Here is a 1,153,433-nt window from a genome sequence, read left to right as displayed (position 1 = left end):
GAAAGCAGGACCTCTGTGCACTTCAAAACCCTTCTTTGAACTCCCCCCTCCAACGTCAGAGGCACCACTGGGTTTAAGAACTGGACTTTGACCCTACCAACTCAGAACACTTCTGGACCTGTGGATACTCTGCCAGTAAGAAGGGACACACTCCTAACACAAGAGTTAGAGGACCAGACACAGTGCATTCCAGTAAAGGAAATTCTTGTCAAGAAATTTGGGTTGACCCCGAGAGGTGTAAGCAGAAGTTCAGGGGCAGCCACAAACCTCCCATACAGACCTGGGTGGATCTCCCAGATTTTTCCGGAAAGACACAGAAGAGTTGGATGAGGGGCAGCAAGGTGGAGCATTTTAAAGGGCTGCACAACCTAATTCTGAGGGAACACATGCTTGATATTTGTTTTACAGAGCTGCACCAGCACCTGGTTGATTGCTGAGGAGGTGGGCTTCTTGATCAGTACCATAGTGTCCAAGAAGTCATCTGGGAAGGACTCCCAAAAGGGTGGTCATGGTTCACACCAGAAGAAGGAGGGGGGAGATAAAAAGAAGGAGTTCTCATATGGCCCATAAACATCTCTCAAGGGAAAAGGTATGGGACCAACCTGGCCACCAGAAAAAGAGCTTCTCTGACAAGAGTTAGAACAAGACTTCCAAGTGCTATGAGAATGCGCATTAGAACGGTGATGCTAAGTGTCCTGAGGGGCACAGCCTCCCACTGCAGGAAAGACACCATTGGTGGCAAGTGTAGTGCTTGGGAGGAGTTTGTCCCGGTCTGTGGGGTAGGGTCAGTGAGGTTACCCTAGTGTCCCTGGGTGACATGGAGATGGTGCATGAAGCCCATATGCCTCCCAATACTGAAAAGTAGAGGCAGTAGTTCACCAATAATGGGCAAGGTATTGAGGCTCTGAAGACACAGGGGCCAGTATGACTATGGTAAGGCATCAGCTGGTGGCCCCAGAGTAGATTTTATCCAGTACATTCCACCAGGTTGTAGTAGCTGATAACTGTGGGGGTCACTACCCAGTGGCCCTTGTTCCATTTGAGTGGAGGTGGTCTCCGGTCTTCTGAAAGTTGCTGTGAGCCCTGCTAGACCTGCTGACTGTTTGCTAGGGAATGATCTTGAGCACACTACCTGGAAGGAAGTGGAGCGTTAAGCAACACCTGGAAATGTTGGGGTTGCATGAGTGAATTTGTTTATCCACCTGGTCTCTGGCTACCCTGGAAGGGTGTCAAAATAGTCTGGAGCCTGAAAAAATGGCCCAGACAGCTACCAAGAAAGGCAAGGGGTGTGGGAAACCAGCCCCAACATGCCTTCCAGCTCAGGTGAATGGGGTGCCAGAGGAGGTCGCCCCAGAGTCCACTGAGAAAGGCATTGTCTCCCATGGTGTCTTGCCTGAACTTGCTGGAAGGCAAATAGAAGTAGGCCCCAACAGGGCTGAGTTCTGTAAAGCACAGAAAGAATGACCAACCCTGGAGGACATGAGGCAAGAGGCCAAAGCCCAGGCAGCTGGTGATGCCTCAGGGAATCACCCCATTAATTGGGAGGATGGCCTCTTATGCAGTGAGCCTAAAGCTAGGAGCTGGTGCATCGCCTCCATCCTAAGGATCAACGATGATGTATCACCTCCTCTGCTCCTCGCATCTCCCTCGATGTTGAAGCAAACAAGTTACTTTGCAGTGGTCCAAGGCTGGTAGCTGTGTCCGACCTGAAATCCATTGCAGTCGGCCTTAATTTTCAAATTTGACCCTGTCTAGCACCACCAATATCCCAGGGTGGCGCTTTATGGTTTAAAGCACTACAATTCAGTTCATTCTTTAAAAATTCATAACTCAAGGTCTATTTATCTGATGTATTTTTCTAACTAGGTGTGGTGTGTTTTTTGCTATTTGAAGTGTTGCACAACTACTTAACATATTGCCTCTTAAATTAAGACTGACTGCTCAGTGCCAAGCTGCCAGGGAGGGAGGACAGGTTAATTTAGGGTGCTTTATTGACTTACCCTGTCTAGGATTGTGGTTTCTAGTTGGAAAGGGGGCATACAGCTGCCAACCAGAAACCCAGTATCTAACAGCAAGCAACCAAGTGGCTGTTTATTCCTTTATCAAACCCAACACTTATATAGGGCAACAAATGTAGCAGCCCATATGATTGCAAGGTGCAAAGTTATTGTATAGCCCAAGATCACAGACAACTTCCCTGGTTACTTGTGTCAGGCAGCTTAATTCTATTTAAAATAGGTTGTATTATGAACAGATAGCTTAAGAAGTTAGACCATCAGATGCCCTGAGAATAAAATGACGATCTCTCAATATAAGCGGAACTTAAGGAGTACACATCATTTTCTGATGGCTATCGTTTCAGTTAAGCTGAAAGCAAGAGGCAGAAGGGTGCTGTCTGTGGAAAGGACTAAATTTTTGCAAGTCACTCCTGAGGGCTAAAGCGAGACAATGGGGCTTGTTATGTGGTAAGCAGCCTTCAGTCCACCAGCCCGAATGTGGGGGTCAGTACTGACGCAGATGCAGCAGTCCGACCGCCACATAAAGACCCTGGGTGGTCAGACTGCCAGGGTTCCGCCAGCATCACCAGGATCAGTGATCCCGACAGCCAGGCGGAGGTAAAGATCATAATCTGCGAGGCCAGCTGCCAGGGCAGAGCTACATGAAGCGCTGTCCAGCTGATTACAACCTCTTTTTCCACCAACCTTTTCATGGCTGTTTTACCACCATGAAAAGGCTGGCAGAGAACAGGTGCAGGGGGGCAGAGAGGTGCTCCTGTACTGCCCATGCTCTTGGCATGGGCAGTGCAGAGGTCCCCTTACCCATCACCATTGCAATGTTTATTGTCTGCTGTGCAGAATGTGAACATTGCGAGGGTGCTGGTGCACCCTGCTGCCAGTTCAATTAGGAAATGGAAACAATGCTGTAGACTGTTTTCTGCTAGGATGGTGGGCAGAAACCGAGGTTTCTGCTCACCGGCCTAGAGGGAAACTCCTACTAAGTTTAGCAGGGTGGTCGCCACCAGGGAGGCGGCCACCCTGTCAGAAGTTTGGCAGATGGGCTTTCCAGTCCACCAAACTCATAATGAGGCCCAAAATCTTTAAGAACTTTCAAACAAGTCTTGAAATCACACTTATTTGATGAACAGGCCAAAGAGACTGACTGGGTAGTGTGCACAGCAAAGTTCCATCAACAACTAAGTGGCAAATCTCTTGCTCTAGAAATGCAGTGTTGCTAGAGCATACCACACTTTACTTCCAGGCAGTATGCAAGGCTTAGTACTCTGTTGTTTTACTTCATATTTGTGTTTTGCAACCAGTATCCATGCTACCTAGACAGTGGAGCAACACATGGTCAAAAGAAAAACTCAGTGATGATGATGACTCCTTCATCTGGTTTTGAAGTTAGTTATTGAGTACGTCTGTCTTTGAGTCTTTGCATAAAACAATGATTCTCAAAAATTGAGACACACTCTCCACAGTTTAGGTTTGCCAAAATGCATTTTTATTTTTTGATTGTCTCTTGGATCCAGATTCTTACACAGCTGTCTGCTACAAAACGAAATGAGATCCACTCAGGTAAAACGTCCCGATTGTCAATGTTTCATTGGTAGGAGTATTCAACCGTTGTGAGATCGGAAGATATAATCATATTTAAACTTGTATCTGATAGTAAATGTATTTTTTCACATTGTTGGCACTGAAATCTCCAATGAAAGGTTTCCTCTTAAAGGGGCACACTTACAAGTTATGATGTAATTTACAAAGACGGAACGCTAACACTTCGACCACTAACTGAATAACAGTTTGTATTTAAAGTGTGGAAGAGGAGATACGACAGGGACAGGTAATAGTACATGAAAGAAACAATAAATACAATAATACCAACGAGACATTAATAAAAACAAAATAATACTTGGAAACGCTTTTAGGTAGGGAAATATGCATTTGACGATCCAGCTACTATTTTGTCAAGTGTGTAGTTATGCAGATCCTAGCACAATAGATAAGGGGTGGAAATATCAGATTGCAAAAAAAATAGTAATGGACTAGGGTCCATGTGTATGGACACACCACGGATAAACATACACTACGTTCAAAGAAAAATACTTCGAGTGTGACAACGTAAAATTGTTCTGTACACGTATGCACTCTACAGTGTTTTAGCACATGTAATGCCTTCATTAGATGTTACTTATTTACAAGTGTTTTTTGTTATTTGAACGGATTGATAGCTGTCAAAAGGACTGTAGGCTCAGAAGAAAGATCGCTTTCTACATGATTTATTCTTGGGGCCACAATTCAGTTGCAGGTGCGTGACCAGAATCCCAGTATTACATAGCTGTCCCAAGTCTTCATGGCTCTGCTCCAAACTGTTTCCAAAAAAGTGTTATTGCACATAAGACTGGAAGCTGTGCAATGTGTAAAAAAGTGTCGTGATGAAGGCGAACACCTGAAACAAATTTTGAAGAAAAAGTCATTTGCAGATAGGTGACAGAACTAATAATATACAACCAGGTCAAAGTTTTTTAAGAGTGTGGACATTTACTACCACAAAAACTGGGTTCTGTTTCATGTATGATTTGTTTCTATACTCCTTGGTGTTTTCTTTCAATCTCTTTTGTGACTCGAGTTTCCCAGCTACCTTCAAGTCGATGTTTTCTAATTTTGCATAAATTAACCTACATACCTGAGGAGCCACAACTATTCAGAGACTTCTAGGTTGGCTGACTTCCTACACAGAGTATCATTAAATCTGACTCTGTTCGTCTATGGTAACTAACCACCATTTAGAGACTGCGTTGAGGTACATGTAAACAAACGTGTAATGTTAATGCCTCTTCTGCCGCTGCTGCCTTCTAAAATGGGGCCTACCTTAGGGGTGACTTACAAGTACTAGAAACGAACGTTTAGCCCTGGCAGATGGTTTATTTTCATAAGATAGTTGGTGCGTGGAGAGCGCACCAGTTCCCAAGACGCACAGCCTGACAACATAAATTGAGTTTGGACCAAGTAATCCAGAGTAATCAAAGTTGAATCCATTTTCACCAATAGTTTCAGAGTTCATACAGAGGCAACATGATTCCAATTTTCAAATGCATGAGAACTGCCAATCCAGGCTTTATTTTACAGCATGTTGAAATTTACGTTTCATCCTGGTTAACCATAACGACATACACCCAGTGCATTTCAGGCAACAAGCTCTGTGACAGGGGTAACTAAAATGTAAAAAAAGAACCCATCAGCAATCCTCAAGGATGTCACGCATATAAGCATGAATAAACAGCTAAAGGTGTTGTGGCATTCACTGCATTCAAATTAACAACGTGAACCACCACCAAACCATACTGTCAACAGTATAAACAAAAAATATACACTGAAATTTGGTAGTAGTGGTTCACATTATTAATTTTAATGCAGTGAATGTCACAACATGTTTAACTGTTTATTCATGGCTATATGTGTGACAACCTTGAGGTTTGCTGATGTTTTTTTTTACAATTTGGTTACCCCCTGAAGAAGGGCTTGTTTACCAAAATGCACTGACTATTATGTTATGGTTACCCAGGATGAAACATGAATTTCAACATGCTGTGAAATAAAGCCTGGATTGGCTTTTAACATGCATTTGAAGATTGGAATCATGTTGCTTCAATATGAACTCTGAAGCCTTTGGTGAAAATGGAGTAAACTTTGATTACTCTGGATTACTTGGTTCAAACTCAACTTATGTTGCCAGGCTGTGCGTCTTGGGACAGCTATCTTAAGGAATATTAAATGTGATGTGGGGCAGAGCATAAACGAAGTTCAGCACGCCAAATGTTTGCCTTTGAGCATTCCATTAATAATTTTGAAAAACATGGAGTGAATTTGACCACCATTCATTCAAATGGTTTATTTTGCGAGGTAGAAATGACAGTTTAAGCCTAAACACACAGGCTGCAGGGCAGGCCAGCAGATATGTTTTACAGTACTACTTCAGTGGACGGCACAATGAGTGCTGCAGAACACTGGTAGCAATGAGTGCTACAAACCACTGGTAGCATTTAATTTAAATATGGTACCATATACTAGGGACCTATGAGTAAATTAAATGTGCCAAGTAGGTATATGCCAATTGTATCATGTTTAAAAGGTGAATACAAGCACTTTTGCGATTTCCTTTGACCAACAAAAATGGGTTCAGTTAAAGAAGGAAAAAATCTAAGGCAATACCTAGCAAAATATGGTAATTTCCAACTCTAGTTATGGAACAGGAAGTTAGTCAAAAACTTCAAACTTCGGTTACTCCTAAATATATCAACTGTAAGGTTAAGAAAAGGAGGAAAACAGCAATAAATAATAATAGTACTTCCATCTCAACTTGTCTGCATTTGTCAAAGCTCAAAATGCATCAATGGAAGGCTAAGGAAAAATTGTCTCTTTAGTGGACTGTTTAAAGTTCTTTATTTGGGAGACCAAAGGACTTTTACATATGGAGTGTATTATAGTGGTGTATGAGAGAGAGGGATGGTGCTTGGTGTAGGTGGGGAGATTACAATGTTGTATTGTGGTGTATTGTGTTGTCTTGCTATTGTGTTCACAGCAGAATTGTTTATGAAATCTATCTATGCGTTTTTATAGCAATGTTTTTATATAAAGAAAACTTTAGATGTGAAATATATAACTATAAAAAATTTCAAAAAATAAATCAGGCAAATTGAATAAAATGTAAATTACCTCTTTTGGGTCCCTCCACATTCGATTAATTTTATTGAAAAATGCAGATAGGTTAGATGGGAAGTACTATTATTGATAGGAAGTTAGGCAAGCAACTTGGAAACGTTTCTCTCTTAATTCATCAAAGTGAAGTCAATAGTAACTTCAAACTTACACCCGATGAATTGGAGGTGAGAGGTGGAGATGATACCTAATAGAGGGTCGCCAATGATCACAATTATTCACTTACTGTAAATTAATTTGGAATCCTTCAGACTCCACCTGTGCCAAATGTTTTGTTTATGTGCAACATTTGTTAAAATCACACATTAAGATGCAGCACTGTCACTGCAATGACTCCTCATAAAGAAAGCTACATCGCTCAAGAGATGACTTCTGGAGAATATAGAAGTGCAATTGTCTGCATGCCAGTGTGAGTGCATGCGATTTCCAAATATTCCAAAGGGCTAACAAGAGTGTTCTGTACTTTTGTCTATGGCATTTTTGAAAATGACTGACAAAATAACATATTTCTAACATTCGGAAGCAATGACCACATATAACATGTCAAGTAAGAATAATGCCAGTTTAGTAGAGGGGCAAGCCTTTTTAATTTTTATTCCTTTGTTTAGTCATGCAAATGCAATGTTAACCTTCTCTAAACAGCACAGTGACTGTCCCATTCACGCCACTCTGGCTACCCATTTAATTTGTACCCCATTGCTTAATTTGAGCCGTTGCAGCACTTTCTTGTTAACACTGGCTCTTATGACAGACTGCCACATGGTGACACTGTTTGTCTAATTTGGTGAGTAGCACAACAGTTGTTTAATTTTCAAATAGACATTGAAATCACTAATAACTGCCACCCAAAGCTATAGGAATAGCTTTTAGCTTTGGCAGCATGTATTAGTCATTTTAATGTATATTTAAAGTCTGGATGTCACATTTGTATGAAAGTGATGGTTAGTTGTGATCGTACTGTCATTGGCAGCGCTAGTGGGGGCCAATGAGTGGTACTAGTTGCAGTGACCTCCTGACAAGGGTCCTGGCATTTCTTTTTTTTTGTTTTGTTTTTTTACAAATTAAGCACTGTAAAACACTCTGTCAAACTGGATTGAAATGAAACACAGGTTAGGTGTCCAAACACTTAGCTGCTTGGACCACCCTGGCCCTAAAGAGTTCAGGTAGTTGCACATTACCCACAGCTATTCAGATTGGCAATGTAAATATAAGGACCTTGTCTTGTTAGAAGTAGGCCAGCCAATGCTTCGGCAACTATAACTGGCCACCTTTCAACTAATCAGTACTATTCTCTGTAAAAACAAAATCAGCAGATTTTCTGTGAAAAGTTGGTCAGGGCCGCAATCTCGCAGTGGTCTGCGGTTTACTGTGCTATAGTGTCTTCCCGTGCTGTGATTTGTTCAGTCTGTTCTTGTGGAAGCAGTCAAAAAGGCAGATTTGCTTGGTGATCTACTTCAGCATTCAGACAGTAAAACATTGCTCTCCTTCCTATACCACCACAATAACGACACACATATCCAGGTGAAACAAAAATGTATGCAAACCAAATAATTTAGGCACCATACTTACTGTTGCTGCTGTATTGAGGCGGTAGTTCACCAACAGACCGTTGCAGTTTTGGTTAATATCAGCAATACAGTATATTGTTGCATTTGCTTGCAAAACAGCTGCACTCAAGTAGAAGATTGCTGTGATTCCATGATAAATAACATCCTGGAAAAAGCAGGGTGCAAAAGCAAATTATTAAACAATAGTTCATAAACTGGTTGTGAGTTAATGCCTCACTTTCCTCTCCCTTTTCTATCTAAAGGGAAAATGTATTTCCCCAAATAGAAACCCTTATTGCCACCCTCAATTTTGGAAGTGTCCCATTCCCCTTCCTATCAGGAAAGGGGATTTATTCCAGCCCTTGGTTGTAGTAAACATCTGATCTTTGCCTGGGTCAGAATGGGTGCGGAAAAAGTTAGAAATTCCGACAAACAAGGCCATTTGCATGCTTGTAGAAACTTTAAAGGTATTTCTGCTTTGGAATGCCCACTCCAAGCCCCGGTCTAAATTTACTGACATGAAAATCTTCATGTGATTACATCATTTTATATATGTAAACCACTTTTTGTGAATAGCAAACGTGGATTTATACTTATAAAAAGACTATTATTTGCAAGTGTAAGCTACACTTACAAATACTTAGGGTGTCATTCCAAGGCTGGTGGGCCAACCATTGGCCCTCCAATCCTATGGAGAGGAGGCCGCCACGGAGCTGTTGGTCTCCCCCCAGACCGATTACAAGGTTTCCACTGGGCCGACCAGCGGAAACCTCTGATTTCAGTGGAAACTATGGAGCCGAGGCCAATGCCATCCAGCAGAGGGTGCTCTCAGAAGGTTCTGAATACACACTGTCTGCCATAGCAGACACTGTGCATTCCGAGTGTGCTAGGCAGGGGCTCCTTGGGCCCCCCAGCACTAAGTTTCTGATCTGCCTTTCCAAGGCTGGGTCCCCGCCATGAAAACAACGACGGACACTGGGCTTGTGATCACTCAGTACCACCACGGTTGACTATGATTCTGACCACCACCACCCCACCGGGAACCATGTTCCAGGCGGTGGCACCAGTCCCCTTGTGGTCCGACCTCCAGGGTCGTAATTTGCCATTTGGACCTCCTGGAGTGTGGCAGTCTGACCACCACAGAGAGGCTAACAGTCTCAGGACCGACAGCCTAGTAATAAGGCCCTTAGTGAGTCATTAATTTTATCAACTTGTGTAGAATACACACATTAAATGATTAACATAGAGCAACCAGCGGATGTGGGGGAAGGCTTTAGAATATGAGGGTTTGGGAAGGAGGGAATGATGGAAACAGCAAATCCAAATGTATAGGTGTTCATAAGTCCATGAGATGTTGGAGGTCTGCATGTGGTAACTATGTGTGCATAGTGCAGAAAAGAAATGTAGATATTTAAATTATTAAAAGACGCATGAGTGTCGTAAGACAAAACCAAGGCAAGGCAACATAAGCACAGCTGTGAAAACATACATTCAATGAACAAGAGAATCACAGCTAGCAAATGCTTGATTTCTACAATGTTTGCCCACTGGGATTTAAGAGTCAACAATAATACCATTTTTTCTTATAGAAACTATCCGTAGGCATGTCTTCCCTACATATCGGAAAACCCTGGAAAGTTGATACTTGGCTCAAGCCACTCATTGTTAAATTAAGGGGTGGCACACCCACACAGACTGAAATCCTCTTTGTATATCTCTAGCCTGTGTATGCAATAATACGTGTGCAAAATATTCAAATTTCTCTTAAATGCACAGAATACATTGGGTAAGAAAAGAAGCAGAAAAAACATTACAACTGAAGCATACAGTCATGTGGATAAACTTGTTCATATGAAAGTATGTCTCCTGCTACATGCTAAAAGAACAGCTTTGAGACCTCAGATCATCCATGCCAAACAGGGAACAATATGCCATGCACGTCATTTAAGGTCCACCAGGAGTAGCAGCAACGACCCCTGGCTTGCGACCTACGATCTCTGGCATTGTGTTTGCGATCCCTGGCCTCAGAGATGGCAAAATAAGTGGTAGAAAGACACAGATGTCTTCACCCTCCTTGATTTCAGCTAATTTATTTTTACGCTAACAGAGCCTAGTTTTATATTAGTCACTATTAGTGTAAAACAAAATGGAGAATCAGAAACGTAAAAATAGTATTAAATATCTGTTGTGTGCACGCTTGCGAAGGAAGTGTGTTTGTGTGAGGGAGGGAGTGAGTGTATGTGTAAGCATGTGTTTATGTGAGCATTTGTGTGTGAGTGAAAGTGACTGTATAGGAGTGGGAATACATGAGATTGAAAGTCAGTAAATTAGTATCAGGGAGTCAGGTTGAGTAAGAATTATGGAATGAGAGTAACAGTGAGTGCAAGTTAGTGTGAGCAAATAGGTGTGAGTTACTCAGTATAAGAATGAGTGACAATGTGTGAGTGAGTATAAGACTGAGCACAAAAGAGTGAGAATGAAGGAGCGTAAGTGAGTAAGAATTATTGAGTAACGGTGAGTAGGTGAGAATGAATGTCAGTTAGTGAATGTAAATTAGCATGAGTGAGAATGTGATGTTATGCCTGCAGGTCTGCTTTTTGTACTTGGCACAATACTGGTGTTGGCATACTATAGATAATTATTAACAGACAGGGACCTAACATATTTGAGAAAATACTTGATATATGGGACATCCATGCAAAAGGCTGGTGCAGGCATACTGGAAGTAATTCTTGGTATGTGACCGTATGACAAAATGCAGCCTCTAGCACATTGGAGGTAATTCTTGGCATAAAGGATGACTGCTGTGGCATATCGAAACATGACAAACATGACAAAACACTGGCCCTATGATAATAGAGGTGCATAAGGTGGCACCTATGGCATATAAGGGACACCCATTTCAAAATACTTGCCCTGGTACGATGGAGGTTATTTTTGGCATATGAGGGCACCAACAACACAGTTTAAAAAATAGGGGGTCAACTCCTGTGGAATGGCAGGTTTCATTGGCTTGACACAACATGAAAGGGCTTATACATTTAATAGGTGCCCTTTCATAGCCGTGGCTTTACGCAGATTTATGTGGAAGTTTGCTTTAAAGTGCACTACTTGACACTATTTTTTAAATTTGCTTGTGGGGAGAACCCCTTACCTCAGTCCTATCTGAAAGAACTCTGGCTCATTCACTTTGCTCAATACAATTGAGTGCAAGTATTGTATTACACCCCACCACTTTCAAGGATTATGTTAGCACCCTAATAAAGATGTATCCAAAAGAGACATTTGTGTTGTATTTTTAAATTAATGACAGTGTCAATACAACTTGAATGATGTCAATTATTGTGATAACATCTAGGTTAAAGGTCAAGTCACATCACTTCCTGAGAAAATTCAGGGTCAAAGGTCATATGATGTCACTTCTTTTAATGTCAATAAAGTAGGTCAAAGTGTGTGTGATGTCACTTCCCCTACCCTGGCATTTTGGTGAATCGATGTCAATGCAAACTGCCTAATCTTCCCAGCTGGTGCTAATTTGAACTTCATTTATGTTGTTCTAGTCATGTTTTGGAGACAAAAATCTATTTTTGCATTTCCGAATAAATTGTGAGCATTAATTGTTTGCTGCTTCGAAAATACCACTAATCACCACAAAGAGAAATGGAACAAAAAACACAGGCTTACAGAATATAATTTTGAACTAAAGTTCATCTTGGTGCAAGGTACATTGATTCAGGGAATTGGGTACTGAAGGAATGAACTAAACAACAATGTGATTTGTCTTGTGTATACCGGGTTATTTTTGCAACTAATTATTTGTGGTTGTGGATGTAAGTGTACTCTGGGCAGGAAAGGAAATATGCATAATGTTTCCTTAACGTACCTCGCCAAGTGGCAGCTGCCACTGAACAGCGGCAGCGGGGCGGGACCATGCGTGAAGGGCCGGGGAGGGAGAGGTTGTGTACGTTATTATCATTTTATTTTTCCTTTTTAGGAAAACAAGTGAGGCGACGCTCCTCCGCCTTAGAGGAGACCACCCCTAGCCTCGCCATTGAGGCACACAAGAGACATCTGTGATTTCGACAACATAAATCATAGATGTAAGAACATTCAAGGCTGGCGTTAGTAATAGCCTGTGTCACAGTGTTGGTACCACTATCATCTGGAAGCAGGGGCCGGCTTCAATTAGCCATTTTAGTTAACCACTCCCCCACACAATGACATCCACCCTAATCAAGAATTGAAGAAAATAAATGAAATCCTAATGAAAAAAAGATGAACAAAATGAAAACTTTCTCATTTCACTGGAGTAGCAACAGTGCCATTTGCATTAAAGCACTAATGCACACAATGAATAATTGACCCTTGTCTTGGTTACGTAATAAAAGAGCACCATAATTGGGGTGCAGTGGTCCATTACTGCACTACATATGGTTGTGCCACTGACCCCTTTCGATGGTATTCTGCATTTACATAATTATGTTGAAACACCAGCAGTGAATCGACGCAGTGCGACCTTATGAACTAAATACCTTTTTAAGCTATCTCACAACTATAATACTTTACATTACCAGGAAACAGAATGGTGGATGGTGAGCGCTATTCGTAACACCATGTGCATTTTGAAACACTCATGCTTACCACTATTCGCCAAGTGCCGCAGTTATTTTTGTGAAATCCAAATAGGTACACCATCAGCAGTATCATGGAAAAGAAGAAGGAGCTGACCGACACATACATCACCCATCCTTGACTAATCGTTATCCATACTCTGGTAGCAGCGACAAGGATCCACACCCAGGCTCCAAATATCTGTGAAAGAAAAGGGACAGTGATGTTACAATGTATATCCTTCTTTCGTGCTTTTGATTTCATTCACTTCCACTCCGCCTAACCTCGATATAATTTCATTAAGTCTGACAATGTTCATCAGTTGCAATGCCATTTTGTGACTGTTGTTCAAAATAGGGGGTAGAGTTCAGTAAACGTATGCTATCTTCCAGCTTAAGACACATTTGTGAAGTGGGTTGGGAAATGACTTAAGAGATGAAACAGTAAGAATAGTTGAGAATGGAGATCACTTTTAATGGAAGTGGATCAGAAGATGTAACTAGTATTGTTAGTGAAGCCCATCCTTGACAGTGCCTTTATCAGTGGCATTGCAGAGCAGGGGGGGCTGGTGTTCAAGGGCTAAGGGGCTGCGCCCCTAGCCTTTTCTGGCCTCTCTAGTGAAGCATATATTTAATTACATGATGAAAGTAAAACATTTTCTGCACAACATTTTCCGAGTGAAAGTTGTGCACTTTGAAAAGCCCCACTGCGCCTGTGTCAGTATGTGGCTGAAAGCTGCACAGTAGGGCTGACAGGGCTTGCCCACGCAAAGCCATTACGTTTTCTCAGAAAGCAGTGACGTCCCTGGCTTATCTCCTCCTCCACCAGAAGCCCTGATTGTAAACAGCCTGGAGCGTTTTTTGTTCAGCCCGGGTTTCTGAAAACTTCATGTCACTCCGATATTATTATCCACCCTTTCCTATTTACTCAAATGGTGGGGTGTGATCAGAAGGGTCTACGTACCAGAGGTCACATTTTATTAAAAGAATGTGGCATTGCGCAAAGAAAATCCCCTTTTTCTGCATTACAAGCAGTCTGTGGCAGAGAAATGGAAAAAATACAATAAATAACTCCATCCTTGGCTCTCTGGGAGACAGGAGTGTGAGCTTAAGACCTCAAGTCATAAATATGCCAAAGATAACCCTGCACACAAGTAAGTTGGAGCTCTATCTTTTTTACAGACAATAAAATAAAAATCTGTTCTCTCAGCTCTCCTCTCCCTTCACTGCCTCTGTAGGTGATTTCATCTCTCAAAGGCAGTAATGGTTCCAGTAATTTATCATGGCTAGTTATGCTCCTTTTATTTCTTCTGCAGACTAATGACGTGATATCTCATATTAAACATGTAATCTGCAGCTCAAATAAACGTGTATCACTGAAACTGCTGGATACTGGATGGGTGAGGTAATGTGTGTTTGTTTGAATAAGTGTTCAGGTATTGACTGAGTGGCTGAGAAAATGTGGGTGTCTGTGCATAAGAGTTGTGTGAATGGCAGTGGATGACAATGTGGATGAGTAAATGTATAGGTGACCAAAGGCAGTGGGTGAGTAGGTGAATGGAAATACGTGGGTAGTGAGGCTCACTCACAAAGTGCAATTCTGTCTCGTATTTGTGCCCCACCACTGCTTTCAGTCATCAGCCACCACTGTTGCAGAGGCTGAGAGCATAGTTCATTCGCTATGTATTTATCATTATGAACTGCAACAGAGATAATGCATAAAAGGATGTAAGATAAACTAATTAAGAAAGTTTGGACTGGATTCATAGTTTCCTATGGTTTACATTAGCAGAACTCCTGGCTGAGACCTGAATGTCAGAAAGAGGCTAGGAATACTACAAGAATGAGTCATACCTACTTACATCCAAATCTTTGTAACATGGGCCTTAAGAAAGTCCTGCAGAAGTGGAATCTAATATTCCTTTTAGCCAAGCAGGAAGGCATGATTTTGGGCTGGAAAAACCTTTCTGATGGCAGAAAATGTTCAGTCATCTGGTAAGCAGGCCAGGGATCTTGTTGGTATTTCAGTATCCAAGACCACATATTTTCTAAACAATGTTTTGGACAAAATATTGAGTTAAAAATATCAGGAGACAGAAATATCAGAAGTTAAATATCATGGACACAAATATTGTGATGCACAAAGATCGTTGACAAGAACATGTAGGGCCAGATGTAGCAAAACGCCAATTTGCGAGGTGCAAAGTGCGAGTCCATGCGACTCGCAATTTGCACCTCGCAAATTGGTATGCAGTACGGTGTCTCAGACACCGACTGCAACTCGCTATGGGGTCGCAATGACCCACCTCATGAATACTCATGAGGTGGGTCGCAAATTGCGGCCCCATAGCGAGTATAGGCACTCGCAAACATGGAGGCCTGCTGTCGTCAGCAGACCTCCATGTTCGTGACTGCTTTTAAATAAAGCAGTTTTTTTTTTTTTACGTGTAGCCCGTTTTCCTTACAGGAAAACGAGCTGCACTTAAAAAAAAAAACGAAACCTTTAGTTTCGGTACTTTTTCAGGGCAGGGAGTGGTCCCTTGGACCACTCCCTGCCCTGAAAAAATATTTGTGGGTCCAGTCACAAACTGGAAGGGGTCCCATGGGGACCCCTTCCAATTTGCGAGTGGGTTACCATCCACTTGAAGTGGATGGTAACTGAGATGCCATTTGCGACCGCGTACGCGGTCGAAAATGGTATTGCATACCACTCAGACTCGCAAATAGGAAGGGAACACCCCTTCCTATTTGCGAGTCGGAAATGCATATTGCGAGTCGGTACCGACTCGCAATATGCATTTCTGCATAGCAAAGAGGCATTTGCACCTCGCAAACGGCGATTTTCGCCGTTTGCGACGTGCAAATACTTTGCTACATCTGGCCCAATGTTCTTAGGTAAGGTCATTGTAAATAATAGTGATGTTTTTCATATTATTTTTACTAATAGATTGGTTAAAGATATGGCTTTTGAATTATTTTGAATGTGTTTTAGTTGATATATTAATTTTATGTGTTACTGTTCTTTATGTAAATGTTATTAATTGTTTTTAAAACAGAGCTTGCAATTTTAAGGGATTTAGAATTTCGTATTCATTTTTAACAGCAATTTCTAGTGTTGTTGAGGGTTGTTGGGTTTTGGGGGGAGAACTGAAAGTTCGTTATGTAATAATTAATTAAGAACTATTTAATACATGTTATGTAATTATATGATTACAATGTATTATGTAATTTATATAGTAAAGACTTATTTTTGTTGTATGTTATTTGTTGGCTGTTTAGTTTGTAGGTGTATACGGTGGGAAATTAATTAATAATAAACAATGAGTTAATAATTGTTAATTATTTAATTGACTTTTATTATGTAATTTATGGAATACTTATTGATTATACTTATATTTTAGTTGAGGGCTGCTTGGTTTGCAGGGGTGTGGGATGGTACAATAATTAAGATTAGATGTTATTTTTTTTTTTTTTTTTGGAATCAAATTTAATTATGTAAAATCTAGAATACTTTTTTTACTTATATTTTAGTTGCAGGATGCTAGGGGTATAAGGTGAGAAGTCAGTAACATAATAGTTGATTAACTATTCATTATTAATTGTAAATTAATTATTTGATTCATTTTTAAATATGTAAATTGTGGAATAATTTCCCTACTCTTGCTTAGACTGCAGCAGGAATAGTAGAATGACCTTTTTCATCATCTAACACTTTCCCTACTGTTGTTTGAAGTGGTAATAGTACATTTCACTCCTCCAAAATCCCAAACTTTCCCTACTGTTGCAGAGACAGGAGTGGGAATGGTAAGTTTAACCCCTCCAAAGTCCAACATTTTCCTTAGTGTTGCACTGTATGGAGTGGGAATAGTGAATTTCACCTCTCCAATATCCAACTCTTTTCCTACTGTTGCAGAAATTGAAGCGATAATACTACATTTTACCACTCCATAATTCAACACTTTCCCTACTGGTGTGCTGACTGGAGTGGAAATAGTACATTTCACCCCTCCAAAATCCAATGCTTTTCCTACTGTTGTACTGTTTGGAGTGGGAATAGTAAATTTAACCCCTCCAAAGTCCATCACTTTACTGATTGTTGGCTGACTGGAGTGGGAATACTACATCTCACCCCTCTGAAGTCCACCCCACATGAAGCAGCTATCAACATAATCAAGGAGTTCCTCAAACCAACAGCAACTGAGAACACCATCCACTCCTCCCAAGAGCTCTGCGATATCCTCTCGGGCTACTTCCACTGCAAGATTACCACCATATACAACAGCTTCGATCCCCAACCCACCTCTCTCACCTTCGACTACCCCAACCAACTGACGGACACCAGACACACAATAACCACCTGTTCCTCGCTCACCATTCACACCACTACATCCATCATGACTTCCATCCAGTCCGGGGCCCCACTGACCCCTAACCCCATCATCTCTTCATCCTCAATACCTCCATCTCCACATCAACCATCCCAGAAAGATAGAAACACACCGAGGTCAGACCCCCTTCTAAAGAAACCCTCAGCCGACCCCAACCATCTCAAAAACTACTGACCGGTTTCCCTGCTCCCCTACCCAGCCAAAGTGCTCGAGAATGTCATCAACCACAAATCACAATCAGGATTCCATGCCAAACACAGCATGGATACCGCACTGATCACCGTCACAGATGACATCTGACCCCTCCTTGACAAAGGAGAAACTATGGCTCTGATCCTCCTCAAACTCTATGCCGCCTTCGAACCGACTCCCACCACACTCTCATCGACAGGCTGCACAACATTGACATGTAGCAAAACGCACTCAAATGGATCACCTCCTTCCTTACAGGACAAACACAGAGCATCTGAATGCCTCCCTTCACATCCACGCCTAAGGGATTGTCCCTCAGTCCCACCCTGTTCAATGTCTACATGACTTCATTCTCAGACGTCATTAGATCCCACAGACTCAACATAATCTCATAAGCAGATGACACTCAACTAATCCTCTCACTCTCCAGGGACCGTGCCAACACTAAACCCAACTTCTGCAGTACCGTGGCCTAGTAGATGAAAGACAACTGCCTCAAATTCAACACTGACAAAAATGAGGTACTAATTTTCAGAAAGAACTCTTCCATGTAGGACCACAGCTGGTGGCCAGCAACTCTCGGCCCTACACCTATGCCAACAGACCACACATGCAACTTGGGCATCATCTTGAACAGCTAACTAACCATGAAATGACAAATAAATGCAGTCGCCTCCTCCTGCTTTCACACCTGTTGCGTGCTCTAAAGGATCTTCAGATGGTTCGGAGACATGGCGCCCCCAGGGCCTAGATACTCCTAGGGGTGACAATGTTGAGCTTTGCAAATTCTGATTGAGTGACTGATTCCTTAGTCTGGAGTGGGAATAGTAAATGTCACCCTTTCAAAGTCCAACGCTTTTCCTACTTTTGCACTGACTGGAGCAGGGATAGTATGGTAAATCTAACACCTCTGAAGTTCAACACTTTCCATACTGTCCCATAAACTAGAGTAGAAATAGCATAGTTAATATACTTAGACTCCAATCGTTGTCATAATGTTGGTATAATACATTTTATAACAATATTTTTTATATTGTACTTTGTTTTTCTTTTTAAATGTATTTTAATGTTTATAGTATGTTTTGTAAATGTGTTTTTTGAATTTATCAATTTTTAATATTTTATTTATTTATTTATTGTCAACAGTAACTAACTTTTTCTTAATCATTGTTTATATATATATATATATATAAACACAATTAATACTATTTATTTTACATTCTAATAATATTGTTAATATTTGTATTTATTGTTAAAACTATATACACATGTATTTTCATATTAATACATTTACAATATCAAAAAATAACATATTGTACAATAACTACTGTATCATTTAAATATATTTTCATGATGAATTGGAAATATAGAAAAAGATTGAATAAGATAACTATTTTTATTAATTCTGAACACTATATTTGTTTATATAGGAATATACACACATTTCACATTTCGATGTCTGTTTATATAAGTACATATGTATATACAGTATAAAACTTTGGTGCACTATATTTCATTTGCTTTATATTAAATGTATATATTAACATATTTAACATTTACAAATTTAAACTCTATATTTACAAAAATGATAATTTTGTCTCTTTTTGGATGATATTAGTGTCAACAATATATTGTTCTGATAGTTTTATACTTACTTTTAAACGTATAGCAGCACGATATTGTGGTAAGCAATATTTTTGTCAACTATATTGTTTACCACAATATTGTGTCAGTGATCTGGTATAAAGAATGTTTTTTCAGAACTTGGTATGATTGAAGTAAGGATTTGTGTTGATGTAATGAATAGGATTACAATTGTGCTAGGTTTTGGGGTTGCCTTATGGTTAGAGTCACAGTTTTTCGTGGTGTGAGTGATGGTATAAGTGATGGCATAGAACACATGTAAAGGAGAGGTGTACCATAGCTGCCCAAATGGGAGTGTGCCCCAGTAAATGAAAGACACAACATGTGTAAGGGAGGAAAAAGAGTTTGTAGCATGTGTGACTGTAGATAACATGCTTAACATACCCCTGTCACCTAGTGTTGGGATCAGACATTTGCAAGATGTTTTTCTTCAAAGATGTCTCTCAAGTCATAAGATGTAGTGTGATCTCTTCTTGGAATATGTTGTGCATGGACATCAACTAAATGTATGATTGTTTATTTCACCACAGGGTTAGGATGCATATCAATTGAGCTTCAAGGTTGTTGTGTTCTGGACACATTCTGATTGCCTTGATCAGTTACATACGGACCCCGTCAGCATGGGATACAGCACATTTAAAACTAACCCCCTCCCTACCCGAGGTGGGCCAAGGGAGGGAGAAGGCGAAGGTGCAGCATTTATTTAAGGGGGCATGAGTTGCCCCACGCCCCAATCCTCCACCAGACCCTTGGGACCTCAACCAACGGGACTAATAATTTCATAAGTGAAAAGGGGGGGCCACAGGCCCCCCCACGAGCCTCCAGGAAGCCCCGGGGACCCCATCACTCAGAGCCATCTTTCCAATAAAGGAGGGACACACAACCCCCCCTCCCTGAGCCATACAATGGCCCCAGAGACCCCACTCCCAAGGGCCCACTCGGTGACAGTGTTCCAGGGATCCCAACTCCTGGGACACCATCTATTTTCCTGCCTGCAAGCATGCGCAAGCATGCGCAAAGTAAATGAAAAGTTCTCCCACCAGAAAGGGACATGCTTTGACTGCTCCGACCCAGCAGGAGAAAAGGAAAACTGCTCCCGGGGGTTGGGGCAATGATGACTTCTCCTATGCCTGCAATGGGTGCAAGCATTGGAGCTGGTGGGGCTGCAGGTGCCCTGGACCTCTCCTGCAGACCCCTATGAGCAACAGACTGTGGTGTACCCCAAGTTGGCTAGGGGTACCCCACAAATAAAACAAATGCCCCCAAAATAATACAAATGTGAATAGTTGAGGCCTGCCCCAGGTGGAATAAAAGAAGGAAAATGCTGGTGGGACCAAGGGGTCCCTGGGCTACCCCCACAGCTCTAAAAATAATAGCGGTGGGGGGTGCCTTGTATGTGCAATGCCACACCCCTTACATAATCAAAAAATGATGCCTCCTTCATGGCCGCACAAAATGCAGCACTCCAGCAACACTATGAAAAAAACATGTCTCATGGGCCTTTGAAACCATGACCCCAAGACAACTTATCATTTTTTTCTAAAGCATTTCCTCGACTGGGGTTTTTGTTACACAGCTGGGATTGCAGTGCCACATAGAGGCCTGCTGAATTTTATAAAGATATAACACATAAAATATGCCTTTATGTGGATATATTTGATGCTGCATTTTTGGTGGTGTAAAATGTGAAAAGGTAGAACAGAGATAAACTTGTTTTTCTTTATTTTCCTGAAAGAAAAAGTAATGTAACTCTGACTGCATTTTCACATTTTCACACTTCAAAATACAATAATAAAAACTATGTAAAAAGTAAAAGTCACTGACGTAGTTCAATAAAACTTTATTAAATATGTTTATCATTATTGAAATATGGAAATGATTAAAATTATTGATAGTTTTTGACGACAGATGATAGATCTGCTGTATAACTAGGCTATTATTTATCAGGTGGGTGATGGGTGTGGCGGGGAGGTTTGGCTATCTGTAAGGGCTGGTGGTAGATAGAGGTTGGCTGCAGGGCTTGGCCACAGGCTGTGTGCATTATGGTACTGCCTGCCTGCCAGGGGTTGTCTGCAAGGCTTGGCTGCAGACCAGGTCCTGTGGCAACCCCTCCCACCCCCACTAAGCAGCGCACAGACAATTGCAGCAGGAGGTTGGTGGATATAGTAATAAAATATTACTGTACATTAAAAACCCTACTAATTCACTGAAGAAAACAAAGGTTAAAGTAAGGTTATTGTACGGTTTGTCATCTTAAACTCAAAAAACCACTGAAATTCGCCAGTTATTATTAAGTTAAGTAACTAAAACTAATGCTTTAAGCGAACTATAATTCGTGCCCTCGCCATGCACTGCTAATCACTATACATATTACATCACTCATGACAACGTCTACGACATTATTGCAAATATCACTGCAACATGTGCAATTAAATTATTGATGAGAAAACTGTGTATACCATTACTGTAACCTTTGGCATATTGACAAATGTTCCTGAAGTGCTATACCTGATTCTCACCACTTTCAGAGCAACAGAGGTCTGTCGATTGTGACTGAGGTAGGATTTTTTTCTTGCCCAATTCTCCAGCCTACAGCATATTTTGGGTGTGACACTTTCTATCTCGGCCCCTCACCAGCCTTCACAATCTGCACTAACTTCATGGTGCGCTTTTTGCCTTCGTTGGCACTTGCACCCAAAGGCCTAGTCGTTAGAGGGCTTGTGGAAAGAAGGCCCTAATTGCATGTTTCACAGAAGACATGTTACGATTGAAACCATAGCATCTTTGAATGTTTAAAATTATAATTAAAGATTTCTGTGTGCTGGGCTGTATCAATGTTAAAAAAATGGGCGGGTTTACCTGGCCATTTTTTCATGGTACATCTGTTCTGGGCATTAGAAACTATGGAAACTGGCTAAGTTTCAGAAAGAGTGCCTACTATGTCAAAAATGCATCTAATGAAGGTGTGGCGCAAAAAACTGTTTGCTCAGTTTTTCGCAATCACGATCTTTCAGTACATAAGCCACTTATTATCCTCCTCAGGTGTGGCATCCGGGAGCCACTCCAGTGTTCTTCAAAGAGCAAAGAACATTAGTCATGAGTCAGTCACAGAACTGGTACTGCTGCAATAGACAAAGGCAGCAGCTGCAGAGACGCACTCACGAGCACCCTCTGACTGACTGCCAAACCTACAATAGTCAATAACAGAAGTGGCTGTCAGAACACAAAACAGATTTTTTTTAAGTTTCAGAAAAATGGCAAATTATTTATTTAAGTCTTCATGCCTATCAGGCCGGCACGCCTCTCTGCGTACCATGGGTGCGACCTTTTACGAACTGTACCTGAGTACGTATGTGCGGTAAGATGCGTCAATTATAAATGACACTGGCAGCCCAAGTATTCTGTAGCCGCGTTATGCATCGCTAGTCAAAGGAACATTCCAGAAGATATGTTCGTCGCAGGAATGAAGGGCTTGGCTCATTGTTAGACGAGGTGCACATGAAACGGCCCTTTCAGCTGAAAGGTACTAGCTGGTGGAGTCTGAAGTTCGCTTTTGCGGCGGGACAACAAAAACAAAGGTGAAAAGAAGCTACTATCATACCTGTGTGCTACAGGGTAGGAGGCTTCATTATGTAGCGCTAAGGGAAAATTAAAAAACGTTATGGTCAGCCTCTGGATTTTTTACTGGAAACACATCATCTTCATTTATTTTATCCTCTGCGCACAAATGTTTCTGATAGGTGACATTTTACTTCCCTAACTGCAGTGAGGCACAAATGTATGGGCTTTGTGGTGCAGGGTAGCGCAGCAAGTCATGCTGCCCTGCTAACAGTTTCCTCCATGCAGCACACACAGAAGGAGGAAAAACAAGTGGAAAAATAAATATATTTCTACTTGTTAGACCTATCCTGGGGAGGCATATCTTTACGGTGCATTCCCAGGTTTACCGGGTTAGGGAAATCTGGAAATGTGTCAAAAACCATGGGAGTTGCGTGGTGCATGGAAACACCCATGCTATGCCAAAGGAAGCCCTCTCTTGCCTCCCTTGCACAGAGATTTGACTGTGTTGCATTACTCCAGATTTTTTAAACTATTCAGAGCCATGCAAAGTGGCTTTGCGTGGCTTCAAAATCTGACTTTAGGTTTGCGTCGCTCTTGCACCAAATTGCGTGGTGCAAGAGCAATGCAAATCAGGTCATAAATATGGGCCTGAGTGTTTAATTTGTGCTGGTGTTTGCAGGTGGTAGGGCTGGATTTGTGACAGTGTGACCAGTACAGCTGCACCTGGTGTTGGATTCAGAGGGTTGGGGTGGTGTTGAATTCTAGGAGCGCTGTTGGGAAATAGCCTATTGGATTAAAGACACCTGTTACGGGAGTTCCTTCTGTGTCTAGCAGTTTCCAAGGTAACATAAAAACAGGTCAAGATAACTTTGTTGAATAATGTTCCTGCTGGAGAGAGATCCAAGTTTTGTCTAGTGGCACTTTTGATTCATCACAAAGCGTGGTGTAGCAGAGGTCCCCAAATCCCCTGCAGTGCGGGGATGCCTGAGCTCCAGGCGGCCCCCTCAGCACTGTACCCTAGCCTGAGAGCTCAGGAGTGCAGCCTTAGGGGGAGCTCTCCATGTACTTTGCAGGGAGCCCCCCTCAAGTTTCCTTACACCACTGTCATAAAGTAGCTCAGAGAGTCAATATGCCTGCTGCAAAGAACATGTACAATGAAGATCACAGAGCTGTATTTATGTGGATGGATATAGGTCCGTGAGTTACTTCTTTTGTCACAGAGATCCTTGTGTTACTCGCAGTTCATAATTTAGAATACTAATAAAGCATGGTACATATGAACTGTCTTTAAAGAGCTGCACGCAAACTGCATGGTATGTGTTAGAACGTGATTTTAATGCTTTGTAATCTTCATTCTCTTTTGCAACATTTCCTATACACTGATTTACACACCTATGAATGTCGCTGTATAATGTATGTGTGATGTAAAGTATTCTGACACCCTACACTTGTATGAGTAGCACTATAAAACAAATGAACTGCATGTGAGAGAGGGGCTATGGAGAGATGAGAGGCAGTGTTAGAGGGTGGTAGTGGGAATATTTGTGGAGAAAGAAGTCATTGGAGAGGCACGGAAAAAGATTGTTGCATCAGGTGGCACCAAAGATGAAGCCTGGTCTGTCAAGTGGTGTGCTCTTGCAATCGTTTTTTGGGATCAGGAATTATTTTTTGATATTAGACTTTGACCCACAGCAAGAGATAGGAAGACAGAAAAGTGAGGAAGAGAAAGATAGAAATCAGTGATAGAAAACTGGAATGGGAAAAACATGAACAGATGAAAAAAATGGAAGAGTAGGGTGGTGGAAGAAAGAGGTGTGAGGTGGAATCACAGCATGGCAGCCATGGTTTTAATATTCTTGATGGTGGGCATCTAAGATAAACCTTGAGCTTCAGCACTCATACTTAAAAAAACACTTACGATAGTCCCTGAATATTTGAGAGAAAATGTAAATATTAAAAAGGAGACCAATGGCTGATCCCAAATAGAAGGGACTTAGGTTACTGGAGACGTAACCCCAAGAACCTTCCCTTAAGGCTGCAACATAGGCTGTGACAAAAAAAATAAGATATGAAACCTAGCAGTACCTATGATTTCATTATTTAGGAGCATTCAATGTAAAATGAGGCTTAGACAGCAGGCATAGCTCCTTGGTCCAATATATTGATTCATATTAAATAAGATTCAGGGGATATTTTACCACACATGGTGGCCAAACTTCTTGTTTGTAGGAGCACTTTTGTGCCCACAAGAAAAACTTATAGCTCTGGTTAATCAAAACATAATACACCGCTTTTACCCAAAGATATCTTTTTCTAGGTAAATAATGGAGAGTGAGCAAACTGCTGCATAACCTGGAAGTATATGGCAGTCGTCACCCGACAAAGACTTTTACATCTTAAAAATGTTCACCTTTCAGGACACTGAAAACAACTGCCTTTTCAAAAAAGAAAAACCTTTGGAGTCTGTGGTACACTGAAATGTGCTCTTCCTTCTTTTATGTAGTATATGGGATTCTGCAATCCCTGTACAAACCTGTGTCTCTAATTTATTTATAAACATCGACTTGAGACGCACACAGTAGCCGAATATATAGCTTATTACATTCTAGCCCTGCAACCACAGATAAATCAATTTCCAAAAAATGTAATAAATATGTACAGCTGTTGGAGTTTATTGCAGCTGCCCTGACGTACTCCAGAGTCGGTCCTAACCTGGCGTGTAATTAAGCACTATTTAACCCTAATTCATGTACTGATTACCGATAATATGGTGGCTGGGATATTCAGTCACAAACATGCCAGATACCCTGGCAGCTGTATTACAAGAGCTTTATATTCTATAGCAATTGTAATAAGGAGTAATTCGTCTGCTGAGCTCTGACTCAGGCCTTTCGTGAGCAGCCATATTTGAATAATAAATGGTTATTTTGGAAATGTGATTACATTGGAACAAACTAGAAATCCCTGAATATGACATGAAATGTAAATTGTATGCAATATTAGCTAACTTAAGAAATAACGATCAACTGAGCTGACAAGAGTGATGAACGATATTCTCTGCCTGGAGCAGTGCTGGGTTTCCCTAGTGCCATATGCACATGCATGTCTATAAAAGTGGTTCTTACACTTTAGACTTCTGTGGACCCCCACTGAATCACTACTGGAATCCAAGAACCCACTTTAGCAATTTCTACAATTCGAACCTCAAAATAATGCACAAAAATGCGGACACAATCATACATCAAATATGCAAATTAAGAAATATATTATTTAATTCACAAACCAAATGTGAAAAAATTGAACTTTAATTTTAATGGAAATGTTCGAGCTATTCAAAATGAATTTTAACTTTACAAGATGAAGCAATAGGTTATACTCGAGAAAATAACTGTCTTTTTTGCTCATCATACATGCTCTCTTTATTGGCACATATTAGCACTTAATTCAAGGCCAGCAATCGTCCATAGTGGGATCCGTGTTCTGTATTAGTGCTGCTCGCCCGATTCAAGATAATGATACAAACTTTATTAGTAGCCTAGAATTTCAATTTCCTTCAATTTTAGAATGCATTTTAAATTAAAAATGTCCAGTTTCAAATATTGCATGCTTATGAATGTATAATTAATTAATCTTTATTTAATTATTTTTCTAAACAGTTGCTGACCCCTGAGTAGGTGTCATGTACCCCAGGGGTCTGCAGACCACAGATTAAGAACCGCTGGTATATAAGAGTTCTATTTTTCCAGTTCTTGAATCGTAATCTCCGCTTTGCCTGATAGCTAATAAAACAACCTTTTTTGTTTTTAAAAATTGCGTGGGCATATTTCAATACAATACTCAGTGAAATGTCCTGCATCTTTCATCAATCCCGTATGACCTAAATTAATTTCCCTACAACATGTTTAACACTGTTACTTTTATCAGACATTTGTGTTTCTACCTGACATACCTAACCCCAACATGCCTTAACCCATAACTCTCACCACAGTAGAGTCATGGCCGTATCAGGGTCAGACAGGGACAAAATATTGGCCTGGGCACCAAAATCAAAGTGGCCCACATTAGCTAAGCATATAATTTTAAAAAGTGGTAACATTTTGGAAATAAACAGAAAAAAACGACTCACCTGGCCTTATAACTGGCCCTAAACTGCTGAAAAAACGGCCCATACATTGCTTCTAAAAAACCGTCCCACACACTGATCTGTCAGACCAGATCATTGGGCACTGCCTGATATCCCGATGGGGCAGTCCGGCCCTGGCCCAGGCACTCTGCCAGACCTCTTCACTGAATACCAGGGTCTCTACTGTGGACCCCACAACACTGAGTAGACTTTCCCTACATTCCTCTTGCCCATTCACAGTGCCAAGGCTTTCACTATTGAGCTTCACAGGAATGTGGGCACTGGATTCCTTTTCTGTAGTGCATGTAGTGTACTTTAGTCTCCTGCATCAATGCAATTCCTCCCTAAATGTTCGGAGGTTCCTGGACTGATCCCTTAATGAGATAGAATGAAATAACAGCTTATGATTGAACTTGATCTTCCAGGAATGATTGGCTTGACATTTCCAATCCGCAACTCCAGGTCTCCTTCTCTAGCATAGAGTAACATCTTCGGGTATTTCTTAGCCATGTAAGGCAAAAGTAATCAGTAACCTATCACATATTTTAGGCGAGGTTAGTAAATTTATTCCAAAGCATTAGATTTGAGTGTGAGTAATATTTAGCCAAGATCATCAAAAATAATGCAATTAGGATACTGCTCTCACCCCTCCTTTCAATCCCTATTATACTTGGTGACACTCATCAACCCAATGGAATACTAATTTTTTCATTAACATTTCCTTCAACTCCAGTGTTGTTTGGAAAAATACAAAATGGCAACGTTGTAGTACTCTATAAGCCAAAAACAATTTGACTGGTCTTTATTTTTCACCTTCACTGTTGCAATTATCAGTGTTTCTTTGGGTGAGTGGGTTTTGCCTGGATAAATGCGCGGTCACCTTGTTCTGATATTTTGATCAACATGCGATTACTTTTTAGGTGGCTAAATGTTTTCTCATGCTCCTGTTCTGTCCGTGTTCTTATAAGATCTTTCTCACTGTAGGACAGCCCATAAATCTTTATGCAAATGCTGCCCATCCTGTGTCGAAACACAAAACACGGTGATGCAAGATCATTAAAACCAAACTTAACAAGTATTGGCAATTGTAAAAATATCTGGCTTCACTGTGATCATGCATGCAAGCACAGACATGCTCAAGTGTGCACTCCCTATGTGAGCAGTGACCCCTATCAACATGCCTCTTTCTGTGCCTACTGTGTTTGTAACCTGTTGTTTAGACCCAAAAGCTAGCGGAGGATCATGCTGTGTTTTTTTAATTGCTTAAGCTTGTGGTCCTGTTGCCACGAAGCATAGTGTGCTTGGGAATCAAACAATAGGGCAGAGATATAGTAGGCACAGAAAGATGGACGTTGCAAACAGATATAGGACAAATAGGCTGTGGGCATTTGTGCTTGCCTGTGTTTGGCTGTATTTTCACATTAAAGCCAGACCTTTTGACTTTGCCAATGTTTTTTCAATGTTCCATCCACGTTTAGTTCCGCTTTGTTTCAACGTGTTGTTATCTCGAGTAATTTATTAGCTGAGTTATGCATTAGCATGTGGGAAAGATACACGTGGGAATAAAACACATAAAATATGTTTTACATTCTCTTTTCACATTTTCTTGCATGATAGTATTTAGTTTATATGAAGCGCCTTGAGACCCTCACGGGTGAGTAGCGCGCTCTATAATTTATTTTGATTGATTGATTGATTGATGTCCTGCCATAGTGCCCACACCGCCGGGAGGGCACTTCAGAGCTCTACATGAGGTCTCAAAGGAGCAGCTGATATGGCGTGGGCTGAGTCCCACATATAATTTAGAAACACGGTGGAGCTGCATTGCTACAAAATAGCAGGTTTCAAGTAAAAGGTTCTGTAATAAGTTTTTAGGATTCATGAGAAAACATTATTCGGGTTTCTGGGTGTATTACTGAAGTCGCACTAGAACAGTGAACATTTCGGGTCTGATTCATAAACAGATCGTAAATAAAGTGAGTCCTGGGCGTTTCGTACATTTATGACTGGTTACACAATTCACTAAAATCCCAAACCTATTTGTGTTTGCAACTTTCGAAATTTAAAGTTGTAAATATACAGTATAAACTTCAGACCGCTCTCCACGTTTGAGAAATAGATTGTCCAAAGAAAATCTGAATTACTAACTTTAGGAAATTGGCAATATTTCCCCACCGTTTTTATTTACTTGTTCCTTCTCTTAGAAAGCATTGTTTCACGTGAAGTCTTCTCTTTTATCCCACTTTCTGTGACAATGAAGGATGTTGATGAGTTTTGCTGCACTTTCTCTACCCTGTACAGCTGGAGCAAGTGTGGAAGGGCGGATTAGAGTAGAAAAGTCATTGTAAATGTTTTTCAGTATCTACAACGCTATGACTCAGGGAGTTCACCTCCTTGCGTTTGTCACTCCTTAGACCTTTCCCTTGAAACACCCATCAGGTGTCAATAAAAAACACACATAAATACTGGGTAGAACATCTGCACTAGATAATGACCTACAAGAATACACCTCCCATGGCTTTATTAGGTGCTGTGCCACAATACTAAAGTTTGAATCTCGACCTGCACTTATATCCACCGACAATATCGACTTCCACTATACTGTGAAGGTGAGTAGCTGTAGGATTACAATAGTAGAGGGCCTATTCACAAAAGCATTTTGGAAGACCTCCATAGTACTCTTTTACGTACCCTCACATGCCTTTGTAAATTGGTCCTAAAAGATTTGAAATAGAAATAAAGAAGGACAATTCAGGAGGGCCTTCATTGCACTTTTACTTACACAGAGTTAGAGTTCTCAGAACCAATTCATTAAGGCATATAAGAGTATTAGTTCCATAAATGTCCTGACTTCATGATATAGTGGTAGTGAATATTTTGGAACTGATATATGTGCAGATTGATAATATGGACCTCGATGCTGTGATCTGCAATCCTTTGTGATTCGGGAATTCATTTTGTGTGCAGAATGGTCTTTTCTTCACACCTACGTCTGACTTTTCATACCTAGGTTTTACTTATGCATTGAGATCATTTTGAGAAATGTGCCCCTCATCTCTACAGAGAAAATTCTGTCCAGTTCAATTTGGTAAGAAACGGAGGCAGAGTCATGGGGTCTCTTAACTGTAACACCTGAAATTATTTGTAACATCAATCCGATTCTAAGCCGGCAACTCTAAGCAATTTCAGAAGACATCCTTCTTAGCAGTCTCTGCAAAACGGCCACGGGTTTTCAGAGGGGTAGGAAAGAGTAATACCTCTCTCCAGCACACACATCATTGGTGAGGTGATGTAGCGGAGTGTGCGCTGACACTGTGGTACTTATTTATACAGACATGGAAAGGGTTACATCATCCTTCCAAGGAAGGCAAGTCAGTCCAACAGACTCATGTTCAGATGGTTGTGGTGATGTATGCAGGAAGTGATATGTGCCTGCTCTGTCTCGGTGGTGGGTATGTTTTGCACTCAATGGGCTCCTCAGTGTTTAGATGCTAGTACCCATTCATGTGAGCCCAACAACAGCGGATAACTCTTCTCTAAGTAACACCCTGTTCATGGGGCATGTGTTTGGAATTTGTCATTTCCGGACAGAACTGAAGGCTGAACTCCAGCAACAGGAACGTGCTTCCTTATTTTGGGCAAACTATGCGGTAGCGTATAGATGTTTGTTAAGTGCTCTATCACTCCTGCGGAGACTCTTGACATGGTAGTACCTCTTTAAGAAATTAATTGAAGCATCAATATAAAATAATATTAGCTACTAAAAAGCGAGGGTTTGAGTTTTTATCCAACATTTCAGAGAGTTGGGCATCTCCAAATTCCTAGGGCAATATTGTTCCACACTGCTGCACTAAAACTTTTGTCATCTCACTTCTACCGCAAAAGTCTTAGGGTAGTAAGTACCATCACTGATTTGAGTGAATCTATTTACGATGAATAGTATATGAAAAATATCTGCTGGCGGAATCTGTGTCCCATGTCATGGTAGGCATGGTGTACAATGCATGCTGCCTTGCAACTGACTCTTTTTCTGAATGATGACCAATATAGTTCACATCGATAATTGGGAGCATGGCCAAACTTCTTAATTCTAAGCAAGGCCTTACGCAGCATTTTGAATATGTTGAAGTTTGGTGAACCTTTGAGAGGACACGCAAAGGAGTTTTTTTTTTAATTCTCATATAAATAGGGATATCTAATTGCTGTGGGAAGCAGGCTAATGAGGCAACACATAAATCAAATAAATTAGGGGAGAGTGGTGACCGTTGTGGATGCCACATTTGACTAAGCAGAAGTCTTATCTAAGATTAGTGATTTGAACCGCTTAGGATCTCCCAGAAAGGGAGGGAGTTTTCCATTTAAAGCATTCCTGTGGCATTACCACTTCTAACATGATTCAAAAGTAGTGTGCGATCAATTGCTTCAAACACTGCACTGAGTACTAACAGTATTACAGCAGAAGCCCCCACCATCTGAAAGTTTTCTTTAGTTATCTACTGCTCATACAATGACTGATACATTTTCCATCTGTGGCCTAAATTCCTGTTGGGCTGAATCTAGTATCTAGGGTATCTAGGATCCTGCCATTGCTTATTGTAGACACTGAGTTGCTACTAGTCTAGAAGACAGAATTGAGGAGATTAGTCCAAAGAACATTGAATCTGCAAAATAACATTTTGTTTAGAAGAGAATGGAATATATATGTTTTTTAAAAGTGGCCGGGATCTTTCCTGTCTAAAAGGCAGTGTCTGGGGGTCCACCACTATCAGGGCTATAGAGTTTCTTATTTCCTTAATTATTTTACGGTGGCTGGTATCTACAGGAAGGACAGATACAGTTTTTAGATACATCTCCTCCTTCTGCAATGCAATATGAGTTTTGTCTATGCAGAGTGAGGCATGCCACACTATAGCCTTGTAGCCAAACAAAAGTTATGAAGCAAACTCGAATCAACTACTGGATTTGAAAAAATGCTTTCCAGTGGGATTGGACACTAGATAAGAAGTCTCTGGAATGACTCGCATGTTAGAACTCCAGAAGCGAGAATCTTTGGAAAATGCTCTTTTTTTGTGGAGTTACCAACCTGAAAGCAATATTCCTGAAGATGAGTAGTGAACAGTGGAATGAGTATGACCATTGATTCTTAAAGAGGCAGGGGATATCCCTCTTTCCGTTTGTCTCATCGATCTATAAAGTTCTTGCAGTTTCTTATAAATATCTCAGCAGTGATAATCGTCTTTCCATAGACAGAGCCCTTCTCATGCTCAACCTGCCCTGCTCAACAGGAGCTGGAGCGTAAGGCTTGAGTATCACTGAAAATGAGCACCACACATGCTAATTTAACTATATATTATTGAATCCTTTCATTTGAGTCTTATATTGGAGACATGCCATTTGCTCTGTGTGTAAAAGCATGACTCTTCAGTAGGTTGAAAAACCTACAAGGTCCATATTATGCAGCAAAATGCCCACCTCTTTAACCAGCTCTTTATTCGATGGTCACCTGTCTGAACAGAAACCAATCAAGCCAGGCTCAGGCAATTCCTTTTCCCAGCAAAGTATAAAACTACAATCCGAGCAGTTGCCAGTTGTGCTACCTGGATTTGGAACATCACAGACTACATTTGCATCTCTTCTATCCTCCTCACTTTCCACTATCCTCTGCCTCTTCAAGACGCTATAGATACACATGGCTAGTAGATCCTATAGGTAACAGTCATACACCCCATTAGATTTGGAAGGTTTAGACTTTCAGCAATGGACAGATATTCTTTTTTCTGGCTGGCTGCAACCCTCAGAAATTCTTCGGTTGCTGATTCTTATATAGAAAATCTCTACTTATTGGGGAGGCATACTTATTTTTGCTCAAAATGTTGACAGTTGTCAAAATGTTCTTAGTCCAACCTTAAACTTGTGTCATCACAATTCAGTGGCCAATGCCATTATTTCTCTCTCAAGTTTTACGTACGGCCGCCTGTTCCAACCATTGCTTGTCTCATTTATAGATTGAGGAACAGATCTATGACAGTCGGCGAACACCAAGAAACCCTTAAATATGTTTATTCTACATTTATTTTCCGATTTTGTGTACCGATGAGAATATTTAATCTATTTTCCATTTTAGTATTCTGCTGAACATGCCCATCCAGGGGATCCATTTGCAGGGTAATGGTGCAGTCTTCAAACTGACAGAAGGATACCAAAACACAGCTCTGATGGCCACAGTTGGGCGAATGCCCTGAAAAATCAGATGGATGTCGGTGGGCCGTTGTTTTCTGAAGCTAGTCTCCTAAACTGGTAAAATGAGGAGGTTGTCCATTCCGCCTCAAACCTCAATGGTGATCTCGACATCATTCTCCAGGCCATGGAGTTCACCTTGACGGGGATGCAAAATAAATCCTAACCAAGTAGTGAACAAACTACTCATTTTAAGCTCTACTCAGTCAACAAGTTTATTTTCCTTCTGCACAGCGTTGTGAGGAAATGTTTAATTCAACCAAACAAAAACCAACGTATTTTTACCTATGCACATGTTGATACACGCAGGCGCACTCTTTGAACCTCTTACAAAAACTACATTCGGCGCCCCGGACCTCCTGCTTTGAAAAGGCTTTCAGAAAAGCCCTCAGATGTCTCATATCTTATTATTGGTTCACCACTTTCTATTCTTGGGGACAAAGTCAGCCCAACACAGACAATAGTCCAACACGTTCCACTCTGTATGTGTGATAACATCTATGTGTTATTCTGAAACATCTTGTTCATTAAGTCTGTTGTTTCATGACAGGCTTTCATTTAAAAAGGGCTTGGGCGAGATAATAAATGGGTGGGGAGCAGGGCATGCACTGCCAAGCAGTGTGTGCATGAAACTAGGACTTATTTGTCACTGCCCTGCCCAGCCCTACCCTTGTTTCTAAACGCAGTGGTTGAAATTCTCGTTTCTTTGCTTCTGGCATCCACAAATCACTTCTGGGTCAAAGCTGTTACTACTGCTCTGTGACACAGATAGCCCTTCCAAGGGTCTTACAATGCATGTCTATGAGTCACAAAGAGTTACTTCACTGTCAGTCATCCCCACACCTTCACAAAGTCACCGCGCCTTGAGTTTTAAGTCAAATCAATTAAGTAAAACCACTTTGTCTTTTTGGATTATTTTCCCTAGTTCACAGCATCTTTGGGTGATTTTGTTAAAGTTGTCTGCTCTTTATAAGTTTAGAAATATTATTCATTAAAAAAAATCAAAACCCCGAATCAAAAACTGGATAGTAGAAAAAAAGTCCTTGGGTAAAGATGTGAGGCTAACAACACATTTTGAGTGCTTGCGCAGAGAGCAGATCTGATTCACTGTGAGTGGTTGCGATATGGTTGAAATGCAATGGATAAAGACTTTAGAAAATTACATCTGTAACGTAGGACATTGTTGAATTGTCCATGTCAGAACCTTTTATAGCAAGTAAAAGAGTTAATGCACCAAAAGGTAATATGTATCAGTGTCAGCAGTGGGCTAGCAGGAGGAATTATAAGGCAGGTGCTAAGTGTCGGGAGCATAAATGATAATTACCATCATTAGCAGTGTCTTAAATGCTAAAGAGACTTGTTATATCCTCCGAGTGGTGCTAGCACGGCTGTTCGTTGGTATATTAGAAATACATTGTAACAAATGCCTGCTGTAACATAAAACAAGACACAACATGCCTGACTCTCTGGTTACTAACTACTAAAGTATGACTGATATCCCTAATTAGCACCCCTTTGCTAGAATTGAGTGACCTACTGATGCCTACAAGGCTCCAGAAACAACTGCTAATCACATTAATAACTTTGTTATAGTACATGAAACCATGAGGAACATTACTCAGTGCTTTGCAATCAAACCAGGCATCTGCAGAGAACGTGTCTTATGTCTTGAATCCGTACAGGGAGCTTTGCTACGGAATAAAAAGACTTTCAACTTCAGTAAATATAAATTACTTAAGTAATCTTGTTCTTGAGGAGACCACGATATAACTCAACTATTTGCATTATTTCAAAATTCCATCATCAATTTTTTAGAAGCTGGGAATTGCAAGAAACCTGCCTTTATGTCCTATCTTATTCTAAAATGTAGAATACTTACAGTACAGATTGACTTTTTCCAGCTAGGCAAGTCTATCTCAGTGGATAAGCAGTGCAGAATGCCTTACATTTCAAAGGAGTGTCCCCAGTTTGCTCAGCTTTTACCTGAGACCCAAAGCTTCAATGATACCCTTCTAAAGTTCGACAGGGTCTTCCATGTCTGGCCATTTGACAGTGTCTTTGATGCTCTCGCTGGAGTGAGGACTGGAGTCTTTATTCACCAGAATCCTCCCTGTTACGAATATTGGAATTTGAAGAGCTGCGAGAAACATATTAAGTATTTCTGAACCCCGCCAAAAAGCAGCTGATGTACATACATGAACACAACCTGCTATCTATAAGCTAGTATCCGAATGAAACACAAAGATATGTATGTGAGAATTGCTATAGCGCTACAAGCTGCCACAAACCACCTCAGAAGTTTAAAATCTCGAAGTAAGAGTTGTGCGACTAATTATGTTTGTGAAACTGCTTCCAACCAAGTGGAGTGGCAACATACATATAACACAAATAAAGTCTGAGTCATCTGTAATAGTTTGTCAGTAACTGGTGCGAACACTTTCCCAGCACAAAAAACCTAGTGAGCACAAAAAATAAAATATGAAGTGGGAAGTGTGAGGGAGGTAGTACTGAAACGGAGTTGATGTGGAATAAAAGACGAATAATTATGTGTTGAAGTATAAACACTAAAAAATACTACTGAATGAACATCAAATGAGGGCTTATTCAAGCAAAATAATCTTTCCTTTTAAAGGCTATGGGTGATACTGTATTGTAAAATGCTTGGCTTGTGATTACTTTCTTGTAAGATTTATTGCCAATCATTTTTATTTTTGTATGTTACTACTACACATAACTTATTCTTTTCCATTTCAATTTTACCTAGTATAACGTGATACAAACATGCTCAGGTCAAGAGCTATCCTTTCAGCTAATTTATTTTACTTGATGGCATCACTGTGTTAGTTTGTGATAATGTGTATCTCATGGGGATACTTGGGATGGATTACAGCTATTTGAGCACTGTCGTTACTACCTTAGCCTGTAACAACTTGAGATTCAGCTATCTATAAAAGCAGGGTGAATACTTCTGTCATCCCCATCTTGATAAATTTACTACCCAAGCATCCACCACTCCGATATCCAGTCTAGAAGTACTGTTGTTCTTTGCTACCTCTTTCTTGATATTTGATAGCCCAAGGAGTCAATGATGTGTACCTTGTAGGTCTTTTAGAATTACATTTTGTAAATAATCTTGTAATAAGCAAACCAGGTACATTTCTGGCCATTAAAACTGATAGATGGGAAGCTGATCCCCTCTTCATCTGCATAACGCCCCTTCACTGGCTTGTGGCCATCGATTAATTAAATATACCAAATATTCACACATAGATAAACCAAGGAAGCATAGATGAAGATGCACATTGAGAATAGCTCCTAAATGTGGTCTTTATCGGGTGTAAAGTCATCTAGTGCCCTACAGAATATAGTATTAGTACATTAATCAGCTGACGTATTCAGTCACCACAAAGTAAGTCTGTTTTATTAGTCGGCTAGGACCACATTTCATGGAAAATTGGCAACAGTGAGCAACAGTGGCTGGTTCGCATTTGTGTTGTTTAGTGTTCCACTGCCCACCAAACTTGAAGAAGCGCCTGGGTAAATGTATCAAAGGCATGCCTTTTTACTTACCAATTCTGGTAGAATGAAAGCATAAGGCAACCTCCTAAGAACTTCAAGCCCGCAAGGGATGTCGGGTACTTCAAAGTTGCCTGGCAGCTGGATACCTTGGGAGCCCATGTTTCCTCTCTGCGAGCTGTCAGTGCTCTTAACTCCAGTGCAGCTCTCCCGACAGTCGCGAAGAAGCTATATTGTGCTTTAGCAATGGCAGTATATATACAAGGGCACACCCACAGGGGCAGGCACTGCCAAACCTGTTCCAGCCCAGCAGGTCCTGTACACAAAACAGGCGAAAGAATATGCATCAAAGCTGTACGGCCGAGTACGATTAAACTGTATCATTCCAAGAAGGGGTTACCGTCCTCCGCCTGGGACCTTTGCTGGGCGGATATTGGAAGAGGCAGAGATGAACACCGAAAAAACTCCCAATCGAGCACGTTCCTGTCATACCTGAATAACTGAAATAACCAATTTAATGTTGTCTGCATTTTGTGAGCAAGTCCAAATTGCTACAGGTGCTGGAGACCGCAGTGACATTTCCACAAATGTATTTGAAATATGTGACCTCTCAATGTTGTGCTCTCTGGCCGAGTGCCACAATGGAATTTAGTGGAGTAGGTTTTGACACTTAAACTGTCACAACCTCCGGGGATAAGCTGTAACCTGCTCTGTTAGTTAGCAGTGTTTTGGGGAATGCATTTGACCACCCTACACCTTGTGGTTCCTTTAGTTTAGAGAATATATAGTTTACTGTCATACTGTCACCACCTCTCCTGACCCTCATCAAATTTGATGTAAATTAAAATGGCATCATATTTGAGCTCTTTAATTATGTTCTCCAGTAACCATTTCATGTTATCTCACTATGGCCCAGATTTAAGAAAAGTGGCTCTTCATGTCACGAAACACCACTTTTCTTGTGCCCCATTGCGCCCCCATCCACTAAAGCTACCATGTGTGCGCCATATTTAACATAAGGCGCACCATGGCACAGGTTAGGGACAATAGCATCATCATTTTTGATGCCATTGTTGTACTTTGCAGGATTAGTGCCATAAATGTGGGCACTAATCCTGCAGAGTACATAGAGGCTCATTAAAAATAATGGTGTGACTCCTTTTAACACCTGCTGTGCAGGCGTTACAAATGCCACTAAAAATGGCACAGCGGAAACTCAAAGATTCCACTGCGCCCTTTTTTGGCAGGGCCTCTAACGGGGGAATGTCCCCTTGCATACATTATGCCTGGCACATGGAGCAAGGGTGTACAAAGTGGCACAATGCAAGCATTGCACCACTTTGTAAATATGGCGTGGCGTTTTTGCCACTCTATCACCACATTAACGTAAAAAAATGACAATAATGTGGAGATAGTTGGCACTAGGCCCTTCTTAAATTTGGGCCTATATATTTTTTCAGTGTTTAATAGTAACAAAACCTACTTTAGACTGGAATATAAACATAAAATATGTTGGTCAAGCTTGCCCCCAAGCCCATGCAGTCCAGGCGCAACCAAGAACTACCATAGATGAGAGCCAGGAAGCTGGCTTATGTAGCCCCACTGGCTGTCTGGCTAGACAGCACAAGAAGGCCTGCCTTGAAGGTGGTTGTGTAGGTTGAGACTCTAGGTAAAGTGCAACGCAATTAACACAGTTACAATTAAAGGGTGAATGTCCAGCCAGTGTTATCAGAACAAAACTCATTAATATATCAAAATGTGAAACACGTAATGGCTATGCCTCTGTACTTGAGGTTGACATAACATTCCAAAACAAAACCCACTCTTACAGTGTCAGTAGCTTTGCTCCCTTGTACCAATTTACCTGCGCACCTTGGAAAATATTGTACAAAATTCTCAATTTGATTTGACCAAGTTTGTTGCACATTGGCCAAGGGAGAAGGAGGGTCAAAGTTACGAGAAGGGCCACATACAAAATCCTATTTCCAATTAACATCGGAATACCGTTAGTATTTTTTTTGTGCAAAAATTAGAAAAATTGGTACATGCATCAACATTCACAGGGATAGAGTTGTAAAATAACACATTGTGCCTATTTAAAGTTGGTGCAGGCCTGGCTTTAGGGCAGTGCGACCGATGCACTACCCTGACACCACCCTCAGAGGGACACTCATTTACAGCCCCCCGGCCCCCTGACAGCAGGTCAGCAACTCCATCACCGACGTCATCAGCACGCATGGTCTCACATCCACAGAATACATACTCCTCGGGGACCTGAACTTCCACCTCAAAAACACCAACGACAACAACTCTTCCACCCCGCTTTACAACCTCGCCAACCTCGGCCTCAAGCAGCTCGTCACGACACCCACCCACTCCGCAGGACACATGCTCCACCCTATTTGCTCCGCCAACAAACACATCTCCTTCAGCCACACCATCGAAAACCACGGGACCGACCATTGCTGCATCCACTTCTCCTTCAAGAAACTCACAACACACCATCACCCGCAATGGATTTCCCACTGCAGATGGAACAAGGTCACTGAAGACCAACTAATCACTACCATCTCCCAGAACCCACCTATCGACACCACCAACACTGACACAGCAACCCGCAACCTCAGGCAATGGATCGACGACTGTCCCAACACTCTTGCCCGATCAAGAATCCCTCCAATAGACGCACCGATAGAAAGGCCTTCTGGTTCACCGCCGACCTCCAAGAATCTAAGCAATCATGCCAAAGACTCGAAAAGAAGTGGCGCCAAGATCAAACACTGGACAACCACACAGTCTTCAAGAACGCCATCCTCGGACACCACCAACTCATCCGAACTGCCAAGAGAACCGCCTTCAAAGAACGCATCAACAACAATGCACACAGCCACAAGGAGCAACTCAACATCATAAAGGAGCTCTCCAACCCTGTCTTCAACGTCAACGACATCCCGCCATCACAAGACCTTTGCAACTCCCTAGCCCCCTTCTTCTACCGCAAGATCGCAGACATCCATGGCAGCTTCAGTACTCAGACCCCCTGTCAACCACCAATACCACAGGCTCACCACCCACCAGCCTCCTGCTCTCCTGGACCCATCTCAACGATGACACCTTCGAAATCATGAACACCATTTACTCGGGCTCACCCCTGCCCTCACCCCAACTCCGGAAGATCATCAACAGTTCCTTTGAGACTGCCACCTTCCGGGACAGCTGGAAACACATCGAGATCAACGCCCTCCTCAAGAAACCCAAGGCGGACCCAGAGGACCTCAAGAACTTCCGGCCCATCTCCCTGCTCCACTTTCCGACAAAAGTCATAGAGAAAATTATCAACAAACAACTGACCTATTTCCTCGAGGACAACAACACTTTGGACCCATTCCAATCCAGATTCCGCAGCAACCACAGCACCGAAACCGCCCTCATCACTGCCACCGATGATATCAGGACCATACTGGATACCGGCGAAGCCACGGCTCTCATCCTCCTGGACCTCTCAGCCGCATTTGACATCGTCTGCCACCACACCCTACGCACACGCCTCAATGACGCAGGAATCCATGACAGAGCCCTGGACTGGATCACCTCCTTCCTCACCAGCAGAACTCAGAGAGCCCGCCTCCCTCCATTCCGATCTGCAGCCACCAAAATCATCTGCGGCGTACCCCAGGGTTCATCCCCCAGCCTGACCCTCTTTAACATCTACATGGCTCCGCTCACTAACATCGCCTATCTCGCAACCTCAACATCATCTCATATGCAGATGACACCCAGCAGATCCCCTCCCTCACCAATGTACCCCGCAAACACCAAGACCAACCTCCCCAAAGGAATGAAGGCCATCGCCGAATGTATGAAGAACAGCTGCCTGAACCTCAATTCTGACAAGACTGAGGTCCTCGTCTTCGGCTCCACCCCCCAGCATGGGACGACTCCTGGTGGCCTGCCACACTGGGAACTGCAACGACACCCACCGACCATGCATGCAACCTGGGATTCATCCTGGACTTTTCACTATCAATGACCGAGCAAGTCAACGCCCTCTCCTCCTCCTGCTTCAACACCATCTGCATGCTTCAGAAGATCTACAAATGGATCCCCTCAGAAACCAGAAGAACAGTCACCCAAGACCTTGTGAGCAACAAGCTGGACTACAGCAATGCCCTCTACGCAGGAACCACGGCCAAACTCCAGAAAAGACTGCAACACATCCAGAACGCCTATGTACACCTTATCCTGGACATCCACCACCACTGACACATCACAAGCCATCTGAAAGACCTACACTGGCTCCCCATCAACAAGCGAATCACGTTCAAACTCCTCACCAACGCTCACAAGGTACTACACAACACCGGACCAGAATATCTCAACAGACAGCTCTCCTTCTACACACCAACCGGACAGCTTCACTCCGCCGACCTTGCCCTCGCCACCGTCCCACGCATCCACAGAACAACCGCTGCCAGCAGATAGTTCTCCCACCTCGCCGTCAACACGTGGAACACTCTTCCCGCCCACTTGCTTCAGGCTAAGGACCTACTTACCTTTAGGAGACAGCTCAAGACATGACTGTTTGAGCAGTAGCAGCCCCCCTCCTCACCGCCTAGAAACACTCACGGGCGAGTAGTGCGCTTTACAAGTTCTCTGATTGATTGATTGATGCAGTCGCACCTGGCGCTGGTTTGGGTGAGGTTGTGGTGTATAAATATAATGTATGGGTTTGAAAGCAGTGAACTTGTCCAGCAGTCTCCAGGCCACAATAAAAATGTCAAAATAATATAATGTTACTGTTGACTGGCTGTTTTTACTCATCATAAAGCAGCACAGAGGGATAATGTGCCTGCTTAAAAGAAGGTGTGCATGCAGATCACAAAACTGTGTGAGTGAACTATGAGTAGCGCTTTAAAAAGATGAAATGTACGTCAGAGAGGGGCTATGGAAGCGAAATTGCACCATTCGAGAGCGGTAGTGCGGGTATGTGGAGATGGAGGTTGGGGTGGGAGGGTGCCAAATAAGACTGTCGCGCTGGGCGCCACCAAAGCTAACCTCGCTCTGGGTTGGTGTATTCTCATTTAGACATTTCGAAATAGCATTCCAAAGTAGAAGTGGCCAGTGCACAGATATGCGTCATGTCTTTATGCGTTAATTCTTCGAGAACATCATGAGCGCTTGAAAAAAAGCAAACAAGTGTTGTGATTGTCAGAAGTTTCTCAATATCTGCTAACAAATAGAAATTATACAAATGATGTGTTGGAATGCCTATGAAACATTTCATAGGGCATTCACCTTGTTTCTCTCATCTCGCAAACACCAAGATAGGATCAAAGGAATCAAACAGGGAAACCACAGAAATGAGTTATTACACCCTCAAAAATCTTGCTACAATTTTAAAACTAGGTCAAGCATAGAAAAAACATCTCTTTCTGAGAGATGATAATTCTGTGGTATAAACAGTGGGATAGGAAGAGATTAAAAAATGAAAAGGTCCTTCCTACCCATCTACCCAGCATAGAAATGTGTAAAGGGGCTTAAAATGCAAGCCCCCTTTACAAAACAGTCGGAGTGTGAAAGCAGTGTTCCACTGCCTTACCAACAGACCAAGGAGTATTTAATTGCCATTTTTTACTTCTCACAGCCCCGTCTTACTCAAGGATCAGAGGTTCTTCGCTTTTTCTTCATCGGTCCTGCCTAAGAGCTTTGAAAGGTTAACTTCCACCCTGCAGGTCATCATCTTTGTTAGGGCTTTTCCGTGTGCTTATTGTTCTTCTCTCTGGAAGCATCTAATAATTCCTGCCACAGGGAATCCTCCCACTGCTTTTTAGCATAAGACAAAGTTGCTTTGTATAGGGACCTGGCTTGTTTAATTTCCCCCTGGGAACCAGACATTACTGCAACTCTTAACCCAGACTTAGCCTTTGAGCACCTCTCATCAAACCATCCCTTGCTTGCCCCTTTCCCTTCATGTGTCTTTGACCGCCTTGTTTTATAAAAAAAAGACCGTAGTTGGGTATACATGTTGTCATGTATTTTGAGAATCGGAATATTCCCCACTGCCTGGTCTTCATACTCTGCCAAATTATTTTAAAAAATCTGATATATTGCTCTGATATGATGAGGGTTGGACACCACTTTTGGCCATGTAATCTTGGTGAATTTGTTATTCCAACAAGATGGCGGAATGATTGTGACATGGTTATTAAGTGTTCTCCTGAACGTTTCTCCAGAAAGAGTAAGGAGCAAGGGGAAATGGTCACTGTCACATCTTACTTCTATTTTCATATCTACCAATTGGGGCCACAACCTAACATCGACCAAGAAGTAATCAATAGTGCTTGTCGACATGCCCCTTTTAAAAGTAGGTGCGCTGTTCATATCAGATGGAGTTCTACCGTTACAGGCCCTAAGGCCATGATTTAAACATAATGTGGCTAATTGCATGGCCACCCGAGATTTTTTGCAAGGCTGGGTAATAGATAGTTGTGGGATCCCCCACTGCTCATCTTCTTCATCAGTTAAACCACTTGTGAGAATAGAAGGCTCGAAGGTACAGTTAAAATCTCCAGCTATGATTAGAATAGTTGAGGGGTGGAGGCTGCCTACAAATTCAGACAGAATAGCCAGGGTATGGGACTCGGAGCCATTTGGGACCGATCGTATATAAGCATTAACAATAACAATTGATAATCTTCTGTTAAACGTAATACACATGGCTTTTAGATCTACAGAATCAATTCCCAAAAGCTTGTAGTCACACTGCAAATTCTTGTTAACAAGTAATAAGAGCCCACCTTTTGCCCGGCCCCTCCCCTTCTCTGGAGGTATAGCAGGTGCACTAAATGAGAGAAATCCATCTATGTTGGTGGCATCCTCCGCCCAAGTTTCCTGAAACAAACATATGTCTGTTTTTTTAATAAAAGAGGCCCATTCACCATCATCTAGTTTCTTTGCCAGGCCGGCAACATTTCATGACATAAGTTCTAATGTACATTTATCTTGGTTTGTCACCACGGGTGTGCATCCAGCGTCTACCACACTCGAATCAGTACTACAAGTGTTTGGTGATAATGTTTTGTCATCCCCCGTAAAATGTAAGGCCTTGGAGCTGGCCGTCACATTAGTTACTAGTTCAGTAGTCAGTCATACAGGATTGGGCAACAGCCTGGGATTAACTTCCTTTCGTGCAGCACCTCCGCGGGAATTAGTTAAACCATCAGATCCTGCCAGTCCCATGGCTTGTCCAGTATTTTGTGGGTGTAACATGAGTCTAATTCCCTCCCTGGTTGTTGCATATTCCAAGTGGGTACGACGATCAAAATCCATTAATTGTGTCACCATATACTTGTCTTCAAAATAGATAGTTATTATGTCAAGATTGGTCCCTGTGATGCTGCTTCTCTTGGCCGATATTATGTCAGAACGAATAACAGAGAGACAACTTCGTCGGGAACGTATCCAATGTATGACTTTGTTGATCAAGGAAGCTTGATTCTCAGCTAACCCTGGCGATAGTTTTGGAACATTAGTCAAATAGATTTTATTTGTTCCCTGACTTATAAACAGGTCCTGTTCTTTATTAACTATACTCTCAGTATTGTATCGGGAGAGAGTGATGTTGTTAGAGGGAGTCTTATGTGACTTGTTGGGGGGTTGTGTAAGGCTGGAATCTTGGACAGTTTCCGGTGGGTCGGATTTGCTAGTCCTACCTCTGGCCCTGTCACGAATAAGATTACTTGACCAACTACCTTGACGGTCTCTGTGCCTAGGTACATTTGTAGACCTCCTGGGTCTCATGTTGTCGATATTGGGATCACAACGGTAGTCTTCCCTCCCTAGAAGAGCTGCCCCCCTTCTAGTGGGGAGACAACAATTGTCCCTTAGCTCCGTCCCCATTGGTGGGGCAGATAATGGGAAGGCTTCTTCCCCCCTGACCTCCCCACAGACTTTACAAAGTCCAGCACAAGCACGATTGCTCTTCATAAGATCTATTAATACTAAAACCAGTCCCTTAACTTCATCAACTCTCTGGAGAACTGTAGCCAGGTTGTCTCTACTAGCTGCTGGTTCTTTGCCTTCTGGCTCGAGCTGGGGGATCGGTGAAATAACACTAGGGTTGGGTTTTCCAACTACTGACTTGCACTTGGGCACACTCGTGGGCACGGGCGAGTCCTCTATTACCAATAGAGGTTCAAAACGATTAGTACAGAATAGGCTAGGGACCACCTTGATCACCGGAGTCAATGGTAGAAGGGTTGGTGTATGTGGTACGTGTGGGAGACCCAGCTGGGATACTGGAGAACTCGCTATGTTATAAGTGGGTAGCGGTAGGGGGCCCTTGCAATTATGCGGGCCCCCGTCTCCATCTACCCCTATTATAGTATCTGTAGGATCCCTTGACCCCTTCTTTTTAAATAACTCTGGGATTTTCCTATCGTTGGGGGGGCCTCTCTTTAAATTAGTTGCCCCTAGAGTTGTTTGTGTACCTAACATAGACTCAACTTCTTTAACTAGGAGATCTATTTCATCCAATGGGTTTAACCCATTGGGTATAGCTGGATTCAAAGGTCTACTTGGGCGTTTTTTTGCGATTTTAGTACCCTTGGATTGTGCTGGTAAATCTATAGCCTTCCTTTTCCCCATATTGGGAAGATGCCCGCAATGGGGTAGCTTAGAGGAGGAATTAATGGGGGAAGGGCTGAGTGAAGAATAGGCTTCTCAATTTAGGAATAGTAGGATGGTGCTATAATCTGTACTCTCTTAAACAACTCTTAGATAACAAGTAATTCTCTTACTACAGGTGAAAGAGATGGGGCCCAGCCCAGCCTCCTCCGGTCTCTGACGGGCTAAGGACGGGCCCGCGCGCGTCCCGCGCTGCGGGAGCGCGAAGATAATTTAAAGGGCTCCTGCCCTGTTGCGTGACTCTCCTCCCGGCCTCCCGGCTGTGACAGCGCTACCCGCGACGGCGGGAGCGCGAAGATAATTTAAAGGGCTCCTGCCCTGTTGCGTGACTCTCCTCCCGGCCTCCCGGCTGTGACAGCGCTACCCGCGACGGCGGGAGCGCGAAGATAATTTAAAGGGCTCCTGCCCTGTTGCGTGACTCTCCTCCCGGCTGTGACAGCGCTACCCCATTTTCCGTGTGCATAATGCAATATTCGATGGGTCGAGGTTCGTAGCTGAGCTTGGTTAACAAATAAAAATACTTTCAATAATATGTAAAACACATTAGGCTCCACAAGAAAGACAGAGCATATTTAAGTTTCAAACCATAAGTGTTTATTAAAATTAATTTGTTTACAGAAGGCAAAAATCAATCAGATTAGTGTCAAATTAAAATCAAAATGCATATCCATTAAGAGACACTCTTGGGCTGAGCTTGTTGCCTAGACTAAATTCTCCATAATTCCCCGTGCCAAAGGAGAAGGATGGGCCGTGGAGGAAGTGATTTAATGTGTGTGATGGCCTCCCACCCGCAGGACGCCTGCGGGACTCGCCTGGGCACTGCCCAGGCAAAGACAAGGTCAAAACAGGGTGAATAGTGGGCCCATCTGCGCCCAGAAAAGGCTGGGCTGGGCCACCACCCTTAATTCTTTGGTACAAGCTCTCCAAGGAAGGTATCTTACTGCACATTGACAACGGAAAAGAGAAAAACCTGTAATGGGAAAGGGGGATCCAAGTGCCCCAAATTACTCTATCCATTACCAATTACCTTACCTATGTTACTGGGGTAATTAACACAGAACTAGATATGGTGGAGGAAGGAATAGACGTACTGCAGTGTCAATCTACGGCTTTGTCAACGGCTCTGTTAGTTAACACTGTTGTTGAAGGTGCAAACCTAACTCATGAGGGAAATATCCTTCCCAATGGCAGCAGCGCCACCATTTCAACAAGAAGGAAATCTAGGGACAGATTTAAGAAAAGGTGTGCTGTACAAAGTGTAGCGCCACTTTCATTGAACCACTTAGCGCCACCCTAACTCCACCATGTGTGCGCCGTATTTAAAATACGGCACCCCATGGCGCAAGGTAGGGGACAATAGAATTTTTGACGCTATTGATGCACTGTTCAGGATTAGCGCCAACATTTCGCAGCTAATCCTGAACAGTACATTGGGACCCATTGTAATCAATGGTGTGCCCATCTTGAAGCCTGTCCTGAGGGGGAATGCCACTCTTGCATACATCATGCCTGGTAGAAACATAATATCGTGCAAGGGGTTACAAAGTAGCGCAATGCATGTGTTGAGCCACTTTGTAAATTTGGCACGCTGATTTTGGCCTCATTGGGTAACATTAGCGTAAACAAAGAAGGCTAATTTGGTGCAAGGATGCGCTAGGCCCTCTTAAATCTTGGCCCTAGTATTTTACAAAATGTTAGTGTTAGTAATGATCTCTAGTTGGAAAACATTGAGCCTTGCACGGCCAACACCAATCTTCCACCCTCCAAGTGGAAAAGAAAAGTCACTCACGCTAAATTAGCCAAGAATAAAAGAGCGCCCCCCCCAAAGAGGGGTGACTTTCTTAATATGTTTTAAGTAACGAAAGTCCATAATGCCGGTGAAAGGTGGGGGGGTGCTTTCAACGGAATAAGGTCAATCCTCTTGTTGTGCTTTTCTTTATAATTTTTGTATATTTAAAAAAAGAAAAATTGGAAAGTAGGTTAAATGATTTCTGTGCAAATATGCAGGGCTGAATGGATAGAATTGAGGAAAAACTTAATCAAAAAAGGTTACCTAAGCAGAGCCATCAGAGTAATAGCGTTCCAAAGAAACTTAAAATCCTGGCTTAAAAGAAACAAAGTCCACACTCCTGACGATTCTGAAAGCTGAATTAATTACTAATGATTTTTATTTGATATGGGTGAAGAATTTGCATGGAATTAAGTTAACAGAGAAAATAATGTGCATTTTGGAAAATGTGCCCACTTGAGTGGCCGTCATCAATACTGTAATGATATTTGTGTTTTGACCACTGACTCCATGTTGTACGTAGCCTAGCAGCAGAACGTCACATTAGTGACCACCAGCTTCATTTTGCCTATTGACTTCATTTCAGGCTTAACTTAGCGTTAGCCACTGCCATGTTAGAAGTGCAGAAGCGTCAAGTATTTTTCTGTGCACAGCATCTTATTCAACGTGTTTTTCGCTCATGTTTTTACTCTACGTGTCAGCGTGTTCTTTCTCATCAAGGGCTAAGGAATAACATGGGGGAGGTAGAGAGATAAGTATGTACTAGGATGATGTATATGGTACACCAGGGAACATTTTCGTTTTGGAAGAGCACCTTGGGATCCTGGCCAGTTCCAACGTATTCCTTTCAAAACTTACCTGAAGTAGCCAGCATTTGTATACAACAACTTGCGGAGCAAGAGGAAGAGGGGTTTTCTAGAATTCTCCTCTCTGGCTTATTTATGATATATAAGAGACTGAAACTGGATTGACCATAAAGTGAATCAGACTTCTGGCAGGATCGGGATATTGATGCCTGTCAATTTTCCCATAGGAGTAGATCTCTTTCTCTTCACAGTTGGGGTCAACGTTGAGTAGCATGTAACAGTCCAGGGACAATATGCAAATTGAAGTATGTGGAAAAAACAAGGAAGGACAAGGATGCACCTGGGGTGCTAGGCTATGAAACTACCTGACTCTGGGGAGAGCGATACTCCCTTTGAAAAACTGCTTTTGGCCTGTTATTGGTCTCTAGTGGAAACTGAGCAAATAACATTGGGTCATAAAGTAATTCTGAGACCTGAGATTCCAATAATGCAGTGGGTGATGAGTTCACCTAAATCTCACTGTATATGACATGCACAAGAAGCTAGTATCATACGCTGGAAATGGTACATACAAGATAGGGCTCACATAGGACCAGCAGGCACTGCAGCTCTACATGAACAGGTGTCACAAGCCCCTGCTCTGGATAAGGAGAGGGTGCAGGAGTTACCACAGGTAAAAGAGTCACCAGTGAGATGGGGTACACCATTTGAATCCTTGTCCCCTGAGGATAGGAAGCATGGTGCTTTCAACGAATGAATCAACATTATAAAAATATGTTCATTCACATGGCTTGTCATCATTTGGTGACTGCTGCCAGTCACATTAAGCATGTTAAGTTGCTAGTCGGCTGGTTATTCTCATGTGGGAACCTCACTTTTACCTACGTCCCAGCTAACATAACTGGTGGACCATTTACCTTTACACGATTAGGATTCATGATGTTTCTATCTAACTCTATACGTACTCGTTATCCTAGAGACACTATTCAATTAAGTGAAGACTGTGATTCAGACATTCAATTATTATCCCAATCAGAATATATAAGCTTTCCCGTGAGGGCAGACCTCTTTCTCTTCACGGTCCATCTTAAGGTCAATGACCTGTTGCGGGCAGGATGAGGCAGGATGAGGCTAATTCAACTGTGCCCCATTGTGATTCATTTTCATTCTTATTATCTGCTTTGCATTGTGTATGAATATATATATATATATATATATATATATATATATATATATATATATATATATATATCTGTATCTTTTGCATACATATTTGCTGTTTTAGAATATTCTTTGTACATATTTTTATTACCATTCTCAAACGTGCACTTTCAGTTGTACTGACCTTTCTTTAGGAGCCTTGCAGAGTGGTTTAATAAATGTATTTCTTAGACTAAGAGTTGCATACCAGAGATTCTTTTCAGTGTGTGTATGTTTCATCTTGGTCTGTAGTGAAGCAAAGAAAAACCTTTTATTAAATGCATATTATTATAAGCCTTAAGATAGCGAGGTTTGGGTCTAGTCTGCACAGCCTCATATTAAGCTGCATTGATTAATAAAATAGTGGGAATTGTACGTTGAGATTTGATATTTCTATTGTTCATACTGTGCTGGCCAAACATTTTGCAGACGTCTTTAACTTTCTCATGAGAACTGCCTGTTAGAATGTCTTCTATTAGAAGTCGCAACTTTGTAGAGTTTGATGCGTGAGACAGCGATGTTCCCAGGAACCAACAATGGATGCACTGACTAGAGTATGGATGGCAACAAGATAGTTACCTGACAATGGGAACAGGAAAAGAGGAGCCAATCATCAACATATGAAAGACAGTTTAGTTATATTTTCGATTTGGGTTTTTATTTTTATTGGACTAACTGTGAACATACAATTTTCTGACCAATGAGAGTGGGAAGTTCTTTCGGAGATTCTAACTTAGCTTGAGGGCACAGAGGAGAGGCGCTTTTCTATTTTGACTTTCCAATAGTGTTTTTCTGTTTGAGGAGATGAACAGTTACTGATGACTTCTTTTCTATCTGTAACATTATTGTCTAAGTTTCTAATGCTGAATACTGATCCCTTAGTTATTGTTCCTTAAGTGGCTAAGATAGTTTGAGTCCCCGTCTCTGAACCATGCCCTTCAGCTGCCTGTTGCTGAAGTTGACCAGACGGATGTCCAACTGACGAAGAGAATCGCTGCTTGCTGATCTTCACTGAGGAGATTTATAACAAAATACTATTGTCCTTGTTATGGATTTGTTCTTTGTTTTTAGGTACCAACCGCTATTTTGATGGAGCCATAGTTAGATGTTTTCCAAATTAACTTTGACTAAAATTTTTTAGCGTGAAGCCCAAACATGCCATTCTAATCTAAAGGTTACTTAAGGAGCCCTGGGAAGTATTAACTTGTGATTAACAAAGAATTGATGTTGTTCACCTGTCGAATCTAGATGTATGTTATTTCTACTGCACAGATATTCTTGCTCGTAATTTGTACTGTGATTATTGAATGTCTAATTGCTAATGGTTTAGTTAAATTGAGATTCTTTAGAAGATTTGGTCAATCACTGTTATTCATGTATGTTTATCAGTTGGTGTTTAGATTAATTTACATGATATTTGTGTTGTTAATATAGGGAAATAAACATTCTAACTTTTACTAAAAGGTGTAGTTATTCATGGCAAAATGAGTCATGGTGCATGAAGATTACTGACTCCAGATGAAATGTTTGTTAAATGATTATGTTGAAGCAATTGATATTTCTAGGTGAAGTTTCTAGTGGATTAAAGGTCCATCAAACCTCTAGTACGTCCCCTTATAAATTAAATTATAAAAGACCAAATAAGGCCAGACGTGCTCACAGTTATTGGTAGCCGAGTTGGATGGTTAGTCTCCTTGTGAGGCCACTAGAGATGGTTGGTTGGTCCCACTAGAGATGAATGGTTAGTCTCCTTAAGAGGCCACCATAAGGTCCTTTTTCTCTTCAGTTCTTGGTAACAAAATCGGATTGTGCGTCTACTTAAGAGACCACTAAGATGCCCCAGATAAAAAGGCTATAGTTTGCAGATTTGGTAATACAAGTGAAAGATTATGGCACTCATTATGACATTGGCGGTAAATCCCGCTTACAGCCACTGTGACGGCCGCAAACATACTGCCGCAGTGGCGAATATCCGTTCCCCATATTATGACACACACACACCAATCTGACAGAATACTGCCACAGACACAATTCCGGTCAGTGCTAAAGTGGTGATACCAGCACCTATACCGTTATGCCAACAAAACGCCCACCACATTATGACCCACAAATCACCACTGCGGCCATTCAATTGCGGTAAACCATTGGCGGTACATACCGCCGCGTTCAAAATGGACACCCACATACAAAACAACACTACAATGGCCAAAACCGAAATCACTCACCTGACTCTCATACACACACCACTCCCACCCACCCACAGCACTATAAAACACACACCCACATTACCCACAACCCTTTACGTACAATAATTACTGCCAGGAGATTGATACGAACAGCACAGAGACAACTAGACACACACACCACACACACCCATACAACCCTCACACACCCCACATCACACATCCCACCACATTTCTCAACATACTCTCACCAACACACACCACACAACACCCACTTCGCCACAAAGGCACCCTGTTTCACTGATGAGAAGTTAAGGGTCATGGTGGAGGAAACTGTCATGATAGAGCCACAGCTGTATGGAGCACAGGTACAGCAAATATCCATTGAAAGGAAGATGGAGCTATAGCGGAGAATCGTGGACAGGGTGAACGCTGTGGGACAGCACCCAAGAAAAAGGGACAACATCAGGAAGAGGTGGAACGACCTACGGGGTAAGGTACGTTCCGTGGCAGCAAGGCACCAGCTCACCATACAGAGGACTGGAAGTGGACCACCAGGTCCTCCCCCACAGCTCACAGCATGGGAGGAGCAAGTCTTGGCATTACTGCATCCAGAGGAACTCGCTGGAGTAGCCGGAGGGCTGGACACTGGTGAGTCAAGATTTACTACTTATCACCCCGTACCTGCATGCCATCACACCCCCACACCCTCACTCCCATCACTCCATCCCACACACTGCACCTACACATATGACTAACCCCAATGCCAAATCCTACATGTTATACAAATGCATGGACAGCACCCCAGCCCTGCATGGACACCAATTACTAAAGCATGCACAGCATAGGGAAACTAACAATCACACAATACATCATCATACACAAACAAAGGTGGCAGGGCAACAGCAACAATAGAGGGGAAGCCAGGGATGTTCAATATGTCACAGACATGAAGCATAATAAATCAATTACATCCCGACTGGTGCCCCCAACCAATCCCAGCGAAGAGGAGGTGCCACAAGTATCTAGTCCCCCAACAGAATATGCTCCCAGTGATGACAGTAACTCTGGACTTTAGGATCTGGACCAACAACCTGGCCCAAAAGGGACCACTGGACAGTCAGTTGCCCCAGCCCACTCACGGTCCACCACAGAGCCTTCCCCATCAGGATCCAACACCACAGCACCCACCCAGTGTACCCAAACCTCTGTCCCCAGGACACGTCAATCAGCAGTGTGCCCACCTGTACAGGGACTCTAGGCCACACCTCACCCCCAAGACAATCAGGGACCTAGGGTCAGTGGCAGTGGGCACACCGTTCAAGGGACAGAGGCACAGGCCATCAGGGACACTGGGAGGACCGCTGTGCGCCAGGGGGAGGACAGGCCCAGGGAACCGACTCTCCAGGAGGCACTCACCGAGATCCTGGGAGCTACCAACATTCCCAGGACACAATGGGCCAGATCCTTGACAATGTGCAGGAGAACAGGAGGCTGGAGGAGGAACAGTATCAGGGGATCAGGGAGGACTTGCAGGCCATCAACACCATCTTGATCTCCATAGCAGGGGTGCTGGCAGACATGGCCAACATCATGAGGGAAGCAACAGCACACCAGCGGGCCCCTACCACTAGCCAGTCCATTGACCAGCCCTGCAGCTAGTGGGCAGGAGGTCCTGCCACAAGACCCACAGGCCACTAGCACCCCTCCCCCTGTAGAAGGTGAACCACTGACCAAACGTTCCCTGCGACCCAGACAGAAGCCAGAGAAGCTTGCTAAGACCACCACCAGGAAATGAGCCTCTCCTGATTGTCCCCCTTGTGTCCCACCCTGTCACCTTGTCCACTTTGAACTGCATTTGCTCCCCTTACTATGGCCCCTTGGACACTAGACCTGTGCTACAAACAGATTGGAAAACACCCTGGACTTTTCTCTATCATCACCCCATTCCATTGCACTTTTCCCTCAATTTCATAGCACTACAATAAACACCTTTGAACACAACTTGGCTACTAGTATTTTATGTATTGAAAATGTGAATTTATGGAAACAGTCACATCTAGTGCAAATGATCTGAACACTGTGAGAGCATAGAAATAATGCCCAGTAGTTGTCTGTACTCATCACATCAGTACACAGTTGTTCTCTCACCAACATATATAAAATGACAAGCCATAGGTGACAGTAAATTGAGATGCAATGGAAGTTAATGCCATCATGCTACACCCACACAGAAAACATCAATATTCAGAGGAGTGGTCATTTCCACTGTCTCAACTGTGCATCTTTGGAAGTATAGACGTATAACTGAAGTTCGGTTGTCCTCATCCTCATTCTCTGCCTCCTGATTTTCACTGTCCTCAGGGTCCACTGCTGCCACAGGGGCATCTCCAGTCTCCTCCTCCTGCAGAAAAGGTACATGCTGTCTGAGGGCCAGGTTGTGCAACATGCAGCATGCCACTACTATCTGGCAGACATTCCCGGGTGAGTAGCACAGGGATCCAACTGTCAGATGGAGGCACTGAACCTGGCCTTCAGAAGGTCGAAGGTCGAAGGTCCTCTCGATGAGCCTTCTGGTTTGCCCATGTGCTTCATTATAACATTCCTTAGCCCCTGTCCTGACATTCCTCACAGGGGTCAGCAGCCACGATAGGTTTGGGTAGCCAGAGTCACCTGCAAGTATTGAGGGACAACATTTAGCCTCACACATTGCTATGGGGATGACACCTGAGGGAATACACTAACATACAGTGGGTGGGGATGATGGCTCACCTATTAGCCACACCCTGTGTCTCTGTAGTCGGGCCATCACATTTGGGATGCTGCTATTCCTCAGAACAAAGGCGTCATGCACTGACCCAGAAAACTTAGCATTGACGTGGGAGATGTACTGGTCCACCAAGCACACCATTTGCACATTCAGCGAGTGGAAACTCTTACGATTCTGAAACACCTGTTCATTCTGGTGGGGGGGGACTAACGCAATACATGTCCCATCAATCGCCCCAACAATATTGGGGATTTTGTCCTATTTCATAGATTCCGACCTTCAAATTGACCAGATGTTCCACCTGGGGGGAAAGCTATGTAGTTGCACGTGTGTTTCACCAGGGCAGACAAAACTCTTACCAGCACGAGTGAGAACATTGGCTGTGACATTCCTGCTGCCAAGCACACTGTCACTTGGAAAGAACCAGTTGCCAGGAAATGGAGCACTGATAGCACGTGCACAAGAGGGGGGAATCCCAGTGGGATAACCGATAGCTAATATCAGGTCAGGCTACAATTGGGCACACAGCTCTGTGATTGTGTCCCTGTCCAGTTTATAGGTGAGTATAATGTTCCTGTCCTCCAGTGTAGCCAAGTCCACAAGGGGTCTGTACATGGGGGTTTGTCTCCTCCTCCTATTCATCCACAGCAGTAAGTATCCAAGGGACACAAGAATGAGTAGGCTGTCCCAATTTGAACAATGGAACCACAACCTCAGTGTACATAGTGCATTTATGTGATGGGACAGAGGGAATGGCGAGGTATGTGCTAATCTCTGCTGTGAGGCAGTTAAGGTTGATATGACCGTTGTCCGCCCCCATGAAATGACGACCACCTGTCCTGTATGTAGGGACAGGTGGAAGTGAGGTAATTCCGCCGACATTGGGCGTCGGGGCAGAGGCGGTCTTGCACCGCTGTGCAATTTCTCATTGGATGATATGGGGCTCTATGCAGTACAGTGGCCAATGGGGATCAGTGCCGGCGTTGACGCTGTACACCACTGCGGACGTGACCACCATTTTCTATCTGATTCCTCACTTGTTTCCTGACCTTCAACAGGAGAACACCTACACTGTGCATGCTGCTGTGACCTGTGTCTGTAACCTACCATGGCCCGTGTGACCAGGGAAAGGGCCCTTGCCTTCACTTCGGAGGAGTTGGAGCGATTGGTGGATGGGGTCCTACCCTAGTATGGACTGCTGTATGGGCCTCCAGATCAACAAGTGAGCACACCTTGGGCACGATGCATGTGGGAAGGATGCATGGAGATGTGTGTGCAAGCATGGTCTCATGGGGGATGTAATGTGGAGGTGTACAATGTGTGCGCCGGCCGATGTGCATGCCAATGGTGACGGAAACAGGATTGGTGGGCCATATGTGCGACAGGCTGGATTGTATGTGTAATGGTGTCCTCCTGTCTGTATTACCTCTGCAGGTCAGCGCCCATCAAAAGATGAGATTATGGCGTGCCATCGCCAAGGACGTGAGTACAATGGGGGTCTATGGCAGGCGGAGCACCCACTGTCGAAAATGGTGGGAGGACCTGAGACACTGGGCACGGAAGACCGCAGAGGCCCAGCTAGGTATGGCCTCCCAACGAAGAAGGGGTGCCCATCGGAACCTGAACTCCCTGATGGCCTGCGTACTGGCGGTGGTCTCCCCAGAGCTGGATGGGAGCTTGAGGGCATCACAGCAGCACATGGGGGTGACTACAGTGTGCATTACTACAATAATTGTCTGGTGGCATGGGATCCGGGTGGCCCTTAATGCCAGGACTAACATTGCAGCGTGATCCAGCTCAAGGGTAATTGGTGTGGCAAATGCAGGTAACCTAGCTTGTTAGCATTTCATGTCAGTCAGGGCTTTGTGGGTACCAGGAGGGGTGCAGTTGGTGGTGTGCGGCCCTCATCGTGCTGTGGCATCTAGCCAAATCAATGGCAGTGCAATGCATAGTGCTCAATCCTGATTCCGGTGTGTGACGGTGCTGTGTATGCCAACTGTGGTGTTGGTGCAGTAATTGACCCAGTGTTTCCTTCCTCTCTCTCCCCCCTTTTTTCTTCTGTCATCCTGTGCATGTGTGCATTAGCATCATCTGGTGGAGGAACAGGGGCAGCGGTGACAGAGAACCAGTGGGACAGAGGGCAAGGGGAGCACCACGTCAGAGACAGGAGGCGACAACACAAACTCAGATACCTCCTCCGATGGAAGCTCCCTGATGGTGTTGAACACCTCTAGGACCACCCAGCTGTAGGTACAGCCGCCACCCCATACCAGCACCTCCCTCCCAGTAGTCCCTCAGTGAGTTTCCCGTGCCCGCTCACTCAGGAGGGTGGGCATCTCCTTTGCCCCAGGCACCTCAGGCTCTGCCCCAGTAAACCCTGCTGCCCTGAGTGAGGAGGCTATTGACCTCCTGAGATCCATATCTGTAGGGCAGTCAACCATTGTGAAAGCCAACCAGGGGCTGGCATCCCAGATGCAGCAATTCAGTGCATTCCTGGAGGGCATCCACAGTGGATTGGCGGCCCAACGGAGATCAATTCAGGCTCTGGCCTCCTCTCTGATGGCAGCCATTGTCCCTATTTCTACTGTTCTCCCTCCAACTACCACTTCCCAGTCCAAGTCTGCTCAACCCCAACCCATCCCATGCACATGAGCATGCACACAAGACAACACACAAGAATGGCTCAGTCAAACATAGGCACCACACTTCAACACACAAGCACTCACGCAAACACCAGATAGTTACAGACACAACCACATCCACTCTCTCCACTGTCTCCCCCTCCTCCTCCTCCAGCTCCCTCACAGTCATGGCCACACTCACACCTGCGTGCACTACATCAACATCCACCACTAGCATCACCACACCCAGCAGCACCCACACCTCACTAGCAGACACCTCCACAGCATCCATGCACAGGTCCCCTGTGTCCTCTCCCAGCCTTTCTGTCCCCTCCCTCCTAAAGGACACAAACGCAAGCATTCACACACCCAACAGCCATCTACTTCACATTAGCACACTGCCCATGCACCTGCACCCAAGTCCAGCAGACATACACCTGCAACAACCACTCCCTCAACTTCCACTCCCATCCCTCCTTCCTCATCCCACCCCACTATCCCTAAGAAGCTTTTCATTGCCCAGCTTGACCTCTTCCCTCCCCATCCCCGTCTTGCCAGTAAGAGCCGGGTCCCAACGACCCAGCCAGCACCTCAGCCAAACAGTCCATGCGGACAGTGGTGACACCATCTAGTTCTGGTGGCAAGTCAGTGAAGGATCCCACTCCACCAGCCAGAAAGGTTAAGGATCCCACACCTCCTGCCATGAAGGGGAAGGAGCCTGCACCTCCTGCCATGAAGGGGAAGAAGCCCTCTACCCCTTCCAGGAAGGGTAAGGATCCAACGCCTCCTGCCATGAAGGGGAAGAAGCCCTCGACTCCAGCAGAGGCTGTCAGGGTGACACCACCACCACCAGTGGTCACAGGGCCCTCACTGTCACCTGAGGAAGTGCAGCCTACTCCTCCTGCAGAGGGTGCCCAGGAGGCACCATCACCTGCTGAGACAGTGCAGCCCTCACCTCCAGCAGAGGCTGCCCAGGAGGCACCTTTACCTGCTGACACAGTGCAGCCCTCACCTCCAGATGACACAGTGTAGCCATCACCACCAGCGGAAGCCATGTAGGCCACCCTCCAGGGACTGCTGTACAAGGGCCCCCTCCAGAACCAGTGGGAAAGTCCCCCACCTGTGAGACTGTGACCTTGCACTCCCCAGCACAGAGAAATGGGCATGGAGCCCCCTCCAGAACCAGTGTGTCACCCACCTGAGAGACTGTGGCCTTGCACTCCCCAGCACAGAGAAATGGAAATGGATCCCCCTCCAGAACCAGTGAGAAAGTCACCCTCTCGAGAGACTGTGGCCCTGCACTCCCCAGCACAGAGAAATGGGCATGGAGCCCCCTCCAGAACCAGTGGGAAAGTCACCTACCTGAGAGACTGTGACCTTGCACTCCCCAGCACAGTGATATGGGCATGCAGCCCCCTCCAGAACCAGTGGGACTGTTCCCGTATTCAGCTGAGGTGCCACCGGCCCCCATCCCCCTGAGATGCCTGCCCACTTGCAAACTGATGCCCCTGGAGAGTTCTATCCGGATGAAATCAGGTTTCGAGTTGGGCCTTGGACTGTGCCCTGTGGCCAAGTGGGCCCTTAGTACTTTGGACCAGGCATTGGCCCTTTGTGTACATTTATACAGATCTGTTTTTATACAATTGGTTCTTTTGGCAGCTGTTTACAATTAATGCATTCTCATTACTGCATTATTGTTGCCCTTGCATTTTTCTGCTGTGTATCTTGTGCCATTGTTTTTCGTCTGAAGCTGGTTGTGTGCATGGTGTGTGTGTATGTGTGTCGGGTATGTGTTGTGCGTGTGTGTGTCACTCTCGTTTTCCTCCCTTCCTCCCTTGTATGCTAGGCGGCTGTACTCACCGTCGTCGTCTTCGTCGACATTGGTGTTCCAGGAGGAGCATGACATAGATGAGGATCGGGAATACTTGCAGTTCCGGTTCCATGGCGCCGTTGTTCTGCACTGTGTCTCCGATGGTGAGTCTTTGGTCTTCTGTGTTCTGTTTCTGCAAGGCTTTTGATGGCGTTGGTACCGCCCTGGAAATCCTGGTGGATTGCAGGGTCATAATATGGTGGGTGGTACTTTGTCTACCGCCTGGCTGTTGACGGCTACCGCCATGGTGAGTGGTGTTAATGCCCTGGTAGTTGGTGTGGTACATTGGCTGTCTATGGGAGTTATCACCACCATGGTCATAATTTGACGGTAATTACCGCCAGCCTGGTGGCGGTATTACCGCCAATTTATCACTCACTGCCAATGTCATAATGAGGGCCTATGTCTCTCTAAGAACCAACCATGACTTTACAAAAACCATGAAGTTTGCCAATGCTTGTTTGAAGATGTTCTCAGTGTTTCTAGTGACAGTGTGAATGAAATAGGTTTTGTTCTGCACAAATCAAGCAAATTGCAGGTGAATTGTGATGTTTGGGAGTGTTTCGGGAGTTTGCATATTCCAAATTGTGAGAGTAAGGAAGTTGTCCAACTTTACATGTGTGTGGTGCTTTGTGCTCAAAAATTGTCCATGTGGTTGTTGGTCTAAGAACCTTACGTGGTCTAAGACTCCAGAGTATTGAATAAGTGTATGAGACACTTGGTTTATGCTGTAATTTGACTGTTTAATAGGTCAATGGGGCAAGGTTGACAAACTCAAGAGTGCGTGTTAAAAGTGAATGATAATTTTTTCGACGGAGATTTGGTGAGTCCTATGTGAACCAGGAGGATCCAATGATCAGTTGAGAGTAAAATTTGCTGGTCGAATTTTACTTGCTAGTCAGGGATACTGAGATAGAAGGAGTTTGTGTCAGAGCGAAATGACGCATTGTGAAAAATCACTAAGGTTTCTTAAGCGATTGTGTCCCCTACCTGTACTAAACAGACAAGTTAGGTGTTGATTTTATATAGTGCTTGCAATATTTGTATTTAGTTTGCGTGGATCTAAGTTTAGCAGGAGCACGCTGGAAGGCTTTGTCAGCTGCTGTACATGTGGGTGTGATATTACTGGAACCACGCTGGAATAGGTCGGTTAGTGTAAAATGCCGCGAACGGATTGGTGGATAACCGTGAAGGGTAATTGGTTGAGAGGGTAGGCGAAAAGGTTTTTAGGATTGAAATTCACTTCCTGATTCAATTGAAAGTAGTGTAAATTACAGAAATGGCATTTTTCAAAGCTTTAAAGAGTGCCCTAAAGGTAGATACGTTTATTCCAACCAGAATAGGAAAGGTTATACTGCCAGAAGGTACACCCGCCTGTATTACATTTAAATAATAAGGTGCTGCGCCATATCTTTGGCTGAAGCAGTGGTGCAAAGAGACATAGAGAGATAGGAGCTTGGCATTCCCTGCCCATGAAACATTTAATTTGAGGATTTTAGAGAATTTGAGGAGATTACTGTATGATTTGAAACCTCCTCTGAGACCTGCACAGTTTGAAGCATTAGCTATTTGGGAACTAGTAGCTAGACAGCAGCAACTGAAATTTGAGAGAAGGATGAGAAAAGTTGAGAAGACTAGCAGAAGCTAGATGGAATAGTGAACAGAAATTCTCAAGAACTGAGACTTTACAGGGAATTAAGTTGTTTCGGGCAATTACACAAAAGAACGTGAATGAGGCAAAAAAGACTACTAAGAAGAGGGATTCTTATCCTTCAGATGACAGAGAGCAGAAATCCACAGAGTCTAGGAAGTCTTTAACACACAATGAGGATTCAGATGATGATGTGTTTATTTTGCAGTTACTGAGGAATCGTCCCCCACCATATGCAGCACATGAGAGAAGTTAAAGTACTAGTATAGACCCTACAGCCCCCATACCAATTGAACCCACACAAAGCCAGATACAGGTTAGTCATAGTGTTCGAGCTACTTCTGCGTTTCAAGGGCCTATGCCGCAGATGGATATACCTAGACTTTATCCAGGTGTATCTAGCATAGATACTGCAAAAAACCTAGTAGTACCGACAGGACAAGCTGCTCACGTAAGACAGGTTTATCAGAAGCCGACTTTCATATAGATATAGTCCACCCCGAATCTGATGTCCCCAATACAGGCACAGATGATCCTATGATATACACCCATAACAGGATCACAGACAAAAATGTCCTCCTTGACAAGTCAGAATACATGAATGATGTACCCCAGAGATTCAAATGTCTGACCAAGTCCAGATGCAGTGTCAGTACCGGTTACCACTGCACTGAATTTGACCATGGGGAGCCTTGAAGAAGTGGGAAGGCAAATGGGTGAAGAAAAGAGACAAGAGACAAGAGGAAAAGGGATTCTGCGTATCTTTGCTGGGAATGTGCAGCAGGTTGAGGATCCAGTGAAGATCTTAACAATGAGAGAGATTCTTGGAGGAAATTGTGTCCATGTCCCTTGGAGCAGAAGTGACATTCTGTAATTTACGAATGATTATCCCAGGTTGAGGGAGAAACTAGTAGAATGGTATTAGCAAACAGATAGGTTTGTGAAACTCGCAAAATGCCTGTGGGAGGATTTGAACACCCTGCTAGAAATGGTAGTTCCAGCAGATTTATGGGTTGAGTGCAAGAGAAGTGTAGATTGGCAGACAAGAGAACCTCAGAGAGATCCAGCAACAGGTGGACCATCTCCTGACGTAATGAAATAATACTATAAAGTGACTGAATTTCTGAAAACAAGAATTTCGCCCAAGAATATTGATTGTCAGAGAATACACAGGATAGCTCAGGAAGGGAAGGAGTCAGTACTTGCGTACTATGAGAGATTGGCAGGCATTCAAACATTACAGTGGTACAGAAACAATTGAGCCGAAAGACAGAAATGATTCAGTTTGTGTTCAGATTTGTTGAAGGATTGAGACCCGAAATTAGCCAGATGATTAAGAGTCATTTGATTTGTTGGCAAGTGAAGCTGACTGATGAAGTACTGCAGTATGCAAAGTACTGTAGTGATGAGATTGAGTTGAAACAGAGAAAGTTGAAAGAAAAGGAAATGGTGATGCAGATTAAAGCAGCTCAAACAGGAATGCAGGGAAATTATTCACAGCAACCACAGGGAAACGTGTTGTTTCGGAATCAAGCACGAGGTAGAGACTGTGGTGCAACTGGGAATTTGAACCGTGGTCCTGATTTAAATACTGTGGTTGTTTAAAAAGATGTGCAAGGGATGAAAAGAATGTTCACATGTCACACTGTGGAGGCCTCAGACATTGTAAACGGGAGTGTCCAATGTTAGTACAGGAAGGTGTTGTTCAGCAGACGAACCAAATCAATTCTTTCCCAAATATGAGAGGACCGAGAATGAGAGGTCAAAATCCAAATTTCCATGGCAGTGTGAATCAAGTGCAAGGTTCTCAGCCTGTGCAACAACTGCAAATGCCACATTTGCAGATGCCCCAGTTACAGCAGATGCAGCCCCAAGTTCAAATGGTACCTAGGCAGCAAACTCAAATACCTCAAGCCCCAATGGAGCAGCAGCAGGTGATGCTTCCTCAGTAGGTCACAGGTCAAATGATTAACCAAGGTAATAACCCAATACACCAATGGCCATTACATAGTGAGGATGGAGTAAACAATGATTGGGTGAGTGATAGTTCGGATGAAGAGGAATGTGTGTTAGCAGCTTCATTAGAAGTAGATCAGAAAGGTCCCTACATGAAAGAAAAAGTGATGGGTCACAAAGTCTCATTTTTAGTTGACACAGGAGCTACACACTCTACAGTGAGCACAGCAGAAGTTTCAAACCTGTCCCTGTCAGGAAAAATAGTACAGATTGTAAGAGTTACAAATTAATATTTGACAAACCTAAGAACCAGTTCAGGCTAAAATTGCCAAATTTAAAGGATTACACAAATTTTTAGTTGATTATTCGAGTTTGGTATCCTTACTAGGAAGGGACTTGCTATGAAAAACAAGATATTCAATTACTTGCTCAAATGATGGAATTGCCATTCAGACAAACAGTGATGATTAAGATGACTTGTCCACAGGAACAGATTGTTAAATAGTGAATGAGGAGTAGCCTTTGATCAGTTTCTTTCCAGTTTTCACATTGCAAGATCTTCCTTCTGACTTACAGATAACAGTTAAAATGAAAGTGTGTGACTTTACAGGAAAGACATTGTTCTAATTAAAGGAGTTGAGCCAGTTAAGGTTCTAGTCAAGCCAAATATGATTTTCCCCAGATTCCCCAATGCCACGTAACACAACATACAATTGAAGTGATTGCCCCTATAATTGCAGAATTTGTGAACCAAGGCGTGTTGAGTAGCCCATGTCATTCACCAATAATGGGATTGCGAAAAACATGTGGGAAATTTTGATTTGTTCAGGATTTGAGGAAGGTAAATGACATTGTGATTAAATGTTGTCCCATAGTGCTAAATCAAGCAGTGATATTGTTTCAGATCCCATGCAATGCTGAATGGTTCCCAGTAGTGGAACTGTCACAAGTATTCTTTTCTATACCTCTTCATGAGGATAGCCAATTTTTTTTTGGTTTTGAATTTTGGGATCGAGTCTACTGTTGGTACAGAATTTCTCAAGGGTTTTCAGAGTCACCTTCCGTTTTCAATCAGATCCTGAAAAAGAATATGGAAATGCCTTTCCAATCAACATTAGTCCAGTACATTAATGATTTGTTAGTCACATCAAAGACAAGGGAAGCATGCAAGTACGATACTATTGCTTTGTTGACTCACTAGGGATAAAGTGTCCCCTGCAAAATTACAGTGCTGTCAGAAAGAATAAAAATATTTGGGTCACCTAATTGAGAAGGGAACAAGGGAAATCTCTAGAGAAAGGGTCACAGCCTTATTGCAGATGAACCTCCCAGCGACACAGAGAGATGTCAGGATGTTTTTAGGAATGGTGAGCTATTGTCATCAGGGGATTCCACATTTTTCAATAATTTCAAAGCTATTGCAGAAGCTAACTCACAAAGAGGTTACTGATCCCTTAGTGTTAGACCAAGCCTGTATGAAAGCTTTTACTGAATTGAGAGAGAGTCTGTGCAAAGCCCCGGCTATAGATATGCCTAACTACACAAAACCATTCATGTTGTTTTGTCATGAGCATGATGCAAGTCCTTTGTCTGTTCTGACTCAAGTCTATGGTGGTGTAAACCGCCTAGTAGCATATTTTTCAGCTATATGAGACTCAGTTGAAGCAGTTTTACCTGGCTGTTTACGCACAGTTGCCGCGGTTGAATTAAGCCTCACTCAGAGTGAGAGCATTGTGATGGGACATACTTTAACTGTTATGGTCCCTCACTCCATTGAAATTTTGCTTACCAGAAGCAAGACCCAGCACCTGACTAACTCTAGGCTGACACGGTACAAGATCATTATCCCAGGGTCGCCCAAGGTATCATTGAAATGTGTACAGTGCTTAACCCAGCAACTTTGCTTCCAAAGGAGAATATTGAGGTTGACAAATTGAAAGAAGTTGAACATGACTGTCTGGAGGTTATTGATTTGTGCTCAAAATCTAGACCTGATGTCCGAGATACTCGACTGAAAGAAAATGACCAAATTATTTTTGTTGATGGTCCCTGTTTAAGAGATGGCATGGGAACATTGAGAGCAATATATGTTGGGTGCACAATTACTGGTATACTCAAAACATCCTGGCTCCAAGGAGTGTATTCTGCACAAGTGGCTGAATTGGCAGCCCTCACGAGAGCATGCCATGTCCCTACACAGCTTAAAGTCACTATTTATACAGACAGCCAGTGTGGATTTTGAATATTCCACGATTTTGGCCAGCTATGGTCACTTAAATGTTTCCTGACCTCCATGGGTTCACCAGTTAGAAATGGTGACAGAATTCATGATTTGTTACAAGCTTTACAAATGCCTGAAAAGATTGCTGTGGTGAAATACAGAGCACACCTGAAGTCACAAGATTTTCTGTCAATGGGAAATGGATATGCAGATCAAGTCGTAAAGTGCATTGAACTGTATATCATTCAAAGACAAATGGGAATTGTTACCTGAGCAAGAAAACTATGTCAGTTATACTCTAAACGTGATTGACACTTGGGAGGAATTGAAAGCGATTCAAGATAATGTTGATGAAGATGAAAAGAAAACTTAGCTAAAATTGAAATGTGTCCAGTGTGAGGACAATGTCTGGGTGTCCAGGAAGGGACAAGTGGTTTTACCAAACAGTTTGTTGTGTCAAATGGCTAGATATTATCATGGACAAGCACATGTTGGAAGGGATGCCATGATTCAAACTTTTAAGCAATTTTGGTTTAATACAAAGTATAGACAGGTTGCCGAAGCAATTTAGCAACATCACAAAACAAAATAAAATGATGGACGGAGTGTTGAAACTGTTCAAACACTCACCCCCAGTCACAGTTCTGGGTTTAATCCATCATTATTTTTCTCACCACGTCACCCCAGTTTGGATCCAGCCATATGCAAATCAGTCTTGACCCTGTTCCCCATGGGACCAGTACAGACCGAACTGCTAGGCCAGGTCCTCCCTGGACAGGAAACAAGCATCCTAAGACTGATTTAAGGATATTTACGTGATATTAGTGTTGTTAATATAGGGAAATTAACTTTCTAACTTTTACTAAAAGGTGTGGTTATTCATGGCCAAATGGGTCATGGTGCGTGAAGAATACTGATGAAATGTTTGTTTATTGATTAGGTTGAAGCGATTGATGTTTATAGGTGAAGTTTCTAGTGGAATCACTCCAAGCAGAGTCAAAAGGTCCATCAAACCTCTAACACGCCCCCTTATATATTAAATTATAAAAGACCAAAAAGGCCAGATGTGCTCACACAGTCATGCTAAAGTTATTCAGTCATCAACTAGTGAACTGAAACAAGTGAGCCCCCATTATGAAAACAAGAACAAATCAATCAATAATGCTTTATCTATACATGATGAAGTAACACAGAAGGCTCATGCCTAACTACACCCAATGCTCACCTGGATTTATCCCTGCATGTACTCTGTCTGCATTTATGTTAAGAAATGTTACTACCTTAGGACATGGGGAAGTTTGAACAGAAGTCAGATTTGAAAGCAAAACTTGTTTTTTGGTTGATGAAACATTCCGGATGGATGGAAGACCTGCACAAGGAAATGTTATTAGTTAGAAGGGTTAAGCAGGTTGGTCAAGGCCCGAGTAACGCAATGGCTGATTGTTTAGTGGTAAGCTTTAGGAAACCAAGGATTGTAGAATTTCTTTTGAACTGTCTTAGTTAAATGCATACTTGCACAGAGGGTATTCAGACCCTCCCTTTGGGGTTATTCTACAAACCTAGCAGCCCAACCCGTTCAAATGGTGCCCATAGGACAGCAAGGGAGAGGGTCAGCTCAGGAGTCTTTAATATTGAAACAAAAAATCTCTTTGATGCTTTAAACTCTGCTGAAGATCTGGACTGACAGACTCTCATTTGGTATATTGGAACGATCCATAAACCATCTATGTTCGATGAAATCTGTGAACATTTTGAAATCCCACATATGGACAAAGTAGACACTAACGTCTGCCCCAATAAAAGACCTATTAGAGGAGGTGATGTTTCTTTCCTCTCCTGGAACACTACTGGTGTTCATACTAAGGGCCAGATTTAAGAAAAATAGTGCTGCAACCAGTGCAGCACCTCTTTTCTTGCAACCCTTAATGCCCCCCAATGCCACCATGTGTGCGCCGTATCTAAGATATGTTGCACCATGGAGGCAGTGAGGGAACTAGCATCAAAAATGTTTACGCTAGACCAGAACTTTGCAGGATAAGCATCAAAAATGTTGATGCTAATCCTGCAAAGCCCATTGAGGCCCTTTTTAAACAATGGTGTTCCTCCTTTTAACACCTGCTCTGAGCACTCCAGTTAGCCTCAGTTGTGGAGGGCAGGGGACTTAGAGCTCTGATTGTTAAGAGAGGGACCTACAGAAGTAACATTGACTATGTTCTTGTCAACCTGCACTTGTGGCCCTTCCTTGAGGATATGACTATGGATAATCGTATTGATAACAATCACAATTCTTTGATCACTGTCTTGAAGGGAGCTGCCTTTGATAGATCAGCCACCTCGAACAAAATGGATGTATCTAGTAGTTACCCGCAAGTTTCTTGTCCTCACATTTTGTCTAACTCAAAACTGACAGCGGTAATGTATCTTTAGTTTGTAGAACACACTGCCAATTCTGCTGGGTGCAATGAAGATGGTATTTCTATAAGGGAGATCTATGCTAAGCTAGTCCCCAAATTGCAGAGTTGCTATACAAAAAGGTCACACATAATTCATCCACTTATGTCAAAGCAAAACAAAGCAAAGCCTTGGTTCACTCATTAATGCACTGAACTGCACCAAGTTAGTGGATCTTTTCGCTCTGACAAGGCAAATAACAATAAAGCATTCTGGCAGGTATTGTCCCACAAAGGTCCTGACAAAACCTTTGCAGGGCTTCATTACATCCAGCCTGATAAATTGGTTTCTCATTTCACTTCTCTGTATTCTAAGGTTGATACCGCCACTTTATCCCCAGGCTCATGTGACGTGGCCTCTCCCAACGCTGACACTCCTCATGGGAGTCATCAGGTGATTTTCAGTTCAAGAGCTATAGCTCGTCTTAAGCTGGCTAAGGACCCTGGCCCTGACAAGATCACCAGTGATCTGTTCAAACATGAGCCGTTAGTCTGGTCTAGCTATATTAACCTGTCCAATGCTGCTGCCTCAGGCTACGAAATCCCTGACACATGGAAAGAGGCGGAGAGCTTTCCAATTTATAAAAGAGGTGATGGTGGTGATCCTTCCAACCGTTGACCCATCAGCCTCACTGACAATCTATGGAAGATCTTCACCAGGCAGGTGCTTGACAAACTACTTGACTTGATGAATGAACATCATGTAATGTACACTTTACGGGCTGGCGTTCGTGGTAAAACTAGCACTGTTGACCAGGTGTTCTGTTTTGCCACTTTGTACTGGAAAGAAGCCTGGCTGAATAAATAAAATCTATATGTAGCATTTGTCAACCTTAATCCAGTCTTTGACTTTGTCCATCAGGAGAAGCTCTGGAGTGTTCCAGCAGGAGTGGAAATACCCCTGAACTGGTTAACCTCATTGCATGTCTTCATGAACACAACTACGCTCAAGTGTGGTGGGGTTCTAAAGGTGAAGTGACCAAATGTATTCCAATGATTAGAGGTGTCCACCAGGGGTGCATGTTAGCACCTACCTTTTTTTCTGTGTATGTCAATGATTTGTTCACATATTTTTTATAATGTATGAATAATTCTCCTTCTTTGGAAGGCTCCAACATTCCTATTCTGCTTTTTGCAGATGATTAATTCCTTATCTCTAAGACCCCGGTTGGTCTACAAAATCTAATTGATCATTTTGTCAAGTTCTGTGACAAAATTGGATGCTTCCAAAATGGAGGTTGATGTTTTAGGAACCCACCCCAAAGGACGTGTGCAATGAGGGTTGAATCCAATAAACTGGAGCAAGTCTATAGCTTACAATACTTGCAGATTAAATGGTCTGATAAATTTGAGTGAACTAAATAAGAGTGCTTTACTTATTCAGCACAGGTTTAAATCTATCGTACATATGCACCTTTAAAGTAGCTTGTGTTCTATTTCTCCAGCTCTGGATGAATACAGAGCAAAAGACCAGAATGCTGCTCTTCATGGAGCAGAACTCGAGGGCATCAATGATCCACTATAATTAGCCACTACAGAGAACACTTTTATGAGATCCCTAGTCTCAGTTTCAACAAGTACATCTATTGGGCCTTTGTTTTATGGCACTGGGTTAAAAGGATTAGCTGGCCTAGCCAAACTAGAATCTTTGGTTTAGTGGTTAAAACTGTGGTCCACCCCAGAGGTGATCCACTACAGGTATTGCTGGACAGAAATACTGAGCTTAGCAATTCAACACAATTCCTTGGATAAAGCATGTTACTACTTGTTTTTCTAAACTAGTCCTTAAAGGGCTGTGGGATAATAGATCACCTATCAAAAAATCTGAGGTAAACGTTATAAAGTCACACTATTGGACTTCTGTTTACAATCTTTCTGTCTTGAATTTGGACAAAGGTTGCCTAACTAAGAAATATTTTGAATTCAAACTTGTTCCCAAGTTCAAAACGTTTCTAAACAATATCACCCCAACCCTAGGCAAAAGCTTATTGGTAAGATTCCGATTGGGGAGTGTTAGGCCTGGCATCCCTGGCGCAGTCTCCCCTGTCTTTTTTGCCTCTGCTTCCAATGTTTTGCTGGACTTTGTTTTTGCTGGTTTTTGTACTCTGTGCACTTTACCACTGCTGACCAGTGCTAAAGTGCAAGTGCTCCCTGTGTAAACTGTATGTGTAATTGGCTTTTCCATGATTGGCATATTTGATTTACTAGTAAGTCCCTAGTAAAGTGTACTAGAGCTGCCCAGGGCCTGGAAAATCAAACACTACTAGTGGACCCGCAGCACTGATTGTGCCACCCACATGAGTAGCCCTGTAGACACGGCTCAGACCTGCCACTGCAGTGTCTGTGTGTGCAAGTGTATCCTACCAATTCGACATGGCAAGTGTACTCAGTTGTTAGGCCCAAACCTTCCCTTTCTATACATGTAAGGCAACCCTAAGGTAGGCCTTAGGTAGCCCCATGGGCAGGGTGCAGTGTATGTTAAAGGTGGGACATATACTGATGTGTTTTACCTGTCCTAACAGTGAAACACTGCCAAATTTGGTCTTCACTGCTGCAAGGCCTATCTCTCTCATAGGTTAACATGGGGGCTGCCTTTAAATAACGGCTAAGTGAAGTTTCCCTCAGGGAGCAGATAGAGGTCTGGAGTTTGGGGTCTCTGAACTCACAATTTAAAATACATCTTTTGGTAGAGTTGTTTGTTAAATTGCCTGCTTTAAAATGCCACTTTTAGAAAGTAGGCAGTCTGTTGCATAAACAATTTTTTGACTCTGCCTGCTTGTGTATTCCCTGTCTGGGTCAGGCTGACAGTTAGTCTGTTTTTGAATCTCCGCTAAACAGTGGCACAAAGAGAGCTGGGGTGTAGCCTGCATATCCTGAGGGAGGGGCTGACACTTACATCTGTACCGCTGTGCCTACCCTCACAAAATTGCAGTTACCACCCCCCTGGTGTGTGTCTGGGTCCAGGCCTGGGCAAGGCAGGATCTGGTGAACAACAGAGACATTCCTTTGAAGTTTGTCTACTTCAAGGGTAGAAAGGGGTATAAGTAGTGGACCCAAAACCCCAGATTTTCTGAATACGTCTGGAACCAACAGGAACCTCTGTCATGGAGAAGAGCTGAAGAGGTGGAGGAGGAGTACTGCCCCTTTGCTGTGTGTGCTTTGCTGAGTTGGCCTGTAGTTGCTGCTTCTGCCTTAGAGAGGACAAAGACTGGACTTTGATGTGTATACTGCTTATGCATTTTCTCCAAGGGCTTGGACTGAGCTTGCTCCCTGTTCTGAAGTCTCAGGGCCATCAAAGAGTTCCTTTGCCAGCACCTTGACTCTCTGCTGAGACTCTTACCCTCCCAAGTATTGCCTAATCCAGTCCCTGGGCCCTTGAAAGGAGAAGCTGGTGAAAAACCAAGAAGAACCAAGTGCACCAACTTCAGATGACCCCCGTACTGACACCGCTGCCAGATCCCCGACGACGCCTGCAACTGAAACCATGGTCCTTGTTGGAGTGCGATGACCTGACAGGCCCGTTGCCGCAGCAGCCTCACTGAAGTTCACAACTCTGTGAGTCCCGAAGTGCTGTATCACCGATGTCCGTGACACCCGACCAAAGGATATCAACCCCGCCTGAAATGCACGGATCCAACTATTCGCACCAAAGCAGCCTCACCTCCACAGCCCTGCAGCAAGGACCCACCCCCTCAATTGATGCCTCCGCTCCTTCGCTCCACAGCACCAGATCCAGCAAAGTCTCAATCCCCAACCCCGTGCACTGACTTGTTTCCTCATTTTCACAAGGTACGGTACCTGGGGGTCCATGAAACTCTGTGACCGGCGCCATTAGCGTTGGATTGTTGAGAACGATTCCATCATGATGATGTGATATCACCAATTTTAAGCATTTGTCATTCTAAGCGCTATACTGAAGATTAATTTTAAACATTCTTAACTTTGCTTCTGTATGTTGGATTTTTGTCATTTTGGTCTGGATTTACTCAGATGAATATTGGCTATTTTCTTAACCTGATGTTGAGTCCTTTTGTGGTATTTTCACTGTATTATTGTCTGTGTTGGTACAAATACTTTACACATTAACTTAGATATATATCTGACTATTTGTGCTAAGCTACCCAGGGGATGAGCAGGGGTTGTTTTAGGAGTGTAACTCCCTTTTCCCTGACCAGAGTGAGGTTCCCTGCTTGGACAGAGTGCACAATAACTGCCAACCAGAGACCCCATTTCTAACAGGGAGCTTGCCCTTTAACCCTTTGTGGTTTAAATGGAGGGATTTTGCAGCACATAATACTTGTCCAGCATGTGGCATTGGCCCTGAAACCGAGGAACATATATTGTTCTGCTACCCAGTATGTTGCTGTATACGATCTAAGTGAATTAGACGGGTGTGTTTGAATTTAGGGACTAGGAGTTACATCATTGCCCTCAGAATATTGAAATCTGACACCTCCGGCCCTAGTTTTTGCTGTGCGTCATTTTCTGAGGGGTGTCTGGTATAGGAGAGGCAAGCTACTAACCAAGCTTGTGTCATTGTCTTCAGACCAGAAATAGGCTTTCTGTACCTTGTCTATGACCTAGGTATTTATAACTGCCTGCCCTTCTTTCTTTCTTTAGGGCGTTTTGTCCAAGAGGAAGAGAAGTTAGCTGATTGTGGATATTGTGCTGGTGTATAATAAAGTCTTGTGGTCTGTGCTCTAAGTTTATTTCTGTCCTTGTTTCACCTAGATTCAAGTATACCCTTAGATACACTATGTTGGAGCTCCTTGAGTGTACTATTATGAGCAAGGAGGAACACTCTGACATTAATCTGATCGATGTTATTGTTTTTATGAATATGTTGTTTTTATATCCCTGAAACTCTATAACTCGCTTGATGAGGGTATCACATGTGACAGTGTGTTTTGTTCATGTGTAATTTCTTTTTTTTTTTACTTTTATTTGTTTTTGTACTTTGATTGTTTTTATAACCAAATAAATTAAAGAAAACTTGTTGGACTGCCTTGCATTGGATGGAGCAGGCGAGATCTCGTGGTTAAAATATATCAAGCAGGCTGTTGAACAATTATGTAAAAATGAATTCTATACAAATCCTCTATTGATTACTGCTCTGTCTAAAGAACGTGTTTTCATGCTTTTCATTGATCATTTATCCAAAGCTCGTGGAAAGAAGGTTCACAATATGCCAACTGTAATCAGTCAAGCTAAATGATTACAACATACCTTGTTTTAATTCGGAATACTCAATGCAGGTTTTAATTAACAAGGCTCAAAGTGAGCATCATTCACGTTCGAAGTGCTGTTTTCCACACAGGGATCCTGATTCAGGTATCTCCCCAAATGCCCTTGTGATAACTTGTCCCCGCAAAGCACGGTTCATTTTACGTTATTCTATCTGATCTATAAATCCTCATGCAGAAAATTGCTACTCTATCTTAGGGGTTGTGACTGTTAGAGATCATTTGCCTGCTTTAGCCTTTTCACAACAATGTGTTTCCTCTGTTGGCACGCTGTTCCTTAATAAGTAAACTTGCAAGGAGACGTGCATAGGTCGATAAACCTTTTGATTCGCATGGAGTATCCTATCTATGGTATGACCAATGTTTCCCAATAATCAGTACACAAAATTCAATAACCATTAGACAAGTCATTAATCAATAATTAATAATCATCACACCATGAACTTTCAGTCATGAATAACCACAACTCAATATAAGTTTTAGTAATATTATATTTCCCTATTAGTTACAATACTAAGTCATGAAAATTAGTTCAAACTCAATTCAATTCAATCAAAATCCGGCATTACTTCATTAGAAGGTACCAAAAACATAACCTAATTAAAACTTGCATCAGAGTACATTCTAAAGCATTTGCATAAATCAACAAATTAATCAAAGGCAATAAGTCATTTTGTATCATGGAGTTCAGCAATTTAGTCCGTCAACCATTTGCCTTTGTAATCTGTCAATTGTCTTGGAAGAAAAACGCTCACCTAACCCAGATTATCATCAGCATGTGGGACTTCATGCAAAACAATTTAGAAACAAGAATTTAGAAAACATCTAGCTAAGAATACTATTTAGACAGCACAGTTGATACCTAGAAAGGAAAAGTACAAAAATATAATTCAGTCACATTGTCGTATCTACCTATCCTTGGTATGGATCAGCAACAGAGTCAGTCTTCGTCATCAGTCGATCAGCATCATATCAGCCTGTCAGAGAGTATGAACCCAATGACAGAGTCCCGAATCACCTCTTCGATCTCGCAGTTTTGCTCACCTAACACAAACATCATCTGAACTCTCTTCCCTCTGTCACATTTTTATATCAAAGTCACCCAGACTATCCCCCAATATCTAATTGGCCAATTAATTGTACGTGTTCACCCTAACCAATAATGTCTATGTACCAAATCTATGAATTCTAATATTTCACAGTTCACATGTCGTTGATTGGTCCACTTTACGATGTCCTCATCATCCGGCTCGTCAGGTATCGAAAATGTTTCATCTTCTTCTCCAATCAGTGTCTTCATTGTTCGAGTCCTGGGAAAGTACACCCAGTGCGCTTTACACACCAGTCGACACAATTCTAGTTCCATCATCTCCTGTCCGTTGGTTCACATGGAAGCTTCAGCTAAGCAAATTTTATTAGACATTGAGTAGTTCACGGTTAGTTCATCTTGTCAGCACTTTCCCACTGAACGTTTATGAAATACAGCTTCTGAATGAGGCCTGGCAAGACTAGGCGAAGACACTCTCTAAGTTAAGGCCTGCAATTATTGTAAAACACAGGTTATATCTCTCAATATGACATATTCCTACATTAATCTAATACATTAAAAAAATTTCATATATGTTAATCACTCATTTAATACAATTCGTAAATTCAGGTGGCCATTCTCTGAGGTCACAATTTCAAACATGCACATTATTTTTCTACGTTAATCATTTTCTACCAATTTCATTATTCAAAATACATAGACATTCATTAATAATTTCTAATTTAAGACATTTGTGTTAACACCTCTGAAACTTGTTGTGCAGTGTTAAATGATATTAGGAGTGCACTGATTGTTAGGGGTGGATATGCAAATTGATTTGCACTTTAACTGTCACTCTACCTTTGATCATTTATACCTTTTAATGATCTTTTCATTCTGTGAAGATGTTTTTATAGATAATGAATGTATTCTAACTTATTCTGTTGATTTAACTCTAATTAAAAAAGTTTTTAATACAAGATGTATTTTATGTATTTTTTTTAAATAGATCAAAATAAGGAATCAAATGATCGCATATCTTTTAATTAATATGCAATTCGAAGCATAAAAACTAATAGGAACTAGGAGACAGACTAATATGGGGCCATCTCAAATTGAAAGACAAAGGAAAGTCAGTTCTCTCATTAGGACAATATTCTTAATCTCCTACCCTGCTTTACTCTATACTGCATCTAAAATCATTCTGAACGGCAGTAACTTAAATCACACACTTATATCTTACTGAACACCTCAGCGTTCTTAAACATACACTATCAAGATGATATACTCACTTACTCACTCACTTATGCCTACTACCCTCTCTGGGGTATGGGCCATCAACCAGGATTCTCCAGCCATTTCTATCCTGGCCTTGGGTTTTTCTTTCAGTCTGACTCCAGGTGTGACCCATCTCCTTACAGGAGGCCTTAGCAGCAGGGGTTTCTTTGCCTTCCTCTGTGCCTCTTCCCTGAAGGCTTCCAAGTCACGGCTTGCTTGGTGGTGTTTGATATGGGTTTGTGGAGAGAATGACCTATCCAGCCCCAGCCTATTTTCATGATTTCTTCATAGGCAGGGAGTTAAAAGTGTGCTGCCATAGGTCGTTGTTGCTGATGGAATTGGGCCAGTGTGTTTGGAGGATTGTCCTCAGACAGGTGGCGATGAAGGTCTGGACTTTGTTGGTGGTGGTCACTGTTGTCCTCTAAGTTTCTGCTCCATACAGAAGGACTGATATTATGTTGGTGTTAAAAAGCCTGCTCTTTAATTGCAGCATTAGGTTCTTGGAGCTCCAGTTCTTCTTTAGCTTAAGGAAGGCAGCACTTACTTTGCCATTTCATGCCTTGACATCAGCATCTGTGCCACCCTGCTTGCCTATGACACTGCTCAAGTGTGTGAATGCCTTAACTTCTTTCAGTGCATCACTTGCAAGCAACTACAGTTGTGCTGGATGTGTTAGCCTTCGGGAGCCTGGTTTTTTCCATGTGAATGTTGAGGTCAAGTTGTGCTTATGTGGCCACATTGTCAGTCTTCTCTTGCATCTGCAGATGAGCATGAGAGAGTAGGGAGCAGTCGTCTTCAAAGTCCAAATCATTTAGCTACATCCAAGGTGACCAATCGATCCCATTTCTCCTACTTGCTGTGGATGTCTTCATGATCCAGCCTAAGACCAGCAGGAATAGTAATGGTGAAAGCAAACAACCCTGGCAGACTCTGGTCCTCACCTGGAAGTCTTCCATGAGTTGTCCTCAATTAACTTTCTTGTAAGTCATTCTCTCATAAGAATTCCGGATGATTCTTATGACTTTATCTGGCACACCATAGTGGCAGACAAATTTCTAAAGGGGCTCTCTGTCCACTATATCAAATAGCCAATGAAGTTGACATAGCGGGGGACTCCATTCCATTGCATTGACTGCTCAATTATGATGCCCAGTGTTACAATCTGATCTGTGCAGGATCTACCTTTTTGGAAGCTAGCTTTCTTGTGACACAACTGAGTGTCGACTTGTTCCTTCATTCTGTTCTAGATGACTCTGTTGAACACTTTGCCTGGAGTTGATGGAAGAGATATCCCTCTCTAGTATGCACAGATACTCAGGTCACCTTTCTTGGGGATGTTGTTGAGATATCAGCCTTCCAGTTTGATAGCACCTTTTCCTTGTCCCATATCCTTCCAAACATGGAAAAGAACATGTCTACTGGTGTTTCAAGGTCTGCCTCCAGTGCCTGTGCAGGTAGATTGTCAGGTTCTGCTGCCTTCCCATTTCTCAGATGTTTGATGTCTTGCCGTATTCTTTTTCTTGGTTGGTCTGCTGCAGTAGATTGGCAAGTACTTGTCAGCAGGCTATATGTCTGATGGAGAAGGGTTAGTTCAACAGTTCTTCAATGTATTCCACCCATCTTCATTGTTGGCCTTCATTACCCATGATTGTCTTCCCAGTAGGCCTTTCAGCCTTGCTGTATCTACCTGAATGTTTCCTTATTATGTCACAGAGTTCTTTCAAGTTTTCATGGCTTGCTGTTTCATGGGCTTCTGTGGCAAGCAATGAATCGTTGCTTGTCTGTCTTAAGCTTCTCTTTGCTTCATTGTTGGTTTTAGTGCTTTAGCTTTTTTTGCTCTTGCTCAGCTGGTGTTGCCTACAGCTATCTTTTTCTTTCTCTCTTGGATTTTGCAGGGAGTCTTAGTGGAGATCCATTCTTTATGCCAGAGTTTCTGGGGACCCAGTATCTCATGGCAGGTTGATGTCACTGTTTCTTCGATCTTCTCCCACTGACTTTCTACTGGGTATCTGTCATCCTCTGGTTCTTGAAGGACTTGAAACTGAGGGTAACTGAGTATTCACTCTGTTCCAGGGCATCTTTGAGGAGGGTGGTGTTATATTTCTGGCACTGCTCTGTCGGTTGCATCTGTGCTTTCTTCAGCTTTAGCTTCATTTTGACAAGGTGATGGTCTGACGCAATGGTCACTCCTCTCATCACTCTTAAATCTTGGAAGGACCTACAGAACTTCTTGGCAATGCAGACATGATCAATCTGATTCTATGTTGATTGGTCTAGTGACAGCCATGCTGCCTTGTGTATTCTTTTGTGTGGGAAATGCACTACCGCTTAGCACCAGATTGTTCAGGGCACCGAGAATTGCAAGCCTTTCACCATTCTCGTTCATGTTGCCATGGTTGCCCATGACGTCTTTATACCCAGTGTTGTCACTTCCAGTCTTGGTATTGAGGTTCCCCATCAGGATGGTGATGTCTATCTCAAGGCATTTCTCCAGGATGGATTGGAGTCTTTTATAAAACTGTTCTTTTTCTTCTTCTTGTTGCCATTTGTAGGTGCATAAGACTGAATAACATTCACGGTGATACTTTTTTATTGGTGACAAAGGATGCTGTTATGATTCTGAGACCGTGGGCTTTCCATCCGATCAGAGCTCTTTTGGCTGCTGGTGTTAGCATCAGTCCTACTCCCTGAGTATATGTAACATTCTCTTCCGTGAGCCCAGAATAAGGCAGCATTTCTCCTGGAGCCAGTCCTTTCTCTATGGACTGTGTCTATCTGGTCTTCCTGATACCAAGTAGGCCAAGTTTTTTTTTTTTCATCTCTGCTGCCACTTGGGCTGTCTTGCCTGTCTCGTACATGATCCTTATGTTCAATGTCCCGATGGTGATGGCGCCATAGCTTCCTGTGAAGGAGATTCCTCTCTGTCCAAGGCTAGGATGTCTTTTGGTTGACTTTTCTACAGCTAAGATTTGTTTTACATGGCGAGGTAGGCGGCCCGCTGCATAACCCTCCTCCTTGTGTGATTGAACTTGGGACCTGCCATGGGGGAGTTACCAAAATGAGATACAGGGATTATATGCTTGTAGGTTCATTAGACTCCTGACAATACAGGCTTCTAACAGCAGCCTTCAAACTTACCCTATCTGTAGCAAGATAAGATACAGGGTACTCTGCTGGTGTCTTCGTGAGTAAGCTACTCATTAAAACATTTCATGATTATCACAAAGAAAAGAAGACATCTCTAATAGGAAAAAGGCAAAATAACTTTGCATCTAATAATTAGGACTTCAGCTTCTTCCAGAAATAATATGTTCAGATATTACAAAACAAGATGGAATTTCTCTACAAATATAATTTGTGTATATGTGTGTTAATGTTGTGTTAAGGCAAAACATTTAATAATAAAAAAATACCACCAAATCCTCGCTCTGGAAGTTCTAGGAATCACCACAAGCCATACTTCATTAATCAAAATTTCCCCATTACACAGAAGTTGTCAATTTCTGCAGCATGCATCTGCATTGCCCCTACTCTTTCATCTCACAGTAGACCCTATCTTGGATATTGTGCATCTCCAACTCTATTTCTTTCTCTCATTGATGGCTGATGCTTCTGTCCATTGCAATTTGACCCACTCTTTGTCAAAAACATTTTTCTCTCTCTTATAAAAAGACAAATATGCATAGCAACCAAATCACAATAATTTGTTTCCAGATTATAATAGTGTTTAGTAGTCATCCACCAATATCAATAAACTATTCACCATTCTATGAAAATCCATCCCTATTGCTTCCCAGGCACTTGTCTCCTCTGAATCCTTCATCTCATGAGAAAAATCCATCATGATAGTGAAGAAATCCTAAATCTGGTTACATTTATCAGATATATATGTACAACATTGCTGAACAAAAAGCATATGGCAAACTAATTTCCCTTTTAGCTAGAAGCTCAATATTTATTGCAGATAATGCACCAGCTGTGTTAGTTGCCGAAAGATCTACTAAAGTAGAAGAGCTTTCAAATCTTCAAATCATTTGAAACTACACCTTCAGAAGGTTTCATAGCTCCTATTATATCACCTACAATTTATGAAGTACTATGTTTAACTTTTCTATGAGCCACTGCTACCTTATCATCTATATAATCTACATGATACACCTTTGGAAACACTATAGCTAAATAACAACTTCCTATCCAGTTTGTTGAAAGCTGAAAATAAGCGTTCTTTCCATACACATAATAAACTCCATTAATGACAGGTTCTTCTCCTGATAAAACTTGATCATCCACTGCTCTGAACTCCTGTAAGTTTTTATGTAGCCTTTGAACCTTATCTTTCCCTCCTACTATAAAATAAGTTTCCTTTCCTTTGTAAATCCAAACTAAGTTTTGGATGTATTCCCAATTCCATAACTGCTTCTTTTTTTCCTAAACACTCCTTTCTTCTTCCATTACTTATTCTTCAGCCTGTAATTTTCACTTGTTCGATTCCTCTAAAAAATCTTTCTCAGCTCTAGTCATTTTTACATGAAGCCTTAGAATGTATTGGATTATTAGCATTATTTTGTGTCTAAGGCCTTAGATATTGTATCATTTCATCCACAGATTTTTCTCTTGAATTTGGGTTTAAAGACTTGAACATCAACAATTCACTTAAGGACATATCGAAATTAAAAAAATAATACTCAAAACAATCTTGATATTAGAAAAGATTCTTTAGTATGTTATAGGACACGGAGTAAGTGAGGGGCATGTGGTGGTAAGTAACACTAACTGCAGCTGAAACTGAAAGATATTTACAAATACAGTAATTCTATCCATTCATGATTTTAGAATATTAATTTATCAATCTAAAAATAAATATTCTCTGAAAAAGTCCCTTCAGAGCCATCTTTTGGAAATATTTTCATGTTAAAGCTACACTGCTCAACAGAATAACCCTGATTATTATTACTTTTGGTTGACGCATGCTTTACAGAAGAGTTAAGACTCACTAATATGCCAATCAATCACATGGCTACGGCAAACACCACATTTACTAGCATCAATCTACATTTTGATGTTGTTAAAACCATGGTGTAAGAAATTGGGTTATTGGTTGAGTGAGGTTCATAACACCACTCAGGCAACAACCATAATCTTTGTCAGGGTGAACCACAAAAGTCATAAATTAACCTGTTTTTACCCCTCTGATACCTTGGCAAAAAAGCAGTCAGGCTTAACAGGGGCAATGTACAAAGTATTTATGCAGCACACAAACATTAATAAAGTGAAAACACAGCAGAAGAAAAATCCCAAACCAGTTTTGAAAAATAAAGTACATTTTAATAAATAAAATGATACCAGGACGGCAGAAATCTAATCAGTAGAACAGGAGACATTTAATTTCAAAGTGATTAGAGGAAATAGTGCCTACGAGCACAAAGAGCCACTTGCGGTCAATAGCTCACAAGTTCAGGACAACCATGTGGGAGCACAGCTTGGATACAGAGACCAGGATAGTCCTGCTGAAGAGTTACATTCTGAGTCCAGCGCAAAGAGTTACATTCACGGTGGAATAGGCCCAGAGAAGGAGGCTGACGGCTTCGTTGCTGTAGTACTCAGAGCAGGTCGGCATCACAGATGGTCATCACTGTGGCACGACGAGCTAGTCAAGCGTTGGGAATGGTTGTTGATGTAGCTTTTTGCTGGCAGTTGTTGAGGGCTATGTTGTTGCTGTAGTGTGAAGTGCAGGTCTTGAATGCTTGTTGACACTGGCTATTGCTACTGGTACAAAGAGCAGGTCTCACCATGTTGGCGGTCTTCAAGAGCCCAAAGTCTTTGCACAAACTGGCCTGTTTGCGGTTGCATGGAGCATGGAGCTCAGACATGAAGCTTTTTTCACTGTTCTGTGAGGAGTACACTCTAATACCACCCAAAGGTCTGGGACATGGGGAGGCACCTCTTGGAGATCTGGGACACGCTCAAGCAGAGGGCAGGAGGGCTCAGACAGGTCCAGTTGCAGCAGGTAAGCTAGACAGTTGCAGAGAGGCCTCTGTAGCTTGTGGTCAGCTAGCTGATCCATGGAGTCACTCTGGTGAGCCTGGGATAAAGAAAAGCAGGCCCAAGCTTCTTTCTAAATCAGCAAGGCAGTTCTTCAAGCAGCAGGCTAGTCACCTGGCAGCAATGCATTCCTTCTTCTGTAACTTCCACAGATCCAGGAGTGTTCTGAAGAGTTGTTCTGCATTTCCAGTAATTATACATGATGGCTGGCATTGTGGGTGGAAGAGACACCCTGTCCTACCCCCACATCTTGTTCTGGAATGTCCATCCCTGCCCCTGGCAAGGCTCCAAAAAGTCTGGGTGATAAAAGGCTGCTGTCAGGTTTCTTTGTCTGTGCTGGAGGCAAGGCCTTTGAAGTTCAAGTGGAGCAGAGAACAGCTCTGCCCCAGCTGTCCGTGCTGTATAGCCCAATCCTGCCCACACCTAGTCCCTTTTGTGTCTGGGAGGAATACACAAACAGTAACATCAGAGCCATTCAAGTCATGTGAGTCAAGACAGTGGCAGATGGCACAAATGGTTAGGGTAAGAAACTGCCCACTTTCTAAAAGTAGCATTCTTAGAATTGTGGCTTAAAAACAGACGATGCCATTAAAAAAGATGTTAAATTACATTTCTGTTGAGTCTTAACATGACATCTCTAACTACTCCCAATCCAAAGGTAGCACTTATTAAATGTAATCAGGTGACCCAATGACATGTAAAAATTACACCAGCATATCTTACTTTTTAAATACCACACACTCAGCCCTGTTGGCTTTGAGGGCCTACCTTAGGGGTGACTTCTAAATAATAAAAAGGAGGGTTTAGGCCTGGCAAAAGGCTTATTTTGCCATGTCGGAATGGCAGTTTAAAACCATGCTAACTGCTGCAATTGTAGGCCTGAGACATGTTGTAAAGTGCTACTTGAGTGGGTAGCATAATGAGTGTTGCAGGCCCACTAGTAGCCTTTAACTTACAGGTCCAGGGTATATTTAGTATCTTATATTAGGGTCTTTTAAGTAAATTAAATGTGCCAATCAGGTGTAGGACAATTTAAAAAAAAATTGGAAGACAGCACAAGCAATTTAGCACTGGTTGGCAGAGTCCTAAAGCCAATAAAAACATATTCAGCCAAGCAGGAGGAGTGAGGGCAAAGGGTTTGGAGGTGGCTCTTTAGAGAAGGGCAGATTTAACACATGCTTTCTCTCAAGTTGGAAGAAAAGAAATATAAGGATTATTTAAAAATATTCTTGTTGACACTACCTATGCAAATCAGGAAACATTCAACTCATTTTTCTGTCGAAAGGTTAGTTCATAATAGATAGGAACATGCACATTTGACTGGATACATAAAGGGAAGTTCTACTCTTCTGCTGGATACCTATGCAAACCTCATATCTTTGGCTACCTAAAGTAGAAAACAAAATCCAAAAACTATTGGCATTTGTCACTTGAGTGCATCAATCAAAAGTTCAAACTGTGGAAGCATAGTTCATGAGGGTTTTTGAAACATATTTTGATGATGCATACCTTCCTAGGTTCTTGGGTCCGAGTCACTTGTAACAAAGTATGTCCACTCAGGTGCTGAATACCTTCAATTCAGTACTCTTTGCATTTTTTCCTTCTTAGTTCTGATTGCTCGCTGTCACTAGCACTCTGTTTGTTTTTTTCTTCTTCTTTCTGGACCATTTCTGAGATGTGCTCTTTTGACACAACAGTTTTTATATTCTCTCCACTTTTCAGCACTTCTCCTGCCTGTTTGTTTTACCATTCTAAGTGTTTGTACTTTCTTCCAGTTTGTTGTGCACACTCTCCTTTTCAGCTGCTTGATTTACTGTGGTTGTTCTTGTCCCATCAAACACAGATTGTGAGCTTGCCTAATGTTGGCCTTAAAACCCTTGCAGAATGTTTTCTTCTCCCTCTAAATCTCCTTTCAGTGTTTGAGTTTAATTCTGCGAATCAGGGACTGTTGTCACCACTTCTTTATGGCTTCTCTCATTCTCTTAGTCTTGGAGACATTGATCCAGTGTGGTAATCCACCACACTTAACAGGATCCATCTTCACAAGGACAGCTGGAAAGGTCACTTCCAAAGTGATTCAAGGTTAGATTTTCTGGCATGTTTCTGCACTAGGACCCAAGCACATGAAGTTAAGTCATGGAATGTCCTGCAGATGGTATTGACAAGTCAACCTAATAGGAAACAGAGCAAACCACATCAGCTAAACTCTTGCAGCAGCCAAGAACCGCTTAAATCGATCAATCAGACAGCATTTGTACAGCGCTCTAATCACACATGAGGGTATCCAGTCACTGGGTCCAGCTGCTGGGTGATTCAGTCAAGAGCCAGGTCTTGAGTCCCCTTATGAAAACCTGGAGGGAGGGTGCTGCTCGGAGGTGGATAGGGAGGCTGTTCCAGGACTTTGCGAAGAGGTAGTAGATGGAGCAGCCTCCACTATTGCAGTGGCAGATGCAGGGGGTGTGGGTGAGGCAGAGGGCTGTGGAGTGCAAGTGTCTCGGGGTAGATGGAAGCTGTGGCAGTGGTTCGGGTATGCTGGTCCTTGGTTGTGAAGGGCCTTGTAGGCGTTGGTCAACATGTTGAATTGGCATCTTTTGTGTACTCAGAACCAGTGGAGTTTCCTTGAGTGGGAGGAGATGGTGGTGCACCTTGGGAGATTTAGGATGAGCTTAGCTGCTGGTTTCTGTATGATTTGCAGTTTCTCATGAAGTGTGATGTGATTCCAGCAAACAGAGCATTGCCATATTCTAGGAGGCTGGTAACGAAGGCTTGTGTGACGGTCTGTCTGGTGGAGACCGGGAGCCCCTTGAAAATCTTGCATAGCATGCAGACGGTAAAGAAGCAGGCAGAGGAGACTGCATTGATCTAGCGCTTCATAATGAGCATGTTGTCCAGAATAATGCAGATGTTTAATGCTTGGATTGTGGGGGGGGGTCCTGTCCCAGGTTAGCAGGCCACCAGGAGTCGTCCCATTGTGAGGTGAGGTGGTGCTTCAGAAGATCATGACTTCAGTTTTGTCTGCGGTGAGTGTGAGGCAGTTGTCTTGCATCCAGTTGGCGATGCTGGTCATGCAGAGGTGGAAGTTGGCATTCGGGACAAATGAGTCTTTAGATAGCAAGAAGATGAGCTTGGTGTTGTCAGCGTGTGAGATGATGTTGAGTCAGTGGTTCTTTTTCATCTGTTATATATGCAAGTGTGACTGCAGCTAGTGATGGAACCATCAGGGCTCTCTTCATCAGGATCTCATGGGGGGGAGAAGGCAGTGTTCCAATCACAGTTTCTTCAATGGCTCATCAGAGCAAGGAAAGAGCATATGGCAATTTCAAAGAGGCAGAGGCACACGCCTTGGCCAATCTGGATTCTAGAGTGCCATTAATCGTCTTCACAATTCCAGAAGCTTCAGGACTGTAACTGCAGCGGAACCTCTAGTCAGTCCCTAATGCTACATACAATCGTTTCATGACGTATCTCCAAAAGGGTGTCTCATGATCTGACCCCGGAGCCAGCAGGTCAAACCAAGGGATCAATTCCCACAGTAACAATTTGGCTACAGGGAGGGTTTTACACATCCCACTTTGGTAACATTCAACCCAACGGGAAACAAGACAACCCACTACTAGAATATAGTGGTGTCTATTGCAGATAGGCAGCACTACAAAATCTGACTGCATTTGATTAACAGGGTCATCAAACTTTCCTATGTGACTCATGGTTGCCACAGTTCTTCTACTTGCATTTAACTACAGGCAAGTAACACACCTTTAACACAAATTCTTATCAATGACATGGAAATTGGGATTATACCAATAATCCTGAAGGTGGGAATCATAGCACCTCTTCCTGTATGAGTGTAACCATGGACGTGTCTCGCCATAAGAGATTACATAACATCAGGGAAAACAGGTATCCCATTCGTCAAAATCGTGATTACATTATGATTCTTTATACATCCTCACCGGACCCACTTTTCTTCTCTGTTTCTGGAGCTTCATTCTGTAATTCTCTAAATTACTTAAAGGTATTGACATTACTCAGGAACATGTTTGAAATTGGGTCATGGTCAATTTCACATTGTTCCTCTTGATTAAATGTACAGGACTTAAGAACAAAAATATAGCCTTTCAATCGCACAGCAGTTTTCTGCAGTAGCAAAATCTCATCCCCACTTGTGTGTTGCACATTTCACAAGTGACATTTTCCTAGGCAGTTGCAACACTTCCAGCAAACCCATGACATATTTTCTATTTCGAGCTAGGGGGACCAGAGCAGGTCAAGTAATCCCTCTGTGATCACAGCTTCCCAAAATCATGGACAACTCCAAAACCATATTGACTGTTGTTATAAATGGTGCCACCCAAACAGATGGCATTGCAGCATGCTTTCACAAGTGCAATGAATTCAGCTGCCTGTGAATAAGCTACATTGTGCAAATAGGAGGCTTCTACAACACTATCTATGGTGCACATGGTATATGCTGCTCTTAGAATTCCTTGTTGGTCTCTTAAACAAGAACCACTTATAAAACAGAGTTAGATCAGGCTCTTCAAGCGTCACTTCTCGAATGTCTGTTCTTGACTTGGTACACAATTCAGTCAAATCAAAACAGTCATGGCTGACATCACCTTTATCAGAATTATTGCAAAAGAGTTGCAGGGTCCAAAATGCTGCATTTCCCAAGTGAGACAACTTCTGCTGCTGGTACAATCATGTTTTCATACTTAGTGAGCCTGTTGTTTATCATGTGCTGAGTTTGAGCATAACTTAGCAAGATCTCAACTGATTGTGGAACCATCACAATAAGCGAGTGGCCCATAGCTGTGCCGTCACACTGCTGGAGTCTGAGACCCACAGTGGCTACTGCTTTTAGGCACACAGGAAGGGCTGCAGCCACTGGCTTTAGTGTGACAGAGAAATAAGCCACTGGTTGTTTTGCTTCTCCTTGACTCTGTGTCAACACAGACAAGGCACACACTTCTCTCTCATGACAGCAGAGTGCAAACTCCTTCTTATAATTGGGAATTTTTAGGGCTTGAGATTCTTTCTGAGCTCTAGGAAGGCACTCATGAATTAATTATCCCAAGATACAGATCAGTCACATAATTGTGTTAATGTCTCTATAGAGAATTACCCAGTAGGGAAATCCACTGACAACAGTAGCACTCCATTCTCAGGAACATCCTCTGTGTTGTAAGGGAGTTTCATCTCTAGATTGTAGAGATACGTTCTTGGGACCTGCTCCTAGGTCCTTTCTCAATATGTATCTGATACAAAAGCTCCCTCTGATAGTACTGTAGTTTTGTAAGGGACTGTGGAGTCTGTTCTCTGCAAGGTTATTTAGCAACGCAATTGTGTCTTGCTTGCAAGCTTGTTGTGATATTGATGCCACCGGTATGTTGTCCTGTACTGGATCAGAACTGAATTGCAGGGCAGCTGTAAAGTCTCCAGATTTTTCATCAATATCTGATTGTTATTGTAACTGTAAATGTATATTGCACTTACTACCCCTAACGAGGCGTCAAAGCACATTTCAGCAAGTAGCATGCTACTCTGGAAACCAAAAGGATTAGTGGTGGAGTAGTACTGGGAAATATAAGTTAATTTTAGCAGTGGACATGTGAGTCTGTAAGTTAGATTAAATGAAATAAAGGAGGGATTGAAGAGGGATGAATCTAAAAAGTGTTTATTGGGAGATCATAGTAGTAAGATGAGGTTTGAGATAAGTAAAAGAAGAGATGGAGGAGGGAAGAGTCAGTAGAAAGAGATTAGGGATATCATAGTAATAATATGAGGTTTGGGATGAGCCAAAGAAGAGATATTAGAGGGAAAAATTTGGAAGGGTTGTTTGGGAGATCATAGTTGTAAAATGAGGTTTAGAGTGAGCCAGGAGGGATAGAGGAGGGAAGGTGTAGAGAGGTGTAGGGTAAGACAGAGTTGTGCATTGGAGAGAGTGAATGTTTTTTTAAATAATTTTATTTTATTTTTTATTTTTTTCTTCTACAGTAGGAGTAAAGTAATAAATATATATACATACATGACTACGTAGAAAGGGTATAAGGAAGATAATATATTGAGATTTAAAGTTGTATTGTATAAACCCAGCCTTTCCAGTTTTGCAGTACTTGAAGGTAATTTATTTGCGTATTTTGTTTATAACTCAATGTTTTTTTTTTTTTATTCTTTTTTCTTATTTTTTTTTTTTTTTTTTTAATAAAGATTGAGATGATCTCTGTAGACCCCTTTGGGATTCAGCACCACAGAAGAATTTTATCTAAAAATCACAATGCAAAACTGACTATCTCATCTAAGGGAATCTAAAAGAATGCTTGACACAGATCAATGACAGAGAACCAGTCAGCATCACATGGGATTTGGAAAAGTAACATTGCAAAATTCAGTACCAAGGGACAACATGGGACGACAATTTAATTCATCACTCTCAGATTCTGAACTATCCTCCACTTCTTATTGGGCTTTTGCTAACCCATCACTGGTGAGTTGCAGGGACTCCATATCACTTCTCTCAAAATGCCCTGTTCTAACATGTACTCAATGGCAGGCATAGCTCCTGTTATTGCTTCAGAGATGAGGTTGTAGTGGAGTGTTTAGGGATACTCGCCATTAGGTTTCACTGTGATTCTCACTAACTTGACATTTTTTAACCAACCCAATGTCTTTGCCTGTCAAGTCCCAGACTCCCTCATTCACTGTACATCTTAAGTCAAGAGGTAAGTCTTTCCTTGTCAAGACTGAGAAACAACTCACATGCTGATTGTCTTGATTCCAATTTAAACAACATTATAAGGAAGTAGCTGGGAATTCAGCAAATCATCTAAGAACTCTTCATCCATGTCACTATCACTCTCAGGTTCTCTCATCCCCACTTCCTTCTAGTGACTTTGTCACCTCTGTCTCTTCTTTTAAAATCACAGGATACATACCCATGCCCTCAACCACACAGCCCCATCAACCCTGTTGTTGCAAATTCAATTTTGTCTCCACAGACTTTTTTCTCGATTGTTTTCTATTTTCCTCCTCCTACTTTTTTTTACCATGCATTTGCCATACATTTATTATTTCAAACTGTACAGGCCTGTACATTACTTGCCTAACATTTTCAGCTGTTATGACATTAAACGAACCACTCAGAGGACATTGAAAACACCAATCTTTTGCTGTGATCTTATTCCATTGCTTAATCCAAATATGTGTAAAGTTCGACATTAGTGGCCACATCATGTACAGGTGTGCACTTGGGAGGAGCCATTCACCCTCATGAACAGATGTATCATCAGTTTTCAACATAGCTCTTATTTACTTAAAGAATTTCATTTTTTGCAATCCACAAAATGTAAACACAGAATTTGTCAATCTTAAGTTGAAATATCTAGCAAATCACAATGCGGCATACAGTGACACAGACAAGCAATTCCAGGGCAACTCCATGGAGTCAAACAATTGCAATGTGGCACCAAATTACATACCGACAAATCCCAGTGTGGCATACAAGCTAAACAGCCAATTCCATCATGACATTTAATTATGTAACTCACAACACAACATACAGGGAGTCATTACGAGTTTGGCGTTCTTTGGGCAAGATTGCCGTGGTGGTGGCCACCAACAGACCACCATGTTGTCTGTGATCCGACCGCCGTATTAAGAGTCACACAACTAAGTCTGCCAAAAAACAGCCAAATTTATGAAACCACAAGGACACTGCAGGGCGGGAAAGAGGCGGTTCTACCCCCAGCACCACCAGCCCGCCAAAAAACTTAAGATCATATTATGATCCACAAATCATGAGAGCGGTTCTTCCATGGGGAAAAACCATTGATGATGTGAATCGCGACAGTTGGCAGTCACCACAGTAATATACCACACCACATTGGATGGTTTGAAAACCCTACACCTGACACATCCACACACCCGACACACCTACTAACTGCATTATATAAAACACCCCTACACAACGCACAATCCTTTGCAACCAGAACACCACACAGTCAGAGACAAGCCAAAAATTCAAAAATATACCTAATCACACAATAGGCAGCCGTACACATTTCACTCAGCACTCATCTTACACCTGCACTACATACACAACACACAATTTAGTATCTCACACAATACACAACTGCAACCCACTCACATCAGAGCACCCACACCTCACCACCAATTGTTTATATTTTCCCTCATTTTTCACTACCTCACAGTGTCATCTACCACTACCATGTACCCACAAAAATATCCACTTTTCACTGATAATGAGTTGAGGGTCATGGTGGATGAAATTATCAGAGTAGATCCATACTTTTTTGGAGCACGGGTCCAGCAAACATCAATACCCAGGAAAATTGAGTAGTGGCATAGCATAGTCGACAGGGTGAATTCTGTAGGCAGTTACCCACGCACAAGGGAGGACATCAGGAAGATGTGGAACTGTCCCAGATGAAAGATCCATTCCATGGCCACAAGGCACCAGCTGGCGGTCCTCAAGACTGGCGGTGGACTCCCACCACCTTCCCCTACTTTCAGATCATGGGAGAAGAAGGTCTTGGGCCTCCTGCATCCTGAAGGCCTGACAGAAATACCGGGGGAGTGGAATCTGGTAAGTCACTTCAACAATAATGTCCCCAAAAGGTTTTGACTTGCATGCTCACTGATCACCTTTTCCCACCATAATGACCAGACCACTCTCTACCTCTATGGCCAAATGTCTACATACCACTCTCTGGCATGCCACATGCCAGCTAAACTCACCAGGAGCCACAGTGTTTGTAAATGGCAGGTGAAGTACAGGGACTGACAGCACTGCAACTCCCAGCAGGCACTGTTTCACCTGTAAGAAAACCAGAACCGTGTACTACATTTTAAATAGTCTTGCTTGTGAAACAAACAATCAATGTAACCCTTCATGAATGCTCTACTATGTAACAATTTATGGCAATGACAGCAATGTTACAGCCCACTACCAGTACTACTATAAGTAAAATACAGCCACAGCTGTGTTCCCTACTAAACCGGCCTTTCAGATAACCTTCCAAACAATGCAATATACTCACCTGGGGGTGAAACCATAAGGAAAAATGATTTACTTGCAGTACACCCATACAGAGGACCATTTTACATTGTCCAGCTATTAGTATAATCAATGATGCCAAACACCTTACTAGGAGATAAATGTACATTGTCATGGATATACTCAGACAAGATATGAGGACAGTAGCAGTCATCCAACCACCAACATGGAGCATGGTGTATGTAATTGCAAATCCCTGAGTTCCACAGAGTCAAACTTAGATTTGAAAGCAGCTGTCATTGTCATATCAGGGGATCATGTAAAGGCATTGTGTGCATGTCACATAGCATGTCTAGTGGTCAAAATTAAACAATACTTGTTGCATCACTTACAGCAACTGTGTGTTTCACTTTTCCTACAGGTAACCTTGCCATTCTCACCATACAGAGGACACCAGAGACTGCCACTACCCCTCTGGATGAAGGCCCCAGTGAGGAACCCACCCTGGAGTTTAAACACTGAGGTCCATATTTATACTCTGTTTGCCCCGGATTTGTGTCATTTCTTTTGACGCAAATCTGGCCCAAACCTAACTCCATATTTATACTTTGGTGCTAGACCCGTCTAGCACCAAATTTATGGAGTTAGAGTCATTTTGTTACCGTGGAAACCTACCTTGCGTCAAAGAGATGGGCACAAAATGACTCAAAGGCATTTGAGCCTTATTTATACTCCAGTTCAAAAATCACGCACGGGAGGAGGAGGGCCTTACAAAATGGCTCTAAGCCTGTTTAGAGACATTTTTTAACGCTTGGGTCAGGGCAGGCATTAGAGGACCTGTGGGCTCATTTCCATGGTCTCTGACCATGGAAGCAGTCCACAGGTACCCTTCCCTGCACCCAGGACCACCCCCTGCCAGTGGCGTAGCGTGGGTTGTCAGCACCCGGGGCAAGGCAAGTGATTTGCGCCCCCTAACCCGTGGATTTTAGCACTCGCGAGTGCGAGCGCGCCCCCCCCAGATGTTGCGCCCGGTGCGGCCGGCCCCCCCTGCACCCCCCACGCTATGCCACTGCCCCCTGCCACCCTCGTCCACCCCTGGAGGACACCCATGGATGGGAGGACCCATCTAGGGTAAGTATAGGTAAGTAGAGGTAAGTAATTTTTTTCTTTTCTTTAAGTGGCATGGGGGGGCAAACTTGGGCCCCCCTACATGCCACTGTGCCATTGGGCAGGGGGGCATGACTCCTGTCTTTGCTAGGACAGGAGTCATTTCCATGGGGGTTGTGCATCAAAAAATGACGCTAGTCAGGTGAGAGTCAATATTTTTTACTCTAACCTGACTTGCTAAATTATTTGATGCACAACCCCTAGTCTTCCCTACACCTCTACTGCCCGGTTAGCGTAAATTATTTTGGTGTTAACCAGGCCGCAGTGCCGGCTACCATCATTCATTAAATATGACGCCCGGCTGGCGCGATGGAATGGCGGTAGCCGGCGTTAAACTTTTTGACGCAAACCTGCGCTATCGCAGGTTTGCATCAAAAAGTATAAATATGGGCCTGAGGACGAAGCTGGCTCATCAGGGACACCTGGTCAGTCAACAACTGTGAGCCTCACCCTGTCCACATCAACTCCTCCCAGCCCTTTTGCATCTACATCACAGGCAACCATTAGCCCCCACCTGTGTCTCAAGGACAGTATCTTCTAATGTGTGCCCCCCAGTTCAGGTACCCGAGTCTCCTGTTGTCACTCCTGGCAATGAAGGACCTGCCACCAGAGGGAGTGGGCACACTTTGCCAGAGAAACAGGCACGTGAGGGAAGGGTGCGTGCGAGGGATGGTGTGGGCCAGAAGAAGGGGACCCCAAAGGACACAACTGGCCAGGACACTATCTCTCAAGTCTTGGGAGCCTACCAACATTTCCAAGGCATGATGGGCCAGGTGCTGACCATGATGGGGGAGATCTGACAGCTGCAGAGGGACAACCACTAGGAAGCTATGCAGCAGTGGTAGGCCCAAAATGCCATCCTGGTTTCCATTGCTGGGGTGCTGAGAGACATTAATACCACACTCATTAGGTTCTGTTCTCAACATCAGGCCTCTTCCACTAGCAATGAAACATCAGGCCATTCTACATCTGTGGCAGCTAGTGGAATGGAGGCCCTGCCAAGGGAAAGGAATGCCTCAGGCACCCCACCCTCTGTAGCTGAAAAACTCTCCGCAAACGTGGATGTCCACCCAGACATCCTGGAGGAGCAGATGCCAAGACCATAAGCACTGCCAGGAAGTGAACATCTACTAATTGATTCCCCTTGTATGCCACAGATACACCCTGTTGACTGTTCAGAAACCTATCTCCATTTCTCTACTGTGCAAGGACACTGGACTTGTGTTTCCAAATGGTGTAACAGCTACCATGATGATTTCATCCATCATGACTGAACCCTTTTTCTCACACAAAATAATTGACAACAGAAAACCCTACTTAAAGACCTCACATTCCTATTAGTATAGAGTATAGTAATGGTGCTCAATACATTCTAAACATGCCTGTTGTCAAACATGTATTGTGGGGCAAGTAAACTTGTACCAACAAACTATGACTCGAAATGAGAACGGAGCACACTTTGAAGAGTTGAATTAAATTAAATTACACATTACATTAAGGATTGATTTGATTTGTCTTGTCAGCCTTGATAAAGTCCCTTACGGGACGAAACACGTCTCGGCTGAATCTGATCAGTAATCTGCAAACCAATCTTCTATATTGGATGATAAGAACTTCCACTGCTACAAGTCAACGAATTGGACACCGCATATTTGTTCTATGGACTAACCGGAGCATGGTGCATTGACGCTGTAGTTGCTGAAGAATATTTGTTTTTGATAGGATTAGAGGATTTGTGTCAAATGTGTGGTATTTATGTTCGTAATTTGATATTGTCCTGACATATATGTTTCATTTTTTCAATTTTCTTTTTGTATATATGTATGATATATTGGTATTCTTTGTATTAAAAGTATAATTGGAACAGTACAGTCTTGGAACCATCATACACCAATGCTATATATATATTTTTGACTATACTATGTCCATTTACAAAACTTTCTAGTAGAATGTAAGATTCCATGGATATAACTAGAAATTTAATTTAATTCAACTCTTCAAAGTGTGCTCCGTTCTCATTTCGAGTCATGACTGAACCCTTCACTGTTTACTTTGTGTTATTTAGGTTTGTAATCACTCTTTTAGCTGTGCACACCCTAATACTCCCTAGTAAATACCACTTAACCATAGGTCACGTGTTAGTGTGATTTATCAACCATATACAACTGTAATGTATAACAACTCTTGTACTAAAATGTTTCTCTCTAATGTAAAACCTTTGTCATGGTCATTACACATGTACTGAGTAATCAGGTTACATATTGCATTGACAAAGTATAATATACAGTTCACAAATCACTTGTATTGTACTTTCCCACATATTGATTTGGAGAATGCCAATGACCACATAGTGAAGTACTTCTGCTAACTTCTGAGTTTCAGCATACACTACAAACCCACACAGTTCTGAAGTTAGGGACAAGTCAGTGTTTAACTATTTCGACACATGCACTTTGGCCTGCAAAGTGGAAGCACACTGCAGCTATGTACAAGTTAGTTCTCATCCAACACAAACCATTATGAAGTTTGAGTGTCTGTATACCACATTGTGACGTGTCAGAGACAAATGAACACACAGATGGCACCATTGGCCTCACCTCTAGCACCAAACAGGTCTTCAGTATGGAAAAGGAGACTACCATCCCAATGTCCTGACAGTCTGGACATAGAACTCACACACCACAAATCTCATGCCAGACCGTACCTGGCGTAATCCATGTTCACTTCACATGTCAGTCTGCAAATCCCATCTGCCTGTGACACTCTGATATTGCCAAATGAGGATGAGCCAAACAGTCAACCTGCAATCTGTAATTGACAAACATAAAGTATAGGCCACATTGATACATAAACTTTACACAGCCAAATTACATGTATGAATGTGACTTTGATTGTGCATTGTGAAAACATTTGACTATGTACATAACAGGGCTGTACACAACTCCAAGTAACAATCTTCATGCATATCTCAGTTATGGGTTTTGGAGACACTAATGACCTATCTGATGGTCATTATAAGAACCCTTTTCTGGCATTCCTAACCTCACCAATACCCCACTACTTCACTTTAATTACATCACATCACATATCTTAAGACAGGTGAAGTACTGATTGATGAGATCAGCCCTTATGTCTCCAGCTTCATTGTTTTCATGCTCATCCTCACTTGGCAAGTCTGCATTTCCACCCACAGGATCTGCTGGCTCCCCCCCAGATGGTATGAATGGTATCTGATGTCTCAGGGGAAAGTGTTGAGCATGCAGCAGGCCACAATAATTAGACAAACTTTGTTGGGTGAGTAGAGAAGGGATCCTCCAGATTTATCAATGCTGTGAAATCTTGCCTTTAGGAGCCCAAAAGTCCGCTCCATGACACGCCTTGTCCTTTTGTGGGCCTCATTGAAGCGGACTTCCCTTGACATGGTTGGGTACCTTACTGGTGTCAACAACTAAGTACTGTTTGTGTAGCCAAAGTCCCCTTTAAGGAATAGTTACAAGCCAAACATTAATCTTGGACATCCACATATCTGGTAGCAGATAAGAGGTACAGACACACATTACACGTATGACTTACCAACCAGCCAGGCCCTCTCTGTGTTTTGTTGTGTCATTAGCAGTGGGATCTTGCTGATATGCATGATGAAGGAATTTTGGACTGACCCAGGATACTTTGCATAAACTTGTGATATGTAGAGGTCAGCCAAACAGACCACTTGGATGTTGATGGAGTGGAAGTTTTTCCTTTTCCTATATACCTGTTCATTGGCATTTGGGGGAACCAAGGCTACATGGGTGCCATCTATGGCTCCAACCACACATGGAATGTGTCTCAAAGCATAAAAATCAGCCTTTACATTAGCCAAATCTTAACGTTGTGGAAATCTGATGCAGCTGTCCAGGTGTTTCAACAGTGCAGGCAGTACAGCCTTCAAAACCAGACTGAACATGGGCTGAGACATCCCTGCAGTTAAGGCACTGTTTTTAAAGGACCCAGTGGCCGGGAAGAGTAGCACTGACCTGATTTGGACAATGGGAGGTATGCTATTGGGATTACGAATGGCAGTCATCAGATCTGGCTCCAACTGACGGCAGAGATCCATGATTGTACGCCTATCCAGGTGGTATATTTGTATCAAATGTCGCTCCTCCATGATCTGCATGTCTGCTAGTGGACATTACATTGGAGTTTGTCTTACTCTTCTCATGCCAGGGTAACTAAGTGTGACAACCCCAGAATGAATGTGTATGACTCAATCTATACATCATAAGTATGATCACACCAGCTTCACATATAGAGCTAAATAGTGTCACATGAAACAGTGAAAATGCTGTACTCAGCACATACTAGGCAACATTTGGCTAATAACTGCATTCAGATCCCCTGACCCCTAGGATGTTCTTTAAATGGAGAAACATGTCACAGATAGTACATGTGACATCAACAAACATAGCATGTTGAACATATTTGGTAATGCTATACTATTTTCTGATTATCATTACTCTGTTGTCAACACTATTTCCTGTACATAACTCAGGATACAGCAATTTAACAACCTCTACATAATACATGCACATTTGTACATGTTTGCATAACGCCAGCAGTTAATTCATTGTCCTAAATGCGTTTCATAGTCCATGACTCACCTTTCATAACCTTAACGTACATATATGAGCCTCAAAATGGCAGCTGCCTGACCTACTGTACTGGACATCAGGAAGTGACCTAACTCTGCCAGTGAATGTCGACATGTCAATAGGCAACACAACCGCACTAGACATTGCCATTGGAACACATTGCTGCTTTTGGCGAAGTTGGGTTAATGGCGACGTCCGCTGGCAGTGATGGTCCTACATATGGCGGACTTGACCGCCATCTCATATATCATCCTTCACTTGACTCCTGACACTGCTGCCAGCAAGACTTCCACTACCTGAGCTGCTGTGTACTCCCTTTGGGAGCAATCATGCCACGTCCTACAGGTGATAGGGCCCCTGTCTTCTCAGCTGAAGAGCTGGAGTAGCTTGTGGAGGATGTCCCACCCCTGTATGACCAGCTCTACTGTGCACCAGAGGAGCCGGTAAGTGCAATCCAATACCAATGCTTGAACTGTTGAGTGTATGATGTTCAGGAAATGTGGTTGAATTGAGGTTTGGGATAATATGTGTGGGTAGATGGGCATGTGCTTAGATAGATTTTGAGCCCTGATACATAGTTTGGAGTGGGTGATGTATGTGCCCTGACCCACCCACAAACTATATAATTAAAACATTGAAGGTGGTGTAATAAATACTTAAACACTTATACCATGATTTAAGACATGCTTGTGGTCTGTTCATATGTTTCTAGCCAACACCTGGTGCTGGATATGCATGTTGTATGACTGATCCAACTTCACACAAGACCTGACTGCAGATTGCCATTCCACATAGAACGGGATGTTGAAGGAAATGTGTGTATGGCTACTTGCACTAACTTTTGTTTCACACTTGTTTTGGTGCATGTGGACATGACTTTCTCCTCTTGTCTGTGTCATCCATGCAGGTCAATGCCCATCAGAAAAGGGAAATTTGGTGTGCTATTGCCAGGAAAGTGTGGACCCTCGGGGTCCACAGTCGACGGTGCACCCACTGTAGGAAGCAGTGGGAGGATCTGAGACACTGGGTCCAGAAAACTGCAGAGGCCCAGCTGGGGATGTCCTCCCAAAGAGGAAGGGTTGCCCGTCAGACCTTGATCCCCATAAAGGCCCGCAGATTGGCGGTGGCCTACGTTGGATGGGCGTTTAAGGGAAGCAGAGCAGACATAGGGAGGTAAGTACTGACTTAACACATTTTCACCCCTCATCCAGGTCAGTGTGTGAAGTGATAGAATTTAAGCTGTGACAATGTGGTAAGTGCAAAGGGTAAAATGTCTCCAAGGAGCACATAGATGTACAGTCCTCAACATTGGTGTTGAGATGTGCACATTATATTGTGCATAGGGGCATATTACTCTCTTATGTTATCCCCCTGCACCGAAGCATATGATGATGCACATGTGACTGTGTCATATGTGTCCAACTATACAGCTTTTTATGCCCTGCTGGTTGTTTCTTCCCACATATAGATCCATCCTCTCAATATTATGATGGTAAGTTGTCCAGGTCTTTGCCATCTGTCTATTCCAATGTCCCTTGATCCAAGTCTATGTGCAACATAAAGTCTCATAATTTAAAGTAATTCCTACTTTTTTAAAGGTTTCTGATGGGTGACAGCTTCATGTGAGGGTGTGATGTCCAGCTGACATTTCATATACCATACTTTCTAAACATATTCAAAGCTCTTAGGAGGTGAACCCCTTTGGTAAGTCGGGGCTGCACATTGGCCCCTGTTAGGTGTCATCTGAGTGAACATCCTACATGTAGGTAACAAGGTATGTATTGCCTGATTCCTATTGGATCACATACATTGATGTCAGAGCTATGAATGTCAGTACCATGTTCATATTATGTAGATGGTAAGTGGCTACACAGCTATTTCCTTAGCCATTGTGTGGTATTCATGATAAATAGGCAAATACATCTTCTTAACAGTTACAATCCTAATTGGTTTTTGCCAACATCATGTGTACATTGTAAGGTTTTGTCATAAATCTACATTGTAATGTGTCTTAAACATACTTTCTATTGTTATGTTGGATATGCTTTGAACTTTTTTTGTATGCAAACCTATTGTTTGCACTGACTACATTGTGTTGCAGGTGTGGTAGTTCACATGCATATGTGGGTGGAATGGTATCTGTAGTCAGTCAATCGGCTTGCATCAACTGGTATGTCTCTGTCATGGTAGCCTCAGGTGTGCTTTGTGTCATTGATATTTTTCTAAACAGATATAAGACTACTCATGTCTGATTTGTGGATAGTGATGTTGCCTCTCATCATGATATGTTCAACTGCATGTGGTCTTCATGCACATGACAGGGTGTCTATTGTATTTAAAGAGTAGTTATACTACCTGTGGTTATCTGTGGGTAAATGCTCTGGGCTAAATAGGCCCTTAGACGCGTGCAAGGCTTTTTTTACAGGTGGACAATGACTAAGATGAGTTATCCTTTCCAACACCACTATTGGTACATGTGTTGGTAACATGTTTAGACTCCTTCATACTCCAAATTAGGATATGTCAAATAGAGTAGTTGCATGTTTGCAAATTGCAGTTGTGAAGATTGTGAACTCTGTGACATGAAATGGTTTTGGCTTGTAGGCAGCATGCAGTTTTGTGTTTAGCATATGATAAGGTTCCTTTCCTGGTACATGGTATCAGGTCAAATTGTACGTCTGTTTAGATTTTGTGGATGTGACATGTGGAAATCAATGTTACCACTATTTCCCATAGCTTGGTTGTTCGTTGACTATGTTGCTGTGAAGAGGGGCCCAGAATCATGGTGCCAAGTCAGCTTGACATGGAATGGTTAGAGTCATTGCTCTACTGATATAATGGTATTGTAGGTATGAGATAGGTGGCTCAGCTGGTGTGTGACATTATTGTTATATGGGATGTAGATGGCATCTTGTTGTGACGTGATGTTGGCATCAATCTGGTTCTACCTGTGGGTGTATTATTACTAGATGTAATGCAGTCTGACCGCAGTGGCAGTGCCGGCAGTGCTTTGGCTGTATTCTGCAGGGAATACTGCCAAGGTCATAATTTTGGTGGTCTTCTCCGCCAGCCTGTTGGCGGTATGACCGCCACCGCCAACATTGCGGTCACAGGCCCACAAAACTCATAATGACCCCCACGCTGATTCTCAGTTTAACCTAAGTGCGTCTGTTGGCCAATGGCCAATGCTGGCGAGGCACATAAAGGCAGATGGGCTTATTTTATCTTCACTACATCCCACTAAAAATATGCTGGCATATTTTAGCCTTACTTGCTTGGGGCAGGCAGGAGGTTTGCCCCCAGTTTGTCCCTGGGGGGCAAAAAGCCCACTGTATAACATTAATACATTTTTAAATAAAATATTGGGGTGGGTCTAGTCCATCCTAACATCAAGCCACACACTCACCAGTAAAGGGTTGCTAGCGCGTCGGTCCTTAATAAGTAAACTCACAAGGGGACGCGTATAGGTCGATTAACCTTTTGACTCGTTTAAGATGTTCTTACCATAGCTCCAGAACAGAAACAATAATCAATACACAATAATCAATTATCATTAGTCAAATCAATAATCAATAGAGTCAGTAATTGTCACGCAGCCATGAATAACCACACCTTTAGTAAAGTTTAGTACGTTTATTTCCCTTGTATTAACAATGCTAAAGTCATGTAGATTAATCTCAAAATCAAATGAAACACATATAAAAACAATACTGGTTGACCAAAGTGACAGAAGAAACGCAATCTAATCAAGGCTTGAATAACAACACATTCCAAAGCAATGGTGAAGATCAATAACAAAGTCAGTTGCAATGAAGTAATCACGTACATAGAATTCAGCAAGATAGCTCGTCAAACATTTGTCCCTGAAATTTGTCAGTTGTAGATACACATCTAGCTAGAAAAACTATTAAGATAGCACAGTTGGTACCTAGAAAGAAAAGGCATAAAATGTAATTCAGTCACATTTTCATATCTACCTATCCACGGTATGGGTCAGCAAGCAGAATCAGTCTTCGTCCTCATGTCATCAGTCGATCAGAAAAGCATCAGGCTCTCAGACACGGAGTATGAGCTCAATGGCAGGATCTCGAGGCTTTTCTTAAGTCAATATTGCATCTCATAAAGGGGTAAGATCTGAATAAGGTCTGCCCTCAATAATAGTCTGCCTAAAATCTGAATAATTCTCCTCCGGCTCGTCAGGTATCACATTTTTTGCATCTTCGACTCCAGTCAGTGTCTTCATTGTTCCCGTCCTGAGAAAGAACTTTTCATACATAACATAACATAACATAGCATGTGTATTTGTAAAGCACACGTTCACCCGTAGGCCTCTTGGTGCTGAATAACAGATGTTTTGCTGTACACATAGCTTTTACATTTTAAGGACACTGTCTCCTGTTAATTGGTTCTCATGGAAAGCTTCTGCTAAGCACTTTTGAAAAGACAATGAACATTTCACAGTTAGTTCACTCTGTCAACATTTTTATTAAACGCTAAGAAATACAGCTTCTGCATGAGGCCGGGCAACTAGGGCAAGACACTCGCTAAGTTAAGGCCTACAATTAATAAGCTAGAACGTACTTCATAACTTTTAATAAGACACATTACTACATTAATGTAGTACATTTTCAATAATTTCATACGTGTTAACCATCAATTAGTACAGTTCGTGAACACTGGTGGCTATTCTTCAAGGTCACAATTTCAAACGTGTGCGTTATTTTTCTACATTATTTTATTTTCGACATAAATCAATTATTGAAATACATAAACATTCATTAATAATCTCTAATTAAGACACCTGCTTCAGCAGGGTCAGTCTTTCTGCTCCTCTGTGGACTAGAGAGTCCCACCCCAGCGGCAAGTGAGATGATATTTGATTCTTTTGGGTGTTGTGTTTTCTACGTATGGGGCAGGACAATGTGGTGAACTCCCAATATCAACCCACTTGCAATGGAGAATAGCTTCACTTTTTGGCCCTGGGTAGGCTGCAACCTAGAAAAACAAGACCCAGACAGTTCTGAAAAACAGACACCTGGGGGAAACCCGAGGTGTCTGTTTCTTAAAAATGTGCAGATTTGTTAGGTTCCCTTAGGTACCAGCTCAGCTGGACCCAAAATCCACAGCTACCGACTTTGTAATACAAGGATCAATTTTGAGTGGAAAAATGTGATGTGTCCATGCTGCTTTTTGGCCAGTTTCCTGCCACGGGCACTAAGCCTACCCACACATGATGCACTGCTTTTATCTGGAGACTTGGGGGAATGCTGGGTGGAAGACACTTTGTGGCTTCCTTCAGATTCCCGAACTTTCCACCACAGAATTATGAGGAAAGTGTGTTTTTACTGATTGTTTCAGGTTTGCAAGGGATTCTGGGTAAAAGAAATGTGGTGAGATCCACACAAGTCCCACCCCCGGATTCCCCTAGGTGTCTAGTTTTGAAAAATGCACAAGCTTTCTAGGTTTCCTAGGGTGCAAGCTAAGCTAAAGCCCAAAATCCACAGCTACCCACCCTGCAAAAAAGGGTCAGTTTTCAGTGGAAAAATGTGATGTATCCATGTTGAGTTTCAGTGTGTTTCCCATTGCAGGTACTAGGCCTCCCAAACAAGTGAGGCACCATTTCTATCTGAAGACTTGGCACAATGGTGAGTAGAAGACAATTTGTGGCACATGCAGATTCCAGAAATTTCGATCACAGAAATCTGAGGAAAATAGTTTTTTTAGTCAAAGTTCGAGGTTTCCAAGGAATTCTGGATAACAAAACGTGGTGAGAATGATGCAAGTCACACACCCTAGATTCCTCTAGGTGCTAGGTTCGAAAAATGTACAGGTTTGTTAGGTTTCCATAGGCGCAGGCTGTGCTAGAGCCCAAAATTCTCAGCTACCCAACTTGCAAATGAAAGGTCAGTTTTGAGTGGAAAAACGTGATGTAGCTGTGTTGCATTTTGGGCACTTTACTGTTGTGGGTGCTAGGCCTACCCACATAAGTGAGGTACCTTTTTTATCGGGAGACTTTGGAAATGCTGGGTAGAAGGAAATTTGTGAATCCCCATAGAATCCAGAACTTTCCGTCACAGAAATGTACTGAAAATGGGTCTTGTTAGTCAAAGTTTTAGGTTTTCAAGGGATTCTGGGTAAAAACTGAGGTGAGGGCCACACAAATCACCCCACCCTGGATTACCCTAGGTGTCTAGTTTTCCAAAACTATACAGGTTTGCTAGATTTCCGTAGGTGCTGGCTTTGCTAATGCACAAAATACACAGTTACCCACATTGCAAAAAAAGGGTCAGTTTTGGGGGGAAAATGAGATGTATCCATGTTGCAGGTTGGACTGTTCCTGTTGCAGGTGCCGGGCCTGCCCACACAAGTGTGGTACCATTTGTAGTGGTAGACATGGGGGATTTGTGGGTAGAAGGACATGTGTGGCTTCCTGCAGATTCCAGAACGTTCCATCACAGAAATGTGAGGAAAATGTGTTTTTAACTCAAAGATTGAGGTTCGCAAGGAATTCTAGGTAAAATAAGCTTGGATCCCCCCAGGTGTCTATTTTTCAAAAATGCTCTAGACTGCACCAAAAACTAGTCTTACCTGTAATCTATACTGCACTAACGTAAATCACATGATTTTGCACATCTACACACAGTTCTCATGAGGCTGTCCAATCAGGTTAGAGCAAGATGATACAATTATATTCTTGTTAGGTTCTCAGGACTTCTTACAATAAGGCTTCTCTCATCATCTTCTAACTTACATTATCTGTAACAACATGAGATACAGGGACCAGTCTTTACTCTTTGGTGTCTTCGAGATATGCTACTCATTAAACATTACATGATTACCTGAAAGAAAATATCTTTACATGGGAAAGATATCAAAAGAACATTGCATTTGATAATAAGTAATTCAGCTTCACCTAGAAATAGAATGTTCATGTGTTACAGAGAAAGATGGTACCTACTGTAGCCATTTTAAAATGAGACCTACAGTAGCTATGGTCAATCTATATGTAAATGACCCGAATTTCTAATGTTATGTTATGAACCAGATGTAATACTAAACACACACAACCAATTGCAAAAGTGTTTTTTTGTTTTCACAAAGCCACCTATAATTCTCAACCAACCACTGTCTAGGGGGTTGAGTCAGGTTTGCCCTCGCACCACCTTTTTAATATTTCAGTACCACTGGCCTTGTCCAATGGTCTGGTCGATTCCTGCTAGCAAATCTGGTGATGATCGCAATGCCTAAAATAGGGGGAGGTCAGTGTCACTGTGAACTGATAGTACTGTGAAAGACAGACCATCAGGTCAAAGGTTTCTGATAACAGAGCCAGTTGAGGCTTCACCATTGTAACCTGAGTCCTTTCCCATTTCTAAGTAGTGCGGGAGCAACTGCAAGTTTGGTGGCGCAGGAGTTCTTCAGATTTATGGCACAGCTCCCACTTCACCAAACTTAAAAGCCCTGATTTATACTTTTTGGTGCAAAACAGCACTAACGCAGTTTTGCACCAAAATGTGTAGCACCGGCTTGCACCATTTCTGTGCACCAGCCAGGCACCATATTTATGGAATGGTGCAAGCCGGTGCAAAGGGTAGGCTAGTGTAAAAAAAAAATGCTGTTAGTCGGGTGGGGCTGGCGGTATGGAAGAAGGGGGTTTTGCTAAAAGAAATGACGTTAGGCAGGTTAGAGTAAAAACAAAGGCCCATATTAGCCAGGTGTCATATTTAAGGCATGACGGTAGCCGGCGCTGCAGCCTGGTTAGCGTAAAAATAAATGACTCTAACTGGACAGCGGAGGCGTAGGGAAGACTGGGGGTTGTGCGTCAAAGAATGGTGCAAGTCTGGTTAGAGTAAAAAAAAAATGACTCTAACCTGACAAGGGTCAATTTTTGACTCACAGCCCCCATGGAAATGACTCCTGTCTTAGCAAAGACAGGAGTCATGCCCCCTGCCCAATGGCCATGCCCAAGGGTCTTCTGTCCCCTGAGCATGGCCATTTGGCACAGTGGCATGTAGGGGGGCCCGGGTTAGGCCCCCCTAAGCCACCTAAATATAAAAAAACAAAATACTTAGCTCAAAAGTCAAAGGGATGATGGACCTGTAAAAAAGCAGTCTTGTCAACAAAGACCACAACGATGAAAATGGGTACAGGGAGGAAGTGCACTCACCACGTGGAGTTAAAACCCAGTTGGCCTGGACTTGTGAAATGGTTTCATAAAGCAGTGCCAGGTAGACATGAGTTCACATGATGTGCCTGTGTCTCTCAACTCTGTGTACTGGCTGGGGGCTTCCTTGTAGGCAAGGTCAGCATCAGAGCAGGTTGGCAGAGCTTTAGCACAGCATACAGGCATGTTCTGATCCAGCTAAAATGAGAAGCACTCTATATGCTGGAAGCAGCAACAGCAGCATGACCTGTGCATGACTGAGGTGTTCCTCAAGTTGGGCGGAAACTCAATTGTATATTCCTTTAGTCCTCACAGTTCAGCAGCAGCCCTTTGTCAGGCCTAGCTAATGCATTCTTGAACATTCAGATGGCCAACCAACAGGACATGAAGCACAGTTTCTCTCCTTCAAGGTTTTTTTGGGAAAGACACATCTTTCCCTCCCCAGAATACATTATAATAGTCACAGTACAGGTGCAGCTCCCGAAGTACACTCAACATTGATCTGCTGTGGGAGAAAACCGTGTGCAGTATCACTAGACCAGTGATGGAAAGAAAAATCTGGAGAAATTTGGGTGATGGACTGCCATTGTTGTCCTCTGTGATCAGCATTGATCCTACCTTTTGCAATTGCCATTCTGACAAAGCATAAAGGGTTTTGCAGTCAACTCACGAAAGGTGAATCGAGAAAGGCAACAAACTCCCTCTTTTAGCGTTTTTTGTTGTCTACAATTACTATTGCAAAATCAATACACAAAAAAGTTTGTAGACATTTCTAAAGCAAAGAAATAAATAAATTCAGAAGGACTGTTGTTTTTATTTCACACAGGGAAGGTGGTAGAAATCCACCCTAGCTGCAACTACTTCACCTAGAAAACCTAGAAAGGATTCCACCAGCAAGGGTTATGGAGGGCCTACCTCTTTGTGATTGCAGGAGGGGAATCACAGGATTGTTTCTCCACCTCATTGCACATCAAAGCGCATGTCTGAGGGGCATCAATTTTGCAGTTTGATGGGGTCTCTCAGGATCAGGGATCCGTCATCTGCTGCAAGGAAACACACTGAAACTTGCTAGGACGATACAAAAAATGTTAAGAATCAAAGAAATGCACAGTATATCAGGGCATTTCATCCTTATTGCCTCTCAAACAGAAGAATTTATGGCAACTATGTAATGTTAGATCATGAATGTACTATTTCATACAGGGTATGGTTATCAAGTCTCTAAATGTTACTCCAATACAGCCTTCCTGTCCTGAACTTTCAATTCTAAATTATTGCTTTTAGATGTTTGTCCAAATGACCAGGACCAAAATGCTAACTCATGAAATACTTAAATATTTGAATGAAAGGGTAGGACTGGCAGCAGCGTGTCCCAGATATAAGAAGGGTTTCCTGGTAATATTAATAAAGGGCAGTGGTATATTAAAATATACCCAACACTAGATGGTCAGAAACTCCAAAATGGCTGCCATCACTCACACACCTGCTCTTTATCAGCATTAGTATCACAACATTTCCCATTGCAAGAATTAACCCTAAAACTGATCACATGATATTCATTCAGCTGTACATACTGTTATTCCCAGCATGAAAAAAAGTACTTGAAGTTCAAGCATTACAAGTACAGAACATTTACATCCCCACCATTTGAAATGTCTTTAGAATCAGGAAAAAAACATACTCCTCATCCTGGGTACGACCTAAGTAAAAAACGTAGGTCAGTTTTATTGGAGCCCAGTTAGACTATGGTATTTGTCAATGACCAAAGTTTTTAGGTTGGCCATGAGAGCTCATTATTTAGAGTATTCAAGGATAGTCTTAATAGGTCATTCAATCGGTCCGTCAAAAATAGAATCCCTGACATGGTCTCACATGTATTCAGGAGTTTGATCTGAGATGAAGCTTTCTTTCCTTTGGGTTTGGTGGCCATAACAGGATCACACAAATAATTTTCAGGCTATTGAGGTTGAGAAAGATATTCAGTATGGTACAGCCACAGTATGCATTTATGAGAATCATTTAATCAGGGGAGACGCGAGCGGGTAAAACAAGATGGCCGCCTCCCGATAGCTCTCCATGACATCTGCTTAGTCAACAATGTTTTAAACACTTTCAGGGCTATTTTTTACCTTTCATTTTATGCATGAAGGCCTACTAAATGTCCAGTGCTCAGTTTGGATATCCTTGTTGGGGCTTTTGATGGTGTATTGAAGGCATTTTCCTCCCTGAGCCTTCCACTGGTCTTTCATCTTCGTTGCTGCAGGAGGTTCCTGTCAGGGAGGCAGAGTCACATCCAGGAAAAGGCGCAGCTGTGTCTGAAACCACTCCTACAGCCTGTTATAGCTGCTGCACAGCATACTTTTGAGCTGAATTTCTTGTGAAGCTGTCTTTAGCATTCTTTTCAAGCAAACCTAAAAAAAAATAGGAGTTATTCATAAATTATATTAATATGGAAGGTAAAAATATTAATGCTATGAATAACAAACTACTTCCCCTCCACCAGTCAAGTCAAAAACTGTGGATACTACTGAGCCATCTTTATTCTACTTTTGGAGGAATTACAAGCAGTTCGCTCTAATACTGATAATATTGCATCAGAAAATAAACAATATTCATAAAGATATGGCAAGTCATTCTGTGAAAATATTGGATTAATACAATCAAAATTCAGAATAACCAATCAAAAATTGATAGTATGACTTCTTCTACTGCAAAAGTAATACAGATGAGTAATATATTGCTTAATTTGAAAAACCACAATCAACACTATAACCTGCATATTTTTAATCTACCGGATGATGTTGAAGGCAACGACTGCAGGCAATATTTCGAAGCACTAATACCTGGTATTTAACATTTAAAATTCCCAGAAAATTTTGAAATAAGTAAGGTTCACAAGGTTCCTTTACATCATATTCAAAGTGCTATTAAACCTCATCAAGTGATCTTTAAAGTTCTATGACATCATCATTTAGTGATGATCCGAAAAGTGGTAAGAGAGATTCAGACTTTGTTGGTCAATGGTTGTAAAATCTTTATACATCAGGACTTTGCCAAGGAAACAATGAAAATTTGCAAGGAATGCACTGAGCTCAGACCATGGTTAAGAAGTAATGGTTTTAAATATGGTCATTTCGATCCGTCTACTATGAAAATATGGAAAGATGGTTTTTCTAAGTCCTTTCAACACCCCAAAGATTTTGACACCTATCTGGATCAGCAGTCTCCTTTATCCATGGAAGCCAAGGTGACTCATACTTAACTCATTTGTTATGAATCTTTCTTATAACTAGCCTAATTTTCTGACTGGTTATGTGTGGGTAATGTATAGGCAGGTCAATCTTGCAGATGCGTGTGCGCAATTCCAGTGTTATATTTTTGTTTCTATATCATCTTTTATATGTTTGTCTTTGTCCTTCTTTTTTCCCCTTTCATCTTTCATTAGAGCTACACCTCAGTTGTATTGAATATTTTTCTTTATTTGCTCTCTATCTTCTCTCTTTTAGAAAAATAACAGTAATAGAATTAAAATTGTTTCTTTTAATGTTAAAGGTTTACAACACCCAGTTAAATGTACTAAGGTTTTAGGTTATTTAGGAAGACATAAAGCGGATATCTGTCTACATCAGGAGACTCATATAGATGATTCGGTTTTTATCATATATGAATAAAAAATAGGTTGGTAATGTTATTTCTTCTGCTGCAGTTAACATAAGGAATGGATTACTGTCTTTTTGCAAAAAAATTGCATCATTAAATATGAACCAAATGTTTAGCTATTATATCATAGTAAAAACTAAAATTGATATTACCATTTTTTATCTTATTAATGTATATGATCAAACAAATGACGATCCTAATTTTTGGTCTCTCTTTACCTAAAACATACTCAAACTAGGTAATGTTTCACTTATTATTGGTAGTGACTTTAATTTGATACATGAGCCCTTACTATATAGAACCTCTCAAACCAAATATCATCCTCCCAAAGCTATTTTTCCATTTAGATTTTTATTTTTATTTTACCGAGTTGGTAGATATTTGGCATTTACATCACCCAACGGAGAAACATTTTACATTGTTTTTCTAATCCTCATAAATCTTATTCAAGAATAGATTATTTATTAATTTACTGTCAATTAATTCAGTCATTTTCTGACCCTATGATTAATAATATTGATATTTCTGATCATGCACTCATTTCAGGTATTTTAAAACTTAACAGTACTCTCATTCCCAATGGCATATGAATTCAAATATTGTCCTTATTGAGAAAAATAAATTAAAACTTTTATCATCAATACATGATTATTTTTCTTTTAACCCAGAAGGGTCTACTTCACTTGTAAATTATTGGGATGCATTTTAAGCTTATATTATACGGTTAACCATATTTATTATGGTTATTATGGGACATAAGAACAAATCATTTAACTCTAAACTAAAGGATTTGGATAAACAAATTGCACAATATGAATGCCTATAACATCTAATTATATTTTATACAAGATAGACGTACAGAAACTATGGTATGAATTAAAATCCCTGTTAAGCAAAAGGGTCAGGATACAAATTTTGAATAACAAAGCTAAATTTTGCTTTAATGCTAATAGACCTGGGAGATTTTTGGCAAACTATCTCAGTATAAAAAAAGATAAAATTCAAATTAATGCAATTCATGGTTCAAATGGGAAAATTGCATTCTCTCACAAAGATTGTCAAATAATTTTTAAATTATTATTCAACCTTATACAATAATCCTCCATCCACTGATACTTGTATTATTGATAATTTATTGGAGTTATGTGGACTACCTAAACATTTCCAATCAGTGATGGATGAGTTAGACCCCATTTTCTTTCAAAGAAATAAGATCTGCCATTAAATCCCTTAAACCGCTTAAATCTCCTGGTCCAGATTGTATACCTGCAGAATTTTATAAAGAATGTTCTCATTTACTTGAACTCTTCATTTACTTGAGTATCTTTGGATCAACTTCAGGGTTATTTTCCAAAGCTTTGATTATAGTTCTTCCAAAACCAAACAAAGATCCCATTATGGTTTCAATTTACCGACTTATATCTTTAATAATAAATCACAATTGTAAACTCTGTGCTAAAATTCTTGCAACCAGGATGGCTGTAATGTTACCATAATTCATACTGATCAATCTGGTTTCATGAATATAGACATTCAGCAAATAACACTAGGTTACTATTCCATATGATCGAAGCTAGACCATCCTTATCTCTTCCATCTGGTGTCCCGGCATTAGATGCTGAAAAAGCTTTTGACAAGGTAATTGTAAATATTTATTTAGTATCTTGTCTGCTTTTAATTCTGGAACCTCGTTTCTTAACATGGTTTCAGAACGAAATTCTGATTCATCCACAATCATTTTTAAATCTAGAAAATTAATACTAAAAAATCTAGATGCTCTATTCAAGTACCTATATCACATGCTGCACATATGACATTATGGTATAATCCATTGCTAAAACTTGACCAAAATATCAATTTTGGCAATCCTGGATAAATGCTGGTATTTTTTATTTAAACGATATATACCATAGCAATACTTTTTTGACTTTTGATTAATTACAAAAAATATGTACTTTATCTCTCTCAGATATTTATAGATATCAACTTCTGTGTAACTCAATCATAGATTAATTTCCAATCAAATTCCCCCTGAAACATTTAGGATTTAGGGTACATTCTAAAAACTACTATTTCATCACATGCTTATCAATGTTTTATAAAACATGGAATACTTTTCATGGAAAATAATATTAGCTTTCTATGAATGTTTTGGAAACAAGAATTATATTTATGTATTTCTCAAGATGTTTAGAAAAAAATATGACTAAACAATGTGTCGGTATGGCTTCCAGTGTCTCTACATCAAACCAATTCCTTTATACTATTTAATTGTTTATGGACTCAGTTAAAATTATTAAATGCAAAACTTCCAAATTCTCCTAGTTGTTGGCACTGCAATTTGAGTTCAGATTTGTTAAGACACGTTCTTTATGAAAGTAATCCTGTTTCTAAGTTTTGGGATGAGGTTTGGAATATAATTAGGGCTCCCGGTTTCATTGTATTTATTTTTTGAACATTTCCATCTGTATTTCTCCATATTTATTTTTGGGCCATCCTATAGGTATTTATCCATATTTATTTTGGCTTTTGTGACTTGATGAGGTTATAACTTGTATATTTCCACATTTATTTAACAGATAAACGTGCATGCATACTTTGCTGTCTGTCAGGTTTTAGCACATTACACTGCCAACAATCTCATTCTCGTTTTAACTCCCCATGCTGCCAATATGTACAGCTACTGGACTAAAAGTAATTAATCTCAGCACAGAGAATCACTCAAAAGAAACCAAATTATCTGTATTTTTCTGTTTTTAAAAATAAATACAGTCAGGAAACACAATGTTTTCTGTCTGTATTTATCTGTAAAAATCAGTAAAAATTGAAAACAGGGAGCCCTAAATATAATACAAAAATATTTAATGTCACTGTAAACCTCTTGCACAGTATCCTGATTTGTAAATCTACTATACTTTCCACAAGAATGACAAATTTCTATAACAAACATTTAGATTTATTAATTTCTGCCACCTTAAAATATATTACTTCCAATTGGAAAAAAATGTTTCTTTACTATCAATACGTGAATGGTGGTCAATAATAATTTTCACTAGAAGAGGAGGAAGCCTAACTTTATTGGGTGTTGCTCAAAACACATCTTCTTATCATTCATTTTGGAAACCAATAGATAGTTATATAGTATCATAATAATGAATCAGTATTATTAATATGTTTTTACCTATTTGACATGTAAAATCTTTAAAGTTGTAGACTGTAGCTGTTGTTTGATCGTTTTGTAAAGATGGTCTTTATTGCTTCCCTTTTATATAATTATTATTTTATGTCATATTAGTAATTGCATTTATAGGTAAACATCCTAAATGAATGTAATATTGAAAGCATATATATGCTTCATTTAGTGCTCCTTTTTTGTATGGTTTAATGTCCTATCATAAATTCAATAAAATATTTTGAACTTAAAAATATTCATTCACTCAGCTGGAAAAGCAATAGTAAAAGGTATGCATTAGTCTGATCTTACATGTAATTGACATCACATATAGGTGCAGAACCATCCTTGGCTCAGCACGTGTGGGAAACATTTGAGCACAAATCTTGTGTATGTGCAGAATCACTTTCAGGTGTGAAATCACCCTTGATGCAAAGTAAATAGGATAATGAAGTCATCGGTACAAGATCACTCTTGAATCAACATCCTCAGAAAGTGGAAAGACTTGCATGCGCAGAAATCACGTTTGGGGTGAAAGACACTTTCAGCTGCGTTATTGTCTTTGGTGCAGCTTCAACAGACGTGAGCAAGCTTCGCACTGAGATGCAAAATCTGTTTGAGGTGCAACATTCCAGTTAGGTGCAAAATGGCACTATGGCCCTCATTCCAACCCTGGCGGTCGGTGTTAAAGCCGCGACCATACCGCCGACAGGCTGGCGGTCCAAAAAATGGAATTCTGACCCTGGCGGTTCCCGCCAACAGAGACCGCCGCTTCAACACTCCGACCGCCACGGCGGTACAAACAAACAGCCTGGCGGTCACCGCCAACAGCCCGGCGGGAGACAATGTACCGCCTACCCGATAACGACCCACCAATCCGCCACCTTTTCCGGGGCGGGAGCCCCGCCGATAAAAACACGGCGGAAACAGACTACGAACGGGAAAACGCTCACCTCCACATACTCCACGCGAGATTCCGGCAGTATGGAACCCGAGTTACAGGTCATCCCCGCACTCCTATACCTGCTCCTGTACCAGGAGCACGCCCGGCGGCGCGGAAGACATCGGTGAGTACTGCACCTACGACACAGGGAAGGGAAAAGATTACCGGCACACACCCACCCACCCACACCCACTACAACACACACATCAATGCATTCCCGCAGATCACTGTCACAACCCACAAACCCCCCCTCCGAAATAATGCAAAGACCAAAAGAAGAGATCTTAAACGGGCAGATATATTGAAAAATGGACAGCAGTAATCCAAATAAATAAATAAACTATGTACAAAATATATACATCTACTATATGTAGTCCAACCACTGTCCGTGGACCACAGGGGTCCTGAGCAAAGGGGCAAGGCCCAGTCCCACGACAAGAACTCCACGGAGAGAACACTGCAGGGGCATCAGAAAGAAAAAAGGACAGGCACCTCAGAGGGAAGGGAAGGGGGGGCACCTCAGCCACTTGAGTACACGACGCCAGATCCACGAGGGGACTCCATGACCACTGGGCCATCCTGGGGAGAGCAAAGCCACAGTCCATACAGTCCATACAGTGGGTGGCCTGCCCACTGGGCCATCCTGGGGAGTGCAAAGCCACAGTCCATACAGTCCATACAGTGGGTGGCCTGCCCACTGGGCCATCCTGGGGAGAGCAAAGCCACAGTCCATACAGTCCATACAGTGGGTGGCCTGCCCACTGGGCCATCCTGGGGAGTGCAAAGCCACAGTCCATACAGTCCATACAGTGGGTAGCCTGCCCACTGGGCCATCCTGGGGAGTGCAAAGCCACAGTCCATACAGTCCATACAGTGGGTAGCCTGCCCACTGGGCCATCCTGGGGAGTGCAAAGCCACAGTCCATACAGTCCATACAGTGGGTAGCCTGCCCACTGGGCCATCCTGGGGAGTGCAAAGCCACAGTCCAAACAGTCCATAACAGACACCACTGCCACTGGAGGAGGCATGTTGGCCAGAGGACATCCTGCAGCCCTGCCCGAGACAGATCCTGCCCTGCCACGTCTGCCAAAGGGCCAGCGGTTCTTGCCTTGAAGGGCCCAGTTCAGCAGTTCTTGAGACGGCGGTCCCCAGCGGAGCGGTGCTGGAGACGGCGGGGCCCAGTTCAGCAGTTCTTGCCTTGAAGGGCCCAGTTCAGCGGTTCTTGCCTTGAAGGGCCCAGTTCAGCAGTTCTTGCCTTGAAGGGCCCAGTTCAGCGGTTCTTGAGACGGCGGTCCCCAGCGGAGCGGTGCTGGAGACGGCGGGCCCAGTTCAGCGGTTCTTGCCTTGAAGGGCCCAGTTCAGCGGTTCTTGCCTTGAAGGGCCCAGTTCAGCGGTTCTTGAGACGGCGGTCCCCAGCGGAGCGGTGCTGGAGACGGCGGGGCCCAGTTCAGCGGTTCTTGCCTTGAAGGGCCCAGTTCAGCGGTTCTTGCCTTGAAGGGCCCAGTTCAGCGGTTCTTGCCTTGAATGGCCCAGTTCAGCGGTTCTTGCCTTGAAGGGCCCAGTTCAGCGGTTCTTGAGACGGCGGTCCCCAGCGGAGCGGTGCTGGAGACGGCGGGGCCCAGTTCAGCGGTTCTTGCCTTGAAGGGCCCAGTTCAGCGGTTCTTGCCTTGAAGGGCCCAGTTCAGCGGTTCTTGAGACGGCGGTCCCCAGCGGAGCGGTGCTGGAGACGGCGGGGCCCAGTTCAGCGGTTCTTGCCTTGAAGGGCCCAGTTCAGCGGTTCTTGCCTTGAAGGGCCCAGTTCAGCGGTTCTTGCCTTGAAGGGCCCAGTTCAGCGGTTCTTGAGACGGCGGTCCCCAGCGGAGCGGTGCTGGAGACGGCGGGGCCCAGTTCAGCGGTTCTTGCCTTGAAGGGCCCAGTTCAGCGGTTCTTGCCTTGAAGGGCCCAGTTCAGCGGTTCTTGCCTTGAAGGGCCCAGTTCAGCGGTTCTTGAGACGGCGGTCCCCAGCGGAGCGGTGCTGGAGACGGCGGGGCCCAGTTCAGCGGTTCTTGCCTTGAAGGGCCCAGTTCAGCGGTTCTTGCCTTGAAGGGCCCAGTTCAGCGGTTCTTGAGACGGCGGTCCCCAGCGGAGCGGTGCTGGAGACGGCGGGGCCCAGTTCAGCGGTTCTTGCCTTGAAGGGCCCAGTTCAGCGGTTCTTGCCTTGAAGGGCCCAGTTCAGCGGTTCTTACCTTGAAGGGCCCAGTTCAGCGGTTCTTGAGACGGCGGTCCCCAGTGGAGCGGTGCTGGAGACGGCGGCCATTCTATGGCCAACTGCTCATTGCCTGGTGGTGCCCTCCTGGGCAGCGGGGATGGTGCTCCTTCAATGCCCACCTGGGCTGTGGGTGGTGGGGCCCTCCTGGCCAGCTGGGCTAGGTCCTCCCTGGGCAGCGGCTATGGGGGTGGTGGGCTCTCCCTGGGCAGCTGTGACGGTTCCTCCCTGGGCAGCGGCTATGGGGGTTGTGGGCTCCTCCTGGGCAGCTGTGACGGGTCCTCCATGGGCAGCAGGCCTGCTGCCTGACTTCTCCGCCTTGCTGCCCTTGCCCTCCTTAGTCGGGAGTCTGTGGCCCTTTCCTCCCTTTGGAGCTGTGGCTGTTGACGGTGGCTGGCTAGTGTCCTGGGGGGATATAGAACCCGGGCTCCTGCGGCGGCCCTTCCGCCTTCTGCTCCTCTTCCCAGGGGGTGGGCTGCCTGTCCCCTTGCTGCTGGGCGAAGATCCAGACATGCGGGCTGGTGGGCTCCAATACCCCTGCACCCTTGTCAAGGGGGCTGCAGGGCTGGTGGTGGCTGAGGTGCTCTTCTTACCCCGACGAGAAGGAGGGGGGGGCTCAGGGTCAGGAAAGAAGTTAGCAGTAGCGAGAAAGATTTTCTTGGGACAATGGAGAGTGGTAGGTACAGTGGGAATGGGAGTGGAGGGAGAGGATTTGGTTGTAGGTGAGTCACGTTTGCTGTCTTTGGGTGCAGGTGCAGGAGGGATAGGCTGTCGTGAGGTGGATGGCTGTTGGGTGGGTGGGTGGCTGCGTTTGTGTGGTGTGGAAGAGGGGGTGACAGACACAGTGGGAGAGGACACAGGGGACGTGTAAATGGCAGTGGGGGTGGTGACTGCACGTGTGCGGACTGTACTGGAGGGTGTGCTGGTGATGGAAACACTGGCTGATGGTGAGGTGAATGAAGGTGTGAGTGTAGACGTCACAGGGAGGGAGGAGGGAGACGAGGAGGTGGGGGTCACAGAGGTGGTAGTGACTGTTGGCATGTCTGCATCGGAATGTTGCTCGTGTGAATGTCTGCGTGATCTGTGGTGCTTATGTTTGGATGATCTGCTCTTGGGTGTTGAGGTGTGTGCAGGCTGGTCTGATGGTGTGGGTGGGACAGGCAGAGGAACAGGAGACTGGGAGGAGGGAGTTAGTAGAGGGAGGCAGGAGACAGGGACAATGGCTGCCGTCAGTGCTGAGGCCAGAGCCTGGAACGATCGCTGATGGGCAGCCTGACCCGAATGAATGCCCTCCAGGTACGCATTGCTGCGATGAACCTCCCTCTCCACCCCCTGGATGGCATTCAAAAGGGTAGACTGCCCAACAATGAGCGTTCGGAGGAGGTCAATGACCTCCTCACTGAGGGCAGCGGGGGTAACAGGGGCAGGGCCTGAGGTGCCTGGGGCGAAGGAGATGCCCGGCTTCCTGGCAGAGCGGGCACGGGGCGAACGCTGAGGGGCTGCTGGGAGGGCGGAAATGGTGCGCTGGGTGGCGGCTGTACCTGTAATGGCGGGGGGCACGGATGGTGCCACCCCCGCAAGGGAGCTCCCTTCCGAGGACGTGTCCGTGTCGCTGCAGGGTCCAGTCGTCCCCGTTGTGGAGCTCCCCTCGCCCTCCGTCTCACTGGTCCAGTCAGACTCTGTGGCATGGCCCTCCTGGGCCATGTGAGATGCAGCTCCCTCCTGCCCCGATGCCACTTCTCCTCCGCCTGATGATGCTGATGCACAAAAGCACAGAAAGACAAACAAAAAGGGGGGGGGAGAGAGAAATAAAGAGATTTTGAGTACATGGATCACCGGTACAGTTAGCGGACATGACAGACACAGATGCCCCCTGCACTAAGTTGCGCACTTGGGGTCCGCTACGCATTCCGTGGAACATGCCCTACACGCCTAGAGTTGACAACTGCACCCATGGATGACACGGCCCAGGGATGGCTGTACTGGCACACTACTGAGGATGGTGGCTGGAGACACAGGGGCTTACGGGGGTGCCCAGCCTACAGATATCGCCCTGGCCTAGGGGGACCCACAGCCCTCCTCCCCCACCCAGACACCTCCACTGCGCGACAACAGAGTAGATTATGCTTGTACTCACCCCCTTGTGTCTGCTGTGCTGCCCTCACGCGCCCATCCAAATCAGGGTAGGCCACCGCCAGGATCCGGAACATCAGGGGGGTCAGTTGACGGCAGGCACCCCGCCTACGTTGGGAGGCCATCCCCAGCAGAGACTCGGCGGTCTTCTTGGTCCCGCGGCGGATGTCCTCCCACCTCTTGCGGCAGTGGGTGCCCCGTCGCTGGTGGACCCCCAGGGTCCGGACTTCCTTGGCGATGGCACGCCAAATCCCGATCTTCTCATGGGCGCGGACCTATGTGACACGTACAGGGAGGGAGAAATACCACGTTCAAGTTTGTCTGCATTTTCGTTGCCAGTGGCCCAACGCCCCCCATCCCCGCCATGCCCCCCGCCAGGCCCAACATGCCCCCCATCCCCGCCATGCCCCCCGCCAGGCCCCCAGCCAGGCCCAACATGCCCCCCATCCCCGCCATGCCCCCCGCCAGGCCCAACATGCCCCCCATCCCCGCCATGCCCCCCGCCAGGCCCAACATGCCCCCCATCCCCGCCATGCCCCCCGCCAGGCCCCCCGCCAGGCCCAACATGCCCCCCATCCCCGCCATGCCCCCCGCCAGGCCCCCCGCCAGGCCCAACATGCCCCCCATCCGCGCCATGCCCCCCGCCAGGCCCAACATGCCCCCCATCCCCGCCATGCCCCCGCCAGGCCCCCAAGCCAGCCAGTGGCCCCAAATCCATATTGAATTAAACTCACTTGTTGGTCTGGAGGACCGTAGAGTAGCGCATACTGGGGGAGGACCCCATCCACAAGTTTCTCCAACTCTTCTCCAGTGAAGGCAGGGGCCCTTTCCCCAGGCGCGGCAGCCATTGTCCCTTCCAGACCGAGGTCACAGCAACACTTGCAGTATAGGTCCTCTCCTGTGAAAGTTCAAGTCGCGAGTGAATAAGTAGATAGAAAATGGCGGTCACGCCCGCGGCGGTGCGTACCGCGGCGGTGCGTACCGCCACCGCCGGCGCCCTTCGCCATTGGCTCCTGAAACCCATAGGCTTCAATGTTAACCAATGCGGCTTCGCGCCGCGGTCTTCGCCCGCCGACCGCCGCGGTGTGCCACGCCAGCGCATTGACCTCACATCCCATTGTCACACTTCACAGGTCAGGCAGCCGCCATTTCGAGGGTCCACATGGCTCAATTTCAACTGCGTCACACAGGCCTAGGCCTTGCATAGCCACTCATACACGCCATTCACTGCATAGAGAATCGTTTACTGTGCAAGCTGTGAGTACGTACCTGTGGGTTGCTTGACTGTGTGCTCCATGTTGTCCTTCCTAGGCACCGTCCGCTGGGTTTGGCGAGGAGAAGGAGGAATCCTCCCGTGTACAGACCGCTGGTGGACCTGTCGACAATGGAAGCACGCCACATTATCCTGACCTACCGGCTTGACCGTGCCACTATACATGAACTGTGTGCCCAGCTGGAGCCCGACCTGATGTCCCCCATCCGCCAACCCACAGGGATTCCCCCTCTGGTGCAGGTCCTGTCAGTACTCCATTTCTTGGCAAGTGGGTCATTTCAGACAACAGTGGCAATTGCTTCTGGGATGTCTCAGCCCATGTTTTCGAAGGTGTTATCCAGAGTGTTGTCTGCCCTGATGAAATACATGAGGAGCTACATCCTTTTCCCTGAGGTGGGCGAATTGGCTACAGTGAAGGGTGATTTCTATGCCCTTGGACATATTCCCAACGTCATTGGTGCCATTGATGGGACCCATGTGGCTTTGGTTCCCCCAAGAGACAGGGAGCAGGTGTACAGGAACAGAAAAAGTTACCATTCCATGAACATCCAGGTGGTGTGTTTGGCTGACCAGTACATCTCGCATGTAAATGCCAAATTCCCTGGGTCAGTGCATGACGCCTACATCCTAAGGAATAGCAGCATCCCTTACGTGATGGAACAGCTAGAGAGACACCGTGTATGGCTATTGGGGGACTCTGGGTACCCCAACCTGTCGTGGCTACTGACCCCAGTAAGGAATCCCCGGACCAGGGCAGAGGAACGGTACAATGAGGCCCATGGACGTACTAGGAGGGTGATCGAACGCACCTTCGGCCTCCTAAAGGCCAGGTTTCGGTGCCTGCATATGACAGGTGGATCCCTAATGTACTCACCTAAGAAGGTGTGTCACATCATCGTGGCCTGCTGCATGCTTCACAACCTGGCTTTGCACCGCCAGGTGCCTTTCCTGCAGGAGGATGGTCGAGACGGTGGTGTTGTGGCAGCTGTGGAACCTGTGGAGTGTGACGAGGAGGAAGACGACGGGGCTGAAACAGACAACAGGGACAGAATCATTGAACAGTACTTCCAATAGGACACAGGTAACAATTCAAACATAATTTAGTAAATGTAAACTACTCTCCTGCATCTCTGCTGCCTGTCTATTTGCCCCAGTGTATCATGACTGAGTTGTGGCTTTTCCCTCCCTATTTCAGATCTGGGGTCCCCACTACGAGTCCTGTGCTTCGTTTCCCCATGGACTACAGCTTTGTGGCAGCTGATGGGGGTGAGGGTTGGGGTATGATTTGGCATGCAGGTGGGGGGGAAGCAGTATTGAAGCTTCAACTTACCAGAATCCATTCCTCCGCTGACTCCTGCGAGGCCGTCAGGATGCAGGATGTTCAAGACTTCCTCCTTCCATGTTGTAAATTGTGGGGGTTGAGGTGGGGGTCCTCCGCCAGTCTTCTGCACGGCGATGTTGTGCCTAGATACCATGGAACGCACCTTCCCCCGTAGGTCGTTCCATCGCTTCCTGATGTCTTCCCGATTTCTGGGGTGCTGTCCCACAGCGTTGACCCTGTCGACAATCCTCTGCCATAGCTCCGTCCTCCGGGCAATGCTGGTGTATTGGACCTGTGTGCCGAAGAGCTGGGGCTCTACCCGAACGATTTCCTCCACCATGACCCTGAGTTCTTCGTCTGAGAAGCGGGGGTGTCTTTGGGGTGCCATGGAGTGGTGTGTATGATGTGTGGGGTGGAGTATGTGTAGTTAAGTGTGTTGAGTGTGGTGGTGTGTGTTGTTTTGTGTGTGGATATTGTGTGGGTGATGGTGTAGTGTGCCTCTGTGTGATGGTGTTCTATGATCGCTGCTGTGTCTCTCAGTGCTTCTTTTTGGATTTTGGTCGAAGGGGTTTGTGGGTGTGTGTTTTATATTGTATTGTGTGTGTGGGAGTGGTGTGTGTATGTGTATCAGGTGTGTGGAATTCAAATCGTCCAATGTTGCTGAGTTTTGTTCGTTTGTGTGTATTCTGACCGCAGCGGTGTGTACCGCCAATGGAAAACCGCGATTGAAAGACCGCCGCGTGGATTCGTGGGTCAGAATGGCATGGGCGTATTTCTGTTGGCGTGACGGTGGAGGTTTGGTCACCTCCACTTTTCCGCCGACCGCTGGTCTGGCGGTCTGTTGTGGCTGTCGGATTTTCGGCGGTTTGGCTGCTGTGGGTCAGAATGACCGTGGCGGATTACCGCGACCGCGGCGGAATTATGGAGGATTTCTGACCGGCGGTAAGCGCCTTTTACCGCCGAGGTCAGAATGACCACCTATATGTAACATCAGGAGCAGTTTGGGACCTCTTTTATGTATAAAATCAAACTTACGTGCAAAAGCACATTTGGGTGGAAATGTTCCCTTTGCACAGCATCAATAGGAGCACAGAAGTACTTTTAGATGAAAAAGACATTTCAGTTTAAAATCATATTTAGGTGCAGAGTAGCCTTTGGGCTCCATTACTCAGTATGTAAAAAGAATTAGGTAACAAGATAAAACACTGCATGTAAAAGCTGTGTATCATTACAACATCACAACTGGTTACCAGCACATTGAGAGGAATAATATCCCTTGGTGCAACATTAGCATGTTTGTGGAAAAGGTTTAGGAGCACAAATTGCACTTACACTGGCAGAGTCTCTGTGGTCTTAAGCTCAGACCTTCCAAAACGGTAATGCTTGGAAGTACCTAAACATATTTACCTGTCATTTTCACACGGTTCCCTTCTTCCCACGTTGCTTGATTTCCCCATTGTTTTTGTGTCATGTAGATATCCCTGAAAAGTATGAGTTTCTCGATTTAGATTGTTAACGCGTCCGTCTATGTCAATTTATACACATCAGGACTCGTTTTAGGACGATGAATCTTTTGGCCCAGTTGTGAGACACCGTAGGACGAGATAACTGATTAATATATCAATCAATATGTCAATAACATTGTCAATAGTTAACACCAAAATATATCTTACTTTAGTCATTAATAAACCTTCGGCGCAATCATGACCTTTCAGTCACGAATAACCACACCTTAATGGAGTTTTATGAATTTTATTCCCTATTGATTACAATCTAATAGCAAAAGCATCAATCTCAAAGCCAGGAAGCATATAAGCACAGTCACAAGATGACAACCATAATAAGCTTTCAATAATGCATAGATCAGTAGCATAGATAATCAGATGGATATAAACGAATCATAATACATCGAATGTTCTAAGATACTAGTTCAGCATAGCATCATGTCAGTCACGTCGGTTTGTCAGTCAAAATGAATACCTCGTCTAACCTCTAATTAGCATTAGCATGTTGGGCTTCATGCAAAACAATTTGAACACCAATTTGGAAAACATCTAACTAAGGTCTCTAATCAAAACATACAGCAGTTGGTACCTAGAAAGAAAAGGCAAATAAATGAATTTTCATTAGCAACGTTATAATTACCCTCCTCCGATTAGGTCAGCATTCAGGATCAGTCTTCGTCTTCAGGACATCAGTTAGATCGCCGTCAGTCTATCTAAGTTAAAGGCAAAGACACTCTCCTCATAAGGAGAAAAGTGTAAGGGGCAGTCTATGGGCAAAAACGGTTTTCTCTAAGTCTCAGGTCACCAAATAGAGTGACAGAGTTTCGAGATGCAATCAATATCATTCCCTACCTAATGACTGTTTGTCTCCTGTGTCATGGGTTTTTATCCCTTTTCCGTGATTCATTCCCCCAAAATTCTATTGGTCAGTCAATACACCCCACCATTGTTAACCTATCAAATTATACATTAAGTAATGCATTTTGTCATTTTTGATAAAACTTTATGTTCTAATTGGTCATCATAATTGACGTATTTTCGTAGGTGGCTCATCCGGGATTACTTCATTGTCTTTATACGTATCAGGTCAAAAGTTCTCTTCTTCTCGCTCCATCGTCCTTGGAAGTGTCCATTAATGTTTCGAAGCACATCATTTTATACTAAAAGCTGCTAGCATGCGGCTGGGAATATCTGGTATTGTTGCGAACTATTGAGGGAAAAGAACAATCGCTGGGTCATGGTCTTTTACAAGTCAGCACACTGAAGAGACAGAAGAATACGCTTTAATATGAGAGCTACACAGCTTTGCTTGGCTCATGCTAACTTAAGATATACGAGTTCTAATGAATGCAGTTTTATACGTTTTAATGGGCACAGTTTTAGCAATCTATGAACGATTATTTCTTATAGTTGACATTAGTTTACACACATAAAATCCTTTATGTTAATGAATATATTTCAATGAATATTTTATTTAATGTAGCATTGTTAATCATAAGCATTTCACGTCTATAATATGTAATAAAAAACTACGCTCTCTCAAGATTAATAAAGTATCAAAAGGCTGCAGTGTAATACTTCGCCAGATTCACGAGGTGCTGTATTATCGTCCTAGTGAACAACGTTTAACCACTGTACGAGCTTTGGCAAATCCCGATTCTACTGCTTGAAGACCTTGTAGGAAAGGCTTGCTGTTGCAGCTGCTATCAATCAATCAATCAATCAATCAATCACATTTATAAAGCGCGCTACTCACCCATAAGGGTCTCAAGGCGCTGGGGGGGAGGGGGTCAGTGCTCGAAGAGCCAGGTCTTGAGCTGCCTTCTGAAGGGGAGGTGTTCGGGTATGGCGCGAAGGTGACTGGGCAGGGAATTCCAGGTCTTCGCTGCCAGAAAAGAGAAGGATTTTCCTCCGGCGGTGGTTTTGCGGATGCGGGGAACGGCTGCCAAGGCCTGACCGGTGGAGCGCAGAGTGCGCGGAGGGGTGTAGAAGGAGACGCGGGAGTTGATGAGTTTGGGTCCGAGGTTGTAGAGGGCTTTGTGTGCGTGGGTGAGGAGTCTGAAGGTGATCCTCTTGTTGACCGGGAGCCAATGGAGTTTTCTCAGGTGTCCGGAGATGTGGTGGTGGCGAGGTATGTCCAGGATGAGTCGTGCTGCGGCGTTCTGGATCCGTTGAAGTTTCCTCTGCAGCTTGGTGGTGATGCCGGCGTACAGAGTGTTCCCGTAGTCCAGGCGGCTGGTGACGAGGGCGTGGGTGACGGTCTTCCTGGTGTCGATGGGGATCCAGCGGAAGATCTTGTGGAGCATGCGGAGGGTGTTGAAGCACGCTGAGGTCACCGAGTTGACCTGTCTGGTCATCGAGAGGGAGGAGTCCAGGATGAAACCGAGGTTGCGTGCGTGGTTGGTCGGTTGGGGAGTGCTGCCTAGGGCGGGGGGCCACCAGGAGTCGTCCCATGCGGAGGGGGTAGGGCCGAGGATGAGGACCTCCGTTTTATCTGTGTTCAGTTTCAGTCGGCTGTCTGTCATCCAGGTCGCTACTTCCTTCATGCCGTCGTGCAGTCTGGTCCTTGCTGATGTGGGGTTGTTGGTGAGGGATAAGATGAGCTGGGTGTCGTCGGCGTAGGATATGATGTCGAGTCCGTGTTTGCGTGCGATGTTTGCCAGGGGGGTCATGTAGACGTTGAATAGGGTGGGGCTGAGGGAGGATCCTTGGGTACGCCGCAGATGATCTCCGTGGCTGCGGATCTGAAGGGGGGGAGGCGGACTCTCTGGGTCCTTCCGGAGAGGAAGGAGATGACCCATTCCAGGGCCTTGCCTCTGATGCCGGCGCTGCAAAGGCGGTCTATCAGGGTGCGGTGGCAGACCGTGTCGAAGGCTGCAGAGAGATCCAGGAGAATGAGGGCCACGGTTTCACCCTTGTCGGTCAGGGCTCGGATGTCGTCCGTGGCTGCGATGAGGGCGGTTTCGGTGCTGTGGTTGGCCCTGAATCCGAAGTGAGTGGAGTCGAGGGAGTCGGAGGTTTCCAGGGCGGCGGTGAGTTGAGCGTTGACGATTTTCTCAATCACTTTGGCGGGGAACGGTAGGAGGGAGATAGGCTGGAAGTTTTTGAGTTCGGTGGGGTCTGCTGTAGGTTTCTTTAAGAGGGCGTTGAGTTCTGCGTGTTTCCAGCTTTCAGGGAAGGTAGCAGTGGTGAGGGAGGCGTTGATGACGTCTCGGAGGTGGGGTGCGATGATGTTGTCGGCCTTGTTGTAAATGTGGTGAGGACAGGGGTCGGAGGGTGATCCCGAGTGGATCGAGTTCATGACGCGGGTGGTTTCCTCAGTGGTGGTAGGGTTCCAGGCGAGGATGGTGGAGATGTTGTTTGCGGCTTCCGGGGGCGGGTTCATGTTGGTGGTCGTGAAGCTGTTGTAGATGTCGGCAATCTTACGGTGGAAGAAGGTCGCGAGGGAGTCGCAGAGGTCCTGTGAGGGAGGGATGGGGTTGGTTTCTGCGTCCGGGTTGGAGAGCTCTTTGACGATGCCAAATAGTTCCTTGCTGTTGTGGGCGTTGTTGTCAAGTCTGTTCTGGTAGGCTGTTTTTCGTGCGGTGCGGAGGCGTTGGTGGTGTTGGCGGGTGGTGTCCTTGAGAGTTGTCAGGTTTTCCTCTGTCGGGTTGAGGCGCCATGTCTTCTCGCGGAGGCGGCATTCTTTCTTGGAGTTTTTGAGTTCGGTGGTGAACCAGGAGTTTTTCTTGTGGTTGTTGGTGTTGGTTTGGGTCTTCAGAGGGGCCAGGAGGTTGGCGCAGTCGGAGATCCAGTTGGTGAGGTTGTTGGCGGCCTCGTTGGGGTTGCTGGTGCTGGTGGGTTGGTTCAGGGAGAGCGTTGCTGCGAGTTGTTCTGTGGTGATTCGGTTCCAGTATCTTTTTGGTGGTTGCCGGGTGTGGTGATGCACAGTGGTTTTCTTGAAGCTGAAGTGGACGCAGCTGTGGTCCGACCATGTGAGTTCGGTGGTGTGGCTGAAGGTGATGTGTTTGCTTGAGGAGAAGATGGGGTCGAGCGTGTGTCCGGCGTAGTGGGTGGGGGTGTTGACCAGTTGTTTCAGTCCCAGGTTGGCGAGGTTGTCTAGAACGGCGGTGGTGTTGTTGTCGGTGTGGTTCTCCAGGTGAAAGTTGAGGTCTCCTAGGAGGATGTAGTCGGTGGATGAGAGTGCGTGGGGGTTGACGAAGTCTGCGATGTCTTCGCTGAACTTGGTGCGGGGTCCTGGTGGTCTGTACATGAGGGTGCCTCTTAGGGTTGTCTTGGGGTCGATGTGGATCGCGAAGTGGAGGTGTTCGGCGTCGGGAAGTGAGTTGTCGGTGTGGGTCGAGATGCTGATGGAGCTTTTGTGTGCGATGGCGATGCCTCCTCCGGTGCGGTTGAAGCGGTCTCTCCGGATGATTTTGTAGCCGTCGGGGATGGCTATGGCGATGTCGGGTGCCGAGGAGGGGCTCATCCAGGTCTCGGTGAGGAAGGCGATGTCTGGGTTCGTTGAGTTGATGAGGTTCCACAGTTCGATGGCGTGCCTGTGGACGGAGCAGGTGTTGACCAGGATGCATTCGAGGTTGCTTCCGGGGGCGTCGTTCTTGGTGGTGGCGGTGTGGGTCCGTAGGCAGGTGAAGCGGCAGTTGCTGCAGGTGAAGGGTCCGTGGGTTCGTTTGGGGGTGGCGCGGTAGCAGCCCGGCGCGCGGCCGGGGTTGAGGTTGGCGAGGGTGGCGGAGTCATAGGTCAAGCGGGGGGCGCGGGGGCCAGGGGTTCGGGCGCTGGGCGCGGTCCAGGCGCAGACGGGCGCAGACGGGCTTGCCTTAGGCGCACCCGCTGCGCGGCCTCGCAGCGGCCGCCATTTAAGGGGTAGGTGGGGAGGCGGGGTCAGCTGGGAGGCGGGAGGTGGGCGGGCAGGGGAGCTGGAAGCGGCAAAAAAGAGCGGCAAAAAAGAGCGGCAAAAAGAGCGGCAAAAAACGGCGGGAAAAGCCCGGTAGGAGCGGCGGGGAATGCGGCAAGACGGCGAAAAGGGAGCAAGAGCCTACTACAATCTACTAAAAAGGAGGGGCTGAGAGGGGAGGACGGCGCACGGCACTCGGGGGCACACGCACGGGATACAAGGAGAGAAAAGGGGAATTTCAGTCACTCGGGGGCACACGCATGGGATACAAGGAGAGAAAAGGGATTTCAGTCAGCACCAGCACAAGCTCAGCACTCGGGGTACACGGGCAAGAAGGGGGGAGCACACTCACAGGAGAGGAAGGCAGTCGGGGACTGGAGGCGCTGCGTGAGCAGGGGAGCGACCTACCCGAGGGTCAGTGGTCGCTACCTCTGCCTCGCAGCGGCCGCCATTTAAGGGGTAGGTGGGGAGGCGGGGTCAGCTGGGAGGCGGGAGGTGGGTGGGCAGGGGAGCTGGAAGCGGCAAAAAAGAGCGGCAAAAAAGAGCGGCAAAAAAGAGCGGCAAAAAGAGCGGCAAAAAACGGCGGGAAAAGCGCGGTAGGAGCGGCGGGGAATGCAGCAAGACGGCGAAAAGGGAGCAAGAGCCTACTACAATCTACTAAAAAGGAGGGGCTGAGAGGGGAGGACGGCGCACGGCACTCGGGGGCACACGCACGGGATACAAGGAGAGAAAAGGGGAATTTCAGTCACTCGGGGGCACACGCATGGGATACAAGGAGAGAAAAGGGATTTCAGTCAGCACTAGCACAAGCTCAGCACTCGGGGTACACGGGCAAGAAGGGGGGAGCACACTCACAGGAGAGGAAGGCAGTCAGGGACTGGAGGCGCTGCGTGAGCAGGGGAGCGACCTACCCGAGGGTCAGTCCAGTGCAGAAAGCTGCAGCCAACCTTATCTCTAGACCAAGACCGGCTTTAGCGCTGGTTTTAGCACTGCTGGTGCCCGGCGACAATCCTTTTCGGTGCCCACTCCCACCCAATGAACTCTTCCCCAAGAATTCCTTCGCTACTACCCTGGAACATTGTCACATTATCTCTCCATGGCTCCTCCCTCAGAAGCATTTAATTTGTTGTATCATACCAGTGAAGGGTGTCAGAGCACTTTACATCACATACACATAATACAGAGACAATGAATCATACATGTGTAATCAATGTATAGGAAATGTTACATAAAGACAAAGATGATTACAAAGTATAGGAATCACGTGCCATCCTTACTTACTATTTTACTTACTATTTTAAGCGTGCTTGGATTTAAAACATACCACAGTGGTTGGGGTTGAGTTTATAATAAGAATGTATTTCTAACCAAACAAGCCTTTTTAGCGACATTAAGATAGTGAAAGGCTGATGAAAAAAACATAAAGTTTTCACATATGCCATGCAGTCTGCATGCAGCTCTTTGATGACAGTTCATAGGTCACTGCACTGTATTAAGATCGTAATTTGAACTGCAAGTAACAAAAGGATCTCTGTTACAAAAGCAGTAACCTACTGAGCTATCTACATAAAATACACTTGTGTGATCTGTGTGTTAAACACTCTTTATAGAAGGCACATTAACCCTCTGTGCTACCTTAATATGAATCAAATCTGCTACTAGACCAAACTCAATCTCCCTCCAGACGGAAAATTAATCACCTGAGTTATCTTGACATTTTTATTGTTAGCTGAAAAATGCTGGCCTCACAGGGAACTTTACAGCAGCTGCTTTTAACCCTTTGCATGCATCGGATGGCCAGGAGTCTGCAGTGGTCTTGCATGTTGGATGGCTCCCGGCTGTCTGTGCACATGGCACTTGAAATATATAGAGTAGAGGCTGCCCAGAATGGGCAAGGAAATTCCCCCACTCCCAAAAGTAGGCGCAGTCTATCTGTCCCACCCTGGAGGGCAGATTGAGGGTTATTATTTCCAGTCTGCCCCCTGGGGGCAGAAAGCTCAGTAGACATCACAGATTTTGTTTTAAGAAAGAGCGGTTGACCATGGCCATGCCCTCAACCCACCTAAATGGGGACCAAAGTCTTTGTGTCCCCCGGAGGGACAGATAGTGTATTTACCTACAATCTGCCCCACAGAGAAAGCCCACTAGATGCCCTGGAATAATTGTTTTTAAAGACAGGTGGGGGCTGCCCACCATGGGCATGGCCATTTCCCCACCCCAACTATATAGGGACACATGCTTTCTGCCCCCCTGGGGGACAGATCGAGGTTAGCCCCCCGGCAGGGAAGACAGCCCACAGACACCAGGGAATAAAAACATAGAGAGGTTGGGGCAGCCCACCACCATGGACATGGTTATTCTCCCGCCACAGTTGAACCGGGTAACAGTCTTACTGCCCCCCCTGTGGACTAAAGCATCTTATCTCAATGGCAAGCAAGAGGACATTTGACTCTTTTGGATGTTGATTTTACATATGGGCCAAGGGAACTTGGCAAATTCCCAATATCGTCCAACTTGCAATGGAGAGGGGCTGCACTTTTTGGACTGTAACCTACCAGACTCAGACACTTCTGAAAAACAAACATCTGGGGGAGTCCAGGGTGGTGTGCTTCACATGCACCCCACACCATTTTCTTACCTACAATGCGCTACAAACCTCCAACATTGCCTGAAATCATGCAATTCCCCTACATTTCTGTGATGGGAAATTCCGGAATCCGCAGGAATCTACAATATTCCTACCATCCAGCATTGCCTCCTTTGTTCTGATAAAAATTCTGCCCCACTTGTGTGGATACCCAAAGCAGAGTCAGCCTAATAACATTAACAAACCCTGCCCATTTGGTTCCCCCTCAATTTCTACACGTTTTTGGCCCTTACCTGTCACAGGCACTTGGCCCACATACACAAGTGAGTGATCATTTTTATCAGGAGCCCGAGGAAAGCACTGGGTAGTAGGACATATGTGACTGTCCTCAGATTCCAGAACTTTCCATCTCCATCATAGAAATGTGAGGTAAATGTGTTTTTTAGGCATATTTTGAGGTTTGCAAGGGATTCTGGGTAACAGACCCTGGTGAGAACCCCACAAGACACTCTGGCCCTCATTCCGACATTGGCCGGCGGCGGTCGCCGCCGGCATGTCGGGGGCCGCCAGAATACCGTTCCGCGGTCGAAAGACCGCGGCGGTGATTCTGACTTTCCCGCTGGGCTGGCGGGCGGCCGCCTTCAGGCCGCCCGCCAGCCCAGCGGGAAAGAGGCTTCCACGATGAAGCCGGCTCGGAATCGAGCCGGCGGAGTGGAAGCTGTGCGACGGGTGCAGTTGCACCCGTCGCGTATTTCACTGTCTGCGAAGCAGACAGTGAAATACATTTAGGGGCCCTCTTACGGGGGCCCCTGCAGTGCCCATGCCAGTGGCATGGGCACTGCAGGGGCCCCCAGGGGCCCGCGACCCCCCCTACCGCCATCCGGTTCCCGGCGGGAGAACCGCCGGGAACTGGATGGCGGTAGGGGGGGTCGGAATCCCCTCGGCGGCGCAGCTAGCTGCGCCGCCTTGGAGGATTCCTATGGGCGGCGGTACACTGGCGGGAGACTGCCAGTGTTGCCGGTCCGACCGCGGCTTTACCGCCGCGGTCGGAATGCCCATTGGAGCACCGCCAGCCTGTCGGCGGTGCTCCCGCGGTCCTCCACCCTGGCGGTTTGAAACCGCCAGGGTCGGAATGAGGGCCTCTATCCTGGATTCCCCTGGATGTCTAGTTTTCACGAATGTACAGGTTTGCTAGGCTTCCCTAGTTGCCGGCTGAGCTAGGACCCAAATTCCAAAGCTAGGCACGTTGCAAAAAAGGGTCAGTTTGGGGCAGAAAACGTGATGTGTGCATGTTGCGTTTGGGCCTCTTCCTGTCACGGACACTAGGCCTACCCACACAAGTGAGGTACCATTTTTATCAGGAGACCTAAGGTAATAATGGGTGGAAGGAAGTTTGTGGCTCCCCTCAAATTCCACAACTTTCTATGACAGAAATGCAAGGTAAATGTCTTATTTAGACACATTTTGAGATTTGCAGGGGATTCTGGTTAACAGAATCTGATGAGAGCCACACAAGTCACTCCATCCTGGATTGCTCAGGGTGTATAGTTTTCAGAAATATTCAAGTTTGCTAGGTTTCCTCGGGGGCTGGCTCAGCTCAGCCAGAGCTAGACACATTATTTAAAAAAGGGTCAGTTTTCAGAGGAGAAATGTGCTGTGTCCACGTTGCGTTTTGGGCCATTTCCTCTACCAACATAAGTGAGGTACCATTTTATTAGGAGACTTAGGGGAACACAGAATAGTAGAACAAGTGTTATTGCCAATTGTCTTTCTCTGCATTTTTGGTTTCCAAATGTAAGCCAGTATGTAAAAGAGAAGTAATTTTGAGAAATGCCCTCTAATTCACACGATAGTATAGATATCCCCAAGTTCAGAAATGTGCAAATAACCACTGCTTTGAAACTCCACATCATGTACCGAGGTCAGAAATGCATAGGTTTCCTTGATACCTATTTTACACTCTTTATATTTTACCAAATGTATTATTGCATACCCGGTACACAATGAAAAACCATTGCAAGGTGCAGCTCAGTTAATGGCTCTGAGTACGTAGGATTCTGCGTGCACCTACAAGCCTTATATATCCCCACAACCAGAAAGATCCAGCCAACATAGCAGTATATTGCTTTAGAAATTCTACCATAGGTAGAAGTTACAGACGAAAAAGTAGACACAAATGGCTATTTTTTTCAACTCAATTACAATATTTTTTTATTTCACCTGTTATTTTTTATAGGAAAAGATTGAAAAAACTACACAAATGACCCTTTGCTGAATTCAGAATTTGAAATGTATAGCTTTACCCATTTCTACCACTAACTGGAAAGAGGTTGAAAGCACAAAAAATAGGAAAATGGGCTATGTACCAGTAAAATGCCAAGACTGTGTTGAAAAATGTAGTTTTCTGTTTCAAGTCTGCCTGTTCCTGAAATGTGGGACAATAGTAATTTTAGCACTGCAAACCCTTCGACCAAACCATTTGCAGGGAAAAAATAGACACTTTCTTTTGCAACACCTTTTTCCCATTTTTCCCCCAAAAAACTAAGGCCCATATTTATACTTTTTGACGCTAAACTGCGCTAACGCAGTTTAGCGTCAAAAAATTTAGCGCCGTCTAACGCCATTCTGAAGCGCCATGCGGGCGCCGTATTTATGGAATGGCGTTAGCCGGCGCAAGCAGACCGGCGCTGCCTGGTTTGCGTGGAAAAAAACCACGCAGACCAGGCAGCGCCGGCGTTGGGAAAAAATGACGTTAGGGCGTCTTAAAATGGGGCAAGTCAGGTTGAGGCAAAAAAATCGCCTCAACCCGATTTGCGCCATTTTTTTATGACGCCCAGACGCCATTTCATGACTCCTGTCTTAGTAAAGACAGGAGTCATGCCCCCTTGCCCAATGGCCATGCCCAGGGGACTTGTGTCCCCTGGGCATGGTCATTGGGCATAGTGGCACGTAGGGGGGCACAAATAAGGCCCCCCTATGCCACCCAAAAAAAAGTAAAAAAATATAAAAAATAATACTTACCTGAACTTACCTGAATGTCCCTGGGGTGGGTCCCTCCATCCTTGGGTGTCCTCCTGGGGTGGGCAGGGGTGGCAGGGGGGGTCCCTGGGGGCAGGGGAGGGCACCTGTGGGCTCATTTTGAGCCCACAGGCCCCTTAACGCCTACCCTGACCCAGGCGTTAAATAGTGGCGCAAATGCGGGGTTTTTTGACCCGCCAACTCCCGGGCGTGATTTTTGCCCGGGAGTATAAATACGACGCATTTGCGTCGCCGTCATTTTTTTAGACGGGAACGCCTTCCTTGCATCTCATTAACGCAAGGAAGGCGTTCACGCAAAAAAATGACGCTATTTGCCAATACTTTGGCTCTAGACGCGTCTAACGCCAAAGTATAAATATGGCGTTAGTTTTGCGCCGAATTTGCGTCGAAAAAACCGACGCAAATTCGGCGCAAACGGAGTATAAATACGGGCCTAAATATAGCTATATTTTGGCTACTTTCTCAGTCCCCTCCAGTGTAATCCACAAACCCTGTGAACCTTCAGAATCCCCAGAATGTTGCGAAAAAAGGATGCAAATTTAGTGTGGATATCTTCTGTGGATAAAAAGTTAAGACCCCCATATACCCAAAAAAGGTTTAACCGCAGGGTTAAACCTTGTTATTTCTATTGTTTCCAAACATAGTGACCCCCGAGGTCAGCACAAGATGCAGCTGCACTGGTCGCATCGTCCTAAACCAGCTCTGCTCTGGACTCTGACAAACTGACCGGGTCTCACAGCTAAGGATTTAAATTCATTGGTCTCTGATAAACCAGATATGCATTGAAAATCCTGACCAGTCTTTACCAAGGTACGAATCAATCAATCAATCAATCGGTGCTTGTAAAGGGCAGCTTCTCACCCGTTAGGGTCTCAAGGCTCTTTGGGGTGTAGCGTTTACCGGTGAGGTGATTTAAAAAAAGCCATGTCTTCAGTTCCTTCGAGAAGCTGAGGAGGGAGGTGGTTTGTCAGATGTGGATAGGTAGGGCATTCCAGGTGGAGGCTGCGATGTAGGAGAAGGAGCATCCTCCTGTTCTGAATTTCCTGATGCGGGGTACTTCTGCGAGAGAGCTGGGCTGAGCGTAGGGCTCTGTGGGGTAAATGGAAGTTAAGTCGCTGGTTCATGTAGACTGGTCTTGTGTTGTGGAGGACTTTGTGTGCGTGGGTGAGGATCTTAAAGGTGATTCTTTTCTCTCTGGGGAGCCAGTGCAGTGTACATAGATGTTCCGAGATGTGGCAGTGTCGGGGTAGGTCAAGGCTCAGTCTGGAGACGGCGTTCTGGATGTTTTGCAATTTGTGGATGAGTTTTTTGTTGATTCCCGCATAGAATGCGTTGCCGTAGTCTAGTCTGCTGGTGATTAGGGCGTGTGTGATGGTCTTTCTACGGTCTAGGGGGATCCATTTGAAGGACTTGCATAGAAGATGGAGGGTGCGGAAGGAGGTGGAGGTGACTGAGTTGATTTGGTGGTTTATGCGGAGGTCGGGATCCAGGATGATTCCAAGGTTGCGGGCTTCGTTGGCGGGGATGGGGGGGTTCCCGAAGGTGGGTGGCCACCAGGAGTCACTCCTTGAGTTGGTTTGAGGGACCATTTTGAGAACTTCTGTCTTGTTTGTGTTGAGTTGGAGGCAGCGGTTTTTCATCCAGTTGGCAACTGCTTCCATGCCTTCGTGGAAATTGTGTCTGGCCTTGTCGGGTTCAACAGAGCTGGGGGAGGATTAGTTGGGTGTCGTTGGCACAGGAGATTATATTTATTCCATAGCTTCTGACGAGGGTGGCTAGGGGGGCCATGTAAACCTGGAACAGCATGGCGCTGAGGGAGGATCCCTGGGGCACTCCGCAGGTGGTGGGTGTGGGATCTGCAAGGAACGGGGTGAGTCTCACTCGTTGTGTTCTGCCGGAGAGGAAGGATTGGATCCAGTCGAGGGCCTTGTCTCTGATGCCAGCTTTGTGGAGTCTTCTTATCAGGGTGTTATGGGAGACTGTGTCGAGGGCTGCCAAGAGGTCTAGAAGGAGAAGTGTTGTGTCTCTCCCTCGTCCAGTAGGGAGCGGATGTCATCTGTTGCGGCGAGGAGGGCTGTTTTGGTGCTGTGGTTTATCCTGAATCCAGAATGGGAGATGTTGAGGATGTTGTGGTCTTCTATAAACATGGTGAATTGGCTATTGACTGCCTTTTCAATGACTTTCGCAGGAAATAGAAGTAGGAAGATGGGCCTGAAGTTTTTGAGGTTGGTGGGGTCTGCTGAGGGATTCTTGAGGAGGGATTAATCTCTGCATGTTTCCCGTCGTCGGGGAAGGTGGCAGTAGCCAGTGAACAGTTGATGTTGAGGTGAAGCTTGGGTGCGATGGTGTCTGCAGCTCTGTTGAAGATGTGATGGGGGCATGGTTCCGTGGGGGCTCCGGAGTGTATGGACTTCATTGTTTTCAGCGTCTCTTCGGTGGTGAGGGGCGTCCAGGTGGAGATTGTTGGTTTTTTGGTGTCGGGGTTTGGTAGAGGGGGTTCTGCACGTGGGTTGTCCATGCTGAAACTGTCGTAGATAGTCTTGATTTTGTGGTGGAAGTAGGTGTTGAGTCTGTCACAGAGGTCTTGTGTGGGTGGGACGTCCGTTGTTTCACTGTTGGGTTGGGCGAACTCATTGATGATGCTAAAGAGTTCCTTGCTGTTGATTGCTTTTCCGTCTGGTATAGCTTTCTTTCTGGTGTTTCTGAGGAGTTGATGGTGTGCGGTGGTGGTGGCTCTGAAGTTGCTTTGGGCTTCTGGGGATTTGGTGTTTCTCCAGATTTTATCGAGGTGGCAACAACTGCGTCTCGATTCTTGGAGTTCGAGGGTGAACCAGCAGGCTCTCTTGGCATGGGTGTTGTTATTCTTTTTGAGGGGAGCTATGGTGTTGGCACAGTCAGAGATCCATTTGTGGAAGGTGCATGCTGCTGTGTTTGGGTCGTCATTGTGTGCGGTGGTGGGGAGGCGAGGGCGGCGGTGAGCTGATCGTTGGTTATTCTTGTCCACTTTCTATGCAATGGTTGGAGTTGAGGTCTGATGACGGTGGGTGTGTTGAAGGTAAAGTGTATGCTTCAGTGATCTGTCCATGGGAGTTCCGTGGTGTGGCTGAAGGTAGTAGAGGTTCCTGTAGTGAAGATGGGGTCGAGGGTGTGTCCTGCTGAGTGTGTTGGCTCTGTCAGGAATGTGACATCCGGGTGGTGTTGTCAAGAAGGTCCGAGATTTCGGTGGCTTGTTTATGGAGGGAGCGTGGGTTGAGGAGGATGCACTTCAGGGGTTGCGAGGTTGGTGGGTTGTGCTGTGTCCTGGATCTTGGTGGTGGTGCAAGTTTGGTGGCAGCAGAGGCATCTGAAGGGACCGTGTGTGTTGCCTGGAGATGCTTGCTTGCAGTTGTTGTTGCGTCCTGGGTTTGGTGCGATGAGTGTTGCTGCTGTGTAGAGGCGGCAGGTGGCAGAACCAGTGGTCCTGGCACTGGTCTCTTTCAGGTTGAGGACGGGCACAGATAGGCTTGCCTTAAGCCGCCATTAAGTAGGGAGGGGGAGGAGCGGACAGCTGGGAGGCGGAAGCGTGAAACGGAGCGAAAAAGGGGGCGGGCAGGGATAGAGTGTGAGAGAGAGGAGGGGACGGGGCCACAGGGGCAGCAGTGGCGGGGAGATAGAGAGATGGGGAGAGTGAGGGAGATGTGAGAGTGAGGAGAGAACGGGGAAAAATAGAATAAGTGCAGAAGCGAAAGGCACAGAAAGACACAGCACACAAAAGAATAACAGCGAGGGGAAAGGAGAAGAGAGGCAGAGGTTAGTCTCGCAGAAGAGCAGAGCTCTCCCACTAGACACCAGGGATGAGGCACAGGCAGAAGCCTGCACGTGGAGGAGGGCCTCAAACTCCTGACAGAGGTCAACGTTCAGGGACAGAAGGGCTTTACTTGCCAGTGGAGCGACAAGGTGCCAGAGCAGTTCACTGACCAGGTCAGTTCACTGACTAATAGCTGCACACCTTGGTTTCTTGAACAAATGAAACAAGTGTTAAATTCAGGACCATGTTTTCGTTTCCATCAGTTCCGAGGGCAAAATGTTTTTATCATAGTGATAGAAAATTCTCTACCCTTGGACTCCAACTATGCAAAGCATTTCGCATAAGGATCCAGAAAGAGAAATTGTTACTTTCTAAACACTGCAACTTGGTTGTTTAAATACAGCCTATAGCTTTAGACTTAATTGATTTTGGGTTCTCAGTTCATTCAGTGCACAATATAAATTAAATAAATAAATACTTTTAAGAGTAAAATGAGTCTTAGGTAAAAAAAATCACATCTAGATGCAAACTCACCTTTGATGGAAAGTAAACAGCATTTCAATGAAGTACAAAATAATCATTGTTCAGAGGAACACATATTTAGGTGCAAAATCACATTTTTGTGTGAAATGATTGGAGGTGCAGGACAATGGAAACACTTTCAGGAGGAGTATATAAGCACCTCCATTCCAGAGTATGGATGCTTTACTTCATGATCCACACATTGCAATGGGAAGCACACTTTAGGATGGTGGACTTACACACATAACATTGAGACTAATACCCCACTTTTCTGATCTGATCCAAAATGGAAATGGCACTCTCTTCGAGTACTGGATGAAAGTGGTTCCCCCAAATAAGCCAATGCCTGAAGCAAGCATACTTAAAATATCACAACATAAGTTTGAAATCACTAATAACGTAGAAGATAACTTTGAAAGCAGTAACAAGAGAGAGGTGTCTGGAGGTCAAAGTACAAAGATGCATAAACTGGAGGTAGGTATGAAGAGTCTCCAAGACTTTGAGATTGGGGAGGCTGCATTTTATTAAAGACACAGAGACTAGCATTCATGCATGATTTTTAATTACTTCACCTCCACAGCACTTCAAAGTGCACAATAATGTTAATGTCCTTCTTACTTCCATTCATGCCAATACTACTCATCAAGCTGGTCGGCCCATGACTTTTCCTTTAATTCATTGTTCTTTTCACTCCCCTTATCGCTTCTTGGGATCCTTTATTGGCATTACGCTAATAAATACATAGAATACACCTTACCCATAGTGACATTAAAAAGACAATGGAACATTATTTTTCCTAAGTTTTTCTTTTTTCACTACCACCTTCCACTTCAAGAGAGGAGGGTTGGATGATCAAGATTCTCCTATCACTAAACCTAGGTGAATCATCATTGTCTTCAATATCAGAGGCTATCATTATGCATGTTCAAAGCCAGACAAATCTCAATACACAAAACTCTCACATGGAAGCAAATAAAACTTTGCAACTAGTTCAGCATTCAACGAATCAGCCTTTGTCAGACTATCCTCCAATCTTCATCCATCCAAATACATTTTAGGAACATAAATTAGCATTATAGGCAGATTACATCATGGTAACTCTGACACATCCCCTTTGGTCCTTGCCTTTCTTGATGGAAGATCTAGAGGTTTTTGGGAAGGCTTCTGGGTTTCTGGTAAACCTAAAAAAATCACAGATCCTAAATTTAACAATTACTGCGGCAACGCAGACAGCTCTGCAGCAACAATTTACATTTGTCTGGGCCACAGAGGGAGTGAAAAACTTGGGACTATGCATTCACTCCACTACAGTTCAAACTGCTGTCTCCAATTATGGTGCCAATTATGGTGCCTTATTAGGGAAAACACGTACTGATCTACACAATTGGAAAGCTTACGCACTTTCTTGGTTAGGCCGGATCGCAGCAGTCAAAATGACAGTATTATACCCAAAATACTCTATGTAATGCAGACGTTACCCCTAGCCCCTCCTCCCCAAATTTTAGTTAAACTAGTTCATATGGGAAGGGAAGAAAGCTTGTATAGCCAAGAATCAGACCTACCTACCGTTGTATTGCGATGCCTAGTTGAATGGAACAGATCCCACACAGAAAAAACATTGGTGCTTCATAGATCAGGCAGTTGCAGGTATATATATATGCAATATACCATGGCTCCCTAAATCACATAGGCCACCAGTAGTACTCCCCTATTCTCAGAGCCACCGTGGGGGACTGTAGGAAACTTCTTGGCATGTTACCCCAATTTCTGCCTGTTTGTCAGTATGTTTTGCCTGTCTCACTGGGATCCTGCTGGTCAGGACCCCATTGCTCATAGTGTGTGGCCTAATGTGTGTGTTGGCATAGTGCTTAACTGTGTCACTGAAGGTATGCTAACCAGAACTTCAGTGCTTATGCTCTCTCTCCTTTCAAATTAGTCACTATAGTTTAGTGACTTCATATTCCAATTTCAATTGGCACACTGGACCCCCCTTATAAGTGCCTAGTATATGGTACCTAGGTACCCAGAGCATTTAGGTTCCAGGAGATCCTTATGGGCTGCAGGATTTCTTTTGTCACCCATAAGGAGCTCCGACAAACCCTTCTCTAGGACTGCCACTGCAGCCTGCGCGAAATAGTGCACATAATATTTCACAGCCATTTTCACTGCACTTAATAAAGTCACCTATATGTCTAACCTTCATTTACTGAAGGCTAGTTGCAAAGTTACTAAGTGTGAGGGCATCCTTGCACTAGCAAAGATGCCCCCACGCTGTCCAGGGCCAATTCCCAGACTTTGTGAGTGTGGGGATACCATTACACACGTGCACTACATATAGGTAAATACCTATATGTAGCTTCACAATCGGAACTCCAAATATGGCCATGTAAGGTGTCTAAGATCATGGCATTGTTCCCCATTCCAAATCTGGTAAGAGGGGCCAATCCCATGCATCCAGGGGGCTCCACCATGGACCCCCAACACAGCCAAAACTGCTCTCTGAGGCTTGCACTGCAGCTGCTAACACCTCACAGACAGGGTTCTGCCCTCCTGTGGTCTGAGAGCATTTCCTTTGGGAGGAAGGTGTTACACCCTCTCCCTTTGGAAAGAGGTGTTACAGGCTTTGGAGGGGTAGCCTCCTAGAGCCTCTGGAAATACTTTGAAGGGCACGATGGTGCCCCCTTGCATAAACCAGTCCACACCGGTTCAGGGACCCCCAGTCCCTGCTCTGGCACAAAACTGGACAAAGGAAAGGGGAGTGACCACTCACCTGTCCATCACCACCCCAGGGGTTGTGCCCAGAGCTCCTCCAGTGTGTCCCTGGCGTTATCCATCTTGTTTTTCAAGGTGTGGGGACACTCTGGAGATCTCTGAGTGGCCAGTGCCAGCAGGTGACTTCAGAGACCCCTCCTAATAGGCGCATACCTGAATAGATAGTCAATCCCCCCTCTCAGGGCTATTTAGGGTCTCTCCTGTGGGTTCCTCTTTAGATTCAGCTTGCAGGTTTCGTCCAGGAATCCTCTGCATCCTCTGCTTCAGCTTCTGAGCATTGGATCAACCACAGACTGCTCCAGAAACCACTGTAACTGCAACAAAGTATCCAGAAAGGCTACTGTGACCCTGCATCTTCAGCTCCAGACAGCAACTGTGACAGGTTCCAAGATGTGCACGCTCTGAGGACTCCCTGCCTTCACCCTGCACCAGAAGAACCGAAGGAATCTCCTGTGGAGTGACAGAGTCACTTCCCTGCTCCTGCAGGCACCTCTCTGCGACAACAACCGGTACTCTGGGACTCCTTTCTTGTCAATTAGCAGGATCCCTGGAACACAGGTCGTGGACCGAAATGACCCAGACTGTCCAAAAGTCCAGCTGTCAAAATTTGGTGGAAGTAAGAGCTTGCCTCCCTGTTCAGCAACAGTACCCCTGTGCACCACGTCTTCTGCAGATCCTTGGGCTTCTCAGCACCTCTTCCAAAAGTTCTTCATGCACAGCGTAGCATCCCCCGCACTCAATCCTGTGATGCACAGCTCCCTGAGTTGTTCTCCGGCAGTGTGAAACCTCCTGTGTACTGCTGCGACGACCACACTTTACAACTCCTTTGTCCCTGTGTCCTGGGACTCCCGTGGGCACTGCCTGGTCTTCTAAAGGTTCTCTGAAGTGCTGCAAGCCCCCTCTGTCTCCTCAGTCTGAGTTGAGACCACTAGGTCCCTCCTGGGTCTGGGCGGCTCCTATTTGATGCAAACCACGTACTTGCGTGAACCAAGGCTTGTTGGAGGCATCCAGATTGTAGTGAGTACCACAGGTACTTACACCTTATACCAGGTCCAGTTATCTCTTATTAGTGAAATGTAGTCAGTGTCTAGAAGCCAGGCTGTCTAGAGGTGGCTGTAGACAGAGCAGCCAAGGATGAACTAGAAGACATGCAAAGCTCTTGCAATACCACTGTAGTCACACAGTACTCACACACAAGAAAGACAATACTCAGTGTTACCAAAAATAAAGGTAATTTATTTTATTGACACAAAGCCAAATTTATCTTAGAGACTATTTCCCTTAGGAGGTAAGTATTATACACAAAATATACACTAGTAACCAAAAACAGATAAGTAAATACTCAGAAAATATTGCAAACAGTGAAAATCACAATTGGTTGCAATGGGCCAAGGGGAAACAAAAACCATATACTAAAATAGTGGAATTCTAAAGTAAATTTCCCACCTAGGCAAGTGTAGTGTGTAGAGGGATGCTGGGAGTGTAAGTAAACACCTAAGGTAAGGTAAGTAAAATACCCCACCCCAGAGCCCAGGAAAGTGGGAGTAAAGTACAGTAAGTTTCCTAAAACACACTAGAAGTCGTGATAGAAGATTATGCAAAAACCAGAAGAGACTGCAAGACACCAACAATAGATTCCTGGACCTGAAGACCTGTGGAAGAAGGGGACCAAGTCCAAGAACTGCTGAAGAGTCCAGGGAGAACAGGAGCCCCTGCTAACCCGGATGAAGGTGCAAAAGTGGAACCTCCTGTCAGAAGAAAAAGTCAGTAATGCACGAAAGAAGACAGCTGTGGGGTCCTAGTTGGTGCAGGAGATGTCCCACATTGACTGGATGAATGCAGGCTGGTTTTCATTGCTGGATTCCGCCAACAAGCCTTGGCTCATGCAAGATACACGTTTGGCAGGAAATGGCGCTACATGGGCCCAGGAGGGATCTGAGGTTCTCAACTCAAGATGAGGAGACAGAGGAGGCTCTCAGCAAATCAGAGATCCCTCGGAAGATGGCACCACCGCAGGAGTCCCACAGCACGGAGACAAAGGAGGTGCAAATGGCGGTCCATGCAGCACTACACAAAGGGATCCCATGCCACCGGAGAACCACTCAGGGAGATGTGCAACACAGGATTGAGTGCTGGGAACCTGTGCTGTGCTGTGCACAAAGAACTTCTTGGAAAGTCGCACACAAGCCCTAGCAGCTGTAAAACACGCAGTGTATGGGTATACTGTCTGGTGTCGGACGACAAGCTCTTACCTCCACCTAATTTGGACAGCTGGACCTTTGGACAGTCAGGGTTACTTTAGTCCACCTCCGGTATTCCAGGATTCACGCTCGTTGTCAGGAGAAGGGACCTATGATACCTGTCATCGCTGCAGAGAGGTGCCTGCTGAAGAAGGGAAGTGACTCCGTCACTCCATGGGAGATTCCTTCAGTTCTTTTGGTGCAGGCTGAAGACAGGCAGCCCTCTGTGAATGCACGACCTGGAAACTGTTGCAGTTGCTTGCAGGAGCTGGAGTTACAGTGTTGCAGAAGTTGTCTTTGCTTCTTTGTTGCAAGTTGTAGAGTTCCTGGAGCAGTTCTGCGGTTGATCCAACGGTAGAAGGTGAAGTAAAGGATGCAGAGGAGTCCTGCTGGAGTCTTGAAATCCGAATCTGAGGAAATACCCAGAGGAGAGACCCTAAATAGCCCTCAGAGGGGGATTGGTCACCTAACCAGGTAAGGACCTATCAGGAGGGGTCTCTGACGTCACCTGCTGGCACCGGTCTCTCAGATGCTCCCAGAGTGCCCCACCACCTTGGAATGCAAGATGGCAAAATACCACTGGGCACCGGCAATTGGTGGTGATGGACAGAGGAGTGGTCACTCCCCTTTCCTTTGGACAGTTTTACGTTAGAGCAGGGACGGAACTGGTGTAGACTGGATTATGCAAGGAGGGCACCATCTGTGCCCTTCAAAGCACTTCCAGAGGCTCTGGGAGAATACCCCTCCCATGCTTTTAACACCTATTTCCAAAGGAAGAGGGTGTAACACCCCTGTCCCAAAGGAAATGCTTTGTTCTGCCTTCCTTTGATTGAGCTGCTTAAGCCCCAGGAGGGCAGAAGCCTGTCTGTGAGGTGGCAGCACTTGGGGCTGCAGTGAAAACCTCAGAAGACTGGTATGGCAGCACTGAGGGGCCACTGTGGAGCTCCCAGAGTGCATGGAATTGTACAACCAATACTGGAATCAGTATTGGGGAACAATTCCCAGTAGTTAGACACCTTACATGGCCATATTCGGGGTTACCATTGTGAAGCAGTGCATAGGTATTGACCTATGTATAGTGCACACTTATAATGGCATCCCTACACTCACGAAGTTTGGAAAAATGGGCCCGGATGACGTGGGGCATCTCTGCTAGTGCAGGGGTGCCCTCACACACAGTTACTTTGCACCCAGCCTTCAGGGTCTGAAGGCCTGGCATATAGGTGACTTCTAAGTGACCTGGTGCAATGAAAAAGGCTGTGAAATAGTGCTTGCACTATTTTACCCAGGTTGCAATGGCAGTCCTGAAGGAGTCTTTGTATGGGCTCCCTATGGGTGGCAAAATAAATGCTGCATCCCATATGGATCCCTTGGAACCCCAATGCCCTGAGTACCTAGATACCATATACTAGGGACTTATAAGGGAGGTGCAGTATGCAAATTTGGAGTGGAATAATGGGTTACCAGTATGTAAATTCAAATTTTTAAACAGGGACAGTATAAACACTGGAGTTCTGATTAGCTGAACTCCAGTGACATCCTTCAAGCATACTGACAAAAACAGTGAAACATACTGACTAATAGGCCACAAACCATATGCACCAGAGTCCTGACTAGCAGGATTCAAGTGAAACAGTCAAAACACACTGACAAATAGGCTAACAATGGGGATTAACCATGCTAGAAAGAGGCTACTTTCTCACAGGCTGAAAACAGCCCTGGGCTGTTCTTGTTGCCTTGTGGCAAACGACAGAAGCATTTGTGTGAGCCAAATAAGAATGCACTCAGGTCCCAGCTTTCATGAGCTAAGTTCTGACAGAAAAAAACATTGGAGATTTCCAAGGTTGTTTTATATTTTTTACGCACTATGGGGCATATTTATACTCTGTTTGCATCGAATTAGCGCAATTTTTTTTCTAACTCAATTCGGTGCAAAACTAACTCCATATTTATACTTTGGCGCTAGACCCATCTAGCACCAAATTTAGGGAGTTAAAGTCACTTTTTGGACGTGGAAACCTACCTTGCCTTAATGAGATGCAAGGTAGGCGTTCCCCTGCAAAAAATGACTCTATGGACTTAAAGCCATATTTATACTCAAAAATGGTGCACGGGAGAGAGGAGGGTTAAAATAATGGTGCAAAGCTTGCTTGCAACGACATTACACATCCACTCCGTAGCCCTCAGAAATAATGCAAGGACAAAAGGAATTGATTGAAGTGAGTGTAATGAGATAAAATACTAGAAATATGTCCTCAAAAATCCAAACAGTATTTGCATATATACAAATGGAAGGACACTGCCCAATCAAAAATGTCTGTGGGCCACAGGGCCACATCACATAGGCCAAGGCCCCACATGACACCTGCATCAACACGGAGAGAACACTGCAGGGACTTCAGGTCGAAAATACACAGGCACCTCAGGGGAACAGGGAACGGGGGCACCTCAGCCGGAAGATGGTACAACACCACTTGTCCTGGAGGGGGCAACATGCCCTGTGCGATGTCCTGGGGAGTGCAAAGCCACAGTCTCTCTAGTGGGTGGTTTGCCCACTGCTTGGTCCTGGGGAGTACAAGGCCACAGTCTCTCAAGTGGGTGGTTTGCCCACTGCTTGGTCCTGGGGAGTGTAAAGATTCAGTCTCTCTAGTGGATGGCTTCTCCACTGCTTGGTCCTGGGGAGTTCAAGGCCATGGTCTCTCAAGTGGGTGGTTTGCCCACTGCTTGGTCCTGGGGAGTGCAAAGCCACAGTCTCTCTAGTGGGTGGTTTGCCCACTGCTTGGTCCTGGGAGTGCAAAGCCAGTCTCTCAAGTGGGTGGCTTTTTCCACTGGTTCTGGAGGGGGCTTTGTGCCTAGTGTGCTTCATCCTGGCAAGGAGGGGGTGAGTGTATGCCTTCTTCCAGTGGTTCTGGAGGGGGCCATGTGCCCAGTTTTCTTCATCCTGGCAAGGAGGGGGTGAGTGGATGCCTTCTTCCAGTGATTCTGGAGGGGGCCTTGTGCACAGTGTGCTTCATCCTGGCAAAGAGGGGCTGAGTGGATTCCTTCTTCCACTGGTTCTGGAGGGGGCCTTGTGCCTAGTGTGCTTCATCCTGGCAAGGCGGGGTGAGTGGATGCCTTCTTCCACTGGTTTTGGAGGGTGCCTTGTGCCCAGTGTGCTTCATCCTGGCAAGGAAGGGGTGAGTGGATGCCTTCTTCCACTGGTTCTGGAGGGGGCTTTGTGCCCAGTGTGCTTTATCTGGCAAGGAGGGGGTGAGTGGATGCCTTCTTCCACTGGTTCTGGAAGGGGCTTTGTGCCCTGTGATGTAGATTTTGGGGAGTGCAAGGTCACAGTCACTCACCTGGGTGTCAGACCCACGCGATTTGCAGTGGTCAGGATGCATCACAGTCCATGGAGGCAGGACTGCACACTGCACGCCGGCATCCAAGGCTGCTCAGTGGTGGCAGTGCCAGTGCTGGTGTCGGTGCTGCCAGTGGTGGGGGAAGGCTCCAGCCCTTCCCACGCACCTCATACGGATGCTCACTGGGGCTGCTGCTGCTGGCAGTGGTGCTGGTGGTGGTGCAGGTGGCGGTGCAGGGGCAGGTGCTGGTGCTGGTGGCGGTGCTGGTGTTGTGGCTGACAGTGGTGGGAGAGGTTCCAGCCCTTCCCCTGCAGCCTCGGACGGATGCCCACTGGGGCTGCTGCTGCTGGCGGTGGTGCTGATGGCGGTGCAGGTGGCGGTGCAGGTGGGGGTGCAGGTGCCGGTGCTGTTGGTGGGGATGCCAGTGGAGGGGGGAGCCTCCAGCCTCAGATGGATGCCGACTGGGGCTGCTGCTGCTGGCGGCGGTGTTGGGGGCAGTGCTGGCGGCAGTGCTGGTGGTGGTGCAGGTGGCAGTGCAGGTGGCGGTGCAGGTGCTGGTGTAGGGGCTGCCAGTGATGGGGGGAGGCTCCAGCCCTTCCCCTGCAGCCTCGGATGGATGCCCACTGGGGCTGCTGCTGCTGGCAGCGGTGCTGGCGGCAGTGCTGGTGGCAGTGCAGGTGGTGGGGCAGGTGCCAGTACTGGTGGCAGTGCTGGTGTCGTGGCTGACAGTGGTGGGGGAGGCTCCAGCCCTTCCCTTGCAGGTTCAGATGGCTGAAGTGCCATGGTTGGTGTGGGGGCTCAGAATCAGTCCCAGCACCAGGCCTTCTGTCCTTCCTGCCTGTAGGGGCAGGCCCTCTGCCCTTCCCCTTGCCAGCTGGTGGTGCATCCTTGCCCTTCCCCTTTGCAGCTGGTGCAGGCACACTGCCAGTGCTGATGGGTGGTTCCTTTGAGCCTCTCACACCTACAGTAGCTGCCAAAACTACTGTGGCCGTGGAAAGGGTGGCTGAGCTGCTAGCGTGGGTTCTGACCACCCTGGCCCGACGTAAAGGATGGGGGGAAGGGTAGGGAAGAAGTCAACAGCGGAGAGGAAAAGCTTCTTAGGGACACTGTGGCGGGAAGAGGATGAAGGTTTGTGGGTGGAGGAAGAGGGAGTGGTTGTTGGAGGTGTCTATCTGCTGTGTTTGGGTGCAGGTGCGTGGGCTGGATGCTGTAGTGAGGTGGATGGCTGTTGGGTGTCTGAGTGCTTGAGTTTGTGTGCTTTGGGAGGAGGGGGCACAGAAAAATTGGGAGAGGACACAGGGGACGTGTGCATGGAGGTAGGGGTGGTGACTGCCAGTAAGGGGTGTTTAGTGATAGGCGTGATGGTGATGGAGGAAGTGGGTGTGGATGTAGTGCATGCAGATGTGAGTGAAGACGCTACTGGGAGAGAGGTGGACGAGGAGGAGGAGGGGGTCACAGTGGGGGCAGTGTATGTTGGTGTGTGATGCTTGTGTTTGCCTGAGCCACTCCTGTGTGTTGTATTGGGTGCATGCTGTCTGAATGTGTGCTTGGGATAGCTTGGGGTTGAGGGGACTGGGACTGGGCAGAGGAAATTGGAGGGGGCAGGCTAGAGACAGGAACAATGGCTGCCATCAGGGAGGAGGCCAGAGCCTGGATTGATCTCTGTTGGGTGCCATGCCACAGTGAAGGCCCTCCAGAAATGCATGTGTTTGTTGCAGATGCCCTGCCAGCCCCTGGATGGCATTCACAATGGTTGACTGCCCAATAGAGATGGATCTCAGGAGGTCAATAGCCTCCTCACTTAGGGAAGCAGGGCTAACTAGGGCAGGGTCTGAGGTGCCTGGGGCGAAGGAGATGGACACCCTCCTGGGTGAGCGGGCATAGAAAACTTGCTGAGGGGCTGCTGGGAGGGTGGTGCTGGTACGGTGGTACGGGGGGTGGCGGCTGTACCTGTAGTTCGGTGGGCACAGAGCTGTTTGAACCACTAGGGAGTTTCCATCAGAGGAGGTATCACTTTCCGAACTGTCCCCTCCTGTCTCTGCCATGGTCCTCCCCTCGCCCTCTGTCCCACTGGTGCCCTCACCGTTGGTGGATTCGGCCTCATGGACCCTGTGGGATGCAGCTCCCTCCATCACCTGTTCCTCTGCTCCTCTGCCAGATGATGCTAATGCACATAAGGACAGGATGACAAAACAAAAAGGGGGGGAAGAGCCAGAGGATACACTTGGTCAGTGGCAGCAACAACACCACTGTTGGCGTACACAACACACACACACACATGGAACCTCCCTACGCACTAGGCAATGCACATCCAGTCACAATGCTAGTCAGCATGCCATGGACAGTAATACCTAACGCCAATTGTGGCATACCTGAGACCCACGGAGCCCTGCTCAGAAGTGGATGCCCACTAGATTGGTTGGAGGTGGAGTTCATCAGCCCCTGCCCATCATGGAATCTACCCTGCAATGTCTGGCATGGCCTAGGGCCACCAACAGGCCCACATCCCGAACCCGAAGGCCACTCCACTATGCACAAGTGGTATAATGTGAAACAGTACTCACCCCTTTGTGGCTGTTGTGATGCCCTCAAGCGCCCATCCAGCTCCGGATAGGCCACCGCCAGTATGCGGAACATCAGGGGGATCAGGGTTCGACAAGCACCAATTCCTCGTTGGGAGGCCATCCCCAGCTGGGCCTCCGCCGTCTTCATTGCCCAGCGTCTCAGGTCCTCCGACCGTTTACAACAGTGGGTGCTCCGCCTGCTGTAGACCCCCAGGGTCCGCACGCCATATACCCTTTTTCTAATGGGCGCTGACCTGCAGAGAAATACACATAGAAAAAAGGTATCAGTCATACAGTGCGGCCTGTTACACTAATGACCCACCGTATCCCTTCCATCCCCTTACGCACATACATTGCCCACCATACATGCAGCATGCTGCCCAGGAACCCTCAACCACCCACCTTACACGTGGCCCTCACATGCAGCACTCCATGCATTCATGCCCCATGCATCGTGCTCACAGTGTACTCACCTATTGGTCTGGAGTCTCTCCAACCCTGCTGCGGTGAAGGCGGGGGCCCTTTCCCCTGTGACACGAGCCATGGTAGGTTCCAGACACAGGTCACAGCAGCACATACAGTGTAGGTCCTCTCCTGTTGAAGGACAGGTAGCAAGTGAGTGAACAGATAGAAAATGGGGGTCACGTCCGCGGTGGTGCGTACCGTCACCTCCGGCATACATCACCATTGGCTACTGTAACCCACAGGGCCCAATGACAACCAATGAGGAGTTTCACGGCGGTACTCGACCGCCTGCCGCAACGGCGCACAACATCAGCGGCATTACCTCATTTCCACATGTGCATCCACACAGGACAGGCATATGCCATTTCAGGGGGGGGGCAGGCCATGGCACCTAACTGCGTCACAGCACGCATAGGCACCATTTTGGCCTATGCAACAACATACTGTTTCTGTCACAACATGCAATGCACTGTACATTTTGGAAATGTTGAATACTGACCAGATGCTCATCGTTTTGCCTCCTAGATTACAACCGCTGAGGATGAATAGGAGATGGAGACATCCCCTTGTGTACAGGCCCCTGGTGGACTTGGCAACGATGGAGGACAGGCACATTATCCTCACCTAAAGACTTGATAGGGCCACAATCCAAGAGCAGTGTGCCCTATTGGAGCCAGACCTGATGATCCCCCCTCTTGTGCTATTTGTGCTCCATTTCTTGGCAACTGGTCTTTCTAACTGACAATGGGCTTGGCAGCAGGAATGTCACAGCCAATGTTCTCAATTGTGCTAACAAGAGTGTTGTCTGCCCTGATTAAACACATGCGCAGCTACATTGTTTTCCCCCAGGTGGAGGATTTGGCCACAGTGAAAGCTGACTTTTATGCAATGGGACATATCCCCAACATCATTGGGGCAATTGATGGTACACATATTGCATTTGTTGCCCCCGGAGAAATGAACAGGTGTTCAGAAATCGAAAGAGCTTTCACTCCATGAATGTGCAGATAGTGTGCCTGGCGAACCAGTACATCTCCCATGACAATGCAAAGTATCCTGGCTCTGTGCATGATGCCTTTATCCTGAGGAATAGCAGCATCCCATTGGTGACGGCTCAACTCCAAAGGCACCAGGTGTGGCTAATAGGTGAGCCCATGGTCCCCACCTAGTATATGATGGTGTATGGATATGGCCCTAAGGGTTAGTGTCTGGCTAACAGGTATCCCTCGATATTTGCAGGTGACTCTGGTTACCCCAACCTCTCATGGCTACTGACCCCAGTGAGGAATACTAAGACAAGGGCAGATGAACGTTACAATGAGGCACCTGGGAGAAAAAGAAGAATTATAGAGCGAACCATCGTCCTCCTGAAGGCCTCCATCTAACAGGTGGTTCCCTGTGCTATTCACCCAAGAAGGTGTGCCAGATTATCGTGGCATGTTGTATGTTGCGCAACCTTGCCTTATGTCACCAGGTACCTTTTCTGCAGGAGGATGAGGCTGGAGATGGTCGTGTGGCAGCGGTGGAGCCTGTGGACAGTGACGAAGAGGAGGCAGAGGATGAGGATGTGGACAATAGAACATCAATCATACGACAGTACTTCCAGTGACACACAGGTCAGACACTGTAACTTCACCTTCCATTGCAGTTTTGTATTGTAAATTGTCACTGGCAGGCTGATATTCCCACTACTATGGCCACTTACTGTACCCTTTGACATGTCTATTTACAGATATATGTGCCCCACTCTGGCTCCTGGTGTATTGACAGCAGCAAACTACAGGTGATACCCATGTATACATTACTGTACAATGGAATTGCAATGTCTACAGATTGTTAAACGAATACATAGTTCAATTACTTGACAGACTCAATACTTGTATTTTTTACAAGGATGTTTATTTATGTGGTAATAAGTGGATGAGGTATAGCTATAGGCTGGGGGGGGTGGAGGGGTGTCCAGGTAAGAGTTCCAGTCTATTTGTATCACAGGTGCATTGTCCAGGGGGGCATAGGAAGGGGAGCAATGGCAGATCAAAGTGGACAGGGTGACAGAGTTGGACACAAGGGTGACAATCAGAAGAGTCTCATTTCCTGGCGGGGGTCTTGGCAATGTTCTATAGCTTCTGCCTGGATCACAGGGACCATTTGCGTGGTGGTTCTCCTTCTGCAGGGGGAGGGTTGCTGGTGGCCTGTTGTTCCTGTGGCAGGCCCTCCTGTCCACTAGCGGCAGTGGAGGTGGAGGACTGTTCATCAGTGTGGCTAGTGTCAGGGGCCCATTGCTGTGCCACTGCCTCCCTCATGGTGTTGCCCATGTCTGCCAGAACCCCTGCAATGGTGACCAGGGTGGTGTGGATGTCTGTCAGGTCCTCCCTGAGCCCCAGGTACTGTCCCACCTGCAGCCACTGGGTCTCCTGCAACTTGGCCAGTATCTGGCCCATCGTCTCCTGGGAATGGTGGTATGCTCCCAGGATGTTGGTGAGTGCCTCGTGGAGAGTCGGTTCCCTGGGCCTGTCCACCCCCTGGCGCACAGCAGTCCTTCCAGCTTCCCTGTTGTCCTGTGCCTCTGTCCCCTGAACCATGTGCCCACTGCCACTGATCCCAGGTCCCTGATCGTCCTTTGTTTGTGGGGTTGCCTGGGGTCCCTGTAGTGGTGGACACACTGCTAATTGACGTGTCCTGGGGACAGAGGTATTGGCCCACCTGGGTGGGTGCTGTGCTGGTGTTTCCTGAGGGGGTAGACTCTGTGGTGGTGTGGTACTGTGCCTGGGTAACCGACTGTCCGGAGGTCCTGATGGGCCAGGTTGGTCATCCTGATCCAGGCATGCAGAGGTGCAGTAATCACTGTGGGCCTCTTCTATGGGGGGACTGGATGTTGCTGGCACCTCCTCTCCGGTGACGTTGTGTGGGGGACCTGTGGGGATGTAAATGTTTCTGCGTGTGACATCTCGTGCATGGGTGTGTTGTCCTGTTTTGTTGTGATTGCCCTGGCAGCTTAGGCTTGTGTGAGTGGTGTTTTAGTTGGATAGCTGATTGTCTCAAGTGTGCATGCTTTGGTGATGGGCGTCCATGCAGGTCTGTGACTGGTGTCCATGCATTGGTGTTGCATGCAGGGCTTGATAGTGGGAGTGTATGTGAGGTGGTGGAGTGATGGGGGTGAGGATAGGGGTGGGGGCATGTGATGGCATGCAGTTGGGGGGGTGGTAGTAATAGACATTTGACTTACCAGAGTCCAGTCCTCCTTCTACTCCTGCCAGGCCCTCAGGATGCATTATTGCCAAGACTTGCTCCTCCTATAGTGTTAGGTGTGGGGGAGGAGGTGGGGGTCCACCGCCAGTCCTCTGTACAGCTATCTGGTGTCTTGCTACCATGGAACACACCTTCCCCCGTACGTCGTTCCACCGCTTCCTGATGTCATCCCTTGCTCTGGGGTGCTGCCCCACGGTGTTGACCCTGCCCACGATTCTCCGCCATAGCTCCATCTTCCTAGCAATGGATGTCTGCTGCACCTGTGCTCCAAATACTTGTGGCTCTACCCGGATGATTTCCTCCACCATGACCCTTAGCTCCTCCTCTGAGAACCTGGGGTGTCTTTGTGGTGCCATGGGTGTAGTGTGAGTGGTGTGTGTTAGGGTGTGTGGGGTGATGTGTTGGGGTGTGTGCTTTGAGGTGCATGGATGGTGTGTGGATGATGGTGTTCTGTGGCTCTGGATGTGTGGGTGCTCCTGCTGTATCTCTCTCTAGTGGCAATTCTTTCTACTTGTAAAGGGTTGTGGGTAGTGTGGGTGTGTGTTTTATAGGGGTGTGGGTGTGGTGTGGGTGGTGTGTGTAAGGGTGTAAGGTGTGTGTAGTATGAATTGTCCAATGTGGTGTTGTTGTGTTAGGTTGTGTGCATTTTGAGCGCAGCGGTATGTACTGCCAATAGTTTAATATGGTTGAATCTCCGCCACGGTGATCCGTGGGTCATAATGTGGTGGGCATAGTTCTGTTGGCATAACGGTGTGGGTTTTGGTACCGCCAGTTTATCACTGACCTTTGGAATGGCGGACTTATGTGTGTGTCTGTATAGTGACGGATTGCTATGTGTGTGTCATAATATGGGTAGCGGTAAACCGCCGCTGCAGCGGTATGTTGGTGGCAGTCGGCATGGCCGTAAGCGAGACTTACTGCCAATGTCATAATGAGGGCCTATGTCTCCCTCAATTTGGATATTTAAATCATAAACCCTTTTGAATGGGAGAATGTGCCCCTCCACAGTCTCCACTGCAATGAAGTCGCTAGTTGCTGTATCATCCAGATGATCTTTCTGACTCTGGCGACATATCGTGACCCCTGCCGCGCTGTCAAGCAGTGTCACTGCCCACGTCTTGTTCTTCAGCAATGTTCTCAAGTGTACTGCCATTTTTAATTGACAGTGCTGACACCTTTTTCTTTTTAAACTTTTGCTTTTGATTTGGGAACTTTCTTCTGTTTTGTCTGAAGACTGGTGAGTCTTTCTTCTGTTCACGTAGTCAAGACATTGCTCTGACCAGCCCACTTCTCGCTATGTCTATCCATTGCATCCTGAAAGAAACAAGAGGGATGTGAATCAGTATATCTGTCATGAGCTTTTATATTTTCTCTGTTTCTGAGATTATATCTCCTTTCGGAGTTCTCCAGGTGTGTAGAATCTGCTCTCTGACATCATCTTTCTTTAACTTGCTTTTGTTTATCCCAGCACTTTTTAGAACCCTCCTGTGCTTGTTTAGTACCTTCCTTAAGGGTGGTACTCTGTATTTCAGGCTTTTTCATCTTGGCTCTCAAACTATCCCGTCCTATACTTGTATAGTTATCAGAAATTATTTTCGGTAGCTGTTTCTCTGTGGAATCTATTGGAGCTTCTGGCTAATAGCCAACGCTACTGCTTCCCCTTTAATGTTACTGAGTATGACTGAGGAGATTGTGTCAAAGTTAAGCATCAGGTTCATCCCCAAATCTAGGGCTGGTGCAGCCCTGTGCTGATTCTGAATTTGTTTTATCACTTCCAGTAAATTGGCAAGTGTCGGGGTACCATGTGTGGTAGTATAAATCACAGCGAAGACTGTTCCCCATGTGGCACAGTCATACACCGAGGGAACCATCCTGAAGGGCAAGCACATTGTGAGAATTCTATGTTTTTCCTGTGGTCCCGTATGGGGAAACACAGCTTCCAACTGATTACTTTTCTATCCAGAACGGGATTTTCTCACATTCTGTGGGCACTTTGCCCATGATAGAATTGACTGTTTGTGGATTAATCCCAGTAGAAGCCAATTGGTATTCAGCAGGTGCTGGTGGTGCTGGACGTGCTTGTGTTGTGTTCAGAGTTTGCATTACGAACTGAACAAGTCATCTATAATGTTACTAGCTCAATGTGTAGATTGTGCCGATCAGCAGCCTGCACATTTTGTACACCAGGTGGAGGTGTATATGTGGCAAACATAGGCCACCCTGGTCCTTCATTACCTAAGGGACCTAATCTCACGGGTTGTATTATGTGTGGTAGAGCGCCATTAAACTAGTTCTGATGTTCTTAATGAGTAATGATAATTTTAAGATACTGGTATGCCTGGTACCGTTGCAGTATGTTTGCAATTCTGTATGTGTGGAATGTGTATCATCGTTGGTTTTCCTGAGGAGAGGTGACCCAAGAGTAGAATGTTTCTGTTTGGTAAACCTCATTATCTTCTACTATCAATGTGACATTTCCGCTCTCATCTGTTAAGCCACGTGCTACCAAGTCCAGTGTTAATGCCTGTCTGGCATTCTCAGGTATGTCTATGGCATTAGCCATATTGTGTAATGGGTAAAGACATGGAACACAAAGTCGGGAGAAAGTCCTTTTAATAGTTCAAGCTCGTACAACCTACAGCCTAATTAGATGCTCCCTGTTCATCTGAGTAGGATCTTCCCCAAGACCACGGGTGTCTCCGTATAATGGTACTTAGGGTACCTGTTGTGTTTGAGACAGTGATAGTCAGGGTATCCGTAACTTAGTGCCTAAACCCCATCGTTGGTGGCGCCATGTCGTAGTTTGACTCTTGCTCTAGGCAAGACTGCTGGTTTAGGGATGGCAGTACTTCTCTTTGTAGGTGACTGGTGTAATCCTACAACAAGTCGCAGCTGTCGTCCCAACCCTCACGGCACACAAGCAGTACCTCACCAAAAACCCAAACAGTAAAAGGTGATTTGTGGCAGCCTTTACGCATGGACTCAAGAGTGGGACATGTTAGGGAGTGTTGGGGTTAAACGGAGATTAGCATTTTCTCACATGAGCAACATGCCTCAGATAAACACAGGCAATGATAGAGGTGCAGCGAAGTTTACAATAGGTTTTATTACCAGAACCACAATCTACTGTAAATTGCATGGGCTGCAATGATTAGTATAATGAACAATGCAAGAAACAGAATGGTAAATACAAGAGTCATAAATACATAGACCCCCACCATCTTGCAATAACATCTAATATGAAATAGATGTGAAATAGGCCCTAATACCCTAGCATGATGAACCTAATCTCTAACCTAAAGAGAGATAGGTGTGTTAAACCTAATCAGCCAGTACCATGTCCATGAGAAGAGCCCTCCAACCCGCGTTACCTTGGAATGAGATCTCTAGGTCAGACTCCGTGGTAACACAAAGCTGGGTCTTCTTCAAGGCGCTGTGTGGCATAGATAGCGTTGATGGCATTTGGTAGGAATCCCTCTGATTATCTTGTCTGTGTGAGATGTATTTATACAGATCTTGTAGGACCCCTGACTCAGGTATGTTTTCAAACAATAGATAAGAATGCATGCTTGGGGCTGCAATTATATAAACAATTCCCTGAAAAGGTATATTATGTTACTTTTCACGAAAGTGGGAAAGGACATGATGTAAATACCTATGTTTCGCATTTATCTTTGATGCTGATAGTGACACCTTTACAGAGTGGCACTGAGAACGTGGAACTAAAACATCTTCCTAACTATAAACATGGCAGCCATCTTGGAAGAAATAATTAAATAAATGTGCTAAAACAGAGCAAGCTAAGTACGTTTTAATTCACTAGGGGACGGGGGAACAGGCCTGAAAGCCAGAAGGCTAAGCTAAACTCCTGACTCCCATTTAAGCTAAATAGGATCCTCTACAGACTGACCTAAAAAATAACGCTTCAATTTCTTGCCTCTAAATTCATCAACAACCAATTTAGCTGCTCCTTCACCTCCTCTGTTAAAAAGGAACCAAATCCGTGTACCCTAGGCCCTTCTGTAAGCCTGTCACCTGTTCTGCTGATGTGCCATTTAGTGCAAGGGCCCAGAAACAAAGCCTGAATTGATGATGATAATAGATCATGAACCTCGTCAAAGAACAACTCCATCTTATCATTTCCCAAAAATCAATCTTCTTCTCCTTTTATCAACTTCCCTTTGCATGCTAATAGTTTCAAAACTTCCTGTACTGAGTCAACCTCGAAGCCCAAAAAACCCAAATTCCTTATTGTTTCCAATTCCAAATTTATAAAAAAAACTTGAACTCCCCAACATCTCCCTCACCAACAAAGATCCGTCACCTCCTGTTTGCTCTAAGACATGATGAAAAGGTCACCCATTATACCACCTCTACTAAGCCACTGCTGTCTGCATCAGTTTGGTGAAACACAGATGAAAAAGCATGCTAATAAATTTGTAAAACTTACATCTAACTCAAAACTGAAGGAAATTGTGACTTTCCTCTGGTGTAAGCATTGTCAAATACACATCTTTCAGACCCAACTTGACTAGCCAATTAATCCCCCACAAAATGTCCCTTGATAGGGGGGCTTCCTGCATCTTGAAATGACGATACGCCAAAACTTTGATCAACTCACTCAAATGTATTACTTGCTTTCATCCTTTGTCCTTTATTTCTACCAGGAAAATGCTACACACAAATTTAATTTTTCTTCCATCATCTCTGCTATAGTTCCTTTGTCCAACATCTTTGTCCACTAAAGTATTCCAGTGTCCACAGAAGACAATTTCTGCCAGCTCTATCTTTTGCACTTGTATTTCCACAAACTCCACTTTGAAACCCAAAATTGTTTCCAAAATCCAAGATTCTTTAATGAGTAAACTCTATTTCTGGCAACAAAAAAAACTTCCATTTGCTGCGTACCTTTGTATGGAAAGAATCCATATTCATCCCAATTCTCACCGTGGGTTCCTCCCTACACCTTCGCCTGTCCTCTTGCAGCTTTTCCACGGCTGCTATTCCATCCATAGGGAAAAAAACACAGTGACTGCATACAGTAGTATGAAAGTACCACTACCTGGTATGTGTGACTTCGAAATACTCAAAAGGATGAACATCCTCAATGACAGCCCCACTGAAAAAAACACTACTAGCAAAAAATTCTTAATAGTTTTCTGTGTTTTGCCCAGCACAGTGGGGGTATTTGTGTATTTTCACACCATCTTCGCTAAACCTTCCTAAATAACAAGCTTCTTGCCTCTATACTGGCTTCATTGCCTACATACCACTAAAGTTTGGTTTATATTCATTAGGACAGTATTACATATCTCTGCAGTTAGTGCCACTTTCGTGTCCCTGTGACTCCAGACACTTAAGAGGCTCATCCACAGACACTTCCCTACAAATGTGTCAACTCAGGCATAGCCTGGACTTAAAGGTACCATCAAAGCTAACAAATTGCCTTGACATTACTAATAGGATTGTTCTAAATCCTTCCTTCCCTAGGGGCTCTACCCAACCTGAATAAAATTCTAATTAAATATTGGTGTAGGTTAGCTGTTTCACAAACTTTATCCTCAATATGGATATTTGAACACTTCTACTCCATGATTCCCTTGATATTTCTTTCTATAGAAACCTTATCCGTTCCTTAATGGATTGTCCCACAGGTACCGTGGAATACCAGTCAGCACTCCTGGAGTGTCTTGTCATATTTGGACTCAACAGCTCTTTAATACAGGAATTTTATGGTTGTCTCATCTGTGACCTCATTGACCTCTGCTTCCAAAATCTCCTGTTCGCATATGTCACTATTCAAATACAAAATATATATCTATCACCAAGTTTCTTCTTGCCTTTATTCTTCGAACATATCAGCCATATCTATGTGTAAGACATTGGGTTATTAGCTGAAAGGGGTGAGAGCCTACTCAATTAATAATCACAGTCCTTGGGTGATTCTTACTCTAGTATCTTGGCACAAAAGCAGCCAGGCTTAACTCAGAGGCAATGTGTAAAGTATTTAAGCAGTACTCAAACAGTAATAAAGTGAACACACAGCACAAGAAACATTCCAAACCAACTTAGAAGTGTAGATAACATTTGAATTAATAAATAGGCATAAAAACCATTTTCCATTTATTTAATTGTTGTTAGCCTATCCGGCCATAACAATAATCACACAATAAATATCAGTCCATCACACTCGGTAAAAATCACATTGAATAAAACGTCTCAATAGAAAGGGAAAACTGTGCTTGAATTTTTGATTTAACATGTTCCGAAATGTATCCGATTTGCCCTGCTTTATCATAAAACTTAATGTATAGCCATAATTTGCATAAAACTTAACTTATTCTAGAAAAACATTATAAATCTAATATTTAAATATCTTGTTCTGGCACAAATCATTTGGGACCTTACGGTGCCTGCCAACCGTTTAATAAAAGCCCGATGCCTAACCCAGTTTTACAACACCCTGCACCGATTTCCCAGGCTAGATAGCTATGGGATAACACAAGTAGTTATGCTTGTGCCAACTGTGGGTGCATTGTTGAGCGTAACTTCCATGCTTCCAATATATAAGTTGAAACTTTTGTCACAATGTGTTTCTCGTCTGATCGCATATATAACACTTCCGCCTCATTGCACTTCCTAACTCCGTAGGATCTAAAAAGTGGACGTAAATACAATTTGCGGAGTTTAAGCATGAAGTGACATAATAAAAAGAAGTGGGAAAGTGTTTCTGGGCCACCATGAAGACATGGACAACATTCTAATCTACCCGGAGGAACGGGTTGCCATCTGTTGGTCACCGCCATCACAGGTAGTGTGCCCATGCGGAATTTAAAATAGAGAACCCTTTTTTCCTCCGGATAAATACTGTCTATGAATATTGCTGGTTTAAGCTCTTGGTTAAACAAAATATAGCGCTTAAATAAAGGGCTAAGTGTCTCACACATACTCTCAGTCTTTTGCTCCCAATATGCCTTTTTTATGACAGCTAAACTAGGCCTTCTGATTTTTTCTGGATGGAGCCAGAGGTCTTCCTGGCCGATAGCAGCCAGGGTAGTTGAGATGTGTTTGAACCAGGGCAATTTCCGATGGCTTTGTAGCTTCATGATGTCCTTAAGTACGTCTCTATATGGTTTGAGTTCCTCTTTTGACCAAATACGGATCCAGTATCTTATTGGAGCCAGAGCAATGTAGTACTCAACATTTCTCAGTTGTAGATCAATTCTTATTGCGTTCATTGGTGTGGCATTGCCTAAACAAAGTAATCGGCGTAAAAATGTATTCTCGGTTACTTGTATTGATGGAGTCTTTCTGAATCCCCAGATCTCTGCGCTGTAAAGTGCTGCGGCTCTTGCTTTTGTTTTGTATGCGAGCAATGCAGAACTCACAGAATGGTTGCCTGTAGCTTTTGCAAATCTGAGTACTGCTCCAGCCTGTTGGGCCAAGGAGATGCTACTTTTATAAATTTGTGCTTTCCATGTCTGTTTTTCGTCTAATCTGCAACCCAGGTAGTCATAAGTAGCCACTCGGGCCAAAGGCTTGTTGTTTGCCCTAAAGGTCGATTGCATCGTCTGTTTTTGGTTAAGAATCATAAACTTTGTTTTCCCCTCATTGATTACCATGCTCCTTGAGGTGCAAAATGATTCGAAACCCCTGAGTAGTCGATGCATTGCTATCTCCGTTCTTGCCAGTAGTACAGCGTCATCAGCAAAGAGCAGGATAGGTATACTTTCATTGGCTAGTTTTGGCACATCCAGATTTAATTCCCTCAGGTCTTGATTTACTTCATTTATATAACAATTGAATAAGGTTGGGGCCAAAACACAGCCTTGTTTTACGCCTCGCTCGATTGGAATTTCTGCCGTATAATCATTTCTCGTAGTATATCTGACCCTGGCAGTATTTCCTGTATGCAGTAGAATTAACAGCCTTAAAAAAAATTCCTGTATACCCATTTCCGACAATAACTGCCATAATGTTTGGCGGTTTACGCTGTCAAAGGCTGTTTGAAGATCCACAAAGACCAGATATAATGGACAATCTTTTAGGGTGGCGTATTTAGCGCAGATCATGTTTAGCTTAAAAAGTTGATCTGTTGTACTTTGGCCTCTCCTAAAACCAGCTTGGTGTGTTGATATTAAATCTCCATCCTCTAGCCATTGGTCTAGGCGCGACTGAATCATTTTGGCAAAAATCTTTCCAACACTATCAAGCAGTGAGATAGGCCTGTAATTGCACACCATGTCCCGAGGCCCTTTTTTGTGAATTGGAACAATTATTGATTTCTTCCAGGAAGTAGGGATTACCTCGTGGTGCCAAACACTGTTGAATAGACGGGCTAGAGCAGGTAGCCATAACGTTAGCTGGTTACGGTAAGCGTCTGAAGGGATACCGTCTGGGCCTGCAGCCTTGTGCGGCTTTTGGAGGAGAATAACTTGTTTAATCTCTTTCTCACTGAATTCCGGTATTAACTCCATTGCACATGGAATGGCATGGGTTACTTGCATGGAATTTGTGCTGGGGAATTCGTTAGGGACTAGTTCATTCTGGGTTTCATTTACGGATCTAACAAGCCGATTTGAAGGTACTGCATAGGTCTTTTGAAGTGGAAATACCTTACTTGATCTTTGATTTCTGCCTGCCAGCCCTTGAGTAAGACTGTTTGGGTTATTGGTACTCCCGGATGCCGTCTTGGCAACTTCCTGGTACAAGGCGGTAAAATGCTTTACCCAAAGTTGTGGGTTGATATTCAGTTCTAGGTTTTTCGAAGGACCTTCGCATCCCCACCTGACTATCTCCCAAAACTTTTTGCAGTTCCCTGCCGATATTGCCTGCAGTAGAATTTTCCAGAGTTTATGTGGGAATATCTTCCTTTTGTGTCTCAGTAATTTTTTGTACTGTTGCCTGCATTCATGAAAATATTGCTCATTAAAGTCATTCAAATGCCGATTCTTTAGTGCTTGTGATAAGGTCTTTTTTAGTTTCAAACACTCTTCATCGAACCAGCCTTCCATCGTTTTAGGATTAATTTGAATATACTTGGTCTTTTCCTTTGTTGTTTGTAATAGCAGATTATTAAAATTATGCAGGAGGGGTAAAGCTTTGTTAAATGGTAGATTTAAAAACGTGCTAAGTGATAGCAACCAGGTTTGACTAGGTGCGCTCGTATAAGGTTCATCCTCATTTGACCTTAATATGTTTTTCCTATTTGGTCTCATGGTTATTGTTAAGCTATTTCCGTTGAATGGAGACTCGGCCTTCCCTGGGCTCGTGTCCGGATGGACTATCTCCATTAGCAGTGGGTCGTGATCACTCTCAATCCTGTCCCTTATTTCCATATCGATGACATAATGCCAGGCTTCGATGTTTATTGCCATGTAGTCGAATATACTTTGCCTTTTTCCAGTTCGAAAGGTAGATTTAAAAGTTCTATCTGAATTTGTTCTTCTGTTTAATGTGCGGATTCCTCCTTCTATTAATGCTTCAAAGATTAGTTCTTCTTTCTTGGAGTCTTTACAACATTGGATGAGGGGCGTTGGAATATTCCAAGCGTGGTCTTCCTCTACTACTTGTTCATCCCAGAGGATAGAATGAGGTTTAGTGTTGAAGTCACCGCATATCAGTAAAAAGGTTTTACAAGGCTGGGGAGAGCGGTTGTTCGTATGACCTAGTGCTGGGTTCCTCCAACCCGTAGTTCTTTTATTTAGGATATGTTCCTTAAGGAGCCGCACACCTGGCATGACTTGGACCCGGCTAATAGGAGGGAAATACACATTTACTATTTCGAGTGACCACTCCTCATATTTTACTGCAAGCGTCTGGATTTCCTTGCTTAATACAGTATGAGTTACTACGGAGTTTCCCAGTAGTGAAGTTCTCATCCAAATGATCAGGCCTCCCGATGGTCTTCCTTTTTTTTGCTTGATAGCGGGTGAGTGGAAAGTGGAGAACCCGTCTAGGTCAATAGCATTAATAGACCAAGTTTCTTGGAAACAGCTGATGTCTTGTTTTTTAATGAATTCAATCCAGTCCTTATCTTCCATTTTGCTTTTTAAGCCTGCAATGTTCCAGCTTAGAATTTTTAATGTGGGACTAGTTTTATCTTTTATGTTTAAGCCGTCCATTTTTTGCTACAAGCTTCTAGATGGTTGATCTTCGTAATTCTGCGACTGTGGGGGATTGCCCCTGCTGTTTCTAGGGGAATTGGCCAACAGGCAGAACCTCATATTGCTCAGATTTATTCGTTCAGGGAGTTGTTGTTTGGAGCTAATTGCTCCCTGGAGTATCAAATCAGAATTGCCTTTTACCTCTTGCCTACCCAACATGTTTTGGTTTGAAGCTTTTTCAAGAAATATTGTTGGATATGGTTCCTTTTGTGGAATAGCAATAGATATTCCCCAGGTCTTCATCATGTTAGAACATTTTAGGATCTGTTCTGCTATCCAAGGTGAGGCCCAGACTGTTTCTGTTGATTCCCCGTTCTCTAATTCTTTTTTTGGTATGAATCTTACTGAGAGGAGGTCTTTGGTTGTTACATTCTGTACGGCTGGCAGGGAGTTGACCAAATGTAGGATATTAGACCTGTTCAGGATGTCATGACTTCCTCTTGAGGAGTACTCGGGGATAAACGTGATCGTGGCTTCAAGCTCTTTAGTCATTTCAGTGGGATCTCAGTATGCCCGCTACCTCCCTGCGACTGTCTTCCTAGGAGTTGATTATCTTCATTTTGTCTGTTCTGAGTGGTAACTGCCCGACCAGTCAATGTTCGTTCTACCTGGCCTTTTTCCCTCCCAAGTTGCAACTCTTTGTTCCTATGTTCTTCATAAGGTTGCCTTTTTGGAGGCCAATTATCCCTTTTTCCTTTAGTTTCCAGGTCCAGCGCTGGGCGCGGTAGGGCAAGCGAATCAGTGATCACCCAGGCTGGTTTCTGAGATTGGGATTTCCAGGGCTAACCTGAGAGCAGTATTTTACCTTTGTCCGGGGTGCGTGAACCGGGGCTATTGTGTTGTCCACGCACACAGTTGTTCTTATACTTTGTTTGCTTCCTATGCACTCTGGGGTCTCTGCCCTTCTGCTTTCACCTTTGCTGTTGTCTTGTTCTACCCCCTCAGTAATGGAGTTCGGAGGCTGCTGGCGTTTTCCATAGTGGTCTCCTACTGTATTTGAGTAATGTACATGGGCTGAGTGTTCTATTTTTATAGCTGGGAGGTACTTATCGATGCCGGTACTTGATTTTGATGTTTCTGAGCTCCATTTGGGTTGTTCATTGACTAGGGAGTCGTTTGCCTCATTTGTCCCATGATTTGTACCAGGATCTTTTTCAGACCTCCTTCCTTTATCTAAGTCATGCCCAGATGCTTGGTATCCCCTGGGGCCAATGGGTATACGGTTTATATGGGAATGGTGAGTGCAACTTTTGTCGCACAGTAATCCAGGATTTTTATTTATGAAATTAATGACTTTGTCAGTAGGTTTCTCGAGACTCTCAGACTTAATGTTTTCATCTCTATGCTGCTGTTGGGCAGACTCATCACCTATGTACCTGATTTCCGCTATTGGGCTTATCTGTTGTGGCATGTTTGAAGCCTTTTTTGCTGGTACTTTTTTATTTCTTCTAGCTTTTTTCCATGTGTTTTTCCATCTGCCTATTGGTTGAGACCTTTTACTCGGGGTCCTTTTTTCTACTGTATTTGAGGCTTTGATTCCAAATTCAGGACTTCCGTTGGTTCTCTCCATCTTGTCTGTCTGTTTTTTTGCATCTGGGCAATTCTCTCGTCCTGGGCCAGAGTGCCCTTCTCTACCTTCTCTGTCTCTTGGCCTTTCAGTTAATCTAGATTCTGTTTTTCCTGACTCGTGATTGCACACCTGTGCTTTTAAGGCTATGTTTGCAATCTTCGATTATGTCTTTGATTACTTTCGGGACTTGCAGTAGTTTTTCCAGCAGTGGTCCACAGGCTTGTCTATCCGTCTTCTCCATTTTGTCAGCCACTGCCTGGTGCAACAGGTTTTCCCTTATTACGCCCTCTACTAGGGCCATCCTGTAATCTATAGTCTGTATTGAGGTTGTAAATTGTTTAGTCAGCTCAAGTTGATCGTCAAATTTTTGAGACTGGGCCATGATCGTTGTTGCAATTGAGCCCAGTGTTGTACATATAACTTTCATGATGCTAAGAATTGGTTTATCTAATGAGAGATCATCTCTGTTTCCCCAATTTTGCCCACTTTGCTCGTTGGTTATCTGGCCTTCTAAGTTCTTATCGTCCTCTCCTCTGTGGCCTTTTATTATGCTGCCTTCCAGGAAGTTTAGATCTTCTGATGTTATACTGTTTAGTTGGGGGTCTATATTGCCAATAACGGAGTTGTCAGGCGAGGACAGCTCCAGACTAAAGGAACTACTATTGAGTCTGCACAGCGTTAAATTAGTTTTTACAGTTTGGCTTTCGCAGTGAAGCTGTGGCACTGAAAGTTTATGGGTCTGTTTAGGTGGTAATTGTTCTATTTCAGGACCCATTATGTTTTGGAGTACTATAAGTTCTGCTTGGGCACATCGTGGAGGGAGTGTTAATGAGGAATTCCCGGAGTTTAATAGTCCCATTTGGGGTTCAGGATAAGGTGATTCATTGCTTTTTCTTTGCTCTCCCGAAAAATTGCCCCACTCTGGGAAGTTATTTGACTCCACTTCGCCATCCCCGAGGGGGTTATTCATTGGACAGGATAGTCGCGATAAACCAGCCGATCGCTGCTGGAATAGGCGAATATCCTGGTGCCCGGTCTCTGAGAGCTCCAGTTCACCCCCCCCCACGTTATTGCCACCCTTTTCCCCCGATGACTGTAATGGGAGGTCACTAGCTTTGGAACTTTGCGTTTGCGGCTGTTCAGAGTTTAAGTTCACTTGGTTATAGTAGTTAGTAATGGTGTTTATCTTTAATTTAGTTTTCCTTACTCCCGTGGTCCCACCCGGGCCCGGGTGCATCGGTGTATACTGTTGTCTCCTACACAGAGGACTTACAAGGCCCCCCACAGTTTCTCCTGTAGTTTCTCCTGCGTTCAGTATTGCACACCCCATATCATCGGAGTCAGTATGGGCTGGCAGCAGAGGCACTGACACCGCTTCTGGTGTCCCAAACAACTCTTCTCCTGGTTCGCTTTCGTCGCCGGGAATCCCGATTTGGACACCCTCTGCTGTGACCTCTCCTTGATTTATGAATCCCCCCTGGGATAACTGGATGATTCCAGGATCCTGGTCCTGGTCCTGGCCCTGGTCTAACCCCAGATCTTGTGAACTGTTGGATTCCTGCTCTGATCTTTGGAATTTCACTAGGTGAACGAGTGCCTCGTTGGCCTCCCTGGCCTTCTTTGTTTTTCCTATTGTCCCAACCATCTTCGAGGGTTTCTCCGTTCTCCGTTCACCGTTCGCCGCCCGCCGTCCCCCCCTTGGTTCCTTACTTACTTCCTTACTTAGTCTTTAGGAGAGACCACCAGCAACGCCAGGTCCGAGGCTAGAGCTGGGGCTGGGTGAGGCGACGCGACTAAACACCAGCACCAGGGCTGGGACCGTAGCCGAAGCAGAGGGTAGAAGTGGGGGGGATCAAGTGGCCAAGGAGTGTCCCGCACGACAAGATCCGACCAGGGAGCCCCCAGAAACAGCAGGAGTAGCTGCTCACCCGGTCTCTCCCGGTCTCTCCCGGTCTGCTCACCTGGTCTGCGGGGGTCCACAGGGGAGGGCAGCAAAACTCCCTCTGACTCTCCTTCAGGCTCCTCCTGGCTCCTCAATCCGGGTCAAGACAGCAAATCTGGCGCTGGAAAGGAGCAGGGGAGGCACCCTCAGCCGGAATGCAGCCGGGACACACACCGGCGAAAAGCAGTCCTCCCCCGGCTAGCACCCCCCAAAAATCGCTGCAGCAGCAGCACGTCCGCGGCTCGCACTCCGCAGCAGATCCAAGACGTGAGCGACCCGGCACCAGCGTCCACCAACGTCGCTCTCGGAACAATAGACTGGTTGGTTTATACAAAGAAAGACTTAAAAAGACTTAAAAACAAAAAACTCCAATAGGTAGAACCAGAGATATACATTTTAAAAGTTTTCTATAGAAATCGCACCAAAAAGCACAAAGAGCCAATTTTGGTTATATGGTTGTACTGGACTGGGTCAAATTCAAAATTAAATGCCAACCACAACAAAGCATGGATCTGATACAAGGACCAGGTTGGTCAAGGTATTAAGTTTATAGTCTAGCTCAATTCAGTTTCAGGTGAGAAGCTATTGTCAATGAGGGTGCTGGTGGTCGAGCAGCAGGCTGGATCCAAAGAGAGGTTCTCCGATTGCATGTTGCTAGAATCCCAGGCCTCAGTCAGAGCTTCACGTTAGTGGCGTGTTCCATGTGGATGCGAAGAGCTCTGAGTTGTAATGTCCAATGCCTTCATCATGGAAGATCTCATAGACAGTTGGATCTGTTTACCGAATTGGCCTCGGTGAAGCCTGATCACATTCGCAAGGGAACTGGAGACTGTTCTTTTCAATACTGTTAAGGATTTTTGTGCTCATATACTTCTGTAGTTTATTCATAGTGTGCAGAAGGTATTTTCACACTTAATCACACATGTACACACTAATATAGTACTATTTTCTTGTGATGTATAGAAGTATGTTTTTTTGACTCTTGCCAACTAGTCCTTAATTTAGGCCTGTCTGCCATCTTGTCCAACATGGATGTCACCCTTGTCCTCCCCTGCTCATCTCACTGCCTGTTGTTTCTGCAGCACGTAGCCAAGTAGGTTATTATGTGTTCATTTCAATTGTCATTCTTCATGATGTCTTCAATGAACTTTCCACGGCTCAGTCTCAAACCTGCAGGTATTTCTTCAAGGTCGTTCCTCTAGATCAATGTGCCCTATTTATTCATATAACATGTTGCTGTTTATGTATCTAGTTTGTTCAAACATCTGTGTAAGACATTTGCATAAAGAAGGCAGAATAATTACTCATGTAGCAGACTACTACTTAGGTACTAAGGCAATATAATTTTAAATAGTTCTGTGTTCTTATTTGCTTACAAAAGTATACACATGCTCATATCACAGTGATTCTGCAGTTCTGATAATGTTATCTGTTAAAATAATGTATAAACATCATTGTTTTTGGAAGGGAGCCAGATATGTTCCTGTTCTACCATGAATACTGTCCATTTTACTCCTGATTTTGTTGTTCATTTGAGACTTAAACTCATTTTTGATTTTGCATTTCTCTGTATGTCCTAATTACTGAGACCCTGCATGGCACAGCTTTGTATCGCCCTATATCGGAATTTTGTAATCAAACCCCTTAACTATTCAGCTGATCTAGAACACAGTCATTGAGTGAGTCATTTTACCTAATTGACTGTATTTTCTAAATTTTTGATATGCTGGAAGGTGCCTTACATTGGCGACACACAGCATCATGAAACTATGAGCATCCGGTTGAGGTAAATTTAGGGGTGTCAAAAGTGCACGATCCCTCGTACCCACAACACGAACAGTTCAACTCCCCTAGTCTTTCACCTGGAGTCCAATTCTTGCGGTTTTAATGTTGGAGGAGTACATTCTCACACTCTGACACCAGCCAAGGCTCCAGAACCTGTGGGGCACCTCTTGGGTGTTTAGACTCACTCCAGCAAAGACCAGCAGCAGGGTTCAGTAATTTCAATGTGTGCTGAGCAGTTGCAGGGAAAGGCCTCTTGAAGCTCATTTTATCCTTGTAGCTCAAAAAGGAGGTCGGCCAGCTGACCCTTGGAGTCATTTCTAGGGTCCTGGGTTCAAGGCAAGCAGGTCCTGAAGGTTTCAGGCTTTAGACTGGAGTGTTCTAATTTTAGGTTCTGACTGTGGCATTTTTGTGAGTGCCAGCCTGTATGTGGGACTAAAGCAGAGAACAATCATTCACATGGAGTGAATTTAGTAATTTAGTAAGTACTGAGTAGAATGAATCATTGAGGGAACATTTCCAATAAGACAGTACGCATTCTGTCAGGAGTTAGCCAATAATAATCGTCAATAATCATTATGTTAACAACGCAACCAGTACATATAGTTAATCAACAATAAGAAAATGTCTTATTATTCGCAAAGGAAACACAAAGAGAATTAAAATATTCACTATAGTGGAGCCAAGTCCAATGCGCTGCACTTTCACCACTGGGCTGACCAAAGGAAACCTCAGTTTCCACCGGCCAGCCCTGTGGAAAACACGTAATAGGGCCAGTGGGGAGGCCAACAGCACCACGGCGTACTCCTCATTGGGAGTTTAGTGATCAGGTTTTTTCAACCACCAGACTCGAAATCAGCCTCTTTGTCATGTTCTTTGAAGCACTGTAGAGGAATAGTAATAAATAGTTGTGCACAATTAATATCCTCCGATGTTGACATAAAATTTAAATGCCATATCCATCAATCCTGCATTTCAGGAGGTAACTCGTCAGACAGAAGTGGTAGAATAGCTCACAATTTAACAGGCTTTAGTTAAACTCCCACAGTATCCTAATCAAGGGTGGTCTGGCCATACCAGCCATCAGGCGTTTCCCTGGAAGGCTGGGGAGGCCGGTTTGTTACTGATAGGCAGTATTCTAACTAGGGCCCTGATGTACAAAAGCATTAAGAGTCAGTAAATGGGCGAAAATGATTTTGCAACCAATAGAAATGCTGTTTGAGATGCACTGAAGTGGTTTAAGGACTGATTTCTTAATTTTGCACAAAGAACATACAAAATAAGGAATCTGTATTTTTTATGGATTTTTTAAAACAAAATTCACACTAACAATGAGTAACACGTCTTTGTTCAAAATTCAGCATTACTGAATGATGTGAAACAGCTATGTTCTATTACTAATGTTGACTCCTAACTAAAATTGATCTTGGTTACTTCAAGTGTCACTCATACTTAAATTGACCTTAAACGTTTGAAATATACAGCTACAAAATGGTGGCCTTAATATGCCATTTGATGTATAAAAATGTTTCAGGTCCTGAGCTCGCCCCCCACGACCGCAGCATCAACCTGCTGCCTCCTGCCTCTGTCCCCCGACCACGCTGCTGTTTGCGTGTTCGAGGCCCTCCTCCACCTGCAGGCATCCTCCTGCGCCTCATCCCTGGTGTCTAGTGGGCTCTGACAAGCTTCACTTGACCCGTGTGCCGCTTTCCGCCGTCGTGTAAGTTGTTTTCTCATTTTTCTGCACCTTGCCTCCTTGCGCTTCTGCCCCCGCCGTGCCCCTTCTGATTGTGCCCCTTTTTCGCCCCCCTATAGTGCGTGTTACTGTTTTCAAGCGCCTCGCCTCCGGCGCTTCTGCCCCCGTTGTGCCCCTCTGATTGCTGTTTCCCCGATTGTTTACTGTGCCATTAGTGTATTTCATATTGTGTGTTTTTCATATTGTGACTGCCTTTAATTTTGCTTGATTTTTTGTGCCTTCGTTTTTTCGCCCCTTGTGCGCTCCCCATTGCTCTCCGCTCCCTGCCGCTGCCTCCCTGCGGCCCGCCCCCCTCGTGCCCCCATTCGCCGCTCCCTCCCGCCTCCTGCCTCCCAGCTGCTCCTCCCTCCCCCCTCCCTTCTTAATGGCTGGCGCTGCGCGCCGCGAGTGAGCGACCTCTGACCTGTTTCAGGTCCTGAGCTCGCCCCCCACGACCGCAGCACCAACCTGCTGCCTCCTGCCTCTGTCCCCCGACCACGCTGCTGTTTGCGTGTTCGAGGCCCTCCTCCACCTGCAGGCATTCTCCTGCGCCTCATCCCTGGTGTCTAGTGGGCTCTGACAAGCTTCACTTGACCCGTGTGCCGCTTTCCGCCGTCGTGTAAGTTGTTTTCTCCTTTTTCTGCGCCTTGCCTCCTTGCGCTTCTGCCCCCGCCGTGCCCCTTCTGATTGTGCCACTTTTTCGCCGCCCTATAGTGCGTGTTACTGTTTTCAAGCGCCTCGCCTCCGGCGCTTCTGCCCCCGTTGTGCCCCTCTGATTGCTGTTTCCCCAATTGTTTACTGTGCCATTAGTGTATTTCATATTGTGTGTTTTTCATATTGTGACTGCCTTTAATTTTGCTCGATTTTTTGTGCCTTCGTGTTTTTCGCCCCTTGTGCGCTCCCCCTTGCTCTCCGCTCCCTGCCGCTGCCTCCCTGCGGCCCCGCCCCCCTCGCGCCCCCATTCACCGCTCCCTCCCGCCTCCCGCCTCCCAGCTGCTCCTCCCTCCCCCCTCCCTTCTTAATGGCTGGCGCTGCGCGTCGCAAGTGAGCGACCTCTGACCTGTTTCAGGTCCTGAGCTCGCCCCCCACGACCGCAGCACCAACCTGCTGCCTCCTGCCTCTGTCCCCCGACCACGCTGCTGTTTGCGTGTTCGAGGCCCTCCTCCACCCGCAGGCATCCTCCTGCGCCTCATCCCTGGTGTCTAGTGGGCTCTGACAAGCTGCACTTGACCCGTGTGCCGCTTTCCGCCATCGTGTAAGTTGTTTTCTCATTTTTCTGCGCCTTGCCTCCTTGCGCTTCTGCCCCCGCAGTGCCCCTTCTGATTGTGCCACTTTTTCGCCGCCCTATAGTGCGTGTTACTGTTTTCAAGCGCCTCGCCTCCGGCGCTTCTGCCCCCGTTGTGCCCCTCTGATTGCTGTTTCCCCGATTGTTTACTGTGCCATTAGTGTATTTCATATTGTGTGTTTTTCATATTGTGACTGCCTTTAATTTTGCTCGATTTTTTGTGCCTTCATGTTTTTCGCCCCTTGTGCGCTCCCCCTTGCTCTCCGCTCCCTGCCGCTGCCTCCCTGCGGCCCCGCCCCCCTCGCGCCCCCATTCGCCGCTCCCTCCCGCCTCCCGCCTCCCAGCTGCTCCTCCCTTCCCCCTCCCTTCTTAATGGCTGGCGCTGCGCGTCGCGAGTGAGCGACCTCTGACCTGTTTCAGGTCCTGAGCTCGCCCCCCACGACCGCAGCACCAACCTGCTGCCTCCTGCCTCTGTCCCCCGACCACGCTGCTGTTTGCGTGTTCGAGGCCCTCCTCCACCCGCAGGCATCCTCCTGCGCCTCATCCCTGGTGTCTAGTGGGCTCTGACAAGCTTCACTTGACCCGTGTGCCGCTTTCCGCCGTCGTGTAAGTTGTTTTCTCATTTTTCTGCGCCTTGCCTCCTTGCGCTTCTGCCCCCGCCGTGCCCCTTCTGATTGTGCCACTTTTTCGCCGCCCTATAGTGCGTGTTACTGTTTTCAAGCGCCTCGCCTCCGGCGCTTCTGCCCCCGTTGTGCCCCTCTGATTGCTGTTTCCCCGATTGTTTACTGTGCCATTAGTGTATTTCATATTGTGTGTTTTTCATATTGTGACTGCCTTTAATTTTGCTTGATTTTTTGTGCCTTCGTGTTTTTCGCCCCTTGTGCGCTCCCCCTTGCTCTCCGCTCCCTGCCGCTGCCTCCCTGCGGCCCCGCCCCCCTCGCGCCCCCATTCGCCGCTCCCTCCCGCCTCCCGCCTCCCAGCTGCTCCTCCCTCCCCCCTCCCTTCTTAATGGCTGGCGCTGCGCGTCCGCGCCGCTGGCGTGCCAGAGGCGCGCCAGAGGCAAGCCCGTCTGCGCCCGTCCGCGCCTGGACCGCGCCCAGCGCCACCCCCCCCTGGTCCTCGCGCCCCCCGCATCCCCTGCGTCCGTTACTCAACCAACGAACTCCGTGCACTCAACCCCGGCCCCTCCGCAGAGTGCTTCCTTGCGACCCCGAAGCACACAAAAGGACCTTTCTCCTGCCGCACCTGCAACTTCTCCTGCGACAGAACGGCGAAGCCAACAACAAGAACTTCCAACACCAACCACCTGAACTGCATCCTCATCAACACACGCTCCGCACGAAAACACGCCATCGAACTCTGGGACTTACTCGACACCACCGCCCCTGACGTGGCCTTCCTGACCGAAACCTGGTGGAACGACTCCTCGGCCCCGGACATCGCAATCGCCATACCGGACGGATACAAAATCACCAGAAGAGATCGAACCAACGGAATCGGCGGCGGAATAGCCATCGCCCACAAATCTACCCTCAAAATCCACACCCACACGGACGACACCCTCAAGACAGCACGTGTTCAACAAAGCCAACGCCACCATCGCCCCCAAACTCCGCAAGATCATCAACCTCTCCTTCGACTCCGCCACCTTCCCAGACAGCTGGAAACACGCAGAAATCCAACCCCTCCTCAAGAAACCCAAGGCTGACCCCAACGATCTCAAAAACTTCCGACCGATCTCTCTCCTCCCTTTCCCAGCAAAAGTCATCGAGAAGATCGTCAACACACAGCTTGCCCACTTCCTCGAAGACAACTCCATCCTAGACCCCTCTCAATCCGGATTCAGACGAAACCACAGCACCGAGACTGCACTCCTCGCCGCCACAGATGACATCAGAACTCAAATGGACAACAGCAAAACCTCGGCCCTCATCCTCCTCGACCTATCAGCCGCTTTTGACACAGTCTGCCACCGCACCCTACTGACCCGCCTCCATGAAGCCGGCATCCAAGATAAAGCCCTCAACTGGATCTCATCCTTCCTCTCCGACAGAACCCAGAGAGTCCGACTCTCCCCTTTCTGCTCCAAAGCCACCAACCTCATCTGCGGCGTCCCCCAAGGCTCCTCCCTCAGCCCTACGTTGTTCAACGTCTACATGGCCCCCCTCGCCAAACTGGCCCGCCAACATCACCTCAGCATCATCTCCTACGCCGACGACACCCAGCTCGTCCTCTCCCTGACCAAAGACCCACTCACCGCCAAAACCAACCTCCACGAGGGACTAAAAGCCATCGCCGAGTGGATGAACGACAGCCGCCTGAAGCTCAACTCCGACAAGACGGAAGTCCTCATCCTCGGGCGCACCCCTTCGGCATGGAACGACTCCTGGTGGCCCACTGACTTCGGACCCCCACCCACCCCAGCCAGCCACGCAAGTAACCTCGGCTTCATCCTGGACTCCGCCCTCACCATGTCCAAACAGGTCAGCGCCGTCTCCTCTTCCTGCTTCAACACCCTTCGAATGCTCTGCAGAATTTTCAAGTGGATCCCAACAGGAACCAGAAAGACGGTGACCCAAGCCCTCGTCAGTAGCAGACTTGACTTCGGCAACGCACTCTACACAGGCATCCCAACAAAAGACATCAAACGACTCCAGCGTATCCAAAATGCATCCGCCCGCCTGATCCTCGACATACCCCGCCGATGTCACATCTCCCCTCACCTGAAGGACCTCCACTGGCTCCCCGTGGACAAGAGGATCACCTTTAAACTCCTCACCCACGCTCACAAGGCTCTACACAACACCGGACCTGCCTACCTCAACTCCAGACTCAACTTTTACGCCCCCACTCGTCAACTCCGCTCTGCCAATCTCGCCCTCGCCATCGTCCCCAGGATCCAGCGCAAGACCTGCGGCGGCAGATCCTTCTCCTTCCTCGCCGCCAAAACCTGGAACTCTCTCCCCACTTCACTACGCCAGACCCAGGACCTCCTCACCTTTAGGAGACTCCTCAAGACCTGGCTTTTTCGACCGCTAACAGCTCGAAAAAAACTGTAGAAAAGTATCACTAAACAAAATTGAAAACTTGAATGTTTTACATGTATTTAAATGTTTCTAATTAATATGGACATTTGGCTAAAATCACACAAACACTACACAGACGTTAAAACTTACCTTCTGCACTTATTGTGTGTGCAGAAGTGTCAATGTTACTGACAGCTATTGCAGCATCAGATCGAAGAGCTGTTTCAATTAGCTGTTCAAGTGGTGTTGCTGGGGGTTCTGTACTTGGTCCGACTCCAGTAAGTGCTGCATTTCGTATTCTAGCCTAAACTCTTTCATTTGTGCACATCCGCAGGTCGTATCATTGTTTTCTTAATTCTTTCACACTCCTGTTTGTCACACCAACACACAGTTATCCTCTGATAGATATGTACCCATATTTGACTTTTAGTTAATTCTGAAATTTTAGCGGATAGTTTTCCAAATAACATATCACTTTCTTGAATGCATTCTTCTGTTAATATTTCCAATTCCTGTTTACAAAATTTTTATTTTTCGCTTCCTACTGCTTTTTTTTCCTGTGAATTTTGGTTAGTCATAATGCTGGGTGAGGGTGGATTGCAATTAATTCTGTTTCCAAACTCAGACAATCAACCAGGTGGCCTGATGCATTCATCCAGTCTGCAATATAGATTCTGTGTTGTCATTAGTACGAGACAAAGCACCATTCGCAATTAGAGAATGATAAGGAAACCTTATTTGTGAATCACACGGCCATATGTACGAACACATTTTCCCATAGACACAGAATGGGTAAAAACCTTTGATACATCTGGCCCACAGTTCTTAAATAGTGAGCCATAATGAATAACTATTTAAGACAAAGACCAAACTGTAAATACCATTTTGCGATCTCTTAATACTGAATCGGTACTAATCGGTATTAAGAAATCGTAAAATTAATAATCTGTACATCAAGCCCCTGGGTCAGTTTTGCAGCAGTGTTGCAATATCAGCCCCTAATAACAAAATCAGCAGGCCAGCATAATCCACTCATCGCTCACCTTCCGTTACAGCTTCCCTGTGTTTTGAAATATAATATGGTTTCAAAAGCACCCACTGCACTGCAGAGTTCTATGTGTATCTATCTATCAGGCAACATAAAAGTGTCAAGATATCTTTTGTTACTGTGCAGTGCATAAGCTACAATCTGCCACAATGAACTATGAAATGCCATCAATGAGCTGCATGCAAACTGTGTGGTGCAGTTAGAAAGTTATGTGTTTTTCCCAGTCTTTCATTGTCCTAATTGTGCTAACAATGGTTTGTTTGGCTAGAAATAAGTTCTTATTGCAAAGTCAACTGTAAAGACTGTGTTATGTTTTGAATCCTGAGTTTGTGATTCTCCAGACAAAGTACTCTTAAAATGCCTACCAGTATTGATGACATGAATCCTACACCTCAAAATCTCCATTGTCTTATGTAACATTTTGTATACACTGATTTACACATGTATTATTCATTGTCTCTATGTATGTGTGATGTAAAGATTTACGACACCTTACATTGGTATGAGAGGTACTATGAAACAAAATAAATACGTTTGAGAGAGGCACTATGGAGAGCTGAGGAGCACTGATGGAGGGTGATAGTGAAGGGCCCCAACAAAGAGTGTTGTATCCTGTGCTCTGTAAGATTATCATTTACTATGCTTTAAAAGCTAATACAATTACATATGTTATGAAAAATGTGTTGTTAAATGCACTTGTTTTGACATTTTCCCAAATTTTCTTTGGGTGAGAAACCCTCAAACCCAACTTGCAGTAGTCAGGTTCATTCACTTAGCTCCATACACAACGTACGGGGGGGATAGTGTGACAACATTTTCCTGGGCTACTTTGGACTCCCAGTCCCTGATCCTAATCTGTCTATTCAGAAACATAGACAGCTCAAAAGTCACTTGGAGTACCCTTGGCAAATACTAAAGTACTGACAGCCAGCCAAAGTCAAGGCATAACAACTCTACCAAACGTCCTTGGAATGCAAGAACCAGTAATCATAAGTAGCAAAAAAACAATTAAACCTAGGTGGATTTTCTTTCCTTTTAGACAGGGTTCCATCTCCTCATAAGTCTTAAAATGTTTGCTCATATTGTTCTTTTCAGGTCCTTATATTATTGAGTGTAAAACCATTTATCTTGTGTTATCTTGTTTTTATTTCCTTGTAGGTATGGCATGGCACCAAAGCAGACTAGACTAATTTAGTATATTTTCATTTTGTTTCTCGTTTCCTTTTGAGTGCCTCTCCTTGAGTTTTTCATGAGTGGCTTAATAATTCTATCTTTGTGACAGTGCCGGCTTTAGGGTAGTGCGGATGTTGCTGATGCACCGGGCGGCAAGCTTGTGGGTCGCCATCTGCATGACAGGCAGAGGCGAGATAAGAGCTGCCTGCAGAGATCTTTGTGTGCCTGGCATTAATCAGGAGCTAACAAATATGACATGACAACAATGGTTGTTAATAGAGTTGATAGAGAGATCTGTGATTTGTCTAGTCACAGTTTTGATTCCTGATAAAACGGCATAGAGGGTTAGCAAAGCACGTGTAACATGCATATCATAAGTTTGTATTTTATGTAAATAGCTCAGTAGATTACTGCTTTAGTCACAGAGATCATTTTGTTACTTGGAGTTATCATGTAAAGTCCTTCGTATACAGCACATTGAGCTATAAACTGATGCATGCAAATAACAAGATATAGGTTTAGGACCTTATTGCATTTTTCTCAACTTTTCATTATTCTAAAGCTGATAAAAGGGTTTCTTTTGAATATAGTTTTATTAGTATGACACCACAAATTGTTGTGTAAGGTTTGAAATCCTGTGTTTCTGGGTCTGATTTACCAGCAATTTGGACCGTGTTTGCATAACAAAAGAGATGGAATTTTGGAGCAATCTGTTATTTTGGGGGTTACTTTCCAGCTCAAACCATGAATTGCATTGGAAAGCAAGCCTATAGTAACACAAAATACCACTATGCATTACTTTGCAAAAAGGAGGTGTTCCATTGGTTTTACATGGACATTCCAAGCGGGTACCCATGAACTTTGATTCTAACACCAATCTACTAACTTTTGTATAAAGGGATTTGAATAAAAAAATGACACCTCCTCCAGATAGGTGTAAACTTGGAGACAGGATTTATTTTCCCCAAACCTTTTCCAGCTCTGCATGTCTGCTGCACCATACAACACACATACGAAATGATAAAGTGTAAAACTTTGTCAAAGAATAACATTTTGTGCTAAAAGGGCACATTTCCAGTCTAGATGAGAGAGACAAAGCAACATTATCATTGTAGGGATGATGTTTTTGTGCTCTCTCCTTTTAACATAATGCAGCACAGCAACTTTGGTTACAGAATGCAGCACACATAGAAACAAAAAATTAGAAGAAATAAAGTTATTTCTCCTTGTTGTGCCTCCATTACGCCTTCCTTGGGGAGGCATAGGCATTTGATGCATTCCCAGCATTACGAGATCTCATAAATATTTGAATGTGCCAAACACCATTGGTGTTACATGGGAACACCCACTGTGATACCCACGGCATGCTTCCCTATCGCAGGTTAAGGTAACGCAGACACTTGCACTGTGTTGCCTCATTCCATGTCTACACAGCCATGAAAAACCACGCAGGGTGGCTTTACATGGCCTTGCAGATATGGCCCTGCAGATATGGCCCTGCACTAAACGTGACGTTCCATCAGCGCACAAGGGCTTGTAAATAAGCCCCTTAGTCCTGAAAGTTCTACGATGTACTCCTGTTGAACCGCTGCACACCTGTCCATTGCAGAATCTAACTCTCAAGTCAGTTTTCATCATTGCCATAACATCAGTGTGCCATTAGCAAGAGAGCTACAAGCCCAACTCTGTCAATCCACAGTATATGATCTTCTTTCCGAATAAGCTGGTGTTGCGGATGCAAGCCTTTTTTCCCAAATTAGTCAGTTCTTTTGATGGTGAGCAAAACATCATCCTTCTCTTGTTCTTCACTCCATCTCATCCCTTTAAGGAGGAGTAGAGGCTCCATCAGTTGAATCCTAACAGAGCTCTCAGCCTTTACATTGATCGTTCCAGAGAGCATGGATGATCAACTCTTTGTTGGACTCGCAGATGCAAAGGAGGACAAGGCAGTGCAGAACAGGACCATTTCTCAACAGATAATTCCCTGCATCAAAATCTTCTATGCACTTGCTAAGAAGCAGTCCTCAGAAAGCTTGTGGGCTGATTCCAATTCAGCTAAAGCTACCACCACCATGTTGGCATGTAGAGTGCCTGTTCTGGACATTTGCCAGGCAGCTACATGAGCATTGCTTTGTATATTCACAAAGCACTAGTGTCTGGCAAGCCAAGTGTGTCGAGAAGGGCACTTTGTCCGCTCAGTCCTGAGGACTATTTGAGCTGAGCTAGTTCACAGACCCACTACCTGGGAGGTACTGCTTTGGTACCTTTTCAAAGGGTGAGGAATCTGTGGTTATAAGTACCCATCAGAAGATCAGGTTACTTACCTTTGGTGACTCTCTTTCTGGTGGATACTCTAACCACACATTCCTCACCAACCCCCCCATCTGCCCAATTCTGTGAAGTGCTCTCATTTTCCATCTAAAAATGTCCCAAGTCTAGAGATATGCACACTGGCCAAAAGCCAAACTGCTGTTGGGCCCTGTGTGTGAGCGCAGACAGCCTAGAAAGTAACTAAAGTCAGTGTGCATGGTTGGTTGCCATTTAGGAATTAGATTTATGCCTTCTCAAGTGACATACAACTCAGTAGACTGGTGATTAGTCAAAATAAATGTATCAGTGTAGTTTGATCTTGCACGCTTCAGTTCCCAATTAGTTCTGGAGGCAAAGCTACCTCCAAAGAGGCAATGCATCTATACCCTTAAATAAACAAGCCAATACGTCTGATATCATTGTGCATTCACCCAGGCACTCCTCCGCACTCACACAAGCCCACATGAACACATTCCTCACTGTGCACTTACACAGGCAAACCACACACCCTGTGCTCACAATGTTGCCCACGCCTCACTTTGCACTCACAGAGGAACACTTGTCAGTCGATTTACCCTGAACTCACTAAAGACAATACTCACCCTGCAATCATACATGCAGACCCTTCACCCTGCACTAATAAAATGCTGCACCCACCTTCACTTGCATAGGCGTACTGCCCACCATGCATTCACATAGGCAACCTACATACCAGATACACACACACACACAAACCTATGCACATATGCACGTACACATTCCACACCTGATCCAACATAAACAAACCACTTATTATTAAGGAAGAAATTTGAGATAGGGCTATTTGCTATGAAGTGGTGACAGGACACATGGCAATCAGCATTGGTGAGAAAAAAGCATTGCGGTTTGCATTGTGACTCAGGTATGGCCAGGTGGTGCATGACATTGCAAAGCACCTGTGATGCTGCTGCTCTGCACAGTTGTTTTATTGATTAATTAGTGATGTCAAAACTGTAAATAAGTTTTGTGTTGAATAAGCAGCACATGCAAAAAGAACAGTTGATGGACCGAATGTAGAACAAATCAAGCATTTACCCCGGTCACAGATCTGGGTTTAATCCATTGTTTTTTTGCTCACCATGCCATTCCAGTTTGGACCCAGCCATATGCAAATCAGTCTTGACCCTGTTCCCCAGGGGAACAGTCCAGCCCGAACTGCCAGACAAGGTCCTCCCTGGACCAGAAACGAGCATCCTGGTACTGGTTTCGGGGTATCACCACTCTTCAGCCAGGCTAGCTTGAATCTGGTGGCATAGTGAGCACAGGCCCATGTCTAGGCATACCCTTCCCACTTGGGAAACAAATGCAAAAAGAACAGTTGATGGACGGAATGTAGAACAAATCAAACATTCACCCCCAGTCACAGATCTGGGTTTAATCCATCAATTGATTTGCTCACCATGCCATTCCAGTTTGGACCCAGCCATATGCAAATCAGTCTTGACCCTATTCCCCATGGGAACAGTCCAACCCGAACTGCCAGACCAGGTCCTCCATGGACTGGAAACGAGCATCCTGGTACTGGTTTCGTGGTATCACCACTCTTCAGCCAGGCTAGCTTGAATCATCTGGTGGCATTGTGAGCAGCACACCAGTGAGTCTAGGGCTGGAACCTCCAAAGACCTGGGATGTAGCTGCAAAACAAAGGTCCTGATTGAGTGTAGTGTGGACATAACACTGGTTCAATGAGCATTGATGAAGGGGTAGGGTGAGGAACCAGCACTGGCAGGATTGTAACACAAGTGTGGTTAGGTGGCATGCAATTTTGCAAAGCGCCATATGTCAGTTTGAGTGTTAAGTGCCATGCTCCCCTGTGTCGTCTGTGAAAAGTGTGCAAGAAGATTATTCAAGTGCAGCCCCGATGAGGTCAGGGCTGAGTTAAGAAGCACTTGTAGAGGCTCAACTCAGCAAAAAGTACAGCTTATGACTGCAGTGGGTGTGAAGTCACTTAGGAGACTGGAGGGTCCTGTGGGAAGCTAAGGTGCAGCCTAATCTTCCCATGGGATTCTTTGTGAGAGGGATGACAAGGCAGAAAAGGATAGGTGGGAGGTGGGTGGGGGTAGAGTTAGGGAAAGTTATTAAATGAGAGCCAAAAGAGGTGGGCTTCCTCTTTCTGGCTCATCAGCTTGTGCTACCAGGGTGGAAAGTTTTGTAAAAGTTTTGAAAAATAATGTAGGGCTTATTACCGGGTGGACAATTCCAGTGCAACTTCCTGGCTAGGGTGGTGATGTCGGGAGCAGATCAGGCAGTGGTCAGGGCTGCGCTGCATACCCTCAAGGCGGCTGGGTGAGCCAATCACCTTAGGCCTGGAGTTCTGTACCAGGCCTTGGGAGCCATGTGTCGCCAACAAGGGTTGCATCGAGCAGGGTTGCTGCTGATGTGGCTCTGTGTGCATTCCTGCAAGGTAAAGCCACTGCCAAGTGGGGCAGGGCTGGGTGAGAAGGTAGTGATTCTCCCGCAGCATTGAAGCCAATGGAAAGGGGCAGATCATTCCAGCTACTGTGAGGCAGGCTGCTCTTGATAGAGGCTCGTCTGATTAACTTGCGGCTGGTGGGGCAGGGCCCTCATCAGAGCATGTGTGAGTTCAGGATACTCCTGCAGGGTCTTCGGCTGTTAAAGGGACCCTGCCATAATATGGTTCTATGGACCTATCAATAAAGGCCAAGGCTGTTGCAGTTTTAATAAAGTGCCTGTCTGAAAAAGGAAAAGCTAAGGCAGACAGGGCTAAGTCAACTGGGGTGGAGGCAGACAATGGGGTGCAGAGCAGGGTACCAGGCTGGCAGGCAGGAGAGGCAGCATATTTGGGGGAGAGAGCCAGGGGGTGGAGTCTACATGTTATGGGGGCTCCAGGAATGCAGGTAGGGATGGGGAGAGGTCAGGTCAGCAAAGGGCAGGGTGTGGATCCTGAGGAACGGATCCAAGAGCAGTGCTGACTGGTTGAAGCAGCAGAAGAGCAATGGGAGATGCTCTGTAGAGAGAAAGTTGGGGAAAAGGAGCAAGAGGAGCAGGCTAAGAGGGTAAAGGGCACATCTGGCACACAAGTGGGCGGTGAGGTCATAAGTCATATTAATCTGAGTGAGCATTGCAAATAGGTTCCAGGTGAGGGTCAGGAGGTAGTTTCTGGGGCCAGTGTGGCTCATGGGCCTGGTAGCATAAGGGTCCCACAGGGTTGGAGCAGCCAGGCAGTAAGTGGAGTGACTCTGCCAGTGGTTGAGGCTGGTAGAAGATTGGAGACACCAATGGGGCACATGAAGGCCTCAGGATGTTGGTCTGAAGCACTAGAGAGGTCTTCAGCTGCCTTCTCTACGTCGGGGGATCGACCACACTATGAAGTGGAGTCATCCACCCCAGCTGATGGTCCTGTGACCGGAGGGACAGGTGGAATTGTGCCAGGGCGCCTGATGACTGATGTGAACGAGCCGGAGGATAAGCTGCAATTGGATTATGAGGAAGGCGGTGATGAGAGAGAGGAAAGTAAATTGCATGATGATATGGACATGCTGTTGCCAGGAGTGCAGGATGTGCAGAGCGGTGGTGCAATGGCCTCTTCAGTTGCTGTTTTGCAGATGTCAAGTGCGGACTCAGGTGTCAGCGCTGGGCAGTGAAAGGAGGCACGCAGTGGAAGATGCAAGGCGAGCTGGGAACCTTAATGATTATTCCCAGGTAAGAGGGACTGGTGGTCTGTATGGGATACTCAGCCAGCTAGCATGGGACCAAAATTGTGTAAATCAGTCGGAGTGGGTGATGGGGTAATTGAGGGTGCAGGGGTACAGGAGAAGGACACTGACACAGCAATAGGGCAGACTTTGGAGGCAAAGGTCAACGAGGCAACGGTAAGGATGGAGGCCTCACCTGATGCTACAAAGGTGGTGGATGAGGCGGGCACAGATGATGAGGAAGAGACAGGCCATGAAAAGCGTCTGCCTTATATTGGCTTAGGGATGCCTCTAGGACCACATGTGTCAGAGAAAACTAAAGACTGAATTTGGAAATATGAGTGTGTGGATGTGTTCAAGCTCCTCCATAGTGACATCCACGTCAAAGGGGATTCTAAAGGTGAGGAGTGGGAATTAGCAGGTGACCCAGGGTGCCCATTAATATGGAGAACTGGATGTTAGTCTTCTTGATATAGTCCAGCATTTACTGTGGAAGTATGCCTTAATAAAAAACATGTTGAATATCATACGAAAAGTGCAGATGCACTGTGGGGCTTTGCCTGACTCAATAACACTGAGGAATTTAAGCCCAGTGTAAGTATTAACCCAGATAAACCTTGGGGGAATGCTGACGCTGGACTATGGCTTCAATGGATGTTCTCATCACAATCTAGTGTCTCGACTCACACAGGCAGTGGCCTTCCTATTACTTATAAGCCTTTTCAGCCATGTCCCATCCAGCAAGGATGGGCAGTGCAGCAAAGGCCCCAGGCATGAATGCAGGGGCATGCAGGACCTTCAACAAGTGATTTTGTTCACAACACCTGTGCAAATTCAAACAGAAATGTTCCAACTGTTAAGGTAGACACCAAGTTATACAGTGGTACAGGAGATCCAGGTTCTTTTTGAAGGATGTGGTTGGGGCAAGAGGACTGGAGCTCAGGGTTGAGCAGCAATTGTTGGGGTTCCTGAATTTAGCTTGCAGAGTGATCCTGAGAGGTCAGATTTTTTGCAGGAGATTGGGATTAGCCATGTCTCGTGCAATTTTGCTGCACCATAGAATTCATGCCTCCATGGATTTCAGAGCATATCTCCAGGTTTGGAAATCCTTTTTGAATTACATCTATGGGATGTCAATGAATTTTCAGGAAGAAGACACTCTATGTCAAGTGCAAATGTTCTCTGATGGTGCGGGGGGCCCATGGTTTTCATCTCTTCTTGGATGGGAGGTGATGTGAAGAGGGGTGGACTCAGACCTGGTTGGAACAGGGGAGGTGTATAGCCTTTTTGGGATTCTTCCCACTGCTGGTGGCATTGGCTGTGTGGGGTAGTGAGTTGGTGAATAGGGTGGTGATGTTTAACCTGGACAATATGACAGTGGTGGAGCTGGTTGACAAGAAGAAAGCACTGGATCTGAAGGGTTTGCGTCTGATGCAACACTTCACGCTTTTCTGTTTGCAGTTCAATATAGTGTTCAAGGCTAAACATGCAAGAGTATCAACAATTCTATGGCAGATTCATTGTCTCGTTCACAGTGGCACCAATGTTGCTGCCTGGTGCCAGGAGTAGAGAAAAGCAAGACTCCAGTTCCTGCTGAGATTTGGGAGGGGGGGCATGCGAGTATTTAGGCTGGTCAAGAAGTCTTTAGAATGCCAGTGGTGACCATAGGTTATATATGAATCAGAAGGGTACTACTAATGTCCCACCAGGTGTTAAACATGGCCCATATATTTGTTGTGATTATGGACGTGCTTTGCTACTCCGTAGCTTGCAGGGTGTGATTAGCAAATTGGGTACAGTTGCAAACCACATGTTTAATTACCGATTTGTTGGTCAGCCCCATGGAAATTGTTTGCCTGCTCCCGCAGCTCATTGGGTGTTTACAATCATTGCCCCCACGTTGCCAAGAAGGGAGCCTAAGGCCATGTGTCTCTTAAAAACAAGGTAGATCATTTGATGAGGAGTCATTGACAATGCCATTCGGTGATTAGGGCAGACATCGTTAATGTAGAACGATGCAGGGCACTTAATTCACAGCTTGATTATATTTCCATTGATTTAATCAAGGATGAGATTTAAGAAGGCCTTGTTAATTTAGATCTGCGTTCTTGTCCACTTAGTGGTTCATAAATCCCATTCAAAAGGAATCCCCCCATTATGAAGTAGTCTAAGATACATAGTAGATCTCAACCTCAGGTGGTTCAATCTAATAGCACTGACTACCGCCAGGCAGTAAGGGGGGGTGGAGGTGCCCTCAATGAGGTTGATTGACTCACGATGGATATTCATGGCAAAAATATTGGCCAAAAGGTTAATTTGGGGCTTCCTGGTCATGACAATGGTATGATTAGGACGGTCTCCTAATTGGACATTGTGCTTCTTACCTCCTCCACCATGCGAGCAATGACTGATGGATCTTTGATCAGGGTGGCAGAACATTTTAGGTAGAGTACTATGGTAAGTTCTAACCTTCTGCAGGAAGTTAATATTGGGAGAAGAGATAGCTGTCCCAGTTGTAGGTTGAGTCCATGGAACCTAGCAGAAATAAACTTGAAATTGTCTGATCCAGAACGGGGTGAATATATAGAAAGATTTCATGTGTATCTGTTTCAAGAAACTTGGTCCCTAAAACCTATTTATAAACCAGGCTATGTTAATTTTAGTGTGGAGGCTAGGCCCTCGGAGAGAGGTCGCCCTTCCTGTGGACTAATAATATGGGTGGATAATACCTTAGCATGCAAAATTAAAAGCCTGAATTTTATTTCTAGAGACATTTTGCTAGTAGATATCGATATAAAGAAAGAACATAATAGGATAAGATTAATTAACATCAATAATGGCTCAACTAGCCATTATCATGAATCTGAGACACTTGAAACACTATCTGTTTCTTTAGAAAGAGAAGGCTATAGGAATTCTAGGATTATTGTAGGAGACATGAAAACCACTTTTGAATCCATAGATTTTGTTCAGGAACTAATGTTAGATGAAAATGAGGACAGGGGTTTACCTCGACTGTCATTGCCAGTGATAAAAAAAACCTTGAAAGTCGCTCCTCAATTAGAATCTCACAGCCTAAGAAAGGAATGAGGGCATGTATTTGGTGAACTTCATCAGACAAAGGAGCAAAATATACATTCAAAAGAGCTAAGTCTAGAAGAAGGATAGACTATGGGGGTCATTACAACCCTGGCGGTCTTTGACCGCCAGGACTGTTTTGTAGGAAGCACCGCCAACAGGCTGGCGGTGCTTCCAGGGGAATTACGACCACGGTCGCACCGCCGGGACCAGTGGTTTCCCACCACATTGGTCCCGGCGGTTTAAATCCCCCAAGGCAGCGCTGCTTGCAGCGCTGCCCAGGGGATTACGAGTCCCCCTCCCACCAGCCTTTTCATGGCGGTAAGAACCGCCATGAAAAGGCTGGAGGAAAGGAGAGTCGTGAGGCCCCCTGCCACGGCCCCATGGAGCTTTTTACTGTCTGCTATGCAGACAGTGAAAAGCGCGGCGGGTGCAACTGCACCCGTCGCACAGCCGCAACACCGCCAGCTCCATTTCCCGAGATCCCCGCTGGGCCGGCAGGCGGAAACCAGGATCTCATAAAAGACCCAGCGGGAGTGCGGCTGCATTGGCCCAACAACTAATGGGGGGGAACCTGGGATATTACAGATCCAAGGTGGGGGCGAGCAACCAATATTAATTTCAATGGAAGAGACCATGCAGGCCTGTGTGAATATGAGAAAGGGGAAAGCTCCCAGACTAGATAGAACTCCCGGAGACCTGTCTATATCTGAAACTTTTATTTGGGGTTTTATTCATAACAGTTTAGCAAACACCCTAGCTAGGGGGGCTGAGTCTTGGAGAGGTGCAAAATTTTACCTATATATAAAAAGTGGGAGAAAGGGAACCCGGAAAATTACAGGCCCATTAGTTTAATTGATACCGCACAGAAACGTTTTAGCAAACAGGTTTTAGAGAAGGCACACAAGTGGATGTTCGAGAAACAGATTTTATTTCACCTTCAGGCAGGTTTTAGATCCAAAATTAGTACAATTGATCAGGCTTTTTTTTTTTTGCCAATTATATGGAACTGAGTCCACATTAAGAAAGATCTTATTTATGTGGTGTTTGTAGATCTCAAATCAGCTTTTGATTTAATTCAAAGAGCAGAGTTGTGGATTGCCCTTGGAAAGTTGGGTATGCCCAAGAGTTTATTGGATTTAATAATGTGTTTACATGAAAGGAATTTTGCTAAAGTAAGATATGGTAAATGTGGGGAAGAAACCAGTGAAATTAAAGTGTTTAGTGGGGTACGCCACGGGTGTATGGTAGCCCCCACGCTGTTTACATTATACATGAATGAGATTGTAAGCATGTTGAGTGATTGCACTGGTAATTCCCCTCGATTGGAACGTCAATTTATATCTGTCCGTCTTTTTGCAGACAACACGCTTCTGATTTCCAAGACCCCAATGGGTGTGCAAAATATTTCGAATAAATTCATCAAACCGCATATGTCCTTGAAAGGAGTAATTACGTGTGGGTATGAAGCCCTTGAACAAGGTAAACAGTTTGACTATCTGGGTGTTAGACTGTCCAGTAATCAATTTTGAACAGCACAGATCTTAAAAAAACATATTTCTTTGCAGCATGTGGAATCAGCAATATTGAGTAAGTGGAACGATCTGCCTATCATCCAATAGCATCAATTATAGAAGTGCACTGATCAAAAGGTTTGGGTGCAGCCATGTATGGAGCAGAACTATGGTATGGTAAAGGAGTTAGACAGGACAAAAAATACGTTTGTAAGAGCAATACACTCTGCAGAGTGCCCCGCTCAGCCCCATGTGCCTTGATCTAGGGCTAAAGACCATTTCACATGTTGCTGCCCTAAAACTACTTAAATACTGGGTTAAGATTTGGATGGGAAAGTCGGAGATCCCTATTAAACAAGCGGTTGCTGAGGTATGATACCTTGGTAAGGATGCTACTAGCCCATGGTTGAAATTTATCAATAACTGGCTATTTAAACTGGGTTTAGAAGATTTCTGGAAGAACCAACAAAAAGTGGTAGGAGGTTCAGTAGACGTATTAAAAAGAAGGTACTAGGATTATGTTATGTTCCACTGGTTTACTCTTCCTTCCTATTGTTCCTTGGTTAATTATTTTCTTACCATCAAAAGAACACTAGTATTTGAAACCTTTTTGATCGTATTTAACCAGTTCATGCCAGATCCTTATACTTAAAATTTATATATAGCATTCTCCCTGTAAATGGTACAAAAGCAAGTTGGAAAGCAAAAGTGGTATTCTGTTCTTGTCTGGTTAGTAATGCTTCCCTTGAATCTTTGGAAATGTTCTTATAGTTTTGCCCAGGTTATAAAGAGACTAGAAGATGGATTGTTCCAGTATGTAAGCTGCTATTGATTACACGCCCAATAAAGGCTATTGGTATTTTAAAATCTTGTATGCATGGTGAAGTTGCACAGTTTCACTTATTGTAAAATGACCATATGTTCGTTTTTATCCAGGCCTGGTGCTACTGTTAGTGGTTAGCTGAGTATTGTGCTGTACTTTAAAGTATGGTTATTTATCTTTTTGTGGTTTTTAATAATAATTGTTTTTACAGATGTATTTATATTTGTATTGTATTTACTGTAATATTATTGCCTCAATGATCAAATATTTGATCTAACAAATATGGGCCTGAAGTTCACTTTTCGCAAGTGGATATACACATGTGAACAAGCAAATTGCAATCATTCACAATGATGACAGCCACAGTGATATGACTCACTGACCCATGCTATAGCTGAGGTGCCTGGAAGCAAAACGTGAATGACACTTGAACAGCCCAATGGATGATGAAGGCTGACTAAAAAAAAACTGTAAATGTTTTGGAAACCATGATTAAGGGCAGACAGCTAAAATTGTCTTTAGACCAGATCTAAACATTTTGTAATTGTTAAAGAAAACACATATGAACTAAAGGTTAACTCTCGAACAGTGGACACACTTTTACTAGCAAGACTTTCTTTAATAGGGATTAGAGGCACATACCTGGTATTATTGCATGTTTTCTTATTCAGTCTTGCAGTCTGGCAAAACTTAAATATTGACATTTACTCAAGTTCCATTTCCTTTAGCATTTTACTCACTGTGTCAACTCAATCTACCATCAGAGTCTGTACCTCATATTTCTTTTATTTTCATTGTGGACATTTGTAATCATTTTTCAAGCATGTTTGGATATGTATTTTGTTTTGTCATGAGACCGAGGTGAAAACTTAGGAAGAGGACTAGAACGAGGGAGTTGGAAACAATGGCCAGATAAATCCTTATGTTTGGTTTCACCTACCTAGAACCAGAATTAATGTCGCATTTTCCTCCTTGCAGTGGGAATAACGGAAGGTAGAGCTGTTTTTTAGCCAGGAGCAAAGCGGGTATTTACCTGGGACCTCCATCTTTCTGAGAGCACCCTGCTAAAGTTATCTCATTTCATCTTATCTTATCTTGTCTTATTCAGGTTTGCAGTGTGCACGATCAATCAGGAGGGTGTCCTGTCGTGGACCAGGTGTACGTCTATCCAAACCTAGGACCTAGTGGGAAAAGCCATTTCTTTAACTTCTTGTGGAATTCTAGGAGTGAGGAGGAGGCTCTTCAGTTCTGCCTAAAAATAGTTTAAAGTAGCAGTTAGGCAGGTTTCGGCCTACTCAAGCTTAACCCTTATGCTCTCAAGCATTTAGTAACAATGACATTAAAATGCAATTCTTGCTGTCTCTCTCTATTTCAGCTCAACTCTTCAAACTCAGCTTTCTCTGGTTACCTCCCTTCACCTTTTTCTCTACCTCTTTTTATGTCTCTCATTGTACCTACTACCTCTGCCTCAACTATATACCAAATCTATGTCTACGTCACCTCTCTCAATGTACACCATTTCTCTCACAACCTGACCTCTTTACCACTCGTTGCGCCTACTCTTCTGCATCTCTGTACCCTATGGTCCATATTTATGTGCTGCACTGCCTGACATGGAAAGGGCAGGAATGCAATGTATTTAAAATAATATGGTGCATTCCTGCCTTTGTCCATCAGCCAGCACCATTGTGGCTTCCTATCGCCAATGCAGGCACCCTTGCACCATGGTGCCAAGTTGTAAAGAGGATTGTTTTGCACAGGAAGGGACACCTTCCTACACACAAACAATGCCCTGAGGCATTTTGCAGCACAGATAGAAAGAGGGAAAAATTAGAATACATAAAGATATTCCTCCACACTACGCTTCATCTGGGATGGAGTAGCATTTTGAGGCATTCCCACACTACCACTTTGGGTAAATCTAGAAATGTGTCAAAATCCATAGGTGTTGAGTGAAATTTGTGCTGCTTTAATCCAGATTTATGAAGCCACTCAGGGCCACGCGAGTTGGCCTTGCGTGGCTTCATAAATCAAATTTTGCGTAGTGCAAGAGCAGCCCAATCCCCATTATGAATATGCCCCTATCTCTTTACCTCATGCCTCTCTCTGATCCTGACTGCTATGTTTCAATCGTACCTCTCCACAAATCGTTTCTGTATACTTCGTCTCTCTCAAACTCATTTCTTTTTACCTCACAGTTGAATCTCTTTCTACTTCATTTATTCTATTTACCTAACATCTCTCATTGCCTATTCTCTCTCTAACCCACACCTTTCCCTCACTGCCCAATCTCTACATTTACCTCACCATTTGTTTGCTCCCTTGATTCCCCACCACCGTTTCCTTTCTCGGTTCTCTCTATCACACTTCTCTCACTACTTTGCTCCATTCAATTCACCTCTCTTTATTTCTGACTTTTTTCTCTAAAATTATCCTTCTCTTTCATGTCCAAGCACTTCCTGCATTTCAGCCACCTCTCTCTACTTGATCTCGTGCCTTCTGGTTCCTTTAGTTCTCCCTACCTCATTTCTCTGTCTCTTCCTCACAATTCTCTTCATCTCGCCCTGGCTACTTCTCTAACAACCTCATCTATATTTCTCCACTTCACCTGTGCCACCCAATGCAATCTCTTTTTACTCTACATCTAGTTTCTCTTTTTATGCTTCACCTGTCTCTACTTTTTTCTCTGCCTCATTGCTTCCTCTACCTGACCTATTTTTCTGTACCTATATTCATTTTGCCTTCCCTACCCTCACTCCTCTCTCAATTTTGCTTTTTTTCTATTTCACTCACTGCCGAAGCTCTCTACCAGTCTACCTCTATCTCTCTGCTTTTCACTTCCTCTAACCACCTCTTTTTCTGTCTTATCTCTCTCTTTTTCTTGCTCCTTGGTGAACCCCAAAACTGCCCCTCTCATTTACCGGTCCACAACGTCTTGTCCAGTGCCCTAAAATCTTTTAAGGTGGCACTGGTAGAAGATGAAGACTCATACTGTGATCTACAATGTGTATAATGTTAGGTTTGCACACAACTTTTTCTTCGAAAATATAACCTAAAATGCTTGGACTGTTGGGTTGTAATATATTTCCGGGAGAAACTATTTAAATATACTTCTCATGTTTTATTTACATATTGTGTATGCTGAAAGGTATTTGCTTCAGAGCCCATTGAAAGGGCTAGAAAAGAAAATATACAATACGTAAAAGGAAAATACAAACAGGCAGGCATGAGGATAATGAAGGAATAGGAATAGAGGTGTTGCAACCATATAGATGAATGGTTCTGAAGAGTTCCTCTATATGGTTATTGAACTCCGAGATAGATTGCAGTACTCTTATCATATAAACCAGAGGGTACTTTATCCCATGTAACACATGTTCACACCATCACTTTTCCCACAAACCATTTAGAACCTTGGTGGGTAGCTCTTTCATATGAAAGAGCGGGCATGTTTGCAAAACATGAAGAATAAAAATAAAACCTCTAGTGCAAAATTAAATACATCAAAAACCTGTTAAATATTTGTTGCAAACAGATAGAAACAGTTCAGTACGAGTCAGCTTTTCTTTTTAAAAAAAAATGAAGCAGCTCAGAATGTGAAGAAACACGCAGAAAGATTGTAGCTTTTCTCTATCTAAGGAGTGCCAAAATAAACATGTTCTCTCTGCATTGTAAGATTGAAAAGTAGAGTTGAAAAAGACTAGCAAGGTTAGTTAAACAGCTGCTTAAATTATGCTCTGGGACCTGCCCTGCCTTTCACCTATGCTACTGGCTCTGACAGGAGGCACTGGATATCAGAACTAACTGTAATAACTGACATCTTTTCTTTCTTATGGTGACTGGCGATTATACAGACATTTGACACAGGTGAATATACAGGGATTACAGAATCCCATGTATTTTATACCTATATGGTACATATATCTTCAAGGCAGGTATATGTGGTTATAGGCATCATTACATCTATACTCTACTCTATGCACTTACTTTTTAATATTTTTGGCAGAGATACATTTCTTCTCTGACCACTGCTAAACAGAAAGTGTGCTGAATTTCGTTGCTTTCGTAAAAGATGGTTGTGGTGGCCTGGTCTTGTTCTGCTACTGGAACTCCTTTGGGGTTTGCTCCTGCTGCTGTTTCTTGTTCTGAACAATATTAGAGCTTTGGTCACTCAAGGTAAAATTACATATACATTTTCTTTTAGGACCATTTCAGTTTTTTTTGGCTGACAGCATGCTTGCATAGAACAGAGGCTCTGTTTGGTGGCAGGAAGGGAGGCGGGAGGAAACTGTGGTAAAGCACTGTGAACTGTGGCAATGAGACACCAGCTCTCGCTACAAGATTTCGTAAGAGTCACAATGGCCTAATGGTTAAGGACTTAAACTCTCACTCTGAAGATTAAGGGGCAAGAGTTGTTCCAGTATGGTGAAGTGGCACTAACATCATTATTCGTTAATAAATTTGGCACACTTTTATGAATCAGCTGCTGGAGGCAAAGCCTGAGGTGACTCGTGCTATAAAGCGCTGTAGGGCTTCCCGCACTGGGGGGACACTGTTGTTTGCAACAGAGACTACGCGTCATAGAGGCTGTTTTGCACACCTGATCGCTGTCTGCTTGAGGTTGAGGCCTGAGGTGACTTGAGCTATAAAGTGCTGTCCCCTACCAGGGGTCCCTTAGTTTTCAACAGGGTCTACGTGTCTCAGATGACTGCTCTACACACCTGATTACCAGCTGCTGGAAGCGGGACTTGAGGTGACTCATGCAATAAATTGCTGAAAGGCTTTCTGCACCACGGGATGCCTGTGGGCATCGGCCTGGGCAAAGACCGAGCCAAGATGGGCCTGTGTTAGCCTGGCATAGCCCAACAGAGGCTGGGCGAGGGTTACCCTCTTGGTTTTGTGCTGTCTGGCTAATTGCTAAGGATATCTGTGAGTGTAAAATTTATTTTTTTAGCATCTTCTGGATGCCCTTAATGATATGGGGAAAAAGGGCAAATATGGCAAGAAATATAGACATACAATCCAAACCCTCATGTACAACCATTAACAGCTTTCTGGTAAGGGCGGTGGATTTAGTAACAAATTAAATTAAATTTGCAGAACATCGCCTTTTGCTCATGGCAGACGATCTTCTAATATCCCACCTTTAACATTTCCATCAGTAGTAAATGTAACACCAAGTGCTGACAATCCAACTTATACCATCAATTCATCAAATGGATTTACGGGAACTAGCCTTGAGGGAACGCGTACGCCCATTTCAGATTTACCAGAGGGACAAGACTTATCAGGTAATTTGGCCTTTGTCTTGAGTCCATCGAATAGGGATCCACTTTCTAAGCGCAGAATGAAGGTGGTTAAATCTAAACCACGTAAATCAAAAGAGGCACTGGGAACAACTAGCCCCCCTGACACAGTATTTTTGGCACCTACAAATGTCAGCACTTGGGAGTACGTAAGGATCCATCTTAGTGATTTGCTGGACACTGAACTAAGACCTATTCATGATCGCCTTGCCTCTAAGGAGGCAAACCTCACTAGACTAGCTAAATCCAGAGAAGGCCAACCTAAACAAATAGAAAAAACCCAACCCAAGAATTCTGCTGATCTGCCCTGCTTACAGTTTCCTGTAATTACAGCAACTCTGGTCCCACAGCTTTCACAATTGCTTGCGCAAGTTCGAACTGGCATCAGAGAAGTTAGTAATCATGGTGGGTCTGGTACTGTGAATATGACCACTACTCCCAGTGAACCCATGCAACCCTCATTCCAAGATGACAGGCCTATTACTCCTGTACCTTTTTCGGAGAGCCAGGGTGGAAATAAAGCTACTAAGTCAGCATCCTTGGTGACGATCGATCTTCTCCCTGCTGCATGCCCTTATGTCGTCATCTTGGCAATGTACCATGGTTGCCGACTGGCTCTACCGAACCATTATGGTCTATTTGGAGCAAGGTCTTGTTTCGGTTAAATCCAGTGCTTAATTTGTGCTTGTTGTTTCCGGTGCTGAGCACCGGCACTTATTTTTGAGGGCCAGGGCTTATTCTTCTGCCTCAAGCATTTGCTGCAAACAAAAGACACATATGGGACAGACGGAGGAAGGGAAAAACAAAAAAGCGTCACAATGGGAGAAAGTAGAAAGCTGCAAGTGTGAGCTGAAGGGGCAGCAAGTGGCTTTATATGGATTGAAGAGGCCCGAGATGGCTTCAGGATTAAGCTGCCTCAGTATTCCGTGTTCACACATTTAATTGCAGCAGCCATGTGTTTAACAGGGGGGGCTTTGGGCACCGGCACCTTTTTATTTACAAATTAAGCACTGGTTAAATCGGAATGTCAATTGTCAATGGGACCTGGTCAATTACATTATTTTTGTACAGCGAATGGCAGGTATTGGACCCCTAAAAAGGGTTTACCAATGGAACTCTGTTATTGTAAAGTTCCGTAACCCTATGACCGTGGGAAATATTTTGGCCCTAACAACAGAAGGCATGGTAAGACCTAACCCTGTGAAAATATTATAATTCGGATTTTAATATAGGCATTTAGAATTACTTATTGCAGGGGGAAATGGATTACAGTTTTGAACCATTTTTGTAACAGACGCCAACAGACTTTTTCCTTGCCACTATCAATTGGATACATGGCCCTGTCTGATATGGAAATCAATGGTTGACTGCATTCAAGGGAGAGCAGTACAGTATCAGCCTTATCTGATCCAGTGGTAATCGCTCATAACACAGACAATCATGTACTGAATGGGCAAAGACTGAATGCTCAATCTCTGAACATTGATAAGGCTGACCAGAGTATGCTGTTTTTGTCAAGGAATGTAGTAGGGATCTGCCATAAATTACAAAATGAAGATTGCCTTTCTTTTGTGGGGCAGTTTGTTAAAGTCTGCTGTCAGGAGACTTTGGCCACTGATATCTTAGCTATAAATGGGTATAACTCTTTTTGCACCGATGCAATTCAGTCTGCCGTGGGAAGAGGGTGAAGGGGCCTAGCTATTTTCGTGGCATGTACCATTAGGAAAGTGGAAGCTAAGCTATTAATGTCAAGGCCATGTTATCAAATTTTAAACTTGTAACTGACTAAACAGTTTAATATTCTTTTAAATAGTTTTTAATTTCTTTGCGGCACCTCCGGCTGACATTATTGATGAACTGGGGAAGTCAGTCTCAGAATATGGTGCCAAGGAGGAAAGTATTACCTCTATTATATGGACCGTACATGTGGATGTGGATTTACAAATCTTCAAGGAGACGATATAGGTCATTTCATACACTCGCATTATGGTGAATCTTTAAATCAGTTGATTTTTTCATATAATCTTTTTTTCATTGGAAGCCCAGGATAATGGAAAAGTATGCCCACCCACTTTCACAGGAAAGGGCAAGGGCAGTACGAAAGATTTTGTCCTGTTATTGAGGGACCTGATTCGTTATCTTATCAGCTATGAGGTGTGTTTATTTCCATACAGTGACCATAAGCCACTTATTTTAAAATTCCAGTCCTTCTCCCATTATAGTAAACCTGGCAAGATAATACCCCCTGTTAGCTACTCAGGAAACAAGGGGGTATGATTAAAATGGGGTTCCATCAATCAAAAAAGTTTTTTAATGACTTGGTTATTGTAAATTAGATGAGGTTTTAGGTTGTCTTTCCCGGGGGAAGATCCTTTGAAAATTCTGGACAACTTCATGTGGTCTGTAGAGCCATATCTAGTGGGCACGCCTCTAATAAACCACCTAAAAAGCAAGTCGGTGATAAGTGGTTTACCCCTGAGTGTACTGCAGCTTTAAAATGTCCTAAAGCAGTTACTAAAGAATGTTTGTCATATCCTTGAACAAGACTGGGTGGATAATTCTTCTCTGGATTTTAACCTTGACAAAATGGAGGAGGTAGTCATTGAGGAACATGGGTTGGGCTCCCCTATTGCTGACGAAAATTGGATAGTTGACCTTGTAGACCTAGCCTCAGTAACAGCCATCATGGATGCTGGAAATGGGAAGGCCCCCGGCCCTTTCGATGTGCATATTAGCCTATTCAAGCAAAATATAGAGTTCTGGGCCCCATTGGTCACTAATGTGTTGAGGGCTGCAGTGAAAGTGAGACCGATCCCCACATGGAGAGATTCTGTAATAGTACCAATTTATAAAAGAAAGGAGACCGGAATTCACCTGCATGCTATCACTCAATCTCTCTGATAAAATCAACAATGAAGACCTTAGTGCGGATCTTTTTAGGCAAACTGTAAACTTGGGCTGAGGCGAATTCCTTTTTGTTTCTCCATTTCAATGTGGCTTTCGCCCAGGTTTAGGGACCATATAACAGGTCCTTAAGCTCACACTTACCATGTGGTAATATGTCAAGGCCAGGAGAGAGGCCCTGCATATGGCCTTCATGGACCCCTCCTGTGCCTTTGATTTAGTTGATAGGAATCTGTTGGGGAAATTGATGGAACAGGCAGGAATAGATCCCCCACTATTAGATCTTATAGGGTGTCTTCATTGGGATTCTGCAACTAGTGTTGCTACTCCTGAAGTGAGGACTCTACAGTTCCAATAGAAGTGGTTAGCGCGGTCAGGCATGATTGCATGTTAGCCCCCTTCTTTTTTAGTTTACAGAAACTCCCTAGATAAAGAGTTAAATGTCTGTAGCAAAGATGTCCCCAGAACTGGCACTAAGGCAGTTCCTATATTGCTATACGCAGATGATGCTGTTCTTTTAGCCGGCACAGCAAATAGTCTCCAAAAAGCTTGTAAATGGTTTCAGTGATTTTATGTCCAGTCTTAACTCAAGGTGAATCAGCAAAAATCCTTCATAAGGTACTTTCCCCTAAAAATACCAAGTCAAGAACATTTCATATAGGAGGGAGTTTCTTCTTTTGATTATTTAGGTATTTTATTGGATGCCAACGGAGGGCGGAACAGGTTAATGACCCAAAGCGGGCAAAAAAATGGCAGCTATTGGTGATGCTATATTTACATTCGCCAAAAGGTTGGGCCAGAAAGCAGTGCAGGAGATGGTCCAGCTATATAAAAGCAGATGTCTACGAGTGGGCACTTATGGAGCTGGTGTGTGGGGTTATGCCGTCTCAAAGAAACTCCACACAGTCGAAAATAGCTTTTTGTGTAGACTTTTAGCGACATAAAAAAACGCAAGGTTCTATTCTTACATGACCTCATTTTAAATATGATGCATTCTGTCTTATGCGCATTTAAGGCCTACATAGGGGTGACTCAATCCGCAAATAGAGTGTTTAGCCTTGCCAAAAAGGATTCATTTTAACAGGTTGAATTTGCAGTTTAGTCCTGAACAGCCAGATTACTGGTAGCAGGCCTGCAGTCATGTTTTAGATAGTCATTTTAGTGGTGACACAATGTATGCTGCACTTGATTAGTGACATTTGACTTAACAGGTACTTGACATACTTTATACCATATACTAGGGACTATTAAGTAAATTAAATATGGCAATTAGGGGTATAACCAATATCAACATGATTTAGGGGGCAGAACCCATGTACGGGTACCTTATTAGCAGAGTCCCAGGGCACATAGTCAAAAACCCACCAGCATCAGTCCAAACAAAATGGGAGGGATTCATGCAAATAGAACCTCTGACTTCTGAGTGACTTCATATACAACTCAAGCTTTGCAGCCTGTTTGTCGCCATCTAGAAATCCTAGCTCAGGACCCTGTTAGTTACTATTGCTCATTTCTAATTGTATATATTGTTGACAACTGTGGCTGGGCTTCCTTACTGCAGAAAGGGAATTTTTCAGCATCCAGAAATTAGTTTTGTGGCGTGGGGTTAGGCTATGTACATTTATGCGCACATGCTCATAAACAGCGTTTTTGATCTTGCCCACGTATGGCATTAGCTTTCTTGATGCTTCCATACTATGTTTGCATATGTGGAGTTGTGTGTGACCTATTCCATCTGTGGGATGAGAAGACTCCAAATAGATTCACTGATTAAAGTTTTGGCCATTTAGCACTAATTTCACCGTATTTGTGCTTATCTTTTTGCCATGGAACGGGTTGCCATAAGGGCCCTTCCATCCACCTGCCCAGTGCATATTTCTGTTGCCTGTTTTGTGCTACACGATGCTGAATGTAACAGTCTGTTTCTTGGCCATGTTTCTTTCTTTAAAGGACGAATGAGAGTCCAGAGGTACTGCATCTGAAATCTAGAGGCCCCTATTGAGAGGAAGTGGAGAAAGCGAGCGAGACCACCTGCTCCCGGGCGGAATAGCAATATTGGGGCCTAAAATAGGATGCGCGGTCTGAGGGTTATTCATTCTTGCAATGACAGAGGATATAAAGTGCACGGCAGACTAGTTAAGAATGTCTTTCTACCTCACAATCTTCTCTACTCCCTAAGTGCACACATTGGACAGCTCACTCACTTTAATCATGATAATACTTACACAGTCAGTGCCCATTTCGTTCATTTCTAATGAGGAGATGGAGGCCAAGGTTATGAGTCACTCTAGCAAACAGCTACAAAATGATCGCCATGGTGTCATATAGCGAGGGGAAACTGGGCGGTGCCTGGGGCTCCAGAGTTTATGGTTACCGTGCCTATTATGCACGTCAACAATACCTTGGTTGACGGTTATTGACGCAGTTGTCAAATCAACACTGTAAAGTGACATATTTCACATGTTCAAAGCCAGTAGACTTGCAGAAAGAAACTGTACAATTTGTCACTTGCTCTCGCTACATCTTCTCCCTCCTTCCATCTTTGCTCATGATCACTTGCAACCATCTGTCTGTACACATAATGATCCGAGTATTACTAGGCAGGGTGTAGATGCGAGTAAGGTAAGAGCAGAAGATGCTAAGGAAAGCGAGAGGAGAGGAAAAGTGAAAGTTCAACTCTAAGCATTTAAACCTTGAGACTGCATTTTCCTGGCACCGACATGCTAGTCCAAATCAGAAACTGCTCTCTCCTGATCAAACAGCACGTCAGATACAAGGATGGATCACCAGGCACTCCAAACATGAGAATCCAACCCTCTTTTGTTTGAGGTAGCCTCCAAAATCTTGTGAAAGGAGGACTATGGGATGACCAGGACCATGTACTGAAAAGGGTTAAGGAAGAGGGAGGGAGAGGGAGGAGAAGAGGAAGAGGGAGAGGAAGGGGGAGAGTGAAAGGGAGAGGGAGAGAGAGAGAGAAAGAGAGCGAGAGGGGGCACCTTCAGGAATTGCAGTACTAAGTAAACAGCCAGAACGTCTGGGGTTTGTCAGCACCATGTAATCTGTTGAAGGATATTTAATTACAAACCTACCATAAACAGATTCTGGAAAGGTATGCACGAAATACAGCAATTGAAGTCTTACCTGTTATAGTAGTAAAAGTTATTGTAACTAGTCTGCTGGCTACCTGAAGACAACCAAACAACAATCAGGAAATTCATAATGTTGAAATAAATTCAGGTGAAAAAAAAGCTGAATGACCAACATCGCCAACGAGTACACAAGGAAGGAAAAGTTTCTTCAGAAACCCAGGTCTGGAAAACAAACCTGAAGTAGGAGAAAAAAATCAGAGCAACCAGCCATGGGTATCTGTCCATGCTAGACCAGGTCAAAGTCATAAGTTAAAGCAGGCCATGGTGGCGCCCTGTTCGAACAGGGGGACATGTTTGGTCTGGTTGAAAGTTTACCTTCTGACTTCATCGGAAGTTTTTCTTTGAGAAAATCTTTGTTGACAAAGACATCAGAGGGTTTGGGTGCTAGCTGGATCATTGGATGTCCAGACCTTATGAGAGACTTGGCTTTGACAGAAAAGTAGAGCCTTGCGTCATTGATGGTGGGGAACTTCCAAGCGGGCAAAGTCTGAAGTTTTTACTCAGGAAGGTCTCGTCAGCAGTTGGCTAGTCCGCAACGGCTAGTCCTCGACGTTGACCTTGTTAGAATCCCTGTACATTCGGACTTAAACTTTTCCTAAACTCAAACTTGTTTCAGCGGGGCAAACAAACAAGTTGAATCTGACCAGTGATGCAGCGCCGGCTGCTGCAGTTTGGAGGCAGTCTGGTGGTAGCCTCTGGTTCATGTAATTTTTTTAAACAAATTGAAAAAGTTTTTAAGTGTCCAGCTTTGCCATTTTTGATGGGGGAGAGTCAATACTACAACCAGCCAAGGGCCCCGTACCTTTTGGGCACCACTTGGAGCTTTACAGGATGCTTCCCTTATCACTGGCTGATGAAGCCCATGCATAGGCTTGCCTGCCTTTTGTCCCTCAAGTTAGGTAAAGTAAATATCCCAATCAGGGATTAGTCAATTCAATATGTTTTTAGGTGTCAGAGCACATACCCTGAGCACCGGGCGGAAGTGACCCACTGTTCAGAGTCCATACGTCAGCAATGAAATCCAGTAAAGAGTGGGAGAGGGTGACCACTCAAAAAGGGCATTTTCTAGAATGCTAGTTAGGCAGCAAGCTCATGCAATATTCAGCGCTGTAGAATTGGAGGGAATCTAATTGAAATACCCTGCAGGTAGCTTGTAAAAGCAGCCACTCTGGGCAGACTGGTTTTAATCCCAGTTTATGGAATGCCAGAAAGAAACAATAGTTTAAAAAAGTAGCTTTGTTCCATTTGTTTAAAAAATATGTTTTAAATGATTAGTACAATGTCAGTGCATGAAATCCATAATGTAGTTCCTAGTCACAGCTGTAGAAGGACCACTCACAATCACTGTAACTGCTTTCCACATGTAAAATGCTGCTGCAGTGAAGGTAAGAGAGTGTTCATGCCCTTACCACCTTTAAATTCAGTGTTTTTTGAGTTACATGCAAGAATGATTCTCTTTGGTTTATCAGCTTGTTTGGGAGAGGGAACAGATCCAGGTTTAGATCACATTGGGTTTTGTAGTTTTCTCTAGAAGCGACATTGATAAGTAGAATATAGAAGGCTACTTTAGTAGGTTTGGCCATCCAAGCCACTTACAAAAATGAAAATGAATTCAATAACCACCAATTTAAAAGCTGGGTTTGGGATAAAAAACCACATGGGCATTACTTGGCTTGATTAATTTACTCCAGTTTGGAAATGTAGGTAAAGGTTTGTGTAAGAAAATGGGGTGTTGGCTGAGGGAGGTGAGTACCCACTTCAAATATTAGCCACAATCCTTGTCAGAGTGATTCACAAAAGTTCCTAAATAAACCTGGTGCTCACTTGATGGTACCAGTGGCACAGAGCAGTCAGGATTAACTTTAGAAGCAAGGTATAAAGTATGCTGTATTCAATAAAGTTAAACCAGTTTAGAAAATTAGAGTTACTTTTAATTAATAAAATGATACAAAAACAACAACAAAACAACAGTACAGTAAATGTAAATATTTCTGATAGTGTTGAATAGCTGAAAGCATCAATTGTAGTTATTTGATTCAGATAGATTGGGTCAAAGTCAAAAGCTAAGGCAGTCGTCGAAGGATTGCCATCATATACAGAGACCAGGTTTGGAAAATTTGTTATGACATATAACCTTTAGACAGAAAAAGTACTCTTGGTGGCAGGGCAGGCTGAATCCATAACAGCGCTTGACGAGGGCTTCTGAATAGCATTTGGAACTAGTCAGATGTGCCTCTAGTACTCTAGTACTCTTGGTGGCAGGGCAGGCTGAATCCATAACAGCGCTTGACGAGGGCTTCTGAAGAGCATTTAGAACTAGTCAGCCATGCCTCTAGAAGCTTTTTGTATCCCTGTAGCTCAAACAAGAGATCAGCCATCTGATCCTTATCGCCACTTCAGAGGACCTGGGTTCAAAGCAAGCAGGACCAGTCTGTCTTCAGGGTCTTCAGACAGCACAACAGTCCTGATTCGTTACAGGTCCAGGCGTGGTCTGAGGAGAGGTCTGTGAGGTCTACATTTATACCCAGTTCTAGCCTGTGGAGGAAGAGCAATCATTTGTCCACCCCCTAAACCAGTTCTGGTCAGTTCCTCCCCTCCCACTGACTTTGGAGCCAGATTAACTTGAGAGACAAAAGGGAAGCAAGCCTATGCATGAGCTTCATCAGCCAGTGATAAGGGAAGCATCCTGTGAACCTCAGGAAGAGGCTGGGCATAGAGCTCAGGCCATCCTGTCAAGGGAGGAGAACCCCGCCCCACAACCAGAGCCCTCCGTAAACTGTCTTGGGGCAATACATACCTCACCAAATGGGACCCACGAATGGTCAGGTGGCAGCTGGACACTGTCAGGAAAGCCTTTGGGTTTTAGGTAGGAAAATGCCAACTTTGTAAATTATTATTTCCAAACAGTCATAAAAATCCACTTGACAATTAAGTTGTATTTTAGATTACTATTAAACTGGGTCCTTGAAATATTTTTCTAGCTTTTCACTTTAAATGCAATAGTGTTAATCAGTGTTCACCTATGCGTGAGCCAGCCTCTCCACAGTGAAAAACAATTTTAGATTTTTTTCATTGCTAGGACATTTAAACCATTAAGAGCCTGATTTATGAAAAGTTAGCAGAGGTGGTGCAAACTTTTCATTAATCAGTCACTAAATATACATGTCCTACTTTTAAATATCAGACACCCTGTGCTTTGGCATTTTAAGGCCTACCTTAGGGGTGACTTCTAAATACCAAAAAGGAAGGTAAAAAGGTTTATTTTCCTGGGACAAAATGGCAGTTTAAAAACTGCACAACCAGGCTGAAGTGGCCGGCCTGGAGTCATGCTTTTGCATGGCTGGTGCAGTGGTTGAAAAAGAAGATGATTTTATTGATTTGAAATAGACTATTTTTTCTGTAACTCATAGTTCAGGAATTAGTGAGTTAAAAGAGTGGATGATAGGATCCTATGAAAACTAGAAGCAGAATTTGGATTCAAAATTGGGGTGCAAATGGAAAATCTTAAAATTTGTGTAAAAGATACTAAATCCAGAGGCAAATCTACCTGTCAGAATTTCCTTGACTTTACTGACAGTTTGTAGGTGGAATTTCCTCCAGTCTATTCTCCTGGCTGCACACTACATCCAGGACTCTAAAGCAGGCCTTAGGGTTTTGGAGGCCCCCCTATAGTTGTTTCATTAATCCAATATTGCATAAAACTACCAGTAGGCTCATGCTTTTTTTTGTGATTTCCAATTCAGACAAAGGCCAGCTAAAAGTTGGTGAAATCTCTGGGTGACAAAAAGCCAAACCATAGGGTATTACTTCAGGAATTGGGTGAAGCTAACTCCAGTCCTCCCTTTCTGCATCAAGATAGAAGAATGTTCCTCCATCAGTCCTGCCTCCTGTACATGACAGGATTCACAGAATGGAGGTGCAAACATGGGCGGGATGGAGAGTTGTGAACTCGGACGAAGAGGATTAGGAATTAAGGTAATGGAGATTACCTGTAAGTAACTGAAACATTGAGGGCGTGGCCTGGCCGCCTGGCAAGATGGCCGTCACAGAGTGAGGCTCTGCCGGGCCCGGGCAATTGATTTAATTTAATTTATCCTGCAGGTGGCTAAGGCTGGATCGGAGCCCTCGGGCATTACCCTGAGCCCCTGACGACTTTCTGGCGTGCCGAAACCGGCTGGGGTGAGCGCCGGGAGACTAGATCCGTGTGATCGGGCCTGGCGCTGTGGTCTCCCGCGCGCGCTGGCTCTAACTGCGCGCTTGGAGGAGGGGAGGCGCTGGGGCTGCTCCCGGCCGAGGAGAACGGCCGGGAGTGCAGAGGAGCTCCGGGAGGCCTGCTCGGCGGCTGCATCGAGCCGCGGCCTCCCCCTCCCTGGTGTGCATCGTGGCTATTGGCGCCGGCCCCCCTGGGTCCCTGTGGCTTCCGACTGGAGTACCCTCCTGAGCCTCCTGATCCTCGGGCTCCCGGCTGATGCGTGTTAGGCCTGGACGACTGAGACGTGCGGAGAGCGCGCCGCAGCGAAGAGCGGCTTGGCCCCTAGACGGTGAGACGGCCGGTGGGGGCGAGGGCCTGAACTTTCACCCCTGGTGCAGGGGTGACCTGAGAGGGCTGTAACTCGGCCCCGGGGTGTTTACCTGCGGATTCCTATTCGAGGAGGCATGCATATCGCATTGGAAGCCCTGAATTCCCCCAGACAGAGAAGATCGAGTGGACCCTGGCACAGGTGGTGAGGTGGAGTGCAGCGACCTGTGCTGGTGCGGCGGAGCGCTTTTGATGCACGGGGGCTGTGGAACCCCCCAGCTCTGGGATCTGGAGCCTGCCTGACACCATCTCCTCCCTTCTTTTGTGCTATGTGGATTATTTTGCTACTGGCAGTGCTGACGGAGTCCCTATAAAGCAGGCTGTTTGGTCTGGAGGGGCTGGGCGGCGGGCCTGTGCGCCTGGAAGTTGTCTGGTGGCCCTGTGAGGAGAGCTGTGCTGCCAGCTGGGGGTTTTTGGAGGTGTGGACCTGCAGTCTTCATCCTTTTTCCCTGAGCTGGTGCATACTGCGAATATTCGTGTTGAATTGAATGATGGGCAAGGCAGAAAAGCGACAAGCTAAACTCACCTTCGCGGGGGGAGGGAAAGGTGGTGCCTCCACTGCCTCCCAGCCTGGAGACGCTGAGACTGAAGAAGAGTCTCCAGAGATGTCTGTGCGGTCCATGTTCTTGGAACTAAAGACCTGCTTGGCAGGCATTGATGCTAAGCTGGACCATGTGTTGGAATGGCTGGATCGTATTAGAGCCCGGGTCGATGACCATGATGCCAGGTTTGAGGTTCTGGAGTCACGTACGTCTGAAATAGAGGATGCACGCAGTGGTGACAGAGAACAGATTGCTCAAATGGAGCGTCTCCTAGAGGTGATACGGAATAAAAATGAGGACTTGGAGGCACGATCCCGGCGTAATAACATACGCATTGTGGGGCTGCAGGAGGCAACTGATATGGGTTGTATGGAAGACTTCGTGGAGAATATGTTACAGGAGCTGTTTGCTGGCGAGCTTTCACAGCTGTTGGTGATTGAGAGGGCGCATCGATCCCTGGGGCCTCGGCCTCCGCCGGGTACTCCTCCACGTCCAATTATTGCACGACTATTGAACTACAGGGACCGGGACACTGTCCTCCGGTTGGCTAGGGAGAAAAGACCTCTAGTATATAAGAATTCCGAAATTAACTTTTTCCCAGATTACACCCCAGGGGTACAGGCCCAGAGACGGGCCTTTCTGCTGTCGAAGCGTCTACTGAGCCAGGCTGGAGTTGGGTTTGCCCTGTTATACCCGGCTAAACTGAGGGTGCGGCACGAGGGCAAAGTGCTGTATTTCTCGGATCCAAAGCAGGCGAGCAAGTTTGCTAGACGATTACCAAGACAGCCGGGGCTGGCGGGATCTGGGGGGGCGGGTGCAGAGGACGCTGCTCTTAGTGACAATGACTAACCGGCTTGTATAGGATATTGCTATGTCTGGGGCTGTGGGTGCGTGCGGGTCTGCTCCGTGGTCGGACCCCTGATGTGTAGTTCTGCTTGGCCCATTGGCCCCTCTTACCTAGACTATTCTGGGTGGAGAGCTATCTGGCAGGCTTCTGCCCCCTTGGATGAGTCCTGTTACTGCTTGCTTTAAGTTTACGGGGTGGGCTTTGGGGTTGGATGGGAGGGGCTCTGTGTGGGTCCGATTGGGCGGCCTGTGTGGGTGGGGGGGGTTTGGGCCAATTTGGGAATGTTTCAGGTTACCTTTTCGTTAAGTTCCTGGCAGGTGGAGAGGTGTGGTCACTCGCAACGTGGTATGGCTGTAGTTTTGGATGGGGGGTGATGCTACCTCTGCTGTTAGCTGCTTGACATGGAATGTGCGGGGGCTCAATGATAATCGGAAAGCCCAGCTGGTGACTGCCTATGTTAAGCGACATAATATTGACATCTGTATGATACAAGAGACGCATCTGATGGCGTCTGCGGTGAGCAGACTGAAGGCTGGTTGGGTTGGGGAGGCTCAGTGCTCCACATACTCTAGCTACGCGCGCAGGGTTGCAATTATTATCCGCAAAGGGTTGCAGTGGTGTACGCGTGAAACCATTATTGACCCCAACGGCAGGTATGTGTTACTGAGTGGAATGTTGCTGGATAGGGCTTGCCGACTTGTGGCTGTGTATGGGCCGAATGTTGATGATCCAGAGTTTTTCCTGGAGCTGTGGCGTCTTGTGGAATCGCTGGGAGCTGGAGCTGTGATCTGGGGTGGTGATTTTAATGTAGTCCTAGATGCTAAGCTGGACCGCGAGAGTGTGGCTAGGGTGCAGCATGTTTCATCGGCGAGATCCCTGGCGGCAGTGATGAATAGCGGCGCTCTGGTGGATTTGTGGAGGCAGAGGCATGCAGGCGTGCGAGAGGGCACCTGCTTAAACTGCTTCCATAGCAGTTGGTCTCGTATTGACCGATGGCTTGGCACCAGAGATGTGGAGGCTTGGACTAGAGCGGTAGAACATCTCCCCGTACTCTATCGGACCACTCGCTGGTGCTATTAGAATTGGCGATACCTAGTGAGTTGCAGCCGACGGCTATGTGGCGATTGCCCAGCGGAGCGCTCCGAGACGAGGTCTTCCGGGAGGAGGTACGGGAGGCGATTCGGCTATTTTTTGCTGAGAACAGAGGATCGGTGGGATCTCCCGGCACTGTCTGGGAGGCATTCAAAGTGGTTATTCGTGGGGTGTGTCTCGCGAAACAGCATGGGATTGTGAAAGCCTTAAGGCGGGAGATGGCCGATATTGAGAGGAGGCTCGGTGAGCTGGAACGACGCAATGGCGGCGACATGGTCAAGTGAGGTCCTTGTGGAAATCAGGCGGGAGATGTCCTCTTATGAGGAGGCCTCTCTAAGAGAAGTTTGTTTCCTTGGGAGACACGCACAGGCTCGTAGGTACGGAGAAGGCGAGAGAGCCGGGAGAACACTAGCAGGACTACTGCGTAGACCCTGGGCCAGTAATTATGTTACTGAGACAATTGACGCTGAGGGCGGCAGGGTGACCGGATCGAGTGGCGTGATGCAAGTATTTATAGAATATTTCTCGCAGCTATATGCGTCCCCGGTAGGTTTGCGGGAGGCAGATATGAAGGAGTATTTTGAAAACATCGCACTGGTGTGGTTCGAGGAGACACACAGGGCGTATCTAGATATGCCGTTTAAAGTGGAGGAGGTGGCAGCGGCGATTTTAAGTTTACCCGGGGACCGCAGCGAAGAGCGGCTTGGCCCCTAGACGGTGAGACGGCCGGTGGGGGCGAGGGCCTGAACTTTAGGCCCTGGTGCAGGGGTGACCTGAGAGGGCTGTAACTCGGCCCCGGGGTGTTTACCTGCGGATTCCTATTCGAGGAGGCATGCATATCGCATTGGAAGCCCTGAATTCCCCCAGACAGAGAAGATCGAGTGGACACTGGCACAGGTGGTGAGGTGGAGTGCAGCGACCTGTGCTGGTGCGGCGGAGCGCTTTTGATGCACGGGGGCTGTGGAACCCCCCGGCTCTGGGATCTGGAGCCTGCCTGACACCATCTCCTCCCTTCTTTTGTGCTATGTGGATTATTTTGCTACTGGCAGTGCTGACGGAGTCCCTATAAAGCAGGCTGTTTGGTCTGGAGGGGCTGGGCGGCGGGCCTGTGCGCCTGGAAGTTGTCTGGTGGCCCTGTGAGGAGAGCTGTGCTGCCAGCTGGGGTTTTTTGGAGGTGTGGACCTGCAGTCTTCATCCTTTTTCCTTGAGCTGGTGCATACTGCGAATATTCGTGTCGAATTGAATGATGAGCAAGGCAGAATAGCGACAAGCTAAACTCACCTTCGCGGGGGGAGGGAAAGGTGGTGCCCCCACAGCCTCCCAGCCTGGAGACGCTGAGACTGAAGAAGAGTCTCCAGAGATGTCTGTGCGGTCCATGTTCTTGGAACTAAAGACCTGCTTGGCAGGCATTGATGCTAAGCTGGACCATGTGTTGGAATGGCTGGATCGTATTAGAGCCCGGGTTGATGACCATGATGCCAGGTTTGAGGTTCTGGAGTCACGTACGTCTGAAATAGAGGATGCACGCAGTGGTGACAGAGAACAGATTGCCCAAATGGAGCGTCTCCTAGAGGTGATACGGAATAAAAATGAGGACTTGGAGGCACGATCCCGGCGTAATAACATACGCATTGTGGGGCTGCAGGAGGCAACTGATATGGGTTGTATGGAAGACTTCGTGGAGAATATGTTACAGGAGCTGTTTGCTGGCGAGCTTTCACAGCTGTTGGTGATTGAGAGGGCGCATCGATCCCTGGGGCCTCGGCCTCCGCCGGGTACTCCTCCACGTCCAATTATTGCACGACTATTGAACTACAGGGACCGGGACACTGTCCTCCGGTTGGCTAGGGAGAAAAGACCTCTAGTATATAAGAATTCCGAAATTAACTTTTTCCCAGATTACACCCCAGGGGTACAGGCCCAGAGACGGGCCTTTCTGCTGTCGGAGCGTCTACTGAGCCAGGCTGGAGTTGGGTTTGCCCTGTTATACCCGGCTAAACTGAGGGTGCGGCTCGAGGGCAAAGTGCTGTATTTCTCGGATCCAAAGCAGGCGAGCAAGTTTGCTAGACGATTACCAAGACAGCCGGGGCTGGCGGGATCTGGGGGGGCGGGTGAAGAGGACGCTGCTCTTAGTGACAATGACTAACCGGCTTGTATAGGATATTGCTATGTCTGGGGCTGTGGGTGCGTGCGGGTCTGCTCCGTGGTCGGACCCCTGATGTGTAGTTCTGCTTGGCCCATGGGCCCCTCTTACCTAGACTATTCTGGGTGGAGAGCTATCTGGCAGGCTTCTGCCCCCTTGGATGAGTCCTGTTACTGCTTGCTTTAAGTTTACGGGGTGGGCTTTGGGGTTGGATGGGAGGGGCTCTGTGTGGGTCCGATTGGACGGCCTGTGTGGGTGGGGGGGGGTTTGGGCCAATTTGGGAATGTTTCAGGTTACCTTTTCGTTAAGTTCCTGGCAGGTGGAGAGGTGTGGTCACTCGCAACGTGGTATGGCTGTAGTTTTGGATGGGGGGCGATGCTACCTCTGCTGTTAGCTGCTTGACATGGAATGTGCGGGGGCTCAATGATAATCGGAGAGCCCGGCTGGTGACTGCCTATGTTAAGCGACATAATATTGACATCTGTATGATACAAGAGACGCATCTGATGACGTCTGCGGTGAGCAGACTGAAGGCTGGTTGGGTTGGGGAGGCTCAGTGCTCCACATACTCTAGCTACGCGCGCGGGGTTGCAATTATTATCCGCAAAGGGTTGCAGTGGCGTACGCGTGAAACCATTATTGACCCCAACGGCAGGTATGTGTTACTGAGTGGAATGTTGCTGGATAGGGCTTGCCGACTTGTGGCTGTGTATGGGCCGAATGTTGATGATCCAGAGTTTTTCCTGGAGCTGTGGCGTCTTGTGGAATCGCTGGGAGCTGGAGCTGTGATCTGGGGTGGTGATTTTAATGTAGTCCTAGATGCTAAGCTGGACCGCGAGAGTGTGGCTAGGGTGCAGCATGTTTCATCGGCGAGATCCCTGGCGGCAGTGATGAATAGCGGCGCTCTGGTGGATTTGTGGAGGCAGAGGCATGCAGGCGTGCGAGAGGGCACCTGCTTAAACTGCTTCCATAGCAGTTGGTCTCGTATTGACCGATGGCTTGGCACCAGAGATGTGGAGGCTTGGACTAGAGCGGTAGAACATCTCCCCGTACTCTATCGGACCACTCGATGGTGCTATTAGAATTGGCGATACCTAGTGAGTTGCAGCCGACGGCTATGTGGCGATTGCCCAGCGGAGCGCTCCGAGACGAGGTCTTCCGGGAGGAGGTACGGGAGGCGACTCGGCTATTTTTTGTTGAGAACAGAGGATCGGTGGGATCTCCCGGCACTGTCTGGGAGGCATTCAAAGTGGTTATTTGTGGGGTGTGTCTCGCGAAACAGCATGGGATTGTGAAAGCCTTAAGGCGGGAGATGGCCGATATTGAGAGGAGGCTCGGTGAGCTGGAACGACGCAATGGCGGCGACATGGTCAAGTGAGGTCCTTGTGGAAATCAGGCGGGAGATGTCCTCTTATGAGGAGGCCTCTCTAAGAGAAGATTGTTTCCTTGGGAGACATGCACAGGCTTGTAGGTACGGAGAAGGCGAGAGAGCCGGGAGAACACTAGCAGGACTACTGCGTAGACCCTGGGCCAGTAATTATGTTACTGAGACAATTGACGCTGAGGGCGGCAGGGTGACCGGATCGAGTGGCGTGATGCAAGTATTTATAGAATATTTCTCGCAGCTATATGCGTCCCCGGTAGGTTTGCGGGAGGCAGATGTGAAGGAGTATTTTGAAAACATCGCACTGGTGTGGTTCGAGGAGACACACAGGGCGTATCTAGATATGCCGTTTAAAGTGGAGGAGGTGGCAGCGGCGATTTTAAGTTTACCCGGGGACAAGTCTCCAGGAGTTGATGGGCTGACACCTGCGTTTTATAAAGAATACGTAGACATCCTTGCTCCGTGTCTGCTGGAGGTGTACGCGGAATCTCTGGCGACTGGGTCGCTCCCGGCCTCCCTCCGGGAGGCTTTAATAATAACAGTTCTGAAGCCTGGGAAGGACCCGACTCGGTGTGATTCGTATCGCCCACTCTCCATGATAAATATTGATAGCAAAATTCTTGCAAAGATGATAGCGGCGCGCTTGCAGCCACTTCTTTCCAGATTGGTGCTTCCAGATCAATCAGGCTTTGTTCCTTGGAGGTCTACGTGCCATAATCTACGCACCTTCTTTGCGGTGGTGAGCTCGCTGGAGGCGAGTGATGATGTTGCTGCGGTGTTTCTTGATGCGACCAAAGCCTTTGATTCCCTGGCCTGGGAGTATATGTTTGCGCTTCTGGGCCGAGTGGGACTCAGCGCGCGATTTGTGAACTGGATTAGGTTGCTGTACACTCTGCCCACTGCCAGGTTGCGCCTTAACAGAAGTGTATCGGCTCCATTCCCGGTTTCTCGGGGTACGCGCCAGGGGTGTCCGCTGTCTCCGCTTCTCTTCGCAGCTGCGATGGAGCCGTTGGCGGCGGGATTGCAACAGAATATAGTAGCAGGGGCTTACAGTTTCGGCAACGCCCTGTCTTGATATCTTTATATGCGGATGATATCGCGTTATACGTGCCGAACCCAGGGAAGAATCTAGATATGCTACTAGATGAAATTGTGCGCTTTGGGAACTTTTCCGGGGTCACTATAAACTGGTCTAAGTCGATGATCTTGCCTATGACTTCTAGCGTGGAGAGATTTGTTTCTCGATATCCTTTGGTTTGGGCCGAGGGCCCGGTGCGTTATTTGGGCATACACCTGTGTTGTGACGAGGATGCACTACGTCTTGCTAACTACGGGGCAGCGCTGACATGGCTGGAGGACAAGGTGGAGGTCTGGAGCACTTTGCCACTTTCTTTGATCGGTCGCATTGCTATTGCCAAGATGGTGGTACTCCCTAAATTCCTGTATTTGTTTGTGAATCTTCCCCTTCTGCTTGCTGGAGGTTATTTCCGACGCCTCAGAGCTGCGCTCATTCGATTGGCGTGGGCGGGGCGACAGCCGCGTATTGCTTGGGAGAAAATGACGCTGCCATTTGAACAGGGCGGGCTGGCGGCCCCGGACCTGGAATTATATTATCACTGCGCACAGGCGCATTTTGCGTATTATTGGCTGAACCCGACCCGTTATATGCCACATTTGGTGCCTGAGAGTGACTCCGTGTGGCAGGACGGCTTGGTGCGTGTGCTTGGTAGGCGGATACCTGCCCGTCCTAGGGGAATCGACACGGTGGCCTGCACGGCGAGAGCGTGGTGGGCACTGATGCAGCGTTCCGGGGTTTCCATACCATTCGCCCCTTCGCTGCCTGTTATGGCAATTGCTGATGCTCAGATGTTCCGGGATGGGGGGGTGCGTGGGTTCCTTAGAGATGCTGGCCTGATGATGCTGGGAGACTGGGTAGTGGACGGACGACTGTTGGATATTTCCGGGGCACTTTCGGGCTGTGAGGGTACTGCGTTGAAGCGTTTGTATGCTCTCCGGGTCCGTGCCTTGCTGCGAGATCGACTCTTTGGTACGCCTGGTGCTCCCTTGGAGTTTCGTGCTCTGGAGGTACTTTGTGGTGTGAGATCCCCTTCTAAGCTGATAACAAAGCTGTACAACTCTGTGCAGGAGCAGAGGGGTGGCCTTGGGGAGTCCTCTAGGACTGCATGGGAGAGAGATGTGGGGGAGCCTATCCCGGAGGCAATGTGGCGCAGATGTTGCGCGCACATGAAAGCATTGTCCCCGAATTATAGGCTGCGTCTGCTGCACTTTAAGTTCTTGCATCGACTATATTTTACGCCCAAGAGACTACATTCCATGGGGTTGCTGGCAGATGCACGCTGCGCTCGCTGTGGGACTCAGGATGCAGGATTTTTTCATCTGGCGTGGGGCTGTGCGGAAGTGTATAATTTTTGGGTGGAGGTATGGCAGTCGATTGCTGAAATGATAGATCTGGAGCTGCCTCTCTCCCCTAAGATTGCGCTGTTGGGATATATGGATGAGATTCAGGGCCCCCACAGACGCCTAGTAGGTCTCCTCATGTTGCTGGCTAAGCGCAGGGTTGCCATGTGCTGGGGTCGGGGGAGAGCTCCTCGTAGGTCTGACTGGCTGCGAGATGCGGCTTTCTGTCATGATCAGCTGTCAGTATTTTGGGGACTTATGCCAGAGGGGTCCCACCCCAAGGATATCTGGACCCCCCTGAATGAATATTTGGCTGCCCGGACGGAGTGTGCTGCGTGATTGGTGGCTCCCATCCGCGAGGTTCATCCCCCCTTCGGATCATGTGTGTTACCACGTTGTAAGATAAACCTGCGCGATGTGGCTGCGTGCTCCACCTGCCTTCTTAGTGGTTTTAGCAATTCGTTTTTTCCTGTAGTTCTACTTGTTCGACGATGCTAGGTTATGACCATTGGCGTGTAAGGTTCTCTCCTGTATCGGGGCTGTGGACTCCTTCGCTGCCCCGGAGGGGAGGGTATTTGAGAATGGTTCCCTTGATACTGAAGTATGCGGGAGAGACTTTAGCAGAGAACTTCTTGTGTCATGGGACCCGTTGAAGCTATATGGTTCGAAATGTTCCTCATCTTTTTCAGATTTTTCTCGTTGAGGACATGTTTGTATTAATGTATGTTTTTTGGTTTATGTGTTTTAAAAAATTGAATAAAAAAAAAAAAAAAAAAGGTAACTGAAACATTGCCTCCTCATTTCATCCTTCTTATTCCAGTCCTGAACTATGAGGCTTTTTCAAGCTTCAATAAAAGATGCACCAGCAATAAATGCGTCAGAAATACATGTTTTATTCAATCAACAATTACTTCATTGCTGTTCTCAAAACAGTAGAACCAAAGTTACAATCAGCTGAACAGGCAAGATCCCCCTTTTAGTGCCTCATAAATATCTTATGTGAATACCATGTGTGGCCCCATAGATCCCTTTCAAGGACACATCTCCTGCTTCAGCCAAAAGTGCAGAAACTACCTTAGTGGGAGGACCCTGAACAGTAGATGGAGGAGATTAATTCATAATTCTGTAGACCTGCAAAATAGTCTGGTGAACCCACCTTCCAATTGTTTGAGAAGTTACCCCCTTTCTTTTATTTCCAGTGCCATAGGATACAAATAGAAAAATAAACACACCAAAATCATTTGCATGATCCACATATATGGATAAAACCCACTTTATATCTATGGAAGAAGGAATTTGTGCATCTCTGACTGTAAGACAGGAAGAATTATTTCTTGAGACACATGGAATGATAAGTTAACCTTGGGAGCAAATCTAGGATCCAATCTTAAACTCACCCGTCTGGGAAGAAACTCAAATAGAGGAATGAAATTACCTGCACACTTAATCCCACCAACCTCTTTACTGAGGTAATGGCCACCAAATAAGCTGTCTTTGCACATAACCAGCCTAGTTCCACTTGTTCTAAAAGTTCAAAAGGAGATAACTGTAATCCTTTCAGAACTAATGATAGATCCCAGTTTGGAGAGGGAGTCACCATAATTGGCTTTCTCAAACAGGAAAGTTTTAAAAGTCACCCCACCAATAGTGATATATCCTTGGAGGCTTGTCCCTTTTCAGAGCTCTACTGCAGACAAAGTAGAGTGTGCTAAGCCCTACAGAAACCCATCCCTAAGGAATTCCATAATCTGAATTACTTTGAATGAAAGAGGAGCAAACCTCTTGAGACTACACCATTTCTGGAACAACCTCCCAGGCTATTTGTAAAATGCCAAGGTTGATAAATTCCTTGAGCATTGAATATTTCTGACAACCTCCTCCAAACACCCCATGGAGTTGCAAGCCTACCTCTCAAGTTCCATGCTGTCAAACTGAAGTGTTCAACTGTACTAGTGGCAGAGACGGGAATTGGAGAGGGGCTGTTTGCAGGGACAGATGAAGATATTCCTCTTTAGAGAGTGACATCAGAAGGAAAAACACAAGTGTCAAGGTAAAAGGGGTGCTACCTAAATCACAGACGTCCTCTCCTCTCAAATCATCCAAAGCACCTTTGATATGCAGGTAATTGCTGGAAAAGCATAGAGAATCCCTCTGAGCCAAAGGACTAACAGGGGGTTGTTTGCACACACCTGAGGAGAACTGCTCGAAGAGTCAAGAGGTGTTTTTCCATCCAGTTAAAATCCTAAGCCGCCAAAGAATTCAAACTGTCACTCTTGGTTCTGCCCTGGCAGTTCAGATAGTACTGAGGTACCTGGTTGTGGGTTCAGCAACCACATTAAAACCCTCCCACTGACAATAATAAGCCTGCAGTGCCATCCACACTGCTACTAGTTCTCTCCAGTAGTAGCAATGCAAGCTTTCCTCTTGGTGCCATTTGCCCTTCCACCCCTGGTCTCCCGGAGTTGAACCTAACCCCACAGGCTGGCATCCGTGGTCAACTGTAATGGAGGGAGAAGGCGAAGAGAGAGTCCTTCTAAAGATTGCTCTCCTCTAGCCACAAGCCCAAATTTCTCCCTTATGGCTGGTTCAAGGAATTCGAAATTCTGAAAACTTGGAGATAAGTGGTAAAGCAGATGGTCTAGAAGTAGAATGACTACAGTTTTGCTGCCATTAGTCCTTAAATCTTCAACCAACCTCCAATTCACATGGTGAGTTGGCTCAATAGATGAGATATGGTGGATTGGATAGTTGTAATCCTGAACTGAGGTAAAAAGACAAGCCCCACAATAGTGCTGAACTGGGCTCCAACAAACGTCTTGATCTGTGCTGACTGAAGAAACTACTTTTGAAAGTTAATCAAGAACCCCAGTCTCCACAATGCTTCAGTTAGCATATGCACATCCTCCTGCACCTTTGGACGAGAAGAAGCAGACCGTAACCAACCCTCAAGCTATGGGAAAAATGTACATCCTTTTAACTGAAAGCATGCAACGACTGGCACTAGTCCCTTTATGAAGTTTGTGTGAAATGTTACCAACCCAAATGGCAGAGCCTCGAATTGGAAATTCTGCATTCCTGCCACCATGCATGGTTCCCCTTATGATTGACAATGTGAAAGTAGGCGTCTTGTAAATCTAGCATTGCTATGAAGTGGTCGCCCGCTACCAGCATAATTATTGTCTGAATGGATTCTATCTGAAAAGTTTCTGTTAAGATATACTTGTTTAATGGTTTCAAATTTAGAACAGGTCAATGTTTTCCGTCTGTCTTCGCAGCAGGAAAAGAGTAGAATAAAACCCTTCCTTTCTCTGATGCTCTGGAACTGGCACTATAACTTGTTTCGCCAATAAGATTTATATGCCAGGGAGCATTGACTGCTTCTGAGTTTGTCTTTTGTAACAGGGTAGCTACAAACTGCTTGTGTAGGGCTTTGTATAGGAACAAGATGATATATCAGTTTTTGATAACAGCTTGCACCCACATGTCCACTGATGGTAAAACACTCACAATCTTGCCCTTTGGAATAGTCATTTCTGTGACTGTTCTGGATCCTGAAGGGTACTATGTTGGGTCTTGTTGTAAATGAGCCTGGCCATGAAAGAGACATTTTTCCTGGGTCTTGAATGGTTGTTTTTGCAAAAAAAGATTTTTCACCAGTCAAGTGTGTAAACAACAATGGCTGTCCCATGCAGAGGATTTTAGAACATCATGAAAGGGTAAGTCAGCCACTTGTACCCCACTATCTTGCGACTAGTAACCTTTCTCCGCCTGAAGTTTCTCCTCAAATCCCAGAGTCCTGAATATGCTTGAGGAGGTCCAGCATCTGAGGAACCTGAACATAAATGCCCTCCTGTTCAGCATCCTGGTCCTCTTCATTCTCTTCCCTCTATCTTTTAGCACAGGGCTCCGCTAAAGCAGAATGCGCTGTTTCCTTAATTAAAGACTGAAGGTCAGATTTGGAAAGCTCAAGGACCTCTTTCCTCCTCCAGAGCAGGTTCCACATTATGCTTTTTTTTACAGCTTTCTTTGCTACCTACCATGGCGAACACATAAAGTGCTACATTCTCAAGGAACAAGTAAATAGATGCGCTATATCAGTGTCTTTGTCTCTTTAGGAGCAAACCTCTTGAGACTACACCATTTCTGGAACAACCTCCCAGGCTATTTGTAAAATGCCAAGGTTGATAAATTCCTTGAGCATTGAATATTTCTGACAACCTCCTCCAAACACCCCATGGAGTTGCAAGCCTACCTCTCAAGTTCCATGCTGTCAAACTGAAGTGTTCAACTGTACTAGTGGCAGAGACGGGAATTGGAGAGGGGCTGTTTGCAGGGACAGATGAAGATATTCCTCTTTAGAGAGTGACATCAGAAGGAAAAACACAAGTGTCAAGGTAAAAGGGGTGCTACCTAAATCACAGACGTCCTCTCCTCTCAAATCATCCAAAGCACCTTTGATATGCAGGTAATTGCTGGAAAAGCATAGAGAATCCCTCTGAGCCAAAGGACTAACAGGGGGTTGTTTGCACACACCTGAGGAGAACTGCTCGAAGAGTCAAGAGGTGTTTTTCCATCCAGTTAAAATCCTAAGCCGCCAAAGAATTCAAACTGTCACTCTTGGTTCTGCCCTGGCAGTTCAGATAGTACTGAGGTACCTGGTTGTGGGTTCAGCAACCACATTAAAACCCTCCCACTGACAATAATAAGCCTGCAGTGCCATCCACACTGCTACTAGTTCTCTCCAGTAGTAGCAATGCAAGCTTTCCTCTTGGTGCCATTTGCCCTTCCACCCCTGGTCTCCCGGAGTTGAACCTAACCCCACAGGCTGGCATCCGTGGTCAACTGTAATGGAGGGAGAAGGCGAAGAGAGAGTCCTTCTAAAGATTGCTCTCCTCTAGCCACAAGCCCAAATTTCTCCCTTATGGCTGGTTCAAGGAATTCGAAATTCTGAAAACTTGGAGATAAGTGGTAAAGCAGATGGTCTAGAAGTAGAATGACTACAGTTTTGCTGCCATTAGTCCTTAAATCTTCAACCAACCTCCAATTCACATGGTGAGTTGGCTCAATAGATGAGATATGGTGGATTGGATAGTTGTAATCCTGAACTGAGGTAAAAAGACAAGCCCCACAATAGTGCTGAACTGGGCTCCAACAAACGTCTTGATCTGTGCTGACTGAAGAAACTACTTTTGAAAGTTAATCAAGAACCCCAGTCTCCACAATGCTTCAGTTAGCATATGCACATCCTCCTGCACCTTTGGACGAGAAGAAGCAGACCGTAACCAACCCTCAAGCTATGGGAAAAATGTACATCCTTTTAACTGAAAGCATGCAACGACTGGCACTAGTCCCTTTATGAAGTTTGTGTGAAATGTTACCAACCCAAATGGCAGAGCCTCGAATTGGAAATTCTGCATTCCTGCCACCATGCATGGTTCCCCTTATGATTGACAATGTGAAAGTAGGCGTCTTGTAAATCTAGCATTGCTATGAAGTGGTCGCCCGCTACCAGCATAATTATTGTCTGAATGGATTCTATCTGAAAAGTTTCTGTTAAGATATACTTGTTTAATGGTTTCAAATTTAGAACAGGTCAATGTTTTCCGTCTGTCTTCGCAGCAGGAAAAGAGTAGAATAAAACCCTTCCTTTCTCTGATGCTCTGGAACTGGCACTATAACTTGTTTCGCCAATAAGATTTATATGCCAGGGAGCATTGACTGCTTCTGAGTTTGTCTTTTGTAACAGGGTAGCTACAAACTGCTTGTGTAGGGCTTTGTATAGGAACAAGATGATATATCAGTTTTTGATAACAGCTTGCACCCACATGTCCACTGATGGTAAAACACTCACAATCTTGCCCTTTGGAATAGTCATTTCTGTGACTGTTCTGGATCCTGAAGGGTACTATGTTGGGTCTTGTTGTAAATGAGCCTGGCCATGAAAGAGACATTTTTCCTGGGTCTTGAATGGTTGTTTTTGCAAAAAAAGATTTTTCACCAGTCAAGTGTGTAAAGGGACGCATGATCTTTTTTTTTCTCCACTGCTTTCTGGGCCATCCCATCCAGTTCAGCTTTAAATAACTAAGGGCCTGATTTAGATCTTGGTGGTGTTGCCCAACAATGGCTGTCCCATGCAGAGGATTTTAGAACATCATGAAAGGGTAAGTCAGCCACTTGTACCCCACTATCTTGCGACTAGTAACCTTTCTCCGCCTGAAGTTTCTCCTCAAATCCCAGAGTCCTGAATATGCTTGAGGAGGTCCAGCATCTGAGGAACCTGAACATAAATGCCCTCCTGTTCAGCATCCTGGTCCTCTTCATTCTCTTCCCTCTATCTTTTAGCACAGGGCTCCGCTAAAGCAGAATGCGCTGTTTCCTTAATTAAAGACTGAAGGTCAGATTTGGAAAGCTCAAGGACCTCTTTCCTCCTCCAGAGCAGGTTCCACATTATGCTTTTTTTTACAGCTTTCTTTGCTACCTACCATGGCGAACACATAAAGTGCTACATTCTCAAGGAACAAGTAAATAGATGCGCTATATCAGTGTCTTTGAAACAGTGCAAATTGATCTGAAATAAAGCACTGGTGCCTCGCCATACCCACTGCATTAAAATAACACTGGTGCAGGGGCAGGATATGTAAACAGCTCCCAAAATGGCCTGGCTGCACAAGCTCCTCACCCCTGCCCAGTACATGAGTGGGGAGTTCATTGGCAGCTGTTTTGAAGTGACAGATCTATGCCTCCACCCAGCCTAATCAGTGCTGGCTCACGCTGAAATCAACAAACATATAGCAGAGGTATGTGAAGAAAACTACTATCAAACAAATACATATATAAAAATATATAACTAAAAAAAGCTACAGCGTTTTTATCTGTCAGAAAACAGAGACAGTATCGGAAGTGGGGCTGTGGGGAGGGAAGTTCTTCTACCTTGATTGAGAAAGAGAAGAGGGACAAGAAAAACTAGGATTACATTCCACAGTGTGTAAAGGCACCGGAGGTGGGAGCACTTCATTAGATCAGAAGGACGATCCTTCCTGTATTTTTCCAAGTTTGGATCCTACGTTTGGAAAAAATGCAATTTGTGTGAATGCACAAAAACAAATTAATAGTTCTTGTAGAGTCTGACAGGACTAAGCCCACAAGAGGTCCATGTGACGCAACATGTGACCCGTAGCACAATGCAACCTCGAGAAAGGAAATGGAGAGGAGAAGGGAGAAGAATGTGGCACCACACCACATCGTGAAGGTTTGTGGAAGAAAAGTGTGTGACAGACCACCACAGGTGTGCAGGAGAAAGGGAGAAGAGCGATAGGCCTGAGGACTCGTACCAGTACCGGAGACAGCATCCATCAACACAATCCAGCCCCTTAGGTGAGACAGCTCCGTGGGTGGACTAACTGTAAGCCACCAGTATGCGCAAACCGCACCTAGGCCCCATGCTTCTCAGTGCGAGTGTCCAGCCACTATTCCCCGGCTACTTGAAATAGATGGCATCCCTACTGGTAACAGCACATGCTGATCAAGAACTGTGAGTGGCTACGAAGTCCCATGAGTCATCCCTTCTCTGAGCAAGACACCACCAACTGTTTATCAAACAAATAGATGGTAAGATCGTCAACATCGCCAGGTGTAACACCCAAACCAACTAAGGAGCATTGCACCAAGAGAGTGGAGTCATATGTCAGCAAAAAGATCAGAAGTTGACAAGGCATTCCTGGCACCATAGGAAGCAGACCACCCAGAAACCTGCTGCAAGCCCTTGTGAACCTGAGACCTGCCCAAGAGAGCATACACGACCATTGGACCATCCAAACTTGCGGTTGCACAAGGCTTGGACGTGGCCCTGTTGGGAGTTCCGCAGAAACACCCCCAGGGGGGACCTACGAGAGGCCCGCATGAGAGGGGAATCCCAGTAAGAGAGATGCGTCAGAAACAGCTCCACGACAGGCACCGGGAAGAACTGAGATCACAGAGGGAGACTGGTCACGCAAAGACTATTGCACAAAGGGCAGTGCATCTGAATCCTGATGGCCAGAGCACACACCCCTTGTAACAACCATCCTTCGTGGCAACATGCGCGACTTGGATGTGGTCCTGTTGGCTGTTCCTCAGTGACCTACAACTAAAATAAGATGCACTGTTCCAAAATAAAGAACTCTATTCCACCAAGTGCGACTTGCCATTTTCACATATACCTGAAACACGTGTTTTTTGAGTGTGGAAAATGTGGTCACTACTATGTGCCCATTGAGTGCTGTTTTTAACATCTTGTTTTATGTTTTTTGATTAGATCTCCACATTCAGAAGTTTATGATTCCAACGTAAGATTTCAGTTATTTCTTACATAGGCATTAGGAGTAGAGTTGTTTTACCCTCTTAGTGAGGGTTACAAACAACAAACAGGTCCTAATGAATCACCACCTCATCCGTGTGACTGTATTAGGCGAGAAACATGTTGACCATGACCAGCAGTTCTGTAGTGTAGGGAATACCCACACACAGATCGATAATATCTGAATCTCTAATTAGAGGGGTAGACATACATTTAGTTGTTGGTAGGGAACAAGATCATTGTTTTCTGTATTTCCCCTTTTTTGTTTTTAACCTTGGCAGGGGTGGCAGGTTGTATTAAAGATAGTTTTCTTGGGCACCTTTAGCAGATTTTAGCAGTTTTACCAGCTCCTCTCACATCCACTCACTACTGGCATTTTTCCTTAAAAAGATCCCCTGCAAAGAGTCCTCTAGTAGGGCCCGTCAGGCTTTGCAGTGCCGGCCTGACGAGGAGCATGGCCTGATGATGAAGCATATCACCCAATGGTGAGTGATGGCTACTGTTCCTGTAAGACTAATGCATGTGGTGACTGAAAAGCCCCCTCCCTCAATTGGTGGAATCGAGTTCTTTCTTTTGGAACAGTGCATCTTATTTCAGTTATAGGTTTATGTAGGGAGATTTATGCACTAGACCACATAATTCTCCCTAGTTTTGTATCCCTAAATATTTTTGGGGTATTATTCCTCTGCGACGCCTTCGCTCGGCCTGCAAAAGGCCCTGCACAGTCCACACAGTCCCGCGCCAGCCCTGCAAAAGGGCCTCAAGGAGACTCCTGTGCAAGGGAGTCCTAACACGAGAGGGAAGCCTGAAGTTACTCTACTAGCAGATGTTGGAAAGCACCAAGGCCTTTGAGGAAGATGCCCTTTCATCCAGGCCATCCTTTGTCTTTGAAGATTCACTATCCATGGATCTTGAATGCCTTCAATGAGATCTTTGCAGTGGACTCCCCACCGCTCCTGATGCACACACAATGGACTTTGTATGTAGACTCCAACACTCTGAGCCCAGGTGGGACAGGACTAACAGTACCCAAGTGCATTGTAACCTCACGGACAGGCGATTGAGGGATCCAGACTTCATCAACTCAGCCATTCGTGCCCAGAGTAATCTGGTGAAACTACAGAGGCATGTGTTGATACCGAGTAGCCCCAGCTGCACCTGTCCACTCATCATGTCCAACGACTGCCAGAAGAGACTCAGTGGGGTTTATTTTAGTGTTTAATTTTCTCTCCCACAGGATGGACTTGTTTGTTTTTTTAAATTTTGGGAGGGATGTAGAGGAGTCCGGTTGTACTTATACTAGTGTTTTGAGATGACGTGCTTCCACCAGCCACTCCTCGATGGCTGGCTTCCACACTCACCCCATACCCATCTATCACAGGTGTCACCAGTCAGATGACCCTGCAAAATAAAAGGATCCGGGCGCAAGTGGCCAAGGCCAGTTATAGTAATGATAATGCTGAGTCTGTGTCATTTATTTTAGTTGCATGAGGGCCTAGGGCCCTCAATGCTACAGTTCTTTCTTTCCTTTTTTGTCAAACTTAAATTACCATTTCAAACATTATAAGCCGTAATTTCATTCTTCAATAATCTGTATAAAACCACTTTAACCCCTACAATGCTGAAATGATGTATGATTGTTATAAAAGACCCAACCATGCCCCAGAGCTCAGGAGTTTTGGGAAAGGGTCTTGCCCAAACTAAATCCAGTTATTGGAGGTGTGCCTGCACTGAATCTCAAATAGTGGCTACTGGGGCTAGTCACTAGGTCAGCGATGGAGAGAATGAGATATGATTTTACTAGCCTAGGCATTGAACTACTCAAAATGAGAATTACCATCCACCAGCTTCTACCATCCAAGTCACAAGTGTAGGCTGGCAACGGGTTTTCAATTAGTAGGTGGCAGTGGAAAAGATTCAAATGAAATCAGCCGAGACAGATGACAAATACATAGAAAGCCTTGCAAAATGGAACTTGTGTCTCCAGAGCAAGCTGGACGACTCAATATGAGGCTACTATGATGCATATAACTTAAAGAGTAAAAAGCACTGTAATAGAACATATCTGCATTTTCCATGGGAAAGAGAAACATTGGGAATCAAAGAGAACCGAAATCAGAACATGAGCTTGTAATCCCCATATAACTCCAGAATTGTGCAGTGCCTTATAACTGTAAGCTTTAGGACCTCTTGACAAGGGCTGGGTTTATGAGAGAAATTGCGAAATTGATGTGGGAGATGTCAAGGTGTGATCTTTAAGGGTTATAATACAGATCCAATTACTAAGGAAGACTGAATACACTGTGGCCTATACACCACAATATTGAGAAACAGAACAAGAACCAAGAGATCCATTGGATAAACCCTGGTAGTGAATCCTGGAAGTGATATACCAACCCTATGGCCTTTAAAGCTAACTCTCATGGTAAAGATAAGCAATATGTATTTATTCTGACACCCAGATACTGTGTCATTCTATGGGATAACGGATGTTTGTTCCTTTCTGCTTGATGTTTTTTTTGTCTATATAATTTGTTTGCTGTAAAATGGCCAACAAAGCATTAAAAAGTAATTCTATTATTGTTCCCTGTAAACTATCGGCTGATAGAGGATTGGACCATCATAGATATGAAATTTAGCAACTAACATTATGATTTAGCAAAATAGCTATCAGCTCTGCAAGACTGCTGGGGTTCTTAATACATTTTTAAAGAAACTGTTATTTTGGTCTGAACATCAAGGTAATCCACCTACGTTTTAAATATTGTGAGAAGATAAAAGTATATAAACTGAAAATTGAAATTGCATTGGAATTTCACATAGATACATCTGTGATTGCCTAGAATTTGTTTGCCAGATCACATGATGAAATGACGATTGTTTAGGGGCTACGGGTTCATTAGCTGGCGTTTATTCACGGTTAGAAATAGTTATCAAAGTATATTAAAAAAAACTCTCAAGTAGTTATTCTAGGCCTTTACATTGAAATGTTTCATTTCATTGCCTAATGTGCCATAAACTACCAGTCGGCGGAATACCCCAGGTGTCACAGATACTAATGAAAATATGGAAAATGGGCCCTCAATGCCAGTATTAAAAAACAGTGTAACAAAACCAGGATACCTATTTATCCAAACTAGAACCGCTATGATAAGAAAAATAACAACAACGGACACACTCTGTTTCCCAAATGGGGAAATGCGGAAAATATAACATGGCACACCTAACGAATACAGCATGAGGCAAACCCCCAGTGGGACCCATGGGCATATATATGGACAAACATACTACTAAAACAGGTGAGAGGCCCCCTCCCCTAAGGGTCCAAGCATCACCCACCGGCTCGATCACCTGCTACTGGGCTTGCTGGACAAGGTTATGCCATTACTCACAAGAATGAGCGAGACGAGCAGAGGATGTAATACAATAGGATAGTCACTCACACTGGTCCTCCCCCGGACATGTGCATATGTATGAGATACCCACGCCCTGACGTAGGCTGCACACGTAATTATATAAAAATATACTAGAACAAAACTGAGACTCTCAGTGGTATTACGAAATATTAAATACTGTAGCTGTGATTTGTGACTTATCTCTACATTGGATCAGGAGTTTGACTCCCCCATTAATGCAGTTCATTCCATAAGTATAGTTACGGTTCTCCGGGCCATATGTATACTTTTTTAGCGCTGCATTTGTGCATTTTTTGACGCAAAAACGGCGCAAGCTTGCAAAATACAATTGTGGCATATTTATACTCCGTTTGCGCCGATTGTGCGTCAAAAAATTTGACGCACAATCAGCGCAAACGTTGCCCCATATTTAAACTCTGACGCCGGAGCCCGCGGACTACAACATTCCGCCGTGTGCGTCATTTCTTGGATGCGGCAACCTGCCCTGCGTTAATGATATGCAGGCTAGGCGTTCCCGTCCAAAAAACGACGCAAACGGCCGTGCGTCGTATTTATGCTTCCGGGCAAAAATGACTCTCGGCCGGGAGGCGGAGCAAAAAAATTACGCACAGACCGATTTACGTCAAAATTTTACGCCTGGGTCAGGGCAGGCGTTAAAATGGGGCAAACACACCTGTATTTAATCAGAACACACAGAACTAACAGCAGAGCAGCAGAGCAGAAACAGGGAGACATGGAGGTGATTCTTATCCAGCGTGCACGTAGACGCAGAGCCCAGCAGCAACAACAGCAGCTACAACAACACCAGCAGGGACCCCAAAGGCAGCGCAGAAGGCAGGAGAGGATATTCCGCCCCAGAACAACTATTCAGGGCCTCAGGGAACATGACATCATACAGAGGTACCGGTTGAACTGGCAGGCCATCCAGCAGCTGCTGCGCAACATTGAACAGCAGTTGGCCCCCACTTTGGTGACACCCCGCACCATACCAACAGAAACAAAGCTGCTTGCCGTACTTCACCTGCTGGCAAGTGGCTCATTTCAAACAACTGGTGCCCTGGTTGGCGGAATTTCACAACCATCATTCTCCGCATTTCTGCCAAAAGTACTGGATGCCATCATTCAACTGACACCCCGCCACATCTGCTTCCCTAACACACTGCAGAAGCAGCAGGAAACTAAACAGGGGTTCTACGCAATCAGTGGCTTCCCACACGTCCTTGGTGCAATCTACTGCACACATGTACGCCTTGTGCCACCTGCTGCGACTGAACACCTCTACCGCAACAGGAAGCACACACATTCAATCAACATGCAGGCCATAGTCGATCACCAGGGATTGATCACCAACATCGTGGCTAAATATCCTGGGAGTGTACATGACTCATTCATCTTCCGTCACTCTACCATCAACCAACACTTCCAGGATGGACGATATGGCAATGGACTACTTGTTGGTAAGTACAAAAACCTACTTATATACACACTGCATAGCAACCCTCTAGGACACACAACACATACACCACAACAGCAACATCTAGACAGGAACACACTGAGGTCCTGACATCACTAGCCATGTTTCTTAACTCACCATTGAACCTGTCACACATCGGAAATTACTGTACAGCCTAATGTTAAGACATTAATGAGTGTGGTTGCCTAAATGTCACCTTGCAAATTGTAAGTGTCCCAATGACCTTTACATTAATACATTGCATAAGTGTCAAGGTATGGGATGTCCAGGGTACTTTGATATGAACGTGTTAACAACACTTTCAATTTTAACTGTGCATGGAACTATCATCTCACCCTCAGTGAAGGCACACGGACGCCTGTATCACAAGTCACAATGCTAGGGAGGGCACACTGTACTGAAAATCCCAAAACATACTGCTGACAAACGGTTAGCAGACAAAAACTTGTTCAGCCAAGGAAACAACACAATGCAGATGGTATAGCCTACAAACATAGGATGTCACATTAGTACACAAAAGAGTCACAGACAACACAAGACAACTACTGCCATTAAAGGTCTTTTCAATAGTGCCAGCTACATCAACATGATCCCATTCTGTGTTTTTCTTTCAGCTGATCAGGGGTATGGCATTCAGCCATGGCTAATGACACCATTTGGGAACCCGAGTACTGCTGCAGAGCGGGCATACAAAGACACCCATAAGAGGACACGCAGCATTGTCGAGCGGACCTTTGGGATCCTCAAGTCAAGGTTCCGCTGCCTCGACATCACTGGCGGTAGCCTCCTATATTCCCCCGAGATGGTCTGTAGGATCATACTCACATGTGCAATATTGCACAACATTTGTGTCAAAAGGAACATTCCCCTCCTCGAACCAGACCATACATGCCTGAAGACGAAGAAGAGGAGGATGCTGGCCTGCAACAGGAGGGGGAACAACCAAACACGGCTGCTGGAGTGTGTAGGCGCCAACACATTGTAAATAATTTCTTTGCATAATTATAACCATCACCACTTAATGCACTATTGTAAATAAACACTGATAACAAACACCACATTATGGTTTGGACTATCCATTTCTGCCCACCTTTAGCTTGAAATATCTGAAGAAGAATGTCGTCTCATTGAGCAATAATGATATAACAATCATGACACAAAAAATTACACCACAAATGTAATGGCCACCATACAATGGTCACATACACACACAATGTAAATGACAGATATCCTGTACAGTTCACCTTTGAAGGGCAATAGCTGAGGACCACACATATGACACACATACATGTAGTAAACATGGATCATCGCAGCAGATGGCACACAACTAAAACACCATCACTCAACTAGGGGAAAACAGGCCTCATACATCAGGCAGTTGACATGATAATGCTTCAGGAACAGGAATGTAGTACTAGACTCTTGCCAATAGTAATTCCAACTACTTACTATCTTTGCAATGACTATCTGTCACTAGAGTTACACATAAGCAGAACAAACACAGCACAAGTGCTACACCTATGACAAGCATCCAGCACATCACATCCCATCTACATGTCAGCCCTTTTCTAAAAACATTACACACACTTGCAGCTGGTCACACCCCACCTGTCTGAAGAGGTCCCTGGAATGCTGATTTGTGTACACTGAGATTCCCTCATCTACACACACACACACTCACAAGAGTCATCCAGTGTGCCACACCCTTTCCTATGCCTACCATTGTCATAGTACCATCTCCCTGCATGGAACTCAGCTCATATAATACACTGGCTTGGAGTTTTTAAGGCCTGGAATCACCTGTAGATTGATTCTTCTGTGAAAGGTACTGTAGGCTAATTTTCAGCAAATCCCATCTGACAGGACTAGTGAGACACTGATGGAGGACACACCAGTGGTCCCCTCCATGCACACCACCCAAATGTACATGCCCCGTCCCTGCTGATGCCTCCTACTGCATACATGTTGGAATTTGAGCTATTACATCATTAAGCATTGCTACTAATGTTACTGTAGAACACTTTATCAGAGTTCATGTGTCACCTTCAAAACAACACAGGACATACACAGTGTGACATGTCAACTGTCTACTGCTCCCTCTGACCAGTCCTAGTCAGAACACTGATCATGTAATTACTGAAAGAACTTGCTCCTGATTGACCCAGCATCCTGTCAGCCTGACTGGCACCTGTCCGTGGGTCACTCTAAAGATACCTGGGGTCCACCTATGGACCACACGTGCTGTCCAAAACCTCTTGTACCTCAGACACTAATTTGTCATAAGCCTCATCAATGTATACTCAAATACATATTATTGCATCATCTGACTGTTATGTGTATCAGATTTGTGACAGTGCCCTTGAATAGCTAAATCTTGGCCCTTCCGTTGTCTGGCCCTCATTAATGCCTAAACTACAAAGTGTGACAGTGGACCTGGACCATAGTGTATGATGGTGTAAGTGGCCTCCATCCAAACCAGCAACCTCAGATAATGTCCCTGAAAAGTCAACACATATGAGGACCCTGACTGTTCAAACGCTGAGTAACACTGTTCAAATAATAAAGATGAGTTGTGTGTGTTGAATACCAGCCATTTATTTCTGCACAGAGGCTATGATGTTTCCTGATACATTACCATCCACAGAGGCCAACTGGAGTACAAATGTTGCAATGACACATGCCGGATCCAGACACCTGAGACATTCTCTCACTCAGCACACCAAGGTTGCCCAGTTGAAAGTCTCATTACACATTTTCAGTTACAGGGTGGGACCATCCATGTGTAGGTGACCATGTCCTTAATGGCTTTTCTCAATTTTTGCTACAAACGAAACCCAATAGAAACAAGATTAGCTGCCACTAACTCATGAGGAGACCTGGACGTTACAGTGACAACATACACCCTGACAGTTGATACTGGATCAATATTGGACCACACACATGTACATGTACCATCCAATCAACAAAATGTTTGCAAGCAGCCGATCACAGTAGTGTCCCAGTTGTAACCTAGCAGGAAGAATGAAACATGCCACTAAACCAGGTAATGCATAAAGGGCCACATACATCAACAACCTATTTGCTATCATGACATGAGGAACGTTGAGATTTTGCAAAAAAATCAATGCAAAATGGTATGTCAGAATTCTCCAAAGAATCAATAGGGCAAACGTAAAATGGGCAAATGGGATAACAGAATAGCAAACAGTGAATCATACCCTATTTGCTTCCATGGGCCTGCTGCTGAAGGTTCGGCATTACTGAATTTGGGAAACCCTTGGATAAATTTGCAAGTCTGGAAGAGCAAACCCTAGGGTGCTGGGGGCCTAAGTCCACCTCTGCTGCCCCCCAAATATACATTATTTATGCACATGTGAAGCGCACACATGCATAAGGCGCATGTGTGCCCTACATGTCAAAAGTAAAACACATTTTAGATACATTAACTCGTAACTAGGACATGGTTACCCCCCAAAAAAGTTTAGGCGACAATTGCACTACCTATTTGGCCTTTATATAATTTTGATTAGCTTGATAAATGTGGACACATTTTTGCTAAGGAATACATCCTGGTATCCCATTCATATTTTGAAAATAGCAATCAGCAATTACCTACATATGTGTACAATTATGAGTAATATCCATTCTGGCCAATCATTACCATTGCATTGTGAATACCTTCTATACATCCTATAAGGGACATTTGCCAAAGCTAACCCCAAATGTGTATCACTTAGCACCGTTTGGTCATGACAAAATTCCTTTCTCAATTTGACAAATGAAAGACATATTTGTTATAATGCGTCATATTTCCACGCATACAGCTTGTGCGTCATAATTTTTGACGCACAGGAGTGCAGATAATGCAGAGTCAAAAATTAATTTAAAAAATAGATATCATAATATCCTGCATAACATGGCCTCCATTTTTTTCCATTATGCGTCATATTTCCACGCATATAGCTTGTGTGTCATAATTTTTGACACACAGGAGTGCAGATAATGCAGAGTCAAAAATATTTTTCATATTTAGATATCATATTTTCCTGCGGCTTAATTTTCAACTCTAGAACTGTAAAATATGCCTCACACAAATATATTCGACCAATGAATAATTTTTTTGGGACTCTGCATTATTTGCACTCCTATGCGTCAAAAAATATGACGCACAAGCTGTATGCGTGAAAAAATGACGCATAGCGGGGGGAAAACTGCGGCCATTTTAAGCAGGATGTGATGTAATAGGATATCCTGTTTACAGAATCTGTACAGTGGGTGTACTTTCACTTTCACTTTGCAGTCTCAGATTATTCTAGACTGTGTGGCTGTGTGCAAAGTGTTGTCCTGTGTATTAGTGCTTTTGTGTCCAGTGTACCATCTCAATTGTGCTTTTGTCATCATTGTCTTGTTGTTGAATACTGTCTGAGTCTGTGTTGTATTATTTTGTCAAGTCCAGTGTTTTATTTATTGTCTGTGGGAGTCTGTTGTGGGTACTGTAATATAGGGGATAGTTGGGCTCTTCTTCTTAAGTTTTCTTTGTATTTCACCACTCTACCTTTCCCCATTTCCCCCTTTTCCTTTTTCTATAACTTTTTCCCCTTTGTCAGTGCTGACATGTCTGGTAGGCCACGGCTTTCCAGGATGGGTGAGGAGGAATTGGGGGGGTTTATATGGCTTGTTTGCCATTTCCTCCCACTCATGCTGGAGGCTGGGGGTAGGGTGATACAGGGGTATCACACGGAGGCCCGTAAAGTCCGGTGGGGAAAGGTGCGCCATCACTTGGTCCGTCTATATGGTAGCCAAAGGAATGACCATCAATTGAAGCACCGCTGGGCTGATCTGATCTCCAGGGAGCAAGATCTGCTGGACCACCTGGGAATCAGGATTGGTGGCCATGTTGGTGAGTACAGATCAATTACATGTGCACAATTTAAAGCTGTGTGGTGACATGTGATGATTGTTACCCAATCTGCCAGATAAGTAGCTGACTGTGTAATGCTAGGGAAACCTACTGGGTAATTGATGCACAATGTGAAGGAAAACAAATGCTAGCAGTCAGGTAGCTCATGTTTTCTACACATACCGGTTGCCTGTAGCAGAATGTAATGTAGTGCTGCCTTTGTGTCAGACAAGCGACACATTAATGACGCAATTAGGACTCTACAGGTCACAATAGCCAGTGAAAAATGGATGTTGAAACATCATACCTACATATGTAGACGCCATATCTAGACTGACATTTGTAAACCCTACATGATGCTGAAAATGAGTGCTGCCTTCACGTCAATTGAAGTTAGCAATGTTGTCCACACATATGTCACATGTGTGTCTGGTTGGTGTGTATGGAAAATGTTCTTGGAAGTGCCATGCCTTGTCGTGATAAATGTGCTCCTTCACATCTAATTGTTACATGCCTGATCTGAGCATGAACCATATTTGTTAAGGACTCAGGTGCCCTCAGCTAACATTTTAGACTGGTATTTATTGACACTTGTGCCCAAATCAGAATAGGGATTGCAGTCCAAAGGTATGGACTAGAGTACAAACATCTATGTTTCGTGCCAATCACTATTGTTAGGACACATCAATGTATGAAACTGTAACAACATGAGGTATTGCCAAAGTACCTGGCCCTCTGTACCATGTACCTATCAGTCACATATGTGTCATGACCACATAGGCTGTTTGAGTTTGAGAGGTCAGGCAGTCCTCAAGTACCCAGCTTTTGGATGTCTCTCTTGGATGCACATGATGAGATTAATGCACCCCTATATTGTTGCAGCATACTAATGGAGCTGCATCTTTGCCACCACATGACTGTCCAGGCCACTGCATGTGTGTAGTAGGGTGTGTAACTGTAGCAGGAGACTCATCCGATGTAAATGTTGCGTATGAATAATTCCATGCAGTATGAGCATGTGTGAAAGGGTTTCATTACTCATGTCATATTCTCACATTGTCTTTGTAATTGCAATTGTTCGTCAGTGCACGGATTCTGAGTATATTCTTCCTTCCATGCTTTACAGGTGGACCTGCACCGTACACAGTGGGACAGGTGGCTCATTTTGAGGACCCCAACACCTACAGTGAGTGTTGCATGTGTGGTATTTTTAATGTTTGCTGGTGATGCATGATGGACTACTGTGTGTTCAACAGATTTCAAGGTTTGATGCGCTGCCCATTCATTAGTATTGTTCCATTATTGGGATTTCAGTTATCACTTCATTTTGAGTTGACCTATGCTTATCCATTTCTCTGATGTTGGGTCAGTAGGCCATTCCTGTAGGGCCCGCTATGGGGAATGGGGTGAGTCATGTGGAATACACTAGTTAATGTAAGAGTTGCTCTGGGACTTGTCTCGGACTGAGTCTGCATTTCAGACTGACATTCTCCCAGATAGCTTCTGCAAATAGCTTGTCTGAAATCTGCTGCTTCCCTAGTTAACGATGGACTGAGTACACTGTAGGTTGGATCTTCCGGGGGCATGTACTTCCACAAGTTGTACCAGAAGTGTGTGGGACTAGAGTGCAACGGCCTAGGTGTACATGCTACTCATGATCATGGGTGTTCTTGCTCCTCTGTGTCTGTAGAAAAATATGCCTCACTGGTAGTATGTGATGTTGGCCTAAGTCAGTACATTTTGGCATGTGTGGACCTTGGATAGGACAAGGTTTAGCTGACTCCGATTTGTTGCTAGCCCTTCACTGGTGGTGTGTGTGGAGGCAAAAAAATGTTGAGCTTTCTATACACTCCTGGGATTGTTGGATGTTCTTCCCAACCCCCCCTCAAAGTCAGCCATGTGTTTGGGAATAGGGTACCTAGGACTGTAGCAACCAGTATGTTACACATACTTTTGACCATTTGAAACTTTGTTTTGAACCTAGTGTACACACTCGGTTATGGCACATGAGTTCTATACTAGCAAATCCAATTACAAATCGCAGATATTGAGGGTTGTGATTTTTATCACATACACTGACATATGTAGCCCAGGCAATAGGCGGAGGAGGTGCATCCATAATGTCAGCTGCATTAGTAATTTTTATGATGAGAAGTTTAGGCTGATGTCACCCATCATGTAGATAATTGTATATGCTATGTGTGAGATGCCCTTTGTATGCAGGCTTCCCATGTACTTCCTCTGAGACTTTCAATGATCTATATGGTGATATGAGCTGTTACAACTACAGTAAAAGTAATTTCCAATTGACCCATTGTGCTATTACACCCAATGCATTTCCTATGGTAAATAGTTGCCCTTTCTCTTCACAGCTGCAAACATGAGTGCCGCACAGAGGCATGAATTTGAGAGGCGGGCCATGAGGTACCGACACATCCTGCAGGTGCAGTTGGGGTTCCGACGGATGGCCCGAAGATACCAGGCAGATCGGGCCTCCGGAGCATGGTAGGCCTCACCACAGTGTGGCCCAACGTTGCCCACTACAGCCACCACCACCACAACCACCAGTTCTCCCTAAGTGGCCCCAGCAACGGCGGGGACAGTTGTCCCTGCCTCTGCAGCACGACCAGGACCCAGCAATATAAGAGCTGCAGGACAGTCCAGTGGGCTACAATCAACTCCCACACAGAGCACCTCTGCCAGCACACAGACAGCAGCAGCACCTCCAATGGACCCTGCGGCATTCCAGGCTTTAGACCGCAAAATGGACAAGTTCATTAGGAAGGTGGACAAGCTGAGCCAGGATGTGGCGTACATAAAGAAGCGGGTCAGGTCCATCAGGCGGACCCTACGGAGGGCCAACCTCTAGGACTTATATGGTCTATTTTAATTTATCCCTCCCCTCCCTCCTCTTTCCTTTTTATCATGATAGGTGGGTTTTGGGGATTAGTGTTAGGTTAGTATAGGTTGTTAGCTTAGTTAGTGTTAGGGAGGAGGGTGGGGGGTCCTTATTCTTTCTATTTTTCATTATTGAGTGTGTGGGTGGGTGGGGGTCAATGTTGGGGTTCCTGTCTGTTTAGAAAAAAAGAAAAAAAAATATTAAAATAAAAATACAAAAAAATATATGATTGTTTAGGATAGTATAGTATGTGTGTAGGTTAGTATGTGTTGTCCTGCATGTGTCCTGTCTCATAATGGTGGGTGTGGGGTTGATGTTTAGATCGATTCGTTATATGTGTAGAGTAAGTTTAGCTTAGGTTAGTTAGGGACAGTTGCGGGTTAGGAGTAGTCAGGTTAGATTAGTGTAGGTATGACTTTTCCCTTAGTTGCCTCTGGTGTGAACACTTATGAATAAATATATAGTTAACCCTTTGCATTATGTGTTAACTGCTACTTGATCATGGCCTTGCCATCAGTGTAGTGATTGTTGTTCTATGACATTTGTGTCCTATGCTACAAACCAAAGAAATAAGAGGTTTAAAATGGCGCCTACCCCTTTGCTAACTTGGTAAGTATCCACCATTTGATAGATTTGATAGTTGATGAGTATGTTTTCAACATCACATAATGTGCTTCCAGACTTGGTATTGTGGGAAATTGTTTAGGTCGGACTGCAGTGTGATGTTCAGGGACATCTTTGTAGATGAGGTGTTGTTAACACTCTTGTCTTCTTGTCTTCATTACTGACATAGATCATGTGTGCAACAATTCAGCATGACTTCCCTTCTTGGAAGTTTACTCAGAAAGGGTGATTGATGCTGTGTTTAGTTGTGTTTGCTTAGATTAGACAGCATAATTTAATGTTTTAGTATTGCATGGTGCCCATATTTATCAGCCACCATTAGTTGACTTTGATTGCTATTGATGGAGCATTATTCTGTCCAACACAGCATGATTGTGTGTGGTTTCTCCCTTCATCAGTTATTCTCCTCAGGATGGTCAGGCTATGATGCAATCCTGGCCACTGCACAGATGTATCTGACTACATGATGTCAGGGCAGTTGTATTGACAAGCTACATGGTTGCCACACAGGCACTTTTGAGTTATCTACTGCACAGTTGATGTGTCAAATTACACAGAGACATATTAGGTGTGCAAGTGCTATTTATTGATAGGTGCTGTAGTGCAAAATGTACATTGTCCATGTTTGCTGAGTTCGTTCTAGTGCAATCTTACATGGTGATCCTACAGAAGGGGTGTGGATGATGCTCCTGACATGCTGGGGTGATGTTACAGACAGTGCAGAGGGACAGGATTTGCCAATTAGTAGGAGAGAGACATTCACTGGCAATGCTGACAAGTCATACAGTGGTTAGCAGAACAGTCATTGAGTATAGTTGTAGTGAGACTGGCATTTGACAAAACGTAGGACCTTGGTCAAAGTAGGCCATGGTGCAGGGACTAGTGCTTCCGGGTACTCTTCCGTGTGAATGTGATCTGTTCCATGTCTTCTTCTTCTGATGTGTGTGTTGCCTGCTTTGTCCTTGTTGTTGTTGGTTGTGAAGGGGCAACACACACCTCAGTGTTAGAAGACGTGGAGTCAGACATCCCGGTGACTGCTCCCTGTGAAGTTTTTAAGGGCAGTACTGCAGCAAGGAGGGCCTGCTGGTTTTTGAGAATAGCAGCTACATCACGATGGTAGGCAGCCAGGTCGGCCCTGAGGGAGTCATGATTGCATTCGTGCATGCATTGGAAAGTTTGGGGTGCGAGGTGATGTGGCAACTCTCTTACTGCAGTGGTGAATTCCTTTACAGTTTCTTGTAGTCCTTGCAGTATGGATGTTAGGGCTTGCATAGCTGCTGCCTGATCTGCAGATGACATCATGCACGAGCGCACCCCCTCAAGGCTGGCTGCCATATTTTGCATCCCCACCGGCACCTCCTTGGCCAGCTCCCGCTGTACTCCAACTACAGTTCTTTCAAAGCTGGTGCCAGTGTCGTCAGAGTCCTCAGCTGTGTAGGAGCTGGCAGGTCTTGCAATTGGGGTGGTGGGTAGTTCTTCTGTGATGGCTGCTTGTTCTGTGCTCCTCCTTGTGACTGAAGGTGGGGTCTGGAGGGTTTCAAGGACCTTTTGGATGGTCTCCTGGGGAATGTTTATGGGCTCGTCATCCATGTCATCAGGGAAATCAGGGACAGGCATATCGGCAGGAGATCCATGTTCCTCTGCAATGAAACAGGGTACAATTAGTGTGTCTGTGTTGTGACAATTTTTACGTAACATGCCAGCCTTTTGATGAATTTACTTTGTGATCTTGTTTGGTATTGGTATCTTCTGTCCTTCATATGGGCATTGTTATAGGCCTATGGCCCACCTGTGTGTCACATGTATGATATTGAGTTATCAGACTTGTCTGCCTAATCGCCTCTAGGTGTTGCTTTGTACCAAATAGGGAATAGCCATCTTTTTGTCCTACTCAACCCTCCGTGTATATCCATTCTTATGGTGAGACCTTTCACTGGTTGTGGGTGTTCTGATTGCCCTGGCAGCACACTTGCCTCTCAGGACCTGCCCCAATCCCTGATTGTTCACATTGACTTAAATGTAATTGACATGTGGCATATCCTATGCATGGCAATGTTATGATGTGATATGGATGTAGACATTGTTAATGTGTCCTGCTGATGTTGGGTAATGTGTGTTACATTGGATTGCCCTGATTATCGTATCAATGTCCTATTTGGTCCTCTGACTGTGCAGGTGTATTTAAGTGACCAGTTCCATGTGTCCCCTCCTCAATGCTGTTGTCTGAGCAGTATGACATTTGTGATGTTGCCTTGTTAGCCAGGCACGGGAAGGACCCTGACATATGCAGCATGTGTGTGTCCTTAGTGCTGTGTCGCTCCTATTGCTGTTTACTTTAGCTGATGTATGTGACAACTATGGGCATTGACATTTGAGTGTACTGGGGCCTTTGTCTTGTTTCAGGAGATTGTTGCAGATGTCATCCTCACCCCCTAATTTAGGTATGTATGTTCCATGGGGAGGTTACTGCCATTGGCTACTATAGCTGCACAGAGATCAGAGGTGGTAGTGTCAACTGTTGTTGCAGTTACATTGCAGTTGTTGTTTTGGCTAGAGGATTGCTGATAGGGCCCTAGTTAATGTAGGAGATATTTTGGCTGACGAGTGCCAGGATGTCAGTTTGACGTAGTGGCCTTCACTCCTGTCGAGGCTTTCCCTTTGCTCCATTGTTGTCATGACAGGATGCCCCCATGGGACTGTTGTTGGTGTTGTGTTATGTTGTGCCCCAGCTTATGTTTGTGCAGGCCATGCCCCCCTGCAGCACCCCTTTACCCATGCCACTCCATGTATATGATGACTTACATGCAATGTGTAGTAGGTATTTCCCCCCCTGCTTACAGTTAACATTATTGTATTTTAAATCCCCATGCAACTTACCCTGCATGTGCGTTGTCTCGTGGTAGTCTGCACTGTCCTGTCCTTGAATCCCTGTGATGATCTCCTCGGGGATGACGGCTGCGACCATCTCCTCCATGTGTTCCAGGGCCTCCTGGTGTGCTGGACTCCCACCTCCTGTCTGCAGTGCTGCCTTCCTGTTCCTGGCCATTTTTTCCTTTGTCCTACGTTTGCAGTCATGCCAGCGTTTCTTACACTCGGTGACTGTTCTGCGTACTTCAGCCACACTGTTGATCTTGTCAACAATATGTTGCCATATGGCCTCTCTCCTACTGATTGGCAATTTAGAGGTGATGAACAGTTGGTGCTGGTGTTCCGTCACCTCTTTAACCAAAATGTCCTGCTCCTCTGCACTGAAGCGACACATTCTTTTTTTTCTATATATGTCCTGGTTCTTGTATGGATCATCCTGGCTGGTTCCTGGTCTGCTGTCATCTTCCTCGGGTCTGTAGTGGCATCTGGGATCCATTTTGGCTCTCCTCTGCTGAAAGGGCAGTGTTCGCGGGTATTTGTGACGCTATTGCATCAAAAAAAACGGCGCATATCCGGGTTGCGGTGTCGTAAATCGTCCCACAGTCATTTACGCCGCATTAACGTAGTTTTCCTTTAAGAGTTGACGCCGCGATGTGCGTAAAAAAAAATGACTCCCACCTGTTGATTGCGCCGCATTGCGTCAAAGTATAAATTTGACGCCCGCACGGCGCATCGAAATGGCGTTAGCCGGCGGTAACATTTTTGACGCAAAACTGCGGTGGCACAGTTTTGCGTCAAAAAGTATAAATATGGTCCAATTTTATTTTGTACATTTGCGCCGTTTTTGCATCAAAAAGTGGCGCAAATGCGGCGCTAAAAAAGTATAAATATGGGCTCAGTGTTTTATTTTATCTCACAAGAATGTGTATATACAAAAGAGGAGCTGTAGGATTGTTATGAGTGGTGAATGAGCATTATATAATTGAGTCCAGACGTGAATTATAATCCATTGAAAATGTCTTCAAATGTCCCAACCAAGCACACGCTGATCTAAAATATATGAAAACCTTAACGCACGTCACTACATATTTTCTAGAAGGTGTTCTAAATTCTAAGTTGTACAGAATGTCCAGCGAGTTTGACATATAGAATATATGAGCAACCACTCAAGGACCTGTAGTGACATCCTCCGCTTTGGACAGCTTCTCCATATTTTGAGGAACAGTAAATAAAGGAAAGAATATTTAGGGAAGCTGTACTACTTTGCAATAAATTAGGACAGAGGCTATCCTAAAGGGTTGATGAGGCAAAAAGAGAACTGAAAAGGCTTGGCTTAGTATTATCCTCAGGAAAAAACTACTTACACCTAAAGAGATAAAACAAAAAAAAATAGTGCGCATTACACCTTTTGTCCTGTTAATAACAAAGAAGTAAATTGTTTAAAATACATTGGGGTATTTTAACCAGCGCTCACCTTGTGTCTGAACCTTGTATTTTCCCTTTGCGTATGTCAAAAACATCAAAAACATCAAACACCATGCAGTTCAGGTGAGCAATTTAAGCCTTTGAAAGACCACTCGCACAAACTACTTGAGCCTTGAATGCATGAAAGGACATTACTAATGGGGGGCGCTGTACTTCATGTCCCTTCACCATTAACATTAAGAAATTCTGTCATGCTAACATCAAATATGAGTGACATAATTTCTCAAACTGTAACTCCAGCAGTGTAATCTGTGCTCTCTATTCCCTATGTGAATTATCTACATAGGTCAGACCTCATGAAAAGTTAAAATCTACAAAGGACTGGATCCATAGTACATCATTTTCTTGCAGTCAATCGTAGTGATAAAACATCAAAATGATGAGTAATTGAAACTCTTCAGCTATTGTGCAAAGGAGGAGATCTCATGCAGACGCTGACAAGATGGGAAAGCAAATTGATCCAGTGTTGCAGTTCTATCAAACATGGATCAACACAATAGGCAGCAGGAGCACTAGTCCCTCATAAATAGTGCTTCATGTATCCAGGGAGTTTAAATTAAATGTTACTATTGGGCAGCAGCACTCGTTTTGTCACCCCCTAAAGTAGCACTGTAAAACACGTCTCAGGACTGTCACTGGAGGCTTGGATGCAGATTTATACTGCCATTTCGACCTGGGCAAAACTGGCAAAATAAATATTTTGCTGGGCCTAAACCTTCTGTTTTAAAACATATAAATTCCCCATTAGGCAGGCCACAGCCAGCCCTATAGTGGAGTGTATGGTATTTAACAAGTAGGACATGTGTGGTTAAGTTTTAGTGTTCTGGCAGTGAAAAGCTCCTGGACTTGTTTGTCATTGTTGTAAGACCTACCTCTTCCACAGACTTACACTTGGTTACCTTATTACACATAATAAATGCTAACTTCTGATTGGGAGCAGATAGAGGTATGCTATTTACACTCAAATGAATTGTAATTTAGAGTCATCTTTTATGGTAGAGTCAGAGTTTAGATTATAACTTTGAAAATGCCACTTTTAGAAAGTTGGTGTTTTCTTGCCTCAATTTGTCTGAGCTGTTTCTAGGAGTTTCCAACTACCCAGGCCTGTTAATGGTCACCCCATCAAAAATGTGTATGGGTTTCAGTCAGTGAACAGTCAGACCTGTGTGTATTTGAGAGAGGGTCTTCAGAGCAGGATGGCTCGGGATGAGTATTACTATGCCCTGATTACACTTCAAAGGACCTTGCCCACAGCACACAAAGAGGAACCTAACATTAGGCCTGCCATTGCCTTTGTCACCCTAGACAGCTTGGAGACAGGGGAAGAGCTGATCAGAACAAGTTTTGGGAGTAGGCCAGGGGTTCCCCCACACAAAGGTTGGAACCAGGTATAAAAATGGGATCTTCAGAACCACTCCTCAGAATACTCCTGTTCCTGTGGAAGATTTAGACAAAGGACTGCCTTGCTGCCAGAAACCTTGCCCTCCTGCTTGAAGGACTTCCTTGCTGTCTGAAGAAGGAAGTTTGGACAAGCTTGTCTTGAGTCTAGGCTACCCAGAGTGACTCTAAGGGGCAGTTGGCTGGCCTCCTGTTTGAGCCAAAGGGCACAACAAGCTTCCAATGGCCTCCATGCAACTGCGCCAACTGGGCCTGCCTGGACCTTCCTGTGGCCTGTTGCTGGCCTCTGCTGGAGTAAGTCCAGAGTCACAAGAGGTTACCCCACAAGTGCTGGACCCTTGGCTGGCATCAGGGCGAGCTCCTCTACAACTGAAGGTGAAAATCCTACAATATAGGCTCTTCATTACGATAATGAGACCTACTTTTTGCTCCGACAATGACCATCCGTGACGACCGGAATCACCAGACCTACACTTTGCTCTGCAACATTGACAGTCCATGTGAGCGACAATGCGAAGCTGCAGTGACTAGCTCATTGCTCTACAGCTTTGACCATCTGCAATGCTCAACCTGCTCCTTGCACTGCAAGCTTCCTCCTCGAGGCCTCCTACAACATGAATGGAACTCTTCACGCAGGACTTAATAAGGTAACAGCAGTACTAACCTGATCCCTGTATCTGACCTGCACTCCATCTCCATTGGATTGAATTTGTGAAATTTCGGGGGTTGAGCGCAACCAGATAACTATGAGTGGCTCATTCTGCTTCTAAGCGCTATATTCACTGAATAATTTGAAATTCAATATCTCTGATTCTACTGATTTTTGCCGCTCTGGTATCATTTTCTTTATTAAAACGTGATTGCTTTTTCTAAATTGGTTTCAGATTTTTCTTGTGTTGTGTTTCCACTTTATTACTGTGTGTGTGCTGCATAAGGACTTTACACATTGCCTTTAAATAAAGCCTGACTGCTTTGTGCCAAGCCACCAGACGATTAGGCATAGGTTAATTTAGTGCATTTCGTGGTTCACCCTGACAAGAATTGTGGTTGTTGTCTGAGTGGGACTTCCACCCTTCTCAACCAATTACCAGATTTCTTACAGTAATTTTACACTATGCAAGTACTGTCTTGTTGCTTCAGCTTCTATTTTTTTATTGTTCAGAACTTTCCCGTTTTTAAGGTTCCACATGGCATTTTGACATTCAGTATATATCGCCTTACTTCTTGAGCCACTATTCCTTCTATTGGGCCCTTTCAGTTTTCGATTTGGGTTGATTTTATATTTTTAGCCACAAATACAGAGAAGGTTTGGGTCATCCCTTCAGCACTGTGGCAGATGTTTCATCTTAGAGGGTCTAGCCAGTACTTCCATAAAGACAAGTCTCCCATAAGAAACCTCCAGTAGACTGAGTTTATCTTACTAACACACTACACTATCTCATAAAGACAAGGGAAGTGATCATTCCCGAGGGCCATGAAACTGGGATGGTAAGAGTAATACAAAAAGCTCAAAGAAAGTGTAGCTTGGTGTTGCAGTACTCACAATTCCTGCCCTCATGTAGAAAAAGGTATTAGAACGGTGGAAAGAACAGAGGGCATCTGACTACCGTTGCTGACTACTAACACTCTGGACCTTAGCTCCTCCAGGTTTTCTGCCCTATCACAGCTGATGACAAACGGAGGAGGTCAAGAATGAGGAAAAGGAAGATATGAGCTTTACTTAAGTGGCTACAGCAATTTGAAACATACATCCAACTGCACACATAATTGAGTCATAAAAACAAACATGAAACTCACTGTAATTCATCTCAATTAAGGAAAGACATAACTACTAGACTGTATATTGAAAAGGTAAATTTGATATCACGTCAGGTAGCCACTCTGTGCCCTTGCTCAGCCATTATTCAAAGAAAGTACGTGTCTGCATCCCTTTCTTGTAGGGATGTGTGCCCTCATTTGGGAAAATAATCTGAGTATGCAGTCAAAATATGATTTTTTTTGTCAGATGAGAACCAGTCCCGATTGCAAAACAGCCTTGTAATTGACAGACTGCACACTGGTAGTTCGGAAAACAATACAGCTTAATATCACCTGGCGGGCCCACTACACACACCCATGCATCCTGCTGTCTTCTTAAACATGCTTCATGAAATCAAGTATGAACTGTGATGAGTTGGATTGCAAGTTCAGTTGCCAACTAAAATGAAAAACGATCAATAGGTCTTTGGAAATCAGTGGGTTTGGTATGCAATTTGAGTTACCAGCTAGACCAACTGGCTTTTGAGTGGGAGGCGCATTAAAGTGCAGAATCACCTGTGACAGTTTCACAATAAGCCACAGTGCGCACTGAAAGACATCAGTGGGCTGATGGCACAATGACAGAGAGCTATCAGGTGCACTGAGTCTTGTGAAACTAAGATTTAAGGGTGGCCACCTTAAAGTGATCCATGAAGCACAGCACAGTAGCAGGATAATAAGAGGTTATCAACTGCACTGAAATGCGACTCCAGCATGGCGGCATGTTTAAAGGAACCACCGAACATGCAGAATGGTTGATGCTTGCCAAAGGCCCACGAGACAGAGACTTCCAGGTGGCTATTTTTTAGAAGTTCATCTTCATGTAAAAGACAAGTGGGCAGCCACCTCATAGTCAAGCTCTTACTCTGTAACTGGCAGATGAATTTACGATTTGCACCATGCAGTAGAAATGAATAGAAGTTTCATAATGTGTATTTAGCATACTTTCCTAAGGTTAATTATTGAACATGTGATGATTGAGTGTACTTTGAAGTAAGAAAATAATCCATCTTGTATTCCACTGGAAGGCAGACAAATACACCAAAACTGCCAACAGTATGAGGTAAAAGAGAAATACAAAACTGTCAAAGTCCACTCTATGTGTATGTTTAGGTATTGGTAACAATAGATCGGCCAAACAAAAGCGATATGTAGCCAGATTTAAAAAGGGGAACTTATATAAAGTGGTCCATTGGCAATAGAAATTATGCAGTTCTCATTTTTAAAACAACTACAACAGATGAGGCAGACGGTTCTCACAGGACAAATCGATATGGAATTTGTAAGGATGGGTTTCATTTTCAATCATAGGAACTGTAACTTTTTGTGATGCATCCTTTTGCTGCATTGTTCAATACAGGCCAATAAAGATGTGCTACCCAGCTTAAAACTGGAGCACACCCTCTTCAAAATCTGTGCGGGGCCTGGTGCCCCTTGCCCTGTAAGAGTATTTAGATTCATACAGGCATTTAAGTATTAGGTAATGCAAACAGTCCCTGCATATGCAGTCTCGTGCTTCATGATTTTGCACATCCAATCTCTTCAAATTCTAAAGTGCACCGGTCCGTAATAAAAAATACTTCACTCTGTGGTTCTATTATCCTCAGCAGAAACTTCTTGCGGTATTTTCAGCAGTTATCTGTAACATCTGTAACTGCGACTGTATTTCACTGAAATAAAGAGGCATAACGATAAATTAGGACCATGAATATCAGTGATATATGTGAATCTTGAGTTCCAAAGGGGTGCCCTATCACTTTGCCTTAAACCACAGTAGTTGTGTTAGCCTAAAGGTTCCGCCAATACAAAACCACCCTAAGTGCTGCCTCTTACATGGTGCAATGAATCCCTAGCACATATGTCAGTTGTTTAAGGAGGGAAGGTATATTTTTCAAAATTCTGAAGATTTTGCTCAAGTTGTTACTTTGAGGGTGGGCTTGTCAGGTTATATATCCCTTTAGTCAATTCTACTCCATCCAGGGAAACTACTTGTAATTTAGCCCAGAAAACCTTCAATGCCTCTGATACTAGCTGCCTCCTCCATCCCCCAACTCACTAGCAGACCTTCCAACTCACCCAGTGCCCCTGTGTGTCACACAATATCACTTCCTATCACACGATACCTAGTGAGGAGCTTAGCTGATGTCAGCCAAGTGTTCATGTGATTAGCTACAAAAGCCTGCAGAGAGCAGGTTTGCAGCTAAATGTTTGGGGCTCGGTGCAGCCAGTGTCATTTACTGGGTGTGGAACCTCCCTAGGGCATTGAGGGCAGCCTCAGACGTTTGAAAAGTTTTTGTGTTGGAGGGGTGAGGTGGTGGATTTAAAGTGCCCTGAGCTGTCCTTGCCCCTAAACTCCAAGCCACACCCCCTCCAAGGCCCTGCCCTTCTCTCACAGTGACTTTTTTTTTGTAAGTTGGCAGGTTTGCATCCAACACTAGGATGTCATCGTGAGCAGATAGGTTGTGTGTCAAATATGTCAAAATACAGACACGTTTTGAGATCTATGCAGACAAATTTGATTTGTTATCATACAATACGAAGATCATCAAATTATTTTACTATTCCCAATTTATACTAATCAAGGAAAGATAAGTCATCGGGACACTGTCAGTGACACAGTGTTCTTAAGGTGTAAAAGGCCATTTATTTAGGACAGGATTGCCTTCTAAACAATTACCTTGTAATTAAACTTTAACCAAGTTCAATCTCCCACCCCACACTCCTTAGAAACACTCTCTAGTACTGTTTTCACTCATCCCTCCATTAGCCTCTGATAGAGCGTTCCGTCCTAATAAATTACCTGTATTTGGACGCTCTTGGGTCGATGAATCTTTTGACCAAGTGGGGCTCTCTTCACCTGAGATTAGTCAATTTAATCAAATCAATAATCAATAACGAACATAAGCAATGCCCTGATCAACATAACACTTCACAATTAATCCAGAAAACATTTCGGCGAACCATGACCTTCCGGCCAAGAATAACCACTCCAGTTTATTCAAAGTTAATGAATTTATTTCCCTATATTAACAAAGCTAGCACGATATAAATGTGTCTCAACACCAAATGATATATGTAAATGAACATTAATAGCTGTCCATAACGGCGAAAAAGATGCAATCTATGCAGCATTTGAGTAACAATGCATTCGATAATAGCAACGCAAACCACTAAAACTATAATCTGTAATGGGCTAATTGCATACATTAGTCAGCATAACAAGGTCTCAAATTGCATCGTGCAACAAATGAATCCTCATCTAACCTCAAATTAGCATCTGCATGTAGGATTTCATGCAAAAACAATTTAGCAACATTGATTTGGAAAACTCCTAACTAGGGCTCTTATAAAAAATCAGCAGTTGGTTACCTAAAAAGAAACACAATGCAATTGTACATTTTCCTTTCATATTTACCAAATTCAATCAGCATTCAAGGAAGTCTTCGTCTCACAGGTACCGGTTTCGATCAGCATGGGACGGGGGCAAAGGGGCAGGGTGGACGGGGCAATTGCCTCACAGCGGCAAGATAAAAGGACAAAACTACTACTTTATGCAAAGGGGCAAATCGAAGTTAAAGTCTCTAGGGCGAGAATAACTTAAAGTCTCTTTCTCTCGATTAGAGAAAGCATCAAAGTCTCATTCAAAATGGCGTCGAACATCAATTGGCATAGTAGAAGATGGCAAAATGACGAGGTCGGCAAGATGGGCCATAATGGCTGCAATGTCCTGCAAATGGCGGGTAATGGCCGCTTTCTTCTTGTGCATCAGGTTTAAATAATCAACAGTTCAAATCCAGTAGGGTCTTCCATTGGAGGGTTCATAGGTTGGCTTCAAATTGTCCAATCAAAAACAACAATTCACAAGCTTCTACCTAGGCATACATTATCCTTGGAGTCGGGAACGTAAGTTGCAACATATTTTACCAATTAACTCACTTTCAGAGCTTCCATTGTCTGCACCTGCAGATTGACCTTGGAGCAAAGAAGAAGATGCCAGGCTGGCACGAAACCTTAAAGATAAGCATGTGAACCGATCTCACTGGAAAAGTACAGCTTCAAGCAAGAATACACGTTTTATTAGCACATTAGAAAAACACGAGCATCTAAACCGTGAGACAAGGCAACTAGGCCGAAGCCTCCACTAAAGTTATGCTAAGTTAAAACATTTCAAACAAGCAAATCATGGCACACGTTTACGGTTATGTCAGATTAGTACAATTCTAATACATCACGTTATATAAAGCACGCTTATAAATGTTGGCGAACTACTCTGAGGGCACATTTGTCCCCGTACAATCTTTATTAGTTCGGTTAAAGTCACACTTGATTATTGCGGCACTACGTTTATGCGCTAATAAATGTAAAACCTTCGTTTCTGCGTCATCACCTCCGTTCATCCATCTTTCACTTCAATTGGCCCACACATTCTCTTTTTTCTTCCATCTCCTGCCTGCTTTGGGCATCCCCACGCTATCATCCTTCACCTGCTTTCTTTCTCCCCCTGGAAGGGTGGCCAAGCCTGCATCTGACTCTCCAACATCCCCCATCTACAGCCACACCTCCTATCAGCAAACCTGCCTTAACTGGCATCCACCGAACTCAGGCACCAATTAAGCGTGACCAACGCTCCCCACCCTTATATCTAATGCAGGGTGGGTGGGTGGGTGGCCAATGCTTCCACACCGCACGGATGGTTAGCGCTGAAGAGGCTGGTCCCAACGCCCCCCTGGCTTAAGTGCCACTCCCATATCCCCCCCATGTCCTCCATGCCCAATCCTGCCCTCCCTTCGTCACTTCCCTCCCGAACATTTCTGTGGAGAGACTAGACTACGTCTGCTCTTCACAAGGCCCCTCAACAGGACACAGACAGTGGCACAGTGTTCTTAAAGTGTAAAAGGTCATTTATTTAGGACAGGATTGCCTTGTATACAAAAACCTTGTAATTAAACTCTAACAAATTCAAACTCCCTTCCACCCCTTATAAAAACTCCCCAGTCCTACTTTCACTCATCCTTCCATTAGCCTCCATTCATCCATCTTTCACTTCAATTGACCCAGACATCCCCCTTTTGCTTCCATCCCCTGCCTGCTTCGGGCATCCCCACTCTATCATCCTTCACCTATTTTCTTTCTCCCCCCTGGAAGGGTGGCCAAGCCTGCATCTGACTTTCCACCCTCCCCCTCTACTGCCACACCTCCTACTAGCAAACCTGCCCTAACTGGCATCCACCCAACTCAGCACCAATTAAACCTGACAAACACTCCCCACCCTTATATGTAATGCAGGGCGGGTGGGTGGCCAACACTTCCACACCATGCGGACGGTTAGCGTGGAAGAGGCCCGTCCCCACACCAGCCTGGCTTAAGTACCCCTTCCATATCCCACCGGCACGTACTCCTTGCCCAATCCTGCCCTCCCTTCATCACTTCCCTCCCGAACATCCCCGTGGAGAGACTAGACTACGTCTGCTCTCCACGGGCACCTCATGGGGTGCATACATTATAAAAACCTTATGTTTACCCTTATTGGCTTGTAGTACATCGCATCGTCTGCATCGAGCAGGCATTAGGTATTGACAGATGCATTTATTAAGTCTAAGGCAATTAGACATCCCTGTCTCATCCGATGAGTGATATTAAAGCAATCACACAATTTCCATACCATGCACAGTTGCCACTGCATAGAAAAATGTGGTTCAGGGGCACTGTGCTTAATACATATTGATTTTATTTTGTATTTACCAGATAATTCAGGACCTGCTGCATAATTTACAGATTTTAACAAAAATATTTCTAACTTATGTTTGGCATAAATTACCATCGGCCTTTATTAGATTTTTGCATAGGGGATATCCCGCTGCAAAACTGGCAGATGTTCCATCCACCTTATTACAAGTGTATTACAGTGAAAGACTCTTGTAATACAGAATATTCACAACGTTTTATGGTGTATCCTGTCCACCAGTCTCTACATAAGGCCCTCAGAATATTAAATATGGAATGTAATGCACCTTGCTGACCCATTACAGATATGCTGAAGGAGGAGTACTGTCCCTTTGCAGTGTTTCTCTGCTGGCCTGCAGTTGCTGTTTCTGTCTGAAAAGAGTGCAAACTGTGAACTTTGCTGTGTATCCTGCTTGACAAAGGTCTCCAAGGGCTTGGAGTAGAGCTTGCCTCCCGTTGGAAGTCTCAGGGACACCAAAGACTTCAGTTTCCTCGACCTGCAGCACTGGGAACTGTCTTTTTTGTGCTGTTCAAGAGGTGAAACCACTGTGACGCCGCCACCGACACTGCTGGCCTGGATCGTGACCTGCCGACACTGCACAAAGCCACACTGCCCCACTTTGCAACCCAGCCCTGTTCTCACCGACGCCATCATCAGACGACTTCACCTAGCCACTGCTCGTACTGCAACCTGTGGGCCCTGCACTCCGGCATCACCCTGCTCCCACCACAGCCTGGGCATCCCCAACGGCGATGCTCCTGCTGACACCAGCACCACTGCCTGCACCATGGCCTGTGGACACGCTCGTGAGGTACACTAAGTATCTTTCGGACCTGCATCGCAGCCCCGGTCCACTGACGCCAGCACCATTGACTCCAGTGTGATCACCAAGCATCCCTGCCTGCACCGTGGCCTGTGGATACCGCTTGTGAGGGTCACAAAGCACCATCCAATCCCACACCACTGGCTTGGGCCTACCAACGACAGCGCTTCAGCAATAATGATGCCACTGCCTGCATCGTGACCTGGTGACACCGCACGTCGCACCACCCTGCTTCACACTGCAGCCCTAGTCTCACTGACGCAGCTGGATGCTGTCACCGAGCCGCTGCCTGCACGTGACCTGTGGGCACCGCACATTGCACTGTCCTGCTTCGCACCACAGCCCCAATACCATCCACACCAGCGCTCCTGACTTCATCAGTCTGAAGTTCGATCTGCAATGTGTGTGACTTCAAGGGCTGACGACTTCTGCACCGACTCCGGAACAGACACCTCAACGCCATCAACACAGCTCTCTGGAGCTCACCGCGAGGATCACGATGCCCTCCACATCCAAGGTACTGTTTGCGGGTCTTCCTGACACCATAGCTGGCACGCAACACCGCAGCTGGCCTGAACTGTTGGCTTTGTTGATCACAACGCCGTGATAGCCCCAGGTGAAGCTATTGATTTCAAGGAGCTGTATTTTTGAGTAAATCTTGCAGAATTCATATATTTATTACTGTATGGTGGATTTTGATGGTGTCTTGTTTTATAGAGATAAATATTGGCTATTTTTCTAAAACTGGTGTGGTGTCCTTTTGTAGTGTGTTCACTGTGTTACTGCATGTTATGTGCAAATGCTTTACACGTTGCTTCTGAGATAAGCCTGACTGCTTGTGCCAAGCTACCAAAGGGCTGAGCAGGGGTTATATGAGCGGGTCTCCCTTATCCTGACTAGAGTGAGGGTCCCTATTTGGACAGGGTGCAAGCCTGCTGTCAACTAGAGACCCCATTTCTAACAGTATGCAGTTCCTAGGGTGGGGAAGTGGGGAAGAAAAAGACAAACTAGGCCAGGGCAAGTAGGAGCTCAGAAGTAAGAGCACTTACACATCCAGGTGGGTGTCCTGCTTCAAAACCTGACAGCTCCTCATTGGGCCGGTGCTGAAATGCCCATTGGGCCCTTCAAGGGGGCTCTTTGCCGGAGGTCTTTTGAGCTTAAGATGTCAATGAGAAGTGTAGTATAGGGTGGAGGTGCTCTAGGTGTAGATTGGTGTGATGTAGATCCAAATCCTCCATTAAAAGTGTACCTGGGGATCTCTAAAAACTCAACCTCAGTAATGATGGCAGGCAGTGCCCTCCACCCACAACTCCTCTGTTTGGATCTGGTGTGGCCGCCTATCAGGAACCTCCACCTATGTTGTCTCAACACTATACCATGTTTCCTCAAGGTCCCCAGCAGACCTTTCCTCAATCCTTTCACCCCACTTTTTTAGACAGAGGTTGGGGCAGAGACAGAGGAAGAAGAATTGGGGGCCAGAAGAAAGTCCAGTGGCAGGAACAAGAGCCACAAATGCAGACGAGGAGCCAAACCAAAAGAAATTAGTAGTGAACCTGTCTACCAAATAACTATCTTCAATAGAAACCAAGGTCCTCCAGAAAGGTCTTGGCTTTGTTCTCACACCCCGGGAAGACAGATTTTTCCCCAACTGTGACCTACACAATTTATTTTGTTAAATCAGGCTCTGAGCCTTTTTCAAAACCCACCCCTGAAGCAGATGACTCTGAGTAATGGAATCCCTTCAAGTTTACCCCAGTGGCAGGTATAATTCTGCATGAAATCGTAACCTCTAAACAAGCAGTATTAAATGAAGTAGGTGCACTCAGCCATGGCACTGCCTTTTAAGACATGTCCAATGAAGAACTGTTGGCAGTAAAATCTTTAACCAACGCCACAAACATCACAATAAAACAAGTGGAAAAGGGTGGGGCAAAAGTCATCATGTCCAATGTGGACTATAAAAAGGAATGTGTTCACCAACTTGCTGATCTGAATTACTACACCCCTATTGATCAGGACCCCAGAGTGAGACTAAGTGCTGAGATCAGTTTTCTAATTTCCACTGCAGAAACTCAGGGAAGGATAAGTAAAACTGAGGCAGAGTTAGTAATGAATTTCCAACCCAAAATGCAATACTTTTAAATCCTCCCTAAAATATGTAAAGGGGTTACCCCTCTCCTGGCAGACCCATCATATCTGGCCATGGCTCCCTTCTGGAACCTTTGTTGAAATTTTGCGACCACTTCTTGCAACCACTGGTCATCAAAACTCCATCTTTTGTAAAAGACAGTCCTACATCCAATAGATGAACCCAACAATATGAGTAACATGGACCTCCTAGTGTTAGATGTGGAGGCCCGCTACATGAATATCCCTCAAGATGCCACACTACAAGAGAGAGAGAGCATTTTGATGACTGAAGGCTGGTCATCCCCACTCCGATCAACTTCATTATGGAATGTGCTACCTTGGCCCTCAAGGACACCTTTTTCCAATTCAGAGAACTGTTACATGACCAAGCCCAGGGCACCTCCTAGGGGAAGCACTTTTGCGCCAAGTTTGGCCTGTCTTTACATGGTGGCAAACTTTGAAAAGGAGAATATCTTCTGTGACAACAATCGTTACACAACTAACATCCTCCTATGGGACAATACATCGACAACATCTTGTGGCAGAGAGACATCAAGGAATTCAAGAACTTTTGTGAATGGGTCAACACACTGAACCCCTTCTAAGGTTCACTAAGAATGTTTCGAACATCAGTCTCCCTTTCCTTGACCCCTGCATCACCATTACTGCAGGAAAACTGACAACCACCACCTACAAGAAACCTACTGATTGCAACAACTTACTTCAATATGATAGCCACCATCCCAAATCCGTGAAGGACAACCTCCCTTATCGCCAATTTTTGCATCTACATTACAATTGGAGTACCACTGCAAACTTTGAATTACAGGCACAGCAGCTCTCAACAAAACTTGAAAACTTGGCATTATTCACCCCACAAGGTTGCCCTTGCACATAAGAGGGCTAGGAACAGTAGCTGGGCATCCCTATTGGAACCCAGGGTCCGCCCAAAGAAGGAAATTACCACCTGTGTCACAACATTTACCCCACGGTCCAGCAAAATACAGAAAATAATACAGAAATATTGGCCCCTTTTACACATAGGCTCATTATCAACCATAGACCACACTTCACTTTTAAGCACACCAACAACATCAAAGACATGATCATTCACACCGGACCACTTAGAACCATCAGATTAGAACAACAACCCTTTAACCCCTGTGATAGGAGACTACCCCTGTGGTTCAAATGCCATGTGTGATTTCCCTTAACCCACCAAAGAAACAACCCTGGACCATACTCACACCTGGATACAAAAGTCATGTCCGAATTGCAATGCAAAAAGCTGCATTTATATGATCACTTGCCCCTACACCAAGTACTACATCAGTATGATGACTAGACCATTGAAAGTCAGGATCATGGAAGATCATAGTGGGCTCTGCATAGAACAGAACATGACTAAGAGGAGTGACCACTAACTGAGTCTAACTCATACCCCTGATGATGTGTGGAGGACTATTCTAGAAGCACTCTCCCATGCGAACAAGCAATTCTTGTTCAGGAGGGAGAAAAGTTGGATTTTGGGGTAATCAACCTATATAACTGGCCTTAATAATGATATCCCCTGGAGTGAGATGGGCATCTGACAACGCCCTTCCTTCTTAAACCCAGAGGTGACTGTGCATGTTCATCTGGTAATATAGTTACTAGAGTGGTATCGCACACAGATAACCCCACTGTAACTTGGGATCCTGTAGTCCTGACTGGGGGTTTGTTCTCAATCAATGTATGGTCCACATTTGTAATTCCTCCGTGATTCCTCCGTGATCCAGCCCACCGTGCAACAGCCCCCCCGATTTTTTGGGGAGGCCCTTTACACCTCACTTGGTTCTATCCCTACCTTTTACCTGTGATATTCGGCCCCGGGATGCCCCTTGATGAAATCTCTCACCCCCCCCCATATGCACCATCATGGCATAGCCCCAGAAAATCTTCCTTCTAAACTTTAACACCAGCATTGTCAGTGCTATGCATGGCCAGCACCCATCAGGCCCACCCCCCGGCTGCTGCCTGTAGTCCTAGTAATAATAGCCAGGATTCAGCCCCAACATGGAGGTGGTTCCTGTCTATCACTCAAATTTGACCGGAAAGCCCATTCTTTCTTTGGCTGACTTCATGGTGGCATCTGAAGCCACATACCAATTTCTCTCCAGTATAAAGACCACCCCCGTTACCAGTTTACCTCCAGGGTTGTAGAGAAGGGGTACGTTGTGGCTAAATCAACATCCTGAACGCCGTCAGTATTGTTGGCCAAGCCCTTGTGAAACTTTTGCACTTCAAAAGTTCTTAAGGTCTAACTTGATCCCTCGTCTCCGGTTTTGTTCCACAGTTAGCGAGGTCTCTGCCATCATCTAAGGTGTCAGTAGCTTACCAAGTTATGTAAGCACCACCGCAATTTGCAGTCTATAGCCAATTGGATTTTAATCTGTGCTCTTGTCACTGCACTTCTTCAGTAGTGTGTCACCCGCTTGATTTGATGTGTGTTTGATATGCTACTCTGTACTTACACGGAATGTGAGTTTTTCGCTCTGGCATGAGCTTAATTTACCACTTTCATTTACACATTCATTATGGGTGTGACTATTGAATACTCCTAATGTACTTTTATCACAAACCTACAGTGCTGGTGTACATTTATTTGTGCTTCTTTCTAGGTTGGGTTTTTAGACATCCCCAGGTATACTTTACTGTGAAGGTTTCATTCTGTGTGATTAGGGTACTTCTTACTAATATTACACCTACTCTCCCCTTTCACTAGTAGATTAGGTTTTAGATTTTCGTTCTGAAGACTTGCCCTGATCGATAGCAACACTTGAAGCACGAAACATGTTTACCCTTACACAGTATTTTCTGAGCTGCATCGGATCATTACCTCTATGTTCAGCCACCGACTGCTTTTTAATCAAAAACAAGAAAACTCACTCATTAAATTTATTTGAGTATCTCTTAGATATTTTTAATCTATATCACACCAGTTTACACCTAGAGCATCTCCACTCTACACTACACTTCACATAAGCAACTTGCGCTCAAAAGACCCCCGGCAAAGAGCCCCCTCGAGAGGCCCGTTAGGCATTGCAGCACCGGCCCACCCTGCAGCTGCCCGATGATGAAGCATGACACCGACCTGGGTGTGTGTATGCTCTTGCTTCTGAGCAATTGTACAATCTGTTGTCTCAGTTCTCCAGACTAGTTTGTCTTTTCCTCTCTTTCCTTTCCCTTCGTTCTCCCCCACCCACCCTAGGAAGGGCATACCAATTACACTACATGGAAAGAATGACTCTGCCATATTTACACTGCAGTATTTTCAAAATTGCTCTTATCTGAAGAGGGCACATGCAATCTAGAAAAATTCAAAACATTTTTAGTGTCTAATCTTCACTCTTAAAGTATCTCTTAGTTATTTACTCTGCAAACATTTGACTGTACAGTATTGTTCTTCATGGCTGTTTGATGTTGGAAATATATATTTGGAAATATATATTTGGAAGCAATGCGAACACAGAATAAGCCTGACACCGAGTAACAGGAAACATGAAACAGGGTTTAAAACACAGGACGGTGAGCAGACTAAAGGGCTCTGAACGTATAAGTTTGTAGACTGCTACCGAGTGGAACATTGTATGTTTTACAAAAATGAGTTGACCCTGATTGGTAAGGATGACAGTCCTGATAAAATGATTCCCGTGTGCTTCTACACAAGGGGAAAATACGTTTTTCTTAGTAATATTTTAGGTAACATCCGGTGACAGGGTACGGGTTTCTTAATGAAGAAAACTTGTATTTTCTGAGGAAATGTGATCTGTTTCGTAAAAATACATGGGGTAACGTTTAACACTGGCTAGACTCTGGTAATATGCAGCTTAATCTGCATTGTCTGCTTCAACCTCATGATTTTATCAACCTTGTCAACAAACGTGGTTCTGCATTTCCATATATTTCCATTAGCCCTATGTGTACTTGGTTTTCAATGAGGATGGCATGAAAGGTGGTTGTGGGGCACGTTTCACCTGCAGCAGGGTGTGTGTATCGGTATGAGTGTAGCTGGTATGTTTAGAAGTAAAACCCACAGGTGCACAAGTCGGGGAAAAGAAAGGTAGTAATTTGTGATCAAAGAGTAATGGATTGCACTGCTGCTTTTCAGAATGTGCTGGGAAGTTAGAGCAACAATAAGATTTGGATTTTGGAACTAACATCCCCTCTTTGAAATATGTAAATAAAAAATTGTTGTACCATGCATACAACATAATAATGGATTGTGACAAGGTAGGGAGTCCGGGCCCTTTAGTGTTTAGCATAAATCTGGTGGTGATGAAGCTGAAATGAAGGTTTTACATTTATTGACGCATAAACGTAGAGAGAAATAATCATGTGTGACTTTAACCGAACTAATAAAGATTGTACGGGGACAAAATGTGCCCTTAGAGTAGTTTGCCAACATTTATAAGCGTGCTTTATATAACGTGGTGTATTAGAATTGTACTAATCCGACATAATCGTAAACGTGTGCTATGATTTGCTTGTTTGAAATATTTTAGCTTAACATTACTTTAGTGGAGGCTTCGGCCTAGTTGCCTGGTCTCACGGTTTAGATGCTCGTATTTTTCCAATGTGCTAATAAACGTGTATTTTTGCTTGAAGCTGTACTTTTCCACTGAGATCGTTCACATGCTTATCTTAAAGTTTCGTGCCAGCTTGGCATTTTTCTCTTTGCTCCAAGGTCAATCTGCAGGTGCGGACAATGGAAGCTCTGAAAGTGAGTTAATTGGTATAAAATGTTGCAACTTGCGTACCCGTCTCCAAGGATAATGTATGCTTAAGTAAAAGCTTGAGAACTGTTGTTTTTGATTGGACAATTTGAAGCCAACCTATGAACCCTCCAATGGAAGACCCTACTGGATTTGAACTGTTGTCTATTTAAACCAGGTGCACGAGAGGAAAGTGGCCATTATTGGACATCCCGCCATTTTGTAGACTTTGCAGCTACTATGGCCCACCTTGCTGCGACGCCATTTTGAAAGAGACTCTGATGCTTTCTCTAATCGAGAGAAAGAGACTTTAAATGATTCTTGCCCTAGAGACTTTAACATTGATCCCTTTGCATGAAGTAGTAGTAGTTTTACTTTGCCGCCGTGAGGCAATTGCCCCGTCCACCCTGCCCCTTTGCCCCGTCCCATGCTGATCGAGAAACGGTACCTGTGAGACGAAGACTTCCTTGAATGCTGATTGTAATTGGTAAATATGAAAGGAAATTGTACAATTGCATTGTGTTTCTTTTAGGTAACCAACTGCTGATTTTTTACAAGATCCCTAGTTAGGAGTTTTCTAAATTAATGTTGCTAAATTGTTTTTGCATGAAGTCCCACATGCCGATGCTAATTTGAGGATAGATGAGGATTCCTTTTGCACGATGCAGTTTGAGACCTTGTTATGCTGACTAATGTATGCAATTAGTTCATTACAGATTATAGTATTAGTGATTTGCATTGCTATCATCGAATGCCTTGTTATTCAAATGCTGCATAGATTGCACCTGTTTCGCCGCTATGGACAGCTATTAATGTTCATTTATGTTTATCATTTGGTGTTGAGACACATCTATATTGTGCTAGCTTTGTTAATATAGGGAAATAAATTCACTAACTTTGAATAAACTGGTGTGGTTATTCCTGACTGAAAGGTCAGGGTTCGCCGAAATGTATTCTGGATTAATTGTTAAGTGTTATGTTGATCAGGGTATTGCTTATGTTCGTTATTGATTATTGATTTAATGAAATTGACTGATTAAGGGTGTCGAGGGTCTCACTTAGCCAAAAGATTCATTGGCCTAAAGAGCGTCCAAATACAGGTAAATTATTAGTACGGAACGCTCTATCAGTGGTCTTCCCACTAAAAATCTAATGGCGAAAGGGATTTTAAGCTGATAAATAAACTCAGAGTGACTTTGTCATAGTACTGTGCAAATTGTAACTGTCCTTTCTCGTTTATGTCAGTGTAGCTGGTGTTGAAAAATGTCCTTCAGTTGTTTGTAAAGTCACTCATAATTTAAGATTCTGTTCTGTGGTAATATTTATGTTCGCTCTAACGATTTATGAGCTTGCTGCCTGCTGCCAAAGGAACAAACCTTTAATATTTTATTATTCAGGGTTGAGTTCCCCTGCCGGCAGAACTGTGCTTTACTCAAATTTGTTTTCAAGCAGCTATTGTTTATTAATGCAAAGTAATTTCCATTTGTATGTAGATAAAAAGTCTGACGTTTATTGATTTGTGGAGAGTTTCTAGTGTGAGCTTGTAACTTCTACGTGATGATTGGTTTATGTAAAGTGGTCTTTATTAACACAATCCATGGTGCCACTTCACACCGTGTTTAAAGCCTCATTCTCTACTGCTGTAATATTTTTGAAGCTGCTGTTTATGATGTGAGCCAGGTCTTTTCCTTGCTCACATGAAGACAGACTCACATCACTTTTCTTATTGAACCTATACTTTGAGTTTCATTCATGATTCTCTCCTGCCTTTAAACTGAGCAGGCCTTATGACTATTTGCTCTATCATTATTATTTGCCTCGTGCTAGACCATATTTGGTTCTGACTATGAACTGGAACAGGCCTTATCTTCCATTGCTTATGCTAATTCAGACTTTGCATTTTGAGTATTTTGAATTGAATTGACTAACAATTTCCCTTTTTGCTTTCTGTAGTTTCCCACATTTTAAATACGCCTTCGTGGCTTGTATTTGAATCTTGTCCCATGTACATTTACTTGTGTGGAATTTCTATGTGGGTTTTTCTGGGTTTCATTCTAATTTATGCCTAAAGCGCTCTCGTCCTTTGGGGTGAAGAAAGACATTGTCCTGGCCCATTCTACTGGTCCCTTTAAATGTAACAATGTTGTCTGCTGAAGATGTGTGGTATGTCAACATTGTATGTTTAAGTCCTATCAGGCCCTAATGGTCTGTTTGTGATTGAACTAACAAGAGATGTGTTGTTCATGTCTTTGTGCGTGGGAAATAGACACATTGATTAAAAGGTGAATTACCAAAGGTTGGAAATCTGTGATTGAAGGTGTTTTAGTGTGTCTATAGTTTTGTAGTGAGTTTGATTTCCTTGATCACATCCTGGTAGGGAAACGTATACCGTGTTTGTAGTTTAGTATCAGTATAAAACTTCTTTATTCGCATGTCAACAATGTATAATTTAACTCTATAAGATCCGACTGGATTCGTTTGGCTCCCCATAGGCGTTGTTAGCTTCATCTGCTCTGAAAATGATGTGCACAATCTGAGAACTGACCACTGGTGTGAAATGCTGAGGCCCTGAGAAGGGTGTCCCTTAACTGCAATTGGCTCGCAAAGCAGGAAGGATGGCAGAGCCAGTAACAAATCAGCAGCTAGACAGAGCTTTATCAGATGAGGCGTCATCGAAGATAAGTAACTTGTTCATCTGATAGAGAATTCTAGATACAGATGCCGTACCTTAGAATCGATACTCAAGCAATGCCTTCCCGGAGATGGGTCTGTGAAGCCAATTTCAACCAGAAAGTCCTTCAGAACAGAATGGGCAAAATGCCTGTTGCAATGAACCTGACTGTCTAGACAGTAGTGTTTGGTAAGAATCTGCAAAGATTCCCATGTTACTGCTTGACAGATGTCCAGGACAGGACTCCGCAGGCCAATGCAGTGGTCATAGCCTTAGCTCTGGTGGAAAGAGCACGCAAACCCTCAGGGGGTTGTTTTTTGGCCAGTGCATAGCAGATCTTGATGCAGAGCTCTATCCATCTTGAGATGGTCTATTTCAGCACAGCCTTCCCTTTTTAAGCCCACGAAGAGTTGTCCATCCACCCACAACTATTTTGTGCAATCAAGGCAGAAAAATAATGCTCTTTTTGGGTCCAATTAGTGGAATCTAGCCTCCTCTTTGGAAGGGTGAGGCGGAGCAAAGAAGTTAGTCAGGATGATGTTCTGGCCTACAAGGAAGGGAGCCACAACAATCAAAAGGAAAGAGTCACATGTCCGGAGGACCAGCCGGAGGACCAGCTTGTCCGGGTAGAAGGTGGTGTACCAAGGGTGGTCTTAGAGTGCCTGCAATTTACTGACCCTCCAAGCCAATGTTATAGTTACTAGAAAGGTAGATTGTATGCTCAATAGCCTAAGAGGGTAATTGTGCATAGGCTCAAAGGGTGCACTCATCAAGAAGGTGAGAATAAGATTCAGATCCCACTTGGGCATGATGAATGGCCTACGGGGAAATATGTGCTGCAAGCTTTTAAGAAACCTAGCCACAACAGGTGACTTGAATGAAGAACATTAGTCCAGCAACCGCAAAAAGGCCAAACAATAATGCAAACAGAAGAATCTTAAAGAGAGGTACAAAAAAGAGGATTGATGTTGTGGGAATCACACCAAGTAACAAATGTATCCCAAAGGCAGGTGTATACTGGCTTGATGGAGGGATGTCTGGCTGCCACAATAACATCAGAGACTTTGGGAGTAAGGCCCAAAGCTGTCAACTGTCGCCACTCAATATCACTGCATGAAGTTGAAAGGTGCGCAAGTTCGGGTGCAGAATTCTCCCCTGTTGCTGTGACAGAAGATCCTCTTGAAGAGGCAGCCTGATCAGAAGATCGATGGTCATGCTCAAGAGCTTGTGATACTAGACTCTCTTTGCCCAATCTGGAGCCACAAGACTAGCTTGGGCCTAGTTATTCCTGACCTTCTTGAGAACTTTGGGCAGGAGTGGCATAGGCAGAAAGGCAGAAATCTCTGAGTAGAGATGCCAATTGTGACCCACTAGGCTTCATTGGCTGAGTTTGTCTGCCCTTGTGTTCAGACAGCGCATCAGGTGTTGACCCACCAGGGAAATGTCCTGGCAATCCAGCCATGTCCATTAACACAGAGCCTCTGGACAAAAGGTCCACAACCCCACCCACCCTGTGTGTGACCACATGGTGGTGATGCTGTTTGTGAACACTTGCAACAGTCTTCCCTTGATCAAAAGAAGAAAGGCTTTCAATGGTAAGCAAATCACCTGCAGCTCCAAGAGGTTGATGTGGAGCCCAGATTCTGCCAGAAACCAAAGTCCTCGTATCTCCACACGCCAATAAGGCCACACCATCCCAGAAGTGATGCATCTGTCACTTCAGTAAGCTCTGGTTGGGGAAGGATGAGGGGTCTGCCACTGACCCAATCACGGTTTGTCAGCCACCACTGCAAATCTTTGGCGGTTCCATCCGAGATCTGGGCCATGTCTAAGAGATTCCCCTGATTTTGCACCCACTGGGACATAGCCTGCCTAAGCCAAGGGGCATTAATCACAAGCAGGATGCAGGAGGCCATGAAGCCCAACAACCTCAAGGTCATTCTCACCAAAGTCCAGGACAGAGGCTGAAGCATCAGTATCATAACCTGAATGTCCTGAACACCAGTGAGTACAGAAGGTTTGCCGCAAGAGGTGGTAGACAACTGCCTATAACCTGAATGTCCTGAACACCAGTGAGTACAGAAGTTATGCCGCAAGAGGTGGTAGACAACCGCCTAGAATGAGTCCACCTTCAACAGCCAATCTTTGAGGTAGGGTAAGGCTAAAACCTCTGAGCTCCAGAGATGAGCTGCAACTATTGCCATCACTTCTGTGAATGCCCAAGGGGTGCTGGTAAAGCCAAAGGGAGGGTGCTCTTGGCCCACTATGAACTACAGGTAAGGTTTGTAGGCAGGCAGGACTGGGATGTGGGAATATGCGTCCTGCAAATCCAATGCTCCCTTCCAGCCTCCTGGGTCCAGGGCAGACAAAACTTGCATATATGTGTGAGCATTTTGAATTTCTTCTTTTTCAGGAAGAGATTGTAAAGGTGCTCGTCTAGGATAAAATGAAGGCCATCCTTTTTGGGCTCCAAAAAGTAGCCGGAATAACAATTATAACCTATTTGTGACCCTGGCACCCTTTTCTTAGCTCCCTTAACCAACAGAGCCAGCACTTCCTGAGGGAGCAAGCAGAGCTGATCCTCCGTAAGCCAGTCATAAGTGGGTGGCATGGGTGGAGGGGTAGTCACAAAAGGGAGGGTGAATCACCTTTTGGTCTATTTGTAAAACCCAATGCTCAGATCTTATTGACTGTCAGTGTTGCAGGTGATGGCATATCCTGCCCCCAACTGGATGCCCGTGATGGTTGAAGGGCCAGCTAAAAGTATTTCAAGGGTGAGGACTGGCCTAACATCTGACTACCTGTCCTACGTGGTCTATGTGACCCATGTCCTCAGCCATGAAAAGTCATGCAAGCCTGTTACATAGTTTTTCAATGGGTAAGGACATGTCATGTCATGGCGATGAAAGGGGTGGAAGTACAATGGGGATGACCAGGGGCCATAGACAAGCCTAAAGACTTGGCTGTACCTCTGCTGTCTTTAAAGTGCTTCAGCTCTGAATCCATCGTCTCTCCGAAAAGACAAGAACCATCAAAAGGCATGTCCATCAGCAAGACTTGGACATTCCCTGAAAAGGCAGTGGTTCTCAGCCAGATGTGGTGCCAAATGGCCACCAACAATGAAATCACTCTACTCAGCGAGTCGGTTGAGTCCAATCCACATCCTGATGGTGAACTTTGCTGCCTTGTGGAGTGATAGGGAACTGACCGAGTTGATCCTAAAGGTGGAGGCTTGGACCAACAAGCTCTCTAGGGTGGGCTGCTGGGTAAGTCAACTGGAGTCCCCAGGAGCAGGGTGATCGCAGTGGGCAATTGTCCTATGCACAGGTGCCCTGTGCAGAGCTTGGACCAGGCGCCAAGTAGGATGTTGGTATGGGATTCATTAAAGGGGAGTAAAGTTTCAGAAGGGGTGACTTCCGGCTGAAGAACTTCTGTCAAGATGCTCATGCTGACTGCCACTGTGAGTAGGTGATGGTCCAAGATCTTAGCTGCCCTAGGCAAAACCATAGGAAAGAAGTTTCTGCCTCTATAGCCACAGTAAACGCAGAGACCAAGCCAGTGTCAGGTGAGGTGTCTTACCCACTGGCTTCTGCAAGTTCCTCATACCAGTTGTCCTCATTCTCACCTAGAAGATGCTGGTATCCATAAGGGTCCATAGACTTCTCCCAGTCATCTCTCCCTCCAGGCCGGTCAAATGTAAAAGGCATTGGCTCTGACCTGGAGAGCATGGGCACAGAAGGGTGCCAGAATTGTCTGGCTTTGTGTTGGAGTCAGGAACAACAATGTGGATGGAAAAGCCATGGGGCATCAAAGGTGCTGGGTGCATCAACACTGGAGCAGGTGCTGTGGAAGGTGTTGGTCTCACTGGCGGCTCCGCTCTGAATCTAAAAAGGTATCCATAGGGCCCGACAAGGACTAAGTGCGAACACACCGGTGAGGATACAGTGGGGCCACTCCACAGCCTGAGTCAGCCAACGGCACTCCAGAAAGGCCTGGCCAATCCAGCTTGAGGTATATGTCCTCATAAAATTATTTAAGCTGGGCGAGGGTTACTCCAGCTCCAGGAAAGTCAAGGAAGTGTGAAGCGGACCCTGACTCAGGCTCCGTCGCAGTGCGAGGCCTGGAATGACCAACTTCCCCTACGATTACAAGGATGAGGATGATCATTGGGTGCAGCTCCGCAAACAGTCCTGGGACCTTCCTTGTGAACTAGGTATTGATGTTGTGGTGTCGTTGGACATCGGACAGTGAGGGGCTTGAGGGATCACTCCCTTATCACGTTCGAGTGCATGCATGGCAGTTCTCATAGGTCTTGGTGTCGTGGTCTGTCATGGTCCCTCTCCAAGTACAACAAACCCACCAAGCGTAGGTCTGTCACTAACATCTGCCTGCGACAGGCACCACATAGTGTGAAACCAGCTAGTTTCTTAGGGGACATCCTGTCACACAAAGAGAGAAAATGACTAGCAGTAGTTGTGACAGATCATTGCTATCTGGCACAGAAGGGAATTATGTCAACATGCCAAGGTGGTGCCTATTTAGGTACTGCATACTCATTTCTGGTGTGGACGATGCTGATGATTCTGATGTGGAGCAGAACGATGCAACCTACCAACACACAGGTGTACTGCTTAAAAACTTCCAGGTCAAGGGCCTGATTTAGAACTCAGCAGATGGGTAACTGAGTCACAAGGTGATGGATATCCCATCCGCCAAAATCTAAGTCACATCCTATCTTATGGGATTTAGGGGGTCATTCTAACCCTGGCGTTCAAAGACCGCCAGAGCTAAAATGACGGGGGCACCGCCAACAGGCTGGCGGTGCCCCGCTGGGCATTCTGACCGCAGCGGTTCGGCCGCGGTCAGAAGTGGAAAACCGGCGATCTCCCGCCGGTTTTCCGCTGCCCAAATGAATCCTCCATGGCGGCGCAGCAAGCTGCGCCGCCATGGAGGATTCTGACACCCCATACCGCCATCCTGTTCCTGGCGGTTCTCCCGCCAGGAACAGGATGGCGGTATGGGGAGTCGCGGGGCCCCTGGGGGCCCCTGCAGTGCCCATGCCAATGGCATGGGCACTGCAGGGGCCCCCGTAAGAGGGCCCCAAAAAGAATTTCAGTGTCTGCTTTGCAGACACTGAAATTCGCGACGGGTGCAACTGCACCCGTCGCACCTTCCCACTCCGCCGGCTAAATTCTGAGCCGGCGTCCTCGTGGGAAGGTAGTTTTACACTGGGCTGGCGGGCGGCCTTTTGGCGGTCGCCCGCCAGCCCAGTGTAAAACACAGAATAGCCGCAGCGGTCTTCCGACCGCGGTGCGGTATTCTGGAGGGGGGAAGTCTGGCGGGCGGCCTCCGCCGCCCGCCAGACTTAGAATCACCCCCTTAGACTCTGGCAGATGGGATATCCATCACCGTTGTGACAGAGTAACCCGCCCACCGAGTTCTAAATCAGGCCGTAAATCTCACACCTGGGGAATATTTTAAGATAAGGAATTTGTGCCTGAAAGTTTCTACCTGACAGAAAGCTTAATCAATATACAATAGTCCCAGCCCAGAACCTGCATTTACCTAACTCAGCCTCTGATAAAATGCCACAGCACCACCTAATCTTAAAGTACAAAATACAGCCACAGTGAGTTTCAGCATTTTGGTATCTTCCCTCCCTATCTGTGCACTTCCTAGAAACTAAGCCTTCACAATGTTCTTATCTTGCGGTTGAATTAGAGAGGAATTAAGAAATAGTTGAGAAACCCCAGACTATTTAGGGTTCCCAGAGCGTATTCCAACCATGGGATGCTAGAAGCCTTATCATGGCTTAAACAGTCCTTGGTGATAACAAGCAGAAGGGCAGATTCCGAGTTTGACCACACCAAAAACTATAGAGCTATGGGAGCCCATTAAATTAGGTCTTCCTGGTATCTAAAGCTCAGTTCCTCATGCATAATAAAAATGGAAGAGGTCGGTGGGATGCATAATACCTTCTTAACTAGACGATTTTCCTAGTTATGTAAGATGCAAACTCCAATTAAAGTCTACAAAAGAAGTAACTAACAGCTGCAATGCATTTGGTGTACATGCAATCAGCACAGTGTTGTCAGCATACAACAGCACAGGCAATGGGGTGTTATCAATGAGAGGAACATCATTGGTGGAACAAGGGAGGGACAGAGTCAGATTGTTAAAATACAACACGAATAAGAGTGGGGTCAACGCACAACCCTGCCGTACCATCTTTCACAGCTGAAAAGATCCTGTAAACTCCCCTGATATTGCACACTGGTGTTTAGGTTAGCTTGAAGTGCATGCTAAAATAGAATGAGAGAAGGATCGAGGCCCATTTTTGACGGCTGGATGCGATTAACTGAATCAAAGGCTGTGATAGATCCATAAGGGCAAGGTGTGGTAGACAGTGCCTTGCTATGGTATACTTGCCTAAGACTAAATTCAGGTTTAGGCACTGTTCTACAGTACCCAGTCATTCTCTTGAGCCACACTATGTAGTGTGTGAACAATTTTTACTGCTCGCCCAAGAACAAGTTATGTTATAGATTACTCTCCCAATTAGTTTAACTGCTGTGGCTTTAAGGGATATTGGTGGTAGAATTAAGGTTCCCCACGGTCACCCTTTTTAAAGATGGGTACATTGGTAGACAAGGTCCATGAACTCAGGAGATTACCACTATCTAGATTGCTTAGAAAGGTGGGGCGATAAAGGTGCCCAGAAATCAGTACTGCATTTAACCAAATCAATTGGCATGGCATCTGGGCCAGGTGCCTTTTGACTCAGGCATGAATCTATTGCCACCTTTACTTCCTCTACCATAAAGGTCAGCTTGAGGTCGGAGGCAACTACACCTTCCAAACACATGGCTGAAAATCCAAGCCCCTCATCTCTATTCAGTGCTGAAAAACAGAAAACCCAGCCATCTGGAGTAATTTGATGGCAAAGGTGGGGGATTTAGCTGTGGTTAGGAGGTGCTCATAATTTCAAAATTGCGCTCCCAAGGACACTCTTTATATAGCCAGCTCCTCGGGGGACTTGCGGTGATGGCTGCCAGCAGTTGTCTATGTGCCCTTGAGCACTTGGAATCATACCCTTTCGGGTGGGCAGCAGTTCTTAATGACATCAACTAGTTCCTCAAATGCCTGGACAACCAGCGAGCTAAACACATCATCCCTGAGACAATGCAGAAAGGATTGTGGGTTGGTTCTAATTAACCTATCCAATAGAAGACCTGGGTTCCCTAGCCTCCATCACAAACGTAGCCCTGAATTATAGAGAATGAGTGGTGTAAAGGATTTGAGGGGAGGGGTGGATTTGAGAAACAGCTGTTAAAATAAGCCACTAAAGTGTTATGATCACCATAGAAGGTGACCAGCACATCACTGTGCATAGCGCTGTTAATCAAGCTTTTCGACAGAAAGATATAATCAATTGTGGTTGCATGCCTCATTCCGTAATAAGCTTGCTGGTCACAGGCTATGGGAAATTTGATCACATCAGTCACCTCCATGTCCACCAAATAGCCATCCGGCTTAGAACCTCCAGTGTCACTGTGCCTTGGTAAGACTGAGTGGGCTGCCAGGCCATAAGTTACAGTATCCACGCTAATCTTGGCATTGAAATGTCTGTCCCATATTAGGGACCTGAGTTGAATTATTTAATGCTGGTAGGCTGGCTAGGCAACAAAATAAATGGTCAAAATTAGGATTAGGATGATTTGACAAATCATTATGATAAAAGTAAATCAAAAACACCTTTTTGGTGGAGCTTCCACTTAAGTACAATAATTTGGACTGCTGGACACTCTACAATTACCCTTTCAATGCCTACACCCAGGAAGAATGTTAACCAGATTGAAAGGCTACCCTTTTCCCACCCCACTGAACATAGTACAGGGGGTTTGGAGTAGCAGGAATCACTCTCACAGATGACATGAGCAGCCTCCCAAGTCTCCTGAAATATACAGATGTCATCAGCTTTAATGAAGGCGGTCCCGTCAGTTGACTAGACCTTGGACCTTAGACTCGATACATTCAAAGACAAAACTGAGACGGAAACATTGATATTTACATGAGAAAGTGGTCCATTAGATATGTCTGAAGGAGGTGATCCAGTTGAATCTAGAATTACAGCATTGGGCAAGACCTCAAGTCAGTCAACAGTAGAACAAGTGGAAAGTGGTTGAAAGCAGTTGGCCAAGGGGAGAAAAGGCAAGAAGGCTGCTTAAAAATCTCAAAGTTGCTTAAGTGCTCATGACGTACTAGGGGGTTTGTTTGTATTTTATTGTGGAATGTAGGTTGAGTTCCAAACCTCATTTTGAAACCTTATTGTGATTGGTTGATTGCTTGTGTAGGTAATACATATAGTCAATCTAACCTTTAAGTGAAAATGGGAGCTGCTTTGAGGAAGTGTTTTTTAAAAGGAGAAGGTTCTCCCTGGAGGTTCACCAGGAGTTGTTACTAAATGCAGGACTTTTTATTTGTTTATGGATTAAAGATTGGAGTAGGGATTCTGTAGATGACAAAAACACACAATTTTCTTTGAATCGTACTTTCAGTGTGGGAAAGATTACATATTTGAGACAAAGTATGTATGAAGCAAAACCACAGTTTAGACCTACACAGTTAGAGTCAGTGAATAAATGAAAAATACCATAAGAAAATAATGAAAGGATAGGTTAGAAATGTAGTGAGCAATTAGATGAATGCTAGATAGTGTATGCAAAGGAATTTGTGGAGAGAAGACATGGTAGAAGGTGTGTTTGTGGGCTCAGCAATTGTTAAAGACAAAGAAAAAAGAAAATAAATGATGACAAAAATGAATCTAGGGGCCAGATGTATCAAAGGGTTTTACCCATTCTATGTCTATGGAAAAATGTTTTTGTACGTATGGCCCTAAATGTGAAAAAGAAAAAGATGAAGATATTGATAGATCGCATTCTAGCAATTCTGGTAAGGAGGATGGATTTTTAGGTGGTTCATTGATTCGAGATTACCTCCATATAATAATGAGACAAAATGGTAGGAGACATGAGCTGCAGAGCTGAGTCCTGCTTTGCCAGCACCTAGTACATCAGTACTAGCACAGAGTTAGCCAATAACAGAAGAAATTTACTTTTATAGAGTTAGGGGCATATTTACTAATAGTTTACACAACTCATTGCAGTAAGTGTATTTGAAGTGCTGCATTGCGTGAAGGAGAGAGAGCAGAAGAGCACGGTATTTTCAAAGTTATGATGCAGTTCTGCTCTCCCCTTGTGGTTAAGATTTTTTAGGCTAATTCCTCTTTACATATGAGTTGCAGAATTCAGCATACATGAAAAGAGGAAATTACAAGGACACATAAAGATATTTCTCCTTGTTATGCCGGTACAAGTCTTTGTAATATGGGTTTGCTTCAAAATACATGGGTGGATGCATGGGAACACCTATGTACTACCCAGTTACGTGATGCCAGGTAACACAAGGCAGAGTTGTGCGCTGGTGCGTTATGTTTTCTTTTTTTTACAAACCTAGACAAACCCTTGCTGATCTGGATTTGTGTGTGTTTGTATATCCCAAAACAGATTTTGTGTTGCACCGCACTAAATAATTAGCACAACCAACGCAAAACCTTAGTAAATTACTGACATAAAGTTACATTTTGAGAAATTATCAATGTAGAGAGAATACCATTGCTTAATGAAGAGGAGTTGAGATACCTCAGTAAGAAAGTAACAATTCTTGAGTGTGATGCATAGAGATTATGCCAGAAGTACAGAATGGACATGGGTGAGGACGAAATGTAAAGTATGCGGGCTGTGAGCATGAGAACACATATTAGAAAATGAATAAGGATGATTACACGCTTCAGAGGTTTTAGAGATAATTGGCTGAAGAAAGAGGAAAAACAAAAACAAAAGAAATTTGAAAAAGAAAAGGAAACAAGGGTGAGTGATTCTGAATGGGAAGTTATTGCTGCCTAAGTGCATGTTGGAGCACATGTACATACATCCATCATGGACGAGATCTGATCTTCTGATATCATCGAAAAACAATCCAAAGCGTAGAGAAGAATTGTAATAATGGTATGCAGAGAATTAAAGGATTGTCATAATTTCAAAGGTGGTTCGGATAGATTTGAATGCCTTTTTTTTAGATTATTATTCCTAAAGATTTATGGATTGAGTACAAAGGAACTGTAGGTTGGCCAGATACAGAGCCTCCAAGAGTAACTCTTCAGAATAGTTTGTCTTCTGTTGTAATAGAGAAATATAAAGTAGTGATCGAACACCTGAAGACTAAGATTGCGCAGATAGAAATATATCGTTAAAAATTTACGAAGGCTACACAGGAGCCAAAAAAGTCACTTCATGCATATTATGAGAAATTGATGCAGATTTACAGACAGTATATCAGAGTTGAAAACAAAATAAGGTGGTTAGTGAATTCATTTAAGCATTTCTATTCATATTCAGCAAAGAGTGATGTGTTGGCAGCAAAAATCCCTTGATAAAATACTGAAGTTTGCAAAGTACAGTATTGATTGTTTTCGTGCAACACAGAGGAAGATCAAGGAGAAGTTTATGGTAGCACAGGCAAAGTATTTTTAGAAAGGTGGTAAAAAGGTTTCTACATGTTAGAGCCTGGTTTTGATTCTGGTTTTTCTGCAGGTGCAAATTTGGGCCTGAAAGGATTGATGTAAAGAGTAATGATTTACAATTTATGCACAATGGAAATGATGTTCCACAAGCTACAGACAGAGAGTTTGTCAATGAGTCGAACATGGGCAATGCTAGCATTAACGTACAAACAAAGTAAACCATGCTACATATGTGGGACGCTTGGCAACTGGAAACAAAAGTATAGCTTTAATCCAGAAAGAGCACAAAATGGGTTGCAAATTGTTAAATAATATGACAATATCAAATCTCCGTAGGCCCAGCCAAACGGCCTCAGTGTAGAACATGCAGAATCAAATACATTTCAGTGGAATCTTGCCTTTAGCCACAATGATGAATCATAATAAACAGAATAAAATGCATAATTTCCAACAGAATTGTGGTTTTCGACAAAATCTTTCCGTAATTAGCAACAATTTTACCCTAAAATACTGCTACTCTCAGAGACCCGAAATAGACTTACTAATGGGGTGAAATGCTAGCGTTCACAAGGCGCTCAGGATTCAAATAGGCTGAAAGTCTCAAGAAAAGAGGATGCCTGCACGAGGGTACTCACCCAACCCTCCAAAAGGTTCAATAGAACCTCAAACCTAATCTCAACAATGTGCGGTACCTCCCAAATAGTGTTAGAAACCAATATTGATAAGTAAAATTACAACAGAAAAATCAAAAATATATTTACAGTTTATCCAATCAAATCCAAACATTTATTGTCATCCATTGGTAGTATTCTGATTCAAAACTATTTTTGATATAATTTCAATTTGTGACAATTGATTCAAAACATTCATTGAAGCCCATCCATTATAATTAAAGCATGTAGCCCGTCCATAGTTTTACAATTCAAGCCTCCATGATTTTACAATTTAAGCCAACACGTGTTTCGTCACGGGACATTGCTTTCTCCCATCCCAAACGACTTCTTCAGGGCTAAAAAATTGTAAACAAATTAAATGTATAATTTATCAAAAAACCAAAATGCTCCAACTTGAAGATACAAAAAATTTTTTTTTCAAAGATCCCAAACAAGAATTTAAAAGATATATACAAAGGCACTAAGTAACCCCGACAAAGCACTCTTATAATGGAAAGATACTGAGACCATGTGCAAAGATGACAAGGGGTGAAATCAAACAACATTGGGGCATCCCCAACCCCAAACGTATTAAACTACACCTGAAAAGGGATTGTGTATTATCCAACTTATGTTAATATATCCAAGTGATAAACACCACAAATTACACACCTCCAAATCATGAACAAAAACCTTTCTGTGTCCTTAACTACATACCAACGTGTTGCATGCCCTCTGTAAATTATAATGTGCTGAAGTGACCAATCATAAAGTGCACTACCGACCAGTGTCCAATGCAAACCCATATCTATTACTGGTGCCTTAAAATAGAGTCCAAGATTTGCGTTACTAATTATCCAAGCCTGTCTTTAGTTGTTTGAATACTCACCACTTGACTCTAGTTGTCCGTCTCTAATGATAAAAACAACATCACATCTAATTGAGATATCTTCATATGATGACCAAAATCATGTATTTGTCAAATATAGGTAGTTTCTCATATAGTACCTCGATTATATCCTCAAGAAATCTGTTCGTACGTTATAACACAGAAAACTCCAGTCCGAATCTATATGTGAAATAATATACCATTAGTTATCTTCCAAAATAAATATCACCTTATAATAAAACTGCCCTAACTCAATTGCTCACCTGTAGTTAAGGACACAGAAAGGTTTTTGTTCATGATTTGGAGGTGTGTAATTTGTCGTGTTTATCACTTGGATATATTAACATAAGTTGGATAATACACAATCCCTTTTCAGGTGTAGTTTAATACGTTTGGGGTTGGGGATGCCCCAATGGTGTTTGATTTCACCCCTTGTCATCTTTGCACATGGTCTCAGTATCTTTCCATTATAAGAGTGCTTTGTCGGGGTTACTTAGTGCCTTTGTATATATCTTTTAAATTCTTGTTTGGGATCTTTGAAAAAAAATGTTTTTGTATCTTCAAGTTGGAGCATTTTGTTTTTTTGATAAATTATACATTTAATTTGTTTACAATTTTTTAGCCCTGAAGAAGTCGTTTGGGATGGGAGAAAGCAATGTCCCGTGACGAAACACGTGTTGGCTTAAATTGTAAAATCATGGAGGCTTGAATTGTAAAACTATGTACGGGCTACATGCTTTAATTATAATGGATGGGCTTCAATGAATGTTTTGAATCAATTGTCACAAATTGAAATTATATCAAAAATTGTTTTGAATCAGAATACTACCAATGGATGACAATAAATGTTTGGATTTGATTGGATAAACTGTAAATATATTTTTGATTTTTCTGTTGTAATTTTACTTAGCAATATTGGTTTCTAACACTATTTGGGAGGTACCGCACATTGTTGAGATACTCTCAGAGACCCTACTGGAGAGAGTTAAGCACAATCATGATGCCTGAGGGAGGAGCATTGCATGCTTGTTGCAGTACTAGAGGTAGACCAGAGTCTCCCATATATACATAGTGACGTGAATGGTCGTCCTGTATCATTTTTTATTCGACAGAGGTGCTACCAGCTCCACAGTTAGACTGATGGAGGTCCCCAGCCTACCCGTCTCAGGAAAAATAAATTATAGGTATACCTAACAAACAGATTAATAGTAAGGCGTAAGATGTCCCTGTAAAAATTGATTCAATAGAAAATGATGCACAGATGCACAGGTGCCTGTGTTGGCATGGGGCTGCCTAAAGGGCGCCAGCGCAGGAGAAAAGGCAGGAAGGTGTGGTATTCTTTTAAATACCACACATTCTTGCCTTTTCCCACAACGCCTATAAATATGGGCCTTCTTGTGTTGGCCCCTCATTCAGATAGGATTCTACTGACTTGTATTCAAACTCAGCAGCTGACAGTCACCTAACAAACTATAGACAAATTATTCCTGCAACTGAGAACATTTTAATTAGATGTTACAATACCTTGAATCCTGCCACACTTCTGCCAGTGCTAACGGGGAGGATTCCAATGAGGGAGACAATGATTGTGACCATGTGACCATGACTGCATTGAAGTGTTATGTACCAAACCAAGACTAGACATGCAAGATGTACCACTTGAATCTGCTGATTTTTATTTTATTGGTAGATGGTTCTTGTCTGAGAGACCATCAAAGAATTTTACTTTCAGCATGATTTGTGCAATAAAATACATTGTTGAAGCATCATATTTGTGTAATATAACTTCAGCATAAGTAGCAGAATTAAATGTCATTACAAGAGCATGCTGTGGGGGCACTGTTTTGAGCAATGACTTAATTTAAAAGCACCTGCTGCAGAGTTCATTGTGTGTCCAGCTTTAGGCAGCAATACAAATGTCAAGATAAATCTTGTGATTAATGTTCCTGCTCATGAGAGAGACAGGGAGAGAGATCAGAGTTTTATCTGGTGGCAGTTTTGACTGCTCATAAGGTAGCGAAGAGGGTTAATATGCCTGCTGGAAAGAACACATCTGTATTTTATGTGGATAGCTGAGTGGATTAGTAAATCCAGCCTTTTCCAGCACTTTAAAACAAATGAAATGTATGTGAGAGAGGAGCTATGGAGAGATGGGAGGCATTTCTGCTGAGTGATAGTGTGGGAATTTGAGGAGGAGGTAATGAGTGAGGGGGAACGTCAAAAACGTTTGTCACACTGGGTGTCACCAGAGTTGAAGCTGGCCCTGCTTCTATTCAATATGGTTTAGAAGTGTTCCATGACTGTGGTCGACCATGGTCACAAAGAGGTTTCATGACATTCTTTGGCACTCCCATTAAGGATTGGCCAAAAATTGGGAATTTTATTTGTATGCACTGCAAGTACCAAGAGAAGATGTGGTTGTGTAAAGTAGAGTAAAGATAACTTAGTTACATTTGGTAACTGATATGTAGATGAAGTTGCAAAATACTGTGCTCTTATGCCCAATCATTAGAATCAAAGAAAGATTGTAATTCTGAAAAAGAAAGCAAAACTTGTTTTTTACCTACAGAAGGTCAAACATCTGAATAAATGAGAAATCTGCACAAAAATGTCCCAGAGGAATAACTGAAAACATTGGTTTCTGCAGGTTGTACCAAAGAAGAAAGTGGGTTGTGGAAATTGGTTGGTGGAACATATGTTTTGGCAAACTGTATTTTGAGCCAAGCAGTGAAATACATGCATGGTCCAACACCTGTAGGACGTGATTGAATCCTCCATGTTCAAACAGCTCTGGTTTAATCCTCATCTCAGAGATGTCACTGAACATTTTTGTCATTGTTGTGATACCTTTCAACAATTGAATGTTGGCAAAAAGAATTTTGTTACTTTAAGTCACATGGTCAGTCTGAGGGTTCCTTCACCAAGTTGCAGACTGATTGTGTGGAGATGCCCCCTTGCAACAATTTATGTTGTATTTTAGTCATTGTTTGTCTTTTTTCCAGATAGGTGGAAGCCTATCCTACACGAAGGTGTGACAGTTTAACTGTAGCCCAGCTCTTGTTGAAGGAGCTGATCCCTAGATAGGATTTCCCAGCTTCTTTAGAGTCACATGAGGTAGTCACTTTAAAAGTGAAAGAATTAAAGTTTTGCAAATGGTTATCAATGTAGAGCAAACGTTTCATCACTGTCGACAAGAAGCATTGTGTTTGGTCAAGAGAGAAGATGGTACTCTCAAGTCAAAGTTGTCCAAGGTGGGTGATTCAGTGTCACTGAAATTGTCAGATGCCCTACCACTCGTATTAATGAGTATAAGAAACACACCTATGGGCAGAGTAATGGGAATCCTGGTATTCCGTCAGCTGCACTTGTCAACATCTCTGATGATCTTGTTTTAGACAAATGCAAAGGTTTAGCTCATGTGGTAAGCATAATCTAATAGCAGGTGAAGTTGAAAACACTCTCAGCAAATGACAAACACTGCCACAACCTGGAACTTAGTAACTGGAGTTATGGTTAAGACATAGTTTCAGACAAAGTGACTGGGATAAAGGTGCCATGGGACCTACCAAGTGATCATTGTGATAAATACTACTGTGAAGTATGCAGGCATGCCATGCATCACACATGAAGAGAGAACAAATGAAGATGCGGTGAAACCAACCACTGTTTCACAGTGTCAAACTTGAGTTCACTGTGTGGATCATAAGGAGTTGGAGATGAGAATGATCAAGCCCATTAAGAAGAAGCACAAGAGAAGCAAAGAGTACAAATTCAAGCTAGGGAAAATTGGAAAGCAAAAGTTGAAATTGCAAAACCCCCATTAACAAATAAAGCTGCTCCAGACAAACACTGCACAGACCAAGTAGCAAGTGATGGTGAAGTAATAGCAGTTGTCATAAAAGGGTCTGAAGATGATTGCAGGATTAACAGTGGATAGGCTGAGAGTGTGAGAGGGAGGATAAGAGCTTCAAAACAGGATCATAGACTTTTAGAGATGAGACAGAACAATAGCCAAAACAAAAAAGAAACAAAATTGAGTGTCAGAGAGTCAGAACAAGCCATGGGCAGAAGATCTACAAGACTATGAGTAACAAACAAAAAGTGAACATCAAACCAAGCAGCAAGACATTTGCTTGAAAGACTATCAGTTCATTTTTTAAGAACCTCTAGGAACTTGTGAAATGAAATTGGAGAAAATCAAATCAACGTTGAAAATAGCTTTCATGGAATGTTAAAAATCAAAATTAGAATTTTTCAAAATTTAAAAGGGCTTACTTTATTTTTAGTTAGAGTGTAATTCCTTACATCCAGATAACATTAAGGCCCTCATTACAACCCTGATGGTAAATCCCGCTTACAGCCATGCTGAAGGCCGGCAACATACCATAGCCGCGGCGGAAATGCGCTACAAGTATTACGACCCACATCTCGTAAGCGCCACAATACAGACACCCACACAAGTCCGCCACACCAAAGGTCAGTGATAAACTGGAGACACCAAAACCCACACCAACGCCAATAAGAATACGCCCACACAATCACAACCCACAAATCAACACAGCGGTCTTTTAACCGCGGTAATCCATTGGCGGCACACACCGCTGCGCTCAAAATACACACACATTTACAAAACACAACCACATTGGACAACTTGAAATACACACACCTGATACACATACACACACTACACCACACACCCACAACACTATAAAACACACATCCACATTACCCACAACCCCTTACAATGACATTTTTGTGAAGAAGAGAGAGAGAATAGCAAACACTACACCAGCATCCACAAGCACACAACACCATCACTAATACAACATCCACGCACCTCAAACACACATCAACACAACATTTCACACAGCACCACAAACATCATCTCACACATCACCCACACCACATAATGGCACCTCAAAGACACCCTAGGTTTTCTGAGGAGGAGCTCAGCGTCATGGTGGAGGAAATCATCCGAATAGAGCCACAGCTTTTCAGATCACAGGTGCAGCACACCTCCATTGCTAGGAAGATGGAGCTCTGGCGGAGAATCGTCGACAGGGTCAATGCAGTGGGATCGCATACAAGAATATGGGATGACATCAGGAAGAGGTGGAACGACCTACGGGGGAAGGTGCGTTCCGAGGTTTCAAGACACAAGATTTCTGTACAGAGGACTGGCGGTGGACCCCGCCTCCTCCCCCACAACTAACAACATAGGAGGATCAAGTCGTGGCAATACTGCATCCTGAAGGCCTCACAGGAGTAGCAGGAGGACTGGACTCTGGTAAGTCATATCTTAATTACCATATCCCCCCACCCCACCTGCATGCCATCACATACCCCCACCCTGACCCTCACCCCCATCACTCCAACACCGCACATATGCCCCACTATCACAACCCACCCATCCTAATGCCAAGCCCTGCATGCAACACCAAAGTATGGACACTCATTACCAAAGCATGTCCAGTACAGATACCCACACAGACCCCAAAACACTAATCACACAATGGCAAACACAACAATGCAAGCACAGGAGTAGAGGGTAACTCACCCAATGCACAAGATGGCACACACAGATACAATAACTATGCATTTACACCCCAACAGACCCATACCCAACGTCACCGGACAGGAGGTGCCAGACATATCCAGTCCCCCCACAGAAGAGGTCCACAGTGACAACAGCAGCTCTGCATGCCTGGATCTGGATGACCAGACCGGCCCATCAGGGACCTCTGGACAGTCGGTTCTCCTGCCACAGTCACAAACCACAACAGAGCCTCCCCCCTCAGGAGACACCACCACAGCACCCACCCAGTGTGCCCATCCCTCTGTCCCCAGGACACGTCAATCAGCAGTGTGTCCACCACTGCAGGGACCCCAGGAAAACCCACCAACCCAAGACAATCAGGGACCTGGGGTCAGTGGCAGTGGGCACACGGTTCAGGGGACAGAGGCACAAGATAACAGGGAAGCTGGGAGGACTGCTGTGCGACAGGGGGAGGACAGGCCCAGGAAACCCACTCTCCACGAGGCACTCTCCAACATCATGGGAGCATACCATCATTCCCAGAAGACCATGGGCACGGTACTGGGCAAGTTTCAGGAGACCCAGCGGCTGCAGGAGGAACACTACCTGGGGATCAGGGAGGACTTGAAGTCCATCATCACCACCCTGGTCACCATTGCAGGGGTGCTCGCAGACCTGGCCAACACCATGAGGGACACAGTGGCACACAAACGGGCCCCTGACACTAGCCTGAACGATGAACAGCCCTCCACCTCTGCCGGTGCTAGTGGACAGGAGGTCCCGGCTCAGGACCAACAGGTCACCAGCACCCCACCCCTGCAGAAGGAGAACCAGCCCGCAAACGGTCCCTGAGATCCAGGAACAAGACCGAGAACATTGCCAAGACCCCTACCAGGAAAGAACACTCTCCTGATTGTCACCCTTTTGTCCCACTTTGTCACCCTGACAAATTTGACCTGCCATCACTGCACTTCCCATGCCCCCTTGGACAATGCACCTGTGAGACCAAGAGACTGAACTCTACCATGGACATTCCTCCACCATCACCCCAGCCCATTGCACACACCCCTCCACTTTTGTAGCACAGAAATAAACACCTTTGAATCACAAATCAATCTGGAGTCAGTCTGTACTTTCACAAATGTGTAATTGCAACCTCTCAGAAATATAGCAATGTCAATGTTCATGTTCACATACCAATGTTACACAGTTGTTGGGCAGCAGTAAACATAGCAGAGGGCACAAAGTGGGACCCAGATCTGTTAAATGGAAAGGCAAAGTGACATGTCAGGGTCCATACACAGAGGTAAAAAGGCTGATTTATGCTATGTCCTACAGTAGTATGAGATGTGAGAAGCAGTGCCATCCTCTTACCTGTGTCTCAAGTATTGCATGAGGATGTTGTTTCGTTTGTCTATATCTTCTTCTTCTGCCTCCTTGTCTTCACTGTCCACAGGCTCCACAGCTGCCACAAGACCAGCATCAGGCCCATCCTCCTGCAGAAAAGGCACCTGGCATCGCAAAGCCAGGTTGTGCAACATACAGCATGCCACAATGATCAGGCACACCTTCTTCGATGAGTAGTGTAGGGAGCTACCTGTCAGATGGAGGCACCGTAATCTGGCCCTCAGGAGGCCGAAGGTGCGCTCTATTATCCTCCTAGTTCGCCCATGTGCCTCATTGTAGCGTTCCTCTGCCCTTGTCCTGGGATTCCTCACTAGGGTCAGTAGCCATGACAGGTTGGGGTAACCAGAATCACCTGCAAATATCGAGGGACAACTGTTAGACACACACCAACCTTTAGGGACTCTCCCATACCCAGACACCTATTTGAACTGTGTGATAACCTTGGGCTCACCTATTAGCCACACACTGTGCCTCTGGAGTTGCCCCATCACATAAGGGATGCTGCTATTCCTCAAAGTTTAAGCGTCATGCACAGAGCCAGGATACTTGGCATTCACATGGGAGATGTACTGGTCTGCCAAACACACCATCAGCGGTTTCAGGACACCTGTTCATTCCTGCAGGGGGGGGACAAATGCCATATGTGTGCCATCAATGGCACCAATGATGTTGGGGATATGTCCCAGGGCATAGAAGTCACCTTTCACTGACAAATCCTCCACCTGAGGGAACACGATATCGCTGCGCATGTGTTTCAGCAGGGCAGATAACACTCTGGACAACACGTTAGAGAACATTGGCTGTGACATCCCTGATGCCATGGCCACTGTTGTTTGAAAGGACCCACTGGCCAGGAAATGGAGCACTGACAGGACCTGCACTAGAGGGGGTATTCCTGTGGGATGGCGGATAGCTTACATCAGGTCTGGCTCCAAGTGGGCACACAGTTCCTGGATTGTGGCACGATCACATCTGTAGGTGATAATGATGTGTCTGTCTTCCATTGTCAACAGGTCCACCAGGGGTCTGTACACCAGAGAATGACACCATCTCATCACCTGCCCCAGCGGATGTGCCCTTTGGAGGAGAAGGGTGAGCAGAGGATCATACACCACATAGGTTTCACAGGGCTGTTTAGCACAATCGTGATATAATTGTTGTGTGCCTTTGTCTGTCCGTATTCCTGGCCAAAAGTGCTGTGACGCAGTTAGTTGGCCTGCCATGTGGCCACCTGAAATGGCGGCTGCCTGACCTGTAATGAGGGACAAGGGGAAATGAGGTAACTGTGCTGGCGTTGTGCAGCATCGCGGTAGGCGGTCGAAGACCGCTGCGCAATTCAGCCTTGGTTATCATTGGGCCCTATGGGTTCCAGGAGCCAATAACGATGTACGCAGGCGGTGACGGTACACACCGCCATGGACGTGACCGCCATTTTTTTTATCTCTTCACTCACTTGATACCTGACCTTCAACAGGAGAGGACCTACACTGCAAGTGCTGCTGTGACCTGCGTCTGGAAGCGACAGTGGCTACATTGTCTGGGGAAAGGGCCCCTGCCTTCACTGCGGAGGAATTGGACAAACTGGTGGATGGGGTCCTCCCCAGGACACACTACTCTACGGTCCTCCAAACAAACAGGTGAGTAAACTGTGTGCATGGTGGATGGTACATGATTGTATGGAGTGTCGTGGATGGAAGAGACGGGGGGGGCACAGGCCAGCATGTGAGGATGGTGAGTGTATGTTTTTCTGGGCCAGGGTGGGAGGTTTGTGGGCAATGAGTGAGAAGAACCGGACGGGGGAGTAATATCTATTCATACTTCACTATTCCTCTAGGTCAGCGCCCACCAGAAGAAAGGTATTTGGCGTGCCATCGCCAAGGAAGTGTGGGCCCTAGGGGTCTATCATGGACAAAGCACCCACCGCCGGAAAAGATGGGAGAACCTGCGCCGCTGGAGCAAGAAGACAGCGGAGGCCCAGCTGGGGATGGCCTCCCAACGCGGAAGGGGTGCCCGCCGCACCATGACCCCCCTGATGTACCAGATCCTGGCGGTGGCATGTCCGGAGATGGATGGGCGCTTGAGGGCATCACAGCAGCCACAAGGGGGTGAGTACAGTCTCATTCAGCTTACTCTGCGTGCTTTACGAGGTGTCTGGGTGAGGGAAGTGGGCTGTGGGTTCCCCTAGGCCAGGGCAGACGCGCCAAGGTACATCCATTGTTTTGCAGGCTCAGTGGCACTCCACCCCAAAGGTGGTAGTTGCCCTCTACACCTAGTCATGCTCCTGTGGGTTCCAGCTGTGCATCAAATGGGTCTGGGCAGAGTCCCCCATGGGCATGTGCTTTTCCCCTGCACTGTTAGTGCATGCGCTAGTGCATAGGGCTGCTCCCTGTGTCTTGTGTCCGCCAACGGTAGTGGTGTTGCAGGCATTGACCATGTGTCTCTTTTGTCTTTCCCCCCCTTTTTGTTTTGTCACCCTGCCCTTGTGTGCATTAGCATCCTCTGGCGGAGGAGCATTGGCACAGGATCAGGAGGGCGCTGCAATCCACATGGCCCTGGAGGGTGAATTTACGGAGTCTGAAGGCACCAGTGGGACGGAGGGCGAGGGGAGCTCCACGACGGGGAAAGGAGCAGACACCAGCGACAGTGACTCCTCCTCTGATGGGAGCTCCCTTACGGTTGCGGGCACCGCTGTGTCCATCGCAACAACAGGTACAACAACAGGTACAACCGCCACCCCCCTACCAGCACCCCCCTACCAGCACCGCCCTCCCACCCTCCTCATTGAGTTTCCCGTGCCCACTCACCCAGGAGGGTGGGCATCTCCTTCGTCCCAGGCACCTCAGGCCCTGCCCCAGTCGGTCCTTCTGCCCTCAGTGAGGAGGCTATTGACCTCCTGAGATCCCTCACTGTTGGGCAATCAACCATTTTGAATGCCATCCAGGGTTTCGAGAGGCATTTGCAGCAAACAAATGCATACCTGGAGGGCATTCATTCTGGCGTGGCAGCCCAACAGAGAGCATTTCAGGCTCTGGCCTCAGCACTGATGGCAGCCATTGTCCCTGTGTCCAGCCTCCCCCTCCAACCTCTACTACCCAGACCCAATCCCCTGTACCGCAGCCTATCGTAATCACACCATCATACCAGCATGCACACTCATCAACACACAAGAGTGGACATGGCAGACATAAGCACCACACATTCCACAGGCACTCACACAAGCACCATCCCCATGCAGACACACCAACATCCACTGTCTCCACTGTGTCCCTCTCCTCCACATCCTCCTCCTCCCTCCCAGTCTCCTCTCCACTCACACCTGCATGCACTACATTCTCAGCCACTACCTCCATAACCAGAATGCCCATCACCACACAACGCTCACCTGCACTCACCACCCCCACTACCATGCACATGTCCCCTGTGTTCTCTCCCACTGTGTCTGTGAGCCCTCCTCCCAAACTACACAAAAGCAGGCACAAACCCACCCAACAGCCATCCACCTCACAGCAGCCTCCGGCCCATGCACCTTCACCCAAATTCAGCAGACGTACACCTACTACAACCACTACCTCTTCCTCCACTCCCAAACCCCCTCCATCTTCCCGTCCCAGTGTGTCTAAAAAACTTTTCATGGCTAACATTGACCTCTTCCCTACACCTCCCCCCCGTCCTTCCCCTAGGGCCAGGATGTCCAGGTCCCAGCCTAGCACCTCAGCCACAAAATCCTCCAGCACTGTGGTCTCAGCAAATTCTGTCACATCGCAGGCGGCACCCATCAGGGCTTGCCGTGTGCCACCTAGCGAGGCCAGGGATCAGCCCATTCCTCCACCTGCCAAGGTGAAGAAGGTGCCCACATGCCATAGGGAAAAGCCGCACCAACCACCCAGCAAGGCCTCCTCCAAGCCAAAAGGGGACAGTGCCAAGGGACCAGCAGCGACATCCAAGGTGGGGAAGGGACACAAGGCTAAGGAGAAGTCAGCACAGGGCACGGAGCCTCCGGCTGAGGGACTAGATTCACCCATTCTGGCAAACAGAACAGCAACCTGTATGGCGGTGGACACCGCCACTTAGACCCCTAGCCTGCACCGCCACCTGCACGTCTGCTGCCTGAGCAACAGTCCCCAGTATCATCTGCAGTGGGCAGCTGTCCGAGGCTGAAGGAGACGTCCTGCTGTTTCCCTCCACAGGTGCTGACACATTCACCACCGGCAGCATCTCCGCCACAGACACCGCTGCAACCATCGCCACCAGCCTCGCGACGTGCTCAGACAGTGCCAAAACAGCTGACATGGCAAACATTCCCAGTGGACAGCCGTCTGAGGCTGCAGGAGATGTCCTGGACCCTGCACAGCGTACATGAGGCCCCACACCCAGCACTGTTAGTACCAGCAGGTGGCAGGCAAAGTCGCAGCAGGGTGGAGTGTGTCTCTGACTCCATGGAGTATCATGCTACCTGTTCCCAGGCAGTTCGGTCTGGACTGTTCCCATGAGGAACAGGGTCAAGACTGATTTGCATATGGCTGGGTCCAAACTGGGGTGGCATGGTGAGCAAAAGAACGATGGATTAAACCCAGATCTATGACTGGGGGTGAGTGTTTGACAATGTTCAGCATTCCGTCCATCACTTGTTGTTTTTGCTTTGTCGCCCTAAGTGGGAAGGGTATGCCCAGACGTGGGTCCCGTGCTTCCCATGCCACTGGATTCAAGCTAGCCTGGCTGATGAGGGGTGAAACCCCGAAACCAGTCCCAGGATGCTTGTTTCCGGTCCAGTGAGGACCTGGCTTGGCAGTTCGGTCTGGACTGTTCCCATGAGGAACAGGGTCAAGACTGATTTGCATATGGCTGGGTACAAACTGGGGTGGCATGGTGAGCAAAAGATCGATGGATTAAACCCAGATCTATGACTGGGGGTGAGTGTTTGACAATGTTCAGCATTCCGTCCATCACTTGTTGTTTTTGCTTTTTCGCCCTAAGTGGGAAGGGTATGCCCAGACGTGGGTCCCGTGCTTCCCATGCCACTGGATTCAAGCTAGCCTGGCTGATGAGGGGTGAAACCCCGAAACTGGTCCCAGGATGCTTGTTTCCGGTCCAGTGAGGGCCTGGCTTGGCAGTTCGGTCTGGACTGTTCCCATGAGGAACAGGGTCAAGACTGATTTGCATATGGCTGGGTCCAAACTGGGGTGGCATGGTGAGCAAAAGAACGATGGATTAAACCCAGATCTATGACTGGGGGTGAGTGTTTGACAATGTTCAGCATTCCGTCCATCACTTGTTGTTTTTGCTTTGTCGCCCTAAGTGGGAAGGGTATGCCCAGACGTGGGTCCCGTGCTTCCCATGCCACTGGATTCAAGCTAGCCTGGCTGATGAGGGGTGAAACCCCGAAACCGGTCCCAGGATGCTTGTTTCCGGTCCAGTGAGGACCTGGCTTGGCAGTTCGGTCTGGACTGTTCCCATGAGGAACAGGGTCAAGACTGATTTGCATATGGCTGGGTCCAAACTGGGGTGGCATGGTGAGCAAAAGAACGATGGATTAAACCCAGATCTATGACTGGGGGTGAGTGTTTGACAATGTTCAGCATTCCGTCCATCACTTGTTGTTTTTGCTTTGTCGCCCTAAGTGGGAAGGGTATGCCCAGACGTGGGTCCCGTGCTTCCCATGCCACTGGATTCAAGCTAGCCTGGCTGATGAGGGGTGAAACCCCGAAACCGGTCCCAGGATGCTTGTTTCCGGTCCAGTGAGGACTTGGCTTGGCAGTTCGGTCTGGACTGTTCCCATGAGGAACAGGGTCAAGACTGATTTGCATATGGCTGGGTCCAAACTGGGGTGGCATGGTGAGCAAAAGAACGATGGATTAAACCCAGATCTATGACTGGGGGTGAGTGTTTGACAATGTTCAGCATTCCGTCCATCACTTGTTGTTTTTGCTTTGTCGCCCTAAGTGGGAAGGGTATGCCCAGACGTGGGTCCTGTGCTTCCCATGCCACTGGATTCAAGCTAGCCTGGCTGATGAGGGGTGAAACCCCGAAACCTTTCCGCTCCAGTGAGGACCTGGCTTGGCAGTTCGGTCTGGACTGTTCCCATGAGGAACAGGGTCAAGACTGATTTGCATATGGCTGGGTCCAAACTGGGGTGGCATGGTGAGCAAAAGAACGATGGATTAAACCCAGATCTATGACTGGGGGTGAGTGTATGACAATGTTCAGCATTCCGTCCATCACTTGTTGTTTTTGCTTTGTCGCCCTAAGTGGGAAGGGTATGCCCAGACGTGGGTCCCGTGCTTCCCATGCCACTGGATTCAAGCTAGCCTGGCTGATGAGGGGTGAAACCCCGAAACCGGTCCCAGGATGCTTGTTTCCGGTCCAGTGAGGACCTGGCTTGGCAGTTCGGTCTGGACTGTTCCCATGAGGAACAGGGTCAAGACTGATTTGCATATGGCTGGGTCCAAACTGGGGTGGCATGGTGAGCAAAAGAACGATGGATTAAACCCAGATCTATGACTGGGGGTGAGTGTTTGACAATGTTCAGCATTCCGTCCATCACTTGTTGTTTTTGCTTTGTCGCCCTAAGTGGGAAGGGTATGCCCAGACGTGGGTCCCGTGCTTCCCATGCCACTGGATTCAAGCTAGCCTGGCTGATGAGGGGTGAAACCCCGAAACCGGTCCCGTGAGGACCTGGCTTGGCAGTTCGGTCTGGACTGTTCCCATGAGGAACAGGGTCAAGACTGATTTGCATATGGCTGGGTCCAAACTGGGGTGGCATGGTGAGCAAAAGAACAATGGATTAAACCCAGATCTATGACTGGGGGTGAGTGTTTGACAATGTTCAGCATTCCGTCCATCACTTGTTGTTTTTGCTTTGTCGCCCTAAGTGGGAAGGGTATGCCTAGACGTGGGTCCCGTGCTTCCCATGCCACTGGATTCAAGCTAGCCTGGCTGATGAGGGGTGAAACCCCAAAACCGGTCCCAGGATGCTTGTTTCCGGTCCAGTGAGGACCTGGCTTGGCAGTTCGGTCTGGACTGTTCCCATGAGGAACAGGGTCAAGACTGATTTGCATATGGCTGGGTCCAAACTGGGGTGGTATGGTGAGCAAAAGAACGATGGATTAAACCCAGATCTATGACTGGGGGTGAGTGTTTGACAATGTTCAGCATTCCGTCCATCACTTGTTGTTTTTGCTTTGTCGCCCTAAGTGGGAAGGGTATGCCCAGACGTGGGTCCCGTGCTTCCCATGCCACTGGATTCAAGCTAGCCTGGCTGATGAGGGGTGAAACCCCGAAACCGGTCCCAGGATGCTTGTTTCCGGTCCAGTGAGGACCTGGCTTGGCAGTTCGGTCTGGACTGTTCCCATGAGGAACAGGGTCAAGACTGATTTGCATATGGCTGGGTACAAACTGGGGTGGCATGGTGAGCAAAAGAACGATGGATTAAACCCAGATCTATGACTGGGGGTGAGTGTTTGACAATGTTCAGCATTCCGTCCATCACTTGTTGTTTTTGCTTTTTCGCCCTAAGTGGGAAGGGTATGCCCAGACGTGGGTCCCGTGCTTCCCATGCCACTGGATTCAAGCTAGCCTGGCTGATGAGGGGTGAAACCCCGAAACCGGTCCCAGGATGCTTGTTTCCGGTCCAGTGAGGACCTGGCTTGGCAGTTCGGTCTGGACTGTTCCCATGAGGAACAGGGTCAAGACTGATTTGCATATGGCTGGGTCCAAACTGGGGTGGCATGGTGAGCAAAAGAACGATGGATTAAACCCAGATCTATGACTGGGGGTGAGTGTTTGACAATGTTCAGCATTCCGTCCATCACTTGTTGTTTTTGCTTTGTCGCCCTAAGTGGGAAGGGTATGCCCAGACGTGGGTCCCGTGCTTCCCATGCCAATGGATTCAAGCTAGCCTGGCTGATGAGGGGTGAAACCCCGAAACCGGTCCCAGGATGCTTGTTTCCGGTCCAGTGAGGACCTGGCTTGGCAGTTCGGTCTGGACTGTTCCCATGAGGAACAGGGTCAAGACTGATTTGCATATGGCTGGGTCCAAACTGGGGTGGCATGGTGAGCAAAAGAACGATGGATTAAACCCAGATCTATGACTGGGGATGAGTGTTTGACAATGTTCAGCATTCCGTCCATCACTTGTTGTTTTTGCTTTGTCGCCCTAAGTGGGAAGGGTATGCCCAGACGTGGGTCCCGTGCTTCCCATGCCAATGGATTCAAGCTAGCCTGGCTGATGAGGGGTGAAACCCCAAAACCGGTCCCAGGATGCTTGTTTCCGGTCCAGTGAGGACCTGGCTTGGCAGTTCGGTCTGGACTGTTCCCATGAGGAACAGGGTCAAGACTGATTTGCATATGGCTGGGTCCAAACTGGGGTGGCATGGTGAGCAAAAGAACGATGGATTAAACCCAGATCTATGACTGGGGGTGAGTGTTTGACAATGTTCAGCATTCCGTCCATCACTTGTTGTTTTTGCTTAGTCTCGTGACACACACAACCAGGTGAGGGAATGGGACCAGCCACACTGCATGTGCAGCACTCTGGGCACCGAGCCCCCTCCAGAACCAGTGGAGAACAACATCCACTACCACAGTCCTTGGCAGGATGAGGAACTCTGGGCACCAAGCCCCCTCCAGAACCAGTGGAACATGTCAACAACTTGAGAGACTGTGGCTTTGCACTCCCCAGGATAAAGCAGTGGGCAAACCACCCACTTGAGAGACTTGAGAGACTGTGGCTTTGCACTCCCCAGGACCAATCAGTGGGCATGGAGCCCCCTCGTGGAGCAGTGGCGTCGTCCGTTCATCTGGCTGAGGTGCCCCCCCTACCCCTGAGATGCCTGTTTTTTTTCGAGCTGATGCCCCAGCAGTCTTCTCTCCGTTTCGAGTCAGGTATCATGTGTGGACTTCGCCCATGCATTTTGGGACCACTGGTTCACGGACAATGATTGGAACACTATCCGGACTTGTGTAGCTGTACACATTTGTATATACTGATGATTTAAAGTTATCTTGGCCAATCTGATTTTTCGATGATTACACTTGTTACAATCATTTCATTTTGTACTTCCGTTCTTCCAGGGGGTGACAGGGTGTAAATGTCATGTTGCTGCATGTATTTGTATGTATGTTGTTGTGGGTGAGGGTGGGGGTGGGGGTGTTGCGTGTGTGTGTGTCACTCTCTCTTTCCTCCCCCCCTCCCCTGTGTGCTAGGTGCAGTACTCACCGTGGTCGTCGCCGGCATCTTTGCTGCTCCTGGTAGAAGAGGAGGTAAACCAACATGGGCAGGACCTGTAACTCGGGCTCCATGGTGTCCTGGTTCCTCGTTGGGTGTCGAGAGGTGAGTGGTTTCCGTTCCAAGTCCTGTTTCTGCCGTGCTTTTTGATGGCGTTGGTACCGCCCCAGAAAAGGTGGCAGATAGGCCTGTTGTAATACAGTGGGTGGTACAAATTGTTCCGCCTGTCTGTTGGTGGTTACCGCCGCAGTGTTTGTTTCTACCACCGTGGCGGTCGGAGTGTTAAAGTGGCTGTCTATGTTGGCGGCTTCCGCCACGGTCGTGATTCAATTTTTGAAACCGTGCCTGTTGGCGGTTTTACCGCCGCTTTAACGCCGACCGCCAGGGTTGGAATGATGGCTTAAGTTTGTACCTTAAGTATCCAATCGAAGAGAGTAGGTTGCTTATTAACATTTCTCTTGAACTCATCTTATTGCAGGTCACATGAAAACATCTGAAGATTTTGAAGTTTTGGATTTTTGTACTAGACGTAATAGTTTAGATTTTTGTTTTTGCCAATGTTTTTACAGAAAAAGTATGGCCAAAATTAAAAAGAACTATTGTGTAGCATTCAGAATAATTTTTACAGTTTTCATATTAATATTTTTGATACCTGTTCTGAGGACAGTTGGATATGTTTCTCTTAATTCTGAAATTGAATTGAATGATATTAACAATACTGATTCTTGGGATAAAAGGCTAGAACACGGAGATATTTCTAGTGGAGATTTTAGTGAAATCTTGGCATTAAGAATATTTAAAATTGGTATGTTTGCACATACCTGCAAATATCTATGCCAGGGGTGGTGACCTACAATCAACTCCCCCTTTCCTATGAATTAACCCCTTCGCTGCCAGGCCTTTTCCCCCTCCTGTGCCAGGCCTTTTTTTGCCTATTTGGGGCAGTTCGCACTTAGGCCCTCATAACTTTTTGTCCACATAAGCTAACCAAGCCAAATTTGCGTCCTTTTTTTCCAACATTCTAGGGATTCTGAAAATGGCATCAACAAAGGGTTTACGGTGCTAAACTCAGCAGCTTCCCAGCTTTCAGGAACATGCAGACTTGAATCAGAAAACCCAATTTTTCAATACAATTTTGGCATTTTACTGGGACATACCCCATTTTTGCATTTTTTTGTGCTTTCAGCCTCCTTCCAGTCAGTGACAGAAATGGGCATGAAACCAATGCTGAATCCCAGAAACCTAAACGTTTCTGAAAAGTAGACAAAATTCAGAATTCAGCAAGGGGTCATTTGTGTAGATCCTACAAGGGTTTCCTACAGAAAATAACAACTGAAAAACAGAAATATTGAAATTGAGGTGAAAAAAACATAAATGTTTCTCTACGTTTTACTCTGTAACTTTTCCCTGCAATGTCAGATTATCGAAAGCAATATACCGTTACGTCTGCTGGACTCCTCTGGTTGCGGGTATATATAGGGTTTGTAGGTTCATCAAGAACCCAAGAAACCCAGAGCCAATAAATGAGCTGCACCCTGCAGTGCGTTTTCATTCTATACCGGGTATACAGCAATTCATTTGCTGAAATATAAAGAGTAAAAAATTGCTATCAAGAAAACCTTTGTATTTCCAAAAAGGGCACAAGATAAGGTGTTGAGGAGCAGTGGTTATTTGCACATCTCTGAATTCCGGGGTGACCATACTAGCATGTGAATTACAGGGCATTTCTCAAATAGATGTCTTTTTTACACACTCTCCTATATTTGAAAGGAAAAAATGTAGAGAAAGACAAGGGGCAATAACACTTGTTTTGCTAATCTATGTTCCCCCAAGTCTCTCAATAAAAATGGTACCTCACTTCTGTGGGTAGGCCTAGCGCCCACGAAAGGAAATGGCCCAAAACACAACGTGGACAGAACATATTTTTTCACAGAAAACAGAGGTGTTTTTTGCAAAGTGCCTACCTGTGGAGTTTGGCCTCTAGCTCAGCTGGCCCCGGGAGGGGGGGGGCAGAAATGCCCTAAAATAAATTTGACTCCCCCAAGCCCCCCCTGCCCCTGCCCGGGAACAACCCTTGCCTACGGGGTCGCTCCCCCTGCATGACATTGGCGCCAAAAAACAAATCCCAGGTGCCAAGTGGTTTATGCCCCCTTGGGGGCAGATTGACCTAAAATCTGCCAATCTGCCCCCAAGGGGGGCAGTAATGGCCTAAATACAATTTTCCCCCCAGGGGAGCGACCCTTGCCTGATGGGTCGCTCCCCATCTCAAAAAAAAAAAAAAAAAACACAACCAAAAAATTGGCCCTGGTGCCCTGAGGGTTCTGCCCCCCCCCGGGGGCAGTTCGGCCTAATAATAGGCCGATCTGCCCCCGGGGGGGCAGAAATGGCCTAAAATAAATTTGCCCCCCTCCCCCAGCCCCCACACCCCCCCGGAGCGACCCCTGCCTACGGGGTCGCTCCCCCTGCGTGACATTGGCGCCAAAAAACAAATCCCAGTTGCCTAGTGGTTTCTGCCCCCTTGGGGGCAGATTGACCTAAAATCGGCCAATCTGCCCCCAAGGGGGCAGAAATGGTCTAAATACAATTTGCCCCCCAGGGGAGCGACCCTTGCCTGATGGGTCGCTCCCCATCTCTAAAAAAAGAAACAACAAAAAAAAAAACACAAAAAAAAAAAATTGCCCTGGCGCCTAGAGGTTTCTGCCCCCCCTGGGGGCAGAAATGGCCTAAAATAAATTTGCCCCCACCCCCCCGGGAGCGACCCTTGCCTACGGGGTCGCTCCCCCTGCGTGACATTGGCGCCAAAAAACAAATCCCAGGTGCCTAGTGGTTTCTGTCCCCTTGGGGGCAGATTGACCTAAAATCGGCCAATCTGCCCCCAGGGGGGCAGAAATGGCCTAAATACAATTTGCCCCCCAAGGGGAGCGACCCTTGCCTGATTGGTCGCTCTCCATCTCTAAAAAAACGAACAAACAAAAAAAAAAAAAATGCCCTGCCGCCTAGAGGTTTCTGCCCCTGGGGGGGCAGAAATGGCCTAAAATAAATTTGCCCCCCCAACCCCCACCCCACCCCCCCGGGAGCGACACTTGCCTACGGGGTTGCTCCCCCTGCGTGACATTGGCGCCAAAAAACAAATCCCCGGTGCCTGGTGGTTTCTGCCCCCTTGGGGGCAGATTGACCTAAAATCGGCCAATCTGCCCCCAGGGGGGGCAGAAATGGCCTAAAATAAATTTCCCTCCCCCCCAGGGAGCGACCCTTGCCTAAGGGGTCGCTCCCTTTGCGTGAAATTCACGCAAAGAAAAAACTCCCTGGTGTCTAGTGGTTTCTACCCCCCTTGGGGGCAGATTGGCCTCATCAAAATAGGCCAATCTGCCCCCATGGGGGGCAGAAATGGCCAAAATCTAATTTTCCCCCAAGGGGAGCGACCCTTGCCTGATGGGTCGCTCCCAATCTCGAAAAAAACAAACAAAAACAAAAAAAAAACACAACAAAAAAAATTGCCCTGGTGCCCTGAGGGTTTTGCCCCCTCCCCCCCCTGGGGGCAGTTCGGCCTAATAATAGGCCGATCTGCCCCCAGGGGGGGCAGAAATGGCCTAAAATAAAATAAATTTGCCCCCCCCAGCCCCCACTCCTCCCTTGCCTACGGGGTCGCTCCCCCTGCGTGACATTGGCGCCAAAAAACAAATCCCCGGTGCCTAGTGGTTTCTGCCCTCTTGGGGGCAGATTTGACCTAAAATCGGCCAATCTGCCCCCAGGGGGGAAGAAATGGTCTAAATACAATTTGCCCCCCAGGGGAGCGACCCTTGCCTGATGGGTCGCTCCCCATCTCTAAAAAAAGAAACAACAAAAAAAAAAAAAAAACACAAACATTTTTTTTTTCCTGGCGCCTAGAGGTTTCTGCCCCCCCTGGGGGCAGATCGGCCTAATAATAAAATAAATTGCCCTCCCCCCCAGGGAGCGACCCTTGCCTAAGGGGTCACTCCCTTTGCGTGAAATTCACGCAAAGAAAAAACTCCCTGGTGTCTAGTGGTTTCTACCCCCCTTGGGGGCAGATTGGCCTCATCAAAATAGGCCAATCTGCCCCCAAGGGGGGCAGAAATGGCCAAAATATAATTTTCCCCCAAGGGGAGCGACCCTTGCCTAAGGGGTCGCTCCCCACCAAAAAAAAAAAAATGAAACCTAAGAAAAAAAAAAAAAAAATGGTCCCTGGTGCCTAGAGGTTTCTGCCCCCCCTGGGGGCAGAAAAGGCCTTCCCGAAAAATATGCCCCCCCTGGGAGCGACCCTTGCCCAAGGGGTCGCTCCCTTTTATCAATAACAGTAAAAAAAAAAAAAAATCCCTGGTGTCTAGTGGGGTTTCAAAAGCCGGATTGCAAGCAATCCGGCTTTTGAAACCCTCGGAGAGACTTCAAAGGGAAGGAAATACTTTTCCTTCCCTTTGAAGCCCCTCCGGGCCTCCCCAGTGATTGAAAGAGAAATGCTTTTGCATTTCTCTGCTTCCAGCGCGACGAGGGAGGCCCCTGTGACTAATCAGCGGGCGCGCGCGCGCTGACGTCACAGGTGGGGATGGGGGGGGTCGGGGTAGAAGGGGAAGGTCTTCCTCTTCCCTCCCCGACTTGGGGGGGGAAGGGGTGGTGCACGGGGGCGCGCTAGCGCGCCCCCAAGTTCCCCTGTGCCATGGACGAGATGATCTCGTCCAAGGCACAGGGGAACTGTAGCCTTGGACGAGATCATCTCGTCCAAGGCACAGAACAGGTTAACATGCATTGTCTTTGTGTCCATTCTTTGTGATCAATATTTCTTGGAGATAGAGGATGTAAATGTTGGTCTTCCGTTAGAGAAACTTCTTAAATTTGGGGACGTAGGTTATATTTTTAACCATATTCAATTAATTAGGCATACTAACATAGCAAATACTAATAATTAAAAAAGTGTATGTAGATTGAGGGATGTGGAGCAAAGTCTTCTTCGAGAATTTAATGGGAGGAGTGTAAAAATTAGTAGAAATTTGGATGAAGCAAAAATGACAGAGTTGCAAGAAGAGGCTGAAGAGAGATTCAGAAATTCAGACGTGCATGCTAGACTTAGAATTAAACAGGCGAGAAAGAGAGTTTTGTGTGTGAGCCATGAGAAATCTAAAATATTTAGAATAGTTTGAAACAAGTGGAGAAAGTGAATGTAGTCATAATTCTGTGTTTGAAGGTGAGTGTATGAAAGGTGAAAAGCTTATATAGAGAGAAATGTATTATGTTCTTAGAAAGACACTCTTTTTTAATCTGCCACTCAAATGAGTCGGTTAGCGATTACTTCGCTTTAGTTTTTCCTAGAGTGAATGAAATATATAAGACTAATCTTAGAAGAGTGAAATGTGGATCTGGACAAAGGCCTATGGATATCTTTGATGTGATGATTCTTCTTATTGGTGTTGCTTTGAATGATGTGAATCGTAGAAAGTTATCTACTTTGGTTGATCATTTGGCAACTAATACTAATGGTGAAAAATTAAATTAATGAAGAATGATTGCCATTCATGCAATGGTTTTGCAGAACAGGCTTAGTCCGAATAGTCTTCTTGCACAAAAGGTGAAGAATGCTGTGTCTTAAAGGTTCAGCGGTGTTGCATTTTTGTGCCTGAATATAGTAAGCCGATTAATCAACATATTAATACTACTACTAATGTTTTGCATGAGGCAAAGCTTCTTCTGAAGTGATTGGGGTATGGGAGACTGTTGGTTCATGGTTTAGGGTGATTTGAAATGTGATTACTAAGGTTGGGAAATGGTTTAGTGATGTGTTACCTCTACTAATGAGATTCTTTCGGTTCATAATTGGTCTAATAATTATCTTCCAGTTCTTTGAAGTAATATGTTTTAGGAATGGGATTATTTGTGGGTGCAAGAAAGAGAAGATGACAGCAAAGTAAATAAAGAGAAATGGATTGAGTTAGAAGGTAGAAAATCAAAAATGCATGATGTGTTGGAAATCTTGGAAGAAATTAATAAGAAACAACAAAGGATTTTGTAGGAAGTATTTATAGTGTATGGTGGTGATTGTGGATCATCAGAAGCAGGGATTGTGAGCCGAAATTAGAAATAGTAAAAGGTATGTGCTTATTTAATATTGATGAGCCACAAATAGATCAAAAGCATTGTAATGTTCATAATGAAGTTTTTGAGATGACATAACAAGGCCTCAAATCCATTTGCTTGTGATATACTGTGCACATTTTTAATGTGCTTTTGTGTTTCTATCTGTGCAGTACATGTTAGAAATGTTCTTCGGTGTTTTGTAAAATGACTTATAATTCAAGGTCCTGTTCTGTGGTAATGTTCTCTTTAACAGTAGCAATTTACGAGCTTGCTGCCTGCTGCCAGAAGAACATGCATATAATATTTCAATGTTCACAGTTGATTCCTGGGCCAGCAGAACTGTGTTTTATTCATATTTTCAAGCTGCTATTGTTGAGTAACGCAGTTATGTTCAGTTGCATGTAGTGTTGGACTTGGGTCTCTCCGGAGGGTCACCTTTAAACTTTTTCCCTTCACCCCTCCTATTTCTCTAAATTCATTTTGTTGGTTTTAGACCTCAGTGCACTTTGCCGCTGATAACCGGTCTTAAAGTGCTTGGGCTCACTCCCTAAAACATGGTAAAACTGGCTTACACCTGACTGGCATATTTAATTTACTTATAAGTCCCTAGTACCATAAACCAAAGACCTGTAAATTAAGGCCCATATTTATACTTTTTGACGCTAAACTGCGCTAACGCAGTTTAGCGTCAAAAAGTTTTGCGCCGGCTAACGCCATTCTGAAGCGCCATGCGGGCGCCGTATTTATTGAATGGCGTTAGCCGGCGCAAGCAGACCGGCGCAGCCTGGTGTGCGCGAGAAAAACCACGTACACCAGGCAGCGCCGGCGTAGGGGGAAAATGGCGCATGGGCGTCTTAAAATGGGGCAAGTCAGGTTACGTCGAAAAAATCGTCGTAACCCGACTTGCGCCATTTATTTTCGACGCCCATCCCCCATCAACATGACTCCTATCATTGTAAAGATAGGAGTCATGCCCCCTTGCCCAATGGCCATGCCCAGGGGACTTCTGTCCCCTGGGCATGGTCATTGGGCATAGTGGCATGTAGGGGGGCACAAATCAGGCCCCCCTATGCCAAAAAAAATTATTAAAAAAAAATAAAAAAATACTTACCTGAATGTCCCTGGGGTGGGTCCCTCCAGCCTTGGGTGTCCTCCTGGGGTGGGCAAGGGTGGCAGGGGGGGTCCCTGGGGGCAGGGGAGGGCACTCTGGGCTCATTTTGAGCCCACTTGTCCCTTAACGCCATGCCTGACCCAGGCGTTAAAAAGCGGCGCAAATGCGCCGTTTTTAGCCACGCCCACTCCCGGGCGTCTCTTTTGCCCGGGAGTATAAATACCACGTAAAGGCCTGGGAGTCATTTTTTAGACGGGAACGCCTCCCTTGCATATCATTAACGCAAGGAAGGGGTTCACGCTAAAAAATGACGCACATTCCGGGAACTTTGGCGCTATTCGCCTCTAACGCCATAGTATAAATATGGCGTTAGTTGGCGTTAGTTTAGCGTCGAATTTGCGTCGAAAAAAACGACGCAAATTCGGCGCAAACGGAGTATAAATACGGCCCTAAATGTTACTAGTGGACCTGCAGCACTTATTGTGCCACCCACTTAAGTAGCCCTTTAAAACATGTCTCATGTTTGCAATTGGAGCCTGTCAGCAGTTGTAATCTGCCCATTCGACTTTGCAAAATAATCCCTTTGTCAAGCCTAAAGCTCCCTTTTTCTTGCATATGTCACCTCTAAAGTAGGCCCTAAAAATCCCAAAGGGCAGAGTGCACTGTATTTAAAAAAAATAATTTTACATTTTACATATCCTGGTTGTGACAAACTCACAAATTTGTTTTTCACTACTGTGAGGCCTACCGCTCCCATAGGATAGCATTGGGTTACATTATTACATTTAATGAGTGATACTTTTTTAATTGGGAGCGTTTAGGAAAGTCATATTTGGTGTCTGAAGAGTTATAGTTTATATTATTTTTAATGGTAAAGTTGGATTTTGAGTCATAATTCTGAAAATGCCACTTTTAGAAAGTTGACATTTTTGTACCCTAACCATTTGGTGCCAGCAGACTATTCCTGGTTAACATGACTAGATGTGAGTGACAGTTGCCCTTTGTATATTCCTCCCCGACAGCCATACAATAGAGGGATTAGGTGTGCCTGGATGAGGCATCACAGGCAGGCTAGCAGTGGAGGTGTGCACAGCCTACTTGCACTTCAATAGGCTGTGCCCTACTTTCACACAAAGAACGTCACACTAGCTGTTAGACCTGGCATCTTTGGTGTGGTCTCCCAAGTCTTTTTTGCCTCTTCTTCCCATTCATTGACTGTGTGCTGGACTCTGTTTTTGATACTCTGGGCACTTTACCACTGCTGGCCAGTGCTAAAGTGCAAGTGCTCCCTGTGTAATTAATATGTGTAATTGGCTTTTCCATGATTGGTATGTTTGATTTACTAGTAAGTCCCTAGTAAAGTGCACTAGAGGTGTCCAGGGCCTGTAAATCAAATGCTACTAGTCGGCCTGCAGCACTGATTGTGCCACCCACGAGTAGCCCTGTAAACATTGCCCAGACCTACCACTGCAGTGTCTGTGTGTGTAGTTTTAAACTGCCAATTAGGCGTGGCAAGTGTACCCACTTGCCAGGCCCAAGCCTTCCCTTTTTTTACATGTAAGCACCCCTAAGGTAGGCCCTAGGTAGCCCCATGGGCACGGTGCAGTGTATGTTAAAGGTGGGACATGTACTGATGTCTTTTCCATGTACTAACAGTGAAATACTGCCAAATTTGTTTTTCACTGTTGCCTGTCTCTCTCATAGTTTAATATGGGGGCTGCCTTTAAATAGCCTTAAAGTGCAGTTTTCATTTGAGAGCAGATAGAGATTGGGGTTTGGGGTCTCTGAACTCACAATTTAAATATACATCTTTTGGTGACGTTGGTTTTTAGTTTGTTAGTTTGAAATGCCACTTTTAGAAAGTGGGTATTTTCTTGCTTAAACCATTCTGTGACTCTTCCTGTTTATGTATTCCCTGTCTGAGCCAGACTGACACTTGGGCTGTTTGTGAATCCCATCTGGACTATGACACAAAGGCCTGCATCTGGGCTAGCGTGGAGGGACACGTAGTCACTTACACCTGAACAGGCTGTGCCTTCTCACACACAATGCAGTCTCCAACCCCCTGGTGTGAGTCTGTAGCGAGGCCTGGGCAAGGCAGGATCTTGTGAACAACAGAGACTTTCCTTTGAAGTTTGCCTACTTCAAAGGCAGAAAGGGGTACAAGTAGTGGACCTAAAAACCCAGTTACAGAATATTTCTGGAACAAAAAGGAACCTCTGTCAAGGAGAAGAGCTGAAGAACTGGAGTAGTACTGCCCCTTTGACTGTGATTGTCCTTTGTTGGGTTTGCCTGCAGTTGCTGCTCCTACCTGAAAGAGGACAAAACCTGGACTTTGTGGTATATTGCTGCTCATGAAGAATCTCCAAGGGCTTGAACTGAGCTTGCCTCTTGTTTTGAAGTCTCAAAGACTTCCTCTGTCAGCACCTGGACTCTGTGCTGAGACTCCTTCCTTGCCAAGTAGTGCCCTATCCAGTCCCTGGGCCCTTGAAAGGTGAAGCTTGTAGAACAGGGACTGAAATACACGCACAGAAAGCCGCATGGGGAAAATGGCGATGCACCACCTGTAACGCGGCTGTAAAAATGGCGCGACACCCGCCTCATGGCTAAAATCGATGCAACACCTGCATCGCGGCTGGGAAATCGATGTATCACGTGCATCACAGCTGGTAAAACAAGGCAACACCCACTTGTGGCTGCTGAAAATGGCGCAAACCCAATGCAGCACGATTTTCCATCACTGTGCAGCCAGATTTCTCACACATCACCGTTGGGTGTCAAAATCAACGTGAAACTGCGCAGATCCGAGGTGCCCTGTATGGGAAGAGGCGCATCGCTGTCTTGCGGGAGAGAAAAACGACACATCGCCTACCCAACTGGAAAGAAATGACGCACGATCTCACTTGCTAGTAAGGAATCGATGCATCATTCGCTTTTTTGATGCATGCTGGCCTGTGCGACTTTATTTTTTATGCAAACCAGGTACTTTTTCTAACAACGTTTCCATTGTTTTCTATGGAATATGACTAATATTTTGAAAATTCATATCTTGACTTGTGAATGTTGGATTTTTGTTGTTTTGGTCTTGTTTGATTTAGATACATTTTGCCTATTGTTCTAAACTGGTGTGGTGTCCATTTTGTAGTGTTTTCACTGTATCACTGTGTGTGTTGGTACAAATATTTTCCACATTGCCTTTAGGATAAGCATGACTGCTTGTGCCAAGCTACCAAGGGGGTGAGCAGGGTTTGCCTCAGAAGTGTAACTCGCTTACCCTGACTAGAGTGAGGCTCCCTGCTTGGACAGAGTGCAAACTGACTGCCAACCAGAGACCCCATTTCTAACACTGGCCTTTTGGGCCTGTAGCAGGCTGGAGCAATGGCAGGAAGTTCCAGACATGTCTTTGGGGGTAGCCTCCAGACGTTTCCCCCTCTTAAAAGTGTCAACAAGTATAAAAAAGAGGACCCTCAGGCCCACTCATCAATTCCCTTTCTAGAACTGGGGAAGGACTCTCAGAGGAATGCTTGCTGCTGTGGAATGTTGGATAGTTCAGAAGACTGATTTGCTGCACCAAAAAGGGCTGCTTTGCTGCCTGAAGCCTGCTTTGAGCCCCCAAAGGCCTGACCTGTTGCTTGAAACCTGCTCATCTCATTGAACCACAACTTCAACAGTGGCTCCAAAGTAAGAGACTGGCCTCTTGATCAGATACTCAAGGACAGAAAAAGCTCCAATCATCTTAAACTTGCACCTAGGTCCTGCCTGAGTGAATCTTGACTCCTCAAGTTTGGAAGTTGTCCTGCCGTAGTTATATCTTATGACAAGGTCCCTATGTGCTCAGACACCCAGTTACTTAACCAAATCGAAGCACCATTGCAAAGGGAACTCTGTAGGGTACTGTGCGGTACTGGGAGTAAGGGGGTGGAACATGCGATTAACCCAGTTAATGCTCAAACCTGACTGCCACTCAAAGTGCAATTTTTCAGGTATTAGCGAAGAAAGGTGGACCTAATGGTCGCGGACATACAGCACCATACCATTGGCTTATAGTGATACAGCAAATGGGCGAAGTTGGAAGCCAGCTGTCGCATGTCGTTGCCTGATCATGCAGGCCAAGGGCTCCAGGGCGAGGGCTAAGAGAATAGGCAATAGGGGGCAACCCTGCTGAATCGCTCTGTACACCTGGATGGTGCCTGAGGTAAGACCGTTAGCGCGCATTCTGACTCCATATACAGCAGCTGTATTGATCTGGTAAAAGCAGGAGGGACCCCCATCCTCTTGAGAATGGTAAACACGTATGGCCAGGAAACAGAATAAAATGCGTTAGCGGCATCCAGCAGGACTGCAGCTGCCTTCATGAGGGATCTAGATGATGTATTAAGGCAAAGAGCGTGCAGAGATTTTGGGTGGTGGAGGGGGTGGGTTGAAATCTCACTTGGTCCGGCAGGACCATGCTAGTAAGCAGTGGCTGGAGTCCCATTGCTACCAATTTAGGTAAGATTTTGGTACCTATATTGATGATAAATAGCATTTAATATGATTGGCAGTGCTCAAGTGGTTTATCAGGCTTCAAGAGCGTAATGATGAATGCTTCTATGAGGGTCGGGGGCAGTTACTGTGCTCGGTAGGGTTACTCAAATAGACTCTGTAAATGAGGTGATATCAGGTCTGCATATTCCTTATAGAACTCAATAGGTAGACCATCCAGCCCTGGAGCTTTGCCACTAGGTAGGCGTGAATGGCCTCTTGGATTTCTTCAACAATAAAGGGCTGGATGAGGTATTCCCTTTGGCCATGTGATAGCCCAACCAAGGTAATATCATCTTGATAATGGGCTATTTAACTAAATTAAGCTGCATTCACGGAGTCTTGGAAGCCACACAGTTCAGCAAAAAAATCTGAGAACTTAGCCAGAATGGAAAGGGAGACAAAGCCTGACATGCCATTTGATTTATTAATACGTACTGTATGAGTATGAGCCTTGGGGTCCTTAAGCTTAGTAGCTAGGGCTGGGCCACGTCTACCTCTCGCACTGTACACTCGGGCCACATGCCTGCGGGACATATGGCGAATCTTCTTTTCCGCTGTTTCATTATATGTTGTCACCTGCTCTCGGATAGTCACCAGAGTGCTATATTCTGGGTGTAGTTCTTAGTCACGTTCCAGCTCTTAAAGCTTAATCTCTGTTTTCCGCAATTGAGCCCATTTATCTTGCAGGAGACCTGCCTGGGCCACTATACATACAACTATCATTGTGGGAGGCCTTAAAGGCCTCCCACAATGTGCCCACACTCTCAACAGACTCCTTGTTAACAAGAAAGAATTCTACAATAGCCTTATGAACTTCCCCCACCCCAAGAAACACTGGATCTAGCAAAGCTGTGGGTTGTGGTTGCCAGAAAAATTGTGTAGGCATGTGTCTAGGAATGATGATCGACAAGTTTACGGGTGTGTGGTCAGATAGTGTTCTGGTAAAGATGGCAAATATCTCCCACCCAGGTTTGGGCCTCCCTGGTAACCAACCAATAATCAATAATCCCAAGACCAGGAATCATGGACCGATGAGGTGAATGTACCGTCTTTCACCCCTGGGGCCCAAAAATGGCACACATCTATAACCCCAAACTCCAACATACCACCATCTCTCATGATGTGAGCCACTCACATCATGCCAGATTGCCGTGGCTGATGTATCCAGCGAGGGATCCAGGTATAAATTTAAATCAACCCCAGAGCAAGGGCATAGAGGGCAAAGCTTGCACCTGAAGCCAAAGCAGTTTGAAGTAATCAGTGTCAACCACATTTGGACTATACATGTTGACCATGGTAACAATGGTGTCACACAGTTTACCCTGAACAACTACGTAGCATCCTTGGTCATCAGCTTCTGAGTAGATAGGCTTGAACAGTACTCGTCCAAAATAGCTCGTTGACACACGTCCCTTCGCCACTTCAGGTTCCGACCACAGGCTTACCAGGGTCTGCATTCATGTTCTCTCACTCAACCATATTCTCATTAGTTCCACTCTAAGAAGTCACCACTTACGTCCCTGAGCCCATTCAACCGATCACGCGGCTCCCCCATTACTTACCTTTGTCACGCACCTTCCTGGCCGGCTGGCCCAGCCTTGATAAAGTCACTGGTGTGACGAAACACGTGTTGGCTGTATCACGCTGATGACACAATGATTTCCAGTATCTACAAATAAAAGACACCCTCTACAAACAGGACTTGAGACTCCTTTCAACTTTGCTTCATAGCAACATAAGATAAGGGTTACTCATCCCTGCCATACTATTGGACTATACTATCGGTGTGCTGTGGCCATTCTTGTCCAATTTAGGCTTGAACAGTACTCTCTTCTTCATTAATATTAACGCCTCTGGGGGGACATACAGTAAGAGGAGGCCATGCGATATCCCGTCCACCTGGCACCCCACCACGCTAGTTGTATGATGCGACAGATGCGTTTCCTGGATATAGGCAACATGTACATGTTGGCGATCAAGGTAGGTCAATACCTGTCTATTTTTTGAGGGGGTTATTGAAACCCCTAACTTTTCAAGAGAAGAAAGTGAGCAGAGCCACGGTGAGGTCAGTGCTAGCACTCATGCTTCCAGTCTGTCACCTCATATGTGCGACAATTGTGATAGCCAGGACTTTGCAAAGCACCAATTGAGCCCTCCCACTTCAGCATCCCGAACTTGCTAAAAGCACTTCCCCATAGACTCATACGCTCCAGCGTCAACAACAACCAAACATTTCCCCAATGAACAGAAAATAGCCAGAGTGCCAACCAAGGCACCTGGAGTGTTTCCACTGCGGGACATATTGAGAGAGATCGGGTAAGCTTCCAGGTGGACAGATGTGACCAGGAGTCAGAACCATCCCACAGCACTGAAGTTGTAACCTGAAACTGTACAGAACAGTGGCTCCAACTACCAAGATATCAGAACATTCCGCAATGAGAGACAAACCAGTAATTCCCATCCTCATCTTCAACAATGGACCATTATACCCCAATACCAATCAATGTACAGCTCTGCTGGTAGGTGGGGATACCCCTCCTGGACACTCAACACTGCTGCTATAGAGCTGAACAGCTCATCTCTCAGCGAGGCACTGCCACTATGTTGTTGTTCTGCAAGGCAAATGGGGAGAGATTATCGAAGCTGCAACGTCATGTTGAAACGATTATTCAGTTGCCAATTAGATTCAGGATATTTGCTGGATAATGTATCCCAGTCCACAGAGCTGCATTTCAGTCGGCCATCTTGAGTTGGGCACTCTAGCACCCCCCACACAAAGCATTAATTAAATGTTTAAAAGAGCTCATGAAAGAAAAAGATAAAAAATAAGATACTTTTTCAGAGTAAAAGAACTGTAAATACAATTGTTACTATAACAAAAATCAAGAACAATATTGGCAAAGGTTTAAATACATTAAAAGAGCAGCTAATGCCTTAGCTGCATGGGGTATGCAATGTTTAAAGGTTAATAGAATTGTTACACATGCATGTTAGATTAATTAGGTAGAGATATGAAGTGTAATTGATGTATGTGAATCTTACAGTTTCACAAGTGTCTGCAATAGAAAAAACTATACATACTAATAGAGGAGAAGCACTGACTCAAAACAGAGCAAGAGCAGAAATCTGAAGACAGAAAAGACAGTCTCTTCTTCAACTTCACATCCCTTTCCCCCCATAAGGCATTCCTGTCTTTTTATTTTAAAGAACAGGAGGGGTTCTGAGAGGGGCATTGGGACCAGGCATCTTTCTGCTCCTGTGCAGGTAAAAGGTAAGAACTTGAGTTCTCTGAAAAGCAGTCCCTCTGTATCACCTCTGCTTTCTCTTGCAGCCACTCTGAGTGCCCACATCTCTTTTGTATGTGCCCCAGGCCCTGCAACACTTCTATCTGTTCTCACCCCACTGCAAGCCATGTGTGTCACCCTGTCATTCACCTGCAGCCCCTCTTTGTGCCCCTCCATCTTTCCTGCACCCGATACCTATGTATCCATTCTGTGTAATCCTCTTTTCCCACAGCCCGTCTGCAGGCCTTATGCGTATTTGTGCTATGACTCCTTTGAGCTTTTGTGTGTGTCTCCCTGTGTCAAACCCCAGCCTGCCTGTGCTGTTTATTCCACATTGTTGTTGCTGTTTTCTAATTGGGTTGGTGCCTTGTACTCTGTTGTGCCCTTTTCCCTGTTTTCTAGTTGGGCAGGTGCCATGTACTCTGCTGGGAACTTTATGTAGGAATGCTATATACTTTAGTTTGAGTGCACTGTTTCAACGTCTGTTTAACTAAGTACAAATGCTTGCAATTTCAGTTTGAACAAACATGCAGGGCTGATTAGTTACAAGTCTCTGTTTCCTGCTGAACCCAATGTTGCCCCAATATACTTGCTTGTTGTTTAATTGTTCAGCTGCCCTGCCATCTAATTAAAGGCCTCCATTTCCTGTCCGAGAGTAGTTAAAAATTCTGTTACCTGCTGATCTCAAGGTTACTTGATATGCTTGCTTGTTGTTTGCTTGTGGAACTGCTCTGCCATCTAATTAAAGACCTCTATTTCCTGCTCCCATCTCCAGCTAGAGACAGCCTTCTAATTGACAAGAACCACTCAGTAAAGCTCAGGAAAGCTCCATTGCACAATATCTTTGTTTACTCATCCTTGTTTTTCCTGTCCCAGTGTCCTGCAGAGACATCCTTCTAAATTGACAGGAAACGCTTAGTAATCTTCAAAACGGTTACAGATTAACACTTGCATGGTAAGCTATAAATATTGCTTTCAAACTCAGGGGCATATTTACAAGCCCCTAGCGCCACCAGAGTGTCCCTTTTTTTTACGCTCCAATGGTGCAGTGTGACAGCCCATATTTACAAGGCCACACAAAGCCACCTTACCTGGCTTTTCATGGTCTTGTAAAAATGGCCTCTTTCATGTATTACTCTGCATGAAAGGGGCATTCCATGGGTGTTGCTCCGGATGTTCACATGCAACACCCATGGAATCTGACACATTCCCAGATTTACAAGGTGCGAAATGCATCAGATTCCTACGGCACCCCGGGTGTGGCGTAAAAGTGGCACAACAAGGAGAAATATCTCTATTTCTCCTCATTTTACCTCTTTCTATCTGTGCTGCAGAATAAAAAAGGAAGACACCATTCATGATTTTTTCTGTGCAGGAAGGTTTCCCTTCCTGCACATATACGATCATCGCTGCAATGCAGACACCCTTGCACCATGATGCAAGGGTGCCTGTGTTAGCGCCAGGCTGTCAATTGCACACCAGCACTGAGGAAAGTACAGGGATGCATCACGTTGAGAAATACGATGCATCCCTGCACTTTCCTAATGGCAGAGCTCAGAGCATCCAGATGCTTTATAGCGCCAGGCTGCGACATTATTTTGTAAATATGCACCTCTATTCCCTGATGGACTTTGTTGATTTTACTTGAGAGAGAGCTGTGTCTCCCATCAGCACCATCCTTGGGTTTCACGCCCTGCCGCCTGCAACAAGAATAACCTGGGCATATTCACCTTGAAGCTGGGGCCAGCAACCCCTCTTTAAACTCTGTCCATTCAAAACAGCTTATACCTGTCTTGAACCCTGGAACCTGGTTGCTCAGCCAGTGCTGCTGTGTTTCCATCACCTTGACTATGATTATCTTTTTTTTCTGTATAACACTCCAGCTATTTCAGCCTGTTACATTGACCTCAGGTCAATGCACTAACCAGGCACTTCTAGCTTTGGTTTCCTCTTTTTCTTCCAGTACACCCTAGTAGTCTATGAGTTTGAAGAAGGAAGCCTTAGCTAAAGGAGCAGGACTAGTTATGTGAAGAGACACAACATTAAGGACAGATGAAGATTTTAAAATCCTCTGAGCATTGCTTCAGTACATGATTGTGTTCATATTGCAGATTACCTGGTCTGACTTGAGGAGTGTGCCTTGCACCTAAAACTTGGTGAGTCCTGCACAGGAGGATTTATACCCACCTACTATTCTTTCCACAAGAGCTCCAGGTACACCAGAACCATCTCTCTCTCTCTCTCTCTCTCTCTCTCTCTCTCTCTCTATCGCCCTCTCTCTGTCTTTCTATCTCCCTCCCTCACCCCACCCCCCAGGATTTTTCTTCAAGGACATCCTAGAATTCTTACTTTGAATAAGGAAGCTGTGGCTAAAGGAACAGGACTAGTTTTGAGATGCACCACAAAGTTAAGAACAGGTAAAGATTTCAGAATCATCTGAGCAGAGGCTACAGGATACATTCTCAGGATTCAGAGCAGGGATCAGTGTTCAAGGGCCCATCACATGGACTCGAGTTGCGTGTAGCAACTCTTGTTTGTTATGTTTTATTAAGAACTTGAACATCAGGCTGATTAAAAAGCATTCATGTATGGTTGTCTGAAATTATTGTGTTCTTGTTGCACAGTACCTCTCCTGACTGAAGGAGTGCACCTTTCCACTACAACTTGATGGGGTCCTCTCCAGAAGTATAAACATCCACCCGCCATCATTTTCACAGGAGCTCTAGGTACTAGGTCTCTCTCTGTCCCTCTCTCTCCAACCTCCCTTCCTCCCCAGCAGGGTTAGTCACCGGTATCAGTCATCTCTTCTGGTACTAAGGATTAACCTCAAGGGTAGGTCGTTTAAGATCTTTGCTGGAATGTGGTTTAGTGAACCTTGGGTTGGCACCCTGCCTTGTTCTCTACAGCATACTTGTCACCCCTCATCCCTTTTGTGTGTTCCTGCCCTGCCTTCATTCCCTCTGTATGACCCAGCATTCTTGCTATGTACCCCAGACCAATGCAGTCTCTCGTTGTGCTCTCTCACCCTGCAGCCCCTGTATGCACCATTTCCTACCCATGCAACCAATATGTGTTGCCTTCTGCCCCCCTCTATTCGCATGTGCATTCATCTCATCCCCTATTTCTGCTTGTTCTCCTTTGTATGGTACCCACCTCATTGCAACCTTTTAACATTCTATGAGTGTTGGAAAAAAGTATGTTTCACTTGTATGTCCATTTTTTCACAGTGGAAAATAATATTTCTGTTAATATTCTTTTTTTCCCCTTCATTCTGGCTGAACCCTACCCAAGTGCTGCACTGCTTCCCTGGACACTGCTCTGCTCCTTCTGAGACCTGTGCTACGAAGCCACACACTACCCTCCCCCCCCCACCATACTTGGGGACATATTTAAAAAAAATTGGTGTAGGACAGTGTGGCTAGCCTTCTTGCTGCACTGTCTTGGGTCACAAGAAAAGGGCAGGAATGCCCGTACCTCCAAGATACAGTGCATTACTGTCCTCTCAAATCCTCATTCCAAATGGGCCCTGGATTGGTCCCTACCCCTGAACTCTATGTTTCTCCCTGCATCCTTGACTTGACAAAGCTGCTTTACGCCCTACGGTCTAATCTGTATGATTACAATTAGAGAATGTACCTCAGTGGAGTGTCACTGGTGGCCTCTGGTATACTATTTATAATGCCTAATCTGCAGTCAGACAAGTTCCTTGCATTTTTACCCCAGGGGCCATATCATGATGTGGTTTGAAATATTGGATTAAATTAATTCATTTTACCCACTACAGGTGTATCAAAACGGCACGTGACAGCGTCTTTTTTATGTAATGATCCTTTGGTGGGAAGCACAATCTTGTGTACTCTGCTCTGTGTGGAACGTAAGAGCATAATTTAACAGTTCAAACCTTTAGCTTAGTGGCTTCCTTCCCAAGAATTTATTGTCCTAAAGGCATGTTACAATATATTAAATGGAATACAAAGGCATCTCATCTTAACACTGAATTTACATACACAAAATCTATTATTTTCAAAGTAGGCAAACTACGTGTATTCAGGGGTGGCTCCTTCACAATGGTGAAGGAGTGTCGCCTACCTGGCTAAGCTAGGAGTTGAAAGATAAAATGCTATTTCATTATTGTTTTTTCTTTCAGCTGCTGGCTCAGCCATCTGCCGGTGCAGAGAGGGGAGGGGCTGGGCCACGGGAATGTGGAGCGGGGAGTGGAATCTGGGCACTAAGGGCACAGGTGTGTTAGGCATGCAAAGAAGGCCAAGCAGACCAATCCTGATGCTGCTCTCATGCTATGTTTAGCATGAGAGCGGCTGTCAGGATTGCTGGGGAGCCTGTGCTGGTATCCCAGAGAATGCAGGGACACCAGAAGAAGAGCAGAGGAGCGAGGTGGCAGGCAGCAGCGACAGGAATAGGTAAGTTTTTTTTATTATTATTATTTCCCTGCCCAGCCATCCCCTTGAGATTTGCGGCCACCGCCACTGCGTGTATTTCATGTGCATAGATTACATTTTGCCAAAGGCAGTTTTTGCCATTCTAAATTAAAGCAGGATTACACGACATGAAACGATAATAGTTTCTTTTATTGACATACTGTACTGAGATGATATAGCAATGCGAATGTTAAACACAAGAGTTTTATTTTAATCGTACTTATATGTCGCTCACATCCTCCGAAAGAGGTGCTGATGACCCAGTGACAGTGGTAATCAAGTTGTTATTGGTTACTGTAGGTTATTGGGATTAGTCTTGTGCTCTCACGGAAACCTATTTATGCATTTTTTCCTGCTCCCTTCTAGATATCCAATTGTCTAAAACTGAATGGGGACAAAACAGAGGCTCTCCTGTCTGGCAATCTATCTGAGTGTTGTTCCCATGATGTCAGTCAACTGAACTGGGGCTGCATGTTCTCTTGACACCACTGCAAAGAATCTTGGGGTCACACCTTTCTATGACTATTCAGGAGCTGCTTTGCTGCACATCAATGTTTCGAAGGATTTTCAATTGGCTACTCTCGACTGTTCTCAAATCTGTTATTCACAGATTTATAATCTTACAACTTGATTACCACAGTGCGGTCCACTGTGGTACCGTTGATTATCTGCTGCATAAATTGTGATTGATTAAAATCTTTGCAGTTAGACTCATCTTAACCAACCAACCAGATATCATATTGCACAGCACTTTAAAGATCTACACTGGTGAACTGTCAAAAACTGTGCCCTTTTCAGAAAATTACACTATACACAAAAAGCCATTTTTGTTACCAGTCATGTTCATCAAGGAAATGAAGTAAACCTTAACTGTAGGTCGCTTCCTACACACAGTTCTGAGTTGTTTGTTTTATTGGAAGAAAAGCACCCTGAAGTTCTCTTTTTAACAGAGATTTGGTTGAAGGAGGACAGCTGGTCAGACATCACTACAGTGCTTCTCCCTGGCTACGCTATAGCAAGAGCTGATCGAGTTGGGAAATTAGGAGGAGGAGTGGCCATTATCTTGAAGGAAAATCTTGAATGCATATCCTCCTCACTTGATATCACTGATTGTGATAATTTGCTCTTCTTCATTTCATTTTCTCTTGTGTCTACCTTTTCTGGCCGTCGCATACATCATCTTCCTGGACAGGCTACAAAAGGTATTCAGAAAATGCCAGAAACTATAGCACAGCACAGCCTGCGGGCAGCCAACGTCATTCTGTTATATGATTTAAATATTCCCATTGAAGGCTTGTACACAGTTAATTAACTTCAAACAAGATTTGGCAGCTATTCATCTTGAACAATTAGTTGTCCTTCCAACTCTTGTCAAAAGCCACATTCTGACACGGACGGCCCCTCTACTAGAGTGGAGGAGCGTCACCCTGGAAAACAATGCCCCCAGACATGAAAAATAAAATGGTATCTTTATTACTGTTTTATTTTTCAGCACCCCGTCCTCAACGGAGTGTCAGATGGGGAGGGGCAATGCAATTGCTACCGAGTGGCAGCAGGGAGCTGTGCACTTGTTTAAACTGCGCCCCCCCTTTGGCCAGCCGTCTTGTGATGGCCAGCCTGACATGCACACTTTGAACTTCTGTAGCCCAGCTGTCTTAGGACAGCTGGGTTAGAGAAAGCACAGGCCACCAGCTCTCTTGTGAGCACTGAGAGAGGCAGTTCCTACCAATCCTGACTCTTCTTTCATGCTGGTCACCAGCATGAAAGCAGTACCAGGATTGGCTTGTGCAGTTTCCTGGGTCCCGTCGCACGGTTGAGCCAGGAGAGGAGAGACAATGAGAAGAGAGAAGGACATCCCACGGTAAGTGCAGTTTTTTTTAAAGTTAAATTATTATTGTAACCCCCCTTCCCCATTGTCATCATGAGCCAGCCGCCACTCTATTCTGGACCTAATTTTAACAAATATCATGTCTGTGGATGTGAGGAAACTGTTGCAAGACCATTGGTCAGATCATTTTCTGATCCCATTTAGGAATAATGAAAGAGCCGAAATCTCATAGTTCAATTAGGAAATCAATCAGGCAATGGCCTTAGCTAGATATGTCACTATGGGAAACAAACCTAGGGAGGTCAGCCCATAAGATTCATGACGATGTGGTCAGCTCTTACTCCAGCTTTCAGGAATGGATAAGTTCAAGGCTTGATTCATTAATTATCCTAAAGGTTTACAGCACTTCTTGGGTTAAAGCCAGTTCAAAATGGTTTTCATCAGAATTAAAAGAGCTAAAAAAGAATGCAAGAAACTTGAAAGAAAATGAAGACACAAATATGATGAGGAGGAGAAAGATCTATACAAAAAGCATTAAAATAATATGAATCTGCTATCCTAAGAGCGAACTTTAAAGATTTTGCCAACAGGATTATTCAATCCATATATCTGCTAAAGAAATATATGCAATTGTGAATTCTTTCATCAAACCTAACACTGCAGGAGCTGTTCCCCCCCCTCTCCAAGGAGCGGTGCAAACTGCTTGCCAATTTCTTTCTAGGCAAGGTCAGTCTTATTTACGACTCCCTGTCATGGTTTGCAGTTTCACAAATCAAAGACATTTCACAAACTAATATTAATCATAGCAAAAGCAGAAAGCATTAGGCCGAACTCTCCGTTTTCCCTTATTCTTCCCAGAAAGAGGTCCTGAAAATTACTGCTACAGTCATCTCATTCACCTCTAGATCCTGTCCACTAGAAATTCTGCTGAAAGGAGGTTAGACAATGATGTTTTAACATTTGTTTACAACCTGTCCCCGTAAACTGGATGTTCCAGATCCATGGAAACACGCAAACATCCACCCGCTGTTGAAGAAGCCATCTCTTGACCCTGCTGAAGTAGAACGCTGCAGGCCAATCTCACTACTTCCTGGAGTCAGCAAAGTTCCGGAAAAATGAATCAATGGCATTTTGTCAGACTTTCTGAACTCATAATAGATAACTGCACCAGACAAAGACTGGATTTCTATGGGGATGCAGTACTGAGACAGCTGATGCTGGCAACTGAGGACCTGAAGAAAACATCAGATCAGGGTGGATTGGCTGCGCTCATGCTGTTGGATTTAAGTGCAGCTTCTGACATGGTCTTCGACCCAATTTTATGTAAGAGGCTGGAGAGTATTGGAGTTCACAAGGGCAGCACTACAATGGCTAACATCATTCCTTGTAAATAGGAGCTTTCAAGTTAGTGAAGGGCCCTTTCTGTCATAGACACACCAGCTGAAATGGGGATTATCTCAAGGCTCTCTATTGAGCCCTACACTGTTTTATGTGTATAGGCGGCCATAATCAGACATCATCTGTGATGTGGGTTTTACAATGGTCTCCCATGCTGACGACACCCAGATTGTTGTCTCCCTGTCACCCAATACGCTAATTGGAGGGCCTCTAGCTGCCTCAAGTTAAATGGGGACAAAACAGAGTTAACGGTAATCGGAAACAATCCAACACTCTGGGACCAATTCCTATGTCCCCCATACTTGGGGAGCATCCCCTGCCAAGTCAGAGCTTAAAAGCCTTGCTGTCATCTTAGATAAGAATCTGACGATGGTCTCCGTAGTTAAAATGGTGTTTGGCACATGTTTCAGCCTTCTCTGGACTTTTCAGAAGACACTCAAATGACTTCCCATGGATTGCCAGAGAACAGTGGTCCAAGGACTGATACTCTCCCGGCTTGACTATGGCAATTCACTCTACCTGGGCAGCCCTTCTTACATTATTAGAAAGCTACAGATTGCCCAGAATGCCGCAGCCAGAACCCTGTTGGGATTGTCCAAAGCTCAACCAGTGTGTGCAGGTATGGTGCAGCTTCATTGGCTGCCAGTAAAAGAATTAATAAACTTTAAGGTCCTGTGCATTGCCTACAAGATAAATAACTCCCAGGGCTCACATTTGCTTCAATATCATGTAACTCCACACACTGCCTCTGGAGGCTTAAGATCAAACAATCTTTCTTTGTTGACTGTACCAAGAGTTAACAGAGTAAGAGGTGGGGTTCGGTCCTTTGGTTATCTTACCTCAAAAACATGGATCGACCTTCCCATCAATTTAAGATCAGAAAAAAATCCACTCAGTCTCAGGAAACATTTGAAATGTATATTTTCACCAAAGCTGGTTAATTTTCTCATGTGCTCTCACTTTGTGCAATGAGCACCGTGAAGCCCGTATTTGGGCAGCTGTGCGCTCTATAAATTCCCAAAATACAATACAATAAATTAAATCATTACCCTCTTACCCCCTTGAATTTGTCCCTTTCACTACTAGTAAAGTAATATCCACCTCCTAAGACACAAAACAATGGATAGGAATGCTGCACACTCCTACCCCTCCCTCTCAGGCCGGAACCTAAGTAGGTAGCACCTAGCAAGCATTTTCTCCTGTTTTTCTTTCCGTCAAACTGTCGTGGCTGCACTGGTTTTTCCATTTTCAATGCCTGCTGAGCTTGTGTAGAATGGGTAGCATTTTTGCCCTCCTGCACCCATTCTTTGTTGTATTGAATGCAGGGTACAAGCTTTTTAAAAAAGATCTGGTTTCCAGGGCCTGTGAGGATTGTTAGTAAAGTCTGGTGGCGACAGTCCTGCAATTTCACAGTTCTTCCCAGACTGACCTTCCTTTTCATCCTGATGTCATGGAAGTATTGAAAGGGAATGGAAGGACCCAGACAAAATTATTCTCCCACATTGTTTGACAAAACTTTTCTTTATCCACTTACTGACATAGAAATAATTGTCATCCTATTTTCTCATAGACTCTTTTGTGAGCAGAATATCCTTAATGGAGGAATCTATTATTAAAGACCAATCTGATAAAAAGATTGATTCTTCTCTGGAGCAGGTTTTTTCTGGTTTCTATTGAGCATTATATGCTGGTATTTATGGAACGTATGTTTCCCAGTCTCTCACTTCCAATTTAAAAGACTTATACAAGGCTATGGAAGATTAAGGGGCATATTTATACTCTGTTTGCGCCGAATGTGCGTCAAAAATTTTGACGCACAATCGGCGCAAACCCTGCCCCATATTTATACTTTGACGTCCGACCCCGCGGGCGTCAAAATTCCACCATGTGCGTCATTTTTTGGAAGGGGGAACCTTCCTTGCGTTAATTATATGCAAGGTAGGCGTTCCCTTCCAAAAAATGACTTTAAGGCCTGTGCCCCATATTTATACTCTGACGTCATTTTGACGCACAGGAGGGGGTGGGCCTTAAAAAACGACGCACAGCCTGATGGGCGCCGTTTTTAACGCCTGGTTCAGGGCAGGCGTTAAGGGACCTGTGGGCTAGGAAGGAGCCCAGAGGTGCCCTCCCCTGCCCCCAGGGACACCCCCTGCCACCCTTGCCCACCCAAGGATGGAGGGACCCATCCCAGGGAAGTAAAGGTAAGTTCGGGTAAGTATTTTTTTCAGATTTTTTGTGTGGCATAGGGTGGCCTGATTTGGGCCCCCCTACATGCCACTATGACCAATGACCATGCCCAGGGGACATAAGTCCCCTGGGCATGGCCATTGGGCAAGGGGGCATGTCTCCTGTCTTTGCTAAGACAGGAGTCATGTCAATGGAGGTTGGGCGTCACAAAAAATGGCGCAAATCCGGTTTGAGGCCTGAATTTTGCCTCCGACCTGACCTGCCCCGTTTTTTGACGCACAACCCCCATATTCCCATACGCCGGCGCTGCCTGGTGTGAGTAATTTTTTTTTACGCACACCAGTCCGCAGCGCCGGCTAACCTCATTCCATAAATAAGGCGCCCGCATGGCGTGTTGGAATGACGTTAGCCGGTGGTAAAATTTTTGACGCACAACTGCGTTGGCGCAGTTGTGCGTCAAAAAGTATAAATATGGGCCTTAGTGTATTGTTGTTCTCTTGAAGGGCAAAGAGAAACATATTGAGTGCATGTCAGACTTTGCTTTTGATGTGGTATGACATTAGCGCTAGCTGAGGATACTTCTATTGCAGCCAGATGTAATTTTGTCGTAAAGGATTTGTGCACTGATTCAGCCCAGAAGTCTCTGACATTACGAATGCCATTCAAAGGTTCCTCTCTTTTTGAGGTAGAATTGGAGCACACGTTGCATAAGATGTTCAAAGAGAAGAAGCATTCCCCCTCTCACATATCTGAATCTACAAAGTTGCCTTCTTACAAGAAGTCCCCTTTTTGGATGCTTTATAGAATCGACTAAAAAAGTACTTGGAAGAGGGGAACATGGCGGCCGACTGAACAGTCCGGTCGGGAGCTCACGCAGCCCTGCCGTCGTGAGCTGGATGAAATGCAAGGCAATCAGGTGAAGGAATTAAAAAGTACCTGGTGCGGTCTTGAGGCGACCCCGGAGAGGTTTTTGGCACATGTGGGTTTTGGGTGAGCGGCCGTGCGGCGATCCGGTTCTAGTGCCCAGCATCCCACTCATACGATGAGATGGACGCCTATCACGGCGCTGGAGTGTGGGCGGATGCAGCTCGGGGCTTGGATCGCGGGAGGCGTTTCCTAGTCTGGTTGATTTCCAGAGCACCGGAGGTGCCGCCGGAGAACACTTTAGGTTTGGGGGAGTGAGGTCTACGCTTGTGGAGGCATTGCACGCCGACTGGCTGGAGGGAGCTTGGTACATGATGCCGACTCATCTGTGTACACGGGCCTTTTTGCCCCTGTCCACCACTTCAGCCCAATCAGGTAAACAACTTAAAGGTACAGAGGGATACCAAAATACTCTGATGGGGGGTTGGCAAGGCGAGGCACCTCATTGGAACAGCAGGGTGCTGACCTGCAGAGACTTCGATTGAGAAAGGAGGGTGCTAATCCTAGGGGGAAAACTGGTGACAAAGAACATGGCACAGATAACTCCACTCCTCCCAGGCCAATAAAAAAGGAGAAATCGAGTGAGAACAGGTACAGTCCTTTCCCCTGTTGGCAGGGAACTTCCCCCTGGGGGCTCTAGGACCCCACCCCCACATTACACTCTTTTTTAAGTTTCTTCCCCAGGAGGCTGAAGACCTTGTGGATACCTCCTCTCAGGCAGGGGATTTAGCCCACAAAATGCAGGCCTCAAGATCTGCAAAGGAAAGCTGTTTGTCGGCCCAAGAAGGGGTTATGATGGTATTGAACAAGATTGAGACTGTGACACAGGCTGTGGAGAACCAGGTACCTGCGCTCCGGACATCCCAGTCTTTGAGCCAGGAGGCCCAAATGGATATGAAGAGTCTTCTGTGGTCATTAAAGGAGGACATTAGAGGGAGATTTGAGATCTCTGAGCGCAACCAGGAAACAAATCAAAGAAACTTGTGAGATAATGGAAAATAAAAAAGGAATATTGATGGAGAGGGTGGGGAATATGGAAGTTGCGCTCCAAGAGCTTGATAAACAGGTGATCTCAAATAAACAAGAAATACAGCAACTAAGAACAGGAGAGAAGGCCATATAAGAGAAGCTTGAGACTCTGGAAAATAATATGAGGAGGAATAATATCAGGTTGTTAAATGTCCTGGAGGGTGAAGAAGGGGATGACATTAAGGGATTCGTAGTAGCATCAATAAAGGAGTCAATCCCGGTGGCAGGACGTTTTAATTTGGAGGAAGATATTCAGAGAGTGCATCGGGACCCCTTCACGAAAAACCCAGCTAGGAAAAATCCGAGGAAGATTCTGGTCAATTTTGGTTCCTACTCTATTAAGGAGAAATCTTGCTAGAGGCTCTTAGGGCGAAAAGCTTCTGTAAGGGAGATTGGTCCTTCCGTATCAGATCTGATATCTTTAGGGCAACACAAGATAGGCAGTGGGAGTTAGGGAGATATATGCAGGAGCTCAGGTCAATGGGGGCAAGTGTAGAGCTTCGATTCCCAGCCACACTTAGAATTATGTGGGACAACAAGATGCATAACATCAGGGACCCAAATAAATCTGCGCCTTCTTGGAGCAAATGAAAGCATTTCGCTAGATTTTACATTTCTTTTCTCTTTTTTTCTGATGTTAGCTGCCCGGAGCTGAGTGAGCTCACTAGGGCTAATCCTTTGGATTATCCCAATGAGAACAGGGAGGGTTCCCAGGGGAGGTAGGGGGTTTGGGGCACCAAGGGAAGGTTTTGGTATCACAGGGTTTGGGAGCATGTGTTTAGCTTTCAACATAATTTATTTAGGGGGTTGGGGTACAGGATCTTGAGATGTCTAAAATGGGTTTAGTTCAGTTGAAGGTTTTATCCTGGAATGTGAATGATCTCAGGGTTAGGGGATGCAGACAGAAGATTTTTTGATTTTTTAGGTTGCTGGATGAGGAGGTGGTGATCCTTCAGGAGACCCATCTGATGCAAGGGCGAACGGTATAGTATTTAAAAGCAATCACCATGGGTGGTTCATTGTGTAAGTACCAACCAGCCCTATACAGTTGAAGGGGCTGTGATTTTATTTACAAAACCTTTAAAGGTAGTGTTGGGTAAGCTCAGTGTAGGTCCTGGAGGGCGGTGGTTGGTGGTAGGAGCTAAAGTATATGGGTCCTGGTTAACAATCGCAGGGTATTATGGTCCCAAAATAGATGATCAAGACCCTTTTTAAGCTCTTTATAACCAGCTAGTAGATTTTAAGCACCCGATTTTGCTGGGGGTGACTTCAATGTTCTCTTAGATCCAATTTTGGATAAATCAACTACAAGAAATACAGCGAAAACCCCTAAGACAAGAACTTGGGTGAAGCAGGTAATGGAGGAATTGGACTTGGTGGATATTTGGAGGTGAAAAGGCAGTAATGGATCAAGATTTACTTTTCACAATACAAAATACTGCCACTATTCAAGGATTTTTTTTTTTGGTTTGTGGGTAGGAGTCTTCAGGGAAAAATGAACTATATAGAACATGCCCCGGAACACTTGTCTGATCATTCGGCGGTGAGGCTTTATCTTTTGCTCGATAAATCAGTTGTAAATTCACGGTGGGCGGTAAATCGTGCTCTGCTTTTGGAGGAGTGGGCTATTGAGAAATTAAAACAGGATACTAAGAATTTTTTTGATCTGAATTATGGGTCCACCACTATCAATATGGTTTAGGATGCTTATAAAGCGTACATAAGAGGTCGGCTGACTAATATGGAAATTTACAGGCATAGAGAAGAGAAAAGGCAGATAAAACATTTGGAGTTGGAGATACAGAATTTACAATACAAGGCACATAGGCCAGATGATCAGCTGATATCAATACTAAAGGATCAGATAAGGAGGGCTAAAGCTGATTTCGACATTTTTTTGGAGACAAAGACTAGAAGGAAATGGGAGAGTAGTAGGTTTTCTCAATATGAATATGGGGAAGGGTATGGTAAGCTTTTGGCCTGGAAAGCAAAGGTAGGACAAGCTAGAAATAGAATTACATCAATTATGGATCAAGACACAGGTCTTAGGTATCTTAGGGATGATAAAATTGAACACGCCTTCACTTCCTTTTTTTCAGGATTTATACACAGAAGGCTAAAAGGCCACAAGGGAACAAATTCAAGATTTTTTGGATACATGTCCAATTCCCTGTCTAGACGAAGATTTAAGGCACAATTTGGGAGCTCAGATAGATATAAGGGAATTGAATGATGCTATTATGAGTCTACAAAGGGGTAATGCACCTGGATCCGACAGCTTACCTAATGAGCTTCATGTCTTACTTAAGGATGAACTAACCCCAACTTTGCTGGAATTACTTAATGATATATTTGTTGAGGGCGGAGATTTGCCAAAATCTTGGGATGAGGCTATTACTTCTCTAATTCTGAAACCAGATAAGAATCCATCCTACTGTGAGTCTTACAGATCAATTTCATTATTAAACTCAGATTAGAAGATTTTCACACACATACTATCTAAAAGATTAGAGACAGTGGTTGCCTCATTGATTCATCAGGACCAGAAAGGTTTTATCAAAGGTAGACAGCTCTTCGAGTTAACGCATGATTTATTGGATGCTATAGACTTGGCCAACCAGGAGAATTTACCTTTGGCAGCGCTCACCTTTGATGCCGCCAAAGCATTTGATCGGGTCAGCTAGTCTTTTTTGTATATGGTCATTGATCGTTATAAGCTTGGAGACACCTTTTCTAGAGCAATAAGGTCTTTATGTAATAATCCTGTGGCTAAAGTGCAGGTTAATGGTAATCTCTCCCAGAAAGTCAGAAGTGGATGGGGCACCAACCAGGGCAGTTCACTTTCTCCTTAGTTGCTTCACCTTTAAATTGAGCCTCTCGCAAGTGGGATCAGACAGAATGCAAATATTTTACCTTTCCAATACAAGGGTTGGGAGACGAAAGTTGCTCTGTATGCAGACGACCTAATGATATATACAAGGGACTTAGGAGCTTTATTACAAAACATTTTATCATCTTTGAGGGTGTTTGTAAGGGTGTCTGGGTATCTAGTAAACAAAGAAAAAACAGAGATAATGTGTTGGAATACTACTCATTGTAGCCAGTTGATTACAAAGTAAATAAGGTATTTGGGGGTGCAGGTTATGGCTAATTTGGAAGATGTTCCCCGGGTTAATTTTAACAAGGCATTGGTTGCAACTAAGAAACTTTTAAGGGTGTGGGTGGGTCTTTCTCTTTCTCTTATTGGGAGGTGAAACATTTTGAAGATGATTATCCTACATACGTTTACATTTTTGTTTAACGCGATACCCATTGAGTTTAGACAGGTCTGGTTTCAAAAGTTAAAAGGGGAACTAATTTCATTTGTTTGGGCATCAAGAGGGGCTCGCATAGCATGGAAGAAATTATGTAAAAGGGAGAGAAATGGAGGAATAGCGAGCCCTGACCTTTATAAGTATTATTTAGCTTTTCAGGTGAAAAATGTGAGAAGGCTATTGAATGAGAGCTCTAGTTCTACCCCTATGTTTAGGGCTATGACTAGTTACCTCCAGTAAGCAGGGGAGCATTTTCTATTTAAATTTGGCCACCCAAAGTTTTTAAGGTGATAAGAATTAAGTGTTTGGGGGTGGCATGCAAGGCATGGTTTCAGGTCCGGAAGCTAATAGAAATACCTTACTATGATAATTTGGCCCACGTTTGGGGATCACGGGGCACCCCGGAATTTTTGCAGGACAAACTATCTATTCCCTTAAAGGAGAGCGGGTTGGTGAAGTGGGGTCAATTCTTAGAGAACAATGCTTTGCTGTCCCGGTCAGCATTTAGTGAGCAACTGGAGGTGCCTTTTCAAAATTTAAGTACTATCAAATGGTAAGTTGGGCTAGTACGTTATCAAAGGAAGGGCGTGGGCAAGAGGAGAACATTTGGGAAGAGATATTGATACAGAGACATATCCCCTGCAAGGAGGTCGCTCTATGATATTGGATGTTGATAGAAGCGGGAGAGGAATCCCCCCCTTTGCCAAAGAAGAAGTGGGAAAAGGATTTGCCATTGCAGGATGTTACTACTCCCTGGCAAGTATCAATGTCGAAGCTATGGGGTTCGGTGAAATCTGCATATTTAAAGAAACCCCACTTGTTTACCTTGCATAGGGTATACTGGATGCCGAAGAAGCTCACTGCTTTGGGGAGATTTAAGAAGAATTGTCCCCATTGTAGTGAGGAGGAAGCAGATGACATTCATATGTTTTGACAGTGCCCAATGCTTTATCGGTTTTGGCAAGATGGGGGTAAGGAAATTAAGCAGGTAATAAGTGCAGAGATCAAGGGAAGCCTGCCATTGGTAATATTTAGAGTAGTAGGTGGAGTTGAGCTGACTTGAAAGGTACAGCACTATCAAAAATCTTTGTTATTTGTGTTAATTCTCTTGGCGCGCTTGGAGATTTGTCTAAAATGGATCCTTCCTTTGGCCCGACAGTACAAGAATGGAAGAGCTCAGTTACAAATTTGTGCCGTCTGGAACAAAGTTTGTCATCAAAGACAAGGGATAGATTTTGGGAACCCTGAAAAAAGAGGCAGGTAATTCCAGATGAGCGTATGTTAGAGCTGTCCGATGATTAAGAGCTTTACAAGGTCTTCCTCCTGAGGTTCACTGATGCCTTTAGAGGATTTGAGGTACTGGTCACGGCCTATCCTTGTGCGGCTTGGGAGCAGAGGAGGGGTCTCTACCGAACCTTCTCTGACCTGGTGGTATTGGTTTGAGATCTGGCCTAGCTCCATTTTCAGCCGATGCGAATTCACAATGAGGACATAAAAAAAAAAAGAAGTTCCCTTTTTAGTAGCCCTCTGGCCAGCAGAAACTCCAGCAGCAGGGAAAGTTTAAGTCAAAGTCTGGAGGTGACAAACGTTCTAAGTCACTGCATAAGGAAAAGTCCTGACTATACAGGAGATGGACAGCAGTTTGTGGTGGGAGGAAGAATTCACCACTTTCTGTCAGCCTGGGAGGCTTCTATTTCCAACAAATGTGCACTAGAGATTGTGAAGGAAATCGAGTTCCTGACCACCCCAATGGAATCTGTAGTTTGACCCACACTGTAGCCATCGAGCAGGAGTAAGAGGTTAGCCCTCTCTCAAATTATAGTTTCTTATCCAGAAGGCAGCTATATCGGTGGTTCACCAGCAGGATCGGGGCAAGGGGTTCTACTCAATAATATTTCTTGTAAAAAAAATCTACAGGGGGATACAGAATGGTCTTGGACCTGAAACTTCTCAACAAATACATGAAGATGCTCCCATTTAAGATGGAGACATCCCCTAGTCATCAAGGGTCATTACATGATTAGGTTGGATCTGCAGGATGCGTTCTTTCATGTGCCAATATTCACCAGTCATCAGCATTTTCTACATTTTTGTGACAAGGAGAAACATTATAGATCAGGTTTTTGCCCTTCGGGCTCAAGACGGCCCCCTGAGTCTTCACGAAAGCAGTGGCCCCTCTGGTGGCCTTGCCTATCTCAAGGGCATACAACTCCACCCTTAGTTGGATGACTGGCTTCTCCATGCTCCTTCTCAAGACAAGCTTGGCATGAGATGGTGTGCCTCATTCTAATGCCTACTTTGTGCAGGCATTTAAAATGCCTCCAGAAGTGGTGCAAAGAAATCTTTTAGATTTCATTGCACCATTTTTTCAGACACCCTAACGGGGGAACTCCCCATAGCAGACATCATGCCTGAGGCAGGCATAATGTGGCGCAAGGGGTTCCAAAGTGGCGCAACGCATGCATTGCTCCACTTTGTAAATATAGCGCTGCGATTTTGGTAGCCTAACACCACCTTAGAATAAAAGAAATGATGCTAATGTGGCACTGTGCCTTCTTAACCCTAGTTCCTGTGACTCTGGCCATCAAGGAGGAGTTCCAGTAGTAGCTCCTTCCGGATTCATTGACAAGGGGTGTTCTGCTTTAGCCAGATCCTCTAAAGGTTCTGACAACAGATGCCTCTGCCCTTGGTTGTACAACGGATTCCATGACTTTTAAAGCAAAATGATATTTTTACAGGAGCCCTCATTCCTCCAATTGGAGGGAACTCACTGCAATTCTGGATAATTGTGGGTGCCAGTGCCCTAGCTTGTGGAGCTACACTGTATTCCATGGTAACTTCAGAAGAACTTTCAGTACTCCAGTTGTAGGGAAGTTACTGCTAGTCTCAGGGCTTTTCTTCATTTTCAGCAGTGTCTTTTGCTTCTGTGAACACTCAAGAGGGGGTCAGGTCCAAATCCTTGAACCTGATAAGGGTTCATCTTGTTCAGTGGGCAGAGGTGCATATGTTGTCAATTGAAGTGGTCCACATCAAGGGAGTGGACAATGTGTGTGTGGATTCCCTGAGTCCGATGTTTCCTTCTTACCAGGAGATGTGCTTGTTGGGTCCCCCCTTCCAGGTAATCTGCAAGTTTGGTCACCTTAGATAGATCTCTTTGCTTCAAGCGTCAATGCTCAGACTACCAGGTTCATGTCACGTGCTTTTCAAGAGGCGACTAGATGAGCTGACCTGGCCTTGGATAGATCGTCTGCTTTATATGTTTCCTCCTCTTCCATTAATTCTCAAACTTCTATCCAGGCTTCTGTCAGTGGACAGAGAGATTATGATAATGGTTCATTTTTGGCCTAGGAGATCTTAAATACCGGTCCTGAAATCTCTCTCATTCCAGGATTCTTGACCCATTCTTCTCTTTACAGCTCCACTGAGGTCCCCTCCCATGATTCTGTCCCGGAGGTTACAGCTCTCGGTGAGGAGGTTGTGAGGAGGGGGTTGCAGAACAAGGGATTGCCTGCTTTTTTAGCTTTGGCTATTCAACAGTCACAGAAACCCTCTACCTTGAAGTCTTATGGTAGGCAGTGGGGGAATTTTCAAAGGTTATGTTCTGTTTATGGTCTCTTTCCTGTGGATTGTCACCTTAATGTTGTTTTTCTTTGTGAGGGGTATGACAAATGTCTCACTCTGTCCACTCTACGCTCTCTATTGTCTGCGATTAGAGTTTTCCTGAGCCCTTGAGGAATCTCACAGACACAGAGGATATTGGCCCTCATTATGACATTGGCGGTAAATCCTGCTTACTGCCATGCTGATGGCCACCAACTTACTGCTGCAGTGGTAGATATCCGTTCACCATATTATGACACACAAACACCAATCTGACAGAATACACACACAAATACGCAAGCCCAAAGGTCAGTGATAAAGTAGCGGTCCCAAAACCCATACCGTTACGCCAACAAAACAATGCCCACCACATTATAACCCACAAATTTCCACGGCGGACATTCAACGGAGGTAAACCATTGGCGGTACATACAGCCGCGCTGAGAATGGACACCCACATGCAAAACAACACTACATTGGCCAATATGAAAAACACACACCTGACACTCATACACACACCACACCCACACACCCAAACCACTATAAAACACACACCCACATTACCCACAACCCCTAACAAACAACAATTGCTGCCAGGAGACTGAGAAGAAGAGCACAGAGACAACTAGACACACACACAACTTACACCCATACACCCCTCATGCACTCCACATCACACACCCCACCACATTACCCAACACAACCTCACCACCACACTTCACACAACACCCATGGCTGCAAAAGGGCACCCCAGTTTCACTAAGGAGGAGTTAAGGGTCATAGTGAGGAAATTGTCAGGGTAGAGCCACAGATCTTTGGAGACAAGGTACAGCATATTTCCATTGCAAGGAAGATGGAGCTACGGCGGAAAATCGTGGACAGGGTCAACTCCGTGGGACAACACCCAAGAACAAGGGACGACATCAGGAAGAGGTGGAACGACCTATGGGGAAGGTACATTCCATAGCAGCAAGACACCAGCTTGCCATACAGAGGACTGGCGGTGGACCCCACCTCCTCCCCTACAGCTCAGAGCATGGGAGGAGCAGTACTGGCAATACTGCACCCTGAGGGACTCGCTGGAGTTGCCAGAAGACTGAACACTGGAAAGTCAATATTTACTACCTATCACCACCCCAATACCTGCATGCCATCTCACACCCACAGCCTCACTCCCATCACTCCATTCCATCCCACACACTCCACCAACACATCTCTCTAATCCCAGTGCCAAGCCCTGCATGCCATACCAATGCATGGACACCCCTCTCAGCCCTGCATGGACACCCATCACTAAAGCATGGACAGCATAGGGAAACTAACAATCCCACAATACATCACCATACAAAAGCAAAAGCTGGCAGTGTAACACCAACCATAGAGGGGAAGCTAAGGAAGTACAAATGTCATACCTTAAAGCATAATACATCACTTACATCCCTACATGCACCCCAGCCAATGTCAGTGGAGACGAGGTGCACCACTATCCAGTCCCCCAACAGAAGAAGCCCCCAGTCATGACAGTAACTCTGTACTTCAGGATCTGGAGGACCTACCTGGCCCATCAGGGACCACTGGACAGTCAGTCACCCAAACCCACTCACAGACCACCGCAGAGCCTTCCCCATCAGTATCTAACACCAGAGCACCCACACAGCGTACCCAATCCTCTGTCACCAGGACACATCGATCACCAGTGTGCCCACCATTTACAGGGACCCCAGGCCACACCTCACCCCCAAGACAATCAGGGACCTGGGGTCAGTGGCAGTTGGCACACCGTTCAGGGGACAGAGGCACAGGCCAACAGGGACACTAGGAGGACTGCTGTGTGCCAGGGGGAGGACAGGACCAGGGAACCGACTCTCCAGGAGGCACTCTCTGAGATCCTGGGAGCCTACCAACATTCCCAGGACACGATGGGCCACATCCTTGACAATGTGCAGGAGAACAGGCGGCTGCAGGAGGGACATTATCAGGGGATCAGGGAGGACTTCCAGGCCATTAACAACACCCTAATCTCCATAGCTGAGGTGCTGGCAGACAGGGCCAACATCATGAGAGAGGCAACAGCATGCCAGCAGGCCTCTAACACCAGCCAGTCCATCGACCAGCCCTCCACTTCCGCTGCCACTAGTGGGCAGGAGGCCCCGCCACAGGACCCAAAGGCCACCAGCATCCCTCCCCCTGCAGAAGGTGAACCACCCTGCAAACATTCCCTGCGGCCCAGCCAGATGCCAGAGACACTTGCCAAGACCACCTCCAGGAAATGAGACTCTCCTGATTGTCCCCCTTGTGTCGCACTCAGTCACCTTGTCCGCCTTGAACTGCCATTGCTCCCCTTCCTACGTCCCCCTTGAACACTGCACATGTGCTACAAACAAACTGGACCAATACCCTGGACTTTCCTCCATCATCACCATGCACCTTCCCCTCAATATTTTAGCACTACAATAAACATCCTTGGCCATACTTCGACTACTACTATTTCACGTATTGCAAATTTGTATTCATTGAAACAGCTACATCCATTCCAAATGAACTGTACATACTGCATGGAATGAATGACCTGTTGCCGGCTGTTGTGATCACATCAGGACATTGTTGTAATATCACTAACATCTGTAAAATGACAATCCATAGGTAACAGTAAGTAGAGGAAACAAGTGGGTAATGCCAGCATGCCAATGCCACACAGAACACAACAATAGTCATAGAAATGTGAAGTTTCAGTGTCTCACCTGTGCATCTTTGGAAGTACTGTCGGATCACTAATGTTCTGTTGTCCACATCCTCATCCTCTGCCTCCTCATCCTCACTGTCCTCAGGGTCAATCAATCAATCAATCAATCACAGCCTTTATAGAGCGCACTACGTACCCTTTAGGGTTTCAAGGCGCTGAAAGGAGGGGGGCTGCTAGTGGTCGAAGAGCCCGGTCTTGAGGAGTCTCCTGAAGGTGAGAAGGTCCTGGGTCTGCCGCTAGGAGGTCGGGAGGGTGTTCCAGGTCTTGGCGGCAAGGTAGGAGAAGGATCTGCCACCGGAGGTCTTGCGTTGGATGCGGGGAACGATGGCGATGGCGAGGTTGGCGGAGCGGAGTTGGCGAGGGGGGAACGTAGAAGTTGAGTCTGTTGTTCAGGTAGGCTGGTCCGGCATTGTGGAGTGCCTTGTGTGCGTGGGTGAGGAGCTTGAAGGTGACCCTCTTGTCCACGGGGAGCCAGTGAGGGTTTTTCAGGTGGTGGGAGATATGGCATCAGCGGGGTACGTCGAGGACCAGTCGGGCGGAGGCGTTTTGGATGCGTTGGAGGCGTCGGATGTCTTTTGCTGGGATGCCTGTGTAGACTGCGTTGCCGTAGTCTAGTCTACTGCTGACGAGGGCCTGGTTCTTCTGGTTTCCGTCGGGATCCATTTGTAGATTCTACGGAGCATGCGGAGGGTGTTGTAACAGGAGGAGGAAACTGCGTTGACCTGTTTGGACATGGTGAGGGCGGAGTCGAGGACGAATCCCAGGTTGCGTGCATGGTTGGCTGGCGTTGGCGGGGGTCCCAGCGCGGTGGGCCACCAGGAGTCGTCCCAGGCCGAGGGGGTGCGTCCGAGGATGAGGACCTCCGTCTTGTCGGAGTTCAACTTCAGGCGGCTGTTTCTCATCCACTCGGCGATGGACTTCATTCCCTCGTGGAGGTTGGCTTTGGCGGTGTGTGGGTCTTTGGTGAGGGAGAGGATGAGCTGGGTGTCGTCGGCATAAGAGAGAATGTTGAGGTTGGGCTGACGGGCCAGTTGTGCGAGGGTGGCCATGTAGATGTTGAACAGCGTCGGGCTTAGAGAGGAGCCTTGGGGTACGCTGCAGATGATGTTGGTGGCTTCGGAGCGGAAGGGTGGGAGTCGGACTCTCTGGGTTCTGCCGGAGAGGAAAGAGGAGATCCAGTTGAGGGCTTTTTCTTGTATACCGGCTTTGTGGAGGCGTGTTAATAGGGTGCAGTGGCAAACTGTGTCGAAGGCTGCAGAAAGGTCCAGGAGGATGAGGGCTGATGTTTCGCCGTTGTCCATTTGCTGTCTGATGTCATCTGTGGCGGCGATGAGAGCAGTCTCGGTGCTGTGGTTACGTCTGAAACCGGACTGGGAGGGGTCTAGGATGGAGTTGTCCTCGAGGTGGTGGGTAAGCTGAGTGTTGACGATCTTCTCGGTGACCTTCTCCGGGAAGGGGAGGAGGGAGATCGGACGGACGTTTTTGAGGTCATTGGGATCTGCCTTGGGTTTCTTGAGGAGGGCGTGGATTTCAGCGTGTTTCCAGCTTTCCGGGAAAGTTGCGGTTTCGAAGGATAAGTTGATGACCTTTCGAAGTTGGGGGCGATGGTAGAGTCGGCTTTGTTGTAAACGTGGTGGGGGCATGGGTCTGAAGGGGATCCTGAGTGGATGGAGTTCATGGTCTTGCAAGTTTCAGCGTCGTCTACGTGGGTCCAGGTAGTCAGGCGGTTGGTGCAGGTGGAGTTGTCGGGGGTGGGGTCTGGCGGAGGCGTGGTGTTGAGGCTGTCGTGGATGTCGGCGATCTTCTGATAGAAGAAGGTGGACAGGGCGTCGCAGAGTTTTTGAGATGTTGGGATGTCGTTGACGTTGGCGCTGGGGTTGGAGAGCTCTTTCACGATGCAGAAGAGTTCTCTGCTGTCGTGTGCGTTGTTGTTCAGGCGTTCTGTGAAGTGGGATCATTTGGCGAGTCTGATTAACTGGTGGTGCTTGCGGGTGGCCTCCTTGTGGGCTGCGAGGCTGTCGGGTGTGTGTTCGAGGAGCCATTTCTTCTTTAGTTTCTGGAAGGTGCATTTGGAGATGAGGAGTTCGTCAGTGGACCAGGCAGCTTTTTTCTTTCCTTGGTTATCGGTTGACCTCTTGAGTGGTGCAAGAGTGTTGGCGCAGTCGTTGATCCACTGTCGTAGGTTGAGTGCGGCGGTGTCTGGGTCGGTGGAGTCGGTGGGCTGGTTCTGGGCGAGGGTGCTGGTCAGCTGGTCGTGGGTGACTTTGCTCCAGCGGCGGTGTGGTGGTAGTTGGGTGCGGTGGTGTTCGATGTGCTTCTTGAATGTGAAGTGGATGCAGTGGTGGTCGGTCCAGTGAAGTTCGGTGGTGTGGTTAAAGGTGACGTGGTTGCTTGCGGAGAAGATCGGATCAAGTGTGTGGCTGGCGATGTGGGTGGGTGTGTTGACCAGTTGTCTGAGGCCGAGGTTGGAGAGGTTGTCGATCAGAGATGTGGTGTTGGCATTGTTGTTGTTTTCCAAGTGGAAATTGAGGTCTCCAAGGAGGATGTAGTCCGTGGAAGTGAGCGCGTGGGTGCTAGTGAGGTCGGCGATGGAGTCGCAGAAGAGTGCTCGTGGTCCTGGGGGTCGGTAGATGAGCGTTCCCCTGAGAGTGGTGTTGGGGTCAGTGTGGATCCGGAAGTGTAGGTGTTCGGCGGTCTTGAGGGTGTCGTCCGTGTGGGTGTGGATTTTGAGGGTGGATTTGTGGGCGATGGCTATTCCTCCTCCGATTCCGTTGGGGTGATCCCTCCTGGTGATCTTGTAGCCGTCCGGGATGGCTATGGCGATGTCAGGTGCTGAGGAGTCGTTCCACCAGGTTTCGGTCAGGAAGGCTACGTCTGGGGCGGTGGTGTCGAGCAGGTCCCAGAGCTCGATGGCGTGCTTGCGTGCGGAGCGTGTGTTGAGGAGTATGCAGTGGAGGTGGTTTGCGGTTGTTGCTGGTTTCCATGTTCTGTTGCAGGTGAAGTTGCAGGCGTGGCAGGAGAATGGTCCCTTGGTGTTCTTTGGGGATGACTGGAAACATGTTGTGGAGCGGCCGGGGTTGAGGGCGATGAGCTGGTTGGCCGAGTAGTGGTGTCTGGTGGTGCGAGGGTCGTGCGGACCAGGGGGGGTGGCGCTGGGCGCGGACGGGCGCAGACGGGCTTAAGAAGGGAGGGGGAGGGCGGAGCAGCTGGGAGGCGGGAGGGAGCGGCAAATGGGGGCGCGAGGGGGGCGGGCCGCAGGGAGGCAGCAGCAGGGGAAAGCGGCAAGGGGGAGCGCACAAGGGGTGAAAAATCGGAAATACAGTCTAAAAAGGCACAAATGGAAGCAAAAGCACAAATGGAAGCAAAATGGAGCAAAAGGCACAATAAAGCAAGGCACAGAATACAGTCACAAATACGTCGAAAACGGCACAATGCACACGAGTCTAGCAACGCTTACAAGAAGCCCACTAGACACCAGGGATGAGGCGCAGGTGGATGCCTGCGGGTGGAGGAGGGCCTCGAACGCGCTAGCAGCAGCGTGGGCGGGGGTCAGAGACACAGACACAGCAAGGTGGTGCTGCGGACGTGGGGGGGCGAGCTCTTGACCGAAAACAGGTCAGAGGTCGCTCACCCTCGACTCGCAGCGCCAGCCATTAAGAAGGGAGGGGGGAGGGAGGAGCAACTGGGAGGCGGGAGGGAGTGGCGAATGGGGGCGTGACGGGGGCGGGCCGCAGGGAGGCAGGGGAAAGCGGCAAGGGGGAGCGCACAAGGGGCAAAAAAGCGGAAAAACAGTCTAAAAAGGCACAAATTGAAGCAAAAGCACAAATGGAAGCAAAATGGAGCAAAAGGCACAATAAAGCAAGGCACAGAATACAGTCACAAATACAGCGAAAAACGGTACAATGCACACGAGTCTAGCGACGCTTACCAGAAGCCCACTAGACACCAGGGATGAGGCGCAGGTGGATGCCTGCGGGTGGATGAGGGCCTCGAACACACTAGCAGCAGCGTGGGCGGGGGTCAGGGACACGGACACAGCAAGGTGGTGATGCGGAAGTGGGGGGGCGAGCTCTTGACCGAAAACAGGTCAGAGGTCGCTCACCCTCGACGCGCAGTGCCAGCCATTAAGAAGGGAGGGAGGAGCAGCTGGAAGGCGGGAGGGAGCGGCGAATGGGGGCGCGAGGGGGGCGGGCCGCAGGGAGGCAGCGGCAGGGGAAAGCGGCAAGGGGGAGCGCACAAGGGACGAAAAAGCGGAAAAACAGTCTAAAAAGGCACATATGGAAGCAAAAGCACAAATGGAAGCAAAATGGAGCAAAAGGCACAATAAAGCAAGGCACAGAATACAGTCACAAATACGGCGAAAACGGCACAATGCACACGAGTCTAGCGACGCTTACCAGAAGCCCACTAGACACCAGGGATGAGGTGCAGGTGGATGTCTGCGGGTGGAGGAGGGCCTCGAACACGCTAGCAGCAGCGTGGGCGGGGGTCAGGGACATGGACACAGCAAGGTGGTGCTGCGGACGTGGGGGGGGAGAGCTCTTGACCGAAAACAGGTCAGAGGTCGCTCACCCTCGACGCGCAGGGTCCACTGCTGCCACAGGGGCATCTCTAGTCTCCTCCTCCTGCAGAGAGGGTACATGGCGTCTGAGGGCCAGGTTGTACAACATGCAGCATACCCCTACTATCTGGCAGACCTTCTTGGGTGAGTAGCACAGGGATCCACCTGTCAGATGGAGGCACCTGAAACCGGCCTTCAGGAGGCCAAAGGTTCTCTCAATTATCCTTCTGGTTCACCCATGTGCCTCATTATAACATTCTGCAGCTCTTGTCCTGGCATTCCTAACAGGGGTCAGCAGACACGATAGGTTTGGGTAACCAGAGTCGCCTGCAAACATTGAGGTACAACATTTAGCCACACACTATCCCATATGGCCAACACCATAGGCATACAACAACATATACTGTCTAGGAAACAGGGCTCACCTATTAGCCAAACCCTGTGCCTCTGTAGTTGGGCCATCGCATTTGGGATGCTGCTATTCTTCAGGACAAAGGCATCATGCACCGACCACGAATACTTAGCATTGACGTGGGAGATGTACTGGTCCGCCAGGCACACCATCTGCACATTCATGGAGTGGAAACTTTTACGATTCCTGTACACCTATTCATCCTGCCGGGGGAGGGGAACAAACGCAATATGTGTACCATCAATTATCCCAATTATATTCGGGATATGTCCCATTTCATAAAACCCGGCCTTCACAGTGGCCAAATTTCACACCTGCACATGTGTTTTACCAGGGCGGACAAGACTCTTGCCAGCACTATTGAGAACATTGGCTGTGACATTCCTGCTGCCAAGCACACTGTCACTTGGAAAGAACCAGTTCCCAGGAAATGGAGCACTGATAGAACTTGCACAAGAGGGGGATCCCAGTGAGATGATGGATAGCTGATATCAGGTCAGATTCCAACTGGGCACACAGCTCTGTGATTGTGGCGCGGTTCCAGTCTATAGGTGAGTATTATGTGCCTGTCCTCCAGTGTAGCTAAGTCTATGTGGGGTATGTACACAGGGGTATGTCTCCATCTCCTGTTCATTCGCAGTGGTAGGTATCTAAGGGACACAAGAGTGAGTAGGCTGTTACAATTTGAACAACTATACCACAACAGCGGTCCACATCGTGCAATAATGTTTTGGGACAGTGGAATTTAAAAGTATGTGCTCTTTATTCTGTGATGCAGCAATTATCAATAGGCCTGTTCCCCCCTGAAATGGCAACCCCCCGTCTTGTGTAGACAAACAGGTGGAAGTGAGGTAATTCCACTGATGTGCGCCGTGGCACTAGGTGGCGTGAACCGCTGTGCAATTCTTAATTGGATAATATTGGGCCCGATGAGGTCCAGTGGCCAATGGGGATGTACACCAGCGGTGACGGTGTACACCGCCACGGACATGACCACCATTTTCTCCATCATTCCTCACTTGTTTCCTGACCTTCCACAGGAGAAGACCTACACTGCATGTGCTGCTGTGATCTGTGTCTGGAGCCTACCATGGCCGGTGTGACCAGGGAAAGGGCACCAGCCTTCACTTCGGAGGAGTTGGAGAGACTGGTGGATGGGGTCCTACCCCAGTACAGACTGCTGTATGGGCCTCCACACCAACAAGTGAGTACACTGTGGGCACGATGCATGTGGCATGAATGCCTGGAGTTGTGTGTGAAGGCATCATGTATGGGTGGGTGGGGGTGTTTTTTTTTCTCTTGGTGGAGTACATGTTGTGAGCTGGCCTATGAGTTTTGCAATGTTGATGGGATCGGGTATGGTGGGCCACGTGTGTGACAGGCTAAACTGTTTATTTAATGGTGTTCTCCTGTCTGTATTACCGCTGCAGGTCAGCGCCCACCACCAGCTGTCACGGGCCCCCACCGCCAGCTGTGGATGTGCAGCCATCAGTGAGTGTAGAGGCTGCCCAGGAGCCTCCTCCAACCACCACCACAATGCAGCCATCACTGAGTGCAGGGGCTGCCCAGGAGTATCCCCCAACCACCACCACAATGCAGCCATCACTGAATGCAGGGGCTGCCCGGGAGCCTCCCCCAACCACCACCACCATGCAGCCATCATCGCCGGCGGACGCCATGTAGTCCACCCTCCAGGGGCTACTGTGCGGTATGCCCCCTCCAGAAACAGTGGGCAAGTCACCCACTCCAAAGACTCTGGCCTTACACTCCCCAGGACAAAGGAGTGGGCATGGTGCCCCCTCCAAAACCAGTGGGAAAGACATGCACTCCAGAGACTGTGGCCTTGAACTCCCAAGGACAAAGCAATAGGCATGTTGCCCCCTCCAGAACCAGTGGGCAAGTCACCTACTCGAAAGACTGTGGCCTTGCACTCCCCAGGACAAAGCAATGGGCACGTTGCCCCCTCCAGAACCAGTGGGATTGCTCCCGCATCCGGCTGAGGTGCTCCCCCTCCCTCTGAGATGCCTGCCTATTTGCAAACTGATGCCCCTGCAGAGTTCTATGCGGATGTGCTCAGAATTCGAGTTGGGCCTTAGACTGTGTGCTGCGGCCTTGTGGGCCCTTTGAACTTTGGAATGGGCAGTGTCCCTTTTTTGTACATGTGTACATATCTGTTTCATTGCCAAATCTGATTACAATCACTTTAGTCAATTCCTGTTGCCCTTGCATTATTCTGCCGTTTTTCAGGGACAAATTGCTTTTCTTGTGCAGCTGGTTGTGTGTATGGTGTGTGTGTCGGGTGTGTGTCGTGCGTGTGTGTGTGTCACTGTTGTTTTCCTCCCTCCCTCCCTTGTGTGTTAGGCGGCTGTACTCACCGTCATCGTCTTCGTTGGGTTTGGTGTTCCAGATGGGGCATAACGTAGAAGATCATCAGGAAAACCTGCAGTTCGGGTTCCATGGCGGGGTAGTTCTTCCCTGTGTCTCCAATGGTGAGTCCTTTCTCTTCTGAGCTCTGTTTCTGCCAGGGTTTTGTTGGCATTGGTATCGCCCCGGAAAAGGTGGCAGTTTCCTGTGTCTTAATATGGTGGGCGGTACTTTGTCTTCCTCCTGGCTGTTGGCGGCTACCACCGTGGTGGCTGTTGTTTCCATCCTGGCGGATGGTGTGGTACATTGGCTGTCTATGGTAGATATCACCACCATGGTCATAATTTGGTGGTAATTACTGCCAGCCTGTTGGCGGTATTACCGCCACTTTATCACCCACCGCCAGGCCCGTATTGAGGGCCGCAGTGTCTTGTTTGTTGAAATGTTTTCCCTGACCCGACTGGTGGTCAAACTCCTTCTTACTTTTTGGGACTCACTGTTGGTTCTGAGGGCTTTAACTTCTGTCCCTTTGAACCACTGTCTACTGTAGATATTAGGTTTTGACTTTGAAGGTTGTTTTCCTTATATCTGTCACCTCAGCCTGGTGACTTAGTAGGTATGGGGAGCTTATGGCCACAGATTCTTTTTTTCTTTCTTGAAGATGGGGGGATTCTTAAGTTGGATTCTTCCTTTGTGCCAAAGGTGGCTTCTTCTTTTCATGTGAATCAGGAGGTTGTTCTTCCTGCTCTTAAGGAGGTTTCCCCTGACTGTCAATTGCATCCTTAGCATGATAGGGAGCTCTTAAGAGATCATCAAGTTTCAGGAAAACGGATTTCCTCTTTGTCACTTTTGGTACTTTCAATAGAGAGGAGATAGTCTCTCTTGCAGCCATTGCCCTATAAGTTAAACACGTTATTTCCTTGGCATGTACCTTGTCTGGAACTCCTCCTCCAGTTGGAGTTCAAGGTCATTCCACCAGGGGGTTTCAGCATGTTGGGCTGAAATCTGGGGTGTTCCTGGTGTGTTTCCATATCAGAGATTTGCAGGGCAGCCACTTGAGCAGCTCCCAATACTTTTGTGCATCACTACAGACTTCAGAATCTTTTGACTGAGGTTAGAAATGTTGGTGTCAATGTACTGACTGTTTTGTCTTGAATGCTCAATAAGTCACAATGTGGTGTGCAGTCTATGGTAGTTTCAGTTTTGCTTTGTTTTGTTTTGTTTTATATGAAGGCCGAATAGACATTGCTTTGGTATTCCTCAGTTATAATGAAGGGGATGAGGGCAAGGGATCATAAGGGGAATGTTCAGTTACTTACTGGTAATGTACTGGCAATGTTTATCCCATTGTTCTCATCCCAATCATTACGTTCCTCTCCCCCATAAGGCTGGATTAACCACTAAGCAATATAAGCACATACTTAGGGCATTAAGGGAAGGAACGCCACAGTAATTTTCCATTGTTGGATTTACGATTTACCATATGGTGCAAAACTGCAAATGGTGCAGCTGAACCATGTTCCACAAAAGGGGCTCACACAATAAATTAAAATATTATATATATCTGTAATATGTATATATATATATATATATATATATATATATATATATATATATATATATACATATATATATATATAAATATGTATATATATATACATATATAAATATATATATATATATATATATATATACAGATGAATAGATAAATAGATTAATTTGAAAGCAATGAAGCAGCTACAAAGAAAATGCTACCAGATGTTGATTACAAGGCAGTTCAAACTCACAAATGTATCAGAAAGAAGATACTCAATGATGGTGATGCTTCACCAGAAGTATATCTGAATTCCAGAGATAAATATTTTATCACCACCTTTTACACAATTGTTGACAATGATGAAATTGAAATGAGAAGAAGAGGAGAGCTATACAAAGAAATAGCAGAGAGATTTTCTTTTCTAAGTGATGTGCCACATAATGTCACTTCATCATCTATTGAAATTGAAAGGTATTCTCAGTGTTGTCAAAAGCTGGTTGTTGCTTACCCAGAGGACAGGAATACTAATTTCTCAGCTGAGCTTAAGCAGTTTGACTCAGTTGTATATCGTAGGTTCAGTGCAACAAATTTTTTTTTAAAAAGATTCAGTCATGCTGTACTTCAAAAAATAATTGTAGAAGACAATCTTGAGTGTGCCTTTACAAATGTATACATTTGCTTTCATATATTTTTAACATTAATGGTCACAAATTGCTAAGATGAGACTTAATTTTCCTAGTTGAAGTATAGTAAAAATCCCAACAGAACAACTATGCATTAAGGCGGGCTGGATGCCTTATCTACAAGCATAGAAGCAGTTGTATTATTTAAGATTAGTTTTAGGGATGTGATCAAAGACTTTGCAATTAGAGAAAGTAGGAGAAACCATTTCAAATATAAATAGTTGAAGTATACAAAAAAACATATAGGGGGTTATTACAACTTTGGAGGAGGTGTTAATCCGTCCCAAATGTGACGGATATACCACCAGCCGTATTACGAGTTCCATAGGATATAATGGGCTCGTAATATGGCTGGTGGTATATCCGTCACTTTACCGTCACTTTTGAGACGGATTAACACCTCCTCCAAAGTTGTAATAACCCCCATATTGTCCATATTACTGTAAGTTTTGTTTATATTGAAAAATAACATTTTATTTTATGGTTCATTATTGTTTATATCTTGAATTCGATATATATATGGGGGACACCAAAATCTTTCAAGTTCTTAGGCCTCTAAACTCTTAATCTGGCCCTCGGAGGAGAGGTAAAAAAGTGCAGCATTCCTATCCATTTTTTCCTGTCTTAGGAGGAGGGCATCACCTTACGGGTAATTAATGGGACTAGGGCAACAGGACTTGGAGTAATGAACATTACCCGTAAGTAAATTAACTTCACCTTTATATTGAAAAGCATCCAGCGATATCAGTGCTTTGTAGTGTTTTAAGCAATGCCTGCTCCATATAAAGCTCCCTCCCACTGTCTAAAATGTAGTTCACCAGTCTTGAAGTGCTCCTATTCCTGTCTGAATTGCTACAACCCTACATGATGAGCTTTCTTCTACAGTTTTCAGCCCTGCATGTTGTGTTCAGTGGCAGTTGGTGAATAAAAAAAAAATGGTGGGGCACTATATGTAACAATACATATATACAGTACATCAAAATAAACATTTAACAAAAAATAAAAGTTTCCCTTACCTTAGGCTGGCTGCAGCATGTCCTTGATTCTCTAGTCATCCTCCAAGCGTAAAGTCCCACAGCCAACTATCTTATCCAATCCAGATGCTGCACTCATGCTGCTAGCCGGCACGAGTGAAGCATCTGGATTGGCCTGGAGCAGGCTGGCTCAGTCATCTGAAAGGTACTGGAGGCCTGTGCCTACTATCAGAAGTTTGAATTGCGCATGTCGGGCTGGCTGTAGCAAGGTAGCCGGCCAAACCTACATGCACACTTCAAACTGGAGTGGCCACTCCTCATTGCTGCCAATCAGCTGCTAAGACACAATGGCCCCGCCCTCACACTCCGTTCGGCAGAGAATAAAAAATAAAATGGTAATAAAGTCATTTTATTACCATGTTATATTTCAGCTGTCTGCAGCAGTGTAGGGAGCGATGCTCCTCCGCTCATAAGGAGGAACCGCCACAGGTTGTGTTGGTCACTGGGAGAAACATAAGGTGCTAGGAGTCCCCAGGCACAGAGTGCATTTACAGTGGTAAGGGGGTGTGTGTCTACTTAATCAGGGCTATTCGGACTGTGCTAAGAAAGGGTTGAGGCTTGTGCTAATGGCGTATCACCCGTCAGGTGGTAGACTAAAGGTCACCGTTTCTTCCAGACATTCGGTCTCACTTGCTCAACTATTACTTCCATTTGCCACTACCCTGTTCTGCAGTGGGTCCGCTTAGTCAAATTGCTTTAAAGAACGCAATGCAACAACAATCATCTACACTCCTACATTAAAAAATAAATAAATCACTTTGCACTGAGTTGACCATAGAGCTTATGGTTCATGTATCATGCTAATGACAGAACCATCACAGCAAATAGGACTCAAGCATCATGACTGTTTCCCTTTTCTCACTGCTGCATCATTATATTTTGATGAAGACACCACATCAGGTGAGGTGAGGCCTCGTGTAAGAGCTAGCGCGAGTGCAAACAACACTATTTTTCAGGGCAAATGTTGTACCATGGTAACCAATGTAAGGTTGAAGTCATTGCTCCTCTCCCGGTAGTGCTTCTTGGGGCATTTCCTGGTAGGCACATGAGGCCCAGTGTCAGCTGTACTGTAAAGCCAGAATTATAAAGTTTCATACACCAAAGTTAAACAGTATTATTTTTACATACATTCTCAGTCACACAGCCAGTATGTAAGAACGTGTGTCAGCATTTGAAATTACTCCTTAAAATGAATCACTTTAATTTTAATAGACCGAGATATTGTTTAAAAACCTATATACAATTAGTCAAATCCAGCAATTCCTATATCAGAAAATCGGATTTTAGTAAATATCTCTGTACATTGAAAGCTGTACAAAATCATCATTGTTTTTTTTATGAATTCATCTAATGTAGTGGAGGAGGAAGGCAATTATAAATAAATGTTATATTCAATTTTATTTAACGTAGACCTAAAGTGTAGCAGCACTACTGTAACAAAGAAAATGTGTGATTTTGCAAATGGTGAAGGGAAGGACAATTGCCGCATACACACAGTTATCTGCTGTTGCATCGCTACATATACAGATAGGAGCATTAGCTCAGTGCTTAATTTGTGCCGACATTTGCCAGTGCTCGGCATCGGCACTTATTCCCTAACACTGGCACTTATTTATAGCAGTCCTCCACATGGCGGTGCTGTCTGTCTATTTTTGAGCAGACCACATCAGTTTAACAATTAAATATACATTTTAGATAAATAAATCTGGTGCTTCCAGGGCATATTTACAGTTTTGTGTGGCCTGGAATTGTCTAAACTGTCACATGGGTAGGATTATGATGCTTAGTGGGGAGTGTTTATACTGGCATGTGACAGCAATAGCAGGTCCAGTTGGTAGAGCACGCTGCAGTGGCCTTCAGGGTAATACCTTGGGCCCTGACACTTACTTTGTTGCAAATTAAGCATTACATTTGTGCCAACTGCTCAACCTTCTTATGCACCCCTACATTTACCATCAAAGACAGTAAACAGCAGACCAAACAAACACTGCTGAAGAACAAACTGTCCATCATGGACATAGCACAGCTTGACCTGTAGTATATGAAGACAGAGATGGAGTTAGATCCATGGTGCAGGTGCCCACCAGCACCTTAAAGGAGATACCCATTTTTGGAGCTTAGCACAAAATCAGGGAAATCTGTGAAGCTATGATTGCAGAATTGTATGCTGTGTTCTGTGTTGGTCAGGTGAGGAGAAAGTGATGAACGAGAACAGGTCTAGGAGAGGAGAGAAGGAGGACGGTAGCAGGCGTGGGATGAAAGAAATGGCCAAATGGAGAAGAAATGAAGGAAGGAATGTATACAATGGATGAAAGAAGAAAGGGCTGGGTGGAGGGGATGAGGTGAAAGCAAGCCCGATAGGGGTAAAAGAGAAGGTGACTATGTAAAAATGCCAGAATGGGGAGGAGGAAAGAAAGGAAGCTGGGTGGAGAGGAAAGAAGATGACTCTGGGAGTGGACTGAGCAGGAGCATGAGGGAAGATGGGGACGAAATAAGCAATGACTATGGAGATGGGCCTTGCAGAGTAGGAAGGAAGCTGGACACTGAATAAAAGGAAGCAAAGATTTTTGGAACTTGCTGAGTAAGGAGGGAAGGGAATGGCTGACAAGGGCGGAGGATGGGGAAAGAGAGAGGATGCAGGATGAGCAAGAGTAGCATCGAGTGGGAGAGACAATGAAAAAGTGAGAAGCAAAAACAAATCCAACAGTAGAGAGAGATAAAAGTCAAATGCTAATGAAAGATGAAAAGGTAAAATTATTTTTTACGGCAATAGAAAGGATGCTTGTGGGCAGGACAAAAACAATCATTAGCAAACAACTGAGATAGACAACCAAAGGCGTGACCCAAAGCCCACCCTAGGTAAATGCTGTGGATTGGAAATAATAAGTTGCCTACAGACAACCAAATCTGTTGTTAGAAGTCGAGATATAAAAGAAACAAAATGCCAAGGCTGCGAATGTTTTTCAGGATATCACTGTCAGAGCCTCCTACTGCCTCCGATGATGCCATCACCTCAGAGCCTAATGACACCTTTAGTGTCAAGTAGGACAGCCACTGAAGTCTTGCTGCTAAAAATTTAACGCATGTCTGAAATTCATATGGCACACGCTGTAGAAAATGACCAAAACCTGCGTTACTCTTCTTAAATAGTTGAATATGTTTCACTTAAATATATTTTAAAAAATGGATTTCTGTCATTCACTATTTGGCAAAGCTGCAACAGGGGCAGCTGGACTTCCATACAAAGGGCACATCTGTATTTGTGATGCACGGTTCAGTGGTTAATATAAGCAGCCAATCATAATTCACCTTATTAATGTTCATGATGCATGTGTGTGTTTGCGCACGGGTGTGTGAGTTTGTGCGTGTTGTGTCAGTGCGTGTGCATGTGTGTGATAGAGAGTGTGTATGTGTGTTGTATGAAACTGTGTGTGATTTAAGAAGTGCGTGTATTGTGGTTGCATTTATATTGGGCTCATACTCCGATGAGGCATCAAAGTGCATTAGCAAACATGTAGCACGCTACACACCTGGGGTGTGCAGCGTGGACAGTGTTTTGGTGTCCTGCAGGACTGATCAGTTTTGGACTCTTGTCTTGGGTCACTGCACCTTGGCAGGCGTTGCCATTAGAGAGCCTCGCTATAGAAATCTATGGAAGAGGGTCAGAGGAGCAGCACAGGGCAAGCACTGAAGACTCACCTCATTAAAGAACACTACTTCACATTGGAATAACTGTTCAGAACTCAGCTTTCTCTCCTATTCCGCACCAATTTTAGGCTTGCATTTGACCTTGTACACTGCTCTTCTGCCTTTTGGCTAGTTTAGCTCTGTAGATATACCCTATAAATCCATATGCGTACATAGACATTTTCTCCAGTAAAAATAGACATGCATTGAATTTGGATATGAATATAGTAATACTGATAAATGATCCGACTCCATTCAGAATCGACGAGGATTAACACATGGGAATGCACAGGAAAAACGCAGCCAGGTCCGCAGCTTTGTCTGTAAGATTTTTGTGTAGGGGGGGGAACAGCACACATAGAAGAAGCAAAATGCCATGGATGATTGTTTAATCACATCCCTCAATGCAGACACCTTTGCACTATGGTTCATGGATGCCTGTGTTGGTTCAGGCTGCTTAATTTAGCACGGCACAGGGGGAAACGCAGGGGTGCGCCATTTTCTTGTAAACACGGTGCATCCCTGCATTTCAAAACTGACGCAGCGCGGCTCTTCTAATTTTGGCACAGCACCAGGCTGAGCCAGTTTCTTGTAAATCTGGCCCCTAGTGAGAGAAAGCACAATATTTTGTGAAATAACCATAATTTTTTAAGGCTTTCCAGACAGAACGGGAGTGTGTGTGTGAGCGTTTTTATTTGTGTGTGCATATAAAGTTTCCTGGTGAAATCTGACAGACACTGCACCATACCCTACTGAAAGTATCTGTACCCAACTATTTATCAAAAAATACATTTATTAGATGGTATAGCACCCTAAAGCTATCCCCACCTTTCAACCACAGCTCGGCCCCTGAACCCCCTCTTTTCAACCACAACTAGGCCCCTAAACGCAGCCAGGGTAATGCGCTATCCCGGAGAGGGACCCGGAGAAGTGGACTCGATACAGGCACTCAGAGTAAATGTTCCACAGGGCCCATTGAGGAGTGACAGATCAATAGCACAGGGATACGCACTAAAGACAGTCAGTCGTTTTTAATTATTTTTATAAAGAATCACTCCAGAAGCAAAGAAGAGTGGCTTACACGGGTGCAGCCATGATGATTATTCTTTATAAGCTACCTAGCAGTGATCGAGTGGGAAGTTCGTAGGTATGTGTTTCTTGTTCCGGTTATCATTCAGGCTGTTCCATGCAGGCACCCTCAGTACACATATGGGTAAATCCGGAAATGGGACAGTACAATAGAAGTTAAATCGGAGCTAACTGAAACAGAAGTTCACATCGGCGCTTATTGACCATATAAGTCAAAAGGGTCAAAGGAAGTATAATAGCAGCACGTGCCTCCCACACAGATACATTCCCGATGACCTCACAGGGTGAAACGTCAGTCAGTTCTCCGAGAATGGTGGCTTGGTTTCAGAGAAACACCCTGAAACTTACTCGATGTTCAGAGCCCAGGTGAGTCACTCTCAGAGGATAGTGCTTAGAACTCACTTAAGATGCTGCAGCCATCACTGGTTTTCTCATTCACCCTTTCTCCATTCTCACGCACCCACAACACGGCACGTGCACACCACACGAGCGCATACAAACAAACAAACCTTTCTGCTCTCCTGTGAGAAAAGTATCTTGCCCCTGGGGTCTAAAGGTGCTGCTGCATTGCTCATCCTTTAAAGAATTATTAAAAGTTCATGTTAGTGCACTGGTAGAAAATGTGTGCATTACATTTTAAATATGCCATCATCGCCTGTAAGGTAAAAGGAGATTTGCTGTAATGCTTCTTACGCTTTAAATTGCTTTACCAAATGAGAGAAAGTTTATAGTTCATAAGACTTGGACCACTCATGGCATTAGTCAATAGAAGTTGTGTTAAAATGACGTAGAATACCTTTAAAAGAGAAGTACAACCCATTCAGTTTCTATTTAGGTGTATATTGACAGTTTTGTGTTGTTGCCTTGTTATTGATGCATATTATTTTTTTACTAACTTTGTTTAACTAAATTTGAGAGTATCAGACTATTTATGTAGATCTACCATCCACACCAGGGCATATTTACAACGAATTGGAATAGGGCAGTGCCACAAGTCTTTTTGCTGCGCTGCTCTACGCCAATTTAAAAGGGCAGGAATGTATCAAGTTTTTATGAAATGTTTTATTATTCATTATACAATATTGTACCTTTGGTTATAAACTGCTATCTTGATTTTCTAATGCAAGTTATTAAACGTGAAAAAAGAAAAGTTGAGTTAAACATTCAAAATAATTAGATAGAACGTAAAATTACAGAACAGAAGTGTAATAGGTGTCAAACATACTCTGAAACCTTGGAGTTATTAGTGTGGCAGGAAAAAGCAGGCAACATATGTAAAGAAAAGCTACACCTCGGGTTCCTTGTTCCCATACTTAACAATGGCCCTAGGTGAGGGGGCGTGGGCAGCAAGATAGCTGTGTAGAAGTGTTTGCGGGCAACGCCGGTAGCCCAGCCATAATCCGACGATAATCCAGCCATCTGCCTGGAAACTTTAAACTTGTTCCGCTGAATACAGTGTGCCAGAAAACACTGAAGACCTACAAATCACCGGGAAATTTACACCAGGCCTGGTACCTGAAGAATAAGATGCAAAAGGGGAAGACTGGCATGAGAGACAGCAGCAAAATGGCGGCAACCAAGGAGAGGAAAGCTTTGCCACAGCCCCTCCCGAGACAGACAAGGGGTGCATACTGGAAGCAGCGTGCCACGATTTGGCAGAACAGTGAGGTGCCCTTCCATGGGCTAAGGATGAGCTCCGGGCCAACCTGGGGGCGCCGCACCAAAGTAGAAGGCCCTTCCTTGGAAACCCAATTGAGATGTGGAGAGCAGTGTGGGGAAAACATCCGAAATCGGGGCATTGGAACTCGGCCCCTAGTGCCCCTGCCGAGACGAGTGCTCTACTGGCCCCCCCAAATCTCTAGATCTGAGGGGAACCTGGCCCTCTGAGTCCCGGGCCTGAGATGGGGGAGAAGGTCCGAGGCAGCAGAGCCCCCGTCTCCCAGACAACGGGCTCCTGCCAGGGCAGGAGTGAGCGAGGAGACCTACCATGGCCTGCCGCAGGGAAGGGGCCACGCTCTGGTGGTGAGGCCTGGGCACGGTGGGATAGATGAGGCCAATGTGCCTGATCAATGCCATTACTTGGATCGGTGTTCGAGCCGGACATCCCTGCTGGGGTGGATGCACTCCTGGGCCCTTGCTCGCTGCTAGTCCCGACCTAAGAAGGAGGGCCCGGGGCTGCGGGCTTCCTTCGACTACTGGACTACAGAACGAAGGTGAGGAGCACAGTGTCCCTCCCACCCCTTGAGGGACATGGTAAAGGGTGCTGGATTTGCAACAGAGAGGATGGGGACGCGATAATAGTGGAAGGCCCAGGGACAACAAACACTCCCCCGAACTGAGGGTCCTATTGGCCACCAAATCCAGCAGAACTACTTCCTTGTCCCTGCTCCTTTTCTCTGCCCCTGCCTTCACCAGGGAAGCTATGTAGACAAAGCAGGTGATAGAGGAGCGGGGTGTTGGTTGTGGAAACCCTTAGCGACTGTGAAGACCCGTGAGGGGGTCCTGGACACCAATTCCAAAGGGCACATAACTCTACACCTAGATTGAGAATGACGGAGGGGGAGCACTGTCGCTTCAAACCCTACGACTGTCGACCGGCAGCGGGTCACCAAGGCCTTGGCACCCTGGCACTCTTGCAAGGGCTAAAGATAAAGATCCGACACACCCAAGACAGGGGAGGATGAACTGCTATGCTAAAGTGCGACCCCCTTCAGAAGAACCACAGGCAACAATACCACCACCAACGGACAACGTCACTGTGCTGTCAGCTATTCAGTCCTCTAAGGAGGTGTTATAAATGAAGATAGGCAAGGTGGGAATCAAAGTATCCTTACTCCACCAAGACCTCAGAAATGTGACACCCAGAGTCACAACAGTGGAGACCAGAACCTAAGAGCTAGAAGACACAATAGTTGGTCTGCACAAAGAAGTAGTGGAACTCCAAGCCACAGCAAAGGACCTTCAATGGAAAGTGGAAAATGCAGGAAACCGGGCACGCAGAAATATTTCGCGCTTTGTAGGTTTCCCAGAGGGAGTTGAGGGGTCGAACATGACCCCTTTTATCACCATGTGGCTGCATGAAACACTTCCAAATGGGCAATTCTCATCATGCTTCATCCTGAAAAGAGCGCACCGTGCCTTGAGCGCCAGGCCACCACCAGGGGCCCACCGAGACCTGTAATAGCCAGCTTTCTTAATTTCCTGGACCGGGACATGATCCTACGAGAAACAAGACGATGAGGGGAAATTCATCACGGTCCATCCAAAATCATGATTTTCCAGGACTACTCCCGGGAGGTCCAGAAACAGAGAGATACCTAGGATTCCATGAAGGCCAAGCTCAGTACCCTAGAGATACAATACATGCTGCTGTACCCCGCAAAACGTAAAGTCATCTTTGAGGGCCGGGCCCACTTCTTCCACATGCCAGAGGAGGCTTGGGCATGGCTAGAGGAGAGACCACTGACGAGACCCAAACACAGTAAGGGAATCTCCCCTAGTAGCAAAAGTCAGAAAGCAGAAGGTGAAGGGCTTCAGTGATACAAAGACCTTAAAAAAGTGCAGCAACAGTCAAGACAACAACAAGGAAATGGAACTCCACAGACTAATACACGACAACCTTACCATCCCGATATGTCCTCAGACTTGAGAGAAGAGGGCTCCTTACCACAGGGAAAGAAGACCAAACAGGGTTCGGTGAAAGGCAATTCCATTTCAGAGGACCCCACCAACACCTCACACTCAGAGTCTTAACATGCATATCCCCTACTGACCAAGATAGATGATATGGAATGAGACGAGCAAAATGCCTCCTCCCATGAAGGAGACACATAGTTAGCCATAGGCGGAATGGACAACCAATAGATAAACTGGGCCATCACAAGAGCACACTTAGGGGGTCATTACAACCCTGGCGGATGGTGTAAAACCGGCAGTAAGACCGCCAACAGGCTGGCGGTCTTACCTTGGTGTATTATGACCATGGCGGTTACCGCCATGGTCATCCGACGGTTTTCCGTCCTGCCCGCCAGGGCGGAGACGACCGCCGGGCTGGAGACCTGGGTCTCCAGGGCGGCAGGCATCAGTATACCGCCGGTGGTATTTGGACCCGGCTTACCGCCGTGGATTTCCAGCGGTTTCAACCGCCATGAAATCCATGGCGGTAAGCACTATCAGTGCCAGGGAATTCCTTCCCTGGCACTGATAGGGGTCTCCCCCACCCCCCACCCCCACCCCGACTCCCTCCCCTACACCCCCCACCACCCCTGCCACCCCCCAAAGGTAGCAGGGCCCCCCTCCCCACCCCGACCCCCAACATAACATTACTCACACACACCCGACACGCATGCAGGCACCACCAACACACACACACACACACCCCGACATACATGCCTACATCCACACACACAGTCATACACACACACCCACATTCAGACATACACGCGCACATCCATACAGACATACCCACAGACATACACGCACTCATTCCCATACACACAACAACCCCGCAAGCATACACGCACTCACACCCCCCCTCTACATACACACACGCACACCCCCATGCACGCACACAACACCCAACACCCTCCCACCCCCCTCCCCTAACGGACGATCGACTTACCTGGTCCGTCGATCCTCCGGGAGGGGACGGGAGCCATGGGGGCAGCTCCGCCGATACCACACCGCCAACAGAACCCCACCGCATCGCATCACAGGACGTGATTCGGTGGGCGGTGTTCTGTTGACGTGGCGGTGGAGGTGGAGCAACCTCCACTTCCCCGTCGCCCGTCACTATGGCTGTGGCAGCTCTCCGTCGGAATAACGACGGAGAGCAGCCAACAGTCATAATACGCCGAGCGGCAAACCGCCTGCACAGGCGGTCCCTCAGCTGTCTTGCAAAAAGACCGCTGAGGTCGTAATGACTCCCTTAGACTGGTACCGCTCCACGGAAACCCCACTCTCCAATGAGTACCTAAGACTCCTATAAGAGGGAGGGCAAACCTTCTCTTTGTACACATCACCTGTGCTGCAAACCAGTTTGATTGTGGTTTTCATGGGGCGAGGGGAGAGAACCAGGTGACATCTATAACTTTTTCTAAGTAGTTTATGTGGTTATGAATGACAATATGGGGCAACAGACCTCTCAAACTCTCCTTGGCAATGGACCAGATCGCAAGATGTGGGGCAACAAGGGGGGGCACAAGACTGGGAGTGGGGAGGGGGGAAAAGTTGGGACATGGGCACAAAATGTTTGTTCACTGGTTGTTATTGACGTTTGCGGGGACTGCAGGCATACACACTGATGTCATGTGGGAAAGGGCAGAACCTAACGACAGTGCACACAAATCGCACCAATAGCTCCCACAGTGACCCATGATGGTGACACCCAACCCTTTGGGGTCCTCACAGGAAACGTTAATGGACTGGGCAACAAGATTAAGGGAGGTTCAGTAATGCAGTACATTTAGAGACAACAACCCGACCTGGTCCTCCTCCAGGAGACGCACCTACAAGGGACAAATTGGGGCTTCTTGGGGCAGGGAGTATATGCACTCTGGCCCATGCGGATTTCACTACAGGGGCCCGTGGGGTGGCCATACTGGTGAAAAGAAGTATTCCATTCCAGGTGGTTAGGTCATGGACAGACCCTGGGGGCAGATTTGTGGGGGTACACAGCCACTATGGCCAAAGGGAGATAGTGTGGATTATACACGCTGAGTCAAGGCTTCAAGCCTCCACCCTGAATGAAATTACAGACAGACTCACCTCCCTACCTTCCCCTACGCATATACTGGGTGGGGATTTTAATGACACAATGGACATCAGCCTGGACAGATCGCACCCAGGTGCCGCTATACAATCAACAGCATTAGCAGACTTTGTGGAGGGGCTGGGACTGATAGATCTGTGGAGATCGACACACCAAAAACACCAACAATATTCGTTCATGCTTTTCAGGGGCCCATAGAGTATATTCACACCTTGATTACATTCTAGTGTCAACACAGAAGACAAGAAATGTTCAAAGACTAAGTTACCAAGCAAGAGGTCCATCAGACCTCTCACCCCTGTTAACCATGTTTGGGCCGTTTAGAGGTAAAATAGCAGCCGGCTGGAAATTTAATGCATGGGATTTGGAAGATAGGGAGGAGGCACAGACACTACAAACAGAAACAGAGATATATTTTACTAAAAATAAGCACTCTGTTACCTCCAGGGTGGTACTGTGGGAGGCCTACAAAGCTGTCCTGCGGGACACTAAGGAACTAGAAGACCTTGAGGCAAAGATATTGCAGCTCAAAGGTTTAGCCAGAGAAACCACTGACCCTCTTATAGTGCTGCAGAAACAGTCCCTGCAAGCAGAGTACAGACAGCTGCTACAGTCCGTGACCATGAAACACAAACAGGCCATGCACCACAAATTGTACAACACAGGGTATTAAGCAGGGAAAATACTGGCATGGCTTAGCAAAAAAGAACAAGAGGCCAGATGACTACAGACGATTCGGTCAGACGAGGGGGACACATGTGACACATATATACAAATACTGAGGGAATTTACACAATACTATGCAAACTTCTATAGTGCCCAGCCCCTCGTAGACTCAGAGACTATAATGCACTATGTGGCGGCGATTCGGGGTCCAACACTAGACAACACAGACAGGGAGGATCTTGAACAAGATTTGACACTTACTGAAGTACAGGCAGCTGTAGCCAAACTCCACCATTGGGAAAACTGCCCAGCCTAATGGTATACCAGCAGAATTCTATTAGCTATACTCCCACCTTCTGGGGCCTTATTTGTTGCTCATGTTTCAGGAAGCAGGAGAGAAAGGAAACCCCCGACCTCCGGAGAGCCCTAATCATTACAATTTATAAGAAAGGAAATCCCAGGGACAAATGAACATCATACTGCCCGATCTTCCTACTAAATAAAGAGACTAAGGGGGTGATTCTTACCTTGACGGGCGGCGGAGGCCGCCCGCCAAAGTACCCCCGCCAGAACACCGCACCGCGGTCGTCAGACCGCTGCGGTGATTCTGGGTTTTCCACTGGGCTGGCGGGCGACCGCCAAAAGGCCGCCCGCCATCCCAGTGGAAAACAACCTTCCCACGAGGACGCCGGCTCCGAATGGAGCCGGCGGAGTGGGAAGGTGCGACAGGTGCAGTTGCACCCGTCGTGAATTTCAGTGTCTGCTGAGCAGACACTGAAATTCTTTGTGGGGCCCTCTTACGGGGGCCCCTGCAGTGCCCATGCCATTGGCATGGGCACTGCAGGGGCCCCCAGGGGCCCCACGACACCTCATACCGCCATCCTGTTCCTGGCGGCAGAGCCGCCAGGAACAGGATGCCGGTATGGGGTGTCAGAATCCCCATGGCGGCGCAGCGAGCTGCGCCGCCATGGAGGATTCTTTTGGGCAGTGGAAAACCGGCGGGAGACCGCCGGTTTTCCACTTCTGACCGCGGCCAAACCGCCGCGGTCAGAATGCCCTGCGGGGCACCGCCAGCCTGTTGGCGGTGCTCCCGCCAACCCTGGCCCCGGCGGTCCATGACCGCCGGGGTCAGAATGACCCCCTAAGATACTCGCTACGATCCTGAACACGCATCTCCTGTGGGTCATAAACACACTGATACCCTGGGACCAATCCAGCTTCAAGCCGGGTATATCGACACAACAGAATATTCAGAGGGCACATAATTGGCTCACTACAGTACAATCCCGGGACGCACCACATGTCTTTTTATCACTTGATGCAAAAAAAGGCCTTTGATGCGGTGCACTGGCCCTTCCTAGAACAGATGCTGTGCAGATTCGGGTTTGGCCCATATTTCAACCACTGGGTGGTGCTAATATATCGCCATCTGACAGCCTCAATTAAAATAAACGGACTGACCTCTAGAGAATTCCCGATAGCGAGAGGCACCAGACATGGCTGGCCATATCCCCTCTCTTATATGCCCTTTCAATTGAGTCCCTAATAAACAAGATACAACATCACCCGGAAATACACGGATTGCAGACCCTACACGGAGAAACACATGAAGAAAAATATCACTTTATGCGGACAACGTACTTCTTTATATCACCAATCCCATGAATACCACTCCACTGCTTTTTCACATTATACATGACTACAGCGCCCACCCAGGCTGCAAAATTAACTGGGACAAATTGGTTCTAATCACACTACTACACAACAGTCTTCTCTGCCGGTGCCACAGGGTCTCCGACACACCGCAGAGGACTTTAAATATTTAGGAATTTATATGACAACCAAAACTGATCTATGCGCTACCCAAAACGTAGGTAGAGTCATCATAAATTTCCAAGCAGACGTTGTACGTTGGAAAAGGCTACGCCTGACCCTGATGGGCCAAGCAGCCGTTTTTAAGATGATTACCCTTTCTAAATTACTCTAGGTGTACAAAACACTTACTAAATGATCCCACAAAACACGTTCCTTATAATAAACACAACTCTGCGAACCCTGCTTTGGGCTGATGGGCAACAGCAGATAGCTATTAAAATGCTCCAATGCAATCCATATGATGGGGGACTTGCCTTCCTGAACACGGAGAGCTACTACTGGACAGCTCACCAGATAGCTATCAATGATTGGATACATGCCCACAAGGACCACTCAACCAATCGCCTGGTATGAGATTTTCTGGGCCCAAAAACACACCTAAACTATCTATGTGGAGGACCAGGGTTATCCACACTCCCTCTGGCCACGCAATCTGCTATTTTAGCATGGCGCAAAGCCACCAAAATAATTGGCTGGGCACGAAAGGTTACTATAGAGATCCCCCTGTGGAAAGGGACCTGGCTGAAAGTTATTACAAAAGTAAGGGGCTTTGGGCTGTGGGACATGATAGGAATTTCCACAGTAGGGAATATCCTTCAGCATAGAAGCATCATGTCCTTCACATCCCTATGACAAGAATACAATATGCCCACGTTCCAATTTCTGTAATATGCGCAACTGCGTCATGCATGGAACGCCCAGGGTTTGACAGACACGGACATCCCTGAATTTGCCCCCCTTGAGGGGCAACTTCAGACATGGGAACTGGGCAGGGGAGCAATCTCCTGCACATACAAGATCATAAACAACAAAATGCTGGATACCCTGATTGCTCTGCGAGCAAAGTGGGAGCAGGACCTGGGAGAATTAGAGGACCTAAACTGGGAGGCTCCCTCCCTCCCCGCTTTGCTTGAGATGTGGGACTGACATAAGCTCCTTCATACACACACTATGGAATTGCCCAGAAGTTCACACATACTGGAAGACAATAACACACGAACTTACTATAATACTAGAAGTACAGATCCCTCTAGAACCAAAATTTGTCCCATTAGGAATCCCAAATGAGGTAGCCATCCTACGTTTAAGCTCCTGTTCTGTGCACTGGGACTTGTAGTAGCAAAAAGAGATCTAGTCAGACACTAGGGAGTGACAGAGGGGCCAAACATACATGAGGGGCAAGCAGGAATGGATATGTATATGTCCAAGAAAAAAGTGGTCTACCGCAACTGGGGCTGCTCCCAAAAGTTTTACAAAATATGGGGCTGGTGGATGATATACTATGGCCTAGGAATACTGACTTCTGCCCAGGATACTTCCTAGGGCCAGAGTGGAGACGGGGAATTGAAGTCAAGGGATTATACATCATATGTCCAAATGACAAAATTCATTTAAGCTGCCTGTCGTTAATGCGAAGTAAAATGTTGATTTGTCAATATATCTGTCGCAAGCTACCAGTTGTATGTGTACACGGTAATGAATGCTCGAATGTAATAGTCCTGCATGTGTTTTCTTTCAACATAATTTAAAAATAAAAATATTTAAAAAAACAAAACAGTGCCCCAGGTAGATGTATTAGTGAGAAGAAAATAGATTTAAACGTTCTCCAGGCTCCAATTTATGAGATGCAGTCTTAATGGGACACTTTTTTATTCTTAAATTATTGCTGTCAAATGGTTAAAACACAAGTAGATGCTTGTGGATTTCATTTTTATTTGCCCGCATTTTTCTCAGCACATAAAAAATTGTAAAAGTTTGTTGTTCAGAAAATATCAATTTTGCTAGTACTGGGAACTTACAACAATAGATTTGAGCAATCAGAAATTAGTGCCCAATTATGAGTTTGGCAGAAAGTGTTCTGCTATCGAAAAGGTATTGGTTTCCTTGCCTGCCAACTTGGTGGTCCACTCGCCCAATTACAAAGCAAGTGGGTGCACAGGCGAAACGGCCCCACGGCGCTCCCATTGCTGCCAGGAAATCCTGATCCCGACGGCATCAGTCTAGGCTAAATCATATGTCAGTGGGCAGACCCCCAGTTTCACCTCCGGCATGATCACAATGCTCCTTCCCGCTGACGTGACTGTGGTGGCCAAACTTCCACACCTGAGTTGGCAGAAATGGATGGATATAAGGTAGAAACTCAGCTTTACTCACCTGCACACATCCTCTAACTCCATGGAGCCGATCATACACGTCCTGTCACTGCTGCTGCTGCTTGATGACGTCCAAAACCCACACCATCGTGGATGCAACCAACAGTAAGCCACAATCTTACCCGTTCCCATTTCCTCCTCAGACAACAGATGCACAAACAGGTACAACTTAAGGTGTAATGGGGTCCTGGGCCAGAATTATTTTGTGAGGTTCTGTTTGGAACAGCTTACAATGTATGATCCCAATCAGCTCTCTGATTCCCTTTTTGGCCAGGTCACTGACACTGCACAGGCACACTCTTCTAAATTCTAAATATGTGCACAACTAATATTCTAGGATAGTGATTTGTGTTTAAAATACTGTAACACAATGGAATGATCACTGTGACACCTTCCAACTTCGCACGTGCTAGGTCATGTCCTGTACTGATAGAAAATAAGCGAAAGTAGGGATGTTGCATGAATCAGAAACACAGTTTCTCTACACATCTACTGTAATAGTCTCTCACACATCAGGCACAATCAAAAGTATGTTTTGTAAAACAACATTTAAAACAATGTGCCAAAGAAATATTGCAATGTCATCATGGAAACAGTCTCAGTAGAACAGGGTTGGCTCAATCAGGGGGCCCCAGAAAGTCATGGTCCCTGGGCCATGGCCCACTTTGCCCATGCCTCAAAACATCTCTATGCACATGCCCCAGGGCGTGAAGTATATCCGGGACAACACTACAGCATCACCAAGTGCCTTGCATATGTGTGCAATGTGTAAGTGAAAGATATTAAAACAAAAGCACATCAGTAACAGCATTCTTCACATACAGCTAAAGTAGGTGAAAGGTACACATAAACAATGGAAACATGTCCCAAAAAGAAGACAAAAAGGCATGACAGCCAACCACCCTGTAGGTGTGGATAAATAAATAAATAACCTTCAACATTTGAAATGCCATCCAAATCAATGTCTTGCCCAGTTTCGATACATCCCAGATATCCATCCATGAAACAGTTTCTGTTGACCTGTGTAAGTCCTGCACTGGTCCCAAACTTTAAATATACAAACCTGGTCACATTGATCACCAATTGGGGTGAAAATAACACACCTGCAGTCCCTTATCCCAATCTATCAAAGGACATCAATAAGGTGGCGAAAGTGCTCAGCACCATGATGAATGGCTGCCCGGAAATGTCAATCACCAACACATGCCATTTCACATTGTGCTTATACATAGCAAAGTACATGCTAAACATGTGTGTAGCATAACCTGCGTAAAGTGCATGCACCATGACATTGTGTCACAATCTACCTGGTGCAACATTGCTAGGTTCCCAAAACTAGCTTGGGAAATGAGAATCAAGGACTAGTGTGTTCCATAACAAACAGATCTTTATTTTTCCTTCCAAAAACTCAGGAAAAACTGCAACGTCCAACAGCCAGTCCAAATAGAAATGGCGCGAGCACACTGCTGTGCCATCAAACGTGCCTCAACAAACACTGCCAGGGTAATCTCCTCACAAAGGGGAATCCATTGGGCAGGGCAGGCACCTCAAAGCTCTTATTTGGGAGGTGAATGTTTGGGAGGGGTGTCCTTGGTAAGGGAAGTGGTGGGATGGGAAGAGGAGGGGGTGGACCTACATTGAGGAGGGGGAGTTTGGGAAGTAGAAGAGTTGGAAAAACATTTTGCAGGGGTGCCTTAGGACCTGAAAGGGGCGTATGGGTAGATAACTGGGGTGGATTTGGAGGTGGAAGAGGTGGTCTTGGGTGTGGGAAGGGTAGGAAAAGTTTTGAGCATGGTGGTTAGAGGTTTGGGAGGGTTTATGGCCAGGTAAAAGGAAGGATCTTCAATAGAGTACTTAGCAGTGGGAATGGGAAGGAGTGGGGTCTTGGAGGGAGAGAAAGTGACTGTGTCTGAGGGGCTTGGGTCTGTTGTGGGTGCAGGAGCATGTGTGGCAGATGTATGTGCTGCATGTCTTTTATCTGTGGTGTCCGTTGGGTGCTTGATTGTGTGTGTTTGTGTTTCTTAGGTGTGTACAAAGGTAATGGAGGATCTGTGGATGTTGCTGCAGTAGAAGTGCTGGGTGTGGGTGTTGTGGACATTGATGTAGTCGTGACAGTGCATGTGATTCTATGTGGTGTGTGAATGGACGTGATGGTAGGTGTGGGGTGCATGTGGATGTGGTGTTGTCTGTGCTGGCTGTGGATGTGGTGTTGGGGGGTGGTGTGTGGATGTGTGTGTACTGTCATCTGTGCTGCGTAGTGATGTGATGGGGAGTGGTGTGAGTATGTGGGTTTAGTGTTGTCAGTGGTGGCTATGGATGTGATGGCGGTGGGGGTGTCTGTGGGTGTGATGGGTGTGGTGTCTGTCTATTTGGATGTGTTCCTTTTTTCAGTTTGTGCTTATGTGTGGATGTACTGCTTGGGTCGGTATGAGTGTGTGTAAAAGTCTGAAGGTATTGGCATGGAGAAACTGTGGGGGGAGGGACACAAAGACGGGGGATGCGAGGCTGCACAGAGGGAGTAAAACAGAGCCTGAAAAGATCTCTTTAGGCCAGACATTGCACTGTGAATGCCTTCCAGGCAGGCCACCATCTGCTGCAGATGGCTGCCTTGCACCTGTATGGAATTCAGAATAGTTTTCTGACCCACAGAGATGTTTCTCAGAAGGTCAATGGCCTTTCCACTAAGCCTAGTGGGGTGCAATGGAGGGGCTGAGTTGCCTGGATCACAGGAGATGGATCCCCTCTTAGGGGAGAGGGCCTGGGCCAACTGGATGGGGAGCAACAGGTAGGCTGGAGATGGAACTGGGGGTGGTGACCAAGGGCGAAGTAAGAACAGATCCGATGGGGTCCGCCACAAATCAGGAATGTCCACTGGAAGATGACTCAGAAGATGATGATGCAGAGCGTGCATCTTCCGTTGCACTCCCTACACCCTCTCGGCCACAGAATCCCTCTGTGTCAGTAGAGTAATAACCGGAACAACTGTGGCCAGCTGCTTCCCCAACGATTTTGGCCCTGTCTCCTTCGCTTGCCAGGATAATTCTGAAATGACACATAAAAAATGGTTGACTGCATCTGTGTAAACACACCTGACCATCAGATTCAAACACAAAACATTACAGAAGGGCACATATTGCCCCAGCTTCATGGTTCACTACACAGGCTTCAACATTAGCATGAGCACGTGCATGCATGCTACATTAGCTGAAAACAGTTGGCCACAGTGGTATCAGAACCTCAAAATGCTCCTATACCAGGAATAAACTTGTCTACACACCATCCTTATGTAAATACTAGGACAGTTGATCACCTTGTATACTTTGGCCCTTGTAGTATATCGTACTGAACTGATGTCACAAAATATGATGGCTACCAAAAATACATTTCCACAGTGTCCACACAAGCCCCTGAATTCAGCAAATGCTCATTTACCTGAAACAACATCATGATGCGATGATGGGCAAGACATTCCTCAATGCAGCTGCAATAAGTGCTGTAGCAGAAATCATGTCAAACTGATGTTTTTGTTTCCTTGATACTTTCTCATATGTCCATTGAAAGCTGTAATGAGGTAGCTTTGCTACATATCACATGTAGCCTAGAAAAGTAGGCTGGAGAGATTCAGGGTCAAAGTATTGGAAGATAAATACAACAAATGCACACATCATAATCATCCATTCCATATAGCCCTGTGCACATCCCCAATCCTGCTTGGTACTGGTGACAACACCATTCTTAGATTGCATTCCTAAAAGCCAATACATCTTTGAAGTTTGTAGTGTGTCAGTGAATACCTATGACATGAAGAGATGGACACACTTCAGTCCTAATGGGATGGCACATCACAGCACCATTTAGTATTGCAAACACCGGTGGCCTTGTACAACTGAGTGTAGACACTCACATATGATCCCTACATGTCTACATCTCACTCCCTGATGCACATCACCAGTCAGTGAATTAATTTTGAAACAGTATTGCAGATGAATCTACAACAGGGAACGGTACACCAGCCAACATGTAGGCACTAATCCTGATGCCACCAGTGATCATTATAGACTCAGGTTACTGTAGAATTCCAACACACCAATGGAAAGTGTTGTCCAGTCACTGCAGCAAAAGTGCACTGTATGCTATGTCACATGTAATAGGGCTACCATCACATGAGACACAGTAGTGAGAGAGCATCACTCCTGACACAATGAAGACAAGTGGCCTGTTATGGTACAACCGCCACCCAGAACATCAAACAACATTAGGTGATTATGTCTTTACTGAGCCATGTGTCTGCTAAAAACAGCCAATTGGTACTGGACTTGACTCTGCTGAGTTCCTGTTCATAAAATCATTAGGTAAAGCACATCCTCATGCACCTACTACCAGACCTACACAATCCAGAACTCTTCTTGTGAGTTGGACATGGCACCCCCCCCCCCCCCCAATGTTGATGAGGAAATGGCTGCCTATAACAAAAGAAATTGGCAAAGTCACATGTACAACTCTGGCTGGGACTCACCCCCTTGTAGCTGCTGTTGGACCCTCAACTGTCCCTCAAGCTCCATATATACTGCCGCCAGTATGCAGGCCATAGGGGGGTCTGCTTGAAGCACATGCCCAGTCCACGTTGGGAGGACTTCCCCTGCTGAAACTCTGCAATCTTCCGGGTCCAGCGCCTCTGGTTCTTCCACCTTTTTGTGCATTGGACGATGTGTGGGTGACAGACCCCCAGGGTCCTCAACTTCTAGGCAGTCGCATTCCAAATGGTCCACTTCTGATGAGCGTTGACCTGAATGGATACTGGAGTGGGAAAAATGGTATATCACTGCAATTTATTGGATATCTGTTTTGTTGTCACACAGTTTGTCTACAACTAGCATAAGCATAAATCAAAAGTTAACACATAACGTGTAGTTTTCACATGCTAAACAACACAAAGACATGAATACACACATAGGAAGTCATCTGCTGACCATCGTCAACCCTGGTCATGTCCTACACTGACTAAGCCAGTCCACTGACATCATGTAGCCCTGGCCCACCACACATGTACTGTGATGGGGCTAATATGAAACACCACACACCATTGAGAGCTTTTGAACAGTACACTATTTGTGCATTATTGTGCAGACACCTTTACAGCCAGGGACACTTACTTGAAGCATATGGTCCATAGAGCCAGGAACCATAATATAGACTACAACCTAAGACTTAGGTCACAATGGTAGAGCTGCCATGTGTGCCAGTGATCACTTCCTCTATGGTGATGTGCTTACGTGTGGACACTTAACGTAATATCATACTACATCTGATAGAGTTCATGTGGTATGCACTGGCATAACAGGACAAACATTTGCCATATGTGGCACAGTTACAGGGATGACATCAACATATCATTGTATTTCATGTTTGGTTGAATGTAAAAAAGCTGGTGATTCATATATCAAAACCTCTTCTGAAGAAACCAGCTATCTTACCTGTTAACATGTCACACGTGAAATAGGCCTGCCCAGTGTAAGCATTACTTATGGGAAATTGAAAACAGCCCTCTGGGAGTAAGGGGCCTGTCATTTATAAATGACACACATTGACAATGTGGGTCAATGGAATGAAGTATCAGGTCAAAGGGGTTACCTGAGTCACCATTTCACAATTATTCCATATAAAACCAATCAGGGCTACTATTGGTTGTTAAAACTCTTTTTGAGATCATCCAAAGATCCTCAGGTCTACCTGGATTTTATTCTGTGAATCACCTGTGTTGCCACACAACCTCTGCCCCAAGCTGGCCCATGGTTTAGATTGGGCACAACTCATTGTCAGTCATTGCTCCCTGCAGGCAAAGCATACTAATCCCTGCTGAACAACACATTTCCAACAGTTCAACATATTAAAATGCAGCTTGTGGCCATCCAGTACACGTGCTCAAGGATGTGTGGCACTCTGAAGGGGTTTGTGAGCAATTGGTAGCTCATAGACAACAGATTGGATATCCCTGATCTAGGCTGAGTGATATGAGGGAATTTACACTTACCCAACATCATCCTCAACTGCTTTGTACAGAATGCATTCACAGCTCATGCTGTAAAGACCATACATGTGTTTGCACAGTTGCATGATTGTAACAGGTAATATATCATAAGTTTCATGAACTGTGTTCCAGCATAGATGTCTACATCCACCACAAATGGAATCTAGGGCATTTCACACCTCACATATCCCAGTAGTGATGTTAAGTAAACAATGTATAGTGCTGGACAATCCCTGACATTATTGTCCTATGTGCTGACCACAAATTTTACAACAGTAATCAGACTTTACACTTTAACTCAGAGGCACATAGTAGCCCATGGGAATGGAAATGGTGGAGTAAAACTAATTAGCTTATGTATGTAAGATAGGGCCAGATGTATCAAAGGAATTTGCATTCGCAAATGATGCGAATCGGTACATTCCACCGTTTGCGAATACAAAATCACCTTTCACAATGTATGAAAGGCATTCGCAGTGCATTTTTAAGGAATCGGTAAAATGGTGATCCTTAAAATTGTGACTAGATTTTGCTAATCGCAGACTGTGATCTGCAAATAATGAATCGCAATACAATGTATCAAGCATTCACAAATAGCAATTAGTTGCAAAATGGGTTTTTGCATGTGCAATTTACCACGAATTGAAATCTGGTGGTAAACAGGTGCAACTTATATAAAGAGGCTCAAAATGCATCAGTCCTTTTCAACAATGGCTGCACTCTACGTCATGGCGAGGAAGATGAGGATCCTGGCAGGTCTGAGGAGACAGGCGTGCATTTTCAGAGTGCACATTACCCTATATGATCAGACAGAGGAGGAGATTTAAGACAAGTACAGGTTGAACACACACACAGATCCAATGCCATACCCACTCGTGTGCAGGTATTATGCTCCCTGCACCTCTTAGCCTCAGGAAGCTATCAAGGGGTCATAGCAGCAGCCGGAGGTGTATCTCAAAGTGCGTTTTCACGCTTCTTTAATGCATTAATAAATGCTATGTTAACAAAACTTCATCAGCACACACAATTTCCCAACACCCCACAGGATTTGCAAAAAACTAAATTTGATTTCTACCAGGAAGCCCAATTTCCACACGTCATTGGCTGCATTGATGGGACACGTAGCAATCTGTCCACCATCTGCAACAGAGTATATATATAGGAATAGGAAAAGTACATATTCTATGAACATCCAGGTCATATGCAATGCCTCTAGCATAATAACCAATCTTGTGGCCAGGTACCCTGGTGGCACACATGATTCATACATCTTCAGGCACAGTGGAATACACACAAGACTTCTTGCTGGGGAGTTTGGTGAAGGATACCTACATGGTAATGTAACAGTGAATAATGTTGCATAACATATATGTAAATCACAGATAACAAAAATTCATTTTACACTCCTGTCATTCTAGGAGACTGTGCATATGCAGTGCGGTCCTTCATCTTGACACCGTACCTCAATCCTGCCACGCCAAGTGAATGGAGATACAATGTGGCACACAGGAGGACACGTAGCGTGATTGAGAGGACCTTCAGCCTGCTGAAGAGTTTTTTCCGATGCCTGAATAAGAGTGGAGGTACACTGCAATACAGTCTGGAAACCACCTGCAAGATTGTGGCCACATGTGCAATGTTGCACAACATCGCAACAACAAGAGGCATACCAGTCGAACCCACAAAGACGGACTCCGATGAGGATGATGACCCCTTGCCACACCTTCACCCAGCAGACAGAACCAGAGCAGCAGAGGGCAGGCAAAGATGTGCTGAGATTACCCGCAACTATTTCTGATGTAAGTAATGACAACACCACGTTTACTTCCATTTTTTGCTGCAGGTAGCACAGTTATTGCCTTTACTTCAGGACATATATGTGTGAATAGGACATAGGTATTCAAAATACACAATCAGGATCCAATTACAGTGTGATACTATTGACATCATAGTATCAATGCATTGCTACATTGTTGGACCTGGCTTTTTGACAGGGACATCCCCAAACTTTTTGCCTCCTTCCTCCTATTTTTTCTGACCTGTTGTTGTTGGCTTTTGACCTCTGAGCACTTTACCACTGCTAACCAGTGCTAAAGTGCATATGCTCTCTGTGTAAATTGTACTATTGATTGGTTTATCCATGATTGACTATTTAATTTACCTGTAAGTCCCTATTAGAGTGCACTACATGTGCCTAGGGCATGTAGATTAAATGCTACTAGTGGGCCTGCAGCACTGGTTGTGCCACCCACCTCAGTAGCCCCTTAACCTTGTCTCAGGCCTGCCATTGCCAGGCCTGTGTGTGCAGTTTCACTGCCACTTCGACTTGGCATTTAAAAGTACTTGCCAAGCCTAGAACTCCCCTTTTTCTACATATAAGTCATCCCTAATGTGTGCCCTAGGTAACCCCTAGAGCAGGGTGCTGTGTAGGTAAAAGGCAGGACATGTACCTGTGTAGTTATATGTCCTGGTAGTGTAAAACTCCTAAATTCGTTTTTACACTACTGTGAGGCCTGCTCCCCTCATAGGCTAACATTGGGGCTGCCCTCATACACTGTTGAAGTGGCAGCTGCTGATCTGAAAGGAGCAGGAAGGTCATATTTGGTATGGCCAGAATGGTAATATAAAATCCTGCTGACTGGTGAAGTCGGATTTAATATTACTATTCTAGAAATGCCACTTTTAGAAAGTGAGCATTTCTTTGCACTAAAATCTTGTTGTGCCCTTCAATCCACGTCTGGCTAGGTTTAGTTGACAGCTCCTTGTGCATTCACTCAGACACACCCCAAACACAGGGTACTCAGCCTCACTTGCATACATCTGCATTTTGAATGGGTCTTCCTGGGCTGGGAGGGTGGAGGGCCTGCCCTCACACAAAGGACTGCCACACCCCCTACTGGGACTCTGGCAGACAGGATTGAGCTGAAAGGGAACTTGGTGCATTTCTTAGAGACTCTTTGAAATCACCCCCACTTCAAAGGCACAACTTAGTATAAAACAGGGCCTCTGCCCTACCTCATCAGACACTTGCTGGAGAAGAAACCTGAACCAGAAACTACATCCTGCCAAGAAGAACTGCCTGGCTGCTCAAAGGACTCACCTGTCTGCTTTCTCCAAAGGACTGCTGTCTTGCTGTTGCCCTGCTGCCTTGCTGAACTCTTGTCTGGCTGTGAAAGTGCTCTCCAAGGGCTTGGATAGAGCTTGCCTCCTGTTCCTTGAAGTCTCAGGACCAAAAAGACTTCTTCCTTTCACGTGGACGCTCCGTGCGCCGAAAATTTCGACGCACAGCTTGTTTCGCAGCGAGAAAAACGCCGCACACCGACGCTGATCAACGCGACGCCCTCGGGACGATCGAGACTTCGACGCACAACCTCGCAAGGACAAAGCCGCCCGACTTCCAAGGAGAAATCGACGCGACGCCTACCGTGAGTGCGAAACTTTGACGCACGGCCTCGCAAGGACAACGCCGCCCGACTTCCAAGGAGAAATCGACGCGACGCCTGCCGTGAGACCAAAATTTCGACGCACGGCCTCGCAAGGACAACGCCGCCCGACTTCCAAGGAGAAATCGACGCGACGCCTACCGTGAGATCGAAACTTCGACGCGCAGCCCCGCAGAACGACGCGCAGCCGGAAAATAAGCAGGAGAATCCACGCACAGACCCGGGACATCTGGTAATCCCCGCGATCCACAAAAAGAGACTGTCTGCGCGCCGGAAAACGACGCCCGACTTCCCCGCGTGGAAAAGAACGACGCAAGTCTGTGTGTGCTGAGAAGAAATCGACGCACACACCCCTTTTTCTACGCATCTCTTCTCCTGTGGCCCTCTGAGGAGATTTCCCACCAGAAACCAGGTACTCTGTGCTTGAAAGACACTTTATTGCTTTTTAAAGACTCAAAGACACTTAATATCACTTTTTCAGTGATATCTTCACAAATTCATATTGCAACTTTGATCGTTTTGACCTACAATTACCCAGATAAATATTATATATTTTTCTAAATACTGTGTGGTGTATTTTTGTGGTGTTATGCTATGGTGTTGTATGATTTATTGCACAAATGCTTTACACATTTCCTTCTAAGTTAAGCCTGACTGCTCGTGCCAAGCTACCGGAGGGTGAGCACAGGCTGATTTGGGATTGTGTGTGACTTACCCTGACTAGAGTGAGGGTTCTTGCTTGGACAGAGGGCAACCTAACTGCCAACCAAAAACCCCATTTCTAACATTGGTGATCAGCGGTGAGGATAGGACTTGTGTTTGTGCAGTGACATACAGTAGCTAAGTATTTCACTACCTACCCACAGTGGAAGGTCAACTTGATTTTTCATCTTTTTTTTGGCTCTTGGTTCTCTGATGTCCTCCTGGATATACTATTGATATTTTGGACTTTGGATTTTGGTTTTTGCTGATAAGATCTTATCAAAATGGGATTGCTTACCTACTCATTCTTTGTTCGTACTGACCACCTCACTAAGGCTGACCTAAGGAAGCTTTGCAGACAATGGGGCCTTCCTGTAGCAAGGAGATCTACTAAAGCGGAGATGCTCCATCACTACATAGTCTGGGGGGAGGAAAGATGGGCAGAGAGAGAGGCAGCAAGAAACCAAATGACTAAGTACCCCTCAGATGAGGAGGAAGACTACTCAGATGAGGAGGAAGGCTACTCAGAGTTGGACAGTGACCCAGAAATAGATGAATGGCTCCGAAGTCAAAGGCGACAGGAGCAACAATTAGAGGAGTATCTTGCAGAGGTTGAGGCAAAAAGACTTTTAGCCCTGGAAGAAGAAAAGATTGCAGCTCAAGAGCTGAGCTGTAAAGAGCTGAAACTGGAGGCCGGAAGGGCTGAGTCCAGTTCAGATGGTGGCAGCAAAAATCTTGCATCTAGTACTGCTGAAGAAGGGCACAAGCCCAGAGATGTGGTGCCCAACTTGAAGAAGGGAGTTGACACACCCCAGGCAGTTCAAGGGTATGAGGTAGTTCCCATTATGCACAGGGTCCCTGAGAAGGATTGGGGAACTGGCACAGGGAGTCATATTCTTACTGGGGGGAGGGACACTTTACTGACTCTAGCAGAGAGTGACAGAGAAAAGGGTTCCCCCCTGGTGGACGTCCTGGATATAGAGTGTAGAGACATCCCAGAAGAGTTTGGGTTGAGTGTCAGGGACAGACAGAAACTGTCTCACCAGTCTCAAGAGGGTGATGTAGAGTGCTTTTCCAAGGCTGAGTTACTAGGTGGTTGGGTGAAGGGTACTGTGGTTAATACATGTGAAGGGCAGAGTGATGTAATTGCTGGAGAGCATATGTCTGGTCCTTATTTTCCAGAGCTACGCCAACACCAGGTGGAGTGTGAGTTCTCTGACCCCAGGGAACTTACAGTGGAGGCAGACTTTTGGGTGAGTACCAGAGAGTCTGAAGAGGCATTTGGGGGTGCTCCTGAAGGGAGTGGTCTAGGTGGTTTCCGACCAAGTGAGGTGGGAGAGGATTGTAGTGTCCCAGGTAGGTCTCAGAGCCTAACCTGTACCGTAGGGCCACCTTTTGAGGGAAGCCCCGCAGTGTCAGAAGAACTTGGGGGGATGACTGTAGACAGCATCCCAACAGTTCTGGTGTCTGGCAGTACCACTCCTAGTGAGGGGGTGCAGAAGTCCAGACATAGGGTTGAGAGGGGGTGGCAGACCCCAGTGGAGGATCTTGAAAGTCAGGGGTCAGCTCTGAGAGCAGAGCCCCCCAGGAATGACCCAGGTGAGACCGTTTCTGGTTTGGGGGAAACCCAGACTCTGCCGGATGGGCAGAGGTCGGGAGACCTGCGCCAACCAGACTCTTGTGTGGCCCTTGGGGACGGCGTGTCCCTTGTGGGGGGTGAGAGTGCCCCCCAGGAAGTCCTGGTATACCAGGCAATGGTTCAACCTCAGGGTGGTGACCCTGGGTTGGAGAACCAGGCTCAGAGGTTAAACTCTGACCTGGTGGGAGGTAGGTGTGCCTCCCTGAAAGTCCTGGCCTGCCAGGCAATGGTTCAACCTCAGGGTGGTGACTCTGGGTTGGATATCCAGGTTCAGAGGTTAACCTCTGACCTGGTGGGGGGTAGGTGTGCCCCCCAGAAAGCCCTGGTGTACCAGGCAGTGGTCCAACCTCAGGGTGTTGACTCTGGGTTGGATGACCAGGTTCAGAGGTTAAACTCTGACCTGGTGGGGGGTAGGTGTGCCCCCCAGAAAGTCCTGGCGTGCCAGGCAATTGCCCAACCTCAGGGTGGTGACCCTGGGTTGGGGTACCAGGCTCAGAGGTTAAACTCTGATCTGGTGGGAGGTAGGTGTGCCTCCCAGAAAGTCCTGGTGCGCCAGGCAATTGTTCAACTTCAGGGTGGTAACTCTGAGTTGAATGGCCCAGTTCAGAGGTTAAACTCTGACCTGGTGGAGGGTCAGTGTGCCCTCCAGAAAGGCCTGGCGTGCCAGGCAATTGTTCAACCTCAGAGTGCTGACTCTGGGTTGGATACCCAGGTTCAGAGGTTAAACTCTGACCTGGTGGGAGGCAGGTGTGCCTCCCAAGAAGCCCTGCTGTGCCAGGCAATTGTCCAACCTCAGGGTGTTGACTCTGGGTTGGATGACCAGGTTCAGAGGTTAAACTCTGACCTGGTGGGGGGTAGGTGTGCCCCCCAGAAAGTCCTGGTGCGCCAGGCAATTGTTCAACTTCAGGGTGGTAACTCTGAGTTGAATGGCCCAGTTCAGAGGTTAAACTCTGACCTGGTGGGAGGTAGGTGTGCCTCCCAGAAAGTCCTGGTGCGCCAGGCAATTGTTCAACTTCAGGGTGGTGACTCTGAGTTGAGTGGTCAGGTGCAGAGGTTAAACTCTGACCTGGTGGAGGGTCAGTGTGCCCTCCAGGAAGTCCTGGTGTGCCAGGCAATTGTTCAACTTCAGGGTGGTGACTCTGAGTTGAATGGTCAGGTGCAGAGGTTAAACTCTGACCTGGTGGAGGGTCAGTGTGCCCTCCAGGAAGTCCTGGCGTGCCAGGCAATTGTTCAACTTCAGGGTGGTGACTCTGAGTTGAATGGGCAGGTGCAGAGGTTAAACTCTGACCTGGTGGGGGGTAGGTGTGCCTCCCAGGAAGTCCTGGTTTGCCAGGCGGTGATCCAGTCTGAGGGTACAGACCCTGGGCTGGAAGACCAGGTTCAGGGTGTCCCCCCGGACCTGGAGGGAGGGGCTACTAATAACAGTGCCCCTACCATGTTGTCTTCTGAGGAGGCCACTCCTAGTTGGAGGGTGCTGGACCCCAGAAGGGAGGGCAGGGGGAGGGAAGCCTCACCCCGGGCCCTAGTCCAACCTGAAGGTACAGACCCCAGGTTGGAGGGCCAGTGGCAGGTTAACAGCCCTGCACTGGTGGAGGAATGGTACAGGGCGACTTCTGTAAGCCCCCTGGCCATGTTGGACTCTGGGGGTACCGCTCCAGGAGGGAGGGTACAAAGCCCCAGAGGGGAGGACCAGGTTCAGGCTGTCATCCCTGACCTGGTGGAAGGGAGAGTGGTTAAAGGGTGCCCAGCACCTGGGGCTACCGCCCCCCACTCTCCACAGCCACAGTGGTTGGAGAGCTTTGAGAGGCCTGGGGCCTGGCTCTCATCCCTGGCAGCTGTCAGTAATCACTGTGGCTTGCTGTCCGGGTGGACAGAGTTATCCCTGGGGAGGGGACAAGTGTCCCACCCCGGGGATAGAATGGGCAACACCACTGTGTTGGTCCTGGTGGTACTATCCTGCTCCTGGGATACATCTGTGAGCAATGTAAGGTTAGGTGCTGCACAGATGGGATCCGCAGGAAAGGAGAAAGGTTCCCCATGGATGGGCTTAGTGGGCCCTGAGAGTATGGACAGAGGGATCCAATTGGAGTCAGGAAGGCGAAGAACTGGAGCATGCCCCTGCTGTTGTGGGCCTGGGTCCTGGTTCTGTCGCCTCAAACAGGGAAGTACATCAGGATAGTGATTGTTCTCCCCTGGCTTTAGGCTGGTGGGGGGTCATGTTGGACCTGGCTTTTTGACAGGGACATCCCCAAACTTTTTGCCTCCTTCCTCCTATTTTTTCTGACCTGTTGTTGTTGGCTTTTGACCTCTGAGCACTTTACCACTGCTAACCAGTGCTAAAGTGCATATGCTCTCTGTGTAAATTGTACTATTGATTGGTTTATCCATGATTGACTATTTAATTTACCTGTAAGTCCCTATTAGAGTGCACTACATGTGCCTAGGGCATGTAGATTAAATGCTACTAGTGGGCCTGCAGCACTGGTTGTGCCACCCACCTCAGTAGCCCCTTAACCTTGTCTCAGGCCTGCCATTGCCAGGCCTGTGTGTGCAGTTTCACTGCCACTTCGACTTGGCATTTAAAAGTACTTGCCAAGCCTAGAACTCCCCTTTTTCTACATATAAGTCATCCCTAATGTGTGCCCTAGGTAACCCCTAGAGCAGGGTGCTGTGTAGGTAAAAGGCAGGACATGTACCTGTGTAGTTATATGTCCTGGTAGTGTAAAACTCCTAAATTCGTTTTTACACTACTGTGAGGCCTGCTCCCCTCATAGGCTAACATTGGGGCTGCCCTCATACACTGTTGAAGTGGCAGCTGCTGATCTGAAAGGAGCAGGAAGGTCATATTTGGTATGGCCAGAATGGTAATATAAAATCCTGCTGACTGGTGAAGTCGGATTTAATATTACTATTCTAGAAATGCCACTTTTAGAAAGTGAGCATTTCTTTGCACTAAAATCTTGTTGTGCCCTTCAATCCACGTCTGGCTAGGTTTAGTTGACAGCTCCTTGTGCATTCACTCAGACACACCCCAAACACAGGGTACTCAGCCTCACTTGCATACATCTGCATTTTGAATGGGTCTTCCTGGGTTGGGAGGGTGGAGGGCCTGCCCTCACACAAAGGACTGCCACACCCCCTACTGGGACTCTGGCAGACAGGATTGAGCTGAAAGGGAACTTGGTGCATTTCTTAGAGACTCTTTGAAATCACCCCCACTTCAAAGGCACAACTTAGTATAAAACAGGGCCTCTGCCCTACCTCATCAGACACTTGCTGGAGAAGAAACCTGAACCAGAAACTACATCCTGCCAAGAAGAACTGCCTGGCTGCTCAAAGGACTCACCTGTCTGCTTTCTCCAAAGGACTGCTGTCTTGCTGTTGCCCTGCTGCCTTGCTGAACTCTTGTCTGGCTGTGAAAGTGCTCTCCAAGGGCTTGGATAGAGCTTGCCTCCTGTTCCTTGAAGTCTCAGGACCAAAAAGACTTCTTCCTTTCACGTGGACGCTCCGTGCGCCGAAAATTTCGACGCACAGCTTGTTTCGCAGCGAGAAAAACGCCGCACACCGACGCTGATCAACGCGACGCCCTCGGGACGATCGAGACTTCGACACACAACCTCGCAAGGACAAAGCCGCCCGACTTCCAAGGAGAAATCGACGCGACGCCTACCGTGAGTGCGAAACTTTGACGCACGGCCTCGCAAGGACAACGCCGCCCGACTTCCAAGGAGAAATCGACGCGACGCCTGGCGTGAGACCAAAATTTCGACGCACGGCCTCGCAAGGACAACGCCGCCCGACTTCCAAGGAGAAATCGACGCGACGCCTACCGTGAGATCGAAACTTCGACGCGCAGCCCCGCAGAACGACGCGCAGCCGGAAAATAAGCAGGAGAATCCACGCACAGACCCGGGACATCTGGTAATCCCCGCGATCCACAAAAAGAGACTGTCTGCGCGCCGGAAAACGACGCCCGACTTCCCCGCGTGGAAAAGAACGACGCAAGTCTGTGTGTGCTGAGAAGAAATCGACGCACACACCCCTTTTTCTACGCATCTCTTCTCCTGTGGCCCTCTGAGGAGATTTCCCACCAGAAACCAGGTACTCTGTGCTTGAAAGACACTTTATTGCTTTTTAAAGACTCAAAGACACTTAATATCACTTTTTCAGTGATATCTTCACAAATTCATATTGCAACTTTGATCGTTTTGACCTACAATTACCCAGATAAATATTATATATTTTTCTAAATACTGTGTGGTGTATTTTTGTGGTGTTATGCTATGGTGTTGTATGATTTATTGCACAAATGCTTTACACATTTCCTTCTAAGTTAAGCCTGACTGCTCGTGCCAAGCTACCGGAGGGTGAGCACAGGCTGATTTGGGATTGTGTGTGACTTACCCTGACTAGAGTGAGGGTTCTTGCTTGGACAGAGGGCAACCTAACTGCCAACCAAAAACCCCATTTCTAACATACATAATATGCAAGGCCATAAACTTCTCAACATTACTTTTTTCGCCTACGCACTCCACTTGAATGCTCAGTAGACTCAGTGGCACCTCTTGTTGCGGGTTCATAGACAGAACTGTGTCTGGAACGGCGATGCCTAGAATCCATCACAGGGGCTGTGGCACTGCTGAGGCTAGAGAACTCCTCTCTATCCCCACCACACAGATCGCTGTTTGCAGCATTACTGGCTGCCTGCATTGTGTCCAATACTTTGGTGACTTGCACCAATCCTCGTGCAACGTCCTGACTGCAATGTGCCATTTCCACTTGCATGTCCACAGCACGTCGTGACAGCAAAGCAGTTATGTTAGTGAGCCAACTGACAGATCTTCTGAATCCATCCAACCTACCCATCAATTGGTGATGGCGCCTACGGTGGGTGACATGCTCCTGCTGCATTACATTGCAGAGTTCCTTAATGGCATTTGTCATCTCCCTTACATGTTCTGTTGTAGCTTGCTGTCTCTCATCCAGCTTGCACATGTTGTGATTGAGAGACACCAACTGCCTGTGCATTGATCTCATGTGTATACATTGCAGTGTGACGGCCCTCACCTTCCTCTGTGCTCTGTCTGCCTTCTTCACGACACTTCCTGAGGGGAGTAGACTGACGATGGTGCAGGGACTGCTGTCTGTAGGTGCTTCTACCCTCTAAAAGTGGTGTGGGTACATCTTCCTACAATTCATCGGAGTCCAGAGTAAACTCAGGGACGGGTTCCACTCTCGCCCTACGTCTGGTTGGTGCAGGTATGATGGACTCATTGGTGTTTGAATCTGACTGTGGCTGACTTTCGTCATTCCCCCCATTTCTAAATTCTGCTGTGACAGGGCCCGGAACACCTGGAACAACAATGGGCAGCGTCATTCATGATGTTCACCTTGCAATTGTAATATTACAGTTACTTTCATGATAAGCATTTCCCCTAGCATAGTGTCTCTAATTGTCTGTTGTGTTGTTTCTCAGTTTGGTTTTACATTACAATGTTATTTATAGAGTAGATGCACTTTTGGGGTATAGACTCCCACTCCCATAAGGCATCGATGTGTTCAATGGAATATGTTGCATTGGACTATTTATCACAGTGCATAGTGCCATTGCAATTTTCTAAGGGACATTTGTGCATGCACATATGGTGAGTCATATCATTACTGCCCTTACCTGTGCTGGTGCCGGGTATGCCTGAGGTGTCAATGTCAGTGACACCACCTACTGCTTCAGGCAGCAGTGTTGACTCCACCATGTCTTCCAAGGGGGTGGACGGTGTCTGGGTGGCTGGTCCTCTGCTAGTGCTCCTTGCCTCCTTCAGCCTGCTTGCTACCCTCTCTTTGGCACGTGATCGCAATTCGTACCATCGCTTGCGTATCTCATCAATTGAACGCTGAGCAACACCCACCGCACAAATTTTGGTCTGGATGTCATTCCACATTTTCCTCTTCTCACTTTCTGGGACCTGTAGTGTATGTTTGCAAATAACTGGTCATGGTTCTTCACCACCTCTTCTGTGAGCTCACTGAATTTAAGTTGTCATTTTTCTCCCTCCTGTGTCCTTGCCATTTCCATCAGAGGCCATTGTGTTTTCCTAGTCCTGGCTGACTCTCCGGAGTGCCTTCCTGGTGCTGTGCTGGGTCTCTCTGTCTGCTCATGTGGCTCAGGCTCCTGGAAACGGCATGCACTGACTCACTCCCTGTTTGTGATGTCATCAAGTCATAAAGCTGCTCCAGAATACATAAATTGCAATTTGCGATAACCAAATACCGATTCGCTATTTTATCGAATCGCTATTTGGTACTTGCTATTTACAATTGTGAATTTTAAAAAATAGCAAAAAATTCTGCGATGGTGTTGTTACATCGCATTTTGCGAATCCCCATTAGCGATTCAGTAAGAATCGCTATTTGGAATTCGCAAATGCGAACCTTCATACATCTGGCCCATAGTTACCTGTTCCTCTGGTGAGCCACAGTGCTGGCCATTCAGTGAAAGGACCTCATCAGCCAGCACGGGCCCTCTCACCTGCTTGGCCTGCCATGGTTGCTTCCAAAGGTGGCAAACAGCAGCTAAAAATGGAAGAGGTGTTGGTAGCAGGAGTGTCAAGAGGCAAGTGAGGTACTTTTCAAACGGCTGCGTACATTACCGTGACATACGCGGTCATCAGCATATATGGACACATGGCTCACTTTGCTCTGCTGTTTAACCTGCCAACTATCACCTAGCACTGGACGGCCCCAGGGTAGCCATGCCCTCTACAAATCTACTAACATAAACATATAGGCTAGGTTAGCGCAGTGCAGTGTACACCACTGTGGACGGTATTTTGTCCAAAAAGACATGTTTATAAAAAAGGAGTGCAAATAATGCATCCAAGAAGTATTATATATACAGAGATGGTCAGACACATGTCGATGCCACAATTGGGATTGCTGAGGGTTGTTACGAAAAACAGTCTTTAAAGGTAATATGAGTATTTTGCTATATGAAATAGTGATGTACTGTCACATGAGTTTTGGCTTACTCTTCACATTTCTTACTGTGGACATTGTGAACAAGCATTCTTATACTGTTTTCAGTTCACACATAGCTACCCTGCGAGAGGGAGAAGACGACAGCCTCCAGTGTACTGCACATTTCCACACCTTCAGACCATGGAAGAAGGGGATATCATTCGGAAGTTTCGTGTGAATAGGCAAACCATACTGGACCTATGTCATCAGTTGGAGCCTGATCTCCTGCCTCAAAAAACTAATCCCACGTGTATCACACCAATTGTGAAAGTTATGGCAGTATTGCATTTTCTGGCCACAAGTTCCTTTCAATACACAGTGACAATATGTGGAATTATGTCACAACAAATATTGTGTTGTGTACTAAAAGATGTGCTTTCAGCAGTGATAAGACACATGAATAGCTACATCCAGTTCCCAGTGTGTGAGGATTTAGCCAATGTGAAGGTTGGATTCTATGGATTTGCTCAGTTACCACATGTTGTTGGAGCCACCAATGGCACCCTGTTCTGCTTTCCCTCTTATCTCATAACTGAGCTTACAGAACCTCTCTGGAATGCACTTCTGAGTTTAAAGAAGACATTTATTGTTATTAATTCCCCACCCACAAGTTCCTGAGAGACGAAATTAGTAGATTGGAAGCACACGTTCAAAAGTAGTCGCAGCAATGAAAGCAAAATATATCAAAGTACTTCTCAGTTGCAATGTACACAGCAAATATAGGTGAAGACATTTATTATAGCATAATTTCAAAGCAAAGCATAAAAGTAAAAATTTCATCACCGTAGGGCCTATAGCTCAGCTTCATCTTTCTGGGGTCTGCAAGTTGATGACTCCGGTCAACTGCGAGAAAGAGATTCTCTACCCAAAAGGGAGGCAGGCAACTGACGTCTAGGTCCTGTCTGAAGTCAAGCAGATTTAAATCTAACTCACCGTAGCCCAGAGTCATCCTTAAAAGCAAACTCAGTGTGAGAGCCGAAGAACCTTGGAGAGGGGCCAATTCTCCTGAGCTCACTCCCTCTCAGACTGGATTGCGAGGTAAACACAAAATCTGCGTGCTCTTATCAGCGAAGGTCTGGTGTGAAGAAAACAGCTTGGTCCATCTTGTGGAAAAACACAGCTTGGAAAAACACAGCTCATCTACAATGTCTCAACTGCAATGTCTAACCCCACGTTAAAGCCAATAGGCAGCTAACCTAAATATCAAATGTAATGTCTAATGTCATGTCAAAGCCAATAGGCAGCTAAACTGAATACAGAATGTAATGTCTAATGCCATGTCAAAGCCAATAGACAGCTAAACTGAATACAGAATGTAATGGCTAATGCCATGTCAAAGCCAATAGGCAGCTAACCTAAATATCAAATGTAATGTCTAATATCATGTCAAAGCCAATAGGCAGCTAAACTGAACACAACATGTAATGTTCTACTGGTGAACATTGAGCAACTAATATGCGCAGTGGTGAAACACAAAGTCATTGGTCAAACACAATTAATAGCATCACATTCCACCCGATGACCAATTAATTTTTGTTTCATACCTCTTATTTCAAACAAAAACAACTAATATCAACAAAAAAACATTATAAGCAAATCAGATCTGAATGATAAAAGCAATCACTGTAAAGCAATGGAAGTGAATTAACATATTGATCTCATAACCTTTCACATCAGATACATCTACACAGAAAAGACTGAAACTTATATACTCTGATTGAACAGTGTCTCTAAAACAGCAAGTTGATGTTACATGAGTTCTACTCCTGTAAAGGTACACGGTCGACCTGAAAGGTTTGCTGGCGAAAGTCAGAGTTCCACATGAAAAAACACAGACAGTTAACTGTTAAGGTTGCTTAGTTCCAGTGGAAGAATGTAATCAAACAAGTTGAACTTGAACTGAAGGCGCCAGTTGTGCAAAATGGATCAATGTGGTTTGTACTTTAATCAATCAGGTTCAGGTTGGGGGTTCGGTCCCTCCCCCGACCCCACACGCACACGCCCAAAGGGAGAACACACAGCACACTCAGGGTCAGTGGCGAAACGTGGTAGGATCTGCAAAAGTAAAAAGTATGACTTTTCTTGCAAATAACATTTGTCATCTGAAATGTGCCCATCCTCTTTTCCCTGTTTTATAATCAGCAGGACGTTTTTGGGGCCCTTTGTTATTATTTCTGCAGAATCTGGAGGGTCACTTGGGGCTTCAACCCACACCTCAGCACTGAGGTTTTTATATGCTGCACCACAGCTTCCCTTTCCTTGAACTGTCAGAAGGGCTGGGGCAGACTCCTTCTTTACCAAACCTCCATTCACTGCACTTTTGACAAGTTGGGCCATTCTGTCTCCAATTTGTAATAAGAAATCAGATTATTTTCTAGTTATCAGCATAATTTTGATTTCTCCTAGGTAATCTGCAGCAATCATTCCCCCTAAAACCTGATCAATTTGCCATATCTGTCCTGGTAACTTTCCTCTCTCTGTGACTGCTTGTGGGACAGATTGCTCTTGTGCGTGCTGCACAGTTTTTATCAAATCTAGGGGAATGTGCATCTCTCTCATCTCTGCCCACCTGTAAGTGGCTTTTTCTCCCAGATGTCCACATTTCTGGTGCACCCACTTAGCCATCCCCACTAAGTCAGAATTCTGGGTGGACACTTCAGACTCTGAATTTTTCTCATCAACATCTGCAAGGGAATTGAACCAGTTATGTACAAGTCATGTGGAAAACCAAACGGCTAAACCATTGGCAGTGAACCAAGAATCAGTGTAAAAATGACACATCTCAAACAGCTCTTGCTTTAAAATCTGACACACATTGTACAACACTGTTCCTTCTTCTGTGCTAGAAAACCAGTTTTCAGTCAATGAATCATTAGTCAAACAAACTTTTTATCCTCAGGGGACACGCATTCAAATGGTGCACTAAATTTCACTGGTGACTCTTTTACCTGTGGTACTCCCTGCACCCCCTCCACATCCTGAAAAGGGGCTTGTGACACCTGTTCATGTAGGGCTGCAGTGACTCTAGCCCTGTCTTGCAGGGGCACTCTTTTCTTCCCCTGTTCCTGATTTACATGTAAATCATTGCTTCCCTCTTGCACTGCGCAGAAACCTAAAGTCTGAATTATTTCATTTGCCAAATTAAAAGCGCGCAGCTGCTTATATTTTTTCCTAGTGACTTTATACCAAAGTGTTAGGATTTCACTCAGATGAGGGCTATACTGTTTCCAAAAATCAAACAAGCTAATGAAACTCTGTGTCTCTTGCTTAGTGCAAACAGTAGGAAACTCTAAAATCTTTGGTTTTACTTGTGTCAGTAACTGCACATTTTGCGACGGTACCTCTGCCATGTAATTAATTTTTATTTGCAGAAGCGGTCTGTAAAAAACATTCTGAGCTCTGTTCTCAGTGTTATCAGTTAAGGAATGCACTTCAACTGCCAAAAACTGAGGTTTTTTTGTTCCATGCCCGGCACACACAGAGGCTCAGACTGGCTCACAGCTGTCTTAACCCCCTCATTACTGGAATGGGAAAAGCCAGATTCTTCTAAAACTGCAGTTTTATAGATTTCAGCATTATCTTGCATTTATGTGTTCTGGTTAATTTGCTCACGTAAATTCTTATTTTCATGTTCTAACTGTCTACATCTCTCCTGCATTTTTCTGTAACAGATAAAAGTATCCAAACCCTTCTGTCAAGAACAAAAGGAACATCATTGCTTTCAAAAGGCACATTTTCTAAATATGCTTTATCACAGCAAGATAACATGTTTCTCACAGCACCATCAGGCAGTTTAACTTCACATGCATTTTCAAACATGGTCTGCCGTGCTTCTGTAATTCTCTAAACAACAAAAAACAATTACACTTTTAAACAGTGCACTTAGAAATCTCTAATTTCCCGACTCTGAAAACTGACGACTAAGCCATAATGTTCTGCTTTCTCTCTTATCTCATAACTGAGCTTACAGAACCTCTCTGGAATGCACTTCTGAGTTTAAAGAAGACATTTATTGTTATTAATTCCCCACCCACAAGTTCCTGAGAGATGAAATTAGTAGATTGGAAGCACACGTTCAAAAGTAGTCGCAGCAATGAAAGCAAAATATATCAAAGTACTTCTCAGTTGCAATGTACACAGCAAATATAGGTGAAGACATTTGTTATAGCATAACTTCAAAGCAAAGCATAAAAGTCAAACTTTCATCACCGTAGGGCCTATAGCTCAGCTTCATCTTTCTGGGGTCTGCAAGTTGATGACTCCGGTCAACTGCGAGAAAGAGATTCTCTACCCAAACGGGAGGCAGGCAACTGACGTCTAGTTCCTGTCTGAAGTCAAGCAGATTTAAATCTAACTCACCGTAGCCCAGAGTCATCCTTAAAAGCAAACTCAGTGTGAGAGCCGAAGAACCTTGGAGAGGGGCCAATTCTCCTGAGTTCACTCGCTCTCAGACTGGATTGCGAGGTAAACACAAAATCTACGTTCTCTTATCAGCTAAGGTCTGGTGTGAAGAAAACCGCTTGGTCCATCTTGTGGAAAAACACAGCTTGGAAAAACACAGCTCATCTGCAATGTCTAACCCCACGTTAAAGCCAATAGGCAGCTAACCTAAATATCAAGGGGCATATTTATACTCCGTTTGCGCCGAATGTGCGTTGTTTTTTTCGACGCAAATTCGGCGCAAAACTAACGCCATATTTATACTTTGGCGTTAGACGCGTCTAGCGCCAAAGTATGGGCAAATAGCGTCATTTTTTTGCGTGAACGCCTTCCTTGCGTTAATGAGATGCAAGGAAGGCGTTCCCGTCTAAAAACAGACGCACATAGCGGTGCGTGGTATTTATGCTCCAGGGCAAAAATCACTCCCGCGCGGCAGGCGGCGCAAAAAAATGGCGCAAAGCACGAATAGCGTGAAATTTTAACGCCTGGGTCAGGGCAGGCGTTAAAATGGGGCAAACACACCTGTACTTAATCAGAACACACAGAACAAACAACAGAGCAGCAGAGCAGCAGAGCAGCAACAGGGAGACATGGAGGTGCTTTTTCTTCAACGTGCACGTAGACGCAGAGCCCTGCAGCAACAACAGCAGCCACAACAACAACAGCAGGGACCCCAAAGACAGCGCAGAAGGCAGGAGAGGATATTCCGCCCACGAACAACCCTGCATGGCCTCAGGGAACGAGACATCATCCAGAGGTACCGGTTGAACTGGCAGGCCTTTCAGCAGCTGCTGACAAATATTGAACAGCAATTGGCCCCCACTTTAGTGACTCCACGCACCATCCCAACCGAAACAAAGCTGCTTGCCGTACTTCACCTGCTGGCAAGTGGCTCGTTTCAGACAACTGGTGCCCTGGTTGGTGGAATCTCACAACCATCTTTCTCCGCATTCCTGCCTAAAGTACTGGATGCCATCATTGGACTGACACCCCGCCACATCTGCTTCCCTAACACAGTGCAGAAGCAGCAGGAAACAAAACAGGGGTTCTACACCATCAGTGGCTTTCCGCACGTCCTTGGTGCAATCGACTGCACACACGTACGCCTTGTGCCACCTGCTGCGAGTGAACACCTCTACCGCAACAGGAAGCACACACATTCCATCAACGTGCAGGCCATAGTCGATCACCAAGGACTGATCAGCAACATTGTGGCTAAATATCCTGGGAGTGTACATGACGCATTCATCTTCCGTCACTGCACCATCAACCAACACTTCCAGGATGGACGGTATGGCAATGGACTACTTGTTGGTAAGGACAAAAATCTACTTATATACTCACTGCACAGAAACCCTCTAGGATAAACAACCCATACACCACAATAGCAACACCTAGACAGGAACACACTGAGGTACTCACATCACTAGCCATGTGTCACAAGTCACCATTGAACCTCTCACACATTTGAATTTACTCCACAGCTTAGTGTGAAGACATTCATGACTGTGGTTGCCTAAATGTCACCTTGCAAATTGGAAGTCTCACAATAACCTGTACACTAATACAATGCATAACTTTTAAGGGATGGGATGGCCTGGCTATGTTCATATGAACGTTTCTAATATCCTTTCATGTTTCAACTCTGCATGGAACTATCATCACACCCCCAGTGAGGACACACGGACACCTGTGTCACAAGTCACAATGCAAGGGAGGGCACACTGTACTTGAGAAACCAATACATCCTGCTGACAAACAGTTAGACAACAAACACTTGCTCAGCCAAGGAAAAAAAACAATGCCAAAGTTTCCACCAACAACCATAGGTTGTCACATTAGTACACAAAATAGTCACAGACAACACAACACAACTACTGCCATCAAAGATACGTACAACAGTGCCTCCTACATCTAATTGATACCATTCTGTGTTTCTCTTTCAGCTGATCAGGGGTATGGCATCCAGCCTTGGCTAATGACACCATATGGGAACCCAAATACTGCTGCTGAGCGGGCATACAATGACGCCCACAAGAGGACCCGCAGCATTGTGGAGAGGACCTTTGGGATCCTAAAGTCAAGGTTCCGCTGCCTTGACATCACTGGCGGAAGCCTACTATACTCCCCAGAGATGGTCTGCAAAATCATACTCACTTGTGCCATATTACACAATATTTGTGTACAAAGGAACATTCCCCTCCTTGAACCGGACCCAGACATGCCTGAGGATGATGATGAGGAGGATGCTGGCCTGCAACAGGAGGGGGAACAACCTAACACCGCAGCAGGAGTGCGTAGGCGCCAACAGCTTGTGAACAATTGTTTTACTTAAGTTATTATAATCACTTGTATTCCACACTTGTAAATAAACACAGATAACAAACACCACATCATGCTTTGGCCTATTCATTTCTGACCACCTTTAGTTTGAAATAGCTGAAGATGAATGTCGTCTCATTGATCAAGAATGCCATTAAAATTCATCACACCAAAAATAAACATCACAACTGTATGCACAGAGGGTAGGATGTGACATGTTACATTACCATACACAGAGCCCAACAAGAGTACAAATGTGACAATTACACATGCCGGATCCAAACAACTGAAACAGTCTCTCATCCAGCCCAAAATTGGAGATCATTTGAAAGTCACATCACACGTGTTCAGAGACAGGGTGGGACCATCCAAGTTTACGTGAACATGTCATCAATGGCTTCTCTCAAGTGTATGATGTGAGCAATACACAATTGCAACAACATCAGCTGCCACTAACTCAGGAGGAGACCTTGAAGTTACAGTGACAACATACACACAGACAGGTCATACTGGATCCACATTCCCACACACATGTACACATATGTCATACAACCAACCTAATATTTGAAAGTAGACCATCACAGTTGTGTCCCAGTTTGAACCTAGCAGGAAGATTGTAACATGACACTAAACCAGTTTATGCAGAAAGGGACACAGACAAGCAAAACAATCTTCGCATTATCACATCGTGAACGCTGAGAGTCTTGCAAACTTAGGGGGTCATTCTGACCCTGGCGGTAATTACCGCCATGGCGGAGGTCGGCGGTAGCACCGCCAACAGGCTGGCGGTGCACCGATGGGCATTCTGACCGCGGCGGTTCAGCCGCGGCCAGAAACGGGAAGTTGGCGGTGTACCGCCGACTTCCCGCTGCCCTTGAGAATCCGCCATGGCGGCGGAGCGCGCTCCGCCGCCATGGGGATTCTGACACCCCCTACCGCCATCCTGTTCCTGGCGGGTCTCCCGCCAGGAACTGGATGGCGGTAGGGGGTGCCACGGGGCCCCTGGGGGCCCCTGCAGTGCCCATGCCAATGGCATGGGCACTGCAGGGGCCCCCGTAAGAGGGCCCCACAAAGAATTTCAGTGTCTGCTTTGCAGACACTGAAATTTGCGACGGGTGCAACTGCACCCGTCGCACCTTCCCACTCCGCCGGCTCCATTCTGAGCCGGCGTCCTCGTGGGAAGGGTGTTTCCCGCTGGGCTGGCGGGCGGACTTTTGGCTGTCGCCCGCCAGCCCAGTGGGAAAGCCAGAATGACCGCCGCGGTCTTTCGGCGGGAACCGCTTGGTGGGCGGCGACCGCCGACCGCCGCGGTCAGAATGACCCCCTTAGTCATATGAAAATGGTATGCAACTTAGCTCCAAATCATCATTACTGCAAACGTCAAATGGGCTAATGAGATGAATGAATGGTCAACAGTCATTCATACCATATGGCCTTACATTCGCCCGCTGCTGCAGGTTTCCCAGGATATGATAAAAATACTCCATGGATACAGTAGCTATTCTGGATGGTCAAATCCTAGGGTGCTGGGGGCCTAACTCCACCTCTACCACCCCCAAAACATACAAGAATCATGTACTTGTGAACTAAACACATGCATAAGGCACATGTGTGGCCTCCATGTCACAAGTCCTACACAAATATGAAACACAAAATCATAATGGGACATGGTCAGCCCCATAAAAACTGAAAGTGACTCTCCCACTCCCTGTTAGGACTACAGATAAAAGCATCCCCATCATAAAGGTGGGGACATTTTGGAGACGGAATACATAATGGTATCAAAAACATCATTTCAAAATAGCCATCAGCAATTACACCAAATATGTTGTCAAATATGGTCAATACATTAGTTAACGTATCCCAAACATCACAGTGTGAAGGCCGTCTATACATAAAAGTACGGACATTTGTCATATACAAACACAAATGTGTCTCACATCGCACCGTTTTACCATGACAAATCACCTTTCCAAAGCTAAACACATGAAGACATTTGGATAAATTTGCTCCATATTCTACGCATACAGCATGGCCGTCATAATTTGTTCACGTACATGAGTGCACACAATGCAGAGTCAGATACAAATGTATCCAAAAGTGTCTTGATATTTCACCTTCAAATTATTATTTACATCCACAATATTTTTGACTCTGCATCATGTGTACTACTGTACGTGTAAAAAAAAACACGCCCATGATGTATGCGTTGTGAAATTGACGCTACATGCACAATATGTTGGTCATTTCATGTACAGCATTAATTATTAATATTCATATCATATTTTTTCACTCCGCATCATGTGCACCACTGTAAGTGTAAAAAAAACGACGCCCATGATGTATGCGTGGTGAAATTGACGCTACATGCACAATATATTGGTCATTTCATGTACAGTATTAATTATTAATATTCATATCATATTTTTTCACTCCGCATCATGTGCACCACTGTACGTGTAAAAAAAATGACGCCCATGATGTATGCGTGGTAAAAATGACGCTACATGGACAATATGTTGGTCATTTCATGTACAGTATTAATTATTAATATTCATATCATATTTTTTCACTCCGCATCATGTGCACCACTGTACGTGTAAAAAAAACGACGCCCATGATGTATGCGTGGTGAAATTGACGCTACATGCACAATATGTTGGTCATTTCATGTACAGTATTAATTATTAATATTCATATCATATTTTTTCACTCCGCATCATGTGCACCACTGTACGTGTAAAAAAAACGACGCCCATGATGTATGCGTGGTGAAATTGACGCTACATGCGCAATATATTGGTCATCGCATGTACAATTTGAAATATTAATATTCATATAATTTTTTTTCACTCCGCATCATGTGCACTACTGTACGTGTAAAAAAAATGACGCCCATGATGTATGCGTGGTAAAAATGACGCTACATGGACAATATGTTGGTCATCTCATGTACAATTTGAAATATTATTATTCATATCATATTTTTACACTCCGCATCATGTGCACTGTAATGCGTCAAAAAAATATGACGCACATCTGTGTATGCGTGAAAATATGACGCATTACGCGAAAATAAAAACGGCGGCCATTTTATGCAGGAAGTGATGTAATAGGATATCCTGTTTACCAAATCTGTACTGGGAGTTGACTTTCACTTTCACTTTGCAGTCTCAGAGTTATCTAGACTGTGTGGTTGTGTGAAAGGTGTTGTCCTGTGTTTTACTGCTTTAGTGTCCTGTGTGCCTTGTATTTTGTCTTTGTGTCAATCTTTTATTGTTGTCTAACATTGTCTCAGTCTGTTTAGTGTTATTTTGTCTATACCTGTGATAGTTTGTATTGTCTGTGGGAGTCTGTTGTGGGTAGCATAGTTTGGGGGGTTAGTTGGGCTATTTTTCTCCTTCTTCTTTTTCTTTCACACCTCTACCTTTCCCCATTTCCCACTTTTTCTTTCATTTTTCTTTTGTACTTTTTTACACCTCTCATCATGTCAGGTAGGCCTCGCCTGTCCAGGATGGGTGAGGACGAATTGGGGGGCTTCATATGGCTCGTAAGCCATTTCCTCCCACTGATGCTGGAGGCTGGGGGCCGTGTGATACAGGGGTATCACACGGAGGCGAGGAAAATCCGTTGGGAGAAGGTGCGCCATCACCTGGTCCGGGTCTACGGGAGTCTGAGGAATATACATCAACTCAAGCACCGCTGGGCAGATCTGATCAGCAGGGAACAGGACCTGCTGGACCACCTGGGACTCCGGATTGGTAGCTATGTTGGTGAGTACTAATCAATTACATGGGAATAATAGGAATGTGTGCGTGAACATGTGATGATTGGTAGCCAATCTGCAAAATAAGTAGCTGACTGCGTGTTATGCTAGGGAAACCTAGGCCCATGGGTATACACATAAATCCCCATTTTTGCTACACATGTACACCCAATAACAGCAGTAAAATGCAACATCTATTTGTATTTTGCTAAGTAGCCCCCTCTCTGCGTCACAAAATGATGCAAATGCTGCGCTACAAAGGTATACATATGTGTCCAAATGTGTATTTGTTGCAGGATGTGTATGAAGACCTATGCTACCAGGCCGATGCCTCATTTTTGCAACACATACCAGATGGCTGTAGCTGCATGGAATGTACTGTTGCATTTGCGTCTGAAAAGCAACACGTGAACTGCTCTATTTGTACTCTACTGGTCATAATGGCCAGTGAGTACGTCATGTAGAAACAACATACCTACATATGTAGACACCATAGCTAGACCGAAAATTGCAAACACATGATGATGCTACACATGTGTGTTGCCTTCACGTCACATGAAGTTAGTCATGTTGTCCACACATATGTCACATGTGTGTCTGGTTGCTGTGTGTTGAACCTGTCCACATAGCCTGTTTGATTGTGAGTGGTCATGCAGTCCTCATGGAACCAGTTGTGGAATGTTTCTCTCTGGGATGCACATGCTGAGATGTATGGATCACATGATTGTTGGGGCCTACTAATGGAGGATTAACTTGGACGACACATGACTGTCCTGGCCACTGCATGAGTGTAGTAGGGTGTGTCACTGGAGCAGGAGACTCATCCAATGATAACCTAGAATACAAAGTCAGCCAGGCAGGATGAGCATGTGTGAAAGTGTATCATTACCATGTAATATTCACACACTGTCATTGTAACAGAAATTATTTGTCTGTTCACTCAGTCTGAGTATAATCTTCCTTTCATGCTTTACAGGTGGACCAGCCCCGTACACCGTTGGTGAGGTGGCCCATTTTGACGACCCCGATACCTACAGTGAGTGTTGCCTAAGTGCTATTTACATTGTTTGGAAATGAAGCATGATGGATTACTGTGTGTTCAGGATAATTCATGATTTGATGTGCTGGCCGTTCATTGGCTTTGTTGTTTTGGTGTGATATCAAATTGGAATAATGTTTCTGTAAAGCAATACCTAGTCATCTCTCAGATTGAGGGGCAGTAGGTCATTCAATTAGTGCGACAATTGGGAATGGCATGACTCATTTTGAATACACTGGTCAATGTTAGACTTGGTCAGGAACTTGCCATTAACTGAGTCAGCATATCAGACTGACAGTCTCCCAGATAGCTTAGGCACATGGCTTCGATGACAAGTGCTTCTTCCTAGTTGAGGATGGACTGTGTACACTGTAGGTCGGATCTTCCGGGGGCATGTACTTCCACAAGGTGACCTTGAAGTGTGTGTGACTTGAGTGCAATGGCCTAGGTGTTCTGTTGAATCATGTGAATGGGTGTTCTACCTCCTCTGTGTGCGTTGTAAAACATGCCTCACTAATAGTATGTTATGTTGGGCTAAGTCATATCATTTTGACATGTGTGGACCTGGGATGTGACAAGGTTGGGCTGACTCCAACGTGTTGCTAGCCCTTCATAGGTGTTGTGTGTGAAGACACATGCTTGTTGAACTTTCTGTACACTCCTGGTTGTGCATTGATCATGGGATTGTTGTTTGTTCTTCCCACACCACCCACAAAGACTGGGATGTTACTGTGAAACAGGGTACCTAGGACTGTAGCAACCAGTATGTTACACGTACTTAACACCTTTTGTGACTTGAGTTTGTACCTAGGTCCAGATGTAGCAAAATGTCTACACATTGCAAATAGCATAATTTGATGTTAGTGAGTTGCAAACGTCTGTTTCCTAATCCGAAATGTTTTTGGTGGTCATGTACATATTAGCAAAATGCTTTTCTAAATGAAAAAAATAAAGGAGTTTACCAGCCCTACTTACAAATCACAGTGGTAGGCAATCCCATTTGCTAACGAGTACGTGGTTGCAAAGTGAGTAGCTGTTATCATCCACTTGAAGTGGATGCTAACCAACTTGCTGACTGGAAGGGGTCCTCATTGTGAACCTTCACCTTTGTGAGTGGACCAAAATACTCCTGCACAAAACAGCCAGTGGTCTAGGGGAGCAATAATTATTGTGTAAATTACGAAAAATCAATTGTTGTGAATTTAAACAAATCGCAGCTCATTTTCCTTTCAGATAAAGGGCCTACACTTGGTGAAAAATAACTTGCTTCATTTAAAAGCAGTCACGTCTATGGAGTTCTGCTGTTCCCAGCAGGCCTCCATCCCCGTGAGTGCCCATAGTTGCTAAGGTGGTGCAAGTTGGAACCCACATCATTGATGTTCATGAGGTGGGATTTAGGGACCCCTTAGTGACTCGCAGACGGTGTCAGAGACACCGTTCAGCTTTGCAATTTGCTAGTTGATTTCCCATCAATTCCTACATCTGGCCCATAGTGTCGACATATGATTTATGGCCAGGGGTTCAATCTTAGCACACAACTATTTCGAAATGCCATTGAGTGAGGAGTGTGATTCTTATCACATAGAATGACATATGTAGTGAAGTCAGTATGCGGACGAGCTGGTGCCATAATGTATAATGCCTTAGGTATGAATTGTATGAGTAGTTTAGGGTGATGTCATCCATCATGTAGAGACATGGATATGCTATATGTGATATGCCCTTCAGTATGCATGATTCAAATGTACTTCCTCTGAGCCTTCCCGTGAACTATGTTGTAACAATTGCTGCAACCAATACATTGCTAGTAATGGACAAATTACCCATTGTGGTATTCAACCCACTGTAAATTATATGCTCAATATTTGCCTTTTCTCTTCACAGCTGCAAACCTGAGTGCCGCAGCTCGCAACCAGTTTGAGCGCCGGGCAATGAGGTACAGCCACATCCTGCAGGTGCAGAGTGGGTATCGGAGGATGGCCCGCAGATACAATTCGGAATGGGCCTCCGGGGCGTGGTATGCCACACCACAGGCTCCCCCAACGGTGCCCCCAACAACCCCCGCCACTACATCCACCAGGTCTGGCCAAGTGGACCCAGCAACGGACCAGGCATCCTCATCCAGACCTGGACCCAGCCGTGTGGTGGGAGCAGGGCAGTCCCATGCCCACACCACTCCACCAACACAATCCACCTCCACCGGCACCCAGACCTGCACTGACCCTCCGATCAACCCAGCGGACTTCCACGCATTGTCAAGGAAATTGGACAGGTTGATTGGAAAAGTTGACACCCTGACGGAAGACATGGCTGAGGTGAAGAAGAAGGTGCGCTCCATCCGGCGAACACTACGGAGGCCAAATCAGTAGACATTTTGCCCTCCAGAACTTTTACCCCTCCCCTCTCACCTCTTTCCTATTTCATACTGTTAGTTGGGTTTGGGGGGGTTAGTTATAGGATAAGTGTAGGAAATTAGCTTAGTTAGTGTTAGGTAAGAGGGTGGGGGGTCCTTCTTCTTTATATCTTATCTTTTTGTGTGGGTGGGTGGGTGGGGGGAAATGTTGGGATTCCTGTTTAAAAAAAATAAAAAAATAAAAATAAAAAAAAATCTATAAAAAAAAAATATATATATATATATGTTTGTTTAGGATAGTGTAGTATGTGTGTAGGTTAGTAAGTGTTGTCCTGCATGTGTCTTGTCTCATAATGGTGGGTGGGGGGTTGATGTTTAGATCGTTTCGTTACATGTGTAGAGTAAGTTTAGCTTAGGTTAGTTAGGGACAGTTGTGGGTTAGTAGTAGTCAGGTTAGATTAGTGTAGGTTTATCTTTCCCTTAGTTGCCTCTTTTATTACTTATTGGAAATAAAAATGTTGTTAACCCTTTACCTGATGCGTTAGGTGCTACCTTTTCATGGCCTTGACATCAGTGTAGCAGAAAGTTTTTGTATGACATTTGTGTCCGATGCTCGCTATCCCCAGGCTATTGAGGTTTAACATGCCAGCTACCCGTGTGCTAACTTGGTAAGTATCCACCATGTGGGAGAGCCACCATTGGTAGTGTGCATAGATCATCAAGATTTGGGGCTGGTATGTATCCTACTTCACAAAGAGTGCTTCCAGAGTTGATTTTGTAGGTAAATAGATAGGTCGGACAGCATTGTGAAGTTCAGGGAGAGCTTTGTAGATGAGTATTTGTTCACACTCTTGTCTTGTTGCTGTCATTGCTGACCTACATCATGTGTGTACTGCTTGAGCATGACTTTCCTTCATGGTAGTATACGCTGTAAGGGTGATTGATGCAGTGTAATTTGGTTATCATTCCTTTCATTTTACAGCATAATTTCTTGTTTTAGTATTGCAAGGTGCCTACATTTCTCAGCCACCATTAGTTGTCTAGAATAGCTATGGATGGGGCCTCATTCTGTCCAACACAGCATGATTGTGTGTGCTTAGTCCCTAAATCAGTTATTTTCCTCAGTCTAGTAAAGCTATGATGCAATCCTGGCCACTACACAGATGTTTCAGTATACATGAAATCAGGACAGTAGTATAGAGAATCGACATGGTTGCCACACAGCCACTTTGGAGTTATGTACTGCACAGTTGAAGTGTGAAATGACACAGAGACACAATAGGTGTGCAAGTGATATTTATTTTTAGGTGGAGTAGTGCAAAAAGTCCATTAACAATGTTAGATGAGTCCGTTCTGGTGCATTCTTAAATGGTGATCCTATTTACAGGGTGTGGATGATGCTCCTGACATGCTGGGGTGATGTCACAGACGGTGCAGAGGAACAGGAATTGCCAAATGGTAGGAGAGAAACATTTACAGCCAATGTGGACAAGTTAAACAGTGGATTGCCGAACAGTCATTGAGGGTAGTTGGAGTGAGGCTGGCATGTGTCAAAACGTAGGACCTTGGTCAGAGTAGGGCATGGTGCAGGGACTAGGGCTTCCGGGTACTCTTGCGAGTTAATGTTATCTGTTCCATGTCTTCTTCTTCTGATGTGTGTGTTGCCTGGTGTGTCCTTGTTGTTGTTGGTTGTGAAGGGGCAACACACACCTCAGTGTCAGAAGACATGGAGGCAGACATCCCGGGGGCTGATCCCTGTCCAGTTATGAAGGGCAGTACTGCAGCAAGGAGGGCGTGCTGGTTTTTCAGAATGGCAGCCACATCCCGATGGTAGGCAGCCAGGTCGGCCCTGAGGGGTTCGATGTTGCATTCGTGCACACGCTGACTGGCTTGCTGTTGGAGTTGTTTGGTCAACTGGATGACAGCTGTGCAGATTGCCTTCTGTGTTACTAAAAGTTCCTCCAACAGCGATGTTCTGGCTTGCATTGCAGCTGCCTGATCAGCAGTTGACAGCATGCACGAACGCACCCCCTCAAGGCTGGCTGCCATAGTTTGCATCCCCACCCGCACCTCCTTGGCCAGCTCCCGCTGGACCCCAACGACTGTTCTTTCGAAGCTGGTGCCAGTGTCGTCAGAGTCCTCAGCTGTGTTGGAGCTGGCAGGTCTTACAGTTGGGGTGGCGGGTGGTTCTACTGTGGTGGCTGCTTCTTCTTGGCTCCTCCTTGTTACTGAAGGGGGGGTTTGGAGGCTTTCGAGGACCATGTCAATGGTCTCTTGTGTGAGGTTGATGGTCTCGTCATCCATGTCATCAGGGAACTCATGGACAGGCATATCGGCAGGAGATCCGTGTTCCTCTGCAAAGAAACAGGGTACAATTAGTGTGTCTGTGTTGAGATCATTTTGCACTAAGATACAAGCCTTTGGATGCCTTAACTTTGTACTCTGATTTTGTCTTGGTATCTGCTGTCCGTCATAGGGCATTGTTGTAGGCCTATGGCCCACCTGTGTGTCACATGTATGATATGGAGCTATCAGACATGCCTGCCAGGTCATCTCTAGGTGTTGATTTGTAATTATTTCGGAATATGCATTTTTTTGTCCTACTCCTCCCTCGGTGTTTCACTATTGTTATGGAGGGACATTTGTTTGGGTGGGCTCTCATTATCCTACATGTGATTCTTGGCTTTCTAGGCAGCAGGATAGCTAATGGTGTGGGGGACTAAGTTTGACCCACTTGTAAATAACTCTGTCACCCAGATATTCTATTTAGCTCAGACAGACTAGCCGTGCCTCTGGTCTCCCACAACAGAGGAATGTTTAGAAGTCCAAGCCCATGACATCTTTGGGACTTCTCAGGGAAGTGGTGGTCACTCAGGTCCTACACATTTCTATCTTTTCCGGTATGTTCCCATACACAAATGACACAGACAGTATTTGTTTGATATGAAGTTTCATTGTACAACTGACTTGTAGGAATTTAGTTGTGAGCCCCAATAACCAAAACAATACACACAGTTAGAACTGAAATAGTCCGCAGGAGAGTAATACATTGGTACACAGCTATCATGGTGCCTAACAGTTTCTACTCTCCCTCTGCTTGTTCTATATATAGCACAGCATGTTAAGTTTGGAGCTTGGCTGTCTGAATCACAGGGGAGACATCATCCCTCATATCAGAGGAATGGGCTGGGATCTGGTTGTGCATCAGCAGCAAGGCAGGCAGCATCTAGATGTGATTTTCTGTTTGTAAACTCCCCCATGCGTGTCTTGGGACGAGGAAGTGAATTTAAAAGACATATGTCATTGTGATGACAAAGTTTCCCTACGCAGGAATGGCAAACCTTAACCCCTACCACATCTATCATCAACGAACCAGACGGTATCCTTGACTGGGGCACAGAGTGAATATGTTCTGGCAAACTCCAGTGCAGAAGTAGGCAAAACAGGGTGATTTGACTAATTGCCAACACCTTAGGACTGACTATTTGCTACATTAACTGATAGGAAGGGCAATGAGATTCATTTAGTGCAAAGTGCTCTGAGGCACTTAGATGTGAGCAAATGAGTATACATTCAGGGTAAGATGCACAAAGGCCTCAGGCCTGAGGCTATTGCACAAAGTATACGTTTCACTTGCCACGCTACACTTTGACTGACTGTGGGTGTTGTGACTGCCCTGCCAGCACACTTGCCTCACAGGCCCTGCACCATACACTTTTTATTCACATTGCATGATCTGTACATGTTAGGTGGCATGACCTATGTATGTCAATGTTAGGATGTGGTATGGATGTAAACATTGTTGATGTTTGTATCTGATGGGGTCTCATGTGTGTCTTACTGGATTGGCCTGTTTATCGTATGAATGTCCTATTTTTTGGTTAGACTGTGCAGATGTGTTTCATTGACCAGTTGCCTGTGTCCCCTCGTCAATGTTGTTGTCTGAGCAGTATGACATTTGTGATGTAGCATTGTTAGGCAGGCACGTGAGGGACCCTGACGTATGCAGCATGTGTGTGTCGTTAGTGCTGTGTGGCTCCTATTGCTGTTTACTTAGGCTTATGTATGTGTCAGTTATGGACATTCGGCATTTAAGTGTACTGGTACCTTTGTCTTATTTCTAGGAGTAGTTGCAGATGTCATCCTCACCCCCTAATTTAGGTATGTATGTTCCAGGGTGGGGTTCCTGCCATTTGGTACTATAGCTGCCCAGAGATGAGAGGTGTTATTGTCAACTGTGGTGGCAGTTAAGTTGCAGTTGTTGTATTTGCTACTGCATTACAGGTAGGGACCTAGTTGATGGGGAATAGTTTGTGCAAAACAAGTGCCTGGATGTGGATTCAGGGTAGTGTCCTTCCCACCTGTCACTGGTTTCCCTTGGCTCTCTTGTTGTAATTACAGGATGTCCCCTTGGGACTGTAGTGGTGGCAGTATTTTGTCGTGCCCCGGCTATGGTCAGTACTGGGCATTCCCCCCTGCCGTGCCCCTTTCCCCATGCCACTTCATATATGTGCTAAGTTACATGCATTGTGTAGTAGGTATCCCCCCCTGCTTACAGTCCCCATTATTGCATTGTAATTCCCCATGCGACTTACCCTGCATGTGCGTAGTGTCGTGGTAGTCTGCGCTGTCCAGTCCTTGTATCCCTGTGACGATCTCCTCCGGGATGACGGCTGCGACCATCTCCTCCATGTGGTCCAGGGCCTCCTGTTGTGCTGGACTCCCCCCTCCAGTCTGCATTGCTGCCTTCCTGTTCCTGGCCATTTTCTCTTTGGTCCTACTTTACAGTCATGCCAGCGTTTCTTACACTCGGTGACTGTCCGGTGTTCTTCAGCCACACTGTTTATCTTGTCCACAATTTCTTTCCAGATGGCCTCTCTCCTACTGAGTGGCAATTTAGAGGATATGAAAAGTTGGTGCCGGTGTTCCGTCACTTCTTTCACCAGGATTTCCTGCTCCTCTGCACTGAAGCGACACTTTCTTTTTTTCTTTAACATGTCCTGGTTCCTGTATGCTTCCTCCTGGCTGGTTCCTGGTCTGCTCTCATCCTCCTGGGGTCTGTTGGGGCATCTAGGATCCATTTTGGGTCTCCTCTCCTGTAAGTGCAGTTTTCGCGCAAAAATGTCACGCAATAGCGTGAAAAAAACCGGCGTTTTCACGATTGTGCTGTCGTAAATCGACCCACAGTGCTTTGCGTCACTTTTACGTGGGTTTCCCTTACGACAGACCGACGCTGTGTGCGTCACGAAATAATGACTCCCACCTGTTGGTTGCGCCGCCGTACGTCAAAGTATAAATTTGACGCCCGAATGGCGCATCCAAATGGCGTTAGACGGCGCAAATTTTTTTGACGCAAAACTGCGATAGCGCAGTTTTGCGTCAAAAAGTATAAATATGGCCCCAAATGTAATGTCTAATGTCAAGTCAAAGCCAATAGGCAGCTAAACTGAATACAGAATGTAATGTCTAATGCCATGTCAAAGCCAATAGGCAGCTAAACTGAATACAGAATGTAATGGCTAATGCCATGTCAAAGCCAATAGGCAGCTAACCTAAATATCAAATGTAATGTCTAATATCATGTCAAAGCCAATAGGCAGCTGAACTGAATACAAAATGTAATGGCTAATGCCATGTCAAAGCCAATAGGCGGCTAAACTGAATATAGAATGTAATGGCTAACTTCATGTAAAAGCCAATAGGCAGCTAAACTGAATACAGAATGTAATGGCTAACTCCATGTTAAAGCCAATAGGCAGTTAAACTGAACACAACATGTAATGTGCTACTGGTGAACATTGAGCAACTAATATGTGCAGTGGTGAAACACAAAGTCATTGGTCAAACACAATTAATAGCATTACACACCCATATTGCAATAGTACCACCACAAGCCAGGGTATAAGTGTACCATAACAGGAAGAACTTTAATTCTATCAACGTGAAAGTTGTCTGCTTAACCTATTTGTATAACTCAAACGTTTGTGCCCGGTTCCCTGGATCAGCCCATAAGTCCTTTTTCATGCGGAACAGCACTGTACCCCAGCTGATGTCACAACTACTACAGGGAGTGCCTGGCTTGTTGGTAAGTATATTCTGTCCTACCTCTGTGTGGGCATTGTCAGGTTGTATAATCAGGAAGTGTGTAACTTATTGCTGCTCTTATGTCTGTCTTCCATCTGGGAGACTCAGCCTATCCCAACTGGCCATGGTTGTTGGCCCTGCTGAGGAGTCCAACAACATGGTCATTTTGTTTGTGTTGTTCTGCTCAGATTTGTGTCATTGACTGTGTTCTCCAGGAGTTGACTATGTGAATTGTCTTATATGTTTGGACTGATAGCTACTTTTCTTGTTTTTGTCCGTTTTAGGTACCTTCACCATGGCATCATCATTTGGACATTTCAGAGTTGTGACATTTGCAGGTATATGATGCTGTTTAGAAGTAAAATGGGGACATGGGTTGTTCTTGGGTATGACAGACACAGACTGCTTCATCTCCCAGATTTTGGTGAGTGCCTGGCCCATCACACCTTGGGACTCATGATAGGCTCCCAAGACTTGGTTGATGGTGTTGTGGGTGTGAGTGGCCCTGTGGCTTCACTCTGCATGCCCACAGTTACCCTCCCATGACCCCTACCACCACAACCCTGAGCCCTTGGTCCAGGGTGCCCACTACCACTGGTCCCTGGCTCATCTGTAACTGAGGTGGTGATTGTCATGTCAGGATCCATCAAGGGGGCACACAATGGTCATTACTGTGCTAGGTACACAGGTTGTGGTGAATGTGTTGGGTGAGGTGTTGTAGCTGGGGTGGGAGGTGTTGTTGTGGGCCCAGTGACACTCACTGCTGCAGTCCGCACAGGCGGACCAGATGACCAGCACCGTCATCTTCATCCAGATCACCAGGAGTGATGTCATCCCTGAAGGCTTGGTCCTGGGGTGGAGTGGGTGTCTCTTCTGTGTCCAAGCTCTGGGCAGGTGCTCTGCCAGATACACCTGTTGTGAAATACAGAACATTGTTATTGGTGAAAGTGTGGTATATACATCCTAATCTTTTGTGACGCAGTAAGTAGAAACCTACAAAAAGACAAAATAGGTAGAAATTACTATTGTGATATATTTCAGTGGTATTAAACTTGATGACAAGACATATGTAGACATTAAATACATATGTCTGAATTAAGCAGCTTATTAGATGTCCTGAGATGTTGTTTGGATAAAGGGATACACATGGCATCTCCCAAACATTCAAGACAAACAGTGGAGAGTTAACATGTGTATTTGAACATTCCAAGGCCTAGCTGCATGCAAAACAGGCGATCACAGACCTTTTGTTGTATATTTTGCATTAGTCATCCTTTTAGCATTGCAGAGTCAATAGGTCACCTGTAACTTCTAATCTGCTGAGTTAACTTCATGCCTTGCAAATATTTGGGCTGCACACTTGGTATGGTGTCACTTATTCTATCAATTGCTTCAGATGGGGAGACCAGGACAACATAAAGCAAAGTAGGCAGAAATGTCTCTTGGTAGAGCATTGTGTGTAGATTGCTCACTCCATGAGAAATGAACATCAGTTGTGATATGTCAGACAAGTGAGAATGGGCAAAATCACAATTTTGTTTCGTATTGAGATGCAGAAACAGGGCCTCATGGTAGTTGTGGTAATTTCAATCTCTACTTGCCAACACTCACAATAGAGTTAGTGTAACCCATTTGCAAAATGCAGTTGGGATGGACCATATATTTACACAATGACACACATCACGGGTCCTGAAATTATATTTTCTGTAGGACAACACTTACAGACACCATTACAACATGTGGCACGTGATGACATTTTATACATATGATCTTATGTGCAACAAGACACATTGACACAGAAAAATCAACATCTCTGATACTTTGGGGATTGCATGGTAGACAGCTAAACTGGGAGCAAACAGGACATTGAGGCATTGTGACAGTTAGTGAAATGTAACTTAGCCAAATGTATTTCCCCTGGTATTCCTGTCAAGCCTTTGGGATGTAGGATGTAGGATCTGTAAGACTTTTCCCTGCCACTGAAACCATTTGATTGGGTTGCTGGGAGGACCACCGCCAGTCCTATTGGCCTCCAGGTGTTGCTTATAGGCCAGGGAATGCCTCCCCCTCAGGTCATTCCACCTATTCTGAATTTCATCCTGTGTGCGCAGCGTGGTACCTACAGCATTCATTCTATCTACTATTCTAGACCACATGTCCCTTTTCTGACTAATAGTGGTGTGTTGGACTTGGGCTCCATACAATTGTGGCTTTACTCTTATGATTTCATCCACCACCATGGCCAACCCTGCCTTTGAAAAACATGGATTTTTTGGGTATGACATATCCCAAAAATATAATCAGTGAAAGTGCAACAAAATTATACAAAGGTATAATAAGAAAATGTGCTGGCAATGTGTGTGGAGAGTGGTAAAAGGAATGGGATAAAAAAGGCCTGCCTTCTCTCACCAAAATGTTGTGTCCAAGTTGTTGTGCTGCAGAGGATTGGCAAAGGGTCATGGTCCGGAATGGGGTGTGTTTTATAGTGTGATTTGCAGGTGTATCCACTTGGCCAATGGCCATCAGGTGTTTTGTATTTATATCCATCCAATGGCAACTGCTATGGTGCTTTGCTGAGCGCGTACCGTGCCGATCTACCGCCATCAGGGAACCGCTGCAAGGGGACCTCCAGTGCCACTGTGTTTTCGTAATCTGCTCAGCAGGAACCCGTGGCCCTGACGGAGATGGAGTACGAATAGCCAGCATTGCAGTCCACTGCTTAGTAGGCCAGACACACTTTGTTGACTTGGTCGACGGTTCAGGCTGCATCCGTTGTAGTAGGGCGGACGAAAGACTGCTGACTCAATGGAGTACTTGGGACCGCGACTAGGGCGGGATGGCGGTGTGACCACCAAATTCGTTATCAGGGCCTTAGTGGTGATAGCCAGAGTGACTACATTTAATAATATCGTAATTGAATTCTTATTTAAAACCTCACATTTGACCTGATCTTATTATAAAAAAGTAACATATTAGTGAACTGTGGTGATTTTTAACATTGCTTTAGTTTCTGCATGTGATGGGTTACCCCAAATTTGGTAGTGTAATGAGTTATTCTATTTAATTAATCAGTAATAAAAGAGTAATTGACTTTGTAAGGAGTACATTCAGTTTTACTGTTCTACAGGAATGTCAACTCACACAGACCTAGCAATAAGGTGGAGATTCGTTCTCGTCCACGCTGAGATTTACACTATCAGTAAATGTAGGCCCAGTTTTCTCTTGAATTCCAAGCAAATTTCAGCAAGTAAACAGTTTGCATTTGGTCGTCAAGTCAATCACATTACCTATCTGCTGTAAGGACCATGAAACCTCAGGACCCTTTCTCTATAGCATGTGATTTCAGAAACCTAAAGGCTGGGCACAGTTGGGCCACCTGATCTAGTTGTGGGAAACACCTTGGGCATACACTGTCTTGCCATATTGTACAGATATGTCATTTATTGCCTACTGCATTCTGTCATACTAACTGGCCTGTTATTAACTTCAAGTTACACATGCAAAGTATCAACCAGACAAAATTACTTTCTTCTCTTCATCTCTTTGATGTACAGCCACATACATCCCATTATCAGGTCAGCCTAGTGTGACAAGTTTCTCACCAGGTTGAGCCTAGTTTTACTTTTTTGCAGTTTTATTTAGCGCAAGCTTGACCCAAAGGTATCTGAGCGCTTTCCCTGAGCACCAGTTTCATTGCACAAGGTCACATTCACTTTTTAGACATGGGAGAATAAGAGGCTGATTTATTTCTGAGAGGACTGTCCGTGGGTCCACCTTGGGGATGGAGTCAATTTCTCTATTCCCATAGTGGAGAGGCCGCCCACCTAATTTATAAATGACCGCTGAGCAGATGGTCATTTATAAAAGCATTGTCAGGAACCGCAGTCACGGTTCCTGTCAATGCATTTTATTGTTTGCTTAAGGCAGCTTTGAAAGGATGCAGCCCTGTAGCAAATGGTATTCCTTTTTTTCTTTTCAAAAAGAAAATCCTGAAATGGAATGTTTCTTTTAAAAAAGAAAAAAAAGTAATGCCTCCCTTGCCATGGGAGGCTTTTCCCTTGGCAGGGTGAGCATTATAATTGTTTTATTGTTCCTTGCCATCCAAGTTTCACCTAGCGGCAAGCAACAGCAAAAAACTGCTACATGTCCATCCATCTAAATTGGGCAGGTGGACATGTAGCCAAGTTTGACCATGGCAGAGACAGAGAAGTCTCTACTGTGGCCAAACTGAAGGTCCATCCACATTTAAATTGGGTAGATGGACCCTCATGTAGGCAGTATATATACTCTGTTGTCACTGAGTATACATAGTGCCAATATATAAATTGGGCCCTACATGATTTGCCCAGAAATACAGAATGCTGAGCCGATGCCAAACTCAGTCTAGTTAACCAGTCACAAAGTTGGCAGGGCTGGCTGTAACACCACATCATCTTTTTTTCTAGCAGGCACACCTCCACTTCCTCATTCTTCTCAAGTTTTTTATTCAATGATGCCAGTGTGTTCGTAATATCCATTTAGATTCCCTCTGTGTTGGTCAAAGATTGGCTATGTTTAGTTATGTTGTGTTTAGTTATGCTGTGTCTACCAATGTTATGTTTAGTTATGTTTAGTTTATTATATTTAGTTATGTCATGTTTAGTTATGGCTAGCTCTGTTTAGTTATGTTCAAATATGTTATGTTTAGTTATGTTTAGTGATGTTTTGTTATGTTTTGTGTAGCTGTAAAATGCAATATCACCCGCAAGGGTATCCCAGCACTAACCTGGTGCATGTATGCAGCCCTGCCTATAGTAGATTAGGTAATGGAAAAGTCAGTTCTTCAGCTTCTTGAAGAATTCAAATGAGAGGAGGAGGCTCTGATGTACAGAGGGAGGTCATGCCGTGCTGTAAAGATGTAAGAGAACACCCGTCTTCCTGATCTGGTTCTGTATATGCTTGGGATGTGTGTAAAAAGGAGTCCTGCAAAGCAGAGGTGTTGGGGTTGTTGGTGGAAGGAGATGCAACTGATCAGGTAAGTGGAGCCTAAGTTGTGTTGTGACTTGATTGTGTGAGGTGTTTGAAATGATTATGTTTGTGTATTGGAAGCCAGTGGAGCTTCATGAGGTGTAGTGTCGTGTGAGGTCTTTCTGGTAGGTTGAGAATGAGTCAGGGTTCATGTATGATGCTCATTCATTTTTATGTATGTTTTATTAGGATACTGTCATGTACTGACTATGAAAACCTGAATAAAGAAATGCTTTAAAAAATAGACAGAATGAGTCTGGGTGCTGAGTTCTGGATGGTTTGTAGTCTTCTATTGATCTGCTTGGTGATCCTGGCACAGAGGTTGTTCCCTTAGTTCAACTTGCTCGTGATTAGGCCATGAGTGACAGTTTTTCCAGTGTTGCTAGGGAGCTATCTGACGATTCTCCTCAGCATCTTCAGGGTGTGGAAGCAGGATGCACTGACAGTGCTGACTTGGGCAGTCACGTCCAATTTGCTGTTGATGATTATTCTAAGGTTCCTAGCATGGGTGCTGGGTCTGGGTCCAAGTTTGGTCGAACATGAACTGGAGTCCCATGGTGAGGTGTTCTAGCAGAAGATTACTATTTCTGTATTGTTGGTGTTGAGCTTAAGAAAGTTGGCTTTGATCTAGTTGGCGACTTTGGTCATACAGGCAGTGAACTTGTTTCTTGTGCTGTGGGTCTTGTCCGAGATGGAAAGTATGAATTGCATGTCATCGGCAAAGAAGAGGATGTTGATGTGTGCACTGATGATGCTGACCAAAGGGACCATGTATGCTTTGAACAGGGTGAGGCTGAGTGATGAACCTCGAGTCGCTCCGCAGATGAGTTTGTGGGCTTCCGAGAAGTAATGTGCCAGACTGACAGCCTGTGTTCTTTCTCTTTATTTCACTGTTGTGTGTTTTCCCTTTACTGCTCTCCAAAAATGTTGAATGAGGAAAAATAAGTGGAGGTCGCCAAAAAGGAGTGCCGGTGACCCCCAAGGTAAACACCAGCTCAAATTAAGCACTGAACCTAGGTGATAGTTTATATAGCTGATTGGACCGCAGAGTGAGTAGAAAATGCAGAAATCTGGGATTATGTGTAATAAACTCAACTACACTAAAGCTGAGGTAATAATGGAATTTCCTTGATTATTACCTATGACAATTCTAAAAATGTTGACTCTTAAAAGTCAATTCTATTACATGTATTCTTTATCTAACTGTGTCCAAATAACCACTTAGGACCCCTTAAATCACCCCATTTTTGAACGCACAGAATTCCAAACTACCTTTTATTACTACTCTTCCCTGAACCCTAAAAAACACTAAGTACTCCACAAAGCAACCCTTCCCTGAACCCTAAAGGGTGCTTACTATGCCTTAATGCGACCTTTCTCCAAACCTAAAAAAGGTTACTTATTCTAATTGCTTCCCTTCACTGAAACCTAAAAACCACTTACTATTCTTAATGCCACCCTTGCTTAAACCCTAAAAACACCTTAATACTCATTAACACTACCATTCCCTGAACCATAAAATCACCCTAATGCTCATTAATTGCACCCATAGCAGATCCCTACGATTCCTTACTGCACCATACTACTCTAATAAAAAAGTACTACCCCTCAGCACTACCGTTCACTGAACCCAAAAAATCCATTACTACCCTTTTATGCTATCCATCTCTGAACCCTAAAAAGTTCTCACTACCCCTTAATGCTACCCTTTGCTGAGCCCTAAAACCCCCATCCCTTAACGATATCCTTTAATGAAACTAAAAAACCCTTACTTTCCTCTTTTTACTACCCTTCCTCGAACTGTAAAACTCACTTTTTCTCAACACCACCAAACTCTGAACCCTACCAATCCCTTACTACCCTTTTACTCTACCCTTCCATGAACCCTCAAAACCCTTTTTCTAGTCCCCCATCACTTCCCCACCTCACTCTGAATACTCCTCTCTACTTTAGAAGAAGGATGCTTCCTAGCCTCCACTCTCAGTATGCTTACCCTACAAGGCACAACATTTTTTGATTTTTGTTTGTAGCCACACGTTTTTCATTCTATTGTTACTAGACGACTTTTTTGATGCACCTTTCTTCAGTCTACTGTTTTTCCCCATGTTTTTCCCCATGGTATTTTACTGCAAACAGAATCTACAGGTCAGATTTAAAATAATACCATGATTGCATCCTTCTGAGGTTGATAAATCTGAAATACGTTGAATTGGGACCTGTTGATTGCAGCTTCTAATATGACGCTGTACAAAAGAAACCAGTCATTATTACTGTGATGGTACATAATTCAGACGGCTGTGATTTCAACTGCTACGTAAAATGTAACTCATGCATTGTTTATACCAAGCTGCCGACTGGTAGACCGAAGGATATGAATTGTTATGAAGCAAGCTAATTTTGAATTATGTTTTTTATACAACATTTTCCACATTTGACAAACAGAGGTCAGATACTCGCATCAAGTTGCTATCACAAATATTCTGCCAATGTTTCTTTTAGTCTTTTTCCATTATCATCGGCACAACTTATGTAATTATACCATTAAAGCCAGGAGAATATTTCAGAGGACAATTATTTGACTTCAGTTTTTAAAATACATTTTTCAATACCAAAGAATGTTAGATCAGTCTCTAGACAGCTTGGTAGATGTTCTAGAGCTCAAGTAAACACCAAAAAGAGCTTTAATAGTGTATTGCGAGATGGGCATTGCCTCCTCCCGTATGTTGGATTTCTTCTCCACATGCATTTGATATCTGAGCAATTTTGCTATGTCACCTAGAAATGAGTTCCTTTGCTCATAGCTAGCAGATATTGTTAACGCGGACTTCATGTCAAATACCACAGAGAAGCGTTGCATGGTGTAGCCTGTGACAACTACATTAGGAAGAGGTTTAACATGTTCAACTCTCTGTCAAATATAATAAGTAGAGATTTTACATAATGAACTTTGGTCACAATGTAAAGTAGGAAGGGGCCTTACAATGTGAATGTTTACAAACAAATGAGTAAATGCTTTTACACCCTGAACTCTACAATAAATACTAAAAGGAATGGGCTTTACCTTGTTTAACACTTAGATGCCTTCTTACACAGAGTTGTTAGTTTGGAGGGGGTTGCTAGAAGGTTCCAGTGACATCTTAATGATTTGTGAGACCCTGGACAAGATATATTTTGTGGCCTCCCATTTGGAACAACCTTTAATGTATTACCCCACATTCAAACCATCATGGTGCCAAGCAATACTGAATTATACCTTAAAGCTTACCTCCTGGTGTCTGCCAACCAAACAGTATGAAAAGAAAGCTTGGCCAAGCACTGATAAAACCATTTATTTTTTTATTATGGATATAGATTTTTTGACTTGCATCTCAAGTTAAATTCAGTGTCTAACCAGCTTGTACATGTTTTATACATTTAGTGGACTAGTGAATAAAATGAAAGTAAATCGTATGTACGTAGGACTTAAAGTATATTCCCTCACACTATTGTCATTGTTGCTCCAGAAGTGAAAGTCAAAACGATGCTCTGAGAATTTGCGCTCTTCCACTGATTAAAATCTAATAATTTTCATCAAATGTATTTTCCCTGCAAGTCTGTCTTCTCTACTTTATATTTGTGCGCTTCTATGGCTAGACAGTTGCTCATGACCCTTCTGAGTAAGTAAAAAGGCGTGCGAAGGATACAGGAGAAGGATAGAAACATCAAGAGAACAGCATTTAGAGAGATGTAAATGAGAGGGAGAAAAGGATAGAGATAGAGATGATGTAGAAAGATATGAGGTGGGAGAGAAGCAATGTAAACAAAGAAAGGTGGGGTATCTAAAAGGAAAGCTAAAGAGTGGTAGAAAGACGAAACTCTAGGTAGTGACAGAGAGACAGAAAAATAGGTAAGAGTTTAGATTGCTGTAGAGTGGGTAGAGTGGTAGAGAGAGAAAGAAAGAAGGAGAAGGAAAGGTAGGGAGAGGCAAAGTAGTACAGAACACCAATGGGGTGATGTAAATAGAGAGGTAATGTAAGAGGTAGAAGTAGACAGAGATAACGGAGGAAAAACAAAGACATGCAAGTAAGAGAGAGAGCAAACTAAGAAGGGATATAGAAAAACGGGTCAGGTTAAAAGAGTAGTGGGGAAGAGCGAAAGGTTGAGAGATGCCTGAAGGGTAGAAAAGGAAATGTATTGTGGAGTGAAAAGAGGAATTTGGGAGACAAACGTGAAATAGAGAACGAAAGGTCTGGTTTATACAGAGGTTGATAGTTGTGAGTCAGTGAAAGAGCAAGAGAAGGTGAGGTAGTTCCATTGCCCATAACTGTTAGATGCACTGTTATGAATACTTAATGTCAAATACTACAAAAATTGACAATGTATGGTGTGATGAAGAGAAGGAGAATAAGGGCCAAGAGGAGGCTAGGACGACCAGAGCCATGAGGACCAGGGCAAGAAGAACCAGGCCCAGGTGACTTAATATATGGGGACCAGGGTTACCAATGTCAAGGGAACCAGGAATAAAGAGACGGTGAGGAACAGGACAATGAAAAACAGCACTAGGGCCACTGGGACCAGGATAGGAAGGATCAGAAGGCCAGGAGGATGTGGAACATGGGGCTCTGGACCCAGTGGTCAAGGGCCTGAAGGAATGGAAGTACCAGAGATAAAAGGAACAGAAGGCCCTGGACCAAACAACAAGGAGGGTTATGAGGGCCTCTTCACACCGACCAGGACTAGAGGGACGAGGACCTCCAGGGCCAGGAGTAGCAGACCCAAGAGGACCAATATCACAAGACCAATAGAGAAAAGGATCAGAGACAGGAGGGTTAAGACCACATACGTTAGACCAAGGAAGATCAAGGTGCCTGAAGCAAAAAAAACAGGACCACAACCAGAAAGGACCAGAGCTAGCAGGACCTGGCGACACTAGATAAGAATGACCAGGAGCTTTTAAAGGAAGAAAAAATCTAGTTCCAGAGGGGCCAGGATCAGAAGGTCCAGGAGTACCAGAACCAAGGGGATTCTACACCACAGTACCAAGAACTGCACTACATGAACCAGGGTGACCTACAAGATTGGAACTAGGACGACCAGAGTCAGAGGGATGTAGAAGGCCAGACCCAATGTGACCATTATTAGAGGGACCATGATTGATGGGCCCATGGTCAGATGGACAAGAAAAAGGTGGAATAGGCATACCAGGAGACCAGGAAAATCAGTAGAAGTAGAAAGGTGGAGGAGGACCCCGTACTAGGAGGGCTAGGGAAACCAATGCCAGTCAAATTAGCCTCAGAAGCCTCAGAAAACCCAATGCATGAGGGTCACATAGAGGAGTGCCAGAACTAAGACCAGGACTACAAGAACCAAGGAAACCATGGTCAGAAGAGGCAAATGAGGGAATCAGATAAACCAATGGAGGTGCACCAGAGGACTGATGGATGACAATTAGGGGAGGAGGATGACAGCACAAGTTATTGCAGAACCATGCGAGAAAGGATCAGAAGGATGAGGGATAGGGCCAGATTGAAGAGAACCAAGAAGATCACGACCTGAAAGGCAGTGCCCAGTATGTCCAGGATACTAGTATAAGCAGGAAAATGACTGGGAAAACCGAGGGGGGGAGTACCGGGGCACTCAAAAGATCAGAGCAAGAAGACTAGGTAAACTAAAAGGATCGTGACCAGAAGAACCGGAAGCAGGCTTAAGATGGTCATGAAGATCAGAAACTAGGGGACTAGGGATTTGATTACCAAGTGAGGCAGAACAATCATTGCAAGTAGCAGGACCAGGGTGAGGAGAATCTGAGGTAGGAAGGCCAACCAGCATCTGGAAGACCATGTGGAATGAATAGTGGTGGGCAGGAGAACCAGGACCAAAATGCCCAGGCTCAGGAGGACCCGAACAAGGAGAGCCTGGATCGAGAGGACCCTTATCAATGGCTGCAGTACCAGTAGTACTAAAGGGACAAGGAACAGATCCAGAAGAACAAGAACAACCTAAAGCAGGAGGACAAAGACTAAGAGTTCCAGGACATGAGAAGCAAGACGGACCAGAACCTGCTTTAAAAGAGCTAGGAGGTTTACTGTGAGGACAACCAGGGCAAGGCGACTAGAACTAAGAGGACCACAAATTAACGGCCAGATCAGCCAATAAAAGGGGAACTAGGAAGGCGGTGATGGCCAAAAAGGCATAGTTTATGACAGCAAGCACAATAGGTCAAGAAGGACCAGTATAACCAGGACCAAGGAGACCAAGACAGCAAGTGAGGCAGGCCCAGGAGAACTAAGTCTGGGAGACCCAACCTATAAGGACAGGACAAAGGGGATCATGGATAATGGTCACAGACTCTCACGAAGGACAAGAACTATGAAAAACAGGAATAGCATGACCTTGGCCAGAAGTGCCAGGTAGCGGAAACCAGGGACACAGACAGACAGAGTCAAAAGGAAATGTTCTAAGAGGACCAGGAAATAAAGGACTAGGAGGGCAAGGACGATCAGGGCAAAGAGGATCAGGACCTTGAGTACCAGGACCAGGAGGACCAAGGTGAGGAGGAAAAGGAGGATCAGAAGGATCAGAACCAGGGGTATCAGGACTAGGATGATCACAGACTGAAAGTCTAGGCCACAGGACTAGGCTAGTCAGGAAGTTCAGTAACAGGGTGGCCAAGCCCAGGAGGACCAGATAAAGGAGAACCATTATGAGTTTCTGTAGCAGGAAAAGGACAAGCAGCAGGAAGATCAGGGCCAAGAGAATCAGGACCAGTTCTAGAAAGACAAGATCCAAGCCAATGAGACCGAGAGCCAGAATAAAAAACGAAGATGAGGGAGGCAGTGCCAAAAATACCTGAAGGGCCAGAGAAAAAGGATTAGAAGGATCAGCAGCAATAGGGCCTGGAACAGGCCTGGGGTAACAGGGAGACTGGGACCATAGGACAGGGCCCAGAGTACAAAGTGGAACATAAAGACCAGGACCTGGGTAGCAGGACCAGGGTGAGAAAGACCAGGAGGAGCAGAACACCCAGAACCAGGTAGGCTGAGGGGACTGTACAATGACGAGGCTCAGAAGGACCCAAACAAAGAGAACCAGGACCAAGAGGACCCAGACCCTTGGGGCCTATGCCAGAAGGACCAAGAGGACAAGCACAGGGCCAGGAGGACAAGAATGATCCAAAGCAGAAAGACAAGGGTTAAGATGGCAAGGCCTAAGAGAACCAGGACACAAAAAGCCAGATAGACTGAGGAGACCAACAGAACCAGGAACCGATGTAAAGGGACTCTGATGAGCATGATCAGAAGGACCAAGTTAAATAGATGAGGGTCAATGGGTTCAACAAAGAAAAGAAAGAAAAGAAAGAGCTAGGAGAAGGGAATCTGAAAGGACCAGGATGGGCAGATGCAACAGAACTAGGTGGATTAGGCATACAAAGACCCAAACAAGCAGGACAAGAAACAAAAGGATCAAATCTAGTGGGCACAATACCAGGAAGAAAACACTGGCTGTAAGAACCAGGAATGGGAAGTACAATGTTAGGCAAACTAGACTGAGAGTGAGGAAGACTAGGAGAACAGGACCTGAACAATAAAGAGGAGATAGTGAGGCAGCCAGAGCCAGCAGTAAAAGAGCCAAGAGGACCATGGAAATGAGGACCAGTGAGACCAAAACCAAGGGAAAAAGGAAGTTAATTTCACAGAGACCCAGAGTATCACACCCTGGCATACCAGCTCAAGCAGGACCAGGATCCGGAGGAACAGGAAGACCAGGACAAGGAAGGCCAGCATGTCTGGAGCCATGATGACCAAGCTAGGTGGCTAATAATGGCTAAGAACAGGATGACCTGAACAAGGAGGAGCAGGATAAAGTTTACAAGTTAATCCAAGATGACAACAAGCAGGAAGACCATGGCCTAGATCATCTTGACATGTCGGAGGAGGAACCAAAGAATTAGTCAGGTCAGAAGTAGGTGGACTAGGGCCAGTAAGACCAGCGACCATAAGGGGGGTGATTAGGTGAATTAGAAGGACCTTAATAAGCAGGACAGGGCTAGGAGAACCGGAGAGGTCAGAACCAAGGAACTAGGACCTGAAGTTCCAAGTGAAGCAGAAGGATTAAGAACTGGTGTATTAAGACCAGGCTGGTGAAGATCAGGGGAAACAGGACCACCAGATCTATGATGACCAATGGGACCTGCCCAGGACCAAAATGATCAGCCCCAGCCCAAGAGGACTTAATAGGGTGGACCAGGGCCAGTGGAGGCAGTACCAAGTCGACCATAGGGGCAACAACCATGGCAAGGAGAATCAGGGTGATCCAAACCAGAAAGACTAGGCGTGCTAGATTTAGGAAAAGCCGGACAACAGGGCTAGATGGACAGAGACCCAGCAAATTAGCAGGATCTGGATGAGGATTATTAGTACCAGGATCAGAAGGCCCAGGAAAGGCTAATACAAGGACGAGCAAGGAGAAGGGCCAGGAAGACCAAGGTCAGAAAGGAATACAACCAGGACCCCCAGATTCAGGAAACCAGTATCAGGATGACCAAAACTAGCTAGTCCAAAGCCAGGCTGGGGATCAGGAACAGAACTAGGAAGAGGACCAATGCCTAAAGGTACAGAAGGGCCTGGAAGAGAAGAAAGAAGACTACGGGGGCACCTACGTGAGTCTAGAGCACATGTATTATGATATCTTTTTTGTAAATGGTTCTTATTCATGCCTCTTATAGTGCCAATCCCTGGAACCTCCCTCTCACCTCTTCAGCACATGTGTAGAACTAGTAAGTATTTGCTGAAAAATCAGAGCATAGGAATAAAAAGTCGCGACAGCTGTTACGCACTGACCTCTGAGTGTAGAAGATGCAACCTGATGCTGGCGCAGTAGTCTGAGGATGGAGATGAGGGCATAGGGGAGAAACTTGGCAGAGAACTTTAAAGGTGAATGGGAGAAAATGAGTGTGGTCTGTGAGGATGGCAGAAAGTGTTTGAGAAAATCAGATGACTTGAGTCAGGAAAAATGGTTAATATCTAACAAAGAGGTCAAAGGAATATGGCACTCAGCAAAAGGAAGCTCAAGATCCTAAGAATACTCTGATAAGCAGAATATGTAGTGATGGAGGCCCCACATAGATCATCTCAGACTGCTCAAAGAGGTATTCTGTGTGACCCCAGATCTTTCCACTGACATTCCATGTGTGTGTATGTGAGGTGGGTATGTAGAACGGGGCAGAGTTACTAAGAAGTCATGCAAGACAGCAAGACAACTTGGTGTGCTGTGTCGCATGACAGGGAGAGAACAGAAATGCACCATATCTACTAAGTTATGGCATTTTTCTGCTCTCTCTCTGCACTGGCACACTGTGTGCTTCCCAGTGTCAACATAGGCACCCTTGTGCCATAGTGCAATGGTGCCTGCATTACATGTAGGATTATTTTGGTGCAATAAGGGGCACCTTCCTGCTTGAAAACAATAATTTGAGGCACTGTCCTCTTTGTATGTGTGCCGCTGAATGCAGTACGCATAGAAAGAGGAAGTAACGAGGAGCAATACAGATATTTCTCCTTGTTACTCCTCACTTGGGAAGGCATACCATTTTGACACAATCTCAGGCTTCCTCACCTCAGTAAGTCTGAGGTTGTGTCAAAATCCATGGGTGGATGCATGAGAATCCCATGCTCCATCCATGGGATGCCTTCTCAACACAGGGTAACGAAAGGCAGCAATATGCGCTACCTTGTGTTACTCTGGATTTACTATGCCATGCAGAGCCATTCAAGGTGGCTTTGCGTGGCTTAGTAAATCTCATTTATGGGCTTATGTTGACTTTCTTCACCTTACTTGATGCAAGGGCAATGCAAACCCTTAGTAAATCCGCCCCTAAGTTGTAGTAATAAAACTCCTTGTGTGGTATGTCTTAGTGCATGGACTGGTGAGATGCATTTTGAATGACGTGATGGAGAGTAGATACAGCCTCCCAGTGGGAGTGTATTGACTGCATCCCTGTGGATAGAGGGTGAAGACCAAGAACTGAAGTGAGGGCTGCCCTTTTGTTTGTGCCTGATGACAGCAAGCTGCTGAGCTGTCATGATTCATTGTGTCTTTCTTTTGAATATTTCTGCTTGGAGCCAGCACTATTGTTACTTCTGCGATTACTATCCCCTAGCACAAGGGCTATGTCTGAGCAACAACCAGAAATGTATATTTGAAAGAGAAACACCCCAAATTGGTTCTGAAACCTCAATAGTAGATCCACATCCCCTGTCTGGAAAATGAATATTAAAGTGGAACTGGTAAATGATCAGCTTGTATGCCAAAAGAACATATGTAACAAAATGTGTCTGCTTATTTAGTGTCTTTCAATATTTGTAATAAAGTCAATGAATAATAATATCTGTGAGTTTCTTTTTTCTGTGTCGTTGATGCCTATATGTCTCCATCTCATTTAATGGGAAATTAATTCAATTCAGTTAATTACAGACCCATTTCTTTGCTTGTGGCTTTTCGACAGAGAATACTTCCTCTGATGGCCCAATAAAGTACGGGCCATTGAAGGAACAACTTAAACCATCTTCCCTATTTAGAGTAAAACCTGGCCATAAGGGACAGGAAAAAACATAGCCCTGTCACTATTGGGGAACAACTCCCAGCATTTGGGACCATTCATGTTCTGTTTTTTTCAAAAACAAACTCCTGCTTTCGGGGTTTCTTGTTGAAAAACAAACATTTTTTTAAAGGTTTGCTAGCTGGCCATCATGTCTGACTGTACTGTCCTTCAAATGTTTCATGCATAGATAGGACAAGACATGCCAGCAGTTTCTGTCAATGTAGAGGGTTGTCCACAGGGCCAGCAGATAACTCTAAATTTGCTGGGCAGAGGTCCTGCAGGATGTAGGAGGTATTGTCCTCCACATCCAGATGGAGTTATCTCTGTCCTCGAAAGTCAAAATCAGGCCCATGGTGTTTTTTTACTTCTTTCATTTATTTATTTATAGAGTGTTATATTGCACAAACGTGACACAAGAGGGTATCAGAGCTCTTTACAAATGGTCAGGTGGGAAGAAACGGGTAAGGCAAATGACAATAAACAACAACAATCTCAGGAGCAGTACACAATGTGGTAACTCCCAAGGTGGAGGTGGAAAATCCCCTCGGGTCCCAATCGACAAATCAACAAAACAAGGTCATAGCGTCAAGAGATAAACGTGGATGAAGTCAGTGCACCCTATCAGGCTGGAGAGTAGAGATTGTGCAATCTAGAGCAAAAATGTGTTCATCAATAGCACTTTCACTTTTTTTGAATGATGCAGTTGAAGGCTTCCCTGGATTTCAGGAGGTAGGGAATTCCAAATTCTGTTCGGTTGAGGTAATTGCAGGTCAGTCAGTTTTGAGGTTTTTTAGAGCTAGAGTCTTCAGGGAAAGAGATTTCCAGTACAGTTGGGTGTCATCGGCATCAGAATTTTGGTTAAAGGCTCCATTAACAGGTTAAAGAGAGTGGATAAGAGCTTGGGCCCCTGTGGTACTCCTAATGTGACAGGTGTGGCATTGGACAGGGACAAATTAACCTTTGCCTGCTTTCTGTTGTGGAGAAAGAAGGCAAACCAGTTTAAGACTGTTCCTGAAAGTCCCATCCTGCGTTCTAATAAGCCTAGGAGACTATCATGTTTGACCATATTGAAAGCTGACGAGATGTTGAAGAGGATTAGAAGGCTAGATTAATTTTGATCCACCATTTTTAGCTCGCCATTGACTATGTGCATTAGAGGTGATTCAGTGCTGTGGCCGGATTGGTATTAATTTACAAGTTGGAAATCTTCTATGTGATTACTTAGTTCGCATGGACACATTTCTCCAGAAGCTTCTGCAAAGTCGGAATGTTGGAGATAGGGCCGAATTTGTTCAGGTCTGCATGATCCGCCATGGGTTTTTTCAAAATGGGGGTTACCTGCCCAGACTTTAGGCAGTCTCACATAGTGTCTTGAGCTAGTGAAGCGTTGAATCTCTTGGTCCAGAGTGGGAGTATAGAGGTTTTAATCTCACTGAAGAGATTCGAAGGAAGCGGGTCGCTGAAGTGTTTTGACGGTTTTAATGCTGTTAGTAACTAAGAATGGTAATTTCATCGAAAAATTGGAATGAGTTCCACAGAGCGTTGTTTTTTCTGTGGGTGTCCTAGAAGGTCAGCAATCCTGGCGTGGGGCTGATGCGGGATATAAGTGGAAGGTGCTCCATTGCTGTCTGCAAATCACTTTTAATCTTTTCTGTCTTTTCCAAGAAGAAGGAGGCAAATTCCTCACAGTTAGGTAGTGGACTAGACCTAAGTAGAGGGATGGGGTGCCTATTGGACTGGAGTTTGACAAGTTTAAACTGCTTTTTAGGTCGATTTCTGGCTTCATCAAGTTGGTTTCTAAAGAAATTTGCTTCCAAGCTTTGAAATGCATTTGTTATAAATGCTCCTCAGCGATCTCAAGTGCTTGAGGGTTCAAGGGATGGGAAGAATCTCCACGATCATTTAGTGAGTCTCAGATTGTGTTTTTCTGCATTTAGGCTACCATTCAATCACGGTTTGGAATCTTTGGTGGACATTCTTTTTAGTTGTAAGGACACAACTGAGTCAAGAATGTTCATCATGGAATTGTTGTAGTGATTAGTAAGGTCCGAGACATCTGACATGTCCTCTGAAGGGGGTGAGATGTTATTGCTAAGGGACATCAGTTATTTTAGTTTATATTTTGTATGGTCCTTTTCAAGTGTCTGTTTTTTTTAAATTGAGCCTTTCTTTAGATCACCGATTCTGTGATGAGGAAGGTGATACAGTGAAGGTCTGTCTAGTCACAAGGGACTATAGATACAAATTGAATGGAAGTGGCCTTAGAAATGATTAGAGCCAAGGTCACACCCATGTTGTGGGCATGACTGTTGCAGATTTGGATCAGGTTAAGGTCTGCTAGGAAGGTTTTAAGGCTGTTCACTGCAGGGCCATGTGGGATGTTCCAATGGAGGTTAAAATCACCAAGGAAGACCTGGGTGCAGGGTTCCCCCGAGTTGGATGAAATGATATCCATAATTTGTTCAATGAATGAGAGGTTATCTCCTGGAGGGTTGTAGAACAAATGCAGTCTGTCTTTACTTGCAATATCTATGCATAGGTATTGGAAAAAGGATTGTGTGACGTTTTGTGACTGTTTCATCGAGAGATAGTTGCAGTGTATGCAGGTGATACCTCTACCTGGTCTACTAGATCTATCTAGTCTAACGATGATATAGCTAAGTGGTACTAGTATGCCAAGTATTGCTGTGAAGGAGTCGTTAATCCATATTTCAGTCAAGATTAAGAGGTTAAGCACATGCGCAAAGATCAGGTCGGCAATGTCAGATGCATTTCCCTACCAATCTGCAATTGAGTAGCATACATTTCAGGTGAGGCATGGTGTCATACCTGAGTATCTGTGTGATGGGAATTCGCATAAGGTTGGAATTGTTTGCGGCTCTGCAGTTGAGCCTAGGTTCTCTGTGTGGGTTCGTAGGAATTGTTTGGATTTGACCCAAGTTGTCTGGGTTACCTTATAGAGTTATATGATAAGAGGGAGTTAATGTCCTTGTCAGTAGATCCTTCAGCCTAATGGGCCAGGTGGGGGTACTGGGGTAGGGTATAGTTCTTCAGTTCAGTTGAGGAGGCGCCAGTGTTGCTAAGATCCCTCTGGCTGGTGGGTGTGATGGCAGCCTTTTGTGGCAGTTACTTGATTGGGAGTGGGAGTGTCTATTTATTCCTGGAGTCCTCTTGGGCCACTAATAGTTTGCCAGCTCAAAGGTGATGATTAATAAGCTTTGTAAGTCTGATTTAAGTTGTTGTGCATCAAGAGTATTCTTACTAAGTTTAGATTCTAGTGGGGTGTGGAATCAAGGGGTTGTGATTTGGACCAGGGAGCTAGGTGGTAAGAAGGTGCTCCATCCTGTGGTGTTAGTGTGCTGCTGACCTGAAAGAGCCAGAGGAGGGGAGTGTGGGTTACAGATGGAGTTAAGATTGAGGGGAGGAGGTGCAGAGCCTGTGAGCTGGCTGATTAGGAGCTCTGGGGATGCATAAGCCATGTTGATGGTCAGGTTTGGGGGTTCAGACTTTGTGAATGTCTAGTTTGGGCAATGGGGAGTGTCCTAGAAGCAGTAGTATTGTGCAAGATTATGTGTTCAGAGGTAGAGGGTATATTCGGGGTGAGGATGTTAATTACTAAGCAATGTGTCACTATGCTCGCTGCTCCAGAGGTGTAGAATGAGCCCAGTCTATTATGAGGATTCATGTAGGGGGACTCGAGCTCCCCATGAAGTGGTGGAGAATTGGTATTGGGTAAACTGATTGCCATGGATGGGCGAAGGGGAAAGGGGTGGGGCACTTAATATAGTGGAGATGGGGGAGGACAGAACTAGAGGTCGAGCTGGGGATGGAGTGGATTTATTATTAGTCACAGAGGTTTTGATAAGAAAAAAATGTAATCTAGTATTTCTAGGTTGAAGTCTGACAATTGGATGAGGATGATCCCATTGTTATATAGGGATATGGTTGGCTCTGCTCTGAAAGCGAGAGAGGGAGCTACTGAGAGTCTTAGTCAATGAGGGGTTTTCCTGGATGCAGTCGGCTTTCCTCCATTGTGCTCTTCTTTCTGTGTAGAATATAATATCACATACTGTAGCTCCTTTTTTTCCTGTCGAAGTAGGGGTCAGAAATTAGGGTTTCATGGTGAGAATCCTGTGTTTAAAAGTTCTTGGCTGCCTCTTTTGTAAGATTAGGAAGGTATTTGATAGTGTAAGCATTAGGGCAGCTGGAACCAGTTTGATGTCTGGTGCTCTTTGGGAATAAGGATTCATGTCTGCTATATAGTAATTGATTTAGCAAGGTTGACCACGATTTGTGAGAGGAAAGGGATGTAGTGGGGGTCAACGATCTAAGATGGAGGAAGGAGGTGTGTACATAAACAAGCTGGGACATTCAATAACCTGTCCCATCATAGAAGCCCAAGAGATTAGGAAACAACACCACTGCAAGTTGGCTTCCCCCTTGGAGTACTTTGGGGCATATTTATACTCCGTTTGCGCCGAATTTGCGTCGTTTTTTTCGACGCAAATTCGGAGCAAAACTAACGCCATATTTATACTTTGGCGTTAGACGCGTCTAGCGCCAAAGTATGAGGAATGAGCGTCATTTTTTTGCGTGAACGCCTTCCTTGCGTTAATGAGATGCAAGGTAGGCGTTCCCGTCTAGAAAAATGACTGCGACGCAAATGCGTTGTATTTATACTCCCGGGCAAAAATCACGCCCGGGAGTGGGCGGGGCAAAAAACCCCGCATTTGCGCCTCTTTTTAACGCCTGGGTCAGGGCAGGCGTTAAGGGACCTGTGGGCTCAAAATGAGCCCACAGCTGCCCTCCCATGCCCCCAGGGACCCCCCCTGCCACCCTTGCCCACCCCAGGAGGACACCCAAGGATGGAGGGACCCATCCCAGGGACATTCAGGTAAGTTCAGGTAAGTATATATATTTTTTATTTTTATTTATTTTTTTGGCATAGGGGGGCCTGATTTGTGCCCCCCTACATGCCACAATGCCCAATGACCATGCCCAGGGGACATAAGTCCCCTGGGCATGGCCATTGGGCAAGGGGGCATGACTCCTGTCTTTACTAAGACAGGAGTCATGTAAATGGCGTCTGGGCGTTGTTAAAAATGGCGCAAATCGGGTTGAGGTGATTTTTTTGCCTCAACCTGACTTGCCCCATTTTAAGACGCCCTAACGCCATTTTCCCCAACGCCGGCGCTGCCTGGTGTACGTGTTTTTTTTCCACGCACACCAGGCAGCGCCGGTCTGCTAGCGCCGGCTAACGCCATTCAATAAATACGGCGCCCGCATGGCGCTTCAGAATGGCGTTAGCCGGCGCTAAACTTTTTGACGCTAAACTGCGTTAGCGCAGTTTAGCGTCAAAAAGTTTAAATACGGGCCTTTATATGCTATTAAGCCTCTGAGTCCTTCTTTCATGACCAGGAACTAGACCGACTAAGTCCCATGTCAGTTTCTAATGAATTGGTATGACCACCATTTAAGTTTGGAAGGGACCTTTGCAAGAGGGACAACAACCCCTAAAATGTACAGTTAGAAAAACCCAGCAAGACCCACAATCCCATTAAAAAAACAGGCACCCTGAGAGCAATTGGGTTAAGCTTTGACATGCCATCAACAGAAAGGGGGAGAGACTCCCAAACCTGGGCGAGTGTAGCTCAGAGCAAGTAACAGTGATGTCGGGAGAAGTACAGTGGGGAAGGGATCCATAGTACTGAAGTGAGCAGCGCTGGAGCCCCGTGACCAAAGCTGCAGAGTGAATGGTCAGGACCAGAAGCACATAGGTGACCGCTAGTGGAGCATCAGAGCCCTCCAGGGGCCCTGGAGGGACCACTAATCTGTCTGTCTCTTTTTTCTCTTCACCCCAGGACCCGAAAGGCAAACGGGGAGGGGAGGACATAGACGAAGACAGGTGTAGTAAATGTGAAATGATGCAATGTGATGTATTGTTTTGACTAACGTGACCTTTTTCCTTAACAGGTAAAAGGTCAAAGGGATAGCTTATACACATTTTGTCAAGTTTGTTACCGACGACATACGATTAAATAGGTATTTGTGAACGGTGTCGATTGTATGTATCTGAACCAAACATGAATTCCTGACAAGGGAAAAAAAAAATCTGAGCCCTCCAGGTTGAAGGCAGGCCCCGGAGCAATCACCTCGATGCCGGGAGGAGCTCTGTCTGGGCTGCTGCGGGCGCTCGTGCAGACCAATGAAGGTGCCTGCATGGGTGAGATCCCAACAAGGGGACATCGTTGTGAGGCAGGGGAAGTCCAGGGTCGGGGGCAAATGCCGTTGTGGATGCAATTGTTGCTCAATGGGAGTACCTGTACGGGCAACAGACGGGCAAGGGAATGTCATCGGAAAGGCCCCGTGATGTGTTGACGGAGAATGCCAGGGCCACGTGAGAAACCAGTCAGCTCAGAGAGAAGGCACAAACCAGCCACAAATCACAAGGCAGCCCCGGAGACGGTCAGTGGCCCCAAAGACAGAGCCCAGGCCTAGTGACTGACCCACACTGGGAACAAGTCAGTCAGCTCCATAGGAAACGCCATACAGATTAAACCAACCACTCATCATCGGCTGGAAGGCATGGGGTGGACCATCCAAAGGTAGCAAGGACTTCAGACAGGTCACATTCAAGAGGTGCACAAAGGCAGCTCTCACCAAGTTCATCCGCATGTAACTGGGCCCAGCTGGCCTCATTCTTCGGAGTCAGTTTATATCTGCGCTGGAATCGCAGATCACAGAAGGGTCTGCAGGAAAGATGCCAAGCATGAGGCTCAGGACCCCTTGCATAGGCAGCAGGTGCACAACGCTGATAAGCTTCAAGAGCAGTTGTGGCAGTCCAGCAGAGTGGCAATTAGCTGCAATGTGGATGTAGCTTGAGTCCCCTAGGTCACTCCAGATGAAGAGGCATAAATCCTCTGAAATAAGCATGTGACTATAACCAGTTTCTCTCAAAAACTTCTTAGTGTGGTCTTTGTAAAAGAAGAGTGGATGGCAGGGTTAAACAGGGATATTCACAGATAGGTGATCCCAAAACTTGGAGCTTAGATGTAAAGCTCCATTTCGGCTACCATCCTTTTTTATCAATGATATTTATATTACTTTTTTATCACTGTCATGAGGTTGAAATAAAGCCACTCAATTATACTGTGTTGGTCACTTTATAAGGGGAACTATGCAATTGTTTCTACTTTGATTAAATCAACCTAAGCATTAGATAGGTCAATGTTACTGGGATACAACATATTAATTTCTGTTTTTTGCTTTTACAAATCATTGTTTTCAGGTGTTTTAGTCTGATTAGTTTAATTGAAGTGAACAAGAATGAATGTTCTAGAATGCCCCGATTTACTACAGAGAAAGACATGTTCTCTTAACATGGAGTGTTTTGGTAATCCTATTTCTGCCCCTTGTACATTCCTGTAGCTTTATCAGTAAGAGTGAGTATATAGCTATAGAAGAATAAACAGCTTTAACTACTCTTGCAAAGGTTGTAATCATCTTTATCATTAATCATTTCTGCAGGTAAATGTAAAGGAGTAGGAGCATTTGTGGAGCACGAGACAGATCAATAAATGGTGTCCCAAGTCACTATGGTCCTCATTACGAGTATAGAGCTCAGCAGACTCGTGGAGTTGGCGGTCAGACAGCAGTGAAGGCATCCATAGCACAAGGACAGGGAAGGCACCTGCATAGCACAGCCAAGTTACCGTTCGGCCCGCCACAGCGGAGGGGCCGGTGTGGCTGGCGGCAGCCATCTCCAGGCCAGCAGTCAGGGGGTAACCCACGACCACATTACGAGGTTGTACACCGCCAGGATTACTGGGGCGGATCCACCGCCACCAAAAGCCTGGCAGAAACAAACAATATAAAAGGGAACACCCACCTTCAGGAACACAGGCATGTCCGTAGGCGCCATGGCACACGAATCACAACTCCTCCCAATGCTCTACCTGGTCATGCAACTCCTGGACCAGCAACGGGGACACAGATACCAACAGTAAGTACACCAGCCTAGCACACACTGGAGGGAATGACGTTAGTATACACACACACATGACACAAGACGCCACGCCAACACACACACGCAAACTCTCGTACCAACACACACATACACACTAATACCCCACAACCAATAAACAAATATATGTGGAAAGAAAGCCAGGACAAGGTAGGTACCATCAACACCATTGGTGTTGTGCCGCTTACGTAGTATAAAAGTTACAATTCTGAATAAAACAATGTACACACACGCCCAAGGGCCAGTCCAAAAGTCCCACAGTGCCCTGAGAACACTGGGCACAAGGTGACACCCCAACTTGACTCCTGACTGCAAAGTGCAGGCCTCTACAGAACAGGGGCATCAATGGGGTAAGCAGGCACCTCAGGGGTGGGGTGGGGGCTTTGGGATTGGAGGGGAGGTCCTTTGGTCTGGGCTTGGAACTGCCATCGGAGGAGGAATCAGAAGAAGGTGTGGTCAATCCTGTCTCCCCCGTGGAACGCCCCTGGCCCTCTGTCTCACTGGTCCCCTCGGCTCCACCTGCGTCCCGTGAGCTGCAGCTTCCCCACTCGCAGGTGCCCCTTCTCTTTTGCCAGATGATGCTGATGCACACAAAGACAGAGGACACTAGGGAGGGAGGGAGAGAGAGAGAAAGAGAGACACAGTGTAAATGGTCAATGCCAGCACAACAGTAACACAGGGTAGAACATCAGCACTTGATGCTATGCCATAATACACTAGGCCCACCTCTGCACATCCTACAACTAGGGAACACCATGGGGGAAACCACAACATTGCACATATCAACCCCTGATGGTCTGACCGATGCAAACATTTATATGAGGAGTGGCATAAACGCAACACCTGTCCAGTACTTGCCCACTACTCATGGCCGTTGAGACAGGCATGTGATGGACTGCACACCCAACAGTATCCAGCATGGCTAGTTGGCAGGCCTACTTGGCTATTGTCAATTAGCACTCTGACTACTTGGCGCACCCTACCCCACTACACATGCAGTGCCTGCCAGCTGATTGAGGTCCTGGGATCCACCCCTGGCACAGTGTTTGGCAAGGACTAATCACAATGGCCTGACACCCCAGGTCCAATCATCCGGTTGCCATGAGCTGGCAAGCACATCTATCTAGTAGGTGGCCACACTGTTTCCACATTCAAGGTAGCTGTCCCACTACCACTGACAGAATGGCATTACCCACACCTGTGATGCCAATCCTACCCAGGTAGACACTACCCATAGGGGACATCATTGTACTGAGCACCCACGCCATGGCTACCCAATGTTGCCCACCTAGAGCCATTATGGCAACACATGTAGCAAGTGAGAGTGGGTACTTACCACCATGCTTCTGCTGTGCTGCCCTCAAGCGCCCATCCACCTCAGGGTAGGCCACTGCCAATATGCGGGCTCTTAGGGCGGTCAGGTCCAACAGGTACCCATCCCTCATTGGGTGTATGTCCCCAGCTGAACGTCCGTGGTCTTCCGGGCCCAGCGTCTCAGGTCCTCCCACTACTTTCTGCAGCGGGTGCTCCTCCAGGCATGGACCCCCCAGGATCCGCACTTGCTTGGCGATGGCACACCAAATTCCCTTCTTCTGATGGGTGCTGACCTGCATAGGAGACACAGGCAGAAGGATACAGTGGTATCCCTGGGACAGCACTGAACAGCACACATCACACTTCCACACCGACACGTCGTCACCCAACGCAGCATTAGGGACCCCACCCATATCCATGCTCCAGACTCAATGCCACCCACCAAGGCCCCCATTCCCATGCACACAACTCACATACTGGACAACGACATTGGGCTCACCTGCTGCTCTGGTGCCCCATACAACTGTCCATACAGGGGCAGGACCCCGTCCACGAGCCGCTCCAACTCTTCCTGGGTGAAGGCTGGGCCCTATCTCCTGCAGGACGTGGCATCTTGGCTACCAGAGTTAGAACACAGCAGCACACACAGTGGAGGTCTTCAGTGCACGAGGTTCAGGAGTCAAGTGAGCATGAGCACATGAAATGGTGGTCACGGCCGCCGCAGACATCGCCGTCAACACCGGCGGAGATCACCATTGGCTCCTGCCTCTCATAGGCAACAGTGTTAATCAATGGTGAGTTGCACGGTGGTCTTGACCGCCTACTGCCATGATGTGTTACACCGGTGGATTGACCTCACTTCCACCTGTCCCATGCATGCAGGACAGACGGCTGACATTTTACATGTCCAATGTGTGTTATGCGTGAAATGTTAGTGCATCACGGGTGACATTTGGTGACTTGTGGCCACATCAACACCGTCAACACAGTCTATGGTACACAACATAATACCCACTCTCGCCTGGTCCCAGGTACGATGTAAGGTTGAGGATGAGGAATGCACCGGTGTACAGGCCCCTAGTCGACCTTGCCACCCTGGAGGAGCGTCACGTCATCCAGACCTATCGCCTGAACCGTGAGACCATCAAGGAACTGGTGGCCCAGTTGGAGCCTGATCTTTTACCTGCCATTCGGCATCCCAATGCCATCCCTCCCACTGTGCAGGTGTTGTCAGTCCTCCACTACCTTGCCTCAGGCTACTTCCAGGTCACAGTGGGCCTGGCAGTAGGGATGTCGCAGCCCATGTTTAGCACCGTCCTGAGGGATGTACTATGTGCCCTGCTCAAACATCTGGGTAGCTACATGCGGTTCCCCCAACGTGCAGAATTGCCCACTGTCAAGGCTGCATTTTACGGAGTGACACACATCCCTCATTTCATTAGGGCCATTGATGGCACCCACATTGGCCTGGTGACACCCAGGAGGAGTAAACAGGTCTATAGGAACCGCAAAAGCTTCAATTCGGTTAATGTGCAGGTGGTGTGTCTTGCGGACCAATACATCTCACAGGTGATGGCCAGGTTCCCAGGATCTGTGCATGATTCCTTTATCCTGCGGAACAGCAGCGTCCCACACATGATGGCATCACTTACAAGCGACCGGGCCTGGCTCATCAGTATGTACTCCTGCATATGTGTGCCCATCAGCTCTCTGCACTCTTGTGTCACTGCCCTATTGCCCTCCCGGTATTGACATGCCTCATACCTCTGTCCACACAGGTGGCCCTGGCTATCCCAACCTGCCCTGGCTCCTGACACCCGTGAGGCATCCAACTACAGATGCAAAGGACCATTACAATGAGGCCCTCGGTCATACCAGATGGGTCATTGAAAGGTGCTTTGACCTGCTGAAGGCCAGATTCCTGTGTCTGCATATCTCCGGGGTGCCCTGTTCTACACCCCACAGAAGGGATGCCAGATCATTGTGGCCTGCTGCATGCTGCACAATCTGGCCCTGAGGTGTCACATCCCATTACCGGATGCAGAGGAGGGAGTAGCTGTACCAGTAGCTGACAAAGGGGACATGAGGTATGATGAAGAGGAGCATGATGAGTATGTAGCTGACTCCAGGGCAGAGCTGATTCAACAGTACTTCGATCGAGATACAGGTATGTATCAACTGTCCGGTATGTGTCCTCTACGACTGTCTGCCTTGTTCCTGCTACCACCTGTTGTCTGTGACCACTGACGGTATTGGTTTCAGCTCTGCCTCTGGCTGGGTTGGGGGGGGTCACATGTGCCCATGACTTAGGTAGTCACAATGTACAGGTCAGGCCTATAGTCAGGCAGCTGTTGTGTTGGTGCACTAGTGCCATCAACATGTATGTACAATGTTCCCTGAGCTGCCAGTTCAAGTGCTATGTTTGTGCCACACAGGGTCGTTGCATCTGTGCAGCATCTATCCTGGGAGTCGACATTGGGAGGCAGTGCTACATTGTTGTTGGTGGCAGTGGGTATGGGGTCAGGACTTGCACTGGGTGCTGTAAGGGTGGTACCATTGGGTTGGTATGTGTTGTTTTGTGTGTTGGTACTGGCCATATGGTTGTGGACTTGACTGCCATATCTTTCTTAGATACCTGTTCCTACAGTGCATTTGTGTTGACTTGGCATCTGTGACTCCTACAGTGATTGTTGTCCCTGTCTTGCTCTACTTTCAGGACATTTTAGTGGTGTACTCTGGTCCCTACCTGACCTGTTGCCTCCCTTGACACATATCTCCCACCACTGTCTGCTCCACGATTGACCTCCCTGCATTTTGCTCCCCCCATCTGTCACCCTCCCATGCATGTGCTGGGTGATGGGTTGCCAGTTGCACATGTATTGGCTGTTCCATTTGTACTCGTGTCAAGTAAAGACATAGGCAGGAACTGTGCTCAATGGTGTTTATTTGGGAGGGACAAAGTGCAAGGGGTGATGAGTGGCGTCATGGTGGCTGAGAACATCAGAGTGGTCAGGCCAGCTGTGGGTAGTCCAGGTCCAGTATGCTGGCCATGGGAAAATGAAGACATGAGAGGGGACAGTGGACAGGGTGTCTCAGTCACACAAGGGAAAATGTTCAAGAAAGGGTCACTTCCTGGCGGTGGTCGTGGTATTGGCATCATGTCTGGCTGAATGTCTAGTTGGACGTGCTCGCTTGCATGGGGGTTCCTCAGCTACAGGGTAGGGGTGCTGGAGTCCTGAGAGTCCTGTGGCGTGGCCTCCGTACCACTGGCTGCCACTGATGTGGAGGGCTCTGGTGGCATGTGGTCAGTGGAAGGGGCCTGCTGGTGGGTGGTGGGTGGTCAGGTCCTTGAGCACTCCTGCTATGGAGGCCATGGTGGCATTGTGGGCCTGTCACTGTTGCATGACCTCCTGATGGTTCTAAGCTAGGTTTCGCACTAAGGCCCATATTTATACTTTTTCACACAAAACTGTGTTAGCGCAGTTTTGCATGAAAGAGTATAGTGCTGGCTTAGCGCCATTCAAAAACGCTGGCCTCATGGAATGGAGCTAGCCAGTGCTAATGCCCTGTTAGCGTCCTTGTGAAGGACACTAACAGGGTGGGGGAGGCACAGGGGAAACTGGAGCTTGTGCGCCGAATGATGGTGCTACACTGTTTAGAGGTAAAAAAAAATGCCTCTAAGCAGTGTAGCGCCATTTTCTGGTGCACATCGCCTATGGACATGGCTCCTGTCTTAGTAAAGACAGGAGCCATACCCACCACCCCAACGCCCATGCCCAGGGGATGAATACCAGCGTCATGCAGAGCCCCAAGTCAGGGCCCCTGAGCGTGTAAAAAAAATAATACTTACCGGGACTTACCTGGGATGGATCCCCCATCCTGTGGTGTTCCTCCTGTGTGGGTGGGGGCAGGTGAGGTGTCCCTGGGGCCAGGGAAGGGCACCTGTGGGTTCTTTCCATGGTCTCTGACCATGGAAATATGCCTCCAGGTCCCCTAACGCCTGCCCGTACACAGGTGTTAAATAATGGCGCTAAGCAAGCTTAGCTCCATTATGTAAGGCCCCCGTGCACGGGGGATAAATATGGCGCTAAGGCCATATCATCCTTTTCTGGACGGGAACGCCTTCCTAACATCTCATTGGCGCAAGGTAGGTTTTCACGTCCAGAAAACAATTTTAACTCCATAACTTTAGCACGAGAAGTGTCTAGTGCCAAAGTATAAATAAGGAGTTAAGTTTGCGCTGAATTAGTGTAGAAATAAATGAAGCTAATTCAGCACAAACCGAGCATAAATATTGGTCTAAGTATCTCATGAAGCAATAGCACAATTTTTGTAACTGTAAAAGTACTTATTAGTATGTGAAAACTCTTTTTATGATTCAGATATTTCTTGACTAGAACTTCTGCATTTGCTTCTGAACTGCAAATAGAAGGGTTCATTAAAGAGTTTTCACACACCGTTCCAATTCGGAAAGGAATTTATTGATAGTTTGTGACTGCAATTGCAGTCGCAAACCACTGATAATCTAACAACCCTCGAATTGGTAGCTAATTTGCAAAGTGGAAAGACCCTTCTTAGAAGCCTCAGGGGAAGAAACTTTCTAAATACTGCTGGCCAAACAGTGCAAAACCTCTACTATTTAGACAGCGACTGGGTAAATAGTGAAGTTTTTCTGTTAAGGGCATGGTTGTTGGCCAAACAGTAAAGAATCTGTAATAGTCAGCCAGTAGCCTGGTAAATATTTAAGTTGTTCTGCTATTTGCACAGCCGGACAGCCGGACAAACAGCGCAGAACTCTACTATTGAACAAATGGCCGGGTAAACATTGAAGTATTTCTGCTAATTGGAGGACTGCCAGCTGCACAGGGCAAAGTCTCTATTGATTACGCAGGGGCCAGATAAATAGTTATGTTTTTCCACTACTTGCACGGCTGGCAGCTAAAAAGCGCAGAATCTCTACTATTAAGCCAGCAGCCGCCAGCCAGACAGTGGAGAATTTCTGCTATTTAACCAGCGGCCGGGTAAACAATGATTTTTTTCTGATATTTCCACAGCTGTCAGCTAAACAGTGCAGAATAGTTACTATTTAGCCAGCAGGCGGATAAATAATCAGTTTTTTCTGCACTTTGGACAGGCCCCAACCAGTCAGTGCAGATCCTCTACTACATAGCCAGTGGCTGGGTAAATACTGAAGTTGTTTCTGCTGTTTTCAAGGCTGTAAGCCAAACAGTGTACAATCTCCTTTAATTAGCCAGTGGCTGGGTAAATAGTAAAGTTTCTCTGCTATTTTCAAGGCCGCCAGTCAAATAGTAGATAAGTTCTACTATTTAGCCAGTGGTCTTGTAAATAGCTGTGGAAACTCACTCTTTAGCTGGTGACAGGTAAATAGCTGCCACCTTTTCATAAACAAGGCATAATATTATTGTAGTTGTTTATCTTTGCAGTGAATATTCCCCAAGGCTTAACGGCTTTGCTGGCCCTGCAGGGGTTTGTGTGCATGACCTATAGGTCACACACTAGTATTTAGAGTCAGCATTTAAATCACCAATCAACCATGCCATGTTAATGGAACTGAATAGCACTTTTTCTACCCTCATTGAAACAATGAAAGACTGCATTGCCTTCATCCTCATGGGGTTTTCAATCTACAACCTGCCTATTACCCCTACATCTCTACCACATGGACTTGAGCCCAGTGAACTATCTTTGTGCCATGTACACCGAGCACTGACTCACAAAGTATCCCCCTTTAGATGCATTAACATCATGTGAGTCATTTCAGACTTCATCCACTTCCAAAATTCTCATAAACAATGATTTTCTTAAGGCCTCCCTTGAGTTAGTCTATGATTCTATTACTTAATATGCTTCATTAATATTCCATTAAATTGAAATTCATTCTTTGTATTTATTCCATATAAAATCTCTCACTTCACAGATGATACGTCAGTTAATCAACTCATATTTTATTCGGTTAAAAAAAACTTAAAAACAGAACAGATAGATTAAACAATTTGTAAGAATAAATGAATATATAAAAAAGACATTCAAAAGTTAAACAATACAGTACACAAATAACTTGTCAAGATCAACTTGTCCCTGATAGACTCAGACAAGAAGCGACAAACAGATATATATACTAATGCCCATCCTTAACCAAGTTAACTTATGCCCATCTTATTTGCTGGAAACATTACAAAAATATGGCTTCATTTATTCTGTTGACTTGAGCGTAATGTTTGGATTTAAAAGTGGGTTTAAATAATTCTCAAGATTCTCTTGCAAAATATCGACGGTTATACAAAGAATTTTTGACTCAAACTTGATCTTTTTTAGTAATGATGTCTGGATTACCAAAAAGATTTGCTCTACCTGTAAGGTCTTGCATGATTTAGAATGAAACCTTTCTGGATCCCTGAGTACTCTGTATGTGTGTGACATAATCAATAGAATAGAATATATGAAAGCTTGGTTCAGAATGTTGGGATTTACAGGTACATGCAGAGGAATAAAGACGTTTGATTCACAGCTCCGAGTGTGACCTGGTTATTCAGCAGGTACCTGGGGAAGCTGCCACACTACCTAATTCAAGACAGAGAGATTTCACATGCATCAGTCATTACATTTATAATGACAGTCCATAGCGAAACAGTCCGTAACAATTAATCTATTTAAGCTTGAACAAGAGTTACGTGAGATTGAAATCAATAATAAAAGTGAAGAAGGATGAATCCCTCTACCCGAATGGGGATGTTGAGTTCTTCATAGCAGTGAAAATGTGAGCAAGTGTGAGGTAAGGCTAATAACCATTGACAAAATCATTCTCAGACAAAAACGAAAATTGGTATATCCATAAACCCCAGCACCATAAGCAGTGGAGCGATTCCTTAGCTCAGGCTTTTGTACTAGGTCGAAGTTCCACTACCAGAGTAGAACCATTAAACACCCCAAAGATGGCATGGAACTACCTTTTTGAATTATAACTTTAAATGGAACACACAGAACGCTTTCTGTACACTGTGGTGTTGGAGTGAGATGCAAAGATGAGTATAATACAGTCTGGCCAAGTTTAATTTACTGCTATTGCATTCTGCAGCGTTCCCTAACAGCAACCACCACCATAGCACAGGGACATCCTAAGGGTTTTGGGAGCCCCGGGCCAAACAGATTTTTGGGGTCCCTGTTAGAACAGCTTAGACTTTATGATCTAATTTAATCTCTTTCATGCCTCTTTTGGCTGGTTCACTGACTGCACAGGTACACTCCTCAAGATTCATGGATAGTGACCTTTTTAGGGTCAAGCCTGCATTGAATGCGCTCGCACATGCGTATCGCAGCGAGACTCTTTAGTGTTCAGAAAAGGGCTCGGAGCCCTGTCAACATCACGTCAGTGTTTTTTATTGGTTCTTGGGCTTGCCTAATAAAATCTGATTGCTTTCATTAGTCGAAGGCACGCATATGTCATGCCTTTTCCGGTGGCTAGCCCTCCTCGAGCACAGCGACCAAGTACAGAAAACATGCGAGGCTTGCTGTTTTCCATTGGGCTCGTGGACTTCTTTTTCACTAACTTACGAGTGCGATCTCGCTTGGCAGAAGTCGAGCGCTTTACATAGTTAATTGCACTTTTTCGGGTTACGTACATAAATGCGCTTTTGCCCGATAGGTGAAAAGTCGGGTTAGGAGTTTACAACGCGACCAGCTCTAACATGAGCAAACGCGAGACCCGTTGCATTGCAAATGCTTGTTTAGATATTGTAACAAAGCAGCAGCTCTGTGACGTCCTCACATTTCTCATGTATGAGGTCCTGTTTTGATCTAAAATAATCTTTTATGGATGATACAGGAAATATAAAACAACATTTCTCTGCAAAAATTCTGTATTAGACTCGCATATTACTCGCATTAAAAATAAAGAAAAACCTTATTTAAAATTGCTTGTTTTAGAATTATTCAAGATCAGGGTAAGATTCTCTTCAGAGTTTGCTCCATAAGGGGGTTGGGGCTTTAAAGGCTGGAGCCCGGGGCCAGAGCCCACTTTGCTCATGCCTTAAAACGTCCCTGCATAGCCGTTCAAACTTGCTGTATGATTTTGACAACCTTTTGGGTGTCAAATTGGATTTTACGGTTACTAAACATGGTATTACCGTAAAAAGATCTACTGAATTCTAAGGTGTGTGTTATGAAAAAGAAACTACATTTAAATTCAATACAAATGTATTTCAAAAAAGTGCATATATAATAAAAATAATTACACATTCCCACGTTTAAACGGGTAAAACATTGCACACACTAAAAAACAAGCATTTGCAATGTAATGGGTCTCGCATTTGCTCGAGTTAGAGCTATTAGCGTTGTAAACTCCTAACTGGACTTTTCTTGCCACATAAATTGAAAATGAAAAGTAATACAGCTTCACATAAGCGAGCCGATTCAATGCACTACAGCATCAGCACAAAGGAGCACACAAACAGAGAAAGATATTTGCTCGCATTCAAACAGATCGGCAAAAGTGCAATTAGCCGTGTAAAAGGGGCGAGTTTCAAGCAGTGGCGGCCGGCAGCTTTAGGAGGAAAGGGGGCGGGCGGGATGCACACACACACACACACACACACACACATACTCATTCTTTCACACACAGACATGCACGCACATCCATTAACAACACTCATACCATTCAAACATGCACGCACGCACCAAACATTCATTTTAAAACATCACACACACTCATTCTTTCACACACGCAGTCACGCACATCCATTAACGACATTCATACCATTCAAACATGCACGGACACACCAAACATTCATTTTAAAAGATCGCACACACTCATTCTTTCACACTCACACGCACGCACGCACATCCATTAACAACACTCATAACACTCAAACATGCACATTCAATTTAAAACATCACACACATACACACACACTTACCTTCAGCCTCAAGGTCCCAGGAGGGTTGGGACTGCTGCCTAAGGTCAGCCAATGAGGGAAGGCAGCTGTCCCAGCTTCGTCACAGAGTGGGATGGGGTCAGTAAGACTGCTGACCCAGTAAGACTGCTGACCCCACCCCACTCTGTGACGAGGTGTCACTGATTGACACTCGCCCTGGGCACTTCAGGGCTTAAACCTGAAGCGCCCAGGGAGAGTGTCAATTGGTGACGCTTTCCTCGTCACCCAGGGGAGGGCCTCGAGGCACCTTTGCTGAGCCGAGGAGGTCACACCCATAGGAGCTGTGACCTCCTCAGCCCAGCAGAGTTCAGCTCAGGCAGCCAGGAGTGTGCGCAAATCGCTCATGTCTGCTCCTGGCTGCCTGAGCTGAACATGGAGAGTGTCTGTCAGGCTGACAGACACTCTTCATGAGGGGCAAAAGGTGGGGGGGCGTGGCTCCTCCACCCTAAAGGACGGGTCACCACTGGTTTCAAGGCGGTAACTAAACCGCCCCAAGGAGGGACAAAGGTAAAGCATTTACCAACGAAAATAAAGGATTTTTGAAGGGCAAGCCCATGAACAGTGATAGTGATGGTCGTGGTTAAAAGGCCAGATAAATATAACATGTTGGAAAAGCAGCTCGCTGATATGCTCGACCTAACAAGCAATAAACCCAAATGCTGGTGTGCGGCGATGCAAGGACTGGTAGCAGTATCCACTAGTAGAACTGAGTGTGACTGAGCATATTAATATTCTCTTAGCTGGCCAACTATCCTAAAGTGACAGACAGTGGCTGTCACGTACCCTCTACCCCAGCGAGCATTCAGGACACCATTAATAATGCTAAACTAGGTAAAACATACCAATGAGATCCCCTTACAGCCCGACTAAAGGAACGAAAGTGCTGGCAAGTGCTAATGTGATGGTCCCTGCATATAAAAGTCTTTTCTGGCAAACGATTGAAGGCCCGAACGAATGACTGTTAGCAGGATGGCCTATCGATGCAGTCTCATTGCTGTTCAACTTGTGAGGGCTAAAGTGACAGTTCTTATTTGTATGTTATCATTTCCAGCCAGAGAACAGTCTTCAATGTGTTTCAAAGTGATTATGTGTTTTTCCCAATGGTTTTTAACTTTACACTGAAACTTGCCAGGTATTTGACTGTTTTTTTAAATTAAAAATCCCTCTTAACAGCTCTTTTCGTTCAGACGTGAGGATAGGGCAACTACGAAGAATACATACCATATTTTCTATCCCGGAGCCACAAAATCTGCAGGAATCACTGCCATCAGTTTCTGTCCAAGGGGGTATTGCATTCAGGGTCGGATGGACACCTAACCTAAAGCTTATAAACTAGAGCTTTATGTGGAACCAGTACCCTAGGACAAAATATGGATGTGACTTGAGAAAACTATGGGAATTAATGACCTGCCACAAATAGATTATCTTTGCTAAGGTTGCTTTGTCCTCTTGCAGAGATCGAATTTTTGTAATGAAATTAAGTTGTTTCTTAAACACAGAGGGTGACACCTCGATGTCTCACAAACTGGAAATTTGTAGTGGTAGGAGAGCTTCTTGTAGGACTGGCTATGTGAAGACCTGGGGTTTAACTTAACTTATTTCATGCTAGGTGTGAGATGCTAACGAGTTTTTGTCTACAAGCCTTAATGTATAGCACGTCTTGCGACAGAAGGATCTGGTCGCCCAGGTCTGCTTGGTCAATCCAAACTCCAAGCAGAACTGAACCTTTAATTTGTGATTCGGTAGTCAATACACTGTTCTGTGAGTTTTTGCCAACAAAAGATCTAACTGCCTCACTGTTCTATCCAGGATAATTTCACAACCATACATTGTTGGAATTTGTCAGACATCGCCATCTGTAGAGGCCCCATACTTGGGCCATTGAGTGACCTTAAAAGGGACATGAATCCTGCCATTACGGCAGCAGCCCTAAGTTTTGCTGCTTCCAGGTGAGGCTTACCGACTGCTACCCCTACATATTTATCTTGTGTCTCACAGGAAACTCTTGTACCATTAATCAATCAAGAAACATTTGTTCTGTTTTTTCTTTGAGAAGGGCACAATGTTAGTTTTCTTAAGATTGAATTCCACATTGTTCCTAAATGTACAGACAGAAAGCTCATCCAAGGTAGATAATCAGCATACAGAATATGGGTAACTGGGTGACTCCCGAAGTTCGGTAGATGGGCATTTATTAAATCAAGCTCTCTGTAGAGGCACGAAATGTAAATGTTGAATAGCGGGGGTGCAAGAACACAACCTTGCTTGAATCTGACTGTGGTATAGATCTTGCAGGAAAGTTTTGTGTCATCCCCCATCTTCACACCCAGCCAATGTTGGTAGGTAAAAGTTGAATGGACCTGAGTAATGTTGATGGAATCCGGTCTGTTGATTTTGTCAGAGGAGGACCATGAGACCCTGTCAAATGCAGCCTAAACGGCAATAAAACAGGCATATAAGGTACTTCTGTTGCTAAGCGCTTTGTCCATGCAGATCGCTAGAGCAGGTAAGTTGGTTAAGGTCCCCTGCCCTGTACGGAAGCCGGTTTGATGCAATTGGATCAGGCAGACAAGGCAGACAAGTCTTGAAGTACCAGACTGGCAAAGTACTTAGATTTCACATCAAGCAATATGAACAGGTGATAACTTGAGGCATTTCTCCTATCCCCTCCTTTAAACATTGGATGGATTATGCTTCCACACCAGCAGTCGGGAATGGTCAGTTGCAGACTCACAGCACTGTAAAAGATTAAGAGTTTTTTGCCCCAAATTATTAGACTGGAAAAGGGCAGGTGGAAGCCTGTTGAGTCCAGGGGCACCATCAGCTCTGCTATTCTTTATTACAGTTTCTAAGGGGCGTATGTTTGCTCTTGTAGACCCTGTTGGACAGCCTGTTCTGGGGTCTCAGGCGCGTAAAGAAACTCCGATAGCTGTTCTTCTTGTTTGACCTCGTCTTTACATCTGTCATTACGAGCTGAGGGCACTGGTGTGATTTGGTGATACGTCCCTAGGTGCTGTAAGCAGGCCTCTTTGGTTTATTAGCATTAAAGGCAGTGTTGCGCTCCTTATAAACACCATTAATTGTTTTCCAGAATGCTCCACTTCTCACCATTTTAAAATTTGAGTATGGTACTCACACACCATGATAATTTATTGAGGATTGGGATTGCTCAGCTCCTGGTCGTCAATCCTCAACCTGTGGTCCGGGGACCCCTGGGGGTCAGCAAAGCCTCCTCAGGGGGTCAATGACTGCTTAGAAAATAAATAATATTAGCAGATTAGGTCCCCAGCTTTCAGTAATGACTCACTAGGGGGGCCCCCGGATTCCAGTAATGATTCAGTGGGGGTCCCCGGGCTCCAGTAATGCTAAAGTGGGAGTCCATAGACGTCAAAAGCTTGGAAACTACTTCTCTAGTCTCTAATGAATTTAAATTGTGCTAGTCAAGCAGCAGTGTAATCAGTTAAAGTGGTAGACTTCTGGGTGATGCATGACCGAGCTGTCCCCAGGAAATCTGTTCAGTACATGCAATCCTAGTGCTGTTAGAAGGGAAGCAAGACGAAAGCTTTGGGTGTCCTTGCGTCTTAAAATCTGAACTGCCTTTTCTATACTTCATTTTGTGCAATTACATTATCTTCTGTGGTGCGTGTGTGAAAGAGATTTAGGTTAAAGTTTCCTGTAATTATCAAGTGGTGGGTATTATGTTCCTTCATCAGGTTCTTGATGACTATGATGAGATAACTGATTTTTCCCTGAATGTTGGGTTGATGTGTATGTTGAGCAGAAAAAAACTGCCATAAGCCATCGCGTGTACAGTTATCTATTTTGAGGACCAGCAGCAAAGGCTTCTGGAAGTGTAGTTGTTCTACCTTGGTATTTAGATTTGCTTAGATGTAGGTCTTGTCCCTGCCCCCCTTGAGAATGTGGCACCCGATGTGCACAAAGTTACCTCCGCATAGGTTAGTTTACTCTCTAAATTGGAATTTAATTCAGGAGCCACAAACTCTAGGTCACTGTATGTGAGGGCAATGTAAATCAGGGAGCTGGTGCTCCCCTTTGCTGGATGCTGTGCAATTTGGTTAGCACGACTCTCCATCTCTAAACTGCAATCAGAACAGAGCTATGGTGAGTGAGCTGTGCGTGAAGTGTGAGCTATGCAGCTATACTGGCTGAACTGGTTAGGTGGCTAAACTGCTGGTGGATGGGCACACATATACATAATTTTTTTTTTACCCAAGAACAGTCACCACTGTGTAGTTACAGTTCAGAGTTTCCAAAGGAAGTAATTCTTTTGTTTTGCTAATGATTGAAAAATATTTATAGACGTTTCCCAAAATAAGTTTCTTCCACCACATCTTCATCCTAGAAAGTTTGGGGGTGATCTGCGAATTAGCGGCTGGAAAAAGGGGGGTCCCAAAATGTATTTCTCCCATGGAATTTACCAAAAGAAACTGAAGAAGTGTTTTAAAAAAAAATGGCTGAAGATCATTACACCAAATTTGGCAGAAAGCTAGCTCTTTACACTGAAAGTGTGTTTTGGTGATGTGGTGTAAATATATTCAGTTGTTTTTGAGAAATTAAGGGTCTGATTTAGAACTTGGCAGATGGGTTACTCTGTCAAAACGGTGACAGATATCACATCGGCCAAAATCTAAATTCCATTATATCCAATGGGATGTAGGTTTTGGCAGACGGAATATCCATCACCTTTGTGACAGAGTAACCTGTCCACCAAGTCCTAAATCAGGCCCTAAGCCTTGAAAAATAGAGATGGCTGGACGGCTGACATTCAGGAGTACTGCTGTGCTCCTGTGATATTGCAAATCAAAAAAAGAGCATTCTGATTGGCCAAGTGCTTTTTTTCATGTTAGCTGTTTCGGCACTGTGGGACTAATACCACCCAGCGTGACCCTCCTGAATGGTCCCACTTTAACCTTTTCTTTTTTCAAGGTTTTTCTAGGGATTTTTTATGTAAAGCTAGGTACTATTACCTGACTAAAACATATCTTTAACCTTTGATTTTTTAAAGTCAATTTCTGGTGTTGTATTGCTAACGTAAAGTAAAATCTTGCTACCAAACTTAACATTTAACCTTTGCTTTTTTTGTGAATTCCTAAGGCTTTCTTAAAAAGTGAAGTAAGATTTTTTTCACCATATCTAACTATAGCATCACTTTAACTATTATGTTTTTTCAGGGAGTTTCTGGGTTTGCTTTGTCATATTCACCCACATCCTTCACTCAGCATAACTGTTGCCAAGTGAGTAGAATTTTGGTTATGGGCCCAGCCTGTGGTGAGGCCCTGTGAACAGACGGCAAGCTCCCAGCTGCACACAAGCTTTGCCTGAGTGAGGCGTGGGGATGCCCGTAGGGCCTGCCTGTAAAAATATGTTTTGGAGTCAGGGGGTATCCTCCACTAGGAGCCAGGGGGTCAGGATACCCTAGCTTCTCCCCTTGTACTTTATTTTATTTGACTCAGGAGACGGGGAGCTGGTTGCCTAGTCCTTAAAATGGCAGCTGCGAGATTTCAACTAATGTTGTGGACAGCCAATCAGAATGCTCAGTTTCGCAGGGCCTTCCCAGTGCCATGGGACTGAAGCGGCCAAAGGAAAACAAAAGCCCTCTCAACCAATAAGATCTATATGTAGAATGGCTGAATCAGAATTACACTAAGTGTGGCAGAAAGTTAGAACTTTACTCAGAAAGTGTGCTTTTGGTGATTTGGAGTAAATCTGTCCAACTGTTTTTGAGAAATGAGTGTATAAATAAGTGCTCAGGTTGGACATGATGGGGTTAACAGTTTAGGTAGAATTGGAATAGTGCTGTCCAGATATGCTGTGATTAGCCACTTTAAAGGGGACTAGTCAATCCTCATTTGCTGGCTGCCATTGCAGAATTCAATTACATTGTCCCCATCATGTGGTGAAAGCTTGTTTTTGAGGGTCGTAATAAGGAGAGCATGTAAAAGGTGATAACAGATGTTAGTCATAATATAAATATTTTGTTGCTGGTATACTAATTTGAGGAACTGTGATGTGTGCTAAAATGCTTTACCCTGTGAGAAATACTGATCTTCTGCTGGGGTTCGATGAACCATGTTTGAAAGAAAACTGCTTTATCTCATGATTTTGTCGTAGAGGTAATGCAAGATGCCTCAAGTGCTAAAACGAGGGCACATTTTCTATAAGTTCACACTATCTTCCCCAGCCACGTGACAATAAACTAGAGCTCTAACATTCTGTATTTATGACAAAAGTGTGGCATACCCAAAGCCATCTATTCTTTTAGAAATAAACAAAACAAGAGGGTCCCTTGTGAAATGTGGGCATTTTTTCCATGAGTTCTCAAATATATATACCTTCCTCATCTATTTTAGTAAAATATTCTAAAATGCACAAAGCAAATATACTTCCAGCAGCAGTCTGTTAGTTAACTGCTTAGTGATCAACTGCAGCTGTACCACTAAACTCTATTCAGTAACTAGAATGGTAACATTGTGAGTTTATGGCAAAAGTGTTTCACACCTGAACACTGGTGGACTTCGCCCTTTTTGCAGGGTCATCCCAAAACTTTTTGCCTTCCTCCTCTTCTTTGTCTGACCCTCTTTGTTGGCTTTAGGACTCTGGGCACTTTATCACTGCTGATCAGTGCTAAAGTGCATTTGCTCTCTCCTTTAAACTTAGTATGATTGGCTCACACCTGTTTGGCACATTTAAGTTACCTATAAGTCCCTTGTACAGTGGTATCCCATATCCCCAGGGCCTATAAATTAAATGCTACTAGTGGGCCTGCATCACAGCTTGCGCCACCCACAGAAGTAGCCTTTCAAACCTGCCTCAGGCCTGCCACTGCAAGGCTGATTTCTCAGTTTACTGCCACATTGACTTGGCATCTAAAGTTACTTTCCAAGCCTGGCACCCCCCTTTTACTACATATAGGTCACCCCTACGGTAGGCCCCAGGTAGCTGTATGGGCAGGGTGCTGTGTAAAAGGTAGGACATGTGCCTTCATCGTGTGACATGTCCTGGTAGTGACAAACAGCCTATTTGGTTTCTCACTGCTGTTATGGCAGCTCCTCTCATATGTTTGCATTAGGAATTCCCTTATATATGTCTAAGTGGTAATTTCTGATCTATGAGGAGTAGCGAGAGCATGTTTGGTATGTTTGGAATGGTAATGAGAAATCCTGCTTATTGGTGTTGGTGGAATTTTTATTACTATTGTAGAAATGCCACTTTTAGAAAGTGGGGATTTCATTGTGCTTATGCAACCTGACTTCAGTCCACGTCTGGGGTAGAGTGACAGCTGGGCTTTGTGCATACTTTCCAGGCAGCCATCACACAGGGATGGTGGAGGTGTAACAGGATTACATCTGCATAATGAGTGGTCTTCTTGGGCCGGGAGAGTGGGAGGCTAGGTGCACTTACATTTGTGTAGGCTGTGCTCTGCCCTCACACAAAGGGCTTGTTTACCCCCTACTGATGTCTGGAGCAAGGGATGAGGTTGAAAGGGGGAAGTTCTTTTGAAGTGCCTCCTAGATCAAAGACACTTAGGGGTATATTTATACTCAAACATTTTGATGCACATTATGCACAAACTGTGCACCATATTTATACTATGACGCCTGACCCCTCGGATGTCAGAATTCCCCCTGTGTGCGTCATTTTTTGGATGTGGGAAACCGCCTTGCGTTAATGACATGCAAGGTAGGCAGTCCGCCCAAAAAATGACTTTAAGGCCTGTCACCTTATTTATACTCCCACGGCATTTTGACGCACAGGAGGGGGCGGGCCTTAAAACACAGCGCCCAGCCTGATGTGAGCCATTTTTTAACGCCTGGGTGAGGGCAGGCGTTAAGGGACATGTGGGCTCACTTCCATGGTCTCTGACCATGGAAGCAGTCCAGTGGTGCCCTTCCCTAACCCCAGGGACACCCCCTGTTACCCCCACCCACCCCTGGAGGACACCCATGGATGGGGGGACCCATCCCTGGTAAGTACAGGTAAGTTGAGGTAAGTATTTTTATTTTTTTTAAGTGGCATAGGGGGGCCTAATTTGGGCCCCCCTACATGCCACTGTGCCCAATGACCATGCCCAGGAGACAGAAGTCCCCTGGGCATGGCCATTGGCAGGGGGGCATGACTCCTGTCTTTTCTAAGACAGGAGTCATTTCAAGGGGGGTTGTGCGTCAAAAAATGGCGCAAGTCCGGTTTGAGCCATGATTTTGTACTCAAACCTGACGTGCACCATTTTTTGACGCACAACCCCCATTTTCCCCTACACCGGTGCTGCCTGGTTAGAGTATTTTTTTTTTACTCTGACCAGCCCACAGCACCGGCTAACGTCAATCCTTAAATAAGGCGCCCGCATGGTGGGTAGGAATGGCGTTAGCCGGCGGTAAATCTTTTGACGCAAACCAGCACCGGCTCTGATTTGCGTCAAAAAGTATAAATATGGGCCTTAGAGTATACGTACAGGGGTTGTAGGCCCATGTTTTTAGACACTCCATGGACTTTTAACCAGAAGCTGCAGCTTCTGCATGCTGTTCCAGAGGATTGCTGTGCTGCCAGGGGCCGCCATTAGGACTGACCTGCTTGTTGTGCTGACCTGTGGCCTGCTAGGCTACAAGAAGGATTGCCACCCTACTCAAGGACCCTGATGTGCTGGCCTGTTGATAGATTTCTGCTTTTGGTGCCCCCAGTGTTCGGGGGCTTATTGGCTTGCCTCCCCTCCCCCTGTTCTTGTGAGGGGTTTTCAGGGGTTCAGGAGGACTCATTTACAGTTCCCAGGATGTGTTTGGGGATGTCCAACATTGGCGCTGCATCTGACCGGCCAGCACGTGGTGAGCACGGAGGTCACCAATGTGTGTGCGGCACTGTGCCAGGAACGTCAGCGCGTGCTGAGCATGTTCACCTTTGTAAACTCAGAGTGGTGAGGCTGGGTGCGTTGCTTATGCCCCACTGCGCAAGCCTTAGGACCTGATGTTCCCAGATTGTCAGATTTGCTTCCCAATGTGGACTGGTTGTTCAGGCGGGGAGACAGTCACCCCGGCAACCAGGAAGCCCAGCCTCATGGTTGAGACTCACCCCCAGAGTCACGGCGGATTAGCGGCTCCAGCGAGAGGGACTGCCTAGCGGGTAGAATACCACTGCGCCCCGGCCCTACAGGCATCTACAAGGGCCCAACCTGACTCTCTGCCCACACGCAAAGATCTGCTCCTGGCCCAGAAGGGCCCTTAGGTTCCCGGGGAAAGCGACTACTGGGCTTTGTCTTCCTGACGGCAGGGCGAACCAAAAGAGGTCTCCTTGTGGGAGACTGAAGTGAAGCCCCCTCACTTTTTGGAGCACACCTTTTTGTGCGGGCATTTATTCCCAAAGTGGCTTGCAGGATGGGAGGGAATCCTCAAAGGAAGTCACATCTCTGCCAAGCCCCTTCAGTACCATAATTACAGTGGTAGATGCGCAGGAGCTCCTGGGCCCAACGTGGTGGGCTGTGATCTACAGTATAACTTGTGAAAGGAGCGCAGCTGTACTGTGGCCTTCGTGTAGGAGGGGTTTTGACGGGATTGCTTTATGTTCTGCTTTTCTGTGTTATGCCCTCAGTATTTAAGATGTATTTTTTATGACCTGGTGGGATTTATTATGTTGTTCTTGCCTTACTTAGATAACAGACATATTTCAGCATCTGCACTTCACGCATAGGAAAGGTGGTTTGTCATGACATGGCCAATCTATGAGACTGTATCTTATTGCTCTAACTGTGATGGTTTGATAATTACTGATTTATATTGTTTTGGTCTATGTTTTATTTGTAATACTGTTTATTTTCATATAATCTGTTGTGGAGTCTCTTTTGTGGTGTATTGTGTCACTGGGGTGTGTGTGTTATGCATACAATTTACACATTGCCTCTGGAATACGCCTGACTGCTTGGCCAAGGTACCAAGGGGGTGGGCAGGGGTTATTAGCTGTGTGACTCCATTACCTTGACTAGAGTGGTGGGTTCTAGCCCACCAGAAACCCCATTTCTAACAAAATGATGGAAACAAAGCTGTAAACTAAGAGCATTTCCAATAGATGACATTGAAGTAAATGAATAAATGAGAGAGTTTGATAACAAAAAATGTTACCAATATGACTGCCTAAGGAAAAAGAGCCCAAATATAGCAAAATGTTGCCCAAATGTAGCCTATTGATAGAGCCTGCAAAACACATAAGTAACTTGTACAACAAATACTCAAAGCTCTTTGTAGCTAATTGAGAACTCAGAAAATGTGCCCTTCGTTTAGTTTTCCAGAGCACTAACCATACTTTTCATGAGAAAAAGATCCCCTTTATCTTTTGTTCATAATTAAAGCCGTTTTCAAGTAATGCAATGTGGAGTGGTGTAGGGTGGAGTGGAACAGAGTGGCGTGGAGTGTAGTGTCGTACTTGAAACAGATGTAACGTGAAAGTGAGTGAACGGATGTAGATGTAATGTGGCAGGAATATAGATTGTGAAGTGTAAATGTTAATTTATGGTAGTAGGTGTAAATAGTGTGAGTAACATTAATGTAATAGGTATTAAAATACTTAGTTATATACTGTGCCACAAATACTTCCGAAACTGTGCAGTGTATCGTGGTACATGCTAATGGAAAGGCAATATCTGATTGGCTAATGGTTGTCTTTACAAAACGTCAAAAGCAGCCATGTCATTGTCAGCACACCTCCTGTACCTCCTCACTAGCCAGAGATAATTCATGAGGGAAAGGTTATGTGTGAAGTATACATGTCTGTAGTCTTGAGCCCGTCCCCCAGTCGCAAAGCAGCATTTGTACAATATGTTGAATGTGGACTAAAATATTTTATGCACTTGATAAATGAAAGAGGAGACCACAGACCATTATGTGTATGTATTTGCTGTACTTTTAGAAGTGGTTGCATATTAGGAACATTGTGAAGCAATTGAACAGTTCTCTTTATATAAACAATTATGAGATAAGGGCCCATATTTATACTTTTTGACGCAAAACTGCGCTAACGCAGTTTTGCGCCCAAAAAATTAGCGCCGGCTAACGCCATTCTGAAGCGCCATGCGGGCGCCGTATTTATTGAATGGCGTTAGCCGGCGTTAGCCGACATTAGCCGACCGGCGCTGCCTGGTGTGCGTGAAAAAAACCCACGTACACCAGGCAGCGCCGGCGTAGGGAAAAATGGCGTTTGGGCGTCCAAAAATGGGGCAAGTCAGGCTGAGGCAAAAAAATCGTCTTAACCCGATTTGCGCCATTTTTTTACAACGCCCATCCCCCATTGCAATGACTCCTGTCTTAGCAAAGACAGGAGTCATGCCCCCTTGCCCAATGGCCATGCCCAGGGGACTTCTGTCCCCTGGGCATGGTCATTGGGCATAGTGGCATGTAGGGGGGCACAAATCAGGCCCCCCTATGCCAAAAAAAAAAAATAAAAAAAATACTTACCACAACTTACCTTTTCTTCCCTGGGATGGGTCCCTCCATCCTTGGGTGTCCTCCTGGGGTGGGCAAGGGTGGCAGGGGGTGTCCCTGGGGGCTTGGGAGGGCACCTCTGGGCTCATTCTGAGCCCACAGGTCCCTTAACGCCTGCCCTGACCCAGGCGCAAAAATCCGGCGCAAATGCGGGTTTTTTAGTCCCGCCCACTCCCAGGCGTCATTTTTGCCCGGGAGTATAAATACGACACATATGCATCGCAGTCATTTTTTAAGACGGGAACGCCTACCTTGCATATCATTAACGCAAGGAAGGTGTTCACGCATAAAAATGACACTAACTCCATGGACTTTGGCGCTAGACGCATCTAACGCCAAAGTATAAATATGGAGTTAGTTTTGCGTCGAATTTGCGTCGAAAAAAACGACGCAAATTCGGCGCAAACGGAGTATAAATATGCCCCAAGATATTTATATTTTTATTGTATTGTAATGCTGTTGATTGTAATTAGGGCTCTCGGTTTTGTGGTATTTGTTTTACATTTACGTCTGTATTTATCTATATTGATTTTTTGCTCATTTTTTCTGTATTAGTCCATCTTTATTTTGTGTACTGTATGAATGAAGCTGCAATAGGTATTTTTCCACACTTATAAAACTGATAAATATATGCTCACATTTGATTGTCCAAAAGATTTCAGCAGTATACAGTGCAATATTATTATCTGAAACCACGTGCAACGTAGACTAGCATAAATAACATTAGATCTGCACTTATTCTCACTCTGGATACCTACAGACTTGGCGCTCATAATTGACAGTAGAAACAATCATCCAAGGAAGGTCTATTTTCCATATTTTTCTGCATTTAAAAATAAATACAGATGGGAAAATAAATTGTTTTCTTTCAATATTTATCTGTAAAATTGAGTAATAACAGAAATCTTGGAGTCCTAATTATAATTGTTGTTGATGTCTAGAACTTATTGAAACTATAAGGTTTTTATTTTTTCTGCATTCATTATGGATATGGATATGAAGTACGAGGCAATTTTATTTCATGTGTTATGTAGTTATGTTGCAGGTTCACACTTAATAATACCTACTATGGACTAGGAAATAATGAGGGCTAATGGTAAATGTAGAATAGAACACTAAAATGGAGTAATGCAAATGTATTGTCTGTATGATAAGGATGTGAAAAATGTTCTAAAGAGGAGGTCCTACCTAATTTTAACATAATAAATTCTAAGGATAAGCTGGTATACTGTCTGTAGAGAATATGAACCACAGATGAAGCTTAATGGGTTGCCCACTTATTAGGTGATTTGTTTGAAGGAGGCCTGATCTCTTTGCAAATAGATCTGTTCAGGATACAGATTTTATGTAGTAGAGGTTTTGGGAAATTAATAACTGATGACTGGGGTACTGACCAATTGTCCCCATGATGAGCTACATCAGAAAGAAAGCTTCATGTAAAAGAGGTATGGTTAATTAATAGATGATGGTCTGGTAGCAGACTAGCGTTTGCAAGATAACCTGTATGTAGGGTGCAAACAATATGGAAAACATGCTCTGCTAACTAATAGGTGATGTATAAGGCAATGGTCTGGTTCCTCAATGAATATGACTTTTCAGGTGTAAAGATGTTCATTGAAGTGGCTTGGCTAAGGTGTAACATATTTGTGGTGGGCTAGTCGTCTGTCTGTGAAGAGGTCAGTTGAGACCGAAAGGCGTGTGTTAAAGAGCCTTTGTTAACTGTTGTGTGAGACTGCTCTCTTTTTTGAACAATACAATACACACACCCCTTTAGTAGGCTGAGCATTTCTTTACATGCAAGGTGTCCACCAAACAAATTTCAGGATCAAAAGGCCAATCCACCACTACACACACTACCTACTATGCCAAGCCTCGTCTACATACAACCTTCTCCTACAGAAAGCTCAACCTGAAGAATCCAGTACCCTACTACACATACCATGTATTGGTCGAGCAAGATATTTCCACATAGAGCTGTTCCCATTAACAAACCTGAGCATCAAGATGCAAGTCCCCCAGTACACACACTACCTATTAGTAATACAAGCCTCTTCTACATACAACTTTCTCCTTGAATAAAGGTCAGAGCGAAGACTCAAGTACCCCACTACACATATAAGTACTAGTAAAGGAATAATTTTCTACATGGAGCTATCAATATATATTTGTGAATTGCTGTGTTCCTGTGAGCTGAGTGGGACACACACTGGAGGAAGAGATTCTCCCATTACACTTCAAAAGCTTATTCTTTCATTCAGTGAGAGATCACAAGGAAGGAGCCTGGACACATCTCAAGAAGGAGATGAGGCTGATAGGAGGATCAGAAAAAGTAGGTCTGGGAGCCTAGGCTTAACCTTTAGATACACAGATCACTGCGGCTGACATTCAGATGTGAACTATGGTTACTCTCATGAAGTGTGTTGTGCGTCAATCAGCTATGGAGTCTTGCCTGGTGTGACAGAAATCCTTCCAAGGGGAAAGAAGAAAAAGAGAACTGCACACTTCAATAGATGCAGGCCCCCAACATAGATGTTCAAAGAATCACACCATAAATCACATTTTGGTGTCAGGATATGGAATACAAGAAGGGGATGTTGAGACTTTGTCATCTGCTAAGCAGCCAGACAGGCTTTGTGAGAAGGGAAAGCTCTGCAAGACTTCTGCCTGTGACCAGCACTGGGGGGCCCAGGCCTACAAGTCTCCCCACTGTGTGATGATACATCACCCAAGGAACCAAGACCACCTACCCTGGAGCCTGGAGCACCAGCACCTGCCTGCTTGCCAAGCCCAGTGTGCCCTGTAAGGTAGAGAAGAGTGTTGGGGGGAACGAGGTCCAGTGGGGAGCCCTACCTAGTGGTTTACATGAGTGAGGTGTGAGGAGAAAAGGTGTGCAGGATTGGTCCATTGAACCTTTATGCCAGGAGGGGCTGTCAGTACCACGGTGGCCAAGAGTTCGGATCATTGCCCTGTGACAGGCAGGCCAAGCCCAAACACAGAGACTTACCCCTGGCTGATTCCCAGAAGAGCACAAGGACTTAGTCAGAAAATTCACACCCTTGCTAGGCTCAGGCTGGGAGCAAGAGGATTGAATTATATCCCCCTCATAAAGGAGAAAAGTTAACTTAACTCATATTTGCCAAGCGGAAGCAGCTCTGAGCGCTGGGACGAACCAGCAGCACTGCTCAGAAAAGAAATCCTGCCAGGTGCTGCCACGTGAACCACAAGCAGCCTGGCTTTGCTGGACAGGATCAGGACTTGGGAGGGCACTGGCTGCATCACTGAACCCTTCCATACGACCAGAGCAGTTCCATACCACCAGAATGGGTAAGACTGGAACGTGGCCTGTGATGCCCAGAGGCACTCACTGCTAATGGTGTTGTAGCACCATAGACAATTTTGACTAATTATTAGGGAGTCAAAATAGAACTCTTCAGTATGGCCTTCTAGTAAGCACTTCGTGGATGTGGCTACCAGTGAGTGGAGAATAATCCTAACCACCTTATAAGAATGACAGTGGGACATCAATGTGCCTGGCAACTACTAGAGACCTGATTTCAACGTGATTGTGTTATTGCTCCTCAATGTTGATACTCCTTAGAATATGTAGAGTAAGAAATAAAATCCTTCTTTTTCTTACAAAAGAAAATATTGGATTGGACATTGATTTATTGTTTGTAGTGTACACTGAGTTATGAGTCATGTTCTCTAACCTGTATCTACATTCCCCCGTCCCCTGAGGGAGCCTTTGGCTGCTAGTCTTTATCTACCACTGAGAGTCAAGTGCAGAATGGGTACTTGGCCCTGTCGCTCAGGATCCAAAGAAGGCACATCAGGAATAAAAGGCCTCAACTATCATGGAAGGGCCCTGTAGTCCCTGCATGCCCCATGGCCCTCTGAAAGGCGTTCTAACAATTAGATTTCTTTACTTTTAGAGTTCTTGTTTATAGAAAATTTTATCAAATAAGTTCAAGGCATTTACTACACTGTCTTCTGATGTTGCATTATTTGAGTGGTATATTTGTAAGAGTAAAAACTGTAGTGTTCTGTCTTGCATGGCTCTATGGGCTTCATTACGAAGCACTAGTGGCACACGGTGCCACAGGAGCATCATTTTTTTTACGCTTCGGTGGCGCAGTGTGCCAGCCCATATTTACAAAGCCACGCAAAGCCACCTTGCATGGCTTTTCATGGCCTTGTACATATGGACCCCTTTCACACATAACACCTCAAGAAAGGGGCATTCCGTGGCTGTTGCTTGTGGTGTTCCAACGCAACACCCATGGAAGCTGATGAATCTGACGCATTCTTAAATTTATAAGTCTGGGAATGTATCAGAGTCCTATGCCACCTCAGGGATGGTGTAAGAGTGATGCAACAGGGTGAAATATCTTTATTTCTCCCCATTTTGTCCTCTTTTTATGTGTGCTGCATACTGCAAAAGACATAGAAAGAGGAAAACACCTCTTGTGATTGTTTTTATGCAGGAAGGTGTCCATTCCTGCACAAAAACAATCATCCCCAAAATGCAGGCACCCTTGTACCATGGAGCCAGGGTGCCTGCATTGGCACATGGCAGCAATTTGTGCACCAGCCCAGGGGGAGAGGACAGAAATGTCCTGTATCTTGTAGATACAGCACATTTCTGCCCTTTTCTGGTGGTGCAGAGTGGCGCAGCAAGGCACTTGTAAATGAGGCCTTATGTTTTTAAGAGCTCCTGCTGTGATATTATCCTAGAATTTTGTGAATTCAGTGGAGGGTGTTTTTATCACAGTTGTGCTTTGATCAGCAACAGCTTTGATACAATCATTTCTGAAAATGCAGTGCTTTATTCTAATCATTTGGATAGCAATACTTATGAATGGCCACTGAGTTTGACCTCATATATTTTACCCACTTTAAAGTGTTGTAGCTAATTTCAGACATTATCTAGGAATAGGGACATATTTTCAAAACATTCACACAACACAGCAAGTGAAGTTGCCATTGTGCTGCATGAACAGGAAAGAGCAGAACTGACCATTACCTTCAAAGAAATAGCGCACTACTGCTGTTGCCATGTGCTGGGGCAATTGTGGATGACCAGCACCAACGCAGGCACCCCTGAGCCATAGTGCAAGGGTGTCTGCATTAACAATAAGGTCAGGATAATTTTTGTGCAGGAAGTACATTCCTGCAGAAAAACTCTCATCTGAGGCTATTTCCTCAACTGCAGAAGGCAGCACACAGGCAAAGAGGAAATAAACAGGAAAAATACATTATTTCTCCACCTACACCAGCCTCAGGCACGCACAGCATTTTGGCACAACATATTTCTACAAGTCTTTGGATATATGAGTTTGAGTCAAAACCCATGGGTTGATGCACTGGAATGCTCAGGAACCACTCATGGAACTCTTCCTTGGCACAAAGTAATCGAAGGCATTGCAATGTACTGTGCAGCATTCTTTATTTGAACAAAGCAATGCAAATTGAAATTTGTGTTTCTTTGTAAATACCAGAATGGGTTTTGCATTGGGTCTGTGGCAAAAAAAGTGACTCAAACGTGGCGCAAAATCTTTGTAAATCTGAGCCTTAGTCTCCATTTGAATATGCCTGAACTATTGTTTTGCTACCATTCTTTATGACTCACCCAAACCTGTTATGTTGCTTTGGCTCATTACTTGCTCTCATGCAGCCTCATTAAGATTCTTATGGCCAACCATGACTTTTCTCATACAGGAAAAGGCCTGTACTGAATCCTTAACATAGAGTGCTAAACTGCTTTGAGCATAGTTTTTAAGATGGATTCATTCAACCATTTTCACTCTTCACAAGGCACTTCTGTTCCATATTTACACCTTGCGCATTTGTGTCAGAGTTAATTTCATTGCATTTATCCTTTTATTAGATTAATATAGCCTATGATAGGGTTAGGTTTGACTGGGGTTTGCAAGACTTGGTTAGGTTTAGTTAGGCTAGTTTATGATAATCCAGGCATTGTACATCCTTCAGGCAGTGCCAGATCATACAAATCAAATCAAATCAAATCAAATCAAATCAAATCAAATCAAATCATTAACATTTATAAAGCGCGCTACTCACCCGTGCGGGTCTCAAGGCGCTAGGGGGGAAAGGGGGGGTTATCGCTGCTCGAACAGCCAAGTCTTTAGGAGTCTCCGGAACGCGGAGTGGTCCTGGGTGGTCCTGAGGCTGGTGGGGAGGGAGTTCCAGGTCTTGGCCGCCAGGAAGGAGAAAGACCAACATCAAACAAAGTTGAGAACAGAATTCATTAAAATGCTTAAACACCTTGAGGAGATGTACTACCAGTACCATTACCCCTCAAACTATAATAGTTGAGTTGTGAATTCAGGTTGGCTATATAGCTACATATAGGAAAATATTTGCTCTGGAAGTGTGTGAACATCCCAATTGCCCCCAGTAACATATTCTTGAAGTATCTCAAAGATATATTCCAGATGTGTTAAACTAAAATTATGGTGTTGCCAAGAAATTATTGTTTGGTATTTTCCTCTTGGTAACAAAATGTTGTCATTCAAGCTAAAAACATCACAGACGGCCAGCAACAGTGCATCCCAGGAATATTACCAGTGTATGTACACACCAACAGATCCCCCACTCCCCCACCACCCACCAGGTCACATGCAGAGGTTTTTACAAGACGTGCCGCTGTTTAGGCTGAACCTGCTACAGCAGATCATACTAGGGGGCATATTTATACTCCGTTTGGGTCAGGGCAGGCGTTAAGGGACCTGTGGGCTCAGAATGAGCCCAGAGGTGCCCTCCCCTGCCCCCAGGGACACCCCCTGCCACCCTTGCCCACCCCAGGAGGACACCCAAGGATGGAGGGACCCACCCCAGGGGCATTAAGGTAAGTCCAGGTAAGTATTTTTTTTAATTTTTTTTTGTGGCATAGGGGGGCCTGATTTGTGCCCCCCTACATGCCACTATGCCCAATGACCATGCCCAGGGGACAGAAGTCCCCTGGGCATGGCCATTGGGCAAGGGGGCATGACTCCTGTCTTTGCTAAGACAGGGGTCATTTCAATGGGGGATGGGCGTCGTTAAAAAATGGCGCAAATCGGGTTGTGTCGATTTTTTTGCCTCAGCCTGACTTGCACCATTTCTGGACGCCCATACGCCATTTTCCCCCTACGCCGGCGCTGCCTGGTGTACGTCGTTTTTTTTAACGCACACCAGACAGCGCCGGCGGCTAACGCCGGCTAACGTCATTGAATAAATACGGCGCCCGCATGGCGCTTCAGAATGGCGTTAGCCGGCGCTAATTTTTTTGACGCAAAACTGCGTTGGCGCAGTTTTGCGTCAAAAAGTATAAATATGGGCCTAGATGAGCCTATGCAGTTGCAGAAGATATGGGCAGCCATTTTCCAAATTGCCAGGAAAAAGATGCTGGGCACCGACAGGCTGTCAATTGAGCATTATGCTACTTTCCCCACACAAACCACTCAACACCTGCTGGAGATGTTTGATGAGGCCAAAATGATTGGATGTCTTCCGGATTTACTCTAAGGCCCTAATCCTTGTGCTTCCTAAACCGGGCAGGGATCCACTTGACTTTCGTTTTTACCATCCTTTTTCACTACTGAACCTCGGCTGTAAGATCTTAGACAAAGTGCTGCCAAACCACCTGCTCCCTATCATTACCACTGTTGTACATGTTGACCGGGGTATAGTATGTTAACCAACATCTGCCGCCCATTACACCTCATACACAACACTCCTGCTGAAGCATTTGATCGGGTGGTTGTGTTGTTGACCATCAAGAAGATGTTTGACACTCTAAGTTGGGATTTTGTCTTCCTCACCCTTGGATGAGGAAGGTTTAGCCCTCATTTTGTGTGATGGATCAGTACTCTGCATGATAGCCCATTGGTCCTGGTCAGGACTGCTCAGCTGATCTTGGACAACTTCACTGTTCGGAGAGGTACCAGACAGGGGTGCCCGCTCTTCCCTCAAATGTTTGCCCTTGCCATAAAGCTGGTGGCTTGCCATCTTTAACAACAGGGACAGCAATGTGGGATTTGGGAGCTGGGTGTGCACCACATCATTTTGCTGTATGTGAAATGCCCTGTTTATGTTTGTTATATAGAGGCCACACTGCCAGGTCTCATGCATTTGTTGGATGCTTTGGGGACATCTCGGGCCTCCAGGTGAATTGGCCTAAATTACTTTGGTTCCCCCTGGCGCCTTGCCCCAAACTGCATAGAGATATTTCGATGTCTCTGCAGGGTTTTCAGGTCAGCAGTCCTTCTTTCTTCAGGTTGCAGGAATCTGGTTTCCTGGGTTCAGGGTCGCCCCTAAATACTCAATTTAAGGGTGTGTTTAGGTCTGGGGGGCAGTAGCCAATGACTACTGTCCTTGAGGGTGGCTACACCCTCTTTGTGCCTCCTCCCTGTGGGGAGGGGGGCACATCCCTAATCCTATTGGGGGGAATCCTCCAAAGCAAGAAGGAGGATTTCCTAAGGCAGGGGTCACCTCAGCTCAGGACACCTTAGGGGCTGTCCTGGCTGGAGGGTGACTCCTCCTTGTTTTTCTCATTATCTCCTCTGGACTTGCCGCCAAAAGTGGGGGCTATGTCCGGAAGGCGGGCATCTCCACTAGCTGGAGTGCCCTTGGGCATTGTAACACAAACCTAAGCCATTGAGGCTCACTGCTAGGTGTTACAGTCCTGCAGGGGGAGGTGTGAAGAACCTTTACCCAGTGCAGGCATTGTTTCTGGCCCCATGGGGTCAGAAACTCGTCTCAATGACAGGCTGGCACAGACCAGTTAGTCCTGCACTGAAGGATCGGGTAAAATACAGGGGGCATCTCTAAGGTGCCCACTGTGTGCATTCTGTAGTAAATCCAGCACTGGAAATCAGTGTGGGTTTATTATTATTTGAAGTTTGATACCAAACTTCCCAGTATTCAGTGTAGCCATTATGGAACTGTGGAGTTTGTTTTGACAAACTCCCAGACCATATACCTAATATGGCTACCCTTCACTTATAATGGTTAAGAATGGACTTAGACACTATAGGGGCATAGTGCTCATGCAGCTATGCCCTCACCTGTGGTATAGTGCACCCTGCCTTAGGGCTGTAAGGCCTGCTAGAGGGGTGACCTACCTATGCCACAGGCAGTGGGTTGTGGGCATGGCACCCTGAAGGGGATGCCATGTCGACTTTGCCTTTTTCTCCTCACCCACACATACAATCTGCACTGGACTGGCAGTGTGCATGTGTTAGGAGAGGGGTCCCTTAGCGTGGCACAACACATGCTCCAGCCCTTGGGGAACTTCCCTTGGCCACAAGGACCTTGGTACCACTGGTCCCTTTTACAAGGGACTTATCTGGGTGCCAGGGGTGTGCCAATTGTGGAAACAATGGTACAGTTTTAGTGAAAGAACACTGGTGCTGGGGTCTGGTTAGCAGGGTCCCAGCACACTTCTTAGTCAAGTCAGCATCAATATCAGGCAAAAAGTGGGGGGGGTAACTGCAACAGGGAGCCATTTTCCTACAACCGTGTTGTGTTTCACGCTGTTCCTGGATCTCGTCCACCACATCCCTTGTGCTTGTATCAGAATTGGAGGCCATCACCACCTCTACCAGCACCCTTGCTGCCTCTCTCTTGGACCTTTGATGCTCCAGGTCCATGGTCCCAAGCTGTTAGAACATCACTCAAGCGATGGGACATGAAGGACTCCCATCCTTTTTCCTCCACCTCCTCAACAGCCCTGAATTACCCAAATTCCCAGTCCATCTGTCCAAGCTGCAGGGGATTGGCTGAGGGATCCGACCGTCTCTGTGTATCTCCAGCCAGTCCTTTACTGCTTCAGGGGTGGTGAAGAAGTACGACCGGTAATTATGGATCACTTTTAGTTTTGCTGGGTATAGGAACGTGTAGTGGAGTCCCATAGCTCTCAGTTTTTGTTTCACCCCTCAAAGGTTTGCTGCATCTGCTGCACTTGCCTCGTATCATCTGGAAAAATGCGGATCAGCTGATTCTCAAATTTGGGGTCTCCCGGTTGTGGGACTGCTCACAGGACAGCATCTCTGCCTCTGTAGTTAAGTGTTTTTGCAATCATAGTTCATGGGGGTGCCCCTACAGGAACTGCTCCGGATTTCTCCCCTTCACCCCCTTCCGGAAGCCAAAAAAGCTGAGAGTGCAACGGTAGGACCAGTCCTGTGAGTCCTTGGCCCTCGCCTCCAGTGCGTTCATCCTGGCCGCCAGGGCCTTTAGTTCAGCATGCAGGGAGGCCACCTACCTCTTCAGCTTGGAGACATCATGCTCTGTGGCCAGTGAACGCTCTGCCACCTTACAGAGGTTCACCCTCAAGAGACCTACTTCCTGGGAAACTATTTCTATCTTGACATGTACAGTGATTCTTGAGGCCTCTATTGTTGCCAATATATGTGCCCCAGTGGGCTCCTGCAGTCTATGTACAGCATAGGACAATCCAATGGTGAGGGGCTTTGGCTGCAGTCAACATCGGGCTGTAAACTGGTCTACCTTAGTCTGCTGTGTCCGCATCTGTGGTCTATCCTACCCCATGCTGTCCTCCACTCAGTAATTACAAGCAATCAAGGTACTTACTATCGCCCACCATAGCTTCCCCAGGTTTCCACAATCTCTGTCAGGAAGTCACCATCTTTGGGTAAACAAGGTCCAATCCACCCTTTCAAGGTGGAGCGGACTCCCCCCGAAACCAGCTACCGGCCCTCAAACTCCGTTGGCAGTGGTATTTCATTGCAGGTGTTCGTGGGATGCAGGGTGGGTCCTCAGACAGCGTTCATCTGTCCCACGGTGTAAATCCTGCGCAGTTCCCCGCAGTCATAGCAAGATGCACTAAGGCCATCAAGGAACTTAAGCCAGGCAGTTGTAATGCAGAATGAATGGCAGGGAATACAAACAGGCATTACCAGTGTAGGTGCTGTGGGTGCAGATGGAGAGTTCTGGTGCTGCACTCATGGTGAGCCCACCCACACCGCACCTTCAGAGTAGTTCCCAGTAGAAGAAGCTTACCTGCTGAGTCCAAGTAGGGCAGAGCAGTGTGCCAGTGTGTCGGGGAGGGGCCACAAAACCCCCTCATGTACTGGTGGGCTGCCCATCACTGCACCTCCAGGGGACAGCGGGCATTAGCAGTCCTTTGCACCGCAACCCCAAGGTAACCTGTACTGCAGTGTTTAGTGGGCCTAGATGGGCTCTCACTGACCCCCATCCCCTGCTACTCCTTAATCCTCCAGGCCGCTATTCCTGGGATGGTGGCCAACACCACTGCATCTCTGCTCCACAGCTCTAATTAGGTCCCAGGTGGGGCGGTTGGGCCGATGGGATAATCTCAGGCACTCCCTGCTCTGCCTCAGGCAGAGTGGGCTCACACGGCAGAGTTGAGGGTCCCAATGCAAGGCTCATCACCGATTACAGCATTGTTGGTCAATCAGGCGCGTGTGGCCTCACACACCAACCCTGCAATTATGGTGCTTCTCCATTCATGGGCCGATCCAGCCGGGCCCACTCCCACCCTCTCACCAGTTGACTTGGAGACCGGGGGGGTCAAGAGCCAGTGGGGACAGCTGCCCACACCACCTCTCCTCCGTACATCGGCGGTCCGCTGGGTGGAGTTTGTGGCTAGGTTGTACTCCGCAGCTGCAAGGGCCTCCTTACAGGGTACCTCGGGCAGCCCCCGTGGCGGGTGCAGACACTCGTACCCATCGGGCGCTCCTTGTCATCAGCGGCAGCAGTGGCTGAATGTGGACCCCATATATGTAAGAGACCACGTTGCCTGAAGGGTTGAGGGTGAGGGAATTGCCTCACGCCCGAGATCACGCCACCCAGCAGGAGCGACATCAAGAGGCATCCCATCCCCATGCATGATGGCTGGGCCATATTTTTAGTCTCCATCGGGTAACATGGGCAAGATAAATGCAGGCTATTGTATGGGCCAGCCACAGAACTCCTTAAAACGTGTCCGAGATGGACACCATCTTCACCACGCCCCCAACTAAGATCAACATTTAGTGAGTGTTCATGCAAAGTAGTGCATCATTCAAATTTGTTGTGCTGCACTGCATTGCATGAAAGAAAAAGTGCAGAGAAGCATATTATCTACTAAGATCTGGCACAGTATGTCTCTTCCCCCACGCAGGCATGCTTTGGGCTGCCTGTATGGCACACACACCCTTGAACCTTAGTCCAACGGTGTGTAACTGATGCCTAGCATAGGTTTTGTACTGGAAGGGTACCCTTTCTAACTGTAACATCTCATGCTTTGATGTTTCTTCTCTCTTATTTCTAGGGCTTATGGCCAAGAGACGGCATTATTGTTGATCGTTATGCTTAACAAATGCCGTAAATAAAGGAAAATAGAAACCTACTGGAGCCCCAGTAAGAAGGCGCAGTTTCTGAATGACTGACTGTACCCTCTCTCGTTGTGCCCTCTGTTGGACCTCTGTGGCTTGCAAATGTCTGGGGTGATGCCAAGGGTATGAATGAACAGAGCAGAAAATGTCAGGTGAATGCACACATGGCCTCCCCCGAGTGGATTAGGGTAATTGTGCAATATGCTGGAATGCCTAGGATGAATTTACATAACTCTAAGAAAGACACAGTAACAAACTGGATAGACCACATTTTTTATTCAACACTTGCATTCCACACTCATACAATGATGCTCTTATTTCTATGGTCATGGACAAATTTTCTGTCATAGGTAAGAATACTATGGCATATGTAAATTTAAATAATCTGTCATGAGCCTCTTCTGGGCTTTCGCACAAGTACAGAATCAGTTGAATGTCCTGTTCTGCAGAAACTGCTTTGGCTACCTCTGTAACTCTCGTGCTATTTGTGAATGTTTCGTTCAGGTACGAGTGTGGTGAAAAACAAAACCAATAATTGAATTAATGTAGTTCCTATTATAAAAGCCTCCAGGCGCAGAACAAAATTGCGCAGCACTGTGTAGTCAATTGCTGCCCACACCACCTCCCTGACTTTTTCATTAAAAAATGTTGCGCCTCCCTTCCCCAGCTTTAAGCACCTACGTTGACCCTTCTCACGCCCCATTGCATCCATTCACCTACTCCTCCGATGATCCCTACCCCTGAGGTCCCTTTTGTTTATTGATTTTTTTTCAGTTTGTAGTGTCCGGCGAAAAATTAGTGGTGGGTCATTAGGCACTTCAAAAAACACTTTTACCCAAGTCAACTTTCATATTTTTTATTTAGTGAAACAACCGGATAGGCACATAAAAATATGACGCCCAAGTTACACATGCACATAAACCATCATAAGTGCACACACCTACGAAATAGCATGGGTGACAGCGGCTGCTCGCCATTAAATCTTTTTGCCTGTTTTTTTATTATTTATTTTGGCTGATGCTGCACAACCTTAGCAAAGTCAGTAGGCTCAAAAGGCGAGAACTATTGGCTTTGTCAATACTTGCTCTTTCGAGTCGCTGACCCAAGGTGTGGCATATTTCACCCACACTCATCCAGGGTAGAAAACAAAAACATGTACAATTTGTTATTGGGTCATCTATTTCCCGCTACAATGAATTCTAGTTTTACAGTATTTTATGTCAGAACTATAGCCAGTTAGTTTTCTTTCATGATGAAGGAAATCATTCAATTTGAAGAAACACATTTTTAGTCAGCATCACTTTTTGTTAGTTTGAAGATACCACGCACAGTCTTAACTCGTTTTTCTTACATGAAACTACATACTAACAAAAAATGGTAATGTTTTAAAATTCATCAGAAAGTCTATCCTATTACTGAACGTGCGATTAATATTTTGCAGGTTAATGAGCAGTATTTTTAACGTATGTTGCCGAAGCAGAATCATTAGCATCCTGTTGAAACACCCATGCTGAAATTACCCTGAAACTATGATGTGTCAAAGGGATGGGAACTTACTCTTGCCAGAATAGGCAGGGCAGCTCATGGAATGAGAAACTGAATCACGTGACAGATATAGAGCCAACTCCCAAATTTCTACTATCACACCCAACCCCTGCGACGATCTAGATTGGAAAAAGATGCTGCCGAACAGGAGAATCCAGCATTTTATTTAGGAGCGAAGATTTCAGCTTGTAAAATGTTTCTTTTTTTTAAAAGTGTTTTATTGAGTTTGGAGTCATAAGATGACAAAAACATTTTATGCAAATCCAGGCATTGCAATGCATTTCAACCTGTGGTAAACAGGATGTCAATTAAGCTCGCTAGTGCAGCTGCTGTCGCTTTCAATAAAAGAAAGCATTATTTGCAAACACATATATAATTATCAGTAACAGATAGAATGGTGGAGTGTACTTGGGATATGAGTGAGTCATGTCGTATAACTAGGGCTGGCCGAAATAGATCAATGCCCAATTTAGGCAATTCAACAAGGGTGCCACATAGGCAGAACGAGAGTCCACTCCGGAAAGGGGATGGCACCCATATGGAAGAGTCAGTGGCGGTTCGATGGAGTGACGGTCTCAGGCCCGATAGGGAGCGTGTCAGGGTGTTGATTGCTCTGTTGTGGTGTTTCTAGTCTCTTCATCGCTCTCCAACCCCCACCACCCAGGTTAAAGAATTCGCCATCAGTTGTGTGAGTGCGGATCAGCCTTCGTGATGTATTAATTTAACTCAAAGTGGACGTGTGTCATTTTTTGCTACAGTATTAATTAAATAGGCGTCCCAACACTCACCACTGGTCCGTGAGTCCTCACTCATAAGGAGCGACTTAACGGTGTTAGCTTCCATGTGCAGTGTGGCCAACCAGCGTTGGGGATCCTCGAGGGAAGAGTGTGGGAGAAGCAGACGCCTTCCATACCATCGCCACCTGCCTTTTGAACAGGACAAATCAAGACAAATGACCCTATGAAGGTGTCTGTCAGTCTTTGCTCTGGGGCATTGTCCCAAAAGACAAGATTCAGGTGTAGGCACAAGAGTATGCTCTGCGGGTTCAGCAACTGTGTTAGTGACCGCTTGCCAGACTGGGTGCAGCAGCGGGCAATCCCACACCACGTTACAAAACCCATCGTTTAGCAGTTTGCGACAAGGGCACTCAGGGGCTAGAGTCGGAAACATCCACCTGATGCACTGAGGGGAGAGGTAAGCATGATGCACGTAATTAAACTGTGTGAATCGGAAGCTCAGGTTTCAAGATATGCCCACATGTTGAAGAGCCTAGGACCAAGCTTTATCTGGCAAGGGCTGCGGCCACATTCTGTCCCATCTGGCGCATGCCCCTACTGCATAACCTGGCGGTGTTGAATTAAGAGATGCATACAGGGTAGTAATAGCGTGTAGTGAACCATTGTGGGTCAAAAGCATGTGCAACGTGGGAGATGTGGAATTCTCCCCGCAACCCACGTGTCACGCATTGCTTGTTGTATGGTGTGGTATGTCAAAAACTGACCAGCTCCCATGACATGTGTCCAAGAAGTCTTGGAAAGGCATGAGGATGCCCTTGTTTTAGAGCTTCCCCAATTGGTCGACTCCATTCTCCCACACAGACGAGTGTCATATTGTGTCATATCAGTGAGTCTGGATAGGTCCCATATCCCGATGGACAGGGAGTATGGGATGTGAGGCCCTTTGTCATGGGCAAATCAGTGCTAACAGAATCGGGCTACATCCATCTGGTGCTTCTCGCTTTGTGTGCGAGTGGCTGAATCAGACAGCCACGGGTGGATGCTCATGTTACATAAGACCTCACAGGTGTGCTAATTCGAGGCATGTGGGCATCCGAAGCCAGGCCATTGGCTCAAACTTGGCCACACCAAGGCCGCCTTGAGTAATGGTCGTTCCAGGGTGGTAAGTGCAACCCGGTGGCGACCCTCACTTCATATTAGTTTAATCAAGATACTATGCCGCTCACAAAAGAATCATCTGAGGAGCACTACTGGGAGTGCTGTGAAAAAATTAAGTAATCGGGGAAGCACCAGCATCTTGGATCACAAGGGAGACAAGGGAAATGTTGGACTTGGCCCTTTTTGCAGGGTCATCCCCAATCTTTTTGCCTCCTTACTCCTATTTTTTCTGACCTGTTTTTGTTGGCTTTAGGACTCTGGGCACTTTACCACTGCTAACCTATTCCTGATTGGCCTATTTGATTTAGTAGTAAGCCCCTAGTACAGTGCACTAGAGGTGCCCAGGGCCTGTAAATCAAATGCTACTAGTGGGCCTGCAGCACTGGTTGCGCCACCCACGAGTAGCCCTGTAAACAAGGCTCAGACCTGCCACTGCAGTGTCTGTGTGTGCAGGTTTAAACTGCCAATTCGACTTGGCAAGTGTACCCACTTGCCAGGCTTAAACCTTCCCTTTTCAATAATGTAAGGCACCCCTAAAGTAGGCCCTGGGTAGCCCCATGGGCTGGGTGCAGTGTATGTTTAAGGTAGGACATATACTAATGTGTTTTATATGTCCCAACAGTGAAATACTGCCAAATTCGGTTTTCACTGTGCAAGGCATATCTCTCTCATAGGTTACCAAGGGGGCTGCCTTTAATTATTATGAAAGTCAAATTCCTTTTGGGAGCAGATAGAAATATGGAGTTTAGGGTCTCTGAACTCACAATTTCAAAATACATATTTTGGTAAACATTGTTTTTAGATTGTGTTTTTGAAAATGACACTTTTAGAAAGTAGGCATTTTCTTGCTTAAACCATTCTGTGAGTCTGCCTATTTGTAGATTCCCTCTCTGGGTCAGTTTGACACCTCTCCTTCGGACAGTGACACAAAGGGAGCTGGGGGTAGCCTGCAGATCCTGATGGGCCATCTGGGCTGGAGAGGAGAAATGGTCACTTACACCGGAAAGGGCTGTGCCTGCCCTCACACAATGCAGTCTCCAACCTCCTGGTGTGTGTGTGGGGTCTGGCCTGGGCGAGGCAGGATCTTGTAAGCAACAGAGACGACTCATTGAAGTAGGCCTACATGAAAGGCAGAAAGGGGTATAAGAAGTGGACCCAAAGCCCCTGAAAATCAGATTACTTCTGGAACCAAGAGAAACCTCTGCTTCTGAGAAGAGCTGGAGAAGCTAGAAGAGGAGAGTTGCCCCTTTGCCTGTGACTGTGCTTTGCTTGCCTGCAGTAGCTGCTTCTGCCTGAGAGAGGACAAAGACTGACTTTTGTGTGACTTCCCACTGGTGAAGAATCTCCAAGGGCTTGAATTGAGCTTGCCTTCTGTTGTTGAAGTCTCAGGGACATCAAAGATTTCTCTCTGCCAGCACCTGGACTTTCTGCTGAGAGTCCTGTCCTGCCAAGTAGTGCCCTTACCTGTCTCTGGGCCCTTGAAAGGTGAAGATGGTGGAAAAGGACAGAAATCCAGCAAAGACCGCAGTGCAGGGAAACTTTTGATGTACCACCCACAACGCGGCTGATAAGCGCCGCGCCGCTGGCCTTGAAGCTAAAATCGATGCTCCACCTGCATCGCGGCTGGGAGATCGACGCAATGCAGCTGGAGAAATGACGCGCAACACCCTTAGTGGCTGCTGCTAATGACGCAAGCCCCCATGCAGTGCAGTTTCTTGACACCTTGCGACCGGATTTCAATGCAACATCGCTGTACATGGAAAATCATTGTAAAGCCTGCGAGGTGCTCGTCCGGGATCGACGCATCGCTCTCTTGCAGGAGAGAAAAAATTACGCACGCTGACCTGACCGGAGGAGGAACGATGCATGGTCTTGCTTGCGAGTGAAAAATCGAAGCATCGCTGGCCTTTTTTGACGCTCACCCGTGCAGGTTTATTTTGATGCTACCCAGGTGCTTTTGTACAATATTAGCATTCTCACTGTTTTCTAAGGATTATTTTTAAAATTCATATCTTGACTTGTGTATGTTGGATCTTTGTCATTTTTGGCCTTGTTTTGTTTAGATAAATATTAACTATTTCTTAAACCTGTGTTGTGCCTTTTTGTAGTGTTTTAACTGTGCTACTGTGTGTGCTGGTACAAATACTTTACACATTGCTTCTGAAGTTAAGCCTGCCTACTCGTGCCAAGCTACCAAGGGGGTGAACAGGGTTTACTAAGGGTGATTCTCCTTTACCCTGACTAGAGTGAGAGTCCTTGCTTGGACAGGGGGTAACCTGATGGTTGGGATTAGACTTGTATTAGTACTTGACATACAGTGATTAAGTGCACACTACTGTTTTCAGTGCAGACCATTACGTGACCACATGCTACTCATCTTGGTGATTTTGTTTTTTCTCTTTTTGGACTTTTTTCCTGCTCCCATATATTTGGTGATCTTTTTATTAACTCTTGAACTTCTCTTTGGCAACTTTCTTTTCTGCCTTGGAACTTTGTACTTGTTTGCCATCATGTCTCAATCTGGAGATGCACCACCTGGAGCTATTTTTGAATTAGGGAAACTGGATAGTTACACAGTTGTGCAATTGAAACAGTTCTGTAAGGATCTTGCCTGTCCCATTAAGAGCTCCACCAGGAAGGAGTCGCTGCAAAAGGCACTGAGGGCCTGGGTGGCAGACGAGGAGGCTGAAGGGCACACAGAGGAGGAGGATGAGGAAAGTGCAGAGGATACCCAATTATTGTTAGAAATGGGGTCTTTGGTTGGCAGTCAGGTTACCCCCTGTCCAAGCAAGGACCCTCACTCTAGTCAGGGTAAGTCACACACAATCCAAATTATCCTGTGCCCACCCTCTGGTAGGTTGGCACTGAGCAGTCAGGCTTAACTTAGAAGGCAATGTGTAAAGTATTTGTTCAATAAATCATGCAATAACACAGTATAAACACCACAAAAATACATCACACAGGTTTAGAAAAATATCGAATATTTATCTGGATTGTAAGGCACAGAAGAATTTAAGTGCAAAGAAATGCTCACTTTCTAAAAGTGTAATTTCTAAAATAGTAATATTAAAATCCAACTGCACCAGTCAGCAGGATTTTGTATCACCATTCTGGCCATACTAAATATAACCCTGTTACTCCTTTCAGATCAGAATCTACCACTGAAACAGTATTTGAGGATAGCCCTAATGTTAGCCTATGAAAGGGGCAGGCCTCACAGCAGTGAAGAACACATTTAGGAGTTTTACACTACCAGGACATATAGACTACACAGGTATATGTCCTGCCTTTTATCTACCTAGCACCATGCCCTATGGGTTAGGGGTGATTTATATGTAGAAAAAGAGGAGTGTAAGGCTTGGCAAGTATTTTTAAATGCCAAAGCGAAGTGGCAGTGAAACTGCACACACAGGCCTTGCAGTGGCAGGTCTAAGGCATGGTTAATTGGCTACGCATGTGGGTGGCACAACCAGTGCTTCAGGCCCACTAGTAGCATTTAATCTACAGGCCCTATGCACATGTAGTGTACTTTACTGGGGACTTACAAGTAAATTAAATAAGCCAACTGGCCATGGGCCAATGTCATCATGTTTAAAGGGAGAGAGCATGTGCACTTTAGCACGGGCTAGCAGTGGTAAAGTGCACAGAGTCCTAAAACCAGCAAAAACAGTGTCCAAAAAGTGGAGGGAGGCAGGCAAAACGTTAGGGGTGACCACCCTAAGGCTGTCAGGTCTAACATGTGTCCCCCCGAGCTGAAAGTGGGGAGAGCTACCCAACCCCTTGGGAGCTCTCATCAATAAGGCGAAAGTATCTGGAGAGAACATCAGCGTTGGCGTGGTCAATCCCCAGGCAATGCTCCACCGTAAAGTCCATGCCCTGTAGGGAAATGGACCACCTCAAGAGTTTACGATTTTTGCCCCTCATTTGCATGAGCCATCTGAGGGGCCTGTAGTCTGTCTGAACCCGGAAGTGAGTTTCAAACAGGTATGGTCTCAGCTTCTTCAGTGCCCAGACCACAGCAAATGCTTCTCTCTCAATAGCACTCCACCTCGATTCCTGTGGTAATCTTCTTCTGCTAATGAAGACTACTGGTTGGTCTAGGCCCTCCTCATACAGCTGCGCTAGGTCCGCCCCTATGCCATGCTTTGAAGCGTCTGTCTGCATGATTAATTCTCTGGAGTAGTCAGGTGCCTTGAGCACGGGGGCCATGCTCATGGCTTCCTTCAGGGAGTCAAAGGCTTTCTGACAAGCCTTGTCCAATTCACCAACCTAGCTTGTTTCTTGGATGTCAGTTCTGTTAAGGGGGCTACTATGGTGCCATATCCCTTAACAAATCTGCGGTAATATCCGGTAAATCCTAAGAAGGCCCTCACCTCTGTTTGAGTTCTAGGTGGTTGCCAGGCCTTGATAGTTTCAATCTTGGCCTAGAGGGGCTGCACCTTGCCACCACCTTCTAGGTGTCCCAAGTACATCACAGAACCCTGCCCAACCTGGCACTTACTGGCATTGATGGTCAGGCCTGCCTGTTGTAGGGCCTGAAGCACCTTCTTGAGGTGGAGCAGGTGTTCCTCCCAGCTGGAATTATAGATGGCAATGTCATCTAGGTAGGCAGAAGTCATCCTTGCCAGCTAGGACACGGTTAACCAACCGCTGGAAGGTAGCGGGGACATTTATTAGTCCAAAGGGTATGACCTGGAACTGGTAATGGCCCCCAGGAGTAGAAAAAGCTTATCTCTCTTTGCCCCCTCAGTCATGGTGATCTGCCAGTACCCTGATGTAAGATGAAAGGTACTGAGGAACTTGGCAGCGCCTAGCCTGTCTACAAGCTCATCAGGTTGGGGTATGGGGTGAGCATCTGTTTTTGTGACAGAATTGAGACCCAGGTAGTCCACATAGAACCTAAGCTCTAGCTGGGCACCGGGAACCAACACTACTGGGCTGGCCCAGGGACTGCTGGACTTCTCAGTTACCACAAGAGCCAGCATCTTAACAACTTCATCCTTGATGCTGTTCCTAACCATTTCTGATACTCTGTAAATTCTGTTCTTTACAGGGGGACTGTCTCATGTGTCAATGTCATGGACGCACAAGTGTGTGAGTCCAGGGGTGAGGGAAAATAGGGAAGAGAACTGCTCCAGTAACTCATAGCAGTCCCCTCTCTGATCTAGGTTCAGGGAGTCAGAGAGATTGACACCCTCCACAGACCCATCATCTTCCTTCATAGAGAGGCGGTCAGGGAGAGGCTCACTCTCCTTTTCCATACCTTCATCTGTCACCAGAAGCATGTTGACTTCAGCCCTCTTAAAATGGGGCTACAGTCTGTTCTGGTGGAGCACCCTTAGGGGGTTTCTAGGTGACTTGAGGTCCACTAAGTAAGTGGCCTACCCCTTCTGCTCCTTGATCTCGAATGGGCCAGTCCAGCTGTCCTGGAGAGCTCTAGGCTCTATTGGCTCCATTACACAAACTGTGTCTCCGGGTGAGAATTCTACCAGGGTGGTCTTCAGGTCATATCATTGCTTCATTACCTCTTGACTGGCCTCGAGGTTGCTCTTGGCCTGTTTCCAGAAGCGTTGCGCCTGGTTGCGGAAGGCCAGCATGTAACTGACCACATCCTGGGGGGGTTTCCTGGGAGGTTTCTCCCACACCTCTTTTACTATGCTTAGGGGTCCCTTGACAGGGTACCCATAGAGAAATTCAAAGAGGCTGAACCCCACCCTTTTCTGGGGCACCTCTCTATAAGCAAAGAGAAGGCATGGCAAAAGGACATCCCACTTATGCCTCATGGCCTCAGGCAGGCCTGTGATCATGCCTTTTAGGGTCCTGTTGAACCCTTCCACAAGCCCATTGGGATGGTAAGGGGTGGTGAGCCGATAGGTCACCCCACACGCATCCCACATGGTCTTCATGTATGCAAACATGAAGTTTGTGCCTCTGTCAGACACAATCTCCTTTGGGAATCCCACACGGGTAAATATCCCCATCAGAGCTCTGGTCACCACTGGTGCAGTCACTGTCCTTAGAGGGATCGCCTTTGGATAGCGAGTGGCATGGTCCACCAAAACAAGGATGAACCTGTTGCCTAAGGCAGTTTTGGGGTCCAAGGGACCAATGACATCGATGCCCACCTTTTCAAAAGGGGTGCCAACAACGGGGAGTGGGATCAGGGGGGGTTTCTAAACTTTTCCCTGTCTTCCCACTAGCCTGGCAGGTTAGGCATTACCTACAGAAAGCATCAGAGGTCATCTGCTTTCGGGGCCAATGAAAGTGGGGGACAAGCCTGGCGAAGGTCTTGTCTTGCCCCAAATGTCCTGCCAGGGGGATTTTATAAGCCAAACCCAGTAGGAAAGCCCAGTAACACTGGGGGACCAACAGCACACATGCTGCCCCAGCTTCCGGTATGTTAGGCTCACTGTAAGGGAGATCATTCTCCCAATAGATATGGTGATTGCCAGAGGCTTCACCTGCTGCCTGGGCTGCGGCCTGTTACCTCAAACCCTCAAGAGTGGGGCACTCTTTCTACTCTTTGCAGAACTCCTCCCTGGTTGGCCCACCTTCTGATTGCCAGCCAGCAAGTTCAGGCAGGTTGCCCAGGGCACTCAGTTGGTATGTGTGAGTGCATACTGTGTAGATGGCATTATGTCAACTCCACGGGACAAAACTGTACACTCAAATGCCTGTGCCAATGTAATGTAGACCAACACCAACATGGGGGATGACCATGGACCCATGCATGTGTCTGTGTCAGCCATGTCAGGTACGTTACCACCTACCTAGGGAGGACCGACAAAAAATAATCACATCCACATTCTGTCTCTCCACACATGTATTGTGAACACATAACACTGAGTGGACTAGAGCGATGGTAAATAGGCACCATCAAATTCTGCAGCAGAAATATGACAGTCAGGATGTTGAATTGTATGATGTATCTGCACATGCACTGCATTTAACATCACATAGATTGATTGAACAGGCCCCTGTAAATGTCATGACACCGGCATGAATAACATTTCGTGTGATCATTACTGGGAGAAGTGCATGACAATACCACTACACCTAACACATGGGCAGGACTTTAGCCAATACAGTAATCCTAAACATTGACGCTGTCTCTTTTTTACTTTTCAGCTGACCAAGGATATGGAATAGGGCAGTGGGTAATGACCCCATATGCAAACCCACAAACCGAGCCGGAGAAGGCATGCAACCAGGCCCGCATCCAGACACATAGGGGTCATTCTGACCCCCGCGGGCGGCAGTCGCCGCCCGCGTGGAGGGAGCCGCCATATGGCCGCTCCGCGGTCGAAAGACCGCGGAGGACATTCTGGCTTTCCCGCTGGGCTGGCGGGCGACTGCCAGAAGGCCGCCCGCCAGCCCAGCGGGAAACCCCTCCCCACGAGGAAGCCGGCTCCGAATGGAGCCGGCGGAGTGGGTATGTGCGATGGGTGCAGTGGCACCCATCGCGTATTTCAGTGTCTGCATAGCAGACACTGAAATACAAAGTGGGGCCCTCTTACGGGGGCCCCTGCAGTGCCCATGCCATTGGCATGGGCACTGCAGGGGCCCCCAGGGGCCCCACAACACCCCATACCGCCATCCTGTTCCTGGCGGGCGACCCGCCAGGAACAGGATGGCGGTATGGGGTGTCAGAATCCCCCATGGCGGCGCAGCAAGCTGCGCCGCCATGGGGGTTTCCCAGGGCAGTGGAAAACCGGCGGGAGACCGCCGGTTTTCCTTGTCTGACCACGGCGAATGCCCTGCGGGGCACCGCCAGCCTGTTGGCGGTGCTCCCGCATCCGGGGTCGGAATGACCCCCATAATGTTGTGGAGTGAACCTTTGGCCTGCTCAAGGCTTGATTCTGCTGCCTGGATATTTTTGGGGGTAAACTGTTATATCCCTCCCCCTCAGTCTGCAAAATAATTTTAGTCTGTGCCACACTGCACAACATAGGAGTGCCAACAAATGTCTCCTGGGATGGAGATGAGCAACCGGAGGACATAAGGGAGGAGGAGGAGGAGGAGCCAGCTCATGATGGCAACATACAAAACACAGCTGTAGGTGCTTGCAGACACACATACATTGTGCAGAAGTTATTCACATAAGTACATGTCTGTGAATGTATGATAGTGCTTCAACATGTAAATAAATGATAAAATGTAGCATATGTTTTGGTGCTTATGTCACCATTCCAGTAAAAAACAACTCACTCACATTCAGGAAACAATGCGTAGGCCACAACAGTCATTAATTAAGTGTGAACACTGACATCATCCTCAAAGTGCCAGACACAATGCACTGATCTCTTAAAAGTGTGGTGTGTAATGTTTGCATTGCCTGTCGAACAATCATGTTGTACTGAAAACACACATATCAAATCTGAACTCTACATGATGCATTAGGCTGAAACTTGAAGCTAATGTAGGAAAATAGTAGCCATAAACTGAGACAATAGATCAGTGTGAGATATGTGACTACTTAATGGCCAAATGACTCTTCTTACTGGCCACGACTCACCACATTTATAGCATTTGCACTCACATGTATGACAAATAATAAGTGTATCACAGAGGACCTGTATGTGTAGCACAGTGTCAGTCAAATCAGTAATCATCTTGCATGTATGCCAAGCAATGTCATAGCCCATCTCATATTGTTGGCAAAGTGAGTTAATCAGGATACAGAAGAATTTCTATATGAATGTGGGTTCATCAGCTGTCATGACTATTTACTAAATACACTCCTATTCGCTGTGCAGCTGATAACAAATATAGACTCCAGCTGTGGGTGAGCAATCCTCAGAAGCACACCCATACAGAAGCCCAGCAGAGCCACATTCATGTCCTAAACTGGACCTGGTACATTGTGGACAGGAGTTCCAGAGTACACATGCATCACATCAGGAGTCAGGATATGTTTGGGGGGCCAATTTCTCTATTCACCAAAAATGGTTTCCTGACTAACACTAGTGTGCTCTATATTGCAGAATATTTGTGCATCTGCATGTGCACAGAGGCCCTTTGCGCACATTTTGTTGTCCCCTGAGTTCCGCGGAAATGCATGAAGGTGCTACATGTATGTGCGGATATTCATGACAAAGCTCTGGCGTTGGGAGGCGTACACTGGCTGTGGCATCAACAGAGGGTGGGAACATGTCAATATGGACCCCACTCAGATTCGGACTGTACGCTGTATGTAAGAAATGGGGCTAGAGGCAAAGTCAAACTCCTGAGGTGCACTGGCAGTGCGTCTCCTGATGGGAGCCCCTTGGAGTGGGGATTGGGGCATAAGGCCCCATCCATACATCCCTTTCCATGTCTGTCCAGGAAAACTCAGCACTTGCCTGCAAGGGAGACTGTAACTCCCCCAAGTTGCCTGACAGCCTGCACCTTGGGACACAGCACAGATTGGCAGAAGGCTGCATTGTCTTAGATGTGGGTGTGCTGACCCTATGCCAGGGCGAGTATGGGGCATGCCTGTGGGAAACTCAAACAATGTAATAAGGTGCTATTACATAGTTGGCACATGCGGCAGCCATTCAAAGGAGTGCCATTACTCAAACATAGGAATTGTGCTCTATGCGTAGTCTGATCCTAGCAGTGCATGCACTTTCACATATGTACACGTCCAACACACACGTTGGACACAGAGAAAAACAGGAAGCAGGTAACTCCAACTATTCACAGGCAACACAGCAATCCCTGTAACTTTTTACATGCATTCCACATCACACTATACATAAAACCACAGATTTTTCCCATTGAGTCAAAAAAATGGATGCATGGATGCAATGCGTGTTTTTTTCAGCCATTATGTCAGCCAAAAATGATGCATCCTATCCAACACGTCAGAAGCACTCCATGATGCTTTGTCATGCCTTGTGTGAAATCCATTGGCTTGAAGCGTCAAAAGAATCGATGCATGTGCTGAAAACGTGTCCAGGAAACTATACAATGGATCAGCCATGTTGCAAACCAGGAATTGTGAAGTTACTTTCACTTCCTCTTCAACTCACAGTTTTCTTGTCTGTGCTGAGGAGAGGTTGTGTTGTCGTGTTGCTGGAGAGAGAAGTGCTGGTGTTGGAGTTTGTTGTGCTGTCTGCTGTCCCTGTTGTGTCCCTCATGTCTTCATTGTCCTTTGTATTTGTATTTTGTATTGTGTTGTACTTTGTTTTGTCGGGTGTACATCTTTGGGATATTATAGCTGTTAGGGTTAGTTGGAGGTAGATTTGTGCTTGTTTTGGGGGGTTATGCATAGTGTGTTTGGGGAGGAACATGTCAGTGAAGGGAACGGCAAAGACCATGACGCCTCAGAAGTTTGAAGGGTTCCTTTGGCTGGTGACTCACAACCCCCCTCAACATGGTGGCCATGGGAAGGCAAGTCATACAGGGGTATAAGATGGAGGCAAGCAAGCTATCATAGAAGAAGATCCGCTTTCACATGCAGCGGCTATTTGAGGTGGAGTGGACAAGCCACCAAATTAAGTATCGCTGGGTGGACTTGATCAGCAGGGAGCGTGACCTTGTTGACTACCTCTGAATAGAAGTTGGTGGAACTGTAGGTAAGTACACATGCTTTGTGAAGAAATCTTCGGATCGCACTTGCATATAGATGTGGCCTTAGGGCCTCATTTACTAAGGTTTGATGCATGGCAGGGTCACAAGTCTTGGTGCTGCGCTGCCCTACATCAAATGAAAGGACAGGAATGCTCTGTATCTACAACATACACCACATTCCTGTCCTAGTCCCCTGCGCTGGCACACCAACATAGGCATACTTGCCATGGTGCAAGGGTGCTTGGTTTGCAGGGATGATAGTTTATATGCAGGAAGTAGTACCTCCCTGCACATAAACAATCATTAATGGTGTTTTCCTTTTTCTATGTGTGCTGTAGAATGCAGCACACATGGAAAGAGGAAAAAACTGGGAGAAATAATGCAATTTCTCGCCATTGTGCCACTGTGACACCACCCCTGAGGTGGCACAGGAATCTGATGCATTTCCAGCCTTGTGAATATGAACTTGCACACATGGCTTATAAAGGAGGGCCATAGTGCCAGTGGGCCATATATGTCTGTGCATAAATGCCATCACCCCACAAAACCTATTTTTGATAGACAAAGCATGACACAGAGGCTTCAGAATACCGGACTGTCATGCAGCCACACTGAGCTGTAGCTCTAGCATACCTGGTGTACACTTCCTCTGTTAGAACCATGGTGCACATATCAACAGATGTGCTGTGTGCAACTTGAAGAAGTGTGCACCAATTCATGGCCTGCTTCCAGGACATTTTCTAAAGTGTTAGCCTGGAGAATGTGCTTTTTCAGGAGTTGTCCTATTTTGTGACACTCCAGTGGATCATGTCTCATGTAAATGAGGGCTACTACTGTATGTAACTCTGTACATAGATCTGACATGTGGACTGTCATACTTCTGAATATACCTCACACATGTATGTGTCAGATTTTAATATATTGATCTTTGGGGATGCACAAGACCTGTATGTTTGAAGCATATGACTATGCAGCACTGATAAATATCGATGTCTGTTAAATGAGGGAACAATGATGGATAACTTGTGATGTATATAGCATAGTCATGTATATGAGAAGAAAAGAGTAAAAGCATGTGTATTGCTAGTCCTGGCTGAATGTGGTCTGTGAGTCATTTAGGTGCAGAGTGCCATGAAACTCTGCTACCCTTGTGAAAAATTGGGGTAGTGAGTCATTTGAAATGGTATGACAATGTGCCCAACAGATGCATGTATTATTACATCATATGTGTATACATGTCAGCCTGTCCTACTAATGTACATTATTGAGTCATGTCAAATGAGCCATTTAAGTTGTTAAAACCAGAAAGGTTCTATGGCCAATTGCAATTCATGTGTAATGTTCAATATTGATCACAGTGTTTGTGTTCTACAATCGCAGTGCAATGCCTCATTTTGGCCCATATTTATACTTTTTGACGCAAAACTGCGCGAATGCAGTTTTGCGCCAAAAAAATTAGCGCCGGCTAACGCCATTCTGAAGCGCCATGCGGGCGCCGTATTTATTGAATGGCGTTAGCCGGCGTTAGCCGACCGGCGCTGCCTGGTGTGCGTGAAAAAAAACCACGTACACCAGGCAGCGCCGGCATAGGGAAAAATGGCGTTTGGGCGTCCAAAAATGGGGCAAGTCAGGCTGAGGCCAAAAAATCGTCTTAACCCGATTTGCGCCATTTTATTTGGGCGCCCAGACGCCATTAGCATGACTCCTGTCTTAGCAAAGACAGGAGTCATGCCCCCTTGCCCAATGGCCATGCCCAGGGGACTTCTGTCCCCTGGGCATGGTCATTGGGCATAGTGGCATGTAGGGGGGCACAAATCAGGCCCCCCTATGCCAAAAAATTTTTTAAAAAAAATACTTACCACAACTTACCTTTTCTTCCCTGGGGTGGGTCCCTCCATCCTTGGGTGTCCTCCTGGGGTGGGCAAGGGTGACAGGGGGTGTCCCTGGGGTCTTGGGAGGGCACCTCTGGGCTCATTCTGAGCCCACAGGTCCCTTAACGCCTGCCCTGACCCAGGCGCTAAAATCAGGCGCAAATGCGGGTTTTTTAGTCCCGCCCACTCCCGGGCGTCATATTTGCCCGGAGTATAAATACGACGCATATGCATCGCAGTCATTTTTTAAGATGGGAACGCCTACCTTGCATATCATTAACGCAAGGAAGGTGTTCACGCAAAAAAATGACGCTAACTCCATGAACTTTGGCGCTAGACGCGTCTAACGCCAAAGTATAAATATGGAGTTAGTTTTGCGTCTAATTTGCATCGAAAAAAACGACGCAAATTCGGCGCAAACGGAGTATAAATATGCCCCTTTATGTCTCGTAGGTGTACTCCAGCCTTACACTGCTCAAGAGATTGAGAGTTTCATTGACCCCGATGCTACCAGTGAGTGTCGTCCTGTATGTTTAATGGGTAGTGCAAGGATTGTGTGTGATGATGGATGCTTAGGGCAATGACATGTTCAGTGTGCATCAATTCCAAAACAAACTCCATATGTTACATAAAAATATGGACAGGAAAGTAAAGGTTGTATTCTGGATGTGCAGTTGCCTCTGACTAATGTCAAGGAGGATCTGATTGCTCGTATGCCCATAGAGGTTCTGTGAACATATGTGGCAGTGGATTTGTAGTTGAAAATTGCAGGGGATGGTATACCTAACAAATGCATTTCAGATGCTCAGATAAGCTGTTGATGCTCACAGTGCAATCTATGTCTGATGGGTATGGCTAGTCTACACAGGGGGGATGATTCACAACACAGTAATGGCAGTAAGACTATGGGGCCTATTTATACTTGTTTTGCGCCAAACTTGTGTCATTTTTTTGATGCAAATTTGGTGCAAAACTAACTCTATATTTATACTTTGGCTATAGGCCTGTCTAGCGCCAAATTTATGGAGTTAAAGTCATTTTTAGGACGTGGAAACCTACTTTGCGTTCATGGGATGCAAAGTAGGTGTTACCATGCAAAAAATGGCTCTGTGGCCTTAGCGCCATATTTATCCCCCGTGCTAAAATCACGCACAGGAGGGAGGAGGGGTCACAAAATGGTGCAAAGCTTGCTTTGCACCATTTTTATAACGCCTGGGTCAGGCAGGCGTTAGGGAACCTGTGGGCCTATTTCAATGGTGGAACACCAGGGAATAAGCCCACAGGTGCCCTCCCCAGGCCCCAAGGGACACCGCCACCCACACCAGAGGGACAGCGGAGGATGGGGGACCCCATCCCAGGTAAGTATAGGTAAGTACAGGTAAGTATTTTGTTTTTGGTAAAGTGCCATTGGGGGCCCTGAAATGGGCCCCCCTACATGGCACTGGGTGCAATGGCCATTCCCAGGGGACCCTGGTCCCTTGTGCTGGCCATTGGGGTGGTGGGCATGACTGCTGTCTTTTCTAAGTCATGTGTGATGGACGGTTTCGCGTCAGAAAATGACTCTAGGAAGGTTAGAGTCATTTTTTCTTTACTGTAACCAGCCTAAAGTCATTTTTTGGTGCAAAACTAACTTCTTCCATACCACCAGCCCCACCCGACTAACGTCATTGTTTTTTTACGCTAGCCTACCCTTGGCACCGGCTTGCACCGTTCCATAAATTTGGTGCATGGCAGGTGCACAGAAATGGTGCAGGCCGGTGCTAAACCTTTTGGTGCAAAACCTCATTAGTGCAGTTTTGTACAAAAAGTATAAATCAGGGACTATGTGCCATAATTACAGGTCCCAACAAGCCATGCAGGGTGGCATCTTGTAGTTTTCAAATTATGTTTCTGCTGTGTGTGCCACAGGACCATAACAAAAAATGATGTTCTTCCTGGACTGAGGGTCTTGTGAATAAGGCCCTAAGTGTATCAGGTAGGACACCAACATTCCACACTTGGGAATGCAGTTGAACTGCCCACTCATGTTGTATGATGCCCCATCTTCTATGTTGCATTGATCTACATTGCTATCCCCTTCCATCTTCACAGATATGTCACTGTGTGTTGGTGCAGAGAAATGTCTGCACAGCAAAGTTATATGACATGCCAATACCCAATCCATCTTCAGACAGTGCTGGACAGGACAGTCTCCAAAATGTCCAGCAAACAGGATCATACTATGAACAGCATTAGCCATCGTCATCCCAAGATCCTTGTGCACATGGGATGTAAGGCATGCATGCACATACCCATCAAATGGTTGTGCTGAGTGCTGGTGTGCAGCAAGGTGACATTAATATCTGACACATATGTACAGGCAATTGCGATTGCAGTTACTTTGGGAGAATGTAAGACATTGTGGTTCAGTCCACCGCATACTAACAGGGGTTTATAAAGGAGTTGTTTTATACATCTCTGTGTGACGTGACCGTCCATTCTCACATATAATACCTGGCACATGTACATTATATGTAGCAATGTGTTCAGATGTGTGTCCTTGCCATATTAGGTACCCAATGTTGTGACTCAATACATGCAATCTGCAGTCCTTGTTCACCTTACTACGCCTCATTCCAATGGAATCAAGGGCATTGCAGGATACCGAAGGGACACTGATGATCAATGTAACATGAAGTGTGTGCCATCTTGGTAACAAAACAGCATTGTTCCTAAGCATACTCAACGCTGACATGGTCATGCCTAGATCTTTCAAGACGGTACATTGCTATTATGCAACATCTGCTTAGCCTTGGTACTTTGACCATAATTTTGGAGATTATAGATGTGGTGCAGAAGTATAATCACTTTGACCTTCAAGATATACTGTATTTGGGATATCTAAACTGCAACATGTGATGTATGGGTGGTGATCATGTACCAAGTTCACCTTTGAATCACATGTTTTCTTTATGATTCCAAAGGGAACATGACCCCAGGCAAAAGAAGCAGCACCAGATAAGGGAGGACCGTTACCGGCACACCCCTAAAGTGCACAAGGCATTTAGGAAGATGGAAAAGACCTCTGATAATGACAAGGAATCAGGGACCTCGAGGGCATTCCCACAAGGTGTACCAATGATGGAAATGGCAATAACCATCAAGGCTAGAGGTGCACACAAATGTGGGTCTGCGGGAGCAGGACCATACACCTTTATCAGCAGTCACACACACCAAACTGTCTCCCATGCTCAAACCCAAGGACTCACACAGGGCTTCAAGCAGGACCTGAGAAAAGAAGTTGCAGTCATTAAGTTTTGTGTTGCCAGCCTGGAGCATAAGATGGACAATATACTCATCCTGCTTCGGGAGATTAAGAAGGCAGGACAAAGACACTAAGGGACAGGATGAGCCACAAGGGCCATTTCTTCCCTTCCCCTTGTAGATAGTTGTTTTTATTGTAGGTGTTTATAGTTAGCTTAGTTTAGGTAAGTTAGTGTAGTTTGTAGTTTTTCATGGGGTGGCTACATTTTTAGGGGTTTGGTTTTATTAGGAGTTTTTAGTGGGTAGAGGGTTGATGTATAAGTTATGTGTTTATAAAAAAATAAAACATCTTAAAAAATACAAAAAAGCATATATTTGTTTAGGCCTAAATGTTTAGTAAGTTTATGTATAACTATAGTTAGTGTTGTCTTTGTCTGCTAAAGTGTTTTAACCCCTTGGGCGCCTAGGATGTAATGATTACGTCCGGTGGCGCGGCATGAGGCGCCACGGATATAACCATTACGTCCTTGTACTGGCCCTCGGGGGAAGCGTCAGCGGACATAACCATTACTCTTCAGCTCGGGAGGAGGGGGCAGGCAGAGACATCAAAAGAAAGGAAAGGCCTTTCCTTTCTTTTGGTGTCATTCTGAGCATTTCTGCAGCCCGATCGTAAATTTATCGGGTTGCAGAAATGCCCACTAGACACCAGGGAGTTTAAAAAAGAAAATTATTTACATATGAAGGTAAGGTTTGCTCTCCTGGGGGGCATTTAATTATTAGGCCTTTTCTGCCACCCCCCCCCGTGGAGCAGGAAATTAGGCTGATCTGCCCCCGGCGGTGCACAAACCACTAGACACAAGGGATTATTTTTTGTTGTCTTTTTTTCGTGTGGGGAGCGACCTCTTAGGCAAGGGTCACTCCCCTGGGGTCAAAATGTTTTTGGGACATTTCTGCCCCCCTCGGGGCAGATCGGCCTATTTTTTTAGGCGTGGGGGGAGAAACCACTAAACACCAGTATAATATATATATATATATATGAATATATATACAGTATATATATCTGAATAAGGGGAGCAGCCCGTTAGGCAAGGGTCACTCCCCTGGGGAGGCAAATTTATTTTAGGTAAGGTTCGCTCCCTGTGGGGGGCAAATTTATTTTAGGTCATTTCTGCCCCCCTTAGGAAACCACTTAGGCACCAGGGATTGGTGTGTGTGTGTTTTGTTTGGGGGTGCAGCCCCTTGGGCAAGGGTCACTCCCCATGGGGGCACATTACTATTGGCCATATCTGCTATTTTTTGGAAGGCCCATCTGCCCCCAAGGGGGGCAGAAAGTCCACCAAAGACCAGGGAAGATTTAAAAGAAAAAAAGAAGGTGGGGGTATGGCCATACCCGCATCCCAAATAAATGTGGCCAATGTTGTTCTGCCCACCAGTGTACAGATGGGGCAATTACCCCTGATTCACTGCACGGGGGCCACAAAACCTACTAGATGCCAGGGAATAAAAAAAAAAGTAGTGGGGTGGTAGCTACCAACCAGTATGGGCATGATTATGCCCCCACCCCAACTGAAGGGGTAACAGTCTTTCAACTCTCTCCCGCACACTAAAACATCTTATCCCATGGCAAGCAAGAGGACATTTGATTATTTTGTGTTTTGGTCTTACCTTTGGGCCATGAGAGCTTGTCTAACTCTCAAAATCATCCAACTTGGAATGGTGAGGGCTGCACATTTTGGACTATGGGACGCTGCCATGTTGAAAAATCCAAAAGACCTAGACACATCTGAAAACTAAACATCTGGGTGAGTCCAGGGTTGTGTGCTTCACATGCACCCCGCACCATTTTCTCACGTCAATGCCCTGCAAACCTCCAACTTTGCAGGAAATCACACATTTTTCCCGCATTTTTGTGATGGGACCTTCCGGATTCTGCAGGAATCCACAAAACTCTTACCACCCAGCATTGTCTCATCTATTCCGATAAAAGTTCTGCCCCACTTGTCAGCCTAGAATGTTTTCAAACTGCCCTTTTGGACCCGCTTTGGTTCCCCCTCAATTTCAACATGTTTTTGGCTGTTTCCTGTCACAGGCACTTGGCCACCCTACAGAAGTGAGCTATAATTTTTACCGGTAGACTGAGGGGAACGTTGGGTGGTAGAAAATTGGTCCCGTTGCGGTGATCCCACACTGAAATGTGGGAACATTTTTATTTTTTTAGGTTAATTTGATGTTTGCTGAGTATTCAGGGTAAGAAAACACTGGGAGATCCACACAAGTCACACCTTCCCAGACTCCCTCAGGTGTCTAGCTTTCAGAAATGTTTGGGGGTTTGTAGGTTTCCCTATATGGCTGCTGAGCCCAGAACCAAAAACGCAGATGCCCCCCCGAAAACAGGTAGTTTAAAAAAATGCACAGGTTTGGTAGGTTTCCTTAGGTGCCGGCTGAGCTAGAGGCCAAAATCCACAGCTAGGCACTTGCAAAAACATCTCTGTTTTGTTTGGGAAAATGTGATGTGTCCACATTGTGTTTTGGAGCATTTCATGTCGCTGGCACTAGGCCTACCACACAAGTGAGGTACCATTTTTATCAGGAGACTTGGGAAAACACTGGGTGGAAGGCAATTTGTGGTTCCTCTCAGATTCCAGAACTTTCTGTCACCGAAATGTGAGGAAAAAGTGTTTTTTGGGCCAAATTTTGAGGTTTGCAAAGGATTCTGGGTAACAGAACCTGGTCAGAGCCCCACAAGTCACCTAATCCTGAATTCCCCTAGGTGTCGGCTGAGCTAAAGGCCAAAATCCACAGCTAGGCACTTTGCAAAAAACACGTCAGATTTAAATGTACAAATGTGATGTGTCGTGTTGCATTTCCTGTCACGGACATTAGGCCTACCCAGACAAAAGAGGTACCATTTTTATCAGGAGGCTATGGGGAATACAGAATAGAAGAACAAGTGTTATTGCCCTTTTTCTTTCTCTAAATTTTTGCCTTCGAAATGCAAGACAGTGCGTAAAAAAGACAACAATTTGAGAAATGCACTGTAATTCACATGGTAGTATGGGGATCCTGGAATTCAGAGATGTGCAAATAACCACTGCTTCTCAACACCTTATCCTGTGTCCATTTTGGAAATACAAAGGTTTCCTTGATACCTATATTTCACTCTTTATATTTCAGCAAATTAATTGCAGTATACCCGGTATAGAATGAAAGCCCATTGCAAGGTGGAGCTCATTTATTGGCTCTGGGTACCTAGGGCTCTGGATGAACCCACAAGTCCTATATATCCCCGCAACCAGAAGAGTCTAGCAGACGTAACGGTATATTGCTTTCACAAATCTGACATTGCAGGAAATAGTTACAGAGTAAAATGTGGAGAGAAATGGCTGGTTTTTTTTACCTCAGTTTCAAAATATTTTTCTTTCAACTGTTATTTTCTCTAGGTAAACCTTGTAGGATCTACACAAATGACCCCTTGCTGAATTCACAATGCTATCTACTTATTAGAAATGTTTAGCTTCCTGGGATCCAGCATTGGTTTCACACCCATTTCTGTCACTAGCTGGAAGGAGGCTAAAAGCACAAAAAATAGTACAAATGGGGTATGTCCCAGTAAAATGCCACAATTGTGTTGGAAAATGTGGTTTTCTGATTCAAGTCTGCCTGTTCCTGAAAGCTTGGAAAAAGGTGATCCTAGCACCGCAAACCCTTTGTTGATGCCATTTTCAGGGAAAAAAACCAGAAGCCTTCTTCTGCAGCCCTTTTTTCCTAATTTTTAGAAAAAAACAACATTTTAGCTGTATTTTGTCTGATTTCTTGGTCTCCTCCAGGGGAACCCACAAACTCTAGGTACCTCTAGAATCCCTAGGATGTTGGAAAAAAAGGACGCAAATTTGGCATGAGTAGCTTATGTGGACAGAAAGTTATGAGGGTCAAAGCGCAAACTGTCCGACATAGACAAAACAAGGACTGTCACCTGAGGGGGAAAGGTCTGGCAGCGAAGGGGTTAAGGAGGGTGAGGGTTGATGTTTATCATGTGGTTTTAAATGTATGGAGTAAGGTATATTACGTTACTATAGTTGTAGGTAGTAGTTAGCATAAGTTAGTGTAGGTTAGGATAGCTAGGTTTTGTATGTTAGGTAGTGTTAGTTACATATAGTTACGTTTTAATTACATTTTGTTGTTTGCTACATATAAGTCTCCATCATAATTATCTGTGTAGGAACTACCATGTCTGCTCAGGTAATGTTAGGTATGTGCCTTTGTCTCTGCGAGGAGTATTTGGATACCTTTGTGACTAAGTGATTTCCCCATGGGCAGGTACCTGCCCAGGTGGCCATGGAAACACATGAGCTATCTACAAACATTGCTGAGCATTGTACATGACAATCTGGACGTGAATGGATAAATAGCCCAACACAGGTATTCACATACAGTGGCTCTGTGTAGGTAAGTCATGGAAGATGCATTGCTGGGATGTTGTTGTTTTTGCACTCACCCTACTCCTGGGATTTTTTAAGTTACACACTGATGCCTGCCCCTTACATACTCATGCTTGCATCATTTGCTTGTCACAGCAATGTTGTTTGGTTATTAGTATCCATGCTTAGACCAGCCACCTGTGGTGAGAGTTACGTCAGATTTCACAATGACTGCATGACACCTGTTGCACTTCATGCTCGGGAGCCTCTGTAACTTCTTGCTAGTCAACATACATGTTAGGTTCCGCAAATATATTTCACTCTGTTTGTGTGGCTTTGTCTCTAGCTCCAAACCGCACATGTTCCTTTTGCAAGTAGTCAGTGTATTTGCATCACACAATGCAACATTTTCAAATTAGTCCTGCCTCACACACACACACACACACAAAACACAGGTTGCAGTTAGTGTATTTATTTACAAGTGAAAAATGATATGTTGTTCAGAGGGACACTTCATGAGACAACAACCCCAACAGATGTTTCAAGCCAGTGGATATCCAGACAGAGTCCAGGGGAGAACAAATCATGGGACATGTGTAGGAGAGGAGTGCTTCAGTGAGGAGGAAGAGTACATTGCCACTAGGGTAGGTTGGCCCCTATAATAGTCCAAAATGCGTAGGGTCAACAGAGGGAGAGTCAAATTGAGGACAATGCCAGTTGTTTTGACACTGGCATGTTGTTAAGCACAGGGTAAAGGAAAAAGTTGGAATTTGCCCCAGAGAAATGCTACCGGGCACTTTTTTGGGAAAATGATGCACGGTCCACATCTTCTTCCTCTGATGTATGCTGTGCCTCCCATGAAAGGGGTGTTATAGGTGTGGAAGTAGAGGGAGGTACACACACATCAGGGGCTAAATATGTGGATCCTGTGTCCACTGCAGCTTTCATCTGTGGCAACACATTAGGCAGCACAGGAGTAAGGAGGATCTGCTGCTTTTGCAACACAAAAGAAATGTCACAGTGGTAGGCATCCATGTTGGCAATGAGGAAGTCCTGATTCCTCTCCATGGACTCCAAGACATTTCTGACTGCCCCCAGCTGGTTGGCAACCTCGTTGGTGCAACTTTGGCAGGACATTTGCTCATGCCTCTGCCTCATGACACCAGCGATGTCAGCCGGGAGGCTCTGGAGCAGAGAGTGGGTGCCTTGTATGGCAGAGGAGTTGTCTTTATTTGGACTGAGGCCCCTATGGACAGCCTACAGGGTCCTGCCATGGTCTCTCTCACCATCTGCACCTGATCTGCTAGCTCCTGCTGGCCTCCTACTGAAATTGTTTGAAACGTTAGTTGCGGATCCTAGGATTCCAGGGCTCTGGGTTGGCTGTCACGTGGTGTCTGTTGGATGTTGGACAGATTATCTAGAAACCCTGCAACACTGTCAAGCCTTCCTGCGACCGGAGATGGTGTCTGGATGGCAAGCAGGATTTGCTGGAGGGTGTCTGGGTTAATAATTTGCAGCTCATCATCCACATCGTCAGTACAGTACAGGAAAGTCAGCTGGCCAGGAAGTATGGGTTCATCTTCTGCAATGAGATAGAGAAATGTTAATGGTGATGTCTTTTAGATGTTAACATGAGGTATTAGGTTCACATTGAAGCTTTCAGATGTAGCACTTTCAGTTCAACAGTGATGTGTAGTACACCAGTTAGGCATGGTTGTTTGTTAGACTTGGCATCCTTGGCATGGTCTCGCCTAACTTTTTGCCTCTGCTTCCCAGGTTGCTGATGTGTGCCCGACTCTGTTTTTGATACTCTGGGCACTTTATCACTACTAAACAGTGCTAAAGTCCAAGTGCTCCTATGTAAGATGTGTGTGTAATTGACTTATCCATGATTGGCATATTTGATTACTAGTGGTTCCCTAGTAAAGGGCAATAACGGTGCTCAGAGCCTATAAATCAAATGCTACTAGTGGGCCTGCAACACTGGTTGTGCCACCCACATTGGTAGCCCTGTAAACATGGCTCATACCATCCACGTCAGTGCCTGTGTGTGCAGTTTTATCCTGCCAATTTGACTTGGCAAGTGTACCCACTTGCCAGGCCTAAACCTTCCCTTTTCATACATGTAAGGCATCCCTAAGGTAGGCCCTAGGTAGCCCCATAGGCAGAGGGCAGTGTATGTGAAAGGCGGGACATATCCTGATGTGTGTTACATGTCCTAACAGTGAACTGTTGCTAGGCTTATTTCCATCATAGGTTTGCATGGGGGCTGCCTTTGAATAACTTTAAAGTGCAGATTCCCTTTGAGAGAAGATAGAAATGTGGGGTTTGGAGTCTCTGAACTCACAATTTAAAAATACTTTTAGTAAAGTTGTTTTTTAGATTGTTAGTTTGAAAATGCCACTTTTAGAGAGTAGGCATTTAACTGCTTAAACAATTCTGTGACTCTGCTTGTTTCTCGGTTCCCTGTCCGGGTCAGTTTGACAGTTTGGCTGTTTGTGAGTCCCCTCTAGACAGTGAGACAAAGGGAGCTGGCGTGTAGCCTGGATATCCTGATGAGCCATCTGTGCTAGAGTGGAGGGAGGAGTGGTCACTTACACCTGAATGGGCTGTGCCTGCCCTATCACAATGTTCTCTCGAACCCCCCTGGTGGGAACAACATAGACTTTCCTTTGAAGTAGGCCTACTTCAAAGGCAGAAAGGGGTATAAGTATTGAACCCAAAGCCCCAGAAAATTAGATCACTCTGGAACCAAGAGGGACCTCTGCCAAGGAGAAGAGCTGAGAATAAGTACTGCCCCTGCCTGTGACTGTGCTTTTTTAGGCTATCATGCACTTCCTGCTTCTGCCTGTGAAAGGGGACAAAGACTAGGCTTTGCTGTGTATTCCTTCTTGTGAAGAATTTCCAAGGGCTTGAGTTTAGCTTGCCTCCTGTTTTAAAGTCTCAGGACCATCAAAGACTTCCTCTGCTAACATCTGGACTCTCTGCTGAGACTCCTACCCTGCCAAATAGTGTCCTATCCAGACCCTGGGCCCTTTAAAGGTGAAATTGGCAGAACAAGAGCTGAAAATCCACGCACAGAAGGCCATGCAGGGAAATTTGCGACACACTATCAGCAACGCGGCTGACAAACGACGCACCACCGACTTCAAGGCTCAAATCGGCGCTCCACCTGCATCGCGGCTGGGAGATCGACACATCATGGCTGGAAAAACAAGGCGCCCCATCCAGAAAGCGATACATTGCTCTCTCGCAAGGGAGGAAAATGATGCATCGCCGACCCGAATGGAAAACAAATAACGCATGGCCTCCCTTGCAAAGGAGGAATCGATGCATCAGTGCCCTTTCCAACGCACACTCACCCGTGCCACTTTATTGTTTATGCTAACCAGGAACTTTGTGCAGAATCATCGTTTCCATTGTTCTCTATGGAGCAAGACTCTCATTCTTTTGAAAGTACATCTTTTAACTTGTGTATGTTGGATTTTTGTCATTTTGGTCTTGTTTGATTTAGATAAATATTACCAATTTTTTTAAGCTGGTGTGGTGTCCATTTTGTAGTGTTTTCACTGTATTACAGTGTGTGATGATACAAATGCTTTACACATTGCTTCTGAGTTAAGCCTGCCTGCTCGTGCCTAGCTACCAAGGGGGTAAGTGGGGGTTAACCAGGTGTGTTTCTCCTTTGCCCTGACTAGAGTGAGGGTCCTTGCTTGGACAGGAGGTAACCTGACTGCCAATCAAAGACCCCATTTCTAACAGCATTGATGCCAAATTTCACAGTATTTCAGTTAATGATGGCAGGATCCCTTCATTGTTCTCACACGCACTATGCCCATACTCTGGATGGGCCCTGTCTTACTGGATAGTTGATAGTCACTGACATTCCCTCCATTTCATCACACTCAGGGTTGTTTATCTGCAGAGTGTTACACCTCATGTGACTCAGGACCACATCCTTGTATGTGCACATGCTTCCTCTGATCAGACAAATTTAGGTCCTGGTACACGGATTAGTGTCACACAGTGATGTACCCAGACCATACATTTATTCTCTATGACACGTGGATTATGTGTGACCATATCCAATGATGCTACTGTTGCTTTGTTATTGAAAGCTATGGGTCTGGCATAACCCCACATGGTAGAAGTGTTGTGCATAGTGGGGAGTACCTACATATGATTCCCACATCAATAGGCCAACACACTTCAGCCTAGGTGCTTCCATGACTCATGTCATTTGTGATGGCTAAGTGGTTATTGGTATCCCTTGTCAGGTCCCCGTTTGACTATCCTCCAATTTTTTTCCTGTGGCACTGTGAAACAATCTTGCATCATACTACCTCCTGGCACTTGCTACATGTTCCCAGAAGGTCCACATAACATGTAGGTTATAGTGCCCCAATGGGCTGTTCTCTGTCATTCCTCATCAGGTGTGACACAAGCATTGCACATCAGACCCAGCAGTGTATGTGTACTTCTGTGGCTACATTGCAGGACATGTGTTTATTCCCACCTCCTCAGTATGCATAGTGTCCCCATTCAGACCGAATGGCAGTTTGACATGACCAGTCAGCACCTACAATGCACGTCAGTAGCAGTGGCCCACAAGGACCACACATCATCATTAGTTTGTACACACATGGTACTGTGGTATGCATCTCTTGCATTCGTCCCCCACACCCAGTCCGATTGATTAGTTGTGAGGGATTCCAGTGGTCCCTTCCATGGCAGCTGACACCTGCGTGCACTCACCCTACATGCTAGGTCAGCTGGGTGCAATGTAGTTCCATGCATTTTGCTGTGTGTCCTGGGAGTTGTAGTTGTGGTGAGTATTGCTGTACATTGCACTGCAAGTGCCAGCACACAAAGAAAGGTAAACGTGCACTGATGCCGCACTTCACACAATGCAGGGGGTAAGGTGACTGATCTGTACTGGGCTGTACAAATTGTGAGTGATCAGTGCACATTACATTTCTTTGCTGTTTAACCATAGATGTGCCAGCATACTATACTTTAGCCTGCAGACAGTGTGTTGTAGCACTGAGACATAGCTTCCTGCCTGCACCTTACGACATAACCTAGTTGCCACATTGTCCTTCGCTGTGACTCACCCTGAGGTCCTTGTTGCTCATCACAAGCCACAGTGTACTGTCCAGGGACTCCTCTCACCAACAACTCATTGATGCCACCATCTCCACCAAATCATCCAGCTGCTCCTGGGGCGCCAGACTTTCATTTCCAGTCTGCAATGGTGCCTTGCAGTTGCTGGCCAGTTTCTCCTTTGTCCTGCGCTTGCAATCATGCCAGCACTTTTTACAATCGATCACTGTCCTCTTGACTTCTGCCACACTGTTGACCTTGTCCACAATGGACTGCCGTATGGCCTCTTTCTTCCCTAATGGCAATTATGAGGTGACGAATAGCTGGTGTTGATGCTCCATCACCTAAATAATCAGGATGTTATTCTCTTCCTCACTGAACTTGCCCTTTCTCTTCCTCTTCCCTTTCTCCTTCGAGTCTGTCTGGACATCCTGGCTGGTACTGGGAATGCTGGGGTTGTCCTGAGGTCTCTGGTCTCCTGAGTTCTAAATGTCTGCTTCTGGAGTCTGTTCTTTTTTTATACTGCCTTTTTACGCTTTTGGCGTTCAAAAGTGACACTAGGGTGGCTCACATCACATTACGTGCCGCTATTTAGTCTAGCGTCGCTTTTGCAGCAGTAGCATACATTTTTCCTGCTGTGGCACACAGGCTAGCATATTGTTTTTTGTTGCAGCCAAGATCCTAGCGCCATGGTGCGCCATTTTGTAAATCTGACGCAAGCATGGAGTTAGGATCTGGCGAACCATGGCGTTAAAATGTTTGACGCATCGCTGAACTGTAGCAGCGAAGGATCATTTCTTGTAAATGAGGCCCTAAGGTTGAAAATACCTGTATATCTAGACTGTTGGGTACGCAAGATTCTCTAACACTCTTGCAGGAGCGGCAATGTAAAAATAGTGTTCTGATTGGGCCATCTCGCTCCTACAAGAGTCAGACTCTTGCAAGAGCTAGAGCTCTGATTGTCTACCAGGAACATGAGAAAAAAAGGGGGAGCCTAAAACAAATTTTTCCAACAATGCATTTTCCATAGACTTATCTTTCTTAGAATGAACACGGCAGAACAGATTTACATGAAATTAGACAGGATTAATCATGATCTGCAGATTATTTTTTGGGCACTACAGGTAAGTAGGGCAAGTATGCTTTCAGTTAAGAGGCAATGTAACTTACGGACATCTGTTGGCATGGTATTTTTGTGAAATTTCATGATGTTTTACAGAAGCACCATGGCACATAGCAATGACAAGTCATTAAGTGGTTGGCTAATCACTGCCTTTATAAAAGTTAAAGGTAGCCATCTTGTTTTTAGATACACTTTGCTTGTGTTCAGCGTTTCACTGTTAGATGTAGGCAAGTATTAGGTTTGATATTTGCCCCTGCCTATTAACAGTTTTTAGAGTGGTAATAGATAGGAAAAAATATTTATACGTCTCTTGGGAAAAATAGTGGTACCAAAACAACAAAAAAAGGGTTGCAAATAACAAAATACACAGTAGTACCCCATATTTTACAAATATGGGGTACCACTGTGTATTTTGTATTTTTAATATATTTAAGTCTTCACAAAAAAAGTCTACAGAGTACTGCAATATTACCTACAAATTACTGCGCTACTTAAAATATTTCTCTAAAAATGCACAGTTCAAACTAAATTGCTGTAAAACGATCCCATAGTGCAATCAAACACAGAACACAGCCAAAATATGCTGAAAATGATATGACTGCCTTTTATGTTTGGTAAGCACAGCCATTACCCTATCACATACTGCCTGATCATGTGCATGAACTGCAGTACACCACAAACCTATCAGGGTATACCGTGGGGCAATATGTAACTAAATATTTTAAAAAGTATATCCTTAACTCTACACATACTACCAAAATCACCATTTATGCTAAATAATCTGTCTTCCTGTCACATTACATCTACTTCCTTTAAGACACTTTCATGCTATGTCTGTTTCAATTATCACACTCCACTGCAGACCACTACACTCAACATCATTCCACTCTACACCACTCTTCTGTACGCCACTCCATTCTACACCACCACACTATTCTACTGTACACCAATTCAGTGTACATCACTGCACTCTAGGCTATTCCTCTGTATGCCACTGCACTTTACACTACTCCACTGTATACCCCTCAACTGTACGCCACTCCATTCTATGAAAATCCAGTGAACACTATAACACTGTACATCATTTGATGCTACGGCATTACACTCTGTGCCACTCCACTCTACACCAATCCACTCTAAAGTACTACACTCTTACAGTCCACTCTATGTCACTTTACTCTACGCTATTCCAATATACGCCATTCCACTCTGTGTCACTACACTGTATGCCAGTAACACTCAACATTATTCCACTCTACACCACTCCACTGTACCCTACTCCACTGTGTGCCACTCCACTCTATACCACTACACTCTATACTATTCCACTGTACACAACTCCACTGTACAACACTCCACTCTACGTCTCTCCACAGTATGCTATCACACTGTACACCACCAAGGTCTACCCCACTACTCTGTACTCTGCTCCACTCGGTGCTACACTACTCCACTCTACAATACTCTACTTTACATCACTACACTGTACACCATTCCAGTCTACTCCACTCCAGCCTACGTTGTTCCAATCTACACCACTACACTGTACCTCACTCCACTCTATGCCACTCTACTGTAATCTACTCCACTGTAGGCCACTATACTCTATCCTATTCCATTCTACGCCTCTCCACTATATATCACTAGGCTTTATGCTGCTCCAGTGTATGCTGTTCCACTGTATGTCACTACAGTATATGCCACTTCACTCTACATAACTCCACCCTATGCTACTCCAATGTATGCCACTACACTGTACCTCACTACACTCTATGCCAGTCCACTCTACTGATCTGTCCACCACTCCACTGTATGCCACTCTACCCTACGCTAGTCCACTGTCCACTGTACACCACTCCACTTTAACACACTCCACTGTACGCCATTGCACTGAACACCAGTTCACTGTACACTATTCCACTGTATGTTCCTTAGGTGTACACCACTCCAGTCTACACCACTGCACTGCATGCTACTACACTGAATGCCAATACACTCTACACCATTCTACTGTATGCAACTCCACTGTATGCCACTGTACTCTATGCTATTCCTCTCTATGCCACTCCACTTTACACCACTCCACTGTAAGCCAATCTAATATACACTAGTCCATTGTATACCACTCTAGTGTACCCTACTCCACACTATCCCCCTTCACTCTGTGTCAATCAACACCACTCCACTCAAAGCCACTCTACTCTATGCTATTCCAGTCGATGCTACTACACTGTACGCCACTCAATTATACGTCACCCCACTCTACAGCAATCCACTGTACTCTTATACACTGTACATCACTCCATTCTATGCCGCTGTAGGACAATCCACTCTACCTTATTCCACTGTACAACATCCCATTTGGTGCCACTCTACTGTATGCTATTCCGCTACATGCCACTCAACTCTACGCCACTACACTGTAAGTCAATAACACTCAACGTTATTCCAATCTACACCACTCCACTGTGCACTACTCCACTGTATGCCACTCACTATTCAACTGTACGCCACTCCACTCTACAAACCTCTGCTCTGCGCCACTCCACAGTACACCATTACATTGTATGCCACTACAGTCTACCCTTCTACACTGTAAACAGCAACACTCTACAACTCTCCAGGCTACGGTATTCAACTCTACACCACTCCACTCTAAACCACTACACTATACACCACTACACTCTATGCCATTCCACTGTATGCCACTACACTGTACCTCAGTCAACTCTACACTACTCTACTGTACGCTACTCCACTCCACTCTATACCACTCCACCAATCCACCCTACCGCAATCCACTATACCTATTTCCAGTTTACACTATTCCACTATTTCTTGGAAATTCCCCAGCCCCCTCTCCTTCCAAGGGTCCCCATCAAAATGAGTGGAACAGCTACAATGCCTACCATAAAAATGTGGCTTATAAAAACCAGCTTCTTTCTCTAATTTGACAACCAAACTCGAGGGAAAAGTGATGCACAGTAGCACAAAATCCTGCCAGGGTATATATTTTCCAGTAGAGTTGTGTTGGTACCCTTTTCTCAGTACAATGGAATAGTGTATTTTAGATTGGCTTACAGTGGAGTGGTGCACAGTGGAGTGGCATAGAGAGGAATAGCATAGAGAATAGCTACCCCATACAGTGGAGTTGCATGCAGTGGAATAGTGTAGAGTGTATTTGGCATTCAGTGTAGTAGTAGACAGTGCAGTGGTGTAGACTGTGTGGTGTTTGTCCCGCTTTGCATCAAGTGGCATTACATAACAGTAACTTGGCTAAATTAATTCAAGTCCCCATAGTTTCTGATGCAAAAAAAGACTTCTAAGATAATTTGACTAGGCTTTGCATCAAAAAACATAATGCATCCTTGAAGCAGGTGCTAGTATGAAAAAATGTTTGATTTCTCCAAACATCCATGCATTGCATATGTGCTGCACTGTACAGCACACACACACACAATATGTAGAATAGTTAAAAAATTGTCTAGGCGTAGGATTCTGTACTAGAAGGGTACAGTTCTCATATAAATCCCAAACTAGAAAAAACACACACCTCTGCACCATGGTGCAAAGGTTGTGCAGAGTGTTTGTCCGCCAGATGAGGGGTAGTGAAATTCAGTAGGCCATTTTTTAAGAAATATGATACAGTGCTGCTTGGTCTCGCTTGAGCAACACAACAACTTTGGTTGCTGCGCTAAGTTCCATTAAAAGCTACTACATTTACCCCCTAGGGTGCATGCCTGGTGAGGCCAGCCTTAACCCTCCAACTCTCAGGCAGTTGATCACAATTACATCGAAAAATAATCTTTTGTGCCATTTCTCTCGCCTTAATTCACCGCACCTCTTCTAACTCAAGCCTCTATTTTAACCTCTTCTTCTCTATGCAATTTCATCCTCTCTTTTAACTCTCAGTACTGCACCTTTGTCTACTTCACCTCTCTCTCTGAATATACCCAATATACATTACTCAACTTAATTTCCCACTATCTCTCTCATGGCCTTGACCCTCTCTCTATCACCCTCTTTGCCTATTTATATACCTTTCACTTTCAATCAACTCTATCTACCGCAACTCTTTCTCTACCTTATCCTTCTCAGTCCTTCACAGCTCTTTCCCCATCTAATCTCCCTGCATCTCTCCTTTATCTGCTTCAAATCTCACATAGCCTCATTTCTATCTTTACTTCATCTGTGTCTCTTCATGTCTCTACTATCTTCCTTCTCTACACCGCTCTCTCAGTTGTTTCTCTACCATAACAATACCCCTCACCTATGTATCCAATTTCTGTCTCTGCCTCACACATACCTCACTACCTCACCTCTGTCTGCCCCACTGACCTTTCTGTCACTACGTAACTTTTCAGTTTACTTCACCATTTGTTCACTGCACCACCTCTCCATGTCCCCTTTCTCTTGATCTACCTCTGCTCCCCATCCTTCAAGAATACAAATATTTTCTTTCTTTAGGGCAACCCCTAGCTATCCACATCTATCCCTTTCCCCTATCAACAGCTCGTCTCTCACACGCACAAGCATATATCTCTCCTTATTCCTTAACTCTCTCTGTACCTTCTTCTTTATAGAGCTCTCTACCTTACCGTCTCTCTTTTTCCATTTCACAACTCTACCTCTGTATAAACCTCACCTCTCTTTCACTGTTTTACGTTTGTCTCTCAAATGTATCCTTTCGCTCCAAATCACATTTTTCTTTCTACCTTTCACCCCTTTCTCTACCTCTCTCTCTTCCCCGCTACTCTTCTTACCTGACCCGTTTCTCTATATCTCCTCTTATTTTGCTTTCTCCCTCTAACTTGCATCCCTTAGTTTTTCCTCCAGTCTCTGTCTACTTCTACTTCTTACAATACCTCTCTCTCTACTTCACCCCATACAGTAGTGCATGCCTGTATGTGAAGATGCAATAAAGTTTGTTTAAAAAAAATAGTACGGTCCTCCGCTGCCTCTCTCTACATTTACTTCTCCTTATTTCTATCTACCTCTCTCCTGTGCTCAAAACACTTCCTTATTTCTCTGCCTCTCTTTCTCTACCTATGGCTTCCTCTTTCTCTTTCTACCACTCTTTATATTTACTTTTGAATACCTCACCTTTCTCTGTTTACTTTATTTCTCACCTGCCTCACATATCTTTCCACATCATCTACATAATCTCTATCAGTATCCCTTTCTCCCTCTGCTTTAAGTCTTTCTCCGTACTATTCTCTTTATATAACTGTCCTTTCTCCTGAACTTTAGCCTCACTATTTCTTTTACTCAGGAGGGTCACAGGTAACTGTCTGGCCAGGAAGTGCACAAATATAAAGAAGAGAAGATGGACAAATGAGGGAAGTAGAACTTGGAGAAAAGTATTATATTGTAAACAATGGAATAGAGAAAATTCTCCCAGCAGAGTTTTGACTTGCACTTCTGGAGCAACAATGACAGTAGTGGAGCAATATACCTCAGCCCTTTGTGCACCTGATTTACTTTAAATTATGAATTAGTCCACTAAACATGTACAGTCTGGTTAGACACTGAACTCCACATACAATGTTTGTTATTGCAAATACTAAAAACACCTTGATCCAAATTTAAAAAATGACATTACTTTATCAATGCTTGTTCAATGATTCTTTTGGTATGGTTTGGCTGGTAAACACCAGGAGGAAAGCTTTAAGGTATAATTCAATATTATTTGGCACCATAAGGCCTTGAATGAGCCAAAAAAGGGGTAATATTTAAAACGTTGTTCCAAAGGAGGACCCTAAAACATATCTGCCCAGGTCCCTACAAATAATTAAGATGTTACTGTGTGTGTAAATTTTACATGTCTTGGCAGTGAAAAACTCCTAAAGTAATGTTTCGCTTTTGTAATGCCTATCTCACTGGGTTACTTCATTTCAATTAATAAGTGCTAATGTCCTATTGGGAGCAGATAGAGAAATTATGTTTACACTCAAATGATTGTTTTTTAAAATCCTCTTTAATGGTAAAGTCAGGTTTTAAATTTGAAGTTTGAAAATGCCACTTGTGTAAAATTTGAATTTTTTTTGCCCAGACCAACTGGATCTTGGTGCCAGGGTCTTGAGTCTCATGACGAGGAATGAGTCTGTTGTGGGTTGTGTATTGCTTCCAAACAGGGAGTGAAAAGGAAGCCTAGATGTGAAGGGAGAGGATATTCCTGACAGGATGGCTGGGGAGCAGCTGTCCCATGCCATGATCATACTTCAAAGGTCTCTGCCTGAAGCACCCTAGACAGTTTGAATCCAGGACCAAGCGAAGGGGAAGAACTGACCACACAAAGACTGGCACTAGGTATAAAATGGGACCTTCAGAACTACTACAGAACATTTCTGAGCCTGTGGAAGATTCAGAAGAAGGAATGCCATACTGCTGGAAAAACTGCCTTGCTGTCTGAAAGGAGGAAAATTGGACCTGCTTGCCTTGATCCCAGGCTATCCAGAGTTACTCCAAGGGTCAGGTGAGGGCCTGCTGTGTAAGCTACAGGGACATAACAAGCTTCCAGAGCCTCTCTGCAACTGGTCAGTTGGCCAGCACCAACTGGACTTGTCTGTTGCCCCTGTTGCCCAAGAGGAGCCCCTTAGACGCTGGACCCTTGGCAGGTATTAGTGAGAACTTCTCAAGAAAAGGTGAGAATCCTGAAGTTTAGGCTTCTTGCAACTGTGAAGTGACCTCTTTGTGCAGCGAATCGACAACCCATGACAACTGCCAATGCAAAGCTCCAGCAGGGCCAGTTCTTCATGATGACAGTGATTTCCACGGCGACTGGCAACAAGAGACCTGCACTTAGCGATACTCAGCTGACATAAAGCTCCACAGATGAATGGCTGTTCATGCTACTCCAATGCCCCTCTGTGATGCTCAACCTGCTTTTTGAGGCAAAAGCCTCCACCTTGCAGCCCCCACCAACAGGAACAGCACCCATTATGGCGGACTTGAGAAGGTTCAGCTGGACTAGCCTGTATCTGGCCCATCCTCCATGGCGGGTGGCCTGAACTTGTGACCTTACCGCAGTCTAGCAGGACCAAATAATGACGAGTGGTGCTTTGTGCTTCCTGGAGATAATTTTACCCAAAATGTTAAAAATGTATATCTCTGGTTCTAGTTATTAGATTTTTGTAGTTCTGGTATCATTTCATTTATTAAAACTTAGTTTATGTTTTAACATTGGTTAGGGGATTTTCTTGTGTGGTACTCTCACTTTATTTCTGTTTGAGAAACTCAAAAGTACTTCACATTTTACCTTTTAGTTAAGCCTGACTGCTTTTGTGTCAAGCTACCAGAGGGTTAAGCACAGATTAACTTAGTGGCTTTTGTTGTTCACCCTGACAAGGATTGTGTTTATTATTTGAAAGGAGCTTCCACCCCTCTCAACTAATGACCCAATTTCTTTCAGTGTTCTGTATCCTAAGTATTCCATGGATTGTGTATGCGGAAACTGTTGACAGACCTGTGTTAAAAGCTAATCTGCATTGTGTACTTATTTTAACTGCACACAGTAGTGGTAGTTTGCAGGGTGTGGAGGCTAGATCCTAAGCACCTGTGTCAACAGGGGGCCTTTGGCTGTGTGCAATGAGAGTGGGGTAGAGAGTGGTCAGTCTATGCAACTCATCCTTCGTAGACACCTTACATCCACAATGGGCAGCTATTATTGTTTGCATTGGCTGTGAGGCCAGTGGTTTCAAAGTTGTATAGGGCATGGGCAGAGGTAGAGGGTCAAGATTCTATCCAGGCCCTGTGCCCAACTCTTGATGGTAGTTCAGCACTCATTGAAGATAGCCCTTCCACAGCAGCAGTGGGCTGTAGGGCCTGGCACCTTCAATTAGATTTCTGGACCCAAAACAAGATCTGCAAATACTGGTGCTGGATCCGTGCATCCCACAACATGGGCACAAGGGGCAGGGTCTGGTCACACTGCCCACATATATACCCTTTCAGTTTTTACTTTAGAACTCCTCTAATGGTGGCTGTAACATTTTCTTCTGGTTTTGTATCCAGCCACTCAGATCCTTCCTGACCTGCAGTTTCTAAATAGTAGAGAAGAAGCTCCCTAGGCCAACAGGATTTGGTATTTTTTCTTATTTTTGAATTTGCGTATATCAGCGGATCCTTAACAGCCGAGCTAACTAATTTTTTCTTGAAGATTTTACTTTGTCAAACCCACCCCTAGAGCCTTTTTAAATGCAAATTTCTCGAAAAAACTACTGAATGGATTTAAACAAAATAAAAAAATTATTGAGTAAAGTTCTCATTTTTTGCAAGGTTTGGCAAAACATCTAAGGGGAATTAAAATGAGAAATGACACCTTTGGGGCTCCCCTTTTTGTTGGTCCCTGTGTGATGGATCTGCTTGAAGCTTGCCACGAAGAACCGAAACTGGATGAACTTTTTGGGAATTTTCATTGCACAGCACCAAAGCTATTTTCACATACAAGGGTATAGCCAGTGCATTGAGAAGATGCAAGTTATTATTAATGTAATACAGCGAGTGAAGTGAGAACACTGTGTACAGAGATGCATGACTTACTGTAATTTGAAGGTGGTGTGTTAAGTTAAAATGCAATTTATAAGTAACGTGTACGTAGGTGAGCAAAGTATTGTTAGTAGGTGATGTGTAAATTCTAAATTTAGGTTATAACTCTAACTGTAGAATTTTTAATCTATGTGTAATTTAAGTATGGTTTGCATGGAAAAAATAAATGAGATTTTCCTAACTATGACTTATTTCTAACCTTTGGTACTTTCATGGAATTTCAATAGTTTTTATGTTTTAATTTAAAATGTGTTTCAAATAATATTATTTAGTGTTATTTATTAAGGTCTTGTTAGTTTGAGTGTCGTACAGTAAAATGAAGGGGAGCATTGTACAGTTGAGCGTCACAGAGCTGTGTATTGTATAGTCAAATTGAGTACGCTGAACTGAATTACACCTGATTTGGCAGAAAGATAGATGTTGGTTGAGAAAGAATGCTTTTTTAATTTGGTGTAAATCTCTTCAGTAGTTTTGAAGTTATTACAAACATATATATGTATATTTACCAGTCCAAAACTGTAATACTGTGCCTGGAGTGGTAAATGGTGTTTGTCATTTTACAGCTCAGCAAGGTTGACACTGTGTCAAACCTATGCTAAAAAGACTTTGCTGTACAAATGGTAAAATCATTTGTCACTATCTAGCTCAGCGTGCATAGCACTGTGCTGATCCAACGCTTAAAGACCTTGCTAGATAAACAGATATTTGAGGTGAGCAAATCTAGAGTGTCGCTGGTGTTGCAGGGTGCTCCTTACTAGAGCTGCTCTACACCTAAACTTGGGAACTACCCAGAGTTCTCTATTCTTTTCTGCATAATTTATGTGTCACTCTAACCCTGAAAGGGATTTTGTTGACTTATACTGGGTGCTCCCTTGTGTCTGGACAAAGCTAAACCTCTCTGATGAGCTCTAATGAGAACGAAACACATGTCAGGGGTTGTTTTTTCTCATTCCAGGTTGGCTTGGACGGATTAGTTACTTACCTGTAAATCCTAGTTCTCTTCCAGGGGTATCCTCATCAAAGTCATAAACATTGAATATTCCCGCCCTTGTGCGGGGACCCCGGAGCATATATATATAAAATACATACATATTATCATGTGTAAAACAGCAATGCAGGCTATAATCATAAATAGGCTAAAATGCTTTATTTCTATGCAAGTTTTTTTTTTTTTTTTTTATATTATAAAATCACAATAGATCATAAATATCTACCTAAGCCCCAAAAACTGGACTTAGGGAAGTAAACAGCAGTAAATATCAGAGAAAAATAGAAAAAACCACATTGAAAAACAATGAAGCATTCTTAGCCAATAGGCTGCATGCAGGTTAACACAGGAGAACCATAAAAACTTTGGCACCGTGCCTTTAAGACCCTGAGCACCTCCAGTATCCCACCATGCCTCAGGGGTGAAGGGAAGGTGACAGTTGGTTCACAGTTAGGTCAGTACTTTTTTACGGTGACAATCTGTGTAACTGATCAGAAAGATAATCTGTCCTGCACTTCTAGGAGACTTAAGTCCGGGGAGGAGGGTGGGTTGTTTATGACTTTGATGAGGATACCCCTGGAAGAGAACTAGGATTTACAGGTAAGTAACTAATCCTTCTCTTCCAGGGGATCCTCATCAATAGTCATAAACATTGAATAGATTAGCAAGCCCATCCCTAAACTCTGCGGACTGTCCGAAAGAAGTGCAGGAAAGAATACATATTCATGCAAATAGATTTCTAAGAGAGGCCTGCCCCACCTGGGCATCCGCTCTTGCATCCGAGTCTAAACAGTAATGCTTAGTAAAGGTATGCACAGACTTCCATGTAGCAGCCTTACAAATCTCGGAAATTGGTACATTGTTAAGGAGGGCAGCAGTAGCCGCTTTTCCCCTTGTGGAATGCGCTTTTGGCCTAGCCAGTAATTGCTTATTAGCCAGTTGGTAAGTGTTAACAATACAAGACACAATCCATCTTGATATAGTTCGTTTAGACGCTGCCTCTCCTGTTCTTAAATGACCATAATTCAGAAACAAATGGTTAGAATGTCTAATCGGTTTTGTTTTGTCCAAATAGAATTTCAGCACTCTTTTTAAGTCTAAAGAATGCAATGCTTTCTCAGCCGGAGTCTCCGGATTGGGAAAGAAAGTCGGTAAAGATATAGTCTGATTGATATGGAATTCTGACACCACCTTCGGAAGGAAAGATGGGTGAGTTCGCAGAACCACTCTATTATCGTGAAAAACCGTGTACGGTTCTCTGCAAGACAGAGCCTGAATTTCGCTGACCCTCCTCGCTGAAGTAATGGCCACCAAAAAAGCCGTCTTCCACGTAAGGTGCTGTAAAGAGGCCTTGTGGATAGGTTCAAAGGGAGGGCCCATAAGTTTTGACAGGACTACATTCAGTTCCCATGGAGGAGAAGGTCTCCGAATGGGAGGAAAAACCTTTTTCAAGCCTTCTAAAAAATCCTTGACTACAGGTATCGTAAAGAAGGATTCCTGAGAAGGCGACTTACGATACGCTGTAATTGCAGACAAATGAACCTTAATAGAAGATACCTGCAGACCAGACTTCGCCAGATGAAGTAAATAGGATAGTATGACGTCCTCCTGAGCTCGTATGGGATTTATACCTTGTTGAGAGCACCAGATGTAAAATCTCTTCCACTTAAAAGCGTAAGAACGCCGCGTGGAAGGTCGTTTTGACTCTTTCAAGATGCTCATGCACTCCTGTGAGAGCCCTAGGTGCCCATACTGTAGGAATTCAGGAGCCATGCTGTCAAGCTCAGAGAGGGAAGGTTGGGATGTAGGATTCTGCCTTCCATTCTGCTCAGGAGATCCGGTCTGCACGGCAACCTCCTGTGAGGTCTTTCCGATAAGTTGAGTAGGTCCGTGTACCAGAATTGGCGGGGCCATTGTGGCGCTATCAGAATCATTCTGGTTCTGGAGTTGTAAAATTTGTTGATTACTGCCGGTATGAGGGGAATCGGTGGAAAGGCGTAGAGAAATGTCCCTGACCAGTTGATCAACAGGGCATTCCCTTGAGATCCCGGACGGCAGAACCTGGACGCGAAGTCTGGGCATTTCTTGTTTGTTTCGTCTGCAAAGAGATCCAACTGAGGTCGACCCCATTGACCGAAGATGTCCTCGACGACTTCGTCGTGTAGCACCCAGTCGTGCGCGTCTTCCAGATGTCTGCTCAGGAAATCTGCCTCTACGTTTTGCTGACCTGGCAGGTGTACCGCTGTGATAGACATTCCCCTGGCCAGGAGCCAATGCCATATCGTTTGGGATTCTCGAGACAGAGGTAGTGATCTTGTTCCCCCCTGTTTGTTCAGGTAATACATTGTGGTTGTATTGTCTGTCTGAATTAGGATAGATTTCCCCTGAACCAATGGAGAGAAAGATTTGAGAGCCAGATGGACTGCTCTGAGTTCCAGTAGATTTATGTGATAGTTCTTTTCCTTGTCGGACCACAGACCCTGAGCTTGGAAGGAACCCAGATGAGCACCCCAACCCTGAAGAGACGCATCCGTTACCAGAGTGTCGACTGGAATTGTCTGGTGAAACGGAGAACCTATCGACAGGTGAGGTCTGTGCATCCACCATTGTAGTGATTGAAAAGCCACTGCTGGTAGTCGAACTCTGTCCTCCCAGTGACCAGTCTTTTGGCTCCAATTGTTCTCTAATGCCTCCTGAAGGGGCCTCATGCGTAGCCTGGCATTCAGGACAATGAAGATGCATGAAGCCATGGAGCCCAGAAGCGATGTCACCTGACGAGCTGTAGGTGCATCGGCTGTTAATAGATGTTGACACTTCCTGTGGATTGATAAAAGTCGTTCCTCCGAAGGATACACTCTTTGGAGCTCTGTGTTTAGTATCGCTCCCAGGTAGTGGAGGTTTTGTGTTGGAATCAAGGTTGACTTGTCGTGGTTGATTTGAAGACCTAGAGACTCGAAAGTTCTTAGAACGATATCTCGATGTTTTCTCGCCTGATCCGGAGATGAGGCCTTCACTAGCCAGTCGTCCAGGTAGGGGTAGACGAATATTTTTTGTCTTCGAAGGTGTGCCGCTACCACTGCTACACATTTTGAAAAGACTCGGGGTGCAGACTTCAGGCCGAATGGAAGGACTCTGAATTGGTAGTGCTGTGACGCTATCTGGAAACGTAAAAATTTCCGATGTTTGGTTGCTATTGGGATGCATCCTGTAGGTCGATGGAGCACATCCAGTCTCCCTGATGCAGTTGCGGGACAATCTGGTGAAGGGCTAGCATCCTGAACTTTTGTTTTCTTATGTACTTGTTCAGGAGCCGTAAGTCCAGAATTGGTCTGAAGAGGCCCTGTTGACCTTTTTTCGCCACCAGAAAGTAACGGGAGTACACCCCTTTTCCTTTTTGTGCCGGAGGAACCTTTTCTACAGCTTTCTTTTGTAGGAGTGCGAGAACTTCCTTGCGTAGCAGGCTGAGATGAGAAGGAAAACACCTTGCTGGCGGCAAGTGTGGAGGAGGTTTTTTGAAAAGGAGAGAATAGCCATGTTCGACAATATTGAGCACCCATTTGTCTTTTGTGATTGAGTGCCACTCGCGAAGATGATGCGTAACACTTCCCCCCACCGGAGTGGTGCACAGTGCTGAGGGAAGCAATGCCTCATTGCTTTGATGGTGTCTTTGCTGTAGACTGTTGAGGTCTACTTGACCCTCTGTCTCTTGTGGGTCTACGTGCCTGAAACAGGGGACGTCCCTGTCGTTGTTGTGGCCTTTGAGACCAGTGAGGGGTTTGAACCCTCTGCTGGAATGGTCGTCTGTCATACGGCCTGTACCTCCGCCTGAAGTCTTTTTTACGTTCCAGGCCCACTGCCCTCATCGTGTCGACTTCCGTTTTCATTCGGGCCATCTCTTCATCCGCGTGGGTACCGAACAACGAACTCCCGCTGAATGGGAGGTTCAAAATGCGCTGCTGTGCTTCCTGTTTCAGACCCGTGAGCCGTAGCCAGGAAGACCTCCTAGCGCAGATTCCGTGCGCATACCCATGCGCAGCCAAATCCGCCCCGTCCGCCGCCGCGCTGATGACCTGGTTAGATACTAGGCCCCCTTCCTGCAAGATTTCCTGGAAGTCCTGTCTATCTTCCCTGGGCAACTTTTCTGTAAATCTGTGGAGTGAGTCCCACAGAGAGCGGTCATATCTGCCCAGAAGTGCTGAGGCGCTGGAGACCTTCATAGCAGATGCCGCCGTACCGCACATCTTTCTCCCCAGAGAGTCTAGGTGTCTGCTCTCCTTATCCGGGGGGACTGTGGAAGATGATGCCACAGAGTGTGTTTTTCTGGCTGCGGCTAAGATCACAGAGTCCGGTGGCGGATCCTTCCGCAGGAATAAAGGATCTTGTTCCGGAGCTTTGTATTTCTTTTGAATCCTAGCCGGGGCAGACTTGAGAGTGGCTGGAGACAGAAAAGTGTCCATAGTCGGTTGCAGCAAACCCGGTACTAGTGGCAGCAGTTTTCTCGAGACTGATCTGTGTTGTAGGGTCTCAAAGATAACTGAGGATGAGGTGGCCGGCTCCGGTACCTCAATATTTAGCTTCTGCGCTCCCCTTAGAAGAACCTCATTAAAAGTGGTGATATCATCCACCGGGGAAATCCTAGCAGGTGGAGAATCTGTGAGTGTGGGGGAGTAGCGCCCCACAGACGATCCTGAAGAAGACCAAGAAGGTGATCTTCTGCGTGGTGTTCGTGACCTGGTTCTCCTTCGGGAACGGGACCTGCTCCGAGAGGCTGTAGCAGAGTGTGCAGGTCTTGTGGTCGGCTGACGAGAAGCAGAACGAGCCCGTCCTGCTCTAGCTGTAGGCGATGGCGTTCTCGGTAATGAGGCAGTAGGAGAATACATCCTCGAGTATTGTGAATCCGGGGATGCTGTGATGGGAGAAACATGCCCCGATGCTCTGGAATGGGATGATGCACTCCTTATAGAGACCACCGGTGAGGGAGCTTTGTCCGCTGGCTCTACTGCCTGTGACACAGCTGAAGGTTGTGTCGACGTCGATTGCATCCTCGACGTCGAAGGTTGCGATGGCTGATCTGTTCTCGACGTCGAAGGTCTTGACGTCGGAGGTCTTGCCGTCGAGTGTCTTGACGCCGATCGCCTATCGCGGGACCTGGACCTACTCGCCGTCGTGTGTCTCGACGTTGAGTGGCGAGTGGTCGACGGCGGATGTTCATGCCGTCGAGGTGTTTTTGGTGTCGTGTCCTTCGACGCCAAGGGGTGAGACGTTCTCAACGGCGAACGGGAGCGCCGGAGATGACTCGACGCCGAACGGCGGCCTGCCGTCGACGGAGATGTACCCCTGTGTCCATGCTTCGACGTTTTGTCCCTCGACGTCGCTCTGGTCGCCGTCGACGGCGATCTATGCCGGTGAGACGGTGGTGCCGATGACGTCGATGGAGAACAAACAGGTACAATCCTACCTGTCGACGTCGATCGGGCCATTCCTTCTGCTGTAGGTCTGGGAAGTGAAGAGGATGTTGACTTTTTCCTCTCCTGAAGCCCATGTAGCCTGATCTTCTCTCTGTCTTTGAGAGTCCTCCTTGACATGTTCTTACAATACTTGCAGGTGTCAGGACAGTGACTCTGTGGCAGGCAGACAATACACAGAGAGTGTGGGTCTGACTGGGCTTTCTTCTTCCCACAAGAGGGACATTTTACAAAAAGAGATGGCATTTTTCTGTCAGAAAAAACCTTCCTAGCTCAGACAAAGATGTTACTTGTCGAGTGAAAAGTGAAAAAACGCTTTTTTAAAGAATTTTTCTGAGGAAAACTCAGAAAAACTGAGAGCTCAATGCTCCAGGATCCTCTCAGAAGAAGCCGGAAAAAAGAACTGACCTAACTGTGAACCAACTGTCACCTTCCCTTCACCCCTGAGGCATGGTGGGATACTGGAGGTGCTCAGGGTCTTAAAGGCACGGTGCCAAAGTTTTTATGGTTCTCCTGTGTTAACCTGCATGCAGCCTATTGGCTAAGAATGCTTCATTGTTTTTCAATGTGGTTTTTTCTATTTTTCTCTGATATTTACTGCTGTTTACTTCCCTAAGTCCAGTTTTTGGGGCTTAGGTAGATATTTATGATCTATTGTGATTTTATAATATAAAAAAAAAAAAAAAAAAAAAAAAAAAACTTGCATAGAAATAAAGCATTTTAGCCTATTTATGATTATAGCCTGCATTGCTGTTTTACACATGATAATATGTATGTATTTTATATATATATGCTCCGGGGTCCCCGCACAAGGGCGGGAATATTCAATGTTTATGACTATTGATGAGGATCCCCTGGAAGAGAATGTACTTTACCAGTCCAAAGCTGTAATACTGTGTCTGGAGTAGTAAATGGCTTTTCTCATTTTACAGCTCAGCAAGGTTGACACTGTGTCAAACCTATGCTTAAAGACTTTGCTGTACAAATGGCAAAAGACTTTGTGGCATATTTATACTCTGTTTGCGCCGGAATTGCGTCGTTTTTTTGATGCAAATTCGACGCAAAACGTACTCCATATTTATACTCTGGCGTTGGACGCGTCTAGCGCCAAAGTTCATGGAGTTTGCGTCATTTTTTAGCGTGGACACCTACTTTGCGTTAATGATATGCAAGGTAGGCGTTCCCGTCTAAAAAATGACTCCGAGGCATGTGCGCCGTATTTACACTCTCGGGCAAAAATGACGCCCGGGAGTGGGCGGGTAAAAAAAAATGACGTCCAGCCGCTTTTGCGTCGTTTTTTAGCGCCTGGTCAGGGCAGGCGTTAAGGGACCTGTGGGCTCGGAAGGAGCCCAGAGGTGCCCTCCCATGCCCCCAGGGACACCCCCTGTCACCCTTGCCCACCCCAGGAGGATGCCCAAGGATGGAGGGACCCATCCCAGGGAACTTAAGGTAAGTTCAGGTAAGTATTTTTTTATTTTATTTTTTGTGGCATATGGGGGCCTGATTTGTGCCCCCCTACATGCCACTATGCCCAATGACCATGCCCAGTTGGCGCAGTTGTGCGTCGAAAAGTATAAATATGGCCCTTTGTCACTATCTAGCTCGGCACGGATAGCACTGTGCTGATCCAATGCTTTAAGACTTTGCTAGATAAACAGATATTTGAGGTGAGCAAATCTAGAGTGTCGCTGGTGTTGCAGGGTGCTCCTTACTAGAGCTGCTCTCCACCTAAACTTGGGAACTACCCAGAGTTCTCTATTCTTTTCTGCATAATTAATGTGTCACTCTAACTCTGAAAGGACCTTGTTTTGACTTGTTCTGGGTGCTCCCTTGTGTCTGGACAAAGCTAAACCTCTCTGATGAGCTCTAATAAGAGCAAAACACATGTCAGGGGTTGCCTTTACTCATTCTAGGTTGGCTTGGGAGGTACTTTACCAGTCCAAAGCTGTAATACTGTGCATGAAGTGGGAAATGGCTTTTGTCATTTTACAGCTCGGCAAGGTTGACACTGTGTCAAACCTATGCTTAAAGACTTTGCTGTACAAATGGCAAAAGACTTTGGGGGTCATTCTGACTTTGGCGGGCGGCGGAGGCCGCCCGCCAAAGTACCGCCGTCAGAATACCGCTGCGCGGTCAAAAGACCACCGCGGTAATTCTGAGTTTCCCGCTGGGCTGGCGGGCGACCGCCAGAAGGCCGCCCGCCAGCCCAGCGGGAAACCCCCTTCCATGAGGATGCCGGCTCCGAATGGAGCCGGCGGAGTGGAAGGGGTGCGACGGGTGCAGTTGCACCTGTCGCGATTTTCAGTGTCTGCTTGGCAGACACTGAAAATCTTGGTGGGGCCCTGTTAGGGGGCCCCTGCAATGCCCATGCCAGTGGCATGGGCACTGCAGGGGCCCCCAGGGGCCCCGCAACACCCGTTACCGCCAGCCAGGTTCTGGCGGTCAAAACCGCCAGAGCCAGGCTGGCTGTAAGGGGGTCGGAATCCCCAGGGCAGCGGGAAACCGGCGGGACACCGCCGGTTTTCCGTTTCTGACCGCGGCGGTACCGCCGCGGTCAGAATGTCCATGGATGCACTGCCAGCCTGTTGGCGGTGCATCTGCGGTCGTTGGCCTGGCGGTAGTCTACCGCCAGGGTCAGAATGACCCCCTTTGTCACTATCTAGCTCGGTGTGGATAGCACTGTGCTGATCCAATGCTTAAAGACTTTGCTAGATAAACAGATATTTGAGGTGAGCAAATCTAGAGTGTCGCTGGTGTTGCAGGGTGCTCCTTACTAGAGCTGCTCTCCACCTAAACTTGGGAACTACCCAGAGTTCTCTACTCTTTTCTGCATAATTTATGTGTCACTCTAACCCTGAAAGGGATTTTGTTGACTTATACTGGGTGCTCCCTTGTGTCTGGACAAAGCTAAACCTCTCTGATGAGCTCTAATGAGAACGAAACACGTGTCAGGGGTTGTTTTTTCTCATTCCAGGTTGGCTTGGACTGTACTTTACCAGTCCAAAGATGTAATACTGTGCCTGGAGTAGTAAATGGCTTTTCTCATTTTACAGCTCAGCAAGGTTGACACTGTGTCAAACCTATGCTTAAAGACTTTGCTGTACAAATGGCAAAAGACTTTTTCACTATCTAGCTCGGCACGGATAGCACTGTGCTGATCCAATGCTTAAATACTTTGCTAGATAAACAGATATTTCAGGTAAGCAAATCTAGAGTGTCGCTGGTGTTGCAGGGTGCTCCTTACTAGAGCTGCTCTCCACCTAAACTTGGGAACTACCCAGATTCTCTATTCTTTTCTGCATAATTTATGTGTCACTCTAACTCTGAAAGGACCTTGTTTTGACTTGTTCTGGGTGCTCCCTTGTGTCTGGACAAAGCTAAACCTTTCTGATGAGCTCTAATAAGAGCAAAACACATGTCAGGGGTTGCCTTTACTCATTCTAGGTTGGCTTGGGAGGTACTTTACCAGTCCAAAGCTGTAATACTGTGCATGAGGTGGGAAAAGGCTTTTGTCATTTTACAGCTCGGCAAGGTTGACACTGTGTCAAACCTATGCTTAAAGACTTTGCTGTACCAATGGCAAAAGACTTTGTCACTATCTAGCTCGGCGTGGATAGCACTGTGCTGATCCAATGATTAAAGACTTTGCTAGATAAACAGATATTTGAGGTGAGCAAATCTAGAGTGTCGCTGGTGTTGCAGGGTGCTCCTTACTAGAGCTGCTCTCCACCTAAACTTGGGAACTACCCACAGTTCTCTATTCTTTTCTGCATAATTTATGTGTCACTCTAACCCTGAAAGGGATTTGTTTTGACTTATACTGGGTGCTCCCTTGTGCCTGGACAAAGCTAAACCTCTCTGATGAGCTCTAATGAGAGTGAAACATGTGTCAGGGGTTGCTTTTACTCATTTCAGGTTGGCTTGGACGGTACTTTACCATTCCAAAGCTGTAATACTGTTCCTGGAGTGGTAAATGGCTTTTGTCATTTTAGAGCTCGGAAAGGTTAACACTGTGTCAAACCTATGCTTAAAGACTTTGCTGTACAAATGGCAAAAGACTTTGGGGCATATTTATACTCCGTCTGCACTGAATGTGCGTCAAAACATTTTGACGCACATTCAGCGCAAACCTTGCCCCATATTTAAACTTTGACGCCCGAGCCCACGGACTTCAAAATCCCGCCGTGTGCGTAATTTTTGGGACGCGGCAACCCGCCTTGCGTTAATCATATGCAAGGTAGGCGTTCCCGTCCAAAAAATGACTTAAACAGCCGTGCGTCATATTTATGCTTTCGGGCAAAAATGACGCACGGACGGGAGGCGGAGCTGGAAAATGACGCACAGCCCAAATTGCATCAAAGTTTAACGCCTGGGTCAGGGCAGGCGTTAAAATGGGGCAAACACACCTGTATTTAATCAGAACACACAGAAGCAACAGCAGAGCAGCAGAGCAGCAAAAGGGAGACATGGAGGTGCTTCTCATCCAGCGTGCACGCAGACACAGAGCCCAGCAACATTAACAGCAGTTACCACAACACCAGCAGGGACCCAAAGGCAGAGCAGAAGGCAGGAGAGGATATTCCGCCCCAGAACAACCCTTCATGGCCTCAGGGAACATGACATCATCCAGAGGTACAGGTTGAACTGGCAGGCCATTCAGCAGCTGCTGCAAAACATTGAGCCACAGTTGGCACCCACCTTGCTGACATGCTGCACCATCCCAACAGAAACCAAGCTGCTTGCCATACTTCACATGCTGGCAAGTGGCTCTTTTCAAACAACTGGTGCCCTGGTTGCCGGAATATCACAGCCATCATTCTCTGCTTTTTTGCCCAAAGTACTGGATGCCTTCATTGGACTCAAACCCTGCCACATCTGCTTCCCTAACACACTGCAGAAGCAGCAGGAAACAAACCAGGGGTTCTACCTCATTAGTGGCTTCCCACACGTCCTTGGTGCAATCGACTGCACACGTGTGCCTTGTGCCACCTGCTGCAACTGAACACCTTTACCGCAACAGGAAGCACACACATTCCATCAATGTACAGGCCATTGTTGATCACCAAGGATTGATCACCAACATCGTGGCCAAATATCCTGGGAGTGTCGATGACTCATTCATCTTCCGTCACAGCACCATCAATCAACACTTCCAGGATGGACGGTATGGCAATGGACTACTTGTTGGTAAGTACAAAAACCTACTTATATACACACTGCACAGCAACCCTCTAGGACACAAAACACATACACCACAACAGCAACATGCCGACAGGAACACAGTGAGGTTGTCACATTGCTAGCCATGTTTCATAGGTCACCATTGAACCTGTTACACATCTGAAATTACTGTACAGCCTAATGTTAAGACGTCAATGATCACAACGTTTGGAGTGTGTTGCCTAAATGTCACCTTGCAAATTGTAAGTGTCTCAATTATGTTTACATTAATCCATTGCATAAGTCTAAAGGTATATGATGACCAGGGTACATTGATGTGAACGTGTTAACAACACTGTCAATTTTAACCTGTGTATGGAACTATCATCTCACCCCCAGTGAAGACACAGGGACACCTGTATCACAAGTCACAATGCTACGGAGGGCACACTGTACTGCAAATCCCAAAACATACTGCTGACAACCGGTCAGCAGCCAAACACCTGTTCAGCCAAGGAAACAACCCAATGCAGAAGGTACATCCTACAAGCCTAGGATGCAACACATGAACACAAAAGAGTCACAGACAACACAAGACAACTACTGCCATGCAAGGTGATATCAATGGGGGAAGCTACGTCAACATGATCCCATTCATTTTCTCTTTCAGCTGATCAGGGGTATGGGATCCAGCCATGGATAATGCCACCTATTGGCAACCCAAGTACTGCAGCAGAGCGTGCCTACAATGACGCACATAGGAGGGCACGCACCATAGTCAAGAGGACCTTCGGCATCCTCAAGTCGAGATTCAGGTGCCTCAACCTCACTAGTGGTAGACTCCTATATTCCCCTGAAATGGTCTGTAAGATCATTCTAACATGTGCCATCCTGCACAACATTTGCATAAGAAGGAACATTCCCCTCCTGGAACCAGAGCCACACATGCCTGAATAGGAGGAAGAGGAGGATGCTGGCCTGCAACATGAGGGGGAACAACAAAACACAGCCGCTGGATTGCGTAGGCGCCAACATATCGTGAACAATTTCTTTTAAATATAATCACCATCACCACTTTATTAACTAATGTAAATAAACACTGATAATAATCACCATAACATGGTCTGGCTAATCATTTTTGCTCACCTTTATCTCTAACTATCAGAATAAGAGTGTTGCCTCATGAAGCATTGCTGATATACCGATCAGGACACAGAAAATCCCAGAGCAATTGTGATGCTTATCATAGAACGGTCACATACACACACACTGTAAATGACATAGATCCTGTACATTTCTCCTTTGAAGGCCAATAGCAGAGGACCACACCTATTTCACACATACATGTTGGAAACCTGGTTCCTTGCAGCATATGGCACACAACTAAGACACCATCATTTAATAAGGGGAAAACAAGCCTCATACATGAGGCAGATGATGTGCTTTTGCATCAGTAACAGGAATGTATGACCGGACCCTTGACAGCAGTAAGTCCAACTGCATCCAATCTTTGCAAGGACTATCTGTGACTAGAGTTCCATATAAGCAGAACATAGACAGCACAAGTGCCACACATATGACAAGCATTGCATACATGACATTCCATGTACATGTCAGCCCATTTCCTAACTCCTGACACACCCATGCACCTGGTCACAACCCACCTGTCCGAAGAGGTCCCTGGAATAGTAATATGTGTACCCCGATATTCCCTCCTCTACACACACAGACTAACAATAGTAATCCAGTGTGCTACACCCTTTCCTATGGTATACCATTGTCATAGTACATCTGACTGCATGGATGTCAGGTCAATTAATACACTGGCTTGTAGTTTCTAAGCCCTGTTAGCACCTGTAGATTGCTTCCCGTGTGAAAGTTACTGTTGGCCATTTTAATGCAAATCTCACCTACAGGACTTGTGAGAAAATGATGCAGCCCACACCTGTGATCACCTCCATGCACACCACCCATTTCAACCTGCACTGCCCCTGCTGATGCCTGGAACAGCATAGAAGTTGCCATTTTGTCAAATACACAGTTAAGCATTGCTAGTAATGAAGCCGTGTAACACAGCCTTTGGGTTCATGTGTCACCTTCAAAAACACAGGACATACACAGTTTTACATGTCAACTGTCTAGTTCGTCCTCCAAACAGTCTTAGTCAGACCACTGATTATGTAACTTGTGAAATTGCTGGATCCTAATTCACCCTGCATCCTGTCAGCCTGACTGGCATCTGTCTGTGCGTCACCCTAAATATTCCCTGTGGCTACATATGTACCACACTTGCTTTACCAAACCTCTCATTCCTCTGAGGGTATTTTGTCATGTGCTTCATCAATGCATAACCAAATACATTGTATAGCATAATCTGCCTTTTAATTGTACCATATTTGTTAACTTGTCTTTGAATACCAAAATCATGGCCCATCCCTTGTCAGAGTCTCATTTATGCATGAACGACAAAGTGTGACAGTGTCCCAGGGCCATATGCAGGGATTGTACGGGGCCTTTAGCAGAACCAGCAACCTCTGATAATGTGCATGAAAAGTCCACACATGTTAGTTCACACGCTGACAGTTCACACGTTGAATTACATTGCTCACAACATATTGATGGGCCGTGTGTGGAGAATAGCTGCGAGAATAATCAGCACAGAGGCTGTGATGTTCCCAGATGCAGTGGGAACTTTACAGGCCAACCTGGCTAAAAAAAATTGTAATGACACCTGCCGGAACATGACACCTGAGACATGATCTCACTCAGCACACCAAGGTTGCCCTGTTGACAGTCTCATTACACATCTTCAGTGACAGGGTGGGACCATCGGCATGTGTGTTCTCATGTCCTCATTGACTTTACTCACATTGATCTCCGAAGTATACTCAGTAGATACAGGAATAGCTGCCACTGACTCATGATGAGACCTGGACGTAACTGTGACAACATACACCCCAAAAAATATACAGGATCAACATTGGCGCACACACATGAACAAGACACCTCAGTGCAATTGATCACTGGAAATATGTGGACATGTGCTGCCTCGTCTGCTGGTCCACCACAGTCACTGGAGAGTTGTGGCTCAGTTATATGACCTCAACTGTGGCGTCATAATACATTTGTGGTTCACCTTTGGCTGTCTGGGCCAATTACATGGTACCCACTTCGTCAATGCATGTGCCTGACTCACTGTGGGATTCACCAACAAGTGCCTAGGAAGCAGTTACCAAAAATCTAGGACATGGGATAGTGAAATTGTGGGCCATTGACATGAACAAGCGCCTGCCATCTATCTGGTACATGCTTTGTCATTTGTGGTGTCTACGTTACCCAAAATCTTGGAAGTGCACACAACGGATGTTGCTACATGTATGACTAACACATGTCCTCTCTCATTTCCACAATGACTTGCATATAAAGTATGGACACATTGACTTCACATTCATACAAGCATATTTTCAATTATGCATCTTGTGATGCACACACACTGGGTCAACAACTACATTAGTTGCCACTGCACACACATTGAGCCATAGGCATTGAGGTATTGTACTCATGTACGTCACCTTGCTATCTTCTCCTGATGCCAAACATGCCCAAACTGTGCAATACATATATGTAGGCCACACATATGGCCATCTAGTGCGTCAGCCAACCGTCAAAATCCTGTTAAGGAAGTAGCGGGTCATGGTCCACTGCAGTATGATGTCTCACATGTGAACATACACCATCAACACCATAGTGGGTGCAATCAGCCTATCTCAGTTGTGTCCCAAATGTAACATAACATAAAAATTGAAAAAATCCCCAAAACCAGTTCATGCACTGAAATGTTGACGTTTCTAGCGTTATGCGTCATTGTTTTCCACCAATACAGATTTTGCGTCATATTTTTCAACGCACAGGAGTGAAAATTAGGCTGCATCCAAATAATTGTAAAGACTATTTACTATTATTTGGATGCGGCCTAATTTTCACTCCAGTGCGCCGAAAAATATGACGCACATTCTGTATGCATGAAAAAATATGACGCAGAACGGTAAAAACAGCGGCCACTTTATGCAGGATGTGATGTAATAGGATATCCTGTTTACAGAATATGTACAGTGGGTGTACTTTCACTTTCACGTCTGTGAATCTTCTAGACTGTGTGGCTGTGTTCAGAGTGTTGTCCAGAGATTTTGTGCTTTGGTGTCCTGTGTGCTATCTACTCGTTACTTTGTGAAATAAATATTGTTGTTGTATACTGTCTGAGTGTGTTTTGTTTACAATTGTCCAGTATTGTAGTGTATTTGTTGTTTGTGGGAGTCTGTTGTGGGTAGTGCTAGTTTGGGGATAGTTGAGCTCTTACTTGTTAAGTTTACTTTTCTTTTTTTTCGTACTCCTACTTTCCCCCTTTTCTCCTTTCTTATTCTTTCTCCCCTATTCCCCTTTTCAGTGCCGAGATGTTGGGTAGGCCATGTCTTGGCAGGATGGGTGAGGAGGAGTTGGGGGGTTTATATGGCTGGTGTGCCATTTCCTCCCACTCATGATCGAGGCAGGGTGATACAGAGGTATCACACTGAGGCGCGAAGAATCCGGTGGGGAAAGGTGCTGCATCACTTGCAGCGTGTGTATGGGAGCCAGAGGAATGACCACTAGCTGAAGCACCGCTGGGCTGACCTCATCACCAGGGAGCAAGATCTGCTGGACCACCTGGGAATAGTGATTGGTGGCCCTGTTGGTGAGTACAAATCATGTAAATGTGGACAATTAAATGCTCTGTAGTGACATCAAATGATTTGTACAATATCTGCCAGACTTTGTGGAATGCTGCGGAAACATACAGGGTAATTGATGCACAATGTGAAGGATCACAATTGCTAACTGTCAGGAAGCACGTGCTCTGCAAACTTACAGTATACTTTTGCTTAATGTAATTTGGTGCCGCCTTTGTGTCAGACAACAAAACAAAATAGGAGCCAATCATCTCTATATAGGTCACATTTGCCAGTGAAGTATAGATGTACTAACATATTGGCAAACTTTGTTGACGCAATAGCTAGACTGACTTTAGAAACACTACATGATGCAGAAAATGAATGCTGGCTTCACGTCAATTGATGATAGCAATGTGGCCCAGACATATGTCTCATGTGAGTCTGGTGAGTGTGTAACAAAAGCGTTCACAGAAGTTCTATAAATGTTAGGGATTATTGTGGTCCTTCATCTTTTTGGATACATGTCAGATCTGGATTTGAAAACATCGCGAAAAGGTGTAAGGTGCCCTCACCTAACATCTTAGACTGGTATTTGGAGTTTGTTGTGTCACATTCCAATTAGGGATGGCAGTCCAAAGGTATGCATATGGGTTCATATCTCTATGTTTGGTGCAAATCACCATTGCTGGCCACATCAAATGAAGAAACTGTAACAACATGAGGGCTTACAAAAGTCCCTGTCTCTCTGTACATTGTACCTATGTGTTATAAATGTGTCATGGCCAAATAGGCTATTTGACTGGTAATGCAGTCCCTAAGTAACCAGGCTTTGGATGTCTCTCTTGGATGCACATGATGAGATGATTACACACCATTATTATTTTTGGTCACTAAGGAAGGAGCATGTTTGCCACCACATGATAGTTAGAGCCACTGCATGTGTGTAGATATGTGTGTAACTGTCACAGGAGACCCATGCTATGTACATGTTGGCTGTTACATATCAGATGCAGTATCATCATGTCTGAATGGCTTTCATTACTTTAGTCAGCTTACACATTGTTTTTGTCTTTGAAATTGTTGGTCAGTGCACAGATTCTGAGCACATTTCTTCCTTCCATGCCTTACAGGTGGACCAGCACCCTACACTGTGGGAGAGGTGGCTACATTTGAGGACCCCGACCACTCCAGTAAGTGTTGATATGTCTGTTATGTGTTGTGTTTGCTGGTGATGTGTGATGGACTCCTGTGTGTTTAACATATAGCAAGGTGTGATGCGCTGGACAATCATTTGTCTTGTTCCATGAGTGGGATTTCAGTTTCTCAAAATTTTTGAGTTGGCCAATGTTTATCCTATTGTATTATCTAGGGATTGTAGGTCATTCCTGTAGGCCCCGCAATGAGAACTGGGATGAGTCATGTGGATAACACTTGTATCAACAAGAGTCGCACTGCAACTCATCTCAGATTTAGTCTGCCTGTTAGATCCACATTCTCCCAGATTGGTACTGCAAATCACTTTCCAAAAGACTTCTGCTTCCCTATTCACCAAAGTACTTATTAAACTGTAGGTTGAACTTCCTAGCAGCATGTACTTCCACATGTAGTGCTACAGGTATGTGGAACTTGAGTGCAATGGCCTAGGTGTGCATGCAAATCATGACAATGGGTGTTCATGCAACTCCGTGTCTGTTGTAGGTCATTCCTTACTGGAAGTATATGATGTGGACCAAGCTTTGCATTTCCTGACATGTGTGGCGCTAGGATTGGTCAAGGGTTTCCAGACTCCTAATTGTTGGTAGATCTTACCTGTGGTGTGTGTGTAGAGCCAAACACATGTTGAGCTTTCTATACAGTCCTGGTTGTCCATGTTGTTTAGAATTGGTTGTTGTTTCTCCACCTCCCCCCCAAACACAGGCATGGGTTTGTGAATAGGGTGCCTAGGACTGATTATACCAGTATGTTATACATACATGTGAATAAGTGAATGTTTGATCGGAACCTACTATACACACTCAAGTATGGCACATGAGTACTATACTAGCAAGTCCAATTACGACTTGCAGACCATGTGGCTTTAGTTTTTCATCCTGTACACTGACATCTGTAGCCCAGGCATTGGCAGAGGATGTACAGCATGATTGTTAGCTGACAACTGGCAGAACTCAGATGGCAAGTTAATGCCAGTTGTTACCCATCTTGTAGGTTTTGGATGTGCTATGTGTGATATGACCTTTGTAGGCTGGCCTGCCATGTACTTCCTCAGGGGCATTCAGTGATCTGTATGGTGATATGAGCTGTTACAAGTACAGTAGATCTATTGTCTGATTTACTTCTTGTGCCATTTCACACAATGCAGTTCCTAATGTAAATTGTTTGCCTTTGTCGTCACAGCTGCGAACATGACACCCATCCAGGTCCGTGAGTTCCAGAGGTGGACCATGAGATATCAACATATCCTGCTGGTAGAGTCGGGGTTCAGGAGGATGGCCCGTAGATACCGCAATGAACTGGCCTCCGGAGCATGGAAGGCTTTCACACAGGGTGGCCCTACTTTGCCCACCACAGCCACCACCAGCACAACCACCAGTTCCACCCAGGTGGCACCACCCACAGCTGGGACTGTTGTCCCAACGTCTGCTGTTGTTCCAGGCCCCAGCAGTGCAATACTTTCAGGGCAGCCCACAGGCATTGGCTCTACACACTCACAAACCTCCTCCGCCGGTACCCCGACTGCCCCAGCTGCTACAGTTGACCCTGCAGCTTTCCAGGCAATGGAACGTAAGATGGACCGTGTGCTAAGAAAAATTAGTAATCTAAGCCGGGATGTTCGCCATATGAACAGGCGTGTGCGGTCCAGAAAGCGGACCCTCCGGAGGGCCAACTTCTAGACTTTGGTATATGGACATGATTCCCTCCCCTCCCTCCTCTTTCCTTGTTCTCATACTTAGTGGGCTTTGGGGGCTTAGTGTTAGGTTAGTATTGGCTGTTAGTTTAGTTAGTATTAGTGGGTGGGGGGTCCTGAATCTTTCTATTTTTACTTATTAAGTGTGTGGGTGGGTGGGGGGCTATGTTGGGGTTCTTGTGTGTTTAAAAAAATATATATATCAAAAAATACAAAAAAAAATATATTTGTTTAGTATAGTATGTGTTTAGGTTAGTATCTGTGTCCTCCATGTGTCCCGCCCCATAAGGGGGGCGGGGGGGTTGATGTTTAGAACATTTCGTTACATGTGATAAGTAAGTTTAGGTTAGGTTAGTTAGGGACAGTTGTGGGTAATGAGTAGTCAGGGTAGATTAGAGTAGGTAAGACTTTTCCCTCAGTTTCCTCTTCTGTGATTACCATTTAATAAATATATAGCGAACCCTTTACAGTATGTGTTAAATGCTTGTTGATCATGGCCTTGGCATTAGTGTACATTAATTTTGTACTATTACATTTGTGTTCTATGCTACGAACAAATCCCAACTGAGCTGTAAGATTGGCAGCTACCCCAGAGCTACCTTGCAGATTCCACCATTCGTTGCAACCACCAATCACAGTTAATATGGATCCCAACGTGTTTTTTGTCGATAAGTATGTTTTCTAAGTCACAAACAGGGCTTCCAGACTTGGTATTGGGTGAACAGTTTTAGGTCTGACTGCAGTGTGATGTTCAAGAACACCTTTATAAGGTGAGTTGTCGTAAGCACTCTTGTAGTATCGTCTTCATGACTCACATAGATCATTTGTGACACTGTTTAGCATGATCACCTATTTGGATGTAAATTCAGACACCTTCATTCATGCAGTTTTTGGAGTGTTTGCTTAGATTTGTGTGCGCTGTTCTATGTGTTAGTATTGCATGGTGACAACATTTTGCTGCCACTATTTGATGACTTAGATATCCCTTGAGGAAGCATTATTCTGTCCAACACAGCATGATGGTGTAAGGTTTCTCACTTCATCAGATATTACCCTGAGGAACGGCAGAGTATGATGCAATCCTGGCCACTGTGCAGATTTATCTGACTACATAATTTCAGGACAGTTGTATTGACAAGCTACGTTATTTGACAGGAGGCACATTTCAGTTATCTACCGCACAGTTGATGTGTCACATTACACAGAGACAGATTTGTTGTGTAAGTGCTATTTATTGAAAAGTACTGTAGTGCTATATGTACATTGTCCATGATTGTGAGTCCATTATAGTGACATCTTCCATTGTGATCAGACACACAAGGGGTAAAGGGAAATGCTTTTGACATGCTGGGGTGATGTTTCAGACAGTGCAGAGGGACAGGATTTGCCAATGAGTAAGAGAGAGACAAGCACTGGGCAGGATATACAGTGATTAGCAGAACAGTCATTGAGTAGAGTTGTTGTAAGACTAGCATGTTACAAAACGCAGGACCTGGTAATAGTTGGCCATGTGGCAGGTACTAGTGCTTCCAGGTACTTTTCCGTGTAAATGTGATCTGTTCCATGTCTTCTTCTTCTGATGTGTGTGTTGCCTCCTCTGTCCTTGGTGGTGGTGGTTGTGAAGGGGCAACATACACCTCAGTGTTAGAAGACGTGGAGTCAGACATCCCGGTCACTGCTACCTGTGAAGGTCTTTAGGGCAGCACTGCAGCAAGGAGGATCTGCTGATTCTTAAGAATAGCAGCCACATCACGATGGTAGGCAGCCAGGACGGCCCTGAGGGGGGTCATGATTGCATTCGTGCATGCAGTGGAAGGTTTGGGGTGCAAGGTGTTGTGGCAACTCCCTTACTGCAGTGGTGAATTCCTTGACAGTTTCTTGTAGTCCTTGCAGGATGGATGTTAGGGCTTGCATGGCTGCTGCCTGATCTGCAGATGACATCATGCACGAACGCACCCCCTCTAGGCTGGCTGCCATAGTTTGCATCCCCACCCGCACCTCATTGGCCAGCTCCTGCTGTACCCCAACTACAGTTCTCTCAAAGCTGGTGCCTGTGTCGTCTGAGTCCTCAGCTGTATTGGAGCTGGCAGGTCTTACAATTGGGGTGGTGGGTGGATCCTCTGCGATGGCTGCTGGAGGGTTCCAAGGACATCTTGGATGGTCTGCTGGGGAATGTTTGTCAGCTCGTCATCCATGTCATCAGGGTATTCTGGGACAGGTATTTCCGCAGGAGATCCATTGCCCTCTGCAATGAAATAGGGTACAATTAGTGTGTTTGTGTTGTGGCATTTGTGATGTGACATGCCTGCCTTGTGATGCTTTTCACATTGTGATCTTGGTTCCTGTTCATTGCTCCAGTCTTTCAGATGGGCCTTCTCCCAGGCCTGTGCCCAACCTGCATGTCACATGTATTGTGGTCAGTTTGTGGACTTGTCAGCATCATCTTCTCTAGGTGTTGGTTCTGGCTGAATAGTGAATTGCCACCTTCTTGTCCTACTCAACCCTCCCCTTACTTCCATTCTCATGGTGAGGCCTTTCACTGGCCGTGGGTGCTCTGATGGCACTAGGAGCACACTTAACAATTTGGACCTGCCCCAGTCTCTGATCTTTCACATCCACTTATATGTAGTTGACATGTAGCGTATCGTATGCATAGCATTGTTATGGCACAATATGGATGTTGGCATTGGTAATGTGTACAGCTGATGTTAGGGAATGTGTGGTACATTGGATTGCCCTGATAGTCGTAGCAGTGTCCTATTTCCTCCTCTGACTGTGCAGGTATATTTCAGTGACCAGTTACATGTGTCCTCCCCCTCAATGCTGTTGTCTGCGCAGTATGACTTTTGGGATGTTACATTGTGACCCAGGCACAGGATGGACCCTGATTTATGCAGCATGGGTGTGACCTTAGTGTTGTGTAGCTCCTAATGTTGATGACATTGGCTGATGTTTGCGACAACTATGGGCATTGACATTTGACAGGATTGGAGCCTTTGTCTTATTTCAGGGGATTATTGGAGTTGTCATCCTCAACCCTCTAATTTAGGTGTGTATGATCCATGGAGAAGTTACAGCCATTGGCTACTTGAGCTACACACGGAGCGAAGGTGGTAGTGGCAACTGGTGTCACTGTTACATTCCAGTTGTTGGTATGGCTAGAGGTTGTTAACTGGGCCCTAGTTAATGTAGGGGGTATAGTGGCTGACGTATGCCAGGATGTCAGTTTGACGTTGTGCCCTTCCCTCCTGGCGTGCCTTTACCTTTGCTCCATCGTTGGCATGGCAGCATGCCCCCATGGGACTGTTGTTGGTGTAGTGTTATGGTGTGCCCCAGCTTGTCTCTGTGTAGGCCATGCCCCCATGCCATACCCTTTTACCCATGCAACTCCATGTATATGATGACTTCCATGCATTTTGTGGTCCGTATCCCCCCCCTGCTTACAGTTGACATTAGTGCATTATAATTCCCCATGCCACTCACCCTGCATGTGTGTTGTCTCCTGGTAGTCTGCGCTGTCCTGTCCTTGAATCCCTGTGACGATCTCCTCAGGGATGACGGCTGCGACCATCTCCTCCATGTGGTCCAGGGCCTCCTGGTGTACTGGACTCCTACCTCCAGTCTGCAGTGCTGCCTTCCTGTTCCTGGCCATCTTTTCCTTGGTCCTGCGCTTGCAGTCATGCCAGCGTTTCTTGCACTCTATGACAGTTCTGCGTACTTCTGCCACACTGTTGATCTTGTCAACAATTTGTTGCCATATTGCCTCTCTCCTACTGATAGGCAACTTTGAGGTGGCAAACAGTTGGTGCTGGTGTTCCGTCACCTCTTTAACAAGAATTTCCTGTTCCTCTGCACTGAAGCGACACTTTCTTTTCTTCTTAAAAGTGTCCTGGTTCTTGTGTGGGTCCTCCTGGCTGGTTCCTGGTCTGTTGTTATCTTCCTTGGGTCTGTACAGGCATCTGGGATCCATTTTGGCTCTCCTCTGCTGAAATGGCTGTGTTTGCGGGGAATTTTGACGCTATTGCACTGGTCGTGACCCGCACCAGGGAGGTAGTGCGGGCGTCGGCCAGTGGCCGACGCCCGCACTCAAGGGGTTAACACCATTCATTTGAGACACTCCTGCAAGCCTCCATTACATGAGCAGAGTGACGGCAGCATATGTTTAACTATTGCTTTGTTGTATTTTGCTTTGAACACCATCCTTTTACAACACTCATGAAAGCCTATATTAAGCATGCAAACTGACTAGAGCATGGTGTGCTTTGTGTGGCTCGGGTGCCTAGGTCAGGTCACTTAGCTGCTCCAGAGTTTAACCAGCCTTGGCTTGCACCACAGTGATGCACAGGTGACTCAAGGGATTCACACATTAAGCTCCAGGCCGTCTGCTGTGCCATGCTTGAAAGACTCTTGGCATGTGTTGGTGCCTGCATTTTTCACCCTTGACTGCAAGCATATGTTTGATACAATCAAGACACTGTTAGCTTGTGGGACCCAGGCCACCTCCTACACATCAGCTCGCCTCGCCTCGCTTCCTTTCCAGGTGAATCATCCTTCCTGGGAGGGTGACTTGCAGCTCTGTGGCATCTACAGAGTAGCAGGAAGTGTTTGAATCCAAGTGGTTTTTATCTCCTCACGCCTTTTCAATTTCATCAGTTCTCTTCTCTGCAGCATTCCAAGTAACATAATCGCATTTGCCTGATGTGCACAGAAATACCAGTGAGCTTTTAAAACTTTGTCATGTTTTATAAGGGTGTTTTGATTTAAAACACCTCACAAGGCCCCGGTCTTTAAGTTTTGCCTGCACAGCACTTATGCTGTGCTTCTTTGGTTTTTCCTCTGCCCTTTACCTAATCTCCCTGTGTTACACCCATTTCAAGTATACTTATCAGGAGCATGTTTTTTTTTTGTTCTCTGCTCTTGACCTAATCTTCCTGCTTTATAGTACCACCAGTAACAACACAATATATTGCCTTTCTCAATAAACAAATCATAACACTTTAATGGATTTTCAGTACCTTATATTGCACATTTGCTCACCAAGGTACTACTTACAACAAACACAGTGTATTATTAATCACATAGGTGAAACCTAATGCATTTACAAATGCTTCTCTTTCTCAATTTTCTGCCTTTTGCTCTCGTTGTGGATCAATCTGATGAAGAAATGTACATCTGGTCGCCAAAAATAAATAAGTTTGAGTGCCCACCAGAAACAATAAATTAAGCAATAACTGTGTGTGAGGTAAGCATGTACTACGAGTGTCTATGCTGTACTTGTTCAGCGAGTGAATGTTGCTTGTTCTTTCACTCTATACCTGTTCTGAATATGTGAAGGTGTGTGTGAAGGATATTTGTACTGCTGCTTCCCAGGGTGAGTTTGCTTTTGAAGAAACCTTAAGCTTGCTTTGAACTGATTTTCCCCTGTTCTGCCGTTCTATGCGAGAAGCACATACTTCCTAGCCAATTGACTTGTACATCTTATACTTAGAGGAAACCTTTGGTTATGAAGGGGAGGGTTGGGGGGAGAGAGAGAGAGAGTGTGTGTGTGTCTCTCTCTAGAGGACGAGAGAGGGAACACTGAATTTGAATTTGCTGCTTACTGTCCTACACCTCTTCGGTGGTAGTGATGCTCGCGAATTCGTATTTATTTGTGTTACATCTGTGTGCAGTCAGGGACGTATTTAATATTACATGCATTGTAGAAAAATATTCCTCAGATGTGCCAAAAAGTCCTTGAAGTTATCAAAATAAGCGTGGAAATAAACAGGCATCTCTCATCGTGTACCATTTCAAGTTTGTTTTTTAAGTGCTTTTCCTGACATGTTACATTTTTGGAATGCATACCTATGAATGTTGCAATCACTCTGGCTGTGTTTTTTTTTGGCATGGACGGATAACTTACTGTAAATAGCATACCACAGGAATGTCTCCTGGCGAACATGGTTTAAGGAGTGCATGATTCGCGACCTAGGTTCAGAATTGTTTTGCTCTTTGGGGAGAGCGCAAGCAAGATTATAAAAGAATTGATGGAATTTGGTTTCAGAATAACACAGTGTACCAACTAGTGATTCATCCAAACCACTTACTAATTATGGCAACCAATACACAATGGGATTCGTTTTTTTATACAGGTGTGGTAGCTAGGTAGAGCTTGAGGACACTTCGGCTCTGGACCAGGTGAGAACGCTGCCCCTCAATTAGCAGAAATAAAACACAATCAGAAACCTTTTTTGAAGAACCCTTTTCTGGAAAAACTGTTGGACCGTAATTAAGATAGACACAATCAAAATGGAAAATAAAAAACATAAACAAGTATAGCTTATTTGACAAATTTACGAAATAAAACCAGTCGTTTTAACCAAATTGAATATTACCAACACTTCTGGTGCAATCATCTTTTCAGAGCGACACCATTTTTTTTTTTTTTGCTCAGGTAGTCCTCAGATTCTGGGGGCCAGCTCCAGGCAGACGTATCCCAGATTATCTCGCTGGACGATGGAACACCACGGGTCTTATCATGATGGGATGTTCTGGCTCAGGGAAGAACCGGACGCTTGTGTTTTATGTGTGAGTTGTCTTTAGTTCACACCGATAACTCGGAATTTCTCAGAAGTAATGCATGAACTTTAAATAGAACAAGCTTAAAACCGCTGATAGCAATTGCCTACCTATGTTTCCAGCTTTTCTCTCAGGGTATGTCTGGGGTCAATGAGCCCCCCCCCCCCCCCCCCCCCCTTTACCTCTCTTCCAGCAGTTGCCCTGGGGAGGCGCACACACTGTGCTTCTCTCCTTTGTGGCACACAGTCAGTACGCCTGTTCTTGCCGTCCAGGTGCAGAGGCATAGTGCTTCCCTCACTGCATGTGGCCACTTCCGAACGCAAATCAGGAAGTGCCCCTTTAAGATAGTGCCAGCGTTATCTATACAACAGAAGATACTCCACGAGCATCTGTGCCCCTTCTGTAATACTATAGTGTCCCGGGAGTGCAGAAAAAGAAACACCATGTTATGCCTCCAGGGTACTGTATGTAATATGGCCTGAGGCAGTTGACACTGGGTAACGGGCATGTGCAACATGCCCCCTAATAAACACCTGGCCATCTTACACTTTGGCTCATAACCAGTGAAATATTGTATACAAGGTAATAATCATCACAAATTATGAGACGCAAAGTTCACAAAAACAATAAGCAATATTACCCCTCCACAAGGGCAACCATGTTCATCTGTCTTTCATCCTCTCTCTAAAGCACAATAGATTGTGCAAGTGACAGTAGGTTGTCTATAAAGATTTCCAAGCTTAGTGGGAGAGATGAACTCTATTACAATGGATTGACAACTCTCCTCCCGAGATCCAGTGAGGGATGTACCCCCAGTGCTTATTTCATCTTTGCAAATTATGCACTAAACATCCTTGCTAACAAGATCAAAGACCTAGAAAGAACATCAGATCCCCAATACTGTGTTGGAGTTATATTAGACAAGACATCCACAGTATTGGGGAACAATCAAGCAAGCCAGCCACATTAGGTCATAGTGGAGGCCAACAATGACCCCTAGGAGGAGTCAGCAAGTTTGTGCCACCCATATGAAGGTTAAGACGATCCAGGGTTTTTTCCCCCTCACAATGGAGTTCCTTCCTAAATGCCAATCAAAGAGGTGGAAGGCAAAGACCACCAACACTAGTCTTTCAACCTGAAATTCTATAGCAAACCTTAGACCTTCTGCGGCACCCTAGTTTTCATAGCCGAACAAGGATTACTTGGGCCAGGACGTTCTTGATCTTCTTGAGAACTCTGGGCAGAAGTGATATGGGCGGAAAGTCATACAGGAGGCCTGAGTTTCACTCGAGACAAAAAGTGTTGCAGAGCGATTGCTGCCTTGGAAACTAAAACGTGCAATACTGCTGACATTGTGTGTTCTCTGTGGAAGTGAACAGATCTAACAAATGCTCCCTCCCACTGCTGAAAGAGATGTTGTTCCACCTCCAGATGGAGATGCCGTTTGTGATCGACTAAGCATTGATGGCTGAGTTTGTTCGCGCTGGTGTTCAGAAAGCCTGCCAGGTGTTGAACCACCAGGAAAATGCCCTGAAATTCCAATCACGTCCGGGGGTGCAAAGCCTTTTGACAAAGGTTCCATGACCCCTACACCGCCCTGCTTGTTGTGGTACCACATGGCAGTGGTGTCGTCCGTGAACAACCGTACTACCTTCCCTTTGAGAGATGAAAGAAATGCTTTCAATGCTAGTCTGATCACCTGGAGTTCCAACAGGTTGATGTGGAGTCCAGACGCCTCTGATCTCTGCCTCTCCCAGATGGCCGCCTCATCCCAGGAGTGACGCATCTGTCACTACAGTCAGATCTGGTTGGGGAAGGGAGAGGGATCTGCCTCTGCCCCACTTGTGGTTCGTTACCCACCACTGCAGATGTCATGCAGTTCCCTCTGAAATCTGGACCATATTGGTGAGATTCCCCTGATGCTGTGCCCACTGGAACTTCAGGTCCAACTGCAGAGCCCGCATATGCCATCTGGCATGTGTCACCAACAGGATGGCGGAGGCCATGAGGCCTAGCAGACTCAGTCATTTTCACTGAAATCCAGGTTAGAGGCTGAAACATTAGCATCATAGCCTGACTATCCTGGACTTGCCATTCAGGGGGATAAGCCAGAAACTGCACTGTGCCCAGAACAGTTCTTATGAAAGGAAGCATCTGAGAGGGAGTCAGGTATGACTTTGGCACATTTATAGTGAACCCCAGAAAATGCAGAAGGTCCGCCGTAGTCTGTAGGTGGGAGACGACAGCCTGGGGCGAGCCCGCCTTTAACAGCCAGTCGTCAAGATAGGGAAGACTGAAACCCTTGATCTACGCAGATGAGCTGCGACCACCGTCATCACCTTGGTGAACACCCAAGGGACGCTGGTAAGGCCAAAGGGGAGCAGGGTGATCTGAAAGTGCTTGTGGCCTACAGTGAACCGCAAGTAATGTCTGTGGGCAGGGAGGAATATGGAAATAAGCGTTCTGCAAGTCCAACTCCACCATCCAGTCTACTCGGTCCAGAGCAGATAGAACTTGAGCTAGAGTGAGAATTTTGAACTTCTACTTCTTGAGAAAGAGATTGAGGGACCGAAGGTCTAGGATAGGGTGAAGGCCCTTGACCTTTTTGGGCACCAGAAAGTGGCTGAATAACAACCACAACCTGCTTCTGGCACAGGGACACTCTATTTGGCTCCTTTGGCCATGAGAGCCGGCATTTACTCTTGGGGAAGTGCCGTCATTCGATCGTAGGATGGTGGCATGGATGAAGGGGTAGTCTCGAAGGGGAGGAAGTAGCCCCTTCAGACTAGCATCTGTTCATCAAAAATGAACAGAGAAGGATTTTGTCAGTGGGATTGGTTTTTTAACAAATAGACAATGAAATTTAGAATGGATCACCATTTGTGCAACAGCAATCCTGCAGGCTAAGGACAGCGACAAGTTGCCCCATACAGAAACACGCTGCTCCAGGCACATCTCAACCCTTCTGTAGTTTTTCCGCCATACTTCAGGTAGATTGCTGCTGACTCAGATGACCGAATACTTCATCGCAGAGCCAGCTAATCACAAAGAGAATTCCTTCTCAACTCGTCATGTGGCCAAAGTCAGCAGGAGTATAACTGATTTGGACTAGTTTATACTGATGTCAGAGAGCCCCTCGAATATAAGGAACTGCCAATTGTACAGGTGCAAGATTTAAATTATGGTGTATAAAGTGTACAGTTAGGCATTTATGGATACTATTATCCACAGTATTGCATAATTGAGCCAACGGTTAGCATGATGCTGCCTCAATCAAGCCGTGCATAGCTCCACAGCTACGTTATATTAAATCGGGGTCAATGGGCACTCCTGCAGAGTGCCTCTACTGATAGGAAATGCAGGGGAGGCATCACTGTTCACTCGCAGCCTCACAGTAGGCTGCACATATAGGGGCATACTTAAGAGTCCCTAACATCTCCATGCGCCACATTAGTGTAATTTCTTTTTTTTTACGATAATGTGGCCCAACGAAGCCAAAATCCCGGTGTCATAGTGGTGCAATGCATGCATTGCACCACTTTGTAACCCTTTGCGCTACATTATGTCTGCACCAGGCATAATGTATGCAAAGGGGGCGTTCCCCTCTTAGGGGGGCCGAAAAAATGGAGCAAGGAAATCAGAGAGATTTCCTTCCCCCATGTATTTTCAGCACTTTTAACGCCTGCTCAGTGTAGGTGTTAAAAAGGGGCATGCCATGAAATACAACGGGCCCTTATGTACTCTGCAAGAGTAGCACCAACATTTTGGCAATACTCCTGCAGAGTACATGAATGCGTAAAAAATAATGACACTATTGCCCCCTACCCTGTGCCATGGTGCGCCGTATTTCAAATACGGCGCACACAAGGTGGCAGTAGGAGAGTGCTAAGGGGCGCAAAGAAAGTGCGTTGCACTGGGTACAGTGCCACTTTACTTAAATCAGCCCCATAGTATCCTAATCAACTGAAGGAAGGAGGGGCTGGACCCAGTCCTGCTTAGGAAGTAGAACAAATAAGGCCATTCAAGCGAGGCAAAAGCCTTCCTAGCATCGAAATGACTGCTGCATCTGCAGATTTAGTGAAAGCATCGCACAGATGGTACATACATCGCAGGAGTTGATCACCCAGGTATAATTCCAGATCTGTCAGGGCACACACTTTGAGGGAGTAGTGGGAGTATCCTTTCACCAATTAGCTTAGCCAAGATTTTATTTTCCACAATGATAATAGAGAATCGACAGAACAACTCACACCGATTGAGTGGCTTATCTGATTTAAGTATAGTAATAATAAAGGCTCCTCTGACAGACTGAGGGAGGGAGCCAGTATCCTTAGCTTCTTCATACACCTGTCTCAAGTGCATGGCCAGTAGTTTGGCATATTCCTTGTAGAATCATGCCTAACTAAACTTGGAGCGTTATCTCCAGGCATGCTCCAAATGACCCAGAAAAAAATCTTCAGTATCAAAGGAGACATCTAAATACACTGTAAGCTCCTCATTGAGCCACAGCAACTGGACAGAATCAAGGTAGGTAGCGATGTCATCAGGGGTTGTCTCATTGTTTGATCAATAGAAGTTGGAGTAATACTCCACCATTATCTATGTAATTTCTGTAGTGGAGTGGCATAAATCAGCATCCTCCATCACTAGTTCATCAATGTACATGTTAACCCAACGATGCTCGAGTAGAGAAGCCAAAGTTTTCTCAGCCCTTCTCTGTAATGTCTAGCAGAAGCCTCCATATGCAGAAAATTAGTCTCCCTTTCAGAGGTCTCATTGTTTTCCAGGAGGGTATGTAGGAGGCTGGCCTGGTTTGTAGTGGGTACCTTGGGTACTTACACCTTTTACCAGGTCCAGTTATCCCTTATTAGTGAAGTAGTTGTGTTCTAGCAGCTTAGGCTGATAGAGGTAGCTATAGCAGAGCAGCTTAGGCTGAACTAGGAGACATGCAAAGCTTGTGCAATACCACTTATAGTTACATAGTACTTAAACACAAGTAAAGACAATACTCAGTGTTACCACAAATAAAGGTAGTTTATTTGGGTGACACAGTACCAAAAATATCTTAGAGGCAATACTCCTTCTAGAGGTAAGTATTATACACAATATATACACTAGACACCAAAATTGGACAAGTAATTAGTCATAGGATAGTGCAAACATTAGGAAATGCTACAGATTTCAATGGGATAAAATAGGTCTAGGGGCAACACAAACCATATACTAAGAAAGTGGAATGTGAATCACAAATTCCCCCCTAGACAAGTTTAGTGTGCGCAGAATCGCTGGGAAAGTAAGAATACAGTGAAGGTAAGTAAATTACCCTACCCCAGAGCCCAGAAAAGCAGGAGTAAAGTACTTCAAGTTTCCTTAGGACACACTACACCTGGTGTTATGGATTATTGCAGAAACCAACCAAGTCTGCAAACAACAACTCCTGGATTCCTGGACCTGAAGACCTGCAAAAGAAGGGGACCAAGTCCAGAAGTCGAAAGAAGTTCCAGGAAGACCAGGAGCCCCTGCCAACCCAGAAAAGGGTGCAAAAGAAGAGTCCCCGGTTGGACGAAGACAGCAGGAATGCACCCCAGGAAGATGCCAGTGGGTTCCTGCATGATGCAAAAGATGTCCCACGACATGAAGATGGATGCAGACGCGATTTCGTGTTGAAAGTCACCAACAAGCCTTGGTTACAACAAATATGCGTTTTGCGTCAAAATGGTGCTGGCTGGACCCAGGAGGGACCTGGGGGCCTCAACTCTGTGTGAGTAGGAAGAGGGGGCTCTCAGCACTTTAGAGAGACCTCAGGATGCCAGAAAGCACCCCCGGGAGTCCCAGGACATGGGGACAAAGGAGGTGCAAAACGCAGTTAGTGCAGCACAACAAAGAAAGGTCCCACGCCACACCGGAGAACAACTCAGCGAGTTGAGCATCGCAGGATTGAGTGCTGGGGACCTGGGCCAGGCTGTGCACAAAGGAATTTTGCAAATAGTGCACAGAGGCCTCAGGAGGTGAAGAAGACGCAGAACACAGGGGTACCGTCCCTCTCAGGGAAGGCAAGGTCTTACATCCTCCAAATTGCGTCAGCCGGACACCAAGACAGTCTATATCGATAGGGTCCACCCACTGTGTCCTTAGGAGCACACTCGTCGCTGTGAGAGGAGTCCAAGGGTACGGTCGTCGTCTTAGAAGGTGCCTGCATGAGCAGGGGGGTGACTCTGTCACCCCATGGGAGATTTCTTCGGTCCTTCTGGTGCAGGATGAAGAAAGGGAGTCCCCAGAGCGTGCACACCGTGGAAACTGTTGCAGTTGCTGGCTGGAGCTAAAGTTGCAGAAGAAAAGTATCCCTTGTGGATACTTTGTTGCTGTTACAGCGGTTCCTGGAGCAGGCTGTGGTTGATCCGAGGTCAGAGGATGAAGTAGTAGTTGCAGAGGATTCTTGAAGGAATCTTGCAAGCAGAATCTGGAGAGAACCCACAGGAGAGACCCTAAATAGCCCTGAGAGGGGGATTGGCTACCTTATCAGGGGGGTCTCTGACGTCACCTGCTGGCACTGGCCACTTAGAGCCCTCCAGAGTGCCCCCACACCTTGCAAAGCAAGATGGCTGAAGTCTGGGACACACTGGAGGAGCTCTGGGCACCACCCCTAGGGTGGTGATGGACAGGGGAGTGGTCACTCACCTTTCCTTTGTCCAGTTTTGCACCAGAGCAGGGGACAAGGGGTCTCTGAACCGATGCAGACTGGCTTATGCAAGGAGGGCACCATCTGTGCCCTTCAAAGCATTTCCAGAGGCTGGGGGAGGCTACCCCTCCCCAGCCTGTAACACCTATTTCCAAAGGGAGAGGGTGTAACACCCTGCTCTCAGAGGAAATGCTTTGTTCTGCCTTCCTGGGACTGAGCTACTCAGACCCCAGGAGGGCAGAACCCTGGCTGTGAAGTTGCAGCAGCTGTAGCTGCAGTGCAAGCCTCAGAGAGCTGGTTTAGCAGTACTGGGGGTCCATAGTGGAGCCCCCAGGATACATGGAATTGGCTCCCAAATACCAGATTTGGAATGGGGGAACAATTCCATGATCATAGTCATGTTACATGGCCATATTAAGAGTTACCATTGTGAAGCTACATATAGGTATTGACCTATATGTAGTGCACAAGTGTAACGGCATCCCTGCACTCACAAAGTCCCGGGAAATGGCCCTGAACTATGTGGGGGCACTTTTGCTAGTGCAAGGGTGCCCTCACACTTAGTAACCTTGCACCTAACCTTCAGCAAGTGAAGGTAAGACATATAGGTGACTTATAAGTTACTTAAGGGCAGTGAAAATGGCTGTGAAATAGTGTGTGCACTATTTCACGCAGGCTGCAGTGGCAGTCCTGTGAAAGGGTTTGTCTGAGCTCCTTATGGGTGGCAAAATAAATACTGCAACCCATAAGGATCTCCTGGAAGCCCAATGCCCTGGATACCTAGGTACCATATAGTAGGGACTTATAAGGGGGGTCCGGTGTGCCAACTGAAATTGGTAAATGAAGTCACTAGCCTACAGGGACAAATTAAAAGCAGAGATAGCATAAGCACTTCTGGTTAGCAGAGCCTCAGTGACACAGTCAAGCACTATACAGACACACACATTAGGCCATAAACTATGAGCACTGGGGTCCTGACCAGCAGGATCCCAGTGAGACAGGCAAAAATATACTGACATATAGGTTTTATCTATGAGCACTAGGGTCCTGGCTAGCAGGATCCAGGTGACACAGTAAAAACACATTGACACACACTCACAAACAGGCCAAAAGTGCAGGCAACCATGCTAAGAGGCTACTTTCTCACAGGATATCTCAAATCTGGGCCATGACATGAGTCTCACCAGAGGCAAAAAATTCAAGGGCATGCTTGTAAAGATCTCTGTCCATTCAGATAGTGGTGCCTGACGAGCTCACAGAACACCAAATTGTTTTGCAATACATGCACCTCTAATGTGGAGCTTAAAGGCCTCCCACTCGCCCTGAGGAGAAAGAACTGAGAGTTCACTGTGGCATAATACTCAACTATTTTAGTTTTTATATCAGATTTGAATACTGGGTCTGAGCGTGTTAGGTAGCAACCTCCAAGAGCATGTGTGGTCCTCCATGCCCGCAAATGCCAATGCCAATGCCAATGTGACCATCACTGGTGCATGGCAGTGGGGGGTTTGAAGCAGATGTTTCACATGGCTCATCCACATAGCTGCAACTCTAGTAATTAACCAATAATCTATAAGCGACCAGGCACTGCAGGAGGTGGTAACGCAAGTGTCCTCCATGTCATGTGGGTGTCTGCCCTGCCATATGCCAATCAGAACGTATTCTGCCATAATAGTCTGTAACCAAGCTGCTTGCAGGAATGGTATACAGATGGAATTTGTCCACATTAGGGCTCAGCACCATGTTAAAATCTCCGCACCATATAATAGTTGACTGTCCGAATCCCATTTTTTTGCCATACTGTAAAATATACACACCAAGCGTGAATCATCCGTGAGGGGCTCGTTGAGCCAGGTGGTCACCCCGTCCAACAGTACAACCAGTGGTCCAGGTTATCTTAGTAGAACCAAACTCATAGATAGTATGAGGAACCCACTCTCCATCAATGGAAGGGAGTGGAGGGGAAGAAGAGGGAGAGGGGGTTCCCTGGGAGCCAACCATCCAACAGTCTGGGCAGAAGAACAACACAGTGAACATGTAATCTGCAAATCTGACATGATCTGGGATGAAAGGTTTGAAATATGTAAACATCTTCTTGGAGCTAGTCAACATTTAACAAGAGTAGACCGCAGGGATCTAAGTCCATATTCATCTGAAGCATTCAGTAAAGGCTCTACAAATACAGTCAACATATGAAAACATCTAACACCAATGATCCAATGCAGGGCTCAGTCATTGTCGCTGATATGGCTCTTAGGAACCTCCACCACAGTGTACACTTCTGTAGCAATGTGCTCTGCCTGCTTGCGTCCGTATTTGGGGTCCGTACAGAGATGCACTTCCTCATTAACAGTGACTTTTAGTTTTGTGGCAAGATAAGAACATAAGACAAGCTAGCTTTCGTCAATGACCGTTTTGCAGGGAGGAATTATCTGTGAGCCGTCTGTATTGCCAGGGTAAAATCTGGGTACACAGTCACCTTATTTACTTGGCATTTTCAGCTCCTGTCTCTCACTCACAAGCTTCAGGATTATGTGTCTGTCTCTATAGTGTAGAAGTCATGCGATGAGCAGGCACTCTGGGGCCCCAGGAGGGGGCTGTGGATCCAGAGACCAATGGGCATGCTCTACTGACAACATATTGATCAAGTGATCTCCAAAGAGTTATTGCATCATGGCTTCCACATAGGACTGCATCTTATCCATGGCCCTAGATCCCGTTACCCCAAGTAGGTGAATGTTGATTCTTCTGAAGCGCGCCTTTAAATCTTTATTTTTGGCCTTGCTGACCTCCAGCACTTTCTTACTTGTTCATTCATTGCCGTCGCTCCAGCCTTCATATCGGGTACCCTGCATTCCAATTGATGCAAGCGATCTTCATGCTTCCCATTTTTGATGATTATGCGATCCAGTCTATTTGTTAGGTTATCAGTTTATCATCTATGGAACGTAAGCTGTGCCACATATCAGTGAGGAAGTGCTTAAACTTAATATCTGCATTCTCTCCTGTCTGACCAGTGCTTCAGTCAGGTGAGCAATCAGCATTTGCATCCACGCTGGGGCCCCTAAAGGTTTTTGGTAAAAAGGATGGTTTAGCTTGGTGGCAGGGGCAATTTTCTTATCTTAGACTGGTCACCAAGGTGCAACGGGGTGGAAAAGTCGGGGTGCAAAATTGGGGATGCACCTACATCTGATGCCCCCAACAACTGTGCACGCCCGGTGTTCAATGTCAGTGGGTCCCGCCTCATCCTGATCAGCCTCAGTGGGAGCATGAGCAGATCCATGGGCACCTCAATACTATTTCGAGAATAGTCAGTGTAAGCAGGTAAGCTCAATGGCTGAGACTAAGAAGGCTCCCCTCATCCAACTATAGTGCAGATAGTAGTGCAGTCCACCAGCAAGATTATCCTCGACAGCTCCCAGAGAGACAAAGTTGCGCACTATCGACGTAAGTGCATTCTAGGTCAGGTCCAGTAAGGGTAGAGGTAGTGGGCAAGCCCACCCACAGCTCGGTGGGAGAAATAGCATACAGTCCCAAGATCCTAGAGAAAAACTATCCCCATGCTATAGCTCTGGCACAACCACCAGCTCGGATTTCCAGTGACAGCACGGGGCCTGGAGTCCCATGTGGGTGGAGGGTGGGTCAACGGTGCTCCTCCCTTTCTCTTCAGCAGTCCCAACAATTACTTTCCACGCAGCCACGAACAGGCCAGAGTCCTCCAACAAGACCGATGCTCCTGAGGCAGTCAGAGCACCTGGCAGCTGTGAGCGTGGGCCACTCTAGTTTAACTCACCGCCACAATTCTATGGTGATCTTTATAAGGGCTCACGTAGCCCAAAGGTCAGAACAGGGCGTTCCTAGAATATATCAGGAAGCAATTCCAGCGTTCAATTTCTGGGCTGCCCTCGTCAGCAAGCTGCACACCGAGCACCACACCACTATGGAACCTCCCCATCCAGTTGTTTGCAGATGAATCAGTCTGGTTTATGAGCAGCTGTATGACATGTTCATCCCTCTGCTGGCACAGCCTCATGCTGCAGCGGCCTTCTTTTAGTCCAACTCCCTGGTGTCCCCTAGTGCTTAATACTTGTGTGTGTGATGGTTCATATGGGTGCCTGTGCATGGTACATTTCATGGAGGCCTGTGGGTTCCATTTTGGAAGCCCATGGCCTGCAAAGGCTAGTGAAGGTGAGGACTGCAACTTCCAGACAGGAGATGTGGATTGATGACGTTCTTGAGGGCTAGGGTGAGGACACACACACACTGGGGGCGGAGAAGCAGAGCACCGTCTGTGCCCATCAAAGGTCTCTTTGATTCTAAGAAGAGTTACTTGTGAGTGGGACCTCAGCTCATTGTTGGGGAGATGGTGGGTCTGATAAGGTTTGCAATGTAATACCAGAGAATCATGAAGGAGGGGAAGGCTTAAGTCTGTGAACCTTTATGAGGCATATTTCTGTGGAGACTGACAGACAGGTGTAAACCCTAGTTACTCCCTTGGTCTGTGCTATGGGTCATTCAAAACTGGAGCTACTCCTGCAGTGGCAGACTGTCTCTTTGACAAAGGACAGGGTTTAGGAGACCTCACTTCAAAGAAGTCAAGACTCAAAACAAAATTAGCGAAGGACCAGACTCTAAATCACATCTGTGTCTGAATTTGGACTATAAGGGTGGGAGCATGAGTTCCCCAAATTGTTTAACAGCTCTGTTCTACAGTGGGTTCAACTGGAGAGAAGATCACTAATACTTTTAATAGATGGAACCAGGACTAGGGACCAAGGTTTGCTTGTTTCTCAGCTGGGATGGGAACCATCACCTAGGAAGTTAAGACCACTTGCCTTGAGCTTGGAGCACCATCCGTCTCCCTGCCAGCCAAGACCAGAAAATCCTGTGAGGAGGAGGAGAGCACCTGGAGGGAGGCCAGGAGGGAATACTGCTGAGTGGATCCCAATTAGCAAACTTGGAGACTCCTGGTCTGGTTAAGACCATTGCAAGGGTGCCAGCAGACTTGTGAGCGCTGAAATCAATGACCACCCATGTACCAGGCGGGGGCCACCATGAAGTTACAGCCATCACCCATGTGCGTGCTAAAGTGGGCGACTCTATGTATGCCAGGTATTGGGTTACTGAGAAAATAAGGCTGTCATCGGTGTGCAAGCCAAAGTTGGCAACTCCCTTGTGACAGAAAAGGGCCCACTGTGAAAATAAGTCCATTCCTTGTATGTGAGTCGAAGTTGGCGACCCCAGTGTACCAGGAGGGGGCCACCATAAAGTCAGGGCCATCATCCTGGATCTTCATGACAAGGATGCTGTGAAGAACACTTACTAATTGCCAGAGAGGCTGACGGAGGATGTCCCACACCTATGTGGGCCATCCAAAGACTGAGGCTTGATGCATTATCAGGGTAAAACTGCAAGAGGTCGTAGGCCCTCAGTATCAGAAGGCTGGAGTTTGCAAAGGACCACCCTGGTCCTCCTCTGCTTGCTGGCTATCATTGAGTCCGATAAGACTGTTCAAGGTCATCAGGCCTGCTGAGAACATGCACAAACTTAGCACTTTGCGCTACTGATATTGACGGTTAGGGCCAAACTTAGACTTTGGCACATGGAGACTAGCATTCGCCACATCTGGACGTTGCTTCCATTATCGATAGGGGAATAACCTGCCCCACTAGAAGGTAACAAGGGACTCAGGGATTCTACCTGAGATGACCCAAGGCCTTCAGAGACTGTGGCTATTATTTAGTGTGTTGTTCAGTTGTTTCTATGCTTTGTGTCTTCACATTAAAACACTCCTTTTTCATAAAAGCAAGTAGTTGAGTGGACAATTAGCTAATTGCCATTACAGTTTGTACTTTGAGTATTGTGCCTGTGTATGCCTTACACCTATCTACTCCTCGAAGAGCCTTTGCCTGCTCAACCCATGCTACCACTAAGAGTCAAGTGCTGAAAGGGTTAGTACTTGGCCCACTTACTTGGGAACCATAGTAGGTTAAGCTGCAGGGCAGCAACAGTAAAAGACCACAGCCTTCACAACTGGGGCCAGTAAAACATCCTTCCCCCATAGCCCTTTGAAATGGGTCCTTCTAAATTGTCAACTTAGTCACTCAGCAACTTAGCCTCTTTTGGAAAGGTCTCAATCTGTTACAGGAATGCTTGTATCTTCTACATCATCCTTGTGTCTTTGGCATGTATGTTCGCCTTTAGCTTATCTAATTCCCTTGTATAGCTGCTACTCTGCTGCCAGGTCAACTGTCTTCATCGACAAGGTTTACTGCTTTCCATAACAAGACTCATTATCCTACCAGGCAAGCATTATACTTCTGTGCAGACAAATGAGTCCAGAGCCATATGACAGACCCCAGACTAATCGTGCTTGCCCTTGTGTTCAGCAAGCACAATTGGAAGAAGTACAATTGTTAGACAACTCTGAGGACTTGGGTGAGGACAGCAGCGGCAGCAACAGTAGAGGTGGGAGTAGCAGTGCAGGAGATTCCCATTTGATGAACTGGAGCCACAGAAAACAGAACAGAGAGGAAAGAATAGATTTTTGGGATAGTAAGACTGGTAGAACAGCCGGGAGGCCAGACACTCAGCAAAGAAGGCTTATGGAATAGTGTGTAAAAAACCATTGAGAGTGGAGTGTAGACCAATGACCATAAGACCAGGGCACAACAGCAAGAAAGTCGTAGATGACATCATATCCATGGGCTACTCTGATGGCTCTGCTATTGGACAAAGCCGCCAGAGAGAAGGATGCTTTGCACCCATTGTAGCAGTTCTGATGCACACCACAGCAAAGACTATTCTTGAATTGTTTTTCTCATTTTAAATCTCCTTCACATATCATAAGGTGGTAGGGTGCAAGTTTTAGGCTCTTGGTTGGGCTATAACCTTTTATGTCATGGTGTTGTTAAAAAGGTGAAATATTGAAAATGCAAGACTTTAGATATTAGATAGTTTGGATAAACTAGAAGTCTCTTGAGGGAAACATCCTGAAGAACAAAAGTTACTTAACTTCGCTAACGGTCTTATTGGCGGATACTCTAACTGCTAATTCTTCATCTTAGAATACTCCTCTGGAGCCAGACTGGATCTGGAAACTTTCTCAACAATACTGCTGCATGCAGCTAGGTGGTGCTCTGCAGCTCCGCAGTAGCTCCCTACTATTCTGGAAGTGACAGTAGAAGTGCATGGGAGCATGGGTGTGGGGCTGAAGTGAATTATCATTTAAAAGACTGATACTTGAATTGTGCTTTAGGTTTCTTGTAAGAGACCAGTGTAGATTTCCTCAAGGCTAACATATAGATAATCCTTATTTGATTCTCAAACTGATTATTCAGAAATGTCATCAACTTTAACTACAGTAAAAACACTTCACCTTAGCTTATGTGTATTCACCCCTTTCTGCAAAGAATAATATGACATCCTCTCTGCCAATGTATAGATAAATTGTTAGCCTATAAAACTGCATGGTCCCTCTCATCTTCCACAGTCCTAGAAGGCTTGCTTGCTTAAAAGTCGTGTACTCTGGTCCAGGATCTCACCAGTCACTTTCTCTTATAGAGTTATCTCCCAGGTGCATGTGAGACGATAAACAATACAGCAGACAATGTCCTAAAGTAACAATCATAAGTATCATTTCCCAAATGCCACTAGCTATCATAGAGGTCATTTACTACCCATGTGAGATCTTGTGTGCATCCAGGGTACAACATTCAATTCTTAAATCAGGTCCATCGTGGATTTCCCCAGGACTTTACAGAGTCTGCACACAATTTTTGAATCCTGTGCACGTTTATCCCACTACAGAAAGATGGCCACCACGCCAATCTACATGTTTTTTTAATTAATTGTTCTTCTCTCACCAAACTTCATAGGTAGTTCCCAATGTTTACTCCATCCACGTACAGAATATCATCTGTCACCATACTGGCAGACGGCATCCATCACTAGCCACCAAAATCTAGTCTATACCCGATCTCTGTTCAATAGCTAGTACAACTGACTATACATGGTCCTTCCTGCTTCCTCCTACATTGACACACCAATGAGATGCTTACCCAGATCACCCGCCAGCTTCATTTCAGCCCAAACCTTTGCCTTGTTTCAGGAGATTGGGCTCATAAGTGCCCATCTGCAAAGACACTTTCTCTTAGGCTCACATTGCTCTCAACATGCTACAGCTTCAGCCGCCAATATCTTTTTGCGTATCACACACATGGCCCCTAGCAAAGTCAAGTTAGTTTTGATATGATCCATCATATAAATCACTGGTCTATGTGTAAAGGGTTCCAGTGCAAAGGCTATACAAATGGCTTAGCTAATCTCACCAGGGCATTCTCAGGTCTGAAAGCTACCCAAAGATTTGTACCACATGACTGTATTCTTCATTTCAGAATATTATTGACGTGGCTGGCGCAGAAGACATCAGAAAGCCATAACATCAAGGCTTCACAATTTTACCACACTTATGAATCTACTAAAAACTATCCCGATATAGTACGAAGGGCATTAATGGAGCAGATTTGTGTTTTATATACTTATTGGTCTTGTAGTCTTTCAGAGCAGAGTTCCACAGAACAGGTTGGGTATCAAGATGCTTTTGAGAAAACTTCTTGTGAACATGAAAGATTAAAGTTTATGCGTCTAGTTGTAAAAAAAAAGCTGTGGGTGGGTATCATAGTGCATTCAGGCTTTTTTTTTGGTGCTGAGGCACGCTCCTGGGAGAGACTCTTAAGAGTTAAAAAAGGGAAGTGATTGTAACTTGAAATAACACAGGGATTCATAAATTACTTAACTGTTTTGAGTAGTTCAAATAACCTCTTGGGAAAATATTCATGCAGCCAGTAAAGACAAGACTGTTCTTTTAAATATTTCTCATTTATCTCATTTACCATCTGTAAGAAGATGGACTGGTGTGTGGTGGGTAGCTAAGGTACTTACAACTTATACCAGGTCCAGGTATCCCCTCTTAGTGAAGTGTAGGTAGTGTCTAGAAGCCAGGCTCTCTAGATGTAGCTGTGGATGAGCAGCCAAGGCTTATCTAGGAGACATGCAAAACTCATGCAATACCACTGTAGTCACACAGCACTAACACACATGAAAGAAAACACACAGTTGTACAAAAATAAAGGTATTTTATTTTTGGAACACAAAACCACAAAATACTAGAAGGGCAACTCTCCAATAGGAGGTAAGTAATACACTAAATATATACACTAGCAATCGGAAATAGGCGTAGAAAAGGTTAGACAACAGTGCAAATAGCAATAACCAATAGTGACCCGAGGGGGAGCCCAAACCTTGCACTAAAAAATGGAAAGCGAACACCGGACCCCCATCTAGGTAAGTGAAATGTATAGAGGGAAGCTGAGGGTACTAGAAAACCACAGAGGTAAGTAGCACAGTACCCTGCAACAACCAGGAAAGCAGGAGTAAATCACTGGAATTTCCCCAAACCACCAACAAGGAGGAAAACAAGAAAAAGAAGACACCCAGACATGACTGCAAGAAACCAGCAGTGGATTCCTGAAGAAGAAGACCTGTGGAGAGAGGGGACCAAGTCCAAAAGTCACAGTGGAGTCCAGGAGGGGTAGGAGCTACTACACACCCAGCTGTACTTGCAAGAGTTGGTCGACGGTGAGGAAGAACAGGTCAGCACTGTAGCCCTGGAGCCGGAGAAGAGTTCCTGATGGATGCAGAAGATGTCCCACGCTGGAGTGAAGACTGCAGACTGGTATCAGTGCAGAAATTCCACCAACAAGCCTTGGCAAAGGCAAATCCACTGTTAATGGAAATGTGGTGCTTCCGGGGACCAGCAAGGCCCCGGAGGACTCAACCCAGGAGGGGGAGTCACAGGGGACCCTTAGCGTCGTAGAGAGTCCACATGAGCAGAGGCAGCACCCACAGTAGTCCCACAGGACAGGGACACAGAAGTCGCAGAAGGAGCCCATTCAGCACTACAAAAAGGGATCCACGCAGCAGGAGAACCACACAGAGTACTGAGTGTCGCAGGAAGGAGTGCTGGGAGCTGGAACTACACATCACCTGAAGATCCCTTGGAGGAGATGGAAACAAGCCTTGGAAACTGCAAGAGACGTGGTGCACGGGGGTACTGGTCTCCCTCCTTCACGCCAAGGGAGATTCCTTCCTCTTCCTGTGCAGGCTGAAGAGTTGCTGCTGTCTTCTGAGGATGCATGGCTGGGGAAATGTTGCAAAGCTGGCAGGAGTTGTGGAAACAAATTTGCAGAAGAGTCTTCTTCATTGATTGCAGCGTTGTCGGTTCCGGGAGGATCCAGTCGCTGTTCCAGTGGCCAGAAGTTGAAGTGGAGGATGCAGAGGAATCCTGCTGTAGTATTGCAAGCAAAATCTGAGGATCCACCCAAGAGAGAGACCCTAAATAGCCCTAAAAGGGAGGTTGGTCACCTAGCCAGGTAAGCACCTATCAGGAGGAGGCTCTGACGTCACCTGCCTGGACTGGCCACTCAGATGCTCTAAGAGTTCCCTGCCAACCTTGGAAACAAGATGGCAGAACCCAGGGACCCTCTAAATGAGCTCTGAGCACCACCCCTGGGGTGGTGATGGACAAGGGAGTGATTACTTCCCTTTCCATTGTCCAGTTTTGTGCCAGAGAAGGGACTGGGGGGCCACTGAACTGGTGTGGACTGGTTTATGCACGGAGGGCACCAAATGTGCCCTTCAAAGCATACCAGTTGCTTGGGGAGGCTACCCCTCCCTAGCCAGTCACACTTATTTCCAAAGGGAGAGGGTGTTACCTCCCTCTTCCAAAGGAAATCCATTTTTATGCCTTCCTGAACTTGATCAGATCAAGCAGAAGGCGGGCAGAAACCTGTCTGAGGGGAGGCAGCAGCTTGGGCTGCCCGGAAAACTCTGTAAGACTTGTGGTAGCAATGCTGGGGGAGTCCTCTAAGGAGCCCCCAGAGTTCATGGAATCATACTTCCAATACTTCCAACAGTATTGGGGTATGATTCTGACATGTTTGATACCAAACATGCCCAGGTTCGGAGTTACCATTATGTAGCTGGACATAGGTAGTGACCTATGTCCAGTACACACGTAAAATGGCGTCCCCGCACCCACAAAGTCCAGGAAAATGGATCTGGAATTTGTGGGGGCACCTCCACTAGTGCAGGGGTGCCCCACACAAACAGGCACCTGCACCCTGCCCTCTGGGCTGAGAAGGCCTACCATAGGGGTGACTTACAGTGACCTGGTGCACTGATCTGAAGGGAAAATGGGTGCATGCACCCGTTTCATGCAGACGGCAATGGCAGGCCTGCAGAACCCTTTGCATGGGCTCCCTATGGGTGGCAGAATAACTGCTGCAGCCCATAGGGGATCCCCTGGAATCCCAGTGCCCTGGGTACCTAGATACCATACACTAGGGACTTACATCGGGGGACCAGTATGCCAATTATGGGAAGAAAAAGGTACAGTTACCAAGTTAAAAGGGAGAGAGCATAACCACTGGTGTCCTGGTTAGCAGGATCCCAGTGAACACAGTCAAACACACAGACAACAGCCAGAAAATGGGGGTAACCAAGCCAAAAAAGAGGGCACTTTACTATACCATCCATTACACTTTGGAGCATCCCCTGACAGTGAAATATTTGTATTTTAGGGCACAGTCGATTAGATATGTACATTGTCAATGGTCTCCCCGAGAAAAGCTGCAGCATATGAAACATGGTCATTTCTTACCATAACTGCGAATAAATGCTAAAAAACGGATTGAAGGTAGTGTAAAATTCAAATAATTTATTTTGTTCACACAGTGCAAAAATAACAGTTTGGGAAAATACAAATTTAATACAACTTGTATTTTATTAGTGTTACGCGTCTAGTCATTTAGAAATCGAAAAATACACATCCTTAAAAAACAAAGCTTATTTAATGGCATTCATGTTTGTGTCATGGTAAAATATTTATAAATTACAATTTATGTTCATACAAAACTAATATGAAAGAAATGCTATGCATTTTCTGCAAAAACGACCACTCTATAATGACTGTTTCATTCAGTATGATTTTTAAATATCTACAACATTTTGCTCAATGGCAAGTCAGCGGAACTTTAATACGCTAACAATTACGTTACACCTGGCTCCAGCATACCCCTCTAATGAGTATTTGGGAGAAGTTTTCTGGATATTCATTTGGGGCAATACTGGTAAATCCTATAAGAAAGAAAGAGAACGAAAGGTGCGTACTGAAGGCCACCCACTACAGATTCAAATGCAATGAAATCAGTTAAAAAGATGCTTTGAGATCCTCCTTTAAGCAAAGGCAGATCAGGGGTTGCTTTATCATTTTAGAAAAGTTTTCTACAGTCTCAAGTTTAAACCTAACAGCCAGAAAATGCTTTCCCATTTCTAGTGATGTTGCATGAACCTTGCTCAACAACCGAGCTTTGCAGTTTGACCTTGCTTTCAGGTCGGCGCTTGTTCATACCATGATCATCATATTGTTAGTAATCTTGCAACAGTCAACTCTAAGGATGGAACACAATCTCTGCAGTGGCGAAATCTTAAAGCAAGTAATGGACGCTAAGCTTTTTTGCAGAGATAAACTCAACCATGTCGGTCTGACTATAGTCGAACAATATCTTCTACTATAGCAACACAACATATCTAGAGGAACAATGGTGGTAGGTCGGCAACAAACCGTGCAATTTGTTGATAACTTCCATTTAACAACAACTTACACAGAAATGGCTAGCACCCACAGTATAATGATTTCCTTCTTTATTTATCTACTAACGGAAAATAGAGTGAAAAAGCATTGGTTGTTTATCTCACTTTCCTTACACACAAAGCAATTTGGGTCCTTTACAATGGCTTCCTAAAGGTAGCATATGCAAATAAATGAATATTACAATAAATACTGATTTACTTAATTTCAGAAGGTCTGACTGTTTTCCCCAAGTCCCAAATATAGACATTAAGGAGTCGCCATTCGTGCCTCACCTAGGAAATCATATGTTATTTCTGCAATGTCAAAAGCGTCATGCACACCTTCTGGGGACAATAGTGAGAAGAGAGAGCCCTGTTTTTCATTATTTTTCCGAAGAAAGTCCGCAATCACTTTCCAGCGAGAAGCTTCAGAATCTTCTTCTGCCCATTTTAGTCCAGGAAGGAAGGTGGCGACAAGCAGAGGATATGCAGAGTCATGATAAGTCTGGATGAACAAGGATTTCAGCAATTCTTTGTCTCTCTGAAAAAAAAAAAACAGAAAAAAATCAACAAACATGCAAATCCAGTAACAGGGATCAATCTGTACACATTCATGCACACAATCCTTTTAAAAGATAACGTTAATCACCTGTAACATGAGATCTCCCATTACTGTTGTAAATTGGGTACAACCATGTTGAATCTCACCCAGCCTCCAAGGGATGAGGAAAAGGCAGAATAGCGAGATTTCAAAATATTTACTTGCCAGAATTATGTCCCCACACAACTGGCTTGGTAGTCAGTCCCTCAACGATTCACGGCCACTGCTTGTTAGCTATCCTCTGGTTCCATCCATCCCAAAACAAAAGATCATCAATAAATCAGGTAAAAAAGGTAGAGGGCAGATTATATATATATATATATATATATATATATATTCATTGGGAAAAAAAACAAAGGTTACAGGGATGTTATAGTTAGGAAATAGAATTAAAAATGCATAGGAATTCACTTTAAAAAACCAAACGTTACAGTATGTACAAAACCATAGAAATGCAGCTGTTAGTTACTTCAAGTAACTATAACTCGCGCCCCGCCATGCACAGTTTTCTCATCAATAAATTTGACTGCTAATGTTACATTGACATTTTTAATGATGTTATAAACGATATCATGAGTGCTGTAATATCTGTGGTAATTAGCAATGCACAGCGAAGGCAAAAGTTATAGTTACTTGAAATAACTCTAACTATAACAGCTGAATTTAAAGGAAAACGAGATGCATTACAAAAAGGAAAAATGAAACTTTTCATTAATTTTTTCAGAGGAGGCAGTGGCCCATAGGACCTCTGCCTGCTCTGAAATTTTTTTTGCAGTGCCATTCACAACGGGGAAGGGGTCCCATAGGGACCCCTTCCATTTTGCGAATGGGTTACCACCCAATTTAACAGGGTGCAAAATGTGATTGGTTTGCGACCACGTTCGCGGTCACAAACCAATCCTGCATTGCACTGCGACTCGCAATTAGGAAGGGAACTCCCCTTCCTAATTGCGACTCGCAAACCCGTTTTGCGATTCGGTAACCAGGTTACCGAATCGCAAAACAAGGTTTGTGCATTGCGATGTGCTTTTTGCACGTCGTAAACAGCGAAATTCGCTGTTTGCAACGTGCAAAAAGCTTACTACATCTGGCCCTTAGTCACAATAGCTTTAAAGATGGAAGGTTGGTTCGGCATATACCGAGAGGCAGTAATGGCAGACACACGTCCTTTACCTGTGCCCAAAGTTAAGCCATGTCAGGCCAGGGAGACCACAAACAGAAGGACTTCAGACAAGGGTGCAATCAGAGGATCAATTGATTTAGATGTACACCAAGCCACAAACTTATCCCCTTGGCAAGCGTAGATGGTTTTGGTAGAGGAATGCCTGGCTGCCAGAACAATATCACATACTAGAAGAGGGCGATCAAACACTCTCGACTGTCGTCGCTCAATCATCACATATGAAGGTAGAGAGAAGACAGGTTTGGGTGCAATACCATGCCCTGTTGCTGCTACAGAAGATCCTCCTGAAAAGGCAGCCTGACTAGAAGACAGATGCTCATGCTCAGGAGTTAGAGACCATACTCTCAGTGCCCAGTCGGAAGCCAGTGAGATGACTTGAACCTGGTCGTTTTTTATCTTATTGAGAACTCTGTACAGGAGTGGTCCCGGCAGAAAAGTGTATGTGTCCTGAGCTCCACTCTAGACAAAATGCATTTCCAAGTGAGTGCCGCCTTGTAAACCCCAGCCTTCAGAGGTGCTGACATTGCACCTTCTTCCCAATCTTGGAAACGGCTTTGCACCACCTCTGGATGAAAACACCATTTATGATCTGCTAAGCATTGACAGTTGAGTTTGTTTGCTCTGGCGTTCAGAGATCCCACCAGATGTTGAACCACCAGAAATATGTCCTGTCGTTTCAGCCACGTCCAGAGATGTACAGCCTCTTGGCATAGGGACCACGATCCCGCACCCCTCTCCTTCTTGCAATATGACATGACGGTGGTGTTGTCCGTGAACACCTGAACTAGCCTTCCCGTGATGGAAGGAAAAAAGGCTTTCAATGCCAGACAGATCGTTCTGAATTCCAACAGACTGACGTAGAGCTGAGTCTCTGCCAGAGACCAGAAGCATCTGAGCTCCCCCTCATCCCAGGTGCCTGCCCCAACCCATAAGTGATGCACCTTTCACTACTGTGAGCTCTGGGTTGGGTAGAGAGAGACCCATGTACATCTTTCGAAGTTCCTTCCGATATCAGAGTCAGGTCGGAGCGATTCTCCTGATGCTGTCTTTAAATATAGTCAAACACCTCTCTCAGCTCTATCTTATCAATGATACATATAAGGGACAATATTTAAAAAACAATACTTCACAGTTGTTAGTTAAACACGCCTGCAGCTACGGTATACCCGTAAATTGTGTAAATAAACACTTAAATCACATGCTGCACCAAAATCAAACAGATATATATCTCTATATATAAGTATATATATTTTTTAAATGACATTATAAATAAAACACGCAATACTTATCTGCTCTGCTCACAAGCAGTAAACAAAAGAAGGAGAGAAGATGTGCATGGGACTGTTATATGTTGCAATGGTTCTATTTTATTATGACTTCATTGTTGGTTCTTTTTTGGAGCTTTTAAGTTGTGCTGCTCAAAAGGAGTAAATAAAAGGATATTGCATAATGCTTGCCTCGTCTTTAATAAAGTCCCAATTCTCTATACAGTAAACCTCTGAGAATCAACGCTGATGGTGTGCCCACTGGGTCATTAAATCCCACTGAAGAGCCTGCATATGCCAATTGGCATGTTTTACCAAAAGGATGCAGATGGCAAAGAGACCCAGGAGCTTCAGAGTCAGTGTCACTGAAATCCAGGATAGAGGATGAAACATCGTAATCATAGCCCAAATATCCTGGATTCGCTGTTCCGGAGGATAAGCCCGCAGCTGCACTGTATCCAGAAGAACTCCAATGAAAGGGACCATCTGAGAGGGAGTCAGGTGTGACTTTGGCACATTGATAGTGAACCTCAGTGAGTGCAGGAGGTCAGCTGTAGTTTTGATGTGGGAGACGACTGCCAGTGGTGAGCCCACCTTCCACACCCAAACGTCGAGGTACTGAAAGACTGGAACCCCTGACCGCCGCACCTGAGCTACAACCACCGCCATCACCTTTGTCAATCTGTGCTACAACTGCTGCCATCACCTTGGTCAACACCTATGGGGCACTGGTAATGACAAAGGAGAAGACAGCAAAGTGATATTGCTCCTAGCCCATCATGAACCGCAGGCAGATTTGGTGGGCAGGCATGATGGGCTGACCTCTGGCCTTGCACCCTACTAGGTTTGTGGGAGCCGTGTGTTTGAGGCCACATAAAGACTGAGCCTGCTTGCCACAGTGGCTGGGGGGAGAAGACACAGTTGTTAGCCCTTACCACAGCCAAGGATGTGGTGTAAGGCAGAATTGTAGATGTCGTGGGGCCACAGAGAGCCCCAAAGACCTAACAATCGCCCTTCTGTCCTTGAATATCTCCTAGGTTGAATTTGGCTTACCACCAAAGAGACAGATTCCATGGAAGGGCGTGTCCATGAGCGAGGCTCTGAAAAGGAAGTATTCCTCAACCGGGCGTGACCTCTAAGCACCACCAAAAAAGCAGAATCTCTGCCCAGTCAGTTAGTCGTAACCAAACTGCATCTAACTGTGAACTTTGCTGTATCTCATGTGTCAACAATAGCTTGGGAAAGTAAGGCCCGGACCTCATCCGGGACCGTAGGCAACACTCGCTCAACTAAATCCCATGCAGTACAGGAAGAATGCTCCAATAGGCATGCAGTGTTTATGGACCGCAGTGCCAGGCTGGCAAAAGATTAAAAAATCCCCTTTCCAAAACTATCCAGCCTCTTGGATTCCTTATTTGATGCTGTTCTAGGGAAACCAACAATATCGATTCGGGCCACTGAGGCAGGCTTTCTGGGTGTTGGACACAGGTTGAGGGAGGTGGGGTTCCTGGGTGGTGGCAGCAGCAAATAGTTCTGCGCATAGGAGTTCCTGTGCAGGGCTTGGTCCAAGCCCCGGAGCAGGATATCAGTGAGGGCTTTGTTGAAGGGTAGTAAGGGCTCTGATCGGAATATATCTGGTGGAAGCACCTCCGTCAAAACATTTTTTTTTACTTGAACCGTGGGCAGTTGTAGGTCTACAACCTCTGTCGCCCTCTGGACCACCATCGCGAAAAAAGCCCCTTACTCCTTAGCCACCGTTGGAGAAGAGAGGAGGCCAGTGTTTGGTGAAGCATCCAGACCACTGGCATCAGCCAGGTCTTCGTATCAGTTGTCATCAGCCATAGACTCAGCTAGGGGGTCAGAGTAGGAAGAGAGATCCTCAGATCTTTGACATTTGTGTTCCTCTGTGAGCCCTTCAGTGAAACAGGGCTCTGTCTCCATTTCAGGCCATGTGAGATTGGTTGCCGCCGGAAGAAATGTTGTACGATGCCAGTCACTCCATATTGGAGTTGGGAATCACAAAGAGGGTCACAGCACCACTGGGAGAATCCTCGGAGGAGGTTGCAAGTCTCGGATGGGTCTGATCTGGATCCACAAACGGATCCTAAGGGGTCAGACTTACACCGAGGACGAACTGGCCGGTGGAACTCTAGTCGAACACCTTCTGAAACACGCGGTACCCAAAGGTGCTGTAGAGGATTAATCTCCCCAAAAATTAGGCTCATGGCTTCATCAAACTTGGAAAGCTGGGCAGGGGTTGCTCTGGAAAATCTGGGGAAGGAGAAGTGGACACAGTTTCTAATGCCAGCTGCACAGGGACCACTTGCGAGCGAGGTCGGTATTTTGGACATTTTTCCCTTGCATCATCCGAAGAATGGGAGCAACCTGGAGAAGATAAAGAGCGCTTCGACTTCTTGGACTTCTTCTTATGGGGCTTACTAGAAGTAGTCCTGGAGCAAGACAAGGACAGATGTGAGTGACTCTGGGAGTGGTACCAGGATCCGGAGCAGCACAGAGTCACGTGACGAGGTGCCAAATGATTCACGGCTCGCTTGCGGAGGACCTTTGGGGTCATCGTCTTGAACTCTGCAAACAACATGGAGGGGTGGTCCTTCTCAAGATACCACAAACATACCAAGTGGGGGTCTGCCACTGATGTCCGACAATGACAGGCGCCACAAGTTTTGAACCCAGTGGGTATTTTTGGGGACATCACGAAAAAAGAGAAGAAAATGCACAGTAGTCGACGACTAAAAGGTCAAAGTCAGTCGAAAATGACTGAGGGGACTTCGTTTGCTCTGATGGCCCAGAAAAGAAGGAACTGAGGTCAGCACAGAGCCAAATGATGCTACGTACGTTCATGCAAGGATGACTGCTCAGAAATGTTCAGATCCATCCTCATGCCTGGGATTATTCTAAGGTAAGTACTCTGCAGCCAGAAGTCTCTATCGGATATATCACTTTTTGGCCACATTCACACAGGTAATAAAATGTAACAGTTCAATATTTAAAGGAATACTGCACACTACCCTTGGATTCATAATACCCATGAGAAATACAGCTTGCATATGGGGAGTGCCGTCTCTTCCCAGATTTGAACATATGAAAGGAAGACATGGAATGGGACATGTTGGGGGGAAAGCACATATATGAAGGCATTGGTGGCCCAAACAAGTGGGCCAAAGTTTGGCAGCACTGGCAAGCCTACAGAGGTTTAAAGCTGACTGGATGCTAGTATAGAATGTACAACGTTTAGAGGTACCAAATTGATACAAACAGATGCTAGCAGTTATGCTATCTGAATGTGTTTCAAATGGTGCTATAAAGCAATCCATCGGTAAAGTAAAGGTGGCCTGTACTTTGAAAGTAAGAACATTTAATAAAATGCTGTTTAAAAAATATTTAAAGAAAATATGATTATTACCTTTTCAGATCTTTTCAGAGAGCGCTCCTTATATTCCCAGGAACTCTAAAAAATTTAAAAAATTGAGAAAATGTGAAATCAAAATACACTTAAGTTAAACAATTTAATCAAAACTAGCAATGGTACATTTTTGGGGGTGCCGCAGACAAAAAGTATGCTAGGTTGGCCCAAGAGAAACCCACTGACCAGCTCACCACCTTTCATTACTTTTTTTTTTTTAAACTTGATAGCAGTGGAATGTTGAAAGAAAGAGCTAGTTAATATGTCAAGATATAAATTGTATTAACAAAACAAAAACAAAGGTGTGGTTGTATGGGAAAAGCATAGCTACAGTTCCAGCTAACTGTATAATAACTGTTCCAATAGGACTGGTTGGTTCAAATAATATACTGGGCGCATTTATTGTATTAATGCACATACTTACTACCTTTACGATACCATGAACAAATGCACAAAGTTGGCTTTACAAGTTCTTCCTGTTAATGCGCTCAAGCAGAAAAAGTAATTTAAATTTGGTATGTTTTTTTTTTCTGATATATATGGTGTATTGTCTGCAGATTTATTTTGTTTATATTTATTTTTTGAAGAACAAATTAGACAGTTACTTACCTACAATATCGCTCTTTCTGGTGGATACTGTTGACCATCAGTAAGCATCATCATACAGCTCTACACCAATGCCATTCTGCTTTGGAATTTATATGTGTGGCTGCATATGAGCATGTGTGCCAATATCAGTTTCTTTCTACGCTGTATGCGCCCCAGAACACAGAGCCTATCAACAGAATGGTTGTGACCAGTGTGCAGATCTCTAGGCTTAGGACCTTTTCAGATGGATAAGAGAGCCTAGGAAGCAGAATAGAGAGGATGAGAGGGTAGGGGAAGAATCAGCAGTTTGAGAGAGTATCCACCAGCAAGCGTGTTACGAAAGGTAAGTAACTTGTTCTTTTGCTGGATACTTCTAACAGCAGATTCCTCACATTTTGAATAGATACCAAAGCAGTACCTGCCAAGTGGTTGGTCTGTGAACTGGTTCAAACCAAAAGGTCCTGTAAGACCAAGTGGGCAGAGTACCACTTTTCACGGACCCGGCTTTACAGACAGTAGTGCTTCGTGGAGGTATGAAGCAAACCCCTGGTCATAGCCTGGAAAATATCCAGAACAGGTACTCTGTCGGCCAACACAATGGTAGCAGCCTTGGCTCTGGTAGACTGAGCATGTAAGCTTTGTGGTGGTTGCTTTTTGGCCAGTGTGTAGCTGGTTTTGATAAAGTACACAGTCCAATGAGAGATGGTTCTCTCCTGCACTACCACGGAGCTAATTGTCCTCCCGATGGGGTTTGGTACAATCAATGTAGAAGTTGAGAGCTATTCTAGGATCAAGATGATGGAGCCTTTCCTCTTCTTTAGAAGGATGAGTCAGAGCGAAGAATATCAGGAGGGTGATGTTTTGCCTAACTTTAGCAGTAGTCACCACTTTTAGAAGAAAGGAGTCTTGGATCCTCAGGGCCAACTTGTCCAAAACGAAAGTTGTGTATGGTGGGTTGACAGAGAGGGCTCACAGTTTTGTGCCAATGCTGTGACAATGAGGAAAACTGTCTTGAGGGCAAGTAGCCATAATAGACATTTGTGCAGTGGTTCAGAGGGCATACATATGGACATAAGGGCTAGAATCAGGTCCCACTGAGGCATAATCAAAGGAGTAGGCAGAAATGTATGTTGCAAATCTTTAAAAAACACATCACAATAGGTGATTTAAATAAAAAGGGTATATCCGGCAAACACAAAACAGTCAAAAGAGTAGACAAATAGCATTTAGATGAGACCATTGCAAGTCCTTGCTGGGATCAAAAGGAAAAGCAAAACCTCACAGAGTTTGGTCTGAAGTGGGTGAATCTCCTGAACAGTTACAAAGCCACAAATTTGTCCCAAAGGCAGGTGGAAGATGTAGTGGTGGAAAGGTGTACAGAGGTACAGATTTCCACACTAGGAGGAATACATCCCAGAGAAAGAGCCACTTGCAAAACTTCAATGTGCAAAAGTGTTGATATTGCGATTTCTCTGTGGTGACAAAAAGAATGAGCCAAAGTTCTCTCCATTCACAGAAGATCCGTGATTTAGATGATTTGTGACTTGCTAAGTGTTGGCGGCTAAGTCTGTCAACATTATCATTTAGAGATCCCGCCAGGTGGTGTACAACCTGGAAAATCCCCTTATGTTCCAGTCACTTTCTGAGGCATAATGCCTACTGACACAAGGTCAATTACTCTGCCAAACTCTGCTTGTTATTGTATCATATGGTGATGGTATCATCTGTTAGCACCTGCATGAGCTTCCCTTTGATAAATGGCATGACGGATTACAATGCCAAAGGGAAAGACTGCAACTCCAGGAAGTTGATGTGGAACCGGGTCTCTGCCGGAGGTGGGATGCCTCTTATTTCCACCTCTTCCAGATGGTCACCTCATCTCAGAAGCGATGCATTGGTCATCAGTGTTAGCCTTGGGAGGAGTAAGAAGAGGGGTCTGCCACTGGCCCAATCGCAATGCAGAAGCCATTAGAGCAGGTTGTTTGCAGTCTGTTCCAAAATCAGGACATGGTTGGAGATATCCCCCTGATGCTGTGCCAACTGGGTCTTCAGATCCCACTGAAGAGCCTGCATATGGCACCTGACATGCTTGACTAACAGCATCCTGGAGGCCATCAGTCCCATCAGCCAGTCCCCTCACTTAGCTCTAGGACAAAGCCTAAAACATCCATATTGTCACAAAACTGCAAAATGTCCAGAATAGTTTTGATGAAAGGGTGTGCCCACTGACAGTCAACCCCTAATATAATAAGAATTTTGCAATAGTCTGGAGGTGGGTGACGACTGCCTGGGGGGAGTCAGCGTTCAACAGCCAGTCACCAAAGTAGGGGAAGACTGAAACACATAACCTATGAAGAAGCACTGGAACCACTGCCATTAGTTTGTAAATACCCAAGAGGCACTGGTAAGGCCAAAGAGAAGCAAAGTGAACTGAAAGTGCTCCTGCCTCACCGTGCCGCAGATATTGACTGCAGGCCTGCAGGAAGGGGATGTGGAAGTACCAACCTTCAAGCCCAACACTACCAAGCAGTCTCTAGGGTTGAGGGCAGACAAGACTTGAGCCAGAGTGAGCATCCTGAAATTGTGAGAGCAAAGGTCTAAAATAGGACAGAGGCCTTTGTTCTTCTTCAGCACCAGAAAGTACGAAAAGTATTAACCAGATCCTACTTTGATGCCGGTACCCTCTTTATAGCCCCTCTGGATTAGAGGGCCTGCTCTTCCTGCTGTAAGAGGGACGATGGTCAACTTGAAGGATCTACTTATTCAAAGTGATATCTTGCCACCCAAGTAGAAAATGTCAGATCTTGCCTTCTACAGGGTGGCTGTGTGCCTTGAAGGACACAGTAAAGAGGGTTTGCAGCTGCAGCAGTTGGAGGGGCAGGTGAGAGGGCTGCTCATTGTCTAAATTGTTTGTGGGTAGAGTGGGTACAGCAGCTTCAGCCATGAGAAGGCTCTGAGGTCTGTTGGACTAGTTGTGTGGGTGGGTGCTGGCCATATTGAAAGTGCCTATCAGCTACGGAGAGGGTGTGAGAAAGTAGCCTCTTTCTAGCCTTGTTACCCCCACTTTTGGCCTGTTTGTGAGTGTATGTCAGGGTGTTTTCACTGTCTCACTGGGATCCTGCTAGCCAGGACCCCAGTGCTCATAAGTTTGTGGCCTATATGTATGTGTTCCCTGTGTGATGCCTAACTGTCTCACTGAGGCTCTGCTAACCAGAACCTCAGTGGTTATGCTCTCTCTGTACAAATTGTCACTAACAGGCTAGTGACCAATTTACATTGGCATACTGGAACACCCTTATAATTCCCTAGTATATGGTACTGAGGTACCCATGGTATTGGGGTTCCAGGAGATCCCTATGGGATGCAGCATTTCTTTTGCCACCCATAGGGAGCTCTGACAATTCTTACACAGGCCTGCCACTGCAGCCTGAGTGAAATAACGTCCACGTTATTTCACAGCCATTTACCACTGCACTTAAGTAACTTATAAGTCACCTATATGTCTAACCTTTACCTGGTAAAGGTTGGGTGCTAAGTTACTTAGTGTGTGGGCACCCTGGCACTAGCCAAGGTGCCCCCACATTGTTCAGGGCAAATTCCCCGGACTTTGTGAGTGCGGGGACACCATTACACGTGTGCACTATACATAGGTCACTACCTATGTATAGCTTCACAATGGTAACTCCGAACATGGCCATGTAACATGTCTAAGATCATGGAATTGCCCCCCCAATGCCATCCTGGCATTGGTGAGACAATCCCATGATCCCCCGGGTCTCTAGCACAGACCCGGGTACTGCCAAAACTGCCTTTCCTGGGGTTTCACTGCAGCTGCTGCTGCTGCCAACCCCTCAGACAAGTTTCTGCCCTCCTGGGGTCCAGCCAGGCTTGGCCCAGGAAGGCAGAACAAACGACTTCCTCAGAGAGAGGTGTTACACCTTCTCCCTTTGGAAAAAGGTGTCAGGGCTGGGGAGGAGTAGCCTCCCCCAGCCTCTGGAAATGCTTTCATGGGCACAGATGGTGCCCATTTCTGCATAAGCCAGTCTACACCGGTTCAGGGATCCCACAGCCCTGCTCTGGCGCGTAACTGGACAAAGGAAAGGGGAGTGACCACTCCCATGACCTGCACCTCCCCTGGGAGGTGCCCAGAGCTCCTCCAGTGTGCTCCAGACCTCTGCCATCTTGGAAACAGAGGTGCTGCTGGCACACTGGACTGCTCTGAGTGGCCAGTGCCAGCAGGTGACGTCAGAGACTCCTTCTGATAGGCTCCTCCAGGTGTTGCTAGCCTATCCTCTCTCCTAAGTAGCCAAACCTCCTTTTCTGGCTATTTAGGGTCTCTGCTTTGGGGAATTCCTTAGATAACGAATGCAAGAGCTCATTAGAGTTCCTCTGCATCTCTCTCTTCACCTTCTGCCAAGGAATCGACTGCTGACCGCGCTGGAAGCCTGCAAAACTGCAACAAAGTAGCAACGACGACTACTGCGACCTTGTAACGCTGATCCTGCCGCCTTCTCGACTGTTTTCCTGGTGGTGCATGCTGTGGGGGTAGTCTGCCTCCTCTCTGCACTAGAAGCTCCGAAGAAATCTCCCGTGGGTCGACGGAATATTCCCCCTGCAGCCGCAGGCACCAAAGAACTGCATCACCGGTCCTCTGGGTCTCCTCTCAGCACGACAATCGAGGTCCCTTGAACTCAGCAACTCTGTCCAAGTGACTCCCACAGTCCAGTGACTCTTCAGTCCAAGTTTGGTGGAGGTAAGTCCTTGCCTCCCCACGCTAGACTGCATTGCTGGGAACCGCGTGTTTTGCAGCTACTCCGGCTTCTGTGCACTGTTCCAGGATTTCCTTTGTGCACAGCCAAGCCTGGGTCCCCGGGACTCTAACCTGCAGTGCACGACCTCCTGAGTTGTCCTCCGGCGTCGTGGGACCCTCTTTCGTAACTTCGGGTGAGCTCCGGTTCACTCCACTTTGTAGTGCCTGTTCCGGCACTTCTGCGGGTGCTGCTTGCTTCTGAGTGGGCTCCTTGTCTTGCTGGACGCCCCCTCTGTCTCCTCACGCAATTGGCGACATCCTGGTCCCTCCTGGGCCACAGCAGCATCCAAAAACCCTAACCGCGACTCTTGCAGCTAGCAAGGCTTGTGTGCGGTCTTTCTGCACAGAAACACTTCTGCACGACTCTTCACGACGTGGGACATCCATCCTCCAAAGGGGAAGTTTCTATCCCTTGTCGTTCTTGCAGAATCCACAGCTTCTACCATCCGGTGGCAGCTTCTTCGCACCCACAGCTGGCATTTCCTGGGCATCTGCCCACTCCCGACTTGATCGTGACTCTTGCACTTGGTCCCCTTGTTCCACAGGTACCCTCGTCAGGAAATCCATCGTTGTTGCATTGCTGGTGTTGCTGTTTCTTGCAGAATTCCCCTATCACGACTTCTGTGCTCTTTGGGGAACTTAGGTGCACTTTGCACCCACTTTTCAGGGTCTTGGGGTGGGCTATTTTTCTAACCCTCACTGTTTTCTTACAGTCCCAGCGACCCTCTACAAGGTCACATAGGTTTGGGGTCCATTCGTGGTTCGCAATCCACTTCTAGAGTATATGGTTTGTGTTGCCCCTATCCCTATGTGCCCCCATTGCATTCTATTGTGACTATACACTGTTTGCACTGTTTTCTATTGCTATTACTGCATATTTTGGTATTGTGTACATATATCTTGTGTATATTTGCTATCCTCATACTGAGGGTACTCACTGAGATACTTTGGCATATTGTCATGAAAATAAAGTACCTTTATTTTTAGTATATCTGTGTATTGTGTTTTCTTATGATATTGTGCATGTGACACTAGTGGTACTGTAGGAGCTTCACTCGTCTCCTAGTTCAGCCTAAGCTGCTCTGCTAAGCTACCTTTTCTATCAGCCTAAGCTGCTAGACACCCCTCTACACTAATAAGGGATACCTGGGCCTGGTGCAAGGTGTAAGTACCCCCTTGGTGCTCACTACAAGCCAGTCCAGCCTCCTACATTGGTTGTGCAGCGGTGGGATAAGTACTTTGCAACTACTTACCACTTTGTCATATTGTACTTTTCATAAGAGAAAAATACACAAAACAAGTTCAGTGTATGTACACCTAACCAAAACGTTTTGCTTTTCTCCTCTCACTTCTTTACTAAGTGCTGAAAAGTACCTCTAAACTTTCAAAAAGTTCTTAAAAAGTTAAAAAAGTTTTTTTTTCTGTTCTTTAAAAAGTTCTGAAACTTTTTCTTTCTTTTTCTGTCCCTTAAACTCTTGTCTATCATGTCTGGTACAGGTCAAACTCTTGATCTGTCCAGCATAGCTTATGACAACCTTTGCTGGAAGGAAGCAAGGAGTCTCTGCATAGATAGAGGTTTAGGGGTAGGGAAGAATCCCTCAAGACAACTGTTAGTTAATATGCTCCCTGAACAAGATAAGACCTTAGTTGGCACTTCTGGTGAAAAATTAGCTGATGGTTCCCAATCTGATCCTGGGGCACCCCTAGCAAAAGATTTGGGAGGGAACCTTCCCAGCCTGCCCCCTAGGAAGCCACCTAGCATGGCTGGTACTAATGTGAGTTCCCATCACAGTAGGAGTGTTACTTCTGTAGGACAGAATGTTAGAGTGCCATCTGTTAGGGACAGGGCTCCCTCTGTCCATTCACACCATTCTTCTGTGTCAAGGCATGCCCATCCCAAACTCCCTGAAAGCAGAGTGTTAGAAAGGGAACTCAATAGATTGAGAGTGGAAGAATCCAGGCTGGAGCTCAAGAAGCAACAGCTGGATTTAGATAGGCAAGCATTTGATTTAGAAAAAGAAAGACAGAGGTTGGGGTTTGGACCCCATGGTGGCAGCAGCCGTATTCCCAATAGTCATCCTGTAAAAGAGCATGATTCTAGGAATCTGCACAAGATAGTTCCCCCTTACAAGGAGGGGGATGACATTAACAAGTGGTTTGCTGCACTTGAGAGGGCCTGTGTTGTACAGGAGGTCCCTCAAAGGCAGTGGGCTGCTATCCTATGGCTATCTTTCAGTGGAAAGGGTAGGGATAGGCTCCTTACTGTTAAAGAAAGTGATGCCAATAATTTTACAGTTCTTAAGAATGCACTCCTTAATGGTTATGGCTTAACCACTGAACAGTACAGGATGATGTTCAGAGAAACCAAAAAGGAGTCTTCACAAGACTGGGTAGACTTTGTTGACCATTCAGTGAAGGCCTTGGAGGGGTGGTTACATGGCAGTAAAGTTTCTGACTATGAAAGCCTGTATAACATAATCCTGAGAGAGCATATTCTTAATAATTGTGTGTCTGATTTGTTGCACCAGTATCTAGTGGACTCAGATCTGACCTCTCCCCAGGAATTGGGAAAGAAGGCAGACAAATGGGTCAGAACAAGAGTGAACAGAAAAGTTCATACAGGTGGTGAAAAGGATGGCAAGAAGAAAGATGGTGAGAAATCTCAAGATAAGCATGGGGATAAGGGTAAAACCAAAGATCCCACTTCAAATCTTAAACACTCTTCAGGGGGTGGGGATAAAACAAATTCTTCCTCTTCTTCTCAACCCACACACATTAAAAAGCCTTCGTGCTTTGTGTGTAAAAACAGAGGCCATAGGCCAGGGGATAAGTCCTCTCCAGGTAAACCCCCTGAGCCTACCACCACTAATACATCAAGCTCTAGTGCCCCTAGCAGTAGTGGTACTAGTGGTGGGACTGCTGGCAACAGTCAAGCAAAGGGTGTAGTTGGGTTCACTTATGGGTCCATCATAGAAACTGGGGTAGTCAGTCCCAAGACAGTTTCTGTCACACCTAGTGGCATTGGCCTTGCCACACTGGCTGCTTGTCCCCTTACAATGGATAAGTACAGGCAGACAGTTTCAATAAATGGTGTTGAGGCCTTGGCCTACAGGGACACAGGTGCCAGTATCACTTTGGTGACTGAAAACCTAGTGGCTCCTGAACAACACATCATTGGACAACAGTATAAGATTATTGATGTCCATAACTCCACTAAGTTTCTTCCCTTAGCTATAATTCAGCTTAGTTGGGGTGGAGTTACTGGCCCTAAGCAGGTGGTGGTATCACCTAGCTTACCTGTAGACTGTCACTTAGGTAATGACCTAGAGGCCTCAGGTTGGGCTGATGTAGAGTTTTATGCCCATGCAGCCATGCTGGGCATCTCAGAGGAATTGTTCCCTCTCATTTCTACTGAAATGAAAAAGCAAAGGAGAGAAGGCCTGAAAACTCAGGATCCCTCTCCAACAACAGGTAAAAAGGGTATCACAGTATCCCCTAACCACCCTGCCAGTCAGGATACCATTCCTGTGGTAGGAGAAACCTCTCCTGGGGTGGCACCTGTTCCAAGGGAATCATCAGCTGGCATAGCTGTACTCCCTGAGGTGGAAGTACCTCTCTGTGGGATAACTAACATTGGTGAGAAAAAGAGCACCATTTTAGTTAACATGGAGCATCCCTCCAACCCTCCCAGAGAAACTTTAGTGCAGAAACCCTGCACTGCCTCACAACACTTAGGACAGCATCCCCGCCCTATTGTGGAGCTCATAGGACAGCATCCCTGCCCTGCTCCAACTAAAGAGAAACAGCATCCCTGTTCCCTCTTCCAGCCATACGGACAAAGTTTTTGCCCAGCTATGGCTTTACTGAGACAGCATCCCTGTCTGGCATTTTCATCATTACAAATAGGTTCAGTGGACAATTCCCACTGCTCTAAACTAAAACTTACTGATAGAAACTCTGAAAATATATCTTCACATTGTTGCTTAGCTAAAAAACTTCAAACAGGGTGGTTTACATCCCCACAAGGAAGTAACCATATAGTGGATGATAAAGGGAGTAACCAGTCTATTGCAGAGCTACTCTCTACTTATCACCACTTAGACAATAAAGTCTCAACTGGCCAAGGTTAGCCTTATTGTCCTTCGTTTGGGGGGTTTGTGTGAGAAAGTAGCCTCTTTCTAGCCTTGTTACCCCCACTTTTGGCCTGTTTGTGAGTGTATGTCAGGGTGTTTTCACTGTCTCACTGGGATCCTGCTAGCCAGGGCCCAGTGCTCATAGTGAAAACCCTATGTTTTCAGTATGTTTGTTATGTGTCACTGGGACCCTGCTAGCCAGGACCCCAGTGCTCATAAGTTTGTGGCCTATATGTATGTGTTCCCTGTGTGATGACTAACTGTCTCACTGAGGCTCTGCTAACCAGAACCTCAGTGGTTATGCTCTCTCTGTACAAATTGTCACTAACAGGCTAGTGACCAATTTTACCACTTTACATTGGCATACTGGAACACCCTTATAATTCCCTAGTATATGGTACTGAGGTACCCAGGGTATTGGGGTTCCAGGAGATCCCTATGGGATGCAGCATTTCTTTTGCCACCCATAGGGAGCTCTGACAATTCTTACACAGGCCTGCCACTGCAGCCTGAGTGAAATAACATCCACGTTATTTCACAGCCATTTACCACTGCACTTAAGTAACTTATAAGTCACCTATATGTCTAACCTTTACCTGGTAAAGGTTGGGTGCTAAGTTACTTAGTGTGTGGGCACCCTGGCACTAGCCAAGGTGCCCCTCACATTGTTCAGGGCAAATTCCCCGGACTTTGCGAGTGCGGGGACACCATTACATGCGTGCACTATACATAGGTAACTACCTATGTATAGCTTCACAATGGTAACTCCGAACATGGCCATGTAACATGTCTAAGATCATGGAATTGCCCACCCAGTGCCATCCTGGCATTGGTGAGACAATCCCATGGTCCCCCGGGTCTCTAGCACAGACCTGGGTACTGCCAAAACTGCCTTTCCTGGGGTTTCACTGCAGCTGCTGCTGCTGCCAACCACTCAGACAGGTTTCTGCCCTCCTGGGGTCCAGCCAGGCTTGGCCCAGGAAGGCAGAACAAAGGACTTCCTCAGAGAGAGGGTGTTACACCCTCTCCCTTTGGAAAAAGGTGTCAGGGCTGGGGAGGAGTAGCCTCCCCCAGCCTCTGGAAATGCTTTCATGGGCACAGATGGTGCCCATTTCTGCATAAGCCAGTCTACACCGGTTCAGGGATCCCCCAGCCCTGCTCTGGCGCGAAACTGGACAAAGGAAAGGGGAGTGACCCCTCCCCTGACCTGCACCTCCCCTGGGAGGTGCCCAGAGCTCCTCCAGTGTGCTCCAGACCTCTGCCATCTTGGAAACAGAGGTGCTGCTGGCACACTGGACTGCTCTGAGTGGCCAGTGCCAGCAGGTGACGTCAGAGACTCCTTCTGATAGGCTCCTCCAGGTGTTGCTAGCCTATCCTCTCTCCTAAGTAGCCAAACCTCCTTTTCTGGCTATTTAGGGTCTCTGCTTTGGGGAATTCCTTAGATAACGAATGCAAGAGCTCATCAGAGTTCCTCTGCATCTCTCTCTTCACCTTCTGCCAAGGAATCGACTGCTGACCGCGCTGGAAGCCTGCAAAACTGCAACAAAGTAGCAACGACGACTACTGCGACCTTGTAACGCTGATCCTGCCGCCTTCTCTACTGTTTTCCTGGTGGTGCATGCTGTGGGGGTAGTCTGCCTCCTCTCTGCACTAGAAGCTCCGAAGAAATCTCCAGTGGGTCGACGGAATCTTCCCCCTGCAACCGCAGGCACCAAAGGACTGCATCACCGGTCCTCTGGGTCTCCTCTCAGCACGACGAGCGAGGTCCCTTGAACTCAGCAACTCTGTCCAAGTGACTCCCACAGTCCAGTGACTCTTCAGTCCAAGTTTGGTGGAGGTAAGTCCTTGCCTTCCCACGCTAGACTGCATTGCTGGGAACCGCGTGTTTTGCAGCTACTCCGGCTCCTGTGCACTGTTCCAGGATTTCCTTTGTGCACAGCCAAGCCTGGGTCCCCGGCACTCTAACCTGCAGTGCAGGACCTCCTGAGTTGTCCTCCGGCGTCGTGGGACCCTCTTTCGTGACTTCGGGTGAGCTCCGGTTCACTCCACTTCGTAGTGCCTGTTCCGGCACTTCTGCGGGTGCTGCTTGCTTCTGAGTGGGCTCCTTGTCTTGCTGGACGCCCCCTCTGTCTCCTCACGCAATTGGCGACATCCTGGTCCCTCCTGGGCCACAGCAGCATCCAAAAACCCTAACGCGACCCTTGCAGCTAGCAAGGCTTGTTTGCGGTCTTTCTGCACGGAAACACTTCTGCACGACTCTTCACGACGTGGGACATCCATCCTCCGAAGGGGAAGTTTCTAGCCCCTGTCGTTCTTGCAGAATCCTCAGCTTCTACCATCCGGTGGCAGCTTCTTTGCACCCACAGCTGGCATTTCCTGGGCATCTGCCCACTCCCGACTTGATCGTGACTCTTGGACTTGGTCCCCTTGTTCCACAGGTACCCTCTTCAGGAAATCCATCATTGTTGCATTGCTGGTGTTGCTGTTTCTTGCAGAATTCCCCTATCACGACTTCTGTGCTCTTTGGGGAACTTAGGTGCACTTTGCACCCACTTTTCAGGGTCTTGGGGTGGGCTATTTTTCTAACCCTCACTGTTTTCTTATAGTCCCAGCGACCCTCTACAAGGTCACATAGGTTTGGGGTCCATTCGTGGTTCGCATTCCACTTCTAGAGTATATGGTTTGTGTTGCCCCTATCCCTATGTGCCCCCATTGCATTCTATTGTGACTATACACTGTTTGCACTGTTTTCTATTGCTATTACTGCATATTTTGGTATTGTGTACATATATCTTGTGTATATTTGCTATCCTCATACTGAGGGTACTCACTGAGATACTTTGGCATATTGTCATAAAAATAAAGTACCTTTATTTTTAGTATATCTGTGTATTGTGTTTTCTTATGATATTGTGCATGTGACACTAGTGGTACTGTAGGAGCTTCACTCGTCTCCTAGTTCAGCCTAAGCTGCTCTGCTAAGCTACCTTTTCTATCAGCCTAAGCTGCTAGACACCCCTCTACACTAATAAGGGATACCTGGGCCTGGTGCAAGGTGTAAGTACCCCCTTGGTGCTCACTACAAGCCAGTCCAGCCTCCTACAGAGGGCCAAACTGCTGGTGGGACTGATGCGCCAGGACAGACATGCTCAAGGAGTGCATTGTAGCTCTGCTGTATTTAAAGCTCTCAAGAGCCAAGTCTGCCTTCTCATCAAAAAGGTGAAAACCAATGAAGGGCATGTCCATTAAAGTACATTGGACATCCGCAAAGAAGTCTGTAGACCTCATCCAGGCAGGTCTCCTAAGTGTCGCACTGGTGCCAATTGCTCAACCATGGCAATATGTAGTATCCAACCCACAGCGAATCATGAATTTCACTGCTTTCTGCCTACACTTAATGGCTTGTGTAAGTGTTAGGTGTAAGTCATCCAGTGCAGCAGGCAAGACCTGAACAGCGGAGACCAAAAGGTAATGAGTATAGCGTTCCGGTAGGCAACTAACACTGAATGACATTAAGGCCAGACTGGTCGAAGATAGCATGTGCTTCTCAAAAGTTTCAAGGAACTTGGATTCTTTATTTTGTGGGGTTGTAGAAAAATCATTGGGGTTCACCTTGCTTGTGGATGCCTAAACCACCAAGCTTTTCAGAGCTAAGGCGCAGTGCTGTCTGCCTTCACAAGGGGTGCAGAACATCAATTTGCCCATGCTCCAACAAGGGTGTCAGTGAGCGCCTCACAGAAAGGTAGGTGAGGCTCAGTGTTAGATTGTCAGGGTTGGAGGACTTCAGTCACAACACTCTTTTTCACTGCCATCATTTGCAAATGGAGATCGAGACCCTCAGCTACCCTCCACATCATAAATGCAAAGGTGGAACTTTCTTCAGTCGCTGGCTTGGGTGAAAATGGCTGGAAAAATATCCAGGCTGCTAGCCCTCTGCAATCAAATACCAGCTGTCATCTGTATAGGGTCGAGAAAATTCATCCCCATCTAATTAATAGTTGCTATCGGAATCTGTGCCAAAAACATTGCAGCTGATCTGGGCCCTACCTTGAGGCATGGGTACTGTATCACTGCCTGATGGGTTGGTGGAAGGCTGTGGCCTAGTGGGATCAGGTTACGGCTTTGGATGAGGTTGAAGCAGAGTCAGATTGGAGTTGGAGAGTACTATTAGTTGCGTTCTTCATCTGGCATCAACAGAGTCAGCACTGGCCTCAGTGCTCCGGGGTCTGGGGTGGGTTGTGACATTAAGAGCGATTTCTGCACTGGTGCAAAACCCATAACAGATCCAGAAGTACCAATTGGCACATAGGGCACATCCTCCAGTAGAGTTCCAGACATAGGGGGTCATTATGACCCTGGCGGTCACCAGTTTTGTGGTGTTTTGGGGTCTCATTGCGTATACCTAGTAGAGTACTGCCAAGTGTGGTAGGGGCAGAATATCCTAGGATTGTTTTAATTTGTGCAAGAATTTCAGACGAGAAGGGTCGGATAGTGGGACAGTCCCACCAAATATGTTTCAAGTTTCCTAATAGTATGCAGCACATCCAACATAGGTCTGAGGTGTTGGGATGGATTAGTTTAAGTTTGGTGGGGTGTAAATACCAGTCATACAGCAATTTGTAGTGGGCTTCTCTCATTCTAAGGGAGTGGTTGTACCTGGGTATGTCCCCCCCAAAGCTCGTTCCATTGTTTAGTGGAGACTTCATAATCTAAAATTGTGGTCCAGAATATGGTGTGGCATTGTGGTGAGTTGGGAATAGTGGTCAGTAGGTGGAGGACCCAGTGCTGAAGTTGGTTGTAGTGGTATTGTTCAGAGACTGGTAAGCCAAAATCTCGTTGACAGTGTTCAAAGTTAAGAAGGGCCTGGCTGTGGAACAGATCAGAAATAGTGAGGCATCCTCCCACCCTCCAATAATCAAAAGGACCTGGAATGCAGGATTGAAGCGGATAGTAGTGTATGAGGAAGTAAAGGTCGCCCAGCCCTTAGCTTGATCAACAGTGTACCATACTTCCAGAGTGCTTCTCGTGGCAGTGGTAAGGTATTCGTTTTGAGGTCTATCTGCCTTTGGTTTCCATAACAAGTCCTATATGTATCGACCTGTTATTGCTCTATCCATGCGTAGCCAGTGCTTGTCAGATTCTTTCAGTGACCACTCTATCACTCTTAGTTGTGCTGCCCTATAATATAAAAGAAAGTGAGGGAGGGCTAGTCTACCTGCTTGTTTTGAAAGTCTTAGCACATTACAGGGGATTCTAGCCCGTTGTTCTTGCCACACGAACTGCCTTATGAAGGAGAATAACTTTAAGAAGAATTTGCGGGGAAGCTCTACAGGGAGTCCCTGAAATGGATACAAAATGTGGGGCAGAACCGTCATCTTAACTGCATTGATCCTGCCTAACCAAGTTAGGTATAGGGGTGCCCATCGTTTAAGATCATCTTGGAATTGTCTTAGGAGCGGATGGAAATTGGTGCAATATAGATCAGGAATTTTTGGGTTATCTTGATTCCTAGGTAGAGAGAATGCGTTTTCACCTTGGGAAAGGGAACAGAGTTCGCCTGTTCACTCATTTTGGGCAAGGGGAGGGTCAGGTTTAGGATAAATGATTTTTGAAGATTCACCTGATAACCTGAAGCGTGTCCGTATTGAGTCAGCTCTTTTTGGAGGGCTTCTAAAGAGGAATGGGGGATAGTGAGGGAGAGCAAGACATTGTCTGCGAAATGTGAGATCTTATGGGTTTCTTGGCCAAAAGGGATCCCCTGAATCCCGGGTGCTACTCTAATTCTAGCTGCAAATGGTTCTATACTGAGGATGAATAGCAGCAGCCCTGCCAAGTGCCCTTCTCCAGTTTGAAGAAACTGGAGCCTACGCCGTTAACTATTACTCGTGAGAGGGGGGATGCATAGTTGGTGTGAATCATTTGTATAAATTGTTTGTTGAATCCAAATTTACATAAGGTGTGGAAGAGAAAAGACCATTCCACCCACTCAAAAGCCTTTTAAGCGTTGAGTGCCACAAGCAGAACTGGAATTTTCTTTTCAGTGGCTTTTTTCGATCAGGTGGAATATCATGTGTTTGTCTTCCTTATATAAAAACGGATTGATCTGGATGGATAAGATAGGGTAGGATATTTTCCAACTGAGTTGCAAGGATTTTGATAGTTCAGCATCAAGATTTAGCAGTGCTATTGGTCTGTTTGATGCATAATAGTGGGGGTCTTTCCCCAGTTTTGGAATAATCATGATGAGGGCTTCACTCATAGATGAGGTGACTGTGCAAGTGGATATTATGTAATTGAAATGTTTGTGAGGTGCAGGACTGTGTTGGATCAGAAAGTCTTAATGAATTGAGCAGTCAGTCCATCCGGACTGGGTGATCTATGCAATGTAAGAGATGCAATTACTAACTGGACTTCCTCTTCCCTGATGGGACTACTTAGGTCATCATTATGATCATCAAGAACTTGAGGCAGCTAGATCTCTTCTAAGTAGGTGGACTGCAGCAAATCCTCAGATTTGTCGGATGTATAAAGATTTTTACAGAGGTCAAGAAAGGTTTTTGCTTTGTCTCATTCAGTCGTGATCCAATCTCCGGAGTCATTAAGTGGCCAATTTAGTCTTTTTCATGTTTCACTCGTAGCTGTAGTGCTGTGCCTATTGTGTTTCCTCTATCGTATGCGGCATGTTTTAGACAAAGCAATGTGTGTTCCATTCTATTAGTGTAAATGACGTTTAATTTCCCTCTGAGGGCAGTTACCCTTCTCAGTAGTGTGAGGGTGGGATAGTCTTTATGTTCTTATTCAGCTTTCTGGAGTTCCCTCTCGAGAGTGAGTCACTCTTGGGTTTTTGTTTAAAGAATGAGACAAATAAAGAAAAGCACTACCCTCTGATAACAGACATGAATGTATTGTTATTAGAGAAATCAGTATTCTGAGGGTTGCTTAGTTTGAAGATTTTTTTTAATGGTAGTGCCGAGTTTGTTACGTAGAAGGCGATCTCTGGTGAGAGGCCGGAAAACAAATACCTGCGAAGCTCAGGAAAGGGGCGTGGGGGGGGGGGGCAGTCCAGCACTAGCTCCACTGAGGCATGGTCTGAGATGGATATGGAGAGGATTGTTGATAACACAATGGCGTATTCTAGAGCTTGGCTTCTAAAGATGTGGTATAGTCTTGAATGTGATTGGTGGGAATGAGAGAAGTTATAATCCCTATCGTTGGGGGGAGGTATTCTCCAGGCGTCTATCAACCCTAGTGAATGTATGGATTGTTTAATGGATTTGGGAAAACTGTTCATCGTTGATCTATGTAACGAGGTGCTGTCTAGGCTGGAGTCCCACATTTGGTTAAAGTCTACCATTAGGATGACCTCATCTTCCGCAAAGACACTTAAAAGGGTAAAGAATGAGCGTAAAAAGGAGGTCTGTGATGTGTTGGGGGCATATATGGACCCTATGGTGCATGTTCTGCCTAATATCTCCTTCTTGACCAATGATATCCTACCCTCTTTGTCCATTTATCTTTAAAGTGAAACTTCAAGGAGGAGTGGAAAAGGAGTGCCACTTTGTTGTGTTATGTTTGTGCATAGGAGAGATAGATCAAATGATAGGATTTGTGGTTCAGCCGGTGGGCCTACCTGCATTTGAGATGTATTTCTTGTAAGGCTGTGATGTTGTATTGTCTATCCAGTAGATATTTCCACATTTTGTTTGGCTGGGGACTTAGGACCTGTGATGTTCCATGTTAATGCCGTCAACACCACGTCTCAAATCCACTGATCTGTGTTAAGACGAGCCTTACTGTCTCCTCCCTTAACTGTATAGTATCTGCTTCATGAATCTCCGTCTCTCGCCTCCTTCATACTTTGTCATTTTTTTTAACATTCACAGAATAACACGTAACAAACAGTGAAATAATAGATCCATTGGGATTTTGAGACCCCCAACCAAATGTAATGTAATAGAATGGAAAGTGTAACCTTGTTCAGTAGATTAATCGTCCACTATCGCATTCACACCTCAGAAGCTTATTGGCATGGTATCAGTGGCCGTCGGTATAGAGAAAATAAAAATAAGAAAACCCCCACAGTCGCCCTGTACACGACTCATTCCCCAATTTTGATACACAGAGTTCAACCTGAGGGTGTGCTTAAATGTGGAGAGCGAAAATAAGTACTTTAACAGTTGTATGTCTCTACCACTTAGTAAACATCAAGAGAAATAGTTCAGGGCCATGACAGGGTCAGACATTTGTGAGATGGGGCATTCTGAGAGTTTCTAGAATCAGAGCGGAGTAATCCTTTCCTTCCAGGATGTTTGGGACATATTTGTGGGAGCCACTGACCTTTGTCTATGTTGGGGGCATTGTCCCACGTATTGTCATCGAGAGATTCAGCGGAATGAGCTGGAGAAGGTAGGGACACCTTCAATAGTCATGCTGCATCTTCCACCGTATTGAAATGGTGAGTTGCGTTCCAATATTCAAAGGGCACTCCAAAGGGGTATGTCTATCTGTATCTGATGTGTTCTCGGCAGACCTTGATGGTAATTGGTCGGAATTGTTGCGGACAAGCTGGGTTGCAGGAGCTTTATCTTGAAAAAGAAAGCACGTGGCCCCTTGAAAAGTAATTTCTTACAACCCTCCCACTGCATGGAGGATTGCTTCTTTCACTCTATATGAGTGTGGTTTCACCAGGACATCTCTAGGGTGCCTTCCCTCCTGCTGTATCCTTTGGCCAACTTGAGGGACCTGGTCTAGCTTCACCTCATCTGCGTCATCTCCAGGTCAAACCAAATCAAATCAGGATTTATAGAATGCAACTACTCACCCATAAGGGTCTCAAGGTGCTATAGGGGTTTGTCCTCTGTGCTTCAGGCAAAGAGCAAGGTTTTAAGGGCCAGATGTAGGAAGCCCAAAAATTGTGAGTCGTAAATTGTGAGTGGTTGCGACTCGCAATTTCCGACTTGCAAAATGGTATCCAACAAGAAAAAGCGACTCCATTTTGCGACTCGCAAATGAAGTCGCACCGCAGATTGCGAGTCCGCTTTTTGCGACCTCGCTAAAAACAGACTCGCATATTGCGAGTGGGTGTCGCAAATTGCGACTGTGCTGCAAATTGCATGCAGGTGCAGCAAAACAGTTGGAAAAAAACGTCCTGGCTCTTGCTGATGACATCACAGCCAGGAAGATATCATACACACCTGGGAGGAGGGAGGACCACGCCCTTTTCTAACTGCTGAGCAACCACCTGGAGGAACAGCAGCAAGAATGGAAGACTCAGGCAGGAAGAGAAAATGTAAGTTCTCTGAAAAGGAACTTGAGGTGCTGACAGAGGAATGCTGCCAGCACCATGACCAGCTGTTTGGAAAGGCTGCCCTGAGTGTTCCAGACACGGAAAAGAGGAGAATCTGGCAAGACATCCAGGAGAGGGTCAACGCCATAGGGGTGAGCCACAGAAGTATAGATGAAATAAAAAAACTGTGGTATGACCTGCGCTCCAGGACAAAGGAGAGGGTGGCAGAGCGCCTCAGGGAGATGAGGGGCACAAGAGGAGGCCCATCCACCATCCCACCACCCACACCCATGGAGGAACTGGTAGAACAGACCCTTGAGCCTGAGGCAGTGTCAGGAATGGGAGTACTGGACACGTCAGCACCAGGGACATCAAAAAGTGAGTACCATGAAACATGCATGTACACCCATAAATGTTATACCCCCACCGACCCAGTACACAGCAGCATGCACAACCAAACTAGCTCCATTCCAGACTTGCAACCACCAGAATGGTGCATTATGGGCAATGTAGTAGGTGCAGGGGCAGGGTGTTCCAGCTCTTTGCCGCGAGGTAGGCGAAGGATCTTCCTACAGCCAAGGTCTTCCGTACGCGGGGCACAGTGGCTAGTGCTTGTTGAGCGGAGAGGTCTGGTGAGGGAGTAGAAGGTTGAGGTAGGTGGTTCACAGGTCGTGGAGGGCACTGTATGCATGGACAAGTAGTTTGAAGTTAATTCTTTTCTTGATAGGAAGACAGTGGACGTCTCTTAGGTGATTGGTGATGTGTTTGTAGCGAGGAGTGTCCACGACGAGTCTGGCAGAGGTGTTCTGGATGTGCTGTAGTTTCTTCAGGTTCTTCTGGGTGGTGCTGGCGTAGAAGCCTTGCCATAGTCGAGTTTGCTGGTATTCAGGGCATGGGTTACGGTTCTGCTGCAGTCCTTTGGGATCCATTTGTAGATCTTTCGGAGTAGTCGGAGTGTGTGAAAACAGGAGGATGCGACTGAGTTGACTTGGCGGGTCATGGTGAACGATGAATCCAGGATGAAACCAAGGTTACGTGCATGGTTTGTTGGGGTGAAGGGGTGCCGAGGGAGGATGGCCATCAGGAGTCATCCCAGGCTGGTGTAATCTATACACCAGGTCTTCACATTTCAACATTGTAGCATGGAGGTGGTTCATAATGTTAGAGGAGGCCTCCTCTGCTTTGGCCACTCGTTGTTTGAGACTATGACATTTGGTCATGGGATCCAGTGTACAAGTACCCACTGAATCTACATCTTGTTGTAGTTGTGTTCGTTTAGTATTGAGGTCTGAGCGTAATGTGCTAGGGAGGTGGTGAGATCTGCTTTGAGTCCTTCTCGCAATTCTTTCTTAAGGAGAGCAGGTCCTCCTTCATAAATGCCATCTCTGTCTACGTGCATGCAGTCAGGCGACCTTTGTGCTTCGGTTGGTTGAAAGTAGCTGGACATTCTACTACACTGAGATTCTTTAGGGGCCATATGGGAGGTCTGTGAGACAAGCCCCAGGTGGAACGAATCCACCTAATAGTGCTGAGGGCCGATCAGGTAGAGTCCAAGAAAGGAGAGACAGAGGCTTTGCTTATTTCAAGTGGTGTCACCCAATTCAGTGGGTGTTTGAGGGATTTTAGGTGTAAGGCTGAAGATGGTAAATTTGCCTGATGAGTCTGGTTTTACAAGCTGGCCCCCACTTTTTAGTAATAGTTCTGCCCTTGTGCCCTGTTAGCACTTAAGAAGTTTAATATATCGATGCCTCTCTTGATGGTCTCCAAGTCCCTTTCTGCTATGAGGGGGATTGTTGTAATCTTGGTGAAGGGCGCCCCCGCAGATGATTTGTGTGGAGTCCAGATGGAGAGGGTGTACTTGTGCAACAAGACACTGCGTGGGAGTTGTCTGGTCATGTATAGGTCACCACAAAATGTGTGCGATATCCTTCTGCCTTATTTAAGAGAGGAGTGTGCTTCAGAGTTCCCCCATGACCCCTCTACGGCGAGACTCAGGCCGCGGCTGTAGTATCGGATGGCCCCAAGACAATCTCATCGCTAAATCTGTGGTGGTAAGGCTCTGCCTCTATCTTGAGGTCAGGCAAACAAGTCAGGCAAGCAAAATGGGCCTCCGTGAATTTTGCTGGTTTCAGGGGAAGATGCTGGGTGGCCCGTCTTTTACCTCTCTAGTCTGGGCCAGTGCTGGGGGTGCGGAGCCCCGAGTGCAGTGCGTGTGGAAGCTGGCCAGGAGATTGAGGTGCTGAGAAGCCAGGAGCCACGCTTGGAGCTGCGCCTCGCGGCGTGGTGCTATAATGGTGTGGGTGTCTCAGAGTGAGGATCGAACATATGGCTCCGCTGTGGTCCAGATTGGCAGACTTGAGCCATAGCTGCTCCTCCGGGCAAACCACCTCACTCACCTCCCCCTCTATCACTTGTATAGAGTCAGGTCAACCGTGCTGGGATTCGGCCGGCCTTCATGCTGTCTGCAGCTCTGCTCAGGGAAGGCCGCTGAGTATGTCTCTGTCGTGGGTGGGTGGGGCGGGCAACAGGGGGCATCCCCAGGAAGCTGTTCACCTCCTCAGGTCAGACGTGGAATTTTAAGGTCAGTCGGGGGGTCTTGTAGATGGGCATTACCACGCTTTACTGGGTGAATGTGGTAGAGCTGCTCCAGTTTACAGTGGCCATGATGGTTGGCTATGCCTGTTTGTTAATTTTCATCAATGCAACATATACAGATCTATGTTAATTAGTATTTATCATCACAGCACTACTGTCACTGCTGTTTGATCGATACCCACAAACCGTATTGTAAACCGTTTTTCCTAGGTATTGTATGCTTCTACTCACACAAAATGAAGACTTACTGAATGTCTAATCTGCTGAATAAATGGTGACATGGTATAATACACAGTGCATTTCAAGATCAGGTACCCCTTTCATTCTCAGCAGAGATTGGGCCGGCTTGCATTCACTGTGTTTGTTAGCTGTACAATAGATTTATACTCTAGCCTGTTCTGTCCTGCTCAAAGGCCCATTCTGTGCTTAACAACGGGAAGGTGACATGCTAATTGCTAATGAGACAAGGTTGGAGTGCTAACATTGCATTTGCTCCTAGATGTAATGAAATGTATTGATCGCTTATACAACCGTATTCTATCCAGTTCACGACTGCGCCAAGGGGGACACGAAGTCCTAGAGAGAGAAAAAAAAAGTTGTACTTTATGAGCTGCAGGGAAGAACTCTAAAACACTGGTCTATGTCTCTCCAGGCATCCGTAAATTGATAAGATAAAATGCAGGTCCTGCGTCGGTCTGGCACTGCAGGAACACTATGCCTGCTGATGCCGGCGCTGTCAGACTGCAGCATATCCCCTGGGAGCTAAGGTGGACAGGCCGCAGGGTGCTCGGATGGCATGCCGTGAACAGGTCCACATAGGCATAGGTCTGCCCCAGTGCTGGATATGCATGCTCTCGGCAGCTGCCACACATGTAATAACTGCTGGAACACTGTGTCCCAATGGGGCCAAGCTAGAAAGGCTGCAGGGGGCCCTGGCGCCATCACTGAACAGGTCAACAATGGTATACAGAGGCATGGGGCTGTACCAGTGCTTGCTGTGCATGTTTTCAGCAGCAGTCCCTCGCGCAGCCACTGCTGGCACACTGTCCCAATGGGGCCAAGCTGGGCAGGCTGCAGGGGGCTGACAGCCTTTTATGGACAAGCCCTCGCGAGCACACCGTGGGCTCAGTAGATCCCTGCCTTGTGCCAAATACTGGCTGTGCCTACTTTATTCCAGTCCAGATACTGGTCGAGCAGGGTCCTTGCTGACGCGCCAAACTCCCCAGACCCAGATGAGTGTCAGGATAGAGAGGCTGCAGCAGTTCCCAGACAGGCTTCGGGCTGTGCCAGCTCTGTTCCTGTTCAAGCATTAACCCTTTGTTCAAAAACTGCTGGCTCAGCCATTATGACCTGTTTCGTCAGTATCCCCTTTAAGGAACACAAACTTGACCATTTTGCGTTCCATTCTCCCCCTGGCTTCAACATATCGCGGTCATCAGCAGGTGATTACGTCCCACCAAGTATGTCGTCCTGATGCTCTTTTCCCATTAATGATAACCTCACATATTATGTCTCGAGTTTAGATATATTTATTTATTCTATGAAATGTTGAGCCTGTGTGTTATAGAAGCAGGAAACCCTATAAACTCAATAAAAATAATCGGATCAACCGATCCCCTCTTTCCATTCATCCACATTACAGTCAACCTACCAACACACCTGGAGCCCATACTCACTGATCCGATCATCCACCTCTCTGTCCATTTGTCTATGGTGGTGGTTACTTACCATTCAAACAAAAATTAGTTTAGAATTCAAAATGATAACAAAAAATTATCTTTCATCAAAAACCTACTGGGCAGCAAGGATTTGAACCTTCAACCTACTGAGTGACAATCCAAAAGCTTTACTAGTAGGTCAGAGGTGACTATGTTCTGCTGTGCATGAAAATGTAACTACAATATTCGCACCAATCATCTTGTTTGTGTGCCACTTTGAAGTCATTCCATGGAGAGTGTAGGAGGCTGTCCTGGTATCTAGTGGGTACCAAAGGTACTTAAATTTTACACCAGGTCCAATGATCCCTTATCAGTGAAATGTAGCCCGTGTCTGGAAGCCAGGCTGTCTAGAGGTAGCTGTAGGCAGAGCAGCCAAGGCTGAACTAGGACATGCAAAGCTCTTGCAATATCACTGCAGTAACACAGTACTTACACACATGAAAGACAATACTCAGTGTTACAAAAATAAAGGTACTTTTTTTTTGTCACACAATGCCCAAAATACTTTGTAGGCTATATTCCCTTAGGAGGTAGGTAAATCACACAGTTATACACTAGTAACCAGAAACAGGTAAGTACACAGTAGGAAAATAGTGCAAATAATGAAAATTGCCATAGGTTGCAATGGGCCTGGGGGAACACAAACCATATAATAAAACAGTGGAATGCGAAAGTCGGTTCCCCACCTAGGCAAGTGTAGCGTGTAGAGGGGCGCTGGGAGTGTAAGAAACCACCAAAGGTAAGTAATGTACCCCACCCCAGAGCCCAGGAAACCAGGAGTTAAACACAGCAAGTTTCCTAAAACACACTAGGAGTCGTGAGAGAAGATAATGCAAGAAGCAGAAGAGACTGCAGAGCACCAACGATGGATTCCTGGACCTGAAGACCTGTGGAAGAACGGGACCAAGTCCAAGAAGCACTGAAGAGTCCAGGGAGAACAGGAGCCCCTTCTAACACGGATGAAGGTGCAAAAGAAGAACCACCTGTGAGAAGACAAAGTCAGAATTGCACCAAAGAAGATAGATGCAGGGTCCTGGTTGGTGCAGAAGATGTCCCACGCCGGAAGGATGAATGCAGTCTGGTTTGCATTGCTGGATTCCGCCAACAAGCCTTGATAAACGCAAAGCTCGCGGTTAGTGGAAAATGGCGCTGCCCGGGACCAGGAGGTACCTAGTGGCCTCTACCCAGGAGGGGGCACTCAGCAACTAAGAGGGTCCTCAGAAGACCAGGCAGAGCGCACAGGAGTCCCAGAGCACGGGGACAAAGAAGGTACAAATGGAGGCCCACGCAGCACGACACAAAGAATTCCCACGCCACGGGAGAACCACTCGGAGAGCTGTGTATCGCAGGATGGAGTGCTGGGGACCTACGTTGTGCTGTGCACGAAGAACTTCTGGGAAGGTCGCACACAATTCTTAGCAACTGCAAGTCACACGGTGCACAGGGTACTGTCTTGCGTGGGGAGGCAAGCTCTTACCGCCACCAAAATTGGACAGCTGGAAGTTGGGACTGCCGGAGTCACATTAGTCCACCACCTGTGTCGCTGGATCCACGTTTGTCGTCTGGAGAGGGGACCCAAACCACCGGTCGTCGCTGCAGAGGGGTGCCTGCTTCTTCAGCTCTTCTGGTGCAGGCTGAAGACAGGCAGTCCTCGGAGGATGCACAACCTGGAAACTGTTGCAGTTGCTGGCAGGCGCTGAAGTTACAAGGTTGCAGAAGTAGTCTTAGCTTCTATGTTGCAGTTTTGTAGAGTTCCTGGAGCAGTCAGTTATTAATCTGTCAGTAGAAGATGAAGTAAAGGATGCAGAGGATTCATCCTGGAGACTTGCAATCCGAATTTGGAGAAACACCTAGAGGAGAGACTCTAAATAGCCCTGAGAGGGGGATTGGTCACCTAACCAGGTAAGCACGGGGTCTCTGACCTCACCTGCTGGCACTGGCCACTCAGATGCTCCCAGATTTCCCTGACCATCCTGAAAACAAGATGGCAGAACCCAGTGACACTGTGGAGGAGCTCTGGGCATCACCCCTGGGGTGGTGATGGACAGGGGAATGGTCACTCCCCTTTCCTTTGTCCAGTTTCGTGCCAGAGCAGGGACTGGGAGTCCCTGAACCGGAGTAGACTGGATTATGCAAGGAGGGCACCATTTGTGCCCTTCAAAGCATTTCCAAGGGCTCTGGGAGGATACCCCTCCCATGCCTGTAACACCTTTTTCCAAAGGGAGAGAAGGTAACACCCCTCTCCGCATTGTTCTGCCTTCCTGGGATTGAGCTGCAGGGGAAACCTCAGAAGGCAGGTATGGCAGTACTGGGGGGCCATGGTGGAGCCCTCAGAGTGCCCTGGATTGTGCAACCAATACTGGAATCAGTATTGGGGTACCATTCCCAGTTGTTAGACACCTTACATGGCTATATTCAGAGTTACCATTGTGAAGCTACATGTATGTATTGAACTATATGTAGTGCACACTTATAATGGTGTCCCCGCACTCACGAAGACCAGGAAAATGGGCCTGGACGACGTGAGGGCACCTCTGCTAGTGCAGGGGTGCCCTCACACACAGGTACTATACACCTAGCCTTCAGGGTCTGAAGGTTAGACATATAAGTTACTTATAAGTGACCTGGTGCAGTGAAAATGGCTGTGAAATAGTGCATTCACTATTTCACACAGGCTGCAATGGCAGTCCTGAAGAAGTGTTTGTATGGTCTCCTTATGAGTGGCAAAAGAAATACTGCAGCTCATAAGGATTCCCTGGAACCCCAATGCCCTGGGTACCTATGTACCATATACCAGGGAATTATAAGTGGGGTCCACTGTGCCAATTTGAGTGAAATATGGAATCACTAAACTATAGTGACAAATTTAGAAAGAGAGACAGCATGAGCACTGGAGTACGGATTAGCAGGACTCCAGTGACAATTTAGAAAACAGTGAAACACACTAACAAGCAGGCCATAAACCATAAGCACTGGGGTCCTGGCTAGCGGGATCCCAGTGACAGTCAAAAACACACTGGCATCAGGCAGAAATTGGGGGTAACATGCCAAAAAGAGGGTACTTTCCTACAGAGAAACCATAGTTATTGTCATTGCAATGGTCTCTCCATAGAATGCCTTCAAAGAGGCACACGCGCAAGATGCTTGCTGACAGCACAGGACCGCAGGGGAGCCTGAAGGCCCCCCTGGCTCTAGCTGCCTTTGCTCCCACAAGCAGGGTCCTGATTTAAATAGCAATTCCCTGCCTGTGGGAATAATTTTTTCATCTCTTTGCCTGCACGCATGTTTGCATGCAGGCAAAGAGATAAAAACTCTGCTTTCAGCTAGTGGGAGACATTTGACAGCTCCAGCTTGCTGAAAGTGAAGTTATGTTTGAAAACAGCTACTTCCCACGAGTGGACATCTCGGGTGGTAGCAGGAGCCTGCCCTGTGGGGTGGCGATCCTCAGGGCCATCTTTGGCTCCACTAAGGAAGCCGCGCGTCCCCCGGGGAGGTGATGTTCCCTGGGTTTAGTGTCTATGACAGACCCCTCTCCTTATTTCATTTAGTAGCTCCGGGGAAGTGGCGGTCCCCGGGGTCCACAGCCCCCCTATTTTAATACAAGTATTTTGCCTTCGGGGAGGAGGTGGTCCCCAGGAGTTTTGGGAGGGGGGAATCATGCAACCTTGCAAACTATTAACTTTAAGCCCCAGGGATGTAGCGGTTCCCAGAACCCCACCTATTATTATAAAAGTATTTTGCCCCAGGGAGGAGGTGGTCCCAAGGGTTGCAGTGGCCGCATGGCCACCCGCATACTATTAACTTTAAGCCCCGGGGAGGTGGTGGTCTCTGGTAGGGGGGGCAGGGAAGGAGGGGGAATGTGAGAGAGGGTCACATGACACCCCCCCCCCCCATTATTATTATAAAGTATTTTGGCCCGGGGAGGTGGGGGTCCCCAGGGCACCGGGGAGGACTGCCAAAATACTTTACACTCATGCCCCCAGGGAGGTGGCAGTCCCCGGGGCTTAAATAAACTCTAGGTGGGGGGGATCTCTTGTGGCCCTCTGACAAATACTATGCCCCTGGGACCTAGCCCATTCTGAGGCCAAAAATAAAAGCAAGCTTGCGAGACCTTGCTTGTTTTTTTTTTTTTTTTTTTAATCTAGGCAAAATTTGCAAATAGTTGTGATTTTTGTCATTTTTTAAATTTTCTTTCAAATAAAAAAGCCTTTTAGTCCTGGAAGGGTCCCTGGGGGACCCCTACACTAAGGCTAAGGGGGTAGACTAACGGTACCCTGCTCTTTTTTTTTTCCTTTTCCTTTGGCTGAAGCTGATTCTCAAAATGGCTGCCAACACTTCCTGGCTGACATGTTGGTGCAGATCTCTGGACGAGATTGGCAGTATTTGCGAAGTCGTTGCAGCCCATGATATACAAATTTGGATTTCCTTTAATTTCTCCTAAACTACCGAATGGATTTACACCAATTAAAAAAGACTCAGCTGGGGACCAAAAGCTAACTTTCTAATATGGTGTAATTCCGTCCAGCGGTTCGGGCTGCAGGCGTGTCTAAAGAGTCTATGGGAATCAACATTGGATACGCACTGTTTTTGTATCCCCCCTTTTTATTCTTGGCCCAAACTTGACAGATCATCCCAAAACATTCCATTTACAACAAGACCCTAGGGCACACTTTGTTTTGGAAAATTTCGTGACAATTTGTCAAAAGGTGACAAAGATATAGGCTAGTCAAAAAACGTTTTTTCAATCGAAACTAGGTCCTAACTGTAAATACCTACTGGCGATAGCCAGTAGTTAATATATGTACATGAAGTTTTCATTCTATGGACCACTCCCTGATCCTCTTTAACCATTTAGGAGAATTCGCACAAGGTAATTAAATTTTCATAGGTCGCAAACCCACAAGATTTAACAAATTGAAGGGTGTGAGATGGCTAAAAAGTTTGTATATCTGGCACTTAGTTCCTATTTTTGTGCATTAATTTTATCTCTTCAGTTTAGACACAGTATTATCTTGCACATACCGGTTGTAAAACACGAATAGAAGTGCACAGCAAAAATGCCTCTGAACAGGGTAAAGCTATTTGCTATCCTTCAGTTTGTGTGCAGATAGTTATACTGCAGACCATGTAACGTCGGTGCTTTGCATGGAAGTATGACTTAAAACCTTGATTGCAATGAATGTACATTTTTTACCACGTGGGGCCTTGGCCAATGTTTTTGACCATGCTTCACCAGTGACAGTGAGAGTTCACAAGATGGCAAGAGTCCTGTGATGGGCTTTCTGGGGGCAAGTTGGGGGGAGTTAGCCCCATGTCTTTGCAATGTGAGGATCTCTCGTTCACCTACCTCGTGGCAGCAGAGAGAGCTGTCTTCTTTGGTTCAGTATTCTGTGTAGACACAGGCACGATACACTGAACTGTGGCAGTGAAGTGCCTCCTGCCATTTGAGAAGAGATGTGAAAGTTGGAGTAAAGCAGAGAGAAAACCCGCAGGTACACTGAGACCGAGGTTTTTCTCATTGATCAGATCAGTGACATCTTTTCTAGGCAAAGGTGAAGAAGAAAAAAAAAAGATAGCACGATTTTGCCTAAAGAACTTTAAAAGAGTGGTCTGAAAGAGAAACAGGATTTGCTCACACTGAAAGCTTCAAAATCAAAGGGGACACAAGAGAAAGGCCAGTAAAGAAATTCACCTAAAAAGAGAGTCTTATTTTAGAGTGAGTCAATGATGACAACAAGTTTGAAGGATTTACACAAATCCTTAAGGCAAATCAAGGCCATAAATGGCAGCAATGGTGGTGGGATGGAAGATATAAAAGGTCAGTTGCAAAGACTGAGCAGAAAATGAACCACCTCAATAACTGGGTTACTATGCTAGAGTCTCAAAAGGGGGATATTAAAAAAAAGAAGCAGGATACTGGGAATGATTTTCAGCAAAGTTCTATTAACTTATTCCATTTAGCTGAAAACGATAGTGGAATAGCTAGAGAATACAAGGGACGCCTACTTGTCACTTCACAGTTGTCATGGTCACAAGGTTCCTCACGAAGAGCCCTTTTCGGCAATGACCAGAGTGGGTGCAGTCCTTGTAGAGCACAGAGAAGTGCTAACCAGAGCTATAGCAAAGAAATCAACCTTCCAAATGTCTTAAAAAAAGAGTACATGGGTCCCTGGATCTGAGTCAGAAGACTTTACTTACAAGATAAAAAATGCATATGGTCAATAAGTACCTGATCCCTTGAGGAATTTTATTTTTTATTTTATTTTATGAGTTTTCTATAGCGCTAGCAAGACCGAGAGGGTAACAGAGCGCTTTACAACAGAACAGAAAATAAACATAAGAAACACACAAGTCAAGAGTCACTTTGTAGAATGAGGATACATAGGGGTTCTCATGAATAGAAGGGTGGCGATTCGAGGAAGGAGGAGTGGTGAGTTAGAGACCCTTATTGATGTGAGGGTTGGTTTAGGAGGAATTCTTTCAGTAGTTTCTTGAAGGTCATGTGGGAAGGGTTAGATCTGATGTGAATGGGTAAGGAGTTCCATATTCTCGGAGCGTTGTTTGAGAAGGAGCATGACCAAGTTTTTTGCTTGTTAGGTTTCGGTAGGAGGAGGAGGAGAGAGTTTATGCTTCTCAGAGATCTGGTTTGACCAAATTTCACTAGCTTGTTAGCGAGGTATTCAGGTTTCCCAGTGTGAAGGGCTTTGTGTGTTAGGCAGGCAGTGCGGAACAGGCAACGGGCCTCAATCGAGAGCCATTTCAGACTCCTCAAGGCTGGGGAGATGTGGTCAAATTTTTTAGTTCCCATCACTAGTCTAGCAGCTACATGAAGAGTGGACCTCATAGGGGTGAGTCGGGATTTGGCCGTGCCAGTGAGGATGGAGATCCCATAGTCTAGGCTTGAGAGTGCCAGTGCTTGAGTGGCCTGTTTAAGGTCATCTTGGGGAATGAAGGATTTGATTTTGTGAAGAAGTTTAAGGCTGAGGAAGGCATTATTAGCGTTTGACTTGATGTGGTCCTGCATGGTCAGGTTGGAGTCCAGAGAGATTCCCAGGGATTTCACCATGGTAGACGGGGAGAGAGTGCATTTGAGGGCGTCAATAGATTTTAGCCATTCTTGCAGTTGAGGAAACTGGTTAGATTTCGAGAGGAGGAGTATTTCCGTCTTGTCGTGATTGAGTTTGAGATGGTTATGTGAGAGCCAACATAGGGCTTCTTTAAGGGTATTGTTCAGATGGTGGATGTCGTCTAAGGTGGATAGTTCAATATAGAGTTGCATGTCATCAGCATAGAGGTGGAAGGGGATATTGGCTCGAGTGAGGATAGTTGTAAGAGGGTCCATGTAGATGTTGAAGAGAGTTGGAGAGAGGACAGAACCCTGGGGGACCCCTCTGGTGATAAGGGAGGTGGGTGAGGTCGAGTTGAGAAGTTTTACTTGTTGCATTCGGTTTTGTAAGAAGGAGGAAAACCAGCGGAGGACAGTACCTTCAAGGCCTACTCTCTTTTGGAGGGAGTCGAGAAGGAGTTTGTGGTCGACAGTGTCAAAGGCTGCTGTAAGATCAAGGAGAATGAGTAGGCAGGATCTGTCAGAGTCAAGAGAGATGAGGAGGTCATCCACAATGTTAAGGATGGCTGACTCAGTGCTGCAGCCTTTCCGGAAGCCAGATTGAAGAGGGTTTAGGAGGCTGTTGGAATCGATATGTTGGGTTGATTGTTGGAGAGCACCTTTTTCAAGAACTTTGTCCAGGAAGGGAAGGTTGGAGATAGGTCTGTAGTTGTGGAGGTTGTTCAGGTCTGCTCCTGGCTTCTTTAAAATTGGCGTGATTTGGCCTAGTTTTAAGCAGTCTGGGAATACGCCCGTCTGGAGGGACCTATTGATGATCATTGTCCATGTAGGGGAGAGGGACTGGTGGAGTTTTTTTGCCAAGGAGGAAGGGAGGGGGTCGGCTAGGTGGGAGAAGGTTTTGGAGGAGGACATGAGTTTGGAGATGTCCGATACCAGGAGGGGTTGGAAAGAACTCCAGCTAGCGGGGTCCGGCAGCTGCGTCCGGATGGGGAGAGTGATTTCAGTTAAGGGGGACGGGTTGTCGGAGAGGTATAGAGCAGGGATAAAACTGATAGTGGAAGGGAGGCGGGGCACAATGTTGGGGGGGGAGTCCCGTGCTAAGGAAAGTTCAATCTCAGTGATTTTATCGTTGAAGAAATTGGCAAAGTTAACGCAGGTGGCCATGGTAGTGGGTAAGGGGTTGGGAGCAGGTTTGGTCGTTTGTTGTTTAATGATGTTAAAGAGCTCTTTCGGGCGGTTTATGGCTCTGTCAAGGGTATTCTGGAAGAAGGATCTTTTTTCATTATATATGTGTTTTTTGTAACTTCCCCGTGCACTTCTGAGCTGATCCAAGTGGGTAGAGGAGGGGTCAGATCTCCAAAGTCTTTCAGTGGCTCTGAGTTGTCTTCTCTCTGAATTGAGGTCATTGTTGAACCAAGCTCTAGATGGGATGTTTCGCAGTCTTTTCAGTTTTAGAGGGGCAAGCTGATCAAGTATGGTAGTTATAGTCGAGTTGTAGTGGGTGGTTAAATCCGTCGTGGAGAGGAGGCTCGAAGGGGGGGGGGGGGGAAGAAGAGAGGTGATTTTTTCTTCAAGGGTAGATAGGGGATTTGGCTGACATTTCTTTTCCAACTAAAGGATTTTTGGGGATGAGGAGTGAGTTGGGGGATATAGTTGAGATGGAAGAGGATGATGTGATGATCTGACCAGTCGACAGGAAGGATATTGTCGACCTTGAGGGAATCTTTATGCGCTATAATCACATCTAGTGTAGCGCCTTTGCTGTGGGTTTGGCCCTTGCAGTGTTGGGAAAGGTTGTTGCTGTGAAGAAGGTCATTTAGGGTTTGGATGAGTGCATTGTTCTCATCATTCCAGCGAAGGTTGAGATCGCCCAAGATGATAAAGTTGGGGTCAGAGAGGGAGCAGTGAGTTGTTAGGTCAGCTAGGTGATCCGCAAAAGGTTGGGTATTACCAGGGGGGTGGTAGAGAAGGTGGAAGGTCACCTTAGAGTTGTCGCTGGTCTTAAAGGAGGCGTTCAAGTGTTCACAGGAATTGAAAATGAGAGCTTCTTTGAAATCTATTTCTGTGGTATTTTTGTGGATGATGGCAATACCTCCCCCCAGTCGGTTCTTTCTCTCTTTGTTGTAGATAGAGTAGCCAGGAGGGACAAGGGTGTCCAGGATTGGTTGCGAGAGTTTGGTTAGCCAGGTCTCTGTGATGAAGGCAATGTCAGTGTTATGGTTGAGGATAGCGTCAGCAAGATCCGTAGCGTGTTTGACTGCTGATCTACAGTTTATGAGCATGCAGTTGGTGCTTGGATGGATCTTAGGTTCAGGCTTGGAAGGGAGTGGGGGGATATTAACGAGGTGGGCAGGGGGTATGGGAGAGGGAGGTTGTATATGTTGTCTCCTGAGGACAGTGATGACTTATATGTTCGAAGGGGGGGGTCGGGGTAGGGAGGGACGGGTTATAGGAGAGAGTGAGTTTGGTGGCTTCCTTGTGAGATAAAGGAGGTATTGTTCTTCTTGGTCTTGAGGTGTTATGAAGAAAGGGTCTAGAGGGCCAGTGGATACTCTGTGAAGAATTGTTGACCGACGGAGGCGTGAGTGTCTGGGTCGGCACTGGGAGAATCAGTGAGTCGAGGCTTCTCGCTAATTTGTTGATGCCTTGAATGATGAGTTCTAGTTGGGATTCAAGGTTGGAGAGCCGTTCATTGATATTTGTGGAGGGAGAGGAATTAGGGGTGAAGGAGTGGGAGATAAAGTTCTTCTTAGGTAGGGGCTGGGGTGACTGATTCAGATGGGATATAGGATCACTGGGCAGAAGGTTAAAGGAGGCTGTCGAGGGGTGGGAGGGGTTAGAGTCAGAGTAAGGGTTAGGGGTGATAGGGGGGGGCAGGTTTGATATGAGTATCTCTACAGGTCAACAAGTTAGGTCTAGAGGAGAGCCGGGGGAAAAGGGGGGTGGGAGGGGCGATGGAGGAGGGGAAGTCGAAGGGGAGTTCGGGGAAAGGAGAGGTGTTATGGGGGAAGATCAATGAAGTTTGGGATGAGGAGACAGAGTAGGAGTAGTGATGGGGGGTATTGAGGTTAAGGAAGTAAGGGGCATGGTTAGGGTGAGAGGGGAAAATGGGGATGAGTGGGCCAGACAGGATGGGGTTGTCGACACTGGGAACTGGGGGGGGGGGGGTAGGGGGTGGTGTTGGTGGGGATAATGGGGGTGGGGTGGGGTGTCAATGGGCTGAGGGTGGATAGGGGGGAGGGAGTTCAGACTTAAGGGAGGGGAATAAGGATTCAAAGGCACGGAGGTTGGAGTCATTGGCTTGAATCATGATGGTTCCATTTCTGAAGATGGAGATGATGACATTTCCCTGGAAAGCCGGGAAACTGGAGATAGAGAGTTTGCAACCGTGAGGGATATTAGTAGTCTTGGAGGGGTGGAGGTGGGTAGTGAGGAGGGTGTTCCATTTAGCCGGGCGTTTAGTGAAGAAGATAAGATCACTCTTTTTCGGGTCTTTATGGGCATTGAAGTAAGTGACAACAAGAAGTAGCTCCGGATGTTGCCTGGTAAGTTTGCGTTTGAAGTTTTTCAGCGCAGAGGGGGAGAGGTGATTAGGGGGAGATATGGAGAAGGAGTTGGGCCAGTGGGGTTTAAGGAAGGGGGAAATGGGTGAGGAGGTGTATCCTGTGGGAGACAACATCATGTGCAAGAGAAGAGGCTGTTGCTCGTAAGGGGGTTAAAAGGGACTCAAGATAGGGTGGAAAAGGGGTAGGGGGATAAGGTGGGAGGGATCAGGGTAGGGGCCAAGGATCGGGGGGGTTGACAGGAGGAAAATCAAGGGCAAGAGGCTCGAACAGGGGTTGAAAAGCCCCACAGATTGCGACAGGGAGGGAAAGAGGGGAGATCAAGAAAAGAGTGTTCTTGTTGGGAGATGGGCGGACACAGAGTGGGAAAGGGTGGGAGGGAGACCACTAGTTAAGGAGGGAGGAAGGGTGGGCAGGCAAGGGGGCAGGAGACCCCACATCAGGGGATCGCTTGGGACCAGCACACGGGGTCAGGATAGGCAGCCTCGCTGCTTGTTGGAAAGTTGGGTGAGGATCGCGTGTGGATGGTGGTCGAGAAGATCGGTCGAATAGCAGATCACCCGGGTCCAAGGGTCAAAGGGAACATGCAGAACTCAGTGCCCAATCTAAGCCCATTGGTGAGCACTGGTAACCATTGGAAAGGGGTGGGGCCAACTCACGTGCCTCACGCAAACGCTGCGCGGAAGAGACACACATGTGAAGGACAGAAGAACCCTGAGCTCCAGCCCCTCCGGGACCTCCCCACTCGCAAAATAAGCAATGGGGGAGTCAGCCCAGCAGCCAGATCAAAGTTCAAGGACACTCCCTACCTCGGACAGGCGGGTCCACATGAAAGATTCCTCCCAGGCTGGAGTCAGGGGTGGTGAAGCAGCACCTCCTGGAAGTGTAGCTCCTCCTGTGATGCAGGCGGTGAAAATAAACGTCCCCAATAACGAGTCAGGGATGGCGAAGCAGCACCTCCTGGATATGTAGCTCCTCGTGAGCTGCAGGCGGCGCAAAACAGCCTTAATAACATGGAGACTAGCGCCTTAGTCGGCCCAAGGTCGGCTCCAGTAGACTACCCCAGGTTAGGGGTCTCTAGTATCGGTAAAGATGGCGGACGGGCAGCTCCTCGCGGGTGAGAGCCGGAGATGGGGGCTCCTCCAAGGCTGGGGCCAGAGATGAGGCTCCAGTAGATTACCCCAGGTTAGGGGCCTCTAGGAACAGTGAAGATGGCGGACAGGCGGCTCCTCGCAGGTTAGAGCCGGGGATGGTGACTCCTCTACAGTTGGGGCCAGAGATGAGGCTCCGGGGGGTGGGGATCCGGTCCTGCATTTCAACCCGATCCGGCCGGGGAGGGCAGCCTGCCGGCAGCCAGGCAGCAGGATCAGGGACGCAGAAGAATGCCCATTGGCCGCCTCAATACAGATGGCGGTCGGGCAGCTTCCCGCGGGCAGGAGCCAGCGATAACAGCTACTCCGAGGCTGGGGCAAGAGACGAGGCTCCGGGAGAGCGGAGACCTGGTCCAGGGTCTGTCCCACCCAGCGGAAAGGGGCAGCCCACCGGCGGGACCAAAGACGCAGAAAAGTGCCCTCGGCTGCCTCAGCGCAAAGGGGACAGGTGAGGCGCCGGGGACCTGGACGACAATCGATCCTCGGTCCTCGCGCGCAGGGCTCCAAGGAATCCACCAAACCTCAAAAACCCTGTCCGAGTCGGCAGGGTCCAGGGCGGTCGTCAGAAGAGGGGGGCTAAGGCATTCTTATTGTTCCTTGCACGACTGATAGGCAAATACAAGGAGGAAATTGTGTTGTATCTTTTCAAATTCAGACCCAGCCCTCAAGTTCATATGCCTCATTTGGGGGAGTCTGGAATTAGCCTGCAGTAGCTCCTCTCTCTGTCCTTTCCGTGGCATCTGCTCATTGAATATGTCTGCCTCATGTTTGTCCTCCCCTTAGGTTTAAAGAAGAGAATTCTGAAACATCCATTTACTTGAAAGGAGGTAGTTCTATATAGTGTGGGGGTGTTATTCAATGTATGGGGATCTTGTGGTTATGCCTCCCTCCGTTCCACGTCCCCATTTGGGACTAGAACATTCTACTGGGGACATTATATAAAATATTTGTGCAGATAGTATTTTTACTGAGAATCTATACTGTCTTTTCAAACGTATGATTGAATATCGTTTACCGGTAGTACTATGCATCGGTTTTAAGAAAACACTTTTAAAACTTAAGAATAATAATACTCTGATACAGTAGCAGGTTCTCTTACTAAAATCAGAATGCAAGACCTTAACAGATTTCTCTGATGCAACTGTAAGACTGGCAGATCATCCATTCTGCTATCAAAACAATAGGTGAATTTGAATATTCACAAACTAACAAGGTACTAACCCTTAGAGCATCCATAATGTCCGGCTGTTCCATTAACTTTGGAAACGTTGCTAAAACAGGATTACAAATCAAATCTGTAATACAAAAGTATAATAGTTATGCAAATTACAAAGTTTACTATTAATTGATTTTCAACCAAACAATATAATAAAACAAATTAGAGTCTGAATTATTTAGCATGTGGGTCACATAAACAACGTAGTCTTGCTTTGCAAATGACTGCACCACCGTGGCAAAAGGAAATGTTATGACTAAAAACCCTAGGAATGCATTCCAACTTTGAGAGAGACCTGAATTATTAAACAATATCAGTAATGGCAACCTTCTGTTCAATTTTACTTTTCCTATTGAATTCTGAAACATACTGCATCTTCAATGCCCTAAAGCAAAATAAATCAAACAAACATATCTACAAAGCCTATTGGCACTATTTCTGCTAAAGCAAATGGTGATAATAAGATGAATATCTAAGTGATGAATCGGAGAGTAAAAAAAATAGAGACGAACAATAAGTAACACTTAACAAGTAATAAAATAATGAACTTGGTAAATTCCCGATAACAGAACCAACAAGTTTCTTGTACACATAATTTGTTCTTACAAATGAAATCTAAACACCTGCAATCAAGACAACTAGTTTATATTAAAGTGACCAAGAAATTCACAGATGTCTTCATTTGCATCAAGGTGTAAACCATGACACGCCATGAGATTGAAGCCTCTGCATTGATAAAACACGATATATATATCGAGGAGGCCATCAAAAATGTCTCAACACACCTGATCTATCCCACTACCCAAAGAAAAATATGCAGTAATCCATATTTTTGAGGAGATGACTCCGGCATGGTACCATTCAATTGATCCCTCCCATCGCTAGTGCATTCAGGTCTAAAACGTTGTATTCCCAGAGGCTGCCAGCTACGAAAGCAGTTAGTTGGTAAAAGGACAAAACGAACTGCTGCTAGTGATGGCAGGGAGGTGGTATTGATTTAATCTCTGGAAAGTAAAGATGCGATGCATAGTACTACCGGTAAACGATATTCAATCATATGTTCGAAAAGACAGTATAGATTCTCAGTAAAAATACTATCTGCACAAATATTTTATATAACGTCCCCAGTAGAATGTTCTAGTCCCTATCATCCTGTTTTGAACCACAGTCAGTCACCTATTTTCTTTCTTTGAAATCAATCTATATAATGGGCATCGCAAACCTCGTGTATTGAGGAACCAACTATAAACCCCTCTTTCTGTTCTTTTATTTCATCCCAGTTCTGTTTTCTGATATATCTCGGGAAAAAACGTCGAGGGCTTGTGTGCCTCGTTTGAATCTTCCGACTTTTTCCTATAAACACTGTCTTGTAGATGTGCCCCACTGATTTGTTTCTTCACTATTAGAACGGGTTCACTTCTGTAAACCCGGTTTTACACATCAAGGCAACGATGTGTGTCAGTGTATGAGCACTCATAAGTTCTTTTTTATATATTTAGAATGTGCATTTATTTCAAGTAATGAGTTGCCACTTGTTGTTTCATGTGAGAAGATATGATGGGTAAGATGGAAGTAGGCATGTTGGAGTTCCAAGCACCTCAGCCAATCTTTAATATTGAGTTGAGGGTCGTAAAATCTGCTCAGGAACAAAAGTTTGAACTTGTACTGCTGTACGAAAAGGTTCAGGAGTCAAAGGTCCAAGGTGACTCTCAGAACTCTACCTTGGGGACCAACAAGTTAAGGAATATAATCCTCTTCCTCTTTCCTCCATGGGTACCGCCTCAAAGGCACCTTTGTTCAGCAGGGCAAAAACATCTGTTTTCAAAATTGAGATGTGTGCTGGAAAGCACATCATCATGAAAGGAAGTAATTACAGAAGATAGGACAGAAAAGATGGGGTGTAGCTCCAGTGGATTAGCTAGATGACCCTGCGATCCATCAGGATTATATTCCATTTTTTGGAGAAATGGGAGACTCCCACCCCTATCTGAAGTTAGTAGCATGAAGAATTTTGAGGTAGCAGTCAGCCGAAGACAGCAGTGAGTACAGCTGCTGCTTTTTGATGTGATGGTGTCCCTTAGATCCACCCCTACTCTGAAAAGAGTGATACAATTGCTTGAGTACCTTGATCTGCTATGAAGATTAGCTTAAAAACACATAACAAATGAAGACTTGAACAATGAAGGATGATCTGGCAACCGCAAAAAGCAGAAAGAGCCAAAAGGTTGCCTTTAACTGTGCCTAGAGCTAAGTCTTGCTGGGCTAGGAAAAAGCACATCAGATAACTTTGCCAGGATGGGGAAAAGGAGGATCTATCTGCCAGGTGCCGCACTAAACCAAAAATGTGTGTCAACAATAAGTGCATAGAGTTTTTTTAATGTCTGGCTGGGGAAGAGGGTAATCTGTCCCTGCTTAATCTCAAAGCATGAAGGTGGAGATTGCGAGGATCTGGGTGCAGAACCTTGTCCTCCTGCTCCAACAGCAGATCTTACCAGAAGGGTAGCCTGTTCGGAGGATAGTTGCTCATGTCCAGGAGTTCTGAATATATACTCTCCATGCTCAATCTGGAGTCACTAGGATGACTTGTGCCCGGTTGGCTCTGATCTTCTTGAGAACTCAGGGCAGCAGTGGTATCTGCAGATGTGCTGACTGCGCATTCTCGTTGGTGGTGAAGAGATTGAGCCAAGGTCCTCACCATTTGTGGAAGAGACCTTTCACCACCTCCAGGTGTAACTGCCCCTCATGAGTCATTAGACATGAAAGGCTGAATTAGTCTACTCTGGCATTAAAGAGCCTGCCAGTTGGTTCACGAAAATTCCTTGGAGAGCCAGTCATTTCCAGCAGTGCAGGGCCTCCTAGCACAGGGTCAGTGACCCCAACTGGCCTGGTCTGTTGCAGTACCAGGAAGCTTGGATCCTCAGGACCAACTTGTCCAGAAAGAAAGTTGTGTATGTGGGTTGACAGAGAGGGCTTGCAACTCACCCACATGTCGTGCTGATGCTATGGCGATGAGGAAAACTGTCTTGAGGGTGAGAAGCCATAGAGGACACTTGTGTAGAGGTTCAAATAGCATTTACATGAGGAATGTAAGGTACAGACTCAAGTCCTTGTAAGGCATAATCAAGGGGCGTATCTTGCAAACCTTTAAAAAAAAACACATCACAATTGGAGATTTAATTAAAAAGGGCCTATCTGGTAACCACAAAGGGCCAAAAGAGTAGATAAATACCCTTTAACTGCGCCCAAGGCAGGTCCCTGCTGGGCCAGGACAACATAAAAAGCAACACTGCAGAAAGTTAAAGTGGGTGAATCAACTGCCCAAAATTTGGCCCAACAGCAGGTGCATACTGATTTAGTTAAGGGGCAGCTTAGTTGCCAATAGGACATCAATAACCTCAGGAGGTCGGCTGAATACAATCAGCTGCCACCACTCAATCTCCAAGTATGGGTGCTCAGACTGCACAGGCCTGTGTGCAAAACCTTGCCCTGTTGTTGCAAAAGAATATTCCCCTAAAGCTGCAGCCTGACGGGAGTACAGATGCTCATGCCCAGGGGTGCACAACTCTCCTGGCCTAGTCTGGTGGCACTAGGATAACTTGGGTCCAGTCAGTCGTGCTTGATCTTCTTCAAAACTCATGGCAAGAGAGGTAGCGGCAGAAAGGAGTTCAAGAGTCCACAGCTCAACACTAGGGGCAAAGCGTCTCCGGGAGAGAGTCATCGACGAAACTCAATCACACACAAGTGTTGACATTGCCAGTTCTCGGCTGTGACAAAATGATCAAGTCAAAGTTCTCTATATTCGCAGAAGATACCTCGTGCCATCTCCAGGTGATCCATATGATTCATGATCCGCTAGGTGTTGGCGGCTGAGTTTGACCACCCTGGCATTTAGAGATCCCCCCAGGTGGTGCATCACCAAGAAAATCCCCTGGTGTTCCGTCCATTTCCAGAGACATATTGCCTCCTGCACAGGGTCCACGACCCCACCCCGCTTTGCTTTTTACAATACTATATAGAAGTTGTGTTGTTCATGAGCATCTGGGCCAGCCTCTCCTTGCTGGATGGATGGAAGACTGTTAAGGCAAAGAGAATGGCCCTCATAGCCAGAAGGTTGATATGGAGCCGGGACCTCTGCTGAATAATAGAGTCCTCTGATATCCATATTTCCCAGATGGCCACTCCAACCCAGAAGCAATGCATTGGCCACCACTCTTAGCTCTGGCTTGCCGCTGACCAAATCGCGGTCCACTAACCACTACTGCAAGTGTTCCGCACTCTCCTTTGAAATCTAAACGTGGTCAGAGAGGCCACCTTGATGTTGGGCCCACTGAGACTTCAGATCCAAATACAGAGCCTGCACATACTTGACCAGCAGGATGCAGGAAGCCATCAGTCCCAGCAGCCTCCAAGTCAACCCCACTAAAAATCCAATGTGAGTGGCTGAAAGATCAGGATCATAGCCTGGATGTTGCTGACTGTCTTTTCTGAGGAAAAGGCAGAAAAAACGAAACGTGCCCAGAACGGCTTTGATGAAAGGGAGTGTCTGAGTCAGGTGTGACTTTGACATGTTAAAAGTGTACCACAAAGATGACAGGAGGCTTGCTGTAATCTGGCGACTGCCTGCGATAAGCCCGCTTTCAACAGTCAGTCACTGAGGTAGGAGAAGACTGGGACAGCCCCGAACTCTGAAGGTGTACGGCTACCACTGCAATCACTTTTGTGAACATTTGAGGGACAATGGTGAGACCAAAGGGGGGCACAGTGAACTGAAAGTGTTCCTGTCCCACCACAAGAGCCAGTAGCCTGACTGACCAGGAGTGATTGACCGCAGGGTGGATGGGTACCATGGCCTTGGCTGCAAAACTGATGGACACTTTGCTGAGGCTGGATTGGCTGGTGGTATTGGGCACCCCTGCCAAAACTGTGAAAGGAACAGTATGGTTGACATGGCGGGTGGGGCGGGGCATATAAGCCTAGGGAGAGTGATGTGGCACTGCTCTCTCTGTGAACTACTCCGGAGCAGAATATGACTTGTCCACAAAGAGATGGGGCCCGTTGAAAGGGATGTTCATAACGGACAACAGGACATCACTCTAAAAGCCTGCTGACGGCAGCCAGCATCACAATGAAAAGTGACACTAGTGCCAATGACGCGCCTTATGGTGTCTGTGGTATCTAGACCACAGCAAGTTGTAAATTTGGCAGCATCACAGCTGTCCGCCATACCTTGAATCAGGAAAGCTCGAAGGTCTTCCAGAACACTTGGGAGGACTTAAGCAACTGAATCCCAGAAAGCCTGGGAAAAGCAACTGTTGTACTTTACCCTTTTTGCAGGGTCATACCCAAACTTTTTGCCTTCACTCTCCTGTTTTCTGAACCTGCTTTTGTTGGCTTTTAGGACTCAGTACACTTTACCATGGCTAACCAATGCTAAAGAGTTTGTGCTCTCTCCTTTAACCATGGTAAAATTTGCTTACACCCCATTGGCACATTTAATTTACATGTAAATTCCTAGTAAGTGGTACTGCATGTAACCAAGGCCTGTAAATTAAATGCTACTATTGGACCTGCAGCACTCATTGTGCAGCCCACTCAAGTAGCCCTTTAAACATGTCTCAATCCTGTCATTGCAGCCTGTGTGTGAAGTTTTAAAGTTTTGCCAGGTCTACACCTTCATTTTTTTATACCTATAAGTCAACCCTAGGGTTGGTCCTACACAGACCAGAGGGCAGCGTGAAGTGTATATAAAAAACTGGACATGTACTTTTAGGTTTTACAGGTCCTGGTAGTGAAAAAGTCTTAAATGTATTTTTCACTACTTCAAGGGCTACCTCTCTCATAAGATAATACTGGGTTATGTTATTACATTTAAAAAGTGGTAACTCAATTGGGAGCAAATGGGAATGTTGAGTTTGGTGTCTAAAGAATTGTAATATAAAACTCTTTTTAACAGTAAAGTCGGATTTTAAGTCACAATTACGAAAATGTCACTTTTAAATGGCATTTTCCTGTCCTAACCATTTAGGGCGTGCAGCCTGTTTCCTGGGTCAAATGACTAGGTGTAGCTCGCAGTTGGTTTTCGAGTAGTGCTCTCAGACAGGGAGACCAAGGAGCAGTAGGTGTTGATCGGATGGGCCATCTCTGACTTGATTAGGGCGGGACTGTCACCTACCACACTTGCACAACACAAAGACTCTGCCTGAGCACATTCCCAAATGGTTTTAAACTAGTATTTTGTGTCTCCAGACAAGTTGGGACCAAGGCAGGGAGGCAGGCAATTCAAAACACCTCTGGGGGTGGAAACCTCCAGGACCTTCTCCTACTTCAACGCTGACACAAGCATAAATGTTGGGCCCTCAGACCTTACTCTTCAGAACACCTTGGAGGCTGTGGATACTATAAAAGAAGGACTGCTGTGTTGAACTGCCATCAGAAGGACGTCTGCTCTGCTGTCAGAAGGACTGCTACTCTGCTGCCCAGCAACCTTCCTCCCAGGCTGAAGTGACTCCCAAGGGTCAGATGACTGACTACTTGTTCTGAACCACAGGCACATATGCTCCAGAGTCCTCCCTGCATCTGATCAGCTGACCTGCTGCCTGAACCTGTTTCAGCCCTGCTGGCCTCTGGTGGAGTGAGTTCCTCATCCCTAAGAGGTACCCTCAGGTTCTGGACTCTTTGTGAGGCATCAGGGGAGCACCCTTTCCAAAAAAAAGGAGAAATCCTGATGTTTTGGGCTCTTCACAACAGCGAGTGGGTCTGTTTGACGGAACATCTTGCTGCCCGTTCCACTTGTCAACAAGAAGCTCCAGTGAACCTGACTTTTCACACCACAGTGACAGCCAGCGACGCCTGGCTACGAGAGATATGCATCTTGATCTACAGCATTGGCAGCACATGGAGACCGCTAACGTGAATCTCCAGCAATGACCATCTGGGATGCCTGACAGGATCTTCACACTAAAATGACAACCTTCCGCAACCCCCGGCCTGCTCTTCGTGCCTCAGTGACTATCCACGATGCGCTCTCTGCTCCTCGCAGCCTTTCTCCATCTTGAATGTAACACTTCGCACTGGACTTTTTGAAGGTAACTGTTTCAGCTGGACTAACCTGGTCACTGTATCCAGCGCACTCCATCGCGGTCAGCCAGAACTTGTGACTTTCACCTGTTAAAGCATGACCAGATAACCGCGAGTGGCACTTTGTGCCTTTAGGCGTTTCGTCTACCTTAAATCTTAAAAATTGCTTATTTTTGGTTATGCAGATTGGATTTTTGTTGTTTTGGTTTCAAATGATTTATTTTCGCCCTATTTTTTTAAATTGGTGTGGGACTTTCCTTGTGTTGTGTTTTCACTTTTTCACTGTTTGAAGTACTGCATAAATACTTTAAGCAATCCCTCTATGTTAAGCCTTACTGCTTTGATGCCAAGCCACCAGAGGGATGAGCACAAGTTAATTTGGGATTTGCTTGTGTCTCATCCTGACAGAGATTGTGGTTGTTGCTTGAGTAGGGTTTCACCCTACTCAGCCAGTAACCCAATTTCCTAAAGCAGCCCACCCAGCAACTGACCTGATGGCCAAACTAGTGGAAATAAATAACCTCTTCTCAAAGGACTCCAGTTGCCTGGACTCCCTATTGAAGGGAGAACTCAAGATGGTGTTCAGGTTAGTCTGACTGTTGGAGGCCTGCACCACCAAGCATTCAGGGGAAGAGCACTGAGACAAAAAGGCAGGGTCGCCTGGGGCAGGTCGGTGGAGCCTTGACATCTGGAGACTGGCTGGGGGCCAGAGGAAGGTTGGTCCAGACCCCGAGAAGGGTATAAGTGAGCACCTCATTAAAAGGCAGACGAGGCTGAGAAGTGGGGTAACCCAGCTGAAAGGGCTTCTGTTGTTAATTGGTTTTGACTTCTAAGATAGGGATTTGGTGGTCGAGAATTTGGCTGCCCTACGCATGACCACAGCAAAGGGAGCGCTTTCTTCAGTGGCAGGGCCTGGTGTGAGAGAAGGCCAGAATCAGGAGCGGTGTCAAAGTCATTGGCCTCCTGCAGGCATAATAACAGTTTTCTTCATGGTAGGTTTGGCCAATTTTATCACTTGCTTCATTGTCATTATCGAAGTCCAATGAAAATAAGCTATGCAAGGTTTGGGACCTGTCTTGTTGAGGCTGATGGTAAGCAGGGAAAGTTTTGGTGTGCTAGAAACCGAGCGTGGCCTCGGTCAAGGTTGTAGCAGCGCCAACTCAGAGAAGGAGAGCAGAATAGGCACCTCCTCGTCTAATGTCGACACTTGGGGACCCAGCGTGGATGGTGAAGCCGGTAATTGAGCCAGGGAGGCCCAACGTAGGGTTCATAATGTCCAACTGATACCAAGAGTGAACCTAGAAGCAGAACCCCAGATGTAGGGACAGAGGTTAGTGGAAGTCGGAAGGCATCCCAAGATTCAGAGCAAACACTTGCCTCAGTGTCTCGGGCAGCCCAGAAGGCCCTAAAAAATATGTGCTGGGACAAGTTGCAAAATTGGCTTCAATGTCAAATGACTGAGTGCAAGATTGCAAGGCATGGTGATGCCCTTGCGCCTTCTCAGGAGTGCAAGAGTCCTGCTTGGATTTTTTTACATTTTTCTTTGACTTACCCAGAGGTTTGGAGCGCAATGACAATGAACTTCAGGAGTGGCTCCTATGACTTCTTGACTGAGATCGACCTTTGGAAGTGGACCAGTCCCAACGAACACGTTACTTACCTTCTGTAATACCTTATCTGGAAGAGACAGATTTCTTACCTTTGAATTTCCCCCAGGCGCCTTACTGGATCCGGAGAATTTTCTGAGCAGTACCCCTGCAGGCCGTTAGGTGGCGTCGATCAGCTCCATATCGGTCGTCCGCACCAGGTATGACATTGCGGACCACTATACAGGCGCCATCCTGGCGCGCTGACATCAGTTTCTTTCATGACTTTCCACACCAGAAACGCAGAGCCATGAAGAAGACTTACAACTGGTGAGTCAACACTAAGGCCCTTAAGGGAGAGCCCTGTCCCTAAAAAACAGTTTGCAGGGTGGGGAGGAAGGGTGGGTCGGCAACTAGAATATGTCTCTACCAGATAAGGTGTTATTGAATGTAAGTAACTGGTTCATGTGATAGAGATTTCTAGTTGCAGATTGCTTACCTTTAAATAGATACCCGAACAATACCATCCCTGGAGGTGGGTCTGCAAACCAAGATCATACTAGAAAGTCCTGCAGGACCAAATGGGCAAAGTAACCATCCCTACAGACCTGACAGTCCAGGCAGTAGTGTTTGGCAAATGTGTGCACAGATGCCCACCTTGACGCCTGACAGATATCAAGTACTGGAACTCCGCGGGCTAACGCAGCGGTCAAAGGTGTAGCTCGAGTAGAATGAGCACATACGCCCCCAAGGGGTTGCTTTTTGGCCAGTGAGTTGCTTTTTGGCCAGTGAGTAGCAGATCTTAATGCAGAGTACGACCCATCTGGAGATGGTCCACTTCTGTACTGTCCGACCTTTCTTCGCACCCACATAACCGACAAAGAGTTGATCATCCACCTGGAACTCATTTGTATGATCAAGATAGAACGCCAATTGTCTTTTTGGGTCCAGGCGGTGGTCTCTCCTCTTTTTCATAGAAGGATGTGGGGGTGCATAAAAAGTAGGCAAGGTGATGGACTGGCCTACATGAAAGGGCATAACGACTTCTGGCAGAAAGGATGGCTGTTTTCAAAGTGTGAAGGACAATTGTGAGAAGGTCAAAAGGAGCGCACATCAGAAATGTCAAAACCGAATTCAGATCTCACTGGGGGATAATGGGGGTGGAGGAAACTTATGTGTAAGACCTTTAGGAACCTAACATAGAAGGTTCATCAGGCAACCTCAAAAAAGCAGAAATAGCAGACAAATAACCTTTGAGAGTGCCCATAGCGCAGACCTGCTGGGTCAGAGAAATGATCAACAATAGGACAACAGAGAGAGAGGCAGAAAGGGGGTCAACAGGCTTGTTTGTGCGCCATGCCACAGTTTTCCTTCAACAACAGGTGTATACCGTTTTGGTGGAGGGACGCCTGGCTGCCAAGATTACATTACAGACTTCAGGCGGAAGGTCAAAAGCTGTCAACTGACGCCACTCAAACTCCACGCAAGAAGGCGGAGGGTTGACAATTTTGAGTGCAGCACCATCCCCACCACCACCACCACTGCTGCAACAGAAGATTCTCTCGAAGGGGCAGTCTGATCGGAGGATCAATGGACATACTCAACAACTCAGGATACCAGACTCTTGATCTTCTTGAGAAATCTGGGCAGAAGTGGTATGGGCGGAAAGCCATACAGGAGGCCTAAGTTCCGCTTGAGCCGATAAGCGTCTTTGCGTGATTGCCGCCTTGGAAGCTCCTATGCGCAAAACTGCTAACATTACACATTCTTTGCGGAGGCGAACAGATCTAACCAAGGATCTCCACACTGCTGAAAGAGACCTTACGCCACCTCCGGATGGAGATGCCAGTTGTGATCTGGTAGACATTTTCAGCCGAGTTAGTATGCTCTGGGGTACAGAGAGCCCGCTAGATGTTGAACCACCAGGGATGTGCCCTGCTGTTCCAGTCACGCCCAGAGACACAGAGCCTCTTGACAAAGGATCCACGATCCCATCCTGCCCTGCTTGTTGCAGTACCGCATGGCATTAGTGTTGTCCGTGGACACCTGAACCATCTTCCCATTGACAGAGGGAAGAAATGCCTTCAATGCTAGCCATGTCTCACTGAGCCCCAACAGGTTGATGTAGGGTCCTGACTCCGCCAGAGATCAAATGCCTCTGGATCTCCATCTCTCCCAGACGGCTATCCCATCCCAGGAGTGATGCATATGTCACTTCTCTCAGATCTGGTTGGGGAAGGGAGAGGGATCTGCCTCGGGCACAAACCACTGCAGATCTTGCGCAGTTCCCTTCGAGATCTGGACCTTGTCAGAGAGATTGCCCTGATGCTGTGCTCACTGGAACTCCAGGCTCCACTGCAACGCCTGCATATGCATCTGGAATGTGTCACCAGCAGGATGCAGCAGGCTATGAGGCACAGCAGCCACAGAGGCATTCTAGCCAAAATCCAAGATAGAGGTTGAAACATTTGAATCATAGCCCGAATAGCCAGAGGGTAAGCTAGAAGTTGCACTATATCCAGAACAGCTCCAATGAAAGGGACCTTCTGAGAGGGAGTCAGGTGTGACTTTGGCATGTTGATAGTGAACCTCAGCAAGTGCAGGACGTCAGCCGTAGTTTGGAGGTGACAGATGACTGCTGGTGGTGAGCCCGCCTTCAACAACCAATCTTCGAGGTTGGTCAACACCTATGGGGCACTAGCAAGGTCAAAGGGGAGGACAGCAAAGTGATAATGCTCCTAGCCCACCATGAACCGTAGGATAGGCTGAACTCTGGCTTTAAGCCCTAGTAGGTGTGTGGGAGCCATGTCTGTGGCCACAAAAGGACTGAGCCTGCTAGCTGTGGTGGCTAGGAGAGGAAAGACATGGCTGTTAACCCTTACCATAGCCACAGATGTGGTGTAAGGTGGAATGCAGCTGTCGGTATTATAGCCTGAATATCCTGGACTTGCTGCTTGGGAGGATAAGTCTGAAACTGCACTGTGTGCAGAACATTGCCAATAAAAGGGAGCATCTGAGAGGGAGTCAGGTGTGACTTTGGTACGTTTGTAGTGAACCCCAGTGAATACAGGAGGTAGAGTACGACAGCCTGGGCCGAGCCCTCCTTCAACAATCAGTCATCAAGATAGGGGAAGACTGAAAACCCTGTTCTGCGCAGATGAGATGAGACCACTGCCATCACTTTGATGATCAATTGAGGAGCGCTGGTAAACCCAAAGAGGAGCACAGTGAACTGAAAGTGCTTTAGGCCTACTGTGAACCCCAAGTAACATCTCTGGGCAGGCAGGACAAAAATAAGGAAATAAGCATCCTGCAAGTCGAAAGCAGATAAAACCTGAGCCAGTGAGCATTTTGAAGTTCTACTTCTTGAGAAAGATTGAGGGATCGAAGGTCTAGGATAGGGCAGAGGTCTTTGTCCTTTTTGGGTACCAGAAAGTAGCAGAAAAGCAATCATGATCTACTTCCGGCACGGGAACCCTCTTCTATGGCTCCCTTGGCCAAAAGAGTTGTAACTTCGTCACGGAGAAGGGACTAGTGATCCTCTGTCATCCAGTCATAGGATGGTGGCATGGATGGAGGGGAAGTCTCAAAGGGGAGGGAGTAGCCCTTTCGGACTATCTGCGAAACCCACCTGCCTGACGTGATGGATTGACAGTGGAGCAGGTGATGGCAGAAGTATCCAGTCCGCTGGCTTCACCCAAGTCTGTACGTCAGTCAACAGGGTCTTGGAGCTGGTATTTATAGGAAAGTACCCTCTTCTTGGCATGGTTACCATCACTTTGTGCCTGATGGCAGTGTGTTTTTGACTGTGTTCACTGGGATCCTGCTAATCAGGACCCCAGTGACTGTGCTCTCTCCCTCTAAATTTGGTTCCTGGGACTTCACACACCCCACATTTGGCATACTGATGCCCCCATATAAGTCCCTAGTATATGGTACCCAGGTACCCAGGGCAGTGGGGCACCAGGAGTTCCCCATGGGCTGCAGCATGTATTATGCAGCTCATGGGAGCCCATGTAAAATGTGTCTGCAGGCCTGCATGAAAAGGTGCATGCACCCTTTCACTTCAGGTCACTGCACCAGGTCACTATTAGTCACCCCTATGGTAGGCCCTCCTAGCCCAGAGGGCAGGGTGCAGGTATCTCTGTGGGAGGGCGCCCCTGCATGAGCAGTGATGCCCCCATGAACTCCAGCTCAATTTTGCTGGACTTCGTGAGGGAAAGCTGTTTTACCCGTGTACTGGACATAAGTCACTACCTATGTTCAGCTACATAATGGTAACCCCGAACCTGGGCATGTTTGGTATCAGACATGTCGGAATCATACCCCAATACTGTTGCCAGTATTGGCTGTATGATTCTATGCACTCTGGGAGCTCCTTAGAGGACCCCCAGCATTGCTCATACCAGCTTTCTGGGGTTTTCCAGACAGACCACGTTGCTGCTACCCCTCAGACAGGATTCTGTCCTCCTGCTGCTTGACAGAAGCCCAGAAGCTCAAGCCCAGGAAAGCAGAATAAAGGATTTCCTTTGCGAGAGGGGGTAAAACCCTCTCCCTTTGGAAATATGTGTTACATGGCTTGGGAGGGAAAGCCTCTCCAACCCACTGGTAAGCTTTGAAGGGCGCATTTGGAGCCCTCATTACATAAACTGGTCTGCACTGGTTCAGGGACTCCCCAGTCTCAGCTCTGGCGTGAAACTCAAAAACGGAAAGGGGAGTAACTGCTCCCCTGTCCAGCACCACCCCAGGCATGGTGCCCAGAGCTCCTCCAGGTGGCCACTTGATTCTGCCATCTTGAACCCCAGGTGGGCAGAGGCCTCTGGAAGCATCTGAGTGGCCGGGCCAGGCAAGTGACTTCACAGCCCCCTCCTGATAGGTGGTCACCATGCTAGGTGACCAATTCCACTTCCAGGGCTATTTAGGGTCTCCTTCTTGGGAGGGTCCTCAGATTTGACATGCAAGATGCCAGCAGGACTCCTCTGCATCGTTTACTTCAATTTCTGGCCACTGGAACCGCAACTGGACTTCACAGGAACCTACAATCTGCAGCTACAACGACGACTCTGCTCTGCAACATTGTTCCTCTGGCTCTTTCCAGCAACTAAGACATTTCCCCAGCTGTGCTTCCTCTGAGGGCAGCAAGTCTTCAGTCTACACCAAGAAGCAAGAAGGAATCTCCCATGGAGTGAAGGAGTTATTCCCCTGCATCTGCATGCACGAACTGCAGCGACAACCAGCTGTGTGGATCGCCTCTCCTCCAGAGCTGCGTGGATCCTGCATCATGGCAGGTGGTCTGGAGCGGTCCCCTTGGTCCTCTCTGCCAGCTTTCAAACTTTGGAGATGGTAAATCATTGCCTTTCCACGCAGGACAGTATCCCCGTGCACAGCCACTCTTGCAGCTACCAAGGCTTGTTGGATTCTACTCCACAGATCTTCAGGATCCGTGTAGCCGCAGCCCCCAGCACTCTCCCCTGCAATGCACAACCTTCTGCATGCTTCTCCTGTGACGTTCCAGGTGTGCTGCATGGGCCTCACCTTGACTCCTGTGCTTGCTGCCTGTAGGTCGCCTTTGAGGGCTGCCTCCTCTTCCTGGGACTCTCCTCACTGTTGAGGGTCACCCGGGACTCCCCTCCATGGGTTGAGTCCTCCTGGACCTTGGTGGTCCCCAGTAGCCCAGCATTTCTTCTCGAACTACATTTGGTTTTGCCAAGGCTTGTTGGTGGATTTCCACACCACTGACCAACTGCAATCCTTCTTCCGGCGTGGGACGTCAACTGCATCACTCCAAGAACTCCCCAGCTGCTCCAGTGTTGCACTGCTGACTGTCTCCGTCCACTGTCGACCTGGTCCTGCATCCACAGATGGGTGGGTAGTGGCTCCTGCCACCACCGGACACTTCAACGTGAACTGGACTTAGTCCCCTTCTTTTTCAGGTCTTCCACTTCCAGGATCCCCCTTTTGTTTCTTCCAGTCTTGTCTGGGTCTTGCAATATCCTTATCTGAAGTCCTTTTAGTGGGATTGGGGAGAACCAGGTACTCTTCTTCTGGTCGCTGGGGGGCACTCTGGTACTTACCTTGTGGGTTTCCTTGTTCCTCCAGCTCCCCTCTACCCATTCCACTTCCTTGGGTGGAGGCCCGACTTTTGCATTCCACTTTCTTAGTATATGGTTTGGTCTCCCCCAGGCCTTCAGTACTTAATATTGCTTTCACTGTTTTCTATTGCATTCTATGCTAATTCCTAACTGCTACTGTACAAATATTAGTGTGTTTTACTTACCTCAAGTTGGGGTATTGCTTATATAGTATTTTAGTATTTCTGTTACTAAAATAAAGTACCTTTATTTTTGTTACACTGTGTGGCTCTTTCATGTGTGTAAGTGCTGTGTGACTACAGTGGCATTGCATAAGCATTGCATGTCTCCTAGATAAAACTTGGCTGCTCATCCACAGCTACCTCTGGAGAGCCTGGCTTCCTAGACACTGAATACATCCCACTAATAGGGGATACCTGGACCTGGTATTAGGTGATAATACCCAAGGCACTCACCACACACTAGGCCAGCTTCCTACAGTGTTATAAAGGGTCCAGCAACCCCTCCCATTCTTCACCGAAACCAATCCCATAAGAAAGGGGCTCAGGATCCAGCACTGGAGGCAAGGCTCCTGTCAGTGTCTGATTTCGTGCCGTACGATGCCCACCCACTCAGTGTCGGCAATGAGAATGGGGATGGTGTCACCAGTAAGCATGAGCGTCGGCATTGGGGAAAGTCAGGGTAGTACGAATGACATCGATCTAGTTGGGGACAGTTTCCATGGGTGCCCCTCCAAGGCCGAAGCTGCTGGCGTGGAACCCAAAGGGACCTCCTCTGACTCCGCGGGGCCGAAAGGAGCTCCAGCAGTGTCAGGCTGCCCAAAAATGAGTCGTATTGCCCCGTAAAACTCTTGGAGTTGGGCAGGGGTCATTCTGGCTCCCAGACACACAGGGAGACGCGGAGTCGTCCAAGGCGCAGGTTCTTTGGAGCGAGGCCTAGAGCGCTGACGCAAGTCAAAGAATGCTTTGACTTCTTGCTTTTCTTCTTGTGCGTCGACTTACCCAATCGCCCCAGGGACTTGGAGTGGGACGACGACTATAGAGGACTCTACAACCACTCCCTGGACCTTCCTCCTGACCGGGGCCATGACTTGCATGGAGTCAAGCGTGAGGCCGCCATCAGCTTCAGGGATCACTCCCTCAAAGCCTTTGGATGCATCACTCGACACAAGGAAACTGACTTCGGGTTGTGGTTGTGCTCCAGGCACCAGAGAAACACGAGGTGCGGATCCATCATGGACATCACCCAATGTCAGGAACTGGAGGGCTTAAACCCAGTCTTTCTCAATGACATCCTCGATGCACCAGGATGTGAAAACTCGAAACATCTACGACAAAAAGTTTAAAAGTGGTCAGGCAAAAATTGACTGAGGGGTAGCTCTCTTCTGATCGGTGCTAGCTGGCGCAGAAAGAAAAGAAATGATATCAGTGCGCCAGGGTGGTCCTATATAGGACCTGCAACATCATATCCGGTGCGGACAATGTTGATGACGGACGTGGAACCGATGAACACCACCTAACAGCACGCAGGGGTACTGCTCAGAAAATTCTCTGGCTACAGTCTGGTGCCTGGGAGAAATTAAAAAGGTATCTGCAACTAGAAGTCTCTATCAGATGAGGAGTCCTGTGGTGTTTGGCGATGTAGAGTTTTACCTGCAAGTCTCGTATGGCCTTTGGGTTCATCAACGTGCAATCACTGTAGGTCTTGGAGTCACTACCCTACCAAGGCACCACAGGCAAACCTAATGTGGGTTTGTCACAGACACCTGCTTGTGACATTCCTTATAGGGTTTAAAACCTGTCATTTTGGTATGTGACATTTACCTTACGTACTGTAAATTATTTAGGAAGAAGGGTCTCAATGAGAAAAAAGGAAGCTCCAGACAGCAGAGAAAGAAAGAAATGACGTCAGCACGTGGGAGTGGTGTCAGTGCGTAGCCGCATAGTACCCTCCATCAGCGTGCAGAGGTACTGTGAAAAAGTTTCCAGATCCAGTCTGATGCCTGGGGATTATTCAAAAGGTGAGCAATCTGCGGTTCAAAGTCTCTATTATAAGTCAGCTTCTTTCTGACCTTTGTGCTCGCCATCGGATAAGGAGCCAACAGAAAACACAATACCAGTGAGCAGATCTGTAAATTACAGTCTTAATAATGTATCGCACAAGTCCATTCCAGAGAATGGGAAGGAGGGTGGGTTGGAGAGTAATCTGCAATTAGACAGTCTCTACCAAAAAAGGCACTACAGAAGGTAAGTAACTTGTTCTTCTTATAAAGACTTCAAACTGCAGATTCTTCACCTGGTGAATAAATACCAGAGGAGTACCTCCTCAGGTGGCGGGTCTGTGGAATGGCTCAGATTAGGAAATCCTGGGGGACAGATTGAGCAAAGTGCCCATCTCGCCGGACCTGGCTGTCCAGGCAGTAATGCTTTGTGATTATATAGAAGGATGCTAATGTAGTAGCCTGGCAGATGTCTAGATCTGGGACACAGCACACCAGAGCTGTGATAGCAGCTTTTGCCTTGGTGGAATGAGTGTGCAAGCCTTTCTGGGGGCTGCTTCATGGCCAGCTAACGGAAGATCTCTATGCATACCACAATCTATCAAGAGATGGTGCTCTTTTGCAATGCTTTGACCTTTTTAGCTCCAGAGAAACTGACAAAAATGTGTTCATCCAGTCATTGATCCTTGGTCTGAGCTACATAGAAACTAAGGGCCCTCATAGGGTCCAGGCGGTGGAGCCGTCCATCCTCTTTGGAGGGGTGGAGTGGAGCACAGAAAGCCACCAAAGTAATGGACTGTCCGATTTAAACAGACGTGGCTATCTTTGGCAGGAATGATGCTTTTGTCCAAGGGACCAATTTGTCCTGGAAGAATGAAGTGTGTGGCTGCTGTACAGATGAAGTTTGAAGTTCGCTCAATCGCCTGGCAGATGGTATGGTGATGAGGAATGCCCTCTTGATGGTCAGTAGGCAGAGAGGAAAGCTGTGCATCAGTTCAAAGGGAGTGAACATCAGGTAAGTGAGGAACAAATAAAGGTCCCACTTCGGCATCACAAAAGGTGTTCACGGGAACATGTGGACTAACCCCTTTTAGGAAACACATCACAACTGGTGATTTAAAAAGGGAGCGCTGATTTTGCAAACACAGAAGAGCCAAAAGATAACCCTTAACGATTGATACAGCAGGGTCTGGTTCAGCTAATGAGAGACAAAAAAAATAACGGACAATTTTGCATTCAAGGGTTGGATAAATAGTTTTGCAGTTTTGCAGTGTCTTGCATAAATATTTTTGGTAGATGGATGCCTTGCTGCAATGACGATGTCAACCACTTTGGGGGGAAAAGCAAAAGCCATCAACTGTTGCTGTTCTCTAATGGAGAAGTGGGTTATGTAGACAGTGATGAAGAACCCGGCCATGCTGATTCAACAGGAGTTCTCCCCAAGTGGCAACCGGATCAGAGGACAATTACTTGCGGCCAGAAGTTTCGGGTAGCAGATTTTCCTCATCCAGATCGGTGCCACTAGGATGATTTAGGCCCAGTATTTCTTGATTTTTTTAAGTGCTCTTGGCAGACGTCCCCAATTCAGGCAAAGGGGGTTTCCGAGAAAGAACCACCTCGGAAACTCCAACATGCAAAAGCTTTTACACTGCGCATTCTCCTCAGTGGTAAAGAGCCCAAGCCAGGGTTTTGCCCACTGTTGGAACATGCCCTATACCACTTTCAAGTGCAACTGCCGTGTGTGATCCACTGGGTACTGTTGTCCCGCTGGGTTGTTGGGTACCAAGAAGATGCTCCTAGTGTTCAGCCATTGGCAGAGATGTAGAGCCTCCTGACACAAGAACCACAAACCATGCTGTCCTGTTTGCTGCAATACCACTTGGCAGTCGTGTTGTCTGTGAGTACCTTTACCCATCCCCTTGATGGTCGGGTGGAACGCCATCAGCGCCAAGCTAATTGCTCACAATTCCAATACGTTGATATGGAGGTTAGTCTCCGTGGTAGAACACAGTCCTCTGATCTCCATCCATCCCAGATGACCTCCCCAACACAGTAATGACACATTAGTGAGGAATGTTAGCTCTGGGAGGGGTAGGAAGAGTCTCCTTTGACACCATGGGCTGCAAGCACCACTGTCACCTTTGTGGACATCTGAGGTGCACTTGTAAGGCCAGAGGTGAGCAAGGAGAATTCATAGCACTCTTCCTGAAACCGGAGGTAATGTCTGTGGAACTAACAGACAGGAACATGAAAATAGGCATCCTCCAAACCCAATGCCACCATCCAGTCTCCTGAGTCCAACGTAGACAGGACTTAGGCCAGAATGAGCCTTTTAATCTTGTACTAATTGCTGAAAAAGTTCAGAGGGTGAAGATCGAGGATGGGATGAAGGCCTTCATCCTTTTTTGCTACCAGGAAATAACAGACAATCACAATCTCTGGTGCCAGCACCTTCCCTATTGCTGCCTTGGTCAAGAGAGCCTTAACTTCTCTGCAGAGTATGGACATGTGGTCATCCCGGACATGTTGTGGTGCTGGAGGTATGTCCGGAGGACAGAACAGGATGGGTAGGGAGTAACCGTTATCTACACTTTGAAGCACCCATTGGTTGGATAAGATACTCCTTCACCCGGGAATGTAAAAGTTGATACCTCATCCAACTCAGTGATTGTGAGCTGCCAAGGCAGGAGGAGTGGTGGCTAGGATTTGGGACTGTCGCCCTTGAGGGCCTAGAGGCTGTCAGTCTGATACCTGACCTCTACCCATAAAAGGATTGAGAGGCCAGTTGTTGCTCAGGGCTGAATTGGCATTGCCACTGCTGGGATCCCCTTCAGAAGCCTTGAAAGGAGCAAAGTTGTCAGGACATCTGCTGAACTGACAGGGCTAGGCCTAGGGAGCAAACAGTGGCTTTGTTCTTGTTGAATCTTTCTAAGGCTGAGTATGCCTTTGATCCAAATAGCCTATAGCCATCAAAAGACATGTTCATCAAAGACTGTTGAACATTGTTAGAGAAGACCGGGAAGCGAATCCAAGCGAGACGCCAAAGCACCACACTGGTTCCAGCTGTCCTGCCCAGATAGTCTGTTGTGTCCAGGCCTGAACAAATGGAATGCTTCACTGTATCCTGACCATCTGTGATGAGGTGCTGTAGAGTTGGACGAATGTCATCTGTAACAGCTGGCAAGATATATGCTACTCTGTCCCACAATGCATGACTGTATCTGCCCAGCTGGCCAGATGTATCGACAGACCTAGGTGCTGGCAGAAGAAAGCATCAGTTTGGTGAATGTCTCAAATCACCTTGATTCCCTATCAGGTGGCATTGTTGAGGTGATTTGTTGATGCCTGCACCACCAAGCTCTCAGGAGTAGGAATATGGAAAAGATAATCTGGATCTCTGGAAGCAGGCCTGTTCCACCTAGCTGCTTGCCTGTTAACTGGAAGGCGAGATTCAGGCTTTGCCAATGTGCTCCTGAGACCTTCCATGAGGTCGTCATTAAAAGGCAGAAAAGGTTCCTGACTTGTTTACCTAGGATTAAGCACATCTGTCAAGACACGTGTTTTCATTTCTGCGGTAGGAAGGTTAAGTTTCAACACTTCTGCCACTCTCCTTCTGACTATTGCACAGGAGACAGGTGCCTCTGTCACCATAACTGGATTTGAGGACCAATATATTGTGAGCTATTCAGCCCACTGACGTCCTGCAAGTTCAAGAAAAGGTTTGCATCATCATAGGGGATGCCATCATCGTTGTTAGTATCATCATCATCAACCTGTTGATGTGAGGTTTCAGGGTTCATGTAGGAGTATACGTGACAAGGCTGTGAGCTCCTAGAAAGGAGGATTCTGACTATCAGCTCTGTGTCCGGCATCAGTGACATCGGAGCCATGCGTTGACACCTAGGGTTGTGGTGTCTTCAGAGGTGCAGATGGCAGCATGGTGCTGGAACTGAACTGGGTGGAACCGGGTTCGGAGGAGGGACCAGCTTCGAAGCAGTGTGTGGTGCAGTTCGCATTTCTGCCAGGGATTTCATGACGGCAGCACCGCCACGAAATCCTTGGTGGAAAGGCTACCAGTGACAGGAATTTGCATTCCTGTTGCCGGTAGATGACTCCCAGACCTCCCCCATCCACCCAAGGTCCCCCCACCCCCTTCCCTTACAACATTACCACCCCCTGAACCCCCCAGTAACTCCTCCACCCCCGGCTCCCAGTAGTAACCCCTGCATACACGTACTTCCCCACACACCCGCATACATGCACGCACCCACAAACACACCCTGACACTCACAACACCCTTACACTAATGCAAGCACACACACACGCAATACCCCCCCAAAAGACATACACACACACAACAACCCCCCTCCCCTTTCGGACGGTCACCTTACCTGGCCGTCGAGGTGGTTGTCCAGGAGGGAACGGGTCCTGGCACTTGTACTGCCGCCAGCACCCCACCCACACAACTCCACCATGCCGTTTTTCAAATTGAAATACAGCAGGTGGTGTTTTGTAGGTGTGGCGGTGTGGATAGTGCAACCGCTACTAGACCGCTGACTGCCAGTACTACTGCTGGCGGTTTTCAACCTGGAAAATGGCAGAAAGCCACCAGCAGTCGTAATGTTGCGGTCGGAGGACAGACATGCTGGTGGTCTTTTGGCGTCCGCCAGCACGGCAGTCGGCAGTCTTATCCGCCGAAGTCGTAATGAGCACCATAGTGCCCTGACGTCACGTGCGGGATGGGAAAAATCAGAAGCGGAGCTGCATGATGCCACCTACCAATGCATAAGGGGAATTGCTATCAAAAGTTTCCAGATATAGGCTGGCGCATGAGAAAAATTCACAAGATGAGGAACCAGCAGTTGGAAGTCTCTATCAGAGAATCTAATTTGTTAAGCTTTCCTCAGTTCTTATGAAACTTGAAAGTCCTATTAATCTTTATCCCCAATTAGTGTCAACTGCAATCGCTTCCCATAGATAACACGACTCTGTCTGGTAAACCTACCATTCGTTTAGTCTAGATACCTGCTCATCCCATCAATGTTAAATTCTAATTTCATCCCTCAAGGCCTTAAAACACAAAAAAAATCAAAAACATTTCTGGAATGATGATTACACCAATATTTGGTTTCCAAACATGTTCATTGGATTATTTTGAGTTATGTATTGCGATACCTGTAGCTACTGTACCTGTATTTTGCATGCATGTTCTGTCCTTCAGCAGCACATCACCAAGAATTTGGCGGTAAAGTACCAATGGAGTGATGCAACAGACACTGCCAATCATGGTTTCTGGAAGGAGGCTGTGGGAGCATACAAAGAACAAACTATAACGTTACGGTACTCACCATTCAAAATGTGCAATCTTGTTCATTATTTTCACATGGTATGCGACTTGATTTCGATACATTGGCTAACTATGAATTACGTACGAGTCTTGGAATCTACCGTTGTTTGTGCAATAATAACAGCCTTGTACGTATTATACATGTCGCAGGAGAAGCATTTGGGCTTCAATAATTTAGTTGGACGCAATAGTCAAAGCAACCCCAGTTTTGCATCGTCGTTAACTTTGTCCCCTGTTCAATGATATATATATCAAAGTTTGCTAAAACACAATACAAAAATCCAGACAAAGTTATACAGGAGATTAAAAACCAACTGTTTTTCAGTTTTAACAAGAAAGTAACTTTAGCCATGAAAAACAGAAAAACGAGGAATGAGAGTACGGCATACTTAATAGCTACGTAGTGCTTGCACGTATTTGGCATTTGACTTATTTTGATGGCGTGATATATTTACAACCATTCTTTTTGGAGACGCAAGTAAAAAAAAAACACACAACACGCTGTCTACTGAACATGCCTCATTTCGGTCTCCTTGTTAATATTTCGAAATGTGAACCATTCAATGTCTGTTTATGTAACAGCTGCTGATGGGGTGTCTACAGCCCCTTTCAACTGCGGACAACGGCCGAGATGGTGCTTTCAGATGCCATCCTTGTCTTTCCCAAGGGTAGGGGTGGTGAGGGATTTATTTTCTTTTTTTTTTATTCTTTCAAAATTAATTCACTTGTAAGTAGCGACGTGTTTATGATCAAATTTTATATTTCCAGTCTTGCCAAAGGGCCAGGAGATCACATTCTGACCCAAAGTATCCCGGACAAATTGCCCTGTATTTTTGAAGTTTGGGGAGTGAATTTTTCTTTCCTCTTACTGCCCCTTTTCGCCTTGGTGTGTCTCCAGGGCGTTTCTTCTTAAATTCTTTCAGATGCCCAATTTTCTTGATCGCAATTCCAGATAGGAAACTGAGACCAAAAACACCCGTCCTGGTCCATTTCTAGCCTCATTTTTTGACGGTGAACAATGGCCAATTGTGAGGGAGGTCCCCTAAAAGCTGCTCCCTTCTTCCTTCTGCAGTAAAATTCTAAAGGGCAAAAAGGAATGGTCCAGCGGATGCATTGGTACTGATCATCTTATTTGCATCTGAACAATCTTCTGGGCGGAAACCTTTCCAAAGGAGATAAAAAAAAATCAACAAGAAACACGTTCAGAAATAAGTACGACCCATAATTTATATGCTATGTATCCTTCTGCCCAGCACTGCCAAGTTTCACGCATCTTGCGTTAGAGTAACGCATTTAAGGTCATTTCCCCGCATTACTGCAATGCCTGGGATTGTCATGCAAGTCCTGAAGTATAGTAAAACCTTTTTGTTCCAGTTTCTCACTTTTCTAGGTAAGCTCCGAGTGGTGTTTATCAAAGGTCACAAGGTGGCACTGGTGTACAACGTGAGGTATAGGATTCTCAATATATTACGATATTTAGCATGAACATAGTCATAAAGATAGTGGCCATGAAACAATGTAAATAGTGTTCCGTACACTGGTTCACGTTTTTCAGTGTGCCCATCAACTTCGGGACAACAGGCAGACAAAGAGTTGTTGATATCAACTGACATGCACAACTATGCTTAAAACCATAATACAAACTCTAAACCTCTCTGTTAATGATTGGTGGTAAATCACGAAGGCATGCAATGTGTTGGACGAAGGTCACACCAAGAGCATGAGCAGAATGTTCATGAGCTGTATAAAGTACGCCATCTTGGAAAAGTTATCCACAACCACCAAAATTGTACCCTTTAACTGATGGGAACTGAACCATCATGGTCATTCATATGATATGCACTGGTCATGGTGGAACTGGTAATGGGTGTAGTTAACCTGTGAGGTTTGAAGTGTACTCCTTTGCTGGGCACAACACAGCACAGGTCAGGTCTGTACCAAGGCACACACTTCTCTAGACGTGGATTACCATCACAAAGTGGCCTAGGATTACTTGCAAGTTCTTATTTTCATCTGGATTGTGTACTAAAGAGGTCTAATACAACCATAATGCAATTTCTTCCAAAAAGGAGTAGGGAAGTACAAGGCTTTTCCTTTCTGGAAAAGACCTTCTTGATCAATGCAAGAGGTGGCCTGTGACTATTAATGCTATCCAGATTCTCGTTCTCTTCCATTGTTTAAGATAAAACTCGTCACCAATCACCGTAGGATTTTAAGAATATTGCACATTTGATGTTTTTTAGTATGGTGATGGATATTTGCATATGTTTTTCAGGCCCTGATGAATTTTCTCTGTGGGGAACGAAACGCGTTGGCTGGGTGTATTTATGATGGGAATAAAGAAAATGTTTTATGAATAAAAGTCACAGAAAATAAAAGTGGAGCGTTGGAGACTTTTTTGATTGCATGATTCGTTTTATACTATCGATGTGGTTGGATTCACATAGAACTGAGAATTGGGATCAAGACTGGATCATTAACAGATCCAGAAGCGAGTACACTCAGACAAAGGACCCAGGATCCCACCCCATCCTACAAACACATGGTTGTAGTGCTGTCCACAAGAACCTGCTCCAGTGTCCCCTTGATGGATGGCAGGAAGGCCTTCAGCACCAGGCAGATGGCCCACAACTCCAACATATTGATGTGGAGTCGGATTTCCATGGGGTACCAGCGTCTTCTTATCTCCACTTCTCCCAAATCTCTACAACTCAGCAGTAATGCTTCTGTCACCACCGTCAACTCTGACTTTGGAAGGGAGATGTGTCTGCTGCTAGGAAGGTGGCCCAAAAGCCACTGCTACAGATCTTCTGCAGTTTCCTCCGAACCGTGGTTCCAACCTGCTGAGGGGCCAACAAAACTTCGGATCCTGCTGCACAGCATGTAAGTACCACCTGGCACAGTTGACGAGCAGGATGCAGGAGGCAACTAGGCTAAGATTCTTCAGTCACACCCACTGAGATTCCGGACCAAGGCTGAAATGTCTCGATCATTGCCCAAATGTCCTGGACAGGTTACAGTGAATGGAAGGCCCTGTACAGCACTGCATCTAGGATGGCTCTTATAAAAAGGAAGCCTCTGCGAAGGAGTCAGGTGTGACTTCATCACACTGATTGGGAACCCTTAAAGATGTAAGAAGGATCGCCACTGTCTCGAGGTGGTCTACAACCGACTGAGGTGGGTCTGCCTTCAACAGCCAGTTTTCGAGGTAGGGAAAACCTGCTATCCCAGACCCCTGAAGATGGCTGAAATTACTGCCATCACTTTAATGAACACCCAAGGGGTAGAGGTAAGGCCGGATGGCAGCACGGCAAATAGGAAATGCTCCTGGCCTATCCTGAACCACAGGTAACATTTGTGGGACTGCAGGATGAGAATATGAAAATACGCTTTCTGCAGGTCCAGGGCTACCATTTAGTCTCCGCAATCCATGGCAGACAGAACCTGGGCCAAAGTAAGCATCTTAAATTTGCCCTTAAACGGGGGCACCAGAGAATCTGGCCGCAAGATGCCGCCGCATAGTGAGGCTCTGCAAGCCGGAAAGCTAATCCAGCAATTATCCGGTGTATTTGGGGGCATTAGTGCTAGCATTTCAGTGCCTGGGTGCCTAGTGGGGTGCTGTGCCGACTGATCCCAATGCCGTTGAGGAGGGAGAGTCAGAACCCGATCCACAGCCCTGGGTGAGTCAGGGCCTGTTGCTCGAGCACATGAGTCCCATGGCAGCTTGAACAGTACGGGGCTGTACCTTTCTCCCTCACTTGCGCCGTACAGCGCTGCTAGTTTCTCTTGTGAGGAGAAAGGAGCCTGACTTTGATACCCAATTCCTATTTGGTGTACCCTGCAATTTTCAGTAACCCATGCGGCGGTGGCCGCTTCAGATGAATGGCATTGACCTGAGGCCCTTAGCCTACTTCTGTACCTCGCATAGTAGTGTTTCACCCGATCCGCTCGTGCCCTCCTGCAGAGAGCGCCTGGGGATTGGCGGGACCCTGCCAACAATCAGCTTGTGGGATTAGCACCTCCGGTAAGTGACATACCTTTCTAGAGACAGCTTTAGTGTCCATCACGCACAATGGTGAAAACGGACAATAAGCAATCTAAGCTGCCCTTTGGGTCTCGCAGGCTGACACATACAATTGAATCGCCTCTGAGGACCAGTTGTCGGACTCCCAGGACAGTGGAGAGCCCACACTGGAGCCAAATACTCACTCTATATTCCTGGATCCCAAGCAGAGCCTGACCGCCATCAACACAATAATAGATATGCATGCTGACTGGTTTGACCACCTGAAAGGGAAAGTTGACTGGCATGGAGAGTGCATAGACCAACCTGAATGCTGCACGTTGGATGTGGAAGATACACACGCCTCCGCTGGGGAGTGCCTACTCCAGATGGAGAAGGTACTTGAAGTAATCTGCAACAAGAACCAGAACCTAGATGCACGCTCGAGATGTAACAATTTGCGTATCCTAGGAGTCTCTGAGTCAACGGTGATCGCCCAAATTGAAGACTACATGGAAACGATGCCTCAAACTCTCTTGGGAGATGCCCCATTGTTGAGAGAGTTCACAGATTGCTGGGCCAGCTCACCACTAGGCTGCTAAACTATTGAGACAGGGACACCATGCTGCGCTTGGCCAGGGATCGCCCTCCCCTTCAATATCAGGGCAATGAGATTTCCTTCTTTGCGGATTTTACAATAGCCGTGCAGGATGCCAGATGAGATTTTCTTCTGGTGAAACACACGCTACAGAAAAATTACGCCAAGTACTCCTTGATCTATCTGGCCAAACTTCCCATTCACCATTTGGGAGAAACCCATTAATTCACTGACCCCGAAAGATGGTGCCATATTTTTCAGAGGTCTTCCCGCGGTTGACTCTGGGTTGCCGTCAACCCCTAGGGGGTCGGGGTGAGACCGCCTCAGTGCTAATGATTAGATGAAGCATCTCCTTTATTGATGTCTATGAGAGGGTGGACTGCCACAGCGCTGGACACAGAGGACTCTCCCAAAGACTCTTTTCTGAAACTAGAGCCCGTGGGCTGCCAATGACTTACTTATGGTTCGTCCCCTGCCTGGGTGATGGAAGGCACTGTTTATGGTCTTACTTCTGCCCCCAGGATCTTTTCTCTCCGGCCACCCAGCTTACACCTTGCTGGGGGAGTTTTGGGTCTCCTAGGCGTCCATATAACAGGAGGCTTTCAAAATCGTAATTTGGGGGGTCTGCACTGCTAAGCAAGCGGGGATGCTTAGGGTGTTATGGCGGGGATGGCGCTACTAGTGGCGGAGATCCGCACCCTGGAACTCCAATACCTGGATTCCTGCGATGCAGCAACCACAGCATCTATCTGCGGCAAACTTATGGAGTATGAGGAAGTGGCACTCAGGAAAATGCATTATTTGGGGAGAGAAACTCATGCCTGGCCATATGGCAAGGGAGACAGGCCAGGCAAGACCCGTGCTGGACTACAGAGCAAGTCCTAGACGAATGACTATATTGTTGAACTCTTAGGCGACCAAAAGACTTCGCATACTGACTGAGATTCTATACTGCACATTATGGTCTCCTTTTACACCAATCCGTACTCTTCACTCCAGCAACTGGATTACCCTATCCTTTCCAGTTATTAGCTTGTCTTGGGTTTGGATATAAGCTTCAACGACTGACCCGACCTCTTTATGCCCGGCCTATTGCCTGCTAGAGGAACAATAGGGCAATAACTCCTCCCTTGACGTTTTTTGGGGAACCCAACAGAAATGCTCCCTGTGACCCATAATATTTGCGATCGCCATGAAGCACCACTCCCACTGCAGGCTTGGGATCACTCCCCGGAGGATCCTACTTTCAATGTATGAGGATGATGTTACCCTATATGTTAAGGACCCTCAGGTTAATCTAGATCTGCTTATCAGGGAGTTCACTCGATTTGGTGGCATCACAGACATCACCAACAATTGGACTAGATCTATTTTGTTTTACCTTACTTTGCCTCCGAATTCCCTCTGAAGTAGGCACCTGAGCCAGTCCAGTACATTGCATTGGGACCTTGACGACCTTTGGAGGGTGAATTATGGCAGATTGATGACACAACTCGAAGACTGTGTGGCAGCATGGACAAAGCTTTCCCTGTCTCTCACCGGGAGACTGGCTGTGACCAGAATAGTAGTGCTTTCCTAATTCTTGTACTAGTTCATCAACTTGTCAATTCCCCTACCAGTAAGAAACTTCTGTCCCACCTTATAGCACTGGCGTGGGCAGGCAAACAATTACAAGTGGCAGGCTGATCATGCTTCTCTACGCTGGTATGCAGGAGGCTGTGCTGCTCCGAATGCCTTCAGTCCATCATAGTCCGCTGACCTGTATATCAATATTAGTGATGAGCAATGGAAATACTGCTTCTCCTAGTCCAGGGCCCTTAATCCACTTCAAATACTTGCATTGAGTTTATCTCGCATCAGCGCAGATACATAGGATGGGCTTGACAGATGACGCAGGCTGAGCTCATTGTGCCAGGCGCAGACTTTTTGCACCTGGCATGGGACTGCCCTTGCATTCAGTGCTTCTGGACAGCAGTCCTTGCTGATATTATGCAGATCACGTCTCGTTTCCCTGAGTTCTCAGCTTGCGTGGCGCTGCCGGGCTATGTTAGGGAAATTCCCCTGGAAGTGCGCAGGTTGACAGCAAATTTTCTGCTGCTGGCCCTGTGTTGGATGGTGATTAATTTGGGTAGGTGACCGGCACCTAGTAAGGCAAAGTGGCTAAAAAATGCTGCTTACTGTCAGGAAACAGCAGGACGCATGCAGGGACCTGTTGCCCATCTGATCTCGCCCTAAAGACATTGGGGCCCATTTGGTCACATTCCGGAGAGCACAGGAAACATATGGATGATGCAGCTGACAAACACCAGTCTTGAACAAGCTGAAACCAGCCTTGAGCGGCCTTCTTCGAACTGAGCCCTAACAACATGCCCCTTCAATGGTGTTGGGTATCAATAAAGATTGTTTCTGATTAACCGCTGTGAAAATGAACACCATTGTATATGTGGGACATCATCTCTGCTGAGTGACACGTTTGCATCTTTCCTTTTTTCTGTTTCAGTTCACTCGTGCTCGGATGTATCCTATATGCTACAGAAATATGTGTCTCCCGGTCTCTTTGTACCTTGTACCTTGGCTACAGCTATGTTGTTGTTGTTGTATTGGATGGTCACCACAAATCTCCAATAAATAAAATAAATTAAAAAAATTGTCCTTCCACAGGAAGACAGTCAGAGGCCTTTTTTCGACACCAGTAAATAGCAAGATTACTCTCCAGTCTCTATATCTCTGAGGCTGGTAACCTCTCTATGGCCCCTTTTGACAAGAGGGCCCGCACTTCCTGCAGTAAGACCACCAGGTTGTGCTATGACAACTTCTCTCATGTGGACAGAAGATTCATCGCTGGCAAGGAATGGAAGGGTGCTGCTCCTTTTGAGGATTAGGAGAACGCATCTGTCTGACTCAATCTGTTGCTACTTCTGAAGAATGTGTCATACAGGATAGTCTTGAGCTGCTAAGGGAAAGCTGAATCGGAATGGGGACTGCTACCGCAGGGCTGGGGGAATGAGTGGATTGATGCCACTGCTGACCACCACATTGTTTGTCTGACCTGCAGTCCCTACACCGGAAGGACTCAGGTGCTTGCTGTGGCTATAGAGATGATGGATGGGGTCTGGTGGATGGTAGGGTGGACCTTATTGGTATGTCAATCCTTTATCGAAACACTAAAAGGGATGGTGTTGCTGAAGAAACTGTCAGTTAGGAGCTGTAGGAGCTGAAAGGCCCAAGTAAAGTGCAGTGGCTTGGTTCTCCGTAAAGTGTTCCAGGCCAGAATCCACTTTCTCACCAAATAGGTGAGCCTCATTGAATAGTACATCCATAAGTGAGGACTATACAGCCCCAGAAAAGCCAGCAGACCTCACCCATTCTGGACAGAGGAGGACCAAGCGGTACAGACTGCTGGTCCTAAGCAATCAGTGGTGTCCAGTCATGACCAAATGATGTATTTTGCAGCATCTCTGCCATTCTGAACAGTTTACGCCTAAAGATCTTCAGGGGGCTGCTGGCAAGAGCTTGCTGACCATGGCCCAAACGGTGAGCATGTATCGGCCAAGCAAACTACTAGCACTGACCAACCTCAAGGCTTGGCTGTCTGATAAAAACATTTATTTCCTGAATGCTTCAAACCTTCTTGACTTTGTTTCGTGTTTGAGGGGAACGTGGGAGGAAAAAGTAAGGAGTTGGGATTCACCTTACTGGCTGAAGCTTGAAACACTAGTATCTCAGTGGCCGAATGCTGAGTTAAAATGCCTGCCTATGGTTTCTGGCAAACTACCTGTTAACAGGCAGACATGAACAAGGTTTTGCCATTTGCCTATCAATGTGTCAGCCAGGGCTTCATTAAAGTGCAACAAGGGCTCAGAAGTAGCATGACGAGTTTGCAGGACCTCTTTAAGTACGTTAGTTTTGACCTCCATAGAGGGAAGTTTTAGGTGCAAGACCTTCGCAGCACGTCTAATAACCACAGTAAAGGATTCACTGTTTTGTCTTCTGTCCATGATCCAGGGGGAGAAACCATTCCAGTACTAGGGGAATGTCAAGGCCACTGGTCTCTAAGTCCACGTACAAACTGTTCTTGTTTTTTGATTCGTCATCTACAAATGGCAACAGGCTCCGATTAGAGTCTAAACCAAAAAGATGGTGGAGCACCTTTGCAGCGGTTTGGCAGAAGGGGTGGTTTTGACTGAACTAGGACAGGGCACATCATTGTGCATTTAAAATTCAACCTTTGTTGAGGCCAAGATGGGTTCAGCTAGGAGTCAAACACCAGAATCGGTATAAGGTCTTCCTTTAGCACTAGCAGCATTGCCACTAGCATCAATGGAAGCAATGCAGATTTTACACAAGAGCTGAAATCAACACAGATGCTGGTGCTGAACCCAAAGTAAGTTTGATGGGCACAGAAAGAGCCACTGATGGATCGGTCAGTGGTAACCTGAAGGGGTAGTCTCGCTTACTCAGGGCCAAAACACACACCTGGGGGCAGTGGGAGACTACCAAAGATGCACAACATGACCTACCTGAAGGCCTCAGTCTGCTGTGATTTCACAGATAATTCTGGCGATTTGGAGTTCATTTGGACCGATGTCAGAATCCGACCCTATGTCAATCGGGAGTGAGACTGGGTGGCATGGTGACATTCTCCAAACTTCCCAGGAGACAGACAGTGGTGGGATGGGGCAAGTCCTGCTTGTCCTTTGTGTATTTCTGCTTTGTCTTGAACCTGGACTTACCCAAAAACTTCGATTGCAACAATGACTTCTTGGGAAAGCGGTCTCAGGAGCAGAAGTGAGTGTCCCCTTGACTTCGAACAGGAGCAGAACTTGCAAGGTTTCTTCCAGTGTTTGCTGTTGTACAGCTGCGCTTCACACCCTCACACTGCCTTCTGGTTCATGAGGGCGCACTCCTCACACAACTTGGAGTCGTGCTCAAAGCCCAAACACCAAAGGCATACCTCATGGGATCCTGTCACAGATACATTTTTGTGACAGTCTCTGCAAAGCTTAAAATCCTGCAGTCTTAGGAGGTGACACAATTCCTTTGCATACTGGATTAAACATTTTGAGGTACAACTGTTATAAAGGTTTGTTAAACAATGAAGCAAGACAAAGAGAAAAGTTCCAGACCAGCATGTGGAGGCACAGAAATAAAGGAAGGAACTGACGTCAACGAACAGCAGTGGCATCTATATCGGCTCTACTGCGTCACTTCGTGGGTAAAATGAAATCAAAGCTGCAAAACACCATTGATTAGCACGTGGGACCGTTGCTGTGAAAAGATTCTGGATCCAGTGTGGCACCTGCAGATTATCTAAAGGTGAGGGATCTGTGGTTAGAAGTATCCATCAAAAAGGGAGGTTTTTCAGACTTGAAACCTCTGACATAGATGAAGAACACAAGGGCTCTACAATGGAGAAATAAACATCACCCGAAGTCTTGGGACAGAGATGAATGAGCCTGGGAGCCATGCTGGGACTAAGGTTAGGGTTTTATTGATTCCATGCACCATTCCATAAATCTCAACAACAGATGAGGACTGCAGCCTCGTCCCACAACCAACCACTTTTTGCACTAACTCCATTGGGGGAAACACATCCCCTCATACTAAATACCGATTCAATATTGGACATCCACCACAATGAAAACCATAAGCATGGTAATCCTTTGAAAGCAACAATTGGGGTGACTGAAGAAGGGTTTAAAGATTAAAATCAAGAGGCATGAAGATGCTTGCTACATTAAAATACTACGTTTATCATGGATGTGCTTCTAATAAGTTAGCCCAGGACCTTTACCTCCACAAATCATATTGGAACAACGAGAGATGTAAAGGGCAAAATATTTGTAGGAGGAGATATTCATTTAGCTGGGAACCTTGCACTCAACAGAAATAAACATACAAACTCAAAAAAAGGAGCTATGTCTGAGGCACTCATAAAGGAAATTTACCTTGGATTAATAGACACCATGGACATACCTCCCGCCCTGTCCAAAAAAATCTTCTTTTACTCACATGTCCACACCACATATTCACAGACAGATTACACAGTAATTAAACAGTTACACTTGCATGGCTTAAAAGCTGTTTCCATGTCGGATATATCAATGTCAGACCACGCTGACTTTGAGATGAATGGGACAGGGCGCCTCCGGTCCCCTAGGACGTCATGTACTGGGTCTCACAGCAATTCTTCCTTGTTTTGCCAACATAAGTTGACACTCACTAAAGTAATTCGAGATGTTTTACTTCAACAACAGCTCAGTGGTACTACCTGCATAGTTCAGGATGCCTTTAAAGCAATAACCAGGGGTCGCCATAAGCATGTACATGGAATGCGTTAAACAGAAGAGACTACTGGAAGATAGGTTCACCAGTGACATAAAGGCCTTAAAGAAGCTAGGTAGGTCAAACTAAATAAAGAAAACCAAATGCCAACTAGCAATGTTCAGAGGTCAGTTCAAGGCCCACAGGGTTTGCAGAAAATACCCTATTCACGGCATACTAATACATCTGCAACAAAGGCGACAAAGCGGGAACAATAGTAACCACGAAAATACGTCTACGAAGAGCAAAGACAGACATTGGAAAGACATCACCTATTCAAATAAATAATGTGACAAACAAGACACTGTTAGCTGGACATTTGTAGACGCATTCTTAGGCAAAATTAAAGTAGGGAACAAATGAAGGCATGGATCTTCGCAGAGTATAGAGCGCAGATTTTTTTTATGCATGTCAGTGGTCAATGTTAATCCACTTTCCCTTTATATAGCAGTGCAAGACAGGGCTGTCTGGTGGTTAGTTCTGCTATAATGCTTTGTTTTAACTGTTTTTATCATTCCCAATGTTCCTTTGCTTGTACGTTTTGAATCTGAGTTTTATAGATAGGATTGAGTTCGGGGGCTGAATTTTCTCATTTAATTTCAGATTTTGGAACTGACTGGGTGTTGTGGGACTAACTTGAGGGCTTTGATTTTTTGCTTATTACAATTTGTTTTTTAAAAGTTTTGGCAGTCCTTAGTGCTAGGCTGTGCTAACTCTTTCAGCATCACACTGCTCTCAATACCACTTCCCCATTAAACTTGCGATCCCACTGTGAGCAGTCATTATACCCATGGTGTGGTCTAGCGCAGTGGTTCCCAACCTTTTCACATCTGTGGAACCCCACTTTATCATTACTGGAACCCGGGGACCCCCACTGAATCATTATTGGAATCCGGGGACCCCCTACTAAGCCATTACTGAAAGCTGGAGACCTAATCTGTTAATTTTAGTTTATTTCCTGAGCAGTCGCAGACCCCCATGGGTCCCCAGACCACAGGTTGGGAACCACTGCTCTAGTGCTTCCCAATCGCTCTTCCCATATCTATAAATTCCCTTGATGCTGCGGACGCGCCAGTGCCAAAGGCAAGCCAGTCTGTGCCCGCCTGCATCCGGATCGCGGGGAGCACCAGCCACGCTGCCTTTAAGGTACGCCACAATGCCCTCTCATTATCTTACAGCAGGGAGGGGCTGCTTAGCTTCTGCACTATCACCTGTACTCATGCCTGTGAGAGGACGCAGATAGATGAACATTTTGGATTCCTGTACCTTGCCTGTGGTTTTACCTTTCACGTTTTTGGGAAGTCCTGCCGGGCCTCTGGGGGGGATGATGACTTCTCCCATTGCAATTGTTTACATACTGTGGTTTCTACTGCTCTTGTTCCTTCTTTTACTGCTCACCTTATCAATTGTCGATCCCTTACTAAACATGCTCTAGACGTTTTCTTTTTGCTTGATGAGAACCATTGGGGCCTGATGTTTTCTACTGAAACTTGGCTCAAAGAGTGGTCGGCAGCTGACTTTGCTGTGGCTATCCACCTGACTCTGCTATTAAACACATTCACCTGTTGCTGAAATATGGGGTGGGCTGGCAATTATACATTGTTCTTTTTACTCATGTTCCATCACCAAGTTCAAGAACGTCAATAATATTAAAAGGTTGACCTTTACTATTATCTTTGCCCCCCTTTTGCACTTTCTGGAACTCTTATCTATCGCCCCCTGATGCCTCAGCGGAATTTTTGCAATTACTTTTAGACACCATGGGCCAATTGTCTTTTTGCATGCCAATTTTGTGGTTCTTCAGGATTTTAGTTTGCATGTTGATGACAAAAGTATCAGATTGGCTCAACATTTCCTGTCTTCACTGGAAGTTTTTAATTTGGATCAACTTGTAAAGGAGCTCACCCATAAAGTTGGTCACACGCTGGATCTTGTTGTTTCAAACCCTTCTACAGTTAGCAATGATTAAACTTATTTGGGCAGACTATTTCTTAGTTCCTTTCAGTACTCCTACCACGGCTCCTTGTCAGGAGTAGGGTCAGGCTAGTAAAACATCTAGTCCATGGCACTAAGGGCCAGATGTATCATTGCCCCATTTTGCATTCCCTAAATAGCGAATTTTAAGAAATTGCTATTTAGGAAATGCAAAATGGCATGCAACAAAATAGAGATTCCCTAATAGCGATTCCTAGAGTCACTATCGCTATTAGGGAATCCCTATTAGGAACTGTGACTCCATTCACTTCTAAGGTGCGAATGGTTTTGCATTTCCTAATTTGCGATTTCCAATTAGTAAATCGCAAATTAGGAAATGCAAAACCAAGAGTGCCTAGGGGCCTAAGGCCCCCTTTCATACACTCCTAAAATAAATTGTGCACATGTAAAGCACACACATGCACTATGGGCATGTGTGCGCTACATGGCACTTTACAAATTGCATTTTTAATGCATTTCTTAAAATAGCACATGGTTACCATCGACTAGGAGTAGATGGTAAGAGCATTTCCTAAATGCCCATTTCGCATTTAGGAAATGCTTGGTATGTGTGCTTAAGTAATTGCAAATAGGAAATCCTTTTTGTGATTTCCTATTTAAGGAATCGCAAATTGCGATTCCCTAAAATTGGACTGTCAAAGCCTTTCATACATTAGGAAAGACTATTTTGCATTTGCAAATGGTCAAATTTACCAATTCGCACTGTTTGCGAATGCAAAAACAGTTGATACATATGGCCCAAAATCTCAGCAGCTCTTTTCACTAAGACCTACAGTCTGTCCCTTTTGAGTGTAGTGAGTCCTGGAACTAGACTCTGTTTATCTTAATGATTGGTTGATCGAGGAACTGGATAATATCGCTCCTCAAAAAACCCTCAAGACTAATAGATCCAAACCAGCTGCACCTTGGTTCTCTGATGCACTTAAGGCTGAAAAATCATTGCGCAAAAAGATTGAGCGGAGATAGCGGCTGGCTTATGACACAGAGGCTAAAGCAGTATACTGGGCCGCTCTGAAACGCTACCACACTACTATACGGAAGGCACAAAAATCATTTGTTGCCTCCTCCATTACTGATTACGGGAGCTGCTAACAAACTTGGGTAACTTTCCAAAATTGTTAATTTCTTCCTCTATCCCACTGCCAAAGAAAACATTACCTCTCCTTCAGCGGAGCTATGCCAAGGGCTGTCCGAGTTCTTCTTCTCGAAAATCCAGAACATCTAAAGTAATTTAGTAGGCAGGCCCCTCTGGAGCTCGGAGTTTTAGCGTCTATGCAATCCGGCACTATTCTCACAGGGTTTGACCCCATTTCCTTGGAAGACTCAGTGGCGGAACTTGCACTTTGAAAATGTATTTCCGTGCTGGATCCTTGGCCTCTTGCGATTTTAAACTTTGCCACTGCTGTTGTTAACCCTGTTCCTCAATGAACTAATGAATACTTCACTTGAATCAGCAGTGGTTCCTAAAAATTAGAAACAAGCGTTTTTGCTCCCTCTATTAAAGTTGTCTGCTGACCCAAAGTGTTAGGCCACTTTAGGCTGATTTCTTTTTTCCCCATAATTGCTGAAATTTTGGAGAAAAGGGTTAACAGGCAGCTATTGCACTTCCTTGAATCTAACTTTCTTTTCCATGACTCACAATCAGGTTTTCGTGTAGGTTATAGTACTGAATCTGCCCTGCTCGAATTTGCCGACTTTATCAAAGAAAATCATGACCGGAGATCTCCAGTTAAGGTTATGCTCTTGAATTTGTCCTCGGTCTTCGATACAGTTTCCCATGCTATTTTGTTAGAAGTGAAAAAGACTGAAGTTAAAGACAAGGCTTCTCTTTTGAAAGATTGCTCTCAAGCAGTCTTCATGCCACCTTTTACTTTGTCATCAAAGCCTCTAGAGTGCGAATTGCCCCAGGGCTCTCTTTAATATCTACCTGTAGCCTCTGGCTAAACTAGTTAAGTCATAGAGGGTGTGTGTGGTCTCCTATGCAGATGACACCCAGCTCCTCCTAGCCTTTCATGAAAATGCCCCAGATACTCTGAGCTCTTTCAAGTCCTGTCGGATAGCAATTGTGGAATGGATGAATGGAAGTGGGTTGAAATTGAATTCCGAGAAAACAGAGATCTTCTTTCTTGGCACCAATTCCTATCCTAATGCGAGCATTTGGTGGCCATCGGAATTAGGTGCTCCTCTTTCCCTGGCTACGGGGGTGAGGAATCTTGGGATAAGATTTGATTCCAATCTCACACTTGAGCCGCAAATTAAGTTTCTATCTGCCACTTGCTTAACACTTTGAGGGCTCTTCGTAGGATGCTTCACCCGATTCCTGAGGACTGTAAGAAAACAACTGTCCATACTTTGGTCACGTAGAAACTGGAATATGCTAACAGGCGTACCTGGTTTCGTAAATCAACTGCTTCATATTATTCAAAACTACACTGCACATCTAGGATTCCATTTAAAGCTTGTACCTTGGTTTATAGAGCCTCCTGTCACAAATGTCCTCTTTACCTTAGGACAAGATAGAAGCCATATTTTCAAACCAGATCCTTAAGATTGAATAATCTGAATTTGCTTCACGGTCTGCACATTTATAAATCTAGAAGAGGTGGGTGGTCCTTCTCACATCTGGTTCACAAATTATAGAATGCACTACCACTTAGTCTTTGGTGCAGCCCTTCTGAAAGTAGCTTCAGACAGGACCTTAAGACACCGCTCTTTGGCTCCAGCCCAGTGGGCTAACTCGACCTGACCCCTGTTGGCTTCTTGTTTTTTTCTCAGCTATCCGCTAGCACCAGGACACTTCTTCAGTGGCAACTGCGTGCTATAGAAATACTGTGAATTGAATATCTCCCTTCTTCGCCCAGTAGCTAAGCCCTTAGCCCTGTGACATTCACACCCAGTCACAGATCTGGGTTTAATCCATCAGTTTTTTTGCTCACTATGTCATTCCAGTTTGGACCCAGCCATATGCAAATCAGTCTTGACCCTGCTCCCAATGGGAACAGTCTAGCCCGAACTGCCAGGCCAGGTCCTCCCTGGACCAGAAACAAGCATCCTGGGTCCTGGGACGTGGGTCCCGGACTCACTATGCCACTGGATTCAAGCTAGCCTGGCTGATGAAGGGTGATACTCTGAAACCGGTCCCAGGATGCTGATTTCCATGAAATATACATTAACTCGAGCAATGTAATGTAAGATTCCTGAAGCAAAGCAACTACAATACTGTCAAACTAAATCATTAGGCACTGCACCCTACTGCAACCCAGCCTTTACACAATTTCTCGCGAACCAGAGGCTTGATTTCCAACACACATCAGAAACCAAACAAACAAAACAGACATGCAAGGAAATGTATATTGCTTGTGAACTGGACCTGGAACGGACCTGGGAGACAAACAATGGGAGAGGCTGTGGTTGGACATTGCGAAAAAAGGAAGCACTGCTTAAGCAAATATAACAGTGGTACCTGACCCTAGCATGCCTAAGTGAATTATTCCCTGCCACTGCCAACAAAGACTGGCCCTCCAAGGAGGAAAGAGAGACTTTCTTGCACAATTGGTAGTCAGGCAAGTTAATAAAAATATATTGGAAGGAGGTCCTGTGGCACATTAAGGGTATTCTTGGATATCCAGTTCCAGATACCCCAGAATTCGATTCGTGCTGACTGGGACAATGTCAGACAAGCTAGAGGATACAGACTCAAATGAAGGAGCCCTTACACATGGTGGCTAGATAGCCGATTTAACTTTTTATGAATAAGAGGTGACCTTTCTCATAGCTCTTTGGTTCAACAGAATGTGGCGAGCATTACCATGTAACAGCTCACACACAACCTTACGCACACTTATCACAAATTAACTGCAAATTGACAACCACTAGAAACCTGTTCTTCCAAATTAGAATATAGATATTTAGCTCCCCCTAATTCAAGAGTCTAACTTTTTTTGTTAAAACCTCTATTATGAGAATAACAAGTAATGGCACCCCAACAGAACAACAGTAAGACTTCAAACTCTCCGTCTCGCTGTATATCTTATCTGTCATTGACTTTCAGGTATGGATGAAATGATCCCCCACATAGTGCACTTACTGTGTTCAGTAAATAAACCTTGCAGCTACCACTTATTTCTCTTCCTCACCCTTAAATTGGTTTTATTCTGTGAGGAGGGGTATTACAAGGTGATGGTATTATTCTTGGGCTTTCAGGTTCATCTCAAAGCCTTACAACTGTGGGAACTCTAATTATATTGTCTGGGCTGTAGACAGTTCCACATGACACACTGTATTGGATTCAGTTGAACAATTGAACAAGGTTACTTACCTTCGGTAACGCATTATTTGGTAGAGACTTTATCTAGCTGCAGATTCCTTACCTCAGAATTTCCTGGGGTCAGCTTGGAATCCTGAACTTTTGCAGAGCAATACCCTTGCACATGCCGTCGGATGGCGTTGTTCAGATCTGCGTGGTGTCGTCGTCATTGGAGCCATTTGTGACGTCACGGTCACCTATAAAGGCACCACCCTGGCGCGCGCACGTCATTCCTTTTCCACGAATTTCCATGCCAGAAGCGCAGAGCCATGGAAAGAACTAACTGTATGTTTGTGCAAAAACTAAGGCCCTGAAAGGGACAATCCCTGACCCTATTAGACATGTACGCAGAGCAGGGAGGCATGGGTGGGTATAAGGAATCTGCAGCTAGGTAGAGTCTCTACCAGATAATGCGATATCGAAGCTAAGTAACTTGTTCATCTGATAGAGACTTCTAGGTGTAGATTCCTTACCTTAGAATAGATACCCAAGCCATAACCTCCTGGCAGTGGGCTGCAGACAGATCTTCTTCACACTAAAAAGTCCTGCAGGACCGAACGGGCAAAGTGTCCATCTCTAATGCAGAGAACGACCTAGTGCGAAATGGTTCGTTTCTGCACTGCCTGACCCTTCTTTGCTACCAAGTACCCCACAAAGAGTTGGTCATCCACCCGGAACTCTTTTGTGCGGTCAAGGTAGGATGACAATGCTTTTTTGGGTCCAGTCAGTGGAGCGACTCCTCTTCCTTGGAGAGATGCGGTGGAGCAAAAAATGTTGGCAGGGTGATATTCTGACACAGATGGAATTGGGTCCCTACCTTACGGAGGAAAGAGACGCGAGTTCTGAGAACCACATTGTCTGGGAACATAGTGAGATATGGAGACTTGAATGAAAGAGCCTGCATCTCATTCACTGTAGGAGGCTGGCCTGGCTTATAGTGGGTACCCTGTGGTACTTACACCCTGTGCCAGGTCCAGTTATCCCTTATTAGTAGAATAGAGGTGTTCTAGCAGCTTAGGATGATAGAGGTAGCTATAGCAGAGCAGCTTAGGCTGAATTAGGAGACATGCAAAGCTCCTACTATACCACTTATATCATATAGCACAATATCATAAGAAAACACAATACTCAGAGTTACTAAAAATAAAGGTACTTTATTTTAGTGACAATATGCCAAAAGTATCTCAGAGGATACCCTCACTTAGGAGGTAGGTAATATACACAAATGATATGTACACAAACCCATAACAGGTAAGTAACAGTTAGAAAAGTAGTGCAAACAATGTAGAATCACAATAGAATGGAAAAGGTAGAAATAGGCCTAGGGGCAACACAAACCATATACTCCAAAAGTGGAATGCGAATTACAAATGGACCCCAGGCCTATGATAGGTTATAGAGGGTTGCTGGGACTGTAAGAAAACAGTAAGGGTGACCAAAATACCTCACCCCAAGACCCTGAAAAGTAGGAGTAAAGTTACCCTACTACCCCAGAAAGACAGTATAGTCGAGATAGGGGATTCTGCAAGAACCACAAACACCAGCAAAACACTGAAGATGGATTCCTGGACTTGATGACCTGTAAGGGAAGGGGACCAAGTCCAAGAGTCACGCAAGTGTCTGGGGGGGGCAGGAACCCACTAAACCCTGGATGAAGGTGCAAAAGGGCTGCCTCCGGGTGGAAGAAGCTGAAGATTCTGCAACACCGAAAGGTGCCAGGAGCTTCCCCTTTGTAGAGAAGATGTCCCACGGCGTGCTGGAGGTTGCAGAAGTGTTTCCACGCAGAAATACCGCAAACAAGCCTTGCTAGCTGCAAGTCGCGGTTGAGGATTTTGGGTGCTGCTGGGGCCCAAGAAGGACCAGGATGTCGCCCCTTGGAGGAAGAGACAGAGGGGTCGCTCAGCAACTCAGAGAGCCCCCGCAGAAGCAGGCAGCACCAGCAGAAGTATAGGAACAGGCACTTAGAAGATCTGAGGACAGCAGTCAACTCAGAGTCACAAAGGAGGGTCCCACGACGTCGGAGTCCAACTCAGCGAGTTGGGCAATGCAGGACTCCTGGGGACCCAGCCTAGGCTGTGCACAAAGGAAGTTCTGGAAAAGTGCATAGAAGCCGGAGCAGCTGCAAATCAAGCAGTGCACAGGTTTGCTGGCTGGCGTGGGGAGGCAAGGACTTACCTCCACCAAATTTGGACAGAAGGGCCACTGGACTGTGGGAGACACTTGGACCCAGCTCCTGTGTTCCAGGGACCACGCCCGTCAGGATGAGAGGGGACCCAGAGGATCGGTGATGCAGTAATTTGGTGCCCGCGTTGGCAGGGGGAAGATTCCGTCGACCCACAGGAGATTTCTTCTTGGCTTCCAGTGCAGGGTGAAGGCAGACAGCCCTCAGAGCATGCACCATCAGGAAACAGTCGAGAAAGCCGGCAGGATGAGGTGCTACAATGTTGCTGATTGTTGCCTTGCTACTTTGTTGCGGTTTTGCAGGCGTCCTGGAGCAGTCAGTGGTCTATCCTTGGCAGAAGTCGTAGAGGGAAGTGCAGAGGAACTCTTGCATTCGTTATCTAAGGAATAGCCCAGAGGGGAGACCCTAAATAGCCAAAAAAGGAGGTTTGGCTACTAAGAAAGGAGGCTTAGCTACTGAAAGAGGTGAGCACCTATCAGGAGGAGTCTCTGACGTCACCTGCTGGCACTGGCCACTCAGAGCTGTCCATTGTGCCCCAACACCTCTGAATCCAAGATGGCAGAGGTCTGGGACACACTGGAGGAGCTCTGGGCACCTCCCCTGGGAGGTGCTGGTCAGGGTAGTGGTCACTCCCCTTTCCTTTGTCCAGTTTCGCGCCAGAGCAGGGCTGGGGGATCCCTGAACCGGTGTAGACTGGCTTATGCAGAGATGAACGAGTTACTTACCTTCGGTAACGACTTTTCTGGTGGATACATTAGCTACCTGTGGATTCCTCACCTCATGAATACTCCCATGGCGCCAGCATTCGACGGAAATCTTCTTACTAGTCTCTGCACGTCGACGAGGACGTCACTGTCTCGCACGCGACGCCGTCTGACGTCATACAGGCAATAAGAGGTCCTCGACGACGTGCAGACGTCAGTACCAATCATTTTTTACGTGCATGAGAACAACCAGGCAATGCAATGAAAGAGCAAGGCAACATCCATTATATTGTAAAAATACACCACATTGTATGAATAACTGTAAATCTTTTTATGTACATATATATATATATATATATATATATATATATATATATAAAACTCTCTCTTTTAAAATATATACACACACCAAGTATATACATAAAGATATATACACATATACATATATATATATATATAAATATATTATATATACATCTATTGCACCCTCAAAGACCAAGAGGAGCGCACTCAAGGATTACTTGGCAAGACCATAAAGGCAACGGGGAGGCGGGTGGGACCGTGAGGAATCCACAGGTAGCTAATGTATCCACCAGAAAAGTCGTTACCGAAGGTAAGTAACTCGTTCTTCTGATGGATACAACTACCTGTGGATTCCTCACCTCATGAATAGAGTCCCAAAGCAGTACCACGCCCGGCGGTGGGTGCCTAAATGGTCAAACCAAGAAATCCTGCAGCACTGACCGTGCAAAATGGCCGTCCCTTCTAACCTCAGAATCTAAACAGTAATGTTTTGCAAAAGTGTGAAGGGACGACCAAGTTGCGGCCTTGCAGATGTCGACCACAGGAACACCTCTGGCTAAGGCCGAAGTGGCCGACTTAGCTCTGGTGGAATGAGCTCTAATGCCCTCAGGAGGATCCTTCTTTGCCAAAGAGTAACATATTTTAATGCAAAGAACAACCCACCTGGATAGTGTTCTCTTGTGGACTGCCTTTCCTCTCCTCTTGCCCACGTATCCAATAAACAGCTGATCCTCCAGCCTGAAATCCCTTGTTCTATCGATAAAGAAGCTCAACGCTCTCTTTGGGTCCAGACGGTGCAGTCTTTCTTCCTCTTTGGAAGGATGAGGCGGAGGATAGAACGTGGACAAAGTAATTGCCTGAGCCAAATGGAAGGGTGAAACAACCTTCGGGAGGAAAGCAGCCTTGGTCCTCAACACCACCTTATCCCCATAAAAAGTTGTATAAGGGGGTTTTACTGATAAGGCCTGCAACTCACTCACTCTCCTTGCTGATGTTATAGCTATCAGGAAGACTGTTTTTAAAACCAAATACCTCAAGGGGCAAGAATGAATAGGTTCAAAAGGGGACCCCATAAGGAAAGTCAGGACTAAGGACAAATCCCATTGCGGCATAACGAATGGCTTTGGAGGATATTGATTTAGAAGACCTTTCAAGAATCTGATAACAATAGGGGATTTAAATAAAGATGGTTGGTCTGGAAGACATATGAAGGCTGACAAGGCCGATAAATAACCTTTAATGGTAGCCACTGCACAACCTTTCTGCGCCAGAGATAGAGCAAAAGACAAAACGTCCGATAGATGAGCATGTAAAGGATCAATCTGCCTCTCTCCACACCACGCAACAAATTTAGACCACCTATTAGCGTAGATAGATTTAGTGGAGTGTCGCCTGGCCGCTAATATAACATCCACTACCTCAGGCGGGAGAGAGAAGGAACTCAGGTTGCCCCGTTCAATCTCCAGGCATGTAGGTGCAGACTCTGGAGGTTGGGGTGTAGAACCTGCCCCTGCGACTGTGAGAGGAGGTCTGCCCTGAAAGGGAGACGGAGCGGCGGGCACGTTGAGAGTTGGAGAAGGTCGGAGTACCACACCCTCCTTGGCCAATCTGGAGCTATTAAGATTACTAGAGCCCGGTCTTGGCGAATCTTCCTCAATACTCGAGTAATCAAGGGTATGGGAGGAAACGCGTAAAGCAACTGGCCGCACCAGGTCATTTGAAACGCGTCCCCCAACGCTTCCTGCATCGGATACTGAAGGCTGCAGAACAACGGACAATGCGCGTTCTCTCGAGTGGCGAACAGATCTACCCGAGGAAACCCCCACTTCTGGAAGATTAAACGGACTTGATCTGGATGGAGACGCCACTCGTGGTCTGCCGAGAAGTGGCGACTGAGACTGTCCGCACGCACGTTCAAAACTCCGGCCAGATGGTTTGCTATCAAGCAAATCCGATGGTCCTTTGCCCAGGACCATAGTCGAAGAGCTTCTCTGCAGAGAAGGTACGACCCCACTCCTCCCTGCTTGTTTATGTACCACATCGTGGTAGTATTGTCCGTTAGGACCTGTACCGACTGACCACGAAGGGAAGGGAGGAAGGCCTTGAGAGCCAGACGTACAGCCCGTAACTCTAACAGATTGATGTGAAACATCTGTTCCTCTGGAGACCAAAGACCTTTGATCTCCAGATCCCCCAGATGAGCTCCCCACCCTAGAGTGGAAGCATCCGTTATGACTGTGGCCACTGGTGGCAACTGCTGGAACGGCTTTCCTTGTGAAAGATTGTTGCTTGCAATCCACCACTTCAAATCCACAGCAGCATCTCTGGAGATCTTGACAGTACCCTCTAGATCCCCTCTGTGTTGAGACCACTGCCTTCGGAGGCACCACTGAAGAGCCCTCATGTGCCAGCGAGCATGCGTGACCAACAGAATGCAGGAGGCAAAAAGACCGAGCAGACGAAGGACCTTGAGGACTGGAACTACCGCTCCATTTCGAAACATTGGAACCAAATCCTGAATATCTTGAATCCGCTGAGGCGGAGGAAAGGCCCGACCCAATGTTGTATCCAGTACTGCCCCTATGAACAGGAGGCGCTGAGAGGGCTCTAGGTGAGATTTGGGCTCGTTCACCGAAAAGCCCAGGTCGAACAACAACTGGGTTGTTGACTGCAGATGACGCAACACAAGCTCCAGGGACTTGGCTTTGATCAACCAATCGTCCAAGTAAGGGAATACTGCTATCCCCTTCCTTCTGAGCTCTGCCGCAACCACCGACATCACCTTCGTGAAGACTCGAGGTGCTGAAGTAAGACCAAACGGAAGGACCGCAAACTGGTAGTGTTGCGATCCCACCACAAACCGGAGATACTTCCTGTGTGACTTGAGTATCGGGATATGAAAGTAAGCATCCTGCAAGTCGACAGACACCATCCAGTCTTCCATGTTCAACGCCAAAAGCACCTGTGCTAGGGTCAGCATCTTGAACTTTTCCTGCTTGAGGAACCAATTCAAGATCCTCAGGTCCAGAATTGGTCTCAAACGACCATCCTTCTTGGGAATCAGGAAATACCTTGAGTAAACTCCTTGACCCCTTTCCTGCTCCGGGACCAACTCCACCGCGCCCTTTAAAAGGAGGACTTCTACCTCCTGTTCTAGCAACAGGAGGTGTTCTTGTGAACAATACGAAGGGCGGGGCGGGATGAGGGGCGGAAACTCCCGAAAGGGAAGGGTGTAGCCTTTTCCCACAACACTGAGAACCCAAGTGTCCGACGTAACAGTCTCCCATTTGGTGAGAAAATGCTGTAATCTTCCCCCTACAGGAGAGGAGTGAGTGGGAAATGGTGGAAGCCTAAGGCTGCTTCCCCTGCTGCACCCCGCCAGAGGATGAGGAAGAGGCAGAGTGCTGCTGAGAAGCTCCCCTGGTGCGGACCCTACCCCTCCCCCTAAAAGATCTATAGGGATGGGAAGAGGCAGGTTGCTGATATCTTCCCCGAAAGGAAGAGGAGGAAGAGCCACGCCCAAATCCACGAAACCTCCTGAAGAATCTGGAAGAGGCCGTGGAAGAAGGAGCTTGGAGTCCCAACGACTTAGCCGTGGCCCTGCTCTCCTTAAACCGTTCCAAGGCCGAATCAGCCTTAGCCCCAAACAGTTTGTCCCCATCAAACGGGAGATCCAACAATGTGGACTGTACATCTGCCGAAAAGCCCGAGTTACGGAGCCAGGCCTGTCTCCTTTCCACCACAGTTGTGCCCATTGCTCTGGCTACCGAGTCGGTGGTATCCAGTCCCGTCTGGATAATTTGGGTCGCAGCAGCCTGGGCATCAGAGACAAGATCCAAAAGACCCTGGGGAAGCTCTGTAAACGAAGAGGAGATGTCATCCATCAGAGCATGAATATACCTCCCCAGGATACAGGTTGCATTGGTGGCTTTTAATGCCAGACTGCAGGACGAAAAAATCTTCTTCGACTGCGCCTCCAGCTTTTTTGAATCTCTGTCCCCAGGCACCGTCGGTAAAGAACCAGGCGCTGACTTGGACGAACAGGAGGCCTGCACAACCAAGCTCTCCGGCGTAGGGTGCCTAGATAGGAAACCAGGATCAGTTGGAGCCGTCCGATACCTCCTGGCCACGGCTCTGTGAACTGCTGGGGAAGATGCCGGCTTCTTCCACACCTCTAAAACCGGATCCAGCAGAGCGTCATTAAAAGGTAATAGAGGCTCCGCCGCGGCTGAGGCCGGATGCAACACCTCTGTCAAAAGGTTTTGTTTCGCCTCCACCACCGGCAAAGGCAGGTCCAAAAAACTAGCTGCCTTCCGTACCACTGTATGAAAGGAAGCAGCTTCCTCGGTATATTCCCCCGGGGACGAAAGGTCCCACTCAGGGGAAGTGTCCAGTCCACTGGCCGACTCCAGTCCACGCAGCCCATCACCCGAGTCCTCTAGCTCTCCTTCCTCTAGGGCTCGTTGGTACTCCTGCTCTTCTAGTACCCGGAGAGCACGCCTCCTTGAATGCAGTCGTTGCTCAATCCGTGGAGTCGACAATACCTCCGCCAAAGTCGGAGATCGGCGCCGATCTTCCGAAGCCACCGACGCCGCATCCGGCGCCACAGGTAACTTCGGCGCCGACTGAAGAGCAGTTGAAACGGATGGACCCACCGGAGTCACAGGCCGAAATCTCGACGTCGACGGGATGGAAATCCCTGGGGCCAATCCCTCCGAAGCCACCGGAGCGGCCACCGGCGCCGACACTGGCGCCGAGCCCACGTTCCCAAACGGGAGAAAGGGCATAAAGGGTGCCGGCCGAAGAGGCGCAGGATCACCCAAAGAAAAGGCCAAAGGCCCAGCCGGAGCACCCCCTGGAGCCATCTGTTGGAAGATGGCATACATCGCATTCAAGAATGCGGAACTATCGGCTCCAGGGGTGGGATAAGCCGGATACTGGGGTGCCTGACTCGGAGGCGACCCCGACGCCGGCCTCGGCGTCTGCGCCGGAGAAAACACTTGAGGCTCCAATACCTCAATCACCGACGCCTGTCCAGGCGAAGTTGGAGACGCCGGAGAGGGCAACGGCGTCGAAGGATGCGGCGTCACCGTGGGGCTGACCTCCCATGTTCTTCGGCGCCGATCCGGAGACCTGGAACGAGCCTCCCTTGAATGACGCCGAGATTCTCTACGGCGCCGGGAGTCTCGATGACGCCGATGTCTTGGAGAAGACTTTTTCTTGTGATGCTTCTCCTTTGACTTGGCCATAAACAGCTTCGCCTCGCGTTCTTTAAGGGCCTTCGGATTCATGTGCTGACATGAATCACAAGTCGAGACGTCGTGGTCGGAGCTCAAACACCAAAGGCAATCGGAATGAGGATCCGTCACCGACATCTTGCCTCCACACTCACGACAAGGCTTAAATCCAGACTTTCTCTGCGACATTATTTCCACAGAGAAAGAGTACGCAGCAAGATATACACTGTAACCGCAAGAGTAACAGTTGCTCCCTTGAAGATAACCGTTTCGAATGCACGGAAAAAAGGGAACTGACGTCTGCACGTCGTCGAGGACCTCTTATTGCCTGTATGACGTCAGACGGCGTCGCGTGCGAGACAGTGACGTCCTCGTCGACGTGCAGAGACTAGTAAGAAGATTTCCGTCGAATGCTGGCGCCATGGGAGTATTCATGAGGTGAGGAATCCACAGGTAGTTGTATCCATCAGAAGGGCACCATCTGTGCCCATCAAAGCATTTTCAGAGGCTGGGGGAGGCTACTCCTCCCCAGCCCTTCACACCTATTTCCAAAGGGAGAGGGTGTAACACCCTCTCTCAGAGGAAATCCTTTGTTCTGCCTTCCTGGGACCAGGCTGCCCAGGCCCCAGGGGGGCAGAATCCTGTCTGAGGGGTTGGCAGCAGCAGCAGCTGCAGTGGATACCCCGGAAAGGCAGTTTGGCAGTACCTGGGTTCTGTGCTAGAGACACGGGGATGCATGGAATTGTCCCCCCATTACCAGAATGGTATTGGGGTGACAATTCCATGATCCTAGACATGTTACATGGCCATGTTTGGAGTTACCATTGTGACGCTACATATATGTAGTGACCTATATGTAGTGCACGCGTGTAATGGTGTCCCCGCACTCACAAAGTTCGGGGAATTTGCCCTGAACAATGTGGGGGCACCTTGGCTAGTGCCAAGGTGCCCACACACTAAGTAAATTGGCACCTAACCTTCACCAAGTGAGGGTTAGACATATAGGTGATTTATAAGTTACTTATGTGCAGTGAAAAATGGCTGTGAAATAACGTGGACGTTATTTCACTCAGGCTGCAGTGGCAGGGGCAGTCCTGTGTAAGAATTGTCTGAGCTCCCTATGGGTGGCAAAAGAAATGCTGCAGCCCATAGTGATCTCCTGGAACCCTGGGTACCTAGGCACCATATGTAAGGGAATTATAAGGGTGTTCCAGTGTGCCAATTAGAATTGGTAAAATGAGTCACTAGCCTGTAGTGACAATTTTGGAAAGCAGAGAGAGCATAAACACTGAGGTTCTGGTTAGCAGAGCCTCAGTGATACAGTTAGGCACCACACAGGGAACACATATAGGCCACAAACTTATGAGCACTGGGGTCCTGGCTAGCAGGCTCCCAGTGGCACATATCAAACACACTGACAACATGGGGCTTTCACTATGAGCACTGGGCCCTGGCTAGCAGGATCCCAGTGAGATAGTAAAAACACCCTGACATATACTCACAAACAGGCCAAATGTGGGGGTAACAAGGCTAGAAAGAGGCTACCTTCCTACACTCACCCACCTGGCGGATGTTATTTCCACTAAGAAGGCTGTTTTGATGGTGAGCAGCTGGAGGGGACAGTTGTGTAAGGGCTCAAAAGGAGCACACATAAGAAATGTGAGGACCAGATTTTATTCCCATTGGGGCATAACAAAGGTCGTAGGAGGAATATATGTACAAGCCCTTTGAGGAATCTATGTACAATAAGAGATTTGAAAAGTGAAGGCTGATTAGGTAGAAGAAGAAATGCTGATAAGGCCGAAAGATAACCCTTAAGAGTACTCAAGGCAGAATCCTGCTGAGCAAGGGACTGTATAAAGAGAAGGATATCAGAAAGAGAAAGACGATCAATAGACCTTTCTGTACAATAATATGCAAAGCGTTTCCAACAGCAGGCGTATACCGTTTTAGTGGATGGATGTCTGGCTGCCAAAATAACTTTACAGACTTCGGGAGGAAGGTCAAAAGCCATCAACTGTCGCTGCTCAATCTCCACGCATGTATACGCAGAGTTGATAGGTTTGGGTGGAGAACCTTCCCCTGCTGCTGCGACAGAAGATCCTCCTGAAGAGACAACCCGATTAGAGGATTGATGCTCATTTTCAGAAGCTCGGGATACCAAACTCTGCTTGCCCATTCTGGAGCCAATAGGATTACTTGGGCCCGGTCGTTCTTGATCTTCTTGAGAACTCTGGGCAGAAGTGGTATGGGCAGAGAGGTGTACAGGAGGCCTGAATTCCACTTGCGACGAAAAGCATCGCAGAGCGACTGTCGCCTTGAAAATTCCAACGCGCAATACTGCTGACATTGCACGTTCTCTGCAGAGGCGAACAGATCTAACCAAGCCTCCCCCCACTGCTGAAAGAGTCCTTACGTCACCTCCAGGTGGAGATAGCATTCGTGATCCGCTAGTTACCGACGGCTGAGTTTGTCCGCCCTGGTGTTCAGAGAACCTGCCAGGTGTTTAACCACCAGGGTTATGCCCTGCTGTTCGAGCCATGTCCAGAGACGCAGAGACTATTGACAAAGGGTCCACAGCCCCACACAGCCCTGCTTGTTGCAGTACCACATTGCGGTGGTGTTGTCCATGAACACCTGCACTACCTTCCCTTTAACAACAGGAAGAAATGCCTTCAATGCCAGTCAGATCGCCCTGAGCTCCAGTAAATTGATACGGATTCCAGATTCCGCCGGAGACCAAAGACCCCTGATCTCCGCCTCCCCCAGATGGCCATCCCATCGCAGAAGTGATGTATCTGTCACTGCTGTGAGATCTGGTTGGGGAAGGGAGAGGAGTATGCCTCTGACCCAATCGCAGATCACTAACCACCAATGCAGGTCTTTTGCAGTTCCATCCGAGATCTGAACTGTGTTGGTAAGATTCCCCCAGAGGCCGAAACATCGGTATTATAACCTGAATATCTTGGACATATTGCTCTGAAGGATACTGCACTGTGTCCAGAACAGCTCTACGAAAGGGAGCTTCTGAGAGGGAGTCAGGTGTGACTTTGGCATGTTGATAGTGAACCCCAGTGAATGCAGGAGTTCGCCATAGTCTGAAGGTGGGTGGTGACAGCCTGAGGCTGAGGCGAAGGAGCCTACAACAGCCAGTCGTCGAGGTAGGGGAAGACTGAAACCCCAAACCTGCACAGATGAGCTGCGAACACCGCCACCACCTTAGTGAACACCGGAGGTGCACTGGTAAGGCCGAACGGTAGAACAGTAAATTGAAAGTGCTTGTGGCCTACCTTGAACCGCAAGTAGCACCTGTGGGCAGGCAGAATGGGGATATGAAACTACCACCCTGTAAGTCCAACGCCACCATCCAGTCTCGTTGGTCTAGACCAGACAAGACTTGAGCCAGATTGAGCAACTTGAATATCTCCTTTTTGAGGAAGAAATTGACGTCCCGCAAATCTAGAATAGGGCGAAGACCGTTGTTCTTTTTGGGTATCAGGAAGTAGTGGGAATAACAACCACACCCTACTTCTGACATTGGGACCCTTTCTATGGCTCCCTTGGACAAGAGAGCTGCAACTTCCTCGCGGGACAAGACTAAGGCCCTCATTACAACCTTGGCGGGTGGCTGAAGCCGCCCGCCAAGGTTGGACCGCCGGGCGGCTGCCAATGAAGCCACACTCCAGCCGCGGTCATTATGAGATCCCCGCTGGGCCGGCCGGCGGAAACCTGGTTTCCGACGGCCGGCCCAGCGGGGATCTCGGCCGCAACACAGGAGCCGGCTCCAAATGGACCAGGCGGTGTTGCGGCCGCCTTTTCGCTGTCTGCTATGCAGACAGTGAAAAGCTGCATGGGGCCGTGGCAGGGGGCCCCTGCACTGCCCATGCCACTGGCCATGCCACTCCCCTCTCCGCCAGCCTTTTCATGGCGGTTCAAACCGCCATGAAAAGGCTGGCAGGAGGGGGACTTGTAATCCGGACCATTGTGGCAGGAAACCACCGGTCCTGGCGGTGCGACCGCAGCGCTTCCCCGCGGTCGTAATACCTGGGATTTCACCGCCAGCCTGTTGGCTGTGAAATCCGACAGAACAGCCCTGGCAGTCGAAGACCGCCAGGGTTGTAATGAGGGCCTAAGTGATCCTCCATCAGCCGTTCTTTTAATGGAGGCATAGAGGGAGGGAAAGACTGGAAGGGGAGGGAATAGCCCTTCTGTATGATTTGCAAGACCCATTTGTCCGATGTTATGGACTGCCAGTGAGGGAGATGAACTTGAATCCTCCCGCCAACTGGACGTGTGTGATCTTGCAGAATTACACTAGGAGGACTTGGGTGCTGTGGAGGAGGGGGGCTGGGTGGTGGCCGACCTCTGGCTAGATCCCCTGGGTCTGAAGGTACCACAACCTTGCCCACGCACTGGATGCTGTGAAGATGGAGGATGGTTGCTGACCTGTGGTTGGCATGGTACCCCGCCCCTCCCGAAGACTTGAAAGGGGCGATAGGCAGACTGCTGGCGAGCAGGCGCCGAGAGGCCCAAGGATCTGGCCGTGGCTCGAGAGTCCTTGAACCGCTCAAGCACTGAGTCTGCCTTCTCTCCAAAAAGACGTGAGCCATCGAAGGGCATGTCCATCAGGTTTGCCCGGACATCCCCCCGAAGAGCCAATGGTACGCAGCCAGACGTGGCGACGAAGGGCCACTGTTGAGGAAATCACCCTGTTCAGCGAGTCGGTCGTGTCCAAACCACACTGAATTGTAAACTTGGCTGCGTCGCTCCCATCCTTGACAGCTTGAGTGAGAGTATCCCGTACTCCCTCCGGGACCTGGGGCAGCACCTGTGCCACTGTATCCCATAAAGTATAGGAAAAACAGCCCAATAGGCATGAACTGTTTACTGACCTCAAAGCCTGGCTGGAGGAAGAAAACATCTTCTTCCCAAGTTGGTCTAGCCTCTTGGATTCCCTATCCAGGGGAGCGGAAGGGAAGATGCCATAGAAAGTGGAGGCTTGGACCACCAAGCTCTCTGAGGTGAAATGTTGTGTAAGGAAGCTCGGATCATTTGGAGCTGGGGGATGGCAGCGGCCAAGTACAGGAGCTGCTGTGCTGGGTCTGGACCATGTCCCCAACAGGACATCAGTGAGGGCTTCATTAAAGGATAACATTGGTTCCAATGTGGAAACCCCTGGCCGAAGCACCTCAGTCAGGAAGTTAGTCCAGACCGGCAACGCAGGCAGAGTTAGGTCCAAGACCTCAGCTGCCCTACACACCACCATAGCATAAGATGCTCCCTTCTCCATAGCCACATGTGAGAGCATGCCAGTATCTGGGGAGGTGTCCAGTCCACTGGCTTCTACTAACTCCTCATACAAGTCCATCTGCTCCAACCCATAATCAAGAATGTCCTGAGACACCTCCTATTCCTCACCAATGCCTGCTTGATCATAATAAGACTCAGGCAATGATGTGGCCCCTGTTGGAGCCGTTGGTGCCGGAATCGGCATCGAACAACGCCGTTCCGGCTACAGATCCTGATGTATGAGAATGGGGCTCATGCCATCAGTGGGCGCTGGTGGCGCAAGGAGCGTCGACGTCAGGAACGACAACGGAGGAGGCTGACTGTGTGGACTCGGCGCCGTTCTAGATCCGATATCGGACCCAAGAGACCCCACTGGTGCGAACGCCAGAGCCGCTGGTGTGGAATCTGATGGAGCCTCTTCCAACCCCGTAGGGCCGGAGGCACAAGGGGAGGGGTATGGGGGGGGGGCAGTCCGCTCAAATACAAGACGCATGGCCTCATAAAACTCTTTGAACTGAGCGGGGGGTCGTTTTGGCTCCTGTAAAGGGGGGAAGGCTTAAAGTCAGCCCTGGCATCGGTGCCGCAGAACCATTCCCGAAACATCGATGCTCCTGACTTGCCTTGTCAGCTGATGGGCGAGGTGAAGTCGAAGTCCACTTGGACTATTTCTTCTTCTGGTGCCTCTTCCCTGAGTTCGCCAGTGCCCGGAGGATCTCGAGTGAAATGAAGTGGAAATGGGGCTCTTAGAGCGGTCCCGCGGCCTCCTCCTCGACCAGGACCGGGATTTCTCAGTAGTCGTGCCAACCAATGTCGATTGCTGGGCCGCAATGAGCTTCAGGGACGGATCCCTCAAAGCTTTCGGAGCCATGGCCTGACAGTTGTAACACGACTTTGAGTCGTGGTCTCGGTCTAAACGCCCAATACATATTTTATGGGGGTCCGAAATGGCACGGTGGCAGGCGCCGCAAGGCATGAACCCAGTCTTCCTAGATGACATTCTCGCACATACTTGAAAAAATCTCTGACAAAAAGGTAAAAAAATACAAGAGGGTAGCTCGATTCCGGATCTGCGCTAACCGGCGTGGAAGGAAAAGAACTGATGTACACATGCCTGCATAGTGCCCTTATAGGCGACCATGACGCCACAAACAGCTCCAACGACACCACGTGGATCCGAACAACGCCACCCGATGACGCGCGCAAGGGAATGGTTCTGCAAAAGTTCCGGATTCCAAGCTGATGCCAGGAAATTCTAAGGTAAGGAATTTGGAGTCTCTATCAGATAAAAGAAAAAAAATTGAAATGGTAAATTGTAGAAGTGAATAGACAGTTTTAATTCACATTAGAAAAAACAGTGACTGTACTTTTGAAATATAGTAAAAACAAATAACTACGAAACATAAGAGATTTCAATACTCAAGTTAAAGTACACCTGCAAAAAACATGAGATAACATTCCAAAATTCATTGAACCATCTCACACTGAGTGGAAAGAATTCTGATTGGATAATAATCCCCAAAGCAACACTAAAAGACTAGTTGCACTGAAGAAAAGGAGACTTGAATGGGGAAACTGAAAAGGACACAGAAATTGGACAAGGTCATTAGGCATAATATCGGCTCACATAAACAAATTAAAGCATGACTTCAAAATAGTTTTAATTGAGCAGAAAACAAGTGGGTTTGAACTCGACTCTGCTTAAGAGGTCTCATTCACAAAAGTTTTGAATATCTAAGTTGAACTCATATGCGTAAAAAGTAGAATCGGTGCGTATATATTGCAAATCCTAATTCATGATTCATGGTTTTGGATTTTTATGCTAAAAAAATCTATTTCCACTGAGGACAATATACTCATATGTCAGTTTTTCCACAGTCAGAAAATTGAATCTGAGGGAGGAGATTAATGGCTACTTGCGAGGTAGTCGGCACTCACAAACCTGACTGCATATTTTATGAGAACAAAATGGGTCTGAAAAACAAGGTTTAGGAGAAATCTTTTCTACGGTGAAGATCTCGCAAGAGATCAATTGTGGTTAGCATCAAATTGGGCCTAGATACTGATGTACCGCAACTATTGATTGGCACTCATGCTTTTGTGCAACCAACTCTAAATTGGAAGGGTGGAACATAAGATTGGCAGGGAGGGAACTTTGCCGCTGTTGCATTAGAGTTCCTTTTCTGCCAACATATAAATCAAGCCGTTCGTCCTTTAAGTCCCATTCCACTACAGGAGTATGCTTCTAAAGCTCCCCCAGGGCCATATGGGAGAACCATAAAGACTCAAGGGGTGTCAGGCAAAGGTCAACAGCAGGGTACGGAGTCCAGGTCCAGTTTACACTAGTCAGCTGGAAGATGCCTCTTGTTGCATCCCTGTAGCTTGAAAAGGATGTCAGCATTAGGACCCTTGGAGTCCAATTCTTTGCCCTGGGTACAAGAGGCGAAAGGTCTGGTCCTTCAGGGGTCCTCTCAGGTCAGAAAGAGCAGATCCAGTCCTCTTCTGTAGGTCCAGAAGTGTTCTTGAATGGGTGGCTGGAGGGGCCACATTTATACCTGGCACTGGCTAGTGGGTGGGAATGTCTCCTGGGCATGCCCTAACCAACTAGATAAACCTTCCCCGGGGCCATTCCAACCAACTTTGGACATTTTCCAGATGATGTAAGTCTTTGGCAACACTAAACTTGAGCACTGGGTGTACATATGGGGAATGTACTGTAGTAACTCTAGTGTGCTTTCACGTCTAATGCTAAAATTCAGCTTGGAGCAGGTACTGTAACCTTTCAAAATCCATAAACCCAAGACTGGTAGAGTCTTTCAGCAACCAGACAGTAGATTCACAAGAATTGCATTTGGTTAAAGTGTGCCACAAGTGTTCCAGGAGGCTCAACAGATCTGTCAAGCAGGACGTGACAGTGTGGTGTCAACAGAATGTGCAGCACCCCTCCCCTTTGCTGAGCTCAAAGGAGTACACTTTGCTCATTCAGATTGACATTTCAATCTGAATCACTGAGTAGTTCCTGGGAGGAATAAAACATCTCTTTCACACTTTACTCAGGCTTAGTACAGGCTGACATAAACTGGAACAATAATGCAAATCAGCCTCTATGAACGTCATGCAAGGAAAAAGTAACTTTGTAAAAGTTCCTTTTCCTTAATAGTTATTCAAAATCATAATTCACCATTAAATTGGAATGTCAGTAACTATGAAAAATAGTTGTTTACTTTTTTACCGAGATGGTCCCTTTCCTGAGATGCATTGACAGTATTGTAATCTGCTCTCTGGCCTTCTACATAGGACACCTAGGCCTACCACAGTGAAAATAGCTCTTGAAAGCTAGTCAATGTAAGGCTATATTAATGTTACATCTACATGTCCTACCTTTAAAATACCATGAACCCTGCTTCTCGAGCTACAAGGCCTACATAGGGGGGGACTTATTGATATTTAAAAGGGAATTTTTAACCCATCAAAAATAGTTTATTTTGGCAGGTCAGATTACAGTCTTTACACTGCTACAGTCAGGTACAATGGTAGGTTGAGGCCATGTTTGTACTACCACTGCAGTGAATGGCACAGTAGGAGCTGCAGACTAAAAGTGGCATTTAACTTCCATGCCCTGGGCTCATTTTGTATCATGTACTAGGGACATTAAAGCAAGTTAAATATACCAATAGGAGTGTAGCAATTCAACCATGTTTAGAGGCAAAGCACAGGTGTTTTACTACCGGTCAGCAGGAATTTTAAAGCCAGCAAAAATACAGGATTCAGTAAAAGGCAAAAAATCTGCAGTGACAGTGCAGAAGGGCAGATTTCCTACACTTGGAATTCACAAAAGGTCACAGATCCATTAATCCATTATATTGTTACCCACGGGTATTATCACACAGGAATAAATCACAGAAAGAAGGGGGGCATGGGCATTACAAGGTGTAGTTGTTTTGGAATGCTTATGATTGCCCAAAAATATGTGAGCTTGTGGAAATGAACCAAAGGGCTCCCCGACTTCCCAGTGTAGAAGTGGTCAGAGATTTACTTCTGTCAGGAGCAGGAGTAAATCATTTTATGGAATGGGTGGGGGAATGGAATGCCCCAAACTTTGTGAGCATGTAAGGTGAAAGAGATTTTATCCATGATTGAAAAAGACTTGTCTGTGGAGAAAAGAAAAAAAGGGCCAATGACCAAAGGCACCAGCTTTCCACAATCTGAAATTGTATGATTTGCACATTTCTTCATTACGGGAATGCCAAAGCAAAAAAAAGAAAAAAAAAAAAAAACGGAAGTCACATGTTTCCCAGGATTACTCTTTGAAAACCCAGCATTCCAGGCTTAACCTGAGTAAGTTTTGTGAATCCCTGAAATGCAAAAAACTAAAATTCCGTGGGGCAAAACAAAGATGAATGCATTTCATTGTGAATGGGGCCTGCACACTTTTTCTGTACTTGTTGATTTGCTCATACTTATTGAATACGCTGACGTTTTTTAAACTGCAAATTAAAGATAATACATGCTGGAAATGCTAAGTGAGTGACACAGAATAAACTAATATTTTACTGAGATATTCCAAAGCAAGAAGAGGCAAGAGCCTGGGCAGGACAAGTCAATCATGATAATATCCACTTGCCCCTGCTGCATCTGGTGTGTGGCAACACTGTTTGGCCCAATAGGGGCTGCATCTGCCATACAACAGCATTAGCCCGATAAGGGCTGCATCTGCTGTGAGATTACATCAGCTTGATTGTGGCTGCATGTGCTGTGAGATGGCTATGAGACTTCTGGATACGCTCTGTGGGGAGCATCACAAACTGCTGAATACCCACTGGACCACCTGAAGTAAGAAACTTGAATGGAGGTAAACAGTGTGCAACTTTCACCTGTGGGAGACACTGGAGACAATGCTTACTCATCCCTTTGAATTCACCACTCGAGAGAATCAGCCACTAGGAAATCCCAGAAGGTGGATTCAGCACAGCAGGGCCTCGGTAGGTGTAACGTGACAAAGGAAAGCATCAACAGAGTCAATGACTTGTACATTAAGTTGAAAAGTATAGTATTTGGAACTGCTGGGTGATTATAAGTACTTTCTTATGTAAAATAATAATTACAGGCCTGGATATTGAAGTTATTGTGTCTATTGGTTTATTGTTGAGTCCTGAGCTCATGTAGCACACACTATCTCCCTGAGAAGTGTGCAGCTGCTCACCCTCAGTGCAGTGAGAGTCAACTGCAAAAGGGGCTGTTACTTGGTCCCATTTGCATAGCCATAGTAGGACGGACCCTAACAAGGACCACAGCACAATAGTGCAAAGAAGTACCTCTACCACCACAGTTGTGGATCAGTAGTCTGACAGCCTTTGTATGTACACAAATATGTGTGTGTGTGTGTGTGTCTGGGTGGGTGTGTATGTGTGCACACAAATGTATGCTAAAGTGAATGGATGTGAGTACTTTTATAAGCATGTCTGTGGGATAAGGACGTTGTGAAGGGGTCAAGGAGCCTGCGATATGCTCAGAGGTAAGATGGAGGGTTCACCTTGGTCTTATTGTACCTGTTCTTTATATCTTTTGCATGATATTCTGGATAACTTTGGCATATTTGTGGCCGACCAATTCTTGTCGTACTTGGGTCATTGTTGGCAACATTCTGGTTAGCTTGTCACAATAGAGACTTATCATGAGCCTTACTATTGGCATTTCTTAAAATATTTTGGCTATGGTAGACATAATAGAGGTGCACACCTGAGAAAGGGTTGTAGTTTTTGACAAAATGTTGGTTACCTCTGGCACAATGATGTCCCCTCCTTAAAAAAGTGGTAGATAACATAATAGTGGCTATTGGTTGCCTAATGGTGGCCCTGGAACAATGGCCAGCTCCTTGACTTTTTGAGGCTATTATTGGAACAGTGGTGATGAAAATACATACCACAACATTGAAATCCAGATTATTTGATGATGATAATGATGGTAAATGGCATAAAAGGCAGTATGTGTCAATGTCTCACAGGGGAAAATATATGGATAGGGTGTTTTGGAATAGCAAGAACGTAGCCATAAAAGCAGCAGAGTGCTGTACCGGTCCAAAAGCAAGCATACAATCAATGAGGGATACAAGAAGTACTGGTTATCGGATTAGGTCTTCATTGTTATATAGTGTTCTTTAACCCCTTCGCTGCCATGCCTTTTCCACCTCAGGTGCCAGGCCTTTTTTTGGCTATTTGGGGCAGTTCGCGCTTAGCCCCTCATAACTTTTTGGCCACATAAATTTGCATCCTTTTTTTCCAACATCCTAGGGATTCTAGAGGTACCTAGAGTTTGTAGGTTCCCCTAAAGAAGACCAAGAAATTAGCCAAAATACAGCGAAAATTTTGTTCTTTAAAAAAAAAAAAATGGGTAAAAAGGGCTACAGAAGACAGCTTGTGTTTTTTCTCTCCTAAAAATGGCATCAACAAAGGGTTTGCAGTACTAAAATCACCATCTTCCCAGCTTTCAGGAATAGGCAGACTTGAACCAGAAAACCAAATTTTTCAACACAATTTCAGCATTTTACTGGGACATACCCCATTTTCACTATTTTTGTGCTTTTATTCTCCTTCCAGTTAGTGACAGAAATGGGTGTGAAACCAATGCTGTATCTCGGAAAGCTAAACATTTCTGAAAAGTAGACAATATACTGAATTCAGCAAGGGGTCATTTGTGTAGATCCTACAAGGGTTTCCTACAGAAAAAAAAAAAAAACAGCCATTTTGCTCCACGTTTTACTCTTTCACTTTATCCTGCGACGTCAGATTTTTGAAAGCAATATATTGTTACGTCTGCTGGACTCTTCTGGTTGCAGGTTTTATAGGGCTTGTAGGTTCATCAAGAACCCCAGGTGCCAGTAAATGAGCTGCACCTCGCAATGGGTTTTCATTGTCTACCTGGGTATACAGCAATTCATTTGGTGAAATATAAAGACTGAAAAATAGGTATCAAGGAAACCTTTGTATTTCCAAAATGGGCACAAGCTAAGGTGTTGAGAAGCAGCGGTCCCCATACTAGCATGTGACTTACAGGGAATTTCTCAAATAGACGTCTTTTTTACACACTGTCTTACACTAAGAAGGAAAAAATTTAGAGAAAGACAAGGGGCGATAACACTTGTTCTGCTATTCTGTGTTCCCCAAAGTCTCCCGATAAAAATGGTGCCTCACTTGCATGGGTAGGCCTAATTCCCGCAACAGAACATGCAACTTTGACACATCACATTTTTACATTGAAATCTGACCTGTTTTTCGCAAAAGTGCCAAGCTGTGGAGTTTGGCCTCTAGCTCAGCCGGCATCTAGGGAAACCTATCAAACCTGTGCATTTTTTTAAACTAGACACCTAGGGGAATCCAAGATGGTTTGACTTGTGGGGCTCTCACCAGGTTCTGTTACCCAGAATCCTTTGCAAACCTCCAAATTTGGCCAAAAAAACTCTTTTTCCTCACATTTCAGTGACAGAAAGTTCTGGAACCTGAGAGGAGCCATAAATGTCCTTCCACCCAGTGTTCCCCCAAGTCTCCTGATAAAAATGGCACCTCACTTGTGTGGGCAGGCCAAGTGCCTGTGACAGGAAATGCCCCCAAAACACAACATGGACACATCACATTTTCCCAAAGAAAACAGAGCTGTTTTTTGCAAAGTGCCTAGATGCGGATTTTAGCCTCTAGCTCAGCCGGCACCTAAGGAAATCTACCAAACCTGTGCATTTTTGAAAACTAGACACATAGGGGAATCCAAGATGGGTGACTTGTGGGGCTCTCACCAGGTTCTGTTACTCAGAATCCTTTGCACACCTCAAAATGTGGCCAAAAAACACATTTTCCCCTCACATTTCGGTGACAGAAAGTTCTGGAATCTGAGAAGAGCCACAAATGTCCTTTCACCCAGTGTTCCCCAAGTCTACCGATAAAAATGGCACTTCACTTGTGTGGGCAGGCCAAATGCCCGCAACAGGAAATGACCCAAAACACAACATGGACACATCACATTCCCCCCCCCCCCCCCCCCCCCAAAAAAGCTGTTTTTTTGGGGGAGGGGGGGCTGTGTTTTTGGTCCTGGGCACAGCAGCCATCTAGGGAAACCTACCAAACACAGACATTTCTGAAAACTAGACACCGGAGGGAGTCCAGGGAGGTGTGACTTGCGTGGCTCCCCCAGTGTTTTCTTACTCAGAAGAAAGACAACTCCTATAAACTCCTCACTTGGTGGTACTTGACACCCATGCGCCTACACAAAATGTTTGGGAGTTCAGACCTATGCCGTGGGGAGGGTGGGGCAGGGAGCTGGAAAAGAGGTACATTTTTGCAAACATGGTGGGCGTGCCCGAGAATACAAACATTCTGGGACAAGGTCCTGCTCACAGTCCACACTATCACAAATGTCACCTCTATGCAGAACCCCCTGATGATTCGTTTGGGCGACCCAGGGGAACACAGAACCTTCCCCTTGTCAAGCCCCCAGGTGTGATTCCTCTCCTACCTGTTACTGGCATTATTGTTCTGTATAGCGCAATGTGGAAGCAGGCTCAGGCCTGATGTTAAATTTGTGGTGGGGAAAGATATGGAACCTATTCGCCATGGATAAGCTCACTGCCACACTAAGGGATAGGATTGCTAAATTTGATGCCACATGGAGTCCTTTCACAACACATATACGCAGACTGGATAGAGTAAGGGGCATTCACCTCACCATGCCTAAAATATTGAGGGCCTCAGATATATGGGAACCTTCCCCCCACAGAATCAGAAGGTGACCCATAAAGCCTTGACTTCTTTTGGGGCTAATTTCACTATGTCGTCGGGACCCCCTACTATAAGACAGTTCTCTCCTTATTCTACAGAAACACTATAAATAGTAGGTTTCTTTTGGTACCTTCTAATGCTTCTCCGACTTATGGCGGGGGGGGGAGGAATGTGGAGGCTGCCAATGCTACTAGACCACTGTTGGTTTTCCCCTTGTTTGCTTACAATATCTACCTTCGGGGAGGGATGTTTGATTGACCTCCTGCTTTCTACTCTTCTCTGTTATTACTCATAACAATACAAAGTATGTATTTCAGAAAATGGTAAATAAAGATGAACAAATAATAAAAACATAAGGAACCTGGATCTACAAAAAAAAAAGGATTTTGATCCTGTCTTGCCTTATGTTGACCTGGAGAAAGGGGAGCATGGCTAAACCTACTGACCGCACTAAGATAACTCCCTCATGAAGGTCTTTCTTCAAGGTTCAGTCCAAAAAAAAGAGTTTGACAACCCCCTATTATCCCCCAAACTTTGCTTGACAAACCTGTTAGGCCTGCAGAAGGGAAACATCATCCCCATGGAGAATGATAAGCAGAGCACAGGGAGAGACATGGTGAGTTTGGAAGCTGGCAATAGATTTCAGGTATTAGCAGGGAACAGGATGGACGAATACCGGGCTGGTGAGATACACACATAAATACAGTCCTGTGGAGTACATTCTCAAGGCTCTGAAGGCCTGCCACAAGTTGAAAGGGTCCTAGCAGCCCTAAAGGTAGAGATCAGCGGAAAAGTTGGAGAAAAAAAAACAAGCAAGGATACAAAAGACTTGTGAAGCCCTGGAGGGCAAAATGAATACTCTAATAGAGAGAATGTGCATTATGGAAGCCTCTCTAGAACTTAATAGGGAGGTTGAAGTAAATCACGGGGAAATCCACACATTAGAGACAGCGGAGAAAGAACTCCACGATAAAATAGAATCTTTGGAAAATAACGCAAGAAGAAATAATGTAAGAGTATTGAACATCCCAGAAGGCACAGCAGTAGAAAATCTTAAAGGGTTTGTGATTAAATTGTTTAAGTATTTTTTTCCATCTGTACATCCCCATGAGCTTGACATAGACATAAAAAGCATTATTCATGATCCTTTCAAAAAATCCCAGCAGAAATAAACCCCAGAAGAATCCTGATTAATTTCAAATTGTACTCTTTAAAAGAGCTAATTTTATCTGAGGCCCTAAAAGCTGGCGATTTTACTAACGGCGAGTGGTTCTTTCATGTCAGGTTAGACATTTTTAGGGTTACACAGGACAGTCAATGGGAGCTGAGAAGTAAATATAGGATCTTAGAATGCTAGGAGCCACTGCCCAAATGAGATTCCCCACTACTCGAAAAGTCACGTGGGACAACATAATGCATAACATGAGACCTGAAAGAGGTAGGAAACTTAGTGGAAAGGATTAACACGCTTTAGAAACTAAAACACCAAGGGAGGAGCGGGCTCAAACGGGTATAATGAGAATACCAAGCAGGGATTCAGGGAGGGTTCCCCAGGAAGGGGAGGGTGTGGGTGCAGGCACAACAAAAAGGTAGATGGGTAAGAAATCACTTGGTGGGAAGCATGTGGGAAGAATACTGAAGAAATCGTCCTCTTTTACAAAAAGGCAAGGCAAAAATATGAAGGAGTAAGGAGCTTACATCAAATAAACACAAAATTCCCTAGGGTACAATGTTAGATCCAAATAAATATTTACTACTGAGGGTTTTAACATGGAATGTGAATGGCCTTAGAGTGAATAGTAGGAGGAGAAGAACCCAGGAGTATTTGAGTCAAGCAGACGGTGATGTCATAATATTACAGGAAACTCACCTACTACAAGAGGAACGGAAGATTTTTCTGAAGGAAAAAAATGGGTTAAACACTTTGCATGCATTAATCTATCGTGCTGTGTTAAAGGGATGCCTATCCTAATTAAAAGCTCCACCCAGGAAGTTTTGGGGGAATGTATAGTAGATTCAGGAGGGTGAATGCAAATTGAAAATGTAAAGATATACAGTGCATGCTGTGCATTTGTAGGCTATTACGGGCCAAATATTGTTGATCCAGAACCCCTCCGAGCTCTGGACTCTGCCAGCTGCTGGAGGTTGAAAACCCTCTAGTGAAAAGAGGAGATTGTAATGGATTATTGGACCCCACCCTCAATAAATCTGCTAAGAGGGGCACAGCAAATCGACCTAAGATGAGGATATATGTGAAGCAACTGATGAAAGATTTGGGGATAATCGATATCTGTAGGCAGAGGGCCAATAGGAATAAATGCTTTACTTTTCATAATAAAAAATACAGACATACCTCCAGAATCAATTTCTTTCTTTCTCATGGATAGCAGGCTAGGTAAAAAAAAAAAAAAAAAAAAACGTAGATCACCTGCCTGAGCACCTCTCCGATCACTCCTCAGTGAGATTAGAAGTACTCCTTCATGAAATACCAGTTCCTCCTAGATGGTCTCAAACCAGAACACTGCTGTTGGACCAAACAGTAATCGAGCAACTGAAGAAAGATACAGTAGAGTTTTTCCAATTAAACAACAATTCGACCCCCCTGTATATTATCTGGGACAAATATAAAGCCTTCATTAAAGGAAGGATAATAAACCAGACAGCACACAAACATAGAGAAACTCAGAACAGAATAAGATATTTAGAAGCTTACATTGAGAGACTTTGGAGAGATGTAGGATCTCTTATAAGGCCCAAGATCAGAGCACCATGGACAATAAGATCAGAAATGTTGGAGATGAATTAGCAGACTATCTTGAAGGAATAGTATGGACCAAATGGGAGGCTAGTAAACTAACTTCCTATGAATATGAAGAGAGCTGTGAGAAATGACTATCCTGGAAAATGGAGGTGGAACATGCCAAGACTACCATTAAGGAAATTGCAATTAAAGAATTGGGTAAACTGTGCACAAGAACTATACACAGACAATCTTGGAGCCTCTGAAGATCAGCCAGGGAAATAGTTCAGGGAGGAGGCCTTGCCAACACTTGAAGATGAATTAAAACAGAGCTTAAGATCAGGAGATTAGTATGGAAGAGGTGAGGGCGGCGATCAAGACTTTAAGGAGAGGGAAAGAATCCTGCCTGGACGGCTTACCAAAGGACATGTATATGGTTTTGAAGGAGGAGTTAATTCTGGTTCAAACCAATCTATTAAATGGCGTTTTCTCTGAAGTCCATGTTTTGCCATGTCCTGAGATGAGGCTAAGATCAGCATAACATTGAAGCCCAATAAGAGCCTTAAGTGGGAAGGGTATGCCCAGATGTGGGTCCCGTGCTCACTGTGCCACTGGATTCAAGCTAGACTGGCTGATGAAGGTTGATACCCTGAACCCAGTCCCAGGAAGCTTGTTTCCGGTCCAAGGAGGACCTGGCTTCGCAGTTTGGGCTGGACTGTTCCCATGAGGAACAGGGTCAAGACTGATTTGCATATGTCTGGGTCCAAACTGGGGTTGCATGGTGAGCAAAAGAACGATGGATTAAACCCAGATCTGTGACTGAGGGTGAGTGTTTGCATTGTTCAGCCCTCTGTCCATCATCCTTTTGTGTTGCTAAAGTTGCCCTAAGTGGAAAGGGTATGCCCAGACGTGGGTCTCATGCTCACTATGCCACTGGGTTCAAGCTAGCATGGCTGATGAAGGGTGATAACCTGAAACCTGTCCCAGGATGCTTGTTTCCGGTCCAGGGAGAACCTGGCCTCGCAGGTCGGGCTGGACTGTTCCCATGAGGAACAGGGTCAAGACTGATTTGCATATGGCTGAGTCCAAACTGGGGTGGCATGGTGAGCAAAAGAACAAGGGATTAAACCCAGATCTGTGACTGGGGGTGAGTGTTTGCATTGTTCAGCAATCCGTCCATCATCTTTTTGTGTTGCTAAAGTTGCCCAAAGGACAACTTTGCTGGAAGGACTGTTGTCCTACTTGTTTCTCTGCTGCCTGCAGGCCTCTGACTCTGCTGGAAGGACTCCACCTTCCCCACAAGTACTCTCCAAGGGATTGGATTGAGCTTGCCTCCTATTTTGAAGTCTCAGGACCACAAAGACTTCACCAAAGAGAAGAAAATCCCAGTACATCAGAAAATTGAAGCAATGCCTGCAGAGACTGATGCAGCGTTTGCCTCGCGGCTGATAAACCAATGTATCGCCTACCGGATCGACTCAGCACCTGCTCCTTCTCAGCAGTGCATCAAGGAATTTAAACACATCATCCCTGGGCGTCAAAATATCCTCACATCGCAGTGAGGAACCAATGCTGCGCTCCTGGAAACCGATGCATCCCCTTGCAGCGTGGAAAGAACGATGCATCGTCTGTGCTGCGCCACAAAATCTGAAGCCGCACCTTATTTTTCAACGCATCTCCTCCTCTACGGCCCCCGTGCGGAGGTATTTTTGATGTATCCCAGGTACTGTGTGCTAAAAGGATACAACCACTGATTCTTAAGAATTGAGACTAACTTAAGCCTTGTAAAAAGTGATATCTTGACTTGTGCATATTGGATGTTTGTCATTTTGTTCTTATTTTATTCAGATAAATATTATCTATATTCCTAAACTGGCGTGGAGTATTTTTTGTGGTGTTTCCACTGTGTTACTGTATGAATTATTGCCCAAATATGTTATACATTGCCTTCTAAGTTAAGCCTGCCTGCTCTGTGCCAAGCTACCAGAGGGTGAGCAGAGGATAATTTGGATTGTGTTGTGACTTACCATGACTAGGATCGTGGTCCCTACTTGGACAAAGGTGTATACCTCTAACAACCAGAGACCCAATTTCTAACAGTAACTACATTCAAATAACTCGTCAATAGGTACCTCTTCTTCATATAAAACACCAAACATCTCCATTAGGACTTCCTGTGTATCTTCTTGAGTGTTTTATGTAAACTGTACAGATCCAGTGCATATATCTACACAGTCTTGAATGTGCGATGCACAATGTGTTTTAGTTCTATCACTGCACAGCCTTTGCAACAAAACAAACAGTGCAGAACACAACGTGTTCTGTTTTTTCAGTTCAAGTGCATGAGGTAATGTAAAAACGACATTGAGAACCACATTGGCAAAGCAGTTGACACAAGTGGGGTTTGACAACTTCTAGCCAACAATATCTCCCTCACTCTCACTTTTTTCTCTAACAACTTCCTTATTCTCTTTCTTTTCCTTTTTTTCAACATCACTACAAATCGTTGAACGTTTTCGCTTTGGACAGAAGGTAAGTTTTTCATAAATTGGAGAGTGTCCTAAATGAGAAGTATAAACACTTCTGATTCAGTTGTACTCTTTCACACAGATTGTTTACTTTGCGGTCATCAAACTCAAAAAGATACAAACCAGACAATGTTCTAACTCGAGATAAGGCTACATATGACATACTTTCCTTAAACACAGTATAAATATACAGAAAATTCCTACCACTTATCTCTGTTCTCTTGGTCTGTTTCTGAGAACTAAACAACATTTCAAGGTTGGCTTTTGTAGTGTGTGTCGACAACAAACATATACACTGTTTAGTTTCTTAGTAGAAACTGCACTGAAATTTACAATCCCTTCTGCAAAGTTAACAGTTCTATTACCTGTGTTCTGTTTCTCTACACCAGCACATACCAACTCCTCATTTTCCCTAAACTCCTCTTCAGGACCGAAGAAACGTAAGTGAACATCTTCGCAAACTTTTTCTAGCTCTGATACTGTGCCAAACAAAATAGCTTTATTATTTCCTCCTAAATACAATGCAGGACTTTCTACAGAGTAAAGTCTCCTAACAAAATTTTGCATTTTGGAGTGATAAACAGCCAACATTCTGAAGTGATGAAAGGTGCTTGTGCACAGTTTCTTGGATAGACACACAGTGAATATCCTTGTAAATTAGAATATGTCTTCACTTTGCATGGATCTAATCCTATCAACATTGCAATTTTCCACTTCACACGTTCACATGGAAATTCACATAGGAAAGTCCTTAATATATCAATTGATTCCTGATGAACACTGCAGATACTACTACAGTTCCATTTGTATAGTAGTGGCATGTCTACATCTTCCCTGTGCCTCTTCAGCTATCTCTTCCTCTACATTTCTAAGAACCATCTCCTCTTTCACAGTAAGAGTACCATCTTTTACCTCCTAGCATCAACCAATTGTTTCCACTGCATGCACGAATGTGTTTTCTTGGAAGTAGCTGTCTTCATTAAAGAAAGGCTCAGTTCTAGATGTATGCATCCATTCTCCTCTGAAAATTTTACAAAATAATAAGTTATTTACCTTCTGTAGCGCTTTTTCTGGTGCATACAGTATCTACCTGTGGATTCCTCACCTTTTGAATATCCCCAATGCACTAGCATTCAACAGAAGCTTTTCTCCATAGTTCTCCACGTAGATGAGGATGTCATAATGCTATGGCTCCACACATGACTCCATCTGATGTCATCTGAGCCATAAGAAGCACTCATCGCCGTGCTGTTGTCAGTTTCCACCCACTTTTTTTGTGCCTTCAAGGCGAACGGGGGGGAAACCAACATCACAAGTACAACATCATGCTGCAAACTTAAATCAAGGATTTACATATATACACAGCATGTATATGTAATGCAAAATACACACATAATATGCAAATAGATTGCTTTTTGCTATGTACAGACAAGCAACAGGGAGGTGGGTGGCTCAGCGAGGAATACACAGGTAGATACTGTATCCTCCAGAAAAAAGCACTAACAAAGGTAAGTAACTTATTTTTCAATGGAAACATCTAATTGTGGATTCCTCATCTTTTGAATAGAATTTCCAAACAGTCCCGTACTCGGAGGTGGGTGTCTGTCTGTCTATATAAAAAAACCTGTAAAACAGAATGGGCAAAGTGACCGTCCCTCCTCACTTCAGAGTCTAAGCACTAAGGCTTTGCGAAAGTGTAGAGGGAGACCCAAGTTGCCACTTCACAAATGTCAACTACTGGCACACCTCTAGACAAAGCAAAAGAGGAAGACTAAGCCCTAGTGAAGTGAGCTCTTATACCTCCAGGTGGCTCCTTGTTAGCTATAACACAGTAGATCTTTATGCACAGGTTGATTCACGTGGACAATGTGCTCTTGTGCACATCCTTGCTTTTCATTTAGCCTATGTAGACGACAAACAGTTGATCGTCCAGCAGGAGATTGCGTGCCCTGTCAGTATAGAAGCTCACTGCCCTCTTAGGGTCCAAGCGATAAAGCCTTTCCTCCTCTTTAGATGAATGTGAAGGAGGGTAGAAAGTAGAAAGGGTGATAAACTGTCCCAAGTGGAAATAACCACATTTGGCAGGAAAGCAGTCCTGGTTCTCAACACCAACTTATCTGCATAGAAAGTGTTGAGAGGAAGCTTAACACTAAGGGCCTGTAATCCGCTGACTCATCTAGCAGACGTTATTGCCACCAGAAAAAGTGTCTTAAAAGTAAGTAATCTCAAAGGACAACTATGTAAGGGTTCAAATTGAGAACCCATTTAAAAAGAACTAAATTAAGATCCCACTGAGGCATTATAAACAGAGTGGGAAGATATCTATTAGTAAGTCCCTTTATAAACCTTAACACCATAGGGGACTTAAAAAGGGAAGGTTGGTCGGGCAAACCAAAAAATGCTAAAAGGGGAGACAAACCACCTTTGACTGTAGCAACTGTACAACCTTGATGTGCTAAGGAAAGCACAAAACATAAAGGTGGTGATTACAACCCTGGTGGACGGTGTTAAAGCGGCGGTAAGACCGCAAACAGGCCGGCGGAAAAAAAAGGGAATTATGACCCTGGCGGAAACCGCCAACAAAGACAGCCCCTTTAACACTCCGACCACCACGGCGGTACAGACAAACAGCGCGGCGGTCACCGCCAACAGACAGGCGGGAGACAAAGTACCGCCCACAGTATCACAACCTACCAATCCTCCACCTTTTCCGGGGCGGATTCACCGTGGATAAAAACACGGCGGAAACAGCCATTTCAATGGGAAAACGCTCACCTCTACACACTCCACGAGGAACGAGGACGCCATGGAGCCGGAACTCCAAATACTCCCTGCGATAGTCTTCCTGCTCCTGTACGATCATCATCAACGCTGGCGCCGAAGACAACGGTGAGTACTGCACCTACGACATAGGGGAGGCAAAAGTCACGGACACACACACGCAACACCCCCACCCCGACCCTCACCCACTACAACACACACACCAATGCATATCCAAACATTACAGTAACAACCCCCAACCCCCCCGGAAGAATGCAAAGACAAACAGAAATGAGTTCAACCATTGTAATATATCAAAATACAGTAACCAAATATATATATACAGATATATATACACATTCAACAAAATATACATCACGATTAGTAGTGCAGGTAATGCACCATTCAATGTCCATGGACCACTGGGCCCAAAATGCATGGGCGAGGCCCACACACGATACCTGAGCAAAACGGAGAGAACACTGCTGGGGCATCAGATAGAAATACAACAGGCACCTCAGGGGGAAGGGAAGGGCGGGCACCTCAGCTGGATGACAGCACCACGCCAGATTCACGAGGGGGCTCCATGCCCATTGATGTATCCTGGGGAGTGCAAAGCCACAGTCTCTCAAGTCTCTACAGGGGGTGGGTTGCCCACTGTACCATCCTGGGGAGTGCAAAGCCACAGTCTCTCAAGTCTCTACAGTGGGTGGGTTGCCCATGTCCCATCCTGCACTGTTCAATCCTGGGGAGTGCAAAGCCACAGTCTCTCAAGTCGATAACAGTCTCCACTGGTTCTGGAGAGGGACTGGTGCCCAGAGTGCTTCATCCTGTTAAGGACAGACGGAGTGAATGCTGTTCTCCACTGGTTCTGGAGGGGGACTGGTGCCCAGAGTGCTTCATCCTGCCAAGGACAGACGGAGTGGATGCTGTTCTCCACTGGTTCTGGAGGGGGACTGGTGCCCAGAGTGCATCATTCTCCCCGTGACGGTCCCAGTTCCGTCACTGCCCCTGCCGCACATGGGCTAGCGGTGCTTGAGTTGGCGGTGCTTGCCCTGTTCAGCAGTGCTTGCCATGGCGGTCTTTGCCCTGTTCAGCGGTGCTTGACTTTGCTGTCTCTGACCTGTTCAGCGGTGCATGACATGGCGGTCTTTGCCCTGTTCAGCGGTGCTTGCCCTGTTCAGCGGTGCTTGACTTTGCTGTCTCTGACCTGTGCAGCGGTGTTTGCCATGGCGGCCCCTCATTGCCCAGCGGGGCTGTGGCTGCCGGGGCCCTCCTGGGCACTGACTCTGGCGGTGGCTTCCTGGCCAGTGACGATGGGACTGCCCTCCTGGGCACTGACTCTGGCGGTAGCCTCCTGGCCAGTGACAATGGGACTGCCCTCCTGGGCACTGACTCTGGCGGTGGCCTCCTGGCCAGTGACGATGGGGCTGGCGGTGGCCTCCTGGGCAGCGGGGATGATGGCGGGCTTCTCCGCCGTGCTGCTCTTCGTGCTGCTCTTCCCAGACTTTGGCGCTTTCTTCTGCCCCTTCCCCACATTGGGAGGAGTCACAGCTGAGTGGACAGTCCCCCCGGGACCCTTGTGAGCGGCTTTGCCGGCTGGAGTCTTTTCCCTATCCCGTCAGGCACTGTCCAACTTCTGGTGCTTCACAGGGGGGGGGACTGGGACGGGTAGCTGGAGGGGGTCTGGGAGTGGAGGAAGAGGAGGTGGTTGGAGGAGGTGTAACTTTTGTTGATTTGGGTGCAGGTGCATGTGCTGGAGGCTGTTGTGAGGTGGATGGATGTTGGGTGGGTGTGCACCCGCGTTTGTGTACTTTGGGAGGGGGCGTCACAGACACACTGGGAGAGGACACAGGGGACGTGTAAATGGTAGTGGGGGTGGTGAGTGCAGGTGAGCGGGGTGTGGTGGTGGGTGTGCCGGTGCAGGACGTAGTGGCTGTAGTGGTAGTGCATGCAGGTGAGTGTAGACGACACTGGGAGGGAGGAGGGAGACGACGACGAGGGGGACACAGTGGAGGCAGGGGATGTTGCTGTGTCTGTATGTGTGTGATGCTTGCGTGAGTGCCTGTGGGATGTGTGGTGCTTATGTTTGCCTGAGCTTCCCTTGTGTGTTGACGTGTGTGCTGGCTGATCTGATGGTGTGCTTGGGATTGGCTGGGGTACAGGGGATTGGGTCTGGGTGGAGGAAGTTGGAGGGGGGATGCTAGAGACAGGGACAATGGCTGCCATCAGTGCTGAGGCCAGAGATTGCAGGGTTCGATGAAGGGCAGCCTGACCAGAATGAATGCCTTCCAGGAATGCATTACTGTGTTGCAACTCCCTTTCTACACCCTGGATGGCATTCACAATGGTAGACTGCCCAACAGTGAGTGACCTGAGGAGGTCAATGGCCTCCTCACTGAGGGCAGCAGAGGTGACAGGGGCAGGGGCTGAGGTGCCTGGGGGGAAGGTGATGCCCACCCTCCTGGGTGAGCGGGCACGGGGCGAAGGCTGAGGGGCTGCTGGGAGGGCGGTGCTGGTAGGGGGGGTGGCGGCTGTACCTGTAGAAGTGGGGGGCACAGATTTTGCCGCCACCACAAGGGAGCTCCCATCGGAGGACAAGTCTGTGTCGCTGGTTGCTGATCCTGTCCCCACCGTGAAGCTCCCCTCGCCCTCCGTCCCACTGGTGTATTCAGAGTCCGTGGTGTGGCCCTCCATGGCCATGTGGGATGCAGCTCCCTCCTGCTCCGGTGCCACTGTACCTCCGCCTGATGATGCTGATGCACAAATGAACAGGGAGAGCACAAAAGGGGGGGGGGGGAACGACAGAAGAAAGACAGGTTCAGTGCATTGCTCACCGCTACCGTTGGTGGACAATACAGACACAGCAGCCCCCTGCACTACGCCACGCTGTTGGGCTCTACTGATGCAGTTCCTGGGATATGGCCTACATGGATATGGTGGACATCAGCACACATAGATGGCACAGGGGCATGTATACCTGTACTTGTCACTCTACAGAGGTGGGGTGTAGTGCCACATGGTCTGCATTACGGAGGGGCCTAGCCTACGGAACTCGCCCTGGCCTAGGGAAACCCACAGCCCTCCTCCCCCACCCAGACACCTTCACTGCGTGCAAGGTCCGCTGAATGATGTTGTACTCACCCCCTTGTGTCTGCTGTGATGCCCTCAAGCGCCCATCCAACTCAGGGAAGGCCACTGCCAGGGTCTGGAACATCAGGGGGGTCATGGTGCGACGGGCACCCCTCCCACGTTGGGAGGCCATCCCCAGCTGAGCCTCCGCCGTCTTCTTTCTCCAGCGGCGAATGTCCTCCCATCTTTTATGGCAGTGGGTGCTCCGTCTCTGGTGGACCCCCAGGGTCCAGACGTCCTTGGCGATGGCACGCCAAATATCCTTCTTCTGGTGGGCGCTGACCTACATGACATGTACAGGGGAAGAAGAGAAGTCATTACCAACTGTACCGTCAAAGTGAGTGACCCACATCCCTACCCTTGCCATGTGGCACATGCATTCACAGTCCTTCATGCTCGCAGAACTCTGCCCCCTTCCTTCTTACAACCAGCCCTCTCCACCCAGGCATAGCCCATACAACTTGCTCCCTGTGTACTCACCTGTTGGTCTGGAGGACTGTAGAGTAGCGTGTACTGGGGGAGGACCCCGTCCACCAGCTTCTCCAACTCCTGTGCAGTGAAGGCAGGGGCCCTTTCCCCAGACGCACGAGCCATTGTCTCTTCCAGACCGAGGGTCACAGCAGCACTTGCAGTATAGGTCCTCTCCTGTTGAAGATCAGGTATCGAGTGATTCAACAGATAGAAAATGGTGGTCACGTCAGCGGCGGTGCGTATCATCACCGCCGGCGCACTTCGTCATTGCCTCCGGGGACCCATAGGGTCCAATGTTAACCAATGCAGCATTGCGCAGCGGTCTTCGACCGCCTACTGCGACAGTGTACAACGCCAGCACAGTTACCGCACATCCCATTGTTCCAGTTTAGAGGTCAGGCAGCCGCTATTTCAGGGGCCCACATGGCTTCATTTTCAACAGCGTCACACATACCTAGGCCTGGACTCAACACACATACAGACAACTTTTTGGATTATGTTTTGTGTTCTGTGTAGCTGTGGGTACATACCTCTGAGTTGCTTGACTCTGTGGTCGCTATTGTCCTTCCTAGGCACCGTCTGCTGGGACATGTGAGGAGATGGCGGAATCCTCCGGTGTACCAACCGCTGGTGGATCTGTTGACAATGGAGGAGCGACATTTAATCATCACCTACAGGTTTGACCGTGCCACAATCCAGGAACTGTGTACCCAGTTGGAGCCTGACCTGATGTCAGCTTTCTGCCATCCCACAGGGATCCCCCCCCGGTGCTATCAGTGCTCCATTTCCTAGCAAGTGGGTCTTTTCAAACAACAGTGGCCATGGCATCAGGGATGTCCCAGCCTATGTTTTCCAACATGTTGTCCAGAGTGTTGTCTGCCCTGCTGAAACACATGAGGAGCTACATCGTTTTCCCTCAGGTGGGGGATTTGGCTACTGTTAAAGGTGACTTCTATGCCCTTGGACATATCCCTAACATTATGGGTGCCATTGATGGGACCCATGTGGCTTTGGTCCCCCCCCCCACAGGAGTGAACCGGTGTACAGGAACCAGAAGAGTTATCATTCGATGAATGTACAGATGGTATGTTTGGCAGACCAGTACATCTCCCAGGTAAATGCTATGTTCCCTGGCTCAGTGCATGACGCCTACATCCTGCGGAATAGCAGCATCCCTTATGTGATGGGTCAACTCCAGAGGCACCGGGTGTGGCTATTAGGGGATTCTGGTTACCCCAACCTGTCATGGCTACTGACCCCAGTGAGGAATCCCAGGACCAGGGCAGAGGAACGCTACAATGAGGCACATGGGCGGACTAGGAGGGTGATCGAACGCACCTTCAGCCTCCTGAAGGCCAGGTTCAGGTGCCTCCATATGACAGGTGGTTCCCTATTCTACTCACCAAGGAAGGTGTGCCAGATCATCATCGCCTGCTGTATGCTTCACAATCTTGCTTTGCGACGCCAGGTGCCTTTTCTGCAGGAGGATGGTCCAGGTGACGGTGTTGTGGCAGCTGTGGACAGTGATGAGGAGGAAACAGAGGAAGAAGACATTGACAACAGGGACTCAGTCATCCAGCAATATTTCCAGTGACACACAGGGGAGAACACTTTCTTGCCTACTACAAGTACTTTCACACTTCTACCTCTATCCTGTCTGTCAATTTCAAGAAGTATTTGGTAATTGAGTTGTACATTTCCATTACGGTTTCACAGGTGTGGTTACCAACGTGTGTCATCTGCTTGCATTCTTCATGGACTTGTGATGTGTGACATAGGTATGTTGACATTACATTTGAGAACGGATTTTGTCACCGTCATAGCTAATACACATTTTCAAAATCACAGACTGACTCCAGATTGTTTTGTGCTTCAAAGGTGTTTATTGAAGTGCTAAATATTGGAGGGGGTGGTAAAATGGTGAGGGGTGATGGTGGAGGAATGCCCATGGCAGAGTCCAGTCTATTAGTCTCACAGGCGCACTGCCCATTTGGGCATAGGAAGTGGAGCTGGGGCAGTTCCAATATGGACAGGGTTACAAAGTGGGACAGTGGGATGACAATCAGGGTGGTTCATTTCTTGGCGGGGGTCTTGCCATCGTGCTCTGTCCTGTTCCAGGGATTTCGGGGACCGCTTGCGGGGTGGTTCTCCGTCTACAGGGGGTGGGGTGCTGGTGTGGTGGTCCTGTGGCGGGGCGTCCTGTCCACTAGCGCCGGCAGAGGTGGTGGGCAGTTCATCATCCATGCTAGTGTCAGGGGTCCCTTGGAGTGCCACGGTGTCCCTCATGGTGTTCAGTATGTCCTTCAGCACCCCTACGATGGTGCCCAGGGCAGAGCTGATGGTTCTGAGTTCCTTCCTGAACCCCAAATAATGTTCCTCCTGCATGCGCTGGGTCTCCTGAAACTTGGCCAGGACCGTAGCCATCGTCTCCTGGGAGTGGTGGTATGCTCCCATGATGGAGGAGAGGGCCTTGTGGAGAGTGGGTTCCCTTGGCATGTCCGCCCCCTGTCGCATAGCAGCCTTCCCAGTTCCCCTGTGTTCCTGGGCCTCCGTCCCCTGGACAGTGTCCCCACTACCACTGCCCCCAGGTCCCTGTTGTTGTTGGGGTGGTGGGTTATCCTGGGTTCCCTGTAGTGATGGACACACAGCTGATTGACGTGTCCTGGGTACGGAGGTATGGGCCCGCTGGGTGGGTGCTGTTCTGGTGTTTCCAGAGGGTGGAAGGTCTGTGTTGGGCTGTGCCTGTGCGAGGGGAACTGACTGTCCCGAGGCCCACGATGGTTCAGGCAGGTCATCTGGATCCAGCTGGCCAGAGCTGCTGTCATCAGTGTGGGCCTCTTCTGTGGGTGGGGTAGAGATGTCTGGACCCTCCTGTCTGGTGACGTTGGGTAGTGCTCCTGCAGGGGTGTAAAAGCATGATTATTGCATCTGTGTATGTCATGGTGTGCAATGGGTGGGTGAGCGTGTACCCCAGTGCTAGCATTCCTGTGTGGGGGCTTGTGTGATGATGGTTTGGGGGGTGTTATGGGTATGTGCAGTGGGCATGCTTTAGTGAGGGGTGTCCATGCTTTGTTTTGTCATGCAGGACTTGGTGTTGGGATGTGTGGTTTGTGTTATTAGTACATTAGTGAGGAGTTGGAGTGATAGGGGAGGGGGTGAGGTTGGGGGTCTGTGATAGCATGCAGGTAGGGTGGGGGATATGATAGTTAAGATTTGACTTACCAGAGTCCATTCCTCCACCGACTCCTCCGAGGCCCTCAGGATGCATAATGGTCAAGACCTGCTCCTCCCATGTTGTTAGTTGTGGGGGAGGAGGTGGGGGTCCGCCGCCAGTCCGCTGTACAGCGATGTTGTGTCTTGAGACCACGGAACGCACCTTCCCCGTAGGTCGTTCCACCTCTTCCTGATGTCGTCCCGATTTCTTGGGTGCTGTCCCACTGCGCTGACCCTGTCGACTATTCTTCGCCATAGCTCCATTTTCCTAGCTATGGAGGTGTGCTGCACCTGTGATCCAAATAGTTGTGGCTCTACCCATACGATTTCCTCCACCATGACCCTGAGCTCCTCCTCGGAGAACCTGGGGTGTCTTTGACGTGCCATGGGGTGGTGTAGGTGATGTGTGGGGTGGTGTATGTGGTGATGAGTGTGGTGATGTGTAGTGGTGTGTGGTGTTTTGTGCGTGGAAGTAGTGTGGGTGATGGTGTTGTGTGCCTCTGTGTGATGGGGTTGTCTATTCTGTGCTCTCTCTCTGGCCTTCGTTTGCGATTTTTTTGTCGTAGGGGTTTGTGGGTGATGTGGGTGTGTGTTTTATATTGTGTTGGGTGTGTGGGAGTGGTGTTTGTATGTGTATCAGGTGTGTGTATTTCAAATTGTCCAATGTGGCGGTGTTTTGGAGATGTGTGTGTATTTTGAGCACGGCGGTGTGTACCGCCAATGGAATACCACGGTTGAAAGACAGCCGCGTGGATTCGTGGGTCGCGATAGCATGGGCGTGTTTCTGTTGGCGTGACGGTGGAGGTTTTGTTTTCGCCAGTTTATCACTGACCTTTGGTGTGGCGGACTTGTGTGGGTGTCTGAATTTCGGCGGATTCCGAGATGTTGGTCATAATAGCTGTGGCGGATTTCCGTGGCGGTGTATTGGCGGTCTTCTGCACGGCGGTAAGCGGCTTTTACCGCCAATGTTGTAATGACCCCCAAAATGTCAGACAAATGGGCTTTAAGGGGTCAATAAAATGTTCATTTCCCACACGTTACAAACCTAGCCCATATGCCAGCATAAACTGATTTGGTGGAATGTCACCTAGCCGATAAAATAACATCCACCATGTCAGACGTTAGGAAATAAAATAGAACTCAGGTTGCCCCATTCAATCTCCAGGCATGTAGGTGCAAGCTCTGAAGGTGGTGGTGTAAATCCTGCCTCCACAATTGCGAGAGAAGATCTTCCCTGTGAGGGAGACAGAGCAAAGGGCACAGTGGGAGGTGAAGAAGGTCTGTGCTCCACAACCTTCTTGGCCAATCGGGGGCTAATAATATGACTTGGGCCCGGTCTTGGCGAATCCTCAGAACCCAAGGAATCAAGGTTATGGGGGAAAACGCCTAAAGCAGCTGGTAGTTCCAGTTCAATTGAAATGCATCCCCCAATGATCCCTGCGGTGGATACTGAAGGCTGCAGCACGACAGACAGCATTCTTGTCAGTGGTGAACAGGTCTATCTGAGAGGTCCCCCATAGCCAGAAGATGTGTAGTACCACCTCCAGATGGAGATGCCACTCGTGATAGGCTAAAAAAATGCTGACTAAGACTCTCCCCAAATATGTTCAGAACTCCCACCAAGCGATTCGCAACAATGCAAATCTGATGGTCCTGAGCCCAGGACCAGATTTGTAGAGCTTCTCTGCAGTGAAGATATGACCCTACACCTCCCTCTTTTTTGACATTCCACATTGCGGTAGTATTGTCTGTGAAGACCTGCACTGACTGACCACAAATGGAAGGGAGGAAGGCCTTGAGAGCCAGATGTATTGCCTTAATTCCAAAAGATTGGTGTGTAAAAACTGCTCCTCTGGAGACCAAAGTCCCTTGATCTCCAGATGCCCCAGATGAGGTTCCCACCCTAGAGTGGAGTCATCTGTGATCACTGTGGCCACTGGAGGTGGAGGACAAAATAGCTCTCCTTGAGACAGATTGCAGTCCACACCCCACCATTGAAGATCCGCTGCAGTGTCCCTGAAGATTTTTACTGACTCTCTGAGATCTCCATTGTGTTAAAACCACTGCCTGTGGAGGCATTACTGAAGGGCCCTCATGTGCCATTGTACATGGTTAACCAACAGAATGCAGGAAGCAAACAGACTGAGCAGGAATAAGACCTTCAGGACGGGAACAGTCGATTCATTCTGAAACATCAGAATCATAGCCTGAATGTCTTGAATCCTCAGAGGAGGAGGGTAGGCACCATTCACTGGAGTGCCTAGCACTGCCCCTATGAATAGGGTACGCTGAGTGGGCTCTAGGTGAGATTTGGGCTCGTTTATGGAACAATTCAGGTTGTACAACAACTGAGTTGTCATTGTAAGTGATACAGCACCAACTCTGGAGACCTGGCTTTGAGCATCCAATCGTCCAGGTAAGGAAATACTGGAATTCCCTACCTTCTGAGGTGTGCTGCGGCCACTGCCATCACCTTTGTGAAGACTCAAGGTACAGAAGTAAGACCAAATGGAAGGACCACAAACTGGTAATGTTGCGACCCCACCATGAAGCGGAGATACTTCCTGCATGACTGTAGAATGGCAATTGAAAATATGCATCCTGCAAATCGACTGAAACCATCCAGCCTCCTCTGTCCAGCACAAAGAGCACCATTGCCAGGGTCAGCATTTTGAATTTTTCCTGTTTGAGGAACCACTTCAAAACCCTGAGGTCTAGAATGGGATGTTAAAGACTGTTCTTTTTGGGAATCAGGAAATATCGTGAGTAACATCCATGACCCTGTTTCTGCTCTGGAACCAACTCTACTGCGCCCTTTGAAAGTAGGATTTGGACCTCCTGTTGAAGTAACAGAAGATGTTTTTCTGAACAAAAGCTTTGTTGGGGAGGAAAAGGAGGGTGAAATTCTGGAAGGGTAGGGTGTAGCCATTTTCAACAAAACTCAATGGCCAAAGGTCCGATGTAATGGACCTCCACTGTGGTAAAAATGAATCACCCACCCTGCCACGGGTAAAGCATGCTCCAAGATGGTGGAGGTAGGGCTGCTTTCCTGAGACATTGGCCGTGGAGGAAGAAAAGGGGGAGGAAGAAGAAAAGGATGAGGAAGGCTGGTGACCAGCTCCAAGCTGCATTCCACAGCCCCGCCCTGTGCAGCTTCTATAGAGGGGATTTGATTGCTGCTGTTGCTGATATTGTTGTCTTCATCAAAAGGAAAAGACCTTCTGAATCTTCAAAACGTCTGAAACTGTCTATAATCCTTGGTTTGCGTTAGCAGGGCCAAAGATATTGCTGTTACTTTACTTTCTTTGAAACGCTCCAAAGCTGAGTCAGATTTAGCACCAAACAATTTTGACCCATCAAATGGAAGGTCTAACAAGGTTGTTTGTATGTCAGGGGAAAAACCAGCCCCCCTTAACCAAGGATGCCTCCTGGAAGCAAGTCAGGTCCCCACTGCTCTTGCCACAGAGTCAGGAGTGTCCAGACCTGACTGGATGACCTGGCATGCAGCAGCTTGACCATCGTACAGGAGTTCAGCAAACGGCCTTGGACATCTTCTGGCAATTTTGGTACTACCGCTTTAGCCAAGCCCATCAGAGCATGTAGGTAGCGACCGCACAAACATGTCCATTAGTTGATTTTAAGGCCACACTTCATGAAGAAAACACCTTGTTTGCTGATTGTTCCATTCATTTTGACTCTCTATCACCATGGGAAGTAGGAAATGACCCAGGAGTCAACCTAGAAGAACACAGGGCCTGCACAACCAAACTTTCAGGCAAGAGGTGTGAAGACAAAACCAATGGGTCTCTTGGAGCCGGCTTGTACCTCCTTGCAATCGGCCGAGACACAGCAGCAGAAGTCGTGGGCTTCTGCCAGATCTCCAGGATTGGCTCTGTCAATGCATCTTTAAACGGTAACAACGGTTCGGAAGAAGAAGAAGAAGAATGTAATATCTCAATCAACAAATTTGACTTCAGTCGATGGTGAAGGCAGATCTTACATCTCAGCTGCCTTATTTTTAACAGAGTGATACGACCTGACCTTAGGTGGAGGAATACCCTTTGGAGATAACAGTTCCCATTCATAGTACGTGTCCAGTCTCCTTTCTATGTCCAACCCTTCAAAATCAGGGTCCAGCTGAATTATATCCCCTTCTTCAAGAAATGGCACTATATCTCTGTAAGTGAATCACACAATGTCTGTATAAGGGTGTGAAAGACTATTTTACTGCATGACTAGGTCAGTAAATTTGTGTGTGTGAATGGTTTCATTTATATATTTCTCAGTGTGTCAGTTACTCTCTGGTTATACGAGTATGGCGATCATAATCACCACCTGATGCTCAGTGTATAAATACCTGCTTGTGGATACAAAATACATACTATTCGTTTATTTACTGTAACCAATCATCTATATCTACTTCCAAAATACAGTAATTTTCAGCAGCTTGATAAAATAGGTGTTTTTACTCTTTACACATTTTTCTTTTCCCTTTTGCTGTTTATTATTCTTTTCCTTATTATCATCATATACCCTCCCTTTTATATTCCCTTTTATTATAGTATGCACCCTTCACACTTTCTTCCACCTTAAACACACACATACCTTTTCAAATACATTTGTTTTAAAGTGCACCCTAAATCACATGCCTGTAAAATGTCCTTGTTGGTCTGTTATTTGTTTTCCTCAGTATCAGTTAGAATCTCTTTTCACTGAAAGAGTGAACTCACAAGCATAAGAAGGGTATACCACTCTCAGTACAAAGTAACCATAAATGGCAAACCTTTCAACTTTGCTTTCAGATGCTCAGGTGGAAAACAAATCATAAACTTCCTTTCATATTTTACTTTTGTTATATCACTTCTGAATGGTAAGAACAACCCAAACAGCATTACTTACTTTTTTTTATTTCTCCAAAGCCTACCTACCTTCAGCCATCAGCATATTTACACCATTGAATCAAATATGACTGTTTACATTTTAGCTGCTATCATCCATTTTAACTGTATTTTATTTTAAATTTGTCTCATTCAGCTACAGTCTTCTTCTGTGTGCTACTCCGGCTTCCCTCCAAAATGCTTAGAGTGTGGATTATGGGTCACAGTTTTGTGTTTTGGGCCAGAGAGAGTGCTAGAAAGAGTGAAATTGATAAGGAGTTTGGTTTAACTTATGTAGACATTACTTGGGTTGGAATGAATTACTGCCTTTAGTTGAAATCATTTAGACTTCCAAAATCCAGACCTCATGAATGTGCACTGTGGTGGCAATGACTTAGGCAGAACTGCTGGGGTAGCACTGGAAATCGTAATAAAGGATACCTTTGGTAAAGTAATGGCACTTTTCCCACACACTGCCTTGGTGTTTTCAAACATTTGCCAAAAGCAGAAGTGGAAGTGGTCAAACAAATTATGTCCACAAATATATACATTTAGGAAACACGTCAATAAAACTGTTTCTGCACTCCTCAGAGACCACAACATGAGATCCATATATCACAACAAGTTACAATCTGATATGGTTGGAATACATAGGAAGGATATCATTCCTTTCACAGAGAAAGGCAAAAGGGTGTTCCTGAACAACTTTAACACTGCATTCTGTTTCATTTAAAGTAATCATCCATGTATCAAACACAAAGGCCCTCATTCTGACCTTGGCGGTCGGCGGAGAGGCGGCGGTTGGACCGCGAACAGACCGGCGGTCAGAAAAATGGCATTCTGACCGCGGCGGTCACCGCCGCGATCGACCGCCACTTCCCCACTCCGACCGCCACGGCGGTCATGACCGCCGGGCTGGAGTTTGCGCACTCCGGCCCGGCGGTCGTCCCAAGACCGCCAACGGTATCATGACCCTGCCTACCGCCGCGGTTTCTGGCGGTCGGGAACCGCCATGCGAACCATGGCGGTAAGCACTATCGGGGCCAGGGAATTCCTTCCCTGGCACTGATAGGGGTCTCCCCCACCCCCCACTACCCACCCGAGTCCTCCCCCCACACCCTCCACCCCCCTGCCACCCCCCAGAGGTGGTACGAACCCCCTCCCCACCCCGACATGCACATACATGCACCCCGACATGCACACACCCCCAACATGCACATATACACACCCCCTACACACACATACACAACGGGGACACATACCCGCACACATACATGCAGACATGCGCACCTGCCGAACAGCACACATTACCCATAGACACAGCAGCACCCCCCGCCCGCATACACGCACTCACACACCCCCTCTACACACTCACACGCACACCCCCATGCACGCCCACATCACACAACACCCCCCCTCCCCTTCCCCCTCCCCTTCCCCCTCCCCTCACGGACGGTCAACTTACCTTGTGCGTTGGTCCTCCGGGAGGCGACGGGAGCCATGGGGAGGTGACCGCCAACAGAACACCGCCAACAGAAGACCGCCACACAGATATGTGGGTCGTAATTCTGTGGGCGGTGTTCTGCTGGCGTGGCGGTGGAGGTTGACCAGTCTCCACTTTTCCGCCGACCGCCAGTGTGGCTGCTGGCGGTTTCCCGGCGGAACGCTCCCAGCGGTCGGAATGCGCACAGCGGCATACCGCCGCGGTCGGCGGTCTTCACCGCGGCGGTAACTCGGCGGTCTCGCGAAAAGACCGCCAAGGTCAGAATGAGGGCCAAAGGCTCCATTCAGAGCCAATCCGTTTTTAAAACACTGGTTTCTTTAATTTTCAAATCCTTTTTTAACAAAAAATAAATGTCATTCGGATCTGCGGATTCATCGCAGATTCACATACCAAAAGCATTCATCCAATACACACCACCACCTATTCAGAATGTGTTTGAAGGTGTTTGACTTCAGTGCTGCTATAGGTCTCACACTTACTGAGTGGGTCTGGAAGTGGGTTTGTAACTGTCTGAGTGGCTCTGACAGTGGGTGACTGAGTGTCTCAAAAGGTCTGTGAGTGGGTTTCTCAGTGGGTGGGTGACAGTCTGACTGGGTATGTGAGGAGATCTTTGAGTCTCTGAGTGGCTCTGTGTCTGGGTCAGTGAATGGGTGTGTAAGTGTTGAAGTAGGTCTCTCAGTGGGTTTGCCAGCAGGTCCATGAGACTAACTGGGTCTCTGAGTAGGCATTTGACTGTATGACTGGGTGTTTGAGTGTATGAGTGGGTCTGTGAATGGGGGTGTGTATGAGTGGGTCTGTGAATGGGTGTGTGAGTGTCTGTGTGAGTGTCTGAGTGGGTCTGTGAGTGGGCATGGGAGTGTCTGTGCAGGTTTGTGAGTGGGTGTGGGAGTATCTGTGTGGGTCTGAGTGGGTATGTAAGTGTCTCTGTTGGTTTGTGAGTGGGTGCGTGTCTTAGTGGGTCACTGAGTGGGTGTGTGAGTGTCTGTGAATGGGTGTGTAAGTGTCTGGGTCTGTGAGTGGGTGTTTGATCGTGTGTGTCTGTGAATGGGCGCTTGAGTATCTGTGTGGGTCTGAATGGGTGTGTAAGTGTCTCTGTTGGTCTGTGAGTGGGTGTGTGACTGAGTGGGTCAGTGAGTGGGTGTGTGGGTCTGCAAGTAGACGTGGGAGTGTCTGTGTGGGTCTGTGAGTGTCTGTGTAGGTCTGTGAGTGGGTGCCTATGTTTATGTTGTGGGTCTGTGAGTGGGCATGGCAGTGTCTGTGTGGGTCTGTGAGTGGACGTATAAGTAACTCATTGGGTCTGTAAGTGGGAGTATAACTGTCTGAGTTGGTCTGTGAGAGTGTGTGGGTGTGTGAGTGTCTGACTGGGTCTATGAGTGAGCGTGGGAGTCTGTGTGGGTCTGTGAGTGGGTGTGTGAGCATCTAAGTGGTTCTGTGAGTAGACATTGGATTGTCCGTGTGGGTCTGTGAGTGGGTCAATGACTGAGTGGGTGTATAGGTCTGTGAATGGGTGCCTGAATGTGGGCCTGGCAGTGTCTGTGTGTCTGTGAGTGGACATTTAAGTTTCTCAGTGAGTCTGTGAGTGGGAGTTTAAGTGTCAGAGTGAGTCTGGGAGTGGGCATGGGAGTGTTGTGTGGATCTGTGAGTGGGTGTGTATCTGAGTGGCTCTGTGACTCAGTGTGATTGTGTAAGTGGTTCTTTGAGAGGGCGTGAGAGTGTTTGTGTGGGTTTGTGAGTGTGTCAGTGACTGCCTCAGTGGGTCTGTTAAAGGGAGTATAAGTGTTTCTGTGGATCTGTGAGTGGGCGTGTGAGTGTCTGATGGGTCTGTGAGTAGGTATGAGAGTGTCTGTGTGGGTCGGTGAGTGGGCATGGGAGTGTCTGTGAGTGGGCATGTAAGTGCCTGAGTAGGTCTGTGAGTGGGCTTGCAGTGCCTGTGTGGGTCTGTGAGTTGGTGTGTGAGTGTCTGAGTGGGTCTGTGAGTTGGTGTGTGAGTGTCTGAGTGGGTCTGTGAGTTGGTGTGTGAGTGTCTGAGTGGGTCTGTGAGTGGGTGTGTGAGTGTCTGATGAGTCTGTGAGTAGGTATAAGAGTGTCTGTGTGGGTCTGTGAGTGGGCATGAGAGTGTGGGTATGGGAGTGTCTGTGTGGGTCTGTTAGTGGGTCAGTGACTCAGTGGGACTGTGAGTGGGTGTGAGAGTTTCTGAGCGTCTGTGAGTGGGCATGGCAGTGTTGGTATGGGTCTGTGAGTGGACGCACAAGTGTCTTAGTCGGTCTGTGAGTGGGAGTGTTTTAGTGTCTGAGTAGGTCTGTGAATGTGTGTGTGTGTGTGTCTGTGAGTGGGTGTGTGAGTTTCTGAATGGGTCTGTGAGTGGGTGTGTGAGTGTCTGAGTGGGGGTGGAAGGGTTTGTGTGGGTCTCTGAGTGCATGTGTGAGTACCTGTATACTTCTATAAGGGATGCATAAGTGTATGTGTGTCTCCTAGTGGCTCTGAGAGTACCTCTGTGAATGGGTCTATAAGTATATATTTTTTTTTTTAATTTGCGGTGGGATTCACGGATCCATTGCGGATTTACACTGGGGACTACACAGAGCGCAGCGGTGGATCACCAGATCTCGCTTATGGGAAAAAAAGTTTTTAGGATATTTCTTGCCCATAAGACATACTTTTGCCACCTCGCTAATCCCTCTACCCTGACCCCTTCATCAAAATCACACACTACTTTTCTGCCCTCAGACCGTTTCCCTAAACATAAAATGGCGGCTGCAACCTCCCTGTCAGGTTGCGGTCAGCCAATTACGGCATTGCTGGTGGCGGGTGGATCCGCAACCATGGATATCTATATTTATTTTTCCTTTAATAACTACAAAACTACAGAACGGATTTACACCAAATCACAAAAAGGTATCTTTCTGGACCAAGAGCTAGCTTTCTGCCAAATTTTGCGTAATTCCATCCAGCGGTTCAGGCTATAGTCATATCTAAAATCCCTATGCGAAATTGCATGGGAAAAACGTGCTTTCGGACCCTCTTTTTCTTGGCCCCTGCTTGAGGAATCACCCCGAAACTTTCAAGACAGCAGCTGAATTGAGTGGCATGCTAGTTTTCAAACTTTTGTGAAGATTCGTCAAACAGTACCAAAGTTATTGGCAAAACAAAAAACACTTTTACTATTGAAACTAGGTCCTAACTATAACTACCTACTGGTGACACCTAGCAGGATATATATATTCACAACAAATCGGTCTCTTCTCGACATCTCCTCCAGACCAGCAACACAGCGGCACAGGCACAAACGGCATCTTAGTCCGATATGGTTCAATGAATCAATTTATTGCTTTTCTTTGGGTGTCACCATGCAATTTCAAAAGAGTGCAAAACACATTTAAAAGAAAAGAAATGGCCTACGCATTTCAGCTTACGCCTTCAACCGAGCCTCATTAAAAAAAAAAAAAAAATATATATATATATATATATATATATATATATATATATATATATATATAAATACATAAAGCCAATGCAAGAACTGGCACATATGTGTGTCCAAACTAGGGTCCTGAAAAAGGGATCACCCTAACCCTAGCAAACAAGTACGCAGAGCGGGCAGGAATGGGTGGATGTAAGGAATTTGCATCTAGATAGAGTCTCTACCAGATAATGTGTTACCAAACGTAAGTAACTGGTTTATCTGATTGAGACTTCTAGCTGCAGATTCCTTACCTTTGATTAGATACCCGAGCCATACCCTCCTGGTGGTGGGCTACAGACAAATGTTTTCAGACTACAAAGTCCTGCAGGACAAAACAAGCAAAATGCAAATCCCTATGGACCTGACTGTCCAGGCACTAGTGTTTGGCAAACGTGTGCAGGGAGGCCCACATTGCTGACTGACAGATGTCCAGGACTGGGACTCTATGAGCTAATGCTGTGGTCACAGCTTTCCCCCCGGTGGAACAGGCTGGTAAACCCTTGAGAGGCTACTTCTTAGTGAGGGTGTCGCAGAACTTAATACAGAGAACAACCCAGCGCAAAATATTCCATTTCTGCACTGCCTTACCTTTCTTTGCTCCCACACACCCCACAAAGTGTTGGTCGTCCACCTGGAACTCTATTGTGCGGTCAAGGCATAACAACAACACTCTTTTTAGGTCCAGTCGGCTGAGTCGCTCCTTTTCCTTACAGGGATGTTGGGGAGCAAACAAGGTGGGCAGGGTGATATTTTGTCCCAAATGAATTGGGGTCACCACCTTCAGAAGGAATGAGGCACGGGTGCGAAGCACAAGCTTGTCTGGAAATATTGAGAGATATGGGGGTCTGGATGACAAGGCCTGTAGCTCAATCACCCTCCGGGTAGATGTTATGGCCACAAGAAAGGCTGTTTTTATGGTGAACGGCCTGAGGGGACAATTGTGCAGTGGCTCGAAGGAAGTATGCATGAGGTAAGTGAGAACTAAGCTACGATCCCACTGAGGCATGATAAAGGGCGTGGGGGAAACATATGTACATGCCCTTTAAGAAACTTGTTTACAATTGGGGACTGAAACAAATAAGGTTGGTCAGGCAGCCGCAGAAAAGCAAATAGAGCAGATAGTCCTTAAGAGTGCCCAGAGCAGAGCCCTGCTGGGCAAGAGAAAGAATGAAAAGAAGAATACCAGAGGGAGAAGCAGGAAGAGGATCTCTGTACAATATTTTATAAATCTTTGCCAACGGCAGTTATTTACCATTTTTGTGGCGGACCGCCTGGCTGCCAAGATAATGTTACAGACTTCGGGAGGAAGGCCGAAAGCTGTCAACTGCTGCTGCTCAATCTCCACACATGAAGGCGCAGAGTTGACAGTCGGGTAGAGAAGAACGAGTTACTTACCTTCGGTAACGACTTTTCTGGTGGATACATTAGCTACCTGTGGATTCCTCACCTCATGAATACTCCCATGGCGCCAGCATTCGACGGAAATCTTCTTACTAGTCTCTGCACGTCGACGAGGACGTCACTGTCTCGCACGCGACGCCGTCTGACGTCATACAGGCAATAAGAGGTCCTCGACGACGTGCGGACGTCAGTACCAATCATTTTTTACGTGCATGAGAACAACCAGGCAATGCAATGAAAGAACAAAGCAACATCCATTATATTGTAAAAATACACCACATTGTATGAATAACTGTAAATCTTTTTATGTACATATATATATATATATATATAAAACTCTCTCTTTTAAAAATATATACACACACCAAGTATATACATAAAGATATATACACATATACCTATATATATATAAATATATTATATATATACATCTATTGCACCCTCAAAGACCAAGAGGAGCGCACTCAAGGATTACTTGGCAAGACCATAAAGGCAACGGGGAGGCGGGTGGGACCGTGAGGAATCCACAGGTAGCTAATGTATCCACCAGAAAAGTCGTTACCGAAGGTAAGTAACTCGTTCTTCTGATGGATACAACTACCTGTGGATTCCTCACCTCATGAATAGAGTCCCAAAGCAGTACCACGCCCGGCGGTGGGTGCCTAAATGGTCAAACCAAGAAATCCTGCAGCACTGACCGTGCAAAATGGCCGTCCCTTCTAACCTCAGAATCTAAACAGTAATGTTTTGCAAAAGTGTGAAGGGACGACCAAGTTGCGGCCTTGCAGATGTCGACCACAGGAACACCTCTGGCTAAGGCCGAAGTGGCCGACTTAGCTCTGGTGGAATGAGCTCTAATGCCCTCAGGAGGATCCTTCTTTGCCAAAGAGTAACATATTTTAATGCAAAGAACAACCCACCTGGATAGTGTTCTCTTGTGGACTGCCTTTCCTCTCCTCTTGCCCACGTATCCAATAAACAGCTGATCCTCCAGCCTGAAATCCTTTGTTCTATCGATAAAGAAGCTCAACGCTCTCTTTGGGTCCAGACGGTGCAGTCTTTCTTCCTCTTTGGAAGGATGAGGCGGAGGATAGAACGTGGACAAAGTAATTGCCTGAGCCAAATGGAAGGGTGAAACAACCTTCGGGAGGAAAGCAGCCTTGGTCCTCAACACCACCTTATCCCCATAAAAAGTTGTATAAGGGGGTTTTACTGATAAGGCCTGCAACTCACTCACTCTCCTTGCTGATGTTATAGCTATCAGGAAGACTGTTTTTAAAACCAAATACCTCAAGGGGCAAGAATGCATAGGTTCAAAAGGGGACCCCATAAGGAAAGTCAGGACTAAGGACAAATCCCATTGCGGCATAACGAATGGCTTTGGAGGATATTGATTTAGAAGACCTTTCAAGAATCTGATAACAATAGGGGATTTAAATAAAGATGGTTGGTCTGGAAGACATATGAAGGCTGACAAGGCCGATAAATAACCTTTAATGGTAGCCACTGCACAACCTTTCTGCGCCAGAGATAGAGCAAAAGACAAAACGTCCGATAGATGAGCATGTAAAGGATCAATCTGCCTCTCTCCACACCACGCAACAAATTTAGACCACCTATTAGCGTAGATAGATTTAGTGGAGTGTCGCCTGGCTGCTAATATAACATCCACTACCTCAGGCGGGAGAGAGAAGGAACTCAGGTTGCCCCGTTCAATCTCCAGGCATGTAGGTGCAGACTCTGGAGGTTGGGGTGTAGAACCTGCCCCTGCGACTGCGAGAGGAGGTCTGCCCTGAAAGGGAGACGGAGCGGCGGGCACGTTGAGAGTTGGAGAAGGTCGGAGTACCACACCCTCCTTGGCCAATCCGGAGCTATTAAGATTACTAGAGCCCGGTCTTGGCGAATCTTCCTCAATACTCGAGGAATCAAGGGTATGGGAGGAAACGCGTAAAGCAACTGGCCGCACCAGGTCATTTGAAACGCGTCCCCCAACGCTTCCTGCATCGGATACTGAAGGCTGCAGAACAACGGACAATGCGCGTTCTCTCGAGTGGCGAACAGATCTACCCGAGGAAACCCCCACTTCTGGAAGATTAAACGGACTTGATCTGGATGGAGACGCCACTCGTGGTCTGCCGAGAAGTGGCGACTGAGACTGTCCGCACGCACGTTCAAGACTCCGGCCAGATGGTTTGCTATCAAGCAAATCCGATGGTCCTTTGCCCAGGACCATAGTCGAAGAGCTTCTCTGCAGAGAAGGTACGACCCCACTCCTCCCTGCTTGTTTATGTACCACATCGTGGTAGTATTGTCCGTTAGGACCTGTACCGACTGACCACGAAGGGAAGGGAGGAAGGCCTTGAGAGCCAGACGTACAGCCCGTAACTCTAACAGATTGATGTGAAAAATCTGTTCCTCTGGAGACCAAAGACCTTTGATCTCCAGATCCCCCAGATGAGCTCCCCACCCTAGAGTGGAAGCATCCGTTATGACTGTGGCCACTGGTGGCGACTGCTGGAACGGCTTTCCTTGTGAAAGATTGTTGCTTGCAATCCACCACTTCAAATCCACAGCAGCATCTCTGGAGATCTTGACAGTACCCTCTAGATCCCCTCTGTGTTGAGACCACTGCCTTCGGAGGCACCACTGAAGAGCCCTCATGTGCCAGCGAGCATGCGTGACCAACAGAATGCAGGAGGCAAAAAGACCGAGCAGACGAAGGACCTTGAGGACTGGAACTACCGCTCCATTTCGAAACATTGGAACCAAATCCTGAATATCTTGAATCCGCTGAGGCGGAGGAAAGGCCCGACCCAATGTCGTATCCAGTACTGCCCCTATGAACAGGAGGCGCTGAGAGGGCTCCAGGTGAGATTTGGGCTCGTTCACCGAAAAGCCCAGGTCGAACAACAACTGGGTTGTTGACTGCAGATGACGCAACACAAGCTCCGGGGACTTGGCTTTGATCAACCAATCGTCCAAGTAAGGGAATACTGCTATCCCCTTCCTTCTGAGCTCTGCCGCAACCACCGACATCACCTTCGTGAAGACTCGAGGTGCTGAAGTAAGACCAAACGGAAAGACCGCAAACTGGTAGTGTTGCGATCCCACCACAAACCGGAGATACTTCCTGTGTGACTTGAGTATCGGGATATGAAAGTAAGCATCCTGCAAGTCGACAGACACCATCCAGTCTTCCATGTTCAACGCCAAAAGCACCTGTGCTAGGGTCAGCATCTTGAACTTTTCCTGCTTGAGGAACCAATTCAAGATCCTCAGGTCCAGAATTGGTCTCAAACGACCATCCTTCTTGGGAATCAGGAAATACCTTGAGTAAACTCCTTGACCCCTTTCCTGCTCCGGGACCAACTCCACCGCGCCCTTTAAAAGGAGGACTTCCACCTCCTGTTCTAGCAACAGGAGGTGTTCTTGTGAACAATACGAAGGGCGGGGCGGGATGAGGGGCGGAAACTCCCGAAAGGGAATGGTGTAGCCTTTTCCCACAACACTGAGAACCCAAGTGTCCGACGTAACAGTCTCCCATTTGGTGAGAAAATGCTGTAATCTTCCCCCTACAGGAGAGGAGTGAGTGGGAAATGGTGGAAGCCTAAGGCTGCTTCCCCTGCTGCACCCCGCCAGAGGATGAGGAAGAGGCAGAGTGCTGCTGAGAGGCTCCCCTGGTGCGGACCCTACCCCTCCCCCTAAAAGATCTATAGGGGTGGGAAGAGGCAGGTTGCTGATATCTTCCCCGAAAGGAAGAGGAGGAAGAGCCACGCCCAAATCCACGAAACCTCCTGAAGAGTCTGGAAGAGGCCGTGGAAGAAGGAGCTTGGATTCCCAACGACTTAGCCGTGGCCCTGCTCTCCTTAAAACGTTCCAAGGCCGAATCAGCCTTAGCCCCAAACAGTTTGTCCCCATCAAACGGGAGATCCAACAATGTGGACTGTACATCTGCCGAAAAGCCCGAGTTACGTAGCCAGGCCTGTCTCCTTTCCACCACAGTTGTGCCCATTGCTCTGGCTACCGAGTCGGTGGTATCCAGTCCCGTCTGGATAATTTGGGTCGCAGCAGCCTGGGCATCAGAGACAAGATCCAAAAGACCCTGGGGAAGCTCTGTAAACGAAGAGGAGATGTCATCCATCAGAGCATGAATATACCTCCCCAGGATACAGGTCGCATTAGTGGCTTTTAACGCCAGACTGCAGGACGAAAAAATCTTCTTCGACTGCGCCTCTAGCTTTTTTGAGTCTCTGTCCCCAGGCACCGTCGGGAAAGAACCAGGCGCTGATTTGGACGAACAGGAGGCCTGCACAACCAAGCTCTCCGGCGTAGGGTGCCTAGATAGGAAACCAGGATCAGTTGGAGCCGTCCGATACCTCCTGGCCACGGCTCTGTGAACTGCTGGGGAAGATGCCGGCTTCTTCCACACCTCTAAAACCGGATCCAGCAGAGCGTCATTAAAAGGTAATAGAGGCTCCGCCGCGGCTGAGGCCGGATGCAACACCTCTGTCAAAAGATTTTGTTTCGCCTCCACCACCGGCAAAGGCAGGTCCAAAAAACTAGCTGCCTTCCGTACCACTGTATGAAAGGAAGCAGCTTCCTCAGTATATTCCCCCGGGGACGAAAGGTCCCACTCAGGGGAAGTGTCCAGCCCACTGGCCGACTCCAGTCCACGCAGCCCATCACCCGAGTCCTCTAGCTCTCCTTCCTCTAGGGCTCGTTGGTACTCCTGCTCCTCTAGTACCCGGAGAGCACGCCTCCTTGAATGCAGTCGTTGCTCAATCCGCGGAGTCGACAACACCTCCGCCGAAGTCGGAGATCGGCGCCGATCTTCCGAAGCCACCGACGCCGCATCCGGCGCCACAGGTAACTTCGGCGCCGACTGAAGAGCAGATGGAACGGATGGACCCACCGGAGTCACAGGCCGAAATCTCGACGTCGACGGGATGGAAATCCCTGGGGCCAATCCCTCCGAAGCCATCGGAGCGGCCACCGGCGCCGACACTGGCGCCGAGCCCACGTTCCCAAACGGGAGAAAGGGCATAAAGGGTGCCGGCCGAAGAGGCGCAGGATCACCCAAAGAAAAGGCCAAAGGCCCAGCCGGAGCACCCCCTGGAGCCATCTGTTGGAAGATGGCATACATCGCATTCAAGAATGCGGAACTATCGGCTCCAGGGGTGGGAAAAGCCGGATACTGGGGTGCCTGACCCGGAGGCGACCCCGACGCCGGCCTCGGCGTCTGCGCCGGAGAAAACACCTGAGGCTCCAATACCTCAATCACCGACGCCTGTCCAGGCGAAGTTGGAGACGTCGGAGAGAGCAACGGCGTCGAAGGATGCGGCGTCACCGTGGGGCTGACCTCCCATGTCCTCCGGCGCCGATCCGGAGACCTGGAACGAGCCTCCCTTGAATGACGCCGAGATTCTCTACGGCGCCGGGAGTCTCGATGACGCCGATGTCTTGGAGAAGACTTTTTCTTGTGATGCTTCTCCTTTGACTTGGCCATAAACAGCTTCGCCTCGCGTTCTTTAATGGCCTTCGGATTCATGTGCTGACACGAATCACAAGTCGAGACGTCGTGGTCGGAGCTCAAACACCAAAGGCAATCGGAATGAGGATCCGTCACCGACATCTTGCCTCCACACTCACGACAAGGCTTAAATCCAGACTTTCTCTGCGACATTATTTCCACAGAGAAAGAGTACGCAGCAAGATATACACTGTAACCGCAAGAGTAACAGTTGATCCCTCGAAGATAACCGTTTCGAATGCACGGAAAAAAGGGAACTGACGTCCGCACGTCGTCGAGGACCTCTTATTGCCTGTATGACGTCAGACGGCGTCGCGTGCGAGACAGTGACGTCCTCGTCGACGTGCAGAGACTAGTAAGAAGATTTCCGTCGAATGCTGGCGCCATGGGAGTATTCATGAGGTGAGGAATCCACAGGTAGTTGTATCCATCAGAACCCCCCATTGCTGCTGCAACAGAAGATCCTCCCAAAGGAGCAGCCCGATCGGAGGATCAATGCTCATTTTTAAAAGCTCGGGATACTAGACTCTCCATGCCCAGTCCAAAGCCACAAAGATGACTTTGGCCCGTTCATTCTTGATCTTCTTGAGAACTCTTGGCAGGAGTGATATGAGCGGAAAGGTGTACAGGAGACCCGAACTCCACTTGCAACGAAAGATGTCACAGAGTGATTGCCGCCTTGGAAACTCCAACAAGAAATACTGCTGACATTGTGCTTTCTCTTCAGAGACAAACAGATCTAACCAAGAATCTCCCCACTGCTGAAAGAGACCTTGCATCACTGCCGAATGGAGACGTCACTTGTGATCTGCTGGGCTTCGATGGCTGAGATTGTCCCATCTGGCGTTCAGAGTGCTCGCCAGATGTTGAACCACCAAGAAAATGCCCTGATGTTCCAGCCATGTCCAGAGGTGCAGAGCCTCCTGACAAAGGGTCCATGACCCCACCTCGCCCTGCTTGTTGCAGTACCACATGGCGGTGGTGTTGTCTGTGAACACCTGCACTACGACCCCTTGACAGAGGGAAGAAATGCCTTCAATGCTAGTCAGATCACCTGGAGCTCCAACATGTTGATGTGGAGTCTAGATTCTGCTGGAAACCAGAGTCCTCTTATGTTCACCTCTCCTAGATGGCCGCCCCATCACAGAATTAACACATCAGTCACTACTGTGAGGTATGGTTGGGGAGGGGAGAGGGGTCTGCCTCTGACCCAATCTTGGTTTGTAATCCACCACTGCAGGTTTTTGCAGTTCCCTCTGAGATCTGGAACATGTCAGAGAGATTTTCCTGGTGGTACGCCCATTGGAACTTCAGATCGGACTGCGGAGCCCACAAATGCCATCTGGCATGTTTTACCAGCAGGATGCAGGGAACCATGAAGCCAGCAGCCTCAGAGTCATTCTCACAGAAACCCAAGATAGAGGCCAAAACATCAGTATCATAGCCTGAATATCCTGGACTCGCTGTTTGGTAAGATAAGCCCGAAACTGCACTGTGTCCATTACAGCTCCTATGAAAGAGCATCTGAGGAGTCAGGTGTGACTTTGGCACGTTTATAGTGAACCCTAGCGAATGCAGGCTTGCCATAGTCTGGGGGTGGGAGACAACTGCCTGGGGTGAACTCGCCTTCAACAGCCAGTCGTCGAGGTAGGAGAAGACGGAAACCCCTGACCGGCACAGATGAGCTGCGACCACCACCATCACCTTGGTGAACACCAGAGGGGCACTGGTAAGGCCCAATGGCAGCACAGTGAACCAAAAGTGTTTGTGGCCTGCTGTGAACTGCAGGTAATGCCTGTGAGCCGGCAGGATGGGGATATGAAAATACGCACCCTGTAAGTCCAGCGCTACCAACCAGTCTTCTTGGTCTAGGGCAGACAAAATCTGAGCCAATGGGAGCATTTTGAACTTCTCCTTCTTGAGGAAGAGATTTACAGTCTGTAGGTCTAGACAAGGGGGAATACCCTTGTTCTTTTTGGGTATCAGAAACTAGCGGGAATAACCACTGCCTACTTCTGATAACTGGACCCTTTCTATGGCTCTCTTGGCCAAGAGAGCCGTAACTTCCTCTCGGAGAAGAAACAAATGATCCTCCCCCAGGAGTTTGAATGTTGTTTGAATTAGGGGAGGAAAGGGTTGGAAAGGCAGGGCATAGCCCTTCCTGATACTCTGCAGTACCCATGCGTCTGATATTATGGATTGCCACTGGAGGAGATGATGGTGTATTCTCCCTCCAACTGGTCAGCATGGACCCACAGAAACAAACTAGAAGGGCTTTGAGGCTGCAGCTGGCAGAGACTATGTGGCAAATGACTTCTTGCCTGCAGACTCTCTAGGTCTGAAAGTACTGCACCCACGTCCTCACATAGCCGGAGTTGGTTGTATAGGTGGGTGGCTGGCATAGGGCTGGCACAGTACCACACCCCTTCCGTAGCCACAAAAGGGGAGAAAAGCAGACTGTGAATGAGGGGTCGCCGAGAGGCCGAAGGACATGGCCATAGCCCAAGATTCCTTAAAGTGCTTCAGCACAGAGTCTGCCTTCTTGCCAAACAAGCGAGTGCCATCAAAGGGCATGTCCATCAGGTTTACCTGACATCCCCCCCAAAAAACAGATGTCCTCAGCCCGGCATGGCACCTTAAGGCCACTGTCGATGCAACCACTCTGCCTAGCAAGTCAGCTGTATCTAAGTTACACTGAGTGAGGAACTTCGCTGCGCCCCTCCCGTCTTTTACTGCTTTGGAAAGTATAGCCAGGGCATTCTCCGGGACCTCAGACAGCACTTGCGCAACCGTATCCCAAATGGAGTGTGAAAAACAGCTAAATAAGCATAAGGTGTTCACCGACCTCGGTGCCAGACTGGTGGAAGGAAACATCTTCCAAAGATGGTCCAGTCTCTTGGATTCCCTGTCTGGGGGAGTGGAACAGAATGCGCCATGGGAAGTGGAGGTTTGGCCTACCAAGCTCTCAGGTGTGGGGTGTTGGCTGACAAAGCTAGGGTCGCCCAGTGCAGAGCGATGGTGGCTGGCGATCATCCTATTTACAGGAGCCCCTGTGCTGGGCTTGGACCAAGTTCCCAGCATGGGCTTGGACCAAGTTCCCAGCAGGACGTCTGTAAGTGCTTTGTTAAAGGGCAGAAGAGGTTCGGATATAGAAGCCCCAGGCTGAAGCATCTTAAAAGCCGCTGAGGGCAGTTCGAGGACCTCTGCTGCCTAACACACCACCACTGCATAGGAAGCTCCTTCCTCTGTAGCCACAGTAGGGGAAGAGAGCAAGCCAGTATCTGGAGAGGTGTCCAGACCACTGGCCTCTCTAAGCTCCTCATATCAGTCCAGAGATCTCACCAATATGTGTTCTAAGGGGGCCCAGTGACTACTCCCAATTTTGTCCCATGCCTGGCTGTGTGCAATGCCGTTCAGGCTCCAGATTATTGGGAAAGAGAATGGAATTGGCACCACTGGTGGGCACCGGCAATGCTGAGAGCATAAGCGTCGGGATTAGTGCTGGAGAAGGTCATCTGGGTACGATGAGTTCCGGTCCGCATTCGGTTTCATGAAACCCCTTCGGAGCTGAGGCCGAAGTCGCCGGAGTAGAACAGGATGGGGCCCCGCAGGGCCGAAGGCTCGCCGGAGGGGTTGGCCTGCTTGAAAACACAGTGCAGGGCCTCGTAAAATTCCTTATTCTGAGCGGGTATTGATCTGGCTCCCGGAAACGGGGGAAGCACGGACGCAAACTGGGCAACGGCTCGACAGAACAGTCGAAAAAAGGCCTGTCAAAAAGCGACAGAGGGATAGCTCTCTCCGGATCTGCTCTGTCACAGAAAGAAAAGAACTGATGCCTGTGTGCCTGGGTGGAGCCTAAATAGATGACCACAATGTCACTTCCAGTGCCAACGACGCAACGAAGAGCCAAATGGAGCCACCCAACGGCACACACAGGGGTATTGCTTGAGCAAAAGTTTCAGGATCCAGTCTGACGCCTGGGGAAAGCCAAAGGTAAGGAATCTGAAGCTAGAAGTCTCTGTCACATAGTAACACTGGTTTATCCCTAACTGGCATATTTAATTTACTTATAAGTCCATAGAAAAGTGGTACCACTTGTACCCAGGGCCTCTAATTTAAATGTTACTAGTGGGCCTGCAGCACTTGTTGTGCCACCCACTCAAGTAGCCTTGCAAACCTGTCTCAGGCCAACTACAGCAGCCTGTGTGTGTTTTAAACTGCCATTTTGACATGGCAAAATCGACCTTTTGCCACACCTAAACCTTCCTTTTCAATGTGTATGTCACCCCTAGGGTAGACCCTAACCAGCCCACATGGCAGGGTGAAATGTATTTAAAAAGTAGGTCATCTGCTTGTAAGTCTTACATGTCCTGATAGTGAAAAACTCTTGAACTTGTTTTTCACTATTGCAAAGCATATCTCTCCCATCAAATAACCTTGGGGTTACCTAATCATATTTAATAAAGATAACATCCAAATGAGGAGAGGTGACCAGTTCATGTCTGGTATCTTTGGAATTGTAATGAAAACGTTTCTTTTATGGTAAAGTTGGATTTTGAATTACAACTTAGAAAATGCCACTTTTACAGAGTTGGCATTTTCCTGCTTAAGCCATTTAGTGTCTGCAGCCTGTCTCTGGGTCACATGACCAGGTTTGTCTTTGTGCATTCCTCCTATACAGCTACACACAATAGATAGCTTAGGTGTGCCTGGATGGGCTGAGAAGGACATAGCCCCACTTACACCTGAACAGGCTATATTCCTGCCGCTCACAAAGGATTACATACCTCCTGTAGGTAGCCTGGAGCCAGGGAAGGGGAGGCAAGAAACCTGAGCACTTGAAAGGGAACTTTCTAAAAGTTTCTCCCACTTCAAAGAAGGAACCAGGTAAAAATATTGAACCTCAGACATCAACTATTCAGTACACTCTTGGACCAGCAGAAGTTTCTGCCATGAAGAAGGACTGTTTTACTGTTGAGAGGACGGCCACTCTGCTGGACTGCTACCCTGCTGTGCTGACTTGGTGCCCCGTTGCCCAGGTGAGAAGGACTGACCCTGCAACCTGTCTCTACGACCACCAGATTCTCTTTTAACCAGCACCTGGACTCTACAACTGTGAGTCCTATCCTACCAAGTGGTGATACCCCAGTCCTAGACGCTTAAAAGTGGGCCTGAAGGTGCTCTGCCAGCCCATAGTGGATCTTGCAGAACTGGCACATCTCTTCTGCTGTGCAGCATAACCCAGAGCAGAACCGATACATCGCTTCAGCTGAGAGGACTCTCCAATATCAAGGTCTTCGGATCACTGTCACAGCTCGCAGCCTCATTGGAACCCCCGCTGTGCAACATATCCCCAATGCAGGCCCTCGCATCGCCAACCCCTTGTTGACGCAATCCTCGATGATCACTCAGGAGTTTACATTGCAAGTTCAGTATCTTCTTCAGATCCACCAATGTGCCCAACACATCTTCAATGTAGGGCTTTGCATCACAAGCCACCTCAGTACGGCCTCTTCAACGATGATGCAGGACATAGTATGGCATCCTTGCAACTCCTCAGAACTGACACTTCCTCAATGCATCTCTGGCCTGGACCTCGCATTGCTTCGGCTGCTCGATGCATCTTTGACGAGGGACCTTGCAATGGTCCTCAACCAGGACTTAAGGTACTCTTGTTCAGCGGGCACAGGTGGGTCCCAGTAGCCAGCCCATGCTCTATTGCAGTTGGCCTCAACTTGTGACTCTCTCCCACTCCGGCGCAACCAGATAAACACAGTTGCTTGGCTGTGTGTGGTTTTTGACCCTACACCAAAGTCTTTACAATTGCATATCTCAGGTTCTACCTATTGGAATTTAGTTGTTTTGGTCTAGTTATATTTATTAAAATGTATTCTATCTATCTAAATTGGTGTGGGATTTTCCTTGTGCTGTGTTCTCTTTATTACTGTTTAAAGTGCAGCATAAATCCTTTACACATTGCTTGCAAGCTAATCCTGACTGCTCCGTGTCAACAGTTTAATTTGAGGTTTGCTTGTGACTTCTCCCTGACAAGGATTGTGGTTCCTGCTTGAGTAGGTTTTCAACTCCCTTAACTGATAACCCAGTTTCTTATAAGTCTACCCCACATTCTGCTGGAGAAGGGGTTTCCAAAGTTTGCTAAACTCACTGGTATCTACACAAAGCTTTTTCAAAATTTTTGATTTTTTTAGTAAACAAATTCCATAGGTTAGCACCTCACTCTGAAAAGTGTTTTAGCTCCAGACTCCAGTGCAGTTCACCATTTTCTACTGTTAAGGGCAGATCAATATCTTGGCCCCAGTCTGATACTGAAGGGTATGGTCAGGGCTGTGACTTTTATGAACAGCTGCTGTTATCAGCCTCGTGTCCCTGAAAGCTATGCAGGTTGCTTAAGTTTGCTGTTCTACAAATTGGGTTTTGCTTCTCAATGTCTGGGAACCACTGACTTTTAAAAATATTTTTAAATATATATAATTTGTAAATGTTTTCTTAAATGTTGAGAACATTGTTATGTTTGATATGATATTGTCTTATATTGGAGTAGGAATTGGATTTTTAATGTTCAAAATCTCCCCCAAAATGATTAAGATTAGAGTGAGAACAGTAAATCTTACCCATGTAGTGCCCAATACCTTCCCCAAATGGATTATATTGGTCCCCAACATGATTTAGATTTGAGTGGGAATAGTAAATCATACCACTTTAGTGTCCAATACCTTCCCCCAAAATGCATTGGACTGGAGTGGGAATAGTGAATTTGACCCCTTTTGTGCTGAACATTGTCATCAAAATGGTTTAGTTTGGAGAGGGACTAGTAAATCTGACCCTTTTAGTACCCAGCAACTTCTCCAAAATGGTTCAGATTGGAGTAGGAATAATAGATTTTACCCCTTCCCCAAAATGGTCTGTAATTTGTACTTGTGTATAGTGCTTTTTAGACTAATAACCAATACATATCAATGATTGAACATGTTTTTATTTATGAGTAGTTTAGTTATTTATTTAATAAATATTAATATCTAATTGTTATTTTTGATGCATACACTTTTTTCAAATAAGTAAAAATACCTTTTGACATGTTACAGTGGTGAGATATTGTTGTATACTTTTTTGGTATAGTATCATATGTGCTGTATTTTTAAAATACTTTAAAGAAATATATGGTTATAAACACTACATGGTTGTTAAGACATGTGGTTGTACACACAAATTGTATATAATTATTTTTTCATAAATGTAATGTTTGTATATACTATCATGTAGTTTTACAGTTTCAAATGCATTTTGGTGTATATTAATCTGTACTATTTATTACATAATTATGGTACTATTTAATTTATAATTTACATAAACATTTGTATTTGTTCAATACATTAAAAATTTTTGCTCACTATCACATTTTTACATACATGCTTTAAGACTTTTCAATTTTGTTTAATACTTCTATCAATTTAATTTAGAAGCCATTATTAAGACTACCTATAATTTGTACTATATTAGTGTCATTGTGAGGTGGCTTTTGTTTGTGTTTGTCGGGATTCCTTTTGCTATTTAACGGACAAGGTAAGGTGTTTTTCAAGTTTACATTTAGGGTTTTGGGGCAGTGAGAGTGGATATGTGTACATGGTGTAACTTTTATTAGAAAGTGTATTTAGTGTTAGTTTGTGTTTTTTGTCATGTAGTGCAGTGAGGTAGGCCTAACTATACTGTGTTTGCAATAACATGTTATTGTAGATACAGTCAGGTTTGTACTATTTTTGGAATGTATGTATTGTGAGGGTGGATGTGTTATTTTTTTTTTTTTTTACAGGTTAGGAAGTCAGAGTGCAATGTCTGGAGACTTTTTTCATGTGTTCTATTAAAAAAGGAAATTAATTTGGTGAGATTTGAATCAACATTATTTGTTAATTTCCATTGAGTCTTTGGTTTTCCTGAGAGGTTTTTAGTTTGATTTTTTTAGGGTGGTTTCTTATGACTGTGGATCAGTTCGGTGGATTTCATTTGGAGATTTAATTCTTGCATTTTTAAGGGGGGTTCTTAGGTTTTTTGTTGTTGCATTTTTGTGGATTAGATGTTTGGAAGTGAAGGTGGGCTATGAACAATGGTTACATACCAGTATATTAATATTTTTATTTATTTTGGGGGGTGAAGTGTTCTATTTCTATGCTTAAATTTATTTTTGTTTTACTGAAATTGACAAGTTGGATTTTATAAGTGTAAATTGTAATTGCTGAGCTACTTAGTATATTCTTTATTTTGCACAACATTGATTTTCCTATGAGCATTTGTAATTAAATATTAAAATGCTTATTTATCAGTCTTATTCTGAACTTAATATAATTTTGTTTTAGGCTGATAATTCTTCAACATTTATTTAAAACTGTTGGTGATTCTTTTAGCTAATTGTAGTGGTTAGCTATGTATGTTACAGTGTTAAAGGTATACATGCATGGACTATTAACCTTTTAACTTCAAATGCACACTTGCTGTTTGTTGCATAGTATACACTTAGTACAACATTTTACAGAGGTTTCTAAATCCTTTGGTTGAAATGGTAATAGCAGCCTTGTATAGGTGTACGGTGGTATAAAGTGTTGCTTGTATAACTGCCAGTTCAAAGCCTACTATAACACTGTGTGGAAAGTAGCTGTTAGTTGTTACTTTGAAGTGTTTTGGAAGTTCAGTGTAAGTTGCCCTTTTTTGGCAGCAGGGCATAAATCAGGGGTATGTTAGTGTTATCATGTTCAATGGAGGGCACATTTTAAAAGGTCAGTTGTCCATAGGTTTAGTCTTAGGAGGTTGTTTTCAGTTGCAAATATGACTATTCCTCTATTGTTATTGGGATTGTCATACAGGAGGAAGGGTTTATTGTTATATGTGGTGGTTAGGTGTTCTGGAATATGTATGTCTTGGTATTGTCTAAGGACAGCGAAGGTTTGACATGGGGCTTTTTCATTATGTGATATTAGTTGTTTTAAAGTAGTAATTGCTGGTAGCTGACATATAATATGCTGAAGTACTCTAGGGAGTATGGACCTAATCAAGAGTTTGGCGGACGGGTTACTCCATCACAAATGTGATGGATATCCCATCCATAATATCACAATTCCCATAGGATATAATGGGACTGCAATATGGCGGACGGTATATCTGTCACATTTGTGACAGAGTAACCCCATCCGCCAAACTCTAAGTCAAGCCCTATGACTTTTAAAATTTTAGTATTGGGCACTTCGGATCTAGTGCTTGCCTCTTAAATTTTGAAGTACATATCTTACGTCTATCCTTGTTACATTTCGAAGTAATTGTTTTTTCTTAAGTACAGTTTTGCTTTCCATAAAATCCCTCCCATAACAAGCATTTGAATACTATTTAATACATTTCCAGTTCATGCTTTCAGTATTTGTGCTTTCCTGGCTCTATCTCGTGGACGAGGGCAACTGTTTGCCTTTCTGTGATGTGATATATGTGGTCCTTCCTGCCATTCTGCTTGAAAGCAGCATCATTTTAAAATTAATACTTTTGTATAAAACGTTTATTCAGCGTGTTCATAAAATTTAAATATGTTTTAAAATGTTTCACATTTTATAAGTTTACATGTTCTGTTGTTTTAAGTTGCACTTGAATTATTTCTGTTTGTCTTTTTTGATGTTGTTGAGATTTGGGTCCTGTGAATTTTTATTTTCTGTTGGTGAGAGTAAGTTGTTTAGTCTCATGTTATTGTGTTTATTTTACTTACTTTGAAAGTGCCTTTGTCCAGGTATAGAGTTGGATTTATCAGTGTGCTGTCCTTACTAAGGATCAATATACATAATAAAAGATATAGGTGGTCATTATGACATCGGCGGTAAAAACTGCCTACCGCTGTGGTGACGGCCGCCAAAATACCGCCACCGCAGCTAACATCCGTCCACCATATTATGAGCACTGGCGGACTTCTGTCACATGGAGGGCGGAAATCTGGCAGTGTTCATGGTGGTGGACGGTGGGAAGGTGGCGCTGCTACCACCAGCACCGCCACGCCAGTAGAACATTGCCAGCCGTATTATGACAATTCATACGGCCTGGCGCAGGGCGCTGCTGGCGGTAGAACGCCCCCTTCCTTTCCCTGCCGGAAGACCTCCTCGCTCAAGGTAAGTCAGGCTTCCGACAGGGGAGGAGGTGGAAGGGTGGGGGGTGCTTTGTGGGTGTGTGTGTCTGAGTGTGTGTGCATGAATGTTTGAGTGAGTGTGTGAATGCGTCTGTGTGTGTTGTGTTGTTTGCGTGGTTGTATGTGTGAGTGAATGCATGTAAGAAATGTGTAGTGAGTGCGTGTCTGCATGTCAGTGTAATCGTTGTAAGAATGTGTTTGATCATGTCTGGATATATGCGTGTATGAATGCATGTATGCTAGTGTGAGTGATTGGGTGTATGCGTGGTGCGTGTCTGCGGGTGTGTGTGTGTATGGTGGTGGAGGGGTGTCTAAGGATCAGAAGGGGTGTGTGTGTGTGAAGATCGGAGGGGGTGGGGGTGTGTGTGTGTGAGGATCGGAGGGGGTGGGTGTGTGTGTGAGGATCGGAGGGGGTGGGGGTGTGAGGATCGGAGGGAGTCGGGGTGGGTGTGTGTGTGTAAGGATCAGAGGGGGTGTTTGGATAGAGGGGGATGGGGAGAGTGAGTGGATCGGTGTGGGGGTTAGTTTGTGTATCGGGTGGGGGATAAGTGTGTGTATGGGCTGAATTTGGATGGAGGGGGATGAGGGGGAGTCAGGTGAGTGTTGGGGGGGTGGGGGAGCTGCCTATCGGTGACAGAGAAGGAATTCCCTGTCACTGGTAGGGCCTACCACCATGGTTTTCCAAAACCGTGGTGGTAGGCAGGCTCATAATGCGGCCGGTAGTACTATGCCAGCCGACGGGATGGAGATACACCTCTCCGTCCTGGCGGCTCATATCACCATGCGGTATGAGTGGAGAAGTGGCAGGTTGGGGGTAGCCAACCCGCCAAACTCATAATGTGACGGTATGTACCGCCAGCGGTCATACCGCCACATTAACACTCATCGCCGGGGTCATGATGACCACCATAGTTTAGAAATGCATTTATATATTTGTGTTTTACAATTATGTTGGGTTACATTGTTATGAAATACATTTTTAAACTTAGTTGTGAAAGTACCTTGTTATTTTGCTTCATTCTTCCTTCTGGCTCTTGTCCGTGCAGTCCGGCAGTGTCATTTTCTTGTAGTTGTTAAGTTTTTGCTGTGAAAAACATTGAGGACTTGTGCTCTTTTTCCAGTGTTCACTTAATTAGGTTTATATTTTATTGTGTAGTTTGTTTACTGTAAATTTCATTTGATAGTTTGCCTTCAATTTTTTTTTTTTTTTTTCGGTAGTTCCTTTTTTGGTAGACACTAATTAGTAATTCTGTTTTCATTTTAAATATGTTTATTTGTTGGATTGCAGTATGGTTAATATATTTTAAATGTTACCTATGTTTTTATTATTATATGCTTATTTTTAATGGTATATGTAATGTGAATAGATATGGTTATATATGTTAATAATTTCATGTTTGTTGCTTAAATGTTTTATTAATATTTTTGGGTGATTTGTATATTTAATTATTTTTTGTTTATTTTACTTAAACAAAGGGTCATTTAAAGTATTTTTCTTCATTATTTGCGATATGATTGTAGTCAATATTGTGTGTTTCAATATTTAACTAGCATTTGTGCTTGATATTATATGTATATAATTTTGAAGGCAATATTTTTGTCATCAATATTTTTTGGGGGTGAAGTACAGGATGGCAATATTGTTGTAATCTAAATTATTTGTATGATATTTTGATTAATCAATATTATTTTCCACAGTATTCTCTCATGGAAGCTTAGCTCAGGCAGGAGACTGATGTACTGCTTCACTATCTTGAATTGTGGCTTCTGTTGGAAGCTTTATTGAAAGTATTGGCATAGTACATTGCTTTAGCTGATGTGATAAGGTGTCTATATGTCCTGCACAAGCACTTTGGTATCATGAAGTCATCCGGATTTCTGATTTTATTACCTTTTCTTCCCTGCCTGCAGATGAAGCCTTTATTTTGAGTGTTTAGAATACCAAAATACTGAAGGTTCTGACTAGCATTTGTGCGTTTTCGTTAGTGCGTTGATGTCATGCAGTTTTACAAAAAAAGCACTGAGGTTGTTTAGAAGGGTGTGGGTGCTGGACGTGGAGTTGGAAATGTGAGAGATTAGTTCATTAGATTGCTTATGGAATAGTTTTGAAGGATCTGAAGACATGGTCTTCTCTTGTGGGTTGACCTTAGTTTGCTGGTAGGAGCAGTGAGATAGGGATGGCAAGGATGTCGGTCTAGGCCAGAAGTGGGGTAGTTTGCATTAGATTGTTGGTGATGTTGAAAAGACAGAGCAAGGATGTGGCCTTTCGACTGTGTTGGCTGGGTGACCACATTTAGTGTGTGTAGGAGGCTGGCCTGGTTTGTAGTGGGTACCACAGGTACTTACACCTGATACCAGGTCCACTCATCCCTTCTTAGTGAAATGCAGTCAGTGTCTAGAAGCCAGGCTGTCTAGAGGTAGCTGTAGGCAGAGCAGCCAAAGCTGATCTAGGTGACATGCAAAGCTCTTGCAATACCATTGTAGTCACACAGTACTCACACACAAGAAAGACAATACTCAGTGTTACCAAAAATAAAGGTATTTTATTTTAGTGACACAAGGCCAAAAATATCTTAGAGGCTATACTCCCTTAGGAGGTAAGTAAAACACATAAAATATACACTAGAAACCACAATCAGGTAAGTATACAGTCACAAAATAGTGCAAATAATGAAAATCACCATAGGCTAGAATGGGCCTAGGGGCAACACAAACCATATACTAAAATAGTGGAATGTGAAAGAAGGTTCCCCACCTAGGCAAGAGTAGTGTGTAGAGGGGTGCTGGGAGTGTAAGAAAACACCAAAGGTAAGTAAAGAACCCCACTCCAGAGCCCAGGAAAACAGGAGTTAAGGACATCAAGTTTCCACAGAACACACTAGAAGTCGTGGTAAAGGATTATGCAAAAACCAAGCAGGACTGCAAAACACCAATGATGGATTCCTGGACCTGAAGACCTGTGGAGAGAGGAGACCAAGTCCAAGAACAGATAAAGAGTCCAGGAAGAACCGGAGCCCCTGCTAACCCGGATTAAGGTGCAAGAGTGGATTCTCCGGTTGGAAGAAAAAGTCCGAAATGCACCAAAGAACACAGCTGCGGGTTCCTGCTTGGTGCAAGAGATGTCCCACGTCGAGTTGTTGGGTGCAGGCTGGTTTTCGTGGTTGGATTCGGCCAACAAGCCTTGGCTCACACAAATGTTGCGGTTGGTGGGAAAAGGCGCTATATGGGCCCAGGAGGGACCTGAGGGTCTCAACTCAGACTGAGGTGAAAGGGGGGGCTCTCAGCACTTTAGAGTGCCCTCAGAAGACCAGGGTGTAATACCCCTCTCCTAAAGGAAATACATTTTTCTGCCTTCCTGGGACTGAGCTGCTCAATCCCCAGGATGGAAGAAACCTGTCTGTGAGGTGGCAGCAGCTGGGGCTGCAGTGAAAACCTCAGAAGGCTAGATTGGCAGTACTGGGGGTCCATGGTGAAGCCCCCAGGGTCCATGGAATTGCCCCCCCATACCACAATCAGATTGGGGGTACAATTTCTCAATCTTGGACACCTCACATGGCCATATTGGGGGTTACCACTGTAAATCTACATATATGTATTGACCTATATGTAGTGCACACTTATAATGGTGTCCCCGCACTCACAAAGTCCGTGAAAATGGGCATGGACAATGTGGGGGCCCCTCTGCTAGTGCAGGAGTACCCTCACATACAGATACTATGCACCTAGCCTTCAGGGCTAAACGTTAGACATATAGGTGACTTATAAGTGACCTGGTGCAGTGAAAATGGTTGTGAAATAGTGCTTACACTATTTCACTCAGGCTGCAATGGCAGTCGTGAAGAATTGTTTGTTTGAGCTCCTTATCGGTGGCAAGAGAAATGCTGCAGCCCATAAGGATCTCCTGAACCCCAATGCCCTGGGTACTTAGGTACCATATACTAGGGACTTATAAGGGGGGTCCAATATGCCAATTTGGAGTGGAATACTGGAATCTGAGAGAGCATAAGCACTGGAGTTCTGGTTAGCAGGACTCCAGTGACACAGCCAAGCATACTGACAAAACAGTAAAACATACTGACATGTAGTCCACAAACTATGAGCACTGGGGTCCTGACTAGCAGGATCCCAGTGAGACAGTAAAAACACACTGACAAAACAGGCCAAAAATGGGGGTAACCATGCTAGAAAGAGGCTACTTTCTCACACTGTGTCAATGAGGTCAAGGAGGGTGTCCGTTTCAGAGCTCTTGTTGTGTGGGAGGTTGCAGTTACACAAGAGGGTGGTGTGGATGTTTTAGATGGATGAGATGGTGAGGAGACCTGAGAATTCATTAATAAAGTCGGTGGTCTTCTGGGAGGCCTGCAGAAAAGATAGGTGGCAGTCTGTGTTGTATGGATTGGTAAGTGGTATGTCAGTAGCCCACAGAATTGAGCATCCCTTGATTGCCTAGGGCAGTGGTTCCCAACCTGTGGTCCGGGGACCCTTGGGGGTCTGCAAAGCCTTTTCAGGGGGTCTGCGATTGCTTATACAATTAAATAATATTAACAGATTTAGTGCACAGCTTTTATTAATGACTCAGTGGGGGGGGGGGGGGGGGGGGGAGGTGAGGACACCAATAGTGATTCTGTAGGGGTCCTTGGGTTGCAATAATGATAAAGTGGGGGTCCACAGAAGTCAAATGTTTGGGAACTACTGGCCTAGGGTGCAGGACCAGGAGGAAGTATGGAAGACATTGAGGCCTCCTCCCTTATGTGTACGGTCCTTATGATGGATGATATAGCCCGCGGGAAGAAGGACATCTAAGATGTGTGAGGATATGGGGTGAACAATGTTTCTGTGATGAAAAGGCTTCACGCTTGTGATAGATGATGAGGTCTACAGCATCTGGTGCAAGGAGAACTGCATAGTGTGTGTAAATGAGCAAGAGTTGGAATATATATTCTGTAGTTTGAGGCTGTCCAGTGGTTAGACAATATACATACTTCCAGTCTAACTGTCTTTCTGGTGGATGATCTATTTAACTGCAGATTTATCATCTCATGAAATTTCCCCAAGTGTTAGATTTGATCTGGAAACCATTAGAGCAATAGTCCTGTGCTACAGTAGTTGGCTTTGTGTAGCTCTACATCACCGCTGTTCCACTCCAGAAGTGATGAGCGAGCTGGATATAAGGGCCTCCCATGCATGCTGGTGTCAGATCCTTTGTTAGGCTATCTGTGCCCTCAGCACCAGAATCCAAAGGAAGACTGGCATCACCAGTGTGCAGATCTCTAGATTGGGACATTTTTAGATAGACAGTCCTGTTTGCAGAACAGGGAGGTGGGAGAGTCAGTGTGGAATCTGCAGTTAGACAGAGTATCCACCAGAAATAGAGTGTTACGTTACTTGTTCTTTGGATAGATACTTCTAACCGCATACTCCTCACCTTTTAAATAGATACCACATCAGTGCAACCCCAGGTGGTGGGTCTATGAACTGGCTCATACCAAAATACCTTGCAGAACCAAGCTGGCAAAATGTCCTTCTCAATGAACTTCACTATTGAGGCAGTAGCTCAGTAGTTCTTCAGGAACGAGTGAACCTAAGCCCAAGTAGCCACCTAACAAATCTTCAGAACAGGCACTCCGCATGCCAATGCAGTGGTAGCTGCTTAAACTCTGGTGGAATGAGCCCATAGACCTTACAAGAGGCTGCTTCTTGGCCAGTGTGAAGCAGATGTTGATGCACAGTACAGTCCATTCAGAGATGGTCAGCTGTTGCACTGGCTTGCCCTTTGTTGCGCCAGAAAACCCCTTAAAAAGCTAGTCATCCTCTCAATGTTTTTTGGTGCGATCAGTGTAAAATGGAGTGCTCACTTGGGGTCCAAATTATGGAGTCTCTCTTCTTCTTTTGAGGGATGAGGTAGAGCAAAGAATTCCAGAAGGGTGATAGTCACCGGATGTGAAACACTGTTGCCACTTGCAGTAAAAGTGATACTTGGGTCCTCAACACCAGCTAATCAGGAAAGAACATAGTATAATGGGGTTGGACAAAAGGAGTCTGAAGCTTGCTGAAAAATCGAGCTGACATTATGACAATGAGGATGATTGTTTTGAAGGTCAGGAGATGTAAAGGGCAACTGTGCATTGGATCAAACGGCTAGAATGGGATGTAAATCTTCCTCTGGCATTAGCACCTGAGCTGATGCGAAGGTAACCTGTGCAGTGAGTGGTGCAGAAACCTAAGTCACCAACGGAGCGAGTGCTGAACTTAAAGCGGGTTGGAGAGACACAGACAGTGCTCAGGAGGAATCCGCCAATATAAAACTTACCAGGAGCTCCTGCCAAGCCTTCAGCCTTGAAGGCGTAGCAGAGAAAAATGGTAAAAGTGCTGAAAATACACAACATGGACTCCCTTAAGGCCTCCAGTTGCTGCATCATCGCCAACAGACCTGGAAATTTGGAATGCATCAGCCTACAGCTCAGGATCAGCTCTGATGGAGATTGTGAGTGAGACTGGGTGGTACCCTGATGGCATTTCTTGTGTTTCTTCTTGGACTTATGCAGAGACTTTAATCGCAATATCGACCTGCTGCGAGAACAGCTTTGGGAGAGGGAACTGGACCTTCCTCTCGATATCGACCAGTCTAAGCGTGGAATCTTCGGTTGCTTGGAGACATACAACATCCCTCGTGGCCCCATATGAACTTTGGATTCATCTGGGTACAGTCACCACAGGCCCTTGAATCATAATTTGACCCCAGGCACCATAGACATACTTTAATGAGTTCTGTCACAGACATCTGTTTGCAACAAGCCCCACACGGCTTCAACACTGTTGTCCTAAGTGACATTTTTCCTTGCACCTTGGGAATTCTTGGAGAAAAACGGTCTTGAAAAGACCAAGGAGTAGTTCCGGATCCGAGTCTGAAAGAACAGAAAGACAGAAGCCTACATATTCCTGCGGTGAACGCTCTCAGTCAATCACGATTAGACTATGTAAACCTGATTTATCTGGCTGTTGTGGAAAACACATTTGCCTTCCCCAATCTGTCCAAAATTCAGCAGTCCGGGTGGTCACTGCCTTCCAATTGACTTATTCGTTGATAGCAAGTTTATAAACATCTTTTGCTCGCCGTTCTTGAAACAAGAAGACTCTTATGTAGTAGATCATTCCAGATAGACATAACGAAGCTGTGACACTCCATACCTTAAAATATGACAGTTGAAACAAATTTCCCTAGCTTAAAGAAGCTACTAAAAGCTTGGCTCCTTAACATCTAGTGTGTTCTCTCAGCCTCAGAAATGTTTGTCATTGGTCTCGATTTGTTATGCGTTTTCGCCGAGACAAGAACCTCAGTGTATTCGCGCTGAAACATACAAATAATGAAACATGTTTGCTTGCACAGACAGGTAAGCTGATACCTCTGACAAATGTACTGCTTTATATAAATATATTTAAATTTGGTATTTGAGGTGCGGAATTGGTAGTTCTTGTTTGGTTGAATCTGGTTCCTTGATACCAGATGCCACTTTCTAATATGGTCGTGTGGACGCTATTATCCATATAGATAAAGCATTTTATGAGATTAGCTTGACTCCTGTCTTATCACTTAATATTGTTGTAACCTGTCTGATACTGTGTGATCTGTGTAACGGAGTAGTAGCACTGTTGTATGAATCTATAAGATTAGCCAAGCTTTGATGTCAAGGTCTCGTGAGTTCTTTGACTTAATTTTTCCACTTCAATGCTTCCAATTACATTCATTTCCTTCCCTGTATCTTTCTTTATAACTCCTTTGTTCCCCCTTGTTTTTTTTTTTCAGCACAATACCTGAATCTCTGTATGCATCTGGCTTTTTATGTGTGTGTGAGACTATGAACGATGTTGTATCTCTCTCCCTCTCCCTCTCTCTATTTGTAAACTCTTCCCTCTGAGGTTCTCTATTCGTATGGGGACGTGAAGGATCCTGAAAGAAGGATACATACCAGGAAGAAGAGGAGTTGCACTAAAGAAATAAGCAGATGCCAGTATACTATTAGTGCAATTGCTAGATTGTTGCAAAAACTGGCTGAATTTTTCGGATCCATTTCAGGAAGTATTTCAAGATTCAGAGCGGAGATAAAAGGCATTTATTTGTTTGACCAAGGGTTAACGAATATTGCCAATGGACATGGGTTAGACACAAACTACACAGAATTCTAACTACAATGAAATGAAATACGCCCAAAATCTTCACACTTCTTTCGGAATGGTACGCAGTTGTCATCAGTTTGAAAACTGAAAACGTTTTACAAAATGTGCAGCTAATTCCCCAGCTGTACGGGAAAAGTTACCGAACTTTAGAGTGCCACAGTGATTACTTACTCTTTCAGTCTGAGTAGTACGCTGACACCTAACAGTAGTTACTCCAGTCTTAAAGAATTAATGGTTCAATGTATGGTTAATGCATAATTTACTGCTAAATAGTGTAACTGAATATTGTTCTGATGGGGAGATCACCGACCTGATACATATATTACATTGCATAGTTGAACAATTGAATTCCCCAACACATACACTACAATATATCCCCATGAGCTAGTCCGATCACGTGCGCATTCCCAGTTTACAATACTTTAATAGGAGCAGATTAACTTACTTCATCAACTCTCTTCTTCCGGAACGCAAAGTTCTTAGTTTTACCAGGAGTCGTGGCTGCTTCCTTAGGGCTATCATCTGGTGGAAAACACCACTGTTTGCTAAAATGAAAAATATATGTTTTTCATACATCATTAGGGACTAAGTGATAAGATAATTAAAGGAAATGCTTCAGCAGCGTACAAACACATAGTGCTCAGCTCCCTCGCTACATGTTTTTCTCATTTAAACCCTGTTTAACTTGCTTCAGATTTTCTTGACTTCTAAGTTGTTACCAAGAAGAGACCATGTTATGTTTAAGAGTGGTGGAACAGTTCTGATTCTTGTGTTTTGTGTAAAAGCCAGTGCTTAATTTGAGTTGGCAGCTCCAAGTAGGGGCCTCCGACACTTATTTTTGGGGACCAGTACTTATTTCTCCTCATCAGGCATTTCCCGAGAATGAGAGGGAAAACAACACAAAACAGAAAGGCGGAAGAAGATATCGATAGAAAATCCATCACCAGGGAGAGAGCGGAATCCTGTACATGTGAGATAATGGGACAGGGCAGATTCAGGTCTACGCGCCCTTAGTATTCAGCACACTGAAATTTTATAGGGCCAGCCACTGGTGTCTGGGCAGCGCTTTACGCACAGCAACTTATTATTTCAGAAATTAAGCACTAATAAAAATCCAGTATTCTTAAATTTAGAACGATTACAATTACTAATAACAATAAAAGGAGTAGTAAGTGTTTAGGCAGCAAGAGTCACAGACCTGACGTTCTATAACTAGAGTACAATAAAAACAACTTTCTAGTTTTGATTTCATTTGAAGTAGTTTTTTAAATATACCTATAATACCAAGAAAGTAGTTAAAATATGAGCCTATTATTTTATGTAGGCTAACTTTCTGTGAATTCCCTACCAATGGAGGAGAGGACCATCCTATATTTATTTGTATAGCGCATACCTGTGAGGGTATCCTTGCTCTGAGGAAGTGTGTGTACCTAGCCTTGCGTATGGCAGGGTGATTATTTGGAGTCTTCAGCTTCTTGCAGAATCCAAGGAGCGAGGACGAGGCTTTGATATGAAGTGAGAGGTTGTTCCACGCTTTATGTACAATGTAAAAGAAGACAAGCCCTCCAGATCAGGTTCTACGTATGCGCGGATTTTGTGCGAGTAGGCGTCTGGCAGAGCGGAAGTGTCTCCATGGTTGCTGGAAGGAGATGGAATGGTTTCTTATCTGTAATCCTAGTTCTCTCTCAGAGAAATCTCTATTGAAATCATAAGCACTGAACAGTCCTGCCCACATGTGAAGATCCCTGAGCACTTCTTTACAATACATTTTCTTCCACTCTACATAAGGGCTCTACATTCCAAATCACTTTATAGGTACAGTCCGACCAAAGTCTGGTCAAAGCAAGAGAATACTGTGTTGGGTGGTTTCTCAGTGTTAGACACCAAACCAGTTTATACAATATGTGCTCAACAGTTGTATGTAAAAGATTTATGTTATAGAACCATAAAGAGTTTGTGGTTCCTGAGGTGAAACAGCAGAGTTGCCTTCATCTTTAATCTCTAAATATAAACACTACAAAGTATTGATCTCATATTCAGGTATTATTCCTTCAAATCCAGGTTAGTAGCATTTATTGACTTCTAGTTGTCTCAGAGTTTAACACTTTATTAAAGCATGATTACTAAACAATGCACAGGAAAGTGGTCAATCCCATAAAGTGGAAGGGGGTTGCCTTCGAAGATACCAACTTGTGTAGGTGCAGCATTAGCAGTTCACTGAGAGGTGGAGATAAAAATACAAATTGCTCTATGGAAGGAAGTAATGCTGAGGTGTGGTTATATTCGGAAAGCAAATGCAGCTTGTGTACATTGGATTTTCATTGTTTTTTACCTTATTTTATTCAGAAAAATATTTGTATTTTTCTAAACCTGTGTGGTGTATTTTTGTGGTGTCTGTATGAGTTATTGCAGAAATACTGTACACATTGCCTTCTAGTATAAGCCTGCCTGATCTGTGTCAAGCTACCAGAGGGTGAGCACATGATATTTGGGGTTGTGTTGTGACTTACTCTGACTAGGATTGTGGTCCTTACTTGGACAAGGGTGCATAGGCCTGCCAACTAGACACCCCATTTCTAACACTGAGGTTTAAGAGTTCAGTGTTAAAAGTATTATTAAATGGATTTGCAAGATGTAGATTAGTCGTGTCCCTCTGCTTCCTGAGGTCTTTCTTTAATAGCTGACTGGCGGTTGCTCCTTCAGGAGTGAGAGATTCTGCAGAAGGCTTTCCCCCAGTTGGTACATCAAATATTAAGATAAAAAAAGTAGAAAACGTTTAACCTTTTCGGGGAGGTATGGTGGTTAGTTTTTAATGATTCCCCATCATGTACCTTTGTAGGTACATTACCTTCTGGCTTGGCTACAGTTATACCAGGGAGCTTTACTTGGTTTACTCTTTTTTTATTTCTTGCTTTGCATAGTTTTTTTCTGAGTTTTCCCAAGCATATAGGCTCTGATGACACTGGAAGAGAAGTTTGCAATTCACACCCATCCTCAGGACAATGTGTGTCAAATACTAGATCTGAAAGGGCCTTGGCCGCCGATGAGGATGTTATTTGAGGAAGCAAATCTTTTATCAAGTACCCTTCGTTCTCTTCAAGTCTCTCCCCATCCGTCACTGAAAAGGGTAGTTAAGCATATTCAGTTGCTGATCACTGCTGTGCCCATGAGATTTAAGAGTTATTCTGAGATATTCTATAAGTGAAGTTAAAGCCTCAGGAATGGTCGCTAGTTTATTGACCATCGGATCATAGAAACAGTCTATAATGGTTGCAACTGCATGCGCTTGAGCACGAGTGATCAAATTATTTAGCTCAGCCAACTTCTGATTAATTCCAGAAACAGAGGTAGCCATTAGATTCAGTAAGTCCACTTGCACGTCCATTTTATTAGATTGGTTTGTTGGGCATCAAGGGTCAGTTGAGATATTCTAAGCAAAATGTCCCAGATTATCCTTGGGTTCACTGGAGCAGTAGAACCATGTGGTACAGTAAACTATGCATTGGGGAAGTGCCCACTGGTAGCTCCTCCTGAACTTTTGGAATCTTTTGGAGAGTTAATAATGGGGTCCCTTCGGGACCTGGCCTCGCTTGTTGGAATTTCGAGGAATCAAGATCTTGATGGCCTATACAATTAGTGTCCAGATTACATTGCCCTTTCTTGATTTCTACTATTACTTCCATTGGGACTGGGGCTCCATGTATCAGTAACAATCTAGAAGATGACTGCGGAGTCTTTTGTTCTGGGGAGGGATGCGGCGACAGGAGGCCCAATGTCAGAAGTTCCAGGACACTGGCCGGGCTCCAGGAAAATTCTTTGCTTTCCTCTGAATCATTCTTATGCACTGGGTTCGGGAAGTCCTCCTTAGGACCTAGATTTGGGTTGATAGCTTGTGAGAGACTGCTGATGCTTTTTGTTGGTGAAACTGGATCTGGGAGAGAGTTCAAGTAATTAGAAGTCACATTTTTCTGGAACTTTTGTTGACCTCTAAAACAAGTGTGCTGTAGGTGAAATGGGCGGCTGGGCTTCCCATGCTGATATGGCTTTCACACTGTTGCCCGTTGGAAGAGGATAATATGTTCGGGACCCTCTCGCAGCCTGACTGCATCATGGTACCTGCATGCTTTTAGGCCTGCTGGGTTCTTGAATATAGGACTCTTAGGTGCTAGAATATAGACTAGCTCTGCACAACCACAATCCTTTTTATAGGGGACTTGTTGAGCTTTATTGTTTTATAATTTTGGCATAAAATACCCACCCCTTTAACTGGTGCCGCTTCGGCAGGTTTCTGGGGCACACTCTCAGCAGTGGCTAGCTTCAGCCACTGTACTCACCCTCTGAAGGCACTCCAGTAGTCACCTGACAAGTCCCCAAATGAGCCCTAGAGGACTATGAGGAGGAACAGGCAGGTAGAAGAGAGCCCAAGGCACTTGGAGCCACAGGTACAAGCCAGGGACAGCAGCACAGCAACATCACCTCCCACCTCTCTTCTCTCTCTCCCTCTCACCTCTATCTCCGCTCCTTCGCAACTGTGATTCACTCCAGGAGCTTGCACAGCTTGCAACAGGGCTTCAAGGCTTGCTTCTAGGCTTGCTTCAGGGAGTCAGGGCTTCAGGAGCAGCTGCAACATGAGTGGCATTGGCAGCGTCAGCTGCAGCAGAGTGGGTGTGCTGTAGTCGCCGTGGGGGTCAATTACCTCCAGGTCCGCTATGTTGCCACTATCCTGCCACTGCGTGCTGGGATGTCGCACTATTCCAGTTCCCGACTGGCCCCACGCCTGCACTAGCTCAGACACGACTTACAGCCTGCGACCCAGATGCTACCCTCATTGCCCCTTGGCGGCAAATGATCCTCAGGCGCCTCTTCTCCTCATGCGCCAATGAGTCATTCAATGGTTGGGAGGTGTGAGCGTAAAGTGGTAGACAACTAGTTCAGCATTGCCATGCACAAACACATAGCAGCAGGTGAGGCATACAGCAATTAGTCTGCAGCAGATGGAAGACTCACCTGTAGCCTTGGACACCAGCAAGTCTTTTAGAGCCGCTCTGCTGTACTGGCTGCAAGGGCTCCTTTTGTGGATAGGCCACACCGCTCATGTAGCCTCTCAACTTTCTGTAATGCTAGTGAAACTGACAGACAGGTGAGAAAAACCTAGGGAGCGGGCCGTAATGTAGCTGTCATTTAAGCATTCCAATGCTGAGTCAGCCTTCTCCCCAAAAGATCTTGGATCCATCAAAGGGCATGTACATTAGACATGTCTTGACATTGGCTGAAAAATACAGTAGGCAAACTGGCATAATGTCTGAGCACAACACGGATACCTGTGGCTTGGCTCACACAGACTTTGTGTCAAGGCTAGCACTTAGTACATATTTGTCAGCATCTTGTGCGTCCTGAATTGTTCCGGCAAATGTTGCCCTGGGTCCCCCAGGAGAGCCGGAAAGATACTGCTGCCCATCTCTTAAAAGGCATGTGTGTAAAGGCTGAATAGGCTGACTGTGTTCCCCTGCAGACTGTCTTCAGTCTTTCTGGTGCCAGGAGAATAGACAATGTTTTCCTGATCCACATCAAAGAGTGCAGAAAAAAATAAACTAATATTAGCGCAGAGCTTTATGCCCAAATGTGTTGCCTCACCATAGTATGTGGATGTAGCCCACATCAATTATGCCGCCGGACATGTCACCGCCTGCCCTGCAACACTTAATTAAACAGCACTGCAGCTGTAGGTGGTGAAATGCCTGTCAGCATAGTGGGTAGGGCAGCAAAGAAACGAGATGAAGCACCTCCATAAAAATAAACAAAAATAACAATCACTGAGGGCAAACACCAGCACCCAGTATGTGTTGGTGTTTGTCCTGCAGTGAAATGCCCGCAAATCCCTCACTCTCACCTGCAAGGCGAAACAAGACTGTTACGGAGTCCGACCGCACCATCTAATGGCATGTGGGAGAAATTTCTTGATCCATTTTGGCGTTTGAGATTATTTATTCTAAAGGTCAGGAATCTGCAGTTAGAAGTATACGTCAGAAAGACGTGCCAGACAGCTAGGGATATGTGTAGCCAAACGTAACAAAGTTACTAAAAAATAAAATCCTAACCACCAGGCATAAATTGCTTAAAAGTGTCGCTGAGATAAGGAAAAGCCATGAGATACAAGACAATGCCCATGTAGACTTTAATATTAAATTTTAAAACTGCACCATTAAAAACACAGGTTCTGGGTAGGTTGCTATAAAGCAGATTACTAGCAGCTGGTAGGGAAGGAGAGTATGGTCAATGCATAGCTGGCAGTATCCATTAAAAAATATATATTTTCGTTCTCAATGGTCTGTTTTACACCTTGTGCTATTATTCATTTAATTAGGATTATCTCTGCCAGTGACGTCATCAAAATAAACTACCTGTGAAATCCATCTAAAATGTGACTTTGCTCAAGTATGACGAAGCACAAGTGCCTTTCTAGAAACTGTTAATGTATATATGTATATTAAACTCTGAATATTCAGCATTCTCATTGCTGTAGTGCCAACTAAAGAAAAATTCCAGCACAATAGAGAAAAAAATGGCTTGCTGCCTCATTACAAGTTTATAGGTCGGACCGCCAAACTGCCATATTGGTGGTTTTTCGACTGGCGCCAAGTCGATGGTCCCAAGACCGCCGGATTACGAGTTCCCCATGGGGCTAGTGTGACTGGCGGGGGAAGGCAGGGGGCAGGATAATGGAGCTTACACTGGCCATGTATCCCTACCTGTCGGCATGACTGGTGGAATGTGCCCATGCACCACGTTGTGCATGGGACACAGTGCGCCCCTGAATCCAAAATGTTCTTGGGGGCCCACATTGGCCTCCGTCTTACCCCCTCACCCCTGATTTGGGCCCTTTACCTGCCTGACCACCAAGCTTTCCATTGCCATTGAAAGACTGTCGGTCCTGCAGGTCGTAATGGCCACGGTGATCCCAATGCTGGAATCTCCAACATTGGCCACCGGAGTCACAACAGCCATGGTCCCCGCCACACGGACTACGGCAGTGCCGCCTGGCGGTCCTACTGCCAAACTCGTAATCTGGCCAAAGTTGGCAGTGGCTGGACCGCCACCGCTACCGTGGAGGTCCACAGACCTCTAAACTCATGATGAGGCTGTTGGTATCTAATTTAACACTGTGGCATTAGGCCCATGACAAAAACTGAAAACTACAAGGGTTGTAGTAAACTAGTAATTAATGAAGCACATAATATATTGCATTAATCACATCGTTAGTGACATAATATTCACCCATTTGCCTGGTCTTGAACAGGCGTTGTGACTCAACACCCTCGCATCCTAACCATGTATTCTCTGGGATTCTTAAGGACAGTAAAAATTCTATGTGACATGTAATAAAGGATTTCATCATACTTTCAGGGTTATGATGGCAATTAGTCAATAGCATTCCCAAGGTGTGCAGTAACACTATATAAAGCACAACTTGGAATGTCTTAGAGTACTTAACACACATCCTGATATACGCTGTTCATCTCACTTTCTAGCACTGCATGGCAAATTGTTACTCCTAAACTCAAGTAAAATAAAGACAAAGGACATTAAACAGCGTTGTTTAACATGCTTCTTAATTTTTTTTAACTGCTCTACTAGAGCAGTGGTTCTCAACCTGTGGTCTGGGGACTCCTGGGGGTCCGCAAAGCCTTCTCAAGGGGTCCATGACTGCTTAGAAAATGTAATAATTTTAAAAGATTAGGTCCCCAGCTTTCAGTTATGACTCAGTGGGGGATCCCCTGATTCCAGTAATGATTCATTGGGGTCCATGGGTTGTAGTACTGATAAAGTGGGGGTCCACAGAGGTCAAACGGTTGGGAACCACTGCTCTAGAGTACACATTTCAATCATTTTTTTTTTTTTTAAACTACCTCGTCTTGAGATTGTTGGATCCACTTCAACACCGCTCTCGTATGGTGTACCGCCATTCAAAGGAAGTTCATAGGTCCTAAAAAAAAAATGACAGGCCTTTTTGTCAACTTTAACTATAGTAAAAAAAAAGTATGCTTCAGAGTATACAGTACTTTAATAGAACTAAAAACTATTTGCTGCAAAAAATTGCTGGCTTTGGATGCAGCTCTGGCCAAGCAGATAATTTACTGAAGTGGACCGAATTTACAACATAACACTTTGTCACACATCAGTTATTCAGATATGTCCCACAAGCTTACTTCTTCATCGAAGCTTTTGATTAATAACAGTTTTAAAGTAACTTACATAAAATGTATTTAAATAAAGTTTATTAATCACAAATCATTTGCTCTTGCCATAGGTATTTTGCAAATAGCATTGCATGAATCACCATACAATCGGAAGGCATCTGTGTGAAAAGGGCTAACCATTTGGACTGAGGTAACAGTGCAGTGTAGGTGAGTCACACAGAACAGGCTGTAGTCAATGTAGGTGAACATGTGTGATGGTAATAATAAAAACAGCAAATCTATAGTCAGTATGAATGCATTTAGTGTCTGTTCTGTCCTTTGCGTAAAAAAACACCAATCTCAAACTCAATGCATCCTTAGTGATTAAGCCAGTTGATAAAGGGGGATGGGATGTTGTCATCCAGGATATGGACTTCCATAAAACTGAAATTTATACCCAGTTGGCTAACAATCATCATTACGTTATTTGGACTCGGACCCTACCAAAGACATTCAGAGTTTGATTCGTAACATTACTTGAAGAGGAAAGACAGAGGGGTTTCTTAATCAAAACGAGTTTCTATTTTTGAATCCTGCATTTCCAAGGACGCCCGTAATTTACACCCTTCCCATAGTACATAAGAATGAAGAATTATCTCCTGGATGGCCAATTATATCAGACTGTAGTTCTATTCTTGGACCACTGGACCGTTAAGTTGGCTTTTTTTTTTTAAATTAGGGATTTTGTACCAGCGACCCCGTGCTATGTGAGGGATAGCATGAATATGATCAACAAGCCAGACTATCTTCCTTTTGATACCAACATCAGTCTTCTCTGTACTTTCGACGTTGAATCCCTTTATACTACCATTCAATAAAAGGATGGCATTGCAGTCATTGAAATGGTACTCCATAGACGGTTTTGTCCCCACTCTGTCCCACTTCTTTCATTTTTTGGACTTCTTGATTAATGCCTCACAAGAACATTTTTCTATTTTGATGGCCAGTATTACCAACAGGTGAAAAGTACATCAATGGGGGCTGTTTTGCCCCACATTTTTCAATACTTTTCAAGGATAACCTGGAATCTAACAAAGTTCTCTCTGACATCAGTCCATTCCAAAACCACATCATTGTATGGAAACGATATACAGATGATATCTTTATGATTTGGCGTGGCTCCACAGAAAAGGTGATTGAGTTTTCTGAATGGACCAATACTAATTGTAGTGGGCTAATATTTACCTTGACACACAGTAGATCACTGGTTTCCTTTCTGGGTCTATTGATAAAAACATCAGAAGGTGAACTATATACATCATTGTACCACAAACCGACAGAAAGAAACACTCTTTTATCATATACAAGTCATCACCCCAGGACACTGCGAGACTCGGTCCCCTATTCTCGCTGCTTCGCATTAGAAGGAATTGCTTTTTCAAGGAAGAATTTTCTGGAAGCCAAAACTCTCTCAAAAATTGATTGCTAGAGGTTACCCCCGTAAACCTGTGAAATGTTCAATGAAGAGAGCTTGGTATTGTCCTTGTGATGTATCACTAACCCCAAAAGGCAAAATAAACAAAGAACACTTAGGCCCTCATTATGACTTCAGCAGTCTTTTTCAGAGACCGCCAAAGCAGCTGCAGCCAGCATACTGCCAGTCAATCAATCAATCAATCAGGTGTTATTTGTATAGCGCGGCTTGTCCCCCAAGTGGGTATACGGGTGCTTGCTGCAAATGTTTATTCAAAAAGCCAGGTTTTCAGTCCCTTTCAGAAGTGGGTCAGCAAGGGTGCGGTGCGGTGGTAGAGGGTAAGGGTGTTCCAGGCTTTGGTGGTGAGGTGGGAGAAGGAGCATCCTCCGCCGGGGCAGCAGGGTACGCATGGTATCTTTGCAAGGGCGAGCAGTGGTTTCTGCTCTGATGGTGTAGGTGAAGGTGGTGGTTCAGGTAAGCTGGTCCTTGGTTATGGAGGCCTTGAAGTGGCATCTTTTCTGGATCGGAAGCCAATGGAAGTGCTGTAGGTGCTGGGTGATGTGGGTTCTCTTGGGCAGGTTGAGGATACGTCTGGCAACAGTGTTCCGGATTGGCTGGAATCTTTGCATGACTTCAGTGGTGGTGCCTGCGTGGAGTGCATTGCCGTAGTTCAGTCAGCTGGAGATGAGGGCTTGTGTCACTGTCTTCCTCGTGCCAATGGGGAGTCACTTAAAGACCTTGCTGAGCATTGGGAACATGTGGAAGCAGGCTAAGGAAACGGCGTTGATCTGGTGTTTCTGGAGAGTTTGCTGTCGAGAATGATGCCGAGGTTGTGGGTGTGATCTTTTGGTGTGGGGGAGGGTCCGAGCTCTGCTGGCCACCAGGAGTCGTTCCAAAAGGTTGAGTGTCTACTGAAGATCAGAACCTCTGTTTTGTCCATGTAGAGCTTCAGGCAGTTGCCCTTCATCCAATCGGACATGTTCTTCAAACAGTTGTGGAATATGGACTTCGTCTTGGTGGGGGTCTGTTGAGAGCGAGAGGATGAGCTGTGTGTCATCAGTGTAGGAGATGATCTTGATGTGCGATCTCAGAATGTGTGCAAGTGGTGTTATGTAGACATTGAAGAGTGTTGAGCTTAGGGTGGAGCCTTGAGGGATGCCGCTGATCGTGTGCTTGACCTGTGAGGTGAAGGGGGAGGAGGGGAATCTTGTTTCTTCCAAGATTGAAGATCCTATGAGGGCAGGGGTCGGTGGGTGCTCCAGAGTGGATGGAGCTCATGAGTGTGATTGTGTTCAGTGTGTTGAATTGTCCCCAGGTGGTGAGCAGGTGGTCAACGGGGGAGGTTGAAGGGATGCTGGGGAGGTTGGTGGGTTGGGGATCGAAGTTACTGTAGATGGTTTCTATCTTGTGGAAGCGGGCGGCAACAGTATTACAGAGTACTTGCAAGGGGGGGGTGGAATTTCCGATGGCTAATGGGCAGGCAAACTCTCTGACAATGGTGAAGAGTTCTGTGGTTTGGTTGGCGATGTTCTCGATCCTGCAGGTCAGGGCCTCTTTTTTACAGCTTTGATCTGATGGTGGTAGTCGTTGAGGGCTGTTTTGAAATTAGCTTGGGCAGTGTGGTTCTTGCTGGTGCGCCATCTTCTGTCCAATTGTTTGCACCTTTGTTTTGATTTGTTGAGTTCTGGGGTGTACCAGCTAGCATTTTCGGTGGTTATATAGGTCTTGGCTGGGTTTGTCGGGGGTAACCAGCTCAGCAGCACTGATGATCCAGTCATTAAAGTTCTCTACTGCCTGACCCAAGTTGGTGGTGACGTGGGCTGTGAAGTGCTGAGTACATCAGTCTATTGTTGCTGAGTGACCTTGGTCCAGACATGGAAGGGGGCGCTGGGTGGTGGGGTGGGGACCAGCAAAGTTGAAGTGTACGATGTAGTAGTCTGACCAGGTGAGTTCCATGGCGTGGCTGTAGCTGATTCTGTTGCTGGACGTGAAGATGGAGTCCAGCATGTGTCCTTCTTTGTGTGTGAGACTTGTGACCAGCTGTTTGAGGCCAATGTTGTCCAGTCTTTCCAGTAGGTTGGTGGAGTTGGTGTTGTGAGGTCGTCCAAGTGGTAGTTGAGGTCTTTCAGGAAGATGTAGTGTTTGGATTCAATGGCGAGCAGGGTGATAAATTCAGTGGTGGCATCACTGAGGCTGGTTCTTGGTCCTGGTGGTCTGTATGCGACGGTGTCTTCGGCGTGAAGCTGGAAGTTCATGTTCCATGATGGGTGTGGTTTCTTCATTGGTGATGGTGCAGGGGATTGATTTCCTGTGTATGATGGCTATGCCGCCTCCATGCCTGTTGGTGCAGTGTTTCATTTTGTAGCCGGGGAATGTTGCCCCGGCAATGTCAAGGGCCGAGACCGGGGTGAGCCAGGTCTCTGTGACGAAGGTTATGTCAATGGTAAGGGGGGAGCTGCATGTTTGCAGAGCAATCTGGTGTTGCACAGGAAGCACCTGAGTTGTTCCGAGGCCATCTCACTCAGCAAGGATGGCGAGGTGTTGGTGGCAGTGATGGAGGTCAGTCCTGGGATAGAGGAGTATCGGCAATGAGTGCAGGTGAATGGTCCTGCTGTGTAGCGGGATGTTGTGAGGCAGCAGTGGTTTTGCATCCGGGGTTGTGAGCACAAAGATCAGCATAGGATGATCTGTGGGGGGTGAATGGGGCCAGGGTTTCTGGTGCTGGACGCAGTCCAGGCGCGGATGGGCTTGCCTTTGGTGCACTGGTGGCGCACCTGCTGAGTGTGCCCACTGCGCAGTTGCGCAGCAGGTTCCTACCAGCAGGGGTTGGGGGGAACAGCAGGAAAAATGGACAAAGTAAAGGTAACAACGGCACAGCATGGAGTCAAAACAGATCGGGGAAACTAAGGATCCAGAAAAACAAGACTATAATTACACTTTACAAAAAACACTTACTGTGACAGTAATTATAGCAATTACACAAGGCGGTGAGTCAGTCCAGGTAGACTGCGGGATGAAACCGGCGGTCTCGTGTGCTGCAGCTGGGCAGCAGGCGTGAGGAGCAAGGCAGAGAGAGCGTGGGAGAGCACTGAGGCAGGGGTCAGGACTATTTATATGTATGTTCCTGTTCCGTTATTTTTTTCATGAACTTTATTAATAAATATTATTTCACTCTGATACTATGCATATAGACTTTATTATAACTCTGTGCAATCCACAAATTACATAACTGTGGATAAGGGACCCTTGTTCCTTGTAAAATACATTAGGGCTCTGTGTGTGCTTTTTTCCTGCTAACCAGTGGAAAAGTCCTTGTGCTCTCTCCTTCAAACATGGTAAAAATGGCCTACACGTAATTGCCACATTTAATTTACTTGTAAGTTCCTAGTAAATGATACTACATATACCCAAATCATGGAAATTAAATGCTACTAGCAGGCTTGCAGCACTCATTGTGCCATTCATTAAAGTGGCCTTTTAAAACATATCTCAGGCCTACCACTGTAGTTTTAAACTGCCCTCTTGACCTGGAAAAATAATCCTTTTGCCAAGCCTAAACCTTCCTTTGTAATGCATATAGGTCACCTCTCAGGTTAGCATTAAAGGATCATAATATGGGACCCCCTGTATTTAAAAAGTAGGATATGTGGGTTTAAGTTTTACATGTCCTGGTGGTGACTTACCTCTAAGGTCGTTTTTCCTTCTGTAAGGACTATCTCTCCTAGCACTAGGTTACCTTATTACATTTAATAAGTGCTAATTTTGGACTGGGAGCCGGTAGAGATGTCATGTTTATTCTCAATTTGCAATTTAAAATAATTTTTAATGGAGAAGTTGGATTTAAGTCACAATTGTGAAAATGCCACATTTAGAAAGTTGCAATTTATTGTCCTAAACATTTGTGTCATTTGCCAGTGTCCTAAGTCACATGACTGTGAATGTCTCTGCTGTTTGGGTTTGTGTATTCCTCTTCTAGGTGTGGACAAGATAAGCCAGGATGGCTAGAGGCAGAGCTGTGTCATGCCCACTTACATTTCAAAAAGCTTACCTCCAACACAATGAACCTGACACTTGCCAGTTATTCTGCCACCCATATGGAGCCCATGCAAAGGGTTCTGCAGGCCTGCCATTGCAGTCTGTGTGAACTGGGTGCATGCACCCGGTTCACTATTGGTCACTGCAACAGGTCACAGACCAGAGGGCAGAGTGCATGTACCTGTGTATGAGGGCACCTCTTCACTAGCAGAGGTGCCCCCACAAACTCCAGGCCCACTTTCCTGGAGTTTGTGAGTGTGGGGACTCCATTGTACACATGTACTGGACATAGGTCACTCACTACCTATGTCCAGCTACATAATGGTAACTCCCAACATAGGCATGTTTGGTATCAAACTTGTTGGAATCATACACCAATACTTTTGCAAGTATTGGTTGTATGATTCCATGCACTCTGGGGGCTCCTTTCACAGCCTTCTGAGGTTTCCAGGCAGCCCCAGCTGCTGCCACCTCACAGACAGGTTTTTGCCTTTCTGTTGCTTGAGCAGCTCAAGCCCAGGAAGGCAGAACAAAGGATTTTCTTTGGAAGAGGGGTGTTACACCCTCTCCCTTTGGAAACAGGTGTTACTGTTGTGTAGCCATTTTTAGCTATAGTTTTATACACGTTATTTTAGCAAACTAGGCCTGCCGCTGTGCACTTTAACCTAGATATATTTTATCTTAGCTTTGTTCTATTATTTTAACATTAGCCACATTTGAGGTCGTTTTATTTTCTCTGTCTAGCTGTTCTTTGCCTTGGTCAGCACTGCATTCTTAAATAAGACATTTCTTTCACTCTGTGCTTTTCTCAAGACTGCAGTAAGATAGGTTGCCGGCAAAAGTGGTACGCTTTGTCTCCAATGTTCACAGAAACATACACACTCTTACGTGGTGATCCTTTCTTGGAACATCAGATGTTTTATTCTAAAAACACTACTTTAACCCATGTACGTCAGAGGGAGATTCCAGCCAGATGACCACGACTGTATGCTGACTGCTGATTGCTTCGCAGCAGCTGCTTATGTAGACTACAGGACTTTTTTCTCAGATATGAGGGATGATCCCTTCCTGCGATCTAACATAGCTTAGGTAGGAGCTATTCCTACAAACCTTAGTGACAGTATGGTAGCGTTATTCTTGTGTTTTACTTTCCTTGTCACAATTTTAATCTTATTGTGCTTCATCGTCCTAGTTATTGCAATACATGCTTTATTATCTAAGATGCAGTTACTTCAATAAAACCTTATTGAATTTTACTCTGTCTCTGATTGTCCTTGCATACATGAGACTAATGTAACTGAGAGAAACAGATGAGAACTGAGTGACCATGATTCCCCTGAGGAGTCATGTATGTCATGCACCCAGTGCCCCAATCATCTCTGTCTCGGGTGGAGATGAGGCACTGCTAGTTAGCCAGAAAAATCCGGATTAGGCCGACAGGTGTCACATGGTGCGGGATCAGACTCAGTCCCGCAGTACAGGTGATTCTGCCGCCCGAATCCAGTAATCTCATTAGGATAATGAGAACCTACACGACATTACATGGCTTGGAAGGAGTAGCCTCCCCAAGCCCCTGGTATGCTTTTAAGGGAACATTTGGTGCCCTCCGTGTATAAACCAGTCTACACTGGTTCATGGACCTCCAGACCCTGCTCTGGCGCGAAACTGGACAATGAAAAGGGGAGTGATCATTCCCCTCACTATCACCACCCCAGGGGTGGTGCCCAGAGCACCTCCCGAGGATCCCTGGGTTCTACCATCTTGAATCCAAGGTTGGCAGGGAACTCTGGGAGAATCTGAGTGGCCATGCAGGTGACATCTTTTCGTTTCTAACTCTTCTTATGCCTATTTCTGACAACTAGTGTATATATCTTGTGTATTACTTACCTCCTAAGGGAGTATTGCCTCTATAGTTATTTTGGTGTTGTGTTACGATAATAAACTACCTTTATTTTGTAACACTGAGTGTATTCTTTCATGTGTGTAAGTGCTGTGTGACTACAGTGGTATTGCATGGGCTTGGCTGATCATTCACAGCTACCTCTAGAGAGCCTGGCTTCTAGTCACTGCCTACATTTCACTAATAGGGGATACCTGGTTAAGGTGTAAGTACCTTAGGTACCTACCACACAACAGGCCAGCTTCCTACAGGAAGAACTTTCCATAACACTTTGTGGGCGTAGGACAGGATGTTCCCAACACTCAAAGGTTGACATCAAGTATAAATATTGGACCTCTAGAGCCATTCATCTGTACACTCCTGGACCTGTGGAAATTAAAAAAGGACTACCATGCTCTCCTGCTACTACTCTCAAAGGGCTGTTTTGATGCTTGAGAACTACCTTGACTCCCAGAGAAAGAAGACTGGATCCGCCTCCCATAATAACATGAGTGACTCGTTTATGAGCTATATGGGGGGCACAACAAGATCTGTGAGGCCCCCCTGCAACTGGACCTGCTGGCCTTTGCTGGAGAGAGTTTCAGATACCCAAAAGATGCCTCCCTGGTCCTGGACCCTTGGATGATATCAGTCTGAGCTCCTCCCAAAAAGAAAAGGTGCAATCGTGACGTTAGGGCTCTGTGGGATGGCAAACGGTCCCCTTCGCACTGAGAATCTGCCTGACAACACAACCACCAATGTGAAGCTCTGGTGATGACTGGCTCCTTGTGCTACAGCGACAACTCGAGATCTGCAATTCTCACTACAAAATGACAGCCCTTGGTGACCGGCTCGAATGTGAATTTACCTTGAAAAAACTAAAGACAAGAGAGATTTGGCAAATCAGGAACTGTTCATTTAAAGAAACATTAAGGCCGGGAGAACTGTTACTGAGCAGTGGACCCGAGGATTATCTCACAGTAGAGTGGTACTGAGTGGTGTTTTATATATTTCTCTGGGTCCCATAAAACAATTACAACATTCACTTTGAGATGAAGCATGTGAACAGTTGTCTTGATTTCATAAATAAGGTCCTAATAGCAAATGCAGGTGGGCCTGGACCTGGCATTGACACAATGTGGACCAGTGGATAATGTGTCAAAATGCCCAGCCTGAAGGGTGCGTGATTGCGGACCTAAAAAAGTAAAAAATAAAAATAAAAATAAAAATAAAAAAAACACACAGGTGGACTATACTCTGCCCCTTGACGCCTGGTGGAGAGAGTGGGGTATCCCGGGGCCAAAAAAGTATATATTTTTTTAAGAGAAATCCTCTGTGGTTCTACAGCTGCTTAAAAACAAAAAAAGGCTTTTTTAAAAATAAGTCCCTTTTAGTAGGCCAAATCACAGGGGGTCGGCAACCCCTCAGTGGTCTTCTTGACCCCATCCCCCAGGGCATTTGGTTTTTAATTAACTGGAAAGAGCATGCAGCCCTACTTCCTGAACCTCTTAAAGGCCCCAGGTACCCGAACCTTTGGGGCCATTTTTAGGTCGAGAACACAAGCGCTCTGACCTGTTGTAATCTATCTGTGGGCTTTTAACCACACTAACCGCACGCCCATCACTATCACACGTTTGTGTGCTTGCCTTTCAGAAATCATTTGTTATCATTGGTAAATGCTTTACATTTATCCCTCCTTGGGGCGGTTTGGTTACCGCCTTGGACACCGACCCTGTTACTTGGATAATTGCACATTTGCTGATACGTTTGACTGCAAGCAAACTTCTTTTTCCTTTTGTCTCTCACCTTCGCGCTCATGCTCATGGCGGCCTTGGAGTTTTGAATCGGCTCACTTATGTCAACTGTTTTACTTTCCATTTTCAATTTAAGTGCCAAAAAAGGTCCAATTAGGAATTTACAAGCCATTGCATTGCAAATGCTATTTCTTTTTTTTTTAGCTATTGGAATGGGGTGTGCATTCCCAGGCCAAATCAAAGCAGATTCCTGGGGACCTCATCCCCTGGAACACTGCTGCGTTCCCTGTCCAGCAGTGTGGGGGCAAGGAATGTAAACTTTATTCTCTCTCCACGCTCTCTTGGGCTGGGATCATAACTTTGTTCCCTCCCTGTGGGAGCACAAAAATAAGCTGAGGAATGGAGCTGGCTCCCGCTGGCACCCACAATGTGGAGCCAGCAGGGGCCATGAAGGTTCCATCCCGGCATCCCTCAATGATTTCCGTTGCTGTGGGTGCCCCTAGTGGTCACCAACTTGCAAATAATATCCAGCTCCATCTTCAACCGCTATGGGCGCTGACTGGGGAATTAGCAGGGCTTTGGAGATTTCCTTGTGGCCCCCAATCATTTCCCTTGTTGTGGCCAGGGCCCCCACTTTCAAATAATAGAGGGCTCCTGGTGGGACATACTCTGGGTGTTGGCTGGGGAACTGGCAGGGGCCCTGGGGACCTTCCTGCGGCACCCAACAATTTGTCTTGTTGTGGGTGCGTCAGGTAGGCATCCACTTTCAAATATTAACCATCCTCCACTGGCACCAATTATGGGTGATGGCTGGGGAGCCAGTGGGGACCTTGTGGCTCCCCGCGGCCTCTAACTTAATATAAACTGTGGGTGTCCTGGGTGTGACCGGGACACTAAAAAAAAAACCCTATATTAAAAGGAATAATCTATGAGTGGCAGGGCCGCACAATTACTATTAACTCACCACAAACAGATTAGACTAAGGCTACCGACTCCAGACCATGAAGAACTCCACAATGAGACTCATCCTTGACCTCCCACGACACAGCCGCATTGTACCACACCTCAGAGAGCTGGACTGACTCCCGATACACAAATGCAGCCAATTCAAACTCCTCACGCACGTATAGAAGTCAGTGCACAACATAAGACTAACATACCTGAGCAACCACCTTCACGTCCACCAATGAAGCAGACACCTGTGCTCTGTCTCACTCTCATTCGCACACACCCCTCGCATCCACAAAAGGGGAATGGGAGCTTTAGCATTCTCCGACATCATACCCAAGACCCAGAACAACGTCCATCAACACATCAGAGCCTCCTCCTCACTCCTTAAATTCCACAAGAAGCTGAAGTCCTGGCTCTTCTACTAGACTCCCAACACCTTCAGCCTTATGCCAACTTGCCTGCTCCAACACCTAGACAAAGTCCACATAACATAACTGCTCCATGAAAGGAGTAACCCATAATGCTCTTCTTCTGGGTGATGTCCCAAAAACGAGCATGGGCAGCACCAACATTTGTTTTTTAATGTTGTGGAGGACTGCAGGGAAAGCAACAGCCCCGCAGTAACATTAAAAAAACACAGCAAGTCTCCTGGGTCATTGAATCCATGACCGCAGGAGTAAATTACCATATCTTTTACAGCACTCCAAGCTGGAGCTATTAGCTCTTAAGCTGGAGTGCAGGGACCCCTTGTGGTTGGTTCTATGGCTGCAATTTTGCAATTTGTGGCTTGAAGAATGTTAAAGGAAGCCTCAAAGACATGCTTCTTTTGTTTTTTTAAAATGCTTTATAGAAAATATTTTGTGACAATTACAAATACTAAACATTGTAATGTGTGAATTTTTTAAATATACATTTGATTATAGGTATTAGTGACTTTGTGACAGCCACAGTAGGTCTGCTTATATATGTTGATATGCTGACCCTTTGATAAAGCCAATATGGCCCAAAAAAATTATATTTTGGCATTCTGACCCTTTGAAAAAAGCCAATATTTAAAATGGCACCTTTTATATTGCGACATGACACCCAACCTCACGCTGCACACGGCAATGGACATCTTACTTTTCACTGTAAAAAAAAAAAAGGTTGATGTGATGTAATAGTTAGTAATTGTAATATTTAAATATAATTATTCTGTAATGATTCTACTCTTGTAATCTGTTTGTTACTGAAATGGTAGTTCAGTCAGCACATTTCCAGAAGAACACTGAGAAAGATAAAATCATATATAGGAGATTTCGGGTAGACAAATGATCTGACTAAGTTCTAACTTCCCTCTCATGATAAAGATTCTTAAAGAAGGATTTGGGATATGGCGCCCACTCTATGTGTATGGGTCGGACCAGAAGACAGTAATTAAAATGAAAGCACCAACAAAGTTGCTTTTCTAACTCTCACAGCTACCAGTACAGAACCTATATACATGCTTTCTGTGGTCTAAAAGTGCTTCCATGTAGAATATAAAGTCAGGTGTGGGCTATGTGAGGAGGATAGTTTAGGATAGACTGATCTGAGGTAGTATTATAAATTACTTCAATAATGGTCCTTGATGGCAGTCATCACTGTAATGCAAAATGTTGGGGCCACTTGCTTAATGGGATGAGGGGCGTTTATCTGTTCTTTTTAAAAGGCTCCTAGAAAATAAGTTACTTGCCAGTAACTGTAGTTCTCCAGTTTTGGAATCTTTCATAGATTTAGATGCTTGATTCATTACCCATCGTCGAGATGGGAGTCCCCCAGTACCCTACAATAGCAATATAATGTTAACCATAGTTCACTTTTGTAGCATATCTTAGTCAATTAAAAAAAGAGACCATACATAGGTTTCAGCCAATCAGACTGTTTGTACTCTAGAACGTTCCTGTGAGAAGCTCCAGTCCCTTAGAGTTTTCAAAGCACGAGAGCGGGTGAACCAAATGCAAAGAGAGAAAGGTGAGTTTCCCAGGGGAGGAGGGTGGGTCTCATGTAAATCAATGAAAGATTCCAATACCAATACTGGAGAACTACAGTTACAGGTAAGTAACTTATTTTCTTACTCCACTATTAGAACTTTCATGGATTCACAAGCTTGAATCAGAGTATACAGCTGTAGTGAAGCACACTACAATCTCAAATGTAGACATAAATTTTATATACAAATATCTATTTATGGAAAAAACAACAGTGTGTATATTGCTAATGATGTGTTTATGCATATGCTCGTATGTCAAACAGGATTTGAGAAGAGTTAAACAATGTGAAGAACTAATACAAGGATGGTGGGAAGAGGCTAGCTCACCGTTACTGGAAAAGATGTCTTAGTACCGCCTGACTCACTGTGACATCACTTTGAGGCGTTGCGTCTAAGCAGTAGTGCTTCTTAATGGTGTGCCAATCATGTGCAATCGAAAATGCATTCCTCTATGATCCCGGATGGTTATGCCAGCTTGCAAAGAATCTGCATTTGGTGTTCTGGGGAGTTGCAAATAGGTCGAGATTTGGCTTGCCCCACTATGAGAAGACTTGATTGAGAGTTTCCTGATCCAATACCCACTTGTGGCAAGATATTTTTAATCTGCTGAGAGTGTATGCTATTGCATTCTGATTTCCTGTAACGTGCTCTGATCGCAGATGCTACCTGTGCAGGATGGACCAGTTCCAGATGTTTTTCGACTCCTGAGAAAGGAGAAGTGATATGGTGCTGCCTTCTTTGTTTAAAATGTGCATTGCTTTTGTATTGTCTGTACATATCACAACTGCAGAGTTTTATTTTCAGAAAGATAGCCCTCAAGCCCAGATGTACTGCCTTGAGATCGAGCAGATTGATGTGGTAGTGCCAGTGAGGTTTTTCCATTTGCTGCTGACTTGTAGGTCCTAAAGGTATGCTCCGCATCTGTCCAGGGAAACATCGGTGCTGATGACCAATGGAGAGGGTAAACTAAGGACCGACGGACCAATTGACAGGTGTCGTAGCCATGTCAACCAAGATAGGGCTGTGATCATGGCAGCGGTACCCTGATAATGTTGTCTAAAGAGCCTGTAGCCTTTTTCCACTAGCTGTCTAGTTCCTCTTGGAGGGGTCACATTCTTAGCTGTCAGAACAGAACTAGGAGAATGCATGATGACATCATCCCCAATCGTGATTTGTAGAGGCACACTGAAAGAGACGTTTTTCTTTGGATTGACTAGGCCAATGATATCAGCCTTAGTTGTCTTTCTGATGTGTGGGATGCCTTATTGAGTGTAGTGTCTAGTATTGCTCCCAAGACGATTATGTTCTTTGTGGGTTGAAGAACTGACTTTTTCACATTTAACATGAGACCCAAGTCAATGAACACGGTTATGCATGCTGCTGCTGCTCTCTGCGCTGCTAGCCTGGAATAAGCCTTGACGAGCCAATTGTCTAAATGTGGAAACCCTTGATGCCTTTGTTTCCTTAAGAACGTGGCTACTGGTGCAAGCCACTTCGTGACTATCCAGGAGGTTGCCCTCAGGCCACAAGGAAGAACTTTGAACTGGCAGTGGTAGCCGGCTAGTGTGAACCTCAGGAATCTCCTGTGGGATGGATGGATGGGGATGTGAAAATACTCATCCTAGAGTTCGAGGCCTGAAAAATAAACTTAGTTATTTAGGAGATGGAGAATGTTCTGTAATGTTACCTTGTGGAATGACAGCTTTTTGAGATATTTGTTGAAATCTGTGAGGTCGAGGATTGGACGTCACTCCTTCCACTTTTTGCAGACCAGGAAAAAGGGGGAATAGCATTCCTTTCTTCGCTGTGAAAAAGGAACTCTATCGCCCCCTTCTTGAGCATGGTCAGTACTTCTAATTTGAGCAGTGCAGATTCTTTGGAATAGAGTTGTGGGGGGTTTTGGTGGTGGATTCTGGACAAATTCTAGGGTGTGGCCGAATTGAACATGGTGCAGGACCCAGTGGTCCGATGTTATTCCTTGCCAGCACTAAATGTGATGGGATATTCTTCCTCCTAGCCAGCATGGCGAGGGAAAAAAGGTAACCAGAGCCTGTGGATGGTCACTGACGACGAGTAGCACCCCTTCCCTGACGCCCTGCTCTGGCTTTAGGCATGGGCCTGTTGTAGGCCACTTGCGGTGGTTGCTTTTGAGAGTACTGCAGACAAAATTGTTGGGGGGTAGAGGAGCATGAGGGATATCGCTATTGTTGATATATTCGCCTATATGATGGAAAACCTCGTGCTCAGGCACCCCGAAAGGAATGCTTCCTAAACTGGAGGGTTCTGAGCGATTTAGCTGTGTCTGTATTTGTCTTTATCGTTTAAAGGACTTGCTGAAAAGAGCCTCCTTATCAAATGGGAGATCTAATATCTTGATTTTTATCTCGGGTGTAAATGAGGTCACTTTGAGCCAGCCTTGCCTCCTAAGTACAGCAGCCCCTGCAAACTGCCTTAAAGCAATTGTGGCAACATCCAGGGCCCAGTCCATCAGTTCAGCTAAAGTGCACTCCACACCCTCCTGTAGGATCTTTTTGCCCTCTGTTTGGCCTCTTCTGGTATCTAGATATGGAGTGATGTCAGTCCATAGCTGTCGTTCATACCTCTTGAGAACAGCCAGAGAATTTGCAGCCCTGACAGTAAGGATTGAGGAAAAACGCTTATCAATATTATCCAGGTGCCTGCCTTATTTGTCCGGGGGCGCAAAGACTGGAGTGGAGGGATTCTTGGATCTACGTTGGGCTGCCTGGGTGATCAATGAGTCCAGTTTTGGATGGCCAATTAGAAAGACTGGAGCATCTTCAGGAGCCTTGTATTTCTTGTCCAGACTCAGAAGAACAGCAGTGACTGTGGCTGTATTCTTCATTAGCTTAAGGCGCTTTTCCCAAATGTAGCTAACAATGGTCATAGATCTGACACTTTTCTAGAATGGCTCCATAAAATCATAGCAGAAACAGTCTGTCTGCTTAGTGGGCATGGGGAGAGCGAACCTTTTTGAAACCCTTTCTAACAAATGATGAAATCTCTCAATGTCCGCAGGTGGGGAATCCACTGGAGTAGGTGAAGGAGATGATGGTGTGGGTATGAGATAATCATCCCATTCTGTGTTGTTGTTGTGGAGGTCGCCTTCCTCTCTCTTATCAGAAGATGCTGGGTCTTGAAGAGCTGCCTGAGGGGTGTGCCTTACTGACTCGGACAATTATATTGGTCTTTGAGTGTAGAAGGTTGTACCGTTGGGGACTTTGCGGTGTGGATACATGTTTTAAAGAAGGTGCCATAGGTGGAAAACACCTACTATAGTCTGAGAGCATGAATTTTAAGTCTGAAATCAGAAAACCAGGTACAGAGACCATTTCCTCGTGGTATGGGTATGGACAGTGCTCCTGAGAGTTCCTGATGTTAAAAACACCCTGCATCATACTCTTCTACCTCCTCCTGCTTCTTTACCTTCAGTTTGGACGGACTGTGTGCAACACTGAAAGTTCCCTGTCCTCTAAGTCTTCCCCAACAAACAAATGTGCTGGCACCAGAAATGTCACCTTGCTCGTAGAAGTGTGTGATGGGGTCAAATATTTGCTTTTCTCATGTCTATATGTTTTTCCTTGTCTACAGAGTTGTCTATGAGGTGGCAGGAATCCATGTCACAAAAACAGTCTCTTCTGTTGATGGAGAAGTTGTTGTTGGTCTCACTGTCGTCGACAATGAGATGGATGTCGCCGGAGGAACTGTCACCGCTGTCGTCAGAGGTGAGGTGAGGGAAATCATCGGCTTCGATGGTCTGGTTGTAGACGCCACTGACGAGGAAGTTGTCGTCGTGAAGGAAAAGGTGGTGCACAGTGTGAAGACAGTGCTGATAGTCGCCGTTGTCAAAGCTGTTGTGTATACCTTCATCATTGATGGCTCAGACAACGAGGTTTTTGTTGATGGCGGGAAGTTCGTCAACGACTTGTCAGAATATGGAGCTGAGGAAGGCTTTTTAAAAGAGTGACAAACCTGAGGAGGTGGTGTAGGAGGTTCAGATGACACGTTTTTTCAGCCTTTCTGAGGAGGTAGATTGTCCTTTTTTCTCTTTATGTCTGGCAGAAGGTGTATGTTCCTGAGGAGATTTCAAAGGACTGTGGCCTTTGTAAGAACTACGAGTGATCTTTTTTGAGGCTTTTTTGGGCTACTTACTGGAAGAGCGAGAATGAGTAGATCAGTCCTTTTATGAGATTTCTTGAGAAGGTAGAGGAGTCCTCACTAAAAGATCAAGATACTGGCTCATTCCTCAATTTGAGCTTCCAAAGCCAAATCAGCAGCCTTCCTTCTCTGTCTTTTAAAGTTTTATTGGAAAATGTTTGACATACTGTACAGTCTTTAACTGTATGTGGATCAAGACAATATATGCAATACTAATAAGGATTCTCAAAGTGAATTCTCTTTTTAACACAGATTTTACAGGCCTGAAGAAACGTTTTTTCTCTTTATCTGACATGTTGAGATGAGATGAGAAGTCAGATTGGTCACAAAAAAAAACTTCAGAAAGAACACCCAAAATAGAGAAACACTGGACAATTCCTAGAAATAACTGTTAGTAGGTATAACCAAACAGAGCTCAGTCGAGAGTCCCTAGCACAACGTTCAGTAGAAAATTTGTGGGACTCGTGCTTCTCACATGAGTGTTCTAAATGGCAAAGCATCCTGACTGGCTGAAACCTATGTTTGGTCTCTTTTTTAAATTGACTAAGATATAATAGAAAAGGGAAGTGCCTAGAGCTCTTATAATCTATGTTTAACATTACAATGCTATTGTAAAGTACAGAGGGACATCCATTTCGATGACAGGAATGATTCAAACATGTGAATCGATGAAAGTTCCAACAGTGGAGTATATTGGAAAAACGCCTATGTTGGTGAGTAACGGGAACAATAAAGAAACTACATTTGCAAGATGCAAAAGTGGAAACCGGCTCATGTCAAATACAACTATAGATCTGTATTTCACCCACATATTCCTTCAACCTATTTTAATCTGAAGCGCAAGTTATTTCTCAACAAACAAACAAAAAACAATGACTGAAATGCAGGCAAATATTTTTCAGTGGTTGAGATTTTAGTGCAAGAGTTACATCAATCAAGTGGTCTGGTCTACACTCTCCCATTTGGAGCAGGCTAAGACTGATTTGGACATGGTTGGTGAGTGTTTGTAAGGGAAAGGAGACAAAAAAAAATAAGTAGTCAAAGCTACCCTGATTACCAGTTGCTGAGATGAATTCAAATATTACATCATTTTTTATTTTGTAATCCTTGATAAAATGAGGCCAAGACATTACTGTGACCCCACGTGGAACTCATTCTGTCCACCCTGGAAAGGAGATGACTGCATTCCCATTGCCTCTTCAGAAAATACAATATTCATGCCATGTGTGCAATACATAGATCGAAAAGCATAGGTCTGTGCCTTCTGCAAAATACACAGATGAAAGGACTACAGCGTGAAGTATATTCAGAGAACATCATGGGCTATATCTTTTTTGCAGTTAGCAACGATACACCTTAATACATGAAAGTCATAGCTTGTGAACCAATTAACATGAACAATATGTAGCCCTTTTAGAAGGTATCTGTCATGTCATTTGTGAGGCTGTGAACACTGCCTGGTTGAGGAATTTTCATTTGCATATATGCAACTTTAAAATACTTATCCCATCAGATGAGGTAAGGTATTTGGTATTAATGTACTTTGGTATGTGCCCTTACTTTAAAAAAATCATCACTTAATGAATGTGTTTCAGTCAATTTTTTAGTGATTTGTAAAGATATGCTTTGACAGTGATTTCCAGGTGGGTAATGCCTATGCTATGCATAGGACATGACCTCTTGCCATGTTCAATTAGCAGCCTGCAAATGTCAAGACCCAGGGCAGAAAAACTGCTGGTCGTACATGAAGTCATTCTTGTAATGTTAATATTAAATCTAAGGGTCAGTATAGATCTAATTGGTGTACCCACTCTTCCTCCTTCAAAGGTGGGTTTGATGGAAGAAAGATGGAAAAGTTATGGACTGAGCCTTAAGAAGGTTGATACCACCTGGGGCCATGAAGCTGCACTTGTGCAGAAGAAGCTAGGCAGAGAAGAAAATGTTTTACTAGGTTAATAGCTAAGCGTCTGATACTGTCTGAATTGAAGTGATGGCAATCAGAAACATCATCTTGGAATTAGCAATTACAATGCACAACAGTGCAGCAGTTCAAATGATGACTTCAACCAAGATTCAAGTCCAGCTCGGGCATCACCAAGGGAGAAGCAGGAAACAAATAATTCAAGCCCTGAAAAAACAATAGTCACACAAACCATATTAAAGGTAACTTAAACAATAAATGTTGGATCTCTCTGAGAAAACAGCCTACCCAGGGAACACAGAAAATAAAGTATCAGAGAGCCTCGCTGGAAGACTGTTTACGTGCTCCAAAGAACAACAGGCAACAAAAGGTGCCCAGCAACTAGAATAAGCAGACTTTAAACAGTTCAAAATGTTCTATTAATTTCTCAAGCATATAGAGTGAGACTGAAAGGGTAGAGGTGCAATGATTCACTCTGCCCAGACAGGAGGTTCTCCCCAACAGGACACATACTAAATGTTAACAGTTCCAAGCATCAGACTGTCCTTGCCAAATCCGGGGTGAAAACAATCAACTATGCCTGGACCCACAATCTTCTGCAGAACTCAGAATATCAATGGAGTCAAGGGATATGCATAATGAAGATCGAAGTTCCAAGATATGCACTGTGCATTTCCAAGGGCTAAGTAAAGGGGAAACTGAAGAGAATCACACAGGAGCATTTCACATTCTCTGAGGAAGCAAACACCCTAGGACAGCACCTCGCTGATCAAAAATCAACCTAATCACCTATGGGAGAAGTTTTTATTTATGATATACCAGAGGGAATTCTGGGCTTTTCATAACCAGCACACACAGTGAAACCTTAGTGTGTGATAAATAAATAGCCCAGTACCACCCTTCTATATGATACATGATATGCTAGATAGAAGGAAGGACAACTTACTTACCTTTGGTAATGCCTTATGTGGGAAAGATATCTAGCCGCAGATTCCTCACCTTAGAATATTTCACAGCTTCAGATTGGATCCAGAAAATCGAACTGTACCTACCCACTGACCGCCGCTGGGTGGTGTAGAATGGCTCTGCATCGCTGGCTCTGGATGTGACCGGTGAGGTGCCTATTTAGGCGCCACCCCAGCACGCTGACATTAGTTTCTTTTTGTAGCTATTTCCGTGTCAGAAGCACAAAGCCAAGTCAGAAGACTGATCAACCAGTGTGCATTGTCCTTTAAGTGCGTTTTAGACAGAAAAACCCAGGATGCAGAACAGGAAGCATAGGAGGGTGGGTAAGGAATCTGAGGCCAGACAAAGTCTCTACCAGATATGGTGTTAGTGGAACTTGCTCATTTGAAAGAGGTCTAGCTGCAGATTCCTTACCTTAGAATAGATATCAAAGAAATACCTCCCCAGAGGTGAGTCAGTGAACTGGGTTAGACCAAAACATCAAGGGGAAATGAACAGGTTTTGTTTGGTTTGTTTTTGCAGTTTTATATAGTGCAAACTCGATCCAACTATATTGGAGAACTTTACAAAAGCACTAGTTACATTACACAAGGACACATTTTATTTTTAGTAGGCACAGGGAGTTTGAGTGATTTGCCCAGAATCACAGGATGCTGAGCCAACGTCAAGGCTCTCACCTGGTTCCCCAGTTTCAAAGTCGGCAGCTCTGGCCATTACACCACATCCTCTTCCACGGCTAAAGTGCCCTTCACAATGGACCTGACTGTTAAGGAAGTCGTTTTCGTGAAGATGACCACACAGCAGCAGAGTTGTCAGATTCAGAAATTAGACTCGAGCACAAAATAAAAGTGACCCCGTGTATGGGATTAGGAAGCCAACAAAGTGGCTCATGTTTGCAAATTCAGGCAGCTTCTAACTTCTACAGTATTTAAGTGTGGTGGTGTAAGGTATGGGCGACTGCATGTATTTGAGCTTACAGCAGTAAATGTTTTAATATCAGGTAAATTAATAGTAAAAACTGGTCCACCAGACATAAAATAGTCCGACAAACAGCTAAAAGACAGCCCACATATTGACCTGTCTGACCAGTAGGTCAGGCACTGTCTGACTGCCCTGCATAGCAGCCTGACAGATACTCAGGACAGGAACTCCATGAGCTAACACAAATTAATAATTGTATGCCTAATCTGGTGAGACCTGTCAAGGTGCAGAGAGGGCAGGCGGGTCAGGACGAGGAGAGTAAAGTTGGAAGTGCTAAGGGTTTAAGAGATACATCTCAGTATTGGAGGAGAAGCCCTCAGTATATATCTCTAAATGCCCAAAGTTAATAAAATGATGGAGATGCCGGTATGGATATGGAATCCTTTCTTATTTGGGATCCCGCAGGAGAAGAAAAAGAACAAGGAAAACAGGGCAGGGGAGATTAGGCAGGGAGAGAATAAGGAAAGTTGATCAACCCAGCCCTATAGGGGAGACCAAGTGGATGTTAGTTAAATGTAAAGGCTGGATATCAGTTAAAAAAAATACCAATTACATTGACTAAGATTAAGGTTAAGTCTAAGGAAAAGGAAAGTACTAGCAATTATAAGATAATGAATTCTATTCCTAAGTAATTGCAAGTAGACCCGAGTGGTAGACGTCAGAAAAGGCATCCGGAATGTAATGTTGGGCAAAGGGAGATACCCCAAGATGATTGCGAAATTTGGAATCAGGAGATGGCGAGTAGAAAAGTGCATATTAGTGAGATAAGAAGGACAGATACACAGGAACATAGTGTCAGAGGGCAGCCCAATGTAGATGGATTATCGTTGGGTGGTGTTGAAGTTACAGAGAAGGCGACAAATTCTTTATGGGTTTATCTGAAGCCTATACCAGGTATATGTGGAGGGAAAAGGATGAGGAAGTTATTCACCTTAAAGAGGTCACGGCTTCTGGAAATATCTCCCATGTGTCCCAGTTTGAAGGCAATTTTAACAACGGATTTGAAACAGTTAAGCTTCCTGCAGAATACAGATGGTAAAGACGTTACAAAGCTCCTTTTGTATTCAGGACTGGCGGGAGATATCATTCTCAATGCAGAAAATGAGCTACAAGTCTGCGGTGTGAAAATATCTAGGGAGCCGGCCAGAGTAATAGGTGGGGAATATCCCTCAAGTCACATTCCAGGCTTTTTGAATCATCATGGTGGCCTCAAGACAAATAAAGTTAAATGGGGGCACCAGGAAGGTCCTATTAGTAATAGATTAGTTATTGAAAACAGAGTAGGCAGGACCGAGGTCACTATCCCTTCAGAGGATAAAAATGAATATAGGGGGAATTCAATTTCAACTTAACAGGTACGATTGTTTGGAGGAGGTGGAGGCGGCCCACGATTAAAGAGAGGTGGATTAGGAGCAAGCCTCTCTGCACAGCATCTGTTCGTTCTCCTGGAACATTTACGGGGTAAGTAGTGCAAGGAAACTGTGTTTGATGGAATTATAAGGCAGTATTCTATTTTATGTTTCCAGGAGACTTGGCTGTGCAGAGAACCCCCACCATTAGATGGTTTTATGGGGATTTACCAGCTTCCCTTGGATGGAAGGTAGGAAAGCTTTCAATACTGATCGAATCACTCTCAGCTCCAGAAGGGTTATATTGAGCCGAGTATCTACCAGAGACCAGAGGCCCTTGATTGCCACCTATCCCAGATGGCCACCCCATCAAGAAGCGATGCATAGGTCATGGAGAAGGGAGAGGGGTCTGCCACAGATACCAATGCAGTCAATTAGCCACTCCTGGAAGTCTTTTGAGGTCTCCTTCAAAATCAGAACCAGGTCAGCCCACTGGAACTTCAGATCCCACTGTAGAACCCGCATATGCCATCAAGCGTACTTCACCACCAGGATTCAAGAGGCTGTAAAGCCCCAGCAGCCTCACAGTCAGTACCGCCAAAATCCACGACTCGGGTGGTTACATTGGGATCATAGACTGAATGACCTAGACTCTGCTTAGGACGGTATGCGCAGTATTGCACAGTATCTAGAATGGCTCAAAGGAAAGGAAGCGTCTAAAGAGTCAGGTGTAACTTCGGCTTGATGATAGTGAACCCCAGAGAATGCAGGCGGTCTGCTGTAGTCTGGAGATTGGTGATGACTGCCTGGGTTGGGCTGTCTCCATAAGCCAAACGTTTAAGGCAGGGGAAGACTGAGACCCTTAACCTCTGCAGATATGCTCAACCACTACCATAACCTTTGTTAAAATCCATGGGCATTGGCGAGACTAAAACTGAGCATAGCGGACTTGAAATGTTCCTGCCCCACCATGAACTATATGTAACTCTGATGGACCTGATGATAGAAAAAGGCGTTCTGCAGGTCCAACGCTACAATCCAGTCTCCAGGGTCTTACACAGATAGGACCTAAGCGACTGTTTTCCTCCTCCTTCAGGAAAGTGTTTGAATGGTGCAGATCTAAGATGGGACAGAGGCCTCCATCCTTCTTTGGCAACAGAATGTAGCAGAAATAGCAGCCACGGGCTACTTCTGATGACAGCACCCTCGCTATGGTTCCTTTGGCCAAAAGATCCAGAACCATCCACCACTAAAAATCTTAGGAGCACCACTGGGAAAATTTAAGAAGTTTTCCCCATGCTCAGACCAATGAACATGTTATCTTTGTTGCTGCTCTCTTTTTGAGATCCATGTGCACGAAATGCATCTTAGCCGCATCCAAATCAGAAGCAAAAAATACTTGTACCCAAGCAAATTTCAGTGACTTTGAAAGGTGTTCTGTCACTGACGAGTCCTAAAACGAGGCCTATCCCTTTGTGGCTGTTTCTACAATATGATCCAGAGGAAAAGCCCAGAGGACAGAATCAGCTATAAGCATGGTGCCAGAGGAACCAACATCACTACCATCACAGAATGGAAGGCAAGGCTTCTGACCCCAAACTTGTCTTAGAATCCACTCGTAGCACTCAGAAGGCTGATGGTGTTGACCAGGAATGAGCCAAAGCCCCTAGTTGGTACACTTAAGGGTAATCAGAGCTTTGCCTGGGTAAATGCTGTAATCTATGATCAATTTGAAGATAGTGCCCAACACATTTGGTGCAACTTCTCAAGTGAGGGTGAAAGATTCTGACAGTAGCAGTGTTTCTTACTGCCCATGCTGAAATGACAATCGGAATTTGATTGAAAGTCACAGAGAAACAGTGGTGGCTGGAGGCACACCAGAGAGTAGGCAAGCATAATCCAGGCAGGCTTACCAACTTGCCCTCCATCAGCACACAGTCCCTGTTACTTCAAGTACTGCTTCTCAAAAAAGGTAACAGCTGTGAGGACAACTTCGAGAAAGGAGTCTGAAAGCAGCAGAAGATCACTTTTGAGAGCATAATAGTTTCTGTGACTTACCAGCAGTAGATAAATGGAATTAAGAAGGCTTTTTCCCAGTGGGCACTGGCCAGATAGAGCTTTTCCTCCAGTTCCTTGATGGCCTTCATGTGCATAACAGCACGTCACATTATGCTCAATGATGCTGGAGACCCATACTCCACATGCATTTCCAAGGAGGGTCCCAAACTGTGTGCAGAGTCCCTGGCTAGTTTTGATGGCGCACCAGGGAGCCGCGGCTCCCAGTTTAGGAACCACTGCCCGAGACAAAGAGGCAAAGCTCTGTACTGTAGTCCATGATATCGAAATTAAAAATAGAAGTTGACAACACAGTTGTCAAATATCTTGGACACATACATTCGTGATTTAGGAGTTTTTCATCTATCAGGGAAGCCCTTTGACCTTATTGTTCGTGAATGTTAAATCTGAATTTAGTTCATTCAAATTACTTACACATTATATAATTCATCTGAAAAAAATAAGTTCATTTTATATATAGTACAAACAGTTTATAAAAATAGATATTAACACATTAGGCCACAATCCCAAGTTGTATGGTGATTGTAAAGGCAACACAGGTATCTTACTTGGGAGTAGCAGGAATCCCTCCGGAGTCAAAAAGTTTTAGAAATGTCCAGCCACAGCTTAACTCTCCCCTTTCTCCAGTAGTCTAGGCAAAAAGTGAAAGGGAAGTTTCAAGAATGATCCTTATTCAAGTTTAAAATGTGTAATAATTTGATTATCATAAAATACAAAAGACAGATTGATAAAAAATGAAGCTCTTCAATGGGCTTCATTGTTTTTTCGTACAGTAATATACATATTTTTCGACTTAGCAAATACATGCATATAAACAATTTTGCTTACCTATGAGGAAAACAAGAATAAGTGTACCTATACCCAATTCACTACCAACAATGATATGTAGATTGCAATAAATTGATACCTTAACTCAGCAAATCAAAGCATGTATTTCTAGGTTTCCATGATCAATGTATACAAACTATTGCTAGAAATTAGCGGTACTAACGGACATATGCCTGACAAAGTTGGTACCACAGCTACACAGAGTGGATGGAAAAGTGAAATGGTTGAATCCGTGGTGCCTAACCTGGTGAATGATAGAATTGCTTTCAGTGACTATCGACAGGTCCTGGAGATCATGGTTGACATGTTATGTTCTCACTAGGTCCCCAATAAAATATATATTTTAAAATATTGCTGACATCCAGCTGCCCTTTAACCTAAGAAAGTTGTCCTAAACTGAAGGATTTCCCCAGAACATGCTTTATTGTTTATTTTGATGTAATAATGTTTCCAAATGTACCGGAATTTACAACCTGATCTTATCAGTCAATACATTGGTTCGCCTACAGGTTCTTAGAAGCCAAAGATAGGGCCAAATATTGTAAAACCAACCAAACAAAAAAGAAAAGAAAAAGAAACAACAAAGTATAGACGTGAATGTTCCTTAGGAAGAAATCCATACCGGATAAATTTCATGTGTTGATATATTATTATATATACCAAACCAATTAATTATCAGAAAACACAGTGGGGGTCACAACAATTGAAAATGTGTGAAATTAATTTTACAGTACCGAAACGTAATCATATGTCACTGAAAAAAAGAAGGATAACTTTCTGCTGCCCTGACTTGTTTTATTACTTAGGATGCTACTGAATATCTTTCAGCTTACATGAAAAATCTGAGAGCTCAAGTTCACAATGCCCCAGGACGTAGTCACCACCTTCAGATTCTTTTTTCAGACCTGTTGTAGTTATGTCTCTTTTGCTGTAATTTACGTCATTTTTATTCACACATCTTGCAAAAACCTCGCTACTGGAAGGCTCATATGTGACTCTAGATGAGTTCAAGCTGCAAAACTACTGTTACAGGGAAGTAATAAATGTATTTTGCAGTATGCATTTCCGGTGTTATATACTGGTGGAGGATGTAGGAGGGTAGTGCTAAATAAATGTTTTAGAAGATTCTTCCCTACCAGTACCTCCCTTCTTGTGTGTATATCTATGGAGAAATGCTTGATAAAAGAGGGTATTAATGGCCATGTGGGCACCATGCATATGTCGGGTAAAGAGGTATTAACAACACATCTTTTTCGCTCATGAAGTGTGCCTTGCCCTTCCAATGTTTAGCCCGCGAGGGAATACAATATTTGTATAGTCTGAGTAATCCATATCACCATGATTCATCTTTTTCTCTTATGAAGCTTTCCTTTAGCCTTCCAATGTTTAGCATTTAAGAGAATATCATAGTTGTGTACTTTCAGTAATTCATCTCACCTGGATTCCTCTGGATACTGGCAGCCTCTTTTCTCTGTGATGTGCTACAAAATAATTTCTATGTTTTTCTTACCGTTTTCATCTTGTGCATGTAATAATACATGACTGCAGTCCTACCTTGGAGTGTTGAGTTCTCTTTCAACTATGTGTCTTTGTTGAAAAAAACATGGGTAGATAAATAGACTGGCTTACATGAAATTATACCTACTATTTTCAGTTAGAACTTCCCTTTGTGAGATGCTCCTTTTTGTCTGCTTCTGAGTTGTGTTCCCTGGAAGATGGACTGCCATAATTCATATCTGTCTTGTGTTAGGTAGGCTCCAAAATTTCCGTGCTAGCTTCAAAAGAGTAGGGTTTCAGTCAATCTGTTTTGTTCAAAGAAGAATACTTGCGTTGTATGAATGTCTGGATCTGGATAGGTTTTCCTAATACTTGTGACTGAAACCCCTGCCTCCTGTTATGCCCACTGACCTTTGATTTTGAATTTGCCTCAATGTTCATGACATCCTTTGTGTGACCCACCCATGAGGATTGTCACAGAGGGGATCATGTCTGTGAACTGTCTGTCCATCATGGTTTCCAGTGAACACCTCAGTAGGTCCTTCTGTAGTTTGCTTGTGACAAACATTTAGAACGTCCCAATCCTTTGTTGAGTGTGACCACTGACCAGAAAGTAACATCTGCATGTCTTTTATATGGAGTTTCACAGCTGGTGTTAAGGGAGTGCTTGAGGCCATTATGTCCAACATTTTCAAGACTGTCCTTATTGTCAAAGACACTGAAATGTGGTAGAGACAGACCTGCTGTTGTAAAGTTACAACTCACTTCTAGATGGGGAAGGCAGTACACCAATTGTAGCCCGACCCGCCCTAAAAACACACTGTCTTGCAATAGATTTGGAGATATTTTTATAATAATTGTGAAACCCAAAGTGAACAAGGTGTTAATTACCTTTTTATTCTATTCTATTATAGTTGTAAAAAGTTCATCTTTAACATCCAATCATGTACAAAAGGGTATTTCGATACAATTTGTTGTCTAGACTGCATGGACCCCACTGCGGAACAATTTTGGAATACCCATGATCCTTTTTTTAAGGGTAGCACTTTTAATTGATAATGAGTCCTGCAATATCTGCAATCTTCCATGGTCACTGGAACATGGAAGTCACTCTCCTTAAGGGCTGTTATTCTTCCACCATCAGTAGTACCTCCTGAAAAATGTTATCTTGACCTTTGTAGTTTTGATGAATTTGTTTATGAACCTTTGATCTAGCAGTGTTAATGTCTGTTCTCGTTTGGGTATGAGGATATACACAAATAAATGTCTATGCAGTGGTTGTCCTATAGTACTTTTTTATGTAACCTCTCAGTAACTGTTCTTGTACCGTTTGTAGAAGAACATCTTTGTATTCTTACTTGTTCAACCGATCTCTTTGGTGGTATAGTACTATTTGCTGTTGCTATGCAATCTGTGTGGGGTATGACGTTAGCATCCATTTGCCTGATGTGGCTGTCTTTTTATACGTTTTAGTTTACTGTGTATATAAAACATAACAGGATGCCCACATGCACCCTGAACAATAATAAACAGCAGAGGGGGGTTTACCATGCAGCAGCTCAATTTACATTCACATGATAAACTTCTCGGCAACACCATAACTACAATTATCAGATGGGCTGTCCACATAGGATGACTATATTAAATTGATATTTATGTATAAGTAAATAAATGAATATTATATTTGTATGAATAAATAGTTTGTTTGTTTTCACCTATGTTGTTTTATGGTATATAAACAATTTGTTTTCCCCCGTTAGCGCATTGTCGTATGTAATTACAATATCTGACAGCATCATATTGATATATGGCGAATAACAGTCAAGGCCCAATCTCATCATCAAAAAGGTCCAATCCATAATAATTCCTCCAGTGACACCAGAATTTAGAGAATTTTCAGGGACACCACCCTGCGCTTATAGGTAACTTTCTCTGCAGCCTTTTACATGTCCATCCCCTTTTTCCATTCCCGCAGAGTGGGGTCCTCTGGCACCGCCCAATATCTGCCAATATCCCTGCTCACAACCACCAGTACTTGACTGCCAAAGAGAAGCTTGGTCCGGGGGACATCCAAGTCATTTAGTATAATTTAGTATACCATAGCGAGATATTTTTTCAATTGAGTGGGATATCAACTCCAAGTATGTTGCATAGCTCTCGAACTACCTTGTCCCAGTAAGCCTGGGTCACTGGCAGTCCCACAATGTGTGCAGGATAGTCCCCTGTCCCCACACGGTCACAATCCAGGGACATCGCTCTTCACATGTTATGTAATCTTACCCTGTTGTAATAAACCCTGTGCAATATCTTTAGCCTCAACCTGGATTTAATGGCTACCTCCTGTGGGTGCGTCAAGCCTGCTTCCCAGTCAGTGCAATCCATCTCTCCCATTTCTTTCACCCAGCACCCCAGTAACCTAAGCAGGGTGTCCAGCATGTGAATTAGAGTTCTATAGGTGAAGGATATGCCCTCATCCTTCATAAGAAGCCTTCCTACCATGGGCATGCAGTCAGGTATCTCAACCTCACCCAACTTCTCGGTCTGCCATGCATGCCCCTTACTTGCGCGCACTGAAGGTATTGTTTTGGGTGTACCTGATATTCTCTCTGGGGCAAGGGGAATGACACGAGTTTCCTCTCTTCGAGGAGATCCCCAAGCTTGGAAATCCCAATCATGTGACAGGCTCAAATCCCCTGAGCTTCCCCAGTTCCAGCAGCATTGTTGCCTCCGAGAGGGGGTTTTCCTGGCCACCTTTTGTGCCAACCCAATGCGTCTAGTTGCCTTCGTTCAGGCCTCCAGAGCCACCCGATAATGCATGTGTTTCTTTTCCTCACCTTGTGGCAGGTCACAATATTCTATGTGCATTAGTTTGAGCTTTAGGAGGACCTGTGTGTCTGTTAGCACTCCCTGGGACCTCTCCATACTCAGCAGCTGACTCTCTAATGCCTCCACCTCCACCCCATCATGTTAATGCTTATGAACGATTATCTTCTATCTCTAAGGACCACGTTATATGCCTCCCAGAGTACAATTGTGGAGTCCACTGACTTCTCATTCTTCACAAAATAAAGTTCACAGGCTACCTCTGCATCCTTGAGTTCCCAGGGATTCTGCTTTCACCCAACACCCACCCTTCTCCCTTTCCTCCCCACTGTGACCCAAAGGGGGGGGAGAGCTCAGACAGACCTGTTGCTAGATACTCGGCCCTGTCCTCATGGTCTAGCTCCACCTCTGAACACGTAATGTAACCTGGAGAAGACCCTGTGGAGCCCTGAGAAACAGGAGTAGCATCAGTCTTCCGGGTGATGACACCACCATAGATCCACAAGACTTAATCTTGCCAGGGGGGTTTCATACTTACGCAGCATGCAGGATCTACTATGGTCCAGGACAGGGGCCAACACATCATTGAAGTCCCTGCCCAAAATATGTATGGAAGAGTTAGTCTTCAGGAATATGTCTGACACGTTTTTCAACATAGGGACTGACAATCGAGCGGGCGTGTCTATACTCAGCAGGGTCATAGTGATGCAACCCTAAAAAGACCTGGAAGGGGGATTGTTTCTGATCAATATAGCTACCCCAAAGGATCCTGTGTACGCTCTCCTACACAAAAGCAACACTGAGTCCACAGGAAATGTGTTTCCTATAGCAGGTCTATATCTGGCCTCTGCTGGCAAATGTACTGCGCTACCAGCCCCACTTCACCTTGTTTGTTAGGCGGTTGACGTTCCACGTCAATATGGAGTACCTCACATCCTCAGTGACCCCGGACTGTGCCATTGAGACAATGTAGTATTGCTTAAGCGTGTGCCTATGTTGACCCCGTGTGCTGCGGTAAGTCTAACCTCCCACCTCTAAAAACAATGTCAATTCAGAAATAGAATGAACATATCACAACTACTCTCCCCATAGCCCCCTCCCCACCTCCCACCACCCGAGAGCATCCAACCCCATTACAAAGCACAACTACTCACAAGCAAGGCCAGAGAGGTCTTCAGACCATCCTAACCAAGATACACAACTACCCCAAACTCTATGCAAGAAGATTGAAAAAGGGGTGGGGGCCCCAACTCTCCCAGTCACATTTGGGCACCCTTACCAACAGGTTGACCCCAGCACCTTTGTAGAGCCCAGGTGTCAAGGTAAGCATCCACGCCTATAAGGAGAAAAAGAATATTGAGTGCCACCTTAAGCATCTATGTAATTAAACCAGTGCAGGCCCAACCACTTCACACCAAGACTTAAGAATCAGCACGGTCATCTGAGGATCTATTAGCCATATCAGGTGTCACTGCGGCTGTGTCTGAAATTTGGCCACTTTTGGCCTCCGACCTTGGCTGGGTCCGGGCATTCCCAATCTCCTCCACAAAGGACCAATTTACCCGATGTGGTGCGCCCCCACAGAGTCGTTTGTCCTTTCGTCCCTGTGCAACCCTTGGTGAGTCTTTTGGAGAGTTCGTCTGTGCTGCTTCTTCCTCCTCTTCACCTTGTGTGCCAAAGTGTGGGTCGGGCCCCGAGATCCTCCCGCTCCGTTAAGGGAAGTTGATGGTCTTAAACTGAGGTCGCTCTTTCAACCACTGCCATGCCTCTTCAGGTTACTGAAAAAGAAAGACCTTCTCCTGATAGAGCATCTTAAACTTTGCTGGAAGTGGCAACATGTATTGCAGTCGCAGAGCACAAAGCTTTGCTTTAATGCATCATATGTCTTCCTCTGTTTCTGCACTTCTCTTAAATAGTCTAGGAAGACTATGATCATAGAATTGTCGTATTTGATGATCCCCTTAAGCCTGGCCTTCCAGAGGATCACATCCCGGTCTTGAAAGTTCAGGAAGTGCACAATGACTGGCCGCATGGGGGCCTTCTACCGAGCACTCTATAGGCCCGTTCAAGGGCGAAACTGGGCAGAGAACTTTTCCGCTGAGATAGTGGAGCGGAGCCACTAGTCCAGGAGGCTTAGCAAGTCTCCTGTTTCAAAACTCTCTGGAAAATCTACTAGGCGTATGTTGTTCCTTCGTGCTCTGTTTTCCAAGTTGTCCACTCTACCGACCAGATCTTTCATGATCCCTCTGGTCTCAATCACTCCCTGCCAGAGGGCCTGAACAGCGTCCCCCAGCTCCAATTTTCTGTCCTCAAATGTGGTAACTGTCTCTGACACTTTGCACAAATTCTGGCGCAAAAGCGAGACCTCCCAACTACTTCCTCAGTTCTGGATTCCAGGGCTTCCCTAGAGGTCTGGATCGCCACTAGCAGGGCAGCATTATCTGGCATCCCTAGAGAGCTGGTGAGGACCTTCTGGGATTGGTGGTGGGGGAGCAGGACTTCCACCACTCTTGTGTAGCTGTCTTTTCTGCCCTGACGAGGTGGTCTGAGGTCCTTATCTTTAGTCTTGTTGGGAGATGGCCTCCGCAACACAACCAGTCCGCCCCTGGGCAAGTTCAGAAGTCGCCCCACCCAGGCACAGCTGAGAGGTTGTAAGAAGGAGCACACAGTAGTTCACTTAGTGTCTGGGGCCCAGGCATAAAATGGCAGGATGGGCAAACTTGCATCTCACTGCCCAGGATATGCCCAGGTGAAGGTCAGCGTCTAATGTTCACCCCCTTGGTGTGTGCTAGTCCTAGAGTGGGATCAGCCTCCCTGCCCAGATAGGGCCCGCCCTCTGGCACCAGCGAAGGTCGGCCGCAGTGCCGTTCCCTAAACCCAAGGCATAAGCGAGTGGCAAATATTCCAGTAGTCTGCAGTGTTCAGGCTCCTCTGCCCGCAGGCAGCAAATTCAGTGGTGCAGCGCCGTCTCCCCACCCGGACCAGGAATCTCACAAGCCCCAGGCGGGCTGGCAGCCGCACATCAGGACTAACACTCTGCGGTGCTCAGGGCAATCATCCACGTCGGGCTCACCTCTTTGGTGCAGGGCACTCCACGAAGCACCAGAGCCCACCCCCCCCCCCGCCTCCGATCCCTGGCGTCCCTCGGAATAAATGAGGGCCACCCCCTATTAGGTCATCAGATTTTGCAGTGTGCTGCAGGGAGAGTAGGGGGAAAGGGAAGCAATATTGACCTGTGGACAGCAGTCCCTACAATGGTCGGTCCCCCAGGCCTCGCTAACCTCTGGTGTTCTCAGGAGCAGGGACTGGGGCTCCCTCTTTGGCCCAGATCAGCAGTATCAGCACCCACTTTGGAGGTCTCTTCATGCAGCTGCCATCTTGGCACGGCATGCTGCAGTTACAGGGCTTACTCGCTGCAGCAGGCACAGCTGCCAGCTTCACAATAGGCCACAAGTGGGGTCAGTCAGTGCCCCACAATGCCATCAGGGATAGTTTCTGGCGCTGGATGGGCACCACGAGTGGCAGGATTAACTTCGGACCATTTCCCGGCGGACGGAGCTTGCACAAGCTACGTTTAGCCCTCCATCTTCCCAGACATGCCCCTGATCTTTAAACTTCACCCATCCCTGAACCCTAAAATTCCTCACTACTCCTAAACTCCATCTATCCCTTAACCCTGTCACTACTCCTAAACTCCATGCATCTCTGATCCCTAAAAACTCCTTTCTATGCCTAAACCCCACCAGTCCCTGACCCCTTAAAGACACCTCACCACCCTTAAACACCATCCGTTCCTGACCGTTAAAAGCCCTTCACCACCCTCTAAACTCCACCCATCACTGAACCTTAAACAAACTCACCAGCCCTAAACTCCCCCCTCCAGGAGCCCCTAAAAAAACTCCTCAACACTCCCAAACTGCAACCATCCGTGAATCCCAAAAATCCCTCACCACCCCTAAACATTAACCATTACTGTTCCTTTAAAAACTTTCACCACTCGTCCCACTCATAAGCTCCACCAATCCCTGAACCGTATATCCCTTCATCAACCTTAAGCAAAACCTAACCCCACACCACCCCTAAATTCCATCCAAGTTTAATAGAATTTGGGATTTTTCCTTAAAATTATTTTTCCTTTAATTTTTGATGTATTTGTATTTCCTTAAAAAAACACTTCTATGATTTGGTTTCCTCCAAAGTTGTTTCTCAGTTTTCATTTTTTGGTTAATTAAGTACATCTGTTCTGAGAACACTGAGGTGCATAACATTAGAACTCGTGCATGGTGGAGGAGTTTCAGACAATACCAGTTTCTTCTTTGTAAACATTCTCTTGTTCAAAATATTTTCTGCATCACTGTAGAACGCGCCTCTCACCTTACCATGTATTCTAGTTATTATAAACACAATGAAATTACAAATATTTTATTATTAAATAAATTCTCCAAAAGACCTTTGTTGTTTTTCAAAAATCAGTACTTGTAACAAAATGTACAAATATTTGACATTACTGAGATTGTTTTTAACAAATGCTCATGATGGTCACGATTGACTGATCAGATTACAAATGTCATCCGTTATGTATTTTGTTATATGTTTATCTTGATGCAGTTAGCTTGAAAGTGTGCTCTTTTCAGAACGCAGAAACGCTTACAGGAAGTTAAGTGCTAGACTATCTTATTCGGTTGTCTTCAACTATTCCCTGGTAAAGTTCTTCAGAGTAAGTTGGAACTGTTCTATAATGATTAAACTTATATTTCACAGGGGCTATAAAATATTTTCCATTTTTCACGAGCCCCGGTGAAATGTGGGTTTTTATACCACTGCAATTTCTGCCAGAAAAGCAGCCAAACATGTACTATCTATATAATTTAAACAATGCCTCATTTTAGGGAAGGCCTACTGCTAGCCACTAACAGTACCGATGTCTGCCTGCGCTCAGAATCTGTAGGCAAGAAGGGATTACTGGACCGCAGTCATCGGATTTGGATCTTTTATTAACTGATGTCCTGGGACCTGACCTTCCATGTATGTGCAAATTGTCCGACAGTAACCTTTTTCTGAACTTGACTCTCAAAATCGCAAGGGGTAGCAGAGAATGTCTTTTGCACAAAGTACCTGGTTAGCGTAAAAAATAAAGCTGAACGGACGAGCATGTGTCGATTTCTTCCTCGCAAGGGAGGCTGTGCGTTGTTTCTTCTCCGGTCGGGTCAGCGATGCGTCGTTTTTCTCCCTTGCAAGAGAGCGATGTGTCGATTTCCGGATGGGGCACCTTGGATCCAAGCAGTCGGGTTGACTTTGACTCCCAGGGACGATGCACGACAAATCCTGTTGCATGGTATTAGAAAACCGTACTGTGTGGGGTTTGCATTGTTATCAGCAGCCACAAGCGAGTGTTGCGCGTAGTTTCTTCAACCGCGATGCGTCGATCACCCAGCCACAATGCCGGCGGCGCGTTATCAGCTACGTTGCAGAAGGTGCATGGAAAATGTCCCCGCATGGCGTTCTGTCAGTGGATTTTCAGCTCTTGTTCTGCCAACTTCACCTTTCAAGGGCCCAGGGACTGAATAGGACATCACTCGGCAGGGCAGGGTCACAGCAGAGAGCCCAGATGTAAGCAGAGGAAGTCTTTGATGGCTCTGAGACTTCAAAACAGGAGGTAAGCTCAGTTCAAGCCCTTGGAGATTCTTAACAAGCAGGAATATACAACAAAGTCCAGTCTTTGTCCCCTTTCGCAGGCAGAAACAGCAACTGCAGGATAGCCCAACAAAGGGGCAACTCTTCTCCTCAGCTCTTCAGCTCTTCTCCTTGGCAGATGTTCCTCTTGGTTCCAGGAGTGATCTAATTTTCAGGGGTTTTGGGTCCAATACTTATACCCCTTTCTGCCTTTGAAGTAGGCCTACTTCAAAGGAAAGTCTCTGTTGTTCACAAGATCCTGCGTCGCCCAGGCCAGGCCACAGGCACACACCAGGGGGTTGGAGACTGCATTGTGAGAGGGCAGGCACAGCCCATTCATGTGTAAGTGATCCCTCCACTCTAGCACAGATGTCTCATCAGGATATGCAGGTTACACCCCAGCTCGCTTTGTCTCACTGTCTAGAGGAGATTTGCAAACAGCCCGACTGTCAAACTGACCCAGACAGGCAATCCACAAACAGGCAGAGTCACAGAATGGTTTAAGCAAGAAAATGTCTACTTTCTAAAAGTGGCATTTTCAAACTAACAATTTAAAAACCAACTTCACTAGAAGATGTATTTTTAAATTGTGCGTTCAGAGACCCCAAACTCCACATTTCTATCTGCTCTCAAAGGGAATCAGCACTTTAATAATATTTAAAGGCAGCCCCCATGTTACCCTATGAGAGAGATAGGCCTTGCAACAGTGAAGACTGAATTTAGCAGTATTTCACTGTTAGAACATGTAACACTTATCAGTACATGTCCCACCTTTAACATACACTGCACCCTGCCCATTGGGCTACCTAGGGCCTACCTTAGTGGTGCATTGCATGTATGAAAAGGGAAGGTTTGGGCCTGGCAAGTGGGAACACTTGCCAAGTCGAATTGGCAGTGCAAGACTCCACACACAGACACTGCATTGGCAGGTCTGAGACATGTTTATATGGCTACTCATCTGGGTGGCACAACGAGTGCTGCAGGCCTACTGGTGGCATTTGATTTACAGGCCCTGGGCACCTCTAGTGCACTCTAATAGGGACTTACTGGTAAATAAAATATGCCAATCATGGATAAGCCAATTACACATACATTTTACATAGGAGCACTTGCACTTTAGCACTGGTTAGCAGTGGTAAAGTGCCCAGAGTATCAAAAACAGCAAAAACAGAGTCCAGTACACATCGACAACCTGGGAAGCAGAGGCAAAAAGTTAGGGAAGAACATGCCAAGGATGCCAAGTCTAACAGGCCTCTAGAACCACCCTTACTTCAACCTAGTCCCAACTTCTTCACTGAAACCAGGACATTGCCCCGGTCCCCGGTGCAGCCGCATTAATTCATCCTTGCATTGGCTGATTCACTTCCTCTTTTTTCATTGGCTCTGGAGTCCTTGGATCTGAATTTACAGCATGTTAGACATGTCCCATTATTACTCTATGTAAGTCCACAGGTGGAGTACTCTTATTTTAGTTCAGTAAACTACATCCTGCTTGAATGGAAAGTGGCATGGAACCAGCTCAGTGCTCTACCACAAGCTTCATCCTGAAGAGTTTGCTCGCAAATTTCCTAGAGGTCGAAATGCTGTTGATAATTATGGCTACAAAGATGTCCTTAATGAACTAATTTCATACAACGCATAAGAGCCGTAACAATTTGGACTCAATTTAAAACCATGCTCTGAAAATCATTTATGATGCATTTTTTGTATATTATGTCTGGCACTAAATAGTTACTTTGATCACAGTTTGAGGCTATGCGTTTTCATGTTATCTCTCGCAGGCTGTGTTGCAAGACTCACGTCTGAGCACTGTATTTTCATGATTACAGCTAATGTCTCATGTTTATTTACTCAATCTAAAATTTATATTTCTTTCTACATGAGATCTAATCCAAATATGTTTCTTTATATTTGGTGTGGTGGGATGTATTTTTGATGACAATGCCACATTAAGAAAGTAAATTGTTATAATGAAAGACATCTGGGAGGGCCTCAGGTCTTTTAGCACAACGCTCAATGTCTTTGTAGAGTCAGTAACAGTTCTCTGGCAGATAACAAGCACATTATGGTTGCACTGGCTGTCATGTACTGAGATTGTAGAATGATTGGCTAATTTCCCTTGCTTTGGAAATTCATAAGGGGGCCAGAGGGCCCTCTTCAGATTCATGTCAGCATCAATTACACAGCCTAGTTCCGACTCTACTTCTCAGATGTCCCACACTCTAGGCATAGTAGCAGGGCTTTTCCGCGCCCGGCAGTCTCTTCCTCTATTGTCAGGTACACCTGCTCCTCTTTTAGCACGCAAGGCAGACCCACTGGGTTCCAGCAAGATGCACAGACTACAATTGATATCCCCTCACCTCTTGGAAACTAGCCCTGAAACTCCTCATTATTTCATGGATTCTGTGGAGCATTCCCTCCCTTGGTCGGTCAATGAAAAATTTGGAACTGGAGCCAAATGGCATAGTTTAGATTCCACTATCAATGCCCAACAACCACTATGAAGGGTTCATTTTCATAATTCATTTGTTCCTCTGCAGAACAGGTACAGTCTTTATCAAAGGTGATGGTGATAGCAAATGGTGACAATTTTGGTTCCAACTGAAGTACCCAAAACATGAGCACAAAGAAGTGTGAAGACTCTCCACCTGGTTCTCATCAGTCTTCTGGAGTAGAACTCATGGGAGAGACAAAATAGGGTAGGCCCTTCCTAGAAGATTGGTTCTTATTAACAAAAAATTCTGCTAACTCACCCTCACTTACCCAGTATCAACCCAAATGGAAGTGCTCAGAAAGTGATAATTTACTGACGTTTCTTAACAAGTGCTAATCTAATAACAAAGAAGGTCATGCCTTGATCTTCCTGCACTTCGTTGTCTGAGGCTACGCTCTGTAGCTCAGCAATGTAAGCAATAAACTTCCACTGCCTGAGGAGGCTCTACCAGAACCTCCATCTTGTACTATGTTTTACCAGGGGTGTTCACAATATATATATGCCACTGGTCATCATAGCCACACACTCACAAACAATATGGAGTCCTGCTATTCAATAATACTTTATTTCGGCATCTAGTGCCATAAAAGTCACGTAATACCACAATAAATATTACATTCATAAAATATTGCATTAAAATAAATAAAAACACATAATAGAAGTCAATACAGTGCAAAGTACAGTTCCAAATCACAGTATAAGAACTGGAAAGTGCAAGTGCAACTACATAGAAAGATTAAAAAACTAAGAAGTCTTAGCCAGCTTCCTTCTAATGCACCACATGCCTCAGAGGAATTTGGCAACTGTGATGGCAACAGGAAAGCTAGAATCTGATTTTAGAATCCTCATAGCTATAGCATGATCTCGAGTCCCCAACCGTTTGCAGGTTCGAACAAGCCATTTCCTGCGTGGGGAGTTGTCGGAGGGACTTGCAAAGAAAACATGGGCAATAGACTCCTGGAACAAATTACAACTGAGACAAAAAGAGTTAACGGAGGCCCTATTATGCCATCTGTTAGTAAAAGTTTTGAGGGGAGGGGAGCGAATTCTAAATTGCATGTAGAGCTTCCTGTCATTCGGATCTAGAATACCATCCAGGTAGGGCTTCAACAGCCAGGTAGATTTAAAATCCAAAAACTCACTAGTTAGGCACCCTACAAAAAGTGAGGGAGAAATGGACTGAGCTACCCACTCCCAATAACAGGACTTCACTCTTTCTTTGGTGGGTAGGGGCCTTGTAGACGGGCAGTTCCATGAATCTCCAAACCCAATGGCGATCAAAGATGATTTGACTGAATTGATCCACTTGATCTTTTTGGGGGTGTCCAGCAAACAGACTTCCCTAAAAGCAGTGGCATAGGAGGACAATTCAGGAATAGCCATAATTCTCTTCCAGAACAGCAGCGGTCTAAGACTAACTATAGAAGCTAGTGGTTTGCGAGCCGTGTCCAGATTCAGCGGGAAGGAGCGGGGTACTTGGGGGCAGGGAAGTAAGCTTTCTAAGGAACAAATTATCTATATGGGTGAGCTCCTTAACATCCTCAAAGCCCCACAGTTCCGCCCCATAAACTGCTGCACTAACCAGCTTCATATTATAAATCTGGGGGGCTGCAGCTATTGGTCGAGTAGTGGATGTGTGGTGCTCCCTTAAAAGAACTCCCATCAACTGGCTGAATTTTAGGGACGTAAAGTTAATATGGGTTTTCAAGGACATTGTGTCCAATAGGTTAATCCCAAGATATTCAAAGGTATTAACTCGTTCTAGTTTCGAACCACCTAGGGAAAGGTTCCCCCTGTAGGATCAATGCAGGTTGATAACCATAGACTTGCTTTTGGAAGTATTTATTTCTAAGCCTCTCTGAGAACAAAAGTCATTGAATCGATTCAGCAGACGTTGGAGACCCATCAAAGTTTTGGACACTATCTGGGTGTCATCAGCAAACAGGAGTGTTACAATTTTAACCCTGCCTAGGGCTGGTGAGTCAGAGGGCTGGGAGGTAAGGTGCTGGACGACCTGGTTCAGATATAAAGAGAAGAGGGTTGGAGTTAGTACGCACCCCTGCTGGACGCCCGTGGCTACCCTAATTGGATCGGTAAGCTCACCTTGCTTCCCCCAACGTACTCTTGCAAAATTGGCTTCATGAAGACGAATGATTATGGCCAAGATCACAGGCGGCATTCCCATCTCACTAAGGACCTCCCAGAGTTTACCTCTGGGGACGAGGTCTAAAGCAGATTCAAGGTCTATAAAGGCTACATAAAGACTCCCCCTCCCTATCACTACAACCTTCCAAAACAAAAGAAAAACGTGAAACACCAGGTCTATGGTGCTCATTTTGGACCTGAAGCCAGCCTGGAATGGTGACAGGATATTGTTATTGGTAATCCATTAGTGAATTTTAGATAATAGAGCACGACAAAATACCTTTTGAATTGTATCTATAAGGCTTATGGGTCTTTAATTACCGGGTAGAGACCTGTCGCCTTTTTTGTAAATGGGTATTACCTCGGCACCCCTCCGTGACTCTGGAAGAAAAGCTCCCTTAGCGTTAGATAGAAGGAGAATATATTAAGCCCACTTGTCTATGTTGTGTAAAAAATGATCACCAGGAATACCATTGGGGCCAGCAGCTTTAAAACGTACTATGTTGTTAATTGCATAGCGTATATCTCCCAGATTAAACAAACCATTGCGGTGGCTAACACCCAGCTGTACAGAGAGTGAGTGGGTGGGGGTGATCAGAAGTTGGCTTTCAGCATTATATAGGGAATTTAAATGTTGAAACCAGTCCGAGGGCTGGATGTTATTACCATATGCAGGAACTCCCCTGTGGCTGCTATTGCTTACCATTGACCAGAAGGATTTGGAGTCCTTGCGTTCACAAGCATCCTTATACACCACCTCCATCTCTCCTCATCCCAGTCCTGGCTGGCCTTACACTGCATCTGCTTGTTCTGTTTCCGCAGAATCCTAACACGGGCAGCGTCTTTTTGATTGATTCCACTAATTAGGTTTACACGAGGCAACCAGCAGTCGCGATTGAACCACTGGTCTTCATCACAGGGTAATGAACTACGAGTGGTATGGGGAGGTGGTGTAGTAAATAGCTGTTCCAATCTTTTGAAAAACCCAGTATGAATTTCTAGAAGGGAGGAGCAATTTCCTGCTTCCTCATCCATCATAGACATTAATGCTACACAATGTGTCAGATCTTGGCTGATGGTACTAAGGAAATCGTCTTGTAGGATGTCCTTGCTCCATTTTAAGCAGAGACTGTTGTTCGTGGGCTGCACCTCCCCAGTTACTTGAGTTGGGGTGGGTGCGGAATGTGCCTGTTCCCTTGGGGGCTCTAGACTAAGACAGATTGGGTTATGATCTCTGTCTATTTGGTTCCGGATTGCCATATCATCTACTAAGTGCCAATGTCCAAGGTCCATCAAAATATAATTGATGAGACTCTTCCCTGTGGACCATTAAACATATAGGCAGCATGCCTATCGGATTTTGTTCTTCCATTACCTGCCCTCAGACCTAGGCCGTGAGTCAAAGCCTTTAGCTGCAGAGCGACCTGGTACCACTTCTTAATGGAGGGGAGCTCAAGCCTAGGTATATGCCACAAATTATCTTTTTCCAGGTAATCACCCATATTGTCCAAACCAAGAGGTTCGAACATAACATTGAAGTCCCCCACTACGATAAGGACATGGTTGGAAGATCTCTTGCCCAACAAGCTCTCAAGAGACTACAAAGTGGCAGAATAGTTGGGCTCCCTTGTCCTCCTGGCGTAGATATTAAATATGTCAATGACAGTGGTCTTGAACCTGATGCCAAGAATATCAGGGCTGTCCGTAGGCAGCCATTTCACTACACACTGTAATGCAGTTTTTACCCATATTGAGAGGCCCCCCGGTGGGCGGCCCGCCTTGCTAGGGATAGCGGGAAGATGGTAGGTTGCATAGCCAGATTTATATGGTGGTTCGACGAACCAGGTTTCCTGGAAGATGCATATGTCCTAAGAGTCTATGAAGGTATTCCAGTAGGGCAAAGAGAGTTTGGATTTGAGACCTGCCACGTTCCAGGAAATGATGTTTACTTTCCAACAAGTGGTCATGGTACTGAGCAGAAAAGAACAATTTGCCAGGGAATTTAAGGAGCCTTCCCGATAGTCAACAAGCATCCTTGGCAGCTAGTGCAACTGACTTGGATAGTGCAATAGAGACCTTCTTGCCTCTCGGGTAGCCCACACCCACTGGGTGGCTAATAATGCGGCAGCAGCTGTCAGGACTTGCACAGCTAGTAAGGATATCATAAAGGGCGTGTACTTCGGCCTCCAAAGGTCAATCTAGCTTGAAACAGACAGAACCATCGTCAAGAACACATCTCGAGGGGGTGGGACACACAAAGCAAGGGGTAAAGCAAATTTTAACAGGATAGTAGACCCATCCCGAGGATTAGTTCTTTGGTCAAGGGCCACTAGATCATCAGCTATCCGCCTGTTCTCTAGAAGAAGTTTGATGCAATCGAACAGGGAGCTCGGGAACCTATGTCGTCTGGCCCTGAGAATGTCTTTTCTGTTTACTGAAAGACATCCTCTACTGTGATGAATCCAGTGGGTGACCTTGTTTATCAAGGAGTCTTTTTCCCTTCCAACCCCCTTCTCCCAGGAGTAGAATTTGGGTACATTAGTCATACAAATTCTGTGAGGAGAGAAGGTGGTAATTCTGCCAACGTGTGTTCTACTGGGTTGTCCGCAATCTACTAGTGTGAGAAGTAAGTTACTGTGACCTTTACTCCACGAATGGTTAGGAAAGGATTCACTTAACACACCAGCAGGTGCTCGGCAACCCATGGTACAAGCTCCAACAGGTGTCCTGGGAATGGTATCCTCATATAGCAAACCTGGGTAACCCACAAGGTGTTTTATTGAGAGGGGACATAATAGAAACAGTGGGTGCCAGAGCTGGAATGTTGGTTAAGACTGGGATAGCAACACCTTACCTGCATTTGCTCCCCTTCTCTTCCACAAGGCACCCACAGTAACCACAAGATCGCCAATCATACACTTAAGGGCTGCTATTTCTGACCTGAGTGCAGCCAACCAAGTCATCATTTAAGGAAGAAGGGCATGCCTGATTATTAGGGGGCAGCCTACTCCAACTTGTATGGAAGAAGCAGAAGAATACTGAGTTGTGGATATATCTGTAGGACTTGTTAGTGGTGAAAAGCAATTAGTACAGGGGATGGGAGAGGGAGGAAGTGCTGTCACAGTGTCATGGATGGAGTCGAGACTGGGAAATGAATCTAAAGAATTTAGGGATACTGTATTAATTTTGCTCCTCATCCGTTCCCTAGCTTTACTAAACATGTTACGTATGCTTTCCTATTTGATAGTCTGAGGATGGGGTACTAGGCACTGTTTGGGACTCTTGGAATGGACTGTAACAGATGTTGGAACTAGTATTTCTTCACAGTCCGCCAAGAGATTATGAATGCAATCAGCCACCTTCAGTCGCTTTTCTTTTACCCATCGCTATAGAAAGATGCTAGTCGGTTCGGAGGGGCCTAGGGTAGAAAGTAAAGAAAAGAAACAAAACTATGCAACAATGGCCCAAAAACCAGACTCAAGGGGGTGGCCCAGCCCAGCCTTGGCCAGCCGCGGATGGGCGCAGAAGGGCCTGCACTTGGCCCAGGCGTGTCCTGCGCTGCGCTAAGCTCCCTAGCACTTTATAGCGCTTGTTGGTGTGGTGAGTGGGAGCAGCTGCGGCAGAAAATGGCCGCCTCCTGGGGCTAAAGAACAGTCTGGGATATATAGTCCCCCTCCTGGCTTTAGCGCGTCCCGCGCTGCAGTAACCTCCCTAGCGCTTTATAGCACTCGTTGGTGTGGTGGGTGGGAGCAGCTGTGGCTGAAAATGGCCGCCTCATGGGGCCAAAGAACAGTCTGGGATATGTAGTCCCCCTCCTGGCTTTAACGCGTCCCGAGCTGCGGTAAGCTCCCTAGTGCTTTATAGCCCTCATTGGTGTGGCGAGTGGGAGCAGTTGTGGCAGAAAATGGCCGCCTCCTGGGGCCAAGGAGCAGTCTGAGATATGTAGTCCCCCTCCTGCCCTTAGCGAGTCCCGTGCTGCAGTAAGCTCTCTAACGCTTTATAGTGCTCGTTGGTGTGACGAGTGGGAGCAGCTTTGGCAGAAAATGACCGCCTCCTGGGGCCAAAGAGCAGTCTGGGATATATAATACTCCTCCTGGCTTTAGCACGTCCCGCGGTGCGGAAAGCTCCCTAGCGCTTTATATCGCTCGTTGGTGTGGTGAGTGGGGGCAGCTGTGGCAGAAAATGGTCGCCTCCTAGGGCCAAAGAGCAGTCTGGCATATGTAGTCGTCCCCCCCGGGCTTTAGCGCGTTCCACGTTGTGGTAAGCTCCCTAGCGCTTTATAGTGCTCCTTGGTGTGGCGAGCAGGAGCAGCTGTGGCAGAATATGGCTGCCTCCTGGGGCCTAACAGCAGTATGGGTTATGTAGTCCCCCTCCTGGCTCAGTGCGTCCCGCCCCTGGCTTTAGCGTGTCCCGCTATCTATCTATCATCATAGAAAATGCATCTGACATACAGTTAAACACACAGGTATGTCATTCCAGGGTCTAGGAATTACAATCAAGTGGAATTTTCACAAGTGAAGCATGCAGGCAGCACACTTATCGTTAAAGAGAAAAGAGTGTCAGTATTTCGAAGCAGAAAATGCTCTGCTGCTACCACCACAAAACATGCATGACCCATGTCAACTAGAGTACATTTTCGTTGTGCACCTCCAAAACACAGAGTTAGGCTTTTGGCCTCAAACCTTAATCAAAAGCCTACACTTCACAAAAGGAGATAACCAGCACATGGGTAAGCCCTGACAACACATCCCCCAGCACAAAAAGCTGGTGGGAGATCAGCATGATGAGCTGTATGGAGGCAGAAAGGGTGGTATACGAGGCAATGGGTTGTGTGAGGAAATTCCAGGCAGGGTGATGGCTTTGGAGGGCCTATCACAGTCTGTAATGGGAGATCACGGCACCTATGTCTGCTTCAGTGCAGGCTAGGCTGAACAGGATAGCTAGGGATGATGGCAGGTTGAGGTCGAGCACAACTGCATGGGGATGGGATGGAGAGAGAAGGGGGGGACCGGGTCCCCAGCCTGGCTGCTGCCATGGCATTAGCAATGCCCTGATGACTACTGTACACATCTGTATTGACAATTTGTTGAATACTATCTGTGATATGGTGGTGGGTTTTGTTTTTTCTATTTTTTTGTGAAAAAAGGAAAACTAATAAAAAGATTTTGGGAAAAAAACCAAGACTTCAGTGTGGGAACATGACTGTAGAGTGTGCTGCTCCAAAAAATATGCGCATGCAGGGTAACCTACAGTTAGGATCACTCAGGAAAGGGTGCAAGCCTGTAATACCAAGCAAGTGTCATTCCTGTTTCAACACCTGTGCTCACTTCAACAGGCTGCTCTAAGTTTGCTCTTCCATAATACAATGCAAATAAATAGAATTTATAGGAAAAGGGAGATCAAGTAAGGGACAAGAATTAAACACTGCAGGAAAGAGACCAATGGAAAAGAAAGAAAACAGTGAAGAGAGTGCAGAGAACACTGACCAGAAGGGCATCATTAAGAAAGGAAACACACTAAGAAACAAAACGTGATGAGACAATGGCAAACACCAATGAATTAGAAATTACCAAGTAGAAGAGGATGAACTGGAGAGAGGAGACACAAGGAGAAGATACAGAGCACTGAGGAGTTAGCGATAAGAAGAAGAGCATGCACAGCAAAGAGAATGAAGAACCACACTGAGGCGAAGAGCCAGAAAGAAATGAGAGGAGGCCTTCTATGCACTTCTGTAGGAAAGTGCCCTTGTTGGCATGGTTACACCCCCACTTTTTTGCCTGATATTGATGCCAACTTGACTGAAAATGTGCTGGGATCCTGCTAACTAGGCCCCAGCAGCAGTGATCTTTACCAAAAACTGTACCATTGATTACACAATTGGCACACCCTTGAAACACAGTTAAGTCCCTTGTAAAGGGTACCCATGGTATCAAGGGCTCTATGGCCAGTGAAGGTCCCCAAGGGCTGCAACATATATTATGCCACCCTGGGGGACCCCTCACCAAGCACATGCACACTTCCTTTGCTGTTTGTGGGTGCTGGTGGGGAGAAAAAGTCAAAGTCCACACAGGCACCCCTCTCAGGGTGCCATGCCCACAAACCACTGCCTATGGCATAGGTAATTCACCCCTCTAGCAGGCCTTACAGCCCTAAGGCAGGGCGCACTATATCACAGGTGAGGGCATAGCTGCATGAGCAATATGCCCCTACGGTGTCTAAGTCCATTCTTAGACACTGTAAGTGTAGTGTGGCCATACTGAGTATATGGGCTGGGAGTTTGTCATTACAGACTCCACAGCTCCATAATGGCTTCACTGAATACTTAGAAGTCTGGTATCAAACTTCTCAGCACAATAAACCCACACTGATGTCAGTGTTGGATTTATTGAAAAATGCACCCTGTATGTTAGCTAAACTGCTAGGGCAGGACTGACCAGTCTGTGCCAGCCTGCCACTTTCAGACGAGTTTATGACCACATGGGGTGAGAGCCTTTGTGCTCTCTGTGGTCAGAAACAAAGCCTGCTCTGGGTGGAGGTGCTTCAAACCTGCCCACTGCAGGATGTGTAACACTTGGTGGTGAGCCTCAAAGGCTGAGGCCTCCTATTACAGTGCCCAAGGCAACCCAGCTAGTGGAGATGCCCCCCATACCCCTCAACCCCTCCCATTCCCCCACCCCCCCAGACGAAGCTTCACTTTTGGTGGTAAGTCCAGCAGGAAAATTAAGTAAAACAGGATGGAGTGACAACTCCAGCTAGGACCACCCCTAAGGTGTTGAGAGCTGAAGTGACCCCCTGGCTGCAGAATCCTCCATCTTGGTTTAGGGGACAGGGACCAATAGGGTTAGGAATGTGCCCCGCTCACCAAAGGGAGTGGGCACAGGAAGGGTGTAGTCACACTCAGGGAGAGTAGCCATTGGTTACTGCCCTCTGACCTCTGTAACACCCCTAAATCTAGGATTTAATGGCAACCCTGAACCTAGCTCACCAGATTCCTGGCGACCTCAAGAAGAAAATAAGAAAGAAGCAAGAAGAAGGAGTGCTAAGCCGACCCCGCAGAAAAGACTCCAGACACCAACTGACTTGCCCCTAGCCCCAGTCCGAGTCTGCAGCTTCAGAAGCCCTGCTACAAAAAGGCGACACGTTCTGCAGGACCAACGACCTCTGCAAACCCCCAGAGGACTGCCTGCCTAGCAGAGGACCAAGAGCTCGACCCGAGGACCAGAGGACAGCGGCCCTGTCCATAAGAAACTCCAAGAAGGACTCCAGAACCACCCTGGATTTGCAAGCACTGCCCACTCTGCACCCGATGCCCACGGCCCCTGTCCAGGTGGCCCACAGATCCAGAGCAGGTCCCCAGGCGATTCCAACCTTGTATCCACCCTGGGTTGACCCCTCCTGACCAGCACAATGACACCTGCAGACTAAATCCAGAGGACCCCCCCTTACCGCGAGAGAACCGGACGAAGATACCCAACGCCCAAAGGTACCCCTGCACCCACAGCCCCCTGGCCTTGGGGAATCCAATCGATGGTCCTGCAACGTTCAGCAGGCAGCCCTTCTCCTTGTCCAGCCTTTGGATTTCCAGAACCGACACCCTGGACCCAGCTTGCAGCATCTTTGCTGACCCCTTGCCCCCCAACTAAAAAGCATTGGGAGCCCTACGCTGTATTTGCACCCTGCACCCGGCTGCCCCTGTGCCGCTGAGGGTGTGTGTTTGGTGCTAACCTGTGGCCTCCCCAGTGCTCACTTAAACCCCCCCAGGTCTGCCCTCTGAAGCCGCAGGTACTTACCTGCCAGAAAATCTGTTTCCAAGTGCCCCCAGTCTCCATAGGATCTCATTCTAAATCCAGCACCAACTTTGACCTCTGCACCCGACCAGCCCCATGTTGCTGGTGGTGTGTGTTTGGGGTCACCCTGAACCTCGACGAGTGGACATTCTAACCCCCGGAGACTGGAACTGTAAGTCGAGTACGTGCCTCAAAACTGTACTAACACTCCCCTCCCCCACCAGACTGTTCCGAAAATTGCTGTGTAATCGTTTGAAACTGAAAAGTGTTACTTGCCTGTAAACGGTTTTACTTGCCAAACCTAAACAAAGTACAATTGATACATATGTTTGATAATACTTACAACTGTACTTCCCTGCAAAGAGAATCTTTTGGTTCTAGAAATAAAGTAACAAATACATTGGCCTGGAGTTAGTCATTGAGTGTGTGCCTCATTTCTTGGCTGTGTGTGTACTACAAATGCTTTGCACTACCCTCTGATAAGCCTAACTGATCGACCACACTACCACAAAAGGGAGCATTAGTATTATCTACTTTAGCCTCCGTTAAGCCTCTGGGGAACCCTTGGACTCTGTGCACACTATAACTCCATTTTGTGAGCCCAGCTTTTCTCCTGCACCCTAATACAGCCCAGTCATCAAGGATTCCTAGGACACATAGGTCAGGAGCCCCAGACGTTTCTGGGAAATCTTATTCTTTGTTTAAAAGTGTTTTCTACTGCTACCCGTGCCTGTTTACTGTAGACTCTCTGTGTTTCAGGCAGCTTGGCCTTTTAAAGTGCTGTTTTTTAGCTGTGTTTGAAATTTCCCTCCTAGTTTGTGGCAAAAGACTGCATAAAGCCCTCCCCTTCTTTTTTAAGTAAAAAGGCTACATGCACCTCAGTGGCTAACCAGAGTGTGTTTAGGAGATGGCTTTATCTGTTTCTGTGATTTAAATTCTGTTTAGAAACTGTCTGCATCACCTGTTTTTGCCTTGAAAAAGCCACATTTCTGAGTGAGCGACAAGCAGTATTTCAGTGTTTTGTTTTTTAAATCACTCCCTTACCTGGAAAGTAGACTCTGCTAGCTTGGAAGTGTGGATTCAGCCTGTCTGTTATCAAGGAGATTCTGAATAGAGCAGCAGCTCGCTCCTCCCTTCCCACAGGGGCTGGGCCTACCTGATTAGCTCTCTGATTCCCAGGCAAACTGAGGTATCCTCCCTCACCTGCCCTGGTCCTATAAGTTTGTGGAGGGAACCCCAAGACAGCCACCTCCATTTTGTGAGCCCAGTTTTTTTCCTGCGCCCTAATACAGCCCAGTAATCAAGGATTCCTATGCGACCTAGGTAAGGAGCCCCAGACTTTTCTGGGAAATCTTATTATTTGTTTAAAAGTGTTTTCTACTGCTACCCGTGCCTGTTTACTGTAGACTCTGTGTTTCAGGCAGCTTGGCCTTTTAAAGTGCTGTTTTTCAGCCGTGACTATTAGAAATTTCCCTACTAGTTTGTGGCAAAACAATGCATAAAGCCCCCCACCCCTTCTTTAAGTAAAAAGGCTACATACACCTCAGTGGCTAACCAGAGTGTGTTTAGGAGACTGCTTAATCTGCTTCTGTGATTTAAATTGTGTTTAGAAACTGTCGGCATCACCTGTTTTTGCCTTGAAAAAGCCACATTTCTGAGTGCGCAACATGCATGTTTTTTATAATCTCTCCCTTACCTGAAAAGTAAACTCTGGTAGTTTGGAAGTCTGGATTCAGCCTGTCTTTATCCAAGGAGATTCTGAATAGAGCAGCAGCTCCCTCCTCGCTTCCCGCAGGGACTAGGGTTTCAGTTAACTTGGCCCTTATATAAGTATCTATTGGTTGTTGCATGTGGTGTTGTGATAGGTTATTGGGGGCTGGTCTTTCTATTGGCGTAGGGATTAGGGTTGGGTTTGTGATTGGTACTAGGGTTGGGATTCCTATTGGTTCCTGGTTATTAGGGTTGGGTTTGTGATTGGTACTAGGGTTGAGATTCCTATTGGTTCTTGGTTTTAGGGTTGGGTTTGAGATTGGTACTAGAGTTGAGATTCCTATTGGTTCTTGGTTTTGGGGTTGGGTTCGTGATTGGTACTAGGGTTGAGATTCCTATTGGTTCTTGGTTTTAGGGTTGGGTTTGTGATTGGTACTAGGGTTGAGATTTCTATTGGTTCTTGGCTTTAGGGTCGGGTTTGTGGGTTTGTGATTGGTACTAGGGTTGAGATTCCTAGTGGCTCCTGGTTATTAGAGTTGGGTTTGTGATTGGTATTATGGTTGAGATTCCTATTGGTTTCTAATTTGAGGTTGGGGTTGTGATTGGTACTAGGGTAGAGATTTCTATTAGTTTCTGGTTTTAGGGTTGGGGTTGTGATTGGTAGTCAGGATTAGGGGTATGATTGGTGAATAGGGTTGAGTCTCCCATTGGTTGTGAGATTTATGGTTACAAATCTGATTGGTTAGGGTTAGGACTAGGTTTCTATTGGCCAGTAAGGCTATATAAGCCTAGGGCTCAGGGTATCTGAGCCTGAGCATCAATGCTAAGGGCGGAGAGGACAAGGGCAGTTGCCTGTCTGGGCCTATTTAGGACTGGTAGGGCCTAGGGCCAGAAATGCTGCCCAATTTTCCATTTACCAGAAAGGACCTTACTCCCTGCACATCCTTCAACATGCAAACACATTATCAGCAAAGACATCCAACTCCTGCATCACAAACTGAGCTCATACAGATTGTAATGTCCCATCAACCAGCAGAAAACCCCATATACCACACCTATACACATATCTAGCACAACTACAACAGTAAAACACCTTCATTCTCACAACAAACACTACTCTGTCCATACCCACACAACACAAAACCACATTACACATTATTTTCAGCCATCCAGATACACACTCCCTGTTCATACAAACTAACAGCACTATCCTCTATTTGCTCCACAGAGACCCCCTTTTATCATGACAATACTTAAACCCAGCCTTCCAACATACCATCTACAAACTCCCTTCCCCTCTCTTCACCAATTATACACAACCATACAATACTCACACTCCACTCCACCACACATATTACCTCTTCCAGTCTTCACAACTAACACAAACTCCCCTGACACACATTCATCCCGTCTTACACAAATCATACACTCATCTCCAAAACACATCAACACCCCAGTAATACTCTAATTCCACTCACCAGCACTAACCCACATACAAATAATTCACAGAAAACCAATACATCAATACCCCGCTCACTATTCCACAAAATCAATACACCAAAATAACACAAACTTTCATCATACTTTCCGTCACACCCACTCCCACCCTCATGACTATACAAAGAATAGAAATCCTGACCAATCTTTATTCCTATATTTTCCCTCTTCACAAACATCTACCACAAGCACCTGAACACAGCAACATTCATTCACCCGCCTTTCATCCATTGCACAATTTAGAGCCTTACATTATGATCCACATGTTCCTTCTACACCCCAACCCATACTCCTTTCACAGATGCAAACAAAATAAACAACATGCCACTCTTAACAACTTTGCATCCCCTTGTCTATTACATAATAAGCCTACCCTACAAAAAAAGTACACTCTTCATGTCTCTCTCAGCCACCAAGTCCACCACCGACACACATAGACCCAACAAAATGCCTCCTAAGCCTGCTGGAAGAGGAACACTATATTGAAAAACAGGACTATTGTGACCATCACCCAGTTATCACAACTAACAACACACCTGCTACAAGCGCAAAATATACTGCTCACTTTTCTCCTAAACAAAACAACACCCCTACTAACACACTTTTTCTAAACTGCCAGCTCATAAATCACTCTAAAAAAACAAGCATCACATCTACGACCTGCTCACGGACACACAACCTGACTTACTATTCATAACAGAATCATGGTTGGGCGATGACATGGCCCCAGTGTTGCATGAAGCCGTTCCTCAGGACTATCAAACCATCACACAAAACCGTATAGGCAAGAAAGGGGGTGGACTAGCTATTATATTCAAACAAGCAATAAATATTAGTAAAACTTTCCAACATAAAACACCACAAATCAACACACCCTACAACCACTTACATTCACAAATCAACACACCCTACAACCACTTACATTCATGCACCTATCGACCTTGGAGCAAACTCAATTTTGATGACTTGGAAACACAACGGACAGCCAACACATATCTAGATACAATTAATTATGTTCCAAAACTTTATGAGTGGCTACAGGAAGCTTTTGATATCCTAATGCCACTCAGAAAAACTAAACAGAACAAAAGAAAACCAACACCTTGGAGAAACACAGAACTTAAAAAGATAAATTAACAAATCAGAAGGTTGCAGCGGACCTGGCTCAAAACAAACAACATTCAAGACAAACTGCAGCTACACAAACTTAACAGAATATACAAATCATCAATCAAAAAAGCTAAAAATAGGTACTACTCAGACAGAATTCAAAATGCTAAATCTGCAACTAAAGAATTTTATAAAATTCTCAATGAATTTCCAAAACCTAAATGCATGGAAGGAAGTCATCCCACTACTCAAGATTTCACAAACAAACTGGCAACTCATTACACAACCAAGGCAGACACATTGGACTCCCATTTAAAACAGAAGAAAATCATCAGCACCAACCCCTTTCCTAAAATACCCTCCAAGAATAAACCAACCCAGCCTCCACAGTCCTTCAAACAAATATCACAAGGTGAAATTAAGGATCTGGTCAAAGCAAGCAGGCCTTCAGGTTGCCCTTCTGACCCTTGTCCACAGCACATCTACAAGAACATTCTTGTTTCTACTTCTGCTGCCACACCTGTAAGAAGAATCATCCAAAGCTCTTTAACTACAGGAACTTTTCTAGTAGACCTGAAAAAAGGCTTACATATGACCGTTATTAAAGAAAACAAACCTAGACCCGCAAGACCCCAACAACTACAGACTAATCACAAATGGACCTTTCCTGGGCAAACTGATAGAAAGAGCAACATTCGCCCAGATGTCACAAATCATTGAAGAAAATTCCATAATTTCAGACTACCAAACTGGATTCCGCCCAGGAAGAGGCACTGAATCGGCGATCATAGCAATCTGGGATGATCTTAAAAACACAGTCGACTGCAATGGAGTTGCTGCACTACTTCTCTTGGACCTCTCTGCTGCCTAATGATACGGTTGACCATGACACCTTAATTCAAAGACTCCATGAAGCCGGCATAGAAGGGAATGCTCTTGACTGGATTACATCCTACCTTCAAAACAGAACTAATATCATCTATTCTCCCCCTTCACGTCCAAACCCAACCTCACAAAAGTAGGGGTCCCCCAAGGATCAATCATCTCACCTTTGCTTTTCAACATCTACATGATATCATTGCCAAAACTGATCAATGATTTTCAACTCGCATGCTACAACTGTGCAGTTGACTCACAAATACTACTTAGATTGGAATGCCCCAAAGACATTGAAAACTCACAAATCTTCAGCTGCCTCAGAGCCGTTGATCAGTGGATGACTTGGAGCCATCTCAAACTAAATGCCTCTAAAACGGAAATACTCATATGTGATGACTGGAAAAATTATGACATATTGTGCACCTGGCCTGACGATCTCGGACCACCTCCTCAATTATTCGAGGAAGTAAAAACCTTGTAATTATCATGGACTCCAAGTCAACAATGAATGGACAAATTAGCATGAACAAGCTTCATCCCCTTGAAGACTGCAAAGCATCTTCCCCCACATCGGATTTCCCCACAAGGTGCAGGCTACTATCTATTATGAAAAAACTACAATGTATTCAGAACTCCGCTGCCAGGCTACTATTACATGTAAAGCCACAAGCCCACATCTTCCCCTGCCTTGAGAGCACTACACTGGCAACCTGTTGCCAGAAGATCCACCTTTAAGCTGCTTTGTATCACCCACAAACTTATACATGGAACAGGACCACTTTTTATCAGAAACCAAATAACCAAATTCATTCATCAAAGAAACCTCCACTCAAGATTGGCACCCTGCCTTAGAACACCACCATACAAGAAAAAGACTATAGGTGGTACATCCTTCTCCATTCAAGCAGCCAAACTATGGAATTCATTACCCCCAAATACAAGATCGACCGATAACTATCTTGTCTTCAGAAGACTACTCAAGAGTTGGCTCTTTCCTTAATGACCACCATATTCAAACAGCAATGGACTGCATATGCCTGTATTGATAAATATTTTTAATCTGATTATGTGTATATTCTAGATATGTATAGTTCTTTAGGAAATATGTATCGCTACTATGTCATAAAAATAAATTACACACATACTCTTTAAACCTGTTTAACAAATGTATATTTACTCAGGGTTAAATATGTATATGTATGTGTGTATTCTCCCCACACATATATGTTTATATGTGTGGGTATGCATTTGTGTATGCGTGTGTGTGTATATACATATATATGTGTATGTTATTATATGCTTAACATGTTCATAGGGCATTGCATATCTCCTAGATAAGGTGTTATATTAGATACTTATGAATCCCTGCTCTCGTTTTATATCACACTGATCAAATGTTTTATTATCATAAGCATTTTGCTATTCAAAAATTGAGGAAAGATAAATAAATGTTAGAAAAGTACACTTATTAATTAACTTCAAATATTACAATTCTTGAAAGTATGTGTTTATACAATAATACTTTTCTTCTTATATCATTATACCCATTATTATATTCCATGAACATATATTCCCTTATTATCTATTTACATTTATATTTATTACTCTAGTCTTACTGTACTAGAGAAAAATTAAATACAAAAAATAAAATAAAATCTATAAATAAAATTCAAATTATAAATAAGTAAATTAAAGTTAAAAAAGAATAATGAATAAGTTAAAGAAAAAGAAAAATGTATATTTATAAATAAAATTATACATAAATAAAATAATAAATTTGTACTCTCTTGTAAGCTTTACTTTGTCTACCTATCACCATATGTCATGTCTCTATCAATTGATCCACCATCCCCACTGACTCTTCCCAAACTCATTCTACTACTTTAATCTCCAAAATAACCCTGCCTTAGCTCTTCCGTCCTCTTCCACATCTAGCTCACCCAGACCTGTCTACTACCATGATCTCCCAAACAACCATACTAAATTCGCCCTCATTTATTCCACCTTTGACTCATCCAAAACCCCACCTTTGACTCATCCAAAACCCCATCCAAAAATACTATTATATCCCTAACCCTTGCCACAGACTCTTCCCTCCTCCATCTCTCCTTTACTCATCCCAAGCCTCAACCTATTACTATAAACTCCCAATTAACACTTCTGGATTCTTCCCTCCTCTATTCCTCCATTACTCTAGTAAATCCAACTAACAAACTCACATATCCTCTGCTCAAATTAACTCATAATAATACTAAAACTGTACTCATATTTTCCTATACTAATCCACCACTAATTCCTCTTGGGGGAAAAGCAATTTGACGCCTCATCAGGGGTAGTAAGCGCTATATAAAATACTATTGCAATACAATATACAGAACTATCTTCCTACAATCATGATCGTATTTTGATTATTATAAAAACAAATGGAGTCATGTTGTCACGAAAGTATGGCAACTGGTCTGCTTCTTTTTAATTTAACCAAAACATAATGGGGCCTAATTATTACAGAGGTAAATTTACACATGAGTAAATCTACATGTGTAAATGTATTCTTACACTTTGGAGTAAACCTACTACTTGTAGCTATTCTCCATTTAAAAATGTAAAATTACTCCAAAGTGTAGACTTACACTACGAAGAAAACTAGGGGGTAGAGCTAAATTTAGAGGTGTAAAGTTACTAACTGTAACTTTTCATGCATAGACAATGCCAACTTGGTAAAGATCTCCTCCACCATGGTAGTGATATCCCTTATGGAAAGAATAGGGAAAATTATTAAGTGTATTAACTTTTAAAAGAAAATATATTGTAAAAAATATAAAAGTAAATTAACTTAAAATAAAAAAAGTCCCCTCAAACAAAGAAAAGAAAATATTAAAGCACATTAACTCTTTAAAATAAAAACTTACTAAATAATGAAACCATTTAAATGCATTCATTTATTTTACAAATATTAACTTGTAAACAAAATAAGAACGCTTTACCCACCAATTTTATTTTTATTCTTTAGTAAGTTACCTGAAAGTTGCGTTTAATAAATATAACTTACATTTCAAATTTCAATAAAATTAATATAACTTACATTTCAACTTTCAATAAAATTAATTTAACTTACATTTCAACTTTTAATAAAAGTTTTAAAAAAATATTTTTCTAAATACATTTAACTAGTATTTTTTAAACTACTAAAATGTGTAATGATGCATTTTGCATAATGTTAAAGAGTAAAATAAATGTATATACACAATTTAAAAGTCAAAATAATTTAATTATTTTAACATTATTTCCTACGGGTGTTATATTAGGTCCCAATCACAATTACTTATTAGGGGAGTGTATTGCAGTATCTGTGAGTGGCCTTGTGTGGTGCCATACTTACTGCAAAGGCTGGCTGCAGTACATTCACTACTGTTTTGTCACCTTTAGGGCAGTGGTGACTTTAGAAGTGCAGTTTGTGAATGGCAACGGTCTTACTCTTTTGTGGGTGGGTGCTTGTATTACAACCCCCTCCGTAAACCGCCCCTTTTCCCTCCCTAAATCACTCCACTTAGTAGTAGATATTTCTGATTTTCCCCACCTCTCCTCGTAGACACTTACACATTTACTACTAAGTTGTAAATTACCTTGGGGTGAGGTCTCCCCAAAGAAAATATAGGAGCAACTGAGCTAGTGATTTCCACCTATAGGTTTGTGAGTTCCATTTTGTAGAAAGGAGTATTACTGTTGTACTATTTTACGTACTACAAAAAGCAGTTAGGTAATCAGGCCAATAGTGACCTTCTTGCAGAATTCCTTTGATTTGTAGCATTGTAGTATGTGCGTGCATGTGGGCCTTCAGTGATGTCACTGTCATTGATTAGTTGTGCAACATTGTATAAATGATATTACAGGTCTATCAAACAGTTAGAAACATGAACGCATCCAGAGACTAACAATTTGAAACTCCACTCATTTCATCTTGTAGAAAACTAAAACTAATCTGCTTCCATTAATCTTGAGAAAGAGATGCCTGCTGGCAAAACCATTTCTCTAGAAAAAAATACACCAGCAATAATTTAGAAAACTAAAACAAAATAAGCCCTGAGCAGTACTTCGCCATCAAAGTGAGGAGAAAAAAATAATACATGCCAATCTCTATTGGCTGATTTTATTGACATACGTAATGAAAAGACATGGGCAAATACATACACTAGTAATGAGGAACAAACAAGACCCGTAATAAAGGAAGGTCAAATGAGTCAGTTATTGGCTTCACCTTGCAAATGTTCTTGTATCTGTTACTTTTGTGACAGGTTAAACTATACCGTTTCGCAACGTTCTCATAAAGTACATAGTGCAAATGTAAGGACATATAGGCGCTCACAATGAGGGAGACAATATGATTTGATCTGGATCAAAAATCTGCACAGGTGGGGATGCAAGGATAATAATGCAGGATAAGAGATGTACTCTTTCTTACATGGAAGACAGGCACAGCATGCTTCCATAAACCACACATGAAGGGCAAGCAGAACAACCGTCCCTGAACCATAGATGCATGAGAGGTAGAGCCAGCTTCCTTTAACAAAAGATGTGAGACAGAACAAGCTTCTTTGAACCAGAGGTGCAATAGCTACAAGATTAGTAGAACAATCTTTTCTAAACTACAAGTGCAAGGCAATAAAAGAGGCCTTCCCTCAACAGTAAGTGAAGGACAAGAAGAGCTAAATTGTGAAAAAACATAGGTGCAGGACACGTAAACCAAGATTCTCTATTTAAATCATGCGATGGGCAAATTGAAATGAGGTGTACAGACTACCAGTAGCCAACCCAACTCATCTAATAAGCTGAAGTCCACCTGCTCAGGCGGATGTATTCAGTGCTCCATCCCTCCTCAGAGGCATTGACTGTCAGATTTGAATTCTTCATCTCCTAGAGACACTGATAGCCTCACGAATAGGGAGGTGGGCGGGCACATGTGAATGTATCAAAACCTCAATGTTGAACTGTAGTTACAGGTAATTTCTTTCTTCTCCAGCACTGGATCATTCACAGATTCAATTGCTTGAATTACGATTATCAAAGCACTACACAAAATAAGAATAGAACAAGAGCAAAAAGGATCACCTTAATGAAAAATGTTGCGTAGCACTGCATGTTCTACTGCTGTCTTCATTCTAGATTGAACATCAAGGTAGTAGGGATTCGTAAAGAAGTGCTTCAGAGCCCATGTTGCAAATCTGTATAAGTCCATGATTGGCACTCCTGTGAACCGTGCCAATGTTGCTGTCATACTTCTAGTCAAGCGAACTCCCCCATTGCACTGAATTGATCGGCCAGTCTTGCAGTAGCGGAAAGTAATACCTGAAAAGCTCCTGGTAGTCTATGGTTGTTATCAATTTGTTTTCAATGCTATTTAGTGTAGTCTGATACCACGTTGTTAACATTGACGACGGAGGGTTCCTACCCTGACGCCAGTACTGTGGCAGGCTGGCCAAACAACTTGAGAAGTCTGTGCCGCCCTTAATTATGCCTCTCTTTTACCTTACTTTTATCAGGGCCCACTGCAACCTTGCTACATCACTGCTACACTTCTACATCACTTGCTACATTTTCTCACACACATCTGCAAGGGTGCCCTTTCCAGTGTCCTTGTATATAAAGCAGCTGATCGTGCAGGTGCCAGGTGCCAATGTAGGTTATTCAGTGTCGGAGTGATGTGGTTGACCTACTTCAGGTCTCTGATGAAATGTGCTACAATGTGAAGGATGCCTTTCAGATGGGAAAATGTGGTATGTGGCAGGCCATAGAGTAGACCTGCCTCCACCCAAGTGGGAGCAGACTAAGGTTTGGACTTAGATGTTGTTTTCAGCTCCAAAGATTTAATTCACCTTTGCAGCAATGGTTCATGATGCTACAACTGACAGGCCTGCATGTAATATTGAGCAACTTGTTACAATATTTATCTTATCACAGTTTTATTACCATTAACAAGACAGACGAATCTGCCCAGACCCCAACTTAGCACAACACATATATAACACTGAAGGGAGAGAGCAGGAAAATATTTTTAGAGAGAATTAGCACCACAGTGGCATTTACAAATTAGTTTCAATGGCTTGAAAAATAGAGTCACTTGCAAACACTTACACTGCGCATATAAGAAATTCCAAGTTCAAATAATATCCCAATGTCTGTGGATGGGGAACTGGATCTGACAAAACAGTCACCATCAAGCAAGCTGGGCAGGATGCCAGAGACCTAAAAAGATATATGTACATAGGAAAGCTGTTACTGTTCATAGAAATTTTTTTTTTATTTTCTAGATTACCTTACAAATACAATAAAATGCTTAAACAACAAATACAGATTTCAGTAATAAAAACGTTAATATTCAGTGTGTGTTGGCTTTTTGGCATAGTCATTTCAATCTTTTGGAACTGCAGCACTCCCACCCCTTGAAAGCTGAAAGGGAGAGTCAGAGGTGCAGTAGGGTCAGCTGCAGAGTGAAGGGCAAGTGTCACATTTAAGAAGATGTTTGTAAAGTAACATTGATAAAGGTAGGCATCCTGTTAGAAACTGAAAAAAACACACAACTACGTGTTTAAAATCTAATGGCTGCGCAGAACAGGACAAAGGAGAGCAATAAAGTGATTAGGAGAGGCAGACAAGTGGGAAAGTGACCGAGAAATAGGGAGCAGGAGAGGCACCACGGTGCAATTCATAGTCAAAAGAAACACCCTAATCTGATGCAATTATGAGAGCTGAGCAGCAGGGAGTGTGTGTCTCATGAAGTGGGGCATATTAAACAAACAAGCACTCAAAAGGTCTTGGTTCTAAAAACTCAGACTAATGGCTTTGCCAAATATTTAATAGCTACATACAAATACATCCTTCAAGATTCATGTGCATGGATGCAGACGCATGACTGGCAATTTTGCAATGTGTACCCAGTACTCCTTTAGTCTCTTGGTCTCAAATTATGATTTTACTTGGTCCAATCAATGAAAAGATAGCATTAGGGTCCTCCAAGAGGCCACTGAGGTACATGTATTGCCTTTTTTTGGACTGACCTAATGACATTGTTAGGCAACCAGGCTATAACTAACTATTTGATTGATGGCCCAGTCGATAAACAGTTTTTAATGGACAAGTTACTTACCTTTGGTAATGCCTTATCTGGTGGAGACAAAATTGAATTGCAGATTCCTTACCTTAGAATTTCCCCCAGGCGTCAGCCTGGATCTGCTGATTTTTCTCAAGCAGTCTCGAGCATTATCCTTGCGCGCAGTTAGGTGGCGTTGATCGGCTCTGCATCCGTTGGCGGTGTCATCCGCACCGGATATGACGCTGCTGGTCCTATATAAGCACCACTCCGGCTCGCTGATGTCAGTTTCTTTTCACAATTTTCCATGTCAAAAGTGCAGAGCCATGAAGAACACTGACCCCCTGGTGCATCAAAACTAGAGCCCTGAAAGGGAGTCCATGTCCGTAGAAATCAGTTCACAGAGCGGGAAGGATGGGTGGGTCGGTAAGGAATCTGCAACTAGATATTGTCTCTATGAGATAAGGCCTTACCAAAGGTAAGTAACTTGTCCATACGATAGAGACATCTGGTTGCAGATTTCTTACCTTAGATTTAGATTTTATACCATCCCCTCCCCGGAGGTGGATCTGCGAACTAAGAGCTAGATACTGGAAAGTCTAGCAGGACCGAACGGGCAAAATGCCCGTCCCTACGGACCTGACTGTCCAGGCAGTAGTGTTTGGTAAACGTGTGCAGAGATGCCCACGTTGCTACCTGACAGATGTCAAGGACTGGAATTCTGTGTGCTAGAGCAGTGGTCACAGCTTTAGCTTTGGTAGAATGAGCACACAAACCCTCAGAGGGTTGCTTCTTAGCCAGTATGTAGCACGTTTTAATGCTGAGAATGACCCATCTAGGATGGTTCTCTTCTGCACTGCCCAACCTTTCTTCGCACCCACATAACCAACAAAGAGTTGATCAACTCTTTGTTACGATCAAGGTAGGACACCAACACTTTTTTGGGGTCAAAGCAATGGAGTCTCTCCACTTCCTTAGAAGGATATGGGTGTGGGTAAAAAGTAGGCAAGGTGATGGATTGGCCTACATGGAAGGGCGTAACCAGTTTTGGCAGAAAGGAGGCCCCAGTGCAAAGCACCACTTTGTCAGGATAGATGGAAAGGTGGGCAGCTTAGATGACAATGCCTGCAGCTCACTCACCCTGCGGGGAGATGTGATGGCTACAAGGAAGGCTGTTTTCAAAGTGAGAAGCCTGAGAGGATGTTGGTGGAGAGGCTTGAAAGGAGCAAACATCAGAAATGTAAAAACTAAATTCAAATCCCATTGGGGAATAATGGATTGATTGAGGAAACATATGAGTAAGGCCTTAAAGGAACCTATTTACAATAGGAGACTTAAACAAGGAAGGTTGATGAGGCAACTGTAAAAAAGCAGAAATGGCAGACAGATAACATTTGAGAATGCCAAGCATAGCCCTGCTGGGCCAGGGAAAGAATAAATAACAGGACCTCAAAGAGCCGGGCAGGAAGGGGTTCAAAAGACCTGTCTGTGCACCATGCCACAAATTTCTTCAACTACAGGAGTATACCGTTTTGGTGGAGGCGCGCCTGGATGCCAAGATTATGTTACAGACTTTGGTCGGAAGGCCAAAAGCTGTCAACTGTAGCCACTCAATCTCCACACAAGAAGGCTAAGACTGGACAAGTGCGGGTGGAGAACCCTCCCCTGGTGAGGTGACAGAAGATGCTTCAGACAGTCTGATTGGAGGATCGATGGCCATGCTCAGTAGCTTGGGATAGCAGACTCTTTGTGCCCAATCTGGACCCACAAGGATAACTTGGGCCCAGTCGTTCTTGATCTTCTTGAGAACTCTGGTCAGAAGTGATATGGGCAGAAAGGCATACAGAAGGCCTGAGAGCCACTCGAGGCGAAAAGTGGCGCCGAGTGATTGCCGCCTTGGAAACTCCAACGTGCAATACTGCTGACATTGTGCATTCTCTGCGTGACGAAGAGATCTAACCAATGCTCTCCCCACTGCTGTAAGAGACCTTTGCCACCTTCGGATGGAGATGCAATTCGTGGTCAGCTTAGCATTGATGGCTGAGTTTGTCCCCTCTGGTGTTCAGAGAGCCCGCCAGATATTGAACCACAAGGAAAATGCCCTGAAGTTCCAGCCAAATCCAGAGGTGCAGAGCCTCATGACAAAGGGTCAATGACTCCACCTCGCCCTGCTTGTTGCAGTACCACATGGCAGTGGTATTGTACGTGAACACCTGCACTACATGTTCCTTGAGAGAGGAAAGAAATGCTTTCAATGTTAGTCTGATAGCATGGAGCTCCAACGGGTTGATGTGGAGTCCGGACTCAGCCGAAGACCAGATGCCTCTAATCTCCGCCTCTCCCAGATAACCACCCCAGCTCAGGAGTGATGCATCTATCACTACTGTCAGATCTGAGTGGGGAAGAGAGAGGGGTCTGCCTCTGACCCAATCGCGGTTTGCTAGCCACCACTGCAGGTCTTGTGCAGTTCTCTCCAAGATCTGGACCATGTTGGAGAGATTTCCCTGATGCTACACCCACTGGATCTTCAGGCCCTGCTGCAGAGCCTGCATATGCCAACGGGCATGTGTCACAAGCAGGATGCTGGAGGCCATTAGGCCCACCAGCCTAAGAATCATTCTCATTGAATTCCAGGATAGAGGCTTAAACATCGGTATCATAGTCTGGATATCCTGCACTCATCGTTTTGGAGGATAAGTCCAAAACTGCAATGTGTCCAGAACAGCTCCGATGAAAGAGAGCATCTGTCAGGGAGTCAGGTGTGACTTTGGCACTTTTATAGCAAACCCCAGTGAATGCAGGCAGTCTGCTGTAGTCTGGAGGTGGGAGACGACAACCTGAGGTGAACTGGCCTTCAACAACCAGTTGTAGACGTAGAGGAAGACTGAAACCCCCTGACCTGCACAGATGAGCCACAACCACCGCCATCACCTTGGTGAACACAGAAGGGGCACTGGTAAGGCCTAAGGGGAGCACAGTGAACTGAAAGTGCTTTTGGCCTCCCGTGAACTGCACGTAACATCTTTGGGCAGGCAGGACAGGGATATGGAAATAAGCATCCTTCAAGTCCAACGCTACCATCCAGGCTCCCGGGTCCAGGGCAGAAAGAACCTGACCCAGAGTGAGCATTTTGAACTTCTCCTTCCAGAGGAAGAGTTTGAAGATCGAAGGTCTAGGATAGGGCATAGGCCTTTGTCTATTTTGGGTACAAGAAAGTAGCAGGAATAGCAACCAGAACCTACTTCTGGCACAGGAACCATCTCTCTGGTTCCCTTGGCCAAGAGAGCCGTAACTTCCTGTGTTTGGCATGGATTGAGGGGTAGTCTCAATGGGGAGGGAGTAGCCCCTTTGGACTATCTGCAAAACCCACCTGTCTGACGTGATGATTGCCAGCGGAGCAGGTGATGGTGGATCTTGACTCTGACTGGTCCATGGTGGGGAAAAGTCAGACTAGGAAGGTCTGGAGGCAGCTGCATAAGGAATGGGTGGTGGACTGGCCACACATAGGCTGAGCAGCATGTGTGGCACGGTGGTTGGATGGGAAAGGATATGGCTGGGTACCTCTTCCATAGCCACAAAAGGGGCGAAAAGCAGACTGAGGGGGACAAAGGGCCGCTGCAAGGTCCAAGGACCTGGCTGTAGCATGAGAATCCATGAACCACTTGAGCGCCAAGTCTGCCTTTTCTCCAAAGAGATAGGCACCATTAAAGGGCCTGTCCACAAGGTTGGCTTGGACATCCCCGAAAAGCCAGATGTCTTCAACCAGGCGTGGATCCTCAGGGCCACTGTCGATGCAACCGCTCTGCCCAGTTGGTTAGTCGTGTCTAGTCCACATCGGATTGTGAACTTTGCTGCATATCCCATCAGCAACTGCTTGGGAAAGTACAGCCAAAGCCTCCTCCTTGACCTGTGGCAGCACTTGCGAGTATGAGAATACTGGCCAAAAAGGCATGTGTTCTTCACGCACTACAAGAGGCTGAGTGTGTCCAGCCTCTTGTAGTGCAGAAGGGAACACGTCATGGGATGCAGAGACTTAGATTACCAAGCTCTCAGGGGTAGGGTGTTGTGTAAGGAAGCTTGGGTCACCCTCAGCAGGGCGATGGTGGCAGGCAACTGTCCTGTTCACAGGAGCCGCTGTGCTGGGTTTGGACCAGGTACACCCAGTAGGACATCCATAAGGACTTCATTGGAGGGGAGCAGGGGTTCAGAGGATATACCCTCCAGTTTGAAGCACCTCTGTCAAGAGGTAAATCCTGACTGCCACCGAAGGCAACTCAAGGTCCAGGACCTCAGCGGCTCTTCTCACCACCACAGAGTATGGCGCTCCCTCCTCCGTAGCCATGGTACGGGTAGAAAGCATGCCAGTATCTGGGGAGGTAGCCAGACCACTGGATTCACCAAAGTCCATCTGCCAATCCACAGATTCTTGCAGTTGGTATTCCAAAGGGTCCGGCGACCGCTCCCACTCCTCGCTGTAACCTAGCCCATAGGAATAAGACTCAGGATCCGACTTTGTCAGTAAGGCCCCTGTCGGCTTTAGAGTCATCCATGTCGGAGTCGCAATGAGGATGGGGATGACGCCACCCAGGGGCGCTGGCGACACCGGAAGCGTTGGGATCAGTGTTGGGGAACGCCGAGGTGGTATGACGACACTGGTCGGGATCCAAGCATGGATCCCTAGGTGCCCCTCAGAGCCAAGGCCAAAGCCACCAGCGGAGAACCCCAAAAGGCACCTTCTTACTATACAGGGACCAAAGGCGTGCCACCAGTGTCAAACTGCCCAAAAATGAAGTGCATGGCCTCATAGAATTCTTTATGTTGGGCAGGGGTAGTTCCAGCTCCCGGAAACTTGGGGAGGCGCGGAGTATGCCCAGACGCTACCTCCACTGCCGCTCTCTCGTTTCGCCGGTAGATGGACGAGATGAAGTCGAAGAACCTTTCGTCTTCTTCAACTTCTTCTTATGCCTCGACTTACCCAACTGTCCTGAGGATTTGGAATGGGGGAAGACAATGGAAGACTCCGAGACTGCTCACGGGACCTTCCTCTCAACGGGACCTCGACCTGGTGGGGTCAAGTGTCATGCTGCCATCAGCTTCAGGGACCGCTCCCTCAAAGCCTTCGGATGCATGGCCTGACACTCGGAGCATGACTTCGGGTCGTGGTCGCGTTCCAGGAACCAAAGGCACACGAGGTGCGGATCCGTCACGGACATTGCCAATGACAGGAACCGTAAGGCTTGAAACCGGTCTTCCTCGAAGACATCCCTTGCCGCACCAGGAGTTAAACAGCTCAAAAAACTTTAGCAGAAAGTCAAAAAAGACCGTCAAAAAATGACTGTGAGGTAGCTCCTACTTTGAATCAGTGCTGGGTAGAGCAGAAAGAAAAGAATTGACATCAGTGGGCAGGGGTGGCCCCTATATGGGACCCACGACGTCATATCCGGCTCGGAAGATGTCGACCACAGACACAAAAGTAGAACATCTAGTTGCAGATTCCTTACCTTAGAATTTCCCCCAGCATCAGTCTGGATCGGCAGAATTTTCTCGAGCAGCACTCCTGCGTGTTGTTTGGTGGCACTGATCGCTCCCAATGCCACCAAACAACACGCAGGAGTGCTGCTCGAGAAAATTCTGCTGATCCAGACTGATGCTGGGGGGAAATTCTAAGGTAAGGAATCTGCAACTAGATGTTCGACTTTTGTGCCAGAGGCACTGTGCAACTGTGGCTGGCATGTGTTACCTACACATAGGCATTCTAAACTGATGAAGTATTTTTTACATAACTGCTGCCAACCCAGCCTGATGCACTGAGGTGATCACTGCTGGTAATCTTGCAAATGGTAGCTACTAATGTAATCTTGAACGATGTGGTCACAATTATAACACTAGTAATAATAGTAGCTTTCGATGGTTTTAATTGAACTTAATAGCTCTTATTACACAAAAGGTTGGAGACCCCTGCTGTAGAGACACTTTGATTGTTGTTGATTCCCGCTGTGTGCTGAAACAATGTTTATAAATTGTAACAAGCAGGTCCCAGAGGAGGTTTCCATGGCAACAACAGTCACCTTTTCTCAGGGTCCGGCTCGCACTGCCTAGAGATTTATAAAAAAAAACCACAACAATATCAACACAAGCGCTAGCTGTACTCAAGACACCTGAAAACAAAGCACCTCAAGCAATGCTAACAGGAGCAATATATGTGTTACAAATGTATTTTAGTGTTGGAATTCAGTAATGTGCACTAAAATGTGTCACAGTAGCCCAACTGCGATACTCGACAGGGCTCTAACAACTGTCACCGAAAGCCTCATGAAGCAGACATAATTTTGAAGAGGAACGAAAAGTTGTACGGAGCGAGAGGAGTGTACAGACTGAGGAAGTAGGTTCCCGAGAGTAAGCACAGAAAAGAAAAAAGCTTTGAATAGAGAGGGCAAAGACTGCCTTAAAATGGGAAAGTTTGTGCTCCACATTACCAGTCTTAAAGGCTTCAAACAGAAGTACTTTAGTAGCCTGATCACCCCTTTAGAAATTCCTAAACTTCAGCCATAGAGAGGAAAATAAAGTGTGCATGAAGGCTGTCCCTCAGCTCATTTTCTCTGATAAGTCTATTATTCAAGTTATAGTTTGATATTTTTCCCTTTCCTGGGATTCTCTAACCCTTCAGACGGTCTCTGCTACTGACAAATGTTGTTTAGGGCCTGGATGTGGAAAGATTTGAAAAGGAGACCTATTGGCTGAATACCCTTAGAAGGCTCTCTTTAGGCCCTAAGGCACTTGTGAAAATAGAAGACTTTTTATAGACAGCCAGTAACCTTTTGGAAAGCGCATTCAGGTATTTCAAGATAATGGTCTCTGCTAAAGAATCTACTTGTTTCCTTTACAATGTCTGTAACTAGCAAGAAAGACTGTTGAGGTAATATTCATTACAGGTCATATCTAGCAGCAAGAGTACAAAAAGTGTGCAATCACCTACAGCTGTTGTACTAAGCTTGGACATGAACCTGACATGTCCACCTGTCTTATTGACAATCAGCAGTGATGCAAGAGTTAGCAACTTTACTGGAACATGAATACAGGCCCCCCACACACAGCCATCAAAGCTTACCACATAGTCTACTCAACAGAGATTAAGTACTTAGTAGAGCCTCTCGATTACCTCTGCCCAAGATTCTCAACGTGGATGTCGAGGAGAAGGAATGGTATGAGGGATATTATGAACATGCTTAATGTTTATTCAATATTAAAGTTAAGGTTGAGGACTATGATGAAGAGCAGGATGCTGGTCATGTCACAGACCAACAAATCATGGCAGTCACAATAACTAACTGGTGGAAGATGTCACTCATCAATCTTGCAACCATCACTATCAGGACAATTGAGGACATTATGGAAACACCAGACTATGACTGGGGTTATGGCCACTTGTATGAATGGCAAACATTACCAAAATCCAACAATGTTTCAGGTCCTGGAAGATGTGATTAGAGATCATCCTACTGATGATCCCAGACCTCTACATTACACTTCCTAACCAACCAAAGGTGCACCAACAACCATGTCATCATTCCTGCTCTGCTTCAGCATCAACCATGTGTGCCGCTGCCTCAGCAGTCTCTGCCTTTTCCACCAGGTCCTCCTCCCTGCCAAGTAGAAATGGGCATCACAGATGATAATGTGGAAGAAGAGAAAGAAGAAGAGGTGCAAGATAATACAGAAACTGACAATAAAGAATGAGATGACTATGACGATCCAGTAACAAAGGTGGCAACTCCACCATTGGCTGACTCACCACTGAATGATATCAACAGTTTCAACTTCCTATTGGAAAGAGCATTCAGGTATTTCATAATGGTCTCTGCTAAAAAGTATACAAGTTTCCTTTACAAAGTCTGTAACTAGCGAAGAAAGTCCATTGAGGTAATATTCATTACAGATCATATCTAGAAGCCAGGGTAGAAATTGAGCAATCACCTACAGTTTTGGTAGCTGTGGTACTAAGCTTGGATAGGAACCCGACAACTTGTTTATCTGCCTTATTGACAATCAGCAATGATGCAAGAGTCAGCAACTTTACTGAAACATGAAGAGAGTTCCCCAAACACAACCATCAAAGCTTACCACACAGTCTACTTAATAACCCTACCTTTTACACGTTCCTACCTACACCTTGCTCTGTTCATTATAAGAACTTCTGTGCAGCACTAAAACATTGTCTTCCTAGTCAAATATGTCCTTTAACTAACTGAGACCTTGACATAAGTATTGGGATTTGTTCTCAACCTATCTTTACCTCCAGGATAGCAGATCTTCTTCTCGAGTACCTGGGGTACCTGTACCTCCATGATGGCAGACCACCTTCTCCAGGACCTGAACACCTCTAACAAGAAGGTGCACACAAGAACTGCTGTATTATCTATCTTCAAATTTCCATCGGAATTAACTCTGGTTGACGTTACACACTACTACTAACCCAAAGAATCACCCATATAATGTTCGTGTACTGCAAAAACCTTTTTGCCTTACCAAACATCCTTAACTTATGCTTTCCTAAATATTACCATAAACATTTGGCAAAGTTTCAAGATGGACTCACCATGTCCCTGTTGAAAATGGCATAACTGAGGGGCCTCTCTACTTGTGACCAACCAAACTACTCGATCAGTAGTAACTTTCTTAACAGTATTGAATAGGCAGGCCATAATCAAAACAATTTTGGCTTGCATTTCAAGATGGCTCTTCCTGAAGCCCATAATTATGTCTGCTTACTAATTGCTGTGTATCTGCAACATAAAATTGCCTTTTTTGTAACTCTTAAAATATTTTTTTTCATGCTCTCTGGTTGCTTCATACTTACCACCAGGGGTTTCTCCACTTAACAATCCCAATTGAAAATGAAATAAGTATGTCACTACTGACCAGTCTTTGGTTTTATGCCACTATTTACATAAAAACTCACCTTCTCAAAGTGCAGCTATAGCCACCACGATCTCCAGCAAACCCTGATATTTTAATACAATTGTAAACAAAACTTTACTGTACTTTTGTCAAAGCCATTTGGAACATTTCAGACCTAGCTGTCAACCATGCCTGCAAACACAAATTTCAAAATGTCTCAGAAGAGATCTCTCTCATTTCAACCCCAGGATAATGACTCCCTGCTGCCCTATATAATACTCCACACCCACATCTGTAGTTCCTTGTTTCTTCTAACTGGCATGGTCCTTCAAGTGGTTAAGGCTAGTCTGTGGGTACTTCTTAATAAACTATATCCTTTTTTGTCTTTGTGCTTCCTGAATGAGTAGCCTGACAGCACCTTTGGCAGCATATGGATTACAAACATATAATGGACTATGGTCAAACCATGCACCACCCACTTGACTGAAAGGAGTCGGTCTAACTCCATCTCCATCGCCTGGCTTGTTAGTCAGAGCTGTATCATACTCATCCAGCTAGACCTGTAAGCAGCCTTCAATATCAAAACCACATTCTGCTACAAAACCAGAAGTCAATGGCAAAAGCATTCGATGTGTCATCCTAATAGCTGATGACGTTTCAATTAAAACAATAATACAAAGTCTTCTTAGGTCACATAGTAGCCTCCTCCAGCACTGTATGCATTAACAATATATTCTCTCTTGCTTTTCGGTTCATTATATGAGCCCAAAAATCCTACTGTAAGCACGACTGTGCAGATTAGTGAAACATTATGTTGAACATATAACACATGAAAGAGCAATCAAATTTGAACACAGAGATGAATCTACACATGATTTCCCTTCTAGAAAGTGTAAGATAATGAGATGAAAGAGCAGCATGTCGGCTTTTAAAACTTAAGATTACTTCAAAGGGAAAAAACACATATAACAATTAAGAGTGTAAGCTGCGTACACTTTCTTGTTTCAAACATTTCAATTTTTATTAGATCAATATACTATCGTCATGACCAAACATTAAATTACTTTAACTACAAGACTGACATTTCCCGATCCATCAAAAATAACATCACTTTCCATACATAACAGGTATATGATTATATTGTGGCTATTCCCCCAAATGCATACACTTCCAATTGAAAAAATATACAAAACCAGACTGAAATTCAAGAAGTATGGAAAGGTTTGGGCTGCACACGTACCCAGAAAATACGCAGCTCTATCAAGGCTTCTCTGGCAATGACCAAGCAGATCCGAGGTAACATCTAGATGCCCTCAGAGCACCTTTACTACCCATTTCCTAGATCATTAACAAGACAAAATTGAATACAATAGCATCATACCAAAGAAAATGAAGAGTCTAACACTCTCAGTATAATTCCTAAGAGAAAGCTGCCACCCAAATACGTTTTCTCAACCTGTTGACAGTCTTCAGGCTAAACAAATTCTTCCCAAAACTAGATCTTGCATCCCCAAAGCACCCCCTGCCGAACAACACTGGACCACTGCAACACCTTTTACAAGGTCATAAACACACTGGTGAATAAGACCGAAAAACAGCCTAAAAAGTATTTGTGGCATCGCTGATCAGGCACAAAGAAATTCCAGTACTTAAACATCTCCAATGGATACTACTGAAAAACCATGTCAATTCAAAGTTCATCATTGCGCAAAAAAATCCTTCCAGGGAATCCTACCAGTGGAATATTTAGGAGTGATCATAGTATAGAATTCAGCTCTGATTAAGCTAATGCATTGCCTAAAGAGAAAGGAGCATATTGGTAAATCTTGAGTATCACTGCCGCATGATTACTACCTTGGCTGTATAGCAAGGCAACTCACAGCAACATGTGCGTGAGATATTTGTGTATAACAAAATCAACAAGTGACAATGTAGTTAAACAAAATATGTAAAGTGTAAAGGGCAAAGCCAATTTTAGATACACAGATAAAACCATAATTAGTCAAATGGCCCAAAAATAGACCAAATCAAAGGGTTAAATAATTACAACAACAAAAAATAGAACTGTTCAATAACTAACAACTAGAAAAAAGTGTTGTAATACAAGTCTGGGAGAGGTCGGATTTGTAAAAAAACAAAATTAATCACTTTAGTGGCAGTCTGACCAGGAACATCAGCCCAGTTAGACTAACAATATAAATCACAAAGAGCCAGGAAGATATTGGCAGTCTCGCTTTATAAGTGTATTGTACCATTACATTGAGTTGAGCCTGCATGCATTTCAGAGAGGTGTACACAACATTAATGGCATAGCAAATATATTGAAAAGGCTCAGAATAAGATCACGCTATTCTTGTACCTACAAGACTATACCTTTTCAGACGAGTCTTCAGAAACCCCAGAAGAGGACTTGCATTCTTCACAAAAAGTCAAAAGAATCGCATCATGGGGATTTCAAAATAAAAGTCACATAGAGATTAATCTAAACTGTTAACCCTAAATCTCAGTTCTGATACAAATATCCAGAGGCCTGAGAAGTATTCAAAGTCAGAATTCACCATGAAATGAGATTTCTAAGCTCAGAACTTTCTCTGCCCAGAACTGCTCTTTATACTAAACAGTGAACTCCGACTGAAGTTCTCTTCCAATCAACTAAGAATCCAACGCGCCCTCTTTGCTTACAGGAAGCAACTAAAGAACCAACATGTCCGTCTATCCCAGATCTAAACAGGTTGTCCCTTTCTATTGCTACTTAAAAGGAACTCTTGTTCTCTTCTCCCCAAACCCTAATGTGCACTGATATGCTTCAAAGGTTTGTCTTTGTGTGCCATTTCTCATTTTAATGTATGTTTTCTACTCAAGGGTATCTTCTACCTCTGTTGTATGCACGTTTCCTACTGTGCTGTATGTAATGTTCTCTGTTAGATTTAGAGTACGCTATATAAGTACAGGTTGTTTTTCCAGTTGGTTCCAGTACAGTGCCTTAAGAACTACAATGAGCCTATTGCACTAGTCCACTTTGAATAACTGGCAACAAGTTCAACACGGATACATGCTTCCTCATCTCCAGGAAGTTATAGCTCTAAGCACTTTAGGCCTCAAGTTGTATTTTGTAGAGAGCAGATCATGACCCCAAAGCTCTGAGGTTCTCTTCCGGAGGCGGTCTTCCATTCACTTAGAGCAATTTCAAAATTAAAGCTGGACAATCTGTGTGGTGTTATTTATACATCCTCCAGTAGACAAAGCAGGGAAGCTTTGTTTTATTTATGTGAAGTAGAGATTTGTCCCTTATCCTCTTATTTGCAGGCTTGATCTGAGAGGAAGGGGATTCTTAAATGGGTTAGGCTATATGGTATTGAGAAGTGCACATAAACCAATCCACACATGTGCTCTACTCTCCTTTCCCCGGTAGTGTGAATTAACCATAGATCTGTAAAAGCAGCCTTACAGCTGGGGAAGCCACACAGTTTACTTTATATTAAATCCCAATTGCAAAAAAACACCTATGTATCACAGCTCTGCTGCTACTGGTAATTCTTTTATCAAAAACACATGCTTTCTTCGTTCCACTGCATAGAGATAAAGCCCAAGGAAAAGCAAGGGTGGATAGGGCAAAGTGATTAGACCTGCTCACATCTATTCACCGGTTTCAAGCAGGCCCAAAAATGCTCCTGTTACTTGTCTTGCAAAGCCCATGGTCCAGGAAAGCCTTGAAGTTTTGTCCCGCAGATAGTCACTGCAGGACCACATAACTAAGTACTTTAATTCGTAATTCATGATGCAGAGATGCACTTATCCTTTAAGTTATCCATGGCACGATAAATTAATATCAAATCTTTCGGAAATCTGTAACCAATTGAGCCATGTAAAACTGGTTTGGAATAGGAGTGTTACTTCAAATTCAAAATGACAAATGACAGTCAAAGCTATGCATGATACATTAGTTTAAGTAAAGTAAATAAACAGGGCACACACAGATGCAGACAGGAGACTCACCTGTCCTAAACATGGAGCATAAGAATATCCCAGAGCTCTACAGCTGATCACATATGGTTCTTGGCAGGATGACAGGACGTAAAATAAAACAATACTATGGATAGACTTGTAGAAACCAGGGGGCTCTTAGTTAACTGTTTTTCTTAATGAAAACTAAAGTGGGAAGACGTAGGATATCTCCCACAAAAAAAGAAAATAAACAAAAACACAGCAGGCACCCCCAGACCATGTGGTGAAGCAGGCCAGGGTCCGGAATACAGGGAAGCACCAGTGCTAAGGCCACAGGCTGTGGAGCTAATCTCATGTCTGGGCTGCAGCAGGCCTCCATGGCTGTGCAGTAAACTGTAGGGTCCACTGGAAGGAGTATGTTGCACATCCCAGACTGTCAGGAGACACATATCCTTAAACTAAAAAGGCACATGGTTCTTGGAAGCAGACTGGGGACACACTGTGGTTATGTCACTGTCATAATAGAGGCAGCAGTCACCTTTCTGAGGCACAAAGACCTAGATCAATGAGGAAGCAGTGAAAGATCAGCATCTACAATGTACCAAGATTCAGGATGATGGTCACTGGCTTTTGACAGGCCCAAATCACTGAAGGCCATATATAAAATCCCCAGAGATGGAAGCCCACTTCGATCAGTAGAATTTCTAATTTAGGGGGATTACGTTTGAAAACATTTTTACTCATCCACTATCATGTTGTTGAAAGAGCACCTTATATCAAAGTTGAATTGTGCATTATCTACATAGTTTAGGAAAATCAGTCCAACTTGCTGAGGGACGATGCATGTTCTAGGGCCAGTTACTTTGTTCATCCATGTAACTATATTTCGAACATCATCTCCTGGATAGGTAAGATAATTTTCATATAGCCAATAAGACTGCTTCCACTCTGAAAGCCAACAATGTTTTCTCCCCTTATCCAGCGCGGCCCCATTTGTATTGCTGGAAATGGAAATGTCACCTATGAATGTTCAGTCAGTGTGGACGCTCATATGTACCATGCTTAAAGCAGGTTAGCTATGAAGCATCAGTAGGAATTGTGTGATTTCATTAATGAACAAAAGCCTTTTATGTTGTCTAGTAAAAACATGGTTCAAACTAGAGTGCTGTTGCTATAGTCAATCTTGTACCCCAAAGTACTGTATAATTTATGAGGACAGAGCACCAGACCAGGGTAAGCGAACTGTCATCCTTTACAACTCTGTTGTTCTAAAGTATTCTGTTTCCTGGAGAGATGGGTAATTGTTAACTCCTTCTCACTAAGATGCAGTTTTCGTCCAAATCCAGTTCAATATAGGGACTTTGCAACTGCAGTTGTCAAACAAATGCTGCCATTCTAAAAACTTCTAGACCTTTTTACAGACCGACCCCCAGAAACCTTTAGGTAGTGCGCACGTTATAAATGCTGCGGGTCTGACTTACACCTGTGAAGCAAAGAGGCTAGAGATCTCAGGAAAAAAGTATTAGCAGAAGGACCAATTCCTGGGAGTTTTCAATGCCACTGGCCTACCCTTAATCCCATGTTAATCCAGGCTTCACAGTCTGCTGACATCACTATTGTTGTATTCTACAAAATCTGACAGCACAGTGTGTAAAACCTACTACGAACAATATAGTGTGGGCTTTGAGTAGACACACTTCATCGATAGTTTTATAGGAATCAGCCTCTTAGAGTCACTGGCTTGAGGCATTGTCAAATCACATCATAAATCTACAGTGTTTCTCTTCCGGCTTCCTCTAATGGGATCCTCTGCATACCCTTCCACCTTCAATGGAATACCGACACTGCAAAGCCTGAGAGACTATTCTATGTCTAAAAGGTAGTTTTACCTTCATGTTTTATTTCACATTCGATTCCTTACCTCATACATTAATTGTGTTCAGAAATCAAAAATGTTCTTGCCGCAGACACTTCTGAACACTTTTGTCATGATTCAAATACAAGCCTAACCACTTCTCCCAATGCCTTTTTGTTTATCATACCAACACCACCAGCAGTACTACATCCACCAATGCCACACCACCTACAATAATAAACTGTTGCCTATAACACCACCACAGATACCTCCTCAGTCACCAACAATAACAGTACCACCACCACAAAGACTATCATACCACACCACATCCAGTGGCATCATCACCAACAAGAACACCTACACCAAAACCGCATTGCAAAGCATGAGGGACTATTTTACATGTAAAAGGTACACTCATCAATCACTCCTTGTCACAAAATCGTGTCACAGAAGCACTGTATTGAAAGAGCAAACTTTTGTTTACAGCAGGCATTTTATAAATGGCTTTGCCATGACTAAGGTGTGCAGCTGACGTTCACATGGTCTCAAAACTGCATTTTGTCTAGCACCACACCACAAATAACCCAACCAGTAATATCACTTTACCAATACCATACTATGATCAATACTACCACCACCACTACAGCTGCTACACCATTGACATATGTGACTGTGCTTTCTTGATGACATAAGCATGGTACATTCAACTCAGGTCAAACTGTATTGCAAACATGAATGCTGTAACTCTTTAGAGTGAGTGACAGGCTTATGGCCAAGAAAAACAGTGACCTGAATACTGATGATAGCCAGCGTAGTGTGCAAGATCACCATACTATTTTAGAAGCAGGTTGGCATTAGTTGTGTTAACAAAAAACAAAAAACAAAAAAATGCAACAAAGATAAAACTTCCACTCTACGGTCCGGAGAACTATAGGTCATGAGCAAAATTACGATGCCATCTTTGCCTGACTTCGAATGTGTACTGTATTGTATTGCAACATGTAGATAGGGCCTTCTACCCCTGTGTGTGGTGCTGAAGTGTTTGCCTACATTAGTAGCACGCTACACCATTCATGGTGTGTGGTTGTAAGGATGCTGCCTTTGTTTTGATCCTTTGTAAAAGTTGGTTGGGCAGACAAAGACTGGCAGTTTGGAGGAAATGCTGGAGAACCTGGAGGTATTTGAGGTTTGCAGTGGTTATATATGATTTGGTGTACATCACTTAGGGATAATACTAATCATTTGCCTAATAAAATAACCCTGAAGCTGATAACAATGAGAAATAGGCATTAGGTAGAGTTCAGGTCAATTCATTACAGATATTAGGGATGTTATCTATAAAATATTTTCATGTTCATCTCACTTTATGTTATGGCTCCTGAGAATACTATAATAAATTCCATGATTCTGATACACACGGTGAGTGTACATAATAAAAAACCTATTATTATAAAATCCCAACAGCTATGTGTATTCACTATTTCCAGAGGGCAGGGTGAGTGTCAAAGCATCTACAAATAACCCCCCCCAAATAAGAGTTTCCCTTGCAGTGTTGGCTGAACTGGAACACTCCAGAGGAGCCTAAATGGTCATGAAGAAGAATGAGAGACACATTTCCATTTTCCTTCTCTCAGAAGGGGATACAATAAGCAAGAACCCGTTAGAGATAAGGAAATCCTTCCAGGTGTGCCCTTCGATTTGGGGAGTTCTCAACATTAATACCACAATACTGCTGAGACAATCACCAATACCTCCACTAATACCACACACCACTAATACTGTTACCAAACCAACCAACACCACCTACACTAATACCATCAAAACAAATATCACTACTAACATCACCACCAAATCACCTCAAATACTAGCATCAATAACACGAATACCACCACCAACAGTAGCATTGCCAACAGACACCAACAATACCAGTTCCCCAACATACCAACACCACATTCAAATGTCAACCATAACCACAAATACCACAACGAACACCATTAATATTACATTCAACAATACCATCAGCATTAATACCACCAACAACACTATTGCCACGACCACTACCATGTATTGGCAAATCAAGAAGGCACCGCTTTAACGTGCTACTGCATGCAATCGATATTTTAGCATGCCTACGTTTCCATGTTTTGTCACATGGCCTCTCCTGAAAGGTCCCCTTCACCCTGCATAACTGAATCTGTAGTCCCTCTCTCACCTCTACCATCTAACAAATGGCAGTGCTTCAGAAAGTTTGATTAGCAGCCCCGTGGTTAAAAAGCCTATACTGAATTTTCAAAATGAAGGGATGCCCCTCACCTCAAAGTCTGGATCTCCACCCACAGGAATGCAGGCAATACACTTCCTTTGTCTGGACACCTATCCACACTCTCCATCTCGCGCCATGTTAACCACAGGTAATACTGTGAGCCAAACTTGAGAGATGAACATCAATAGGCATCCACTCCAGCATTTGCAGAATCTCTCTTCAATGTATGCATCCAGCCATTACTTTACATTTCCAACCCCGCAGCTGACAACTCTTCTTGCTGAAGCTGTGGTCTAGTGGTAGCCCAGCAAGTGGACAGTTCATCTTATTCTAGTGCCTATGAAACGTATACAATATAGCACTCCCTTCATATTCAAATAATGTTATCTTGCTACAGTCCTGCTACCTCAAATTACAAGCTGTGTCAAAAAATGCCCTCTATATTCCTAAAATCTGGCATAAAAAATTACCTTTTACTTCAAACTTCTGCCTGTCACCTCTCCTTTTTCCCTTTCAAATGCCTCTCTCCTTCCTTTACATCATCTGGAGTAGAATCTTCTCTTTGTCACATGCATTTTGGCCTTAAAGTCTATTGATGTATTTCTGCATTTTGTCCACGATTCATTTTAAAGATCACACCCTCTCCTTTTTTGGAAAGTAATATCCCTGCAACCTAACACTACCTAAACCCTTCTAGCTCACCTATTAACCCTACCAAACACCTGGGTGGACTCACGTACCCCATTTCCTCACTAATTACCCCATCTAACTTGTATTACTTTAATCCATCACAGAGAAAACAAAATGATTTAATAGAATTCAAGAGTAAGCCCAATAACCAACTATAACCAATAACGCAGGACTAATCACTAACTTTTGGGGTCTGAAGCAGCATGCTGCCCGGCGTAAAGCACTTCAATGTCTTGTCTGGGGTAGTAGGCACTATATAAATGCAATTACAATTAAATCCATACCTAATTGGCTTTCCAGAGTTTGTTCAATTATGTGTTTACAACTACACAGAGAACAGTGAAGCTTGGAAAGGGGAGTAAGAATAATCTTGCCCACTTTTGCTTGAACCTTATTGGTGCAGAAGACAGATTTTAATGAATGCCTCATTGTCATAGGTGGATTAGCAAAGTTGAAAGAAATTGGAGGTTTGGTATGGATAAACAACACAACGCAGAAAGCATAATATTTGAGAAAAACAAACTAAAACAGTCATATTAAACATCAATTTGCTACGTTTTGTGCATACCCGTGGAGAAAAGGTCCATGTTTTTGCATTTTTCGGTTGCCATGTGGCTCGGACTGTATGGATGTTACTCAGCACCTACAATGAAATATGAAATCAGGTTATATAGCGTTATACTTCCAGTGTTCAGTCACATTTAATTGGGATAAACAAGGTTCCACATTGTAAACTATCCTATCACTAAGAAAATACATTAGTCCAGTTCTTTATGCATAGGGCTCACTCATAATTCATTGACTTCACACTTAACCCATAAATATGGACAATGTCCCTGTGATATCCACATTTGAATTAGAAAATACACCTTGTGTCCTAACACTTGCAGTACATCTTTCAAATAAATATTACAATGTCTCTAGAGAACTGTGGCCAATTCACTGTCATTGTGTTTGTCAGCCCTTGTGTGAGAGACAGCACGTTTCCAAATGTTGATATCTGGTGGTTACTCATGTCTTGTAGTGCATTCCAACAAACTATGTTCTTCGACACAATCCTGAGTTTTTATTGCTTAAACATCTAACTGCAAGATCAAGGGGAAGCAGGCCCGGTTCTAGCTGGTGGGCCAGGCCCACACAAACATGACCCTTGAACCTCCCAGTGATGGCATAAAAGTCAATAAAAATAAATACACATACTAAATTAAAAGTGTCTTCGTGTTGGAGGCGAAAATAAATTAATCCTCATAGAGGGATACCTTTCCTGAACACTGCAGCAAGGATGTCATCGTACTTGCGACCCCAGCTTGTCCCTTGTGACCCCTGGCACTGCCTCTTCGCCCGCTGGCCTCAAAGGTGGCAAAATCAGTGCCAGGAATACAGTGGCAGCTCGTTGTTATGCTTGGAGCTCCACATCCTATTTTTCAATTAGTTTTTTATTACCCTATTAGTGAATATATATTATTCACTATTCAGGTAATAAAAAGTGGAGTACAGTTAGCTGGAATATGACCTTTCTTGCTAGCTGAGGTAAGTAAAAAACACGTAAGTGTACGTTGTGTGCATGCTTTCAGGTGAGAGTGTTTACGTAAAAGAGTGTGTGTATGTGTGAAATGTTTGTTTGTGTAAGAGTATGTGTATGAGTGAAGTAAAGATGAAATAGCGTGTGATGTCACTTCCGCTACTCCTGGCATTTTGGTGCATTGACGTCCATACCCTGCAGCTGCTGCTTTATTGCGCTGTGAGGCAGAGATCAACATTAAAGTTCCAAGCAGGTAAGGGGACGCTGCAGGAGTGTCTGGCCACTTGTTCATGTTTTAAGAAACTGCAAAGGCTTAACCATGATACATAATAATTAGTGTAAAATAGTTTGTTTAATTATTAACATGGCTTTTTTGTTTCTATAACTATCAGGTGGGTCACCAGGAAACTGTAGAATGCATTTTAAAGTGCGAACTTCTTATATTTACTATCGGAAACGGCCACTGTATGACCCTAGGTGATTTACTAAAGGGACATTGTAATTCTGCCTTAGCCTAATAACAACCCTTGTAATATTGTAACATAAAGGAGGAAAAGAAAGTTGAGGGAGGTGGTGCTGATAACTGACTGGGGCCCAAGGTCAGCTGACCGATTAGGCACACAGGAGAGCAATGGTAGCAAATGAATAGATAATCAGTGCTGGAAGGAGGTGCTTTGCAGATTCCATGGTCAGGCGCATAGTAGTGTAGAGAATCCATCTCCGAAGACCAGCACAGAGGAATACCAAACTGTTTCTCGCCTGCTACTCCCACCCAAAAATCTTCTCTTAACAATAAAAGGGGAAAGTTACTTTTGAGGTTAACATTTAGGAAGAGACTTGGAAAAGAGTGGATCTTACAAGGCCTTGTAAAGCTCAGGAGAGACAAGGAGGGCCCCAAGACAGGCAAGACACATGGGCCTAGCTCTAGAGGTGGGTGAGCCAACAAATTAAATGGAATAGTCAAGTGTATGGCTTTGCTCTAGGAGCCTGGGAATGAGTTGAGTCCTGAAAGTGTGTGCCATGTAACTTCCACAAGAAATCTCATGTAAAATAAGATAAAATCTCTTCAACATTAAAAGTAGTGCTTTTCTTTAACATGCGCGAGCGTTGCACCTTAGTGCATCAGATTATATCACTGGATTGAGAGATACTTATTAAAGTGATTGTGTTTAATATCAACGGAACCATTTTTCCCTCATGCACAAAGCTATTAGTGAATTAAAAGGCAAGTCAATAGTCATGTGCGTCCGAAGTATGGCTTAGATTCCTAGTGCCAATGGAGCACCACTATAGTAGGCTAAATCAAACAGAAAAGGTTGGGTTTGTATAATGCACATCCTGAACACATGAAGTTCAAGGTGCCCTCTAGCATGATCAGGAAAAAAGGAGGCTTGGGGAAATAAATATTCACTTACACTCACACAAGTTGGTGAAGCAGGAAAGCCAGGATTGATCCCAGGTTTTCTAGTTTCACATTGTGCTATTCAGCCACTAGGTGAGTATCTCATTCTACTGTTTTGCATTAAAGATCAATGTTTTGTCTGTTATTCCTGTATTCCTGGCATATGACGTTATAACCCTGTGCAGCAGGAAAAAGAAGCCAAATAGAAGTTCGGCTTGTTTTTGCCTCAGGGTTTCCAGAGGACCTTTAACTAAGCCAGACATCTGGCTCGAGCTTTCAGTGGGCTGCTTACCTCTCCTGAGCCCTTGCTGAAGGCAGCCCTGGCTCTTCAGAAGCAGGACTCTATTGGCCCAGACCCACAGCTTCATGAGAAAATGCCAGAGACAAAAGGCCAGTCCGCTCAGCTACCAAATACAGAAGTCAGCCTGTACCTCATCTAGACAAATTTCTTAGTTTCAGAGCAGACCACCAAAAAGGCTGGCATTAGTGTGTATCTGCTCTCTCCATGCATCCATGTTGGAGTTGACACAGTCTATGTCCAAGGCGGTCAACCAGAAACTCAGGGTAAAGAGGAGGAATGTGCACAAGTACATCTTTAGATGGATGGAATGTGGACAACATTAACAAAAAGTATAAGTGTGTTGACAAAAGCCTTCCTGTACTGCAGGATCATTAGAGAATGCAACACAAACACAGACCATCATTGACTAATGTTATCATATTATATGATCCGCTGTCTGGGAACATAGAAGAAATTATGACAAAGGGCAGAGCACACATTCCGGTGGAGCTGTTTTATAAGCGCAGAGGTGTACCTACCAATGATGCAGCAGCTGCAGTGGCACTGAGGCCTGGGGCTGCTATGGTCCATCTGCATCTCAATTATTTATGTTGCTGGGTATGGGTTCTGATTGTGGTTATTTATTTTACTATGTGGATGATGTGCACAGTAATATACTGCAGGATGCAGCACGCATTATACCAATCATATAGCCAGTGCATGCCTCACTGGATGAGTGGCCATGAGGGAATCGTACATATCTGCTTCATTTTTCAGCATTCCCTTTCTCCTTATTCAGAAATCACAAGCAAGTGGAGCTGCAGTTCTGTTCATAAGAAGGTCTGCTGACTGCTCAAGAGTCCGGTTGTCCAAACACTCCTGACTTTTTGGTTTCCTGGGTAAAGAATACAACATGTTCCCTTCACCCAGGCATAGTACTCTATGAAGGAGTCTGTCCGACTGAGAGGATCCCAATCGCCTATAATCTGTTTCTACAGAGTGCAAAAGAAATGTATCTGTGTGCCAAGTAATGCTTCCTTCTCCTTCCATCTGTATCTTCATATCTGTCCTCTCTTTCCCTGGACTGTAGTACCTCAACTAGTCATCTCTGCCTGGCGTCAGCGCTCTCATACTGTTTCAATTTTTTCTGACTGTCCTCTTTCAAAATATGTGCGAGAGTCAGGTAATTAGTTATGTTCCCGCGAAATGGATTTGTCATGGCACACAAAATAGGTGCATATATGCCTAGTGGCAAGGGAGTAGACAGCCAATTAAAATACCCGTTAACTCTACATGCAATGTATACACACAAAGTGTATCCTTTGTATCGTTGTGCAAACATGTTTTGAAGTAGATATCATGTAATCTAGGGATTGTAGGCCACCTCAAGAAGTCACAAATTGGGCCTGCAGCAGCCCACCCAAATGGACCCTTGGCCCATCCAAATAAAAATTCTTGGAGCCGAGTATGAGGGGAAGATTTTTTTTTATACTAAATTGCCTTGAATGTTCAACCAGGTGAGTCCTTTTTTTTCATGTGATCAAAGAAATGTGGCACTTGCCTTCCAACCCTCGCACGGGAAAAAAAATAACAATGGGAAAAGGGTACATATCTGTTGAGATCTATGGGCGCTCTGAGTTTAGAGATAGCAGGAATGCATATATTAACAGAGGGGTTGTAATGCCTATCGCTAGTCAACTGTAGTGCAGGTGGCAAGGAAACTAGCAACTGCAGCCGAAATATATATAGGCTTTGAGAACATACTGTTTGTTTGAAGAAATCAGCCTAAGAACCACAAAAAACAATATATTTTCAATGTCTGCACATCATAAGGAATCTAGTGGTGGGTCACCCTGATTTTTGGGCCCAGAGGTTGCACACAAAATGAACATTTTCAGGTTTTCTAAGATTTGTGTGGAAAAAGATATAGCATTCTAGCTGGACCACATTCCTTTAAGAGGCTAGCCCTAAAGTGTTAAGCTAGGTTTTTGGAGTGGAGATACCGGGTATGCACATGTTTCAAGTAATTTTATGAATGGATAAACCAAGTTTGGGGACTACAACCAGGCTAAATCAGCTCATCTTTTGAATTTACCTGCCGAGCTAAATTGGAGGATTTCAGGCGTTTCATGCTAATTGTGAAATTTGTGTGGTTCTCCCTGGCAAAAACAGAACTAAAGTGAACTATCTGAAATGCCCATGAACAGCACAGTCCACGGAAGGATGAATGTCTGCAGTTTGCCTGTTTTTCCGTTCCGTGGCAGGGGGAAACAAGTGAAATTTGATAGATTTGCACCTTGGTTTTCATCTGCATACCACAGAATTAAAAACGAATCTTGCCCAGCGATGTTTGGCATGCCTACAGATGCTAACGTAGATGTAGCACAGAGAGGGGAATTAAAATCCAAGTAAGTAGACATTTTAGGGGCATTCTTACTTTGGTCGCAGATATCGACCAAAAGACCACAGTGAAACTATATATTTTCAACATCTGAACATTATAAGGCATATATCTGGGACCTGTAGATCTCCCTTCCCCTGACTGGGCTAACAGGAGACCTCACAGAAAAATTCATTTTTCAGATTTTCTGCAATTGTGAGAAAAACATGAAAAGTCCCTGCCTCTTGCACCATATCTTCTGCAACGCTTTACCCCCTTTATAAACTTGTGGTTACCCAAGTATAAAGATATAAGGCATTAGATACTTTCTTGGGGCCAGTTAAGCAATTCATCTTTTAAACCATTACAACAAAAGTGTGTACAAAAATGTTATGATAATCTATTGAGGTTAAAGCATCTACAAGTACATTGTAGCTGCAAACAAGCATCTGAGAAAACTGTATACATCTCCCCACAGAAAGTATTCACTCCTTTTATTCTTTCACAAAGCTTCATAAAATTCAAACTGTTAAGTGACTGCAGTAAGAATGTATTGCAGGCATCAAAATCCTCGCACTTCTCAAGCATTCTCAAGAAATTTCACCACAGCACATGCGTTTTGTTTATTTTGCAAAAAAAGATAATGCTTAATTGGCTCTCCTAATGATCTACTTCAGAAAAATGAATCTGCATCTACTGTGATAGCCTATCACATTGGCAGAGAGCCTACTGATGGACTGGTTAACTTGTGCACTTGTTGTGAGAGACAAGATCCCCAATATTAAGGTGTAAATTCGTGGCTTTGCAGATGGAAGGATCCTTACATCCAGGTACGCTTCTCTTTCTCCCAGGCAACCCAACCTACTGCTGAGGGTTTTCTCTTATAACATGAGTCATTGTATAAACTAGTATGTAGATTTCCGTATGCCCATGAGTCCACCGACTATACTTTTTTTTTTAGATCCACATATGGCTGAGTCTTGTAAATGATACTCACCTGACGTGAACCGTGGGAGGGCACTTGCATTATCATCCCCAAAATATCAAGGCTAAATGTGAATCAAACATTTCAGCAAGAGGCTTGGCCAACAGTTGGAGCTAAAATATGTGGGCCTTGAGACCATCTATCAATACAATAACATCATAGCAAGCTGCATACTGCCAACTGGAACAGCACTGTGCAAAAACCTATTTTCAACATCAAAACATAGTCATGCTTCACAAAGTCCCATGATTCAGCTATAGAGAAAGTGACAGAGGCAGGCTTAAGATGGTAACACACCAAATTACTTGAAACTGAATGGCCACCAAATTGGTTTTTCAATTATAGGACATCACCTGCTATTCGAACAGGGGTCAGCTTGCTCTTCTGCTGCTGTGGCTGCTAAAATTCAAACGGATGCAAAGCTCATGCCCAAAAACGCAAAGGACGAAACAAGTTTCAATTTGTTTTTAAGTTGTATGGGGCTTGCCCACAGAACACAAACTGGAATGTGGAGGTGGAAATATCAGATGCAACCAAAGCTGAAATATTGGCTTAGGATGCCTGCTCTTTGGTGACCGATATCAGCTACTGTTACATTGGGCAACATACCAAAACAATATATTTTCGACATTCACATACCAACAGGCAGCCTGGGTACAAAAGGCCAAGATATAAACAGCTCCTATTTACTCTTGCTTGGAATTTCGGCAAAGCAAACACTTCTATTTGGCCTCCATAGACAGGAAAGGTCATTTGGTTAGGCTGAGATGTATGATTATGCCCATGGATCTCCTGGGGTAAGGCATACCTGACATGCTTCATTCTTCTCTAATCTGTCTTGTGCTTACCTTACCTCTTATCTATTTTGTGCCTTCCTCCTCTCACTATCAACTCTCGTGCCTCACTCCACTCCTTTCCTCTATGCCATTTAACGCTCAGTTCCTAGGACTGATCAACCCCTCTCCTGAGAAAAGCCTTATTCCCTCCACACTGAAAGCAAGCCAGACACTTCTGCTCCTGAAAAAAAGAAAAAAGGCCTGAGGAGACCCACAAAATTTAGGACCCGTATCAAAACATCACTTGTGAATGCCTTTTTTAATGCACATATAAGGAAGGGTATAGAGCATTGCCTCCAGCAGTTCATGAAGGTGCACACTCCGTGCCCTGAACTGACATTCAAAGAGAAGATGTCAGTGTTAGATCTGCAGTTCATTAACTTACACAAAGTTAAGCAGGGGGACCACAAAAATCTTGAACATTGAGTTTATACAGGTCAAGAACAATTACTACATTCTATTGACCTCTTTATCAATATATTGAACTAGACAACAAGGCATCTAAGACTAGCTTGTCACAAAAAACAGATAAAGTCAGTTGGTGAGTGCAACATGCCCCATATTTCCTGGAGAACGCAAAAACAGATTTGACAGCAGAATGGTGCAAATGTGTCATACTGTGTATCCACCTGAAAACTACATGGATGACTTCTAGACAGGCTCAACCAACAGACTCTTTAGTTCTCCTTTTTTGCCTCAGGGTCCGAGAAACTTGATGACCTTCAGTGAACTGAATAAGGCAGAGTCAGTGCTGCATCACACTTTAGAATTATTTTTCCACAACACATGTGGAAGCACCTGAACAGCACTGTTTCTGCCAGAGGATCCAATGAGAGACAGGACTTCGAGAGCAACAGAGGTGACAAAGTGGTGGTGGTAACACTTCCCTTACTAGTTAATTTATTCACTCGGGACTCGTTTTAGGCCGATGAATATTTTGACCCTGACTGAAGACACCTTAAGACGAGATAACTGATCACCATGTCAATCAATAAGTCAATAACGTCATCAATATTCACCATAACAAATCAATTAGATTGATCAGTAACATTAATAAGACTCGGAAACCACCATGACCTTTCAGTCATGGATAACCACACCAGTTTAGTACGATTTTATGATGTTTATTCCCTACTGATTACAATTCTACTAGTAAGTTTATTAATCTCAAAACCATGAAACACATTAGCATTGTCATAATATGGCAACTCGAATAAGATTTCATCAAAGCAAAGATCACGGACATTAGAACATAACACAACATAGGTTAACCTTAGCAGAGTATCATTAGTGCACTTTTCAACAAAGCATTGATTCAGTCATTTGTCTATTTGCGTCCGTTTAGTGAACCCCTTAACTAACCTCGAATTATCAGTGGCATGTTGGGCTTCATGCAAAACAATTTTGGTAACACAAATTTAGAAAACATCTAACTATGGTCTCTGTCAAAAGAAGCAGTTGGTACCTAGAAAGGAAAGGCAAACAGACAATTACAATTTCATCATCATATAGTTACCCTCCGTAATGGGTCAGCATACAGAGTCAGTCTTCGTCCTCAGGACATCAGTTGATTTGCCATCAGCCAGGAAACACAGCAAAGTTCAGCAAGACGGGGTATGTAGGTACACTTCCCTCATAGGAGGAGAAGTATAGAACGGGCAAGGTAAGGGTGAGGATGGTTTGAAGAGTCAAACAGCAAAGTCTCTAGGCAGAGTGACAAAGTGTCTGGGTCATAGCAAGAATAATTCGCAGTGGCATCTCTCTATGGCTCCTCGTGTCAAAGGTTTTTATCCCTTTTCTGTGGTATAGTCCCCTAGTTTCTAATTGGGCAGGTTTGGCACCCCACTATCTCCATCCAATGGTTTTCCAGTCGTACCATCAAAATTATCACCTCATAACAGTTCTCACATAGTTTATTGGTTCTTGTGATTGACGTCTCCAACGGGTAGAATGTCCGGTATGATTTCTTATTCTCGTGGTCCTCTTGCATCCCCAGTCAGTGGTTCCATTGTCTATACCGGTTTAGGCGAACTTGTACCTTTTGCAAGTCTACACTGCTGCATTCAGCAAGAATGTTTCCTTGAGCAAGTCGAGTTTCATGAGAACGGATCTACTACACTTACACTCATCTTCTAGCTTCTGGAAAAATACGATTACATGTCCTTCAGCAAGTCAGCACACTGCACGTCAGAAAAACACATTTAATATGAAACCGGGCAGCTAGGCCCCGACTCATGCTAAGTCCTAGTGAATTAATTAGCAAAACCTTAATGTATAACTCTTAATACTAATACAAAATCATACATTAGTGCATCAATAACTCATTATTAGTCAATTTTATCAGTCCCTGTATATATTGGTGGCCACTTCCCGTGGGCACATTTCAGACTCACGTTTAGTAAAAACACATTAATATATTTTCAATGCAGCATTATTATGTATTAGTTCATAAACATTTCATGTTAATTTTGATTATAAGAGCTACGCTCCAACAGTGGCTGCTACAAAGGTATATACTGTAGCAGGTTCAGAGGAGGCCTTAATGTCCGCATCCCCCAGAATACAATATGATAGACACAACCAGAGGAGGCCAAATTATACTCTCACGTTTCACATCATTACCCTTACGACATCCATTTGCAAGGTTCACTGATGATCCACAGGTCTTACAATCAATTCTGGGTACAGTCTGAATTTTGTTTATGTTTATTTGTGAATATTCTCTCATATGAGACTTGTATTTCATTGTGCAAACGTCTCTGGTGCTGGAAGGGTGACTTAACAGGAGCAGTGAGAACAGTTTGTTCCCTGCAAGACCGGCAGCTTGACCTAGGTTTAGGTAGTTACAGAAAATTCTCAGAACTGCTGAGGAAGTGCTAAATTCGTATTATAATTCACCGAAGTAATTTTCTCAAGCACAGAGACAGTATGATGGATGAAATTTCACAGGTGAACTCTTGTCTATTTTAGACATTTCTTTAGAAAATCACAGTATATCACCAAACCTTAAATCAAACACCACGTTTCCTAAGTACCACATCAGTAATGAAGGATGGAGATAAAGTATGGTGACTGTTGATAAACCCAAGAGATCAGAATGGTTTTTTGGCCGATCATGATTTCAAGATGAAAGACTGCTTTCATTTAGGTCTGTGTTTTTTGAGTGAGACAAGCTCATAAACCTGGACCTGGAGATGCTTGCCGGCTGCACTTGAAAAATTGCATTTTTGGAGTTAATTTGCCTCTCCTTCGTCATTTCTTTTGTGGTACATATCACTGAAAAGATACTCACAAGTAGTTCTCAGGGTTGTGATGGAGGTGTAAGCCATGCCCAGATGAGGTCACCTGATCACAGATTTGGCTGCTTTCAACGTACTGACGTAAGCATTTGTTTTAAATAGAAAACGTTCCAAGTCAATTTGCAAGCCCAACATGAATCTCAAAATGTCAAACAAATTAGCTTAGCAAAACCCTCTAAATTAGTGTCTAAAGGATACAAAGAAGAAACTGAAACCTCTTAAATGTTCTAGATAATAAATGCGACCCAGGTCCTTAGCCTGCTCTAGAATTTCCTTTAGGCAAGCTCTCCATGTCCGTTCCCTTTCAGCTTCTCTACAATCTCATGAGGAAGGCAAAACATTTTGATATGGGAGCATTCTATCACAAGAGGCAAAATAATTATCAGAGTTTAAAACGGATTTAACCAATCCATTCATCTATTTTTGTTTCTCCTAGTGAGTAACAATAAGAGGAATGGTATGCCATTTGTGTGCACTGTAGCCATAAGACCAGAGGACCAGAAAGAAAGTACAATTAGGATTTGCGGCTGCATCAGAACACCAACTGCCATAGCCATGCAGAAACTGAACAAGAAGGACAGCTGTAATTTTAAAGGGGCAGGACTCATTCCTGGGACCTCATCACCCTCACCAACCCTGGCCACCTAAGAAAATAAGAGCACTGACAACTTTGCCATCCTCCTTTGGCCACCAGGGCAGACAGAGAAGATTTGGGACAGAACCTTCCTATCTGAATTTAAGCTCCAATCAGGTGGTGCAGGGATATGGGTCCACCGCCTGCTCCCAAAACTGCAGTAAAAAGTCTACGCATTTGGCCAGATTGAAAACGTCCTAATAACTGCTAAATTGAGAAGGTAGCTGCTCGTTGCTTTGACATATTGTGCAACCTCAAGGGAATCCTTACGCTACTCCCTGTTTATATGCACAAGTCATTTAGTCCTGGCACTTAATTCTTGCCTGGACTACAGAAGCACTCTTTACTTAGACTTGTACAAATGACTCTCCTGCCAATTGCAAGGCGTTAAAAATGCTGCTGAAAAGGGTAGGTTAAAGATTCCTAGTCATCAACCGATCCCAACCAAGCTGCAGGATTCCCAAAGGTAAAAGGGGGAAGAAAGATACTGTATGGAGGTAATGGGGGATGAAAGAGACTGAATGGAGGTAATGGGAATAGTGCTTGAGGGACATCCGTTGAAGATCTGGAGCTGTTTTGGCCTGTTGGCCTGCTTCCCTTCTCCCTTAGAGGCTTTGGGATATCGTACTGCCCCCAGAGAGTTTGTCATTCCACAACTGGGACTTAGGGTGCACCTTTTCACCTGAAAAAGGTTAATTCAAGCAGTTTATCTTTCAATTTATTGTAGTCACTTTTACTTAAAGTTTCGATGTTTACTGGTGACCTTTGACAGTACAGAAGTGAATGCAAATTATTTCATGTCTCTGTCAAATATACAATTACAAAATATTGGTGGCTCCATTAAAATTAATTTGTGTCCTGTCATCGATATGGTTGAAATAGTTTTTCCTCCTAGCTTAATTAATGGAACACAATTTGTGGTGACATAACACACTTTCCATGATATTGGAGTCTTTCCACTGCAGTCACACATTAGTCATTATTAAAGGTATTTGACCGATTGTCACTGGCACATGATATTAGATTTCTGTGGAGTACTGATGCCCACATGCAGATTTAGGGTTGCAGGGACAGGGATGGAAAAATTAATTGATGCAAGGACATAGGGGGATGTGGGATTTATGAAGGCATTAGAGTGTGACTCTATGGACAAATAGACAGTTGTATCAACTGATGTGTGGGTGCAAAGCTGGATATATGCATGAATGAATACATGCATTGATGGATAGATAAATGCCTTGAAGCAATGCGGGGGGAAGTTGGATAGATCAACACCTGGAAAGGAGGTCGTAGCTGAGCGAATTCCTACAAATTAAAGCACTGAGAAATACTTTGAAGTTGATCTGCGGACATATTAAAAGAAAAATGAAAGCTTAGAAATGAGGAATAGACGGATATTTGCCCAAAACAAGTAAGAGAGTGCATGTCTAAAAGTGAATGGGCATATGAAGGGAAAAAAACTTTGACATGGATAGGTGGAAGGAAGAGTGCCTAGAATGTATGGATGTATGGATATATGGGACTATGGGCACAGAAGGATGAATAAAATATGGCCCGTATCAGCAATGTCTACCCAAGCTAAATTACTTCTCTAATGATCCAAAAACACAAATCAAAACTGAAAATCTCAGGACAACATTTTTTTACAATGTATATTAGGGGGCAGGATTATTAGGTCCTGAGCAGCAACTAACTTCATCCTAGAGGTAACTGAGCCGCGAATAACGGATTGGAAACAAGCTTGCAGCTGAGGCCATCATCAGCACCCAAACACGGAGGGAAGAAAAGTGAAGACAAATCGTGAGAAATTAGGTAGGTGGGGAGAAACGCAGCCAGAGAAACTTGGCAGCAGATGGGCCGAAATCATCATTGCCGAGGTGAATAGAGTAGCATTCAACTGGAAGTGAATCACCGCAATAATCAAAGATAAATAAGAGTATATCAGACTAAGCCTAAGGGGTCACACTCAAATGGTTGCCAAGAATTTGGGAAGGCTCCTGGAAGCTAGGTACTTTATCACCATCTGCACAAAGCTCATGTGAGGCAGTACATGTGTATCGACTCTGGCTGACAGTTACTAATCCTCTCCTCAGTCGCTCATCTGTACTGACACACACTTTGGAAGTTAGGTGCAATTGGAGTCTATTGATGTGCAAGCAATGCAGAGTGAAAAGATTTTAGCTTCCAACATTAGTATTGTTCAGGGTGGTCTGCATTTTGGAAATCGTCACATGAAAAACAACAGTATTAGAAATAATGAAGAAAGACTATGGCCCTCAGTACAAGTCTGGCGGTCAGCATAATGCCACAGTGGAGTTGGCAGGCGCACCGCCGCGGACCCAGCGGGGAAGACCGACATATCACAAGTACTGGAAAGGCACCTGCAGAACACAGCCAAGTCACCGTTTGGCCCACCACAGAGGAAGGGCTGGCGTGCCAAGCAGCAGCCATCTTCAACCTGGCGGTCAGGCAGTATGCCACAACCATATTACAAGGTTGCACACCACCAGGATTTCTGGGGCGGAACCACCGCCACCAAAAGCCTGGCGTAAACGAACAATATAAAAGGGAACACCTACCTTCAGGAACACAGGCATGTTCGTAGGCGCCATGGCATGCAAATTGCAACTCCTCCCAATACTCTACCTGGTCCTGCAACTCCCGGATCAGCGATGGCGACTATGACACCAACCGTAAGTACACCAGCCTAGCACACACTGGATGGAACGACGTTAGTATATACACACATACACACAAGACATGGGAAGCCACGCCCACACACACACGCAAACACCCATACCTACACACATAAACTCACGCATACACGCTAATACCCACAACCACCACACATACATGTGGAAGGGAAGCCGGGACCAATGGTGTGGTGGCATAGATATATTAGAAAAGTGACAATTCTGAATGGATCTATGAATACACAGGCCCAAGGGCCAGTCCAATAGTCCACAGTGCCCAGAGCACACTGGACACAATTTGGCATCCCAACTTGACTCCTGACTGAAAAGTTCAGGCCTCCACAGGGCAGGGGCATCAATGGGGTATGCAGGCACCTCAGGGATGTGGGGGTATTGTCGGGGGGGCACCTTGGGCTTGGATGGGGGTCCTTTAGTCTGGGCTTGGAGGGTGGTCCATAGGGGTGAACTTAGATGGGGGTCATTGGTCTTGCCCTTAGAAGAGAGGGGGGTTTAGCCTGTGGGTAGGGGCGGGGGTGGGAGTGGGGGGAGGGGGGTTGGGCTTGGCCTTGGAAGTGGAGGGAGTGGGGTCGGCCTGGGAAGCGAGAGAGTGGGCTTGGCCTTGGATTTGGCAGCAGGAGCAGTGGACGCGATCGGGCGGAAGTGGCAGGTGGCACATAGGCAGGGACAGTGGTAGACTGGAAGGCGGAAGGCAGGGGCATTGGAAGAGTAGGAGGGTGCTTGGGGGGAACACAGCCTGGGTCAGTGGTGGGGAACAGGGAAAAATCACAAAGGAAATGTTTTTGGGGACAGATGGGAGGTCACGGAAAGGACGTTTGGGAGTGGAGGGAGTGGGTATGGTTGTAAGCTGTGTACATGTAGCTGCCTTGGATGCAGGTGCGTGGGTGGATATGTGTTTGCTGGGGGACTGTTGGGTGGATGAGTCCGGGCGTTTAGATGTACTGGGAGGAAGTGGGGAGAAGATGCAGGGAGATGGCAGGGGGGGGCGTTTGAGTGTATGTTGGGGTGGTGCCTGCAAGTAGGGTGGATGTACTGCATGTGGGGGTGTTGACAGTTGTGGTGTCTGTGCCAGTGGTGTATTGGGTGCATGAATGTGGGTCAGAGGATGTGGTGACGGTGGCAGTGAGGGCACATGTGGCAGGATCAGTGACTGATGTGGTGCTGACTGCAGGTGTGAGTGGTGTGTCGACTGAAGGGGAAGGTGGTGAGGGAGTCGGTGCAGGGTGTGGCTGTTGTCATGTCTGCATGTGTCTGTTGAGTGTGAGCATGGTGGTGGTGGCGTCGGTGGTCCTTATGCCTGTCCTTGTGTACCGTGTCTGTTTATGTGGATGCATATGTGTCAGTAGGTGCGCCTTGGTTGGGTAAGGGAAGTGGGATGTGGGCATGGGAACAGGTAGCTGGAGAGGGGAATGGAAGCAGAAGGGACACTGCCTGCCGTCAAGGAGGAGGCCAGAGCCTGAAACGATCTCTGTAGGCCACATATTGGCAGTTTCATGCGTACTCATGGCAAATAAATACACAGACATGGACTGTGCTCAATTGTCCTTTATTTGGGGTGTACAAGTGTAAGAGGTGATGAGTGGTGTCATGGAGGTGGCGGTCATTAGAGTGTTAAGGCCAGCTGTAGGTAGTCCACGTTCCAGTCTGCTGGCCATGGGTAAACAGAGATATAGGAGTGGACAGTCGACAGGGTGTCACAGTCACACACACGGGAGAATGTTCAAGAGAGGGTCACTTCCTGGCAGTAGCAGTGTCTGGCCATCATGTCGGGCTGCATGTTTACTTGGACGTCCTTGCTTGTGTGGGGGTTCCTCAGCTACAGGGGTCAGGGTGCTGGTGTCCTGCGAGTCCTGTGGCGGGCTTACATGCCACTGGCTGCCACTGACGTGGTGAGTTATGATGGGATGTGGCCAGTGGTAGGGGCCTGCTGGTGGGTGGTGGACTCACGCAGGACAGTGGTCAGGTCCTTGAGCACCCCTACTATGAAGGCCATGGTTGTATTGCCCCCTGCAGCCGCTGGGTCTCCTGCACAGTAGTGAGGATCTGGGCCACTGTGTCCTGGGTGTGCTGGTATACACCCAGGACTTGGTTGAGGCTCTCCTGGGCAGTCAGTTGGTGTGGTTGTCCCGACCCATGGGCTATGGTTCCCCTCCCACTGCCCTGGCCCCCTGTGCCCCTGGCACAGTGTGCCCACTCCCAGTAGCAGCAGGGCCTTCATTGTCTGGGGTGGGTGCCCTTGACTCTGACCCGTGTACTATGGGGCACACCTCTCATTGAAGGGTGTCTGGGGCACAGGTTTGGAGTTCAGGGTCTGGCTGTGGTGTTGTTTCACATGGGTAGGAGCATCCGGTGTGTCCAGGGTGGGTGTGCCGTTGGTGGACTGTCCAGTGGCCCCAGATGGCTCTACCAAGTCGTCCTCATCCAGACACCCAGTGGGGCCTGCATCCTGGGGAGGGCTGTCCGAGCCTGGCATCCTCTACAGGGTGTCAGTGGCAGGGGTACCTGTGGATGGATACCGTAGATCTCAGTTGTGTGACTGTAGTTGTTGTGTTCCTGTTGTGATGCATGCAGTGTCCTTGCTTCCCAGTGATAGCAATGACAGCTGCTGCACTGCAGACATTGATTTGGATTGGATTGTAAGAGCTGTGGCTCTTCACACTGTGGTTGACATCCGTGCATTAGGGATGTGTGAGTAGGGATGGTTGGAGTGGCGTGGTGTGGCATGCAGAGGAGGGATGTGGGGTGTTTGGGACGGGGTCAGTGGGGTGGGTTGCAGTGGGTTGGAGAGTGGTGGGGAGGCATGCTGGGCATGGGTGGTTGGTGCTTGGGGGGTATTGTGGACTTGCCAGGGTCGAGCCGTCTACTGATGCCAGTCAGGCCCTCGGGGTACATGTTGTCCAGGACCCTCTCCTCTTAGAATGTCAACTGTAGGGGAGGAGGTGGGGGTCCACCGCCGGTCTTGTTATTGGCTATCCTCTACCTGGGTGCCATGGAACGGATCTTCCCCCTGAGGTCGTTCCACCTCTTCCTGATGTCCTCCCTTGTGCACGGGTGTGTGCCGACTGCGTTGACCATGTCGACGATCCTCTGCCATAACTCCGTCTTTTTGGCTATGAATGTTTGCTGTACCTGGACTACCATGAGCCGTGGCTTTACTCTGATGATCTCGTCCACCATGACATGCAACTTATTGTTGGTGAACCGTGGGTGCTTCTGGCGTGACATGTTGTGGGGTGGATATGTGGGGTGCGTGTTGGGTGCAGTGCGGGGTGGGTGGTGATGTGGGAGTGTTTAGCTGTGTGTGCTGGTGAGCTGTGGTGTTGATTTGTACAATGTGTGCTGTGTGATATTTGTTTGCTGTGTTTGGGGTGTGCTTCGTCTCAAGTGTGGCTGTGGCTGCTCGTATTTGTCACTAGGGATTGTTGGCGGGGATGTTATATGAAGGCGTGGTCACGTGTGCGTGGCCTGTGTATGGTTATCAGGTGTGGGATATTTGAACTAGCCAATTTGGTTACTTTCCACAGTGTCTTTTTGTTGCGCCGCGGTGCGAACAGCCAACGGTGTCCGCCGTGCATTGCCCACTGTGCTGGAGGTTGCCTCATAATTTGACGGTCGGAATGGTGTTGGCTTGGCGGGGCCAGCAGTTGGTCAGTCACTCTTTCGCCATGGGTTGGCCTGGTGGTGTTGGTTTTGTGTCTGTATTTGAGCAGTTTGGGCTTTGTGACTCGTAATCTGGAAGTCGCTATACCGTCACCACTGCCGGTATGGTGGTGTCATTTTGCACAGCGGTCTTTCCCGAAAACCGTCAAACTCATAATGAAGGCCTACGTCTGTTGCTTAAGTCTTTCTTCCAAGTTAGAAGCTGTTCAAAATACCATACCAGATTGAGACTCACTGACAATACAAGTCTGTGGACATATGGTGAGAAAAATTAACAGGGAACCACAGTGAAAACTACTACCATTATTGTCATCCCTTTTACGCTGCAATGTTAACAGGTCAGTGTCATTTTAATAATTAATCATCTCTAACTGCATAAAGTGTCAAATGAAGACACAAAGACATCAAGCCATGATCTTATTTGTTTTTGTTACAGCATATTTCAAAACGTGTATGTTTGACTTCCACTATATATATTCTCTCATCTGACATATATCAGTATCAAATGAAGCTGGAGCAGGTTGCAAAGTTTAGCGTATCTGACATTTATTTGCTAAATCCAGAAATTATTATTTGAAATTCAAGAATGACACAAAATTTCCCTGGAAAGTTTTAAAACACATACCCCGCCAACTGTCCTTATAGAGCTCATTAGAAAGGTCTGAAAGAAGGCTATAGAAAGTCCTTTGGTTGTTGAGTTGATTGATTGATTGGAGGCCTATTTTTCTATAAAGCGCCTGGATCACTGCACACAATTGGAGACCAAATGCTTTCTTCAATAATTTAATGTTATCATAATTAAACAAGGATCTGAGTATAGTATTTTGATGGGTATACAATACTGTTGGTATTTTTTTTTTGCTTTAAAGTCCCTCAATAAATGCATCACTAAGACCACTCCATACTTCATGTTGAATTATTATGAGAGCTCTAATATACATTGGGGCATTACTCAGAATCAAATCAACTTTGCAGTTTCCACAAAAAAGCAGATGTAGACCTAGCTTCCAAACACTGCGGTATTTGGACTAAATGTAACTTTACCCCATTCAAAAAACAATTAAAAGGTTTCTTTGTTCCTCCAAATGTGAGAGTGTGTTTTGGACATAAATTGCTAGCTTATTCTTTAGACAATACTGAAATCATAAATCAAGCTGGCACTGTAACCCAATTCCAGTTTTGTTTAGTACACTAAATAGTCAGCATAAGACAGTACATAGAGGAACGTCTTTCCCGCCATGTATATGTCTTGTGCTCTGGGTCAGCCTCCTTCAGCCATTGGCTTTTGTGGCTCACGAACCGTCAGACACTGGCCTGAGGCATTGTCATTCATATCTTGGAGCAGACCTGGACTGTTATTATACTGGTGGTTTGTGTTTTAATTCCACCCCACTGGGATGCATGAAAGACTGCAGCATCTATTTTTCAGATGCTTTTATGAGCGCTTCAAAGTGCAGCTTCCCAGAGTGAGTGCAAACTGATTCTAAATGTGAGAGCCATCTTACAGCGGCATTATTCACCTCTTTCTATTGTTTTATCATCCCTTTATTGCTGTCAAGTTTAGAAGCATCACAGCAGCCATGTTTGGATGGTAAAACAATCAAGCAATATGTACAATGGAATTCCAAGATGGGCACCATGCTTAAAATGAATGTGGTGGCTAACCTAAAATAAAACTGCACCTACTCTTTCAATGTTTTACCAACATGGCTGCAACAATTAAAATCACTATGGTGGTCACTTCAGACAAGTAATACAATGGTGCACTAAGAAGAATGATGCCCTTCGATGAACACCACCAGGTTTAGAATTAGAACGGCCGCCATTCTAAGGAAGGTAGATGCAACATTTTTTTTTTACCATTCCAAGATGGTAGTTTAAAATCAGCGTGGCTGCCATTTTGTCTTGTGCTATACGAAGCAACAGTTTGTATAGCCAAAAGGTCTGGCTTTATTATGGTATCACATACAGGCATAGGGATGCACAAATGTACACTTGTGTATGCCTATGTGTGCATGAATTAATAGCACATTCAACCCAGTATTGGCGTTGCAAATGCTTGTTTTCATTGAATTCTCATTTGTGTCTTCACCTATTGCTATTAAGAGGGAAACTTTTGATAACTTCTGTAGCCGTAGCTGATAAACAGAAAAACAAGCTTATCCATGCAAATAATACATTTGTTTTGTAGACACGGCACCCTAACACTTCAAAGGCACCAATTCAGCTTATCCATGCAAATAATACATTTGTTTTGTAGACACAGCACCCTAACACTTCAAAGGCACCAATTCCTTTAACATAATGCAACATAAAGAAAAGTATAAGCCATTTGCTATTGGTGCAATTACTAGACTGCACGTGATGTATCTTCGCAGCTATTGCCATTTACAAAACCCGTAAGTTCATTAGCAGACTTCCCTTTTCAAATGTTCCTTAGAATAAATGGTATGAGAGCACCATGAAAATCAAACCCAAAACTGAATGAAGAAAGTATTTAAAAAGGTACTCACCCTGCTCCCATCAAACAGACAAAGGCGAACATGTCTGCTGAGCACTTGTATGCTCGTTCCTGGTAACGGAATCATTTTGCAACTCCATAACGTTAAAACAAGAGACACACGACTCTGTCTGGATTGAATCTGAAATAAAACGTTTAAAAATAGGTTGAATCTTCGTATTGTTTCCAAAATTAAAATTTCTTTGAAAAGGGATATGGTTAAGGCATTGATATCAGAGAGAATAAAAACCATTGATAATCCAGTCCATGAGGTGTATTTGAACTTCCCACATCAAGCTAAAGCTTGAGATGCCATAAAATACCACTTTTCACAGAATGCCATTATATATAACCAAAGCAGAATGTATTTTATCTTAAAGGCTAGTGGGGCCTCGTCACAGAAGTTGTTTTAGAGGAGGTATAGTAATGCTACTTTTTGTAATCCAAAATGCAGTTCACAGACATCTAGCTGGAGATCTCCTTCACCTCTTCTATCTTTTCTGTACCTAGATTTTCTCATCCGTGACCATCTATGCACACACAGGTATAGGATTTAATTGGAAATGTGGGAGGAACAAGGAGGAATGGTTGACAATTGAGGATAATTACTACAAAAATGTGTAGTGGTAAGGGAAATTGGAGGAGGGGTTTAGGGAGGGACATCCTGATAAAACAACATCCACTTTCATAACAGTAGGACAAATGCAATTCACAACTTATACACTGAAATCAGCTACAGTAGTACTACTGAAATAAACAGGGACAAGTGTCCCCCCAGTCCAACCTTCGAGTACTACAAGCACCAAACATGACCAGCCACTGATACTGCAACAACACTCACACGGAAATCAGTGGAGGCAGGAAACAATAAAACATAGGGAAATATATCAAACAAAATAAATTAAATAACATTTAAAATTACATTTCACTTAAAATGTTTTTAATTTATTATTAAACACGTTTAAACCAATACATTTTAATTGGTATGCTTTAATATATAAAATATTTTAATAAAATATGTTTTAAAAGATACATAATTGTTTTGAACTATAAATGTCACATAATCATCCAAGTGTGTGATCCGTACAACACAAATGATACTTGTTGGAAATGTCTCTCTCTCTAAAGGGTCACCCCAAAAACGTTTGCCTTCCTCCTTCTCCTCCCACATTTGCTGAATATTTTGCTTGTTGGCCTTAGGACTCTGTGATAAACATCTGTTAACCAGTGATAAAGTACTTGTGCTCTCTCCCTAAAACATGATTTGATTGGCATATTTAATTTACATGTAAGTCCCTTGTAAAGTGGTATACCATATATTCAGAGCCAGTCAATTAAATGTTACCAGTGGACCTGTAGCACTTACTGTGCCACCCACTTAAGTAGCACTTTAAAACATGTCCCAAGCCTGCCATTTTGGCTTGAAGGCAGTGTTCCACTGCCATATCAACTTGGCATTTGAAATCCCTTGCCGAGCCTTAGACTTCCAATATATTACATATGTCACCCCTAAGGTAGGCCCCTATGTAGCCCAAAGGGCTGGATGCTGTGTAATTAAAAGGCAGGACATGTACTGTTTCTCAAAACTGAGAAGCCTACCCCTCCCATGGGGTAACATTGGGGATTTCTTATTGAAATTAATAAGTTGTAATTCCTAAAGCAGAGGTGGTAGATACATCATTTTTGGTATCTATGAACATGTAATGGTAAACCCTATTTAATGGCAGAGTTGGAATTATCATTACAAGTTTGAAAATGCCACTTTTAGAAACTTGGCATTTTCCTCCCCCTAGCCCTCTTTGCCTGCAGCCTGTCTTAAGTCACATAACTCGGTGTAACTGACAGTTGAGAATTTGTGAATTCATCCCAGACAGTCACACAAAAGGGGGCTAAGCAGGGCCTGAATGGACCATTAACTGACTTGATAAGGGGGCAGAGCTAAGCACAGCCCTACTTGCAACTGAGTAGGTTGAGCTCTGCCACCACACAATAGGCTTTACAACCCTGTATTGTCAGTGCAGCCAGATAGGAATCAGGGCAAGAAACTCCTGTAACTTCAGAGAACCCTTCTGAAAATGTCTCCCAAGTTTTAGGAACAGGGCACCAGGGTATAAAAATAAGGCTCACAGACCCACTCTTCAGTTCACTACTGGACCTGTGGGAGGACTCTCAGAGGGATGCCTGCTACTGTGACCTGCTGTGCACTCTGCCAGACTGCTGCTGTATCTGGTTGGACTGCCTGAAACTTTCAGAGGCCAGTCCTGCCGTACAGCCCTGCATGCAGGACTTCAGAAGTGACTCCAAGGGCTAGTTTAGCTGCTCTCCTATTCTGAGCCATAGGGACATAACAGGTTCCCACCATCTTAAAACCTGTACCTGGAACCAGCTTGAGTGAGTCTTGAACCCCCAGGAGATCTCTATCCACTCCTAGAACCTCAGTTGTGGTGCTAAATGTGCCCAGGAGGCCTTTTTTCCAAAATTAAGGACCTGCTATTTTGAATCTTAAACTTTAAAAAATGGTTCTACTAATTGGACGTTGATGGTTTTGGTGTCATATATATTATTACAATGTACTCTATTTGTCTAAATTGGTTTGAGATTTTTATTGTATTGCTCTTCCTGTACTGCATAAATATGTAATACATTGCCTCTAAGTTTAGGCCAACTGCTTTTTGTGCCCACCTCCCCGGGTTAAGCACTGGTTAAATTATTGACTTTCTGTGGTTCACCCTGCAAGCGACTGTAGCTGTTGCTTGACCAGGGCTCATACCCCACTCAACAAACAACCCAATTTCTCACATTGGTGTTCATTGGTGTGGATGAGGACTTGTGAGAACCTTGAGCTGTAGGATGCCCAGGATGGGGGCAGGGAGTAGTGTTTCTACCAAGGGCATGTTGCAGATAGAGTTGGCTATCAACGCCATTGAAAGCTACAGCATAGCTAAGTTGAAGAAGTTGTGCAGGGAGAGATGACTGAAAATCCCTAAGGGTTATCTAGAGTTGGAGTATCAGATAGCCCTTAGAGCCTGGGAGGAGGTTGGCAGAATGCAAGCTGCATCACAGGAAGAGTTGAGGGGGACTACTTTGCCACCCTGGAGAACACAGAGCCCTGGTAACATCTGACTGTAGAATCAGAGCAGCAAGAGGGCAATGGCCCTAAAAAAGGAGGATACAAAATGGCTTGGCAAAGGCTCCAGAGAAGAGGATGGAGCCCACAGAGAGGGAGACCCCTGCTGGATCTTATGCAGGAAGCAGTGCCTCCCCCCAAGCCCAATTTCCTGAAGAGTTAAATGACAGACCGGCTTAGAGGGACTTGATGCTGCATCTGGCCCAGCTGGCTGCAGAGGAGAGAAAAGCTGAGGTCGAGCGAGCCTTGGAAGAAAAATGGATATTGCTGGCTCATGAACTGAGTCTCAAGGAGATGGACATTAAAGCCAAGTAAGTGGAGTCCTGTAGAAATGGTGTCAGCGAATAAGCAGTGTCCAATGGAGAGGTGAGAGACTACATTTCCAAGGACGTGGTGTTTGACTTCGAGGTGGCGGGTGACATAGGCAGGTGGTTTGAGGCATATGAGGTAGCTCTAGAGGTACAAAGAATCCTAGAGGAGCACTGAGGAGCTAACCTGTGGAGGCATATTCCTGGTGATGGCACAATGCCCTACTTGCCCCAAAGAAGGGGAACAGGCTGAGGTATTCCACCATGAAAGAGACCCTTATCAAGAAATATGGATTCAACCAAGAAGAGTACAAGTTGAGGTTCATGGGAAGTCAGAAATGTCTCACCAGTCCTGAGGGGATTTTGTGGACTATTTTTCCAAGGCACTGGATGGTTGGGTAAAGAGCAGCAAGGTAAACACTTTTGAGAGGCTGTGCAATTTGATTGCCAGGAGCACCAGAGAGTCCACATCAAGGAGGCTGCACTTTAGTGAGGCTCTGCCAGCCAGGGCTATCAATCCGCCACCGCCGTACTGTTTCGGAGTGCCAGGCCTGATCCCCTGCTGCACCTCTAGTGCTGGCAGGGCCTAGTGTGCGGCCTGAGCGGACACTGAGGATGTAGCCGGCTTTGTGACCCATAAGAAGACTGATACGCTTTGACTGCATTGCATGTCTGAGCCTGGGGAACCTACACATCTTGATTGGCTGGTGGTGAGAGGCAGAAAAACACCTGAAGTCATTGCAGAGTACTGGGATTGGGATTAAGTAGTAAAAGTTATTTGGGACTGCACCTGGAAAGAGGAAAGACCCCTATAACCAGTTGGTCCTCATCTACTGCCCTCGCCACCATCTTCAGTTAGGGAGGGATGTGGCCTCTAAAGGCCCTCAGAGGGAGTTACCAAATTGGACCTGACCTGACCCTTCAGTGGTTCTGTCACTATGGCCTATTGTATGTTGTTAGTCATTACCTGTTTTTTGTATGGGTTAAGGGATCGTCTCAGCATATTTAGGATGCTAAAGTGGGTGGGGGGGATGTTTGTTGTTCTCCTGTTGTGCCATCATACAACTGCCCAGACAGGATATCTACATAGCCACAGTAATATAGCTAAATTTGATCAGCTTGCAAATACTGGATTGTCTAATGGGCTGAAACACAAACAATGAATCCACAACACACATTACAAGCGGTGCAGGTGGCACTCCTACAGGAGACTCATCTCACTATACACACAGAGTACACGATCGCCACTACATGGGCTGGTCTCCAGGTGGCCTCATCATACTCAACGTATTCACATGGGGTTATGATCTTGGTTAAAAAAAAAAAAGGGAGTTCCATTCCACCTGTCACTAAAACTAAACTGTGGTTAAAAGTATCAGGTCTCAAATAAGCACCTATAACCATAGGTACTGTGAGCCTGCTGAATTTTTCAAAGTCAATCCACAATTTGTAATACAATGTCGACGTTTCGACCCCAATCAAAGAAATTAATTCAGGTGCGTCATCATCAGGACAGAATATTGAAATAGGAAGCACCGGGAATACAAGACACATCCTAGTCGTGTTAACAATTAAACTATACCAATTTGCCTTCCATCTCATGTAACCCTGGTGTTTTGTTAATAATACTACTTTTTTACTTTGCCATCTAGAGAAAATTTTTATATATATATATATATATATATATATATATATATATAAAATTAATTGTCTTATTGTTGTTTCCAAGGTCGAGGCTTCTGTATAGGGTTTGAAAATAAACCGGAAGATTGCTTTATAGTTACCTAATGGCTTCAGGAAGGTCTTAGATCGTTCCATGAAAATGAGCCAAGTGTTTAAAGTCCTTTTTAGGGTCGAGCCTGCGTCGCATGCGCAACGCTTCAGGAATTAGAAAAGGGCTCTGAATCCCGTTGACGTCACGTCAGTTGTCTTTCATTGGTTTGTGGGCTTGCTCTCTTTCATTAGTGGAAGGCACGCATACGTCATGCCTTTTCCGGTGGTTAGCCCTCCTCAAGCGCAGCGACCAAGTACTACAAACATGCGAGGCTCGCTGTTTCCTGTCAGGTTTGTGGACTACTTTTTATCTTTTGTTTGTAGCGCGATCTTGCTTGTTTTTGTTGTTGTTGTACAATAACATGACCACGCCTGACTAAAAGTTTTCCTCAAATATGAATAAAATATTTTTTACGCTTTTTCGTATCGGGACTAAAAAGAAGGGATACTATAACTTACAAGTTGTAGTGTGTGTGTTTGGTTAGCAGCAGTGATGTAATAAGGAAAGAGGCAATGTCAATGTGTGTCATAACCCGTTTAGTCGCCAGGGAGCAAGAATGGTTTACTGAGCCTCAACCATAAGGGAAGAGGGTTTTTTCACCACTAATGTCCCAGGCCCTGATCAATTCATGACTCTGAAAACAATGTCAATGATAACTGCTCCTGATGTTAGGAGTAGTTCCATTTTGTCCCACTGTTGTTGAGCATTCCTAAAATCCTGTGTAACATAGGCGTTCATGTTTTTCGGGAGTCCCCACTGAAGAAGGCGCATTCGGTCCAAAATGCATCGAGGCAAAAAATGGTGCTTACCTTATAATTTGGAGAGAAACCTCTGTTCAATGATGAGCATTTTTACATAGTGATTGTTTGGTGCGAATCTTGCAGTTCTGCGCCAGAAAAGTTGTAAATTAAGTCGTGTTTACTATTCAAATCAGATTGATGAATTGAAACACTAACAATGTTATAATACATTTATAAACTGAGAACACGTGATTTTTCTAAATTTAATGTAGCCTGTGGGCATCAGGCTTTGGGAGGGAAAATGTGCACCGTGGAACTGCTTCTACCATCAGGAGAAGCTATAAATGTCATGATTTGTGTGTAAACGGGTGGAACATGCTCCTTAGTAGCACTTAATTGAACAGGGCAATAATCCATTGAAATTGTAAGACATTGGAATGCGCAGTTGAGGGTATATATAACTGAACACAATGTGCCATGTAAACTCTTTTAGCATTTGACTCGCAGGGCAAGCAGTCTAAGGCTTCTCAGGGATCGAGTACGGAGCATCTCAGAACTTACAAAATGTATGCAACAAAATAAAAGCTGAGGAGCCCGGTGACATTCGTTCGAGAAAAATAGAATTACTTTTTTCACTAAACAAAACATAATACCACAAAAAGTAAGGGCAGTCAGGCACAGATTTCTAATAGGGCTGCTACGAGATTATAATCACGCTGAATACAGCTAGTCAAGAATATGGCAAAGGTGCGAGATCAATATGGCATAGGCAAGCAGCTTTCATGCTAATGTAGGGCATTTCAATCGTGTCCTACTAGTAAAACATTTTATCAGAGGTTCAATGTGTGTAGTAGAAAAATCCCATTCAGTTTAACAGTAGAGGCACAAGCAATGTTCGAGTTAACTTTGTTGGTTTACCTGAAGTATCAGACGCTCTGGATTCTTTTGTGATAGGCCCCTAGAGAACAGCAGCTTGAGCAGTCCTGCTCATGGTTCACAGCAGCGGTGTGGGTAGGAGGTCCACCGTCTTTTTCCAGTGTTGGTCAATTAATACAATGCCTGTGGCAAAATAGCAGCACACGCCCAAGTGGAGTCATTCTTTCAGTCGTAATCCATCCCTAAACCCATCTTGAGACAGCCATGTCACAAAAAGATGTAGAATGGCATGAGGCCCTAGAGGACACAGGGCACAAGGAAACACCGCCAAGTGGTGCATGAGACACTACCACAAAAAGTGAGCTGCAGGGGAAGCAGATGGTGAGGGTAAGAGAAACGTATTTGCTACTACATAAAACGTCCATTGCTGATTTAATGCAGTCATGATTGTAGGGTTCAGGCCCACTCTAGCTGCTGATTTTGCAGTCATTTGAATCCGTTTGAGTTTCTTTGGAGATGCTGTGCATCCTCGTGTAAACAATAACTTGTGAAATATTTTCAATTTTTTACTCCTCATCAATTGAAAAAGAATGAGCCTCAGGACCAAGGCCCCCAGAACATAGGGTGGTAGCATACCAGCAGATGGTAAATCAAGTTGCTACACCGGAAAATGCTAACACTCATTATTGATAAATTCGCAGTACTCAGTACAGTGCATTTCTGGGTGGACTCAATTGCTGGAGAAATTAGACTTGTTTTCATCAGTCAAAGCGTACTTCATATATAGTGACTTCATTTACATTGGTATGTCCCCTATGCAAAGGAAGATCGACTTCTTGCACTGAACAGAAGTATGATTTCCTTAGCTACATTTCCAGTACCTTAGAGGGTAAACCACCAAAAATAACCCCAGCTTTCTGCAGGTCTTAGTCCGGATGTAGCTGTGGAGAGCAATAGGGAGAACTCTTGTGACACCCCCTTCTCCTACAAAGGGCAGGTGTTGGGTACCCAGCCTCTTCATTAAGAATGAGTCATAAAAGCTAATCCGTTGGTGGTGGGCAGCACTCTTCATTAAATATATACTGTAACTTGAACTAACGACCAGAAATGGTCAGGTGGTAGCTTCAATATTCTACTCTATCCTTTTTATGGTCAAGCGCACAAGCACTCCGTTCCTGTTATAATCTCTCTTTGGGCTTTTAACCATGCCCATGCCATGCCTGTTATTTTCATTGGTTCGTGGGCTTGCCCTATAAAATCCACATGATTTCATTAGTGAAAGGCATGCATACGTCATACCTTTTCCGGTGTTTAACGCTCCTCGAGCGCACTGGCCATATACTGAAAACATACGAGGCTCCATGTTTTCAGCCCAGTTTCTGCACTACTTTATCTTTTTATTTTCCACACAGTGCCATTGTGCTGGGTTTTACATAGTACAATCGCGCTCGTTTTTTTGGTTTTCAGTTTCAGCGAAATCCCGCTGGGTTTTACACCACGTGATTGCACTTTTTTTTTTGTTCTTTCAATTTATGTGGCAAGAAAAGTCCGAATAGGAGTTTCCAACGCTAATAGCTCTAACTTGAGCAAATGAGAGACCCGTTGCCTTGCAACTGCTTGTTAAAACTTGTTGGTGTGGTCCTATGTTAAAGTTAAGGATCTGCAGCCCTGATTTAATCAGGTTAAATGCTCTAGTTCTGGGAAGAAAGTAGACAAAATATAATGAATTCAGATAAATAAGTCTCTGCCAGCTAAAAATTGCGGCAATCCTGTTGATTCGATCTACTTACTTGGCTGTGCACGAGGATAGCCTCTGCTGCCATCTAGTGGCCAACAAATAGATTATTCCTCTATTAAGTAAGGAAAGTCTAGTGTTATAATGGCTATTCTTTTGCTAGTCTACGAAAAAAAAAATACAAATTCTATTAATTGGGCCAAAAAGACAGTGGAGGCAAAACTAAAATTATGTAGTGACAGAACATAACCCTCTATGTAAATCCCGGTTATGATTCTATACTGAACCATTTTCATGAATGCACCTTAAGGTCTTGTTTGTATTAATTACAGACTGTAATTTCATCCAAGCTTAAGATGATTGTGACAGCTAATAGTTACCCTAAGGCCAGGTAAATTGTTAAAGATATTTTTGGCTTGAAAACTCTTATGAAAAGTCCAATCATGTGGTAGACGTGGACATATACTTAGTTCACAGTATATGTGGGTATTGCTATCAAATGATGCTAAATAAACAGAGCTCTTGAATTGGCAGAGCGGTCCTGACTGAAATATTGTATTCCTAGTTCCCATCACTGTGTGTGTATGATTCGGCAGATGCATGCTGTTGCGGCGCTGCGCTTAAGGCAGCGGCCCTTGATCATATCATTATACACTGATGATATGGTTTTATATTTCAGAGAACCCACTATAAATCTAGACCCACTTATACTTGAATACATACAATTTGAATGGTGTTCTGGCCTTAGTATTAATTGGGAGAAATCAATAGTTTTTCCCTTAACACCTGATACCACGCCACATTCGCTGGAGCACCTTCTCAAATGGTGCAAAGAACCTGTCAAATATTTGGGGGTATGCATTCATAGAGCCTCAGTAATAGTCATACAATGGAACTATGGCAGGGCTGTTTCTAGATTGGAGGAATAAGTGGGTCAATGGATTCAGCTCCCACTGTCTATTGCAGATAGGGTGGCGCTTACTAAACTGATTGTGTTGCCTAAATTTTGATACCTGTTTGTTAATGTCCCTATACTTTTTACACAGGTTTTTAAGGCAGCTACGATCTCCTCATTAGGTATGGGTGGGCAAACAGTCAAGAATCGTCTGGGACACTCTTGCCTTACCATACAACCAGGGAGGATTTGGAACCCCTTATCTCCATTTGTATTATCTATGTGCCCAATCTCACTTTGTGCATTATTGGTACTTCCCGCCGTGATATGCCGCACAGGTGGCTGTAGAGAGTGATAATGGTTTCCCCAGCCCACTGACAACTAGGGTACTAAGCCCCTCGTGACTACGTCCAGTAACGTGATTAATACGGTACAGTGTACCATACATGTATGGAGGATGCTAGCAAGGCGGGAAATGGCGGAGCCATTCTATGTGCCCGGGGTGCATTTGTTGGACCACCCTGGGCTCTCGGTGACGCAGGAGAAGGGGGCTTCGGCCGTGCTGAGGGGGCTGGCCTGAACAAGATGGGGGAAATATACCCAGAGGGGTCCTCTGTATCAGTAGCGGACCTCCAGCAACAAGGGGACGCGTCCCCTTTGCTGCTCTTTCTGGGCTATAGGTTACGGGTGGTGCTAGGACAGTTGTATCCCCGGTTTCCTGAGAAGCCGGTGGCTCTGGGTGCTCTGCAGGTGTTGCTCACCAGTGATACTCACAAACGTCTGATTACACGATTATATAACGCATCTCAATGTGACCCGTCATGAACTGATGCCCTTGACAGGTGTAATGCTGTGCTCGAAGTGCCTCTTAGTGTAGAAGATTGGGGGTTCTGCTGTGCGTTAACCGGCATGCTTACGTCAAATGGTAATCTTAGAATTATCCATTTACAATATCTGTGTCAAACGTATTATACACCAGTGCAATTGTGTAGATTTGGCCTTTATAAGAAGCAAAATGTGTTAGGTAGAGTGCACCTTCTGCAGATTTTATACACTTCGCATAGTACTGCCCTATGGTATGTCAATATTGGGAAATTAGCATGGTACTGCCCTATAGTATGTCAAATGCTAACAGGGATTCTATCGGAGAGGGTGGAGAGAGTCCCAAAGATGTGTCTGCTGGGGTTGATGAAACCGCTGCAACCGGTAAATCGTAGGCTGGCTGCCATCACACTGTTGCTGGCCAAAAGAAGAGTCTCATTGTGCTGGGGGGAAAAAGGCGTTGCCTCAACAACAGCATTGGCTACAGGATGTGGTGTTCTGCTGTGATCAGTTAGAATCTTATGCAGAGGAACTTACATTGGCCTCGGCTGAGGGACATTTGGTCTCCCTTTAATGTTTATTTGCTTGCAACGACAGATGAATCCTAAAATGCAGGTATTACTGATATGATTGCAGTGGATTGGTTTACTAATGTGTCGTGTATGCCTAAGCTTTTTGTATTGTGGACGACATATTTACTGTTGTACTCATTGGTGAAAGATTGCATTGTTATTTGTATTGAATTGCTAAAATTGAATAAAAAAAATAACTAAAAAAATATTTTTGATTGCTAGAGAGCACTGTTCAGTCACTGTTTTCCAGAGCTATGCCAACACCTGGTTGACGGCAAGCTCACGGACACCAGGGGGCTTGCAAAGGAGGCAGACCTCTGGGAATGTACCAGAGTGTCTGGTAAGGCCAGTGGGAGTGATCTACAGGATGGCGGCTCAGGTTTCCCTCATCAGAGTTAGGGAGAGTTATGCAGTGATTCAGACAGGCCCCAGTGTAGTGTGAGGGGAAAGGGGACTCATGTCCATTTCAATGGTAGGAGGACAGGCCATGGTGGGTGGAGACCCAGGATGCCCCATTCCAGCCCGAGGGCTTGGGCTAATCCCAGAGGGAGGGCAAGCAAGGGCACCTGGTCTGTACCAAGGGACCATCCATGGAAGCTCCAAAGTATCATGAGAACTGTGTGTGAAGTCCACCACAGGCACCTTTGCCAGTTCATTTTTCTGGGGGTACCACTCCACAGCAGAGGGTACAGAGGGCCAGAGGAAGGAGCAGGGGAAGGAAGGACTCACCCCTGACTCTTGTTCAGTCTCTGGGTACAGACCCTGGGCTGAAGGACCAGTTTCAGGATACCACCCCTGAACTGGTGGGAGGGAGAGTGGAAAAAGAGTGCCTAATACCTGGGGTGATTGCCCCCCAACCCACTCTGAGAAACCTCAGCGGTCAGGGACCCCTGGGAGGCCTAGGCCTGGCTTTTGACACCGACAGCTGTCAGTGGACTTTGTTGGTTGTTACCCTTATGGGCAGAGTTTTCCATTGGTTAGGGACAGAAGTCTGACCCAAAGGGTGGAATGTGCCACATCACTCTGTTGGCCATGGTGGTACTGTCTGCCTATTGGGATGCACCTGTGAGCGAGCTGGGATTAAGTGCTGCACAGATGTGCTGCACAGATGGGGTCCACAGATGAGTAGCAGGATTCCCCATGTGTCAGTTCAGTGGCTTTGGAGAGTGTGGGCATTGGGGTCCAACTGAATTCTGTAGAACTGGCAAGTGTCCCTGCAGTAGAGGGCCATTTTCCATGTTCTATTGCCTAAGCAGGGAAATGCATCAAGGAATTGATGAGTCTACCCTGGCTTTAGGCTGGAAGTGGGGTCATGTTGGAAATGGCCCTCTCTACAGGATTGCCCCCAAACCTTCTGCCTTCCTTCTCCTACATTTTGCTGGATTTTTTGCTTGTTGGGCTTAAGATTCTGCACACTTTACCACTGCTAACCAGTGCTAAAGTGCTTGTGCTCGCCACCTAAAACATGATTTGATTGGCATATACCGGATTGGCATATTTAATTTACATGTAAGTCCCTTGTAAAGTGGTATACCATTATACCCATGGCCTGTAAATTAAGTGCTGCAGTGGGCCTGCAACACTTATTGTGCCACACACTTTCGTAACACTTTTAAAACATGTCCCAGGCCTGCCATTACAGCCTGAAAGCAGAGCCCCCCCTGCCATGTCGACTTGCCGTTTAAATCCCCATGCCAAGAATTAAACTCCCCTTTTATACCATGTATGTCGCCACTAAGGTAGGCCCTAGCTAATCCATAGGACATGGTGTTGTGTAATTAAAACGTAGGACATGTACTTTTTAGTTTTACATGTCCTAGTAGAGAAAAATTTCCAAATTAATTTTCTCGCTACTGAGAGGCCTACACCTCCCACAGGGTAACTACCAGGAAAACTATTGCCAGTGTTGTTAAGTTCTTCCCTCAGGAAAAATGATTCCCCTTTACCTTGTACCCAGGTTGGTTGCAGTGGTGGCCTCACTCCCGGTGGTTCTTGCTGAGGCTGTTCTTATAACTAGCTTCTTCAGGTTTAACTGCCACTCAAGATGGTGGCTCCAATCCTTGTGTGGTCAGCGCTCTAGTGCTTCTACCTTAGTCTTGTGCTGAAGCTTCCCTCCAGCTGTTTCTCTCTGGGAGCCCTGCACTTCAACTTTTATCCTGAGGAGAATAAGCAGTGTTCCTGAGGCGCTTTGTTTCAAAGAGAATTCTTCCAGTTGTGAGTAATAAATTATTTTTGTTGTTACAGTGTGCACACACCAGCTACTTTTTCCCTTTTGAAGAAGCTGTTTTTTTTTCCTTCTTCCAACAACTGGCTATCAGCTTTCTGAGATTAATTCGTTTTGGGTTAACAGAACTTCAAGCAACTGCAGTAAGGAATCCTTTTGTATGATTTCCAAACTTGCAAATATATATATATGTACATATATATTCAAGAACTCTTTTCTTTGCAGACTTGTCAGTCTTAGAGATAAACCTCAGTGCTAAGACTAATTCCTAGACACTGTGATTGAGAAAACTGAAAGTGAAGAGTCTGTTTCACATGTCTTTTTTCATTGCCATGCATATCACAAACAAAGAGGATTCTTTGGATCATCCCGCTTTGTAAACACATAGGTGCTAGATCTTGTCTTCATGTTGAGAGAATTTTAAAATGTGATTCATCCGTCCAGATAGTTTTACCAGTGGCAAAATTTCTTGAATCAATCTGGCGGTTTAGATTAGCAATTTTAAGGAACAAGACTGGGTAGCTAATTCTTAGACTTATTTATGTATATTTATTGAACTTGGATGCATGATTTTAGCCTTTAACTTGTAGGATATAGATACTGGTTCACTATATTACTGATTATTTATTGATTTATGGAACTTGTCTTTCATTGAGTGGAATTTTTCATTATTAAGAGGCGCTCACCTTGTTGCTTATTTTGCTTGGATCTTAAATTTTTCTTAATCTTTTTAACTTCTTTACTGTGTTTTTACCTTTAGTGTTCTCTTGCTTTTAAAATTTTTTTTTTTTGATGTGCATTGTACTTTTATGGTATGTCTTTACCTACCGAAATAAAGTCAAATGAATGAATGAATGAGAAAACTGAACCTTGAGAAGGAGCTTTCGTTTCCTGTAAAAGACATTAGTAGTTTGTATATTTGTGAACTTTTGAACCGTTCTCCAGAGAACCTTGGAAACGTCTGACTCTAGAGAAAAGAAGATATTTAGTTAACATTGTACATGTAGAGAAAGGCTAGTCTCTCAAAAGATTCAGGTTAGGAGAACAATAGAATTGGGTGGATGAGAATGGCTGAACAGTTGAATGTGCAGTAGGAATGTAATTATCTATGCTCTTATCACCCGACTGCAGGTCCTTCGTTTAAAGAAATCCCAATAAGAAGAAAGGTGCAGGTTTTCAGAGACACACACTAAATATCCTATCTTCAAGTGGGAAACACAGGCTGGAACTGGATCTGGAGACGGTCTCTCTTTTTCTATTCCCATTCGCCTTTCCCCCTAGCAGATGCAGGGTTCAGATAATCAATTAAAGTCTGAGCACACATCTTTTGGAGGGAGTTGGGTAAAAGGCATCTACTCCTGTGGAAGTTTGATTTAATGGGTAACCTTCTGACAGTAACACTGGAGATTCCTTATTAAAATTAATAAGGTATAATTCTTAAACCAGGGGTGGTAGATATGCCATGTTTGGTATATATGAACTCGTAATTATAAACCCTCTTTAATGGTAAAGTCAGATTTATCATTAAAAGTTTGAAAATGCCACTTTTAGAAAGTTGGCATTTTCCTGTTTTCCACCCTCTGTGCCTCTAGCCTGCCTCAGGTCACATGACTGGGTGTAACTGACATTTGAGACTTTATGAATTCACCCAGACAGTCACTTAATAGGGGATTAACCGAGCCTGAATTAGCCGTTAGCTGACTTGATGGAGGGGGGGGGGGGAAGTGGCGAAGTTAAGCACAGCCCAAGTTGCAACTCAAAAGGCTGGGCTCTGCCACCACACAATAGGCTTAATAAATCTGTATTGTCAGTGCAGCCAGATAGGAGCCAAGGCAGGGGAGACAAGAAAGTCCTGGTACTGCAGAGAAGCCTTCTGGAAACCTCTCCCAACTTCAAGCAGCATGGTACCAGGGTTAAAAAAAAAAAAGGGGTCTCAGACCGACTCTCCAGTTCACTACTGGACCTGCAAAAGGACTCTCAGAGGATTGCCTGCTGCTGTGACCTGCTGTGCACTCTGCCAGACTGCTACTGTATCTGGAAGGACTGTTTTGCTGCCTGGAGCCTGCATGGAACTTTCAGAGGCCAGCCTTGCTGTAGGCCCTGCATCACCAATTACACCCAGACCTAGATCAGCTGGTCTCCTGTTCTGTGCAACAGGGACATTACAGTCTTGCACAACCTTAAACCTGAACCTGGACCCAGCTTGAGTGAGTCTCGAACCCCTAGGAGGTCTCCATCCACTCCTGAACCCTTGGTTGTGGTACTAAATGTACCCAGGTGGCTATTTTCCAAAACTGAGGACTTGCTATTTTGCACCTTAAACTTTAAAAATTCATAACTATGGTTCTACTAATCATTGTGTTGTGTTTTCACTGTATTGCTCTTTGTGTACTGCCTAAATACTTACCACATTGCTTCTACATTTAGCCTGACTGCCTTTTGTGCCAAGCTACCAACACTTATGCACAGGTTAAATTAGTCACTTTTTGTGGTTCACACTGCAAGGGGTGGTGGCTGTAACTTGACCAGGGCTCAAACCCTGATTTACCAACAACCCAATTTCTCACAACACTGTAAAGGGTGGCCCAACTGTACTGTTGGCTGTATCCTTAATGCTGCTTTTTGTTATAGGCGAACAAGGATCATGCATGTGTGCTATGACATAGGCCTGTCTCACGGATTGCAGTCTTGTTAGACTGGGAAGGGAGCCCACAGCGCTACCATCGTAGTGATGGAAGGCTAACACCTTCACCAGGGATTAAGCAGCACTAGTGTGGTGGTGGCAGCAGACCGTGTAGTGATCAGTAGTAGTGATCAATAGTAGTGAACAGGTCTTTTTTCACCCAGTGTCACTGAAGTGAGGGCTACAGTCTCACTCGCCTTTTTAAAAGTGCCACTGCAGTGTCCTTAATTCATCTAGGCCTCCATCATGTAGATGTGGAGCGCTGCGCAGCGCAGGAGTTGTGACTCTGAGCTAGGTGTGTGTGCTTGGGAAGGGTACAGATAGAGCAGTACTGTGTACTGCATGTGGGATTACTGTATGTGCTGAGTGCATGTATGCCTGCAAGGAATACCTGACATGAAAGATGTACTCCTGTGCAGTGCATGTGCAATGAAAGCATGTGCTGGGTCTATGTGTTCTTGCTTGAAGTACAATACATGAATGGTGAAGTGTTGTGCAGCACACACATGGTAAGAGTGTGTGCTGGCAGTGTGTGTTTGCAAAAGGCACACATGCACAATACAGAAAGGCCACATTACTGAACAGTGCACACAGATTTAATGTGTGTGTAGAATGCATGTGTGGCTGTAGTGACACAGTGCATGGAGGTAACAGTACTGGAGAGTAAGTGTGCTGGGAAAGTACACCGAGTGCAGGGGTGTTTACAAAGGTACATTACATGAAGGATTCGGAGTATCATTTTGGGAAGGTGAGGCCTGCCTGGTGAAGACATGAGAAGTAGAGGAATCCTCCAAGACAGATGTGTGTATTGCTGCTTTCATGTAAGCTGGATGGAACACACTGGAGGAAAGGAGGAAGGTACTCCCCCTTTACATTTCAAAAGGTTGCCCTTTGATTTAGTGATAGATCACAGGGAAGGGGCCTGGATACATCTCAGGAGAGGAGATCGGGCTGATAAGGGAATCATGAAGAGTAAGATTGGGATTAATCTTTTGAAGCACATATCACTGTGGCTGACACACAGGTATGAGCTTTGGTCCCTCCCATGAATTGTGTAGTGGGTCAATCGGCTTAGGAGTCTTGCCTACTTTGTCGGGGGAAAGAATAAAAAATAAGAAGTGGATACTTAAAAAGAACTAGAACTCCAATATGAAACATCAAAGACTCAAACACTAAATCACATTTTGGTAGAAATGGACATTAAGAAGGGGAGGCTGAGACCCCTAACTTTGTCACCTGCCAAGCATCCAGACAGGCTGTGTGAGAAGGGGAAGCTCTACAAGACTTCTGCCTGTGATCAGGACTGTGAGCAAAGGCCTGCTAGTCTCTCTGGTGGGTGAGGGGACATCACCCAAGAAAACCAAGACCACCTGCCTTGGAGCACCAGCACCTGCCTACTTGCCAAGACCAGTGTGACCTATGAGGAAGAGAAGGGCATTGGCGGGCCAGTCGCAAGCCCTGCAAAGAGGACCCTCCACCAGCAAGGTGTAAGGGAATAGCTGAGCATTGATCAGATCGGTTAGGCAATCCTGTATGCCAGGAGAGGGCCGCCGTGGACTGTGCCGTGTATTAAGTGCCATTTGGGTCTTGCTAAGCCAGTATAGCTGCGCTGTTGTGACCGCATATTTCAGGACGTGTCACCAGTAATGTTGCTGCTGAAGTAGTGCTGAGACCTGTAAGCACTGTGGTGGAGGTATTTACACCAGATGAGTCTGTGCCCGATTTTCAAAGTACCTTGGCAACCTAGTATGCCAGGACTGAGGCTGCGTTTGGAGGTTTGAGCTTACACAGTGAGAGAACTTCTCCTCACTTACCCCAAACGACTGCAAAGTACACCATGGACTATGCTGCACCCTTTACCAGTGTTGGAGCGTAGCTCTTATAATCAAAATTAACATGAAATGTTTATGAACTAATGCATAATAATGCCGCATAGAAAATGTATTAATGTGTTTTACTAAACGTGAGTCCGAAATGTGCCCACGGGGAGTGGCCGTCAATATATACGGGGACTAATAAAATTGACTAATAATGAGTTACTGATGAAATAATGTATGATTTTGTATTAGTATTAAGAGCTATACATTAAGGTTTTGCTAATTAATTCACTAGGCCTTAGTTAACATGAGTCGGGCCTAGTTGCCCAGTTTCATATTAAACGTGTTTTTCTAACATGCAATGTGCTGACTTGCTGAAGGACATGTAATCGTATTTTTCCAGAAGATGAGTGTAACTGTAGTAGATCCGTTCTCATGAAACTCGACTTGCACAAGGAAACATTCTTGCTGAATGCAACAGTGTAGACTCGCAACAGGTACAAGGTCGCCTAAACCGGTATAGACAATGGAACCAATGACTCGGGATGCGAGAGGACCACGAGAATAAGAAATCATACCGGACATTCTACTCGTTGGAGACGTCAATCACAAGAACCAATAAACTACGTGAGAACTGTTATGAGGTGACAATTTTGATGGTACGACTGGAAAACCATTGGATGGAGATAGTGGTGTGCCAAACCTGCCCAATCGGAAATTAGGGGACTGCACAACAGAAAAGGGATAAAAACCTTTGACACGAGGAGCCATTAGAGATGCCATTGCGAAATATTCTTGCTATTACCCAGACATTTTGTCACTCTGCCTAAAACTTTGTTGTTTGACTCTTCAAACCATCCTCACCCTTACCTTGCCCGTTCTATACTTCTCCTCCTTATGAGGGAAGTGTCCTTACTTGCCCCATCTTGCTGAACGTTGCTGTGTTTCCTGGCTGATGGTGAATTAACTGATGTCGAAGACTGACCCTGTATGCTGACCCATTACAGAGGGTAACTATATGATGATGAAATTCTAATTGTCTGTTTGCCTTTCCTTTCTAGGTACCAATTGCTTCTTTTGACAGAGACCATAGTTAGATGTTTTCAAAATTTGTGTTACTAAATTATTTTGCATGAAGCCCAAACATGCCAATGCTAATTCGAGGGTAGTTAAGAAGTTCACTAAACGGACGCAAATAGACAAATGACTGAATCAATGCTTTGTTGAATAATGCGCTAATGATACTCTGCTAAGGTTAACCTATGTTAACGTCGTGTTATGTTCTAATGTTCGTGATCTTTGCTTTGATGAAATCTTATTTGAGTTGCCATATTATGACAATGCTGATGTGTTTCATGGTTTTGAGACTAATAAACTTACTAGTAGAATTGTAATCAATAGGGAATAAACATCCTAAAATCGTTCTAAACTGGTGTGGTTAATCATGACTGAAAGGTCATGGTGGCTTCCGAGTCTTATTAATGTTATAGATTAATCAAATTGATTTGTTATGGTGAATATTGATGACGATATTGTCTTATTGATTGACATGTTGATTAGTTATCTCGTCGTAAGGTGTCTTCAATCAGGGTCAAAAGATTCATCGGGCTAAAACGAGTCCCAGAGTGAATAAATTATCTAGATTGGGACGCGTTAGCAGTTCTGGTAGCAGAGGACGGGTTAGGCCCTTTGGGGCCCTAGGACGAGGGACCATTGTTTAAAAGTGTTTTTCGAATTAATGCAAATTGGAGGTATGATGTGCCCCTAGGTCCCAAATGACTTTCCCGGAATCTCAGAGCTTGCCTAAGTGAGTTGGGTATGTTCTCGGCGTTCTAGCATGTGTGAAATAGAATTTGCGCTTGCTCAGCTTATGCATATCGCAGGTGAATTAGTGAGGTTTGTAAGAATTTTAGGTCAGATGATGTTCTAGTAGGAGTGGGCATACTCCGCAGTATGAGAGTAGGGAAGTCGGCGAACTACATGCGAGTGTGGCGCTTTGTGCTCAAAAAATGTCCACGTGGTTGTTGGTGATGTACAGACCTGTCATGGTCTGAGACTCCGGAGTATATTGAGAAGTGTATGAGACACTTGGTTTATGTTGTAATTTGCGCGTTTTAATAGGTCAATCGGGCGTGGTTGACGAGGCGAGTTTGAGTCAAATTGTGTGAATGCAACCTTCGACGGAGATTTGGCAAGTTCTAAAGTGCACTAGAGCGAACCATTGACAAGTCGAGAGTATGATTTGCGGGTCGGATTCTGCTTGCGAGTGCGGGAGCTGATAAGGAGAGAGTAGCGGCCGAGGCTTTAAGTGAAATCTCTGTAAAGTTCTGAAGCGATTGTGTTACCCTTCCTGTAGTAAACCGGCAGATTTGAGTTTATTGTTGAAGTGCTCGCAAAATATTGCATTCGTTTCTGTGTGAGGAGGAAAAGCCACAAGACTTTGTCAGCCGCAGTGTGTGTGTGTGAGTGTGACGTCATTGGAGCCGCGCTGGGATTGGTCAGTTGCCGAGAGGGGTCGCGTACGGATTGGCAGCCGTCCGTGAGAGGCAATTGGTTGAGAAGGTAGGCGAAGAGTGTTCTGGGAATTAAAGTCACTTCATGATTAGATTCTAAACAAAATAAAAGATGCAAAAATGAAGTTTTTCAAGGCTCTAAGAAGTGCTTTGAGGGGAGATACATATATTACCGCAAGTGTGAGGGAGCCTACACCGCCAGAGGATACTCCGGCTTATACTGTAATGGAGGAGAAGTGAGTCGCGCCATGTCTTTGGCTAAAGCAGTGGTGCAAATTGACAGAAAAGGAGGGATGTTTGGCGTTTCCAGAATACGGAACGTTCAATATAAGATTTTTTTAACATTTACAGAGGGTGTTAATTAAGCAAAAACCGCCTCCGAGACCAGCTCAGTTTGAGGTATTAGCGATTTGGGATTTAATGGCCATACAACAGAGGCAGCAGAAATTTGTGAGAAGAATGAGAAGAGCAGAAAAGACTCTAGCACAGGCTAGATGGGATAGCAAGACTAAGATATGGAGAAGGGGAATAGTAGACAGAGTTAGGATGTTTCCGGCAATAACTCAAGAAGCTGAGACACAGGGAAAAAAAGCCAGTTGTAAAACCGACAAGGGCTCTAGTAAACCGAAGGAGACTCAAATGTCTTGGGCAGATGCAGATGATTCAGAGGATGATGAGTTTCTTAATCAGTTGTTACATGATCAACCGCCACCATATGCCATGAATGATAATGGACCGAGTACTAGTGCGGGTCCTGAAGATCCGACACAAAGTAAGGGAATCACGAATACAGTACAGACAAGCGATACAGAATGGTGTCAGTGTATCCACTGCACCAGACATGCAGATACAATTGCAGCCGCCGCAAATTCAGAGGCTCTATTCTGATGTCCCAATATTAGAGACTACTACGAGTTTGATGGTGCTGCCTGATCCAGCATACACAAGATCAAAGTTAGTGCAGATTGAGCCAACTCCATAATTGCTGCCCTAGCCGCAGCAACAGGTGGTTCCGAATTACACTTCTGTCACAGAACCGCATTCAGTAGCTACAGCACCCATGATGAATCAAGCTATGGGAGTTAATGCTCCACAGGGTTTGGGAATTGGACAGACACCAGCTGCTATGTCATTGCCAATTACTGTTGGTTCGCCAGTACTGCTGTATGCGCAAGCTAAGCGTAGCGTATGTGACCAGGAAGTAATGACCCAAGAGGCGATAAGAGGAGGGTTCACAGGAAACTTGCAGGAAATGACACAGGGGGGACAGACGGCTGCAAGGTCTAGATCTTTGCTGGGCTTCCTTCCGATTGGGGTTCCTTTAGAGACAATGAGGCAAGCAGGGTTGGGTACCCTGTCCCCACAGGTGATGAGTGCAAATACGTCACATACATCAATGATGCAGTCTGGAAATGTCTTGTTGCAAGGCTTAACAGCGCAACAGTTGAACGAGTGGTTAGATAAACTCAACACTCCGCAGACTACTTCAGTGACTGCAGAGAGATCAGAAAGAGAGGAATACCTGAATTTTGTGAGGTTGGGTGTGAAAGCCACAGAATTAGTAGAAGGAACAATGGGGGTGAACAGACTGGAGTCATACACGGAAGCAGAATTGAGGTTTCTGTGCCCTAAAATAACCAAAGAAGTGAGCAGGGTACATCAGAAGGTGGCTAGCGGACAAATACGGCATAGACTTAGGCAATACTAAGCATTTGAAGAGAAGTTATAGGTTAGACTTTGAACCTAAAGATTTCGATCACATGAGATCCACTGGAATGAAGGCACATCTTAAAGAGATATTGCAGAGTGCTCAAATTTGGGGAGCATTAGAGAAGTGGGAAGGTAGATGGGCAAAGAAGAGAGATAAAGAGAAAGGTGACTGCCCGGAACCGAAGCAGGCGAAAGCTGCACCAGACACAGGGCCAATAAAAATGTTACCAATGAGAGAAACAGCTGGAGGGGTCCTAGTCCATGTACTGTGGTCTAGATGTGACATTCTGTCATTCACAAATGACTATCCCAGGTTGAGGGAGAAACCAATAGAGTGGTATAAGCAGACGGACAGGTTTGTGAAGCTTGCGAAATGTCTTTGGGAAGACTTGAATACCTTGTTTGAGAATATAGTTCCAGCTGACTTATGGCTTGAGTGCAAGAGGGGTGTGGATTGGCCAACAGAGGAACCGGCAAGGGACAAGATTACTGGAGCACTGTCTTCTGAAGTGATGAGGTATTACCATAAGGTGAGTGAGTTTTTGAAACAGAAGATGTCACCGAAAGTGACTGATTGGCAGAAGATAGATCGAACGTCACAGGAAGGCAAAGAGTCAATACATGCTTACTCTGAAAGGTTGTTGAAGGCATTCAAACACTATAGTGGCACTGAGGTCATAGAACCGAAAGACATGAATCACCTTGTGTTCAGATTTGTTGAAGGGTTGAGGCCAGAGATTAGCCAGATGATTAAGAATCATTTTATCTGTTGGCAGGCGAAGCCGATTGATGAGGTATTGCAATATGCGAAATACTGTAGCGATGAGATTGAATTGAAGCAGAGAACGTTGAAAGAGAAGGTGATGGTGATGCAAATTAGAGCAGCTCAAGCAGGGATGCAGGGAAATGGAGTACAGCAGATGGTACAGCAGCAACTGCAAGAAAACGGAATGTTTCAGTCACAACCGAGAGGACGAGGTCAAGGAGGTTTTGTGAACCGTGGTCCAGATTTGAATACCGTTGTGGTTCAAAATGATGTGCAAGGGATGAAAAAGGTGTTACCATGTCACGCGTGCGGGGGCGTGGGACACTGGAAGCGGGAGCGCCCAATGATGGTGCAGGATGGTGTTGTTCAACAAAGCAATGATGTTGGTACATTTCAAAATGTGAGGGGTCCAAGAGCGAGGGGTCAAAATCCGAACTTCCAGAATAACATGGTGCAGATGCAGGGTCTCCAGCCTATGCAACAAATGCAAATGCCACGTGTTCAACCAGCACAGATGCAGCAGGTACAACAGCAGATTCCCATGGTACCTAGACAGCAAATGCAGTTACCATTAGCTCCAATGGGACAGCAACAGGTGATGTTTCCTCAACAGGTCACAGGTCAAACAATGAGTCAAAATGATACAGTACAACAGTTCCCATTGCGTGGTGAGGCTGGAATAAACAATGAATGGTCGGATGATTGTTCAGATAGTGAGGAGTGAAGGCTTGCAGCGTCCCTAGAAGTAGATCAGAGAGGACCTTATGTTCAGGGAAAGGTGATGGGTCAAAAGGTTTTGTTCCTAGTTGATACAGGAGCTACACGCTCTACAGTCAGAAGTGCAGAAGTTCCAAAATTTCCACTTTCGGGGCGTACCATAAGGGTGGTAGGAGTTGCAAGTCAGCTCCTGACAAATCCGATTACAGATCCGGTCCAAGTTGAGATTGGTACCTTCCAGAGATTACATAGATTTGTAGTCTGTGACTCGAGTCCCGTATCCCTACTGGGAAGAGACTTACTGTGTAAGACCAGGTGTTCGATTACCTGTTCCAATGAAGGGACTGAGGTGCAGACAAACAGTGATGATGAAGGGGACGATGGTCAGATCTCAGAGCCGGAGAGGGAGACTGTAGATGAGGAATACCCTTTGATAACCTTCTTCCCGATGTTCACAGTGACTGATTTACCAGCCATATTACAGGGAACAGTGACAGAGAAAGTGTGGGACTTGACAGGAAAGGAAGTGGGATTAATAATAGGAGTAGAGCCAGTCAAGGTAGAAGTGAAGCCAAATGCCGTGTTTCCCCAGGTACCGCAGTACCACATGGCACAAGATGTTCTTATACAGGTGACGCAGATAATTGCAGACTTTGTAAAGCAAGGGGTTCTAAAAGAAGTGATGAGCAGCCTGTGTAGTTCACCAATAATGGGTCTGAAAAAGCCTTGTGGGAAAGTTCGAATTGTTCAAGACCTGAGAAAAGTTAATGAGATTGTGGTAAAATGCTGCCCCATAGTGTCAAATCTAGCCGTGATTATGTTTCAGGTTCCATGTGATGCAGAATGGTTCACAGTTATGGACCTGTCTCAAGCATTCTTTTCGGTGCCTCTTCATGAGGACAGCCAATTTCTCTTCAGTTTCAAGTTCCTGGACAAGGTTTACAGTTGGTGTCGAATTCCTCAAGGGTTTTTTGAATCACCTTCCATCTTCAATCAGATATTGAAGAAGGACTTGGAATCATTAGAATTGCCTTTTAGTTTGACTCTAGTACAGTACATTGAGGATTTGTTAATTGCATCCAAAACGAAAGATGACTGCAGGTACGATACTATTGCCTTACTGAATCATTTGGGAAAGAACGGACATAAAGTGTCCCCAAAGAAGTACAGTACTGTCAGAAAGAGGTGAAGTACTTGGGTCACCTGACTGAAAAAGGGTTGAGGAAAATATCCAAAGAAAGGGTGACAGCCATATTGCAGATGAACCTCCCGACAACCAAGAGGGAAGTTAGGATGTTTTTGGGAATGGTGGGCTACTGTCGTCAGTGGATTCCCAATTTCTCGATTATCTCTAAACCTTTGGTGAGGTTGACTGTCAAAGAAATTCAAGACGGCCCGGATGCCATAACCATGTCTGAAAAAGAGATGAGGGCATTCATTGAACTGAGGGAAAGCATGTGCAGGGCACCAGATTTAGGTATGCCTGATTACACAAAGCCTTTTGTATTGTTTTGTCATGAACGAGATGCTTGTTCTTTGTCTGTCTTGACACAGGTCCATGGAGGTGCAAACCGCCAAGTAGCATATTTATCAGCTACTCTGGACCCAGTCGCAGCAGCCTTACCGGGTTGCGTGCAGTTGCAGCAGTTGGTCAAAGCCTCACTCAGTGTGAAGGTATAGTGATGGGACATCCCCTAACAGTAATGGTCCCACATTCAGTTGAAATTCTGTTGACCCGAACAAAGACTCAGCATATGACGAATGCTCGCCTGACAAAGTATGAAACTATTATACTGGGGTCAATTAATGTATCTTTGAAGAGATGTACTGTATTGAACCTGGCAACTTTGCTTCCTAATGAAAATGCAGACGTTGATGATGCTGAGGAGATAGAACATGATTGTCTTGAGGTAACGGATCTGTGCACCAAACCGAGACCCGACGTTAAAGATACCCAATTGGAAGAAAATTATTACATTATCTTTGTTGATGGTTCATGCCTGACAGACTCAGTAGGAGTACTGAGAGCTGGATATGCCGTGTGTACAATCTCTGGTATCCTAGAAGCATCCTGGCTTGAAAGAGTATTCTCTGCTCAAGTGGCTGAATTAATTGCTCTTACTAAGGCATGCCACGCTGCTGAGAACCTGAAAGTCACTATTTATACTGATAGCAGATACCGATTTGGAATTGTTCACGACTTTGGCCAGTTGTGGTCACAGAGGGGTTTCCTGACCTCTTCTGGTTCTCCAGTGAAAAATGGTGAAAGAATTAAGGAATTGTTGCATTCAATTACCTCTTGAAATTGACGTGGTAAAATGCAATGCTCATGTTAAATCACAAAACTTTGTGTCAATGGGAAATGGATATGCAGATCAAGTCGCAAGGTTTTGTGCATTGAACTGTATATTGTATCAAGACCAATGGGAATTGTTACCTGAATCTGAAAATGAAACATGCTCAGGGTATGCATTAAAGGTGGTTGACACAGTGGATGAATTGAGCTCGTTGCAGGGACGTGCCAGCAAAGAGGAGAAACGCTCTTGGCTCAAAATGCAGTGAGTACAGAAATCTGATGATTTACGGGTTTCAGAGGAGGGGAAAATGGTTTTGCCAAACAGCCTATTGTCACAGTTTGCGAGGTTTTACCATGGTCAAGCACATGTTGGGAGAGACGCAATGATCAGGTTGTTCAAAGTCGATTGGTTCAATCCAAAATTCAGACAAGCTGCAGAAGTTATCTGTCACAGGTGCATTATCTGACAGAAGATGAATGCGGGGAAAGGGACCGTGGTGAATTTGAGCCACATTGGGAGAGCAGGAGGTCCATTTAGCAGAATGCAGATGGATTTTATTGAGATGCCTGTATGTGGAGGTCTGAGGTACGTGTTGGTGATTGTGTGCATTTTCAGTCACTGGATTGAAGCTTACCCTACACATAGAAATGACAGTCTCACAGTAGCGAAGCTGCTGCTTAGGGAGTTAATACAACGTTTCGGGTTTCCGATCTCTTTAGAATCAGATAGGGGAAGTCACTTCAACAATGAGGTGATTAAGCTCTTGTGTGCTGCCCTGAACATTGAACAGAAATTACACTGTAGCTACCGCCCTGAAGCATCAGGATTAGTGGAGCAGATGAATGGTACCTTGAAGTCGAGAATGGCAAAATTGTGTGCAGCCACAAATTTGAAATGGCCAGATGCATTGCCCTTAGTGCTGATGTCAATGAGAAACACACCCGACAAGAAAACAGGACTGTCTCCTCATGAAATTCTTATGGGCCGAGCTATGAGATTGCCCGCAGAACCTGCAAATGCTCTTGTATCATGGATGATATGGTGTTGGACTACTGCAAGGGTCTGGCTGACGTGGTCCACTCTTTCTCTCACCAGGTGGAAGCTACCACATTGCCACCGATAACTGATCCAGTTCACACCCTGAAAGCCGGTAACTGGGTTGTTGTCAAGAAACACGTGAGGAAGTCGTGTTTGGAGCCACTTTGGAAGGGGCCGTATCAGGTAATACTGACAACTACTACTGCTGTGAAACGTGCAGGACTTCCAAACTGGATCCATGCCAGTCACACAAAGAAGGTGACGAGTCCAACTGATGAGGAACTTGAAATGTCAAAAACAACAGCTGCAGAGAAGGAAGTCTCAGGGCCGTAGAGTAATCAAAGGAGAACTGAGACTGAAGGAGAGCCCGTTGAGAACGGCTTGGTCACTCAAACAGCAAACGAGATCCAGAGGGGGGACAGTGAGCCTATCTCAATTGAGGCGCCAGGAGGACTGACCCAAAAAGAGGTTCTCCCAGAAGCAGACGGATACGGGTTCGAAGTTGAGCCCTTGACAGACCCTGAAGGCGAAGGAGGTGAGGTGGAAGGAGGTCAAAGTGTTCTGACTCCTCCTGAGCCGCTTTCATATCCATCAAGAGAAAACACCATAGCACAGGAGGAGGGCACTGTTCAACATCCTGAAAGGCCGAGCGGTAGGAAAACACTTGAAGGAGATAACTGGCCGGAACCACAAGCTGCAAAGGAGAAAGTGGTCCTTGATGAAACAATAGAAGAAGAAATTGACACAACAAGGAAAGAAGATCTCAGTGAAGGAGAGTTGCAGGGTGATCGCAAACTGAAAAGAAAGAGAGTTGCAAACAGGAGGTACGCAGGCCCTGAATGGTAACAAGAATTCTTGGCTTTCTGTTTTGATCGAGAAATTCCAGGTCAATACTACGGCACCCAAATTTAACCATAGAAAGAGACTGTGTTAAATTGAAATTAAATAGAGAGAGAAACCTGAGAAAAGAGACTAATAAATTACCAAATGTGACACTGTTAACCTGAATTGACTCTGAAAAAACAGTTATGACAAGCTGCTAACCTGATTTGACAAAAGGTCCTGGGAGTGAGTGAAACGCTGTAAATACTTGCCAAGAGAGAGACTTTGCGCGGAAAAAAAAAGAGCTTTTGATCTTCCTCAAGTTGATTGTTTGCTTTATATTATTCTGCTTTCTGATTCTTTACAGATCATGAGTAACATTAGAGATAATGATAATAGGGGTAGGATTCGTAGATGTTTAAGTGTTATTTTGGGTGTTGTGTGTGCAATAGTAATTATAGGTGTGATTGTGGGAATGCCATTGGTGGATAAGAGTGCGATTAACAGTGCTTCAATTCCTGAGACCGCTACATTAACACCATGGGAGAGGTTTGAGCAGGATACGAAGTATTTGCATGAGGGAACTAATACAAAAAAGGAACTATCTACTAATGTCTTCTATCGCTTATTGAATGAGTATGTTGAAACAATGGATGCAAAGAATTGCTATGTGTGCACGAAGATTCCTTCTTCAGTACAAGAAGGGGTTACTTATAGTTTGCCGCTTACCTACGGAATAAGCTGTAGTTTGCTATTAACAAGATTCTATGATCAAGAACATATTCAATACTTCTGTTCTAATCTAGATGTAGTGTTTTCTTTTGTGCCTATAATTGAGTTTTTAAGTAAAATAGCTAAGGAACATAACATAAAAATAGTTAGGGGTTTCTTTGAGCCGACATTGACATTTGGGACAGCTTATGCGCACCGCAATAATCTAACCTGCTTACTAGCGCATGTAGAGAAGAGCTTCTTAGATCACACTGATGATAGAAGAAAAGCATTAAAGGAAAAGCTAGAAAAGGGATTCGAAAAACGAACATTTGCGAATGATTATGCTTATAGTGCAATAAAGGCGCAAGGCAAGCTAGCTGTAGATGCATTACACGTAGGAAAGCTTTGTATATATAGGCCAAAATCAGATCATGACAGTTTATTTGTGGGAACGAGTGAATGCAGACATGTGTTTTTGTTTCAGAGTAAGTGGACATTCATGTTAAATGGACAGGATCCAGCGATCCCTGGGATCTGTTACATATGTGGACTTAATGCTTATTACCGTCTTCCAAACTGATGGTATGGGACATGTTATTTGGGAATAGTTTTCCCAAAGATCTATCAATTTGATGACTTAAAGAAAATTCCTAAAATGTCTGAATTACATCATACTAGACAGAAGAGAGAGACAGCGGCTGCTGTCGTAGGTGATATATTTGGAGCCATAATTCCTTCAGTGGGGGTTATCTTAAACTCCATAAAGATCCGAAAGTTGTCTACTATTGTGGATAACATGCTGACAAACTTCACAGGGGCTATACTCCTGATGGATACTGAATGTGCTGCGGAGAGGGCTATGACTCTTCAAAACCGGCTTGCTTTAGACATTCTTTTAGCAAAGAGTGGCAGCGTCTGTAAGATGCCTAAGATTAGGAGTATGCTTACTAACCTAAAAAGAGATAGTACAGATTTGAAGGAGCTGAAGAAACCTGGAGTATGGGAAAAGGTTGGAAAGGGACTTGCTAAAGTTGGGAGTTGGCTTAGTAGTATTTGGAATGGGATACTTGCAAAAATAATATGGGGTATATTGGTTGTTCTAGCTTGTTTATTCGGACTATGGTTATCGTGCAAAATTAGTAAAAGAATTAGAGAAAAATTGGCAAAACGCAATAAAAGGAAAGAGGAAAAGAAAAAGGAGAAAATGTTCAAGGAAATTTATACAAAACTAAGGAAGGGAGAAGAAACTGAAATGCGTAACTTAAGGAAGTAAAAGGTTGTGAAGGTAAAGGTTTTTGTGTGATGACAAGTGTCATCAGAGGAGGGATTGTTGGAGCGTAGCTCTTATAATCAAAATTAACATGAAATGTTTATGAACTAATGCATAATAATGCTGCATAGAAAATGTATTAATGTGTTTTAATAAACGTGAGTCCGAAATGTGCCCACGGGGAGTGGCCGCCAATATAAATGGGGACTAATCAAATTTACTAATAATAAGTTATTGATGCAATAATGTATGATTTTGTATTAGTATTAAGAGCTATAGATTAAGGTTTTGCTAATTAATTCACTAGGCCTTAGTTAGCATGAGTCGGGGGCCTAGTTGCCCAGTTTCATATTAAACGTGTTTTTCTAACGTGCAGTGTGCTGACTTGCTGAAGGACATGTAATCGTATTTTTCCAGATTCTAGAAGATGAGTGTAACTGTAGTAGATCCGTTCTCATGAAACTCGACTTGCACAAGGAAACATTCTTGCTGAATGCAACAGTGTAGACTCATAACAGGTACAAGGTCACCTAAACCGGTATAGACAATGGAACCACTGACTGGGGATGCGAGAGGACCACGAGAATAAGAAATCATACCGGACATTCTACTCGTTGGAGACGTCAATCAGAAGAACCAATAAACTACGTGAGAACTGTTATGAGGTGACAATTTTGATGGTACGACCTGAAAACCATTGGATGGAGATAGTGGTGTGCCAAACCTACCCAATCGGAAATTAGGGGATTGTACAACAGAAAATGGATAAAAACCTTTGACATGAGGAGCAACTAGAGATGCCATTGCAAACTATTCTTGCTATTACCCAGAGATTTTGTCACTCTGCCTAAAACGTTGTTGTTTGACTCTTCAAACCATCCTCACCCTTACCTTGCCCGTTCTATACTTCTCCTCCTTATGAGGGAAGTGTCCCTACTTGCCCCGTCTTGCTGAAGGTAGCTGTGTTTCCTGGCTGATGGCGAATTAACTGATGTCCTGAGGACGAAGACTGACTCTGTATGCTGACCCATTACGGAGGGTAACTATATGATGATGAAATTCTAATTGTCTGTTTGCCTTTCCTTTCTAGGTACCAACTGCTTCTTTTGACAGAGACCATAGTTAGATGTTTTCAAAATTTGTGTTATTAAATTGTTTTGCATGGAGCCCAAACATGCCAATGCTAATTCGAGGGTAGTTAAGAAGTTCACTAAACGGACGCAAATAGACAAATGACTGAATCAACGCTTTGTTGAATAATGCGCTAATGATACTCTGCTAAGGTTCACCTATGTTAACGTCGTGTTATGTTCTAATGTTCATGATCTTTGCTCTGATGAAATCTTATTTGAGTTGCCATATTATGACAATGCTGATGTGTTTCATGGTTTTGAGACTAATAAACTTACTAGTAGAATTGTAATCAATAGGGAATAAACATCCTAAAATCATACTAAACTGGTGTGGTTATTCATGACTGAAAGGTCATGGTGGCTTCTAAGTCTTATTAATGTTATAGACTAATCAAATTGATTTGTTATAGTGAATATTGATGACGATATTGTCTTATTGATTGACATGTTGATTAGTTATCTCGTCTTAAGGTGTCTTCATTCAGGGTCAAAAGATTAATCGGCCTAAAACGAGTCCCAGAGTGAATAAATTATTTAGATTGGAACTCGTTAGCACCAGGCTCCAGTCAGGAGCTGAAGAAAGGATAACCTTACCTGCCCCCATCTTCATGAGCTGCTCTGATAACTGGAGAAACCAGCTTCGCTGGTCAAGAGGGACAGCCTGTGGCACCCAGTGCTGCTGTGTGTGCAGCCTGGCTTCTCTGAGCAGGATCAGAACTTGCGGGTGCCTGCACTGAGGACACTCTCTGCAACTCTGAATGTTTCTGTGCTGCAGGAGTGGGTAATGAACTGGGTCTAGTGGGCCTTGCTAAAGGTGCTACGGCACCACAGACACTTTTGACTAATTCCTGACGAGTCAAATGAGAATTCTTGAGTATAGTCTATTAGTGAGCATTCCCTGGATGCAGCCACCAGTGAATGGGGTATAACCTCAATCACCCTGCAAGGAAGAGGGTGGGACAGTTATTTGCCTGACAACTACTAGAACCCCGACCTCAAAGGAACTGTGTTATTGCTTGTACAAATAGTTATTCCTTTGCATGTGTAGAATTAGAAATAAAATACGTTTTTGTCTTATAAAGGCAAATATTTGACTGGACACTGACTCATTATTTGTACTGTTTGCACTTTGAGTTCTGAGTTGTGTTCACTTACAATTCCCTCTTCTCCCCCGAAGGAGCATTGCCTGCTCATCCACAGCTACCAATAAGAGTCAATTGCAGAAGAGGTACTTGGCCCAGTTGCTGAGAATCTACACTAGGTCAAGCACCAGGAGTAAAAGACCACAGTCACCATGGTGGGGCCCAGAAGCCCCAGCGTGCCTTGTGGCCTTTTGAAAGGAGTTCTACAGTTACAATGTAATATGTTAAGTGTTAGTGCAGGTGTGTTTCTCCGTGTAACTGTTGGGCCTAGCTGTATGGGTATTATGGATTTTAATTTTTAAAACTATCTTTAAAATCCCCTATTACTTTCTATAGGGAGATCTCTACAAATAAGTGTAAATTACTATTAGAAACTATTTGGTCCTAAATGCAGTCGTAAGAGTCTCCAGACACTCTTTTGTGGAATTTCATCTATGAGATTTGCACTCCATTATAGGTGTAGATCTACACATGACCTCATGTAAACTTACCTTTGTGAACAGATCCAAGTATGTTCAAATAAATGTGACTTTCTCATAAAATATCCCAAAGGAATTAGAAAATTCCTTTCTCAGGCAACCAAACAAAAGTTTTCCATTTTACTTTATGTTTATCTTATTTCTGAGCCTTCTCTGTGGTATTCCCCTCCATACTGTGTTCTAATACCAACAAAGCTGTCATAGCCAACCTCTGCTATGAGATGCTCACTGCTAAAACCAATAAATTCACTGAGGCTTAGACAAAAGAGGCTTTCCTGTCGACAAGCTGCCGATGAAGTAATAGAGAGTAGTGGAGAATGGCTTGATGCTGAAGCTGAATATCTTGCTTTCGACAAGAAGCACCTTCATTGATAATTAGGTAGGAGTAGGAAGGACTCTGAACCAGGCATCAAGAGGTATGGTTCTTTCAAACAATTCATGTAAGAGTGATGCAATGGTGCTTTTTGTGTTTCCCTTCCTCGAACTCAATCTTCCAAAGTACAGTTGATTTTAGATTTTAATCAAAGAGGGGGTTGGAGGTTTTATTTGCTCAAATCATGACAAAACAACCCCTTTGATACACGAAGGTACAGTTTGGCATATCATGGTCAGGATACAGACAGTGTGCTTTGCAAATGTGGCTCACCAGCCCCACGCTTTCTTTAGTCAAAAGAAAAACATTCTAAAAATGAGATAGTTTGATGTACTGAAGGGCACAAGGTCCACCCAACTGGCACCTTTCAAACTTTGCCAATTTGTTTTTTCTATACTTTTCTTATCATGTAAGAATCCAGAGCTATTCCTGGTGCTTATTGGTACTTCCTTGCATTCAGAAAGTGCCAACAATTGTTGAAACATTAGACTAGGAATCCACCGTAAAATATACTGAAAAAGACTAACCTTTTTAAACCCAATTTAGACTGTTTTACTATGCTCAATAGTAATTTCATTCACCAACACTCTTCCCAGTAGAAACTCCAACTGCACCCCAGCCACAATTTTACTTTCTTTCCGAGTACAATATTAGAAGACATATTTGGTTTCTTGAGGAGGTAGCAAAAGCCACAGGTGTACCTAACAGATGAGAAGTAATCTATTGGTCACCTGAGGTGTTTCACTGACCTAAGGTTTCTCAACTAATCTTATTAAAAAAACTCTCATTTATTATAGCTACGACACTAGATATTAACTTAAATATTCAGGAATCAAAGTAGTTAATGCCCCCAGTCAGCCTTTCTTTCCATATGGAGAGTGTGACTGGGACGTTAGGCCCCAATATGCCTACTCACAGGGACAAAAAGACTCTTTCCGTCTCCCTGGAACAGACAAAAACTAAGTAAATGAACCATGAACGTGGTTTTCGCATAGTCACTGGGTTTGGTCTGTTTTTGTCTCAGGTAATAGTCCCAGTCACACAAGTGGTATAACATTTTGTTCTTGAGTGAAATACGGGAACGATGGGTGGTGGTAACTTTTTGATACCCCATACATTTCAGACCGTTCCCCTCACAGAAATGGGTGACAAATTAGTGATATTCACCAAAGTTGGATGTTTGTACTGCATTCTGGGTAAGAAAACAGAAGGACTGACATAAGTCACACCATCCTGGACCCTGAGTGTTTATTTTTCGGGTATGTCTGGGTCTGGTAGGTTGCCTTGGGTGACTGCCAAGCCTCGGCCCATATACTGCAGCTACTCACATCGCCAAAAATCTTGTTATTGGCATGTTGCATTGTGGGTCTTTCCTGTCACAGGGGATAAGCCCAGCAACACAAATGTGGTACTGTATTTTTTTTTAAAGAAATGTGGGAACACAAAATAGTAGAGAATTGTTATCAACTGTGTTTATCTTCTCTTTTGACTTCCAAATGTAATCCAGTATAGGAAAAGGACACATTTGGCAAAAAGCACTCTGAATCACATGATAGTCTGAGTAACTCCAAAATTCGGAGTTGTACAAATAATCCCTACTCCTAACCTCAGTATCTTTTCCATTCAATACAATAAGAAGTGATGTATGGTCGGGTCACAATGAAAAATCATGATAATCTGCTGTTCAGTTGTTGGCTCGGAGTATTTTGTATTTTTGGACAGCCAACAAACATTACATACATCGCTATGGCAAGAAGGATCAGACAGACTAATGGTGTGTTAGTTTCATAAATAGGCCACTGGGGCAAAGAAATTACAGAAGAAAACATCACCTATTTAAATTTTTTCCTACTTACATTCATTATCTTTTGATTGGAGGCATTATTTTCCTTAGGAAAACCATGAATGACCTACACAAATGTTCGCTAGCTGAATTTTGTCTACTTTTTGAGAATGTAAAGTTTTCCTGGTTAACCCACCGTTTTCACCTGTTTCCACCACAAACCGCAAGGAAGTAGAACTTGAAGAAACAAAAATAGGAACAATCAACTACCACTTAGAAAAATGCAAAAACCGTGTTAGAAAAAATCTCTCTTGCACTCTTTCTCTCTCTATATATATACATTCTTTATTTTGTTCACTACTATGCCAGTCCACAGAGGTTTTATAAAGGCTGATTTTTTTCCTGATTTGCTGTGGGAACGCTTTGTAATCTAAATTCACTGTTCTACCCTTAACACTAAACCATAAACATTTCTATTTCAAAGACTTGGAATGGTGTCAAATGGTCTGGTTTGAGCCGCCATCCATTCAACAACTATCAGTCACTGCCATGGCCTGTGGCTGCTACAACTGCAGAATTATTCTGTTGTAGGTGAGGAAGAACTCTCATTACTGACACTTCCCTCGTATGTTCAGTTATCCGTACAATGTCCCAGTTTCTTAATACTATTGGAATGTTTATCAATATATTAGTTGAATTTCTCAGTTCTCCTTCTGTCTGTGCCATGGTTTGAAATCTGGGTTGAGCTGGTCTCAGCATTACGTGTCTATGTGGGCTCATAGACCAGTTATGTTGGTTTGTTGACACACAAAAACCTTTTTGGGCAACTTCATCAACCAGTTGTCTGGTAAGGGGTACATTTTTTGAACTCACTGCCTGCACTGATTGTGTATCACTGCTGCAAGACACTTCTCATTAAGATAAGTCTAACTGACTTGAGGCTGAGGACAAAAGGGCCATGGAGATTTGTGTACAGTTGCACAAGTATACGGAACTATACATCCTCAAGGCATAGGGAACTCAGTAATTCTCATTCCTGGATGTTTGAGTGAACATCTGGTATCATAACCATCATAAATGAAAGTTTTTAAGTGAAGTAGTTGAGTAACCTCAGATCAATGACACACCTAATGCTTTATCTCTTCTGTAACAGAAAATAGCTGGTGTAAACATCTCAAATTTGCTTTTACCTGCCAATCAGCTGTGTGAACCCCTAGTTGTGCAAGAGATTGGCTTGGAGACAAGGTCCCAGATGTTTTGGAGTAGCATGAGAGAGCTCTGTAGCAGAGGAGGTGATTTTGCAGTATGACCATATTGCAGATACTGAATTACTGTTTGTGCTATTACCTTTACTACCAGAATATAGGTGACAAGTAGTAGAGTTAAAAATCCGACTACATTGGAAACCTCCTGGACTACGTGTTGGTATTCCATAGTTTCACATACTTGAACCTGAAAAGCAAGCCGCACAAATAACAATATATTTTAGGAAGGTGGGAGACCAGACTAACCTTGACAAAAGAGGTGACAATACCTTTTAGTGCTTATTTTATTTACCCTGTTGGAATGGTGAGAGAGAAAATCTCAAGTAGCAGAACACAGATAGCCACCAGATGTAGTTTAATTGAACTGAAGTGAAGGTTAAACTCTGCTATCTGTAGCGGATAAGAAGTACTTGATGCAGATGACAATGGAAAGGGTGCAGGCCTTCGAGGTACACCAAACACTAAAACATTTACATGTCGCCTGCTCTGCTTTATTGGTGTACAGTGCTCTGGCCTGGATCTCCTACACTGTTTAACACTTTCCTTAGAGGCACTTTCAGATCAGTGAGGGAACAGCTGAATTGCTGGACCTGAAATGATGAGACAAACGTTTTGAATGCTGTTCCAACGAGGGAGTGAAAATGTGAAATATCATCTATTGTTGACGGCCCAACAATCCCTGGTGGATCCACAACATAATCATCCTACTCCTGCTTAACTTCTTGTATGACTTTTCTTTCCTCCTCTTCCTCAGTATAATCATCCTCAAGTTGTATGTGCATCAAAAACGGAAGAGGCAGCGGTTGCTGGTGCTGGTGCATTAGGGGACGACAGTGGTGTTTGATGAAGCTGTCTTGGAGGTATTGGTTGAGGAGATGGAGGCTGTGGAGTCAGCAGAACCCTGGCATAGTTCATCATCATGACTTGCAGATGACTAATGAGGTTGATGGGCACTTGCATCTTTGGTGACTCACAATAACTTTGGTGACTTACTAAACTGACCTCTGGTCAGCATCTTTCATCCCCCCAGCACGCAGCTCCAACAGTGTCCTGCTGCCCCTCGCACTGCTCTGTGAGCTCTGTTGTGGCAAATTCGAGACCCCCCTTCACCTGCAGGCTCCTGCCTGCGCCTCATCTCCGGTGGCCCAGTGGTGGGCCTAAGTCTGTGTCTGCTTCTTTCTGCTTTTGCCTTTAATTTCTACCTTATGCCTATTATTTCTGCTTTTTGCTCTTTTTTCTGCTTTTGCCTTCGTTTCTCTTATCCTTCCTTCTGCCGCTGCTCTTCCTTCTCGCCCATGCTGCTCCACCCCTTCTTAGCGTCACATTTCCCACGTCCCAGCTCACAAGCCCCTCCCATCTCCCTGCCCTTCCTAATGGCAGCCGCTGCACAGTAGCAGGACAAATAACCTGACCTCTGGTCAGCATCTGTCTCCCCCCCACGCACAGCTCCACCAGTGCACTGCTGCCCCTCGTGCCGCTCTGTGAGCTCTGCTGCGGCAAGTTGGAGGCCCTTCTCCACTCTCATTTTAATTCATCTTAAATACTTGAATATTTCCATATTCCCCGCAAGCTTGTGTGAACTCAACTGTGCAATTCAACTGTAGCGATGGGTTTAACGAGTGGAGACTTTACTGAGTGGACACCTTCACAAGCATGTTCGTACACAGTATCCCTCGCAACTAGCACGGCTTCAGTCAATCCCTTTTCTTATGCAAGACATAAGTTTTAAGTTTATATCCTGCAGGAAGAAACAGTCATTCCAAGGATGCAGCTGAAAAATGGTGTATGAGACAGAGCCCCAACTTTATCTTTCAGATCTTCCCATCAGCACTGTCTAATGGCCTCAGCAAAGCATTATTTAAACCCCCTATTTTAGCCACATACTGTAACTGTGGGACTATCATTTCCTTAGTGACATATCATTGAGAACAGGCTATTTTAACTATCAGAGCGGTTAAACATGAAGATTCTCCAGAATATGTTAAAGGGATTATTTTTTGACTTATTGAAATGGTCATTGCAGGAGCACATTTTATCAATTAGAATAGGCGTTGTAATGTGCAGGAAAGAGTGAGAATGTCCCCTCTTAAAGAATAGTTTTAGTTTTATACCAATAAATAGCTAAAATGTGCTTTTATGCACGGAATAGAAGAGCATTAGGATGCCTTTGCAGCCCTTTTTATATTCTGTCCAATACGGATGCATCATTTGCATATGGAAGGGCATTTAAGAAGTTACTATAAATGCTCAATTGAAAAAACAGCAATAATGAACCAGGTTGACATGGCAGCAACAAATATATTAAATACAATTTGGGACACCATTGTCATCACAGTGTTGCCCCAAATGTTATCCACAATTTTGAGCCATGACATAATGTATATGAGGATTACAAGGTCATACACATGTGACTACTGGCCCATTCTTCTTAGTTTATTTTAAACTATGTTTCTAACATGTTTAAATAACCACCACCAAGACTTATCATAAAATATCTTAACCATTAGTAAGTTTGCTGTCTTGCTGAATGTTCAAATTTAGGAAAGAAATTTACTTTATAAGAACTAAATTGACTAAGACTTTCATAATTAGTAATTACTATTATAAGTATATTCTGGCTTTTTAGTGTCCACATCTCAGTATATTGGACAGTTCAGGCTGTTTCAGGGTCAGTGGTAACTTTCTACACAAAGATAGACTTGTTTTTGTATATGATTTGCGTTGCAAGTTAAACTGCTGCTTTTTAGTATGATCTGTGATCTCGTTGGCCAGTTAAATGAGATGGCCTGCATGATTTTTTCCACCACTAGTGATATGTTTGGTTGCAGTGTGAAGGGATACTTTCTAAGCATTACGGACTGTTTGAATCAAACTTGCTATATTATGGGTATTATGCTTTATAGTGTGTTTAAATCACATTTTGTGCAGTTGTCTGAGCTCTTCCTGTGGGGATGATTACATTTACCTACACAATACAAAAAGTAGATCTCTCATGGGAAGTTTGGTGGTTATGTTGCTGCAGATTACTTGAGGGTTTCTGATGAATCATAAGAATCGGATGATCCTAAAAAGAAAATATTTAGACAAGAATGATGGCCTATCTCATACTGGACAGAAAGGGAATAGTACTTCTGGATTGCAAGAGAAGAATCTGTGATTTTGAAAGTTCACATTCATGAAAAAATAGGCCATGCTTTCTAAGAGAATGTCTTCTTGAGCAAATCTCAAATACAGTAGGTTCTCATCTGCATACAATGGAACTTTTACTCCCTGTTCTGGCAGTAAATATCAGGTTAACAGTGAGACCATATCTGATTATAACCAATGCCATCACAGGCCAGGGCACGACCAGCGGACCTGTTGTTTCTTTATCCAGAATATGCAGACCCTTACCTGATACCTGGAAGGCTACCGTCTCTGTACTTTATCTTGATCTAAATCCAAGCTGATGGAAAAAGAAGATTTTGATTGGCGATGTGGTATTGTAGTTGTGTAGCTTTATGGTTTCTGTTTTCAGATAGTTACAGGCTCCTGAAAGCTGTGCTTCATTGAAGTAGCTGCATCCGATCCCTGTTTACGTTGCCATTGACCTTTAAACAGTCATTTCATGTATAGTTTATTAAGTGTGATGGTTCAAGACCAGGATTTTACTGTGAATGATGTTTCTACTGTTTAAGATTAACCTCAAGGAACATACAATGGGTTTGCCTTTCCCCATAAATGGATACAATTCCCACAGATTTATGTTGATGCAAATGTGAATACCCAATTTACAGAACTCAAAAACTCAATCTCAATTATCTCCATCTAAAAAGTACTGTATGTGCTGTGTTCAGTGCTTCCCCGCCCATTGCTGAAAGGATTTGGAATTTAAAATACATTAAAAAACAAATTACAACATGTAAAAGCACCTGAGAAACTATAACCACGGAACTATCCTTACCGCATTTTTTTCAGCGTCCCATACCAGATCTTTAAAAGTAAGCTGAGATGGAGTGAGCTCGGGTTGAATGCAGTGACTTGCTCGCAGGTTTTTTTCTGCAAATATATCCATTTTAATTGTTTTTTTTTCCAGCATGTATTTTAATTCTACAAATGAGTTTATTACCTTGCACATTGAACAGTGTTGCAAGATTATTGAAAAACTTGATGTTAGACTACATTGCAGTAGATTAGAACTGAAAATGTTTAACAAGTTAATGGCTAATCAGAAGGAACCACCTTTGTTCCATTCACCTTATGTTACATTATATTAATTACCTTACACGTTAAACATTAGAGTGAAATATATTTAAAGATTATTTAAGTTTTGGTATTAGACTATGCTGCAATAGATTAGAATTAAAATTGTTAACAACTCATCAAACGGAACTTCCTTTGTTCAATTTATTATATTGTTTCGTCTGACATTAATGTCATACAAAGGATAAAACCTGAGTCAACAAAAACACTTTCATCAAGCCGAAATAAAAATAAAAAATAAGCTGTACTTATGTCAGATAGTGCTCTAGATGATGGGGAATAGAGGGATCTCACCTGTGTCCACTGTATCTCATGTGGTAAGAGACGACCTAGGGTTGTTTATTTCAGAATAAGGCCAATATTGCCTTTACAGAAGTATACAGTTGATCACATTACTCTTAAAAGTACTGCTACTGCATATGATCATTAAAATATCTGGGGTAGTGTTCAGTTGGACAGGTCATTTTCCTCCCTAAACTTCTCAGATGTATTATGTCACCATTTCTGTAATGTCTTGTAGCAAACAGATATTTTCTCCTTCTCACAAAGTCAGACTCTTTCACAACGAGGGGTATTTTGGGTCTCTTGATTTCTGAAATTTGTTTGTTAATCTGGGACATGGTAGTATGACGCAATCCAGGAATTCCTTGGTTTAAACAAGATGAAGATGAGCCACCCCATAAAAAATATATAAAAAAATACTTATGTATAATATTGTATTATACTTTTTCAAAACAAAGGCCTATATGACAAATTTATAAAACCATCTCACATTGTAAAAATAGTGAGCCTAGTCACAAAATGTATTTTGTAGAATGTGAAGTAGTACTATAGTAGTATTATAAAACTATACTATTACTATAAAAATGCTATCCCAGATCTTCAGACAAAGACCTCTGATTCTCCCATCTCTTTTCTGTACAAAGCTCTCAGTCACAGTGATGTAGATTTTAGCACACACAGCTAAACATTTCAGTAGTAAATGTGCAAGGGACAAATGGGTTGTGGCTGAAAAATGGAGACTACTTACTGGTACATGGGAGGAGTTTATGGAAATTTGAGAAGGGGTTTAAGGAGGAACATGCTAACACACACACACACAGCTACACAACAGCAAGACCAATGCTATTAACAAGGTATACTTCTAATGGAACTACAGCCCTAAAGGGGACAAAACGGGTATAAACGGGTATAAATATACTCCCGCAGCACCTTGGAGCAAGTCAAGCCTCACACATGGCTAATCACAGGAACACATTTTCTTACACTCCCATAGAAAACAAAGGAGGCAGGGAAACATAATAAATAAAATAATATCTCATAGGAACTAATGTTAAAATGGTTTACATTTTGTAATAAAAGTTTAAAGTGCAGTTTAATTTTTTTGTAATTAACTTTCAAAGTAATAAACAAATTATTTATTAAATGTACATGATTTAACATTAGAATATACACATGTATGTATACATGTGTGTTGAATGTGTGCGTGCGCATATATATATATTATTATAATATATATATATACATATATATATATTATAATAATATATATATATATACACACATATATATATATATATATATATATATATATATGCAAAAAAGAATAGAGAACTCTGGGTAGTTCCCAAGTTTAGGTGGAGAGCAGCTCTGGTAAGGAGCACTCTGCAACACCAGCGACACTCTAGATTCTCCTATAAGCCTGCAACATGGCCTGCAAATCTTGAACTAACAAAGTAGGCATCTGCATAACATCTTGCGTAGGCTGGGGATGTGGAGGATACTCATAATGTTCATAATGCCTGCTATGAGTGGTATAGTATGGTTCATAGCATTGTTGTTCATCCTCGTCATCATCATCATCTTCCTCCTGATACTTTACATGGAGCTCTGAAGGATTGCGTGTATCCCCAAAAGGCCATCATCTGATTTTTCCAAGTCCAGTAAATGGCTTCGTAGCAAAGCTGAGACCTTGCTTGGAGACTTCACTTCAGGTCGTATAGTAGTTTTTGTGATTCTTGTAATCTTTATCTTAGTTGTTGGACCCGTCGACAATGATGTATAAGCGAATTGAGGCGTCAATGGTAAAAAAAATATATCCGCAAGATGTTGCCCTCGTGGACGATGCTATTGTCGACGGTGTTGCAGTTGACGGTGCTGCCATCGACAGTGTTAATGTCAATGGTGCCGCTGTCCTCTTCGTCTACGGTATCTTCTACGACGGTGTTGGAGAGGTCAAATCCACCGTCAACTGTGACTTAATGGAAGAAAATGCCTTGGTGGATGAAATGGGAGCATTGATAGCTGCAATAATCAATGTTCTTGACGATGATGCCTTCGTTGATGAGACTATGGTGATGGTCGCCGATATCATCGATATCAACGTTGATGGTGCCGTTGTCGAAAGTGTTCTGAGAAGATTTTTTGTCCTCGGCCGAACTATGAGGGAGAACGGTTTCGCTCCCTTGTCTTCACAGATGGAGTGGAAGGTTGGGAGGAGGCCGACCCTGTGGAGATAAATGTAAGTTCCTCCTTTTTGAGAGGGTCCTTATGGTGAAACTATGAAAGATCCAATACCGGATAATCTCATCTTCAACATTATTTATGACATTTGTAGTTGCATTTGGTGTGCAAGTTATGGCTTGCAATAATGCTGTGTACATTGTGGTTCGCAGTCCTACTCACAACTTGCAAATTATAGTCCGTTTTAGGTTTAATTCATAACCAGAAATTAGGTTTTTACATTCATTTTGAAGTTTTTTTTCCAATATTCTTTGAGGTGTTTTAACTGACACTAACATTAACTTCACTTCAAACATAATTTTTTCAATAAATGTATTTTTATGTATAGATATATTGTATCTTGGCGAATGTGTTACGCTATATGCTGAGCAGGTTAAAATCATTTAAATGAGAGTGCTGACAGCATCAATGAAATCAGTCCTCATTATTTATAAATCAGTCACAAACAAGCTTGATATTTGGTCCTGGGGACCCAGGTAACCTGTGCTAATGGTTAGTATGTATAACAGCAAAGCTGTCTTTTGAGGTGTAACAATACAATTATATACTTTGAAGACTTACCTTTATCAAGAATATGGGCGAGAGTTGATGCTCGAAACCCTGAAGGTATGACTCCCATGGTTGCCAATGCATCAGCTGCACTCATCTGAAAATCGAAAGAATGTCTATTTTAGATCATATCTTGGTAAATAAAAAACTCACTGAAACTTTTAGTCAGCTACTCACACATTCGTAATATTTATGAGCATATGTAAACCGAGGGTTTTGGTGGCTCGGTTCTTCTCGAAAGAGTGAGATGCAATGCAGAAAGGGTCGTGAGTAGACTGGAATATGGGGAGGTGTCTCGAGTATTTCCTGTCCTCGTGCTGGTTGTTTTGGTGATGGGATGAGATCTGACATGAGAAATGGACTTAATTATCTGAAACCTTGTATTAATCTAGAACAATCCTGCAGTTATATGATTGTGAGAAAATGTTTATTATGGAGACCAACTTGGGTTTTGACCGGATATATTGCAGTTACTGTATGTAAGGCTTTAATCGTTGACAGTGTATGTGTCAGATGCTCTCGTAGAATGACTGTATGCTTTGCACATAACAGATCGGACGCCGATGATTCTATTCATTTGTTATGTGCCTGTGTGGGTAATCTCGGTGATGTGATGACATCTGGCTTGGAGAGTCAATTCATGATTTCTAAACCTGTATGCATTATAACAATTTTACTACTTGCCACTAAGAAAGAATGCATATAGCCCAGTGGAAGCTGGTGATGTTCTCGAGTTTGGTCTTTACACTCTGCCACAGTGTGTTTTTAGTTCCATGAAGTGTTTATGTCGGACTCGTTTTTAGGTGTGACATCTGTTGTGCGAATAACAGACCGGCTGGGGAGAATTTACGAAAACAGGCCCAAGCTAAGTCAAGACGAGGGTAATCGTATAAAAAAGTGGTGAATGGGAGATAGAAACATTGTGATCAGTGAACCACTTTTTTCCCATCCAGATTAATGTAAGTGAACCCTAAGGAATTGGATCACTTCTGATACCGTTTTATAGGGGAGAAAGAGAGTATATTAACAGTTTTTTACCATCTCTTCAGTTCTTTCTACTCCTCCTCCTCTTTTTGCTTCTTTTATCTTCTTTCGCATTTGGTGCTTCCCGTGTCCTGTCTAAGAGATGGGCTGGTGCTACTTCGGGCGACTTGATAAATGATTTATGGTTTTGTGATCGGGGATGTGAGCCTGTTAATATTCGAGAATCCAGGTGTGGATATAAATGGCTGTAATTGGTGATATTTCATTAGAATTCAAGTATTTATTTCTGACAGACTCTAGTACCTTAAAATATATAAAGCATTTGAGGACGAAGCTAAAAACACCTGCTGTTGAGCATTACACTGTGAAATAACACGAACACACCAGGAGTATTTGAATTTGATAGGAGGCTACAAGAAACGACTTAGATTTGATATAGATTATGCATATATACTGAGGATCATAACTCGAGATTACCTTTGTTTCCTAGCGTGGTTTACCAGTAGTGGTGTTATGAGATATCTGTACATTGCTGTGCAGTTTTGAAGAGTGTATCTACTTTAGCATTATCTATATGTATACATTACGAAAACACAAATTTAAACCTAATTTCACTCTCCTAGTGTGCACACACCAAAACGGGAATACTGTGATATTGGTGCAAACTGAGAAGATTAATCTTGGACCCGTTTTTTTCTTTTTCAGGTTATACGAGTCAACTCTATTACTATGAGAGTGTCCTTAGATTTTAGTTCCATGAATGGAACCATATGATTACATATTCAATCTCTTACCTTTGGACACATAAACTCTACCTTCTAAACTATGTTCCGTTGATGTATAGAAACCTCAGTACCAACTCTACCGTGGATAAAGACTGTTTCAAGTTGTTTCAATTCTTATTGTGTAATATCTGTTATGTATTGCAGTAAAATAAGAATAGAATGGTTCAATAATTCGAATCATGACTGTAATAACATTATGGATGTCCAAAACTAATAAGTAATGTGTGTGAATGATTCAATATTCTCATTTTTATTTTTGTCATGTTGTCTGTGTGAATGCATTTCACAATCAAAGTTTCCTTTCTTCTAATGAAATTTTGGATTATGATCGTAGAGTCCTGAGGAAGAGGCAGCACTCCGCAAAACACGTTGGCTTGGCACCATTGGAACAGAGATCTTGAAACATCATATTAGTCAACATTTTTGATGGGACGGTGCTAGAGTTAAAGGTATATTCTAAAGAAAAAAGTAAGCTTTAATGTACAGTGAATGGTTCTAAATTAATAGCACACCCATATAGCAAAAACATGTCTACTCTGTTTAATACTCTGTCCAAGGCGGACAAAGCGAGAAGCAGGTTCGTAGACCTGGCGCTAGTGCTGACAAGGGAAATTATCAAAAAACAATAGAGGGCAGACTGTGCCACTCTTTGCAACATGACAGAACGATGTGCACTGCTGGGCAAAATCGGAGGACGCGGTGCTGCGGCGACTCCGCTTGCAGGAGGGACACACCAACCACATCAAGTAGTGGAAAATGATACTACTAACATTGGACATTGGAGCCTGACCTGGATGGCTGACGACTGGAGGAAAAGTTTCAATTCGTGTTCTAGATTTTTCTCTTAATACAAGATAAAGAATGTTAGCTCGCCTTTCTGTATAGAGTTTCATCAAACATTACTATAGTCGCAATTCAAATAAAACTGCAATATCCTGCTTTTTGTGACCCTGAAAACCAGCACTAGCACTGCACACCAATGACACTAGGTGGATTACAAACAAATAGTGGTATACCTCTGTGTTCTGTGTAGTCTAAAATATTTTTTGATGCATGGCTGCTGTAAATGATGTCTCCTAACAGATATAGATCAAGTACTGCTAGTAGACACCTGTGTCTTCGTGCCTCTCTGATTAGGATTAACTGGTGATCATTTAGAGATTTGGATCTTTGTGTTTGTACGTTGCCTGTTTTTGTGACTGAGTATCTCTGGGTACCTTAGCATGTGAGTATTTATTAATTTGTGGGTCCCTGGTTTATGGCCATCACTCGATTTGCAGAGGCATGTGAAAGCATATTTCTAAACATGCCCTTCTATTATTTTTTGGCATTGTATTGCATATGTCATTAGTTTGATATCATGCCAATTAGGCCATACAAACAATACATCTCATAGCATATCAATAAAAAATACAATAGGCATAATATTCATTGAAATATAAAAAAACAAGTGAAATTCACATGGAGATCCATGCTTCCAATAGTGGTGCTGCAAACTAGTACTCTAATTAAAAAAATAATACACCTAAAACTTCAAAAGGTGGTTACTGAACCTACCCAATCCTCGGTATTGACCACCCAGTTTTCTAAACCATCCCGCACAGAACCCAAGAGATAACGGTTATTTATTATATCAACAAATTTCACAATTATAGACATTAGACTTATACAAACAAACTGTGCAAAGGAGGCAACGTGTGAAAATCCACTTAAAAATTCACCTTCATAACTTTAAATGTTGGCAACGAATACAGTGCTTACCTTCCGACGATTGGCAGTATTGTGCAAAGAGCAAATTACATTACCTTGTAAACCAGGGCAAAATAGCTAGCTTTCCATACATCACAGGCAAAAATGTAACCATAGCCCAGCATACCAACATATTATTACATTGCAGAATTATCATTACCAAATCTCTAATACGGTGTACCTGCAACTTTCTAATAAATGGTAATAGCAGACTACATCTTATTTTGGCAACAGAGCCACAAAAGACAATGCGTGCAAGTGAGTGTTTCCAGCTTACAACAAGCATTTGCAATGCACTAGGGTCTCGCATTTTTCGGAGTTACAGCTGTTCACAGTTGTAAACTCCCAACCAGATTTTTCTTGCATTAAAAGAAAAAAACAGCACAATCGCGCTGCTACAGTTCACACGTAATAATACCTATCGGCAAAAGTGCAATTATGAACGTAACCGGCAAAAGTGCAATTAACTGTGTAACAAGGTCGATAGTATGCGAAACGCTCGTCTTCTGCCCAGCGAGATCGCGCTGCGAAAATAGAGAAAAAGTAGTCCACAAACCCAGCGAGCCTCGCATGTTTTCTGTACTTGGTCGCTGCACTCTAGGAGGGCTAACCACCGGAAAAGGCATGACGTATGCGTGCCTTCCACTAATCAAAAGAAGCGGATTCTAACAGGCAAGCCAACTTGCCAATGAAAGACACTGACATGTCGTCGACGGGGCTCTGTGCCCTTTTCTAATACCTAAAGCGTCTCGCTAGCGATACGCATGCGCGAGCGCATGCGACGCAGGCTCGACCCTAAAAAGGGCAAGGTTCCCTAACTGACAACCGACCCCGACTAATTCCCCTCTACCTAATAAAAGAGGGGACTTGACCTTCAGGGCCCACCGACTAACAGATCTTTTCCTAATATCTCTCAAGTAGGGCTGGATTAGACCCCTTTAATCTGCCTCCCATAGATGGTGCAAATTGATTCACTCGCGAACATAAGCAAAATTGCTAATTCGCAAACACTCTTTTATTAAGCCTTTTAGTGCTTGTTCCCGTTGGAAGCCCGACACATACAAGGGAGTATACCGTGGAGGCAGATTAAGAAAAGTCTCAATAACCTGTATGTTATTTACACATTGCCCTAAGTGCATTCCTTGTAAATTAAGTTTATGACATGCCTGACGGAGCCCTCTTCAGCTTTTAAGAGCCCAGTTCAATAGCTGAGCACCTGCTGTCTATATTTGAAAAGAATGTTGGTAAGGCCCAGCTCTAACCTCAAGGCACTACTCAAACACCTTGTGGGCAGTCCTAGCCATCTTTTCCAAATGGTTGTTTCTATAATTTGCAAGTGCTTCACCTGTTTTTCTAGCAGAATCTCACAACCATAGAGCAATAGAGTAACTATTATACGCCTCTCTCAGCACTTCAGCAGACTTATGGCCCATAGGAGAATCCAACCTTTGAAGTGCACGAGCAATCAACTTTGAACCAGATTCTTGCAAAGAAACGTGAGCCCTGAAGTCCAGAATGTGGCTAAATAACAGGCCTAAATATATATATTCCTTCACAGCCTCCAATGGAATACCATCCAGCCACCACCTAAACCCCGGGGCCGCCTCTTACTTTGTTTTGGCCATATTTATCTTTGTCATTTCCCATGCAGTAATGTGAAAAACATCAAGTTGCCTCTGCAAACCGACCGGCGTTAAACCTAATAACACTGAGTCATCCGTGTAAAACAACACAGAAATAGGCTCCATCCATAACTTAGGGGGAAAACACCTGACTTGGTTTAAGACACCCACAGCTTCCACTATATTGATCGAAAACAAAAGCAGAGCCAAAATACACCCTTGCCTCAACCCATTAGGGGTTCTGATCTTTCCAAACAAGGCCCCATCACCTCCCCAGTTCTATACTGGTCCATGAGCCCTCACGCAGCTGGACTACCAACTTCAAGAGACCCCATGGACACTTCCATTTGGCCATCCTTTCCCATAAAAAAGATTTGTTAACACTGTCAAACGCCATTGACAAGTCAATGTTCGAAATGTAAAGTGGATGATTCCTTTTAGGGGCGTAATCTTCGGCCAACAACTATAATACCACACAACCATCCATAGTTCAATCCCCTTTCCTAAAGACCATGTGGATTAAAGGGAGAAGTCTAGCTGAGCACACCCAATCTTCCAATAAACCCTGCAAATGCCTTGCATAAATTTAACTCGGGATATCCAACAATGTAATCATGAGATAATTAGAGAGCAGGGTCCTATCCACATTTTTAAACAAAGGCACCCTAAAGCTACCTTTCCAGGTTTCAGGCAAATCATGCCCTTCAATTATTTCTTCAAAAAGTGGTACCAGAGTCTGTGCCCAGAAGTGGGGGTTGCGTTTGATAACATCTGAAGAAATGCCATCTGGCATTAATATTTGTCACTTGTTTTGTTCATCTGTATGGGAGGTGGGCGATGTTGATGTGTATCCCTATGGATGTGGTGGTGTGCAAATGTCATGGCATTTACATACACAGGGGACTGGTATCCTTGTATTTCCTCATCTAGGAGCGGGAGGAATCTACTGAATTCTGTATATTAAAATAAATAGGTTCATCACTGTATGGGGAATCATGGTGTGCATATTAGTGTTTATATATTGAAAGGTGTGTGTGATTTTTTTCTTACATTTTTCAGAGTACCTAAAGAGTGAGTTTACATGGATGTAATGTTCTGGCTGCGTGAATGGTGATGAAAAAAATCTGAAAAAGTGAGCGGGTGCATGAGTGTGTCTGACACACAGAGATCACATTCTATGATTTGCTGTCTGACTGTTTCAAAGGTATTTAAATTACGGTCCAGAATACTCCGTATTTGGTTTTAAAAAGACTTTCTTCTTGCTTAACTGTGACTGGTTTCATATCAGAAAACTCTGTATTCAGTGTAGATCATGGAGAAAAAATACAATGAAGATTTCTAATCAATAATTAGATAATTGATACACTCCTGAGTCCCTGCTACCCTGGATTGTCTCCAGTATTTAGGGATCCTAGAGTAATGCGGCAATTATCCCAACACTCAGGACTTGGAAGAGGGACTAGTAAATGCATATTTGTATCCCATTGATAGAAACCGACACACAGAGGTCACCAATAGAGTTAATCACAATTTTCCTGGCTAGCAGCGCTCTAGTAATTCAAAGACAGGGAGTCTCCAAACCAAGCTTCACATGAATCAAAGAATCCCATCTAACACAGACTCTTCTTCACACCTGTATACAACATGAATTGAACTGTGGTTGCAACTCACTGCACCAATTTCACCACATAAAAGTATTATATGTTCAGTAAGGCGAATGGAATGGAATAGAACAGAGGGGTGGGTGTGAGAGCCAGGTGCAGTGATGTCACTGTTACTTGGAGCAGGCCAAGACTGGGGGCCTGCTTAAGAACTCGGAAGACAGGTTACTCCGTCACAACGGTGACAGATACCCTGTCCGCTGAAATCTAAATCCCAGTCTAACCAATGGGATTTAGATTTGGGCGGATTGGATATCCGTCACTGTTGTGATGGAGTAACTCATCTACGGAGTTCTAAATTAGGCCCTAAGAGTAAAACGAAGAAGGAAGAGCAATATGGAAGGAAGTGACAACATGTAGGGGCCATTGAGGGTAGAAAAGAGATCTGTGTGGCTCTCGCCTCAGTATGTCCACTTCCAAACTATTTCAGTGTTGCAACTGTATCTCCTTTGGCAATGCAGTGTTGACTAGTATCTCCATTTACTCATTTGTTGTGACCGTTGCTATTGTGCTGTTCAATTCAACAATATTGTCATTGGTAATGGGATGATTTGCTACCTACTCGCAATAGTTTCCCCACATGGGGGGTATATTGCTCAGTTTCATAACCCACAAATTACTTCTCTATTGCCAAGGGCAACCTCAGAACACGTTATCTTGTTGCACTTTTCATGCAGACAAAACCAATTCCCCTTGCAAGATGCTTGCCTCCTTCAGCATATTGTCCAGTAAAATCTTTTGGTCACAAATGCAACAAGCAACAGACACCCAACACAAACAGAAAAAGAGCTTGTTGTTAAGAATCTGAGTAGAATGCCAAAAGCAATTACACAGAACTACTCCTGGTTAGTAGTTTGTCTTTCTCGAGTCTAGAAACAAGACCCATTATCTTAGAGAAGACTACAAAGCAGTTAACAAAATAGAAAGTGATACAAGGCAACTACTCGTCTGAACACAATTTTTACGCAATGCTTTTTCATCTACGACTGGCGTTATCTTGACAACTAGAGTAGTAATACCTACATGATATGTGGATTGACTTTGGCATGACTTTGGCATGGCAATCCTACATAGCCTCTTGAGCAAAGAAGGGGCTTTACCAACATGGCTGCCTTTGATGCCCTGACTCTCAGTGGCGAGCCAGAAGTAATCAATTTACCCAGTGGTAACACATTTCCATGTAAGACACAATCTGTTTACAGATTTTCCTAGTTGAGAACAGTTTGCTCATCATTAAAGGAACTCAACAGTGGCTTTACAGTCATATGTGGCTGTATTGTACTCTGGGATTTTCAGATCTGTATGTCTTATAAAAAGCATGTACATCAAATTCCTAGCATTCAAAGTGTGGTTCGATAAAAATCAAAGATTGACTAAACGTGTCACATAAAATGGGATCGCTTGGCAGATATGGGAAAATAGTATGTACTACACAATGACAGGCTGCCTCCACTTCTATTTTTTTGCTATTTTTCCCTGTTGTCTACTGGCCTTTCTGCCTCACCTCTGGGAGAGGTGGTAAATACACTACTCTGACCCACAGGGTGGAGAAAGACAGAAGGACTGTTAGGCCTGCTATGGGAATGGGTGGGCCCCCAACACTACCCTTTAAAAAAAAAAAAAACGCTAAAATTAAATGACAGGCCTGAGGCCGTATTACGAAAGGTGCTCATTAGGCACTTTGGTATTATAGAAGGGGCAGCAGACATTCAGGGAGCCACTTCAGTAACACAGATGAGACAGGTGCACATGTAACGCCAGCGCTATCCTAAAAAGGCCAAACGCAAATGAAGTAAATACTTTGCCTCTGCGTTATTGCTGTATTATGGATGGAGGTGAAGAGGCAAAGTGGTCATCAGGAGGTGTACTGTCTCTGCATCAGAAGGAGGTGGTGCACAGTCATTGTGCTCCTGAGGGTGCCTTTCTGTGGTAGATTGTGGTAAAACCCTGATCGTCCCCTCAGCCAGCAGAAAGAATGTTCCTTTTTTCTTTATAACTGCTGGGACATTTGCCCATGCCTGGGTGGCCGCTCTGCCCCTCCTTGGTGTCTTGAGGGTGAATTCCTACTTGGGGTTCAAAAGATTGTGGCAAACCCCACAACAGGGATTCAGTAGGGAGAGGTACCTTCCAACAGCTTCGCCTTTCCCGCTGTACCTCTACAGCTTGGTTGGGTGATCAAGTGTCTGTAATAGTCAACCAAGCACCAATCAATGTGAAACCAGTAGCTGTTATTGATGCCTACTGGCTTCACTTTCAATCAATTTAAAATCAGTGTGCTGCACATGACACTTATTTAAAAAATATTTTATGCCAGGACAGACTGGCAGCTTCCTCTGGCTTCACAACATTATATATTTGTTTTTAAATAAACCTTTGAGCTACAAGCGCTAGAAGCATTTTCTTTGTTTGTGCATTTGATGAACAGGTCAAGTTAAGCACACTAAAGATGCACAAGTTTACAGTCTGTATATGTTTATTAGTTCTGTAAGAAAGTGAACTATTATCTGAGGGAAGTGAGAGGCCCTCTCAAGTAATTTAATCATTCTTGTCTGGGTGACCCACTAAAGTCACTAAGCAAGCCTGTGCCTAACCCTCTGGTAGCTTGGCACAAAAGCAGTCAGGCTTAGCTCACAATTGCACCACAGTCTGGAAAGGCAGGTATGAGACATGTTTTACAGTGCTACTTTAGTGGATAGCACAATGAGTGTTACAGCCCACCAGTATTATTTAATTTACAGGCCCAGGGTACATGTAGAACCATTCACTAGGGTTGTATACGTATATTAAATGTTCCAGATGTGTGTATGCCAGTTTTACCATGTTTAAAGGAGAGAGAGGGAGAGCACAAGCACTTTACTTCTGATTAGCAAGGATAAAGTGTGCAGAGTCCAAATTCAAACAAAACCAAACTCAGTACAAATGGGTCAGGGAAGGCAAAAAGGATGAGGAAATACCACTTGCTAGATTTCTTTCCTTCAAGGTCCTTTCAGCCTCATCCTTTTCTTGGGGCAGAGTTATCTCTGCCTCAGTCCTTTTCTACTCTGTAGCTGCTTTGCTTTCCTCTGCAGCCAATGTTAGCTTGACCAGCTGCAGTTTGATCTCTGTTTCTACTCTATTGTCCCCCAGCCATTCAAGGGATAGAGTGTGGGAGGATAAACTGCTCCCTGAAGGGGACCTTGCTCCTGTTGACAGGTTTTCCTCCTCCCCTTACTGCAGCTCTGAGTGTGTGGCAAACCATCTCCTTCCACTTCCACATCCTCCTCATCTACCTCTCCCATCATCAGAATCATCACCCTTCTGCTCCTTTGTTGCATCTTGCAAAACTCTTCAAAGGCTCTGGCGGCTATTAGAAAGTCCATTTTTGTGCCCATTTGTCCGAAAATGTGGCCCTCTCCTTGCAGAACTTCCTCACTTAAGCCACCTTGAGGCATTCAACGCTGCTGAGCTCCAGCTTAATCTTTGCAAGTAAATCTAACTGACGGGGGTAATGCAGGGTAAATGGCGCTCTATATCCCACAAATTAATTTTGATGTTTTATAACGCTGCTGCTAAATGAGAGCTATACCCCCACTGAAGCCCTACACGATAACCATAGTTATCAATTACATTCAATCATAGCAGCCTACGTTGAAAGTCTCAAAACACTAATCTACAACATAATTGTTGAAATTAAATGTAGAAATCCTCTTCCAAGTTGTTCCAATGACAAATTTTGTTTTAATTCCTCTTATCACAGCTCCCAAATTCGTCACACATTTATACCATGATCCAATTTACATTAAAGGATCATCACAGTACCTCTTTCAAATCTCCATTGGTCAAGTCCATTGTCTGATATTCAATCAATTAAGCCATCCACTAAGCCAAGCCAACACGTGTTTCGTCTCGGGAGTACCCTTTGACTTCCTCAGGACTTCCTAAACGGCATTTACATAAAATATACATTAATATTCATTCATAATAACTATAATAACTTTCCACAATCCCTTTGGTGAATGTTACAAATTCCATGCTCTTCATGTGGAAACCGTGAAATTTAAACCAAATATTTAAACTAAGGGTACTCCCTACTGTGATGATCCTTTAATGTAAATTGGATCATGATATAAATGTGTGATGAATTTGGGAGCTGTGATAAAAGGAATTAAAACTAAATTTGTCATTGGAACAACTTGGAAGAGGATTCCTACATTTAATTTCAACAATTATGTTGTAGATTAGTGTTTTGAGACTTTCAACGTAGGCTGCTATGATTGAATGTAATCTTTGCAAGTAGCTGCATAAATGTGAGGCAGGAGTACAAATACAAAAAGGAGCAAATTTGGCCAATTAAGGAGAATTTTTAAAAACTGATTCTGATGTTATTGCAACGGATTTTTGTTTTTATACAAATCACTGAGTGGCAGTGCACAAACACAAGTACTGGAACCCACCACTGAACATCAGTGCATGAAAATGTGTTATTCTTTAAGGAGGTTGAGAGCCTCTATCATGCAATAAACATCACCCTTGTCACGGAAGTCAATAAATAAGTCACTAAATAAAGCTGTGCTTAACCCTCTGGTAGCTTGGCACAAAAGTATTCAGGTTTAACTTAGAGGCAATGCATAAAGTTATAATATAGCGTTCAGGCAGTAATCAAGTGAAAACACTACATAAGAAAAATCCTAAACCAATTTAGCAAGAATAGAGTAAAATGTAATAAATAAAATGAGACTGCAATAACAAAAATCCAATTAGTTTGTCCGGGGATATGAATTTTAAAGTTTGGACTGAAAATAGAACCCAGGAGCATAAACTGCAACTCACTGTGATCTGGTCTTACTAGACCAGGTCAACGTCACAATTTCAAGCCAACTGCAATAGAGAACAAGTTGGATACAGGGACCAGGTTTATCCTGCTAAGTAGTTGACCTTCTCAAAATCCAAATCCATGTGAGAAGTCTCAGCTGCAGCATTGCACTGGCAGGGGCTGCAAAGGGGCAGGGGGTCGATGTCTGTGTGAAGAATGGTCCTCACTAGAGCTTCCTCACTTACACCACCTTGAGGCCATCATCGTTGCTGAGCTCCAGCTTAATCTTTGCAAGTAGCTGCATAAATGTGAGGCAGGAGTACAAATACGAAAAAGAGCAAATTTGGCAACAAGGAGAATTTTTGAAAAATTGATTCTGATGTTATTGCAAAGGATTTTTGTTTTTATGCAAATCACTGAGTGGCAGTGCACAAACCAAAGTACTGGAACCCACCACTGAACATCAATGCATGAAAATGGGTTATTATTTAAGGAGGTTGAGAGCCTCTATCATGCAATAAACATCACCCTTGTCACGGAAGTCACTAAATAAGTCACTAAATAAAGCTGTGCTTAACCCTCTGGTAGCTTGGCACAAAAGTATTCAGGTTTAACTTAGAGGCAATGCATAAAGTTATAATATAGCGTTCAGGCGGTAATCAAGTGAAAACACTACATAAGAAAAATCCTAAACCAATTTAGCAAGAATAGAGTAAAATGTAATAAATAAAATGAGACTGCAATAACAAAAATACAATTAGTTTGTCCGGGGTTATGAATTTTAAAGTTTTGACTGAAAATAGAACCCAGGAGCATAAACTGCAACTCACGGTGATCTGGTCTTACTAGACCAGGTCAACATCACAATTTGAAGCCAACTGCAATAGAGAACAAGTTGGATACGGAGACCAGGTTCATCCTGCTAAGTAGTTGACCTTCTCAAAATCCAAATCCATGTGGGAAGTCTCAGCTGCAGCATTGCACTGGCAGGGGCTGCAAAGGGGCAGGGGGTCGATGTCTGTGTGAAGAATGGTCCTCACTAGAGCTTCAAGTTGATGATCGACGTGGGCAGTTGCGATCTGGTGCAAAAAGCAGGTTGCCATCAGACCATGTGTAGGCAGGCGATGCAGTGATCAGTGCCGAAGTGAAAAGTTTGCTTGCTGTCACAAAGAGCCATAATCTTATGGATTTTCAACTGGGATGCATATTTACACAGATTTGAAACAGGAAGAGAACACTCTGAGGCTAGCAAATGGTTCAAGACCTGGGGGACACTCCTTATGGATCAGGAGTCACTCCAGCAGAGTCCAGCAGCAGGGCTCAGGGAGGTCCAGCTGGTGATGGTCAGCTGGGCAGTTGCAGGGATCAACTTCACAAACACTAAGATACATACATAATTTTTCACTGGATTGCTCAAATACTGACAGTGAGAACACTGCACTTGTGTAAATACTGTTGAAGAAATAAATAAGCTTGGTAGACCAAAGAAGGTGCTTCAAGTGTTAATCTGGAAACAAATGAAGAATGGGTAAAACTCAACCCTTGAGCACAGTCGCATCAATGGAAAATACTGGTATTCTACAAAACTGTCGAGCATTTGAACATTTCTGGTACAGGATTTGTCATTCCAGAGAAGCGCACTAGGAATCAAACATGAGCTCCCCTGACTCATTTAAGGAAAGCACTGTGAAGGTATAAAGGTCTGAAACACAGCGCACAATCCTGAACCCTTCCTGGAAAAAGACTGAGCATTTTTTTTCTGCGGAAGAGCCATATCTATTGATACAACTTACATACCATACTACACTGTATTAATGATAGAGAGAGCTTTTTAGGTTTGCGTGCAAGATGAAGCAAATGATAGTCAATCCTGACTGGTGCACACAACGGGAGTGTGTTTTGAGGCCGGACTTATAAATTAAATTAGTGCACGTTACAAACAGGTTAGGCTTGATTACCGTGTTTAAAATTAGAGGATGTGTGAATAGGCATAGGTGCTAAAAAGGTGCAGTGCATCTTGACTAGCAATGCTTACAAACGTGTGTTCAATTGCCATGTGTTCAATTCAGAAACTCCAAGTTTTCTGACGCTGTTAAAACTAACAAGACAGAAAAGAAAACGTTCCACTACTCTAATACAGGTGTTGTAATCATAGCTGGAAGGGAAGACTATCTTCCAAAGAAGACTACTTCTTAGAAAGAAGTAGGATTAACTTCTGCAAAGGTGAATTGGTTGCACATTTGTGTAGCAATGCAGCAGCAAGCAAGAGTGGCACCTCTTCCCTGTATAAGATCCATTAGTAGCAAAGGTATACTAGGTACCAGTGCAGGTAAGAGATTCTCTAACAGGATTGTCAGATACCTAAAACAAGCTCCATCTAATAGAGCATAACTCACTAGTGGAACGAGAAATACCTGCCAATTCTCTCTTTCTATTAAAAGGACACAATTATGTTTTGGAGCTAAAGGGTTCTACCACATATGACCCTAATAACAGTGGGGTAAAAAGGATACACACTCCTTCAAAGCACTTGCCATGCATGTGTCCTCCTTTTGCAGTCCCCTCCTTATGATGAACAGGTGGGCAGCCCTGATGCTCTCCGATTTAAAAAAATAAGAGCATATCAATGTTTGGCATGACCCATGGCTGAGTGATTGACAACAGGCTGAAGCGAAATGGAGAGAGCATCTGGACTAGGAGTAATGGTGTGACCATAAATATAACTTTAAAATACTCCTTTTATGATGTTGTAGGAAGAGTCCAGAGCTGAAACAAAGGAAGTAGGAAAGGGTAGAATTGGTCAGTTTAAAGCCATACGGTTCCTCAGAACCTCTTAACCGAATTAAGCATCAATAATAACCTTAAACACGGATAATCCAGCGTAATTTCCACAACGATTAACCAACAGTCTGAAGAAGGTAGAGCTTTGGTTCTGTCCAGATGGAACTGAATAATGGTGTTAACATCCACATTATACAAAGTTTCATTCTTTGGCAAGTGCAAGCAAGGAAAAGTGCTGGAAGAAAGATGTATTTAGTGAGGGAGACCGCTACTCTGATTAAACAAGAATCATTGAATGCGGAGGTTTATGGCACACATATTACAGCCGCAAACAAGGGGAGTATAATCCAGATGACAGAATGTTACAAACTCAAAGGAGTTCTTTAACTAACTAAATATCAGTTGAGAATCCACTAAGCAATCATAAGAAACCATCAAATGCTTCATGATAATCGTGTGAAGAACATTTGTCAGGCTTTCTGAGGTAGACAGGATTTGTAGAAGGGTAATGTTTGGAAGGATCTAAAAAATACCATTGTCTGCCAAGTATGTAATATAGAAGAGGGCATCATTGATTGTAGATAACAGAGCATTATCCAGTAAAAATGTAACTGCTTAAAAACCAGCACTGCTATGAAAATCTCCATAGAGAGCAAAATATGTATCTAGCGTTTAACAAGAAATAGGAGGAAATGCATCACCGCGTGAACAATTGCGACGATCATATTGCATGAAGACTTAGGCATGCAGAATAATTACCCAAGGACTGGAAACACTGTGATATAGCAGAGAAATTGCAAAATATGTAAATACAATGTTCAAAATCCAAAATACAGGGGAAAACCAGAGAAAGAAAGAGAAAATTAAAGCCACGAAATGCACCTGAAATTTATTAAGGCTGAGTTTAGCCTAGTGGGCAGGATCAAGGGAGCAAAAAAAACTACCCCCATAATACATTATCCAAATTGTGTTACCCCAGAGGCTTCTGTGCTCATTCTTTAAAAGCATGGATCATCTAATTAACAATTTTATCAGGATAAAGAAAAATACAAATTGCCCTATCTAAATTGAGCTGGTTAAAAAATTAAGTAGTGTTAGGATTGTTCATGTACTATCATTCCTCCTTCTTAGCTAGCAAAGGCATCTGGAGGATGGCAGACCCTAAAGGCCCGAAACTGCACTGTGTCCACAAAGGAGAGGGATTAGCCCCTTTGGACTAGCTGCAAACCCTGACAATCTGAAGTTATTGAACTCCAGTGGTGCAGGTGATGGCATATCCTGCCCCCCACTCCATGCCCATCATGGTGGGGGGCCATACTAAAGAGGTTTGGAGGCTGCACCTGCTATGGTGGGGAGAGTGGACTGCCTGTGAAACGTGGTCTGTGGGAATCGCGTTCTCGGCCTGAAAAAGATTGTGTGGTTTGTTGGGCAGAGCCAGATGTGGTTGAAAGACCCTCCCATAGCCACAAAGAGGGAGGAATGCAGACTGTGGTTGCGGAGGGGCCATGGAAAAGCCAAAAGAATGGCTGTAGCTCTGCTGTCTTTAAAGCAATTAAGCGCAGAGTCCGCCTTCTCTCCAAACAACCTAGAGCCATCAACGGTGTCCATGAGTGATACCATTATATCCTCTGAAAAGTCAGTATTTCTCAGCCCAGCATGGAGCCCAAAGGCCACAGACGATGAAATCGCTCTGCCCTGTGCGAGTCTGTCGTACCCAGCCCACATCATGTGGTGAACTTAGCTGTGTCCCTTCCATCAGCAACTGCTTGAAAAAGTATGGCTCGGGCCTCTTCTAAGACAATGGGCAGCACTTGCGCAACCGAGTCCCAGATTGTACGGGCCCAGTAGGCATTGGGGGGGGTTCACTGGTCACAGTGCCAGACTGCCAGAAGAGAACATCCTCTTCCTGAAGGTATCCATCCTCTTGGATTACCTGTCCAGTGGAGTTTGAAGGGAACGCTCCGGAGTTAACTTTGGAGGTGGAGGCCAGGACCACCAAGTTCTCCAGAGTAGGGGGCGGGGTGAGAAAACTGGGGTCCGGGGGGCGGGCGATAGCAGTGGGCAATTGAGCTATGCACAGGAACACCTGTGCAGGGCCTGGTCCTGGCCCCAAGTAGGACATTGGTAAGGGTTTCATTGAATGGGAGTAATGGCTAGATGGGGGCATTTCCCGGGTGAAGAACCGCCGTCAAGACATTTATCTTGACTGTCACTGAATGCAGCGTGAGGACTAAGACCTCAGCCACCCTCTGCACCACCAATGCAAATTTCAAATGAGGCAGCCTCCCTCCAGAGCCACAGTAGGGGAAGAGACCAGGCCAGTGTCTGGGGAACTGACCAGTCCACTGGTATCTGCCAAACTCTCACACCAGTTGTCCTCGGTCACCTCTAACTGGTAACCATAAGGGTCTGCTGACTCCTCCTATTTGCCCACTAATTCAGGCCTGACATATGAATAATGCACTGGCTCTGTCATGGGGAGTCTGTTCCCCACTGGTGCTTGAGCCAGCGTTGGAGGATGACCGCTCGGCTCCATGTCAGAGTCTGCGATGACAATGGGGACGGCAGTGCCAGGTGCATCGGCACCGGAGTAGGCACTGGGGAAAGGCTGAGAGGAAAGGTTGAGATTTCTCCACTCCTTATCGCTCAACCGATCCAAGGGGCTTCACTGGTGCCAAGGGAGTACCTGCCGGCAGGTGACTAGTAGGGGCCCCTTCCAACCCTATGGGGCCCAAAGCTTCTCCAGCAGGGACGGGCAGACAAAATATGAGGTGCATGGCCTCTTATGTAATTCATGTAAAAGGGTAGGGGGCGCTCGACACTCCTGGAATCTTTGGGAGGAGCAGAGACGACCCCAGTGCAGGCTCCACAACAGAGCCAGGCCTCTAGTGCTGACGGTCTCTCGTTTTATAAGATGACTTTAACAGATGTGGCGAAGTTGAAGATCTCTTCGACTTCTTGCTCTTCTTATGCTTGTGGGACATGCCTGATTTTCTCGACTACCTTGAATGCGACAACAGGCGCTTGGAGTGGCTCTGCAACTGATCTCAGGACCTTCCTCTCGACTGCAGTTGAGGTGAGGAGCTTGAGGGACCGCTCCCTCAAGGCCCTGAGGTGCATGGAGCGGCAATCAATGCAGGTCTTGGCATCACGGTCTGTCTCTGATATATAACGATGACAGGGGCCACATGACGTGAAGTCATCTTTCCAAGTTGACGCACCAGGAGACAGTCTTGAAAAAATCTTGACTAAAAGTTTTTAAAAAAAGCTAGACAAAAAAGACTGGGGGTAGCTCTTCTATGGATCTCCGCTGACTGGCACAAAGAGAACAGAACTCATGTCATAGGCACTGTGCACATCACTTTCAGAGCAGATGAAATATTTCCGGATTCAGTCTGCCACCTGGGGATTATTCTAAGATACGGAATCTGCAGCTAGAAGTCTCTATCAGATGTGTATTGCAATAGGGTGTTGATGATGAAGACTGGAAGAGCAGACCCTGATGATTGTATCCTGGGAGGTGGACTGAGGGGCATGTCACTGCATACCCTGTGAAAATGCCCTGAAATAGAGACATACTAGTTGGGGATAATGGAATTAGTAGTGGAGACTGCAGGACTTACAATGCTCTCCAGCAAGAAACTCTGTATCCTGTGTAAATGGGGGACCAAACAGATACCAGATGCCAATGTTTATTTGGTAATTTAGGTATGACAGTAGCACAATACAATATTGTACAACTGTGGGGTATGCCTGCAATGCCACAGGGAGTAATGGAATAAAGATATGGACTGGCTCATGAGGGCTGAGTGGTTTGTTCTTGAAGAGAGAGGCTTCCTTGGTATATTTGAGAAAGCACTGGACTTGTGTGGGAATAATAGGAGTATGTATGAATATGTTTTTGGTGGTCGACACAAAGCATGAAAAAATTATTACAGCAGTTGTTACAGGTAAGGAATGTTTACTATTCGAATAAGTAAAGTCTATGATGCCCGGAGTGGCTCTGGGGAGATACTCACCAGTGTGCTATGTTACATTCCAATGTTATCTTTATTTCAAATTTAAAAAAAAACATTAAAAAAAGAAAATCATACAACAATGATGTTGTCTCTTTCACCATTGTTGAAATATCAAGAGTAAAGACAACTGAACAGTTTATCATGAAATCAAGGTATACATAAAAACAAGACGTATATAATTTGAATGTATGCTGCGGGCTATCTGCTTACAAAAACACATCTTGCCAATGAAGAACTTGTTGGGTACAGCCATGTTTATCAGTACATCCATAGATCATCTAAGACTACAAGTTAATCAAATACATTTCCAATTACAAATCAACACTAAAGAGGGGCCCTCATTACGACTTTTTTTAAAAAAGGCCGCCAAAGCCGCTGCAGCCAGTATACCGCCAATGTTGGCGGTATACTGCCCACCCTATTAGGAGTTTTCGGCTGGGCCAGCAGGCAGCCCAGCAGAAAACTCACCACAACATTGACGCTGGCTCGTAATCAAGCTGGAGGCAGTGAAATGCGTGATGGGGCTGTCCATGGGGGCCCCTGCACAGCCCATGCCAAGTCCATGGGCAGTTCAGGGGCCCCCACCGGGCCCCCAACACCACCTTTCCACCAGCCTTTGCATGGCGGTCAGACCGCCATCAAAGGCTGGTGGAAAGGGGACTAATAATCACCAGGGCAGCGCTACTCGCAAGGCGCTGCCCTGGTGGATTACGACTGCCGAGACCGCCAGGCTGTCGACAGGCGGCAACCTGGTGGTACCGGCAGTCAGACCGTGGCCCATCTGTCACAGTCATAATAGGGCAGTCAAATAGCCCTGTTTGCGGCGGTCCGACCGCCACACTCGTAATGAGGGCCAGAGTGCTACAGTGGAACTGAATAACGATACTTGCAATACTTGCCTCTGAAATTGTTTTCTTTGCCGAATTCAGCTGAGACCCAGAACTTCTTTTAGCACTAATAGAAAAAAAGAGACGCTGAAGTCAGCAAAATGCAGCTTTATGATTTCATTTGTTATTTCTTTTAAGGTTTCCAAAAAGGGAACATTGTTCATTGTGTCAGCAGGGAAAAAAGTGTCAGTTCTATGCTGTACTTACATATTAGCCTGGGTGTAATTTTAATTACAATGGAGCGATTGAATTAATTTGGAAATTTTGTTCTACATACTTTCTGTGTAATTACCAATTTTAAGTCTGTGGTGCCAAGTTGCACAACCAATTATCTCGTTCAGGGAACATTTTACTGTGAAATGCACTGAAACAACAACAGCATAAATGCTCGCATTAGTCTTCTTTAGATGATTGCTATCTTGCGAAAGCAATCAAAAAGTTCAGCTAGTTTTTCGAATGGGAGCGGTAAGTCTTTAACAAGGGAGGAAGCCAGTCAGCATTTTGGGTAGATTTTTTACCCGAAAGGCTGGAAAAGCAACTCAAATGCATTTTCGAGGAGATACTGCACCCTATTGAGTTATTTTCTTTAGCACAAAAATGCACTTTTCATTTTTTTTTACAGGTAGTAAATGTGATTGAGACTGGAAGGCTACTGTACGTACAGTAGTAACTTCCTCTTCCTGTCCTGAAGGCTCCTACCTCAGTTTTGTTCAGCCCATGGTCACTTTGGATTTGGATTTTGGAAGGAAAGCACTCTTGTCTGCAATCTCTGTTGCATCCAGACCCCTGGATTCTTAACTTTGAGAAAAATCAAATAAGATCTAAGTAACACTTTGGAAAAAGTCTGTTGACTGAGAGAAAGCATGGACCAGTATTGTTTATTACTTTTTGGTTTTTTATATTTATCTTTGTTGGTGGGTGGCCTGGAGTCTGGACTGGAGTGGGGCACCATGTGGGATCAACTTTAAGGAAAAATGTTTGCAATCTTTTTCTGATGGTAGAGGCCAGGGGTGAAATGTGTTTTTTTTTTCAATTTTCCTGTGTGGTTTTTGTGAATTTCCCACTGATTTATTATTTTACAGTGATGATTGTGTTGCTGTTTGGGGCCTAGTCTGCTCTGCCCTGTTTGCTGTACTTTTTAGATTCTCACGGTTGCTGTGCCATATGCTTTTTAAAAACGGCCTTGGATTAAATGCTAAATGTATGTTATTTTTTTGTCTGCATGTGCGTTCTGGTGGTTAGGGTTTGGGTGACTCCTGGAGCCCAGGTCCATGTAGCCAGAAATCTTCCTCTGTTCTCAGCTACCTTCTTGTTCTCTACGCATATGTGTGACAGGGAATTTTTAAACTTAATTTAATTTTGGTTTTTGGCATTGCTGATTTAATGGTGGTGGATAAAGACAGTTGCATGAGTGACCCAGACACATTGGGTAAATAATATCTTTGCAATCCTTTCCCTTCGATGCTACAAAATGTTTTTAGGAGAAAGTGCTCCAGGCATGGGAGGATAATTGGCTTCTTTGTTCTCCATGCCGCCTTCATTGCTGGCCATTTTGTGTAGCCACTGTGTGTGTTTGCCATAGCTGGCATGTGCTTTTTATTCCATTAAGCCTCCTCCCCTGCTGGTCATGTGGTGGTGGTCATTTCGTGTGGCCAGTTTGTGGATTTGCCTCAAGCAGCCATGTGTGCTTTGTACTCCATGACTCCTTCTTTGTTGGCCATGAGGCAGTGGCCTTTTTGTGGAGCCAGTGTGTGTGTGTTTACAATAGCCTGCTATTTTGTCTAAGTGCTCTATACCTGCTTCTTTGCTGGCCATGAGGCAGTGGCCATTTTGTGTCACCTGTGTGTACTGTGTTTGTTATACACCACAATTTTGTCTTTGCCCTCTATGTATCCTTCTTTGCCTGCCGCATGGCGGTGGCCATGTTATGTAGACAATGCACTGTGTGGTCATAGGCCACCAGTTTATATTTTACTCTATACCGCCTTGTTTGCTGTTCATGCAGTGACCACCATATGGTGGAGATGGGGTGGGGTGTGTGTTTGGTGGCCACTTTGTCTGTTATCCTTGCTTCCATGACATACATGCCAATATTTAAGAAGAGGAAAGTGGGAGATTTTAAAAAATAATCAGGAGAATGTATTTTCCCCATTGCCTTCTATTAAAGCTATTAAAGCAGACGCAATTTCAGTCGGGAGTCAGCCAAAATGGATACATTTTTGTCTAAAAACTGGGAGTCTGCCGCCTGAATCAGGTCTATTAGCATGTATGCCATGAGCTACCTACCTCAAGTGTGTGCAGCAAGTGTGTGTTTCAGACAGAAAGCAAACAGCAAACTAGCTGTAGCTTCAGTTCTTTAGGCTTTGACACAATAAGAAAGCTCTCCCCCCAGTTTGGGACTTAGCCAGCATGATGATAACATTGCAATATACTTTCTTCGCTACAAGAACGTTTGTTATGGGAAGCAGGTGGGCACTACAGTACTGGAGACCAATTGTCTCATTTGAAAAAACAACACTCAATCATGTGGGAGGGCACATTAAAGACATAGCTGCTGGAGGTGAGGGAGAAGAAGCTGGTGGTGTGATAGAAGAAAGTGGTGAGGAGAAAGGCCGCCAGCAGCATTATGCAAAGTGGTCCTGTAAAGTCTCCTGCAGCAACCTCTGCATGGCAGAAGGTACGGGGGGATACAGCGAATTTCACCCCAAAGCACCCAAGCAGACTATCTGCTGCAGGTACCCACAGGTAGCTTGTTTCAGTAGTACAAAAAAAAACAGCCTACTATTAAGGCTAAGTTTACTAAGGAGTTGCCGAAACTATGAAAAAGCTTTTTCTACAACAGGAAACTGGGTAAAATGTTTGAGCTTGACCTCCAGCCTTTTTCTTTTGTAGAAGGCTGTCTGCGCAAAATGGAAGGTTCCTAACCAGACATATCTTGCCACAGTTGCTGTGCCAGAGCTGCATTGTGAAGTGCTACAATTGATTGGCAAGGCTATTAAGCAAAGTGTTGTTCAGTATATCCATGTCATGAAAGACATGTGGAATGGTTGTCAAGTAACAGATTACAAGGGCATCACTGTCAACTAGATCTCTTTCCAGGGATTTAAGTAAAGGCTAGCTGCTGGCCTTCCACCTGATGATGTGTTTCAAGGCATTCGGTGTATGCAACAGGTGCGATGCTTGCCTCAGATGAGTCGCATACAGCAGACAACGTCTGGGACAAGCTTAATACCAAGATCTATGAATGGCTTCAACTTAGAGGTCTCACAATTCGATTTGTTGTCATTGACAATGGCAGCATTGTAGTCAAAGTAATGGCTGATTGAGGATATTTCAGAGTACTTTGTTTAGCGCGCTGCATCAGACAAATGATAGGCATGGATTTGCCAAGCATTCCACCAGTTCTCCATTGTCCACTAACAGCCCCCCGGGGTGACAGTAAACTGTCCCATGGAGGCTTCCTACAGCAGCTAGATACTTTGGATTTCCTGGATGGGTCACTGATTGTCTTCATAAATACTATTTATACTCTAAGCAGGGTATAAAGGTCTAATACATGGGCACAAAGTTTCTTCCATCAAACAATTTTTAAAAGCCAAACTTTCAACAACGCTTTTGGAATTATTATGAAGCTGTTCAGTACACCTGTCACAGAATCAGCTAGGTGTGCTAGTGTCCCTAGAAGGGGTGGTGGGCCATCATCCTGTTACATCAGGCTGGTATTACCCTAACCTTGGTCTCCCAAGTCTGGGAAATGGCGGGCAGAAGAGGGGAGATGAACCAGGGCCTGTCTGTGGATTGGTTGGGGGCAGAGGTTTCTGTAAACTGCGGTAAATTTATCCCTTCAGTGAAGGTGGCCCGCATGAAGATTGTGACTTTAGGAAGATATGTTTTTCTTCTTTGTTTTTTGCCATCCAGCCTTTTGTGAAGCTTCTATAGCAGTATTACTTGTGTAGAAATACAGCTATATTGCATATATTGTAATCTAATTAAGGTTCTCTCTCTTCAGTTGGAGTTATATTCATTTGCAACAATTGCAATATTCACTGTAATTAGAATCAACTAATTAATAAAAGAGCTCCGTAATTGGAAAATGATTTAGAAAACTCCCCTGGAAGACTTTAATCAAATGTTCAAATAGGAGTGCAATCTAACCATTAAGAGCACCTAATGAAGATGATTGCCACACCCAAAAAACGTATTATCATGGACTATGTTCCTATTAGAGAGGCCAATAGTAGAATTGATGGAGAAACAGATCTGAGGGGGGGCTGATATACCCACATGAACTAGAAACAGTTATTACCCATTTTTTGAAGTCTCAATAATCAAAAAGACAAGTATTACACAAGAAGAGGTTGCAGGAAAGTTTGAAATGGCTTTTAAACCAATTACAGGATCAATGCCATTTTTAATGGCTCTCAATCATTTCATGACCCTTTAGTCAGAATCATAATGAGAAATCAAGTCCTTTACAGCAGAAGTATTCTCTAACGACACATAACCTACTAATGAGGTATGCACGAGTAATGGAAAGTAGGGGTTTTCTATCAAAATTAAGGGAAAGTATCCTGCCCCCACAGATATATGATGCTTCTATTTCTTTTAGCATGCCTTCTATGCATTTGGTTTTCTTGTCTATACTAAAACTAACTAATTAACAACTGATGGCTCAGGAACAATCGTTATCAATGCTTTCCCTCATTCTAAAGGAACTTACAATGGATAATAGTGCCAGTAACGATGGAAAATCAATGATGACCGGGGATAACAATCCAGCATTGAGAAACCATGGGCAGGCAATTTTTCACATTAACCTAAAGTAAAAAAAATAAAACTAAAGCTAATCACCTGCCAACATCAGGTGATAACAAAGGGAAAGTACTACATAGGGAAAACACTCCTCAAATTATTGATATTGTTTCCTCAATTATTAATTTGATAGACCAGAATAAAATCAAGGAAACAAAAGCAGATCAAGCTAAAGAAAATGTTAAGGTTTGTATTCAAATCAAGAGACAGTGTAACAATCTACAGAGAATTAAAAAGAAACCTGAAGGAAAACTAGGTTTCAAAATGTTTATTAGAACCTGTAAGGAGTGAAGACTTGCAAAATAATCCTGCAAATAAAATGGATAGCTATTTTAAATCAAGGGGACAATACACAAAACAATTACCCTATGGTAGAGGATCATGTATCTCAGGAAAGTTTAACTCATGATAGCACTATCCCGATATGGAAATTCAGGCGATCACCTGATATTGAATAGCTCTGGTGAAAAGGGCCACAAATAATGGCAAATGTGTATTAAATTCGCAAGTTCCTTCCTTTTGTTTGATATTCTCACCTAAGCAAGGTCATTCCAATTTAGTGTATTTGAAAAGTTATTTTCTAAGTTGTTGGCCCACACAATAAACCCTTGGTTCCATAACCTTAACAGAACTATTCAAGAGGCGGTCTACCTTTTAATTGTTACATCTTAAAAATGTTTTATAACATCTACGAGTTAAGAAGTATAATCTGTAGTGATATTGATCTGTTTTAAATCTCCTCTAAATGTATAAATGCCCACTTCTTTCGTGAGACAACAGTGCTCTTCTTTTCAAATGCTGTAGCTGCACAAATTCTGAAGTTCACATTAGTGTTTTATTACAATTGGCATAGATATATCTTTAAATCCGTAATGTTTAAATAATTCACTAAAATAGACTGTGCAAAGACGTGATTTAATATGCTCTGCCTTCACACTTGCAATCTCATGCAGGAAATTTCACAATCAACAAAATAGCTGTAGACAGATTCTCAAAACAACTTCCATTTTTTACCATAAAAATGCAGGGATTGTGCACTGTTGTCATGGCTCCCCAGGGTTTTACTCTCAGCCTGAAGCAATCAAAGAATATTGGTCATTGCACAGTTGGAACATAACAAGCTTGATGAACTTGTCTGTTTGTTCAAATTTGGTTTCTTTACTTGATTCGTCTTTTGATCATTTGCTTTCAGGAAATGTGGGTATTGTGGGATTTAGAGATGGACAATTTTAAGGTATTTTCGGCTCTAGCAATTACCCCTTATCAGGGGCATGCTAGAGGGGGTTTATGTGTGCTGCTGAGATATGAAATGAAGTGGTGGTCTACTATATTGATATTTCCTGCAAATTTTGCTTTGATGAGTTATTGTTCAGTCTCAGATACGTGTGGTAGGTTTCTAGAATACCTTGTGTTAAATGTTTGTCACCCTCAGCACTTCACCACTTCAAGAAGCTATTTTAAATGCAGAGAGTTTGTTTCTAAGCACTATTTTCTTAGTGGATGGGCCAATTATGCCAACATTTCTTCAAATGTCTATAAAAAGAGTGGCTATAATGAGTTAGACCACGGGTCCCCAAACTTTTCTGTACTAAGAGCTACTTATGTTCTATGAACCTCATCATGAGTAAGTAATATTATTGGTGTTGTAATTGTTACCACATCATACCAGATTACACGACTGGCCACCCAGGTAAGATTACGAGCAGTGATCACCTTAGTGCATGAGGAAAGGTCGCCAACAGTAGTGTAAAAAATGCTTTATTAATTTAGAATGCCTCTACATACCTAAAATATGCCAGTTATAGCTGCAATGCCCCTGGCACCTAAGTAATATTAGTAATACATCTCTCCAATGCTGCATGATTTATAACTCAAATATTGTTCTTCAGATACATTTTGGAAACTGAGCCATTTTTCTCCAAACATCAGCTTATGAGTTCTGAAAAAACACAAATTTAAGTTTCAAGTACAGGCTTTTCAGTTTTGGGATACGTATATTAAATCGGCAAAAGGTAAGCTTCTAATTTAGTTGGCTGGTATACACACAGGAGAGCTACTTGTAAGTAGCTAGAGAGTTACCAACAGCTCATGAGCTACTCATTGGAAAAGCCTAAGTTAGACAAACTGTGGGATTTATCAGATCTTGTTCTCCCAAATTAAGAGGAAAGATAAACATGCTCCTTTACTAATAAAATGGAGACTGAAATTAAACTGAGCATTAATCAATGGCAGATTTAATGACAATCTTTAGACAATTTTTCATGGCAACAATGCAATTTAAAATCGTAAATGGATTATGTCTTTATACATTGATGCTAAATAAGTGTTTTGCATCATGTTAAGTGAAAACATATTGAGTGATGATTGTTAGTTAAATGTAGGAATTCTTTTACAAGATAAGCCATTAAAGTATCCCATGACAGTAATAGGCATGAGTTCTCATGTAAAAAGAATTTACACTTACGGAAAAGTTTTGGATGAGGCAACAATGTTTCAAATACAAATTGCTGCAGACTCCTCTTCAGGAAGAATAAACATATCTAAACTTGAAAGTCATGTTTCCTTCATTCCAAACTTATTGAGTTTAAAAACTACTGCTGAACCACTGGTCACACCTATAACGAAGCCCCGAAAGGAAATCTTTCTTTTTAAAGTAACGAGAAACAGCAAATGCAAAACTATGGGGGCCACTTCAAAATGAGCTTACAACCAAGATCAGTAAATTTTGGTAAATTGAAACAAAATGTCAGGGCAAAGATCATTTGAAAAAAAAACTACTCTATTACAAGACAGGCGGAGGCACCAGTGATTTTCTCAGAAACTCACAATTTAACAGTTAAAAAGGGAAAGAAACAATATGATTATGGGGCTTCAGGTTTCAATTCACAAAATCAGTGGTACTATAAGGGCTCCAAATTGGTAATAGCAAATGTTTACAATTATTTAAAGATGAACATTTCTAGTAATTCAACCTCAACAAATCATGGGAATGGCTAAATTACTAAAGTAGCAGCAAAAACATTGGGTCCCAAGAAGTTTTTCAACTCTGTCAGTAGTATAGACATTCCCTATCTACTACAGGTTTCTACAGACAAAACTCCTTCTGTAGCTTTATATGCAGCAGAATCTCATTCAATTGCTGCCCTGAAAAGTTATGATAAAATGTAATCCAAATTATGGAAAAGATATCTAGGTATATTCAATTGTAGTGATTTGCTTAGAATTAGCCTCAACACATATAATAATTTTCGACTGTACGATCATCTTTTACGTTTGCCTACTGGCTATTCTCCAATCTGGAAAAAAATCTTAAGCAATACATCTAAAATTTTTTACTCACGATTCAAATAAGATTTTTACTTTTACAAAGTTCTTTTGCGAAATTAAATCTCCTGAGAAAAGAAATTTTAGCATATAGTTTGATTACATTTTCGTCTTTTAACTTTAAGAAACTAATGAAACTAAAAAGTTATCAATGTGATCTAGATCACTGCATGCAGAATTTATGACTGCTAATAAACTGCTTATTTCTTAGGTGTGGTTTACTGTAATTTTATTTAAGAGCAACTCTAGATACACATATTTGGAGTTTTTATGAAATCTAAATTTGAGTCACTTCCTTTAGGGAAAAAAACGGAGGAGCACATGGCCCCCAGAGCTGTCAATTTTGCAGTGCCATGGTGCATGGTGTAACACATGTATTGTTTTTTTCCCAGGTTTCAGAAATGATCAAAATAAACACATTAACCCAATACTGGTAAAATATCCTTGTGAAGCATAAGAGGAGGTGTAAATTCATATGATGACTTCTCCATCTGTAAATGTTTGTTACAGGTTGAAGAGCGTTTTACATCATTTTTAAAAGTGTAATTAAGAAAATTTAGGGTTTAACTGAAATTATTTTAGGAGGACAAATTGGTACTTTCCCAAAACATTTTGATGTTTGTTAAGTGGTGTTCTGATGGAATTTCATGTTTTGAGGGCTTATTTGCATTAGAAAAAGTGAGATTTAATAATAATTGATGCAGTTTTAAGATGAATGTTTGCATGCTGGAATGCACGTTTGTGTTTTATAACTGGTTATATTACTATGATTAATATGTGGGTACTTGATGAATTCATATAATGGTACAATAGTATTTCTGTGCATTCACTACAGAGTTAAATAAAATAAGTAAATCATTTGAAAAAAGAGGACCAAAAGTTCACCACTGTCAATAAAGAATAGGCTTATTTGGTGGATAGCTTAATCCTTAGCTTGAATACTAATCAAAGGCTGTAAAAATAGACTGTGTCCTCAAAAGACTACATCTGTGCCACAATACAGGATCCACTAAACAAAAAAAGCACTGACCATTTTCATTCCTTTTACAGAAACAGAAGTCTTTGGCCCTCATTATGACCTTGGCGGGCGGCTGAAGCCACCTGCCAAGATCGGACCGCCGGGCGGCCACCAATGCGGCAGCACCCCCGCCGCGGCCATTTGGAGATCCCCGCTGGGCCGCCGGGTGGAAACCTAGTTTCCGCCCACTGGCCCAGCGGGGATCTTGGCCGCAACACAGGTGTTGCGGCCGTGCGACGGGTGCAGTTGCACCCGTCGCGCTTTTCACTGTCTGCTATGCAGACAGTGAAAAGCTGCACGGGGCCCTGTCAGGGGGCCCCTGCACTGCCCATGTCAGTGGCATGGGCAGTGCAGGGGCCCCCAGGGGCCCCGCTACTCCCCGTACTGCCAACCTTTTCCTGGCGTAAAGGCTGGCGGTTCAAACCGCCAGGAAAAGGCTGGCGGTAGGGGGACTCGTAATCCCCTGGGCAGCGCTGCTAGCAGCGCTGCCCTGGCGGATTACTACCGCCGCAGCCATTGTGGCAGGAAACCACCGGCCCCGGCGGTGTGACCGGTCACTTCCACCGCAGTCGTAATGACCTGGGAAGCACCGCCAGCCTGTTGGCGGTGCTTCCGTCATAACAGCCCTGGCGGTCTTGTACCGCCAGGGTTGTAATGACCCCCTTTGTTTTTAAGACCTGGATCATCAGTAAAACAAGTGACCAAAAAGAACGACTGCAAAATCAAGCCTAAAAAGTTGTTCTGAAGGGAAGCCTTGAACCTCCACAAAGGGCAATGATGTTGGCTAGTATTCTCTGCAGCAGCAACCAACAATATTGCCAGTTACTTCAAAACCCACAGCAACAATTGCTTCAAGTTCACTGCCAATCTCTGCAATGGGTTGATTCTATTCAGTAGGACTCCAGTCAAGTACAGAGGTGCAGGCAACGCAGGCCCAGCTAGTGGCAGCACCAATGTCAAATCAGAAGGTTTTCCAAGACTATCTTGATGATCCAAAATAGGTGTACCTCGATCATGATCCACTGACGTATTGATATCGGAAGAGGATACAGTGGCCACAGCTCAGCATGCTAACAATGAAGTATCTTGCAGGAGGGTAGCCAGTGTGTCTTCTGAACATGTTTTGAGTGCAGCTGGCACAGTTGTCATTGTCAGAAGAATCAGTCTCTTGTCTCAAAACATTTAGAGATTGATGATGATTAAAATGGACAAACACTTCTTCATTCCAAAAGATGATAGTGCTCCCCATTCCGATGATTCCAGCCAGTAATGCTGCATGAACATATGCCTGTTCTTCCATGTCGCCGCTCAACATATACTTTTAAGAGGCACCCTGGTAAATAAAGCAGTTGTAGTACAGACCGCTCTAGTAGAATGCACCTTGATCTTACTTGTCAAAGGTCTTCCTGCCTTAGAATGGAAAAATCGGATAGCAGCTGAACTCCATCACCATTACGATGATTTTCTTACGCTACTAACAGTTAGTCTGTTTTTCTGAACTGTTTATTACAATGTCAATACAATTTCAAGTATCTTTTAACATCCACTGTATGCAGCGATTTTTCAGCTGCTGTTTGTGGGTTAAGAAAGAAAATCTTTAGAACAACAGGTTCATTTAGATAAAAATCCATAAGAACTTTAGTAATTAGTCTAGGATTGGTTCTGAGAATCACAGTGTTACCTTAAAACTGTAGACAAGTATCTTTAATCATGAAGGCTTGTATTTCACTAACCCTTCTGGACAATGTAAGAGCCAATAACAATGTTGTTTTCCACGTCATTAATCTGACCTCCACCTTTTGTGTACACTCAAATGGACTCTTCATGAGTTGTGCAAGTACTATTTTGAGCTAGCAAGTCAGAGGAGGAGACCGTATTTGAGGGAAAAATCTGAAAAGACCATTAAGAAACTAATTAATTATTGTACTACACCATAATAATGGTGAACCAGTTGAACGTCTGTACTTTGAGCTTGCCGCCAGATGCACTTTAATAGAAGCCCGCACCAAACATGATTTTGCCAATGGTAAGAGGTAAGGGAAAAGTTGCTCTAGTGGTGCTAAAATAGGAGGAATGTTTCATTTCTGGCACCATAAACAGAAGCGCTTCCACTTTAATGTGTGTCTTATTAGTGGTGTCAACTCTGGCTTCCGCAAGAATGTCTCTGCAGTCCTGAGGTATATTCATACTAGCGAACTCATGGTATTCAGAAGCCAGGCCGATAAGTGTAGGGAGGCCAGGTCTGGATGAAGTATCTAGTTGTGGGTTATTGTCAATAGTGTCTGTGGAGGGTTTAGCTTAATGTGATTCCTCTCTGATAGCAGTAATAGTTCTGCAAACCAGTGCTGTCAATGCCATCTTGAAGCAATCAGAATTTTTCAAAACGGTTCACTCTTCATTTTGCTGAGACGTCTGGGTATAAGAGGGATCAGAGAAAAAGATTAGGCAAAGATCCCTGACAATCTGATAATCAACTCCTCCTTCGACTCCGCCACCTACCCAGACCCCTGGAAGCACACGGAAATCACCGCTCTCCTAAAAAATACCAAAGCCGACCCAGAGATCCTCTCCAACTATCGCCCCATCTCCCTCCTCCCCTTTCCCGCCAAGGTCGCCGAGAAACTAGTCAACGCCCGCCTATCCCACTACCTCGAAGAAAACAACACTCCTGACCCCTCACAATCCGAGTTCCGCAAGAAACACAGCACAGAAACCGCCCTCATCGCATGCACTGACGACATTAGGACCAAAGCTGACAAAGGCAAGACCGTTGCACTCATCCTCCTAGACCTCTCCGCAGCCTTTGACACTGTCTGCCACCACACACTCCTCACACGCCTCCACAACAAAGGAATTCGCCACAAAGCCTTAGACTGGCTCACCTCCTTCCTCACTGACCGGACCCAGAGAGTCCGCCTCCCACCTTTCCACTCCATCACCACCAAGATCATCTGCGGAGTCCCCCAAGGGTCCTCTCTCAGCCCCACACTCTTCAACATTTACATGATCCCCCTAGCCAACATCCTCCGATCACACGGAATCACTATCCTCTCCTACGCAGATGACACCCAACTTATCCTCTCCCTCACCCGCAACCCCACCACCGTCAAACCCAACCTACACGCAGCTCTCCTCGACACCGCCAACTGGATGACAACTAACCACCTCAAGCTTAACTACAACAAAACCGAGATCATCATCTTCGGCCCCAACAAAACCGTATGGGACGACTCCTGGTGGCCCACCGCCCTAGGACCCGCACCCACCCACGCAAACCACACACGCAACCTCGGCATCATCCTGGACCCCTCCCTCTCCATGACACAGCAAATCAATGCTCTTACCTCCTCCTGCTTCCTCACACTCCGCACTCTAAAAAAAAAAATCCTTCAAATGGATTCCCCCGGAGACCAGGAAGACAGTCACCCATGCACTCATCAGCAGCAGACTAGACTACGGTAATGCCCTCTACGCCGGCACCACACTCAAACTCACACGCAAACTCCAGAGAATCCAGAGCACAGCCACTCGCCTCATCCTTGGCCTCCCCCGCCAAGAACGAATCTCACCACACCTCAAAACCCTTCAATGGCTCCCCATAAACAAGAGAATCACATTCAAGATCCTCATCCACGCACACAAATCCCTCCACAACACCGGCCCGACATACCTCAACGAAAGTGTGAACTTTCACACTCCCATCCGCAACCTCCGATCAGCCAACCTCGCCCTAGCCACAGTCCCCCGCATCCAACGCACCACCACAGGAGGCAGGTCCTTCTCCTACCTCGCCCCCAAAACCTGGAACTCCCTCCCCACCAACCTCCGCAAAACCAAAGACCTCCTGCTCTTCAGAAAAAACCTCAAAACATGGCTGATCGAACAATGACCCTCCCGCCCTGCCTCCCCCACCCCTCCCCCCCCACCAAGCGCCTTGAGACCCTCACGGGTGAGTAGCGCGCTTTATAAAAAAATTTATTGATTGATTGAAAACACATTCCCCCACAACCCTTGATGTGGGTGTCAGCATATGTAAAATTGGAACTTCTGGTTCCCTTCTGTTACAAAGAGATCCAGTGTTGGTTTGTCCCACTGAAGGAAGACTATGTTCAACACTGATTGACTGAACTCCCATAGCTGGCAGTTTTTCTTGGTTCTGCTCAATGTGTCAGCTAAGATTTTTTTGTACCTGGAACATGTTCTGCTTGTAATGTTATTTGGTTTCTCAATAATTATTGTTTGTCCTTCCTGAAATAGCGCTGAAGATCTTGTGCCTCCATGTTTCTTCACGTAGTGCAAACTGGCAGTGTTGCCTGTGCAGATCAACATTGACGAGCCTGTTATCCTTGGAAGGAATGCTTGGAGACTTGGTGAAATTGCTTTGATTTCTAATAAATTAATATGCATTTTCATCTGCAGTAAAGACCATTCCCTACTTATTTTTAGACCTTGCAAATGGGCACCCACAAACCTCTAAGGAAGCATCCATGGTGATTCCATATGTGGGTATCTGGATTAGGAATGCTAGTCCCAAAGACAGATTGCCAGCTTTTATCCACCAAGGTAGAGCTGTTGCCATGTTTGGAGAGATCTGGATCAGGTAATCAAATGATCCTTGTTTTTTAACCAATTGCTTGCTCAATTCTGCTTGGAAAGGTCTCATTCTGAGACAGAAAAAGGTACTAGTGAAATGGCAGAGTACATCATCCTTAGAAGCTGTCTGAACAGGCATGCCAAAAGCGCTCAATAGCCTTTGCACTAATATTATAAGTCTTTTTTGCCTTTCCTGTGATAAGAATGCTTTGTCTTGTCTTGGGTTGTATCTAGAACTGCTCCTAAGAACGATATCCTTAATGATGGATGAATCAATGACTTTTGATGATTGATTGTAAGACCTGTGTCTTTGACCAATGCCAAACAAGCTGTTGCCGCATTCAATGCTTGATGTGCAGTCAGTGCCTTTATCATTCAATGATCGGGTAGGGGAATACCTGGAGGCCCTTCTGCCTTAGGTGAGCTGCCACAGGGCTAGATAATTTGTAAAGATGCAGGGGGTTGATTTAAGCCCAAAGGGGAGGACTTTTAATTGATAGTGAGTGTCGGCTACCCTGAATCTCAGGAATTTGTTATGTTTTGGATGAATGGGATATGAAAGTAAGCATCCTGTAGATCCAAGGTTGACATGTAATCTCCATGATTGAGGAGATGCAGGATGTCTTTATGTATTACCATGCAAAATGATTGTTTCCCCGGGTATTTGTTAAGCTTCTGCAGATCCAGAATGGGTCACCATTCCCCTGTCTTCTTTTTTAAGAAGAAATTGGAATAAAAACCCATTCCTTTTCTGGGAGTGAGGTACTTTCTCTTTTGCTCTTTTTTGTAGCATGGTGAAAACTATTTGTTGGAACAGATGGATATGAGGTGGTCCATTTCCTTTGGTGGAGTGTTTGGGGCCTTTGTTTGAATTCCTAAGTTTGACCATAGATGATCAGTTCTAACACTCATGTCCAATCGTCCAATGTTATCCATCGTCACTGGTGGGAAAAGTTAGAAAGTTTTGCTCCAAAAGGTTGGTTGTCTGTAGAGGGCATACCCAGCACAACTAGAATGTCTCTGCTTCCTGCCAACATCTCTTGCCTGCGAGGATTGTTTCCTTCTTGTTGCTTGCTTCATGTAAGCTGGTGGTGATCTAAACAGCTGTTGATAGGAAGGTCGATATTGCAGCTGAAAGGGCTGATACTGTGGATTCTGGTATGCCAGTAACCCCCTTTCTTTTCCTTATCTGCATGGTACTGGAGGATCCTGCAGTATCTGTGTCCATCTTGATCGCCTATAAGGCATCCTCAACATGCTTCCCAAACAATGCCAAAATCATCATACGGCGTATCTACAATTTTATTCTGTACTTCAGGCCTGAACGACGTGGCCTTCAACCATCCTTGCCAGCTTAGAACCACAGCTCCTGCCAATTGCCTGAATCCTGTTGGCCATAGCTCAATCTATTATTTCTGAAGCGGTTCTTTCATCCTCCTGAAGAATTTTCTTTGCTTCCCCTTTTATATAGTCTGGCAAAAGATCTAAATAGGTTGCTATGTCCAATCACATTTGCATGTCATACCGGCCAAAAATGGCTAGTGAATTGGCTGAACGGACAGTAGAGAATCTTTTAGCAATAGTATTTAGGAACCTGCTTTTCCCTGTCTGGTGGTGTTGATATGGGTGTCAAAGGATTCTTGGACCAATGCTGAGCTGCTTGTATTCCCACAGAATCTGGCCTTGGGTGCTCAACTAGACATGTAGGAGACTTTTCTGGCACCTTGTAGTTCTTATCTATCCGTGGCAGAATAGCGGAGAGTGCTGCAGGGTTCTTCGTTATTTTGTCCCTTCTTCCCAAATGTAGCCTACTATTAGGATTGCTCTAATCGAGTTCCTAGAAGGCTCTATGAAGATTTTTTTAATAGTCAAAGGCAACTAAAATCTTTATTGTGGCTCTTAACATGAGAATATGGAAACCTCTGATCAGGTGGAGAGTCCACCGTTCGTGGTGCAGGTGGAGTTGGTGCGGGAATCAAATAATAATCCCATTCACTGGGAGTAGATTGATTGTCAGGGATCACAAATCCCTCTTTTTCGTCATCTGTGAAGGCTGGATCATCATCAGGATATCGATATGTGATATTGGATGATGGAGACATTCAAGGTGTAAGAGAAGGAGATATAGGACAAGCCGTTCTCAGAGTTGGGGGCGTGAGGTGGACACATGGATTGCAGTGTGGATGTTGTATTGGTAGATTCTGAGAATCTTTTACAGTAGTCCTGCAAATTGCCGGGGAGGTCTTGAACCAAAGCTAGAGGCACTTGAACCATGCCTTCTTGGGATGGAGGATCACTAGAATGCTGGAAGTGTTCCACATACTGTGCAAGCCTTTCCATGTATTGCTGTGCTCTTGAGGCATGGTAATCTTCATAAAACTCTTCCCCATCCTTGTCCTCATACGTACAATTAACTCAGAAGGGCTGTTGGCCACTCCAACAGCCCTTCAAATGGGCCCTCATCATAATGAATCATCTTTGTCAAGTAGGTGACTTGGAGGAGAGGAAATACTTTACTTGGGGATGTATACTCTGGACCCAAAAATTCTGCAAATGTTGTATTAGTCGTTGACGGTACCATCAACGATGATGTTGTTGACCCTGCTGTTATGTTTATGGACAGCTGAGAGTTCTATTCTGCTACTAAATGTGTTGATTGTTTTGCCAGTGGTTTCACTATCAAAGACAGTGTCTTCGTCGACAGGCCTTTTGTCGAGGGTGTGTATGTTGACTGTGTCCTTGTCGTTGACGTCTTTATCGACGGAGTCGCCGTCATTGCGATGGTCGTTGACAGTGTCATTGTGGTCGACGTGGTTGTTGTCATTGGTATGTTTGACGACAATGCCTATCTAGAGCTCTGAGGAGGAATTTTTAACTGTAATACCAAATTGGAAGGAGGGGTTGGCTCTGATTTCGCAGTTATTATGGAGATTTTTTATTTTTTCGCCCTGTGAGAATGCTCTTCTGATGTCCTCTCTCTTAAAGACTCATGATGAGTCTTCTTTAAGAACTTCCTAGGTGCCTCTGATGACACTTGGTCACGTGACTTTTCTCTTTTTCGTGACCTTTCGTGAGTGTGAGTAGAATCCTCACTACCTTCCTCCTCAGAAAGAACAACCTTTTTTGTTTTCAGTTTCTGCAGCAATATACTTTATACTTACCTAGCATGTATCACTTGCCTATATTTAAGAGTTTTGGAGGAAAAGACCTTTCTTAAAAGACTGACACTTTTGAAATTCAGATGCTGGTAGATTAAAGTTGTCCTTTAGATGACCAAAAAAGGGTTCTGATGCATAACACTGAGGAAAAATTAGTAGAGCTCAGAGAGACTCCCTTCACACGCATTGGTAGAAAATCTGAGGTAAGAAGCCTCTCTGGGGAGTGTTCTAGAGTGCGCTGTTGCCTCATTGGCTAGAGTTTGGTTATTTGTAAATGATGTGGATATGCTACTCAAATGTGTGTCTTTTAGCCACTATAGGCTGTGTGTGCTTTATTCTACTGCTTGGTAATGTTCTGTGGGACTCCCACTTCGATGATGGGGAATTATTCAAAATGTAATTTAAAACAAATAAAGATAGTGTGTTTGATGTGTTCATGCGACTGCACACCATGCACCACTATCCCTTTTTATATAAATATAGTTTTACACATCATAGCTTTATACCTTCAAAGCAACGCTTGTCTAAAAACAATTTTCAGAAGCGGAGCAATGGACAACCAAGCTCCCACATCAATAAAACAAAGTTAAATTCCCTTGGCACACCCACAAGAGCACCTAACACTCTACAAACATCTTTGTCTCATTTAACTCATCTAACACAACCAAACATAACTACTCACAAAACACAACTAAACAGTCATAAAAAGTGAACAATGGAAATCCCTGAACTGCATGAAGAGGGTGCACCAGATACAGAAAGCTATATATGTATATATGCAGTACATGACAATTCCATACTACAATTGATTTTAAGGGCCCAATTTCGAATTTGGCAGACAGAATACACAGTTGTATCCTCTCCACTAATCTCTAGGTCTCCCCGTTTCATTTAGAGATGAACTGACCACAAGCTTTCTGTCCCCAGAGCCCCCTTGGCTCTGTCAACGTAAAGCTTCCTCCGATGGACCAATGGAGTAGGCCCGACAGTGGAAGTGCATTACACAGCCCGCCGTATTTGGGGTGGATGGTCTAATGTCCTTTTTTTCTGTCCAGCATAGTCAGGTAAAACCTGGCTATGAGGGAGGAAAAAACTGTATAAATACCCCCCACAACATGGAAGGAAAGGTGTGGGAGTCCCTGGTCTTTTTTTCAGAAACAAGGTCCTGGTTTGAGAGTATGTTTCTGAAAAACAAAAAAAGTGTATAAGTTTGGGGAACGACCATGAAACCTAACAGCAGCCGCCCACCAAACTTTTCATAACTTGAAAAGAACCAATGTGATGTCAATTATTTTAAAGGTCAACTGTGGTTTCCTTCTAGGTACAAAGTTGACCACTGGGCTGGACGTGAGCTCTAAATTTGGCAGACAGCAGTTGGGTCTGCGTGGCGGAGCTAAAGTCCTCTACCTGACAGAGCACCATTCGCCAGAGCCTAAATCTGGTTGTACGTGTTCACACACTGTTTTTTTACACCTATTCACTGCAGCAGTCGCACCTCACCATTGCTCACCATGGCCTATTTTTTAACCAATGATGGCAAATTATACATTTGTTGCAAATAATTTTAAAAACTCATTACACTTTTTTTCTTTTCATCATTGTTTGCTTTGACATTTCTCTTTGGAGCACAGGTAGATATGATGTTTATGATGCTCGGATTTACTTAGCAGTATTTATTTAGAATGTATTCTTTTAGAAATGTTGTTCTGAGAGGGGGAGAGAGAGAGCGAGAGAGAGCGAGAGTGAGTGAGTGAGTGAGTGAGTGAGTGAGTGTGTGTGTGTGTGTGTGTGTGTGTGTGTGTATATATATATATATATATATATATATGTAAATATATATATATATATAAAAACACTGTCAGTTCCAGACAAACACTATCCTTGTGAGGACCGGTGCATTAGGAGAACCGGTCCCCGTAGTGTGTTTAGGTAGTTTTGAGCGAGTGCATCAAAAAACTAAAAGTGCTGCTGTTATATTTGCTCATCCGCTTTATAACATTCTGTACTATCAAAGCGCGCATGTAGTTAGACTAGTAAATACACACTTCATTACGGTCACTGGCCGGTCCTCATAATTATAAGTATGCCATCTTGTGTGTGTGTTCTTACAAGGGTTGAGTATCTCTTTTAGCCTTTCCACTGTACCTCTGATTTTGATTTGCCTCATCAGTGGTTTCATCATCTTCACCCTCATTTTCTTCACCTTCACTTGACTCTCTGTTTAATCCTTGTTCTCTGAAAACCTATAGATTTGAAATAAATCATTATGTAATGATGCACATGAGTAACAGTTTAAACATCAAAAACGCCACTAGCCAAATTTCACTCTAACATTAATTAAGCTCTCACTAGGACCTGTCAGGTCATCCCCAGCTTAATACTAATGCGAAATGATCCCATTGGTGTAAGTACTTTGCAAATTAAATTAAGATCTCATAATTATTTATAAACAAAATATATCATAATTCCTAATTCAATTATTTATCTATAATAAGTGCATGTTGTTAAAAAAAAAAATTGTGTGGTTTCAAGCAGATAAGGAGTCATCTTCGGAAGCATAGGAGGAAGGGGGTTGTGAAGGTAAATTTATTGAAGGCAACCAGCAGCCATGAAACAACGCTTTAAACGTAATATCCAGTATGACAGTTCTCCAGTTTCTTTACTTGCAGCAATAGGTTTTCCAGTGGCGTGAGAATGGCAAGCCGAAGAATATTCTACTGGTTCTACATCACACCCACCTGCAAGATACTACAGACTTCCTCTAAAGCTTACACATTTAGTTATTCAAGGTGTGTAAACTGAGGGCCTCATTATAAGTTTGGCGATCTGATCTGACCGTCGGACCGCCCTGGTGGCCGTCCTTCCAACAGCACCTGGCCGAAGGTCCTAGGACCACTTTATTATGAGTTCTACATGAGGCTGGAGTGACTGGTGGACAGAGGCATGGGGCAGTAGAATGGAGCTACTGCCGGCCATGCTCTCCTACCTGTCAGCACGATGGGCAGCCTGTTTCCCATGCACCATGCCAAGCATGGGACACAATGCACCCCCAAACCCTAATTTTTTGTGGGCCCCCCGTATCCCTCTCCATGCGGCAGTACCCCGTTGGATGCCCGTTTTGGGGGCCCTTACCTGCCAGACTGCCAAGCTTTCCATGGCGGTGGGATTTTCAATTAAAACTTGGCGGTCCCGCAGGTCGTAATAGCCATGGCGGTTCCCATGCCGGGATCTCTAACATTGATCGCTGCGTTGAAGGACCGCTGTGGTTCCCACCATACTGACTGACAGTATGCTGGGTGGCTGGCGGTCCACTAACAGTCTTTTGGGGGTCCTATAGCCAAACTTGTAATATGGCAGTCAGACTGTCGACACCAACATGGCAGTCCACGGACCACCAAACTCGTAATGAGGCCCTGAGTCTTTGGATCTCAGAGGCAGAAAGAAAACAATAGTTTTGGATTTGGGACAGTCTCAGACTTCAGTAAGATGCCTAGAGGAGGGTCCACATGGACAGCAGCAATGCATGTTTCCATGATGTAAAGAACAGATTCAGCAAGCAGCAATGTAAGCATTTCACCTACACAGATCAAGTATGGAAAAGGCAGAAGAAGTGCAAGCTTCAAGTACGTAAGGGTCAGCAACAGTGCAATCTTCCCACAATCTTCCCACAAATTAGAGCAGTTAAAGCTCAGGGAATAGCAGAAAGCAGAACAGTTCTGATCCATGAGTTCATTCTTTTTTGGAAAGTAAGGAGAGCTGTAATACAGCTAAGAACGTTCATGTCCTTCTCCTGGTCACAGGTTAACATCCCAGAGGATCTGACTAAGCTTTCATCATTCTGTGGTTGATAAAATAAGAAGCAAGTTCTATAATATAAACATCTTTGTGTTTGTATCATCACATAGTACCAAACAAATTAATATTGCAAACATAAAATGCAGTTTTGTTTTTATTGTCTTTTTGTCACAATAGACATAAAACATAATGTTATCACAATTTAATAAGGTAAAAGTAAATATTTGCCATCAAATGAATGAATGAAAATAATTTATAGAGTCCCCAATTACCCAAACGTGTCAAGGCAATTAACACTGAAGACCCAAACATGGAAAGTATAACAGAAGACCCGAGTGAACAGAGCAGCATTAAAGATTGCAAAGCCAAGTTTTAAGGCTTCTCCTAAATAACAGATGGTTTTCTATCAAAGTAACGTGACATGGCAGATTGTTCCAGAGTTCAGCTGTAGCATACAACAAAGATCTGCCAACCCATATAGTTCGTCTAATTCTAGGCACAACCACAGATTTACTCCTGGCCAGCGCAGATCCCTCCCAGTGGCGGACGGTAATTTTAGGAGGGAGGGGGCGGACGGGAAGCACACTCACACTCATTCATTCACACACACACACACACGCGCATCCATTCACAACACTCACCAACACTCAAACATACAAGCACGCACCAAACATTCATTTGAAAAAAACACACACACCTTAGCTCAGAGGTCCTAGGAGTGTTGGGACTGCTGCCTTTCCTCACTGGCTGACCTTAGGACCTTAGTGAGGGAAGGCAGCAGTCCCAACTTCGTCATAGAGTGGGGTGGGGTCAGTGACACTTCTGACCCCTCCCCAGTCTGTGACGAGGTGTCACTGATTGACACTCGCCCTGGGCGCTTCAGGGCTTAAACCTGAAGCGCCCAGGTCGAAGTCAATGGGTGACGCTTCCCCTTGTCATCGAGGGGGAGGGCCTCGACGCACCTTTGCTGAGCCGAGGCGGTCACACCCATAGGAGCTGTGATCTCTTCAGCCCAGCAAAGTTCAGCTCAGGCAGCCAGGAGTCTGCGCAAATCATGCATGTCTCGCTCCTGGCTGCCTGATCTGAACATGTAGAGGGTGTCTGGCTGACCTTTGCTCAGCCTGACAGCCACTCTTCATGAGTGGCAAAAGGTGGGGGGGCGTGGCTCCTCCACCCTAAAGGACGTGCCGTGGCTGATCCCTCCATGGTACATACCATTGAAACTTAGCTCTAACGAGATTAGGGTTGAGGTATTGTAGTGACTTGTGCTTCAAACAAAGGACCCTAAACACAATTCTCATCCTTACCGAACGCCAGCGCAATTTATTAAGCTCGGCTAATATTTGGGGATATTGAGGATCAGCTGCACGACTGCATTTTGCACCCCTGAAGCTTATTAAAACAGCTTTGATTGATATTGAAGAAGGGCGAATTACAGTAATCTAATAGAGAGGACACCAGGACTATACCACCTCTTTGCATGAGCCAATGGGAAAGCACAAGAAGACTTCCTTTAACGATGAGATAATATTGAAACATGCGGAAACAGTGCACCTAACTTGGGAGACAAAAGTGAGCTTGTGTTGTGTTAGTACTTTAAATAAACTGTGCTGTCAAGGTGCAAGCTCTCAATTCCAGAATGAAATGTAGAAGTTGGTGCCGGGTCAGTTGCTGAGAAGTAGATTGCAGAGAAGATGTATGTTTATGTGGTGCTCAGAAATTCAGAATAAACATAAGCTTTCAGCTTCATTTGACTGGTGCGCTAACTTACAAGTGGCGACGATGACCTATGGCACTGAGTATCACATACTGAAACTTACACAGATTTTCTCATTTTGTTCCCCAGCACTGGATTTCACAGATTAATTGTTTCGAAGCCTTGAAACTGGATGCCCCACGGTGCGATGAAGAAGCAATGTTCTTTCCTGCATTGTAACTCGGGATAGCTTACGCTACACTATGTGCTGCCATCTTTGTGGCAGTACCTCTATTCCAGAAATGTAACCTCATTCAGGATACACTACAGGATGTATTTTGGGAACAGTCGGAGAGGTGTTAATTCATACACTATACAAATTTAGCAAGGCACTTTTATATTGTTGCATTTTGGACTTAAGTCATGTGTTGAGTTTATTCTACGGAATTGACAGTTCTACGACCACATAATTTTATTGAGATTATTCGAATTACATATTTTGGTGGTAATATTTTCATCTTTTATGATCTATTGTTGTTTGTGACATGTTACTGGGGAGAAGAAAGGTCACTGTATTTTTATACTTCGCAGTGAATTAATCCCTAGTGGTATTTCAGACGAATTTTCTTTTGGGTGAAAAAAGGACACTGTATTAGTGATTATACAGTGAACCAGTCCCTTATATCTCCGTCCTAACCTTTGAACATGATTGCGCAGAATTTTTCCTTCTTTCCTCCACAATCTTTTTGGTCTGCTGGGGGCACGCCGTGCATGACGTGGGTGGAGTGCAAAGCGTATTTTTAAACTACATAGCCACCAGTGATGAGCAAGGGAAATTGTCGTCAGAACAAAGAAAAAGGATTTTTCTACACTAAACTGGCCAAGGGGGTTAAAAGCGTTTGAACAAATGACAAGGGAGGTTGGTGGAGATGGTATCACAAATGTTTTAGAATGTTTGTTTGCTGATTTTGATAGCAACTTTTCTCCTAAATTATGCATTGGCGTTGTGAGGGTCACGCTATTTCAGAGAAAACAGGAATCTAATGAACCTACTGATGTGTATGTAACTGCCCTTAGATCCTTGGCCCTAGACAGAAGGTTTGGGGTTTTGCAAAAAGATTTAATCAGGGATCCAGTAGTGATGCATGTTAAAGATCCAGCTACAGAAGAAAGATTGAGGGTCAATGGGGATGCAGAATTGCAACTTATCCTAGTGATTGTCAGGAAGGCAGAGTTGTCCAGTAAAAGTGCCATAGTAGTTCAAGTGGAAATGAGTGAAAAGTTGTAATAATTGTGCAAGATTAGAAAAACTTGTCCAGCGCCGAGTGGTTGGTCATATCTCAGAGGTCTAGGACCAAGATAGCAGGGTAGTAAGGGTGTAGAATGCCGCACTTCCAGGGAGTACAAACAGTAATATATGCAAGAAAAGATTACAATTTATGAATGGTGCAAGTGGTCAGCTGCCCTACTACCCATAAGCACAGGAAATGTTTATGGCAATACACAAATAACAATAAACAATAAGGACCACAGCGCACACTGTAAACAACAGTAACATATAAGTAGTAGCATCCAAAGTATGTTGAGTTCAGAGAGAGCAGAGAAAGGCATGCAAGTAACCCAAATTCTTAGTAGAAAGTCTCTTTTATTGGAAACGCAGTTTGCTTCATTAAGAGGGAACGTCCATCAAAAAAAAGCCAACACGTGTTTCATCACACAGGTGACTTTTTCAAGGCTAAAACGTAGGTATAGTTGTACAGAAAATGGAAATATCCAAGTTACGATGTTGGTTGCACATCTAACACTGTAATAAGGCTGGTAATTAAGCGTGTCCCAATACAAGGTGTCGACACGTTTAGAAAGTAATTTCGAAATGAAGGGCCATGGTAAGTCCAAGGTGCAGTCCATGAAACGGCCGAGTGCCGTAAGAATTAAAATGTTTAAAACTACAGAAAACTATATCTTGAAAAATGAAGGAAGAAAAAGAACTCAAGAAACTGATAAGGGATGATATCATTGAAAAAAAACTGAGTAATCTGAGTGGATTTCTCCTATTGTGGCGGCCGGACACAGTAATGGGAAAATTAGGTTATACATTTATTGACATCATTTAAACAATAATATCCTGGTTGACTGGTGTCCCTGACAAAAATTTCAGAGATGTTGGCCCTTGTGAAGAATGCTGGGTTATTCTCTACTATAGATCGTTCTGCAGCCTCCACCAGATTTCTTTGCAGGAAAATTGTAAGAGCTACACAGCTTTTGTAACTCCCATGGAGTGCTATTAGTGTAAGAGGATGCCTTTTGGATTTGCATCAGCTGTTGCAGTTTCCCAAAGGTTGATGCAGAAACTCTTTGATAAAAGGCCCAAGGTTAAATGACGCTAGTGGACCAAAGTGCCAGGAGGCCCATTGATTTCAATGGGTGTGTCCTTTTAAAGCCTGCTTGACCAGGCATTAAACAATACGCCAAAAAATGGCAAAATGAAATCTTTTAGATTTGATTGTGCCTTTTTTGTGGGCCTTCTAATGCCGGAGTGCCCTGCTTGCATACATTATGCCTGGCGCATGCATAATGTGGAAGAAGGGGGTGCAAAGTGGTGCAATGCATGCATTCGTAAATATAGTGCTGTGATTTTTGCCTCGTGAGCCACATTAGCGTTAAAAAAAAAAAAAAGGATGCTAATGTGACGCAGGGTGGCTCTAAGGCGTTGTAAATCTGGCCCATAGTATGTTCCTGGTAAAAATAACATTTTGGTGGATTGTCTTTCTCGTTTACCACTGAGGTATGTAGATTGTAATGTTGAGGCTAATGACATTGAAACAGTATGTGCCACTGATAGCCTCCTGGGGGCATATTCCTCTCATAATACACAAATAATTGTAGTGGTAATAACTGAGTACAGTGAATGCAGAGGGTGGCATACATTATCAGTATAAGGAAGTATTTGATTATCGAGAACAAGGGGCGTCTGCATCGGGGTCAGAGAGGAGACTTGACTGTGGGGGGAATATCTCAATGGGTACTATCTAGCTCAGGGTCATCCAGGGTCAAAAGGTAGTCTCTTAACGGCTGCCAAATATCTTTCGGGCGGGATGTGGGGTGTTGCAGGGATGCACATACCACACTGGTTGTGTCACAATATATGAAGCTCTGCAGCCAGGCTTTCGTTGTAGGCGGAACTTTGGGGTCCAAATGTAATGCTATCTCTCTTCGGGCTATCAGCAGGGCGATAGCTGCGAAGCGCCTTAGGGATTTAGTAATGCACTCAACATGGCCCAAAAATACCACCAGGGGATCAGGAGCAATAGGGGTGCCCAGCATAAATGTCAAATATGCTGCCCCAGAATGCCACTATCATATGGGCAAAATCTGCACTAGGTAATTTACATTTGGGGCAAGCAGAGGAGCATGCCAGATCCAGTTTGACAATAGCGGTAGGTGTCATATAAGCTCCATGGAAAAATGTATAATATATTTGTTTGTGTTGGTGATCGAGGGCTACTGCGCGTGTTTGGGTGCAAAATGCCATACCTTATCCAGCAGAAGGTATTCCAGCTTTTTCTCTGACGCCCCTCAAACTTTCTGATTGTGAATCAGAAAGAGGTTGCAACATGTGCTGTATAGTTTGGATATTATGCCGATTCCCATACCTGCTGTAATGATCAATGTGAAGGGTGGGAAGTCATCTGGTGCCAATGGGTAAGAGGGCAGGCAGTGCACTCTGAAGACAGCAGACTATGAAATAATCCATGTGTGTGGTAGAGGTGAATCGGGCATCTTCTGTTAGTGAAAAAACATGGTTGTCAGGAAAAAAGTCACCCATGGAATGCAGATTTTAACAGGAATGTATGCGTTTAACCAGCTTCTCCTGCTTCAGCGCAAGCTAAGGGTTACCTCCCAAAGGAATTGCTGGGGAGTATAGGAGGCGACATGCCAGGAGGCGTGCCAACCTACGTCAGGCCTAGCTGGTTGTACCAAGCGCCTGTATGCCTGATGTGTCCATGGGTATTCCAGACGGGAGAAGTGTACAAAGGGGGGGTTGAAGCAGCTAAGTCCCTCTCTAGTACACGGTATGGCAGGTGGGCATCCATATCGTACCAATATTATGCATAGTGGCATTGCGCAGCCAAATATTAAATATTAAAGCTGAAAATGAGGAATCCCCTGCGCTTATACGGGAGCGCCAGTATCTCCCAATGGATTCATGGGTGTTTCCCCTTCCATACGAGGCGCAACAATGAACTCCGAGGTGTCACAAAGAAAAAATTAGTCAAAAGGATTAGAATAATTACAAATAAGTATAAAAACTGTGTCTTGAGAATGGCAATATGTCCCGCCACGGACAGGGGGAGGCGTATCCACAAGTCGATCTGCATGTTCAGCTTATCAATGGCAGGTCTGTAATTTAGTCTGATTATCTGTTCCCTGCCATGATGGATGTATATACCCAGATATTTAACTTGGTCACTACACCAGAAGAGGGGGAACTCGCAGTCCACAGGAGTAGCCGTTCCTGAGGGAGGAAACAGTTCTGATTTACTCCAGTTTATATACAACCCGGAAAAACCACCAAATCGGCAAATCTTCTGCAGCACCAGGGCCAGGTTATCAGCAGTCTAAGGAACAGTACAACATCATCCGCATAGCGGGAGATTAGCAGTGGGCCGGATCAGAACTGCAAGCCCCTATGTAAATGTTTCTCCTGCAAGTGTTGTATAAGTGGGTCCATGGCAATAATGAAAAGCAGGGATGATAGGGGGCAACCCTGTCTGGACCCTCTAGAGATGGGGAACCAGGTGTAAGGGTTACATGAACACTAATTTACACCATTGGTGAAGAATAAAGGAGCATAATGAGGGAAGTGAAACCACGCTGGATACTGAGTTTGCGAAGGGTCGCTTCCAAGAAAGACCATTCTAAAGAACGGAAGACCTTCTCTGCATCCAGGATGGCCACTGCAGCAAGGCCAGTAGGTACCCCCTATGAAGGGCCACAAACACCATGCATAGGTTAAGTGATGTGGATCGGTGTGGGACAAAACCAGATTGAGCCGATGAAATGATTTGGTCCATCAGAAGGGACAGGCGGTTGGCCATGAGATTAGCCAGGATTTTATTGTCAAAGTTCAATAGCGACAGTGGGCTGTATGAGCCACATAATGTAGGATCTTTGCCAGGCTTTAATAACAAAGTGATTACGGACCCCTGAATCGCGGATGGGAGCACGCCGCAGTCTAGCGCCTCCATGTACATGTCTAATAACGAGGCTAGTATAATATGCTTGTATGTTTTACAGACTATCACGGTGAAGCCGTCAGATCTGGGCACCTTGGAGCCATCTAGGGAGTCAATAGCCAGTATGATCTTATCTACGGTAAAGGGCTCACTGAGATACTGTTGCTGTGCAGCACTGAGCCACACCATGGCCACCACCTCGAGGTACTGTGTCATTTCAGAGGAGCAGCCATCCATGCGGGTAGAGTAGAGTTGTGTACAGGAGGAGCCTCGCCTGCACTTCTTCAGTAGTGGAGGCAATGGACCCAACCGTTTTTTTGCAATTCAGGTATGTATGAGGTTGATATAGATGGCCTAACAAGGCATGCTAAGCATCGGTCTGGATTTTCACCCTCGTTATCGTGGTGTGATCTGGCATACTTGCCCAACAACTGTACCTCTCATTCAGCCAAGTCCCTAAACTCTTCCATTAAGGAGGCACGTTTGTGTAGGCGTTGCCCTGCAGAATGCCACATGTCTTCTAATCTAGGCCTGGAAAAGCTGCCTTGACTCGAGCGATGCCCTGATAAATATCTTTAAAGACACCCAACGTTTGAAAATGCAAATTCCTCTGATGTATGCCTTGAAGGAATCCCACAGTAAGAAGTAACTGTGACTATGTTGATAGCAAAATATTCTATGATCGCAGAGCGCAATTCAGAGCCATACATCTTGTCCTGCAGCACCAGAACAGGGAACCGCCAGGGGTGCCCCAAGTACCCCGTAAATGGGACAAATAGCTTGAGTCAGAACTGAGAGTGGTCAGATAGTGTGCGTGGCAGGTGGGTAACAGAACCAAGCCAAGGCAGTGTAGCTAACAATGAAAGTCCATGTGTTACCAAGTATCATGCTGGGCAGAATTAAATGTGTATGGCAGCACAGTAGAGGGGTATTGAGTTAGTGTCTCACAGATCTTGTAAAACATGCAATGAGCGTTTTTTTCACCCATAGGTTGAGGGGCAGTGGTGTCAAGGTAATGTTCTTGAAGCATATTGAAATCCCCGCCAAGTATCAAATGTTCCACAGCTTCCCTGTCAATGTGTGACTAAAGCATCCAAAAGAAATCATGTGTAACTACATTTGGGGCGTAGATGTTGAGTAATATAAGCTTGTAACCCGCTAGGGTACCCGCCACCAGGATGTACTTGCCCTGGTTATCTAGTAATGTGTAGTGAGGGTGTAAAGATATGTTTTTATGTATAAGTATGCAAACCCCACGTGAGTAGGAGCTATAACTTGAGAAATAGCAATGTGGACCAAGTGTTTAGCGAAGGCATAGTTGGAAGGAGGTGAGAGGTGATTCTCCTATAGAGACACCACCTGTGCTCCATGTCTATTTAAAAACTGCAAGACCTGCTTCCCTTTTCGGGGATTGTTAAAACCCCTGATATTCCAAGACATAGAGGTTACGACTAAAATCAACCTCTGCCTATAGGTAGATTCAGTTATCTGTTCACAAAAGAAACTGACATATGTGTCTTGCATGGATGGACATGAACATAATAAAAAAACATATAAACCACTGATAAATCATGACGTCTGCAAACTTTCCGCACCCCCCAACCACACCCGGCAAGAAAGTGCCCAGTGAGTCCCTAAACTCACAACAGAAACATAACAACCCTACTGTGTGTGGTTTGGTGTCAACCATGGAGGGGTGGCAATGCAACTGCGGGTAGCCCCCACTGCAGAAGAGAACAGTCAAGCAAGTGTTAAAGAAACAAGGTGTCTATATTAAGCATCTCTTGGCTAAGCAATTCGGACAAATCCAAGGACTGATGCAGGCGTCATCATCCAGATAGCAGATCCTGAGGCAGCGAACAACCTTTCAAATAGCCAAACCCCCATAGACAACACAGGCTAGTCCAGTGGGAATAGGTCCACGTTGGATGCCTCCGGGGTGTTTTGCTGGGAATGTCTTGGTGAGAAACAAGCTGTTGGAGGTATGTCTTTAGAGAATGATTTGCAGAAGTCTAGCACCTCTGCAGGTTTGTCAAGTATTCGCGGCTTGCCTTTAAAGTCCGTTTGAAACCTAGGAGGTAAAGCAAGGTGTATCGGAGGCCTAGTTGCGGAGGGCATTCTTTGCATCCTGGAACTTTTGCCTGGCCTCCTGCACTGCCACGGTGAAGTCAGATAGATGGCGATTGTTGCTCCCTGGTACTGAAAGGGTCCCTTCCCCTGGCTAGCCTAACTGTCATGTCACAGTCCCTATAATTCAAGGGGCGCATGATGATCGGTTGTGGCAAAGGACCAGGTACTGGACGAGAGGCAAGGGACCTGTGAGCGCATTCCACCGCAAACGTGTAAGTGAAATTACTGCAATCAAACAACTCTGTGAGTAGGCCCTCGAATAAGTGATCCATGCGGCCTGTGACAGTCGTCTCAGCAACGCCCATTTTGGCACTGTGGTCTTCAACTTGTGATATCTAGTCCTCTGCGTGCTCCAACCTGTCCAGGTGTTCCCCCACGTGATCATGGCAACCAGCAATGGTGTCAAAGCGGAAATCAATAGCCCTGAAACCTGCATGGAGCTCCGTCATGATGGTGGAGGCAGTCACAGAGTGGTCCAGTTCATCCCTCCCAGTGGCCCAATCTCTGGCGATAAGGGTGCCTCCTGCGCAGGTGTCTGCTTATGTTTTTCAAATGGTAGTTTCCGTTGTTTGGGATCCCCATGACCCATCTTTGGCAGGAGGGGAGAGAGCCAACCGGAGGGCAGTATGCAGGCAATTCAGCGGTAAGGACAATGGCTGCCTTACAAGGCCATTTGCGTGGAGTCAAAGGAGGCACCGCAACGCACACCACACCAGTCACCACGGATTGCAGCACCAGTACAGTCACATGGCTCCAAGCAGCCTGCTTAATGAGTGTCCACTCAGTATGTTATGCCAGTTTCAGGATGCATGCATATCACAAGTGATGAAAAGTAGGTCGCAACTCTGGAGTTGTACGATGAGCAGGTATGCCGCTGCAGAGAACAGTACTACAGCAGCCTAACGCAGAAAAGCACCTATGGGGTAGTCAGGCACCCAGGCAGCCGTGTGTCAACATGGAAGCTGGGCTTTGGGTAATGCATTAGTGCACACAGGCTAGGATGGGTGCGGGATCTCGCCACCTCTCCTCACCATCCGGCACTGCAGGAGCACGCACGGGCCCAGACCACCCAGGTGGCTGCACCAGATGAGTAGGCCTGAGTAGGCCCTGGAGAATCGCACCATTGGAGAGTGCAATCCGTGCACAGACGAGCTGCCGCAGGAGTCTCCTACCTCCCTGGGGTGCTGCAAATGGCACCGGTCTGTCATCACAATGAGGTGGGGCGCAGGGTCTGCACCAGTCAGTGCCACTCATTTTCACTGGCACCGGCGACCATAAAACACATTGAGTCGCAGATTAGGGGGCCAGACCCAACAGAGCTTTAACACTGTGCGGCCATCATGGTCGCCGGCGCAGCCAAGCCCCCTTTGATGCGGTGGTAAGCTTTCTCGACCAAGTGTTCACACAGAAGGGTTTACCACTTCAAATTATTACTGATAGTGAAGTACAATTTGTGTCTGGTAAGGAAAGGAGTTTACTTCAAGAGGGTAGGCATTAAACACCCCACTACATCACTTTACAATCCTAGAGGCAACAGAATGAGAGATTTGAGTTGCTTAAGGGGACTATCCAGATAGCTGAAAGCAACAATGATGAGTGAGAGTTACAAATATACAAGACTGTGTGGATGCATACAACTACAGTCAATGACATGACTGGATGTACCCCTTTTGAATTTACGAGAGGCAAGACTCCCAGGACCAAAAGGAATCATGCATGGCTTGTGAAATCTAAAACTTGTAATGTAAATATGAGTGTATTGAGACACAAAGTTGAGAACACCCATAAGTGCTACAAACTAAAGAAAAGGTTCAACTAGTGATCCTAAAGTTACTGTAGGAATGTGGGTTAAGGTGAGAAAAATGATGAAGAGTTAAAAAAAAAAAAGGGGGAAAGACAATTTCCAGGACCCCTTGAAGTAATAAAGGTTTTGGAGAATGCTGTAAAGTTTGATGTTGATTTGGATTTACAATGTGAGAAAAGGGTACAAGATCAGGAGGATAGAGAAAGCAATGTGAGCCCTGATGGAAATACACAAGCGAAGGAGGACATGGATAACAATGTGAGGGAGAGTATCAATAATCAGGCTAATGAAGAGGAAAGGTGGTAGGGTAACAGAGTAGAGGTAAACTAGGAAGACAAAAGGATCCAGAAGAAGTCTGTATGGATGTCCGATTATGTATGTGAAGGGGATGGTTAATTTATATTATGGACAAAATTTATATCATTATGGTGTCATATTTCACCAATATTATTTGTATTTAATTTTATTAATTCAGAAGTTATTTTAGTGCACTTTCTTATGAAGTTTTAGAAATGGGGTTTCTGGTTAGCTAGGGTATACACCTAAGCCAGGAAGACCTCACCCACTCAAGTCAGGGCGAGGGAGTTACGCACCCAATATAACCCCTGCTCATTCCCTTGGTAGCTTGGCATGAGCAGTCATGCCTATCCCAGAGACAATGTGCAAGGCGTTTGCACAACAACCGTGACGCACTATCCCCACCATAAAGGAAACACAACACCAAGTTATATGAAAATAAACTGTATTCTACACATCATCATTATACCAAACACAATATGTCAGTAATACCCTGCTACCCAAGCAGTTGCCAGAACATTGTGCTGAGGGGCCAGACATGATGACATTCCTAGAGCGATGTTTCCGTGAAGATGTGGCCCCTGAAGGGTTGTCCCCTTTTCTTCGTTACGGAGGGTGCCCATAGATTGCCAGCTAGGCCGCCCCCCCCCCTGGTTGCCCCTTTGTGCCCCACAGCACTTAGATTACTCTATTACTAAGATTGTGATCACCTTCTGAAATAGACAAGTGTAAGAGGGACACTAACTGTGGATAACACCAAAGTAATGATCTTTCTCGACTTTTCCCACTAAGTGCAATGCCAAAGAGCCTTGTTTCTAGAGGCCATTAAGAATCTGCAGGAGTTGGGACTATCCTACTAAATGCAATTTCCAGCCAGGCTGTGAGTAGTCACTCTGGAAGGCGCAAACCTTTTTCAGTCGGCGGAGGACGCCTGGGCCTGGATCAACCTGTAACCCAGCTCCTGGCCCCGCAGAAAGCCCAGGTCCAAGACCCGGAAAACGCAAGTCACAGCGCGAACCTGGCACTGCGTGAAATTTCCACAGCGCTCCATGACCTAAGGAGAAACGTCAGGAAAGGCAGAGTGGTGAGGCTGTGGCTTCAATGAGCAGCACGGGCTCCGGAAGGACCTCCCCGTTTCAGGGGCCGGACAGAGAGGACATTGATTCAGATCCTACCTCCTCCGTATCGGTCACGCTGAGTGTTGTCGCACTGGAGGTGACGCCTAGAATGGCAGATGAACTAATCCAGCATAGCTCTCCCAGGTGGCGGCCGAAGAGGGGTTGGGCGAAGTCGGCTCTGCTGTGATGTAACTGTGCTCAAAGAGGGCTGACGGAAACAGTGATGACAACTAAAATGAAGAGAAACTGTATACCTTATATCAGTCCAAGGGGAACTGGGCGGCCCGGACCTGGGAATTGACTGCTCAATCCCCCCCATCCCCAAGACTCTGGCAGAAAAGTTAAAATTGCATGAATGGTTTCAACAGGAATGGGTTTATCTCCAGTCCGGGAGTGTTGGGATAGGCTTTACGTTATTAGTTTTTGTCCCATAAAGTGGGCCTTCCCAAGTTGGAAACTACTCCTAATATCATTGTGCCCACAATAATATCATTGTGCAGTGGTACCTCCGCAATCCCTAGAGTGCAAGTGACATACCTCCGGGTAGAACCCTCAATAGACACCAAATTTCCATGGTGGTCCAAACATCTTATAACTTAATATCCTGGAATTTAAGAGGTATACATACTATGGCCAAAAGATATAAAGTGTTCTCATACCTGGTTCGATGTGGCACACATATTACGTTTCTCCAAGAGACCCACTTCATGGCCAAGGAGGGGAAGGCACTCCAACGGAGCTGGAGGGGACAGCTTTTCTATACCCCTTTTTCTGTTTATGCTGGTCACGGATTGATCTGGGTCCGAGCTGCAGTTCCATTCCAACCATACACTTGGCATTTGACCCAGAGGGATGCTTCTGTTCATTGCATGGCATGGCAGACTGGATGGAAGGGATATCCGCTTCGTGAACATATATGGCCCGAATATGGATCAATCAGCATTCCTAACAAACATAACAGCACGACTATCCCCTTATTTGACCTAAACGGTCATTGCGGGTAGTGACTTTAACTGCCTAGGTGACCCTACACCTGACCGCTCCGACCTCCCACTTCAGGACACTCCTATATGTTGCCCTGCACGTGCATTTTCACAATGCCAACAGAACTGGAACCTCAGACTCCTGGTGCGCTAGAAACCCCCGAAAAGGGGATTACTCTTTTTTCCTCCCCTCTATATGAATTACACATGTGCCTCAAAACATTCCTAAGCACGGCGGATGTGCATCTCAGAGTCTACAATCAAGAATATTTGATATGCACGATATCTAATCATAATCCGATCCTTTTACACCTCATCGGGGATATACCGTCCCCCAAGATCCCCACCTTGCAACTCAAGCCTGAAGCTCTTGAAGACCCACAATTCTTAGAGCCCATTTGTGCGCAAATACAAGATTACTTTGTCACAAACACTGGAACTGCCTCCTCCCCGCTGGTAGAGTGGGATGTGTTCAAGATGGTGATCTGAGGCGACTGTATGGCCAAGTCGATCGGTATCCTCGGAACACTGCTCCGTGAACTAACGGATGCTAAGCAGACACTTAGGGAGGCAGAACTAGCCCACCCAGAATCCCATTTAGTGCTACTCGAGGCCAAAGTGAGGGTTGTGACACATGCCAAGAGACTCCGCTCATACAACTAGCACGCATACATCGAGAGATCCCATGCGGAGTGCGGCCCCTTCTGGCCACCTATTAGTGTGGCTCACAACCCTACCAAGAGAGGCTCGCTCATAGTGGAGCTCATCTCCAGTGAAGGAGCTCTACTGTAGTCTCAGCCTCATATCAGTGATTGCTTTATCCACCACTACCGAGGCCTATACACCAGTACTAGCGCACCATGTTTTCTCAGACCTCCACAACTATATTTCAGGAATAGGCCTCCCCTGGTTATCCCACGAAGACGCTGACAAATTAGGAGCGGATATTAAATTGTAAGATATACGAGGGGCAATTAAAAGCCTAGCGAGGGGCTCGGTCACAGATTCCGACGGACTGTCGACAGAAGTCTATGTCACTTATGTAGCGGAATTAGTGCCAAAGCTGGTCGATCTATATAAGACAGCTTAAGAGACAGGGAGATTGTCATGAACTACCAAGGAGGCACTAGTTGTGCTCCTCCTAAAACCAGGGATGTCAACAATAGGTTTTAAAGCCTACCGGATGCTGTCCATGTTAAAAGTTAATTATAAGATCCTAAGTAAAATATTAGCCAAAGATTACTCCCACTCATTAACAAGCTAATTCACCCGGATCAAGCGGGCTTTGTACCTGGATGGAATACGGCAATTATATTGTGACTGATGATGACTCTTGGGGCCACCACCTATGATAAGGAGCGTGCTGCAATCTTGGCCACTGAGACTGAAAAGGCCTTTTATAGCCTTAAATGGTATTACCTACACACTGTCATGCTCCCGATGGGGTTGGGCAGGTCCTTAGTTGACTGGACCTAGTTCCTCTACACTGAACCGGTAGCTAGGGTCCGTATGGGGAGACTAATCTCAGACAGCCACGATGTTGAGAGGGGCATCCGACAAAGGTGTCCAATCTTGCCTCTACTATTTGCGATCCCCCCCGGAGCCCCTTACGCAAAGGGTGCATTCTGGTACCGTTTACAGAGGCCTCAGGGTAGGCCCCACCACCCAGAGGATCACGCTTTATGTTAATGATCTCCTGCTCTTCCTCAGCAACACAAGGAAGGACTTGGTCAGGGCCAGAGCAATACTAGAAAGCTTTGGCGAACTTTTGGGACTAAAAGTGAACTGGCAAAAACTTGCCTTTTTTCAGTGGTGGAAGAAACCCCAAACCCTGACACTTTGGTCAGCTCATTTGGGAACTTACCTGTGGGTCTAGGTCTATCAGAATTATGTTGATACCTTTGAAGGGAACCTGGGCCTTGCTACTAGGAAGTTGGAAACGTATATAGAATTTTGGAAAACATTTCCCCTTTCGGTGGTGGGTCATGTAGCCATCCTCAAAATTATAATATACCCAGATTCCTGTACCTCTTTGTAATGCTCCCCCTCTGGATACCCAGATCATTCTTCAGAGAACTGAATTCCATTATGACATCTTTCCTCTGGGGAACTAGACGCCACCATGTAGCCCTGGCTACACTGCAACACCCTGCTGCACAGGGAAGGCTAGCAGTCCCGGACTTTGAGTCCTATTATCTGGCGGCTGAACTACAGTGTTCACACAGTGGATGGCAGGTAGGCAGGCCCCTTCCAGACATATGGCCCCCACAGTCCCACCATTGGAAGATCTTGTGCGAACCTTGCTGTAAACAAGACATACCCCAAAAGCTAGATGTAGAGAGTTCATGGTCATTCAGAAGTGTTGGGCTCACTGTCTACGAAAAACAACCACACAGGTCCCATATTCCCCGGACCTCCCTCTTAGAATCCTACATTTTCTGCCCCACAGTGGAGACTGGAGGGGGCTACAGGAATGGGTTGATGCGGGAATCACCACAGTGGGTGCCTTCTATAGGGACTTTGTAATGCTCCCCGTTGAAGATCTAAGAATGATCTTTGACTTACCCCAGGGTAATTTCTTTCCATATGTGTCGTGGTAGTGGCTATATGCCGCCACTGGCAATTGGGAGGTGCCGAACCCAAGGCCGTTCTAAGCTGTTACATAACTTTATCAGCCAGTACCTTCAAAGCCATTACCTGCCTCTACTGCTCACTGCAAACAGATTCTCTACACTCATTAGAAACACTAAGAATACGATGGGAGCGAGACTTGGGTATCCCAATCCGGAATGCAGCCTGGGAGTCCATTCTAGGCAGTACCCCGAAAGTTTCTAGTAAATAATGCTTCAAACTAATCAATTTCTACATCCTCCACCTAGCTTATCTCATCCCAGATAGAATCAACAGACATTTCAGAGTAGTAGATGCTTCATGCCCCAGATGCCGTGAAGTGGGTGCTATCCTTATCCATATGATATGGGAGTGCCCCCAAGTAACTAACTACTGGGAAGGGGTTACATGCACACTAGCGGATATAACGGGCAAAGAGGTCCCCTTATCGCCTGGCCATTGGTTGTTACATTGGTTCCCCCATACCTCCAGGACGAAGGTGACCAGCAAATTTCAAGAACTTGGCCTCATACTGGCCAAAAGAGAGATAACCCAACACTGGAAAGACCAGGTGAGACCCCGACTGATGACTAGGCACACAGAATTAGTAAAATGGGCTGCCTGTGACGGATCGCTCCTTCTGAGGGAGGCACGACACAGAACTGGCACTTTGGAAACTGCCTGAGCCTGGGGAACACTGGTAGATATACTGGAAAATCCTGCTCTCTCCTCCCGGGAGACCTCCCTGGAGGCCTCTTCCCATAGAGAAGAAACTTCTCAGGGCTCTGTTACTTAATGACCAACACCAGCAGGACTACCCGATACAGTTTATGCCCTTCATACTTGCTGGGCGGCATTCACACTACAATGAAAAATTGCCTTATACACAGGAACACATATATATATTTTTTAATAGACATGTCTTTTCTGCAGTCCAGGTTTAGCCTTGTACTTTACTGTCAAAAGTTCTGCGAGAACAAATTGTCAACATACAAAGGTGCTCCATGTGAAGCCATTATAGTACATGGCAACTACAAATAACATTTGCATTTGTCAATTTCTGACGTTAAACCATGTGTGCTCAGTCTATGCAAAACATTATCTAGATTACGATCATGTTAATTTCTGTCCTTCCCCATTATCAAGATGTCGTCCTGAAAAATCAGTACATCCTTCATGTCCGATAATACCTTGTGCATTAACCTCTGAAACATAGCTGCTGCAGAGGCCAACCCAAAAGGTACTCTTTTAAATCTGTTACAACCAAAAGGTGTCACAAAAGTTGTTAAACTTCTACTATCAGCATGTAAAGGCACCTGATGGTAAGCAGCTTTAAGATCAATACTAGAAAACTATCTAATACCCTTTAGTGCAAGCTAACATTTCATTTATTTTTGGCAAGGGAAATTGATCAACTAAAATACTCTTATTAAGATCCCTGAGATCCACACATAGTCTCAATTTGCCATTTTTTTTTAACTACGACTAAAGGTGCGACCCATTCTGCGGATTCAACGGGTTCAATAATGCCGACTGACTGAAGTTTTTTAAGTTCTTCTTCTACCTGGTCCCTCACAGAAACCGGTATATTTCTGACTTTGTGAATACAAGGTGTGGCATTAGCTTTCATTTGTATTTTGTGTTGGAAACCTTTTAGTTTTCTAATTTGGCCAGAAAAGACATTGGGATTTTTTTTTGCAATAATTCCTGAAAAATCTTCGGTATGTTGTACAATAGACACAGGTGTAGAACTACTGGGGTCCAAAATAATACCCAGCTTTCCCTGGTCCTTCCAACCCAGCACGGACGGGCCAGTAACCGCCACATGCAGTGCGCTTGTTTGTGTTTAAATTTAATTAGCAAATTTCTGTAACCCACAATTCTAATGGGCTCACCCGTGAATGTTTTTGGAGAAATATCAGTTTTTTCAAAGCAATTACCTAAAACGGGTTCAAAACATTGTTGCCAAATTTCCTTATTAAGGATAGTGTAGGGAGAACCAGAATCAGCAACAACAGAAATATCAATACCAGCAATAGTGACATGACACAAAGGTCTACTAATGTTGCCTTTGACGTTCTGTACATCATCATCAACATTAAGAATGCATAAATTAGAATCAGACTCCTCCGATGAACCGCTATCACATTCTCTCACACATTTAACACTCGCGTCACCACCACCCAATTTTCTTCTGCGACACACTTTAGCAAAATGTCCTAATACACCACATTTTGAGCACTTCTGATTCCAAGCCAGACATTTCCTATTGTTTGCTAGATGAAACTTGCTACCAAATCTGAAACAAGTTCTTTTGTCTTTCAGAATTGAATTCTCTTTCTCCCCACGTGACGAATAGACTCTCTTAAAAGACGATTCTTTGTTTTTCTTGACCATGGCAATAGTAGCATTGTCTTCCAACTTCAAAAATGATTTTTCCTCACTGCGCAGAACAGCCTTTGCGCACCTTCCTGTGAGTTCAGCGCTTTTGACCATATCGATAACCTCTCATAACGATGCTTCCCCTCTAGACCAAAGTTTCTCTTGGATATGGGGGTTGGCAGTGTGCATTATAATTTGGTCTCTAATGAGGTCATGAAGGTTGCCAAACTTGCAAGACAAAGACAAATTCTTGAGTGCAGCAACGTAATCATCAACAGACTCCTCAAGTTGCTGCTTCCTATGATAAAATATAAATCGGTCAACAGCCACGCACACGGCATGCCTAAAATACTCCGTAAGATCTTCAAGAGCATGACTGAATACATCACTTTGGTCAGGTGCTCTAACTTTTTTGTTAATACTGTTGTACATTTTTAGGCCCTTTGCACCTAAACAATGTAAAATAATTTTCTTCTTCTTTTCTGGAGTAAGTTCCTCTTCATCTTCAAATGTAGAAATGTAATTTACAAAATATTCTCGCCATTCCTCCCATTTTAAAGTAGCTTCTCCATCTTTAGGTAAGAATGGCTCAGGAGCGCTAAGATTCCATGCATTTCCTGAAGCCATGACGTAAAATATGATGAAACTAACTTTTAAAACAAATATTTTCTTATTTCAGAAAATGAGCAAGTTTTTTTTTTTTAAACTAAGCTAAGCAACTGCAAACAATTTTTGTAAATGGCGAAAGAACCCGTGCGCAGAGCTTGCGCAACAGCACGAGGAGACTTGGCAGCTTGGCAAAGTCAGACAACTGCAGAGCGCGTGATGCGGCGCGAGGACGTTTTCAGTATGGGTTGCTTGGCAACGTCAAACAGCCGATGAGCTCGCGAAGCAGCACCAGGACGTTTTGATGAAAGAACAATAACAGGAAAAGGAATTAATCCTACTGCAATCACAAGGTCCTGATAAAAACGGCAGGAACAAAACGAGTATCACAACTTCCTGGAGATCCCGCCTCAAGCTTTGAAGAAATGCTTGATGGACGTGTGGGTTCTTCGTCGGGGCCGCTCGTCGCCAATTTTGTTAAGAATAACGTTATGACAATCAAGAGTTGACGAGCTTTTATTCGTAACGTGTACGACCCCGACAACAGGAACATATAAAGCGCGTCTTCAACAGGAACATATAGAGCGCATCTTCCACCATCAACCGTCTCCTCAAAAATCCGATTCGGACCACCCCGTTGCCTAGCGATGCTCGAGCCCAGTGATATCACACACTGTGCGCGAGCATTGCAAAAAAGTCAAACCCTGAATTGTGAACGCTGTGCTCCGCCTTCCTCCCAAACTCAACTGCCAACGTCTGCCGAATCATGACCATGGAACCCAGAGCACAGTCTAGAACTCATCACTCTAGAACACAACACTTAACCCCATAACATTAAAATAATACAACTAAAAATGATGATAATAGATAAATATACAAGGGTTGGGATATATACTTTTTCTTAATACATATACGAAATATTAAAGATAAGTACTAAAAGAACCACCTAAAAACTATAATACTACAACTAAACACTATGATTTTAAAAAATGATACCAGTTTGAGAACACAATATTGAGATATTCTTTTTTTATGACACAATTATACACACTTCAACGAGAAGTACTAAAAGAGTATCTAGTATTGCACAAAAACGTTCAAGTACGAAGGTTTATTTATTCTCCACACTGACCCAGCAAATATTTCTGTAATTAGCCTTTTTGTTACTATGAGAGGAATCAACTCTGGTGTTAGCATCATGTGAGACTTCTACATCAGTACTACATTCCTGAGAAGCATTTTCTCTCCTCACATCATCACTTACATCCATATTGTCAGTCTGTCTCTCAACGTTTCCATTCACACTCAACCAATCAAACTTATTACTAGTAAAATTGCTCTTCTGGTTTCATTTGCACAGGGCCATCCTACTTGCATACCACGCTTTACCGTCACTCAGTAAAGCTCATTACAAAAAATGTTCTCCACTCGTAGAGGTTCTGTGAATTTATTCTCCCTCTTCCACACAAATCTTCCTTTTTTAATTCTCACTCAATATCCAACACAAAGTTCCCATCTCTTAGCTCAGTGTAATTTGTCGTACCTAGTTTTATACTTTGCTTTCTACTTAATCAACCTGTTCCTCATATTTTTTACAGGCACTTCCATCTTGTTCAACATATACATCCATCCCATGTTATTCTTAGACTGTGGATTCCTTACCCTAATCAAGTGGAAGGGATTATGCCTGGTGGAACTGCATTCAGTGATCCTATGTGCCCACAGTATGTCTTTAATTTCTCTTTTCCAATTTAGGTTATTACTATTGGATAACTCAATGATGTGCTTGATCACATGTGTAAGAAAGTAGCCAATTTTTGGCATGGCTACCCCCACCTTTTGCCTGCTGTCAGTATGTTTTGACTGTGTTCACTGGGATCCTGCTAACCACAACCCCAGTGACTATGCTCTCTCCCTTTAAACGTGGGTGCTTGGACCACAAACACCCCACACTTCGCATACTGGTGCCCCCTTATAAGTCTCTAGTATATGGTATCCAGGGCATTGGGACACCAGGGGTCCCCCATGGCTGCAGCATGTATTATGCCACTCATGGCAAGCCCATGCAAAGTGTATCTGCAGGCCTACCATTGCAGCCTGTGTGAAAAGGTGCATGCACCCCTTTTACTACAGGTCACTGTAAGTCACCCCCATGGTAGGCCCTCATACCCCAGAGGGCAGGGTGTAGGTACCTGTGTGTGACAGCACCCTTGCAGGGGCCGAGGTGCCCCCACAAACTCCAGCTCCAGTTTCCTGGACTTCGTGAGTACCAGGCACCATTTTACGCATGTACTGGACATAGGGCACCACCTATGTCCAACTCCAAAATAGTAAATCCAAACCTAGGCATGTTTGGTATCAAACATGTCTGAATCATACCCCAATACTGTTGCCAGTATTGGCTGTATGATTACATGCACTCTGGGGGCTCCTGAGAGGACACCCAGCATTGTTCCTACCAGCTTTCTGGGGTTTTCTGGGCAGCTCACACTGCTTCCACCCCTCAGACAGGCTTCTGCCCTCCTGCTGCTTGACCAGCTCAAGCCCAGGAAGGCAGAACAACGGATTTCCTTTGGGAGAGGAAAGTAACACCCTCTCCCTTTGGAAATAGGTGTTACATGGCTTGGGAGGAGTAGCCTCCCCAAGCCACTTGTATGCTTTGAAAGGCACATTTGGTACCCCCCCCCTTGCATAAACCAGTCTGTACAGACTCAGGGACCTCCAGTCCCTGCTCTGGCACGAAACTGGGCAATGGAAAGGGGAGTGACCATTCCCCTGTCCAACACCACCAACACCACACAGCACCACAGAGGTGGAGCCCAGAGCTCAGATACTGCCATCTTGAATCCAAGGTGAGGAGAGGCCTCTGGGAGCACCTAAGTGGCCAGGTCAGGCAGGTGATGTCAGAGCCTCCCCCCGATAGGTGGTCACCTGGCCAGGTGACCAATCCCCCTTCCATGGCTATTTAGGATCTTTCTCTTGGGTGGGTCCTCAGATTTGACTTGCAAGATTCCAGCAGGACTCCTCTGCAATGTGTACTTCAACTTCTGGCCACTGGAACCACAACTGGACTTCACAGGAACCTACAATCTTCAGCTCCAGCAACAACTTCGCCCAGCAACATTGTTTCTTTGGCTCCCTCCAGCTTCTGCAACATTTCCCAGGCTGGGCATCCTCTGAGGGTGGCAAGTTTTCAGTCTGCATGAGAAGGAAGAAGGAATCTCCCTTGGATTGAAGGAGTCACTCCCCTGCATCCGAAGGCATCAACCGCAATGACGACCGGCTGCGTTGATCTCCTCTCATGCTGAGTTGGGTGGATTCTGCATCACGGTGGTGGTCTGGAGTGGTCCCCTTGGTCCTCTCTACCAGCTATTAAACTTTGGTGAAGGTAAGCCCTTGCCTTCCCAAGCAGGACAGTACCCCCCATGCACAGCGTCTCTTGCAGCTACCAAGGCTTGTTAGCATCTCCTCCAAGGGATCTTCAGGCTCTGTGTAGCCCAAGCCCCCAGTACACTTATCTGCAATGCACAGCCCTCTGCATGTTTCTCCTACAGTGTGGGACCCTTCTTCAGTTGTGCTGCACGGGCTCCTCTACGACTCCTGGGTCCTCATCCAGTGGGTCATCTGTGGGGGCTTCCTCTTCTTCTGTGGACTCTCTGCATTGCTGAGGGTCCCCTGGGAGTACCCTCCATGGGTTGAGTCCTCCTGGACCTTGCTAGTCCCTGGCAGCCCTGCTCTTCGGCTACTGCGACTCTTGCCTTTGCCAAGGCTTGTTTTTGTCTTTTCCACGCCACAGACAGACTGCAATCTTCCTTCCAACGTGGGACATCATCTGCATCCTCCAGGTACTCCTTACCGACTCCAGGGCTGCATTCCTTCGTTCCACAATTGACTAACTCCTGCAACTACAGACAGGTGGGCAGTGGCTCCTGCCATGACCAGACACTTCCACAAGATCTGGACTTGGTCCCCTTCTCTTTCAGGTCTTCCTCTCCAGGAATCCACCACTGGTTTCTTACAGTCTTGTCTGGGTGTTGCATTATCCTTATTTTCATATATTTTGGTAGTTTGGGGAAATTCCAGTAACTTACTCCTTTCTTCCTGGTGGCTTGGGGACACTCTGGTACTTATCTTTGGGGTTTTCTAGTTCCTGCAGCTCCCCTCTACCGATTCCATTTCCTTGTGTGGGGACCTGACTTTCGCATTCTGCTTTCTTAGTATGTGGTTTGGTCCCCCCAGGCCTTCATTATTGCCTATGCATTTCACTGTTTTCTATTGCTTTTTATGCCTATTTCTGATGACTATTGCACATACAATAGTGTGTTTACTTACCTCCTACTGGAGAAGTGCCTATCTAGTAATTTGTTATTTGTGTCACTAAAATAAAGTATCTTTATTTTTGTAACACAGTGTGGTTCTTTTATGTGTGTAAGTGCTGTGTGACTACAGTGATATTGCATGAGCTTTGCACGTCTCCTAGATAAGCCTTGGCTGCTCTTCCACACCGCCTCTAGAAAGCCTGGCTTCTAGACACTGCCTACACTTCACTAATAAGGGGATACCTGGTATAAGGTGATAATACCATAGGTACTTCCCACAAATCAGGCCAGCTTCCTACAACACGATTAAAACGTTCTACAAAACCGTTCCCTTCAGAGTGGTAAAGCGATGTGGTTCTGTGCTTTATTCGCAACCTCTCTACGAACACTTGAAACACCTCCGATACAAACTGGCCACCATTGTCGCTGATAATAGTTTTCAGTAATCCTCTGTTAAAAATGTCCTCTAAACATTGCACCGTGCCCTTGGCATCAGCAACATCCACTGTTTTCAATTTTGGCCATTTCTGCTTCCTTCACTTTGCATGGGCCAAAATATAGCTACTCCTACTCTTTTCCAAGATGTTTGTGGGGCTTCAATGGGACGCAAAGGAGGATTAAAAGTAATTTGTGGTTTATCTAAATTCCCTCACTTTATGCATTCTTTCACTGCACTTTCTACAGCTCTGTCAATGCCTGGCCACCAATATGACTGTGTAACTCTACGTTTCATTTTTATTATGCCCAGCTTGCCTTCCTGACACCAAGCAATAATCTTTTGACATAAAGTATTGGTGAAATCAAGCACCCCTTCCTGAACGTTAAATCATCCTCAATCTCATTTCTGATTTCCCAGTAAGCTGCCATTTCACTTGTTAAGGTTTTTTTTTCTGGCCAGCCTTTGTTGACCATTTCTTTAACCTTGACCAACGTTCCGTCTTAATTAGTCTCAATGATCCATGCTTCTGCACTCACGCCAACTAAATCATCACTCTCCAATGCTGATACCAAACAATCATCCCACTCACTGTTAAAGTCTTCTTTGATGGGTAAAGGAAGTCTACTCAAACAATTGGCAACCTTATTGAATGTCCCAGGCACATACTGTACCTCATAACAGTAATCCAGCAGATGCATCGACAACCAGCAATCCTTGGAGAAGCATTGTTAAGACCTTGAATGGTTAACCCTTTACACAAAGGTTTATGGTCACTGTGTAACACCACCTTAGATCCCCAAATGTATCATCAGAAATTTTGAAGGCACCACACCCACCCTAAGGTCTCTCTCTTTATGACGGAATATCTTTCTTCCTTTAGTGTAACTGACCTGCATCCTAAAGCAACAACACGTTCCTTACAGGTTCCATCAATCTGAGAGAACACAGCTCCTAATTCCTTCTCACTCGCATCAGTAATTATGAAATTGTTCTTACATTTAGGATCATTCCCACACAAGAAGGCTGATTCACTAATATCCTTCTTGATGCTTTCAAACTCTTCCTGACTATCCTGGGACCAAATGACCTTACATCCGTTCTTTAACAATTGCCTGATTGGAAATATTTTACTTGAAAAAATGTACACAAATTTAGAATTAAAAACTTCGACCCCTACAAAAGCTCGCACTTCGTCCTTATTCCAAGGTGAAGGGACCTCCTTTATAGTTTAGACTAGATCTTCCTTCAGTACAATGCCCCTGAAACTAATTTCATGCACTAGGTATGTGACTTTCTTTTTTCCAAATCTGCATTTAGCTGCTTCTGCCGTTAACCTGGGCTCTTCCAAAACACTTGACACAATCCTCAAAGTCTTATCATTTTCTTCTTTGCTCTGTCCCATGACTAAAATTTCGTCCACGTCTGCATGTAAATGATCCCAGTATATAAAAAAACTATTTCCATATCTGTTTTAACATTTCATTAACATATGACGCTGCGTTTCCATACAGATCTGCGTTGCCAACAGTATGAAAGGGACTACTTACTGCCCCTCCTACTGTTCAAAGACACAACAACATACCTTTATCCACCTTGCACTTGAATCGCAGTGGTACTTTAGAAGGAGGCATGGGGAAGTGAAACATATTACGGAGCGCGCTAGGTTTCCTTAAGGACCGTACTCCCCAGATTTACCAACACGCCCATCCAAGTACCACGCGGAGTTCCAACAGCCCAAACAAAGTACCTCATGCTGCTGGGATCTAGGTCTGCAGGCGAAGAGCCCTCCACCGCCTGGAACCTGCCTTCAGCACTGAAGGAACATCTCGGATTAAAGACTACGCAGAATGTCGTAGCAAACACGTCACAAAGCAGTTGCTACGCGACAGATTTAAGAACTAAGTACGCACTAAGCATGCATCAACGGTTACTTGTGAGTAAGGTCAGAGGTTTAGCCGAGTCAGTGGCTAGATATTTTAAAACTGTGGAGTGGTCACATCAATGCTAAAATATGGAGCCTAATGTGGATAAAACACCAGACGCATTTCATAGTGTCACAGTACCATTTCCTTAATATTGGCAAGAATGCTGAATTGCGAAGACAGACAATCACACATCTATTCGATGTTGAGCCATCAGCACAGTGCAGTACCGAAAAGGCGGTGCTGATTAGAGATGTGCTAGGCAGAGGGGTACGGGGTGCACTGGGGAAAGAAAGGACGGCGCTCTGGTGGTTTTGTGGTACTGGGGATTAGGCAGAGTCACGGAGTGATAGGAGGACGAGAAACAAGGGGCTGTGTGAGCGGGGTGCTCCTTAGAGTTGGAATTTACCAGCCGCTTTTCTGTGTATAAACCTCAGAGAGGTAGGGCGAATGACGGACCAGGAAGGCGTTACAGCAGTGGCAGATATTAATATAGAACACCGCTGACAATGACTGTGACACACATTAACCTTCATAAAAGTCCAACATAGCTGAGGGCTAGGCAGGGCAATGGACAGCTTGGTAAACTAGTCAGCAAGTAGGTCAGTCACGGAGTGACCCTAAAACCTTGTAACCGAAGGGAACGAGCAGGTTGCGCACGTCGGAGAACAAATAAGCACCGCAGAGAGATACTTCATGAAATGCTTGTATATGAAAGGGCAGAAAGTGCAGCAAACCTATCACAATGACTCGCAGAGCTACCGAGACGTGTATAGAGGGGACAGAACATGAGCGGTTTAAGCAAGACATATCCCAACTGTCTGCTAAACATAAAGGGATGTGCAGGAGTTCCGTTTGATGACGTGCTTTTCTCAATATCATCTGCACGCTCTAAAAATATTAAAAATATTTTTCATCTATGATTACCCACGGACATCTTTAAAAAAGAAGAAAAAAAAACAGTCAGAAATGTTGCGATTCCGCGTATTTCGATACCTCCGTAATGCTATAATCGTGTAGGGTCACTTGTGTTGATTCATAGTGCCTAACAATACCGCCACTTTGTGAACATATTATTGTGCACTATACTAAAGAATCCTATGTAGAGAGACACAAAATAACTGCATTCAATGCCTTTCAGTCCAATTGAATATAACGAAAACAATGATGAATTAGACGAATTTGGCGTAAAATAATTTGGCAAAGACATTTAACTTGAACAAGTGCTTCACGATTACGTACAGCAACAGAAATCTCCCAACAGAGAAGAAGCTGTTTGTGCTTCCTTAAAAGAAAACGTAAAACATATTTAGTGTTAATCAGAGAACGGTGAGTAAACGTGCACCCTGCAAAACAAAGTAGAGGGCATGAGATGTGATAACTAGGCATTTCAAAATAAGACAGTGAAAAATGTTGTAGTACTCTCTTGTCAGAAAGTGAGTGGGGTTAAGGAGTGCAGGACACTTAAGCGCGTGAAAAGCACGTGCTCTGTGTTGCCCTGGCATCCTACTTGGTTGAACCTCCATGAGGGACATTTCCAGTATCGCCACATGATGGCACGCGGCTAGTTAAAGTTATGTGTGGCTTATACAGTATGCATACACCCAAAGCGCTTGTTGGTGGAGGCGAGAGAGCAAATGAGTAAATGAAAATATGAGCTATGTAAAAAAGCTGAAAAATAACCATGTACTCACCTGAAGATATGTTTTGGGAACAAGACCTTTCTTCCCTTTGTTATTTTCGGCAACCCACCAGCCATCAGGTCTTTTATCGAGTATGTGCAACAATTCACCTTTCTTCAATGTAAAAGAAAAACAAAAGTCAAACACGAGATAGCTTTAGGGACTTGTCAAATAAAGCAACTGCACTTTCCATCTGCACTGAAGCCGGAACAAGATAAACATTCCAAAGCCATTACTACCTGTAATAACTGCTACACTCTTAGGCATCCGTATAAGATGTTCTGTTACAGGACAGTACCGCAGAATGTGCCCTAGACACATATGATGCTAACAGACTGAGAGTAAGTGAAAACACCCACCCCTAGGATCCATTCATACCATCCATTCCCTTCTCACACATGGAAGGTCTCTAATACAATTTGTTTTTCTCTACCCGGATTTGGCACAGTGTTACGACCTGGAAGGAGGGTGATTCATATGCATGAAAGAGATGTACAACTAAGAAATTGTTTCTGGGTTGGCAGAGGTATGCACCCAGTCCAAGCAGGGACAACAATGCTAGTCAGGATAAGTCACAAATGCACAATAGGTTAGCCCGTGCTCATGCTCGGGGAGCTCGGCACAGAGCAGTCAGGCTTAAGAGTCAATGTGTAAAGTATTTGTGCAACACTTCAAACAGTAAAACAAAGATAACACAACACAAAAAGATTCCATACCTGATTAGAAAACAGAACTAAATTTAATAAATAAAACATGACAAAAATCCAGTAAGTAGTACTTGAGTTATTCATTTTTAAAGAATAAACTGTAGAAAAGCGCTCAGAAGCAAGAAGCGCCAATGGGGTATATCTGGTCACGCCAGACCGAAAAAAATTCAAGAGTTCAGGCCAACCATAATTGAGAGCGTCCAAATAAGAGAGATCCACTTAAGCGAGCTGAACAAAAGTACCTTGATCCTAGTTGAGCTGTTGTGGAGGAAGATACGAGGTACAGCTGCAACGATGAGTCTGTTCAGATCCAGCAACAGAAGGAGAAGTGTCAGTTTTCTCCAAGCAAAATTAGCAGTGTGTTGATTCCGAGAGCGATGCGCTGAGCTGAATGTGATGTGTTGGTTCTGTTTCCTGTAGCAGTATGCTGGTCCCGAAGGCAACGCACCGTGCCAGGGAGTAGGCACTGGTTCCGATCAACAGAGGCGAAGATGTGCTATTTTCAATCCCCACAGCGGTGAAGATTCATCTGTTCTGATGTGGATGTGTGGGTTAACTGAAGAAGCACCTTAGGCCTCACTTCCAAGGGTCCAGAACAGGGATGGCACCACTTGGCAGAGCAGACTCACTACTGGTAAAGTCCAGGTGCAGATGCAGGTAGGTTGGAAATCTTTAATGTCACAGAGACTTCGGAAAAAAGGAGACTAGTCAGCTGGTCCTTGGAGTCACTCTGGGTTCTGGAGTAGAGAGATGCTGGCCCAGTAGTTCTCACTCCCAGACAAGAGGCAGCAGGTCAGAACAGCAAAGCAGGAGTCCAGCAGAGTAGCAGTCCAGCAGAGAGCTAGATTTTATAACAGCACAGCAGTACTTCTTCCTGGAAGAATATCCACAGGTCCAGAAGTGTACTGAAGTGGTGTTGTCAGAGGTCCAGTACTTGTACCCAGTTGTGCCTTTGAAGTGGGCAAGACTTCAAAGAAAGGTCTTTGAAGTGCACAGAGGTCCTGCCCTTCTAGCCCTGGCTCCAGACTCACTACAGGGGGTGTATGCCCTTTGTGTGGGGACAGGATACAGGATAGCCCATCAGGAGGTGGATGCACATCAAGCCACACCTAAGCTCCCTTTGTGTGTGGCTTTCTAGAGCGAATGCACAAAGCCCATCTGTCACCCACCCCAGTCGTGTTTTCAGAGACAGGCAGCAGGCACAAAATGCTAAAGCAAGAAAATAACAACTGTTATACCTGACAGCCTTAGGGTGGTCACCCCTAACTTTTTGTCTGCCTCCCTCCGCTTTTTAGATACTGTTTTTGCTGGTTTTAAGACTCTGCACACTTTACCACTGCTAACCAGTGCTAAAGCGCATATGCTCTCTCCCTTTAAACATGGTAACATTGGTTCATACCCAATGGACTACTTAATTTACTTATAAGTCCCTAGTAAAGTGCACTATATGTGCCCAGGGCCTGTAGATTAAAACACTACTAGTGTGCCTGCAGCACTGATTGTGCCACCCACTTCAGTAGCCCCTTAACCTTGTCTCAGGCCTGCCATTGCAAGGCCTGTGTGTGCAGTTTCACTGCCAATTCGACTTAGCATTTAAAAGTATTTGCCAAGCCTAAAACTCCCTTTTTTCAACATATAAGACACCCGTAAGGTATGCCCTAGGTAACCCACAGGGTTGGGTGCTGTGTAGGCAAAAGGCAGGACATGTACCTACGTAGTGTACATGTCCTGGTAGTGTAAAACTCCTAAATTAGTTTTTACACGGCTGAGAGGCCTGCTCCCTTCATAGGCTAACACTGGGGCTGCCCTCATACATTGTTTCAGTGTTAGCTGCCGATCTGAAAGGAGTAGGAAGTTCATATTTAGTATGGCCAAGAATGATGATATAAAATTCTGCTGACTGGTGAAGTTGGATTTAATATTACTATTTTAGAAATGCCACTTTAGAAAGTGAGCATTTCTCTGCACTTACATCTTTCTGTGCCTTACAATCCACTTCTGGCTTGGTTGAGTTGACAGCTCCTTGTGCATCCACTCAGACACACCCCAAACACAGGATACTCAGCCTCACTGCATACATCTGCATTTTAAATTGGTCTTCCTGGGCTGGGAGGGTGGAGGGCCTGCTCTCACACAAAGGACTGCCAAACCCCCTACTGGGACCCTGGCAGACAGGATTGAACTGAAAGGGGACCTGGTGCAATTCTAAGCCACTCTTTGAAGTCTCCCCCACTTCAAAGGCGCATTTGAGTATATAAACAGGGCCTCTGTCCCTTCCAACTCAGACACTTCCTGGAGAAGAAACTTGTAACCAGAACCTGCATCCTGCCAAGAAGAACTGCTTGGCTGCCCAAAGGACTCACCTGACTGCTTTCTGTGAAGGACTGCTGCCTTGCTGTTGCCCTGCTGCTCTCTGACTGAGGTGAAGAAGTGCTCTCCAAGGGCTTGGATAGTGCTTGCCCTCCTGTTCCCTGAAGTCTCAGGACCAAAAAGAATTCATCTGTTCAAGAAGGACTTCTTGTGCGGCGAAATTCGACGCACAGCCTGCCAGAAACAACGCACAGCTTGCACCGTGGTGAAAATTTCACCGCACGCCGAACCGGAGCGACGCAGACCGACTTCGCAACGAGAAGATTGACGCAGCACCAGCGTAGCGACTGAAAATGTGACGCACGGTCCACTGGATCGACGCATAGCAGAGCGGGAATGACGCAGCCTGACTTCCAGAGAGGAATCGACGCGGAACTGCTGTGCAGTAGAACATTCGAATCAACGCCCACCGGATCGACGCAGCTCCTGTGACTTCGTCCTGCCAGCGCAGGAAATTCACGTACCGTCCCCGGGGCATCTGAAAACCCCGCAACCCAAAGAGGATCCACGACCGAGTACCGGAAATCGACGCACAGCCTTCCCTGCGTGGAAACTAAACAACGCATCGCCATGTGGGGCCCAATAAATCGACATACACCCCTTTGTTTCCACGCTTCTCCTCCTCTGCGGCCCTCTGTGGAGATTTTTCACACAAACCAGGTACTTTGTGCTTGAAAGAGACTTTGTTTGCTTTTAAAAGACTTAAGACATTTTATATCACTTTTTAGTGATATCTCTACATTTACTTATTGCATCTTTGATCATTTTTTACCTGCATTTATCCAGATAAATATTCTATATTTTTCTACACACTGTGTGGTGTATTTATGTGGTGCTATATGGTGTTATGGTATGATTTACTGCACAAATACTTTACACACTGCCTTCTAAGTTAAGCCTGACTGTTCAGTGCCAAGCTACCAGAGGGTGGGCACAGGATAATTTGGACTGTGTGACTTGCCCTGACTAGAGTGAGGTTCCTTGCTTGGACAGGGGGTGACCTGACTGCAAGCCAAAGACCCAATTTCTAACAACTTTCTAAACGTCTCACTTAAAAATACTCCTATAGGAATTGTTTAGATATAGTTAGTGTACATATGATCCAGTCTTCAATTAATCCATACTGTTCAAATCCAATATATTAATCAATAGGATTCAGGAAGTTCAAAAAATGTACAGCAAATACAATGAATGCCCATCTCATAAACAACACTGTATATAACCCCTCTAGATCACAAGACTGAATTCAAACAGAAGATCCAAGAAGGGGTTAAAATCCTCCTCTTGACACAGTCCTGTACAATAATTGCCTGGTTTTCAGTCCCAGTTCAAGAAATATTATGGTCTTTCAATTCAGCTTGTCAAATGAGAAGGTAATGTTGAACTTTCGGTCTGTGGTGGCAGTCAGAGGTCCGTCAGACCATCATCAGGACTCAGTGTTGTAAAATAATACAACAGGTTTCAAAAATGGACTCTGTAGCAACACACAAGGGGACTTCAACCTTTTAAATATAGGACCACTAGCACCAGTCTCCATCCACATCCACTAAACCCATGACCACAAACACCATTGACCATTTTATATTGTCTTCTGTATGGCTTAATGAAGTAAAATGCTGTACTAGTGGGGTACCAGGTGTGGCGCATCTCATTCGTGATTGATGCTGCAGAATTCTGGTCTTAACAGACTGAGTAGTTTGCCCTACATAAGAAGTCTTATCACGAGGTCATGTTATACAATAAATGGCATTGCAATTTGAAAATAATGATTGTGAAATGTGCATCCCATTAATAATAATGGTTTTCGTGTCTGATGTAAATCGACATGTAGTACATCTTTGGCATCTGTAATGTCCTGTGATCGGGGTAAACCTAGGAAACTAGGTAAATCACAGGGACGTGGCATATTTTGTTTTTCCCGCACCAACCGATTTCTTAAATTGTTTCCTCTCTTAAACGCCACCAAAGTTTTTGGAATATCAAACTGTCTCAAAATCTTCCAATTACGCTTTATGATACTTTTACCTTTTCGGTTTTTGGATTGTATGTGAGAACACATGTTAAAGAAGAGGAATCATCTTTCTGTTTCGGAGTGAACATAAGATAATCCCTTGCTAAGGACTTGGATTTCCAATTCAGTTAATGTTTTGTTTGACAAATTGTGGATGGGTATCGGCTCTGTAGCTTCCACCCTAGTTGTTATCATTTGTAAACCCTTATCCTTATTCAAATCTCTCCACTTCCCTGTGCACAACCTATTTCTCCTTCTCCTCTGCCTTGTTTGTTGCCCCTTGCTAAAAAAAAGTTTGGTGTGGAGGGAGAAAACCTGAACTGTATGTACACTTCTGAAGAGCTACGACTAGAATCTGATGATGTTTCAGAAAAGGTTATAAATCGCCTTCTTGATCTCCCTGGATATGGGTGTTGTGAAGGGGTACTAGTCTGGTAATAATACTCTTTTATATAAGGGCAAACGTTTTCAATACTGACGTTTTTAATATCACTAGAAACCTTTGTTGTTTTTTGGTATGTAGTCACTGTTTTAAATTCTGTAATCACTTTTTCTAATTCTTCTAAGTCATTTATCTGCAATAGTTTTATCGCAAGCTATTTCTCTTTCTAATGCTTCTACCTCTTTAAGCTCTGACTCACTTATCCTTAGTGCTGTCTCTACTGACAAAGCCAACCATAGTTTTTGGACTCAACTGGAATTGTCCAAGGTGGCAGGCTCACTACTTAGTGTAAACAAATAAAACCTAATACACAAGACTTTAATAAAGCCTAATTGTTTCTGTATTTAAATTGGCATGTTTTTAGATTGTAGAACTACCCATCAGCCATAGTCCTGATGAGGTCAGTAAATTATGCAGGCTGAAACATGTCTTTGTGTATGGCTACCTGGTGAGTGGATTATTGCTGGGAAAATAAATTGCATAACCACTACTGGATAGATCAGTTCAAAAACTATGGGTTTGATAGGCCAAGTGATGTCATGAACAAATGAATGACAAAAGTTATATATGAAATCATATGAATTTTTTTAATGAAAAAAGAGATTGATGAATGCCTGTATCCATATTAAAATATTTGTGTTTCACAATAAATGCAAAATTGAATACAAAAGTACACCATTGCTAAATTTCACAATGTTTATGATTTAAATAGATCCTAGTGGATCCTAGAAAGGGCTGTATCTGTAGAGGGACAAGATGTGACTTGATGTCTTGGATAGTAAGGCGTGAGGCAGAGATAGTGTGGCTTGCGTATGGGCGAGACACTGTTGTTCGCTTGAGCTCTGGATCAGCCAATCATCCAAATAGGGGGGAAAGTGAAGGCACCCTCGTCTTAAATCTGCTACGACTCCAGCTAGGTACTTGGTAAAGACCCATGGCACGGTGGATAATCTGAATGGTAAGGCACTGAATTAGTAATGCTGGCCACTTACCACAAAGCACAGGTGGCATTTGTGGGCTGGGTTAATGGCAATGTGGAAATATGCATCTTTTAGGTCCAATATTGCCCTGAAGTCACCTTGCTGCAGCAGCGGTATGACATCCTGAAGGGTTACCATGTGGAAGTGTTCCGATACTATATATCGGTTGCGAGGTCTGAGATCAAGGATTGGTCTGAGGCACCCATCCTTCCTGGTGATAAGAAAGTACCGGGAGTAAACCACCTATTCTGATGTTGTGAGGGGGCAGGTTCAATGGTCTTTTTTTTTGTAGGAGGGCTTATACATCTTCCACTAGAAGGTATATGAGGTCCTCGCTGAGATGTGAGGCGCAAGGTGGTATGTTGAGTGGCATGAGTGAAACTCTAGGCATTAACGGTGTTCTATATCTAGAAACTATTTGTCTGTGGTGATTCTTGCTATCTTGGCAGGAAATCTTTGATTCTCCCTCCAACATGCGGGAAGCTATAGGGAGCCAGTGTTTTGTAGCAGAGGAGGCTCCATGGCCGGAACCTCCTTTAGCTCTAACTTTGTTGTTGTTAACCAGAAACCCTACTTTTGTGTCCCTTGTAGTGGTGTACAAATTATAGGGTTACTATTGCAGCTGTTGCCTTGTTTGCTCCTGTTGCCTCTGGTAAGAGTTCACATCTGTGGGGGTGATCTTAGAACCTGCACAGTATTGCTGCCTCCAAAAGGACACCATTTGGGTAGTGGTCTGGACAGCCCCCATGGCCTTAGCGATATTGGTATCCTTTTTACTTTTTTCTAACATTTGGTCGACCTGTGTCCTGAACTAATGTTCTCCATCCAAGGCAAGATTAAATAGGTGTTGTTGCACCTCAGTATTAAATCCTGAGATACAGAGCCATAACTGGTGGCACATGAGGATTCTTGTAATAACTTCTCATGATGTGGTGTCTGCTGCATTGAGGACACAAAGTATAGTTGTTTAGAGATGGTTTTGCCCTCTCTGACCAGTTCCTCTTCCCTTTGTCTCAATTTGGATGGCAGGTGTTAAGGCAACACCTGCCTTTGGTTCTAATGGGCCCTATCATATTGTGCCAGTTAGCCAACAGAACTGGCAATGCACCTGTGGTTAGCAGCCTCAGTGGCCACCGTCATGCCTGCTGGATCCAGCTTCTTACTCTTCTTGTTGGGTGGTTGACCGTCAACCATCACGTCCACCGCCCAGACAGTTTGCACACTTACAGGCAGAGTGGATGACTAAGGAGAGCAGTTCTACATGCCTCTGATGTATGACAGGTTAGAAGGTGAGGCCTTGTACTTAAACTCCACCCTAGGGGTTATTACACTGCATCTGACCGAGTCCTTAAAGGGCTCTGTAGCATGTTTTAGCATGCCCTTCAACATCAGTATGAACTGGATAGTATGTTCTGTTTTAGAGAAAGTCTTGACTAAGAAATTGTCCTTCTCCTGAATTACATGGAGGTCTACTTCATGGTATTGAGCTACCCATTGTATTATGTTGTGATATGAGGCTGCGTCATCTGGGGTGTTTTTTTTTTGGAGGGGCACACTAGATCAGGGTTCGAAGGATGGTCTGCAAAATAATAATTCCAGGGGTATCTCCTCTCACCTGGTTCTCCAGCAAAGTCATATGTCTCATCTGTGTTGTAAGGGTGATGTGATCCTGCGGAGGACTATGGTGATCCAAGAGGTGTATACACCTTTGGTTGGGTGTCTGGAGGTAGCAGAGGAGGGAGAGAAGGCAGGGCTGAGGCAGAGGAGTGAAAAGAGCATAAGTAATGGGGCTTGCTCTCTTGCCCTTGCACCTCTTTTTGAGCTTGGGAGCTGGTTCTGGTGCCCAAGCTAAGTCCTCCTTGAAATTTGGCTTCCACTTAGGTGGTAGGTGTCAACCAATTTGGGGGTGGTTTAGTGGTAAACCTTCCTGTCTCTGGATGAACACAGTTATTTTCCTGGGCATCAAGCTCTGTTTGGAGCCCTTCAAGGGATTGGTTTCTCTGAGCCGTCTGGGCTTTTGGAGCGGTGGTTCTCGACATCCAAGGCAGGACCCAAAAAAGAGACACCTTTGGAGTCTGTAACATTATGGTTGAGGTAAGTCTCAGATTCCACTGATTAAGTGCCAAAGATGGTGGTGGTATCCTTGGGCCTGTTGGCGTTTTCAATGCCAACATGGGCTTTGGGGCCAAAAAGGCTAAACTCTTAGGACCCGATTTAGAGTTTGGCAGAGAGGTTACTAAGTCACAAATGTGGTGGATTTCCCACCTTATGTATTACAATCTCCATAGGCTAAAATGAGATTGTATTATGTCAGATGGTATATATTCTTCACGTTTGTGACTGAGTACAGGGGTGGCCTGACTCCCAGGACATATTGCTTGTGGTCAAGGACAACAAGTTGTGATGTTAATTTTGTCCTTCCAACACATAGGCCCAACTCCCTGCAGCATGAACCCTGTAGTGGATCCTATTTAGTTTTATTGGGAACTAGGAGATAGCTTAGTCTTCTGGCTTGCAGGCCTGTGCCCGCCACCTTTTAAACTACTTAGCCTGCTCTATTTGAGCACACTTATTTAATTATTTATTCCAAGATGGCTGCTATGTTATAGTTAAGAAGATGTTTTGATTTCACATTATCAGTGCCACTCTGTGAAGGCGTCACTATCAGTATCAAAGACAAGTGATAGACGTAGATATTCACATCAAATTCTTTACTTACGTGTGACAGGAACATAATGTACTTCTGGAGGGAATTGTTTATGTAATTGATGCCCCAAGCATGCCTTCTTATCTAATGTTTAGGAACATACCTGCTTCAGGGATCCTACAAGACCTGTATAAATACATCTCACACAGACAAGGTTATCAGAGGGATTCCTACCAGATGCCATCAACGCTTTCTATGCTACACGTCGCCTTGATGCAGACCCAACCTGCGTGTCCCCACAGAGTCTGATCTACAGACCTCACTCCAAGGTGGAGAGGGTTGGGGGGCTCTTCTCATGGATATGGTACTGGCAGATTAGGTTTGACACACCTAGCTCTCTTTAGGCTGGAGATTAGGTTCATCATGCTAGAGTATTAGGGCCTATTTCAAATCTCAAGTTATTACAAGATGGTGAGGGTCTTTATATTCATGAATTTTGTTTTTACAATTCTGTTTCTTGCATTGTTCATTATCCTAATCATTGCAACCCATGCGCTTTACAGTAGATTGCAGTCTTGTTAATAAACCTACTGAAAACTTTACTGCATCTCTTTCATTGCCTGTGTGTGACTGAGACTTGTTCCTCAGAACAAGTGAGAAAAGGATAATCTCCATTAAAGCACCACTTCCCTGAGATGTCACACTCTTGAGTCCATAAGTAAAAGTTGCCACAAATCACCTTTTACTATTTGGGTTTTGGTGAGGTGCTGCTTGTGAGCCGGGAGGGTTGGAAAGACAGTTACGATGTTATAGGATTTACGTAGTCGCCTACAAACAAAAGTGGTGTCATCCCTAAACCAGCAGTCCTGCCTAGAGCAAGAGTCCAACTATGACAACCCTTTGGCTGCCAGCTTACCGTACCACATTATGGATAAGGGAAGGGCACTGTCAGGAGTTAAGGTAATATGTGCGTCCATATGCTAATGCTTTTCAAGCATGTATTTATGGTTCATTAATGCAAAGCCTTTATTATAAGGGTGAACGCTCTAAGGAAATGTTGTAAGCTCGGACTCCACTGCTGACAGAGGTCCCGGTATAAAAATATGTGCACACCTTTGCAAAGTTTAACACTATGAGGCTAGGTATAATGCTCCCAGAATGTTCTCTGATTAGATGCAAATGTCTGCAGAAGCTTGAAAGCAAGATTAATGAGTCTGCTTTCAAATTAAATCTTCACAAAAAATGCAACTTGGAAAAAACGTTTTGCTAAACTACTGTCAAATGTTAGGTAGCATTTCTTTGAAGCATCTTCTACTAAAATGTGTTGATGTTTGCCAGTATTCACAAAATATATTCTTAATGGAAAATCAGCGCAACCGGTTTCAAAAAGATTATGGCAAACATGAAAATAAACAATCACTGGTAAAGCCGATAGGTCTGCCATTGGTGGTCAGCCCTTTTGGTTTGACAATGCATGTCTTGTTTGACATTGTTTTTGTAAAACTTTGTTGTTGTGGGAGCTGCGGGCCCTCAATATTATAACAATTATTGGCAAAATGCACACATTGCCACAGTAGTTTCTGGCACTGAACAAAACTACTTTGTGTGCCTATATGCTCCTTGTGAAAGATCAGAATGCTGTCACTCACAGTGAAGACAGTCCATAGATAGATATTTTTATGGAGAGAGACATCATTTTAATAAATACAAAAGGTCTTGGTTAACTCTACACCTAATTAGGGGCCCAATTCTTAAATAAAGTCACAAAAGGTACCCATCACATATGCCCTTGCATTTGTGAAGATTTACAGCGTTCATGAATTCACAATAATTTACAGAAGTAGGCCAGAAATTTGTGTTCTTAGTAAATGTTTGTGAACTGCATTTGAGCACGAGCAGATTTGCGTGTATAGATTTTGCTCATTAGAAAATATCCTGAGCGTTTAGAAGTTCATTTTCCCTCCAACCACTTTTTTTCAAATAATTTTTATTTCTGCCTTTGTGAGGAGTAAATTTCCATACCTTTCAAGTCTGGGGAAAGATTAGGAAAGAGTTTGTGAAAACCCCTAAAATATGCAAGTTAGTAGGTTTGAAAAGACTCCAAAGCGCATTCCAACCCTAGAACAATTGCTTATCGCTACCTCCAGCCCCAGTATGCAGATCTTTGGAAAGGTGGCAAAATGCAGGAATTACTAGATTTCAAGCCCTACTATAGTATGAGCCCCGGCATAGTCATAGAGGAACTCTTATATAATGAGATTGCTGCCATAATTCATTGCTGCACTATGTGGCATTAAAGGGACAAGTGGACTTTGTCACAGGACCAGTAGATTTATGTAGCAACCTGTTCAATAGAGAAGTATATAATTTATTAAATTCCACACCGCTGGGAGTACCTCCTTCCGCAAAACTCTAAATCAGGCCCCCAGTCTTGACAAAAGGTCAGAAATTTTAGTAGCCCATGAATGAGGGAGCTTCCAGCTCCATTAGCTTATCATGAATTGAACTTGTTTCAGAGCCATGCCGTGCCCTGGAGGGCAGGCTCAACTTCAAGGGGTTAATGGCCGACCCCTCAGTGGTGGTGCTCCGCCTCTCTCCTAGGGACTTTGCTCGACTTGGTTTAAGTGTCTAATACATTCAGAGACCCTGGTATTGTCAGTCTGTGTGGTCCAGTTGCCTCAACATTGATGTGGGATTGCTCCTTTTTTTCCATCAGAACCAGAGGAGAAAACCACCTCTAGCGATGGTTGCTAGGCTGGAATATCCATGGGCCAAGCTTCATAGATATCCTCAGCGCCAGGGGTTTCTTACCCCAACATTTCCCGACTGTCTTCTGTGGAGTCTCTATACATTTTATGATGTCCCCTGCAGCTATCCGTTCAGTGACGAAGAGTCTTTTTTGACCTGAAAGCCAGGCAAGCCTTACAATTGGTGTTGTTGTGTTGAAGCAACAAACACAAATTACACACCCTGTTGTGGTCAGACTCGTGTGATTTTGTGTTACAGTGAGGGGTGCATTGAAAAAGGGTACATTCCATCACTCGCAAAGGAAAAAACGTCAAGTAGGGGATTCAGAGTTTGAGGCCCCGAGCTGGGCCTTCAGCCCCATGGTGGAGACTCTGTCGATAATCGATATTGTGAAGGTCTCAGTAGTGAGTGGTCATTAACATGTCATTTTCTGCTCTAATCTGTGTCGAAAGAAGACCAGGAATGGTGGCGAAATAGTCGGACTCCTTGATCCTTGAGCTCCGGTCATCACATCCAAACCAGACAACGGAAAAGAAAACAATCTGCAATGTAGTTGGTGCCAATGCGTAATGCAGGCACAAGGAGTCACCATGTAACTTTTGACTCAAAAGAATTCTACAAGAAAAACAAACTGCAAACATCCGAGCCCAACACTAGATGGCAGAAGTATGCAGAGCATGTTCTGTGGGAGATGCTTAAATGTCTTGGCAGGGTGTTGTTTAAAAGTCCTTTCCCATCTATGGGCATGTGTTTGGGGGTTCAAATGGGCACAAAGTTGACATATGGATACTTTATTGGTGGCCCAAGCAACTACAAGTAGTCTGGTGTCTCCAGGCCTCGAATTGTGCAACTGCTGCACCAGGGCCCCATCTTGCCGCATGCATATTGCAGCATGGGGGATCAGAAAAGGCTGCCCCCAGCTGGAACTAAACCGCTGTTATCTCCCACCCACCACTGACCCAAAACCACAAAGAGACAAAAAGGTATCAAACAGATTTAACACCTGTTCCACACAGGTGGTAAATGTGTGCCAGCATAGGCCTGTTCTACCCCCTGAATCGTAAAACAAATAAAATTGGACCAGGTTTTACTAGGCCATTTTGCTATTCCCCATTCCAGGAGAGAAATATCTTAATCCCAAGGTAAAGGTGTGGGAATACCATCCGGAATCAGAGATTCCACACAACCAGTATCACAACATCTAGTTAGGGGGAACTCGTAATGAGTCCCTTCAGGATATTTGAAAATGTGGTACTTAACGTATGGGTGGGTTGACGGGAACCTTAAAAGAGTTATTTTGCATGAGTAATGACTTCAATGGGAATGCAGGGTTGAACTGGGTGAGCTCAAGTGCTTTTCAATATTGTGGAGAAAGAATTTAAGTCTAGGCTTCACTAACGAACATAACAGGGTGTATCTGTAGCCTAGTGTGAAGTGCAGGGGTCTTGATTTACAGGATACATTTTGTTTTAGGGGATCTTAGATGATATCTGGGGTACTCTTTCACACGAACAAAAATAAAATCCAACTGCAGTCTTTGTACAGGCTATAAATGAATAAATTAGTAAAACATTTATATAGTGCACTTTGCAACTGACATCGTTTCTTGGCAATACAAATGTCATTGTAATTCAGCTCCCACAATGATATCCATTAGGCAATATATGACTGAATATATAAACTGGCATTCTAAAGCTAGAAGTCTGCAATTTGCAGTAAGTTTACAGATCTGGGCCTTCCACGTTGACAGCAAACTAGGTGTTCCTAGTGCACGACTTCTAAGTCAAACAAACATTTGCAATCCAATGGGTCTCGCATTTGATCTAGTTGGAGCTATTGGCATTGTAAATTCCTAACTGGACGTTTCTTGCCACATAAATTGAAAATGAAAAGTAGAACATTGTTGACATAAGCGGGCGGATTTAAAGCGCCATGGCCGCCATGAGCATGAGCGCGAAGGAGAAACACAAAAAAAAAAAGAAGTTTGCTCGCAGACAAACATATCGGCAATCGTGCAATTATCCATGTAACAGATTGAGTCTGCAAGGCAGTAACAAAACTGTCCCAAGAAGGGACACACGTAAAGCCTTTACCAATGATGACCAAGGATTTTTGAAAGGCAAGCCAACGAACCAGTGAAAGTGAAAGTGACAGGCGTGAGGTGGGCAAGGTTAAAAGCCTGCAACACTCACAACAGGTCAAAGCTCTTGCGTGCTCGACCTAAAAAGGAATATGAAGAGGTGGTAGTATCGGTAGATTACAATTGTAAACCTTTTTCAAAACTGCATGCTTCGTTGGTCTAGGAAACAGATGGGTTGGAGGCTGTAGGATTAATTGTCTTTCATTTTAAGGTAATTACTTTCAGCGTCAAAGTGGCCTGTGCTTGATACCAGCAGCAGAACCAGTTAATATTTCTCAGCAGGTTCGGTTTGAATAACACTCGGCATCACATACCTGAATTGGTGAAAAACGTGTTTAAATGGGGAGAAAGGCAGGGAGGGTGATCACAAAAATATATGGGGTCAAATGATGTGATTATGCAGCAAGAGAGACGAGGCACTTCAATTAAAACCAAGAGATTCGGATATTGCTGATGAGCAACTCAGTGAACTCATAACTATTAAGGGTATGATGCTGCGGTCTGGGAGAATGTAACAGCATCTGAGTTTTGCCATCTTTAATCTTTGGTCTGGAAGAGCACCTAATTTAGCATCCTATTCGCAGAAGCAGAAGATGCCTATTTAAAAAAACGTAAGCCTATACTGGAGTGCAATGAATGATAGTAATGCACAACTTGTAGTCTCAGCTGAATGCACAGAATGGACTCTTAAAGTGCACTCTACATAGCCACTATCTGAAGTCATCTACATAAATCATTCAACATTTTCAGTACCATGTGGGACACGTCATATGTAGCCTTTGGAAATAAATTGCTTAATGGCAGAGTCGATAACGAAATTAAAGACTCCTAATATTATACCTGCCCTCATTGGATGCCTGCAAACACAATCAAATAATCTTGGGGGAATGAGGCAGAATAGAAATCTTACAGCTTGCACAAACGTTGCAACAATAAAGGACCCCATCTGCAAGTTGGCCGAAAGGACACCAGTGAGAAACGGGGAGGTCTATGTCTCTACTGAGGGCAGATTAATATATATGTTCATTTTTTCAAGGCCTTTGTTATAATTGGGAGATAAATTTGCAGTGATGAACTTGCTACTCACAATCACAACTACCCAAAGGTTGAATCCACGATGATTGCATTGGGTGAGCAGGGAAGAGATTTGACAAGTCCTCCTGGTGATGGTATATTCACCTCCTTAGTCCCATAAAAGCCACCACCAGAGAACCTGTTAAATGCAGTTCTGAGATCTCGCAGTTGCTTTGTCTACTCATCCTTATTAAGCCCTCCGCCCCCCCCCCCCCATCCCAGTGCTCCCCCCTAACTATTATCTGGAACAATTATACAATAATCTCCTCTTATTATCTCACACAGCCTCAAAAGTGCACTGAATAGGAGGCCCACTAACCACTCCTAGTTTATTCAAGCAAACAACATTAGCCTTAGAAGTGAGATGGAGAAACCTGATGCACAATGCAGAATAATAAAGCAGAGACCAAGCTAGTGAGATTATCTTGCACGCATATGGAGCATCAGAAAACATCTACTCCTCAAATGATTCATTAAAAACGTATAAACACATTTACAAAGAGGAATAATCACATGCGTTTCATTGTATAGGGATATAGATAAATTGCTTGTGTGCCACAATGGAATAAATATGCTGAGAGCATACCGGTCTGTTATCACTGCAAACAAGATTAAGATGTTATCAACACCAGGAATGCCTCTCACAGGGAGAAAAACCTTTGGTCACAGTGATGCATGGGCTAGAATAATGAGCCCATTAGCTTTTCTGTGCCTTAGCTATTTCCAATAAAATAGGTGGTTTAAACGCATGTACAACCTCTTTGGTCTCTTCATACAACCATACAAACATCCTGGAAAAAAACAAATGAAATGCAGCCCTGAGTGGCGTGAAGTCCAGGAATACCAAAAATGTGTGCATTTTCGAGGGAATGTAATCTGCATAACCAAATATGTAACGCACTTTGCAGATCACGAAGTTGTGGCAAAATCACTGTTAATGTGCACTGTTCATTTAATTACAAATATAAAAGTCAGAAGTAAGGTTTCACCAAATTACGCTTTTGTAGTGAAATATCGTTTGCTGGAAGCTCACGTCCATTTTTTTGCCCGAGCCCAAAATTTCTCATAATCACATTATGCGTAATTCACACAAATTGTGTGCAACTTTGTGACCAAACAAACATCTCACCTGAATTATTCTACATTACGAGAGCGCAAAGGTACCTGTGATAGATCTGAGAAAAGTCTTCTTTCAATATATTTCTATTATTTTTGGCCACCTGTTGGCTGATGGGGCTCTTGTGAAGTCTGGTTATTAGCTTGATGGAAAGTGGTGTTCCTCAATGATGGCAACTTTCTCAATAATGAAAGGGCAAGTGCCAATGATGGAGTGATCACTGAAAATAGGCAAACTAAGTAACCTCGACTAAGAGACAAAATGAAGCAGGAACAAAGGGTAAAAGAAAGCATAATTGCAAACACCCTATCCAACAACAAGGTCATGTGCACTGAAGGTCAGGTTACAGGTTCGGAGGCAGGATTTCTGGACAGAGAAATTTTTGTGGAACTCCTTTATTTTCCTTTTTGCTAAGGTCTTTCAATGTGCTCAGCATTCATATTTGACCAGACGCCTACGAAAACTTCCTATGGATCTAGTCTTCTCCTTAGAGATGACTAAAGCACATTCTCGCATAAAATGAAGTACACGTTTAGCTCTAATGTTTTCTTCCAAGATAAAGAAGGATTTCTAGCTAGAAACACTAAATGATTTATGTATGGGTGTCTTCCAAGGTTATATTCCTTTGATTCATTTGTGTAAAATATCTAAAAAACAAGGTTATGCTGGCTATCTATCAAATAGTAATGCCACTAAAAGTATTTGCTTCAAGTTCCTAGTTGGCCTAAAATCATCAGGGCTGTAAAACGTGCAGCTTTTGTCCCACTGAAGCCCCTTCTTGAATGTCTCATTGATGACAAAACTAGAAATTTTTCTGAGACATGAATTCTCTTCTTCTGAAGAATGCTGGACTCAAAATCAAAAGCGCTGAATTCTCTGATAGAAATTCTAATGATAATCATATACTGAAAGAAACTGATATGGCATCTATGGTCAGGACCTAAAGTAGTCACCTAGTGGAAGCTGTGAAGAACAAAGTATCAAAGACTGGCGGGCTACAGAGCCATACATCTACATAAAAAATTGCAGACGATTCAACGCTTCTCAAAAGTGAAATACCAAAAAATGTTTGTAAATATGTTAACAGCGTTTAATAGAGGAAACACATTTCCTTTTAGAGGGTATGGAAAGTTCAGCTTGCATACTTACCTTAACTGTGAGATCCTCTTGTTGCTGGGCATGAAAATCACCTATAGCAGTGTACTCTTTGATAATGGCTTGTTCTTCATCCTCTGCCTCATCATCATCTTCATCATCATCCTCTTCTTCTTCATCTTCTTCCTCCTCCTCATTTTCACTCTCTTCCTCATCTTCCCCCTCGTCATCCTCTTCCTCCTCTGTCACTCCCTCCTCTTCGTTATCCTCCTTTTCTTCTTCCTCTGCTGCATTAGATTTTTCATCACTATCCAGAAAAACAACTTGATCAGAAAGTTGCATGTTTTGAAAGGATACACAAATATACAATATTGTGAAAAATACTATCATAGACTTTCAATTACTTGTCAAAAAGCCAAATGACTAATAACGTTTACTCCACATAACTAAAGATAACAAATGTAAATCAAAAATGTAATCCACAGAAGATAAGGCTACTATTTACGAATAAGAAATACAGGATGTAGTATGATTTTGGTTGTCTGTGTTAACATGGACAGGAAGAACAAATTATTTTCCTTTGTTAATGCCTTATGTGGTAAAGACTATCTGGCAGCATCTTCCTTACCTTAGGATATTCCCCAGGCATCAGACTAGATCCAGAAACTTTTCAAGCTATACCTGTGCACCCCAATGGGTGGCGTAATTCGCATTGGAAGTGACGTGCATGGTGCTTTTTGAGGCGCTCCTCAGTGCGCTGACATCAATTATTGGAAGTGACGTGCATGGTGCTTTTTGAGGCGCTCCCCTGTGCGGTGACATCAATTATTGGAAGTGACGTGCATGGTGCTTTTTGAGGCGCTCCCCTGTGCGCTGACATCAATGATTTTTCACAACCTTTTCATGCCAGAAACGTGAAGCCACTAAGCTTGCTGATGTACCAGTGTGCAGACCCTAAGGATCTCACAAGGTGTACCCTATAAGGAGAATTATGTTTGCAGCACAGGGAGGATGGGAGGTTCAGTAAGGAGTCCGAGGCCCAATAACTAACTCCCCAGAGGTGGGTTTGTAAACCAACTAGACCAAGAAGTCCTGCAGAACTGAGCAGGCAAAGTGCCCGCCACGACAGACCTGACTGTCCAGCTTGTAGTGCTTAGTAAACCTGTGCAAAGACGACCACATTGCAGCCTAGCAGATGTCAAGGATCGGACATTGGCCGGATTAAAGCTTTGGCGGCAGCCTTGGTGTCAGTGGAAAGAGCATGCAAGCCCTCAGAGGGTTGCTTCTTGGCCAATCTGTAACAGATTTTAATGCATACATCCTGGCAAAATGGCGATTCCTTTAGCTAGATGTTAATTAAGTCAAAGCTTATTTGTAATGACACCTTTTTGTTCAATCTTCTTTGCTTTTCTGATCTCCATTTCATTCTGAATATTAAGTAAATAAATGTATATAAATTTGAGGATACTGCTCTATATATCTTTGAGACTGTGCTTTTTTTCATGTTATCAATTATTTTGAGTTTTCTAATTATTTTGCAAATATTCTTTACAGCTTTGAAGAAGCGTCAGCTCACTTTAAGCTGTTAAACAGGTTTTGGCTGAACTACATCAAAGAAACCAATTATTGCAGTTGATAAGAACGGAGAGTGACTACTGAAATTTGAAGTTGTTTGGCTGTACTACAGCAATCACATTTAAATAAGCACACTTAATTTTGTAGGTAATGTTACACACGTACAGATATAAACTTGCAAAATGAAGAACTAATGAAATTAATATTGTTCAAGAACTAAATTTAATGTTTCTTTCATTTAAAAAGTGTTATTATGTTTTTCTTGATTGGACTCTCCACCAATTTGTAGCATTTATTGTAACAGTGGTTCCAGAGAGGGGATGGAGTAAACCGCTGAATGATCTGATGTACCTACTTGTCCGATGTCATGGACTGCCAGTGGGGCAGGTGATGGAGGATCATGCCGCCAACTGGGTACCTGTGATTGTATAAGGACAAACTAAAGAGGCTGTGAGGCTGCGGCTACTGGATGGTGGCAGACTGGGTTGACCTCTGACTGGATGTCCCACAGGGTTTTTGGGAACCGCGTCCACAGTCACAAAAGGACTGGGGTGCTTGTTTGACTTGGTGGCTGGGCGGTAAGGGATGCAGTTGGTAGCCCCTACTGTAGTCACAACAGGGGTGAAAGGCAGCGTGGGGAGGACAGCAAGCCATGGAGAAGCCCAAGGACCTAGCAATAGCCCGGCTGTCATTAAAGCTCTCCAGTGCTGAATCTACCTTATTGCCAAAAAGGTGGGTGCCATTAAAGGCCTTGTCCATGAGGGAAGCCTGGATATCCTCCGAAAAGCCAATGGATCTTAGCCAGGCATAGAGTCTAAGTGCCACTGATGATGCAATTGCTGTGCCTAATGAGTCAGTCGTGTCTAGGAGGCAGTGAATAGTGAATGTCATTTGAAATAGCTTGTGACATTATGGCTCAGGCCACTTCCAAGACCACAGGCAGCACTTGTGCAACCAAATCCCAAACCATGTGGGTGTATCGGCCCAAGAGGCACACAGTGTTCACTGACCTCACGGCTAGGCTGGCAGAACAGAACATGCTCTTTCCAATTATGTTCGACCCCTTGAATCCTCTACCCGGTGGTGTGATAGGAAAAGTGCCAGGTTAACCTTGGAAGTAGAGGACTGGACAACCAGGCTCTCCAGGGTGGGGTGCTCAGTGAGGCAAGGTGGGTACCCTGAAGAGGGGCAATGGTCCTGTGCCTAGGCGCCCATGTACAGGGTTTAGCCCAGGCCACAAGAAGGACATTAGTGTGGGCTTCATTAAAGGGGCGAAGGAGTCCTGAGGGAGTGACTCTTGATTGCAGCACCTATGTCAAAATATGTATTGTAATTACCACTGAGGGCAGCTGAAGGTCCAGGACCTCAGCTGCCCTATGTACCACCATAGCGAAGGAGGCTCCTTCCTCTCTAGCCACACTAGGAGAAACCGAGCCAGTGTCTGTTGTGGTGTCCAGCCCACTGGCATCCTCCAGGTCATCATACCAGTTGTCATCTGCCTTCTCAAAGGGGTTGTAGCCACAGGGCCCCCAGATCCACAAGATTCATAAACCTCTCCAGGCCTCTCAAAGAAGGAAGATACAGGCACCAATTCAGAAGGTGTGGTAAGGACCGGCACCAGAACCACCACTGGATGACGCAAGTCTTACTCTTTACCAGAGTCATTTATGATGATGGGGTTGACGACACCAGAAATGACGTCTCTGGAACGGGCTCCACTCCAGATCCAACACTGGATCCAAGGGACCCAACTGGTGCTGAGGGTGGACCCACCAGTGCAAAGCCAATGGGGGCACCCCCTGAGGCCCAAAAATGAGGTGAATGGCCTCATAAAATTCACAGGACTGGGCAGGGTCGCTCCGGCTCCACCAAAGTATGGGAGGCGTGGAGTAGACCCAGAAGCAGGCTTCGTGTGGGAGTGGTGCTGACAGTGATGTTCCTGTGCTTCATTCGATGTCCTTGGTGCGGCAAAGCAGAGAACACTTCCACATCTTTTTCTTTTTTTTTGTGGGACTTACCTGACGATGACTTCAAGCATGATGACGAGCACCTGGACAGACTCTGCAAATGGAACTGTGATATTCCAAGCGACTGGGACCTAGAGGACCGGGGAGGTGACTGGCATCAGTAACAAGGAGCTTCAGGGAGAGCTCTCCTAGTGCCTTCGGATTCATGATGCCACAGACCTCACAGGTCTTGATCATGGTCCGACTACAGCACCAAAGATTCACCAGAATGGGTCTGTCACAGACATCTGTCTGTGGCAGGAACCACATGGCTTAAACCTCACTGGTTTTTAGGGGGGGACATCCCTAGCACACTGGGAGACAAGGTCTCGAAAAAAGCATTGACAAAATGTTGAGAAAAAGTCAGTCAAAAAATGATTGGAAGTACCTGTCTCCAGATCTGTGAGGAAAGAAAAGAACTGATGTCTGCGCATTGGGATGGCGCCCATATAGGCACCACACATGTCCCTTCTGGCGTGGAGTCGAATAGCGCCACCAACCACCACATAGAAGTACTGCTCAAAAAGTGTCCAGATCAAGTCTGATGCCTGGGAAATATTTTAAGGAAAGGAACCTGCAGCTAGAAGTCTATCAGGTATATTCATGCAGTTACAAATCATTGTTCTTCAATTCGATTTTTCACAACCTTATTTTTGACAGATTAATATGGTTTTTAGTATGGTCTACATAAGGGGAAGTATCCACTACTCTTTCTTTACTGCCATCTCCTTTTTTTAAATCCTCTAATAAAGGTGTCCTCTTTAAAAGTCCAGGGACTTCCAATTTTTCGATGCCTTTTGCCTCACAGAGTTAGTTCATTTTGGAGGATCTGCTTAGTTGAACTAAAATCAACTCTTGAAATTAATCTCTTGACATTTACCCATAGGGCAAACATAACAAGCATGGGAGGTAGGAGGTATATTTATAACTTCGATGAGGAGCACTAAATTTTGGAACCGGGATTACAAGTACATAACCATATCTTAGAGGATCCTTTTTGACAGTAACAAATGTAAACACAGAGTAGCAAGCAAATACCAACTATTCTTGCAACACTCTGCCATTACTAATAAAAACATATACAACAATGGAAAGAAATGTCTTATTGCAGCCTCATACAAAAAGATTTTTGAGGATAGCCTGACCCTCACCTCAGTCATCTTTTGTATCAGAATCAAGACAATAGTGTCTTGTAAACAAAGGCACAAATTTCCAAGTGGCTGCCACACAGATATTTGTCAAAGGAATGTTTCTTCACCAATACCTACAATGGGCTCCAGGCTTTCATGTGAAATGGCTTGCTGGCAACTGATAAAAAAAAAAACATAAGTACAGTTCTAAAAATAAAAAATAATTAAATTAAATAAAAAAACATGAAAAATACTGTATACAATCCAAAGAGAGTGATTAGTGGTCGCTAAACCTGGTTCAGATGGGTCCATAATTGATAAAGTATGTTAGATTTTCTTAAAATGATAGCCTTTTCCAGATATAAAGACAGAACTCTCTTTACACCTAAAGAATAAAGAGAACACCAAAACATTTTCTATATGAATGAATAAGAAGTCGTTGTTGATGGTCTCTACTCCTATTTCAATATGTCCATACATTGGTGTGGTAGATTTACAAGGCAATCCTTTCTGATTTTTAGGACAAATGCTGCCAAATTCAGTGACATCAGGTTCAAAGTCATTATCTGACCCTATGATCTAGTAAGGGCACTGAAGTCTACATTATGGTTTAGAGTCAACTTGAATTGGTTTGGGAACTACCATTGCCTTGTTCCCTCAGGAGCAATGACGATCATCACTGCCTGAAATTGTTGAAAGCGTCAGCATTACCGCAGTAAACAGTAGTCCTGGTCTTAAGTACTCATTAATTTCTGTGACCAGCTCATCAAAAACTGATTGTTCAGTGAGTCTTGTTCCAATCTCCTAATGCCAAGCTTCAGCAATTTGAGATGTTGCAAACCGATCTGTGGACAAATCAATTTATGGGTTTCTCCGTAGAACCTGTTTGAAAAGTCTGCATGGTGCTTTTTCACTCCTGGTAGAAGAACAGCTTTCTAATCCTCTGGCCAGGGACCAAATCTGTGCTTTCAGAGACCGGGGTGTCGATCTGGTAACCCCCAGATGGTTTAGATGGTGCAATGTTTTGTTGTGCATCTGAATCAAGATGTTCTTCCTCAGTGTTGGCAGGAACACCTTAAGGGTCAGATGGACTACATTGAATTCTACAAAATGGATGTGAACCAACTCCTGGTCTGAGAGGTAACACAGATGGGCTCTCTAGTTTGATAGGAATTCATCTGTGACAACCGTTTGAAGTTGTGGTTTTTGTAAGATGACAACAAAATGAAATAGATTCTTCCTTTTGCAGCGCATCAGGGATTGTTTCGTTACTACTGAAAGCTGTAGTGTGTCATCTGAGTTCTTCTTCTATTGTGACACTGACCCTCTAGACACTGTTGAAGAGGTTTCATAGGCAGTTTTGCATTAGGTAAAGTGAACATGCAAGAGGCTGTCAAACCTAGTAGGGAAGACAATTGCAGTGCTGTGAAGTTAGGAGTTTTTTATGAGGAAACAACAATCTCTTCTCCAAAGGAAACACCTTGTGTCACATAAGATAGAACTTTTGAAAGGTACCTGCAGACCTGAACAGCGCAACAGAAAACTGTCAAGCACAGTTTGGTATTGATATGGATAAATGAATACCTTCTGATGACAGACAGGGATGAGTTGCTATTACAGCCAAGCATTTTAAGAATGTCTGACTAGCAGACTTCAGATTGAAGAGGAGCATTACGTACTGGTAGTGTGCATGGCTGACTAGAAACTGCAGGAACTTGCTGTGCTTTTTTGCAAATGGCACATGGAAATCCAGTGTCCTGCAGATCTACAGAATGCATCCCTTGCTAGAGATGAGGAAAAACGTGAGGCAACAGAAGCATGTAGAGATTTTATTTCTCCTTATCAACTTGTTGGTTGATTATAGATCCAAAATAGGCTTAAATTCCTCATCTGGATCTTTCTTTTAAACCTTTAAGTTTTTTGATAGCTCATCTATGAAATGACAAGGTTGTCTTATTACTCAGATATACCAGATGTAGTTTTGATACTGGCAAAATAGAAGAAGGAGGTACCTTGAAACGTTGCTAGTATCTATCTCTGACAACAGTCAGTTGTTTGTGATATTTTGTCATTCTTCTACATGCCGTGTTGTGGTTCCCTTTACTGTAGTGGATAAAGGAGGGGAAGAGAAATAAATAATAATATTCGAACTGTGCAATATTGGCCTCCCTGGACTCTGAAGGCTTGTTTCTTGAACCATGTTGGTGATGGTAGGAGTACTGACCTGCAATTGTTGATCTTGTTGGTAGGTCCAGCCAATGAACTGAACCCTCTGACAATAATAATAATGGTGGTGCCTTTGCTATACTGTTTTTAGTAGCACCTTCTCTTCTCAAGAATCATTTCTTCCACTGTATATTGACCAGAGAGAGAAGAACCAAAGAATGGAAGATTTAGTGCCTTCAGCTGAGCTTCTGGAAGCACTCCTCCTTCTGATTGGTGAGACAATGACAGAATCTCACTTGGGATCTGCTATTAATAAATACATTTCTTCTTTTGGAGGTTTGCTTTTCTTCAGCAAGCATGGTGTCACAGCCTTAACCATTGCAGGTGTTAAGAATTTAGCTTCTGCAATCTCTAGCAAGTCCGGTAGAAAAGACAGCAAATTTCCGGCGTGGGCTGTGGAGTTTTAGATTCCAATATTATGCAGCCAACTGATGCAGAATTTCCAAAGGGCTATTCAAACTTAATATCTTCGTGCTAAGACACTATGAAAATGGTGATGTCATCCAGGACACATACTGAAAGGAAGAATCTGTCAAGGATGGGCCAGTGTAAGAAGAAAATGAATCCCCATCATCGAATGAGAAGATCTCAAAACAGAACTAGAAGGAAACCTTCACTGTCTGCACTTTAACAGAGCTTCATCCAGGTCAAAATCCCCTGGTGGAGGAGTGGAGCCAGAGGAGGAGATCTTAGAGACTTGGATTTGATGGACTCTTTCTAACTGGAGACAAAGAGTTGTTTCTTTATACTAATGCCTGTTTCAGTTTTAGAGACAGGCCTTAAAGGCTGTGGAGACACCTGTAAAGGATTCTCTGCTGGAAGTTACAAAATGAGAAAGTCCTAATGGCTGTGATGAATGCAAAGGTACTGTTAATAAGCACAACAATTTCTTTGGTGAAATAACAGGAGGTGGAGACACATTTGACATAGACTTGAGTGATGCCCTGCCCCTGATAATGTTGAATTATCAAGTTGATCAACAATTAGTGTGAGCTCGAAGTCTGAGGAAGAGAGTTTAATGTTGTATGATCGCTGTCAGTAATGGTGTTCGCTGTCAACATTCAGAGCGAGTCTGTCCTCAATGGTAAACATGCCAGCGCCATACCTTTTTCCAACTTGAATTAAGTTTAAGACTTTAGATAGTCTTCATATGAACTCTGGAAACAAATGATTGCCTGCAATGACAAGTATACATGATCAAGTTCAAAGGTGAAAGTGGTGTTGAGTAACTGATAAAGATATATTGCTATTACAGGAATTCCAGAATATTGCTGGATGTTAATTACTTTTCAGTTGCTCACACAGGCCAGACAGAAATTAAGTGTATCAATATTTAATTGGAAAGCAGACATTATTTACCATTTAAGTAGGGAATAATGGATATTTAACACTATGCTGAAACTCGTGTCAATTTAAAAAGAAATTCAGCTTCATATTAGACCATAAACATTTGGTTAGAGAGACCTAATTTTAAGGTCCGTCCTTTCTAGTATTAAGGTTAGATGCAACACCTTAATGACAGAATATTAAGATATCTCATCTTGTCTTTAGATATCCACTTTGACCTTAGGATGTTGAGGAGCAACAGAGTGATGAATTGGAGCAGTGATAACAAGTGTTTCTGTTATTTGTCTTCTAGCATGCCACTTCCCAAATGCCGACTATTGACCAACAGGGAGTTATTTCACGAAGGTCCAAGAGTAAAACATTCCAATAAGAATTAATCACAATTGAATAAGAAACTAGTGTTTTGCAACAAGAGTTAAAATTCACCCACTAGAAACATCTAAGATACCTCTACATTCTCCTGAGAGATCTATAGGGGATACAAAAATATTCACATTATTTATTAATCAGTATCAATTGCATTTTTTATGAAAACCCATGGTATTTTCGGGTGACAAAACTAAAGCAGCTTTCATTCTGGTATATTTTAGTGGAAACACTGCAAATTGGATTGTTCCACCAGTGGAAAGAAACAATCTTTTGTCATACAATTTTAATGTCTTTTGTGAACAAATATGGAAGTCGTTTTGGAAGTCAAATACTCATTCTCTGGATAATAAATTATTAGATATACAACAGGGCTAAGAAGATGTGATAAGTTATAGTACAACATTTAATCATTTAGTGGTCGAGACTGGTTGGCCAGAAGAGAATTGTTTTTTACTTTATTAAGGGCTACACACCTAATTAAAGGATGTAGGTTCACGAGATGTAAATCCTGCTAAGTGTGAAGAGCTTATTTACTTAGTGGTGCAGCTAGAGCACAGTCTTGTTTAACTGTTTAGTAAACATAAAATCAGAGACAAATGTTTTAGCCGTAGGTACTCAGTGTAAACCTTTAGAATTTTCTGAGTCCAGATAATTAAGCAGTGTAAAGGGCTCTATATCAAACAAGAACATAGAGAAAAGGCGTAAATAGAAGTTGTGTATGTACTGTCAAAGATCCATTAATTTTGTGAAAGACTAATGGATAAAACCTAAAATGTATAAGAATCAAGTGTTGATAACATCTCATACAGAATGGTAATAGCCAGTGAAAAGATCGGATTCCTTAACTATGGAAGTAGAAGCTTTGTCAAGACATTAACTCAGTTCCAAAATGTGTAACAAATACTATGCAGACGTATTTAGCCTATATAAAGGTTCCTGTGAAAATGAATTTGTCAGATAGTCAGGAAAAGATTGTTTCAGGACTTTCAGATACTGGAGCGTCGAAATATTACATGGACATTAGGTTTGCTTAATCCTTACAAATACCTGTGATAAAAGAAAAAAAGTTCCTGAGGAGGTCAGGGCAGTCAATGTCTCTCTGTTATCCTAAGAACCAAAGTAGTTTAATACACAAACAATTTCTTTGATTTGGTTTGGACACCATCATGAAAAGATTTTTAGCTGATTTGATAGATGTCCATCAGTTCAAAATTACTTTGGGGTTGCCTTGGGTAACTTTACATAACACACCCTAGTATTGACTGGGCAACTAGAGAAGTACAAATTAATTCGGTCTATTGTAATACTGGTTGTTTGATTACTTAGGAATCTTTTGGGAGTTGTCCTTCTAAGGCTCCAGCAGGGACAGCTTTATCTCCAATTGCTAGTTGTGCTTCTCTCTACCTTCTTGTTACGAGAGTCTAGTGATGATTTTGGCAAGCAAAAAGTAAACGTGTTACCCCCACATAAAACTTCTGATTGTAAGATTGATTTGCAGCCAGATGCCTCAATACCTAATAGTCCATTTTATGCACTCACTGACTCAGAAATACACTATCATAAGAAGTATTTAGATAAAACTGGTTAATGGATTCATCAGGCACTCGGTTGCAGGCCTCCACTCCACTATTTTTGTTACCAAAAAGAGGGCAATCAAATAAATGACAAGGAGGTGCCACTAACTGCTCTAAAGCCCTGGTGAACAATCATGGGGACCAGCTTCTAATTTTCCTGCTCTATGGTTTATGTGATTTTTATGCAAGATATTCTGACAAATTAAGAGATCTTTTGCAAAAAAAAAAGACTACGGCCATGGGGAGCACTATTAGAAAGCATGGCTTACAGCTTAGGACTCAGCAGGGTTGGTGACATAATACTCCAAACTCACGCACACCAAATTCCTTTCAAGATAGCAAAGACTTGCAGTGGTCACAGAGGTTCAGGGCTGCTTGTCGAAAGGCTTCACATCTGTGGAAAATGCATTTGTGATGTGTTCCAACAACGAAACTGCATTTCCCCGAAATCCTTGAACTCTTAAATTGCCTGGAGATGGCAACAGTCATCTTAAATCACTAGGTATAGCCTTCTTTGTGTTTCCCAGATTCATAGTAAGGCAGTCCTGCTACAATAGTGCGTAGCCAGGACCTCGCTATCTAGATTTCTAATTTCATTTTGAGGCTGTTTGCTTCCACAAAAGACTGCTGGAGGACAGTTTGGACAACAGAGAAGTATTGACTCATGCGGGGGAAGTGAACTTTGAACTGGCTTTGAACATGGACTTTGAATCAGCTTTTAGATGTTCGAGAGATTGCTTTAATATTAATTCTAGGTTAATTCTTCTAACAAAACCGGAAACATTCTCACACCAAACTCATAGGTAGGTACTCATGATATGTATGTATGAAAAAAGTGAACTTTGCTTATGTTTCAGAATATATCAGAATTAGTAAAATGAAGAATTGTATTGCAGTTCTGAAATGTGGTGGAAGCAAATATTTGTGAACGACCAAACCACATCAATACACTAGGTGATGACATCTGCACACATCTTTTGTGTGCAGCAAAGCCGTATTTCAGTGCAAGTGTAGTGGTCACTTCGATTGAAAATGTGTTGCCTGTAGCTGCATTGCGCTACCACACCAGGCATACTCCACACTACACAACTCAACTCCACTCTACTCTACTTCCTTCCACTCGGTGCCAAGCCACTTCATTCTAGGACACTCCACCTCACTCCATGCCCTCCACTATACAACATTCTACGACACAGCACGCCACTCAACTCCATGCCACTCCAAACTACGACACTCAGTCCTCTACACAACATGCCACTTCACTCTACGCCCCTCCACACCACTTATCTCACTCCAATCTATCCACACTACTCCATTCTGTCCCAATCTACCCTATTACTCTGCTACAATTTACCCTATCTACTCCACTCCAAAATACCCACTCCATCAACTCCACCCCACCCCAATCTACCCCATCCCACTCCAATATACCCCACTTCAATCGTTCCCTCTTTAATCTATCACACTCCAGTTTATTCCAATCCTCTCCACTATGATCCAATCGACCCACACCACTACAATCTACCTCTCTCCAATCTACTGCACTCCAGCCCAATATACCCCACTCCACTCCAAACTACCTCACTCCACTCAATCTAATCCAGTCAAGCCTGCTCCACCTCAACTACAGCACTGCATTCAAAACTACCCCATTCTGCTCCAGATCAACTCCACTCCAGCCACACATCCTTCATTCTAATCTAACCCAATCCACCCCACTCCATTCTAATCCAATCTGCCCCACTCCAATCCTCCTCAATCCATGTCAATGTACTCCAGTACAATTTACCCCGCTCCATTCCAATTTATTCCACTACACGTAAAATCTACTGCAATCTGTCACACTCTTCTCCTCTATTCTAATCTACCCCACTCCGTTCCAATCTACCCCACTTCACCACAATCTACCCTACTACAATCTACCACAATTTAACCCACTGCAATCTACCACAACTTTTCCCACTCCAATGTATCACAATCTACTCCAATCTGCCACATTCCAATCTATCCAATCCATCCAATCTACACCACTCCAATCTAATCTACCCCATTGCAATCTACCACACTCCACTCTACCCAAATCTACCCTACTCCACTTCATCCAATCTATCTCATTCCAATCTACCACACTCCACTCAAATCTACCCCACTCCACTCACATCTACTGCTCCCCACTCAAATCTACTCCACTCCACTCAAATCCACTCCACCCAGTTCACCCCACTCCAATGCAGCCTAATCTACCCCACTCAAATCTACCCCATTTACTCCACTCCAATCTACCCCACTCCACCCCACCCAACTCTACCCTTCCCTACGCAGCCCACCCCACCCCACTCTACTCTACTCCAATCCAACCCAACTCAACTCACTCCACTCCAGTCTGGCCCCCTCCAATCTACCCACTCAAAACTACCACACTCCAATCATCCCTCTTCATCTGTCTCACTCCAATCTACCCCTCTCCAGTCCACACAACTCCATTCCAATTTACCCTACTCTAATCCACTGAATCTGCCCCACTCCACACCAATCTACCCTACTCCGCTCTACCCCAAGCTACCTCACTCCACTCTACCCCAATCTACCACACTCTAATCTATCCACTTCAGCCCACTCAATCTAACCCACTCCTCCAATCTACCACACTTCATTTCACGGTACCCAAACTGCCCTACTCCATTCTACTCAATCCAATCTGCCCCACTTCAATCTCTCCAATTTACTCCACTCCAGTCTACTTCACTACATTTTACCCCACATCACTCTATCCTACTCCACTCCTATCTATCTCACTCCAATCTACCTCATTCCAATGTAGCCCACTTCATTCTAATCTACCCTACCATGATCGGCCCAATCTACCCCAGTTCAATCTACCCCACTCCACTCCATTTACCCTAATTTACTTCTCTCTGACTATATCTACCCAACACCACTACAAACTACCCACCTACACTCTACTCTAATCCACTGCAGTCCACTCTTTCCCAATCTACCCCACTCCACTCCAATCTACCCCACTCAGTCTACTCCACTCTAGTCTACCCCATTTCACCTTCACCTATCCCAATTCAGTTTACCACAGTCGCCCCACACCCCCACTCTAATGTGCCCCACCAAATCTAGCCCACTCTATCTAGTCTACCCCAATCTACCACACTCCACCCCACTCCTGTCTACCCCACCCCATTCCAATCTACCCTGTTCCCAATCTACCCCACATCATCCTACTCCTCTCCACTCCTATCTACCTGACTCAAATCTGGCCCACTGCACTATACCCCACTATACCCCAATCCACTGCACTCCACTCCACTCTTCCCCAAACTACCCCACTCCCCTCCAATCTAACCCTGTATATCCCACTCCACTCTACCCCCGAGCTACCTCACTCCAATCTAATTTTTAGTTATTGTTTCTTTGGTTATACTGTGCACGTTAATAACACAGAGAACCCAAATTCTTCAGAAGATGCGTCCTCAGATTTGATTAGATGGGGGTTATGTTTGTTATCATTCGGCGACAGGCACATCATAAATGTATATGCAATTCTGCATCCAAATTGTGCCCTGGAGGGCTTCTGTTCCCTCAACATAATTAGTCGAGACTCCATTCTTCTTAGTGCCAACTTCGAATCACATCCCCCATCTCCCATTCTGATGAGCTTGAACTCAAAATATTTCAGCTCCTTGGTGTTCCCTTCATGCTCTTCCCAAAGTGTTTGGCTATAGGATATGGGACGTCTCAGTTCTTTATGACCGGTAGGTGTTGTAAAATCCTCAGTTTCATTTCATTTATAGTACTTCCCACATAGTGTTTGCTGCAAGGACACTCTAAACCGTAGGCCACAAAGTTTGTTTTGCAAGTGACATGTTCCTTAATTCTATTATATTTTCCATTGTACAGCCTGTAAGTGGTTCTAATAATTCCATGCTCGCATGCCCTGCACTTGGCAAATTTCCAAAAAACAGGTTGATTGAGCCTCCTTGTGTTGGTTGGTTTCTCTGATGGAAGATGGCTCTGTTTCAGTAGATCTCCTAATGATGTAACTTTTTTGTAGGTTATGCTTGGATGATCTGTGAGTATCGCCTTTAGAGTTTCATCCAATTTCAATATTTTCCAATTTCTCTGGAAAACTTGTTTGAGTTCCTTGTGCCTGCAGTTAAAATCCATGATGAAACGGATATTATTCTCTTCCAGTGGGTATTTTCACAGGCTTCCAATAATCATCTCTAAATCAGGTCCTAGCTCTTTCCATGGCATTTTGGAGCACTTCAACTAAGTAGCCTCTTGATAGGAATCTCACTAGCATTTCCTGTATTTGTCCTTCAAAGTCCTCGGGTACAGAACGATTCCGCTTGGCCCTTAACATTTTTCCAAAGGAGATGCTCCGCTTTAGGTTTTCAGGGTGGCTGTTATTAGCATGCAGGATACTGTTGCATAATGCTGCCTTTCCTTTAATATTTGTGCATAGTTTCATGTCTTTTACAAATATTTCATTATCCAAGAAAGTTATTTGTTCTAGCCTGATGGTATGAGTGACGTTTAAACTGTAGGTATTCAGTGACAAAATTAGCTGTTCCATGCTTTTGATGTCTCCCTCCCATATTATAAAGAGGTCATCGATGAACCTTGTCCATAGTTTTACGTGTTCTAGTGTGTGTTGGTTCCCTTCCATCCAGACTGTTTCTGCTTCATCAGAATCCCATCAAGAGGTTAGCATAAGTAGGAGCAAAAGAAGTCCCCATAGCCTGGCCTTGCTTTTGTATTTAATAACTTCCACTGAACATGAACACATTATGGGTTAGGCAAAAATGCAACATTTCTCTGACAATGTTTGAATGTTCCATACAGCTAATTGTTCTCGTCCACAGGAAGTACTTAACAACTGTGTAGGAGGCTGGCCTGGTTTGTAGTGGGTACCTAAGGTACTTATACCTTATAGCAGGTCCAGTTATCCCTTATTAGTAAAATGTAGGCAGTGTTCTCGCAGCTTTGGCTGTCTAGAGGTAGCTGTAGCAGAGCAGCTTAGGCTGAACTAGAAGACATGCAAAGCTCCTGCAATACCACTATAGTTACACAGTACTTATACACAATAAAAGACATTACTCAGTTTTACCAAAAATAAAGGTACTTTATTTTAGTGACACAAGACCAAAAATATCTTAGAGGCAATACTCCTTCTGGAGGTAGATTTATACACAATATATACACTAGTAACCAAAATCAGGTAAGTAAACAGTCATAGAATAGTGCTAACAGTAGAAAATACAATAGATTGCAATGGGTCTCGGGGAAACACAAACCATATACTAAAATAGTGGAATGCGAATGTCGAATTCCCCCCTAGGCAAGTGTAGTGTGTAGTGGGGCACTGGGAGTGTAGGAAAACACCAAACGTAAGTAAAGTAACCCACCCCAGAGCCCAGGAAAGCATGAGTAAAGTACAGCAAGTTTCCTCAGGACACACTACAAGTTGTGATGAAGGATTATGCAAGAACCAAGCAAGACCGCAAGCATCAAACGATGGATTCCTGGACCTGAAGACCTGTGGAGAGAGGAGACCAAGTCCAGAAGTCAAAGAAGAGTCCAGGAACGACAGGAGCCCTTGCCAACTCAGAAAAAGATTCTCCGGTCAGAAGAAAAGTACAAAAGTGCACCAAAGAAGATGGCTGCAGCTTCCTGCTTGCTGCAAGAGATGTCCTACATCGAGTTGTTGGATGCAGGCTGTTTGTGTCACTGGATTCCGCCAACAAGCCTTGGTTCAAGCAAGTACGCGGTTTGCGGCAAAAAAGGAGCTGCCTGGACCTAGGAGGGTCCTGGGGGTCTCAACTCGGACTGAGGAGACAGAGGGGGCTCTCATCACTTCAGAGAGCCCTCAGAAGACCAGGCAGCACCCACGGGAGTCCCAGAACACAGGGAAAAAGAAGTTGCAAAGTGCGGTCATCGCACCACTACACTGGAGGGTCCCATGCCGCCGGAGAACAACTCAGGGAGCTGTGCGTCGCAGGATTGAGTGCTGGGGGCCTGGGCTACGCTGTGCACGAAGAACGTTTGGAAGAAGTGCACAGAAGCCCAAGGAGCTGCAGAAGACGTGGTGCACAAGGGTACTGTCTCAGCACAGGGAGGCAAGCTCTTAACCTCTACCAAATTTGGACAGCTTGACCTTTGGACAGTCTGGGTCACTTTGGTCCTCCATCTGTGTTCCAGGGAGCACGCTCGTCGTCAGGACAGGAGTCCCAGAGAACCGGTTGTCGTCGCAGAAGGGTGCCTGCAGAAGCAGGGAAGTGACTCTCACTCCCCGGGAGATTCCTTTGGTTCTTCTAGTGCAGGGTGAAGACAGGCAGCCCTCGGAGCGTGCACACCTTGAAAACTGTTGCAAATGCTGGCTGGATCTGAAGTTGCAGGTCACAGGAGTCGTCCTGGATACTTTGTTGCAGTTACAGCTGTTCCTGAAGCAGTCTGCGGTTGATCCAACAGTCAGAAGCTGAAGCAGAGGAGTCCTGGAGGAATCTTGCAAACCGAATCTGAGGAAACACCCAGAGGAGAGGCCCTAAATAGCCCTGAGAGGGGGATTGGCTACCTACCCAGGTATGCACCTATCAGGAGGGGTCTCTGACGTCACTTGCTGGCACTGGCCACTCAGAGGTCTCCAGAGGGTCCCCATACCTTGGAATCCAAGATGGCAAACACCAGGGACCTTCTCGAGGAGCACTGGGCACCACCCCTGGGGTGGTGATGGACAGGGGAGTGGCCACTCCCATTTCCTTTGTCCAGTTTCGTGCCAGAGCAGGGACTGGGGGGTCCCTGAACTGGTGTAGACTGGATTATGCAAGGAGGGCACCGTTTGTGCCCTTCAAAACATTTCCAGAGGCTCTGGGAGGCTACCCCTCCCATGCCTGTAACACCTGTTTCCAATGGGAAAGGGTGCAACACCGCTCTCCTAAAGGAAATGCATTGTTCTGCCATCCTGGTATTGAGCTGCTCAATCCCCAGGAGGGCAGAAACCTGTCTGTGAGGTGGCAGCAGCTGGCGCTGCAGTGGAAACCTCAGAGAGCTGGTTTGGCAGTACTGGGGGTCCTTAGTGGAGCCCCCAGGGTGCATGTGAATGGCACCCCAATACCAGAATTGGATTGGGGTTACCATTTCTCAATCTTAGACACCTCACATGGCCATATTCTGAGCTACCATTGTGCAGCAACATATGTATTGACATATATGTGGTGCACGCTTATAATGGTGTCTCATCACTCACGAAGTCCGGGGATTTGGCCCTGGACAACGTGGGGCACCTTTGCTAGTGCAAGGGTGACCTCACACACAGTGCCTTTGCACATAGCCTTCAGTAAATGAAGGTTAGATATATAGGTGACTTATAAGTTACCTAGGGGAGTGAAAAAAAGGTTGTGAAATAGTGTGTGCACTATTTCACTCAAGCTGCTGTGGCAGGCCTGATAAAAGGTTTGTATGAGCTTCTTATGGGTGGCAAAATAAATGCTGCAGCCCATAAGGATCTCCTGAAACCCCAATGCCCTGGGTACTTAGGTACCATACACTAGGGACTTATAAAGGGGGTCCAGTGTGCCAGAGTTGGACTATGGATTCACTAAACTATAGTGACAAATTTGGTAAGTAGAGAGAGCATAAGCACTGGAGTTCTGGTTAGAAGGACTTCAGTGGCACAGTCAAGCATACTGACAACACACATAGGCCATAAACTATGAGCACTGGGGTCCTGGCTAGCAGGATCGAAGTGACATAGGCAAAACACACTGACAAATAGGTTTTAAACTATGAGCACTGGGGTCCTGGCTAGCAGGATCCCACTGAGACAGAAAAAAACACATTGACAAACACTCACAAACATGGGGGTAACCATGCTAGAAAGAGGCTACTTTCTCACAAACTGTAATGCCATCCTCATGTCGAACAGAAGTGTAAAGTGAGGTTGCATCTATTGCGGCCATAAGATAATCCTCTTTCCAAGGAATTCCTTGGATTTTGTTCAGAAAATCCATGGAGTCTCGCAAGTAGGAGGGTAGAGATGTCAGACACTGAAAGGAGAAAAGTATCTATGACTTTTGAGATGCTCTCTAGTAGTGATCCAATGGAACTTACAATGGGAAGGCCAGGGGTATTTTTATTTTAGACTTTTATGCACTTTGGGTAGAAAGTAAATGGTGGGGGTGATTGGATGCTCAATTTTCAGACACCTATATTCTTCAAGACAATAAGGTCGAGGTCCATCCATTCTGACAAGTTCTAATGGTATTTATAGGTTATGGACTTTGTTGGATTTTCTTTCAGCTTCTCTAATGCTATTTTATTTTTGAGCTGTCTTCCCGCTTCCGCCATGTATTCTAATCTGTCCTAAACAACAATATTACCACCTTTGTCAGATGTTTGATCACTATTTCTTGGTCCACTCTTAGTTTTGTTATGGCAACTCGTTCCACCCGAGTTAGGTTCTGTGTGTCTCTTGCTTGATTCCTGTAAGCCAGGCAACTGATGCCTTCAATTACCATCTCCTGGAAGAAATCGATCTTATTTCTGGCAGGCAACTGTGGGCAACATTATGATTGAGGCTTGAGATACTACTCCATTCCGTGTTATAATCCCGATGTCCTTGCAGAATTGAACATCTGATATTTTCTGAGGGGGATCCTGGCAGTCTACTCTCTCCGATTCCTCGTCCAAAGCCACAAGTGTCTTTAAACCTGGTAGGTCCTTCGTAGTAATTACTGATACTTCCCTCTGGACCATTGCTCTATCAATATGACACAGGGGGTGTTAAAAAAAGTTTATTTTATTTGAGCTTGTGAGAGAATTTATACAAGTCAATCAGTAGGTTTGACAAATGAAGTTCTGAGTCTGGGCAAAATGAAAGCCCTTTATTTAGTACCCTCATCTGATCTTTGTTGAGGGTCTTGGAAGAGAGGTTGATGACTAGATTCTCCTTCATCAAGTTCTTTCTTAGCTTCACTTTTTCTTTTTGCCTTCTGGTTTTGATCTTCCATCTTCCCCTGCTCCTCTGTGTTTTGATTTCCTCTGCCTCTGTCCCTCCCAGGGGTTGCTTCTCGTCCTCTATGCCTCAAACTCATATATTAGCCACATCGCCCCGGAACAAGTTCAAAATTATGGTGGTGGGGTCCTAATCTGCAGGGCTTATTTCAGAACTGTCAACAGTTTCTAATGTTTCCTTGTTTTCAGTGACTTTGTTTATTGTAGCTTTATTTCTTAAGAGGTCATATTTTCTTGCAAAGTGGCATTATCTATTCAGGCTCTGTTGAATTTTCTGACTTTTCTTTTTTCCACTTCTGCTTCATATGTGCTAATTTTCTTTTACATTAATTCTAGTGCTGCTTTAAATTCCTCATTAACAGTAAGCTTCTCTAGTTCCTGCTCCAGTTCCTTGATCTTGGCGGCTATTTTCTCTAGTTTATGCTCTGCATTTATAATGAGTGCATGCACTAATTTAAAGGAACACTAATTTGTTTCATTTAGCCAGCATCTTATTAAATCTCCATCCAGGTCATTCAAAGGGGACATTATCAGAATTATCAAGGCCCGTGGTACTCTTCTATGTTCAATATATTTCTGAAGGGTAGACCTCTCTCACCATTTATTTACTTCTGTTACACGTGCATGTTCCAAATACTTAATGAGTATATTGGGAGTTCTCTTCTACTCCTCAGTCTGCTTGTCTGCTGTGTTTTCAGTTGTTATCTTGTCATCACTCAAAAGTTCACTGGCCCTCTGGGCCCTCGGCATTCTTCTGTCCTCCACATTAATTCTTAGGAACTCCAAGGTTCTTATTCTGCACTGTCAGAAACATATTGCAGTTTTTTCGGTATTATTTCAGTACTGCTACCCGATGACTCTTACCCCCAAGTGCTTAGCTCTGCAGTTGGGTCACTGCAAAAAATGCCCCCACGTTAACTGGTGCCACAAGAGTGCAAGATTGCATGGATCTCCCATGATCCTTGCTTGTACTCTCCGACTGTGGTTCAAAACACCGCAGATTACCTTGGGCTGGGGGGACAGGGGAGAGCTTCCCTCCGAACGCTACCTCTGAAGTGCCGAGACACAGTGCTCGTAACCCACACGCGTATTTCAGGACCCCGCTAGCACTCTCCGCTTACCCAGGGTGTCTTCTGTGGACATTTGTGGTCGGGGTAGGGGCAGAGGTGTTGGCAATTTTCACATTCACCTGGAACTGCTTGCTGCTCCATTGCTGTCTTGCCTCGTCCTCCAGGAGCACTCTTCGTTCAGCTGCTGCATACAATCTACATACAGTTTCCCGTTCTCTCTTCTCGGTAGGGGAAAAAGCAGCACCACAGTCACAGGTATTTCAATTATATTCCTTAGTCTCTTTATTATTTCACCATCAGTGCAAAAAAAAGGCAGTCAATGCTTTTCAGCATTATGCCTTTTGACAGGACCATAGAGTTCAACCGTCAAAATTGTCTTTTAAAGTGCCCACACCATAATAGTCTGTCATCACTGCTTGTTATAAAAAACTACTAGAACATAATGTGGATCATCTCTATCTACTATGAAAAGACTACAACAGATTCAGAGCTCTACTGCCAGACTACTTGTACATGTAAAGCCACAAGCCCACATCCCCCCCTCCATGGAGGGCCCTACATTGGTTACCGGTTGCCATAATATCCACCTTCAAGCTGCTTTGTATTACCCACCAAGCAATACATGGAAAAGGACCGCTTTTCATCAGAAATAAAATTACCAAAGACATTCAACTAAGGAACCTCCGCTCAAAATTGGCACCATGCAACAAAACCCCACCATACAAAAAAAGACAATAGGTGGTACATCTTTCTCTGTTCAAGCGGCCAAACTAAGGAATATATTAGCCCCAAATATAATATCCACAGATAACTATCTTATCTTCAGAAGACTACTCAGGGGTTGTCTCTTTCCTACAGCAATGTACTGCATATCCCTATGTATGCAAACATTTACAATTTGATTGTATGTATATAGCTAGATATGTGTATTTCTTTGTACAAATATGTATCTTAACTATGTTTTCCTAAAATATATAAACATACTGTTTAGGTCTGCTGAACAAATGTGTATATTACTTACAGTTGTATATAAATATATCTATATTCACTGAAAAAAGCAAAGGTTACAGGGACATTATAGTTAGACTCACATTTTAAACGTACAAAACCATAGAAATGCACCTGTTACAGTTAAAATTATCTCAAGTAACTACAGCTTGTGCCCTAAGGTAACTTTAACTTGCGTCCCCTGCACAGTTATTTCATCAAAGATTTTCCTGCAAATATTGCATTGATATTATCAACAATGGTATCTATTGCAATATCAACCCACACTCCGGATGCAGCACACGTAAAACCATGTGTTGGGTTCTACATTTCAAAACTTTGTCACTACTGACACATTCAAAACAATCCTTTACTACTCTCTCAATCTTCAGATCCATCCACAGCCACCAATAAACTTTTTTGACCCTCTCCTTGGTGTTTGATATGACATGACTCTCATGGGCATCATAAATTATTTTTTTTCCTCAACTCGCATGGTGGCACCAGCTCACTCCCTCACATAACTAACTCATCTATAATGGAAAGTTTATCCTTCACATTCCAATAACACTTGATCCCTTAATCACAGTCTTTTTTGGTTTTCCAATATCCATTTATCCTTCCAATTACCTTTTGCAAGGTTTGGTCATTCTCAGGTTCAATTCTCTATTCTTCCTCCTGAATGATCCCACCAGTGACCATGCATCCATTCACCTCTTCTTCAAAGGTACCCTTCTCAAACAATTCACTGACCCATTGTTCATTTTTTAATTCAACATTACACAACCTAGAAAAACAATCTGCCACAAAATTACTTGCTTCTTGGACCTATGACAAAAGAAAATCAAATTATTCGAGTGTAGTGACCAGCTTACCAATACTACCTCATATGAAATGTAATAGCATCCCTGGTAAAAATCTATTTTAGAGGTCTGCGATCACTCAATTTCAAAATTATTACACCATAAAAATGTCTTTAATTTTTCTTCAGCCAAATATACCAGCAAGGCTTTCTGCTCTATGACGGAATATTTGACTTCGACCCCCTCATACCACATGATATAAATAGAATGTTTTTTCCCTTGTCCTCCTGATTTTTGCAGAACACCTACATCTTGTTTCTTTGAACTAGCATCAGTCATATAGATGATATCACTGCCGGTCCAATACTAGTTAAATTAGAGGCTCTGTCAAAGAACTCTATAATGTTTTTAAACTCGCCACAACACTTCTGGCACCAGATACATTTTTGCCCTTGTTTAACAAATCCTTCAAACTCTTGCTTTTTTCAGCATGCCACAGAAAGATTTTACTGTATTATTCTGCTATGCCCAAAAACTTTTACAATTCATCCTAATTCTCAGGACTCAACATGCTCTTAATAGTATTGGCAAGTTCCTCTCTAGGCTGTATACCTTTCTCTGCAATCTCGTGTGTGAGATAGTATACTTCAGGAACATAAATCTATACTTTCCTGGTTTCTGGGTAAGGCCACTCACCTTCAACCTTTCCAGTACTTCATGCAATTTCATATCATGTTCTCTCCAGGCTCTTCCCATAGACTAGAGCATAATTCTGGTAAATCTTAACCCCATTATTTTCTTTCAAAACATTCTCATGAAAAACAGGCAAAGCTAAAAAAACACAAATGGCATTTTAAGAAATGTGTAAGTTCTAAATGGTGTTATGAACTATTTTAACTCCTGAGACTGAGGGTGCAGACATCAAATGAAAAATGTTTATCTGCACCCAATGAACACAGCATTTCGGTAATGTTGTGCAGGGGATAGCGATCCACCACTACACACGAAGTAAGCTCTCAGAGGTCGATGCACAATCTCGCCTCACCACTGGCCTTGTGAGCCATCACTACTAGAGCAACTTATTCAGTTACATCTGCTTCCTGAATTATTCCACTTTCTTTCAGATTGTGTACCTCCCGACTCATGGCCTCTCTTACCATTATTGGAACATTTCTTACTTTTCCCACTTTGGGGTGTGAGCCTGGTTAAGTTTAATAAAATGAAGATAGTTCATCAAACAACTTAGTCGCTTCCTAAAAACCTTAGGGAATTCTTCTTCATAATACAAATTTGAACTGTAACTTAGGCACCATCAACTCTTTCTTTCAGTCTCGCAGCACTCTTATTGCACTCAAGATAAACAGATAAATGCCTCTGGTGACACCAACTTATTATTGAATCACCTTTAATAAAAATATAAATTTTTACGAGACAATGTTACAGCCAAATTCCATTGTACCCCAAAAGTAACCTAAAACGTCGATTGGTCTACCACCATAAGCCTTTGGCTTAATGTCTGGTTTGTACAACTTAAGATTCTTACCAAATGTTTCCTCAAACAATTTTTGGGAACTAAAGTTATCTTTGCACCTGAGTCAAATAACATTTTACCAGCTAGGCCATTAACTCATACAACCTCAAATGCCCTTTATTACCACTCTCAATTACATATAAAATTAAGTTTTTTACACTCATCATCATCATCATCATCATCATCATAAGGTTTATCAACAGGTCTCATCTTTTTCTTATCACGATCAGAACAATACAATTAGTGAAGTGACCTCTGCTTCCACAAATATTACAAACTGCTCTCCACCTTGGGCACTCTTTCAAATTTGCCATTTGACTTGCATTCCCACATCTAAAAAGGTTCCCTTGAAATTTCTTCAGAATTTTAGATTTTTGTTTCACAATGGTTTTGCTTTTAACAACCTGTACCTTTTTGCTGTCCCCTTTTTCATACAGAGTACTGTCTTTGCAGATAACATCCACACATGCTTTCGAATATTTATATGTTTTTGCCATTGTAATAACTCCCTTCAATGAAGGATCATCTTTTTGCCAAATAGATTATCTCACTTCTTCTAAGGCACACACAAATATAAACTGATCTCATAAGCTATCTTTAGGAGATGACCCAAAATCACTGAGGTTACATTTTCTTACTTCTGTAACATATTGTTCAACAGACTCCCCAGATCTTCGCAATCTTCTACCAAAGTGATATCATTCTAATACAGTGCCTAGTTTGGGAAGATAGTGTAAATCTAACTTCTACAAACAAATCTCAAACTTATTGAGATTAGATGCTACATCTGGAGAAATATCAGGAAAATTACCAAATACATCTTGAACTTCAGGACCCGAGCAATGCGTTAATAAAGAGATTTTCAATTCAGCACCAATAGAAGTACAGCAGATTCTTCGAAAGTGATTATAAGCTTTTTTCAAATTCTGCACTTGTGTTGGAGGGTGAGCAGGCAAAGACTGAAAAAACGGCAGTGCTGTAACATTTTGCATATTGACAAAAAAGCGTGAATAAAACAAACAAAAGACAAATAAGTTACCAATACTTAAAAAAACACAAGAGAACAAACACTGGTATTCAGTATTAATACCCAAGCCTTCCTCTCCTAGAACGAACTCTGCTATCCAGAGTGATACCCAATAACCTTTAGTATGTGGGAAAAAATTACTACTGAGATGCATTCTAAAACTATCACTTCCTTATACCTTTTTTTAATGATGTATCAAGCAGGTGAAAATTCTGTAATGTTGGTTGCCAAACTTGAGAATGCAAGAATCCATAAATGTAACTCAAAGAATGCAACAAAATTCTGTTGCATCAACAACCACAGAATAACAATGAGAAAATCTGTAAATTGATTCCTGTGCCCGATCCAAAATGGCCAACGGGGCACAATCACATGATGTGCTACGCAAAGTTCAAAGTGTCAAGTTGACATTGAATGGAGACGTGGCTTTAGCAAGAATTGCATGGGCCACGAGATGAGATCGCAGGCTGGTTCTCAAGACACAGTTGCATGAGTGCAGGACATCACAAAGCTAAACGCAACACCAAAGTTCTGCGAACTGCGTGGGCTCGAGGACTGCACACCACTGCCAGCAGATCACGCACACAATAAGAGTGCACAAAGATGGCTATGAATGCACAACTTGTCCACCACGACGGGTTAAAGATTACGTTTTGAAAAATTTAATTAAATGAAGAACCGGATCTGACTATTGAATACCAGTGGGTCGATGCTCGAAAATACTGGCTGAAGCGAGTAACTATGTCTTTATCACACAAGTCAGACCCAGGGACAGTTGGCGCATAGATGAGATTAAATGAGAAAATAAAGATGTTGAGGTACTTGGTCTAGGGTTTTCTGTTCATCGCCAGTGTAGGGTTGCAGGAAGGCATCACTGTATGTTGATCCAAAGATTTTACTAAAGGTTATGTCCAACGGACCCCAACAATCAGAGACTATCTACTATGCCAACCTCCAGCCACAGACTTAATCACAACATTCTATGTCCCTAGTAACCACTCCATATAAGTTCTAACTTTCTTAGGTTACTACATTACCCTACTCAGTGGTTCTCTTTTTATCGACCTCAGAAGCATAAAAGTCTTGAGTGGACCCACTGAGACTTGAGCCTGTGACCTGGAGGTCAAACGCAACTGCTACAGCAGATGTATTATTCCACTAAGCTATCGGACTTGTCTATCTTATACAAACTTGCATGATGAAGGTCAGCTTATTATAAAGTTGCACCTTGAAAAGGAGGAGACTGTCTCTACCACAGTGCACTATTGAACACACAATCTATTCATCCTACTCCCTACTTACGTGCCCATATTCATCTCTCCTAGTGCTACTGCAAGGTTCTGAAGCTCCAAGGACAGTTTTGATAAACGTTTCTCTTCATCTTGTTTTCTTTGATCATAATTTCCCACCGGTGCAGGTTCATCGCTCTGAAAAAAGAAAAATCTATCATATTTTCCATTTTGAAGCTTCTGAAACATCTGACTTGCATTTTCACTGACTGATGCGTCTGATACCATAAAAGTTAAGCATATAGCCTGGAACCTGACATCCCTTCATTGGGGGGGAAGCTGTGTTCAGAGGTCACTTTTATAAGCCTCCACCGGTCACCTGTGACGATCAATCAAATGGAAATCTTTCAGGGAGTTTTGGAGGCTCTGTGGCTCTACAGTATCATCATTTGATAAACTCAATGTCTAATAAGCCATTTGTTGTGGGAGCCTAGTGATTTTGTTTGGGCATGCTATTTTATAACTAAAGACAATGGTAAATGGTTGCTTGTCACAGGAACTTTCAGGGCATGTGCTGCCTGTGGCTGGGAATGTAGTTGCATTTGCTGAAACCTTGAAAGCAAAGAACGGAACATAATACAATATCATATATAAAGTAACAAAAACGCAATAAAAACATAATTGGGCACAAAACAACAAAGGAGTAAAAACAGAATGCAACACAACAACAACAGTCTATCACATCACATTACAATAATACATCACCACAATAAAATGGCATAAAACAAATGTACACACACATTCTTCTCACACATTAAGAAACATCATAATATATTGTAAAAGGTTGTTTACCTACCAACAATGACATAAAATACAAAAATGTCTGATCTGACCCAGGGTCAGTTTTTCCACTCAGCGATATAAATTCCCGGAGGTGTGTGTTGTAATTCTGTTTTTGTATTTATGGACTGTATTGGTTTTTAAGCAATTTGGTGCCTGGGACCATTACCTCCTCAGTAGTTCTTTGTGCCAGTCTTTTCATCATGAGGCATGTCCACACCTTGGAGAGGTACATCGCTGCCAACGTAAAACACAAATATTTAACATCCCCCCTCCGGGTGTTCCTTTAAGGACCACCTCGACCCATAATCCTCTGGTTTTGTCGGACTCACTTGAGAGAAAATTTGCATGTGCTTCTGGTCTCTAACAGGAATTCGATCTTCCCTTTTGTGACCGTTTAGGCATTTTTTTCCTTGCTCCTGCTAAATTGTTTCCTGGATGACAAATCTGGCCTTTTTTGTTTATGTTTTATTGGGACACGTTGACCTCCTTTCAGTGTGATTTCCTCCCTGTGGAACTTGGGGCCTGTGGTTGCTGCCCTATGTTTATAGATGCCCCTCTAAGCTTTTCCTTTATGTTTGTGTAGGTTTCTGGCTCCTCAGGCAATACAGGTCGTGTTATCTTACCAGTTTGTTGTGTGGCTATTTTGGTAAGGTGGCATGTATTTAAATGGGTCTTACTACCCCTCTTATTTGTTTAAGCATGATGGCTGTTGGTGGACTGACCATGTGTTACATATTGCACCCGGGGCTTCTTTAGAGGTGTTAACACTTTTTATGGGAGAAAACCACTCTTCCTAATGAACATGCTGACTCTGTGTCCCCCTTAGCTGTTTTTTGCTCTGGGGTATTTCCAGCATTTGGCCCCAAGTATCGCTTGCTGGGGGCTATCTGGGTCTGTGCTGTGGGGTTCATGCCTGGTAGCCTTTCTTGCTGCCTGCAGGCCTGAGGCTCTGTTTTCCTGATTTTGGGAGTGGGTACTAACCATTCCATGTAAGATGCTTGAGCCTCCTTTGTGTTGTGTCCTTGAGCAATGCTGGATTTGGGGCTTTGTGTATCTGGTCCTCTGAGCCCTCTTGCGGTCTCTTGATTCTCCCCCTAACTATGCCCTCCACTTCTTTTATTACTGTTTGCCTTTGGGTGTTTTCTCATGCTGTGGTCTGGCCTGGAATGCTTTCTTTATGCCCCTCCGGGCTCCTCAGACCTCTGGTGTGTTTGGGACTGGCCATGGATTGCTCCTGGATTCCGGCATAAAGTCCTTTATGAGTCTACCATTGCTCCTGCAGTGTGATAAGTTGTGATGATGGTGCCTTCTGTGCTAGTCATGCCCTTCCTACTGCTACTGCTTCAGCTGCCTGCCCTCAACTGTGCTCGCTTGAGTAGCTGCTTCATGGTGTTTTCCATGGAACTTTCTTGTTTTTACCCTTGAAATGCCCAACACCCTGAGCCAGGGATTCTCTACAAGTGGTATTGGCACCATTCTGCTACTCTGATGGGGCAAGTGTGATCCCGAGTCCAGTTATTTCCCCTCTGGTTTGCAGTTGGTACCTAGGTTGGAGGTGATAAACTTTTGTTACTATGTTTTGGATTCAGTGTGTAAGCTTTCTATGGCCCTCTTTCAGCCCCCCATGGTGCTTAGATTTTAGTGTTTTAGGGTGTTGCTCTCATGTTTGACCTGCTTTTGGGTTTCCCATCTGTCGTTTCTGTCCCGTCCCTGATCTTCTCGTTTTAGTCTTTCCTCTGTACTCATATTTTTGCCTTGGGTTGGTGTGACTACTCTGCGTCCCTGGTCTTCCTTATAATGCTTTCTGGTGTTAATTACCTACATCACTGGTTTTGCAGGATGTGTTTCTTCTCTGTAGGTTGCCTTTAGTTCCTTTGGCTCTTGAGGGTTGTTTCTTGCAGGCATCTCATTTATCAGTGGCCTGCTCCTCAGCGTGCATTATTGTTTTCTTTTGCTTGTTGGCTCGCTAAGGTGTTGGCGCGTGAGGCAGTGCTCACTTTCTGGGTTTGCCGTTTCCTCTTTTGTGTCAGAACGTTACACTATATAGTTAGATACTATTGTGGGCAGTTCATGCTGGTCATTTCTGCTTAGGTAGATCCTCATGACGTATGGGCCCGAAGATAAAAGTGATAAGGAAATAATGCTTAGATTACTTACCACTAACTTGATTACCCTGATTATTTTCCCTTGTTCTAGGCCTTACAACACAGGTAGCCTCCTTACTGTGTGTCGATCTTTGAGCATGGTCAATTGAACTGCTTTGATAATAGACTTAGAAGGATTCTGGGTTAAGGTGATCATTTCTGTGCACAACTGGTGGGGGGAAGGGGAGGTAAACATTTCCTTTAAGTAGGCAGCAGAAGGTCAGAGTGTGGACGCACATCAGGACACAAGGAATAGAAAAATAATTACAATTAGAGAAATGAAATTACTGGTTAGAAGTAAAAACACTGAAAACTAGAGTCAGCAAAGAATGAATTTCTAGCTGCCCTACCAGTTGTACAACATGAAATGCCCTTTGTGAGTCACCTGAGGCACAACAAAAGTGGGGTCCAGTCTGTTCAGAACCAGATCAGCTCATTATCCAAACATGCTGCTCTTGGAAACTGCCTCTGAAAAGATTTTCCTTTGCCTGACACCTAAATGCTCAATAAATGAGGACTGCCAGCAGTGGCGGCTGCCACTGAACGGGGGTGAAAGGGCCTGAGGGATGTAGTTAAAAAAAAAAATCCACTTACCTTCTTCTTTGGGAGACGCTTTCATGTATCCTCTGCCCTTCAGCAGCACACAGGCTCCAGACTCCATCAGCCAATCATGATGCTGCTGTCACCAGGTGTGATTGGTGTGAGCTGCCTCATTCGGCCCTCACGCAGGGAGTGGGATCCTGTGCACTTTAACCTCACAGCTGTGCATTACAGCTGGGTGGAGAAATGCAAAGTGTGCATGTCTGTTTGGCCGGCACAAGATAGCCAGCCAAACAGACACGCACTCTTATGGTGCACATACCCCTCCTCCTCCAGCCCTCCTTTACCTAGCTGGCAATGAAAAATAAAATGATAATAACGTTTTGTTATTATCATATTATTTTTCCTTTTACTTAATGTAGTTGGGTGACGCTCCTCCGCCTTAGCGGAGGATCCGCCGCTGACTGTCAGACCACTGCAGACAAAATATGCATATAGTCAAGTCAAATGACTTCCTGTTAGCTACAAGAGCTCATGAGAGATAGGCAATGGATGCCTCATATTTAGTAGTGTTATCAGCTGTTTATAGCATTATTAGGCGTCCTATTGATCTGATCCCGACATGTTTTTTTCTTTCTTTCATACATATCTCTTGCTACTTAACTCTCTCGGAAAACAATCACTTTAAGCAGCTGGGGAATTTAAAGACAGTCCCTTTTGCTGTGTATGGACAAACAAATTAGAAGGTTCATCACAGCTTAAGCAACACAAAAAGATGACAGAAGGAGGCTGAAACTTTTCAAACAAACACTCATCCCCAGTTGCAAATCTAGGTTAAATCCATTGTTCTTTTGCTAACCATGCCACCCCAGTTCAGACCCAGCGGTATATAAATCAGCCGTGACACTGGTCCTTATGGGAATAGTCCAGCTCAAACTGCCAGGCCAGGTCCTCCCTGGACCGGAAACAAGCATCAAGCGACTGGTTTCAGGGTATCATTCCTTGTCGTGACTGATCTGCATATGGCTGAGTCCAAACTGGGGTGGCATGGTGAACAACTGTACAATGGATTTAATCCAGCTCTGTGACTGGAGGTGAGTGTTTGAAAAGTTTCAGCACTCTGTCCATCATCTTGTTGTGTGGTTCGCTGCAGAAACCCAGTGGCCAGAAGAAAAAAAAACTCCCTCTTTTATAGAAGACTAAGAGATGATTTAAAAGCTTCTTTGGGGCACACTGTCGACCCCCCATTAGATTGCTCAGACTTCATTGATTTATTTGTTCGGTTAGATCACAGGTTAATGGAAGGCAAGGGAGAATATCCTTGGGGGAACCTAAATGTTAGTAGTACATCCTGAGCGAAAAGCGACAGAGTCCAAGAATCAGAAAATTGCAGAACCTATGCAGAAAGGGGGCTGCACGGTCTTCTGACTGGCGAGTAAAAAGACTGAAGAAAAAAGTTAAATCTAGGTTTGTAAAGTTGTAAAGCACACCATTTTGCTTGTGAGCGCACTCTCAAACCAGAAGGGATTTCAAAGAATGTTGCTATGATGTCCGATTTATGCTGGAAAAGTAGAGAGCTCGGCCGACACAAGGGTCAACCAGTCGGTGTGGTCCTAGAAAAGACCCCTAATACTTGGCAAACACTTCACTTTTTACAATTCTGGTCACCCTAATACTTTCACCCTAACAGCAAAAGGTACTAACTATACTATTAGATTCTGGGGCTACTGGAAACTTCTTAGACCTAGCCTTGGCTAGTTGGTTATGTAAACAACACTATATGAGACACAAACCTGAACCTGTTAGAGCTGTGGATGGCTCTGAGCTGTCTTCTGGGATTATCACATATGAAACAACCCTGATATCTCTATTATGTGAGATTGGACATACAGAGACCTTGGCCTTTGTACTCACTGATACACCCACATCTGGCATAATATTAGGGTTTCCTTGGTTTTAACTTCACAATCCTTTCATTGATTGGTCTCTCTGCGTTGTCACTGTGAGTTCCCACTATTGTCAAACCCATTGTTATTAAGAACCACAGGAAGTCTTATCTCCTTTTGACATGTGCAACCATAAAATCAGAATTTATGATGCAATTTCCTGTAGAATATCAGCATTTTCAAAATGTCTTTGATGAACAAAAAGCTAGGCAATTACCTCTCCAAAGAGAATATGAATGCCTCATTGACTTAATTCTGGGCACAGCATTCCCCAGCAGTTGTGCCTATACTCTCTCTGAACCCAAGACAAAACTGTTAAAAAATACCTACATGAGTTGCTAGCCCTGAGATTCATCCGTCATTTTACCTCTCCTGCATCTTTGTCGCTCTTCTTCGTCCCAAAGAAGAATGGCGAGTTACGGGCATGCACTAACTGTAGGGCGATAAATAAAGTTACTGTAAAAAAAACAGATATCCATTGCCTCTAATCCCAATCTTGCTGGATCAGGTTTGGAAGACCACTGTGTACACTAAATTAGATCTGTGTGTTGTATACCATCTCATTCGTGTAAAAGAAGGCAATCAGTGAAAAAAGGCCTTCCAAACTAAGTTTGGATTATTTGAATGCACAGTCCATTTGGGTTATGTAATGTCCCTGCATTGTTTCAGTACTTTATAAACGAGGGTCTGCAAGATCTACTGGACGTTTGGGTGGTAGTATACCTGGGCCACATCCTTATTTGTTAAAAAAACATGACAGAACACAAAGATCATGTCAGGAAGGTCCTACAAAGACTGCGAGAACATGCCTTTTTGTCAACGTGGAAAAATGTACATCCCATACTCAGTCTGTTGAGTTCCTCTAATACATCTTATCCATGGAAGGTGTAACTTTGGATAGGAAAATAGTTCAGCCAATATTAGACTGGCCAGCACCAACCACAATGGAAGAAATACAAATTTTCATGGGCTTTTCAAACTTTTATACACAATTTATCACCCATTTTGCTGACATTGTAAGCCCAATTACAAGACTTCTATGAAAAAAGGAGCCTCTTGTGTGGTCCCAGGAAGCCAATGATACATTTAACTCACTTAAGGACCACTAACCCTGTACTCTGACATCCAGACCCCACACTACCTTACTTTGTAGAGGCAGACATCTCTCAGGTAGCTGTAGGAGGTATTCTGTCACAGCGCGACAGCACAACAGGACACATGTATCCAATTGCCTTCTTTTCCAAAAGATTGTTGTCAGCTGAATAGAACTATACAGTTGCCGAAAGAGAATTATTGGCAATTAAACTATGTTTTCAGGAGTGGAGGAAGTATCTGCAAGGGGCGCAATACACCCTCACTATAAACACTGATCATAAGAATCTTCAGTTCCTATGGTCATTAAAGGCACTGAGTCCTAGACAAGTAAGGTGGTTATTGTTTTTCAGTGAAAACTATTTTATCATCCCCTATTGTCCAGGCACACAACAGACTAAGGCCAATGTGTTATCTAGGTAGACTCAAGTCAGAACTTTCAGGAGCTATAAATTCCCACAAAGGAATTAAGACAAGAAGCATTGATTTGGTGTCATGACAACCCACTCACTGGACACCTTGGAATTCACAAGAATTTAACTGTCAGCGATGAAGACAACACTGGCCAACACTGTCCAAGGATATGCATGATTATGTTCATCCCTGCCCCATTTGTTCACAGAACAAGGTGTCTCATTTTACCCCTGCTGCTTTCTTACGAACCCTGCCAGTACCCCCACATCCTTGTCATACCATCAGTGTGGACTTAATTCTGATTTACCCAACTTCAATGGCTATAATACTATTTCAGTAGTAGTTGACCTCTTTTCTAAGATGGCACACTTTGTGCCCCTAAAACAGATACTCAATTCCAAGACACCCTCCGTGTAAGTTGTCCACTAAATCATGCGGCTGCATAGCCTCCCTCCTCTCATTATTTCTGAAAAAGGCCGGAATTCCCGCTTTTTGCACAGTTTTTGCACATTCTTGGACATCAACGCTTGACCCTCATCTGTTTATCACCCACAAAACGATGGGCAGATGGAAGGGGTAAATCAGGTACTGAAACAGACACTGCATTATCTTTTAACATCAACTCCCAAAGGGTGGGAATCCCAATTACCATTTGCTTAATTTGCATACAACTCACAGCATTCTGCCACTGAGGTATCCTCCTTCTATTATGTAACAGGCATCCATCCACATATGTTGCCTAAAAATGTTGTGATACCTTCTGGAAATGCCAGAGAAGACTGTGTACAATATTTAACTACAGCAAGCCAAATCCAGTATGGAGAAAAATGCTAATAAACACTGCCAACAACAACCAGCTTAGAAGAGGGGAGATAAGGTTTCCCTGCCACAAAAACCCTGAGATTACAGAGTCCCAATAAATTGCAACCCAGATATGTGGGACCCTTCCCTATGGAAAAGATCATTAACCCAGTAGTAGTAAAACTCCAACTTCATGTATCTCTCCTGGAACCCTAGTGTAGGAAAGGGCCACTGTTGGCATGGTTACCCCCCACTTTGTGCCTGATATTGATGCCAGCTTTAATTGAAAGTATCCTGGGATCCTGTTAACCAGGCCCCAGCACCAGTTTTCTTTCCCAAAATCTGTACCTTTGTTTCTACAATTGGCACACCCATGGCACACAGTTAAGTCCCTCGTAAAAGGTACCCATGGTAACTAGGGCCCTTGGCCAAGGAAGGTCCCCAAGGGCTGCAGCATATATTATGCCACCCTGGGGGACCCTTCACCAAGCACCTGCACACTACCTTTGCAGCTTGTGTGTTGGTGTGAAGAAAAAGTCAAAGTCGACATGGCATCCCCCTCAGAATGCCATGTCCACAAAGCACTGCCTGTGGCATGGGTAATTCACCCCTCTGGCAGGCCATACAGACTTAAGGCAGGGTGCACTATACCACCGGTGAGGCCATAGTTGCATGAGCAATATCCCCCTACAGTGTCTAAGTCCATTCTTAAACATTGTAGACGCAGTGAAGCCATATTGAGTATATGGTCTGGGAGTTTGTCATTACGGACTCCAAAGCTCCATATTGGCTTAACTGAATACTGGGAAGTTTGGTAGCAGATTTCTCAGCACAATAAACCCACAGTGATGCCAGTGTGGGTTTTATTGAAAAATGCACCCACAGGGCATCTTAGAGATGCCCCCTGTATGTTAGTCAAACCGCTAGTGCAGGACTGACCAGTCGGTGCCAGCCTGCCACTTTCAGACAAGTTTCTGACCACATGGGGTGAGAGCCTTTGTGCTCTATGTGGTCAGAAAGAAAGCCTGTCCTGGGTGGAGGTGCTTCACACCTTCCCCTGTAGGAACTGTAACACCTACCAGTGAGTCTCAAAGGCTCAAGCCTCGGGTTACAGTGCCCCAGGGCACTCCAGCTAGTGGAGCTTCTGGCCCCCCTGGACAAAGCCCCACTTTTGGCAGCAAGTCCAGCAGGAAAATTAGGGAAAACAGGGAGGAGTGACCACCCCAGCTAGGACCACCCTTAAGGTGTCCAGAGCTGATGTGACCCCCTCTGTGCAGAATCCTCCATCTTGAGATGGAGGACAAGGACCAATAGGGTTAGGATTGTGTCCCCCTCCCCAAAGGGACACAAAAAGGGTGTAGCCACCCTCAGGGACAGTAGCCATTGTCTACTGCCCTCTGATTCCTGTAGCACCCCTAAATCTAGGATTTAAGTGCTCCCCTGAACCCAAGTCGTCAGATTCCTGGCGACCTCACATGAAGAAGGACTGCATAGCTGAAACCCCCTCAGAGAAGAAGGATGACACAAACTGACTTGGCCCCAGCTCTACTGGCCTTTATCCAGCTTCAGAGAACCAGCACAAAGAAAGCAGCGCATCCAGCGGGACCAGCGACCTCTGCCAAGCTCCAGAGGACTGCCCTGCACCACAGAAGACTGAGAACTTATGAGGACAGCGGCCCTGTCCACTAAGAATCAACAACCAAGGGACTCCAGAGCCACCCCGGATCCGTGAGTCCTGACTACCCTGCACCCGACACCTTTAGCCGGTGACTAGGTGGCCCAACCAGCCAGAGAGTCCCCAGGCGATTGTGAGCAAGTGCCCAACCTGGGTTGACCTCACCACCCCTCCACGATGACGCCTGCAGTGGGAATCCTGAGGACCCACCTGATCGCGACCAAGATATCCGAAGCCTAAAAGACCACTGCAAAGGCAGCCCCCAGACCTTGGAAAACCCGACCTCCAGTGCAGCTAGGTTCAGCAGGCGGCCCTCCTCCCTGTCCAGCCTGTGGTTTGTCCAAGCCGACCCCCTGAACCTCGCCTGCAGCATCTGGTCCCCTCATAGACCAGCATTGGAAACCCAACATCTTGGGCCCCAGTGCCATTGAGGGTGCGGGTTTGGTGCCTACTTGTGGCCCCCCAGTGCTCCTCTAATTCCCCTAGGTCTGCCCTCCAAAGCAGTGGGTACTTATGTGGTAAATAATTTAAGATACCTCTGAATTTGCCTTGTAAGTTAAATAAATAATTTAAAAAAAGGAAAGAGACGGGGTCCGAGATGTAGAGAATAATCGGGATTTATTCAATAACTCGAGTTAAGGGAGAGCTCCTTCACCAAGCGGGTTAGGGAGTAGTCTGTCTTACTTCGCGCAGCATAGAGCTTTTATACATTTTTCTACTACATGCAAACAAATGGCAGAGGTTCAATCATTTTCCACTAATAAAAACTTTTGTATGCCTCAGGGGAGAGGAGTGGGAGATTGCTTACAAACAAAAATGTGCAAACAGCTGAAGCGTATAATAGTGTGTAGTAAATGGCAGGTATGACCTTGTTCCAATTGCAGGTTATTCCGTGGAAATTAGTTTTTCTCAAAATTGGCATAACCACAGGTATGTGGCCAGTCTGGTATTCAGCCTTAGGCATATTGCACGATGTAGCTGCTTTCAAGCTGCATCTTTTTCTGCCTATTTCCTCTGCGACGGGGTGTTTAAAACACTCACAAAATGGATGCCATATTCAATATGGTTGTCCTGATATCAAATGAACAGTGGTTGCACGAAGGGTGAGAAACTATTTTTCCACATTCCCTCCTTGCACCAGAGTGCAACCATTGTCCTCTATCTCGATGGCCATAAGATCATCAATATGGTCTTGGAGCATAATCTTAACATTTTCTTTTTTCTGGATGTGTGGTTTGGGAATGCACATGGTAGCACACAATCCACAGAGTGGCGGGCCACACTGGATGCACAGGCAGCATCCCATTAATGTAAACAATGCTATGCCAATAGCAGAAATCAATTTCCAGCCCCATGTGGAGACTAGTCCCCAAAACCATCCTGACCAGGTTCAGTTGCCAGGATCCTGGTGTAAGCTGGACGCAATTTTGTGCAATCTAGAAATAGCCTCATAGACAGAGGGGGCATTATCAGGTATGAAAACACAGCAGCTCGACCCAATAATTTTACATGCTCCGCCCCTCTCTGCTAGTATGATATCAAGAACAAGACGATTTTGAAGCGCTACCATTCTGATAGCGGATTGTTCCTGTGTCAAATTTCCCAGAGCAGCTATAGTCTGATTTACAACTGCTTCTACTGTTCGAGTAAGCCTACGGATAAGCTTACTATTCTGAATTGGTCCAATAAAAAAGAAGAAACCTCTATTGAAGTCTGTATACTGTTCCAGGGTAGTCTCTGTTTGGTCTATCCCCGAAGTATCTATATATCTCTTATGCCTCTCATTAGGGAGTAGGCGATCCTTATGATACATCGGCGGGGCAAGGAAAACGGGAGGCAATAGGAAAGATATATAGCATCTTCCTCCCCATCCGAGGGGAAGACGTATATAGGCTATCTCTCCACAGACAAAATATGTATGTCTAGACGCTGGAAACGTTGATTGGCCTTTGTCCTCGAAACTCACAGTAATATTACATTCACTGTGTCCTACCTGGATTATACCAGTCTTCTAGACACACAGCTGTCCTTTCATTTTGGAAACAGATATGGAGGTTGGTCCGCCTTTCTTTTTAGGCTTGGTATTTACTAATTTGGAAGACCAATACTCCTGTTTATACTCTTCACTTTCTAATATAGTCCCCTTAGCTTGTGGTATTCCATTATCGTCAGGATAACAGACTTGATTAAGGACGGTATTCATATCTCCCCATGGCCACCCATTCTTACATATCCGAACATCTCCTTCAGGGCATGCGGAATTGGAGGTATTGTACGCTGTTATTAAGGCAAACCAAGCCTCACAGGTACCATTATATGAAAATGGAAAAGGTACCAGTGGCATCCCTCCGTCATTCTGATGAGGGGGAATCTGTCCGCATATCCAGCAATCAGTAGTATTGGCAACCTGGTGAGTATAGTGCAACATCCGTACAAAGGAGTTATTTTGCATAGCTAATCTGTGGGCCCGTTCATGAGGTGTAAGATCATAATAGGTATGTTCTTGTGTGCTGTTGGGTGAGAATATAGGGAATTGACTAGATGGAAAAATTAAATGTAAAACCCAACCTAAACACATTGCTGCTGCCAGAAAAAACATTAACATCATTATACAAAAAATTCTTTTCGCACACATTTTCTTTCTGTATTTGTCTCTCAACATCTTCTGCTTCACTGTCTCCGTCGTCATTTTTATCAGGTATACTTCTCAGAGCCCCTGCCGTTTCACCAACAAGTAGAGCTTGTTTGGACTTAATTGACCTGGGCTCGAGTAGATGACCTGAGTTTAGATCTATAAGTGTGCTGGAGACTTTCTTCTGTGGGTAATGTCAATTGTTCTGCGTTCTGTTGTGTCTGAAGTGGCGATGTCTGTCCACTTTTTTCCTTGGGAAAATATTTCTTAAGGTGACTGGCATGGAGCCATCCCTTACGACCTTCGACCTTTACAGCTGTCCTGGTAACCAGTAGAACGAGCTTCGGTTCCTTCCATCGAGGCTCAAGAGGTGTTGTTCGATCAAAATTACGAATATAAACCCAATCGCCTGGTTTGATCTGGTGCTCTTTGGGCTCAGTATTATCAGGAAATGCGGCTGCAACCTGTGAATGACAAGATTGAAGTGCAGACATCAAGGAAGCCAGGTAATCAGTCAGTACAGGTATTTCAATATCTGTTATAGCTTTCGCACGTGGTATTCCCCATATATTAGGAGGCCTATCAAAAACTATCTCGTACGGCGCGAGCCCCATTCTGGAATGAGGAATCATACGCATGTAAAACAGAGCTACTGGTAAGGCAGTAATCCAATCAACTCCCTTTTCCGCACATATCTTTGCCATCTTGTTTTTTAAAGTCTGGTTATGTCGCTCAACCAGGCCTGCTGCCTGTGGATGACGCACACAGTGAAATTTCCACTGGTATCCCAACAGGAGCCATATCTTTTTCATTAATTCAGACGAGAATGGTTGACCATTATCAGAATATATAACTCTGGGCAGACCGAACCTAGGGAAATACTCCTTAATCAATTGTTTAGCTGTAGTGCTGGGAGTATAGTCAGGTACAGGATAAGCTTCGGTCCATCGTGTTAATGTACATACTACTACGAGTACATACTTCTGTCCTCTGCACCTTTCCATTTGTATATAGTCCATCTGTATAACTTCAAAAGGGTGTTCAGGAGGATGTAATCCTCCTGCCCCTACTGTTGTGCCTTTTCCAATATTATACTGACAACATATCATACATATTTGGACTCTTTGTTTGGCTGCTGCCCTAAGATGTTTATTGTCCCATATATGTTGTATTGCATCTAGCATAGCTTTTTCCCCAAGGTGGGCTGGTCCATGTATTGTATCTATAATAATCTGCACCATGGCATCGGGAAGATACCAGACTGATTTATGTGATGTTATCCATCCTTGATCAGTTAGTATCCCTCCTTCCTCTTTCCATTTTTCTTTTTCCTCATTTGTGGCGTGACTCTGTATGTCTTGGATATCCATAGTAATATCTCGTGTGACCTGCATATGCATAAATTCGGGACCGTGATGTAGCGTACTTTCTACGTCTTTCTGTGTCATGTCTTGAGCTGTTTGATCTGCTAATGCATTTCCTAATATAACATGATCTGTCCCCTTTGTGTGTGCTTTGCATTTTATTATAGCTATTTGTTCTGCTAGATGTATATCATCTAACAATTGTGTTATCAAATCTGCATGTTGTATTTTTGATCCATGCGATGTCATGAATCCTCTTTCTCTCCATAATGTTCCAAAATTGTGTACTACTCCAAAAGCGTACTGTGAATCAGTATAAATATTGATTTTTTTTCCTTTACCCAATCGACAGGCCCTGCTCAATGCTATCAACTCGGCAGCTTGTGCTGAGAGAATAGGTATCTGTTTGCTTTCTAAAATTTGAGTATTTGTGGTAACAGCATAGGCGGCCCTTAGCTCCCCCTTTTCTGTTCTTTTACAGGAACCATCCACGTAAATATTTTCTTCTGCATCTGGTAATGGAGTGTCTTTTAAATCTGTTCGTGGTTTTGTCACTTGTTCAATCACTTCCATACAATCATGTACCTCATCTATGTTCTCGTGAATGGGTAAAAGTGTGGCAGGGTTCAGGGTATTGCATCTTAAAATCTGTATGTGAGGTTGAAAAAGTGTCAGTTCATACCCTGACAGTCTTGCTATTGTTAGATGTTGTGTCTGTGTTCTGTTAAGTAATAGTTCTACTGCATGGGGAACTCGTACTATCAAAGGGTGTCCCAATACTATAGCATCGCTTTGTCTAATAGCTTGAGCTGTTGCTGCTACAGCCTTCAGGCATGCGGGAAGAGCTTGTGCTACAGGATCTAAGGTGGATGAAAAATATCCACATGGTCTTTGTTTTCCAGCTTGCTCTTGTGTCAGAACCGATAGAGCGGTCCCATTCTTTTCAGTGACGAATAGTGTAAAATCTTTATGATAATCAGGGGTGGCCAACACCGGGGCCTGACACATCGCCTCTTTCAATGTTTTGAAAGCGAGCGTGTGTTCCTCTGTCCAGGGAAGCTGGGGAGACGTGCTGGCTTCTAATGTTGTCAATTTTACAAGTGGTTTTGATATTAGTGCAAATTGGGGTATCCATTGTCTGCAGTAGGACGTTAGTCCTATGAATTTGCGTACCTGTCTCTGTGTTTTTGGCTGTGGTATATTTTGTACCAATTGTATTCTCTCCTTTGTTAGCTGCCTTCCCTCCTTTGACAGTAAGTGCCCTAAGTAGGTCACTTGCTGTTGACAGAATTGCAATTTCTTTGGTGACACTTTGTGGCCATTTTCAGCCAAGAATGTTAATACCAATAATGAAGCTTCGACACATGACTGTTCAGATCTGGCCGTAATGAGTATATCATCGACATACTGCAGAAGAGCTGTCTGATCAGGCATTTGTATAGTGTCTAGCTGTCTTTTTAGTGCTTGGCTATAGATGCTCGGGCTGTCAGTAAATCCTTGAGGAGCTCGGGTAAACCGGAAACTCCTTCCGGACAATGAGAACCCAAACAAATATTGACTGTCTTCATGTATTGGTACACTGAAAAACGCGTTTTTGAGATCGATAACGGTAAAATGTGTGGGTTCACAATCAATTGTTGTTAAAAGAGTAGATATGTCTGGTACGACAGGATGGGTTGCCACAACACATTTATTTAATTCCCGTAAGTCTACCACAAGTCTATAGTTGGTATTTTCTCCTTGTTGTACTTTCTTTGCCACAGGTAATACGGGTGAATTCACGGTATTTGATGGTACTTCGATCACCACTCCACTAGTGATGAGGTCCTCTATAATGGAAATAAGGTCTTTCTCAGCTTGTGGAGGCATTTTATATTGACGGAGTCTTGGTAGTATGGCTCCCTCCTTTAAAATGATCTTGTGGGGCGTAATGACCATCCGCCCGACCGATGTGGGACTGGTGGCCCACAACTCGGCTGGGAGGTGGGCCAATCGAGGATCTAAATCTCTGACTGTATAATGGCCCTTGAAGTCTCGAAGGAACATACGCACATCCTGGGGGGAGCACACTATTATGGCTCCTAACTCTTTCAATTGTTTTATTCCTAATAGATTCTCGGGGCAAGCATCAGTCAAGAGAAGATCTGTCGTAGTGGTAAGGGGGCCAATTTGTAAGGGTAGTGGCTCTGATGTATTACTTGTAATGGGTTGACCAGGGAAACCCAGTGAAATATTTTTATTCCCAGAGAGTGGAGCTTGCGGGAGCTCGTTATGATCTATCGTTGTCTTACTTGCCCCTGTATCCAATAGGAATTTCTTGTCTTGTCCCAGGAGGTGAACGTCTACATATGGACCAGTTTGGTCCACAGGTATAGGGATAAGGGGCAATTTATCCTCCACCCCCCCTGGGCAGCCTCATAAAAAACTGGGAAAATCAGCATATCCAGTATTTTCATCAGATATGTACATTTGCGTTGTGTTTGGTATTCCCTGATTCTGTTCTTGGAGCGTTCCTTCTTGAGGTCTGTACTGATCTCGAGGAACATGTATTCTGGGTGCAGTTTTCCCAGTGGCCACATTATGTTTTAGAACTGGGCACGTAACGTTCCCTTGTAAATCTTTAACATAATGTCCTGGTTTTTTACAATAGTTACAAACACCTTTAGAATTATTACTCTTTCTTTGTACCTGAGGTTGTGGCCCTGATTTGGGCATCACTGTTTGTGCCACTAGTGCTCTTAACTTAGTCTCCTTTACCCTAACCTTTTCGCTTTCTTCTTCCCCCCTTATCCTGTTTTGATGGTATTGTAATATTCGTAGGACTTGGGAGGGACTTTGTGCTTGCCAGGAGCTTTCTACCTTCTGAACTCTTTCCCTTAACTTCGGGAGGCTGTTTTCCACCAATTTGGATACAAAAAGATGTGCATATGAATCACTTTCTAATTTAAGACCACTATTGGCAGTGAAACATTTCTCTAATCTCGTATAATAATCCCCTATATCTTCACCTGGCTTTTGTTTACAGGCGGAGATAGCATCCCAATCCTCTTTCCTTGTGGTAAGAAGTTGGGGCAACACTTTAAGAATGAGGGTCGGTGCTAATTACACATCATCTGGTATGTCGGCTCCAGCTGCCCTGGCGTTGTCATTTGTCTCTAAGGCAGCCCAATTCAAATTAGCGTTCTCCACTAACCAGTCTTGTCCCCTTAATTTCTCATATATACCTGGGGGCAGCAATTTTTTTAGTATAATTGTTAGATCTGTTAAGGTATATATTCCCATAGTAAGGACGTCTGTGAGTTCCTTAAAAAACCCAACAGGATCCTTAGAATGCGGTGGTACCATTTCTTTCATTTTCATTATTTCTAATTTAGTAAGAGGTGTATACACAAAAACTTTCTGCAATTCATTTGCAGCGTTTACTCTAGGATGGACCTCTCTGAGAGGGTATTGTCGATACATTTCTTTCTCCCCATAATCAGTATGGCGGGCCCGAAGGAGTGTCCTAGCCACTTCATCATGATATTCCTGTCGTGCATCTAAAAATATGTTAAGGAAGTGTGCAGGATCTTGCAAGAAGGCCAAGGAAGTACATTTGGATAACAAGTTTTCAAGGGCTGATTGATGGGGTCTGAAAACTCTATTCAGTGTCATCAAGTGTTGTGTCATGTACAGACTTGCTAACCTACGCTGGATGAGGGGTAAACTAGAGTATAACTGGGCTATAATGTCCGAATTATAAATCTTCGGTTGTGAAGTCCATAGGGTAGCAGTACGGACCAGTTCTTGGTCCTCGGTTGTCAATGGCGGTTCTTGTTCAAAGAACCAGTCTAGAGTTTCCTCATATAATTCTTCGCTACTGGGAGGTTCTGGGAACGCGAGTAGGGAAGCAAACCTATCCCCTAGGGGTGGTACGCATTGTACAGGGTGCTGTTTACTGATTTTCCTCTCGGGAGTTACTGTTCCTTCTTTAAATTTATGTCTATGTTCCCTCATGAGATCTAATAATTTGTTTAATTTGGAATCCACTCCTTCTCCCTTATCCCCCCCTTCCTCTTCCTCCGCCACCTCCTCCATTAAATCTTCTAATTTCGCCGGATTTCTTAATCTCTTAAATTGGAAGTATCGAGCAAATAGATATAACATGAAGGTATATATATACATTTGTTGTTTTCTGTTTCTTCCTTTCAGAACATCTTGATAGGGAGTAGAGTCGCCCCCTCTTAACATGAATTCTAGCATACCATTGATATTATTTTGTACAGCGGGGATCTTTTCTATTTTTTTCCAAATGGCAACTAATCTTTTTCCCTCTTCCCCTAAAGTGGGGTATATCGTGGATAAGGGATCGTGTGGACACTGTCCTTCTGGTTCTCCCCCCCCCCGCTTCGTCCTTCTTATCCTTTTCTACTATAGAGAGAAATCTCGCGGCTTCGGAGAGATCCTCAACAGTTTCAAGAGAAACCGATGGTGGTAGATTATGTACAGGTAAGAGTGGTCGTGTATTGGTAGAATATGGGGGTGGCACATCTAATAAGTCTATAAGCGCTGAATCATCAGGGGGCATAGGTGCACTGGGAAGGAGAGGATTCTTTTTTGATTTATCGGGGCAGGAATTTTCACAACTTGGCAGTACGGGGTATAAACCTGTAACATTTCCTTGACTTTCTCTTATCATCCGCTCGAGAACTACCTCTTTTCCTTTCTCTTGTAGTTCCTCCTGTCTATTTTTTCCTGACATTCTCTGGGCTTTCTCAACTTTTCCTTGCGCTTTCTCTTGCCTCCGTTGGGCTTCTTTCCTCCACCATTCTATGGCCTCTAACTGGCCCTGTCTTGCTTTTCTCCTGAACAACTGTTCCTCTACTTTGAGGACATTCTCTATATCAAAAGTCCCCGTACTTGGCCATTTGAATCGTTCCGCTAATTGACTAGTATATTCTACCCATAGGTCCAAAAATACAATGGCGGGCATACCATGTTTGTTATACATGAACCTAGCTGGGGTGTCCTTGGGTGGGAGTGCGATCGCCTTCTCTAACAATTTTTTCTCTTTTGCCCGATACTTGAATTTCGTAAATAATGACATTCTTAATATATATCTGTACCGTTTTTGTTTAAACAGAAAACGTCTTGATACTTTTCAGCAGTACTCACCGAAAAGCAAACTCGTTATTCTTCGATCGAATCCAGACGCTGCGCGTTTTGAGGAATCTCGGACGTCTCGGACTCCTCTTCTCCTCGTAGTTGCACTCGGGTATGGACTTTCCGCGTCTCTCACCGCCTCATGTGTATGCCGGGCGCTGGTCCGCCCCTGGGTCTCCGAGGGAGTTCGGTGGGAAATCCCCACCGGGTGCACCTAAAGTCCGTCGCGAGAGAGAGTAGGGGAAAAACCCGCGACCGGCAAAACCGGCGCGTGTAGAGAAGGGAAAGTCCCTGTTCGGGCGCCAAAATGTGGTAAATAATTTAAGATACCTCTGAATTTGCCTTGTAAGTTAAATAAATAATTAAAAAAAAGGAAAGAGACGGGGTCCGAGATGTAGAGAATAATCGGGATTTATTCAATAACTCGAGTTAAGGGAGAGCTCCTTCACCAAGCGGGTTAGGGAGTAGTCTGTCTTACTTCGCGCAGCATAGAGCTTTTATACATTTTTCTACTACATGCAAACAAATGGCAGAGGTTCAATAATTTTCCACTAATAAAAACATTTGTATGCCTCAGGGGAGAGGAGTGGGAGATTGCTTACAAACAAAAATGTGCAAACAGCTGAAGCGTATAATAGTGTGTAGTAAATGGCAGGTATGACCTTGTTCCAATTGCAGGTTATTCCGTGGAAATTAGTTTTTCTCAAAATTGGCTTAACCACAGGTATGTGGCCAGTCTGGTATTCAGCCTTAGGCATATTGCACGATGTAGCTGCTTTCAAGCTGCATCTTTTTCTGCCTATTTCCTCTGCAACGGGGTGTTTAAAACACTCACAAAATGGATGCCATATTCAATATGGTTGTCCTGATATCAAATGAACAGTGGTTGCACGAAGGGTGAGAAACTATTTTTCCACACTTACCTGCAGGTAGGCCAGATTCCGAGTGCCCTCAGTCTCCATAGGAGCCCATGTTAAATTTGCCTCAACTTTGACCTCTGCACCTGGCCGGCCCTGTATTGCTGCTGGGTGGTTTTTGGGGTTAACTTGAACCCCAACCTGTGGACTTCCTAACCCCAAGAGACTGGAACAGTAAGTCAAGTACTTAACTGCAAATCATACTAACTTTTCTTCTCCCAAGGTCCAGTTTCTGAAAATTGCAGTGTCAACTTTTAAAACAGATAATTGCCAATATTTTTTCAAAAAAAGGTATAACTAATCGATTTCAAACAAGCACTATTGATACATGTGTGAAATACTAATCTATTGAAGTACTTACCTGCAACTTGAATCTTGTGGTTCTAGAAATAGAAAATATATTTTTGCTACATAAAAACCATTGGTCTGGAGTTCAGTCATTGAGTGTGTGCTTCTTCTGTGTGTGTACAACAAATGCTTTGCACTACCCTTGGATAAGCCTAACTGTTCGATCACACTACCACAAAAGAGAGCATTAGTATTATCTACCTTAGCCTCTGTTAAGCCTCTGGGGAACTCCAGGACTCTGTGCACACTATATTTCATTTTGATATAGTATATACAGAGCCAGATTCCTACACCTAACATGCTGAAAACCCTCCTGGTTCTCCTCCACCACCTATAAACCTGGATGGTCTTCCTGAATGTGAGGTACAGAGAATCTTCAACTTCAAACATGTTCATTTGTTTTATCTAAATGAATGGAAATTGTATGGGAATAGTCTTGGTAACCAGCCAGCAATGTCCATGACCCTCACCTCGTTCGTTCCTTTCATGCTCAGCACCCAGACAAACCATGTCCTGCGGGTCGTTCCTTGCAGAGGGAACTGTCATAACACTCTCTTGTGCCCTCTGCATTGTGGGTTTTGCGCACAGGGCTCATGTTTTTCCCCTGTGGCACCTCATGGCCTTCTGCAACTCATGGTCCCTCTCCCAGAACTCTTCACCCCCTTAAACCTCCTGTACCATTGTTTCCTGTTTGCATTAATGTATGAGTATCACATGTTTCTTAGTTAATTAGCTCCATCCACCATTACCTAATTAATGTAACCAATTAGGATACTTTTTCTCCCTGCTTTGGTTTTGGCGCCAACTGTCATGACCTACCGACTCCAGCGGCTAATGCTCTTTGGTTCTGGGTGCATTGGTAATTGATTACAACTGTTACCTGCACCTGCCATCAGCAAAGGTCTCAACCGTTATTTTAAGATATACTCTCTCTCCCAAGTTTCCTTTGGACCTTTCTGGCCTTCCATGAGAGCCATGTGCCCTTCTGGAATAGTCTCTCCCATCAGGTATAAATAACCCGTCTGAACCGGAGTCGGGGCTTAGCCTCGTTCCAGTCCTGCACAAGCATCTTCCCTGCACTCGCCTTCTGAGTTGCCCGGAACGTCCGGCGCGCTAGTCTTCTACGACTTCCTGCTAATCCTGTGATCCTGACTCCGTTGACGTTTCTAGTGTCTTTGAGTCCAGAGCTACGATTCCACCTTCTCTTAGGCTTCTTGCACCACAGCTTCCAGTCTTCCTCCGGATTCCAGCTGAAGAATTAAAGACAAGGCTATGTATTTGGTCCTCAGGTTAGTGAGCACTAATCCGTAGCTAAGTTTTGAGATTCATCTATGACCGTTCTTTCAAGGAGAAAACCTGTTGTTTGAAATCGGACATTATTTGTTTCTACATTTTGAAAGTCCTAGCACTCCAGACACTTTACTTCTTGGGAGCTCTAATCTTTATTTGCCTCAGAACTAAAGGTCTTCATGTTTGTATTTTTTGATAATGCTGAGAACTGTTAGTAAACAATTCTTCTTGTTGTTCCTAGTGCACCACACCTGCGTCAGCATTAAAAGGTCCAGGGAGTACAGATCCTCCTGTGCAGTGTCAGAAGGCAGCAGTGCAGACCCAGTGATACAAGTTTATCTTTTCCTGTTATATACCAACCTCCCAGTGCGTGAATTAAGGTTGTGGTCACTTGTTTCATTTACTGCCCCAGATGGGATTAGAGGTCCAGCATCGTCTCGGCGGTTGGATCCAGGTGAGTGCATGACAGGTGTGCCTGGACGGGCTATCACTAGCGGGATAGGAGGGAGAAGCTGGGCACAGCCCCATTTACACCTGACTAGGCTGTGCCCTGATTCTACACAATGGGCTGCATACCAACTTCAAAGGGAAGCTTCCAGAATCTTCTCCTCCACTTCAGAGGCACAACTGGGTATAAATACTGGTCCTCAAACAACACTACTTCTGTACACTTTTGGACCTGTGGATACTCTGCCAGGAAGAGCTGCTGTGCTGCTGAAGGTCTGCCACTCTGCTGGACTACTGCTTTGCTATGCTGATCTGCTGCCTTCCTGCCTGGGTGAGAAGGACCTGACCCACATCTCTTGAATCCAAAACCCCCGGGTGACTCCAAGGGCTAGATACCTGGCCCCCTGACACGAAACTCGAAGGAAGACGGCTCCAACTACCTTGCATCTGCACCTGGACTCTGCCGTTGTGAGTCTACCCTGCCAAGTGGTGCCACCCCAATCATGGACCCTTGGAAGTGGGCCTAAGGTGCTCTGCCAGCCTCTTTGGACGAAGCACAAACGACGCATCTCCCCTTTCTGCATGGCACAAACAGTGAGCAGAACCGACGCATCACTGCTGCTGAGTGGATTGGAACAAACGCAACACAACACGTCTTTGATGCAAGCCCTTGCATCCCTCATCGCCAGCAGCCTCCATGATGATGCCGTACTCCGCACTGCAGCTCCTCAGAACCGACACATCGCCTCATCTGCGAGACGCATCCCTGACTCTGGACTCCGCATTGCAAGTCCTGGTCGATGGGATATTCAATGATGACGCAACAAGACCTCGCTCCGTAGCCTTGCCGTATCTCGGAACAGATGTACTGCTTCTGCTATGAAACTCATCTTTGCCTCAGACCCTCGCAATACACCACAAACCAGGATTTAAGTTACTTTTTTCACCAGGTCTAACTGGGTCCATGTAGCTGGCCCGCGCTCCATCGTCGTTGGCCTGAACAGGTGAATTTGTCCCGGTCCGACGCAACCAGATATCCACAGTTGGTGCTTTTCACCTTTTGGCACTATTTTCTCTAAAAACATCAAAACTGACTTTCTCTGGTTTTACTGACTGGAATTTTGTTGTTTTAGTCTTGTTTTATTTATTAGAAACTACTCCAGTTTTCTGAATGTTTTGTGAGCTCCTTTTGCGGTGTGTTTTCACTGTGTTACTGTTTGAAGTGTTGTACAATTGTTTACAAATTGCCTCTTTGTTAGCCTAACTGCTCTGTACCTAGCTACCCAACAGTTATGCACAGTTTAATTTAGGGTTTGCTTGTGACTTCACCTTGAGAAGAATTGTAGTTTTGCTTCAGAAGGGTTTCATCCCACTCAAGCAGTAACCCAATATCTTACACAGCCTATCCCACTAGTCAGTAAGAAGAGTCTCTATCTTGGATTATCCCCTCATCAATATCCAATTTTTCTTCTCAGTCAGAAACTTCCCAATAATAAGAAGAATGGAAGGCAACTATATATGTCCCAAACGTATGTCATCTCTGTGCATAGGAATGCCAGAGACAAAGCCCCCATTACAATGGAAATTCCAATTTCAGACAAACTTAAAAGGAGTATGTGGAAAGGAGACATAGACAACCTATCAGATAAATCAGTAACCATGTTCAATAAGCATGATTTAAGTTTAGCAGGCTCAGATTTAAGCCCTGACATCAATGCTCTACCCTATAGGAGGAATTCTCATAAGAGTTCAAGTCTGCTTATGGTGTGCCCTTCACAAATACAAACTGTTCTCTACGGAGAGGTGTGTCTAATAGCATCACTTCATTCAAAAAGGCTTCAAGGGAGGACAACAAATTACTCTGGCAGAATGTTTAGAAAACAACAAAAACATCCTCACAACTCCCTCTTTTCATCTTTTATAAAGAAACAACAGGCAGCCCCAGTTCCTGTAGCATATATACAAGGAGGTGGATATACTACCAGCCACAGAAAAGCATCTTCTACTGCTAAATCATAACATCAAATGTTTCAACCATGTGTTACCTACTGTACATTATAGGATCCAGGCTACCTCAGTGCTCCTCGTTATAAAGGGGAGGCAGGATAGTGTCCCAACCTTAATGGCCTACCGGCAGAACTTCTAAAACCAAGTATGAATTTTTGGGCAAAGGCACTAATCCGTTCTTGAACTCCTGATTAACATCTCAAGTAATTCCAAAAACTTGGCACGGATAGATAATCCAACCTATTTATAAAAAAAGGAGACAGAGAGAACCCAGGGAATTACCGACTTATTGCCTGACAGACACTGAGACAAAATACTACGCAAAGGGTACTCTATAAGATCTGGAGCACTTGGGTGGGAGAAAAAATCTTATCCCTTTTACACAGACTGGTTTCTGCCAAGGATCTCGCTGAGCTAAACATCTTAGCACCAATCGTGACAAATATTACAGGAAATAAGTACTCACTATTCTATTTATCCATCAACTTCAAAGCAGCCTTTGATAAGGTTCAGCGGAATCTATTCCGGAAAACCCTGCAAAAAACGGAACATCCTGTCTCCTCAGCTCAAAGCTATATAGGTCTCATATGCTAATACATGGGTACAGATCAAGATTGGCAGCACAGGACCAATATCTACAAAAATCATGACCCATAATGGACTGAAACAGGACTGTGTCTTGGCTCCTATTGTATTTATTTTTTATATTTCATACATTTACAACGCCATCAACTAGCTATCAGTATATGCACTGAGATTCGGAAATCATTTCCAATACTGTACATGATACTTTACTACTTAGTAAAACGCCCCTGGTTCTGCAAAAACACTAGATTGTATAACCCTTTGTTGAGCCACCAAGAAGTAAAAAATAAATATTGAAAAAACGAAAACAATGATCAAACAAAAAGGGAACCTGGAATCTTCACCAAAAAAAACTGACACTGTTCAAGAATACAAATATCTTTGACGATCAAGGTAATTACAAATTGTTAGAAATTGGGTTTCTGATTTGCAGGGGGTTGCACCCTGTCAAAGCAGGAACAACAATCTTAGTCATGGTAGCTCAGATACACACCCTAAACAGGGATGTGGAATTCCTATCGCCCGACGCCCGGGACATCTTGTTTGGGGTCAAGGGCAACAAGTTTTTATGTTTACTTTGTCCTTGGGACAAGTAGGCACAACCCTCTGCAGCACAAACCCTTTGGCTGCCTGTTTACAGAGAGTGGAACTCTCTGCAGTTGAGGTAATGTGTTTCCAAAAGATAATGCTGTTCGAACTTGTATTTATGGTTCATTATTTGAAAGCCTTCATTATTAGGGTGAGTGCTGTAAATAAATGTTTTAAGGTCACACTTCACTACTGACGTTGGTTCCAGTACAAAAAAAACAAACGTGTATACACATGTTTGAAAAGTTTAGGCTATGAGGCTAAGTATAATGCTCCCAGAATGCTCTCTGATTAGATGCAAATGAAGTGTCATTTAGTAAAATGTGTTGATGCATGCTAGTATTTCCCAAAAATATTTCTAATGGAAAATCAGTGTAACCATTTTCAACACGAATATGGGAAGCATGAAAATAAACAAACACTGACAAAGCCAACTGGTCTGACATATTTTTATAAGTCTTTTAGTTTCATCAATGCGTGTCTTGTTTTGACATGGCTTTTGTAACACTTTATTGTTGTGGGAGCTACCAGGCCCTCAACATTGTAACAAACACTGGCAAAAAAAAAAGTTTTTGAACTCTAAAAGCACACGTTGCCACCAGTGGCATAACAAAGGCCCCGCAGCCGCCCTCCAGGGGGCCCCTTCAGCACAGCACCTGCGCTGAGTGAGTCTGGAGAGGGTGCTCCTCCATGTTCTTTGTAAAGGGGCACCCTCCAGTTTCGTTACGTCACTGATTGCCACTGTAGTTACTGACACTGAACAAAACTACTTTGTGTGCCAATATGCTCCTTGTGGAAGAGCAGAATGCGATCACTCACAGTAAAGCCAGCCGAAAGAGAGAGAAATAGAAGTTTAATAAAAACAAAATGTCTTTGTTAACACCAGACCTAATTAGGGACCAAGACCCACATGTAGGTAGCTTTTTGCATGTCGCAAACAGCGACTTTCGCTGCTTGCGACGTGCAAAAAGCACATTGCGATGCACAAACCCAGTTTTGCGATTCAGTACCCTGGTTACCGAATCGCAAAACGGGTTTGCGACTCGCAATTAGGAAGGGGTGTTCCCTTCTTAATTGCGACTCGCAGTGCAATGTAGGATTGCTTTGTGACCGCGGGCGCAAACCAATCGCAGTTTGCACCCATTTCAAATGGGTGCTAACACTTTCGCAAAAGGGAAGGGGTCCCCATGGGACCCCTTCCCCATTGTGAATGTCACTGTAAAAAAAAATTCAGAGCAGGACCACTGCCTGCTCTGAAAAAATGAAACGAAAACGTTTCATTTTTTGTTTTTGTAATGCATCTCGTTTTCCTTTAAGGAAGCAGCCACAGACATGGTGGTCTGGTGTCTCCAGCAGGCCACCATCCCTGTGAGGGCCGCTATTTGCAAGGGGGTCGCAAATTGCGACACACCTCATGATTATTCACTAGGTGGGCATTTGCGAAGCGCTTGCGAATCACAGATGGTGTCAGGGACACCATCCTACATTCGGATTTGCGACTCGCAAATTGTGAGTCACTCTGACTCGCAATTTGCGGGTCGCAAATCTGAACCTACCTACATGTGGCCCCAAATTCTTAAAGTCACAAGAGTGCACCCATGGTATATGTCGTACCCCTATAAAACATTTGTGAACTGTATTTTAGCATGGGTAAATAAGCATGTGTAGATTTTCTCATGTGAAAATCTATTGAGCATTTGCAAGTTCATTTTCCCTCCGGCCACTTTCTTCCCAACCCTGGAAGAAGTTCTAATTCTGCAATTGTCAGGAGTAAATGTCCAACCTTTCTTATTATGGGAAAATATTAGAGAGAAGCTGGTGAAAATCTTTAAAACATGCAGGTTAGTAGGTTTGCAGACTCAAAGGCATTCTAGCTCTGGAACTATTGCTTACTGCTTCCTCCAGCCCCAGTATGCAGATCTGCAGAAAGGTGGCAAAATAAGGAAACTGCTACAGAAGGGATTGAAACTGCAAGTATTCAAGCCCTACTATGGTAGTAGCCTTGGCATATAAGAGAGGCTATTATCAGAGCTCTTACATAATGAGATTGCTGCCATAATTTGTCGCCACACTACATGGCACCAAAGGGACAAGTAGATCTATTTACAGGACAAGTAGATTTGAGAAGCAACCTGTCCCCTGGACAAGTAGATATTTTAATAAATTCCACACCCCTGCTAAATTAACCCGGCTCTCCCTCTGGTAGCTTGGTACAAAGCAGTCAGGCCTCACTGAAGAGGAAATGTGTTAAGTATTTGTGCAACAATTCAAATAGTAAAACGGTGCAAACACCACACAAAAAGATACCACCCCTGGTTAGAAAAATAGAGCTTAATTTAGTAAATAAAACAACAAAAATCCAATGAGTAGAACTTGAGATGATGTGAATTCTTAAAGCCTAAAGGTAAAATAGCGCCTAGAAGCAATAAGCGCTTACTTGGGAAATCTGGTTGCGCTGGATCGGGACAAAGTCAAGAGTTCAGGCCAACCGCAACGAAGCGTGGGCCGGCTTCAGGGACCCACTGAAGCTGGCTGAACAAAAAGTACCTAAATCCTTGTTGTGTCGATGGAGATGTGGGGGAAAAGAGGAGGTGATGCGCTGATGTCAGTCCCCGCAGAGGAGATGCGTATATTATCCCCAAGTAGTGGTAAAGGTGTGCTGATTTTCCATATGCAGCAGCAGCGATGCAGTAATACCAGGGTGCAGTGTTTCAGAAGGCAATGTGCCCGAGTTGATCCCTGCAGCAGAGGAGATATGTCAATTTTCCCCAGGCAGCAGCAGCGATGCGGTGGCTCCAAGGTGCAGCGGGTTACAAAGGCAATCAGCCAGCTCTGGCCTTAGAGAATTAGTGATACGTTGGAGTTCATCCCTGCAGTAGAAGTGGTACATTGGTTCCTATCCACGCAACGGGGCGATGTACCAGTTCTATTCCTCACAAGAGCAACAATGCACTGATTCTTACTGGAGCAGTACTTCATACCCACTTTCAAGGACCCAGGTCTGCATGGTCACCACTAGGCAGGACAAGACTTACAGTTGGCAGAGTCCAGGTGCTGTAGCAGTTGAATTTGAAGTCGTTTGTGTCCATGAGATTTCAGAAAACAGGAGGCAAGCCCTTGGAGTCACTTTGGTTCTGGGTTGGAGAGATGCAGGTCCAGTCCTTCCCATTCCCAGGCAAGGAGGGCGGCATAGCAGAGCTGGAGTCCAGCAGAGTCTAGATGAGTGACAGTCCTTTCAGCAGCACAGCAGTCCTTCTTTCTGACAGAGTATCCACAGGTCCAGAAGTGTACTGAAGTGGTGGTGTCAGAGGTCTAGTTGTGCATCTGATGTAGGGGAGACTTCAAAGAGAGTCCTTTGAAGTGCACAGAGACCCTGCCCTTTCTACCCTGGCTCCAGACGTACTACAGGGAGGTATGCAGGCCTTTATGTGGGGACAGGACACAGCCCATTCAGGATGGCCCATCAGGCTGTGAATGGTCCATCAATTGCACCTAAGCTCCCTTTGTATGTGACTGTCTGGAGGGAATGCTCAAACCCAGCTGTCACTCACCCTAGACGTTTATTCACACAGGCAGAAGACACCAAATGGCTAAATTAAGATAATACCAACTTTCTAAAAGTGGCCTTTTCAGAATTACAATGTAAAATACGAATTCACCATGAGTTGTGATTTTAAATTGTGATTTCAGAGACACCACACTTGGGGGTACTATCTCTTACCAAATGGAAATTTCACTTATAAAATGTAATAATAAGGCTATCCCAGTGTTAACCTACGAGAGAAACAGGCACTGCAGCAGTGAAAAACAAATGTAAGATTTTCTTGTAAAACCAAAAAGTACATATCCTACTTTTTAAATACACTGCACCCTTCCCTTTGGCTGTCTAGGACCTACATTAGGGTGACTTATACATATTAAAAAGGAAGGTTTGGGCCTGACAAGGGGGTTTACTTGCCAGGTAGACATGACAGTTTAAAATGGCACACTCAGTCTCTGCAATGGCAAGCCTGAGATATGTTGAAGGGCTACTTAAGTGGGAGGCACAATCAGTGCTGCAGACCCACTAGCAGCATTTAATTTACAGGCCCTGGGCACTTAAATATGGACGTATAAGTAAATTAAATATACCAATTGTGAATAAGCAAATGTTACCATGTGTTAAGCAGAGACATGCACTTTACCACTCGTTAGCAGTAGTAAAGTGCCCAGAGTCCTAAAGCCAACAAAAAACAATTCAGCAAAAAGGGAAGGAGGAAGGCAAAATGTGTGAGGATGACCCTGCAGTGAGGACTAGGTCCAGCACAAACTCATTAGATAAAAGAACAATTTCTTGGCCCGGGCTTCTAAATCACTATCACTCAAACTCCACTAACCATCTAGTGCTCTTCTCCTCCAGGTTATGAAGAACAAGATACAACATCTTTTATATATGGCCTTGGTGTTTAACCTGTATCAGCATCTAAAGAGTTCAACTCCCTGGCTAGAAAAATCTTCAGACGAGTACTAGGCCTTCTCTTGAACTCAAAGTAATCACAATTAAGGCTCAAGTTCTCTTTAAAAAAACACTGCGATCATCCATCATTTGTTCCATATTGAATTCATGCACAAAATAAGATCAAGTACTTACAGCACATTAAGTCACCAAATCTACAAAGACATCAATAATGCTTAGTCAGAACATATGACCTCATGGCTGTGTATCCTACACACCTCACTTAAGGAACTGAACTTAGTTGAAGCATAGTCATCTCCAATAAGCCACAATGTATTTGAGAGACTTCTAAATAAAACAACTCTCTACTGAATCAGATATAAATAAATGCAGTAATCGTTCACATGCATGGACTGTAATGAATTCATACAACACTAAGGCATAGTATTACCTAGAGCAGCCATTTTTGTTAAATCGGAAATTAAGACTCCTCTTGCACCGCTTTAGCAACTAAGGCCAACACTCTGTTATGGCTAGCACAAGCTAAAGAAAGAAGCTGCCCTGTGCAGCTATCAAGACGAATCAGTCCTGCATGTCCCTTGCACTCGCTCAACTCGACTTAGCTTGTCGCTTACGGCTGAACCCATGTTCTATAGCTTTGAAAATCTGAGCCTGTGGACAAGCACCATTAGCCTGTCCTGACGGTGCACATGTTCAATTGAGCAGCAGGTGCATTAAGTAAATGACATGTCGAAATACTTTTTAACTCCTTAATCTAATCATAGGCATACACGCCAATGTTTTCGGAGTGTCTCTGATGCTCAATGAACAATGAAAATGTTAATACTACTATGCACAATTTTGCACATGAGGTTATTCTTAGCATTCTGCATATTGTAAAGATTTTAATTAATCACACATTAAATAATACTTACTATCCCCAAAAGAGATTACTGTTTCTACTTCTTCATGGTCTGATTATGTTGACATTTTCTTAATTATTTCACAAAGACATCCTCTCCCTGGACTTATGCCTCAGCCCAATTACAGTGGGTAACAGGTCTTGAGTGAAATCAGTATCTAAAACTCTGGCATTCCTTCATATTGTCATGTTTGTAAGTTAACACCTAACCTCCTTAGAAATTATATGCCAAACTGCATCACTTGCGGCAAGAAATAACTACGCTCACAGTTTACCTAGATAACATTTTAAGACTGTGACCAAATATCTAACTCCTCAGAGAGACTCTTGCTAAAATGTAACACTCTCGACAGACCTAAACTAACATTTGCAATGTATCAATCTGTACCTGCCATTGGAGGACACCTCCCTGGTTTGTTGACAGCACAATCGCCATTGTTTATCTGTTACATACTGTCCCAGAACTCCTTCCCATGCCCGGCGTGTCCTATACAGTTCCAGGGTCAGGTGGTCTATGGCTGTGGCATACAGTTGTGATATTAGTTTAGTAGACTGTGGGTTAGTAAGTAGGATGGTCACAATCAATCTCAAATACATTGTGTCTTATTGGGCTCCCCCGAAACATACTGAAAAGTCATAGGGCTTCATGTGTAAGTTTAGCGTAGGTTAGTACATTCCCCAGAGTGGCACATGAGTTTTCCACATATCTTGGTGAGTTATAAATTTGAGCGCATTAAAGAGATCCCCCAGTGCAATAAGATGTCTATTTTGCAGTGATTGCAATACCCCTGGAGCCATGTACAACGGCAACCCTTGACAGCACTTGATGGGTGTGTGCTGAGAAAATGGTAAGGATATATTGCACATTGAGGCTAATCTAATCCAAGCCCAAACAGTAAGGAGCGCTGTGTGAATATCTTGAGTTGGTCTGGGGAGCTGACTAAAAGGAACGCTGGGAGAGGGGTAAGACTCATCAGGCCCCCTTTCAATAACCGTACGTGGAGCATTCCTACTGTTATGAAACCAGTGATGGACATATTGTGCTTGCGCCACTAAGTAATAAACTTCAAAATTGGGGGCTGCAAACCCACCGTTATGATATGGAAGTTGCAAAGTGTGCTACCCAATATGGGGTTGCCTGCCTACTCATGCTAGTTTAATCATGAGGAAGCGCAGCTGGTTAAAGATGGCCTTGCTTAAAGGTATCAGTATGTTCTGGAGTAAATATAGCAACTTGGGAAGCACTAACATTTTTTAGGGCCACTCTACCCTCATGCGAGAGCCGAAGGGTGATCCATTTAGCAACGAGAGATTCCATGTAAACCCCATAGTTTGCCCTAATTATTGTCTGAATATCTGTATGGTAAAATATGCCTAAATATCTGACCAGGTCAGTCTGTCATTGCAAATGATAAGGGGTGTCCGGCTTAGTCGTGGCCACAGTCAAGGGGACCATTATTGATTTAGATCAATCAATCTTAAGTCCGGACCAATTCCCAAACTCAATTATTTCTTGTATAGTTGGATTCAAGTTGACAGCTGGATCCTTGATGACCAGCATCGCATCATCTGAGTACATAGATGGTAGTGTATAATGGAGCGCCATATTGACTCCCAGCCAATGATGAAATTCATGTAAGGCTCAGATCATCGGTTCCACAGTAAGGGGGAATAGAAGGGGTGGCAGGGGACAACTCTGCTACATACCCCGGCCTATGCCAAAAGGCTCAGACAGTCCTCCATTCAGGCGTAAACAAGCTGACGGGCCTGTATATAACAGCTTCAGCCACTGTGCAAACAACACACCCAGCCCCTTCCTAATTTACACTGTGAGCAGGAAAGGCCATTCAACAGTGTCAAACGCTTTAGCAGCGTCTAAAAAGGTCGAAATAACCGGCTTCTCCAGATCCAACTGGTGTATGGGCGAACAGGGAATGAAGGTTATCTGCAGCAGAGCAGCCCAGGATAAAGCCAGACTGGTCCGCCATACCAAGGTAGGCATCAAAGGCAGTAAATGATTAGCCAATAATTTGGCCAGAATCTTACTGTCCTTGTTAATAAGAAAGATGGGGCAATAGGAGTCACATCTCTGTGAGGGTTTGTCCAGCTTGAGAAGTGTGATTATGATGGTTTCTCTCATGGACGGGGGAGTGAACGCCGTTCAAACCCCTCGGTATACACCTCGAGCAATATGGGTGCTAACTCCATGGCCTAGGTTATATAAAACTCAGCCAGGAGTCTATCCTTCCCAAGGGCCTTCCCATTTGTGAGTTGCGCATAACCTGCTCAATCTCCTTAACTAATAGGGGTTCGCACAGAACCTCACTGATCTAACCAAGCCAAAGAGACCCGCTATAAATAGATTTCCACCTCCGCTGGGGCAGACTGTGAGTGGGAGGTGTACAGCTCATAATAAAAGGTAACACATTCCTTCATTATTTCCCCTGGGCCATGTAGTGAGTGCCCTTCTGAAATTTCAACAATATGAACATAATTAGCAGACCACAGGGATTTAATAACACAGCAAGTGTATGTCCTGACCTGTCTCCCTCCCCGTGTTTCCTGGCCTGTGCGTATTTGCTTAGGATTTTGAACTCTCTGTCCACCTCGTCCTGGAACTCTAGTAGCAGTGCACTCAGTTGTTCTAAGAGACTATGGTATCTGGAGGCCTCATAGCGAAGTACCAAGACACAGAGATCCTTTTCCAGCAGTGTGAGTCTCCCTCTGATTGATTTAAGGATTAATTTCCCCTTTGCAATAAACTCACCCCGAACTACAGCCTTCAAGGCCTTCCAGAGCATAGCAACTATAGTGACACAGTCCTTGTTTAAGTGAAGTAGGTCGTAAGTGTGGAGCAGATTTCTTCCCTGAACACTGCGTCTAGTAGCATCTTAGGCTAGAGTCTCCATAGTGGCACATGCACCCAGGCCGTGGGTAAGGTGAGCTGTAAGACCACCTTAGAGTGATCAGATAGGGTTCTGGGTAAGTGTCGCACATCTTTTGTCCAACCCACCACATCCCATGAACCCACACAGAAATAAAGATGTTAGGAGGTATCTTGCACCGGGGAATGAAATGTGTGCTCACAAGTCCCCCCCTGCAAACGTCAAGCATATCAACCTATGTCATGATGTCTAAAAATGGAGCACAAGCTTTGTTCAGGCTGCGCTCATGGCCATGGACCAATCATCAAGATCAATGTCCAACACTAAATTATGGTCTCCCCCCCCACCCCCCCAGAGTATGGTGCCAGGGTCAACTGTGAGGGAGCGGTTGAGTATCATGTGGAAGACATCTGGGCAGTCAATGTTAGGGCTATAGGTATTAAGAAGCGTTATTTTTATGTGTCCGATGAGACCTTGAAGTAATATATATCATCTGTCTGGATCAGCTATGGTCTGGAGATGACGGAATGGTACCCGTTTTCAGATGATGATCGCCACCCCTTGGAATAGGATGAATAAGAAGCAAAGTTTTGGTAAGGGCCCCATGAGGCGGGTAGGCTTGTCCCTCTTCCTGACATGAGGTGTGTTTCCTGCAAGTAAATAATGTCCACATTATCGCAATTATGATAGGCTAGGACCTGGAAGCATTTGCAAGGTTCATTTAGCCCCATGTTCCATGTAATAAATGTTAACGCTATTCCTTTCTTGGCAGGTTTACATACCATTGAGATCTATAAGTGCTGTCAGTGTATATGCACATACCTAAAGTCTCAGCCATTTGCCAGAGTACTTCAACCACTTGCGAACATTGTAAACACTCCCTAACCCCCTCCTCCCACACCAGGACCCAATCTCCAGTGATCCCTCAGAACAATCTGAATAGCTTGATCGATAATGTGAACACAAATTGGGTACAGTAACATACATCTCATGAGATAACATGGCCTAAAACTGGGGGCGGCCAGAGCCCTGATAAGTTAGCTTTAACCATAGAAGTCATGATAGCATATGTCTTAAGAAAGGGCTCTCAGTGGATGTCCCCATTCAACCTAGGAAGCAAGCCAATATAATACAGCATTTCGTACAAGTCACACTGCTCAAGTAGGATCTTTGGTGCAAGGCAGTATAGCAGCGGGAGGAGTGCGTTCACGGGCAACCAATCCGTCTGTTCCCATATGTTCTGAGGAGCGTATAGGATCTGACTGCTGTTTTTCCAACTTGTCTAAAAAGTAGCATACAGTTACTAGCAATCCCCACACAGGCGCAGCGCGGAAGCATTCTGTGAGGGAGGGTGCCTTGCAGGAGGAACAGAGCAGATGTTGAGTCCGCAAAGATCTTCAGTTTATTCTTACATGTGAAGTGCAGTCTCGCAGGATAGAGAATGGCATAGGTGATGCACCACTCTTGGAGCTCCTTCATGACGGGGAGAAACTTTTTAGTTTGTGTGAAGTCAGGAAAAAATAAATTAGGTGCATCCTGTTATATCAAACCTCCTTGGCCTGACAAGCCAGACGGGGGACTTGGTCTCTATCCCTATAATTTAGAAACTTCACAATGATGGGCCTGAGGGAGGCACCCGGAACTGGACTAGGAGCCAAAGATCTATGCGGCCACTCAATGACAAAAATCTAGGAGAATTTCTCAGTGTCAAACAACTTGATAAGCACATTTTTTATATAACCTTCAGTGCACCCCATCACTGTAGATTCGGGAATACCTAGAATTCGTACATTGTTTCTTCTGGATCTAGCCTCCAAGCGTCATTTTTCAGCTGAACCTTGCGCAGCTCCACCTTCATTTCCTCAAAATCCTTCACCTGCTGTGTGTGCACATCTTCAACATCAGAGATGCGCTGTTCGCCATCTGTTAGGGGTGTTTGGTGCTGGTCGATGCGGTCTTTCATATTGTCCAGGTGCTTAGTCAAAGAGTCCAACTTGTAATCTATGGCAGTAAGACTGGTTCGCATTTCAAGGAGGACTGATTTGAGGTACTCCTCGGGAGGGGAGGTCCCACCTCCATCCCCCTCTCTGCCAGGCAGATGGTCAGCCAGTGGTGCCGGTTGCCGTGCTTGCCTTTTAGCTTCAAAGGTGAGGCGCTGCTGCTTGGCATATGACTTGCCTATTGCGACACTCAAGTGTATCAGCTATGTAGGGTTATCAAATCAGGCTGAATGTGAGCAATAATTATGCCCAGTAGGCCCAGAAAGTATCCAGCTAAATGGCAAAAGATTTCTTGCGTTATGCCATCATGCAGTGGTTAATAATTCATGAATGCAGCTACTAGCAATCCCCACAACCGTCAAGGTGCCCTGCAACGTTCACTCACTCAGCCGCCTGTGGAGGAGTTTACGTCCAGCTTGGCTCCGTCGGCCGTCTACTCTCAGTAGGTGGATCAGCTCACCCCTGTTGCCACAGCTCCTCTTGGCGAGGAGAGTCACGCCACCGCAGGCCGTGGCCAGGACAATGCCGTGTGTAGGATCCGGCACGCTCTCCCGGCCGTCCCTTGTCTGGTCTGCACCTCCCCAGACTTCCTGGACACTCTGGGGCCGTGACACCACACTGCAAGGTCTACCGCCAAGCCAGGTGTTCTGGCGGCAAGCACAGTCACGGAGGCCCAGAGGCCCGGGCGCCCCCCCAGCACAGGCCTGACTTGTGCAGTCCTTCTCCAGACAACGAACGTCAGGCTCCCCAGCAGGTCCCAGCTGTCTCCACCTTGATCCTTGCTGCTGGTAAGGGTTTTAAGCCCCCAGTCGGCTGATGACATAGGCCAGACCAGGGCGGCATTCAAGATAAGTGTTCGGAACGGCAGAGCCTCATTAAAACACCTCCATCTTGGATCAGCGTTAGGCCACGCCCACCTCATAGTTGCGCTATTTAAAATGGATTCATCCAAGATTTGCGTTATTCTGCCTCATTTTTATCAGTTCCCAATTTTTATTGTACTACCATAATGCAGATAGAAGTTGGGAAGACTGTGCCTAAGAATAAACCAAATTGAGTGCTTGTGATGCAACACAATACTGTGTTTTAGCTTCATACCAGACCTATTTCTAAATCAACTCAGACCATTAGCAACACCTCCTCAGAAGTGTCAAAGAGCTCAATCTGGATCCTTCGGTGTAGCTATCACCCTATTTAAGTTAGCAATAGTGAACATTTTGTTTTGAAGAAACTACAAGAACATTTAGATAAACGCAAGAGGTGGTTCCTAGAAAGTTGGCCTTTACCTCTTGTATAATTCAGAAGTAGTCGTGCTACACATTACAGTTCATCTGCAAAGGGAGGGACCAGTTACGATGGTGCTATTTGATCTCTTGGGGTAGTCAATACTGTAGATTGCAGCTGGTAAGTACTCATGTAACTTCTGAAATGGTTCGTTTCTTTCTGACTGATCATACCACAGTCAAATTGGGAACTTTCCACATACCTGTTATCACTCTGACACATTAGGCTCAACAGGGTTTCCCCTCACCACCTTCATCTTGCCTATTCTATATTTGCATGCTTCCATTCTTGTATCTGATTCAGAAAAAAATACTGACCTACCAGTCATGAGCAGTTAACACCCACATTATGCTCATGCTGTATTTTACACCCTATTCATTTAACTGCTGAACACATTCAATGATGACATTGTTCATTCATTTGTTAATGAGCCCCAGGTCAATCGGGTAAATATAGACATTAGTATAGGAGGACTTCAACGCTCTGATCAGAGTAACCTCTCCACTCTAAGGGGATAGGGTATTAAATAGAGTATTAAAACACTGGGATTTACAGTTAGAACATCTGTCCTTAAAATGTTTACAGATTTCAAAGACGGTGCTTTTCTCTCTGATTCAAAAAAGTTTAGCCAGAAAAAATTACACCTCAGCCATCCGTGGAGGATAATTATATAATAGACTACTCAACACTTTTGAACAAGAGATGAGCATAGATAATGAGGTGATGGAATATTGTTTTCAATATGGAAGTTATGTGTAACTCCATAAAGGAATAATGCATTGAGGATGTGTTAAAGGTACTTTTGTTTAATATTATTCCAGATTTGAGATGTGGTGAATGTGATTGCTTAGATACCAGATCCGAAAGAGATCAGTTGCCAGCAGGATTTTGGTCATCCATTGTAGTTTTTAATATGAATTGGCCCTTCAAGCTTTTCCCAACATGAAATGAGCATAGGTCTATGTATTGAAACCATTAGGCAGCCAGGAACGATAAATTTGGACCCATTGATGGATTCTGAGGTATATGTAATGCATGGGAGTGACCAGCCATTAGCTTATGCCTCCTCTGGAGGGAATAGTTTACTTCTCAGTATGAGTAGTGATGGTACTTTTAAATGCATGATTCTAATGGAATCTTTAAAGATCCACTGATGATTAAAAGAGAGATGATGGTGGCTGTAGCTGGTTTAGCATGAATGCGTATAAGTGTGAAAGAGATATTTTAGAACACCGTGAATAAATGAAAAAAGAGAAAATAAGTTTAAAATAATTTATGTGTTTTATTGTTTGGTAGGTACTGAATGTTAATGTTTGTTGGTACTGAATGTTGATGACAAAAAAACGTGTATAATGGTTAATATTCCTTCTGTTTTCTAGATTCTGTATTTTATGTATAAATACAGGATCGAATATATTCTAATCTGGCTAGAATATTAATAGGTGGTTCTATGGTTTATTTCACTAAAATGTGTAGACGAGAAAGTCTGTGTATAATCTATTAGCAGTAATCATTTTCTACATGAGAAATCGATTCATAATTAGACCAGTGACAACGTGAAAAAATGGATATGTATTTTTCTAGCCAGTTTTACAGCTTTTTTTTCATCTTTCTTCCTATGCATGAATAATGAATGGAGTCTTTAAGACTTTAGGTTTGTGACTGTCGTGTAAATTATGGCAAACTTATATACAATTGCAATAAATGTATTTGTTATCAGATTTAGTTGGTTGTGGGATTGTTTTCACAATGCTCAAAAAATACATTACATATGAATTTATTCATGTATGATTATTCTGAATGCCTAACGAGAGAGCAGGAGTATCTGGGGAAGCAGATTTTCCCAGTTTTTATGGGAGAACAACTGAGGAATGTACATATGATTACCACCAGGCCACTCATTTTTGAGAAACAGATTTACACTGCCTCGTAGGTAAAAAAAAAGGTAATTGTTTATATTGATGAACCACAGTCCATAAAACGTGGTTAACTTTGTGTTAAGATATTTTCTCCCACGCTCTCACTTTATAAGGATAAATAATTTTCTCCCTATCTCACTCTTGTTGTTAATTTTAAGGCTAAATAACTATGGGCCAGATTACGAGTTTGGTGGTCCAAAAACCAGATCGCCAGACCTGTGGTGAGGAGACCGCCGTCTGCCCACCGGCCTTAATACAACTTTCTCACTAGGCTGACGGGCGGGAAACGGTAAATCAGCACTCTTCCCAGCTCATAATTGAGCCAGCAGCAATGCTGCCGCACGCAGGGTGTGCCGGCACCCTTAAATTGCACACAGCAGACAGTGCACATTTCAAGGGTGCTGGGCAGGGGGCCCCCTGCACTTGTTCTTCGCCAGCCTTTTCATGGTGGTGAAACCGCCATGAAAAGGATGGGGGAAAACAAGGTTGTAATCAGCCAGGTGGTGCTTAATTTAGCGCCGATCTGGCTGATTACAACCAGGACCACCATCAGCCTGTCAGAATCACTGATCCTGGTGGGGACGGCGGTAGGTTGGCAGATCTGCCCGCCAATCTCCTAATGTGGCGGTCAGACCGTCACCGCGAGGCTCTTAATAAGGCCCTATATTTGGAAATGGCCATGGATGACCGCTGCTCCCACCTGCCACGAGACTGTCAGATAATTCCCGAAGGCGAAGCTGTCCAGTGGGGACGCTAACTTCTTTGATGAGTCTGACTTATCGTTGGTTTGAGATTGCAATGGAGGTGTTTTTATTTTGAATCATACTTGGAGGGGACACCCCTTTCACGCCCCTCCGTATTTTCCAATTCTTATTAAGCCAATTAACTCATTTTGTGATTCAGAAAGACTTTTCCAAATCACAAAATGTTTAAATCCATGGCAAATCACCATTTTGCAGATGCCATTTTGTGAATGGCATGGGTTGCAACTGAAAAATGGTTTCGTACATCTGACTCAAACACTCAGGATGGAGGAGTAAGCATTACACTAGGGCTGCACACAACACAGCAAGTTTCATCGGCCAGTAGACTTCGACACTGACTCAACATTTAAAGGTCATATCATATTAACATTTCTGTGTCTGATCCTTAAACGCATTTGTGTGGATAATTGCTGCATCTACATAGATCTAGAATTTTTATATCTACCAATTAGGATTTTCTCTGACCCGCACCCGACTACTATGGCTGCAGAGGCTTTTATAACCTTGCAATGCATAGAAGAACCTCTTTAACTGTACACCTTTCATAGAAATCTTACTTCTCACATTTCAAAGTAGGCCATAAAACGTATCTTCCTTATGCTTTTTGTCATATTGGCTGCAAGCAAAAGGACGACAGGGCTAAGCAAATGTTATTGTCATCATTACCATAATGATACTTGGTCCGGGTGAGCTAAATGCTGACTAGAACCAATCCACAGCAATGGGGTGAACCAACAGACTTTTCAAGTTGAGCAAAAAATAACTAACTGTTCAGGTGTGTGCAATGGAAGATAACAAGCTTGCATACTTATTTACACAAGTTCAATAATCAGGGCATTGGGTTGTACTTGAGCCTTGGTCAACGACAGGAAGGGGGAGCTTTTACAAGAACATCAATAAGGGGTAGCAACGGGGATTAGCCGTTTGGTACCAATGATGCTCCCGGTTGGTTCTGGTATTGGAGACCAGGAAGGCTGGGACAAGATCTTAACTTTGTGATACCTCTGGGCAGTCAAAGGCTGCATGAATTATTTCTGCCACCCTTGGCATATTGGTAGTGTCTGTGGAAATGTTATTCAGAAGGATGACGGGGATTACCATTTGTATCCAGACTGGACACTGTTATGCAGCAATCTGTTTTACAAAATTATTTTTTTCGAGGAACGTTATTTGTTCCGTTCTTTGTTACATGTTGCCAAAATCAGGAAAGGTAGGCCGGTTGTAGATCTTACTGATGTTACTAAGTGAAGCCCCTCTAACCTTCCCCCCCACTCCCCAGTATGGTTTTTTGAAATGCAGAAAATGCATTTCATTTCGTCGAGTGGGCCTTTCCTAGCACTGACTTTACCCATATACTGTTTTGGTCCTAAATTTGTTAAGGGGATGATAGCACACTGCAAGATGACCCAAGAGCAAAGATACACTCGAATAGATTTAGCTTGAATAAGGAGGTAGCTTGAACAGCTGCACAGTCTATACAACAAGGAATTAGAAAGATGTGATTCTGCTCTCCCCTCTTCTTTTTAGGTCTGGTGTTAGCCAAGACCTTTTTATTATACTCGCACTACTTGTTTAAATGGGACTTTCAACCAGCAGACTTCATCCATTGGCTTGTTGTACTGTCACTTACATTCTGCTTCCACCCACTTAGTGGGTCAGTCTACTTTGGCCACTGGCTAGCTTCACTTTGAGTGATTGCATTCTGCTCTTTTACAAGGTGCACATCCGCATTTAAGGGATTTCCCATCACTGCCAGTGTTTTTGTTTTCACTCAATGAATACTTCAGTGTCCCTTTTGTGTTTAGTTAGTGGTAGCATGATGCTTTCTACAAGTTACTTTTGATTTGAGTACAGGGCACATTCCAGGTTTAACAGTTACTGTATCTAACTAATACTGTAGTAAATTTGTTTGGAATGGTCTTTGTTTTTTTCTGACATTTTCTGACTTATTTTTCTGCTGCTGTTTCATAGCATACCAGACTTTGTGCGTTTTGTAAAGTTATTCTCTTTCTAATATGCACACAATGCAGAACATTTATAACAGCACCCCTGTATGGCATATCAGTTTGTCTATCGCTCTGCCAGTCTTTCTGTTTCTCTATCCGTTCTCTATTTTTCTGTGTACCTGTCTGTGTACCTGTCTGTCTACTTGTCTCTGTCAGTCTTTCTATCTACTGTTGCCTATCTATCTATTTCTTTGCAGCCCTGTTTACTGATATATCTATCAATTTATCTTTGCAACCCTATGTACCTCATTCTCTTCGCAAATCTTTCTTTATTCACAATTCTATCTATCCATTTATCTACATCTTAACAATCTATTTATCTATCAATCAATCAATGCAACTTTATCCACCTCATTCTCTTTCCAAATCTATCTATCTATGGAACTGTGTCCATCAATGAAGCCTTTTCTATGACCGCAACCATCCCTATCTAGCTGCCTATCTACGCAACCTTCTTTACCTGTGCAATAATCTATCCATATATCTTACAAACCCTATCGATTTATCTGTGTGCCTACCTATCTACCAGCCTGTTTGTCTATCTATCTACCTGTCGTTCTGCCCATCTACCTGTCTGCCTCTCTTTGCCTATCTATCTATGCAAATCTATATATTTGCCTGTCTTTCCTTGCAACTCTATTGGTCTATCTATTTGTGTGTGTGTGTGTGTATATATATATATGTATATATATATATATATATATGTATATATATATATATATATATATATATATATAGATATATACACACACACACTATCCTTTATCTCATTTGTGCAACAACACTATCTATCCATCTGTCTTCCACTCTGTCTCTATCTAGGCCACTCTGTCTATGCATCCTTCTCTAACTATGCACCCCTTCTCTATGTGTGCCACCCTCTCTAGCTATCTATCTATACAACCATCTCTATCTCTCTCTTTCTAATTTATATATCTATATATGTATACACAAACACACACACATATTTATTTATTTTTAAATTATAAAAGCGCACTGACACCAAACTGGTATCCTGACGTCAGTTGTAAACACAACACGGTGCAAACGGAGTTACTCATACACATTGTTCACCCCCCCCTCTTTTTACCGTTGCAATGTCTATAGCAATGTTTTTTTTTTACACACGACTACAGCCCAAACGGCTGAATGGATTTACACCAAATCTAGCAAAACACCAGATCTTGGTCCAGAAAGATCGCTTTTTGTCATTTGGTGTAAATATGTTCAGTAGTTTTGGACTTATTAAAGAAATAAAAATATAGATATCAAGGGAAGCGCCCAGATTGGCTAGCCGCAACCTGACAGAAAAGTTGCAGCTGCCATTTTGTTTCTCGCATTGCCGCTTGAGGGGTGGGGGGGGAGGGGGGTAGCTGATGCAGTGTAAATACATAATGGGTCAGAATACAGGTATCCTGACCCCATAAGCAAATGGACCTCTCATGGGTAAAAAAATGCCCTTTTTAGGTTGAGCGTTAGCGTTCGGCCTGATGTATACTAAAGTATACAATAGAGTGAGTTCCAGCGTTCTGATTTGTTAGTTGCAGTGTCCTTCAAAATTCCTTGCTTGCTAGTGGTCAGTTCTGCCTCTTTGTCCTGCCTTTTTTCACTTTGGGAGCAGCACAAAGTACTGTGTAATTACACTATGTCCTGTTTATCTCTTCTGTAAGGGACTTTTTGTTGGCATTTGCCTGTTTCACCTCAACAGTGTGGGTGCTTGTTCAGCCCCTCCTCCCCACCAGCTCCCTCTGTAAACATAAACCAACATCAGAGGGGGACTTTTCCACGGCCAGCTCACCCTTGCTCTCTTCCTTTTGTTATTTTCAGTCTGTGTGGCAATAAAAGTCCAGTCAGTAATTTACAACACTATGAGCTCTAACTCGAGCAAACACGAGACTATTGCATTCCAAATGCTTGTTTTTAAGAGCCTTGAATTCTGTGTGAGCGCTGTTTTTGATTACAATCTTACTCTGATTTCTGTAGACTAGAGAAGATTGGGTGGGGAAAAAACAGCAAAGCTGCGTTTACTGTCTTTACTCGCAACGTGTGTGTGTGTTTTTTTACATTTTTTTTGTTTTTTTGTTTAAAGGTATATTTACAAATGCATCTCCCAGTTAGTGACCTTGATTCGTTAGCTTTGACCATTTGCATCTTTAGTTTGAAATGCGTTGTACCGAACAAGCTTTGAAAATCTCACATTACCTCCCGTCCCTCCCTCGCCTTCCTTTTAACCAATGAGGCCTCCCGCCTCCCCTCTAGACCCTCCCTTCCCCTTTCAAAAACCCCCCCCACCCTTATCCCCTCCTGTTCTTTTGTCTAGCCCACGCTAGACGGTTTTCTTTCTCTTTCTTACCTGCACGGCGGGGCCTGGAGGTCGTCGATGGAGGCACTCCTCGGGACGCGGAGCTCCGCGAGGAGTGCTACGGCTGGGTCGCGTCTTGAACGAGCAGCATGGTTGCTCGAGAGGCGTGTCCTGGAGGCCGGCTGACGGGGTCAGCCGGCCCTCTGTGGCTGGGACGTTGATTTCTGGGTTTCAGCGCCGCGGAGCTGCGGGGAACCGAGGGACTTCAACTCTGAGATGCTCTCAGGTAGGACGGGCGTTCGGCCCGTGGTTTTTATGTATTTTTATGAAATAGGTGACCTCTTTAGGGATTGGTGGAGCCCTGATTGGGGGGAGGACCAGGTGCCTATATAGAGGGTAGCTTTTTGGGGTTCAAGTCAGTGATTATTTGTTTACCATGCCTAAAGTTCCAGCAAAGAGACGTAGGATTGTCTCTTCTTCCTCGGAGGAGGAGGGGGGTGAGGCTAGCATTACTACTCCTGAGAACTCACAGGTACCTGGCAGGGGTACTCCCTTCATGTCCAGAGAGGAGGTTCAGGATATGATTGAGGTGGCGGTGACCAGGGCACTACAAGCAGGCGTGGCCAGGACTGGTCAGTCTAAATGTGCGCATTCATCGGTAGCAGCTAGGAAATCCTCATCGGAGAGTGAGGATGAGGCCCCATCGACGTCATCTGGGGGGAAATATGTTTCCAGAGAAGATATGTGGGAAGTGATGGCACATGTTCGGGACAATTTGGGTTTCCCAGTGTTTCAACCTGCAGACTCGGATTCTCATTTATTTCCTCAATACAAGACACCTTCAAAGTTTGCCATGCCTTTTCAGGGACCTGTGAGGGAGATGGTGTTTCGTGAGTGGAAGGATGTGGATAAGGCTCAGGTTCCACGATTCCTTCAGAAACTTTACTTACTTGAGGGTGAGGAGGTTTTGCCTCCTTCAGTACGCCTGGACTCTATTTTGGCTACTCTGATTGGCAAAACGGCAGTCAATCCGGAGGATTGTGTGCCTACGGATGCCACTGACCGTAAAGTGGATTCGGGTCTTAAGAGGGCTTTTGCTGCGGAAAATCTGGCGCTGAGGGCAGGGATTTATTCTGCTTATGCGTCACAGTCATTGGTTCAAGACTTTGATAAACTGACAGTGGCTGTACAGGAAGGGGCGGAATGTTCGGAGCTCCTGGCTGGTATGGAGCAGCAGGCCAGATTGTTGGCTGATGTGTCTTCGGATGTGGTCCGTACTTCGGCTCTGGCATCTGGGTCTTTGATTGGGGCTCGTAGGTCCCTCTGGTTGCGTTCCTGGAAGGCTGATCCGGGGGAAAAGGCGGCCTTGTTGAGACTGCTGTTTGAAGGTCGTACCTTGTTTGGAGAACAATTGCCATCCATGCTTTCCAAGGCTTTTAAGGAACGGAAGCATGCCTTACCTTATAAAGGGGGTTCTTCTTCGGGTAAAGGGTGGAAGAAACATTCCAGATCTTCTCCTACTAGGGATGCTAAATCCTTTTCATTTAGGAAACGGCGTTTTCAGCCGCGTTTTTCACCTAAGAAGTCTGCTCCTGCGACCCGGGGTGGTTTCAAGAAGGGGTCCTGACAATCACTGTGGGCCTGGCAGAGGGCCGGTTGGGGGAAGACTGAGTCACTTTCTTTCGGCTTGGAAGGACAGTGTAAACGATCATTGGGTACTAGACATTGTGGCCAATGGTTATGTCATAGATTTTGTGGTGGTTCCTCCAGATTCAGGGGTACGTCCCACTCCTCTGCCTTCAGAGGGGTCACGGAGAAGAGCATTATTGGACGGAGTGCGGGACTTACTGGTCAAGGGGGCCATTTCCCACGTTCCGCTAGACGAGCGGGGTCAGGGCACTTATTCGGTCTTGTTTCTTGTGCAGAAAGTTTCAGGGGGATTTCGGCCGGTGCTCAATCTAAAGGAGGTGAATACCTGGATCAGGACAGTGCATTTCCGCATGCTGTCCATTCAGACTATTTTTCCATTTGTCAGACACGGGGACTTTCTGGTGTCACTGGATCTGCAGGATGCTTACCTACACGTACCGGTGGAAAGATCCTCTCAAAAGTTCCTGAGGTTTGCTGTGGGTCAGGACCATTATCAGTTTTGCGTTCTGCCTTTCGGTCTAAAATCTTCTCCTCGAATTTTCACAAAGGTGCTGGCTCCTCTAGTGGCTTTGCTTCATTCAGAAGGGGTATTTCTGCATCCTTATCTAGACGACATTTTGATTCATGCCCAATCACGAGACCTTTTGCAGAAGCAGGTGGTCCATGTTCTGGGGGTCCTGCAAAACCACGGGTTTTTAATCAATTGGGAGAAGTCAGACTTAGTGCCGTCCCAGGATCTGGTTTTTCTGGGAGCTCGGTTTCAGACTCTTCTTGGGTTGGTGACTGTGTCAGAAAAACGGTTGGGTGTCCTACAGGCTTTGGTAAAGAAGGTATTGTTGCGGTCTGCTCCCCGAGCTCTTCTATGGTTGCGTCTGCAGGGTCATTTGGCGTCGGTGATATTTCTGGTTCCTTGGGCACGTTTCCATCTCCTGTGCTTGATGACATGGTTCTTGAGAAGGTGGACACCAGGGTCCGGTTCTCTGAAGGACAGGGTTCCAGGGTCCGGATTGATTCACAGAGAGTTGCAATGGTGGTTGGATGCAGACCACCTGAGGATAGGGGTTTCTTTATCGCCTCTGAGACCCGTGGTGGTGACGACGGATGCCAGCCTCTCCGGTTGGGGGGCATGGATGGGGTCGGCTCAGATTCAGGGGTTTTGGTCCCCTCGGGAGGCGAGTCGGTCGTCGAATTGGCGCGAATTGAGGGCAGTATTCCTGGCTCTGGTCCATTTTCAGGATTCCCTGAGGGGTTCGGCGGTTCTGGTTCGCACAGACAACTTAGTGGCCAAGGCTTATGTCAATCGGCAAGGAGGGACCAGGTCAAGGGCTCTGTTCAATCTAGTCAGGGAGATTTTTGTGTGGGCTCAGGAGTGGGTTCCTTCTCTCAGGGCTACGTACATTCGGGGGGTGGTGAATGTTCGGGCGGATCGGCTGAGCAGAGTGATTCCTTCCTCTCAACTTTTCTCTCTCCGGAAGTCTCTGTTTCAGCATCTGGTTCGGCTTTGGGGTCTTCCAGTGCTGGATGTGTTTGCGTCAGTAGGGAATGCGAAAGTGGATCGCTTCTGCTCCCGGTTTCGATGTCCCCAAGCATGGGAGGTGGACGGGATGTCATGTCCTTGGCCGCAGGGCCTTTTGTATGCGTTCCCTCCTTTTCAACTACTCAGGGCGTTTCTGTTACGTGTGAGGGATCTGGGGTCCAGGGTTGTCCTAATTGCGCCACTTTGGCCGAGGGCGAATTGGTTCCCCTTGTTGAGGCTGATGGCGGACGGGAGGATGTGGCCTCTGCCTCTTTGTCCGTCTCCCCTGGAGTTTCCCTGCCTCCCATTGGGGTCATTGAGAAGGTTACACTTGACGGCCTGGAAGTTGAACGACGGGGATTGACAGGTCTGGGGGTGCCGGTAGCTTTGAGTTCTACATTGCTGGCTTCGAGGAGACGTTCCACTTTGCTTTCTTATGGTAGACAGTGGAAGGTGTTTTCGTCATGGTGCTTAAGTCGTGAGTTAGATCCTACCTGCGCTTCTATCTTTGAGGTGATGCAGTTCCTGCAGGATGGTGCTCATTTAGGGTTGTCAGTGGCATCTCTTCGGGTGCAGTGGGCGGCTATTCAGGCATTCAGAGGACCATGGCGTAATCTTCAGGATGAAGGGCGCTTGATGCCGAGATTTTTTCAAGGGCTGGTTAATTTATTTCCTCGCCCGGTACGTTCTTTTCCTTCATGGGATCTGTCCTTGGTTTTGGATGTGTTGACGGAGCCCCCTTTTGAACCTTTGGGGGACTGTGATTTGCGCCATCTATCTTTGAAGACATTCTTTTTGGTAGCCATTACTTCGGCTCGTCGGTTGGGGGAATTGGGGGCATTGGCTTGTTCCTTTCCTTTTTGTAAGATTTTTCACGATCGGGTGGTTCTGGTTCCGGTACCTTCCTTTATTCCTAAAGTCAATTCTTCGTTCCATTCCCGGCAGGAGGTCATCCTTCCTTCATTTTGTCCGAATCCCTCCTCAAGGGAGGAGGTCCGTTTGCATTCGTTGGATGTGCGCAGGGTTTTGTTAGAGTATCTGCGGGTGGTGGCTCCTTTTCGTAAAGGGGATTCACTGTTTGTTAATTTTGGTCCGGCTCGCAAAGGGGAGAAACCTTCCACGGCTTTCTTGAGTCGGTGGGTTCGATCTTTAATTCTGTTGGCCTATTCCTTGAAAGAGGTGGTTCCTCCTCAAGGGATTCAGGGGAGATCTACCAGAGGCATGGCGGCTACGGTGGCGGAGCTTCAGGGGACTTCCGTGGTGGAAATTTGCAGGGCCGCCACTTGGGCTTCTCCTTCGACGTTTGTGCGTCATTATAGGCTGTCGGACTTGGGTAGTTTGGAGTCGGTGTTAGGTCACCGGGTCTTATCCTCTATGAGATAATGTTTGGGATGTTCTTGGTGCAGGATATTAAATAAAGGTCTTGCAACTCGATGTCCGTCTCCTGTGTGTTTTCTTGCTATGTCTCATTGGTTAAAAGGAAGGCGAGGGAGGGACGGGAGGTAATGCTTCCATTTTCTTACGATAATGGCATTACTCCTAGTCCTACTCCCTCGCCTTCCTTTTCCGTTCCCTCCCACCCTCCCGGTACGGACTGTCCGAGTTGCAGCTTGGGCTTGGTTTTTGTACAGGAGGGGATAAGGGTGGGGGGGGGTTTTGAAAGGGGAAGGGAGGGTCTAGAGGGGAGGCGGGAGGCCTCATTGGTTAAAAGGAAGGCGAGGGAGTAGGACTAGGAGTAATGCCATTATCATAAGAAAATGGAAGCATTTTCCCGTGAGATTTTGGTAGTCCCCTTGCCTCCGAGTGCGATGCTATCCACTTCTCATCGATTTATTCCACCCTTAAAGCCTCTCCCTGAGATCGACCATTACCCGAGCGGTACAATGGGATTCTTGCTCTGCCATACGCTGGATTTAACTTGAAAGGTAGTGTGCATCCTCCGAAGTCCGGGAGGCGTAAAATTTGGTTGACAGTTGAGTGGCTCCTTCTTCACCTTCATTGAGCATGCAGTGTGCCGACCTGTCTGCCCGGGGGAGGTGGCGGTCTGCTCCTGCGAGCAGCAGCTGCACCTGGCGCTCCTCCAGCAGGTGTCAGTATTGTTCAGGGAGCCAATTTACTGTTGAGGACAGTGGAGGGGGCTTTGCTTTTTAAAGAGCTGCGCTGCCGAAGCTTGAAGAGCGAAATATATTAATCTGCAGCTCATACATCAATTACGAGTGCAAAAGTTCACGAACAAATGTTTGGAGGCAGCAGTTAGTTAGGAATTACAAAGCTAAAAGCTCTACCTCGAGCAAACGCAAGACCCATTGCATCACAAATGGTTGTTGTTGTTCGCCTGGGCGTGTTTGTCTGTGTGAGTCTCTAGTGTGCATGAAGGAAGCACATTGCCAGCTCTCTCTGCCTCAGCTCCTTTCTTCCCCCTCACTCCTGAAATCCCCAGTCTACGCACGTCGGCCGGGATTGAGAGTGCTGTACCAGGCAAGTGCAGGGGCTCAGACTTTTGTCACATGATGCAATGCAGGCTGCACTTCAAGTCTTTTTTTGGTGCCTGCCTGAGAACGGGAGTCAGAAACAGAAGGCGAAGGCAGCTTAGTCCTGTTTGCGTTGAGGATGTGTGTGCTTGGGCGAATGACTAAGTGACTAACTGCATGACTGGCTGAGTGAAGAACCAGTTGGGCAACTGATTGCTTGTTTTAAGTAGCCAACATTGATTTTGCAAGAATATTATTTTGCTAAACCTTCCCAATGCAAAGTACAATCAATTACACCTCTATGTTTTGCATAAAGTACAGCATTTCTGCCAGTGGCGAGACACAATGTACCAAGTCAGAAACGGGAAATGCCAGTCACCATCATGCCTTAATGACAGCAGTGTTTTTGATTGTTTAAAAAAAAAAAAAAAAAAACTGACGGTGCCTAAATATGGACGTACTTGATCACCCGGCAATGTCAGTATGACAACCTCAGATGATTTCCCAACAGTGCGTCTCATCACAGTAATTCAGAGATAAAAAAACGTTTTTACTTTAATTCATGCAGATGTTGCTGGTCGCCAAGCATTACTGCAGGTTGTGGGCACCATCAATCAGCGATACAAATTAAGCATTGGATGTGTGTAATGTATGCACAACAGCCATGCAGTGTATGTACATAGTGGACGCTCAGTTTTGGTGGTTTACACAGGGTAAGGCTAGACACCGCTCATTAAAGCCAAAATAAAACCTGCAAGCATCTGCTTCTTTCAGCGTGACCGCAGCACTGTACGCCTGCACTGGGGACACTCACGCCTCTTTTCTAGCAGAGTAACGTGCACCTGTAACTAAGCGGATAACAAAAATGCAACCTATGCTGTATTTGATTTCAACTTCTTAGTGAAAAAACATATTGCCAGCTGTCCAAATGCAGAATTATAAGAGGCCAGGCCATAATCTGACCTGTGGTATGGGCTGCATGGCCCTGCGCCGGTAGCTGCAACCTGGCGAGCAAGTGTGGGCTTACATATTACACTCTGCACATTAGAAGGATGACGTCTGCATCTGGATGGCAGCGGGCGGCACCACTGCAGCACTTCATGACTGTAATTTTAAATGAAGAGAAAAAAACATGAACATATTGACCCACAGCTGAAAAGAAGGAATTAGCCCAGTTGGGCTACCACCTTGTCAGCAAAAAAACAGACGCACTTGAAGTTGTGCCCACTTAGATGGCTGTACAGCATATTTTTCTAATTACCTAAATGATCAAAAATTCCACCAAGTCCATATTTCTAAACGCACATCTAAACGTCTGCCTCCTGTCGCAAAGAAAATGTCTTTTTTTGTAAAATACTATATCACGTCATTCTTCGAATACACATAAGGATGGATGATTTCAGCAAAAATACTTTTAATTATTCAGTACCAAGTTCAATCTTTGCTTGGCACTTTGTGGGCTTAGCAAATTCAGTAGCCCCGCCTTTGGACTATGAGACCTGCTGGCTTTGCCAATGTCTGTTTTACAGAATTCTTAATACTGGTTTCCAGGCTTCTCCTAAGTGCTCGTAATTTTGGGAGATGTGAGTACTGATGAACAGGGAAGTAAGATGGTAATAGTCAGGATCCTCCCATTTCTTAAGTTGAACACAGGTTATTACGTTTCCCAGTCAGTATCTTAGCCACTGGACACATCTTCATTCCTTCACAGGCATCTACCAAAGTGGCTCCTTCTGTGTGTCAGTAGCCAGAGAAGTGTCTTGCTAGTGGTAGGTCAAGATTTAGGACTTTTTATCTAATTTTTCTTTTTCATGAACAGCAATGTCAGCAAGTATTGACAAAAGCAGTAGGGTTAGCGTGTGACCGACAGATATAATGTTGGTACAACAGGGCAGAAGCAGTGCAAGCTTCCGTCTTTCATAGATCAAGTATAGCCCAGACAGCTACAGTGCAAGATATCCGTATGTATAGACCAGGTATTGCACAAGTAGCAGTAGTGCAAGCTTTCGTTACACATAGAAAATGTGTAACAGCAGAGCAGTGCAAGCGTCTTTTCCACAGATACAATACTGGCAGCAGCAGGGAACCAGCAGGGGTGTAGCTTAGTCAGTAAGATTGGGGGGGAGGGGGGAGAACTTCAGATTTCCCAATAATGTGAAAATAAATTATACGACAAGCAGGGCGCACAAGAGGGGCCTAAGGGCACTTTAGTTATAGGCAAAACTACTGGAATTATGTGGCAGAAAGGATCAAAATATGTGTTAGGGTTGAGCAATGAATGTGGCAAAAGAAGTCCAGTTATACATTTACAATGCCAATAGCTCCAACTGAAGTAGATGCGAGACCTATTGTATTGTAAATGTAATTGCATTGTAAATACTTGTTTATTTTAGCTGATCCGCAAATTCGAGGATCCTCCTCAGATCCTGGGGAAAAGCCTGGTCCTGATTGGCTTGCCGCAACCTGACACAAATAATAACGTGTAAGTTAAAAAAATAAATTAAAAAAAACATAGAAATCCACTGAAAAAAAACAAAGGTTACAGGGACGTTATAGTTAGGTTAACGTTTTACCCATAGAAATTCAGCAGTTATAGTTATATTTATACTCACCTGAAGAAGCGTAAAGTAACTTTATAGAGGAGAGCAGCAGCAGGAAAGAGTCGGGCTATAAGGAGGATTACCGGGCCCAGACTCCCTATCGCTGCCACACCCACATTGCTGTTCGTGCCCAGACGTGCCTATTTTACCTGGGGCAAGCTCCTGCTGCACAGGCCGTGGAGGAGAGCAGCAACGGGAGAGAGTTAGCCCAAGAGGAGGACTACCGGGCCCAGATTCCCTGTTGCTGCCATGCCCAAATTACTATTTGCACCCGGAACCACCTATTTTACCTGGGGCAAGTTCCCGGCACGGATCAGTGGAGGAGGACAGCAGGGGGAGAGAGTCGCTCATGAGAACTACTGGGCCCACACCCCCTGTCGCTGCCGCATCCACATTGCTTTTTGTGTCCAGAGGTGCTTATTTTACCCGGGGCAAGCTCTCACTGTGCAGGTCGGTGGTAGAGAGCAGCAGCGGGAGAGAGTTGGCCCACAAGGAGGACTACTGGGCCCAGACTTCCTGTCGCTGCCACGGTCACATTTTTGTTCGCTCCCAAAGGTGCCTATTTTACCTAGGGTAAGCTCCCACTGCGCAGGATGTGCACAGGACGTCCCCGGGTGAGGACTGGGCCTGTGTGCGCCAGTCTGTGGCCGGTCGAGGCTGGGCCAGGCACCCCTCTCTTGGCGTCTGGTTGTATTTTTTTCATTGGGCGGAGGTACATGTGGTGGCATATTGCTTCCTGGTAAGGTATTGTGATTAAATTGTGTTTTCTGTGATTTTCAGGGAGTCATCAGTGCCTTTAAACCCCACTGCATAGTAAATTGAGAGTGGCCCCTTTTGAAAGCTGCACCTGCCTGGCGGTCTGGTCGGGCAACCCTCTGAATTTAGAAATGGGCAAACTTAAGGCTTAACTTAAGGCAAACTAAAAACTTAAGGGCCGCACCCCCCATAAACTCCACATTGAACGGCTTTCAGCAAAGAGCTGTCGGCGTCCTTTCTAATGAGATCGAATTGGAGGAAAGAAGGCTGTCTGTTTCTCCCTTGACTTCTCCTCCTTTTCTTTATGACCTAGCTCCAGCAGTGTTGCAGGAGAGGGAGGCCCATGAAGGAGGCACTGGTCAAGTTGCCTTCATTACCCCCTCCTGCTGTTCCATCTTCCCTTGCTGTTAGTTGCAATGATTCTGTCAAAGTTCTTGTGAATCCCACTAGCTCCCCCACAGGGTTGATTTGCCCTGTAGGGGAGGGAATGGCCTCCAAATCTAATATTGGGAAAAGGAAAAGACCTGAGGATTTTAGTAAGGAAGCACATGGAGGAGGTTTTGTGCCAGCTGGTGGAGGGTTTTCATTTGTGGAGGAGGAATTTTTTCACAATATAGGGAAATGAATTGGAAAATGTATTAAGGATGCATGGACCCAATTCTGATCCGCTTGTGGAAGATTGAGAATCAAATAAGAGTTTTCAATAAATGCACATAACATATGGAATCCTTCTGACGTGTCACAGGCAGGAGATAGGAATTCAAGCTTTATTCACGTCAAGAATGCTAGTAGTGGTGGGGATGTTGGGCACCCAGCTTTTGATAATCTTATGCCTACTATACCAGATTCCACTCATTATGTAGTTCAAAAGATAGGCGATCTTCCCCTACCACCAGTTGCCACCCCCAGCAGATTGTCTGGGGTGACACCTCTTTTGCATATAATTAATTTGTCACCAGCATCCTGCCCATTTGTGGTAATATTGTCGGGGGTTCGGCCACTGGACAATGGCTGGAAAAAGATTCAGGAAGAGCTGGCAAATAAGTGCCTCAATTGGTTGGTAAAATTTAAGAACTTTCCCAGAATGGCAGCGTTGAATACTTTGCTGATGCGGAGGGTAAGGTGGATTGGGAATGGACGGATCGATCACCCAGGAGATTGTGTTATAAATTTTAGAGACCTGGCTCTGGTTAGAAGGCTCCTAGTGGATGCTCCTCAGAAAGTGGTCAAGGGTACACCCATTATTGTCCTCTCGCTGAGGTACTTTTACAACCCACCAACCCATACTAGAAGGGATCATATGATGCGAGTAAGGTCGAGCCCTCCAAGCTTGTTGGGGCCCCCACACTGGTGCATTCTTCAGGGGTTATACACCATCCCAGTAGTCAACAGATGAGAAGCTCTGGAAGAAAATGACTGACTTACGAACCCAAGGGGCCCCTCAAGTACCAAAGGGAAGGGATTGGTAGCGCAAGGGAGTGGCGGTCCTCATGCGAAGAGGAGGATGACCCGCTCTTATACCCTGACAAAGACAATCATGCGGCTTCAAGGGGTGTGATTAGGGAGCCTATGCCCCAATAACCCCACTGGTGTACTCCCACTTAATCCCCACACTTGGTTGATTATTCAGGTCATAAGGTTAATACAGTTAATGGCCTGGCTAGATTAGTAGTAAAATTGTTATCATGGAATGTTGCTGGCTTAGCCGCTAAGTTGGGCTGTCCGGACTGGGGGACTTATGTAGATCAATTTGACCTCTGTTTGCTTCAAGAAACTTGGCAACTTATGGAATGTCAGCGAGTGGGGTTTGCCTTTTATTGTAAACATGCAAATTGGACAGAGAAGGGGAAGGCCTTCTGGTGGTTTGACTATATGGGCTGGTGTCCAACTCGGTTGTACTATCAAAACAGTTGAGATAATGACTGATGATATTCTTTGTATTCACCTCTCTTTTCCATCCCTGACAAATGTCTATATATGTTTATAATGTAGATTCAAGATCTGTGGGGAAGGGGCAGGATTCATCAGTTATGAAGATTCTTGATGCTCACATGGCCTCCCTCCCTGATGATTGGTTATGATTTGAGTCTATTATAGCTGTTTAAGATAATATTTGGTCGATTCCGGGCTTGAGTATGTCCCCCATCAAGAAATGGTCAGCTTTGGCTTTGCAACTCAATGCTCTTACACTAAACCATTTGCTGCGAGCTTGTAATGGGAGAACAAAGTCTGACAGGAAGGGGATGCATAATTTCAGTAGGGTGGGGTGTACCAGCCTGATCGACTATATATTGGTTGATCTTAAAGTGTGGGAGACATGGTAATTGTCACTAGGCATTATATATGCCCTAGTATTAGATCTTTCCCTCCCAGCATGTAGTACTATTGTTAGTATGTGTGATCCTTTTGATGATAGGCTGCTGGTGACATCTAACAAACGTAGAGTCAAATGGTGTATGGTTGAGTGGTCCCAACTACTACTGAGACAAATTAAAACTGTTGTATTTCTATGGTTTTGTATCAGTAAATTCAGAACCTAATTATAATGTCCCTGGAACCTATGTTTTTTCAGTGAATTTCTATGTTTTTTTTAACATAAAGTAATTTTAATTACTATACGTTATTCCAACCTCTGCCGCGTACTGCCCTTCAGCCATGCGCAGCTAGGGTTAGTCACAAAGCCTGTCTCTCTCAGTGGATCTGTGAGTGAGTGCGTGCATGAGTGTCTGAGTGGGTCTGAAAGTGGGTGTGTGAGCCTATGAGTGGGTCTGAGTGGGTCCATGACTGACTGAGTGGGTATGTGAGTGAGCGCCTGAGTCTCTGAGTGCTTTTATGAGTGAATGAATTAGTGTATGAATGAGTCTGTGGTTTTTCTTTCAAATGTTTTCACATTCACACATATTTTGCTAAAAATTGGTGAAAATGTGTGAATTTTCCAGAATTTCGCACATGATGGTGCAAAATTATTTTAAGCTCATAATTTGCCCCTAAAACACACCTATAGCACACCCCTGGCGTCAGGGAACCTTCACCCTGACCCCTTATGCCACTTTCATTTAGGATTTTTACTCCTTGGCCTCCCTCCCTGATGATTGGTTATGACGGGAGTCTATTATAGCTGTTTAAGATAATATTTGGTCGATTCCGGCCTTGAGTTTTTCCCCCATTAAGAAATGGTCAGCATTGGCTTTGCAAATCAATGCTCTTACACTAAACCATTTGCTGTAAGCTTGTAATGGGAGAACAAAGTATGACAGGAAGGGGATGCATACTTTTAATAGGGTGGGGTGTACCAGCCTGATCAACTATATGTTGGTTGATCTTAAAGTGTGGAAGACATGTAATTGTCACTAGGCATTATAGTGACCACAATACTCTAGTACTAGATCTTTCCCTCCCAGCATGTAGTACTGTTGTTAGTATGCGTGATCCTTTTGATGATAGGCTGCTGGTGACATCTAACAAACGTAGAGTCAAATGGTGTATGGTTGAGTGGTCCCAACTACTACTGAGGCAAATATACTAGGAAGTTAGGAAAAGTATTGTTGCAGTTTTTGAATTGCCCTCCATATTAGGCAACCCTCACTCCCTATCAATGATTAGCAATATTAACTCCCTGCTTTATAGAGCATTAAAGAATACCTTTTGCCCAGAGGCCAAGCGCGTGGGTCAAAGGTAGCTTGCTCCCTCTTGGTTTAATGAAAAATGCAGGGAAGCGAAATTGCCGCTACTTAACGCAATCAAGGCCCAGGAAAAAAAATTGTATCCAAGACCAGAGAGCAATTTATAAAACAGCACTCCATACCGCTAAGAAAGAAAGTGGCCGGGGTAGATGGGCAGATGTCCCCAGTGCGATACGACGCAAAGATTACACTATATTCTGGAAATTGGTCAATCTAGGGACTCCTGATACTGCGGGGAAGGATAGCAACCACATTGCTGCTAACGCTTGGATTAAGCATTTTTCTAACCTATATATGGTGATTATCCAGTTGAACATGTTCTTATAGGCAAGTCGAATGCTAATGATATTCTGGGGGAAGTGTGGGCATGGTGTTGTGTGGGCCATCCTCCTATAACATTAGGGTAAGTAGGCAAAGCATTAAAAAAAGATAGCCCCGAACAAAGCCCTGGGTTTTGATAAAAATCCTGGCGATTTATTTCTGTCTATGCCCGAGGTTGGGGTCCTTATCTTGCTTTTTTCTTCCATGTGATTATGGAGGTGACGCCTATACCCTACTCCTGGGCGGGAGCTGAAATAATCCCTATCTATAAAAAAGGTTTGCCCTTGCTACCCATAAACTATCAACCAATTTGTTTGATAGATACCACCCAGAAGATTTTTGCCAGAGTTATCCTGGATAGATTGCAAGATTGAATGGAGGCTAATGAGATCTTAACCCCTTTGCAAGCAGGCTTTCGCTACAAACTTTCAACTCTTGACCAAGCGTTCAGGCGGCAACTTTTCCACTGGAAATCAGTTGTGTGTGTGTGCGAGGGCAGACTGAATATGTTCTTTGTAGACCTAAAGACAGCCTTTGAGCTGGTACCTAGGAGAACTCAGAGGTGAGTTGTGTCCTATATGGGGGTTCGACTTTACCTTCTCTCCATTATAGTGAGACTCCATGAGCATAACTTTACACAAGTGCGTTGTGGCATGTTGGGAGCGGTGTCTGAGCCTTTTGCTGTCAATAGAGAAGTAAGGCAGGGATGTGTGTAGCACTTACACACTTTCCCTTATTTATAAATGGACCGGTTGAGTATCTAAGTCTGTGCAATAACGATGCCCCTAGGTTATTGCCCTCTGAAGTACTGGCTCTTATGTTTTGCGGATGATACTCTCCTCCTTTCCAAATCTCCTATGGGTTTTTCAGAAATCCCTAGGTCAATTTAGCAGGTTGTGTGTGGCAGGGGGGTTAGAAATTAATTTGAGCAAAACTAAATACATGGTCTTCTATCCATGTGCGTCTACACGATTGAACCCCACTATAAACGGTACTCCATTAGAAAAGGTCCACACGTTTTAGTATTTAGGCATTACCCTTAGTGAACAGATGGATTAGGCCACACACAAGCCTAAGCAAAGATTTAAGTCGGAACACTATACCAGTGGGCTCCTAAAGGTTCAGCGGGGTTAATTCTCCAAGCCTATTTCCACTGTACATAACTTGCACCTTCGCCATGCACAGCTAATTACTCCGCATATTATATCATTGATGAGATCTTGTATGACATCTTTAACATTATCACTGCAACATTTGCAATAAAATTATTGATAAGAAAACTGTGCATGGGGAATGCGCGAATTGTAGTTACCCTAGGAAGCGAGTTATAGTTACTTCAAATAACTAACTCTCACTGTTGAATTTCTATGGTTTTGTATGAGTAAGTTCAGAACCTAACTATAATGTCCCTGTAACCTAAGTTATTTTCAGTGAATTTCTATGTTTTTTTAACATAAAGTAATTTTAATTACTATGCGTTATTCCAACCCCTGCCGCGTACTGCCCTTCAGCCATGTGCCGCTAGGGTTAGTCGTAAAGCCTGTCTCTTTCAGTGTATCTGTGAGTGAGTGCGTGAGTGTCTGAGTGGGTCTGAAAGTGGGTTTGTGAGCCTATGAGTGGGTCTGAGTGGGTCCATGACTGTCTGAGTGGGTATGTGAGTGAGCGCATGAGTCTCTGAGTGCATGTATTAGTGAATGAGTCTGTGGTTTTTCTTTCAAATGTTTTCACATTCACAAATATTTTGAAAATAATTTGCGAAAATGCGTGCATTTTCCCGAATTTCGCACATTGTGGTGGAAAATTATTTTAAGCCCATAATGTGCCCCTAAAACACACCTATATCACACCCCTGGGGTCAGGGTACCTTCACCCTGACCCCTTAAGCCACTTTCTTTTAGGATTTTCATTCCTGGGGTCCATGTCCCGTGAAATAAAACAGCGGTTGCAACTTTCTAGTCAGGTTGTGATCAACCAATTACAGCTCTTCTGGCATGAGCATTCATGAAAAATTGTGAATTTTCACAAACTATTCGCGAAATAATCACAAAGACACCACGGCCAGAGATATACAAATTTGGATTTACCTAAATTTGTCAAAAACTACTGAAAGGACTTAAACCACATAAGCGAAAGTACAATCTGCTTACCGACAGCTAGCTTCCTGACAAATTTGGTGTAATTACGTCCAGTAGTTTGGGCTGTAGACGTGTCTAAAGGTCATATGGGAATTAACATGGGAAACAACTTTTCTCACCCCGCACGCCCCCTTTAGATTGGCCAATCCTTGATGGATCACCACCAAACTTTCTGTGCACGACAAGAATCACTGCAACACTTTTTAAAAGAAATTTTGTGAAGATTTGTCAAATGGTGCCAAAGATATAGGCAAGTCAAAAAACACTTTTTTCTATGGAAACATGGTCCTAACTATAACTATAACACTATATATATATATATATATATATATATATATATATATATATATATACATACACACACACATCTCTTCGGTAGGGTTTCTGTTCATCTGTCTCTGCAAGGCTTTTTATGTATCTTTCTTTCCAAGGCTTTCCATTAATGTGTCTTTGCTCTGTTTGTAATAAGCACTTACAAAAACATTACAAAAAAAGCATTAGCAAAGGTAAGAGGCTGGCAGCCAATGTCAGACCTATTGGCTTTTAGATCTACTTTTCACCAAGACCTTTTGATTTTACTACGATTATGTGCATAACATAGACGTTATATAGATTTTCACCCATACATAATCTATTAGACTGTTGTGTCATTCATACTCGTGTTCCACCCACTCCAGCATACATCACAAGGCAATGATCAGACTACATCAGCCATTGGCTGACTTCACTGTGACTTACTGCAGGCTTTCCTTTCACACTGACCACATCCACATAAAAAGTAGTATCAGTGACAAAGACTATTTATTATGATTTTGTATGCTTTTTTGAGGACATAAAATATTTTTGCCTTCATCTGATTTTTTTTGTTGATTTTTTTTAAGTTACGATCGATGAGGATTTGGCAGTTTCCCCAACACTAAAGCTTTGCAAAAACCATGACGGAACAAAACAAGATGCCAAAGTCAAAAGACTGGCAGCCAAAACCAGACCTCCTGGCTTTGCCAATGCTTGTTTGCTTTAGTAGTTAAGCCTTCAGTGCACGTAAGAAGGGATATTGTGAATACTGGTGGGATCACATTTGCAGGGGAGAAACATAAAATTACTGATACTTGGATGAAGATCTTGCTCACACTGACTGATAAGAGTCCTGGTTTCAGCTTTTACTGCTGGCTGTCGTCCTTAGCAAAACACACAAGAGATGCAAATGAAGACCCTGGGATTTGTTTGAAAAGCCCTGAATAAATGAAAGTCTAAGGGCTTCATTACGAGCCTGGGGGCCCAAGGACCATCACCTTTGCGGAGACAGTTGGACCGCCACACTACAACCCTAGTGGGTGGACACACCAGGACACCACCATTCCCACCAGGAAAATTGTTCCTGACAGGGTGACGGCGGACTGAGTTGTAGTCAGCCAGGGCAGCGCTGAACTCAGTGACGCCTATCTGATTACAACTCACCTTACCACCGGCCTTCATCCCGCCATGAAAGGCTGACGGTAAGGGTGTGCGGGCCACAGGGGGGCCGCACTGCCCATTGCATGGGCAGTGCAGGGACCCCCTGCCTAGCACCGTTGAATGCACATTCAGAGGGTGCTACGGTATTGGGCTCGGTGGAATAGCACCAGTCAGCCATGCAGGAACATTGTAATAAGGTCCTGGGGGCGGCACCACGGGTTTGGCGGTCGGCTTGTCTGACTGCCAAACTCATAATGAGTGCCTAAATCTTCTAAAAGTTTCACAGGTGTTGAAGGAATGCCATTACACGTAATATAGCAAAACATTATTCATAAGATATTTTAGACTCTGGTTCAAAAACACACATTTGATCTTTAGAAGGATAGAGTGTGTTAGGTGTGCAGCAATAATTATGAAACATTGATGCATATGATCTGTTAATGTGATGGGATGAAAAGATTCAAGACTACCTTTCAAGAGGGAATAAGGGAAAGTTGATGGTGGTTTAAAAAGTATGGCAACGAGCAAGGAGTTTTTGGACAAACATTGAGTGAGTAGGAATACTTTTTTGAAGCTCTTGATGGGAAATAGGATCTTAGCTGGGGGCCAATCATTCCTCCTTCTATGATCATTAGTGTAAATGTATGCTTCTTATTTTACTTAAATGGCCAGCCGACAGCAGGGCTGTGTTGTGCCTGTGTATATAGTCTAAGCCTTTCACTTTGTGTATTTAGCGCTTTGTGAGGAAAATAGATACTTCAATTAAGGCACAAGGCACAGAGGCTAATTATGAAAATAATATGCTGTGTTCAAAGAGTGTGAATAGGTATTTTAAATTGAAAGTAGAATGTATATTTAGCATTGTAATGTATAAGTAACCTGTATTCAATATTCTGAATAACTGTGTTTCCATTTTTTCCAGCTTTTTGTGTCATAACATGAAAAAAGGAAGAATACTGAGTTTCCCACTTTCATTTCCGGAGAGGCCTACTTGCTCAACCACAATAGTCCCTAATGCAGTGCTTAATTTGTAAATAAAAACGTGCCAGTGCTCAAAGCCCTCCTCTTAAACATGCGGCTCCTGAAATTAAATGTGGGAACAGGGAATACTGAGGCAGCGTAATCCTGAAGTCATCTGGGGCCTCCTTAATCCATTTACAGCCACTCCCTACCCCTTCAGCTCATTCTTGCAGCTTTCTGCTTTCGCCCATTGTGACGCTTTTTCGTTGTTCTCTTCCTCAGTCTTTCCCATAAGTGTCTTTTGCTCGCAGCAAGTGCTTGAGGCAGAAGAATAAGCGCCGGCCCTCACAAATAAGTGAAACAAGCACAAATCAAGCAATGCTCTAATGATTTAACACTTACTTTCCTCAGCCTTTGGAGAACTTCCTTATTTTCATCCACTGACTTCTTCAACCCGACACATCTAAAAGTAAAACGGAATGCGTATGAGGTAATTAATAAGGTTAAAGAAGGCGGCCACAAGGTAGATGAACTATACTCAACAGAGACACGTATTCACACAAATACGTGTGCTCTGGCACACGCCACTGAACAAAAGCCATCGAAATAACTTTAATGAGATGCGTCCGCTTGGTACACACGCACATTTTTTTTAAAGAAAATGGTTTATAGTGATTTGATATTAACTGATCCCTGATTTTACCTTATTTAACTTAAATTGTTTCATTCACTGAATTTTTTTTAATTATAAATCATTGATGAGGAAGTTCAAAGCAGTTAACAAATGGAACTTTGACTCTTGCTCCTCACTTATAGGATGGGACGCATACGTAGATTTTATTGTAATTTTTCTTGTAGACTCCTCATTTTATAGTATTTTATCTTATTTTTATTACTTATCCTTCAGTCTTGTTGTTACATATTTATTATGCAATGATCATGATTTTATTGTTGCAAGTTATCGCTTTGATGGTCATTCAGACCGAATAAAGCTTTGTATGATGATGAGATACAAGAGAAAGACGCATGCGTAGGGTTAGCCACCTTCAGTACATGGTTAATGGAGTTACAAACATTCGGTAGGTGGCGATGACAGTCTGACAATAAATTACATATCACTCATTACGTTTCGTGGTGTGTAAATGTCTCAAAATGCGTAAAGTACAAACCAATATATAAAAAAGAGGGGGTACAACTTGTGAGTGTTAGGTTAAAATGTGAAAAAAGGGATGAACAAACAAAAGAACCATTTTTACACATTCTTTATAGATGTACATGGTTTACAAAGATTAGATCAATCAGAATTAAACAGAGTAAAACAGATGCAAAAAAATCTCTCTTAATTCTTTAACATGGAGTTTCTCGTGGACACTGCCCGTGCAAGAACAAATATTGTTACAGAATGTGTGACTCGTTGGCCAGTTCCAATTCGTGAAAATACAATAAGTCCAGTTTTTTTTCATAGACAATAGAAAACACAGAGTTGGGAATTATCTCAGCACCATGTCCGCAGTTCAGATAAAGGATTTATGTAGGGACAATGAGTGGGGATTTCTCAGGAGTAGGGACAGAGAGGTCCTTGCTAAGTTTATTAGGAACCAGTTTGAGATACTGCGTGAAGGGAATAAGGCTGTAGTTGACTCTTGGTAGGAAGCCAGGAAGAAAACGCTAGGATTCATGCTCTAAGATCTCCTTAGGACAGATATATCCCAAACATGCCTTGCACTAATGCAACATTTTATTATTCTTGTGAAGATCGTTGCCTTGCCTATGAATGAAAATGTCACTTACCCAGTGTACATCTGTTCGTGGCATCAGTCGCAGTAGATTCGCATGTTCTGCAATAGCTCGCCATCTGGTGTTGGGCCGGAGTGTTACAAGTTGTTTTTCTTCGAAGAAGTCTTTCGAGTCACGGGACCGAGTGACTCCTCCTTTTGTCTCCATTGCGCATGGGCGTCGACTCCATCTTCGATTGTTTTTCCCCGCAGAGGGTGAGGTAGGAGTTGAATTGTAGTAATAGTGACCATGCAATGGAGTGACTAAGTATGCACGTATTTAAGGTTGAGATGATACATATATAAATAATTGAAGGTAACTTCCAAACTGCTACAGGCTCCCGGGGAGGCGGGTGGGCACATGCGAATCTACTGCAACTGATGCCACGAACAGATGTACACTGGGTAAGTGACATTTTCAGTTCGATGGCATCTGTCGCTGTAGATACGCATGTTCTTCATAGACTAGTAAGCAGTTATTTCCCCAAAAGCGGTGGATCAGCCTGTAGGAGTGGAAGTAGTCTGAAATAATGTCCTTAATACGGCTTGACCTACTGTGGCTTGTTGTGCGGATAACACGTCTACACAGTAGTGCTTGGTGAATGTGTGAGGCGTAGACCATGTGGCTGCCTTACATATTTCTTGCATTGGGATGTTTCCTAGAAAGGCCATGGTAGCACCTTTCTTTCTGGTTGAGTGTGCCCTTGGTGTAATGGGCAGCTGTCGTTTAGCTTTAAGGTAGCAGATTTGGATGCATTTAACTATCCATCTGGCTATACCTTGTTTTGAAATTGGGTTTCCTGCATGAGGTTTTTGAAATGCAATAAAGAGTTGTTTAGTCTTTCTGATGTTTTTTGTTCTGTCAATGTAATACATTAATGCTCTTTTGACATCTAATGTATGTAGTGCCCTTTCAGCTACGGTATCTGGCTGTGGAAAGAACACTGGAAGTTCCACTGTTTGATTTAGATGGAACGGTGAAATAACCTTTGGCAAAAATTTAGGATTGGTCCTTAGGACGACTTTATTTTTGTGTAGTTGTATAAAAGGTTCCTGTATAGTAAACGCCTGAATCTCGCTTACTCTTCTCAGGGAAGTAATGGCGATGAGAAATGCCACCTTCCAGGTTAGGAACTGTATGTCGCAGGAGTGCATGGGTTCGAAAGGTGGACCCATAAGTCTAGTTAGGACAACATTTAGGTTCCATGAAGGAACAGGTAGTGTTCTTGGTGGTATAATTCTCCTAAGGCCCTCCATGAATGCTTTAATGACTGGTATTTTATATAGGGAAGTTGAATAGGTAGTCTGCAGGTATGCAGATATTGCTGCAAGGTGAATCTTAATGGAAGAGAAAGCTAGGTTAGATTTTTGTAAGTGAAGCAAGTAACCCACTACATGTTCTGGAGTTGTGTGTAATGGTTGTATTTGATTAATATGGCAGTAGCAAACAAACCTCTTCCATTTACTTGCATAGCAGTGCCTGGTGGATGGCCTTCTTGCTTGTTTTATGACTTCCATACATTCTTGGGTAAGTTGTAAGTGCCCGAATTCTAGGATTTCAGGAGCCAGATTGCTAGATTCAGCGATGCTGGATCTGGGTGTCTGATCTTTTGGTTGTGCTGTGTCAACAGATCTGGCCTGTTGGGCAATTTGATGCAGGGTACCACTGATAGGTCTAGCAGCGTTGTGTACCAGGGTTGCCTTGCCCAAGTTGGTGCTATCAATATGAGTTTGAGTTTGCTTTGACTGAGTTTGTTTACCAGGTAAGGAAGGAGAGGGAGAGGAGGAAAAGCGTAAGCAAATATCCCTGACCAGTTCATCCATAGGGCATTGCCTTGGGATTGTTTGTGTGGGTATCTGGATGCGAAGTTTTGGCATTTTGCGTTCTCCCTTGTTGCAAACAAGTCTATCTGAGGTGTTCCCCAGAGTTTGAAATAAGTGTTCAGAATTTGGGGGTGAATTTCCCATTCGTGGACCTGTTGGTGATCTCGAGAGAGATTGTCTGCGAGTTGATTTTGTATCCCTGGTATAAACTGTGCAATTAGGCGAATTTGGTTGTGAATTGCCCAATGCCAAATTTTTTGTGCTAGCAGGCTTAACTGCGTGGAGTGCGTCCCCCCCTGCTTGTTTAGATAATACATTGTTGTCATGTTGTCTGTTTTGACGAGAATGTATTTGTGAACTATTATTGGTTGGAAAGCTTTTAGTGCTTGAAAAACTGCTAGAAGTTCTAGGTGATTGATATGCAGTTTTGTTTGATGTACGTTCCATTGTCCTTGTATGCTGTGTTGATCGAGGTGTGCTCCCCACCCTGTCATGGAAGCATCTGTTGTTATTACGTATTGTGGCACTGGGTCTTGGAAAGGCCGCCCCTTGTTTAAATTTATGTTGTTCCACCACAGAAGCGAGAGGTAAGTTTGGCGGTCTATTAACACCAGATCTAGAAGGTGACCCTGTGCTTGAGACCACTGTGATGCTAGGCATTGTTGTAAGGGCCTCATGTGCAGTCTTGCGTTTGGGACAATGGCTATGCATGATGACATGATGCCTAGGAGTTGTAATACCATCCTTGCCTGTATCTTTTGTGTTGGATACATGCGTTGTATGATGGTGTTGAAATTTAGAATTCTTTGTGGACTTGGAGTGGCTACTCCCTTTGATGTGTCTATTATGGCTCCTAGGTATTGTTGTACCTTGCGCGGCAGAATGTTGGATTTTGTAAAGTTGACGGTGAACCCGAGTTTGAAGAGGGTTTGTATGATCTGATTTGTGTGATTTGAGCACTGTATGAACGAATGGGCCTTGATTAGCCAGTCGTCCAAATATGGGAACACATGTATTTGCTGCCGTCTTATGTGTGCAGCGACTACCGCTAGACATTTGGTAAAGACTCTTGGTGCGGTTGTTAATCCGAAAGGCAGTACCTTGAATTGGTAATGTATTCCTTTGAATACAAACCTTAGGTATTTCCTGTGCGATGGGTGTATTGGTATATGGAAATAAGCATCCTTGAGGTCTAAAGTTGCCATGTAGTCGTGCAGTTTTAGCAATGGCAATACTTCTTGTAGTGTGACCATGTGGAAGTGGTCTGATTTGATGAAAGTGTTCACTACTCTGAGGTCTAGGATTGGTCTCAGTGTTTTGTCCTTCTTTGGTATCAGAAAGTACAGTGAGTAAACTCCTGTGTTTATTTGTGTGTTTGGCACTAATTTGATTGCATTCTTTTGCAATAGTGCCTGCACTTCTATCTCCAGGAGATTGGAATGGTGTGTTGTTAAATTTTGTGCTTTTGGTGGTATGTTTGGAGGGAATTGTAGAAATTCTATGCAACAACCATGTTGGATAATTGCTAGAACCCAAGTGTCTGTAGTGATTTCCTCCCATGCTTTGTAATAATGACCTATTCTTCCCCCCACTGGTGTTGTGTGGAGGGGGTGAGTGACCTGTGAGTCACTGTTTAGTAGTAGGGGCTTTGGGGCTTTGAAATCTTCCTCTATTTCTAGGGAATTGCCCTCCTCTATATTGTCCCCGAAAACCTCCTCTATACTGTCCCTGGTAACTGGACGGTGTGGCTTGTGAGGTGCTGGCTTGTGTGCTTTGACCTCGAAACCCCCCTCGAAAGGGCGTTTTACGGAATGTGCTGTAATTCCCTCTGCTCTGCGGGGAGTAGAGTGCGCCCATGGCTTTGGCAGTGTCTGTATCTTTTTTGAGTTTCTCAATCGCTGTGTCCACTTCTGGACCGAACAGTTCTTTTTCATTAAAAGGCATATTGAGAACTGCTTGTTGAATCTCTGGTTTAAATCCAGACGTTCGGAGCCATGCATGCCTTCTGATAGTTACAGATGTATTAATTGTCCGTGCAGCTGTATCTGCAGCGTCCATGGAGGAGCGGATCTGGTTGTTGGAAATGGTCTGTCCCTCCTCAACCACTTGTTTTGCCCTATTTTGTAAGTCCTTGGGCAGATGTTCAATGAGATGTTGCATCTCGTCCCAGTGGGCTCTGTCATAGCGCGCAAGTAGTGCCTGTGAGTTCGCGATGCGCCACTGGTTTGCAGCTTGTGCTGCGACTCTTTTACCAGCTGCATCGAACTTGCGGCTTTCTTTATCTGGGGGTGGTGCATCTCCAGATGTGTGAGAGTTGGCCCTTTTCCTAGCTGCTCCTACAACGACAGAGTCTGGTGGCAGCTGTGTAGTGATGAAAGCCGGGTCTGTAGGAGGCGCCTTATACTTTTTTTCCACCCTTGGTGTGATTGCCCTACTTTTGACCGGCTCCTTAAAGATGTCTTTTGCGTGCCGGAGCATACCAGGGAGCATAGGCAGGCTTTGGTAGGAGCTGTGGGTGGAGGAGAGGGTGTTGAATAAGAAATCATCCTCGACCTGTTCTGAGTGGAGGCTTACGTTGTGAAATTGTGCTGCTCTAGCCACCACTTGAGAATACGCGGTGCTGTCTTCTGGTGGAGATGGCTTGGTAGGGTATGCCTCCGGACTGTTATCTGACACTGGGGCGTTGTATAGGTCCCATGCGTCCTGATCTTGGTCACCCTGGCTCATGGTGGTGTGAGCTGGGGAGTGTGATGGAGTTTGTGCTGGTGAGACGTTAATCACAGGCGGAGGAGAGGGTGGTGGGGTAACTCTTTTCACCACTTTTGGTTGTGGTGTCTGTTCCGTCTGGAACTCCAACCTTCTCTTTCTCCTAATGGGGGGAAGGGTGCTTATTTTTCCTGTCCCCTGCTGTATGAAGATACGCTTTTGCGTATGGTCCACATCAGTTGCTTGCAGCTCTTCCTCAAACCTATGCTTCTGCATTTGGGAGGTTAGCGAGTGCTCTTCTGTATAAGAGCCTGAAGCTGGGTCGCTTGCAGTTTGTTTCGGCATCGAAACCCTGTCTGCGTGTTTTTTCGGCTCCGAGGTGACTCTTTTCTTTTTCGGGGCCGAAACCTCTCGGCGTCGATCTGTTTCGGTGCCGCTGTCTCGGCATCGAGCCGTGTCGGCACCGGCATCTCGGTGTCGAGGCTTGTCTCCAGCACTTTCTCGGTCCCGAGAAGGCTGCGTGCCGGTGTCTCGACCGGAGTCGGACGATCTCGGCACTGTTTGGGCCTTTTTCGGTGCCGACGGGCGGTCACCGAATTTATGGGTCGAGCCATGGCCTGGTGGCAGTGGCGTCCCCTGGGCCTTGTAAATGTTCTTCTGAGTGGATTTCGACGTCTTACTCACGGTTTGTGTATCGTCGAATCCTTCGGAGTCTGAGTCTTGGATCGAGAAGGTACCTTCTTCTTCCTGTTCCTCGAACTCCCGTTGGGCTGTCGGTGCGGACGCCATCTGAAGTCTTCTGGCTCGACGGTCTCGGAGTGTTTTTCGGGACCGGAACGCACGACAGGCCTCGCAGGTGTCTTCGCTGTGCTCAGGTGACGGGCACAGGTTGCAGACCAAGTGTTGGTCTGTGTAAGGGTACTTATTGTGGCATTTGGGGCAGAAACGGAACGGGGTCCGTTCCATCGGCGTTCTTCAGCACGCGGTCGGGCCGACCAGGCCCCGACGGAGGATCGAAAAACTACCCCGAAGGGCACCGGAGCTCTTCGATCTTAGATGCGGTGTGGAATCTAAGTACGCCGATCCCGAACGCAACAATACCGACGAAAATCTTCCGAAATTAGCTAATTTTCCGTTCCGAAACTCGGAGCGACAGGAACACGTCCGAACCCGATGGTGGAAAAAAAACAATCGAAGATGGAGTCGACGCCCATGCGCAATGGAGACAAAAGGAGGAGTCACTCGGTCCCGTGACTCGAAAGACTTCTTCGAAGAAAAACAACTTGTAACACTCCGGCCCAACACCAGATGGCGAGCTATTGCAGAACATGCGTATCTACAGCGACAGATGCCATCGAACAAGTAGATTCAAGCATAATTCTACTGAGACCTGAAAATACAAGTATATTCACATAATAAAGGTTTCTTGGCAGTAAATGTCATATACAAGCTGGAGTATGAGGCCTAAAATTTCTATTTTAGCTGAAGTTCGAGTTACATTAGTGCAATGCACTAAATTTCAGAAAACAACTATTAACTGTAGCTATTCGTTGGCCTCCAGCATATCAATCAATGCGCGAGATTTCTACCTTTAACATTTGTACCCATAGAATAAATACTGCCCGCTCATCTTTAGGAAAAGTCTAAAGTCAGCTTTTTTCAACTAATGGCTGTGCATCCTGTCCTCTTGAACACAAAATGCAAGCGCCAGCACTATAAAGAGATGCTTGATTTTTATTACACTCCTGATGAAGTTGATAAATGGAAGTGGCAAGAGGATTTTCAAATGCGCCACTGAGGTTGCTGATCAACTGCATATTTTTTTCATGTAGAACCACTCAAGATTATTGGTTAAGAATTTTCAAAGGTTTCAGTTTCATCTTCGAACCTGTGAGAAATTCTAGTAAGAACACGATGTGACTATGTGTTTGTCAGCACTCTGCTGTCATACAGGAGTTCAAAAAGCAATCCATGGCTGCAAAACAGTGAATCCAATCTCTAACGTGATGGCCAATACATAAATAGGAAGCCTCCTTGACACAGAACTCTAAGGGCTCCATCATGAGTCAGTTGGTAATCATGATTCGGCTAGTAAATAGGAACACTGTGGGTCAGAAGGTGAAATGTTCTGGAGACAATGAGCCTAACAATGGAATAACATGCTGAAATCGCCAAGGAAACACATTACAGATGTGGATTCCTATAACGGCTTGGTACTGGTGTGATAATATGGTGCAGTACCTGTAAAGCCGCACCAGGTACAACCATGCCTTCTGTATCGAGTCACTTGTGGTTGGGTCCTACATCTGCTATGTGCTACTCTGGTGCAAGTGTTCAAATCTGGCAATCGGAGCATGCCAATTGGGTGAAGATGAACTTTGGATCTCTTTGTTTTATGTGTATTAAAGTTTCTATTGTATAAGCTATTCTGCTAAATGTACTGCATCGGTCCCAGCAGTGCAAGTAAAAGAACAGGATAGAGCTTCAACAATGTTCTAGGTAATTTTGTCGTCTTTCATTCTGATCCAGTCAGAACCCACCTGCTACTCAAACATGGTTCAAAAGCTTCAAGGGTAGCCAAACCCCACCCACCAAATGCAACTGGCACAGCTCACTCCTACTTGTTACGGATGCCATGTTCAGCCCATTGATCGTCTGGCCTCTACTTTCCTTGCAAACTATTTGCGTGTGTGCGCACGTGCGCACACACACACACACACACACGCACACACCCTAACCCACCCACCCACCAACCCCACCCAAGGCTCCAGACACGACCTGACACAGTGCTCCCTTCTGGTCTATGGGCCCTTCTTTAGCTCAAAATATGCAATGCTATTCCACATGAGTGTCTCAACACTAGCATATCGGTAGCATGTGTCAGGAGTATCAGGTACTTGGTAGTTTGCAGCTGATCATGCTGCAGGCACACAGAAGCCTTGGTGCTCCGTGGCCCATTTTGGGGTTTAGTCCCCCTTATTCTTAGTACTACATAGTGTTGTTGAGTGTGCCTTTCCTTCCCAGTTTCAAGTCCGTGCTCTCTGCTGAGCAGCATATCCCTGAGATGAACTGATGCATAGCCTCTGCCAAGCGGTGAATCCTTGATCAGAACCAACGCATCGCTGCTGCTAAGTGGATTGGACCCGGTGCAAAAGACTTGCATTGCTGCCACATCCCACATCATGGGCTCGATGCATTGCCTTCGGAACTGCTGGTGCACAAAACTTCCCAGACCAGGTTGTCACATTGCTTGTCAATGGCAGCCTCAATGCCGAAGCTCCGCATCACAGTTTCACCACTCACCGAAACTGACGCCTCACCTTGACTGCGCAATGCATACCTGACACCAACCTTTGCATCTCAAACCCCAGTGGCAGGATCCTTGACATCAACGCAACGGGACCTCGCACCTTGAACCAACGCATCACCTCAGCTGCGCAATGCATCTTTGACTCGGATCAATGTAAAGCTCTGCATCCAAGATTTAAGGTAATTTGTTCAACGGTCCTAACTGGATTACAGTAGCCAGCCAACGTTCCAGTGCAGTTTGCCTGAGCTTGTGACTTTGTAATGGTCCGGCGCAACAAGATAGCCCTGGTTGGCGCTTTATGTTTCTAAGTGCTACTTTACAGTTTATTCTTTAAAAATTAATTACTCAAGTTCTACTTATTGTTTTTTGTCATTTTGGGCTTGTGTTATTTATTAAATTAAGCTACATTTTCTAACTTGGTGTGAGATCCCTTCTGTGTGGTGTTTTCACAGTTTTACTGTTTGACGTTTTGCACACATCCTTTACAGTAAGGCCTGATTGCTCTGTGCCAAGCTACCAGAGAGTGGGTACAGGTTAACTTGGGGTCTTACCCTGATAGGATGTGGTTGTTGCTTGATTGGGACTAACAACCCTGTCAACCAACAACCCAATTTCTCACAGGGGCAAAGTGGTTTATGGTAATGCTTGTCCAACCTAGGCCACTACAGATCAAATATTGATATCTATGAGAGGTGAGTGGTACAGTCTTGCAGAATGAGGCAGTATGTTGGCTGGATATCTTTGAACCCTTGATTGGGCAACTTGACAACAGGAGCAGAACACCCCCTAGATTGTGGGTCATGGAAATTCAGGACTATGGGGTACTTTTAAAGGTTTCTAAGTAGCAAAGGCCACAGTCAGTCTCATTAGAAAGTAAGGGGGAGTAGGTTCTGGATGTGCAGGGGACTGTCATTTGGGTGGGCAAAACTGATAATTGAGAATGGGCAGCATATACTACCAACTTTGATAAGAGGAGGGTAAATTGGTTGTCTGGTTTATTTGCGGACAAAGGTCTGGCAAAAGGGATATAGGAATTTAAAGTTTTCTCAGGCTGACAAACTAGAAGGCTGATTTGAGGGAGGAAGATACTGGGGACCATTCTCCACAAGGACTGGGGTGAACAGTTGATCCAGGATGATGGATATTAGTATTGCTATCCAAGATGACAAGCAGTGTGTATTTGCTTACATAGAATGTTAAAGGGCCTTAAATACTATTCTAGAAAGCAGAAAATCTTTCTTATGCAAAAACAGATTAAGGAAGTGTTGATGTGGGAAACCCCTATGTTGCCACAGGAATGCCTGGTGTGGCTAGGAAATGGAAGTGAAGGCTCTTTAGGGCTGCATATTTGGCATATGCAATAGGGTGGGCCATATGGTTGTACCTGGAGCGCCCTTGAAAGTTAATGTATTTAGTGTTGCATAGAGTGTGAAGGCACACGTAAAAGCAATCAAAGATTCAATCAAAAAGTCACAGTCACTTTATAGAGTATCTCATCAGTATATTTTCAAAATCAAAGTAATGGCTTAGAATATAGTATTTAGAATTCTTTTTACAGTAAAGTTCTGATCTTGTCTCCAATTGAAATCAGCTATCCAAATTTAATGTTCCTCCGATGTTTGTCCCAGCTATTTAGTTCATAGTCCTAGACGTTTTTCAATCCATCATAATTCCAAATGTTCCAATTTTGTATAAGTTCCATGAAATTGTTCAAATAATATGATATCAAAGTTCACTAAGAGTTCCTCTTTTGCTTGTTTCTATGTCAATCTCTCTTACTTGTTCATATGTCCGTCAACACGTGTTTCATCCGGGGAGTACCCCTGGACTTCCTCAGGACCTCCCAAAGTATTATATTCAAGTGCAAAATGACCTAAATCAAACTTTTCTTGCAGAGCTATATCACCTTCAACATATCATTTTCTCAATTTCAAAACCTGACAGTTGTATCTCCTTTTTATAACATTTCTATGTATATTCTAATGTCTGTATCTCACCACGATATAACCGTATCTGTATCTGCACTTCCTTGGGCTTCAAGACGCGAGTACGCCGTCCCGTCTTTGTTTGTTATGGTATCGAACCGAGTTCACCCGACTCGGTTTCTTTTAAGCTCAGAGCTATACATGGAAATGTTACAAGGTTTTCCTACACGAAATAACAGCTGAAATAAAACAATATTGAAACTGAGGTAAAAAGAAAAAAGTCATCTTTCTTCACGTTTTACCCTGTAACCTTTTACTGCGATGTCAGATTTTTGAAAGCAATATACCATTACGTCTGCTGGAATCTTTTGGTTGTGGGGATATATAGCGCTTGTAGGTTCATCAGGAAACCTAGGTACCCAGAGCCAATAAACGAGCTGCATCTTTCAATAGGTTTTCATTCTATACCGGGTATACAGCATTTCATTGGGTGAAATATAAAGAATGAAAAATAGGTATCACGAAAACCTTTGTATTTCCAAATACATGGGCACAATATAAGGTGTTGAGAAGCAGTGGTTATTTGCACATTTCTGAATTTTAGGGTCCCCATACTAGCATGTGAATTACAGGGCCTTTCTCAAATAGATGTCTTTTTCACACACTGTCTTACATTTGGAAGGAAAAAATGTAGAAAAACACAAGGGGCAATAACGCTTGTTCTGCTATTCTGTGTTCCCCCAAGTCTCCCGATACAAAAAGGTACCTCACTTGCGTGGGTAACCCTAATGCCCGCAACAGGAAATGCAACATGGACACATCACATTTTCCCAAAGAAAACTGATGAGTTTTTTGGAAAGTACCTAGCTGGGGATTTTGGCCTCTAGCTCAGCCGGCACCTAGGAAAACCTACCAAACCTGTGCATTTTCTAAAACTAGACACCCAGGGGAATCCAAGATGGGGTGACTTGTGGGGCTCTCACCAGGTTGTTACCCAGAATCCTTTGCAAACCTCAACATTTGGCCAAAAAAACACTTTTTCCTCACATTTCGGTGACAGAAACTTCTGGAATCTGAGAGGAGCCACAAGTTCCCTTCCTCCCAGTGTTCCCCCAAGTCTCCTGATAAAAATGGTACCTCACTTGTGTGGGTAGGCCTAGTGCCCGTTACAGGAAATGCCCCAAAACACAATGTGGACACATCACATTTTCCCAAACAAAACAGAGCAGTTTTTCACAAAGTGCCTAGCTGTGGATTTTGGCCTCTAGCTCAGCGGGCACCTAGAGAAATCTATCAATCCTGCCCATTTTTAAAAACTAGACATCTAGGGGAATTCAAGATGGGGTGACTTGTGGGGCTCTCACCAGGTTCTGTTCCCCAGAAAATTTAGCAAACCTCAAAATTTGGCCCAAAAAAAACAACTTTTTCCTCACATTTCATGACAAAAAGTTCTGGAATCTGAGAGGAGCCACAAATTTCCCTCCACCCAGCGTTCCCCCAAGTCTCCCGATAAAAATGGTACCTCACTTGTGTGGGTAGGCCTAGTGCCCGCGAAAGGAAATGCCCTAAAACACTATGGGGGTCATTGGGGTTGGAGGATGCACCGCCAACAGGCTGGCGGTGCATCAAGGGCAATTCTGACCGCGAAAAAGGGAAACTGGCGGTTTCCCGCCGGTTTTCCCCTGCCCCTGTGAATCCTCCACGGCGGCGCTGCAAGCAGCGCCGCCATGGGGATTCCGACCCCCTTCCCGCCAGCCTGGTTTTCACCGCCAGAACCAGGCATGCCAATGGCATGGGCACTGCAGGGGCCCCCTAACAGGGCCCCACATTGATTTTCAGTGTCTGCCTAGCAGACACTGAAAATCGCGACGGGTGCAACTGCACCCGTCGCACACCAGCAACTCCACCGGCTCCATTCGGGGCCGGCTTCCTCGTTGCTGGTGCTTTCCCGCTGGGCGGGCGGGCGGCAATTTGGCGGTCGCCCGCCCGCCCAGCGGGAAAGTCAGAATTACTGCGGCGGTCATTTGACCGCGCTGCGGTATTCTGGTGGGGGAACTTTGGCGGATGGCCTCCGCCGCCCGCCGAAGTTAGAATGACCCCCTTTGTGGACACATCAAAATTATCAAGTACTAAGCTACCAGTTTTGGCGAAGGGGCCTCCGTTTTTGGTCCTGGGCTCAGCAGCCATATGGGGAAACCTACCAAACCCAAACATTTCTGAAAACTAGACACCCAAGGGAATGCAGGTAGTTGCGACTTGCATGGATCCCCCAATGTTTTCTTACCCAGACTCCTGAGCAAACCTCGAATTTAGCTAAAAAAAACCAAAATCACATTTTACCACATTTCTGTGTGGGATCACCGCACCGGGACAAATTTCCTACCACCCAACGTTCCCCTCAGTCTCCTGGCAAAAATGATACCTCACTTGTGTAGGTGGGCCAAGTGCCTGTAACAGGGAAGAGCCAAAAACATGTCAAAAGTGAGGGGGAACCAAAGCGGGTCCAAAAGAGCAGTTTGAAAAAAAACATTTTTAGGCTGACAAGTGGGGCAGAATTTTTATCGGTATGGATGCGACAATGCTGGGTGGTCGGAAGTTTGTGGATTCCTGCAGATTCCGGAAGGTTCCATCACAAAAATGTGAGAAAAATCTGTGACTTCCAGCTAAGTTAGAGTTTTGCAGGGCATTGTGGGTAAGAAAATGTTGCAGGGTGCATGTGAAGCACACCACCCTGGACTCACCCAGATGTTTAGTTTTCAGATATGTCTAGGTCTTGTGGATTTATCTACATGGCAGTGTCCCAAAGTCCAAAAAGTGAAGCCCTCACCATTCCAAGTGGGACGATTTTGAGAGTTAGCCAAACTCTCATGGCCCAAATGTAAAACCAAAACCCAAAATAATCAACTATCCTCTTACTTGCCGTGGGATAAGATGTTTTAGTAGGCGGGGGACAGCTGAAAGATTGTCACCCCCTTTAGTTGGGGTTCGGGCATAACCAGGCCCATACTGGTTGGTAGCCACCACCACACTATTTTTTTTAATTCCCAAGCATCTAGTAGACTTTCTGCCCCCCGGGGTGTGGATCGGGGGTAATTGCCCCATCTGCCCATTGGTGTGCAGAACAACTTTGGCCCCATTTATTTGGAGTGGGGGTATGGCCATACCCCCACCCTCTTATTTTGAAAAAAAAATCCCAGGTTGGCTTCCTGCCCCCCTTGGGGGCAGATGGGCCTTCCAAAAATGGAATGATCTCCCCCAAGGGGGGCAGATAGGGCCAACAGCAATGTGCCCCCAAGGGGAGCGACCCTTGCCCAAGGGGCTGCCCCACCAAACCAAACACACACATACACACACACCAATCCCTGGTGCCTAAGTGGTTTCTGCCCCCCATGGGAGCAGAAATGCCCTAAAATAAATATGCCCCCCCCCCCCCCCAGGGGAGCGACCCTTGCCTAAGGGGTCACTCCCCTTGCGTGAAATTGGCACAAAAAAAAATAATCCCCGGTGCCTAGTGGTTTCTGCCCCCCTTGCGGGCAGCTCGGCCTAGTAAAAATAGGCTGATCTTCCACCAAGGGGGGGGGGGGAATGACATAAAATCTATTTGCTCCCCAGGGGAACGACTCTTGCCTAAGGGGTCGCTCCCCTTGCGTGAAAAAAAAAAAAAATCCCTGATGTCTAGTGGTTTCTGCCCCATTGAGGGCAGACTGGCAATGGCCTAAGGATAATTTTGCCCACAGGTGAGCGACCCCTGCCTAAGGGGTTGCTCCCCACATATAAAAAAAAGAAAGAAAAAAAAAATCCCTGGTGCCTAGAGATTTCTGGCCCCCCTGGGGGCAGATCAGCCTAATTATAATAGGCCGATCTGCCCCCAAGAGGGGCAGAAGTTGGCTAAAACAAATGCAGAAATGGCCTAAAACAAACTTGCCCCCCCCCCCCGCCCAGGGGAGCGATCATTGCCTAAGGGGTCGCTCCCCTCACATGATACTGACAAAAAAAAAACTGGTGTCTAGTGATTGGCCTAATAAAAATAGGCCGATGGCCTAAAATTAATTTTCTCCCCAGGGGAGCGACCCTTGCCTAAGAGGACGCTCCCCACATATACAAAAAAAAAAAAAAAAAGATCCCTGGTGTCTAGGGGTTTCTGCCCCCCCAGGGGCAGATCGTCCTAATTATAATATGCCGATCTACCCCCGGGAAGGGGGGGGGGGGGGGCAGAAAAGGCCTAAAAATATTTTTCTCCCCTGGGGAGCAGCCCTTGCCTTTATGTGTAAATGTAAAAAAACAAAAATTCCCTGGTGTCTAGTGGCATCTCTGCTGCCAGATCGCATCGCGATCAGGCAGCAGAAATGCTGAGAGAGACATGAAAGGAGAGGAACGGCCTTCCCTCTCCTTTCATGCCTCTCTCGCCCCCTCCACGTGATCGGAGGAGAAATGAAAAAGCATTTCTACTCCGATCCGCGCTGGAAGCTGAACTTCCAGCGCAGCGAGGTAGGCCTCTGATGAGGACGTCATCAGACACCAAGGAGGGGTCAGGGGGAGGGTGGGGTTGGAGGGGAAGAGATTCCCCTTCCATCCCTGCCGAGGGGAGGGGGCGAATTGATAAAATTCCTATTTGATTATATAAAGACTCCCACAAACAGAGTGATGGTACATTTTTGACGAACTGTGAAAAGAATATCCACAATTATATTGCATAACAGAAAGCATAGAAATCTACAAAATTAAAAGACTCAAGATTGTTTATCTGTACATGTGTGAATACACCTTGGTTATATATTGTTTATGTGGATATTTAACTAACTATTTAAATGTGCATGCATATGTTCTTATGTATTGATATGCATATATATATATATATATATATATATATATATATATATATACATATATACATATATATATATATATATATATATATATATATATATATATTGGTGATTAGAATTGTCTGATTTGTTGTCTTGTGTATGTTGGTCTGGAGTCTTTTTGTTATGTTTATTAGTAATTAATTGTCTTCATGTCTTTGTTTGAGTAGCATTTTTTTAGGTTCTTTACGTGATCGATTTATATGTTTTTAGGAATACAAATTATAATGTTTTAGCCTTGTTTATTTGTTAATTTGTTTTTTCTGTAAAAGTATATAGGAGAGTGGCATTCTTTACAAAGATAGATTTGATTCCCTGGCTCTCCCTCCTTATCGATCCAGGGACCCCTTACTTTGAAGTTTCAGGGTGATGCAACCAGTTGGGTGTGGAGGAGATGGTGGAGGGCGAGAGAAAAAGGGGCAGGATCACGAAATGTAAAATCCCATGCATTTTACACAGGCTACACGAAAAACTGCTCAACGGAATTACACAAAATTCGGCAGAATGCTAGATCTTGCTCCACAGATTGTGCTTTTTGTATTTTGGTGTAAATCCATTCAGTGCTTTCGGGGAAATTAAGGGTAAAAAATAATGTCATATTTTGGCAGTTGGGCTACCGAGAGTCCTGCAAGAGTGCAAAGTCTAAAATGGAGCTGTGTGAATAGACGAGAGACCCATTATTTCCATAAGCCTCCACGCTCTTGCGGGAGCAAGAGGCTCCCACGAGTACAACAAGCGCTCAGATTGGTTGGCTGTTGGAATGTTAGAAATAAAATGGCATCCATTATTGTTTACTGTGAAAAATTGGAGATGTTGTAAAAATGAAGTAAAAAAGCCATATTGGGGGCAACAGAAAGGCATGATGTCCCCCCTAGATTTATAGAAGAGGTTTCCAAGGGATAACTACTGTGAAGAAAATAAATGTATACTGTTTTTAACTGATGTTCATGATCTTGCAGGACTTATGCAATATCGTGAAGAGTAAAAAGGAGATGCATTCTTAATACACTGCATTAGTAAAAATGCATATTGTGGTCCTTGTTTTTTAGAGGAAGCGTGCAAAAGGTAAGTGTTGTGATGAGATCAGATTCACATGGAAAAAACACTAGGCCTGCCGGGAGGGGCTTTATGATCCTGTGAGAGTCTCGTCAGAGTGTAAAACAAAAAAAGAAAAAGGGCCAAGGCTCAACCAATAGTTATAGTTACCATTCTTATTACATGGTTGAAGAAATACTGTGATGTGACTGGGTGCAGAACAATAGATAGCTCAGTTTGTCTTTGGAGCTTTGGAGAAGGAAGTCTCTTAGAGTTGTGCTCAGCAGAAGTGAATTTATGTGGCGATGAAAGAGACTGGTCTGTTCATCTGCATTTAAGAAAGAACTCTAAGTTAAGGTATTTAGTAATATATTACATAACCTTTGTTGTTAAGGGTACTAATATGGGTAAACCTATTCTATACCATGTTCACAGAGTGAAAAGTTGTTTCAGGAGGTGTAGATGTGTTAATATAGCTCTTGGGAGGTACAGATTTGAATGTAGAGATATGCGAGCATGGTTTGCAGATTGTGTTAAGAAATAAAGTGCACAAACTGTGTGTACTTGTAAGTAAAGGAAGCGGTGTTTCTCAAATTATAAAACAAAGAATGCCGTATCACAAGCTGTACTGTTCTTATGAACCTCACTGTACATATAGTTTAGTCCTATGAAATGTTTTGAGTGATGATGTTGTTTCTAAAGTGAAAGGCTGTGGTGAGTGCTAGCAAAGGTGTCTCAAGAGGAATGTGTTACTTTATAAACTTTAACAAAATTAGGTTTGGTAGCAGGTTATGCTTTTTTGTGAAAAAGTGGACTGGGTGAGGGTGTGGAATTTTTCAGGAGAAAGTCATAACAAGTGACTGGTGCATTAGATGTAACTGTGTGATTGTGGGTGAAAAATGTAGAAATGTTTCAAAAATGTACTGATGAATTACTGTTATCAATTATTGACCTGTAGGTAACTATTATCTTTTTGGTTATTTTCTCTTTTTTTAGGAGGGAAAAGGAAACTTGTTTTGGAGGGAAACATTATCTGCTTACATAAGCAGGAAAAAGGAGCCTTGTTAACACAACCAGGATTATTGTGCTGTTCAATATTAACTACCTCGAGGCACAGTGTATTCAAGTTGGTAATATGTGGAGTTGTGGAGTTCAGCAGCACAAGCTAAGCTTTATGAACTGTAATTTATAGATATTGTGCTTTGTTGAGACTTTATTACAACCTAGCCTGCCATGACATAGCAGGAAGCTGAAGACTCTTTGACATGCAAAGGTGGCTAAAAACTGGAAAAGACGTGCTACCTATATCAAAATCCAGAAGGCAAATAAAGCAAAAAGGGGGTTGTCAATAGCAGCTCCTTATGAACGACAGAATAAAAGTTATTTATTTCTAAAGTTGCTTTTTTTCTTTGTATTATAGTTGCTCACATAATTTGTTAATGCAGTTGTAGTGTTGCTAAATTGTTCTGATGTAATAAAAAACTTTAAAGTTACTTTGGAAGTTTCAAGTTGATTATACTATTGCAATATTCACTAAAACTGGCAGTTCGATGTTTAGGGACTGAAAATGTGCTATTGCATGTATATGTATGTCAACAGTATTATGCATATCTTTTATCCTGTGTATCTGGGTCTTGAAAGAGGCTTTCAAGAGTCACCAGAGCACCATAGCTCTTGCGTGCATCTCACAAGTGACACCCAGAAGGAAAATAGGGTAACATAATATAAACAACATAGATAATGAAAGTAAAGCGTAGCTCTAAAAAGATCATTTAACTAACATTTTAAAACAACTGTATTTTTTTGTTTTTTAATATTTTTAACTTTTTTTGTTTTAAAATGTTTGCAAATTTGACCATGGGATGGTGGGAGCAGAAAAAAACGAAAATGACTTCTATGTAGGCAAAGTGATAACATGGCTCTGCTTTATAGACAATCTCTTCCTAATCTTGGATGGGTCAGAGGAGGAGATTGATTGTTATTTTAAAATCTTGAATCAGAGTTCTGCCAATTTACAATTTACATGAGATCAGTAATACTAGGGTAACCTTTCTGGATACTGAAATCTACATCCATAATTAATTAGTCCAGACAACACTCCATAGAAAAAGAACAGCAACAAGGCAGTGTTACTTTGCAACAGCTTTTATCAACCCAGTTTAAAATTGAGTATCCCCCATGGGGAGTTTCTAAGGATGAAGGAAAACTGCTGCTCTGAAGCAATAGAAGAGGAAAAACACAAAGAGGAAACACAAACAGTTCAGAGACAGGGGATACCTAATGAAAGTAATATCAACAGGTCTGGCAAGGACAAGAGAAAGAAAGAGTTGCCCTGTTTCAGAAAAAAGCAAAGGAAATAAATCAACAGCGGATTGATCATATTTATTACAACATACTCCAAAGAATGTAATGAAGTAAGAAAAAACATGAAAAAAACATTGGGGGTGTTGAAATTGGACCCCACAATTAAACAACATAATACAGGATCATCCAGAAATTAATTTCTGATGAGGAATACATTTGAAGGATAAACTGGCACATAACCATAACAGTACAGTAAGAAAATAAACTCATGGATAAACAAACCGGGGTTTTGGAAGTGTGCATACTGAAAAGCTTACAAAATTGCAATCAATAAGGAAGAATTTCAAACAGCAAGTGGGCACCAACTCAAGATAAGCCAACACATCACATGTAAATGTAAACACACAATCTGCGTCAATGAATACCCAAGAAGGCGCAAGTACTTTCAGAGCACGGTTTGTGTAACCCAAAAAAATGTTTGGAGCACATCAGAGCCACAGCCAGCAAGGATAGAGGAAATTCAGTGGACAAACATATGGAACAAAAAGAGCAAATGGGAAAAAATTGCTTATTATCCAATTAATCACATAGCAAAGTCTGAGAGAGGAAGCAACAGAGAAAAAATGTGAAGACAAAGAGAATCTAAGTAAATTTTGTCGATCCAAACACTTGCCCCTGCATGGCTGAACCAGTATGAAGAATTACATCTCCATTTATAAGACCAGTCTGGAAACTCACAAGATCGCCCCAGAACCAAGCGAAATAAAACAGTATGACCAATTTCAAACAGGACGTAAATATTCTCACAAAAAATGCAAACAGTGTGTAGAAACACAGTGGAAACGATCATGTGGGTCCCACAAATGATATAAGCACATATTAAAACAATGCAACAAAATGATATTACGGACTTATGAATCTGATTTCCAGTGTATGAACAGACATTGATATGCAGTTATACTGGATGCACCAAATAGTATGTAATTTTACCCACTAGGGGGCTTTATGAGTGTAACTATGGTAAAACATATCTGTGCATCAGATATCTTCAAAAGTAGAACACTACATTGACCATAATGCATCAACTAGCCAGATAGGAAATTGGAATGGTAATAAGAGGTTCATGGACCGATAATGACATTTTAAGTCACGCTCAAAAAACAGAAGTATGAGCGGGCACCAGTGGGTGGCCTCAAGGGCTAAATAAGTAACATATTACACACACACATTATAAACATTGCATGCGGCACGCCTCGCTTCACAGGAAATACAACAAATCATGTGTAGCGATTCATGAATTAGTAAAATAATTGAGTTTTTATTTATGTGTTTAGTTTTGATCACTGTACTTAAAATTCAGGATAAGATGTGTACAAATTTGGCACACAAGGGGTTAATACTTCACTCAAAGGTGCATAGAAAGAGAAAAAATATGACTGTTAATAAAGAGCGGTGTATGACTTTTGTAGTATATCCCGTGATCAAGGTCCTGGTGACCGAAATGCATCAAGCATACCTGAAAGCCAACTCACTTTCCTGAATTAAATAGCAATACAACCACTTGGAAGTGTGTGTCTCTTGCTATACAGATAGTGGAGTATATATATATATATATATATAAATACATTTGATGTAATTCGGTCCAGTGGTTCAGACTGCATGCATGTCTAAAGAGTCTATGGGAATTTATAAGGGAATTTTTTTTCTGACGCCCCCTTTTTCTCGGTGCCTGCTTGATAGATCGCCCCAAAACTTTCCATGCAACAAATCCCACTTGACAACTTTTTTTGGACAACTTCTTGAAGATTGGTCAAACGGTGCCAAAGATATTGGCAAGTCAAAAAATACTTTTTCAATGAAAATGGAAACAAGGTCCTAACTATAACTACCTACTGACAACCACCAGTAGGTAATATATTTTATACATGTATGCACACACATTACATACATACATACATACACACACACACACCCGTACTGCTGCATTTATATAGCACTTAGTACCACTAGGTGGGGCACTGGAGTGATCTTCTACATGAGTACTATGCTACACTGTGAAGGTTGTGTGGCTGAAAGGATGTCTTTGTTTGATCCTATGTGGGAAGTGTTTCCATGTCGTGAGTGATGACCACCGAGGTGCGGTTATCGTGTAATGGGACGCAGTGCATAGCAATGTTTTGGATGATGAAGTGTGAGAGACAAGCCCAGTTTTATGGTTTTGAGTATGCTGGTAGCTTTCAACAGCTCTGCCGGTCCCTTTATGGTATTTCATATGATATAGTCTGCTGAGCTGGTTACTGTACAGGACTGTTCAAATTGGAGATTGTATTTATAGTTGTGGTCCTGAAGTGGCATGGTTAGAGCTAGAGAGAAGTTGAGAGATCTGTTGGTATGCGTTTTTCTTCTTATAATCATCCCACATCGGAGTGACGTCGTGGGATATAAAGTCCTGAATAACATTAATTGCAGACCTGAAGAAGTGCCTAACGGAGAGGAGCAAAAAGTGTTGACTGGCAAAGTTTTTCTGAAATTTAAAATGAAGATTTAAAAAAAAAAAAGAAATCACTAACAAATTGCACTACAATTTTTTTTCCAGGAATATATGGACTTTAACAAGGACTCCAGTCCAAAAAAAGTGTACTGTGCTTTCTGAGTGCATTCAAGATAGATTCCATTAATATTTATGCGGCAAATGCTGTCTTGAACAGCCATGGGTGGCAGGGAGTATGCCAGCTCCAGCCTGATGGTTGATGCACTTGACTAGTAGAGACTTTAAGGAAACCATTTGAGTGTGTAGAAGGTTTGCATTAGCTGCCTTTTGTGAATCATTCAGTATTTATTTATCTGGGGTCAAAATATAGACCCAATTACAGAAACAATGACTGGATAGTGTTCAAAGGGCTGTGGGGACAGTGGTGCACCCATAGCCAGAAGTCCCAAAAAAGATTGTGATCCTCTTGTCTTGGGAACATTCTATATCCAATTACTTTTGTACACAGTGGGGTAAGCTAGGGAGAATGGATCCTTGACACGATTCTGGGCAGAAATTAGGTTGTAGCAGCTACAGCAGAAATGCGAAGATCTCCTTTTTAAACACCAGGGTTTCCATTTGTTCGAGTAAGCCATAAAAAGAGACACCAATGTCTACATAAAGCCTGGGATCCCCAGTATAAAACCACACAACTAGGCAACAGAAAGACTAAATTGATATTAAGATATTATTAGGAGCCACAGGCAGAAGTTAAAAGTAATGGCATGGGCCTCAGTATCAGCATTTCTTGTTGCCATTTTTGTACTTTGCACAGAGGTTCATCCACCTATTAAGTTCTACGAGAAAGGTTATCTATGTGCACACTTGATAAAATTGTCTTTCTGTAATGGATTACTAAACTCAGGCTTCTGCTGATCTTAGTCTGAAATACATTTCTATGAACCTTTCTAGGTCTACCAAAATCCAATGGATTTTCAATGCAATGTAAACAATTTTAATAAACAATGTACCATTATGCAATGCAATGAATTGGGTTTTAAAATAATATTGATGTAAAGACAAAACAATTGAGAGATCAAGTTTTCATATTTCCCCAAATATTTAATTAAGATAAATATACTTTCTTTATTAGCTTTATTGCGATGGTAGGAAATTGTGTAAATTACCTTTGATGAAGTAGGCTCCTCTTTGCGGGGTCCAAAGATGTGGTTTCCTGGCTTTCCTGTAGCAAAATGTCAATCTGCAAATATATAAAAAATCTTAGGAGGGGATGTATAATATGAAACCAATTGCAACGCCTCTCAAACAATGTCCTCATATAATGAATTTGCATTATAAAATATTGTTTAAAACAGTTCTCAAAAGGTATATTCATAAACAGTCCTGTCTACATGGATTTTTAAATTGCAACTCCCTCCATTGAAGTTAGCTTTATTGGACTATGAGAGACAATGTGGAATACAGAACCCTAGTTCTCTAGGCGGGCTTTTCATAACAGCTCTTTTAAGTGATAAGTGGAAACATCATCTTCTATTTATTGTATGGGATATGGCCTGTGATCTGCTCTGAATTCTCAAGTAACTAACCCACTGTAGAAAGTGGTTGGAGGCCTGAAAATAAAACAAAATGTACTTCTTTATGAGCTTTGTGTCGGCCTTTGTGTCGCTCTAAAATAGCAGAGTTCTTGTTCTGTTGTCAAAGAAACAAAGTGAAAATCAATGTGCCGACCCTCAGAGATAGAGTGTTATGCTGCCTAGATTTAAGGCCATAGAACAATCTAGACATCCTGGTTACGCATTATTTGAAGCTGGCATGTACATTAACTTGTCAACACCATGTGGAAAGCACTCCCAAAGCCAAGGTAAAGGTAATGACTGCCCATACCAGCATAGTCCTGTAGATGAATGATAGGGAAGGTGCAACACTTCACAGTGCCTTAACATAAACATTTCAGGTCTTACATTCCTGCTAGAGTTGAACTTCAAATGCCATCATCCCCACATTTGTGGCCTTCTGAGTCAAGTCATGCAGAGAACCCCAATTCAGCAGGAAAGGATTCTAATACCAACCCTTGATTTCAGAACCATTTAAAAGCAACCAATTAGATTGCATACAGCTGTGTGTAAGGCAGAGAGTCATCCATAACGTAGCTAGGAGCAGACACCCAACCAATTAGATTGCACCCAGGTGTGTGTAAGGCAGAGAGTCATCCATAACGTAGCTAGGAGCAGACACCCGGGGAAGTTTCCCTTTTACTTCCCTCCTCCAAACGCATTGGGTATTACCCGAATAAATTTGGGAGTCGAGTTATAGTGAGAAGCTACTTTGGCATGGAGTGCATATAGCTATCAGATGCGCTTTGAAAGACCACATAGAGTACACTGTCAACAGGTATTGTTAGAAAATATCTCTTGTTGCAAACTTTAGACCTTAAAAACAGATTTACATTTAAAAAATGATAATAAATTAACATTTAGTTGTACATGATAATGTTTTTAAAACATACTGGATGGGCTTTCTTCAAAGCATAAACAAATTAAATGAGAAATGTTACTGGCTACAGCCTATCTAAATATTGATACAGTACTATCCCAAAGAAATTCTTATCAAATAGTCAACCGCGCTGACTAATTGCTATTGAGGTCTGAAATTGGCAGTGCATCTGGCTGCAAGATCTTTTGTTGGCAAGTCTTTGAAATATACATAGAATGGGCTTTGGATCCACAATGAGTAATATTACTCTTTCGATTCATGCTAGTGGCTGCTTGATGTATCATTCCAACTTGACTTCGTTCATGCAGGCGGTTAACTTGTTTCTTGTACTGAGGGTCTTGTCTACTATGGAGAGGATGTTGATGTGTGTGTGGATGATGTTGTCCAGAAGTATCATGTGTGCACTGAAGAGGGTGAGGCTGAGCAATGAACCTTGAAGCACGCCGCAGATACGTTTTCCGACTTCCGAGGAGTAAGGTGCCAGGCTGACAGCTTGTGTTCTATCCATTGAGAAGAAGCAGATCCAAGGTAGTACAGGTCTTTGGGTGCAGTCTCATGCGGGGGCCTGATGAAGATGGGGTTTGAGACCATGTAAAATCTGCAGAGAAGTCCAGGAGAATGAGGGTTGCCTTGTCTCCTCTGTCTAAGATCATGCAGATGTCTTCTGTGGTGATAATGGTGCTGTTTCTGTACTGTGGTTGGTCCTGAATCCAGCCTGTGCGGCATTGAGGAGCTGTGGTTGCTGAGATGGTCAGTGAGGCTTTGGTTGATTAGATTCTCTAAGACCTTTCCCAGATATGATAGAGGGGGGATGGGTCTATAGTTGGAAAGCATGGCTGGGTCAGCGGATACTTCTTGTGCAGGGCATGATAGTGGCATGACTCCATGTGTACCGGAATGTGGCCAAGTTGATGGAGGCGTTGAGGATAGGTGTTAGTGCTTTGCTGATCAATAAACGTCCTTTGGTAAAGGCGTGGTATGGGCAAGGGTCAGATGGAGATCCAAGTGTATTGTCTTCATGGTAGCAGTGATTTTGACGGTGATGATGGCAGGCCACGAGGGCAGGGTTTGTACACTGGCCATGATGGGAAGTTGAGTTGCAACAGTTGAGGGACAAAACTGCTGTATATGCAGGTCATTTTGTTACAGAAGAGGTCCGAGAGCTTGTTGCAAAGGTCTTGTGAAGGGGTGACGTTGCTTTAGGAGGCAGGAAGCACAGTGAAATCGTCGATTTACGTGCTGCTGTTAGTGCTGCAGCAAACCGGTCTGCAAGAGCTGTGGGCTTTGTATTATGTATCTACAGGCAGTAGCGTCTTAGGGCTGATTTGAAGATGTTATTATCTGTGGTATTTTGACTTGCTCCCCATTTGAGCTTCAGTTGCTTGCAGTGGCTTTTCGTCAGCCTGACCTCCTCTGTGTGCCAGCTGCCCTATGATCACGATTTTATCATTGCGGTGCACTTGAGGAGAGCCAGGATGTCGGCACTTGCAGTGATCCAGCTGTTGACTTTTTTTATGGCTTTCAGCAAGTCGCTTGGGCCGGTGCCTGGAGAGGGCACAAGCCCACTTCTTTTCTGAGATGCTTTTACAACTGCAGCGGTTTGTTCCGGTGTTGAAAGGACTGTGATGGTGGAGGGATGAGTATGCCGAGACTGATGAGGGTTTGGTATATCCATGTCATAGTTTCTGGCTTGTTAGGGGCGTGGCCAACAAGATGGCCGACCAGACGCACTAGGCAAGTGCTCCCGGTGATCAAATCCTGTCCCATCCTGCCACCCCGAGCCTCCGCAGACGCGGTGATCCAGATGATATGAGGTGAGGGACTGTGGTGCAGATAGAGGGAAGAACAAAAGACGCCATAGACGAGCCGCGGAGTTGCACTCGCAAGAAGTGCCTGACTCCAACATAGTGGCCACGATGGCGACCGTCAGCGTGTGAGGCCCGGTCCCGGAGCGGGCATGTTGCCTTGGAAGAACCTGGTGGGGAGCTTTGAGGCGGGGAGGAGACTTGCTTGTTTGTCACTCCCTGCGACCCCCTGTGCGGCAACGTTGATTAACTTTACGGGGCCTGGTCCTGGGGGGACCTGAGTGCAGCCTGGTGGTGTACAGGGAGATGTGTGGCGAAGGTGAGGAGGGCCCTGTGGAGAGCCAGTGGTATGAGTAGTGGAACAGCTGGGGCAACATGTGGCACCTGATCTGGTGCTTTGGCCTTGTAGAGTGTGCCGGAGTCTGGTGTGAGACAGTGCTGAGCAGAAGGAGGGGGTCAAGGAGAACTGGAGGTAGCTTACGCCTTATAATCGGGCCAGCTAAATTGGATGCGGGTGCCTCCAAACACCCCCCCCCCCCCAGATGGCCCAGACCCCAGGTAATAGGAGCCTGAACTCCATACTGCTGCTCGACTAGGAAGATACCTGGAATGGTGACGGAAGCCGCGCCTCAGGGGTGTATTGGACTGGGTGCACTGGCTGTTTGGCGTGCATAAGGCGGAATCGCTATTGCTGACTGCGACATGTCACGACAAAACGAGGCTGCCAAAGTCCTGTGAGTCAGTTGGAGACCGACGTTGGGAACTCTGTGCACTATGGGCAAGGACTGAGCACACAAAGGTGCACAGCAAACCAGGATGGACTAATATACCGCCCAGAGAGTAGGGGGAAGCCTGCAGAAAGATTTACCTATGCCCACGGGCAAGGGAGACGAGCCCACCGGAGCACAGATCTTGGCTGCTATTGAGGCGTCAGGACAGGCAGTGCAGACGCAAATTGCTGCTATCGCAGTAGATGTTAACTTATTGAGAGCAGACTTGAGGGTGGTGGCAGACCGCTCGGTTGCCACTGAGCAGCAAGTGACATGCCTACAGGCTGATACAGATACTCTGAAAGTCCGGTAGCCATCCTTGAGACAAAAATGCGCAAACTGGAGGCGGGGGCCAAAGATGCTGAGAGGAGAGCGAAGAGATGCAATTTATGCATAGTGGGCTTCCCGGAGGGTAAGGCCCCGGAGGCGTTTCTAGAAGAGTGGATAAAAAAAAAAAACAATGGCCACTTCCCCCCTATCGCCCACGTTCGTGGTTGAACGGGTGCACAGGACGTTGCGCCCGGATGGCACCCTGAGCCTGGAATGAAAGAGACAGGAATGTGAAGAGGCCAGATTATTAGTGAAATCAGTCAGCTCGGAGGCATCATTGTGCTCTGGATCTCTGCGCGGTGATGCTGACCAGACTCGGATGTTGCAGCTAGCTGAGAGACGCTACCAGGTCGCCATGAAGGTCTACCAGTTTTGGACCCCTACCAGGCCTGAAAATATTGACTTTATTTCTGCTCTCCTCTCTCTCGCTCTTCTTTCCCCTCCTGCTTCCTATTCTACTACCTACCAATGCTGGGGAAGGCAGGGACTCGGGTTGGCTATAATATAAGGTGTGGGGGAGATCCAATAGGCCCACTCCTCTATTTTCTGCCATGGCTGGCTACACCCCCTACCTAGTTGTTACGTATGTTTGTTTTTTGTATTGCAGCACTACGTTACTGTCTTGGGCGAAGTGCGTGCTGGGTTTGGATGGTTGTGTGAGGGTTTTAAAGAAGTGCATGTGTGTAGACCACACCATCTCAAACAATTCCTTGCTATCGAGTAGGGGTAGTGATTCACTCTCCCTCTCCTCTGGATTCTAGAGTAGATAGCGGGCGCACACAAGACTTGGGCAGACACTAGTTGGGGGAGGTGTATATGAATGTGATTATGTGTTGTAGTTGGTATTCTGTTTTATTCACATCGGGTACTGTATGCACTATGAGGAAGGGAGGACATGGAGTTGCATTATTGAGCACGTGCTGGTCCAGAATATACGATAGGGGCGGATCTGTGTGGGATGGTGGACGGTGGTCAGGGGGTGGAGATACGACTGTTGGAGGATTTAGCTCAGGATGAGTACCGTAATGCAAATCATTACTTGGGATGTAAGGGGGCTGAACTCTTTTGTAAAATGCTATAGAGTACACACCTACCTTAGGCGCATAGGCACCCAAATTGCTCTCCTCCAGGAGACGCACTTGATGGATAGTGAAGCACAAAAGCTACAGAAAATGTGTCGGGGACAGCTGTACTCAGCGACCTATTCTTCATACCCTAAGGGAGGTCTCTGTCTGGGTTGCCCCTGGGGTGCCTTTCTGCTTCGAAAGCCTAGTAGCAGACGTACATGGCTACTATATCTTCTTATACGGTGAACTGGATGGGCGCAAACTCTGCATCCTGAATATATATGCTCCCAACTCGCATGATGCGGAGTTCTTTAAAACACTGCAACAGGAATTAGCACGCGACATGGGCATGCCCGTCATCTGGGCAGGAGACTTCAATTGTATTCTGGATGGTGTTTTAGACAGGAGCCCACCAAAACTAGGCACTAAGCCGCATATGACAGCTAAGCTTTGCGAGGTTATGAGTAGCCTACGTTTCGTAGACATATGGAGGGAACTACACCCCACCACATTCATGTTACACACCCACGCATGGGGCATATAGCAGACTAGACAGATTTTTGCTGGCCAACATAGGTACACTAGATATCAGTCATGTTACCTATCGGTGATATTTTTATCAGATTATGCCCCTTTGTTATTAGAATGAAAGGCCCATACACCTAGACCGACGATCCCTCTGTGGCAGTTGTAGCCTGAGTTACTCAGGGACCCAGAATATAAGGGAGATATGCAGGCGGCACTAGCTGGATATTTTAGTGTCAACAGATTTACAAATTGAACATGTGGCACAAAATGGGAAGCCCTAAAGATAGTTATTAGGGGCAAGAGCATTGGTAAATCCTTTGGTATTAGGAAAAAACTGGAGCGGGAGCTTACACAACAAGAGGACACCCTGACTAGTCTTCAGTCCCGAGTGGTCAGTGGGGAGGTCTCTGAGGCAGACTGTCACATGACGCACGCAAAGATAGGAGCTATTTGGAATAGGCTGGATAGTTATCTACGTAAGGAGTACAGACAACAGTTGTATCGTGAGTGAGACCGCTCGGAACGCATGCTGACCCGGCTCCTTAAGTGTGAATGGCCTTTACCAACAATCCTGTCACTGCAGGGACCGACCGGGGAGAGGTATTTGGGACAAGTACATGTGAATCTACTTCTGCAGGATCACCTGAAATACATATACACTTCGCCGAAGAATAAGGATGGAGACCATGTTTATAGGTATCTTGACGGGCTCCACATCTCCCGTCTCATTGAGACACAGACTGAGGAGCTGGAGGGGGAAGTGGTGCTAGAAGAGCTACAGGAAGCTCTGGGGGCCATGGCACACTGTAAGACGCCAGGTCCTGATGGTATACCCACTGAGTTTTACTGTGCATATTCTGCAACGGTTATCCCCCGATTACTAGAAACATTCTGCAAAGCTCACGGAGCAGGCTCACTCCCAATGCACATGAGGGAAGCACTGATCGTCATAATACCAAAACCAGGGAAGGATCTAGTGGATCCAAGCTCCTACAGACCATTAGCTACGCTCAATGTCGATGTGAAATTACTTGCAAAAGTACTGGCAAGCCGCCTGTGGCGAGTTGTTACCCATCTGGTATAGGATGATCAATGCAGGTTCATTCCGGGGAGGGGAATCTATTATGAATTTGTGAAAGTTATTGCATGCAATACATGAGACGTCCGACTCTGCAACCCACGCCGCATATGTGGCCCTTGACATAGAAAAGCCGTTTGATACCTTGTCATGGGACTTCCTGAGGGAGGTGTTGGGCAGGATGAGCATTGGACCAAATTTCCTATCATGGGTGCATCAGCTGTATACGGCACTGCGGGTACAAACGGGGATGATGGTATCGGACCCCTTTGACATTGAACGGGGTGCACAGCAGAGCTGCCCACTGTCGCCACTGCTATTTGCATTGGCTGTGGAGCCTCTAGCCATACTGCTGTATGCAGACGACACTCTAGTGTATGTTACGGACCCAGAAAGATCAGTCCCGCTGTTGTTACAAATGATGGCTGACTTTGGAGAGATATCTGGCCTCCAAGTCAATCGTCGAAAGAGGGTATTGTATCCTGTGTCGGGCTGACAAGAGTTGAGGCGACAGCGTTGCCACAGGTGGGGTTGACATGGGAGACCAAGTTCTTTCGGTACTTGGGTATGCAAATAGCCAACTCCCCTCTGCTTCAATACAAATTGAACATGGGAGGAATAATGGATGGCCTCCGGCCCTCTGTTCAATTTTGGATCACCCTCCCGCTGTCAGTAATGGGCAGAATAGCACTCAGTAAAATGTTATTACTCCTGCGGTGTCTGTATGTCATGCAAAATTCTTTTTGTGAATTGCCTTCTTCGATGTTTCGGCAGATAAACTACTGCGCTCCTAAGTTTGGGAAGGTAAGAGATGCAGAGTCCGCCTCAAGTTTTTGAAGTTAGACTTAGCTGAAGGGGGACTGGGACTACCAGACCTTCATCGATACTTTATGGCGAGCTTGCTACAATATGCGACCATGTGGTTTAGCGATACCCCCAACTGGGAAAAAGAGTTACTAGTGGTTCTATATGTACATCTCGGTTACCAGGCTTGCTCATGTGTGGAGCTAGACTGCCACGAGATATCTCCTTCCTAATGTTGCAGGTGGCGAGGATGTGGGAGAGAGCTGTCACAGGGGTGTTGCAGAGGACGCCATACGCGCGCTTCTTCCGCTCTCCTGGATTTGCCCTTTTGTTAGAGCCTCCAAAATACTGGATTTTTCAAGGTGGCAAGTGGGCGAATGTAACAATGGGGGTGATTTACATCAGAATGCCACATTTGTCATGGGAGAAGAAGGGGAGACCCTTTTTGAAATAGTCCAAGGCAAATTCCTACAATACGCCAGCCTACTACAGACGGCTTGGGAGAATTGGACCTCCTTCACTTTGGAACCCACTGAATCCCTCCTCACGATGGCTATTATAGACCCAGGATGCGACCGTGGGCTACTTTCCAGCACCTATAAGGCCCTAAAGTGAGAGAGAGACAGATTAATATCAACGGGGGGACGAGGGCTATGTTGGAGACAGACCAGGGGTCACTGCTTACAGATGGGGAGTGGAATAGGGCCTGCTCATTAGTGCGGGAAGGGACAAGCAATGCCAAATAGTGCGAACACTAAGAGAGGTAACAGCTGTAAAAACTACAGCCTCCTCCCACTCCCAAAAAACGGGCGCAAAATGGCGTTCCAATTTGCGCAGCTTGGGTTTGTTTTGGCTAAGAGGCACATTGCAATCCGATGGGCGAATCCGGCCCCTTCGGTAAAGGAGGTGTGGTTAACTGACCTCACTGAGTGGGCAACTGCGGAAGAAGGTCGCTTCTGTAAGATGCACATGGATGAACATGCAGGGTGGGATCTGGAACTTTGGCGTGGCATGATTGAAGGACTGCATGGGGAGCACGTGGGGGAGGCGGGGGACCCCCCAGCTGATGACCACCAATAATGAAATACACGTACTGTCATACTCTATTGGCCGGTGAAGTGGCAGCGTGAGATGTATGTTTGAATTTGTCTGAAGGATGATACGCCTCCCCCTCTGCAGTCGACTCAGCCCTCTGTTGCCTCAGCTTCCTCCCCCCTCCCTGTTCGTTCCGCTTATGTAACCGCAGACTGGGCTCGGCTGACCCAACTAAGGGTCTTAGCTGACAAGATATTGTTGGCTGGTCTGGTGGTGTGCGGAGGCTGTCCTCTCTTCACGTTTATATCTGGTAATGTGCTCTACAGTATCGCAGTTTAATTGTTAAAAGTTAATATACTATGCATTGTATTGATATGGGCAGGATAGCCCACCACTACTGTATGCCACTGTTATGTAGTAGCGCAGACATACTGTATAAGCATTATTGTATTGCCTGACCATGTATATTATAGGTAACAAGTCGAACATGTACACGATTACCTAACTCGTGCTAAATCAATGTTATAGTTCATGGAGCGGGTTAGGATGTATGGTTCATGTACTGAGATTCTCAAATGGTGCAAATATGTGTAATTGTGCTACTTGCATAAATAAAACTGGGAAAAAAATAGTTTCTGCCTTGTTGACTGTGATGTTGCTGATTGAGGAGAAAATCAGGTCCAACATGTGGGTGGGTTAGATAACATGCTAGGTAAGAGTTAGGTTTTCAAGGTTTTCTAGAAGGAGTGTAGAGTTTTGGTCGGTACAGCCTTCTAGGTAAATGTAAGGTTTCCGAGAGGATGAAGGTGTTGGCATTGATGATGAGGGGTGCAATGAAGTCTGTGCTGTCACTGGCCAAATTTGGTGCAGTGTCCTGGCGGTCAGTATACCAGGGCACTGCCCAGGGAAAAGTTGACTGTGATGTGTACCTTGACTGTGAGGTGTTCCATCTAGCAGGTAAGGTGTCTGTGTAGGTGGTGCAGATGATTATATCTTTAAATTTGATGGCAAATCTATCTCTGGGCTTGTGCTGAAACATTGCTTAACGATCTTGTATCTAGTGGGAATAGCTATACCTCATCCTACAGTCAGTGACCACCCACTTGTGTGATGTTCCCCAGAGAGATTCAAACCACGCCTCAGACATTTTTCTCAGTTGTTGCCAAGTCCTTGCAACCGGCCTCATGACACAACATGAACATTACCTGAGGGCTATGGTTCCAGTACAGCAATCACTCTCTTACACATAGATTGTTTATGTCCTTCTTTAGTCTCAAACCCCTACTGGTACTGCCCTGCTTGCTTTACCTCATTCTCCTACTTCCTAGGCCCCAAACGTGCTACTGGGACTCACACCTTAAGTCATCCTCACAGCCTTAATGGGACCTGCCACCTACTACATCTCTAATGTCCAGGCTCCAAATGATTGCAGCGTGGGACAAAGCTACTCCACAAAACCCACAACAACTGCTGGTGGGCCCAAACAATGCAACATACTTTGGATCACATTTCTATCCCAGGGTCTGTCAATGAAAAAGGTATTTTGGTATGATGCAGTTTGTTCATTCTTGACTTTCAGATAGGGCCTCCTGCTCTGGGCCGGTTGCTGCCTTGACCTCTGCCAGACTTCAGATTGTGACCAGAGTTTTTTTTAGAATGAAGTGATGCTGAATAAATTCTAGGTAGGAAAAAATGAAACTAGAAAAAAATCTTTAACAAGGCAACAGACAGAAGTAGAAGAACAGGAATCAAATATAAAGGGAGGCAAAAAAGGTTCTGACCCACCTGGAGCGAACAAAATAGCAGACACTAGCATTGCTGCACCACTCCAAGTAATTTCCTAGACTCTTTTTACAGCAGACCAATTCATGAATTGGAAGGAAAGAAATGAATAAACCAAGTAATTTCCCTGCATGATGATTAGGAAAATAAAAAGACAAGAAAGTCCAAAAATTGTGGTTTCCCAGGGAGGAACCTGAACTGGAAATAAATGGCTCAAAGCAATAAGAAATTGGATTAATTTGGGAATTACAGTCTCTCTCTCTAGATGTTGCTGCACAGTAAACCGTCTCTCAGCCTTCTGATTACTGTTTGCCAATCATGAAGAACACTGTCAACAAGAAGAAACTCAACATCCTCTACCTCTTGCAATTCCCTAAACAAAGGCAAGGAGTCCTGCAGGTTCTAGGAGACAGCTAAGAAGACCTGCACACACACATGGGAAAAATGCCCATATATGCGAGCACTTTTATACCAAATGTGTCTGCAAACAGGTTTCTGAGACAGGGTAATTTATCTTGTTGCCAATGAGATATGGGCTTCATTCCTGGCAGTGCAAAGAATAGCCTAAGCAATTATGCCTCCCTCCCGCAGGGCCAGGTTTTTCTGGATGGAATTCCTGAAATCTTTTGATAAGAACAAGGGTTGTCAAGATCCATCAAATGGTGAATAAAGTCAGGAATTACAATTGTCTTTGACAGTACACTCATTGTGTCAATTAATCATCAAAGGAGATGGAGGAGAAACCTTCCTAGAAAAAAGAGGACCTGGTACAACAGGTTTTATGATTGGCATTGTTATATGCATATTCAAGGGTGTAATGGAAAGATTTCCAGTAACCTTAACTGCCATTCAGGAATCCACATACATTTTATTTAAGAGCTCTCTTAACCTCTGTTTTTCCAAAATCGTAAAGTTGAAAATCAGGTGCCTGAACTCCTCATTTTTGGACTAGTCTAGGACAAAATTTAGATGTATAAAGTGCTCCTCGATTATTATTTTTGTTGGTAACCCATGAAGTCGAAAGAGATCACCCAAAAATACTTCATTGGGATTTTAAGAAAGGCTGAAAAATGAGCCATATTTCAGTAGGAATCTGTTGTGGCCGTCATTACTCATCAGCCATCAGAGGGAATGATATCAACAATAACAATCAGCCAAAATATAATCCAAAAATGTAGATTGTAATTCAGGATCTTGTAAGAGTCTGTGTATAAACCTTGGTATCTTGTAAATGGTAAGCCGTCAGAAACATATTTTATGACCTCTTTGGTAATTCTAGGTCTAGATGGCTGGCACCCACAGTTTCATGTAATAATGTAAAATGGTTAAACGAAGATCTTCAGTTGCTATGAAGAATTTATTTTAAAAAAACACAACAAACCATCCTTGCTCTTGAAATCAGTTTTATACAGACATCTGGTTATTGAGATCTGCACAGTTCCTTGGCCTGAGACCATACTTTGACAATAAAGGTCTCTACAGGCAGCGTCACAAATATCTTTGGAGGTAAGTCTTTCTTTTGGCAAGGAGAAGTCTTGATCGGGATTCTGTTGAGGAAGGCAATTAGCATTCACTTTTTGTGTGCATCAAAATAGGTAATAAGAAAGTCATATTGTTGGAAAAAAATAAGCCCATCGTTATTGTATGTGATTTGTGCATTCTGCCTATCGTTAAACATGTTGATTTCTATGATATTTCCTTACAATAATGTGATGTCTCGCACCTAACAAATAATGATTTGTTTCTATGAAGTAAATTTCTAACAGCTCTTTCTCCACGACAGAATAATTTAGTTCAAACTTGGAAAATTTAAGTGAATAGTAGGCAACAAGATGCATTTCATTTTATGTTGAAATGAAACGCAATTGGAGAAGGTCTTACAATACCAATACCAAGATTATATATAAAGTGGCGCTCTGTAAATTCTGCAAACTATCCTGCACAATGATGAGGCAGCATTTTTCTTATTGTATAGCAACAGCCTTTAATACTTCCTGGAAAGTCTCAAGTACAGTCAAGTCATTCTTTCCCCCAATACTCTAAAAAGTTCCTTCAACCCTTCTTCGTAACTGTAACAAGTTATCAACCTTTTTTATGAGAAAATTCACAATCTGTACTTCACCTTCCCTGCATCATCTACCGGTGGAACGCAGGTGGATCCCCTGTTTAATCAAAGTTCTCCAACTTTTGCGCTATTTCAGAGGAAGACTCTGTAAGTGAATTGGAGAAATGCCCCAAATACTTAGGGTGATAGCTCGTTATGTTAGCCTCGTTCTCAACAAACTCTAAAACACTTCCCTGGAAGCTGGCATATTTACAACCAATTTGTAGCAAATGTTACTTTTACTGCTTCTCAGGAAAGTGAATGCTGACAACAATTTTAAGTAACTTCAGGCCTGCCTATTTCACTCTTACCTGCACCGGCGAAAATTCTAGAGACACTTGTAAACTGTCAGTTATCCTCTTTTGTTGAAACAAATCGCATTCTTCATGACTCACAATTGGGCTTCTGGTCAGGATTCAGTACCGAAACTGCACTTTTGGAGGTCTCAGAGTTTTTTAAACAAAATGTAGATAGAGGCCTTGATGGTACTGTTGGACCATTCATCCGCGTTTGACACGGTCTTCCGTGCCTCTCTTTTGAACAGATTAATTCAGAATGGCATTCAAGGCAAGGTTCTATCCTGGCATAAATCTTTTTGGGAGGGTGGATCTCAAAGGGTGCAACGCCACCCTTTTTCCCACCCCCCTTCAAAAAACTACTTCAGTTTGGAGTTCCTCAGAGATCAGCCTTGAACCCACAACTGTTTAATTTATATCTTGCTCCTTTGGTTGGCCCAATTTAATTTTGAGGTGTGAAGGTTGTCTCATTTGGTAGATGACATCAAGCTTTTATTATCCTTCCAGGAATATTTGGCGGTCGCCTTCCACAAATTCAAGTAGTGTCTTGGGGGAGTTGCTGACTGGATGGAGGTGAACTTCCTTAAGATGAACTCTGACGAAACAGAAGTCCTATTTTTTGGTCTGAGTGGTCCTACCCTCCCCCTAGTCACTCCACCCCCAAAAACCTCTGGTGACCTGAAGATTTAAATCCTCCCCTGCCTCCCACGACCTCTGCCAGAAGTGTGAGTATTATCTTCAATTCTGCCCATTCTTTTTCTGTCCTAATCAGGCTGACACCTTTAGCCTGCTCTTCTAGCCGAAAGCCTTAAGGGAGCTGATGCATTTTGTCCCTGTTGATAAACAGTGGTTCATATAATGGTAACCTCTAATCTGGATTATGCTAACAGCCTTCATTTAGGCCTTTCTGCATGTTTGATTCACAGTCTCCAGATCATTCAAAATGCAGCAGCCAGACTTACTTGGAGAGTTCCTTTTCAACAGCATATCTGACCTCATTTGAAGATGCTACACCATATTCCAGTTGTAAAGCACATTAAATTCAAAGCCCTTAGGCTGGCATTTAGAGCACTAACAGGGGAAGGTCCAGCCTATCTGAGAGGCAGACTGCACCTGTATAAGCCAGTGGTTTCCAAACATTTGACTTCTGTGGACCCCAACCTTTTCATACTGGAACCCTGGGAATCCCACTGAATCATTATTGAAATCTGGGGAGACCCCCAATGACTCATAACTAAAAGCTCGGGACCTAATCTGTTAATATTATTACATTTTCTAAGCAGTCACATACCCCCTGAGGAGGCTTTGCAGACCCCTAGGGGTCCCCAGACCACAGACTGAGAACCACTGGCATAAGAAATACCGATCACTCAGATCTAATAATTTATGCCTGATGCAGGTCCCTAGATTCTCTAAAGCTAGACCCAGAGGCAGCTCCTTTTGGGTCCTAATAGCAAACTGTTGAATGCTTTGCTGGTCAGTTTCCAAGGGGCACCGTCAGTCTCTATTTTCAAAAGAGACTTAAAACCTTTTTTATTTGACTCAGATTAACTTTTAAGCTAGTTATCGTTTAAAATCAGTCTTCTTAGCTTTGAGCACCGGGATGCTTCTGATTAAATGCCTTTGCTTAATTGTACATTCTGGTTCTATGGCTCAGTCTCACTTATTTGTTTCAAGAATGAAAGGTTCAGAGGCATCAGGTTCTAACAGGACAAAGGTCTTGTTTGATTTGGAGAATAATACAGAATCTCCTGATGTCCAGTTAAAAGATTTGTGTTTTCAAAAGGTTACAGATTGGAATAATCAAAGCAAAATAATTATTACTGAATTTCCTGACGTAATTTGTCAATCCAAGACAACACTGCGTGTATTTAATATTTGTAGGAAAAGGTCAGTCCTCTTTCACAAGAACATTCAGCCCTTCTGATTGTTGTTTGCAGGTCACGATGGAGAATGCCCCCTGCTGCACTCGTTGGTTCCTTAGGAAAGGCAAGGGCACTGCAGATCCCAGAAGATAAATAAGGCTTGAAAACTCACTTGGGAAAAATGGTCATAACATGTGCATCATAGCACAGAACAAGTTGGCAAGCAGGGCTTCATGAACAAATAATTTTGCACTTCTTCTAGGGACTCCGTACTTTTCTACAATGACCACAGCTGTGTTCATCAATGTTCCAAAACATTTAGAAAGGAAAAGCACACCTTGTGAAAGAAATGATAACTAAGGGGACTGCACATAAATGTTGCATTAATCTTTGTGAGAAAGAAGGCAAGAAAGCATTGGATTAATCACGGTATGTGAGAGACATTGTGGAAGCTCCTTCTACAAGACGTACTAAGCAATAGATTTGTGTATACCCTTCAACTGCAAGATCACGTGACACCCATTGGATACTAGAGGTGAACAATCGGGGGTCTGGCAAGGCAATAAAATTGAAACTGCATGGATAGATGCTGTGGACATTCTCCTTGAAATCAATGACCAGGAAGGTATTCGCTTTCTAATACTTTTTCACTTTTTAGGTCTGCTCAATACTGTGGACCATAATATCATGGTCTACTGTCTAAAATGGTTGATAAGGTCAGCAATCATGTGACAGGATGGTTCAAATTCTTCCTAGTCAAATGTTTTCAAGTGTAACTGAACTCACTCACATTCACAATTTCATGAACAATTCCCCAGGTGCTGTATATCTTTCTATGCCTCTTCACCATTTACCTCAAATTCTTAATTCTTTTGGCCACAAATTATAACCTAAAGTATTAATCATATGCTGATGGCAAGCAATTTCTTAAGAGTGTACAGGGACACAAATAACTAATGTTTGAACATCTTGGATACATGTTCCAGTGGCATGATAACTGGGCTTGTTTCCAAGAACAAAAACTAACAGCAGATGTCCAGCAGATTTATAGATCTTGTCCTTGCACTGGCCAAACGACAGAAATCTAGGCGGGAAAAAAGAGCAGCTGGTCCTAATATGTGGAGATGGTGTGGAAATAGTATAATGAAGTCAACACGTGGGCTGAGTGTGAGGAGGCAGCACTAAAGAAAGAGGTCAGGAAGGGGGTAGATAGCCAGGTGTGGGGCAAGCCTAGGATGATATTGATCTGACAATGCCAACAACTGAAAGCAATAGAAATGCGCTCGATAATGATGACTGATAAATTGTCAACTGCTTCCCCCGCTGTTAGATTTAAACTGTATTGGATTGTATAAAACCCTCTCCAGGATCATATGTAGTGACTTGGAAACTATTCAGAATCTATGAAATGTTTATATAGCTAAAATTTAGAATTGCTCCTATGTACCCTGTATGCCGAGCAGACCTTTAATTATCTCAGTTTGCTAGACAGAATGTAATATTGTTGCACTACATATGTTCAGTGCTGAGCTATATAGACCTCTATGAGATGGACACTACTGAACTGTGGGCTATTTGCTTCTCCATTATCGATGTATTTCATTTTACTTGCCTCTGAGTATTGGAAACAGATAACACATAAACAAAACGTCAAATGCTTACTTCACATAATATCAATGTAACTCTGAATATTTAACAAAACTGTGTTCTAAAGAAAGAAATGCAAGTTGGTTCGATATAGCTCTTTAAAAGTTCTAACTATATTCTATGTGCAAATATCTAGAAGTTTACGAATTATTCATCTTCACATAGAAACTCTGCTAGAAATAGCCTGTGGAAATGTAAGCTTCCAAGAAATTAATTGATGTGTAAAAAAATGGTATGGAAAAACAGCTGAATTATAATTACATAGGAACAGATATGTCCCAAGATAAAACCCGTAACGGATGGTTCGGGTCAATTTTTCCTATATACAAAATACTTCAGTACTGCGTAGCTTATCTGTCAGAGATTTTAAGCTCTAGACATCTGGCTGAGTGTTTGCAGAAAAACCTCGATATCAGAGCATCAGCCAATGGGCTGCATATTTCAGCAATATGAATAATTTACAAGGCACAATGAATAGTAAGCTAGAAAATAAATGGAAAATTGAAGTTTATCCTTGTAGGAGTTTGGAAATTTAAAAAGAGACTTCTGAACATATTAAAATGCTATGCAGTGGACTCATTTTTAAAACAAATGCAATTATTTGATGAATAACTTGTGTATTACACCCCAACTCTCTTACATAAGCAAATCACAGCATTTCCAGTCAATGTACCAGATGCCCTGGATTTGCATGTTAATCTCATGCAAGCAATTACAGCAATATTGGAGCTTTACGTTTGTTCTTAGAAGCAACTGAATGTGTAAAGTCATGATTCCAGACACAATTCCATTATTATTAGGGTGCTTAAGACTATTAAGATTTGTTCTCATAAGAAATGTAGATGGTGGTTCACAGGAATAGCACTAGCTCAATCCCCTCATTAAAGGATTATGGAAAGTCAAAGATCAGCCAAATATCCCTTTTTGGTTATAGAAAATGAAAAACATGTGTGTAAGATATTGAAGTATTAGTTGAGCATGGTGAAAACCCTTCTCAAATAATAATCACAATACTTCTCAGGGTGAACCACAAAAGTCACTAAATAAACCTGTGCTTAACCACCTCGAAGCTTTGTGCAAACGCTGTTAGGCATAATTTAAAAGCAAGGCATTTATGCAGTACTCATACAACAAGGTTTTCATGCAGTACTCAAACAGCAATAAAGTGAAAACACAACACAATGAAAATCCTAAGCCAATTTAGAGAAACAGAGTGAATTTAATTAAATAAAATTACACCAAAAGGACAAAGATCCAACCGTAGATATTAATTTTTAAACTTTAAATTAAAAACAGCACCAAAAAAACACAAAGTGCCAACCACGGTTATCTGGCCCTGATAAACTGGGTCAAAGTCAAAAGTTAAGGCTGACCATGATGGAACGCTGGCAGGACAGAGGGATCAGGTTAACCCCAGAGGAATGTTTACCTATGGACTTGGTAATTTTTCTGGAGAAAAATAGTGGTATATCAGTAGTTGTCGGAGCAAGCTGAATGTGACACAGGGCTTGACAACGGCAGGTTTCTGTATAGTGGGGTTCCATATCACTTATCGATGGCTGCGAAAAGCTCTGAATGGGCTAAATCAAGAATCTGTGCCAAGAAGGCTTTGACGTTGACTGTTGCTGCTTTGTATCAGTACAGGTGAACCCTTTTACCGTCAGATTTAGAAACATGTCTGGAAGTCAGACTGCCTTTAGCGGGGTAAACCCATAAGTTAAGTACGACAGGCGTTCTGAAGTTGAGGGTTTCGACGTGATGGCGGTCCCAGTCTCCGTCCAGTTCTTTGGAGGAAAAGTTGGCAAAAAGTTTTTAAGCATGGGCTTTTGTACTTTGGACAGAATTACACTCTAACACCACCCAAGCGTCCAGGACCTGAAAGGCACTACTTAGGGGTTAGGGTTCACTCCAACTGTGGCCAGCACCAGGATCCAGGGAAGGTCCGGTTAGAATTGGTTAGCTGGGCAGTTACAAGAAGAGGCTGCTGGAAACCTGTTGTGTTGTTTTTTCTCAAACAGAAGGCCAGCCAACTGACTCAGTGTCACTTCTGGGATTCTGGGTTCAAGGCAAGCTGGGCCAGTCTTTGTCCAGGATTGTAACAGCAGGGCAGCCCAAGAGTTTTCTGAGAAGATGACTGTGGGATCCACTTTAATGCCCAGTACCAGCCTATGGGTAGTGGACAAGCCAGTTCTGATCAGTTCCTCTTCCACCACTGGATTTGGTGCCAACCTGACTAGAGACAGGAAGCCCAGGTGTGAGCTGCAACTTACAGTGAAGGCCTCTTTTGAAGTTTAGAAGAAACTGGGTAAAAGCACCCACCACTACCTTTTGAAGCTCAGACAGGGGTGAGAACAGCTGCCAGGACAAACTACTCAGGAGAGGAACACCCCTTCCCACACCCAAGGATTTTTTGTACACTGTCTGGGAGCGATACACATTATACTCCAGGGGAACCATTAGGGATCAGGTGACACTTGACACTGGCAGAAAGGCACATTTGTCTTAGACAGGAAAAAGAGTGTAATTTCCAAAATGTTCATATAAAATCTGATTTAACATTGTTTGATTTTAAATGACTATTCAAATAAGGCCCTTGAATCATGTCTCTAGCTGCTACCAAACTAATGTGAAGCATTATAAATTGTTATAATATAATATAACCTAGGGTGCTTTTCGTGGGTTAGCCAGGCTTGCCACAGTAAAAAATGATTTTGGAGGTTTCTAACTGCCAGGATAGGTAAAACTTTAATTATGTATATCCTACTTTTCAAATACCATGCACCACGCCCTATAGGCAATTAGGGTGTTGTCAGAACCCCTTTCAGAGGACCACATGGCAAGCAGGAGCTACTGAGCCCAGCCGTGGGGGTTGAGGTCTTTTACTACCAAGATGTCTCAGGCCCGACCTACCATCAGTCCTGAACAACTGGGCCAAGTACTTCTTCAGCACTTGACTCTCAGTAGAAGCGTGGGTCAACCAGTCCAATACTTTTGGAAGGTGGGGGTAGATGAAGGGGTGAACACAGACTCACAACTCAAAGTACTTTCGGCAATAGCAATAAATTACTGTCCAGTCAAATAATTGCTTTTTTTTTTTTTATTATTATTTATATATGAACAAAGTTTAATATAGCATACACAAGCAATACAGGAGTCCAAATCTGACACTTTAAAAGTCGAAGGTTTTCCAGCACACTAAGCACTATGTGGCAGAACAAGTTCCCTTGGGACCTTCTGGCAGTGTGATGAGTCTAACCCACTCCTGCAGAGGTTGTGCGACTGACATCTCTGGAGCATTTTCAAACTAGGACATAGTGCAGGGCTGCAGCGGGTGCTGCTGGTGAGTAGCTCTTGCAGCTCTGCAGAGGTAGCAGCTGGGCATCCACGGCACTTTCTCCAGTGAAACAGTACGTTCCTCCGATCCTTCATTCAGGTGGGAGGGAATCAATTGCGCTGGTTCCGATTCTCAGTAAGGGACCTGGGTGCGGACGGGTCTCCAGGGCAGTCACTCCTCTTGACGACTGCTTGAACCAGTCAACGGTCCTTGTTCCACTCTCCAACTTTAATCTGCACATGGGCAATAACACGATCAGTTCAGCAACCAGCTTCTCACACCTTGTTACTGTAATCCACTTGCTATGATCCTGACTGGACCTCTCTTCCTCCACCACTCTCCTCGTCCTCACATGACGCACAGATCTTGGCAAGCAGGTAGGCATTGGTGCTGCAGGCTCTAGGGCAGGTGGCAATGGATTTTCCTGGGTGATGTCCCCTCCGACTAGCAGGCCTTAGTCCCTAGTCCTGGTCACAGGCAGAAGTCTTGCAGAGCTTCTCCTTCTCGCACAGCCGAAATGGCTGCCTGGCAGTTGACAATTTTGGGGAGCTTGTGCTTTTCTTCTTATAGACTATTTCCAGACATCAAATGTGATTTAGGGTCTAAGGGGGTTATTACAACTTTGGAGGAGGTGTTAATCCGTCCCAAAAGTGACGGATATACCACCAGCCGTATTACGAGTTCCATAGGATATAATGGACTCGTATATCCGGAGTGGTATATCCGTCACTTTACCGTCACTTTTGGGACGGATTAACACCTCCTCCAAAGTTGTAATAACCCCCTAAGTCTTTGAAGTTTGTGTTGGGGGGTCTGGTTCCTTTTGAGACTCTCTCTACTCTGCCCTACCATCCCTCCAGAAACCAGACTATCACAGTAGTAGTGATTCCAAATATAATAGCTCCACAACACAGGCATGGACATGACTAGAGGTTCACACCTGAATGTCAGCTACAGTAATATGGGCATCAAAAGGTTATCCCAGGGCCCCAGTCCTACTTTTAAGATTCTCTTATCGGCCCCATCTCCTTCCTCAGATGTACCCAACCCCGTTTCTGGTGATCTTTCCCTGGATCAAAGAGCACCCTTTCAGGTTTACTGAATAGCCAGGCTCTTCTTCCTCCAGTGTGTGTCTCCCACCCAGCTCACAGGAATGTAACAATCCACAAATGTGTCTAGGGACCATTCCTGTAACGCTTCATGCTCCTCCAGCATGGATCTCCCAAAACTGAATCCAGAATGCTCCATGTATTGCACCATTCACAGGCACACATACACACAGCACATGGATCCAACAACATGCACACTGCACATCACTACATCCTAACTCGATGTAGACCAAGGGCAAGTTAAGCACACAGCAGCAAAACTTTACATAAGTGAGCCTGTAGGCCTCACTCCAGTGACACAGGCGAAAAATCTTGTTCACTCCTACTTATCACTACACGGTATGCTGTCACCGCGGTGCTCATGCTAATAAACTCATGGCAAAGGCAGTAGTCTCACAGCACTATGAGGGTTAGTTTTGGGCGTCTCTTTTGGGCCAACTAGACCTCAACTCCTGAAAGAGGCTTATATCATTGCGCGCACACATGATCCACGTTTGCTCATAACAACAAAAAATCGGTACCAGGGATCCAGACATCGTTGCAGCTGGGGCACTCAAAGCAGTGGTGCACCTTCATCACCATGCAAGGGACTTTTTCGGTCCCATTAGGCCCGGCAAAAGATTTACTTGGCGTGGTCGAAATGGTAGTTAAACTGCACATACAAACTGCAAGTGCAGGCCTGAAGACATGTTTGTTTTTCAGTGCTACTTTAGTGGGTGGCACAAGGAGTGCTATAGTCCACCGGTAGCTTTTAATGTATAAGCCCTAGATATATGTAGTACCATATACAAAGTACTTATAAGTAGACTAAATGTGCCAATGGTGTGCATGCCAAGGAAAGCACAACCATTTTGCCACTGGGAAGCAGAGGTAGAGTGCATCAAGCCCTAAAACGGGTTCAGCTAAAGAAGGCAAAAAAACTGGAGGACTCCTACGCAAAAGACTAATTTCCAAGAATATGTCTAAGAAAAAGAAACGCACTTTAAAAGAATATATATGCTTAATAAATATGAAAAAATTGGGGATGGTTCACAATTATTACATCTGATATTAATTAATGTATTTTCCTCTTCTTTTTTATGCAATGTAAATTACTATAAATTACAAATGTTTGAAGAAAACCAAATAAATAAAACTAGTATAGCTTAGTTGCTCAAAGATAAAAAAAAATTATCCGCATGAATTTAGAAAAAATGTTAATTGATTTGTAGTGAACATTATGTAAATGCCTTTTACTTGGACTGTCTTTAAAAAAAAAAGGTTAACATTCTTACAAAAAGCTTAAAGTATGAAGGTTATGGGATCTTCTGCAGGAAGCAGAAGATCCAGAGTGGGAATTTCCTAAAGCTGTCACGAGTGCAGACGTGGCACCAGACTTGAAGAAAGGCTTTACCGGTGTTGCTGATGTTGTTACGGGGCTAACATAACTTGTCAGCAGTGAAGAGGAGCCAAAGTACAGGTAAGTTCACCTTCGTACACATACACGACTGGCAAGAAGGAAGACCAGTGGCCACTGCCAAAGTCATTCAACTATCAACATTCCACCCACCTTGCATCACATCATTATTACAGTGTTGATAAACGTCACATGCTCGCAGGCTACTTTATTAATAATAAGTCAACAACAATTTTGAGCACTTTCATTTTGATAACCTCAGGTTTGATGCTGGATGCCCTTTTTCCAAAGATTGGGAGTATGCCACAGGCAGGTGGGCTGGTGGAATTTCAACTGTTGGATGACATTCTCTTCAATCCCTTATTTGCGAAGTCTGGCTTCCCTGACTACCTAGTCAAGCCAGATCTGATGTTTCAAGTGAAGGAGTTTCTCATTACCATATGTGTAAATCTAGCTAATCTCAACTATGTCTACTGGTGTGGTGCCTACGCGGTGGAAAGATGCCAAAGTCATTCCACTTCCAAAACAAATATATATGTTAGACCCTGCCCTGTCTGTAAATTATCAACCAATCTTTCTCCTTTTCTGGCTAAATCAGTGGGGAAACACTTAAACGATCTTTTGGGGGATTTGTTAGAGAAGTATCAGCTGTTATAACCTTTGCAGAATAGTGCTGAATCTGGCCCTATTAAAGTAGTTGAGGCCATGTGACAAACTGCTGATGAGGGAGTCTCTGCAGTGCTTATTCTATTAGCGCCGCTTTTGAGATGATATCCCATGAGATGGTCTGGGGCAAAGCATAGGCCTGGTTCCCCACTTTCATAATAAATCGAGCCTTTCAGGTAATATGTTCGCCTTTTATGTCTACTAAAAGAATCTTAGATTATGGCGTCCCTCAGGGCTCTCCCGATTCCCACCCTTTTGAATATTTATGTAAAGCTATTGGATGTGGTGAAATCTTTTGGGATTTTGCTGATATCCTACGCATATGATACACATCTTGGTTTATCATTGTCTGCAAATGGGGCTGTCAATTTCCAGAACTGTATGATAGCCATTGCTAATTGGATACATTCCAACTATTTGAAGTTGAATGCAAATAAAACGGAGATTATCTTGTTACGTAAATACTCATATGAATGAGGAGACAACTGGTATCCCAGTGTGTTGGGGTCCCCTCCGAAGCCCAAATCTGTTGTGAGAAAACAGTGTTTGGTTTGACGACTTGTGATCTTCAGGTGCCACAAGTAAATGCCCTGCTGTGGCACCCTCAGAAGCCTTAAAACTATCACTGGCTTCTTCCATTCCCAGGTTCCGAGAATGGTCATCCAGTCCTTGTTCACCTCTCACCTTGACTATTACAACATCTTTTATGTGGGTGCCACCACGTTTGAGAAAAACGGCAAAAATTGTTAAGAACGCAGCAGCTAATTACTTTTTTCGCCTGCCAAACTTCTGCTCAGCCTCTAAACTACTTTGTAAACTGCATTGGCTTCCGATGGAGAATCCCGTTCAGTTCAAGGCTCTGTGCATAGCTAATTGGATTTTGAACAAGCACGGTGCATCTGTTGTGCCAGATCAGATGGCTCTAATTTGGTGGTGGTAGCTCTAATCAATCTGGCTAGGAAGGGAGAACGTATTTTTCGAGCGATAACACCAGTGCTATGGAACAATTTTACCTTCACAACTCCAGAAAACATCCAATCATCTCTGCTTTAGGAAGCAGTGGAAGCCTTGGTTATTTGTATCATAGGCCCTTCGTCTGTTATGAGATTTCTCAGTAATAGCAGGTTAGCGCTGGGAAGCCCTTTTGGGGGGGGGGGGGGGGGGGGGCAGTTATGTGCTCTACAAATTAGTATAACATATTATACTATGGTCTAGAGGAGACCTCAAGACCCAACTGTTAGAAACTTTACAGCTTTTTTACATGCACACCAATACTTTAGAAGAAGAAAGAGAGAGATTAAAAAAAAATAATAATAATAATAATAATCGAGAGAATGTATTTTCCCATTGCCTTCTATTGAACGGGAGGCAATTTCAGACGGGAGTCAGCCAACATCAATCAATCGATTAATCAGACATTTGTATAGCGTGGCTTGTCACCCAGGGCGTCTCAAGACGCTGGTGGGGGGACGCGGATCAGTCAGGTCTTGAGGTCCTTCCATAACTGAGCCAGCGACGGGGACTGCCTGAGGTCAAGTCATTTTGGCTTCAAAAATCCGGAGTCTCCCTCCTGAATCGAGTCTGTTGGCAAGTATGCTTTTAGCTGCAGCCTAATATGGCCTCAGTATCTTTGGGCGTAGGGTGCCCATACACGCCAGCATTTTAAAAGGAGAAAGTATGAGATTTAGGGGGGTGGGAGTGGGATCGTGGTTACGTATCTTCCCCAATGATCTAAACTGAAGCAAACGCATTTTTGGTCTGAAGACCGATAAAATAAAGCCATTTTTTACTTTAAAAATTCAGATCTGTTGTCATGGGTGTTGGTCCATTGTCGCGAGGTGCTGTGTTCCTCCAAAACCCCGTGTGTATGTTTAATAACTGTTAGTACCCTGTAACGTAACAAGGTCTATTTAAAGAACCATGTGTTAATGGTGAGGGGTCTTTGACAGTCCGCCACAATAAAGACTGTAATTGTTCACACCAACACTGCGTGGCGTCTGTTGGTAGATAGCCTCGGGGCCTTGCGGAGCCGTCCGCCAGTCATAACAAGCTATAATACACACTTACTACAGAAGCAGGGAATCAATATTTTTTCGACACCTCTATGAATGAGAGGACTCCAAGGCAGGCGTGCAGGACTTGGGGTGTATGCATGATTGCTACAGATGCCCCCAGAGTTTTGCTACAGATGCCCCCAGAGTCGAACACGTGCATGGGTGGTAGAAGCGCGAGATGCAAGGGGTATTTGGGTTGCATGCATGCAGGAAGGAAGGAAGATCAACATTTCTTGCACTGAGTGTGTACTTTACCAAATCAGTGGCTGCTCCTGGCTACGTACCTGCTTCTTCAGCTCATCGTTTCCACGCTGAATGTTCTGTAAAGGGCCACGAGATTTTTTCAAAGCCATGTCGTCAAATGCGTTTAAATTAAAGTAATGCCATTACTACCAAAGTTCAACGATGGGACGCGAACTGTCACTTGACAAACCGCTGAGCGGCACTCTTTCCACCTCTGTCGCTAGGATATGGAGACGCTTCTGCTGGCAAAACGGTGATGTCATCAATACGCGCTCGAATAGTTCTTGGCTACGGCTCTAACCAAGAGCTAGAGCGCTAACCTCTCTTGTGTCAGCAGAGGTCGCCTTAGTCTTTGAGAAATTATTTCATATGATTTAATTTCAATGTAGCTCGCAAAGTTTTTGTTTCTGTTCGACTGCAATTTCTAGACCAAGTAATGCCTAATGAAAATATATCTTTCAATGAGCTAGCAGCTTTCAGTCTCCAAATATCGTTTAGAGGGTGCTACCAGGGTTTTATTTGAGAAGTAATTTAAAACTGGATTTGAAACGGGTCCTTAACCAGCCTTGCTAAGTTTCCTAGGCCCATGCGTGATGTACTGCTCGATTCCAGGTTTTGTTTTCTTTCAATTCTGGGACTTGTAGTCTTGTTCATTCCATTAGAAAACAAGACTATCCAGGTCAAACAGGATTACTTTAGAAGCCATCCCAGAGTCATTGGATGATCATCCAACTACATTGGAAGTCATTTTCACATCATCAAACACCATCAAGCTCTTGAAGTCATCAGCAAAGCTTAGAAACTTGTGCCTGATGATTTGAGAATGACATGAAAATGAGTACCTGATGATTCCTCTAGAGGTGGTTGTTCCTGATCATTTGAGGATGACTTGAAAATGAGTGTCTAATGACCTCAGAAGATGAGTTTGCTCTTGATGATTTGGGTTAGATTTCAAAACTGGTATCTGATTACTTCACAAGGATTGTTTGCATTCAAAAAGATGAAAGTGTTTACTGTTTGTGAATGATTTACTGATTATTTCAAGAGCAAGTTTGCCATTTTTATTTCAGTTTTTTTAAAAATTGTAACCAGCTGGGTGTTTTCTGGAGTATTTGCTGATTATTGTTCAATTACTTCATGTAATATCTATTGATCAGAATCTGATATACATCAGATAACGCTTTAATTAAGTCAGAGTTTAGTATTTTTACTGGCTTTTGTTACTTATAAATCATTCTTATTTATTATAATTGTTAAAATAAACAATTAAAATATTAATATGTTAAACATTTAATATTAATAAAGCAAATCAGGCTAAGCGCCACACAAAGCCCTCACCTAAAGGGCCATCAGCCTTTTTTGTTTGCTGAAGTCTCATCTAGGTTGGGGTCTATCTGGAGCCTAACACCTAGATACCAATGGAATGGAGGAAAACAGCAGAGTACATAGGGGCCCATTATAAATAATGGAAGCCCCCTTTTAACACCTGCTCTAAGCAGGTGTTAAAAGTGCCAAAAACAATGGTGCAAGGAAATCTCTTAGATTTCCTTATGCCATTTTTTCGCCACCTTAACTTAAAAAATGACGCTATGGCAGCACTAAGGTGCCACTAGGGGCTCTTAAATAAGCCCCTAGGTTTCTATGTTTCCATGCTGCTTTTTGGTGCCAGTTTATAGCTCATTGTGCTATATTAGAAGTATTGCAGTTTTCGATCTGCAAGTGACAAAAGTATTTCTGTGACAAAAGCAGTAACCCACTGAACAGAACTAGCCACATAAAATACAAATCTGTCTTCTGCATGCTTCATGTTTGTAGTTCCATGCTACTTTATGAAGAATCAAAACTGAAACAAGACAAAACCCAGATCTCCCCAGCAAGCACATTAACCCTATTGGTTGTGTTGCTAATGTTAAGATGCCTTGATTATTAATGGACACAAACATTTCTGCAGCAGGTGCCTAAAGGCTGTCAAATGGTTTTAAGTGCAACCTGCTTGTGACCAATTCATGAAGCCAAAACAGACTTCCTGTCATGCTTGTCCTTGGTACCAGTTAAAGATAGGAAAGACATGAATTTCACAAACTCTGCCCTTTCAGAAATAGTTTATAGCCAAAGAAAGAGCTGATGGTGATGTCATGCATTAATAGCTCACTGTCTGATGTAGTTGTACTGTAGGACATGTAGACTTGGTTTTCAAGTGGCAAATATTGCACCATAGGTACCAGCCAGCAAATTATAAAACACGGACTGGCTAATGTTTTAACTGTGCTTTGGTGAAGCAGAGTAGGCAAGAAATGCACAAGGATTTGTAATGGGGATTATTTGCATTGTGCAAGCATAAAACGAAAAAAGATAATGGTCACACCATTTTTTCACACTTAATGTAGAATTAAAAATGTGGCACTGTCTATTGCTGGAGGAAAACCCTGTAAACTAATGCTTTATTTAGATGTAGTATATTATTTTTATCCCAAGCTCCTCCCGCCCCCAATGCTATGATAAAGTCCAGAAGAAAGTAGGCACTGCTGGCCTCTGGCTTAAGGCTTCCTCAGACTCTAACAGCTCTTTAACACCCAATGTGCTGCATGAATATATCAAAGCAGTGCATCTGGGAATGCCTTAAACAATTAACTTCTTTGCAAGCTGAGCTGTAAAAAGGGCAGAGGCCCGGTGTCAGCTCAACATACTGTGATTCTGGGCAAATCACTGTCTCCTGCTCTTTAACTACAAAAATAAAATCGGGCCTTGTGTAAAGTAATTCTGGGGCTCATGTAAACCACTCCAATCATGCCCTCGAACGGAGATCACGCTGCATATAACTAGAAGAAACGAAATGCTTTGTAGGTCTCTACGCACTTCCGGTATTGCTGGAAGCTATGTCACTCGACTGTGCAGTTTTGAAAAACCGATGGCGAGGAAGCTGTCGAGGTCTACAAAAAAGGGGATTATGGCGTTTTCCTCGGTCTGTGTGGTTACTTATACCAGCTTCGAGACTTTCCTGCCCATAGAGACAGATTTATTCAGCAGCTAGTCATTGGAATGCTGGCACCAGGTAGCAGATATCGACCGGGGCATTTATTTCTCGCAGTTTGGAGGTTCGTATCACACCAGTCAAATATGCCTAAAAAGAAAAAAAAATCATTTGTGTGTTTTGAAGCAAAAGCTATCTCGGCTTTCTGAAATGTCCTGTTAAAGATTTATGTTTGTCACAATTGTGTGATTCTTGGTTCTCAGTTTATTTGCAGTAGCTTTGTGGGCTTGGATATTAAATAGATGACTTAGTACAATGCACTGGGGAAATTAAAAAAATGTATAAATAGTCGTTTTTTATCGTTTTAGTTTGCTTTTTTAAAACACATTTCTCTACTTCATGTTTTTTGGTGTGCTTCAGGGAAGGTATTTTAATGGTGATTGGGGAGAGAATTATGTGGAGTTCTGGTCAGAGCTGCTGACTCGAACCTGAACCAAGGTCGAGTCCTGTCACCGGCTCAGCATCCTGTGATTTTGGGCAAATCACATAATCTTCCCAAGCCTAAAATAGAAATGAATGTGACCCAGTGTACTGGTGCTCATGTACACCAATCCAATTTTTTCTGGGCAAATTTGTTCTATGTGAAACTGTCTAAAAATATTTGTTGCTATATAGACAGTTATCATGCTTTTCCTGCTACCATAATTCTTGGCATTGTTTATTACTCCAACATATACTGTAATCTATTTCACTCATCATTATGCAAGAATTATTAAATATAAAGGTTCCAAATTTCATCTATAATGGGTAGGTGAAAGTCTGAATTAAATATGGCAGAGTACAAACCCTAATTTGAATGTTTCATAAGGCTATTTGCAGCAGGCACATTAACCTACTGTGTTCATATTATTAGAGTTTCTAGTACTATTTGTTATTAAACCTGAATGCAATACTGGAATGGAGAGCATTTTGATCCAGCTGCTATGGCAAGTAACATTAAAAAAATCCACAGTTTCCCCATTAAGATAATCCAAGGAAAACCCTGGCAATGATGGAGGATTGAAAGGAAAGGTGCCCCCAACTAAGAATGGCTACAGTGTATATTTAGATTGGGTTCTCTGCAGCGAGACCCACTCACAGTCGGAAACGATCCTTACATCCTCATTCCATTCAGTGCTACAAAGCCAGAGGCCCCCGCACCCTCTTCACCCTTAAACCAGATGATACTGACCTAGCTTCCCTATTAGAACTTCTCCCAGCACCACAGTAAACATATGCCTAGGCCTTACCAAAACTTGGGGAATTAGCAAATTTCAATTTATCCAAATAATGTGAATTTCACGGTGCTAAAGTGTGGGCAATTCCGTTCTGTATGAGACTGGTTCAAGCAGAAAATACTTTGCAGGAGATATTTTCTCCACAAACCTGTCCCCTTGTCTGCCTGTTGTTCAACTTTCACATAAGTTGCAGCAAAATGTTGCTTCACATACTTTTGTGGTCTAGACCCATTTCACGTTTGTACAAGGGGGGTGCAACAATCAAGAGCCACTCAACAGGGGATCCAGCTGCTCAGCCCCTACCTGAAAAAGCTTCCTCAAATTTCTCTCAAAAACAAATTCAAATACACCTTGGAAGAAGGGCTTAGCTGAAAAGCTAGGGCCCATCCACAAAAACCCTGGCCAGGCTCCCCTCCCTCCAACACTGCATCCCGAAAGAAACATCCATCTGATCCACTGTTTTCACTGTTCTTCTCTCTCCCATTTCCTATCCCATCTCCAACTACAGGGAGTGCAGAATTATTAGGCAAATGAGTATTTTGACCACATCATCCTCTTTATGCATGTTGTCTTACTCCAAGCTGTATAGGCTCGAAAGCCTACTACCAATTAAGCATATTAGGTGATGTGCATCTCTGTAATGAGAAGGGGTGTGGTCTAATGACATCAACACCCTATATCAGGTGTGCATAATTATTAGGCAACTTCCTTTCCTTTGGCAAAATGGGTCAAAAGAAGGACTTGACAGGCTCAGAAAAGTCAAAAATAGTGAGATATCTTGCAGAGGGATGCAGCACTCTTAAAATTGCAAAGCTTCTGAAGCGTGATCATCGAACAATCAAGCGTTTCATTCAAAATAGTCAACAGGGTCGCAAGAAGCGTGTGGAAAAACCAAGGCGCAAAATAACTGCCCATGAACTGAGAAAAGTCAAGCGTGCAGCTGCCACGATGCCACTTGCCACCAGTTTGGCCATATTTCAGAGCTGCAACATCACTGGAGTGCCCAAAAGCACAAGGTGTTCAATACTCAGAGACATGGCCAAGGTAAGAAAGGCTGAAAGACGACCACCACTGAACAAGACACACAAGCTGAAACGTCAAGACTGGGCTAAGAAATATCTCAAGACTGATTTTTCTAAGGTTTTATGGACTGATGAAATGAGAGTGAGTCTTGATGGGCCAGACGGATGGGCCCGTGGCTGGATTGGTAAAGGGCAGAGAGCTCCAGTCCGACTCAGACGCCAGCAAGGTGGAGGTGGAGTACTGGTTTGGGCTGGTATCATCAAAGATGAGCTTGTGGGGCCTTTTCGGGTTGAGGATGGAGTCAAGCTCAACTCCCAGTCCTACTGCCAGTTCCTGGAAGACACCTTCTTCAAGCAGTGGTACAGGAAGAAGTCTGCATCCTTCAAGAAAAACATGATTTTCATGCAGGACAATGCTCCATCACACGCGTCCAAGTACTCCACAGCGTGGCTGGCAAGAAAGAGTATAAAAGAAGGAAATCTAATGACATGGCCTCCTTGTTCACCTGATCTGAACCCCATTGAGAACCTGTGGTCCATCATCAAATGTGAGATTTACAAGGAGGGAAAACAGTACACCTCTCTGAACAGTGTCTGGGAGGCTGTGGTTGCTGCTGCACGCAATGTTGATGGTGAACAGATCAAAACACTGACAGAATCCATGGATGGCAGGCTTTTGAGTGTCCTTGCAAAGAAAGGTGGCTATATTGGTCACTGATTTGTTTTTGTTTTGTTTTTGAATGTCAGAAATGTATATTTGTGAATGTTGAGATGTTATATTGGTTTCACTGGTAATAATAAATAATTGAAATGGGTATATATTTTTTTTTGTTAAGTTGCCTAATAATTATGCACAGTAATAGTCACCTGCACACACAGATATCCCCCTAACATAGCTAAAACTAAAAACAAACTACAAACTACTTCCAAAAATATTCAGCTTTGATATTAATGAGTTTTTTGGGTTCATTGAGAACATGGTTGTTGTTCAATAATAAAATTAATCCTCAAAAATACTACTTGCCTAATAATTCTGCACTCCCTGTATATCCTCTGCCACCAGCTCACTCTTTGGTTTTACCCTAATCTTAGATAATATATAGAGGCACAACTAAATAAATATTCAAGGCCAAAGAAACCTGACAGAACCATCCAGACTCCCTTGCTGCCTCTATCTCTCAAACACTACTTAGTCTTTAACCCTGTCTTATCTTCTGGTAACTTTTGACGGTGGTGGGGTTGAAGGGTAGAGAGAGTGGAGGCTTCTAGATAGTAAGTTCTGATACCAAATATTGAGTTTAAATTGATGAATCAATAAAATATTTGTGGATGTTGATTCATATCATCCCTCAGCTGCTAGCATTCTTATTTACTTCATTCTTCCTGATGCTCATATCAGAAAATGTTGGCAAACGTTTACACAGGAGTGGAGTCACTCATGGTTTTGTATCCACACCTACATTTTTTACATAACAAGGACTGTCACCTCTGCAACATCCAGCTGCCCGTGCACACTGATGGCCACCTGCTCATGCTCTCTCATGCTTGCTGTTTCCCATGCTCTTCTGTTTGAAACCCTCCCATAGACTGTGTCATTCACTCCCAATTGCCTCCTCCTGCAGTCTGCCCAAAGCACTCCCATCCACTTCTCCCAGGAATATTGACCAATGATCTGGAGCTGTCTATGTGAGGGAGAAGGAAAGCAGCCTGGAGAACCATTTGACGTCTGGACAGCAGTAGAGGGTAAGTTAGAAAACCATTTGATGTTCTCTGAGTGCATGAGTGGGAAGTGTTGCGCCTATTGCCCACACTGGTGACATGATGACCCTCAAATAACAGCAGTATTTCTTGGCAACTAGGAATCCATTGTATGATACCTAATCTTTGCATATGCAAACAGCACTGTGCTTTGACAAACATTCTAGATACCCTGCAAAAAGACATTCACATTGGAGTGCATTTTTGACACGCCTACTGTATATTTCTGGCACTAATTCACCAGTTTTTTCACTATTACACATGGTGCTTCTAAAAGTCAAATAGCCATCTAGAAATTAAACCTTTTTTTCAAAGCATGTATATATGATGTCATGTATAATAATGCTTCCTATTGTTATCTTCAGGTTGAGATGCAGCAGCTGGTGAAGGTTTTATTGGGATCTATTCATTTTCAAATGATTGTGTGTTGAGGCGAGTATTGGACAAGGATCAACTGAAAATTGACGCTTCATTTAGTAAGATATTTAAGTTAACTTAATTACCCTTCTGATAACTAACATTCAGGTCAAAGCTGCAAATTGTTTGTGTAAAAACGTAATGGACATTAAACATTTGTTTTGAGAGATAAAACCTTTAGGCTTAAGTAGTCCTCTAGCAGGTCACATTATTGCAGGAGGGTTCTTTTAATGATTTGTATTGCCTTTCCACTCTTCCAGTCACTTCTACCCAAATAGGCAAGCCATACAGGACTTAAACCAGAAATCTTGGTGACAGCACTGAGAGCACACAGTGCTTCCAGCTCTACTTTGGACTTTCATCGGTGGTCTAAACACTTGCTTGTAGGCCGTCAATGTAGGAAACTGGCCTGGTGTGTCATGAGTACCTATGGTATTATCACCTTCTACCAGGTATCCCCTATTAGTTAAGTGTAGTCAGTGTCTAGAAAGCCAGGATCTCTAGAGGTAGCTGTGGATGAGCAGCCAAGGCTTATCTAGGAGACATGCAAAGCTTATGCAATACCACTTATAGCCACATAGCATGTACACACATGAAAGATCCACACAGTGTTACAAAAATAAAGGTACTTTATTTTAGTGACACAAATACTAAATAGATAATACTACAATAGGAGGTAAGTAAACACACTATTTTCTGTACAGTAGCAATCAGAAATTCCCAAAAAAGAGCAATAGAAAACAGTGAAAAGCAATAGGCGATATTGAAGGCCCGAGGGGACCAAACCATGTACTAAGAAAGTGGAATGCGAAAGTCTGGTCCCCACCTAAGAAAGTGGAATTGATAGAGGGGAGCTGGAGGAACTAGGAAACCCCAGAGTGCCCCCCAGTGACCAGGAGAAAAGAGGTAAGTAACAGTTTTTTTCACAACCCAACAAAAGGACTTCAGAGAAGGATATTGCAAGACCCAAACGAGACTGCAAGAAACCAAAGGTGGATCCTGGAAGAGGAAGACCTGGAAAAGAAGGGGACCAAGTCCAGTTCACGTTGGAGTGTCCAGTCGTGGCAGGAGCCACTACCCACCCATTTGTGAATGCGGGATCTGGTCGACGATGAGACGAAAACGGTCAGCAATGCAGCACTGGAGCAGCTGAAGAGCTCCTGAGTGATGCAGTCAACGTCCCACGCTGGATGAAGAGTCTGTGGTGTTGAAAAAGCACCAACAAGCCTTGTCAAAGGCAAATGTCGCGAATGAAGAAAAGTGGCGCTGCCGGGAACCAGCAAGGTACAGGAGGACTCAGCCCACAGAAGGGAGATCTGGGAGACCCTCGGTGACCAGAAGAGTCTGAAGAAGAGGAGGTAGCCCCCACAAAAGACCCACAAGCAGTAATCAAAGGAGTTGCAGTGAGGCCCCCACACCACACTTGGAAAGGAGTCCCACGTCATTGGAGAAGCACGAAGAGGGCTGTGCATTGCAGGGAAGAGTGCTGGGGCTACACAGAGCCTGAAGATCCCTTGGAGATGCCAGCAAGCCTTGGTAGCTGCAAGAGACATGGTGCCCGGAGGTACTGTCCTGCGTGGAGATGCAAGGGCCTACCGTCTCCAAAGGTGGACAGCTGGCAGAGAGGACCGGGGGGGCACCAATCCACCTGTGATGCAGGATCCACGCACCTCAGGACGAGAGGAGACCCACACAGCCGGTCGTTTTTGCAGTTGGTGCCAGCGGATGCAGGGGAGTGACTCCTTCACTCCAAGGTAGATTCCTTCTTGCTTCTTGTGCAGACTGAAGACTCATCGCCTTCAGAGGATGCACCGCTAGGGAAATGTTGCAGTTGTTGGAAGGAACCAGAGAAACAATGTTGCAGAGCAGAGTCGTCGCAGCAGCTGCAGATTCTAGGTTCCTGTGGAGTCCAGTTGCAGTTCAAGTGGTCAGAAATCGAAGTGAACATTGAAGAGGAGTCCTACTGGCGTCGTGCATGTCAAATCTGAGGACCCATCTGAGAGGGAGTCCCTAAATAGCCCAAGAAGGGCAATTGGTCACCTAGCAGGGTGACCACCTATCAGGAGGGGGCTGTGATATCACCTGCCTGACCTGGCCATTCAGATGCTCCCAGAGGCCTCTGTCCACTTTGGATTCAAGATGGCAGAATCAAGTGGCCAACTGGAAAAGCTTTGGACACCACCCCTGAGGTGGTGATGGACAGGATAGTGGTTACTCCCCTTTCCATTGTCCAGTTTTGCGCCAGAGCAGAGACTGAAGGTCCCTGAACTGGTGCAGACTGGTTGTATGCAAGGAGGGCACCAAATGTGCCCTTCAAAGCATACCAGTGGCTTGGGCAGGCTACTCCTCCCAAGCCATGTAACAACTATTTCCAAAGGGAGAGGGTGTTGCCTTCCTCTCCCAAAGGAAATCCTTTGTTCTGCCTTCCTGGGATTGAGCTGGTCAAGCAGCAGAAGAGCAGAAACCAGCCTGTAGGATGGCAGCAACGCGGGCTGACTGGAAGAACCCTGCAAACTGTTAGGAGCAATGCTGGGGCTTCTCTAAGGAGCCCCCAGAGTGCATGGAATCATACAACCAACACTGGCAACAGTACTGGGTATGATTCTGACATGTTTGATACCAAACATGCCCAGGTTCAGAGTTACCATTATGTAGCTGGACATAGGTAGTGACCTGTGTCCAGTACACGTGTAAAATGCCGTCCCCGCATTCACGAAGTCCAGGAAAATGGAGCTGGAGTTTGTGGGGACACCTCTGCTCAGGCAGGGGTGCCCTCTCACACAGGTACCTGCACCTTGCCTTAGGGGCTAGAAGGGCCTACCACAGGGGTGACTTATAGCGACCTGGTGTCGTGACCTAAAGTGAAAGGGTGCATGCACCTTTTTACGCAGGCTGCAATGACAGGACTGTAGACACATTTTACATGGGCTCGCATGGGTGGCATAATATATGCTGCAACCCATGGGGAACCCCTGGTGCCCGAATGCCATGGGTACCTGGGTACCATATACTAGGGACTTATAATGGGGGCACCAGTCTGCCAAATGTGGGATGCTTCTGGTCCAAGCAACCAAATTTAAATGGAGAGAGCACAGTCACTGGGGTCCTAGTTAGCAGAATCCCAGTGCACACAGTCAAAACATGCTTACAACAGGCAAAAAGTGGGGGGGGGGGGTAACCATGCCAAAAAGAGGGTACTTTCCTACAGTCCTGTACTGGTGCTATGGAAATCTCTTAACTCATTTTCTTTCTTTTCAGATGGACATGCTGCAAGCTTAGTTCAATGGAGCTCCCTCCAATATCCACCTGGAGGGCACTTGCTGCTTGCAATCTTTGTACATTTGTGATTTAGCCTGTATGTTAGAGGGTGTAAGGAAATGCCTCCTTGGCATGGTTACCCCCTGACTTTTTGCCTTTGCTGATGCCAAGTTATGATTTGAAAGTGTGCTGAGGCCTGCTAACCAGGCCCCAGCACCAGTGTTCTTTCCCTAACCTGTACCTTTGTCTCCACAATTGGCACACCCTGTCATCCAGGTAAGTCCCTTGTAACTGGTACCCCTGGTACCAAGGGCCCTGATGCCAGGGAAGGTCTCTAAGGGCTGCAGCATGTCTTATGCCACCCTGGGGACCCCTCACTCAGCACAGACACACTACTTGCCAGCTTGTGTGTGCTGGTGGGGAGAAAATGACTAAGTCGACATGGCACTCCCCTCAGGGTGCCATGCCAACCTCACACTGCCCATGGCATAGATAAGTCACCCCTCTAGCAGGCCTTACAGCCCTAAGGCAGGGTGCACTATACCATGGGTGAGGGCATAGGTGCATGAGCACTATGCCCCTACAGTGTCTAAGCAAAACCTTAGACATTGTAGGTGCAGGGTAGCCATAAGAGTATATGGTCTGGGAGTCTGTCATACACGAACTCCACAGCACCATAATGGCTACACTGAAAACTGGGAAGTTTGGTATCAAACTTCTCAGCACAATAAATGCACACTGATGCCAGTGTACATTTTATTGTGAAATACACCCCAGAGGGCATCTTAGAGATGCCCCCTGAAAACATACCCAACTTCCAGTGTGGGCTGACTAGTTTTGCCAGCCTACCACACACCAGACATGTTGCTGGCCACATGACGAGAGTGCCTTTGTCACTCTGTGGCGAGTAACAAAGCCTGTACTGGGTGGAGGTGCTTCTCACCTCCCCCTGCAGGAACTGTAACACCTGGCGGTGAGCCTCAAAGCCTCACCCCCTTTGTTACAGCGCCACAGGGCATTCCATCTAGTGGAGATGCCCGCCCCCTCCGGCCACGGCCCCACTTTTGGCGGCAAGGCCGGAGGAGATAGTGAGAAAAACAAGGAGGAGTCACTGGCCAGTCAGGACAACCCCTAAGGTGTCCTGAGCTGAGGTGACTCTGACTTTTAGAAATCCTCCATCTTGCAGATGGAGGATTCCCCCAATAGGATTGGGGATGTGCCCCCTCCCCTCAGGGAGGAGGCACAAATAGGGTGTAGCCACCCTCAGGGCTAGTAGCCATTGGCTACTAACCCCCCAGACCTAAACACCCCCCTAAATTGAGTATTTAGGGGCCCCCAGAACCGAGGAAGAAAGATTCCTGCAACCTAAGACGAAGAAGGACTGCTGACCTGAAGCCCTGCAGAGAAGACGGAGACACCAACTGCTTTGGCCCCAGCCCTTCCGGCCTGTCTCCCCACTTCGAGAGAAACTGCAACAGCGACGCGCTCCCCAGGGTCCAGCAACCTCTGAAGCCTCAGAGGACTACCCTGCATCTAAAAGGACCAAGAACTCCCGAGGACAACGGCCCTGTTCCAAAGAAACCAAAACTTGCAACAAAGAAACAACTTTAAAAGGACTCCACGTTTCCCACCGGAAGCGTGAGACTTTCCACTCTGCACCCAACGCCCCCGGCTCGACCTGCGGAGAAACAACACTACAGGGATGACTCCCCGGCGACTGCAAGCCCTTGAGTAGCCAGAGTTGACCCCCCCTGAGCCCCCACAGCGACGCCTGCAGAGGGAATCCAGAGGCTTGCCCAGACCGCGACTGCCTGCTTCTAAGAACCCGATGCCTGGTAAAGACACTGCACCTGCAGCCCCCAGGACCTGAAGTATCCGACCTCCAGTGCAAAAGCGACCCCCAGGTGGCCCTCTCCCTTGCCCAGGTGGTGGCTTCCCCGAGGAGCCTCCCCCCCCTTGCCTGCCTGCTTCGCTGAAGAGACCCCTGGGTCTCCCATTGAAACCTATTGTGAACCCAACGTCTGTTTGCACACTGCACCCAGCCGCCCCTGTGTCGCTGAGGGTGTACTTTCTGTGCTGAGTTGTGTCCCCCCCGGTGCCCTACAAAACCCCCCTGGTCTGCCCTCAGAAGTCGCGGGTACTTACCTGCTGGCAGACTGGAACCGGGGCACCCCCTTCTCCATTGAAGCCTATGCGTTTTGGGCATCACTTTGACCTCTGCACCTGACCGGTCCTGAGCTGCTGGTGTGGTAACTTTGGGGTTGCCCGGAACCCCCAACGGTGGGCTACCTTGGACCCAACTTTGAACCCTGTAGGTGGTTTACTTACCTGCAAAACTAACAAATACTTACCTCCCCCAGGAACTGTTGAAATTTGCACTGTCTAGTTTTAAAATAGGTTATTGCCATTTTTGCCAAAACCGTACATGCTATTTTGCTGATTCAAAGTTCCTATGATACCTGAGTGAAATACCTTTCATTTAAAGTATTGATTGTAAATCTTGAACTTGTGGTTCTTAAAATAAACTAAGAAAAGATATTTTTCTATATAAAAACCTATTGGCCTGGAATTGTCTTTGAGTGTGTGTTCCTCATTTATTGCCTGTGTGTTCAACAAATGCTTAACACTACCCTCTGATAAGCCTACTGCTCGACCACACTACCACAAAATAAAGCATTAGAATGATCTCTTTTTTCCACTATCTTACCTCTAAGGGGAACCCTTGGACTCTGTGCATGCTATTTCTTACTTTGAAACAGCACATACAGAGCCAACTTCCTACATTGGTGGATCAGCGGTGGGGTACAAGACTTTGCATTTGCTGGACTACTCAGCCAATACCTGATCACATGCCTAAATTCCAAAAAATTTCATTAGAAACTGATTTTTGAAATTTGAGCTATTTTATTAAATTTTTTAAAGTCCTGCTAGGGCCTTGTGTTAACCCCGGTTAGCATTTCTTTTAGAGTTTAAAAGTTTTGTAAAAGTTTGAATTAAGTTCTAGAGATAGTTTTAGATTCTTAAAAAGTATTCCAACTTTTAGAAACAAAATGTCTACTACAGAAGAGAATGTGATGGAACTCAACCTCACCCCTTACCTGCATCTTAGGATGTCAGAGTTAAGGTCTCTCTGTAAAATCAAAAAGATAAAGACTGGTTCAAACCCTACCAAAGTACAGCTCCAGGAGCTCTTGGCAGAGTTTGCTAAAAACAACCCCTCTGATGATGGCCTCACAGAGGGGGACACTAGTGTGCTGGAGGAATTCCCACCTCCAACCCAAGATAGGGAGACCAGGGTTCCTCCAACCCTGACTCCAGAAGTGATAGTCAGAGATGCTGCTTCTCTCACAGGAGAGTCCAGCAACTCTGGAAGCATTGAGGACAGCCTCAATGAAGATGACCGCCTACTAGCCACGTTGGCCAAAAGATTGGCTTTGGAAAGACAGATCCTAGCCATAGAAAGGGAAAGACAAGAGATGGGCTTAGGTCCCATCAATGGTGTCAGCAACATAAATAGGGTCAGAGATTCTCCTGACATGCTAAAAATCCCTAAAGGGATTGTAACTAAATATGAAGATGGTGATGACATCACCAAATGGTTCACAGCTTTTGAGAGGGCTTGTGCAACCAGAAAAGTAAACAAATCTCACTGGGGTGCTCTCCTTTGGGAAATGTTCACTGGAAAGTGTATGGATAGACTCCTCACACTCGCTGGAAAAGATGCAGAATCCTATGACCTCATGAAGGCTACCCTGATTGAGGGCTTTGGATTCTCAACTGAAGAGTACAGGATTAGGTTCGGGGGGCTCAAAAATCCTCAAGCCAGACCTGGGTTGATTTTGATGACTTCTCAGTCAAAACACTGGATGGTTGGATTCATGGCAGTGGTGTAAATGATTATGATGGGCTGTACAATTTATTTGTGAAAGAACACCTGTTAAGTAATTGTTTCAATGATAAACTGCATCAGCATTTGGTAGACCTAGGACCAATTTATCCCCAAGAATTGGGAAAGAAGGCTGACCATTGGGTCAAGACTAGGGTGACCAAGACTTCCACAGGGGGTGACCAAAAGAAAGGGGTCACAAAGACTCCCCAGGGGAAGAGTGTTAAGACATCCAAGGGAAAATGTAAACAGTCTTCTACAGGGCCCCAAAAACCTGCTCAGGAGGGAGGGTCCAAAGCCTCTTCACAATCCAATTTTGGGTACAAGGGTAAAAACTTTGATCCCAAGAAGGCCTGGTGTCGTAGCTGTAATCAGCAGGGACACCAAACTGGAGACAAGGCCTGTCCCAAGAAAGGTTCCACTTCCAACTCTACTCCAGTTAGCACTGGAATAGCCAGTCTCCAGGTAGGATCAACAGTGTGCCCAGAGCAAATCAGGGTTCACACTGAAGCTACATTAGTCTCTGAGGGTCGGGTGGACTTAGCCACACTGGCTGCCTGGCCCCCTAATATGCAAAAATACAGGCAGCAACTCTTAATTAATGGGATTAGTGTAGACGGCCTGAGGGATACAGGTGCCAGTGTCACCATGGTGACAGAGAAACTGGTTTCCCCTGGTCAATACCTGGCTGGACAAACTTATCCCGTCACCAACGCTGACAATCAGACTAAAGTACATCCCTTGGCTATGGTAACTTTAGAGTGGGGAGGGGTCAATGGCCTGAAACAGGTGGTGGTCTCCTCAAATATCCCTGTAGACCGTTTGCTTGGAAATGACCTGGAGTCCTCAGCATGGGCTGAGGTAGAACTCAAAACCCATGCAGCCATGCTGGGTATCCCTGAACTGGTGTGTGTCAAGACAAGGCCACAGTGCAAGGCTCAGGGTGAAAAAGTGGTGTTGGAGCCTGGAAAAATGGCCCAACCCTCCAAGAGAAAAGGAAAGAAGACTGGGGAACCAGCTTCAACACAACAAAAGAAAGGGAACCTCTCTTCCCAGGAAGAAGTTCTGCCCTCTGAGGGAACTGAGCCCATGGAGTTAGAACCTTATCAGGTTGAACTCTTAGGCCCAGGGGGACCCACAAGGGAACAGTTGTGTAAGGGACAAGAAACATGTCCCTCTCTTGAAGGGCTTAGGCAGCAAGCTGCTGAAGAGACCAAAGGAAAAATCACTGGAACACATAGAGTCTATTGGAAAGATGGACTCCTCTACACTGAGGCAAGAGATCCCAAACCTGGTGCCACTAGGAGAGTGGTAGTGCCTCAGGAGTTTAGGAAGTTCATTCTGACCTTAGCTCATGATATTCCACTTGCTGGGCATTTGGGACAAACCAAGACTTGGGAAAGGTTAGTTAACCATTTCTATTGGCCCAACATGTCCCAGAAGGTAAAGGAGTTTTGTGTCTCCTGTGCCACCTGTCAAGCCAGTGGTAAGACGGGGGACACCCAAAGGCCCCCCTCATTCCACTTCCAGTGGTGGGGGTCCCCTTTGAAAGAGTGGGTGTGGACATAGTGGGTCCACTTGAACCTCCCACAGCCTCAGGGGAACCAATACATACTAGTAGTAGTGGATCATGCTACTAGATACCCTGAAGCAATTCCCCTTAGGTCCACTACTGCCCCTGCAGTAGCCAAAGGACTCATTGGTATCTTTACCAGAGTGGGATTTCCTAAGGAGGTGGTGTATGACAGGGGTACCAACTTCATGTCAGCATACCTGAAGCATATGTGGAATGAGTGTGGTGTGGGGTGACTTACAAATTCACCACACCATACCATCCACAGACCAATGGTCTTGTAGAAAGATTTAACAAGACATTGAAAGGCATGATCATGGGGCTCCCTGAAAAGCTCAAAAGGAGATGGGATGTCCTCTTGCCATGTCTGCTTTTTGCCCACAGAGAGGTGCCTCAGAAGGGAGTAGGGCTTTCCCCCTTTGAACTTTTGTTTGGCCATCCTGTCAGGGGACCATTAGCTCTTGTAAAAGAAGGCTGGGAGAGACCTCTTCATGAGCCTAAACAAGATATAGTGAACTATGTACTAGGCCTACGTTCCAGGATGGCAGAGTACATGGAAAAGGCAAGCAAAAACCTTGAGGCCAGCCAACAACTCCAGAAGATGTGGTATGACCAAAAGGCTGCTATGGTTGAATTTCAGCCAGGGCAGAAAGTCTGGGTTCTGGAGCCTGTGGCTCCCAGGGCACTTCAGGACAGATGGAGTGGCCCTCACCCAGTGCTAGAGAGAAAGAGTCAGGTCACCTACCTGGTAGACCTAGGCACTAGCAGGACCCCCAAAAGGGTGATCCATGTGAACCGCCTCAAGCTCATTCATGACAGGGCAGATGTGAATCTGTTGATGGTAACAGATGAGGACCAGGAAGCTGAGAGTGAACCTCTCCCTGACCTCCTCTCCACAGACCCTAAAGATGGCTCAGTAGATGGAGTGATCTACTCAGACACCCTCTCTGGCCAACAGCAATCTGACTGTAGGAAAGTCTTACAACAGTTTGCTGAGCTATTTTCTCTAACCCCTGGTCAGACACACCTGTGTACCCATGATGTGGACACAGGAGACAGCACGCCTGTCAAAAACAAAAGTTTCAGACAGTCTGACCAAGTTAAGGAAAGCATCAAGGTGGAAGTCCACAAGATGCTGGAATTGGGAGTCATTGAGCACTCTGACAGCCCCTGGGCTAGCCCAGTGGTCGTAGTCCCCAAACCTCACACCAAGGATGGAAAGAGAGAGATGAGGTTCTGTGTGGACTACAGAGGACTTAATTCTGTCACCAAGACGGATGCCCATCCCATTCCAAAGGCAGATTAATTAATTGACAAACTAGGTGCTGCCAGATACTTAAGTACCTTTGACTTGACAGCAGGGTACTGGCAAATCAAAATGGCACCAGGAACAAAAGAAAAGACAGCATTCTCCACACCTGATGGGCATTATCAGTTTACTGTAATGCCCTTTGTCTTAAGGGACACCTTGTAGGTGGAGGCCAAGTTCAGCCACTCCAACCCAAGATCCAGACTATTCTGGACTGGGTAGCTCCAAAACCCAGACTCAAGTCAGGGCATTCCTTGGCATGACTGGGTACTACCGGAGGTTTGTGAAGGGATATGGATCAATAGTGACACCCCTCACAGAACTTACCTCCAAGAAAATGCCCAAGAAGGTAAACTGGACTGTAGAATTCCAACAGGCCTTTGACACCCTGAAACAAGCTATGTGCACAGCACCAGTTCTAAAAGCTCCAGATTACTCCAAGTAGTTCATTGTGCAGACTGATGCCTCTGAACATGGGATAGGGGCAGTTTTGCCCCAGACAAATGATGATGGCCTTGGCCAGCCTGTTGCTTTCATTAGTAGGAGGTTACTCCCCAGGGAGCAGCGTTGGAGTGCCATTGAGAGGGAGGCCTATGCTGTGGTTTGGTCCCTGAAGAAGCTGAAACCATACCTCTTTGGTACTCACTTTGTAGTTCAAACTGACCACAGACCTCTCAGATGGCTAATGCAAATGATAGGTGAAAATCCAAAACTGTTGAGGTGGTCCATCTCCCTACAGGGAATGGACTTTATAGTGGAACACAGACCTGGGACTGCCCTTGCCAATGCAGATGGCCTTTCCAGGTTCTTCCACTTAGAAAATGAAGACTCTCTAGGGAAAGGTTAGTCTCATCCTCTTTCGTTTGGGGGAAGGGGTGTGTAAGGAAATGCCTCCTTGGCATGGTTACCCCCTGACTTTTTGCCTTTGCTGATGCCAAGTTATGATTTGAAAGTGTGCTGAGGCCTGCTAACCAGGCCCCAGCACCAGTGTTCTTTCCCTAACCTGTACCTTTGTCTCCACAGTTGGCACACCCTGGCATCCAGGTAAGTCCCTTGTAACTGGTACCCCTGGTACCACGGGTCCTGATGCCAGGGAAGGTCTCTAAGTGCTGCAGCATGTCTTATGCCACCCTGGGGACCCCTCACTCATCACAGACACACTGCTTGCCAGCTTGTGTGTGCTGGTGGGGAGAAAATGACTAAGTCGACATGGCACTCCCCTCAGGGTGCCATGCCAACCTCACACTGCCCATGGCATAGATAAGTCACCCCTCTAGCAGGCCTTACAGCCCTAAGGCAGGGTGCACTATACCATGGGTGAGGGCATAGGTGCATGAGCACTATGCCCCTACAGTTTTCTAAGCAAAACCTTAGACATTGTAAGTGCAGGGTAGCCATAAGAGTATATGGTCTGGGAGTCTGTCATACACGAACTCCACAGCACCATAATGCCTACACTGAAAACTGGGAAGTTTGGTATCAAACTTCTCAGCACAATAAATGCACACTGATGCCAGTGTACATTTTATTGTGAAATACACCCCAGAGGGCATCTTAGAGATGCCCCCTGAAAACATACCCGACTTCCAGTGTGGGCTGACTAGTTTTGCCAGCCTACCACACACCAGACATGTTGCTGGCCACATGGGAGAGAGTGCCTTTGTCACTCTGTGGCTAGTAACAAAGCCTGTACTGGGTTGAGGTGCTTCTCACCTCCCCCTGCAGGAACTGTAACACCTGGCGGTGAGCCTCAAAGGCTCACCCCCTTTGTTACAGTGCCACAGGGCATCCCAGATAGTGGAGATGCCAGCCCCCTCCGGCCACGGCCCCACATTTGGCGGCAAGGCCAGAGGAGATAATGAGAAAAACAAGGAGGAGTAACTGGCCAGTCAGGACAACCCCTAAGGTGTCCTGAGCTGAGGTGACTCTGACTTTTAGAAATCCTCCATCTTGCAGATTGAGGATTCCCCCAATAGGATTGGGGATGTGCCCCCCTCCCCTCAGGGAGAAGGCACAAAGAGGGTATAGCCACCCTCAGGGCTAGTAGCCATTGGCTACTAACCCCCCAGACCTAAACACACCCCTAAATTGAGTATTTAGGGGCCCCCAGAACCGAGGAAAATAGATTCCTGCAACCTAAGACAAAGAAGGACTGCTGACCTGAAGCCCTGCAGAGAAGACGGAGACACCAACTGCTTTGGCCCCAGCCCTACTGGCCTGTCTCCCCACTTCGAGAGAAACTGCAACAGCAACGCGCTCCCCAGGGTCCAGCAACCTCTGAAGCCTCAGAGGACTACCCTGCATCTAAAAGGACCAAGAACTCCAGAGGACAGCGGCCCTGTTCCAAAGAAACCAAAACTTGCAACAAAGAAACAACTTTAAAAGGACTCCACGTTTCCCGCCGGAAGCGTGAGACTTTCCACTCTGCCCCCAACGCCCCCGGCTCGACCTGCGGAGAAACAACACTACAGGGAGGACTCCCCAGCGACTGCAAGCCCGTGAGTAGCCAGAGTTGACCCCCATGAGCCCCCACAGCAACACCTGCAGAGGGAATCCAGAGCCACCCCTGACCGCGACTGCCTGCTTCTAAGAACCCGATGCCTGGTAAAGACACTGCACCCGAAGCCCCCAGGACCTGAAGGATCTGACCTCCAGTGCAGAAGTGACACCCAGGTGGCCCTCTCCCTTGCCCAGGTGGTGGCTTCCCCGAGGAGCCCCCCCCTTGCCTGCCTGCTTCGCTGAAGAGACCCCTGGGTCTCCCATTGAAACCTATTGCGAACCTGACGTCTGTTTGCACACTGCACCCGGCCGCCCCCGTGCCGCTGAGGGTGCCCTTTCTGTGCTGACTTGTGTCCCCCCCGGTGCCCTACAAAACCCCCCTGGTCTGCCCTCCGAAGTCACGGGTACTTACCTTACGACTGGAACCGGGGCACCCCCTTCTCCTTTGAAGCCTAAGCGTTTTGGGCACCACTTTGACCTCTGCACCTGACCGGCCCTGAGCTGCTGGTGTGGCAACTTTGGGGTTGCCCTGAACCCCCAACGGTGGGCTACCTTGGGCCCAACTTTGAACCCTGTAGGTGGTTTACTTACCTGCAAAACTAACAAATACTTACCTCCCCCAGGAACTGTTGAAATTTGCAGTGTCTAGTTTTAAAATAGCTTATTGCCATTTTTGCCAAAACTGTACATGCTATTTTTCTGATTCAAAGTTCCTATGATACCTGAGTGAAATACCTTTCATTTAAATTATTGATTGTAAATCTTGAACCTGTGGTTCTTAAAATAAACTAAGAAAATATATTTTTCTATATAAAAACCTATTGGCTTGGAATTGTCTTTGAGTGTGTGTTCCTCATTTATTGCCTGTGTGTTCAACAAATGCTTAACACTACCCTCTGATAAGCCTACTGCTCGACCACACTACCACAAAATAGAGCATTAGAATAATCTCTTTTTTCCACTATCTTACCTCTAAGGGGAACCCTTGGACTCTGTGCATGCTATTTCTTACTTTGAAATAGCACATACAGAGCCAACTTCCTACAGAGGGGCAATGTGTAAAGACACTATGCTGTCAAACTATGGTGTCAATGTATGGCAGAGATCGCAACCATAGATTCCCTCGTCCGTTGAGGGAAAAAAATAGGATTTTCTATTGTTATGTTATATTAAAACTCTGGGTCTGATATTCTGAATCTAACTTGCCCCTTTGCTCCTACAGTCCAGAATGGAACACTTTCTTTCTTCACCTTCCATCTGAACAATGTTCTAATTTCACATTTGCACCTTGGAAACAAGCACCATAAACAAAGCAGGGTTAAAACATCTCTTAAGGCACCCTTTATGCTGGAAGGGGATCCAGTGATTTATGAAAGCAGCCAGACTAAAAGAAAACCTAAAGTAACTTGGTTGAAGAAAGGGTACTAACGTATGCTTTTGTTATCTTTTTAGAATGTTATGACATCTCCGTGCAAGCTGGCTACCTCTCAGCAACTGACCTACGAGAAGGAATCTTGCCATAATGATCTGCAATTGCAAAAGAGGACAAAATACTCTGAATCTGGAAGCACACAAAAGAGTTGCTTGTTTTGTTGACTTTTTAAAATTATTTTTGCTTCCTTTTAATGTTATCTTGTTCAGTGTCCTATTTCTCTTTGAGGCTATGGCTAAATAATAGCTAACAGTGGCAAGTCATTTCAGATTCATTTTATTTCAGCCACTACATTGTTTAGTGTATTGCCACAGACCAACATATCAAAACTTAGAGTAATGTTGTTTAGCTCAAATGAAGACAATGCACGGTGAGAATAGGGTAATGTCATCAAAGCTACTACTAAATGCATTTTGGCGTACTTGCTAACACCTACTTCCCTCACAAATTCATTTTATATTACTCTCCACCTTATTTAAAGAAGAAACATGTTTTAAACCCAAACAGTTTTCTTTTTTATAGGGACGCAGTGTTTCTCCCAAGTATTTAATTTCAGATTTGTGTTTTTAAATTAGACTTGATGAATTCTGGATTGGAGAAATGTCATTCTGAGTATGTACTTGCGTCACAGATTCTAAAAGAAATTATCCAACCCTAAGTCACTATTTAAACATTTATGAGTGATCCACAAGCATCCAAAGCATTTTTTAGAATCATTCAGAAGTACTCCCCTTTCATAATAACCTAGAGTACTCACCCAGTGGATAGTCTTGGTTATTACTGATAGGGAGTACTTCTAAATAATTCGACTGGGTACTCTTGGTTGTTGTGCATTTATTAGGGGATGTACCATAGTGTGTTTTCCCCACTCTCCTTGTGTATATTAACTGTAATCTCTGTTCATCCTGCAGTAGTCAGGAACACCTCTAAAAGTAATCCAGACTCATTATGAAGAAGTTATGAAATAATTCTGGTGTAATCCACACTCATTCTGAAGATGTTAAGAAATCATCCATGAGTTATCGATAGTAATCCTGACATTGCCCTGAAATCATCCTTAAATAATTCACACTCATTCTGAAGTTGTCATAAAATCATACTGGAGTAATCCACGCTCATTCTGAAGATGTCAGGAAATCATCCAGTAGTTATCCACAGTAATTGTGACATTGTCCTGAAATCATCCTGGAGTAATTCACACTCATCTTGAAGTTGTCAATTAGTATTCCTGGAGTGGTACAAGATCATCACAAATTTTCAATTGAACTAATCAGGACACAATCCTGGAGTCGTTTTTGTGATGACTCTGGAGTCATCTCATTTACATATTTTGCCCTATACACATACTTCAGGATGGCTTGGGATGACTTCCTCAGATAATTACAGGAATAGCCCAGCTGAAGTCATCCAATTACTCTAGAATTACTCTAGGATGATCTTCCATTTTGACTTGGGTACCAGACCCAAAATTCAAAGGAAAAAAATGATCTGGAGAAGCACACCACGCATGGACCCCGGAAGCTTGGCAGACAGTCTTTTATTTGTGCCCTTTACTTTATGGGCAACTACATGGGTCGATTCCTGATGAATAGGTTAATGCATTAGTGCAAACAATGATCACATTTCACATTTACAAAATTTTCAATTCCCTGAGAGTATTAGCTTTTTCCAGATTGTGAGAAATTGGATTATTAATTGGGGTGGATGGTTGTCCACCGCAAGTAATAATGTCACTTGCCCATACATGATCACATTTTACAAAAGAAAAGTGGGAGATTTATATTTAAAAAAAAGGCAATTTTAGGGGCAGACAGGTAGAATAAAGCAATTTTTGCCTTTAAAAAATCTGCCTTTTGTCTCCTGAATCAGATCTGTTGGCATGTATGCTATTTTTGGTAGGTTCTGTAAAGGTTTCAGCAATTAGATCTGACCCGTGGTAGCTACCAGGAGTGGCTTGTGGGGCTTTGCTGAGGTGGTGCACTGGGAGCGGGGTGAGCTGTGGAGGTTCACTGGGGGAAAAATAATACAATAAAAAATGTTTTAAAAACCACGTACCTGCTCCACTCCTGTGCCGCTCCTCTCCTGTCGCTGCAGGCTGGCACATGCTTTCAGCCTGCCCTGCGGCCAATCCTGATGCTGCTCAGAGCCAGGGCATTCCGGGCAGACTGGGAGCCTGTGCAGGCTCTGTCCAGCCCGGCAACTGTGTTGCTCAGCTAGAGAGGGCTTACTGTGCATGTAACTTTGGCCGGCCAAACATACATGCGCAGTGAGGGGAGTACACAAGCACTCCCTTCATCTCATCATCCCCAATGCCCAGCCACCTTAACAAGTGAAAAGATAACAAACATTATCTCTTTGTTAGTTAAAGGTGATTTGCAGCGGCTGCTGTTGGGTGGGGTGAGGGGGCAGTGGGGTGACGCTCCTCCGCCCTAATGGAGGACCCATGCCTGGTAGCTACGGCACAGACATATCTGCCCAGATTTCAGATTATGTGCGACATTTCCATGGTTTCATTGCACTTATGAGTGACATTCAACTGCCAAATGTGTGACACTTAGGGTGACACTTTGTCACTAGTAAAAGCCAAGCAAAGCTGTGCATAGAAAGAGGTAAATATCAGAAATTACACCCTTTTTGATCAATGACAAGCTCTAAAATATCTTATAAGTGCTTCAAACCCATGAAATGGCAGTTAACACTTGGTTTAGAATTAACACTGAATGTCTGCACATCTTGCAGCAGCCTATTTTATATGGTGTGTAATATAATTTTGAAACAATGTACATACTTAACAGTGCTTTCAGTCGCAGGCTGCAACCTCTAACGCTATGATGCCCATGCCCCTATTCCCCACAGCATGAACAGAATTGCTCCTTTTAATGCGAACTGCGAAAGTGAAAACAAGAGAGCACAGGGGATGGAAACTATCTTCCGGTGCTTGATGTGTTAGTGCAACCAGAAGCTTGTGCATGTGATAAAAGTGTTATGACCACGGCATTGGGAAGGGCCTGTGCACTGAAGCACATTGATAGAGTAAGGTGATCGTTATCAACATACGGGCACTTTAACAAGTGGATTAGGGGACCAAGAACAGCAAAAGCCCTTACTGAGCGAGCATCTGCAGTCTGCTTATTATAACCACAAGAGAATGGATTTAAAAAAAAAGCTTTACCAGCAAGGCACGTTTCATGTCACCAGAAGCCGAACGATGCCATATCCACTCAATTCAGGTTGCCCATACAGAGAAATCTTTTCAAGACTTTAAAGTAGCATAACAATCAAATTACATGAGTGCCCCCAAAGAAAGACAGGAAAGAATCTATGATAGCGAGTGCCAGGGGCGGCCCTTCTGCTATGGCGAAGGAGCATCACCCTGCTGCTAAAAGGCAAAAGAAAACTAAAATTATAATACAACTGTTATATTATCATTTTATTTTTCGCTTCCTCCTCGTAGGGCAGGGCGAGGCGATCCTTGTTAGCTGCAGGGGGAGGAGGAGTGTGCACTGTAAGTGTGCATGTTGGTTTAGCTGGCCTTCCAAGGCCGGACAAACCGACATGTACACTTACAACTCTCCACCCGGGCTGTGTTGCACAGCCGAGGTGAAGAACCAGTGCAGGCTCCTTGTCTGCAGCCGAGCAGCATTTCAACCCACTCAGACCAATCCTGGGTAACAGCATGAGAGAAGCATCTGGACTGGGTGGGGAGAGAAGAAGCAGAGAAGCACCGAGGCGGCGAGGAACACAGAGGTGGCATGTGGCAGGTCAGTATGATGGTTCACTCAACCCCACCCCCCTCCAACCGAACATTAGTACAAGCAAGCAGCTGCGCTGGCGAGTGCATCATGAAGCATGCAGCAGAAAGGATTTTGAGTGCCTAAAAAAGAAAACGTGAATAAATAATCCAAAATCACATCTCACACCAAGAAAGTTTTCTTTATTATGCCCTAATACGGCTAGGAACATGTTGCCGAGTCTAGGAGGCAGCTGAATACAGGACAGAGTATGTAACTCATCTGACTGCTGCACAAGTGCCATACTCACAGGAGTAAAGACCCCCCCTGCATATCGTATAGTTCTTTCATTCCTGTGTGCTGGCCTGCTAGAGGAAGAACCACCCCTCATGGACTCACAACTTAATCACCCATGCATGCCTGATGATGATGATCCACGGGTGTCTCAGAGAGGCATGGTGGAGCCACCAGAGGGAGCACAATTTGGTTTTGATAGAAACAATGTATCCAGCTCTGCAAGACACCATAACAACTGGCTTCCCAGACCTGTTGGCAGGCTCAATTGCTTCAGAGGGAAATGCAGCAGCGTGAACATTAAGCACTGTGGTGAAAGCTACTTTTTGAAGCACCTCATGATCCCCAAAGGTGTCAGGGAGCTCTGTATGCATGACTAATGCATTTCAATGTGGTGATGTGAACACCTGTACTACAATGCGTTAGTCTAACCCACTGGAGTGTGGTACTTGGCAGGGTAGCACAGAGCAAGAGCAGACTGGATTAACTTGAGAAAATGCATAAACCATTTAGAAGTCCCAAAACTGTTAAAAAGTCAAAAACGCAACATAATAAAAATAACTCTCAAATTTATAAATATAGATGTAAGGAAATGCCTCTCTTTGCTTGATCACCTCTGATGTAGTCAAAATCTTAGTGCTGTCTCTCATGTCACAGAAGTCATCTATACGTAACAATTTACGTATTGTTTCCCCTAAGTAATAATAGTTTTTAGAACGATGCACTGAGAAGCCATTTGAGACGTGCAGTTGTTTAGACTACTGTTAGAAACCCTGGTGGTATTGAGGGTAAACTAAATGTTTGAAAGATTTGATTGATATTATGTTTTAATTTAGACTGTTGACTAATAGTGTTTATTGACAAGATATGGAATCCTAATGATTAATGTTTTAAATATATGTGCAAAAATAGGGAAATGCGGTTCTGCATTATACTGACTGAAATGTATTAACAGAGTCAATTTGTTTACAGCTTTTGTAGCATGAATGTTAATGAAGGATTATTAATGTTGAATTTATAACTTTGCATATTAAAATGTGTTTAATATAATGTATTAATTATATGTATTGTTTTAATTCACTTGCATTAGCTTAGGTGAGGCCTGCTAGGCCTGTATTTTGTGACTGTGCAGAGAATACTGATTAATTTTCATAATGTGAACTATTTTTCAGACTTTGTTCCTATGACAAGACTACCTATGATAATAGATTCCTATTGTTTTAGACATAGAGAGAAGTTAAATAATGTCCTTGAATGTAGAACATCCCAAACTGTGGACTGGTATTGTTTCAATCTTGTGTGGATCTACATGGATGTATGATGTTCCTATGACAGACATGGAAAGATGTGCTAATGTTTCAACTTTGAGTCGTGTGATCGATTGCTACTGGATGATGCCCCTTCAATGTAAAATGGACTGTTGCTAAGAGCGAATCATATTGTCATATGAACTTTGATATGTCATTGATCAGTTGGACTTTGATCAGAAGAAGCTGATGCAGATTCCCATTCAACATCCAGAAAGATGCCTTGCCGATGAAGAACCCTGCATGCTGAGCCCCTTGGAGAGGTATTTTCCTCTCTGTCCTTTGCCCCTTGAAATGTCTTTTTGAGACTTAGAGTTTTTTCCCTAACCCCTTGCAGAAGACTCTTGATCGAGCTTCTGATATGCTTTCCCTTTTTACCTATCTTCTGCCCACCTTAGGTAGTACCTTGTTGTTCGAGATTACCCTTTTCCAAATTCTTATCACTTTTTTTCCTTTTTGCCCACATGTGTTCTGCCCCACACATGTATTCTCCTGATTTGGTAAGCTGTAACCCAGTGTCCAGCTGAGTTATAAGTCTGCTGATTTGTAACTGACTTGATGCTCGTCAAACCTGAACGCTTGATTTCTGTATCTTAGATATTCTTGCTGATGTTTTATACTCTCCTTATTGAATGCTTACTTTTATTAAGGTTAGTTCATCTAAACTTATTCCTTCACCATGGGCAACCTGTGGTATATTGTACCTTTACAATTTTGTCTTGAGAGTTGGCTACATGACAACAAGCTAGGGTTTGTAATAAATCCCTTAACTTTCTTCCTGACTGGAGTTTTCCTTGTATGGCCAAATTGGTCATACTGTTTAACTTAATTGGTTTGTACTGCAATTGTGTTGTATGGTTCTACTACATCCTATGCAGGGTCCAAATATCCGTCAACCTGAAGTTCAGCATTGATTCCTGCGGAGGATGAAAATGCTCCAGCACCTCCAAAGCTTTAGACAGACCCTGCTGGTTTTTCAACTCTGAGAGTGCACTGAGGCCTGCTAACCCGACCTCTGTTGTTGTGTTCTAACCCATTACAAAATGTATGTTGAACTGACTAACCCCAATTGGTATAAGCTGGCTTACAAACCAGTCCCTAGTATATGGTAACAATGGTACATAGGGCATACAAGACAGAGTGTCCCAGCAGGGCTCCAGTACTAGTTCTGCCACCCTGTGTGTGACAAAATACAAAATGGCTCCCAGCCTGCCATTGCAGCCTGCAAGGGTAGTTTTAAAATTGAAGTTCAACTTTTCCAGTTCAACCAATGGCAAAGCCCCCACTTCTATTATTATTAACAATATGTATGTCTCCCCTACTGAAGGTCTACGGAGCCCTAAGGCAGGAGCTGCGTGTTATTAAGTAGAACAAATACTTTTAATATGCCCTAACAGCTTGATGTGCCGATAGCTGGCTGGGACCGTTACCTGACTGTTTGGTCCAGAGTGCTGGGTCCCCCTGGTGATAGCCACTGCTGCTGAGTGGGGCTGCCGGATGAGTTTCTCCCCTGGCTGCTGTGCTCCGGGTGACCCCTTTTGGGCAGGTACATTTTTGAATTCACCAGTGCTGATAGCGGCTGTGCGCTGCTGGCAAGGTCGTGGGGCTGCCCGGCTGGGGGGCTCAGCAGGGATTGTGGTGGAGACCTGGTAGCTGTGCATTCTCATCCTGAAGGCGCTTGGATCTGAACTCGACGGGTTGGTCTCTGGCTTGCTGTTATCAGGCCGGTGGCCGTGAGTCTGCGTCCCCCTTCCACTCTGGCGGTGCTCCGTACATGGGTAAGACAGAGCAGAAACAGGCTAGACTTACCTTTGAGGGCGGGAAAAAGCGGGTGGTGTTTCCGCCCCCCGTCCGGTGGGGATCTCGCTGAAGAAGGTGCGTCGGATACCTCTCTCTGTCAGGGCTATGTTCCTCGACCTCAAGGGTAGCCTTGCAAGTATTGACGCTAAGCTTGACCACTTGACGGTGCAGAGGGACCGAATTAAAGCCAGGGTGGATGATCACGACTCCTGGTTCAATCCGTTGGAAACACACACCTCGGAGCTAGAAGATCAGCAGAATGGTGACCGGGAGCAGATGCTCCGAATGGAGTGCGTACTGGAAGTTATACAAAATAAAAATGAAGATTTGGAGGCCAGGTCGCATTGCAATAATATCCGAATAATAGGTCTTCCGGAGTCCACGGACATGGGCAGAATGGAAGACTTTGTCGAGGGCATGCTTTCGGAGCTCTTTCCTGGGGAACTTTCCCAGATGATGGCGGTGGAGCGGGCCCATAGGTCTTTGGCACCCAGGCCCCCTCCTGGAAGTTGGGGGGTCTGCGTGGGTGGGGGGTGTCTATGTTCTTGTTCCGGAGTTCCTTTCACTTTCTGTCTTCTCTCTTTTTCTATTTCCCATTTTCTAGGATTGACTGGCAGGGCAGGGTGCTTTGGATGCACTAAGTTCTTGTAGACCTGTGGGTATGGCCATGGGCGGAGTGACCTTGGTCAGGTGCCTCACTTGGAATGTGCACAGCTTGAACGATGGGTGTAAGGTGCGACTTATGTCAGCTTATGTCAAGCACCAGGAAATAGATATCTGCATGTTACAGGAAACCCATTTGGTGGCAGACACGCAGCATCGGCTAAAGGCTGGTTGGATCGCACAGTGTCATTGCGCGGTGTTTTCGCGCTACGCACGGGGGTGGCAATATTAATCCGCAAGGAACTGCAGTGGCACATCCAGAGTTATTGCAGCTCCAAACGGTCACTATGTTTTAATTCGCAGCACCCTGCTCGATAGAGCTTGCAGACTAGTGTCGGTATACGGCCCAAATACGGACGACCCTGACTTCTTTCGCGAGGTGTGGCGTCTGGTGGAGTTGCTGGGCCGCGGTGCGATGCTCTGGGGAGGGGATTTCAACGTGGTTTTAGATTCAGCGGCTGACCGTGAAAGCCTGGCCAGGGTGCAGAGCATTGCCTCCGCTAGAGCCCTGTCATCTATTATGGCGGAGGGTGCTTTGGTGGCTATCTGGAGGGCTAGACATGGGGCTCCTTGAGAGGGCACGTGTGTTAACTATGCCCACAACAGTTGGTCCCGCATAGATCGTTGGTTGGGTTTGAGAGATGTGGAGCTATGGACTCAGTCGGTGGAACACTTAGCGCGAACCCTGTCGGATCACTCGCCGGTCAAGTTGGTTCTGGTGGTCCCTGGTGGGCCTGGGCGGTTGTGCTTGTGGCGCTTACCTCAAGGGGCGTTGATGGACACTGCCTTTCATGAGGAGGTCCGTGAGGCCGTTCTCCATTATTTCGCAGAGAATATTGGCTCCGTAACCTCGGCGGGCACTTTGTGGGAGGCTTTCAAGGTGGTGATCCGAGGTGTGTGTCTTGCGAAACAACATGGTGTGCGAAAGGTGTTGCGACAGGAACTGGCTGAATTGGAGGAGCAGATTTCGGAATTGGAGCAGCGCTTGGTGGTGGATTGGTCGGGTGCTACGCTGGCGCCTCTTGGGGATGCTGTATCGCAGTATGAGGAAGCTTCGCTCCGGGAGATCTGCTTTTTGGGAAGACATGCCAGGGCGCGGCGATATGGTGAGGGTGAGAGGGCTGGACGCACGCTGGCGTGTATGTTGCGTAGGGCTTGGGCCAGCAATTACGTTACTGAAATTGATAGTGCTGAGGGTGAGCGGGTGGTGGGGACTGATGGTGTTATGAGGGTATTTTCTAAATTTTTTGAAGACCTCTATGCTGAGCACACCGGAATGGACGTAGGTGCGGCTCGGGATTATTTCTCAGAGATTTCTCTGCTCTGGTTTGACGAAGCACACAGGTCATATTTTGATGCCCCTTTTTCTGAAGAGGAGGTGAAGACGGCTATTCGTGGCTTGCCTGGGGATAAGGCCCCTGGCCTGGACGGACTGACTGCGGCGTTTTATAAAGAGTACGCTGATATTTTGGCTCCTCACCTTTTGGAGGTTTATGCGGAGGCTATGGAGACTGGGGTGCTCCCCCTCCCTCACTTCGCGAGGCTTTGATTGTTACGATACTCAAACCCGGCAAGGATCCGCACTGCTGTGACTCGCATCGCCCGCTCTCGATGATTAATATAAATAATACAATTCTGGCCAAGATGATTGCGGCGCGGTTACAGCCGCTGCTCCCGAAGTTGGTATTGCCAGATCAGTCCGGTTTTGTGCCCGGCAGATCTACGTCTCATAACCTGCGCATATATTTCACAATCACTAGCACGATTGACGCGGAGGATGATGTGGCGACAATGTACTTGGACGCCACTAAGGCCTTTGACTCGCTGGTGTGGGAGTATTTGTTTGCACTGTTGGCGAAAGTTGGGATGAGTGCGCGCTTCGTGCAATTGATCCGGCTCCTGTATTCTGAACCCACAGCAAGATTGCGGTTAAATGGTAGTATTTCAGGCCCATTCCGGGTGGCTCGTGGGACCCGTCAGGGATGCCCCATTTCTCCGCTACTATTTGCGATTGCGATGGAACCGCTTGCGGCATACCTGAGACAGCATCACAATAAGAGGGGGCTACCGTTTCGACAGTGGCCTATCTCAATATCCTTATACACAGATGATATTGTGCTGTATGTGCGTGAGCCGTGAAACAATTTAGATGTGCTTCTGGACATGATTGTGCGCTTTGGTACCTTCTCTGGCATTGTGATTAACTGGTCTAAGTCTGTGGTGATGCCCCTCACTGGGAAGACGGTGGAATCCCCCTCCTGGTATCCGATTGGATGGTCGGTTGGTCCGGTACGCTATCTGGGTGTCTGGGTTAGCTGTGAAGTGGAGACGCTTTGGTGGGCTAATTATGGTAAGGCTATTGCGTGGTTGGAGGATAAAGTTGAGTCGTGGCGTTTGCTGGCGCTTTCGCATATTGGGCGCATCGCGATCGCTAAAATGGTGGTGCTGCCCAGGTTCCTGTACCTGTTATGAATCTTCTCTTATTCTCCCAGCAGGTTTTCTGCGGCGTCTTCGGTCTGCCATGATACTTCTGGTTTGGGCTGGCAGGCAGGCCAGGATCTCCTGGGAGAAGCTGACATTGCCCTTTGAGCTGGGCGGGCTTGCTGCCCCAGATCTGGAGCTATACTATCTCTGCACTGAGGCCCACTTTGCGTATTACTGGCTGCACCCTATCCGGTATTTACCGCACCTTGCCTCTGAGAGTGATGCGGTGTGGCCTAACGGTTTGTCTAGAGTTCTCGGCAATCTTCTTAGGCAGAGGGTGGGCGGTGTGGATACAGAGCAGTGCACAGTTAGAGCTTGGACCGCTTTATTGCGCCGGTCTGGTGTGGATGAGCCTTTTGCTCCCTCGTTGTCGGTGCTAGATGTCGCAGACAAAAGAATGTTCCATGATGTGAAGCTGCGTGACTTTCTTCACGATTCTGGCATAACTAAATTGGGAGAGTGGTTTGCGGACGGGCGGCTGCTATCTCCGGAAGCTGTGCTGAAGAATGGGAGCGATACGGTCCTGCATAGGTTGTATGTGCTGCGTGTCTGCGCGATGCTGCGCGCGTTTCCCCGGTCTTCCGGAGGCCCCGACGGTGTGCCAGGCTCTTGAGGTGCTGTGCCTGGCGCAGTCGCCGTGAAAGCTCATTACCAAACTATATAACTGTCTGCAGGATCAGCAGGGTGGCGCTGCATCGGCTGCGAGAGCTCGCTGGGAGGGGGATTTGGGCGAGCCCATCACAGAGGAAATGTGGCAGAAATGCTGGTCGCACATGAGAGCCCTGTCACCTAATTACAGGCTGCGGTTTATACACTTTAAGTTTCTGCATCGCCTGTACTACACTCCGAGAGGCTTGCATGCTAGGGGCCTGCGTGGCGATGCATGCTGTGAGAGGTGCAAAGCTCTGGATGCTGATTTCCTACACCTTGCGTGGCGCTGCGGGGGTGTCCATGCGTTCTGGGTGGAGGTACTGCACATGATAGAGGAGTTGATCGGGTTGGGGCTTCCTTTCTCCCTCAAACTTGCACTGCTTGGGTATGTGGATGAGGTGCCGCCGTCCCATAGGTGTCTAGTTGGCCTATTGTTGCTGCTGGCGAAGCGTAGGGTCACAATGTGTTGGAGTCGAGGCTGGGTCCCCCGCAGCTCGGATTGGTTGCGTGATGCTTTGTTCTGCCATTAACAACTGATGATATTCTGGGAGCTGATGCCTGGGGGTTCCCAGCCGCGGGATATATGGGGTCCGCTGCATTCCTTTTTGGAATCTCTTCCGTGAGGCCACTTAGGTGTGTTCTGGCTGGCCGCGTGCATGGAATTCAGGTCACTGTCGCCTTCCTTCAGTGGCGCAGCTGTTATATGGGGTCTGTTAGCTGTCCTGCCCTTCTTCCTCCGTCCCTGTTTGTTCTTTGCCCTTTGCTTTCTAGTTGATCTTGGATGTTTCACGCCCTGTGAATGCTTGCACCTGTTTTCTTGCCCCTAGATTTTGACTTGTATATGCTCTATGACCTTGGGCTGAGATATTGGCCAGGCATTCCAGATGGACAGGGAGCAGGGCATCTGTGTGTTTATAACTGGTGTTCTGCACTTGGCTACAGTTCTGGGCTCCGTTTGGGACTGTACAATGTGATTATCATGCTAATCTTGTTTAATGGGCAGTTTTGTTATTTGACATCCTTGTTTTGTTGATTAATCAATAAATAAATACATAAATAAATATATGCCCTAACAGCTGATGGAGAGTCTGGGCCACTTTGCTGAAATCAATCACTTGATGGATTTTTTTAGGTTGACTTGAAAGATGTTGGGAGTTAGCATCAGTCACAACAAATTCCAATTTACAGTGTAACACATTAGGCTACACAATGAGGACCAAGAATAAAGTTAAGGATTTTATTACAAGTTAACAGTCAGGTTTATACAGTTGTGGCTGCTGTCGGCGCAAAGTGATGGGGTGGAGGGGGACAAAACAAAGAAAAAAACAACAACAAAAAAACTTACCCGAATGCCCGCAGCATCACTGCTCCTCTGGCTCCACTGCAGGCACAGGCTTCCAGACTGTCCTGCGCCCAATCTTAACACTGCTCTCATGCTGCTGGCAGCGTCAAGGTTGGCCAGAGCACCCTTGATTTGCACTCCCAATTTGAGGAGCCTGTGCCTGCTGTTTCCAACCCGGCAACGCAGCTTGGGTTTGAGACAGCTCAGTGCGCAAGTCGGTTTGGCCATCCTGAAACGGCCAACCAAACTCACAAATGCACTGACAACAGTGGACCTCCCACTCTCCCTTGTGCCTGTCATTCCCATGGTCCCACCCCCTAGACTCAACCCTATGGAGAAAAATAAAACAATATTAAACATGCTTTATCATTATTTTATTTTTCAAGTACTGCAGCTGCTGCTGCTGGCGGTGGGGGGGGGGGCAACACTCCTTCAGCTGGGTTAATATAACCCAGTCTCAAAAACATGCTATAAAGATACAAGATCACAATAGGATTACCAAATCTCCTGAAGACGTTTATGTGCACCAGCATAAGACATACAAGACGTTCAGTTAGAGCAATGCAGAAAATCAGCAATAAAATTTGTTGCTCAGGGAATAATCTTTAATTCTCTCTCCCCAACATGAGTAATATGTAAAGTCATCTAGCTAGGGTCCTAAGTGATCAAGATTTCTAAGCCTAAGGAAAAATCTCAAAAGGTCAGAAAAATGCTGAAAAGGAAAAATATGCTCATGTATCTTCGGAAGGTGTCAGCATTTTTTTAGAAGCTCGGTCAAGAGTTTTCTTAGTATCAGGAAAAAGCTGAGCCACACTCTGAAAAAGGGGGCAAATGAAGGATAAAGATAGAGCTCTGAATCTCTTAAAGTCCAAACGGAAACTCCCATTCAACCATCTGTGTGAGCACTGATTAATACTGCATAAATCCTTTAAGCAACACCCCCTGTTCACACCATCAGAGGCTCCATTGTTCTTTACCATTCTCGTGTTATAAGCTGCAAGATCCATAATTTCTCCCAAAGCAGTCCTGAGAATGATGTTGTCCTTGGACACATGTAGCAACTCTGTGTAAAGACTCACGGTCTGTTCATGTTCTTCCATCAAGGTCTATTTCTCAGGCTCACTATTACTAAGACAGTGTAACATCTATTCCTAAGCTAACATTTCACATAAACATTCCTGTAATGAAAATAAAGCATGCAAGCAGAAATAGAAAACAGCATTTCATGTTGACAGACATTCAGTCCTAGCCTGAACAACTTAAACGTGCAGTGCAATTACGCACATTCAAAATATGTGTTATGTTGCACATGTAACTCCAAGTAAATGAAAATATCAGGACATAAATTCAAATTAATTTTATGTTACAGTTTAGGTAAATACAATGCATCTTTGAATGAACAAATATAAATGCAACTAGGAACTACATTTTATATGCAAATGTGAACATAAATCCACTAGTGCATGTTACATTAATTCTTCGTGTTTCTAAAACAAATAAATTTCAATAATGTGAGGATCATTTCTGCTTCATGTCAAAAGATTACATTTCATTTAATAAGGTTGAGGCACATAGAGTGTATGGTGCCATGAGCACATATATACTGTGCCTTGTGACTTATAGGGGGAGAGTGAAATGTATGTGTCTCCACAGCAAAACATCCAAATTGTTGTTTTTGCTGTTGATTGGTGAGTAGCCTTATTGGCTAACATAGAGTTACAGGCTGATGTTACAGGCCCAGCTAACTTTTGAATGGGATTACTAAAATGGGTATGTCTAGGTATCAGATTAATTGGGACATTAACCCAAACTTGATGCCCAAGTCAAATTTGATGTAACTTTTAAGGAAAGGCAACCTATAGAAAGTTGCCACTCTCTTTTCCAGTTTGTCCAGTGGTCGTGCACAATTGCTGGCCATGAAACAGCCTTCTTCCCTCCAAGGGAGTAGTGATAATGACTTCCAGGCTCAGGAACAATAATAGTCTGCTTCAGAGGGAGGTGTCACCTCTCCCTTGCAGGAAGCAACTGAAAGTGCTGGCCCAAAAGGCAAGCTTCAAAGGCAAAGCTGCCTTTGGTGGGCAAATGACGATCAGCCACTTGTAGGGCTACCTTTTTGTTCAGGTAGACAGGTTGGTGGCGGAAATAGAGAGGGAAGACCAGTGCTCAAACTGGTTTTCCTGAGGTTATGTAGCCCACAGTTAGCCACACTTCCAGGGTGGACTACCAAGTTCCTAACATCCAAGGAAGGGTTCAGACTTCTTATGAGTGGGCAGAACAGTGCACTTTGACATTGCTATATGCTGTTCATAGCCAGAAGCCGTCACAGGACAGGAGGGATCCTAGTAGCCCATGGGCTAGTGACCACATCACTCCCCCCCCAGGCATGATCTGGGAATAAATATGCACCCCTGGCACTCAGAACCTCAGATCACAACAGAAGTGGAAAAAGGACTGAAGAAGGACTGCCCTGCTTAACCCTGGACCTGGCACGAGGGGCTTCACCATCTGCTGGACTGCACCAGCACACCTTGGGCTCGCAAAATGAGGACTGTGCCTGTGGCTTGTGGAAAAGTCTCTCCTGGTCCCCAGACCAAAGAAGTGATTCCAGGGGAAAGTCAGCTGACCTCTTGGAACCAGCACCAGGGCCATCAAAGCTGAAGAAGCCCAATCTGGCAAGTTTATAGCCACAATTTTCAAATCACCGCTGATCGATACTGGGCCGCTCCTAGATGGCCAAAAGTTGCACAGAAGTCTCCTGGGCCTGGGGATGTTGTCTGAGTCCAGAGTGGTCACCAAAGATGAACACCAACCTTCACCAAGGGATACAGCTGGACACGCTCTATACAGAGATTGGTAGCCGAACCACAGCTGGCCTTCACCTAGGTCAAAGAAGAATTTGAGGGACACCGATCCTTGTGACCTAGGTTGGCCCACGTTATCCATTGACCAAGGGATAACTGCAAGGACACCCTGGTCAGCGGCACAGCACCCAAACATCTTCCTCCATCCCCAGCATCAGGACCATATTATTAAAGTCTATGGTGGTCTTGATGTAAAGTGTTGAACTGGACTTGAGACTCGTTTGGAGACCAGGTAATTGCCGAAAATACTCCATACTCCCCCCGACCTTCTCCTAGCTGTATTTGGTCACCCCAACCAGCCCCACATAACTCTTCCAAACTTCAAAAGGTTCTAAACTGTTAGTTACCAATGTTTGTTCGTGCTTTGAGCTAAAAAGTTGAGATTTGTGTTTTTCTTTAAAAATCTGTATCTCTGGATCCACAATAATTTGAGGTGGTTCTCTTTTAGGTGTCTTGGCAGGTTGCTATACAGACACAACTTTTGTGTAAAGTGATTTGTTTTGTAGGAGGCAGAACTGGGGCTGTTTCCAAACTGGAGATCAACACCATTGACACACTGAACTGAGAAGTTTCTGCACTCGGCTGTCATCAGACTTTCTGAAGTAGTGATCAGAGACAGTGAAAAGGGCAGATCTGATGTAGTAAAGTCCTCACTTGCACAACCAAAACCGCAGGCCCATCCTTCAACCTTATCATCTAACAAATGGCAGTGCTAAGGAAGAACTAATCAGCAGCCCCTTGCAAACAAAGTATTCGTGGAATTTATAAAGGTAGCCCTGAACCCAATGTCTTCACTTCAGTGTCTGAATGTCCACCCTCCATCAACAGGAATGTAAGCAATACACTTCTACTGTCTCGGAAGCTGTCCTTATCTTCCATTTTGTGCCAAGATAAAGCAGAACCATTTAAAATGAATCCAATGGGTTTCAGTACTCCCTCACACACTCAAAATCCTATTACTATACATGTACTACCCACATGCTACACATTCACATTTACTCCACAAACACACAAGATTTTAGTGCTAGGTTCTGGCTTTTCACATAACAGCAGAACTTTACACGAGAAGGGTATCTAGGCCACACTCTCCTTAGGTCAGTGGCGAGGTCAACTATATAAGATCATAAAACATCTAATGGTGCTACCAACACCTTAGGTGCTAAGCCCAGGACAGGGAGAGTAGTCCTCTGTCCATTCTATGAGTATGCTTGGTGTTCCCCTCCAGGTCACAGACGAGATCGCGGTCCTTGCACTGTCAGGCACAGACCTGGAGGTTTGCACACACACAAGATAACATGACACTGGACCAAAATAAGTCAGCATACCAGATACAGAAGCAGGCGGGCACCCAGAGTTGGTGCACATGGCCATATATCAGGCATGGCAATTCCTGCCCAAATAAAAATCTATCTTAGTAGCGGTCAGGGTGACATGGCCAGCCAGAGCATGGCATGGCAGTGTGACCAGGAAACATTTTGCCTCTCCACCATTAGAAGTAGAAATGCTGATATACTGGACCCAAAAGCAAAGCACACGTCACAGTTGTCAAAAGCGGTGGTAGTTTCACTGGAGAGAGTTGCAAATAAGAGTGGAGGATTCCATTAGATTAATTCCCAGGAACTGAAGGCTGCAAATACAAGCAGCACAGCATCCCCATAACAGTAGTTGAAGTGGGTGGGATCTGAGGGGCACGGCATGCCCATACTTTTTTAATTTAAGAAAAACTGTTCCCCTATTTTATGTGTTAAAGACAACCATTCCAGGACAGTTAATTCTGGTTGTTGAAATGCTTCTGCTGAAGTGTAAGGCAGGGAGTCTCCTGTGCTGTGAAATTGAGGGAGGGGCAGACAGTTTAACAAGCCTTCTTGCCAGGGTACCTGCTTGCCTGAATGAAACGTGAATGTGTGCTGGTTAATCTGCAAATGTAAAGAGTGCCTGGAAGCCGGTGTTTGTTTTAATTGATGGAATCACTTGAAGCTTCCTGATGACACAGATTTATTCCTTTTGAGTAGTGTTGCAAGGTAGTTACCAGCTGAGGTGGGAAGTGTGTGCTTTAAAGGAAAGTTATGAAACAACTGCACTACATACTAGCTTTCCTGAAGAACAGGGTAGTACATGTAGCTTCCCTTCAGAAAATGCACTCATCACACAGGAAATGATTATGTTACACAATTGGCTAGTGGTACACACTGTAGATGCTAGTCTGAATCTAAAATTGAGAACTACGCACATTCTGCTACACTTCGGAAGCGGCTGGCTGCATTTGTGCCCCTGTCACTCTCACCCACACCCGATACCCAACATGCTAGATCAGTCTACTGTTGGTTTTCAACCTGTTGGCCTACCAAACCAATCATCTATTCTGGGGGCCCCTATAGGCCCTGGGTCTTTCATTCCTTTGCCTTTGTCCTCTACGCAGATGGCCACACTGCGAGCCCTGTGGTGGTATGCTCCTACTGCTTGATTAGTCAGGCCACATGGTGCAGTCCTGCTTTTCCAAATTAGTTGGGTCAGAATAGGGAATGCTAGAGCGGGATCCAGGAGGTGCTGGTCTGAGCAACAGATCAGAGAAGGCAAGAAAGAGAAGTGAGTCAAGGTGCAGCAGGGGGGTGGCAGCAGAGGCAGCGCAGTTTATAGTGTTAATAGCATCTCTGGTTCCTAAAACAGTGCTGCATCAGGCTGTGAAAGGAAACTGGTTATTGATAAAACGTGGTATCCCAGCACAGATACCATAGACATCCCCCCTCACAAGCCCTCTGTGACAGCGTTGCCACCTTCCTCCACCACAAGATCTCAGACATCTACGACAACGTCACAAAACAGACCCACCAACCCCACCTGAAACCACTGCATCCAAATGTTCCAGATCCCAGCCGACCCTGACCAACTGGACCACCCTCACCACCGACAACACCCTATGGATCATGAAGACCATCCACTCTGGAGCTCCCACAGACCCCTGCCCCCACCAAATCTTCAGAGTCAGCGACACCATCGCCCCCTAACTCTGCTGCACTATCAACTGCTTCATCAAGACCGTCACCATTCCCTGAAGACTCGAAACATGCAGAGATTAACACCCTTGCTGCAGAAACCCTCCGCAGACCTGACAAACCTCAAGAACTACAGACCCATCTCACATACTTCACGGTAGCGTTATCACGCGCTGTTCCTGACCACTCGCACCGTCTCCGTCTTACTAGACTTGCGGTATCTTGAAGGTTTAAGACTGGGTCCTTCTGGACCCCATGATAGCATTATTTTGGACTACGGATACACCATATGACATACTTCCATGAATACGGAAAGCCACATATTTTAACAACAGGAGTGCCAGACATATCTTTTTGGCGAGACTGATCATACTTTGTGGCCTTGAAAAAGTCTGTGAGGACGAAACACGTGTTGGCTGTTTTCTGATTTCTCATATGCTTTGTTTCACATAAAGACACGATCACCTTGGAATACCGTGTCTTCTTTTCCAATATCAAGGATTAAAATATCTTTTGCAACTCTACTCATCTTGGACTTCATATATATTATATTGTTTTGGAGTGCCCTGGTCTGTTGTTCTTTTTCAATTTGTGCTCAACTCACTGAGTTCATAGAAACCAACCGTATTTTGGGCCCCTCCCAATCAGGCTTCAGAAGCAACCACAGCACAGAGACAGCTCTCCTCGCTGCAACAGACGACATCCGCAATCTCCTCGACTGAAGCAAAACCGCAGCCATCATACTTCTGGACCTCTCTGCCACCTTCAACACCGTCTCTCACCACACCCTCTACAAAAGACTACACGATGCCGGCATCCACGGTAAAGCCCTAGAGTGGATCCTCTCCTTCCTCACCGGCCGAACCCAGAGAGTCAAGCTCCCTCCCTTCTCATCTGAAACTACAGAGATCAGCTGCGGTATCCCTCAGGTATCCTACCTGAGCCCCACCCTCTTCAACATCTAGATGGCCCGCTTGCAGACATCGTCAGACACCATGGACTCAACATCGTATACTACGCCGATGACACCCAACTGATTATCTCCCTCACCAGCGAACCTGCAGTCGCAAGGAGCAACTTCCACAATGGGATGAAGGCAGTCGCCGCCTGGGTAAAGAACAGCTGCCTCAAGCTCAACTCCAACAAAACAGAAGTCCTCATTTTGGGAACCATCCCCTCCACCTGGGATGACTCCTTGTGGCCCATGGTCCTCAGAGCCACCCTACACTGACCGACCTCACAAGCAACCTCTGCATCATCCTCAACTCCTCGCTTTCAATGAACCACCAAATCAACACCGTCTCATCCCCCTGCTTCCACACGCTCCACCTGCTCCAAAAGATCTTCAAGTGGATCCCCATCAAATCCAGAAGAACGCTCACCCAGGCACCAGTAAGCTCAACTACGGCAACACACTCTACGCTGGCGACACTCAGAAGCTCCAAAAGAAGCTGCAAAGAATCCAGAACGCCACCACTAGATTTATCCTGAACATCTCTCGCCGCTGCCACATCTGTGGGCACCTGTGAGACATCACGCACACACTTACAAGGCCCTCCACAACATTGGACCCGCATATCTCAACCACCTCCTCGCCTTCTACACCTCCATCAGACAACTCCGCTCTGCCCACATGGCCCTGGCCACTATCCCACAGACCCGCAAGACCACAGCCAGCGGAAGACCCTACTCATACCTCGCTGCTAAGACCTAGAACGTTCTTACTCTTCATCTCAGACAATCTCCCTCACTGCCTCAATTCAGGAAGGACCTCAAGACCAGGTTCTTCGACTGAACCTGCCATCCAGCTCATCCACTGAACTGCAGATCCCCCTCAGCGATTTGAGACCCTAACGCGTGATTGATGATTGATTGATTGACAACAACTGAGCTGCCATAAATCGGACAAGTTTGCTCTTAACACCATACAAGCCTTCTCAGCTTGTGAGGGTTAAATACATTGGTAAATAACAACATTTAAGGAAGTTGATGGCTGGAGTAAACTTTTAGTAAATATTTTTCTAACCTTCCTATCTGAGTGGCACTTTAAAAACAGCGGCGCTAGCTTTTTCCTTTCCGTCAGAGGATACAACATTCCTGTCTAGCTCTTAATGTTAGCTTATACAGATGCTCTGAATTCTCACAATGTGGCAAGTAAATCAGTTTTGGGCCCATACGTTTTTGAATTAGGAAGTTCTCATGGTCGCTTTCTTGCACTACAAAGCATGGCTCGTTCAGTCATTGTGCAAACCACCTCGGAGAGTAGATAAATAAGAAGACAGCCTCCAATTGACGACACCCTGAATCAAAACAAAGGTCTCTCTTTGTCCTGGCTGGCAGACGCATTCAAAAGAAATACATCTTCAAATTTGATTCAGCTGTCCGTTTCACGAAAAGAAATCTTTCTTTGTTCTTGGAACGCAGCAGGACTATGTGAAGAAAAATATTAAGCACTGGAAGACCCTAAATGCGTCTGTAATCTGTCTCCAAGAAACGTGGGCAATTGACACTTTCACAACAAATTACTTATAAGTATTTTCTAGACCTGTTAGTCCATGGGTACTCACAAACATGTTCCCAGGGGCCGCACTGTTTGGTCTGTGATATGACCGAGGGCCGCACTGATGCCAGCAGGGTGGCGGTCAGAGGGGTGAGGAGGGTTAGTGGTAAAGTGGTAGTAGTAAAATTGCAGGAAATGAGTAGTAAAAACAGGAAATGAAGCACATACATATAGTGTCTGAATTGCGCAATGTGAAACCAGAAACTTGGGTATAAATCCTGGCTTCTCCACTTAACCAAATTGTGTGATCTTAGGCAAATGTTTTATTTCACTTTAACTCCTTTTTCTTCATCATCACATATAAGAACCTTGAAATACGTCTTCAGGATGTATGCTGTACAGGACTTTCTGGGTCTGATTTAAGAAACTATAGTATTGCCATGTATAATAGAAACCCAGCCTCCCAAAGAGTTCACATAACAATTGACTTGCCTCTTAGTTCATGGTTCACATTGTTGTCAGGGCGTGGGGAGTTAAGGGGGATGAAAGTTTGTAAATTTATGTTTGAAAAATATCACTTTAAAAATACTTCTCAATGCAGTGAAATAATTGTGTGTACTCAGGTGAAACTGTTCTGCAGACTAATGAAATGCACTTTTTCAATTTCAAACAGATCCATACTTTTATATTTTTGCTGGAAGATGTCGTTAGTAATGAAGGTGTTTCTAAAGCTGAGTTCCAGGACACCATATTTACTCCCTTTTCAATTAGCCTCCAAATAAATACTTGCCTGTTTATTTGATTTTTTTTAGTGCTAGTGCCAAGTCAAATAAACAGCAGCACAGTGCTGATGATGACTTGGGGGCCGCATGTAAATGTCAGGAGGGCCGCATGCGGCCCTCGGGCCGTACTTTGAGTATCATTGTGTTAGTCAGTCAAGGAAAGGACATGCAAAGAGGGGCACAGCTATCCTGCTATCAACTGAGTTTGATTGTAACACAAAATGCATGCAATTCTGTAAGAATATTCTAGCATGAATTAATATTAACCTTCCAAATGTGAAAGGTGGCATAGAAATTCTTTTTTATTTTTCAATGTCTATATTCCACCATGAGAGAATTATAATTCCCTACCATCTTCTTCAATTACTTTTTTTAATGAAACAATAGTTAGAGAAAAAGCAACAGTTCTTAACTGGATATTTCAACACTAAAGTCTCAAAAACAGCGATTCAGGTATTTCCATTCTAGAAGGCCTGGGCAACTTGATGGAAATTGGCAGGATAGTCACTAGCTGGAAATGACAAAGTGCAATGTTAGAGTACTGAACTTTCATAGAATCATTAGGAGAGGCTTTACAAAGTTACTTTTCCAACTGTGAGAGCATGGCATCTGATAAACTGGTGTTGAGGGAGGTCTATAAGGTGGTGATCAGTAGTTGTGTGAAGAGAACCCTGATAAGGGACCTAAATAAATGAGATCATTCAAAAAAGGAGCACGAGGGAGCCAGAGCCAGAAATAAGGAATGACAAGCCCAGCTATTGGCCGAATGGGAGAAATGCACCACACTGGTGGAAAAACGTATGGGTCTCAATTATAAGGACCTTGTGTAGCTGGACAAGGCGCGCTGGCTCACAAAGCCTGAACAAAGGGGTACCTCGATCACTAAGCTGTGGAATGATCAAAATTCCTGTGTTCAACAAAAAAGGCATAACAATTGTTTTTAGCATAAAACATATCCACTACCAGAATACATAGGGAAACAGATCCCTGCCTAGACAGAGTGACCTAGCATAGATTCCTACAGGACCAGCTGGATGGGCTGGACCAATCTGTCACTGAGGCAGAGGTTAAAGAGACAATCTGCTAGCTAGAATCTTGTATTGATCTTGTAGTTTGTGTTGAACATGGACAATGGTCTATAGCAACGGTACTCAAAGTACGGCCCGCGGGCCGCCAGCGGCCCCACGGACCTAGCTTGGCGGCCCGCGAGACGCACACCAAACGCCACATCATAATGGCAGCAGTATGTAAACATAGAAGAGGGCCGCGGGAGCATGCTCCCGCGGCCCTCCTCTATGTTTACATACGGCGGCCATTGTTTATGGCGTTGCCCTGACGATCCTGGAAGCCAAAGCCCCATAAAAGTCAGCGCTTGCAGCTAACTTTTATGGGGCTTTGGTCGTCTGCTTCCTGTCACCGGCTCCACGTCTGCTGCCCGCCTGCCTGCCTGCTGTTCCACATTTGTGGCATCTTTACAGTGCTTTGAGTCAGGTAAGGCTCTTTGGTTATTTATTTATTTGTTTTTAATGTAGTGTGTGTTACTGGGGTAGGCGTGAGTGCAGATTGCGCTGTGTGTGTGCGCTGTGTGTGTGTGTTACTGGGGTAGGGGTGAGAGCAGATGGCGCTGTATGTGTGCGCGCTGTGTGTGTTACTGGGGTAGGGGTGAGAGCAGATGGCGCTGTGTGTGTGTGCGCTGTGTGTGTTACTGGGGTAGGGGTGGGAGCAGATGGCGCTGTGTGCAGATGGCGCAGTGTGTGTTACTGGGGTAGGGGTGAGAGCAGATGGCGCAGTGTGTGTTACTGGGGTAGGGGTGAGAGCAGATGGCGCTGTGTGCAGATGGCGCTGTGTGTGTTACTGGGGTAGGGGTGGGAGCAGATGGCGCTGTGTGCAGATGGCGCAGTGTGTGTTACTGGGGTAGGGGTGAGAGCAGATGGCGCTGTGTGTGTTACTGGGGTAGGGGTGGGAGCAGATGGCGCTGTGTGCAGATGGCGCAGTGTGTGTTACTGGGGCAGGGGTGAGAGCAGATGGCGCTGTGTGTGTTACTGGGGTAGAGGTGAGAGCAGATGGCGCTGTGTGTGTGCGCTCAGTGTGTGTTACTGGGGTAGGGGTGAGAGCAGATGGCGCTGTATGTGTGCGCGCTGTGTGTGTTACTGGGGTAGGGATGAGAGCAGATGGCGCTGTATGTGTGCGCGCTGTGTGTGTTACTGGGGTAGGGGCATTGTTTTGAAAAAGGGGGTGGGGTGGTTGTTCCCCCTCTAAGCCCCGCCCCCTCTAAGCCCCGCCCCCCGCTGTCACTTCAGTGCGGCCCTCGGCCGCAAACCATACTGCAATTTTGGCCCCCGAGAAAAAGTTTGTGAGTACCCATGGTCTATAGGCAGATAGTTCATTTAGATTCCGCCCGTGTTTGGTGAGTGATACAATGAATTCCATCCTAATGGTTTGAGAAAAATATCCTTTCTCTAAAGTTGCTGAATACAGTGTAGCAGTCGCAGGACCAGTATGTCCAGATACGTTTGGTAAAACTCTATAGAGAACCCATTTGATCCCTGTGTCTTCGTGTGCGCTGTGTTGCAGATTATACCACATAATGCTGACAGTGGTTCACCCCAACCAAAATGGGGTATTTCGAGGTTACATACAGCCATGAACACTTTAGAAACAGGTTAGACTACTGGGCGAAGCCCCACCCAACCCATGTGAAATTACTTGCGTTGAGAAACTGTGAAAATGCATTTGTCACACACAGCTGGAGATATCTAATCTGAGACCCAGGTGTTTGGATGCTCAGGTGAACCGTCGGATCAAACTGTTATACCTCTTGCCAGAGTAAGAATAGGGAAACTGAGGCATTCAGTATCTATAGTGGCACACACCAAAGATGCCCTCCATGGCTTGGTGATATTCGTGTTGGTGATGGAGCCCTTGGGCAAAACATTATGAACCAGAAAATAATTAATAGATTTCTCACTCAGCTCATAGATAAAACACATACAATATTTATATATGCAGATGATATATTGCTGTTTTTAAAAGACAGCAACTCAGGCCTAGATATTATATTTCGAACACTGATGAAATTCAGGCATGTAGCCGGTCTAAAAGTAATTTGGAGCAATGTTTTTCCGACTGCACAAGGCGATATCGCAGCATCAACACTACTGAAGAGCCAGGGAATAGCTTGGGAACTGAGATAATTTCACTATTTGAAAGTAGAATTATATCACGTAACAACTGACCTAAACGATTGGAACCATGGAAAACCATATTGGGTTTATGGAAAAGTGCAGACGTCTGGAAAATTCTGTCACTTTCAATTTGGGCCAGCTAGTACCATCTGAAATGGCCACGCCCCTTCGTCTTTTATATCATTGTAGTGTGTTACCTGTCTGGGCTTCCAGCTCCTTTTTTAAGAGTATTACATAGTTTGGAGCCAGACTTTATATGGGGGCCAAACAGGCACAGCGTTCCACTGAGCAAGCTGAGAATACCAGAAGAATATGTGGGACCAGGAGTCATCAACTTTGAACTTTGCCATGTGGCAATGCAGTTCCAGTGGAGTGCAAATTCAGAAGGGCAGTTTAACCTTCTGCTTAACGAGTAAGGAATTGCATGTTATACAGTAATTTCAACTACTCGACATAGCTTAAAAAGTTGGAGAAGCCTGTAGAATTGTGAAAAACAGGAACCTATGGCCCTGCCTTATTGTTGCTTGGCCTCACAGTACTAGACTGTTTTTACACATCCGCACAAACGAGACTTTGGACAGATACCGGATTAACCACAGTTGGAGATTGCTATGAATCAGGCACTATTACATCCCTGCAAGATATCAAAGAAAGTTCCTCAAATATGGTATGCTAAAAAACGTATTTCAGAAAACATTGTGAGTAGCAGAAACAGAACCAAAAACAAGATGTTGCAATTATTATATAAAATGGAGAAGGCAGAAGATTATTAATTTGTAACTGGTTTTACAAGGCAGTTACCAACATTACCAAATCCAACCTAAATGAGACAACTGTGAAGTGTGAACTATTCGGACAGGTGTAATTAGATGAAGCCAAGCGTGGATACATTTTAAGACACCCTCAGATGAGTTCTAGAAATGCCAGTTTTAAATATATATACCTCACCACTATGAAATTGCACAAAATCTCAGACACAATATTATCAACATCATTTACATACAAATCCTTATCAGAAAATCAAATCACTACACCAATATCTCCTCTAACTATTTTACAAACACAAAACAAAACGCACACACCAGCACATCAAAATCACACACCCTTTCATAATAATCTCCATCATAAATTAGAAACATACACCCACCCATATGACTACATAAATAACACACATCCTAAACACAAACAACAAATATACCAACACAACAACTCTCATTCACCTGCCTCTCATCAATTGCACAATTTAGATCCTTAGAATATGAACCACATGCTCCACCATTACCTCTAAATCATAATTCTTCCACCCTAAACAGATGTAAACAAAATGAACAGCATGCCACTCTTCACAACGTTGCATCCCCATTACTATTACACAATAAGTGTAACACAACTCACCATCTCACTCCCAACCACCATTTCTGCCACTGACACACGCAGACCCAACAAAATGCCTTCTACGCCTTCTGGGCGAGAAACACAATATAGAAAAACAACACTCTTTCGATCCTTATACACTTAAAACTTGCACTAATGACACACCTACTACAATTTCAAAATATACTGTTCACTCTTGTACATAACAGTGTCACACCTCCATCAAAACACAATCTCTAAGCTGCCTACTAATAAATGCTCAATCACTCTAAAAACAAGCACCACATCTGTGTCCTACTTACTGACACACAACCTGACTTACTCTTCATAACTGAATCATGGTTGGGAGATGACATGACTCCAGTGTAGCATGAAGCCATTTCTCCAGGTTACAAAATTGTATAGGCAAAAGAGGAGGTGGACTAGCAGTTATATTCAAGCAAACAATAAATCTAACCAAAACTGGTAACATTTCCATACAAGGTTGGGAGGCCCTTATCACCAGATGTAACCCTACACCAACTTTCTCCTGTAACGTCCTCCTCCTTTACAGACAACCATGCAATGCAACATTCCCACACATGTTTCTAGACAGAGTTTCAAACATTATAACTCTATACTCCAACCCATGCATTCTCGGGGAGCTAAACATTTGGTTTGATAACCCCAATATGCCACATCCGAAAACTATCATCACTGGCCTAGCCACACTGCACCTACATCAGGTCGTACACTATCCAACACATATCGCTGGACACATCCTAGGTGTCATTTTTGCAAATCCAGAACTAGTTACCTTTCAGAGGATTACTCCAGTCACATGGTCAGACCACCATTTGGTAGCTTTCCAACATAAAACACCACAAATCAACTTACCCAAGACCACCTTACATACACGTACCTATCGACCATAGACCAAACTCAATGTTGAATACTTAGAAACACAACTAACAGCCAACACAGATCTAGATACAATAAATTCCATTCAAAAACTTTGTGAGTGGCTACCGGAAGCTTTCGATATCCTAATTGCACTAGCAACAACAAAACAGGACAAAAAAAACAAGCATCTTGGAGAAATACAGAAATAAAAAAGATAAAACAACAAATCAGAAGGCTGCAACGAACCTGGCTCAAAACAAACAGCAATCAAGGCAAACTTCACCTATGCAAATTTAACAGAATATATAAATCAACAATCAAAAAAGCTTAGAAAGGGTACTATTCCAAAACACTTCACAATGGTAAATCTGCAAATCATTTTTTTTTTTAATTTCGTAAACCCAAATGCATGGACGAAACTCATCCGATTGTTCAATAATTCAGACAAAATGGCTAATCATTACACAACAAAAGTAGACACATTTGACTCCTATTTAAAACAAAGGAAAACAAACCACCAGCACCAACCCATTTCCAAAAATACCCTCTAAGAGTAAACCAACCGAGCCTCTGCATTCCTTCAAACAAATATCACAAAGTGGGTTTATGGACCTGGTCAAAACAAGCAGGACTTCCGGCTGCCCTTTTGACCCTTGTCCACCACACACTTTCAAGAACATTCTTTTATCTATCTCTGCTGCCACACCATTTAGAAGAATCATCAATAATTCTTTAACTACAGGATTCTTTCCACAAGACATTGAAAAGGCCTACATAGGCCCATTATTAAAGAAAACAAACCTGGGCCCCCATGACCCCAACAACTGCAGACTGATTACAAATGGACCTTTCCTGGACAAACTGATAGAAAGAGCCTCTGTGTAACGATTCATTGAAATTAACTCCATACTTTCACACTACCAAACTGGATTCCATCCAGGAAGAGGCACAGAATCTGCCCTCATTGCCATCTGGGATGACCTTAAAAACACAGTACACCGCAAAGCAGTTGCTGCACTACTTCTCTTGGACCTCTCCGCTGCCTTTCACACAGTAGGCCATGACATCCGAATACAAAGACTCTACGAAGCAGGCATAGAGGGGACTGCTCTCGACTGTATCACATACTTCCTTCAAAACTGAACAAATGTCATCCATACTCCAAACTGTTCTTCACAAAAGCAGAGGTCCCTCCAGGCTCAATCATCTCAACCATGCTTTCTATTACCGGCAATGATCAATGAATTTCAGCTCAGATGCTACAACTATGCAGATGACACACAAATACTCCTAACTCTAGAAAGCCTCACAGTCATTGGAAATTCACAAATCTTCAATTGACTCAGAGCTGTTATTCATTGGACGCTATGGAGCCATCTCAAACTGAATGTTTCCAAAACTGAAATACTCACATGTGGGGATGGGAAAAATTATGACCCACTCTGCGCCTGCCGGACGATCTGGGACCACCGCCTAAAGTATCTAAGGTTGTAAGAAACCTTGGAATTACCATGGACTCCAAGATAACAATGAATGCCCACGTTGACGAAATAGTAAAGATCAAGCTTCTTCACCATGAAAACTCTGTAAAGCATCTCCCCCCACTTGGGATTTCCACACAAAGTCCCTGCTACTATCTCTGTTGTACCTTCTAAAATGGATTACACAAATGGGCTCTATTACAGATCATCTCTATCTATTATGAAGAGACTACAACAAATTCAGAACTCTGCTGCCAGACTACTCCTACATGTAAAGGCAAAAGCCTACACCCCCTATGCCTGGAGGGGCCTGCATTGGTTACCGTTTGCCAGAAGATCCACCTTCAAGCTGCTTTATAGCACCCAGAAAGCAATACATGGAAAGGACCACTTTTCATCAGGAATAAAATCATCAAACACACTCAACAAAGAACCTCTGCTCAAGATTGGCACCTCGACTCAAAACCCCACCATACAAGAAAAAGACAAGTGGTGGTAGATCTTTCCCTGTTCAAGCAGTCAAACTATAGAATTCATTACCCCGCAAGTATAAGCTCCACAGATGATATAGTTATCTTCAGCAGACTAGTCAAGAGTTGCCTCTTTTCTACATATCCACCATACTCAAGCAGTAATGTACAGCATTTCCCTGTGCATGTAAACATTTATAATTTGATTATGTGTATATAACTAGATATGTGTATTTCTATGTACAAATATGTATAATACCTATGTTTTTCTTACAAAAATATACATAGGCCTGCTTAACAAATGTACATATTACTTGCAACCGCAAATTATAACAAAAAGTATGGAGCCACTGATTACATGCCCCAAAGACCTGAACTCCAAGGCTTGTTCATTGCAAGAAATGATTCATTGGCAACGCGTTTCGATCTCAACTGAGATCTTCTTCACAGCCAGTACAACAGATAGGTGTCCCACCTCCTTTAAAAACAGCTGAAATGTATTATTATAGGCCTAATAGAAATACTATTACTCATCCTTTCCTGAAGAAAGACTACATTACATTTGGTTACAAAACATATTGTGAGGGAATTATTGCGAGAATATTTGTAAACATTTTTATAAGCGCATACTTTCTTATTTATTATTCAGCCAAAATTATTCATTGTGCATCATCAGAAAAATAATCTACTTGATCATCAACACTGTATCATGATAAAAACTCTCGAACAATACTTGTCAAATAACAATATTCCTTATAAAAAGACTATTACACATCCTTTCCTGAAGAAAGACTACATTCCATTAGATTACAAAACGCATTGTGAGAATTATTTTCAAAATATATGTAAACTTTTTCACAAGCACGTAATTTCTTATTCATTATTCAACCAAAATTAATCATTGTGCATCATCAGAAAAAATCATCAACATGATCATAGAGAATTTATCATGATAAGAACTCTTGAACAATACTTGTCAATTGACTTATAATTTGCACGACCTAGCGGCCATGTTGTCCTCCTTCCAAACCATAATATGATGCTGTTCTAAGGTCATGTAGGAAGGAACCTGACGAAGGGAGTGTGAGAATGTTTACAACTTATAATGCAGAGTTGCAGGATATTGGTCGAATAATCTCTAAAAATTGCCATCTGGTGAAATTGGATGCAGTAATTGGCCATAAGGTCTCACCCTACCTTTTGATTACTTACAGAAAGTCAAAGTCAATCATAGATATATTAGTACATAGTGACTTCAAAGGGGATACCAAAAAAGGTAGTTGGCTTGTGGAGCAGTTGGGTTTTTACAAATGTGGCAAATGCAAGGCATGCAGAGGCAGCAAGAATATTAAGACGTATTTGCTGCCCAATGAACAAAAGCAACAGATTAATACGTTTATTAGAAGCTCAAGTGACTTCTGTCTCTATGTTCTCACATGCCCGTGTGGCTTACGTTATTGGTGCAGCACCATATTTCCGGTGAAGAAATGTATTTTAGAGCATTTGAGAGCAATTAAAAACTATGATCATAGTTACCCTGTTGCAAGACATTGGTGAGAACTGCATTCCCAAAATCCTGATAGACTTTCTTTCTTTGGCATTGACAGAGTGATGACAACTATGCGAGGAGACGACAGGGAAAGGAAACGTCGCAAAATGGAGCCAGAGTACATTATACGCTTTAACTGTAAGGCCACAATGGGTTTAAACTCCGAAGAGGAACTTTGTGTGCACATCCGCTGAAAACCTTTCCTTCCGTTCCTTCTTCTCTGTTTTGATGCACATTAAAGAACCTGATTGTTTAACTTCATTCTTTTTGACTCATCAGATTGCAAATTATTTGGATTATGAACTACATTTTGTCTTGGGTATAGAGTTTCACTTTCTTAAGAATTCAGTGAGTGCACTGTAGTTTATTAATTTTGGTGTTGTATTCCTATATTGACCTTACAACAGCACATTTTATGGTTAGGAAGAAGGACCACATGGCCACTGGGTCATGAAAATTATATGGGAATTTGACAAGTATTGTTCGAGAGTTCTTATCATGATAAAGTGTCTACGATCACGTTGATGATTTTTTCTGATGATGCACAATGATTAAATTTGGTTGAATAATAAATAAGAAATTATGTGCTTGTAAAAATGTTTACATATATTTTCACAATAATTACCTCACAATACATTTTGTAATCTAATGTAATCTTTCTTCAGGAAAGGATGAGTAATAGTCATTTTACTAGGTCTATTGTTATTTGAAAAGTATTTGTCAAGAGTTCTTATTATGCTAAAGTGTTGATGATCAGGTTAATGATTTTTTCTGAAGATGCACAATGCTTAATTTTGGCTGAATAATGAATAACAATTGATATGCTTATAAAAATGTTTACATATATTCTGGCAATAATTCCCTCACAATATGTTTTGTAACCAAATGTAATGCAGACTTTCTTCAGGAAAGGATAAGTAATAGTCTTTCTATTAGGTCTATTATAATGAATTTCATCTGTTTTTAAAGGTGGTTGGGCAATTATCTGTTTTACTGGCTGTGAAGAAGATCTCAGTTGAGATCGAAATGCGTTGCTAATAAATCTTTTCTTGCAATGAACAAGTCTTAAGTTGCAAGTCTTTGGGGCATGTAATCAGTGGCTCCATGCTTTTTGTTTTATATATATATATATATATATATATATATATATATATATATATATATATACACATACATGCGGCAAACCCCCTATAGCCATCCAAGCCCGTGCCACTCATGGGGCGGCGGGAGTTGGCTGCAAGGCCTAGCCTGTGGCCATGCCTTGAAGCCATCCCCAATAACCACCTAACCCTAGGGCAGCAGGGATGCAAACACCTTCTTCAAGGTTTAATGATAACTTTTCAAGCTCAAACTGCAGAGAAAAAAAATTGCTTTGCCTCCACTATGTACAACACATTTGGCTGATTAGTACTTTACAGAGGTTGAGCTTCAACTTGACCACCTACTTTGTTTATTTGTGTAAATGCTTCCCCTTGAGGTTTTATTTTTTATGAAATGAGCATCGTGCCATAATGAATCCTGAAGAAGAGGTCAGAATGTTGTGCAGAATGCCTACCCAACTGGAGTACTTTCTACTGGCTAATTAGTAAATGCCACCTTGTTGGGTATATGCATAGTACATCTCCTACACTACAGCTCGGTAAAAGAAACCGAGGTAATGTCTCCAGTGATGTTGTGTGTATGTAACTTTGCCATTGTTATTGTTCCTCGAGAGTCTTCATCAGATAACCTTACATCGCTAAACCATATAGAAAACACACTTGAATGATTTGTACTTTATAGAAGGAAGTGCTTCTATTTTTCTATTTGATGGAAGGGATTTCGGGGGGAACTTCAAGGTGCCCGCGGTGCCAGTGGCTCCTGTCTCCTGTGGGAGCCATCATTGCTCCTGCACGCAAGAAGCTGCTGCAAATAGAAGCTCTCTGTGTGCGAGAGCAATAATTTCATCCCATTCCCTGCCCGCATGACAGCAAGCAGGGAAAGAGATTAAATCTCTGATTTCAGCAAGTGGTAGCATTTTTAAAGCTCCTGCTTGCTGAACCTAGAGTGCTTGCTATGGACAGCTCCCGCCAAGCAAAATCAAACAGCTACCTCCTAAGGGGGTGGGGCACCTCAGGTGGTAGCACCTATTTTTTTTAATCGTTATTGGTCCTAGGGAGGTGGTGGTACCCGGGGCCCAGGGGTTCCACGTGGCCCTCCATTGCATTTTAAGTGCACCTAGCGGTGCCACCTCACCGGTGGTCCCTGGGGCATGGGGGGGGGTCTGCATGGGCCCCCTGCTTTATTTGATTATTGTGGCCTGGGGAGGCGGTGGTCCCTGGGATATGGGGGTGTTCACACAGCCCTGCATACCTTGTTTGAGCCCCAGGGAGGTGGTAGTCCCCAAGGCCTGGGGGGTCAGGGTGCCCCCCTTCACATTCTTTTACTGCAGCCCCGGGGAGTTGGTGATCCCCGGGGAGTCTGCATGGCCCCCGCATCATTTGGTTATTGTGGCCCAGGGGAGGTGTGGTCCCCAGGACCAGGGGTGTCCGCACGCCCCCCCTTAAAGGTATAATGTTGTTGCCCCAGGGAGGTTACTGGGAGAGGTCCGTGTGGCCCCCACAGTATTAGTTTGTTCAGCCCTGGGGAGGTGGTGGTCCCTGGGGGTTCAATAAGCTGTAGGAGGGGGGGCCCTGTGTGCCCGCTCCTTTATATGTTTTGCTAATACCCACAGGACCTGGCCCAAAACCTTTAGAAACACCAAATTCCTCATTTAAAAAAAAAAAAAAAAAAAGCCCGGTGAAATCCGTGGATACTGCTGCAGATTTCACCATGATTTAAAATAAAAAATACTTTTAAACCTGTGGGAGGTCCCATGGAGACTCCTGGACCAAGGCTAGCGGGTAGGGTATACATACTCTGCCCCCTTTTCTTTTTTATGTTTTTTTGTTGGGGACTCGGCTGAAGCATAGTCCCAAAATTGCTGCCAACACTTCTTGTTTGAAGTGTTGGTAGCCGATCACATCTCAGAAGATCTCCCTGTATCCGCGGCTCTAGATATACAAAATGATTTTCCCTTTAATATATCAAAAACTACTGAATGGATTTACACCAAAGTTAACAAAAAGTGATCGGAACATTAAAAACAACATTTTTGCCAAGTTTGGTGTAATTCCGCCAAGTTGTTCGGAAAGCAAGAAATGTCTAATGAGACTATAGGAATTAACATGAGAAACACATTTTTTTACCCCCTTTTTTCTTAGCCCCTGGTTGACAGATCATCCCGAAACTTTCCATGCACAACAAATCTCACTTAACAACTTCTTTGGAAAATTTCTTGAAGATTCGTCAAATGGTGCCAAAGATATTGGCAAGTAAAAAAAAAAGCTTTTTTCAATGGAAACTGGGTCCTAACTATAACTACCTACTGGAAACCACCAGTAGGTTGGTTATATATAACAAAACCCTTTCAGGGTTAGAGTGACGCAGAAATTATGCAAAAAAAGAAAAGAGAACTCTGGGTAGTTCCCAAATTTAGGTGGAAAGTAGCACCAGTAAGGAGTACCCTGCATCACCAGTGACACTAAGATACTTCCCCACAACCAATTCAAATGAGAAATAACCAAAAAGAGGTGGCAATAAAGAACATAATGCTAATGTAACTGCACACGCGCCAAAAGCACTTAATATAATACCCTGCCAAAGTGCCTGAAATAGCCGTTGGAACATGTCTTACCTCACAAAACAACTGTTTTCCCACAAGTTTCCACACCCAAACCAGTCTGGGAACAAAGGGCCAGATGTACAAAGCGTTTTGCATGTTGCAAACAGCGAATTTCGCTGTTTGTGCCATGCAAAACGTGCATCGCGACGCTCATTCCCATTTTGCGATTCGGTAACCTGGTTACCGACTCACAAAATGGGAATGCGACTCGCAAATAGGAAGGGGTGTTCCCCTTCCTATTTGCGATTCGCATCGCAATGCAGAATTGCTTTGTGACCGCGAACGCGGTCGCAAAGCAATTAGCAGTTAGCACCCATTACAAATGGGTGCTAACCCATTCGCAAAAGGGAAGGGGTCAACATGGGACCCCTTCCCCTTTGTGAATGGCTCTGAAAATATTTTGTCAGAGCAGGCAGTGGTCCTATGGACCACTGTCTACTCTGAAAAAATGAAACAAAAAAGTTTCATTTTCTCGAGTGTATTGCAACTTGTTTTCCTTTAAGGAAAACAGGCTGCAGTACAAAAAAAAAACCTGCTTTATTAAAAAGCAGTCGCAGACATGGTGGTCTGCTGTCTCCAGCAGGCCACCATCCCTGTGAGTGCAGCGAATCGCAAGGGGGTCGCAAATTACGACCCACCTCATTAATATTAATGAGGTGGGTCTTTGAGACCCCCTTGCGATTCGCAAATGGTGTCAGGGACACCATCCTGCATATGGGTTTGCGACTCGCAATTTACGAGTCGCAAACCCATTTCTTGCTATATCTAGCTCAAAGTGAAGTACTACTAGGGCTGTGATAAGTCTTTAAAATACATAGTATATGTCAGCGCCATCCCCACCGCCAAAATGCAATATGCGACCTCTCATACCTAGTGAGGCATCATGTCACCAGCAAACTCACCCCGCTGCAGTAGTCCATAGCTGAAAAACAGTAAAGGTAAGGGTAAAATGCAAGGAGACACGTGCGTTTAAGAACACTCCCTGTGTTCCAGATGTTATAAAAGCGAAAATGGACTACTATTGGCTTTGTGGTTTTATCTCACATTTGCTTTCTTCCTATTTGCTGGCTTTATTGGTTTTAGGCTGTCTAGCAAATCTTTGGCCCTTCCGTGGAGCGCAGCCTGTTTACCATCACTCCACTTCACAGCACTCTTTGCCACCTTGCTCTACGACACTTCACTCCATGCCATTCCACTCGATGACAGTCAACTCTATATCACTCTATTCCATTCTATGTCACTCTACGACACTACACACTCCTTTACTCCATTCCATGAAACTCCACACCATTCTATTCCACTCCACTCCACTCTATGCCACTCCACTCTATGACACTCTATGCCATTCCACTCTACGGTACTCTACTCCACTCTATGCTACTCTACTCCATTCAGTTACACTTTACTCTACTCTATGCTAATCCACTCCCTCCACTCTAAGCCCCTCCACGCCACTCTATAGCACACCACACTACACTCTATGCCCCTCCACTCTATGACCGTACAATCTATGAATCTCCAAACCACAACACTCTACTCTACAACACTCTTTTCAACTCTGTGCCACTCTATGACACTTTACTCCACTCAACGTCACTCCATTCTACTCCCATCTACTCTATGCCACTCCACTCCACAATACTCTAATCCAATTTATGCCACTCCACCCTATTACACTCTACTCCATTCTACTGTGATCTACTCCACTTTGTACCAATCCACTGTTTGCCACTCTATGCCACCCCACTCTATGACACTCTTCACCCCTCCACTCAAGGACATTCCACTCTATTCCACTCCACTATACAACACTCTATTCCACTCCACTCTATGACACTCTACTCCACTCCATGCTGTACCACTTTATGACACTCTATACAACTCCACCCTATCACACTCCACTCCCCTCTGTGCTACTTTATGGCACTCTACTCCACTCTGCCACTTCACTCTACTCCATGCCACTCTGTTTTCCACTGTACGCCGCTCTATGCCACTCCACTCTAGTGCAATCTATGCCACTCTACAATACTCTACTCCACTCTACGTTCCTCCACTCTGCGTCCTTCACTCAATGACACTCCACTCTACAACACTCCACTCTATTACACGTCACTCTACAGCAAACCACACTTCAACATTTCATGGTACACCACTTATGCCACTCCACTCTATAAAACTCTATGCCACTTCACTCTATAATACTCTGTTCAAGTCTGTGCTCTCTAATTTATGTTCCCCCACTCTACAACACTTTACTCCACTCTACGCCACTCCATACCACTCCACTCTACTCTACTCTACCACACTTTACTCCACTTTATAATATGCCACTCCACTCTATGCCACTTCACTCTATGACACTTCACTCTATGACACTTCACTCTATGTCACTCCATTGTACAGCACTCTAATCTACAAAACTCCACTCCACAACACTACTCCACTTGAAGCCACTCCATCCTACTCCACACTGCACAACTCCCTTTATGCCACTTTACTCCACTCTAAGGCCCTCCACTTTATGTCTCTCCACTCTATGACACTCCACTCTAAGTCACACCACTATACAACACTTCACTGTACACCAATTATGCCCCTCCACTCTACAACACTTTACTCCACTCTACATCATGCCACTCCACTCTACGTCATGCCACTTTACGCCACTACTCTTCTCTACCACACTTTACTCCACTCTACACTATGCCACTCCAATATACTCCACTTCACTCTATGACACTTCACCCTATGGCACTCCACTTTACAACACTCCAATCTACTCCACTTCATTCTACAACACTACTCCACTTTACGCCGCTCCACTCTACCCTACACTATACAACTTCCTCTACACCACTTTACGCCACTCTATGTTATTTCTGGACATGTTAGTTGTATTGATCTTTTACTTTTTCATTATGATTTCATTCATTGTTTTGTTTTGAAAAAGAGAAAGATGATGTCGTTTATGTTCGTTACTTATTAGTTAACATGCTTGTGTGCCTGCAAGCATGAACTGTCCTCAAGAATATTACTTGTTCACTGAATCCCATGTTCTGATTTAGCACGCTGGTATTGCCTGCGTTCCACTGCTGTCAGTTGGAGCGGAGTGCCATTAGAGCTGCTGACATCGGAAGTGGGCTCTCTCATTTCTTCAAATAAACTTGAAACTTGATCTTGCCTGCTCCTACGGATTCTCCTTTGTCACAGTACATTACACATAGACCTGGGGAAATTGGCAGTTCTGCCTGTTGGTTTTGCTAATGCTTGTTACATATGGTTTAGAGGTGTCTTTAGTTGAGCCAACATTGGAGTGCGATCCCTGGATATCTAGAAGTCACCATAGGAAGCACAGGGATGAATACACCTGCGTGATACCTTCTGGGTCAATTTCCGAGCACAAGGTACAAAAAAGAAGGCAACAGATTTACTGATTTAATATTGCTTTTACCGAGCCGGGCAATGATCATGTCCTGGAAATCACCTGATTGCATAATGGAAACACTTTATACAAAGATGGGCGGAGACCAAAAGTATAGCATTACACAGATAGAAAACTAAAGCCAATAACGCACCAATGGGACGAAATATTGATGTATTTCTTGGCAGAAATTAACATACCATCCACACAAAATCCAGGATAAAACACACAACAGGCCACCACTACACCCTGAAAATCTAAATAGGTCAGCCTAAAAACTTCTGACACAGAATACAGGAGACGACTAGGCCTCGTTATGAAATAATATTCACACGTTATATTATGCAGAAACGGTCATGTATATCGTTCTATTGCCCTTTAACTACCCATTAGGCTAAATAAGGCTGAACACAGTTGCATTGTTACCTGACCCGGAAGTTGAACGAATTGAAAAGGTTTGGACATAAAGCAGTTTTAGCTCAGTTTTACACTCAAATGGCATAGAAACAACCCTTTCAAATGACATGGGAAAGTGATGCACCGGTCTGTCTAGCCATACCGTGTCTGTTGAATGTACTCACTGTCGCATACACTGTCAAGTGACCACTCTTCCTCTTCTCCCAATAAATGGTTACGGTTCTAGTCCATAAATGCGATAATTCTTTCATGAAGGTCTGATGTTGAGGATGGAGAGAGATGTGTGTCCCAGACTTGGAGACCCCCTGGGATGAATGTGACGATCTTGTCGGGTCAGGGGGGGCGGGCGGGCTTCTGCACAGCGTTTCTAAACATCCCAGTGCAAAGCCTGCACGGCTTATAATTTGTACCCAGTAGCTGTCTCTCTGGGAGCAAGAGGAGATGTTAGCGATACTGCTTTGTGACTTCTAACACTGCCATCATTTGATTTTGTTACGGAGGCCATTAATATTCGAGGAGATGCATGAAGACACACGTGATCAGACCTTTGATTCACGTCTGCCCCGACTCAGCCACGACACGAGAATACATTTCTAAATGATATAAAGTGTTTTAAGCAGGTGGAACCTCCCCCTAGTACGGAGAACCACCATCCCCATTGTCTTCTCCAGATTACCCACAACACCCCTACCCTGCAATACGAACAAAACCAAAACTTGGTGGAAGGGTCGAGAGCCCAATTGTGGCTCCAGGCACCCAATAAAGTTTAGTCCTTGACCTCACCTATCAAGAAGCGGTTAGTTACTGTAATGAAGAAAGATTTGCCCAGGGACACACATTCCCTGCCCCTGGGCCTCTCTATCTTCATAACTGCTGGTGATAGATTAATTTCATCATTTCAGGTCATTGATTCAGGTGAGCCCTAGTCATCTAAAGAATAAACTGAGGGTTCTTTCTAAGGATGCAATGCCAGAAGCACTGGAGAAGGAGCTTGGCAGTGTCCCTTAGCTCGGTACTGTTCCCTGAATTTAGGAGTTTCAATCACTGATGCAGGACCAGACAAGACACGTTTTAAGACATGGGCAAAGTGGGCAATTGCCCAGGATCCCCCCCCCCCCTCCCCCCCCCCCCCCCCCACTCCTAGAAGCCCCTGGGAAAGCAAACGTGTTGTTATCTTCTGGCTATTACTCTATCTCAACCTTTAACACATAATTAAATATTGTTTGGCATCATGGGGCTTGCATTAGCAGAAAATGTGTAATAGAATTCCAAGTTGTTCCTAACAGGGGCCCCCAAAATCCTTAAGATGACACTGAACTGGAGTCCCATTCCAGTGTCTGTCCGGCAAGGCGTGGGTAAGGTCCTCGCCACGATCATCTGTGCATCCTCTTAGTTGGAGCCTTAGAGACGTTCAGCCATCTGGCTTGGGAATGCACCTCTCACCTGCCACGTCGCATCTTATGGCTCTCTGCTACGTGTTTCCATGCTGCTCCAGGAATATCAAAGAAAAAAGATTTTGACCGAAAGATAACTTTCAGTTTCCCTGAAAACACCAGTATTTATAAAAGGTTCATTGATCAAAGCTTGACTTTGTTTCTTCAAATGATTTTTGCTGCTGAAGCATTTTCCTAAGATAGTCTGGAATGATCATAAGGAGGTGAAACGTATAGCTAATAGATTCAAGTTCTTGTGTCACTCTGAGGATCTCATTTATATAGTTCAGGATCTTGGCCATCAATGGGCAAGGTGGAACCGGGGGATGTGCCTACTGCTCAACAGCATGGTACGCCATTCCTACATTGAACCATTGATAGCATTTTGTCCTGGAATAGGTTTGCACAGTACAATTCAAGAAAGGCCTCAGCTTTTTGGAAATCCTGTGAGGTGTAGAATGTTTGCTATGGTTTTGCCGTCAGCATTCTTCACTTGGTCACCATTAAAATGTAATAATGCAGAGGTATATGGGCTCACCAATGGATGGTGCATGTTGTAATAAACACAAATCAGAGATCCTATGGTATGCTCCCTGCCTCTCACCCAACAGTGACTGTGTTATGTATTATTATATCTGCTGCTAAGTGTCCCTCATTGTTGACATCCCTCCAACCTAATGGGCTATGACACTGAGGTTTCAGAGTATACTGCCTTTACTGGTTGATGTACTGCATGAGTATGGTACTTTTTGATACCTGACTGAAAACTTGCTCTTCTGAACAAGGCAGCACAGAATTGCTTTTTAGTGATCCTGCAGGGTGTTAACCAGCACACACACAAGGTATAGGAAGGTCCTTATTCTTAGCAAATGGGTGGCAATCACAAAGTAGCCTGCAAACATTTTACTGTATCGTGTTTCTCCTGTTTACCTGACCATGCTCCGAAATCAGCTGAAGTGATAAAGTTCACCCAGAGACCCCGACCAGAGAAGATAGGCACGTTTACAAAGATAACACACCTCCAGATGTTGGGGCTCTGTGACGACAGCCCTTGTTTATTAATGTGGCTTCTTAACCTCTTAAGTGCGGGCGTCGGCCACTGGCCGACGCCCACACACCCTCCCTGGTGCGGGTCACGACCAGTGGCCGACACCAGGAAGGGCATTAATAAATCCTCGGGTGCGTCGCACCCGAGGATTCCTCCCCCCCCCCCCGGGAGACACGGAAGCTACCGTGTCTCCCCCCGCCCCCCACCCGCCCTTTGTGACGCGGCGCGCTGACGTTGCAAAGGTGTTTTCCCCATGAAAGCAGGAAGCAGCCTTGCGGCCGCTTCCTGCTTTCATGGGGAAAACAGCCTTTTACACGTTCGGGAAGAGTCTCCCCTTTCTTACGAGGCCTTTTCAAAATGTTTCCTGACCCCCCCGATCGCAGCTGTGCTGCGATCGGGGGAGCCAGGAAACCTGAAAGTGTGGGGGCAATTTTTTTTTTAGATGTTGTAGGGTTTCCCTGGGGGCCATTTTGGCCCCCAAGGAAACCATACAACAACTAAAAAAAAATATATGTATATATCTATATATATATATCTATGTAGATAGATATATCTAGGTACATGGATATATCTATAGATATATCTATGTAGATATATATTTATATATATATATATATATATATATATATATATATATATATATATATATATATATATATATATATATAGGTAGATCTGTATCAAAGAGATTTATAAAGCGCGCTACTCACCTGTGAGGGTCTCAAGGCGCTGGGGGGGGGGGGGGGGGGGACGGGGGGGAGGGAAAGGGGCTAGGAGGTTCACTGTTCAAAAAGCCAGGTTTTGAGGCCCTTCCTGAAAAGAAGTAGGTTTTGGGTCTTGCGAATGTGGGTTGTGAGTGCGTTCCATGTTTTGGGTGCAATGTAGGAGAAGGATCTGCCCCCGGTGGTGGTGTGTTTGATGCGGGGGTCAGAGGCGAGAGAGAGGTCAGCTGAACGGACGTTTCGTGTGGGGGTGTGGAAGGTGACTCTCGTTGAGGTAGGCAGGGCCTGTGTTGTGGAGTGATTTGTGTGTGAGGATGAGGATCTTGAAGGTGATCCTTTTGTCAATGGGGAGCCAGTGGAGGGATTTGAGGTGTGGAGAGATGTGTTCGTGTCGGTGGAGGTCGAGGATGAGTCGTGCTGCTGAGTTCTGGATGCGTGTAGTTTGCACTTGAGTTTTAGAGTGGTGCCGGCGTAGAGGGCGTTTCTGTAATCAAGCCTGCTGCTGATGAGTGCGTGAGTGACAATTTTTCTGGTCTCTGTGGGGATCCATTTGAATGTTTTTCAGTATACGGAGTTTGTTGAAGCATGAGGAGGTAAGAGCGTTGATTTGTTGGGTCATAGAGAGGGAGGAGTCTAGGATGATGCTGAGGTTGCGTGCGTAGTTGGCGGGGGTGGGTGCAGGGCCTAGCATGGTGGGCCACCATGGGGGGTCCCAGGTTTTTTTGGTGAGGGCCAAAGAGGATTATTTCGGTTTTGCTTGAGTTGAGTTTCAGGTGGTTGGCTGTCATATATACATCACTTTTGTCAATATGTGTGTGGTTTCCCTGGGGGGAAAAGGGTCCGACTTGTCTAGTGGCAGTTTTAGTGCCATAAAGAAGCGCAGAAGGTTTATATGCCTACTGCAAAGAGCACATCTGTATTTTATGTAAATAGCTGAGTACATTAGTAAAGTCTATGGAGAGATGAAGGGCACTTTTGCTGGGTGGTAATGAGGGAATCCGAGGAGGAGGGAGTGGGAGCACCAATAATGATTGTTGGACAGGGCGCAGGAGGTGCTAAAGACTGTGACGAATGGTATGTGACAAGGTGTTTTTTGAGTGTCTTGAAAGTACGTGCTGATTGAGGGAAGAAGCGCAGGTAAGGTGGCCTCTACTGTTGCACGTATCTCACACACACCATCGATTTTGTGACTGTCTACGTAGGCTAGTGTTTTAGAGCAACAGTTTAGCCAATAGCAGAGATGGCATCTTGATGGATGACTGCTGCCTGCACTCGGGTTATAGAGGACCGCTCTGACATAGGATCAGAGACTGAGACATCAGATACTGAGACAGCATCTGAGGGATAGGACAATGGCGCAGACTCTGGGAGTGATTTTTCAGTCAGAGGAGTCCCATTCGAAAACTCCTCTTCCAGTACATTATGAGGGAGGTGATGAGGACAGTCCTGCTGTCCCTTCGCAAGCTGTTCGTGCAACTGGGTAATAGTGGGTTAGACCAACCCAGAGAGCAGGTGAATGCGGCGGCAAGCAGAGAGAGAGTGCTCTCTTGGGAGCTCACCAATTTAGTTCAGCCCCAAATTCCACCACCCAAATCATATTGTGGAGACATCAAAATTGTCTATGGCAAAACAAACTGGTTTTGTAAGGCAGGCACCTGTGTTTTTGGTCCTGGATTCGGCGGCCATATAGAGAAACACACTAAACCCAAACATTTCTGGAAACTAGACATTCGGGGAAGTCCACAGAGGTGTGACTTGTGTGGATTCCCCAAAGTTTTCTTACCCAGAATACCCTGCAAAGCTGAAATGTTGAAAAAAAACTCTATTTTTCTTGCATTTCTGTCACACAAACTACAGGAATATGCTGGGATCCACAACATTCCTACCACCCAGTGACTCCTCACCTGTCCTGATAAAAACACTACCCCACTTGAGTGCCTACACCTAGTGCCTGTGTCAGGAATGGATCATCCCAGGGTCAACAGCTGCCTCACGTAAGGACCAACATTGACCGTTGTGTGATCTATTCCGGTCGCAGGCACCAGGCCTAACCACACAAGTGAGGTATCATATTTATCGGGAGACTTGGGGGAACGCTGGGTGGAAGGAAATTTGTGGCTCCCCTCAGATTCCAGAACTTTCTGTCACCGAAATGTGTGGAAAACGTGGTATTTTAGCCACATTTTGAGGTTTGCAAAGGATTCTGGGTAACAGAACCTGGTCCGAGCCCCACAAGTCACCTCATCTTGGATTCCCCTGGGTTTCTAGTTTTCAAAAATGTGCTTGTTTGCTAGGTTTCCCCAGGTGCCGGCTGAGCTAGAGGCCAAAATCCACAGGTAGGCACTGTTTTCTATGAAAAAATGTGATGTGTCCACGTTCTGTTTTGGGGCATTTCCTGTCGCGGGCGATAGGCCTACCCACACAAGTGAGGTATCATTTTTATCGGGAGACTTAGGGGAACGCCGGGTGGAAGGAAATTTGTGGCTCCTCTCAGATTCCAGAACTTTCTGTCACCGAAATGTGAGGAAAACTTGTTTTTTTGGCCACTTTCTGAGGTTTGCAAAGGATTCTGGGTAACAGAACCTGGTCCGAGCCCCGCAAGTCACCCCTCCTTGGATTCCCCTAGGTCTCTAGTTTTCAGAAATGCACAGGTTTGGTAGGTTTCCCTATGTGCCGGCTGAGCTAGAGGCCAAAATCTACAGGTAGGCACTTCTCAAAAAACACCTCTGTTTTCTTCCAAAAATTTGGATGTGTCCACGTTGCGCTTTGGGGCGTTTCCTGTCGCGGGCGCTAGGCCTACCCACACAAGTGAGGTATCATTTTTATCGGGAGACTTGGGGGAACGCCGGGTGGAAGAAAATTTGTGGCTCCTCTCAGATTCCAGAACTTTCTGTCACCGAAATGTGAGGAAAACTTGTTTTTTTAGCCACTTTTTGAGGTTTGCAAAGGATTCTGGGTAACAGAACCTGGTCCGAGCCCCGCGAGTCACCCCTCCTTGGATTGCCCTAGGTCTCTAGTTTTCAGAAATGCACAGGTTTGGTAGGTTTCCCTAGGTGCCGGCTGAGCTAGAGGCCAAAATCTACAGGTAGGCACTTCTCAAAAAACACCTCTGTTTTCTTCCAAAAATTTTGATGTGTCCACGTTGCGCTTTGGGGCATTTCCTGTCGCGGGCGCTAGGCCTACCCACACAAGTGAGGTATCATTTTTATCAGGAGACTTGGGGGAACGCCGGGTGGAAGGAAATTTGTGGCTCCTCTCAGATTCCAGAACTTTCTGTCACGGAAATGTGAGGAAAACTTGTTTTTTTAGCCACTTTTTGAGGTTTGCAAAGGATTCTGGGTAACAGAACCTGGTCCGAGCCCCGCGAGTCACCCCTCCTTGGATTGCCCTAGGTCTCGAGTTTTCAGAAATGCACAGGTTTGGTAGGTTTCCCTAGGTGCCGGCTGAGCTAGAGGCCAAAATCTACAGGTAGGCACTTCTCAAAAAACACCTCTGTTTTCTTCCAAAAAATTTTATGTGTCCACGTTGCGCTTTGGGGCGTTTCCTGTCGCGGGCGCTAGGCCTACCCACACAAGTGAGGTATCATTTTTATCGGGAGACTTGGGGGAACGCCGGGTGGAAGAAAATTTGTGGCTCCTCTCAGATTCCAGAACTTTCTGTCACCGAAATGTGAGGAAAACTTGTTTTGTTAGCCACTTTTTGAGGTTTGCAAAGGATTCTGGGTAACAGAACCTGGTCCGAGCCCCGCGTGTCACCCCTCCTTGGATTGCCCTAGGTCTCTAGTTTTCAGAAATGCACAGGTTTGGTAGGTTTCCCTAGGTGCCGGCTGAGCTAGAGGCCAAAATCTACAGGTAGGCACTTCTCAAAAAACACCTCTGTTTTCTTCCAAAAATGTGGATGTGTCCACGTTGCGCTTTGGGGCGTTTCCTGTCGTGGGCGCTAGGCCTACCCACACAAGTGAGGTATCATTTTTATCGGGAGACTTGGGGGAACGCCAGGTGGAAGGAAATTTGTGGCTCCTCTCAGATTCCAGAACTTTCTGTCACCGAAATGTGAGGAAAACTTGTTTTTTTAGCCACTTTTTGAGGTTTGCAAAGGATTCTGGGTAACAGAACCTGGTCCGAGCCCCGCAAGTCACCCCTCCTTGGATTCCCCCAGGTCTCTAGTTTTCAGAAATGCACAGGTTTGGTAGGTTTCCCTATGTGCCGGCGGAGCTAGAGGACAAAATCTACAGGTAGGCACTTTGGAAAAAACAGCTGTGTTTTCTATAAAAAAAATAGGATGTGTCCATGTTGTGTTTTGGGGCATTTCCTGTTGCGGGCACTAGGCCTACCCACACAAGTGAGGTATCATTTTTATCGGGAGACTTGGGGGAACACAGAATAGCAAAACAAGTGTTATTGCCCCTTATCTTTCTCTACATTTTTTCCTTCCAAATATAAGAGAGTGTGTAAAAAAGACGTCTATTTGAGAAATGCCCTGCAATTCACATGCTAGTATGGGCACCTCGGAATTCAGCGATGTGCAAATAACCACTGCTCCTCAAAACCTTATCTTGATCCCATTTTGGAAATGCAAAGGTTTTCTTGATACCTCTTTTTCACTCTTCATATTTCAGCAAATGAATTGCTGTATACCCAGTATAGAATGAAAACCAACTGCAGGGTGCAGCTCATTTATTGGCTCTGGGTACCTAGGGTTCTTGATGAACCTACAAGCCCTTTATATCCCCGCAACCAGAAGAGTCCAGCAGACAAAACGGTATATTGCTTTCAGAAATCTGACATCGCAGGAAAAAGTTACAGAGTAAAACATAAAGAAAAATGGCTGTTGTTTTCAGCTCAATTTCAATATTTTTTTATTTCAGCTGTTATTTTCTGTAGGAAAACCTTGTAGGATCTACACAAATGACACCTTGCTGAATTCAGAATTTTGTCTAGTTTTCAGAAATGTTTAGCATTCCGGGATCCAGCATTGGTTTCACACCCATTCCTGTCACTAACTGGAAGGAGGCTGAAAGCACCAAATATAGTAGAAATGGGGTATGTCCCAGTAAAATGCCAAATTTGTGTTGAAAAATTTGGTTTTCTGATTCAAGTCTGCCCGTTCCTGAAAGGTGGGAAGATAGTGATTTCAGCACCAGAAACCCTTTGTTGATGGCATTTTCAGGTAAAAAACCACAAGCCTTCTTCGGCAGCCCTTTTTTCCCATTTTTTTGGAAAAAACTAAATTTTCACTGTATTTTGGCTATTTTCTTGGTCTCCTCCAGGGGAAACCACTAACTCTGGGTACCATTAGAATCCCTAGGATGTTGGAAAAAAAGGACGCAAATTTGGCGTGGTTAGCTTATGTGGACAAAAAGTTATGAAGCCCTAAGCGCGAACTACCCCAAATAGCCAAAAAAGGGCTCAGCACTGGGGGGGGGAAAGGCCCAGCAGCTAAGGGGTTAAGTTAAAAAAAAAAAAAAAAAAAACGATTAAAATATATAGGCCCTCATTACAACCTTGGCAGTCAGCGTAGAAGTGGCGGTAATAATGCAAACAGGCAGGCGGTAAAAAAAAAAAATGACATTCCAAGCATGGAGGTTACCGCCATGCCAAACTGCCACTTCTACACTCCGACCGCCAGGGTGGTAACGACCGCTGGGCTGGAGACTTCAGTCAGCCGTCACTAGACCGCCGGCGGTATCACGACTCCACATACCGTCATGGATTTCGTGGGGTTCTGTACCGCCACGCAATCCATGGCTGTAGGCACTATCAGTGCCAGGGAATTCATTCCCTGGCACTGATAGGGGTCTCCCTCACCCCTCTCCCCTGAGTCCTCCCCACAAACCCATGACCCCCCTGCCACCCCTCAAAGGTGGCAGGACCCCCTCCCTAACCCCCTCACATTGACACCCCCTACCCACCTACATGCACACTCACACAACTACTACACGTACACCCCTACATACATGCACACAGACACAAAGACGTATGTGCACACATTTCCCATACACACAATACACCCCCGCATGCATACATACATGCACTCACACACACCCTAAACACACTCACACAACGCCCCCCTCACCCCCTCCCCTAACGGACGATCACCTTACCTTGTCCGGTGATCCTCCGGGAGGGAACTGGGTCCATGGGGGCTGCTCCGCCACCAGCTCCCCGTCACCAGAACAACGCCACACCGAATCCTGGGACGTGATTCAGTAGCCGGTGTTCTGATGACGTGGCGGTGGAGGTGGAGCAGCCTCCACTTCACTGCCAACCCCCAGTAAGGCTGCTGGCGGCCCTCCGTCCGAAAAAGGGCGGAGGGCTGCCAGCAGTCAAGATACGCTGGGAGGAAAACCGCCTGCACTGGCGGTCTTCAGCACGGCGGTACCTCGGCAGCCTTGGAAAAAGACCGCCAAGGTCCAAATGAGGGCCATAGTCTCACTCACATCCAAATGAAAGCTTGCCTGTTTTCAATAACCATAACCTATAAAATACTTCAGTTTCGAAATGTTCCCTGCAGCACCTGTATGCGAACAATCGCGTTTCCATTAAACCCACTCTATTCCTCAAGAAACCCTCGCCGGATCTTTATTTCCCCTGACCGACCTTCTGTCCCACAGAGTCTTTTGTCAAATATTTTTATGAACCCCGAGAAAAGCTTCCCTTGAAGCTGATGGTTTTGCACATCCTTTGCAGCAGCACGGTTATAGATTTTAATAATAACCGAAGTGCAATCGTCAAAAACGATCCGCCAATAAAAGCTGCTGGACGAGTATTGCGGGTGGGCTGTAAAATGCTGCCAGGCAAATGTTCACTCTTCTGGTTTAACTTTTGTTATGGCACTGTGGTGTCTTCATTCACCTAATAAATACTGAGATAGCTTTATCCTCCTTTGCAAGAACTGAATACCTTTATTTTAGGTACAAAGCAAGGTGATGCTTTTATTTTCATTAACCTGTGAAGGTTGTTTTGGCATTCTATCAATCCAGGCGGGAGCTTAATTATCGAGAGCTAATGGCATTATTCCTTCTGTATGTAAAAACGTCCCGTGCCTTTACTCTTGTGGCAAACTACTCAATACAAAAGTGTTTCAGGCCTCCTACGTTGTCGAAATTTAAGTTAGCAAAAAAAAGAAAAACATCAGCTACATATTTTTCTGCGAGTTATTTTGAATAAATATATTTTTATAAGGAATTGTCATGTGGTCGTCCAGTTAGGCACATTATTTTGTGGTGCACGCTCCTCAGAAAGCTCATGCTGGTTCAATATTTTGAGTGTGGAAAATTATGCACACAAAAATGTATTATTTCACCGTTTTGAGAAAAACGTGCACTCTGCATCAGGAATATCTTACATCAGCATTCCCACAGTGTGGTACACATGCTATAATGGGTGTGCATAGCAAGAGTTTCTAAAAAATTAAAACATCCCCCACTTGGAACCAAAGATCTGATTGCACCAGGCAAGTGAGCTTGAACCTCCCAAGAACAGCTTTGTTTTCGCTTCCATCCAAAAGCTATCCATTCATCCTTTCAGCCTTCCATCTACCCGTTGTCCTCCGTGTTTCACCATTTCATTCTTTCATCCATTAATTCTTTCATCTATCATTCAATATTGCACCATTCCATCCATTCATTCATTGGCCATTTCACGCTGTTCACACATCTACCATCTAAGTATGCATCCATACATTGATCTGCCTACACGTCCATTATTTAACTTAACAATCTATCAATAAAACCTTTCCTCCTTGAATTGATCCTTTTGTCCATCCATTCACCCTCTAAGATTACCATTTACTTAGCCAACCATCGATACTCTCGATTTCCATTTATTATGTCATCTATTCACCCATCCTCTCAGATTCCTATTTACTCTGCCATCCTTTCACCTACCCATCCACCCATCCTTTCAGAGTTCCATTTACTCTGCTGTCCTTTCACTCGCTAATCCATCCATTAATTCTCTATGATTTCCATTTATTCTTCCATCCTCTCACCTGCCCAGCAATCCATTAATTATCCTAAAATTATCCTTAATCTGCCATCATCCATCCATCTTCATATTTCTATTTACTTTGACATCATTTTAATCAACCCATTCTCCCACCTAATCATTTACTCATGTTTTCACCCATCTTTTCACTCACCCATTAACCCATCCTTTCAACCATCCGTCTGTCCATCCATCTATCCATCCATCCTCCCTCTTAGATTTCCATGTTTCACCCACCAATTCATCATCTCAAATTTCTATTTGTTCTGCCATCCTTCCATCCATCCCTCAGATTTCCATTTACCTTGTCATACTTTCACCCTCCCATCCATCATCCTCTCAATTTCAATCTACTCTTCCATCCATCCACCCATTGTTTTCCATTCTCGCTACCACCCTTTCACCCACCACCTATCCTCTTAGATTGCCATTTACTTTGAAATCCATCCAGCCACCTATCCATCCATCCACCCTGTTTCCATCCACCCTGTTTTTCAGATGTCCATTTACTCTGCAATCCTATCACCCATCCATCTACTCATCATATCACCCACTCATACACCAGTCCTTTTACCCACCCATCCTCTCATGTACTCACCCACCTATCCTTTTATCAACTCAAACGTAAACCCACTCATTCTTTGACGAACCCATACAACTATCCTTTCACTCACCCATCTATCACCCATCCTTTCACCCACCCACCCATACATTTCACACACCTTTAACCCACTCACCTATTCAGTCATCCATCCATCCACCCACCTTTTAACCAACTCATGCATCCGTCCTTTCTCCCACTTATAAATCCATACTTTCACCCACTCATGCATCCATTTGTCTACCCTTCTTTCCATTTTCTACCAACCCATTCTTCTTTTCAGGTAAAGCGTGCAAGCGCTCTGACGTGTTGTAATCTATCTGTGGGTTTTTGCCCACGCCCATCACTATCACTCGCTCATGGGCTTGCCTTTCAAAATCTTTTGTTATTATTGGTAAATACTTTATGCCTGTCTCTCCTTGGGGCGGTTTGGTTACCGCCTTAGACATCCACCCTTGGATAATTGCATGTTTGCTGATACTTTTGACTGCGTGCAAACTTCTTTTTCCTTTTGTGTCTCTCCTTCGCACTCATGCTCATGGCAGCCATGGCGGTTTGAATCAGCTCGCTTATGTCAACAATTTTACTTTTTATTGTTGAACCACTCATTGGTTGTAAGCACCCCTACTTAGAGCATGCCTCTCCAAAAGCTTGTTTAGCAGTTTCAACTTCCGTAATAGGTAATACAGTTTTGGAACTCAGATACTCTTATAAAATAAAGCACAATATAGCTCAATGTCGAGTCACGGATCCAAAAGTAAAAGACAATATGTCTTTCTGTAATACATTAATATATTAAACTTTAAAAAGAGGTAAATGAATAAAAAAAGAAGGACCTAGCACTTTCAGTAGCCAGGTTAGGACAACTAATGGGGTCTATAGTAACTATAAGTCAATAGTACACAGATCACAAGTCCATGCGATCAATTTCTGTATGGCTGCAGGTCTCACCCTTTTACTAAAGACAACGTGTCTTAATGTCTAATGGCGTTCCAGGATGTGTCTGCCATTGGTCCTGGCTTCTCAGAGCTGTGTGCCATGCCAGACAACACAGTAGGCTTGAGCCCAGGTTTTTGATAACTGTTCAGGAATCTCAAAAACCTACTCCCCCTAAAGAAATGGAATTCCCAGTCTATAATATGGTTAAAAAAAAAAAAAACTCGCCTTAAGTTGCAAGTTCCAGTGTCCAGTTAACAGGCCCTCAAGTTCTAAAAATATTTGAAAGCCAACATATTTTGTCATTCTTTTAACTAGCCCTCCGTCCTTTCTTCAAATGCCAAGAGCAGGTATCATCATTCATATTTTATCACGTTCACACTTTTCTGTATTTTTCATTACCTGGATTCTCTTAGGTGGTTAATAATTCAAATAATAAAAAATAACACCTTCTGCTGCAGGGCACCGTGGTACTAGGATTGGAAGTTTTTGCATCACTCTAACATGAAATAAACTGTCCTTTATCCTGCAATTAGTATAGGCAGTCTGAAGGGTCTTGAAGGGTTTAGGAGTCTGCGACTAAACCCTGCCGGACAGGATTTCTCCAGTAATATTTTAGAGGATTTTCCAGTTCCCATTAAGCATCCACCAAACGGCTAAATCAAGGTAAAAATATAAGCGCGAGGCAAGTAGTGTGAATGTGTACCATTTAGATGGGAGGAATGGGTATCGAGAAAATAAATTGTGCTAAACCAGCCTATCATATAGAGTCCATGAAAGTCAATGAATTCAGATCGTGATGCCAATGGAAACTATGTGTAATTCCACAGAATACATTAAATGCCAGTAGCCTCCAACCTAATGAAAGCCAATAGTTCACAAGTGACCTACATGAAATTAGAAATGAGGCACCTTATAGAAGATATCACTAAGAAAACATGTTGGAATGTATAAGTACTCCATTCAGCAGATGGGAGGTAACGATCCCGGCAGAAGCAATAAATGCAGCTGAAAGAAAACAAACTCAAATACATGGCTGAGTAGATGAACCCTGATTGCAAAGCCCAAGAAGTAACTAACCATGGATGTAAAGCAACTCAAAATTTACGGCAAGACCAGAGGGTCCTATTATGCTATATTTTCTTAATGTATTCACAATACCAACAGTCAAGAGATAACATAAACTTCAGTTTCCTTAATGCCTAAAAAACACTGTCCAATAGGGATCAAAATGCAGTGTACCAGAGACAGACTACCAATATACAAATACTCTTGACTGGGGGCAAGTACAAGTCTTTTCTTTCAGACCACAGTCAAAACAAGCATTTTCTCCACTTTCTTTATTATTGATACACTGGGTTATATTCATCTTCTAACTATAGTAAGTGATATATGTTATTACGGATTCCTGCGTTTATTCCTTGTTTTCTGTCGTTGAAGCACAAGCATGTCTTTTCCCCCCTTTTGCTTCCCATACCACAACCCACAACCCGGTCTCGTCCTGTTGCTTTAAATGCTGACATGCCCCATTTGTCAAGAGGAAGCATTATCAATCTCTTGGGTGGCGCTTTCCTTCAGTTTCTCAGGCTAACCATTGCTATAAAGGGGTTTTACTTTGTATAACCGCAAATTTAATAAGCATAATTTTCAACTGTTTAAGAAACTCTGCATCAATGTAATTTGGCTCCTAGTGTTACATTTTAATCATGGGACTTTTTGCTGTGTATATTACATTCAGCCTTTTTTTGTTATGAAGATTAAGGCCAAGAATTTAAAGATAATTTAAATGCATTCATCAAGTATCCTGGCCAACAGGCTGTGTCTTTCTAAAAAAAAAATACATCCAAAAAGACATCTTTCAAAATATTGAGGCATGTGTCCAAAATATATCGAATTAAAAAAAGCTCTCTCTAGTCCAATGTTTGGGAGGAACACAGGTATCATAAATATCCTACAGTACCAGTAAAACATTCCAAGCTCAATTAACCACTGGTATGGTTCTTTGAAGAGGAAGCATTCATTGTCATCTACTAGAGTTTTGACTGGTGACTCAAAATCTACATTTATTCTAGATGCTGAAGGCCAACCTATGTTTGACCCTTCCTCGATACATCACCCCCAACACAACAAAGTGGTTTCCTTCTCAAACAAATGTCAGTATGTTTCCAGACAGTCATGCTCAGTTTTAGATAATCAGACCAGGTCTAGATTATGATTGGAGTGTTCCCACCCTAATTTGATTAATAATATAACTGTCATTCCACTTACTGATCCAAGAATGTAAATTATTTTCTTCTCCAAGTTTGGGAAAGATACCAGGAAAGGGGGCCGATAAGGCTTAGACCAACTGCAAAGACAAATTATTGGATGTTAATAGGCCACTCAATTACATTTTACACATAGAAGAGCAGGCTAGACTGGAAGGAATTAATTTTCATGCAGATGCTCTTTTTAGTTGGTTTCAAAGAGTGATTTACCTCCTTGCAAATGCTATACTGCAGTCTTTCGTAGAAGATTGACCCAATTTGGGAAATGTGGTGGCAGTTGGTGCTCAGGACAATGGATTTCATTTTGGAGACTCCTTTATTAATCATTTGAGCAACTATGAGACCACATTTGCTTAGCCGAACAAAGAACGGTATTTATGAAGAGTTTATGGTTTTTGTCAAGGCCGACAGAGCAAAGAGCCATAACTCATTGCAAGATCACAGTGCTATATAGGTTCAAACTGTTCAAGAGCACTGTCCACACTTCGTTCCTCAAAGGGCAGGAATTTCAGACACCAAATGCCCATGCACAAGGAGGAGTTACTGCCAACTGTAAGTTCAGCTTCTGGACATCTCACACTAGGTCAGTTAGCAATTTTTTTTACTGTGGCAAAGCATGACAGTGGATCCTTGGGTTCTAAATACTATTCAGTTATTTAATGGAAATTTATGTAACTCCCTTTCAAAGAACTCAAACTTGTTTTTTTCTGCAACCATCAAATGGCTTTTGCATTTCTAAAGATTTAAACCTTCTGTAAAAATAGTTAATACAGGAACTCTACTAAATCCTTTGGGTTTTCTTAAGCAGTATTTGCCATCTGCAGAAAAAAGAATAAGAAAATGCATGGTGATGTAGAACTCAAACATTTTGAATCGCTTTGTCGTCTATATCACTTCAAGATGGATATGCTCATTCATCTCAGAAACTCTGTTCCAGGAGAGACTGGATGTGCTTGTTTGGAACTCCAGGATCCATCTTACAATACTAATTCATCTTAAGCACAGAATATTGTTAGAATTTCAAAGGAACAATCAAGCCTATCAGTTCACCTTCTGTTTGGTCTTTCCTTGACACTTAGTGGTTTACAAAGATCATGAAACCTAGTGATGTCGGTTTTAAGATCTCAGGGAAACTGACAATTTATTTAGACAATATACTGATTATATCCTACCATACTTCGTCAATAGGTAAATATTAAATCCAATCTGTTTTGGAACCTAAAGTTCATTATGAATATGGAAAAGCCCAATTTAGCTCCTTTGAAACAGATAGAATTATTTATTTTCTTGTTAAATTCAGGAGGCATCCATTCTTAAACTCTCTCAATCCAAGGTTCAAGCGTTAAAATCTGAAATATCTCATATCTTTCACAAATCCTTAATTTTCCTCAGACTTCGAGCAGGAATAGTTGCTCCCCTATCCTCTTCTTTGAAAGGGTCTTTCTAGGTCTCCTGTATTAAAACGCATTGCAGAGATTTAAATTTTGCACTAGTAAAGGTTTAGCATCGCAGACATTGCAGAGATTTAAATTTGGCACTAGTAAAGGTTTAGCATTGCAGACGTCATTTCTATAGATTCAGACTGATGTCTAGAACTCCATTTCTTCCCCAGATCTAGTATCATAGTCAAATGCAAGCCTCATAGGTTGGGATGACAGGTGTGATCAGTTACCAACTGTTAGTACATGGTCCAAAGAGGAGTTATCCTTGCATATACACTGTTTAGAGATGCTTGCTGATTCCTTTGCTAGGCGCACGTTTTGCAAAAGTTAAGTTGCTGGATCATGTCCCAATAAACAATCAGACAACAGTCAGATAAATAAATCATCTTACAGGTATGTGATCCAAACACTTGGCGGAACTAGCAAAAGAATTTTGTCTTCAAAAAAAGTTGCCAGGTTTGGCAGACTGCATTCCAGGAAACCTCAACTCAAATGCACACTGGCAGCTCAGACACCTTCAAGACACTAGCAATGGATGTCGTCATCCTTTCATATTCAAGAAACCTTCTTCTAAGTGAGGTCCTTCTCAGATAGATTTGTGTGATTCCTGTCTGAATTTGCATCTCCCATCATTTTTTCAGTTAGAGACCAGATCCTCTTGCTATGACAACTGATTGTTTTCTCGCATACAGGTCTCAAGAGACCAACTATGCCTTTCCTCCTTTAATAATGATCAACAGAATCCTAGCTGAAGTTCTGCGCCAGAAATCATTTATGGTCCTGTTGGTTCCCTTCTTGTAGTCTAGGGAAATGCACCATACACTCCTAGAGTTAAAGGTGGAAGGTCCCATTCTCATACCATCATTTCTCAATCTACTCCTGAATGATCAAAGTCAATTGCACAACCTTGTTTTAAATAAAAAAGTTTTGACAGCTTGAAAAATCACAAACCAGCCTGGTGAGCCCCGGGTAACTCTGAAGACTATATGCAAGTCTTGCGCCCAAGTACCTCAAAGATATTTTGTTCAGTCTGGTGAGTTTGTGCAAGCTGGTAATTTGGAGAATCTACCAATCCCTTTTCATCGGATGTGACCTTAATTGCTAATTTCCTGGTCCCCCAAGCTAGCCGGTTAAAGTCTTACAGAATGGTTAACAAATATAGTTCAGCAATTTGTCCAAACATTTTCAGTTAATGGCAAACATGTCTGATTAGTGACTTCTAAAAGTAGCATGTTTTTGTAATACTCTTTTTCCCAAATAGTCAATCGTGGAATCTCAATGCTGTACTTAATATGTTAATTCTTGACCTGAGACTTCCAGTTTAGCTCTGAAAATGTTTTCTGCTAAAATGATCATGTTACTCTGCTCAGTGTACTTTAAACATCATTCTGATCCAAGGGGGCATGATATTTCTGCGAGACACTTCACTCCTACTGGAGTGTACTTTAATGTCCATAGAAGACGGAAAACAAATTTGATATCTGCCTTATATTCCCGATCAACCAAACTGGTTTGTGGGTAATTGCCTTAAAATTTATGAGTACAAAAAATGAACATCTGAGAACATTCTCTTCTTCTCAATTTATAATATATTTTGGGAAACAGAATAATCCTTTTTCTTCTCCTAACTGAACTCGGTGGGTAAAATGGATCATGTCCTTTGCAGGATCTAATATTTTAATTTTGAAGCCCATTTTACAAGAGGGGAAATGGTACCTAAAGCCTTTTGGGCAGGGTAAATTTTGGAGGAAATTCACAGATTAGCAGGCTGTTCATATGACAATATGTTTTATTGACAGTATAAATTGCTTTTTAAGACAACAGCAAGTATTATCTCTCCTTTTGGAAATTAACTGTCCTCATCCTCCCACAATTACAGAGGCAGACCTGCTTTTGTTTAACTTAAAGTGTCAGAAACAGATTTTTATGTTTTTAGTACTGTACCGTCCTCCACATTAAATGGTAGACTTCTCTACGTTTTTTTATGAACTGGTTTGCTCCCTTGTAATTAATTGTAAAAAAAAACTGCTGATTTTAGGTGATTTTATTTAAAGGGCTGAAAAAGCTACTTTCACTTCTAAAAACCAGCAATTCATGGAGATTATATCATGGCTTGGGCTGACAACACACAGCAATAAGCCTGCTCGTTTGTAGGGCCACACTCTACACCAGGTATGGTGGTCAGAGAATGGAATACATTTGATAAGGTAAAGATGGTGAAGTTGCTTGAAACCTCTAAGCATAACTTTATCAACAATGCAAATGAAGCAGTGTGGTGCTTTTATCTTTGGCTAGATAGGGCTGGGCTTTCCCTGGCTCCTTCAGAAAATAACATGATTTAGGTAATAGGCATTCCACACCTTGGCTTTCCCAGCAACTCAAAAAGGCAAAATTAGGATTGAGGCAACTTAAACAAAAATGGCAAAATGTATATAACTGGAGCTCAAAGCAACTTTTAGGACAGCACTGCTTAATTATAAGAAACTGATTGTTCAACTAAACAGTGCTACTATTCTGGGAGGATTAGTGATGCACGGAACCACCAGAGAGAGACCTAAGGTTATGAGAGACCTTTCATCTTCTGATGAAGTTAGCCAAGCAGTAATGGGCACGCTAACTTGCTGCAGTGAATTTAACGATTTCTGTATGGATAAGGGCTGCTTGATCAATGATTCTATAAAAGGTAGCACTATAAAGGAGTAGCTAGAACCAGATGTTGTGGAAGAAGCTAAGGATACTCTTGCTGATTTTACACTGCCAAAGAGACGATGCACTCTTAAGGTTTCTTGATAAAAACTAAATCAGGTTCCCTAAATGACCCCATCCCTCCAAGAGTAATGTAACCTTAGGTCCTATTATAATAGAGCCTCTCAGTGAATTGCTTAACACCTCTCTTCAGACAGGTGTAGTTCCGACTACTTTGAAAAAGGAAGTCAAAGTTCCTCTATTAAAAGTGAACAACGATCCGACTATGCTAAAGAACTATAGGTTTATCTCATTACTCCATTTCTCTGCCAAATTACTGGAAACTCATATTGGACAGGAATATGTAACCATCTTCTTAAAGGAAATTTTCTAGATTCTCAAAAAGCCAAGTTCAGACCTAACTATTAACAATAAGATGGTTTTCGTATCGGCCTTTGATGATTTAAGAATTTAACTGGATGTATGCCACTCTATGACCTCGATATTGTTAGATTCATCTGCTGCTTTCAACATGGTCATCATGGGATTCTTGTAAAGCATGTGAAAGCATCAGGGTTTAAAGGTACAACATATAAATGGAACAGCTTTTGTAGAAAATAGAACTCAAGTGGTTCATCGCTTTCCTTTCAAAGCCGCTGAAATAAAAGTGGATAGTGGAGTTCCTCAAGGTTCCATCCTTTTGCCCCATTTGTTCAATAACTATTTACAACTTTTGATCATGGAGTTAGTTGGCAGAGGATGTTGGATATTCAGTTATGCTGATGATTCTCAGATACTCCTATGCTCCGAGGACCATCACAGTTTTATGTTTTGTTCCAAGATTTCATATTTTTTTTTATCTACAGCTGGATGAGGGCAAACTCTCTGAAGATGAAAAGACTGAAGTGGTGGTCTTTAACGGCAACCCCACTGCTTGGTCAGAGTTTTACTGGCCCACTGAATTAGACCCAAAGGGATAGCAAAAGTTTGGGTATTTTAGTAGACCAACATCTGAAGATGGAATCACAGATCAACAGTGTGGTCTCTAAAGGAGTTTTCATGCTTTGTTAAAGAAAACTCAATTCATATCTCTTTGCTAAGGCCATTAAAACAATTATGACTGCAGTTATTGGGGACCAGTTAGATTATGCTAGGAGCATCGATTTAGGACTGCCAGAAGGTGACTTTAGGCGTCTTCAGCTACTCCTTAGTGCGGCAGCTAGGATGGCATGTAGGGGGCATTTAAAGACACACACCAGCACGTTAAGGCAACTTCATTGGCTCCCAGTGGCCCAAAAGATCCAGTTTAAAGTGTTGTCTTCGATTCAAGAATCTCCATGGCTAAGCCCTGGATTTCCTTTCTAAACGTTAAATTAGACACACAGCTAAGTGGAATTTGTTAACTTCTAAGGCCTTTCTATGGGTTGTCCTTTAGTTTTCTAAATCTAGGAGAGGTGAACTCAAGCTTCTCGGCCCTGGTTGCAAGAGTACAGAACTCTCTTCCTTAGCATATTCGTTCATTTACATCTTTGGACACTGTTGGAAATGGCCCTTTTTGCAGGGCTATTCCCAACCTTTTTGCCTCTGACCCATTTTTGACTTTGCGCTGAATTTCGTTTTTGCTGGCTTAGGACACTCGGCACTTTACCACTGCTGACCATGGCTAATGTGCAAATGCTCTGTCTAAAATATATTGGTGATACGTTTCTCCATGATAGGCATATCTGACTTACTAGTAAGTCCCTAGTAACGAGCACCATGTGTCCCCAGGGCCTTTATATCAAGTGCTACTAACAGGCCTGCAGCACTGATTGTGCCACCCACATGAGTAGCCCTATAAACATGTCTTAGCCCTGCCAAAGCAGTGTGTGTGCAGTTTTGAACTGCCAGTTCGACCTGACAAGGGCACCCACTTGCCAGGCCCAAAACCTTCCCTTTTACTACATGCAAGTCACCCCTAAGATAGGCCCAAGGTAGACCCAGGGGCAGGGTGCAGTGTATTTAAAAGGTAGGACATATACTGATGCGTTACATATCGTGAGCGTGAAAAACTGCTAAATTCAGTTTTCACAATTGTAAGACCTATCTTTCCCATAGGGTAACATGGGCATTGCCTTGAAATAGCTTTTCAGTGTAATTTCCTATTAGAAGCAGATATAGCTATGGAGTTTGGGATCTCTGAACTCACAATTTCAATTTAAAAATACATCTTTTGGTGAAGTTGGTTTTTAAATTGTGAGCTTAAAAATGCCACTTTTAGAAAGTGGGCATCTTCTTACTCAACCATTCAGTGCCTCTGCCTGGCTGTGGAATAGACGTCTGGGTCAGGGTGACAGCTGAGCTGTTTGTGAATTCACTCTCAACAGTTGCATAAAGGGAGCTAAGGTGTATCCTGCATATCCTGATGGGTCTTCCTGGGCAAGAGTGGTGGAAGGAGCTGACACTTGCACATCAATAGGGCTGTGCCTGTCCTTTCACAAAGCAGTTTTCAACCCCATGGAGTGTGTTTGGGGCCAGGGAAGGCAGGGTCTTATGCACTACAAAGAATTTTATTTTAAGTGTGCCTACTGCAAGGGTAGAAATGGATATACATTAAGGGAGTCTGACCCCACAAAGTTAGAACTCTTCTGGACTAAGGACATTCTGTAGGAAGATGAGCTAGATGCTGTAGGAGTAACTGCCACTCTCCCTGTTCCTTTGCCGTGCTGGCCTGCTGCTTCTGTTCTGGAGTGAAAGGACTGGACTTTGCTTTCTAACTCCTGCTTTCCAAGATTTTCCAAGGGCATCAACTGAATTTGCCTTCTAAAGTCTCTGGAACATCAAACACTTCACCTGCCCGTGCCTGGGCTCTTCAGCTGAGGGTCGAGACTTGACAAGTGGTGCCAACTCCAATCCATGGGCCCTTGGGAGTGTAAGCTGGTGACCTGAAGGGGAAAATCCATGCACCAACGTGCCACGGCAGAAAAATCAACGCAGCGCCCATCACACAGATGGAGAATCAACGCAGCACCAGTTTCGCACCTCAGAATAAACAGTCACTGTTTCCCCATGGCTCCATCAACACAGCACATCTGAATTTTCCACACACTGTCCCCAAGGTGTCAATTTCTCATCAACCCCGCACCGCCATAGGGAACCAAAGCTGCAAGTCTGGAAATCGACTTATTGCCTTTCCTGCAACGAAACAATTGACACATCACCTTGCCTGCCAGTAAAGAACAGATGCACCACATCTCATGCGCAGTAAGTAACAGACGCATTGCTTTGTTTTTCAACACCTCATCTCTCCTGCGGCCTGCATCGTCTTTGTTTTTGATGCAAAAAAAAAAAAAGATACAACCATTGATTCCTATGGATTAAGACTCATTGAAACCTTTAAAAGTGATATCTTTACTTGTGTATGTTGGATTTTTGTTGTTTCATCTTGTTTAACTCAGAAAAATACTGGCTATTTTGCTTAACTGGTGTAGAATACTTTTGTAGTGTTTTCACTCTGTGGGTGGGAGTACAAATACTTCACATATTGCCTCCGAGATAAGCCTGACTCCTCATGCTGAGCTACTAAAGGGGTGAGCAGGGGTTACCTTAGCTGTGTGCCTCCCTTACCCTGACTAGAGTGAGGGTCCCTACTTAGCCAGGGTGCAAACCACTGCCATCTAGAGACCCCTTTTCTGACATTAGTGATCAGCTGTGAGGACAGGACTTGTATTTGTACTTGACATAGTGATTGGTGTACTCTACTTCCAGATCGCAGACCATTACGCATCCAAGTAGGTTTTCTTTTTTTACCTTCTCTTCTTTTTGCCTTATTGAAACTTTACAACTTTTGAATTATCCACAATTTTGTCTCAGTCTGGTCAGCCATCAACAGTTGATGCAGAGTTGGTGTTTGAGCGGGAGAGGTGGGAGACCTACTGTCTCAGCTCAAAACGTTCTGCACGGAGTTCAAATATCCTATTTGAGTCCTCACCAGAAAGGAGGAGCTGCAAAAGGTGCCTGGTTGACAGCAAAGGAGGCTAGTGAGCCCACAGAGGAGGAGAATGCTATTGTGGATAGAGAAGAGCAGAGCCAGCTTGGTGATTTTGTGGATAACCAATATATGCCTGGGGTGAAAGGTACCCTCCAGGACAGGCAGCCGTGTTTCTTCAAAGGGTCTGACCCCAGAGAAGCTGCAGTCAGACAGAGGGCTAGGAAGCACACTATGGAGCTTGAAAGGCTCCAGCTGGAAATAAAGGCAACGAAACTGTCCACAGAGAAAAGAAAGATTATCTTAGCTCATGAGCTGAGCTTAAAGGAGCTGGGATTGAAAGGCAAAGCCAGCACAGATTGTAGCAGCATTTCAACGAAAACAGTCTGAGAGAAGGGTGCACCTTGACAAGAATATAGGGAAAGAGTACACTAAGGAGGACGACATACACAGGTGGTTTCAGGGCTATGAGGCAGCTCTCTATAAGCACATGATCCCCGAGAAAGACGGGGGGAACCTTTGGAGCTACTTCACAGTGGAAGGGAGGGACACCTTGTTGGCACTAGGAGCAACTAGGAAGCTACCCTACGTTACCATGAAGGGTACCCTTATCACTAGGTGTAGCCTGACAACAGTGATGTACAGAGTGAAATAACAGGAGAATAGAAAACTTGATTCTCAGACCTGGCTTGAGTGTATGGATTCCTTCTGCTGAGTCCCTGGGCCCTTACAAGTGTACGCTGGTGACCTGAATCTACCCACCAACGCACTGCAGCAGAATGAAGGTACTTTGTGCTAAAACGATACAACCATTGATTCCTATGGACTAAATGAAACATTTACAAAGTGATATCTTTACATGTGCATGTTGGATTTGTGTCATTTTGGTCTTGTTTTACTCGGATAAATATTGCCTATTTTTCTAAAATGGTGTGGGGGTACTTTTGTGGTGGTGGTGGTGGGGTATGTGTTTGTGGGTGGGTCTCACTCTCTAAGATACCAAGGCGGTCATCAGGTGTCATCTTAGCGGTGTGGCTCCCTTTCCCTGACTGGAGTTAGGGTTCCTACTTCGACAGGGTGCAAACCACTGCCAACTACAGACCCAATTTCTAACATACTTTTAGGCACTCATGGCAAACCTGTTTTTTTAGGAGAGCTTTTTGCTCAGACGTATAATTCTTCCCAGATGTTTAACCTTCTCCCCTTTGAGCTTTATCACCATGATACTTTTTGGAGGCTGTGCGCTCCATAGGTTCTGAAACCATATATCACCCATATGTGTGTCGGGCAGTCAGACTAGTTCACCCCAGGTTCTTAGGGGATCCTTTGATTCAGCAGTGTAGTGTTGGTTCATTCTGCAAAGTCTGAATTTTCTTCAAGTGTGAATGTTGTACCAATATCTACATTTGCTAAAGTCACAAGTAAAGGAAATTTGAAAGTTTTCACAAGAAGTGTATACGTTATTGTTGCCCGTTTGCTTTAATCTGTCTTTGCACAAGGAAAGAGGACTGTTTGCTCCCACACAAGAGCTGTGTATTGGTAGACTGTCTCTGATTGGTGTGCTACATTTTATTTCATATTGGTCAAAGGCTGTTAGGCCTTGGGGGAAGCGGTTTGTGTATTCTCTTGACCACTACTATTGTGACCAGATCAAAAAGATAGCATACTCACCGGTCTCTTTCATAAATTCATAAAACGTACTCCTCCCTTCATTTAAATAAAAAGAAAATCGAAGGTACTCTACATTTCAAGAGACCTACGCTTTTCCCTGCAGTAATCAACAGCACTTTACCAGTCATGCAGAGCTCAAATCTGAGCTGAAGTACTCCCACTTGTCTGAGCAAAAGTGATGCCCAACCAACTCTCAGTGAGGACCACAGCACAATCGGATTTTGCACTAGGAATTACCACTACAGATAACAGACTCATCTACACACTAGTGTAGTATTGGTGCGCGCATGCTCACTTTATGTGCACTTATCAGATTGTGAACTGGTAGGTTGGTTTACTAGTGGAAATATAGCACTGGAGCATTATTTTCTTCTTTCGGGGAGATATCACTAACAATAAGCACACAGCTATTAATTCATCCTAAAAATAAATATGCAATTCTGTGTGTGAATAAGGTGACTCTTTTCAGTAACCACCAATATTAATCAGACTGTGGCTGCACAGTAATTTTAAATAGTGGTTAAATCTCAATGTCGTCCGTAGATTATTTTTGTAGGAATGCCTCTGCAAATTCTGTCAGGACCTGAAGGGAACATTACGCTAATATTTCTTCACTTTTACCAAACAGCACCCCTTCTTCAACCAGAAAAATCTTTTTTTTTTCCTATGACCAAATGGGAAATGAAAACAGAAAAGAACATCAACAGCCAATATCAGCCTTCGCTGGTACTCATAGTCTATGGTCTTTATTCACGTGTCCTATTTGCTCCTGCAGCTCTGACGATAAGTAGATCCGCTTCTCTGTACAGGGACTTGCATTTTACTGTGATAAATGTTTGGAACCTAATATGCTCTTTACTTCTTTTCTGCAGGAACACAACTCAGCGCTCCTTAAGCAGGGATGTCTTGTTGAGTTAAGCCACTAGAGGGTGCTCTCATACCAACAAATTGCTCCTTGGCTGCTGCGTGCCTCGAGCTCCATCTGCAACGAGGAGGGCAACACAATCACCGTGGAGATTTGGCCTCGAACAACCTCGACGCAGCCTGGAGCATGAAGCCCTCAGTGGTTTATATTATTGTGGAGGCCTACCTTCCCTCACTGATGCAGGAAACTGAGACGCCCAAACCGGTCTGTATTATCCCTTCTACCATTATGCCACCACTGGGACCGGCCCACTGAACACTTTGGGTAATTTTGGTCCTAGGGCTACAGACCAAGAATCTTCAGACTCACCATAAACAGCTGCCACCCTCCCTTCCTCCCCCACCCCGCACCATACAACGCCCTCAGGTACTCTACACGTGGGAGTGATACTTGGCCCTACAATGCAAAGCTTCAAAACAGGAATCAGCTTCCTCTGCATTGGATGATTCATTTTGCAATCTGGTGGATGCTTCTATCCACAAAGCCGTGGCCCTGGAACCCCTAGAAACAAAACTCAATGAATGGAGAGGCATGTCATTTTGACAGGGATGGCCTGGGGGCAGTGGGGCTACTAGTCCATGCTGGCCAATCAGAATCCACCAGGGCCAAGAAGAAATCTAAGAGGAAGCACAATCAAGAGGACGATCTGAATGCCTTTGAAAGCAGAATGTCCCCACCTTCCCTTGGAGGGTAAAGTAGCTGCTAGAAATGGGGTACCTAGTTGGTAGTGGTTTGCACCCTGTGAAAGTAGGGACCCTCACTCTTGGTCAGGGTAAGGGAAACACACAGCTAAAATAACCCCTGCTCACTTCCTCCCGTGTTAGCTTGGCATGAGCAGTCATGAAGGAGAGGTGTCTCTTCCCCTCCCACCTCCCCTGTAGGGTATATGTGTGTTCTTTTTTTTTTTTTTTTAGACAGAAGCACCGTTTTCCAATCATTGTTCATTGTAACGTACAGAAGATAATCCTGTCACTGAATATCATCCCCAACAGGTTTTCCTTTTGAATGCAATGATAATATTGTCCTTCTTGTTATAGGAAAGGAGAACTCCAACCAAAAATGAAGCACAAATGGCAAGAGAACTGTTTCGCAAAAGAGGAGTGTAGATAAAGACAATGGACTATGAATACTGGTGAAAGCTATGATTAGCTGATTCGTTTCTGCTTTTATTTCCCATTGGTTCATGGGAAAGAGTTTTCTCATGTTCATGAAGCCTGTTTAATGAAAGCGAAGAAAAATTAACATAATCCTCACCTCCGTGTCCTGAACAGACCTGAAACTTTCTGTTACAAAAGGTAGGCTAGGAAATTTTATATTCTAGGTTCATATCTGAAAGTGAATTAAACTGCAACAGAAGAAGCTTTGATGTGTTCAGAATTGTTCTGTTGATCATAGCAAAGCCATGAATTGAACCTGGTTAATATTATTGCCGCCTTCTGTCAATATTTTAGAATTACACTGACCCCCATAGTTAGCAGTGTGTGGTTGTTAGTGATGTTGCCACTGACGATGCCGGAGACACAAAACGTGCATGAACGGAAGAAACTGAAGGTGCAGAATCAACCAAATCTCGTGCACGTCATGAAAAATGTTGTGGTGGTGGTGGTGGTGGTGGTGGTGGTGGTGGTGGTGGTGGTGGTGGTGGGGGTGGTGGGGGTGGTGGGGGGGGTGGGGGTGGGGGTGGGAGACGCAGTGATACTTTTGGAAAATTATCTTTCAACACATCGTAAATTTATGATTTCCGGTGCTTATTTCATCAATTTCAGTGTATTGCTATTGGAATGCCACATATATCGTTCATGAAATAACAAGGTATTCCCTGTGTTAGTGGCTCACAGTGGAACATGGTCTCCAAATCCAGGTTTGCGGCTTATATCTAACACACTATGGTCACCACATTCGGTACCAAAAACAATATTTACATTAATGATCATTAACAGCAACGAGATGACCTGTGACCTAGCTGTAGAATTATATATATTTTAAAAATGGGGTAAAGGAAATCAGAAGCGGAAATAAAGACATAGCAAAATAAATCATAAAGTACATTTATAAACTGCAAAATATGCTTTAAAGCAAGGGCACATTTAAAATTGTCAGTTTATTGCCCATAAGCAAGTCTTTAAATATTTAGTACCACAGTTACACAGTTTGTCTTTTCCAGGTGATAAATGTGGTTTTTTTATCCAGAAGAACAAATTATGGCCTCTTTGTATAATTTCTTCAGTAGAAATTGGGTCAGTTAATCTTCTTTCAAAACTGGTGAACTTCTCTGGAAGATCCATGTACAAAAGTAGTTATCGTATTTTTAACAAAAATATATAAAGCATTCTTTAAGCACCAGCTTGTCTCAGTTCAGTGACATTTTTCTTTTTTTTGAGAACCTGTCAAAAGTAAAAGAAAGAAAATCATCCAGAGCACTTCAAGGTTACAAGGTAGATTGACATGAAGAATAACCTAACCCGAGACTAATACGTGATTGCAAACTATCACACTCTGCATATGTCAGCATTAAATAGCCTTCTTACACAAACAAAAGAAGAAAGTGGTACTTGCAAAACGGAAATCTAAAGGTTACTTATTTGAAAATGACTCGGAGGTTTAATTCCGCCAACATTCATAGCCCTAAGTCCAAAGCTCTCAAAGCCAACTTCAAATAGGTCAAGCTTGGAAAACAGATACCTAGCGTAGGCGTACTGTCTAATTTACATAATTGTTAGGTCGGGCTTAACAGCGCAGCTGCAACAAACCATATGTGAGCAACAGAAAAAGAGCTTTAAGAAGCAGTAGTTTCAGGATTTGATCACCATGTGCGTTAGTCCGCTTTGTAATTTGTCCCACTGATATACAAGGGAAATGGACTTTGTCCTTGCACTAAAATGGAAGCACAATGATATGATATAAATTTACCCATAATTATCTCAGGGGAACAAAAAAACACTTTCTACTGCTTTATGAGCCCAACTACAACCAGCATTATGACATGTACGAGCCAGCAGCAGAGCCAGTGATAATAGCATGACGCACTGAGGCTCGTCTTTGATGCACAATGGCTGCCAAGGGCAACCCTAGTCCAGGTGGAACCATGAAGTTGTGGGGGGTGGGGGTTGGGAGGTTCACAGTGGCATGTCTGCAGTGGCGTTGCGCAGGATGATGGGGCCCCTTCAGGACATGAAGGGCCCAGAGACTAGAAATATCTCACCAAATTCTATAGGATTTACAATGAATTGAGGCCTCATGAAGAATGGGAATCAGTTGTGCCACAGGGGCTGCAGGGATCCGCACTATGCACCTGCATGGCTGGTGAGTGCCCATGCACTGTGCAAGATAGCGTCTTCTCAGGTCCCTTGATACCTGCCAGTCCTTCAATGACCCCTCCACCCCTTTTTCAAACAGCTGTCCACGAGGTTGAGGCAACATTGCCACAGCAGATGTTATTGGGCAGCTTCTTTGTGCTGTATATCAGAGCAGAGGTTAGCTGAGCCTGGTAGAAGGCAGGAACAAGGCACCCTGAAATGCAAGGGCAGCAGAAGTCCTTCACCTATACAGACCTCGGAGCTCACCACACCATTCTAGTTTTCCTTGCATGTTTTTAGGTTAAAGCCTACCAGACAGCACAGCTATCTTGTTGCATATGACATATTGGGGTCATAGTGGAAGCTGACCTAGAAATACACTCTGCCCATTGCATACGACTGGCTTTGCCTTTTGTCATTCACATTTGCATGCTTTCTGTTCACTGGCTTTGTTTTAGGCTGTCCAGCTTGAGTTAGTCCCTCTGTGGAGCACCGCTTTTTTTTTTTTTTTTTAAACCACCTCCATGGCTGACTCCTTTTATTCTTCCACGACTGCTCGTTTTTTGGGAACTCTATTTTTTTTCCTTTTTAGTAAAGCACTTAATGAGAACGCATGCTTTAAAAGTAGTCTCTCCTTGTACGATTCTCCCTCTCTTTCCCACCAACCCTCTCTCTATGGCGTTTTGCGGTCTCTTTTACAAGAAGCTGTTTTGATATCTGTGGCACATTTTTATGCATAAAACTGTATGTTTTGTTTATAGGTTGCTTTTCGGAACAGTGTGCTTCACTATCGGCCACAAGCAAACAGAACAGATGATGGACAGAATGCTGAACAATGCAAACATTCACCCCCAATTGCAAAGATCTGAGTTTAATCCATTGTTTTCCCCCTACGACCCAGCCATATGCAAATCAGTCTTGACCCTGCTCCCCATGGGAACAGTCCAGCCCAAGCTGCCAGGCCAGGTCCCCCCCGGACTGGAAACAAGCATCCCGGGACCGGTTTTGGGGTATCACCTCTCATCAGCCCAATTAACTTGAATTCAGTGGCGCGCAGTGAGCATAGCACCCACGTCTGGGTATATCCTTCCCACTTAGGGTGACGGAATGCTGAACAATGCAAAAATTGGCCCTCGGTCACAAAGATCCGGATTCAATCCATTGTTTTTTTTGTTGCCCACCATGCCGGTCGAGGACGGATCCAGCCATATACCGACATATAAAATGAATAGAGTTGGACTTAAGGACGAACCTTGGGGCACTCCACACTTTAAAGGAAATGTAGCCAATTTAATAGGTCCTTCCTGGACCTGAAAACTTCTGTTCTCTAGAAAGGCTATAAGCCACCCGAGGGAATTATCAACAATTCCTATCTCTTGTAATCTTTGCGTCAGTACCGTATGGAACACAGTTTTGAATGCTGCACTGCGATCTACAAGAATCATGGCGGCAGTGTCCCCACAATCATTAATTGCTTTAAGATCTTTTGTAGCTGAGAGCAGCTCAGTTTCTGTACAGCATCATGTCCTAAAGCCAGTTTGGGTGAAAAGTAATACGGAATGGTCCTCCAGAAAAGGAGATATTTTTATTCACAAACTTTTCCACTATTTTTCCTGCCACTCGGAGAAGTGAGATTGGCTGATAATTCTCACCTCGTACTGGACACGTGTCATGCTCTCAGTGAGCCGGATAATGGGGACACGATTTAAGCCAGATGATCCTACACTACCTCCCCGCTGTCTACTGTTGCCCAAGGAAGGCAAAAGAAATGACAGATATACTGGAATGGGCAGTAGGGGGAAGGAGTGCCTTCCGCAGTGTCTGTACAGAAAAACATGCAGAGAGGGACCTTGAGAAGTGGACCAAGACATTGGACCGAGCAGGAGATGGCTGGGAGAAGGAACAGAGGAACTCCCCACCTGATCATGCATAGTCTAACTGCCCCCCCCTCCCCAAACATGTCATTCAGTCAAGCTGTATCATCTGGCATGGAGCAACCCCTTGTGGTAATTGGAGTGCAAGTTTCACGAACTGTGGGCTGTGCGTCTGAGTGGGTGTGCTGGGACAGAGCCTCTGTTGCTCCCCTTGCTCCCTCTCCCCTTCATGGCTTGCACGATCCTTCTGAAACAATACCCCTAGAGGGTAGACAGTCTTCTTCTGAACCTCGAGAGCACGGGTGCTGGACTTTTAGAAGCACCCTGTCCTCCTCCTTTTTGGGCATAACTTCTTTTGGAGCCACTGGGATTCTTCCCCCCTTACCCTACACCCCCACCTCTCCGATCGTTGGATGCCTTCCACTACATGGTGCTTGCAATTGTTGCTGTTGGCGGCGAAGTGAAGCAGCTGTAATAATACTGCAAATATTCTATGATTAAAAATGTTAATAAATATTTTTTTAAACTATACTACTGGAGAATAACAATTTTTGGATAAGCAGTGATAGTCCAACACTGTATCCTTTTGGGTCTAGTCCGGACTCTTGGTCCTATTAACTAGAAGCAATAAAAACCATTTTTTGGCTTCTGTGAATGATATGCTAAATGGTGTTTATGCACAGCAAGGATCAAAACAAAGTATCTGATTACAAAAAGGAACAAACTCTCAATGGACCGACCAAGAAGAAGTTTGATGTGAGCTGCTACTATGTGTACAGCTTGGAAACGGTGTTGTGAATGAGAAAGGGCAACAGCAAGTGATTTGGAAATAAGGCGTCACAAATGTGTGACATGAGCATATGTGTGGTGTAAGCACTGCAATACATTAGGCACAAACTCTGGGAAAAACTTCTTACATTTCAGACAGAACCCAAGCCACTACTTTATGTATTACTTCTAGATAACTGAAGCGCTAAGGCTAGGAATGTATGGCTAAGTTCAAACACGCTACGATACCAGTACAATGTAGTCCATGTGCTAAGAATGACAAATTTCCTTCACATCACTTCAGTCACCTTCTGCGGAGAAGCCCGAAATTCTTACTCGCCCGTCTAGGGGCGCGAAACAGGCGTCTTGGGTCCCACAACAATACAGAAGCCACCAGCCTCAACCTGGTGTGCACATCATGCTTACATCATGGATCAGAACATCTTGGCTCCCCTCTTCGAGTTAGAGCGTTGTTTAGACTGGAGCTTAAAGCAAATATTGTGCTTCACCCTTAAGCCAAAATTCTAAACAGGCAAACACTGAAGCTGCTTTACCTTCTCTGTCTTATTCCTCATTTCTCTGAGATAAAGTGACTTCAACAATCATGAGGAACACTTTCTTACACAAGCAGTGTGCTTTCTATATGAGTTTTGCCATCCACGATGGCACCCATTTTTTCAGCTCCACCCTAAATATTTTTCGTTTGAGGTAATGAGTCTGCAGGAACTATTTAAGTCAAATTCACAATACAACTCTTCAAAAGTCCCTACTGTGTTGCTCACCGAGTTGAGAACCACAAAAACATTAAGATGACAGAAGGAAGCGGCAGGAATTATCTTTTTAAGAAGAACAGAATTACTAGGCTTATGGACCCCTTGAGACTTGGGCTTAAAAGGAGATGGTCCTTCGGAGGCTCTATAAACAATAGTTAGAGCAACGGTTCTCTCCAGACTGGACTATGCAAATCTCCTATACTTAGGTCTACCTGCCTATCTAATTTGCCCCCTACAGACAGTCCAAAACACTGAAGTTTGTTGGCTTTTCAACTCCAAAAAGGCAACCTACCTCACTTTTCTTTGCCAAATTGCACTGGCCCCACAGTCTGTGATAGGATCACCTTCAAACTCCTACTTTAGCATATCGATCTCTGCATAACTCTGTCCCAAGCTACCTGAATAAAAGAATTAAAGAGTACCAGCCAAGCAGAAATCTAGGGTCCAATAAGGTTCACTTGCTATCCATTCCCAGTAAAAAAAAAAAAAAAAAAAAAAAACACACCACCTAGACATTTCTGGTAGGCACAATTAAATTTGGAACTACCGTCGAATACAGCTTAGTAACCAAAGTGGATTTTCACAAACCACTTTAGTCAAAAAAGCCCTCTCCTCCTCCCATTGTTACCCTTTGCAGCGGCGGGACATTCGACTGAGTAGCTGTCACACTATACAAGTAACGTCATTCATTCAATGTTTGTCACAGCTGTCTTTTGAAGGACAAATGGATGGGCAGGATTGGGTAAAGCACAGATAAGGATGCAGTGGTTTCCATCAGAGCCATTATTTGCTCCTAGAAGATATGAATCAGTAAAAGAGTAACATTAGGTAAGATCAAATTATCTGTCATGGACAAATCACTGACTATCAAGAAAATGGATGAGGGCATTTGCAGAGGCAGACTTAAAGATATTTGTGAAAGTTGTCCTGGAAAAACCATCAGAAGATGGAAGGAAAATTGACTGATAATACACTGCACAGTGTAGTCTTCAGGGAAACCGAGCACAAAGATAATCAATGACAGGGATTGGAGAACATGTGTAGCACCAATGGTTCAGCTAGATTAGACATGTAAGCAACAGCCTGATGACCCCTCCATAGACAACTCATTCCACGACTGCATTATAGCGGTCGACAGCGACACAAAGGGGAGACCTGACATCAGAGACACCCCGCTCCCAGAAGCAGAAAGAGATTTGTTTGTCAATGGGTCATGCATTAGGTAACATACTGGGACCATGAGGTGGTATTCAGGCGCCGTATGCACATACCAGGCCACATGTCTATCGTGCCACTGGCAGTGACAGACGATCTATTGTTACAATATTACATTATCTCCACCGCCAGGTACTGCAGGCTTTGCCAGAAGAAGAAACATCACCAGATCACGGACTGCAGCCTGGTGATTGGGTGTGGGTCATGACCCATACCAGGCACCTCTGTCTACAACCAAAGTGGAAGGGACTCTACCAGATCCTACTGACAACAGCCACAGCTGTCAAGTGTGAGGGGCAAACACCCTGGATCCCCAACTCCCATACTAAGAAGGCCACGGGACCAACGGATCTCCAACAGCCACCTGCGGTGTTGCTAAAAGGTCCAACATACCCGCAGAGCTACAATCTTCTATCAACAAGCCAGACAAGTCAACACTGATGGGACTGCTCATGCTGCACCACCTACAGGAGCAGGGAGGTGCAAGCAGGTTCTGCAGTGGGTCTTCATAGTACTGCTCATGCTGCACACCTTAGAAGACACAGGATGCAAGCAGGTCCTATTTCCATACATCTACAAAGTACTCTGGTTGGCGCCAAGTGCTAGTTAACCTCTGACGTCACACTGTGAGGTACCACCGAGGGAACAAGAGGAAAGAAGACAGCAGAATAAGGATTGCACTTGAGACTTCGGGTAACGACCCAAGAACAGCTACAGACCGTGATACTGTTTCATTGTTAAGAAGTATAATGCCTGGAAAAAAGAAAGACGGAAGGAAGTGGCCTGCAGTATTGACTGCCATATGAACCTCAGTTCTAGGAATAATCTAACGAATAAACCCCATACTTCCAGTGTTTATGGTTCTGCTTGTGGGAAGACGGTATGGGGTTTGTCTTCCTCTTCTCCCCGACTCTGTTTGTGTTAAGTCTAGGAATAATATTGACACTAATAATAATAGTACATGCAAATGAGATTTATATACCTTTTTTTAGATGAGGACAATTACATAAATAAAAGTGAACAAGGGCATGTGAATACTTCAGAGGGAAAAGACACAGGCCTGCTAGAGGAGGTAGGGAGCAGGGAACAGATATCGTGGGGTGAGGAAACATATGCTGATAACGCATTTGTACAAATGGTTAGATTATATAACAGGGGTGTGGAATTTATTAAAATATCTACTTGTCCAGGGGACAGGTTGCTTCTCAAATCTACTTGTCCTGTAAAAAGATCTACTTGTCCCTTTGGTGCCATGTAGTGTGGTGACAAATTATGGCAGCAATCTCATTATGTAAGAGCTCTGATAATAGCCTCTCTGATTATGCCAGGGCTACTACCATAGTAGGGCTTGAATACTTGCAGTTTCAATCCCTACTGTAGCAATTTCCTTATTTTGCCACCTTTCTGCAGATATGCATACTGGGGCTGGAGGAAGCAGTAAGCAATAGTTCCAGGGCTGGAATGCCTTCGAGTCTGCAAGCCTACTAACCTGCATGTTTTAAAGATTTTCACCAGCTTCTCTCTAATATTTTCCCATAATAAGAAAGGTTGGACATTTACTCCTGACAATGGCAGAATTAGAACTTCTTCCAGGGTTGGGAAGAAAGTGGCTGGAGGGAAAATGAACTTGCAAATGCTCAGTAGATTTTCACATGAGCAAATCTACACATCGTATTTACCCATGCTAAAATACAGTTCACAAATATTTTATAGGCGTACGACATATACCATGGGTGCACTTTTGTGACTTTAAGAATTTGGGGCCACATGTAGGTAGGTTCGGATTTGCGACCCGCAAATTGCGAGTCGCGAATCCGAATGTAGGATGGTCTCCCTGACACCATCTGTGATTCGAAAGGGCTCCGCAAATGCCCACCTCATGAATAATCAGGAGATGGGTCGCAATTTGCGACCCCCTTGCGAATGGCGGCCCTCACAGGGATGGTGGCCTGCTGGAGACAGCAGACGACCATGTCTGTGACTGCTTTTCAATAAAGCATTTTTTTTGGTAATGCAGCCCGTTTTCCTTAAAGGGAAACAAGATGCATTACAAAAACGAAAAATGAAATGTTTTCGTTTCATTTTTTCAGAGCAGGCAGTGGTAAAAAAATGTTTACAGTGACATTCACAATGGGGAAGGGGTCCCATGGGGACCCCTTCCCTTTGCGAAAGTGTTAGCACCCATTTGAAATGGGTGCAAACTGCGATTAGTTTGCGCCCGCGTTCGTGGTCACAAAACAATCCTACATTGCACTGCGAGTCGCAATTAGGAAGGGAACACCCCTTCCTAATTGCGAGTCGCAAACCCGTTTTGCGCATCGCAATGTGCTTTTTGCACGTCGCAAACGGCGAAAGTCGCTGTTTACGACATGCAAAAAGCTACCTACATGTGGGTCTTGGTCCCTAATTAGGTCTGGTGTTAACAAAGACATTTTGTTTTTATTAAACTTCTATTTCTCTCTCTTTCAGCTGGCTTTACTGTGAGTGATCGCATTCTGCTCTTCCACAAGGAGCATATTGGCAACCAAAGTAGTTTTGTTCAGTGTCAGGAACTACAGTGGCAATCAGTGACGTAGCGAAACTGGAGGGTGCCCCTTTGCAAAGAACATGGAGGAGTCCCCTCTCCAGACTCACTCAGGGCAGGTGCTGTGCTGAAGGGGGCCCCTGGAGGGCGGCTGCGGGGCCTTTGTTATGCCACTGGTGGCAACGTGTGTTTTAGAGTTCAAAAACGTTTTTTTTTTTGCCAGTGTTTTTTACAACGTTGAGGGCCTGGTAGCTCCCACAACAATAAAGTGTTACAAAAGCCATGTCAAAACAAGACACGCATTGATGAAACTAAAAGACTTATAAAAATATGTCAGATCAGTTGGCTTTGTCAGTGTTTATTTTCATGCTTCCCATAATCGCGTTGAAAATGGTTACACTGATTTTCCATTGGAAATATTTTTCGGGAAATACTAGCATGCATCAACACATTTTACTAAATGACACTTCATTTGCATCTAATCAGAGAGCATTCTACTTAGCCTCATAGCCTAAACTTTTCAACCATGTGTATACACTTTTTTTTTTATTTGTACTGGAACCAACGTCAGTAGTGAAGTGTGACCTTAAAACATTTATTTACACCACTCACCCTAATAATGAAGGCTTTCAAATAATGGACCATAAATACAAGTTCAAACAGCAGTATCTTTTGGAAACACATTACCTCAACTGCAGAGAGTTCCACTCTCTATAAACAGGCAGCCAAAGAGTTTGTGCTGCAGAGGGTTGAGCCTACTTGTCCCAGGGACAAAGTAAACATAAAAACTTGTTGCCTTTGACCCCAAAGAAGATGTGTTGGGCGATAGGAATTCCACATCCCTGATATAAAGAAACTGTGAATGTCTCAGATTGCTATATATGCATACACCTACCCGCTACTGTCCAGGGGATTACAAATTACACATACTTCCCGCTTAGCCAATATGTTGCATGCCATATAGTGAACAATATTTTAGAAAAAGAAACTTAAGGGAAAGATAAAAAGCATCACCAGAGTTCGAAAGGAGGTCGAAAGAAAGAGAAACCGTAAAACACACAGACAGGGAAACTAAACAGTATTTGGCCAACTGGTCCCTTGACCAGGAGAGAATGACCTCCTCTCCATATTTAATGAAGAAAGGAACAAGGGGTATGTAAAAGATGGGACATCTGAAGAGGTAACACTCCATTTCTTAGAATAAATGAGAAGAAAAATGCACCATGGTGCATTTGATAACACACAGGCAGTGCCCCCGTGAAAAATAAGTTGAATCGTGAAATATGCCCAGCACTTACATTCTTACATCTACTCTCTCCAACATCAGTAACATGTATTAAATGCCTGTATACATTACAATATCAATATAGATGTGGGCGTCAGTGAATGCTACAAATATTCCATTTTAGACAAAATACAGGATGGCCCAAAGGGCTCGTCAGTGAGCTTCTCTGCGCCACAGGCATATTTTTTGTGTGTGGAAATTCCACACACTTTAAGCTGTCAGCAGGATGGCGGGCAGCTTCTACCCAGCGTTTGTATCACCACGCATTTCACATGTGACAAGTTTGTCCCAAAGAAGGGATAAGGCCCCCTGGACAATACACAGAAGAAGGACCCCCTCTTGGATAGATAAGGTTATAGCCACATTAGGAGTACTGATACCACCAATAGGGGTTGTGCATTCTGAATACCAGATACATAAGTTAGCGGGGTTAGTGGAAACATTGGCAAGCTCCACAGCAACAGCCCTGGGTAATATTACTGAGGAACTTACGGATCTAAGAACTGTTGTGATCCAAAACAGAACGGCGTTAGGCATCATTCTAGCAAAAGATGGTGCTGTCTGTCAGGTGATCCATCAAGAGTGCTGCGCGTATATTCGGGACAACAGCTGTAATATAAGAGGGGCAATAGGAAATATAAAGAAGGTAGAAAAGGGGACAAAAGAAGTGCCCATTTCAACAGAGGCAGGAGGAATACGGGGGACACTTGGGGCCTGGTTCAGTGGGTGGGGCTCAAGGCTGATAGAAGTGCTGGTGATAAGGATAGTGGCACTCATAACTCCATGTGTACTGATAAGAGTTTGTCCCTCCTTCTTGACACTCCTCATAGAGAATGCCTGCAGCAAGGCTACTGGGCATCACTGCCAGCTAGGAAGCGAAGGCAACACCAGGAGTGATGACACCACAGAAATGGCACCCCTCCATCACAAAGTTTAGGTGGTCATTGAGTATCAGAGGGCGGAATGTGGAATTGCATTTTTCTGGGATGCTTTTTGAGCCTTTTTGGCCCTTTGATACCCAATGACAATTAGGCCGGTTTCTCTTGAACAACTCATGATCTACCTGAACTATGGTTACTGATATGGTTACTGTTGCTTGGAATGCATTATATTGCAAGGCTTGCTATTAGAACAGCCTCCATGAAATATCACTGCATGCTAGCTGAAGCAATCTTTACTTCGAAATGTAGCATCCTGTGTACGTGCTTTTCTCAGTTCTGTAGAAAAACGTATCACGAAATGTTAGACATGTAGGACGTATTCTGTAATTTCCTTGTCTATGCTTTATTTGACTATATATGGTATGTTAGGAAGTATTAACTGTAACACCTTTTGCAATGTTGAAGAAATAATCACACATCAATGTCAAGAGGCAATTAAATGTACGAACTTCTTTGTGGTTTGATAGCATAAAAGATCATGCATTACTTCCTTCAGGAGGCTGTTCGGGTTTCATCTTGCATGCTGTTTTCAGTCTCCGTGTGCATGAAATAAATTACTTTATCTTTAACCTCAAGAGCAGGCTGGTCTTTGGTTTCTGAGTGAGCTGATTTGGCTTCTACAATACCAAATTGGTCAAAGCCCTTTGACATGTGTGCGTAGCACCCACGTCAGGACCAGAAGCAAATAAAGCAGCAGGCATCCTGCCCTGCCGAAATACAGGGCACTCCCTGCCGAAATACAGGGTACTCCATCCCATGCAGAAGAGTAGGTCAACTGTGAAGAAAGGGACTCCAGACGTGCACCACTAGAACTTCACTTCTACTCAAGAAGTCAATAAAAATATGCGATCATACCAATGGTGATTTCCAGTTTCATAGGAGTTTCGATTGTGAATGGTTGAGTCTTGGTCTAGGACAAAATGATCAACATTACAGTTAGAAAAGGTCAGCCTGCACAAACGAATCTCTCTGGAAGATTTCTGTGGACATTTAGAACACTGCAAGATGGTCATCCGAAAGGCGTGATGGATAGTCAAGCAGCAGGCGATATCCTATGTTAGCTAAGGACTCAAGTTATACTATTTCATCCATCCAACACTCCCTGGACTACCACAAGGATAGCAGCACAGTAACAGTATATATAATAAGTAGTCCAATATAGTTTGTTCTACTCAGTTCTAGGTTCTATAATGTACATTAACAGGAAGGTGGTAGCATTTCCTTTGGAATATACAATTCATAGTGGCAACACAAGTTACATTTTCTTCCCCATCTACTTAGGTTCTAATGTCTCCAGCCCGGCCATAATTTCTCTCGCTGGAACTCCTAGTTCCTATCTGCAATCAAGATTCAATTGTAGCTGTACAGGTTAACCGTTCCTAGCTGGTGTCAGTGCACCGTTCTTGTGGCAACATGAAGATGTCCGTCCATAAGTGAGCACAAAATAAATCTCAATACCGACTAATAATGATTGACTTACTCCGCATCCTTCGCCTTTGAAATAGTGTGCCAGTCACTGTAAAACGCACCAACACTCCTGTGGGGTAGTATGTGCGATATAAACGCAATTACAATACAGTTCGCTGGTCTGTTTCCTAAACAATGTATTTACATATTAAAACATTCAACATGTTTCAATATTTAACTGATATGCACAAAAATGGGGTAAAAACTTGCTATTGTGTGTGTGCTGGGTTAGGGTAATAGGAAAGAACAGAGGTATGGGAAAGGAAATGGGCAACATCAAGGTCATGTTTATTTTTCCAGAACAACAAAAAGGAAACCAGTACCGTCCCTACTAAGTCAGAAAATGAGTTAGGAATGACCAGCAATCGTCAGCCTGAGTAGTTGCATTCTGTGTAACACCGCACGGAATCTTGGAGTACAAGGTGGAATGTTATGGGTTGAACTAGTGGCGGTTAATGGAGGAATTAGTTAAACTGCATTTCTACAGCGTCTGCCGACATACGTCTCCTCTTCGCTTCACTCCAATTCAAATTGCTCCGTTGACTACAATATTTCCCCACGGAGAGTATTACTTTTCATAAAACACTGGTCCTTTACCACAAATCCAGATTCTATACCTGTGACTCATCGTGGACGCAGAGTCCAAAACCTGCCTAAAATCACTGAAATACTAAGCACTTTCCAAACAGTGCCCACCTCCGCCCCGCGCACACATGATGTTCACGAAGGGTTTACTATGGGGATACTCACATGAACAAGCAGTGTTTAGGAAAGGTCGAGCTTCTTCTGGGTCTCGACCAGTTTGTCATGCAGACGCTTACGTTTCCAGTCCAGGAACCTCCTGCGCTGGCGGTTAGCTTGCCACCCTACCAGCACCCCTGAGGCAAAGGCGAGAGCTACGGCAAGATACAGACTGCGCTCCGACACTTCACCCATGGCGGTCCCTTCAGTCTAGGAGCACGCCCACTGCCGCGCCGCGCCCGGCAGCTTCAACTCCAAGGTCACCGTAACACGGTTCTACTCAACCGGCTGGTTGCACACCCAGAGACAGCTCACAGTGCACAAGGTATCCCGGAGCAGCGTGCTTACGCCGACGCCATTTTGGAATGGTGCACTTTACATTTTATTCCCAACGGAAACGTTCAACAAAAGCACGTCTAAATCAGATGGTGACATTGCGTCACTTACAAGGGGGCGTGCATTTCTTAACTTAAGCAATATTTTAAAGAATTATTGAAAGCCACAAGTACCATATTTGTTTTGTGTTTTGCGCTTTTAATTGCCTTTTCGCGCGCACGTGCTGAACAGTACCATTATACCAGCGACCAGAGCATTTTCTGTTTGAAGTTCGGGACAAAACAGACTCGACCTAACCTGACGCACCAAAAACACGTGACACTAATCACAATTGCAGTTACCTTCCTCATATCCAAGTTAAGCTTAGTGCAACATTTGGTTGCCTTGATTTAGTTTAGCCTCCTCTATCCCCACCAACATCTAGGTGTCTCAGGTAGGCCTGCCATAAATTGTTGAACATTGCAATGTCATCCAGGTAAGCCACACAGAAGTCCTCCATAACCTGCTAGGACTTGGTTTACCAGGTGCTGAAAAGTAGCAGGAGCACTCTTCATCCTAAATGGCATCATCTTAAACAGATACAATCCCTCAGACTTAGAAATCTTCTCCTTTTTTTTTTTTAAATCTCTTTTATTGCTTTATATTTGCTGACAACACATACATAACAAAATAACTTCCTAATTTTGGATCCCCCTCCCCTTTCCCTTCTGCACATTCTATCAATTTCATTAAATGTGTTTGATCAGTTCACAAATGGATAACATATTTGACCTCTTGTACAATCTCCTGTATGAGTATCTTAGTTAGTTATGCAGGGTCTGGTTCTGATAAATTAGCCTCTGTATCAGAATTAGAAGCGTCGGGTGTTCTAAAATTGTCCAGTATCGTATTCCAATGCTGATCATTGTCTCTAGTTCCTAGGCCCTTGAGAACTTCCCTCAGTAGTACTGCCCCTTCAGTTTCCGCCCATTTAATTAATGCATTTCTCCAACGATTTATCTGTGGGCCCTTCGGATCTTTCCAGTGCGAGGTTATTTCTCTCCTTTCTAATATCAGGGCCAGGTCTATGAACCGGTTTGTGATTCTATACTTGCTGTGGCATGGGAAATCTCCCAGGACCACCACCATGGCTGTTCGGGGTAATGTTCTACCCGTGCAGGTGGAGAGCGCCTCAAATATCCCCACCCAGTAATCCCCGATTAGTGGGCAACTCCAGAGCATGTGCAACAATTCCGCTGCTAGTTCTTCACAGCGAGGGCAACTGGCATTTTCTACACCATAAATCTTTGATATCATATAGGGGGTTAAGTAGGCCCTATGAAAGACATATACATTTATTAATTTAAACCTGGCATTTCTGGAAACTGTATATATGTGTGAGGTTATTCTGACCACTGTGCGTCGTCTATTGTAACACCCAGCTCCCCCTGCCATTTGGTCTTAAGTTTATTTAAGGGAAGACATGTGCTGGTTAGCAAGGAAGTATATATCCCTGATATAATTTTCCCTTGGTCTCCTATAGTGCATATTTGGTCACAGGTAGGATGTCTGGGGGTTCCTCCAGCCCTGTTCCCCACTGTCTACGAAGAGTTCTGGCAATCATATTATAGGTTAGGAACAGCCCTGGTGGGATCTGGAACCTTTCTTGCAGGTCCGCATAGGTACATAGTTTCCCATTTTTACATAGAGCCCCTATGGTGTCGATCTGAAATGACATGAATCGGGTGATACCCCCATCACATGATTTTCCGCAATTGATCTTACGCAAGTCAGGGGGGCTTCTGGTGAGTATGGAGCTCTGGTGTGCGTTCGCTTTAGGTATTGTTCCCAGCAGTAACGTGATGCCTCCCATTCCACCGGCAGCGGTTTATTCTGTTTTTTGGGGTTTAGTAATATGCCCAAAATTCTATCTCAGGAGCAGTGGAGAGGGGCTCTCAGGGCCTCTCCCACTGGGGGTACCCTGAGAAATCTCGCCAGCCACTGGAGTTGGCTCGCCCAATAGTATAATTCGAAGTCGGGAACGGCTATACCACCCTCCGCTGTTGATTTTTGGAGGGTGCGCAACACAATCCTATGTCTGCCGGTTCACCTTATAAATCCTGTAATCAAGGATGTGATTGTTTTAAATACTACCCTCGGAATTATGAGTGGAATGGTTGCGAAGTAGTATAACACTCTAGGCAGCACTATCATCTTAATCAACGCAACTCTCCCAGTGACCGCCAAAGGAAGTGTCTGCCAGAATACCATGCTGTTTTTGATATTCCTAATCGTGCTCTGTATGTTCCCCTCCAGTAGTTCTTCAGCAGAATGATAGATATTAACCCCTAGGTATTTGAATGTGGACGGGGACCACGGGAGGCCCAGATTATCCGTTGGTTCTCTGATGCCCCTGGTAGCCGGAAAAATGGACGACTTCCCCCAATTAATCCGGAGCCCGGATGCCGCACCAAAGTTGTCTAACATTGTCATTGCTCCCGGCAGGTCGGCCTCTACGTTCTGGAGAAAAAGTAACATGTCGTCCGCATATAGTGCAATGTGATGCGTCCGGGCATTGATTGTAATGCCTTTATAAAACCTCTGGGATCTAGCCGACTGGGCGAGAGGTTCAACCGCCAATGCAAAAAGTAAAGGTGACAGCGGACAGCCCTGTCTGGTGCCCCTACCTATGACAAAAGAAGGGGATATTGTACGGCCTGTGCGCACTTGCGCCGTGGGGTTTGTATAAAGAAGCCTCGTCCATTTGACAAAACCTTCCCCCAGTCCCAGCTGCAGCATGACTCGTTCTAAGTAGTCCCATCGCAGGCTATCAAAAGCCTTCTCGACATCAATCGAGATGATCACTGCTCTAGATGCATCAGAAGGCAGGGCATGAAGGAGTGAAATCAATTGTCGAATATTTTGGGCAGTGCTACGTTGTGAGATAAATCCCGATTGGTCCTGATGTAGCATCCGGGGTCCGACGTGTGTGGAAGTCTCCTCCGCTCAGCACTGCTGCTGTTTCCACCGCATCACGCATCTCCCGAAGTGACTGATGTTTCGATGGGGCCGCCTCTGTGGTCTTCTTCTGAGATCTACTACGTTTCTTCCCGGGGTTTCGAGATGGTCTATCGCGGGCTGATCTGCAGTGGATGTTCAGTGATTCAAGCCAATCCGTCGCCAATTGAGGGGTGAGAAAAAAATGGGTCCTATTATCGTATTCCACTCGGAGTTTAGCCGGAAAGAGCATGGCATATTTTATACCAAGCTCACGCATGGTACGTTTTACTGCAATGTAGGATGCCCTCTGTGATTGCGTCTCTCTTGTAAAGTCAGGGAATATCATGACTTTTTGACCGTCCAATTGTATCTCTCCTTGCTGGCGGGATTGTGACAGTACATAGTCCCTATCCTTGTGGTGGAGTAATCTGGCGATTATTGGCCGTGGCCTTACTTCCGGTGGAGGGGGGTCCACCAGGGACTCTGTGGGCTCGTTCCACTGCAAAAAACGGTGAGAAGCCCTCTGGGGCCACCGTGTCTCTAAGCCACTGTTCTAAGAACGTTTCTATATTGGCTGCGACGGACTCTGCTCCCTCCGGAACCCCTACCAGTCTGATGTTGTTCCGTCGGGCTCGGTTCTCGGCATCTTCCGCCCTTGCTTCCAATGTTTTTAGCCGGGTGGCCAGGTATTTAACTTCTGAGGATGAGGTTTTGTGTGCCGCTAAAACCCCGTCAGTGAACTCTTGTGCGAACCCACCATTTCCTTTAGTATACGGTGATCATCTCGTAATAGGGAAAGGTCTGTGGTAAGGTTGTCAATCTTGCGTTCAAGTGCTTCACGGGAATCTTTAATGGCCAGCAGCACAGTGTCCAGAGTTGTTTCTTGTTGCTCGTGTCCAGCTTGTGATTCCTTGGCGGGTGTTGGGGGCGGATTCCCAGTGGGCGAGGAATCCCCTGCTGACGGCTTGTCGTGTTTTTTGGGTTTTACCATTGTAATAGGCCTCAGGTAGGCGATGGCCGTTCGAATTTGTAAAAGGTGGTACCGTTCGTCAATGTCGTCCAACCTGGGTGTCACTTGTCCCCAGTCCTGGTATTCTCATATGGAAAGCCCTGTGAGATGTTCTCCGTTTTGGGCGGCTTGTCCACGAGGGGGTTCTCCCACAGTTATGCACGTGCTGGCCGCCGGCTAGGGCAGCCCGAGAATGTAGAGAGGCATTGCTAAAATCTCACCTCCGGCTGGGCATCGGCTGACGGCATCAGCTTAATGTTCTGGCAGCAGGGGGGAGTGCCGCACCGATGTCCTCGATCCCTCCCTCCAACTGAGCATCCTTTGTGCAAGATATCATGGACTTCTGGAGTGCATGAGGACAAGGCCTCTGACTCCCCCAATGTGCCAGCATCAGCTCCCGTCTCAGCAGGCGGCATTCACACTCTCTCTGGTCTCGCGGCAGCCCTGGACCCAATCCGTCGAAGATGCCTCTCTCTGACTCGAAGCCCCAGGGACTCCGCACCTCATCCACTCCCCCCTACGCTCCCCAAGGTCCGCTGGTGCTCCGCTTCGTATCTTTACTCTCGCCGCTGGGGGCAAAGGTGCTCGTAACCCCGGTGCTCCTCGATGGATGGCGTGGGGGTCCTCACCTCCACAGGTCCGCAGCACTCCCCCAGCCGAGGGCCGCGGACGCGATGGGCTCACTGCTCCGCTGCAGCCGCCATTTTGGATCGCGGCAGCTGCGGAGTTGTCGGGGCGATTTTCGGGCAAAATCCACCTCAAAGTAGGGGCGCCTCTGTCCCCATTCATGCCGCTTGTTCTCCGATCACTTCTCTTTCATTTTCAGGGCCTCCAGTCGTTATTATGGCAGGATTTATGCTTCGGGCGTGGTTTGGGGCCCGGGAGCGTCGCACTATACGTGCAGCTCCATCGGCCTCAGGCCACGCCCCCCTAGAAATCTTCTCCTTGGTACTAAGGCGATCTTCCAATAGTCACTAGTCAAATCAGAAGTGGAAGGAACTTTTCTACCCCAATAGTGTACATTTGTGATATTTCTATTTGAAGTATACTTACATGTGACTTTTGCATTCTTGCATGACACTTTGAGTGGAACGTCGTCAGCACTGCAGTGACAATGCAAACTGACATAGAACAAGGACTAAACTTGCACATCCTACCTACATATAAGAGTACATATAAGAAAAACAAAAAAGTAGTAGAGCTTCCGAAAAGTTGACAGTGTTATTTCTGAATATTTTGACTAGCCCTCTGAAGAAATAACACATCTCAAATCGTTCCATGTAACACACTAGTAGTTCATTTTTTGAGTATGATAGAGAGTTTCATAGGACAGCCAAATAGTCTAAGATCACGGCAGAATAAATAACACACCAAGAGTTGTGTTGGAGCAATCTTCATTATCCTTAGTCCTGAGAGTCCTTATCACAGTTATTATTCTTGAGGTGAACCCTTCGTTCATAGGAGAGAGTTACAGGTAGTGATGTGAAGGGCCTACCCTCTAGAGGCCTTAATGCTATCTTTATCCAAATGACTTTCTCATAATACCAAGCCAATGAAGGCCAGTATCACAGGGAGGATGACTGCATCGTAATGACTGTGATGTGGACTCCCCAGTCTGAGGATAATGATGGTCACTGTGACCGGGGTAGGTCAATGACGACACAAAGAGAAAGGGGTGTTTGAGATCAGGTGTGCTTTGTTAGATTTGGGAATAGCTGGCGTGACATATGAGGGTCTTCCTTGTGCTGTTTCCTCTTTGGTTTCCTTCTACTGGGCTTTCCCCTCTTCTTTGGTTTTCTCTATTGCAGGGCTCCCAGGAAGCGCATGTGGTAAAAGAACAAGATAAGATATCGGTAAGTTCCTTTTCTTTTATTTTTTGGCTCTTTCATTCCCTACCTTGCTTTCTCTCTTCTTTCTTGTTCTGAAGGGGTTTTCTCTCTCCTTCTTTTCTAATGCCTTTTCTCAGTACTTATCTTCCACTGGCACCTTTTCTGTCGTGGGTTATAGACTTCTGTTTCTGTCTTAGTTCCTGTATACACTTGCTGTTGTAGTGTCCTTTTCTTGGTTCTTTTCCTCTCTTACTCTTCTTGTGTTAGTTTGGTGTCTCTCTGTCTTTGGGCCCTCTGGGTTCTTTTCCTCTTTCTTTCCTTTATACCCTTCTGCCCTTTATGTCTATTTTTGTCTTACTTGGCAGTATTCCTGCATCCTATCTACTGCCCTTGGGTCTCTTGCTCCTGGTTTTGTATGTGTCCTCCCTCTTCCCCTTTTATTTTCACGTGGTTGTCTTCCCGCTCCCCCCATTCGTCCTCCCCATTCCCCCTTGGTTTCTAGTCCCCTTCTCCCCATCCTACCACCCTGGTTCCCCTTAAGCGGTCGCAGGACGCACCTGAGTTTGCCACGCTTCTCCTGAAGCGTGGCTGGTAGTCTCACGTTACGCCTCCTGGGCCGGCGATGTTTCTGCTATGATGTTCAAGCACTCTTCTCCTGGATTCCGTCGTCTTTCACCATT

The 1,153,433-nt window shown here is 45.0% G+C and overlaps 3 protein-coding genes across 7 annotated transcripts; all 3 read right to left on the bottom strand.

The window, feature by feature from the left end:
• Nucleotides 1-3,478: 3,478 nt before the first annotated feature.
• On the bottom strand, nucleotides 3,479-36,850 carry LOC138296010 (MAL-like protein). Its single transcript, XM_069234713.1, has 4 exons — nucleotides 36,592-36,850; nucleotides 12,908-13,078; nucleotides 8,289-8,432; nucleotides 3,479-4,449 (listed from the first exon to the last, which is right to left on the bottom strand). Exons 1-4 carry the CDS (start codon nucleotides 36,697-36,699, stop codon nucleotides 4,387-4,389), a joined length of 486 nt encoding a protein of 161 aa, XP_069090814.1. The 5' UTR covers nucleotides 36,700-36,850; the 3' UTR covers nucleotides 3,479-4,386.
• Nucleotides 36,851-523,477: 486,627 nt separating this feature from the next.
• NPHP1 (nephrocystin 1) lies at nucleotides 523,478-1,046,980 on the bottom strand. 2 transcript variants are annotated; one of them, XM_069234711.1, is made up of 20 exons: nucleotides 1,046,778-1,046,980; nucleotides 1,021,497-1,021,570; nucleotides 998,498-998,558; nucleotides 937,330-937,454; nucleotides 911,413-911,665; nucleotides 894,040-894,141; nucleotides 865,153-865,250; nucleotides 846,115-846,169; nucleotides 826,835-826,919; nucleotides 823,452-823,546; nucleotides 783,927-784,055; nucleotides 764,273-764,347; nucleotides 745,099-745,209; nucleotides 711,075-711,157; nucleotides 686,684-686,760; nucleotides 679,222-679,321; nucleotides 588,955-589,067; nucleotides 567,016-567,089; nucleotides 530,885-530,929; nucleotides 523,478-524,952 (listed from the first exon to the last, which is right to left on the bottom strand). In XM_069234711.1, exons 1-20 carry the CDS (start codon nucleotides 1,046,844-1,046,846, stop codon nucleotides 524,680-524,682), a joined length of 2,097 nt encoding a protein of 698 aa, XP_069090812.1. In that variant the 5' UTR covers nucleotides 1,046,847-1,046,980; the 3' UTR covers nucleotides 523,478-524,679. The 2 variants fall into 2 exon arrangements, with proteins under 2 accessions (XP_069090812.1, XP_069090813.1); XM_069234712.1 differs by lacking the exon at nucleotides 567,016-567,089 and having other exon boundaries at nucleotides 524,823-524,952.
• Nucleotides 1,046,981-1,133,748: 86,768 nt separating this feature from the next.
• Nucleotides 1,133,749-1,146,973, bottom strand: MTLN (mitoregulin). 4 transcript variants are annotated; one of them, XR_011203726.1, is made up of 4 exons: nucleotides 1,146,610-1,146,973; nucleotides 1,145,248-1,145,302; nucleotides 1,143,944-1,144,060; nucleotides 1,133,749-1,134,100 (listed from the first exon to the last, which is right to left on the bottom strand). XR_011203726.1 is itself a non-coding variant. In XM_069234710.1 (2 exons), the coding sequence occupies exon 1, from the start codon at nucleotides 1,146,793-1,146,795 to the stop codon at nucleotides 1,146,625-1,146,627; it is 171 nt and encodes a 56-aa protein (XP_069090811.1). In that variant the 5' UTR covers nucleotides 1,146,796-1,146,968; the 3' UTR covers nucleotides 1,133,749-1,134,100; nucleotides 1,146,610-1,146,624. The 4 variants fall into 4 exon arrangements, 1 of the variants encoding a protein (XP_069090811.1); XR_011203725.1 differs by lacking the exon at nucleotides 1,143,944-1,144,060; XR_011203728.1 differs by lacking the exon at nucleotides 1,145,248-1,145,302.
• Between the last annotated feature and the right edge of the window lie 6,460 nt (nucleotides 1,146,974-1,153,433).

The sequence above is a fragment of the Pleurodeles waltl genome, chromosome 5, assembly GCF_031143425.1.
Source record: "Pleurodeles waltl isolate 20211129_DDA chromosome 5, aPleWal1.hap1.20221129, whole genome shotgun sequence".
NCBI lineage: Eukaryota > Metazoa > Chordata > Amphibia > Caudata > Salamandridae > Pleurodeles > Pleurodeles waltl.
This window is presented reverse-complemented; position numbering and strand designations above follow the sequence as displayed.

What these genes read in the sequence shown, in the direction of transcription:
- LOC138296010 (XM_069234713.1), bottom strand. Translation starts at nt 36,699, where the DNA reads ATGGGCTCCCAAGGTATCCAGCTGCCAGGCAACTTTGAAGTACCCGAC. An exon ending in CTTTCATTCTACCAGAATTG is followed by an intron (nt 13,079 to 36,591) that starts GTAAGTAAAAAG and finishes TTTCTTTCACAG; the next exon opens with ATATTTGGAGCCTGGGTGTG. An exon ending in GCCTCAATACAGCAGCAACA is followed by an intron (nt 4,450 to 8,288) that starts GTAAGTATGGTG and finishes AATTTGTTTCAG; the next exon opens with GTGTTCGCCTTCATCACGAC.
- NPHP1 (XM_069234711.1), bottom strand. Translation starts at nt 1,046,846, where the DNA reads ATGGCTTTGAAAAAATCTCGTGGCCCTTTACAGAACATTCAGCGTGGA. An exon ending in ACGATGAGCTGAAGAAGCAG is followed by an intron (nt 1,021,571 to 1,046,777) that starts GTACGTAGCCAG and finishes ATATATTTGCAG; the next exon opens with ATTGACATTTTGCTACAGGA. An exon ending in CATGGACCTTTTCTCCACGG is followed by an intron (nt 745,210 to 764,272) that starts GTATGCACAAAA and finishes ATATCTTTTTAG; the next exon opens with GTCTCTGGCATCCTGCCCAG.
- MTLN (XM_069234710.1), bottom strand. Translation starts at nt 1,146,795, where the DNA reads ATGGGTGAAGTGTCGGAGCGCAGTCTGTATCTTGCCGTAGCTCTCGCC.